This window comes from Schistocerca nitens, chromosome 6 (assembly GCF_023898315.1).
Source record: "Schistocerca nitens isolate TAMUIC-IGC-003100 chromosome 6, iqSchNite1.1, whole genome shotgun sequence".
NCBI lineage: Eukaryota > Metazoa > Arthropoda > Insecta > Orthoptera > Acrididae > Schistocerca > Schistocerca nitens.
In genome coordinates, this window is record NC_064619.1 from 482,241,918 (window position 1) to 483,395,350 (window position 1,153,433).

Sequence of the window (1,153,433 nt, forward strand, 5' to 3'; positions counted from 1 at the left end):
ATCGAGTTAAATTCTCCACAATGGCTCCTTGCACTTTATCTACTGCAACTTTCCAATTTAAAGCCATCATTTTCATAGGGTATACTGTCAGGGTAATCCCAAGTGTTTTATGTTGTCGGACTAATTTTGCCCACTCGACGTTGATATTATCAAAACCTCTGAGATTTAACATCTTACTTTTTTTTTCGTTTGCATTGGCTCCAGATGCTCTACAGTACGAATCAATCACTGTTGCTAGCGTGGTTACCTCGTCATTTTTCCTTATAATGACCCCTATATCGTCAGCATAGGCTATTATAACTGTTTTATTACCTGATAATGTTAAGCCTTTTAATCTAACATGGACATGTCGTAGGAAAGGTTCCAGCGAAATGGCGAAGAGCGACATGGACAGAGGACTTCCTTGAGGAACACCTCGTTGTATTTGCATCTGCCTGGATTGTTGACAATTCACCACTATTTTAGCATTTATTCCAGTTGCTATCTTCTTAATCAACTGTATGACCCTATCGTTGAAACCTATTTTCTTCAATGTCTGTAGAAGATATTCATGATTTACTACATCGAACGCTTTATAAAAATCTAAAACAATAAAGCACACTTTATGTTTGTTACAGAAGTTATTGCAATGATATCCCTGAATTCCGCTAGATTTTGAAAAATGGTTCTGCCTTGCGCACAGTTCTGATGTTGAATAATAATTTTATTTGTAAGGCATGAAATTCTCTTGTTTATTATTCTAGCTATTAATTTATAATCAGAATTCAGCAGTGAAATTGGATGAAAATTATTTAAATCTTTGTTTCCATCAGTTTTTGGCACCAGAACAATTTTACTCTCCTTAAACTCAGCCGGAATCATTTTACCCTGAATAACGTCATTTACAATGTCCGTGATTTTCGCACCTACTATTTGCCAGTAACGGATGTCCACTCAGCTATCTGGGCGGACTATTTAAGCCACTGGGAGATAGGAAGAGATATGGCGAGAATTGCAAAAAGCACTTCTAGACGCCGAAATCGGAGAGTTAGCCTTTTTGATTATGGTCACAGTGTGGATCAGACTTACCAGGAGTAATCGCTTCAATGATTCAATGCGAACAGTGATGTATATTTTGACTTAAATCTTGTCTGAACAGTGTATCAACGCTCAGACGACACTGTTTGCCGGAAGATTAAAACCTTCTGGTTGAGAGACTAAAGACGCGCTGGCGAATTGAGGCTGGGAGGAATAGTTTGAGACAATGTGGATAACACGTTAATGGCAGTGGAGCAGCCGATGTTGTTGCACTGTGGAAATAATATGGCGACGCAGAGGAATTTCGGGACATGCCTGCCTCCATCGGACGGGATTCCAGGACTCCGCGGATCGATGCCACCCTGTGCCGACCGTATGAGAGTGCGCACCTATGTCTGCTCTGGCTTGCAGTAAGAAACAGTTTTCCTGAATTATGTTTGTCTTGCTGCGGCCACCCTCACTTTCGATAGACTCCTGTCTCACTTTCCCTACCAATCAAACCCACACGACAAGGTGGGAGAGCTGCTAAACCACCGTGACAGACCGAAGGAACGCCCGCTTCCTTGTAACTGCACCATTGTGAAGTAAAGCATTCTTCTAGTTATGTAGGAATTACCATTTGTTACAGAGTATAGAATAGCAACGCGAGTCATTTAGAGAGATGAAAGGTGGTTGGCTGCACAGATGTTTATGCAATCGATTAAGTGTTGCAGCACCTCGATCTGTAACAAAATAGGGCATCCGAAAAATTGCTGTTGGCATACACTGAGGTGACAAAGGTCATGGGATAGCGATGTGCACATATACAGATCGCGGCAGTATGGCGTACACAAAGTATAAAAGGGCAGTGCATTGGCAGAGCTGTTATTTGTACTCTGGTGATTCATATGACATCCGGAGTGATAATGGCCGCACGACGAAAATTAACAGACTTTGAACGCGGAATGGTAGCTTGTGCTAGATGCATGGGACAGTAAATTTCGGACGTCCTTAGGGAATTCAATATTCCTAAGTCCACAGTAACAAGAGTGTACCGAGAGTACCAAATTTCAGGCATTACCTCTCACAGCGGACAATGTAGTGGCCGACAGCCTTCACTTAACGACCGAGAGCATTGCGTCTGCGTAGAGTTGTCAGTGCTAACACAAAAGGAACACTGCGTGTGGGACGTACGACGAACATATTCTTTAGGACAGTACTACGAAATTTGACGTTGATGGGCTATAGGAGCAGGCGACCGACCGAGTGGCTTTGCTAACTGCGCCACGTCACCAGCAGCGTTTCTCCTGGGCTCACGACCATGTCGGTAGGACCCTAGACGACTGGAAAAGCGTGACCTGTTCCGTTGAGCCGGCCGCTGTGGCTGAGCGGTTCTAGGCACTTCAGTCTGGAACCGTGCGACTGCTATGGTCGAAGGTTCGAATCCTGCCTTAGGCGGGGATGTGTGTGATGTCCTTAGGTTAGTTAGGTTTAAGTAGTTGTAAGTTCTAGGGGACTGATGACCTCAGATATTAAGTCCCATAGTGCTCAGAGCTATTTTTTTGTTCCGTTGAGTCCCGATTTCAGTTGTTAAAAGCTGGGGGTAGGGTTCGAGTGTGGCGCAGCCCCCCCACCCCCCATAGTCAAGAACCCAAGTTGTCAACAGGGCATTGTGGAAGCCGATGGTGGCTCCATAATGGTGCGAGGCGTGTTTACATGGAATGGACTGGGCCCTCTGGTCCAACTGAACCGATCATGGGGTGAAAATGGTTATGTTCGTCTACTTGGAGACCGTTTACAGCCATTCATGGATTTCATGTTCCCAAACAACGATGGAATTTTTATGGATGTTAGTGCGCCCAGTCACTGGGCCGCAATCGTATCGATCAGTTTGGAGACCATTCTGGAGAATCCGAGTAAATGATTTGGCCACTCAGATTGCCCGACATGAATCCCGTGAACAATTATGGGACATAATCGAGGGGTCGGTTCGTGCACAAAATTCTGCACCGACAACACTTCTGCAATTATCGGCGGCTATAGAGGCAGCATGGCTCAATATTTCTGCAAGAGACTTTCAACGACTCATTGAGGCTATGCCACGTCGAGATGCTGCACTACGCCGGGAAAAGAAGGTCGTACACTATATCAGGAGGTCTGTAAAAATTTGCTGCCATCCATAATTAGAACTTAAGAAATTCATTATAATTTATATTTATAGACTGTTTCCCCGTTTCTAGATTCCACTCACTGCAGTATTCAGCCACATGCATCCATGCAGATTCTACTTCTTTCTTCTATTCCCCTAGCTACATGTAGTGCCTACTTGATGCAATTTTCATTTCGGTCGTATATGTATTTTCCACTTGAGTCTGTGCTCTGATTACCAAGTGAGATGAGACAGTGGTTAGCACTCTGGACACTATTCAAGTTCCCATCCGGTCATCCAGAATCAGATTTCTTATGACTTTTCCAATAACGCTTTAGGCAAATGCCAGAATGGTCCTTTGAAAGGACACGGCTTTTTTCCTTCCCCACCCTTCGTCAATCTGAGTTTATCCTTCGACTCTAATGACCTCATTGTCAACGGAACATTCCTTTGTTCCCTGACCAATACACCTGGTTCCCATTCTCATCTACTAATTCCTAAAATGTACAATATCTGATCAAAAGTATCCTAATACCCATGAGTGGATATTAATATGAGTCATTTCCATCCTTCCACTTTGTGAGCACTTAAACTCTGCTTGCGACGCGTTCATTGTGGTGTCTGAATGTTTATGGAGAAATGAAAGCCTATTCTTCCTCAAGAACCGTAATAAGAGAAAGTAACGATGTTGTACACTGGGCTCTAGAGTGACGTAGATGTTCTAACGCAACCCCAAACACGTTTCATTACGCTCAGTCGGGACTCTAGGCACACCAGTCATTCTGGAAAAGATGTGTAAGATGGCAAGAACTATGCCCCTTACATGAAGTCTTTAAAGATCACCTAACTCACGTTGAGCGAACAGTAGGGCTGAACAAAAATGACTGACAAGGCACAATGCATCTTGTAGAGGGTATAGTATGGACGTATTGGAATAATTAATGTCGGGTGATGGTTTTAAATTAATTTACACGACATGAAAACTTTGTGGAAATGAGTCGATTTACTGGAGGCTAGTTTATCCCAAGGAAGTATTTGAGTTGACCACCATGGCAGGCGGGGGAGCGGCGAAGGGAAGCGACAATAGGCAACTTAGGGCCGCTCAAGCTCTGAGAAAGCGGTAACGGAGTGCTGCCTTAAGATGAGTGATAGTGAGTGGGTGGTTGATCCCGTGCTGGTGTCCTGGGAAGCAGACGAAGAACTTGTACACCTGTTGATAATTGTCCGTCGTCCCGTTTTCAGTGAAACATGTGAGAAACCCGAGCAAAGCTACGGTGGAGTGGTCAACAGAGGTCAAAATATGCGTGTTCGTGACTACAGCAACTTCACGCTGAATTCACGGTCCACAGAGTCTGAAGTAAATCAGGTGAAGAGCGACAGAATGAAATACGCTCACATCCGATGGGAACGTAGGACCAAGGAATTTGAAGTACTCTCCTGGGAGTTAGAATTCCGGAAAAATTGGTGTTTGTGCAGACGCTTACCTTGATGGGTGGCCTGGGAGGAGCTAAATAGCAGAAGTTGAGAAGAAGGGAAATTTTGTGGGAATTTGTTCACTTCCCAGAGCAGGCATTGGTCGGCACTGGGAAGTGATGCATAATTAATGCGACTTGCGCTGCAGTTGTCGTAAGTGATTTTGCTGGAGGGAAAACTGAGGCAAAAATCGGACTGGGAGAAGTCTCCGTAAGGGTCTTCCATTCCCAGCTTGCCTAGAGTGCGGACATGCGTTCTTTACTCAGCTTGCCTGAGAAAGAGTGAGCATCTCTGCAGTTTAGGACTTAGCAAATGGAACGATTGAGCTTGGAGATAGGAAGTTTTGGTTCAGCTATGTACTGAGCAAGATAGCTAGGAGTGAATAGACGAGCACAGCCTTGCAGTACCATGAGGTCGGCCGACGTCCGCACAACGACACCGCTCCGCCATGCTGAATACGGTGATATTGCGCCCACTCCGGCCACTGATTAATTTGTTGGATCACGTCAGCAAAGTTTCCATGAGGGTTTCATGGACCGTGTATTGTAGAATTCTTCTCGCACTTCGCATTACGCCTAGGTCAGTCGATAAGAATTACTTTTGATTTATCGCGCTTTATTCCACGCAAATGCAATTTATTACCACTGCCTGTTAGGAGAGTCATGTAATGTGATGATTGAAGGTCATGAGTTAAAATAAATCTGTGCTAATCGACTGCATCTGTTTACAATGAAGTAGTTGAAATCCCAAGTCACTTTCTTAATTAATTTTACGTTCAACATTTGCATCTGGTGTTCGATAGCTGAATATAACATCAATGTGCACCCTTTTTAACTAAAAGGGATCAATTCTGAACCAATTAATGTCAACACTGCCACCACAGTTCAATCAGGAGTCACAGGGCCTTATTACTTTCTTTGCGTTATCTGACATTGCGTCAGTTTTGCACTCTCTGTTGATCTGTTAGTCAATTACCTGGGGTGAACACACACCAAAACCAGGTAAGTGACGGGTGGGGTGTTACAGTTGTCCACAGACCATTGCCTCACTGAAGCTGTTTTATGTCAGGGTGCACTGTCATGCTGACACAAACATTGATCGACTCCGAACTCTTCCTCTACTCTCAGTTCGCAATGCTGTAAGACGTGCTCATCTCCTCAACGAAAAACTCCCCTATACCGCAACACCACCTCCTTTGCACTTCATTGTTGGTATTACATATGATGGCACTTAATATTCTCCACACATTCGCCAGACCCAAACCATTCTATAGGTTTGCTATATGGAGCAGCGTGGTTCATCACTACAAATCGCTCGTTTCCTGTCATCCAGTATCCAGTGGCAGTTGGATACACTTAGGGTTGCCACACGTCGCGGATTTCGCGGACAGTCCGCGATTTGATGCTCGAAGACGGGTGTCCTGGACGAAGAGGAAAATGTCCGCGAAAAAAGGGGCTAGTAAGTAAAAAAACATTTTCACACAAGTTTCGCCACTGGCCATCGATCAAGTGTTTCATAACTCCTGCGAACATGACGATAGCCGTTGAAACCTGTAATGATATTCCGTGTCAGTTCAGAATCGCTCAGCTATTTTCGGAACAGACTGTGGAAGCAGTGCAATAATCAATTCTTTGCGCTTGTTTCAGTTTTCCGCTGTTGGTTTACAACGTCTCTGCTGTCGGTATCTGATATTCTTTGGTCGTGTAAAGTTAACATTCAGCTGTGCGAAGTGTAGCCTACTGCTGATGTTGTTATTGCACAGAATTTAAAATTTAAAATGTGAAATGAAAAGTACATTTTCGAGAAGAATATATTGATGCGTTTCCAAGTATTAAACGTGGAAGAAACCAACATGAGGCTACTTGCAAAATGTGTGGGTAAGTGCTTTTACTGTTTCTCTGCTGACAACACAGTACGCCCCGCTTCCTTTTACAGTGTCAGGTCCACCACTCGTAACATCTGTCGGTCAGTTCTGCTTTACGTAGAGGTATTCGGATATTTTTTATCAGATAGTGTGTCTCTCCGTCGTTCACTCAGTGCCCCTCTGTTTTTGAATCGTTTTGGTTTTAAAATTCATCAGCATTATTCAAACTACGGGCAACTGTTTTTCTCTAAAGAAATTCTGTAAATAATACAGGAGAAATCAAAAAGAATCATCCGATTTGGCACGTCTATGTTCCTGAAACTAATAACATATAAAATGAATTTTGTTTTGTGATGAACGGGAAACGCAAAAAGTTTTTTTTTTCATAACTTTTCATAGGTGTTCAATATGCTCCCCTCGAGATGCACGGCATATCTCAGTGCGATATTCAAGTTGTCCTCACACTGCAGTCAGCACGTCTTGAGTTACAGCTTCGACAGCTGCTGTTTAGCGATGTCTCAGTTCCTTTATTGTTGTTGGTAACGGAGGCACATAAACAGAGTCTTTTAGAAACTCCACAAGAAATAATCACATACAGTCAGATCCCGTGACGTTAGACGCCAGCAATGTAAGCTGGATCATTTGATCCAGAAAGACCGATTCATCGTTCAATAATCCTTGTTGTTGTTGTGGTCTTCAGTCCTGAGACTGGTTTGATGCAGCTCTCCATGCTACTCTATCCTGTGCAAGCTTCTTCATCTCCCAGTACCTACTGCAACCTACATCCTTCTGAATCTGCTTAGTGTATTCATCTCATGGTCTCCCTCTACGATTTTTACCCTCCACGCTGTCCTCCAATGCTAAATTTGTGATCCCTTGATGCCTCAAAACATGTCCTACCAAACGATCCCTTCTTCTAGTCAAGTTGTGCCACAAACTTCTCTTCTCCCCAATCCTATTCAATACCTCCTCATTAGTTACGTGATCTACCCACCTTATCTTCAGCATTCTTCTGTAGCACCACATTTCGAAAGCTTCTATTCTCTTCTCGTCCATAGTAGTTATCGTCCATGTTTCACTTCCATGCATGGCTACACTCCATACAAATACTTTCAGAAACGACTTCCTGACACTTAAATCTATACTCGATGTTAACAAATTTCTCTTCTTCAGAAATGATTTCCTTGCCATTGCCAGTCTACATTTTATATCCTCTCTACTTCGACCATCATCAGTTATTTTACTCCCTAAATAGCAAAACTCCTTTACTACTTTAAGTGTCTCATTTCCTAATCTAATTCCCTCAGCATCACCCGATTTAATTTGACTACATTCCATTATCCTCGTTTTGCTTTTGTTGATGTTCATCTTATATCCTCCTTTCAAGACACTGTCCATTCCGTTCAACTGCTCTTCCAAGTCCTTTGCTGTCTCTGACAGAATTACAATGTCATCGACGAACCTCAAATTTTTTACTTCTTCTCCATGAATTTTAATACCTACTCCGAATTTTTCTTTTGTTTCCTTTACTGCTTGCTCAATATACAGATTGAATAACATCGGGGAGAGGCTACAACCCTTTCTCACTCCTTTCCCAACCACTGCTTCCCTTTCATGCCCCTCGACTCTTATAACTGCCATCTGGTTTCTGTACAAATTGTAAATAGCCTTTCGCTCCCTGTATTTTACCCCTGCCACCTGTAGAATGTGAAAGAGAGTATTCCAGTCAACATTGTCAAAAGCTTTCTCTAAGTCTACAAATGCTAGAAACGTACGTTTGCCTTTTCTTAATCTTTCTTCTAAGATAAGTCGTAAGGTTAGTATTGCCTCACGTGTTCCAACATTTCTACGGAATCCAAACTGATCTTCCCCGAGGTCCGCTTCTACCAGTTTTTCCATTCGTCTGTAAAGAATTCGCGTTAGTATTTTGCAGCTGTGACTTATTAAACTGATAGTTCGGTAATTTTCACATCTGTCAACACCAGCTTTCTTTGGGATTGGAATTATTATATTCTTCTTGAAGTCTGAGGGTATTTCACCTGTCTCATTCATCTTGCTCACCAGATGGTAGAGTTTTGTCAGGACTGGCTCTCCCAAGGCCGTCAGTAGTTCTAATGGAATGTTGTCTACTCCCGGGACCTTGTTTCGACTCAGGTCTTTCAGTGCTCTGTCAAACTCTTCACGCAGTATCGTATCAATAATCCTTTGATTTAAAAATTCCAGATGCAGTGTGGGCTTGCCCCATCCTGTAGGTAAATGAAGTAGTTCGAATCAGTCTCCGATTGTAGGAAAGGAAAGTTCTTAATCATATCCAGATATGTGCTTCCTGTATCATTGTTCCCGGCAAATAAAAATGGACCTTAAACCTTTTCCCGTAAAACTGAACAAAACCCATTAAAATTTGGAGAACCTAGCGGGAACAATGTAAAACTGCAGAGTTATCTCTTTCCAACGAGTACGTTGTTCACGCACATGTCGCAAATAACAAAATAGTTGTGAGTTTTTTTTAATCGGATGGTTCTTTTTGATACACCCTGTATTTCAAGTCCCTATTGTATTATTTGATTCTGGTTTACACATATCCAGCTCACTACCGAATTTCCATATTTGGAATAACTCCGCATATCTCATCTGATATATCTTTCGGAATGCCATTCTACTGACTAGCTTTTTTTGTGACTCGCTTCGTTAACTAGACAAATATTTAAAGACATCTTGGAATTCCCATTCTATTTTTAATTATTCTGTCATCTTCCATATTAACTGATGAGATGTTATGTCTACGCAGAACGTGTTTCTGTTTTGTCTTCTTCGTATTTTGAATGTTTATAGTTATTCCCCTTACAGTTCTTTCTCATATCGACTGGAAGAGATTTCCGACGATTTTTGTTTTAATGAGCATATTTTTTATGTTCTTACTGCTGTTTTTTCAATCTCTCTCTTTCTCTATAACAGCTTCCTTCCATTTGAAATTTGAATTTCCTTTACTTTCATTGTACCTGGACACTTTGTGCTGTTTGTCTAAAGGTGTTTGTGACTCTCTTTCGTCTGTGTCTGTATAAACCTCATTTTCTTATTCACGGTGAGCCAAAACTTGTTAAGGGTGGTGCAAGCGACGAAAGCAGTATGATAACAAATGATGTTTGGTAACAAACGGTTTCATCTTCGACAGATACCATAGCATCAGTACCTTGCAGAATTCTCAAACTACACAAAGTAGTTTGTTGTTCTCTCGATCGCTGTGGTGTACTTCCATTTTTTATGTACTGGCTCAATCGGAATAGTACCTTAACAAATCAGATTTGCATTTCATGGCGGAGCCCTCTTGCAACATATCCAATCGAATTACCACGCTTGCATGCCTGCGGGATTGCACGGGAAACGAAGAATCCATCTTAAAAAGGAAGTTAATAGACTCGGGTGCACACAGAAGAGGACTACAATGAGATTTGGTCGAGTGCACGAGCCACTGTGCTGCGGAGGTTCGCACCGGAATCCATTTAAGCGGTGCAGGGAATCGATAAATAAAACAGCAGTCGGACGCACGCGGAGGCCGCTACTCGGGAGTCGCTTGTTTCCGAATTTACCGCTGCTCGCCATGCCTCCGGACAGTGGAGATATAAATATTCATAGCAAGGGCGCGGCCTTGGATGAATGGGAGTTTCTTTCTGCCATTAGGGCTACCTACGATTTCCCACCTGCAATTCGCCGAGCTGTTAAGCCAAGTTCGTGACGTCCCAGCGGCGATGACATACATTTGGTGCTCAAGTTACTGCATACGCGACCACTCCTGGAAGAAAGGATATTGCGGAGACATGGCTTAGCCACAGCCTGGGGGATGTTTCCAGAATGAAATTTTCACTCTGCAGCGGAGTGTGATCTGATATGAAGCTTCCTGGCAGATTAGTGGCTAGTTCTGCAAGGTTCGCAGGAGAGCTTCTGTAAAGTTTTGAAAGTAAGAAACGAGGTACTGGCGGAAGTAACACAGTGAGGACAGGGCGTGAATCCCGCTTGGGTAGCTCAGTTGGTAGAGCACTTGCCCGCGAAAGGCAAAGGTCCCGAATTCGAGTCTCGGTCCGGAACACAGTTTTAATCTGCCAGGAAGTTTCATATCAGCGCACACTCCGCTGCAGAGTGAAAATCTCATTCTGGAAACATCCCCGAGGCTGTGTCTAAGCCATGTCACAGCAATATCCTTTCTTCCAGGAGTGCTACTTCTCCGAGGTTCGCAGGAGAGCTTCTGTGAAGTTTGGAAAGTAGGAGACGAGGTACTGGCGGGCGTAAAGTTATGAGGACGGGGCGTGAGTCGTGCTTGGGTAGCTCAGTTAGTAGAGCACTTGTCCGCGAAAGGCAAAGGTCCTGAGTTAGAATCTAGGTCCGGCACACAGTTTTAATCTGCCAGGAAGTTTCAGGGTGAATGTACTTTGAATGCGGAGCAGAGATCGGTATTCGCGCATTATACGCTGAAGCGCCAAAGAAACTGATATAGGCATGCGTATTCAAATACAGAGATACGTAAACAGGCAGAATACGGCGCTGCTGTCGGCAATGTCAATATAAGACAAGCGTCTGGCGCAGTTGTTAGATCGGTTACTTCTGATACAATGGCAGCTTATCAAGATTTAAGTGAATTTCAACGTGATGTTACAGCCGGCGCACCAGCTATGGGACACAGCATCTCCGAGGTAGCGATGAAGTGGGGATTTCCCCGTATGACCTTTTCACGAGTGTACCGTGAATATCAGGACTCCGGTAAAACATCAAATCTCCGACACCGCTGCGGCCGTAAAAAGATACTGAAGAACGGGACCAACGGCGACTGACGAGAATCGTTCAACGTGACCAAAGTGCAGCCCTTCAGCAAATTGTTGCAGATTTCAGTGCTGGGCCATCAACAAGTGTCAGCGTGCGAACCATTCAACGAAACATCATCGATATGGGTTTTCGTAGCAGAAGGCCCACTTGTATACCTTTGATCACCGCACGACACAAAGCTTTACGCCTTTCCTGGGCCGGTCAACAATGGCATTGGACTGTTGATGACTGGAAACATGTTGCCTGGTCAGACGAGTCTCGTTTCAAATTGTATCGAGCGGATGGATGTGAACGGGTATGGAGAAAACCTCGTGAATCCATGGATCCTGCAAGGACTGCAGCCAAGGACTGTTTGTTCAAACTGGCGGAGGCCCTGTAATGGGTGTGGGGCGTGTGCAGTTGATGTGGGACCCCTAATACGTCTAGATTCGACTCCGACAGGTAACACGTTCGTAATCGTCCTGCCTGATTACTTGCATCCATTCCTGTCTGATCACCTGCATGCATTCATGTCCATTGTGCAGTCCAGCGGACTTGGGAAATTCCAGCAGGCCAATGCGACACTCCACACGTCCAGAATTGCTACCGGCTCCAGGAACAGTCTTCTGAGTTTAAACACTTTCGCTGACCACCAAACTCCGCAGACATGAACATAACTGAGCATATCTGGGATGCCTCGCGACGTGTTGTTCAGAAGAGATCTCCGCCCCTCGCACTCTTACGGATTTATGGACATCCCTGCAGGATTCATGGTGCCAGTCCCCTCCAGCACTACTTCAGACGTTAGTGAGTGCATGCCACGTCGTCTTGTGGCACTTGTGCGTGCTCGCGAGGGCCCTACACGATATTAGGCAGGTGCACCACTTTGGCTCTTCAGTGTATTTGCTCTTCTGGCTGCTGGTGAAACCTCTGGGTTTTGTGGTCGTGGTTCATGAAACTTTCTCGTTTCTGACGTTTCGTCCAGAGTTGCACTGGAGGTCTTCAGAGGTGCTCCTGATTCTTGCCGACTGACGAGTCGAACGTCGACTAAATAATGTGAAAAACGGACTTCGTGAAGATCACTCGTTCTACACATGATCGGCATAGATAATCCCTGTCGGACACAAAACATAACTATCGAACTGTCGTCTGTTAAAGATAAACCTTATCTATCGATTCTGTTGAACTACTGTCCATATATAACCAAGTTTCGTGACTTCCTCCGACTGATACAAAGGTTAGCAAAGGATATTGTTGTTTTTACACACATTTGTACAGATAAAATTTTTAGAAGACTACTGTAAATTTGCTTTAATATTTAATATCTCTTCAGAGAACGTCTAAAATTACGTTGACATATATACACATTCGAGCTGTTACACATTTTATAACGGCAGTACCAGAAAACACGACATGAGGATGAAGTGCAATCTCTAAATGGTGATTAATTATTGAAATAAATTATGGAAATGAATAATAAGCTGCACAAGTCACTGTTAACCCATTAACGCAAGTTACCATGACCAAATGAATATAAAAGTAGCGCACTTCTTAGGGCAGTGAAGTAACAGTGACGTTACTCTGTGCCCAGTTTTTGTGTGACTCAACACAAATGCTTTCTCTTGGTTTAGGTGGAATAAATAAGAATACAACAATTTTATTTACATTGGACGAAATTTGCAGATATGTTTTTCGTTTTAAGGGTGGGCTATGACGTGACACTTATTCCAGGTATCAATCCTCCTTTAATTAAACACATATACAATTGCAAACTTTTCATCAATTAATTTTCGTCTTATGTCCTCAACAGGCTGACAACACACAGCTTCGTTAAAGGCCAACCTAATTTCGACAATCGGCCATTTTGTCTTCTCAGTGTTACTTTACAGCAGCAAAATCGTGCACTCGTCTAGCGTGCTAACTTCAAGTCACGCCTAGCTTTAGTAAGAGAGAACGAATGTAAGAGTATGAAGCGACCGCAGTGCTGCAGTTCCCAGATTCGTCACACTCGTGGAGCTACAGCTGGAGCGAATGAACTCCGTTAGCACTGATATAACAGAGGCGCCTTGATTTGTGAATTACGCAAGCTGAAGAGTATAGTCGTACTCGCTCCGTTTCTGATCTCTACGCCACACATGCATGGACTGAAGACAGAGGTGGGCATTCATCCGTTACAGATCATAACGGTGATTGCCAAATTTCCATTGTTGTCCTAAAAACAGATCTTACGTTTCTGTGAAATCTTCCTGTTGTTAAAAGTTTTTTTTATGTATATATAAACTGTCTTACACCATCGTTGTGTTTTATCGTTGTCCTTCAGCGTACTGTTATTTGGTCGTAGAACTCTGTTTGCTGCTTTTCATGGGTCGTCATTTTCCTCGAACGCATGCTTCAGATGTTTTAAATCGGCATCCAGGTTAACCATACGTGCAAGTTCCTTTGGCTCTGCTCACAATACTTTCAATGACACTCCTCTTTAGTTGTGGATGGAGTTCTTATGGTAATATCTGTCCATATGTGATTTTCACCATATCTCATAACTAAACTTGCTCTTTTAACAAAAAAGAGCAATGACCCAGATTTACAGCAAAAGAAGACATAAAAATTTAAACAGACTTGTGACCACTGAACCTAACGAAGGAAATAAAATACCAACTAAGTGGTTAACTGTCAACTATGAGTACAACAAACAGCACACCCCGTTTACACGAGGCTCCCAAAATCGGATACCGTAAACCGATTTCCCAATACCGCTTCCGGGTGCTCATGCGAACACCTCAAAATCGATTCTGGAAATCCGACTCTTTTTTGTGTTCATCATAAGAATAATCCTGATGAAAACATTACGCCATGTATTCTTCCACGTCTGCTTGAATTTCGTTGGATTTCGTTTCACGTGGAGTGTAAGCCAAGCTGTGACCAGTACAGTCAAGTACGATCAGTGGCGGATTTAAAAATTTTGCGCCCCTAGGCACACCATATTAAATACGCCCCCCAAAAAAACATGTTTTAAGTAATAACTATTACTCTATCACTTCACGATTGCCGCTTTGCGTGGGAGCGCTGTGAGCTGTTTCCGTACTCTGCTACTCGTTTTGAAGGACGCGTCAGCGGTCTAGTCGCGCTCAATCAAAATGTAACATGGTTCCTGAACTGTACTTAGTGTACGGCAGCGGATCAAACAAACTTAAAACTGCATTGTGTTAACACATTCTGCTGTCGAAAGACAACAGAAACGAACGCAAGGAAATTAACTTTTCTTTTATGGCCTAAAAATTCAGCAGAGCGTGTAGGAGACAACGAATTTTTGTTATACATTCACTTTTAATATGTTCTTTTACACGAAACCGTTGAAAATGAAAATAAAAACGTTGTGTTACGATCTAAAAGTTGAAGCGAACATGTCATACATTGGAAATTAATACGTACTGTTACAGAGATGCGTTCAAAATTAAAATTAAACTATCGTTTTACGATCTAAAAAACTTGAATGTGTAGCAGATAAAAAATACACGTTCGGTATTAATACGTGAATTTATAGTAAAGCGTAAGAAATGAAAATGAAATAGAGATTTCGGAGCACGAACGAATAGCTAAATACAGACGACCGAACACGGTACTGGATTTGCTATTACGTAATTTTACAGACTAGTGTGGAAAAATCAAATTTGTTTCATAATCTAATAGTTAACGTGGAAAGCATTAGGGTCTGTGTAGCTAAATGCTGCATAATAAGTGTACACAATACCTTTAATCCATGTAGGGTCTGAACAGTTTTGTACTGCAGATACTGCTCTCACCATAGCTCTTTCTGACGGTATTAGCAAAGCTTTTACGTATTTATCGACAGAACTAATCTACGTTATTTGTTAACACTTTTTCATCTGAGCATACTCTCCGTGTATTTCCGCGATAACTATACATTTCAGCAGACGCCAAGAATACGCATCTGTTGCAACGCACTATGTCTTTGACTATACAGCGCCGAGCGGCCTGGGTCATTCGGGTATTGTTTAGTATTGTCGGGCACCTTCGGCCACGTCAGCACGTAAACGAGGTTTAGTTCCGGGTTCTGCCAGCATCAATTCTGAAATAAACAGGTAATACGTAGTTTGTAAATCCAATGATTGTGCTCTAAAATACAATAAAAATCACATTATAATCTTAAATTTTTAAAACAAATATGAACAAATAAACAAACTCACCAGTCAGCAAAGTTTGCGTCTGGCTTTGTGACGGCGGAAAATTCGTTGATCATATCTTCATAGTTCAGACGGTTATCAGTCAGGAGGTCGGCTTCGATGTGAAGAACGGGCAAAGCGTTCAATTTCTCCTCAGGCAACGTAGAACGTAGGTACGATTTCAGTCTTTTAAGAGGCGAAAACGAGCGTTCTGCTGAATAATTTGTAAGTGCCATACATAGATATGTTCTAAGAGCAACGTCAACATTCGGAATCACGGACTGTAATCTCTCTTTTCGTAAAAATTTACTCATTTTGACTGGTATATTACTAATCTCAGAAGATTCCAAAAGTTCCGCGAAATGTCCACATTCACTATGGAAGGAAGGCTCAAATCTGTGTTATATGACGCTTGGAGTTTTGCTGCACGTTCAGCAATATCATCAGGTGAACTGTTCTTAAAGTTACTGAAAATTGTGAAGGAGTCCAACAGTGTTCTATAGCTTTCCTTCCTCAATTCGACGTACGAGTTGTCGAGTACTGGGAGAAATGTTTCGACCCTAAATTTTTCCCTTCCACTCAGAAAAACTTCTTCAGAGTCCGCTTCCTCACCATCAAAAAGTTTGCATTTTTGTGATCTTCTATAGGTGCATTCATAATCTGTATCAGTCACAATATCCATGGATTTATTTTCATAATAGTCGAACATGCCACAAAAAGATGCAATAAATCCTACAATTGATTCATATAATTCATGCACTATTTTAGTATCGATATTTACACTTTTCAATTTCAAATTTACAATATTAAATCTCTGGAGTATGTCCTTTCAAACTGTAATCATGAATACCGTTTCTAGTCTGCTGAGTTGACGCAATAAAGCTGAAGCCTCACTTCGCACAAGTGGTTTTTCAAACGTATTATTGGCGATATATGTGAGGGCATTGATAACGCCCTCCCAGTATTCATACAGACTTACACACGCTTCCTCTCTTGCTGACCAACGTGTTTTTGATAAATTTTTTTGCGTTTTGCTTCCTGGTTTCATGAAAGAAAGAAGTTTATCCCAGCGCTGTGTAGAAGCAGAGAAAAAATTACAGAGGTTTTGCACTACATTGAAGTATGAACATGCTTCCCGACAACAGCTTGCAGCACTAGTGCCGACTAAATTCAAATAATGTGGCGCATTAGGCAAATAATGCTCTTTCGGATTTCGTTCTTTAATGCGTGCCTGCAAACCAGTGTAGGTTCCTGACATATTACTTGAGTTGTCATATGACTGGCCTCTACAGTCAGTAATATCAATGGAATTTGTAGACAGAACTTTTAGTACGCCCTCAGCTAAGTTTTCGGACTTGTGTCCCGAGTTTGGTAAAAACAGAAGGAAACGTTCAACAGGTTCACCATTCCAGAATGAGATTTTCACTCTGCAGCGGAGTGTGACCTGATATGAAACTTCCTGGCAGATTAAAACTGTGTGCCCGACCGAGACTCGAACTAGGGGCACACAGTTTTAATCTGCCAGGAAGTTTCAGGTTCACCATTCTCGTTCACATATCTTAATATGAAAGATAATTGATCAATATGTGAATTGTCCCTTGTAGAATCTATTATTATAGAGAAATATTTGGCCTGTTTTATTTCACTTATGATAATCATATTTATTCGTTCAGAAAGAAGCTCCATTATTTCATCACAGATTGTTGAAGAAAGATAACTTTTATGTCCTGTCTTGGATGTCCATATCGTTTAATGTGGTCTGCGAGAAAAGGATCAAACTCGGCTATAAGTTCAAGAGACATCATAAATTGACCGTTATGTAATGAATGGAATTTTTCAACGTGTCCACGTAGGGGAAGTCCACGACTCGTTAGTTTCATCACTACTGCAAACAACCTTTTCAACTCACTGCGCCAGTACATTTTTTTCTGTCTCAGCATATGACTCGAAATGGTTATCCATTGTTTCAAGTGACATTTTTCTTGTTAAGAATCATAACTCAGAATTTTTGTGTTCAAGTGAATTCTCATGATGAGATAAAATATTACGAATATTTTTCCAATATGCAACACCATTAGTAGCAATCGTGGCCTCACCTCAGAACAATGTACATGGTGCATAAAAAACATCAACGGTGATACCGGAGTATACTAGAAAATCATGTAAAGTTGATTCACCTTTTAAAAGTTTACGGTAAACACATTTTTGATCAAATATCCGGTTTTCTCGCCTATTGATCTTCTCGAATTACAAAAATCACTGTTACAATTTTGATTAATGCTACGTTGTAAGAGAATGTCGATTGTTGATTCACTGACACCATTCTATAGGATCATCACTAACGGGGTTATTTCTTTTTGTAATTTCTGACTCGACACTTAGTTTTTCGTGAAACTGCAAATCAGGAATAATTTGTTTTTGTTCATTTTTAACTTGAGTTTCGTCTGTATTTACTTCTTTTACAACAGCTGCAGTGCCAGAAATATCATCTGTACTACTTGAATTCGAAGTCGAAAAAGCAACATTTTTTGCAAAAAATATATCTATTCTGCCAAGCGTTTTTGTAACATTGGCTTCTCGTTCTCGGCTTTCCTTCGATAATTTCCGATATGCCGCCCCATTTAAATTTTGCACGTTTGCTTTTTTCACTGTTGTTCATGTTAAGGCACAAAATTGTCAACCAATAGTCAAAACAAAATTTTAAAAAATTGTAAAAGAGAAGAAAGAATGACTGTATCCAGTTCCAGTCGTACTACACCGCACATGAACACAAAGCTTTTTGCTTTAAACATCGCAAACAAGCACAAAGATTTTTCCTTTAAACACGGAGCTATGAACTGACCAACTCGGATTACTCGACGTAACTGTGCTATGAAAGAACGACACTGCAGAATAATTTAACTTCATTGTCGCCTGTTTCTCTGTTGTCAGTCAACAGTAGAATCACACCTGCAATTTCTTGCAGTGAGGTGTCCTGGATCGATTCTTATCCCACTTATTCCTTTTAGCGGTTTCTGTGGGCAGAGAAAACGGACGATGAAGTTTATGTAGTCTTGTTGGCAGATGATGTGGTGTATTGTCATTTGTGTGAACACTGCTGTTACGTCTACATGCAAATGCATCTTTTGTTCCACCATAAAATAAAAATAACCTATCCTCAAAGAAAAAAAGCTTAGTTAAGAATGCAAAGCCACGTACTTTTCGATTGCACACAGCGGGAACTTTGATGTCGAGCAGGCGCAGCACACTAAATGAGACAAACGAATGTTGGTTTTTTCTTCTTTTTTCGCCATAACAAAAGTAAATAAGGAAATAAATAAATAAAATTTTTAAACTGTTGTGAAGTGTATTTCCCCACATTGTAAGATATTCTGTTTACGTTCTTTTCGTACAAACATGTGTTTAAAAATTTAAACATTCCCAATATTAACATGTTTTGTTAAACGGGTGTCGTTAAATCAAAGCTCAAATATCGACGGCCACAGAACTTTTACAGTAATGGAGGGTTGACTTGATACTTCCCCTTAATTTGTACAAGAAATTTAAGTAGAGTCGGGTTTTACATACTGAGGCCCACACATGTTACAGTATTTGAGAAACAGCTTTTCAGGGGTCCCGGTATTTTTACGGGGAAAACATGGTAGGGTTAAGCAGAAGCTCAACATTCTCGGAATAATAACGTTTCAAACATTGTGTTGTAGTTTGCCGTCCTGACAGCTTACTTCAAAATATTTTAAACAATCATGAAGAGCCGGTCGAGGTGTCCGAGCGGTTCTAGGCGCTACAGTCTGGAACCGCGCCACCGCTACGGTCGCAAGTTCGAATCCTGCCTCGGGCATGGATGTGTGTGATGTCCCTAGGTTAGTTAGGTTTAAGTATTTCTAAGTTCTAGGGGACTGATGACCTCAGAAGTTAAGTCCCATAGTGCTCAGAGCCATTTGAACCAATCATGAAGATGGTACCAGACAAAAACCCAATGTTAAATTTCCATTCAGTCACCAACTAAACTATGTATATTTCCAAGCTTGTATTGTCGAATTTAATTTCTAAGGCTTGTTTTAACTAGCAAGTTGTTTAACAATATTAAAAATTTTTGTCGTTTGTAAGCGCAGTTATTTTAAAACGTAAAAGGTTAAAATGAGTACAGAACAAAAAATGCCGCCCCCCTTAAGGTGCCGCCCCTAGGCCCGTGTCTAGTGGGCCTATATGTAAATACGTCCCCCTACATACACCACATAAGGATACGTTGAATGCTGTGTTACCTGGACATAGTGATAATGCGGGGGCAACAGCTCTACCACGCATTAAACGTGGACGGCACTGGCCAACCAGCGGTCCAGCTAACCTGCAATGATGTGAGCAGTTGCAGTTCAGACGTAAAAAGAGACGAGCAAAGGAACACTATAGCTTCGAATGTCATTTAATTTTTAAAGAGAATGGAATAATATTCGGCTAAACTCCAGCACTACCGTGCGCTTCTTAGGTGAATAGACGGATAGCATTAAAATGCTCTCGTTCCCACCTGACATAGTATTCTAATTACAAACGAGAGTGACGAAAATTCCTAACTTAAACACAGGGTAATTTTTCTGAGCGAGCCACGTGTCATGCAAAAGCATATTGCAGGGATTTCACCGTAATGTTGAATACTGAAGCCACTGAAGATATTAATTACAGTCAGTCTTCTGCTAATCTCTTAGCTCCTTCCTTATCCGAATCCGAGAAATACATTTCAGTTCTGGAACTGTCATCTGCTAATAAACAACAAAATCCACGAAGCCAACCAGGCACCGCATTTTCTCCGATTCTTTTAAGACGTGCCTTTCTATATCCAGCCGGCGCTCGGCAGTAACATGTGAAGAAGTTACGTGCGTTAGTTCCAGTACGTCTGACAGCTTAACGGTCTTCTTATTTCTCGAGCCAAATCACATAAATTGGCTCCAAGTCAGTTCTGTTGGTTTTATATTGTAATGGTAGCATGGAAAAAGTAAAAATGGTGTACTCGATGCTATGAAAATGACTGTTTTTCATGTTTCTACGACACTTGCATACGTCTGTGATTTACATAGTCCAAATAAAGATTATTTGGTTTTTAATTTTTGCTTCAAAAGTTAAATTGTTATGTTTTCTTAATTTAAGCAACCTTTATTAAGTTTTTCATAAAATATCGATAGTTTGAATCTATATTTGAAACGAAAAAAGGAATTTCGCCTGCAGTATGTACTTAGAAACAAGAAGACGTACACTATTCACAAAAATGATGATGAATTTTACCATTACGGACCATGGGTATCAGTAAATTAACAATGTATTACGCTGCCAGTTCCGCAATGCATTTATTAGGTGCTTGTATGTAATCTGTTTTTCCAATCCCAAAGAAAGCAGGTGTTGACAGGTGTGAAAATTACCGAACTATCAGTTTAGTAAGTCACGGCTGCAAAATGCTAGCACGAATTCTTTACAGACGAATGGAAAAAATTAGTAGAAGCCGACCTCGGGGAAGATCAGTCTGGATTCCGTAGAAATGCTGGAACACCTGAGGCAATACTGACACTACGAATTATCTTAGAATATAGATTAAGGAAGGCAAACCTATGTTTCTATCATTTGTATACTTAGACAAAGTTTTCACAATGTTGACTGGAATACTCTCTTTCAATTCTGAAGGCGGCAGGGGTAAAATAGAGGGAGCGAGAGGCCATTTACAATTTGTACAAAAACCAGATGGCAGTTATAAGAGCCGAGGGGCATGAAAGGGAAGCAGTGGTTGGGAAGGAGTGAGACAGGGTTGTAGCCTATCTCTGAAGTTATTCAATCTGTATATTGAGCAAGCAGTAAAGGAAACAAAAGAAAAAATGTGGAGTAGCAATTAAAATTCATAGAGAAGAAATAAAAACTTGGAGGTTCGCTGATGGAATTGTAATTCTGTCGGAGACAACAAAGGACCCGGAAGAGCAGATAAACGGGATTGATAGTGTCTTGAAAGTAGGACATAAGATCAACATAAAAAAAGGAGGATAATGGAGTTTAGTCAAATTAAATCAGATGATGCTGAGGGAATTAGATTAGGAAATGAAATGGTTCAAATAGCTCTGAGCACTATGGGATTTAACACACATCCACGCCGGAGGCAGGATACGAACCTGCGACCGTAGAGGTCGCGCGGTTCCAGACTGCTCGGCCACAGCGGCCGGCAGATTAGGAAATGAGACACTTAAAGTAGTAAATGAGTTGGGTATCAAAATAACTGATGATGGTCGAAGTAGTGATTATAAAAAATGTAGACTTTCCTTGCGGAAAGCGTTTCTGAAGAAGAGAAATTTGTTAATATCGAGTATAGGTCTAAGTGTAAGGAAGTCTCTTCTGAAAATATTTGTATGGATTGTAGCCATGTATGGAAGTGAAACATGGACGATAAATAGTTTAGACAAGAAGAGAATAGAAGCTTTCGAAATGTGATGCTATAGAAGAATGCTGAAGATTAGATGGGTAAATCACATAACTGATGATGAGGTATTGAACAGAAATGGGGATAGAGGAATTTGTGGCACAACTTGACTAAGAAGGGATCGGTTGGTAGGACATGTTCTGAGGCATCAAGGGATCGCCAATTTAGTACCGGAGGGCAGCGTGGAGGGTAAAAATCGTAGAGGGAGACCAAGAGGTGAATACACTACGCATATTCAGAAGGATGTTGGTTGCAGTAGTTACTTGGAGATAAAGCAGCTTGCACGGGATAGAGTAGCATAAAGAGCTGTATCAAACCAGTCTCTGAACTGAAGACCACAACAATATCTAAACGTGTGTAATACAGTCTGTCGGAAAACATCAAAGTCGATTATCTCTGTAAATTTATGAAAACCGTTAAGAACTGCCAATTTCTCTGCACTTTTTAACCGTATTCCACACGCATGTTTCACTACGGAACAGGGCTTAGCCTCAGCCATTTTCAAATGTGTATTAGCAGCGCTACAATCGGAGAACAACTGTGCAGAATTGTGACCGTACAAGATTTTTGAAAGAAAAACTACTTAGCTAAAGCGTGATTAAGAAGAACGGTGATGGCCGCTAACAGATCTGAGTACCTTAAAGTTTCATTTGGAAGAGCAAAGTTAGTACGCTATATGTCACTGGAATGACATCATTGTAGGATACAACAAATTTACCCAGATCCACCAGTGACGCTGTACCTCAATCTGGAAAGAAAAAAACACACACACAGTCGGCAAAACTCAGCAGAACCATTTGAGTGCCTCTGAGTATGTTCAGAGCAACTCTCAACGCAATGTCGGAAACGAAAAATTTTCATGCACCACGACCATACAAACCAGAACATTCTCCAGCAGTTACGATAACCGGTCGCGAAAGCCTAAGCTGTATGTCATTTGCTGTTCACTAAATTACTGTAGCTTACAGTAAGCTTTAAGCCTGTGCGTAAGATAAATATTGTTTCTCTGGAAAGTAATATACAAGCAGGCGCAACCGTACTCTTTGTACCCCACTAAATCACAAGAGGCTCCAAGGGCTGTTTCGTAGAGTTATACCGATCCTTCAGTAGTGTGTCTTTTAAATCAGTGGAGACAAGGTGAGCAGACACTACGCAGGAGTGACTATTTCTCACGAAATGCGTTAACAGTACACGGAATAAAGAAAATAATAATTAACACAACTAATTATAGAAGTGATGGAACTCCCTTGCAGATGTCAGTAATATCTGCAAGTAAAACGAAAACGCTGATTGGGGTGAACCGTTCGCCTCCGTAGCTGAATGGTGGGGAAGGGAAAGAAAAGTGTTTGCTGTATAAGATCTTGAGTAATCTTGAAGGGAACGACGAATCCTTAAACAGTGCTACAGAAGTTACGATGATTTTTAGCCAGATCTGGCTCCCTGCGTTCTGGTGCGTCAAGGACTTACTATTCACTAACTGACTTTAAGCCCAAAATTATGAACGATTTGCCGGCGCCGCAATGCTCTTGGCAGGAATACTGCGAAATGAAACAACGCAAATATAATATGGCCTTATTCAGTGGCATTGGATTTGCCGTTTTTTCTTTGCTTATGGCAAAACCGTCTGGACTGTTTTTTATGAACTGGGCTCCACCTGAATTGAAAAAGGAACAAAGTGTGTTGATTACATAGTACTTCCGCACATATGTATCTGTTTATATATTTATTTGTGACCTATATGTTAAATTGTATATTATATTTCAGTTATGACTAAAAAGACTCATGTTAAAAATAGAGGAGTGGTCATCGTGGCTGACTGCCATGCGGAGCCTGCGAAGACGTCACAGCCAAACTTTACATGTCTTTCCCCTGAATTTTGTTAATGTAAGTGTGTGTAAACAGACTCTGTAAAGAGTGCAAACGAAACGTATAGAACTGTAGGGATATGTGAACTGTATCAGGGATATCGGAGTTGTATTCATAAACGCAATCTCCAAATGGACAAAGATCATCGACATGAGTGGTTTTATAAACCACTGTACAAGGGTCCTCGATCTGACCACAGTATAATAAAAACAGTCACGACACTCTGTGGTCCGAAAGCTGTTAACCGTTTGACAGCTGGAGTGACACCGGCCACACAAGCGGTAAAAATATACAGTCTCATGCACCGTAAGGATAACATTTATTTTTAATTATTTTCTACTTAATTAACGGAATAGTTTTTCTTTTCAGTGAGTAAGTAAATTACCAAGAGACATGAATTATGTTGAAATACACGTACAAACACTGGTCCAATGACATATGCTACGAAGAAATGCCTTCGAATATGCCTATATTTGCAGCTTATTCCGCCGAAAAGAAGAGAATATAAGCATATCCCATCCATGAGAAGCACATTTTTCTGGTGTCGTCTGTTGTTATCATCATAGCCACTTTTCTCCGGACTTAAAAATTTCTTTGGAGTCCAATGACAGAAACTTGCTTACACTTCACTCGACCTTCTAATACAAGAATATTATTGTAAATGTAATTACTTTTCCTTCAGAAGCGAATGTGCGGTTTTCCGTTGGGCTACAGTTGTGGTGGCTTATTTGATACGTTAAAAGATGTAGCTATTACATTTCATACGTTCCACATTCACTGATTTGGCTAAAAGTGTAGCGAACAAAACACTGCTTTACTGTGTAGATATACGACGTTTTTTTGTAAGCGGTCAGTTTTCCTGGTATTCACCAGGATTTTTTTGTTGTTAAAGGAAAACTACACTATTCAGGAAATGTCTTTACGTTAAAGGAAAATCGTAAATAAACTATCCTGTAATGCACCGTTTCGTATCTCCCAGGGTCCTTCAGAAACTAAATAATCACAAATGTGGTGTATTTTTTTTAGTTATTATCGACTTTTATGACTCTATCGTAAAAACTTCGTTAAAAATCAATATAAACAGTATTTTGCAGCCGCTTGAGACGCTGGTATCACTGGGGGGGGGGGGGGGGGGGGGTGAAAACATACGGAGTGTCGCGACTTACGTTAGACTGTCATCTCATTTTTTGATCTCATTGTTTCCTTATTTTTGTCGCTAGTTTTATTAGCTCGCTCGATTCTGATTTGCACTAGCTTTGATTTGATTTTAATTTACCTTCCGAAGATCCATAACAAAGATGTTCCTGTGTAACCGATAGTGAGTAACACTGTCTCTGCAATCTGTGACTGTGCCAAACATTTAACGGTCGTTATTAAGGCCTCTTGTGGGGAAACGCGTTCATCACATACATAATTCTGCGGACTTCAGTAGCAAATTAATGTCACTCGGGCTGAAAAATTCTGATATATTAGTCAGTTTCGATGCAGCGTCGTTGTTCACAAAGATTCATCTTTCAGAATCGTTATTTCTCATTGGCATAACATTTGAAGAAGTGATTTCAGCTTTGTTTAAACATGTCTTGACCTCGACATAATTTTTATTCGACAACGAATTCTATGAACGGACTGACTGTGTCACCATGGGTAGTCCAATGCCGCCCTTGGTGATCAACTTTTTTATGCAAGACTTCAAAGAAAAGGCGATGGAATCTGTTAGCTCGAAGGCCATCGTATTTTGGAGGTATGTTGATGACGCATTTGTAGTGGGGCCCCATGGTGAAAATAAATTTTTAAATCATCAGAATTCCATTTATAGACGAATTCAGTTCACAATGGAAATAGAAAAATATGGATGCCTTCCGTTTTTGGATGTTTTGGCACGACGCAAAGATGGTGGCACTTTGAAACATTCAGTATATCGGAAACTGACCCACACGGATTAATATTTAAGTGCAAATAGCTGCTAGCAACCTTTGCAGATGATGAGTGTTCTGAAAACTCTGGTACACAGGTGGTTGGTTGGTTGGTGAAGGGGACAAACTGCGAGGTTATTAGTCCATCAGTCCCATTGGATGAGGCAAGGATGGGGAAGGAAATCGGCCATGCCTCTAGTACACAGAACGCGCGTCATTGCTGACGAGAGAAGTCTGGAGGACGAGCTTTTGAAGCCAACGGGTATTCTCCACAGCAGATACGTAAGGCATTATGAATGAAACCAACAGTTGGCGTAAGGAATGCCGAAGAAGACGATGTAAGTTTTAACTCCACGGTTTTTTGGTCATATGTGTTGTGCGTCTGCACCGAATGCATCTATCCTGCCATACGTGGGAAGCTTGTCGTCAAAACTAGAACAGATCCTTAGCAAATACAAAGTGAAAGTGATTTTTCCCCTCCACCAAAGACAGCAGTACTCCTGGTTTCCGTTATAGATGATCTGGTGCTTGGGAAGCATGGGTTTACGAAATCCCCTGTGAGTATGGCCATTCGTACATCTGACAGACGACACATACAGTCCATGGGAGATGCACAGAGCGCCGTAGGTACACCTGGCTCTTACAACCCAATACATCAGCGGTGGCAGAGCGCTGTATTGACACTAGACACACAATGGCATTTGATGACACATAAATTTTTGCCTCGGCTTCGTCTTACTGGGACTCACTGGTGAAAAAAGCTATTGAAATTCGGTTGGCGACTAATTTCATTAATAGAGATAGCGGCTTCAGCTTGGACAAATCATGGAATCCGGCACTTTCTGTAATAAACTCCAAAAAATACTGCAGTGGTGCAGCTTGGCTCGCAGTGATATATCGATATTACCGTGTGGATCGATCGCGCAGCTCTACATCTAATGTCATGCATATGTTGTAGCTCTTTGCCTTGGATCAACGTCTTTGGTGCCTTGTCTATGTGTGGCCACATGCGCAGCGGCACGGTCCAGGAGTTGAAAAGAACGGAGCAAGTGCTGGAGCGTCAGTCATCCGGCTCTCTCTCTCTGAAGACGGCTGGACGCTCTGCAGCGGAATTATCAGAAGAAGAAGTGAAATTTACGCGACTGCATAAATTTGCAGAGCCTTTTGTTGCCTGACTGCATGACGGGAGCACTCTCTCCCATCACTAAAGGCTGTCAGTCACAAAGTTATTTAAATCTTTGTACCACATAGCGTCTATAGAAGCCTGATGCAAGCAATAACATACACTCGATCTAATAGATCAATGAAAATAATCATATTTTGAAAATATAACGTAATTGTATAAATAAGAAAGCTACTCATCGAGTGACAGCAGGAAAACACACATTTAAAAGGCACTAAAGTTTACAAGCCTTGGGAGGCAATGGCGGCTTCTGGCAGAAGGGATAAAGGGGAGAGAAGAGGGGTGAAGGAAAAGGACTGGTGAAGTTTAGGAAAAGTGCAAGAGTTTGGAAAAGTCGCCCATAGCTCTGGGTTTGGGGGATACTTACAGGATGGGGTGAAAAGGAAAAATTGATTGTTGGGGACTGCACCAGACGAGGTTTGAAAACCAGGTTTCTCGCCAGACTTTTCCTTCACCCCTCTTCCTTCCCCTTCAACCCTTCTGCCAGAAGAAAAAGCCACTGGCTCCAAAAGCTTGCAAATTTAAATACCTTTTATATGCGTGTTCTCCTGCTGTTGCTTGGTGACTAGACGTTTTATATACCCAAATATATTACAATAACATACACTAAGATAAAAAGAACCATACATCAACAAGGGGTTATCCGAATTGGATGAAATTTGGTAGATGGGATGTACGTTTACAGACAAACAAATGATTGCAATTTCAGAAAAACTGGATAATTTATTCAAGAGAGACATCTTCACAAATTGAGCACGTCAATGACACTTTGGTCACCTCTAGCACTTAGGCAAGCAGTTATTCGGCTTAACATTGACTGAGAGAGTAGCTGAATGTCCTTCTAAAGAATATCGCGCCAAATTATGTCCCATTGGCGTCTTAGGCCATCAAAATCCCGAGATGGCGGCAGGGGCCTGCCCATAATGCTTCAAACATTCTCAATTGAGGAGAGATCCAGTGACCTAGCTGGTCAAGACACCTTTAGAAAAGCCTTCCTTACAGTGATATATGCATTGAAGAGCCAAAGAAACTGTTAGACTTGCCTAATATTGTCTAGAGCCCACAAAGCCCATGTGCTTGCTTGGCAGCCATGGATGCAGGATGGTGAACTAAGAGAGAATACTGAAGTAATTAAACATCATGTAAGTAGGTTGTTTAGGTTTTTATATTGGTAACGCCACGTAGCGCTCTGTATGAAAATCACTGGCTGTGCTGTGTGCAGTCTGTGGCTGGGTGGCATTGTTGTAATATTCGCCATTGTAGTGTTGGGCAGTCGGCTGTTAACAGCGCGTAGCGTTGCGCAGTTGGAGGTGAGCCGCCAGCAGTGGTGGATCTGGGGAGAGAGATGGCGGAATTTTGAGAGCGGACGATTTGGACGTGTGTCCATCAGAAAGAGTAAATTTGTAATTTTGGATATCATGGACTGATATATATATTATCACTTTTGAGCACTATTGAGGTAACGCCGGCCGCGGTGGCCGTGCCGTTCTAGGCTCTACAGTCCGGAACCGCGGGACTGCTACGGTCGCAGGTTCGAATCCTGCCTCGGCCATGGATGTGTGTGATGTCCTTAGGTTAGTTAGGTTTAACTAGTTCTAAGTTCTAGGGGACTGATGACCTAAGATGTTAAGTCCCATAGTGCTCAGAGCCATTTGAACCATTTGAGCCACTATTGAGGTAAATACATTGTTTGTTCTCTATCAAAATCTTTCATTTGCTAACTATGCCTATCAGTAGTTAGTGCCTTCAGTAGTTTGAATCTTTTATTTAACTGGCAGTAGTGGCGCTCGCTGTATTGCAGTAGTTCGAGTAACAAGGTTTTTGTGAGGTAAGTTGCGCCAAAAATATTGTGTTAGTTTAGTGTTGATCAGAATAAGTAAAGAGAGAAATGTCTGAGTACGTTCAGTTCTGCTCAGCTGTTTGATAATAAAATAACGTAAGGGGTTTACCAGCACAATCATTCATTAATTTTTCCAAGGGGACGTTTCATACGTCGACCCTTAGCGGAGGTTACCTCACTGGAATCTTCTGATTTTTTCTTGTAGTTTGTGTAATTATTGTAGCTATTGTTTATTGCTAGCGCTTATTTATAGAGAGAATTTCCTTTGTAGTTGTAGTTTTGCATTGTTGTACAGTAAAACAGTTGTGGCATGCATGTAGATTTGCACCAAGTATTTCGCAGCTACGCTTGCAGTTAACTAGATATTATTTTCAGTGCTATGTTAATGTGTTTTCTTATTTTGCTCTTCAAATTGTGGTTTTCTGTGTTATCGTGTGAAATATTGTGACAATAATGGCGTGTGAAAAACGTAACATTAGGCTGCAAAGTAAACTATGAAATAATAGTGACAACGAGCTTTCACGTAAACTCTGGCGAATTGTATAAATTGTTGCTCTTTCGTTTATTTAATTATGATTATTGGCGTAACAACGCATATAAGAAAAGAGTTACGTGAAATACTTTTAGCAATGCTGTGCTTTGAATTTCTTTATCATCATTACCTTTTAGCAAAATAAAATATATATATTGCAGTCTTATTGTCCTGTATCTGGCCTACAATTTAAGGAACGATTTTTCGTAACTGTAACTCATGCTAAGAATCAATATATCTTCCCTACTTCATAATTATTGAAAATTGAAATTATTTTGTTATGAACACTGATGTTACAGTTCGTATGATCGTTCAAAAACACAAGGTTGCAGTGGATTTTATTTCTCGATAAGATACTATTTCATACCACGACTAGCCCAAGAACATGAGACTCTCATTAAAAAAATTTACGTTGTCACTATAAAGTTTGCCAGATCAGAACGGAGCACAGCAAGATTCCTATCAGATTTTGAAGGTACATTAACTTATTGGTACTGTGAATTATATCCTATCAGCAGCCCGCGTCAACCTGCAACACATCATAAAATCTGCTGATCTTCACTGCCAGTCTGTGAGCTAAAGAAATAATATTATTTTACTATTATTTTACCGCTTCCTTGCGGTATGCTCGACTATATTGTAAGTCGTTTAAATACGTCGCGGCAGCGGCTCTTCGTTCTCCACGCAGCTCAGCACCACAGATAATATTTATATAACTGAAAAATGTCTCAACAGGATGGGATAATAGGCAAGCAAGCTTTAACAATTAATAATACAAGTTTTCATTTAAACAACTCTATTAAAACATTTAAATATCTCATTGATTACAGACCTTTGTGAATTCACACGTAATGGCGTACATTGCTCAGTCTCGACAAAAGAATGCTACATTAGCGTTCTCTACGACAACACAGGAGATCTTACTCGCACAACTTCCAAATTAATAAGACAAAGACATTAATCTACATCACGTATTATATACGAGTTCCTTTTGTAATCTCTGTTTAACATTTATCTTCTGTGTCGGTTTTATTACTCGCCGACGCAGACGTTCTCAAAAATAAATAATAAAAAAAAAATACATAATTTTATACTATGATACAATATGATACATCTAATTTTCTAATTACTACATAATATGTTGTTTTTGTTTTTCACTAGACGTTACAATGCCCCCTGGCAGCAATTGACTAACGTTGAAAATGTTCGGCAATATGCTGCCACTAACGTCTGTTTGGTTATTGTCTGTTACCTTGGTTGGAACATTCACTTCTTAGTTCTTTTACACTGTAGGTTTAATTACACTTTTTATACTGTTCTTACACTTTGCGAGGTGACCATAAACCTAGTCCCAGGGTCATTACATTTATTTGGCTCCCCCATTCGGGCTACGTGCGATCAGAAAACCTGGGAAAACTGCGCCGGAGCCATGGTCATCTCGCCTGGTTTGTTTTAATACCCAGTTTGATCACAAAAAGTTCCGACTCTATCCAATGTTCACGTATAAGAAAGGCTATTTATGAGAGCTTGTTAAACTTTTAGTCTCTTTGTTATCAATATAATGTTTGTGTTCTGGATTGTAATGAAAGTCACTTATTACACATTTTTACAGTAGTATAATGAATCGTCTTTGCACTTACTCACGACAATTGGTTTAAAATGTCTAGCATTCGTGCGAGTATACTTCATTAACATGACGAAAACATATTATATCTATACATCACTGAACCAATGAATACTTTGAGTCTGTATTGAATAACTCAAGAAGAAGAAAAAAAAAAACAAATGTTTGTCACGTCATTTCGTGTCCAATAAATCCTATTCATTAGTACATTAAACACATAGTTGATAGTTCATTTGAATGACAACAATGTTGTACGGAGCTGGCGGCGCGAAGCAATTGTTGAGTAGCGTCGTCTGGAACGCCGCGTGCCGACGGCCGCTGGGTTCGACGACCGGCTCTCAGTAACAGCGACGTCGTGCTGACGTGGCGCCCAAGCAGTCGCGAACAGCGCTGAACCATTCGCCGATGTCGGCGAGTTGCAGTGGTTTACCGCGACCGGCTGGCTGGCGGCACGGCACTCGTCTCTGCTTCTCCGCATGGCTCCCCGTCGTAGCGCATGAAACAAACATTCCACAACGGTGTACTGTCTTTAAGGACACAGATTACTAGCTGTGGAAGAAGATGCAACTTGTTAAAAGCGTTTATTGTTCAGTAAGCCGTCGCTTCACTGGTATGCACAGGATGTTTTGGCGTGATAACAGGTTTCTTGTGGCATTGTGACACTGGTATTCAGGGTTCGTCACACGCACATTGTACTACACATTTTCACTCACTCCCACGGTTGATACACTGTCAGAGCGTCCTTCAACACGCGAAAATGTTTCGTTACACACATACTAAATGTCTCCGTCGAGCGATGTTTGTTTGAATCGACTCCGAACGGATCAATAACTACTGGTTTTATACACTGTCTATTGTTCGTTGAGCACTGCACTAGGACAGTCTATCACTCAACACTAGACTTATCGACGTATATATTGGTGCAGATACAACAGTCATTTTCTGTCCCTACTACACACAATATTCCGTCCTTTCCTCAATTGTTTATGCACACAGCTGTATTGCAGTAGTTCGAGTAACAAGGTTTTTGTGAGGTAAGTTGCGCCAAAAATATTGTGTTAGTTTAGTGTTGATCAGAATAAGTAAAGAGAGAAATGTCTGAGTACGTTCAGTTCTGCTCAGCTGTTTGATAATAAAATAACGTAAGGGGTTTACCAGCACAATCATTCATTAATTTTTCCAAGGGGACGTTTCATACGTCGACCCTTAGCGGAGGTTACCTCACTGGAATCTTCTGATTTTTTCTTGTAGTTTGTGTAATTATTGTAGCTATTGTTTATTGCTAGCGCTTATTTATAGAGAGAATTTCCTTTGTAGTTGTAGTTTTGCATTGTTGTACAGTAAAACAGTTGTGGCATGCATGTAGATTTGCACCAAGTATTTCGCAGCTACGCTTGCAGTTAACTAGATATTATTTTCAGTGCTATGTTAATGTGTTTTCTTATTTTGCTCTTCAAATTGTGGTTTTCTGTGTTATCGTGTGAAATATTGTGACAATAATGGCGTGTGAAAAACGTAACATTAGGCTGCAAAGTAAACTATGAAATAATAGTGACAACGAGCTTTCACGTAAACTCTGGCGAATTGTATAAATTGTTGCTCTTTCGTTTATTTAATTATGATTATTGGCGTAACAACGCATATAAGAAAAGAGTTACGTGAAATACTTTTAGCAATGCTGTGCTTTGAATTTCTTTATCATCATTACCTTTTAGCAAAATAAAATATATATATTGCAGTCTTATTGTCCTGTATCTGGCCTACAATTTAAGGAACGATTTTTCGTAACTGTAACTCATGCTAAGAATCAATATATCTTCCCTACTTCATAATTATTGAAAATTGAAATTATTTTGTTATGAACACTGATGTTACAGTTCGTATGATCGTTCAAAAACACAAGGTTGCAGTGGATTTTATTTCTCGATAAGATACTATTTCATACCACGACTAGCCCAAGAACATGAGACTCTCATTAAAAAAATTTACGTTGTCACTATAAAGTTTGCCAGATCAGAACGGAGCACAGCAAGATTCCTATCAGATTTTGAAGGTACATTAACTTATTGGTACTGTGAATTATATCCTATCAGCAGCCCGCGTCAACCTGCAACACATCATAAAATCTGCTGATCTTCACTGCCAGTCTGTGAGCTAAAGAAATAATATTATTTTACTATTATTTTACCGCTTCCTTGCGGTATGCTCGACTATATTGTAAGTCGTTTAAATACGTCGCGGCAGCGGCTCTTCGTTCTCCACGCAGCTCAGCACCACAGATAATATTTATATAACTGAAAAATGTCTCAACAGGATGGGATAATAGGCAAGCAAGCTTTAACAATTAATAATACAAGTTTTCATTTAAACAACTCTATTAAAACATTTAAATATCTCATTGATTACAGACCTTTGTGAATTCACACGTAATGGCGTACATTGCTCAGTCTCGACAAAAGAATGCTACATTAGCGTTCTCTACGACAACACAGGAGATCTTACTCGCACAACTTCCAAATTAATAAGACAAAGACATTAATCTACATCACGTATTATATACGAGTTCCTTTTGTAATCTCTGTTTAACATTTATCTTCTGTGTCGGTTTTATTACTCGCCGACGCAGACGTTCTCAAAAATAAATAATAAAAAAAATACATAATTTTATACTATGATACAATATGATACATCTAATTTTCTAATTACTACATAATATGTTGTTTTTGTTTTTCACTAGACGTTACAATGCCCCCTGGCAGCAATTGACTAACGTTGAAAATGTTCGGCAATATGCTGCCACTAACGTCTGGTTGGTTATTGTCTGTTACCTTGGTTGGAACATTCACTTCTTAGTTCTTTTACACTGTAGGTTTAATTACACTTTTTATACTGTTCTTACACTTTGCGAGGTGACCATAAACCTAGTCCCAGGGTCATTACATTTATTTGGCTCCCCCATTCGGGCTACGTGCGATCAGAAAACCTGGGAAAACTGCGCCGGAGCCATGGTCATCTCGCCTGGTTTGTTTTAATACCCAGTTTGATCACAAAAAGTTCCGACTCTATCCAATGTTCACGTATAAGAAAGGCTATTTATGAGAGCATGTTAAACTTTTAGTCTCTTTGTTATCAATATAATGTTTGTGTTCTGGATTGTAATGAAAGTCACTTATTACACATTTTTACAGTAGTATAATGAATCGTCTTTGCACTTACTCACGACAATTGGTTTAAAATGTCTAGCATTCGTGCGAGTATACTTCATTAACATGACGAAAACATATTATATCTATACATCACTGAACCAATGAATACTTTGAGTCTGTATTGAATAACTCAAGAAGAAGAAAAAAAAAAAACAAATGTTTGTCACGTCATTTCGTGTCCAATAAATCCTATTCATTAGTACATTAAACACATAGTTGATAGTTCATTTGAATGACAACAATGTTGTACGGAGCTGGCGGCGCGAAGCAATTGTTGAGTAGCGTCGTCTGGAACGCCGCGTGCCGACGGCCGCTGGGTTCGACGACCGGCTCTCAGTAACAGCGACGTCGTGCTGACGTGGCGCCCAAGCAGTCGCGAACAGCGCTGAACCATTCGCCGATGTCGGCGAGTTGCAGTGGTTTACCGCGACCGGCTGGCTGGCGGCACGGCACTCGTCTCTGCTTCTCCGCATGGCTCCCCGTCGTAGCGCATGAAACAAACATTCCACAACGGTGTACTGTCTTTAAGGACACAGATTACTAGCTGTGGAAGAAGATGCAACTTGTTAAAAGCGTTTATTGTTCAGTAAGCCGTCGCTTCACTGGTATGCACAGGATGTTTTGGCGTGATAACAGGTTTCTTGTGGCATTGTGACACTGGTATTCAGGGTTCGTCACACGCACATTGTACTACACATTTTCACTCACTCCCACGGTTGATACACTGTCAGAGCGTCCTTCAACACGCGAAAATGTTTCGTTACACACATACTAAATGTCTCCGTCGAGCGATGTTTGTTTGAATCGACTCCGAACGGATCAATAACTACTGGTTTTATACACTGTCTATTGTTCGTTGAGCACTGCACTAGGACAGTCTATCACTCAACACTAGACTTATCGACGTATATATTGGTGCAGATACAACAGTCATTTTCTGTCCCTACTACACACAATATTCCGTCCTTTCCTCAATTGTTTATGCACACAGCTGTATTGCAGTAGTTCGAGTAACAAGGTTTTTGTGAGGTAAGTTGCGCCAAAAATATTGTGTTAGTTTAGTGTTGATCAGAATAAGTAAAGAGAGAAATGTCTGAGTACGTTCAGTTCTGCTCAGCTGTTTGATAATAAAATAACGTAAGGGGTTTACCAGCACAATCATTCATTAATTTTTCCAAGGGGACGTTTCATACGTCGACCCTTAGCGGAGGTTACCTCACTGGAATCTTCTGATTTTTTCTTGTAGTTTGTGTAATTATTGTAGCTATTGTTTATTGCTAGCGCTTATTTATAGAGAGAATTTCCTTTGTAGTTGTAGTTTTGCATTGTTGTACAGTAAAACAGTTGTGGCATGCATGTAGATTTGCACCAAGTATTTCGCAGCTACGCTTGCAGTTAACTAGATATTATTTTCAGTGCTATGTTAATGTGTTTTCTTATTTTGCTCTTCAAATTGTGGTTTTCTGTGTTATCGTGTGAAATATTGTGACAATAATGGCGTGTGAAAAACGTAACATTAGGCTGCAAAGTAAACTATGAAATAATAGTGACGACGAGCTTTCACGTAAACTCTGGCGAATTGTATAAATTGTTGCTCTTTCGTTTATTTAATTATGATTATTGGCGTAACAACGCATATAAGAAAAGAGTTACGTGAAATACTTTTAGCAATGCTGTGCTTTGAATTTCTTTATCATCATTACCTTTTAGCAAAATAAAATATATATATTGCAGTCTTATTGTCCTGTATCTGGCCTACAATTTAAGGAACGATTTTTCGTAACTGTAACTCATGCTAAGAATCAATATATCTTCCCTACTTCATAATTATTGAAAATTGAAATTATTTTGTTATGAACACTGATGTTACAGTTCGTATGATCGTTCAAAAACACAAGGTTGCAGTGGATTTTATTTCTCGATAAGATACTATTTCATACCACGACTAGCCCAAGAACATGAGACTCTCATTAAAAAAATTTACGTTGTCACTATAAAGTTTGCCAGATCAGAACGGAGCACAGCAAGATTCCTATCAGATTTTGAAGGTACATTAACTTATTGGTACTGTGAATTATATCCTATCAGCAGCCCGCGTCAACCTGCAACACATCATAAAATCTGCTGAACTTCACTGCCAGTCTGTGAGCTAAAGAAATAATATTATTTTACTATTATTTTACCGCTTCCTTGCGGTATGCTCGACTATATTGTAAGTCGTTTAAATACGTCGCGGCAGCGGCTCTTCGTTCTCCACGCAGCTCAGCACCACAGATAATATTTATATAACTGAAAAATGTCTCAACAGGATGGGATAATAGGCAAGCAAGCTTTAACAATTAATAATACAAGTTTTCATTTAAACAACTCTATTAAAACATTTAAATATCTCATTGATTACAGACCTTTGTGAATTCACACGTAATGGCGTACATTGCTCAGTCTCGACAAAAGAATGCTACATTAGCGTTCTCTACGACAACACAGGAGATCTTACTCGCACAACTTCCAAATTAATAAGACAAAGACATTAATCTACATCACGTATTATATACGAGTTCCTTTTGTAATCTCTGTTTAACATTTATCTTCTGTGTCGGTTTTATTACTCGCCGACGCAGACGTTCTCAAAAATAAATAATAAAAAAAAATACATAATTTTATACTATGATACAATATGATACATCTAATTTTCTAATTACTACATAATATGTTGTTTTTGTTTTTCACTAGACGTTACAATGCCCCCTGGCAGCAATTGACTAACGTTGAAAATGTTCGGCAATATGCTGCCACTAACGTCTGGTTGGTTATTGTCTGTTACCTTGGTTGGAACATTCACTTCTTAGTTCTTTTACACTGTAGGTTTAATTACACTTTTTATACTGTTCTTACACTTTGCGAGGTGACCATAAACCTAGTCCCAGGGTCATTACATTTATTTGGCTCCCCCATTCGGGCTACGTGCGATCAGAAAACCTGGGAAAACTGCGCCGGAGCCATGGTCATCTCGCCTGGTTTGTTTTAATACCCAGTTTGATCACAAAAAGTTCCGACTCTATCCAATGTTCACGTATAAGAAAGGCTATTTATGAGAGCATGTTAAACTTTTAGTCTCTTTGTTATCAATATAATGTTTGTGTTCTGGATTGTAATGAAAGTCACTTATTACACATTTTTACAGTAGTATAATGAATCGTCTTTGCACTTACTCACGACAATTGGTTTAAAATGTCTAGCATTCGTGCGAGTATACTTCATTAACATGACGAAAACATATTATATCTATACATCACTGAACCAATGAATACTTTGAGTCTGTATTGAATAACTCAAGAAGAAGAAAAAAAAAAAAAACAAATGTTTGTCACGTCATTTCGTGTCCAATAAATCCTATTCATTAGTACATTAAACACATAGTTGATAGTTCATTTGAATGACAACAATGTTGTACGGAGCTGGCGGCGCGAAGCAATTGTTGAGTAGCGTCGTCTGGAACGCCGCGTGCCGACGGCCGCTGGGTTCGACGACCGGCTCTCAGTAACAGCGACGTCGTGCTGACGTGGCGCCCAAGCAGTCGCGAACCGCGCTGAACCATTCGCCGATGTCGGCGAGTTGCAGTGGTTTACCGCGACCGGCTGGCTGGCGGCACGGCACTCGTCTCTGCTTCTCCGCATGGCTCCCCGTCGTAGCGCATGAAACAAACATTCCACAACGGTGTACTGTCTTTAAGGACACAGATTACTAGCTGTGGAAGAAGATGCAACTTGTTAAAAGCGTTTATTGTTCAGTAAGCCGTCGCTTCACTGGTATGCACAGGATGTTTTGGCGTGATAACAGGTTTCTTGTGGCATTGTGACACTGGTATTCAGGGTTCGTCACACGCACATTGTACTACACATTTTCACTCACTCCCACGGTTGATACACTGTCAGAGCGTCCTTCAACACGCGAAAATGTTTCGTTACACACATACTAAATGTCTCCGTCGAGCGATGTTTGTTTGAATCGACTCCGAACGGATCAATAACTACTGGTTTTATACACTGTCTATTGTTCGTTGAGCACTGCACTAGGACAGTCTATCACTCAACACTAGACTTATCGACGTATATATTGGTGCAGATACAACAGTCATTTTCTGTCCCTACTACACACAATATTCCGTCCTTTCCTCAATTGTTTATGCACACAGTTTATTTTTTTAATACCTTTTAACTGTTCTTTGCATAATCACTCTCATCTACATGGCGTCTATTTGTTTTTACTTTATCACAACACACTTTTCATATTGTTACTAGGCGTATATGGCCCTTTTGTAAGATGTTTTAAAGGTGTGTGAATTTTTTGTACATAGTTTTCCTTTCCTCCTTTCAGTGTAGCTTGCCTGGTTATCACCCATCTATCAAACAGATTTTACCATGTGCATGACAGCTTGACTTGGGCATATTGCTCAATAAATACTTCATTTAGCACTAGCATTATTTTTAATGATTTTTCCTACATGACTACAGTGTAGGTTCTGCATTGGTTGACTTAATTCGCGTATCGCGTAATGAATATTCAAGGGCGTGTACCAAGTACACAGGCTTCAATTGAAGCATTGCTACATACAAAGCGGAGTTTCCACGGAACGGGCTTGTTTTTAATTAGCTTCTGCTCCAGTGTCGTTCTCAAATCACTACTGGCAGCAAACATCACATCACTTAATTGTTGCATATTACAAAGTCAATGTTTGGCTAGTAGAGACTCTCTCTCTCAGGGTTCCTTATTCTAATACAATTACAACAGTTACCTTACTATATAAGATTGCATCATTAATTGCACTTACATACTACACATAGAAAATGATTCAAGAAATTAATCCTTTGTAAAATGATTCAAGAAATTAATCCTCACTTCATCAACATAAAGATTGTTCGTTGCTTAATGAGCATATAATATTTTAATGACTCTAATTGTCTGTAAACAAAATCTTTCCTGTGTAAGCTATTGCTCACTTTCTGATTCCACTTCCTCCAAGTTTCATTACACACAAATTTCTTTCTTAATACTAACATACTTATATTCTAAAACACAATTAAAATCTTCTTACAACTATTACTCTTTATATGTGAGATGTCACTGAATAAATAACTTCACATCTTTACGTGGATACAATCCTTTGATCTTCCCCGTATGGGGATGTGCTAACAAATAGCTACATTCGTGTGGCACGCTTATTACTTCAAAGGGCTCTGAATATAGCAATTGCCACTTACTATTCTGTTTTAAGGTGGCTGAAGATTTAGGGTGGTTACGAATAAGTACTAGGTCTCCTACATTATATTTCTGTTCGTTAGTTACACCTCGATCGTACCTCTTTTTTTCTTTGGCCACTACTTCTCTCCTCGACCAAGGGATGGAGTAAGTTGCGCGACAGTATGTTTTATGGGGCATCACCTCTATGTGATATTGGTACCCTTTGACTATTCCTGGTCGGTCGGTAAATACCATAGTATATTCCGATAGCAGCTGCGTCAACTGTTGCTTTTGTGTATCGCTTAAACCTTCAGATTCCTGCACTTTGGTTTGAAATGCCTCAACATTTGTTTCAAAATTTCGATCCTCTAAATTCGGGTAATAGAGGTCTGCTGCATGTGAAAAATCATCGAGGTGTAGTACCCAAGGGTTCCTACCTTTGATATTGATTCGATTACAACACGGCACAAGTACCTCCTTCGATTTCATCATAGATAACTCAATCCTCCTACCCCTATTAACTATGCTTAATTTCCCCACGGAGAGGTCGATCAATGCGTCCCTCTCACGGAGAAAATCTACTCCCAGAATGCAGGACACCTTTAATCCTTTAACAACGAGGAACGAGCTCACTATGGCTTCGCCCTCCTTACAAATCTCCACCTGCACCTGGTACTTAACTAATTGGCTCTGTGCACTAATGGCTCCAGACACCTTACAATTATTAACCGGGAAAGTCGGAATGCTATGTCCTTTTCCCAGCGCTTTAAATAACTCCATACTCATTACACTTACTGAGGCACCTGTGTCGATGATTATATTCACTGCAACATCATTGATTTTCGCTTCGATAATAGCTTGCACATTTTCGTTATTATCGTTCTTACATTCGTGCGGTTCGTTCAGCAGATCTTATCCATACTGACACCGTCGTTGTATCGCAGCATACGTATCCCAGGTATATTATTATGACTCGTGTTGCTCTCACTCCACCCCTCGGCCAGCGATGGAGAGCATATCGAGGCCGATTCTAGTTTGTTGGATTGTTTACTTGTGAGGTACTTAGACGGCTATTGTCCGCGACCTCCACTATATGTACACTCTGATTTGTAGGCCGCCACGGCTGCGCAATAGGCGCGTTTTGCGGTGGTGGTCTATTGTTGTCATACCGGTCATTATCCTGTCGCTCTGGGCTTCTTCGCTGATTCTGCTGCCAATTTCGATTACTATCATTATAATTGCTCTGCCACTGACCTCGCGCATTTTTCCAGCGGTTGGTCCCTGACATTCCGGATTCGTACCGGTCGTCAAATCGACGCTTTTTGTTATAAGTTGGTTGTCCATAACCGTTCTGGCCTCTACCATTACTACCATTTTGCGAATGTTCTTGCCGCTTGTTACCACCCCCACCATTTCCATGGATGTGGTTTTGTGCACTACTATTTCTGTCGTGTTTACATCCTGACCCATTATTCCGCGAGTGATCACACGCTGATTTTACGTCTTCCTGTATCAAGTCTATTGAATCTAGAACAGACAGGAAGTTTTCCATGTCGCTTTCTGGTACATGTATTAATTTCTCTTTGATATGAATGGGTAAATGTGATTTTAGTAGTCTTATTATGTCTCTTGGTGATATAGGCTCGTCCCAGTAGCGTGTTTTGTTTATATACTTTTCAAAATACCGCCTCAAATTCCCAAGACGGGGTGAGTACGGTTCGGGATTATATACTTCTTTTCTTAGACGCTCTTGTATACAAGGCGACCAATATTTCGACAGAAATGCCCTTTCGAACTGTTCGTATGTCCTGCAGCTGTCTGCTACTTCTGTAGCCCACAACGCTGCGTCACCTTGTATGTATGACATTACGTATTGAATTTTCTGTGTTTCGTTCCACACACTGGGCAAGATATTTTTAAAGCTTTTTATGAATACTACTGGGTGTACTGATTTCCGTTCAGTAGTAAATGTTTGAAATTGCCTATTTTTGATTAAACTTTCTTCCACTAATATTTTTGAACTACATGGGTTTGCTCCTGGGACATATGCTGTGTGCTCCGAACTGAAGCTACAGCTCTTCGCATTATCGACTACAGATTCCCCATTGTTGTATCGCGTATAAGTTTGTGCGTTGCCAAAACCATGGGCTGTTGGCGATATAGGTTCCTGTTCCAGATGTTTTCTGCTTTGTGCTAAACCCTTCTCCAGGTCGGATATCCGTTTGTTCATATTCACTTGCCACTGCGGAATATCCTCACTGAGTATTTGTTTGATGGTTTGCACGTCGTTCTGTACCTGACTATTTACTACGGCACTGAACGATTCGGAATCTCTATTTGCTATGGCTGCTTGTACTTTAGAATTAATATTTTTGTCAATCTCACTCTCCTTCACTTCTAGCCATGAGTTGAATTCTGTTTCAATTTTAGTTGCTTGTTCGTTCCACTTCTGCTCTACAAGCTGCGTGGAATCTATTTCTAGCTTTTCTACTCGGTTGGCTAATACACCTATTTCGTCTACCCTGTTAGTGTTTGCTACTTGCAGGTTGTTGACCTGTTCAGTCAGCTCCTGCACGGCCTTAGGTATCGACTCATAATTCTGTTTCATATCTGCAATCTCTTTTTTCATATTTTCTAACGACTGCACAAGTTGCTGGTCACGCTCAGCTTGCTGGCGATCTCGCTCGGCTTGCTGGGCAAGTAAATTTTCTGTTAATTGGCGATCTCGCTCAGCTTGCTGGGCAAGTAAATTTTCGGTTAATTGGCGATCTCGCTCAGCTTGCTGGCGATCTCGCTCGACTTGCTGGGCAATAAAGATTTCAATTTTTTCGTCCTTTTCAGCTTGTTGTTGCGCAAATTTTGCCTGGTAATCTAACACACGCTCTAATATAGCCTGAAGTGAATACCCACCAGGCAGATTACCACTCTCTGGTTCCTGCTTTTCTGGTGGTGGTACAATTTCTTTATCTTCATCTCTTTGAGCACTAGTGGGCGGTGGCACCACCTCCTGTGCCCCTGCCCCCACATTTTCGCATGTTATATCCTCAAAGAGAGTACTTGAACTGCTTAAAGTACCCGGTTCTACATGTCCTGCACTAACTAATTGTTGTTCCTCAGTATCCATATTGCTCGGACGCTGACTACGCAACTTAACCATATTCCTAAATTGCTTACTAAAACACAAAATCTGACAGTTTTGCCCCTTGCACACAAAACACGTTAATTTAGCTACACTACACTACACACTAAAAATTACTATCTACCATCAACTTTGTCCTGTCACAAACACTAACATCAAACTACGCACAATATGCACACCACTAGCGATATGAGATCACTTCACTGGAGCTCAACTTCTACAAACAGGACAACTACACTGTAGTCTTACCTTTAGTTTATCTGATCTCGGGGTTCGGCTGCCCCCGGATTACGTAGTCGTTACAGTTTCTCAGTACTATCAGGATCGTCTTCTCAGACTCGCTTGCAGTAGTACGTTTTGTCATGAAAGAGTGTTTGCACATTCATTAATACATGGCATTGATCATGATATACATACATACATTTATCACTAAATATATATATATATATATACATACATACATAACAATAGACACTGAAAGAAAAATACATAAAATTTTATGTTTGTGGCCACTGCAAATTCGGGCCCCGCGTTTTTGGGCGACAGTTTCACGTAAACTCTGGCGAATTGTATAAATTGTTGCTCTTTCGTTTATTTAATTATGATTATTGGCGTAACAACGCATATAAGAAAAGAGTTACGTGAAATACTTTTAGCAATGCTGTGCTTTGAATTTCTTTATCATCATTACCTTTTAGCAAAATAAAATATATATATTGCAGTCTTATTGTCCTGTATCTGGCCTACAATTTAAGGAACGATTTTTCGTAACTGTAACTCATGCTAAGAATCAATATATCTTCCCTACTTCATAATTATTGAAAATTGAAATTATTTTGTTATGAACACTGATGTTACAGTTCGTATGATCGTTCAAAAACACAAGGTTGCAGTGGATTTTATTTCTCGATAAGATACTATTTCATACCACGACTAGCCCAAGAACATGAGACTCTCATTAAAAAAATTTACGTTGTCACTATAAAGTTTGCCAGATCAGAACGGAGCACAGCAAGATTCCTATCAGATTTTGAAGGTACATTAACTTATTGGTACTGTGAATTATATCCTATCAGCAGCCCGCGTCAACCTGCAACACATCATAAAATCTGCTGATCTTCACTGCCAGTCTGTGAGCTAAAGAAATAATATTATTTTACTATTATTTTACCGCTTCCTTGCGGTATGCTCGACTATATTGTAAGTCGTTTAAATACGCCGCGGCAGCGGCTCTTCGTTCTCCACGCAGCTCAGCACCACAGATAATATTTATATAACTGAAAAATGTCTCAACAGGATGGGATAATAGGCAAGCAAGCTTTAACAATTAATAATACAAGTTTTCATTTAAACAACTCTATTAAAACATTTAAATATCTCATTGATTACAGACCTTTGTGAATTCACACGTAATGGCGTACATTGCTCAGTCTCGACAAAAGAATGCTACATTAGCGTTCTCTACGACAACACAGGAGATCTTACTCGCACAACTTCCAAATTAATAAGACAAAGACATTAATCTACATCACGTATTATATACTAGTTCCTTTTGTAATCTCTGTTTAACATTTATCTTCTGTGTCGGTTTTATTACTCGCCGACGCAGACGTTCTCAAAAATAAATAATAAAAAAAAAAATACATAATTTTATACTATGATACAATATGATACATCTAATTTTCTAATTACTACATAATATGTTGTTTTTGTTTTTCACTAGACGTTACAGAGCGTAGCTTATCAGCACCACTGTGTAATGAATTAACAGACATTCAAAGTGGTAATTTGGTAATTGTGCATAAGGAAATGGAGCGGGCGGCAAATAATGGCGTAGACAGTGAAACAGTTAGTGAACAGGGAAGCGTTATCGATCGATCGGTCGGCAACAGCTCGCCTCAGGAATCCGAAATGACAGGACACAATCTCGCAAATACTGTAGATTCAGGTTTTGGGTCCTCACCGTTTTCTCAAATAAGTCAAGACACATTTTCTGCTTGTCAAAATGTGAATGTTGGCGGTGCAAATGCACTGCCGAAAAGCATAGAGGAACAGACTCCAGACAAATACATTATTATTGCAATTAATGCAACAAATGAAACAAAATCAGAGACAAACATAGCAACAGTTAAGACAAAATGGAACAAAATCTTCAAAAGTTAGACACAATGGAACAAAATCTTAAAAGGTTAGACACCACATTTGAACAAACACGTGAAGATTTAACTACTGAGTTACATAACATCGAATCGAAATGTCAAAAAGTCTGTAATGACGTAAAACCACAAATTTGTGAGCATTTTCAACCTATTTCTTCGTGCATTGAAAATGCATTACAGAATCACGAAGCAGCACTGCAAATTATTGTTCATGAAAATCACGAGACCATGCGGGCTAAAACTGACTCAGTTGCATCTACCGATTCGGTTACGCTACTTGCAAAAACTCAGGAAAACTTAAAGGACACAGTAGATACTCTGAAAATTGGTTCAAAAAGACACATTGAGGAAATTAGCTCATTATCAGAGAAAGTAGACGAACTTTCGGATCAGCTAAATAATTTATCTACGAAGGTAGATGATAAACTGAATGACACAAGACCGGTAGTCTTTAATGGTACAGAAGAGTACGAACAAATTAGGAAATTCAAACAAAATCAGAATCAAATTAATACGCAACACCAAAGAGAAATCCGGGAAGTACAAGATCAGTTGACACAGGTAATACAAGAATTACATATTTCAGAGGACACTCGCGCTCCAATATGGGAAGAGGGACATAGAAATACGGAACAGCCACAAAATAATAACACAGGGCACTTCGGAAATTATGAAAGAAATTGGGAAGGTACACCGAATTTTGAGATGGAACCGCTGAAACGACGTAACAATGACCGACATGCGACTCGCCGACATGATGATTTTGACTATAAGCTGTTTATTACTACACGTAAATTCAAAACATTTAAGAATTCCGGCAACGACATTCATCCACAAGCGTGGCTTCATCAATTCTCTCATTGTTTTCCTCCCAACTGGTCATTAGAGCACGGTTAGAATTTATGTGTGGCTACTTAGAGAATGACTCGCACCGCAGGCAGCATTGTGCGCCGGTTGGCTCAGTGAAAAATAACATAGACGCTAACCTTGAGAAAAATTCCAGTATTCTTTACCGACGTATATCGCATGATAATTGCGTTCAAGCTGAAACTCTGCGTACTAGGAAGAGTAAAGGATTGCACCACATTTCACATGTAAAACCGCGTATTGAGAGATAATCTGCTTTTTCTTTTTTTTTTTTTTAACTTAGTCTTTGCCATAAAAGTTTTCACTTCACGCTACTAGTACGTGTTGTCACACTTAGAAACTGTTATCATACAATAATGTTTTGAAGCTAACTATCCGATCTAGAACACAGGGAACATATTTAGAGAATAATTCCTGTACAGTTCTCTTCATCTCTGAACAACTATTTCAACCTACACCCTTTTGAATCTGCTAACTGTATTCATCTCTTGGTCTTCCTGTACGATTTTTACCGCCCTCATACCCCTCCAGTACTTAAATGGTCATACCTGACGTCCCAGAATGTATCCTGTCAACCTATTTCTTCTTTTAGTCACGTTATCCATAAATTACTTTTCTGCCCCAATCTTACGTAGTACCTCCGCATTAAGAACATGATGTACCCATTTAATCTTCAGCATTCTTCTGTAGCACCTCATTTCAAAAGCTTCTATTATCTTCTTTTCGGAACTGTTTATCATCCACGTTTCACTTCCATAGAAAGCTGCACCTCAGACGAACACCTTTAGAAAAGGCTTCTTTACACTTAATCTGCACTGAAGAGCCAAAGAAACTGCTACACTTGCTAATATTGTGTAGGGCCCCCACGAGCATGCAGAAGTGCCGCAACATGATTTGGCATAGATTTGATTAATGTCTGACAATGAGTCCTGCAGGGCTGTTCATCAATCTGTAACAGTACGAGTGGATGGAGATCTCTTCTGAACATAACGTTGCAAGGCATCTCAGATATGCTCAATAATGTTCATTTCTGGGGAGTTTGGTGGCCAGCGGATGTGTTTAAACTCAAAACAGTGTTCCTGCAGCCACTCTGTAGCAGTTCTGGATGTGTAGGGTATAGCATTGTCCTATTGGAATTGCCCAAGTCCGTCGGAATGCACAATGGACATGAATGGGTGCAGGTGATCAGATAGGATGTTTACGTACATGTCACCTGTCAGAGTTGTATATTGACGTATCGGGACTCCCATATCACCCCAACTACACACGTTCCACACCATTAAGGAGCCTCCACCAGCTTAAACAGTCCTCTGCTGACATGGAGGGTCCATGGATTCATGAGGTTGCCTCCATACCCTTCCGTACACATCCTTTTGCTCGATACGGTTTGAAATGATAGTCGTCTCACCAGGTGACATGTTTCCAGTCATCAACAGTCCAATGTCGGTGTTGGTGGTCCCAGGTGAGGCATAAAGCCTTGTGTCATGCAGTCATCAAGGGTACATGAGTGGGCCTTCAGCTTCGAAAGCCCATATCGATGATGTTTCGTTGAATGATTCACACACTGACACTTATTGTTGGCCCAGCATTGAAATCTGCAGCAATTTGCAGAAGGGTTGCACTTATGTCACGTTGAGCGTTTCTCTTCAGTCGCTGTTGGTCCCCTTCTTGGAGAATTTTTTTCCCGCTGCAGCAATGTCAGAGATTTGATGTTTTACCAGATTCCGATATTCATGGTACACTCATGAAATGGTCGTACGGGAAAATCCTCACTTCATCGCTACCTTAAAGACGCTGTGTCTCATCGCTTGTACGCCGACCATAAGACCACATTTAGACTCACTTAAAACTTGATAACCTGCCATTGTAGCAGCAGTAGACACTTATTGTCTTATATAGGCATTGCCGACTGCGACGCCATTTTCTGCCAGTTCACTTTGTATTTGAATATGCATGCCTATACTAGTTTCTGTGGTGCTTCAGTGAATATTCTATATTAACAAATTTCTCTTCTTCAGAAATGGTTTTCTTGCCAATTCCAATCTACATTTTATGTCCTGTCTACTTCTGCCATCATCAGTTGTGTTACTGCCCAAATATCAACTCATCTACTACTTTTAATATATTTTTTCCTAATCCTATTCCTTCGGCATTATCTGACGGAATTCAACTGCATGCCATTTCCCTTGTTTAACTTTAGTTGATATTCATCTTCTACACACATCAAAAAAAGTTTTGCATCTCCCTGGTTTCCAGAACTCCTGAAGATAGACGTTGACTGTGAATATTGTATCACGGACAAAGTCCCTTTGACTGTTCAGAGATGTCATTAAACCTGCTCAAAGATGTAAACAACCATGCATGAGCAGTGCCTATTAGACGGAGGGGGTGCAACAGCTGATCAGTTCCAGTCATTCCACCAGGAAGGAGATAGATGGCTCGTGTTGCCTGTAGTTCAACCATGCCTAGACGGTCAATACCGTGGTTCGATCATGTCCACATTGTTATTTTGTGCCAGGAAGTACTCTCAACAAGGGAAGTGTCCAGGCGTCTCAGAGGAACGGAAGCGATGTTGTTCGGACATGGAGGAGATACAGAGAGACAGGAACTGTCAATGACATAGGAACTGTCAATGACATGCCTCGCTCAGGCCGCTCAAGGGCTACTACTGCAGTGGATGACCGCTACCTACGGATTATGGCTTGGAGGAAACGTGACAGCAACGCTACCACATTGAATAATGCTTCTCGTGCAGCCACAGGACGTTGTGTTACGATTCAAGCTGTGCCCAATAGGCTGCATTATGCGCAACTTCTACATCTACATCCATCTATCCAATTTCCTATAGCGCTCAGAAAAAATGAACACCTATATCTTTCCGCACGAGCTCTGATTTCCTTATTTTATCGTGGTGATCGTTCCGCCCTATGTAGGTCGGGGTCAACAAAATATTTTCGCATTCGGAGGAGAAAGTTGGTGATTGGAATTTCGTGAGTAGATTCTGCCGCAACGAAAAACGCCTTTCTTTTAATGATTTCCATCCGAAATCCTGTATCATTCCTGTGACACTTTCCCATATTTCTCTGCCTTTCTTTGGACTTTTTCGATGTACTCCGTCAGTCCTACCTCGTAAGGATCCCGCACCGCGCAACAGTATTCTGAAAGATAACCGACAAGCGTAGTGTAGGCAGTCTCCTTAGTAGGTCTGTTACATGTTCTAAGTGTCCTGCCAATTAAACGCAGCCTTTAGTTAGCCTTCCCCACAACATTTTCTGTATGTTCTTTCCAATTTAAGTTGTTCGTAATTATAATACCTAGGTATTTAGTTGAATTTACGGCTTTTAGATTAGACTGATTTATCGTGTAACCGAAGTTTAACGAGTTCCTTTTAACACTCATGTGGATGACCTCACACTTTTCGTTATTTAGGGTCAACTGCCACTTTTCGCACCATTCAGATATTTTTTCTAAAACGTTTTGCAGTTTTTTATGAACTTCTGATTACTTAAGGAACAGCAAAGGGCCTATAACACTACCTTGGGGAACGCCTGAAATCACTTCTGTTTTACTCGATGACTTTCCGTCAATTACTACGAACTGTGACCTCTCTGACAGGAAATCGCAAATCCAGTTACATAACTGATACGATATTCCATAAGCACGCAATTTTACTACAAGCTGTTTGTGTGGTACAGCGTCAAAAGCCTTCCAGAAATCCAGGAATACGGAATCGATCTGAAATCTCTTGTCAGCAGCACTCAGCGCTTCATGTGAATAAAGAGCTAGTTGTGTTTCACAGGAACGATGTTTTCTAAACCCATGTTGACTGTGTGTCAATAGACCGTTTTCTTCGAGGTAATTCATAATATTCGAACACAATATATGTTCTAAAATCCTGCTGCATATCGACGTTAACGATATGGGCCTGTAATTTAGTGGATTACTCCTACTACCTTTCTTGAGTATTGGTGTGACCTGTGCAACTTTCCAGTCTTTGGGTACGGATCTTTCGTCGAGCGAACGGTTGTATATGATTGTTAAGTATGGAGCTAATGCATCAGCATAATCCGAAAGGAGCCTAATTGGTATACAGTCTGGACCAGAAGACTTGCTTTTATTAAGTGTTTTGAGTTGCTTCACTACTCCGAGGATATTTACTTCTACGTTACTCATGTTGGCAGCTGTTCATGATTCGAATCCTGGAATATTTACTTCGTCTTCTTTTGTGAAGGCATTTCGGAAGGCTGTGTTTCGTAAATCTGCTTCGGCAGCACTGTCTTCGATAGTATCTCCATTGTTATCGCGCAGAAAAGGCATTGATTGTTTCTTGCTGCTAACATACTTCACATACGACTAGGATCTCTTTGGATTTTCTGCCAGGTTTCGAGACAAAGTTTCGTTGTGGAAACTGTTATAGGCGTCTCGCATTGAACTCCGCACTAAATTTCGAGCTTCTGTAAAAGATCGCCAATCTTGGGGGATTTTGCGTCTGTTTGGATTTGGCATGTCCCAACGTCAATGGCAAGGTCCATCTTTGCAACCATGACACCATGCAGTGCAATACAGATGGGCCCAACAACATGCCAAATGGACCTTTCAGAATTGTTATCACGTTCTCTTCACTGATGAGTGTCGCATATGGTTTCAACCAGACAATTGTCGGAGACGTGTTTGGAGGCAACCCGGTCAGGCTGAACACCTTATACATACTGTCCAGTGAGTAGAGTACGGTGGAAGTTCCCTGTGGTTTTGGGGTGGCATTATGTGGGGCTGACGTACGCTGCTGGTGGTCATGGAAGGCACCGTTACAGGAGCATATTGGTGAGGCATTCGTCTTGATGGACAACAATTTGCGCCCCCATCATGCACATCTTGTGAATGACTTCCTTCAGGATAACGACATCGCTCGACTAGAGTGGCCAGCATGTTGTCCAGACATGAACCCTATCAAACATCCCCGGGATTGATTGAAAAGGGCCGTTTATGGACAACGTGGCCCACCAACCTCTCTGAGGGGTCCACGCCGAACTGCTGTTGAGGAGTGGGACAATTTGGACCAACAATGCCTTGATGAACTTGTGGATAGTATGCCACAATGAATACAGGCATGCATCAATGCAAGAGGACGTGCTACTGGGTGTTAGAGGTACCGGTGTGTACAGAAATCTGGTCCACCAGCTCTGAATGTCTCGTTGTGTGGTGGTACAACATGTAATAAAAAGGGCCGAAATGATGTTTATGTTGATCTCTATACCAATTTTCTGTACAGGTTTCAGAACTCTTAGAACCAAGGTGATGCAAAACTTTTTTTTGTTTTTTGATGTGTGTATCTTCATTTCAAGAAACTGTCTGTTCCTTTCAACTACACTTCCAAGTCCTTTGCTGCCTCTGGCAGAATTACATTGTCTTTCATTGTTCTATCAAATTCTTCTTGCAGTATCAAATTTCCCATCTGATCTTCATTTACTTTCTCCTCCGTATCTATAATACTGTCTTCAAGTTCATCTCACTTTTATAACCTCTCAATGGTTTCCACTTTTCAGCATTCCCTTCTTTGCGAAGGACTGGTTTTCCATCTGAGCTCTTTATATCTATAGCCTACAGCTGCTTTTCTTCACTTCAAATATCTCTTCAGTTTTCCTGCAGGTGTTATCTATCTTTCCATAGTTATAGAGATTTCTAAAGCTCTGCATTTGTCTTCTAGACATTCCTGATTAGCCACTTTGTACATCTTGTCAGTTTCGTTTTTTAGACATTTCTATGCCTTTGTACCCACTTCATTTTTACAGTTTCTCCTTTTGTCAATTAAATTCAGTATCTCTTGTAATGGAAAAGATTTCTACTAGGCCTCGTCTTTTTACCTGTTTGGTCCTGAGCCACTATGTCATCTCGCAAGGCTACCCATTCATCTTCTACTGTAGGTAACTGTTGACTAATGCTCCTTCTGAAACTCTCAAAAATCTCTGGTTCTTTCAAGTTATTTAGGTCCCATCTCTTTAATTTCCTACCTTTACATCACTTCTTCAGTTTTAATTTACAGTTCATAACCAATAACTTGTTGTTGAGAGTTCACATCTGCCCCTGAAATGTCTTATATTTTTAAATCTGGTTCCAAAATCTCAATCTTACCACTGTAAAATCAGTCTGAAACCTTCTGGTGTCTCCAGGTCTGTTACACAAATACAGTCTTCTTTCATAATTCGTAAATCAAGTGTTAGTGGTGGTTAAGTTAGGGTCTGTGCAATATTCTACAAGGTGGGCCACCTCTTACCTTCCTTTCCCCCAGTCCATTTTCACGTACTACATTTCCTTCTCTTCCTTTTTCCTAATGTTGAGTTCCAGTCCTCCAATACAATTAAATTTTTGTCTTCCTAAACAATCTGAATAATTTATTTTATACCGTCACACATTTCCCCAGTGTTTTTATCATCTACCGGGTGATCAAAAAGTCAGTATAAATTTGAAAACTTACTAAACCACGGAATAATGTAGATAGGGAGGTAAAAATTGACGCACATGCTTGGAATGACATGGAAGTTCACAAAATGTCCGACAGATGGCGCTGGACAGCAAAACGTCAGTGACTGTGAATGACAAACATGTATAAAAGGAGCTGTAATGAGAGAGAGAAATAGATGCGCCAGCAGTCGCAGCATGTTGATGTTACCTGAAAAGGCGCTTTTAGTGAAGCTGTATTATCAGAATGGGGAATGTGCTAGTTCAGCGTTACGATCCTATCGCCATAGGAAGGGGATTCGAACTTGTAAAGGTCCGTTGACAAATGCAACTATGGCGAGAATGATTTCGAAGTTCGAAGCCACGGGTTGTTTAGACTATAGACCCCGTAGTGGCTGACCGAGCACAAGGCGTAATGTTACTGAGACACTTCAGGAAGAAATGGAGACTGTAGCAGGTTCGTCTATGCAGGGGGAAGTCAGTGCTCGGGCACGTCGCACCGGCATTCCATACACTGCTGTTTTTTTGTTGGCACTGAGGCGTACCCTCCGATGCTATCCGTACAAAATCCATCAGCATCATGAACTGTTACCTGGCGATTTAGTGATGCGGAGGGCATTTGCGGTGAGAGTGTTTCAAAAGATGGCGGAAGATGACAATTGGTTGAGTAACATGTTGTGGACCGACGAAGCTCATTTCACGCTGCGAGGGTCTGTCAACGCCTACAACTGCAGAATTTGGGCTACCAAAAATCCTAGAACTGTCATGGAAACTCCATTACACGACAAGAAAGTCACTGTATGGGTTGGATTTACCACATCTACCGTTATCAGGCCTTTTTTCTTCGAGGAAATGTGTGATTCTGGTTTTGTAACTGCTACAATGACGGGTGAGAGGTACGCCGATATGTTACAGAATCGCATCATCCCCAGCCTGGCTCATAAACACCTGCTGGAACGTACGATGTTTATGCAGGCTGGCGCTCCACCCCATATTGCTAGACGCGTGAAAGATCTCTTGCGCGTGTCGTTTGGTGATGATCCTGTGTTCAGCCGCCACCTTCGTCATGCTTGGCCTCCCAGGACCCCAGTCCGTGTGATAATTGGCTTTGGGGCTACCTGAAGTCGCAAGTGTATCGTGATCGACTGACATCTCTAGGGATGCTGAAAGACAACATCCGACGCCAATGCCTCACCATAACTCCGGACATGCTTTACAGTGCTGTTCACAACATTATTCCTCGACTACAGCTACTGTTGAGGAATGATGGTGGACATATTGAGCATTTCCTGTAAAGAACATCACCTTTGCTTTGTCTTACTTTGTTATGCTAATTATTGCTATTGTGATCAGATGAAGCGCCATCTGTCGGTCATATTTTGAACTTTTGTATTTTTATTTTTGGTTCTAATAAAACCCCATCTCATTCCAAGCATGTGTGTCAATTTGTACCTCTCTATCTACATTTTTCCATCATTTATTCAGTTTTCAAATTTATACTGGCTTTTTGATCACTCGGTAGATATGTTGGCATATAACTTTGTAAGCTGTGATGGGCGTTGGTTTTGTGTCAGTCTTGGCTACTATTATGTGTTTACTACATTATTTATAGTAGCTTACCTACATTTCTATTTTCTTATTCATTTTTAACTCTTGTCCTCCATCATGCGCATTTCGTTTTGTTTTTATAACCCTGTACTCACCTCACCAGTAGTCCTGTTCCTGCTGCCACAAAATTTCACTTATCCCCACTATATGTAACTTCAACCTATCCATATCTGTTATGTAAATTAATATAGATCTGCTGCCTACATACTGGCAAAATCTGAATCTGTTCAATACTAACATCGGGAGAGTTACAACATGCAGAATTTACATCCCTGAGTTCCAATATTCTGAAAAAATGTATAAAAAGTGGCTGAGGTATTCGTTTGCTTTGTTTTGAATATCTATGGATTTTCAATTTCCTCCCTGATGTCTGTAAACTGCAATATAATTTTGCACCAGAATATAAAATTCTGTTATGAATTATAGGTAGGAGAGCAACATAGTGCCTGTGACCTCAAAAGCATTTTCTGTGCAGCTGAAAATGTGTTAATTGCTTGATAAATCACTGGAACACATGCATATAGCAATACTATCTGGGTCTACTATTACGTAAGTCAGTGACAAATGGATAGAAACAGGACCTGCTGCTTAGAGCTAATTCTCCAAACAACTAGGTCAAACATAATCCACTCATGTGCTAAATGTATTGTCACAGCTTTGATAGATAATGTATGCTCACCAAGACTGGCTATGCATTATACGTTTTCAGAATAATTTCATACTTATCCTACAACATTGTAGCAAAGTAATAAAAAAAATCCCTGCTTGTCTGAGAACTTGTATAGGCTTTGACTCAAGAGGGAAGGGAATAGAAAATAAGCCTCTTGAAAATAGGAAGCAACTACACTGTGAACTATATATAACACAGTAACTAAAATAAAAGTAGTCTTGGTGAATGTACAGGTGTTAGCATATCTGTGAAATAAAAATTAGCTTCTGGAAAACTTTCAATATTGTGTTGCTTCATGCCAAGCATTGTACCATGTTTGAATCTTCCTTATCACATTTTCCACAAGAATGTCAAGACATTGCAAGTCACATCTGCCCCACTCTTGGGCAGCAGTTTCAGTGAGGTCACCCATTGACTGAGGAGGCTCCTGCAACTGGTCCCAAGTATACTCACTTCAGTTCATGTCAACAGAAACTGCTGGCTATTTTATTCGGTTTATTCCTACCTCATAGAGGAAGATATTCACAAGATCAGCAAGGTGTGCTCTGCACTATCATCCTGAAAGAAAATAAAAATGCTGACTGTAGGGGTGGACAGTAGGTTGAACTGCCCTTTCCCAATATTGTGAAGCCTTCATTCAATCCACCCTTAATAGCAAAGTGAGGAGTCCAACACCCGCCCATGATCCTAACCCAAATCAGTCATGATGACTGACCCACACCCTTGATGAATCTGATGGACTGCATGTTAGACATATCCACTGGTGTTATCATCTCTACACTCATCAGTCTGATGATGATGATCAGGTATCAGACAAATCTTGCACTAGTTGGTGAAGAGACCTAAATTCCATTGATTCATATCTCATCCCAGGCTATCCTATGGGCACTTTACTCATGCACCAGTGCTGGAAGATTTTTACTGTTGTTCATAATGTATGGCCAAAGAGATTGTGTGGAGGTTTTTGTGGCTTTTCTCGGCTGGCTCAACCTTCCCAATTCTTCCAACAGTTCTTTTACATTCTCCTCATGATATCTCTAAGCCAGAGTTTGGAGATAGTGGTCAACAGCTGATTTTTTCATTATGACAGATCATTATAAGGTAAATTCCAATGTTTTGTGTCTTTTGATAGTGATTGAATGTTTGGATGATGTTATGTAGTGTTCAAATTCAGCTGATAACTTAACCCTACTGACAACCTTACTCACAGTAGTGTCAGTACATGCAAAGCATATGCCTGAAATGACCCTTTTAGTCATGTTGCTACAACAAATAGTTTCTGCAAGCCAAATTTTCCTTGTCTAATTGGAGACACTGTGTACTCTGTTGAATTGAGCTGAGAATACAGTGGCTGTATGTAATGGTTTCCTTTGGTCAAACAGTACTGACAAAGAAGTTTTTGATGAAAAACACAAACTATTCTAGTCACAAACAGTGCACAAACCTTTCTTTAGCAATTTGTAAAACCACTCAAGATGACGATGATTACTGAAAGCTCTCCCAAGACACTAGCAATCATTAACAATTGCTGTACATTGGCCATATGCTGACTACATTACTCCTCCTGCACGCTATCTTGATCTGCGGGTTTGCCTACCCTTGACCAGCAGGCATCTCTTCCTTTGTGATTTTTTTTACAAATATCGCAAGGATGTCGTACATTGAGGACACAATACTATTTACAAACCACCTGTCAATACACTAATTATTACAGGTGCCACCACTGGACACCACCTATGGTTCTGAGTAGTATGTGGTGCATCACACTGCCTGACCCTATGAACATTGCTTCAACAGCCACCTGGGATACGTTTTTCTTATTCATATGTCATCACAGATGATCTTTCAGTTATATTCCATCATTTTTCAGAAGTGCATTCTGAATAATGTTAACTCTTGTACCAATATTTTGGCTGACAACTTTTCAGCCTTTCTCAAGGTGAGTTGCTTGCAAGGTTTTTAAAGCACCTCAGTAAATGATCATGCATCAAAGATAACTTGATGCATGCATTTTTACTCCACAATGCAAAGTGTTTTAAAAATCTTGCCAGCACCTCATCTCAAGAATGGCTAAAAGGTTGTCAGCTAAAATATCAGTACAAGAGTTAATAATATCCTGGATGCACTTCTGAAACATTATGATATATTCAGTCTGCCAGGAACATATCAAGACAGATCTTTCAGGTGTTAGCCTGGACTACGCTTTACTGTAAGCTTGTGCTGTGGATAAAACAATCCTCAAGTTCAACGTAGGAATCATCATTCATGGAAGTGCACCTCACCCATTACAGTTTTCAACAGCAACCTGCTCAAGCAGTTTCATGCTGATATGAACAACAGAAGCTGACAGCAAAGGCATATTCCTCCAGTGAACACTGTCAAAAGTCAACACTGAACTGGTGTATGACTTACATAAGATCTATAAAGCTGAAGGCCTTTATTAGGCAGTTAGTATTACAGCATACTTACATTTTCATCTTCACAAAATGATTTCCATATGTCTTACAGCATTAGAGCCACTCTGCAAAACTTAAGATGAGATATGGCAAGTTTGATGACATTACACAAGTGGGTCTTTGTTGATATTCATCCTGTAACTAATATGTTTTGTCTTCCATCTAATTTCTTGAATTTTATTTACTCAATGATAAATAAATTTGAGAAATTCAGAAATTAATAAACAAAATAATAATATATTCATGGCAATTCATGAACGAGAGTAACGATAAATCTAAATTTTTTGTATCCTATTAGATTGTGGATCTATCTTCTTGCCTTGATTCAACTCCTCCTTACAATTAATACTGTTTTTCGTACGGTGATGTGACAAGGATTATGTCGGTCAGTTCAGGGGTAGCCTCAGTAAAATGAGAGTTCTAAAACATTTACTGAACTTAGATATCTGAAGTGTAGTATTAATATGTGTAACTGTCCTAGTCCATTCATATTCCCAAATATCAGCCGAAGCCTTTACTGTTGAACATCTATAATTAGAGCAGACTTTTGCCATTCCTGATGTATAATACTGTTTTCTCTTTAATCAATTAAGAGGTACCAAAAGCTGTCAAAATGTCTGTGAACTTCTTGTAATCCTGTCAGACATACAGATGGATCAATCAATATAATTATGTGGATGTCTGGTGAGGTCAATAAGAACAGCATGAAGTGACACATTGTCATGTCACATGGCTAAACAACAGCAACAGATTTAGAGACCTCTGCTCACTGTCTCAGTCTCACTTTTCTTGGCTGTTATGCAGTACATGCCCTCCAGTGGACTCATTAAAGATAAGCTTGTGATATTTGGTTACTTTTTGGATGCTCAGTTGGACTTCATGTTGTGCTTTCCATGAGAGCATGAAAGGTGAGTATATGTACTGAGAGAGTGGTTTGTTTTTGAGTACTTCCCAGACTGGCAAAGTTTGTGTTCTCCATCACTAACATTTGAGCTGTTCTGTAAATCTCCAGAGAATTTTCATTGCCAACAGATATTTACTTCTAGAAGCTTTAGTTTCTGTCTCGTTCAAGGAGTTACAGAAGCTGTTATTTTCTGTGATTTGTGTGTGCTTAGTTGGTGTTCCATAAATCCTGTTTTGCTGTAGAAGCTGATCTACAATAGACAGTAGAACTCACCAAATTAATCCAATAGTTATGAGTCAGTGACTTAAAAATGAGAAAAAGTCTGGCTGCGAGGGCAGCAGTATTATACATTTATGTATGTAATTACATACACACTAGAATCATATTTCTTGATTTAATATTTCAATGGATAACATCATAAAAGAAGGAGGAGTGATGAGTTCTGTATCTTCAATACCTCTTGTGCATGTTGCAGGGGATAGTGGCTCCACTGTTTACACAATACTCAGTTGACATTTAGTACTGTCAAAGTTATGTGTTTGTGTTGTTTAGATGTAATTTCATCCTTGTTCTGCACAGAACTTTATTTTTAATAGCTATTTGTTATTTAATGTGGCTTCATGCATCACAAATATTTCATAAATGCTGATGTTAGAAGAATAACACTGAAGTAGCACAAAAGACACAGCAACTGAAGAATAACATTATTCTTTGTGGTTGTGCCAACATTACTCCACAACAATAAATTAGCACATATTTATAATGGTTTACATTAACTTCAGCACTTTCACAGCCAATGTTCAACTGACAAAACTTCTCCACTGAACAAAATCACAAGTATCTTATAACTACTGTTAAATTTATTTTCACAGAAATAATAATTGGCACAATACTACATAAAGCTGTAAAATAATACAAAATGAAATACTTGGATCAACATACTCGAAGAACATTTCTGCAACACAATTTCATATAATTACATAACTTAATATTTACACATGTACAGAAAGGACAACGCTGAAAATTCTTCACAGGTCAGTTACAAGATGATCACTGTTCTTTGCTTTGGTGTCCTATCAGTCTAGCAAATAATCCTCAATGAAATGTTTAATAACTGTTAAACTGTCACCAACAGCTCTTCTTAAATTGATAAAATAAGTTTTGATTTTGATTAACAAACACTGATATTATGTTTCATGATATGTCTACAGACAGGTAAACCCAAAGTTCATTAAGTTTGTGTTTCTATTTTTCTTAAAAAAAGTCACTTCAACATTAATGATCCATATGTCTTAGATGGACAATTTTCAGAGCTTTCAATACAATGATATCCTAGAATATTTCCTCACTCTGCATAAACTTGCAACATTATATCATCAGTCCTTAAGATGAATAACAGATTTCACCTTTACACTGAACATCATTACAGTATCTACAACTATCTTAAAGCACACAGAAAATTCAGATCTTACAAATGAAAAATATCATTAAAATGTGTAAATAAATGCCCTGCATCTGCTGATTTACTGTTAGGACAGATGAAATTACAAGTCAGCCTCAGTACACTACAGTAACTTCACTTTCAATAGACAATAGAAAAATACAGAATTTTCTTGTTGTTACCAATTTAAAAGTTAATTTGGGCACATTATATTGAATTATATAAACAAAAGACTGAATAAAAGCCACAATTTTTCCAAAATTATTTTACTGCTGCTTTCACAAAATGGGTTCACAGCCAGCACTGCTGTACCACATACACTCGGCAGGTTTGTGTAATATTGTTCTCAATTTAATTAACACACGTATAAAATTTTAAGTATGCACCATTTTCTGGCCACACAATGCCAAAACTGTAAACAAAATGACTGCAGGGTATCTGCAGGAGAATGTCGAATATATATTTTTCTATTGTAATTCACCATTGTGCTGCAGAATGGTTCTCTGGACTTTCTTGGCAACCAGTTGTATTTTCGTTATCTTGAACATCAATTCAGCAGGCAAGAACAGTTTTACAGATATACAGATTAGCACTTCCAACGACATGAAGCTACCGTCTAATTTCAATATTTTGATCTCATAAGAGCAAAGAGCATTACATTAAATGCTACAGTACAGTGAAAAATAATTGTTTTATAACCACAAGACAGATATCATTATCTACAGTAAGAAGTCTGTTTCTATGATTTAATCATAGTTGCAAATAGACTGAACACAAGTGATTTTGGTACAACATAATCTCCTTCTATCCTGTAACAGAAGTAACTTGTGCTGGCACTAATAACTATCACAAAACTTCTGCTGGAAATGTAAGTCTTACACCACAAATATACCTTTCTCTGAGTGATTATAAGGTTTATTACAGTCTGGCATTACTAAACTGTATTTGGTGCACTGTAACTGCCACTAATATGTGTAAATGCAGCACTTAATAAAAGTGATAACTGCAGCAGTATTCCCAAAGAAAGAGTGCACAAGCATTCTTAAAATACATAAGTCATGCATGCATGAATAATGACTGATTTTCTTTGAACACATTTTGAAAAGCTGCAGGATGAATCACATGCATTGCATATCAAATGCCTAACATAAATTCACATTTAGTCATCAATTATGTGCCACAATGCAAGGGACACCTCAATATGCCTAAAATCAGTCTGAGTAACAGTCAATTAGAACATCAAAATCATGTGCTCTGTATTATAATGATTCAAGCATATCATTATTTGTGACAAAACACATTGGCCCATACATTAAAAACCTCTTAATTAGTAACCAGGTAGAGGAGTAACAGTATGGTATTGACAGCATCCCTGTCAAGCTAATATTCACTGCATGCATTTAGAATTTCTTTCGGCAGGAATGGCAGCAGTTGTTATGATAATACTTATACTTGCAGAGTCGAGCTTGTACAACGAGGTGGCAGTTTGGAAATTTGTCTACACAGTCGTTCCCTGTAACAAAAATGAATTCCATACAGTAATGCCCACAATGAAAAATTTTTCACATGAACTGTCAAAATTACTAACATAAATAAATTTTGCTCATGAACAAACCAATAGCTGCTGTAAAAAATCAAATGAGAACTGAAATGATTTCCAGTGACTAAATAATTGAAAGCTTAATTACTCAGAAACCCACAGTGTGGTATTTGATACAAATAATGACTTAAAGATAAAGGAAATAGTGATTACTAATCAGAAAATATAAATTAAAATCATGTAAATCCCTTGGTGTCCTAGTGGATAACAAATTAACATGGACTCAAATGTACAGACAGATGATAACATTTGAGACTCAAGTTTTCTTTGTATAAGTATCCACTTTGATGAAGCTCAGACACAGATAATTTTGCAAGATTTCACTCACAGATACCTAAATGACTTTCTGGTCCAACGCTACAAATAAAGAATAAAGCATTTATACTGTAATGAAAGAATAATGACAGTATTGTGTGCAATCAATAAACCAACACATTATAGAGACTTCTTCATGTTTTTAGTCATTTGTATGTTGTTATCCGTTTACAATGATCAGCCAGAACATTATGACACTTAGCTAATAGCTGGTGTGTCCATCTTTGACACGGATAACAATGACAATGCATCATGGCATTGAAGCAACGAGGCCTTGGTAGGTCACTCACATCCCAGATGTGTTCAATTGGGTGAGTTGGATTGCCAGCACATTAATTGGAACTCACCACTGTGTTCCTCAAATCATTACAACATACTCCTGCCCTTGTGACATGGCACATTATTGTGCTGAAAACTGCCACTGCCATTGGGAAAAATGACTGTCATGAAGGCACATACATGGTCTGCAACCAGTGTACTATACTCCTTGGCCTTCATAGTGCACTGAACACGCTACAAATGTTTCCCAGAACATAGTGGAGCTGGCACCAGCTTGTCTCCATCCTACAGTACAGGTGTCAAGGAGATGTTACCCTGGAAGACAATGGATCCGCACCCTCCCGTCGGCATGATGAAGAAGGTATCAGGATTCATCAGACCATCTAAAGCTCTGCCACTGCACCAATGTGAAGTGCCAATGGTCATGTTCCCATTTCAGTTGTAGTTGCCGATGTCATGGTGTTAACAATGACACACCCACAGATTGTCAGCTGCGAAAGCCCACCGTTAGGAGTGTTTGGTGCACTGTGTGTTCAGATGCATGTCTGATGATACTTCTCCCACAGTTTATTGCCTGTTCTGTGTTAACAGTTTGCCCAAATGACATCTGACATCTGTCATGAGGGGTGGCTGCCCAACCCCAAATATCTGGGTGTGATTTGACCTTGGTTTTTCGACTTGTTGACGGTACTCAATACAGAACTCCTCGAACAACCAACAAGTTGTGCAGTTTCTGTAATGCTTGTGCTGAGGCTCTGGGTCATTACAATCTGCAGTCAAACTAAGATAGGTCGCATGCCTTCCCCATTCTAAACATGGACAGGATACTCACTGATATTACGTGCAACCTGTGCACTCCTGACTAGCAGTCATTCCTTGCCAACTGAAACTGCTATTGCCTTGTTGGGTTTATATCGACTGTAGGTCAGTGGTCATAATGTTCTGGCTGTACACACTGTGAGGCAGAGGTAGTTCAGTTGTACATCTGTAGAGCTGGTGAGCAGATCCAGTTAGTTGTTAAGTAAGTTGGACTTTCAAGTAGTGTTCTCCCTCTAGTTATTGCTGGAACTACCACTGGCATCAACAAGCAATCAGAGAATGACCAGAGCAAGAGAAGAGGCAGTCATTTTGATTGGAGTGTAACTAATTAGCAGAACAGGTTAACTGGCAAGTTAATCAGAGTTCCTAACTACTGCATTTCATCTGGTTACATAAAATCTACAGCAATGCACTTAAGTTAGAGAGTTTTGAATATATTATTTTGCTGTGATACAGATAACATTCGGATACTTGAGAATAATTTCTATACTCTATTTTATCAATTTTGACATTTGCTAGTAACATGAGAAAAACCACTGCAAGTTGAAGGTATGACTGGCAGCTTTTAAAACATAGAACTATATGGAATTTCCAGTTGCAAGGACAATAGCAGTGATCAGTGAAAGAGATTTGAAATATCAGAACAAATGGCTGTGGATACACTTGCTACTAATCAATACCAATTACATGTTCTGGCTTGCTTCAAACTGATACTGAATTAATGTGTCTTTCCTCTTGGGGCCATTTTTTCTAAAGTGGTGTGCAACAGCAGTGTCTCTTTCTGGGTATGCCATTGAGTATCATCACAGTGTGTATTTGTTCTAATATTGGTTGTAAATAATTCATTACAGTTCAGAAGAAGTAACAATACCATAACTACACTACTAGAAGAGAAAATACGAGGGGCGTTCAGAAAGTAAGCTCCGATCGGTCGCGAAATGGAAACGACTATGAAAATCCGATAAAGCTTTGCACAGATGTGTTGGGTGGTGTCTCTAGTATAACCCCAGTTAGCATCACGTCGCTCTTCTCATTTCTGAGCTCGCAGTGAGTGCGTAAAGATGTCTAGAAAATAGTGTCTGCCGCCAAGTACGAGGGCCTGGTGAGAAATTTCGCCTGAAGCTATGCAGCTAACATTACATAACTGTCGTGCTGTTTCTTCTTCAAGACAATTCTCACCCGCATTATGCAGGGGCAATGAAGATGCTCCTGCATCGTTTTCAAATGGAAATGTGAGATTACCCACAATACAGTCCGCAATTGTCTCCCCCTGGGTTTCATCTCTGGTCACATGAACCGCTGTCTTTGAAGACAACATTTTGACACACAACAAGGTGTAGGCCAGCGTGGAGAATTGGCGGAAAGCACTGGCGGCTGCCTTCTATGATGAGGCTATTGAAAAGTTGGTACAACGCTATGACAAAAGTCTAAGTCAGAACGGCGACTACGTAGAGAAGTAGCTGAAAGGTGTAGCTAATTGTTACAAGTAAAACATTTCTGATGTTCACTGTGGTTTCAATTTGGCAATCAATCGGAGCTTACTTTCTGAACAGGCCTCGTATATATATCGATTACTTTCACTGAAACTGGATTTAGCTCAGAAAGGGGATGAATAATGCTTCCACTAAAACCATTGACCATTCAATAACACTGAATGCCTGACAGACAGCAAAGCTAAAACTTAAAGTGTGCTAAAACACAAATAAATGCACTTGACTAAAGAGATGGATTGTTTCGGGTGGAATTGCTGAGAGAAGAAAGAAGGTAAGGGGGGATGGGTGGATGGCTTATGACTGGGAGCGGAGGCATCAAGAAGGAAGGAAAGAAATGTGACTGCTCATGAGGATCACCTTCTTACATGCCCAGAGATGAAGAACATTCTACCCACAATCCTTGTTACCTCTCCCAACATGATCTTCTGTCACTCAATCAATCTACAAATATCTTGCTCCATTCTTATGCCACACCAACACTCAGATAAGTGCCATAAAGGTCATATCCGTTTTGAAAATACAGGAGCAAGAGCTTCCCTATGCAACTACCAAGCACATCATATTGCAGCCGTGTCAGGAGCATATCCTACACTATCAATGAGATGGCCATCTGTGTAAGCAGTTAATCTCTGCACAGTCATTTATGTAAGAGTGATACCAAGCTGGACTACACTAAAATGAATGATCACCATGACAGTAGAGTTAACCACGTAGTGACTTAACACGCTGCTGAGTACAACATTCTCTACTACTACCATGGTTACTTCACAATCTGTACCATCTGGACCCACACCCTTCCAGCCCTAAACATCAGCTTCACCTTCGCCACTGTACCCATGTCCCACACTACACTCATTCTACTGTCTCTCTCTCTCTCTTTTTCTCTCTCCTCTCTACAGTCTCCCTCTTCTTCTGCTGTATATCCCTCTGCTAGTCCACTACTCCATTTCACTGTATCCCACATGCAGATTCCCCTGCCCATACCATTATGAGTTCACTGGTGCCTCATCCCTATCCTGTCCCCTCACAGACTTCAGCATCCTTCTGCACATCACACCCTCCCTTCTCCCTCCTAACCACCTTTAACCAACTCCATCCAATACAACCCCTCACTCATTATGTGGCATTGCTGGTACATTGTAGACATCTGAGAAAGTGTAGCAACATTTTTAGCCTTGTTTATGACTGTGAATCTTACAGTTAAGGAGAAAGTATTAAAAACAAAAACCATTAATTTGTACATGTCTTCTAATTAATACAATGAGAGATGATGAAATCTTCTTGGCCTTCCATCTGGGTAGCTGCATTGAAAATCCAATGTTTTGATGAGTGTCATTCTCATCATCTACCTGAATGGAAGCCCGAGAAGATTTCATCAGCAGTATACACCAGGAAAGCCTACATTCACAGTGAGAGATACCTAAAAACAGGGAGAAGGATAAAGCCATCATCATCCGAGGGCTGGTTTGAATACCATACTGCTTTACTAGGGAGTGTTCTATTGGAAGTGGTGTACCACTGCCTTCGTCTGTTCTTCTGACCTTAGAACTTACTCACTCAGTCAGTTATATGGAGTTATATGGAGATCCATAGCTTAATGTGGGTACTGAATAATAGTACAGGTCACCATTTTTTTGCATTAAGAAACACTAAAAGAAGCTAAAAATATTATAAGAGAGAGCAGAAATTCTAGAACTGACTGGGATCTGTACACTTTTCCACTGAACTACTCATCCACTTGAGAGATACTTGTAAGTGCAAAATATGCTTAATTGAGCTTCTTAATTAGTATACTCATGTGTTGTTTCCCTTTTTGCTTGATTTCCTACTATACACCACACAGTAGTATTCAATACTGTCTACTGCTAGTACCAGTGGGGCATTTTTTCTTGCTTAAGACTGTATGACATATGTCTTTGAAAGTATAAGACAAACCATTTGCTAAGAACCAGTTTTAGACCTATCATCTGGACCATGTCTTGCTTGTCAGAGTGTGCTATTTGAATTCTCTTGAAATGCCCCCCCCCCCCCACCCCACCCAACCCCCCCGCCAGTTATGAGCCACTTAAACTGTAGTTGTAGTGATTAACTGCTGACGCATTCACGACACAGCCCACAGTCTAAAGCAATGCTAAAAAGGAGTAGAACTCATGTACAGAAAGCTACCTAAACTTGAAACTGACAGCAGGAAGATTTTTGGAGTAAACCTAAATATATGTCAGAAGGACAGTCTAATGGGAAATGAAGGTGGTGTATTAATTGTACTGGACAAGAATTTCAGATCCACCAGAGTCACCCCCAGACATAACCAAAAGCTCCAGAGAAACCCTCAGCTCTCTAAAACATTATGTTCCTCCATGTTACTGCCATCACTGGAGGAGACTTCACTAATGCATAATGCTTTCTCTGAAAATTTCTTGGAACAATTAGTTTGGAAGCTCATTTATTATGAAAATATATTACATCTAATTGCAAAGAATAGACCTGACCTCTTTGAGAAGTTCTGCATTGAATTTGGTATCAGTTGCAGAAGTTGATTATTAAAGTAAAAGAGAACAACTAAACCAAGTAGAAAGTCTTAAATGTCCACTAATACAAATAGAGATGTCCAGTAATACAAATAGAGATGCACCCATGTCATACCTCAGACAGGAAATTGAAATATTTACCTCTGGGCAGGAAAATGTAGAGGAACTGTGACTCAAATACAATCAAGTATTGGGTGGGAGGATCCCTCAATGGTAAATAATTGTTGTAAATAAACTTGGTGATTACTGCACAATATGTATAAACTGAAGCATATGGCTACAGTGAAAATAATGCTGAATGAAAAGCATTTTGCTGTTAAGAGGGCAATGCATGAAGCCTGCAATAAATTCCGTAGTAGAGTCTTATAGAAAGATTTCTTACAAAATCCAGTATATGAGGGCTGTTCAAAAAGTATCCAGCTTTTATTTTTAAGTTCAGAATAAAATTCAGTTTTCAGTTGCAAATATATTTTTATTTCACCCATGCTGTTGCCACTGTTGGAAGTATTGCTCGGAAACCTATTTTGGTATGGTGCAAAGCTGTTCTGTCAAATGCTGCATAATGTCGAATTCTGCATAATGTCTTCCCTGTTCTGAAATATGGTCCCTTTCAGAGCCTCTTTCAGTTTAGGTAAAAGCCAGAAGTCGCTCAGTGCTAGGTCGGAGGATTTGGAGGCTGAAAAACCAGAGCCATATTGTGTTTGGCCAAAAAAGTCTCGATTAATTTCGAATGATGCATGTGTGTGCTATTATGGTGAAGGTGCCAACTAGTTGCTGCGTACAAAGAAGTCTGGCTGTTTTCATATTACTGCTTCATGAAAGCAATGTAGAACCTCTTGGTAGTACTCCTTATTGACATTAATATGTTCTTGTGTGTGCTTGTGATGGAGCACACCACTGGAGTCAAAAAAGATGATCAGCATGACTTTCACATTGTTGTTGAACTTCTTGCTTTTTTGGGTCTTGGGGATGATGGATACCTCCACTGAGATGAGTGAAACTTTGTTTCTGAGTCATACCCACAAACTCGCGGCTCATCACCAGTGATCACCCAGCATGTCCTATGCAATTTCCAAATGAAGTGGCTTTGCTCAGTTGTTAGCAACTTTCACACAAATTTTGCTCAGATTCTCCTAGGGTTCAAATGTTCCATTAAAACTGAATGAATGGATTCAATACTAATTTTAACCTTGTCTGCAAGTCATGTGATCATGAATTGTCTATACTGTATCTCCAAGTCATCTCTTTTGTGGCTGTTGAGGGCCTAACTGAACGTCCCCACTCTTCACTGAGGAGCAGCCATCTTGGTGGTACCCACTGCTTCATCCCCAAACACTTGTCAAACCTTCTGGGTTGTTTCAAATTGAGAATCACCAAGCTTAAAATAAAATTTGATGTCATAATGTTGTTCCAATTTTTCTGTCATTTTGCCCACAACACAAAATCGGATGACTACTGCTAACATGTGTTGACTTATTAATAGCTAGCCAGTGACTTGCAGTTTCTGCATTCATGAAAAAAGTCAGGCTTGAGCACTACATATGCCTACAAACATAGAGATTATGCATGGCTCAACACCTTCATTGGTTTTATCAATAAAAAATAAGCTCGGATACTTTTTGAACAGCCTAGTATATGTAAAATCTGTCAGTGGCAGAAAAGTTAGTGTTCAACAACAACGGATGATCCTGGAACTGAAGTTGAGTGTCGCAAAGCAAAAGCTGAACTTCGTTTTCAAATATTTCTTTACTAAGGCAGATATGGTAGCACTGGCCCAGTTTACTTCTTACACCACTGCAGAGATGAGTGATATGAACAGTGGTGTTGAGAAACATCTGAAATAGTTTTTTTAAAAATTTTAAAAAAGCCTCTATAACCCTATGGAATCTCGGTGATGTTCTGCACAAAATTTGAAGCTGCGTTGGCTCCATTTTTAGCCATACATAATGTACACCAAACTGAACAAAAAGAAAGCATAGGTTACATCCATCTACAAGTTATCTATTTGTTGTAAAATGTTAGGATGTATTCTGAGCTCAACCATTATGAAGAATCTTACATAGAATGACCTCCTCCATGCCTACCAGTGTCGATTTCAAAATTATAGATCATGTGGCACTCAATTTGCACTATTCTCACATAACATCCTGAAAGCTATGGATCAAGGAAATCATGTGGAAGGAAGTGCTATGTGAAGAAAATCTACACAAGAACATGATCTCAAAAGTGGTGTAATGATTGGAAACATGCTTTAAATGTACATAAATTTAAAATGTTACTCTTCACAATACTCAGAAATGTAGCATCCTATGATTAACATATTAGTGAGTCATAATTTCTATCAACCAAGTCATACAAATACCTGGGAGGGGTGGCTCATATCCCCAACTTTGGGGATATGAAATGGGATGATCAGTCATAGGTAAATTAGATGGTGAACTTCAGTTCATTGCTAGGACACTGGGATAATGCTGTTAATGATTTTTCTTTTGTGGGCAACCACACCCATGTACTTTTTGAAATATTTTTAGTCATTTATTTCACACAATCACGATTATAGATTTATAACCATTATCAAGGGCAATTTGAAACATCTATGTTAACATCAGTAGATGTATGGATCTGATGAACTGTCAAATATACATTATAATTTGGTAAGAATATAATAGAGGGAAACATTCCACATGGGAAAAATATATTTAAAAAACAAAGATGATGTGACTTACCAAACGAAAGTGCTGGCAGGTTGATAGACACACAAACATACACACAAAATTCAAGCTTTTGCAACCAACGGTTGCTTCATCAGGAAAGAGGGAAGGAGAGGGAAAGACGAAAGGATGTGGGTTTTAAGGGAGAGGGTAAGGAGTCATTCCAATCCCGGGAGCGGAAAGACTTACCTTAGGGGAAGGACAGGTATACACTCGCACACACACACATATCCATCCGCACATACACAGACACAAGCAGACATTTGTAAAGGCAAAGAGTTTGGGCAGAGATGTCAGTCGAGGCGGAAGTACAGAGGCAAAGATGTTGTTGAAAGACAGGTGAGGTATAAGCGGCAGCAACTTGAAATTAGCAGAGGTTGAGACCTGGCGGATAACGAGAAGAGAGGATATACTGAAGGGCAAGTTCCCATCTCCGGAGTTCTGACAGGTTGGTGTTAGTGGGAAGTATCCAGATAACCCGGGCGGTGTAACACTGTGCCAAGATGTGCTGGCCGTGCACCAAGGCATGTTTAGCCACAGGGTGATCCTCATTACCAACAAACACTGTCTGCCTGTGTCCGTTCATGCGAATGGACAGTTTGTTGCTGGTCATTCCCACATAGAAAGCTTCACAGTGTAGGCAGGTCAGTTGGTTAATCACGTGGGTGCTTTCACACGTGGCTCTGCCTTTGATCGGGTACACCTACCGGATTACAGGACAGGAGTAGGTGGTGGTGGGAGGGTGCATGGGACAGGTTTTACACCGGGGGCGGTTACAAGGGTAGGAGCCAGAGGGTAGGGAAGGTGGTTTGGGGATTTCATAGGGATGAACTAAGAGGTTACGAAGGTTAGGTGGACAGCTGAAAGACACTCTTGGTGGAGTGGGGAGGATTTCATGAAGGATGGATCTCATTTCAGGGCAGGATTTGAGGAAGTCGTATCCCTGCTGGAGAGCCACATTCAGAGTCTGATCCAGTCCCGGAAAGTACCCTGTAACAAGTGGGGCACTTTTGTGGTTCTTCTGTGAGAGGTTCTGGGTTTGAGGGGATGAGGAAGTGGCTCTCATTATTTGCTTCTGTACCAGGTTGGGAGGGTAGTTGCGGGATGCGAAAGCTGTTTTCAGGTTGTTGGTGTAATACACTCCTGGAAATGGAAAAAAGAACACATTGACACCGGTGTGTCAGACCCACCATACTTGCTCCGGACACTGCGAGAGGGCTGTACAAGCAATGATCACACGCACGGCACAGCGGACACACCAGGAACCGCGGTGTTGGCCGTCGAATGGCGCTAGCTGCGCAGCATTTGTGCACCGCCGCCGTCAGTGTCAGCCAGTTTGCCGTGGCATACGGAGCTCCATCGCAGTCTTTAACACTGGTAGCATGCCGCGACAGCGTGGACGTGAACCGTATGTGCAGTTGATGGACTTTGAGCGAGGGCGTATAGTGGGCATGCGGGAGGCCGGTTGGACGTACCGCCGAATTGCTCAACACGTGGGGCGTGAGGTCTCCACAGTACATCGATGTTGTCGCCAGTGGTCGGCGGAAGGTGCATGTGCCCGTCGACCTGGGACCGGACCGCAGCGACGCACGGATGCACGCCAAGACCGTAGGATCCTACGCAGTGCAGTAGGGGACCGCACCGCCACTTTCCAGCAAATTAGGGACACCGTTGCTCCTGGGGTATCGGCGAGGACCATTCGCAACCGTCTCCATGAAGCTGGGCTACGGTCCCGCACACCGTTAGGCCGTCTTCCGCTCACGCCCCAACATCGTGCAGCCCGCCTCCAGTGGTGTCGCGACAGGCGTGAATGGAGGGACGAATGGAGACGTGTCGTCTTCAGCGATGAGAGTCGCTTCTGCCTTGGTGCCAATGATGGTCTTATGCGTGTTTGGCGCCGTGCAGGTGAGCGCCACAATCAGGACTGCATACGACCGAGGCACACAGGGCCAACACCCGGCATCATGGTGTGGGGAGCGATCTCCTACACTGGCCGTACACCACTGGTGATCGTCGAGGGGACACTGAATAGTGCACGGTACATCCAAACCATCATCGAACCCATCGTTCTACCATTCCTAGACCGGCAAGGGAACTTGCTGTTCCAACAGGACAATGTACGTCCGCATGTATCCCGTGCCACCCAACGTGCTCTAGAAGGTGTAAGTCAACTACCCTGGCCAGCAAGATCTCCGGATCTGTCCCCCATTGAGCATGTTTGGGACTGGATGAAGCGTCGTCTCACGCGGTCTGCACGTCCAGCACGAACGCTGGTCCAACTGAGGCACCAGGTGGAAATGGCATGGCAAGCCGTTCCACAGGACTACATCCAGCATCTCTACGATCGTCTCCATGGGAGAATAGCAGCCTGCATTGCTGCGAAAGGTGGATATACACTGTACTAGTGCCGACATTGTGCATGCTCTGTTGCCTGTGTCTATGTGCCTGTGGTTCTGTCAGTGTGATCATGTGATGTATCTGACCCCAGGAATGTGTCAATAAAGTTTCCCCTTCCTGGGACAATGAATTCACGGTGTTCTTATTTCAATTTCCAGGAGTGTAGTTCAGGGATTCCGGACTGGAGCAGATTCACTTGCCACGAAGACCTAGGCTGTAGGGAAGGGACCGTTTGACGTGGAATGGGTGGCAGCTGTCATAATGGAGGTACTGTTGCTTGTTGGTGGGTTTGATGTGGACGGACGTGTGAAGCTGGCCATTGGACAGATGGAGGTCAACGTCAAGGAAAGTGGCATGGGATTTGGAGTAGGACCAGGTGAATCTGATGGAACCAAAGGAGTTGAGGTTGGAGAGGAAATTCTGGAGTTCTTCTTCACCTAAGATAAGTCTTTCCACTCCCGGGATTGGAATGACTCCTTACCCTCTCCCTTAAAACCCACATCCTTTCGTCTTTCCCTCTGCTTCCCTCTTTCCTGATAAAGCAACCGTTGGTAGGGAGTCATTCCAATCCCGGGAGCGGAAAGACTTACCTTAGGGGGAAAAAGGACGGGTATACACTCGCACACACACACATATCCATCCACACATATACAGACACAAGCAGACATATTCTCTTTTCTGTCGTCTTGTTTTCTCTTTCTGTTTTTGCCAGTAGTTTCACTTTGTATTCACCTTCTCCTTTTTACCATAATCTACTATACAATTTTATCCCGCCTATATATACTCAATAATACGTAACCCACTTCCAAACCATAACCAAAAAATTTTTTTCCGCTTTCAACACTACCGCTGCTATAAAATCCACCGTTTCTAGTTCACAAACAGTTCCTTTCACCTGGCCTTTGAATATGTCTGCTTGTGTCTGTATATGTGTGGATGGATATGTGTGTGTGTGTGTGTGTGTGTGTGTGTGTGTGTGTGTGTGTGTGTGTGCGCGAGTGTATACCCGTCCTTTTTCCCCATAAGGTAAGTCTTTCCGCTCCCGGGATTGGAATGACTCCTTACCCTCTCCCTTAAAACCCACATCCCTCTCCTTCCCTCTTTCCTGACGAAGCAACCGTTGGTTGCGAAAGCTAGAATTTTGCGTGTATGGTTGTGTTTGTTTGTTTGTCTATCGACCTGCCAGCGCTTTCGTTTGGTAAGTCACATCATCTTTGTTTTTAGATATATTTTTCCCACGTGGAATGTTTCCCTCTATTATATTCATATCATTAATTTATAATTTGGTAATGTTTATTTGCTATGCCCAGATTCAGCCATATCATGTCTTTGATATGTACTCATGTACAACTGTTTTATAAGACCAGATAAGTGTTATTTCTATAATGACATGTCATTTAGCCAGGTTGGAGACCTCAAATTGCCCATGAGAATGTCTATGAAGCCAAAATCATGAGTGTATGAAATAAATGAATACAAATGTACAGTCAAACGGTTGAAATTTCTTAATAATAATAATAATAATGTAATTAATCTACACACAAATAAGCTGCTTTATCACATGTGCATACCATCTTACAATATTTCTTAAACTATTACTCAAGAGCTTGGCATGCCAAATAGGAATCACAGAGGATACTGAACATATACATAGAAGGGCAGCTTGATAGGTGACAGATTTGTCTGAGTCAAAAGAGAACATCAGGGAAATACTGAAAACCCACATTGGCTGATGCATGAAAACAGAAACAAGGCATCTCATGAAATCCTACTCAGAAAGTTTCAAGAATGAGTATTAAGTGAAGAATCTAGGAATGTACTTCAGCCTTCTATGTACTACTCCCATAAGGACCTAAAAATGAGATTATACTAATCACAGTGCATACAGAGGCACTAAGCAGTCATTCCTCCAACACTCCATATGTAAATGAAAGGCAGGAAACCCTAACATATGGGAAACAGGAAGTATATTTTGCCATGCACTTCACAGTGGCTTCCAGAGTGTGTATTTAGTTGGCATAGCAACCATCTAGAACTCTTTCAGAGCAATGTTTCTATTTTTGTTTGGTTGGTAATGATTCACCATTTTGGCTTACTTCTTACGGTGCTTTGTTTTACCATTTATTATCAGATCTGGATAATTTACCGGCTGGAGCGGGCTGCATGAAATTAACAATATCAATAAATTACAATATAAATGATGTACAGCATTAAAAATAATTTAAACAAATTAAACATTTTACCGAAAAATAATTTTTGTTCAACATATACATGGGTACGGAGGACACAGCATGTTATCTAAGATGGGGAGTAGAAGTAACTTTGGGTGTGCCACAAGGAAGTGTGTTGGAACCCTTGCTGTTTGTACTGTATGTTACTGACCTTGCAGACAATACTCACAGTAAAATCAGGCTTTTTGCAGATGATGCAGTTATCTATAATTAACTAAAATACTGAATAATAATAATTTGAAAGAAGCTGCATACATATTCAGTCAGATCTTGATTAGATTTCAATGTGGTGCAGAGACTGGCAACTCGTTCTAGATGTTCATAAATGTAAAATAGTGAACTTCACAAAGCAAAAAAATGTAGTATCCTATGACTACAATATCAATGAGTCACTTCTGGAATAGGTCAACTCATATAAATAGCTGAGTGTAACACTTTGTAGGGATATGAAATAGAATTATCACATAGGTTCACTCATGGGTAATCTAGGTGGTAGACTTTGGTTTATTGGTAGAATACTGAGAAGTGCAATCAGTCTACAAAGGAGATTGCTTACAAACCACTCGTGTGACTAGTCCTAGTATATTACTCAGATGTGTGGATCCATACCAGATAGGACTGACAGGGGATTTGAACATATACAGAGAAGGGCAACACAAATGGTCACAGGTTTCTTTCAGTCATGGGAGAGCATCACAAAGATACTGAAGGAAATGAACTGGAAGACTCTTAAAGATGGATGTACACTATCCTGAGAAAGTCTATTAACAAAGTTTCAAGAACTGGTTTCTACGAATATACTACAACCCCCTAGGAACAGGAACAAACCCTAATAACTGGTACAGTAGGATATACCCTCTGCCATGCACCTCGCAGTGGTTTGAAGAGTATAGATGTAGATATAGAATCAGTCCCAAGAGTCCCAAAACACAGGAGCCATGATCTTTCTTGCTGACAACATCTGCGGACACTTCCTTGGTTTCTTGTGAGAAATTGTGTGTCCCCACTTCCATTAACTGCATTTTGTTTCACAACTGACATGCTTCGCCTAAGTCTGATCCCCAGTTAGGATATGATTGATAACTTCGTTACCATTTTTCTTGTAATCTTCAAGGAAGGTCACTGCTGCAGCCAATCACTGTTTTTCTGTGGTCTTCCATTAGTAATTTGAAAACCCATCTAGCACAAAATTTGTAGTAACCAAGTTTCTCCGCCACAACTGGAAGCACCAAACTCCATGAAATTTGGGGTAAATGTTGTAAAAATTCTGTAATTGTGGAACAACAATTTTCATAAATTTTGTCATTGATTTTCATCACCAGTTCATCAGTCACAAGGCTAGGCCTACTACTGTGGTCATCATCTTGAACACTGGCATGGCCACTTTTAAAATCAATGCACCACTGCCTCACTTGGCTTTCACTCATCACCCCTTTTACATACACATCACAATGTTCACAATAAATTTCAATGGGTTTGCAGTTTTTTGCCAACAGGGCCTAATCAAAGAACGCACCTCACAAGTGTTGGGATTTTCTATTGCAGCACACATTTTAACACATCACAGAAAGCAAAGCAGCAGAAACAACAATCACACACTACCACTGCTGGATGCATACTGAGTGTAGGAACTTTATGGTATCAAGATGGTGGCTGTAGCCCTGCCCACCACTGCAACATCTGTTTCTCTCTAGATAGCCCCTGTATTTCATCAATAAATGCTAAATTTGGAGAAAGTTCAAGAGACCCAGTTGAAGTCCATAGGCATTATAGTAGTGAATTGTACATAACTGTGCATGGTATATGGTTAATAGATATTGGTCTGCAATTACTATTTTCAGTCTTCCCAGGAGGTATCCAGTATCTTGCAAACATACTCAGTGTAGCCATTCTGTGAACGTTTGTGATCTATTACAAAACACAGCAACTTTACAGTTTCCACGTGATCCATGCATTTGCCTTTGCAGAGGCAAAATGCCATACATATTATTTTCCTTCATTTATTTTGATCTTGTTTGAGATGAGCCACTCCTTGGCATTCTGAATAGTGTACTTAGTTCCAGCACTGCTTGAGTAGAAGTATTTCTTTCGTCAATAACAGTAGTGTCATTGTCAAATTGTAGAGTGTGACCAGCTTAGCCTAGGTCATTCACAAAAATGAGAAAAGGAGAGGCATTCTGATTAGTAACTGTGGACTTTCACTTTCAAAAACCATGTTGTGCATGACAGAACAGATTGTTTTACTCGAAGTAGTTTCAACTTTGAATTTTCAAAAACAGATTCCACTACTCCAGGTAGGCCTGGCATGATTGAGATTGGTGTATAACTTGGCACTTGGCAAGGGGGCCTCCCTTTTTGTCAATTGGTACTAGCTAGTTTCAGCAAGTCTAAGATTTCTGTGGCTAAGCACTTGTTTATTGCTGTAATTAATGGATGTGATATTTCAGTGATAATTTTCTTAAGGATGGTACAGACCATCCTACAAATATTTGCACTCTAAAGGTTTATATGCTTTCACTATTTTCATTAAGACATTAGGTTGCACTTTCTTTCAGGTTTCCTTTTTTGCAATGTGTTTTATTAATTACAATAGCAACAAGATACAAACACATATCTGGGATTTCACCTACAGTATTTTCTGTCACTTTAATAAAGTAGCTGTTAAAATCATTGGGTCTTCAAGCTTTTGAGGAGGAGGTATGCTTTTTCCTGTGCTCGGTCACTAGATTCCAGGCTGCCTTGCATATCTTATTGGCTTCTCTTAAGAATCTATCATTTTGTTCTTCTTTGCTTCCTCTACTTATTTCCTGTAAGGTTTTTTAGACTGTAAGTAATTACTGCCAAACCAAGTGTTTAGTTGCAAAGTCTGTGTGGCTGCATTGGAAGGGTCAATCAGGACTGCCACAATCCTTTTTAGATTAGCTATTTTCAGTGTCCAACATGGTAGAAATGTGTACAAATTATTTGGCAGTTTTTGTCTATTTTTTTATTTTACCATGTGACTCTTAGGTATCAGTGGGAATGTACCAGCAAACTTGGTTTTCAGTGTCAGCATCACTAGGTACCATTTCTGTAATTTTCTGTTACCAGTCAGTATCAGACAGTGCAGCCCAGGAAGCTCTTAATTTTCCCCTCTGCGATATCACTTGTGTGGAACTCATAATGTGAATGCCATGTATTTGATTACTGATAAATATCTTCATTTGTAGCTCCTTAATTTGTGCACTTTCATCAGCCAGCATTTTATTTTTCAAAAGTGTTATTAATAGTAAATGTCTTACCTCTCAACATAATATAGACATATTCACGTTTGGTAGCATACAAAAGTGTCTTTTGTTACTGGTACATTATGTAAGTTTCACATTTTGTTGCCATAGTGAACAGCACTTTTTGCTTTTATAGGCTAGAGCTACAGTATAGTTACTACCAGCATTTTGATGTCGTCTTATTTTTACTAGCTTAGCTACTCACTAACCTTGTGTGTTCGAGTCATCAGTTAAGTATGTAATTGTACTCATGCTATTGGTTGTATTGTGTCTATAGTATAATTTTTAGCATGATGATGAAGCTTCCTGTATATTAGGCATACATTGTGATTTTTTGGTGTTGATTTTCAGTATATGATAAATACACTGCCAGAAAAAAATTAGTACGCCTGGTAGGACGATGTTGATTTTGATCTGATGACAGCATATGCCGCTTGAGGGACAGTAGAAGTACTGATAATGGTTTCAACATTGTCCATCAATAGTGGCACAGCTGCCAGAGCACAACCTGTGTCTACTCTTTAATAGGGAATGCTCACAGCCAGAAGGCTCTATGTGGTGTTAAAGTGTGAAGCAAGCATGCTATCATGCCACAGAGAGGCACTCCTGCTTCCTACGGACAAATGAGCAAGTTTGAAAGGGATCAAACTGTGCCCTTCCAAATGGCGAGATGATCCTTCTGGAGAATTGCCATACAAGTTGCATGCTGCGGCAGTTGTGCAACAATGTTGGTATTAGTGGTGATGTTAACACACCCGTAGAAAAGGTGGATATCCACGCAGCACAGATGCCCTCCAGGAGCATCATATCAGCAGTATCATATTATACAGCTACCACAACACAAGTAAGAGGGATTGTGAACCCAGGTGTATCAACAACTGTTTATTAGCAGTAGGACTACAGGCATGCACACCTCTTGCCCATCTTCCCCTCACACCACTGCATCAAGGTGCATGGCTTGATTGGTGCCATCAGAGAATCACTTGGAAGATGGGATGGTACACCGTGGTCTTCAGCGATGTAAGCAGATTCCACCTGCACACAAGTGATGGTCGTTTGCAAGTACAATGTAGACCTGGTGAGTGCTGTCTCATAGAGTGCATTCATGCAATGCACACTGGCCTCAGGCCTTGTGGTCTGAGGTGTGATAAGCTACAACTCTCATTCACCTTTGGTATTTCTGGAGGGGACACTAAACAGCACTTGCTATGTGCAGATTGTCGTTAGGAAAAAATGGCTCTGAGCACTATGGGACTTAACTTCTGAGGTCATCAGTCCCCTAGAACTTAGAACTACTTAAACCTAACTAACCTAAGGACATCACACACATCCATGCCCGAGGCAGGATTTGAACCTGCGACCGTAGCGGTTGTGGGGTTCCAGACTGTAGCGCCTAGAACCGCTCGGCCACTCCGGCCAGCGATTGTTGTTAGACCCATTCTTTTGCCAGTCTTGCAATAGGAATGTAATGTTTTGTTCCAATAGGATAGTGCTTGCTCACACACTGCACCTGAAACCCAACATGCTCTGTAAGACATGCAACAACTTCTCTGGTCAGCAAGATCTCTGGACTTGTCTCCAGACAAGTATGTGTGAGATATGATGGGATGAGAAGTGACTTGTGTGACTTGTCAACCAACAACTCTTACAGAATTATGTGAACAAATCAAGCAGGCATGGAATAACATATCTCAGGACAGTATCCACCATCTGTTCGATCAACTGGATGCTCAAGTCAGCATACGCATGGCCTCCCATGAAGCCTACACTGCATACTAATATGTGTGTTTCAGCATGGGCCAATAACTGGTACCCCAGAATTGCTTGTGCAACTGATCTATAAATGTAATAATTTCGTGTACTCCACCCGCACTGTTCCCACAATAAATGCACAAGCACATCGGCCTATATTATTCAACAATTTTGGACTAAAAACAAGATGATAATTTTCCCCGCCCGCAGTGCCCACACTCCGAGTGACATCCTTTCCTTCTGACACCATAGTGGACATTCAGGTGAATTTGCGGGGGGTTTAGGGTTCTCATGTCTTATGCCACCGTAATTAATTCTAATATCCCTTGGTCCATATTGGCCGAGGATACTTATCGTCTGAGTGAATTGGAAACATCTAAAAGAGTGTACTAATTTTTATTTCCAGCAGTGTAGTTGTAGTGTGTTTTGTAACTAGGTGACATATTACACATACTGCAGTATCCACAAGCACCTAGATTGCAGTGTTGTTTTTTGTTCTCAGGTATCTGAGTTTTTCAGTGTTATTAATTCAGCTATACCTATGCTTGCAGGGGTTTCCCATTTGATCATTGTCGCTTCCTAATACAGGGAATCCCATATATTACCTGATAAGTAAACCAGTGAATTAAAATGTCAACATTACCATATATAACACAGGTGTCATGCTGTCTATGGAGTATTTTGCAGAGTTTTTCATAGGTCAGAGATTTGTCACTGATTACAGTGCATGATTCAGGTTTTATGACCAATGTGATATGAATGTTTTGGACATTTCTCCAGATAATGTTCCACTTCAATTGAGGACATTTTTCTCAGAGTTGCTTACAGTGGACTGTTGCTGCTAAGATATTATACATGTCTCATTCGTTAGTAGTTGTGCTATGGGAACGAAATCTTTCGCGACGAGAATGTTTTACATAGAGTAGTTTTGGTATGCCCACCCTGCTGTTTATGTATGGTAGTGTTTCCGGAAGTAAGGATATAAAATGTTAATTTAGCTAGGTTACTCAGTGGTGTGGTACTTCTTGGTTTACATTTGGGTATCAAATTTTTGATTAGACTTAAACTTTGCTATCTGTCTTCTTTTTATATGTGGTTAATTAAGAGTGCTTGGTGTTTAATGTCGCACACTCACAAGATTAAGGCCTCCTTTTGCAACTGGTAGAATTAATTTATGAAACTGTACTTTTAAATATACTGGCACTCAACAACAACCAGCAAAAGCCTCATTGGATGTTGTTAGCCCAGGGAGGTGGGATAGAAAGGATCTGCACCATGTAGTATAACTTACTTGCTAATGATATGTCTATGTTGCTTTCAATTTTTGACGGAATTCCAGTTCCTAGATACAATGAAATTTCAAGATGGTTCTTATTAAGTTTAATATATATCTCTCCAGTTGTAAATTATCTGAGCTGGAAGTCTGTTGAGGCAGAGGCCAAGTGACATACACAAAGTGCCCGTTTTGCACCAGCCCATGCCGTAAGTAATGTTGATGCCTTGTTCAATGTTTAACAGAGTCATACTCATCAAAATGGTGGTAGTAATTATACTGTAGCTCTAGCCTGTTTGGCACCTGTTGCTATTCGGAGAAAACATACTGACTTGGCGATGTCTTCTGGTGATGAGTTTACACACATCATTTGCATATGTTATCCCTGACATTAATGTTTTGAAGCATTACACCTTGTGTCTGACATACCATCAGTAACAGTGCATTGTTGACAGCATACATTGCCATTGAGACAGGATACCCTTTCCTCATGGACAGAGGGAGAGGGGGGGAAATAGTAGGTATTCATGAATAAGGCAGTTGAAAGCTTTTAGAAAGTCAATGAAGAGCAAACCACCTTTGGTTTTGCTATCTGCTATACAGTATATGCTTGATAAGTTTTGTAAAATCCTCCAACCTACTATCAAAAAGCAAACTACATGTCCAGAGCATTCATTCATAACTATACAGTGAAAAGGCATAAATCAACCACGTATCAATAATGAATCTCTAGCAAAAACTTACAGTGAATCAACAAACTCAGTGAACCTTAACAAAACAAAATCACACAAAACCAGCATTGATACAGTGTGGGAAACTCTGGCAACCAATGGTAAACATAACTTCACAATACTGAGACAGGTTGGTAACAAGTAGGTTACAAGGAAGGAAAGACGGTGCACTTTTCTATTCAGCAAAATTCATCCATGATGGTTAAACAAACAAATGATCATAAGAAGACTACCTTAAACACACGCATAGAGCACAAACAGCCATATAAAAGCCACTTCAGAGCCCAAAACATAATGAAAACACCGAAAGACCCACTCTTCAAAACTTCTGATATGCCACCAGCAAGAAGTTTCAAAGTTTAAACAACAATAAAAGCAGAACAACTACTGAAAATTTAAGTAGATTTTTACAAAACACTTTTACCATTCACAATGACATGGAGAAGCTAAATAGAAATGGCCTGTTTCAGGATTGGTGCTGACTTTGAAGCATGAAGATGACATCTCTGAGTGTGCATGCTGCAGTTACAATGCCTTCTTTATCCAGGTGTGGAGCAATAATGATACATTCCAAGGCCTTTCCCCAAAATAGCTTCCACACTCAGTTTGTCTGCATATATTATTATTTTGAGGTCAGCATTTAGAAGTGTGATAGGTCTCATTTGCTGTATCCTCTTGGTGATTTCCTTTTTGGGTATTAGACAGTCCCTTGGGTATTCAGCCAGTATACTATATGTCATATGCCAAGTTCAGAAGTGAGGCTCTAAGGATGTTGGTAAAATTCAATGGAAAGCCCATCAGTATACAGCAATTTCCCTCCCTGGACCTTGAAAACTGCTAGTCTCATCCATAAAGCTGTCTTCTGGTACGAGGTTGTTTTCTATCTTCCAAAGTACTTTTTCACTTAGTTATGCATCAATAGTTGCTTACTGGTAAATATCGTGGAAGCAGGCATGCGCATAAGACATTACTTCATGTTGTGTTTGTAATAGTTGTCAATATTCGTCAACAACTTTGTTGATCATTGTGGCATTGTGCCCTTGTACTGAATATAAAATATGGTGGAGAGGCACATTTTCATCTTTGGCCATGTCTTTCAGTTTTAGATCTGATAATAATGGCTTCCAGATGGTGTCATTTGATATTCATTATTTTGGGTTCGTAGCTTTTAGTTTTGCATTAAGTGTCGGCATTAAGAAGGTTTCCACTTTGATATAATTCTCAAAGACACTGGCAATAAGATTCCACTGTCTGATTTTGCTAGAAATATTGTCATGAAAGTTTGATAATAGTAGTGTTGGTTTGGTATAACAGAACCACAAATCCAGAGCACTGGCACTTATCTTTACTTTGAAGTATCTTCTGCCATTTTTGTTGTATCAAGTCATTGAGAAGATGTATATTGAGCTTCCAATATCCTCTACCATGGTATACAGCCTGTCAATATAAATTAGTGTAACAATGGTAGGCACAGTAATCAGAGATATTAGTAGTGGCAATGTCATAGTTTATGTTTTTGCTATCAAGCTCGGGTGAAACACAGACAGACAACCTGCTTGCCAAGTCAGCACATGTAGCCATGCAAAGTAGTTGCTCCCAGGCGTCACTTAGGCATAGTCCATGAACAAGGTGTTTTAGTTCAGGGTACATGCTCAGATTAGGAATTTGACCCTTACTTCAAATGATGCTGCCAGTAATTAACCAATCTGTGCAATTGGTGAGTAATCCCAGAATATTCACACAGAAAAAGGCTGCTCCATGTTGACAACTGTGTCCTCCAAGAGATACATAGGGATATAAAATCTGAACATCATTAATATTCACAATGATACCTCTACCACTTAAAAGATGTTGAATACTGTGATGTGGGAATACCATCACAAATTAAAATGTCAGTTCAAGTTTTGTTCCCTCTACAGATATTAAGAATGTGTTTGTACCCTGGTATGTTGAAGCCTTCAGTTGAAATGTCTTGTAGAAATGCCTTATCTACTCCAGTTCAACACAATAAATCTCTAAGGCATCTAAATTTGACTTCAGCTGTATCCAATTTATGTTGACAAGGGATCAACTCTATTTATTTTTTAATCCCAGCTACCTGCATTTGTCGTAAAGGTGGCCAGACAGGCATCACCTCTTGTAAGAAGTCTGTTTGCTACGAAGAGCCCACAAATGTTTACCAAATTCACTAAGTTCTTTCCTTAGCACTTCTGTCCCATATGTGTACATCGAAATCATCACATGATACTCCTGTTGATGTGTAACCTGTCAGCTGACAACAACATTCCATTTGCATCATAAAGTATTAAAAAATTTCCATTTCGTAAATGGTGCACAGAAACAATAATCATGTTTATATCTAATGACTCTAAGGAAGCCAATTTTAAATGTAAAACTGTGCACAAATATTTTAATTCTATTCATAATTTTCTGTCATAGATGTCACTGTTCGTAGAAACTGATGGAAAGTCACTGAGTAAAACAGAAGTGGTTTCTGGTATTTCCTCAAGGTAGTGTTATAGGCTCTCTGCTGTTTCTTATCAACATAACTAATTTAGGAGACAATTTGAGCAGCCATCTTAGGATGATGCTCTTGTGTAAGGACTAGTAAAGTCATCAGAAGACAAAACAAATTGTAAATTGATTTAGAAAAGATATCTGTATGTTGCAGAAATTGGCAATTGAGCCTAAATAACAAAACATTTGAGGTCATCCACATGAGTGCTACAGGAAATCCATTAAAATTCAGTTACACAACAAATCAGTCTCATCTAAAGGCTGTAAATTCAACTAAATACCTAGGAATTACAATTATAAACAACTTAAATTGGAAAAGAAAACACACACAAAATGTTCTGGGGAAGCTGAACCACAGACTGTGTTTTATCAGCAAACCACTTAGAAGAAGCAACAGATCTACTAAAGAGCAGCTCACACAACACTTGTCCATCATCTTTTGGAGTACTGCTGTACAGTGTGGGATCCTTTCCAGACACAATTAATGAAGTACATTGAGAAAGTTCAAAGAAGGGCAGCATGTTTTGTATTATTGACAAATAGGGGAGAGAGTTTCATGGATATGATATAGAATTTGGGGTGCACATCATTAAAACAAAGGCAGTTCTCATTGCGGCAGGATCTTCTCACAAAATTTCAGTAACCAACTTTCTCATCCAAATGTGAAAATATTTTGTTGATGTCAACCTTCATAGGGAGAAATGACTATCATAATAAAATAAGGGAAGTCAGAGCTCGCATAGAAAGATATAGGTGTTCATTTCTAATACTGTTGCTTTGAATGGCCTCTGGAATAAAAAATGCTGTAATAGAACTTGATGGGCCTTATAGAAGTATTCATTATTTTGTCCTATAGTTCAAAGTCAACATCAATTTTGAAACTGCTATTTACGGCTACTGTATGTAGCTTCTCCATTTTGAAGCTACTGTAAACTGTTAAAGTATTTTGAAGAAAGCTATTTACATTTTCAGTTGTTGTTCCACTTTTAACTTTGTTCAACTGGAATCACTGCTTATATAGCAGAATGGGTCTTTCGATGGTTTCATTCTGCTTGTGCCCCTGAAGCACACTTTTATACGATGGTCAACTTAAGATAAATTAAAGCTAAAACAACAACTTATTTACCAGCACTACATTTTATATGGTCACTTTTAAGTGTGCTTAGATTGATAAATTAACACTAAAAATCAAAAATTGCATACCTTTGTGATGAACTTCATCAGCACCATTGTTATCTGGAATAGCCTGGTCATTTACACCATTGTTCTGCACTGGGTTATCATTTGACTTAATATGATGTGTGCTTCCTCTTTTTTCTGTGTCACCCGATGTCACTATGGAATAAATTCTCAATATTACTATTTTCCATTACTAAAAGTAAGTACATGTGTCACATGAAGATGTAGAAAACAACATTCCTCCATGTTTGGTTAATGTAGATTTGTCTTATTCTGTGATTTGAAGTTAAACAGGTAATTAAATATGACTGCATAAGCAATTACAAGATCCAAATACACTTTTTGGAAGAACCAAAGGTGTGTTCCATGATGAAATGGTATACATAAGAGATAAACCTAGTGGTTTATAACTATTACACATACGAAATAAACTTTTGATTTAAGACCATTGTACAATCATGTTGTTGATAATGCTGCTACTTCATTCAAATTTAACATAATTTTATCATCAAAGTATGTATTATTTATAAATGCTCCAACAACAAATAAAACACACACACACACACACACACACACACACACACACACACACACAGGTCAAGGGAAAAGAGATTCTAATTTCGGAGGTAGAAGAATAATCAGGAAAGAGAAGTACAGAGACAAGGGATTCAGAATCTGAGATAAAATACTAATCTCTCTCTCTCTCTCTTTCTTGGTAGGCTTAAGTGCAATGAGTCCCAGCAGATCACAGAAAGTTATTAGTTTCTCCACATGATGTTTCTGTTACTGGTCGTGTAATTAATGAAAAATCGCTCCAGTCCACTACCAGATTTGTCCTTTATAATAGGCCATTTTTAATTGGTTCTGAAAAATTTCATAAATATTATAGATGTATAAGGGGTGAGTAAAAATGTGGAAACACCAAAAACACAATGCATTACCATGCCTAATATAGTATATAAAACCTGTTAGCTTTCAAAACAGCTTCCAGTAGTCCTGGAACGGATAGATACAGGTCCTGTATGGTTTTAAAGGGAATCTTATTTCTTTCTTCTGCAAAATAGTGCCAAGTTCAGATACTGATGATGTTATGGATAGTGATCACACATCCTCCACTACAAAGTAGACCACCTAAGAGACAATAATATTGAGCTCTGAGGCTGTGGTGGCCTGGTGAGATGCAACAATTCATCCCTGTGCTCACAAAATCAGTCCTGAAAGACATGAGCCATGTAAACAGGGGCCCTATCTTCTTGGAACACATCATCACCATTAGGGAACAAACATTGTACCATGGGATGGGTCTGGAAGTAATACAGACCTGCAGAGTAATCATGGGGTCCATGTAATAGCGTGATATTGCTGCCCAAATCATCACTGAACCCCTTCCCTGTTTCACTCTTGGGACATAAAATAGTCAAAAGTTGGAAACTGCATGAAACAAGATTTGTCTGATCAAATGACTTTCTTCCACTGCTCCACAGCCCAAGTTTTATGGCTTTCCTGGTAAGGGCATTTGCATCACTGAGTGGTGTTAGAATTCTAGCTTGCCCTGCCATTCCTTGCTTCTGGAGCGCCCTTCATGCTGACAGGTTCCACAAGTATGACATTCAGGCTTGCAGCGACTTTTGCCGCCCTTATTTTTCATCACAACACTCTTCAATGACCATCTGTCACAATCACTTGACACACACTTTTGTCCACTTTGTGACTTAGTGGATGATGCTCTTCTACTCTCCCTGTATGCAATACAAATCTTTGATATGGTGCCTCTTGAAACACCAAACACTTCAGCTACTTTGGTTACGGAGGTACCCACCGAATGAGCACCGACAATTTGCCCACATTTGAATTCTGTTATCTTCATCATAATGCGCTCGCAACCACACAGAACATTGTTCTGACAATGGCTGAGACATACAACACACTGAGAACATCACACAGGTAATGTCTGCAGTCAAATAAAATAGTGCAAACAGCACGCTCAGCTAGCATATTTATTCATGTTCAAGCATACATTTCTCATGGTGTTTCCATATTTTTGTCCAACCTCTGAATAAATACAACAATGCAACAAACCCAAGGAATATTTACAAAGCAATGAATTATACAGCCCAGGTATCTCATGATATCACTGGACACATAACATTTTAAACCCACCTGAATTGCACTTTTATCATTTGGACATTGCTTTTCTGCAGCATAATATACGTTCTATATTCTAGTATATACACATAAACCTTGTTTTCCATATTCCATTATATTCAATATTTATATACCTATCATATTTATAGCAGTTTTCAGAACCACTTGAAAATGGCCAAACATAAAGCCCAAAACCAGTAATGGCCTCAGTAAAGATATCAACAGCAACTGTAGAAGATCTCCATTAATTATAAAAAATCGATGAATTAACAAATTATTTATTTATATGTGGTCCAAATAACTTTCTTTCCAATTAAACTAGAAGAAGTATCATTTTAAAGTCCTGTATACAAAATGTAGTGGTAACTCAGTGTGTTTTGGATGTAAAGATGTATGGAATGAAAAAAAAAAGATATTAATGCAAAATTTTTCCATGGGGCAAAAGACACCTACCAGTCAACATAAGCAAGGCATCTTGATCAGCAGAGCGGCAATACAAGAAATGATGAATGTTAACAGATCAAAATTAAATCTCGTTCTCTTCCAAAGAGTATGTACATATCACACAGATACATTTCCGTTCATTTCAGCCACACGCTGCAGTTGCGCCACAGTGTAGGAAGATGTAGAGATGTTTGTTTGACACACATACTATAGGTGGATGCTTAGTTACAGAAATGTAAAACTGAAAATTGATCTTAATTTTAATGTTCCTCTCTAATACTCAATGCATTTAATAATGATCTACTCAGTTATTATTGAGAAAGTCTACCTGCTGGTAACAAGCTAATGTATACCTGTGCAGTGATGCTTGTCTCTGAAGTAAGCTTGGTTCATATCCTGGCTGTGCAGAAATTTTAACTGCCAGTATTTGGCCAGGTGCTTGTGTTAATGTCCTGGATTAAATCCCAAGCTTCTCAACATGGCATGAAGTGGGGATATGAGACACTGTTGATAGTGACCCACTCATCACTCCATCCGTATGTGACCTGAGCATACACATCTACAATTACACCTATACTCTGCAAACCACCATGAGGTGCATGGAAGAGGGTATGTCCCACTGAACCAGTTATTAGGGCTTCTTCCTGTTTCACTCCTTTTGAATAATACCAAGAGGATGCCAAGGTTAATGTCTCCATCAGATGAATGGATCAATATCAATAGTATCACATACCCCAAAATTACAGTGCAGTTACAGACCGTGTACACTATGTTTCTTTATTCTCAGTGTATTATAGGTGCAGGCCTGATGTAGAGCAGCTAGCCCACAATGTGCTACATGTACCATAAACAAATTTAATTCAGAAAAATCATCTGAGAGATGAAAGTGGCAAGTTGGAAGCTTAAATTTTGAAGTACATACCTCTCCTTTTCAATCTTCCACAACCTACCCCTGTTTCTTCCTGAGGAAGTAACTAATGGTTCCAAAAGATAAGATATGTACTTTCATATGTGACTGTCAGCAGCACTAAATAGTCTCCTCCTGACAGTAAGCAATGGTCAGAAATTCTGTCTCATAATTTTGTAGTATGCATTATGCCATAGTAAAACAAACTGAAGACAGTTTAAAAACAGGTACTCAAGTGGTTAACTTCAATTAGCAACAATCTTTTTTAAAAAACTGAGCTTTCAATTAATCAATACTGACAAAAAAGTCTACTTGCCAGCTTGAGGAAGATGTAAGATTTGAAAATGTGCATAGTAAATTGGCAGAACTTTAAATTTTTTTTTACTGTGAGAAAGTAAGGAAAATACAGAGAAAGCTATAGGCAAAATTTTAGACAATGTCTACAGGAAACCTAGGATCTGGTATCAGTAAATAATATTAAAATAAATACAGTGCTAGAAGCAGTTACACAACATTCTTAGGGCACAAATATCACCGTAGATTATCTAGATACAAAAGCAGTACATCCTCATCATCATCATCACCTACACCATCAACCATTTGACATCAACTGCTAGAAACAGGCCTCCTCTACACAGTCCTAGGACTTACAGCCTTCAGTTTTAAGATTCATGTTGCCCCAACATGTTTTCTAATGTTATCTAGTTATATACACCTCCTTCCATGACACTGTCACCTTGGTCTTTTCTTGTCTCTTGTGAAGCAGTAACTTCTTTAGTTAATCTATTGTCCTTTCAACTTTCTTGTCAATACCAGTTTCATTTTCAGTAAATTCATAATTCGGTGATTTAGTTACTGTAGCAGATTTTCTAACAAACATTTTGTGTTACATCTTATTTTCCCTACAAGTAACCCTATATATTATCTGCATTTGTTATAAATTACTCGGTTTTTGAGTTTGCTAACAACTATAATTAACATCAAAACATTTTAGGAAACTACTGTAGTAATTTTAACCACAGATTTTTGTATAACCTTAACAGATATCTTGTTTTGTGTACCTGCTTCAATTCTTATAGGGAATTAGCAACTTAGCTCTACAGATTAAAAGATAATCTGCAGGTTTAATTTAAAGTCCTTTGTTCACTGACTTGTAAAACGTTGCATCAGTCAAAATGCAGCCCCACTGTGGATGCTGTTCGTTGGTTGATGTTCGTAAGTAGCTGGAAATTGACCTGACTATTGTCAAATGATTGACAGCTGCTGCAAATCGGTGTGTTGGAAGAGCTCCTGAGAGTCATGTACCAGTGTTCCTTTTACCAGAGGTACCTCAAGTACTATCCTCTCCTGTGGATTCTGTCTCCTCTGCAGAAAGTACAGGATCTGTCATTACCTGTCTACTTGACTGCAAGTGGCATGTCAGTGGTGGATCCAGGTGCTTGTACAGGGTGGATGGGGACCAGGGAGGGCTCAGGGTGCTGTACCGATCCCTCTAGCCAATGAGTTCGAGGTGCTGTCTTTCACTGATACTGAAACTGTGCCATTGACACTCACTTCACCTGTTGTGGGGAAATCTATTCCGTCCAGTGTCAGGAGGTAGCAAACACAAAAGGGTAGCAGTCCAGTAATCATTGGCAGTTCATAGATTATGGCGAATAATGGTACCCCTTAGGGAAATGCAAGCAAGGGACAGGAAAGGACACCAGGTGCACTCAGTGTGTATGTCCGGGGGCATAATTCAACATGTTGAAGAGGCTATTACAGCAGCCATTGAGGGAACAGGGTGCCACCAACTGCAGGTTGTGGCATACATTGAAACAAATGATGCCTTTTGTCTGGGTTCTGAAGTCATTCCAGTGATCGGCAGAGAAGATTGAGAAGACCAACCTTGTGTGTAGAGTTTCAATAAAGCTCACAATTTGCAGCATTGTACGCAGAACTGATCATGGCCCTTTGGTTCTGAGTTGAGTGGAAGGACTGAAACAGATACTTTGAAAGTTCCATGCAAGCTAGGCTGTGAGTTTCTGGACATGCACCACAGAGTTGAGAACTGTATGGTCCCCCTAATAAGTCAGGTGTGCACTACACATCAGAGGCTGCCACTCAGATAGCTGACTGTGTGCGGAGTGCACACACGGGTTTTTTAGGTGTCTCTCCATCCAATACAGCAATAGACAATAGCTGTAGGAAACCCAGAAGTATTAAAAAAAATGCCTTCCACAGGTTAGAGTATTAAAATCTTACTGATAAACTGCCAAAGCATTCGCAACGAAGTGCCAGAGTTTGGAGCGCTCATGAAAAGCATTGAAAGTATGGAAACCTTGTTGGAACCTGAAATTGACAGCAGTGAGATTTTTGGGGAAAATTTAAGTATATATCGAAAGGATAGGGAAATTGGAAATGGAGGTGGTGTATTTGTTGCAGTAGACAAAAAACTCAAATCCACCGAGATAGAAACTGAAGCTACATGTGAGATTGTTTTGGCAAGACTCAATATCAGGGGTGGGGATGAAATGATAATTGGATCCTTCTATCACCCACCAGACTCATCTCCTGATGTAACCAAAAACTTCAGGGAAAACCTCAATTCACCTGTATGTAAATTCCCCAATTATACTGTAACCACTGGAATGGACTTTAATCATCCAACAATTAATAGGGAAAACACAGTTTTGTTAGTAGTGGGCGTGATAAGACTCCTGTGAAACTCTACTAAATTTCTTCTCTGAAAACTATCTAGAACAGAAAGTTATGAACCCTACTCATGATGAAAATATATTCGATCTAATGGCAACACAAAGACCTGACTTCTTTGAGGATGTCCACACTGAAACTGGTATCAGTGACCATGACAGGGCTGTGGCAACAATGATTACCAAATTACAAAGGACAACTAAAACAAGCAGAAAGATATATATATTCAGTAAAAATCAAACAATGAAAAATCCGGGATGGAATGTAACAATACCAGAGAAGGAAGTTGTTACTCACCGTATAGCGGAGAAGCTGAGTCGCGACAGGGACAACAAAAAGATTCACACAATTAAAGCTTTCGGCCATTAAGGCCTTTGTCAGCAGTAGACACACACACACACACACACACACACACACACACACACACACACACACACACACACTCATGCAAACACAACTAGCACACACGCCTGCAGTCTCAGAGAACTGGAACCACACTGTGAGCAGCAGAACCAGTGCATGATGGGAGTGGCGCCTGGGTCTGGAGGCTGGGGCAGGGAGGGGGAGGGATAGTATGGTGGGAGTGGCAGACAGTGAAGTGTTGCAGTTTAGACTGAGGGGAGGAGAGGAGGTGCAGAGGGGGGAGAGAGGTTAAGTAGCAGAAAAGAGAGAAATAAAAGGAAATTAAAAGACTGGGTGTGGCGGTGAAATGACAGCTGTGTAGTGCTGTAATGGGAACAGGGAGGGGGCTGGATGGGTGAGGACAGTGACTAACGAAGGTTGAGGCCAGAAGGTTTACGGCAACATAGGATGTAATGGAAAGTTCCCAGTTCCCACCTGCGCAATTCAGAAAAAGCTGGTGTTGGTGGGAAGGATCCATATGGCACAGACTGTGAAGCAGTCATTAGGATGAGGGATATCATGTTTGGCAGCGTGTTCAGCAACAGGGTGGTCCACTTGTTTTTTGGCCACAGTTTTTCAGTGTCCATTCATGCAGGCAGATAGCGTGTTGTTGTCATGCCTACATAGAATGCAGCACAGTGGTTGCAGCTCAGATTGTAAATCACATGACTGGTTTCACAGGGGATGGGATAGGTGATGTTAGTGACTGGACTGGAGTAAGTTGTGGTAGGATGATGTATGGGACAGGTCTTGCGTCTAGGTCTATTACAGGGGTATGAGCCATGAGGTAAAGGATTGGGAGCAGGGGTTGTGTAAGGATGGACGAGTGTATTATGTAGGTTCGGTGGATGGCGGAATACCATGGTAGGAAGGGTGGGAAGGATAGTGGGCAGGACATTTCTCATTTCAGGGCACGACAAGAGTTAATCAAAACCCTGGCGGAGAATGTAATTCAGTTGCTCCAGTCCTGGACGATACTGAATTATGAGGGGAATGCTCCTCTGTGGCCGGACTGTGGGACTTTGGGAGGAGGTGGGAGACTGGAAAGATAATGCATGGGAGATTTGTTTTTGTACAAGGATGTGAGGATAATTACGGTAAGTGAAGGATTCAATGAGACCCTCTGTATATTTTCAGAGGGACTGCTAATCACTGCGGATGCAACGACCATGGGTGGCTAGGCTGTATGGAAGGGACTTCTTGGTATGGAATGGATGGCAGCTGTCGAAGTGGAGGTATTGCTGGTGATTAGTAGGTGTGATATGGATGGAGGTACTGATGTAGCCATCTCTGAGGTGGAGGTCAACATCTAGGAAGGTGGCTTGTTGGGTTGAGTAGGACCAGGTGAAGCAAATGGGGGAGAAGTTGTTGAGGTTCTGGAGAAATGTGAATAAGGTGTCCTAGCCTTCAATCCAGATAGCAAAGATGTCATCAATGAATCTGAAGCAGGTGAGGGGTTTAGGATTCTGCATTTTAGGAAGGATTCCTCTAGATGGCCCATGAACAGGTTAGCATAGGATGGTGCCATGCGGGTGCCCACAGCTGTACCGCAGATTTGTTTGTAGGTAATGCCTTAAAGGAGAAGTAATTGTGGGTGATGATATAGTTGGTCATGGAGACTAGGAAGGAGGTTGTTGGTTTGGAATCCATAGGGTCTGGAAAGGTAGTGTTCGATAGCAGTAAGACCATGGGCATTAGGAATGTTAGTGTACAGCGTGGTGGCATCAATAGTGTCGATCAGGGCACCGTGTGGTAGAGGGACAGGAACTGTGGAGAGTTGGTCGAGGAAATGGTTGGTATCTTTTATATAGGAGGATAGGTTCTGGGTAATAGGTTGAAGGTGTTGGTCTATGAGAGCAGAGATTCTCTCAATGGGGGCACAGTAACCGGACACAATGGGGCATCCTGGGCGGTTGGGTTTATGGACTTTAGGAAGCATGTAGAAGGTGGGAGTGCGGGGAGTGGTAGGGGTATGTAGAGAGATGGACTCTGGGAAGAGGTTTTGGGATGAGCCCAAGGACTTGAGTAGTGACTCGAGATCCTGCTGGATTACTGGAATGGGGTCACTGTGGCATGGTTTTTGGTGGAAGTATCTGACAGATGACGGAGTCCTTCTGTCACGTAATCCTTGCGGTTCAAAATAACATATAGCAAAGATCCTCAACCTTTGGCACTGTCCACACCCATCCAGCCCCCTCCCTGTTCCCATTACAGCACTACACAGCTGTCATTTCACCGCCACACCCAGTCTTTTAATTTCTTTTTATTTCTCTCTTTTCCGCTACTTAACCTCTTTCCCCCCTCTGCACCTCCTCCCCTGCCCTCAGTCTAAACTGCAACACTTCACTGTCTGCCACTCCCACCATACTATCCCTCCCCGTCCCCACCCCAGCCTCCTCCTTACCCCGACCCAGGCGCCACTCCCATCATGTGCTGGTGCTGCTGCTTGCAGTGTGGTTTCAGTTCTCTGAGACTGCAGGCGTGTGTGCTAGTTGTGTGTGTGTGTGTGTGTGTGTGTGTGTGTGTGTGTACTGATGACTGCTGACAAAGGCCTTAATGCCGGAGGCGCGCGCGCGCGCGCGTGTGTGTGTGTGTGTGTGTGTGTGTGTGTGTGTGTGTGTGTGTGTGTGTGTGTGTGTACTGATGACTGCTGACAAAGGCCTTAATGCCGGAGGCTGCGAAACCTTTTGTTGTGCCTATCGCGACTCAGCATCTCCACTATATGGTGAGTAGCAACTTTCCTTCTCTGGTATTGTTATACATTAAGCTAGATAAAAATAATCAGTAATGTCATATCTCAGTGAGGAGCTTGAAAATTTCAGCAGAGGTCAGGAGCACGTAGAGGAACTCTGGCTCAAGTTTAAAAGGATAGTTGACCACACACTGGATATACATGTACCCAGTGGAACAGTTCATAATGGGAGAGAATTATACAGTCACTATAACAAAACTTCTAAATAAACAGAGATTACTGCATAATAGGTGTAAAACAAAGCATGGGCCTACAGATACAGAGATGCTGAATGAAAAAAAATTGGCTGTCAAGAGAGTAATGTGTGATGCCTTCAATGACTACCATAGCAGAATATTGTCAAGTGATCTTTCACAGAACCCAGAGAAATTCTGGTCATATGTAAAGGCTGTTAGTGGAACCAAAGTTAGTGTCCAGTGCCTAGCAAATGAGACAGGGACAAATCCAAGAAGCAAACAGATAGAAAAACTGGGTGACACATCAGCTAGTTATCCAAAAGTTCTAGGACAATGAAGATCGATCCATAGATATCAAGTGTGTGCACTGAACTGGCTGGCTGTGCACTGTGCAACTGCCTCAATACCAGGAACGTGGACTGGCCGGCACACTCATGAGATGAGACAGTGGAATACTCGCTGTTCAACCACAGCCGGAGCCGCCACGGTGCCCTCTATCAGGGTCCATTTCTTCCAATCGACCTCTGCAGTACCCAAAACCAGAATCACTGACAACAAATTCCCAGAATAGTCTAGAGGTTACATTGCATAAGCTGTCTGGAATATTTCTTTTGTATTATTTTGCTTCCAGCTTTAAACATTTCAACTGGAACACCATCATCTTCTTGCCCATTTTTTCTTCACAAATTGGATGTTTCTGTATATGTCTTTTGGTATTACTTCCCAAATGTCATTGTTTTTCTTATTAACAATCTGTGTTTTTGATTGATGTTTTGCATAATACAAACAGTTAATGAAATCTGGGAATGCTTTCTCTTTGTTTTGTTGGTTTCTGTGCATCTGCCATCCAACCTGACATGGTGTGTCATATATCCAACACAAGCTCCTTTTTTTGTCTTCCATTACCTATTGTCCACTGTATCTCTTCACATCCTCTCATTAATACTGATGAAGAGTTTTTTTCAATATCTAGATATTCTATCCATCTCATATTACTGTTTGCTTGAATCTCTCATCCCTTTTTTAACAACAGCTTTCTTCTGTATAAGATTTTCTCTTTTTTGATTTATGACAGCTTATTGTGTTGTGTACTATCTTTGTTAAGCAATTGCCCCTCTTATCTAGGTTTTTAAATCTTTCATCTTCTGAGGTGCTGAACTTGTTGCTTAATTCAGTCTGATATATTTCCCTATTTATAAATGCATTTCTGAAATCATAATTTCTGAATTATGTCTGAAGCTTGTTTCTTTCCAGCTTTGTGTTTATTTTTATCATGGATTTATGAGTATATGCACACTTGCAATCCAAAAGTAGTTTAGGACCATCACACCTTGTTCAGTTTCTTTATTGTTTAGTTTAATGCATTCAGTTTCACTTTAAGTTGTATTTGATCACCAAGCCCATTTCCTATTTTTTTTTTTTTTTTTCCTTGAGGAAAAATTTGCTAAGGAGTAACACGTTGTTATTCTTTGAAAATCCAACTTAAACCTGATGGCTATTGCTGGCATCATGTACAACTACTGAAGAATCATGCTTTATTTTTGGACCTACTCTTGTATTACTGTCTATAGTGTGAGATGACAACATTTGTTTATGTAGTGCATAGTGTAGACAGAAAATTTCTTGTAGTAGGAGTAAATAACTGAAGAGATTATATTATGTTCCATTTTAATAAAATGCCTTTATATAAATGTATGTCCATTTCTTTCCAATATGCAAGAAGCTCCAGAAGTTGGTAGCTGGTACACACACTATTTATTATTTTTCTCTTTTAAGCCTTTTTCATCATCACAATTTGTCTGACAATCTTTTGTTAGGTCTTACATCACTCCTACCCACTAGTCCATAAGGCAATTTGAAAAATTTTGTTGCCTCTTTGATATATGTGCTAGTACCAGATGTTGCAGTATTTATTCATTCTATATTCAGTTTGTCTTAAATCTAGCTCTGGACTGTTTCATATCTTAAACTTGCCTTGCACATACCCTGAAAAATGAAAATCCAAGTGTAAGCTCTAATATTACTTTGCATCTGTGGTCCAACGAAGACTGAGAAACTGATTTTTCTCACAGAGAACAAATTTTCCCTAGTAGAACTACTATTAATACTTCTGAGAGGAAGAAAGGAAAGGAACATGGACAGTTATACAAGGTGATTCAAAGTATTTGCATCAGAGCACATAATGGGGAACAACATCTGTTAGGGACAAAATGTTGGCTAATGCTTCCGAGCGCTAGTCATCTTTTACTAGAGTCACCAGCCCTAGGACGACAACACTTCACTGAACTACAAGGATCTACCAATCATGTTTGCTGCATCTGCACATTGCCTACCTCAGTAAATTAATAGAGTAATTTTCAACAAGAGAACCTTAAGAATGCGAGTCTCTAAATGGAGAAAGGAAAGTTATTTTAGAACTAATCTGTTTTACACAGAGAGGCAACACACACTGCTTATGTAAGCCATAGAGAACTTACACTCTGCTGCCTCTCGGGAGCATCAACAATAATAAAAGACACATATTATCACTAGAAAGCATCAGTGAACATTTTGTCACTAACAAAAGTTGTTATGATGTGATCTCTCACCCTTAGACATCTGATGTAATGACTTTGGAAACCCTGTATAACAGCAGTTATGATTCAAAATTGTAAAATCATGCTTTTTTTTATTAATCTACTGTTTTATTATATTTTTTGCATGAAGCTTTTTCCCCTTCATTGGGGACGATCTCAGATTATTGTTGTGTACCTAACAGTAATGCAGTTTTAGAAATAAAAGTAGTCTTCAGAGAAATTAATGTAATTTAAAATATGATAATGGAAAGCCCTTGAAAGTACACAGAAAATGAGGAAAAAAATACTCATCACATAAAGACAGCACTGAGTAGCATATATGTACGTTGAAAAATTTGTAAACAGCTATAGAGCTGCTATTTCACAAGGTGGGGAAGTGACTGAAACACTGGACTGACATTTAAGGGGGAATGCAATTCAAATCACAGTTCCACAATCCAGATTTAATTTACCTTCATTTGCAACGATAAGAATGCAGGATGGTTCCTCTCAAAGAGAGAGAGAGAGAGAGAGAATTTCCCTCTTCATCATTGCCCATTCTGAGTTGGAGCTTTGTCTCCAATGTCCTCAGCCTAGGAAGAACATTACACTCTAATCTGCCCTCTTGCTCTGTCAGGTGCACAATCTGCATCATTAATGCCAAAAACACAGTTGAAAGCAACTGTGTCAAACACCAACATTGTTTCAAACAGTGTACAACTTCCTGTGTGGATATGAGGCTGAACTTTGGGCTCTGCTTCACAACCAACTTGGATGCCACCTTTCAAAACTTACTTTTCTGTACTGTGCCATTTGAACTGTCTCTCCTACAGATTCTGTGGCTATGCAACATTCCCATGCTGAACACACACTGTTCCTAATTTTCCATTTTCAATCTGCATCTCCCTAAATACCTGTTCTCACACATGATCCACTTTTCCACCCATCACAATAAATTTATACTTTTACTGTCCTCTGTTTCTTGTGTATGGGAAGCTAAATTTTTTCATCTTTTGCCATTTCTCTTATGTAGGCTGTAATGTGATCAGGCAGTTTTCTTACTATTTTCCTGGGCCTTACATCTCCCCTCCATTTCTCTGCCAGGGTCATTCCTATGAGAACTACTTGGTTGATTTCCTCCTCCACCCTCATCCTGCGTGTGTGTGTGTGTGTGTGTGTGTGTGTGTGTGTGTGTGTGTGTGTTTGTTTTGTGATACAGTTTATTTTTACATGGAATCATTAGATAATAGTGAAATCAACTGTGGTACAATAATTACAGAATATATAATATTGCAATCAATGAAAGCTTTTCTTATGCCTGAAACAAAAAGGAGTAATTTTTACTCATAAATTTTTGAACTGTTAATACATTACTTACCAGCTTGGGTCCCACATTCATGTGTATTGCATGTTCTTCGTGCAGGTGGTCGAAGTTCCTCTGGACAGTTATTTGCCAACTTCTGCTTTTCATCAAGGCAATGTACTTCACGACTTTGTTCACCGGTGCCACATGTTCTGGAACACTGAAAAAGAGAGAAAGAAATATTATTCACTAGAGTTTTTGTAAGAAACATATAGTTACGGAAGAGTTTTAAAGGAGAACTGGAAGTTGTACAACACTGAAAGGAAATTTTGCGTTATACACATTATGTGAGGTAGTGCTCAGTTATATCAAAAATTCTTGCAATTAGATGTATGTCATCTCTACCTAACAAGAACAGACATAATAAACTGATGGTAAGCTGATTTCATTTTTATTTTCATTCTCATGATTTTGTACTGTTTGAAACCCTTTTTCCCCATGTAATGTATTGTTCTCCTTGTTATTGCTCTCACATACTTTGCTCCCTTTTTACAGTAATAATCTCCTCCTCCTTATTACTCTCTCCTACTTTGATCCGATTCTACAGTAATAACACCCTCCTTGTCATAGGTGACACACTGATTTCTTTCTCAGTTCCTTAGTGCTGCATCTTGCATGCTGTGCTTTATGTGACAAATGACAATGAAACATATGCACCAGAAGGGCAACTTTAGAATTTATAGCCTGATAAGCAGAAAGCTGTAGATATGACTGCAGATTTTTTAAAATTCTTTTTCAAGAAAATGTTACACTAAAGTTCTGCAGTGGATAATACTAGCACCTTATCCTCTTTCTGAGCTTAACATCTCACTCATTATGGAAGGATGCTGACTCAGCATTTCAGGTATGATAAATAGGAAGTTGTGGTACCAAAATGGAAACCAAATATCATCACCATTGGCCTGTCGCCAGCCAGTAGTTTGTGGGTTTAATGTGTGCAATGATTGGTGTTTTGGTGACAGAGTAGCACCAGCACTGTACACTACAAAATAATATGTGCATAACATATGCAGTGATTTGTGTTGAAAGATGATTAAACAATTACAAATTAAAAATTACTAGTATTATATATTATGTAATAACTTCTTTGTAAGTATGTATGAACAACACGGTACTGTACACTTGGAACATTGAATACCGTGATATGTCCAATATCTTTGCAAAAGTGGTCCACAGATATTAACTGCTGTTATTACTACTACTTCCTTACAATTCTTTTCAAATGAACTATTTCTACAGAAGACTATACAAATATTATGAAAGAATACATAAAATTCAAGTGATAATCAGTTTCACAATAATAGCAAACACACTAGATATCACTGTGATGATAAATAGTTAGATTAGCAGTTGTTTGGAGCTTTGAACTGTAGACTACAGAGCGATCTTCACACGTATCATCAATATACACTGAGGTGAGAAAAGCCAGGGGATAGTGATATGCACGTTTTCAGATGGTAATAGTATCATGTACACAAGGTATAAAAGGGCAGTGAAATGGCAGAGCTGTCATTTTCACCCAGGTGATTCACATGAAAAGGCTTCTGACATGATTACAGCCACATAGCAGGAACTGACAGTCTTTGAATGCAGAATGGTAGTGTACGCAGAATGGTAGCTGCTGCTAGACACATGAGCGATTCCATTTCAGAAATTGTTGGGGTCTTCCAGTATTCTGAGATACACAGTGTCAAGAGTGTGCTGAGTATACCTAATTTCTGGCATTACCTCTCATCATGGACAACATAGTCATTGACAGCCTTCACTTAACAGTTGAGAGCAGCAGTGTTTGCAAGGAGTTGTCAGCTAACAGACAAACAACACTGCAGAAATCAATGTGGGATGCACAATGAACCTATCTGTTAAGACAGTGCACCAAAACTTGGCATTAATGGGCTATGGCAGAAGTTGATTGACGCAAGTGGCTTTGCTAACAGAGCGACATCACCAGCAGCATCTCTCCTGGGTTCGTGACCATATCAGTTAGACCCTTGACTACTGGAAAACTGCAGCCTAGTCAGGTGAGTTCTGATTTTAGTCGGTAAGAGCTGATGGTAGGTTTCGAGTGTGGCACAGACCCCATGAAGCCAAGTACCAAGGTTGTCAACAAGGCACTGTGCAAGCTGGTGGTGGCTCCATAATGATGTGGACTGTATTAAAATGGAATAGACTGGATTCTCTGGTCCAACTGAACTAATCATTGGCTGGAAATGGTTATGTTCAGCTATTTGCACTTCATATTAACAACAATGTCATGTCACCATGCCACAATAGTTCATGACTTGTTGGAATAACATTCTGGACAATTCGAGCGATTGATCTGCCCAACCACATCACCTGACATGAATCACATCAAATATTTATGTTACATAATCAAGAGGTCAGTTCATGCATAACACCCTGGCAACAATTTTGCAATCATGGATGGCTAAAGAGTCAGGATGGCTCAAATTTCAGCAGGGGACTTCCAAAAACTTGTTGAATCCATGCCACATTGAGATGCTGCACAATGCTGAGCAGAAGGGAGTCTGACATGATTTTGTCACATCAGTGTACAATATACCTTGTGACACGAAGTATGCAGTAGTAAAATTTCCATGAATAAATGCATATCTTCTCATGATCTTTACTTGTGAACTTCATGCTATTGCTTTAGCAATGGATCCTGCTTAATCTGTAATACAAAATATAAAATGGAAGGCATCCCTTACACATAAAACAAATGAAGAGAAAAACAGAGTACCATTCCACTTATTTTCAAGTGAATGGGATAAGAGATAACTGATTCAGGAAATGATGCTGGTGATTGGAAATAAAATACCAATAGTAATATTTTTTCTTTTAGAGTTCATTTTCAATACTTTCACCACCAACTTGAATGCAATTTGCAGCAAACAGTGGCAGATGTTAGCAGTTAATCATACCTGCATCCACAAAAACACTTAAAACTAGTGCAAGCAAACTGCCCTGGTTTTCAATGTTTCTTTGGTATCATGCAAGACTGATCAGATATGATTCATTAATGTACTGTACCAACAATTGTGATGAAGGCAAAAGAGTTTCCACTAGTTTGAGAGTACAGTCAAACCCTTGCAACATTGCACATTGAGTGAGGGGCCACAAGGAGAGGGGTGAGATACTGTGTCTCTCCTCCCTCGTTGAGTTTGCTTAGAGATGTGCATGACCTACAGAGACAACAATAAAAAATTATTTTGTACATCTGAATATGCAATTAGTATTTTAGTTGACAGCATTTTTCACTTTTAACTGAATCAAACTGTCACATTGTTGAAGCTAGTATCTGTCAAAGAATATTAAACATTTAACTTCAATTATATTCTGTCCTGTTCTGTCATAAGTTTCTGGAAATAAATGGGAACTCATGTAAATTGAAATGGTTTGTCTCTTATCCATAGCTACGTTACAAAAGAAAGAGTGTTTGTGTAAAAAATGGCAGATCTTGTAAATAGGAATAATTTGTGTCTTATCTGTGGTTTTATCACAAAGAAAATAGTGACACTGTTCTCTGATATTATTGTGTTACAGCTGCACACACTGTGAGCAACAGAAGGTCATAGAAAAATATGGCTTTTTGTGAAGAAGTATTCTGAAATTGGAAAAAAAATATATAAGCAGAGACTTTTCAACAAGAGTCTGTAGCAATTATTCAGCAATGTAAGAATAGCACTCCTACAATTGGCCAACTTGTGCAACATCTGCTAGCCAATCAGGAGAAATGAACAGTTTACTAGTATTAATCGGTTCACCCAGATTCCTGGGTATGACAAGAAATGCTCTGAGAGGCTATGAAAAGAACATTGGAAACCTCGTGACGTTGATGAGAGGAAGAATAATTTGCCACAACTGAAGTTCTGGCTGAAATGCCGTGATAATTGGTTGGTGCCATCAATAAAAAATGAGAACTGGAAACAACGGCTTGCATGTTACGCTATGCAGCAAATAAAAATTCCCCATTTTATAGAATTATGGTAGATTCAGTGACAGAAATGATTGACCAGGTGTGACCAGGTGCAGTTCCCTCTTTGTGTACATTCTGCTGACACTTAAGGGGAGTTAGAACAGAAATTTTTTTTTTTCAGATCTTCAAATTTTTATCTCATTATAAAATTTGCAATTTTTCTGAATAAAATGTTGTATATACCAGTTACAAAATCACATGGGAAGCATTTTATCTTTTTTTAAAAAATATAATTTTTCCCGAGGACATGCAGCTTTACTGTATGATTAAATGATGATGGCGTCCTCTTGGGTAAAATATTCCGGAGGTAAAATAGTCCCCCATTCGGATCTCCGGGCGGGGACTACTCAAGAGGACGTCGTTATCAGGAGAAAGAAAACTGGCATTCTACGGATCGGAGCGTGGAATGTCAGATCCCTTAATCGGGCAGGTAGGTTAGAAAATTTAAAAAGGGAAATGGATAGGTTAAAGTTAGATATAGTGGGAATTAGTGAAGTTCGGTGGCAGGAGGAACAAGACTTTTGGTCAGGTGATTACAGGGTTATAAATACAAAATCAAATAGGGGTAATGCAGGAGTAGGTTTAATAATGAATAAAAAAATAGGAGTGCGGGTTAGCTACTACAAACAGCATAGTGAACGCATTATTGTGGCCAAGATAGACACAAAGCCCATGCCTACTACAGTAGTACAAGTTTATATGCCAACTAGCTCTGCAGATGATGAAGAAATTGATGAAATGTATGACGAGATAAAAGAAATTATTCAGGTAGTGAAGGGAGACGAAAATTTAATAGTCATGGGTGACTGGAATTCGTCAGTAGGAAAAGGGAGAGAAGGAAACATAGTAGGTGAATATGGATTGGGGGGAAGAAATGAAAGAGGAAGCCGCCTTGTAGAATTTTGCACACAGCATAACTTAATCATAGCTAACACTTGGTTCAAGAATCATAAAAGAAGGTTGTATACCTGGAAGAATCCTGGAGATACTAATAGGTATCAGATAGATTATATAATGGTAAGACAGAGATTTAGGAACCAGGTTTTAAATTGTAAGACATTTCCAGGGGCAGATGTGGATTCTGACCACAATCTATTGGTTATGAACTGCAGATTGAAACTGAAGAAACTGCAAAAAGGTGGGAATTTAAGGAGATGGGACCTGGATAAACTGAAAGAACCAGAGGTTGTAGAGAGTTTCAGGGAGAGCATAAGGGAACAATTGACAGGAATGGGGGAAAGAAACACAGTAGAAGAAGAATGGGTAGCTCTGAGGGATGAAGTAGTGAAGGCAGCAGAGGATCATGTTGGTAAAAAGACGAGGGCCAATAGAAATCCTTGGGTAACAGAAGAAATATTGAATTTAATTGATGAAAGGAGAAAATATAAAAATGCAGTAAATGAAGCAGGCAAAAGGGAATACAAACGTCTCAAAAATGAGATCGACAGAAAGTGCAAAATGGCTAAGCAGGGATGGCTAGAGGACAAATGTAGGGATGTAGAGGCTTGTCTCACTAGGGGTAAGATAGATACTGCCTACAGGAAAATTAAAGAGACCTTTGGAGAGAAGAGAACCACTTGTATGAATATCAAGAGCTCAGATGGCAACCCAGTTCTAAGCAAAGAAGGGAAGGCAGAAAGGTGGAAGGAGTATATAGAGGGTTTATACAAGGGCGATGTACTTGAGGACAATATTATGGAAATGGAAGAGGATGTAGATGAAGACGAAATGGGAGACACGATACTGCGTGAAGAGTTTGACAGAGCACTGAAAGACCTGAGTCGAAACAAGGCACCGGGAGTTGACAACATTCCATTAGAACTACTGATTGCCTTGGGAGAGCCAGTCATGACAAAACTCTACCATCTGGTGGGCAAGATGTATGAGACAGGCGAAATACCCACAGACTTCAAGAAGAATATAATAATTCCAATACCAAAGAAAGCAGGTGTTGACAGATGTGAAAATTACCGAACTATCAGTTTAATAAGTCACAGCTGCAAAATACTAACGCGAATTCTTTACAGACGAATGGAAAAACTGGTAGAAGCGGACCTCGGGGAAGATCAGTTTGGATTCCGTAGAAATGTTGGAACACGTGAGGCAATACTAACCTTACGACTTATCTTAGAAGAAAGATTAAGGAAAGGCAAACCTACGTTTCTAGCATTTGTAGACTTAGAGAAAGCTTTTGACAACGTTAACTGGAATACTCTCTTTCAAATTCTGAAGGTGGCAGGGGTAAAATACAGGGAGCGAAAGGCTATTTACAATTTGTACAGAAACCAGATGGCAGTTATAAGAGTCGAGGGGCATGAAAGGGAAGCAGTGGTTGGGAAAGGAATGAGACAGGGTTGTAGCCTCTCCCCGATGTTATTCAATGTGTATATTGAGCAAGCAGTAAAGGAAACAAAAGAAAAATTCGGAGTAGGTATTAAAATTCATGGAGAAGAAGTAAAAACTTTGAGGTTCGCCGATGACATTGTAATTCTGTCAGAGACAGCAAAGGACTTGGAAGAGCAGTTGAACGGAATGGACAGTATCTTGAAAGGAGGATATAAGATGAACATCAACAAAAGCAAAACGAGGATAATGGAATGTAGTCAAATTAAATCGGGTGATGCTGAGGGTATTAGATTAGGAAATGAGACACTTAAAGTAGTAAAGGAGTTTTGCTATTTAGGGAGTAAAATAACTGATGATGGTCGAAGTAGAGAGGATATAAAATGTAGACTGGCAATGGCAAGGAAATCGTTTCTGAAGAAGAGAAATTTGTTAACATCGAGTATAGATTTAAGTGTCAGGAAGTCGTTTCTGAAAGTATTTGTATGGAGTGTAGCCATGTATGGAAGTGAAACATGGACGATAACCAGTTTGGACAAGAAGAGAATAGAAGCTTTCGAAATGTGGTGCTACAGAAGAATGCTGAAGATAAGGTGGGTAGATCACGTAACTAATGAGGAGGTATTGAATAGGATTGGGGAGAAGAGAAGTTTGTGGCACAACTTGACTAGAAGAAGGGATCGGTTGGTAGGACATGTTTTGAGGCATCAAGGGATCACAACTTTAGCATTGGAGGGCAGCGTGGAGGGTAAAAATCGTAGAGGGAGACCAAGAGATGAATACACTAAGCAGATTCAGAAGGATGTAGGTTGCAGTAGGTACTGGGAGATGAAGAAGCTTGCACAGGATAGAGTAGCATGGAGAGCTGCATCAAACCAGTCTCAGGACTGAAGACCACAACAACAACAACAATCCACACCTGTTGAAAATGTTAAAATTTTTATGTGCATTTCTTCAAGAGCTAATAAAATCGGTAATTTTTATGTGGAAGGCTGTGGATTGCTGTGTTATAAAGGTTAAATTAAGTGTTTTTATTGGTAGCACTGTCAAAAACTGTATTGTATCGTTTCATAGTATAAACATGCATTGTATGTTGAAGTGCTAACGTTTTTATGAGGAAAAATGATGCACAGATTGGTAAATCTCTCAAAAAGTAAAGTATGACACCAAAACAAAGCGTTTTTAAAAAATGTGGATTTCATGGTAATAGATTTTTGAATAAAAGGAAACATTGTGTTCAACATGTGGCATGTGAAGTTACAGAAAATGAAATACAGGCAAACTCATCAATATCTAGAGAAACACCCATTAGTGCTTTGAAGATTAAAATAAAACGCTGTCATACACAGTTTTCTCAAAACGAAAGTGATCTAAATGGTGGGTTAGGTTATATTCTGAGATTTGCACATTCTAACAAGGGTGTTAGGTGAATGTGTGTGTTGTAAAATATGTGGAGGGCAAGTTAGCTTACATGAAGACAGAGAGGTATCAACCTGACTAGACAGGAAACTTATCATTAATTGTGCCACTTGTGAATATACTCATTCATTTTGGAATTCTGATAAGTGTAAATATAATTATTTTGAAGTAAATGTTGGATTGTTTTATGGGTTGAGAGCTATTGAAAAAGGACACACTGCAGTAGAAACAATGTGTGCCGTGATGAATGTGCCACGCCCACCTTGTAAAATCGACAAGTATGCAGGATTTATTGGAGCTGCTGTGGAATCTGTTGCATGTGAGTCAATGAAGGGTGCTGCAAACAAAGCTGTTGAAATAAATGATAGTATGACTGACATACCAGTAACTTTTGATGGCACTTTGCAGAAGTGCAGCTACAGTTCTAAGAATTCTGTTGCTATGATGACCAGTGTGGAAAGGTAATAGATTTCCAGATTTTAACCAAACACTGTTATAAGTGTAAATCAGGGAATAAAGAAGGGCATATCAATGACAGAAATTATGAAGGAATAAGTGGTGGTGGGGATGCCTCTGCAGCTATTAAAATTTTTAGTCAATCTGTGAATGAAAGGGGAGTATGTTACACTAACTTCTTAGGTGATGGAGACTCAAAAGCATATAACAATGTAGTAGCCACTCAGCTTTATGGTGAGAAGATTATCACAAAACTGGAATGTGTTGGTCATGTTCAGAGGAGGATGGGTACCAGGCTGAGGAAGTTAAAACAAAGTTTCAGAGACAAGCAACTTTCTGCTGGTAAAACCATACGAGGCAGGCTGACAGACAAAAGATTTGATGAACTACAGCAGTATTATGGGATGGTCATTATAAATAATACTGAGGATTTGTTAAAAATGAAGCAGGCAGTATGGGTTACCTTCTTCCACAGACTGTCAACTGATGAAAAACCAGTACACACCTTTGCCCTCCTGGACCTGATTCATGGTGCAATTACCGCAATGCCCAGTACTCCAACAGTTCATACAGTAATAAACATCCATCGCAGCAGCAGTCATGGATATAAAACCTATTTACAGGGATCTGGCAAATCTTGAATTACTGAATAAGTGTCTGCATGGTCATACTCAAAATCCCAATGAGTTGTTCAATAATCTTATGTGGACTCACTTACCAAAAAATGCTTTAGTTGGAATGAAGACACTAAAGTTGGGGGTCAGTGATGCTGTTATTGCTTTTAATGATGGCATCATTGGTAGAGTGAAAGTGCTACAGCATATGGGAATTAATACTAGAGCAAACTCCACCAGAGAACTTGAACGGATGGACAAGGTTCGCATTGATAAAGCAGAGTATGCAGCACAGTTGGCCACTAAGGAGTCTAGAAAGAAGATAACTTGGATAAAGATCAAGAGCATGATATACAGTATGGTACAGGGTGCTTCTGAGTGACTAAAAATTAAAAGTTCAACATATATTAAGTGAGGTACAGTCTTTTGAAACTTTAGAAACCATTCCTGAAAATTTACATTTTCTCTTGCATTTTTCCCTAAATCTCAGAAAACCATTTCGAGTAGAGTATTCAAATTTTCAGGGAGTAATAACATACATATCCTGAGTCTACTGAACTGAAAGAAGAACATAATGTTATGTACAATTAAAATTATTTAGGATAACGTACAAACAAAGTACACAAAATTTTAATTGCGATCAGACTTCAAGAAGACTATAATAATTCCAATCCCAAAGAAAGCATGTGTTGACGGATATGAAAATTACCGACTCCCTTTCAAATTCTGAAAGTGGCAGGGGTAAAATACAGGGAGTGAAAGGCTATTTACAATTTGTACAGAAACCAGATGGCAGTTATAAGAGTTGAGGGACATGAAAGGGAAGCAGTGGTTGGGAAGGGAGTGAGACAGTGTTGTAGCCTCTCCCCGACATTATTCAATCTGTATATTGAGCAAGCAGTAAGGGAAACAAAAGAAAAATTTTGAGTAGGTATTAAAATCCATGGAGAAGAATTAAAAACTTTGAGATTTGCCGATGACTATGTAATTCTGTTAGACATCAAAGGACTTGGAAGAGCAGTTGAACAGAATGGACAGTGTTTTGAAAGGAGGATATAAGATGAACATAAACAAAAGCAAAATGAGGATAATGGAATGTAGTCGAATTAAGTCGGGTGATGCTGAGGGAATTAGATTAGGAAATGAGATACTTACAGTAGTAAAGGAGTTTTGCTATTTGGGGAGCAAAATAACTGATGATGGTCGAAGTAGAGAGGATATAAAATGTAGACTGGCAATGGCAAGGAAAGCGTTTCTGAAGAAGAGAAATTTGTTAACATCGAGTATAGATTTAAGTGTAAGGGAGTCATGTCTGAAAGTATTTGTATGGAGTGTAGCCATGTATGGAAATGAAACATGGACGATAAATAGTTTGGACAAGAAGAGAATAGAAGCTTTCGAAATGTGGTGCTACAGAAGAACGCTGAAAATTAGATGGGTACATCACATAACTAATGAGGAGGTATTGAATGGAATTGGGAAGAAGAGGATTTTGTGGCACAACTTGACTACAAGAAGGGATCGGTTGGTAGGACATGTTCTGAGGCATCAAGGGATCACCACTTTAGTATTGGAGGGCAGCGTGGAGTGTACAAATCATAGAGGGAGACCAAGAGATGAATACACTAAGCAGATTCAGAAGGATGTAGGATGCAGTAGGTACTGGGAGATGAAGAAGCTTGCACAGGATAAAGTAGCATGGAAAGCTGCATCAAACCAGTCTCAGGACTGAAGACCAAAATAACAACAACAACAATAAAAAAATGTATTTCCAAAAGCAGTGACTGAAATGCAATTATTGTACTTCAGTAGACTCAGAACATACAGTTTAATGTCCTGTAAAAGTTTCACATCAATGGCTACAGTGGTTCCTGAAATACCAAGCCAAGTCACTAAATTTAACATTGTCGGCATAGAACGTATCAACTCCCCTTAAGTTTTTCTGTATGACTAATATGTCTGGATCCAGGGAGTAAAGGAAATCCTTCTCAAGACCAGCCAAAAAGCTGTTACATCCACTGCAGTAATCATTGTTTGGATTTTGCACTACAGGAAGTTTCAAGAAGCTATACTCCACTGTGTGATGTCTTGATAACTACAAAAGCTGTTTCAAATACAATTCTGGAATCCACGAAAAAGAAAAACATATACAGAGATGTTGTTCTGCCATCTGGTGTCAACAAGATGAACCTGAAAGTTCAAAGGCTTTGTGTTTGGTTCAAAGAGGTATGTAACATAGCAGAGCGAATTTCACCAACAGAAGTATATAATATGTCTGTTTAATAAACATCCTGACACACTGTAGTTTTGTTGTATGAATGTATTTTTGCTACCATGTATTGTTTTTCAACTTACACTAATCATTGTGTAAAGATGTTGGGAATTGTAACTGACTTACAGAATGAGGTACGTTAATAGAATCTAACAAGATGACAGAACAATGTGGTCATTACATATGCACTGTAGCACATTTATTTGAACAGAATGATAGAGATTTGACATTGTATTTCATCTTACTGTAAGTAATTAGAATGAGCATTTGTTTTTGATGAAAACTAACATATTTCTACATTAATCATTAAAGCTATAATAATGTACAGAAAGTTTTGTGTGAGAATAATGAATTATTTATGAATACAGGAGACGACTCACCGAAAGGCAGAAGTGCTGCATCGTTGATAGGTACACAAACAAAAGGTACAGGGCTTTGCTTCACTAGCTTTCAGAATGAAATTCCTTTCTCAAGCTGTCGCTTAAGGGAAAGTGGGGAGCCGTCTGTGAGCTAGCTAGGGGTGCAGGTAGAGGAGGCAGATGGTTGGACACATGATTTCACAGACTAGGATATGAGCTGGCAGGACACAATGAGCTGACAAGTATTGGGCAGGGGTAGTGGAACAGGGGATGAGAAAAGCTGGTGGTGGTGGGGAGGATCCAGATGGCACAGGTTGTACAGCAGCCACTGAAATCTCACATGTGATCTGCTGCACAATGCCCCATTGTGTGGTCCACCTTGTTTTTGGTGACAGTTTAGCAGTGGCCAGAGCACATGTTAGAATTTGAGATTTCAATGGTTGCTTCACAACCTGTGCCGTCTGCATACTCCCTGCCACCAGCAGGTGTGTGTGTGTGTGTGTGTGTGTGTGTGTGTGTGTGTGTGTGTGTGTGTGTGTGTGGTGGGAGGAGGGGGGGGGGGGGCATGTGCATGTGTGAGTCCCAGTACCCCTACCCAATGCATGTCACCTACTCGTGTCCTACCATCTCAAGCCCTAGTCTGTGAAATTGCGTGTCCAGCTGTCTGCCACCCTTAGATAGCCCACAGATGGCTCCCCACTTTCCCACCCCACCCCTGCCTGCATCACCAACACCCCAACCATGGGCCAGGAAAGAGCTGGCAGTCGACTAAGCACAGAGAGACGTGTGTGTGTGTGTTTTTTTTTCTCATACAACCTGAGAGAGGAATTTCATTCTGAAGCTACCAAAGCAAAGCTCTGTACCTTTTGTTTGTGCACCTGTCGACAACGCAGCACTTCTGCCTTTCGGTGAGTCATCTCCTTTATTCCTAAATAATACATTGATCATTAAAGGGATTTACTTTACAAACATAATCATAGGAAATCTTTTTCATTACAAAATAATTTTTTATTATTTGGTAAATGTGTTATCACATATAAATTATTTTGTACAAGTTTTTGTTAATTGTGAGAGTTCATGTAATGACAATTATAACAATACCGTAAGTATGATTTATTGTCAAGAATCTATATAACGGCCAGTCTTAGGCCAAAGGGAGTTAGTTGTTGCATAGTTATTGTAGGGTAACATTTGTGACCCATATGTTAGTTGCTTGAAGTGAAATTTGTTAATAAATTACAATATTATTTAACATCGATGCTGAAATTTATTCAGAAAGTGTTAAACCTATTCCATGTCATGTATATAACTGACAAAAAGGACATCCAGGACTGTCATTGTGAAAAAGAACGAAAATTTATCGTAACCAACAACTGTCATCAGTATCAGTCTTTTCAAGGTAAGTATACAAGAAATAGTACCATGTTCCCTGCTTCAGATATTGCAATAATCTCATTTAATTACTCGTGAGAAAACTGCAATTTATTACTAAAAACTTTGTGTTAATTTTTCTTATATATTTATAGCAGGAACACCACACCTGTGAAGGTAAAATCTTTGAAATATTTCAGGGAAAACAGTGACTCGGTCCAGAAAACAGTGAGTGAAGTATTGAATCCACAGAGCTCAATTACAGAAGAATGGCAGTCAGCTCTTTGGGGCTGTGTGAAGTGGCTTGAAAATTTTGAGGCAATTTTTTTACACAACAATCACTATTGAAGTGTTTGGATTATGTGAAAAACTGGCCAGATCTCCACAGAATCCCAATTTTAATGCATACAGAGTGAAACATTCTAAAAGCAGCACTTTCAAAACCTAGGGCTGCAGAATTGTTTGACGTGCTGTTAGAAGAACGCCAATGATTACTCTAAAACCTAATTTTGCAAGATCCATATCTCTCACAGCCAAGATAAATACCAGGCAGAATGAAATATACACAAATGTCATCTGTTCATAAAGTATTGTCTCGTGAAAGAAGATTTAAAGAAAGGAGTGTTTGAAAGTGTTTAAGGGATCTAAAGTGGCTATCACATCGTGAAAACACATTTGTTACTTTCTCGCAAACAAATCTTCCAGTTACTTTATGTTTGAAAGGGCTGCTTTGGATAGACACACACAGCAAATTTTAACTTGTGCAGGCATCATGTACAGTTCAAAATGCTCTGAAGTATTATGACTAGAGTACAACACGTAATGTATCTTCTATTGGAAGACTACTTAATGCTTCATGTGGCAGGCTTAAAGAACTGTTTCAGGAAGTTATTTGCTTGATCATTGTGATTATTGCAGTTAAAGTATCATAAGAATGCTCTGAGAGCTCATCAGCATTTTGCAATGACTCTAAACTTTCCTCAGAGGCACAATGGCAAAATAGAGACTAAGAAGATCAGCAAAACAACTCCACATAAGCTCAATAATAAAGTGGAAGTGGGAGTCGGGCACACCAGCACCACACTGCTTCCTCTAGTCACCGGAAGCCGCCAGATTGCTTCTCTTTGAAGGATAAACAAACATAGCCCTGACTGCCAAGCACCTTCCCACACTATCTATATTGATATTTGTTTTGGTGAAAGATTTATACCTAATTCATATTAACAAAATCAGTGAATTGTTTTCCTCCCCCCCCCCCCCCCCAAATAATCAGTGCTTGTCCCCCTCCAAATAGCAGTTGGCACCCCACTGAACCCTTGTCGTCAGGCCACATCCTTCAAGTACCATGACAACAGATTCCATAGGTGCTGTAGATACTGTGCTTCATTGAGATAGTTGTCTCCAATAACTAGCCCAATGAGCTGGGTATTGGGGAAGATACAACACCTGCTAAGTATCACCATTGAAAACTGTTGCCGACAGCAATGTTTAAGATTTTCCTTGTTGTTACTGTTACTGATTTTCTGCAGCTTGGGAATGGTTAATAATAGTATCTCCACTTATATGCTGCTATATTGTCAGAATGGTCTATACTGCACCCACTTTAAATTTATTTGGACAATATTCTTCATAAACGGAAAAGACTCTCCATTGCTTGGATAAAATACTACAGGCTGGTTTTTATTTTACAGATCATGAGGTTTTAACATTGCAGCTATTAGGAGTAACCTATCTAAGACAGTCAGAACATCTTTGTGTTCTGCCTTACGGCAGGTCTTGTCATGGGGGAAGCTTCATCAGAGAGATCCACTGCATTAGCATCTAGGGAAGTGATTCCAGTGGTGGTTTCCTGTTCCTTTCCACTGATGATGATGAAAAAACTACAGTTAATTATTGAACCTTGAAATATAATATTAACGCATTTCTTGAAGAGGACATAATATGTTGTACTTATTTTGTTCAGGGTTCTTCTAATGTACATATGACTCTACTAACATTCAGATGAACTTCATGTTTGTCTTTTTAATATGAGCAGTAGAAAAAGTGCATCAAAATGAGGCTCTATAATATTTTAAGGAATGCAGTTTTTTCCAGATATCCAGCAGCTACAGTTTAGGTAAAGCATGGGAACTACACTCAATTCTCTTAACTCATGTTGAGAACTATATCCCGGTTTCAGGAAGGGCATTTGGCCACACACTATGGTTAAAGTTGCCAGCAGACCCTCTGGAGACACAAACATGGCTAGAAAAATGATTATGTTGAAAAACATGTGAAAACTCATTTTTTGGTCATGGATAAGTACCCTTTAAGCTATTTTGTTATAGAAGGGTACAGTCTTCTGACATTTTCCTCTTTTATAGATTTTTCATAGTTTAGTAAAGTTTTTTTGTTGGTCTTAAATTTCCATGAGAGATTGTTTTGTTCTTTGATGGCATACAGAAACAGTCTGTTTGGAATCCAAACAGACAATGAACATTATGTTGGTCTCTTTAGTTTTAGCAGAAATATTATTCATAGACTAAATACAGACCATCACAAAGGATTCCAAAGATTTTAATTGTGCATTATCTGCAGTGATATATATATATATCTAATTTTGCATGAACAGTTCTGTAGATAAACGAAGATTTTATAGCACAAGCAAGACGCCAGTAATTTCTAATTCTAGAGTTCAAATAGTAACATTCTGGAAATTATAAATTACCTGTGACCAGTCAGAGGTGAACCATAACTCAGATGGACAAGTATTGGCTTGACAGTTGCGCTCAGCTGGTGGTTTTAATCCGTGGGGGCAGCTGGAGTCATGAGTTACTCTTTGTTGCCCACGAATAGTCGCAATGCAGATCACAGATCTGGTCTGTCGGCCCAAGCCACATGAACACTATCAACAAAAAGAAATAACAATCACATGTTATTTTAATTTATGATTAAAAAGAATTAACATCCCTCTCTGTCTGACTGAAGTCTTTGATTTGATCAGGCTTCAGCAGGTATCATGTCAATTCACTTTTTTGTTTAAAGGAGCCACTTTAAATTTTTCCTCAGTAAGTGGGTCACACCAGGCATTCCCAACTCATGAAAATCAGAAGTGTAATTGGGAATCCGCTCTCTTTTTCTACATATGAACATATGTTGATTGCAAGTAACTGTGGTTTCCAAGCTGTTCATAATTAATTACAACTAAATTTTGCTCACCACAAATTTTAATTTGATCTGGTAGGGGAACACGAATGATGAACAAACTTATTTAATTAATTCTGTGGCACATCTGCTCATAACTTCTGCTGCTGACATACTGAAGAGTGTAAAATACGAAACTAGATGTTTTATACTGTAAGGAAATTTATGTCAGAATATAAATAACTTTGGAGTAAACGACCACTCACTGAATAGCGGAAGGATTGAGCCATTCACAGGCACCCAAAAAACAAAGAAAACTTTGCAAGCTTTTGGAAGGAATCATTTGACGAGCCAACGAGCTAGCCGTCTATCGATGACTCAACACCTCTACTATTTAGTGAGTGGTCTCCTTTCCCCTAAATTATTTATAACTAAACGTTTTGTCAAGTTATCTCACATCTATACATAATACCCTGAATAAAAGCCATCAGGGAAAACAATTGTCTGCCTGTCAACAAACTGTATACTGATGACTCCAACAGTAAGCATTGCAGGATAGAAAATTGTCTGTACAACTGTGTTACAAAGTTTAATACCAAAATATAAAATAGTTACAGATAAATAACCAGCATAAAAAATGTTTAAGGAGGTAAGTAAGGTTTTTCTATGGCAGTACTCTAGATTGTGTTAGGTCAGTATATCATCAGGAATTAAATGCAATGGGCGGAGTTCCCACTCAGCCATGAGACCAAGTAATTGGGAATCAACTGGAATAAAATAAAATATAATGGTACTTGTATTAGACGCTTGTATGACACCACAGAAAAGTCATGAAGACAGGATGGATAGAATGAAGCCTAACACTGTATCATCCAATTCGATAATGAGTACATAATTAATTACAGAGGAAGCTGGATATATTTTGTATTATGTGTAAAAGAGAAAACCTCAAAAATTGTAAATACTGAAGAAAATTGCAAATTGAGTACGAAAGCCAGCGAAAAGATACTGTGATGAAACTGCAGAACAGGCATGTGCATTTTTACTACAGCTCCTGTCAGTGTCCTAGAAAGTGAGGTATTTTGGACCAGTGTTCTGGTAAAAGTTCAAATGATGCAACTTGTCATTCTTTTACTATGTCTTTTATTGCAAGAGTACTAGTCTTGCCAGACATACAACCAAGTCTGTGCAGTTTCTAAACTAGGAGGTAAGCATTAGCAGACTGAAGCTTTGAATCAAGTCAGGCAGCATGCCTGAGTAGCTCATGTAGAACACTACCTGTGAAAAGCAAGGGTTACAATTCATATTGGGCCCAGCAATCAATTTTAATTTTTCAGGTAGTTCCATTACTCTCTAATGGGTCAAATAAATGTGACCTACACTGCTGCCATTCTTTGTACATGTTCAGTATCCCAAGTTACTCCTTTTTGCTGTTGATGCGATGCCATACTCAACTACGATGGGTTGAAAAAGTGTTTTGCATGCAGTCTTGTTTTGGGACTGCATTTTCCCAATAGCATACCAATGAACTGAAATCAGCCCTGTTCCTTAACTATTACTGAGCCTATGTGATTATTCCACTTCATATCCTGAAAAACTGCTACATCCAGGTATCTGTACAAGTGAGCTGCTAAGTCACTGATATTGTGATTGTAGGATACTATGTTTTTACATTTTGTTACATGGCAGTTTTACATTTCTGAACAGTTTAAGTAAGTTGCTTTTCTGTCAATTTATTTTAAAAATATGATCAAGATTTGAGTAGATATCTGTGCAGCTTCTACAGAGAGTACTTCATTCTGGATGGCTACAGAGTTTTTTTGCATTGGAGTCTTTGAATAAAGAGTTCTCAGTTTACTTGCTGCATAAAATTCATATAAAATCCCACACTTTCGATGACTGCCTCCATCATCATCATCAGTGGCTAAGATTGACTGTGATGAACTGATGAGGCTCCCCCCCTTTTATACCCAAAAGATGCCATCTGGTAGGCTGGATTACCAAGATGACAACACAGAAATGGTGCACTCTGAGGTGGTGTCCTCAACATCCATAGATATTGTTTGCACTTTCTATCCAGAATTGCTTCTAGCACTATCCCTCCCTTCAGGCAGTAAAGTGCAAGAGGTCTTCCTCTGTGCTCTTCCTTATTAAGTGCATGCTTCCATGTGTTACTAACAGCATAGTCCATGTCTCTACTGAAGTCGTTTTCACATACTCTGATTTCAACTGCTTCCCCTATCACAGAGTCCCTATAGGTCAACAAGTGAGCAAGTATTCTTATTTGTTCAAGCAAAATCTTGTGCGTATTTAACAGACTATTCTATGCCACCACTGATTTATACAGACACCCATGTTTAAGGTGATGGTGATGCTTGATGCACCAATTGTCAACAGTCTATATAGACTGTCCCACACAATTTTTGCCACACACTCAAGGAATATTATAAATTCCTGGCACTCTCAGGGCGGGATTAACCTTAACTGGTTGCAGCATTTCTTTAATTTTTATGGGTCATCCAAAGACCGATCTGACTGCTTGCCTGTTTAGGACTCCACCGATCATGCTACACTGCAGGATGGAAGGTCCAGTACTTGTTGGTCCTCTTGGCATGTTTAAATGACATTTTATCTTGGTTTCCTTGACAGTGCTGATTTAATATCATAGAGAGAATACCCATTCCTTTTGAATGTCAACATAATGCTGCTAATTTCAGAGCTGAGGTGGTTCTTGTCCAAAACAGTCCTGCCTCTGTGCACTAACATGTTCAGCATAGCTCTCTTTGGAGCTGGGTGGTGAAAGCTATACCCATTACGATACAGGTCTGTATGCATCTGTTTCCTGTACACATAATGGTCTAGCTGTAAAGATCCACTCGCAAGTATGGCAGCAGTTCCAGTCTGTATGAACTGTCGCCATTCGCTGCATTGGCATCACCTGAAATACAGGTATTTGGATAAATCAGCAATGGCAGAGCACAACCTATCAGATAAGTACAATATTTTGCTTGAGAAAATGAGAATACTTGCTCACACATCAACCTATTGAGACTCAGTGATCAGAGAAGCAGTTGAAATTAGTCTATGAGAAAAGAACTCCAACGAAGACCTCAGCTATGCACATCACAATGGATGGAAGTGGGCACATGATAAAGAAAGAGCACAGAGGAAGAATTCTTGCAGTTTACTCCCTGATGCGAGGGATGGTGCTGCAAGCTAAGCTGGAAAGAGAGCGCAAACAAAATCTGTGAACTTAGAGGGCGCCACTTCTTTGTTGTTGTCACGATGTAATCCAGCCAATCATAAGCTGTCCTTTGGGAATAAAACTGGGAGCCTTGCTAATTCAAGCCTGACAATGATGATGAGACAGTCATCATCTGAATTTGATGTGACAGGTAAACCAGTAATTTTTTATTCATTCTATATAACTGATCATCTGCAAATACTAACACACACACACACACACACACACACACACACACACACACACACTTGTGCCCTGACATTCTGACATTGTGCTGGTCAGACAATGCCAGGACTGCTTTTCAGCAGGCAGACTAAGGTGGGGTGGGGGTTATGTTATGTGGGGTGGGTAGAGGAAGAGAGAGGCATGAGGCAGAAAGAGGGGATTGAGTGCAAGTAGCCAGCAACTCAGAGGGTGGAAGTAGGTTTGCTAAGTAGGAAGGTGGGAGGAAATGATGGCAGGTGCATGGGTTAGGCATGTGATGCATAGGTACCAAAAGCCCAAGATGAAGGTGACATGCATTAGGAAGGAGTGAAAGGAACAAGGAAGACAAAGGAAGGTGTGTACTCTAGCTTGACAATGGATTTATCCCAAAAGTTAGCCAATTTTCATTCTCTTTTGTGCGTGCCTGTCAACAACTCAACGCTTCCGCTAGTCAGTGTGTGGTCTCCTTTACTTCTAAATTATTTGTATAAATATTAAGTTAAGCAAATTATCAATTCATAGGCATTGGAAGACAATTTCGGTTTGAAGAAAGAAAATCTTGACTTTCCTCTTATTGCTTTTATTTTCATAGAGTCCGCCCCGGTAGCTGAGTGGTCAGCGTGACAGACTGTCAATCCTAAGGGCCCGGGTTCGATTCCCGGCTGGGTCGGAAATTTTCTCCGCCCAAGGACTGGGTGTTGTGTTGTCCTAATCATCATCATTTCATCCCCATCGATGTGCAGGTCGCCGAAGTGGCGTCAAATTGAAAGACCTGCACCAGGCGAACGGTCTACCCGACGGGAGGCCATATCCACACGACATTTCCATTTTCATAGAAAGCAAGTTTAAAGCAGGTTCTTTAGGTGATGTTTGTATATCATATTCTAATGATATTTCATTCTGAACTCTTTCATTTATTTCAATCCTTCATATTATTCTAGACATAGAACTGTGAAGGAAAAATTTTAAGGATGTAGAACAAGTCAAACCGTTAATAGAATACAAGTGAATCATACAAAACATAATCTGTATCAACACTAAAACACCATTGCTACTTGGTGTGTACGTAGCAGAATTTTTTCGGCCCTTGACTCTAGATATTCAGATAATTTGTAGAGAGAGTGGCTAATGAGTTAGTTTTTTTCCCCTAATGTTACATTATGAGAGCTTGTTCTATACTTTTGCATCAGAGTGCGTAATTCCAAACTAAGATTTAGGTAAGTAGGTAAACTCTACATAAAATTATTTTTGTATAGATTTTAATTCACCTGAAACTGATTTTTATTGTTAGCAACCAAATCCACAAAGGAGGAGTAACTGTATTGTGAAATGAGTGTAAATATCTAAGGCCTTTAAAAAGGCCTCTGTAAGATGTATGATTATGTACTTTATGTAATATTCCTACTGCTAATTTCTGCTAAGTAAACATTTCACTTACTTTGGATGTACCACTGCTAAAAATAATTCCATAAGTAACAAGGATTAAAAATATGAAAAAAAGTTGACACACATATTTAGTTCAACAGAGAGAGACATGCTTCTTAGGGTAAAATGTGTTAAACTGAACTTCTTAATTAGTTGGCTCCATTTTAATTTGTTATTTAACTGGATCCAAAATGGAAACATTTAATTTTTGGAATTTGGTTGTCAGTAAGAGAGATGTTCTTGTTCATTATATCGCATGCCAATGACCTGACCTCGATGCCAAAACTATTCACCACACTCTAACTCCAAGCCTCAGTTGGCCAGGACTTTCCTTCTATTTATGGAGAAGTGATGATATGTCTTCAAGACCAATCTGGTAGTAAAACACATTTCACAAACTCCTCTGCAGAATGAATGTTTCATTCTGAAGCAGCCCCCATGTCTGTTTTTCAGCCATTTCTCATTGTATTGTTTTAAGAACTTGTTCAAGTTCAGCAGCTGTGTATCAGGAGGGTCAAAGTGGAATTTGGAAATGGAAACAAAAGCTATTGTCTTGTTCAAGGTAGCTTCATGACGATAAAGGTTTTACTGACTCTTAGTGTTTAAAAATTGCTGACAATGTGGTCACCAGGAATGGAACATAGTGTGGATTTAACAAGGACAGGAAAAGGAATAGGCCACACTTTTGTTGAATAAAAATTCCCAGCACAGGCCTGAAGTGATCCAGGAAGTCCACTGCAAAATTGATCAGAGAGGCAATACAGAGATTTAAATCTTGCTCTTCACAAATAAAAGAATATTAGTGGAATGATGAGATGCTGCATGCATGTGAGGTGCTGTTTGTAGTGGTAAACATGGATAACAGGACAGGTATAGTCATATTTGTCCCCTACATAAATGTAGCACACAAGTAATTTTGTACACTATTGTCTACATGGTAAGTTTCAAAAAAACAATTAAAATTAATTTAAAATAAAACTATTCACATCAAAAACTAAAAAAAACACGATGTGTGTCTTAAAGTACTTAGCCAAATTGAATATTTCAAAGAGAAATAGCTATAATCATGAAAACATATGTTATATTACTGACACAAAAAAATGCAGAATTAACAAGTACAAAATTGTTCTTCATACTATGTAAAACCATCCTACTTCATAACCTATATCAGTTACTGAATACATTCTGTGTATTTCAGATTCTAATGCTTCTCTCCTTTCTCATAATTTATTGTGGCAAACTTACTTAAATGTGAGATACATTCATCTTTCTTACTGAATAAATTTAGAGATTACATCTTGGAAAAAGAAAGTGGAATTCTCTGACTGAAGGTCTACAGCCTGTTCAATGGACACAATAACAAATACTATTTCGTTTTCAGATAGGCCATATTGTTTTTATTCTTTTTGAGGAGAAAAGTACCTTTCTCAAAAACTGTAGTACACCTAAAATTAGTAGTGTCACCTTTCAAACTCCATGCAGAGCAGTATGTGAATTTCTGGTTTCAAATAAACATTCAAGATCATAGAGGATTGTAAATAAATTCTTTTTTGGGTAAAGAGGTCTTTTACTTTGACTACATGTCAGTGAATTGCAGTGTTGTTAATGCGGAAACACCTCATTAGTGGTAGACCAAAGCCTAACACCAGGCAGTGAGCAACCACCTGATGACTTGGTTGGTAGACTTGCAGTGGAAGAGGATCTACAGAACATTTCACCTCTCTCTTCCATGACTACTTGAATGTGTGGGTGTGACAGAGTGATGTGAGCATTACTAGGAGATATGGCACTGCTCACCTGTCCCCAGGGTCCTGCAAACCACTGGCCGGCACAATGGCGCTGGCTGGAGCAGGCGCGCCGGTCCTCGGGCCTGGAGCTAGCATCACAAGCTGCATCACGGCCTTCGGAGCAGATGACCCGCCTCGTCTGGATACCTGTCCCACACTCCTGGGAGCACTGTGATGAAAGTAAACAATCTGTACATATACCGCAGACTCTTACTCTCTTAGAATACCATACACTTTGCAATTTTAAAATTCATGATTACTTCTGGAGAAATAAGTTGCTGGACGTCAGCAAAATGTATTTTTCATTTACAAACACAAGTCCTACATATTTGTATTTGCAATCCTGGACATACAAGATAGTAACAGAATTTTTCTCCCATGTGCCACTTGCCAGCAATTTATTGTAGCACACAATTTATAACCTGTTAACCACAAAATACAGCATCTACATTACATACGTATATCACAACCCAAAGCCACCATACAGTGGACTGAACTTCAGTTACAGAAAAATACAGTCTAGTCTGCAGCCTGCTTGCTCTTAGTTTTATGAGTCCAACACATGCTATTAAGTCCTGATCTAACTTCTCAGTAGGCAGTATATGCACACAAGGATAATCTTCAGGGTGTGCAACAAGTCGAGATATACATATATGAGACACAGACATCATACAAACTTAATATGTATCCTGTATCAACAATAATTATCACTGAACTGTTTAATGCTATTTACACTTATGCCATCTAAATTTAATTCAGTAAATTAGTAACAAACCTGCTAAAATATGAAAATTATGCTGCATCCACAGTTTTATTGCATTAAAGAGATGCTGTGCATCTGCTGCTGCAGCGTTTTTTTAGAGTACAAAATTTCTCATTTCTTTACTCAATCAAATTTAGACAGATTTAGTACGATTAGCATTAAGCAGTACAGTGGTAGATTACTTGTAATATAGTAAACACATTAAGTTTCTATGATATCTTTGTTTTGTGTTAGTGCATAACTTCATTCACTCCGCATCCCTGAAGGTTCTCTTCTTGATGGGGTCTACGCAACATGATGGATGAATGAATGGTTTTAGAAAGAGAAGACAACTGCCACACTTGTAGCAGTATACGCCCATGTGCTTTAGCAACATGTAAACCTGCAAAATCTTTCAAGAACATCTGAGGACCTTTGAAATGATACCAACATTCCCCCACCAGTCAAGTTGGTACATTTTAAACATTTTCCATGAACTGATGGTACCTACATATTCACCCAACACAAAAGTGGATGGCACTGGGTACTTACAAGTTGCTGTTAGCTGGCTATTGCATCTCACGTGCCACATGCAGTGATAAATGAAAAAGAAGAAAGAAAAAACTTCATATGGACATATTCCGTTTTCCGAACATTTTCCGATACAGCACATTTATGATGAACTGCATTGGATGTAAGACTGAACTCTATAGGACTTCTTATGTGATTTTTTCCCCCAGTACAATTAACTGGCCACTAAGATCGCCAGGCCTTAAGCTATAAGATTTTTTTTATGGTTTGGATGCAATATGAGGTGTGAAAACAAAAGGTGAATATGCAAGATGAACTGCTTCGTTGCTTCATGGATGCTGCTGCTGTCGTCAGGGAGCATGCAGAAGCACTCAGGATAAGAAACACAACATGTTGTCCTAAAAAGGCACAAGTTCATTGAAGTTCATGATTAGATATTTGAACGTTTATTTGAAATGTACAAAACTGTAATGTGATATGTACAATAATGTTTAGAGGTGAATGTGTTAAAAATATATATTTTTCAATTGATACTTCGTAAAGTTCCTATTGTAATGTTTACTACCTGCTGTACATATGTAAATCTAACAATGTACTGAATAAAAGATAAAATAAATAACAATGTACACTAAATATGTTCTATCTTGGAAACTATTCAAAACATGGCTTATGTCCATATGAAGTTTTTTTTGTTTTGCTTTTGTTGAGAGACTCAGTAGCAGAGTGCTTCCATACAGTCTTCAACAGACAATCACATTACCTGGGCCCAGTTCCAAAATCAAACACAGTGTGCAGTTGTAGAGAGGTACATGTCAAATGGTCTGTTACCTGTTGGCTCCACTCAGTGTAAAGCCAGGAGTGCTTGAGACTCCTGGTCTCGGGACAGGGCCCCATGTTGCAGGGCTCCTCATCTGCAGGGCGGTCACTCTGAGGGCACTCCTCCTCGCCACTCTGCCCGTAAGGGCCCTGGCACATCACAGCTCTCGAACGATTGCCCTGACCGCATGGGGCTGAGCACTATATGGGAAAACAGGGCAGTAGTAAGAATTTATTTAGTAACAATCCTGTCACATTGGTACAAAGCACATATGCACTTACAATGAGTAAAGAAGTCTTTTGAAGTTGCAGACACATGATACTGAACAATATTATTTGTGTATGAGAGATATGGAAAAGCGTGTGTACAGTTGTAGCTAAAACACACAGCAAGGTTAAGCAGTAAAAGTAGTAGGTTTGGATACTATTTATTCATATCTTCCGACATTATTGTGGTTTGTGCATATGAATTCAAAGCAGAAAAAACTCTATACTGTAGTGAGCTAGAACACATACTCACTCACATATGGAAAGGCAATGGAATGCAGAAAGATACAAATGAGACTGATGAGAGCACTTTTCCATGAACTCTTCAGTTCCACGAATCTCAACAGCGAAATTCGACAAAAATTTCGGGCTCTTAGGATTTTTTTCTCCAGATGCTGTTAAATCTTGGCACTCTGGCATTAATGAAAACAGCAAATCTGATATGCATACTGTTGCAATATACAGGGCGAACCGGAACGCCACCAACAAAGTTTAGGTGGTGGTTCTGGGACATTTTCTGAGTATTCTGGTATAAGGGGCGTGTTGTCCCCTGACATGTTTTGGACCAATAACGTAGATACGATTTATTCGGTTTGTAAGACCCCTTACCTCTGTCTCTGTGAAAATACCTTCACAACAGCGAAGAAGCCTGCGATATGCACTCACCCAAATGTACAACAAAAACAAAGCAACGCAACAATCCTCTGTACTGTGATTGGCTGCCGTCCCCGTGGAAATAGCTCAGCATATCCGTCGTTGTGCTTCTGTGTCATTGCATTCAGTGCACCCATTTATGAGGTACATATGGGCTAACTGCGTCATTAAAGCTATCCATATTGGTGTGTACCACTGTTAACGCACAATTAACATTGTTGGAGAAAGAAACCCGCGACGGATAAGTGCAGCTGTGAATGTAAGCCTGAGATCGAGGAGTAAAGTGGGCGTTACTGTTGTTAACAACGAGTACCAAGAGTGAACGCAACGACTTTGTTTCTAAATAGGCACACAGCAAACACTGTCGCCATTTACGTTGTTGTGCAGTAATTTACTGCGCAATTTAGATGCGAAGTTAACTGATGTAAGAAATCACACAAAATGCAAATATTCTGTAACAAGTCACTGAAGATCACGGATCCCTTGTACCGAAACACCATTTGTATCTCGCCCGTGTCACTGGCTTCAGTTTTCATCACACGGAGCGGAGGCGGTACGTATACGAAAATCCAGTAAGGTAGACATTGTTAGGTAAATCCCAACTGTGTGAACAACAATTTGATCAAATTTTATACACAGACATACCAAAATGTAATCAACGCTGATATTATTTTGATGTATTTCTTTTTTTCGTATTCGAGTTCTTGAAAAATAATTTACTCTTATCATCTACGTATGTAATTCGGTGTAAAATGGCTTCAGGGAATAACTGTTCCACAGGATTTTGCCTCACATCTTAAATGCGTGTACGAAGTTTCATTTTAATGAGCTTAATAGCCGGAGAGAAAAGCGTAAAAGAATAAAAATCTGGAGACGTACCTCGTGCAATCTCAATAGGGAAATGATTTCTGGAAGCACTAGCACTTAGAATGCACAATGACAACTTCAGATTTTATTTCTGTAGTAAGTATATAAAATATCAGCCCATTTTTAAAACCTCGATATTTCAATGCTAGAATGAATTTAAATAAACATCTTCATGCCAATATCTTTCACATAACTTTCTTTTTGTCCCAATAAAAATATAAATAATGTTTCTGATACGTACTTACAGGGCAAACTTCATACTATATGCACTGCAATATGACATTATTTCGTACATTTAGCGAACTACTGCACTGAATAGACGATCGCTGTCCCTCTCCTCAGTTCAGTCTCTGGCACACGGTTTTCTGCAACTGTGAAGTCTATTACTTCTGATTCATCCTGTGTAAATAAAAGTCAGCTTTGCTTAGAAGAGCTTTCGTCATTATTGTGAAGTTTCGATACTATGCTGATATGAGCTGCGCTGCCACAGCCTTTCTAGTAAGTCTCTCAACTGTTTATTTTTCGTAATTGCGTACTTGGGTCTTGCGTATGCTGACGAGCCCATAACACACTCCAACACAGTATTGTCTGCCGTGTTGTGCTTTCTAATTCAGTCTAATAATACTTATTTTAAAGCCAGATGATTGTGAAGAAAGCCATACTTCCGGACCCCAGCTAAATCACTTACTTGTCAGCTAAATGATTTTCAAAAGGACCCACAGTTAGCTATGGTAAGCTGATTTTGGCAACACGGATGCTGTACCTTGCACACAGTGCGCAACAGTTGAGCATTGGTAAGGAAGGGACCACTGATTACGAAATTTTCCCTGACTGCTGGGCTCTCTCGTTTTAAATCGGTAGACGTCGAAAGTCTTCGAGGTGCTAGTGTTTTGCGTCTCTCCATTGCTTACTATCTAGAAATACCAATAACGTGAACAGCGTCGTAGCAACGGTAGCATCTCCTGTGCTGCTCCGCCTTCCACCATGAGTAGGAATGAAATCCGTAAAATTTTGTGTCAAGCAACAATTTTGCGACTGAGCTCGGCAGAGATAATGTTAGCCACAGATAATCGGAGTCTACACGGTGGTCTATTTTCTTACGTTTCTCATTAATGTAAAGCAAAACGAAAACTATACATTATTAATTTTGAGTTATCTGTCTTTGAGTAACAATCTGAGCGTGTAAGAGTACTGAATCCCCATTAACAAAAGCAGACACAAAAGAATGGAGAATGATACTGTAATAATCTATTTAAGGAGCGGTTCTAATAGCCATAATTAATTTCATACGAGAGAATATGTAAAGCAATTAAAAGATTTAAACACCATTACTCGGCCATACGTGCGAGCCAAAATGAAAGAAGAATAAATCCAAAAGCACATTTAGTGGCTTACTTTTGCTATTTATCTGATACACACCTTTTGAAGTTGTGTTGTCTCATCCAGAGGTCATTTCGCAGTCAAATTTATTTTGTTGTTTTTTTATTTTTTTGTAGGACCTTCGTATTTAAAGCTTTTTCCATTCAGTGGAACATGAATCATAATTACAGGCGAACAAGTGATCTTATATAGCATTGTATACAGTATAGAGTGTGTGTCATCTTGTGCTGTCGGAACACACAGTAACTGCGTGTTATTTGAAAACAGGAGACAAGTCCGCATAACTGTTGCTAGCGTAGCGTTTGATTCATTGTTCAACTGGTGGGCGATTGTTATATCGCTGGTCGCAACAGCTGTAAACGTCTTCAAATTGGAAGTGTGACGGCACATTCCGAGGCTCCGAAGGCAAGCAAGAGTCCTCAGAATATAATTGAGTATGGCGTTCCCCATCCTGTTCCTATACGAACTTCAGACAATGTGCCTTCACTAAACCACCTCAGCTTCTGCATTTGACCAAGGCAGCACTACACATATCTCAGCCAAGCTGCAGAATTCACTAAAAGACTCATATTTTGATATTTCAGACTAAATTCCAATCGTGTCTGTCACATTCTCCCACTCGACAAAGTTGATTTTCTGCCACTGCAGTTTAGCGGCGGACGGGATGGCCGGTGTGATAGCTAATTGTCTGATAGTGTCCTTTTTCACTCCTTAAAGAGTTTTCTGGTGCTGTAGATGATACCTTGCGTAGCACTTCAACATTCTTTGAGAGACTGGATTGGAGCTTACTGACAAAGCGTACAATAAAATTAATGCAAAATTTCTGAATTCCGATTTTAGTATGCACAGTCCTTATCGTACGCAAAATTCCTATTTAATTCTCAAAAACGGAACCAAGTGTGGTTTGGGGTGACCGAAATTCTTAACATTTACAAAAGGCAGATCCTCTTGACACCCGTTTACGATTGCCTTTTGTACAACTGCCCTGATTAAAATAGTGAAATCTTGTAGCAGTTTGGTGGGGTCGGCATATATAGACTGGAGCACCTTATTAACTACTTTGCCCTCTCGCAGAAATGGTCGTAGAAATACGAAAAACAATTTGCTGTTACTGCTTTTATTCATTTTACGTAGTGTCTTGATCGGTATAGCACTTTTCATTCACTGAGGCTTCCCCGAAGTACTCTGTTACAGCCTCCCACTGACTAAGCACGCGTTCACAGACGGGCTCAATTGCGATATATTGTGTTCCTGTGATTGTTAATATCCCCAAGGGATCCTCAAATGGTTCAAATGGCTCTGAGCACTATGCGACTTAACTTCTGAGGTCATCAGTCACCTAGAACTTAGAACTAATTAAACCTAACTAACCTAAGGACATCACACACATCCATGCCCGAGGCAGGATTCGAACCTGCGACCGTAGCGGTCACGCGGTTCCAGACTGAAGCGCCTTTAACCGCACGGCCACACCGGCCGGCAAGGGATCCTCATCTTAAAGTGTTTTGTACAGATCGTTATACGATTTTTGCTTCCCGAGGAGAGGAGAAACCAATTATGGGCATCTGAAAAAATGAATTTCAAATGGGCTGGTGGTGTCCTTTACAGAAGTGTGAAAGGGCATCTGGATAGAGTGGCAAGAAAATGGTATGAGGATTAAGTGTGCAATTTCTCGCTTGAGGAGGGCATAAACTCCGTTGTCTTTGCAAAAACAGACATAATGTCTTATAGGATAACAGCAATCAGTGATTTTATAATGTTACTTAAAATCCGTCTTCATTGCAAATTTTTTTTATTCATATGACCGGTTTCGGTTCATTCAGAACCATCGTCAGATCTGATATTTCAGTTACAGGAGTAACCCGTCCAAATCCAGCAACTTTCACATGCTACGTCACATGTGAAGATGGTTCTTAATGAACCGAAACCGGTCATATGAATAAAAAAAAAAAAATTGCAATCCGTTGTCTTTGCCAACCATAACAGATGCGTTATTTGCGTCTATACCACACATCTTCTGCAAATTCAGTTCAAAGTCAGTTAATATAGCTTCCACATCTTCAACAGTTGCTTTTGCTTCACTGAGTCAATCTCTAAGAATTTCAAAAACACTGAAACTACACATCCTTTGAAAATTCCTGGCACATTAAAACCGTGTGCCCGACCGAGACTCGAACTCGGGACCTTTGCCTTTCGCGGGCAAGTGCTCTACCATTTGAGCTACCGAAGCACGACTCACGCCCGGTACTCACAGCTTTACTTCTGCCAGTATCTCGTCTCCTACCTTCCAAACTTTACAGAAGCTCTCCTGCGACCCTTGCAGGACTAGCACTCCTGAAAGAAAGGATATTGCGGAGACACGGCTTAGCCACAGCCTGGGGGATGTTTCCAGAATGAGATTTTCACTCTGCAGCGGAGTGTGCGCTGATATGTAACTTCCTGGCAGATTAAAACTGTGTGGAAGGTAGGAGACGAGATACTGGCAGAAGTAAAGCTGTGAGTACCGGGTGTGAGTCGTGCTTCGGTAGCTCAGATGGTAGAGCACTTGCCCGCGAAAGGCAAAGGTCCCGAGTTCGAGTCTCTGTCGGGCACACAGTTTTAATCTGCCAGGAAGTTTCATATCAGCGCACACTCCGCTGCAGAGTGAAAATCTCATTCTGTACACATCCTTTGTTTTTTGAGAAGTACAAAATACAAACACTTTACTGTCTCGTCTTAGTAGTGCCGGTGCCCTCGTCAATAAGTATGCTACACGATCTATTAGCAACATAGTTTTGAACAAAACTAAAATGTGCGGATATATTACATTTTTTTATCACATCACTAGATTTTGTGCGATGTTATTTTCAGATAACTTATTTGGAAAAAAAGGGTTGCGCAGATCGATAAGGTGATCAACACACTGTGTAGCACATGCATACTCACAAATAATATCGATCTGGTCTCGGCTCTAGCTGTTGTGACTGATAGAACTATAGGATTGAAATTCAGTTTAGAGTGTCTAGTACGAGAAAATCGTTTAGCCGTTTTCGTATGCTTGTCGGATTTAGAATAATCTTTCAGTCCCGGATACATGAAGTTAAGAAGACGTTGACAAAAACCTCTTCGCACTTTTATCAGTCGGCACCTTTCGAACCTAGTCTTTTTAACTCTTCGTCTTTTAATCATTCTTCTCTCAATAGTTGTGCAATAAAGATTTCTTCAGCATTTTTAACTAAACGTACACACTACTAAGAACTGCCTTCTTATTCAAAGTGAAAAAGATTTAAAGAAATGAACTGAAAACGATTAAATCCTGTTGCCAACATATTATTGATAATAAGAATAGCTGTAATTGTACTAGAGACTGTATTGTAGCAGGTGCCATAGTTAATTCAACAACCCACTGTAGTCCCGCTGCAGTCTGTTAGTGCGTCAGACGCCACGCAATATTAACTCCATTCTGAATTCAGTGCGGTTTCTTGTTTGAATGATAATATTTTAACACCAATGTGAATTAAGTGAATTAAATTATTTAATTGTGTTCAATATTTTTAAAATACAGTAATACGACAAATCTGCCAGATTTTTGGCTGTCGGCCGAGAAGGATATTTTTTGCCTTTAAGGAATACAAATTTGCCGGAATCAGCCGGAAATCAGCTGAGTTGACATCACTGATAGCGACAATGTTTGGGAGATGCTGTCAGTCCTGACAGTCACCACGGAACTAACACGAGTTGCGCTCACTACTCATCCTGCCCTCTTCCCCATCCTCATAACCTTGGCTGCACTCAGGAGAAGCTCGACAGCTAGTAGGACTATTTAGAAATAGTCATGAACAGCTTCAGTGTACTGTTTAAGAGCACGGTGTAAATTTAATTGATAAACAGGTCTAGTATTGCATAACACGAGCTTTACGTACTGTTTGACTTTGTCGCATCTCAAGTGCAGTGATATTTTGAACTATTTAATTCGATCAGGCGTGACCTCAATGCCCAGAATTGTATGCAACGATTTTCACGCGGCCCGCCACCACGACTTCCTTTCCTGTGCTAACCTCTTCATCTCAGAGTAGCACTTGCAACCTACGTCCTCAATTATTGGCTTGACGTATTCCAATCTCTGTCTTCCTCTACAGTTTTTGCCCTCTACAGCTCCCTCTAGTACCATGGAAGTCATTCCCTCATGTCTTAGCAGATGTCCTATCATCCTGTCCCTTCTCCTTATCAGTGTTTTCCACATATTCCTTTCCTCTCCGATTCTGCATAGAACCTCCTCATTCCTTACCTTATCAGTCCACCTAATTTTCAACATTCGTCTATAGCACCGCATCTGAAATGCTTCGATTCTCTTCTGCTCCGGTTTTCCCACAGTCCATGTTTCACTACCATACAATGCTGTACTCCAGACGTAGATCCTCAGAAATTTATTCCTCAAATTAAGGCCAGTATTTGATATTAGTAGACTTCTCTTGGCCCGAAATGCCTTTTTTGCCATAGCGAGTCTGCTTTTGATGTCCTCCTTGCTCCGTCCGTCATTGGTTATTTTACTGCCTAGGTAGCAGAATTCCTTAACTTCATTGACGTCGTGACCATCAATCCTGATGTTAAGTTTCTCGCTGTTCTCATTTCTACTACTTCTCATTACCTTCGTCTTTCTCCGATTTACTCTCAAACCATACTGTGTACTTATTAGACTGTTCATTCCGTTCAGCAGATCATTTAATTCTTCTTCACTTTCACTCAGGATAGCAATGTCATCAGCGAATCGTATCATTGATATCCTTTCACCTTGTATTTTAATTCCACTCCTGAACCTTTCTTTTATTTCCATCATTGCTTCCTCGATGTACAGATTGAAGAGTAGGGGCGAAAGGCTACAGCCTTGTCTTACACCCTTCTTAATACGAGCACTTCGTTCTTGATCGTCCACTCTTATTATTCCCTCTTGGTTGTTGTACATATTGTATATGACCCGTCTCTCCCTATAGCTTACCCCTACTTTTTTCAGAATCTCGAACAGCTTGCACCATTTTATATTGTCGAACGCTTTTTCCAGGTCGACAAATCCTATGAAAGTGTCTTGATTTTTCTTTAGCCTTGCTTCCATTATTAGCCGTAACGCCAGAATTGCCTCTCTCGTCCCTTTACTTTTCCTAAAGCCAAACTGATCGTCACCTAGCGCATTCTCAATTTTCTTTTCCATTCTTCTGTATATTATTCTTGTAAGCAGCTTCGATGCATGAGCTGTTAAGCTGATTGTGCGATAATTCTCGCACTTGTCAGCTCTTGACGTCCTCGGAATTGTGTGGATGATGCTTTTCCGAAAGTCAGATGGTATGTCGCCAGACTCATATATTCTACACACCAACGTGAATAGTCGTTTTGTTGCCACTTCCCCCAATGATTTTAGAAATTCTGATGGAATATTATCTATCCATTCTGCCTTATTTGACCGTAAGTCCTCCAAAGCTCTTTTAAATTCCGATTCTAATACTGGATCCCCTATCTCTTCTAAATCGACTCCTGTTTCTTTTTCTATCACATCAGACAAATCTTCACCCCCATAGAGGATTTCAATGTATTCTTTCCACCTATCTGCTCTCTCCTCTGCATTTAACAGTGGAATTCCCGTTGCACTATTCATGTTACCACCGTTGCTTTTAATGTCACCAAAGGTTTGTTTGAATTTCCTGTATGCTGAGTCTGTCCTTCCGACAATCATATCTTTTTCGATATCTTCACATTTTTTCCTGCAGCCATTTCGTCTTAGCTTCCCTGCACTTCCTATTAATTTCATTCCTCAGCGACTTGTATTTCTGAATACCTGATTTTCCCGGAACATGTTTGTACTTCCTCCTTTCATCAATCAACTGAAGTATTTCTTCTGTTACCCATGGTTTCTTCGCAGCTACCTTCTTTGTACCTATGTTTTCCTTCCCAACTTCTGTGCCAACTTCTGCCCTTTTTAGAGATGTCCATTCCTCTTCAACTGTACTGCCTACTGCGCTATTCCTTATTGCTGTATCTATAGCGTTAGAGAACTTCAAACGTATCTCGTCATTACTTATTACTTCCATATCTCACTTTATTGCGTATTGACTCTTCCTGACTAATGTCTTGAACTTCAGCCTACTCTTCATCACTATTATATTGTGATCTGAGTCTATATCTGCTCCTGGGTACGCCTTACAATCCAGTATCTGATTTCGGAATCTCTGTCCGACCATGATGTAATCTAATTGAAATCTTCCCGTATCTCCTGGCCTTTTCCAAGTATACCTCCTCCTCTTGTGATTCTTGAACAGGGTATTCGCTATTACTAGCTGAAACTTGTTACAGAACTCAATTAGTCTTTCTCCTCTTTCATTCCTCGTCCCAAGCCCATATTCTCCTGTAACCTTTTCTTCTACTCCTTCCCCTACAACTGCACTCCAGTCGCCCATGACTATTAGATTTTCGTCCCCCTTTACATACTGCATTACCCTTTCAATATCCTCACACACTTTCTCTATCTGTTCATCTTCAGCTTGCGACGTCGGCATGTATACCTGAACTATCGTTGTCGGTGTTGGTCTGCTGTCGATTCTGATTAGCACAACCCGGTCACTGAACTGTTCACAGTAACACACCCTCTGCCCTACCTTCCTATTCATAACGAATCCTACACCTGTTATACCATTTTCTGCTACTGTTGATATTACCCGATACTCATCTGACCAGAAATCCTTGTCTTCCTTCCACTTCACTTCACTGACCCCTACTATATCTAGATTGAGCATTTGCATTTCCCTTATCAGATTTTCTAGTTCCCCTACCACGTTCAAGTTTCTGACATTCCACGCCCCGACTCGTAGAACGTTATCCTTTCGTTGATTATTCAATCTTTTTCTCATGGTAACCTCCCCCTTGGCAGTCCCCTCCCGGAGATCCGAATGGGGGACTATTCCGGCATCTTTTGCCAATGGAGAGATCATCATGACACTTCTTCAATTACAGGCCACATATCCTATGGATACACGTTACGTGTCTTTAATGCAGCACTACACTCTGGTTTCGAATATGTAACAAATCTAAATGCAGTACGACGACCATACTTCCGCCAGGGTACACCTGACGACTTATCGGGCTTCAAAGAAAACGGCCCTAATTTGTTACTACACGCAATACGAACCTTCTCAAGCACTCCTTGATCTTCAAAGATTTTTTTATTTGCCCTATCATCCATCACCTTTATTGAAAGGGTTGTTTCACGTAGACAGAATGTATTTATGCCCTTTTGTTCGGAATTCGGATTCGGTGGATATGATTCACGTATCCATCATGTAATTTTATTTGAAGAGTTTGATTGGATTCGTTGGCGTCCTTTTGCTTCTATTTTGAAAAGAATCGTTGAAGGACGTCCAGTGACAGTTAATGTAAAGAACAAGCCTGGAATGACTATAAAACATCGAGGGCTCGTTATATTCGTATCTAATGATTTTAATATAGGAGACGAGGCTATGATATCCCGTTTGCTTGTTGTACATGCTGACTGCCATATTCTTCATTGTTTGAATATTAAGGAGGAGATGGCGTCGGATCCGTCGGACAATGAGGCCCAGGAGGAGGTTATCGAATTATCGTCGGACGAGGACCCGGATGTGGAATCGTCGTGCGCGTCCGAGGCGATGGATACGCCGACGGAGATTGCTGACTAGACCATATTTCGGTAGAATGTGTAGATGGAGGACGGAATACACACAGGCTGATTCAGTGCGGTTTGAATATGGGAAGATGGGAGCATTGGAGAAGTTCGATGAGAACGCACAGAACTTTACTAAACTTAATGAATACAATATTACTGACGAATTTAAATTTTTCGCTAACAAATATGCCTTCTGCATCCTCATGTCGTTGATCATTGCTGATTCTTCTGCCTTTAGGGGCAATTTCCCACCCCTAGGACAAGAGAGTGACCCGAACCTCTATCCGCTCCTCCGCCCTCTTCGACAAGGCCGTTGGCAGAATGAGGCTGACTTCTTATGCCGGAAGTCTTCGGCCGCCAATGCTGATTATTTATAAAAATTTAGGCAGTGGCGGGGATCGAATCCGGGACCGAAGACATTTTGATTATGAATCAAAGACGCTACCCCCCCTTTTTTTTTAATTGATCTTATTTTGTTCGTTTTCGTTCGTTGTATCTGCTCCGGGCGGACGTCGAAAGACACCCGTTTTAGTTCGTTGTTGATCCATTAACTCAGTTTTTTTTTTATTACAGAGGGCAGCTAGCCCTCTGACCGAACACGCTAAGCTACCGTGCCGGCGGTTTTTTTTTTTTGTTCGTTTTCGTTCGTTGTATTTGCTCGGGGCGGACGTCGTAAGACATCCGTTTAAGTTCGTCTTTGATCGGTTAACTCAGTTTTTTTATTACAGAGGACTGCTAACCCTCTGACCGAACACGCTGAGCTACCGTGCCGGCTTCCTCTAGACCATGGGTCAAATGTGAAATGTAAACATAACAGGTTATAGAAAATAATTTACTCTGTATTTTACAAAATTCTTTTTGTAGTCAATGCTCCACAGCTTGTAATGATTCAGAAAATGGCATCTTAAATTCGGCAAGAACCTCTGCATCAATATTTCCAAACAGTGGAAAATCCAGATGGAACTTTCGATCAAAAGACCTTCTCTGGTCAGCGGCCAGAGACAATGCTCACGTGTGTATGAGCTGTGCTTGTATGAATGTGTCTCTGCTTTCTACGTTAGAAGAAGGCCTTTTGGCCGAAACCTCACGTGCTATCTGTCTTTGTTGTGCCTGCGTGCAACTAAACGTCTCCTCTATATGGTGAGTAGCAATCTGTCCTTTTCATAATATTGTTGTTACATTAATATCAATATTTCCGGAACAGGCAAGAGCATGATCCTTGAAAGGAAGATGATCATAATCACGATGATCAGTGTTTTTCTGTTTACTACTAGTTTATGTCACAAATCATCATCAGGTCGACTTCACTGGAAGATCAAAATAGCACGTCTTCTCAGGAAAGGTAATGTCTAAAGTACTTGTAGAGAACAGTGGGTCTTCACCTACAAAATGTATTTTGGACACTACCTGGCAAGACGAGAGCTATTTGTATCGTCGAGCAAAGAAGACTTAAATTTACCTGAATTAAAAAATGATATACCAGCTTTCGGCATTTTAAAGACGTCCTTCCTTCATGAATTTTTACTTCTTATGGGCAGCGGCAACGGCTCGATAAAATTTGTTTCCGCTGGCAGTTATTTTAAAATAGCACTTTATTAAGAACTGACAGTTTCAGGCGTTGCTCATTCTGAAGCCAGCAAGGGGGCGTCCATTAGTTACGTGAGGCGCTTAGGGCGGGGAGAGGGAGGAGTCGAGCAGAAGCTCACCCACTCCCGCGTGGAAGAGAGGGGGGAGGTCTCATCAAGTATCATGTAATTTTTCCCCCAAGAAACAGTGTCAAATTGCGAGAAAACTGGATCAAATTAAGTACAACATATTTCTCCACTAAGATATGTCCGTTCCGATAGCTGAGTGGTCAGCGTGACGGATTCCCGTCGTCCGGGCTCGGGCTCGATTCCCGGCTGGGTCGGGGATTTTCTCAGCACAGGGATTCGGTGTTGTGCTGTCTTTATCATCATTTCATCCCCATCCGGCGCGCGGATCGCCCAATATGGCGTGGAATGTAATGAGACCTGCACCAAGGCGGCCGGACCTGCCCCACAAGGGGCCTCCCGGCCAATGACGCCAAAAGCTCATTTCCATTTTCCAGTAAGATATGTAGTCGAATTAAATCAGGTGATGCTGAGGGAATTAGATTAGGAAATGATGCCTCTCCTGCTCCAAGTCGGCCCGTTTGACGTCCTACCCCCCTTAATAAAGTACTATTTAAAAATAACAGCCTGGTGGAAATGTCATTCTCCAAACGAGGTGATTCTGTACAACACTGTTCATTTGAGATGTACCACTTCCATGAGACCCCTGTACTGCACAAAGCTTAATGTACTTAATTCAGTGTAACTAGCTAATTTAATAAGAGTATGTAACGCGAAGTTTTCCGAATCGACGGAGCGATGCAGGAAGAGGCTGTCGGTGGCAGGTGTTGGTTGCAGCAGCTACTCACCTCTCCCCAGGGCCCGGCGCGCCACTCGGGCTCGTGTCCCGGACAGGGCGGCCCGTCGCAGGGCTGCGAGCGCGCCGGCGCCGGCGTCATGGCGCACGCGCCGTCCGTCACGACCATGTTGAGGTCCGCCGTCAGCTGCTGGCGGCACACGACGGCGCGCGTCTGAGAGCCGCCGCGGCCGCAGCTCACGGAGCAGGGCCCCCACTCACCGGCCTCCCACCTGCAAAGGGCATCCGGGTCCAGCGTGAGGTTCATCAGGCGGGTGGAACGAAGCTAGTGAAAACGATCCCTGCTGCTAGGACGCTTCTGTAACCTGGTATTTCGCAAACAGGGACTCTCCAAAATCAGATCTAATACTGGATGATTCTAATTAAAATACACTACTGGCCATTAAAGCTGCTACACCAAGAACAAATGCAGATGATAAACGAGTATTCATTGGACAAATATACTATACTACAACTGACACCTGATTACATTTTCACGCAATTTGGGTGCATAGATCCTGAGAAATCAGTACCCAGAACAACCACCTCTGGCCTTAGTAACGACCTTGATACTCATGGCCATTGAGTCGAACAGAGCTTGGATGGCGTGTACAGGTACAGCTGCCCATGCAGCTTCAACACGATACCACAGTTCATCAAGAGTAGTGACTGGCGTATTGTGACGAGCCAGTTGCTCGGCCACTATTGACCAGACGTTTTCAATTGGTGAGAGATCTGGAGAATGTGCTGGCCAGGGCAGCAGTCGAACATTTTATGTATCCAGAAAGGCCCGTACGGGACTGCAACATGCGGTCGTGCATTATCCTGCTGAAATTTAGGGATTCGCAGGGATCGAATGAAGGGTAGACCAACGGGTCGTAACACATCTGAAATGTAACGTCCACTGTTCGAAGTGCCGTCAATGCGAACAAGAGGTGACCGAGACGTGTAACCAGTGTCACCCCATACCATCACGCCGGGTGATACGCCAGATGGCGATGACGAATACACGCTTCCAATGTGCGTTCACCGCGATGTCGCCAAACACGGATTCGACCATGATGATGCTGTAAAGAGAACCTGGATTCATCCGAAAAAATGACGTTTTGCCATTCGTGCACCCAGGTTCGTCGTTGGGTACACCATCGCAGGCGCTCATGTCTGTGATGCAGCGTCTAGGGTAACCGCAGCCATGGTCTCCGAGCTGATAGTCCATGCTGCTACAAATGTCGTCGAACTGTTCGTGCAGATGGTTGTTGTCTTGCAAACGTCCCCATCTGTTGACTCAGGGATCGAGACGTGGCTGCACGATCTGTTATAGCCATGCGGATAAGATGCCTGTCATCTCGACTGCTAGCGATACGAGGCCGTTGGGATCCAGCACGGCGTTCCGTATTACCCTCCTGAACGCACCGGTTCTATATTCTGCTAACAGCCATTGGATCTCGACCAACGCTAGCAGCAATGTCGCGATACGATAAACCGCAATCGCGATAGGCTACAATCCGACCTTTATCAAAGTCGGAAACGTGATGGTACGCCTTTCTCCTCCTTACACGAGGCGACACAACAACGTTTCACCGGGCAAGGCCGGTCAGCTGCTGTTTGTGTATGAGAAATCGGTTGGAAACTTTCCTCATGTCAGCACGTAGTAGGTGTCGCCACTGGCGCCAACATTGTGTGAATGCTCTGAAAAGCTAATCATTTGCATATCACAGTATCTTCTTCCTGTCGTTTAAATTTCGCGTTGTAGCACGTCATCTTCGTGGTGAAGCAATTTGAATGGCCAGAAGTGTAACAGCGAAAGCAGATTTCGCAGTTCTTGTTGTAGTATCGAGTTTGAACACCTGCTTTTGTAATAAGTGTTAAACTGGTCCTGTCCAATAGTCAGCAAGACAATAGGGAACCAATATTAGTTCGCAAGTTCAAATGGTTCAAATGGCTCTGAGCACTATGGGACTCAACTGCTGAGGTCATTAGTCCCCTAGAACTTAGAACTAGTTAAACCTAACTAACCTAAGGACATCACAAACATCCATGCCCGAGGCAGGATTCGAACCTGCGACCGTAGCGGTCTTGCGGTTCCAGACTGCAGCGCCTTTAACCGCACGGCCACTTCGGCCGGCAGTTCGCAAGTGCAAGAAAAAATTCTTCGCTAATTTAAAGCTCTATATCGATTTACTTCTTCTTCCTGCCACTCGGTACTATCAAAATTCGCCCAATGTCTCTTTTGTTATACGAAATAAAGCATTGGATTCAAATGTAAATGCGCGGTACCTTAGTTAATGGACTTGATAAACGTGCCTATATGATTACGGAGGCTTTACATTTTTGTCAGCTCTATTCCATAAAATTTAGTCTGCAAATTGTTCTATGACATTAGGAGAATGATTACGAAAGTACAAGAGAATACAACATTTTAAAAATGTGTTCGAAAAAAACTAGGCCTACGATCAAAAGTAGGCTGTACTAAGCAGTAACAACTTTATTCGTAATACAATGTAGATTAGCGGTCAAGATGCAACAGTAATAATTGTCTCCAGGTAACGTTAATGGTTACTGAATGAAATGTCGTAGGTACGGTACTTCTCGAGGGCAATTTTTTCTTTGTATATTATATTGTGTGGAACAAAGTACAAGATATTATTGTGAGCGTCGTAAATATAAGTTTAAACCATATTGTACAGTCAATCAGGTCAAATTTTTTACCAGTCATGATAACTTTGTACGGTATCACTCACTATTTTTCGTTTTATGCGCTTACAGTCGCAGTTTCATCTCTAAGATTTCTATTCTGTAATTGAATGACCAGCAAAACATCCTATTTGGTCTTCTGACTTTTTTTTTGCTGTTAGAATGGATTGGAAACAAAGTAACAGAAACGTAAAAAGGAGACAAAGACAAAAAATGAATAAAATTAACTGAATGGTTAAGTCAAGTTCCTGCAACCACTGTTCTTCCCTTCGGAAGGAATTGTTTCAGTTTTCCTCCCTTTTCGCGTCAAAACGAACAGCCAAAAGCACAGCACTGAGGCATTATTCTACTTAAAACTTTGAAGATACTCAACACTTCCTATGCTTCACACGTAACGCTTGGGCCCACAATGGCTGTTAATGTCACTTGACGCGCTTTCAGCCAACCCTGAACTGCGGACGGAGGCAAACGCAGGGGAAAAATATGGCCACAATTTCCTTTATACAGAGCTTTATCTCGGCGACGTCTCCGGTGCTCATATTGAACAAATTGTGTAAGCAGTGGTTAATAATGAAATCAACATTATGCCTTTCTGACTTGTTCGAACTTTTCTGCCTACTTCCCCTTCCTAATCCATTACTTATGGCAGCATTTCTACACGTCTTTCTAGCATTCACAGCGGCGGAGTTGTACCTCGCGACCAAACTTAGGAATATTTTTATCATAAATCGGTTCCACATAAACGCGTTAGAATATCTTACTAAGTTTCGCTACCATACGATGGCTACAGGCCGCAATGGACTTGTGTGAGTAGCTGAACTTTATAAATAATCACGCGGTATAATATGGGTTACTGGTGTGGTCTGGTTTGACCCAGCTTTCCACTCTAATCTGTCCTGTGCAGTCTTCTACATCTCTGCGCAAAGCCAGATTTGCAGGAGCGACTTCCTGACCAAATTCGACTGCTGTTTGTGGGCGTGTCACGTGCTTGCGTCGTAGGCCCCGCCTGCGTGTAAACAGCCGTCAACCATGCCGCAAGTGGACCAGTGACGTCAGCCATCATTTGATTGTGTCGAGTGTGGAGTTAGAAACTCTTGAGTTAGTTGCAAACTGAGCATGCTCAGAAGCACGGGTCCGTGGCTTCGTCTGCTAACACAGAGAGTTAAACTATTCTCGCCGAATCCATTCCTGTCACAGTAGTAGATTATGTGCCCTATTAACCCGTTTTATTTGGTTGTTAGCATCGTTTTCAAGAAACAGGTTGCTCGATGGCCAGGATTCTTCCTACTAATGAACTCCATATGGGAGAAGAGATAAAATACTGAAAGCAAAAAGGTAAAATTTATTTTTTTACAATACCTGGTCCAAAAAAAGCCTACACTATGCATAAATAGGAACGTAAATGCATAAAAATTTCGAATGAAAATTGTTTCGAAAATGAAAAAGACAGATCTGTTAACAAGGAAAATAATTTTCGATGTGCTTGTGGTTCTTACAAGAGAACTGTTAAATCCGACGCGTAGAAACCTGTCCTATATAGGAAGAATACACCGAAAGAAGCACAATATCAAATATTTTAGCTGCTAAAACTCACTGCATGTACTTTTAAAAAAAGTTTTCCAGATTCGTAGCTCGTCAGATGGCTCAGAGAATGTATAGCCTTGCCGTAGCTACAACAGACACCGCATGCGCAACACGGCAGGTGCATAGCCTTGGTCGACGGCACGGCAGTAAGCAGACAACAAAGCATAATGCGATCGTAAACTGTAAAGTGAACTTCAGTTCCTTTGATAGTTTCTCTGAAACAGTCGTTCACAGTCCTATTCGCTTGAATTTGCAACTCATTTAGTAGCCATATTAATTAGCAGTTGCTTTTGTGGTATTGCTAAGCGTCGACAATGGACATAAAAATGAATTAATTTTCTTTGTGCAAGTTACAGAGTTTCACATTAATGGGGGATCCAGTTAATGTTTTCAGCCTTGCAAAGATGAAGTATGAAAAATCGAAGTAATCTATTTCTCCTGAGGACCTACATATGTGTTATGTATTAGTTAATTTCTTGGACATCATTCGGATTTTGTCGACGATTCGTTAGAAATTGTGGAAACATTAGAAGAAATAGTAAATAACTGATTCCGTGAGTTGTGGCTTGAACGATGATTGTTAGCCGGCCGATGTGGCCGTGTGGTTCTAGGCGCTTCAGTCTGGAACCGCGTGGCCGCTACGGTCGCAGGTTCGAATCCTGCCTCGGGCATGGACGTGTGTGATGTCCTTAGGTTAGTTAGGTTTAAGTAGTTCTAAGTTCTAGGGGACTGATGACCACAGATGTTAAGTCCCATAGTGCTCAGAGCCATTTGAACCATTTTTGATGATTGTTATGCTAATTAAAGTCCAGAACTAAAACGCGGTACCTTCACACCCAAAGTAAACATATACAGTAATAGCTTTGAGTGTCAAAGAAATGGCTGTCAATTTTTGCATGGTGTGCATGGTGTGAAGAAAATGTTTTCGTCATTCATAGGTTGGCTTGGATCAAATGGCTCTGAGCACTATAGGACTTAACATCTATGGTCATCAGTCCCCTAGAACTTAGAACTACTTAAACCTAACTAACCGAAGGACATCACACAACACCCAGTCATCACGAGGCAGAGAAAATCCCTGACCCCGCCGGGAATCGAACCCGGGACGTCATCCATAGGCACCCCACATTTTTGTGATGACAACGAATTGGAGCATGGAATGTCAGAAGCTCGAAAGTGGTAGGGAAGCTAGAAAACCTTAAAAGGGAAATGTAAATGCTCAATCTAGATACAGCAGGGGTCAGTGAAGTGAATGGAGAGAAGACAAGGATTTTTTTGGTCAGATGAGTATAGGGTAATATCAACAGCAGCAGAAAATGGGTATAACGGGAGAAGGATGCGTTACGAATAGGAGGGTAGGACAAAGTGTGTTTTCTTGTGAACAGTTCAGTGGCAGGGTTGTTCTCATCAGAATCGGCAGCATACCAGCACCGACATGCCGACGTCGCAAGCTGAAGCTGAACATCAAGAGAGAGAAAGTATATGAGGATACTGAAAGGGTAATACAATACGTGAAGGTAGATGAAAGTCGTGGGGCCTGGATGCAGTTGTAGGGGAAGTAGTAGAAAAAAAAGTCTATTGGAGAAAATGGACTTGGCACTAGGAATGAGAGACGAGAAAGACTAATTGAGTTCTGTAATAAATTTCAGCTAGTACTCTGTTCAAGAGAAGGAGGTATACTTGGAAAAGATCTGGTGATACGGGAGTATTTCAATAACATTACATCATGGACAGACAGAGATTCCAAAGTCAGATACTGGATTGTAAGGCGTAATCAGGAACTGATATAGACTCAGATTACAGTGTAATAGTGATGAAAAGTAGGCTGAAGTTTAAGAGGTAAGTCAGAATAATCAAGATGCAAATAAGTGGGATATGGAAGTACTAAGGGATGACGAGATAAGCTTAAAGGTCTCTAAGACTACAGATTCAGCAACAAGGAATAGCTCAGTAGGCAGTACAATCGGGGAGGAATGGTCATCTTTGGAATGGGCAATCACAGAAGTTGGAAAGAAAAACATAGGTATAAAGAAGGTAACTGCGAAGAAGCGGTTCGGTTGTTCGGTTGTGTGTGAAATCTTAAGGGACTTAACTGCTAAGGTCATCAGTCCCTAAGCTTACACACTACTTAACCTAAATTATCCTAAGGACGAACACACACACCCATGCCTGAGGGAGGACTCGAACCTCCAACGGGACCAGCCGTGCGAAGAAGCAATGGGTAACACAAGAAATACTTCGGTTGATCGATGAAAGAAGGAAGTACAAAAGTGTTCAGGGAATTTCAGGAATATAGAAATAAAAGTCGCTAAGGAATGAAATAAATAGGAAGTGCAGGGATGCTAAGACGAAATGGTTGTATGAGAATGTGAAGAAATCGAAAAAGAAATGATTGTCGGAAGGACTGACTCAGCATGCAGAGAAATCAAAACAACCTCGAGTGAAATTAAAAGCAAGGGTGGTAACATTAAGAGTGCAGTAGGAATTTCACTGTTAAATGCAAAGCAGAGGGCGGATAGCCGGAAAGACTACCTTGAAAGCATCTATGCGGCAGAGGACTTGACTGATATGATAGAAGAAGAAACAGGAGTCGATGTAGGAGAGATAGAGGATCCAGTATTAGAGTCAGAATTTAAGAGAATAAGGTAGAAGGTATCGATAATACCCTATCAGAATTTCTAAAATCATTGGAGGAAGTGGCAACAAAACGAGTGTTCACGTTAGTGAGTAGAATGCATGAGTCTGGCGACATACCATCGACTTCCAGAAAAAATATCACCCACACAATTCCTAAGACGGTAAGAGCTAATAAGTGCGAAAATTATCGATAATCAGCTTAACAGCTCGTGCACCCAAGTTGCTGACAAGAATAATAAACGGAACAATGGAAAAGAAAATTGAGGATGTCTGAGCTGACCATCAGTTTAGCTTTGGGAAAGGTAAAGGCACCAGAGACGCAATTCTGACGTTGAGGTTGATATTGGAAGCAAGACTAAAGAAAAATCAAGACACGTTCATAGGATTTGTTGACCTGGAATAAGTGTTCGACAATGTAAAGTGATGCGAGATGTTCGAAATTCTGAGTAAAATAGGGGTAAGCTATAGGGAGACAAGGGTAATATACAATATGTGTAAGAGCCAAGAGGGAATAATAAGACTGAATGGTCAAGAACGAAGTGCTCGGATTAAAAAGAATGTAAGACAGGGATGTAGTCTTTCCCCCCTACTGTTCAATCTGTACATCGAAGAAGCAATCGTAGAAATAAAAGAACTGTTCAGGAGTGGAATTAAAATCCAAGTTGAAAGGATATTAGTGATACGAGTCGCCGATGACACTGCCATCCTGAGTGAAAGTGAAGAAGAATTACATGATCTGCCGAATGAAACAGCCTGTTGAGTACAGAATATGGATTGGGGGTGAACCGACGAAAGACGAAAGTAATGAGAAGTAGCAGAAATGAGAACAGCGAGAAACGTAGCATCAAGATTGGTGGTCAATAAGTAGATGAAGTTAAGAAATTCTACTGTCTAGGCAGCAAAATAACCAATGACGGACGGAGCAAGGAAGACATCAAAAGCAGACTAGCACTGGCAAAAAAGGGCATTCCTGGACAAGAGAAGACTACTAGTATCAAACAAAGGCCTTAATTTGAGGAAGAAATTTCTTGGAATGTACTACGTTTGGAGCACAGCATTGTATGGTAGTGAAAAATGGACTGTGGGAAAATCGGAACACAACAGGATCGAAGCATTTGAGATGTGGTGCTACAGACGAATGTTGAAAATTAGTTGGACTGATAAGGTAAGGAATGAGGAGGTTCTGCGCAGAGTCGGAGAGGAAAGGAATATGTGGGAAACGCTGACAAGGAGAAAGGACGGGATGACAGGACGCCTGTTAAGACATGGTAGCAGAGGGAACTGTAGAGGGCAAAAACTGTAGAGGATGACAGAGAGTGGAATACATCCAGCAAATAACTGAGGACGTAAAAAATAAAAAATAAAAGTAAAAAAAAAACTGGGAATAATCAAGGAACTATTTCACTGTTAGTAAAATGTACATTATTCAACAATTTTCAGAAGGGCTGTGCTGGAAAACTTGTTACAAAATATTTCATGTCAACATACCAAAGTCGCGATTAGTGGAAGTCGTCTGTAATGTAACATCATTGTGTTCTACGAACTGTGACCTCTCTGACAGGAAATCACATATCCAGTCACATAACTGAGACGATATTCCATAAGCACTCAATTTAACTACAAGCTGCTTGTGTTGTGCAGTGTCAAAAGCCTTCCGGAAATCCAGAAATACGCAATCGATCTGAAATCCCTTGTCAATAGCACTCAACACTTCATGTGAATAAAGAGCTAGTTGTGTTTCACAGGAACGATATTTTCTAAACCCACGTTGGCTGTGTGTCAATAGAAAAGTTTCCTTCGAGGTAATTCACAGTGTTTGAACACAATATATGTTGTAAAATCCTGCTGCATATCGACGTTAATGATGTGGGCCTGCAATTTAGTGGATTACTCCTACTACCTTTCTTGAATATTGGTGTAACCTGTGCCACTTTCCAGTCTTTGGGTACGGATCTCGTCGAGCGAACGGTTGTATATGATTGTCAAGTATGGAGCTAATGCATCAGCATACTCCGAAAAGAACCTAATTGGTATACAGTGTGGACCAGAAGACTTACTTTCATTAAGTGATTTAAGTTGCTTCACTACTCCGAGGATATTTACTTCCACGTTACTCATGTTGGCAGCTGTTCTCGTTTCAATTTCTGGAATATTTACTTCGTTTTCTTTTGTGAAGGCATTTCGGAAGGCTGTGTTTAGTAACTCTGCTTTGGCAGCACTGTCTTCGGTAGTATCTCCATTGCTATCGTGCAGAGAAGGTATTGATCGTTTCTTGCCGCTATCATACTTCACATACGACCAGACTCTCTTTGGATTTTCTGCCAGGTTTCGTGATAAAGTTTCGTTGTGGAAACTGTTATAAGCATCTCGCATTGAAGTCTGTTTAGATTTGGCATATTTGTTTCGTTGTTTCAGAGTTCTAACCTGTTTAGCGTACCAAGGAGGATCAGCTCCGTCGTTTGTTAATTTATTTGGTGTAAATCTCTCAATTGCTGCCGATACTATTTCTTTGAATTCAAGGCACATCTGGTCTACACTTATATTATTAATTTGGAAGGAATGGAGATTGTCTCTCAGGAAGGCGTTAAGTGAAGTTTTATATGCTTTTTTGAATAGGTATATTTTTCGTTGATTTTTGAAGGATCGAGCTACTACTGCGTATTTAAATTTCATTTTAAATTGTGTGTTCTATGCTCTTACTGCAAACACTAAACGATGAATGAAATAAAAATCGCGGGCAAGTGAGTGAGTGGGTGGTGGCGTTTAGGTGGTGTACTCACTGCGGCGGGCAGGGCTGCTTGGTGTGGCAGCGGCGCGTCTGCGGGGGCGGCCGCTTCTCGGGGCAGCGCCTCTCGGGCACCACCTGCTGCGTCGCCTCGCGCACGCACTGCACCACCGCCGTCTGCACGCCTGAAACACCACACGTGCGGCGTGCACGCACTGACACAGGATGCGTCATACGTCGCTACATGGGGGCAAGGCAGAACAGTTCCGAGCTATCCTTCGCTTCCGGTAGAACTGCCAAAGCTGCCTCTTCCCCTTCCCTCTCCCCGCAAAACTACCTTTTTGTAATTTTTGTACACACATTCTACAACTTTTACGTAGGTTCAATGAATATAAAATAGAAGCACTACTGAAAAATATATTACGTAAATGGACTGTATTGGAATAAAATATTGCACATAACATTTTAATTGTACAACTGAAGTAAATAAATAAAACTGCAACTTAAAAAAAGAACTGAAAGTAGGACAAAATATATAACTGTTTGTGGAAGCCACTGTACAGTGGGTTTAATATGAAGTACATTAAAGAAAAAATTATTTGCTCCTCATAAGTTATTAATTTCGCATAAATAACTAATTAGAAATAAAAAGGCTGTAATTAAGAGTTGAGTGACTATCCCTTTCCATAAATTGTGATTTATTGTAAATTTACTTTGTATTTCTTTGCTTTGAGAGAAGTAACTTCGTTCACTATATGCAGCTGTTACTGCCATTTTAGTATCCTCAAAGCTATGTCGGTGTTTGGGTAAGTATTTGTTAACCAGTACTTTGGAATATCTTTAAAAAGTCCAAATGGGAGGCAGTGTGGAAGGTCTTCTTCAGATCTTTCATTTGGAACTTCAAATCAGCTGTTTCGCTAACTACCTCCGGATATCAATATTCCTGCTACACTGACGATCGGAAGAAGCTCCACTTTCTTCAAGATAAAATACAGAGCTTTCATTTAAGGTATTTCTTGACAGGAAATTAATTTCAGATGGAATCGTGTACGCGTAAGTCACATATATTGCGCCCATCTCCTCTCCCCTTTCTCTTTCCTTCTCCTCTTCCCCCTCTCTCTCTCCGTCTACTCTTCCCGTTCTCTTGGTCCATCTCCCCCCTCTCTCTGCCCATCTCCTCCTTTCCCCTCTTTCCTTTGATCTCCCCCCCCCCCCTTATCACTGTCCTTCTCCTCATCTCTCTTCCCTCCGTCCATGTCCCCACAGTTTGTTACTGTCTCTGTCACCTCCTCCCCCTCACCCTCGTTTTCATCTTGCCACAGATATCCATGATTTTAATAATAACAATAAAATGTACTGTACAATTGCAACAAGTTGTATGAACTTAAGAAACTGAAAATAAGACAAAATATACGTATATGGCACTGTTTGCGGAATAAATTGTTTTAATACAGTGACAATAAATTGTTTAACCACCATAAAATACATCAAATATTTTATTTCAATAATAATATATTTTTTAATTTGGTTAACAGCATATTGATTAATCATAACTTGCAAAAATCTGCAATTAATAGATTATATTAGTCCCTTTGAAAAGCATATGTCCGAAAATCTGACAAAAACTTGTGCCATGCATTTAATTTAAGAAATATAATAGCAACAAGCTCTCACTACTTTCATGACTCCATTATTTGCTAAATATAAAAGCGACGTGTACACGCACAGTCACCTGTATTTCACTAAGCACTGCGACTGTGAACACCATTCAGCAAACTAAATAAAGGGATCGAACGAAATTTTATACTTTCAGAGAACTTTTCAGGTCTCGAACATGTTTGATGTGTATATGCAGACTGAAGCGATGAATAAATTTTTGTACGACGGCCAGGATTCGAGCCCGGGTCTCCTGTCACTGTTCGAGGTTAGGAGTACACCAAGTGGGCTGAAGCAGGAATGGAAATTTGGACAGAAGAGGGAGGCATGCTAGAGCAGTCTGTGCAGTTATACAAAACCATTGTGCCAGAGTAGCTTAACAGTTAATGCATCTGCCTATCGAGCAGGGGACCCGGACTGCGATCCTGACCTTGGTACAAATTGTCATTCGTCGTTTCAGTCTGCATATATGCATCAGCGAGGGGAGTTTTGTTTGTTTCCGCAGTTTCTGTCTACCTCCAAGAAGACAGCCTTTCGTTTTTTTTTTTTTTTTATGGGAGAAAGTCATGACCTCCCTCTTCTGGGATTGGCGTCTTTATGTGGGGATGATACAGAAATTCGCGGTACATAATTTAACTAAAAGCGAAACAAATGAGAATTTTGTCGATGGAGTAGACTGTGGATATCCAGGTTTTGTATTACTGCGGGCCTATTTCGGAATAGCACTGAAAGTGGAGACTGTATTCGTTCACAATCGAGGGTTATGAAGGGCTTCACAAATTAAGATGCAAAGCGTAAACCGTCTCTTGGGCTGCTCAGCATGCAGTTTAGTCGTCACACTGGTAATCGGTAGTAGTAGCTGAACGCTAGCTTACCTCCACCACAGGTCTGCGAGCACTCGGAGAAGCCGGTGACGCGCCAGACGAACTTGCGGCGGCGGCCGCGGGGCCGCGCTGGCGGCGGCGCCGGCTGCGACTCGGTGGCTTGCACGCCCGTGCCGTACGGGAACGCAGGGCTGCAACAGCAGTCGCCGGCTCAAAGCACGGGCAGGTGGTGCTGCGAGTCTACTAATTATTATTAGAAGCTGACAGGTCCTTCCGGGATAAAATGGCTTGCCCATTATAACCAAAGCGTGCAAAGCCCATAGCATTAAGGGTCCTTTCTCCTCATTCACCCTATAATATAAGCGATGTTTACGATTTTTTTTGGAAACATAACGAAGCAATTAACGTAAATATTTTGCACATTATTTATTGATTCTTGGATAACGTTTTCCGATTTTTTAAACAAGTTCAGTCATCATTAAGTCCTCCCATTCGAGGAGTTAAAGTTCCTCTGTCCAAAATGAGGTGTGTCTAAGAGTCCTGCAGTCTACAAATCTTATCAGAAAACAAAAAACAAATAGGTTTCTTAATCTATAGGTTATTGTGCATGGGGTAATAGCAAAGTTTTTTGTAATTTGACAAAATAATATAATGATGGACTTTTGAAACAAAGATGTAATTTTGTCGTATGTTATTGGTCACGTTTTTTGCAGTAATTAATGAATAAATTAAAATAGAAAAAAATAGCCTGCTACTACTTGCGGACAATTTCAGGAATATATCTTTGTTAGAGTGCCCGTAATCCATTCCTTCAGCTGGAAACACAATGTGTGTCCGCAAGGACTAATAGGCTACTTTTTATTTTATTTATGCACCAGGCGAACGGTCTACCCGACGGGAGGCCCTCGTCACACGACATCATCATCATCATCATTAGTTACTGCAAAAAATATGACCAAAACACACGCCGGCCGGAGTGGCCGAGCGATTCTAGGCGCTACAGTCTGGAACCGCGCGACACCTACGGTCGCAGGTTCGAATTCTGCCTCGGGCATGGAAGTGTGTGACGTCCGTAGGTTAGTTAGGTTTAAGTAGTTCTAAGTTCTAGGGGACTGATGACCTCAGAAGTTAAGTACCATAATGCTCAGAGCCAACTGAACCATTGTTTTGAACCAAAACACTACAAAACTATGTCTTTGTTTCAGAAGTCCGCAATTTTATTATTTTGTCATGTTTCAAAAAACCTTGCCATTAGTTCATCCACAATATCCTACAGATTAAAAAAAAACTTTTTTTTATTTCAGATAAGATTGCAGACTGCAGAACTCAAAGACACAACTTATTGTGGACAGAGAAGCTTTAACTACTCTGATGGCTTAATGATGACTGAATTTGTTTAAAAAATCAGAAAATGTGGTCCAAGAATTAATAAATAATGTGAAAAAAGAATTACATTCATTAATTTATTAATTTTTACAAAAAATAAATAATAAAAGTCGCTAATTTTGTAGGTTGACGCAGAAGACTTAACCCTTAAGGAACTGTGGAGCCCATTTTCACATTTATGAAACACATTATTGCACTTACGTATAATATGTGAAGGTAGTATTTAGTGTAATTTTATTGCATTAATTTAAGCACTAACAAATGGTTCAAATGGCTCTGAGCACTATGCGACTTAACTGCTGAGGTCATCAGTCCCCTAGAACTTAGAACTACTTAAACCTAACTAACCTAAGGACATCACACACATCCATGCCCGAGGCAGGATTCGAGCCTGCGACCGTAGCGGTCGCGCGGTTCCAGACTGCAGCGCCTGGAACCGCTCGGCCACTTCGGCCGGCTAAGCACTAACAAATCGTATACTCTTTGAGTTTTGCACCATTTCTGACCAACATAGCAAACATTCAAGGTTATTCATAATTACCTTCGGGATTTCAAAATATGACTGCGCGTAAATAACAAGGCATACAGAAAAATGACACATATCAGTGGATACAGCATCTCTCCAAGTTTCGGTTCGTAGCAGTTGCCATGGCGTTTTTTTTTTCTTTAGGGCGCTTAAACTATTTAGGTCATACGCGCACTGTCAGAACCTTAGAACACTAAGGCGAAAAAGGAGTTAAAAGCGTGATGGGAAGCCCAATCGACGGAAAGAAAGACGGCTAAAACAAGGACTTCCCCTTGGAGAAAAGTCCACAAAATACGCCGTAGGGACAACGCAGGTTCTGAACTAAAAGTTAGATGTCCTTCGCCATATTGCTACGACGGATAAAAAGTAAAACGCTGTCAACAATCCGCGCTTCGTTCGCTAAAACGTCCGATAACTCAGACGGCAAACGTACAGCAGAACGTAAGTGGTTAAAAAAGGGCCATCGGTCAGGAAACGCCAAACCGCCAAAGGTTGATGACAGGGAGCACAAAGTGGTGGGGGATCACCACTTGACGAATGGCGATGGCTAAGACGACAGTGCCCAACACGCAGCCTAGATAAAATGATCTCCTCGCGACGACAGCTCCGAGAGGAGGTCGGCCAAGCTGCTGGGAGAGAAATATTTCCCGCAATCTTGTTCCCATGAAGGGAAGACCAGAGGCGATGCCAGTGTGACATCACCTGCTGACAGGTGGCAACAAAGAGATCACCGGAGTGAATGGAAGAGGTAGCGGGCCGAGGTTGGAGGACTGCAGCCTTGGCAGCGGCGTCAGCGGCCTCGTTTCCCGTCAGACCAACGTGACTTCAGTCCCTTATAAACATCACATTGGCTCCCTAAAGAGAGAGCAAGTGGAAGCTTTCTTGGACCCGTCGCACTAAGGGATGGACTTTGTACAGGACAGAGAGGCTCTGAAGGTCATTGAGAGAATCAGGGCAGATGACACAATTGTAAAGGATGTACTGCGCGGCCTGATTCAGGGCGAACTACTCTGCTGTAAATACTGAGCAGAGTATCGGAAGCCGATACCGAAAACAACCGGTGCCAAAGACGAAGGTCCACCCGACACCACTTTCTGTCCGAGAGCCATCAGTGTACACAAACGTACTACCGCTAAATTCCATACGAAGATCGAGAAACTTACAGTGATAGATCGAATCTGGAGTAGTGCCTTTAGGAAGCGAATGAAGTCATAGGTGAACGCGGATCACTGCACGAAGCCAGGGTGCTGAAAGGTTCAGACCCATCGGGAAAGTGGCAGGTAGCGTAAAGTTAAGCTGCAGGAGCAATAGCAGAAAAAAGGTCAAAGGAGTCACCGAAGAAGGAGGCATAGGATGGGTGGCTGGGCATGGCAGACGAATAGCATGGGTATCCGCTGAGGAGAACATCACGTCAGTGTAACAACAGCAGTTCGGCACCTTCTGCATACAGACTCTAAATTGGGCTACTGTAAAAGGCTCCAGTGGCCAAACGGATGCCGCGATGGTGGATTGTATCTAGACGGGGTAAGGTGGGCGGACGTGCAGATGAATAAACGAAACACCCATAGTCTAGCATAGAACGGACAAGGGATCAGTAGAAACGGAAGAGGGTGGTCCGATCCTCTCCACAGGAAGTACCCCTGAGAACACGTAGGCCAATGAATATAGCGGGCCGGCAGGTAAGACACGTGTGAGGACCAAGAAAATTTCTTATCGAGCATGAGCTTCAGGAATTTCATAGTTTCAGTGAACGGAACAGCAACAAGCCCAAGATGTAAAGACGATGGAGGAAACCCAATGCCCCGCCAGAAGTTTATACAAACGGTTTTGTTAGTGGAAAAGCGAAAGCCATAGTCGATATTCCACGAGTAAAGGCGATCGAGTCGTCGATGAAGACGTCGCTCAAAGAGACAAGTCCTTGGAGAACTGCGACATACTGCAAAATTGTCAACGAAAAGGGAGATGCCCTGTGGAAGACAGGCCATAATAGGGTTAATGGCGATAGCAAAGAGGACGACGCTCTGGACAGAGCGCTGAGGCGCCCGTTTTCCTGATTAAAGGTGTCCGACAAAGCAGAACCTACACATATTTAGAAAACTCTGTCTTCTAAAAATTCCTGAAGGAAACAGGGCAGGCAGCGTCGGAGGCCCCATGTTTATAGACTACAGAGGACATCAGTCACCCAGCAGGTGTAGGCTATCTCCAAAACAAAAAACACGGCCACAGTCTGGTATTTCCGCAGAAAACCGTCGATGACATGGGTTGACAGAGTGACGAGATGGTCAACTGCAGAATGGCGCTTCCCAAATCCACACAGTGCAGTGACTAGTAAATTGCGAGACTCGAGCCACACATCAGCCAGGCATGAATCATACATTCCATGACCTTGCAAAAACAGCTGGTGAGAGAAATTGGGCGGTAGCTAGAAGGAAGGTGTTTGTCGTTATCTGGAGTAGATGTGGGTACGACAGTGGCTTCACGCCAGCGCTTGGGAAACTATTCTGCCCAGATGCGATTGTATGAATGACAGAGAAATTGCTTTCCCACAATAGAAAGGTGCTGCAACATCTGACTGTGAACATCGTCCTGCTATGAGGTAGAAGACTGGGATGAAGTGAGAGCATGATCTAGCTCCCACATAGTAAAGGTGGTATTGTAGCATTCACGATTTTGACAGGAGAAGGATATCACCTGAACCTCCTCCACTTGTTTCCGATGGAGGAAGGTAGGGTGATAGTGGGTGGAGCTCGAAATTCCGTAAAGTAGCAGCCCAAGGTGTTGGAGATAGCAGTGGGATCCACATTGACATCATCTGCTATGGTCAGGCCGGAAATTGGGGAAGGGACCTTGGTGCCAGAGAGTAGTTGGAGGTTGGCCCACACGACTGAAGAGGGAGTGGAACTGTTAAAAGAATTAGAAATCCAGCTAGCTTTTTTGCCATCCCGAAGACTGCGACGACACTGCGCACGCAACTGCTTATAAGGAATGCATTTATCCATCGTAGGATCACGGTAAGAAACGTGGAGAGCACGTCTTCGTGCGCGAATTGTGTCGCGGCATGCCTCTGTCTCCCAAGGGACCGGAACACGGCGCGGTAAAGGTGAAGTGTGAGGAATGGAAAGTTCTGCGGCGGTAACCATAACGTTTGTAAAATATTCTACTGGGTCATCGCAACTGGGGAAATGTTGTTCATCAAAGGTCGCCAGGGAGGAGTGAAGCCTTCAGTCGGCCTTTGAAATCTGCCAATTTGGTTTACATGTAGGTGGGGTAGGCGTCAGCGAACACATAGCACACGGTAAATGGTCACACGAGTATGTGTCAGAGAGAAGGGACCACTCGAGATGACGGGCAAGCTGGGCAGTGCAGAATGAGAGGTCCAAATTGGAATAGGTGCATGTGGAGTCTGAAGGGAACGTGGGCGCTCCAGTGTTAAGGCAGATAAGGTTGAGTTGATTGAGAAAATCAACCTAGACGGCATCTCTTGGACAGGTTCACAAAGAGCCCCAAAGGGAATGGTGCACATTGAAACCACCAACCAGCAAAAAGAGGTGAGGGAGTTGCCCAATAATCTGCAGGAAATCCACCCTGGTGACACCAAATGACAGAGGAATGTAGATGATACGAAGAGAATAGGTGAAGTGAGGAAGGAAAAAGCGGATTGCAAGAGACTGCAACTGGGTGATCAGTGAGACGGTTTGACTGCGAACATCATCCGAGATGAGTAGCATGACCTCTCTATGAGATGGAATACCATCATCAGGGGAAAAGGTCAAAGCAGACTGGAAAGAAATGTGGGACGTCAAAGTGGAGGACGCGATTTTGTTTCCTGGAGGAAGGAAACAAGTGGACTCTGTGATTCCAAGATCAGCTGTGATTTCCCCTTGTTGGAGCTAACGCTGCAAACGTTCCATTGGAGGAGAGTCATGATGGGGAAAGAGGAGGAGGGAAAAAATTAGGAGTTGTCACCTCAATGGCTGCTGAGTGCCAGCCTTCGAATACTCACTGCTACAGGGCGCAGAGGCCGGAGGATCCTGCTTCATGAGATCTACAGGGGTGTCAGCATTCCCATTGGGTTGCCCAGTGGATTCCAGGGCACAGAAGCAGTTGGTGGTGAGCACTGGCGAAACGGAGGTCAGCCAGGTGAGGGTATCACGTGGCGACACCATCGATGAGGATCTCCGAGTCAAGAAAGAGAAGACCATTTGCCTTTGTATGTTTTCTTGGAGCTTTTGCAGTTGGCATATGAAGACTCAGGTGGTTTTTTGGATGAAGGGAGGTAAAAAGTATTTGCAGGAATATTTCATCTGTTCTTTCCGGCCTGCCGGTTTTGTAGCAGGTGATTTCGCAGCCGGAGGAGAAAATTTGGTGGTTTGTTGCAGAACTGGAGGAGAAGTAGACGGGGATGCTACCGTGACAGTGGGAAATTTTACAAATGCGGTGCTGATTTGAGGTCGCAAGTCCGTGTGGCCATGTCCTTCATGGGACGAGGTGTAGCGAGAATGGTACTGTAACTTCCAGATGGTAAAATACAGGGCTCTCAGCCAGCCAACAATTTGCGAGTGACGGGGTAAGGCACTTTTTCCTTCACCCAGATCTCCTGGACGGCCCACTCATCAGCAGCATGCGATATTCTCGGGATGAGGCTGCATGGTCACCATTGCAGTTGATACAGCGGGGAGGGGGTGGACAATCGCCCTTGTGAGCATCCCTGCCAAAGTAACACATTTTGGCCGGATTTCAACAGAACATTCGAGTGTGGTTGTAATGTTGACACTGGTAGCAGGACATTGGGTTTAGAAAGTACAGTCAGACCATGATAACTTCAGAGCCAGCTTTGATCTTTGACGGAAACACTATATAAAACGTGAAAAAAGCGTTTGTGTAGGCACAAAGGATGAATGAAACTTTTTCATCACCAAATAGACTGCAGTGGTGCCCTGACCAATGAGGTAAATTTAAATTTCTCCCTCAGTCAGACTGTTGAGCAGCCTGTTGTAAGTACCACCACATGAAGAATTCAGTTTTCGATGGGCCTCGACACTAATAGGATGGCTATGGAGGAGCGAAGCTGCAGGCAGTTGTTGTGCCCGAGAATCACAATTAGCCTCCAAAAGCAATGTGCCATTGCGTAAACGAGAGGAGGATTTCACGGGGCTGGCAACTGCATCGACATATTTATGAATAATAAATGGATTAACCACACCAAAGAACTGACCTTCTTTGGTACATGAAACCATGAGCAACTGAGGTGCAGGTGGGAGAGTCTTCTTGGAATCTTTAGCTTCATTCCATTTGCGTTTAGTAGACGTAGACTGAGTTGGTGACTGGCTCATTGCGAGAAAATCCCCCTTGATTGGCAGCGTCTCTGAAGGCACTCTCCTTCCAACTGGGGGCCTCCTCAGAGGGGACTGACCCGCCTTAGGCGATTGTTCATACCTCAGGTCACACCTGACAAACTCCTGCAGAGGTACCAGTTGGCAATGGGAAGGTAACAGCCCAGGCAGTCACCCCTCCCTGGGACTGGCCTGTACCAGGGGCTGGTGCGAACCCTACCTGTCGACCCAAGGCTTGGTATTACGCGTTACTCAGTCATCTTTTAGGCGTCATACGCATGGGCTGGCCTTCAGGAGCGCACAGGGAGGAAGAAGAAACAAAGAGGAGCATCAAACGAAGAAATACAGTGAAGGGACAGTTGTGACGTCAGGCTACTGAAAATTTGGAGCACATTCCCAAAAATATCCCAGACATGTTCCCCAAGGGAGGGGAAAAAGAATAGTAGGAGGATAGACATGCAGCACGGAAGGGAAAAGGTGCTGCAAAGGCAGCGGCCCCTTGATAGCCAAGCACGAACTCACCAAAGAGTGGTGAGCCACCGCCGGCCGCGGTGGTCTCGCGGTTCTAGGCGCGCAGTCCGGAACCGTGCGACTGCTACGGTCGCAGGTTCGAATCCTGCCTCGGGCATGGATGTGTGTGATGTCCTTAGGTTAGTTAGGTTTAAGTAGTTCTAAGTTCTAGGGGACTGATAACCACAGCAGTTGAGTCCCATAGTGCTCAGAGCCATTTTTTGGTGAGCCCCCTGGGGGCTGAGGCACAGTGGCTAGAGGGATGTGTTTCAGAACAAACAAATCATCCGTATTGTTCCATCGAATTATTTCGCGACTGCACATACGGAACCCATTGACAAGGCATCAAAAGCAGGCTGCTGTCTTGCCTTTCCAGGCGATTCGTATCAGAGACTTTAATGGCTGAACGCATGTGCTGACATTTACGACATCACAGACGGTGGCCACTATGCACCAATAATGGGAGTTAAAAATTTGGAGAGATGCTCTATCAGCTGATATGCGTCAATGGTCTGTATGTGTTAATTTTTCGTTCAGTCGTTTTCTGAAACCCCAGAGGTACTTATGATGTGTAAAATCTGCGAGACTACCATACCACCAGACTTTTCGAAAAATATCATCCACACAATCCTAAAGTTGAGAAGAGCAGATACGTGCGAGAAGTATCATACAATCAACTAAACAAGTCATGCATCCAAGTTGCTAACAGAAATAATAAACACAAAAATAAAAAAGAAAATTGAGGGTTTGTTAGGTAACAATCAGTTTGGCTTTCGGGAAGGTTACACTTGATAATGAAAGGAAGACTTAAGAAATACCTAGAGACGTTCATAAGTTCTGTCGACGTAAAGAAAGCGTTAGACAAACTAAAATAGCGCAAGATGTTCGAAATTCTGCCACAAATTGGAGTAAGATGTAGGAAAAGACGAGTAGTGTTTGTCCAAGAACCAAGGGCGAACAATGAGATTGGAAGATAAAGAAGGAAAGCTCAGATTAAGAAGGGTAAGATGGTCTTTCACCTCTACTGTTCAATCTAACCGTCGAAAAAGAACTGACGGTAATTAAAGAAGAGATCAAGAGTGGACTTACAAATCGGGGTGAAAGGATATATTGATCAGATTCTCTCATTACAATGCTATTCTCAATGAAAGCGAGAAAGAATTACAGGGTCTGATGAATGGAATGAATAATCTAGTGAGAAAAGAGAGTGAAGTGAGAGTAAATCGAAGAAAAACGACAGTAACGAGGAATTATAGAAATAAGATTAACGAAAAACTTATGATCAAAGTTGGTGATCACAAAGTGGATGAATTTAAGAAATTATGCTACCTTGTAAGCAAAATAATACATTACAGACGAAGCAAAGAGACATAAAAAGCAAATTAGCACAGGAAAAAGTGAGATTCCTGGCCAAAAGAAGTCTACTAGTATCAAACATAGACTTCACTCTGAGGAAGAAATTTCTGAGAATGTACTTTGGAGCACAGCGTTGTATGCTCGATAGTCATGGACTATGGGAAAACCGGAACAGAAGAGAATTTAAGCATTTGAGGTGTGGTGCTGCAGAAGGATTTTGAAAATTAGGTGGTTGCGTTCGGTTTATTTACGTAAATACAGTGGAAGTTCGCAGAAATTTCCTATTTTTGGCTTTAAGAATGCATCTTAACATGCTAGTGTTTGGTATCGGCTGCGAGACATGTTCCACTCATTAGTCGGGACCTCCGTGTTTAACCACAGTTTCGGGCAAGACTCAAATGTTCGTATAACAAGATTTGGAGCGAAAGGCAACGAAATCGGTGCTGCTGCGACCCATTCTTAGATCTGTGTACAGGGAGGTGAAACTGTCACGCACAATTATACCTCAGGGACTTGCAGCTGTCTTCATAGCAGAAAAGCGCATCTGCATCCAAAATGTGGAGTAAGGGTTTACTGCGACTGCTTCCGCGAATTGCAGTGCCCTGAGTACCCACTTGCCTTCTCTAGACCCTCTGTGACTGAACTACTATGGTCAAGCCAGATCACGAGACAGACACCTGAGCCAACTCGTTTTTAACAACATAATTTGAAGCCTTGTACTCTTCTCAAAAATAACCAAGAAATGAGCAAAAAACAAAAAATCAAACATCATTCAGTGACATACGAGTTTCGTGTCACAGTACGTAAAACACCTCTTTCGAAGGTCGGTCATCCCATTGCTGTTATCTGTCTTAAATCATTGTTCAGTTTTATTTTAATGTGCATATCTATAGATGCACTAAGGAGCCGGAATTCACATTAAACTGTTGGTCTCCTTGTGGTCATTAGCTGGATAAATCAAAGATTACAGGAAGGCAAAGGGATACCTTCTCCTACACGCCAAGTTTAGTAAAATACCGATTTGTTCTATCTAATCTTATAGTTAAGGACAGCTTTAGATCTTTAGGTAGCTTTAAAATCTAATGATACAGGTATAGCTTCTGTTAATCATATATTATTATACGATTTTAAGGAACTTCGTGATTTTCAAATGGTTCAAATGGCTCTGAGCACTTTGGGACTTAGCTTCTGAGGTCATCAGTCTCCTAGAACTTAGAACTACTTAAACCTAACTAGCCTAAGGATATCACACACATCCATGCCCGAGGCAGGATTCGAACCTGTGACCATAGCGGTCCCGCGGTTCCAGACTGTAGCGCCTAGAACCGCTCGGCCACCCCGGCCGGCCGTGATTAACAGTCCTTCTTTATTTAGTGTGGTACATCAAGGGGAAGTTTTATCAGCTACTCCTCTATGGACGAGCCGGCCGGAGTGGCCGAGCGGTTAAAGGCGCTACAGTCTGGAACCGCACGACCGCTACGGTCGCAGGTTCGAATCCTGCCTCGGGCATGGATGTGTGTGATGTCCTTAGGTTAGTTAGGTTTAAGTAGTTCTAAGTTCTAGGGGACTTATGACCACAGCAGTTGAGTCCCATAGTGCTCAGAGCCATCTATGGACGAGTTTCATTAGCGATATAAGGACAACAAATAAGCTTTGTTGGTTAAATGAAGTCGGACCGTTCGAGCAGCTAAAATACGAGGTGGTGAGGTGGTTTCCAAATGCCACGAGATGTCTCTCCATACATCTTTTTTGAGTAACTGTGGCACTTGGGTGTGAGCTGTTTCTTTAGTTGTCAGCATATTTACATTATACTTCCGTACGTTTGCGCTTTTGCCATGGCCGACTTGAAAGAGCAGAGTGTCTGTATAAATTTTTGTTTTGAAACTTGGAAAACCGATGCAAGAAGGTATAAAATGTTGAAGAAAGCTTTTGGAGGAATGTTTTGGGCCAAACAACGACTTACAACCTCTAGAAGCCTTCCGAAAGTGAGGCGAACGTCGTCTGATGATGACCATTCCTATCGGGTGTCAACTGGCATCACACCAGGAAATGGTCAGAAAGTGAGGGAACAGTTTCCGCTAGATCATAGGCAGTCAAACCAAGACCTATGAAACACCGTGGGAATATGATAGGCCACCTGTGAATGTTCTCTGTCAGTGGAGTCGAAGTGACACGCGTTGCCGCCGGAGTGGCCGTCTGGAGCCGAGCGACCGCTACGGTCGCAGGTTCGAATCCTGCCTCGGGCATGTATGTGTGTGATGTCCTTAGGTTAGTTAGGTTTAATTAGTTCTAAGTTATAGGCGACTGATTACCTCAGAAGTTGAGTCGCACAGTGCTCACAGCCATTTGAACCATTTTTTTGACACGCGTTGTGGCGAAGTTTCAGCCACGACTGATTCAAGACGATCAGAACCGAGTGCAAGTCTTTAGGGAACTTAACTGACGAATTGAAGAAGATCAGAACTTTCTTTTTAAGTTTGTCACTAATGTCGTAACTTGAGGTTATGCATGAGATCCTGAAACTAAATAATAATCGTCGCAACGGAAGACTATCCTTTCACTTCGACCAAATAGAGGTCGACAAGTGATAGCAAGCCCTTCTGAATTTTTTTTTAATTCATGAGATTTTTCATTGAGAGTTCGTCGCTTCTAGTCAGCTGGCCAGCAAAGATTCGTTTTATCGCGATGTTCTAAGACTTTTGAGGGACGATATTGGGAGGAAACGCTCACAGTAGCGGGTCATGAGTGGTTTAATACGCCACTATGACGTTGGACGACCGTAAACAGCCAACATTACATGGAAATTTTATACTACGAGTTTAAAAAGATGACAATGGTTCCCCCATCTGCTGTATTCGACATGCTTAGCTCCGTGAGATTTCTTCCTCTTCCCCTAAATGACATCAAGTTGATAGTGCAAATGTTTGATGCAATGGAGATTCAAGCGGAACTGCCTACAGAGGGTAAGAAACAATTTAAATGGCTCTGAGCACTATGGGACTTAACTTCTGAGGTCATCAATCCCCTAGAACTTAGAACTACTTAAACCTAACTAACCTAAGGACATCACACACATCCATGCCCGAGGCAGGATTCGAACCTGCGACCGTAGCGGTCACGCGGTGCCAGACTGTAGCGTCTAGAACCGCGGCCACTCCGGCCGGCAAGAAACAATTTAACAGACAGGTTTTCAGAAGTGGCAGGAACTTCGGAGTCGATGAGTTTGCTCCCAAGGGGAATACGCTGAAGGTGATGGTAGAGAAAAAGATTAACATAAACGTAATAATTTTGATTAATAAATTTCGGGAACTTTCAGCTACCACCTCTTATCACAAGAAAGTAAGCAAATAGTGTACTTTTACAATAAAGTAGTGGCTAAGTCCGTGTACTATGAGTCACCCCTAGAGGGTACCGCAAGCATCGCATGCGTGGGAAATCATCCGGCACGCATGACTAGGCAGAGTGATACAGTTTCGATTCTCTGGTTGAACGTACTTTCTCTCATGAACATGGGGCTGCTGCACTGTGGTTCTGATTATGGTGTCGGTGTGTAAAGTGATCAGCTTATAATGTTGAGAGTTAAGGGTGCTTTGACACGACAGTACTTTGTGATGACGGTTCAATGATTTGCGATACGATGTAGTTTGAAACTCTGAACAATTTTACGAAAACTGACTCAACCTGAAAAAACCTACGAACTTATGTCTGTTTGTTAGTGTAGCTATGCGATATGTGAATGTAGAATGTTACATTCTGAAATTACTGATGAATGTCAAAGTGTGTCCTGTATCGTAACAGCCGGCCGCGATGGCCGAGCGGTTCTAGGCGCCTCAGTCCGGAACCGCGCGACTGCTTCGGTCGCAGGTTCGAATCCTGCCTCGGGCATGGATGTGTGTGATGTCCTTAGGTTAGTTAGGTTTAAGTAGTTCTAAGTTCTAGGGGACTGATGACCTCAGATGTTAAGTCCCACAGTGCTCAGAGCCATTTGAACCATTTTTTGTATCTTAACAGTTGTCTTAAGGTGTAGCTAACGAGGGAAGAAAGTCATGGGGGAAGGGGAGGTAATTTCAGAAACATTTGGGTTGAATAAAATCACAGATGTGAGACTCGACTAAAACATACATTACGCACCTGTTGGGGTGTCTCGAACGGCTTCGGCTGTGGCGCACACCTTTAATATACATGAGTGTGCTGCCATGGACCACTTCTTGTATCCATTGAGCAGAGTGTTCATAATTATTTGCCTATAGAAGGCAACTTAAATTTTTCGGATAATTGATCACCGTTAAGGGTTTAATACGTCAGGTAGAAGTTTTCACAAACTGCACAGTGCTTGAGAGAAGCTGAACTGCTTTATCTCGGAAAGCCTAAACAAATCACAGACTGGCTACATTCTAAGCTGTGTCCGCGATGAACAGTTGCTGGGGGAAAGGGGGACGAGAAGATTTGGAAACGAAGATAGTTGTAGTACTTTTAGAGGAGTAATTTTGATTCGAATTGTTTTCAACAAGTATCTAGATATGCCTAGATGTTCTTAGAATTTTCTACCTGTAAAGTTAAGGTCTCAAATGTTTTTAAACACGACCGTGTCGTTTCCCGACAGGAAAGTAAACCAAACCATTAGTGTAATGCATGTACAATACCGTACGCAGAGCAGGCCCTTGTGGTACCACTGCCACAGCATTGTTCAAAATGGTTCAAATGGCTCTGAGCATTATGCGACTTAACTTCTGAGGTCATCAGTCGCCTAGAACTTAGAACTACTTAAACCTAACTAACAGCGGACATCACACACATCCATGCCCGAGGCAGGATTCGAACCTGCGACCGTAGCGGTCGCGCGGTTCCAGACTGTAGCGTCTAGAACCGCCCGGCCACCACGGCCGGCCACAGCATTGTTGCTCACGCATAAATGACTGAAGCACCCCACAGAAAACTCCCCGCCGGAATCTAGTGCATCACACGGATAATACGCCTGGAACGTCGTAAATCATCGTGTGAGACCTATTCAAAACATTTCGATTAGATTTAAGCCTACCAAGCGCGCTTCAATTAACTATAGTCTTTGTGGTGACGGGATTTCGAAGAGCGTTCACCCAGAATGCGAGTCCAGAGTTTCAACCAATGCGACACCTCGTTCCCTGGACTCTGAGAACGCATTCGCCTTCGCAGCGGACGGATTTTCCCAGAATACTCCGAAGTAGACTGAGGAATGACCGGCAGAGCGCGTGACAGAGGTTGCAGCGGCGAACCACCTGAGCCGTGTTAAACAACGGGCAGTGTGTTGGAGGCCACGTTTATGCTGACTGTAGAACACGCCGAAACTGTTTGTAGCGAAATGGGCCGTAAACGCCACCGGGCTGAAGAATGTGACGCTTTGACGACTTTGTTTTGGCGGCGCATTCCCGTTTCTGTATGGAGCGTCGCGGGCGCCTGTTTCATCACTCGCCTTTCCTCCCACACGGTCCGCAGTCCGTCTCGGAAACACCAGCGCGAGCCTGTCCCAGCGCCTCGCAGAACAGAACACACACACACGCTGAACGGCGTTTTCTGTGACGTTGTAAGGTGGCTATAATTTCGCACTTTACAAGCACTCAAAAATGGTTCAAATGGCTCTGAGCACTATGGGACTTAACAGCTATGGTCATCAGTCCCCTAGAACTTGGAACTTGGTTCAAATGGCTCTGAGCACTATGGGACTCAACTGCTGTGGTCATCAGTCCCCTAGAACTTAGAACTACTTAAACCTAACTAACCTAAGGACATGACACACATCCATGCCCGAGGCAGGATTCGAACCTGCGACCGTAGCAGTCGCACGGTTCCTGACTGCGCGCCTAGAACCGCGAGACCACCGTGGCCGGCAACTTGGAACTACTTAAACCTAACTAATCTAACGACAACACACAACACCCAGTCATCACGAGGCAGAGAAAATCCCTGACCCCGCCGGGAATCGAACCCGGGAACCCGGGCGTGGGAAGCGAGAACGCTACCGCACAACCACGAGATGCGGACTCCAAGCACTCATCCACATACTTTGCCGTGAACTACAACCAGAATTAGGTATCATTTGATAGGTTGTACATCGTATATATGAATATTTAAAGGAGACTGACATCGTCACGAACGCCTTGTAGCCGGCCGGTGTGGCCGAGCGGTTCTAGGCGCTTCAGTCTGGAACCGCGCGACCGCTACGGCCGCAGGTTCGAATCCTCCCTCGGGCATGGATGTGTGTGATGTCCTTAGGTCAGTTAGGTTTAAGTAGTTCTAAATTCTAGGGGACTGATGACCTCAGATGTTAAGTCCCATAGTGCTCGCCGGCCGCGGTGGTCTAGCGGTTCTAGGCGCTCAGTCCGGAACCGCGCGACTGCTACGACCGCAGATTCGAATCCTGCCTCGGGCATGGATGTGTGTGATGTTCTTAGGTTAGTTAGGTTTAAGTAGTTCTAAGTTCTAGGGGACTGATGACCACAGCAGTTAAGTCCCATAGTGCTCAGAGCCATTTGAACCCATAGTGCTCAGAGCCATTTGAACGCCTTGTAAATAATTGTTAACGCTTATTGCATGAAAGTTGACGCAGTGTCTTTATTAACAGAACGGCGTAACGAATGATTGCCTATACTAGTAGAGGTTGGAATGCCAGTGGAGATGAAACGGCAGGCAGAACTCAAGCTCTGGGTAGAAGGCCCGCACAGGTGTTGGGCCTGCTCAAACACAGGAAGTATCTAGACGGACGGCGTGGCACCTGAGCTCTGGAGCACAACAGGCTGTCGGCCGGCCGCAATTGTAGCGGGACCGGAAGGATAACCGGGAACTCTGCAAATCTTGCACGCAGGTAAAAGGAACGAAGAAGCAGCACCTCGGAAACCACGCAGGCTGGGTTATTTCCAAGGATTTTTACTCAGAAGCGAACTATCGTACGAGTATAGGTTTTTCCTCGCAAACTTTCCGCGCTGGCGACAAAAGACTAAAATATCATTGGTCGGCGTTCGGAAGAATCTGTCGAGAGAGAGAATATTCCGTGGTTTCGGGAATATAGTTCGTTTTCGAAATTACGAGGGTGGGGAGCCGAGCCTTGCTGGGAAGCCAGCAGTGGAGAGATGTTGTCTTCCATTGTGAGTGCCCGTGTGTGACGGTCGCTCGGTATCAGCTTTGTTGGTACAGACGGACTTGCTGTCTTTGTTCTCAGGAGAGTTTATAGTTAGAAGAGTTAGGCAGTGTACTGTTGCGAACCTATACGATTCTGGACTTCACCTCTGGGTTGGAAGTCACCGTTGAGTATGAAGCGTTCAGTGATTGAGAGCACTTCTTCTGCCTATACTTACGTTGAGACGTCATCTGAACTCCAGCCTTGTGGCTGGGAGTTCGCATTTCTCGTCTGTAGAACAGAGAGAGGAGAAGACAGTGTTAGAGTATATAAGTCAGAGGAGCGCCTTTTGCCGTCCTAGTGTTTGAAAGAGTTTATTTGTGGCTGGAGTTCTTCCATCGTCGCAGAACAGTACGAGAACCATCACTTCGACGCACCAGACGCAGTACATACGGTGATATCGCAAACTGCTTCGACTTATTAGGGCTATAAAGCTAAACAGCTGTGATCACGTTAGTTTATTTCCACTGAGGTTCCACACTACCACAGATCATCTTTAAAAGTAGTCTCTTCTAGTGTTTGGTACGTAGATGATGTCTGTCCTTTCGCGTTAGTGATATTAGACCGTGCAGTCATAATAAGGAGCAGAGTTGGGCAACTGATTAATAATTTTTAGTTAGGAAATTTAGACAATTGTACTTAAAGGGTTGATTTGAATCTATAATAAATATATATTGAATGACAACATTTATGATTTAGTAGTATTAGTTGCGTTCATCATTCGTTTATGTTTAGATTGTAATTTATATGTAAAAAAAGAGCATTGTGAGATCCTAAGATCTGCTTCAGGGGGTAGTCAGACAGGGCCAAATCATCATTTTAGCATTTATTATTTTCCGTTGCGCACATTTATTTTTACACCCGCCTGAAGTAGTATCTTGGAACGGTTACAGCGCTACTTACCTCTTGTCCAGTCCGTTCAGAGGTGAACCGTCCTTCAGGTGTTTGTCGTTTGGTCGGGGGTTGATACCTGTGAACAAGAAAGGCGAATTCTTTAGTCAGAGCCGTCTGAAAGACAAGTTGGGTGGAGTTTGTTCGAAACAGTAAGAGCTCAACGAAAGTCGTGACTGCTTCATATGTGTTCATCCGTACAAAAACGCATTCGTCTGATCACTATGAATACCGCATGATGTGTTTTTCTGAACGAGCGTTACGAAGTGGCAGTTACAATCTGGAGAGTGAAAAGGGACAAATATGGAAAAAGATATATGAACTAGAATTATAATACCAATTTTGAGTAAGTAAAAAGTGGTTACATTAAGTCAATTTTATCCATAATATTTCCTGTTTGACTTCGTGACTGTACGCTTATAAGGTAACGTTCAAGAAAATCCGCTACCAACTGCAGACGATTTATTTCAAACACTACCGGTTTCGGACGTACGCCAATCATCAAGTGATTAAATTAAGCTACAGTTATACAATGTTGACTAACGGGACGTAAGTGAAAGTCTTGGATGGTGGCAAAGTGACAAGAGTTAATATACTAATTTACACACATATACAGCGTGTTTCACAATCCGTCTTACAGGCTTCTAGAGGCTGTGGAGGGGACTTTGTAGATAAAATCTTGATATGGAACCGATATCCGGAAGTTGCTTCCGTGTCTTCCTTTAACCCGACCTGCTGCTGATCCCAGATACTCGAGCAGTACTCAAGAACAGGTCGAACCATCGTCCTACATGCGGTCTCCTTTACAGATGAACCACACTTTCTCAAAATTCTCCTAATAAACCGGAGTCGACCATTCGCCCTCCCTGCCACAATCCTCACATGCTCGTTCCTTTTCATATCACTTTGCAGCGCCACGCCCAAATATTTAAACGACATGGCGGTGTCAAGCAGCGTACCGCAGTGCTGTATTCGAACATTACACTTTTTTTTTCATTTTCATCCGCATTATGTTACACCTTTCAACACTTAGAGCCAGCTAACAGCCATCACACCAACTAGAAATTTTGTCTACGTCGTTTTGTATCCTCCTACAGTCACTCATCTTCGAGTCCGCCCCCGGTAGCTGAATGGCTTCGGCACGGTAGCTCAGTGTGTGTGTGTGTAAAAAAAAATTTAAAAAAACCTGAGTGAAAAGATCAACAACGAGTTTCGACGGACGTCATGTGACGTCCGCTACGACTACATACAACGAACCATAACGAACAAAATGTAAAAAGGTCAGCGTGACGGATTGTCAATCCTCTGGGCCCGGATTCTATTCCCGGCTGGGTCGGGGAATTTTCTCCGCCCAGGACTGGATGTTGTGCTGTCCTCATCATCATCCTATCATCATCATCGACTGCAGGTCACCGAAGTGGCGTCAAATTGAAAGACCGGCACCCAGTGAACGGTCTGCCCGACGAGAGGCCATAGCCATACGAATAAATAAATGAACTCGACACCTTCCCATACACCGCAGCATCAGCTAATACCGCAGATTGCTGGCCACCCTGTCCGCCAGATCATTTACACATATGGAAAATAATACCCGCCCTATCACACTTCCCTGGGGAACTCCTGACGATACCCTTGTCTCTGATGAACAAGGATAACGTGCTGGGTTCTATTACTTAAGAACTCTTTCATCCGCTTACATACCTGGGAACCTATTTCGTATGCTCGTTCCTTCGTTAACAGTCTGCAGTGAGGTACGGTGTCCAATGCTTTTCAGAAATCTAAAATAGTCAGACGAAAATGGTATTTTATTTAAAGGGATCCGGAAAACGTTCTCGGTAGATGCGTTCTTCGCGTCTACCACTGCGTACCGTACCGTGAAGTGGGAGGCTCTAAAACGTCTTCAAACTTATTTTATATCCGAACAGTGCGTTTCTGGACCTTCGTTATGATTTAACTTTGTCTACAACGACTAGATACCTGTAATGGAAACTGTAAAACACCTCGTAGATCGAATGTCCAAATTTCACCCCAAGTATATGTTTGAAGCACCATATTCGTATTTGCGTACACTAATCATATCTGAAATGTTATGGTTAGGGTCGCGTCAGATGAACCATGTGGTGAGCTGTACAGTTGATAACGAAAACATTCATTATACTTGTACGTACTGCGGAAGACATTCAGCTTACCTCTTATTTAATAGGAGTGAGAGAATGCTGAATTTTTTTAACAATACGAGCTTAGTATCGTTGTAGGCTTGCTGTAAACGGCTTTAAAGTGAGCCCGTGGGGCTAAGTTGCGGAACTATAACAGCCAACTACTAATCCGGCGCATGTTCGGGCCACATGGATGTTCTTACTTCGCACACTCTTTCTTTGTAGCCTCTTGTACTCTCCCGTAAAGTGTTTTCTCAGTACCTTTTGTAATAATAATTAATGTATGAGTATGTGAGGTTTGTACTGTCAGTAACGCATGGTCACGCATTGTGTATGGCTTCTGTATTTGGCCGCGTGCATGTCAACAGTCTCAGTAATTGGACTCCCCAATTTTTTGTAATTTAGCTAACAATTTATTAATTTACAACAGACCGTTGAGCTATCTGTTTAACCCGATACGAAATTTTACCTTGTGTTTCTCATAGTCGAAATCTCACTTTTTTTATATTTTATTTATTTATTTTTTAATAGACTCAGTTGTGTACAGAGCGCTCACAGAGACACGAGTGTTTTCTTGCAATGTACAAGAGTTTGTCGTCTGACAAGTCTGCGAGATGCAGGATCGTCAGAGCACAGGCAAAATCTTTTGCCCATAATCTCAAGCCCAACACAAAAGGTTATCAGTTTCAGGATATCATTCTATATGTAAGTTCTAGTTAAATTGTTTTCAAAAAATAAGTTACGTGCCGAGTTCAGGTCACATTAAGGTCTAAATTATATAAATTTAAATGATTTCCCTGTAAGAAAAGATTAATTTCAGTACAATTCAGGGCAGTAATTTACAAACATTATCATAAATACAAGTTTCAGGAAGTAGCTTTCACTTTCAAAATTTCGAATGCAACCTCAACAAAGTACAGCTGATCCTTTCAAAGATGAAGCGCCTACTCTTTGAAATGTTTTTATCACAATCATCGGTCTACTCTCATACGATATTGACAGGATTTCGTCGACGAAGATGTAACGTATATCGGTATGCAGCTAGTAACAGCAGGGTAACAGATGTTATTGAAGGGCTCTATTGGTCCAGCATATGCTGCTCATTCTGATGGGAATTTACTGTGGGCTGCAAATGGATTTCCGAAAACTTTTTTTTCTCCTCGCAACAAATTTGGCGGAGGCTAAAACCACTTTACGAAAATGAAGTCATCCCGAATTACTCCGTCTCGAAGGCTCCATAAAATGCGAAGTGAACATTTTAAGTGCGGGTGTTTCGAAGACAGTGGAGAGCCATTAACGTCAGGAAGAGATTGCATTTACAGTCGCAGAGCTTTATTGAGCGGACTTGTGGGAGTGACAGCAATTAGTTTTACGGGTCAGCAAAGGGACAACTTTTGCACGTGTGAGACTTATATCCGTGTACTCACTATCCAGACCCACCGAACAACACTTCTCTTTAACAAACAGAGCACACGTAAGTCAGAAGCAAGCTAACTTCGAATGGTGAAAATATGAAGTTTTGGTAGAATGTCTCATAAGTGGCCACCATTACCTTCCAGACAACTCTGAACTCGGGTAGATTTATACCACTAATTCTCTACCTTCTTGACTATAGTTTGTTTTTAGGGTCACTATTTTTACCTCCATAATATCTCTCATACATTCCACAAAAAATGAGCACATTGTGTGGTTACTCCTGTTTTAGTTTTCTGTAGTTATATTTTGTCAAAATATTATTATCACCTTTAAAAACACAATTTATCAGGAAAACGTCTAATTTATAACAATAATTATCAAACAATACTTCGGTTTCATGCTTTCTTTATTGACCGGTACTCAAATGCAACATTTGGATGATTTTAGATTTAGATTACTTTGCCTTTATGTGCTAATATAGTTTGCAGCTGGGGTTACGTAACTGCCTTGAAATATTCATTTGACCAGGATAAGCTGCATTTTTCCGCCGAAACCACTAAAGTCTGGCAGAGTTAATATCGCAGTTACTCTTCTACATTCGTCTGCCGATACATTGCACGCACCAGTACAAGTCTGTGCACAAAAATGTTCTTATAATTATACTACTACATTGGCTGGTTGGTTGGTTGATCATGAGGAGGGGATCAAACAGCGAGGTCAGCGGACACATCGGATTAGGGAAGGAAGTCGGCCACGCCCTTTCAAAGCAAACATCCCGCCGTTTGCCTGAAGCAATTTAGGGACACCACGGTGAGAGGCACCCACTTGCCTTGCTCATACTGTGGCATCAAGTAATCAGGCCTGCAAGATGAGTGGTCTGCCAAGCGAGTGGATTTATTCTTATTTCACGACTAACATCAATGACTGATTATGAGCTCTAGTACCCACAATTAAGCTACAAATTATTCTCCTGTTTCAATATTACGCAACGGAAACGGATAACGCACATCTGACTATTGGGAATTTACACAACTCTGATTGTTCACTACACTCTGGCAATATCACATTTTCTTTTTTACCCAACGGCTTTGATCAACACGTGGCCTTCGCACTGAATATGAATGGCGCACACATTATAAGTCCTGGTTATCATGACTACACACTATTCGAATAACAAGGCCACCATTCTTTTTCTTTTCACTATCTTTTTTATTCCGATAAATTCTATTATGATTCAAAGGTAACCTAAACACATCATTACATTTTATACAACAGTTACACATGAGAAACTCCGCCCAGTGGGCATGGCTTTACATTGGTGATTATCTATCTTATGGTCTCGTAATTATCTAACGCTACAGTGCACTTTCTGGATAGGATGGTGGATCTTTTGCTATATCTCACACTTCGACTCTCATACCCATCATCACGAAAATTTACTCCAGACCGAGCGGTACAAAAAGGAACATGCATAACCCACTGCCTCTGAACCTATCTTGCTACTCTCCCATGCAAACCACACATACTTAAATTACATGAAATACATCACACTGGCAACATAGAATACATCACAAAGAATAGTCTCAGCGTTAGAATCACTTCACTTTCAGCTTTCCCAGTTCAATTAGTATTCATCCCAGTTTCATACGACACTGCCCACTTCGTAACTTTTCTTGCCTACTACGAACTCTGGAGGATATATGCACGTCTTCCTGTGCAATGCAAGCCAAGTGGCGTTGCTGGATAGACGGCTGACTCACCTTGCTTCTCTCTCAGAGTATTAGAGTTTGAATCTAGCGTCATACGGAAACATAACACGCAAAGTAATATTAAGATCATATTCGTCACACACGCGAGTCCTCAACTGATACCTTGGACGAGTACTTCTCTTTATCCTTTGTCTCATACACAGATTGAGACTCACACAGTACTCACCACATGAAAGTGCTCGTCTCTAATTTCAAGTCCTGCACATGCCATTTCTTATATATTTCAAACTTATAATACACATGCCAGTAATTCAGCTTAACTTTAGCACTCTGAAGTATTTCAACTTAGTACCAGCGCTCGCAAGTATTTCAACTTAGTACTACTACTCGCAAGTATTTCAACTTATTGCTACACGTGGTTTCATTGTGACCGTTGGTCACTTCTGAAGATTACTACGATCCCCTTAATATTACCTGCCTGTCATTTAATTCTCCCCCCAAAAGTTCCTGAAATACAGAAATAATTATTCCAAACTACTCTTAAGTATTTCACATGCATTCCATTCTCTCCACTCTTTTGTCTTTACGGGGTACACCTAAGACAGGTCTTACCAACACAAGATACAGCGCCAGACTGCTGAAACATGGCCGTTCTTCAGGTCATCTCGCACCTCCGGCGAGGTGGGGGAGCACCATGCTACCGTATTGGTCAGTCACATTTCAGGCGCTCAAATTTCAGGTAAATTTCATATTTTTGGTTCCACCAAAGGTGACCAAAGGACCGTCTCAAAGACGATCATATATTGCACATTCACTATCTGCGGTTAGCAGACGACCATACATTCATTCACTTCACAGATCTTATAAAATTGGGTGTAGGGATTTATTTTGTGGCAGTGCACATGTGATCAATTAAATAAATTGTCCTTCTTTCCTACACTGGTATCCGGCTTCGGTGTATTAAGTAAAATTGATTTATTATTACAAAAAATACGTTGTTCTGACAAGAATAACGAAGAATGTTGTACCTATTTTCAGTGTCGATCGCTACTGTACCCTTTCAGCGGAAAAACTAAATCAGAACGGCCAGAGGCAGATTTGAACTGTCGTCCTCCCGAATGCGAGTCCAGTGTGCTAACCACTGTGCCACCTCGTTCGGTAAAGCTTACCGTACACGGCTGCTAGAAGAGGGACAAGTTCTTTCCCATACTCTGTGTAGAATCTTGCTGGTATCCCGTCAGGTCCATTGACCTCCCCTTTAATTTTCGTGGTGGAACGTTTATGGAGCAGCCAGAATGCAGATTTCTGTAATCAGGGTCCCCTTTAACTCATCTGTCGTTGAGAAAATGTCTTTCATTGAAGACTGACTATTAGGGAAGGGCTAAACCCATCAGAAAGAATCGCCGTCACAGTTTGTTTCTCTCTCTCTCTCTCTCTCTCTTTTCTCTCATTTTTCCTTCTTCAAAACGATACTTTGAACCTCATGACTACTTCTAGTGGTGTAGGTGTGTGGTAGCTGCCAGAAAAGTTTAAACCATGCACTACACGATTCTTTTCATGAGTAATACATTTGTCTAAGGATACTTTACAAGGACCCATCAGTTTAATATCAGAAAAACACACGTCATATATGCACACATCTGTAGTTCACAACACCAGTACAGAGACGTATCACGACATGGAATTTCACGAATAAAGAATAGTTGTTGTCTTTTGATCAATTTTCCTTGCTTTCCGTCTTCCGTTTCCTCTCACTCAACTTTATCACTCCCATGAAACGCTATATGGCTCTAAGCACTGTGGGACTTAACATCTAAAGTCATCAGTTCCCTAGACTTAGAACTACTTAAACCAAACTAACCTAAGGACATCAAACACATCCCTGCCCGAGGCAGGATTCGAACCTGTGACCGTAGCAGCAGCGCGGTTTCGGTCTGAAGCGCCTAGGACGCTCGGCCACAGCGGCCAGCTGAAACGCCACAATAATTTAAAAAAATTCTTCTGTAAATTTTTACTTTCTCATTCTGTTCACTATTTAGTGGCAGGCTCGATAGAGAACATTTGCGGAGATTCTGTGATTATGGAACACAGCATGTTGCCAAATGTTTTCCTGCATTTGACACCCCTCGCAATTCGATTATATTCACCTTCAAGTAATGCGAGAATGTAGCATCTCGATTGTCAATAATGTATGTGGCTGTATGTCCGATCATCCTTATAGCTGAGGATAGAGAGTACACGATGCGAAATTGTCGTAGTTGTTCTCGCGCGACCGAAGATCTAGCGGCAGTGAAGACTTTAGTGGGTGGGTCCCATCCGTAGCCAAGAAATCTGTCAGCGAGCCGGCGGGAGTTCCAAGAACGGCGGCCAGATTCCTGGGCTGTTGGGTCACGCGCAAGAGCGGAACCCGGTGGCCGACGAGTAAACACTTGAGCGGCATTGCGTGCCGCAGTGCACGTGTGTGCGTGCCCCCTTGATGGACTGCAGGACCCGCAGATTCGCACCGCGTGCAGCGAGAGCGGCGGGCGCCGTTTACAGGTCCTCGTCACACAGTGAGAAACTGCTGCGCTACACTTCACCGTGTAACTCGCGCGCGTGCATTTCTCTGCCAGCACTTCAGCTATCCGTTCCAGATACCTAGCTCTTGCCTCTTGGTGCACAGGGTATTGTTCTCCGGTCCTCCAACAAAGAATTTCACTACTGAGGTAAAGGTAAAACAGCAGACATCATACTACTTTACGGCAGCCAACAACTATAGTTAAATATAAAAGTAGGCTGTCACACTCAATAAAATTCTTCTGGGTTTGAGGCTGCATTGTCTCTGTAAAATTCCGACGTTTCGGCGACTGTTGCAAGGCGCCTTCCTCAGGTTCAAATGGCTCTGAGCACTATGTGACTTAACATCTGTGGTCATCAGTCCCCTAGAACTTAGAACTACTTAAACCTAACTAACCTAAGGACATCACACACATCCATGCCCGAGGCAGGATTCGAACCTGCGACCGTAGCAGTCGCGCGGTTCCGGACTGAGCGCCTAGAACCGCTAGACCACCGCGGCCGGATACAGGATAGCAATATACCCTGAAGAAGGCGCCTTCCAACAGTCGCCGAAGCGTCGGAATTTTACAGAAGACAATGCAGCCTCAAACCCAGAAGAATTTTATTGACTATAGTAAAATAATTTACTACTTTTCTTTGCCTTTTACGCACACTGCCCCGTCGGCGAGAGAGCATGATGATTACACCACTGGCCATTAAAAATGCTACACCAAGAAGAAATGCAGGTGATAAACGAATATTAATTGGACAAATATATTGTACTAGAACTGACATGTGATTACATTTTCACGCAGTTTGCGTGCATAGATCCTGAGAAATCAGTACCCAGAACAACCACCTCTGGCCTTGATACGCCTGGGCATTGAGTCAAACCGTGCTTGGATGGCGTGTACAGGCACAGCTGTCCATGCAGCTTCAACCAACACGATAGCACAGTTCATCAACAGTAGTGACTGGCATATTGTGACGAGCCGGTTGCCCGGCCACCACTGACCAGACGTTTTCAATTAGTGAGAGATCTGGAGAATGTGCTGGTCAGGGCAGCAGTCGAACATTTCCTGTATCCAGAAAGGCCCATACAGGACCTGCAACATGGGGTCGAGCATTATCCTGCTGAAATGTGGGGTTTCGCAGAGATCGAATGAAGGGTAGAGTCACGGGTCGTAACACATCTGAAATGTAACGTCTACTGTTCAGAGTGCCGTTAATGCAAACGCGAGGTGACCGAGACGTGAAACCAATGGCACCCCATACCATCACGCTGGGTGATACGCCAGATGGCGATGACGAATACACGCTTCCAATGTGCGTTCGCCGCGATGTCGCCAAACACAGATGCGTCCATGATGATGCTGTAAAAAGAACCTGGATTCATCCGAAAAAATGACGTTTTGCCAATCGTGCACTGAGGTTCGTCGTTGAGTACACCATCGCAGGCGCTCCTGTCTGTGACGCAGCGTATAGGGTAACCGCAGCCATGGTCTCCGAGCTGATAGTCCATGCTGCTGCAAACGTCGTCGAACTGTTCGTGCAGATGGTTCTTGTCTTGCAAACGTCCCTATCTGTTGAGTCAGGGATCGAGACGTGGCTACACGATCCGTTACAGCCATGCGGATAAGATGCCTGTCATCTCGACTGCTAGTGATACGAGGCCGTTGGGATCCAGCACGGCGTTCCGTGTTACACTCCTGAACCCACCGATTCCATATTCTGCTAACAGTCATTGGAACTCGACCAACGCGAGCAGGAATGTTGCGATACGATAAACCGCAATCGCGATAGGCTACAATCCGACCTTTATCAAAGTCGGAAACGTGGTCGTACGCATTTCTCCTCCTTACACGAGGCATCACAACAACGTTTCACCTGGCAAGGCCGGTCAACTGCTGTTTGTGTATGAGAAATCGGTTGGAAACTTTGCTCATGTCAGCACGTTGTGGGCGTTGCCACCGGCGCCAACCTTGTGTGAATGCTCTGAAAAGCTAATCATTTGCATATCACAGCATCTTCTTCCTGTCGGTTAAATTTCGCGTCTGTAGCACGTCATCTTCGTGGTGTAGCAATTTTAATGGCCAGTAGTGTATTTTTGACAGTGAAATGAAAAAAATATTGTTTTTCTCCAAAGTGCAGATGGAGCTGTTGGAATTTCTATCCAACATAGAGCCTTGGTCTTTCTCAGTCAAAGGCGTGCACTTCGTAACTCATTGCCGGTTCAGTGCCGCCTGTGCTGTCGACCTGGCTTGTTCTGTTTGTCTGCAGTGATTGTTTTTGCTAGCGCTCTGGCTTCGTTTTTTATCACGGTAAGTTTAAGTGAACAACGTGCAGCTGCGAAATTTTGTCTTCTACTTGGAAAAAATGATGATGAAACTGTTTTAATGTTGAAGACAGCTTACCTAGATGAGATATGGGGAAAAATCAAGTGTAGGAGTGGTTTGACCGATTTACAAATGGTGGCATGTCGATTGATGACAAACCTCGTTCTGGACGTCTATCAGCTGCCCGAATCGACGAAAATATCGAAAAACTCGAGAGCTTGTGCTCACAGACCGTCGACAGGCAATTGATCAACTGCCATAGATTATTGGGTTATCTTGGAGTAACAGTTTTCGCCAAAAAAGACCTGATTTGTGGCAGACAGGAGACTGGTTCTTCCAACATGACAACGCACCTGCACATACAGCCATCTCTGTTAGTTTTTGGCTAAAAATGGCGCGATTCCGCTGCCCCACACACCTTACTCGCCTGGCTCTGTGTGACTCTGTCTTATTTCCACATCTGAAAAGGGGCATAAAAGGACATCGATTTGACAACGTTGAAGAAGTCAAGAAAAAATGAGAGGGAAGCTGTCAGGCATTTCTAATGATAACTACAAAAATGTTTCTAACATCGATGGGGGCAAATAAATTAGTTTTAATGGAGAGTATTTTGAAGGGGATAAGTTGTTTTGTAAACAGTTTGAAAATGTATAGCTTTTAAAAAATAGTTCCAGTTGATTTTGGGTACCCCCTCGGAGAAGGGGATTATTAGTTTCAGCTTTTGCCTTACATCCAAGAGAAATTCCTCGAGCCGGCCGCAGTGGCCGAGCGGTTGTAGGTGCTTCAGTCCGGAACCACGCTGCTGCTACGGTCGCAGGTTCGAATCCTGCCTCGGGCACGGATGTGTGTGATGTCCTTAGGTTCGTTAGGTTTAAGTAGTTGTAAGTTTAGGGGACTGATGACCTCAACTGTTAAGTCCCAGTTTTTTTTTAATCCCCCGAAAGCCTTGGTGTGTGTGTGCGTCTGTGTGTGTTTGAGGGTGGTTGTAATTATTCTTACTTTTCCTTCTCCACTCCAAGGAGTAGAAAGTACTACTTCACATCCGATTCATTACAAAGTTAAGAAACTCTTCAGTCAATTACCAGGTGAATTCTCAACTGGGAATAAATGGAAAGGGCTTGCCATGACCTGCCTTTGGCTGACAAGCAAGGGAAGCTTCGCTGAAACCTTGGCCCGAACCTGGCGACTGAAAACACACCGGCTGCAAAAAAGTGAATCATCCAGAACACTCGGTAGGAAAACATAAATTTGTACTCGTACACACCACTGACGGGTAAGTAAATTACTATAACTGAAATTCTCTGTGACAGATGTAACGGCAACCAGAGTGCGTTATTGTTGCTCGTGTTTGGTCTTGTTACCAGACCTTACAGGATACACAACAGGCGTAAACAGCGTGAGATGTTCTGTAATCACAGTTTAAGAAACGAAGACGCTGCACACTCGTCTGAGACAACGTTATCAGCACCTGACAATGTTTGTAAGCATACAATGAAGGCTTTCACGACCGGATGTTTCAGCTGCCGAGAATTCTTCTGGGTTGTATGGCAGTGGTCCATGGAACTGTTCTATGCCTGACGTTTCGTCCAAAGCTACGTTGGAAATCTTCGGAGGTGCTCCTGGTTGTGCTGAGTCTTGCCGACTCAGTCGGGTCTCAATTTGGTCGGCGGGTCGAATCGTGCAATGTACAGATTTGTGGGTCACTCAGATACGACAGTGTCCCGATGCTAGAAGGTGTGGGATAGTGAGGCAAGCCATACTGGTCCTCAAAGTTCTGGTCGACCACGTGTGACCAACACTATGGAGTATCGCCATATTGTGCTGCAAGCCTATCATAACCTCTTCAAATTTGCCCAGAGAACCATTAATGGATTTCGTGCAACATTAGGTGTTAGCCTGCACCAATGGTCGGAGGCTAGTAACAGCTGGACTAGGAAATTGCCGTCCTCTCCGTAGGCTCCATTAGTAACACAATACAAACGGCTACAGCTCGAGTGGTGCCCTGACGGGGAATCATGGAGTGCTGATGAATGGCGTTGCATTGTGTTCACTGATAAATCGCGGTTCTTCACTACCCTGTATGACCATCGTCGGTAAGTATTTCTCTGACCTTGGCAGAGATTTTATTCTTCCACTGCTTTGGAGAGCACAGTGGCGTTACTCCTGGTGTCACACTGTGGAGACCGATCGGGTATGATTACGAGTCACGGTCAGTAGTGATTGAGCGAACTCTGACGGCACAGCGGTACCTCAGGGACATCAAGCGTACTCATGTGTTGCCTCACAAGTGACATCATCATAGTGACATTTTCAACAGGACAATACTCGTCCACAAGTGGCACATGTCTCTATGACTCTATGAACTAGCTGTCTGATGTTGAAGCCGGCCGAAGTGGCCGTGCGGTTAAAGGCGCTGCAGTCTCGAACCGCAAGACCGCTACGGTCGCAGGTTCGAATCCTGCCTCGGGCATGGTTGTTTGTGATGTCCTTAGGTTAGTTAGGTTTAACTAGTTCTAAGTTCTAGGAGACTAATAACCGCAGCAGTTGAGTCCCATAGTGCTCAGAGCCATTTGAACCATTTGAATCTGATGTTGCGGTACTCACGTAGACAGCTAGATCCCCAGATCTGTCTTCGTTGGGACATGTGTGGGACCAGGTCGGGCAGCAGCTCAGTTACGGTTCCAATATCCTGGATATCAGGGACCATTTTACAACAGTCGTAGATCACTATGCTTCTAATGAGTGGGTGCGTAGTACAAGTTTTTCGTGTTTTGAATCGATTTTGTGATCACTGTAATAACATCACGTGTCATCTCAATACGTTAAGTTCCATTCCTATTCCTTCTCCCCTTCTGGGTGCCTCACCTGTTTTTGTCAGGCTGTAGATCAGATGAATACAGGAATTGAAACATTAATTCGACGTTGTTATCTGCAAAATAACCAATTATTTGGCGTGCTGGGTGACAGATGATGACATGTGGTAGTCAAATTGTTCTTAGATCCTCTAACGCAATGGTCGCGACATCTCCAGTGCAAACAAAGCAACAAGCAGCTTCCTTCTTGGAAGTGCTTCGCAAACACTTCTGTTGGGTTTGGTCCACCTTAAAACACATTCAATCGATTCATATTTATTTCCCACTTCGTATGAATGTATCCAAGTTTATTCTCCTATTACTATGCAGTATATCAGGTTTGCATTTCCTCAGTCGACATTTTTGAGCATTTCCTCACATCTAATGACGCGAGCCTGTTTTTCGATCTTGAAATTGTTGTGGAACGCATCGGGAACAGATCATCTTCATAAGTAAATGCTCATGCAGTGTCCTCGATAAGCCAAAGCATGCTTCTTTCTCCAGGTAAGTTACATTCTGATCATCTTCAATCACATTTCACACAGCATCTGTGGTTTCTTTCTTTTTTTTTCTTTCAGTATCTGGAATTGGTTGACATTTGCGTAATTCATCGCTGGCCCCAAGTACGGCCGCAACGAAACCAATAGTAAACAGTAATTTCTGAAGGAGGTTGACTACGTAAAGCTGAACAAAGCTATTCGAGGCCTTGGTGTTGAAGGAGGTAGGTCTTTACGACAATTGTACGAAGTCGTCCAACAAAAAATTTCACGGGAAAACTATTTTTTTTCGTAGGATTGTTTTCTTATACGTTCACTGCAAAGAAGTTACTTAGCTGATTTCTGAGCTTCCATTGTTTTAACAATAACATATTGAAACACGTCGTCCTCCCGTAACTTCTTTCAATAGTGCACAAGCACGTCCTTCGCCTTCTCTGCCTAGCTCGCTACTGCTTTCATCTCTGTGCAGCCGCGCATGTTACGTCTCGCGGAGCTCAAGGACTTTGACCTGTGAGAGCCAGTGTGAGGTTTACCGGAATTTCAGTTAGGGAGAGCATAGCCTGTCGGAAACGGCATCATTTTCGGCTAAGTTTGCATATCGGAAGGACGCTGATTTGTTGCAGCTTGTACTTGGGTAAGATCGCTATATTCTCTTAACCGTCGCGGGGAGGGCGGGGGGAAGGGGGGGGGGAAGGGGGGGATTACTTTATTACCACCTCTTTAGTCAATTGCTTCATACTTAAAAATTTTGAATAAGTGATTATTGTTTTTAATGAATTCTTCTGCCAGATTTGATACATTTTTTCGATTTTTGGCTAAACTCAATGCAAAAATTTAAGTCTTACTTGTAGGTCCCACTTTCTACAATGAATGTCATATTCAGTATTTTCAGGTTCAGGTCATTACTTACACATCAGTAACTCTTTAAAAGTATGCTGTGAGTGAAAGTTAACAACAGTTAACGAAATCTGCGTTTTTTATTTTTTTCCATGGTGGTCATAAATTTACCACAGGTTGGTAGTATACTTTATTGAAAATGCGTTGATATTGCTAAGACTGTGCAAAAAGGCATTTTCAGGTTCTGGACCCTACTTACACGTCAGTACCTCTTTAAAACGTATATTGTTAATGTAAGTCTACAGCAGTTAATGAATTTTGTTTCCTTTTTAACTTTTTTAGGGTGAGTATGAAGTACTCCACCCCTATGGGTAATACACGTTGTGAAAAATGCCTTGGTAATGCTAGGGTTAAACTATGTTTCCAATTGTGCTTCACTTAAGTTTATTGCAGGACGTATTATTTTGATTTATGATTCTTGCAGAGTCGTTTCTCGTATCGCATGTTTACTTAAACTGTAATGGATCACATTGTTCCTTTGTGTTAGGTTTGGGTCCATGAGACGGCTTGAAGTCTTTCATTTATAGCTGCCTAACGTGTAAGCAAAGTATTTGAGTATTACATCGTCTTTACAAAAAGAAATAGCATTCATCTATTCACTGTGTCAAAATCTCGTTGCGTATTCACGACCAATATTGGTTTTTACGTAACTCTTTGTCCCATTAACGGCATTTTTCCAAGTGCTGTACACGTTTTGTACTACGTTGACTGTATTTTATCTTAGGTAATACTTTTAGCACCACGAAAGTACTGCTGTCGCAGTTTCTCGCTGATGCAGTTCCACCGGCAGCCACAAGTCAGTCTAATTGTTAGGGTTTAAATATTAATGTTCTTGTACCTCGAGAGCCAGAGCGTACAAACTGCAAATACATTGGCATTGCACGAGTTTATCATCTGTAAGATAGAAATCATTACGCTAAGAATTCATTAGCCTTGGAGACTTCCATGCTTAGTGTGATTAATCAGTTTGCTTCAGAATCTCATCTGTGAAACCTACGTTGTGCTTGCTAAAGATCGATTTGTCACTAAATCGTCTCAAGTCAGATAGCGTTATGACAGAGTTCTTCCTGAAAAGTGGATATACGAGGCCTGTTCAGAAAGTAAGCTCCGATTGATTGCCAAATTGAAACCACAGTGAACATCAGAAATGTTTTACTTGTAACAATTAGCTACACCTTTCAGCTACTTCTCTACGTAGTCGCCGTTCTGACTTAGACTTTTGTCATAGCGTTGTACCAACTTTTCAATAGCCTCATCATAGAAGGCAGCCGCCAGTGCTTTCCGCCAATTCTCCACGCTGGCCTACACCTCGTTGTCTGTGTCAAAATGTTGTCTTCAAAGACAGCGGTTCATGTGACCAGAGATGAAACTCAGGGAGAGACAATTGCGGACTGTATTGTGGGTAATCTCACATTTCCATTTGAAAACGATGCAGGAGCATCTTCATTGCCCCTGCAGAATGCGGCTGAGAATTGTCTTGAAGAAGAAACATCACGACAGTTATGTAATGTTAGCTGCATAGCTTCAGGCGAAATTTCTCACCAGGCCCTCGTACTTGGCGGCAGACACTATTTTCTAGACATCTTTACGCACTCACTGCGAGCTCAGAAATGAGAAGAGCGACGTGATGCTAACTGGGGTTATACTAGAGACACTACCCAACACATCTGTGCAAAGCTTTATCGGATTTTCATAGTCGTTTCCATTTCGCGACCGATCGGAGCTTACTTTCTGAACGCCCCTCGTAAATCATTTCAAAAAGTTGTTTCAGAATTTCTGTCGGGATTTAAGTAAGTTACAAGAGTAATTTTAAAGCGACAGAAATGTCACATTTCTCTGGGAGTCGTCTGTAAAAACTTGGAAGGCACCTCTCGCGGTTGCTTTCTCCATTCAGTCGTGCTTCTTTCTTCATAGAATGGATGGGCATATGTGTGGCTGGCTGGGAACGTCGGAAGAATAACAAAAGAAAGGATGGTGAGGTGTAACTTTCCGTTGATGACGACGCTATTGAGGGCGAGGCTAAAGTTCGAGATGGACCAGTAAGGAGTAGGAATCGGTCTACATTTTTCAAAGGCTACCAAGCGTCAGGTTAAGTGATTCAGTGATGCTATGTCGAACCTAAACCTGGATGAACAGGTGAGGATTTGTGCCCCGAACGCGACTGGAAAATAACTTATTTATTTCCTTACGTATCATGTATGCTACATTATACTTTTCTTTTTTTCTAACTCAGCCAGTAAACTAGGCTTGCTGTGCCTGACTATAGCGTGCGCTCCACACCATGTGATTGCTCTGAAACATTTGGTTCCGTTGCTGCAGGGTCCAAATGGGTTTCAGCATCCGATTGAAGAAAAATGTTTATCGAAGTGTCAGCACGACTTCGAGAAATAGAGGTTATTCTGTTTGTTGTTAGTAATTTTGAATTACAATATGTTATAATTTGCTAATATACCCTAAGCTATGGGATAAATGATTGTTTATCTGCTCACAACAATACGGTGATAATTTTTTTTCGGTATAGCACTGAGTCTATAGTCGGCAACGACCTACACTTTCACAGTTGCGAGAGAGAGTGCAACAGCAAGAAGAGAGTAAAGACGAAAGGATGACGACAAAGATGAGGCAGCTCCAATGTGGTAACGGTTGAGAATATCAAAGCCTTTGCAATCACCAGCAGCAAGAATGTTTCATGCCACACAGCCATGTAAGACGATGAACAAAGCGAGTTGGAGGATGCGGATAGGAGGGGCGTGCCGTCAGCACATAGCTCTCCCGGTCGTTATGATGGTATTCTTGACCGAAGCCGCTACTATTCGGTCTAGTAGCTCCTCAATTGGCATCACGAGGCTGAGTGCACCCCGAAAAATGGCAACAGCGCACGGCGGCCCGGATGGTCACCCATCCAAGTGCCGACCACGCCCGACAGCGCTTAACTTCGGTGATCTCACGGGAAGCGATGTATCCACTGCGACAAAGCCGTTGCCAGTTCACTAAATGCAAAATATATTTTTGTTTATCATAGACAAGGAACTATTTTTGCAATACCATTAAAACAGCTGAATTATGAAAAAAATTCTGATCGTATTTTCCAGTACAATAACAAAATAAAATGTTGTGGTACTTACATAAATATGTAGTTCAGTTGTCGGTTTTTGAATAAAATCCAGGAAAGCGATCCCCGAAAACATGTTATTACTAGGAGAAAAATATATTTGAATTATCATTTAATATATACGCTACATTCCCTAATATTTTGGTAAACGACAACAGTTTCATTATTTTAGTACTTTAACATCATTTTGTTCAAGAACAACCCATTGACCACCAATATACACTTTTGATTCACAAAATCTAAGCTCAGGACTTACGAAATCCATGAAAATATCGTTCACTGTTACGTGACGACCATCTTCTACAGAGAGGATGTGCTGCCTCAACCATAATATGCGTTAGGTCTTACGTCTACAAATTTTTGTAAGTGACTCGGAGGACACTGTAAACACCTTAAAATACTCCTGTTGTCACAGAAATGTATCAGAACTTGGTGGGAACCACCTCGATCGTTGTGTTTGCTGTCTGTATCTCCCACGGGGAATGCTCTTTATAGTCATGGAGAACCTATTACCACTTGTGTGATTAGCTTTCAGCTCTTTCAGTAGCTTAATGCACTGCAAACGCTTGTTAGTAGGATGTGGTACTATTGAAATACCATAGCTTTACAATATGGAAGACGGAGCACGAGGTGCCTTCGGCATCAGGAAGGAAACACTGTAGAGGAGTGAAAACTCGGTGGTGTGGATATTTTCTGGAGTAGTCCCCGTTATGAGTGCCTACAGGAGGTCGCAGGTACCCTAAGCAAGAGGGCTTAAATGTTCCACACGGCTTAGTGAAGCGGCTTATCGAGTCCTCGGAACTTTATCATGATGGCAATTGGTTGGACTAACACGCTTATCGTAGCTTCTAAATTTCCACGCCACGGTGAAATTCCCACGGTCGGAAAAAGCTAAACAAGAGAAAGGCCAGGGGCTGATGGACGAATGGTATCTTAAATTTTTTAGAGAGAAGAATAATGTGAATGCCAGTTCCTGAAGATTATTAACAAAACCCAGGAAGCCAACCAGGTTGTTTCACGGTACGCAGTGGAAATCAGATGATTAGTGTATCAGGTCAAAACGGCGGGAGAGATCAGAGGAACGATAAGATGAAAAGGCAGTTGGTGAGTGGGCGCCCAAGCTGTAAGAGAACAAAGGGGCTGGAGAAGTACTGGTCTACTATAGGCTTGGGCAATGGGCAGCCACCTGGCTGTCACAAAGGCAGAGTACTGAAATATTTTGTCTGTAGTAAGTGAGTGTGCCTTGGCGGAATGTACTAGTGCAATCTAGCATATGGATTGATGTGGTAAGAGAGAACTGGATAACAGTTTCCAGTGTTGAGATGGCGTTTCTTAAAAGTGGCGAAAACTTGTAGATTGCTCTAAATGTGCAAAAACGGAAAAACCAGTCCTTCAGTTTTCGGGAACAGTATTACTGTGTACCCACTGGCACACTCGTGTCGATTAAATACCTAGGCATAGCGTTGCAAACGACAGGAAAGGAACGAGCTCATTAGTCCGACTGTAGGGAATGCGAAACGTCGACTTTTTATTGGGAAACATTTAGGAAATCAGTGTGAAACAATAGTACAAATGTATCACAATACCAGTACTGAGAGCATAATGCAACAGTCGTATAAATATAAGATATATTTAATTTAAAAACAGCGTGATAAGTGTAGGGTTGAGTTTTATATGTTAGAAAATGCTTATTTGCTGTTTGTTTATTTTTGACTGTGCGCTTTGGCACAATACTGTTAAGAACTTGATAAGGCGGTGACCTCTGTGTGCATTCTGTAACGCTGCTACCCACAATGCTTAGAACATGTACGTACCTATATGTTCATGACCATACCTGAAAAAACGTACATCCAGTTCATATAAAACAACAATGAGTCGGTCCAGGTTGAGAACTAAGTTCCATAAACGAACAATCTCTTCAGGAAGTAAAAAACAGCCGAGAGATAAAGCCATTTAACACATCGCTGCCCGGAGTGTGGAGGTCCCTATTTTCGAGAGCTGATTCCGGGTCCGTGGGAACTCTCTTCCGACTGTTGCTAATGTGAGCTCTGGCCTGCATAGCTGACGCCCTCTGATTGAAAACTCGTGAAGACAGACTCCTGGCAGACGATTATAAACTGCTGTCTGTCAAGGAATCTTGAACGCTTGACTCCGTCGATGATGAACTCTGCTCAGTTCCCGATGAACTGTCTAACTCGCTGGGCTGCCAGTTACAAAGCCGCGCAGACTACTACACTGAGTCTGTGCGACTGGTTGGTGTGCTACTGGACATAACGTGCACATCGCTCGTTGGCTCCGCAATCGGGCTGCCGTCAACGTTGTGCACGATTGGTGTACGTAACGAGGGTTGGAAATACAGCGCAGTCGGCGCTGGTGGAACCTGGGGACAACCGCCACAGACCTCACCGCTCTCGGTTTCGCCTCGATGTAGGCCCACTGCGAAGCCGCTGCGTCCGACAGGTAGACTACTCGGCAGGGGCAGCAAGGTGGGACACAACGTATTTTCCAAAAAAAATGTTGCGTTTTCAATTTAAACAAATCAGACATTTGGCCAACTGGTTAGTCACAATCTCTACACTAATTCTAGGAAAGTGTAGCCCATTTGTAAAGGAGACCGCATACGGAACCCTTGTGCGACCTCTTCTAGAGTATTGCTCAAGTGTTTGGGATTCCCACCATGTCGGACTAAAAAATGACAACGAAGCATTACATTTTTGAACATGGCTACGTTGTCAGCGACCGTTTACAAAGTAAAATTAAAGCAATAACAGCCTTCGGTCAAAAAAATGAATACTTTTGACCTAGGTTTCGGCAACTACTAAGAGTGCCTTCATCAGAAGGCAAACACTCAAAGTGGCATATCACGTATAGAATACGAGTAAATATCAAGGGATAAAGCTTTGATCACAAAATTTTAAAATACAAAACATAGAAAGCAAGCCACTATGGGCTGCTAACACACGTCGAGCTACGGTAGCATTCACAGGCATCCTGCCAAATTTGTTACTGGTGGATTCCATCAACACGCGATTATTTCGGAAATGGGAGTCCTTAGAGAGAAGAAAACGTGAAACGCTATTGGGAAGGCTTAGAGAACGAGCACTAGCACTTGCAGCTTATAATCACTTAAGGACACCGTGAAGGACCGCAAAGGCAAGAGAAAGGAAATCATGTCTCGTGTGGAAGCATACAGACAGTTGTTTCTCTCTTGTATCACCTGTGAGTATACACGACATGTAAATATAGATGTAGACATGGGTCAACTACAGTAAAATAAAGAAAAGGTTAATTTGTAGCTATATTTCCATTACTGTGTTACATTCTCTGTATTTACTCCGTTCTTTCGGTTCTCTTTTGTATTTTTGTATATGTTATTGTGGCCGAATGTGTTGTTGACGATTGACCTACCTTCCCCTGGTACAACGAAAGAATTGCAGACCTTCATGACTGAAGCAAAGGGCCTAAGAAATTCTAGCAGGTGGATAGCCTTTGTTTCACGATGTTTTGACAAGAAAGTGAGGCGGACGCCTCTAATATACTACATACGAGGTACAGAGTGAGCTAAACAATACTAGGATGATTCGCCAGTTTAGCGAGGGGAGTGAGTGATTCCTCCAGGTAAGGCGGCATTATTTAGAAAGATTGCGGGGTGGCAAAGAACAGGGCATTAAACTAATAATAACACCACGAGGCTGAGATGTTTCCTGAACTCTGTTGAGCAGTGTTACCAGGGAAAACTGGCGCTACCCATACACCTAACACGGAGCGGCGGAGACTACGGCGCGCTGTAGCTATTTCGCGACACTCTCCTCGAGTGCCTACTTCTCGGAAGACGCGCGTCTTGTCCCATTCCGACACCAAGCTTCAAAACGGTCGTCTCAGAAGCCAGCTAGAAATGTCTGAAAGGCGGAAGACTGAGGAGCAACGACCGAGGCCTTTGATTGTGCGCTCACCACACAAGTGCTAGACAATAGCGGCAAGACATTTCAGGAGGCTCTGTTCAATTTTACGGCTGGAAATGGTTTTCTGTCCTTCTAAGAATCTTAGTGCTGCTATTTAAAGACGGCGCAAATGGATGCAAGAAATCAAAACTGATGCCAAAAGACACAAGTACACACCAGAGTGAAATTTCTTGATGGTGATGCTGTAATATATAAATTAATTGCCCCACTCGTAATTAAGATATCATTAGCCACTAGATATTTACCGCTAGATAAAGGGCTCCCGTAGTCTATGTTTAGCTGTGCTTACAAGCACTCATGTTCTTCCTGTATTTCTTTTAGTGTCACCTACCCATCATTCTTTCGAGCGTCGTCTGGATCATTAATGTCTTTTGGAACGTGGTCTGTCTACGACCCATTTATCTTGTTACCTATCCCACCTACCACCAGTTTATTTTCATTACGATTTATTCCACTATAGTTTGTTCTTTGATTTCATTATCAGAGTTTCTCTCCTAATAATTCCCGACGTGGATCTAGTTCTTCACAATAAGCACATTCTCACGCAGGTAAGTCAGGACTGCCGATACATAGCTATTGCAAACTTTCCTTCCCAGAAATATTATGCTCTTCGTTTAGAAGACGCTATTTAGTTTACCAAACGTAATCCAAGCCATTTGTGTTCTGTTGATCTCATTTAGTGCACCTGCAGTTGTCTTCAACCCCTTCAATACACAAACTCATCCCTAGGACCTTTAACTTAAAATTGAATCTTTTTCTTTCCTTTATGATGTGTATCTGCAACTGTACCTCTGTTATTATTTTAAAACTTTAAATATTTACATTTAATTAGCCTGTATGTGAGCAATATTGTGCACTACTTAGATAACTTGTCTTGTGCTAACAAAGGGTCACCTTCAGGTCGACCTGATGTGCTTTATGACTTTGGCTACGGAGATCCTTGATTTTCGCGAGCAGTCCTCTTACCGACTAAGCTATCAACCTCGGCTTACCAACCATCATCGCACACTCTCCCAGTACCTTTCTGGTACTGATCGAAAGCATCCGGACTCCTACTAATGGGCATTAATAAGGGTGTGTCAACAATTCGTCTTTATGGCGGCTTGATCTCTGCTGGGGACACTTTCACTGAGGTCTCTGAATGTCTGTGGAAGAATGACAGCCCATTCTTCCTGAAGAGACGGAAACAGAGAAAGAACGTAGGACGCTGAGGTCTGGAGCGAAGTCGACGTTCTAACTCATCCCGAAGGTCTTCCGACGGGTCAACATTGGGGTTCAGGGCAGCCAAATCCGTTTCAGGAGTGTTTCTCCTTACTATTGCTCAGCAGGTACCGCTTTATGATTGGATTCACTGTCAAGCAGTTCCAGTCATCGTCTCCGAATTCTTCGTGTACTGTACGCATTACACAATATTGTAAAATGTATTCATATTCTTCCGAAATGGCGTTTCCTTCAGCGCAATAACGGTATCACACCCTAATAACGAAGAACATCCACCTAACACATCACCTGCTCCTCCGTACTTCAATGTTGCCACTACATATGACGGCAGGTAAAGCTCTCAAGGCAGTCGCCAAACTTAAACCATTTCATTGGATTGCCATAGGATATAGCGTGATTCATTGCTCCAAATCACACTTTCTCTGTCATCTACTGTCCAAGGGTGTCACTCGACCTCAAGAGTCACTTATCACTCGGAATGTGTGGCCTATGAAGAGCTGCTCGCCCATTGTAACCTTTTCTTTTTGACACCCTATGCACAGTAGGAAGAAAAACATACATCTACATCTGCATGACTACTAAGCAAGTCCCACTTAAGTGCCTTGCAGAGGGTTCGTCGGACAATATTCAGACTGTTTCTCTACCGCCCCACTCCCGAAGAGCGCGCGGGAAAAGTGAGCGTTTCATCTTTCCGTGCCAGCTCTGAGTTCTCTTATTTTATTATTTCTCCCTTATTGACTGGCATCAAAATATATTTTCTCCTTCACAAGAGCAAGCTGATGATTGAAATTTCCTAAAAAGTTTGCGCCACAACGGAAATTGCCTTTGTTTTAATGCCTGCCAGGCCAACTCGCGTATCACATATCACATTCGTGACTCTCTCTCTCTCTCTCTCTCTCTCTCTCTCTCTCTCTCTCTCTCTCCCTTTCTTTCACGATAATACAACAGGATGTGTCCGCCTCCGAGCACTTTCGATGTCTTCCGACAGTCCTATCTGGTACGGATTCCATACCGCGCAGAAATACTCCAGACGAGGGCAGACAAGCGTATTGTAGTCAGTCCCTTTAGTCGACCCGTGTTCTGTTAATAAATATCTGTCTTTAGTTCGCCTTTCTCATAACATTATCTATATGACAACTCCAATTTGCAGGTACAAGGAAGGTAACTGCGAAGAAAACTTGGTTAACAGAAGAAATGCATTAGTTGATCGATGAAAGGTAGAAGTACAAAAACGTTCAGGGAAATTCAGTAATACAGAAATGTAAGTCAGTTAGGAATTAAATAAATAGGAGGTGTAGGGAACCAAAGAAGAAAAGCTTGCAGGAACAGTATGAAGAAATCGAAAAAGAAATGGCAGTCGCAAGCACTGTTTCAGCGTACAGAAAAAGGAAAATAATCTCGGTGTAATTGATGGCGAGAAGACAGACTTATCTGATGACGTATCTGAGGAGAAAATGGAAGTCAATACCGAAAACATAGGGAATCAATTATCATAGTCAGCATTTAACAGAGCTTTGGAAGTCTTGCGACCAAATAAGGCATAAGGGACAGATAACATTTCTTCGAAATTTCTGAAATCATTGTGGGAAGTGGCAACCAAGAGAGTATTCAAGCAGGTGTGTAGAATCTATTAGTTTGGAGACGTGCTTTCATACTTCAGAAAAAAGTCACCCATACAATATCGAAGATAGCAATGACAGTTAACTGCGAGAACTATCGCATAGTCAGCTTAACGGCTCTTGTATCCATGCTGCTGACAAGAAGAATGGGAAAGGAACGGACGACATGTCAGATGACGATGAGTTTGGCTTTCGGACAGCTAAGGAGACAAAAGAGGCAGTTCTGACGTTGTGACTGATAAGGGAAGCAAGGCTGAAGTAACATGAAGACACAGTCCTAGGACTTGTCGAGATTGGCAAACCGTTCGACAATGTAGAATGGTGAAAAGCAATTCCGAAAGAAGAAGAATAAGCTGTAGCAAAAAAACGGATAATATACAATTTGTACAAGAACCAAGAGGGAACAATAAGAGTGGAAAACCAAGAAGTGCTCGGATAAAAAAAGGTGAAAGAGATGTAGTCTTTCGCCCATGCTGATTAAACTCTATGTACAAAAGCAAAGAAAAATTACAAGAAGTATTGACTGGAATGAACACTCCAATGAGTACAGGACTGGGACTGAGAGTAAACCGAAGAAAGTCGAAAATAATGAACAGTAGCAGAAATTATCTTACGATAAACTTAACATCAAAACTGCGGAACACGAAGTGGATGAAGTAAAGGAATTCTGCTATCTTGGAAGCAAAACAACAGATGACAGACGAAGCAAGGGGGACATACAAATTAGACTAGTACAGGCAAATAGAGCATTCCTGGACACGAGATACCTGTTGCTATCGAACATCTAAGGGATACTGAGAACGTACTTTGGCAGCACAGCATTGTATGGTAGTGAATCATGGACTACAGGACAACAAGGAAGGAAGAGAATCGAAGCCTTTAAGATGTGGTGCGCAGAATGATGATGATGATGATGATGATGATGAAAGTTAAGAAGATGGGATAGGATGATAGGACATGTGTTAAGATATCGAGGAATAACTTCCATGGTATTAGAAGGAGCTGTGCAGCATGAAAACTATAGAGGAAGACAGAGATTGGAATACATCCAGGAAATAATTGAGGACGTATGGTGGCACTGCTACTCTGAGACGAAGCGGACGGCACAAAAGAGGAATTTGTAGCGGGCCGCATCAAACGACTCAGAGGACTGATGATCCGAAACAAAAAAACTCAGTTATTGTGTTATCTGGATTGCTGGTACAACATTGGAACTCACAAGTGGTTCCTTCCACAGATTTCAAGCGAGTTTTTTTACAATCACTTTCCGCAATCCACGACAGGTCGTGAGTCGTGCTTGGGTGGCTCAGTTGGTAGAGCACTTGCCCGTGAAAGGCAAAGGTCCCTCGTTCGAGTCTTGGTCCGGCACACAGTTTTAATCTGTCAGGATGTTTCAAGTTTCACTTTCCGCTATGATCGACGGTCCCTGTTTATTCAACACTGGTTCAAATGGCTGTAAGCACTGTGGGACTTAATATATGAGGTCATCAGTCCCCTAGACTTAGAGCTACTTAAACCTAACTAACCTAAGGACATCACACACGTCAATGGCCTCCCTGTTTGAAAGTGCATGAAGTCTGCCACGTCTTCTACATCTACATCTACATCCATACTCCGCAAGCCACCTGGAGGTGTGTGGCAGAGGGTACTTTGAGTACCTCTATCGGTTCTCCCTTCTATTCCAGTCTCGTATTGTTCGTGGAAAGAAAGATTGCCGGTATGCCTCTGTGTGGGCTCTAATCTCTCTGATTTTATCCTCATGGTCTCTTCGCGAGATATACGTAAGAGGGAGCAATATACTGCTTGACTCCTCGGTGAATGTATGTTCTCGAAACTTCAACAATAGCCCGTACCGAGATACTAAGCCTCTCTCCTGCAAAGTCTTCCACTGGAGTTTATCTATGATCTCCGTAACGCTTTCGCGATTACCAAATGATCCTGTAACTAAGCGCGCTGTTCTCCGTTGGATCTTCTCTATCTCCTCTATCAACCCTATCTGGTACGGATCCCACACTGCTGAGCAATATTCAAGCAGTGGGCGAACAAGTGTACTGTAACCTACTTCCTTTGTTTTAAGATTGCATTTCCTTAGGACTCTTCCAATGAATCTCAGTCTGGCATCTGCTTTACCGACAATCAACTTGATATGATCATTCCATTTTAAATCACTCCTAATGCGTACTCCCAGATAATTTATGGAATTAACTGCTTCCAGTTGCCGACCTGCTATATTGTAGCTAAATGATAAGGCATCTTTCTTTCTATGTATTCGCAGCACATTACACTTGTCTACATTGAGATTCAATTGTCATCCCCTGCACCATGCGTCAACTCGCTGCAGATCCTCCTGCATTTCAGTACAATTTTCCATTGTTACAACCTCTCGATATACCACAGCATCATCCGCAAAAAGCCTCAGTGAACTTCCGATGTTATCCACAAGGTCATTTATACACTGCTGGACACCGTAAATGCAACACCAAGAAAGACAAGAGGTAGCACAACAAGATTTATTTTGTAGATAACATGTTGACCAAGTATCAAATGATTACGTTTACCGACGTCTGTGACATGTGGTTCCTGCCAGAATCAGTAGCCAGAGTAGCCGCCATTGTTGGAGATCACCGCTGCCACACGTCTCGGCATTGAGTCAAAGAGACGTTGGATGTGTTCCTGGGGTACAGCAGCCCAAGCAGCTTCCACACGTTGCCAAAGATCATCTGGTGTGGCAGCTGGGGATGTAATCTGGGTCACTCGTTGAGCAACCATGAACCACATGTTTTCTATCGGCGAAAGATCCGGAGAGCGAGCCGGCCAGGGAAGCAATTCAATCTGGTTATTGACGAAGAACCTTTGGACAATGCGTGCCACGTGTTGTCGCGCATTATCCTGTTGAAATATGGCTGTGGACGAGCCATGAAGGTAAGGAAGGACAACTGGCTCCAGCACCTCGGATATGTAGCGCCGTCTGTTTAAAGTACCGGCAATGCGTACTAGAGGCGTGCGAGAGTAATATCCAATGCCGCCCCATACCATAATACCCGGTGCAAGACCAGTGTGGCGGTGCATAATGCAGCTGTCCAGCATCCTCTCTCCACGGTGTCTCCACACTCGAATCCGACCATCGTGGTGCTGCAGACAGAAGCGTGCCTCGTCAGTAAAGACAACGTCATTCCATTCTGCCGTCCACATCCGTCTGTCATCACACCATTGGCGACGGAGACGTCTGTGGTTCTGCGTCAATGGTAGACGAAGCAATGGACGTCTTGCGGACAGACCACTCTGCTGTAAACGGCGTCGAATGGTACGCGCAGACACTGGATGATGCGTTACAGACGCAATGTGCTGTGCTATGGTTCGGGATGTCATTGAGCGATCCGTTACTGCCATGCGCACAATTTGCCTGTCAGCACGTGCAGTGGTGCACCGAGGTGAATGCGATCGACCACGTCGGTCCGTCGTACCCTCCTGCATCCAACGGTCACATATCCGCATCACAGTTGTTTGGTTTCGTCCAACACGACTAGCGATTTCTCTGTATGATAATCCACAATCTCGGTAAGCCACTATCCTTCCTCTGTCGAACTCGGATACTTGATCAAAAGATGTTCGCTGTTGTCTACGAGGCATAACTGATCGTCTTGTGAAACAACCACAAGGTAAACACACGTGCCGAACGTACACTCGTCGAAATCGCCAAGCCTTAAATGGCGCTATGAGGTGGCGCCACAGGCGCGCGTGATGAGCGTCTGCGCTGAAATTCTAATCAGTTGCATATCTCATCGCTGCAAAGCCATGGTGTAAATTTCACTTGATTCGGATGCTTCCTTCAGGGTGTTGCATTTACGGTGGCCAGCAGTGTGTATAATGCGAATAGCAACGGTCCTACGACACTCCCCTGCGGCACACCTGAAATCACTCTTACTTCGGAAGACTTATCTCCATTGAGAATGACATGCTGCGTTCTGTTCTCTAGGAACTCTTCAATCTAATCACACAATTGGCCTGATAGTCCTTATGCTCTTACTTTGTTCATTAGACGACTGTGGGGAACTATATCGAACGCCTTGCGGAAGTCAAGAAGCACGGCATCTACTTGGGAACCCGTGTCTATGGCCCTCTGAGTCTCGTGGACGAATAGCGCGAGCTGGGTTTCACACGATCGTCTTTTTCGAAACCCAAGCTTGTTTTAGCTGTGGTTGTTCCTTCACGTTTCCACTTCACAGTCACATCACCAGGAGTGACTCTGGACTACGTTAGAAGAGATGAACAGACCCTGACGGATTTAGTAGTCAGATGACATCCAGTGACGAGTTTGCGTTCGAAGTCCGACTCATTCTGTTGTTAACTGCTCCTATACTGACAGTACAGTACTCCCCATATCCTTATACACTCCCGGGTCCACCTCTCCTAGTACCTAGCAAGCAATTCTGCATTACACTGAGGTCATGAAAGTCTCGGGACACCTACTAATATCGTGTCGGATCTCCTTTTGCCCGGCGTCTGCAGCTACTAGCCGCGGTATGGACTGCAGAAATCGCTGTAAGGCGCCTGCAGAAATATTGAGCCATACTGCTTCTATAGCCGTCCACGATTGCGAAAGTCTTGCCGATGCAAGGTTTTGTCCACCCACTGACTTCTCGAGTACGTCCCATAAATGTTCGATGCGTTGACAAATCATTCACTCGAATTGTCCACAATCTCCTTCAAGCCAATGGCGAACAGTTGTGGTCCGGTGACATGGCACACTGTCATCCTCAAAAATTCCATCGTTATTTCGAAGCATATCACATAATAAAAGCAAGTCTTCTGGTCCAGACTGTATACCAATTAGTTTCCGTTCGGAGTATGCTGATGCATTAGCTCCCTAATTAAAAATCATATACAACCGTTCACTAACGAAAGATCCACACCCAAAGACTGGAAGCCTGCACAGGTCACATCAGTATTCAAGAAAGGTAATAGGAGTAATCCACTAAATTACAGGCCCATATGCTTAACGTCGATATGCAGCAGGATTTCGGAACATATATTGTGTTCGAACATTATGAATTACCTCGAAGAAAACGGTCTGTTGACACACTGTCAAGATGAATTTAGAAAACATCGTTCCTGTGAAACACAACTAGCTCTTAATTAGCATGAAGTGCTGAGTGCTATTGACAAGGGATTTCAGATCGATTGCGTATTTCAGGATTTCCGGAAGGCTTTTGACACTGTACCACGCAAGAGGCTCGCAGTGAAATTGCGTGCTTATGGAATATCGTCTCAGTTATTGACTGGATTTGTGATTTCCTGCCACGCGGGATAACCGAGCGGTCTGAGGTGCTGCAGTCATGGACTGTGCGGCTGGACCAGGCGGAGGTTCGAGTCCTCCCTCGGGCATGGCTGTCTGTGTATGTTTGTCCATAGGATAATTTAGGTTAAGTAGTGTATAAGCTTAGGGACTGATGACCTTAGCAGTTAAGTCCCATAAGATTTCACAGACATTTGAAAATTTTTTTTTTGTTATTTCCTGTCAGAGGGGTCACATTTCGTAGTAACTGACGGAAAGGCATCGATTGAAACAGAAGTGATTTCTGACGTTCCCCAAGGTAGTGTCACAGCCACTTTCCTGTTCCTTATCTATGTAAACGATTTGGGGGACAATCTGAGCTGCCGTCTTCGGTTTTTTGCAGATGACGCTGTCGTTTATCGACTATTAAAGTCATCACAAGATTTCGAAAAACTGCAAACCGATTTAGAAAAGATATGAGAATGGTGCGAAAAGTGGCAGTTGCCCCTAAAAGTGTGAGGTCATCCACGTGAGTGCTAAAAGGAACTCAATCTTCGGGTACACGATAAATCAGTCTAATCTAAAAGCCGTAAATTCAACTAAATACCTGGGTATTTCACTTACGAACAACTTAAATTGGAAGGACCACATTGAGAATGTTGTGAGGGAGGCTAACCAAAGACTGCGTTTTATTGGCAGGACACTTAGAAAATGTAACAGATCTACTAAGGAGACTGCCTATACTACGTTTGTCCGTCCTCTTTTAGAATACTGCTGCGTGCGATAACCGAGCGGTCTGAGGTGCTGCAGTCAGGGACTGTGCGGCTGGACCAGGCGGAGGTTCGAGTCCTCCCTCGGGCATGGCTGTGTGTGTATGTTTATCCATAGGATAATTTAGGTTAAGTAGTGTATAAGCTTAGGGACTGACGTGATAATAGGACTGACGGAGCACATCGAAAAAGTTCAATGAAGGGCAGCACGTTTTGTATTATCCCGAAATATGGGAGAGAGAGTTACAGAAATGATACAGGATTTGTGCTGGACATCATTAAAAGAAAGGCGGTTTTCGTTGCGACGGAATCTTCTCACGAAATTCCAATCACCAACTTTCTCCTCCAAATGCGAAAATAGTTTGTTGACACCGACCTACATAGGGAGGAACGATCACCACGATAAAATTAAGGGAAATCAGAGCTCGTACGGAAAGATGTAGGTGTTTATTCTTTCCGCACGCTATACGAGATTGAAATAATAGACAGTTGTGAAGGTGGTTCGATGAACTCTCTGCCACGCACTTAAATGTTATTTTCAGAGTATCCATGTAGGTTGTAAGTAGGCAATAAGCGTAATAACTAAGATATCTATACGCAAAGCATTTCACTTTTGTTTATCATGAGGTAAGTACATTGACTTCTGCAGAACTTAGCTTTCGGAGGACGATAACTACGACACTTCCACAGAGATTATGTTGCAACAAGACGCACATTTAGCGCTACAGGACACGTATTTGAGTGATTAATTTTGCACTTAAATCATTTATTTTTAAAGAGATTTGAAGGACAATGATACAAAGGTTTTCCGCGATACATTTCATTCCACTGCTGTAATCTGTAACACCTGAGGGTATAATTACATTAATCCTCAGGGGGGTACACACCTACTTTGTGTACCATGTGTTTGGCAAGCACAAGTAGCCCTAGCTAATATGGTATTTGCTTATACAACTTTACACATCGGTACCATATTTCTCTAACACAGAATTACACTGCTATCTGATCATTTAACTGAGAGAGACAAACTTTTTTACTACGGCAGTGACAGATGTTTACGTAATTACACCGTTGGATAACTTCACACTTATGAAATTGTATTTTGTCTGTACTTTGTGAACTGTTCATACTTTTTCAGAACCATTGTGATACTATGAGAGCTTTGAATGATGTATTTGGTAAGGGAGCATGATTTTAAAGTACGTTTGAGGTAGATGACACTATTGAAATGAGCAGAGAATTTTCTTTTAGGTTTTTAAATTATTGGAGGAAGCTACGACGATTTTGAGAGTTGACTGAGGTGTTATGATGTTATTATTACGATGACTATGTATATTATGCTGTTGCGGTATGTTTATGATCAATAAGCTGATGCTATATGAGTTATTTGAGTATGCTATGTATCTGTTATGATGAAATATTGAAGAAGTGTCGACGAATAAGGTAAGGAATAATGAGTAGTGGTTAGGGACTCTGGTTTGTGAAAAATGTTGTTGGAAACCAAGAATCGTATTTTAAGAGTTATGAAATGTGTGTACATGTGTGAATGTATCACAATGCCACTGAAAATTTTTTGGACACTGTCATATTCTTAGGATTTTGTTTCTACACATTTGCAACGCAAATTCTCGACCTGTGAAATTTTTTATATGAGACTGCCACTGTAGCGGAAACTGCTGTCATAAATATTTCCGTAAGAAAGTTAAGTGACCACCTGCACGTAATGCGCCGTGGGCACCCAGCTGTGTCAGACGCCTGGAGAAAAAGCCATTAGTGTGTGCCTTTTCAGAGGCACAGGTAGAAAAAAAAGGGAGGCCATTATCCTCGCTATTGACATTCCTATGTAGAAAGCATCGCAAATACGACACGCTCAAACTTGAAAACTTATACTGTGGAGCTCTTAATTTATGATATTTACTAAAATGCCTAATGAAACGATGAGAAACATTTCACGGCTATTGTCTTGCTAGTTGAGAGAAATGCCATATGGCTTGCTTTATGTATTTATTTACTCAATTTGTTTAATATCTAGTTTCTAGCTGTGCTGCAGCATTGGTTAAAATAAAATTTATAGATGTACTAATATAAATATTTTCTGTCTACAGATCGAGTAAATAATAATTTTTTTCAAAAAAATGAGGGAGCACAAAAAGACATTTACCTTCACAGGAACTGCATTCATAATTTTCTTTTCAAGTACTTGGTAATTTATTTTGTAGAATAAGTTGTGGTGCACCACTTTAATGACATAGATATTAAGATGTGAATAGACATTTCCCTTATCTGCATTGTTGTCTTTACTGTAATATTTTTCTGCTTGAGCTTTGTCATGTTTAGATATAATTTATTGCATTTGCTTCTGCTGTTTGCCAGGCATAGTACTACTAAATTTCATTTTACATTACTCTATTAAGCCAGTTTTACTACTGATTTATTTTTCTTGTTTGCTGCTCATTGCGTTATATTAATTGTAGTATTGCTGCTTGCTTGGCCAATTTGAATATTTTGTCATTGCTGTTTGTGTTAATTGTTTTGTACTGCTGCATTGCCTCGTCCCTTAGTTTAGCATCTGACCTCAGTAGATTTAAGTTAGCTTAAGAGGGGGTAGACTATATAAGAGAATGAGTTGTGATGAATTGGAAGAAATGCATTGAGAAGTTATACGAAAAAAGTACAGAAAGCAGGTATAGATAGGACCTTTTGGGAATAATGATGAACGAAGGGAGATCTCCAAGAAAAAAAAGGTTTTGTTTGCAAAATACTGCAGTACCAAATGTTACACTGAAAACAAACCCTGCCCTTTCCTCTTGTGTTATTCTGCTATATGTTTATGTACTCTTGTATATTTGTGTTTTTCCTGTCTTTATGTGTTTAGATGATATGAGTTACATTGTAGAATTTTTCTAATACTATGTTATTTACTTTGTAAAGATGTTTAGACATTATTTATCTGTTCTCTTTTGTTGCTCATATGTGAAGTTGATGTTTCAAAAGTTATTCTGATCTTTATGTATGTACTTATGTCATAATTCTTGTAACACTGATGTGCATGTTTATTTCTATTCTTTTGTAAAGCCTGTTTTACTACAAATGTTATCTGTACTATTATGTGCTTTAATGCTGTATTTTGTACATTTGTTATTGTATTCTTATGTTATAAAATTGTAATTGACACCAGTTCATCAAATTAAGTAACATGTAAGTTACATTTCACTGCACACATTTCTGTTGGTCATAGTATATGGACAATATGTGAGAGGTAGGGACTGATAGTGTTTGCACGTGTGTTAATAATTCAGCAAGGGACTGGATAACAGCATTGCTGGTTCTAAGGACAATTCCAAAAACTGTGTGAGTCCACAAGTGGTAGTTTATGGACTTGCTATATTCTCCGCAAGACTCTTTGATGGTGATTGTGCACCTGCACAGTCGCAGCAGATGGCTGCTGGCCATCTCTACAAGGACTACAGTGGGTCTACACCTTTGATGATCCATCAATACCATTAATTCTACAAGGACTGCAGTGGGTCTGCACCTCTGGTGGCCCACCAATACCACAATCTCTACCAGGGCTACAGTGGGTCAGCACCTTTAATGACTCACCAGTACCATACTCTCTACCAGAACTACAGTGGGTCTGCTCTTTGATGACCTACCTACCAATATTCTTCAAAACTTCGACTGACTCTGCAGTGGGTTTGCTCTGTGGTGGCCCATTACCTGTCAGCATGTCAAGAGTCAGCACTGTCTTTCAGTTGGAAGGACAACACTACTTCTTCAAGACTGCATGGAAATCCACTACTTCCATGTGCATTGTCTTTTACTGCTCAGACTTTGAGAAAAGAAACGGCAGTTTTACTGTGATGAATGATCAGGACTGTCTTTATGGACTGTGAGAAAATTTTAGCTTTTGACCAACATTGTATTTTATTATCTTTGTTATTGTAATTATGAAAAATTTTATCAAATCATTATTGGCCACTGCCCAAAACAATTTGTAAAATTTTTTTGTGGGGAGCATGGGGGCTATGTAAGTAGGCTGTTTATGTTTTCTTATTGGCAAGGTTACGTAGCGCTCTGTATGAAAATCACTGGCTGTGCTGTGTGCAGTCTGTGGCTAGTTTGCATTGTTGTCTGCCATTGTAGTGTTGGGCAGTTGGCTGTAAACAGCGCGTAGCGTTGCGCAGTTGGAGGTGAGCCGCCAGCAGTGGCGGATGTGGGGAGAGAGACGGCGGAGTTTTGAAATTTGTAATACTGGATATGATGAAGTGCTATGTATATTATGACTATTAAGGTAAATACATTGTTTGTTCTCTATGAAAATCTTTCATTTGCTAACTATGCCTATCAGTAGTTAGTGCCTTCAGTAGTTTGAATCTTTTATTTAGCTGGCAGTAGTGGCGCTCGCTGTATTGCAGTAGTTCGAGTAACGAAGGTTTTTGGTGAGGTAAGTGATTTGTGAAAGGTATAGGTTAATGTTAGTCAGGGCCATTCTTTTGTAGGGATTTTTGAAAGTCAGATTGCGTTGCGCTAAACATATTGTGTGTCAGTTTTAGCACAGTCATGTATAATTGTTCAAAGCGGACGTTTTAAGGTGTAGATGTAGATGTAGATAAAGTCCCTGGATGGCTGCAAATGGCCTTCAAGCAGCCGAACATAACCGTTTCCAATCAATGACAGATTCAATTGGACCAGAGCAGCCAGTCTATTCCACGTAAACACACCACACCATTATGGAGCCATCACTAGCTTGCAGAGTGCCTTGTTCAGCACTTGGGTTCATGGCTTCGTGGAGCCTACGCCACACTCGATCTCTATCGTCAGCTCTTACCGACTTAAATCAGTGCTTACCTAAGCAGGCCACGGTTTTCCAGTCGTCTAGGTCATGAGTCCAGCAGAGGCGCTGCGGGCGACGTTGTGCTGTTAACAAAGGCGTCGGTCGTTTGCTGCCGTAACGCATTAACGACAGATTTCGCCGTACTTTCCTAACGGACACGTTATTTGCACGTCCTACACTGATTTCTGCTGTTATTTCAAGCGGTGTGGTTTGTCTGTTAGCCCTGACGACTCTAGGGAAACGACGCTGCTTCGCTCGTTAACTGTACGCCGTCAACGACTGCGTCGTCCGTGGTGAGGGGTAATGTCTTAAATTATGTATTCTCACGCTCTTGACACTGTGGATCTCGGAATATTGAATTCTTTAACGATTTTCGAAATAGAACGTCCTATGCGTCGAGCTCCAATTACCATTCTGCTTTCAACGTCTGTAAATTCCGGTTGTGCGGCTATTATCACGTCAGACATCTTTTCACGTGAATCACCTGAGTAGAAATGATAGCTCCGCCAATGAACTGCCCTTTTATACATTGTGTACGCGATTTACCGCTGTGTGTATGTGTGCATATAGCTATCCTATGACTTTTCTGTCACCTCGGTGCACGTACGGATGTCCGGGTACGTTTGATCGGCTATTGTACCTTGTGGGACTAGTATAGGTAGGGGTGTAAACGTGGAAGCGTGTGGGTAATGAGAAAACGTCTAGTATCTGGCCTGAAGAGTGCTGCACTGGAGTGGGGCAGCCAGAAATTGTTGCAATAGTTCCCATTTGTCACTGTAGAGGGTTAGAAGTCAGTTGAGCAACAGACGCGGTGACGGTGATGCAATTTACGTTCGCGCATTTTCTAAACCTTTCTCGAGGTAAGTTGTGCTATTATATTTATCTAGATACTTTGTAGTTATATTTCTTTACGTCTGATAGCTTACAAAGGGAGGTGCATAGAAGGTTTTAGCAGTCCTTTGTCAACCTTAAACGGGTAGTTGCCTAATTTAATCTACCGAAATTTAAAATGGCAATTGTGTAGGTAATGTGGAAGCATACATACGATGGCACTGTGGAAACGTTTCCACAATACCAACATCAAATACATTACTTCTAATACGTTTTGCGTCTGTTCCTAGATGCCACGAAAGCTAACTGATCGGAAACCAAGACCTATTGTGAAGAAGTGGGATGCTGAAAACATGATTAAGGCTATAATAGCCTCAAGGGAAAGCAGGTGGGGTTAGGAAGAGCAGTAAAAGCTTTCAATGTACCTCAGACGACACTTCAAAGGTTTGTGCACCTGAAGAATGTCTTTCCTTGAGACTTGGACGTAAGCTTGTACTACCTCATGCTACTGAGAAACAGTTGGTACAGTACCTCATTGAAATGGATGAAACAGAAGGTCAACATCGTTGTCAAATACCTCATCAAATACGTATGTGTCTCCACACGATATCATGCCAGTCCCTCCTCTAAAAAGGCGGTTTCCAAGAGAGGTCATAATCCAGGTTTATCAGCTGTTTTGACATCTTCGCCTTATAAAACACGCCTTGAAGACTCCTTACTAAAGGGTAAACAGAAACTTCCTAAGGCACCTGCCAAAAGCAAGAAAAAACGTGAAGCTCCTCCTAGAAAACCGTGCAAAAAACAGCTTAAGTTATCTGAGGATTCAGATGAAGAGCCCAATGCACCAACTGTCTCTTCAGGCTAGTCACATTTGGATCTCGCAGTTGGGGAAGAAAAACCTACTGAAGAAGATGCAATTTGTATTTTTGTGAAGTCGCATTTTCCAAAGACATTCGGGGAGAATTGTGGATTAAGTGTGTAGTGTGTGAGGAGTGGAGTCACTCTTTGTGTGCCGGAAATGAAGGAGATATTTACATATGCGATTTTTGCAAGTGAACTTCGCTTATGAAGCATTTTTCTAATACAGTTGCGTTTAAAAATATTTTTGTATAATTTAAATTTAATATAAAATAAAATAGTTTCTAACATTTTCAATAGTTTTCGTTGGAAGTAGTCAGTTTCCCACAATTTTAAGGCATTCCCACATTACCCGCACTTCTTGAAAAATTAGTGAGTTGTGCAAGCAGAAAATGTTTTTTTAATTTTTAACATATTTAGTGTTTGTGTTTCATAATATTACATTCATTGGTAAAACATTATGAATTAGCTTTGGCTAATTTTTGAAGCTGAAAGAGAAGTAAACATCTCTTTTATACAGCAAAAACAAACTGGGTTTTCACATTTACACCCCTACCTCTACTTTTTGGAAGAAAGCGTGTTGCGGAGAAATGGCTTAGCCACAGCCTAGAGGTTTGTGCTTTGTATTGAAACTTCATGGTAGGTTAAAACAGTATGCCGGAGCGTGACCGTGAATGTAAAGCTTCGTTCGAGCTCCGGTGCGGCGCTTTGTTTTAATCCGGCAGGAAGTTTCAAAGCAGCACACACTCCGCTGCAGAGTGAAGGATTTATTCTGAAGTAATCCTTAATACCGTCGAAGTCTACCATTAGTCTTCAGAGCACCTGTGATAAAAAATTACTATCGTCTGACAAAATAGTTTTGCAAGCACATTCTGGAGAATGACGCGGCACTGCAGGCGCCTTTGCTTACTCTGACCTCCAATCGAGTTGACGGCGGAGTGACTAGCGGGCACGCGGCCAAATGGTCGCACTGGCGGTCGATGCGGTGTCGCGACACGCCATATCCAATTGTCGATAATTGAAACGTAGCTGCGGCAATTGGCCTGACCGTGAGCGCCTTGTGTGAAGCAAATTGGTATAATCGTTCCGTTCAGCCACGATGCAGTGCGGAGGTCTCTGAACTCCCCTCTGGCCTCGAGGCCGTCGGAATTTTGCCGTATTCCATCAGAGGCGAGGAATGTCGGACGACAGCTGATCATGTTCTCGTTAGATCAAAGGAAGCGCATAAGTTCGTGGTGTTTTTGTTTTGCATGTCGGTATTCCGGTTGCTATGGGTTTATTTATAGATTGTCACTTTTCATTTGTAGTTGTCTGTTGCTATTTGAGTTTTCATATTGCCATTTTGTCATGGGGGAGATGGTGAGCGAGCCGTGGATGGTAGAAAATTGAGTGCCACGTGGAGAGATCGGAACATTTCCGACATATTCTTCTGTAATAGTTCAGTAGAGGGGTGACAGCAGCGGATGCAGCCAGAAACGTTTGCGCCGTTGATGGGGATAATGGCACTGGAAAGAGCAATACAAGAACTTGGTTTTCTCGTTTTAAGGAGGATTGTTTTGACATTAGTGACTCTCCACGTTCAGAAAGACTTTCGGGTTTTGATACAAATCGTTTAAACGCATTAATCCACTAATCCACAATGACTCAGCTCAGTGTACTCGAGAATTGGCAAATTTGATGAACTGAGATCACTCCACCGTCGTGCGACATTTGCATGCAGTGGGGAAGGTTGAAAAATCGGGTATATGGGTACCGCCTGCTCTGAGCCAAAATCACAAAAATGAACGGGTGGCCGTATGTGCATCTCTGCTTGCTCGTCATCAGTTGGCCCGTGAAAACTCCGAGAATTCCTATCATGTTTCGTTACTGGTGATGAGATCTTTCTTCCTTTCTTTTGCTTGTGCCTTTGTCCCACAGTGACGCAGGGTCGGCAGGGTTAATCGGATTTGCCAAGGTTAATTTAAGGGGTGGCTGGATGCCTTTCCTGCCACCACCCTGTCACCCTGTCACCCTGTCCCCCCCCCCTCCCCCCCGCCCCCGGGACGGACGGAATTTGTGTACCCCAACTGTCTGTGTCTAGTGTAATCCATGAAATATTGCGAATGTGTTCACATGTCTGCGAGCCGTGTAACTGAGGCGGGACGTGGGGACCAGCCCGGTATTCACCTAGTGGGATGCGGAAGACCGCCTAAAAACCACATCCAGGCTGGCCGGCACACCGGCCTCCGTCGTTAAGCCGCCGGGCGGATTCCAACCGCGGCCGGCGCGCCTACCCGAGTCTAGGAAGCAGCGCATTAGCGCTCTCGGCTAACCTGGCGGGTCCGTTACTGGTAATGAGATATGGTGTATTTATAGTAACGTAAGGAAAAGAAACGAATTGTTGTGACCAAACAAAGCAGCAACTCCCCGTACGAAGACCTGCGCACATCCGCGATAGATAATGTTATGCATCTGATGGAACGCGACGGTATGGTGTGCTAAGAATTGCTTCTCCGAGGTGTAACCATCACTAATGACGTTTACTGTCAACAACTGAGACATCTCGCAGACACAATCCGAGAACAACGACCAGGAAGATTGTGTGAACTAATGGTACTTCACGAAAACGCCCGAATGCATTCTGCTACACTGACAAACAACGCTGTGCAGGAATTGAGTCGGGAAGTCATTGCGCATCCACTTATGCACCTGATCTTGCGCCCTTTCCAGCTCTCTACCGACCAACGTTGAAGGAACTTCCTTTCCGGATGAAAATTGGCGCCGAACATGGCTCGATGAGTACTTCGCCTTAAAAGCACGTAATTTCTACAGTTTCGGAATCGAAACGTTACCCTTATGTTGCCCAACTGTTGTAGATACTGAAGGAGAATATATTATAGATGATTAAGATCTCTCTTATGTATATCTTTTGTGTTTATTGAACTTGTGGGAAAACGTTAGAAACTTATGCACCAACCTAACAATTAAATGGACAGACACCAATTCAATTACATCCTGATAAGAGATATTCCGAAATCAAATGCTGGATTCAAGGCGTACCGAGGTGCAGATATAGTGTCAGCAATGAGGAAGGGTTAGAACCTGAAGCTGAAGAGAATCGTCAGGAAGAATCAGTATATGAGTGTAATATTGAAATACTGAGTAATTACGATGTGTATTTGAAATTAACTAAGACTGCAGATACTGCGTAAAAGGACAGCAGATGGTTCAATTGAAGACAAATGGATGCCTTTGTAAAACGGAAATTACGGATGCTGGCCAAACTAATAGAAGTTCAAGGAAGGTAACTGCGGAGAAACCTTTGATAGAGAAAGAAATAGCTGAACTGACCGGCAAGAGAAGAAAATGCAACAACAGAAGAAACTACAATAATGTTCAGGAAAAGAAAGGTATACGACAGTAGAAGTCGCTCGGGAATCAAACCAATAGATAGTATAGGGAACTAAGGCAAAGTGGCTGCAGAAAAATCGAAAAGGAAATGGTCGTCGGATGAACAGATTCAGCTTACGAAAAAGTCAAAACAATTTTTTTGTGAAATTAAAAACAAATTAGCAAAAATTAAGAATACTTAAGAATGCATAGGTGTTTCGCTGTTCAACGCAAAGGAATGAGAGTGAGAGTAAGAGAGCGATAGTGAGAGAGAGAGATAATTTCGGCGCAGACTTTCGACGATAAATTGGTAGGCACATGTCAAGAGTCCAGGGAACTTGTGTCTAATTTTCACTCTGGTCTTCCCGACGTATGTTTTTTATATTTGAACATTTTTCTCATGACAACATTGTTGCTGATTTCATTTTCCGCATTGGAATCTACCCTGAATTCAGAGTATGAAATCTATTTATCATAAAGATGTCCGCCCCGATAGCTGAGTGGTCAGCGTGACGGATTGCCATCCTGCGGGCCCGGGTTCGATTCCCGGCTGGGACGGGGATTTTCTCCCCTCAGGGACTGGGTGTTGTGTTGTCTTCATCATCATTACATCCCCATCCGGCACGGGTCGCCCAATGTGGCGTCGAATGTAATAAGACCTGCACCAAGGCGGCCGGACCTGCCGCATAAGGGGCCTCCCGGCCAATGACGCCAAACGCTCATTTCATTTCCATTTCATCATAAAGAAGATTCAGCAAGGAAATTTGAAGAAAGTTCTTTCGCTCGAGAGACATTCAACATGCTATATCCTGGTACGCCTAACCGTTCCGCCAGTGAACAGAAAGCCATGAGAGTACCAGCGTGTACAGCCTGTCTATTTCTTGGATGGCTATCTCCTGCTGCACTCGTTCATGAAGGCAATGCCGGGCTATTGCCCTGGTTCCAAATAAATGAGAGTGGTCTGAGAGACATTTCACGCTGATTACTTTTAAGTAAACATCAAGTTAACTCATACTTTCTCAACAAACATATATTTTTACTTTCGCGAAAGTGCTTAAGTCCGTGTGTGGATCTGATTGAATATTCATGTTTATGTCACCATACACGTTTCTTTTCACTGATGTAAAACATCGCCATTGGTGGTACTTCCTGCAGATTTTTTCACATATGAGGAAGCGTGATTTGCTGGCACGCTTTTTTGGAGTTCCTTCGTTTGGCGTCGATATTTGTAACTTGGTCTTGCGTTGGTTTGTAGCACTACACATTTTCTGGAGTGGAATACGACGCGTTATAGTAACACTGGTATATTGTTGTTCCTGGCTAAAGAACTCTCACTGCAACATAACAGCAGAATGCGGGCGGTACAAGAACTAACTTCCTCGTGTGAGAGAAAATCGGACATAAAATACCATTTATTGAAAACGTTTTTTTTTATAAAATGACTTGTCTAAAAGTAATAAATAAAACATATCAGAGAAAATTTGACACGCCTTTGAATAATGCTCGTCGTCCGCGGTGGCCGTGCGGTTCTAGGCGCTCCAGTCCGGAGCCGCGCTGCTGCTACGGTCGCAGGTTCGAATCCTGCCTCGGGCATGGATGTGTGTGATGTCCTTAGGTTAGTTAGGTTTAAGTAGTTCTAAGTTCTAGGGGACTGATGACCACAGCAGTTGAGTCCCATAGTGCTCAGAGCCATTTGAACCATTTGAATAATGCTCAGAATCATATACAGAAATTGAGATTGTACGGCCTATGTATTCCACCAGACCTATATACCCCAGTTGTCTTCAAAATTCGAAGATTCTAAGTTAAATCTCCTCTTCTTCTGTAGTGGTCAATCTAAGGATTGGTTTGCAACAGCTACAATGACAGCTTGTCTCCATTCTCTGCGTCTTTCAGCTTTTCTCTTCATTTCTTTATAGGTGTTACATCCCACATCTTTCACGATTTGATCCATGTACCTCAGCCGTGGTCTTCCTCTTGGTCTTTTTCCCTCAACTTATACCTCTATGATTGTGTTCAGAAGTCCTATATGTCTTAATAGATGGCCTGTAAATTGCACTCTTCTTTTAACAATGAATCTCCAGAAGCTTCTCTTCTCACTTGCTCTTTCCAGAACCACTTCGTTTGTGACGTTGTTGATACATTTTATTTTGAGCATGCGTCTATAGCACCACATTTCAAAAGAATTTAGCTTCTGGTCTTCCTCTGTCCCGAGAGTCCATGTTTCACACCCATAGCATGCCACACACCACACATGTGATTTCAAAAATCTTTTCCTGATTACAAGGTTCATGCTCTTAGATGTTAAGATGTTTTTCTTCTTGTTAAAAGCAGCCTTTGCTTGAGCAATTGTACTTCTCACTTCTGCCTTGCTCCTTCCATCCCAGGTAATATTATTGCCCAGATAAGTAAATTTATCATCTTGTTCAAGCAGTTCATTGCCTACATGAACTTGGACTTCCACTTGATCTTTTTTGTTGCATGTCATTACTTTTGTTTTTGCTTTATTACTTCTCATATTATATTCTTCCCCCATAACTTTATCCATTCTATTCAGCAGGGCTACAAGATCTTCTTCACTTTCAGCTAGGACAGCTGTATAATCGGCATATCTTATCATATCTATTCGTTGGCCATGAATTAATACACCTGTCTGAGAATTTGCCCTTACTTTTTTCAGCACCTCTTCAATGTAAGGGTAAAGATAACAGGGGATAGTGCGCAACCTTGTCGGACACCTTTCCGTGTCTGCACCTCTTCTTGTTTTGTCCGTCCACGGATAACTGCTGTCTCGTTTATGTAAGTGAAATATTGAGCTTAAAATTCTCAATCGTGATCTCGTAATTTCTGAAATCATTGGTGAAAGTGGCAAAGAAGCAACTATTCTGCTTGGTGCGTAGCATCTTCTAGACTGATGACGGAAATATATTACCGACTGCAAGAGGAAATAAATGCGAGAGCTATCGCATAATCAGCGATCTGCTGAAAAGAGCAGCGTACAGAAAAATAGAAAACAAACTGAGGATCTATTAGGTGACAATCAGTTTTGCTTTCGGACAGGTAAAGGTACAAGAGAGGCAGTTCTGACGTTGCGATGGATAATGGAAACAAGACTTAATAACACATGACGGACCAACCAAGGAGGGACACGAAAAGTAGACTAACACAGGCAAAGAGCGGACACGTACATGATAGTTTTGGGTTGGTCTGTCAGTCAAATGAGCAATTTTAGAATCACACGAAAGACTGCTCACAATAGATCACCATAAGCGTTTACTCAATTTTAAACAGTTTTTGTTGATGACAGTTATGAGGGTGTGTTCTGTGGAGCATTTGTAAACATTTCGAGTCGTACATATTGAAGTGATGTAAAAGATATTAAAGCTATTCGGAGAATAATGTTAATTTTATGCCAAGCAAGATTCTGTGTATTTTTTTTAAACTAGCTATACAACGTGACGGTCGGTCGAGTACCAACCTGTACCTTGAAACAGAAGCGGGTCTTTTAACAAATAAAAAAAATGTGTGTGAAATATTATGGGACTTAACTGCTAAGGTCAGCAGTCCCTAAGCTTACAGACTACTTAACCTAAATCATCCTAAGGACAAACACACACACCCATGCCCGAGGGAGGACTCGAACCTCCGCCGGGACCAGCTGCACAGTCCATGACTGCAGCGATGAGACCGCTCGGCTAATCTCGCGCGGCGGTCTTTTAACAAAGAACATGCAATATTTGCAAATTAACTAAATTTCGCTAACTTCTTAACAGTTTTACTTGTCTTGAAATGGAAATTTGTGTTAGCTACCAATGGCTTCAGTTTCAGAATGTATCTAGCTCTTAACTGGTCGTTGATAACGCTTCTGCTTAATTTGATTTCACTTACTGATTATTGGTGCAGCTCTCCATGCTACTCTATCCTGTGCAAGCTTCTTCATCTCCCAATACGTACTGCAGCCTACATCCTTCTAAATCTGTTTAGTGTATTCATCTCCCTCTACGATTTTTACCCTACACGCTGCCCTCCAATACTAAATTGGTGATACCTTGATGCCTCAGAACATGTCCTACCAACCGATCCCTTCTTCTTGTCAAGTTGTGCCACAAACTCCTCTTCTCCCCAATCCTATTCAATACTTCCTCATTAGTTACGTGATCTACCCATCTAATCTTCAGCTTTCTTCTGCATGTTTCACTTCCATACATGGCTACACTCCATACGAATACTTTCAGAAACGACTTCCTGACACTTAAATCTATACTCGATGTTAACAAATTTCTCTTCTTCAGAAACGCTTTCCTTGCCATTGCCAGTCTACATTTTATATCCTCTCTACTTCGACCATCATCAGTTACTTTGCTGCCCAAATAGCAAAACTCCTTTACTACTTTAAGTGTCTCATTTCCTAATCTAATTCCCTCAGCACCGCCCGACTTAATTCGACTTAGCGGAGTAAAAATGTATAAGACACAGGGCCAAATACATTATTGACAAGATTTTCTCGATAGCAACGCTTTTGAATTTGAATCGAATATTTCTTCCTACACGCATGACCGCGTTGTATCTTGGAGCATGTTTTCACATTTGGATAAACCTTAATTTTCCGGAGTAACTTTTGTAATTTCTGAAAAATACTGCAGCACCTAAAAAGAGAATGCCGCCCTTTAAAAACAGAATAATAAAATACATTAAACTTCTGTTATAGGGCTGGTTAGAGGCGGAAGTCTGAAAAATGTTCTAAGATATAGCACTCTAACCTACTAGAGGAACTTGTAGAGGATAAGAAATGCACTGGAAGGCAGAGACTGGAATATTTCCGACAAATAATTAAGGACGTAGTGTGAAAATGCCATTCTCAGATGAAGAGGATGTCACAAGAGAGGAATTCTTGCTGGGCCGCGTCGAACCCAAAAACAAAAATCCACTTTCCCTTAGACCTCGACATCGTTGAATAATCCGTTTCTCAAGAATTTTCTTGTTACTTTCAAATGTCATCTCTTACTAAAAAAGGTTGCACAGTGATTAAGAAAGTCAACTCGTAATTGGGAGAGAAGCTCAGATATAGGTGTTCCATGATTTCCGTAAATTATTTAAAATAAGCGCGCGGACAGTTTCTTTGAAATGGCCATGGCAGAATCGCTGACTGGTCTTTGGCATATCACAGCTTCGGCTTCGTCTCTCTTCCTCTTCTGTTGAAGGTGGCACTATCGTTTTACTATTCCTAATGTTTTTGTTACAGGAAACATTGAGAAGCGCCCTAGTCCTTTGCCGAAACGCTAATATCATGAAAACAGGGAGATGGCAGTAGTGAAAATCTTCGTCGTACAGTTATCATGTGTAATGGAAGGCATAAAGGACCTAGATGACATTTCAAACTTAAAAATCAACTGTATGAACACTGGCGAAGCAGAAATACGATATAGCCTCGTTGAAGGATGGGTCTCGGCATTTTCATAAACCTGATTTAGGGAAATCACGCCAAATCTAAACATATTAATTCTTACAGTGCCTTACAGTCAAAACCGACTGCGAGCTAGAACAGCTATCGGCTTTTGCTAGGCAACTTGCGTGTTGTCTCTAAAAGATTCGAAGAGGCAATGCCAGTGTTTGCGTAGCGGAAAACAGTTGGAGTGGCTAAGAATGTGATGTGGTCTGCCAAACCATACAGTTGATTAAAAAGTAGTCAATAAGAGGGCAAGGTGCAAGGCTATCAGTCTGGCAGTGAAAGAATATACTTTTTAGGTTAAAAGTGCATGGAGTTTTCGGCATAGTTCACTTTAAGGTGCAAAGTTTTTCCTTGACTTGATTCCATTCCGAAATGCGATAGTGGATTGCTTGGAAAACACTCGTCTACAGAAGACACATCAAATGACTTGAGTAAAAAAAAAAAACAAGAGTGGGCAGAATTTAAAGGATGGAAGCTTAGGGTAAATATCCCAGCAATTATTATGTCCAATCGCTCGTTGTTCCAAACATTGACCTTTTAGGGAGCAAAACACGTCACATTACTTGAGTAAAAATAATACGATACATTTTAATGATGATATAATTAATGAACTGTACAAAATCATCTCTGACTTTAATAGCACCGTACACCATCAATAGAAATTTGTTAGAAATTCATGTATCATGTAGTGAATTTTCTTACCTGGAATGGGTGGAACAGGATCAACCTTCATCGGCAGCATATATTCGTATTTAATTCCCGGGTTTGGTTCTTGATAGATGATCTGTGAAGAAATAATGAATCATTTATAATACCAGTATTCGTGATACATTTTCTGCATGATAACATTTCGACAGGTATGACTTTTCCTCTAAATATAAACAAAATTAATGTTTTGGATTTTTCGGAGAAGACTATAAGGTAGCGACCACTCGTAGGAACGTTAAGAAATAGAAGAACAGTTTGTGCGTCATTTGTTACGCCGTTCCCAATGGTGCTGAACCTAAATTTATGGAAATGTTGGAAAATGAGAAAGAACAAATTTGAAAGAGCTGGACGATATCAAAAGAGGACTACAATGTAAACTCATTACATGGCTAGCTATTTAGAAGAATCATGTGTGAGAGAATCATCTGAGAGCTCAAATGGTTCAAATGGCTCGGAGCACAATGGGACTTAACCTCTGAGGTCATGAGTCCCCTAGAACTTAGAACTACTTAAACCTAACTAAACTAAGGACATCACACACATCCATGCCCGAGGCAGGATTCGAACCTGCGACCGTAGCGGTTGCGCGGTTCCAGACTGTAGCGCCTAGAACCTCTCGGCCACACCGGCCGGCTCTGAGAGCTCAAATTAGGGCTGAAGAAGAAGGTACTGGACGATATTGAAAACGATTACATCCAAATTGAAACTCTCGCTCTGAAACTTAGTTCAGACTACGTTGTATGAAACCCCATGACAGAATAAAATTACGTATCGGACTGAAATTCGACCAATGCCATCTGCTTCTGCTGGCGAAACTCATTCGAACCGAAGAGTTGATGTGTCAGTCCATCTCCTACTTTCCCAACTTCACGGGGGTTCTGCGCGTGGTAAATGAAATTTGACATTGTCAGAATTAAGCAACTACATTTTCATTCACAAACGTCTTGATCGCATTTGGTGAATTTATGGCGGTTAATTGACATCGACTAATGAGACGTGATAAAAACCAGCATCTTGTGCGTTCAGCTTTCACGTCCTTTTCTTTGTGGATGACAGTGCTCGATCGCACCGGACAGCGCTGGTGAAGGGCCTCTTGCAACAATTGAATATTTGGCGACTGGACTTGCTTGCCCATTATCTTGACTTAAATCCCATCGAGCAGGTGTGGGATGCGTTCGGGAGAGGGGTTGAGGCACGCCAACATTCACTGAAGTCCACCCAGCAGCTGTCAACCGAGCGGATGGACGAATGGAAAGCCCTACCCCCATAACTGCTAGCATCCTTGCAGCCAGCATGGGAGCACGTTGCGGAGAATGCTTCGCCGTCCGTGGTGATGGAATGCCGTATTAAAAACCATGTCACGCTCTTTTTAATGCCCAGGGGACCTTCAGAAATCGCGGTGACTCCAGTGTAATTAACCAAATGAAACTATATGGTTTCCGAGACCTTTCCAAGTCTCTATCATCTATGATGTACAGTATATACGCAAACTGAAGCGACGAATGAAAATATTTACCAAGGCCGGGATTCGAACCCGGGTCTCTTGCTGACTAGCAGATGTGCTGTTAGTCTCTACCTCACCCTGGCACAGTGGCTTTGCACAACTGCACGGACTGCCCTAGAGGGAATACCAATTGGGCTGAGGCGTGAATAGGAATGTGGAGATTAGATTAATTATTCATTCCATAACCCACAAAAGAGGGGATCCTCGTGGGTGTGGAAAATGTCAGATAAACACATTACAAAAATGTAATTAGAAAAACTTGAGTTTCATTAATTTTAATGATCCTCAGTCAATAAAATTAAACTTCTAATATTTACAGGTTTAATACTTACATCTGCTTTCCTTAAATCCATCATTCACACAGTTGCTGGTTACTTGGCTATTACAACCAAGTATTGTCAATAATTAAAATAAATTATTCATTTCAATGATCCTCAGTTGTAAACAGCCAGTTTATGTACAAGATTTAAAATTAAACTTCCACTATTTACAGACTTAAGACTTACATCTGCTTTCCATACATCCATCATTCACACAGTAGGTAGTTACTTGGCTGTTACAACCAAGTATTATCACTAATTAAAGTATAGTAAATATTCATTAAAAGGGTCTACTGCACTTGCTGAGAAATTCATGGAGGGAATAGAAGGAGTTGGTCACCAAAAATTCTTTTAAATTATATTTAAATTGTGCCTTGCCTGAAACTAAACTCTTAATGGTTGCTGGTAACTTATTGTAAATATGCATTGCTGAATACTGGACTCCTTTCTGGGCAAGAGTAACTGATTTTAAATCTTTATGTGTATTGTTCTTATTCCTAGTATTGATACAGTGTACTAAGCAGTTAGTTGGAAAAAGAGATGTATTATTTACAACAAACTTCATTAGTATGCCCAATTCTTTGAATAGGTTTCGACATGATGTTCTTGGATTTACACTGCAAACTACTCTTATTATACTCTTCTGTACTGTAAAATTTTTTCTCGGTTTGGGGAGTTACCCCAAAATATGATACCGTATGACGTATTGGAGTGAAAATTAGCAAAATAAGCCAGTTTTTTATATTTATATCTCCTATGTCTGACATCATTCGCACAGACTTGTTTAGGCGCTTTAGCAGTTCGTTAGTATGTGTGGATTGAGGAGAGAGGTGTGTTAAGGTCGTCTATGCAGTTGCGGAAAGCCAGTGTGCAAGGGTGGCGTAGTGGTTAGCGCATATGCCTAGTCATCGCGAGATCCAGCTTTTCTAAAAATTTTCATTTTTCGCTTCAGTCTGCATATACCGGGTGATCAAAAAGTCAGTATAAATTTGAAAACTTAATAAACCACGGAATAATGTAGATAGAGAGGTAAAAATTGACACACATGCTTGGAATGACATGAGGTTTTATTAGAACCGAAATGCAGAATGGCGCTCCACCCCATATTGCTAGACGCGTCAAAGATCTCTTGCGCGTGTCGTTTGGTGATGATCGTGTGCTCAGCCGCCACTTTCGTCATGCTTGGCCTCCCAGGTCCCTAGGGTCCCCAGACCTCCGTCCGTGCGATTATTGGCTTTGGGGTTACCTGAAGTCGCAAGTGTATCGTGATCGACCAACATCTCTAGGGATGCTGAAAGACAACATCCGACCCGACGCCAATGCCTCACCATAACTCTGGACATGCTTTACAGTGCTGTTCACAACATTATTCCTCGACTACAGCTACTGTTGAGGAATGATGGTGGACATATTGAGCATTTCCTGTAAAGAACATCATCTTTGCTTTGTCTTACTTTGTTATGCTAATTATTGCTATTCTGATCAGGTGAAGCGCCATCTCTCGGACATTTTTTGAACTTTTGCATTTTTATAGTTCTAATAAAACCCCATGTCATTCGAAGCATGTGTGTCAATTTGTACCTCTCTATCTACATTATTCATTGATTTATTTAGTTTTCCAATTTACACTGACTTTTTGATCACCCGGTATATAGTGTAATTATTGTATTTGGAAAAAGAGTCATTTTTGTTCTTCTCAATGTGTGTTTCTTTCAGTTACCTTCTGTACTATACTGAAGCAGTTCTTTTTACGTACGTTCCCAAGTTCCATCGAGCTATGTTACTGGGCAGTGACACATCACGCGCAAGTCTCTTTCGTCCTCAAGTTTTGCGCACCCATGTACGTGACGAAAAGCGGTTCTCGAACAGTTCATGTCAGACTAGCTGTTCATGTCCGTGAGACGGGTGCAGTCCGCAGTCCGGAAACAGGTTGCAGCCGAGCTGTGGTGTAAGCACTTTACGCCGGGCCGGCCAGCTAGAGGCACGCAGTCCAGCTCCTCGCGGTCGCCAACGCTCCGCTGACGGCGGGGCATAAGTCTGCGTAACGACCCGGAAAAAAGCACCGCAGGCGCGCCTGTGGCGTACGTCCAAACAGCGGAGCGACAGCGGCGCCAGTGCCTGCCGCGGCTCGTCTGTGCGCCTTTGTGGACGCCCTTTTTGCCGCAGCCTCTTGCCTGTGTGGTGGGGAGGAGGTGCTGGGGAAAGGAGGGGAGCGGGGAAAATCACAGCAGCTCGGCTCCACTCTCACTGAAAAGCCTCATAAGGTTTACTGCGCCATTTGGTTGACTTTTACGACCGTTCTCTTCCATTCGCTGAGTGCTGAAGACGGAACAATGGGTGCAAGTGTACCTACCGATACATACATACGAAAACCGAAAGATAACAGAATACTGCCAATATTTCTGTGCTGACTCCTTTTTTTTTTTTTTTTTTCTTTAATGTTAGGGGGCAGACTGATCTGCGAAGGCTGGAAGGCGCCAATTTGGATGTGAGTAGCGGAAACCAACGAATTAAAATACTCAAATCTTAGATGTAATGTCGTACTGGTATCTACCGTAGCCCGAAGTCCACGTTAGAAAAAGAAAAGGTGGTAATTTGGTCGTGGGTTGGCAGAGCGGTATCGAACGCTGCAGCTAATCTGAACACATATATTTCCATTTTTATCCGTCATCTATCAGAGATCATTGGAACGGCGGAAAGTTCCACGGAACTGGAAGAAGGCCCAGGTCATAGCAATCTATAACAAGGGTAGAAAATCGGATGCACATAATTATCGGCCAATTTCACTGACATCGATTTGTTGTAGAATCATGGAACATATTTTGTATTCAGACATAGTGACCTTTCTAGACTCTGAGAAGCTCATCTGCAGAAACCAGAGCCGGCCGAAGTGGCCGTGCGGTTAAAGGCGCTGCAGTCTGGAACCGCAAGACCGCTACGGTCGCAGGTTCGAATCCTGCCTCGGGCATGGATGTTTGTGATGTCCTTAGGTTAGTTAGGTTTAACTAGTTCTAAGTTCTAGGGGACTAATGACCTCAGCAGTTGAGTCCCATAGTGCTCAGAGCCATTTTGCAGAAACCAGCGCGGTTTTAGGAAACAGCGGTCTTGTGAGACACAGCTGGCCCTCTTTGTGTATCATATACAACAGGCTCTAGATACCGGCTCCCAGATTGATGCCATATTTCTCGACTTTCGAAAGGCGTTCGACTCAGTTCCGCAACGTCGCTTGCTACAAAAAGTGTGCGCTTACGGTCTATCCATTGACATATGCGGTTGGACAGAAAGTTTTCTAACAGACAGGGAGCAGTATGTCGTCCTCAACGGGGTAACTTCTACAGAAACAAGAGTAACTTCAGATGTGCCCCAGGGCAGCGTAATAGGTCCTCTGCTATTTACATAAACGATCTGGTTCATGGTATTGACAGCGGCCTTAGACTCTTTGCCGATGATGCAGTAGTCTATAGGAAAGTAGTATCACACGAAAGTAGTGAACAAACCAATGAGGATTTGCAGAAAATAAATGCATGGTGTAATGACTGGCAGTTATCTCTCAATATTAGTAAGTGTAACCTACTGCGTATAACAAGGCGAAAATCCCCATTAAAGTACACTCCTGGAAATTGAAATAAGAACACCGTGAATTCATTGTCCCAGGAAGGGGAAACTTTATTGACACATTCCTGGGGTAGATACATCACATGATCACACTGACAGAACCACAGGCACATAGACACAGGCAACAGAGCATGCACAATGTCGGCACTAGTACAGTGTATATCCACCTTTCGCAGCAATGCAGGCTGCTATTCTCCCATGGAAACGATCGTAGAGATGCTGGATGTAGTCCTGTGGAACGGCTTGCCATGCCATTTCCACCTGGCGCCTCAGTTGGACCAGCGTTCGTGCTGGACGTGCAGACCGCGTGAGACGACGCTTCATCCAGTCCCAAACATGCTCAATGGGGGACAGATCCGGAGATCTTGCTGGCCAGGGGTTCGATGACGCTTTGGATGTACCGTGCACTATTCAGTGTCCCCTCGACGATCACCAGTGGTGTACGGCCAGTGTAGGAGATCGCTCCCCACACCATGATGCCGGGTGTTGGCCCTGTGTGCCTCGGTCGTATGCAGTCCTGATTGTGGCGCTCACCTGCACGGCGCCAAACACGCATACGACCATCATTGGCACCAAGGCAGAAGCGACTCTCATCGCTGAAGACGACACGTCTCCATTCGTCCCTCCATTCACGCCTGTCGCGACACCACTGGAGGCGGGCTGCACGATATTGGGGCGTGAGCGGAAGACGGCCTAACGGTGTGCGGGACCGTAGCCCAGCTTCATGGAGACGGTTGCGAATGGTCCTCGCCGATACCCCAGGAGCAACAGTGTTCCTAATTTGCTGGGAAGTGGCGGTGCGGTCCCCTACGGCACTGCGTAGGATCCTACGGTCTTGGCGTGCATCCGTGCGTCGCTGCGGTCCGGTCCCAGGTCGACGGGCACGTGCACCTTCCGCCGACCACTGGCGACAACATCGATGTACTGTGGAGACCTCACGCCCCACGTGTTGAGCAATTCGGCGGTACGTCCACCCGGCCTCCCGCATTCCCACTATACGCCCTCGCTCAAAGTCCGTCAACTGCACATACGGTTCACGTCCACGCTGTCGCGGCATGCTACCAGTGTTAAAGACTGCGATGGAGCTCCGTATGCCACGGCAAACTGGCTGACACTGACGGCGGCGGTGCACAAATGCTGCGCAGCTAGCGCCATTCGACGGCCAACACCGCGGTTCCTGGTGTGTCCGCTGTGCCGTGCGTGTGATCATTGCTTGTACAGCCCTCTCGCAGTGTCCGGAGCAAGTATGGTCGGTGTCAATGTGTTCTTTTTTCCATTTCCAGGAGTGTAGCTGGAGATAATAGTCCCTAGGTAATTAAATTTCAGCCCTTGTTCAGCTGACATAATGTCTTCTTCTAATTTACATTGTACACGTTCTTTTTATCTTACCGTACTCCTAGTTTTTTTTAATTTTTTTATGAGATTTCCATGCTATTGATTAGCTATTACATGAAATTGGTGAAGTAACGTTTGAAAATTATCCTCATTATTTTCTATCAGTACACACCATCATCAGCATAACGTATAATATTTACCACTTAATGTCCCATTTATCAGAAGTTATAATTTTAATTTTATATTGATGCTGTTTGCTGAGATCGGATTATAACAGGAGAATCTGAAGAAGATGTGCAATTTCAGTCAAAATGAGTCAGATTGCCGTTCATTTGGAATAACAATATCGACAGATGAAACAAAGTGATGGACATTGAAGGACTAGAACTCCAAAGACCAAAATTGTTGTAAATGGACAAATAATTGAACAAGTAAGAAAGTTTAAATATTTAGGGTGCATTTTTAAGTTTCCCAAAATGAAGAAGAGCCAAAACTATCCAGACTGAGATACTTCTATGTATGTATGAGTATAAAATAAATGATCAGTCTTTTGAAACGTTAACATCCGTCAAGTATCTGGGTGTGACTATTCGAAATGCTCTCAAATGGAATGATCAGATTACACAAGTAACGGGTAAGGCGAACTCTAGATTGCGGTTTATTGGTAGAATCCTGAAGCGATGCAGTCAACAAAGCAAATAGCTTACAATACGTTAGTTCGTCCAGTCTTAGAGTATTGTTCGTCTATATGGCACCCTTACCAGTTGGGTCTGATTCAAGAGATTGAGCCGGCCGCGGTGGTCTCGCGGTTCTAGGCGCGCAGTCCGGAACCGTGCGACTGCTACGGTCGCAGGTTCGAATCCTGCCTCGGGCATGGATGTGTGTGATGTCCTTAGGTTAGTTAGGTTTAAGTAGTTCTAAGTTCTAGGGGACTGATAACCACAGCAGTTGAGTCCCATAGTGCTCAGAGCCATTTTGAACCAAGAGATTGAGAAGGTCCAAATAAGAGCGGCAAGATTCGTGACTGGTACATTTAGCCATCGCGAGAGCGTTACAAATCTCATAGAAAGTTTGAAGTGGGACACACTTGCAGATAGACGACGCGCTAAACAGAAGGGGCTCCTCACTAAATTCCGAAATCCAATCTTCACCGAGGATGTAGAGCACATATTATTACCACCAACTTTCAAATCGCGTAATGATCATCATTCAAAGACAAGGGAAATAAGAGCTCGTACTGAGTCGTTCAGACAGTCGTTTTTCTCTCGTGCGATCTGCGAGTGGAACAGAGGGGGGAATATGACTTTGGCGCAAATTGTGCCCTCCGCCACACACCGCTTGGTGGCTAGCGGAGTATATATGTAGATGTAGAACACTCTACCACATATCATTTCACGTCTCTTCGAATTGGTTAATTTACACCATCGGTCACCCCTAATGCCTCTAACATGTCGGCAACAACATTATTGGCATGACACAGTAATGCAGTGCCTGTGTTGTTCAGGAGTACGAGGCAATGTTCCTTCGAACATGCATGCATGTTCCAAGGAACAGGCATTGCTGCGACTGCAGCTGTTACGAACATGGACAACCATCAGTTGCATAACTGAATGACAACAACGAAAATTAGTTGCATAACTGAATGACAACAATGAAAATTTGTGCTGGATCACGACTCGAATCCGCATTTCCCGCTCATCACGAGCGGTCGACTTCCATTGGGCTATTCGAGTGCGACTCATGTACAGACCCCAAACTTCCATATGCCGTAAACCATGTGCCTATAACGTGCACTCGTACATCTACTACGTATATTCCTGTACAGAGGAGACATTTTAATTGAAAATCGCATGTAAGTTCGAAGGAACGTTGCATCGTGCTCCTGAACAACACAGGAACTTTAATACCGTATTATCCGTCGACATCAGGCAAGCGACTTTCAATTAAAATGTCTCTCCGTGTGGGAATATACATAATATATGTCCGAGTGCAGGCTGAAGACCTATGGTTGACGACATACGGAACATTGGGTCTGGCCACGGAGCATCCACATTCGCTACTGTGAGTACATTTCATGTATATTGACGTGAGTGCTGTATTTGTTTACGTCGTGTCTTTGCATATATTGGTTGTTTACGACTTTCAGTCTGATACTGTTCCGCACGCAGGGTCGCCACAAGCTATGGAGGAAAAGGTGGTACAGTATACCGCAAACTAGCGTACGGCTTTTGACAGAGCAGAGAAGTAATCTCCTCCCATCCTCTTTACTTTCTCCCACGAATATTTCATTCGCTGGTGGTGCGCAGGAAAATTTGAGTGTCTCAGACTTTACCGTCATTAATAATTTTAATCACCTTGTGCTCCACAGTTGTCTTACTAAGACACGCCCGTTTATGTTCTAAATGAACACCTTAAACTGACACTGAAAGTTCACTAACAGGCTACAAAGAGACCGATGTCACGACTAAAAATATCTAATCGCATTTTAGAATTTTGTATGGCGATTAGATATAGACAAGTTCGGCTTTCCGAAAGGTAAGTGCCCCTGGGATGTAGTTTTGACGTTGCGTTTGCTAATAGAAGCAAGGAAAAGCAAGAGAAGTTCGCAGGATTTTTAGATGTATAAAAAAATTTTCAACGATGTAAAACGGTGCCCGATGCTGGAAAATCTGAGAAAAACGGTAAAGAGCTGTAGGGAAAGATGGATAGTATAAATATGTACAGGAACAAATAGAGAACAATAAGATGGAAGACCAAGAAAGAAGTGCTCGTATTTAGAAGGGTGTATGACAGGAATGTAGCCTTTCGCTCTCGCTGTTCAATGTGTACATCGAGGAAGAAAGTCTGCGTGGAAAGAGAACAATGATAATATGTGCTGATGACATTGCCATCCTCAATTAAAGTAAAGAAGAATTACAGGACCTATAGAATGTAATGCACAGTAATGAATACAGAATGTAGATCGAGGGTGAGACGAAGAGAGACGAAAGTAATGAGGAGTAGCAGAAATGAGCTTAGCGATAAATTTAATATGGACACTGGTGATCACGAAGTAGCTGAAGTGAAGTACTTTGTACCTTGGCATCAAAATAACACCTGACGGACGAAGTGAGGAACGCATAAAAAGCAGACTAGCACAAGCACAGAAGGCATTACTGGCCGAAAGAAACTCACTAATATCAGAAATTGGTCTTAACCTGAAGACTAGATCTATGAGAATATACTTGTCGAGCAAGGCAGTCTATGGAGTGAATTGTGGACTCTGTAAATCGGAGGAGACCTGAAGGTTTGGGGTGTGATGCTATAGAAGTATATTGAAAATCAGGAGGACTGATAAGATAAGAAATGACGACGTTCTTCGAAGTATCAGACAGGAAAGGAACACGTGGAGAGCATGGATGAAGAGAAGGGACAAGATGATAGGACTTGATTTAAGACATCAGTTAAAAATTTCGAGATGTCCATTTAGAGCGAAACCGGTTTGGTGTAATAAACATACCTGAAATGCAGCTGTGATGGTTTTTATTAACATTTATCATCGTTAAAGATAAGTGCTGAGAATATTGTGCACCAGTTGTCCAAAATGAGTTCTTAATGTTTGTATAGTAATGTTTGTATACCATTAGGCAATGTCGAAGGTAGAAAGCAGGCATGGAAAATTGGCTCCAAAAGATTGATAATGGGATAATGCATCCCCGAAACATGTTGTGTTAAATAAATCTCTCATTTTCGACAATTGTTGCGTAGTGTTCTCGGTACTGATTCGTGATACAGTTGTACTCTGACAATGCAACAGATTAATAGCGACAGACGTTATAAAAATAGCTGTTTAGATTTCTGTAGGAGAAAGAAATAGTCACCACAAGCATTTGGCCAACAAGTAATGAGAAGGTGTAAGTCTAACGTTCCTGATCACAAGAACGTACCGAGGAAGACGTGGGTGCCGTTTATGCTGAGGCGCATCTGCGGAAATGAATGTGGAAGGGAAAAAGAAATAGAAACATGGGGGGCGGAGATGGGGGCGAAAGAGAAGGAGGAGAGAAAATTAAAAAGAAGAAGAAAAAGGGATGATTGCAAGGATTCTAAAATGGTAAGTGGTTAGAGATATGTGAATGAGAATATCGATGTCATTTGGCTAATTAAGCTACGCTTCGAAATGTGCAGTGGCAGAGTAAATGTGCTATTGACAACACATTAGAGATGGACTTCATTACTGGATTTTCATTCAGTTCACCTTCTCGGTTTTGCCAAGAATAACCTTTATTTCTACCATGAAACATAACATTTTATAAAAAATGGTTGTAAAAAACTCAAACTTCTAAAATCAACTCCTGTTGGCGTTTATTTATTAATTTTTTTAGTCCAGTGTTTGATAAGTAGGACTGTTGATGATTTTTGTTGCTAACCGGTTATCTCATCACTCTTGTGGCTGATCTTGGTGCTAACTTCGAATTTAATTTAAAGAAGGAAATATATATCTGACCGTGTTGAGCAATAGTTCCGTAACACATACCTTTCGCTGGTACAGAGTCGTTTGTTTCAAGATTTCGGCAGCTAGACGGAGCCGCTCTCGTTATGCCAAGTGCGCGAACGCAACGAAAGGGTAAAGAGTATATTTCCCGTTTGTTATTGTGATCGGCAAAGAAATAGTAAAAAAGGGTCACGTTATTGTTGTAAGCAATCCGACTTTCGACTATTTTTTCATGATTTCAATTATATCACAAAAAAATATTATGCTGTCACCAATTACCATAGTTACACCTGTGCCTTCGGTTATTCCCATTCAGATGTTGCCTAGTCTTCCTAAGCTGTTCAGTGTTTTTGAGACTCTTTTCAAAGGATCCGGTTGATTTCCTGCCCAGTCCTTGTCCTATTCGACCTTGGACTGCATATGTAGTGACCTCCACGACGACAATCTGTTAAACCTTAAGTGATGTCCCAAATGCGTAGTACTTTCTCACACTGTACTCTTATGGTTGTCATCTGCCGGATCTAGATGTTAAGTCCCGACGCCCTTCTTTGCTATTCGTGAGCAGAAGATGCTACGTTTCCCGCCTTGTCTGGAATGTTAAACCTCGAAATTTCAAGACTAAGTGTTTCCATATTACACTACTCCGTCATTAATGTTTCACATGATGCTTATGTGCGCTATTCTGTTATAATCGCACTTCCTTAAAAAATCTGTCTTAAATCGCGCAATACTTCTCTGTATCATTTCTATCTGTTTCGCTAATCCAAGTTGGTGAAATCCCAGAGTGAAGAGTAACATCCGGCATTTGGGCAGTCTGAGACTGTTGTGAGAGCTTTCGTTCACGGAAGAACTACACTTCATTTACAGCCTACTTCAGAATATGTCTGATACCTGCCTTCTCCACAACTAGTTTTATATGGCCCTATCAATCAGGTTTGATTCCCGTTGTATTTGACGGTTGTGACTGCTTATACGGATTGTCCGGTGACAGAGTCATCAGTATCACGTAATTTCCATGCAATAGATTATGGCTGCTAACGTCGAGAACTAGTTCATCTACATACAGATAGATACTTTGCAAGCCACTATACGTTGCATGGCGTGGCTTTGCGTGGCAGTCTTCTGTCACAGCCTTGCAAATGAAAAGGATATACACTAATCAGCCAAAACATTAAGACCACTATCCACAGCGACGTTGGATGTCGCCTGGTGGTGTTGCGGGCACGTAACTCGGTAGCAAGAGTATGTAAGCGGAGCAGACACGGCGGTTAACACCCTGGCGAAAATAGGGCTGAAAATGGGAAAATCCATAGAGATAAGAGGCTTTCACAAACAGCAGATTATTATTACACAGAGCTTGTGAACGAGTATCTCGAAAACGGCGAAACTGGTCGAATGCTCACGTGTTACTCTCGTGAGCATCTACGGAAAGAGACAGAAGGACACTGAAACTACCACTAGACGCTAAATAGCTGGACGTCCACGACTCTTGACAGAACGTGGGGTTCGGAGGCTTGCATGCTCTATAAAATAGTTTAGATGGTGAACTGTGGCATCTCTGCCGAAACAGCACAGTGCTGGTGCACGCACAAGTGTTTCGGACCACACCGTTCATCGTAGTTTGTTGAACATGGAGCTCCGCAGCTGACCACCCTTACGTGTTAGCATGTTGACCCACGACATCGTCAGTTACGATTTCAGTGGGAACAGGACCATCGGGATTCGACCGTCGACCAATGGAAACGTGTCGGCTCTTCGGTTAAATCACATTTTTGCTACACTGGGTCGATGGTCGTCTCGACAAACGCCGCCATCCAAGTGAACGGCAGCTCGAAACGTGCAACACACCACGGACGCATGTTGGTGAGGCAGTATTATCCGATGGGAGACGTTCTCCTGCGCTTGCGTGGGTCTTGTGGTCGTAATCAAAGACACGCCGACGACTGCGACCCACCTGTATCTCTTCATCCTTGATGTTTCCCCCGCCGGCGATGTCATCTTTGGTTCAAAATGGTTCAAATGGCTCTGAGCACTATGGGACTTAACATCTATGGTCATCAGTCCCCTAGAACTTAGAACTACTTAAACCTAACTAACCTAAGGACAGCACACAACACCCAGCCATCACGAGGCAGAGAAAATCCCTGACCCCGCCGGGAATCGAACCCGGGAACCCGGGCGTGGGAAGCGAGAACGCTACCGTACGACCACGAGATGCGGGCGATGTCATCTTTCAGCAGTGTAATTGTCCGTGTCTGGGTGCGAGATCTGTGCTACAGTGGTTTGATGAGCATTATGATGAACTCAGCGTTGATGTCTCTGCGACAAAATTTGCCTGATATAAATCGTATGGAAACGATCTGGGACGCTATCGGGCGCCATCACCGCGTACGCAAATTAGCGGCCACTTATTTACACGAATAACATGACCTGTGCGTAGACATCTAATGCCACGTACCACCACAAACCCACCAACGAACTGTGGGATCCGTGATACGCAGAATCGGTAATGTATTTCGTACCAAAGACAAACAAGCAAGCTATTAAGCAGGTGGTCATATTCGGTACCGAATCAGATATAAGCAACATGGGTAGGAGGTCTCTTTGCAGTTTTTAGGAATAATGTTGCAGGATACGCAGCCGGCCGGGGTGGCCGAGCGATTCTAGTCGCTACAGTCTGGAACAGCGCGACCGCTACGGTCGCAAGTCCGAATCCTGCCTCGGGCGTGGATGTGTGTGATGTCCTTAGGTTAGTTAGGTTTAAGTAGTTCTAAGTTCCGGGGGACTGATGACCTCAGAAGTTAAGTCCCATAGTGCTCAGAGCTATTCGAACCATTTCAGGATACGCAAGATGAAACTGTCACATAATGTCAGCCGGAGGACAACACATTCCATACAGTATTTAATTGAAAAATGGTGTCGTATCTACGAAGACACCCACAATACACTACTATGGCTTTATTAATGAAAGTGTAATGCCTGGAGAGACACAATATTTGTAAGACGAACTCCTCACCTCGTGACAGGTTTGCTTAGTAAGTGCGGTTGGAATTTTAAGAAAGACGTCTTGTATCATCTGAAGGGCCACTTTTTAAACGCCGGCAGTGTGTTGTTTGCAGGAGTTCTGAGAGAACTTGACAGCCACATCCTCGCCCTTCCAACACTGGTAATACGCAATGGGCACCACGATATACCAAGGGGCATTACACGTATTCAGCCATATAAAGGAAATTGTTTTTTGACTAAATGAAACAGGAAGGTAGAACGTCAAGATACAGGTATGGGTGAACAGCGAGTAGGTACCGAACGAACTGATGGTTTTTATGAAAGTGCATGTAACTCATGATGCAACAGAACAACATAAACCGTGTCAGATGGTGATAAAAATATGATCTAGATTAATTTTGTATTAAGGCATATTTATCATTAACAGTGCAAGTGAACTATTGCTAATAATTTATTCATCGCTGCAAGCAATTCGTTTTAGTGCCGTAATTAGTGCTCTTACACAGTAACAATGGCTGGCTCTGAGCACTATGGGACTTAACATCTAAGGTCTTCAGTCCCCTAGAACTTAGAACTACTTAAACCTGACTAACCTAAGGACAGCACACAACACCCAGTCATCACGAGGCAGAGAAAATCCCTGACCCCGCCGGGAATCGAACCCGGGAACCCGGGCGTGGGAAGCGAGAACGCTACCGCACGACCACGAGCTGCGGACTTACTCAGTAACAATTGTGACCATCAACGTAATCCCGCATTCTTTGCTTATTCCCCGTTTTGTTATATTCTATTAAGGACTGCCTGAGTATAACAGCCTATGATATTGACTATCAGTCCGAAACTCCATCATGTAAAGATTTCTTTAGAAGTTCCTATGACGTCTTTCTTTTTAAATTGTCGAAAATACACGAGTAAGTGCAGCTACATTACAAGAAATATATGACGTTTCAAGAACAGAGTAAATGATGCGGAATCTAGTCTAATTGCTTTTCATCCCCTGTAAACTTTTCATGAAATCATAATAAAATTTTGTCTTCTCTACTTTGATGGAAACACTGCAAAAGAAATTATTGCTTTAGGTACATGTGTCGTGATTACTGGATTCTAATTTAAATTTTTAGCCTACTGGAAATAGGCCTATGTTTTACTTCAGTATAAAATTCGCACCTTTTTTGTCTCAAAGCTACCTGCAACACTGAAATTTGTAACGCACGTATGTTGAATACATTAAGAAAGAAAGGACGTCTCAATATTCTATTTGCTCTGATGACGGAAAATAGTTTCTGAACCGTACATTTACTCCCGAGTAAAATAAACATTTCCATCTTTAAATTAAATTCGAAGTTAGCGCAAGCTCAGCCATCAGAATTGTGACACAACCAGCATAAAAATCAACAATTATAAGGGGATTAAAACAAATTAATTTATAAGTTGCTGGATTTAAGGGATCAATGAGTTTTACATAACAATATTTACACTATAGAGGGTGTTTATAAATGATTATCTGGATTTTAACGCTTTATAATATTTATTACATTAAACTTACAGTTATAAATGATATGTCAAATGAAAGAGCAACTCAAACAGTTTTACCAATAACTTTATAAATGTTCACTACTGGCTTAGCGAAGTACGTGATTGGTCGAACTTCACTGTACCCAAGCGCTGGATAGGCCGCAAGGGGCGCAATGACAAGGCTTGCTTTGCATGGCCTCCGCGTTCACCCGACCTTACGCCTAGCGATTTTCTCCTTTGGGGCTTCATCAAGGATCGTATGTATGTGCCTCCGCTATCAGCAGACCTCCCTGAATTAAGAAACCGGAATGAAGCAGCTGTTGCTACAATCACTGAAGACACACTTATCAACGTTTGGGAAGAACTCGGCTGTAGACTTGATGTGTGCCGTGTGACAAATGGTGCATTTATAAGGTTCTTGGTAAAACTGTTTGAGTTGCTCTTTCATTTGACATATCATTTATAACTGTAAGTTTAATATAATAAATATTATAAAACGTTAAAACACGATATTCATTTATAAACACCCTGTATTATGTGTCATGGTAGCCATAACAGCTATTTTCTGCAACATCGAGAAGGAGAAATGACTAGGAAACTTAATAATGAAGTCTGTCTCCACTGCCTTTTTAGTAGCGTATTGGCTTAGCGTATGGACTCTGCAAATGAACACTTCGAAGCACGGCTTCATCACCAAGGCTTCAACTGTTTATCGAAGAACCTCTATAAGGTATCAACAAGACAGAAATGTATATTTGAAGGAGGTTACAGTGGACACACAGTTAAACTTGCGATATTGTGATAGTACATACACTGAACTACGGAAAAATTTACACGGACTTGTTAGAAGTCACATTATATGTTTGAATATTAATGAATTCTATTATATATGACTTAGCAAAGAAGTAATTACACATGATGCTTAGAGTAGTATAAGAAGATATTGAGTTTTCAAAGGACACTAAAATATTCAAAGAACATCGAAAGCTGAATGGATTCAGTTACATGACACATGTACTCATTTATACTACACAAAAGTAAACAGCATGTGGAAATTAATTCTCTTAATGGACGCAATCTGCTTTGTTCTTTAATGCTTGTAGGGTCATTTTAACTGTATGTGTTTAATACTTTATTACGTCAAAGATCGTTTAAAAATTACAGTGTTCACATTACTGGTTTCAACAAGCGATTGCCACCTTCAGGTGTGATTAACTCGCTAACAGGTTCCTCAATATCTATAAGAATTCCAGTTCAGCATTCTGAACATCATGTAGTATTATAAAAAATGCCAATGAATTATATATCATACCATCGCTTATTAAAAGAGATTGAGCGATCTTGAATGTAATAAATTATTATATAAAAATTTAAAAGGTTGCATGCTTCCGTTTGGCAATGAGTCAATTAAAAAAACTGTGTCTGCTAATATCTAGTGGAAATATCAAGTGGAAGTTAATTCAATACGCTATCATATACAACATAAATCAGCAAAATTCGTGGAAATGCTGTACATTTAAACAAAATTTCTTTATATTTTTCTGTAATTCTTTGTAAGTTTTGCCATAAATTCGCAAATTTCACTTAAGAACACACAACATCTGTGGTGTCACCGCCAGACACCACAATTGCTAGGTGGTAGCCTTTAAATCGTCTGCGGTCCGTTAGTATACGTCGGACCCGCGTGTCGCCACTATCAGTGATTGCAGACCGAGTGCCGCCACACGACAGGTCTCGTCGAGAGAGAGTCCCTAGCACTCGCCCCAGTTGTACAGCCGACTTTGCTAGCGATGGTTCACTGTCTACTTACGCTCTTACGCTCTCGTTTGCAGAGACGACAGTTTAGCATAGCCTTCAGCTACGTCATTTGCTACGACCTAACAAGGCGCCATATTCTTCAAGAATGTATTATGAACAGATAATATTATGAATCATGTACCGTCAAGAGAGACGTTCATCATTAATGGATTAAAGTTAAGTATCAAACTAATTCCGTCCGCTTTCTGAATTCTAATTCCTTGTCATGTTTCAGACCACACGTCAGTATAGTCCTTCTCTCCTCACGCCAGCCTGCGTGAGCTAAAACGCGTGCATTTCGGCCTCCATTCATAACACGGTGTTGGCTCTTCAGCCAACCCATCAACATCGACACACAGATAAGCGTTTCTGCGGTGCTTACATCGCAATAAAGGTCTTTCGATAATTATCTGAAGCCCTGGTGATGAAACTCCGCTACGAAATGAAGATTGGCAAGTTAACACGCTACAGAAAAGACTAGACTGACTTTTTTATTACATTTCCTACGATAAGTTGTACCTCCGATAAGATACTACGGCGGCAAATCATAAAGCACTGACTGTCGCCTCGAGAAAATAAAGTTAGGTAAATACGTTTTGATTACTGGAAGGCGCGTGTCTGCAGTTCAAAAAAATGGTTCAAATGGCTCTGAGCACTATGGGACTTAACTTCTGAGGTCATCAGTCCCCTAGAACTTCGAACTACTTAAACCTAACTAACCTAAGGACATCACACACATCCATGCCCGAGGCAGGATTCGAACCTGCGATCGTAGCGGTCGTGCGGTTCCAGACTGTAGCGCCTAGAAACGCTCGGCCACACCGGCCGGCCGCGTGTCTGCAGTCTGATGTAAAGCACCGTAGTGCGCTGCCAGCAGATTCGAAACAAAATGTCACAACTCCATCTCCTCTTTATTAATAGGCAGCGGCAATTTGTTCTGAACCCAGTAGCAGTGTGTTACAGTACTATGGCGCGGGGATTTCAGTACATAACGGAATTGCAGACACGTGCCTACAAAGAAACAAAACTTAAGCCCGTACCTTTATTTTTGCAAGTTGATAAATTAAAACATATTGGCTACTACTCGTAAAAATTAGGAAGAAGGAACTTTTAACAGTATCGATCTGTAGTGGACACCGTGTCCCGAGCTCGACTCTCAGCAGAGCACACAGTGTGGCGCGGCCGCGGCAGGCGGTACTGACCATGATGTCGACGGGGCTGCGCAGCGGGCCGGGTGCCGTGATGGACTCCGGGTCGTGCCGGCGGTACGTGAAGCCGTCGTACTCGCCCGGTCGCACCACCGCCCAGTCCCCGTTCAGGATGAAGCTGCCGTCCTGGCGGCGCAGGGCTGCAACAGGCGGGGGTACCGCACAGTGAGCAAGCTACGTCACACATGAACTCATCAGTCAGACTGGCACAGGGATTCGGATAACTCTACAATATAACTATAGGGTGGGCAATGGATGTGGAGCCCCTTTGTAAATGATAAAAAAAGGCTGCCAAACGGAAATTTAAGATCAAGTAGTATGAGACGGGACAGAGTAAAAATCTGTGATGCTGTGCTACCAACATGGCGACCATTTGGGAACTCACCATCTAGGATGCAGCTCGAAATTTTCGAATGGAAAGGGTGGGGGGGGGGGGTGATGTTAGGGAGGGTGATGTGACTTATATAACAGATAGAGATTTACACTAAAAAAAACAATAGTACAATATTGCTGAACAATGGTTAGCCACAACCTGGAGGATGTTTCATATCAGCGCACACTCCGCTGCAGAGTGAAAATCTCATTCTGGAATAGTACCTTTCATTTGTGCATCGCTTTATCCATTCTGGAGCTATGTTGCAGTTTGTTCAGAATAAAGGAAAGGACTAGTGATAACACTTAAAGGATACAGGACGTGCCCGACGCAATGTCCGGCATGTTACACTACTGGCCATTAAAACTGCTACACCAAGAAGAAATGCAGATTATAAACGGTTATTTATTGGACAAAGATATTATACTAGAACTGACATGTGATTACATTTTCACGCAGTTTGGGTGCATAGACCCTGAGAAATAGGTACCCAGAACAACCACCTCTGGCCGTAATAACGGCCTTGATACGCCTGGGCATTGAGTCAAATAGAGCTTGGATGGCGTGTACACGTACAGCTGCCCATGCAGCTTCAACACGATACCACAGTTCATCAAGAGTAGTCAATGGCTTACTGTGACGAGCCAGTTGCTCGGCCACCATTGACCACACGTTTTTATATGGGGAGAGATCTGGAGAATGTGCTGGCCAGGGCAGCAGTCGAACATTTTCTGTATCCAGAAAGGCCCGTACAGGACATGCAACACGCGGTCGTGCATTATCCTGCTAAAATGTAGGGTTTCGCAGGGATCGGATGAAGGGTAGAGCCACGGGTCGTAACACATCTGAAATGTAACGTCCACTGTCCAAAGTGCCGTCAATGCGAACAAGAGGTAACCGAGACGTGTAACCAATGGCACCCCATACCATCACGCCGGGTGATACGCCAGTATGGCAATGACGAATACACGCTTCCAACGTGTGTTCACCGCGATGTCGCCAAACAAGGATGCCACCAGCATGATGCTGTAAACAGAACCTGGATTCATCCGAAAAAATGACGTTTTGCCATTCCGACACCATCGCAGGCGCTCCTGTCTGTGATGCAGCGACAATGGTAACCGCAGCCATGGTCTCTGAGCTGATAGTCCATGCTGCTGCAAACGTCGTCTAACTGTTCGCGCAGATGGTTGTTTTCTTGCAAACGTCCCCATCTGTTGACTCAGGGATCGAGACGTGGCTGCATGATCCGGTACAGCCATGCGGATAAGATGCCTGTCATCTCAACTGCTAATGATACGAGGCCGTTGGGATCCAGCACGGCGTCCGTATTACCCTCCTGAACCCATCGATTCCATATTCTGCTAAAAGTCATTGGATCTCGAGCAACGCGAGCAGCAATGTCGCGATACTATAAACCGCAATCGCGATAGGCTACAATTCGACCTTTATCAAAGTCGGAAACGTGATAGTACGCATTTCTCCTCCTTACACGAGGCATCACAACAACGTTTCACCAGGCAACGCCGGTCAAATGCTATTTGTGTATGAGAAATCGGTTGGAAACTTTCCTCATGTTAGCACGTTGTAGGTGTCGCCACCGGCGCCAACCTTTTGTGAATGCTCTGTAAAGCTAATCATTTGCATATCACAGCATCTTCCTCCTGTAGGTTAAATTTCGCGTCTGTAGCACGTCATCTTCGTGGTATTGCAATTTTAATGGCCAGTAGTGTATAAGACTGCAACCGTCCGCTCCACCCATTTCTCATGCACTTTAATCAACACTTGTGACGGAATGCGAGCACAAGCCTTTGAAGGTGAGCAAGGTTTCTAATCTTCACTGCATACACAATGGACTTTATACGTCTCCACAGACTGATTTCTAATAGACTTAAATGTGGTAACGTGGCGACCACTCCAGCGGACCTCAGTGGCCTATCTGTCTAAGAGGAAATTGGATATTCGGGTGAGCCCCGACAATTAGCAGGAAATGGGGCTAGGCGACACCATGCTGAAAGAATGTTGGAAATGTTGTGTCTTCAGATAGCAGTGACGGCAGCATATCTTCGTCTAAGGGCTGGGATACACACGAGAGCTTTTTTCTCTCAGACAGAACTGTTTACGCTGTGGGCTTATTCCGCTGACAGTTACTCTCTGATAGTTACTTTACTTTTAACACTTTTAGTGGCAAAGGAAAAGTATTAACGACTGTGTTCGTTTTGAATAAGAGAGTGGATTAGGCGGTGCGATGATTTTGGAGCATACAAGAATCTCATTGCGGACCTTGTGATGGAAGATACACAAAAATATCGGTATTTTACGAGAATGCCTGTGCTGAATGCGGAAGAAATACTCCTTATAATAGAACCCAAAATTACCAAGCAGGATACTATTATGCGTAAATCCATTAGTGTTAAAGGTAGAATACATGTGACACTATGATTTATAACATCAAGTACGTTTATTCTCTTTAATATTTAGTATAACAATTACGACGAAATAACATCACTCTAGATTTCGTCATGACACTCGTACTCGTTCGGAGGCCAAATAGGGCAAGTATGTGATAAGTGACACATTTCCGGACATAGCTTCCTTTGAACGTCTTTACTTGTACTGGCTCAAGGAACAACTCGCAAATTCCCTGAGGTATGCTGTTCAATAGTATAATCAATAAATACCACGTGATCAAAATTGTGGCCGCATATTACTTGAAGTTAAATGACAATATTCCAAGTCCAAATCGATTACTTTCAAACATGACTTCGCTTATTTCTGTATGTTAAATAATGTGTGTTACGAAATTGTGGACTTTTGATAAATGTCTTTGTAGGTGTGTTAAAAACTGTAGCCATTTCAGCCAAGAAACTCTCTTGTCTCTACGATCGACAATGCCCTCAGTTCGGTGAAAAAAAGGGTCTGCAATTCTTCAGTTACGCCACATCTTTCTGAGATTGAAAACGGCATCACTGATAACTGGATCTCCCACAAGACTCTGACACTTACCTGTAATTGAGGGTTGCTATCAGCGAAAATTGGCCCATAGTGTAAACAATTCTGTCTGTCCCAGGCCTTAGACGAAGACATGCTGCCGTCGCTGCTTTCTGGATATCGGACATTTCTATCGTTCTTTCAGCACGGTGTAGTTCAACCTAATTACCGCTAGTTACCTGGACTTAGAACTCCCAAAATGACATGATATTGGTCGCTACTTTTCACTTCCCAGATATTTCCTATGTCATCGGGTATTGTAGCAATCCAGTCGAGATCTGATAGGGAGCCTGAGTGTTCGTCAGTCCCTGTTTCATGTTCACAGTAACCTGAATGAGTAAGCCCAAGTCAAGGTACGGAAAGCACTCCAAAACATGATGGAAACACCTATGGTTTGAACTAAAGCATCAACATGCTGAGGGTTAAACGCCTCATTCTGCTGTCGCTGCATTCGATTCTCGCATCATTTGAAAACGGCGATGTTGTTACTTCTCGGATCATACTACCATACGACACTGCTCCAGTCAGCTACTATCCAATTACTGTGTTTTTGGCCCACTAAAGACGCACAGCTTTAAGTATCTCTGTGAACTAGATGAGATGGATCTTCATTCACTGACCGCAGCACTTCCTGTCGGATTTGAAACCGAGTGTCACTGACAAGACGTGCACTCATTTCCTGTTCCTGCGTGCTATGAATTCCTTATACCACCACTCCTCTTGCGTCAGCCTCCGTAACTAAGTTGTGAGCATGTTTGGCTGCTATGGGAGGACAGGCTTCGATTTCCAGCACTACCAGGAATTTTTCTTTAGTGGAAGGACTGGTACAGGGTGCACACCGTCTCGTGATCGAAGGCCAAGAAAGCCGAGAACGACCGGGAGAGCGGTCTACTGAACCCACGGCCCTCCATGCAGTGTCCAATGACATCATTGGCAGAGGATGACACGGCGGTCGGTCGGTATTGACGGGCCCATCAGGGCCAGAATGTTGAGCTTTACTTACCGCCCTTAGGCCGTGTTACGTGGCTACGATTGGTACACTAGTAGACACGTTTGGACACACTCCGTTGCTACGCCAACAAACTGTGTTATTTCGATCACAGAACTGGCGTAGTCGCGTCAAAACATGATTGCTAATTTCTTCTGAGCTCTGGCGTCTCCACGTCGACCCGTCCTAGTGTGGTGAATCCATACAACCGCCTGGCACGACGTCAGTGGTGGAGGGTCATATGCGGTGAGCTTGTAACTAAAGTTGGTTTCGGTAGATAGTCTGTCACTATGCTCTCTCTCTCTCTCTCTCTCTCTCTCTCTCTCACACACACACACACACACAGAGAGAGAGAGAGAGAGAGACAGAGAGAGAGAGAGACAGAGAGAGAGAGAAGGATGGCGGGAAGGGGGGGGGTGTAGGCAGAGAGAAAGAGGGTGGAAATAATGTCGTGATAGAGCACCCCCTCCTACACCTTCCACTACTGCCTCTGCCTCATCCGTTCTTCAGAGAAATATGCGCACTATCTTTCTGCTGGTTTTTTCTGATAGCCAGACGAATGCAAAAATGGTAAATGTAATGCTGCCACAAGACAAAACTAGCCTGAAATGTGTTTCCGGCATTTCCTGACTACGTAATAGGAACAGGAAAGACGTTTTAAGCGAGTTGGAAATGAGAAAATATTGCTCGAATATAAGAGTAGTTATCTCTGAGGAAAATAAAACTCCGCAGGTGACAATTAAAAGATCTTTGCCTCAGAACATTATCAGATAAGAATTCATCTCTTGCTTGACAATATTCTGTTACAAAAGCTAAAGTTTCAAGGTCAGGCTGTAGATGTTAAGTTTTTCTAGTTGTTACTGATTAAAGTTGTAGTGGGACAGTGGATCCTCAGCTCTCTATTCCAACGGATGACGGCTGGTGTGGGAATCCACGCAATAGCCTTCTAAAAAAGTAGGATAGGTGGGTGACGCTCTCACCACGTTACTTTGTTCTAGAGCTACGGGATGTTTTTCTTCTCGCATATGATGACTGTGGGAACCAACTCGAATGGCTTAAGCACCGATTGTATGGAACTCATAAATATGTGTTCGATAACGTAACGGGATTGCGGTCATAGCTGCAATAAGAAATGGTAGCACAAAATGGAATCTGAAAAACCGATTTAAGGTTGCATTATCTACAGCAAACCCCACTCAGGCTCTTGGTACTGTAGTCCACATTGTTGCCGTGATTTTAAACTTCTCGGACGCCTTGGATACAGTTCCACGCCGTCGACTAGTAGAGAAGGCACAAGCTTATGGAATACCGGGGGCAACTATTCAACTGAATCGAATTCCTTCTTAACGGAGTGCACAACCCCTGCACGGTAAACAATTTTTTTCTAGAAAACTTTGTGAAACATGCAAATATCCTTTATGGCACTTGATGGAAGCTATTTCTCCTTTCCGCGTCAAGAAAACGTGCCGAAAATTTCCTGTTTTAAGTTTTCCTTTTTTAGTTAAATTTCGGATCTTCTAGCAAAGGCAGTTTGTTCTCTTCCACGGAGGCTACCAAGTACCTTAATTTACGGTACTCAAACGCACGTTTCTACGTTTACTCGGAAGACCACTTTCGCAGTGAAAAGAGCAACTAATTTCGTTTCCACAAAAGAATGCACAGTGCGCTGCACCTCACTTTTTTCTTTAGCGGAGATAAGTTTGCTTCTGCCTGCCGAGGAGGAAATATTTAAATTCTACCCCCACCCTCTCCCTCATAACTTGGCCCAGATGGAAAGTTTTTCTTAGAAATTTGCGTAAGATGAAGCTGAGTGAAAACAGATGCGAGCTATTCAGGGAGTAGAAACAGGTTAATAACCTCTAGAATACCGTAACGTTTACTAACAGGAGCGAAATGGATGGCGCTTTTATTTCGCGGAGTTACTGCTCGGGCTAACTTACAAACGCATTGTATGTTTTTCTTTCATGGAACACAGACTGCACCAGGCCTAACTAATGTTACGCTGTAGACATTACAGGGGATAAGTCGGTAGCAGAGACCGCTGCAGAGGGAAAAAAGCAGATAAATTACGTCTGATATTATCACTGTAGATAGAGTATTTTTACCATTAGAGATAGACTATTTTTGTCTGGATATATAGTGTCATACGGGAATAATAGGTTATAGCTTGAAAATGAATCTTCTAACTGTGGAGCTGTTAGGTCAAAGAGTGAAAGTCATAAGCTGAGATGGATAAATGGAAAACAGATTACGATTTGTGCATTTTCTGCGAGCGATAATGTTCTTCTTCTCGCTGACAAAATTCGTCATTTTGTCATTCTGTCAGGTGTCTATCGTCCACTCGCTCTAAGGCTTTTGTTAGTATACACTCAACAACGGACAAAGTTTTTCGGATATTGATTTACAAACGTACATTTTTGTTCTGTTTTTATCGTATTTTATGTTGTTTTCTGTAACTGTCGACACTGTTCGGAATTACTTACAAATACGTAGGCTGCGTGTGGCCCTGCTGTAGTTGGTTAAGTGTACGACATATCGGAATTAAATAAAATTGTTTTGAACTGTTCATTTCAACTGCGCCAAACTAGACATCTGTAGCGTAGCCAAAGACTTGGAAATAAGGTGTCAAATGCACATGGGGGTTCTATGTTGAAGCCAGTTTTCGTTGGAATTTATCTCCAAATAAGCCAAAAATATCATTAAAAGCATCCTTCATAATCGTTTACGGCTTCACGTCTTCAAAATTCAGCTCGACCTGAAGAGAGAGAGCGTTACTCTGAAATTTTGATGATGAAGAACTCCAAAGAAAAGTTCTTACCGTGTACACTTTTCACATACGACTGGGAGTTTCTTATCATTCAGCAAGACAGTCGCATTTGGGGATCACAGCGGCTAACGGAAACGCACAAAAAATCAGAACATGGATATCCGGTGTTAACTGCCCCGTCATCATGTTGTTAGATCTCTACGTCCAGGAGAGAGCATTATAACTGGAGACATCTCTGTTCACTGGCAAATAATGAATTCCCGAAAACCCGAGATTTGGAAGATGTAATTAGAACTGATGATGATTTGGCTGGCTCTGAGCACTATGGGACTTAACATCTCAGGTCATCAGTCCCCTATAACTTACAACTACTTAAACCTAACTAACCTAATGACATCACACACACCCATGCCCGAGGCAGGATTCGAACCTGCGACCGTAGCGGTCGCCGGCCGAAGTGGCCGTGCGGTTAAAGGCGCTGCAGTCTGGAACCGCAAGACCGCTACGGTCGCAGGTTCGAATCCTGCCTCGGGCATGGATGTTTGTGATGTCCTTAGGTTAGTTAGGTTTAACTAGTTCTAAGTTCTAGGGGACTAATGACCTCAGCAGTTGATACCCATAGTGCTCAGAGCCATTTGAACCATTTTTGAACCGTAGCGGTCGCGCGGTTCCAGACTGAAGCGCCTAGAACCGCTCGGCCAACATCGGCCGGCGATGATGATTGAACGCAACATTTTGCTCCATCTCTGCTAACAACATTATCGGAGAAGCTCTTCAATTCATGGACTGGACGAGTCTTCCAATCCGCCCCCCACCCCCCGCGGATAGAAATTGCACTTCTGGACGTCTGTTACTAGTATTACATGAAGAACACCATTTATGCAAAATCTTAGCTAGTATGAGTCGACTAGTCGCTTAAAAAATCAGATAATTGAAACTATCTTGGTCAGCCCTGGTGGTCTAGCTGTAAGGGCGTGCCTCGAAGCCGAGAAGTCGTGGAATCAAATCCCAGCCGGACTACGGAAAGTTTCAGTCTATCTTCACCCCTCAACGATGAGGGCGTCACTAGTAATGACACATGGTTGGTACTGTCCGGTTGGATAACTGAGGTAGCCTTGCAGACGGGCGTTGACCCAAACAAAGTTGTTACTAACTCTTTCTCTGGATACGTTCATAAGACATGATTGGAGACTGTTTTGACACCTGTGAATATGTCGAACGTACCGAGACGAATATAAATTTTTGTGCATGTTTGAGTATTTTTGAAAATTCTGTATGCTTATGGGCTTATCAGTCTGCGTAGCATAATTTTCTAACCCTAGTGCCCCTTTTCTATCACCACACAGCAAGACATAAAGTACTGTCATTTATCGAAACCGCTGTTTCGAGATGTAGGAAATTTTATGAAATATCGAGTGTCCACGTTACAAATGACTCACTGTAATAAAATCATGTCATTTGTATGTGTGCCTCTTCTTCGAGGATCGACGGATAACGCAAATCAATGCGATACATTTTTTTGCGTATGCATATATTTTTAATTTTCTAAATAGTCTATTGTAAAGTGTGTTATGTTATTACTGCTACTGTAGCAAGAGCAGCTTTATGAGAGGCAGAAAATTTACATTTCAATGACCGGTTGTGAGATCGATTTCCAACGAAGAAAGATTTTCACATTCATTTCGTACCTACGAAATTTAAGCTTTTAAGGAGACGAACTTCTAAGGCGTTGTAATATCTTACCAGACATCACACTTGCTGAGTTTATGGTTTTCTGCTAAAAATAATTGGAATTGTGAGCGGGATTCAATAAAAAAGGTGCAAAACAATCACTGTGGAGACAAGAGGATCATTATTACATGCTCGTAATCTTCAGCACAATCCATTTGTTCTGATACTGGAGACTGACATGGGCATCAATTAACAACTGACCGAAATTTATGCCCGTTGCGGCACGTTTTTCCACAAGTGTGCTGTAGTGTTTAACGTTTTTTGTTCACCGTGGGCTGAACTGATTACGGCATGCCCGTAACTGTGTCAGAAGTGGCGTGGGGACGCAAGTCCACAGCCAGTGAAGACAGAGTCGGGTGGCCACAGCTTTTTGAACCATTTTAGCTAGTAGTCTGGCGTAAGCCTACCCTCGTAGCTGACAGCTGGTGAAGTGCACATTGCTGGCCTAACATTAACAGTATTTATACGGGCCTAGCTCTTCTCTGTTTAGCTAAGGCAACTATTGCCATTACATGTGTCAAAACAGAGCTATTGCTCTGCCGTGTAACGGTCAGGTCTTCAACGCCACAGCGGCTATTATCTTTCTGTAGTGTCAATAATATTATTGCCCTGGCTTTGCTATCAGGGCTGGAATATTTGGTAGCTTTGTGTGGTGTCAGCTGACCTGTTCAGCATATCCCTGAGGTGCTACAAGTTTGATCCCAGGTGACCTACAAGAAAGGGAACCTCCCCATATGATTATGTAAATTTATGAAAAGCAGTCCGCAGCTCGTGGTCTTGCGGTAGCGTTCTCGCTTCCCAAGCACGGGGTCCCGGGTTCGATTCCCGGCGGGGTCAGGGATTTTTCTCTGCTTCGTGATGACTGGGTGTTGTGTGTTCATCATCATTGACTCGCAAGTCGCCGAAGTGGCGTCAACTAAAAAGGTCTTGCAATACGGCGGCCGAACTTCCCCGCATGGGGCCTCCCGGCCAACAATGCCATACGATCATTTCATTTCATTATGAAAAGCAATATCATGCAACGACTACGTGTGATTGACGAAAAACTATTAAGCATGAAAGTACGGATACATTTACTGAAGGGGCTCATGTGTTTACGAAAGAAACTAGCAGTCCCTATAAGTTGCTTTACTACCATAACACATGAAACAAATTAATTACCCACTAAGTTATGTATGTAGACGTTTAATAAGTGGACATAAGTATTATAATCATGAAATCGAGCCTTAGCACATGTAGGTTGAACATATGAGAGCATAATGTGAAACTAAATCAAAGATGTGACAAGTGACTGCAAAAATAATAATTTGTTTAAAGAAAGCACCTGAATAAAAAGTTGAACACGAGCAGAATCGCCAAAATGCATGATGGAAGCAACTATCTGCCTGAAAAAGCTAGAACTGTGCAGTTAAATCCCGAGGTAAGTTAACGAGCCTCGCAACCCTCTCGGTTCAGTGACCACATCGCTGGCTCATTCTTACCACTAATAGATGGTGTTAATGTGGAAGTCGCGACAGTAACAGCTGGAAATTCTGGTTACAGCTCGCCCTTTGTACTCAGCTCTAGTATGGTGACATCCTTCTGTGTAATGCCTTGGTAGCGAGGGTGTACTCATTGCACTCCCAACAGCAAGTTTGCTCTCTTCCATCTTCTGCCAGCAGGTGTCTTCTAACTTAACTCTTCGAAACTTGGCTACTTCTGTCATTGTAGGAATCTTGCCGACCAACTGCAGCAGACCTTGCGAGTTCAGACCAATAATGATTTTATAAATAAGTTTAACGAAGTCCTACTCTCGTATATTTTCTCATGGTTAACAAATGATGGTCTGGTGCAGGGAGGATGGCAGAAAATCTCTCTCGCTTCACTGCAGGCTTCAGTCTTTAGCTGATCGAAGACCTTACTTATAGACACTGGTGGGAAAGAGCACCTTCTACAGAGACAATTATTGTGAACCCGTCACTATTACTAGACTTTTAAACAAACATTCTTTTGTGGTGGGACTGCAGAGAAAAGACCGACAGGGTTCCCCATTCCGGTGGCTACACCTGGCTTCACATGCTATGTTTCCAAAAAGATTTCTTCAGGCATCTCACACTGCTGTGCTGAGATGTGGGTTAGGGAATCCTCCATCGCCTACTTGCTCTGGTGGGCAGCTTTCGCTACTTAACGCTTTAATGGACCTCTCTGGTCCTTAACTTAAACTTCTGTATTGGACGTGCCAGCTAGAAAGAACTCTCAGGGCTGCAGAAAATAACTGACCCTCTTCACTGCAGTAAAAAGAAAGAAGAGAAGAAGTAATTAACAATAAAATAGCTTATGTGTTGGAAACAGACAAGAATGTCAGACTCCCACAAATTGCGGATTCTAAATAGTTCAAATGGCTCGAAGCACTATGGGACTTAACATCTGATGTCATCACTCCCCTAGACTTAGAACTACTTAAACCTAACGACATCACACACATCCATGCCCGAAGCAGGATTCGAACCTGCGGCCGTAGCAGCAGCGCGGTTCCGGACTGAAGCGCCTAGAACCGCTCGGCCACAGCGGTCGGCTGCTAATTCTACACAGTCAAGAAATCATATCATATTGTTGTATCCTATGTACATCTGCAGCTCCACAAACCTTATGCTGTGCGCTGGAAGGTTCTTCTGATACTAATGTCTTTTCTGCCCTTCACTTTACCATTTGCGTACGATTAGGGGGAAAATAATTGTATAGGCACTATTTTCTTTGATTTTCTCATAATGGTCGTTTGATGAGACTAATGTAGGAGTAAAATGTTGCCTGACTCTACCTGGAACGTACGCTCTTGGATTTTCAATAATGAGCTACTCCACAATGTACAATGCCTCTCTTGTAACGTCTGTCACTGTCGTTTGCAGAGCATCTCCGTAACGACCTCGCACCTAGTAAATGGTCTCGTGTCTAAACGAAATTTTCTCTATCGTTCTTCACTTTCTTGTGTGGTAATACAACTCCGTAAGGGTCATAGAGTGATGAGAAAAAGTCAAGAATCTGTCAGACACGTGTTTCCAACTTCATTCGTAGATGAAATACATGACGTTAGATATGTCGATTTTGTTCTGTTAAGAATGACATATTGAGTTCTATCTCCAAAGATGCCCTGAACCTCGTCAGAAGTCTGGTCTGACAGCTGCTAAGCTTGCATTTTGTTCAGCAAACGACGGTTAGTTAGTTACTTACTCGTTCTACAGATCATATTCACGATAAACGTTATGATTAGCAACGTGTCAGAATAACAAACGTGCAACATACACACACAAACATAAACACTAAAAAATATTTCTATAGCTCCACATAGGCCATTAACAAATTTTTCTGTACAAATAATTATTTAAATTCAAAAATAGTGGCCTAAGACTTCCGGCATAAGAAGTCACGCTAGTTGTGCCAACAGCTTTGTCAAAGAGCGGACAGACGTTCAGAGCCCTCGCTTGTCCTTGGGGTGGGAAAAATGATAAACGCCGAAGAATCAACAATGATCAACTGCAAGAGGATTCAGAAGGCAATGGAAACCACTGCACTAAAGACACGTAATTTATATCCGCAGGCCATGTGGCCCGTAAATAAAAATGAGTCTTGATGATTTCTCCTTTGGCAAAAGATTATGGTCTAGTCCCAGTGCCCTGTTCGATCTCCGGCAGGTGACTGCCAATGGGGAGATGACCGCGAGATAAAGACTGAGTAACCAACAAAAGGATAACGTTCTAGAGTCGGACTTGGAACGTCAGAAGTTTGCACGTGACAGACACGCTAGAAAATCTGAAAAGGGAAATGTAGAGGTTCAATAAAGATAGAGTGGTGGCCAGTGAAGCGAAATGGATTTCTAGTCAGACGAGTATAGAGTAATATCAACAGCAGCAGATAATGGAATAACGGTAGTACCATTTATTATGAATAGGAACGAAAGGCAGATAGTGTGTAACTGTGAACAAATCAGTGATAATGTTATTGTAATGCGAATCAACAGCAAACCAACACCGACAACAATAACTGAGGTATCACGCCGACGTCGCAAGCAGGGTATGAAGAGATGGAGAAATATGAGTGTACTGAACGGGTACTTCAGTGCGTAAAGAGAGATAAAAATCTAACAGTCATGGGGAACTGGGGTGTGGTTGTAAGGAGGAAGAATATGGGCTGGTAGAAGAAATGAGAGACGAAAAAGACTAATTGAGTTCCGCAATAAATATTGGTTAGTAATAGCGAATACTCTACTCAAGAGTCACAAGAGGAAGAGATATACTTGAGAAAGACCGGGAGATACGGGAACATTTAACTTAAATGGTTCAAATGGCTCTGAGCACTATGGGACATAACTTCTCAGGTCATCAGTCCTCTAGAACTTAGAACTACTTAAACCTAACTAACCTAAGGACATCACACACATCCATGCCCGAGGCAGCGGTCGCACGGTTCCAGATTGTAGCGCCTAGAACCGCTCTGCCACCCCGGCCGCCATTTAACTTAGATCACATCATTATCAGGCAGATATTCCGAAATCAGGTATTGGATTGTACGGTGTACCGAGGAGCATATATGTTCTCAGATCACAATTTAGTAACAGTTTAGAGTATGCTGATGATTAAGAGATTTGTCAGGAAGTATCAGGGCGCGAAGAAGTGGGATACAGAAGTACTAAGGAATGAAGAGATAAGCTTGAAGTCCTATGAGGTTATACATAGGCATTTTAGTTACAGAAAAAAAGGACTACTCGAAAGAGAGCGGTCACAGAAATTTGAGAATAAACATAGGTACAACGAAGGTAGCCGTGAAGAAACCAAGTAACAGGAGAAATACTTCAGATGATCGACGAAAGACATAACAAAAGCCGCCTCAGCACGGAATGCGGAGAGCAAATGTGTAGCAGCGGAAGGGTTAATTGTTCATCACCCAGCGTGTGGCTCGAAGCAGTGACTCTCTGCCACCTGTAAATTGGAAATTTGTGATAAGTTCCTGCGGGACCAAACTGCATTTTTTTGTTTTGTGACCATTAGTGTAATGTAATAAAATAAAATATGAGCCACGACTTATATAAAAAGAAATACACATTAATGCAATGGCTCAGCGTAAAAGAGAAATAACTAATGTAGGAATACTATTAACAGTGTAATACGTTGTTTAATTTAGCCCGACGTATATAAGCATTCAGTAAACTCGACCAGTTCTCAGGGTGGTTACGTAATCGTCGATACATCGTGGTTTCGTCTCGATTCCCAAATATAACACAACAAGAGTAGCATCTACAAATGAAATCCTATAATGGAACTGGAATCCTATGACCAGACCTTTTCTGCCTGGGATGTTATCTCGTTATATAAAGAAAATCTGTAAGTAAAAATGTTAAAATATTAGTAGCTGCCTCCGGTCTCGTAGGATCTGAAATAAAGTTAATTGTCCGAACCGACGGCACGTCTCGTAGATGAGCTAAAAGAAAAATGTTAAATATTTTCTAAGATGGCGCCTAACAATGCAAATTCTTTGTTAAGGCCCATCTACTTAAGACAATAAAGGTATCAGATTTACAATAGATTGACCACATACACAAATCCTTTTGACGAAATAACCATTATATTTTTCGGGTTTTAAGTAAAACTTACATTATCAGCTAGTACAGCAAGATGAGCTTTACACAAGATCGTCCTCTTAGGTCCGAATCCAAGCAGATAAGATAAGCGAATGACAAAGGAAAGATAGCTCATGCATAGAAGCGCAAGAGTCCATGGAATAACATGTCCATTGCAGTTCTACCTCTCCTTCTTTGGCGTACTTGTCGATTATTTGTAAAATCTATCGTAATGTTTAGTGTACATTTTTTTTTAAACACGAGTCCACCCAGGAGAAACAGTACAGGGAGCCGCGCTCTGCCACCTGTACTAACCGCACCCACCTCCTCCCGCCTTCCCCCTCAGCTCCCACAGCCCCTTGCTGACGCCAACCCGCATATGAAAATGCTGTTGTAGAAATCGTGGAAGGTCAGAGATTATCTAAATCGAGCGGCATCGCAATAATCTGCGAGGAAGTAGAGCGGCACCTTAGAACAAGAACAAGAGTGCCGTGCTGTGAGGAAGTACGTAGTGCTTTAGAGAGCGCCGCTGTTAGGGGCGTCCGCTTGGAGTCTGGCGTACAGCCGAGCGGGCAGCGGGAAGACAGGCGCGGCGCGAGGCTCGGAGCGCAGTGGACTGCGGGTATCGCCTTACCATTAACACTCCTAAACGGCGCGGCGCCGGCAGCCACAAAGGAGTGCATCATAAATCGCCCCCGCCGAAGCGGCGGCCACAAAAAGACGACAAATGGAGGCACGAGGGCCAGGGGGGCACAGGGCCCACTCCGACTGCGGCAGTCTCGAGGCGAGGGGAGGCCGTTTTTCTCGAGGCCGCCTGTCTTCCCGCACCGACAGTGGCGCAGTGGAAATAGAGCGGCTAATCGACGCCAGATATACACCGCGTCTATCGGCCGCCAATAGCCGTTCACGCGCCGGCCCTTAACGGTTTATAGGCGGGCACCGTAAGGAGCCAACGCGAGCATCGGGGCTGGTGCGTTAAGTAACTAACGGTCTGCAGCGATACCCACAAGGACGTCTTTTATCCACGCTGAATCCCTACAGCCAGTAGAAATAAAAAAAAGAAAAACATAAATTGACGAAAAGAAACTAGTCTTCCAAATACACTATCTGAGACGAAGCACCCGGACACCTATTAGCCCACATGAATATAGGGTGCGTTCACACTTCGCGTTTATGACAGCTTTAACTCTGCTGGGGACAATTTCAATAATGTGTCTCAATGTATATGGAGGAAGGCAGCCGGTTTTTTTCACAGCCGAAAACAGAGAAGTCAGTGATGTGTGATGCTGGAGTCGGGAGCGAAGTCGATGTTCTAGCTGATCCCAAAGGTGTTCCGCTGTGTTCAGGTTGGGACTCTAGGAAAGACAGTCCATTTCAGGAATATTAGTATCCACAAATCATTCCCTCACAGATGCTGCTTTGTGAAAGAGCGCATTGTCACAGACTACTGGCCATTAAAATTGCTACACCACGAAGATGACCTGCTACAGACGCGAAATTTAAGAGACAGAGCATTCACACAAGGCTGGCGCCGGTGGCGACACCTAAAACGTGCTGACACGAGGAAAGTTTCTAACCGATTTCCCACACACAATCAGCAGTTGACCGGCGTTGCCTTGTGAAACGTTGTTGTGATGCCTCGTGTAAGGAGGAGAAATCCGTACCATCACGTTCCCGACTTTGATAAAGGTCGGATTGAAGCCTATCGCGAATGCGGTTTATCGTATCGCGACATTGCTGCTCGCGTTGGTCGAGATCCAATGACTGTTAGCAGAATATGGAATCGGTGGGTTCAGGAGGGTAATACGGAACGCCGTGCTGGATCCCAACGGCCTCGTATCACTAGCAGTCGAGATGACAGGCATCTTATCCGCATGGCTGCAACGGTTCGTGCAGCCACGTCTCGAGCCCTGAGTCAACAGATGGGGACGTTTGAAACACAACAACCATCTGCACGAACCGTTCGACGACGTTTGCAGCAGCATGGACTGTCAGCTCTGAGACCATGGCTGCGGTTACCCTTGACGCTGCATCAGAGACAGGAGCGCCGGCGATGGTGTACTCAACGACGAACCTAGGTGCACCAATGGCAAAACGTCATTTTTTCGGATGAATCCAGGTTCTGTTTACAGCATCATGATGGGCATATCCGTGTTTGGCGACATCGCACGTTGCAAGTGTGTATTCGTCATCGCCATATTGGCATGTCACCCGGCGTGATGGTATGGGTTGTCATTGGTTACATGTCTCGGTCACCTCTTGTTTGCATTGACGGCACTTTGAACAGTGGATGTTACACTACAGATGTCTTACGACCTGTGGCTCTACTTCATTCGATCCCTGCGAAACACCAAATTTCAGCAGGATAACGCACGACCGCATGTTGCAGGTCCTGTACGGGCCTTTCTAGATACAGAAAATGTTGACTGCTTCCCTGGCCAGCACATTCTCCTTATCCGTCACCAACTGGAAACGCCCAGTTTATGGTGGCCGAGCAACTGGCTCGTCACATTACGCCAGTCACTACTCTTGATCAACTGTGGTATTGTGTTGAAGCTGCATGGACAGCTGTACCTGTACACGCCATTCAAGCTCTGTTTGACTCAATGACCAGGCGTATCAAGGCCGTTGTTACGGACAGACGTGGTTCTTCTGGGAACTGATTTCTCAGGATTTATGCGCCCAAATTGCGTGAAAATGTAATCACATGTCAGTTCTAGTATAATATATTTGTGCAATGAATACGCGTTTATCATCTGCATTTCTTCTTGGTGTACCAATTTAACGGCCAGTAGTGTAGAATCAATCATTGTCTCCGAACTGTCCCTTTACTGTACGCAGTAAAAATGCTGCAAAATATGTTCACATTTCTTCACATTCACCGTTTTCGAATGCGCAATAAGGAGACCACACAGTAATCACGGAAAACACTCCCGTACTGTAACACCACCTCCTGCGTACTCCACTCTTGGCACTACACGTGTTGCAAGGCAATGTTCTCCATGGATTCGCCAAACCCAAACACGTTCATCGGACTGCTATAGCGTACAGCGCCATTCGTCGTTGCGAAACACTCGTTTGCAGTCATCCAGCGTCACTCCACCTCAAGCATCAAATGTCTCTGAGCGCTATGGGACTTAACATCAGAGGTCATCAGTCCTCTAGAAGTTAGAACTACTTAAACCTAACTAAACTAAGGACATCACACACATCCATGCCCGAGGCAGGTTTCGAACCTGCGACCGTAGCAGTCGCGCGGTTCCGGACTGAGCGCCTAGAACCGCTCAGCCACCGCAGTAGGCCCTCAAGCATCGCTTAGCGCTGTGCTCAGAAGTGTGTAACTTACGGCGTGCAGCTCAATCATTGTACCCCATTATTTTTAAATCTCTAAGCACGATTTTACTAGCTGTATTGGTACCACTTTGGAACTCCGCCAGTACATGAGGTCTGCCTTCTCTTGTTTAAACTGTGGCTGCTCCTTCGCTCTCCCACTTCACACTCACATCACCGTTGACTAGGGTAGCTGTGACGTCTAACGACTAGCCAAAGTTCGAATTAAGTCACCTTTCCTGACCGACCTACTCTGTTGTTACTTCGTACTTTAATATTATACATAAAATGTATTCGCAGTTGCGAATGTGAACAACAATGAGCTGTATGATGAAATCACGACACTAAATGTTTGTGTCGGATCGCGACGGGAACCCGGATTTCCTGCTTATCGCTGGCGTTCCCTTACCACTAATCTATTCGAGAATGCTCCACCACCAGACCCCAACTCACATGTCTAGACACATGTTTCACGTTATATGAAAATTTGGGTCTGACCGTGGTGCGTGCTAGGACAGCCTAATGAAAAGGCGACCGCATGGTGCAAGCTGGAAATCCGGGTTCTTGTCTCGGTCCAACACAAATTTTCAGTTTCGTTATTCCACGAGACAGACGGTTGTCCACATTTGCAACTGCGAATACATTTCGCATGTTTAATAATGGGTATAGTGTACCTGCGTGACCGAAGGAACATTGCGCTGTAACTCTGAGCGACACAGGCACTGCAGTGTCGTATCTTTTTACACTGAAGAGCCAAAGAAACACCTGCCTAACATCGCGCAGGGCCCCTGCGAGCACGCAGAAGTGCCCTAACACGACGAAGTGCCCTAACACGACGTGGCATGGACTCGACTAACGTCTGAAGTAGTGCTGGAGGGAATTGAAACCATGAATCCCGCACGGCTGTCCATAAATCCGTAAGCGAACGAGGAGGTGGACATCTCTTCTGAACAGCACGTTGCGAGCCATCCCAGATATCCTCAATAATATTCATGCCTGGGGGGTTTGGTGGCCAGCGGAAGTGTTTAAACTCAGAGGTGTGTTCCTGGAGCCACTCTGTAGCAATTCTATACCTGTGGGGTGTCGTATTGTCCTGCTGGAATTGTGCAAGTTCGTCAGAATGCAAAATGGACATGAATCGATGCAGCTGATCAGACAGGATGCTTACGTACGCGTCACCTGTCAGAGTCGTATCTAGACGTATCAGGGGTCCTACATCACTCCACACGCCCCACACCATTACAGAGGCTCCACCAGCTTGAACTCTCCCCTGATGACATGTAGGGTCCATGGATTCAGATGTTGTCTCCATACGCGTACACGTCCGTCTGCTCGACACAATTTGAAACGAGACTAATCCGACCAGGCAACATGTTTCCAGTCATCAACAGTCCCTGTCGGTTTTGACGGGCCCAGGAGAGGCGTAAAGCTTTGTGTCGTGCAGTCCTCAAGGGTACACGAGTGGGCCTTCGGTTCCGAAAGCCCATTTCGATGAAGTTTCGTCGTATGGTTCGCACGCTGACACTTGTTGATGGCCCAGCATTGAAATCTGCAGCAACTTGCGGAAGGATTGCATTTATGTCACGTTGAACGATTCTCTTCAGTCGTCATTGGTCTTGGTCTTTGTAGGATCTTTTCCCGGCCGCGGCGATGTCGGAGATTTGTTTTACCGGACACCTGGTATTCACGGTACACGCGTGAAATGGTGATACGGGAAAATCGCCGCTTCATCGCTACTTGGAAGATGCTCTGTACCATCGCTCGAGCGCCTACTGTAACACCACGTTCAAACTCACTTAAATCTTGGTTACCTGCCATTGTAGCAGCAGTAACCGATCTAACTACTGCGCCAGACACTTCTATTCTGCCAGTTTACATATCTCTATATTTGAACATTTGTGCCTATATCAGTTTCTTTGAAGCTTCAGCGTGCCATCTGGTGGTCAGTTCCGCATTTAACAGGCCTGTGCGTATGATTTTGATCAGATAGTGTATGTGACACTTGATGTTAGTAAAATTCTACTTTTCGTCGTAAATTAAGAATGCACGCAAAATTTATACCGTAGCATTGTTATTAGTGGCCTTGGGTTTGAAACATTAAGCACTGAAATTATTTGCGCAATACACTAAATTGGTGACAAAGATTGCGATATTTTTTTACATTTAGACGTACATCTATACCCCACAGGCCGTCTTACAGAACGAAGGGGCGGGAAGATAGATCGGAATTTAACGTCCCGTTGACGACGATGTCATTAGAGACGGAGCCCAAGCTCGGAATGGGGAAGAATGGGCATGGGGAGTACTGCCACATCATCTGCCTTAAGCAATTTAGGGAAAATACAGAAAAATCTTAAACATGGATAGTCGGAAAGGGCGTTGAACTACTGTCCTGCGAAATACGGCTCCAGTGCCTTAATGCTGAATGTTGTTGTTGTTGTTGTTGTGGTCTTCAGTCCTGAGACTGGTTTGATGCAGCTCTCCATGCTACTCTATCCTGTGCAAGCGTCTTCATCTCCCAGTACCTACTGCAGCCTACATCCTTCTGAATCTGCTTAATGTATTCATCACTTAGTCTCCCTCTACGATTTTTACCCTACACGTTGCCCTCCAGATTGGTGATCCCTTGATGCCTCAGAATATGTCCTACAAACCGGTCCCTTCTTCTGGTCAAGTTGTGCCACAAACTCCTCTTCTCCCCAATTCTATTCAACACCTCCTCATTAGTTATGTGATCTACCCATATAATCTTCAGCATTCTTCTGTAGCACCACATTTCGAAAGCTTCTATTCTCTTCTTGTCTAAACTATTTATCGTCCATGTTTCACTTCCATACATGGCTACACTCCATACAAATACTTTCAGAAACGACTTCCTGACACTTAGATCTATACTCGATGTTAACAAATTTCTCTTCTTCAGAAACGCTTTCCTTGCCATTGCAAGTCTACATTTTATATCCTCTCTACTTCGACCATCATCAGTTATTTTACTCCATAAATAGCAAAACTCCTTTACTACTTTAAGTGTCTCATTTCCTAATCCAATTCCCTCAGCATCACCCGACTTAATTCGACTACATTCCATTATCCTCGTTTTGCTTTTGTTGATGTTCATCTTATATCCTCCTTTCAAGACGCTATCCATTCCGTTCAACTGCTCCTCCAAGTCCTTTGCTGTCTCCGACAGAACCACAATGTCATCGGCGAACCTCAAGGTTTTTATTTCTTCTCCATGGATTTTAATACCTACTCCGAATTTTTCTTTTGTTTCCTTCACTGCTTGCTCAATATACAGATTTAATAACATCGGGGAGAGGCTACAACCCTGTCTCACTCCCTTCCCAACCACTGCTTCCCATTCATGTCCCTCGACTCTTATAACTGCCATCTGGTTTCTGTATAAATTGTAAATAGCCTTTCGCTCTCTGTATTTTACCCCTGCCACCTTCAGAATTTGAAAGAGAGTATTCCAATCAACATTGTCAGAAGATTTCTCTAAGTCTACAAATGCTAGAAACGTAGGTTTGCCTTTCCTTAATCTTTCTTCTAAGATGAGTCGTAGGGTCAGTATTGCCTCACATGTTCCAACATTTCTACGGAATCCATACTGATCTTCCCCGAGGTCGGCTTCTATCAGTTTTTCCATTCGTCTGCAAAGATTTCGCGTTAGATTTTTGCAGCTGTGACTTATTAAACTGATAGTTCGCTAATTTTCGCATCTATCAACATCTGCTTTCTTTGGGATTGGAATTATTATATTCTTCTTGAAGTCTGAGGGAATTTCGCCTGTCTCATACATTTTGCTCACCAGATGGTAGAGTTTTGTCAGGACTGGCTCTCCCAAGGCTGTCAGTAGTTCTAATGGAATGTTGTCTACTCCCGGGGCCTTGTTTCGACTTAGGTATTTCAGTGCTCTGTCAAACTCTTCACGCAGTATCATATCTCCCATTTCATCTTCATCTACCTCCTCTTCCATTTCCATAATATTGCCCTCATGCTGAATCATAATCTACGACGAAGGTTACACCTGTACCATCACGTGCCCCCTTTCCTGTTCCATTCGCGAATAGTGCGTGGAAGAATAACGGTAGACGGTAAGTCACTGTGTGTCCTCGAATTCCTCGACTTTCTTGTCATAAGTCATTTCGTGGGAGGTATTTGAGGGGTTGGCTGGCTTGGGGGGGTGGGGGGGGTGGGGGGGGGGGGAATGCGCCGGCATTTAATATGTGTCGCGACAAGTTTTTAAACGTACGTTCTGGGAATTTTGATAGTGAAAATGGAGAGAAATCGGTTAGCGAGGCACATTTGAGGATGAATAAGTTTGAGGTTCTTTTAATGATTGTAATTTCTTATACTGCATGTTACGCTGGATGGTTCTCTGGTATGTGCAGCTTAGTTGTTTCTGGGAACACGCAAACGAGATGTGCTACGGGGTTCTACAGGATGCACCGGAATTCTAGGCAAGCTCTAAAAAAATGAAAATGAGTTTTTTTAATTTTAATTGGAACCATGATTGTGGCGAACCTAATTTATTTGGGCTGAGAAAAAAGTGTGAGAAATTTAGTATAAAACGGTGGGTACATTCCGAGTATGTACGTGGATTTTGTTTTAATAAACACAATGTTGTACATAATTTGCCTTCACTGCATAATACGTCATTTTAAATCATCGATGTGTATTTAGGGTCGTTTTTAATGAAGTCAACACAGTATAGGTTTGACTTTGGTAAAGAAAAGGACGAGCTAGCTGCTAGCGACTTGAATTTCCGTAGATATATATTCGAAATGACAACGAACAAATTGTTTCACCGTTCAGCTATAACGTGTCATTCCATTTCGAGTAATTTTTCACACTTTTCTATGTCTTTGATTGACGATCGAGTTAAATCCCAAAGACGCTTGGCGCATAGTTCAAACATCGCTGCAGGCATTTTCGTTGCACTCGCTGGTCAGTAAAAATTATTAAACGCACAGTGACTATTTTACTATCCCTACTTCTGTGATAGATCTTGCCGCAAGTGTTGAATTTAAAAACACAGATTATTCAGATAAAAGGAGTAAAAAAATTAGAAAATGTATCTAGTGCCAGTTTCAGTCAGATGATATGGATATATTTTCATACTGAGTGTTAACACTCGGAAACAAAGCAGAATTGCCTCTACTGTCGTAATAGTCGTAATTTCATAATGGTGCCTGGCAAGCGCTATTACACAAACAAAATAGAGAAATAAATTAAAAAATCTTGATACATTTCCACAAAGCCACACCTATAACTACAGTTTTAGTCTACAAATAACGAAAGCGTGATAAAGACTGAAATGCATTGAACGTTTATGCCAGAAGCCAGTTGTAGGCTGCAATTATGCATTTCTTTTTGAATAAAGCCATTTTGATCTTTAATGTGTATCTTCGTTCATAACGTTGTTTCGGCTGCTGCCGTCATTATTTCAAAACTTAGAACCCGTAAAACAGTGTTCAGTGTCAGTTTTAGTAAATCTAGCGACGCGAAATTTGACGCAGCGCTGATGCTTAGGTTTTATTGATACCGACACTGAAATTTGCTTTACAGAGTTTCTGATGATAGCGGTAGCCGAACGACGTTGTAAACAAAGAAACACATTAAGCGATCACAGTGGCTTTATTCACAAAATTTTCATAATGATAAAACAGTCATTCAGGTCATTTACTTTCCTTTTTAACAAATTATGCTTTTCACCATTGCTTAATTTCATTTCGGATTTATTTGAAAGTTATCAAGTTTCGACGATTAGTACTACGGCATCCGTCTTCCTCATCTTAATGTTTATTTTGAGTCTCAGTCCGTAATTTATGAACGTCGGGCGTTTTAAGAAGAGAGGATTAAGAGCGCATGCACATTCTGTAATTTATCTGACCCTGTCACCTGTCGCAAAATTATATCATTGTACTATAAGTGAGTAAAGACTATTCGAAGGAAATAGGTCACGGAAGTAAGTCTCTGCTGATACGTTAATCAATGTCAACAATACACTTGCTTAACTCGTGTGTTTCTGCATTCACTCAAGCAGAAAGTTACACTTATGACTTTACTTAAACGTTCCAGTTAAACAAGTTGTAAGGTCGGTCAGCATAGCCACTAATATTCGTAAGCTCACACTGTGTTAGCTCACTAAAAATTAATCGCCCTAACCTATACAGGATGAAACATGTAATTCTACGTAATTTTTTTTACTCATCGGCGATTCGCTTTATCGCCAGAATTAATTCGTTAAAAAAAGAAAGTGCATCTCTGAAGTCTGTGCGTCATATGCCCGACTCTTCCGGGCCTCAGCAACACTGGGGTTGAAACTCGTTCTCAGCTGAAGGACAATGTCCAAACATTCTGAAGCACTAACAGCTTAATTTATTGGAATCTAGCGACTTAACGTGTGGACAAATTCCGACTACATCGTGAGAACTACCGATATCAGCATCCTTACAGGGTATATAAATAATTTCTAGGCAAAAGTTATTGATATAGAAGATACATTAAGTCTCGAACAAGTATCTAAACTGACTTACAAACTTCATTCTATTAATGATAATATACTTTGATAGTAACAGTTAAAGAAAGAATACTTCATTTGTAACTACCTAATTTACGATGACAGTACTTCGCTTCCACTATAAGAAAGTGCGACGCCCATACTAAATTGTGCTTATTTTTAGTCTTTTTCAGCCGGTCATTAAAATGACGCTATCATATTTGTTCGTGCGCTGGACTGAGAAATCTGATACGTGTAACTTCGAAAAGGTTACCAGTTATATTTCAGTGAGAGGAGAGAGCGCTCGTGGTCGTTACGAGGCAGGAGGAATATGAAATACGTTCCGACACCCTCTGCAGTCTCATATAATTATTTCAAACAGCTAATAATGAAAAATGATGGCGAGGCTGTGGAAAGAAACATCAATTAGCGCGTAATGTATGGCTGACGTAATGGCGCAAACGGCAGTAGCGGATGCAGCCCCCTCCGCAATACATCTTCTTCAAAAGAAAAAACTGGACGTTAACCAGTCGAATAAACAGAGACAAATTTACCAGTCTAGCGTTCACAGCGTAAATTAACACAACTAATTATGGTTCCTCTTTGTACGTCCTACTTCAGAAGAACAGAATTCGCCAAGGAGACAAGCCGTGGCGAATACTGAATTACTGTTGCGGTCTGCTCTTTGATGTGGTTACATCTATTTTCACTGGCAGTTTATTTATTTCCTTTGCACTGTCTTGCGCACAACGCTTTGCGGTCCTCGCAGTGTGAATATATCGTGTTTGTCACACACCTGATCTTACAGTCTACACCGGTAACTTTTCTTCGCAATAATAAAACAGTAGCGTTTATCGTAGATAGCTTAGATCAGAAGGGCACTGGAAGAAAGTCCAGATAACTTCAAAGCTTTCGCCTTCTTAGAGAAAGTCTTAAATAACTTAGGGAGGAATATGATGTTCGAAATCCAGAGAAAAGGTACATATGTCGCCGTACTGAGATTGATATCAAGAAAGACCTAACGGGAGTACCGAAAGTTGATCAAGAAAGTCGGCCTTTGGCAGGATTTATTCTTAAAGCCCTAGATTTTTTAGTTCTCTGTCGCAGCAACATCATAATTGCTTCCTAGAAATAGAAAATCAAAATCACTTCCTAAAACAACGATCATGTGAAACCCAGTTTTCTCTGTTAGTCCACGATACCCAGGAAACAGCAGATACCGGCGCTCAGGTTGATGTCGTGCCCCTTGACTTCTGGAAGGCGTTCGATGCAGCTCAATGCTGCAGATTAATGAACAAGGTACTAGCGCACAGAATATGAGACCAGCTGGGTGGTTGGACTGAAACAGAACACGGCATGTCACCATCAAAGGACAGAAATCTTCAGACGTGAAAAACAGGTTTTTCAAAGTACTTGCATCAGCCGTCTAAGGATGATAGATCACGGCATAGGGTAGATATTTCGTTAGAGAGAAAATGTTTCGATGACGCTTCCCAGAGACGCTACATTCTTTTTCATAGATTATCAACGGAAAAATTCTCCTATCGGAGCGCAAATTATTGCGAATATGTTCTTGTTTATTTACAAAACACCGACTGAAAAGTGGAGCACCAGCTGCGTCGCTCTACATTCCTCAGCACCATTAAAAAATTTCCAAAATGTTTTGGAAGGCGGACATATTCGCTGTCTTTTAAACAAGAAACTCACCTGAAACTCCAACAAGCTCCCCTAACTGTAGCTCACTCACAACCACTAGCCCATTGCTCCAAGTTGTTCATACCCACTCACGCCCAGTTGCCCTTTAACACTCACTCATCCAGCTCAACTCATTGACATTCTCTCTTTGTGTCACTCTGTCATTATATCACGTGTCACAGCCACTGTCTCCTTCGTTCTGTCTTACATTTCTACTAACTGTCACTGTCTCCTTCTTGTTCTCTCTTACTGCTAGTACCTCCTTCCCTCCTTCCTACTGCTGCTGTCTCTTCTCACCGTCCCTATTTCTCTCTTTCTCATTGTCGGTGTCACATACTCTATCTCTATTTCTCGTTATCTCCCCCCCCCCCTCTCCCTCACTTCTCTTGACACTGTCTCCTTCAATCTTTTTCTTGTACTCTTCTGTCACTGTCAACTACACTCCTGGAAATTGAAATAAGAACACCGTGAATTCATTGTCCCAGGAAGGGGAAACTTTATTGACACATTCCTGGGGTCAGATACATCACATGATCACACTGACAGAACCACAGGCACATGCACACAGGCAACAGAGCATGCACAATGTCGGCACTAGTACAGTGTATATCCACCTTTCGCAGCAATGCAGGCTGCTATTCTCCCATGGAGACGATCGTAGAGATGCTGGATGTAGTCCTGTGGAACGTCTTGCCATGCCATTTCCACCTGGCGCCTCAGTTGGACCAGCGTTCGTGCTGGACGTGCAGACCGCGTGAGACGACGCTTCATCCAGTCCCAAACATGCTCAATGGGGGACAGATCCGGAGATCTTGCTGGCCAGGGTAGTTGACTTACACCTTCTAGAGCACGTTGGGTGGCACGGGATACATGCGGACGTGCATTGTCCTGTTGGAACAGCAAGTTCCCTTGCCGGTCTAGGAATGGTAGAACGATGGGTTCGATGACGGTTTGGATGTACCGTGCACTATTCAGTGTCCCCTCGACGATCACCAGTGGTGTACGGCCGGTGTAGGAGATCGCTCCCCACACCATGATGCAGGGTGTTGGCCCTGTGTGCCTCGGTCGTATGCAGTCCTGATTGTGGCGCTCACCTGCACGGCGCCAAACACGCATACGACCATCATTGGCACCAAGGCAGAAGCGACTCTCATCGCTGAAGACGACACGTCTCCATTCGTCCCTCCATTCACGCCTGTCGCGACACCACTGGAGGCGGGCTGCACGATGTTGGGGCGTGAGCGGAAGACGGCCTAACGGTGTGCGGGACCGTAGCCCAGCTTCATGGAGACGGTTGCGAATGGTCCTCGCCGATACCCCAGGAGCAACAGTGTCCCTAATTTGCTGGGAAGTGGCGGTGCGGTCCCCTACGGCACTGCGTAGGATCCTACGGTCTTGGCGTGCATCCGTGCGTCGCTGCGGTCCGGTCCCAGGTCGACGGGCACGTGCACCATCCGCCGACCACTGGCGGCAACTTCGATGTACTGTGGAGACCTCACGCCCCACGTGTTGAGCAATTCGGCAGTACGTCCACCCGGCCTCCCGCATGCCCACTACACGCCCTCGCTCAAAGTCCGTCAACTGCACATACGGTTCACGTCCACGCTGTCGCGGCATGCTACCAGTGTTAAAGACTGCGATGGAGCTCCGTATGCCACGGCAAACTGGCTGACACTGACGGCGGCGGTGCACAAATGCTGCGCAGCTAGCGCCATTCGACGGCCAACACCGCGGTTTCTGGTGTGTCCGCTGTGCCGTGCGTGTGATCATTGCTTGTACAGCCCTCTCGCAGTGTCCGGAGCAAGTATGGTGGGTCTGACACACCGGTGTCAATGTGTTCTTTTTTCCATTTCCAGGAGTGTATTTTCCACTCCCACCATGTCCCTCTGTTTCTCTCACACTGCCACTGCTTTCTTCTCTCTTTCAGTAACAAAACTTCTATTATCTTCCAGTATTTACTACTTTCCCGTCTCTTCCTCTCATCATAAAAAGCATGAGCTTATTCGCATCTCAAAATTTTTGGGAAAATTTTTAAAGGTGCAGAGACAGGTAGAATGAAACAGGTAGTACCCAACTTTTTAGTCAAAGTCTTTTAAATAAACAGGACCAAATCCATATTTTTTTCCGCTCGTTCCCTACTTCTCCCTGCTGCAGTAGTGCATATAGCTCATGTGAAACTGAAATACCGCAAAACTTGTATTACATATCAGACCGGATTTTACGTGTAACAAAAAGTTTGCATGTGCTTCAGTACTTCAGTACTACAACATGGGGTTCGCAGATGATAAAGGAGAAACCTTACAGCATATTACTCCGTGCTAGGTATTTTACGTGCATATTTTACTTGTGCTAGTGGGGTACCTTTGAATCCCTGTATCTAGGAAACGGATAAAGATATGAAGAAAATTTGAAGGTTGCTCGAGATCGGGATCTTGGGAAAACATCGTAAAAATTACGGTGCTGTACATAGCCGCCTCGGAATCTGCGGTTGGATTTTGGTACGCAAAAATAATGTTTATAGGGCGTTTCTCGAAAAGGAATAAAGTTTTTTGGAAATGTGGAGATGTCACTTCTTGATAAATGCCTAGAGAATATACCATCAAAATTTGTGCAATTTGTTACGGTTCTTTATTATTTAGATTTTGCCTCTTACCGGAATTTGGATGAAGAAATAGGGTAACTTTGAAGCTCTGTATCTTGGAAACGGATAAAGACATCAAGAAAATTTTCAAGTTAGTCCGAGACCGGCATCTTGGAAATATATCGTAAAAATTTCAACCATTTGGGTGTGCGTAGCCGTTTTGTAATCCTCGGCTGAGTTTTGGTCCGCTGGAGACGGCGAAAATATGGTAAAAATATTTTTTGTGGGGTTTTCCGAGGAATCGTGCATGCATTTATGGCGTCTTCATAAGCCCCCTTAAGCTAATGTAGACCTCATCAGATACAAAAAGAACCAATTGATTTGCTCCATATGCCTAAGCAGGAGGAATTCTTTAATATTCATACTACAACCCTGTACCGTACGATAGTGACACTAACGATCCTTCTGTTGACTATACAGATGGTCCCTGGCTCAAGGAAAATCCAAAACCGTTGACGCTACCTTTTTACCACCAACAGAGCCCGAGGATGAGCACCGGCGAATCCCGTTTTTATGCGTGGCGTTTTGGAAGATATTAGGTATGCATAGCGATTACCCAGAGAGGCGGCATGGTGTAGGCACTCAGCGGCCTGTGTATGTCTTGCGCGTTGCCTGTAATCCTGTCATCTGCCCCGTATGAATGAGGGTAGGCCCAGCAGAATTAACGTTCCTGATTAGCTTCTTCCTTTCTTCACAAAGAGACACTCTTAAGGTTTTCTTGCCGAGAATTATCCCATAAATATACTGGGATGGAGAGTATGTTGCAACTTTATTTGTATACCCTGCTAGTTAGGTGAAATCTCATCGACTGAGGACCGGCGAATACTGAAGGACGCCTAGCGTCGAAGGGAATCATCGACGAACGCCCTGTCCTTAGTAAAAGTTCGTTCACATGACGTGATCCATACCCCTTAGATTTTTCATGCAAAGATTTTATCATATTTTGTATAAGTATATACGGGTTAACATCGGGAGTTCCATGACGTTTTTCGCAGAATTCACAACGTTACAAAACTGTAGCGAAATGCACGAAGACGCAGACTATAGACGGTCGGTGCAGGGGTTGCAGCTGGCCTTCAACATAAATGAACGTATTGCACCTGAACAGGCAGATTAGATGACTGCAAAACAGTCAATGGAAGCAGGCAGTCACATCCATCAAATACACTACTGGCCATTAAAATTGCTACACCAAGAATAAATGCAGATGATAAACGGGTATTCATTGCACAAATATATTATACTAGAACTGACATGTGATTACATTTTCACATAATTTGTGTGCATAGATCCTGAGAAATCAGTACCCAGAACAACCACCTCTGGCCCGTAATAACGACCTTGATACGCCTGGGCATTGAGTCAAACAGAGCTTGGATGGAGGGTACACGTACAGCTGCCCATGCAGCTTCAACACGATACCACAGTTCATCAAGAGTGGTGACTGGCGTATTGTGACGAGCCAGTTGCTCGGCCACCATTGACCAGACGTTTTCAATTGGTGAGAGATCTGGAGAATGTGCTGGCCAGGGCAGCAATCGAACATTTTTGTATCCAGAAAGGCCCGTCCAGGACCTGCAACATGCGGTCGTGCATTATCCAGCTGAAATGTAGAGTTTCGCAGGGATCGAATGGTGGGTAGAGCCACGGGTAGCAACACATCTGAAATGTAACGTCCACTGTTCAAAGTGCCGTCAATGCGAACAAGAGGTGACCGACACGTGTAACCAATGGCACCCCACACCATCACGCTGGGTGGTACGCCAGTATGGCGATGACGAATACACGCTTCCAATGTGCGTTCACCGCGCTGTCGCCAAACACGGATGCGACCATCATTATGCTGTAAACAGAAGCTGGATTCATCCGAAAAAATGACGTTTTGCCATTCGTGCACTCAGGTTCGTCGTTGAGTACACCATCGCAGGCGCTCCTGTTTGTGATGCAGCGTCAAGGGTAAGCGCAGCCATGGTCTCCGACCTGATAGTCCATGCTGCTGCAAACGTCGTCGAACTGTTCGTGCAGATGGTTGTTGTCCTGCCAACGTCCTCATCTGTTGACACAGGGGTCGAGACGTGGCTACACGATGCGTTACAGCCATGCGGATAAGATGCCTGTCATCTCGACTGCTAGTGATACGAGGCCGCTGGGATCCAGCACGGCGTTCCGTATTACCCTCCTGAACCCACCGATTCCATATTCTGATAACAGTCATTGGATCTCGACCATCGCGAGCAGCAAAGTCGCGGTACAATAAACCGCAATCGCGATAGGCTACAATGCGACCATCATCAAAGTCGGAAACATGATGGTACGCATTTCTTCTCTTTACACGAGGCATCACTACAACGTTTCACCAGGCAACGCCGGTCAACTGCTGTTTGTGTATGAGAAATCGGTTGGAAACTTTCCTCATGTCAGCACGTTGTAGGTGTCACCACCGGCGCCAACCTTGTATGAATGCTCTGAAAACCTAATCATTTGCATATCTCAGCATCTTCTTCCTGTCGGTTAAATTTCGCGCATGTAGCACGTCATCTTTGTGGTGTATCAATTTTGATGGCCAGTAGTGTATTAGGTATGCATACCGAGGGCCCAGAGAGGCGGCAGGGTGCAGGCACACATTGGCCTGTGTATGTCTTGTGCGTTGCCTGCAATCCTGTCATCTGCTCCGTATGAACGAGTGTAGGCCCAGCAGAATTAACGTTCCTGAGTAGCTTCTTCCTTTCTCCACAAAGAGACACTCATTCTTAATGTTTTCTTGCCGAGAATTATCCTATAAATATACTGGGATGGAATGTATGTTGCACCTTTATTTGTAGACCGTGCTAGTTCAGTGAAATGTCATCGATTCAGAACCGGCGAATACTGAAAGACGCCTAGCGTCGCCAGGAATCATCAACGAACGTTCTGTCCTTAATAAAAGTTCGTTCCCATGACGTGATCCATCCCTATTAGATTTTTGATGTAAAATCTTTGTTATACTTTGTATATGTGGTCTAGGGGTTAACATCGGAAGTTCCATGATGTTTTTTGCAGAATTCACTGCGCTAGAGAACTGTTGCGAAGTGCACGGAGACGCAGAGGATCGACGGTAGGTGCGGGGGTGGCAGCTGGCCTTCAACTTAAATGAACGTATTGCTCATGAACAGGCAGATTAGATGACTGCAAAACAGTCAATGGAAGCAGGCAGTCAAGTCCATCAAATATCTACGTGTATGGGTACGGAGCGACTTAAAGTGGAACGACCACATAAAATTAACCGCAGGTTAGGCAGATACAAGACTGACATTCACTGGAAGAATCCTCGAAAAGTGAAGTACTCCCATAAATCTCACAAATCCCTCGTTCGACTAATACTTCAATATTGCTCATCAGCCTGTCATCGTACCGGACAGAACCGACGGAGAAATAGAGAAGATCCAAATATGAGCAACTCGTTTCGTTACAGGGTGTTTAGTTAGAGGGAAAGCGCCGCGAAAATGCTCAGCTATCTCCAGTTGGGAGATGCTACTACAGAGGCGTTCTGAATCACTGTCCGCTTTATTGTTCAAGCTTCGAGAGCGCACATTCATAGAAGAGTCAACGAATATATTGCTTCCCCGTAAGTCTATCCCACGAAAAGAGTATGAACGTAAATTATAGACCAGAGCTCATATAGAGGCTTACCAGCAATCGTTCTTCCCACTAACTGTTCGCGGCCGGAACACACTGCCAGATGGCTTGTATACTAAAGATGTAGCTATATTAGGCTTAGTATTTTATCCATCCTTAGCAGTTGTAGTCGCAAATAAAGAAATAATAAGCAACCAAACTTCCTGGCAGATTAAAACTGTGTGCCCGACCGAGACTCGAACACGGGACCTTTGCCTTCCGCGGGCAAGTGCTCTACCAACTGAGCTACCGAAGCACGACTCACGTCCGGTACTCTCAGCTTTACTTCTGCCAGTACCTCGTCTCCTACCCTCCAAACTTTACAGAAGCTCTCCTGCGAACCTTGCAGAACTAGCACTCCTGAAAGAAGGGATATTGCGGAGACATGGCTTAGCCACAGCCCGGGGGATGTCTCGGTCGGGCACACAGTTTTAATCTGCCAGGAAGTTTCATATCAGCGCACACTCCGCTGCAGAGTGAAAATCTCATTCTGGAATAAGCAACCAGTTGCATAAAAGAAATTTAATTTCTTTACCGGTTTCGGGCACTTAATAGTGCAATAACCTTCTTTTATGAGACTAGTTGCTTATTATTTCGTTATATACAGGGTGAGCCACTAACTATTGTCATCTACAATAATTCCGAAAGTATGATAGTAGCTGAAAAGTTTGTGGGACAAATGTTGCATGGGACAACGTGGACCATAATATGACGTTGATATTTTGTTGCTAGGTGGGTCCGCAGCTCGTGGTCTTGCGGTAGCGTTCTCGCTTCCCACGCCCGGGTTCCCGGGTTCGATTCCCGGCGGGGTCAGGGCTTTTCTCTGCCTCGTGATGACTGGGTGTTGTGTGATGTCCTTAGGTTAGTTAGGTTTAAGTAGTTCTAAGTTCTAGGAGACTGATGACCATAGCTGTTAAGTCCCATAGTGCTCAGAGCCATTTGTTGCTAGGTGGACTCGCGTCAGAGATATGTTCAGCTTTGTTCTTTTAAATGGGATGCTATAGTTTGGTACTTATTTTCTGATAGCGTATCGAGACGAATCCAATGATGTGTAACAGTAAGGTCTTTGAAGGTCAACGAAGGTCACAAAGGTGGCATGAACGTCATTTTACAGAAGGTGTTCGAAGTGATGACCACTGGTATCAATCCAATGCTGCAATCATCTTATTATGGATTGAGTGGTATTCCTTGTCACTTCGACACTTATCGAAGCACATGCTCTGACAATTCTCTCTCGTATCTCGTGCAAATAGTAAATATTCGCCGAATACGGCGTATCCGTCTAACGTGCCATTGACATGTAAACACCATTCGACGGTTTCGCAGTACAACGCTAATAGCAACGGTATGTCTAGTACCGTCGAATCAAGCAAATATGAATGATGTATTCCTTCGAAGAACAAGTCGATATGCTTCTCATTTACGGAAAATGCCAACGAAATTCAGTGAGAGCTAGAGACTTATACGCTGAAAGATATCCTCCTAGAGACTTATACGCTGAAAGATATCCTCAACGTACTGACCCTACACGTTGTACATTTAAATATGTGTATGATAAACTGAGAACAACTGGGTCTTTAACGAATCGGAAACATATCCAGCAAAGGAAACTTACTAACGAGGAAACGGAAATTGGTACTCTTGCCACTATGGTTCCAGATCGCATCAGATCTCAAGGGAATCTGGCATGAGCCAGAGTAGTGTTGTTCGTGTCCTGCTTGGCCATAAATATCATCCTTGCCATATCAGTCTCCATCAAGAATTAACTGGTACTGATTGTATGCGTCGCACTGAATTCTGCCGATGGGCTCAACTTCAGATTCAGGGGGATGACACATTTATAAATTTGAATTTAATTTACTGACGAGGCTACAATCACGAGCTATGGAAATGTTAATTTGCATAACATGCATTATTGGGCAACTGAAAATCCATGTTGTCTGCGGCAATTTGCACACCAAAAATTGTGATCGGTGAATGTATGGTGTGGGATTCTGGAGGACAGAATTATGGGCCCCTATTTCATCGAAGGAAATCTTAATGGTAGGAAGTACACCACATTCCTGTAAGAAACATTAGGTCCGTTATTGGAAGAAATACCTTTAGAAACAAGGAACAGAATGTGGTATCAACACGACGGGTATCCGGCACATTTTTCGCTGATGGCTAGAAATGAGTTTCAGATTCCCAAATCGTTGGACTGGACGCGGAGGAGATGTGTCGTGGCCGGCTCGTTCGCCAGACTTGACGCCCCCGGAGTTTTCCTTGTGGGGATTCGTAAAAGACATTGTTTATAAAGACGTTTCAACTACATCTGAAGATATGCAAGAGAGAATTGTCAGAGTACGTACTTCGATAAGTGCCAGTGTGGTAAGGAATACCCCTCAATCCATGATAAGAAGATTTCAGCACTGCTTTGATACCAATGGTCATCACTTCGAACACCTTCTGTAAATGGATGTTCATGCCACCTTTGTGACTTTCGTTGACCTTCAAAGACCTTACTGTTACACATCATTGGATTTTTCTTGATAGCAGCTAGTAGAAAACAAGTACCAAACTATAGCATCCCACTTAAAAAAAAGCAAAGTTGACCTTCATATCTTTGAAGCAACCCCACCTGGCAACAAAAAAGCGTCAATTTATGGCCCCTGTTGTCCCACGCAATTTTTGTCCCACAGACTATTGAGGTCCTATCATACTTTCGGAGTTATTCTTGGTGGCAACGGATAGTGACTCATCCAGTATATTTGACTATTGTCAGATATGCCTACATGAACAGTCGTTCGTGAAGCTTCTCATCATGTCTTTAATTAAGAGTTAAAGTTAATTTGGGGGGAGGAGACCAAACTGCGAAGTCATCTCGACGGAATAGGGAAGGATGGCAAGGAAATCGGCCGTGGCCTTTCATAGAAACGATCCCGGCATTTGCCTGAAGCAAATCACGGAAAACCTAAATCAGGATGGCCGGACGCAGGATTGAACCGTCGCTCTCCCGAATGCCGGTCGAGCGTGCTAACCACTGCGCCATTTCGGTGTCTTTGATTTTCCTATGTTCATTTATTCTTATGGATTATAATCGCTAAACATCCGTGTAATATGCTAGCCTTCATCTTGATTATTTCTATTTCCAGTTTTGTCAAAGACGAACTACTTTTTCCATTTATTACAGATATTTCTGTTCTGTATTTCACCGCCTCTGTTTTTTTCTTGTTGTTTACATCAAACACTTAACACTTAGACAGTCAACCCGCCATGCTGTAAAGAACCGAACCCCCATGCATAAAACATCTTTATACGTCTGATTACAAATTAGTTATGCTGTTAAATGTTTGCCCTTAAGCATGTAACTCGTTTAAAAATGTTTGAACTTATGTTTAAAGTTTGTTGGAAGTCGCTAAGTACTCTCATTCTCAAATCTTGGATGAATAATAGTCGGGGTAATTTGACAGCAAAAAGGTGCTGTATTTGCGATTAGTGAGCTACGGTACCTTAACACATATACAAACTTTTCCTCTGTAATACTTGTCATACTGTGTTAAGTTTTTGACATAAGATTATACCTCTTAATGAGTAGATTGTAACATCATTTTCAGTTTTAAAATTCGGCCAATAAAATACAAAATACTGAAACTTAATTTTTTTAGTACAATGAAAAACAAATCAAAGTTACAAATTTCACTTCTGGTTTTTCATTGTACTGATTAACAAGAAGTTACTTTAGCAGCATGTTGAAAGCTCGTGAATGTCAGACATTACGGGATGCATATGCCTACTGGAGAGAAGGCTGAAATTGGAAATGCATGTGCGAAATTACAGTTCGGTCGGAAATGTCTCCAGAATGAGTTACCTGCATGCGCTGTAACTGTTCGTTTGCACATGTTTTACATGGTTTTTGCATTTTCGGAAATACCATTTTTGACTAAGCTACGATTGTTTCAAAATGAGTTTCGGCCCGAAACTACTCAAACAGTGAACAAAAAAAGTGAAATTTGCAACTTTAAGTTTCCTTTAATTTACGTCTATGGTCACATACTTTCTGTTGCGTCTCTGTTGCTGATGATCAATGGTGCATGTGCCGACTCCTTTCGACTACCACAACGGGAGAATACAGCGTGATGTTACGGCCCAACGGAGTTCTCTTTACACTGGCGATTTGCATTCAGTTTGACATCGGGAAATGGAGATGAATCTGCATTTGTTTCATACCGAAGCGGAGAAACGACTTTCCGTCTTCTTGGTTTTCCAAAAATGTTATTATTTTATGCAGAAAACTACAGCACACTTTCCACCGCCGCTAGTAGAGGTACTAATTTGAAGTCTGCTATTTATCCCATTTATAGAACCACAGCTCTGCCAGTTTCACCAATACTACTTCCCTAGCAAATAATACGGAATTCCGCTGTCATCTGAGCATTCCAGAACAGATTTTTGAGACCATTAAAAACTCTTTAACATATAAACTCGTCGAGTAATAAGTGATTTTTTTCGCCATGTAACAGGTAACGTTTTATTCTTTGAAACGGAGGATCAAAACAAACCCGTAAGTGAATGTTAATTCCGATAGGAAATGATATTTTACGCCTTTCTGTAGATTACCCTCTTACCTCAACAGTATGGCTGGTTGCCTGAGTTCATTCATGTAGGCGAAAGAATTCCCACCGCACAGTAGCTTGCTTTGCACTGCACAGCTATCTCGTTGTTATTGGTTCGACATTTCATTTCAGAACTTGGTTTTATCACATTTTAAATTTTGTACATTTTTTTCTAGCTGATTAGGCAGTTCAACCTGTAACATACCCGACGTCGGATAATTTTGTTCTTGGAGTACATGTGTATCTCACTCCTTTGCCTGAACTAAGTGTTGCATAGACATACTGGAAGTTTACCAAAGAGCATACTAGGACTTCCTTACAGGTTGCAAATAGAAGATACGAAACCAGATGCATTTGACGCCCCCTTACACAAGGAACTATTTCTCTATTACATATATCTGTTGAAACTGCCACACGCAAATAGAAGAGCCCAACTAAGCTGCAATGGTAAACAGGGAGAGGCTTAAAAGACCTTCAGTGCATCGATTGCCGTCTTTTAGTGTAGGTGTTGCTCAACTCGTGCGTACGCTGCATTCATTCGTCCCAAAACATCTCGTTTGCCGGTGGTGCAATATTGTACAAGACAGTTCTGGCTGATAGACTGATAACTCCTCAATAGCCGAAGTATTTGTATTTAGTTATTCAGCATGCCAGTTAAGGCACTCAGGAAACTACTGCTGTTCTCGGTGTGTTGGTTTCTGGACAATGGAAGCCCACGCAATGACATGCGTACCACCAATACAGATAGTAGCAGACTACGTTGACCTGTCGATGCAGACAGGTGGACACTATCAAAGTGACGTAATTTAAAGGGCATAAAAAATTAGAAATTAAGAAAATGAGCATACGACTTAATGTTCTGTTGGCGCTAGGTTGCTGGAGATGGAACACAAGTTCCGATAAGATAAGGTTGAAGTATGAAATAGCTCTCGTTGTGTTCAGAGGAACCGGGAGGTACTATGGCAAAGCTAAATCAGGACTGCATATGGAGTTTTGAACCCCACTCCTCATTAACTCTAGTCCTATGTATATGTACAAAATGCCAGTCATCTCTGGTCTTTCCGCATGGACTACAACGCCGTAGCTGCTTCGTACGACCCTCTTCTATCGACCACTTCTGTACACACATCACTGTCGAACGCAAAATGTTCCTTACCTACTGAGACGCCAAGGTATGTCGAACCTAATTCCAGGAGAACAATCATTCTTTCCTGATTTAACCTTTACGTACTAACAGTGCACCGATTGAAGTTGATGAGGAATGCTTTCGCCATGTCGCTTCTTTAGATTGTTCCTCGCCGTCTCAGCTTGGTGTAACACCGATTTTTTCGGGAAAACAAGAGATGGGCCGCAGCAGCACATCTGCCGCTCGTGCATCTGCTCGTTACCTTCGTAACTTACTTTTAGCATGCTGTTCTGTACAGCAATCGATGCACTATAGTCCGAAAACCTGTAAGTCCAATAACTATAAAAGTGCCAGAATACGTATGCGCTGCAACGCATATAGGAGGTTAGTTTCCTTTGCTTGGAGTCTCACTTATGTTCACATGGTCACAACTAAACCACCCCCACGGTCCCTTCCCAATGAAAGGAGGTGGCAGCACTGTATGAGTCTTTGGTGCGCAAGTGGTAATATAGCGACAATAACAACCACTGTTTACTTTGTTCGTCCTAATGAGAAGTAAATAAAGAAATTTCGCTGACTCGCGATTGCAGAAAGCAGGTGTATTATTTTGTGTGTCAGCGAAGCGAACGCATTTCGTCTAAAACGATTTTTTATTCATGGTTAAAACAAAACTGTACGACATTAGTCAGTACTTAGTGGGAACCGCAGTATGATTTCCTGTTAACCAATTATATATGTTAAACGTTTCAGTGTTAATTCAGAAAATCCCGATTCTGTAAAGAATGGAACTGTCATTTACAACAAGACTTTAGTCTTCTCAATACTTTACAAACGAGTTAATGTGTTAAACATCTGACGTTAAGCAGGTAGGCGTGAAACAGGTTAGAATTGGTTTAAAATTTGCTGGAAGTCGCTAAGCGCTCTCATTATCAACAATGGGTGAGTATAGTCTGGGCCGGCAGCGGTGGTCTCGCGGTTCTAGGCGCTCAGTCCGGAACCGCGCGACTGCTACGGTCGCAGGTTCGAATCCTGCCTCGGGCATGGATGTGTGTGATGTCCTTAGGTTAGTTAGGTTTAAGTAGTTCTAAGTTCTAGGGGACTGATGACCACAGATGTTAAGTCCCATAGTGCTCAGAGCCATTTGAACCATTTGAAGTATAGTCTGAATAGTTTGCACTCCAATTTAAGCAAACGCTAGTTTTTCATGCATCTCAATGTTTATCACGTCATGTCTCCTGAAATACGTGTCCTACAATGACATAAATTTGCAGATACATTATGTGGAACTTGTAGGCACTGTCTGCAAAATGTATCCCAAATAATGTCAGTAGTAAAGAAGAAATAAATTAGAACGTCATGCCTGATGCCGAAGTTTGACTCCACGAACAGAGAAAATGTTAAAGCGATAAACTTTTTCTTTTCATCATTATCCGGGAGACCTTAGTGAAAAACATTTTCGTAGATGTATGAAATTACGCGTAAAGTGTAGGTATATACGTGGTGTCTGTTCTTTCGGCGGCCAACGATTTCTTCTGTGCTGATGCACACCATGCTACTTTAGATCCCATAAATCTGTTATAGCCATAAATGTGGTTGGGAGATTTGGAAAATTAATCATGCCACAGAAAACTGTCCCTGCAGTAGTGCACTTGGCAATAGGATGCAACGCATAAACAAATCTAATGTTGTGTTAATAGATTTCGCTACCATTTTTTTCATTCGCAGTTACTGCAGCACTGTTCAAAAAGGTGATAATGTATGAACGTTTACCACACTGCAGTTCAATTTCACTGCCAAGTCTTACTTGATTATTTATAGAGAGTTCCAGACCGACTTCACTGCACTGAATGCATCTTGCACAGTTTTCAAAAATTCCGTTGAGAACCAATATATCAAATATTTCACTCCAAGCTTCCTCTACGAAGTACTTTCTTTCTCACTTCCATTGCAATGGGCAGGTGCAGTAGAAAGGTTAGATTCACATACTTGGTTATCGTATTTATTGTTTACGGTAATAACACCTCCCTTTGGCTTTCCAACATTTCTCCTTTCATAAAAGCCTTCAGAGGATTTCTAATCCCTTTACGTTTACCCATGATTATCCTTGAATAAAACACAGACTTAAATGAACAAAATTCACTAAGAATATTTTCAGGATTATAAAAGAGTAAATAAACATGAAACACACGACAACCGAGTGAGTGATACATATCGAACTATCACAGCTTAGCCACAACAATTATTTTGTAACACTTATTTTCTCTCACATCACTAAAATGTACAGGATGGGCGTCTAAATTCATGAGTACATCTAACAGTAGTTTAACAGCGCCACAGTGGGTCACGCCCATGCAGAACATATTTCATAAATATTTTAAAAATATTTGTAGTCTTCTGAGCTGAATAAATTATATAGCAACGGAAAGGGCAAAGTCTGTCGATCTTTAAAATTCATGATTTAGAATCTTTCCGAGGCCCCTTAACATAGGAATCCACACATCTTGATGAGCGGATTATGACTGAATTTTAAATTTTTTAATTCGGTCAATAATAATATATCGAAAGTCTCATTTTTGTTGCCCCTGGAAGCTGTTAGGTAGGTAACCTGCAACAGGAGTCTTGCGTCTTAAATTTTGAACCATGATCCGGGGTAGCCTGTTAGTAATGTAGATGTTACCTGTTGTACTTTGTTAATATGACTGTATATGGAAACGTAGGTAAAGTTTACCAAAGGCAAGAAACACTGTTCCGTTGCCTTTTGTACCATGTGAACTGAAACATTCAGCTAAAGAAATGAAGAGTTTCTGACGCCATTGTCTGCTAACTCCAGCAGGTACCAGATGTGTAGAAATTCTTCTCCCAGCATAACTGCCCCTAGCTCCTCCGCAACCATTAAAGCGGCTCAGCCTTTCGCGCGGAGACCCAAGAGTGCATACGCCTGTACTGAAGCACAGTGGTTAAATAGGGGCAGTCAGCTTGACGGGGCCTGCTGCGCATGTTAACAGGTTGCGCTATCAATCCAACATGACTACAGGATAGCCAGGTATACACTAATGAGCTAAAACATAATGACCATCTGTCTGACAGCTTGTTGGTAGGTTTGTGGAGGAATGTGGCATTACATGCCTACGCATAGGTTATGTAATTCGTGTAAATAATAGGCCGCTAATCTGCGTACGCGGTGATTGTGCCCTATAGCGACCTGGATGGTTTCCATAGGATTTACATCAGGCACTATAATGGTCTTCAAACTACTGTAGCACGCTTCTGGCACCGAGAAACGGGCAATTATACTGCTGAAAGATGACAACGTTGTCGAGGAAGACATTACGCGTGAAGGGATGCAGATGGTTTACAGCACCCTGCGTGCCAACACTTACTACTACAGGACCCCTGCAAGTGCAGTAGAATGTCTCCCGTAGCATAATACCCAGCGGCCTGCGTCCGTGGCGCACTGCATGTTTCGATCCGCCGTTCACCTCGATGACGGCGTTTGTGAAGACGACCCTCGACCTAGCGTAGCAAAAATGAGATTCACCCGAAGGGCCAACAATTTTCCATTGATCGACGGCCGATCCAGATGGTCTCGTGCCCACTGCAATCTTAACTGACGATATCGTTGGGTAAATATGTGAACACTTAGATGTCTTCTGCTGCGGAGCTCCATGTTAAGCAATGTTCTATGAACGGTGTGTTCCGATACACTTGGCGTGCACCAGCATTGTGCTTTTTCGGTAGATATTCCACAGATCACCATCTAGCCAACTTTATAAAGCAGACAATCCTCCGTAGCCCACGTTTGGTGAACAGTTGTGGACTTCCAACGTTTAGTGGTAGTTTCACTCCTCCTAGATCTTTCCGAAGATGCTCACGAAAGTAGCACGTGAACGTTCGATCAGCTTCGCCGTTTTCAAGACAGTCGTTCACAGGCTCAAATGGTTCTGAGCACTATAGGACTTAACATCTGAGGTCATCAGTCCCCTAGAACGTAGAACTACTGAAACCCAACTAACCTAAGGACATCACACATGCCCGAGGCAGGATTCGAACCTGCGACCGTAGCAGTCGCGCGGTTCCGGACTGAAGCGCCTAGAACCGCTCGGCCACCGCGGCCGGCGTTGTTCACAGGCACTGTGTTATAATAATCTGCTCTTTGTCAAAGTCGTTTATGTCAATGGATTTCCCATTTGCAGCCCATATCTTCGCTAAGGTGATCCCTCCCCAGTGTATGCTCCACTTCCGCAAGGCTGCATCCAGCGTCGCGTAGTTAATGGTCATAATGTTTTGTATCAGTGGATGTCTGCGTATGTAGTTTTACTGTAGCTCATTTGTCATAGCAGAGGGAGCAGGAAAATGAACGAACCAAATTTAAAGGATGTTGAAGAAAAATTATGTATTGAGGAATATACACTCCTGGAAATGGAAAAAAGAACACATTGACACCGGTGTGTCAGACCCACCATACTTGCTCCGGACACTGCGAGAGGGCTGTTCAAGCAATGATCACACGCACGGCACAGCGGACACACCAGGAACCGCGGTGTTGGCCGTGGAATGGCGCTAGCTGCGCAGCATTTGTGCACCGCCGCCGTCAGTGTCAGCCAGTTTGCCGTGGCATACGGAGCTCCATCGCAGTCTTTAACACTGGTAGCATGCCGCGACAGCGTGGACGTGAACCGTATGTGCAGTTGACGGACTTTGAGCGAGGGCGTATAGTGGGCATGAGGGAGGCCGGGTGGACGTACCGCCGAATTGCTCAACACGTGGGGCGTGAGGTCTCCACAGTACATCGATGTTGTCGCCAGTGGTCGGCGGAAGGTGCACGTGCCCGTCGACCTGGGACCGGACCGCAGCGACGCACGGATGCACGCCAAGACCGTAGGATCCTACGCAGTGCCGTAGGGGACCGCACCGCCACTTCCCAGCAAATTAGGGACACTGTTGCTCCTGGGGTATCGGCGAGGACCATTCGCAACCGTCTCCATGAAGCTGGGCTACGGTCCCGCACACCGTTAGGCCGTCTTCCGCTCACGCCCCAACATCGTGCAGCCCGCCTCCAGTGGTGTCGCGACAGGCGTGAATGAAGGGACGAATGGAGACGTGTCGTCTTCAGCGATGAGAGTCGCTTCTGCCTTGGTGCCAATGATGGTCGTATGCGTGTTTGGCGCCGTGCAGGTGAGCGCCACAATCAGGACTGCATACGACCGAGGCACACAGGGCCAACACCCGGCATCATGGTGTGGGGAGCGATCTCCTACACCGGCCGTACACCACTGGTGATCGTCGAGGGGACACTGAATAGTGCACGGTACATCCAAACCGTCATCGAACCCATCGTTCTACCATTCCTAGACCGGCAAGGGAACTTGCTGTTCCAACAGGACAATGCACGTCCGCATGTATCCCGTGCCACCCAACGTGCTCTAGAAGGTGTAAGTCAACTACCCTGGCCAGCAAGATCTCCGGATCTGTCCCCCATTGAGCATGTTTGGGACTGGATGAAGCGTCGTCTCACGCGGTCTGCACGTCCAGCACGAACGCTGGTCCAACTGAGGCGCCAGGTGGAAATGGCATGGCAAGCCGTTCCACAGGACTACATCCAGCATCTCTACGATCGTCTCCATGGGAGAATAGCAGCCTGCATTGCTGCGAAAGGTGGATATACACTGTACTAGTGCCGACATTGTGCATGCTCTGTTGCCTATGTCTATGTGCCTGTGGTTCTGTCAGTGTGATCATGTGATGTATCTGACCCCAGGAATGTGTCAATAAAGTTTCCCCTTCCTGGGACAATGAATTCACGGTGTTCTTATTTCAATTTCCAGGAGTGTGTACTAGTTAGGGGACAGAGCTCAATTCCAGTAGGGAAAAGGTTTTCGTGTGTTTATGAGGCAGGTTCAGATAAATTGGCATGTGTTTCGGAACTATAATTATAGAAAAAAATACTAAACACTCGAATATGTTACGATGTGTCTGTAAATTTGAACAGCAATTTCCTCATCCATAAATGTTTTGAAAGAGGAGAAAGACTTAGTACTGGACAATGTGTGGAAATGTGTGCTGAGGAGCTGAGTCCATTTAGCAATTAATACGTTTTCTAAATTTAGGGTAAACATTGACTGAAATAGGAAAAAAAAACCATATGGCTCAGTGGATGTTAAAAACCACAGTTTGGTGATATGTAACGTAGTGCGAAGGAAGGTCAGAGGTCATCAGTCCCCTAGAACTTAGAACTACTTAAACCTAACTAACCTAAGGACATCACACACATCCATGCCCGAGGCAGGATTCGAACCTGCGACCGCAGCGGTCGCGCGGTACCAGACTGTAGCGCCTAGAACCGCACGGCCACGCCGGCCGGCAAAAGCTTCTTCAGCCATGGTGTTTTTAGATTAACCTAATATGAAAAACGAACATCGCCTTTGCTAAAACGACTTTGGAGAATTCGGAATGAACTACTTTTAATACTTAGAATTAATTCAGCGAAGCCGCTATGCACATCCTGGAAAGGTAATTAAAAATTTTATAACTGGGGTCGTATTTGGCTGAAACCCACTAAGATTGCAGAAAGTAGACCTCCAAACTTTAGTTCTTGTTGCAGTGTAATAGACATCTTCAGGTTCTTAGATGCAAAAGATCTGGACTTTCAGAGATGGTTCTGCTTACTGCAGAAAACATGTATTAGAGACGACCTGATGGTAGTTCGAATACACAATAGTCAGAACTAGTGGATAGCGCTGAAGTTGCACACAAAACAGTTCACATAGAAATAAGTAAATAAGCACGAAACACCCCGAAAAGGAAAAAAAGGACAAATGAAATCCACCATTTTGTGACCTACAATGATCCTAAATGAATATGAATTTCATTGAGCGTCATCTTGTGACACTCGGGTAAAAAGAAAACTTTTGATTAACTTCCCAATCCTCGTCATAAGCATGCGGAAATACTTACTGCGCAGCGTAGCACAACGGGAAGACGAGCAGGCAAGCTGGATTCTTTTAGCCTGCTTGTGTTGGGCACAGCTTGTCTTGTATGGGAGTAAAGCAGCCGGCTCGCTCTGCTGATAACGTGCGGCGGCTTACCTACTTGTCTAACAGTCAAGCATGAGCGGGGTAAAAGCGGAATGTGTACTCCTCTGGTAGGTACACGGGCCGCGATAGGAGTGCAGAGGGTCCGAAACGACGTGGTACCTGGTAAACACTTGCTGTGCGCTGAAGACCGACGCCGCTCCTCTGGCAGTGACCCCGTTGGCAGCGTCGAGGCCCGCGCGACATTCCCAGCTGCTGGGCGAAGCACCCCGACTTAGTTTATAGTGTCACTTAGGTGGCACGTCATCGCCCGACTCGTAAGCGGGGCAGTTCTACCGAGCGCGGGCCCATCTGTTAGACTTCTCTCCCGCCAGCCTACACAATAAAATACAATGTCCTGCGATACAGTTCGGTTTGTTTTCGACGTGTTACAGCAATCTCCGCGTTTCTGTTTATCATTCTAGCCGCCATAAATACCGAGAAGTCCGAAAGGCAGAATTTGTGTATCGGAAAACTAACGCGCTAGTCCGTGATTTACTGTTTACTCCCAAAAAAACTTCTGAGTTAAAATAAAACTTTTCAACAGTTTACATCGTTATTCAGAAAGGCTTATAAATCGCTTGGTGCTACAAATATTAATGCCGAAATGTCGATCACGTTAAAATATTCTAGTACGCATCCACACACTCTGGAAAGTACGCTATGAATGAAATTAGTCCTGATCTTAGAGTACTGAAGTTTAAAGCAGCTGACAGGTTAAAAACGTGTCCACACTGGTTCTCCAGTCCAGAACATTACTTTCCACGTACGTTGCTCACACCAGCTGGACTATCTAGCTACAACAGACGGCCCGATTCGGGCCTCACAGCCCTTCTAGTCAGATCGATTTATTTAGAGAGCTTCTGAAGGACATTGATAGTTCGTGGCGGGTACTTGCGAACTGAAAACTGAGCTGTGCCCTGAGGCGTACTTGGTAAGCTCAGACGGTAATAGAATTGATCCTATTAAAATGATTACAACTCCTGATTGCACTGAGGTGACAGAAGCCGTGCGAAACCTAACAATATCGTATCGGACCTTCTTACGGACGGCCTACTGCAGCAACTCGACTTGGCTTGGGCTCAGCAGGACGTTGGAAGACTCCTGCAGAAATAATAAGCCATGCTGTCTCTATAGCCGTTCGTAATTGCGGAAGTGTTGATGGTGCACGATGTTCTGCACGAACTGATCTTTCAATTATGTTCCATAAGCGCTTGGTGGGAATCATGTCGGATGTTCTGCCTGATCAAATCATTCGCTCGAACTGTCCAGAATGTTCTTCAAATCAGTCGCGAACGATTCTGGTCCAGTGACACGGCATCATGTTTTGGGAACATGAACTCTATGAATGGCTGCAAATGGTCTCCAGGTAGTCGAAAGTAACCACTTATTTTCACTGATCCGTTCAGTTGGATCAGAGGACCCAGTCCATTCCATACAAACGCAGCCCACACCATTGTGGAGCCTTCACCAGCTTGCACAATGCCTTATTGAGAAGTTGGGTCCACGACATCATGGGTTCTGCACCACACTTGCATCCTACCACCAACTCTTACCAAGTGAAAGCGAAACTCATCTGACCTGGCCACGGTTTTCCAATCGTCTAGAGTCCAACCGATATGGTCACAACCGCAGGAGATCCACTGCATGTGATGTCGTGCTGTTAGCAAAGACATTCGTGTGGGTCGTCTGCTGTCATTGCCCATTAATACCAAATTTCACCGCACTGTCCTAACTCATGCTTTCGTCGTACGTCTCACATTGACCTCTGCGGTTATTTCACGCAGTGTTGCTTCTCTGCTAGCACTGACAACTCTGCACAAACGCCGCTGCTCTCGGTAGTTAAGTGAAGGCCGTCGGGCAATGTGTTTGTTGCGGTGAGAGGTAATGCGTGTATTTGCTATTTTTGGCACACTCTTGTCACTGTGTATTTCGGAATATATAATTCCCTAACGATTTCCGAAGTGGGATGTCCCATGCGTCTAGCTCTACCTACCATTCCGCGCAGAGTCTGTTAATTCCCGTCGTGCGGCCACAATCAAATCGGAAATCTTTTTGCTTGAATCACCTGAGTACAGACAGTTCCGGCAATGCACTGCCCTTTTATAGCTTGTGTACACAATACTATCGCCATCTGTATATTTGGATGTTGCTATCCCATGGCTTTTGTCACCTCAGTGTAGGTAAGTCATCAGAAAAAGCATTGCGATCACTGACCACTTCGATTAAGTGCCACTTGGTGGGGGTGCGAGCAAGTGATGACTAAAGGGAAGGTGATATGAGGTGCAGAGACGAGTTTCCATCACAGAGAAAGGTTAGTAATGTAACCTCTAGGTATTTAGGAATTATTCACGAATGAAGGAGACGACACACTGTCGTTGATAGGAACACAAATGAAAGGTAAAGAACTTGGCTAGCTTTCGGAATGCACTTCCTTTTTCTAGCTGTGAGCGTACTGGGTCGCGGTGGGTGGGGAGGGGGACGGATGTAAGAAGGCGAGAGGCAGGGAGGGGGTTGGAGAGAAGCGTCTAGCGGCTCATGGGAGATAGAGAGGGCAGGTGACAGACGGCTGGGCACGCGATTTTTCATAGTCTAGGATGTGAGATAACAGCATACAAATGGCTGATGTGTGGACACAAATTGGGTGGGATAATGGGGCAAGGGATGGTGTACACACACACACACACACACACACACACACACACACACACACACACACACACTGTTGGATGTGGGTGTGATTTAACTTAAAGGTTACAGGAGCGAAGGATGTGCTGTAAGCTGGTAGTAGTGGGAAGGATCCAGATGCCATGGGTTGTGAAGCAGCTATTGAAATTTTGCATGTTGCAAGTTGTGCTCTATTGTGCCACTGGGTGGTCCCCCTTGTTTTGCCAACAGTTTGACAGTGCACATTCATTCAAGTTATAACATGGCCACTTTTGCAGGTGGCCTATCCTCTGATAGGGTAGCATAAGCCTGTAACAGGACTGGAATAGATGAGTGGATTGGACAGGTTTTGCATCTGTGTCTTCCACAGGGGTATGATCCCTATGGGAGGGGATTGGGGTAGGAGTGGTATAGGGATGGACTAGGATGTTGTGGCAGAACACTACTCTGTTAGGGGCTGGAAGTATCTAGGGTAGGATGGCCCTCATTTCAGGGCAATATGGAGCCTAGAGAAAGGACGTGGTTCAGTCATTCCAGTCTGGGGTGGTATTGAGTGACAAGGGGGAGGCTTCTTTGTAGTTGGTTCTTCAGGTGGATGTGAGGACAGGTGTGCGTGAGGATATGGCTTGGGAGATCTGTTTGTGAATTAGGTCTGGAGGGTATTACCTGTCTACAAAGCCTTCATCACGCTGATCAACAGAATTCTCATCACTGCAGATGCATCTACCAAAGGTTGCCAGGCTGTATGGGAGGGATTTTTTGGCATAGAAAGGGTGGCAGAGTTGTTGGTGATTAGTGGGTTTGATGTGGACCAAGGTGTGGATGGAGGTGATCGACATCTAGGAAGGTGGCATGGTGGATGGAGTAGGACCAGGCGAAGTGGATGGGAGAGAAGGTGTTGAGGTTGTGGAGGAATGAGGAAATGTGTTCTTGCTATCGGTCCAGATTATAAGGATATCAATAAATCCGAAACATAGATGGGGGGGGGGGAGGGGGCTGGGGTTTTGGAAAGCTATGAATGTTTCCTCTAGGAGGCCCATGAAGAGGATGGCATTGGGGGGGAGTGCCATCAAGGTGCCCATGGCTGTGTCACGAATTTGTTTGTATACCTTCCCTTCAAATGTGAAGTAGTTATGGATCTGATGTACTTGATTAGGTGTATGGGGAATGAAGTAATGGGTTTGGAATCTGCAGGGCATTTGGAGACATAGTGTTCAATTGCATGAGGGTTTTTGGTGTATAGGGTGGTTGCATCAACAGTGATGGGTAGGGATATGGGAGGTAAGTGTGTGAGGATGGTGAAGAGCCAGTACAGGAAGTGGTATCTTTCATGTGGGTGGCCAGGTCTTGGACACTCGGTTGGAAATGTTTATCAACAAGGGTTGAGATTGTTGCAGTGGGACGCTGTAACCAGCCACAATGGGGCACCCAGGAATGTTAGGTTTGTGGATTTTAGGGAGCATGTAGAAGATCGATGTGCAGACTGTTGTTGGGATGAATAAGGAGATGGATCCAGGGAAGAGGTTCTGGGAAGGGCCTAAGGATTTCAGTAGGGATTGGAGATTATGTAGGACTTCTAGGATGGGGTCAATCTGGCTGAACTTTTAGTTGGATGTGCTGGACGACTGGCAGAAGCTCTCTGCCAAGTAGTCACTCTGTTTCATCTCAATGGCACTGGAACCTTCGTCTATCAGGTCATGATCTGTTTTTAGGTTATGTAGGGAGGGACCTGGGGAAGTGTGATGAGGCCAGGTTGGAAGTTAGAATTCCTGGAAGGTGACCAGGGGATGGTTAGGTGAGAGTATTGGAGGATCATGATTGGATGGTGGTATGAATTGGGACAGTAAGGGTTCAATGTTGGGATTGCGTTGGCATTGGTTGGATTGATGGCAGAGAAGTTTTTCCACTGTAGGGACCAGGAGAAGGAGAGTAGGTCTTTCACAAGTCCAACATGGTAGAACCTGGGAGTACGGCCTTTGGATAGGACTGATACTTCTCTCTACATCCTTTAAATTTAACGGAAATCTTTTAGTGATCATGAGGACCACTTCACCTTTTTATTCAAGACTCAAAGAAATTAAAGACATTAGCTGCCACTGGGCATTTATTTATGTCAATGGCACCAGTTAAAAATTTGTGCTGGACTGGGATTCGAACTCAGGTGCCCTGTTTATTAGGCAGATGCACTGACCATTGCGCCACCTGGATATAGTGATAACCACAACTGCATGGACTACCACAGCACACCTCCTGTCCTGTCACACCAAAATTCTCAGCTTACACCACCCTACTGATGAAGTGGCCTGCTCATGAGCCTCATTACTCGCGGCATCTCGCTGGTTACCGTAAGAGTTCGTGCTTGGTGCGCATCTTTAGTGAAGGAATCACTGACCGTCATCGCCGTAAATACATCCGAAAGAAAAGTCACCACACATATATACTATTTTATTCTGTAGGATCAATTGCAACTTTCCTCGCACTGCACACATCTTGTCTAAATCATTTCGCAATTCGTTTTGAAATCCTGATGGCTTCACTAGACGGTAAGAGAAAGAATGATGTGTTGCTCAGGTATCTAAATCGCTAATATACATCAGGGATGACAGAAAGCGTATAACACTTCCTCAGGGAAGTGTCATTTTAGCTTCAGTCGATGACTTCTTGTCACTAACTATAAACTGTAGCGTTCCTGACAGGTTATCACTAAAGCAGTTGCATGCAATTTAATCAGATGTCGTTTGTGAGATAAGGTTTCTAAAACCTCCAGGAACTATAGAAATATAGAACCTGCTTGAGATCCCCTGTCGATAGCACTCCTCCACTCGTGTGAATGAGCCATTTATGTTCCACAAGAATGATATTTTCTGAATTCCTGCAGACTTTGTGTCACTAAATCATCCGCATGATAGGAAAAAACTACCGTATAATCTATTTCTAATATAAAAACCAATTTGCATTCAAGAAGAGATCAAAAGTTTTATCATTGGCGTAGCTTTCTTATCGGCAGAACCCAGCTTCTTCTTTCTCTCCAAGAGGGAAGCAGTATGTCATACTATAAACTATCCTTGCCTTTTGCATCCCTACTTCTGGTTTCTTCCTTCCATCTCATCTACATATCTTACTCTATCACTCCTCGTTCATCCTCTGTCCAGATGTACTATGAAAACGATATGGATACACCAGCCTCATGTTAATACTTTAATAGTTTGCAACATATGTCTCTTAGCCACTTCCAGAAGTTTCATTTGTGTTTATATAGTCATCATCCCATCATCTGTTTTCGATTTTAACGGTGATCTCCAACACTGAGTATGGAAACATGTATCTGAATGTAAACCACCTGAAAACGGGCACAAGCTCTAAACCGGTCGTGTGTTCAGCAAAATTAGCTTCTACTGTGACTGGTAGCGGTTATTACCCTACATCATGTAAAGGAAGAGTCCCGGAGGTTACCAGTATCCATTATGAATGAAAAAGATTTAAATATTAATAAGGCTGACATTTCTTAAATTATGCATGTTCATTATTATACGGGGTCGTCCATTGATAGTGACCGGGCCAAATATGTCACGAAATAAGCACCAAACGAAAAAACTACAATGAACGAAACTCGTCTAGCTTGAAAGGGGAAACCAGGTGGCGCTATGATTGGCCCGCTAGATGGCGCTGCCCTAGGTCAAACGGATATCAACTGCGTTTTTTTTTAAATAGGAACCCCTATTTTTTGTTACATATTCGTGTAGTACGTAAAGAAATATAAATGTTTTATTGGACCACTTTTTTCGCTTTGTGATAGATGACGCTGTAGTAGTCACAAACATATAAGTACGTGGTGTCACGTAACATTGTGCCAGTGCGGACGGTATTTGCTTCGTGATACATTATCCGTGTTAAAATGGACCGTTTACCAGTTGCGGAAAAGGTCGATATCGTGTTGATGTATGGCTATTGTGATCAAAATGCCCAACGGGCGTGTGCTATGTATGCTGCTCAGTATCATGGACGACATCATCCAAGTGTCCGGAGCGTCCCCGGTTAGTTACGTTATTTAAGGAAACAGGAAGTGTTCAGCCACACTTGAAACGTCAACCACGACCTGCAACAACTGATGATGCCCAAGTAGGTGTTTTAGCTGCTGTCGCGCCTAATCCACACATCAGTAGCAGACAAATTGCGCGAGAATCGGGAATCTCAAAAACGTCGGTGTTGAGAGCGCTACACCAACATCGATTGCACCCGTACCATATTTCTATGCACCAGGAATTACATGGCCACGACTCTGAACGTCGTGTACAGTTCTGCCACTGGGCACAAGAGAAATTACGGGACGATGACAGTTTTTTTGCACGCGTTCTATTACGCGCCGAAGCGTCATTCACCAACAGCGGTAATGTAAACCGGCATAATATGCACTATTGGGCAACGGAAAATCGACGATGACTGCGACTAGTGGAACATCAGTGACCTTGGCGGGTTAATGTATGGTGCGGCATTATGGGAGGAAGAATAATTGGCCCCCCTTTTATCGATGGCAATCTAAATGGTGCAATGTATGCTGATTTCCTACGTAGCGTTCTACCGATGTCACTATAAGATGTTTCAGTGCATGACAGAATGGCGATATACTTCCAACATGATGGATGTCCGGCACATGGCTCGCGTGTGGTTGAAGCGGTATTGAATACTGTATTTCATGACAGGTGGATTGGTCGTCGAAGCACCACACCCTGGCCCGCACGTTCACCGTATCTGACGTCCCCGAATTTCTTTCTGTTGGGAAAGTTGAAGGATATTTGCTATCGTGATCCACCGACAACGCCTGTCAACATTACAGAAGGCGAACTACTCGCTGTAGAGACGAACGTATTGCCAAATGCATTGAGGATGACGGACATCATTTTGAGCATTTATTGCATTAATGTGGTATTTACCGGTTATCACACTGTAACAGCATGCGTTCTGAGAAATGATAAGTTCACAAAGGCACATGTATCACATTGGAGCAACCGAAATAAAATGTTCAAACGTACCTACGTTCTGTATTTTAATTTAAAAAACCTACATGTTACCAATTGTTCGTCTAAAATTGTGAGCCATATATTTGTGACTATTACAGCGCCATCTATCGCAAAGCGAAAAAAGTGGTCCAACTGAAACATTCCTATTTCTTTACGTACTACACGAATATGTAATAAAAAACGGGAGTTACTCGTTAAAAAAACGCAGTTGATATCAGTTTGACCTATGGCAGCGGCATCTAGCGGGCCAACCATAGCGCCATCTGGTTTCCCCCTTCAAGCTAGACAAGTTTCGTTCTTTGTAGTTTTTTTCGTTTGGTGCTTATTTCGTGAGATATTTGGCCCGGTCACGATCAATGGACAACCCTGTATATTTTAATACGACAACTGTTGTTATCGATATATATTGCCCATGTACTACAGAAATATACATGGTCATACACTAAGTCAGATAAGGCAGATGTCAGACTGAGGTACGTTGGAAGAATCGTCAGGAAGTGTAATTGACCTACGAAGGAGGTAGGTTACAAGACCCTGGTTTACCGATACTAGAATATTGTTCGTCAGTCTGACCATTCGTAGCACATACGGTTAAACGCGAAACTAGGGAAGATCTGGTGTAAAGGAGTTCAATATGTAGCAATAAACCTCTTTGTTTTTTTGCATCGATAACATAAAATATCTGACAGTATCCGACAGGACAGTCCCATCTATCCTACATATAAATTACTTTGTTTAACAACTGATGGCTTACAAAAACATCAAAACAATAGGAAAGTTGTTTAAAGTGTAGTTGCATGAGTGAAACTGAAAAATAATATATTAATTACTGTTAAAACAAATTATATATATATATATATATATATATATATATATATATATATATATATATATATATAGTTTTAATTGTAAAGTAAGCTGTCTCGTTCTGGGTCATTTACATAAAAGAACCGTTCAAATGACCTATGGAACACGTAACTAACAAACTAAATAACTATTGCTACCTCGAACGTATTTGTTAGAAAACCTAGTTAGATGTTGGAAAGGGTCTGACGACCCTAATCTTGTTTACTCTAGAGGACACAAATAAACTTAGGACGCGAAAGTGGCGAATACCAGGCAGGCTTCTGCCCCAATCATTCGCGCAGTGAACACATCTTCAATCTGAAAACATTTCTAAAATACAAGGCCTTCAGGAATTCTCCAATCATTTGCCCCTATACTGATTTCAAGAAGGCATATGATTTCGTTAGCCGACCATTCTTATTCAACATCTTAGAAGAACGGGGAGTCGACTCAAAAACATTGTGGCTAATCATACAGACAATGGATGGTGAAAGAACGAAAGTTGAATCCATGAGTGGAACCTCTGATCCCTTCATGATCAAAACTGGAGTACTCACGGTGACTTATTATCCCCAGTATTGTTGAACCTAGTCCTGGACAAAGTAATGAGGGAATGGGCCATACACTCAGATAGCGACGAACAGCAACCAAACCAATAAAAATTAAAGAATACGCAGGAAAAGCTGATCTGCAAATCTGTAAGAAATCTCAATTCTTTCGCTCAACCAAACCCACAAAAATTATAACAGAAGACGGAAAGATAAACAGAGTTGCACATTTCAAATATCTAGGTGAAGTCCTCGAACCTACAGGAGGACAGAAGATCTCATGGGAGATTTCACAACACCGAAGTGAAGAGAGCGTACGAGAAGGCAGAGGACAAAGATACTAAGAAATGCATGTCAATTAACACAGACACTACAACATAGTAATCAAGCCTGCAGTACTGTACTGAAGCGTCATGGAAAGTATACTGAAGGAAGAATGAAAAATCATGAGATAAATTCTCGGCCCAATGCTAACAGAAGAGAAAAACTGACTACAATCTACTCTAGGAAACCTAGTGAGAGGACGTCAAACCTAACAGCAAGTGGCAGAAGAAGGTTAAAGCTCTACGGCTACATTAGCTGGCTACCACCAACAAAATAGACTAGAAGAACTCTGACACACATACGAGGGATCACGTTAACAGCACCATGTACAGCACATGTCCAAATTGACCTAGTAAACGGACTAATCGACCCAATAGAACCTGACAGCAGAAATACAGAGACAAGATACACGATTGGATCATGATGTCAGAGAACGAAGTCTCAAAGAAAATGGGGACGTAGAAAAGTGAAGATAGAGACTCCATGGAGAAAATAACCGACAAATGTGAGCGGGACTCTCCCTCTGGCGGTTCTGTACAGACTGCATTACGTCTGTAAATAGTTTAGCTGTAAGTTTTGATGAGTGAGTTTTCAGGTATCGAAGTAAGTTACATAGACGACCGTATCTTTTGATTGCATTAACTGCACCGCCACGATACAGTAGTAATTGACAAAATCTCAGCTAAACACCTCCACTCATTCCTGACAAAGAGGCTACTTAACAAACAGACATATTTACAACAAACTGATTCTATAAGAGTTTTTTACCGGCACAGAGAATCATGGAAGCTCAGAAAGACTGTTCAAATGAGGCATAATGCTTTGCTGATCCTATAGGGCCTCTACATCTACATCTACATGGCTGGTGCAATTCACAGTTAAGTTATATATGTTTGTCAATGTGTCAACTGTTGGGTGTTCTGGTGACTGTAAATTCGCAATTTTTTCACAAACACAACTTTTACTGATGTAAGTTCACAAGGTTAATGACTGAACCATAAACGAAAGGTAACAATAACGATGCCAGTAAAAGTCTCCTAATTGAGGCAAACAAAAGTTCACTTCCAATTTTTCACAAAGGTTCGTGGTAACACACACACACACACACACACACACACACACACACACACACACACACACACACTACTAAGAGTCCAATTCAGAGATGAAGACGTAATCGTCAGCGGTCGAAGTACACGAGGTCGGCATCTGGAGTGAACTGAACTTCGGGGCTGGTTCTAGCCCCTAATTAGCTGTCTCCAGCCAATCAGGTTTTGACGTGGTGATACTTCCTGCAGGCCATGGCTCGAGCTCCCCCTGTAGGAAGTAGTGCTCGGAATGTCTGTTTCCATTATCTTGTATGTAAATAGCCGGTGTTTACCAGGGTGCTTTTGGTACGCTTTGGACATAGACAACCTCATCCTCTGTGGTGTAATATGGGTTGCCGGCCCTCAGGGGCTACCTTGGCTCCAGCATACAGGGGTGATCTGAATTGTGATATCATTCTTGAATACCATATACGTTAAGACTGCATGTAAATGTTTTTATTGATTACCAGTGCCGACAGATCTGTGCTGTCGTCATCACATCTTCTAACATATTAACAGACGTTTATGATCTTTACATAGTTGCGATCCACATAGTGATGTGGCGTCGTGTGATGTTCCTGGCTGTGGCTGAGAGTATTTCATCTTGCTAGAAGCTCGCCTTCCAGCTTGATACACGTGAAGTAGCATATGGTACAAAAGTAGAGTGAGGTACAAGCGACAGATGGTACAGTATGTACTATTCCCGTGAGAGTGTCCACCAATGCTACTGAACTTGCTTCTGATTGGTCGGAACATTCGGGTATTAGGCCTAAATTCTTTTATTAATTATTTATATGCTTTTCATTGTATTTAACCCAGTTTTCAGTATGACAGTCTCTCAGGTTACCCTACGACTCAACCGAATTTTTTAATTTCACTAGTTTTGAGAAACATAAGAGTAACGATATTGCAGCCGAAGTGCTTCGGACACCTTCGGGTCGCTTTGGCTCGTCTGGGATGCGAAGTACCTCGGCTGTACTAGTCAGATTGTTTCAGGCATTCTTCAGAGCCAGACGTGTATATCTGTTTCGGGTGTTCTTCAGAGCTGGGCGTGTATCTCTGTTTCGGAGGGGTATGTCGTAATCTATTCCGGGAGTTGTCAGAAAAGTTACCATGCTATTAAGAAAGCTATGTGGAGTGTTGTAGAAGACAATGTAAACTGTGATAATTTAAAATGTAAACAAACAGGATACATTAATGTGAGGTGCCGCCTACCATCATTGTCAGTTCTACAGATCTTGCCCTCCGTAGGTACAGGGACTAATCTGGGCAAGTGGCATCCCACAAAAAAGCAGAAAAACAGGTTCAAGTTAGAGATGACAGCGTAGCAGCCTCCGCCGAAGAAGATCCCTCGACAGACGAGCTATCTCTTGCACTGGGGACACAACTTTAGAAGAAGACAGGTTGGTGGAAAAACGGTTAGGGACTCATTCAATCTCTACAGCTCTCTCCAGCTTCCAGGTCTGACTTCCAACCCGACAACGTATAATTTATAGTCGTTTTACAATAAAATATAAAAGCTAAAGGTAAAATGACGCTCCATCACTATGTGGCTTGTAACTACGTAAAGATCATGAACTTCTGTTAATATGTTAGATCAGATGACGACAGAACAGATCTGTCGAAACCTACAATCAATAAAAACATTTATAAGCGCTATTGGCGAACCTGGTATTTAAGAATAATATCACAAATAAGTGCGTATCAGAGGGTTCATCGAGCTACCTTCAAGCTGTTTCTCTACCGTTCTACAGTCTAACAGCGCGCGTGAAAAATGAACACTTGAATCTCTCCGTGTGAGCTCTGATTTCTCGAGAGGACCACTCAGCAACAAAACACGGCTCACGCTGAGATGGGGCGAGGAGCTAACTGGCACGCCTGTGATCAAGGTGGTGGGAGATCGGTGATGGTGCTAAACCGCCGTAAATTGCACAATTCCTAATTTATTCAAAGGAAATTATTATTCATAGAGTATGCATTAGTTAATTGCAGTTATTAGATACCTAATCGGATGTTGCATACCAAATAAAGCACACAATGTCGTGTTTTATATCGTACCGCAATCTCAAATTTTCCGAGCATTTAGTAATCTAGAGTTAATTATGATGATCATTTCTTCCTATGTGGGTGGGCGTCAACAAAAAAAGAGCGTACAGTAAGTTAAGAACGCATAACAAAATAAAAACGAAAGGTATCAGCACAAGATTATATTTACACAGTTGCAGTACCTCTCTTTCTCAGTGTAGTCACCTTAACTATCACGGCACTTATTATAACATGGGACCAATTTTTCAATTCCCATCTTGTACTCCTCAGCCGCCAAAGATCTGGGCCAGGATGTCACTGCTTGTTCGAAAATTCCTTTGCTTCTCAGAATAAGTGAAAATCACTTGGTGCTAAGTCAGGGCTGTAAGATGGATGTCCAAAATTTTTCCACTCCATAGGTTGAAGTTCTTTCAGTGCTCGAACTTATGCATGACGCCGTCGATTGTCATGAAGCAAAAAACGCCTTTGCTGACAACGTTACGTCACTGTAGACTCGTCAATTGCGCCATCACCATGAAAACTCTCTATTTGTCTATAAATGTGGATAGGTGGAACATTTTGTGCACTCAGAATGCGAATAACACTACGCATTTCGTATCTGGCGCAATTTACAACGGGCGCCGCTGTTTAGGAAAGTTACAATAGAAAGATGCGCGACCACTCGGCTACAAAACACGGCTCACACTGAGATGGGGGAAAGAGCTAAGTGGCACGCCTGTGATCACGATGGAGGGAGATCGGTGATGGGTGTGGTACGACATCGTTCTCTGTGGATGACCATCATATTTTCCGTGTGGGAGGAGAACGAAGGTGACTAAAATTTCTTCAAAAGAACCTGCCGCAATGAAAAACGTCTATGTTTTAATGGTTGCCACCACAACTTGTGTATTAGATCCGTGGCACACTCGTCCCTGTTTTGCGATACTATAAAATGAACCGTGCTTCTCTAAACTTTTTTAATGTCCTATGTCGAATTTGTCTGCTCTTAAAAATAACAATAATAATAATAATATCTGACTGGGATGGCCCCAGGACGCTACACACAAACACACACACACACACACACACACACACACACAGGGAGAGAGAGAGAGAGAGAATTTGGAAATTTGTGGTAAGAGCCTATGGGACCAAACTGAGGTCATCGCTCCCTAAGCTTACACAGTGCTTAATCTAACTTAAACTAACTAACTCTAAGGACAACACACACACCCATGCCCGAGGGAGGACTCGAACCTCCGACGGGGGGAGCCTCACGAATCGTGACAAGATGCCTCAGATTGCACGGCTAACCCGCGCGGCTGGAAAGAGTAAGAGAGAGAGAAAGAGAGATATCGAAGTACGTTGCGCTTACCGAGGAAGTTCCTGGAGGGGCGCAGCTCCGCGACGGTGACGTTGCAGGCGGCGCGCGGCAGCGTGGCCACCAGGTTGTAGCCGGGCGGCAGCGTGGGCCGCGTGAACAGGCCCGCCACGCGCCGGCACGCGCTGCTGTCGCCGCCGCACACGCCGCACGCGTCCACCACGCGCCCCGAGCCCACCACGCCGTCGCAGCCCACTCTCTGCGGGCAGACACGCACGCGTCAGTCGGCTGCTAGCGCGCTCGTCTACAGCTTACACAACTAGTGCGCTTTGCTGAGCTGCTTGCTGTATAAATGTGTCTGTCTGTGTGTGTGTGTGTGTGTGTGTGTGTGTGTGTGTGTGTTGAAAGTCACCTGCCGTCTCACACATTTCGTACTCTGTATTCATGCGTGCGTCGCTAGGCACTTGTCTGTCTCAAAAAATCTTTGGTCAAGTGTTAGAAGTCTTTCGCAATGGAGTAACTACATAAAAAGTACACTACTGGCCATTAAAATTGCTACATCGCGAAGATGACGTGCTACATACGCGAAATTTAACCGACACGAAGAAGATGCTGTGATATGCAAATGATTAGCATTTCAGAGCATTCACACAAGGTTGGTGCCGGTGGCGACACCTACAACGTGCTGACATGAGGAAAGTTTCCAACCGATTTCTCATACACAAACAGCAGTTGACCTGCGTTGGCCTGGTGAAACGTTGTAGTGATGCCTCGTGTAAGGAGGAGAAATGCGTACCATCACGTTTCCATCTTTGATGAAGGTCGGATTGTAGCCTATCGCGATTGCGGTTTATCGTATCGCAACATTCCTGCTCGCGTTGGTCGAGATCCAATGACTGTTAGCAGAATATGGAATCGGTGGGTTCAGGAGTGTAACACGGAACGCCGTGTGGATCCCAAAGGCCTCGTACCACTAGCAGCCGAGATGACAGGCATCTTATCCGCATGGCTGTAACGGATCGTGTAGCCACGTCTCGATCCCTGACTCAACAGATAGGGACGTTTGCAAGACAAGAACCATCTGCACGAACAGTTCGATGACGTTTGCAGCAGCATGGACCATCAGCTCGGAGACCATGGCTGCGGTTACCCTTGTTGCTGCGTCACTGACAGGAGCGCCTGCGATGGTGTACTCAACGACGAACCTCGGTGCACAAATGGCAAAACGTCATTTTTCCGGATTAATCCAGGTTCTGTTTACAGCATCATGATGGTCGCATCCGTGTTTGCCGACATCGCGGTGAACGCTCATTGGAAGCGTGTATTCGTCATCGCCATACTGCGTATGAGCCGGCGAGATGGTATGGGGTGCCATTGGTTACACGTGTCGGTCACCTCTTGTTCGCATTAACGGCACTCTGAACAATGGACGTTACATTCCAGATGTGTTACGACCCGTGGCTCTACTCTTCATTCGATCCCTGCGAAACTCTACATTTCAGCTGGATAATGCACGACCACATGTTGCAGGTCCTACCAGCACATTCTGCAGATCTCTCACCAACTGAACACGTCTGCTCAATGGTGGCCGAGTAACTGGCTCGTCACAATACGCCAGTCACTGCTCTTGATGAACTGTGGTATCGTGTTGAAGCTGCATGGCCAGCTGTACCTGTACACGCCATCCAAGCTCAGTTTGACTCAATGCCCAGGCGGATCAAGGCCATTATTACGGCGAAAGGTGGTTGTTCTGGGTACTGATTTCTCTGTATCTATGCACCCAAATTGCGTGAAAATGTAATCGCATGTCACTTCTAGCATAATATATTTGTCCAATGAATACCCGTTTATCGTCTGCATTTCTTCTTGGCGTAGCAATTTTAATGGCCAGTAGTGTGTGTAATTCTGCAGGCTTTCGTGGCCGTTGTCACTGAAGTTAAAATCTTCTGGGTTATTATGCCACGTCATATTTCTTCTAATATGATCGATGTTTCGACCACTCTGCTTGGATATTACTCAGGATCTTATGGTGTACATTACTGCAAGAGTTCTGCAGTAGTGGATACCATAAGATCCCAGCAGAGGTGTCGAAACGTCGATCATTTTAGTAGCAATATGACGCGGCCTAATAACCTAGCAGGCAGTAAAACCTGGGGTCATATTCTTATGAGCTCACAGGCTGAAGTATCGCAGAACTTTCACTGTGGGTGTGTTTTCTATATGTCTCGTCAGTTCCATGATACAAGCTAAAATGAATATGAAACTGAATAAATACAAAAAGATTAAGTACTCTTAAATATCAGAATTTAATAAAGGTCAAAGACAAGACATAAACCACGTGTATGCTGAGAGTTTTGTGTTCCCTGAGATTTGGCACTTACAGTGATGCACCGCAGCAGTGTCTAGACGAGTGGCGACTTTTTTCAGTATACACGGGTTTCCAGAACTTAACGACAACAGTGACTTTCTCATGTCGTGCCACTGTCAAGAAACATAGTTCGATATGGACTACTTATAGAAATAACTGGTACAGTATAGCAGGGAATGTAAAGGAAAGAAATACGCAATGAGACGAACAGAAATGGCACTTCTATTGAAAGACAACAGTTACACTATAGTCACCGCGATTGATGATGGTTCCATGGACTTAACAGACGGCTGGGCGTGGTAGATCATAGGGTGCGTCATCACCACTGACTACAACGCAAGCTCTTCAACGTGTTACCAAGCTGGCCACGTTGGTAAGAAATTCTTGTGGTAGCCAGCGCGGCTGACAACTGGATGGTCTTAGCTGCATGTGAACGTGCTGCGATACGTCTGCCAACGCATCCCACACGTGCTTAATGGCATCTGGGTCGTGGGGAAAAGGCAGGCCAATCCACTAGCCGAATATCCTTTCGTTCAAAGTGCTCCTTCACCTGCGCTTGTAACAGCAGCGTTATACGTCACTCTTCCCTAACAACTGAACCTTTAGTCCTGCCACAGGAAAAGCCACATATAACACTAAAGTGCCGTGAAACACGCTAATGTTACCCTTTCAGAGGATTTCCAATTTTGACTGCGCGTGTGACTAATGGAGAAAGTTATCCGACTATAATTTTGAATATGGTGAAATTAACAGAAAACTAAACGGACTTTAACCCTGGGAGTTAATGAAAGAGTTAAAATTATAAGTGAATGAAAAAAATGAACGGTCGCCAGCCCAATTAGGCACATTAATTTGGAAATGTATGTTTAAGAAAATTGAATATTGGTTATTAAAGTTATTTTCGTTGATATTTCCCTTTGAATAGCAAACAGGATACAAACTGACACAGCGCACTCTGAACTGTGTGTAGCACCAGTTACCAAAAACGCACACACCAGCAAATTATAGGGAGTAGATTTGCACCAAGCTCATACTAAAGACAGCTACAGTCAAAAGCATTACTCAATCAAATACTGAAATGTTACTGCATGAAGTGCAGTACTAAATTTGGACATGAGGGACTTTTATTTTAACTGATATAAAAAGATAAATAAAGATAAATAATATCACAAATACACTGTTTAATCTCGTCCACATACGTTTTCCTTAGCAACACACCGCCACACACCGTCAGGTGGATTGCGGAGTATGGATGTAGATGTAGATGTAGAACAGTACTAGCTCAATTTTCTTTTTAATTGGTGGAGAATATAATGGGGATCGATAAACTAGTGTAATTTCAAAAGTCAACGCTCTCTGATTATTCCAGTAGAAAAGACTAATTCAAGAAGCTAATCATTCACTTCACTTGGAATAGTTCATAATTTACTTTGCAAGACAATAAAATACAACACTGGGTTTAATTAACTTAAAAAAGGAACCATTCATGACAGAAATCAAAACAACACTATTTCTAAAATTAGCTTAACTTATTTGCCTTTTTATCACCTATGAAGCAGGTATTCTAGACAATAATATTTACACAATTTTGCATTGTGATCCTACAAAACTATATTTTTCAGTAAACTAAGGATACTTTAGCAAAAGCCTATCCTACTTCACTTTTGTGGTTCTAACTTTAAATTTTACTACTCCTTTTATATTAGACAAAAAATCACTTTTAAACACTTGAATGCAAGAATTGTTCATTTAAATCCGGATACTCGGGTTTAGTAGCACTTAGGTGAGGACCCTGCACAGGTTCGTGATCAGGAGAGAAAATATGGTTCCGGACACGGATTTATATTGTGATTATTATTGTTAAAACCACACACAAATTAACTGGTCAATGCCCATATACATTACTGAACGTATGGAGTTAGTGAAGCAGTGGCGAAGGTTGGTGGCAGGCGACATGGCGGCTAACTGTACTCACGGCTCTTGATGTTCTAATTCTAATGCTCTGTGAAACCTCTTCTTGGCGTCGGATTTTCCACATATTAGTCATTCCTTTATACCGAGAATACCAAATATAGCCAGATCCACATCCGAGGCAAAACGCTTTGTAAAGCAGCTTCCAATTGCCTTTCTTACCATCGTCGAAGTGTACTGTGCTACGGCTGGCCACATACTGCGTACTGTTCACACATGGCGTACATCGCGCCATTCCATTTCCGTTGCGGAGGGCCTTCCCTACAGCTTTTACATGTTGCAAATACAAGTGCCCTAAGCGTGAGCCAGCTTTCAATAAACATTTCCTTTTTTTCAACATACACATATTATAATAATTTATCATTTTAACATATCCTTTTAATTTTTTTATATATACATCACAAAACTCTAATTTTCTTGCCACAGCTCAAGGATTTTCAATAACAAAGAATACACACTCCATAATTGCAGATGCACAGTCACATAATATAAACCTTCTAATAATCGATATAAGTGTTACACGCTGTTGCGCATTGTCATCCATACAAACGCACCCCTGGAAAGGCGCACATGAGGAAGGAGTACAGTGCGGCAATAACTGGTGAGTGTATTGTGTTTAAAGATTTGGAAGCCTTTACGCCGAAGCAACATAATGCCGCCCCACCCCTTAACCCCCGTGCAGCAAAAACGATCATATTCGACAAAGTTCTTGGCTACATTACATGTTCCCATCTCTCGTCATATGAGGCTACGTCCCGAGTCATTACTTGGGACTGAATCTGCTTCTATTCGAGAATAGCACGCGACATCGCTCCTTGGTAGTCCAGTCTCTGTGCACTTGCCACCATCGCAAACGGCGCCGCCGATGGGCTTAATTGTTCGTTTTAAATCTCCTCCTTGTCCACTGACAAGAAATGTCCTATGGTTTTTATTTAAACATGCTGTTTGTCAACACACGAAACATGTGTATCTATTAAAATTTTTATAAAAGACCAATGCTTCTCCACGGATTATTTTGTTCTTTGTGTATGCACGTTTCTTTAGCTTCTTTGTGCTGCCAATAACAAAAGAGTAATTCACTCAAACATCGCTAACATGCTATTTTTTTTTTTTTTTTTTTTTTTTTTTTTTGATCGTCAGTCTACTGACTGGTTTGATGCGGCCCGCCACGAATTCCGTTCCTGTGCTAACCTCTTCATAACTGTCGATATTCCAAAGGAATGGATTTTGAAGCGAACTATTTTATGTATTAAACCTGAGAAACTTGAGGCAAAATACAAAACGAGCAGTTCCACTGAGCGAGGTGGCGCAGTGGCTAGCACACTGGACTCGCATTCCGGAGGACGACGGTTCAATCCCGCGTCCGGCCATCCTGATTTAGGTATTCCGTGATTTCCCTAAATCGCTCCAGGCAAATGCCGGGATGGTTCCTTTGAAAGGGCACGGCCGACTTCTTACCCATTCTTCCATAATCCGATGAGACCGATGACCTCGCTGTTTGGTCTCTTCCCACAAACTACCCAACACGACTATTAAGCCCAGTAACTTGCTTTAACAGCGGACTACTAAAAGAAATTTCTACAGACGACTATTGTTATTCTGTCGGTTTAATAGACGGTGTGAAACGTGCAAGAAATTAAACACGGAGTGGAAAGTACCAGTTGGTAAAGTTTATTACTGCATTGAGGTACTGCCGGATGCTCCTCGGAATATAAATGCCTCTTGTTCGTCTCTTTACATTCTCCTAGGATCTTAAAACATGACACACACACACACACACACACACACACACACAAGTGAACGACTGTTACCAGTAGCGTCACTTCTGCTGAGAGTGTTGAACGTATGGGTATAAACTGTTCTAAGAAACAATAAAGCCTTAAGAGCTTAAGTAACGACTGAACAGCGTCCCTAGCGAGCAATGAACGTTAGCAGAAAGCGAACAGAGTCAAAAAAATATATTAGCACAGACATTATACTGGCACAAACAAGATTAATTACGAAAGTCTATTCTTACATTCACAAGAGGGTAGAAATAAGGCGTCGAACGTAGATCAGTTTGTTCATGGCACTTCTGTTATTTATTTCTGTCTTGATTACCCTCTTGATTGTTTTCGTTAAATTTTTCTCTCGAGACAAAATTGAGATCAGAAACAGTGTTAATGTGACTATATAAGAAAGTTCGAGGGCGTGCTGAAAAATAATATCTCCGAATTTTTTATTCTGTTATCAAGATCGGTCGAGGTATTACATGTCATGCATATTACCCAAACGAGTTTCCCGTTGCGCTGACGTAAGTTGCAACCCTCAAGCTCTAGACGGCTCCGAATTGCAGACTGTAACATGGTGGTCTGTAAAGTAACTACATCGCTGTACTGAAACATCAGAAAACTGAAAGCATGAATTCGAAGAGTTCGTCCGTACATCGAGCACACGCTCTGCTTCAGCATGACAATGCCAGACCACACACTAGAGCTGCGATATCTGCAACAGTCCGACGCCTTGTGTTCACTGTTATCGATCATACTCCATACAGTCCAATTTGCCACCATCTGCTTGCAAAACTTAAAGAGCACCTTCGCTTTGATAGAGATGAAGCGGCGCAAGCAGAGGTGCACCAACAAATTCAAACATTCTACAATGACGGTGTCAACAAACTGGTCTCTGGCTCGGAGAAACGTCTACACCGGCAGGTTTGCTATGTTGAGAAACAAATACACACATCAAAAAAAAAAAGTTTTAGATCATCTCGGTTCCGAGAGTTCCGGAACCTGTACAGAAAATTGGAATAGAGATCAACATAAACATCATTTCCACCCTTTTTATTGCTCATGAAAACCACACATTGCATGTTGTACCACCACACAGCGAGACCTTCAGAGGTGCTGGACCAGACTGCACCGGTACCTCTAATACCCAGTAGCACATCCTCTTGCGTTGACGCATGCCTCTATTCGTCGCCATATTCTATCCACAAGTTCATCCAGGCACTGTTGGCCCAGACTGTCCCACTCCTCAACGGCAATTCGGCGTAGATCCCTATCAATGGTTGGTGGGTCACGTCGTCCATAAACAGCCCTTTTCAATCTATCCTAGGCATATCCGATAGCGTTCATGTCTGGAGAACATGCTGGCCTTTCTAGTCGAGCGATGTCGTTATCCTGAAGGAAGTCATACTCCAGATGTGTACGATGGAGGCGCGAATTGTCGTCCATCAAGACGAATGCCTCGCCAATATGCTGCCGATATGGTTGCACTATCGGTCGGCGGATGACATTCACGTATTGTACAGCCGTTACGGCGACTTCCAAGACCACCAGCGACGTACGTCGGCCCTACATAATGCCACCCCAATACAGAAGGGAACCTCCACCTTGCTGCACTTGCTGGACAGTGTATCTAAGGCGTTCAGCCTGACCGGGTTGCCTGCAAACACATCTCCGACGATTGTCTAGTAGAAGGCATATGCGATACTCATCAGTGAAGAGAACGTGATGCCACCCTGAGCGGTCCATTCGGCTTGTTGTTGGGCCCATGTGTACCACGCTGCATAGTGTCGTGGTTGCAAAGATGGACCTCGCCATGGACGTCAGGAGTGAAGCTGCGCATCGTGCAGCCTAATGCGCACAGTTTGAGTCGTAACACGACGTCCTGTGGCTGCATGAAAAGCATTATTCAACATGGTGGCGTTGCTGTCAGGGTTCCTCCGAGCCATAATCCGTAGGTAGCGGTCATCCACTGCAGTAGTAGCCCTTGGGCGGCCTGAGCGAGACATGTCATCGATAGTTCCTGTCTCTCTGTATCTCCTCTATGTCCGAACAACATCGCTTTGGTTCCCTCCGAGACGTCTGGACACTTCCCTTGTTGAGAGCCCTTCCTGGCACAAAGTAACAATGCGGACGCGATCGAACCGCAGTATTGACCGTCTAGGCATGGTTGAACTGTAGACAACACGAGCCATGTACCTCCTTCCTAGTGGTATGACTGGAACTCATCGGCTGTCGGACCCCCTCCGTCTAATAGGCGCTGCTCATGGATGGTTGTTTACATCTTTGGGCGGGTTTAGGGACCTCTCTGAACAGTGAAAGGGACTGTGTCCGTGATATAATATCCACAGTCAACGTCTATCTTCGTGAGTTCTGAGAACCGGGGTGATGAAAAACTTTTTTATGTGTGTACGCAGACATGAAGAATATAGATGTAGAATTTAATAGATTTTGTTTCATTTAAAAAGCTTTAAGGGTTTTCGCATAAAAAGTTCGGAGGCACTAATTTTCGGTACGCCCTCATATATCAGTGTGTGTCTGTTTTTGACTTCTTGATTATACGGAAAAAAAAATATCTCGAGATTAAGTAAATAGGAATGAAGAGAAGCTTGCGTACAAGCCACATGTTTCGAATCTATCTGTACCGCCTTACTGGTAAGTAAACAGAAAATTAAATGATTATTCCCTATCCTTAACTTACAACGCACGAATTATTCTCGTACAATCATCAAGTAACAGCCTTTAGCGGCGTACAATGTGCTACGCCACGTAGCTATAATTTTACTGACAATTAGTAATTTTATATCAGTTCCAGTATCTGTAATTTTTATACTGCTGAAACATGCTCTTCTTATGGAGTTACTTTAGATGAAGAGAGCATTTTTCACGTAAATCTTTTCATCTGTTACACCATGTAATTGTTTTGGAATTTCGGATGAAGTCACTCATAGTCGGTGACGAAACCAGGCTAAAGTAAGATGTTGTTACAACCGGTTGGCTGTGTTACAGAAATCGTACTTGAGGATATGTTAGAGGACAACCAGTTCGGATTTTGGAAAGTAAGAGCAGCAGAGAGGCGGTTCTGATGTGCCGACTGATAATGGAAGCAAGACTGAACAAAAATCAGAACTCGTTTATAGCATTCGTCGACCTGAAAAAACCGCTCGACAATGTAAAACGGTGCAAGATGTTCGAAATGCTGAGAAAAAAATAGGCGTAAGCTGTAGGAGAAGACGATGAATGTACAATATGTGCAAGAACTAAGGGGGAACAATAAGAACAGAAGAACAAGAATGGTAACCAGATCGTTTGTATCATGACTTTGGTACAACTCGGTGGGAATTTAGTATAAGGCTTTTTGCAATGTAAATTGCTTATTTTATCTGTTAATATGCTATAACTTTAGCCTAATTTCTTGTTTTCTTTAACTGCAGGCAACCTGAAGATGTCCCAACAATGAAATCGGTAGTAACACAAGAAATGTATAATAGCACACCTGACGTGTTTTTCATTACTCATTAAAATAAGTATCAGTTTAGGTGTGGTGACCAACATGATCAAGAACAAGTGCTCGGATTAAAAAAGATATAAGGGAAGCAGTCAGTTTCCCCTGTTGTTCAACCTATACATCAAAAAAGCAATGACTGAAATAAAAGAAAGGTTCAAGAGTGGGATTAAAACTTACTATTGAAGGATGTTATTGATAAGACATTTTTACCATCGGTGAAGATGAATAAGAATTGACGAGTTGAATGGGATAAACAATACGATGAACACACAATACGGATTGAGAGTAATAAGGCGAAAATAATCAGAAGTAACAGAAACGAGATTAGCAATAAACTTTATATCACATTTGGGGACTACGAAGAAGACGAAACAAAATAACACATAACGAAATGAGTAAGGACATAAAGAACAGATTAGTTCAAGTAAAGACGGCATTTTTGGCGAAGAGCATTCTGCTAGTACAATTATCGGTCTTAGTTGAAGAAGAAATTTCTGAGAATGTACGTTTGGAGCAGAGCATTGTATGGTTGTAAATAAGGGATTGTGGGAATACAGGAAAAGAAGAGAATCGCAGCGTCTGAGATGTGCTAGACTGGTAAGATAAGGACTGAGGTGGTTCTGCGAAGAATTGGCGAAGAGAGGATCATATGGAAACACTGACAAGAAGGAGGGACATGATGATAGTATATCATGGAGTAACTTCCATGGCATTGGAAATTAATTTAACAAATAATTAAGGGCGTAGCGTGTAGAGAGGAATTCGCGGTGGGCTCCATAGAAACAGACAGAAGACCTACGATTCAATAGAAATACCTTGTACTTATATATTGTTCATCATCATTAACACTCTGTCTTTAGTTGGTGACCGGTCACGCAGTTCTGTTAGCAGTCTGCTTAAATATTGTTACGTATTACCTAGTATTTCTGATGAAATCAAATGTTATCACCTAAATATCAGTAACATTTAAACAAAGCCTGGAAGCAACTCAAGAATCTTTAGAACGCCACGTATGGGCGAAGAAGAATGGATTCAATAATAAATATCTTTTTATAGTGGTAACGTATTTTAAACAATGATGTAAACCTGATACCAGTCACCAGAAGTTGAGTTCCAAAAAGCACCGTGATTGACGGCTGTTAGGACGGTTATGGCTCCGAGACAAGGATAATTATACTTCTGAAAGACGGCATCGTCGTCGGGGAAGAGTTCAAGCACAAAGAGATGCAGGCGGTCCGCAGCTGTCACCGTGTCTCAGATTACTACCACAAGTCGTATGGAAGCGCAGCAGAATGTCTCCCATAGCACAATACGGCTACCACCAGCCTGCGCGCTCGTAGCGGGCTGCACATTTCGAGCCGTCGTTCACCTCGATAACGGCGTTTGTGGAGAATGTGATTCACCCGAAAACCCGACACTTTTCCACTGATCGATGTTCGAATGCCGATTGTCTAGTTCCCTCTGCAGTTGTAATCGGCGATGTCATTGGGTCAACAAGTGAAAACGTAGGGGTGATCTGCTGTGGAGCTCCATGTTCGGCAATGTACAGGGTGATTCAAAAAGAATACCACAACTTTAGGAATTTAAAACTTTGCAACGACAAAAGGCAGAGCTAAGCACTATCTGTCGGCGAATTAAGGGAGCTATAAAGTTTCATTTAGTTGTACACTTGTTCGCTTGAGGCGCTGTTGACTAGGCGTCAGCGTCAGTTGATGCTAAGATGGCGACCGCTCAACAGAAAGCTTTTTGTGTTATTGAGTACGGCAGAAGTGAATCGACGCCAGTTGTTCAGCGTGCATTTCGAACGAAGTATGGTATTAAACCTCCTGATAGGTGGTGTATTAAACGTTGGTATAAACAGTTTACAGAGGATGGGTGTTTGTGCAAAGCGAAAAGTTCTGGACGGCCGAGAACGAGTGATGAAAATGTAGCACGCATCCAGCAAGCATTTGTTCGCAGCCCAGGAAAATCGACTCGCAGAGCTAGCAGAGAGCTGCAAAAATCCACAATCAACTGTATGGAGAGTCCTACGAAAAAGGTTAGTTATGAAACCTTATCGTCTGAAATTGGTTCAAGCACTGTCTGCAGCTGATAAGATTAAAAGAATCGATTTCTGTGATTTTATCCTTGCTCAAATGGAAACAGATGAATCTTTCGTTTCAAAGATTGTGTTTAGTGATGAAGCAACTTTCCACACTAACGGGAAAGTCAACCGTCACAATGTCTGTATATGGGGCACTGAGAATCCGCGGGAAAGAACTCAGTATGAACGTGACTCGCCTAAGGTGAACGTTTTCTGTGCCATTTCAGCCAATAAAGTTTTTGGTCCCTTTTTCTTCGAAGGTGCTACTGTAACTGGACTACAGTATCTGGAGATGTTAGAGGATTGGCTGTTCCCTCAGCTCGAACAAGAAGCACAACAATTCATATTTCAGCTGGATGAAGCGCCACCACATTGGCACTTATCTGTCCGTAACTACCTGAACGTCAACTACCCGAGGCGATGGATCGGCCGCCAGGCAGCCCGTGACAGAGCACTTCATCACTGGTCTCCAAGAAGCCCTGATATTACCCCCAGCGATTTTTTATTATGGGGGTATGTTAAGGATATGGCGTTTCGGCCACCTCTCCCAGCCACAATTGATGATTTGAAACGAGAAATAACAGCAGCTATCCAAACTGTTACGCCTGTTATGTTACAGAGAGTATGGAACGAGTTGGAGTATCGGGTTGATATTGCTCGAGTGTCTGGAGGGGGCCATATTGAACATCTCTGAACTTGTTTTTGAGTGAAAAAAAAACCTTTTTAAATACTCTTTGTAATGATGTATAACAGAAGGTTATATTTTTAAAGTTGTGGTATTCTTTTTGAATCACCCTGTACTATGAACGGTGGGCTCTGAAACACTTGTGCGTGCTCCCACTGATGTGTTGGCAGAAGAGCCAACACCGTGTTGCTAGAGGAGGCCGAAATGCACGCGTTTAAGCTCACGCAGACTGGCGTGAGGTCTGAAACCATTAAAGGAGTTATCCTATGAAGAAAAGAACGTAGTTGATTGAATACTTAACTATAATCCATAATTGGAGAACATCGCTCTTGATGATACATAATTACAATCTCAATATAAACTGGTAATGGCGCCTTGCTAGGTCGTAGCAAATGACGTAGCTGAAGGCTATGCTAACTATCGTCTCGGCAAATGAGAGCGTATTTGTCATTGATCCATCGCTAGCAAAGTCTGCTGTACAACTGGGGCGAGTGCTAGGAAGTCTCTCTAGACCTGCCGTGTGGCGGCGCTCGGTCTGCAATCACTGAAAGTGGCGACACGCGGGTCCGACGTATACTACCGGACCGCGGCCGATTTAAAGGCTACCACCTAGCAAGTGTGGTGTCTGGCGGTGACACCACACCACATTGTGCTCTTTCGGCAGAGATGCCACAGATTACAATCAATCCACTTTACAGAGCAGACAAGCCTTCTAACCCCATGTTCTGTGAAAAGATGTGGACTTCCAACCATTTCCATAGATGCTCAAGACAGTGGCACGTGAACATTCGTCCAGCTTCACCGTTTTCGAGGTACCTGTTCACAGGCTCTGCGTAATAATAGTTTGCCTGTTTCAAAGTCACATCCCTCAACAGATTTCCTATCGGCAGCCCTAACCTTCGCTAGGGTGAGCCCCGTCCGTGTATGCTCTGGTTACATATTTTTGTTACAGCTTCACGTTCCCGCAACGCCACCAGGTGGCATCCAATGTCGCTTTGGGCGGTGGTTATAATGTTTTGGACTATCAATGTACATACCGAGGATGAAGGTTGTGCTACTAAAGAGAGCGATTTCTGGAGGAAACTGAACATACTTCCTAGTCATCAGAGACAAGATGTGCTCTAGTTTTCCAAAATCTCAATGAATACGACATTCGTATTCTCCGAGGATTCTCTACTACACTTACGAATTCACATTCACTATAAGGTGCCAGGTCAGCGGTCATACGTTTCAGATCACTGTATATCACCTTGCACGTGGTAGTAAACAGCAGAAATGACACCATTCCGTAACTAATTAGCTAGATGGAATAGCGGCTTCCCTGCAGATGAGTCTTATATACACAGCACAGTCCCCTGCGATGGAGGTGATGGTTGCGACTGCCCCCTCCATTACAGCCCTCTGCAGCTCTTATAGTCTGTAGCAAATGCTTGCAGAATGATTTAACGTAAAAGAAGTCTACCACACAACTGCGGAACACACAGGGAAGGGGACAGGGGAGAAGCGATGGGAGGTGTGCGGTGGTGTTATGGGCGATGATAGGAGGGAAAATTGGCGGGGAGGGGGGCAAGGGGGTAGTTGAGAGGAGGTATCAGACCCTCATTACATAGACGTAGAGGACAAAAAATTGCGCCAGAACCTCCTCAAACGCACTAGTTGCCACTACACACTTGCAGCGGAGAATCAGAGTTTACTTCTTCCACTACGACAAACTTTGTCGCCAATGAAGGTTGCGGCCACATCGACCCGCCAATAGAAGAATACTGCTCAGGCTGATGCGCACTTTTAGTACAAAGCCTGCTGAAACGCTCTTGGACTTGTTGGGAATATGAACTATAAACATAAAAGTACGATATCTAGGGCCGGGCAGTGTGGCCGTGCGGTTCTAGGCGCTTCAGTCTGGAACCGCGTGACCGCTACGGTCGCAGCTTCGAATGCTGGATGTGTGTGCTGTCCTTAGGTTAGTTAGGTTTAAGTAGTTCTAAGCTCTAGGGGACTGATGACCACAGATGTTAAGTCCCATAGCGCTCAGAGCCATTTGAACCTTTTACGATATCTAGGAGCTTCTCACGGGCTGCAGTGAGGTAATGTAACAGAAGTACATTTCGTTCCCCTTATATATTATCCACATGCGTTATACGGTAGCGTTCCAACCATTATGCTACACTAAGCAGGTTGCTGCAGTTGCTATAAAAATTTCTATGCTCTAAAGAACTGCCGATTTGTTATCACGTGGTGATAGATATCTTGCGGTGACTATCGGCTAGACAGCCCAAGTAACGCGGAAGGGAAGCTTTGGCGTGATAATCAGCCTTTAGTAAACAACTTGATAAATGTTCCCGGTGCTGACACCGTGTTGGGGATTGAGGTGCGTCAATGGAAGAGTGTTAGCGAGACATTGATATGTAAATACCGCGATGAGTAGTTGGGGGCGCCAGGCTCTCTCCAGCGTTGGCTGACGCGCCTAATTCCGCCCGGACTACAATGCTGCGCCTAGTTTGTTCGGCCGCCGTCCGCCGGCTTTGTTCCACTGTTGTATAGCCGCGTCAACACGCGCACAGCGCAGTCGCGTCTCGGCGCCGTCGGAATCATTTCCTCATTAGGATTAAACTGCGCCCGGGCGAGCAGTATAAAGCCGCGATTGTGGCATTGTGCCGACAAATGGACTATTGTGGCGCGCGAGTGAATTAATGGCTTTCCGACGCGCCCACTGGCTGCATGTGTACCTACCTACCTGCTGCGCTGGCCAGTGCGGTCTGCCGAGGCGCGGACAGCCCGAGCACGTCGAATGGGTTGCCTATGAGGCAGGCGCCGACGCAGGCGACTCTAGATCTAGTGTTACACTTACTACACGACTTATCACTGTACCAGTTATCTCGATTTCATCCCGTTTCTTTCACATACAGAAACAGGGATGAATGATTGCTTAATCGTTTCTGTGCTCGATGCAATTATTCTAATCTTGTTCCCGTGATGCCTATAGGAGCGATACGTTGGTGCTCTACTGTACTCCAAGGATCATCATTTAAAGCTGGTTCCAGAAACTTTCTATGTAGGCTTTTACGGGATATCGTGAAGTGCCTGCCAGACCATTTTTCCAGCGTCTCCGTGACACCCTCTCATGGGGCAAACAAATCTATGGCAATTCGTGCTGCCCTTCTTTATGTACAAATTTGGTACGGGACCTACACGCTTGAGCAGTAGTTTAAGATGGGTCACTTTTTATGTGCAATTTCCTATGAAGCTGACTATTTCCCCAGTGCCCTACCATCGTAGTAAAGTGTGACTTCTGCTTTACCTATGAGTGAGGTGATGTGCTAGTTACATTTCATATCTCTACAAATTGTTACACCTAATTGTATTTTATGTTACATCTCAGTGTATGTACCGGTATGTGTAAGATCGCCGTTTCCAGCAGTGACTCATTGACTTTACAGTCACTACATAACACATTTTTTCGTTTTTTAAAAAGCACAATTTTACATTTCTGAATAGTTAAGGCAAGTTATTAACCTTCGCACTACTTTGAAATCTTATAAAGACCTGACTGAATATTTGTATGGCTTTTTTGAGACAGTACTTAATTAGTTACAACTTTAACATCAGGGAAAAGTCAGAGGTTACTATTAATTTTGTCTGCAAGGGCAGGCCGTTGTGGCCGAGCGGTTCTAGGCACTACAGTCTGGAACCGCGCGTCCGCTACCGTCGCAGGTTCGAATCCTGCCTCGGGCATGGATGTGTGTGATGTCCTTAGGTTAGGTTTAAGTAGTTCTAAGTTCTAGGGGGCTGATGACCTCAGACGTTAAGTCCCATAGTGCTTAGAGCCATTTGAACCATTTTTGTCTGCAAGGTCATTAATGTACAACATGAACACTGAGGCCCCCTATACACTTCTCCGAGGCAAATCTGAAATTATCTCTACGGTTTTGGACTCTCAATCAATGATAACATCCTGCGTCCTCCCAACAGAGGAATCTTGAATCCAGTCCCAAATTTTGACTGATACCACATACTGTCATAGTTTCGATAATAGACATAGGTGTTGTATTGAGGCAAGTGGTTTTCTAAAGTGGAGAAATACTACTTCTGCCTGCGTGCCTTGATCCATGGCTTTCATGCGAGGAAATCGGAAGCTGGGATCCGGGTGTCCGATCTTTTTGGAATCCATGCTGGTTGGCTTGGAGAAAGTCACTCTTTTCAAGATAATGAATTGTGTTTGAGCTTAGTAACCACTGATAGATATCAAAGATCAGAGGCTGTTGCACTCAGTGACCGTTCTTTTGATTTGTAGATAATAGATTTCCGCTATCAGTCGTCCTTTGAAATTTTTGTTGGCAGATCTACATTTCAGCTAGAAACTAGCCATTCTCATTGCACTATCATTTTTGGACAAAGCCCGAACATCAGGCATTACCTGCATTGACCAAAAATGATAGTGCATTGAGAATGGCTAGTTTCTAGCTGAAATAAAAGTTCCAAGGGATGACTGATAGCTGAAATCTATTATTTACAAATAGATATCAAAGATATTGGGCGCTAGTTTTGTGGATCACGTCTCCTTCCACTCTTGTAGAAGCCGTGGGCTGGTAGTTCGAAGTCTGAAATTGTGCGCGTATATGAAATTGAAATTCAGTGAAAATTCATTTCGATAAGCCACGCGATTTGCATCTGCTACGCTTCTGCGTCTCGATGGCTTCAGGTGCTAAGCAACATCACCACAATTCTTGTAAGAAGGTAGCAGCCTCTAGCTCGGTTGTGAACAGTGACACTGAAGAATCAGTCTTTTCCTATAAAATATGACATTTAGCAAGGTTCTACAACCGCAGTCCCGGAACCAGCCTGGAGAATCGAAATGAGCCTGTCAGCCTCTCAGCCTTGAGTTTGCCTTGTAATCGGGAACGTAATCGCCATCCCAGGCAGCAGCTATCAAACTATCGGGCTGTAGACTTCCTCGTAGCACCTGGCGCAGAGAGAACAGCTACTATTCTCTACGGTTGGGGGATGGTGAGACTCTCCAAACTGCGACTGTAGCGATGTGACGCACGCTGTGCAGCACATCATTCATCACGAGACTTTTAGTTTTTTCCTTTGGTTTATTTGACTGTTTATAATTTCTTTCTTTGTAATTTTGGAATTGTTAATGTACTCCGAATGTGTAGGAGCATCACACGCTAAAAAGGTGAAGCATGAAATACATTCCTAATCACATCCTTAACCTGCGTATTACATTTCCGATTTTGATACACATTAAATAACACATCGGTGCTTTCACATGGGGGTAATTCATTCTCAATATGTAACTCTTTTGCGATTTCCCAATGTTACAAGGAACTCACATAATTTTAGCCATAGCGTCAATGGAATTTCAGCGACTGATTATAACAAGAACCTTATATCGTTGCAGTCCAGATCGCTTATTTTATATTTATTCTTTCTGACCGGTTTCTGCTAAACCATCCTTAGTTTAACAAAATGTAGTTTTCTGCTACGTACACGAACACGATGGGCTCAGTAGTCAGTAGTCTGTGGAAAGATATGATGTGTAACTAGTTTATTTCGACTTGGCTCTTCCTCATTGAGGTGCAGTGGCATTTCTACTCTTCAGTATTCTACAATGAGGCTTGATGTAAAAGCAAATGCTACTGAAGTTATTCTCACGTGTATCAAAACACTACTCAAGGTCCAAGGCAATTTTCATTTGAGGATGCTCAATAAGCGTAACAAACAGTGGAAATCAAAGCATTTCTTAACAGCAGCTGAAGAAGTGATTTACCTCATAGTAATTTCAACTGACTGACCTGCGGAATGGTAAACAATGTCACTGCCACTTTCAATAACGCTTCTAAATTTTTATTGTAAAGTACTGTTGTCGGTCACCACGTCACACTAATCGTAATTAAAAAACCAATTAGACTGGTCAAGTTCCATTTCTAAACACCTGTGCTTAAAGGCAACCAAACCTCGATAATCAGTATTTACCTTTTTCTGCGGGTCACAGATGATGTAAGTGCATCTGTCGCGCACAGGGACCATATGACGAAGATTCACATCCTCACCGACACAAGAAACGTAGAAATCCAGAAACGAAATGTCGTGTTACGATTCCAGATTTGGTACATGTTCAATAAATAGAAATGTCAAGAAAATTTTAGCAGAAATTTTTTCTTGAATTACTATGCTGCCACTTTCGACCAAACTATTAGTTTTGGCAAAATGGCGCACTAGTTGAGTTTATCATCTCATTCCACGTATTCACCGACGAAAAAGTGGTTTCATGCATTCGTAAAGTCATTAATAGTTATTATTAATATTGACTGCGATCGAGATTGAAATGTCCTTGACATGAATGATTTCAACAAACTGTCAGACCTACTCGTGTATTTTAATAAAATAATTTAGGATGTTATGTAGCGTCATTACGAAACAGTCAACCGTCCCGAAATTGATCACTGCAAAATCGGTCGAAACGTCGGTGATTTAGTTGACATAGCTTTTTTTGATGACGGTACCTAACATCCAAACATTAGGCCTTAGAAGCCTACGAACTTCGATTCGTGAATTATTTGTAACTTAACTTTTTGATATGATGCTGTCCATCCCTGAGGGCCTGAGTTCGAGTCGCGGTAATACCAGAAATTTTTCTTTGTTGCAAGGACTGGGACGGGGTGCACTCTACCTCGTGATAACAACTGACGAGCGATTTCTGTGAAAAATAGGTCTGCGAAGCTGACAGTGACAGGCAGGGGGGTGAGCCCGTCGGTACTGAGAGAGCGTCGGAGCCGGGATCTGGTGTCCTCCGTCGTATGCTGTGCTTTTTATGCCTCGGACAACAGAAATATGTATGCAGAGTAGAACTTATTCAATATTATTTGTTAACATGAACTTTCACACACTAATGTACTAAACATTACACCTCATGCTTCGTCGCGTGTTTGTCCAAACTTGAAATGCAACAGAGCTGTGATTCTGTGTGGCTTAACTTCGACAAGCCTTTGGTAGGTTTCTGGAGGTATTTGACACCAGATGTCCACGCACAGGTCAAGCGATTACCGCCAGTTAAGGGCTGGAGTTTTAGGAGCGAGAATCTAGTGCCAGATGGCGTCCCAGATGTCCCCATAGTGTTCCGCTCAGGCGAATTTGTTGCTCAAGGCATCAACGTGAGTTCCTTGTCGCCCTCCGCAACCGCTGGAGCACTACTACATTTCCCATTAAAGTCCAGGTAAATGTCCCCGATTTCATAGTAACGCAACTGCCAGCCTGGATCCGTGGCGCAGTGCATGTCTAGAGCCGCCGTCCGCTTGGATGACGGCGTACTTGGACGCCCACTGAAATGATGTGCTATGAGTCAGTTTACAAGATAGGTGTACATGATATTATTAGCATTAAATTAGTCTTATACATGCCACTATAATAAAAATCAGTTTTTAAAAGCTTTTTTTTTCCATCAGTCTTCTGACTGGTTTGGCGCGGCCCCTCACGAATTCCTCTCCTGTGCCAAATTTTTCATCTCACAGCATCACTTGCAACCTACGTCCTCAGTTGTTTGCTTGGTATCTTCGTCTACAGTTTTTACCCTCTCCAGCTTCCTCTAGTACTATGGGTGTTATTGGTTCAATTGGCTCTGAGCACTATGGGACTTAACATCTGAGGTCATCAGTCCCCTAGAACTTAGAACTACCTAAACCTAACCAACCTAAGGACATCACACACAACCATGCCCGAGGCAGGATTCTAACCAGTAACCGTAGCGGCCGTGCGGTTCCAGACTGTAGCGCCTAGAACCGCTCGGCCACCCCGGCCGGCATGGGTGTTATTCCCAGATGTCTAAACATATGTGCTATCATTCTGTCCTTCCTCCTTGTCAGTGTTTTCCATATATTCCTTCCTTCGTCGATTCTGTGGAGAATCTCCTGATTCCTTACCTCATCAGCCCACCTAATTTTCAGCATTCGTCTGTATCACCACATATTAAATGATTCTCGTCAGTTCCAGTTTTCCCATAATTTATGTTTCAATACCATACAATGATGTGCTCCAAATATACAGTCTCGGAAATTTTTCCCCCAAATTAAGGTCTACTTCGACTGATAGTAGCAGACTACTCTTGGCAACGAATGCACTTTTTCCCAGTGCTGGTCAGCTTTTTATGTCGTCCTTGCTCCGTCCATCGTGTGTTATTTTGCTGCCTAGGAAGCAGAATTCCTTCACAACTTTTACTTCGTGATTGCCAACTTTGATCTCAAATTGCTCACTGTTGCCATTCCTGGCGTTTCTCATTACTTCTGTCTTTCTTCGGTTTACTGTCAATCCATATTCTGTACGCATTGGACATAGTGACGGTACCTAACGGCTACCGCTGTGTAGTGGCACTTCCATACAGCAGTCCTTGCGAGCAAACCAGAAGAGTCTTTACCTGTGGTTACTCGTCTTTTACGTACTTCGGCTATTCACGGCTGTGTTTAAAAAGAATAGCTCGATGCAGCTGGGCTGAGCCGCACACACCTGCTTAGATGCTCCACATCTAATTCGCTGCAGATAATAACCTATTGCTGTGTTCCTGCAGTCAAATACTCTATCCATTGCCAGAATTGCATGTTAATAAAATATACAGAAATACAAAATAAAGGTTAAATGAATAATTTAATAACAATGGTTCTATCCTAATGTCTGTAATTCACATAGACAGAAGGAAATACTCTTCTAAAATGCAGTGAAGCTACGTTGAGAGCGTTACGAGAATGGTAGCAAAATACAGAAACTAAGTTGTTGTCAATGATATGCGAAAATGAAGTCCATTTCATGATCACAATGCATCAGCTCAAAACAGTTCATAGTTGTTGATGATTCACAAATTGCTACAAAGAATAGTGCTTGCTACGAAGAATGGTAACTCATACCCTGTCTGTTCTGAGTTCCGTAAATCAAGTGGCAAAGCTTAGAGTCCTAGTCTGGAGAACATTCAAATTTCTCAAAATATAAAGTCCCTTCACAAGTTAAAGTATGGCAGCGAGCGCTCACCACACAGAATCAATCACCCACTCCACCAAAAACAATATGGTGCTACAGGTAGGCTTCCATCCTTCCAGAACGAACATCCAAGTCCCTAATCGCTCCCTGTCTCCACTTGGTTCCCACAGTGTTCTACTACTGTCTGCTTTTCCATTGGCTGAAGGCCATTTCCATCACAAACAAATCGTTCTAGACATGATTTGACTCATCTTGACCCCTTCCTGGAGTAAACAAACATATGAAAACGTATGTAAATAAAGAAATGTTATTAACTTTGTGTCACACTCATATAATTTACAGTGATTATAAATAAAGGTTTCTCCATGAGTAAATATATCAGTATCCCTTATAAGTGCGCTCACATTAAGTGACAACGAATTGTCGTTAAATGTTATTTAAATAATTATTTATGCCTTCTCGACAGATGTGTCTTTTCGTTCTCTTTCGAATTGTGGTGTCAGATAATGTGAGCATTTCACTACATTTAAATTAGTACAGTTTTTAATAGCATTTCCACCCAACATTTAAATGAAATTACTGGCAAAAAAGCAACCTGTTCATTAAATAAATACACAAAATATGAGGTATTTTTGCTGGATATTCATTTGATGTGTAATTGTGGCATATGCGATGTACTGACAAACATTTGCACAATGAGAAAGATGTAACAGACGTCGTAAATCAATAAATAAAATAAATACCGATACCTAGCTCTCAGGAATGATAGCTTTAGTGCAATGCTACTTTCCGAAGCGATTAAAAGTTGTTAATTGAGAGGTTTATTGTAAAAATATTTTGTCACAGTAAATTATTAACTTTTGTTGTTTTAAAGATATTGGAATAACTGTTGTGTCACTGGGATCGCCGCTGTATACAGATCTGAAATAATATTTGACTGTACATTATTATAGACTCTCAGGTGTAAGAAGCAGTCCTACAGTTTCTCTCAAAGCCCACCTTTGTGGCAGCATAGCCGGTCCTCTTAAGAGATCGACGGGTCGTCCAAATTCCCGACAAGAGGGTTTTCTCCACATCCCGTCCTTTGCTGACGCCCTTGCACCTGACCAGCCCGGCCACGAAGCGCTCTCCACGCTGGGGCTGCAGAGCTTCGCAAACAAATTCACCTTGCATTGTACCATTTCTAGGCGGCCGATTAGCTCGCCTACGTTTACGTATGCGAAACGTTACAGACTGGCTATTCCACTCAACAAATCCCTTAATTCTTCTTCGCTTTGACGGAGGATAGCAATGTTATCAGCGAATCTCATCACTGACATCCTTTCACCTTCAATTGCAATCCCACTCTTGAACTTTGTTTTTTATTTTTTATTTTTTTGCTTCCGTCATTGCTTCGTTGATGTGTAGATGGAACAGTAAGGACAAAAGACTACAGCCCTGTCTTATACCATTTTCAATCCAAACACTTCTTTTTTCGTCTTCCACTTTTATTGTTCCACCTTAGTTCTTGTAAATATTGCATATATCCCGCATTTCCCTATAGCTTACCTCTGTTTTTCACAGAATTTCGAACATTTTGCACCATTTTACACTGTCGAATACTTGTTCCAGATCGACAAATCCTATGAACATGTCTCAATTTTTATCATTCGTGCTTCAGTTATCAACTCCAACCTCAGACCAGGCCACCTGTTTCTAAATATGAATTCATTAGGGAATAGAACGAATTGTCCAGAAGAAATGATTTTATGATAGATTTAAAAATTGCTTTGCTATCTTTCAGACATGTTATTAACTGGTCAAGTGACTAGAAATGTTTTGTTGCTGTATTTCACCTCCTTCCTGAGCCACTGACAGCTTTAGTAAATGGTAATAAAGGTATGCTTTTCCTCTAGTGTTGTAGGTATGAATATAATGCTCTCCTCAAACTGTACATTTAATGGTATGGAATTTTTGTCAAAGCAGATACAGCAATGAACCGTAATTTGAAGTTGCTTAAATAACTGAAACAAACTGCATGTAAATAAACATGGTTTCTACGGACCTGGGTTATTACTTGAGTCCGCTCTTAATACTTTCAATCTGTGCAGAACGTCTGCACAGAATATTCTAAATATATTGTGTTGGCGTTTATACGAATACTTGTGATCCGTTTCCCAGTATCCAATTACTGGTGCTAGTTTCCACTTTAGACATCGTCACGAAAAATAAAGCATGGTTTAGCGCTGCAGTTCTTGTACCTGTCGCTTGTTTTTCGGCGCGACCGTACCTCTCGACTCTCAAAATGTAGTATATGAAACCTGCTGTCTTTCCACGAAGGCCGCTGACTTGTTAGCATATTTCGCACGCTAATCTACTCCGTACATTCCCGGACTCGTGAGTTGGGTGCGTGGCATATTGTGGAAGGCAACGGCGAGGTGCCGGGCTATCAGTGACAGCCATCTGCAATCCGGCTGCCACGGCGCGTCGACGTCAGTGCCTCGCGCACTGCGGTCGCCGCTGCAGTAATTGATCCTGATTTAATATGACACCCGCGCCGTTCTCCGAAACGCCACTGCCCCGTAAACTGTAGCACAAAAAGGCGTGCAACATTAATTTGCTTAAGCACTGGCAATTACCGCCGGACTAAGATGAATGGCACCCTCACTCTCTTTCCTCTATTTTCGCGCAACGCTCTCTGGATACGGACGTCGTGCGAAACTCCTGCGGTGCAGGATGGCTTCCAGGTCTTGTTGCTATCTCGTCGACATCACGTCTGACTGGTTTAGGAGCAACTTTTGGTGATGCGTATAAGGTTTCAGCAAAATCATCTGCTCAGCTCCCACAAACCACCGCTCGCCCTCTTCTTCCCCCTTCCCCGCCCCCCTCTCTGTCTTCTCTCTCTCGCAGACACACACACACACACACACACACACACACACACACACATACAAACACACCAAGCAACCGCTCGGAAACCCAGTTAATTGGAGGTGCCATAAATCAACACGGTACATGCAATTTTTGCTGTCCGTCACGTGGTAGGTAATCTAACGTGGCGTGTATTAATGAACAGGCCTGACGGGACCTATAATGAAAACGGTGGCTATTTCAGTCAGGCGACGGAGTACAACTGCTCACCGCAAGTAACGACCATGAGTTCTGACATGAAACATTTATCTAAATGATACACCGAAATGTGTGAAAATTTAATTTATTTTAATTTATGCAATTTATTTTAATGATAAAAATGCACTTTGTCTCCTTCAAATATTTTCCAAGTGCAGAACCTGACTGATAATTACTAAAAACTTGGTCGAAATATGACTGTATGTTACCACGTGTTTCTGAAACTTGTTTTATGAATAAATGTCCATCGGCTCTCTGTACTTTTATTTCTGTTACGTATTTTGGAGTGAAGGGACATCATAGGCATTCTCAAAATTCACACCAGGCTTTCCGCCTTGAGCTGAAGCATCAGTTGCATGTCGTGCTTCACCAGGTCGACAAGGAATGCCTCATGTGAATGCTGAAAACCCTGTTGATGGAGCTCTCGCTCCCAAATACTAATGGCAAAAAGAAATCTAAAATCCGAAATACAGAAACGGACTTTTATTCAGAAAATTGTTATTTTGCATTGTCTCTGTGTGCCACTTCGAACCATTACGGAATCATTTTAAAAAATCTTATAGTAATTTTTTTATTGTTTTCACACATATGGAACGCTCAGCTTCTTCCCCAGCTACTTTCAATGGTAGGAAAAAATTATTTAAAATTTCTACTGCTGCGAAATATTAATATATAACAAGGTGATATGCGACACATACAAAGTGAGCTGAACTCAAGACCGTGTATTAAAGGATAAACGGTTTCAACATTAAGGAGATGCTTATTTAGTACGCTCAGACACCCCAGATTAGATTTCATCTGAAGATATTCTCGAGGAAATGCGATAACATGATATCACCAATTTAAGATACTCTGCTATGCCTATCTTCTCATACACTCTCCAAAAAGATACTACATGTACCAGCAAAGATCTGCGTACGAAGAACGAGATGCGTGTCGCACTTGTTGATACTAGCTCGGAAACAATGACGGAAACAATGAAAATATGTCCGCCGCCCGAAGTGGCCGTGCGGTTAAAGGCGCTGCGGTCTGGAACCGCAAGACCGCTACGGTCGCAGGTTCGAATCCTGTCTCGGGCATGAATGTTTGTGATGTCCTTAGGTTAGTTAGGTTTAACTAGTTCTAAGTTCTAGGGGACTAATGACCTCAGCAGTTGAGTCCCATAGTGCCCAGAGCCATTTGAACCAAAATATGTCCAACTGCTGCAATTCAAGTAATTAGAACGACTTCCGGTAGTGTTAGTGACGGCAGACAAAACGTAAATTCACCATTACTTTTTGGATCTAAGGCTGCAGTAGTACTGATTTCATGAAGGTTAAAATACAGAGGAGAGAGGGAATCCCGTAATCCGTAATCAAAACATCGTTCTACAAAGATGGAAACACTTAACGAGCAAAATAAAACTGACCCCGCTGCCACTAATGTACTAAGCCTTAAGGAAGCAATATCCAAATATAAAAGAAAATAATGATATCTATTAACTAACTTCACAAATTTAATCCACCTTCCTTTGAATAAATACCTATGAATAGCACCATCTCACAGTGGCACACTAACTATTTTAATTATAGAAATGGGAGGAGCCGTGGGTAGGAGGAAACCAACACACTGATTTCGTCTAATATGAATTAGACATTCATCTCTCTGCAAAGCCGTGAATGTCTTAGGTAGTCAGTGCGATGATCTTCTATCAAAGTCTGCAGCTCGTGGTCGTGCGGTAGCGTTCTCACTTCCCGCGCCCGGGTTCCCGGGTTCGATTCCCGGCGGGGCCAGGGATTTTCTCTGCCTCGTGATGACTGGGTGTTGTGTGATGTCCTTTGGTTAGTTAGGTTTAAGTAGTTCTAAGTTCTAGGGGACTGATGACCATAGCTGTCAAGTCCCATAGTGCTCAGAACCATTTGAACCATTTCTTCTATCAGGGGATATAATTCACTAGTATAAAAAAATCGTAAATATGGGCCAGATTTTAAAGGTTCTGCTTCTTGTAAACGTTCTTAATAATTTCATTCCTTTAATTTTGAAAACGCCTTCATATATCTATAGTTTTCTAGCATCACTCCTCCCTCTTCCCCTTTTTTTGCTTCCACATGTAACATTGTGTCCAGTATAAATATACACACTATGCCTTTGCAGCATGTTGCTATACTAAAGTATGAAATATTTTTTTTGGGAAAGATCCGTAGTGTCTTTCATAGACTGAAATTTGCACATCTTCTACAGATTCTCCTGTTATAATCCGATCGCAGCAAATAGTATCGATATAAAATTAAAATTAAAACTTCTGATCAATGGGAAATAAAGTGGTAAATATTATATGTTATGCTGATGATGGTGTGTACTGATAGAAAATAATGATGATAATTTGCAAAGGTTACTTCACCAGTTTAATGAAACAGCTAAGCAATAACACGAAAATCTCATATAAAAAAAACTACGAGTACGGTAAGATCAAAAGAACGTGTACAATGTAAATTAGAGGAAGACATTATGTCAACTGAACAAGTGATGAGCTTTTATTACCTAGGGACTATTATCACCAGCTGTAAAGTCTTTACTATTGGAGTGAAAAATCAAATGACAAAGGCAGTAAGGGTAGCCGGATGCCTGCAAAATACTGTATCGAGAAAATTTTTTTTATGACAACCGATGGGTGAACAAACATACATAAAAAACGGTGCGTCCTGGTTCGATATATGCAGCAGTAACTAGAGCAGAAACGGAAAAGTTGGAACAGAATGATGAAGGTACTGAACCAAGTACAAGCTCCCGTCTCCTTGGAGATTATATGGGTTAATGAATGATTATTATGTTACAATCCTCTTGTTGTAGTTGACCGTGTATATCGAGACTTCGTTGTTAAATGCAATGTTGTGGTACTGACTGATGGAGACGCATTAAGAACTGTTAAAATTTAATTTATTTCCTTTATCACACTGCACAAACATAAACACTATTATTCAAACTGTGTGCCACTACTATTAAACATAGAGATAAATCCTTCGCTAAGCAACCGCGTTTGGCTGACGCAGCCTCCACCTTCCACAGCCCCTCAACAACTGCCTCTGCTTGCGACTCTCTGCGCCACGGGCATTGTCGCCCTCCAAAGAACAACCACTTACAGATACTACACACCAGTACCCTCACACAAGGAGTAACCATGTGTCGGTATGGGAACAATGTGGAATACAAAATATTAATAATTGGATGAAGATGAGAAAAAGAAATTGGCACATGTTGAAAGGATGGACACTTCAAGACTAACTAAAATTTGTAAACATGAACGACCACAATGGAAACGACCACCTGGACAACCACCCAAGAGATGGGACAGCAGATGATGCAGCACATCCATGCAACCCTAGTTAGCAGCTGCAGAAGAAAAAGACTTCTTAATGTATCAATAAAATCAGGCGCTGAAGAATATCGTCAATTTACACATTGAAAAGGGTAGGGTACAGGGCAGCCTTGTCGGACACCGTGATTGACATCGGCAGATGCTGTTATTAGGTAGGGGTCGAATTAAAGCTGTTTCAGGTAGATCCTATGCAGATCACGAGACGACGGTTAGAAAAGAAGGAGCAGAGATGAAGTTTTTCGAACCTAGAAGTCCCAGCGACTGGCACGGACGTGGGGAATATATGGCGTCACCGGAGCTGAGCAGAGGCGGTGGGCACCCGTCTGGCAGACGTCCAGCGCGATCTCGGCCCAGGGGCGAGGACTGGCAGAGAAAATCAGCCGGTGCGCCAGTGATAACTGCCTCATTATTTCGCCGTCGGCGTCTTCCTTTTGGTGCGTAAGTGGTGCTGGCGCTGGGAGCGGCCCGGCGGCAGGTTGTTTCGCAGCCACACCGGCGGTTAGGGCCCGAGGAGGACGGCCGGATCGCGGCAATTGCTGGCGCCGTTTCGCTACTGGAGGTGCCGCTCCGATATCTGGAGCCCGCAGTCCGAGGCCCGCTAGGATTACCGCCGACGGCTGCGGGCAGTGATGCATCCAGCGTTCGTTCAAGGGTAACCCATATGCGGGTGCCCGCCGGAGGTACGTACTCGACGTGCTAAGCCTGCCATTTGTCTGGAACTCTCTTCCTTCTCCACACATTGCTGACGGGTCTGGTCGACTTTCATAATTTTACGGCACCCTTTCTATATCAGAAACGACGACTGACTCGCCAAAACCACAACTACTGCATTGATATGCCGGTTTCGGTGGCGGAGAAACTATCTTCTGATCATATTGCAGCCACTGCAGTATACTAGTAAGTTGCTGGATGCGCAATTTTTTCGTCACCCAACAAATCTGTTCAGAGATCTGGCTGACCTAGAGAGCAGTAGGAGGAGAAACATTTGGTCAGTCATCATACTACGAAGAACTAATTACATGTGATACGTTCCACATAATTTCAGCTTAGAATTTTGTATATTAATGAAATTACGTCAGTAATATTTGCAGATAGTACGTGTTTTCTTTTCTTTTTCAGATGGTCCAAATATTATTGTACTAATAGTAAATGAACTATAATTTTAGAAAGAGCAATCAGTAGAATTTTAACGGACATCCGAAATTTCTAAATTTTGAAATGAAAGCACCTTTCAAATTCTGAAGGTGACGGGGGTAAAATACAGGGAGCGAAAAACTATTTAAATTTGTACAGAAACCAGATGGCAGTTATAATAGTCGAGGGGCATGAAAGGGAAGCAGTGGTTGGGAAAGGAGTGAGACAGGGTTGTAGCCTATCCCCGATGTTGTTCAATCTCTATATTGAGCAAGCAGTGAAGGAAACAAAAGAAAAATTCGGAGTAGGAATTAAAATCCATGGAGAAGAAATAAGAAATTTGAGGTTCGCCGATGACATTGTAATTCTATCAGAGACAGCAAAGGACCAGGAAGAGCAGCTGAACGGAATGGACAGTGTCTTGAAAGGAGGATATAAAGATGAACAACAAAAGCAAAACGAGGATAATGGAATGTTGTCAAATTAAGTCGGGTGATGCTGAGGGAATTAGATTAGGAAATGAGACACTTAAAGTAGTAAAGGAGTTTTCCTATTTGGGGAGCAAAATAACTGAGGATGGTCGATGTAGAGAGGATATAAAATGTAGACTGGCCATGGCAAGGAAATCGTTTCTGAAGAAGAGAAATTAGTTAGCATCGAGTGTAGATTTAAGTGTCAGGATGTCGTTTCTGAAAGTATTTGTATGGAAGTGAAACGTGGACGATAAATAGTTTGGACAAGAAGAGAATAGAAGCTTTCGAAATGTGGTGCTACAGAAGAATGCTGAAGATTCGATGGGTAGATCACATAACCAATGAGGAGGTACTGCATAGAATTGGGGAGAAGAGAAATTTGTGGCACCAGTTGACTAGAAGAGGTAATCGCTTGATAGGATATATTCTGAGGCATCAAGGGATCACCGATTTAATGTTGGAGGGCAGCGTGGAGGGTAAAAATCATAGAGGGAGACCAAGAGATGAATACACTAAACAGATTCAGAAGGATGTAGGTTGCAGTAAGTACTGGGAGATGAAGGAGTTTGCACAGGATAGAGTAGCATGGAGAGCTGCATCAAACCAGTCCCTGGACTGAAGACCACAACAACAACAGCACCACCTAAGATTATGATCACCTACTTCTTTGACTGGAGGGACCCTCTGCTCGTCGACCTTCTCGAGCGTGGACCCACAATCAATTCGCAGCGCTATGAAGACATTTTGCAGAAACTACGACGTGCCATGAAGTCAAAATGCCAAGGGATACCGTCGGATGGGGCCATCGTGCTGCACGATAAAGCCCGCTCCTACATTCCAGATCGGACGGAGGCTACGTTTCATCAGCTTGGTTGGGAAACATTCCACCATCCTCCAAACAGTCCGGATTCCTCACCGTGTTTCATATCTTTGACTACGTCAAGAAAGACATATGGTTTAAGTCGGAAGAGGAAGTGAGAGAAGAATAGCGGTTGTGCATCCATTAGTGGCCGACCCCGTTCTACGAAATAGGAACTGTTCATCTGATATCCTTGTGGGATAAACGTCTTATAAAGTGTGGTGATTAGTTTTCAATGGAACCATTCCTTACTGTAGTAATATATTTGGACCATATGAGGAAAAGAAAAGGAGAGACGTAGTATCTGCAAATGTTACCGGCGTAATGATATTAATACACAAAATAAAAAGTAAAGGCCCTAAAAGGGAACCTTGTGGAACATTAGGCCTAATTAGTTCCCAATAGGATCGTGACCGGCTACATGTTATATGACAGTGGAAAATTCTTGGGACACAACAGGATAAAAAATGCTGTTTAGCGGACCATACGCCGAAGCACGTAAAAAATTTATTTCCAATGCAGATTTTATCAGAGATCGTTATATTAAAACAAAGAGACTAGCAAATGTCTTTTACTTTCATTCCATAGTGTCTTGCGGGACCGTTTCTTAGTTTAAATTGTCAAAATAAAAAGCGACTCAAAATTTTTTGTGACAGCAAAAGTATGTAACACTGTTTCTTTGTGAATTTATGAACATCCTGCACAAGCCGGTTCAACAAGATGGCTATATGGACTACTACTTACCAATATATTTATTCATTAATGAAAGTTGTCATAAATAGTGTATATCTTTTTCAAGTCAATAATTCAGTTCATGAAATAAGTACGGGAAATTAGAAAAACATACAAATAGATTTAAAGTCACTAACTTTGACCCAGAAACACACATTTCAATAACTTGTCAGAAACTATATAAAGTGTAGTTGGTAATAAGCTGCAGTTTGAGAGAACGTAAGGGATTTATCAGTGACTAACAGCTTCTATTTCACTTGCGTATGTTTTGGTAGAACCATCTGAAGTGTATATTATTAATAATACCAAACTACGTGAGTTTCACAGAAGTCATGGCTTCTGCACATCTTCAGTGAAATAACGTCATCTGTTTGACTACGTGTGGTAAACCTCATTCTGTTTGGTTATGCGGGGATGCAATAGCTGAAGAATAACACACTGACGGGAAAAGTCGCATCACCAAGAAGAATTGAGCGACGTAACGAAATTTGATAGGTCTGTTTCTACAACTGAAAGATGATGTCTATTCACGCCAGTAGTATAAGAGTGGCACTATGGGGATGAAAATCAGGTTTCCCTTAAATATACACACAACGGTCGTGAGCGTTAGCTACCTTTGAGACTGGTGTTGGTGAGTTGATGTTAGTCGAGAATGCCTTTAAGGAGACAAAGACGTCATTATCAACCTCACTCAGTTTGAATGATGTCCTGTAATAGGGCTGGGATACTGCAGAAAGACTTGTCAGGAATACAGTCTCTGTACATGTTTTATGGTAGCGGTGGTCACAGGGATGTGCGGTCGTAGGACGACCAGGCTCCGAACGGCCATGTGGCATTACCGAGACGGAAGACCATCACCTTTGGCGTATGGCTCTGGTGCATCATTCTGCATGTGCAGCAGCAGTCGGCGCCACAGTGACACAAAGAACTGTTACAAAACGGTTACTTCAAGGACAGCTCCGAGCCAGAAGACCTATAGCGTGCTTTCCACTGACCCCGAACCACCGCCACTTGCGACTTCCGTGGTGTCAAGCGAGATCTCATTGGAGGGCAGGGTGGAGGTCTGTTGTGTTTAATGATGAAATCTGTTCCTGCCTAGGTGACAGTGATGGCTGTGCTTTCGTTAGAAGGAGGCCAGCTGAGCGTCTGTAAACAACCGGTCTGCGTGCTATGCACGCTGGACCTACACCTGAAGTTACGGTCTGGGGTACGACTTCGTATGACAGGAGGAGCGCTCTCGTGGTTAACCCACGCACATGACTACAAGTTTATTCATTAATCTTGTTCTTTAACCTGTTGTTGCTGCTGTTCATGAACAGAATTGCAGTAAGTGTTTTCCAAAAGGGTAACGCTCGCCCGCATACCGCTGTTGTAACTAAACATGGTCCACCTGCCCAGCTCAGTGGTAACGTGCTTGCCTACCATGCAACGGGCCCGGGTTCGATTCCCTGCCGGATTGGAGAGTTTCTCCACTCGTGGACTGGGTGCTGTGTTGTCCTCACCATCATTCCATCATCATCATCATCACCAACACGCAAGTCGCGTCACCTGAATTAAGACTTGCAACCCGGCGGCCGTACTACCCCAGACGAGGCCTCCCTGCCATCAGTGCCACACGATCATTTCATTGCAACCAAACATGCTTTACGGAGTGTCGACAGATCTCGCTCATACGACGACATCTCCAGCGTCATCCACAAACAACAGTAACCGTCTCCCTGTGTTTACCGATCAAGTGCAACAGGCACGGAACTCCAAACCATAAACTGGCATCCGGCACCTGTTCAGCACAATGCATGCACGTTTGTATGCTTGCATTCAACATTGTGGCGGTTGCACCGGTTATTAATGTACCGTTATTTCACATTTGCAGTAGCTTTGCTTGCGCTTGCATCATGCTACAATTTCACAATTTTTATCACTTAAATATGTTACCTAGACTAACGTATTTTCGAATTTCATTACTCTACGTTAACAATTTTTTTGGTATTGCTATCTTTTATCCGTCTGCGTATTATATGCTTCAGTGCATACACATTTTCGTGTTTATGAATAACTTTGGTGTTGTCTTTCAATTGGAAGTTTCTTTCAACTTTTTAAAATTTTTCTATGCTCCTGAGGTATTTAGGATACGCAGAAGGAGCATTAGCGGAACCGTCCTTTTGCAAACATGTATTATGTAATTTTGTTTTTATGACATTTCCTACATCGTAGAGGATATGCTCACTGTGGATCAGTGAAACAGGAAATGTATTTACTAACAGACAAAGGTCTAGAATGAATCGCTTTCGTACTGCCCTTTGGAACCGTATTTTATGACACGCTTCCAACATCATTGCTCTCTAAGAGTTCAGCATTCATTGGAATGTGATCATAACATCTGGAAGAAACGAGAAATGTTACTGTTATTCTAACCTCTACACAGCAGCATCCATAAAAGGGGTGGCTGACGCATTGTTGTGCAGTAGTGATCCTCGACGACCCTGTGGCGGGGGAGGAGCAGGTAGATGGAGGAGGGGAAGGCGAGAAACTTTTATCAGTTATGTTCGGACGGGTAGTGTAACGCTCTGATGTCCAACGTTTCGTTTAACGTGTGGGCTTCTTCTCAGTGTCTCGTGCTTTGAGAATGAATGACACAAATGATGGATGCTATTTGAGAGGAGAAAGCGCATTCCCAATCATTTCCTAAATCATAAGAACACGAACTTACCGTTACATCGCAATATTGTTCCTCATTCATCATCACCGATGTATTACTTTTGATGCGTATGTTAGAGAAAGGTAATGGTAAACTAGCTCCTGCCACGAGAACAATGCGTTACGGCCCACATTCTCATCACTTTTAATAGTCTGTGTTAGTGAATGGTTAACCTAGTTCGTGGCAGCCAGTTCCATTTGTAGACTGCCTACAAAGGCAACAAAAATCTTGATTTTCAGTGTGGGATATCATATATCTATATAAAGGCTGTCCCAGTAGGAATGACCAGTATTCTGGAATACGACCGGAAGACCCATTTCAAGCAAAAACTTCATAGGCACACATTCCGAATATTTTCCGAGACAGGCAGAATGTCCGTCTCCTGTTTCCGGTGGAGTGCTTTCAACGTCTTATGAGCCACACATGCGGTAAAAAAGGAAAGAAGATCAGGCTTTGACGTCCCGTCGACATTGAGGTCATTAGGAAGAGAGCACAAACTCGGAGTGATTCAAGGACGGGGAAGGAAATCAGCTGTGCCCTTCCAAAGGAACCATCCCGTCATTTGCCTAGAGGGATTTATGGTAATCAAGGAGAACCTAGAACTGGATGGTCGGACGTGGAACTGAACCGTCATGCTCGCGAATGCGAGCCAAGTGTGCTAACCGCTGCGCCACCTCGCCGGGTAAGGAAATCACCACAGACGATATCGACAGCTAATAGGATGCTTTCAGCAAACGCATTGCTTTTCCAGACTAATTCACGTCGTGACCCGCCAGAGTCGGCCGTCAGTCCCAAACAAGCGGATATCAATGGTCTAATGAATATTTAGCGTTATCTGCGTATCGGCTGGAGATTGAGATTAATGAGGCGCGGGCGTCGTTCGCAGCAGGTTATTAATGGAACGCCGGCACGCGAGCGGCGGGTGAACGTCACGCCGGCGCGTCGGAGCCGTCAGATCCGAACGCTGACGTCACAACAAGCCGCCCGGTAACGCACAGTGCGCTACTTCTGCGGCCAGTAGCAATTAGTAGGAAAGCTGTAGTGGTGTGAAACAAGGCGAACACAAAGGCACGGTTGCAGGTGAAGCAGGTGTTAGACATCGGTTCAGTGGTAGGGTACTGGTGCTATGCTATCAGTCTAAAAAAGGATGGTTGGCGAACAGTCGTGCGATCCATATTAGAATATTGTTCACATGTATGGGACCATACCATTGAATGTTAAGCCGCCGCCGCTGCTATTGCTGATGAGTATGATGAATTACTGTTACGGAAATGGAAATGAGCGTTTGGCGTCATTGGCCGGGAGGCTCCTTGCGGGGCAGGTCCGGCCGCCTTGGTGCAGGTCGTATTACATTCGACGCCACATTGGGAGACCTGCACGCCGGATGGGGATGAAATGATGACGAAGACAACACAACACAGTCCCGGAGCGGAGAAAATCCCCGACCCAGCCGGGAATCAAACCCGGGCCCGCAGGACGGCAATGCATCACGCTGACCACTCAGCTATCTGGGTGGACTATTACTGTTATGAAACTTCCTGGCAGATTAAAACTGTGTGCCGGACCGAGACTCGAACTCGGGACCTTTGCCTTTCACGGGCAAGTGCTCTACCAACTGAGCCACCCAAACACGACTCACGCACCGTCCTCACAGCTTTACTTCCGCCAGTACCACGTCTCCTACCTTCAAAACTTTACAGAAGCTCTCCTGCAAAGTTTTAATCTGCCAGGAAGTTTCATATCAGCGCACACTCCGCTAAAGAGTGAAAATATCATTCTGGAAACATCCCCCAGGCTAAGCCATGTCTCCGCAATATCTTTTCTTTCAGGAGTGCTAGTCCTGCAAGGTTCGCAGGAGAGCTTCTGTAAAGTTTGGAAGGTAGGAGACGAGGTACTGGCGGAAGTAAAGGTGTGAGGACGGGGCGTGAGTCATGCTTGGTTCAAATGGCTCTGAGCACTATGCGACATAACTTCCGAAGTCATCAGTCGCCTAGGACTTAGAACTAATTAAACCTAACTAACCTAAGAACATCACACATATCCATGTCCGAGGCAGGATTCGAACCTGCCACCGTAGCGGTCGCTTGGCTCCAGACTGTAGCGCCTAGAACGGCACGGCCACTCCGGCCGGCGTCATGCTTGGGTAGCTCAGTTGGTAGAGCACTTGCCCGCGAAAGGCAAGGGTCCCGAGTTCGAGTCTCGGTCCGGTACACAGTTTTAATCTGCCAGGAAGTTTCATATCAGCGCACACTTAGCTGCGGAGTGAAAATCTCATTCTGGAATTGCTGTTATGACTCACATTTAATAACTGAAATGAAGGCATCATTGTTTAACACTTTTTAATATTAATGGTACATTCTTAAATTATCCAATAAAGGCAAACATTCCAGTCGGTTTGTGATACATGTGGTTCTAGGGCTGAGAGGTGTGAATACTACCGAAATATCGGTTTCTTAAGTCCCGCTTGAAAATACTTATGCGAGCTATGTTTAGGAGAACGCAAAAACTGGTAAAAACCGACCTCTTAGTTCAGTTTGGTTTCCGGAGAAATGTAACAACACTCGAGACAATATTTAAATAATGGCAACACTGCTGTGGAGACATTATGCAATGGAATCTACTCTTGTCGCTCACAACACACGTTGTTGACATACCTAGGCGCTGCAGTCTCGAACCGCGAGACCGCTACGGTCGCAGGTTCGAATCCTGCCTCGGGCATGGATGTGTGTGATGTCCTTAGGTTAGTTAGGTTTAAGTGGTTCTAAATTCTAGGGGACTAATGACCTCAGAAGTTGAGTCCCATAGTGCTCAGAGCCATTTGACATACCTACTTTTCCTCCGAGCAAATGGGCTCGCCCGTCCCATGTCACCAGCGTGCACACAAACGAGGGAAAAATAGTCAGTTGTGAGCGAGCGGTCTAACGTAACGGTGTCACTATAGTTTCTAAACAGGAACAGAGGAGTTAGGTCAAGATTGATCGTTTTTGTTCGTTTTTGGAGCATCACCTGCGACCAGCTTCGCAAAAGAAGCGGCGACACTTTTTGCGCAACCCACCCATCATTTTGCACGACAATGCGCGGGCTCATACAGCGCACTCTGTGGCTGCTCTGTTCGGTCGATGGGACTGGCAAGTACAGTACCACCCACCATACTGCCCGGACGCAAGTCCTTGTGACTTTTATTTGATTCCGAAGAAGAAGAAACCACTTCCTGGCATTCGCTTCAGAACTTTTCCAGAGATTCGACAGGCAGTAGACTGCTCCAATCGCACTGTCAACTGATCAGGCTCTGCTAACGGTATACTACGCCTTCCACATCGCTGGCAGCGGGTTCTAAACAACGCTGGTGACTACTTTGAAGGACAGTAACAGGTGCAAACATGTAACTCTTTTGTATCGGTTGTGAATAAATAGTTGCCACTATTTAAGTTCCAACCCCCGTATTTAAATTAACCGTTGATAATGTTGTTCGCCGCCATAGCTGAATGATAGAAAAGAAAAGAATTGAGGATTGTCAGCCTGGCTTACTGCCATGCGGTGTATCTGTGTTCGATTCACGATACACCCACGGAATTTTTTTGTTGTGACATACCCTATTGGCCTAAGGACTACTGGCCCGTCTGTGACCAGAATAGCGGTGCATTCCTTTCGTTATTATGCCTGTAGTACACTTCTTGAAATTATGAAGGTAGAATAGATAAAATTCAGGGAGAGAAACTTGTGCAGAAACCAGACTGCAGTTATAGGATTCGAAGGAAATGAGAGGGAAGCAGTGGTTGAGAAGGGTCTGAAAAAGGATTGTAGCCTATCCCAGATGTTATTCAATCTGTACACTGAACAGGCTGTAAGGACACCAAGGAGAAATTCAGAAAGGTAATTTAAGTTCAGAGATAGCAGATTAAAAATTTTCCCAGCGACATTAGCGTTCTCTCAGAGACAGCATCGGACTTGCAGAGCAGCTAAAGGGAATGGATAATGTCTTAAAAAGAAGTTACAACAGGAACATTCACGGAAGTGGAACAAGGTTAAGGCAATATGGTCCAGTTAAATCAGGCAATTCTGAGGGAATTAAATTACGAAATGGGACACTAAAAGAGTTTTGCCATTTTGGGCAGCAAAAGGACTGATAATGACCGAAGTAGAAAGGATATTAAATGCAGACCGGAGACAATAAATGAAGCTTTCTTGAAAAATAGGTATTTGTTAAAAACGAATAAGAATTTAGAGGAAGTTTTATGAAAGTTTTCTTAGAAAGAGTAGCTCTGTACGAAAGTTAAATGTGAGTGATAAATAGTTTAAACAAGGTTTTCAAATGCGGAGGTACAGAAGAATGCTAAGGTTTGATTGGCAATTGTAATAACTAGTATGGTGGTGCTCAATCGAATTGCGGAAAAAACAAATTTATGGTACATCTTGAGGAAAACACGGAAAAAATAATGGAAAAGGTTGATTGATAGGACTCATCCTGAGGCATCAAGAGTGTCATCAAGAGAGGGAAATGTGTGTGTGTGGGAGGGGGGGGGGGCAAGTTTTAGAGGAAGACAATTCAAAAATGGTTCAAATGGCTCTGAGCACTATGGGACTTAACAGCTGAGGTCATCAGTTCCCTAGAACTTGGAACTACTTAAACCTAACTAACCTAAGGACATCACACATATCCATGCCCGAGGCATGATTTGAACCTACGACTGTCGCGCGCTTCCAGACTGTATCTCCTAGAACCACTCGGCCACACCGAAATGAAATGATCACATAGACTTATTTCTAGGAGTCGCAGATGCCAACCTTTAGTGATTAGTAGGATAGTGGGAATATACAGCGAATCTACAAAGCAAATTGGTTGCGAAACGATCGTGTGAAGAATCCTCTGACAAATGTGAGTTTGTTGTCTGCCTTTAAAAAGATGGTATCGTGTATTACTTTCACTCTGAATCGTTCTACGTGAATGCTACCAAAATTTTAATTTTTCCAGAGACTGCCAACCAATTATGTAGTCGAGGATAATGTCTTTCCGCCTGTTGTGCAATAGGACATGATTGTTTATGTTTAGCAACAACTGCCACTTTCTGCACCTAGGCGCCTTTCTGCTTATCTCTTTGCAACTTTCCTATACGTAACAGCAAAATCCACGAAGTGTCTGACTCACATTCCGATGTTGACTGTCACGTCTTTTACAACAAGAGAACAGTAATAGTTCTATAAATTTTTGAAGTACGCCCGAAGCCACTGAAACGTCTGACTTACCTTCCCGTTGAGAACATGTTGCTCAGTTTAATTCAATTAGGGACTCTTCAATCCAGCGACTAAGCAGGTCCGGTATTCCGTACGCTTATATTTTACCCATTTGGCTCTCATTAATGGTTAGGCTGCAGAACTGTATCGGACACTTCCTAGATGGAGCACGGCATCGAGTTGGGCGCTGCTATTTACTTCTTTGTGGATACGAAGAGAACAAGATGCACGACGGGATGTAAGATCAGATATGAACTGTCCGCTGACGATGTGATGGAGCACAGACGAACACTGCGTGACGGGGCAAGATATTTTCCGCGCACTTTTGTAAAGAACCATCTTAGCATTCACCTTAAGCGATTTAGGCAAATCATAGACAACCTAAATCTGTCTGGCCGCACGAAAATATAAACTCCGCTGGTTTAGAATGTGTGTGCAGCACTTTAATTACTGATTAATCTTCGTTTTCCAACGCATCAGTCTGCGACGCTTAGCCTTATGAATAGATACACTATGTGATCAAAAGTATCCGGACACCTCCAAAAACATATGTTTTTCATATTAGGTGCATTGTGCTGCCACCTACTGCCAGGTACTCCATATCAGGGACCTCAGTAGTAATTAGACATCGTGAGAGAGCGAAATGGGGCGCTCCGTGGATCTCACGGACTTCGAACGTGTCAGGTGATCGGGTGTCACTTGTGTCATATGTCGTACGCGAGATTTCCACACTCCTAAACATCCCCACTGTTTCCGATGTGATATTGAAGTGGAAACGTGAAGGGACACGTACAGCACAAAAGCGTGCGTCTGTTGACTGACAGAGACCGCCGACAGTTGAAGATGTGTAAAAGGCAGACATCTATCCAGACCATCACACAGGAATCACAAACTGCATCAGGATTCACTGCAAGCACTTTGACATACGGGATGCGAGAAAACTTTCATTTCATGGTCGAGCGGCTGCTCATAAGCCAAACATCACGCCTCGCTTTGTGTAAGGAGCGTAAACATTGGCCAATTGAACAGTGGAAAAACGTTGTGAGGAGTGACGAATCACGGTGCACAATATGGCGATCAGGTGGCAGGGTGTGGGTATGGCGAATGCCGGGTGAACGTCATCTGCCAGCGTGCGTAGTGCCATTAGTAATATTCGGAGGCGGTGGTGTTATGGTGTGGTCGTGTTTTTCATGGAGGGGGCTTGCACCCATTGTTGTTTTGCGTGGCACTATCACAGCACAGGCCTACACTGATGTTTTAAGCACCTTCTTGCTTCCCACTGTTGAAGAGCAATTCAGGGATGGCGATTGCATCTTTCAACACGATCGAGCACCTGTTCATAATGCACGACCTGCGGCGGAGTTCTTACACGACAATAACATCCATTTAATGGACTGGTCTGCACAGAATCCTGACCTGAATCCTATAGAACACCTTTGGGATGTTTTGGAACGCAGACTTTTTTCCAGCCAGCCGTTGTGGCCGAGCAGTTCTACGCGCTTCAGTCCGGAACCGCGCTCCTGATACGGTCGCAGGTTCGAATCCCGCCTCGGGCATGGATGTGTGTGATGTCCTTAGGTTAGTTAGGTTTAGGTAGTTCTAAGTCTAGGGGACTGATGACCTCAGATGTTATGCCCCATAGTGCTCAGAGCCATTTGAACTATTTGAACTTTGCTGCATGCATCACCGACCGACATCGATATCTCTCCTCAGTGCAACACCCCGTAAAGAATGGACTGCCATTGCCCGAGAAACTTTCCAACTCCTGGTTGAACGTGTGCCTCCGGGAGTGGAAGCTGTCATCAAGGCTAAGGGTGGGCCTACACCATATTGAATTACAGCATTACCGATGGAGGGCGCCACGATCTTGTAAGTCATTTTCATTCAGGTCTCCGGATACTTTTGATCACATAGTGCAATTTGTCTCGAAGTATCAGACATAAAAAATGACTTGATAACAAATGGTGCTTAAAAGAAGCTACCTCTTGTTTTTCGGGAAAGCCATATTCTAAATTCCTGAATATTTGTGAACATTGCCGAACTTAGACGTCTGAAATTAAGTTCATTTATACACTCTCTCACACGAAAGTTATTGCGTTTCCCACCTTAATATGGAACAGATTAAGTGTAAATTATGATTTCCATTACTATCTTTTAAATCTGTGGATCTGCTATAGAGATAACTCAAGGGTACGACTATGTCCATACAAGTTGTTAAAATAGTAGACGCGTCAATCACATTTAAACTGGTAGCATGAGCGACTGGTCTTTATCTAACCAACCTCTGAAATTCTTTCTGTAGTGTGTGCTGAAAGCACTGAGCAGCAGTAAACATATTAGCTGCGCCAGGAATAGCACTGCTTCATGCGTCCAATCAACCGGCTTCTCTGCAAATTCTAGTTGCTTGCCATACGTAAAAATACCAGAACCAAGGGACGAAATTTTGTGGCCTTATGAAGATGTACCGTGGAAAAGCGCTTCTTATAAGTCATTTCTAGCTGTAAGCGCGTTGAATGAAAATCTTGTTTTGGCCCCCGACTCGGATGTTAATTTTTTTAACGGATTCGAGCCACATGAATCATATCACCTAAGACTCTTTATGGGAATCAGGATTTATTCAAACAAGAATGGGTAAATCGAACTTCGAACTTGTCTTTCAGAACGAATACTGCTCGTGTTGCTTTTTACCACACAGTCATACCGTTAAGGTGAATGTAATGGGCACGTGTGACTGCTCCCGGAGTTTCAAGTTATCTTTAGTGTTTTGTATCAATAACGAGAGGAAACAATTTACGGAATTTAAGTTAGCTGATAGATCGGTGCTAGTCACAGACTAATAATCAATAGTCTCCAGTCACGTGGTCAAAATACTTCTCTACTTTCTGAGTATATACCATCCCTCACAAAGAACAATTACGGACATGGTCAATGAGGAATATGGAAGGTATGTACTTTCGATGAGATCAGTTACTTGAGTAAAAATAAGATACAAACGCCATTTCCACTAAACGATCACTAGTCTAAGCGTAATTTTTCAAGGATTTTGATGTACTGATGTTCCTAATACCCTAACTTAATACAGGAAAAACTGTGTGTTAACCAGTCGAGGGGAGTACATATGGTTCAACTGGTCAAAAAGTATTTTCCGATTATTATCTTTTAATAATGTTTGCTCTCTCCTGATTAATGTGGTGCATCATTAGTCGATTAATTCCAATTGAAAGTGTAGTTCAAAAATGGTTCAAATGGCTCTGAGCACTATGGGACTTAACTCCTATGGTCATCAGTCCCCTAGAACTTAGAACTACTTAAACCTAACTAACCTAAGGACATCACACAACACCCAGTCATCACGAGGCAGAGAAAATCCCTGACCCCGCCGGGAATCGAACCCGGGAACCCGGGCGCGGGAAGCGAGAACGCTACCGCACGACCACGAGCTGCGGACGAAAGTGTAGTTTTTATTGTTACAATGTTGATAGTGCAAGTGAAAAAAAAAACAATCTATTGCACTGACTTCCTTAAGGATATCTATCTCCGAAACTATTCATTCTAGAATGCTGTGGTTTCCAGCTATTTATTCCTTGAATTCATGTTGATGTTCGTGTTAAGAGGCTGGATGCAGTGTGTAAACAGAAATGGCGGTATTGCATATGCATTTTGTGGAGACTCTAAATGCTAAAAGAAGACGTACAGACAAAAACGTTGACGAACTCCAGCAATATTATGGAATGGCAATAAGAATCAATACACGTGGCCTACAAGAAATGGAGAGAGCAGTGAGAGCAATGTATTCTCCCACGAATTATCTACTGATGATACACGAATACAGGAACTTTGCCACCTGGTGCTGATTCATGGAGCAATTACCGCAAAGCTCAGGCATCGGGTACAGATGAACAATTCAGGCACAAAAATAGCATACCATCTGCAGTGATGGAAGCTATTAAACCAATATATAGAGAGTTAGTTCATCCTGACCTCGTTTCCAAATGTCTCCATAGTCGAACGCAAAACCCGAATGAGTCTTTCGAAAATGTAATTTGGACCCGCATACCAAACAAGTCTTTGGAGGAATGAAAACTCTATGCTTGGGTGTTTGTAACGCTGTGAGAATGTTTATGACGGCAACAAGAGAAGAGCTAGAGTCCTAGAGCAACTTGGTATCACTCCGGGAGCCAAATCAATGCAAGCCTTCCAGCGAATGGTTCGACTTAGGATCAAAAAAGCCCAGGGTGTAGCAGAGGAGATGACTAAAGAAGCAAGAGGCAGGAAAAGAAAGAAGTTTTAGGTTTGGAAGATGGTCAAGACCAGGATCCAGATAATGCTGATTATGGGCCTGGCTGTTTTCGGAGCTGGGATGCGTCCATATGAGAGTTAATATCAAATAAAACGCTTAAACTTTATTTCCTGAAAACGACTTTTTTAAATATTTGAGCCTTTACCTCAGGAACTATTACGGATACGTATATCTAATTTTACACCGCTGTTGCTGATCCACCAAAACATTTCTGCCTAAAACGGATTTTTGCTTACAGAAGCAAAAGTGATTTTAAAAAATTGAAGATAAATTTTAAAAAATCATAACAAAATAAAAGTAATTGTTTGTTAGTACATTATGACTTGGGTTCAGTAATCAGAACATGAGGGAAACATTAACTCCCAAAAATTTCAGTTCTCTGTCAAAGCTTTCTGAGAAAATGGGTCATCAGTAGTGCAAATTTAACACTATAGGTATAGGATGTTCGTATTCCCCTTAAATGTGAAGAAATAAAAACTAAGCATACCCTATAAAATCTAACAGCAAACAATAATTGCTGTGGAAGAACCTTAAGGAAAAGCAATATGAAACCGTTAAAGAGAAACAAAGCCCACCCGCTTTCCGAGAATGATCAGGTAAGTGCAGGAAGTTGGAATGAGTGGAGAATAAATTTCTTCTGTCGTCACCCCTGTTTAACACGACAGACACCGTCGCGCAATATAGATCAATATTACTGGAACTGTACGGAAGGCGCTCATCGCCGAACAACACAGAATATATCACAATGTTCCAGTGGACTTTCGCTCTATAACATACAAGTCTGTGTTACGGTGTCAGCGGTAATTGTTGCATGCCAGCTAGAGATTTCAAACCTTTGGTGGCTCCGCAATGATGTGAGCGGTGACGTTTCCGAAATCGTTAGGGAGTTCAATATTCTGAGATACACAGTGTCAAGAGTTTGCCGAGTATCCCAAATTTTAGGCATTACCTCTTACCACGGACAGCGCAGTTGTCAACGGCATTCACTTAGCGACCAGGAGAACCCAGTACGTTGTCCTCGGAGGTGAGGGTATCATCTGGAGTGCCCCAGGGAAGTGTGGTAGGTCCACTGTTGTTTTCTATCTACATAAATGATCTTTTGAATAGGGTGGATAGCAATGTGTGGCTGTTTGCTGATGATGCTGTGGTGTACGGGAAGGTGTCGTCGTTGAATGACTGTAGGAGGATACAAGATGACTTGGACAGGATTTGTGATTGGTGTAAAGAATGGTAGCTAACTCTAAATATAGATAAATGTAAATTAATGCAGATGAATAGGAAAAAGAATCCTGTAAAGTTTGAATACTCCATTAGTAGTGTAGCGCTTGACACAGTCACGTCGATTAAATATTTGGGCGTAATATTGCAGAGCGATATGAATTGGAACAAGCATGTAATGGCAGTTGTGGTGAAGGAGGATAGTCGTCTTCGGTTCATTGGTAGAATTTTGGGAATATGTGGTTCATCTGTAAAGGAGACCGCTTATAAAACACTAATACGACCTATTCTTGAGTACTGCTCGAGCGTTTGGGATCCCTATCAGGTCGGATTGAGGGAGGGCATAGAAGCAATTCAGAAGCGGGCTGCTAGATTTGTTACTGGTAGGTTTGATCATCACGCGAGTGTTACGGAATTTGATCATCACGCGAGTGTTACGGAAATGCTTCAGGAAGTCGGGTGGGAGTCTCTAGAGGAAAGGAGGCGTTCTTTTCGTGAATCGCTACTGAGGAAATTTAGAGAACCAGCATTTGACGCTGACTGCAGTACAATTTTACTGCCGCCAACTTATATTTCGCAGAAAGACCACAAAGATAAGATAAGAGAGAATAGGGCTCGTACAGAGGCATATAGGCAGTCATTTTTGCCTAGTTCTGTTTGGGAGTGGAACAGGGAGAGAAGATGCTAGTTGTGGTACGTGGTACCCTCCGCCATGCACCGTATGGTGAATTGTGGAGTATGTATGTAGATGTAGATGTAGAAGAGAAATAACCGCAGAAATAAATGTGGGATGTGCAGTCAACGTGTCTGTTAGGACAGCGCATCGAACTTCCGTGTTAATTGGGAATGGCAGCATATGATCGGCGCGCATGCCTTTGCTAACTGCACTACATCTCCTGCAGCGCCTTCCCTGGGCTCGTGACCATATCGGTAGGACCATATACGACTGGAAAGCCGTAGCTTGGTCAGATGAGTCCGGATTTCGCCGCTGATGGTAGGGGTCGAATGTGGCGCAGACGCCACGAAGCCATGGACACAGGTTGTCAACAAAGCACTGTGCAAACTAGTGAAGGTTCCACTGCGGTGTGGGCTGTGTTTACATGGAATGGACTGGCTCCTCTGGTCGCAATGGACCGATCATTGACTGTAAATGATCATGTTCCGATACTTGGAGACCATTTACAGCCATTTGCGAATGAATTTTTGTGAATGACAATGTGTCATGGCACTGGGTCACAATCGTTCGCGACTGGTTTGAAGAATATTCTGGAAAACTCGAGCGAATTATTTGGCCATCCAGATCGCCCGACATGAATCCCATCGAACACTCATGGCACATAATCGAGAGGTCAGTTCGTGCACAAAATCCCGCACCGGCAACACTTTCGCAATCATGGACGCCCATAGGAGCAGCACGGCACAATATTTCTGCAGAGGACTTCCAACGACTTGTTGAGTTCGGCCACGTCTACTTGCTGCACTATGCCAGGTAAAAGGAGATCCGACACGATATCAGGAGGTCTCCACGACTTCTTCCATCTCAGTGCATAAGCGAAACTTGACATTGCCAGCAAGGGGATAGCAGTCTTAGCGTAATTTATCGAATTAAAATATTTAATATAAAAACCTTTACTGCCTAGACTGCACTATATTATACCATTAAAATGTGGTGACTAGTTTCGGTTGCGTACAACAACCATCTTCATACCTTTCAAACTGTTAAATGACGAATTGTGGGTCAACACGACTAGGACAGTATGCTGTCATCGAGAGCGAGCCTGGTTGTAAACAATAAAGAAGAAAAATGGCCAGTTGTATAAGTAAAAACTGCATTAAATGCTCATTGTATGTAACTGTACAACACATGTTATAGTGAGAAAAATAGGCAGTGGTAACATGATTTACAAAGGAATAATTCATCATGACGTATAAAGTAGTCATCCTTACAATATGAGTAAAAGCTGAAGATTAACAGTATAATGCCACAAGCTCAACCAGCCTGACAAGACATGGAAAAGCTGAGAGTAGTTACTTTGAATTACTCTTGCAAGGGAAACTCCCCATCGCAACCCCCTCAGATTTAGTGGTAAAATGACCTAGTGCATGGCCCGTCAGAAACTGAAGCAAGCATGAAACCAGGAAGAAGGTGTACTGAACTGTGAAAAAAGAAGCAAACAGGAACAGTGAACGGTCCAAGCTCAAGATGTGCAACATCGAGCGAATTACCAGAACAGCAATGATGTCGTTGTATGGTCACGGTGATGGACTGCAAAGAGGGAGACCTGTGTTCCAATTTCCCCCGTTGCCCATATTTTCATAAAATTATGAACCTTTCCTCAGTTCATTGATGCGTCTTTTCGCCTTGGCAACTGTCATGCTATACGTTAGTTACAGAATGTGACTCATGTGGTAAAAATAGAGTACCGTCGTAAGTAAACATGATGAGTAGCGAGTTGCTGTATAGATCTCTCATGGAAATGAAAATAACAAATACTGGTGTGAACTAATAAATGAAAAGCACCAGTTTACTTTTGTTCTACAATTTTGTAGAACAAAAGCAAACTGATGCTTTTCATTTATTAGTTCACACCAGTTTATAACGTTGTTCTGCCAAGAACCGACAGAAGATTCTGTTAATATGGTGTGAATTATGTTACAGCAAAGGAAGTCAAGAGTCAGAACTTCCAAAACGAAGCTCAAGAGTCATAATATGTGGTGCTTGTGTAGAATAAATAGCAGGTTCGTACGTCTGGAGGTCCCTTCCTTACACCTCGCTATTGCAAACGACACGGACACGAATTTGAAAACAGCGAACGGACACGTCAATGACCGGAAGGACAGTTCATAATTTCGAGGAAAAAAAATTGGATAGGAGGGAGATGTGAACCCGGAACTCCCCTTTCGCAGACTTTTTTTTTTTTTTTTTTTTTGCATTTTGTTGGTTGTGTTTGGCCGTTGCGGACGTCACATGATAACCGTTTAAGTTCGTTTGTTGATCCTTCCACTCAGTTTTCTTATTACAGAGGCCAACCAGCTCTGTGGGCCGAACACGCTGAGCTACCGTGGCGCAGCCAATACCGTGACCACAGAACAATGACGCCATGACTATTCCTATTCGCTTCATGTAGCACATCTTGAGCTTGAACCGTTCACTGTCTCTATTTCGCTTCTCTTTTTGAAGTTCTGTATACATTCTTCCTGTTTTTATTCTTGATCTGTATTCAGTCTTTGACGGGCTATCCAATGGGCCCTCTTACCCCAAAATCTGTGGAGGAGGGGGGGGGGTGGGGGTACGATGGAGAGTTTCTCTTGTTAGTACGAACGTTTCTTTACTGCCGCTCATAACACCTGAAGATGGCATTTGTGGGCCTAAACCGGTTATGACTGTGTCATAAAAAGTGACTGTACCAAAAATGAACAAAAAATTTATAATGAGTGAGTCAACGATCTCCTTAACCGGAAAGTCATTTTTCTTATAATAAAGAGCTATCAGTCCTATCAAGATACGAAAGAACTGAAGATATTAGCTGCCAATATGAACATTTACATCAATGGGGCAAGCTAAAAATTTGTGCGAGACTGGGATACGAACCCTAATCCCCTTCTTACTAAGCAGAGACCACTAAACCATCTCGACACAGTAATCACCACACCTCCGTTGGTGAAATTCTCAATATTAAACAGACTGTTATATGTTTTCCATTTGGTCAGGCAAATTGGTAACTAACAGTTTTGTGTAAGAGTTACACCTTCTTGTGTATCTGCACAGAATGGAACTTTGGCCATCACCACATACCTAATTACAATGATGATTGTCAATGATCCGTTCGGTGCAAATGCACACCGTGAACACATCATACATACGTATGGAGTCACGTACAGGGCGACGATTATTGAACTATATGAAATAAAATCGTCTTAACTTCTGAACGGTTTGCGTTAGGACGTTCAAACTGCACAGCTGGCCGCGGAGCGTGAAGGTATTAGTATGCTTTGGTTTAGCGACGAATCACACTTTCACTTATTGGGTTCGTCAATAAGCAAAATTGGGGCGTTTATCGGACTGAGAAGACGCATTTCGCAATCGAGAAGTCTCTTCACCCTCAAAAGGTGATTGAGTGTTGCGCAGTGTCCAGTCACGGAATAAACGGTGCGATATTCCTTGATGGCACGGTGACTACACAACGGCACCTGAAGATTTTGGAAATTGATTTATCCCCATTATTCAAAGTAACCCTGATTTAAACAAGATGCATGACGGAGCTCGACCCCATCGAAGCAAGCGAGTGTTGGATGGCCTGGAGGAGCAATTTGGCGACAGCATTCTGGCTCTGGGGTACGCAGAGGCCACTGGGATGGGCATCGATTTGCCTCCATATTCCTCGGATCTGGACACATCTGACTCCTTTTTGTGGGGCTATATTAAAGACAAGGTGTACAGCAATAACACCAAAACCATTGCTGAGCTGAAAACAGCCATTCAGGAGGTCATCAACAGCATCGATGTTCTGACACTTCAGCGGGTCATGCATAATTTCGATATTCGTCTGCGCCACATTATCGCCAATGATGGCAAGCATATCGAACATGTCGTAACCTAAATCGGAATATCTGTAGTGACGTTTACATGTTGAATAAAGTGTGTGCACGCAGTAGTTTCTAACCAATTTACGTTTTCCCGTATAGTTCAATAATTGTCACCCTGTGTTTTATCATAAAACAATACGAAATGTGTATTGTCTTATGGATAAGGGAGATGGCCCCATGCGTTTGTGTGATGTGTTCACTCAAACCCTCATTAAACTGATGATGATCGAAACGCTTAGTAATCACCAAACAACCTGTGACTTCAATGTATTTTTATAGCATCCATTATAGCAGTGATACAACCACCAAATTTGCGTAATGGCGAGTGCATAACTCTCATATGATTTCATGTTACGCCTGTTAGATGGATTTTAACTAGCGTGCTTACTGCCATCTTTATAGTGAAGTATAGTGGAAATACGTTTTCTGCTGCTTTGGATGTCTGGGCTGACTCGGTAGCAACATTCAGTTAAAACATCCAGAAATTTAAAATCAATGCTAGATTTCAGCAATAAATGATAAAATCTGTAGCTGTTGGCTCCAGTTACCGTAGTGCTTAATGACAAAAACTCGGTTCGTTGTCCTACTTCAGGTGGCATGACTTAAATGTCCGATTCAAACCTTAACACGCCAGAGATAGGGGCCTGCGAGGTTTGTATGTTCAAAAAATGTGTGTGAAATCTTATGGGACTTAACTGCTAAGGTCATCAGTCCCTAAGATTACACACTACTTAACCTAAATTATACTAAGGACAAACACACACACCCATGCCCGAGGAAGGATTCGAACCTCCGTCGGGACCACCCGCACAGTCCATGACTGCAGCGCCCAAGACCTCTCGGCTAATTCCGCGCGGCGGTCTGTATATATTTATGGTCTAAGGGGCGAAAGCTTGTTAACTAATGACGTCACAGACCACAACATTACTACGTCACGTCTCAACACTGACTGGTGGAATGGAAGGCTCAAGCTGACACCTGAGCATCCGCCCGCAAGCGTGTTATAAAATTTCTCAAACGAGGAAAAAAAGCGGTTCAGACACGACGGCGTAAACGCTACAAACAGAGACGTCTGAAAAAAACCTAGATCTACAGATGCACCCCCGTGTACAATAGCTCCTGCTAGAGGGGGGTAAACTGTTCATCCTGTACCAGCACCGTTATCTACTATAGAAGATGTAAGAAGGGTTAATGAAGGTGGTAGTAATCAAAAACTTGTATTATTTATTCGTGGGAATGCTATATCTGGTGCACCAATTATTAATGGTACAAGTCTATTACCAAATCCACCAATTATAATAGGTATTACTATGAAGAAAATTATTACAAATGCGTGGGCTGTAATAATAACATTATAAATCTGGTCGTCTCCAATTAGAAATCCTGGTTGACCAAGTTCAGCACGAATAAGTATTCTTATTGATGTTCCTACTATTCCTGCTCATGCTCCAAATAGAAAGTATAAAGTACCGATGTCCTTATGGTTTGTTGAAAATAATCATATTAGCGGTATGATGGCTGAATTTTAGGTGGTAGACTGTAAATCTACTTATGAGATATTTTCTCTCTTACCACATTCTGGTCTTATATTCAATTATGATTCTATACTGCAATTCTAGAGGTGTAAAGTTTTACTAAGGCCTAAAAGATTATGCTTTTAATTATAACTTTGAAGGTTATTAGTTTAATTAACTAAAGTCCTTAGTATAATGAGATTAAGGTTGATGTAGAAATCAATCCTATTGTTGAAATTATTACGGTTATAGGAAGAATAATTCTTGATTTTTGAGACTGTATCTTTATAGATCATGAATTTTCTGTATATGACGTAATTAAGGCTGAGGATCTAATACGTATGTAATAATAAAGTGTAATTGTAGTTAATACGACTATAATAGTTATAATAGTTGTCAAGTTGTTTTCTATTAATGATTGTATTACAGTTCATTTTGGTAGGAATCCAAGAAATGGTGGTAAACCACCTAGAGATAGAAGAGATAAGACTATTATGAATTTAATTTCAGTTTTTATATTTCTGGCTGAATAAATCTGGTTTATGAAGCATAGATTTATTTGCTTGAATAGTAAAACCATGATTAGTCTAAGTAGTGAATAAATAATATAGTTCTCAGATGTTTTCTCTGACTGTTAGGGATCTAATTATTCACCCTAAATGTCTAATTGAAGAATATGCTAGAAGTTGGCGTAGAGATGTTTGATTTAAACCTCCTGTTGCCCCAATAATGATTCTTAAAATGATAATGGTTCAAATAAAGGTTATTAGTTGAATACAATATGACAGTACTATTATTGGGGCAATTTTTGTCATGTTATTAATGTTAGACAGTTATTTCATCTTGAAGCTCCTATTACTTCTGGAAATCAGAAATGAAATGGTGCAGCTCCAATCTTTAATAATAATCTAGATCTCATTATAATTGAGGGGATAAATTCTGTTTCTCATCCTATTGGATACTTTATTTGAATCAACAAAATTGAAAATAATAGTATTGACGATGCTATTGCTTGGACAATAAAATATTTAATTGGTGATTAATTTATCATTATATTTTTATTTCTCGTTAGAAGCGGAATAAGTGAAAGTAAGTTGATCACAAGTCCTATAAAATTCCAAATCAGGAATTTCATGAAATGGACGGGATCGTTCCTATCATTAATGTTGATAGGAAGAGAGGTTTTGTAGAGTTGTTAGTCATTAAAAAGGAGAGGATTGATACCTCAGTGAGGCAATATTCTTCCGTCACCAGTACTCCATCCACTCACGCACATCTGCGCTAGGTTATGGCCAAGTAGGCACCGTACCTCCTTTAAACAGGTCAGAAGAAATCAAACAAGCGAGTTCGCGAAATACCAGCGCAGCGGCGCGTTAGCTCGGTGCGGCTATTACATCACGAACGATGCCCTTGCCACCGCCCCTGGCGCCGTGTTTACGGCGTTACAGCGAGAGACGGCCTGGTATTCCGAGCTCGCACGCCGGAATGCGTCGGCGTGTGCGCCAGCGGCGCGTGTAAACAGAGCTCCCAGTCTAGAGGTAAGTGGATTAAAATTCCGCGGCGAGCCAGCGCTAACGCCCGCGTTACGTCGCCGTCATATTTCGCCTTCCACCTCGCGAGGCGCGGCGGCGACTGCGCAGCGCAGACGTCGGCCGAACTTTGCTCCGACCTCGGGCTGGCGGCCGGCGACAGATTTGTGCGGCGGTGCAGATGTGCAACCGGCGATACGGCCGCTCGAGGCGGCCGCAAATGGGCACAATTGCAGGCGCGCGCCTCTTAATCAGCATAGTCGCGGCGCTCCATTGCGTACCGGCCTTGGCCGAATGCTAAAAAGGCGGGGAGGACGCCGTCTTTCACGGGTTATTTATAAACCACCACAGAAGATTCACCGCGCTAAGAGGTTTAAGGTCTTTAACTCGGAATAATTAGCTCGAGACGCCTCTTCCTCTCCATGTTTGGGTCCCGATCTCGCCTGTGTACGCAGCTGTCACACAGCTTCACCGTCAGTAAAGGAGGACTGGTGTCACTTCCCGCTCTCACACAACAGCCGTGGAACAAAGAGAGGTGGATTTTAAAGCCACTGTTTACGATACTCTCCTCTAGAACGACTTAGTAGTCTCAGAGGCAAGTGATTAAAAAGCTCCTCGTGTCTGTTCACTTTGCATACGAGATGCTGTTGGGTAATGTTACGGATGAAGGCAGGTTTAGTTTGGCGTCCTGTCGACGTCGAGGTCATTAGGACCCGAAAAGCAACTCATCTAGACGATAATGGTGTAGGATACCAGCAGCAGGCTATTCAAAGATACTATCCTGGCAAACGTTTCCGTGGCGAGCAATCAATAATGATCTGCTGAATTGGTTGGCGGCTTGTGCCTGGACGCGAATAGACCAACATGACCTTGCTCAGTACATATATCACTGGATTGCTTACATTTAGAACTGAAGGAATAAGGGGGGGGGGGAATTCGCGCATACAGCCTTACACTGAGATGACAAAAGCCATAGGACAGCTGTAAGTACATGTACAGATGGCGGAAGTACATCTTGCAACAGGTATAAAAAGGCAGTGCATTGACGGAGCTGCCATTTGTATCTAGGTGATACATGTGAAAATGTTTCCTACATGGTTATGATCACATGACGGGAATTAACAGACTTTGAATGCGGAATGGCAGTTGGAACTTGACGAATGGTACATATGGCTGTGACCATATCAGTTGGACGCTAGACGACTGGAAAACCGTGGCCTAATAGGACCCCCCCCCCCCCCCGCCCCATGAACCATGGACCTTGCCGTTGGTGGGGAGGCTTGCGTGCCTCAGCGATACAGATGGCTGTACCGTAGGTACAACCACAACGGAGGGGTATCTGTTGAGAGGCCAGACAAACGTGTGGTTCCTGAAGAGGGGCAGCAGCCTTTTCAGTAGTTGCAAGGGCAACAGTCTGGATGATTGACTGATCTGGCCTTTTAACATTAACCAAAACGGCCTTGCTGTGCTGGTACTGCGAACGGCTGAAAGCAAGGGGAAACTACAGCCGAGGGCATGCAGCTGTACCGTATGGTTTAATGATGATGGCCTCCTCTTGGGTAAAATATTCCGGAGGTAAAATAGTCCCCCATTCGGATCTCCGGGCGGGGACTACTCAAGAGGACGTCGTTATCAGGAGAAAAAGAAAAAGATGGAAGTGAAACGTGGACGATAAATCGTTTGGACAAGAAGGGAATAGAAGCTTTCGATATGCGGTGCTACAGAAGAATGTTGAAGATTAGATGGATAGATCACATAACTAATGAGGAGGTATTGGATAGAATTGGGGAGAAGAAGAGTTTGTGTCACAACTTGACAAGAAGAAGGGACCGGTTGGTAGGACATGTTCTGAGGCGTCATGGGATCACAAATTTAGCATTGGAGGGCAGCGTGGAGGGTAAAAATAGTAGATGGAGAGGGAGACCAAGAGATGAATACACTAAGCAGATTCAGAAGGATGTAGGTTGCAGTAAGTACTGGGAGATGAAGAAGCTTGCACAGGATAGAGTAGCATGGAGAGCCGCATCAAACCAGTCTCAGGACTGAAGACCACAACAACAACAATCGGATGAATCCAGATTTCAGTTGCTAATAGCTTGGGTTCGAGTATGGTGCGGACACCCACGAAGCCATTGACCCACATTGTCAACAAAGCACTGTCAAGCTGACGGTGGCTCCGTAATAGTAAGGGCTTTGTTTACATGTAATGGAGTGGGTCCTCTGGTCCAGCTGAAGCAATCATTGGCTGGGAATTGTTATGGTCAACTACTGGGAGATTTTTTACAACCACAAAACGACGGAATTTTTATGGATTACAATGAGACATATCACCGGGGCACAGCTGTTCATGATTTGTTTGAAGAGCATTGTGGACAGCTCTAGCGAATGAATTGGCCACCCAGATCGCCCGATGTGAATCCCATCAAACAGTTATGGGACATATCAGTTCGTGCACAAATCCTGCACCGGCAACACTTTTGTAATTATGGACGGCTGTAGAGACAGCATGGCTTAATATTTCTGCAGAGGACTTCCGAGGACTTGAGTCGACGCCACGTAGAATTTCTGCACTACACCGGGCAAAAGGACGTCCGACACGATGTTAGTAGGTATCCCATGACTTTTGTCACCACAGTGTATGGGAATGGAGAGAAGAACAAACGACGCTGCACCTTTTTTTCTCTAAGATAAAATCCTTCTGGGAATGCAGTCGCATCATACACAGGTTGAATCAGGACGAAAGTTACATATGCTTTGAGAGGTGGTAGTATTAATGATTTGGATCAAAAAAATATGTCCTGTTCTTAACAGTTTGCGAGGAAATGAAGAAAACAATGGGGAACTGGAGTAATGCTGGTGACAGTAATTGAAACATTTTGATCTAATGTTAGGTTTAATTGTGTACATTTCCTCACTGCTGCGTTGTTTTCTGAGGTCATTGAGTACACGTATGTAACATACGAGCGATAAGTTCCTCCTCTGGGTCAACTTCGTGCGTTTAGACATCACTCTAGAGCCAGTCCCACAAACAGTAATCTAATTGAGTAAGATCGTGTGACCTTGGTGGTAAAGAAATGACTCCACGGCGACAGAGGATACTTTTCAGTGAGGTACTGTCTCACTGGTCGTACTGTGTGTTCAGGAGCTGCTTCGTGTTGAAAATACATAGGACGTCGTGTTGCCAAAACTATGTCCTTCAAGTATACTGAGCAACCACTGCAGTACTGAGAGGTGAGGTGAGCAACTTGTACACTTACAGGACCCGCGTCCCATCATGCGCAAGTGAAGTGCGCTTTGAAATGGTCAGTAATGGTAACATCAAGTGGCCTAATGCCGCTTTGGTTGAATTCGCATCCGAGTGCTGGTGAAGAAGGACCTGCGACTGACGCCCGCGATTTTCAAACAGCTACATTTCGCTTACAGTTAAGAGAAGGGTGTATGTTCATTTGAAGTTTTCCATTGAGAATCATTAACACTATCAACCCTCAAAGCAACGATGCATTTCGTGAACTGTCGGCAACTGGCTCAGATGAAGACCTGTTGCTCGCTAGCAGTGTCAAATACGATTGGCGTAACCAACTTATGGTCGTAAATAATACTGATATACATTTCATTATACCTTTGTGTTATTGTTTTCTTCTGATATAACGTAATTCGTTCTTATAATTTCCATACTTCTCTTTTACGTTCTGTAAACATTGTTTTTTGTGTCAATTACTTCAATGAAGGCTTCTAACATGAATAAATAAATAAATTCGGGAAAATACGAAAAACGTAAGCCTGAATAACCAGAACAGGATTCCAACACTTCTACTTCTGAATATTAATGGGTCTAGTGTCTTAATAACCTCACTTAAGAAGTGGAAGTTTCTCACAAGTTGTCATCGTAATTCCAGCCGGAACACTTGCAATTGGATACGGAGGTTCCATTTGCAGGATCGTACGAACAGAGGCATGAAATGATAATTTGAAAGCTTTTCATTTACTACCATTTTGCAGGATACAGATCCAGCGAGCTAATATTAATCTTGAGGCAGGAAAGGACATATTCGTATGAAAAAGCTCCATTAGCAAGTTGAAGTATGTTCCTTTGGTCATAGTACGACGTACATAGTCATAACATGGAATGAGTTAACTTAAAGTTTATTTAAATATGTTGCGTACTGAACGTTTACCTTTGAATCTGTAGCATACAGGAGAAAATATGTAGTTTTATTGCACCATGTACGCCAAAAAATGTAAAATTTACAATGAAAGTGAAGTAGTTAGAACACGATATACTGGGCGGTCTTTAAAATTTGGCTTTGTTAACGCATTATGTCATAATTCCGAGACAACAGATTCTCGTACCGCGATTAGTGGCCACTTCTGGAGCCCACAGAAAGGGAGGAATATAGAATTTGTCGTAGCTTCACCGACAAGGTTTCCAGAGATGTAAAAGAATTTCGAAATGGACGAGGATGAGGAAGGAAACTGCTCCTGTCCTTTTTATGAGCGAATATTTTTTGAAATATGGTTTATCACGTTAGATTTCTTTTTTATATCGTCATTCGGGATATGATATCCGCGCACTGACATTACTTTGTTACCACTACGTGAATGTGTCGTTTTCCTCAGTACCTTAAACGTTTTTCCTTGTCGTTTCGCTTTGCTATCCTATCTTGGAGCCTGCTTGCTTTTTCCACGACGTCTCTGCAACTTTTTTAACTTTCGTCATACTCCAAATACTGAGTGAACAGTAGAAAAATCTACAGACTGCACGGACAGATTCCTGACTGGAAGTGGAGGAAAAATTAACCTATGAAGATGTGTCTGGAAATGAATCTTTGCTACGTTAGATGGCGCTGACGTATGACGGTTCCTCTGACCACGTGCCATGTGTTACTTGTGTATTGCAGGCGGTGTAATTGATGCAGAATACTGTAAGCAGCAGAATGGTCCTTTTGTGTGATCATGGGTCCTTTCAGACGGACGAACGTGCACGGAGGCGGTGGACTGTGCGCACACCATATCTGGAGCTTGTACTAGGGTTTGTCTCAAGATCCTGTAGAACGCGGTCCTCCAAAGCTGGTGTACGCACAGTCCGCCGTTTCCCTGCACGTTTGTCGGTCCAAAAGGACCCACGATCACACAAAGACCCAAAAAGGGCTTGAAATGTCGTGTGATGTGGTTGGTGTCTATGAGGTTACTTGTTTTGGTAGGACAGTGATGTCTCTCGACCGTTTCCATTTACTTAGCCGTACACAAACAGCGTCTCGGCTGGTTCCCGAGCTGCGTGAATCACACACCGTGCAACACACAAGGGAACACGGGGCACGTGGTCAGAGGAGCTGTCACTCGTCAGCGCCGTCTACCGTGGCAACGATGCATTTCCAGACACATGTTCGTAGGACCTACAATTTGTCAGCTTTATTAATGTTCATCCTGTATGTGAAGTGAGACACCTGTTGAAACTGTCTATTATCTAAATCAGTTTTAAATCTTGCAAGATATTTTGCTATCAGTAGCAATACTTTAGATTTTTCCAGCGGAACGTCCAGTTTCCGATTTGTGTATTAATCGAAAAATGGAAATGAGCATTCGGCGTCATTGGCCGGGAAGCCCCTTGCGGGGCAGGTCCGGCCGCCGTGGTGCAGGTCTTATTACATTCGACGCCACATTGGGCGATCTACGAGCTGGATGGGGATGAAATGATGATGAAGACAGCACAACAACCAGTCCCTGAGTGGAGAAATCCTCGACCCAGCCGAGAATCGAACCCGGGCCCATAGGACGGCAATCCGTCATGCTGGCCACTGTTTTTCCATTTTGTTAGATATTCTTCGTTGCGTTTGGTCTGGACGGACGTCACAAGACATCCGTTCAAGTTGATCTTTCATTCTTTGACTCAGTTTTTTTTATTACAGAGAGCACGCAGCTCTCTGACCGAACACGCTGAGCTACCGTGCCCGCGATCACTCAGCTATTGGGACAGAGTGTGTATTAATGTACAGCTTGTTGTTGGTTGTTTGAGGAAAAGCTCATCGCCTGCTTTAGCCAATAGCCCTGTGAATCGAAAAGCGATTACTAATCGTCTGTAGTACACATGCATCACTTGTTATTAAGCGAATGAAGATATGCTATCTGAAAAAACGGAGCAGCAATGTTATTAAGCGAATGAAGACATGCTATCAGAAAAAAAAACGGATTAGGGCCACCTCTCCACGTCATGCAGTATAATATAAGGAAGATCGGGGTCTAGCATTCTGTCAGCAACAAGGAGACTGGAGGTGGAGAATACCTTCTATTTCACAGTCATGAGAGCATAAAGAAGTCATTACCGTCTCCGATAGAACAGATTTCCAGAAACTTCGGAAAACAATTGGACTGCAACTTTACTTCCTCGTAAGATCCATAGTCATACATTGTAGATTCCACGGCAGGCGTTTGCTTCAGATAAAGCTTCCGCACCGAGACGCCGTGGTCGATGTATAGAACTTTCTTGATATTCCGTTCTTCGACTATGAGAGACATCCTCAGATGTTAAACTGCATTAAGGGGTCGAGGGGCTCCCGAATGTACAGACCAGTAAAGAGGGCAACATCATTCCTCAAGTGGTGACAAATGTGTGATTATCTATGGACGGTGTAATTGTTCTCGATTAAAAGTAGGCGATTGTCATTCATTCTCTGAGAAGACGGAACCCATATTTTATTTAACTTGATTTCCTCTTCTTTTTTGTTAAAACTATTACAGTGTATGTAATTCTCTATGGCCTCTCTTTACATGTGGACATGATAATGCATTATTTTTTTCACCAAGATGCAAATCTCTCAGAACTTTATTTCGCGGTTTCCATCTCGGAAAGCATGTTACGCTAGCGTCTATTCGACAGTTTGTCCCAGACGGCAGTTCCTTTTGTGTTCGACAAACGCACATGTATTGACCACTGTACCCAATCATCCGGTCGTGTCAGAGAGATCGAAAGTGGGTGACTGTTAGTGATAGCGTGAATATCAACCGCAGCAGCTTACAGTATTGTTAGGCAACGTAAAACATGAGATCAGTCCGAACAAATACGTTGCTCAAGTACTGAACAGATAAACGATGCAGAAAAACAAAAATCGTTACGTACCCGCCTTTAATTTCGCAGATGACGGCATCGACTCCGAGAAGCACAAATGCGACTGCCAGACTGAATCTCAGCAATGGCAGTAAGGTAGTGCGCTTGTCTGACGTCAGTCTCTCGCATCGCCAGCTCGGAATCAATGGACTACAAGGTCGCTAGTAATGCAAGAGCTCTAGCTGACGTAGTGTAGGACGGCAAATCTCCTGACGTTAACAAACGGAAATGTACTTTCAGGAAGTGGCAAGTTCAATATTTTCCGCGTCCTCCAAAGACCAATTGAACTACTTCCGTCAGTATTATACGGACTGAGATATTTTACATAATACCTATTAGTGTATTTGGTTGCACACTGGCTGTTAACAGAGCTAAAAACATATTTTAAATTATCGCTACCCGCTTACAAAAAATATTTTAATTATGAAAAGGATCTAATAGCGAATATGGCACAGCATAGATCTGAAAGTCGTGAATGAAACTATAGAAAGAAGCTTTTAAAACAGGTTTTCAAAAATGACGCCGTTTGAACAAAATTTGTACTGAAAACCACTGAGAACCTGCATTTATCCGAAATGTTCACATGATATAGAATCATCACTCTTTTTCAGTCATCCACTGCACAGTGGGCCGCTTTTTATACCACATCAAGCGTCGTTTGGAACTGACTACAGAAATTTGTGGCCTATGAGAGCTGCTTGACCACTGTGCTCTATTCTTTTTAACTCTCTACCATGAGCCATTGAGCTAGCTGAACTCCTGGTAGCACCTTGGAAGTCACAAGTTATTGCTTCCAGTGAGTCTGTGGTGTCACCGCCAAACACCACACTTGCTAGGTGGTAGCCTTTAAATCGGCCGCGGTCCATTAGTATACGTCGGACCCGCGTGTCGCCACTGTCAGTGATTGCAGACCGAGCGCCACCACACGGAAGGTCTAGAGAGACTTACTTGCACTCGCCCCAGTTGTACAGCCGACGTTCATAGCAATCGTTCACTGACAAATTACGCTCTCATTTGCTGAGACAATAGTTAGCATAGCCTTCAGCTACGTCATTTGCTACGACCTAGCAAGGCGCCGTATTCAATTGATATTTATATTGTGAAGCATGTATCATCAAGAGCGATGTTCTACAATTATGGATTAAAGTTAAGTATTCCAGCCACTACGTTCTTTATTTATTAGACTCAACTCCTTTAATTGTTCCAGACCTCACGCCAGTCTGCGTGAGCTTAAACGCGTGTATTTCGGCCTCCTCTAGCAACACGGTGTTTGCTCATCTGCCAACACTACATTGGCAACGAGGATTTAGCGTTCGTATTGCCCTAATTTACTTGCCATGGCTTCGCCACAATCTCCAGATGTACTGTCCGAATTTTATCGCTTGCAGAATCAGCAGACGCAGGCCTTATTGGATGCCCTTTGACAGCTCGTCCAGGGTCAACGTGCACTGCAAACCGATGCGGCAGCCGCCGCTTCACCGCTACCGCAGCCACAACATGCAGTTGCACCACCTTTTCGTCCTTTTGACGCGGCACTGTAAAGCTGGACGGAGTGGTCACGCCAATTTGGATTCCATCTCGCCGCCTACAGAATTCATGGTAACGAGCGGCAGCCTTTTTTGTTAGCATCCGTCGGGGTGCACACGTACCGAGTGATAGTGAAATTGTTTCCCCGACGCGACATAGCAACTCTGTCCTACGAAGAAATTTTGTCGGCGTTAGATGCATATTTCAAAGAATCTGTTAATGTAGTTGCAAAAAGGTATACTTTCTTTCGTACAAAACGTATGGCCAGTCAGACTAATCGGGAGTGGGTTGCAACTTTGCAAGGCCTTACTAGGGATTGTGCTTTTGAGTGTGAATGTGGACTCCCTTATTCAGGTACTATGGTGCATGATACAATTGCACACAACGTTTCTGATGTTCGTATAAGGGAACAGATTTTGAAACTAGTCAATCCCTCCCTTCACCAAGTGATGGACATATTGGATCGGCAGGACACACTTGACTTTGCTCAGGAATCATTTGAAACTTCGCCAGCTGTGTGTCACATTAACCGGCCCGCCGGGCGAGCTGCACGGAACAGTAAACAGCTCTCGCGCTCATCCGTGCAGCTGCCGCCAAGCTCTCTGCTACGTTTGCCGCGCCAGCAAGCTAATGCAGTGCTAAAATCATGCCCGCGGTGTGCTACTATACATTCGCGTGAGCATTGCCCATCACGCCAAGCTATTTGCTTTTTCTGTAATAAAAAAGGACATGTTCAAAGTGTTTGCCAGATAAAGCTTAGCTCGGACGCTACCAACCATTCCAGGCCCTTTGCTTCGCGCCGGAATCGGAATCGAACCAAGAATACTCAGGCTCGTGAACTTTCGCCCATGGAAATTCATGTAGTTAATTCCACTCCGCCCAGTGCCACTCTCTCTAACAGTGGCTGTGTTCGTCCCACAAATAGTGTGCGTCGACATCGCCGGAAATCGCGTCAAGTCGCAAGTGATTCTGTACCAGTGTCAGTTCACGTTGCACGAGACAGTCGCTCTTGTCGTCAGCAGGACAATAAACTTTTTGTAGACTTGGACATTCATGGCCACGTAATACCATTCCAGCTCGAACCGGAGCTGCAGTTTCATTGATCAATAACGACACGTACAAACAGCTGGGCAAACCTCCGTTGCGCGCTGCAAATGTTAAGCTAACTACATATTCAGGACAAGCTATCCCTGTGTTAGGACAGTGCAGCCTTCTTGCAACATACAAGGGACAAATAAAACTTGTGTTATTTTACGTCCTTCGTTCTTCTTCTGCAGTGAACTTGTTTGGTTTAGATTTATTTCAGTTGTTTAACTTGTCTATAGTCAATCAGGTCCTATCAGTGAATCAGACTGTGCCTTCAGCCAGTGTTTCTCGTCTATGTGAAGAATTTGCTGACATTTTTGCACCGGGCCTTGGTTGCGCTAAGAACTATGAAGCACATTTGGAACTGAAAGTAAACGCACAACCGAAATTTTTCCGAGCGCACAATGTTCCCCACGCATTGCGTGATGAGGTCGCAAGAACATTACACGATTTGGAATCACAAGGTGTGATTGAACGTGTGCAGGCTTCTCTCTGGGCATCGCCCTTAGTCATTTTGCCAAAAGCTTCCGGAAACTTGAGACTTTGTGTGGACTTCAAGGCAACGGTGAATCCACAACTAGTGTTGCAACTTTTCCTTTACCCCGCCCGGAAGATCTTTTTGACACACTGTGCCTGGGTAAACATTTTTCGAAGTTGGACCTCGCCGATGTGTACTTGCAAATACCAGTGGACGACGAATCCCAGCGCGTCTTGTTGGTTCACACGCATCTTGGTTTGTATCGATTCAAAAGACTGCCATTCGGGTGTGCATCCGCCCCTGCATTGTTTCAGCAATATCTGCAGACTGTTTGTGCCTCGGTCCCTACTGCAGCAAACTATCTGGACGATATTGTGATCTCCGGAAAGACAGAAGAAGAACATTTAGCCAATCTCAGAATATTATTTCAGGTCTTGCGACAAAATGGTCTTCGCTTGCGGAAGGACAAATGTGCGTTTTTTGCTCGTGATTTACCATATCTGGGACATGTAATCAATGCCCAAGGCATACATCCCAGTCCAGAGCACCTCCGTGCCATACAAGACTTGCCATCGCCGCAGTATTTGAAGCAGCTACAGAGTGTGCTGGGAAAAATCAACTATTATCATAAATATGTTCCACATGCCTCTTCCATTTCAGCTCCGCTTCATCGCTTACGCCGTAAAGGTGTTCCGTTCGTCTGCACGATGGAATGCGAACGCGCCTTTCGCCAGTTGAAATCGGCGTTGCTTTCAAATACTTGCCTTACGCCATTCGATCCCCAGAAACCCCTTTTGTTGATGGTAGATGCATCGGATTTCGGGATCGGTGCGGTGCTTGCGCACAAAGATGTATCGCATGATCGTCCTATTGCCTTTGCGTCCAAATTGCTCTCGTCTGCGCAAAGAAATTATTCACAGATTGAGAAAGAAGCTTTGGCTCTCGTATTTGGTTTTACTAAGTTTCATGATTTCTTGTATGGTCGTCACTTTACCATCATCACAGACCACAAACGTTTGACGTCGCTTTTTCATCCGAACAAGCCTGTACCTCCATGTACGGCGCAGAAATTCATTAGCTGGTCTATTTTCTTCTCGTAGTACCGCTACGATATCTTGTATCGGTCCACTGCTAAGCACGGAAACGCCGATGCGTTGTCCCGTTTGCCTGTTACTGAGGACAGAGCATTCGATTCTTCCGAACTTGCTTGCATGTTCATTGATTCGGAAACCGATGACGTGGTCGAATCGTTTCCGATTGATTTTCGTCGTGTAGCTACAGCCACAGATGCTGACCCTGTCCTTGCTACCGTTTTGCGTTTTGTTGCTACGCAATGGCCCTTGTCAAAGTCACGGATCGAGGATCCGTTGGTTCGCCGATTTTTTTCTCACAAGGAGAGACTTTTTGTACGACGTGGTGTTTTGCTGTTGCGTTCTGATAATGATCAGTCCAGGGTCGTGGTCCCTCGTTCGTTACAGTCCTCCGTCTTACGGCTTCTCCACCAAGGACATTGGGGTATAGTGCGAACGAAACAACTTGCTCGTCAGCACTGTACTTGGTTCGGAATCGATGCTGCGATTACGAATATGTGCTCTTCTTGCATGGCGTGTGCTGAACAACAATCCGCACCACCGCGGAAATTCTTTGCGTGGCCGACAGCCACTTCCCCTTGGCAACGGTTACACATTGATTTTGCTGGTCCATTCTGGAATGCTAGATGGTTGGTTCTGGTCGATTCATTCAGTAATTTTCTTTTTGTTGTCTGGATGTCTTCCACGACGTCCTCTGCCACCATCCAAGCGTTATCCGCTATCTTTTGCATTGAAGGTCTTCCACAGACTATTGTTTCCGACAATGGCCCACAATTCATGTCCACAGAATTTCAGTCATTCTGCAAGGCCTATGGTATTCAACATCTGACATCCGCGCCGTTTTTGCCTCAGTCAAACGGTGCCGCTGAATGATTGGTCCGGACTTTCAAGTCACAGATGTTGAAGCTGAAAGAGTCGCATTCTCGGGAGGACGCGTTATTGCTCTTCTTGTCCTCGTATCGCTCTCAGCCCCGAGATGGTCGCTCGCCGGCTGAGTTGCTCCACGGTCGTCCTCATCGAACCTTGATGTCTTTGCTGCATCCGCCGCATCAGGTTCCTGTGCAGCGGCAGCCACCTGCTTTTGCTCCAGGCGACGTTGTATACTATCGCAACTATCGCGGTTCACGGTGTTGGCTCGCAGGGCGCATTCTTCGCTGCCTCGGCCGCGCTATGTATCTGGTTTTGGGGGCCTCTGGTGAGGTGCGTCGGCATCTCAATCAGCTGCGCCTCTGTCGTCGCACGGGTTCTGCCGCTCCCCATCTGGTTTCAGTGACGGTGCCGTCATGTCAGCGCCCTGGGGACCCATCTACTGGCTCGCCTCATCCCCAGGTGTTACCGACGCTGCCTTCCATTTTGCCCCATGGCGACGCGCCGCCGCCGCCGCCGGTCCTCCCGCCGGCGCCGCCCGCAGTGGACGCGTCGCTGCAGCCGCCGGGCGTCTCCCTGGGTCACGCGCCGCCGATCGCTTCCCGTGACCAGTTGTCCTCCGACATGGAACTCTTGCCCGCTCCGGACCAGATGTCTTCGCCCGTCGGGTGCACTGCCCCGATGGAGGTCGACCCTTCGGCCCCTCCTGTCTAAGGGCGCATACACCGCATGTTGGCGTGCACCCTGGACTAGGTTTTCAGGCGTTTCCTAGCTCCCCTCGGAACGAATGGCCGGGTGCGGGTGGCACAGCCTCGCCTGTTGTTAGGCTCCCCACCTCGTCGTATACGTCAACATGGGGTCCTCCCCACGGCGGGCGGAAGCCTTATAACACAACCGTACGCCGATTTGCGGGGGAGGAATGTGGTGTCACCGCCAGACACCACACTTGCTAGGTGGTAGCCTTTAAATAGGCCGCGGTCCGCTAGTATACGTCGGACCCGCGTGTCGCCACTGTCAGTGATTGCAGACCGAGCGCCGCCACACAGCAGGTCCAGAGAGACTTACTTGCACTCGCCCCAGTTGTACAGCCGACGTTCATAGCAATGGTTCACTGACAAATTACGCTCTCATTTGCCGAGACGATAGTTAGCATAGTCTTCAGCTACGTCATTTGCTACGACCTAGCAAGGCGCCGTATTCAATTGATATTTATATTGTGAAGCATGTATCATCAAGAGCGATGTTCTACAATTATGGATTAAAGTTAAGTATTCCAGCCACTACGTTCTTTATTTATTAGACTCAACTCCTTTAATTGTTCCAGACCTCACGCCAGTCTGCGTGAGCTTAAACGCGTGTATTTCGGCCTCCTCTAGCAACACGGTGTTGGCTCTTCTGCCAACACTACAGAGTCCATGTAATTATTTTACAACCACCCTCCGCAATGCTTGAATGGGTCTGTAAGTCTGTACATTAGTTCCGCCACGACTTGATTTAGCTACGGTTGGTCCTTCGCTCTTTCCGCTTCAGATTCACATTAATGACAGTCGACTTGGTCAGCTTTAGAAGGTTAAAATGTCCCTGATAGATCTGTTACTTACATGCAATCGCTAGCCCACGTTCTGAATCACTGAGGTGTCCTCACCGTCAGATCCTGGTGTTACTGCTTCGCCACTGTCAAAACGATGATCCCCGCCTCCTATACTGGCAGTTCCGCCCCTGGTATCATTTAGTGGTCGACTCCGTATTACATCGGAATGTCAGTATATTTCATATCAGGTAATACAAGTATGTTCTGTTCCACACATGTTACTAGTTCCTAATTTAATACTCACAAATACAGAAGAAGCAGGATGATAATATTTCAGTTTAAATTTAAAAAAATTTATTGTTACCTTATCAGAAGTTTTTGTAGTTGGACAAACGAGCAGCTGTATGGTTTTTGTCATAAGTAATGAAACGTGCAAAGGAAAGACCGACGTCAGCCGCAATCTTGCTTCGAAATAATTCGATGTTAAAAGTTCAAAATTTATGGCGGACTGGGATCGAATCCGGATCTTCTGGTTACTCGTCTGGGCCATCCGAATAAGCTTCCTGTCCGACCCAAAACCTCAACCTGTCACACGCTGTAGGCGCCACTCAAAGAGTTAGGAACCTTAACTAGGCTGATGCACTTTATCATCCAAAGAATACTGATGTCCGTACTGTGCCACTTTTACTATAAACCGCGTGTGGTGCCTGTATGTACACACACACACATTATATATATATATATATATATATATATATATATATATATATATATATATATATATATATATATATATATATATATATAGAATCCACTCGCACGCACTTCTTGAGGAAGAGACATGCAGCTACATGAGATACATGCGTGCCTGTACTTGCGTTTGCAGAAAGCTCCGAATGGCGACTAGGCGAAAGCTCACAGGAGTGAACACACCTTAAAGGTGCGTTTAAACCTGTGTGACTTTCCGTACGCACTAGGCGCATGGCGGTTAGGCGAAGGCGCACCGGAGTAAACACACCTTAAAGGCGCGTTTAAACATGTGCAACTTTCCGTACGCACCAGACGCATAGCGACTTAAAGATGCGTTTAAACATGTGTCACTTTCCGTACGCACTAGGCGCATGCGGCCATTGCACGACAAGTCAAGGATGCGCAGGCACCGGTGTAAAGTTTTGCATGCCTCTGATTTGCGTCCGCAGGTCACCGTGTGCAGGCGAAGGAGTCCCCCCATACCAGACAGGCACACATGCCTCTACTTGTGTGCAGGGCAAGCACAGCCAAACCGCGACTAAACGTGAGGTGCACTGGTTTAAACTCACCTTGGGAGGCCGGCCGCTGTGGCCGAGTGCTTCTAGGCTCTTCAGTCCGGAACTGCGCAGGTGCTACAGTCTTAGATACGAATCCTGCCTCGGGCATGGATGTGTGTGATGTCCTTAGGTTAGTGAGGTTTAAGAAGTTCTAAAATGGTTCAAATGGCTCTGAGCACTATGGGACTTAACATCTGAGATCATCAGTCCCCTAGAACTTAGAACTACTTAAACCTAACTAACCTAAGGAAATCCCACACATCCATGCCCGAGGCAGGATTCGAACCTGCGACCGTAGCAGTCGCGCGGTTCCGGACTGAGCGCCTAGAACCGCTAGACCACCGCGGCCGGCTAAGAAGTTCTAAGTCCAGGGGACTGATGACCTCAGATGTTAAGTCCCATAGTGCTTAGAACCATTTGAACCACTTTTGAGCACTTTGGGAGAGTGAGTGACGCACGCGATGGCGAATTGGAGGGGTACGGGGATGTCGTACGGTCAATATTCGGCTGTCGAGGGGAAGAGAGGTGATGGCCTCAAGTTCCTGATCGTCTTAACACCGATGTACTGGATTAAATTCCAGATCTCTCTGCAGTGTCTCACGAAGTGAGGGCGCTCGACACTTTTGATGGTGGTCCGTCCATAGGACGTTAATGTCGGCGACCCCCCTGTTGCTATTGAGACGAGTAGGTCACATGCTCGCACCGGGTTTCACACTCTCCATTCTGTCATCATCATCGTCATCGTCATCATCATCATCATCTTCATGTTACATAAACATAACACGACACGGTCTATTACACTTACCTACACACTACAAATACGCATACGACACATCTCATGCATTCCCTCAAGGAAACAGGGCAACGTGCCGCGGAGGAAGAATGCCAACAGACGGTGATACCCAGCCAATAATATTCTCCGTCCGCAAGCATGACGATCCTATCACTACCGAATGCCTATCGTGCCGTCCTCTGCCAATAACATGGCCACTACGTGGTCTGGAGGGGTCGGGCCAGCAAACCGTTCTCGCTTCGTTGTCAGTCTTCGTGACCTAGAGCCGCTACTATCCGGTCAAGCAGCTCCTCAGTCGGCCTCACGACGCTAAGTGCAACCTCTTCCAGTTCGCCTACCAAGGAAAAATCCCTCACTGGCAGTACTGGGAATCTAACCTGGGTCCTCCGCAAAGCATTCAGCCTCGCTGACCATTAAGTTACGATGGCGGACTGAGCCAACAGTGCCACTCGACATTTACATATTTAGTAGTTAATGAAATGGATTTTATTTCACGATTCATTATTCGAAACGGAATGAATAATCATCCATGAATAAATATTTGTGCAGATCATACAGGCACCAGACAAAAACCGCGAGACAGATTACACAACAATTTCATACCACTCCGTAACGTTGCAACAGAAAAGTTAAACTATTTTAACGACAGACAACAGTGTTCCCCCACAAATCGTCCGAAAATGCAAATGGCCCTATGTTTATGTTATTTTCTTGTATCATGAAAACACTGACGGAGAAATTCCGCTTGTTTCCTCTGCTGGAGATTCACCATCGAGTCTCCTACTAACCGAAAATTCAAAATGGTTCAAATGGCTCTGAGCACTATGGGACTTAACATCTGTGGTCATCAGTCCCCTAGAACTTAGAACTACTTAAACCTAACTAACCTAAGGACATCACACACATCCATGCCCGAGGCAGGATTCGAACCTGCGACCGACCGAAAATTCTTCGTAGCAATCATGTGTTTGTGAAGGTACTCCTCATGGCACTTTCTCAGTCGACACAGCCTTACAGTGTCGAACTCTGTTCGAATCTAGGAAGAACTGTGGCGCTCTGCCCTTGCTGATCCTCGGCATTCTTCTATAGCACGACATTTCAAAATCTTTTGTTCCCTTCTTATCCGTAGTACTTGCTGTCGTCATTTCGCTGCAATGTCGGGCTATATTCCAGGCAACCACTTAAATGTATAACCGAGTTTAACTCATCTCTCTTTGCCAATATCCTTTTCTTGTTGTTGCCAATACGCATTTCTTATCCTCTTTGCTGCTGCCATTCTCATTTATCTTACAGCCTAAATACAAAATTGCTACTTCTAGCGTTTCATTTCCGAATCTAACTCCCTCAGCATAACCTGAATTAATACAATGACACTCCAGTACATGTGGTTTACTGTCTTGGTGTTCATACTTGTTTTCAGGACTATGCATTGCGCTCAGCTGATAGTCCAAGCCGTTTACAATCTCTGTCAGAATTAAAATGTCGATGATGAACCTTAAGGAATTTATTTTTTCTCGTTGAATTTTATATTCTTTTCCAGATTTCTCCTGTTTTTTACTGCTTGCTCTGTGTTCGGATTGAACAGCATGGTGAATGGGCTAGACTCCTTCTCACCTCTTTCTCTATTACTGCCTTGCTTTCACACTTATCAGCCGGCCGTTGTGGCCGAGCGGTTCTAGGCGCTTCAGTCTGGAACCGCGCGACCGCTATGGTCGCAGGTTCGAATCCTGCCTCGGGCATGGATGTGTGTGATGTCCTTAGGTTAGTTAGGTTTAAGTAGTTCTAAGTTCTAGGGGACTGATGACCTAAGATGTTAAGTCCCATAGTGCTCAGAGCCATTTGAACCATTTAACAATTTTCAACTACGGCACGGTCGAAGCCGAGTGTACTAAAGTTGGAAAAGTTTTTTACTGTCGTTATCTTAAGGGAGATTTAATTTCTTCCTCTTGCTACCACTCACTATTTTGTTGCACTCATTTATTATGGCCAGAAGAGCGTGATGTGGGCTGGTATATTTGATTGCTGTTTCCCGCTTTCATGTTAATTGTTTATGTAGTATTAGTTTGGGTGTTCGCGTTTGATTGGGTACATTTTGGGTTCTATGCTAACAACGTTACTGTGAGTCGTTCTTTTTTCCTTTTACTGTTGTGTTATTGTTATTGATGTAATATTTCCTGCTCCGTCTATTGTAAGGTTGGTGTAATTACAAGGGACACAGTATTACGTTAGACATTAAGAGGCAGCCAAATGAAAACGAGACAGATGGAAAAAAAGGTCAGTGGACTGTTTATTATTTCAAAACTAATTTGCATAATTGTTATTACATGTCGGACAATTCCTTTCTGGTAAAATGTTTGCGGTTGCCTGTGGAATCATGATTGTACCCAGGCGTGCCCCTCTCCGTCCGAAGCAAATCGGCAGTCACGAATGTCTTTCTTCAGGGCCCCAAAAATACGGAAATTGCGCCGTTTGGGAAGTGTGTAAGGGCTTCCCAAAGAAACTTCTTCAGCATATTCGAAACAACCTCGGCAACACATTCACATGTTGCCAAGGTTGTTCCGACTACCCTGCAGAGGTTTTACTGGGAAGGCTCCGTACAGTTCCTATTTCTCCTCACGTGACTCCTATGTATTTGGAGCTTTGAAGAAAGACGTTCGTGTCCGTCGATTTTCTTCGGACGAAAAGCTGCATTCCTTGGTACAATCATATACTGTAGGCAACCCCAAACATTTTTCCATGAAGGAGCTGACCATTTTGGCTCGCAGTGGGATAAGTGTATTCACAATTATGGCGATCATTTTTGAAATGATAAACAGTCTATTGATTTTTTACCACTTGTCTAGTTTTGATTTGACTGCCTTTTATATTAGGTGTTGTCCGCAGCTCGTGGTCGTGCGGTAGCGTTCTCGCTTCCCGCGCCCGGGTTCCCGGGTTCGATTCCCGGCGGGGTCAGGGATTTTCTCTGCCTCGTGATGACTGGGTGTTGTGTGATGTCCTTAGGTTAGTTAGGTTTCAGTAGTTCTAAGTTCTAGGGGACTGATGACCATACATGTTAAGTCCCATAGTGCTCAAAGGCAGTTGAACCAGTATATTAGGTGTTCTGGTAAACTCAGCATTGAATAACTTACTTGCGTCATCTTGTGTATGCATTCGGAGTTGGTGAAATTGGTTAATAAATATGTTGAAGTTGTTTTAAGGATTAACGACCTCATAACCCGTAGCCTCTCTCCATTTCTACCTTCTCCTGCGCGACATCCCGTTGAAAAAGCATGGGACTGTTTGTGACAGCGTGCGAAATGTAACGAACAAGATCATCATCATCATCATTTCAGGGATTTGGCGATTCAGCCTGTTCCAGCGCCGATCCACCTTTTACTCAGTGTTCCTGGGTCTCTTCAGGTAATAGGTCTGTATGGTAGTGCCACTTTCGGAATCCTTCTATAGTTCTTTGTTTCTAAATTATCTCGCTACGTAGCAAATAAGATCTCCCCAGTTTCAATCGAAAGAAAACAGCCCTCGGACACTATTTTTAACGAATTAACCGGGTTTCAACACTGCTAGGAGTGTTTTTCTCAGAATTTAAATCAAAGAATGGTCTATAACGTGGTCACAGACTTATGACTCTCTGGCTCTGAGCACTATGGGACTCAACATCTTAGGTCATAAGTCCCCTAGAACTTAGAACTACTTAAACCTAACTAACCTAAGGACATCACACACACCCATGCCCGAGGCAGGATTCGAACCTGCGACCGTAGCAGTCCCGCGGTTCCGGACTGCAGCGCCAGAACCGCTAGACCACCGCGGCCGGCACACACTTATGACTAAAAACGTATGATACAGAATATAAGTACGGAATCATCGTGGAAGACTGGCAGTACTTATGTCATTTATCAAATAACAAATACGCCAAAAGGGCATTAGTCACAAAGATTTTTAAGATTTGTTGTTTTATAAATGGCAAATGTACTGCCAGTCTATCACGATGATTCCGTAGTTATACTCTGTATCATACGTTTTTAGTCATAATTCTGTGACTATGTTATAGACCATTCTTTGATTTAAATTCTGAGGAAGAGACTCCTAGCAGTGTTGAAACCTGGTTAATTCATTAAAAATAGTGACAGAGGGTTGTTTTCTTTCAATTGTAACTATTCACGGTCCTGAACGTGCAGTCATGTACAAAATTTTGTCTCCCCAGTTTAGTAGAAGCACGATGACAGGTACAACGCTTGCCTGCCTTACCGAAATGACGGCCGTTGTGGCCGAGCGGTTGTAGGCGCTTCAGTCCAGAACAGCGTGACTGCTACGGTCGCAGGTTCGAATGCTGCCTCGGGCATGGATGTGTGTGATGTCCTTAGGTTAGTTACGTTTAACTGGTTCTAAGTTCTAGAGGACTCAGGACCTCAGATGTTATGTCCCATAGTGCTCAGAGCCATTTGAACCATTTGCGCTTACCGAAATGAAGCTATTATCAAGGCCGGAAGCGGTACTACAGCGTTTCTGTGCGGTCGCGACGGTGAAAAATATGTTTGGCCTACTGTGCCTTTGTTGTGTGAAAAATCCGAGTCGTTTCACAAGGTGGAGTTTCCTTGAACCTGTGCTGTTTCTCTGAGAGTGGATCACTCGGTGTAAGCAACGAATCGGCACACCGAGCACGCGACCGCGGTAATGGTCTGCACAACAGGCTCGGTTTATCCGGTTGGCGCGGTGGGGCGGAAGAAGAGGTGCTTCTGGCGCGTGCAACTCGTGGAGATGCAGCTGAGAGGAGCGGATCTGTGTTTCCTAGCGCGTCTCGCTATGCACTCGGTGCCCGCTGCGCACTTAGCATGCAGCTCAGCTACGCCACTGCCGTCCTGGGTGCAGCTTTGGACGTTGCCGTCTGACTTCGGAATCGATATCCCCGCATTCATATATGCAACGGCTATTGTTTCGCCGCCCATTTTCTGAAATAAAGTTTTCGGAATAGCCGTGTTCCTACGCACGAGCGTTGAATGCAGTCTAGCAGCTTTTAGAATTATGCAGTATGGTGTCAAGTGCCGTGCGAGTTAGTGCCAAACATCAGTGTTAGCGGCTTCCGCATAGACCGTGGAACATCAAGAGGGAATAGCTGCATGTACATCTGCATTCACTGCCCGACACAAAATGGTTGGATGTTAGTGTAACTTCGCACATGGACACATCACTGTCAGATATGTAAATGACTGGAGTTGCCGTTCTCCATGATAGGGAGATCGGCCACCAGACTGTTTTAGTGTTGATCGTGTTTAGTGTTGGCCTGGTAGGATATATGAGGAGCCTGTGACACATGTCGAAGGATAACTGTGAAGGACACGGAGATGCTGCGTACTCGTGTGAGACACCATTATCAGCACCTTTTTAAGTGGCCTTTTCATGAGTCTCCATTTAACAGAATGGTCGAATCTTGCATTATCGAGATCTGGGGAGCTTCCGGTGTGACAAACAGTATGATGCTGGAGTGCACGGAATTTGAAGGCAGGCACACTCGACTTAAAGGTGTCAGCAAATACGACGGTTGTCCAGAAAGTAAGTCCCGATCGGTCGTGAAATGGAAACCACAGTGAAAACCAGAAACGTCTTATTTCCAACAGTTAGGTACACCTTCCACCTACTCCTCTACATAGTCGCCGCTCCAACTTCGAGCTTTGTCGTAGTGTTGTATCAACTTTCCAATATCCCCGTCATAGAACGCAGCCGCCTGTGCTTTCGGTCAGTGATCTGCACTGGTCTGCAGCTTGTTGTCTGTGGAAAAATTTTGTCTTCATAGCCACCGGCTCTTGTGAGCGGAGATGAGACTCAGGAGGAGCCAATTACGGACTGTATTGTGGGTGATGAAACACTTCTCATCGGAAACGCTGCAGGAGCGTCTTCATTGCCCCTGCAGTGTGCGGCCGAGAATTGACATTAAGAAGGAACTGCTCGACAGTTGCGTTATGTGGGCTGCATGACACAGGCGAAATCTCTAACCAGGTCCTCTTACTTGGCGGGAGATGTTATTCCCTACGCATCTTTACGTGCTCACTGTTCACTCAAAACTGAAAAGAGCGATGGGACACGATCGACGGGCATAATAGAGACAGTGCCCAACACATCTGTGCAAAGATTTACCAGACTTTCCCAGTGGTTTGCATTTCGCGACCGATCGGAACTTACTTTCTGGACAACCCTCGTATTTTGTTGCAGACAGGAGCGCCTTTTACTTTATTTCCAGTTTTGCTATTTCACATACGTGAAGTGACTGTATTAGCGCTACAGTACGTACGGAGTAAGTAGCGAGCAGTAGGTTCCCACGCTGGCTAGCAGAGACGATAGGACGTCTGGCGCTTTCAGAGCCTGTGGGATGCGGTGCCGACGCAGAAGTCGCTCGTGACGGCAGCAGAGAGATAAGTAGAGAAATGACATTTATTCTCGCGTGAATCAGGTAATTGTTGTAAATAAATATTTGTTAAGCTAAGTTGCCTTTTGCCTCTCAGAAAGTAGGAGGGCTCTATTGGTAATAAATACTATCTTTAAGTAATTTTACGCCAGAAAACTTTGATATTAACAAATAAATCAACAGCTTTGGCATAACCTAAGATGTACGATCTCATACGAACTGTACAGATTGTACGCTCAAGTTACAGACTGTGCACCACAGTTGGCAGTCGTCGCTAGGATGCCTTTCGATTAACTAGTGTGGTAGACTATGCTCTCGCACCGTTAATATTTAGCTTGCAGTCAGTGTGAACAAGTTCATTTTACGGTTTTTCTCACAGAGACACACCATAACGGCGCCTCGTGAAAAAATTATTTGCACAAAGTAAAGCTTCTTCCCGCTTCATTATGTACGAGGGCTATTCCGAAAGTAAGGTCCGATCGGTCACGAAATGGAAACGACTATGAAAATCCGATAAAGCTTTGCACAGATGTGTTGGGTAGTGTCTCTAGTATAACCCCAGTTAGCATCACGTCGCTCTTCTCATTTCTGAGCTCGCAGTGAGTGCGTAAAGATGTCTAGAAAATAGTGTCTGCCGCCAAGTACGGGGGCCTGGTGAGAAATTTCCCCTGAAGCTATGCAGCTAACATTACATAACTGTCGTGCTGTTTCGTCTTCAAGACAATTCTCAGCCGCATTCTGCAGGGGCAATGAAGATGCTCCTGCATCGTTTGCAAATGGAAATGTGAGATTACCCACAATACAGCCCGTAATTGTCTCCCTCTGAGTTTCAGCTCAGGTCACATGAACCGCTGGTTATGAAGACAACATTTCGGCACAAGACAACGAGCCGTAGGCCAGCGTAGAGAATTGGCGGAGAGCACTGGCGGCTGCCTTCTATAGCGAGGGTATGGGAAAGTTGGTACAACGCTACGATACACGTCTAAGTCAGGTCGGCGACTATGGAGATAAGTAGCTGCAAGGTGTATCTAACTGTTGCAAATAAAACATTTTTGATTTTTACCGTGGTTTCCATTTCGCGACCTATCGGACCTTACTTTCGGAATAGCCCTCGTAAAACGTAGACAGCAGTATCGCACTTTCAGAATTCGACGGCGCTGCCAACAGCTTTGCAAGAACACACAAAACTACAAGAGTGTGCCCACATAACAGGTAGGAATAATTGCTACGGGGACGTTCAGTAAGTCAGTTTAATGATGGACTGGCTTAATTATTGCAAACCTCGGGTGGGAAAGCATGACCAATTATACTGTAAGACTATTGTACCACCATCTACGGATTCACTGGCTAAACCGAGACGTTTCTGGAGCTTTAGTGCGAGTGGGGCGTTCTTGGAACGGTTCCGCTCTGTCACATTATCACAAGAGAGGACCACTATATTGTGCACAAAGCGCATCATAAACCTCTTCACATCTGCATCTGCTGCCTGAGAACAAATAATAGACTCACTAAAGCATTCTTTGTCGCTACGCACCAATGATCGAAATGAATCCGGAGTCGGGCATTACCTTCCGAGCGTAGGCTGCCGTTGATACCGTGACATAAACAGCTGGATTGGAGTTGTGCCATAATCTACATCTACATCTACATTTATACTCCGCAAGCCACCAAAGGTGTGTGGCGGAGGGCACTTTACGTGCCACTGTCATTACCTCCCTTTCCTGTTCCAGTCGCGTATGGTTCGCGGGAAGAACGACTGTCTGAAAGCCTCCGTGCGCACTCGAATCTCTCTAATTTTACATTCGTGATCTCCTCGGGAGGTATAAGTAGGGGGAAGCAATATATTCGATACCTCATGCAGAAACGCACCCTCTCGAAACCTGGCGAGTAAGCTACACCGCGATGCAGAGCGCCTCTCTTGCAGAGTCTGCCACTTGAGTTTGCTAAACATCTCCGTAACGCTATCACGGTTACCAAATAACCCTGTGACGAAACGCGCCGCTCTTCTTTGGATCTTCTCTATCTCCTCCGTCAACCCGATCTGGTACGGATCCCACACTGATGAGCAATACTCAAGTATAGGTCGAACGAGTGTTTTGTAAGCCACCTCCTTTGTTGATGGACTACATTTTCTAAGCACTCTCCCAATGAATCTCAACCTGGTACCCGCCTTAGCACGGACTACTGATGGATGGCGTCGCATTGTGTTCGATGTAAAATTGCGGTTCTGCACCAATCCCGGTTGTCCATCATCGGCGAGTGTGGCAGTGATCTGGGAAGAGGTCCCATTTTTCCAATGTTTCGGAGAGGCACAGCGTTTTTACTCCTATTGTCGAGGTGTGGAGAACCTTCGGGTATGACTTTAGGTCACGAGTGCTAGTGATTCAGGGAACTCTGCACATTACAGACATCCTGCGTCCATACGTGTTACACGACACATGTCTCTGTGGACTCCATGTCTATAACAGTGGATATAATTTTAGCGGGCTCCCGATGCAGAGAAGAGGCAGAGATGTTCGTCGCAGTGCTTATGCTACTACCGGAGCGGTAGCGCCACCGGCGCAGCATTTTGTGATTACCAACCAATCAGAAGTCGTCTATGGATCGTAGCAGGCCACCACAGCAGTAGGTTTGAGAGTGGCTCCTGGAAAAGACGATGGAGGTAATCATCGAAAGCTCGAGGTTTAATGAATTGACGCGGCAAGAAGTCCGAGAACGTTTTGTACTACATATTAAGGTATCACATAGAAAACACTAGAATCTGCACTTACACCCATTACTCGCTGTCTACAGACAGTCATATTTCAGTGAGTGTGGGATGTTGCACGGAACTCACACTGCTGTGAAAAAACATGAAATTTATTCGCAGTTCGAATACGAAACTACCTTCAGCTGTATAATGGAATGACAACAATGAAAATTTGCTCTTGACCGCGACTCGAACCTGTTATTTCCCGCTTTACGCGAGCGGCCGCCTTAACCGCTTTTTTCATTATTTTTTAATCTAACTTCTGTTCTATATTGTTCACTGAATTTTTTCGGGGCGGACATCCCATGACGCTCGTTCAAGTCCATCATCGGTCTATTAACTCTGGTTTGTTTTATTACAGAGGACAGCTAACCTTCTGACCCAACACGCTGAGCTACTGTGCCGGCATCGCTTTGGCTATTCGACCACGACCCAATGCCAGACCGAAACTTCCGTATGCCATCATCCACGTGTCACACCTGTGCTCGTACATCCCACAAATGTTATACCCTTATAGATGAGACGTTTTATTTGTAAGTCGCCGGCCGGGGTGGCCGCGAGGTTCTAGGCGCTACAGTCTGGAACCGCGCGACGGCTACGGTCGCAGGTTCGAATCCTGCCTCGGGCATGGATGTGTGTGATGTCCTTAGGTTAGTTAGGTTTAAGTAGTTCTAAGTTCTAGGGGACTGATGACCTCTGCTGTTAAGTCCCATAGTGCTCAGAGCCATTTGAACCATTTTTTTTTTAATTTGTAAGTCGCAGGCCCAGTATCGGCCGATAAATAAAAACATGCATGTCTGAAGGAATATTGCATGGTACTTCTTCACAATACAAACAATGCAATTTCGTGACACTGATTAGTGTTCATGACGGTTCTGAAACCCTTTGACTCTCAAAGGGACGTATGTGTCCCTCGATAGCTTATCAAAGAAACGACTGGAAGTTGTTGCATTTTTATATGTATATCTGCATCAGTGCCCCACTGGTAAAGGAAAGCCTACTAATGATTAAAAGAATTACAGATTGTATCTGTAGGTCGTGCTGCCTAAAGTTTCATTGTTAACCCTCATTTCCGTATTGAAGCATCGAAGTAGTTCGCACCTGCAGATAGGCAGCCCAATTACCAGACTCGCAAAGTGGGCTGCTTTCGCGTCCGCCCGAATACATCGTGTTAACGACTTGCGCCCACGAAATGGCACTCGCCGGTATCACAAACGAAGGGCCATACGTGGCACTTGTAGTTTGAGTTACAAACTTGGAGAGATGCTTTGTCCACTGATGTGTGTCCGTTGTTAGTATGTCATGTAATTTTTCAACATTCGTCGTCTGAAACCCAGGACGTACTAACGAATAATCCTCTACGTCTTATGCCCGATATCTCAGGCCCCATAGTAAACGAAACGGAGTGAAATATTGTTTTCATATTGTTACTTCTGACCATGACATTAACTAAAATAACTGCACATTAGTGGCCGAGCGGTTCTAGGCGCTACAGTCGGGAACCGAGCGATCGCTACGGTCGCAGGTACGAATCCTGCCTTGGGCATCGATGTGTGTGATGTCCTTAGGTTAGTTAGGTTTAAGTAGTTCTAAGTTCTAGGGGACTGATGACCTCTGAAGTTAAGTCCCTTAGTGCTCAGAGCCAACCGCACATTAATATTCCTGAAGTAACACTGGTACTCAAGGGGTTACATCTACATCTACATCTACATGGATACTGCGCAAATCACATTTAATTGCCTGGCAGAGGGTTCATCGAACCACCTTCACAATTCTCTATTATTCCAATCTCGTATAGCGCGCGGAAAGAACGAACACCCATATCTTTCCATTCCAGCTCTGATTTTATCGTAATGATCGTTTCTCCCTATGTAGATCGGTGTCAACAAAATATTTTCGCATTCGGAGGAGAAAGTTGGTGACTGGAATTTCATGAGAAGATTGCGTCGCAACGAAAAACGCCTTTCTTTTAATGATGGGTAGCCCAAATCCCGTATCATTTCAGTGACACTCTATCCCATATTTCGCGATAATACAAAACGCGCTGCCCTTCGTTGAACTTTTTCGATGTACTCCGTCAGTCCTATTTGGTAAGGATCCCACACCGCGCAGCAGTATTCTAAAAAGAGGACGGACAAGCGTAGTGTAGGCAGTGTCCTTAGTAGACCTGTTACTTTTTCTAAGTGTCCGGCCAATAAAACGGTCTTTGGTTATTCCCCACCAGATTTTCTATCTGTTCTTACCACTTTCAGTAGTTCGTAATTCTAATTCCTAGGTATTTAGTTGAATTTACGGCCTTTATATTTGACTGATTTATCGTGTAACCGAAGTTTTAGCACTCATGTGGATGACCCCACACTTTTCGTTATTTAGAGTCAACTGCCAATTTTCGCACCATTCAGATATCTTTTCTAAATCGTTTTTCAATTTGTTTTTGTCGATAAACGACAGCGTCATCTGCAAACAACCGAAGACAGCTGCTCAGATTGTCTCCCAAATCGTTTATATACGAGGCCTGTTCAGAAAATAAGCTCCGATTGATTGCCAAATTGAAACCACAGTGAACATCAGAAATGTTTTACTTGTAACAATTAGCTACACCTTTCAGCTACTTCTCTACGTAGTCGCCGTTCTGACTTAGACTTTTGTCATAGCGTTGTACCACCTTTTCAATAGCCTCATCATAGAAGGCAGCCGCCAGTGCTTTCCGCCAATTCTCCACGCTGGCCTACACCTCGTTGTCTGCGTCAAAATGTTGTCGTCAAAGACAGCGGTTCATGTGACCAGAGATGAAACTCAGGGGGAGACAATTGCGGACTGTATTGTGGGTAATCTAACATTTCCATTTGAAAACGATGCAGGAGCATCTTCATTGCCCCTGCAGAATGCGGCTGAGAATTGTCTTGAAGACGAAACAGCACGACAGTTATGTAATGTTAGCTGCATAGCTTCAGGCGAAATTTCTCACCAGGCCCTCGTACTTGGCGGCAGACACTATTTTCTAGACATCTTTACGCACTCACTGCGAGCTCAGAAATGAGAAGAGCGACGTGATGCTAACTGGGATTATACTAGAGACACTACCCAACACATCTGTGCAAAGCTTTATCGGATTTTCATAGTCGTTTCCATTTCGCGACCGATCGGAGCTTACTTTCTGAACGCCCCTCGCAGATAAGGAACAGCAAAGGGCCTATAACACTACTTTGGGGAGCGCCAGAAATCACTTCTGTTTTACTCGACGACTTTCCGTCAATTACAACGAACTGTGACCTCTCTGACAGGAAAACACGAATCCACTCACATAAATGAGACGATATTCCATAAGCACGCAATTTGACTATAAGCCACTTGACTGGGACAGTGTCAAAAGCCTTTTGGAAATCCAGAAATACAGAATCGATCTGAAATCCCTTGTCAATAGCACTCAACACTTCATACGAATAAAGAGCTAGTTGTAGTCCACAAGAACGATGTTTTCTAAACCCATAGACGGTTTTCTTCGAGGTAACTCATAACGTTCGAACACAATATATGTTCCAGAGTCCTGCTGCATATCGACGTTAACGATATGGACCTGTAATTAAGTGGATTACTCCTACTGCCTTTCTTGAATATTGGTGTGATCTGTGCAAGTTTCCAGTCTTTGGGTACCGATCTTTCGTCGATCGGACGGTTGTATATGATTGTCAAGTAAGGAGCTAATGCATCAGCATGCTCTGAAAGGAACATAACTGCTATACACTCTGGACCAGAAGGCTAGCTTTTATTAAGTTATTTAAGCTGTTTCACTACTCCGAGGATATTTACTTCTACGTAACTCATGTTGGGAGCTGTTCTTGATTCGGATTCTGTAATATTTACTTCGTCTTCTTTTGTGAAGACATTTCGGAAGACTGTGTTTAGTAACTCAGCTTTGGCAGCACTGTCTTCGATAGTATCTCCTTTGCTTCTTGCCGCTACCATGATTAATTCTTCAACATGTTAACATCAATAGTATGAACGTCTGAAGATGGTCGCATCCGATGAGCGAATCTAAAAATACATCGAGGAATGCCCAACCTTTGGCAGTTAATCTGAACGTTAAAAAAAAATCCTATCAGGTGTGAAAACTGCATTACCCTTCTAGACATACTATTTATGGAAGCTAACCAAAATTAGTCACAAAAGGACGCGCAAAACTGCGAAGGTTATGGATGCCATTACACGGTGACAGTAATCGGACGCGAGCCAGCGCCGGACTCGGGTTACCGCAGCGCTGTGGTGGCTCTTTACGATCTAAGGGCCGGGCGGGCAGCAGGCGGGTCGATCGCGTGGCTATCGAGGCGGGTAATCTGAGCCGTGGCGCCGGCACCTGTTGTGCCCGAGGCGGCCACCGCCTTCCCGGGAAATTACGGCGCGTGCAGCGGCGCCGGTGGGCACCGGCGCTGCCAAGGACGGCCTCCCGCGTCACCGCGAGTGTCGCCTCGTGGGACGGGGAGGCGGCAGCGGTGCGCGGGGAAAGTGCGTGCCGCCCGGCCATCTGATACGTCGGGGGAGGAGGATGTACCGGAGACGGCGCGCCAGCACGAGGAGCACCGAGGACGTAAAACTAATTGGCTGGCCGCTCCTCGGCGCGCCGTACAGGTAGCCGTTGATAGCTCGGGGAGATAGCCGCTGCTAATAATTACAACACGCGAGGGGCTAACTGTGCTCGACGGCGGCGGCGCCAGTAGCAGTACGAGACCTCACACACACACACACACACACACACACACACACACCGAATTCATACTGTTGGTTCTGAAAATTTTCTCGCTCGGACAACGCTTGTCTGCACGTCATGCACGTAAAAAAATAGATCATTTGTGCCAGAAGACACGCAAGTATCCACGAAACAACGTGGCGTAGAAACACTTTAGTGTTACCAGAATAACTTTTCACTGTGCAGCAGAGTGTGCGCTAATTTTAAACTTCCTGGGACATTAAAACTGTCCACCGCACCGGGACTCTAACCCGGAACCTTTGCCTTCCGTGGGTACATCCACTCTCAGTTGAATTCTCCACGCAAGGTTCGCAACTCGCCTCATAGCTTTACTTTCGGCAGTATCTTTCTGCTACGTTTGAAAGTTCAGAGACGTTGTCCTGCATACTATGCAGGACTAGCACTACTAGAAGGAACGATATCTATGCTACTGGCTCAAATGGCTCTGAGCACTATGGGACATAACTTATGAGGTCATCAGTCCCCTAGAACTTAGAACTACTTAAACCTAACTAACCTAACGACATCACACACATCCATGCCCGAGGCAGGATTGGAACCTGCGACCGTAGCGGTCTCGCGGTTCCAGACTGTGGCGCTAGAACCGCTCGGCCACCCCGGCCGGCTATCTATGTTACTAAATGAATAAAACGGTGCACGTCCTAGTTTTCATCGAAGAGCTTCCAGGGGCAACAATAACTTAATTTTCAGTATTTAATACACTATTGGCCATTAAAATTGGTACACCAAGAAGAAATGCAGATTATAAATGCACAAATATATTATACTAGAACTGACATGTGATTATATTTTCACGCAATTTGGGTGCATAGAACCTCAGAAAACAGTATCCAGAACAACCACCTCTGGCCGTAATAACAGCCTTGATACGCCTGGGCATTGCGTCAAACAGAGCTTGGATGGCGTGTGTAGGTACAGCTGCCAATGTAGCTTCAACACGATACCACAGTTCATCAAGAGTAGTGACTGGCGTATTGTGACGAGCCAGTTGCTCGGCCACCATTGACCAGACGTTTTCAGTTGGTGAGAGATCTGGAGAATGTGCTGGCCAGGGCAGCAGTCGAACATTTTCTGTATCCAGAAAGGCCCGTATAGGACCTGCAACATACGGTCGTGCATTATCCTGCTGAAATGTAAAGTTTCGCAGGGATTGAATGAAGAGTAGAGCCACGGGTCGTAACACTTCTGAAATGTAACGTCCACTCTTCAAAGTGCCGTCAATGCGAACAAGAGGTGACCGAGACGTGTAACCAGTGGCACCCCATACCATCACGCCGGGTGATACGCCAGTAAGGCGATGACAAATACACGCTTCCAACGTGCGTTCACCGCGATGTCGCCAAGCACTGATGCGACCATCGTGATGCTGAAAACAGAACCTGGATTCATCCGAAAAAATGACGTTTTGCCATTCGTGCAACCAGGTTCGTCGTTGAGTACAACATCGCAGGCGCTCCTGTCTGTGATACAGCGTCAAGGGTAACCGCAGCTATGGTCTGCGAGCTGATAGTCCATGCTGCTGCAAACGTCGTCGAACTGTTCGGGCAGTTGGTTGTTGTCTTGCAACGTCCCCATCTGTTGACTCAGGGATCGAGACGTGGCTGCACGATCCGTTACAGCCATGCGGATAAGATGCCTGTCATCTCAACTGCTAGAGATACAAGGTCGTTGGGATCCAGCACGGCGTTCCGTATTACACTCCTGAACCCACCGATTCCATATTCTGCTAACAGTCATTGGATCTCGACCAACGCGAGCAGCAATGTCGCGATACGATAAACCGCAATCGCGATAGGCTACAATCCGACCTTCATCAAAGTCGGAATCGTGATGGTACGCATTTCACCTCCTTAAACGAGGCATCACAACAATGTTTCACCAGGTAATGTCGGTCAACTGCTATTTGTGTAAGAGAAATCGGTTGGAAACTTTCCTCATGTCAGCACGTTGTAGGTATCGCCACCGGCGCCAACCTTGTGTGAAAGCTCTGAAAAGCTAATCATTTGCATATCAGAGCATCTTCTTCCTCTCTGTTAAATTTCGCGTCTGTAGGACGTCGTCTTCATGGTGTAGCAACTTTTAATGGCCAGTAGTGTACAATTACTGACCGAATAAAAAAATGTATAAGCTGCCACTATCTACTCATTAAGAGTTACAACCTTACATTAAAAACTGAAGCGACGAATGAGAATTTGTACCAGTGCCGGGATGTGAATCTAGGTCTCCTGCTCACTAAGCAGATGCGTTAAACAGTACGCCATCCAAAAACAGTGGCTTGGCACAGCTGCACGGGCTATTCTAATACGTCTCCCTCCTCAGTCTAAATTCCCATTCACGCCTCAGCCTACTTATTATTCCATTCAAACTCTAACGCCACTGCAGTGGCTCTCCAAGTGTATCGCAATAGCACCTCTGCATCGAACGAAACTATGGATCCTGCCTGAAACCCAGGCACCGGTGTTTTAATTAAGTGAAAATAAGAGAGAGAGAGATCTTTTCAAGTCTCAGACATTTATAATGTGTATAGGCTGACTGAAGCCACAGATGAAAATTTTTACCAGGGCTGGGATTCGAACCTGCGTTCTCCTGCTGACCAGACAGATGCACTGGTTACTACGCCACCCTGGCACATTGGCTTTGCACAACTGCACGGAGTAACCTTGCACGCCTCCCTCCTAAATATAAATCCCCACTTGGTATTCTTCCTAAACTCGAACAGCAGTGCAGAGGCTTTCCAACTGTATTACAACAGCACCTCAACATCGATTCATTTGATGAAAGCACCTTAGCCTTGGTTTCAGGCACGATTCCCTGTTTCTTTCGATGCTGAGGTTCTATTCTAATTCAGTTTGAGATCCTCTGTAATGATATTCGAGTTTAGGGGGTATGTATGGGAATTTGGATTGAGCAGGGAGGCGTGCTAGCCACTGTGCCAGTCCTGGGTAGTGATTAATACCTCTGCACAGTCAGCAGGCGAACCGAGTTTCGAATCCTGGCCTTGTTACAAATTTTCTTACGTTGCTTTAGTCTGCATATATATACACCATAAATGTTTGATACTTTAAAAGATTTGTGTGACCGTAAAGTTTCATTTGCTTACGTTTAAGATGGGAAGTCAAGTACATGTCTTGAGGCAACACAACTCACGATATGCAAACTATGCAGACTATACTGAGCTAATATATCAGAATGCGAGCACTTACAGACTTCTAACAAAGCCTACACAACATTTCCAACTATTTCAAAGCTTTTTTATCCTCGTTGCACCCCAGACTAAATAATGAAACTGGAAATTTATGACAAGTTCCTAAGGGACCAAATTGCTGAAGTCATCGGTCCCTAGGCTTACACGCCACTTAATCTAACTGAAACTAACTTACGCTAAAAACAACACACACACACACACACACACACACACACACACACACACACATGCCCACACACATGCCCGATGGTGGACTCGAACCTCCGACGGGGGGAGCCGTGCGAAACGTGGCAAGGCGCCTCAGACCGGTCGACTACCACACGCAGCAGAACAATGAAGGAAAAATGTTTTTCTGTTACTACATTTTCGCTCCTCATTCAGTGCAACTTAGGATCAGGACTTTTTTAATTTTTACTTCTTTACTACTAATTCTATTCGCAATACAGTTTGCAAACAGTATCGACATATACCACTGAATGCACCTTCAAAATCATTTACAACACATACTTCAGGCGATATTTTTAACGTGCCCGTCGCGGGGAAATTAAAGATTCTTTCTAGGGAAGCCAGGTAAAATATGTTCACTCCCGTCGTATCTAAATTCTGAACTTGCATCATTTATCGGACCTACAATTCTGCCATACGTCACGGTCGTGTCTGCAGCTACAAGACTACTTCCCGGGAGTAGACAGGGCCTGTCTACAAATTAACACCGCGGATGTGCAATGCCGTGCGAAACATTTTGAGAAACTACGGGCCGTCTAAGTTTAATTCAAAGCGCATCTGAACTTATGGCATAAATTTTATACGACTAGCCAGGGAATGAGAACTGTGCATTTCTCCTTACGTCTTTCGGGTAGGGGTCGCTGTAGCCAATGAATTTACAGAAGGTGTAGGGAAATGGTGTTAAAATTTCAGTAATTTTAAACAAACACCACTAGTACCGTGTCACTCTGACATACAGCCTCAGAGTTTCCTCTCGTAACCTTTCACGACCAGCTAACTCTGTGCACTCGGAGGGTTACTTGCGTGCTTGTAAAGCGTTCTTTCCTTCGGAATGCTCCACTGCAGCCTTTCCGTGTGATAACAGTGACCCGGGCAGGTGGAACTCACTGATGAAACGTGTTTTACCTTCGTGTAAGCAGTGCTATCGTTCCAACACGGAGGCCATGACGCAATGTGTATTATTCATTCCAGTCTTTTATTCCCGTCTTATGCAAACGTAAAACATTTAAATGGAATGTGCAGTAGTTAACACTTAGTTTTGCAAGTTCTTATGAAATGGTAGGGAGTTTGGTTGTTAGGGTTGTAAGAAGCCGAGACAAAATTAAAAACCTTTTAATAATATTTAATTGGCAACGGCGTTGCCGCAGTGGATACATCGGTTCCCTTCAGCTGTCTGAAGTTAAGTGCTGTCGGGCGTGGCCGGCACTTGCATGGGTGACCATCCGGCCCGCCGTGCGATGGTGCCATTTTTCGGGGTGCACTCAGCCTCGTGATGCAAATTGAGGAGCTACTCGACCAAATAGTAGCGTCTCCGGTCAAAGAAAACCATCGTAACGACCGGGAGAGCGGTGCGCTGACCACACACGCCTCCTATCCGCATCTTCATCTGAGGATGACACGGCAGTCGCGTGGTCCCGATGGACCACTTGTAGCGTGAAGACGAAGTGCTATATGCTATAATAATATTTAATTACCTCAACGGCCTTTTAACACTGAGAGAATAAGTCAAAAGAGGCATTATAAGAGCCACTATAAAATCGTAAATATTAAGGCAGTACAAATGACATAACATTTACTAAAAACTATAAAATTTGTACTAATGACTTTCAAATAAGAAACAGTAAAACAATTTTAACACGCCCAGAAGCTCCCAAGTAATAACTCCTGAAAGAAATGGAGCTTTAACATAATGCTACAAATCGAACATGCTCAGACATCGATGTGTACTTTCTAATCTAAGGCACAGTAATATTAAAACCAGATAGCCAGAAATCGCACGCCAGAAGATCTGAAAGGGTCTTTACAACTTTAAACAATACAAGTTTCCATCACTCGCCACAGTAATCGTGATTTGAAGAAACTACTGTAGTAATTAAAAGGAAATGGAAAGCCATTGGCGGTTTCAACTTTCGGGCTGCTAGACGAAAACACATATTTCAAAAACTTAATTTCTTCTAAACTGATGAATAAAGAAGGGAGAGCTTCATGAAACAATCAACATTAAAATGTAAAGTTATGTCTGTCCTTTACAAATAGACTCAAAATAACTCGGATTTGAACTACTGACACATAATACTGAATCACATAACAGTCTAAGGCAAATTTAACCATAATTGAAGAAATGTTAGTGGCGTTATACTCGACAAACCAAACTGATTTCGGCCAACGAACATGAGATTTCGCGGATGTTAACAGCCTTTCAGTCCCTGTAGCTACAGGTAACAGAGCTACTCACCGTTTTCTTGCCACTTGTTTGGCTATAAGTTAATCCCGACAGCGCAACGTCTACAACCATGGAAGTAGAAATAAGAAACTTTCCGAATCTAAAGACGTAAACCCGCGACCATAAAAGCTGAGGGGAGCAATAATTCTTCAACTGTCGTATCCACACTATTTCCACAGCCACAGATAACACGACGAATCGGACCTCCGTCCTCGGGGGGCGACCCGATTACTATACCGAACGCCAGTACAGGAAAGTGTGTAAATGTTGTTAAGTGAACTCTACGAATAGCTCCACGCCCTCTCGCCAGAAGCCGAACAACCCATCGCGTAGCACAGAAACGTCGAGCATAGAAGTTTTACGAGCGACAGGAATCCATTGTAACACGTGCTTGGCTCAAGTTACGTGAGTTAGTCAACAATGAATAAAAAAAAAAAAAAACAGAAATCTCGTTATTAGCATGGTTCAAATGGCTCTGAGCACTATGGGACTTAACTTCTGAGGTCATCAGTCCCCTAGAACTTAGAACTACTTAAACCTAACTAACCTAATGACTTCACACACATCCATGCCCGAGGCAGGATGCGAACCTGCGACGGTAGCGGTCGCGCGGTTCCAGACTGTAGCGTCTAGAACCACTCGGCCACACTCTTCGGCCGTTATTAGTAGCAATGTTGTTCTGTAAGAGATGAAAGTAACAATATCACATAGTGTGACATTTAAACGTCACGTTTCAACACGGCTGTGAGAAACATGTAATGAAGTGTGCTGTAGCGGTTTTATTAATTCTGTTACTTTTAGATGTCCGTGTACCTGAGGTGAAGGAGAAGCTTTAAACTGCAAAAAGGAGTTCTCATTCAGCACTGATACATTTTTCGTGTTCTGATTTCATGTTCCGCAGGTTTCAGCATGCTTCAAGGCCTCCTGGTTGGTACTGGGACGTTGTTACCCGTTACCTGTAGTTAAAAGTTTAGGTCACCCTGTTCTCAAAGGGAGGACAGGGCATGAACTCAAGTCAGTCTATCCTGGCTTAATTTCTCAAACTAATGCCACGCTTGTTCCCTCTCCCGACTTCTCGGTTATTGTCGATTGATCTCAACGTCAGTACAGCGGTACACATTAACTTTTATTTATAAAGTCGATGGTGTGTTAAGGCGTGTTCACTCACGAATCTAAAGCGAAGCCACAGAACGCGGCTTATTGCAGTGGCGCCGCAGTTGCAATCGTGGAAACCTTCTTGTCGTGGGTGTCGTTGCGATGGTGCCACTTTCTCCCGCGCCACTCAAAGTTTGTGACAGCTGTACTTAGTGGCGCCACTGACTTCCGTTCGCCACTGAATATCAGCACCCGACAGCTGCCTACTAGTTGTACTTCGAAACGCCAGCATTGTGCCCCAGTTTTCATGGAACAATTTCTGCCATAGCCCATTCAAAATCAAATGGCTCTAAGTATTATGGGACTTAACATCTGAAGTCATCAGTCCCCTAGACTTAGAACTACTTGAACCTAACTAACCTAAGGACAGCACACACATCCATGCCCGAGGCAGGATTCGAACCTGCGACCGTAGCGGCCGCGTGGTTACGGACTGAAGCGCCTAGAACCGCTTGGCCACCGCGGCAGGCTATAGCCCGTTCAGTATCTTTTAATTTTATTGCTCAAGCATAAACCGTGATTGGCAGTTACAATTTCGCAGTCATATATGTAGTAGTAGTAGTAGTAGTAGTAGTTGTTGTTATTGTTGTGGCTGACGATTTTCATTATACAATAGAACAGCAAGAATGAGTACTGACTCGAGTTCATTCCGAGTTTATCAGAAACCAGACAATGCGAACAGTTTTAGAGTTTTTCGGTAATGTGGGTATCTTTTATTTTTCAACTTTAAGTTAATTTATCATCTGTTTAGTCATCGAAAGAACTGTGATATTAAAATTCATTATTAGGCAGCTTTCATTTATACTCAGTTTTACATCAACATAATTTCTAAGCTATAAACAATGTATACTGATAAATTTTTACTTGTACGCTTACAAAAATCGTATAACTGGCACTTCGACCAATATAGAACTTGCAAGAGGACGGTTTATATTTGCAAATCAAATAAATAAAGTAGTAGTTCCTGGAATTCCTTGCTTATGGAACCGTAAAAAATGGTTCAAATGGCTCTGAGCACTATGGGACTTAACATCTGAGGTCATCAGTCCCCTATAACTTAGAACTACTTAAACCTAACTAACCTAAGGACATCACACACATCCATGCCCGAGCCAGGATTCGAACCTGCCACCGTAGCTGTCGCGCGGTTCCAGACTGAAGCGCCTAGAACCGCTCGGCCACTTCGGCCGGCATGGAACCGTAAAAGCGAGTTGTATAAACATTATGTTTTGAGAGATCAAGCACTGCTAAAATGTGGACAATAGTCCCCGAGTACGATGTGTCAGTTACAAAAGCAAAAATTAAAAATATTAGATTTATTTGCATTAAACAGCACAACAGAACTCTAAAACCTCGCATAAATAGTGCGTCGCAGATGATATTTATCAGCTGCTTTTGAGTGGTTTATCACAGCAGACATGTTCCTGAGAAGTTTTCTTCGCCTTGTATTTAACTTTTGTCTTAGCTCTAATGGTAAAACATGTACTATAACGTTAATAACTGCCTAAAGCGTGTAAAACTGTGCCGCTACCTAGAGCTTGTGGCGTCCTGTGTGAATATTAGCTTACGGTGAGTTTTAGCACCCAGATCTACAGTAAAATCTGGTATCTTCTATTTCTAAAATCTCTTCATTTGATCTTGCTAGTATACTTGGACCCCAATCTTCAAGTTGAAAATACGCTGCATCCTATCCCATCACCGAGCGAGATTGCGCAGTGCTTAAGCATTGAACTCGCGTTCGGCGACTTCATAGCTGAACGAAGAGAAGGAATAAGTGTTTTGAAAGAAAAGCACCTCACGAATACTACTACAAAACTGTTTCGCTCACGGAATTACCCGTAGTCATAAGTCATAGCGAAACGTATTACCAAATTGGAAACGTATACCAGACTAGATAGAATTGATCGCATGCTGCAAGCTGGAGCGTATACATTGAGCTATTTGACTTCAGGACGTATTGAATAACTGCCGGCCGGGGTGGCCGAGCGGTTCTAGGCGCTACAGTCGAATCCTGCCTCGGGCATGGATGTGTGTGATGTCCTTAGGTTACCTAGGTTTACGTAGTTCTAAGTTCTAGGGGACTGATGACCTGAGAAGTTAAGTCCCGTAGTGCTCAGAGCCATTATTAAATAACTATTCCGTACCATATTCTGAATTTTTTTTGGCTAAGAAGAAACGAAGGAAAGCAGACAAGCAATGTCAAGCTTATGCACGTTTCTTAAATAGTATTTTTGTAGGTTGCCGAAGATATATTATACATGCACATGTGCTATGAATCATTTATATGTATTTAGTGAAATGTGTGACAGTCAGGCACGTCCTGTCATGGTCGCCAATTTTATGGTGTTTTCAAGTTCTCTCATTAACGCAAATGGCTTTGACCTTTCCTTTCACTTTTCATAGAAAGCCACCCTAAATCTGTATTGCCGTGAGAAAATGGAAGCGAGTCTGCAGAATTTGCTTAACTCATTCTTTTTAATTCCTTCTTCGCAGTTATCTATTCTGAATGTTTACAATGACGTCGGACTTCTTTCAGGTGAGACTCTCAGCTCGATGTTGTAGTTATACTTATTTTTACATCGCTTCCACTTGTATTTTACGCCTTTTGATAAGAAATGAACAGAGCCGCAGAGATATAAATCGTGAGACTAAATATACTTATAGAACTGCAAATCACAAAGCGGAAGCTTAAGTTTCCTACTTCCTCCTCAGTACGAGCCTTTGCTTCAGTGATGCTGACAGGACGTTTAAAACCTGGTCTTCCTTTCTTCCTTTTCCAATTTAATCATCCATTATATGCAACCGGTAGCTAGAAACGTTATGGTCATAATGATTTTGGTGCAGTCACTGTCAGACACTAAGCACTTAGCAAGCCAGTGTATTGTTAAAGCTATACAAATAGTTACTTTCTTTTGTCCTGTTCGACTGGGGAATGGGACGAGGGAAAAATAAGAGTCTGTATACCTCTGTATGTACCCTTTTCCCTCTCAGTTTACTCGTATGCACTATACAACAAATCCTCAACGAGGTCTACCCTTTTCCCTCCTCAACGAGGTCTGCAGACTTTTTGGCTTAGCCAGCGCAGAATACTGAGTCTCTATGAGTCTCTAATCTTCCCCCATTATGGTAACATAATGAAGACTTTCACGACCTTTTTTAGTTCTGTTAACAGAGGGAGATTCAGAGAAACGGGAAATAGAGACAATTATATACTGTTATGGAAAACATTTGTTAAATTTATTTATGTCATTTAATAGCAAGACAAGCAATTTAGGAAAACTTAAACTTAATTTATTTCTCAAAGATGATATCTTGCGGGTGAACTCTATTCTTGTACAGACATTTCTGCAGTCTCTTACATAAATAATTTCAACGGGAATTTCAACAATTGACTCGGATTGTAGCTTTCAGTTCTTATCTCGCACGATATGCCTTGCTTTTAAGTTGACCCCACAAGAAAAAATTGAACGCTGACAGGTTAGGGGATCTAGGAGGCAACGAAATGTCACTGTTTCTCGAAGTTATACGATAGCAAAATAATTGGCATACGATAGGCATCAATATTCGTTGTGTGTGTGTGACGTTGATCCGTTTTGTTACAACCAGCTATTGTCAGTGATTTGAGAGAATGTCTGCAATTTTGATCAACAGAGGTTTCGAACATGGGCCAATACCGATCCGATGTGACTTAAGTCACAATGGCAAAAAAAAGTGATCGATTGGTTTCAGTTCCTGGATGATCTGCAACTTTTATGGATCGTAAAGTAAGTTCTGTACACATTTTCTTGGCACGTTTCGACCATGCAACTGTAAAGACGGTGTATGTCAACGAATTAGAACGATTTGGGCTTCTTATGACAGCAGGTAGAATAGCTTCGATATTTCTGACGTACAAACGGTTCTCATGCGGCCTGGGCCTTTGTATTTTATTTTCGGAACTGCTTCCTCAAGATTACGTACCTACTTGTGATGATGGAAGGTTATAATACAATGAAGACTTTCACAACCTATGTTTATTTCTGTTAACGGAGGGTGATTCAGAGAAACGAGAATTGAAACAAATAAATATTGTTATGAAAAAAAGCTCTCCGTCTTCAGCCACGAGTGGCCTACCGGGACCATCCGACCGCCATGTAATCCTCAGTGGAGGATGCGGATAGAAGGGGCGTGGGGTCAGCACACCGCTCTTCCGGTCGTTATGATGGTATTCTTGACCGAAGCGCTACTATTCGGTCGAGTAGCTCCTCATTCGGCTGAGTGCACCCCGAAAAATGGCAATAGCGCATGGCGGCCTGGATGGTCACCCATCCAAGTGCCGACCACGCCCGACAACGCTTAACTTCGATGATCTCACGGGAACCTGTGTAACCACTGCGGCAAGGCCGTTGCCCATTGTTATGAAAAACATTTTAATTTTATTTACGACACTTAATAGTAAAAAACACGCGTTATTTCCCACAGATGATATCTTGCAGGTGAACTCTATCCTCTCTACGTGCATCTTCCACACTGTCATTGTTTTCGTCAAATGCTTTGATGGTAAAAGTATTTTGCACACTACTCCAAGTACCCATCTTAACTATATGGCAAGATCGCGTGTGCGGATGTTTCTACGTTAGCGTTAACAGTCGTCCAGGACTACCAAAACAAATTTCAAAATTTCGCGTTTCTTTGAGTCGTCCTGTACTTCTAAGGTGACAGGCCGTGGCGATGTATAAAAACTATTCACTAATGTTTCGTATCCGTCCAGTGTTTTCATCTCTGAAGGTGTCTTTAGAGAGTGGGACGAAACGTTAGTTATCAGTTTTATGCATAAACCACGGCCTCCCAGCACGTTAGTTTGAGCACAGTAGATTTTCGTGAGATGCCTTCCTTACAAAGTTCCAATTTGAGTGACTGAGCGCCCCTGTTACACTTTCGTACGGGTGGATCGCTCTGTTACCATCGGGTAGCAACGTGTCTCGATTTTCTGCAAACCCTTTTGACAAGTGTCCCAGTTCTCTAAGCAGCACTATAGTCTTTATACGGTTTGTTTTACAGATGCACCACAGTTTCGCAGACTCCCACCAAGAAACCAAAGTATTTCACTCGCCGCCCTCAGTACAGATTTCAAGTTTCGTTCCGTTTCAAATTACTTACGGTGTTTCAACGAAGTGACAGGCTCCACAGTTACACCACTAATGCTGCCTGTAATCTGATACTGCTGGGTTCTTTCTCTCGCTCGCGCCCATTATCTTGCGCGCGTCTACATTCGGTACAGCAAGTGGGAATACCGTCTGTGACGTCAAAGAAGACTACCACTCACGTCGTACCGTTGCGCGCTCTCTGTGCGGGTCCACCGGAGGATTCTTGAATATTTTTATATCCCGGGCCGATAGCGTTGCCTCTGAAGCACGAATCGACGCGGTTCATCTCGGCCCGAGGAGTCAATGCCCTGCAGCGTGGCGCATCTGGCCATCGGTACCGTCAGTAACGTCAATCTGTCCCAGGTCGGAGGGGCTGGTAATGGACGGCAGATGGGCGATAGCGCCTGCGCCCGCGCCAGTGTTCCTCGCAGGAACGGCCAGCCGTTAATGTCCGGCCTCGTCTTTGTGGCGCCGCGCCGCCGTCCCCGTCGCCGGTCACGCGCATCGCGTCGTACCACGCCTCGCGTCGCCGCGTAGCGTAGGCGCTGCAGTCCCGCCCGCGCGCACGCACGGGCAGCTTCCACCTCCGTACGCTCTCTGTAGATAGTGTAGGAAGTTCCATGCGGCTTTTCGCGGATGATGCTGTAGTATACAGAGAAGTTGCAGCATTAGAAAATTACAGCGAAATGCAGGAAGATCTGCAGCGGATAGGCACTTGGTGCAGGGAGTGGCGACTGACCCTTAACATAGACAAACGTAATGTATTGCGAATACATAGAAAGAAGGATCCTTTATTGTATGATTATATGATAGCGGAACAAACACTAGTAGCAGTTACTTCAGTAAAATATCTGGGAGTATGCGTACGGAACGATATGAAGTGGAATGATCATATAAAATTAATTGTTGGTAAGGCGGGTGCCAGGTTGACATTCATTGGGAGTGTCCTTAGAAAATGTAGTCCATCAACAAAGGAGGTGGCTTACAAAACACTCGTTCGACCTATACTTGAGTATTGCTCATCAGTTTGTGATCCGCACCAGGTCGGGTTGACAGAGGAGATCGAGAAGATCCAAAAAAGAGCAACGCGTTTCGTCACAGGGTTATTTGGTTAGCGTGATAGCGTTGCGGAGATGTTCAGCAAACTCAAGTGGCAGACTCTGCAAGAGATGCGCTCTGCATCGCGGTGTAGCTTCCTCGCCAGGTTTCGAGAGGGTGCGTTTCTGGATGAGGTATCGAGTATATTGCTTCCCCCTACTTATACCTCCCGAGGAGATCACGAATGTAAAATTAGAGAGATTCGAGCGCGCACGGTGGCTTTCTGGCAGTTATCCTTCCCGCGAACCATACGCGACTGGAACAGGAAAGGGAGGTAATGACAGTGGCACGTAAAGTGCTTTCCGCCACACACCGTTGGGTGGCTTGCGGAGTATAAATGTAGATATAGATGAAAGCCACCGTGCAGGCCGTGGTGGAGGATGCGTCGAACCAATGCTTCCGATTTTCTGCCCTATTCCATTCGCGCATGGGACAAGTGCAAAATTTCTGTCAGAGTTAAAAAGTATATGTTTTAGTCTATAGTCTCAATTTATTTATTAACCGATTGCCTACCAGTTTCGGCACACAGTACCATCTTTAAGCCGTCATATGATCAAAATATTCGATTACATAGTCTGAGCAGTAAGAATAGGTTCTTGATTAATGTTAGTGATTTTGACTACTGCTAATAATGGTAGAAACAGATAAATTATTATTATTATTATTATTATTTTAATAATGAAACTTGGATTATTCTATAATTTTTTAAACATTTTCTAAAAATATTATTTTCGTAGTAACTGAGTGAACTGCAAGAGCAATGTAAATAATTTAATACTGGATGGGAGCAAGGGTATGGTATACGGTATAATGGACCTGTATAGTGGCCCTTTAAACGTCAAGGTAGCCTCTTACCCCAGGCACGCAGTCGTCACACTGGCTTCCCAAGTAGGTGTGTCCAGTACTAAAACATGTCATTATTGAGATTTAAATAGATGCAAATTGCGGCCAAGAGTGATATCAGTGACCTCTACGAGCGGAGTTCATTTTCGTTTTGTCCGACATTTACTGGATATATAGATACTAGAGATGCGGCCGCCGGTCGCGGTGGCCGAGCGGTTCTAGGCGCTCCAAACCGGAACCGCGTGACTGCTACAGTCGCAGGTTCGAATCCTGCCTCGGGCATGGATGTGTGTGATGTCCTTTGGTTAGTTAGGTTTCAGTAGTTCTAAGTCTAGGGGACTGATGACCTCAGATGTTAAGTCCCATAGTGCTCCGAGCCATTTGTACCATTTGAGATGCGGCCAAATATTACGACGACACTTGCTTCATTACAGATTAGTTTTGAAATCGATGTTGTATAGTGGTGTAAACCGCATGTAACGGTAAATGCTAAACTAGGCTAAAAACGTTCGCAGTTTTGCTTTTACTGTCTTATTACAGATTTTCAGATAACTTTTACACGGTGATTTTTTATAGGAAAAAGTAAAATAAAGTCTGTACATAGGGGGCATTCCTATTACTGCTAGCCGCAATTTACGTCTATTTAATGCTCAGTACTGTTTGTGTCATAGAGTATAATATTTTTGTAAATTACTCTTGCACTACTGTTCAGACTATGTAATCAAATTTTTTGGTTATAGGATGGTCTGAAGATGGCACTTGTACCGAAACCGGTAGCCAGGCGGCAAAATAAATAAATTGCAACTATAGAATAAAACATATACTTCTTCAGTATTGCATTGGTCGCTGTTCCACCGACAATATGTCGGGAATATGTAGTAGTGTCAGCATATCTCTAAACAAGTCCTAATCTCTCCTATTCTCTTGATCCCAAAGTAAGAAAAATGGTTCAAATGGCTCGGAGCACTATGGGACTTAACATCTGAGGTCATCAGTCCCCTAGAACTTAGAGCTACTTAAACCTAACTAACCTAAGAACATCACACACATTCATGCCCGAGGCAGAATTCGAACGTGCGACCGTAGCGGTCGCGCGGTTCCAGACAGTAGCGCCTAGAACCGACGGCCACACCGGCCGGCCCCAAAGTAAGCTGCGCGTATATTCTCCCTAGAACAAGCAAGCACAACCCCAGCAGACGACACGCTAATACCGTACAACACGACTTCCTGGCTTGGTAGCGGCATTAACTCGGTGAGGAATACAGTCCACAGGTTTCTTCAGGTGAGACATACCCGTGACCGTGGTGCTGTCACATATAGAGAGCTACACTCCATCCCTAGAGATCCCAGGGGATTTTTCGTCCTTCTAGTCCTCCAGGAAGGCTCCAGGTTCACTCAGTTATCAAATAAATTGAAAATTAAAACACCTGCAGCCGTCTCTTTTGCATTTAATTTATTTACACAATCACTTTCGGTGTCCATTGTACTATCTTCAGGCACCCAACGTAAATTGGGAGAAATCCAATCTCCTTTGCAGTCATAACAGGAGCCAAAATTAAATAACCAGGGTCCTTAATTCTCTGATGCACACGACACTATCCCTTCCTTCATCACGCGAGTCGTCCCATTTTACGTTAGTCAAGAGACCTGAAGATCGTGTAATGGAACACCGAAATGGGTTGCAAAATTAAATTAAAAGCAAAGGCGCGGGTATTTTAATGTGTTTTAATTTTCATTTCACACTGAACAGCCGAAGTTCGTGTAATCACCTATTACAAGGATGGACATACAAAGATGCTATCAAATGAGTTTCGTACCCGGATACCTTCTCCGGGGGTAAAAGGCGGCCGTGGTTCACCATCCCTACCTCTCACAGTGCCTCAGCCAACACAGGTTGCACTGTACCTACAGTCAGGCCAGTAGCCCAGTTACGGGCTATGCGCCACAGTCCTTATGTCATATTCAGTGTGGCAGATGCAACATGAATGGGACAGGAGTGCCGGGGGGGGGGGGGGGGGAGTGTGAAGGAGGTAGTAGGTGTCATGACCACCCTGCCTTCCAAAAGAGGACATTTTAGAATTAGAATTTATATTTACACACAAATTCAAATTTGTCAGATACCTCTAGGAGAATAAAGAAGCATAAGAAGTTGAGTGTCTCGGAAATGTCAAGCATTTCTAGAAATTTACTAGCAACTTTACAGTTTATTGCGTCCTGGCCTCCTGCAGAGACTTTCTATTCGGGTAAAGGTGCACATTCACAGGCTGGCCGTACCTACTGCCGTTAACAAATCGGACAAGATTCGGGAGACCTTTGGAATGACGGGTGAACCACAGGAAGCTGATTAAGCCGAAGCAGAGCGGGGAGGGACGCATTCCCCGCCCCCTCACCAGCCACCCCCCATACCCACACACGCGCACGCACATACACGTACACATACTAGTAAAAATTACAGAAAGACTGACTTCCTCGATCGTAGGTAGAAATACCTGAATGAAAAAGAGTGCCCCGCATTTGCACACTCACGTAACCATAGTGTGCAGACCTGCGTTCACAATCGTGTGCTAAGTGGACTACTGATGGTCGTAAATACTCATTCGGTTTTACACCGTGCCAATTTCGATCTTACTAGAATTATAAGCTTACGTACGTTTGCAAGTGGGGATATTCCGTCGCTAAATAACTGTTAAAATTTGTGGTGAAACGTACAGATGTCCTTTATTTTGCATGACCATTATCAAGCTTAGCCTACAACGAATAAATAAAATCATTAGAGATTGCACACTTTACAGGCAAACCGCGGCCGCCAAAGAAAACGTATCCCAGTACAATATTTAACCTCATTAAATTTCATATAAAATTGTCCTGTTCAGTTTTTATGCAGGACTAATACACTGAAGAGCCAAAGAAACTGGTACACTTGCCTAATATCGTGTAGGGCACCGCGAGCACTGTGTATTGTCGTAACAAGGCGTGGCATGGATCGGGCAATGTCTGAAGTAGTGCTGGAGGAAACTGACACCGTGAACGCTGCAGGGCTGTCCATAAATTCGTAAGAGCGGGCGGTGACAGCACTTTGCAAGGCAACCCAGATATGCTCAATGATGTTCACGTCTGGAGAGTTTGGTGGCCAGCGGATGTGTTCCTGGAGCCACTCCGTAGCAATTCTGGACGTGTGAGGTGTCGCGTTCACCTGCTGGAATCGTTCAAGGCCGTCGCAATGCGCAATGGACATGAATGGATACAGGTGATCAGACGGGACGCTTACGTACGTGTCGCCTGTCAGAGTCGTATTTAGACCTATCAGGGGTCCCATACCACTCGAACTGCAATCGCCCCACATCATTATAGAGCCTCCACCAGATTGAACAGTCCTCTGCTGACATGCAGAGTCCATGGATTCATGAGGTAGTCTCCGTAGCCGTCCACATCCATGCGGTCTATACAATCTGAAACGAGACTCATCTGACCAGGCAACATGTTTTCAGTCATCAGCAGTCCAGTATCAGTGTTGACGGGCCCAGGCGAAACGTGTAACTTTGTGTCGTGCAGTCATCAAGGGTGTACGAGTGGGCCTTCCGCTTCGAAAGCCCATGTCGATTACGTTTCGTTGAATGGTTCGCACGGTGACACTTGTTGATGGCCCAGCAAAGAAATCTGCAACAAATTGGGGAAGGATTGGTTCTGTCACGTTGAACGATTCTTTTCAGTCGCCGTTACTCCCGTTGTTGCAGGACCTTTTTCCGGCCTCAGCGATGTCTTAGATTTGATGTTTTACCGGATTCCTGATATTCGCGGTACACTCGTGATGTGGTCGTACGGGAAAATTTCTACTTCATCGCTACCTCGGAGATGCTGCGCTTCATCGCTCGTGCGCCGGCTATAACACCACGTTCAAACTCATTTAAATCTTTATAACGTGCCAATGTAGCAGCATCACCGATGTAACAACTGTGTCAGACACTTGTTGTCTTATATGGGGCCGGCCGGTGTGGCCGTACGGTTCTAGGCGCTTCAGTCTGGAACCGCGTAACCGCTACGGTCGCAGGTTCGAATCGTGCCTCGAGCATGGATGTGTGTGATGTCCTTAGGTTAGTTAGGTTTTAGTAGTTCTAAGTTCTGGGGGACTGATGACCACAGATGTTAAGTCCCTTCTGCCTCGAGCATGGATGTGTGTGATGTCCTTAGGTTAGTTAGGTTTAAGTAGTTCTAAGTTCTGGGGGACTGATGACCACAGATGTTAAGTCCCATAGTGCTCAGAGCCATTTGAACCATTTTGTCTTATATAATCGTTGCCGACCACAGCGCCGTATTCTGCCTGTTTATGTATCTATGTATTTGAATACGCATGCATATACCAGTTTCTTTGGCGCTTCAGTGTAGTTTGCAAGGAACGAGCGAGAGAAAACGAGAATTTCTTTGTTGAAATCGTGGACTGCATAAAACTCATATGTAGGGCCAGCTAAATCACCCTGTATAATCACGCCAACTATAAGAAGTAACTACCAAATCATTAGACACTGACAGCATCAATCGATGTTTTATGAACGTCAGTACAAGCCAGATTTAAATACTATTGCACGTTCACCCAAGATAGACGAAGGTTAACGAAAGTGCGTATTATTCGCAGGCAGCTAATAAAAGGAACTGTAGCCGAAACTGGTCTATCACAACCAAGTAATGAAGCATTAAATACTTTAAACATAGCAGCGATTTGGATTTCTCTATTTACATGTCTCTGAAAGACGTATATCACGCTGCGGACTCTCAAGAACACAAACTGTTTTTTGTATCTTACAAGCACCTTATAAAAAAGTCACTGTAGGTGATATTGTGAGATCTTCACTGAAAGTTACAAAATAAGAACAGCTTTAAATAATCGCGGACGCGTGCCTGACATGAATGGAATATAGTGTGCAGCAGAATAGTTCGTTGCCCACATATCAGCAGTTTCCACGTGCGTCCTAACAGCGAGGTATTCCAAATAATCTGCCTCAGAAATAAGTCGGCTGTGCCGCGCCGGGGTTCTCCTGTCGGGGCGTGAGCTGCGCCGTGTGGGACGGTAAGCAGCTGCTGCTGGCGACCGCGCGCCGCTGCCGGCGGACAATGCGGCCCGTGCAAACATGGCGACGCTGAGTGATGCGGGCCGGCCGGCCGGCGCTGGCCCTCGTTAAAATGCCGCCCGCCGCTTTGAACCGGAGCTGCCTGCACCTCTGCCAGGACCACCTGTTTCCATGGAAACCTGCAGCTGTGAGGGCGACCGACAGCGATAAATAGGTCGCGCTGATTCGAGCCGCAGGGCCAGTGAAATTTCTTTTTACGTTAGTTAAGACTGACGGGCCATTCAGTTCGTCCCAGCAGGTAAGTGGTCAGCGTGGCTGACTGCTATGCTGAGGAACCGCGTTCGGTTCCCGGTACTGCCAAGGATTTTTCCTTGATGTTATGACTGGAACGGGGCGTACTCAGCCTCGTGATGGTAAATAATAAGGAGCGTTGCCTGCGTCTGGGAAGCTGACACCGTCCGGGAAAGCGGTCTGTTGACCGCAAGCCGTTCCAGTCCGCATACGAATGACGTCATTGGCAGAAGATAACAAGGCGGTTTTAGGTACTGAATGTTTACGTTAGTGTATAGCGAAATGTCCAGAAGTTGAACTTATAATGGTACCTGAATTACGTAATCATTACGGCACGTCACCTGTGCCTCTCGATACCAGCAATACTACTGTGTTTCTGTAAAGTAGTTAACATGTTTCTGAGACAACATTCAGATTTGAGTTCATTGCCGGCCGCGGTGGTCTCGCGGTTCTAGGCGCGCAGTCCGGAACCGTGCGACTGCTACAGTCGCAGGTTCGAATCCTGACTCGGGCATGGATGTGTGTGATGTCCTTAGGTTAGTTAGGTTTAAGTAGTTCTAAGTTATAGGGGACTGATGACCACAGCAGTTGAGTCCCATAGTGCTCAGAGCCATTTGAACCATTTTTTTGAGTTCATTAATGTAGAGATACTTTGATACATCGATATGTTTATGTTGCGATGATATTATTCTTATGTGTGTTCTTTCTTTTGTCACTATGATCTTTGACATACTTGTAACTGTGATTTTTGGGCGCGTAAGCGATTATTAGTTAGTTAGAGAGTCGGACCTTGAAAAAAGTCGTCTTGGACGTCATGTTGAGAGACGTATATTGTAGTCGGTTTATAAAATGTGAACTTTAACAGTGACTGTGAGGAAGATGTTTTCAAGTATGTTTTATAATGTGATGTTTTGTGTGTTACGTGATATTGCAACAAAAGCAATGAAAAGGAAGTGAAACTTAAATTCGGAGTGCTGATTATTTTGTACATCACCGCTGTGCTAACTTTCAAAGGTTTAATCTTCAAGAATGGTTTGTGAAACACATCTACAAAGCTTTTGAATATAGCAGAATAAAATCTAGGCCTCTTTGCATCCGAGCTTGGAATCATCACCACCTAGATTTTCGACGATTGAGCCATGATTTTACAACGAGACCAGCGTGGGAAACACGAAAAGATGAGTGCCTAGTTTATTCATTATCATATGAAATGACTATTAACTGTGCTCTAATGACACCTGCCACATAATAACTTTGTTGTTGCCCGAAAATGCAGTATTTAGCAGCGTGAGCAACACCACAATCATTATTAAATTTTTTACCTTTGTTGTGGTAGGGTTGTTAGAAACTGGAGCTCGCGATGAAGGGATAGCAAGGTGAGATTTGTTGGTGACGTTGCTGTCCTCTATGAAGTGCAGGACCTTCGAACAGAGTGGTCTTCTGAGAACATCAGCAAAAAACGAAAGTAGTAAGGTACGGTAGAAATGAATGAGCGATAACCTTAGATGAAAATTGGAATTCTACATCAGTAGAAGAAAAATTATGCTTCACGTACTAGGGACGAAAAAAATATGGGAAAACGTCAAACACAACACATTAGTAGGCCAAATAGTGTGTAGGAAAATTGTTGGTGTTAATAGTAGAATTCCGATCGTTTCGGAATGCATAAATACAGGTCCTGAAGGGTTTTCAAGGGAATCTTATACCATTCTTCCTGCAGAAGAGAGGCAAATTCAGTTAACGGTGATGGAGTATCGATCGCGTACCCATCTCCTCAAAGTGAAACGATAATTAAATGGACACCCTAGCTGCAAACAGGCGTTGATATACTTCATTGGGGACATGTTGAAAACGTGTGCCCCGAGCGGGACGCGAACCCGGGATCTCCTCCTTACATGGCAGACGCTCCATCCATCTGAGCCACCGAGGGCACAGAGGATAGTGCGCCTGCAGGGACTTATCCCTTGCACGCTCCCCGTGAGACCCACATTCCCAATATATCCAAAGCACTACATTCGTGCCGGCCGCTGGTGGCCGAGCGGTTCTGGCGCTACAGTCTGGAACCGCGCGACCGCTACGGTCGCAGGTTCGAATCCTGCCTCGGGCATGGATGTGTGTGTTGTCCTTAGGTTAGTTAGGTTTAAGTAGTTCTAAGTTCTAGGGGACTTATGACCTCAGTAGTGGAGTCCCATAGTGCTCAGAGCCATTTGAACCATTTGAACTACATTCGTAGTGCACCTAATAGATGTTTGCCCATCATACTCATTACTCGTGGCAGATTAATCTACCAAGTCCCGTACGAGTGCGGGCATAGCGTTTGCGTTCGCACAAGAAGGTCAATGGCCGGGAAGCCATATTTTAACAATGTATGACGGTAGTATCTGTTCCCGAAAGAACAATTACCGTTGATGGGCATGCAGCTTTGCTAGATAAGTCACTGCAGGCGCAGTATTCTCTGTGCCATCGGTAGCTCAGATGGATAGAGCGTCTGCCGAGTAAGCGGGGGATCCCGGGTTCGAGTCCCGGTCGGGGCACACATTTTTAACGTGTCCCCAATGAAGTATATGAACGCCAGTTTGCAGCTAGGGTGTCCATTTAATTATCATTTCATTCTAGCAAAGCTGCATGGTCATCAACGGTAACTGTTCTTTCGGGAACAGATACTATCGTCATATATAATACTCAAAGTGAACCACAAAGGCTCAATAATATTCAGATGTGATTATTGTGGTGGCAAGGGGAAATGCGACAGTTCATCCTCGTGCTCACAAAACCAGTCCTGAGTGATGCGTGCCATGTGAAGAAGGGTCCCGTCGTCTTGGAATACAGCATCACCACTGGGGGAAAAATATTCTACCGTGAGGTGGACTTGATCAGCCAAAATGGTCACACAATCCTTGTCAGTAATGCTACCTTTCAGAGTAACCGTGGGGCCCATAAAATACCAGCATATGGCTGTCCAAGTCATCACCCCGCCATGTTTCACTCTTGGGAGGTGAACTCGGCCAGAAGTTGGAAACAGTGTGAAACAAGACTCATATCGGACCAAATTAAGTTCCTCCATGCCTCCAGAGTCCAGGTTTTGTGGCTTCGGAGCCACGGTTTCTTCTTATGGGAATTTGTATCGCTGATGAGCGGTCTTGGAACTTCAGTTCTCCTTCCAGTTCTCCGCTTTTCGAACCCCTTTCTGCTGTTTTGGTGCTGACGGGGTACGCAAGTGCGTCATTCGCTTCTACTGCTACTTTTGCAGCTTTCGTCCTCTTATATTTGGTCACAATCCTCTTCAACAACCGTGCGCCACGGTAGCTCAACACACGCTTTCGTCCGCGTTGCGACTTAGCGGATGACTCCAGAATGAGATTTTCACTCTGCAGCGGAGTGTGCGCTGATACGAAACTTCCTGTCATATAAAAACTGTGTGCCGGACCGAGACTCGAACTCGGGACCTTAGTCTTTCGCGGGCAAGTGCTCTACCAACTGAGCTACCAAAGCACGACTCACGCCCCGTCCTCACATCTTTAGTTGCCAGTACGTTGCCCGCGAAAGGCAAAGATCCCGAGTTCGAGTCTCGGTCCGGCACACAGTTTTAATCTGCCACGAAGTTTCATATTAGCGGATGACGTTTTTCCTGTTTACCTGTATGCGGTATAAATCTTCGATAAGGCGCCTCTTGAAACACGAAACACTTCTTCTACTTCTCTTAAGAAGCACTGATCATATGGCCACCAAAACTTTGCCCACGTTCGAATTCACATACTTTCGGCTTACCGCACTCAAAACTAGACAGAACACTGTTCTGACCGCAACTGACACTTGCAACATATTGAGGTCGTAACACAAGTGCTGTCTGTTGTCAACTATAACAGCGCAACCTGCGGGCTTATCTAGCATCTCCATTTTCGCTGTTTCCAGACTTTTGTCCAACTACCGTGCGAAAGATGGAGGACAAAATATAGACTAGCGCAGGGAAAGAGAGCAATCCACTCAAAAGAAATCTGGTTGTACAAATCGTAATCCTTTAGTAAGAAAGAAGTTTTTGAGATTTTATCTCTGGTGCATTGTAAGGAAGTGAATATGATTATGCTTTATGGAAACAGAAAAAGAAGAGAATCGAGGATTTCGAAAAACGGTGTTACAGAATGATGCTGAAAATTAAATGGGATTATGAGATTGATTTACATTTTAAAAAACATTTGTACTGATTAGGGCAATATTTTATATTTAAGTCATTGATGCTTCGTAGCAAGATATTCGCAATTACCTTGCAAGCGTCTGGCTTGCAGAGCAAAATTTACGGGACAGTTTTTTGAGTGTCAGTTTCTGAAATTAATTATACCCTATATATTCACACTTTTCTCTAATTACCTGTAATGTTCAAGACGATGCTTTAATGATAACAGTGCACGTCTTACCTGCCTGATTGGCCTGAAATGATTATAAACTTGTAATGGAAATCAGGGGTTACTTCATAACGTAACTGGTTGCAGCACTAATTGGACATCTTTTACGATGTCGCTACTGGCTGCCGTCCGCGAGATGGTACTGTAATTAGCCCAATATATCAATAAAAGCAAAGGAGCTACGTGAAGGGTCTCCTTCTTTAAGATGCAGTATACTGCTTGCACTCACAGTAGCGCTCTTGTGGCATGGTGATACAGGTGATGTTGTGAAGTGACAACACAGTCGTGGTGGATCTCAGGCCACGGAAGCAGACTATCACGTCACCATAAACGTTAGTGTGACTTTTCCTGGATTCCGGTTGGCTGGTGAATAAAAATTCCTATTCCCCTGCTGTGCTGAAGAAACACAAAAGGAGAGACCGGTTGTGGCGGTGGTAGGTGTGCACACGCCAAGAGAGATCGACCATATGTGAGCAATGCAGATTAGTTGTATAGAGATCCATCATGATGGTCGCATCCGTGTTTGACGACATCGCGGTGAACGCACATTGGAAGCGTGTATTCGTCATCGCCATACTGGCGTGATGGTATGGGGTGCGATTGGTTACACGTCTCGGTCACCTCTTGTTCGCATTGACGGCACATTGAACAGTGGACGTTACATTTCAGATGTGTTACGACCCGTGGCTCTACCCTTCATTCGATCCCTGCGAAACCCTACATTTCAGCAGGATAATGCACGACCGCATGTTGCAGGTCCTGTACGGGCCTTTCTGGATACAGAAAATGTTCGAGTGCAGCCCTGGCCAGCACATTCTCCAAATCTCTCACCAATTGAAAACGTCTGGTCAATGGTGGCAGAGCAACTGGCTCGTCACAATATACCAGTCACTACTCTTGATGAACTGTGGTATCGTGTTGAAGCTGCATGGGCAGATGTACCTGTACACGCCATCCAAGCTCTGTTTGACCCAATGCCCAGTGTATCAAGGCCGTTATTACGGCCAGAGGTGGTTGTTCTGGGTACTGGTTTCTCAGGATCTATGGACCCAAATTGCGTGAAAATGTAATCACACGTCAGTTCTAGTATAATATATTTGTCCAATGAATACCCGTTTATCATCTGCATTTCTTCTTGGTGTACCGAACGAGGTGGCGCAGTAGTTAGACACTGGACTCGCATTCGAAAGGACGACGGTTGAATCCCGCGTCCAGTCATTCTGATTTAGGATTTCCGTGATTTCCCTATCACTCCAGGCAAATGCCAGGATAGTTCCTCTGAAAGGTCACGGCGACTTTCTTCCCCACCCTTCCCTAATCCGATGAGACCGATGGCATCGCTGTCTGGTTTCCTTCCCCAAAACCATCCAATCTTCTCGGTGTAGCAATTTTAATGGTCAGTAGTGTATTAATAAAGGCTGCTGGTCCTGTATCAACAAAATTTTGAAACTGCAAAGACAGCTGTATTTTAATCCCTCAATACCCATGACTTATACCGCCCGCACTGTGACGACAGGCATCGGAGGAAGGGTGGAGGCGAGTGCTAATCGTAACTGTGGGGCCTGAGCCTGAAGGTTTCCACCTGCGACGCCAGTCGGACTCTCGCGCCCTCCGCAGAAGTACACGGGGTGACTTCATTGTGGAGCGTGGCAGTGCGTCCTGTCCGGCGCACGCGTGTCGCGGCAGACCTTCGCCGGCGCCGCGGCCGCTCGGTGGGCGCAGTCCGGCGTTCGTTGACCGCGCCGGCCGCAGGGGTCGGCGCGCAATTGGCGCGGGTCGGGGCGGCCACCTGCCCGCACATTTGTCCTCGTTGGCCGCGGAGTCTTGTTTGTGCGAGCCGGGCCGGGCCGGCCGGAGCCGAGCGCAGCGCAGCGCGTAATGGACGATCACTTGCGCTCGAACGCTGACCCCGCTTCGGTTACGGAGCCTCCGCCGCGAAGGCTGACACGGCGCCGCTTCACCGTCTCGCCTGCTCCAGGCGACGGCTTACCAGCAGGTTGCCTCAGCAACTCTCCACTACCGCGTAGAGACTACACGATAACCCAAATCTTTGACGATAAACAATGAAGACTCTGACTGTTCAAATGTGTGTGCGATCTTACGGGACTTAACTGCTAAGGTCATCAGTCCCTAAGCTTACAGACTACTTAAGGGGGGGTAGGACGTCAAACGGGCCGACTTGGAGCAGGAGAGGCACCACAGGACATTTTCATTTCCACTGTCTATACTTTTACAAATAAATTCAATAAACTTTGTCAGCATGACCAGGAAGGATTCAGAATTCACACTCATAGCAATGGAAGTTCAAAAACATAACGAAATAATTTTTTTTACATGTGAAATTTCATCATTTTTTTCCACTTACTAATGGCTCCATTTGTTGCTGTAGCTACACTTTTCTTCATAAGTAAGAGAGATTCTTCGATGAATTTTGCACAGCATACAAACCATACTTAAAGGTGTATGAAACTCTAGATTTTCAAAATCTATTAAAAACTGTGGTAAAAATTGAGGTAATTAACTATAAAATTTGTGTTTTTTCTAAACATGAAGTTTAAAATATAACAGCTCATTCGTTTTTTCACAAATTAAATAAATTATAGAGTTTCATACACCTGTAAGTATGGTATGTATGCTGTGCAAAATTCATCGAAGAATCTCTCTAACATATGAAGAAAAATGTACCTATAGCAACAAATGCTGCCATTAGTAAGTGGAAAAGATGATGAGATTAGACACGTAAAAAAAATTATTTTGTTGTGTTTTCTTACTTCCACTGCAATGAGTGTGAATCCTGAATCCTTCCTGGTGATGCTGACAAAGTTTTATGAATTTATTTGTAAAAGTATAGACACTGGAAATTAAAATGTCCTGTGATGCCTCTCCTACTCCAAGTCGGCCCGTTTGACGGCCTACCCCCCTAGTTAGGCGTCATGTCTTTCCACAGATAACCGACAAATAGCGCATCGTGTTCGTAGCAGAAAACGAAATTTTGTTAATCTGAAGGTGGTTTAAAATATAAAATAAGCGATCTGGACTGCACCAATATAAGTTTCTTGTTATAATCAGTCGCTGAAATTCCATTGACGCTATGGCTAAAATTATGTGAGTTCCTTGTAACATTAGGAAATCGCAAAAGAGTTATATATTGAGAACGAATTAGCCCCATGTGAAATCACCAATGTGTTATTTCATGTGTGTCAGAATCGGAAATGTAATACGTAGCTTAAATCTGTGCTTAAAAAAAAAAAGTTCAAATAGGCGTGAAATCTCATGGGAGTTAAATGCTAAGGTCATCAGTCCCTAAGCTTACACACTTCTTAACCTAAATTATCCTAAGGACAAACACATACACCCATGCCCGAGGGAGGACTCGAACCTCCGCCGGGACCAGCCGCACAGTCCTTGGCTGCAGCGCCTTTTTTTTTTTTTAATCTCATTTTGTTCGCTTTTGTTCGTTGTATCTGCTCGGGGCGGACGTCGTAAGACATCCGATGAAGTTCGTTGATGATCGGTTAACTCAGTTTTTTTATTACACAGGGTACGTAACCCTCTGCCCGAACACGCTGAGCTACCGTTTCGGCACGCCTAATTCCGCGCGGCAAGACTCTGACTACGGGTTTTCTTTGACCCTCGTGCATTTGTATGGGCGTGATTCATGAAGTATATTTGTTTCCGTCACTGCTTTGGACATCTTCAGAGGCGCATGTGCTTTCGCTGAGACTTGCCGACTGACGGATCGGAAGGCGGAGAGCTACATAAATATCGTGAGAAGGGTACGTGGTAGAACTTTGTATGTCATAGGCAGAGAAAATATAAACTGAAGCCGCAAAGTAACTGGTACAGTCATCTGTATTCAAATACAGAGATATGTAAACAGGCAGAGTACAGTGCTACGATCGGCAATGCCTATATAAAACAACAAGTGTCTGGTGCAGTTGTTAGGTCGTTTACTGTTGCTACAATGACAGGTTATCAAGATTGAAGTGAGTTTGAACGTGGTGTTTCAGTCTGTGCACGAGCGATGGGACACAGCATCCACGAGGTAGCGATATGGTGGGGATTATCCCATACGATCATTTCACCAGTGTACCGTGAATATCAAGAATTCAGTGAAACATCAAATCTTCGACATGGTTGAGGCCGGAAAAAGATCCTGCAAGGACGGGACCAACGACGACTGAAGTGAATCGTTCAACGTGAAAAAAGTGCAACCCTTCCATAAATTTCTGTAGATTTCAATGCTTTGCAAACAACAAGTTCAAAATGTTTCAAATGGCTCTGAGCACTATGGCACTTAACTTCTGAGGTCATCAGTCCCCTCGAACTTAGAACTACTTAAACCTAACTAATCTAAGGACATCACACATATCCGTGCCCGAGGCAAGATTCGAACCTGCGACCGTAGCAGTCGCGCGGTGCCAGACTGTAGCGACTAGAACCGCTCGGCCACCCCGGCCGGCGCAAACAACAAGTGTCAGCGTGCGAACTATTCAATGAAATATCATCGATATGGGCTATCCGAGCTGAAGGCCCAATCTTGTACCCTTGATGATTGCACGACATAAAGCTTTACGGCTCACCTGGGCCCGTCAACGCCGACATTGTACTGCTGATGACATTGTACTGCTGATGACTGGAAACATGTTTCCTGGTCGGACGAGTCTCGTTTCAAATTGTATCGAGCGGATGGACGTTTACGGGTATGGAGATAACCTCATGAATCCATGGACCCTGCAAGTTAGCAGGGGTCTGTTCAAGCTGGTGGAGGCTCTGTAATGCAGTGGGACGTGTGCAGTTGGGACCCCTGACACGTCTAGATACGACTCTGACACCTGACACGTACTTAAACATCCTGTCTGATCACCTGCATCCATTCATGTCCACTGTGCGTTCCGACGAACTTGGGCAACACCAACGGGACAATGCGCGCCTCACATGACCAGAATTGCTACAGAGTGGCTTCCGGAGCACTCTTCTGAGTTTGAACACTTCCGCTTGGCACCAGGCCCCCTAGACATGAGAAACACTGAGCATATCTGGGATGCCATGCAACGTGGTGTTCAGAAGAGATCTCCACCCTCTCGTACTCCAGCCGATTTATGGACAGCCAGCAGGATTCACGGTGTCAGTTCCCGCCAGCACTACTTCAGGCAATGTCGAGTCCATGCCACGCCGTGATGAAGTACTTCTGCTTGCTCGCGGGGGCCCTACACGATATTAGACAGGTGTACCAGTTTCTTTGGCTCTTCAGTTTACCTGTCAAGCATAAAACTTAACCATCGAATGTTTACCAAGGACATCGTCAAACAGACGTATGCTTTGAAAGGTTGTTTTATTTTGACGATAAGTATCGGCATCTCATTAATGAAATCTTCTTGTCAAGTCTTCGAATTCACGGAATACAGATACTGATGGCTCCAGTTATCCAAGTATCAATATATATGACTGTCTACACATGGAGTCCATAGGTACCTGAAGATGGCATTAATGAGGTGGCGAAACTGGTATCATAAAATAACTTCTTAAAACATACGGCTGTTTGACAGTTTCCTTGCCAAAGATTTGACCGGCCGCTGTTCCGTACCCACACCGGATCAGCAAAGATAACCATCGAGCTGTCGTCTGTCAAAAAACTATATTTTCTGCAGAGCTGTTGCCTCCTTAGCTGAGCGCTCAGTGCGGCTGACTGCCAGGTATCGCGCTACAATTCGATTACTGGTACTAAATGGTTCAAATGGCTCTGAGCTCTATGGGACTCAACTTCTCAGGTCATTAGTCCCCTAGAACTTAGAACTAGTTAAACCTGACTAACCTAATGACATCACACACATCCATGCCCGAGGCAGGATTCGAACCTGCGACCGTAGCGGTCACGCGGTTCCAGACTGCAGCGCCTAGAACCGCACGGCCACTTCGGCCGGCGATTACTGGTACTGCCAGGGACCTTCCCTCGGTGGCAGGACTGAAAAAGAATGCAGTCAGCCTCGTGGTCCCAACTGAGGAGCTACTTGACCGACTAGTAGCAGCTGCATGTCATGAAAACTGACAATGGCAGGGAGAACCGTATACTGACCTCAAGTTCCTCCATTCCGCATCCAATGACGCTATTGGCAGAGAATAACACTGCGGTCGCTCCGTGCCGATGGTTCCACTAGGGGCTGTGAATGGACTTAATGTTCTTCTGTCCATATATACCGCAAAGTTTCATGGCTTCTACTTTCCTATTAAAACTGCTCTCCTGTTTATATACAGGATGATCAAAAAAGTTGCGCTCAAAGTGAAAGAACTGGTAGAGGACTCAGAATACGACTTTAGAAGAGGAACTCATGGTCTTGGACGTAATCCCGACTCTGTGAAAGCTTTGAAACGTCAGCAATAACAAGGACAATCAATGCGCATGCGTTGTAAGTTCAGGAAAGGTATTGTACTGTTTGCCAACGATGTTGTGCATTGCAGAAAATATTCAGGATGACGACCTCCATACAAACATTACATGTTCGTAGAAAATCCTGCCGCGCTTTACCAAATACTCCAGGCGTCGCACGACATCATTAGACGAACCAGGATTTTCTGCTGAGATGTAATACGTCTATTGAGTGTGGCGCTCTCCATGCTGAACACCTTTTGTAATGTACTACAACGTTGAGTAAGCAGTCCGTTACTTTTACTGAAGTTAAAGTGCATGCGTGTTGATTCGCATTGTTGTTACTGGGCCGGCCGCGGTGGTCTCGCGGTTTTGGCGCGCAGTCCGGAACCGTGCGACTGCTACGGTCGCAGGTTCGAATCCTGCCTCGGGCATGGATGTGTGTGATGTCCTTAGGTTAGTTAGGTTTAAGTAGTTCTAGGGGACTGATGACCACAGCAGTTGAGTCCCATAGTGCTCAGAGCCATTTGAACCATTTGTTGTTAATGGTTCAGATGGTTCAAATGGCTCTGGGCACTATGGGGCTTAACATCTGAGGTTATCAGTCCTCTAGAACTTAGAACTACTTAAACCTAAGTAACCTAAGGACATCACACACATCCATGCCCGAGGCAGGATTCGAACCTGCGACCGTAGCGGTCGCGCGGTTCCAGACCGAAGCGCCTAGAACCGCTCGGCCACGCCGGCCGACCTGTTGTTTCTGTCACCCCAAAACTTTCACTGGTTCAGGATTATTTCCAAGATCGTAAGTTACAATATGAGAGCTGTATTTCCACTCCTCTATCAGCTCCTTTGAATTAACCTGTACTTAGACAGCGTCTCTGAATATCCTTGGAAAATAGTTCGTAGCAGTAAAAATTTTTTTGGTTTCGGAAATCTTCGAATCATGGTTTCGAGACTGAAGAGCATGCTCTGCTAAAACCGAGTTTTTGTATTTTCTCTAGTGGACAAACATTACTGTGCTCCATCAGAGGCGTATTCAGGCTTCTCCTTGATCTTGCGATGTAAACTTTACCACACCCTCCGCCCAACATATAATTTTATTTTATTTACTCTCATCAAGACTAAAGGGGGTGTTGAGCCTTTACAGATCAGAGGGCGTTACGCATTTTCTTTGTTAGTCCAAAAACTGGACTGACATGTTCCTTTAAAATCTTACCTCGCTGGTCAGTTACTATTTTTAATAAAAGGGGAGACAAACTGTGTTATTCTATCGTTTTTCGTCCTTGTCCTTCGGCCTACTGTTCTTCGTAACTTGTTCTTCCTCACCAATGTTTAAACTCCTCCCTAAAAAAGAAAATTTTATTGCTGTCTTTTCCAAGCGGCTGGCAGCAGCTCACCTTATAAGACGTTCAATGCTGCACTGAGAACTCTTTCTCTTCTCTTTGGAGTTTTCCTACAAGCTTCTCTAGAGTATAATAGTGCTGCTTAATTGCATTCATGGTTGGCACTGACATATTGCTTCCTGCAGCACACATGTGTGATAGCTCTACGTTGCGGTAGATTTCACAACCGCTTCCGTTCTTTTGTTGTTAACCAAGGATAACGAGCTGTAAGTGCAACACGCGCCTGTTGTGTTCAACGTAAATGTTCAGTTACCAATAATGAGAAGGAGTGGCGCCTGACGTGTTTATGTTACGCAACTTTCCGCATTTTCACATACTGCCTCTCACTGCACCGGACAATTGTGAGAAGAGTAAAAAGATACGTGCCTATACCTGAGTGTTGCTACTGCAAAACGTTGTGAGTTTCGGACAGATAATTCAGTTTGATTGGATCCTCCAGTTGCTTAACAGATTTCGCATGCCGCGCCTACTATAGTGAATTCTTACGGAAAAAAACACCTGTCATGGTACTTATTTGGAAATATTAACTCAATGCCTGGGTCGTCCAGCGGCGCCAGATCTCTGGAATAAATATAGATCACTTTGCACTCTGACCCATCTCCATCGCTCGCAGCTTCAGTAAACAAACCAAGCCGAAAATCTCATTCATTTAAAGTCTGAGACCAAACTGAGGATGTTGCGACACTAAGGCTAACGATTCGCCTTGGATGAATAAGATTGGCCGAGCGTTCTAGGCGCTTCAGTCCGGAACCGCACGACTGCTATGGTCGCAGTTTCGAATCCTGCCACGGGCATGGATGTGTGTGATGTCCTTACGTTAGTTAGGTTTAAGTAGTTCTAAGTCTAGGGGACTGATGACCTCAGATGTTAAGTCACATAGTGCTTAGAGGCATTTGAACCAATTTGGAATAAGATTCACAGGTATCCCTACCATCCTGAGCGAAGCTTTGAACGGAAATACAGACGTAAATACGTAGGCCTTAGCGACCAGTGCCTATTTCATCAACGTTCTTCTTCTTTAGAAACGCAGCTACGCACAGCCGAAACGTTGGTTATTTCATTAGGTCTACAACTTTGCTTCCGTCGTCCTTTCTCGGAGTTCGAGGAATTATTGTGGAAATGTCATAAAAAATTTACAATCAAAGAAATTGGACATTGCGCGCCACTATCTTCTCCCATAAACCTGGCAGCATACGAATCCCGCGACGGAAGAAGTGGACATCTTTGGTGGAGAGCACTTGTTGACATGGCCAAAAATTCTGGTTCAGCCGGGCCGTGTGCGATTGATCGAAAAAGGTGGAGAGCGAACAATGTCTGGAGAAAAAGGCGGGTGGGATACGACTTCCCATTTAAACGTTTCCAAGTATGTTTTGACGGGTTTTGCGACATATGGTCGAGCACTTTCATGCTGCCAAATCTCATTTTCATCTCTGTCGCTGTATTGTGGCAGTTTGCCTTTCGGTACTCGGCTCAAACACGTCATCTGCTTTTCGTTAATTATCTCCTGTGGTTGTTCCCGTCGGTTTCAGCAACTTCGGAAACCTTCTCTCTTCCACCGCCATGCCGGACGTTGACCCCGGCACACCACAGGCATTTTGTGGGCATCAGCCGCAGATTACTTAACGTTAAACCAGAAAATTAAAACCTCCCACAAATGACGAGCATTGGTCCCGTAAGTCGAATAACTTTGTGATGCAATCACATATCGAATAATATTTTGCTGGCGTTATGTTAACAAATGGCTAAACTCATTGTACCACACTTACGACCTGTCACTGGTACTACCCTTTGCCGCTGCTGCCATCTATTGCAAAACAGCGAAAACAAAGCTGTAGACCTAGTTGCAATATAGTAGTGTAAATATTTTACATGTCATAAAGAGATTTAGAAAAACTGAACAGCAGTTCCGACAGTTGACACCTTTAATCCCTAGAGCTTAAACCGTAATACACTGCTAATCATTGAAGTTGAAAAAAATTGTATTGCTTGCTAATAACAAAATTGAGCACTGGCCCGCGAAAGGCAAAGGTCCCGAGTTCGAGTCTCGGTCCGGCACACGGTTTTAATCTGCCAGGAAGTTTCATACCAGCGCACACTCCGCTGCTGTGTGAAAATTTCATTCTGGAAACAAAATTTTACTTACTGTCTGTATGCGGTATAGTAGCAAGAATATAACATAAAATTTTCAAGTGTTTCTGTGGAAGACCATATACGAAAACCAGCACAGAGATCTGCTGTATCACGCAGATCTGCCTCTCTGTGCATCGAGTCGAACTGAGCTTGAATAGCAGTATGGGTACGTCACTGCATACTGCTAAAATTCTTTGCGTAGTTTATTAATTGTAGGGAGGCGTGTTGTGGTACGCAGTCTTTCGGCAATCAGTGACTGGATGTTTTCAGTCAGAGATCTGGAGAATGTGGTCACCAACGCCGCAGTAGAACACCTCTAAATCGAGATGGAACGCCAAGGGCAACATGTGGTCTTGCGTTACCTTACTGAAAGACAACGTCGTTGGGTCTTGAAGACAGGATAAAGTTACAGAGCTCAACACGCCATAAACGTAACGGGTGATGTCCAAATAACCGGCTATGTGAATCAAACATCACATCATGTTATACTCCTGTACGACGATGACGAATATAGTGTGACAATGTTCATTCTCCTCGGTGCCTCCACACATGGATACATCTGAACGTAGGTGTTGTATACAGAGCCAGGACTTGTCTGAAAAGACAGTTTAGTGCCAAGTGTTGTCTCTGGATGCACCCCGTCGGTGGCTCTATTGGCTGCTGTGTCAAGGGAAGTCACGAAAATGTATGTCCTCTCTGAAGCGAGTCGCATGAGTCGCTGATATCAAGCATGCCATTGAGTATTGCCTTCTCTAACCCACTGATGCCGCATTCTCGTGGCAGTTGTGGGATCCCGATCAATGTATGCAGCAACATTGCGTAACTATAAACAGTAGCCTCGCCGGGACATGCTGGTACTCGTTTGCCCTTCTCACATGAGGCACAACACGATCGGTTCTATTTTATTTTCTTTTTTTTTTGTATCATCTGTCTTATGACTAATTTGATGCGGCCCGCCACGAATTCCTGCTCTGTGCCAACCTCTTCATCTTAGAGTAGCACTTGCAGTCTACGTCCTCTATTTGCTGGATGTATTTCAGTCTCTGTCTTCCTCTACAGTTTTTGGCATCTACAGCTCCTAATAACATGGAATTCTTTTCCTCATGTCTTAACAGATGCCCTATCGTATTACGAGTAAACAACGTTCAAATGCGTAATCTTTCTTTATCAGCCGAATGTACATGACGTTATTACTAACTGCACTGGTGTGCAAGACTTCCAGACAGAAGTGACTTTCGCATAATATGTCAGGGACAAGTAACATAGCTCGATGGAGCTTGGATCATACATAGAAAAAACGGCTACAGCATACTATAGTATACAGAGAAACTGAAAGAAATATCTAGTGAGAGCAGCATGGGGTAACCGAACGGTCTGAGGTGCCTTGTCACGGTCCGCGCCCCCCCCCCCCCCCCCCCCCGTCGGAGGTTCGAGTCCTCCCTTGGGCCTGGATGTATGTGTTGTCCTTAGTGTAAGTTAGCTTAAGTTAGTTTTAGTAGTGTGTAAGCTTAGGGACCGATGACGTCAGCAGTTTGGTCCGGTAAGACCTTACCACAAATTTTCAATTTTTCATCCAGTGAGATGAACAAAATTAACATTTTTATTCAAAGGCACCGCGATTTATGATCATATCCTGGATTTTACAACTTCTTTAGCCCTATCAATTTTGCTCAGTCACTTGGTTTCCATACATGCTAGCTGATCCTTAAATGAAACAAGATACTGCATTATCATGCACTCTCTTCTGTGGTGCTGGGTTATAACATGTATCCTGTGTCTTGTGGTTATTAAAACTTCTGAGCTTGGTTGACTACGCTCTCAATGACTGAAGTCATTCATTTTCCTGTGCTATATAGCACTTAATACTAGGCATTGTTTATGAATATTTTAGTGATATTTGGCCTCTTCAGCTTTACTGTTATTACTCTCATGCGTTATACTGTTTTTATTGAATGTGGTCACAAACGGCGTTACTGTATCAACTTAGTCTCGCCACCTGGCGGCTGTTCCGATCAGTTAAGCTTTGTTCAAATGGTTCAAATGGCTCTGAGCACTATGGGACTCAACTGCTGTGGTCATAAGTCCCCTAGAACTTAGAACTACTTAAACCTAACTAACCTAAGGACAGCACACAACACCCAGCCATCACGAGGCAGAGAAAATCCCTGACCCCGCCGGGAATCGAACCCGGGAACCCGTGCGTGGGAAGCGAGAACGCTACCGCACGACCACGAGATGCGGGCTAGTTAAGCTTTGTAACGGTGGTAATTGAACTCCGTATGTTCTGTGCATTGTTGTGATTCTTGGTTTTATAACGTTTTCTTCTGTTCATGTTTAGGTATTTCTTTCTATTATGCACCTTTCTGTTTCAATATCAGGTTGTTCATTTATTTCCGTGGGTAAAGTTTAGTGCCACTATTATTATACATCCACGCCACCTGGTGTTAGGTAAGTTTTGTAGCGCCGTATTTCTATAAGATGATTACGACAGCAGGCACATATGACTCCATACTTTGTACGTAGACTTTTATTTTTGTTAAATACTTTTTGAGCACCCTTCATAACATCTTTTGTAAATTTACTCTGAGTGATTTTTGTCGATTACGCTTGTGTTTACGGCTCTATAGTCTTCTTTCACAGATGTCATGCTGAAATCGTTATAGGTACAGAGAGCTGGCTTAAGCCAGAGATAAATTCTGCCGAAATTTTTACAAAGGTACAGACGGTGTTTAGGAAGGATAGATTGCATGCAACCGGTGGTGGAGTGTTCGTCGCTGTTAGTAGTAGTTTATCCTGTAGTGAAGTAGAAGTGGATAGTTCCTGTGAATTATTATGGGTGGAGGTTACACTCAACAACCGAGCTGGGTTAATAATTGGCTCCTTTTACCGACCTCCCGACTCAGCAGCGTTAGTGGCAGAACACCTGAGAGAAAATTTGGAATACATTTCACATAAATTTCCTCAGCATGTTATAGTCTTAGGTGGAGATTTCAATTTACCAGATATAGACTGGGACACTCAGATGTTTATGACGGGTGGTAGGGACACAGCATCGAGTGACATTATACTGAGTGCACTATCCGAAAATTACCTCGAGCAATTAAACAGAGAACCGACTCGTGGAGATAACATCTTGGACCTTCTGATAACAAATAGACCCGAACTTTTCGACTCCGTAAGTGCAGAACAGGGAATCAGTGATCATAAGGCCGTTGTAGCATCCCTGAATATGGAAGTTAATAGGAATATAAAAAAAGGGAGGAAGGTTTATCTGTTTAGCAAGAGTAATAGAAGGCAGATTTCAGACTACCTAACAGATCAAAACGAAAATTTCTGTTCCGACACTGACAATGTTGAGTGTTTATGGAAAAAGTTCAAGGCAATCGTAACATGCGTTTTAGACAGGTACGTGCCGAGTAAAACTGTGAGGGACGGGAAAAGCCCACCGTGGTACAACAACAAAGTTAGGAAACTACTGCGAAAGCAAAGAGAGCTTCACTCCAAGTTTAAACGCAGCCAAAACCTCTCAGACAAACAGAAGCTAAGCGATGTCAAAGTTAGCGTAAGGAGGGCTATGCGAGAAGCGTTCAGTGAATTCGAAAGTAAAATTCTATGTACAGACTTGACAGAAAATCCTAGGAAGTTCTGGTCTTACGTTAAATCAGTAAGTGGCTCGAAACAGCATATCCAGACACTCCGGGATGATGATGGCATTGAAACAGAGGACGACACGCGTAAAGCTGAAATACTAAACACCTTTTTCCAAAGCTGTTTCACAGAGGAAGACCGCACTGCAGTTCCTTCTCTAAATCCTCGCACAAACGAAAAAATGGCTGACATCGAAATAAGTGTCCAAGGAATAGAAAAGAAACTGAAATCACTCAACAGAGGAAAGTCCACTGGACCTGACGGGATACCAATTCGATTCTACACAGAGTACGCGAAAGAACTTGCTCCCCTTCTAACAGCCGTGTACCGCAAGTCTCTAGAGGAACGGAGGGTTCCAAATGATTGGAAAAGAGCACAGGTAGTCCCAGTCTTCAAGAAGGGTCGTCGAGCAGATGCGCAAAACTATAGACCTATATCTCTGACGTCGATCTGTTGTAGAATTTTAGAACATGTTTTTTGCTCGAGTATCATGTCGTTTTTGGAAACCCAGAATCTACTATGTAGGAATCAACATGGATTCCGGAAACAGCGATCGTGTGAGACCCAACTCGCGTTATTTGTTCATGAGACCCAGAAAATATTAGATACAGGCTCCCAGGTAGATGCTATTTTTCTTGACTTCCGGAAGGCGTTCGATACAGTTCCGCACTGTCGCCTGATAAACAAAGTAAGAGCCTGCGGAATATCAGACCAGCTGTGTGGCTGGATTGAAGAGTTTTTAGCAAACAGAACACAGCATGTTGTTATCAATGGAGAGACATCTACAGACGTTAAGGTAACCTCTGGCGTGCCACAGGGGAGTGTTATAGGACCATTGCTTTTCACAATATATATAAATGACCTAGTAGATAGTGTCGGAAGTTCCATGCGGCTTTTCGCGGATGATGCCGTAGTATACAGAGAAGTTGCAGCATTAGAAAATTGTAGCGAAATGCAGGAAGATCTGCAGCGGATAGGCACTTGGTGCAGGGAGTGGCAACTGTCCCTTAACATAGACAAATGTAATGTATTGCGAATACATAGAAAGAAGGATCCTTTATTGTATGATTATATGATAGCGGAACAAACACTGGTAGCAGTTACTTCTGTAAAATATCTGGGAGTATGCGTGCGGAACGATTTGAAGTGGAATGATCATATAAAATTAATTGTTGGTAAGGCAGGTGCCAGGTTGAGATTCATTGGGAGAGTGCTTAGAAAATGTAGTCCATCACCAAAGGAGGTGGCTTACAAAACACTCGTTCGACCTATACTTGAGTATTGCTCATCAGTGTGGGATCCGTACCAGATCGGGTTGACGGAGGAGATAGAGAAGATCCAAAGAAGATCGGCGCGTTTCGTCACAGCGTTATTTGGTAACCGTGATAGCGTTACGGAGATGTTTAGCAAACTCAAGTGGCAGACTCTGCAAGAGAGGCGCTCTGCATCGCGGTGTAGCTTGCTCGCCAGGTTTCGAGAGGGTGCGTTTCTGGATGAGGTATCGAGTATATTGCTTCCCCCTACTTATACCTCCCGAGGAGATCACGAATGTAAAATTAGAGAGATTAGAGCGCGCACGGAGGCTTTCAGACAGTCGTTCTTCCCGCGAACCATACGCGACTGGAACAGGAAAGGGAGGTAATGACAGTGGCACGTAAAGTGCCCTCCGCCACACACCGTTGGGTGGCTTGCGGAGTATGAATGTAGATGTAGATGTAGCTGTGCCAGAAACCCGTCAATAAATAAGACATTTTGAAGAGCAAATAAAAATATGGCTTTGAGCACTATGGGACTTAACAGCTATTGTCATCAGTCCCCTGCAACTTAGAACTATTTAAACCTAACTAACCTAAGGACAGCACACAACACCCAGTCATCACGAGGCAGAGAAAATCCCTGACCCCAACGGGAATCTTTTTTTTCCCTCTTCCACTTCAGGCGTTGGCCCCTATCACCACCGAGCGAGGTGGTGCAGTGGTTAGACACTGGACTCGCATTCGGGAGGACGACGGTTCAATGCCGCGTCCGGCCATCCTGATTTAGGTTTTCCGTGATTTCCCTAAATCACTCCAGGCAAATGCCGGGATGGTTCCTCTGAAAGGGCACGGCCGAATTCCTTCCCTAATCCCATGAGACCGATGACCTCGCTGTCTGGCCTCCTTCCCCAAACAACCCAACCCAACCCCCTATCACCCATACTACCCCCAAAAACCTGTGTAGCCTATAAACAAAAACAAAGCTAGTGCCACCGCCACTTTCATCCTAAAGCTAACTAGGACGGCCGTTCGCCGCCACTTCAGGTTTCGCCAACGAACAAAAATTAAATATGCCTCTGAACTTTGTATAAAAAAATAAAATAAAAGGAGGAAGGAAAGGGTATAATACTTTATTAAGTTTTATATTGTTGTTCATTTTGTTCTTTTTTTGTTCTTGTGTATTTATTTGGATTCGAACGCAGGTCTCCTGCCCACGTCTTTATATATATATATTATCAATGTGCGAACAGTCACAGTTAACTAAACCTGGAAAACTAAAACAGAATGAAGACGCCATCGAAGATATGAAACATAAATAGCATGAAAAGAAAGCTACCACGTCGTAGTGAGGCTTCCCAGCGACTGCGCCCACTGATAAGATTGTTCAATATATGGTCGTTTGCAGTTCGTTCTGACCTCATCTGCCACTGCCTGGAACATTCCAGCTACACGGCGGCCTGTGAAAGGCACTCCATAGGTAGTTTTGCGAAGCACTGTCGATATCTGGTATGCCCGGAAATAGGATGATGTCTTTCTTGCAAATAGAGCCAGAAGTCAAGGAAATCCTTGTGTCCGTCACGACAGAGGTAATGGACTGCATGTCCACGTATCCAGGTGACAGAGTTGGTTCGAGTCTTGGGGTAAAACGTCTCATCCGGAAACAATAACGTACGTGCAGATATATGCTCCGGCCTAACTCGCAAGAGATAAGCCAGCATCTGCCGCACTAGGTGCCAAACCGGTTCCGCCTCTCCACAGCTGAGGCGGTGCTCGTCAGAATCTACTGTATTACAACCCACACAATTGGGAGATTCTTCCATGTGAATATTGTAGAGACGTTCTTGCGTCACGAGCTTCCCATTAACGACGACGTACCATTGAGAAACAACATCGGAATCAAGCATGGCATCGTGTACAGTCTTCCACACCACGCGCCACCGTACGTCAGGATATTTTAGTTCGACCACATTTAGGGGGCGGCGTTGCAGCATGTCATGATATAGGCGTCGAGTTGTGGCCATTTGTGGTGTCGTGAGCGCGACACTGCAATAACTTTGTTCTAAATAGAAACGTCCTATATAAAAGAGGGGCGCTGGGATGTCCTGTAGTGGCACCGGCGCTCTTAGTGAAGCAGGTCGTAGCGCCGTCAGAAGCAGACTCGTGAGGCTCATAGGACAACGGCGCAGCAGACATAAATGTGAGCTAACATAGAGGGCAATGGCCCTATCATGGACGTTAACTAGGCCGAGACCACCTTTTTCCTTGGGGAGGGTAAGAGATACGTATCTGATCTTCAGTAACATACGAGCGGTAACGAAGTATCCCAGCGCTGCCATAATGCTACGAGCCAAGGGCTTCGGAATGGGTAGCGTTTGGGCGACATGCGGTATGCGGGACGCAAGGTATACATTGGCATAATACGCCCGCTGAACGATGTTGAGGGATAGCAAGCGCTGATTTGCAATTCCGGCCCTAATTTGGTTAAGAAGGCGTCGATAATTGAGCGTCGTCGCGCGTCGCATGTCGTTCATGAAATCTAAGCCCAAGCAGCGTACAGTATCACTGAATCGTAAGGGGGCAATGTGTTCCTGCGGTAGCCCAATCCCGATGCTCAAGGCGACGGACTTGTCAACGTTGATTTGGCTACCAGAAGCTGTACCGTAGGTTTCAATCCAGTCCAAAGCCGCGGCCATATAGTCAGCTCCTCGTATGACGATCATCAAATCATCCGCATATGCGGTGCAGCGATAGATGGAGCCGCCGAACTGTATCCCAGTGAGCCTGTCTCGGAGACCACACAACAAGGGTTCTAAGGCCAATGCAAATAACAATGTTGATAATGGACATCCCTGTCGTACTGATCGGCGGATCGGCATGGGTGCCGTCAGTCTTCCATTGACAAGAACTCGAGAAGTTGCACCATGTAGTAGGCGTGTCAACACTGTGATAAAAGGGTCGGGGTATTCCATGCGCCGTAGAACGGCCGTGAGGAAAGTGTGGCCCACACGGTCAAAAGCCTGGCTAAAGTCGATAGACGCGAGGGCTGCCGGCAAACGTCTCACCCGTGCAAGGGAGATGAGATCTCTGTAACGACATAACGCAGTTCTGATGTTGTTGGGTCCCCCCAAGGACGTCTGATCGCCGGACAAGACGTGCAATAGTGTGCCGCGAATACGTTCCGATAGCAGCCTCGAAAAGATCTTGAAGTCGCTGTTCAATAACGTTAAGGGACGAAAGTCGCGGACATGATTCCGTCCTTTCGGCTTATGGATGGGGACAATCATACCTTCTAAGAATGGTGCAGGCAATGTTATACCCTGGGACATCAATTCCTGGCAAATTTCAATCAAACACGGTAGCAACAGTTGTTTAAAGGCTCGATAGAACTCTAATGGTAACCCATCGATTCCTGGTGATTTATGGGGAGCACCTTTACCAATGGCGTCGAGCACTTCCTCTTCTGTCACTTCTCCCAGTAAAGTCTGTACCATGTATGGTGGAACTGTACCGTGGATATGTGCTGAAACGGTGTCTACCGTCGCCATATCAGGGAGCACTGCTGAATAAAGTTGAGCGTAATGCCCATAGAAGGCTTCTGCTATATCTGCTTGTTCTACCACATGTCGACCGTCGTCGGTTATCATGTCGGTTACCAGTGCCCTACGGCGCCTCCTGCGTTCTATGAGCACGTGGTGCATAGACGGCCTTTCTGATTGTATCATGTCTGGAGCACGCGACCGTATAACAGCGCCTTGTAAATGATGGCGTGCTAAGGAGACGAGCTGCGCTTTCGCGCGATTGACTGTGATCTGCCTGTCAGGTGAGGGCTCCATAGCAAGACATTCCCGTAGGACGGTGTAATAAAAGTTTTCCGTGCTTCTCCTCCATGCCGCTGCTTCCCGGCCGTAAGCCATGAAGGTGCGTCTAAGAGCAGGCTTGGCACATGCAATCCACCAACTGAGGGTCGATCGGTAACGACCACGACGCCGTAAGGACGCGTTCCACGACTCTTCGACAGCACCTTTACATGCTGGCTCGTCCAGATGGGCGACGTTCAGTTTCCAGGGGGGCCTACTGCACCACACACGTGCAGGTTGGAGGTCAATGGTGCAAATATAGGCTGTGTGGTCGGTGAATGCAGTGGGCCAGAGCTCTGCTCCTCTCGTCGCCGTCGAAAGGGTGCTTGTGACGTAAATCCTGTCCAACCGACTTGATGAATGGCTTGTATAATGGGTGTAACCAGGAGCTGGGCCATGGATGTGGCGCCACGTGTCAATCAGGTGGAGGTCACGCACTAGCATTTCCAATTCCGCACACGGGACGTGATGTGGCTGCTGATCAGATGGAGATAATGTACAGTTAAAATCTCCTCCGATCACCATATCGTCTATGTGGCCCATAAATAGACGCGTAATATCTTCCGAAAAAAAAGCGGGCCCGATCTCTCCGTCTCCCTGATCCTGAAGGGGCATATACATTGAGGAGTCGTACACCGTTGACAGTTACTGCCATGGCTCTTGCACTCGGTAAGTACAGTACGTCCGTAGCCGCCAAACCGTCCCGTAGCAGAACAGCCACACCACAATCGGTAGAAGAGGCGTGGGAGATGTGGGCGGTATATCCGTAGAAGTCAGGGAAACTAGCGACACATACTTCCTGTAAGAGGGCCACGTCGATGTCCGCCGCATCAAGCATGCGTTGGAGCATTGTCAGTTTGTGTGGTGCCCTTATCGCGTTGATATTGATTGTGGCAAGGCGAAAGGTGTGCTGCCTAGCCTCTTCACCTAGGGTAGACGCCATGGCAATAAAAGCTAACCGCAAGAGATGCCGGACCCACCAAACCCGTTACAAATTATGAGTCTTTCACGCTAGGAGTGGCATCCCCAATGCCGCCCCCTCCCCTGTCACCCGTGCCCTCTTCAGGAAGTTCCTCAACATCGTCCGACCACAGTGGGTGCAACACGATGCTGTGTAGCTGATCGGCACCTAAATCTCTCTCACGTACGTCGTCTTTGGTAGAGGTAGACGGAGCGCCATCCATCGACGCGACCTGCCGCGTTTGTGGTGCAAGAAGTAACTGGGCACTCGTAGTATGGGCAAGTGAACCGTCTACACCACTTAGATCCTCAGCAGGCGCAGCATCCATGCTGTCTGATGAGATGTCACCTTCTTGACCGGCCGTGTGTAGGAGGCAATCGTCAGAAGGGGTCCGCCGACGTCGCTTGCGTCGTCGGGGCGAACGTTGCTTTCGAACGTGGACATCCGTATCCGAATGTGGGAGGCAATCCAGCGTCGTATCACCTTCCGCTAGGAAAGCCGCGGTCGGGACAATGTTCGCGTCCACGTCCATCGCGTTCTGAATGTTATGTTGCATCTGGAGTCCGTGGGACTGTTGCTGCTGTTGTTGCTGTGGAGGGGGCGACAGATGGGTTGGCACCGAGGGTCCTTCCTCTTCCTCCCTAGGTACTTCTGGCGTCGATGGATGTGTCTGATCGCCCGTTTCGTCCTCAACTATGGTGCGCATCGTCGTATGAGCGTACGTGAGGGGCAGGATTGTCGTCCCCGTTGGGGAAACGGAGTCTCCCACTAGTATCTGCGTAATTCTACGTTGTAAGCAGCTCGATCGAACATGGCCTTCCTGCCCACATCCGGAACAGGTACGCGGTTGACCGTCGTACATGATGATTGCACGACAGCCACCGATGTTCAAATAGGACGGCACATGTTTCTTGAGCTCAAGTTTAATTTGGCGCACACCGTTGTAGACCTTATACGTCGAGAAAGTTTGCCACTTTTCTGCAACGTGGCTGATAACATTGCCATATGGTCGGAAGGCGTCCTCTGGGACCTCGAAAGGGAGCTCAAAAACTGTTACAGACCTTAGGCCAATGCCTGCATAATCCACCGTCACTGCACCGATATGCCCGTCAGAATGTTTGAATCGGAGAGAGTTCGAGTATTTAGAAACCACTGTCGCGCAGACCTCTGCACTGGTCATTTTAACATAAACCACGCTCGCCGTTATAGAAAAATGTATTCCGACGACAGTCGCCGGATCTAAACGTAGATCGTCGCGAATGAACTGTTCTATTTCATAGGCTCGAGGACGCGCGTGACCTGGTTGGAAAGTAACTTTGATCGTATCGTGGCCCCATGTGTGTGCCATAATCACACTGAACTTGGAACAAATACAACTCGCGCCGCGAGAAAGTAAACACAAGCAAGCGCTCACGGTCGCGCACGGCGGGGCGCAGCGGACGTCCTCGCCCCACCGCAGCCGAAAGCAGACTGACTAACCCGAGAACCCGGGCGCGGGAAGCGAGAACGCTACCGCACGACCACGAGCTGCGGACGAAGAGCAAATAACCAGTTATTTTAGTGTCCTGTTCAGCAGTGGCAGGTCTCCTCAAATTTACCATCGATGGACGAAGACGTACCGGCGGCCAAGAAAGTATACTCCGATGGCTTAACGGATGCGTCACAGGCGGCGGTAACTACGTCAAGGGCCCGTCGCCAAGCAAGTTTGTTGCCTGGGGAACTGAGAAAACGGACATGTCAGTGAGCACAGGGCAGGCGGAAGTCAATTCTCTTCAGACAGCAGCCAAGCAGATCATTGCCAGCTATGCCATGCCACTGTCTTCTCAGCGTTGAATCCGTAAACTAGCCCTGCTTTGCTGCCGTCGAAAGACTCTGTCAGCAATGCTCGACTACAGGTGATACACCAGGAAAGATATTTTGTCACATAGAAGGGAACCCAAGAACAAGTATCTGAAGCACCGCTCTTGCCATGTGCTCCTTCCGCACACATGTAAGAGCTCATTGTCTCCGTTGTGTGCATACTGTGTGCTATATCGTGTGGAACACACTGAAACTGCTCACATTATTATCAAGTTTCATAGGCTCTGAACTTCAGTGATTTTCTTGTGCAATTTAATTTTTTCCAGACATAAGAACCCAGCATTTAAGCTTTGTTAAAATTTGATATTTGGTAAATACTGCAATTATAAGTAATTGTAAACGAATTTATTTATGTCTATAGGCTACATATACCGCTTTAATGCACCAAAAGAATTAGGGGAACACGTGAATCAACGTGTATGTCAAATCAATCTTGAAACAGGCGGTACGTGTTGTCTCGTTGCATGGCTTCTTCGCTTTCAACGTATGGACGAATTACGAGTAGAATCATTCACCATCTATTGGCTGTGTCATGCATTACAGTTTCAGGTGACCGCACAGAAGGAAGTGAGTACCGGTGTCCCAGTGCTTCCCACTGAGATACACAGCTGGCAGTTGTCGTTTGTGGACATTGAAATTTGCAAGGGCGATCTGTTTGACCCAAAAAGTATAGACTTTCCTTCGTTGCGCTGCAGATATCAGTGTCTCTCCGTTTGTCATCCAAAGATTGTCGACACACTACAGGGAGACAGATCAGTATACAAGGCGAGTTTGACAAAGTCGCCGAAGCATTACACTCCTCTCATCTGTGAAGACCAATTTATTTATTCAGCTTATGGCATTACATATGAACAGCAACTAACAATTGTGTATTACATAATTTTACAAAATTTTACAAAAATGATTTAGTTTTTTTTTTTTTTTTTTTGTCATCAGTCTACTGACTGGTTTGATGCGGCCCGCCACGAATTTCTTTCCTGTGCTAACCTCTTCATCTCAGAGTAGCACTTGCAACCTACGTCCTCAATTATTTGCTTGACGTATTCCCATCTCAGTCTTCCTCTACAGTTTTTGCCCTCTACAGCTCCCTCTAGTACCATGGAAGTCATTCCCTCATGTCTTAGCAGATGTCCTATCATCCTGTCCCTTCTCTTTATCAGTGTTTTCCTCATATTCCTTTCCTCTCCGATTCTGCGTAGACCCTCATCATTCCTTACCTTATCAGTCCACCTAATTTTCAACAGTCGTCTATAGCACCACATCTCAAATGCTTCGATTCTCTTCTGTTCCGGTTTTCACACAGTCCATGTTTCACTACCATACAATGCTGTACTCCAGACGTACATCCTCAGAAATTTCTTCTCAAATTGAGGCCGGTATTTGATATTAGTAGACTTCTCTTGGCCAGAAATGCCATTTTTGCCATAGCGAGTCTGCTTTTGATGTCCTCCTTGCTCCGTCCTTGGTTGTTTTACTGCCTAGGTAGCAGAATTCCTTAACTTCATTGACTTCGTGACCATCAATCCTGATGTTAAGTTTCTCGCTGTTCTCATTTCTACTACTACTCATTACCTTCGTCCTTCTCCGATTTACTCTCAAACCATACTGTGTACTCATTAGACTGTTCATTCCATTCAGCAGATCATTTAATTCTTCTTCACTTTCACTCAGGATAGCAATGTCATCAGCGAATTGTATCATTGATATCCTTTCACCTTGTATTTTAATTCCACTCATGAACCTTTCTTTTATTTCCATCATTGCTTCCTCGATGTACAGATTGAAGAGTAGGGGCGAAAGGCTACAGCCTTGTCTTACACCCTTCTTAATACGAGACCTTCGTTCTTGATCGTCCACTCTTATTATTCCCTCTTGGTTGTTGTACATATTGTATATGACCCGTCTCTCCCTATAGCTTACCCCTACTTTTTTCAGAATCTCGAACAGCTTGCACAATTTTATATTGTCGAACGCTTTTTCCAGGTCGACAAATCCTATGAAAGTGTCTTGATTTTTCTTTAGCCTTGCTTCCATTATTAGCCGTAACGTCAGAATTGCCTCTCTCGTCCCTTTACGTTTCCTAAAGCCAAACTGATCGTCACCTAGCGCATTCTCAATTTTCTTTTCCATTCTTATTTTGTAAGCCACCTCCTTTGTTAATAGACTACATTTTCTAAGGACTCTCCCAATGAATCTCAACCTGGATCCCGCCTTACCAACAATTATTTTTATATGATCATTCCACTTCAAATCGTTCTGCACGCATACTCCCAGATATTTTACAGAAGTAACTGCTACCAGTGTTTGTTCCGCTATCATATAATCATACGATAAAGGATCCTTCTTTCTATGTATTCGTAATACATTACATTTGTCTATGTTAAGGGTCAGCTAGGACTCGCGGCACCAAGTGCCTATCCGCTGCAGATCTTCCTGCATTTCGCTGTAATTTTCTAATGCTGCAACTTCTCTGTATACTACAGCATCATCCGCGAAGAGCCACATGGAACTTCCGACACTATCTACTAGGTCATTTATATATATTGTGAAATGAGCCTGATTGTGGTTTAGCAGTGTATGACTATGAACATACCAGACTTTGTGATGACCCATATCCAGCCATCTCTGCGTTGAATCATCTCACGGTTGTTACGGCCAGAGCACTGAAAGACGATCTCGGATGGGCCACTGGCAGCCGCTGTGTCTTAAAATAATATAGTGAACAGGTTACGAGAAAGGATATTACGACCCTGGCGTCCTTTTCTAGTACCCCGCTTGACACGATAAAATCTTGCAGGTCGCCTTCAGTTCTCTCGGACCGATGTCAACTAGCAGCTTCGTCACTGGCGAAATGTGTTCTTCAAAATTGAGTCCAGCTTTCCTCTGCTGTAATGTGGTGGCCGTGTTCGTGTATGGAGACCCGTGTAGAGCGGGACCACCCAACTTTTTCCAGGAAATCGACAGATTTGCAAGGTTCTGTGGTGTTGTCGGGAGACTTCGGTGTTGACAGTCGTACGGATCTTGCCGTTGTCCATGGTCGTCTTACCGCCAGGCAGTACATCGAACAGATCCTGTTGGACTTTGTGGTGGATGCTGCATTGGTGTGGCCCTGAATTCCTTCTCTCTCAGGTGGAGAGCGATCAGCAGGGATGTCTTGCGAAGCCTGTACATAGAAGTAATGGAATGGCTGGTGGGGAGCCCTGATCTAAACCACATCGTGCGTATGTAGAACTTGCTTGACAGACGTGTTCGTGGTCGTCCTGTTCCACTGCAGACTCTCCAAGAACTGTCATAGGCTCTAATTGAAGAATGGGAAAAAAACTGTAAATTTGTGGTTAGTTCCTATGGGACGAAATTGCTGAGGTTCTAAGTAGGCTGTTTAGGTTTTTTTGTTGGTAACGCCACGTATTGCTCTGTATGAAAATCACTGACTTTGCTGTGTGCAGTCTGTAGCTGGTTATCATTGTTGGAACATTCGCTTCTGTAGTGTTGGGCTATTGGATGTGAACAGCGCGTAGCGATGGGCAGTTGGAGGTTAGCCGCCAGCAGTGGTGGATGTGGGGAGAGAGATGCCAGAGTTTTGAGCGGACGATCTGGACGTGTGTCCGTCAGAAAAAGGAAATTTGTTTAATTGGATGTCACAAAATTATATATATTGCCCGCATCTCGTGGTCGTGCGGTAGCGTTCTCGCTTCCCACGCACGGGTTCCCGGGTTCGATTCCCGGCGGGGTCAGGGATTTTCTCTGCCTCGTGATGGCTGGGTGTTGTGTGCTGTCCTTAGGTTAGTTAGGTTTAAGTAGTTCTAAGTTCTAGGGGACTTATGACCACAGCAGTTGAGTCCCATAGTGCTCAGAGCCATATATATATATATATATATATATATATATATATATATATATATATATATATATATATATATATAATGACTTTTGAACGCTATTTTGGTAAATACATTGTTTGTTCTCTATCAAAATCTTTCATTTGCTAATTATGCCTGTCAGTAGTTAGTGCCTTCAGTAGTTAGAATGTTTTATTTAGCTGGCAGTATTGGCGCTCGCTGTATTGCAGTAGTTCAAGTAACGAAGATTTTTGTGAGGTGAGTGATTCATGAAAGGTATAGATTATTGTTAGTCAGGGCCATTCTTTTGTAGGAATTATTGAAAGTCAGATTGCGTTGCGCTAAAAAATATTGTGTGTCAGTTTAGTGATGATCAGTATAAGTAAAGAGAAAACTGTCTGAGTACGTTCAGTTTTGCTCAGCTGTTTGAAAATCAAATAACATAAGAGTTTTTCCAGCACCTTAATTTTTCTAAGGGGACGTTTCAAGGTCATCGGTCCCTATCCCTAGGATTACACACTACATAGGTGTCTGGCAGCGATAATGGATGACATACACGTTATTGAAACTCTCGAAGGCCAATGAAAAGCTTCCGGGATGAATGATTATTTCCACTTTGGTTTCGATACTTGTTCCTTTTGTATAAACAATCAAGGATATAATGATGTCCTGTTGTGTACTTAATTTGTGAAAGATAAAGTTATAATTTGGTAACAGTCCTCAATTATTGCTCAATGGAGTACGACGGACGCTTAAAATCACCCCAATTCTTTTGAGCTGTGTATAATCGGTCAGCATTTCCTTGTGAAAAGAACGAGGACAGAACGGGGACGAAACATTTGTTTCACCGAGTTAGCTCGTCCACGGCACTGTATGCCATTCGTTCATTTGCATCTTAACTGCAATGCAATTAAACTTGAGTAATGAAGGAATTAAGGAAATAAGTAGCGTCGCAAAGGCTCAATACAGTTAGAGGAAAGGCAGCTGCAGCTGGTACCAGTAACAAGGAGCAGCTAATGAGCGAGGCAGTCGTACGACTCCATTAGGGCTATTCCAGAAGCCTGTGGTAGAAACCGCACGGGAGCAGCGAACGCACGCTTATGCGGGAGAGACGGACTGGTTTCCTCGCGGTGAGCGCATTAGCAGGCGGCGGTACTTGTTGCGGGGGCGCGTCTGAATTGCTACTGTGCGCCGCCGGTTCGCGAGGTCAGCCAATAAAAGCACGGAGAACGAGCTCGCTCCGACAGCTGTGATTCATTTCCGCCGTCCGTCGTAGGGAATCGCGGACGTCAATTCCAATTACGGCCAAATGTAAAATACGGACCAATGCCGCCGCTGCGGTCAGTTAGAGCGAGCGCTCCCCCGTTTCATTCGATTTCCAGGTTCACGGTTCAAAGCAGCTCTCTATCTCTCTCGTTCTGTTCGCAGTTACACCCGAAGGCGGCTCAACGAAACGAATGCCCCTACCTGTCCAGTTTCAGCATGTCGACTCTCGGTTGAGGCTAAAACGACTGTTTGCACTAACTCTTTCTTAATTAGTCCGTGTTAATAAAGGTTGAGCTCCGTAGCTGTGGGTTACATTAAATGAAGAAATCAGCCACCAGCTACTTTTTGTATAGCTTTATTTGTGCCAAAATGTGTTTTGAATATTCATCCATCTTCACCTGTCATAATACCTTTATATCTTCATCAATACAGCGCTTTTATTGTCTGCACTTTGAAAGCTGCAGCTGCGCTGTACAAAATAATTCGTTTACCCACCACGTACCCGAGTTTTACACAGGGCGATTCCGTGATGATGTTACAAGTTTTGAGGGATGATGGAGAAGGGTAAATGTATCAGTCTGAGATAAGGGGCCCTGGTCCGTAAACGTCCAAGTCGCAAATTACAGCGATGGTAGGCCATGAAGGCCTCATAGCTCCATTATATTAAATTTTGCAGGTGAAGGAATATCAATTTCTTAAAAATAATATAAAGTTATACAGTAAGTTGCTTCATGTATAACCGTTTAGTAGAAGCCTAGTCACTGACAGATAAGAGAAATCCATGCACTTATAAATCTCTCTTTGATTATAGAGTTACTGTAATTACGAGTTTTCATAGATAGATGGAGTTACGAAGATTGCAGTGCCCACCACTGATAAGCGAAAACCGTTCTGATACCTCTGAAAGTGGACAGCAAGTACCGGTATTATCGCTGGTAACATAGCAAAGTGGGCAACTTGCAGATGGACAAAATCATGGAAAAATACACCGTAAACAGAGGCTCAAAAGTGTGTAGCTTAAGAGCTATAGGCACTTGTTTAGTGAAAAAAAATGCGTTTCACAACAATCAAGACGAACAAGTGCTTATAGCTCGTAAGGTATGAATTTTATAGCCCATTTCTGGACATTTTATTTGTTGAGAGCTGCCTACCTTGCAGTCCTGGCCAAAAAATGTATTATACTGACAAAGATATCAGAACTACTTTCGCTTATAATTTTCGACTCGTTGCTTCCGAACTAGGGTCCCATATTCAAGCTGACACACTTACCCTTCTCCATCATTGAAAATTTGTAACATCGTAACGGAATCATCCTGTGTTTATCTTTGTTTAGATGCACTTACGTTTGTTCTGTAGCTTGTAGATCCGTTTTCCGTATTCACGTGTATTAAAAATACGCTTTCAGAGGCAGTGATGCAGCGCAGTATTTGCCGTGCGGGCGATATTTTTTGTTTATATACGAAATTACACCTAAAACTAATTACACGTTTCTTCCACATTCCAAAACTGCTTCTGAAGTCATTTGTGTTCATACGCGATACTGAAACTTCATACATGTCTCTTATGACTAAAAAATTGGTTATTAATACCACGTATGTGCTGTAATGAGTCGCACCAGGTCGTTTTGCAGGTAGTATTTGTTCAACTAATGATAAAAATGACTATATTAGCAATCAACAAATACCTGTGCAGTGGAGTATATTCTGATAATTCTAGTCAGTCACTACTCCGATGGGTAGATCATTATTCACGGTAATTGCTGGTAAAATCATTCGTTACCACCAGAAATGGCATGATATGAAATCAGTGATACCTGATCAGGAATTCTGAAACTTCAATGTCTTGAAAAGGTCTTCAGAAATGTAAACAGGTGCCAGACCATTGCTCTCCCCCAGATCTGTTGCTAATCTCGAGCAATCAACGTAAGCATTACGGTTTATGACCACACATTCAAAACAGACATATCCGTTAATCTCCAAATTCAGCATAATGAACTGTAGTGATTTCACTTAACGTCTGTGCATTTCATTATTTTCACATCCAGTGGTTCCACTGAGTCCAGTTAATTTTATTTACGTAGCACATAGCCTAGAAAGTTCGGTGTTTGAAAATAATTTTTTCTGGTGCATTCCTGGCGATTTATGCTGCATTAACTTGGACGCCGTTGCGAGAGTCTACAGTTTCCTCGTGCAGTTGGCGAGACGCTCAGTCGCCTGGTTGCTGACGCCGCAAACTGTTTTGGGGCGGGCGCCTCTGCCTTCCTCTTGCGTCGTATTGTTCTCCAGCATTTCAGTAATGTTACTCTGAGTGTACTTGTTTCAATATAACCTACAGTTTTTCCATTTGTAAATTGTTCCCTGTTGAGGTCTTTCTCACTATAACAAAATAATTTGTAAAAATTAGCCGGCCGGTGTTGCCGAGCGGTTCTAGGCGCTTCAGTCTGGAACCGCGCTACCGCTACGGTCGCAGGTTCGAATACTGCCTCGGGCATGGATGTGTGTGATGTCCTTAGGTTAGTTAGGTTTAAGTAGTTCTAAGTTCTAGGGGACTGATGACCTCAGATGTTAAGTCCCATAGTGCTCAGCGCCATTGTTTGTAAAAATTACTCTGCAAGTCGCGACCAGTGCCCTTCATAGTGACCTCCTAGGTTATTGTACTGAGCTAAAAGTTTTAGGGCACATCACTGTTGTTTAATATTCTCCCCTTCTTGGGTGTAGTATCATACGAGATTCTGCTTATTTGTGCTTAACCTGGTTATTCATTTAATGTATGTTCATGTTGTAATATACGTTGGTTAGTTATGTTACGTGGCCTGGCAAGGTCCTCAGGATATTTATTGGGGCCGTTAATAAGGAGAAACTGGTCATGTGTATGCTATGCCCTGTGTGATTATGAGGTAATGTCTTGTCTGGCTTTTCTTATGTGACTGCATCCGTCTCGTGCCTTCGGTTCGTGCCTAAAAAACCAAAAATCTTGGGGATGCTATTTGACCTTCCTAACTATCCTTCAGGGCAAGCAATTGTAACTATTTCCAATTTAATTAATTGGTGTTGCAAATTGAATTTGTTTTGCCTCTCTTAGAGCTTTTACTGAATGAATTAGTTTAATACGTAAATTAATGGATACTCAAATCCTAACTTTGTCGGCAGTAGTTATTCATTTGTTATTTAATTACACCTAACTGAAGGGGCTTAGATGTCTTGCGCCTCCTTTGGTGAACGGCTGTTGTGCCCGTCGCATTACTGTATGATTAGGATATGTCTTGTTTAAGCGATTCCTTTGATGCGCTGTTTCCCACCTGGCAGCGCTTTTCGTTTTGGTTTCGGTGCCTGTGGGAGAGAACCCGGTACTGGAGTGGCTGTGTGTTGCCGCGTGCGTCTGATCTGCGCGACACGACTCCCGCACCGTTTGTTGGGCAGCGCGAGGTCTGACACCGTCACCTATCTCTGCGGGCTCCTTTCATGCCGCTTCGGCAGCTGCCCAAGTTGAGTTTGCCTTTCCTTCTCTAACTTTTAGCCGCTTGTTCCTCAGTGCCTCACGTACTCATAGTCTGTGTAGACCTTTGATCGTTATTGCCGGTGCAATCCACCGATATTAAGGACCTACTGCACTTGTTATTCAGTTGTATTTCTGCTAAGTAATTTATTCTCTTAGAAGGGACCTTTCTCAAAGATTGTTGTTCTGAAATTGTTGCGGGACTCACTGCTGACTTGGTATTGCATAAATACAATTGTAAGTTTTGTTCAAATAACTTAAGGGTTTGCTGCCGGGTGACGTCATCGAACACCGCCGATATTTCGACAGGAGCACACCCTGCCATTCTCAAGGCACAAATGCAAGGAAGAAGAAATGTGCAAGGAAATTTAATTCCTCAGTTCACAGAGGAGAAACAAGGAAGATACCACACACAGAACAAGTGTCAACACAAACAAAGATAACCAACATCAAAAATGTCGATAGTAACTATTAATCAACAGGTGAGGAAGCCCTAATTGTGTCCCTCTGTTTTTTGATGAGAGACAGAGCCGGATTCCAAGCAGCATTTAAACAAAATCCACCATCTCTGTTAATAAGGTTGCTTGATAGTTTGATTTCAACAGCTTCCTTAATAACACTATCCCAATAGCTGGACGTGCAAGCCAGAATCTCCGTGTTGTTGTATTCCGTAGGATGACCGGTGTCAAGGCAATGTTCTGCAACAGCGGATTTGCTGGGCTGTTGTAAGCGTGTGTGACGTTTATGTTCAATATACCGGTCTTCCACAGTCCTGAGTGTCTGACCAATGTATGACATGCCACAACTGCAAGGAATACGATAGACCCCAGCCTTACGCAAACCAAGATCATATTTTACGGACGCCAACAGGGCCTTAATCTTAGAAGGTGGTCGAAAAACACATTTCACATCATATTTCCGCAAAATACGGCCAATCCTGTTGGAAATGCTTCCTGCGTAAGGCGAAAAGGCCGTAGACATAGGTGCCACTTCGTTGCTATCGTCACTCATCTGTTGCACACAAGGCTCTGAAGGGTCTGAGATAACGTGGGACCTGTGAACCAAGGTGCGAAGTACTCCTTCACGCTGAGCTGGATGGTGACAACTATCAGCTCGCAGATACAAGTCAGTGTGGGTAGGCTTCCTATAAACAGAATGTCCCAACGTACCATCAGTCTTCCTTTTGACCAACATATCAAGGAAGGGAAGGCATCCAATCCCTTCCACCTCCATAGTGAACTGAATATTCCGGTGGATTGCATTCAGATGTTCCAAAAACTGTTCTGCGTGTGGTATCTTCCTTGTTTCTCCTCTGTGAACCGAGGTATTAAATTTCTTTGCACATTTCTTCTTCCTTGCATTTGTGCCTTGAGAATGGCAGGGTGTGCTCCTGTCGAAATATCGGCGGTGTTCGACGACGTCACCCGGCAGCAAACCCATAAGTTATTTCAACATTCAATTCGCCGGGAAAAGTTAAGGTCTCAAATTCTAAGTTTTGTTTCTACCTGTTTGGTTTAGTTAAATTCACAAGTCAGTCAGTATTGACTATCTCTCCAGCACGTTATATGACAATTCAGTAGTTGTTGTGACACTCATTCAGCACTGCCTCAACTAAGTATTTTAAATTTTTGGTAGTGCCCTTTCTTTTAAAATAAATTGGATTGTGAAGCACAATATTTAAACTCGCAATGTCATTAACTGTGTTACAACTGACAACTGTTCGAATTCTTTGGGGAAATTTAGCCCTTTTGAAAGGGTACAGTACTGCCCGACATTGAAAATAGGTACAACATACTTCATTATTTTTGTCAGAACAACACATTTTTTTTTGTAAAATAACTCAGTTTCAATTAATACAGCGAAGCCGGATACCAGTGTAGGAAAGAATGACAATTTATTTATTTAATTGATCACATGTGCACTCCTACAAAATAAATCCCTACATCCAGTTTCGTGAGATCTGTGAAATGAATGAATGTATGGTCGTCTGCTAACCGCAGATAGTGAATGTGAATATATGATCATCTTTGAGACGATCCTTTGGCCACCTTTGGTGGGACCAAGGAGATGAAATTTACCTGAGCTTTGAGCGCCTGAAATGTGGCTGACCAATACGGTAGCAAGGTGCTCCCCCATTTCGGCAGAGGTGCGAGAGAACCTGAAGAACGGCCATGTTTCAGCACTCTGCCGCTGGATCTTGTGCTGTTAAGACCTGTCTTAGTTGTGCTCCGTAAAGACAAAAGAGTGGAGACATGGTATGCATGTGGAATATTTAAGAGTAGTTTGAAATAATAATTTCTCTATTTCGGGAACTTTTGTGGGGAGAATTAAATGTCAGGCAGGTAATATTAATGGGATCGTAGTAATCTTCGGAAGTGACCAACGGTCACAATGAAACCACGTGTAGCAATAAGTTGAAATACTTCCGTGTGCTTAAGTTAAGCTGAATTACTAGCGTGTGTACTATAAGTTGAAATATTTAAGAAATAGTGTGTGCAGGACTTGAAATTAGAGGCGAGTACTTCCACGTGGTGAGTACTGTGTGAGCCTCAATCTGTGTGTGAGACAAAGGATAAAGAGAAGTACTCGTCCATGGTATCAGTTGAGGACTCGCGTATGTGATGAATATGTTCTTAATATTACTTTGCGAGATATGTTTCCGTGTGACGCTTGATTCAAACTATAATACTCTGAGAGAGAAGCAAGGTGAGTCAGCCGTCCATCCAGCAACGCCACTTGGCTTGCATTGCACAGGAAGACGTGCATATATCTCCAGAGTTCATAGTAGGAAAGTAGAATTACGAAGTGGGGCAGTGTCGTGTGAAACTGGGATAAATATTAATTGAAGTGGGAAAGCTGAAAGTGATAATGTTGTGACTATTCCCTGTGTTGTGTTTCATGTTGTAGTGTGGTGTATGTCATGTAATTTAAGTATGTGTGGTTTGCATGGGAGAGTAGCAAGGTAGTTTCAGAGGTAATGGGTTATGCGTGTTCCTTTCGTACCGCTCGGTCTGGAGGAAAGTTTCGTGATGATGATTGTGAGACTCGAAGTGTGAGATATAATCAAAGATCCACCATCCTATCCAGAAAGCGCACTGTAGCGTTAAATAATTACGAGACCATAGGATAGAGAATCACCAATATAAAGCCATGCCCACTGGGCGGAATTTCTCATGTGTTATTGTTGTAGGTTATAGAATTTGTGTGTTTAGGTTATGGAATTTATCGGAATAAATAAGATAGTGAAAAGAAAAAGATTGGTGGCCTTTTCCTTCGAATTGTATGTTGTCATGATATCCAGAATTTATAATGTGTGCGCCACTCATATTCAGTGCGATGGCCACGTGTTGATAAAAGCCGTTAGATAAAAAAAAAAGAAAGAAAATGTGGTATTGCCAGTGCGTAGTGAACAGTCAGAGTTCTGTAAATTACTGATAGTCAGATGTGCGTTTCCGTTGCGTATTATTCATACAGGAGGATAATTTGTAACTTAATTGTGAGTACGAGAGTTCATGTTACTCGATAAATAAGAATGAATCCACTCGCTTGGCAGACCACTCATCTTGCAGGCCTCACTGCTTGATGCCACAGTATGAGCAAGGCATGTGGGTGCCTCTCACTTTTTCAGTTGTGATTATCTACTTAAAAAATAAACTCAAATTGTGAGAAATGATGAAAGATGTCATAACCGTGGCTTAGTCTGCCCGAGGAGCTCTAATCATTGTCCTGTTCCTGGGGTTTTACTTCCTTTTATCTCCATGTATGTATAGACTGAAGAGCAGGAGTGAGTGACTGCATCCCAGCGTTACCCCTTTTTAATCCGTTTCAAGTCATCCTCTCTAGTTGTTGCCGCTTTGTTCTAGCTCATATTGTATATTATCCGTGTTGCCCTGTAGTTCACACCTTCTCTTTCAGAATTTCGATCATCTTGCACCATTTTATATTGCGACCGCATTTCCTAGGTGTCTTCATTTTTTTCTTAAGTCTTGCTTCGATTATCAGTCGCAATGTCGGAGCTGTCTCTGTGATGACCTGACATTTCCTAAACTCAAACTTATTGTCATCTAACAGACCCTCAGTTTTCTTTCCCATTCTTCTATATATTCATACACACACTAGGCGTCATCATCTGGGACTTACTGAACTCGGATTGAATTAATAATACTTCCCAATCCACGGTTCTCACCAAGGTTTTCTGAAGATTTCTTTTACTTACACGGTAAATGCCTGAACTTATAATACGCTACCATTTATTTCCAATTGGGGGCCCTTCTGTTCCATTACCAGTTCCCCTGTTAATTGGCTGAAAGGAACCGCCAGTCTACACTGAACCGAATCTCAAACAGCTCGCTATACTCCCTAGACAGACCATAACTCAATCTGGCGTTTAGCATCTTTACACCGAAAAATCTGCAAATCTTTGATGCACTGTCTCCTGACTCCTGTTTGTCAATGCTTTTGTCGAACGTTTATCTTTCAATAGAGGTGTGTGCTAAAAATTTTGTTCAAATTTTTGTATATATCTTTTAAATCCTCTTTATGTTCATTCAGATGGAAATTTTTAATTGGTGTCTGATCCCATCTTGCATCACTCTTGTTGAAAATTTAAATTCCTTCGCTAATTACTAAGCTTAACATGAAACTACAGTACCCTCGAGTATTCTTTTTTCCCTCGTCATGGTCGATAACGGAAGAACCAGTATGTTGAATGTGGTACGCAGAGAAATCGGCGAGAGAAGTGCTCTGGTCGACAGCCTCGGCCGGTCTTCCGGCGCGCATTATTGATGGAACACACTCATTCGAGGACGTCCGCCCACAGGTCTGCCCACCAAATCGCCGGCACCTCCCGTCACTAATGTTTTAAAGCCGCGCGAGTCAACAAATCCCTGTCATCTCGGTTCATCCGACGGGAGGTCCCGTAATTATTGCCTAAATCAACAGTGAATATTAATTAATTATCCTCATTATCGCTTCTCCGCGGAACGCCCGGCGCATCCCGACTGCGGTAACAAGTAAACAGGAGATCAATTTTGTCGGATTCGCCGCGCGGGCCGGGGATTAAGCGCGCCAAATTTAAATGGAAATGCGAGCAGAGAGGCCTACCCTCCGCTCCCCTCCACCCTCTTCCCTCCCCCCTCCCCAATCCCCACTCCGCGACGCATGCATAATGCATGTCGCTTATGTAAGGCGGCGAAAGGCGCGCGGCCGACCAGGGAGTGGCCGGCAGATACCCGTCCGATAGCGGCCGCCGCGGCGGCAACGCGAACACGCGGATGAACTCGTCTGCTCGCCGCCTCACCTGAGCCCGCGACGGAGGCACGCTACCCTTCCAAGCGATATACTTTTTTTATTACCAGGTAGTTTCACGAGAAAATCCGTTTAGCACACTCTCGGCCCAATAACTAGGTAACTTGGACATAGCCAGGAGATATCATGCCTATGCCCAGAAACATCGCCTCAGTCTTTGGTCGTCTAACTCCTATTCTTCCTCCGCCACTGGACATCATCTCCTGGACATAGTCCGCACGTCAAACTTTGCTGGAGGGTCTGGATCCAGTTTTCTTCCCGAATGCCATTGGAAGTCGTTTCTCGATCTCGTCAAACACTCTCGGACGACACTGCACTTTTGTCCATTTCAGGTTTTTTTCTGGCCACTGGTCCGGCCAAATTTATTTCAGCCTCGCTATTCTCTCGGCAACGTTATTCATCTACATTACTGGCCATTAAAATTGCTACACCACGAAGATGACGTGCCACAGACGCGATGTTTAACCGATAGGAAAAAGATGCTGTGATATGCAAATGATTAGCTTTTCAGAGCATTCATACAAGGTTGGCGCCGGTGGCGACACCTACAACTTGCTGGCATGACGAAAGTTTCCAACCGACTTCTCATACACAAACAGCTGTTGACCGGCGTTGCCTGGTGAAACGCTGTTGTGATGCCTCGTGTAAGGAGGAGAAATGCGTACCATCACGTTTCCGACTTTGATAAGGTCGGATTGTAGCCTATCGCGATTGCGGTTTATCGTATCGCGACATTGTTGCTCTCGTTGGTTGAGATCCAATGACTGTTAGCAGAAAATGGAATGGGTGGGTTCAGGAGGGTAATACGGAACGCCGTGCTGGATCCCAACGGCCTCGTATCACTAGCAGTCGAGATGACAGGCATCTTATCCGCATGGCTGTAACGGATCGTGCAGCCACGTCTCGATACATGAGTCAACAGATGGGGACGTTTGCAAGACAACAACCATCAGCACTAACAGTTCGACGACGTTTGCAGCAGCATGGCCTATCAGCTCGGAGACCATGGCGGCGGTTACCCTTGACGCTGCATCACACACAGGAGCGCCTGCGATGATGTACTCAACGACGAACCTGGGTGCACGAATGGCGAAGCGTCATTTTTTCGGATGAATCCAGGTTCTGTTTACAGCATCATTATGACTGCATCCGTGTTTGGCGACATCGCGGTGAACGCACATGAAGCGTGTATTCGTTATCGCCATACTCTCGTATCACCCGGCGTGATGGTATGGGGTGCCATTGGTTACACGTCTCGGTCAGCTCTCGTTCGCATTGACGGCACTTTGAACAGTGGACGTTACATTTCAGATGTGTTACGACTCGTGGCTCTATCCTTCATTCGATCCCTGCGAAACCCTACATTTCAGCAGGATGATGCACGACCGCATGTTGTAGGTCTTGTACGGGCCTTACTGGATACAGAAATTCTTCGACTGCTGCCCTAGCCAGAACATTCTCCAGATCTCTCACCAATTGAAAACGTCTGGTCAATGGTGGCCGAGCAACTGGCTCGTCACAATACTGTGAACTGTGGTAACGTGTTGAAGCTTAATGTGCGGCTGTACCTGTACACGCCATCCAATCTCTGTTTGACTCAATGTCCAGGCGTATCAAGGCCGTTATTACGGCCAGAGGAGGTTGTTCTGGGTTATGATTTCTCAGGATCTAGGAACCCAATTGTCTGAAAATCTAATCACATGTCAGTTCTAGTATAATATATTTGTCCAATGAATACCCGTTTTCCATCTGCATTTCTTCTTGGTGTAGCAATTTTAATGGCCAGTAGTGTTTGTTTCTCTCCGGACCCTTTCGTTCTTAATCCTGTCTATCAGGCTCACTCCAACCACGTGATCTCTACCTTCTGGTTATCTTTCCCAAGTTGGATTTTATGTCCCAGGTAAACGTATTTCTTTACTGCTTCCGGACCATAACATTTCAGGGCTCATTACTATGGTCTTTTGAGTGTTGACTGTGAGTCCCCAAGCGAGGGAACTATCTTTGAGTTCTCTGGTGGTCCTAGACGTTTTGTCTCTTACTCTATTGAAGATGATGGCATCATCTGGTTGGAAAGATGGTTGAGACGTTTTACTTTGATATGTTTCTATTCCCGGGATAATCACTGTAAAATATCCTCCAGAGCCAAGACGAATAACTTAGGTGTCTCCTTGTCTGACACCTCTTCTCATGGGAAACTTTCCAGTGATCCAGTCGTCCTTCATTTTCACATGTAGAGGGGCATTTTCGAATATGTAGCGAATTAAGTTGGTATTTCTGCAGTCAATGCGGGTTCTGTTCATCACCCTCATTGCTGACCAGATTTCGATCGTGTCGAACGTCTTCTTGTAGTCTATGAGGGACACGTGACATGGGACATTATACTCCGTACATTTCTCCATCAGTGCCTGTGCTGCTTGGATATGGTCAGTTATACTGAAGCCTTTTGTCTGCCGGCTGTCGGACTGGTTGGTAAGAGGTAACTCTCTGACTCAGCCCGTTCGTAACGATTTTCGTTATCAGCTTGTAAATGATAATACGTCTGAAATTCTCGATGTTCATGTTGTAAACTTTCTGAAAAGAACAAGCCGGCCGTGGTGGACGAGCGGTTCTAGGCGCTTCAGTCCGGAACCGCGCGACTGCTACGGTCGCCGGTTCGAATCCTGCCTCGGGCATGGATGTGTGTGATGTCCTTAGGTTAGTTAGGTTTATGTAAAGTTCTAGGGGACTGATGATCTCCGATGTTAAGTCCCATAGTGCTCAGAGCCATTTGAACCATATGAATCTGAAAAGGAGACAGACTTTTGCATTTTTCTATGACTCCTCGAGAGGCTTATTTGATGTAATTATGAGTTTTCGTCAAGGGTCTCTCCTCCTATTATCTCACTCGTGATTTCATCCTCTCCTGCCACCTTGAGTTGTTTCTATTTAATTTTAATCAGTAAGCTCCATTTATACCGTTCCTACATTCGTAACGAGGTCAGTTTGTCGAGTGGGACTGTAAAAATTTCTTCGCGTATGTAATATCCAGCCGATTTGTTGTTCTACATCTTCATAATGCATGTGCTGTGGACTTCACAATGAGTGCGCCAGCAGTGTTCACATAACTGGAGGCGTACGTTGCTCGGTTGACGAACATGCAGGCACAAGATTGGCCCTCTAAATCACTGAACCCAAAGAAAGGTCTTGGAATTTCCGAAACACATTAAGCCCACCGGAAAAAAAGTTAGTCACCCCAGGAGGCACATATTACAACTTACTCCTTTGTATCGAGCTGAAGCCGCTCATTTACGACTAGAGCCTTCACAGCTACCAAATTGCGAAGATGTAAGTTACTACGTTTAAGCTGCAGTTCCAAATAGTCCCAGATGTACAAGGTGATTCAGGACGAATGTCACATAACTTGTGAAGTGATTCTGAAAATGAAATTCTACATGTGAAAATAAACCGAAGAGTTCTATGAACATGTGCCTGATTTCCGATCGTTACGGAACTGGAGGGGATTGTAGACAACACACATCCATGAGTGATTACGAAGACAAGTGTAAATATTACTTACCGAATGTAGACGCTGTGGTGAATAGAATAAGGGATGCACAGATGATTGATACATCCTAAAAGAGGTGTTCAAAAAATCCATGACCCATGTCAATGCATTTGTCAATGCTTTGGATCGTGTGTTGCGTTGCACATCGATCATCATCACGGTGGGCTTTAATGCGGACAATAGCGTCGGAGACCCGAGCGACGAGTTCTTCACGTGTCTCCACTTTCGTAGCGTGCACATATTCTCCTTTAACCGTCCCTATAAACAGAAGTCTAATGGAGTCAGGTCGAGTGATCTGGCAGGGCAGTTAATGGCTCCGCCGCGCTAATCCGCCGTTGAGGAAACGTGTTATTCAGATAATGGGATACTTGTCTGGTACAGTGAATCTATGACCCATCATGTTTCAGTTACGTATACCGTAATTGCTTTAATGTCACGTCTTCTATCAGGAAGTTACAATTAAGTCAATACCATTAGCCGCTAACAGGCGTCGATATACAACAACGCGGACAGTTGAAAATGTGTGCTCCGACCGGGACTCATACCCGGGATCTCCTGCTTACATAGCAGACGCTCTATCCATCTGAGCCACCGAGGGCACAGAGGATAGTACGACTGCAGGGACTTATCGCGGGCACGCTCCCCGTGAGACCCACATTCACAATTTATAGTCCACACACCACATTCGTAATGCCCCTGCCATTATACCCATTACTCGCGGCAGACAATCCACCGAGTCCCATAAGAGACCAGGCAATTCGTGTGCATGTCCGAAAGAACAGATGCCATCTTCATATCTATCAAGAAATGTCGTATGCTGCGGTTGTCATGTGAATCGGCAGGAGCACAGTCCCTATCACCAGGACATCAAGCATACCACACCAGACGTTCACTGAGAACCTTACTTGGAATCTTGTTTCCCTAGTGACATGTGGATATTCCAGAGCCCATGTTTGAAAAATGCGACTGTTCATGATATAGCTGCATGTAAATGTAGCCTCATTTGTAACTGAACTGTTGCACCACGTCTCTGTGTACTGCCAGCCATCACAAAATTGTTGTTTGCTTTCTGAGTCTGCATAAGGTGTATAAGCTGCACATGGAATTCGTACAAGCCCCCCCCCCCCCCCCCCCCCCCGGTACGTAAAGTACGCCATACTCCCGTTTGTCGAATATCGAGCTGACAGCTAATGCGCCGTGTACTGGTTGTGGGACTCCGTTGTACCATTGCAATAATGTCCTCTCTTTCCTCAGCTGACTCGATAGCCTCACGTTCTGATATTAGGTAGACACTGAGTAGAGTTCCGTAATCACGTAGTGTTTGAAAAACCCTCGGAAATACCTAGGCATAAGGGGTTCGTCGATCAGGGAAACATCTCTAGTATTCTGACACAACCGCACAGCCATTTCCATTGCAGTACCTGTACACCAACAGCATGTGCTCGTATTCTGCACAGATGAATGTATGCGGCATGTTGGTATTCCTGGACACGGCGGGCTTGCTCAATTAAACAACACTCAAGCACGACACGACCTCACGTCTGCTCACTGATCCAACCCACATTGCGTGTGATTGAAGCTGTTGCCTCGGCGCGACGTCACAGTGCTGCCATCTGTTGGAGAACACTCACAGCTCTTATAGGATGGCTCAGTCATCTGTCCCATCATTTTTCTGTCCACCACAGCGATTACACTTGTCTTCATATCCGTCCAGCATGTGTGTAGTCTTCAACCTGCTCCAGTTCTGTAACGATCTGAAATCGGACACGTGTTCATAGAACTTTAGTGGTTTATTTTCACATATTTTCACATGTAATATCACCTCACGAATTATGCGACATTCCTCGCGAATCACGTTGTATAAGGGCTTCAAAGCGGGCGATTTAGCAGGCCAGTCACCAACTCTAACCCCATCTTCCTGCCTCCTCCTCAGGGCTCCCTTTCCTCCCCCTCCCTTCTCCTGAGCGGCTTCCCCCTCCTTCTCCCCTCTCTCTTGTACTCCCCTTCAGTGTCTCTGCACTCCCTCCTGCCTTGTCATCCCTCTTCATCTCCTGCCCCACCAGTCTCCTGCCTCTTCGTCTACCTGCTGACGCCCCTACTCTCTTCATCCCGCCGCCTCCCCTGCTGCACCTTGCTCTCCCCTCCTTTTCCATCCTCTCCGGCCTCTCCCTCGGCAGGTCCCACCCTGACAGTTTTATACTTCACCGTGTGTGCTCCAAGTTGGCTTTAAGTGTGTTGTTATGGAGTGTTTTTAATACTGTGTGTGTGCATTCAATGTCTTCTTTGCGTTTTAAGACTCGCCAACTGTTTTTTTAACTATATGGTGACTTTTTTAATTGTCCCCCCATGAACGTCTCCCTGTCAGTGTATTTTTACCTCTATTATCTCCCCTTACTCTGTTTTATGTTCTCTTTTTCTATCGCCTTACATATGTACCATTTTATTCTTGTTTTAGTTGTCATGTCACTCGGCTGAAGAGTGGCGGATTGTGCCACTGACAGCCCTCCCCTGCCCATATGGGGCAGGGGAATGAAATCACAATAAAGGAAAAAAAAAAAAACAGGCCAGTCGTGGTGAGACAGGAAGTCTGAATATTCGTCAAACCAGGAACATTCGCGTGCCATCTTAGGAACACGGCTGGGTCGAACACACACACACACACACACACACACACACACACACACACACACACACACGCACGCACGCACGCACACAGGGACGCACACACATACCACTCGACTTACGCTAGCTGTGGAGGTTAACATGACCGCCTCGTACCAGTTCCACATCATCTACTGCGCTCCAAACTAAACACTGCAACGAATGTTGCCACAGTCATTACAATTCGATGTACAGAAGTAGAAAAGTGTAATTGCCAGAAACTGTTAGCAAGGGCTTCTTTTGGCATACATCGAAGTGTTGGTGGCATATGATTTTAGATGTTCGTGGAAATATGAAACAGTTTAGAGCCCTTCAACACAGACATCGGAAACAGCTGCGACACGAAGCCAGAAGTACTCACTCAATCATAACTTTGCATTTTATATCTGTTTTTTAACAGAAGTTTTAGTCAAACGGTGGCGTCTGAATGCGGAAACGCCGACGCTTTTGAGTCCCTATGGTACTATACTGTATTCGCATTCGGGAATACAGGCGCTGAATTCCCAGTACTGCTCCCCAAATTCTGTTTTTCCTTGATTCCTCTCAGCTTTTGAAGGCCATTGGCGGGTTCGTCCCTTTTTAAAGGAACGCCACATTTTTCTTTCCCATCCTTCAGAATCATAATTTTTGACCTTCGTCGACGGGACGTTAAACTACAACCTTCAAACCTTCCTAACCTGTGTCCGTATTGTCGTATCCTTATCAGATACCTGCTCGCTTACAGGTCTTGTGATCTCGAAGCAGTGGAATTTTCTGAATACCGTAATTCAATGACTCCCACACTCACACATAAGTTGCCAGGCACGATACAGCATCGCGTCGACGTAGTGATGAAATGTAAGTAGCGTCCGAATAAGGGAGAGATGGTGGAAGCTATACTTATCAAAAAGAATACAGCAGCAGTGAGATACAGCCTCATCCAAGTAGGCGTCATTCATGGTTCCAGAAATAGATTAGTTACACAAACACTTTTTATGACTTCCGAGATTTCTTTGTGAGCCAGCGGGACAAATACTCGGTACGCTTGTCGCACACACTAGTAACTGCTGTCGCCTTAGGAGACAGTGTGCGTTGTTACGCAGGCTGTTCCGGTGGTTATCAGGAAACAAACTTTCATAGAGAGAAAAGGCAAATGTATCAGTTAGGAACAGGGAACTTTTGTGCTGAAATGTTCTTTCTCATTTACACAGCAGATAGTAATATTATCAGCGAATCATATCATCGATCCCGTTCATCCTGAATTTCATCCTCGGTCATGAACCTGTCTATTATTTCCACCACTAATTCTTCGATATACGGATTAAACAGCAGGGGTGAAAGACTACATCCCTGCCTTCCAGGATTTCTAATCCTACCACTTCGTTCTTGGGTTTCCATTCTTATTTTTCTCCTTTTCGTTCCCATATACAGGCTGTTCGGAAAATCCAGTTTCTAGGACTTGTAGAGGGGAGTGAGTACGCAAAGGAACCCATGTGACGAGAAACGCACCGTTCGCATGCTGCAGCTGTTTGAAAAGATGTTTGCTAGGTAGGTTTGTAGGGGGGCTGTAATAGCGAGGGGCGGGCTTAAATCGGATCGGCTGATGTCATTTGACGTCTAACCTACTTCTTTGACCTGGTTCGAGCTTCATTCAAGTGTCTGTGTCAGAGCAACATACAGGGTAGAAGAGTACGCATTTGCAGCACACACTGACATGATCCTTCTGTTTGGCGCCGCTTATGATAATGGAAGAGCCGCTCGTGTCTTCATCAAGATCGTTACGGACAACATCCGACTCCATCGCGTACCTGTTTCGCAACAATTACGCAACGCTTCGAGAAAGCCGCTCGTCGCCTTCATCAAGATCGTTATGCACAACGTCCAACTCCATCGCATACCCTTTTCGCCACAAATACGCAACTGCGTCGAGAAAGAGATACCTTCACCGTCAGCAGGTGTGAATGTGGTGCTCCAACGACATACCGCACACAAGAATTGGAAGAGACCGCCCTGAATCATGTTGAAGAGAACCCGTTTACGAGCACACGAGCAGTTGCGTGTGCAATGGATGTTGCTCCCAGCACCGTCTGATACGTTGTGCATGAACAACCACTACATCCATACAGCCTCTAACACTGACATAACACGTCAATGAGGCCCTAACGAAGTGAGAGAGGCAAGACAGACGTCAGATGACATCAGCCGATCCGATGTAAGCAACCTCAACATGACTACCCTGTTGTAAATCTACCTAGCAAATATGTTAGCAAACGCGTGCAGCACGGAAACGGTAGGTTTCCGGACATGGGTTCAAAATGGTTAAAATGGCTCTGAGCACTATGGGACTTAACATCTGAGGTCATCAGTCCCCTAGAACTTAGAACTACTTAATCCTAACTAACCTAAGGACATCACACACATCCATGCCCGAGGCAGGATTCGAACCTGCGACTGTAGCAGTCGCGTGGTTCCGGACTGAAGCGTCTAGAACAGCTCGGTCACCGCGGCCGGCTTCGACTTACTCTCAGTCCATATTCTGTACTTATTAGACTGTTCATTCCATTCAGTAGATCCTGTAATTCTTCTTCACTTCCATTGAAATTAGCGATGTAATCAGCGGATCTTATCATTCATATCATTTCACCTTGAATTTTAATTCATCTCTCCAAAATTCCATTCCCATAATTGTTTCTTCGATGTATAGATTGAACAGTAGGGGCGAAAGACGACATCCCTGACTGAAAACTTTTTTTAAGCCGAGCACTTCGTTCTTGATGTTCCACTCTTATTATTCCCTCTCGGCTCTTGTAAGTGTTGTGTATTACCCGTCTCTCACGATAGCTTAACCCTATTTTCCTCAGAATCTCGTACATCGTGCAAGATTTTACATTGTCGTATGTTTATTCCAGGTCGACAAATCCTATGAATGTGTCTTGATTTTTCTTTATTGTTCCTTCTATTATCAACTGCAACGTCAGAATTTGGTCTCTGGTGCATTTACCCTTCCTAAAGCCAAACTGATCGTCACCTAGCAGATCCTCAATTTTCTTTTCCATTCTTTTGTATGTTATTGTCAGGAACTTGGATACATAGACTATTAAGCTGATGGTGCGACAATTCTCCCATTTGTCAGCTCTTGCACTCTTTGGAATGTTGTGGATGATATTTTGCGGAAAGTCAGATGGCAGGCCTATATAGCCAAACTTAAATATTCTACAAATCAACATGAGAACTCCTTTCGTTGACAGTGTCCCCAATGACTTGAGAAATTATGATGGAAACTTATCTGTTCCTTCTGTCTAACTTGCTCTTAAATCTTCCAAAGCTCTTTTAAATTCTGATTCTAATACTGGGTCCCCTATCTCTTGTATATTGACACAGTTTTTCTTCTTTTATTGCATCAGCCAAATCTTCCTCCTCATATATACCTTCAATGTACTCTTTCCACCTACCCGCTCTCTCCTCTGCATTTAACAATGGAATTCCCATTTCACGTTTAATGTTACCACCCCTGCTTTTAATTTTACCGAAAGCTGATTTGACTTTTCTGCGAGCTGAGTCAGTCCTTCCAACAATCGATTTCTTCACATTCTTCACTACGCCATTTCATCTTAGCATCCTTGCGCTGCCTCTTTATTTCATTACCAAGCGACTTGTATTTCTATACTGTGAACTTCCCTGAACATTTCTGTACTTCCTTTTTTCATCGATCAACTGAAGTATTTCTTCTGTTACCCATTGTTTATTCGCAATTGTCTTCTTTGTACCTATGTTTTCCTTCCAACTTCAGTGATTAACCGTTCTACATCTGCATCTGCATCTACATAATTACTCCGCAATTCAAACTTACGTGCCTGGAAGAGTGTTCATCGAACCATTTTCATACTACTTCTCTACCATTCCACTCTCGATTGGAGCTTGGGAAAAAGGAACACCTAAATCTTTCCGTTCGAGTTTTGATTTCTCTTATTTTATCATGATGATCATTCCTCCATACGTAGGTGGGTGTCAACAAAATATTTTCGCATTCAGAAGAGAAATTTGGTGACTGAAATTTCGTAAATAGATCTCGCCGCAAAGAAAACCGTCTTTGTTTCAGTGACTGCCACCCTAACTCGCATGTCATATCAGTGACACTCTCACCCCTATTACGCGATAACACGAAACGAGCTGCCGGTCTTTGCACTTTTTCAATGCCCTTCTTCAATCCTACCTTGTAAGGATCCCACACCGCGCAGCAATATTCCAGCAGAGGACGGACAAGTGTAATGTAGGCTGTCTCTTTAGCGGATTTGTGGCATCTTCTAAATGTTCTATCAACAAAGCACAGTCTTTGTTTCGCCTTCCCCACAATATTATCTATCCCGTTTTAGTGATATCCATTCCTCTTCAATTGAACTGCCTAGTTAGCTGTTTATTATCGCAGTATCTGTAGCCTCGGAGAACTTCAAGCATATCTCTTCATTGCTTAGTACTTCCGTATCCCATTCCTTTGCGTATTGATTCTTCCTGACGAATCTCTTACACTTCAGTGTACTCTTCATCATTACTAAGTACTAATCGGAGTCTGTATCTACTCTAAGGTACGCCGTACAATCCAATATCTGATTTCAGATTCCCTGTCTGACCTGGATGTAATCGAACCGAAAGTTTCCTGTATCTCCTACCCATTTCCACGTATACCTCCTCCTCCTGTGAGTCTTGAATAGAGTATTCGCTTCAACTAGCTGAAATTTATTGCAAAACTCTATAGTGTTTACCCTCTCTCATTCTTAGTACCAAGCCCATGTTCTCCCATAACCCTTTCTTCTACTCCTTATGCTGCAACCGCTTTCCAGTTCCCCATGAGTATTAGATTTTTATTTCCCTTTACATACTGAATTACTCACTCATCGAGAAGCTTGAAAAACTCACTTTTGCTTAAAATTAACCAGACTGTATTCATCCATTTTTTCATAATGAGACATCTTAGCGACATCTTTTTCGCTCACATGCTGCTTAACGTCAATTATTTAACACATTAATTCATGTGTTATGTAATTAGCCGTTGAAAGCTACACTACTGGCCATTAAAATTGGTACACCAAGAAGAAATGCAGATGATAAATGGCTCTGAGCACTATGGGACTCAACTGCTGTGGTCATAAGTCCCCTAGAACTTAGAACTACTTAAACCTAACTAACCTAAGGACAGCACACAACACCCAGCCATCACGAGGCAGAGAAAATCCCTGACCCCGCCTGGAATCGAACCCGGGAACCCGGGCGTGGGAAGCGAGAACGCTACCGCACGACCACGAGATGCGGGCGCAGATGATAACGGGTATTCATTGGACAAATATATTATGCTAGAACTGACATCTGATTACATTTTCACCCAATTTGGGGACATAAATCCTGAGAAATTAGTACCCGAACAACCACCTCTGGCCGTAATAACGGCCTTGACACGACTGGGCATTGAGTCAAACAGAGCTTGGATGGCGTGCACGGGTACAGCTGCCCACGCAGCTTCAACAAGATACCACAGTTCATCAAGAGTAGTGACTGCTGTATTGTGACGAGCCACCATTGAGCATACGTTTTCAACCTGCAACATACGGTCGTGCATTATACTGCTGAAATATAGGGTTTCGCAGGGGATCGAATGAAGGGTAGAGCCACGGGTCGTACCACATCCGAAATGTAACTTCCACTGTTCAAAGTGCCGTCAATGCGAACAAGAGGTGACCGAGACGTGTAATCAATGGCACCCCATGCCATCACGCCGAGTGATAAGCCAGTATGGCGATGACGAATACACGCTTCCAATGTGCGTTCACCACGATGTCGCCAAACACCGATGCGACGATCATGATGCTGTAAACAGAACCTGGATTCATCCGAAAAAATGACGTTTTGCCATTCGTGCACCCAGGTTCGTCGTTCAGTACACCATCGCAGGCGCTCCTGTCTGTGATGCAGCGTGAGGGGTAACCGCAGCCATGGTTTCCGAGCTGATAGTCCATACTGCTGCAAACGTCGTCGAACTGCTCGTGCAGATGGTTGTTGTCTTGCAAACGTCCCTATCTGTTGACTCAGGGATCCAGACGTGGCTGCACGATCCGTTACAGCCATGCGGATAAGATGCCTGTCATCTCGACTGGTAGTGATACGAGGCCGTTGGGATGCAGCACGGCGTTCCGTATTAGCCTCCTGGACCCACCCATTCCATATTCTGCTAACAGTCACTGGATCTCGACCAACGCGAGCAGCAATTTCGCGATACGATAAACCGCAATCGCGATAGGCTACAGTCCGACCTTTACCAAAGTCGGAAACGTGATGATACGCATTTCTCCTCCTTACACGAGGCATCACAACAACGTTTCACGAGGCAACGCCGGTTAACTGCTGTTTGTGTATGAGAAATCGGTTGGAAACTTTGCTCATGCCAGCACGTTGTAGGTGTCGCCACATCTGCCAACCTTGAGTGAATGCTCTGAAAAGCTAATCATTTGCTTATCAGAGCATCTTCTTCCTGTCGGTTAAATTTCGCGTCTGTAGCACGTCATCTTCGTGGTGTAGCAATATTAATGGCCAGTAGTGTATTTTATACGCGGAGTTAGTTTCCTTAAAGAATCATATGTTGACAGGTAAGCGAAATATGAAACAACTTTGTCCATGGCTTAGCTTTTCTCGTTACACAAAGCCGTTGCCGTGGAAGGTGGGAAAGTCTCGTTACGGACGCGTGCAGAGGGAAATACGGCGAAGGTGGCAGCCGTTATGAAGGTGGACAGCCGGCTGGCAGTTTGCGCGGAGCTCGCAGACAGCGAGAGCTGCTGGGCCGCCATTGTCGCCGAATTTAAAGGCGGCTGCGTGGCGCGCGTTCCGGCCTTATCTCGGGCGGGCACTCCCGGGCGAGGGCAATCGCGGCCGATTTACAGGGCCGCCCGCGCCGTAAATTGAATTGTTCTCGCGCGGCCGGCCGGCTGGACGCAGTGCGCGTCGCTCGTTTATTTCGATTATTTGCGTTTACCTCCGCCACTGCAGAGGGAGGAAGGAGGTGCGCTTTACGTCCGCCTGGCACCTGCTCCGCCCCTTCGCTGGCTGGCGAGGCCGTGACCGCGAGGGTGCTGCGGTGGCGCGCGGTCCGGTGCTAATGTTCCAGAAAGGCTGACGGCGTGTCAGCCACTGCTGTAGATTCGTGATGTCATACTCTTTGGCGAGCAATAGCTTATTTGTTTGCTAGCTGCTCTACCAGCATGCGTTGCAACGCCCATTTTCTAAGTAGGTAGACATAAACAAATCAGATAAATTTACATTTACAAAATATTTTGTACGTTAAGTTGAATTTAAAAATGTTCGTTCACGTAGTTTGGGCTATCTTTTCGGTGTTTCCGCATTTTGCTAAAAAGCGAAGATTTTTGCCTGCAGCTTCGCCCACCTACGCATATGTCGCATATACAGGTTGTTCCCAGTGGAGAAGGTGGAGCTAGCTGCTCCGTAGAAAGGCCTTGTCTCCTGTTGTGTCGGCTGTCGTGGGAGTCAGTACCGACTCAAACAAGAAAGGAGAGAAATTGCGATGACCGGTGGCAGGAGACCAAAACGATCGGTACATAACATATGCAGATTAACAGATCACTTTATTTGTAAAATGGAAAGAAACATAACATAATTTGAGAATGAGATTTTTATTCTGCGGCGGAGTGTGTGCTGATATGAAACTTCCTTATAAACTTCCTTGATAAACCTCTCCAAAGTAGACAAATCGAAAAAGACGAAGCAGAGGTCATCTGTTCTGCGCTGGTGCTACCTCCGAAAAAATCGGTAGATCTCCACCGTAAACACGACATTCAAACTATTTCGCTCATTATTTACAGTGGTAAAACGTGTTATCTCAGGTTAATGATTTAACAAACAGATACGACAGACAGGGGTACCTGATCCTCAAGGAATTCTTAATTTAATGTACTTACATCGTTACGTATATTCAGCTACATGCTTAATGGAAAAACAGTCTTTGAATGCAGAAGACTATAAACAGGATATCTCCTCTCTCCACAACCCCAATTTCTTTACGATCACAGCCGTTTCGCTAGTAAAGGACTGTTTATCTTTATTTTACAGTCTGAAATATCTGCTTACCACAAAATAATAACAGCACGAAAAACTTCATAGCCGAACGAAATCATACAAACAAATTAGAGATTGACAAACCAGTGTTTCACAGAGGCTTCTGAAAAAAAAAAGGTATAAAACTAGCTCAAATACTGTGTGAGAATAATTTTTGTTTACATACCATTATAGCACAAAAAAATTCACGTATGCGTGCATAAGGGTTGGGTTCAGTTAACAAACTCTGTAGTTGCCCGGCCGCTCCCGTCAGCATCAGGAATAAAACGACAAAAAATAAACACAAAAAGTTTTAGTAGTCGTGCCACAGAGTCCGGCGAGTTTTGTCATCCCCAATATGTTGGTGCCTGGTGCGGACCGCAGCTCCCTTGCTACGACACTGCTCTAGTGTCAATGAGAAGGAATTAAACGTGATGGAAATTGAGGTTTGGAAGTAACAAGAAAGAAAATAATAAATTAAGTGCTACGAGAAGAACATTGCAGACACAACTGGAAACAAACGCGTAACATAGAAGAAGATAGGAAAGATGGCCTAAAATATTTCACTGGTAACCTCCAAGACACAGAAAAAGAGGAAGACCCCGACTACAATGAAATTATGGAGTGAGACGTGCGATGCAGGGCAGAGCCATGCAAGAAGAGGGCTTGCAAGACAGGAGATGGAAACTTGTAAAAAGAGAGATGCGTTGCCGCCCGCAAAACGATAGTGCGCAGTGCAGCAGAACGATTAGACTCAAGGGAAGGGGGGGGAGGCGGTGGGGGGGGGGGGGGCAAAGCAGGTGTTCCTTTGCGACACTCCTTAATATCGCAGAAATTGCTGACCAGTACCACATTTGTCCGTATGGTGAATGGGAAACCCAGAATCCCACCCCACTCAGCACCGTTCTTTCCTGCTGTTATTTGCACACCATTGACTCCGTCACCTTTTCCGTAAGCACTGTTATTACTTTCTCCAACCCACTCTCAGTAAATTTTAATGATGTTAACCGCATGCCGTCGACGCTGCCCACAAATCAGTTTTCTGTGATCACTATCCGTGCTTACTCTGCTAGGTAGCAACGAGCTTTACTCTGAACTGGAACGCGACTGTACCAAGTCACTTGACCAAGTCAGTTCCGACTAATACAAACGTCTACTGTCCGCTTTGTCGAGTAGCACAGCGTGAGCTAAAAGACTTTCCCGGCTTACAAATATTTATTATTCGTAACTGTGCTAGGTACAGGTATGTGGTTTGTTGAAAATGGTAGATTAACTCATGAAGTTTCTGTATATATCTTATCCAATTTCTTTTCTACCTTTCTCCTGGTACACGTAGCGTAATGTAGGAGTGCTGTTGTCACAAAAGCGTCTATGCAGGAGAAAGCGCAAAGTGTTTTGTGGTTTCATGAAACACTGTCACCTATTACACTTCAGCGACAGTTCTGAAGTACCTGTGGGCGGGATCTGCAAGATGTGACGAGCATCAAATGGTGGAATGAAATGTTTAAAGCGTTTCGCAGTGTTGATGACTAGGCTAGAAGCGGAAGACTTGCAGTGAGTGACGATACTGTTGATAGCGTGCTTACAGCGTTTCAGTGTATCCCACGGAAATAGCGCGTCTTATTTCTAGAAAAGCACGCATACTTCACAGCACTGTGGTGAAGATTTTACACAAAAACGGCTGCATTTCCATGTATACAAAGTACAATTCCTGAAATCCTTGTAGCCAGATGAGAGACCCAGACGTGCCGAGTTTGTTACCAACATGCTGGGACAAGTCGATATAGAGCACGACTAACTTAATAGTTTGTTTCTGTGACGAAACGATCTTTCATATTTGTAGGAGAGTAAACAGGCATAGCATCCAGATCTTGGTGAGGGGGGGGGGGGGGGGCAGGCAGGAGGTGTCGGAGAACCCACATATCGTCGTATAGCATAGAGCCTACCATTATGGCAGCAGTTTACTTGAACAAACATATTGGAACTTCTCGTTAGGTCCAACATCATGCCTACTGCGTTCAGCAGACATAACCTCTCCTGACACTTTTTGTGGGCTTATGTTAAAGATGAAGGACGAAGACTGAGACAGTTCCAGAAGTATCGAAATTAGTCATAATATTCCCGATATACAAGAAGGGAAACAGAATGGAATGTGGTAACTACAGAGCCATCAGTTTTCTGAATATAGCCTATAGACCCCTAAGGTACCGTCTATCTTTATCGTCAGAAAATTGCAGTTATTCGTAGAGATCAACATACAAGAATTCCAAGGTGACTTTCTACCAAACCTATCGACAATAGATCACATTTTTATAAGGGCAACATTGCGTTACTGAGGGGTCACATCAGAAATGTTTGCGACTGAAATAGGACTCAGACAAGGCGATGCTCTCTCGTGTGTTCTGTTCATTGTCACCTAACAGGAAGTGATATGAGAATGTAGGCTACATGACTGGCCTGGAGTACAGATGGATGCTAATTTCAATTATCTAACAGATACAGAATATGCTACTGCTAACAACTGGATCAAACCATAATTTCGAAGGAATGTACCAGAAAATGGACAACTACCCACAGGAAGTTGGGCTAGTGGTGAATAAAAGCGAAGCGGAGTTTACGAAATTAGGAAAAAAAAACAAGAACAGCGAGACTTTCTTAATATAGACATATTTACCAGTTTCGACCACTACTGTGGTCATCTTCAGACCATTGAGTAGGAACCTATTTCTGTTGGAGAATCACTAATAATTAATATAAACAGCTTGAGGTTGGGATCTTGGTTTAACAGCAACAACAGCATAGAAATGGACATCAAGGACAGAATAGCAGTGGGAATGAAATGCATGTGATCCCTTAGGGAGACGTTCACCTCAAAATCAATATCAGCTAATACTAAGCAGCAGTATGCTCAGTAGTAATGTACGGTTCAGAAACCTGGGGCATGAGTAAACGAGAAAGGAAAAAAGAGTAATGAGGAATATACGGGGTCCGATCTTAGATAAAAGAGAATGGAGGAGGAAGAACGAAAAAATCTACTTCTTGACCAAACAACCAACAGTACCACAGAAGCTGAAGGGCAAAAGATCCAGTGGGCCAGCTGTTGTAGCACCAGTGGCCGAGCTATGTAGCCCGTATGAAATTAGAAAGACAGGTGAAGAAAATACTTGAGCGGAAACCAAAAACCAAGCCGCCCCATAGGACACCCAGGCAGCACTGGATGGAGGAACTGGTGAAGGACCTAGCAGCTCTGGGGACTGAAGACACCTGGAGGGACCGAGCATAAAACAGAAAGGAACTGAGGTAGATGGTGGAAGCAGCGTGTTCTATGCAGGGTCTGTAACCGCTGGATACGTACATTATGGTTAAAGTGTTCGATTCACCATTTTCTGATGTACAAACTCTCAGGTATTAGTACGAGAAACTGTAGAAGCGGTAAAGGATGAGATGTTGGCTAAAAGCGTGTAATTTTCAACAAATCGCATTGCTATATCTAGCAAAGTCCTTAGACCTAAATTTTTGTAATCAGAGGAACACTTTACACTGAGGTGTCAAACGTATCGCAAGGTAAAACGCGTCATTTGGAAAGTTAATAATATTAAAATAAAAATATAACACTGCAACTAAGACTACTTGTATTTTCGCATTATACACGGGGGTGCTGTATCCACCCCGTTATGAACTGGAAAAAGTTCTCGCTGGAAGTGCCCTGCAGAAAGATTGAGCCATGCTGCCTCTATAGCCGCGAGTAACTGCAAAAATGTTGCCGGGGAATGATTTTGCGCTCGAACTGATCCCACGATTATGTCCCATGACTGGCCATCTGGGCGTCAAAATAAGTCTCTGGAATTGTCCAGGATGTTCTTATAAACAATCGTGAGCAATTGCGACTCCATGACAGTGGGGTGTGCGCCACACTCGAACCCTACTCAGCTCTTATCAGCTGAAATCTGTGCTCATCTGGACAGGCCCGGTTTTCAGCCGTCTACAGTACAACCGATATGGTCACGTGTAGGACTGTTGATATTTTAAAAAATATCGCGAATTTAATATATCATTTAAAAAAATATCGTTATCGGCCATCGACATATCTGTGAAAGTATCGGTATATCGACGTAACAAATATCGACTGCAAGCCTATAAAAATTATGGCTGTACATCGTAAATATACTGCCAGTTTTAGAGCTATATATTTAAGTACTGATTTATTATTAGATATTCTGTACACCAACAAGCTAGCGACCTGGTTATCCCCCTTAGAGCAAGAAATAAAAGGAAAATGATGCACGTTCACACTTATGATAATCACTTTACTAACAGTGGTAACTGCATGTAAATGGCACAATAAAAGGTCCCCGACGGGTCCGTCGTTCGGCTTCGTCAAATATCAAATTTGTCCGGAACACTTCATGTCGAATTCCCTGTTTTTTCATTTCGGCCAACGCAAGCGACCTAGTTGTTGTGTTATCAAAATTGCGTCTTGAAGTTAAACGTTGAAATTTGTGTTGCTAGCGCCAAGCGACAATTACGTCAGCATTTCCCCTCACACGTCTCCGCCCACCTCAAAGATCAATCTTGTCATTTAGATTTTTGTTCATCATTTTGAGCAACTGTTTTTGAAGAATGCCGATGAGAATAAATAGTGCATTAGTTGCATTAAGATTGCTTTTTAACCCAATTGGTGTTTTCACATCGGACATCTTGTTATTCCATTTACACCGCCATTCCCTAGTGCAATTGGACTACTCCTCTGTGCTACCTATGCTTGCTTCACACAGTCAAAGAGAAATAATGGAGGTGATGAAAGCTCGTTCTACTAAAATTTCAAAACAACAATTTGAAATATTTACAAAAAATTCCAGAAAAAATAAGAAAATAAAAATATCGGCACTCAGGACTGCCATTCAATCAATATATCGATATATGGGGCAAGGTATGTAGGCGATAAATATCGATATAGTTTGGCAAAATATTCGATATATCGATATTGTGTCAACAGCCACATTCACGATCCCAGGGGAGGCGCTGTACGTGACGCAGTGCTGTTCGCAAAAGCACTCGCTTCGTCGTATGTTGCCATGGCCCATTAACGACATATTTCGCCACACTGTCCTGACAGATACGTTGTCGAACGTCCCAGATTGAGTTCTGCGGTTATTTCACGTGATGTTGCTTGTCTGATAGCACTGACAACTATGCAAACGCCACTGATTTTGGGTGCTAAGTGAAGGCCGTCGCGCAGTGCGTCGTCCGTGGTTAGACAAACGGCCTGGAATTTGGTATTCTCGGCACACTCGTGACACTGCGGATCTCAGAATATTCAATTCCCTGACGATTTGCGAAACGGAATGTCTCATGCATCTAGCTCCAACTACCATTCCGCATTCAGAGTCTGTTAGTTGCTGTCGTGCGACCATAATGACGTCGGAAACGTTTTCACATGAATCCCATGAGTAAAAATGAATCAGCTGAGTGCAAATCTACATCTACATCTACATTTATACTTCGCAAGCCACCCAACGTGCCACTGTCATTTCCTCCCTTTCCTGTTCCAGTCGCGTATGGTTCGCGGGAAGAACGACTGCCGGAAAGCCTCCGTGCGCGCTCGAATCTGTCTAATTTTACATTCGTGATCTCCTCGGGAGGTATAAGTAGAGGGAAGCAATATATTCGATACCTCATCCAGAAACGCACCCTCTCGAAACCTGGACAGCAAGCTACACCGAAATGCAGAGCGCCTCTCTTGCAGAGTCTGCCACTTGAGTTTGCTAAACGTCTCCGTAACGCTATCACGCTTACCAAATAACCCTTTGACGAAACGTACCGCTCTTCTTTGGATCTTCTCTATCTCCTCTGTCAACCCGACCTGGTACGGATCCCACACTGATAAGCAATACTCAAGTGTAGGTCGAACGAGAGTTTTGTAAGCCACCTCCTTTGTTGATGGACTACATTTTGTAAGGACTCTCCGAATGAATCTAAACCTGGCACCCGCCTTACCAACAATTAATTCTATATGATCATTCCACTTCAAATCGTTCCGTACGCGTACTCACAGATATTTTACAGAAGTAACTGCTACCAGTGTTTGTTCCGCTGTCATATAATCATACAATAAAGGATCCTGCTTTCTATGTATTCGCAATACATTACATTTGTCTAGGTTAAGGGTCAGTTGCCGCTCCCTGAACCAAATAAAGCGAATTTGGTCTCACACGATCGCTGTTTCCGGAACCCATGTTGATTCCTACAGATTAGATTCTGGGTTTCCAGAAAAGACATGATACGCGAGCAAAACACATGTTCTAAAATTCTACAACAGATCGATTTCAGAGATATAGGCCTATAGTTTTGTGCATCTGCTCGACGACCCTTCTTGAAAACTGAGACTACCTGTGCTCTTTTCCAATCACTTGGAACCTTCCGTTCCTCTAGAGACTTGCGGTACACGGCTGTTAGAAGGGGGGCAAGTTCTTTCGCGTACTCTGTGTAGAATCGAACTGGTATCCCGTCAGGTCCAGTAGACTTTCCTCTGTTGAGTGATTTCAGTTTCTTTTCTATTCCTTGGACACCTATTTCGATGTCAGCCATTTTTTCGTTCGTGCGAGGATTTGGAACTGCAGTGCGGTCTTCCTCTGTGAAACAGCTTTGGAAAAAGGTGTTTAGTATTTCAGCTTTACGCGTGTCGTCCTCTGTTTCAATGCCATCATCATCCCAAAGTGTCTGGATATGCTGTTTCGATCCACTTACTGATTTCACGTAAGACCAAAACTTCCTAGGATTTTCTGTCAAGTTCACGCATAGCCCTCCTGACGCTAACTTAGACATCGTTTAACTTCTGTTTGTCTGAGAGGTTTTGGCTGCGTTTAAACTTGCAGTGAAGCTCTCTTTACTTTCGCAGTATTTTACTAACTTTGTTGTTGAACCACGGTGGGTTTTTCCCGTCCCTCACAGCTTTACTCGGCACGTACCTGTCTAAAACCCATTTTACGATTGCCTTGAACTTTTTCCATAAACACTCAACATTGTCAGTGTCGGAATAGTAATTTTCGTTTTGATCTGTTAGGTAGTCTGAAGTCTTGCTAAACAGCTAATGACAGCTCTGCCAATGAACTGCTCTCTTGTACCTTGTGTACGCGATACTGGATCCAACTGTATATATACATATCGCTGTCGCATGACTGTTGTCACTTCAGTATGTATCAGAAACAAGATGGAACCTATTTCTTGAAATTACGCATGCCAACGTATTAGTGATGTACTTCGAATTTTATTACACTGGTTTGTGTGATGCAAATAAGGTGAACACATCATAGACCAACTCTGGCTCCTCTTCTGCACCTACTCGCGGTGTCCGCCTGGACGCTACGGCTGCCCTGTGCCCCTGGTGACACGCGACTCGGGTGGCGAGGAACGCGCCACCTGGGGCCTCGCCTGCGCCGCCGCCGCAGCCACCGTGCAGTTGGCGCGCCGCCCCGCGAGGTGTCAGCGCGGCTGCCAGATTGGCAGATGCGCGGCCGCGGCGGCGACTTCACAGCGGCGGCTTCTGCGAAGCGCGCCATCTGATGGGCAGCCTCCGCGGCTGCCGACGTCCCGCGGCCGGCGTCACAGGCGCCGGCGCCGCGACCGCCGACGGCCAACCGCCTGCCACTCAGCGCCCGGCATCTGTCGCAGAGGCTCTTCGCATTTCCCTGTACTCTGCCGTCCATTGAAGTTACAACACAAAGGAGGATAGTGCATGACGAAACACTGTGCGTATACAGCGCAGTGGCTGTTATCAGGGAGAGAAATTTAGAACAAACAGCTTCCACCTGTGCAGGAAACAGCGACTCTAACCGCCTGGGTATGGAATCGAACTCAGCTCGGATGACAGATGCGGGAGCGGCATTCCATGTTTCTTCTCTTCTTTGCCAGTCTACCGCAGTGGCTCTGCCGAATGGTGGCATGCTGGTCTTCCGGCAACCAGGGACCAAACGTTTTCACCGGGTAAGAGTGCTAGAGAAAGAACTTGCCTGAGCAGCAGTCTAGAGCAGGGGCAGGCAAACGTTGCACAGCCGTCGGGTTGTGGCAGTGTAGTGCCAGGCCAAGCAGCGGGTGTTGATGCGAAGCGACCGCTACGTAGTGAACGTTGTATTTCAACAACCGGAAAATGCAGAGTGAAACAAGGAAACGGAGAAGTGGAGATTTGCTACCTTTTAGAAAGTAATGGGAGAATCAATTTTTCTTTGTGCAAAAAGGAGAAAAATCCAAGTTTTTAATATCTGGCAGTATTCTCGCTGATCAGCGGAAGTTTAGTACTGAAGGCCATTGTAATAAATTTCACAAGGACGGTTTCCGAGCGGATGGGAAAATTGACTGAACTTGAGGGGAGGACTCTAAACTCCGCCGGGACCAGCCGCACGGTCCACGACTGTAGCGCCTTAGACCGCACGAGATGAATCTGTCGCAGTTGCTGTTGTCAAGTGAGATCTGCGACTTTCTTTCGTCATGTCTCTCATGTAACTGATTTAAAATTTTATGGAGTGCTGTTTTCAATTTTTCAGCACGACAACAATGATAGCCCAGCGGTACGTGCAAGTCATAAGATTGCGCTTAATATAGCGAGAGCTGGAAAACCATTTGCTGAATTAATACGGCTCGGTTAAGAGCAAACATCAGTGATGAAAGTTTACGTAACTGTTTGCGTTTGTCTGTATGTACAAATTTTGTTCCAGATATTAAACGTATTGTAAACTCCACCTGTGATAATTAAATAAAACGTATCGTAGGTAATAAGTACTCTTTCAAACCATGATTTCTTTCAAGCACTCCTAATAACATTATTCCTTCATTCAATAAAACAAGCTAGGAAACACAACGCATTACAGAGAAAGTGGACAGATGGTATGGTGGGGAGGGGAGATAAGTGGGTGGTCAGCTTGCCCCTGTATGCACGCAGAACACCTGTTAACTGCACGCGCGCAAGTGCACCGCACACGTGCAGGATTCCTGCCCGCCCCTGGTCTAGAGTATAAGGATAGCATGAGAAACATGGGGGATTTGTGGTGTTTCAAAAGTCTAATCATGAAACATCGCGCTTCTTTACCGCTTTAGCGACGCCAGGTAAGTAATGTTAATGTATATATTTATTTATTTGTAGTATGTTAAGTCGAGACTTGTTACTTAAAAAGTATTTGTTTCTTTTCTTTCATGTAGAGCGTGGCAGCAAGATGATCCAGTGGGGACTCCAGGCTCGGCGGACGACGAGAGCTAACCACTATTGCATCGAAGTCGACGGTCGGCGGCTGGAAGAACCGTTGAAACATCATGCTGACCATTATTAAAATATGTTTTATGTTGTTGTTTTTTTATAGAAGGAAAAGGAGTTCAATGTTGAATGTGGAATGATAAAGTTTGCAATTGGATGTCAATTGGTTATCAACTGTTAAATAAACTTCGAGTTGGAAGTTAAAACAGTCAATTGACTCTGTTGTTACGACATACATCGTAAATATTACTTATGTGTGAAATTTTCAAATTTTATTAAAATTCAGACTTCTTGAAGAGATTCTGGCAGAATTTTATCAGGAGTGTGGACGATCTTCAATAATTAACTAGTTTAAAGTTTCATTAATGAGAAGTTGACACTTTTTGACATTTTGAAAATAATCGATACTGTGAAGTGTATTAAATTTCTGTTTTAAAACTTTATAGGCGATTGTGGTCAAGAAGATCGGTTTTAAAGTGGAATATTTCGTTAAATGAGAACAAGATTGATTCTTTAGTGACATTAATTAGTTATTTAAGGAAAAATTAGGAGAATTTCAATTTATTCTAGCAAGGATATCAAGGAGTGTCAGACCGCACAACGAACATATAAAAACTCTGTGACTTTGTTGAACTGTAAAAATTTTTTTCACGATAAAACTTTTCTACCTCGGGGACTGGTGAATTTTGCTGCGTCTATCCTTATCTTCTAGGTTGAATCTGCTACAGCTTAATGTTTTCTTTATGGATTTTTCAAGTAACTGGGAAAAGAACTTATAATTTGATCTGCAGCGGACCGTCGATATTGGGTACACGGTTACGCTGTTGTGAAACGTGTTGGTTTGCAGATTGCCTTTCTTTCCCCTGCTGCATACATCGTTGCTGAGTTGCTGCGACAGGATCGGCGGTTCAGCGCAGAATGCATTATCTTGTTGAAGGATAAAGTGTTGGACAAGTCGAAGACAGGGCACGGATACTGGCCTTAACATGTCAGAAATGTCCGCTGTCCAATTTACCGGCTATGTGAACCACAGGGAACCCAACGTCAGCCATCACGCTTCGAGTTGGGTCCTTATGATCGTCATCTAGCAGCATTTGTTTTCATCGGAGCTTCCACGTCCGGATAGGTTCCATCGCGATGCAGCACCCAGCACCGCGACTCGCGGTGGTGCTACTCCTGTGTCCACTGAAGTCGCTGAGCGATCCATTGTCGGCCAGCCAATCTCGTATGCCGCGTCAGGGGAAACCGCAACAGTGATGGCCGTGTTGATCGTCCGTGGCGCCCCACTGTCCGTTTAGATACTTGTCTTGCTGCAAACTATCCAATTTCCCCTTTCTATAGACCAACAATTCTGCCGCTGTCGAAATCTTACTCGAGGCACAACATAAGAAAAGGCGCACCACGAAGGAATTATCTGATTGGGACGGAAATCCGTGGATATCATGGACATATACAGACAAACAAATGATTGCAATTTTAGAAAAAAACTTAAGAAATTGTGCAAAGCAATGACGGATTGGTCCAAAATTCAAATGACTCTGAGCACTATGGGACTTAACATCTGAAGTCATCATTCCCCTAGAACTTAGTAAACCTAACTAACCTATGGACATCACACACATCCATGCCCGAGGTACGATTCGGACCTGCGACAGTAGCGGCCGCGCCTTTCCGGACTGAAGCGCCTAGAACCGCTCGGCCACACCGGCCAGCGACGTATTGGTCCACCTCTGGTCCTTAAGTAAGCAGTTATTCGCTTCCGCATTGAGTGATAGCATTCTTCGATGTCCTCGTCAGGGATATCGTGCCAGATTTTATCCAACTGTCGCGTTATTCGCCAAAATCGCGAGCTGCTTGGCGGACACTGACCATAATGCTCAAAACGTTCTGAATTGGGGAGATATCCGGTTACCTGGTTGGCGAAGTTAAGGTTTGGCAAGCACAAAGACAACTATCACCCTGTGCAGGCGGACATTATCCTGCTGAAATGTAAGCCAGCATGTATTGTCATGAAGGGCAACAAAACGTGGCGTAGAATATCGTCGACGTATCGCTATGCAGCAAAGCAGCCGCAATACAAGGGGTCTTGTTATGGAAACAAATGCCACCGTAGCCCATGAATTAGTTGTCGGGCCATATAGTGTGCGACGGTCACGTTGGTATCACACCTCTGTCCGGGTCGACAGACACGTCTTCAACCGGGAATTTTATCAAATAGAGTACAATTGTTTTGAGTGATTAGTCCCGCTTCGAACAGCGAACAACGAATTCCGTCCTATCGTGAGAATATGGCATCGACGGAAGTCAGAGTAGAGGCCACGCACGTATGGGGTCAATGTTAAGACCTGCAGGAACCGCGGGACCGCTACGGTCGCAGGTTCGAATCCTGCCTCGGGCATGGATGTGTGTGATGTCCTTAGGTTAGTTAGGTTAAAGTAGTTCTAAGTTCTAGGGGACTGATGACCTCAGAAGTTAAGTCCCATAGTGCTCAGAGCCATTTGAACCATTTAAGACCTGCATCCCACCTATGTGCTGTCGATAAGCGCTACGGTTTAAGCCGCCACTTGCAACAGATCTCTAAAACTCTCTTGGCTGGTTATCAACTCACATTATTTCTCTGTATGGTTTTAATCCCCCCCCTCCCCCCCCCCCCCCACACACACACACCCACCGAGTCTTGGAGCAACTATTATGCTCACGTAATGGCTACCTTTGGCATGTAAACATCTTCATTCCATATGGCGATTCATGGATACAAATGCTGAATAGAATGTTACAGGAAACCTAGTAAAATCGTTGTTTCATCTCCTCTACAGTTGCCAGAAAAATGCAACCTACAGCTATTTGATGCCATTCAAATACAGTTTCCTTGGATGTCGTAGGAGAGTCGTTATTTCAGTCATGTGATCAACAAACCAGACCGATATGTTTCAAATAGTTGAATTAGAAGCATTATCATCTTGTAATGGTCTATCGTGACAAATACTTAAGTCTCTAAATGAAAATGAGCGTACGCAATATTTTCATAGAACTCACCGCCATCATTTAGTTTGAGTGTAGCCATAGGATATACTAAAAACAAGATATGACCACTCGAACTCGCACAGGAACCCTACCGCGGATTTCACTTAGAAAGCGACGTTCAGTGTTCTACGCTTGCGTTGTGTTCTCTCAGTGTTGAGTGGAACACTGTAGTAGTGAGGTTGTAGGACCGCATCGCCAAAAGTCGGGATTTTGTGTTACCTGCACCACTGCATTATCTTCGTTGCATTAATTTAATTTAAAAGATCTTCCGTACTAATAAATCTATCATGAAAGGTTCAATGACACTGTGTTCCGCAGACAAATATTAAGCTAAGCAATCTCTGAATATGTAAATTGTGAGAACATTAGCAGTTTGATTGAATACCTTTGGCGTGCCCCCAATGAACTTCGCTTCTGTGGAACACTGAGGCGTACTGTGATACAGCTGTCAAATTCTCTTCGGTCAAGTCGCATGCGAGTGAACGTCTTTGTACGAATTTATCTTGGTTATCAGTCGATAGTACGAAATTGTATGGAAAAAATTTTGAAAGTGCAGGAAGGCGGAATTAACAATTCAACGTCCCTATTTAGATAATCGAGCCATACACCAATGTGACAAAAGCCATAGGACACCTCCTAATAACGTGTCGGACCTCCTTTTGGCTGGCATAGTGCAGTAACTTGATGTGGCATAGACTCGACAACGGGAGATCCGGGTGATCAAATCCTTTGCCCCGTATTGTCAGGATGTTCTTCAAGCCAATCGAGAACTATCGCACTGTAGGCGATGTCGTGCTGTTAGCAAAGGTCGTCTGCTGCCATAACGCATTAACGCCAAATTTCGCCGCACTGTCCTAATGAATACGTTCGTCGTACGTCCCACATTGATGTGTACGATTATTTCACGCCGACTTAGCACTGACCGAGTTAGCACTGACAACTCTACGCAATGGCTGCTGCCCTCGGTCGTAAAGTGAAGGCGTCGGGCAAGCGTTATCTATGGTGACAGGTAATGCCTGAAATTCTGTATTCTTTGTACATTCTTTACGCTGTGAATCTCGGAATATTGAATTCCTTCACGATTTCAGAAATGGAATGTCCCACGCGTCTATCGTCAACTACCATTCCGCATTCAAAGTCTGTTAATTCCCTTCGAACAGTGATAATCACATCGGAAACCTTTTCACACGAAGCACCTGAGTACAAATGACAGCTGCCACTTGCACTGTCCTTTTATACCTTGTGTACTCGACACTACCGCATCCGTATATGTGCATATCTCTATCCCATGACTTTTCTCGCCCCAGTGCATACGTCATATGTTGTTAAATCCATGTGGTGCCGCGCCCAGTACAACCACACTACCAATTCTGCAGCAAGACTGAAGTTCACTGTAGAATGTGAAAGGCAGTTTTAGAATCAAAAACTGAATGGAAGCAATAGATGGGGAATCAGAGTGCAGACCACGACAAAAGGGAGACTGTGTCTCTCTGAAGAGGAAATGAGCGGCCGGCGGTTCGGAAAGCGACCGGTTAATTAGGGTCGTCGGCACGCCGACGCCACACGCCGCCTTATCTGTGTGCATACGAGCGGAATATCAACACTGATAAGGACCGCACGCTGGTTGTAAACAACACCAGATACATCCGATTCAGGTCTCTTCCCCAAACTTCTTTTCATGCCTTCCGCGTTACACTGACCTGCAGGGTGAATCCCCAGGAAGATCTGCAACGTGATTATAGGTCGGTTACAGGAATTGAGACAAATATTGAAACTCCCTGTCAGATTAAAACTGTGTGCCGGACCGAGATTCGAACTCGGGACCTTTGCCTTTCGCGGGCAAGTGCTCTACCGACTGAGCTACCCAAGCACGACTCCCACCCCGTCCTCACAGCTTTACTTCTGCTAGTACTTCGTCTCTTACCTTCCAAACTGGCAGAATTAAAGCTGTGAGGACGGGACGTGAGTCGTGCTTGGGTAGCTCAGTCGGTAGAGCACTTGCCCGCGAAAGGCAAAGGTCCCGAGTTCGAGTCTCGGTCCGGAACACAGTTTTAATCTGCCAGGAAGTTTCACATCAGCGCACACTCCGCTGCAGAGTGAAAATCTCATTCTGATTAATAAATTGATAATCTCACCAAAAAATGCGATCTCATAATAAATAAATGAAATATTTGTCAAAATTGTTCATGTACGGTGGCAATATCTTGCCACATTAAAACATCGCTCTCAAATTTGCACGGAGACAAATGAAATTTATTGGTATGAATTAACCCTAGTTATTTCCGTCCTTCCTATCCAATACCACCTCTAGCTAGCTAATGGCTCCACCCTATGCTCCGACGTCTCTTTTTACCGACCAGGTCCACGTTCCCATATCCGCGGCACTCGCCGAGAAAAAGAGGAACGTGCCTAAGTGTAATTCGACACGCACACCCGGAAGCGCACTTTGGATTCGTCTTCCGTACTGCACTTAGTAATTTGGTTGATCATGAAGTATCGCTACTTCGCGTCTTCAGAAATACACAATCAAAACACCAACTCCACTTCAAAGGACACACGATTTCTACTCCCTACGAAGGCTGCTGGAGGACTTCACAGTTTCACGAGGCTCCACAAAATAATGCACCATACATGCCCTTTAGCCAGGCATAACAAGGAGAAGAATGTAGTCATTCTCAGTGATCATTTACTGCTCCCACTTACAGCACTTCTGTAAGGTGCTGCCTCCTGGCAGGACATCTACATCTACATGAATACTCTGCAAATCACACTTAAGTGCCTGGCAAAGGGTTCATCGTACCACCACAATTCGCTATTATTCCAATCTGGTATAGCGCGCGAATATTTTCACATTCGGAGGAGAAAGTTGGTGATTGGAATTTCGTGAGAAGATACTGCCGCAACGAAAAACGCCTTTCTTTTAATTATTTCCAGCCCAAAACCTGTATCATTTCTGTGACCCTCTCTCCCATATTTCGCGATAGTACAAAACGTGTGCCTTTCTTTGAAATTTTTCTAAGTACTGCGTCAGTCCTACCTTGTAAGGATCCGACACCGCGCAGCAGTATTCTAAAAGAGGACGGACAAACGTAGTGTAGGCAGTCTCCTTAGTAGTTCTGTTACATTTTCTAAGTGTCCTGCCAATAAAACGCAGCCTTTGGGTAGCCTTCCCCACAACATTTTCTATGTATTCTTTCCAATTTAAGTTGTTCGTAATTGTAATACATAGGTATTTAGTTGAATTTACGGCTTTTAGATTAGACTGATTTATCGTGTAACCGAAGTTTAACGAGTTCCTTTTCGCACTCACGTGGATGCCCTCAAACTTTTCGTTATTTAGGGTCAAGGACATCAAGAACTTTTTCTGGAACGGTTGTCGTAAACACCAGCAGTGATGGACCAGTTGATTACCCTGTACGTCAGTCTTGTAGGTTCTGGCCACAGCCCTTTCAGGAGGATTAGGAAAAGCGTGGTCCATCTTCTTCAGGCTGAACAAAAACCGTCATCCACCCGCAGCCGGAAACACGCTGAATCGACTACGATACTGGACGGGGACAGAACACATACAAGGGTTGAACAAAAATATGCAAACACCAAAACAGAACACTTTATCATATCTAATAGGATGTGCGGTGTGTATGTCCTTTAAGGGAATCTTCCTGCAAAATAGCGTCAATTTCAGTTAATGGTGACGAAAGTGGATAGCGATCACGCGTTCTTCTCTCCAAAGTAAACCACAAAGTCTCAATAATACTGAGATCCTGCGACTGTAGCGGAGATGGAGATGCAACAATTCATCATCGTACTCACAAAAGCAGTCCTAGACGATGCGAGCTGTGTGAACAGGAGCCCTGCCATCTCGAAATACTGCTTCCTCATTGGGGACCAAAGAAGATAGTATGGAATGGACTTGATCAGCCAAAATGGTCATATAATCCTTGGCATTAATGCGACCTTGCCATGAAATACGACTATACGTCCGCACAGTCCCGATTTTATGGCTTCAGCACTACGTTTTCCTGGCACGGGCATTTTTCGTCACTCATCACTGGTTTCGGAATCCCAGCTCGCGCTGCAATTCCCTGCTTCTGGAGTTCCTTTGTCTTTTGGTGCCAACATGTTTCGCGACTGTGACATTCAGTTCTGCGATTACTTTTGCAGCTGTCATCCTCTCATTCTTCGTCACAACCTTCTTCAATCACTATGTGACGATCACTCAACACACACTCTCGTCGTCTTAGTGACTTAGCGGATGGTGATTTTCAACTTTTTCTGTGCACAAAAAGGTGGAAATTTAAGGAGATGGGACCTGGATAAACTGACTAAACCAGAGGTTGTACAGAGTTTCAGGGAGAGCATAAGGGAACAATTGACAGGACTGGGGGACAGAAATACAGTAGAAGAAGAATGGGAAGCTTTGTGGGATGAAATAGTGAAGGCAGCAGAGAATCAAATAGGTAAAAAGACGAGGGCTAGTAGAAAACCTTGGGTAATAGCAGAAATATTGAATTTAATTGACGAAAGGAGAAAATATATAAATGCAGTAAATGAAGCAGGCAAAAAGGAATACAAACGTCTCAAAAATGATATCGACAGGAAGTGCAAAATGGCTAAGCAGGGGTGGCTAGAGGACAAATGTAAGGATATAGAGGCTTATCACACTAGGGGTAAGATAGATACTGCTTACAGGAAAATTAACGAGACCTTTGGAGAAAGGAGAACCATTTGCATGAATATCAAGAGCTTTGATGGAAACCCAGTTCTAAGCAAAGAAGGGAAAGCAGAAAGGTGGAAGGAGTATATAGAGGATCTATACAAGGGCGACGTACTTGAGAACAATATTATGGAAATGGAAGAGGAGGTAGATGAAGATGAAATGGGAGATTTGATGCTGCGTAAAAAGTTTGACAGAGCACTGAAAGACGTTGATCGAAACAAGGCCCCCGGAGTAGACAACATTCCATTAGAACTACTGACAGCCTTGGGAGAGCCAGTCCTGACAAAACTCTACCAACTGGTGAGCAAGATGTATGAGACAGGCGAAATACCCTCAGACTTCAAGAAGAATATAATAATTCCAATCCCAAAGAAAGCAGGTGTTAATAGATGTGAAAATTACAGAACTGTCAATTTAATAAGTCACAGTTGCAAAATACTAACGCGAATTCTTTACAGACGAATGGAAAAACTGATAGAAGCCGACCTCGAGGAAGATCAGTTTGGATTCCGTAGAAATGTTGGAACACGTGAGGCAATACTGACCCTACGACTTCTCTTAGAATAAAGATTAAGGAAAGGCAAACCTACGTTTCTAGCATTTGTAGACTTGGAGAAAGCTTTTGACAATGTTGATTGGAATACTCTCTTTCAAATTCTGAAGGTGGCAGGGGTAAAATACAGGGAGCGAAAGGCTATTTACAATTTGTACAGAAACCAGATGGCAGTAATAAGAGTCGAGGGGTATGAAAGGGAAGCAGTGGTTGGGAAGGGAGTGAGACAGGGTTGTAGCCTATCCCCGATGTTATTCAATCTGTATATTGAACAAGCAGTGAAGGAAACAAAAGAAAATTCGGAGTAGGTATTAAAATCCATGGAGAAGAAACAAAAACTTTGAGGTTCGCCGATGACATTGTAATTCTGTCAGAGGCAGCAAAGGACTTGGAAGAGCAGTTGAATGGAATGGACAGTGTCTTAATAGGAGGGTATAAGATGAACATCAACAAAAGCAAAACGTGGATAATGGAATGTAGTCGAATTAAGTCAGGTGATGCTGAGGGAATTAGATTAGGAAATGAGTAAAGGAGTTTTGCTATTTGGGGAGCAAAATAACTAATGATGGTAGAAGTAGAGAGGATATAAAATGTAGACTGGCAATGGCAAGGAAAGCGTTTCTGAAGAAGAAAAATTTGTTAACATCGAGTATAGATTTAAATGTCAGGAAGTCGTGAAGTCGTTTCTGAAAGTATTTGTATGGAGTGTAGCCATGTATGTAAGTGAAACGTGGACAACAAATAGTTTAGACAAGAAGAGAATAGAAGCTTTCGATATGTGGCGCTACAGAAGAATGCTGAAGATTAGATGGGTAGATCACATAACTAATGAGGAGGTATTGAATAGAATTGGGGAGAAGAGGAGCTTGTGTCACAACTTGACTAGAAGAAGGGATCGGTTGGTAGGACATGTTCTGAGACATCGAGGGATCACCAATTTAGAATTGGAGGGCAGCGTGGAGGGTAAAAATCGTAGAGGGAGACCAAGAGATGAATACACTAAGCAGATTCAGAAGGATGTAGGCTGCAGTAGGTACTGGGAGATGAAGAAACTTGCACAGGATAGAGTAGCATGGAGAGCTGCATCAAACCAGTCTCACGACTGAAGATCACAATATCAACAACAACCCGTACGCTGTATAAATCTTCGATATTACCTTTTTTGAAATACCAAACACTTTGGCTCTCTTGGTTGCGGGAACACACACCATACCAGCTCCAACAATTTGTCACCGTTAGAATTCACTTAGCTCCAACATGATGCACTCACAACTAAACAGAACAGTGTTCTCGCAACGAATGACACTTGCAACGTAGTGAGTACACTGCAGAGATGCCGTTTGTGGTCGAATATAACAGCGCAGCCTGCAGGCTTCACTAGCAGCTGCATTTATATTCAAGTGTACATTTCTCGCTGCTTTACCATATTTTTGTCTAACATATCTACATACGTTAGACAAAAAAATAGCCTGATAGTTTAGTGTACATCTGGAAAACTACGTATACATTTGGTGTAACTTCATGGCAAGAGACAGAACAAACTGAGTGTTCAATGAAAAATTGACAAAGAACTACAACAAAAAATTATTGGGCGATGCTTGAAGACCGTCTCTTATAATTCAGAAAAACAGACCCTTTTTCTAAAAATTTATGTCTTTGCATGTCATCCTCTAGGTAGTATAAAGAATCATGTAATTTAAAATTAGAAGTAAGCGTGGGAGATTACAGTTTTACATCCCGTCGAGGAAGAGGTTAATAGAGACGTAAACTGAGTAGCAGGACCAAGATTTGAATAGCCGTCCTCTGAATGCGAGTCCTCTGCCTTACCTCTGAGCCGCATCTCTCCGTTTAAGCTTTTAAAGCGTAGCCAGAGGTCACATTTCTGAAAGGGAATGAAGACCACGGCTTAATTTCCCTTCAAAGGGAAAAGGAAGAAAATGGACCGTGACTTTTTCAACGTGCTATGCTTCTGATCACGTTAATAGATTCGTAGAAACAACGGACAGTTTAATTCTAGATTGCTGAACGGTAATTTGAGCCCACGTCTCCCGAATGCAACTATGATGCTGTCGCCAGTTCGTGGATGGCATTTTGGAAAGGGGTGTTTCATTTATTTACTTAAGCTTTGTTTTTAATGGCATAGAGATCATTCATTCCTCCAGTCTTCAGTGTTGTTAGTTGTAATTCAATGTGTCTTACAAATTACTCTGTAATGAAAAGAAAAGCGTCAAAGCCGCAATATTCATTATACTGCACAGAAGCAAAACTCAATCTTTCTCCATTCCTACATAAAAAAAAGATATTCTGTATCAGTTGCTACAGACTTTCGCGTATAGAAGACAATATAACACAAAATGCTTTTCTACATTTAGACCTTAAGCTTCTGTTAAACATATTTGTAAAAAGAAAGCAATTAAATCATTGTATGTTAGGTCACAAAAAATAAGTCTTTAATTACTGGTGGAAGGCAACGTGGTTCTTTCTAGATGTGTAGTAAATTATAAGAAGTGATCGCGAAGACTATTTACTGTGCGTTGCGAACGCACTAAGCTTTTTAAAGCTAATACACTCCTACAAAAATTCAAGAAAATATGAGAGGGTGTATAGAATATTACGATGCATAATAATTTAAGAGTAAGGGATGCAAGAAGAGAAGTATTAGTTGTCAATTTGTAGGCATCGTAGTTCTCCTATGTAGGGTACAGAACGAAGACTAGGTATTTAATATAATTTTCATTTGTTGTAGTACTCTGCTATGAGCTTCGAGTTCACAAGACAAGTTTCTGACGCAAATACCTAGATCAGAAGATGGTCCAGAGAGATCGAAACATGACATGTAATGTGCAAATGGCGGCTGTAGTGGAGACTAGATAGGTGAAGAACTGTCAGCAGGAAACAGAGTTGGATCCACTACCGCTACTGTACACACAAACACAAACACACACACACACACACTCACACACAGACACACACGTTGGGGAGGGAGGGGAGAAAGAGAGAGAGAGAGAGAGAGAGAGAGAGAGAGAATGCGCACACGTCGAAAGCGAATTTAATCTTAATCCAGTAACATCGACAGAGACTCTACCACTTTTATTTCTTTGAAATCGAGCGCCATGTGTATACTGGCGACTTCATTACCATACGTAATATATTCAGCCAGCATGAAAAGCTGTGTCTAGAGGATTAAGGATTCTCTTGGACAACTTCCAAAGTAAATTCTGTTCTTATCTGTAATCTCCAGCATTTTCAAGCTACTTCGTCGCCAATTATGTTTTGACAAAAGAGTAACATGATGAAACTTGTCTTTTTATCCTTTTGTGTTACTTTAAATTCTACAGAAGCAAACTTTTACTGATCGCAGAGACATTGCCTCCGAATGTTGTTAAGGCAGGTGATAACTCGTTGATTGGCTGTGAGTGCTACGACAGCAGTAGATTCATATTATTCTCTTTCGAGATGCAGATTAACAGAGATTGGAGGTCTTAAGCACTGTGTTATATGTAGCTCTTATTAGCCCGAGGTCAACGACCGCAGGAACTACCTGTCGCAGTAGAATAAAGTGCAGTACGTTTGGGTATAGCTCTTGCGATCTTTCTGCTTGAGAAACACGAGACTTAGGAGATAAGTAACATAGCTGACACAAACATGAAAGATCGAATTCAGGCTAAATTTCAAAGCTGATGATTGATCCTCAGAGTGAAGTTGATACAATAAATCCGTTGTGATAAGTATATGATAAAAATTAATAACATAGGACAGAAATGATTTTATGGTGTGGGCATACAAAGCTTAGCTGATATAGCTTAAAAATCCTGTTGAGAACTTCTCGAAACCGAATCGATCAGCAAATGTCGTTCCCAGAAGATTTTTTAAAATATTCTAACAACATTTTTTAAAGAATATTTCTACCATAGGGAAGAGACAGGGAATTTCTCGTCTTCGTTTCTTACTTGTTTAATCAAGATTTTAGCTCAGGGATACGTTTTCTCGCTCAGAAGCAGGGACATAATACTGCTGCGACCCATTGTGACCGGTTCAGCAGACACGTTATCTCTGCTTCGGGCATATGCGTCGCCACTCGCTGTATTTATATCGCGGCTAAATTCAGACACCTATCTCTGAGTACCTTGAACTTGAGCAAACGAGGAACCTGGGACGGAAATCTTCAGAGCAGAACGGATGGGACTGATGTCATCCAGTACTATACATCTGCACGGATACACACTTAAGGGCCTGGCAAAGTGTTCATCGAAATACCTTCACAACAATTCTCTATTACCCAATATCGAACAACCTGGGGAAAAAACAAGCACCTACATCTTTCCTTGCGAACTCTGCTTGCCCTTTTCTTATTATGATGATCATGTCTCCCTATGTAGGGCGGCGCATTCGTAGGAAAAAGTTGGTGATAGAAGTTTCGTGAGAAGATTCCGCCGTAACGAGAAACGTCTTTGTTTTAATGATGTACACCCCAAATCCTGTATCATGTCCGTGACACTCTCTCCCCTATTTTGCGATAATACGCCGTTAATCCCATGTGGTAAGGATCCCAGACGGTGCAGCAGTAATCCACAAGAGGACTGACAAGCGCAGTATATGCAGTCTCGTTAGTAGCTTTGTTACATTTCCTACCAATGAAACACAGTCTTTCGTTTGCCTTCCCAACGACATTTTCTATGTGTTCTTTCCAATTTAAGCTATTCGTAACGTAATTCCTAGGTACGGTATTTACTTGAATTTACGGCCTTTAGATTTGACATTTATCGTGTAAGCGAAGTTTAACGGACTCCTTTTAGAACTCATGTGGATGACTTCACACTTTTCATTATTTAGGATCAATTGCGCCAATTTTCGCACCTCATGGATAGCTTTTCTAAATCGTTTTGAAATCGTTTTAAAATTTTTTTTTGATCTTCTGATGACTTAAGTAGACGATGAATAACAGCATCATCTACCAACAACTTAAGACGGCTGCTCAATAATTGTCTCCTAGATCATTTATATAGATAACGAACAGCAGAGGGCCTATAGCACTAAATTGAGGAACACCAGAAATCACTTCTGTTTTGGTCGATTACTTTACGTCAATCACTACGAACTGTGTCCTCTCGGTAGGAAATCACGAATCCAGTCACATAACTGAGACGCTGCTTCAAAAGGACGCAGTTTCACTACAAGCCGCTTGTGTGGTACAGTGTACAGTGGGAGTTCTGATTTGCACTGCCTGCTCAGCAGTATCCGGACACCTATTAGTTTACAATAACTGCGGTTTGTTTACCCTTCACCTTTATAAAGGCTTTATGTCTGCTGTGGACGCTTTCAGTGAGGCTTCTGCGTGTCTGTGGACGAATGGCAGCACATTGTGCCTCAAGAGCCGAAACCAGAGAGGGTATTGATGTTGGAAGTTGGCGTCTGGAGCGAAGTCGAAGATGTAGCTTTTGATAGGTGGTTCAGATCAAGACTCTGAGCAGGCCAGTGCATTTCAGTAAAATTAATATACTTCAATCATTGCTTCACAGATGCTGTTTTATGACAAGGTGCATTGTCACGCTCATACAATCAATCGTCTGTGAACTGTTCATCTATTGTAAGCAGTACACAATGCTATGAAATGTGTTCATATTCTTCTGAATTAAGCGTTATCGTTAGCGCAATAATAGGAGCACACCGAAACCACGAAAAACAGCCCCACACCGTAGCTGCACCTCCTCTGTACTTCCTTGTTGGCAACACACATACTGGCAGGCAACGTCCTCGATGCACTGACTAACCCCCAAACCCTGCTATCGGATTCCCGCGGCGTATAGCATGCTGCGTCACAGCAGAGCACTCATTTTCAGCCATCCCCTGTACAGTGGAGTCGCTGTTTACACCACCTCAAACTCCGCTTAGCACTGACAAAAAAGGAGTTGCTCGTCATTGTACTTCATGCTTTTTAGCTCCCTACGATCGTCACGGAGCTAGCTGGACCGTTGGTAACACTTTCGAACTCAGGAGTGATCACTTCCGCTGATTTCATGTTATTTTTTACGACAAACCTCCGCAATGCTCGACGGTCGCTGTACGACGGTACATGAGATCCACCTAGCCTTGGTTTAGCTGTGTTTGTTCCTTCACGTTTCCATTTGACAGTCACATCACCAACAATCTCAGTTTCAGAGCGTTTGTAATTTTAATGTTGGATTTGTTACTGAGGGGACATCTAATGACTATATGTAAATGTATTCGCTGTTGCGAATATCGACTACCAGCAGCTGTATAATGGGATGACAATGAAAACTTGTGCCCGACCTGGACTCGAACCCGGATTTCCCGATTATCGTTAGCGGTCGCCTTACCATTTGGCTATCCGTGCAGGACTCTCGGCCAGGCCCAAACTTACGTATATCGTCAAATCAGTTTGCGTCTGGCCGAGAGTCCTGGACGGATAGCCAAATGGTAAGGCGACCGCTCGCGATAAGGAGGAAATCCGGGTTCGATCCCAGTCCGGCACAAATTTGTACAGTTGATGGTAGTCCACATTCGCAACTGTAAATACATTCAGGTACTTCATAACGGCTGCAGTGCCTGTTCCTTCTGACATACATGCACGTCCGAAAAACTTTACATCGTGATTCGAAATAACACAGGCACTGTAATATCGTAAATATCGTGTCCAATGACCAGTCCACGTTCGAAGTCACTGAGCTTTTCCGGCTGACTCGTTCTGCTGTTACTGTTTGACTACTGACAACACCGTACTCGCCAGTTCCTTTTATACTGACGGGTCCGCCTCTCATGACATCTACTGGTCAGTTCTGAATTACACAGGGTGTCCGGATACTTTTGATCAGGTAGTTTATACCTTGACAGTGTGACGCAAGAGGTAGTGGTGGAGCGTGAGGCGGTACTGCGAAGGCGATGATCGAGCGTGAATCAAAAAATTTACCGTATGTATTCCATAAACATTTCATTTGACAAGCGGCGAGAAATGAATTGCCTTCTGGTGGCAGTCATGTTAGGTAGTGCAACAGAGAGAAAGAGTTTGATCCAGAAAACAGATCTGGAGAACATAATGTTCGTAGTAATATTGTATTAACTGACTTAGGTTATATGAACAAATACTGACTACTTTTTTCTAGAGGTATTTTGCATCAGTTTATGTGAGCATCTTAGTGATATTAATTACGTACATATTTTTACATGTATTAAAACGTTTAAATAACACATTGCAACATTCTGGTTAAGACCTACAAACTTTCTTGCTAAATAGATGTATTTTTATTATCTACACTGTCAAACTTCAGCAACATCCAATGCAATAAAACGGTAAGTATGTTCAGGCCATTGAAGATGGCTCGGAGCACTATGAGACTTAACTGCTAAGGTCATCAGTCCCCTAGGACTTAGAACTACTGAAACCTAACTAACCTAAGGACATCACACACATCCATGCCCGAGGCAGGATTCGAACCTGCGACCGTAGTGGTCGCGCGGTTCCAGACTGAAGCGCCTAGAACCGCTCGGCCACTCCGGCCGGCTGAATAGATTCAGACGAAACGCTTCTGTAGAAAAGTAAATTGTATGTATTCAGTTGCACACATTGTAAATATAAAAATTGTTACCAGAAGATTTCAATACCGTTGTTTACTTGGCAATAAGATCTGTTGCTTTCCCATAGACTGTTTAAACAATGAAAAACACCATCTGGATCAAGTTACGTTTCCTTACCGTTCATTATTAGAAGATTTAATGTTGTCATTTGTGATGCTAGTGCCTCTCATATCTTTTACTATGGATTAGAGAGCAATATGGACGAACCTTGAAGAAACTGCTGGATAAATGTAATAGTCCACCGAGCTAACTGACTCCTCGAATGTTGGCGTGAATGGCCACGTCACGTATTGACCTGTGTCGCACATGGCTACTCGAATTCTTCGCCAAAGTGTAACAAAGGCACACGTCGGAATACAAGCAGACTTAAAATTTACTTTGAGTTAGCGTTACATTGACAGCACAACTCAAGGGAGTGCAACATTGTTGTAGTCCTCTGGTAGAGAGTGAAAGTAGACGAAATCGTTATGCTGCTATGTAGGACGCTTGAAGTATTACTGGATAATCAAGCTAGAATTCACAGAGATGAGAATGGAAAGTAGTGCACAGACAGTCGTAACAACCTTCGTGGATGAAGTTAGTGGTTCCGGAAACAACTCTACTTAACTACTTCGAATAACATTGACGCATGGTGCTTTTCTACTGGTATTTTTGACGGTTATCTGTCCGCTTCGAACATGGAAGAGCTATCTCAAAATTATCACAAGATAGTACACTCAGTTCGGTAGTGAGAGGTACCGAACTCACATACAGAGTATTAAACACGTACAACTTTTTACATAGTTTTATTTTATCGAATAACTAATATACACGACCAGCTCAAAAATTTGAAAATAACAACAAAGGGCACCTACTGGAATAATATTTCCTTAAGATAAGTACAGTTTAAATATGAAATTAGATACATTTCGTTTTTGGAGTAAATGTCTCACAGTAGCGTCAAAAAATAGCCGCCGGGTCTTGCCTTCCAAAAAGTCCCTTCTCAAATAGACCAATTATGATAGAGCCGGGATAACATTCTTCAATGACCTAAAACACTCATACTAAACAATTATAGCACACTTATTTAAGTGAAATAAGCAACTATTATATCCGTTACACTCTAAAGGATGGAGGAACACTTTCTTGGGTAATGTGATCTCAAAACCAAGTAACACAGCTAAAACAAAACTTAAATCATGTGCCCCATTGAATAAAAATCTACTCTTAACTATGACTTAAGAAAAAAGGTTTTGCAATTCTTGGACAGATATCAGGCATTAACATATTAAGACAACTTCCCCACAATACGATTTCAAGAGCGCCTTACGTGATATATATCACAGGGTTGGCCAAAATCGCTCTCTCTCTCTCTCTCTCTCTCTCTCAGGAAAACAGATCACTAGTTTTAACCAAAAGCAGAGCTACATAAATATATCCGATTTTAAAACAATTAAACAAACACGCTAAGCTAGAATAGAGACGCCTGCTGTTATAAAATTTTTAAAAACACTGCACCAATAAGCATCAACATGAGTACACAAAACTTAGTAGCCCTCAGTCAATGTGTCTGGCCACACAGTGTACCGCATTCAAGACAATACTCTCAAACACCGTCAGACTACTACACAACTTTAATCGGTGGCGTACATTAATACGAAAGCTGACAAGAGTTTGCGTTGTGTATCAAACAGTGAAGCTCCCCGTTTATTCATTTGTGTTCTCCCTTCTTTCGACACGATGAAAATCGACAAGCAATACTGCGAAATCCAGCCTAATCACTAAATGACATGAACCGTACTTGTTGCGCCTATTCATCTACAGATAAAACAAACAGCACATTTAACAGGGCATGCAAGCATAATAACATCATGGCAACGCTCAGTTTAACCTCCAAGCATAACTTTAACTCCCCTTCACGTGCAGAAGACGCTGCAATCATCTACTACTACGTAAGTGCGGGCACCAAACTTCCATCCAGGGTAGCACTAGTCAGTCTCACGTCATCAACAACATATGTGAACAGCTTCCCCGTTGATGCATAAGACTCATTAGCTCTTCCACTCGCTGAAGGTGACAGAGACCATGAGTCGACAGGCGTTTTTTTGTCATCAGTCTTCTGACTGGTTTGATGCGGCCCGCCACGTATTCCTCTCCTGTGCAAACCTCTTCATCTCAGAGTAGCACTTGCAACCTACGTCCTCGATTATTTGCTGAATGTATTCCAATCTCTGTCTTCCTCTACAGTTTTTGCCCTCTACGGCTCCCTCTAGTAACATGGAAGTCATTCCCTCATGTCTTAACAGATGTCCTATCATCCTGTTCCTTCTCCTTGTCAGTGTTTTCCACATAGTCCTTTCTTCTCCAATTCTGCGCAGAACCTCCTAATTCGTTACCTTATCAGTCCACCTAATTTTCAACATTCGTCTGTAGCACCACATCTCGAACGCTTCGATTCTCTTCTATTCTGGTTTCCGCACAGTCCATGTTTCATGACCATACAACGCTGTACTTCAGACGTACATTCTCAGAAATTTCTTCCTCAAATTAAGGCCGATATTAGTTATTGGTAGACTTCTCTTGGCCAGGAATGCTCTTTTTGTCGTTGATAGTCTGCTTTTGATGTCCTCCTTGCTCCGTCCGTCATTGGTTATTTTGCTGCGTTCAGTGCTTTAAAGCCTCATCGGTCGACCCTGCTGCCGCTTAGCGGGACGCCAGGGAAGGCGTTGCCACGAGACGGGGTCTCGGTGTCTTTGAATATCGATATATAAGATAGCGGACCGACTCCTTGGAGAGAATGATCCATAATAGAATCTGAACCCTGGAATGTCACAAAGCATTGGAGGTCTGGTAACATCTGTATTGCATTTTCTCAGACCTTCCAGTACAATATTGGCTTAAAATAAATTGAGGTTTAAAGCAGTCAGAGTAAGATTAGGCACTGAATCATGCCAAATGCGAGATAGAAAGGCTCCTGGCGGCGTTATGAGCTCATCACGCGATAGTGAAAGTAAATAAAAGGAGCAGAGAAAGGTGTAAGCGACACAGATTGTTACAGCTCGGCGCTTACGAAGGAGTGTATCAGAAACAGTGAAGCTGGTCGACTGTTCACGTGAACATCTATGGAAAGAGTATGAAGGATGGTGAAACCATGAACAAAAGGCTAGTTGGATGTCAAAAAGTTATCACAGAACGTGAAGACCGGAGGCTTACAAGCAGCATGATAGGCCGCGATCTGTAACAGATCTGACGACAGGACACAAATCAAGTGCAGGAACATTGTTCCGGAGCACATCGTTTAGTGCACATTGTTGAACATGGGGCACTGCAAACAACGACTCCTACTTGTTCCCATGTCCACTCAACGACACCATAATTTACGATGGCAGTGGTGATGGGATCATCGATATTGGACCTTGGATCAATGGAAACGTGTCGCCTCGTTGAATGAGGCACGTTATCTCGCTACACCAGAACGAGTGTCGTGTCCGAATACACATCGCTCTGGTGACCGGCTGCTCGAAACATGCATCGCGCCACGAACGCAGGCCGGCAGGGGATATGGGAGGCGTTCACCTGGCCTTCCACAGGACCTTTGGTAGTAATCGCCATGACAGCTGCTTACTGCGTGAACATTATTGCATTGCATCTATTCATGCTTACGTCTTCACCGACGGCAGCGGCATCCTCCAGCAGGAGAACTGTCCCTGCCGTAAGCCAAGAATCGTGCTACAGGGGTCTGAGGAGCATTTAGTGAACTTACGTTGATGTTGGGACAACAAAATTGCTTGATGTGAACGCGATGGAACCCGTACGAGACGTTAAGCGTCAGCCATTCGCCATGCAATAGCGTGACCCGTAAGTACACAGATGGTCCGTCATACTTCCTGAAACCTGACTAGTAACTGAATTCATGCCATGCAGATACGTTGCTGCATTGTGTTCCAAAGGTGGACTAGCACGTTATTAAATATGTGGTCATAATACCTAGTGCTTATCAGTGTACTTCCAGAATAGAGTGTCGAGATTAAATAAGACATGTAACATTAACAGCATACGCTGATGTTCAGCAGTAGACTTCCTAAAAAAGTATAAACTGTTACATAAATTATTTCGTTCCACCAGAAGTTGTTCGACGTCTTAAATACTCCTTGTGCCAGTACCAAGCGTTAGCAGACTACACAGTTTAAGCGGTGCCTGCATGTAGGCAACCGCAATAGCATTGTAGCTATGTGGGTAACCAGTCACACAAACTGAGTTCAAAAAGAGGAGGGAGGCGAATTGTGAGAAAATAAGGTCAGCAATATTTATTGTTTTAGGTGCAGTCGGATAGAGCGATGTTGCTTTTTAAATGGGTCATGTTCGCAGAAATCTGGATCTAGTAGCAATATTTCGATAACGTAAGTCATTGTGAATATGGAAATAAAAACATTACCTTCGTAAAGAGGATGCACAGGCTCTGTGAAACTCCATTTAAAATAGTAAATTGAAAGCGTATGCGGAAATTGTTAACTGTTACTTAACCAACAAAATTTTTCAATTATTCAAACTTGCATTGGAGAACCATTACAGACACTTTTTGAATAGTTTCTGTGGTGAGACTTCCTCTACAACTGCCCATTATTAGATGACGTCTCCGTAAGAATATTCACCACGAGCTGCAGTGTTTAAGGCCGTAACAAGTAGCTGTGACAGTAAACACAATTCAGATGCTTTTTGCAGAATCTTGGAGACTGGCGGGCGTCATAAGAGATTGTAAAATCGGATTCTTTGTGAGAATGGTGGGTCTTTTCTCGCAAGACAATGTTGAATAAACTTACGTAATTGGAGGAATACTCTGCAACAATTCATCTGCTTCCATCGCATTTCTCGTCAAGGTGCCATGAAAGTAAGAGAGAGATTAGGGAACATACATAAGCACGCAAACTGTTACTTGACCCTCAGTTTATAGTCAACTGGAATATATAATATTTCATAAAAAGTTTGCGGACATTCCTATGTAAAGTGGAGTTGATCACTGGATGTCACAAGAAACGGACTGCCCGTCTAAAAGGATGAAAGGAGTACGGTTTTGTCAGCAGAGAAGCAGTAACAGTCGGTCAGGAGAACCAATGACTTCGAACGTGGGCTAGTCAGTGGATGTCACGTGAGTAAAAGAATCAAAGTGACATTTCAACCCCTCTAACCCCGCCCCCGTCAACTGTTAGTGATCTTATCGCGAAGTGAGTGAAGGAATATCCATACATCAAAACCAAGACGAGGCAGAAGTCATGTACTGATGGACAAGCACCGTCGAGGATTGCGCTGGGTGGTCGTAGAAAATCTTCTTCTTTTTCTTCTTCTCCTTCTTAGCGATCACAGTCCCTGTAGACCACGCGCTTCATCAACTATCTGCCTCCACCGCCTTCTATCTCTCGCAGTCTCTCTCTTCCTGCGTAAATTCCTAATGCTGCGATGTCCTTCTGTCATCTTTCAACCTTGTACGACGTCAGCCCAATGGTCTTGTTGCCTGGAGAGTTCCTTCAAATGCTATTTTGGTGATTCTGTTGTTTTCCATTCTAGCCACATGTCCAGCCCATTGCAGTCTCCTACGTTCTAATTTCTGGTTGATAGTGGATTGCTTCATTAGCTGATAAATTACATTGTTCTTTCGAATTGTCAATACGCCATTCTCCAACACAGGTCCACAGATTTTCCTCATTACTTTTCATTCGAAAACATTCAGTTTTTCTCTTTCATTCTTTGTAAGCGCCGTAGAAAATCAAACGAAGGAATTCCTCGTGATTTCCAAAGTGCTACCTGCAGTCCAGCTAGCACAATGAATGTGTGTAAGTAGTTACTAAGAATGGGGTACAGTGGTCGAGCAACTCCTCATTAGCCATACTTTCCCGTATTCAACGCCAAGTGACGCTTAAGGTGGTGTAAAGGACGACAACACTGGACAGAGATTTGGGTGATGGATCGCGCGATTTCCTGTGGGAACACAAAGATACAGTAAATCTGATTACACCATCAAAATCGTCGAGCATATCAAAGTAATGTACATGTTTCTTTTTGAGGTGTCATGATTCATCTGGCTACCATTAATTTCTATACGAACTGTGAAATGTCTGTCATTAAGGTTTCACAAGGTCCACCATATTTGGCACTCCCAGCGTGTCTCCATCAGCACAGGGTCACCATGGAATTCCCAGCCAAGCGGCTGGACCCCTCTTGCTTCGGCCAGCGTCGAGCACCACGTCGTCGGCCTGCCAAGCGGCCCCCGCCCTCAGAGCGGGCCGTGCGGCCACTGCTTCCTCCGAACTTAGAATATTTTCAGGGCGCCACGACTCGCCCGTTACCTCACGAGGGAGACTGTTGAAATTCCGTTGGGCAGGATGTGGATTGTGTGCAGATGCAGGGTTGGCGGCATTTGGCGGTGCATTGGTAACTCGAGTCGAGTTTGCGGATCCTGTACGTTGAACGGAGTTGTTATGAGGGATGGAAGTCCTATGAGACTGTAACGGATCCACGTTGTGTGATGGACGGTATACGGATGCAAAAAGCGAGGTGGAGAGCGTGGCATTCAAGGATGTGGAGAGGCTAAAAAAACTTAGGTGCAATGGTTATCTACACTACTGGCCATTAAAATTGCTACACAACGAAGATGACTTGCCACAGACGCGAAATTTAACCGACAGGAAGAAGATGCTGTGATATGCAAATGATTAGCTTTTTCAGACCATTCACACAAGGTTTGCGCCGGTGGTGACACCTACAACGTGCTGACTTGAGGAAAGTTTCCAACCGATTTCTCATACACAGTTGAGCGTCGTTGCCTGGTGAAACGTTGTTGTGATGCCTCGTGTAGAGAGGAGAAATGCGTACCATCACGTTTCCGACTTCGATAAAGGTCGGATTGTAGCCTATCGCGATTGTGGTTTACCGTATCGCGACATTGCTGCTCGTGTTGGTCGAGATCCAATGACTGTTAGCAGAATATGGAAACGGTGGGTTCAGGAGGGTAATACGGAACGCCGTGCTGGATCCCAACGGCCTCGTATCACTAGCAGTCGCGATCACAGGCATCTTATCCGCATGGCTGTAACGGATCGTGCAGCCACGTCTCGATACCTGAGTCAACAGATGGGGACGTTTGCAAGACAACAACCATCTGCACGAACACTTCGACGATGTTTGTAGCAGCATGGAGTATCAGCTCGGAGACCATGGCTGCGGCTACCCTTGACGCTGCATCACAGACAGGAGCGCCTGCGATGGTATACTCAACGACGAACCTGGGTGCACGAATGGCAAAACGTCATATTTCTCGGATGAATCCAGGTTGTGTTTACAGCATCATGATGGTCGCACCCGTGTTTGGCGACATCGCGGTGAACGCACATTGGAAGCGTGTATTCGCCGTCGCCATACTGGCGTATCACCCGGCGTGATGGTATGGGGTGCCATTGATTACACGTCTCGGTCACCTCTTGTTCGCATTGGCGGCGCTTTGAACAGTGGACGTTACATTTCAGATGTGTTACGACCCTTGGCTCTACATTTCATTTGATCCATGCGAAACCCTACTTTTCGACAGAATAATGCACGACCGCATGTTGCAGGTCCTGTACGAGCCTTTCTGGATACAGAAAATGTTCGACTGCTACCCTGGCCAGCACATTCTCCAGATCTCTCACCAAACGTCTGGTCAATGCTGGCCGAGCAACTAGCTCGTTACAATACGCCAGTCACTACTCTTGATGAACTGTGGTATCGTGTTGAAACTGCATGGGCAGCTGTACCTGTACACGCCATCCAAGCTCTGTTTGACTCAATGGCCAGGCGTATCAAGGCCGTTATTATGGCCACAGGTGATTGTTCTGGGTGCTGATTTCTCAGGATCTATGCACCCAAATTGCGTGAAAATGTAATCACATGTCAGCTCTAGTACAATATATTTGTCCAATGAATACCCGTTTATCATCTGCATTTCTTCTTGGTATAGCAATTTTAATGGCCAGTAGTATATGAAATCCATGCTGGTTAGCATGACGGAGGTTACTCTGTTCAAGATACCGTATAATATTGGTCCTTAGATGAACGTCATTGATACCGGCCGATAGTTTTTTGGATTCTGCTGCTTTCCCTGACACGGGAAAGCATTGAGATGCATGTGAGTTCCTTGCGCAACTTTGCCGACATGGCTGAAGCGCTGGTGGAAGCACAGAAGGGGAGCCGGCGGCGCCCCTGTGGGGAAGAGCAGTTCCGCTATCGCCACTGCAAACAGCGGCGGCGTGTAAATCTGCTGTGACGGGCCCACGGGCTGACAGCCGCGATAGTGGCGCATGCGCAGCGCTGGCCGCCTCACAAACAACCGAGAGTGTGCGCGGGAGGCCGCGCTCAGATCGAGGATCCAGTTACCACCGGACAGTGGCTATCACGGGACGTGCGTGCTGACTAAATGCTCGTTAAGTATGCAGTAATCAGCAACCACACTACTTAAGACGTGCAGAGCGCTCATCTTAGTACTTCTGTGTGGAACTGAATAATAACTGTCCCAGAGAATTGTTTGCTCCACATTGGGAAGGCAGTTTGTGTTGTATAATTGTATGCTTTACACTTTGTGCATTATTGTATACTATCCGTATTGACCTTTATTGGATGCTAGCGAATCCAAAAGTATAGAAATTGGTTTTTTGTTGTTGTGGTCTTCAGTCCAGAGACTGGTTTGATGCAGCTCTCCATGATACTCTAACCGATGCATCCTTCTTCATCTCCCAGTACCTACTGCAACCTACATCCTTCTGAAACTGGTTAATGTATTCATCTCTTGGTCTCCCTCTACGATTTTTACCCTCCACGCTGCCCTCCAATACTAAAATGGTGATCCCTTGATGCCTCAGAACATATCCTACCAAGCGATTCCTCCTTCTAGTCAAGTTGTGCCACAGATTTCTCTTCTCCCCAATTCTATTCAGTACCTCCTCATTAGTTATATGATCTACCCATCTAATCTTCATCATTCTTCCTATTCTTCATCTTCTCCCTCTCTTTACTCATCTCCTCCCCTGTCTCTGTCCATCTCCTTCTCCCCCCTCTCTTCCTCCTCTCTCTCCCTGTCCGTCTCCTATCCCCTCTCTATGTCCATCTCCTCGTCTCGCCTCTCTCCAACCATCTCCTTCTCTCACCTCTCTCCAACCATCTCCTTCTCTCACCTCTCTCCATCTCCTTCTCTCCCCTCTCTCAGTCCATCTCTTCCGCTCTCCTCTCTCTCCCCATTTCCTCCCCTCTCTATGCCCATATCCCTCTCTCTGTCCATCTCCTTCTCTCTGTCCATCTCCTTCTCTCTGTCCATATCCTTCTCTCCCCTCTCTCTCTCTCCTCCGTCATCTCTCTCCGCCTCGTCTCACCTCTCTACGTTTCCACTTCAATGCTCTTCCCCCTCTTTCATCTAGGGCCTCTTTTCTTGCAAGTGCCAAAGAATCCTTGATTGGGAGTTGAAATCGCTTAAAATGAACGGGCTTTCAGTTGCATAAATTAAATTCATTGTAGTTACTTTATAGAAAGCTATTCGACTCTTTCCTCTGAGCCGCGCTGGATTAGCCGAGCTGTCTAAGGCGCTGCAGTCACTGACTGTGCGGCTGGTCCCGGCGGAGGTTCGAGTCCTCCCTCAGACATGGGTGTGTGTGTTTGTCCTTAGGATAATTTAGGTTAAGTAGTGTGTAAGTTTAGGGACTGATAACCTTAGCAGTTAAGTCCCATAAGATTTCAAACACATTTGAACATTTTTTTTTCCTGTGAAGCCGTTAACATTTTTACAATATCCTCTAACAAGGGGACCTGGCGATCCTCTTGCATTTTCGTCGTACTAATAGGATTTGGAGGTCACGTCTCCAGATGTCATTTTTCTAAAGCAATAGAAGCACTTCTCAAAAGATTTGAAAAACTTTACCTTCGAAGATTTAAAGATTTTACAGCTCTGTTAAGTACAAAACATATCTGGTATTTTGCCGGCCGCGGTGGTCTCGCGGTTCTAGGCGCGCAGTCCGGAACCGCGCGACTGCTACGGTCGCAGGTTCGAATCCTGCCTCGGGCATGGATGTGTGTGATGTCCTTAGGTTAGTTAGGTTTAACTAGTTCTAAGTTCTAGGGGACTGATGACCTAAGATGTTAAGTCCCATAGTGCTCAGAGCCATTTTTGAAGCCATATCTGGTATTTTAACAGAGTGGCTGGTAACTGAGCGCACAGTTTACCGGTCTTGTATTTGCGAAGAAGCTGGTTGGACTCTTGGTAGTGGCAACGTTTCTTACTTTTCTTTCATTTCTATACTCATCATAAAATGGAAATGATGAATCACAAATATTTAATCCTAATTTTTAAAAAAAGATTACATCTTTTATTTTTAAATAATAATAGCATAAAAATAAAACTTGATTCGGAAATGTGAAATGCCTTGTTGTTCAACGAGAAAATTACGTATACCAATAATACAGTTGAATTTTCAGAAACAAAAGTGTTTTTTCTCTGTTTCCTGCTTTGCGTTTTCGTACCAAATTTCAGTTTGTTGCGATGATTCACAGTTTCATCTGGTTAAAGAAATAGGTAAAAGCTAAAGTCTGTGGCACAAGCACGAGATCAGCCTATTGGCGTGACTGTAGGTAGAGTGCAGCCCTTCTTAGCTGCTGCACTAGGAGGGACTAAGTGCACCTGGGACCGTCCTGGAAGAAGTGGAACGAGTAACAGTCCACAGGATGAAGCTGGGGCCTCAAAGTACTCTAGTGCTCGTTAGCTATCAAAAATAAAAATTTGGTACTTTTACTACTACAGTATTCGTCCAGTGATATTTCCGTTTGATAATGTATTTAGAGTTCAAATAACAGAAAAAAGTCACAGCTACTAACGAGGCTGAAACCAGCACCTTCACAATTACAAGGCTTTTTGACTGCGAACTGAGCTATCCACTGCTCCGTTAAAATTCTGGAAATGCTTTGCAGAACAAAACCCCAACGAAAAGCGCAGGGGGGGGGGGGGGGGAGGGGAAGGGTCTGGGTCAGTGGGCGGGGGTGGGAGAGATGGGGGCAGGGGGGGGAGGGAAAGGTGGAGGGTGAAACAACAATAAGGAAAATACAACCAGCTCTGATTTTCAAAGACATAGATCATGAGGAACCATACTTAACAGTTTTCCCACATATCAAGAAGGCCATAAATCAGGGTAATTCGAGTTTCTTGACTTTGGAAAGCACTTCACTTGGTAATACACCAGCACCTATTATCGAAAGTATGCATGTATGGGCTTTCAAACAAAATTTGTGACAAGGTCGTGGATTTTTTTGTTAGGAAAGCACAGACTGTTATCTTAGATGGAGAGCTACCTGCAAAAGTAGACGTAACTTCAATCCTGCCTCAGGGAAGTGGGTTGTGATAGTTTTTGTTTATGATTTATATCGATGACCTAACAGACAATATTAGTAGTAAGGTCAGGTTGATTTTCTGATGACACAGTAATTTTTAATGTAGTACTGCCTAAAAAACGCTGGAGATATAGTCAGTCAGATCTTGATAAGCTTTCAAAGTGGTGCAAAATTGAAAATTTGCTTTCAGTGAACAGAACAGTAGAATAACGTAATTCACGAAACGAAGAAAAGTAATATCCTGTGACTACGGTATCAATTATTACAATTATAATCACTCAACTTGTGCAAGTACCTAGGTGTAACGCTTCGTGGCGATATGAAAGGGAATGGTCAAACAAGCTCAGTCCTAGGTAGTACAGGTGGCAGAGTTCAGTTCGTTGGCTGGAGACTGGGACAATGTAGTCAGTCTACAAAAGAAACTTGTGCACCCCATGTTAGAATATTGCTCATGTGTGAGCGACCAGTACCAAATAGGACCAACAGCGGATACTAAAGGTATACAAAAAAAAGGACGGGATGGTCGGTCACATGTCTGTTTCATGCCCATGGGAGCGCCACAGAAAATGTTTACAATCGTGAAATGCCAGACAACTGAAGACAAATTATCCCACTAAAATCTACTCACAAAGTTTTAAGAATCAGTATTAAGTGAAGAACCTAGAGATAATATTCATCCCCATATGTATTGCTACCGCAAAAACTGTGAAAAAAAATGAAATAATTTAGCTCGCAGAGAAGCGTTTAAGCGTCCTTCTGGCACTTCATAGGCAGTTGGAAAGGAAGGAAACCCTAACGTGCGAAGTACTGTCTGCTGGATGTTGATCAACAGATCATGAACGTACTTTTTCAGATTCCTGTTGCTTCTGTCAGAGCAATCAAGTAATAGCAAATTGTTTAGCCTAAAAGAAGTTATTCTTGTAATTCTGAGAAAGAAATTGCTGTAAAGGAACAGATATGGCTCTCGTACTCAGCAAACCCAGTATACCCTCCGAAATTAAAACCGGAATAACTAGAGGATATGAACCCGGATTATACAAAACAGCCTGGAATTTATTTATTTAACATCGCAACTTCAGTGCCTTGCGAACGTCTGTTCATGATATCTGCAGCCATAGTGTATGGTTTAGGCAGCATATCAAATACATGTCAAGCAGACTTAATTTTTCAATACGAAAGTAGTTTTCTTGCAAGAGTGACAACTACATGTTGCGTGAAATTTGTGTAAAATTCTATATTTTGGTTTTTGGTTGGCGTACGCGCCCTTTACTGCTTGCATTTGTATTTGATTTTGCAGTCAAGCTGGTTGACGTAAACATAGAATATTTCCATATTTCGTCTTGTATTCTAAATACAGCTTTTATGCTACAGAAAAGCAACCAATAATTTCTACACTGCGGGTATCGATGTTTTGTTACGATATTTTCGACTTAACGGTACAAATTTAGGTATTAATAACGTTACCACATATCGTACTGAATATGGCAGTGGAACGACCTCCTCACATTCTCTGGTATCACTGCCTGTATGCAGTCTTATCAGATTCTCAACTGTCATCTTGCAATCGATTGCGGCTCTCAAGGTCAGTGACCTGGTAGTTGTTTTTCTACAGAACTAGGAGAAATGCACAGCTTTTCACTGAACTTAAATGTAAACTTGATGACTGATGAAAAATGTATACGGAAACAGATGTATCTATTGGAGGTGCGCAAAATAAACCTCTCCTGGAAAATATTTCATCATTTTAAGAAGGGTAACATCAACTGCAACTGCGGCTCATGATGTAAGTTAGTTTGTTTATCTTAAGAGGCGCGAAACGTTTTGCAGGCCAGTTTTACGAGCACTTTACCCGCCCTGTATACATAACACGTACTCATGTTAGATTTAAATCCGTGAGCGTCTGGTACATATACTGGTTCAACGTAACTAAGCTGACATGGCATTTTTGTTATACGTTTTAAGAATGTAATTCCTGAAGTTAGTCGCTTGACCGTAGCTTGGTGTTTCTGATTAAACACTAACTACAGCACATTTTGGAGTTCTCAAGATGCCGTTCTTTAAATGCATTGACGTTTTGCAGCGATATTCTCAACCACAACTATTAGAAAAAATGTTGAGGTGTAAAACTGAGGAAACTGAATCACTAATGCACGCTATTTGATTGTATCGCTGCAGTTAACAGGCTGTGAAGCATCTGCACAGGGGGAACTCCGAAAATATAACAGAAGCCATTAAACGCGACGATGAAACCTAATCTGCCCCTAGTGACGCCAGGACAGGAAAGGAAATGTATTCTCAGCACGTGGTGCTCAAAAGCTCGTAAAAGTATAACAACATGATCAGCTAATAAATAAATCTTTGTTTACTGTCAATTTCAATCTATCTGATCAACATTAGGCAAAATAAAAAAATTGCGGAGGCTAAATGGCATCAATACCATCCGATGTAATTTAATTAATTTTATTTTTATTATTGACGCTACTGCTGTAATGATGCCATATTGACTGCAGTAACAGCTTTTGCCTCGCACATAATCATCAGGTAACTTTAAAAGTAGTAATATTTCTCTCTCATTACCAGCTCATAATCTTACATAATATTATTTTCCTTTGACGGAAGGTAATTAGCCTCTGGCCAGCCACCCCTGGCTATAAGCCGGCAATACACTTTACAACCAAGGTTTGTGCCCTTAAAGATGTACTAATCTTGCGTAAAGACTAGCGTGAAGAGAAGTAGGGAGTGCGAAAAAGAGCGTTACCGAACGGGGTGTTAGATTAACAAATAATTCGATTGATGGGGTTGAAAAGACTAGCTAGACAATCAAGTGAAAGACATGCCCGCGTAGAAGTTTTTCAGAGCTATGATAGAAGAAACAGAGATATCGCTACTTTTTAAGCCTTCATGTTAACATCTACGACTACTTGTGCAATATATTTCTAGCTAAAGATTTATTCTGTCATGAGCGCTGATGAGATGTCAGATGCTGCCTACAGGGGTGAGACGAGAGGCATCGAGATCCAATAAAGTCCTCCAGAGGAAACAACGCCGGCTCCCCAGTGATGCAAACCAGCCGTGGAAATCTCTCAGATATGGAGCTTCTCTTACGCCGCTACGGTCACTGCCCGCCGCCTCGTAATGATATGTAATGAATATATCTTGTCGGCTCCTCAAGTAAGTGGCATCTAGGGGTAATCCTACTGGCGGTAAACAAAAGCTTTTTTAATTCTACTTCCAAAAAAGCCAATTTAGACAATTAACTTCTGTTAGTTTCTTTTCAGATACATGTCTGCAGTCCTCGCTCCACACTAATGTAACACGCCGCTGGAAGAGCCAAAACAAAGTGGGAGAGCCCTTCGCTAGTTATTATCCTGCATTAGAAGGGGAACAAGGCTTCTACAATCCGCGCGCAATTGGTGGAAATGTACAGTATCAAAGCACAGTCATATAACACAGTGCTTAGATGGCACGGACGTTTGCAGTAGTATCACACAAGACTAACCATCATCATCATCGTCATCATCATCTCAACCTTTTCCCACGTCATGTGGTGTTGGCGTTGCTTTGCTGGATCCTTACCTTCCATAAATGCCAATCCAGTGCCGCTTCTCTGAGCCATCCTTTCTCCCGTAGGCCCCCTGCCACCTTGTCTTTCCACCTCAGTTTCGGTCTTCTTCTCCTCCTTGGGCCTTCGATTTCTAGGTCTTCAATTCTTCTCCCCACGTGGCACTCCCCTCTTCTCTGCACATGTCGAGACCATCTTAGCCTACTTTCTTGGATCTTCTTCCCTACGGGCCTCACTTTCAGTGTTCCCCTGATGTACTCATTCCTTAGCTTATCCTTTCGTGTCACCCTACTCATCCACATTAACATTCCCATTTCTGTCACTTAGGTCTTTTTCTCTTGGGCTTTTGTAATTGGCCAAGTTTCTGCGCTGTAGAGCATCGCAGGCCTCACCACAGACTTGTAAAGCTTTCCTCTCATTCTGCAGCTAACCTGCTTGTCACACAGTACTCCGCTCAATTTCCTCCAGTTCATCCATCCACTATTTATCCTGTGCTGCATTTCTCCTCCAGTCCTCCATCGCTTTGCATGTAAGAGCGTAGGTATTTAAATTTCTTGACCAGCGTTAGTTGTTCTCCCTGCAGGTTAATATATAGATCTTTGGCATCCTATGTACACATATACTCTGCTTTCACGCTGATAATTCTCATTCCCCTTGCTTCTAGAGCTTCTCTCTACTGTTCAGGCTTGTCTTGAAGTGCCTCCTGGGTGGATTCACACAAGACTGAACGACGAATAAAACATTGGTGAGATGCGAATAGAACGCGCGCTCTGAGGGTTCAGTACAAATTTAATTATGTGTACAGACAGTTCACCCATCCCAAGAGTCGAGAACCTCGACGATATTTGCCTATTATCGACATTGATACTAGCAAGATATTTTGAGAATTTTTCAATTTTTAGTCAAGGGCGCATAACAAATGACAAAAGAAAAATTTCTTCCGTGTGATGCAATTAAAACTCAACAATTTTCTGTTTTCTATTTCCTTTACTTGTCCTGCGAAACCTTGCTTCACGCCATATTTCATGATTCTAGGTCAACAGGAAGTATCCTTTATGTTTCGATGATTGATTTTGGGAGTATCAAAATACGTGACACAAATTGTTCTATCAGTTCTGTATACGCCCAAGGGACCACAGATCTTAGTATGTGACGTAAATTTCAACTTGATACGTTTATCCGTTCCTGAGAAAGAGGGTTTTTAATAGACAGACAGACGAACAACGAAGTGATCCTATGAGGATTCCGTTTTTACCGACTAAGGTACGGAACCCTAAAAACGAGGTGGCAGACCATCTGACGGCGAAGAACCGCTAATCGCTAGAGATGTGGAGGCCCTGGTGGTCGAAGACCGACGTTTCTCAGTCGAGGTGACAATGGGAAAAGTTTTTTGAAAGAAAAATGTTAAATATTTTATGAAATGACTTGTCTAAAAGAAAGAAATAAAATAGTACAGAAAGATTTGACGCGACTGTGAATGATGCTCAAAATCATGTGCAGCGAATGAAGTTCGTCAGAATCTTAGTCGGCATCTTACTTGCTGTACATGATTTTGAGTACCTTTCAAAGGTGGGTCAAATATTTTGGTCTATTTTATTTCTAACTTATAGACAAATCATTTCACAAAACGTTTGACCTCTGTCTTCAATAAATTTTTATTGTCAAGTTTTTTTTTTTTTTAGAAAACCCCCACGCTACTCAGTCTGAGACCTCATTTGTACATTTCATACTGTAAGTTTGGCTATGAAAATTCGGACAAAAGTTTTCCCTCATACCACTAATCGAGTTTTTCTTAGTTACCATGATTAATTCGAAGCAATTTAACTACAGCTCACGCTGGTATATTTGATACCTCACGCTTCGTTTGCTTATGAAAATTCGGACAAAAATTCATTTTCTGTTTTTCCCTCAAATCACTAATACAATTTTTCTCGATTACCCAGATCACTTTCAAGCAATTTATTTTTTTTTAGATATGTAGACCCCACGCTGGTTAATTTGATAACCGATATGTACATTTACCACTTCGTTTGGCTTTGAAAATTTGGACAAAAATTCACTGAGAAATTTCTAGGGAGCCTTGTTTTCGCTCTCATCACACATTTGATCAAGAAAGGAAAATTCTGTCATGGATCAACACACTGGACCAACAGTGCCCATACCCGGTGCGAAACTAATGTAGGGGGTGGGGGGGGGGGGGGCATGTAGTTCCCCCTCCCCCCGCACCAACTGCCAGGGAAAGGAAAAAATATAGTACAATCAGGTGCTTTTCTTTCAAAAAACAGATTCAAAACTCGGTATTACACAGGTTTCTAGCATGGTCGAAACTGGTACTTCTTTATGGCTACATGCAAGTCACCAATCGTCTTCCAACAACACCCCCAGGTCTAGCCCCACCCCCCTCCTCCCCTTATAAGCTATCGTATGGGCGTCCTTGCACCGAACTGATGTAAAAGCTAAAATGTTGCTGCTGTGTCAGGACAATCTAGATGACTTGTTTAGTCAAATAATCACCGTCTAGTGCTGGGTGTTTCACTATTAGCCAGACTCAACGGAGCAAAGCAAGCAGTGGATTCATTTGGATCCATTATGTCCGAGAGAGGCGAAGACCCCAGTCATTATGATGATTGCTTGGTGTTTTGTAGCAACTGCCGTGGTGTGGTGCTCACACATAACGCTTGTAAGAGGCAAAATGTCCACAGCAACATTAAAGAAAGCTGTGAAGACGAAGTGTTGCCGGAAGCTGTGCAACGGAGTGTATTCGCTCTACGACGCCACGCAGGAGACCGTTATACATACTTCTTTGGGCTGTAGAATTTTGCCTTGCGCTAGGTACTCTCTTGACATGGTACCCAGTGCAGTCCCCTTTTCCATCGATGAAGAAACCACGGATTGGCAGGCTTTTCCGGACTGAAGGCAAAATGATTTTCGAGATGGAATGCTTCGGAAACAGACTGTGACGTTAGTGTCATGAAGTGACGTCACATATGGCTACGCGATATCAACTCATTTCCTGCCGCTATTTTGTGGTTATTTTAGTGAGGATACTGCAGTGGTGTGTTTGGAAAGACAGTCCTGCGCTCGCCACACTAAGTTATTCAGCGCCGAACTCGTCTCCTTGGTATCTTGTGTCGGCAGAAGGCAATCTGTGAATCTCATTAGGTCAAGAGGGCCTGCTCTGGGGATGTGACCAGTTTTACAGAAATCAGGAAGTAACCCGCTCCACAGCTACTGAATGCTGGGCAGGCACACGCATCCCCCTGCGGTCAGTGAATGCCGTGACCGCCCCACAGCTCCCAACGAATATCTGAGCACGACATTTTCGCCTTTTAGCACATATTTCAAAGAGCCATATCCTGCAGCACAATCCATCCAGTATGGGAGAGTCAGTTGCTTTCGCTCTAAAATTTTGCTTCAGCCAATAGTATTGCATCACTCTGGACAGTACTTTTGGTGCATAAGGTTGACCATTCATGGAGACAATGCTTCGCCTCGCTACAAACTTTGTGTTTAGAAATGTGCATCTTTTACACAAAAGGAGGGAAGTTGCGAGCGCTCTTCCCTCTTTTTCATGACTGTAGCGGCAATTCTTGCATATGACGTTAGCAAAAGCATGGAATCATTCCTTCATGTAGAGTTTGGTGAAAGTGGAGAATCGAGGGCTGTGTACTTTGATTCTGGTCATTGAGCTCCGGGCCGTTGCAGAGGGGCCATCTCTAGCCGCCATCTGCTGCTAATAGGAACACGCTAGATGTTTAGGAGAATCTAAGTGACACAGGTGCGGTAGTGCGATCCATATTCTGTACAGCTCGATACTTGTTTACTTTGCCACGAAAAAGTATGTGCTGCTTAATTTGGTTGTAATTTGGGGTTTCTTGTTATAATTTTACCTGATTTCGTGAGCTGCCCAGATATGTAGATCTTGTTGTGCTTATTCCATGCAATCTTCCACACTTTTTGATACCCCTCCCCCCCCCCCTTCCCCACTCCCATTGTATTAGCGTCATTTTGTAATGTTATGTGTAGAGGTTTGTTCTCTGTTAATTTCATTGTGATTTATGCAAAACTGTTAAGATTTCAAGATCCTCTTGGTGGTCCTACAACATGTCCTGGTTAAACAACCCATAAAAATTATAGCTTGTTGTATAAGCAACTGGTTCACTTCATTGTGTCGGAATTGTCCGCGTGCGCAATGTCCAACTTCAAGGAAAATCTATGTATTGTTTAGTGAGATCAACAAACATTGAACTCGCTCGTCTTAAATTACTGTTTGTTGGATTCATTATCCATTTCAAGCCAAAATATAGACTCCAACCATTACGGTCTCCGCCAAGTCATCCATCGTCGAGGAAAAGTTGGTTAACGAATGTGTGGAGAATTACTAGCACCAAGGTTCATGGTAGCAGCTTGATTATCTGGAGAAGGTAATTAAAACATTTATGATTACATCGTTGATGCTGCCAAAACTGCTACTTCATCGTGAATATTACCCTGCTCTGAAGATCAAAACTGGTAATCCAATAAAATAAATCGCGATTTGTACTGTTCTAATATCATTCCTGTCACTTAGTCGCAATGATCTTGGAAATTGGAAATTTGTGGCAAGGTCTTATGGGACCAAACTGCTGAGGTCATCGGTCCCTAAGCTGACACACTACTTAATCTGAAGTAAACTAACTTACATATATACTTGAAAAAAGAGACAGCATTGGTCGTATATTTTTACTATTGCAAAATCGATTTTCTGTCACTGAGTGACCATCTTCAGTGCTATATTGTATAACTTAAATTGGGATGCACTGTTGACACTATGCTTACGGCGATCGCCGCATAGTGTCAACAGTGCATCCCAATTTAAGTTATACAATATAGCACTGAAGATGGTCACTCAGTGACAGAAAATCGATTTTGCAATAGTAAAAATATACGACCAATGCTGTCTCTTTTTTCAAGTATACCTGTTATCTGGTCGTTGTGCACAAGACAACATGGAGTCGCCAATCAATAAAACTAACTTACGCTAACAACAATACACACACCCATGCAATAATATTGGACGCTGTTTCTAAAATTACACTGCCTGATATAAGGTGATGCACACAAAAGACATAGTTGGATGCCAGCGTTCGTAAACATGTAGACCATAGGCAGGTATGTAAATAACTGGAATTGATGTTTTCTGTGACAATTACAGCGGCCAACACCAGTCATGATTGGTTCGGAACCACGCTGCTGCTACGGTCGCAGGTTCGAATCCTGCCTCGGGCATGGTTGTGTGTGATGTCTTTACGTTAGTTAGGTATAAGTAGTTCTAAGTCTAGGGGACTGATTACCTCAGATGTTATGTCCCATAGTGCTCAGAGCCATTTGAACCATCTGAAGTCATGATTGGGCGAACAGCGTCAGATACTAAGTGATTACTGTGAAGTAAATGGAGATGCCGCATACTCGCTTGAATCGGTATTATCAGCACCTAGCAGAGTTTGGAAGTGCCTCATGGGGGGGTCTTAATTTGGCCGGATCCTGCTATGTCCTGATTTGTGAGGCATCCGGGTTCGAGAATGGCCCCATGTTGCACTGCGTGGGAGTGTGATGTCAAGAGCTGTCAAGGGTCCGATCGACCACGTCTGACCACCAGAAGGGAGGATCGCTGTTTGGTGCTCTGAGCACATCGTGACGCCTTCACATCAGTGCCTGACATTCGGGAAAAATTAACGGACTGTAGACGGCAGTGTGACTCCGATGCGACGATGTCCAATCATATGTCATTTTACCATCGGACAGACTCCCGTATGGACGACAAAGAAATATGGATTCCTCCTGTTGCCCTTCACCTATTCCATATTTCTAGATTTGCAGAAAGCATTTGACACGGTGCCCCATTGCAGGCTGTTAACGAAGGTACGAGCATACGGAATAAGTTCACAGATACGTGAGTGACTTTACGACTTCCTAAATAATAGAACCAGTATGTTGTCCTCAATTGCGAGTGTTCATCAGAGACAAGGGTATCGTCAGGAGCGCCCTAGGGAAGTGTGATAGGACCGCTGTTGTTCTTTATATACAGAAATGATTTGGCTGACAGGGTGTGCAGCAATATGCCTCCGTATGAGCCGTAATTTCTCGTATCTTATTTTCGTAGTTCTTACGGGCGATGTATGTCGGCGACAATAGAATCGTTCGGCAGTCAGCTTCAGATGCTGGTTATCTAAATTTTCTCAATAGTGTTTCTCGAAAAGGACTGTCAACTGTCGGCAACATACATTGCGCGTAAGGACCACGAAGATAAGACACGAGAAATTAGGGTTCATACGGAGGAGTACAGACAGTCGTTTTCCCCTTGCTCTGTTTGCGAGTGGAACAGGAGGAGAAATGACAAGTAGTGGTACAGGGTACCCTCCGCCATGCACCGTTCTGGGCTTGCGGAGTATCTATGTAGATGTAGGTGTATGAAGACCGGGTGATCTACATAGTTATCCTCCTGCCTGTTACTTAAAAGTAAATTTTATTTATAGCAAATTTGAAACTGTCAATATTTAATTCAAGATTTACTCGAAAATTCTTGATTTCTAACTTCAGACAGAGGGATGTTGTAGTAAAAATAAAGAAAACAATACAGATTTTTCATATAGCGCTAGCAAACGAAATTTCGTCGACAAAAAGGTAAAATGAAAAAATCGCTACGAAAAATATATGGAACATCTCTCCAATGCTTTGTCGAACTTATGTAAAACATGTTTCTGTTTTTCGTAAACAACTTTCGCGTTTATCAATAATAACAGGAAACTCTTGCCTTTGATCATGATGAGGAACGGTTTGTTGAGTACTAAATAACACTAAATAAACATGTATTTTCCTATTTGTGCGTGTAAACGGCAATTGCATAAAAATAATGGTTTTAGTTACATAAAAGCACAGAAGTTACGCCATCAATCGATTTCATTACTTATAAAATGCAATTTATCATCTGTAAGAATGTAAATCCACAATGAACTAAAAATGAATGATGCGAAACACAAAAAAAAAAAAAAGAGAAGTCTTGGGCTACCAGTTTCTCTCTTACATATTAATATACGATTCGTTTCCTACCAATGCATCAGTACTAATGGTAATCCTACTAATTACATCATTTATATAGTGTACCAAAACTACTGAACCGTAGTTTTGGTAGACCACAGCTCTACTGGTAACAACAATAAAAAAAACAGCACGAAAGAAGGTACTACACATAACGGTGCCGGGTTTCGCCCTCGCTTTTCCTTTCATTCTATTCTCATTCACAACAATGTAGGCACAACGTGACACAGCAAAGGTATTCGGCATTGTCATCTACAAGATGGAGTTACTCATCTGACGCGTCATCCACCGTTCAGACGAATACAATAGTGTATCACCTTCACCAGGTCCTTGTTCACGACAGCGATGCAGAGTTCTCACATTGTCAGCTACGCCCAATAACAACTCCACCATCTTTGTATTCGGAAGTAATACTAGTAATTTTAAATTCGGTTTATGCCACAATTAATGAAGCTGCTTCAGTACTATGACAGTTTTCTTACTGAACATAAAGCTGACGATGTCCACTAAAGTTTCACACCTCAGACCATGTACAGTAATTTTCATCTCGGAATTTGATACTGTCATCTTTTTTTTTGTCTTTTTTGCTATTTTGTACGTACGTTGATAGTGTAATCGGTTTCGGTTTACGTTGTCTGGGAAATTCGATAATAATAGGCTTCAACTTCCGAACTAGTCAAAAACTAATGTGTTCTTACAAATAATCCTTTATTAGTCGAAACAGCAAAAGAATTTATTATAATTGATAATTAATTTTGGCTAAAACAGCTAGCCATCTTCGCATCAAATAAGACAAACATTGCTGTGTCTAATCATCAGGCTGGTAGGAGACACACTGTCATCAGTAAGATACACACTTGTGCATAACAGTATACATAGTCCTTTTGTACAGCTCGATGAACACTTACAGTATATAAGTTGATCATCTTTTAACCTTTTTGGGTCATAGTCATGTAACAATGTTTAAGTGATATGTTTGCCATTTCACTATACAAAAACTTCTTTATTTTATATTTCCAACATGTTTTGGGCCTTTTATTATTATTATTCTCGAATCAGAAACATACAAATTTACAGTAGCCATACACATCAATAAATATGTACATGTATATACACAAATTGTATTTATATTAGTTGTGCCCAGTACTTTGCAACCTCCAAGGCGCTTGGACTGGCTTGCAGGATGTAGGGCACAAGAGGCACTGAAGCATGTGGCTTGTGGTTTGTTCTTGTCCACAATCACAGGACGTATCTTCTGTTACGAAGCCCCATCTCTTCAGGTTGTCTCTGGATCGTCCAACTCCTGATCGTAATCTGCTTAAAGATTTTCACACCAGCCAGCTCTCGTTGTGTCCAGGTGGTAGTTCTTCAGCTTCTGGCGTCTGCAGGTGAGGCGTCGACTTCTTCCATAACTCCAGCCTTGCCTTCTCTGGTGAAATGGTGAGCTTCTCGGATGTTCTCGGGAAGCTCTTTCGCGATCTCAGATAAGACTTGCAATCGGGCGTACCCTGGGCGTCAGGTTTCTCTGGCGGCTGATCCTTTCACACCAGAAACATCATCTTGGTCCTTTTCAGGACCACAGTTGACCATCATATCGATGAATATAGAAGGTATTTAGGCCTTAAGCCACTATGAGGTACAACATTAGAGCGCTTATCACAAACTAGCGGTCAAGTTTACCCTTGTCACGTAGCACCTTGAACAACACAATAATGTGCCCATATTAGAGCAGGCAGAGCATTTTACACTAATGATTACTCATGTTTATAAGAATCCAATAGCTTTTAATGTTATCTCCATCCTGTCAGGAAAATCATGCTTCACAAGTCATCATCACATGAAATATTTATAAAGAAATGTCGATAATAAAATATTATTACCCCTGGAAGAGTGTCGCAGAGATGGTGACGAAACTTGACTGGCAGACCCTTGAAGATAGACGCAAACTTCCTCGAGAATGCCTACTTGCAAAGCTTCAAGTACCAGCTTTAAATGATGACTTTAGGAATTTATAGGATGACCCAAAAGTCCGGGAACATCTGAAAATGAACTAATTCCTCAAAATAATGGAGATAGAGAGGTAAGAATTGACACACATGCCTGAAATATCATGGGGTTTTATTGAATCCAAAATCAAGTCGAAAACTGGCCAACAGGTAGCGTTGGAAAGCAACACGTCAGTGATGCCGCATGAGAATCGTATATAAAATAAATTGCAGTGAGAGTGGGAGCCAGATCATACTTAGCTTGGCTCATAAACACCTGCTGCAAGGTACAAATTTTCCTGCAGGATGACGCTCCAACCTATATTGCTATACTCGTAAAAGGTCTCTTGCGCACATCGTTTCGTGAGGATCACGTGTTGAGCAGCCGCTTCCGTCATGCTTTGCCTCCCAGCTCCACAGACCTCGCTCCGTGTAAATTTTGGTTGTAGGGTTACCATAGATCGCAAGTCTACCACGACCTTCCGACCTCATTACGGATGCTAAAATACAACATCCGACGGCAGTTTATAACCATACCTACAGATATTATGTACAGTGCTGATCGCCACAATGTCACTCGACTACAGGTATTGTTATGAATGACGATAACCATGCTGACCATTTGTTATAAGAATCATCGCCTCTGCTAAAAATCAGTTGTTATGCTAATTATTATATTTTTTTAAAGTTGTTTGAAATTTGATAAGTGACTTTTATGTACTTTTCAGCGCTGATTTCAAAAATGTAATCCATTTTTTCTATCACGTCAGGTTTTCTCACAAAAAGGGGAGTATTTTTGGGTATAATAACAAAATTTAAGCAATTTATCACATTTTTTCCAACGTTATAAAATTTTATATTATTTATAAATCATGTTCTAAACTAAATTTCTAGTACACTTCCATTTCTCTTTAAGCTTATAAGTCCTCATAATAACGCTTTCGCTTTCTGTCGAAGCTTCTTTCATTGCTTTTCCGGCTGTGGACTCGTTGAGGATCATCTCTTTTTATCTTAGAGCAGTAATCCGCTATCATTCTGACGATCCATCTTCCTTGATATCTTCTTTCCATTTCTTTGATGTCATGGTGGTATCTTTCGCCCTGCTCTTCACTCACATCACCAAGGTTTGCAGGGAAGTAGTCAAGATGTGAGTGGAGAAAATGAACCTTAATGCTCATGTTACAGCCCAGCTTAAACTCGTCGAGCATGTCTGCTACGATTGTCTTGTAGTTTGGATCTCTTTTGTTTCCTAGGAAACAGGTAATAACTAATTTAAAAGCTGTCCATGTTGACTAATGTCTGGTCCGACAAAGATTCCTTCCGTTACCTGTGCCTCGAATAAACCAGGAAACTGTCCACAAAGATATCTGAAATACTCCCCTTCTTTTGGCAATGCCTTAACAAATTGTTGCATCAGCCCCAACAATGTGAAGTGGTGGAAGTTACACCTTTGTGGGATCCACAAGGCTTTTCCTCTCAACATTTTTACCCCCTACCTGTAAGATTTTTCTCAAGGGCCAGTTCTTCAACACACACCGAAAAAACTTTGTGTGGGGCCCAAGGCTTATCTTGATCGCCTAACTTTACACCAAAATTGGCGAAATATACTTTTTCAACAAAATCGGAAATGTTTCTTTGTTGCCTTTTAACGGTATAGTTACCACAAATGTAGCAGAAGCAATCTGGCGATTTTATACATCCTCTGGTAACCATTGTCCACTGTCCATAAAACAACTTCACAACACAAGAAAACAGTCACTACTTTAAAGTACTAGTAACAACACGTGAACAGCACAGAGCGAAGAGGTACTGTGAACTGAAGGGCAATAGCAGAAGCTCACTGCTTGGTGATGGCGGGGGAAGGGGCAGCGCGACAAATAGGCACTAACATGAAAATACTGCTGCTTTCTCCTAATTACTCTTTATTTTACGTATATATAGTATAAAAACGATTAAATAACAGTTTATGGAGATCCTAAAAACCAAAATTCAAACTCACTAGAGTGCTGAAATATCGAAAAAGGTTAAAACTAGACAAGCAGTTTGTGAAATAACTGTACATGACGGAATTTTTTCGCTATTTCTCCAGATATCAGCGTTGAAAACACTACAAAAATCACTTGATAAATTTGAAACAATTTTTACGTCGCAGACCTGTGTTATTGCTTTTGTATCATATGAAACGCCAGCTGTTGGTCTTTTGTACGCTTTTAAAAATCCATGATATTTACGGGATGTGTGTCAATTTTCATCTCTCTACCTACATTATTCAAATGTTAAGGGACTATGGGTCCGCCTGTACTACTACCTCTACATATCGCTCAGATGGGGATTGCGCGGACGAGATTACATTAACTACAGTTTGCACAGAGGTATTAAAAAGTCAGTCTTCCCGCACTCCATACGTGAGTGAATCTGGAAGAAATCATATTAGCGGGTACAATGCGAAGCTGACTCTTCCATGCACTTCACAGAGGTTTGCAAAGTATGGGTGTAGATATAATATAAATGATACAGAATATTTAATGCATGTGTGAAAACCGGATATGGAGTGAAATATTCGTGTATGAAAGAAGTTTGGCCATTCGAAGGGCGTTTCTATTTATCTTCTCGTCAAGCTGAGAAAATTATTCTGTCTGTAAGCGTACCTATGATGTTCACGTTACTATCATCGGTCGCAACTGAAGGTGCGTATATTCGAAAGTGAATGGGACACCCAGCCTGCCTGCCCACTTAACGAAAATGGATTCTCCGGCCATTTACGAATGGAGGGGAAAAATATGGTCCACTATGAGGACGAGAGGTCTTGTGCAACACAATTTTCACGCTCCGTTTAACATTCACGCCCTATCAATGGACCGCGGTATTTTAAAGTCTTTTTTACGGTACGCAATTATCATACTGAAGACGTTCTGAACCAACGACGCTCAGATGTCGCAGTGGCTATAAAATTATGACGCGCTCGGCTGTAAGGTCTTCGGAGCCGGAGGGCGAGATTAGCCTCACTAGATGTCGTTTCTATACACATTATGTATTTATACGACAAGGCCATTAGGGTTAATAAATTAGCCGACGCAGGCTCACCAGACAGCAGAACGTCGTCTTCAATGGAGGCGAGCCTGCCACCAGCAAAGAGAAGACAGCTTCGGAAGCTTTACGGCCCCGCTTGGATCCAAACACAAGTAGGCAAAACGAAATTGTAGGCAACAAGGTGTTATTTGATATTAATTACGTTGGTTCCAGGAAAGGCGGAGATACAAGTTTAATAAAATTGGCAGAGAACATCTTTCCACAGACTCTTCTGCTGGCCGGCCGGGGTGGCCGAGCGGTTCTAGTCGCTACAGTCTGGAACCGCAGACCGCTCAGGTTGGAATCCTGCCTCGGTCATGGATGTGTGTGATGTCCTTAGGTTAGTTAGGTTTAAGTAGTTCTAAGTTTTATGGGACTGATGACCTCTGAAGTTGAGTCCCTTAGTGCTCAGAGCCATTTGAACCATTTGAACTCTTCTGCTGCTTCCCTGAGTTTGCCAGACCTCTATTACAGCAGTGGGATGCTCGAAATGCAGTTTTTCCGGGACACAACATAGGTTGGTCACCTCAGGAATGAGAACAGAAGTGTGGCAAAGAACTGCGCGCACCTTGTGTGGTGTCATTATACACTGAAGAGACAAAGAAACCGGCACACCTGCCTAATATCGTGTAGGGCCCCCGACAGCACGCAGAAATTCCGCAACATGGACTCGACAAATGTCTGAAGCAGTGCTGGAGGGAATTAACACCTTGAATCCTGCAGGGATACTCATAAATCCGTAAGAGTACGAGGGCGGTGGAGATCTCTTCTGAATAGCATGTTGCAAGGCATCCAAGATATACTCAATAATGTTCATGTCTGGGGAGTCTGGTGGCCAGCGGAAGTGTTTAAACTCAGAAGAGTGTTCCAGGAACCACTCCGTAGCAATTATGCATATGTGGGGTGTCGCATTGTCCTGCTGGAACTGCGTAAGTCCGTCGGAATGCACAATGGACATGAATGGATGCAGGTGATAAGACAGGACGCTTATGTCCGTGTCACCTGTAGAGTCGTACCTAGACGTATCAGGGGTCACTCCAACTGCACACGCCAACACCACTACAGAGCCTTCACCAGAGTGAACAGTCCTATGCTGACAAGTAGGGTCCATGGATTCATGAGGTTGTCTCCATACCCGTACACGTCCATCCGCTCGATACTATTTGAAACGAAACTATCCGACTAGTCAACATGTTTCCAGTCATCAACAGTCCCATGTTGCTGTTGACGGGTCCAGGCGAGGCGTAAAGCTTGGGTCGTGCAGTCATCAAGGGTACGCGAGTGGACCTTCGGCTTAGAAAGCCCATATCGATGATGTTTCGTTGAATGACCTCGCACGCTGACACTTATTGTTCTCTCAGCATTGAAATATGCAGCAATTTGTTCTTGGTTGGTCCCGTTCTTGCAGTATCTTTTTCCGGTCGAGCGATGTCGGAGATTTGATATTTTACAGGATTCCTGATATTAACGGTGAAATGGTCGTACGGGAAAATCCCCACTTCATCGCTACCTCGGAGATGCTGTGTCCCATTTCTAGTGCGCAGACTATAACACCACGTTGAAACTCACTTAAATCTTCGTTACCTGCCGCTGTAGCAGCAGTAAACGCTCTAACAAATGCGCCACACACTTGTTGTTTTATAAAGGCGTTGCCGACAGCAGTGCCGTATTCTGCCTGTTCGCGTATCTCTGTATCTGAATGAACTTGCCTATACCAGTTTCTTTGGCACTTCAGTGCATGTAGCGTATGCGATTAAAGTCTGGTGGAGACTACTGTGTGAGACCCGGCCCGATTAAATTAGATAAAATAGCGAGGAGATCCTCCAGGTCGTAGACCATGTCAGAAGAACAAGAATATACGATAACTATTTACAATGTAAAACAAATAAGAGCATGATGTTAATGTATGTTCCACAGATCCTACGTGGAATGAGCGTCAAAATTTAAACATATTTTCATTTGTGAGCAAATAAACACTGAATACAATGATCTCATTACGGCACTGAATTCGCACAGAACACAGATTGTACTAATGTTCGCATTACTTGATGTTGTTAATAACACACATACATCAGTTGTTTCTACTAAGGAATTGACTATCGGAGTAGAAGGAACTGGCCACCAAAAAAGTTCTTTTGGCTCCTTTTAAACTGAACTCTATTGATGGTTCAATCTTTTATGGCTGCTGGCAAGTTATGGAAAATGTGTGCTGCTGAATAATGGACATTGTTTTGGACCAAATGAAGTAAAATTAAATCTTCGTGAAGATTATTCTTATTTTTAATACTGATTCTACGAACTGTGTTGTTGGATTGATAGATAGATATATTTATAACACGAATTTCTTTAAGGAATAAACATATTGGGAAGGAGTAGTTAATATCCTTAGTTCCCTTAACTGATCTCTGCAGGATGTTCTTGAGTTCACAGCACAAATAATTCTTATTACACGTTTTTGTATCTAGAAAACTTTGGCTTGGCTTGACGAGTTATCAGAAAAAATAATCGCATATTACATTATGGAATGAAAGTAAGCATAGTATGTCAGCTTTTGGATTTTTGTATCCCCTATGTCAGACAACGTTCGCATTGCAAAAAAAGATTTGTTTAGGCGCTTCAGAAGTTATGTGGTATGCTCCTCCCTGTTAAATTTACGCGTATTATCAAGCTGTAATCCCAAGACTTTAATACTGTCAACTTCTGTTTGTTGTTATCATATATTAGGGAGACACTGATAGGAAATCTCTTACAAGTTCTGAATTGCATGTAGTGTGTTTTTTCAAACTTTAGTAACAAAGAATTGGTTAGAAACCATTTATTAATGTCCATGAACATTTCAGTAACCGATCTTTCTAAGACTACACTTGATTTGCTATTTATTCCAATGTTTGTACGATCTGCAAACAAAACGGGCTTGGCATCTGGTAATGTTGCTTATGATAAGTTATTGATATACACAAGAATAAGCAGGAGCATTAAGATGGAACTTAGTGGGATGCGACATGTAATTAGTTCCGAGTTGGTTGATGTCTCTTTCTTAATGACATCCTTTTTTCCTGTGGGAGACAGAGGAACTGAATTATTTTCCAAGATTTCCTGTTACAATGTAGTGTTCTAATTTACTTAAAGGATATTGTAATTCACACAATGAAATGCCTTTGACAGACCGCAAAATATACCAGTAGCCTCTAGCTTATTGTCTAAAGAACTATGTATATTTTCACAGTATGCATTAGCACGCAGCTTCCGGGATTCGGAGAGGAGCGCCGGCCAATCCGCCCGGCGGATAAACAAATGGCTCTGAGCACTATGGGACTCAACTGCTGTGGTCTTAAGTCCCCTAGAACTTAGAACTACTTAAACCTAACTAACCTAAGGACATCACACACATCGATGCCCGAGGCAGGATTCGAACCTGCGACCGTAGCGGTCGCGCGGTTCCAGGCTGAAGCGCCTAGAACCGCTCGGCCACACAGGCCGGCTGGCGGATAAACGATGAGGTTTGGTGTGCCGCTAAGACTGAATGTGATTTTTAGGAGATTTTCAACATTCGAAAAGGTGAATACCAGGGTGGTACCCACGTTCCATCTCCACAACAAACATTGCCAAATCCATCTTAACATGCCGACCCAGTAAAGATTTTAGGAAAAGTCTCCCACCTATCCCAAAACCTCGACTTATATCCCATACCTCTTTCCCCCTTCCCACCAGTTGATCCGACGGACGTCGTCATGTTCTCCTTCAGTTTTCACAAGTTGTCACGTTGTTGAAAGTACTGTATGTATTCGTAGATCACAATTTGTAATCAATATTTACTCGGAGCTATCTTCGTGGTTCAACATTTTTAATCGATATCTACTTCCCGTTACCCGATTACATCGAAATTTTATGCGTGCCTTTGAAACTGATGACTGGACAGCACTATAGTGAGGTGACAAAAGTCAAGGGATACCCACTTATATGGTGTCAGCCCTCCTGCTCGACATAGTGCAGCAGCTCGACGTGTGGTGGACTCAGCAAGATGTTGAAAGTACCCTGCAGAAACACTGAGCCACGCTGCCGCTACAGCCGTCCATAAATGCGTACGTGTTGATGATTCAGGATTTTGTGCACGAATTGACGTATGTTATTTCCTATACATTTTCGCTAGGGTTCATGTCGGGCGACCTGTATGGTCAAATCATTCGCTCGAACTGTCCAGAATGTTCTTCAAACCAATTGCTAGCAATTGGGACCAGGTTTCACGGCGCAGTATCATTCAAAAATTGCCATTGTTGTTTGGGAACATGAATTCCATCAATGGTTGTAAATGGTCTCCAAGTGAACGATCGGTTCAGCTGGACCAGAGAACGCAGTCCGTTTCATGTAACACATCCCACACCATTATGGAGCCGCCACCAGCTTGCTCGTTGACAACATGAGTCCACAGCTTCGTCGGGTCTGCGCCACACTAGAACCCTGCCATCAGATCTTACCAACAGAAGTCGGGACTCATCTGTCCAGGCCACTGTTATCAAGTTGTCTAGGGTCCAACCGATATGGTCACAAGCCGAGGAAAGGTGATGCAGGGCCCACATACAGCTGTTGTAACCCAATATACTCTATAGAGTGCCGACATGTTTCCTTGGTCTGCTCCAGCACCAAGTCTGTCTCCAATCGAGGACGTACGGGAAATTATCGGACGACAACTCCATCGTCATCCACAAACAGCGTTAACCGACCCTCTACTGACTGACCAAGAGCAACTGGCATGGTATGAAACTTCCTGGCAGATTACAACTGTGTGCCGGACCGAGACTCGAACTCGGGACCTTTGCCTTTCGCGGGCAGGTGCTCTACTGGCAGGAGTAAAGCTGTGAGTACCGGGCGTGAGTCGTGTTTGGGTAGCTCAGTTGGTAAAGCACTTACCCGCGAAAGGCAAAGGTCCCGAGTTCGAGTCTCGGTCCGGCACACAGTTTTAATCTGCCAGGAAGTTTCATATCAGCGCACATTCCGCTGCAGAGTGAGAATCTCATTTTCATAACTGGCATTGTACTCCATCGCCCAGACTGACATACTGCATCCGAACCAAACAATGTATTCACGTTTGCATGCTTGTATTCAGCATAATGGGGGTGGGTTACAACGGTTAATAAAGTATCAGTTTTTCACATTAACAATGGCTTTTCTCATACTTACTTAAACTGTGAACTTGTAGCGTTAATAACATAAGTATGTTATCTAGACAAATATATTCCCGGAATTCCATTACTCTAATTTATTATTTTTTGGTGTTGAATATTTTTCAGTCAATGTGTTATACAGTATTACTGCATTACAGCTGCAGCATTTGTTTTCTGAAATAACATTAAATTACCGATTGTAAAATTATAATCTGATGTAGTTTCAAAGACCTGAAGTGATAAAATATGTCATTAATTCTTGTAGTTTTTCATATATTTAAAAATACACGTCGCTTTACGAGTGCTCGTTCAACGTGTTCAGTATTACTCTTCCAATTACCATGCACAGTATAATATCTAATTTAATGACACGTCACATGCAACGAGCAGTAACAAGCCTACGTTCTGTCAAGTAGCTTTAATTAGTTTCATTCTATAGACTGAGACGTTTTACGAATTCTGATCAACATTGAATCGTCGGTGTTAAAAGACCCATTCGTATCGTTAGCGAACTGCGTCTCGCAAAACTTTACGACAATCATAAATACTTAAAGCAGTTTTATTGGCCGATTACATTACTACCCGTAAATTGACTGAGCGCTTGATAGGAACCTACTTTGCTTCTTTCCAAAGAAACAAACAGGCACGCAGGCCATACAGAGAAGTGGGGGACGTTAAACTTCTGGAGACGGCTTCCGACTCTGCCTATGCTTCACGAACGATCTCATAACTGTCGCTTGGCGACTCCTATCGCCTCACTTATTTTGTTCCTAAATCATACTGTAATTTGCCAGGACTGCGTAACAAGAGAAATAGAAAGAACGATCAATTTATAGGTTACTTCTAGAGGAAGGAGACAGCTGCTATTAACAGCTAATAATGATGATCTCATTGGTGAGTGCTGAATTCCAAACATAGAAAACCTATGTAGTGGCAATACGTGTTTTTTTACATCGTCATGAACTGCAAGGTTATTGCCGCACGGGCATCAATAACGGGCGAAGGAAGTTAGACCACACTGATTAGCCAAAATATTTTGACCACTCCCCACAGCGAGTCTGTATGCTGCATGGTGGCGCTGAGAACACGTGACGTGTTAAGAGAACAATGCAGGCGGAGCAGAGACGAATGGGGTATCATTCTAGCGGCGATAAGTGACGCAAATGTGGAAATCCGCCGACTTAAGCAACTTTGACGAAAGTCAGATTGTTGTGGCACACTGCTTCGGAGCGAGCATCTCGGGAACGGCCAAGCTGGTCGGCTGTTCGCGTGCGTTTGAATTGAGCATCTATATATAGTGGTTGAAGAATGCTGAAACCACGACTAGGCGACAAGAAGTTGGAAGTCAATACCTCATCACAGAACATAGGGATCGAAGGCTAGCCCGCTCTCTGTAGCAGGATAGGCGGTGATCTGCGGTAGATTTGACGACAGTCTGCTGGCGCAGGCACAAGATTTTTGGGGCAAACTATTCAGCGCGTTGTGTTGAGCATGGCGTTTGGCAGCAGAGGACCCCTTCGTGATCCCACGTTGACCAGGCAGCATAGTCAGTTATGATTACAATGCGCACGGGATCACCCAAATTGGGGCGCGGACCAGTGGGATTATGGGTTGGGTTGTTTCGGGGAGAAGACCAAACAGCGAGGTCATCGGTCTCATCGGATTAGGGAAGTACGGGGAATGAAGTCGGTCGTGCCCTTTCAAAGGAATCATCCCAGCATTTGCCGAGAGCGATTTAGGGAAATCACGGAAAACCTAAATCAGGATGGCCGGACGCGGGATTGAACCGTCGTCCTCCCGAATGCGAGTCCAGTGTGCTAGCCAGTGGGATTATGACGCCTGGTCGGATTACTCCCGTTCATTCTTAAACCAGGTTGATGGTCGTGTCCAGATAGGCCGTCATCAAAACGAACGGCTGCTCGAAACATGCAGCGCGCCACGGACGCAGGCCGGTGGGGGCGGTATTATGTTATGGGGGACATTCAGCTGTGCTTCCATGGAACCTGCAGTAGTAATCTAGGGCACTATGCCAGCTGTGGACTACTTGAACAGTATTAAGGACCACCTGCAACCCCTTATACTTGATGTCTTCCTCAACAGCGATGGCAGTTTCCAGAAGGATAACTGTCCGTGCCATAAGGCCAGAATCAAGCTGCAGTGATTTGAGGTGCCTAATAGTCAACCTAAGTTAATGTCTTGGCCATCAAGATGAAACCAATCTGGGAAGCTATCGGGCGCCAGCTCCTCACACGCAAACCAACGGCCCGTAAATTACGGGAAGTGTATGCGCTGTGCATAGCCATCTGGCGCCACGAAGCTCTGGAAACCTATCAAGTACTTGTTGAATACATGGCATACGGAGCTACTGCTGAATTGCCTTCCAGAAGTGGAACAATGCACTTTGAAATAGGTGTTCAAAATGGTTTGGCTCATCGTTCAGTAACGAAGTGAGGATAGTGTGATGTAAATGCGGATTCATCATTGGACAACAGAGCTTTTTAATTGAAGTTTATATTCAGAACGAGATCGTACGAGTTCACACCTGGTTTCCAGCTGCAGGGTGGAGTCCTTTTTTAAGTTGAGGATAATCGCACATGTCGTATTGTGGTATTATATGAAGAGAGAAGGTTGTCAGTTTAAAGTCATGCTAGAGTAGAGGCTTAGTAACAGAGAGGGAGCAGCTCCGACTTCCCCAGAAATGAATTCAAAACATCACGAAAAAATTAGGTTAAATGGTCAGACGGGGAATTATATGTACATCTACAGCTACATGGTTTCTCTGCAATTCACACTTAAGCATTTGGCACATGGTCCATAGAAGCCCTTTCAGACTATTTCATGACACTCTACTCTGAAACAACGTGGGAAAGAAGAACACCTAAATCTTTCCATGTGAGCTCTGATTACGATGGTCATTTCTCCCTATGTAGATGGGAGACAACAAAATATTTTCTAATTCGGAAGAGAAAATTGGTGATTGAAATTTCCTGAAGAGATCTTGCCTTGCATTATTCCAATACACTTGTCATTTCCGTGACTCCCTTGTTTCGCGTTGATACAAAACGAGCTATCGTTCTTTGAACTTTTTAGATGTCCTCCGTTAATTCTAGATTTAAAAATCCCTCACAGCGCAGCAATACTCCAAAATAGGACGGACAAGTGTAATGTAGGCACTCTCTTTAGCAGACCTATTTTGTCATGAGAATGCCGTCTCCAGTTCGCCTTCCTCATAACGTTTTATATGTAGCGGCTCCAATTGGAGCTGTTTGTAATTGTAAACCCTAGGTATTGAGTTGAATCAACAACGCTTAAATTTGTGATACTTATTGTGCAACCAAAATTTAATTGAATTTCGTTTTGTTTTTTATCGTTTAGGGTTAATGGTTTTTAGGGTTAATGGTCACTTTTCACAACATTGACATATCCTGTCTAAAAAATTTTGCAATATGTTTTCATCTTCTGATGACTTTATTAGGTGTTAAATAACAGCATCATCTGCAAAAAATCGAAGAGGGTTGCTCAAATTGTCTCTTAACCGTCTATTTAGCAGCAGAGAGCATATAAGGCTCAGTTCTGTAATCTTTCCCAGAGTGTCACTGCTTTGTATTTCGGCATTTGTTGTTATCCCGGTCGACGCCACATCACTCAAGCCAAATCAAAACCTGCTCTCATTGTTGATTTGAGAATAAACCGAAAAAGAGACGAAAGTAATGAGGAGCAGCAGAAATAAGATTAGCAAAAAACTTAACATTAAAATTACAGACCATGAAGACGAATTTAAGCTTAGGAAGCAAAACAGCAAGTGACGAACACAGCAAGGTGGACATAAAAAGCAGATCAGCACTGACCAAGAAAAATCTGCTAGTGTCAATCTGAGCCATGCGCCCGTAGTCATAATCATTCTTTCACTCACCAAACTTCTTTGGGTTTCGTTACCTAGTTACAGCTTCTCTGGCATGTCTGTAGGTGGTATTTAAACGCATGAGCAGCTCACGCTTGAGAACTGCCGAGGTTGACTATCGATGAAGGAGTCTCTCTGGATCGCAGCCTGAACTTGATAGCTGTACAGGCTTGCTCGCTGCCTCTGGAAGGTGGATGTTTGGTTCGCGGAGCATGCCTACGCGTACTGGAGGGACCCTGCTGCACTCTGCCTCGCAGTAGCGGAACGTGCTTTGCAGTTCGGCTAGGCCTGCTTCATGGTGGTCGTAGCCATATACAGGGTGATGAAAATTTCGCACACTCGGAGTTCGCAGCGCGATTCCTCATATACTAGCAATTCAAAAATGTCTGTCACTTAATTTCGTACTGCGCATATTTCCGGCAGTAAATGGACGTTGAACACTGGCAGTCTGGCAAAACGGTAATCGCATGTAAGGTAACTACCGGTGTCAGGACCTAGGAGTACTTCTGTGCAGTCGGTGTAGTGGATAGCGCTTTAGGCCAGGATGCAGGAGGTCGAGGGTTGAATGCTGGGTCGAGGCACTTTTTTTTGCCAATTTCATTCTGCCATATAATACTGTAGTATACACCGTTTCTTAAGCCGTACGTACCCGATATTTACGTAGTACAATGTTTTGCAGCGCTGAAAATATAAAAAATATTGCCACACAAGTTAAATATACATCTGAAGCAAATGACCTGTCATAGGACAGAATAACTACAAAAAGACACATGAATTTCTAGATGCAAAAGATGATTGCACAGTTAAATAACTCAGATCTACTAGTCATTTATACCACACGTAGTGCGTCCGATCAGATGTAATACATTAGTAACCAGTGACAATAGTAATTTCCATATTAATGACAGAGTGACTTTTACAGAAGAATACGTTGTCCTCAGAGCGGGTGCTAAAAGCGACCACCCTGCACGTTCAAATTGCACAAGCTGCTGGATCGTATAGGTCTGGACTCTGCATGCAGCATAAACACGTGCTATGTGTTCTTCCACATGTATCGGCGGAATAGAATACACGTGCTCTTTGAAGTGTCCCCACAATAAGGAACCGAGGGGATTTAGGTCATGTGAATGCAGAGGATATACAAATGGATTTCCCAGTCGGAGTCGTCTCCTTGGAAATGTTTTGTCTAAATACCGTTGCACAGTAATTACAAAATGTGGAGGGGTACCATCATGTTGGAACCATAACCTCTGCCAAACATGAGGTGGAACATCTTCCTGTGAGTCAGGCAAATACTTTGAGCGAAATGCGTGATACCTGCGTGCAGTTAGCTGGTCAAGCAACAAGTAGGAAAGCAAACGCCCGTCTCCCAAAATTGTGGCCCAGACGTTGATGTCAAAGCGAACTCGATATCGACGGTCGCGCGTGACGGACGGGTTAATGTTACACCGATGGTGGGCATTGTGTGTACTGAATACACCCTCAGAAAAGCTCTGCTTCATCCGCCCATATTACAGTGTTTATGAAGTCGTCGTTGGGTTCCTGTTGTTGTTGGAACCATTCACAGAACTGCATCCGCAGGCAGCGTTAAAGAATAATATATTGGTGCTGCATTTGCTCGTGCAGCGCATCAACTACCATGCGTTCGAAAAGCACAGCTGCCTTGCTACGCTACGTGTACTACGCTGCGATTCTTGGTGTATGACCTCCAGAACAGCTTCCTCAGTAACTCCAGCCCGGTTACCAGTTGCACCAAGGTCCAGAAGTACATCCTCATACATATCGTTTGTTTATGCCATATGCCTGCCGCACAGTTTTAGAATAACACAACAAGAAAATACTATGTGTGTATGAATATACGTACATGGAGTCCGTCACGGCCGTGTTAATCCGTTAGCAACTCGTCCCCATCTAGTGAACAGCGCATACAGTATAAATCTGTCGTTAGTCGCAGCCGTGGAGCCTGTGAGTGAGATGTACAGGACCTGCAACGAACTTGAGACGTCACACTAGTCGCTTGTTCGCCACATTTCGGGAACGCTCGGCTCCGTGCAGGGCCCACGGCAAATCAATATTTAACTGAAAATCTGCCGACTAAAGGTCTTAATTGTGTCTTGTACTATCGAGAACTTGTATGCATTTAAACGGGTGGTCAAGAATTATTACAACTCGCCTGAAACAGTTATTGGCTCCTTGCTGGAGATGGCTCCTGCACTCGTCAGACCTGCAGTGTCACGTGCTGTGACGTAACGCGCCACGGCCTGTTTTTCTCGTGGGCCATGTCGCAGCGGGCTGTTCCACCTAACGCGCATCACCTCTCTTGCAGCATTCGTTCTGCAGGATTCATCCCGACACTGATAAGAGCGAAATGTTGGTTTGCGATTTACACTGATTCCCTAACGGTAATGGACGTGATGTTTCCACATTGGTATCGATAACAATAATAATAATAATAATAATAATAATAATAGTAACGCGTGGAGATACTTACTAAACAGCATGCGCTTATCGCACTCTATGTTGAAAGGCTTAATTAGTGCTTCCATGGTGATAATAAATACAAATAGTAACACAGTTTGGAAATTATTTGCAAACCACGTTGCTAGCCCTACGGGCGACGTCAGACCCTAACAAATGTAGTGGACCTGAACGTGAAAATAATAATAGTTCGTAGTAATCGATTGTACTATTGGGGAAGCGTACACAGAAAACAGGTTTGGAATCCAGTAGAAGCAGTGGTGCGAAACAATTCGCGACCACGATGTGCAATAGATTTCTTTAAAAACTGACCAATGAGAACGATTTTGCCTCCGTTTCTGTGTTCGTAGCACGTAAATGCAAACGTTTTGTAGACGACCTACTGTAATTTCTGTATGAGTATTAAGATGCCAGATAACGTACCCTGCAGACTACATTTAGCAAATGAAAACAAATACGCCTCGATCCAGGATCAAACCCTCGGCCTCCTGCGTGCTAACTCAGAACACTGCACCCACTCCACAGCACTCCTCCTAAATTGTGAAACAAGTAGGTACCGTACATGTGATTACACTATTGCCAGACTGCCCATCTTTAACGTCCATTTGCTTCCAGAAAAATGCGCAGGACGTACTTTTGTGAGAGATATTTTTGTAGTGGTAGCATGTGAGCAATTACGCTGTGAAGTGCGACATGTATACCGTGTCGGGGTGCACTCAGCCTCGTGTTGCCAATTGAGGAGCTACTCGACTTGATTAGTATCGGCTCCGGTCAAATAAAACCATCGTAACGACCGGGAGAGCGGTGTGCTGACCACAAGCCCCTCCTATCCTCATTCTCAGCTGAGGATGACACGGCGGTCGAATCGTCCCGATGGGTCGCTTGTGGCCTGAAGACAGAGTGCTTTTATACCGTCTCCTTAGTTCTCCCATGTCTGACACAGGTACAAACGGTGCATACCATGTCTTGTGTAGGGTAAAGTGTCCACTGCGGTTCTTGAAAGGCCGTGTGATTTTGTTAATTTCTTTGGGTGTTCTTACGGTAAGCTGGTTTGGCTTGTAGTACTGGCCGCTATTTTGGCTGATGCTGTTAATGTGGATCAACATCCCAGTGATAAGAGAGGCGTTCAGTAAGTAACGTAACACATTTTTTTTTTTTTTTTGAAAGCAGGTTGGTTTTATTCGGATTCCAATATCCAGTATTTTCCCCCAACTCTTTTCTTCACAAAGCTCGGTTTTTCAATATAATCTCCGTTCAGTGCGACGGCCTTACGCCAGCTTACTGGCAGGTCTGTACGCCCGCATGGAACCACTCTAATGGTCGACGTCGGAACAAACGTCTTGCTGCATCAACCGCCTCCCCATCATCCATGTACTGCTTCCCGCGGATTGCATCCTTCATTGGGCCAGACAGATGGAAGTCGAAAAGTGCGAGAATCGGGCTGAAAAGTTGTTGAACATGATTATCCTACTAGTGCTCAGCATGTTATGGCTCCCAGATCCAAGTTCCTTGTCGTTTCACGAACACCAGCTTTTATTTGAAGAAGAAACATCTGAAAATGTACGTTTGGAGCAGAGCATTGTATGGCTGTGAATTATTACCTGTCGAAAACTGGAAAATGAAAGAATCGAAGCGTTTGAGTTGTGGTGCTTTAGAAAGATGTTGAAAATTATGTAGAGTGATAAGGAATGAGGGGGTGTTCCACAGAATCTTTGAAGAAAGGGATGAAGACAACATTGACGAGAAGGAGAACCAGGTGATAGGACCTCTGGTAAAACATTATGGAATAATTCCCATGGTACTAGAGAGAGCCGCAGGCGAACAGACAAACTGGAATACTTCCGACAAATATTCGAGGACGTACGCTGTAAGTGCTACGCTGAGATGAAAAGGTTGGTGCAAGGGGGGAATTCGTAATTCGTGGAGGGTCAAACAGAACCAGAAGATGACTGTTAACTGACAAAAAAGAGAAAAAAACAGAAACTGGACGCTAACTGAATGGACACGAATCACTGTTTAGCCTCTTTTCAAATGATAAATGACGTCGAATATCCATCTTGTGGAGGGCGTGCCTCATACCAGAGGTGGTTCTGTGATTTGCGATGTATTTCTCGTTCCATAACTCGGAACAACTCATTCAAATTGTCTTGAACGTGAACCAGTGTTCAGTCAGTCGTGGACATCACAAGATCCTGAAGAAAAACCCAGCAGATGGGTCGAAACGTCGATCGTATAGAAGAAATGCGACGCGACCTAACAACCCAGAAGGCTTTAACATGACCAACGATGTTTATTTGAATATTCTCGGTGAGCAACTGTTGCCCATCCCCCTCCGTCTTCATGATTAGTAAGCTGTTTACACTCCCGTCTCCGAAGCTGCCTTCAATGGGCCGAACAAATACATTCCTGGTTTGAAGTACACTCAGGCACTGTATCACATCTCGACTTCTCCATTAGGTCACCCAGTCTTAATGCCATAGAAAATATTTGGGAGAGTTTCGAACAGTGGGAAAACCATAGCAATCAACATCACCTCAATTTATTACCTATATGGGTTACTAATAATTCACTGATCCAAGGGGGAAATCATCCCCAGCATGGCAGCTATAACTTGTGTTCTTCCAGCTAATAGTGACACCATTAAGGTCGAAGTCGTCATCGCACTATTGTGAAATGGCGCTCGTTTCTGATTTCGCCGGATCGAAAATTGTGGGCGCCCAGTTCCGCATATTTTGCGAAGGAAAACGGGTAATGCTCGCGAAAAACAGAAACGTTTGTAGTAATACGCACGTCTCTAGTCATCTCTAAGCGACTTTTGTTTTGAACTTCTCCTCTTCTTAAAAGTCTGCCAGTATAAAACATGTTACCCTGCGACGAATTTGTTGTCACCTAGCTCATCTGGGTTCGAGTGTTGGGAACCATGCAGTCGAAAAGTGCGCACACCTGCGTCTTGAACACGTGGCGCGGGGAACGTGCACTGCCTCCAACCACGTGCGATAAAGAGCTAGCGTGAATGTAGATTCGAAACTTTACTTTCGAAATGCAAAACACGGAAAATCTATTCTTCTGCAGCCTACGATTCTCTTCCTTGGAGTCTCTGGGCACGCGCAACCGGTGCCTTGCGTCTGAATACGTCAATTCATATCTTTTTCATGCATACTGGGCATGGAAATGAGATAAGATCAGTAACAGTCACAGTGAAAAACTTTAAAAGGAAGCTAAAAATACTTTGACTTGCCTTTGTTCCTATGGCAGGACGTAGCATATGATGTGTCTCGTAGAACTAACGTCAAATAAGAATGAGAGTAGTCGCCCGCAAGCACTTTATAATCAAAGAAAAAGTACAGAAGTTACAAATGGAACGATACGTTAAAATGTCATGGTTTGAAATGTGACGATACTTGGCAAATGAGTGGAACAATCGCACGGCATCAGTTCAACGTGTCAAACACTCTAAGGGCTGTACCGTCGCCTGACGATGTATTTTCACGACTTCTACATCTACATCTACATTTATACTCCGCAAGCCACCCAACGGTGTGTGACGTTTTCATTGAGGGGGGGGGGGGGGGGTTGCAGGGAGTAGAAGAAGCAAACTCTGCCCGCCGAAGCCTACACATTGACAACCATGGAGAGAGCAATGGTGCAGGAGTGTGCGTGTGTGTGTGTGTGTGTGTGTGTGTGTGTGTGTGTGTGTGTGTGTGTCACGACATGGTACGACAATCGCTTTGTAATGGTTACGGTACATACAGGTACTAGTATTATTAGGTGGGTAGTTTGGCATCGCGTGGACGCGGAATTGACTATTACTACGGGCATCAACCGTTCCAGAGTTATGGACCTGAGCCGTGTATCGACTCGTGCTACACCTTGTGTTCAGATTGCATTGTTTTTCCTTTTCTTCCCCTGACATGTTTGTTTGATATGTTGTCTGTCATTAAGTGGCTGCTTCGTTGTCTTTTCTCTCTGCTATCGATATCTGCGTTATTGCGTCCGGGAAACTGCTATGGAGGAAGTGAGATTTCTGACCGGTGGTAGCCTCGTGTGGTGGCGCGGAAGTAGGGGCGTGCGCTCAGAGAGAGTCTGGTGGACACGGGAAGAAGTGTGGCTCGCCAGCGCGGACCAGGCTTGGTCGGTTGTACACTGGAGTTTAAAAGCCTAACGTGAAGGAGCGGTCACTACTCGTCAACGTTGCAGAGAAGACGTGAACTCCGGTGACAGAGCGTGTTGTCGCGTGACCGTGGCGTGTTGGGTACACTGCGACGCGTGTGCGGTCGGATGTGTGGATCCTTGCCATCGGAGGTCGTGTACTGCCTGTTCGGGCATAGTTGCAAGTTAAGTTAGTGGAAGGTTTAATCATTAAGTAATAAGTTTGCGTAACCAGTGTCTCTTCTGCCTTGTCGCGTCCGGCGATCGGTTTCCTGTCCCCAGCACCAATGTAATTGAAGATAGTGATCTTTCCTCCTCCTCTCGTTACTGCCCGATGGGAGGTGTAGTTTTGGCAATTTAATTGTTTCGCTATTCTGTCGTGTGTTATGAGTAAATTCATGCTTCTTGTTGGATTAATCATGTGGTCGCTCATTCAGGACTGTGTGGTGTAAGTTTCCTTGCACGAGGTTAGCTCTGTCAGCAAGTTAAGCCATCTTGTTACAAGTTTTCGCTGCCTAAGAGTCGGTGCAGTGACCAGCCTGAGAGTGGCGACTGTGTTTACGGGCGTATTTAAATTGGTCAGTATTCTGCCTAGCCTGAGCATTACTGAGTGGGTGATTTGTGGCCGCCTTACACGTCCATCATATCTGTTATGTTCTAATGATATTCCAGGACACTTATGTTAAAAAAAATTTTAAATTCCTCCATTCTTTTATTGCCAGTAATCGTGTGCTTGCTGAGACCTTTGATTTTTTTTTTAAATGGCGGTGTTGGTAGCTTCACTACCTCACCGGACTTTATTAACAAAGTTCTGTATTTACTTTAGTAGCCTGTTTACTAATATTCTTTAAATTTTTTAAACTGTTGTATTGCTATAAATGACTGGACTGCCGTTTTGTAAAATAAATTTTTAAACTGTTGCATTGCTGTAAATGACTTGATTGCCGTTAGCGGCGTGTTTTGAAAGGTTGTTGATTGCCGTACTGGTACTTCTATTTTTTTAAAAAAAACAATTTTTCTTACAATTGTTGTATTGCTATAGATGATTTGATTGCCGTTAGCGGCGTGTTTAAAAGGTTGTTTATTGCCGTACTGTTAGTTTCTGTAAGATATGAATAAAACATTTGTGTGTGAAAATCTCAACTCGACAGTAAACTATTAGAAAAATGGTTAAAATGGCTCTGAGCACTATGGGACTTAACATCTCAGGTCATCAGTCCCCTAGAACTTAGAACTACTTAAACGTAACTAACCTAAGGACATCATACACATCCATGCCCGAGGCAGGATTCGAACCTGCGACTGTAGCGGTCGCGCGGTTCCAGACTGAAGCGCCTAGAACCGCTCGGCCACCAGCGGCCGGCGTAAACTATTAGAAATTTGGCCCCGTTTCCCAACTTGTGGTGTGGCTTGTAGTAACCGTAACCACTTTGTGTGTGTCAGGACCCTTCGTTCATGATGTTGTGAACAAACTGTTCAATCCGAACTGACGTCTTTCGAAGACGCCTGATCGATAGTAATGGAATCAGACCTCTCAATAAATTCGCTAAGAAGAGACATAACAAAGTTCTTGATATATATGAGGGGGAGAGAGACAGATAGAGAGAGAAAGAGAGAGAGAGAGAAAGAGAGAGAGAGTGGGAGAGAGAGAGAGGGTGAGGGAGGGGGGGGAAGAGAGATGTTGAGAGGGGGAGGCTTGGCAATTGACGCCGAAGTTGCCCCTCGTCCGATTAACAGATCATCACGAACGGTAGACACTGCAGAACGGCATGTAGTTTACACCAAAACACTGGCGCAAAGTCTGGTCATGAATTACCTTAATCGTCTTGAGGAATTAGAACCGGCTATCTCCATATAGATTGCCACAGCACAAGCCTGCGTCAGCACCGCGGCATACGTAAATTTGTCGAGTACTTGATGACATCACCTAACCGGTGAATACAGAGCGAGTGGTTCGTGTAGAAAATATAGTCATCCGCACATGTCATCATCTTTACCCCATTTTGGCTGAGCCTTGTACATATTATAGCTGCTGATAACAATCGTTGCAACAGTCTATGAATAAAAGGACATCGTTAACCAAATGATTACCTCTTAGACCGATCTGCATCTGATGAACCAGTAGCTATAGCACAATTGCTCCGGTAAACGATGTTGTTGAACCAGTTGCAGCAATCAGAATTTTATTTGAACTTTTACTATTTAAATTAATGTGCTAAGGACATTTGAACATACAGGGTGTCCCTCTTACGAATCGTTAGGTGTATTTTACTAGTGTTTCGGCTTAGCGATACGTACACTGACGGAGAAACATCGCAACACCAAAAAATATATAATGCAGACTGATGAAATTTCGGTAATATATTTGTTTAGGCAACGAAGTTATTAACAGTGCAAGATAACAGATTAACATCAGCGCGAGGTAAGCGATTGCAAATGTGAAATGTTGATACATTAATAACGAGTGTAATCGCCAGAAGAATGGAAGAACGCAAACGTGCAATAATTGTGTTGCACAGGTGCCGGATGTCAGTGTGTGGGATAGAGGTCCATGCTTGTTGCACTTGGACGGTCAATACAGGGACGGTTAATGTCGTTTAGGGATGAGCTGGTCGTCCGATGACGGGCCATATGTGCTCGATTGGAGGCAGATCTGGTGATCGAGAAGGCCAAGTGAACGTGTCAACACCCTGCAGAGCATGTTGCGCTACAACAGCGATATGTGGGCGAGCATTATCCTCCTGGAAACCTTATCATGAATTCCAGCACAACAGGTCGAATCACCAGAGTGACGTATAAATTTGCAGTCAGCGTGCTTGGGATATTGACTGGAGTACTCCTGCTGTCATACGAAATCGCACCCAAGACCGTAACGCCAGGGCTGGGACCAGTGTCTGAAGCACGCAGACAGGTTGGTTGTAGGCAATCAGCTGGCCTCCTTGTAATCAACACACCTCTATCACTGGCACCGAGGCAGAAACAGTTTTAATCAGAAAATAGATCAGACCTCCACCATGCCCTCCAATGAGGTCTCGCTTGACACCATTGAAGTCGCAAATGATGGTGGTTTGGGTTCAGTGTAACGCATCCTAAAGGGCGGCTGGATCGAAGCTGTCCTTTAAGTAACGGATTTGTAACAGTTTTTTGTGACACTGTGGAGCCAAATGCTCCTCAAATAGCTGCTGCAGATGCAGTATGATGCCCCAGTGTCATACGCCAAACACGATGGTCTTCCTTTTCGGTAGTACCAACGGATCTCGGGCTTCTTGCTACCGTACATTCCCCTGACCATCGCTGCCAGTAACCATGGACGGTGGTTACATTCCTGGTGAGTCTTTCAGCAATATCGTAGAAGGAACATCGTAGCCCCATTACACGATCTTGATGAAACTCAATTCCTTTTTGTTAACGACGTCTTTGTCGCCTTATAGGGCATTCCTGACTAACATCAACTCATCGCATAAAATATCAAAGATACGTAACGCTGACGATCTTTGCAGTGTGTATTGAAAGCCAACCTGGTTTACATCTTCATAGTAGTGCTACTAGCGCCACTTTTATGAGACTGGCGTGAAATTTGAATAGACAACATCTTTCAGATGAAGAAACATTCCTATGTGGCACAACTCCTTCTTGGTGTTGCGATTCTTTTTACGTCAGTGGTCAGTGTATTAACATGAACCATAAAGCACGAAGAATACCCAGTACACCAGCAGCGGTAGCAGGCAGCACAGGGACAATTCGGCCAAGGACTGCTTCTGGAACATTAGTTACTCTTCGTGTATTACACCCCCTGTTAGTAAGTACAGATAAATCCCGCCCGATTAGCCGTGAGGTCTAACGCACGGCTTTCCGGATTGGGAAGGAGCGCCTGGTCCCCGGCACGAATCCGTCCGGCGGACTTGTGTCGAGGTCAGGTGAGCCAGCTGATGGTTTTTAGGCGGTTTTCCATCTGCTTCGGCAAATGCGGGCTGGTTCCCCTATTCCGCCTCAGCTACGATATGTCGGTGGTTGCTGCGCAAACAATTTCTCCACGTACGCGTACGCCACCATCACTCTACCACGCAAACATAGGGGTTACACTCATCTGGTGTGAGACGTTCCCTGGCGGGTCCACCGGCGGCCGAACCGCACAATAACCCTGAAAGAGTGGTTCGGTGTGGGGCAGCGGAGGGGTGAAGTGGACTGTGGTAGTCGTCGTGGGGTTCTGGTCCACTGCGGCTGCAGTGGGAACAGAGCCTCTGCGTCGTTTCTAGGCCCCCGGTTAACATACAATACAATACAAGCACCGATAAAACGAATATCCGCTCAAGACTAATTTGGGACACCTTTACCGACTGGAAACCTGATGTTCCTCTTTAAAAATGGTATTGTTTGTAAAGAGAAACAAACCAACGCTCTCCGCTGACAATGGGCATCAAATGAGAGACCTGATAAGCAGTGATTAATTTCTAAAATTTGAGTTGCCGGAACACATCTCTTCAACATACAACCGCCCTCCCGTCCCATCCTCCCTTCCCCCCCCCCTCCCCCACCGCAGCTATAAGTTTTTGAAAACTTGTGATAAAACTTACAATGAGGAAACATTTTTTTGACAAAATTCTATACTGAAATTCAGGTTTCTTTGACATAATTTCTGGTAATCAAAAGAATAAAACAACAAGTTTTAATGCAAACGGTAGGTGCTACTGTCTGTTCCCGCAGCGGAGTCACTTCGCTTTCCTCTCTTACTCGATACATACCGGCCGAAGTCGGTAGTATTGGTAAATATGACGTCATGTTTTTAACTGCTGCCAGCTGCAACGTTCAGACAGGTGCATTGTAGGTATACTGTACACACACACACACACACACACACACACACACACACACACACACATACAGTACCTCGCCCCAAGCCCTTGCCTATCCCATCACGTTGGACACCTATTGTCACGCTCACAGATACCGGCGCAGGTCAAATTACACTAAGGTGACGGATGTCATGAGATGGTGGTAGTATTACTCAGACAAGGTGTAAAAGAAAAATGCATTGTCAGAGATGTCATTTGTATTCGGGTGATTCACCACAAAAAGTTTCTAACGTGATTACGGCCGCACGACGATAATTAACAGACTCTGAACGCGGATTGGTAGTTGGAGCTAGACGCATGGGACATCCCAGTTCGGAAATCGTTAGGGCATTCAATATTCTGAAATCCACAGTGTCAAGAGCGTACCGAAAATAGCAGATTTCAGGCGTTACCTCTCACCACAGACATACAGTGGCCGATAGGCTTCACTTAACGACCGAGAGCAGCGCCGTTTGCGTAGAGTTGTCAGTCCTAAGAGACAAGCAACACTGCGTAAAGTAAATGTAGAAAGCAATGTGGGACGTACGAAAACCGTGTCTCTCAGGATAGTGCGGTGAAATTTGGTGTTCATCGGCTATGGCAGCAGACGATTCACACGAATGCCTTTGCTAAAGCGCGACACTGGCTGCAGCGCCTCTTCTGGGCTCGTGACTACATCGGTTAGACCCTAGACGACTGAGAAAGTATGGCCCGGTCAGGTGAGTCCCGATTTCAGTTGGTAAGAGCTGATGCTTTCGAATGTGGTGCAGATACCACGAGGCCATTGACCCAAGTTGTCAACAAGGCACTGAGTAAGCTGGTGGTGTCTACATAATAGTGTGGGCTGTGTTTACATGGAAAAGACCTAATGCTCTGGATGTTCGGCTGCTTGGACACTATTTGGAGCCATTAATGGACGTCATGTTCCCAAATAACGATGGAATTTTTCCTGATGACAACGTGCCATGTCACAAGGCCACAAAAGAAAAAAAAAAAAAAAAAAAAAAAAAAAAAACAAATGTGTGTGAAATCTTATGGGACTTAACTGCTAAGGTCATCAGTCCCTAAGCTTACACACAACCTAAACTATCCTAAGGATAACCAAACACGCACCCATGCCCGAGGGAAAACTCGAACATCCGCCGGGCCAAAAGTTCGCGATTAGTGTAAGGAATATTCTCGATCATTCGAGCGAATGGTTTAGCTACCAGATCGCCCGACATGAATTCCCCCGGCCGCTGTGGCCGAGCGGTTCTAGGCGCCTCAAATCAAAATGGTTCAAATGGCTCGGAGCACTATGGGACTCAACTGCTGTGGTCATAAGTCCCCTAGAACTTAGAACTACTTAAACCTAACTAACCTAAGGACATCACACACATCCATGCCCGAGGCAGGATTCGAACCTGCAACCGTAGCAGTCGCACGGTTCCGGACTGGCGCCTCAGTCTGGAACCGCGCTGCTGCTACGGTTGCAGGTTCGAATCCTGCCTCCGGGATGGATGTGATGTCCTTAGGTTAGTTAGGTTTAAGTAGTTCTAAGTCTAGGGGACTGATGACCTTAGATGTTAAGCCATGAATTCGATTCGAACATTTATGGGACATAATCGAAAGGTCGGTTCGTGGGCAAAATCCTGTACCGGCAACACTTTCGCAATTATGGACGGCTTTAGAGGCAGCATGGCTCAATATTTCTGAAGGGGACTCCACGATTTGTTGAGTCCGTGCCACATGGCAACTTGGCGTGAGGTCCAACTTGAAATGTTTCATATCAAAAACAGTTTTTAAGATCTGAAGATGATAGCAAAATCTGTGGAAACTAGTTGTTTGAAATAAAGAAATGTTCAAGCAATCTTGGGTACAGAATATTTGTAGCTATCGGTGTATGTGTGGCTCTCATTGTGTACTTTAGTGTATACGTTGCGATTAGACTATTTTAAATCACCAATGACGAATGGTTCCAGTGAGTTCATGAGAAATTCTCTGGTAGGTGCTGGAACGCTGTTCCGAAGCGTTCCGGCCGAAATCAAGTCCTGCTGATAAGCGAAAATAATGGTAGCACTCTGCCTCGAACACACCTCCGCTAGAGAAGCCATTTTGAAGGTTACGTGCAGCGCTGCCACCTATCGTAACTTCACGAAACTGTAGGGGTTGAAGTGACAATATTCCACGATGTCCCGCAACCAATTCCGCATTTATTCAATATAAACTGGCCGAGAAAAAAATTGTTTTGCGCTACTTATCGACCGCCCAGCTTATTAAATCCGTTCTATTAACCGTATTCGTAATATATTTTGCAGGTAGTATCCACATATGCCACTAAATGCACCTACATGGCACCAAACATAGGTCAGGAGGTACGACGACATACACACTGAGATGCGTAAGGAATTGCGGCATCATGCACAATGTTTTAATACATTCGTTGTTTATTACTACGGCACTCGTACAATCGAGTCAAATTAAGAAAATCCGTGACACATGGCAGCGCTTTTGACAGCTTTCAACTGCGAAGCGCAAACGTCTTTAAGCGATAACAGGAGCCATCTACAGAGCTACGGAGTGCGTTGCCTTAGAGACGTTTACAAAATCGCATTGTAGACACGCGAAGCATTTGGGTCCTGCGTACGGAAACTGTCCGGGATCGTGTTTCTTAATGTAGATACTATACTTGTACATTATGCCCATTTCTTTGTACGACTGTTTCGTAATTTCAAAGATGTTTTCATGAATACATGGAAATGAAATTTATTCGATACTTCACTAAATACAGAGGTAAATTTTTGTTTTCGTTTCTAATAGAAAATTGGCAAAACGAATACTCGCGCAGTGCAGGTTTGTCAGCAACCAGGGACTACGGACGAGTCTGGAAGGAAGAAGATTAATACGCACACATTCAGGTACAGAGATCTAAGACCTACTCCAGGCAGCAGGTTGTACTGCATAGTTGATGCTTCACTCACTGTGTTACCAAACCTTACTACGTGCACAGCTCTTTGGCCAGTTAAGCTGAGACAGAAAAATATTGACCTATGTCTTACGTTGCACTGTATCATGGTTCAAATGGCTCTACGCACTATGGGACTTAACATCTACGGTCCTTAGTCCCCTAGACTTAGAACTACTTAAACCTAACTAACCTGAGGACATGACACACATCCATGCCCGAGGTAGGATTGGTATCTGCGACCGTAGCAACAGCACGGTTCCGGACTGAAGCGCCTAGAGCCGCTCGGCCACAGCGGCCGGCACTGTATCATGCCTACTAACGACAACCTTTTAATAGTAAGGGGAAACGTAAGTGGATCCATTGAATAGGAGACAACTGAGCAGATATTACGGGAAACTGGTAAAGATAGACTTGAGCGACTGTGGTAGCCGTACCGCGCTGGAGACGCGCTCTGCCGCCGCTGAGGTGGGGAATTGCGCCATCGCTGGCGCCGCCGCCGTCGCGGGCTGCTGAGGTGCGGCCGCTGCGGCCAATCATGCAGTAAGGAGCGGCTCCGGCTGGGCCGGCCTGTGGCGCTTGCTCAACCACGGGGCGCCGCCTTCCTTTCGCGACAGCACGCACTCTCTGTACCTCTTTCCCCCGCCACTTGCTGAGCTTCTCTTATGCGTCTAATATATATAGGGTGATTTTTTTCCACCGTGTACAACTTCTAGCGATTGATCGATGAGACAATTCGGAACAAAAAATATCTAATCAACATATGTCCGGAAACGCACGGTTTCCAAGCTAGAGACCATTTATTCAGTCATAGTTTGTTACAGAGTCTCTGGTCTAATACGCGCTGTACTATGCAACCACACATTCAGTATGCATAGTTTCTTTCTAGAGGGTAATACTGTTCCTTATACATGCCCTATACCCCTCTCCTGCCATAGAAATTGGTAATGTGTCCGACTCACTTCTCTTAGGGAATCACCTTGTAGTGGATGTGATACAGCGTTGGTTCAAATGGTTCAAATGGCTCTGAGCACTATGGGACTTAACATCTATGGTCATCAGTCCCCTAGAACTTAGAACTACTTAAACCTAACTAACCTAAGGACAGCACACAACACCCAGCCAGCACGAGGCAGAGAAAATCCCTGACCCCGCCGGGAATCGAACCCGGGAACCCGGGCGTGGGAAGTGAGAACGCTACCGCACGACCACGAGATGCGGGCTATACAGCGTTGCACACAATGGTTCCGTATTCGAATCGAGAGCTTGGCGACATGGTGTTTACTTACGGAAAGGTAAATAGCAACGGGCGGAGGACAGCAAGGTTGTACCAGGAGACCTATCCTCGCCGACAACAATAACAGCATTCAATGTTTGCAACAGTTATTCGTCGTTTGTAGACACTGGAGCCGGCCGTTGTGGCCGAGCGGTTCTAGGCGCTTCAGTCCGGAACCGCACTGCTGTTACGGTCGCAGTTTCGAATCCTGCCTCGGGCATGGATGTGTGTGATGTCCTCAGGTTAGTTAGGTTTAAGTAGTTCTAAGTTCTAGGGGACTGATGACCTCAGATGTTAAGTTCCATAGTGCTCAGAGCCATTTCAACCATACGTCACAGGGTCGTTTCAGGAAGCAGGAAATCATGAAGGACGTACCCGAAATGTTCGGACACCAGACTTGGAGGAAAATGTGATTAACACTGTGGAAGGCGATCGCCGTGTCAGTACCTGGCAGTTGTCGCACCAGTACAGGGTAAACCAGACGACCGTGTGGAACATTCTCCATGACAGTTGGTATTACCCTTATTACTTACGGCGTGTGCAGGTCTTACTAGCGACAGACTTTCCACATCGGGAGATGTTTTGTCACTGGTTGCTTCACCAGGCAACCAGGATTCTTGGATTTGTGCCATCCATCATATTCACAGATGAGGCCTCATTTACGCGGAGTGGTTATCTTAGACTTTCCGTGGTGTGGTGACAGCGAAGCAACACCATCGGCGCAGCCTGAATTTGTGGGCCGGGATAATTGGCGACCGTATTTTGCGACCAGTCTTCTTTCCACGTCTCCTAACAGGTTGGAACTACTGGCGTTTCTTGCGGTCGACTTTGTTGCCCCTGCTGGAAAGAGTGTCACTGATAATTCGAATGGTTATGTTCAAATGTATGTGAATTCCTAAGGGACCAAACTGCTGGGGTCATCGGTCCCTAGACTTACACACTACTTAAACTAAATTATACTAAGAACAACACACACACACCCTTGCCCGAGGGAGGAATCGAAGCCACCGGCCGGAGGGGCCGCGCAATCCCTGACATGATGCCTCAAACCGCGCGGCCACTCCGCGCGGCAAGGGTTTTGTGGCTGCTACATGATGGTGCACCAGCCTAATATGCCGTGAAACTCCGGAAGTATCTCAATCGTGTCTTCCCTGTTCGATGAATCGGACGAGGGGGTCCAGTTGAGTGGCCTGCTCGTTCAGCGGATTTCAAACCTTCCGATTTCTGGTTACGAGGCCATCTCAAATGTATCGTGTGTGCAGAACCCATTCCAGATGTGGAAACACCGGAGTAGCGTATTCATGCTGCCTTTGACGTTGTTTGGATGAAGCCTGGCCGATGTGATTTTATATGACAGAACATGGCACGGCGCATACAAGCATGCGTTGAGGTACATGGAAACCGTTTTCAACACGTACTCTGACTGTGGCTGCATGGTGCAGCGCGTATTAGACCGCAGTCCCACGCATCTGTGACTTCTGGAATGTTTGAACGTGCGGACACGTTCATAATCACAATCAAATGCCTCGCTGCACAACTGAACGTCTCTGTTGGTTATGCTAACACACTGGTCCGCCAGTTGGGGCAACCCAATGCCATGTGCCCGGATCTCGCACTTTCCGACTTCCATCTGTCTGGTGCAATGAAGGATGCACTCCGCGGGAAGCACTACATGGATGATGGGGATGTTATTGGGGATGTAAGAAGCTTGTTCTGATGTCGGCCTGTAGAGTGGTGACAGTAGATAATACCATGTGGACATACGGTCCCTCCCAATTAGGTGACGTAAGGCGTAATGCCACCGCACTGAACGGAGATTATGTTGAAAAATAGGGCTTTGTAGCCAAGAGAGTGGGCAGTAATCCTGAATAAAACCAAAGTGCTTTCAGAAAAGAAAATGTGTTGCATTACTTGTTGACCGCTCCCCGTACACTTAAACGCCATACGTCTTGCAGCAGTCTATCAAGCATCTCATTTTTTAAGCGTCTCAAGCGTCTCCGGACCTATATTAGGTAGGTGCGTCCTGCCCCACCGCGATCGTTACGTGACAATAAAGGATATGTGTTTCAAGTATGGTTGACACCGCTCCAGTGGCTTAGGACGACACCGCTCAAGTGGTTTAGGAGGAGATGTGGGAAACACACACACACACACACACACACACACACACACACACACACACACACACACACACACGATGCTCTTCCAGCTATCATAATAGGTGAAGTCTTGTATGGCAATAGTCTGTGACTCGTGTTGCTTTAGTTTCGAAGTCTGTTTGTTGCGTTTTATGAGACGTGGACTGGGAACCATCCCGGCATTTGCCTAAACGAGCGTGGAAAACAGCCAAGAAACCATGGTGTCCAGTATAACAGACCTACAGTCGTTATTCTCGGTGTGGCTGATCCCCGAACATGCTGAAACGGTTCGCTGTAGTTAAATTATTCGAGAAGGTCCATGTGTGTTCGTAAATCTTTCATACTATGCAGTAATATCTGTCATGTGTATGATGAAAGTATTCCATTACTTTAAAGTAACAATGGGGTGATTTTTTTAAAATAAATCATCTTGAAGGTACGTAACAGGTAACAACAAGAATAGAAGACACAGAGAGATGGGTTCGTATTGAAAGGGGCGTAAGCCAAGGATTTAGCCTTTGCCCCGTACTGTTTAACATTCATATATCAAATGTCATAAAAGAAAATAAAAGAAAGACCCAGACGTAGGATTATGGTTCTGGGTGAAAGAATCTCAAAAGAAAGATTCGTTGATAACATCCTCTGAGAAAATTAGAAAGAATTACAGGAGTGACTGCGTGAAACGATGAGATTAATCATCAGAGAATAGCGACTGAGAGTAAATCAAATAACGATGAAAGTACCGAGAAGAAGCAAATATGAGATATTTCCCTACCTTGGTAGAAAAATAACATGTCACGGACGAAACAAGGAGAATATAAGATGTCGACTACCAAGTGCGAAATATGTATTGCTCGTCAAAGTAAGTCTGCTAGTAACCAGTGACGACCGAAATCTGAAAGAGAAATCTCTTAGAATTTTAGTCTAGAGGAGGTAACTAGAAGAAGAGATAAGATGACAGGATACTTATTCAAATAAAGGAATATTTTCCATGGTACTAGAAGGGGCTTAGAAAGCAATACGAATAGAAAAGTGAATCGTGGAAGGTGAAAAAACCGGATGAGATGAAAATTGAAGCGCCTGAGGTGGTGTTACACAAATACGCTGAAAAGTAAGCGAATGTACAAGAAATTATGAGTTCTTCGCAAGATCGGCGAGGTAAATAATACTAGAGGCTAGTTCAAATGGCTCTGAGCACTATGGGACTTAACTTCTGAGGCCATCAGTCCCCTAGAACTTAGAACTACTTAAACCTAACTAACCTAAGAACATCACACACGTCCATGCCCGAGGTAATATTAGAGGAGGTGACTAGAAGGAGCGATAAGATGACAGGATACGTATTCACATAAAGGAATATTTTCCACGGTACTGGAAGGGTCTTTGAAAGCAATACGAATAGAGGTAGACAGAGGCTGGTACTTACATTGTCTGACAAAATAAGTGAAGGACCGAGAAGGCATCGTCGGATGACGATGTAACTAAGTGCAAGAGCACACCATCGGCGGACATGTAAATTATTACAGGTGCAGTTATCTGTGAGAGATAGAACGGCCACCAGAGTGCATTACTGTTGTTCAAGCGTAATATTGTTACCAGGGCTGGTATGGTGTATAAGAGGCGTTAACAGCGACAGGAGTGATCACTGTGTAGGTAAGAAACGGTGCGTACTCGAGTGAGACAGTATTATCAGTGTCTGACAGTTTGAACAGGGCATCACTGTGGGTCTCTATCTGGCCAGATGGTGTGTGGCGCATTCGGACGTGACGGCGCTCCTAAGTTGGATTGCATGGAGAAATGACCGTTCCGGTCAACCAAATCGTAACCCCTTCACGACTACACCTGCCGTCCAAGAACAAATAATGGACTTCCGCACCATTGGTCAGACACTAGCAGCAGCTGGACTAGCCCCTTGCTTAGGTTGCCGTTAACACCATCGCACATACGGCTGCGTTTGGAGTGCTGCCATACCCGGGAAGCACGGGATGGTGCGCCGTTCTGTAACTACCCCTGATAACCATCGTCGGCGAGTAAGACGGCGGCGACCTGGGAGAGATCCCATTCTGCCATCGGATATGACTTGGGGTTGCAAGTGATATTTACTGAATGAACTCTGACGTCACGATGGTACGTCACGGACAACCTGCGTCCTCTTGCATTACCTCTCACGCGACAGTAACGTGCTGCCAGGACCATGTTTGACCACATATGACACGTGTCTCTTTGAACTGTCTGCTTGACATTGAGGTAGCCCCGTGGCCGGCACGATCCCCACATCTGTCCACGACAGATCATGTGTAGGTCCATTTCGGATGTCAACTCCGATTTACATTGATTGTGGAAAGAAGGATTGTCGGTATGCCTCTGTGTGGACTCTAATCTCCCTGATTTTATCCTTATGGTCTCTTCGCGAGATATACGTAGGAGGGAGCAATATACTGCTTGACTCCTCGGTGAAGGTATGTTCTCGAAACTTCAACAAAAGCCCGTACCGAGCTGCTGAGCGTCTCTCCTGCAGAGACTTCCACTGGAGTCTATCTATCATCTCCTTAACGCTTTCGCGATTGTTAAATGATCCCGTAACGAAGCGCGCTGCTCTCCGTTGGATCTTCTCTATCTCTTCTATCAACCCTATCTGGTACGGATCCCACACTGCTGAGCAGTATTCAAGCAGTGGGCGAACAAGCGTACTGTAACCTTCTTCCTTTGTTTTCGGATTGCATTTCCTCAGGATTCTTCCAATGAATCTCAGTCTGGCATCTGCTTTACCGACGATCAACTTTATATGATCATTCCATTTTAAATCACTCCTAATGCGTACTCCCAGATAATTTATGGAATTAACTGCTTCCAGTTGCTGACCTGCTATATTGTAGCTAAATGATAAGGGATCTTCCTTTCTATGTATTCGCAGCACATTACACTTGTCTACATTGAGATTCAATTGCCATTCCCTGCAACATGCGTCAATTCGCTGCAGATCCTCCTGCATTTCAGTACAATTTTGCATTGTTACAACCTCTCGATATACCGCAGCATCATCCGCAAAAAGCCTCAGTGAACTTTCGATGTCATCCACAAGATCATTTATGTATATTGTGAATAGCAACGGTCCTACGACAGTCCCCTGCGGCACACCTGAAATCACTCTTACTTCGGAAGACTTCTCTCCATTGACAATGACATTCTGCGTTCTGTTATCTAGGAACTCTTCAATCAAATCACACAATTGCTCTGATAGTCCATATGCTCTTACGAGCATTAAACGACTGTGGGGAACTGTATCGAACGCCTTGCGGAAGTCAAGAAACGCGGCATCTACCTGTGAACCCGTGTCTATGGCCCTCTGAGTCTCGTGGACGAATAGCGCGAGCTGGGTTTCACACGATCTTTTCGAAACCCACGCTGATTCCTACAGAGTATATTTCTAGTCTCCAGAAAAGTCATTATACTCGAACATAATACGTGTTCCAAAATTCTACAACTGATAGACGTTAGAGATATAGGTCTACAGTTCTGCACATCTGTTCGACGTCCCTTCTTGAAAACGGGGATGACCTGTGCCCTTTTCCAATCCCTTGGAACGCTACGCTCTTCTGGAGACCTACGGTACACCGCTACAAGAAGGGGGACAAGTTACTTCGCGTACTCTGTGTAAAATCCAACTGCTATCCCATCAGGTCCAGCGGCCTTTCCTCTTTTGAGCGATTTTAATTGTTTCTCTGTACCTCTGTCGTCTATTTCGATATCTACCATTTTGTCATCTGTGCGATCCTGTGATAGCCAGGATTTCAAGGACCAGTTACAACATTAGTTGTCCAACTTGTCTCAGAAGAGGATGCAACCTCTATATGACACCCTTCCCAACCGAAACGGTGCATTATCGAGTTCAGAAGGAGTGAAATGTGGTACTGATAAGCAGGGTCATGCTACCAAGTTCTTTGTACATATGACCCCATATTGTAATCAGTGTAAAACATCACGTACCCTCCCAAACTGTGAAGTTTCATTTCGTTTCCTCCTTTTCTGAGCGCTTCAGTTTCTTTAGTCAGGCATAGTGTATGTAACAAACAATCGACGACGTTAACATCAGATTTTCTGGATATGGCACAGCGTCATAACATAGTTTACTGTGGTAGAAATGTAAGTTTCTCCGCTATAGCTTTTTACCTTACGATGTGGTACCACACCCAGAAAACTTTTATGTTAACTGACGGGCGGCTGAAGCCTGCTCAGTTAAACTGAGGACGTTCTCCTGTCATGTGAAGAGATTTGCATAGGAGAGGAAATGGCGATTGTTCGTATGAGACCAGTTAGAAGAACGATAACTCAAAAATTGCAGCTGGTCATGAAAAACACACAGACAAACTGCAGAGCGTAGTGCAAGAAGGAAATAATACATGTTGGTGCGAGCTATAGTATTCCTGCAGAACACAACAGCTTCATACACCAGCTATCGTTGGACTATTTCGCTCTGTTTTCACTACGATGAACCAAAAAACTGAGCACCGTAGCAGTATTTTTAATGCAAAATGTAAACAGAGAAAGTCGCAATTTTATCAGTCGTTTAGGGGCAGATGCCAGAATGTAAGAGCTACTGAAAACCACTAGTGACCAGAGAGCAAAAGTAATTCAACGATTGTTCGAAGTTCTGTGTGAATTGTGCTGCTCTCATGTATAACGAAAAAGAAAAAAGAAAGGGAACTGGTCCAGCGCAACAGAAAATATTGATTATTAATTGCCGTATTGTATTCTTTCTGTTTTGTTTACCTATCTGCGATCTGAGAAGTGAATAAGACATGAGGTTTCAGTTTTATGTTACAAAGAGTGTATCACTAGGTCCGCTCTCTACGTGAATAATCGCTGGTCAGCACTGTGTGCCCGGCACATAAACGTAGCATTCCCTGCTCTAACCTTGAGATTTAGGACAGCTGCCTACGCGCTGCGAGAACCCACCGCGCTGACCGACGGCTTTCTGACAGTCCCTAGCGTCGTTTCCCCACTTACGCAGGACTTCTGGATCTGGTTTCCTCGCCCAGCTCAGCCGCGGGCGATAATTATTTCTAACGAGATCGCTCCACAACCGGATTTTGATTGACTGCCTAGAGTACGTTGTCCCATTAGGGCACGGCGGTATCTTGATATCGTATAGCATACAGAAAGAATGATATACCGCTCATACGTATTTGGAAGTATGTCGTGATACAACCCACCCACACTGAATGACTTAACACTTTTTTTAAAGTAGAATATGAATCTGTTCAGTAACTGCATATGAGTGTAAATGATGTCGATATTTTCGTAATAACTTTTCATCAGACAGTAAATCACCACGCGAAGTCAACTGTGGAGCCACACAGCCAGTGACACCGTTGAGTTCACCAGCAAGAAAGAATGACGTATGGAGTTGTAGACTAAGTGCGCTCAGGGGATCGCTGTAGTGGTCGCGAAATTGCCAGAGAGTACAGACAGGTCCATATTTTCGACAGTGGCTTAGGTTTTTACTAGCTTCTTGAAACTTCGTTATAAGGTAATCTCTGCCATCAGTGAAAGTGCCTTCTCCACCTACTCACTGACAGTATTTGGTGCACCATTCTGACATTTCCGTGATACTATTATCGTCATCCATAAATGTATACGAAGTGCAGCAAACATCATGCCAGTTTATACAAACTCCAGCTTTCGACGTCACCTAACATCAGAATGAAGAAAGGTATCACTATCTACTTTTCGCTGTAATTCTTCTTCCTCATCTTTATCGACATTATCTTCCTTTTCTTTTTAAATGATTTGTTGTCTGCCATACAATTGTGGCAATATTGGCATGTCACACGTGTTAGGCGACAATATATATCATTTTACAGGATGACAGTTATTGAACTATGTGAAATAAAATCGTCATAACTTCTGAATGGTTTGCGCTAGGACGTTCAAACTGCACGATTGCCCGCAGGGCATTATGCGCATTCGAACGCGCCTTGTTTTGGTTTAGCGGCGAAGCCCACTTTCATTTGGGTAGGTTCATCTTTAAGTAGAACTGACACATTTGGGGGACTGAGATCATTTCGCGATCGATAAGTCTCTTCGCCCTCAACGGGTGACTGTGTGGTGTGCAATGTCCAGTCACCGAATAAGCGGTGCGATATTCCTTGATTGCACGGTGACTACAGAACGGTATGTGAAAGTTTCTAAAAATGATTTCATCCCCATTGTCCAAAGTGACCCCGATTTCGCCAAGACGCGGTTCATGCTGGACGGAGCTCGACTCTATCGGAGCAGGAGTGTGTTTGATGTCCTGGAGGAGCACTCTGGGGACCAAATTGTAGCTCTAGAGTACCCAGAGGCCACTGGCATGGGTTTCGATTGGCCGTCATATTCCCCTGATCTGACATGCGACTCCTTTTTGTGGGGCTATATTAAAGACAAGGCGTGCAGCAAAACAGCCATTCAGGAGGTCATCGACAGCATCGATCTTCTGACACTTCAGCGGTTCATTGCTGAATTTCGCTATTCGACTGCACCACATCATCTTCAATGATGGCAGGCATATCAAATGTGTCATAATCTAAATCCGAATATCTGTAGTAACGTTTACATGTTGATTAAAGTTTGTGCACTCTGCAGTTTCTAACTAATTTACATTTTTTTGTAGTTCAATAATTGTCACCCAGTATGTTGTATTCTCGCAAACATCCTGAATGGAAGAAAGGGCCTGTGAATTCTGGCACTTTTGCTTGTGTTTCTCCCAGTTCTTGGTACAGGGCGAGACGTGCCCCCTGCGAGTTTTAGGCAGTGACTGGACAATGGCGGAAATGAGCGAGGTTTCCCACCAGGAACTCCCCCGCTGGCAGTTGTCGCGGGAGTAAACCGCTTTGGGTATCTCTTAAGCCAGAGTATTTAAGCACTTAAAAGGCGCCTTTCAAAGCGAGCCACGTGAGCTTCTGAGAGATTTCAACAAAGGATCACAGGTTTGCCTAAGAACGGAAGCAGAGAACAGAGCCTCCGCTATGTTTCCATAAACAGTATAAGAAGCTAGCTGCATTTACACGCCTTGACATCATTCCACCAATCACAAGGCGAGGGCCAGTACACCGCCAACTTTTAGTTTGTTGACCGAGAATACAACAAGTGCTGGAGGAAAAAGTCGTGCAAGCTTTCCGTGCACGCAGAAAGAGGGAGAATTTCAATTTTCACTGTGGCAAAGTTCGTGATTTCCTCCCCTACCACGGTAATTTTGAGAAGTGTGTGAGAGCAGGCAGTCAGTAGTCGATTTTGGGGCAAGCACTCAGTGCTAGTTCTTGTCCCGTCATTGGGAAGTCGCTGTTCGCTGCCCTTAGCTTTAGCTGTTTTGGAGCAAGCGTCGCATTTAGCATTTGCTTTGTCTTTTCACAGCATAGCTTACAGTTTCAGATTCTGTTTTGCAACTTGTGATTGCTTTTTATTGTTATTTCTCTATCGTACTTGGATCAAAAGTAGATGCTATCAAGTATATCGCCTTTTTGTGAGTTTCCCAGGTTATGTAAAGTGATTTAAATCTCAATTTACAGTCTTCCAGGAAGCATCTGAGAGCTCTCTGCACAGATATAGCGTTTATAAATGTGGATGTTATCACACTGTTGATTTAAAGAAAAATGTAACAGTGTACCCATACTGATTTTTACATTTTTTGATAAAAGTAATTGTAAATCAATCTGGCTTCCTGCCACAACGTTTTAATGAGTCGACTCTTTTCCATTACAAATAAATATCGTCAGAGGATTCTAGCACACTGAATAGCAGTCTAATAGCGACTGTATTTCCAATGTAATAATTATGAGAAATGTTCAAATGTGTGTTAATTCCTAAGGGACCAAACTGCTGAGGTCATCGGTCCATAGACTTACACACTACTTAAACTAACTTATGCTAGGAACGACACACACACACCCATGCCAGAGGGAGGACTCGAAACTCAGGCGGGAGGTGTCACGCAGTCCGTGACATGGCGCCTCAAACCGCACAGCCACTTCGCGCGGCCTCATTATGAGAAATATGTACTTTTCTTTCAGTCTGGAAAATTAGCTGTGTCCTTTTTAATTATATGAATTGAGTTAAATTTAATTTTGTAGATAACGAAACCGCAGCTGCATTCGCACTTAGAAGAGTGAATAAGTCCCAGTTTAATATTTATACGATTGTGTTGAATTCTATTTCAAAACAGAATCGCTAATTTGTCATTTGTTGAATTCGTGAGTGTTGAATTCGCTAGTGTGGCAGGCAGCTTGCACGAACGACCGCCGAATTTCGGTCGACTCGGACATAGAAATACAAATACGGCAAGAGACGTAAACATTTCACAATCATATTAAATTTCGAATAAAAGTTACGAGTTTGGTCTGCCACTGACAATGTTCGGATGTGAAGGCAGAGAGATACACCGCACTTGTGTCAGACAGCTTTATCATCACACGGCAGAGTCTAAGAGACCTCGTTGTAAGTCTCCATCTGGCCGGTGGTCGGATCGTGCAGTATGCAGATTTGTGAGCACGGATATGACTGTGCCCCGATGTTGAACTGCTTCTGAACGTAAGGGAACGCATACTCCTCATCTAGATTCCCGCTGACCACGTCTGACCTCCACAAGGGATTATCGCCGTTTGGAGCACCAAGCACACTGTAGCACCTTTACATCTACGCTTCCCACCCGAGAGCAGGTAGTGAGGTCCCTGCAACAATTTGTGTCATCTCGCACCACTGGTCGGAGACTAGCAGCAGACGCACTAAGGAATTAGCATCCGATGCGTGGGCTGCCGTTAACATAACAAACAAACGGCTGTGTCTGCAATGGTGCCGTGACCGACAAGCAGGGACTGTCGATGAATGGCGTCACAATTTCGGCATTGTTTCGCCGTTCTGCGCTGTGACTATCGTCGGCGAGTATGACAGCGTCTTGGGCAGAGGTCCCATTTTTCAAATTGGTGTTACTCCTGGCGTGGTGGTATGACTTGAGGTCACGGCCGAGGCAACACTGACGCACAAAGATACGTCACAGACATCCAGCGTCTTCATATATTACTTTTATGCGACAGTGTCGCGGTGACATGTTTCAACAAGACAACGCTCATTCACACAAGGCACATATCTCTATGAACTGTCTGCGTTATGTTGAGGTACTTCTGTGGCCATAAAGATCATCAGACCATTTTGCTTGTTGAGTTCGTGTTATGCCTACTGTATGAAGGAGAAGTGCCCACCAGCAGCTCTCGGAATTCGAGAGTGTAAGAGTCACTGTCTACAGACACGGAGCTTCTTCAGATACCAAAGGAATGTGAATATGGAATAGTTGTGTTCAGAAGGGCCATACTAAATGCTATGCAAGATCTCAACTGCCCCATGCGACTATTGCCAGAGAGGACTGTCGTATTCTCCACACAGCTCTGTTGGATCATACTGCCACATCAAGAGCCTTGAAGCAGGAAATGGACTTGACTCAAACAAGATAATTACTCACCCATATGCTGCAACGACGCGACGTCTGGAGCACCTCGGGCTATCGTCACGGCCACCATTGCTGCAGTTTCCCTTGAGACGGCAGCAGAGACGTGTGCGATAAAAAAATATGGACAATGACACCACGTTTACTTTCCAGACGGTCTCGGTTTTGTGTGTGCAGTTATGGTGGACATGCCAGTGTGCAGAGGTTACATTCGTCATCATCATACTGGCCCAATAACAAGCGTGATTCTCTCCAGTGTACCGAACGAGATGTCGCGCAGGGACTGGTATTTCCCACTTATCACGAGTGGTCGCTTTATTCACTTTGGCTATCTGCACAAGCCTGAGTGGGAATATGATGATAATAACATTGGACTCGATTCCTCGTATCACCATTCTCCCCGTTGCTGGAATCCAAGTAATGTTGAGAGCATTTAGGTGATGAAAATATTGAACTACAATCTAATGGCATAGATAGTGTGACATATGGCACTTCGGGCGGGTCCAGGGAGTGTGCACAGATAGCCGAAGTGATTAAGGGTCAAATGGTTCAAATGGCTCTGAGCACTATGGGACTCAACTGCTGAGGTCATAAGTCCCCTAGAACTTAGAACTACTTAAACCTAACTAACCTAAGGACAACACACACATCCATGCCCGCGGCAGGATTCGAACCTGCGACCGTAGCGGTCGCGCGGTTCCAGACTGTAGCGCCTAGAAACGCTCGGCCACCAGCGGCCGGCTAAGTGATTAAGGCAACCGCTCTAGGTTCGAGCTAATAATGCATAGTATATCCATACCTATAAGGCTGGTGGCTGTACCACATCTTCGATGTCCTCATGACATTGTGTATTAACAAAATAGCGCAAGTTCGCAATTTGCCCATGCTGTCCTAATCTAACACGATACAGGAGGTGTTCGACTGGTTCCCTAACCACGAACTTCTCAGGGTTTCTCAGTCATTGAGAACAACTGGTCATGGGTTTCCGAAGCTGGCGCGCCCTACTTACCAGACACGACGACTGATGAGTTCTCGCTTAGAGAAAGCAGCATCTGTTGTAGCCAGCCACTTATATAGGGGGCCTCGTCACTCGCACCCACAATCGGCAGCGTCACATACGAACAGCAGGACAGCGAGCACACGGCAGCCGGCTGCGGACACGCCCTCCTCCACTATATCACGTCGTCTGGCGTAATCCTGTTGTCTCTAGAACCGGATAAGGCTTCCCACACCGTGACAGCAAGCCAGTATCGTACCCAGTCTACATAAACGACTAGTCTCTTGCAGATAGCCCACGCTGAGAGCTTGGATTAGTATGTTTAGTAGAGCACTTGTCCGCGAAAGGCAAAGGCTTGAGTTCGAGTCTCGGTCCAGCACACAGTTTTAATCTGCCAGGAAAATTCGTAGTAAATTTAGTGTTTCATTCTTGCTGGGTTTCTCATAGTAATACGGGCGACTTACGTTTTATTCACGGAATTGCAGAATCTCACAGCGGTCATTGTTTGAGTAACTGCAGCTAACCACACACTTGTCTTGCGTGTCTAACTCTCAGGCTGCTCCAAATTGTAAACTAGCGTTTTCTCTTTTTGTCCAAATTACGGGAATCGAAGCACCGTTCCAATAGCATGAAATGAGGTACCCATATCTGTCACTCAACCTCACTTCTACTCTATGTCCTGGATGGATAGAACCATTGTTGCTGCTAGAGGTTTACACCCAAATCATCTATTAATGGTGCTCTCTTCCCACTGTACTGTACACGCACGATGAGTATACTTTCCTTAGATTTCCTTCCTGATGTGACAGATTCGCGAGTAAATGCCGGCAGTGTCGAAGTCATAGCATCACTCATTGAAGGAATTTCCTGACATCTCATTCCGCACTTACTCTCATAACTGAAACGCTACGTCCACGTTGTCACGCGAGGAACCTTCGTGCCTCCAGCGAGCCGGTCGACAGTTCGTTACTTATTACTTTAGACAAGCGGTCATCCGCTTGTATCAGTGGTCGTCAAACGTTTTTGCTCAAGAGCCAATACTGACACTGCGGATGGCATTTCGAGCCGCCTAGCAACAGATCTTACTATCGCCGGCCCATCGTTAAAAGTCGGCACCATCCGGAACACTTAGTGTAGACTGTTTTCTGTTTTAGATGGATCCCGAGCTCAGTCGTCTAACAGTTGTGATGCTACAGTTGCGTCATAAAGTGTTGGTGGTTTTATTACGTGTGTGAATGATTTTGATTAACAATGTTACATATTGATACATTTAACTGCGCTATTGAATATGACACACCATCACCAAACCTTGATAAGTAATTTAAGATGAGACGATACGCCCTGTACCGACAATGTTAAATTAAGGAAATTCGTGCTCGGTTTTCTCAGCAACTACTGAACAATTTTGTCTGGAATGTTCACTATAAATTAAATGATCTTCGCGCAGCTCACTCACTGATCCTAAATGGCTGTGGTATTGTAATTCAGAATATATTTATAAGTTTAATTTCCATGCATTCTATTTTTTTGTGAAAAAAGTAATAAATATTTTCTTACAGCAGAATTACTTTTGCAATCAAGATGTTTGAGGACCATAGCTGCAGTATAGTGGTGTTTACAAACTGTGGAAATTTTGATTGCAATTTTTCTTATAGTTCCTGAGAAAACAGTACAAATGCTTCACAATTTATGATTTCGAGAAAATGAGACAAAGGTTTACAACATATGTGTCCTAGGAATAACGTACAGATCTGTTCGCTAGAAGTAGTTAGAAGCAGCCTGTACAACATAATCGAATTTCTCCATATCTTTGAGTTCATTTTCCAGTTTCCCTTTCCTGCTTCTGACTCTTTGGACAGTTGCGGAGCAGCAAAATCTGGCTTGGCAATACGAAAGCTGTCACGTTCTCTTAGAACAGGCACAGTATTCTGTGCGGGTGATATACGTAACTTGTCTAACACTTTTTGTCTGGCAATTCTTCGATTACTACACCACGCTAAAACTTCCAAGAAACATCGTATTCACAAACAATAGTAAGCAACGAAACGTTCTTTTTCAAGAAAAGAAATTTTGTTTGCGAGCGCGCCTGCAGACATTCAAATATCGAGATACGCTGTAGCAGGTTAACCTACGCAGGAACCGTACAATTCGCTACAAAGCTCAAAAAACCTAACGCTCTATCTGTAAAAGAGCCGGAGGTATAAGACTTTTTACGAAAAGGGGTAGAAAATTATTACAGAGTAAGAGGTCATAAAAATTATAAAAAATAAAAATGGAATAATGAAGGTGGACAGTAATAAATAATACGGTTCAGTAAAGAACATAGTACCTACTCATGCAGAAAACTAAAAATCTATTTTTTGAACTGTTTCAGCCTACAGCCGTACCTGAAATGCCAGTTTTCTTTTACTTACTGTGTTGTATTACAACAGTCTTCATTAATACACTACTGGCCAATAAAATTGCTACACGAAAAAGAAATGCAGATGATAAACGAGTATTCATTGGACAGATATATTATACTAGAACTGACATGTGATTACATTTTCACGCAATTTGGGTGCATAGATCCTGAGAAATCAGTACCCACAACAACCACCTCTAACCGTAATAACGGCCTTGATACGCCTGGGCATTGAGTCAAACAGAGCTTGGATGGAGTGTACAGGTACAGCTGCCCATGCAGCTTCAACACGATACCACAGTTCATCAGGAGTAGTGACTGGCGTATTGTGACGAGCCAGTTGCTCGGCCACCATTGACCAGACGATTTCAATTGGTGAGAAATCTGGAGAATGTGCTGGCCAGGGTAGCAGTCGAACATTTTCTGTAACCAGAAAGGCCCGTACAGAACCTGCAATATGCGCTCGTGCATTATCCTGCTGAAATGTAGGGTTTCGCAGGGATCGAATGAAGGGTCGAGCCACGGGTCGTAACACATCTGAAATGTAACGTCCACTGTTCAAAGCGCCGTCAATGCGAACAAGAGGTGACCGAGACGTGTAACCAGTGGCACCCCATACCATCACGCCGGGTGATACGCCAGTATGGCGATGACGAATACACGCTTCCAGTGTGCGTTCACCGCGATGTCGGCAAACACGGATGCGACCATAATGAACCAACAGAACCTGGATTCATCCGAAAAAACGACGTTTTGCCATTCGTCCACCCAGGTTCGTCGTTGAGTACATCATCGCAGGCGCTCCTGTCTGTGATGGAGCGCCAAGGGTAACCGCAGCCATGGTCTCCGAGCTGATAGTCCATGCTGCTGCAAACGTCGTCGAGCAGTTCGTGCAGATGGTTGTTCTCTTGAAAACGTCCCAACCGGTTGACTCAGGGATCGAGACGTGGCTGCACGATCCGTTACAGCCATGCGGATAAGATGAGTGGCATCTCGACTGCTAGTGATACGAGGCCGTTGGGATCCAGCACGGCGTTCCGTATTACCCTCCTGAACCCACCGATTCCATATTCTGCTAACAGTCATTGGATCTCGATCAACGCGAGCAGCAATGTCGCGATACGATAAACCGCAATCGCGATAGGCTACAATCCGACGTTTATCAAAGTCGGAAACGTGATGGTACACATTTCTCCTCCTTCCACGAGGCATCACAACAACGTTTCACCAGGCAACGCCGGTCAACTGCTGTTTTGTGTATGAAAAATCGGTTGGAAACTTTCCTCATGTCAGCACGCTGTAGGTGTCGCCACCGACGCCAACCTTGTGTGAATGTTCTGAAAAGCTGATCATTTGCATATCACAGCATCGTGTTCCTGTCAGTTAAATTTTGCAACTGTAACACGTCATCTTCGTGGTATAGCAATTTTAATGGCCAGTAGTGTATGATGTCCTTGCAGTAAATAGGCGCCGCATTGAAAATGACCGTCCGAAAATTGTTAAAATTTATATCACAGAGGCTGTTTGTTACGGGTGCTACACGCCCGTGAGTTGTCAGTACTGGAGAGAAATGAAACATTCCCCCTCCCACATGCCCTAACTCCGCAGTGAGAGCACTGCTTACCCCTCTACCCCTGAGGTAAGCGGTCAAGTTCACTTACGGGCGAATCCACTAACATCAATTAAAATTAAGCTCATCTTAAAATATAACTGTCACTGTACGTATTTTCGTTTCTTACTGATCAGGAACACTACAGTCTTAAGAAGCTCTTAATGTTAGCCGGCGTTTATGCTACTGGCTGTTAGTTGGTAGGTGCACATTATTGCAAATTACCGCTGAAAACCGCGAGCTGCATGAATACTTGTTACTGGCCGCATGTGGCCCGCGAGCCGCAGTTTGTCGACCGCTGGCTTGTACGTTCCAACATCGCACTCCTGTGAAATCTCTATGAAGTGGCCGGTGGCACTACTTATTTGAGTGCAGATGTTTCGTGAGATCTAAGAGTCTAACAGGACTGGTGCGGCGAGGCGCTCGTAAGGAACGCCGACACTTAGGGTGACACTAACAGTCGAACGTTACGCGTGAACTGCCTCGGCAGTGCTCGCTTATCGCGCGAGCCATGAGGCGCCTCCTGCTCTCGGCTCTTATTTTAACTTTATGAGCCTCTCATGCTCTACGCTTCCTGGCTCTCGCTTTCTCTTTTTATTTGGCAGCGGCGGCGCCGAGGATTTGCATACGAACGCCGGCTCACAAGCTGTTCAAAATAAAAGTAATTGAGAATAATAAACACTTTATACAGCCAGTTGGTAATTGCAGAGAATCGTTTACTCGCATTCGGGTTCGTTAGAGGAACAAACGGCAAACGCCGGGTCTATAGAGGTGATTAGTGCGGAATCACTAACAATAACAAGCCGGAAAAAAAGTAAACTGCAGCGAAGTAAGCGCGCCGGGGCAAGTCAGTTGCAGTCAACCGGCGAGCAAGTAATTGTTTATTGCCTCCACTTTGCCGGCGTGCAGCGAGTCAAACACAAGACGGCCAGCGAGAACGCAGAACGAGTTGCGAGGAAAGAATCGATACTGTCGTTAGCGCGCCTAATGGCGCCATGTACGACGCTTGTTTGTGTGCGCGTATGTGTGTTAGTGTGTGTGTGCGCGCGCGCCTGTGCGTATGTTGTGTGGGTGGGTGGGTGTGCGTGTGAAATGTATGGAGCAGTAAACCACAAATTGCTGGTGTCTCACGGGTAGAATATGAGCCGTGCTAATTTGCGGCCGGGTTAGATTGCGGGCATCAGTGCTTAGCGGGGAAGAGCTAAGCAGTAAAAGCATCGAGCAGACCAGTCGGCTACTCCGTTAACAGAGCAGGCGCTAGTAGAAGACGTACAGGAAGAGAGACTCATTTGTGGGGATAAAAAAAAAAAAAAAAAAAAAAAAAGCCGGCCGAAGTGGCCGTGCGGTTCTAGGCGCTGCAGTCTGGAACCGCGAGACCGCTACGGTCGCAGGTTCGAATCCTGCCTCGGGCATGGATGTGTGTGATGTCCTTAGGTTAGTTAGGTTTAATTAGTTCTAAGTTCTAGGGGACTAATGACCTCAGAAGTTGAGTCCCATAGTGCTCAGAGCCATTTGAACCATTTTTTGATCAAAAAAATGTTCAAATGTGTGTGGAATCTTATGGGACTTGACTGCTAAGGTCATCAGTCCCTAAGCTTACACACTACTTAACCTAAATTATCATAAGGACAAACCCACACAACCATGCCCGAGGGAGGACTCGAACCTCCGCCGGGACCAGCCGCACAGTCCATGACTGCAGCGCCTTAGACAACTTGACGTGGGGATCGAGGATATGCAAATATCGTACTATCGTGTGATAGCGAAAATGATCGAGATTTCTTGTTCAGCTTGACAGTAGCCCGTCCAGCGCACTTAAATTTTACCCATAATACTTTTGGCTTATAAGAACGGGACTTCGCCCTCACAGCTTTCTTTACGATGATGCTATGGTTAGCTTCGTTTATTCGACGCAAGTTCTTTGAGGTATTTCTTTGTGGCACAATAAAGGGGCACGCTTTAGTCAACACGCCATGTGGCTGAGGGTATCTGGCATTGATTTGTCTGGTGTGTTCTGAGGTCGAAGTGGGAAGATTCGGAGTGCTACAGTAGTGCAAATCAGTATACAGCAGGGTATCTACGAAGGTGATAATGAAACGACTGTCGCATACTGTATCGACTTTATTATGCAAGTAGTAGATACATATAAAACACGAACAATCATGACGGAATTACATACACTCATGCTCATAAACTAAGGATAATGCTGATACATGATGAAACAACGCTCTGGTGGGCGGTTTGCGGGTTCAAATCACCTCGGGGTAAGACCATGCGGTGCATTTGACCTGCGGTCGTCGCACGGTGGTGCTGGCAGCAGTCCACATACGCAGAGGTGTGTTGGTGCACGTCAGAGTACAGTGCAGCAAGTGTGAAGACGTTTTCAGACGTGCTAATGGTGACTGTGTTGAAAATGGCTCAAAGAACACATATTGATGACATTATGAGGGGCGACTGGAGGCTGGTCAAACACAGCAGGTCGTAGCACGGGCCCTCTGTGTGCCACAAAGTGTGATCTCAAGATTATGGTAACGGTTCCAATAGACAGGAAACGTGTCCAGGCGCTACAGTACGGGACGTTCAAAGTGTACAACACCACAAGAAGACCGATATCTCACCATCAGTGCCCGCAGACGGCCACGGAGTACTGCAGGTAGCCTTGCTCGGGACCTTACCGCAGCCACTGGAACAGTTGTATCCAGACACACAGCCTACAGACGGCTGAACAGATATGGTTTATGCGCCCGGAGACCTGCAAGGTGCATTCCACTGACCCCAAGGTCATTGGAACAGTGGTCCCAGGTTATGTTCAGGGACGAGTCCAGGTATAGTCTGAACAGTGATTCTCGCCGGGTTTTCATCTGGCGTGAACCAGGAACCAGATACCAACCCCTTAATGTCCTTGAAAGGGGCCTGTATGGAGGTCGTGGCTTGATGGTGTGGAGTGGGATTATGACTGGCGCACGTACACCGCTGCTTGTCTTAACCAGAGGTACTGTAACAGGTCAGGTGTATCGGGACGTCGTTTTGCACCAGTATGTCCGCCTTTTCAGGGGTGCAGTGGGTCCCACCTTCCTCCTGATGGATGATAACACGCGACTCCACCGAGCTACCATCGTGGAGGAGTACCTTGAAACAGAAGATATCAGGCGAATGGAGTGGCCTGCCTGTTCTCCAGACCTAAACCCCATCTTGCACGTCTGGAATGCTCTCGGTCGACGTATCGCTGCACGTCTTCAAAGCCCTGGGACACTTCAGGAGCTCCGACAGGCACTGGTGCAAGAATGGGAGGCTATACCCCAGCATCTGCCCTACCACCTGATGTAGAGTATGCCAATCCGTCGTGCGGTCTGTGTTCGCGTGTATGGTGATCATATCCCATATTGATGTCGGGGTACATGCGCAGGAAACAGTGGCGTTTTGTAGCACATGTGTTTCGGTACGGTTTTCTCAAGTTATCACCAATAACGTGGACTTACAGATCTGTGTCGTGTGTGTTCCCTACGTGCCTATGCTATTAGCGCCAGTTTTGTTTAGTGCCACATTGTGTGGCACCATATTCTGCAATTATCCTTATTTTATGAGTATGAGTGTAGTTCATTTCATAACACGAGTAACAAAATACGGCGTTTGTATTTCCTGGGTGGAAATTGGTGTAAAGGCACTCACTGTCCTGTTGTGTTATTAGACTGTCAGCATTTTGTCCAACCTCTGTTCTTCCTAATTATCTCAAAAATTCTGTTCGGCATGGATTTTGTTAAGGTTCGTGGTCCTTGCAGTGAAACTATTGACCACTTTCAGCTTACATACGGCCTCAAATTACCTTGCATTGCGATAAACACATCTTGCAAGTATTACCCAATGTTTTTCGTATCCGAGCTATGAGCATGCATGCCAGGGCAAGACATCCGTATCGTTATCTTCAAACCACTTTTGATTGTAGCAGAAAAATGCACAGATTCATTATCTTGCTGAAGCATTAGACTTTCGTTCTTCATACATTCTAATGAATTCTGTCTCTAGCATTTCAGTGTACATGTTAAAGTTCATAGTCGTGTTCACTCAAGCAATGTGTGATTTTCCTTTCGCGCAGAACGCTGCCCAAATCGTAACACTCACACCGCCAAAATATTTGCTCTTTCTTACCCGCTGCACTGTTTTCTAATCATTCCAATAATAGTGAAATCCTTCCAGCCCATCTAATTATGATTCTAATCGATGAAGACCACTTCATTCTGAAGTCCATGACACATGTTTTTCAGGGAACTCCAGTGTAGTCTATTTATGTTTGGATGTTAGAGCAAGAGTTATTTATTAAATGCGAATTGTCCGTCATTTGACAAAGTATGTAATACACGTTTGGCAGTTACTGGCAACTGTAAATCAGCGGAAAGATGAGAAGAATAACAATTTGATGCCCTTGCTTTGAGCAAAAGGAACCGTTTCGATATCTCAAATAATCTTTTACTTATCACGTAGTTTACGTTCTCTCCATATCGCGCACCCAATCTAACGAAATTATCAATCATTGTACTTGAACGGTTCAACTGCTTAGTGATTTGGCGACTACAGAGAGTCTCATTTCGTTGTGCTCAAAAATTTTTGCTTTCTCATTTCATAATAACTGTCTTCCGCTTGGCATTGTCACAATCATGGTTTCTGTACACATAGACCGTTCGTTACTAATGGTGCCTGTTTCCTGCCTGCAGTGAATGCACATGAGCGCACACTAACACCACACAGAGCCGACTTTCCTTACACTGAGTTCCACCTTCTACCACCTGAATCGTTGATGTCTTGTTTTGTACTTTACTACTGACATCAAATGCGATACAATTGGACTGCATTTGTCAGTATGCTGGTTCACTTAGAATTGCATATACACTGCACACATATATGCCAATCGACAATATTAACTTTCTCACAAATACGCATGCCTTTATACCGATTTCCAATCCTGGAGAATGTTGGAGACCACTTACAGTTACTTGCAACGGTTGTTAATAGAGTATGTGTAACTTATTTCAATGGTGTGTTCTAAAAATCCTCCCAATTATTTTGCAAACACTCCACTTAACAGAACTTGAAGTGAATTATAACGTAAAATGGTACCCTTGCATGTGGCGACACAAAGGCTCATAATTTCCTCGCATTTCGTAGCGGGAAAGCTGGTCTATAGGACGGAGTGGTATCTTTTCAATCTGTTGTATTAAAGATTCAGTCTTATCAGTCTTTCTTTCATTTTAAATGGTGTATTGTCTTGGTGGAAGATGTATCTCGAGAATAAGTAATTTCGTGATCTTTTTCTAGAATTTCAATTCATGTTGCATTACATTGTGAATCAATGCAGTTCTTGTGATTTATCTGAGCTATTTTGAATACAATATATAAGAATTTTGCAACGTTTCTCTAAATTATTTTTCCATGTAAGTCATTCATTTATTATTGTATGTAAAATACTTCCATGCTGTCGTGTTGCCACCTTGTATAGACTAGTTGCTACAGTGTACATCACGTCAGTTATCAGTCATTGTATGAATAGTTACATTATTCAGTCCCACAATACTATTGCAGTTCATTAATAATTCCTTACATGAATCAAATTAAGAATGAAGAAAGGGAGGTAGGTCACTGGATACTGTTTTAGAACGCTATTGACTTTAGTAGGGCATGTATTGCGATTTTCCGTGGTACGGAGATATTTTGTGAGGGGCTCTCTATTTAAAGTGCTATGTGAAGAATTTTTTTATTAAATTATACACTTGTCTCAGTGGTTTAATGAAGGATTTGACTACTTATCCTTTTCGAGTCAATTCGATGATTACAGATACAAGGACCAGTTTTTGGCTATAAGCTGAAAGTGTACACATTATATTAATTTTGGAAACGTTTCTGATGAGTGCTTATCTACCATTGAGTGTTAGAATGTATAGCTATGCATAGTCATCAGTCATAACGAGACATTTACCAGAAGATGAGGAAGACTGCTTCGCTTCTGAAAGCCTCCTCCTTTCTCGAGAAGTTGTGTGAAGATTAAAACTCCAAAGACCACGAAAGAGGCCAGAGACTGACCCACAAGCAACAAGCCGCCAAAACCCTCTCGACAGCATGTACGAGTCTTTATCTCTTACTGGCAATAGGTTTGATGGCGAAAAAAATGGTTCAAATGGCTCTGAGCACTATAGGACTTAACTTTTGAGGTCATCAGTCCCCCAGAACTTAGAACTAAAACCTAACTAACCTAAGGACATCACACACATCAATGCCCGAGCAGGATTCGAACCTGCGACCGTAGCGGTCGCGCGGCTCAAGACTGTAGCGCCTTGGTTTGATGAGATTTCAGGTTTCTTCACACATGTTGTAACCTCGACATGCCTTTTTCAGATAACGAATTTTTTAAACGACTGACACTGTCACAATGGGTAATCCCCTGTCGCTCTTGGTGGAACATTTATGTAAGGAGGAGCTGAAGGAAAAGGCGCTGGGATCTGCTAGTTTGAAACTGACAGTGTTTTGGAGCTATGTTGACGACACGTCTGAAGTGGTGAAGATCAATTATAAGAATACTTAAATCACCTGAATTCCATCCATGGACATAAATTCCGTTCATGGATTAATCCAATTTCTAATGGGAAACCGAAAGGAGGGTGCCTTACATTTTTTTTTATGTTTTGGTTCGTTGCAAGATGATGGCACCTTGGGGCATGCGGTTTATCGGAAGCCAACGCGTATGAATTTATATTTACGTGAAAATAGCTGCCACTATCCTTTCCAGGCGATTAGTGTGCTCAGAACTGTTGTTAACTGGCACATATTACAGCCGAAGAGAGGCTTCTGCAAGATGAGCCTCTAAACATTTTTTGAAGCAAACGGGTATTCTCCACAGATACCCAAGTCGCTACGAATGAAACCTATGGTGACTATAAGGAATTCGGAAGAAGCAGAAAGACAAACCCATGGCTTTCCTGCCATATGTGGTAAGCCTGTAGTTGAAAATAAGACGTATCACCACCAGGCACAAAGTGAAAAAGATTTTTAGCTCTGCACCGAAGACAGCCACACTTTTGGGTTCCGTTAAAGATAACTCGTTGCTCCACGAAGCTGGGGCTTACAAGATCATGTGTGAGTGTGGCCTTTCGTTCAACGGACAGATTATTTATAGAGTCGGTCAAAGACGCACAGTATACCATAAATACATTCAGCTGTTACAGCCCAATAAATCCGGTTCTGCAGAGCACTGTATCGACAGCAGTCACCCTGTGCTGTGTGAATATGTTAACATTATAATGTCGACTTCAACTTTGTGGGACTCGGTGTGAAAGAAGCAGGTGAAATTTGTTTGTCGGAGAATTTAATTATTCGAGATATCGGTTTCAGCTTGGACAAATCATGGAATCCGGCAACCGCTTTAATAAACTTGCAAAGACATCGCCACAGTACAGCTCATAACGATACATCGACTTTCCAGCATGGATTGACCGCGTAACCACAGGTTCAATCCATGTGGCCGATCTACGTCTCTGGCGCTTATGTGTCTGTGGGGCCGGCCGATGTGGCCGAGCGGTTCTAGGCGCTTCAGTCTGGAACCGAGCGACCGCTACGATCGCAGGTTCGAATCCTGCCTCGGGCATGGATGTGTGTGATGTCCTTAGGTTAGTTAGGTTTAAGTAGTTCTAAGTCCTAGGGGACTGATGACCTCAGATGTTAAGTCCCATAGTGCTCAGAGCCATTTGAACCATTTTTGGTGTCTGTGGGTGCGTGCGCAGCGGCGTGGTCCGCGGTTTTAAAAGGACCCAGCAAATGCTGTAGCGTTAGTGTCTCGGCTCACTTTTAAGTTGGACGAAATATTACTAGAAAGATTTGAATTTATGCGGCTGCACGCCTGAAATTTAATGGATCGCTTCATTAATAATCTATGATCATATCGCGTTTTAGGTTTTGGACAGGTGGGGTTATCTTCGGCGATACATTTCGGTGGGTCGATGGTGTAATGCTGGTAATGCTCAACTGAACATGCAACACAGCAATGCTACGATCTTACAACAAGTGAACGTAAAATAATATCAGTGTCCAAGTTCTAATACTTGTTTCATTCGCCGAGCTGTCCAAGTAATAGACCTCGATCTTAGCAAGTAAACGATGCTTAACATTTCTGTTTCAGATCTCCGTTAAATGCACTAAAGAAGAGGTATCATTTCTGTGCGGTCATTAGTTGCAATTATTAAAAGATTGACATATGGAGCATTAATGTTCCACAATAATATGTCCTGTTATCGAAGCTGTTATTTTTAATGGCTCAATGTACTTCCTCGAGGACGTTAGAAGGCTCTTGGAAATAGAAAGGTAGTGAGATATGTTCCCGTTTGCAGAAAAGACTATTCACATAGCATTAATTTGTTCTGTTATCCGATGTGTAAACAGCGGTAGAGACCAAAAAGCACTGTGACAACCTCTGCAGGGATCTCATTTAGCTTTCATCCCATCTCTTTTTTTAACGAAAAGTCTCAGATCGTGGAGATATGCATCTTAAAGTGATTGTAGCACAGGAATCCGACTTGCCAGAACGCATAGCGTCACCCATTTCCCCACGCCCCTCGCATACATAGCATTACTGTTTCAAGATATTGTTTGAATTGTTGCAACAGACTATGAAACGTCAGTCAGATACATGCTACGTGTTTTATAAGAATTTACGTGTTCGCCGTAAATATTTTGAGCAGTATTTCCTAGTAAGAGGTGAATAGAATTTGCCAGAGAGATTCCGCTTTTTTCTCGCTTTGTCTGCTGTAACATTGCTACGTAATAAATTCACATATCTTCTAACAACAGAAATGTGGAGAGGTACTCAATTTTTTGTATAGCAAGTCGTACTGTTTCACCAGTAATCGAAATAGACAGTTTGACCCTTGAATTCTTCAAATGAAATATTTGATCCACCTGTCTATAATCACCAAAAAGATATTTAAGTTTCTCGGAAGCGCTAAGCTAGATAAATGTGTTCGAGAGCGCACATATCATGCCACTACATCGCTACTTACCAACGCTGTCATTTTCCGTTGTGTTCTGGCTTTGTACGCATCGCCATGGCATTTTCTCCACTTACCTGAAACAAAATGAAATATATATCACTCAGTATGGAAAGTAAGTTACACACACACACACACACACACACACACACACACACAAGGTATTAGCTATTCTTATTTTGATACAATTACGATAGGGGGGCAGGACTATGTTGTGCTTCGTTGTCTGTGTTAAAATATAGTTGGTGCCACGGAGTCTACGCAATGTGAAAAGAACTTACAGTAAGGCAGTATCATCAAATGACGTCATAACAATAGCACTTCGCACCATGACATCCTTCAGCAGAGTACACATATGCAGGATGAGTCTGTGATGACGTTAGAAACTTTCAGGTATGATGGTGAAGAGTAAATGTATCAATTTGACATAAGAGACTGTTTCGGAAACAACCCAGCCGATAGTTCTGATACTTCTGACAGTGGACCTCTTCTAATGCAAGCTCTTTGCTTTCCATATTTTGGGAGAAGGTAGTATGGACCAAAACAAGAAAAAACTTGGGCTCTAAAGTGCATACCTTAAGATCTATGAGGACCTGTTCATCTTTCCTACTGTGAAACACATCTATTGAGCAAGTTCCCATAGCTCTTAAGGTATGCCTTTTGGGTCCGAATTTTACTTGGCAATTTTGTTCTAATTTTGGTCCATAGTACCTCCTCCGAAAATATTGGAAAGCAAAGAGCTTGCAGTAGCAGACGTCCACTGTCAAAGGTAGCAGAACGATTTTCACTCGTAATTTCGAGTTGCTCCCGAACCACGGTCCCTTACCTCAAATTGATACATTTTCTCTTCTCCACTGCCCCCTGAAAGTTTGTAACGTCATCACGAAATAACCTTGTGTAACAAGCATAGCACATAATTGACAAGTGTTCCGAATTACTAAATTTTAATCTGTCGTCGATCCATTATCTATTTGTTTCAAGTAGTGATCGGAGATGAGTTTCTTTTCTGGTATCTACACCGCGTTTGTTCATCGTCGCCTACGTTTTTCCCTAATCAACCAGAACAATGAAAAAGAAAGTTGAGGATCTGTTAGATGAGGATCATTTATCTTTAGGAATGGTAAAGATATCAGAGAGGAGTTCTGACGTCGTGCTTGATAATGGGAGCACGAATGAAGAAAAATTAAGACACGCTCATAGGATTTGTCGACCTCGAACAAGCGTTCGACAGTGTAAAATGGTGCGAGATGTTCGAAATTCTGAGAAAAATAAGAGTAAGCTAAAGGGAAAGGCGGCCAATAAACAATATATACAGCAACCACGAGGGAATAATAAGACTGGGAGGCCAAGAACCATGTGCTCGGATTAAAAAGGGTATAAGACAGGACGCAGTGTTTGGCCCCTAATGTTTAATCAACACATCGAAGACGCAATAACGGAAACAAAAGCAAGTGTCAAGACTAAAATAAAAAATCGTTACTGTCCTCAGTAAAACTGAAAAAAGAATTAAAAGATCTGTTTAAATGAATGAACAGTCGGATGAGCACAGAACAAGGACAGGGAGAAAACTGAAGAAAGACAAAAATAATGAGACGTAGTAGAAATAAGAACAGCAAGAAACGTAACATAAAAACTGGTGAACACGATTAGACGAATTTAAGGAAATCTGGTACTTCTGAAACAAAGTAATCCGTGAGGGGCGAAGCCAGTAGCACGTAAAAAGCAGACTACCCAAGACAAAGAGGACGTTACTGGCCAAGAGAAGTCTCCTGGTATAAAATATATTAATTTGAGGAACAAAATTTTCAGAATGAACGGTTTGAGTATAGCTTCGTACGGTGGAGAATCAATGACAGTGAGGAAACGGGTGCAGAAAGGAACCGAAGCATTTGAGTTGTGGTGGTACAGAAGAACACTGAATATCAGATGAAATGATAAGACAAGGAATGAAGTTGTTCTCCGCAGCATCGGCGAAGAAAAGACTATGTGGGAACAGTAACACGAAGAAGGACGGGATGGCAGGGAATGTTTTTAGACATCGTGGTTCTAGAGGAGCTGTAGAGGGTAAGGACTGTAGAGGAAGGAAGGGACTGGAATACATCCGACAAATAATAACGGACGTAGGGTGCAAGTGCACGTCTGAGACGAAGATCCTGTAATACGAGATTAGTTGCGTGAAAGGTAATATTCCATTTATTTCGTAAACGGTTTAAGATATTTAAACGAAGTTTTCGGTAAATGATAGTAGGCAGAAGGGCAATTATTTTTGTTGTTTGTTTAATCCTCATATTTTGTGTACATACCGAGTTAGTAATGTTAGTATGTTTTTCTTAATGGAACGTTATACTTTTCCTCTTATTGTTGAGGCTTTGAAAGGGCATCTCCAGGGACGTAATACTTGTTAATATTGGTGTTGAATCTCTCGGAACAATACCCCAGAAATACGCTGAAATCCAATGCGGCCGGAATGTGTTACTGCAGTGTAAACATAACAGTTGGAGTTCTTACGCCAGATACCGTCGTTGCACAGAGTCTTTCGACCGTTCACTCGTCTCCACAAAAACTGTGCACTGGAGCTTCAGTACATACACACACATAAATATTTAAGGTTGAAGAACAATCAGTATTTCTTTGTATTTCTTTATTTCGACCGGTTTCCGCCTTATTAGACCACTGTCACGAAACAACTGACTAGCGTCTGCAAGAGACAGCATTCATAGGAAACCAGACACTGGAAACTAAGAAACTGTCAAGACACAAATCTTTGGTCGTGACATTACGTGGTAAAAGTCAAATCGAACACTCATGACTCATTTTATGCGCCAAAGATAAAATTTGCAAATGGATGGTATCAAACACAGTACATAATGAAAACACACAGTATTAAAGCATACAAGTTGTATGAATGTAATCCTGGAAGTTCCGAGGTAAAAGCAAAATAAGGTATATTACAACTCTGTCGTGGTACAAGTTACTGAAGATAAATGTGATCATAGGGAGTGAAGTGTGGAAAAGCCTGGCTGATTGACTCGATAATGTGAGCTTAAGAGTGGAGACCTACTCAGGTGGAACTTCTCCTTTAGACTCGGAGCGAAATGCTTACTTATCGCAAATTCTGCTAATGTTATGCTCGTGCTCAGTCTGTTGTAGCCCTGCCTGTTTGACAGTCAATGGATGTGATTTTATAAAGAGCACTTTACTTAATAAAACAGAAATAGTTTTCCTAGTCCCCTCATGACACGAAGAAGTTGGCGTGTAGTGCCATTCACAACAATCGCGGCTGACGCCGTACGTGTGCCGCATGAAGTAGGATCAAGAATAAGTAGCGTGGTCCTATCTACTTGCTGTATACATGGTGTCGCAGAAATGTTGCGACAAACTTCGAGGGTTTAAGAGGGTGTCTTGAGGAACAAATTGAAGGTAGAAGCCCGTATGTGGAAACTTCATCCAACGACACGCCAGAGCATCCAAGTTACATTCGCCGGCGATTGCCACTAGGCCACCGCTTCGGTAGTAGAAGTAACTTTGTACGCTGACGGACCATAGGCAGAACGCGTCGCAATATTGTTTGCTATTCAGTGACTGCGACTGATTGTCACGATCGCCGTTCTAGAAATTGAGCTATCTGCTGCGTAGGCAGACGTTCTCTGCTACGAATGTGACGCTCTGTTGTCTTGGTGGATGCTAATTTCGGTCACAGGTTTCCATCCGCAGTTTATTTTTCTCCTACAACCCTCTAAAATCTCCAATGTTTTTCGGTATACAGGAGAAAAACAAACTACAGATGGAAATCCATATCCGAAACCGTCTTCCACCAAGGCAACAGAGCATCGCGTTCTAGGAGACACGGCCCGTCTACGCAGCAACTATCTCCATCTGCTCCGCTGGCGATCATATCAAGCAGTCGTCTGCAGAACAGGTGACACAGTGGTAGGCGCCGACGGCTGTAACTTCGACGCTCTGTAGAGTGGTTGGATGATGTTTCCGAGCACGTGTTCCCATCCTCGATTTGCACAAGATACCTTCTGCACCAAATGGTTCAAATGGCTCTGAGCACTATGGGACTTAACATCTGATGGCATCACTCCCCTAGACTTAGAATTACTTGGACCTAACTAACCCAAGGACATCACACACATCCATGCCCGAGGCAGGATTCGAACCTGCGACCGTAGCAGTAGCGCGGTTCCGGACTGAAGCGCCTAAAACTGCTCATCCACAACGGCCGGCCCTTCTGCAACAGCTCAAAGTTTGTAGCAACATTTCTGGGACACCCAGCATAACGGCGGATCCTGCCGTAAGAGCTACACTTCGCGGTGTTTACATCGCAAGAGCCGGTTCCCGCCGCCTTGCTTTCAGCCCGTGTCGTATAGGCTCCAACGTCAACATTAACGAAAGAGATATCACCGTATATATCTTTTCATGAACTTTCGATTGCTGTTGAAGGGAGCGGGCGGGAGGGGGGGGGGGATATGGAAATACTCTGATAAATGCATGCTTGGGCATAATTGCATGTGTAAACGGCTCCTGCGCATTGTTCTCAATACGTTGCAAGCGTCAGTCATGGTCCGAACAGTGTTCCGCATAGTTGCGAGTGCATTATGTCAGGGCTCAGTGCATGCAAATCGTTAGTGCTCATACAGTAAGCATCGTAACCACGGTAGCCTAAGTGTTCGGTATTTCAAAAGGCACCGTATCGAAGATTTGTGGTGCAGTATCGACAGCATCTCCGGTGCACCGCGTGTCGCTCACAGCTAGGAGAGAGGTGGTGTCACACATACAAGCCACCAGAAGACGCGGGACTGACATGACCTCACTCTACACAGCTCTGACTGCCTGACGTATCCTTTTAAGCAACGGAAATTTGGACTTTGCACCACATCAAAGTGCATCTACAGACTTAGGTAAATTAGTGTGGAACACCGCAGTGAGGATTATTACACGGAAATAGTACAATGCTACTCACTGTTATTAATATTCAGAGACTTTATAACAGTATCAGCATTCAACACTATTCTGTTGCTATCAAGAACATTACTATCATCTGTACTCGTATACAATGCAAAAACAGGGAACTGCAGGGTGAGGCGGGATTCCAAATGCGTGTAACACGATAAAATGATGCCGAAGTCATAAACCCAGGCCCATGGTGCAAATGAAAGAAAGTCGTTTGTTCGGGTGAGTCTTGCTACACACTGTTTTTTAATATTTGGCAGCGATTAGATTCCGGGAGTGAAACGGCGAGGATTCGGTGAAGATTCTGGTAGCCATATCGTGATACTGAGCCCCGTGGTTACTTTACAAGGTCGTGTCACGACCGCGAACTTTTTTCCAGGCGACTGTAGTTCTGTCTAGGGGACTGATGACCTCAGATGTTAAGTCCCATAGTGTTTAGAGCCATTTTTGTTTATACATGGAGAAATGTGTGGTAAACACTGTGATGCCTTATAACATATTTATTCACAACCGGTTTCAATCATTGATCATCTCTACAATGCTGGCACGAAAATGGAGAGAAAGTGAAAACTGTGAATATCAACACAAATTCCATTTTCATGAGAATTATTAGCCAGAAAAATTAATTGTACTTACGAGAAATATTGTGACAACTTCACGTGTCATACATGCGCTATTTAACCAGAAAGGATACCATAGCTGACTTGCGAACATCAGAAGCTTGGCCGGCCGCGGTGGTCTCGCGGTTCTAGGCGCGCAGTCCGGAACCGTGTGACTGCTACGGTCGCAGGTTCGAATCCTGCCTCGGGAATGGATGTGTGTGATGTCCTTAGGTTAGTTAGGTTTAAGTAGTTATAAGTTCTAGGGGACTGATGACCACAGCAGTTGAGTCCCATAGTGCTCAGAGCCATTTGAACCATCAGAAGCTTGACGCCATAATACCGGATTAAGCAAATACGAAACATTGAAAAACGAAACCATGTGACAGCAGTAAGAGCACAGCATCATGGCTCTGGTACAACAGCCAGTGGTTTAATACACAAGTTTTGATCGAAGAAGCTTTGACTGTGGTTTCTTTGATTAACACTTTCGTGTTAACGTAATCGATGTGGTTGTGCCTAAGCAATGACGCTGTGCACTTGCTGCTGTCACATTGCTTCATTTTTCCATGTTTTGTGTTTCTTTATTCCGGTATTACCTTTTTCTGATGTTTTCAAGTCAGCTATGGCATCTTTTCTGGTTAAACAGAATATATGACATGTGAAGTTGTCACGATATTTTCCGTAAGTACAGTTAATTTTTCCGACTAATAATTCTCATGAAAATGGAATTTGGGTTGATATTCACAGTGTTCACTTTGTTTCCATTTTTGTGCCAGCAGTGTCAAGATGATCAATTATCATAACCGGTTGTGAATAAATATATTGTATGACAGCATAGTGTTTACCCTAAATTTCACCAAGTATTACTGGCAAGGATTGTGTGACAGTTCTGGCTGATTTCCATACCATGGTACAATATTTGACCCCCAGTGGTGGTGGTGCCTTCAAAGATGACAGGGCACTTTCCACACAGCTTGCATTGTCCAGGACTGATTCTGTGAGCACGAGGATGAACTACCCCATTTTCCCCGGTCACCGCAATCTCCGGATCAGAATATTGTTGAACCTTTGCGGTATACTTTGGGGAGAAAGGTGCTTAATCGTTGTTTATCTCCACCATCGATACCTGAACTCCCCACTACTTTGTTAGAAGTACATTATAAGATTCCCTTTAAAACTATACAGTTGGTGTATTAACCCATTCTGGGACGGTCAGAAGCTGTTTTAAATACCAACGGTTATCCTAATCTGTATTATGCATGGCAATGTGTTATGATTTTGTTGTTTGCATATTTTTGTCCACTCCGTGTATAAAAGATCTTTCAGTATCTCGGTTGATACAGCTGTTGATGATACTGATCATCAAACGAAAGGGCGTGCTCTACTGCGTACAGTTATGTACCGAAAATCTCGTTCTGATATCTTGAAGCGTTCACAAAGTGTTAGAGACTCACTGTTAATGAGGCACATGTCTGAAAGCACTGTCAGGAGAGTGCACGTAGGAAGCGGTGACCTGGGATCGCGTACTGCAGTAGCGCGGGAGTCTCGCATCGCGAGCCGAAGTACGGGGACTGATCACAGGCCACGTGAGGGGCGGCCAGGTCCCAATTGCCTGCGTGGGCGCGATGGCCGATAACGAGCGACCATTACCTAGGCCAGTGCGCGCGCTCCGGGCCATCTATCAAGGCAGCCGGCCGGCGAATCAGACGGCAGGACAGACACGGGGGAAAACCCCGATACCGCACCGAGCTTATCCGTCCCCCTGTCACGCTGTAATTTTCTCACCTGCGTCCAGTCCCCCTCGGGCACATGGAGCTGGAGGCCTATACTGATCCTGTGATTATTTCACGGTTCGTATTTGATGTCTCTCGCTGCTCCTCTGATTGGTACTAATACAACACGCTGAGAACAGGTGAGGTGTGGGAACAGTCATGCCAAAGTGCTGACCAGCTTAACCGAGCCGTACTTGTAACTCCGATAACTTTCTAAGTGTGGGCGATTGATTTTTCGACGGATCGGTATGTACTTCCGTTGGATTCCCAAAACACTGGCCGTGTGAAGTCCAAATCTCGCTTTCCTCTCATGTCATCCAGAAAGCCATCAATGTAATCAGGTGTATGCAATGTTCTTGATTTTCGAAACCCATTTGACACCAAGAGCTGCGCACGAAAGTTTGATAGTATGGGACATCAAGAGAAATATGTGACTGCTGTGAGGAAACATCACGTTACCTCGAATGGAGATTCATTGACAGGCGTAGGAGTAACTTCGGATGTTCCTAGAGAAGTGTGCTTTTCATGTTGTATATTAATGATTTTGCAGACAATATTAATAGCGACCTGAGGCTATACACTTGTGATGTGGTTATCTACACTACTGGCTATTAAAATTGCTACACCACGAAGATGACGTGCTACAGACGCGAAATTTAACCGACAGCAAGAAGATGCTGTGATATGCTAATGATTAGCTTTTCAGAGCATTCACACAAGGTTGACGCCGGTGGCGACACCTACAACTTACTGACATGAGGAAAATTTCCAACCGTTTCCTCATACACAAACAGCAGTTGACTGGCGTTGCCTGGTGAAACGTTGTTGTGATGCCTCGTGTACGGAGGAATAATGTGTACTATCACGTTTCCGACTTTGATAAAGCTCACATTGTAGCCTATCGCGATTGTGGTTTATCGTATCGCGACATTGCTGCTCGCGTTGGTCGAGATCCAATGACTGTTAGAAGAATATGGAATCGGTGGGTTCCGGAGGGTAATACGGAATGCCGTCCTGGATCCCAACGGTCTGCTAGTGATACGATCACTAGCAGTCGAGATGACAGGTATCTTATCCTTATGGCTGTAACGGATCGTGCAGCAACGTCTCGATCCCTGAGTCAACAGATGGAGACGTTTTCAAGACAACCATCTGCACGAACAGTTTGACGACGTTTCCAGCATCATGGACTATCAGCTCAGAGACCATGGCTGCGGTTACCTTCGACGGTGCATCACAGACAGGAGCGACTGCGACGATGTATTCAACGACGATCCTGAGTGCACGAATGGCAAAACGTCATTTTTTCGGATGAATTCAGGTTCTGTTTACAGCATCATGATGGTCGCATCCGTGTTTGGCGACATCGCGGTGAACGCACATTGGAAGTGTGTATTCGTCATCGCCATACTGGCGATTGAGCATTGGAGGGCAGTGTGGAGGGTAAAAATCGTAGAGGGAGACCAAGAGATCAATACACTAAGCAGATTCAGAAGGATGTAGGTTGCAGTAGGTACTGGGAGATGAAGAAGCTTGCACAGGATAGAGTAGCATGGAGAGGTGCATCAAACCAGTCTCAGGACTGAAGACCACAACAACAACAATACTGGCGTATCACCCGGCATGATGGTATGGGGTATCATTGGTTACACGTCACAATACGCCAGTCACTACTCTTGATGAACTGTGGTATCGTGTTGAATCTGCATGGGCAGCTGTACCTGTACACGCCATCCAAGCTCTATTTGACTCGATGCCCAGGCGTTTCAAGGCATTTATTACGGCCAGAGGTGGATGTTCTGGGTACTGATTTCTCAGGATCTATGCACCCAAATTGCGTGAAAATGTAATCACATATCAGTTCTAGGATAATATATTTATCCAATTAATATCCGTTCATCATCTGCATTTCTTATTGATGTTGCAATTTTAATGGCCAGTAGTGTATAATGAAGTACTGTCTGTAAGAGAAACGGCTGAATCATTCTGTGAGACCTTGATAAGACTTCAAAGTAATACGAAGCTTGGCAACTTGCTTTAAATGCACAGAAACTTAAAACCGTACAGCCATATGAATCCGGTATCGATGAGTCACAGCTTGTATCAGTCAACTCATGCAAATATCAGCTGTAACAATTTCAAATGAAATGGAATGATCCTAGGTGAAGCAGGGGCAGGTTTGCGTTCATTGGTAAGTAACTGCGAAAGTAAAATTAGTCTACTAAGGAGAACTTTTAGAAAACATTGCCGGATTTCACTGCGTTATCATGACTTTACATCCGTCGTTCTTCAACTTATTTTCCTTAAGACACTGTCCACACCACTGAACAGATCTTCCTAATACTTTGCTCTCTCTGACAGAATTACTATATGGTTGACATACTTCTTCTCCTCGAAATTAAATTCCTTCTCCAATATCTGTTTAGTTCCCTTTACTGTAGGCTGAATGCACAGATCGGACATCGGGAATAGGCTACAACTCGGTCTCATTCCCTTATTAACTACTGCTTTCCTTCGTGTTGTTCGACTGATATAATTGCAGCAACGTATCTGCATAAGTTGTAGGTAAACTTTCGCATCCTGTCTTTAATCGCTGCTACCTTCAGGATCTCTAAAATGTATTCTAGTCAACGTTTCTAGGAGTTTTCTCTATACAAACGCACGTGTGTCTTACTATCTTTCAAAATTAATCGCAGGATCAGCATTGCTTCGCATGCCCCTGTATTTCTTTGGAACACAAACTGTTATTCTTCTAGATCGAATTCTACCAGCCATCCTACTGTTCTGAAAAAACAATCGTGTCATGTTTTGCAACAACGAGTCTTGTAGTACTGCCATTTGTGCTGACCTGCCTTGTTTAAAAATTGGAATTGTTACATTCTTCTTGAAATCTGAGGATATTTCACCATGTATATTGCATACCAGGTGGCATTTCCCTAAAAAAGCAAACTGAACTTGTTATCATGAATTGTCGATATTGTTCTTTCAGTCTAGCCGATTACCAGCTACGTCGAGAGAAAAATAGCAATAGTCACCAGCTTAAATATCTTCCTATCCTTCCTTATTAGAGCACAAATTTAGGAACTCTTCGACTCTAACGGACAGGAATTACTGTATTCCCAGAGACGCGTTCTGCTTGGGCAAGGGTTACGGGGAATGCGCGTCCCTAGCGATTGGTGTTAGGCGATCGCCTAGGTCGCCTGACGGCGTCGCAGAGTGCAGCAGACACGACAGGTCCTCTGCCCTGAGGTCTATATAGGCCCTCGTTAAGTCCGGCAAAAACCTACGTCGGTGGCGTGTGAGCTGCCTGAAGCCAGTCAGTTTTCTCGTTATGAAACTTACAGGAAGCGCGGTTAGGCGCCCCGGCGTGCGTTGTCTTATCTACTCCGCGGTAGTCAAAGCACACGGCCCCATTGCTGATTATTATCGTCAGTACTAGCAGTACTCGATGCAGGATTAACACATTTAGCTAAATACATGCTTTGCTGATCGCACCCATCAAGAGTTTACGCGCGCGCCAAATGAACAATGTCACCACACAAATGTTCATAAACAGTTGTTGTTGTTGTTGTTGTCTCCAGTCTGAAGACTTATCTGATGCAGCTCTCTGCGTTAGTGTATCCTGTGCTGCCCTGACTGTCTAGTGCAACCTGCATCCATTTGTCCCTCCTTACCGTATTCAAACCTTGACTTCCCACTACAACTTCTACCTGCCACACTTACTCGCAATACCAAAGTCATTATTTCTTAGTGCATCAGAATGTATTCCAATAACCGATCGTTGTTATCAGTCAAGTTGTGCAACATTTTCTTTTTCCAGTCATTAGTCATTTGATCCGTTTTTGCTTAATCGTCCGTCTTCTGACTAGTTTCATGTGGCCCGCCACGAATTTCTCTCGGTGTCAACCTCTTTATCTTAAAATAATACTTTCAACATACGGCCTCAGTTGTTCGCGGGATGTATTCTAATCCCTGTCTTTCTCTACAGTTTTTACCCTCTGCAGAACCCTCTAGTACCAAGGAATATGTTTTCTGATGACTTAACGGATGTCCCACCATCCCGTCCCTTCTTTTTGTGAGTGTTTTCCATACACTTCGCCCATTCTGCATAAAAACTTCTCATTTCTTATCTTACCAGTGTACCTAATTTTCAACATTCTTCTGTAGCATCACATCTCAAATGCTTCGATTCTCTTCTGTTCCGGTTTTCCCACAGTCTATGTTGCACTTCCAACAATGCTGTGCCCAAAAACCACGTTCTTAGAAATTTCTTCCTCACATTAAGGTCTATTTGTGATACAAGTAGACTTCTCCTGGCCAGGAATCCCCTTTTTGCCAGTGACAGTCCGCTCTCTGTGTCCTCCTTGATCCGTCCGTCGTGGGTTATTGCTTAACTTCATCTACTTCGTGATCATCAATCCTGTTGTTAAGTTCCTCGCCTTCTCATTTCTGCTACTTTTCATTACTTTCTTCTTTCTTCGATTTATTCTCAGTCCATATTCTGCACTAATTAGAATGTTCATTCCATTCAACAGATCACGCAATTCTCCTTTACTTTAACTGAGGATAGCTATGCCATCAGGTAGTTGTATTACTGATATTCTTTCACCTTGAATTTTAATTCCACTCTTGAACCTTTCTTTTATTTCCGTCAATGCTGCTTCGATGTATAGACTGAACAGTAGGGGTGAAAGATTACATGCCTGTCTTATACCCTTTTCAAACCGAGCAATTCGCTCTTGGTCTCCCACTGTCACTGTTCTACGTTGGTTCTTGTACACATTATAAATTACCCATCTTTTCCTGTAGCTTACCCCTATTTTTCTCAGAATTTCGAAGACCCTGCACCATTTCTCACTGTCAAACGCTTTCTCCGAAGTGACTTTCTCTTTAGTCTTCTTTTCGTTACCAACCGCAACGCCAGAACTGCTTCACTGGTACCTCTATCTTTTGTAAAGCCAAACTGATCGTCATATAACAGATTCTCAATTTTCTTTTCTATCCATCTTATTTCCAGCATTCTTTTGTAGCACCACATTTCATAATCTTCTGTGCTCTTCTTGTCTGAATTCTTTATCGTCCATCTTTCACTTCCGAACAAAGCTACAATCCACACAAACACCTTCAGAAAAGCCTTCCCAACATTCCCAACATTTAAATTTATGTTTTGTACAAGCTGTGCTGTACAGTTAAGTTAGAGGTTAACAGTTTCATCTTTTAATATAATATTATTGTTATCGCTATGTTAATCAAAATATTCTTTATTTATTTATTATTATAAGTAATAAATGTCACGGACTGCGTGGCCCCTCCCTCCGGAAGTTCGAGTCCTCCCTCGGGCATGGTGTATGTGTTGTTCTTAGAATAAGTTAATTTAAGCAGTAGATAAGTCTAGGCACCGATGAACTTAGCAGTTTGGTCCCTTAGGTGTTCAAACGCATCTAAACTTTTTTTTTTTTTTTGAAATCTCTAAAACCTGATAGAGTTTAGAGATTTCTAAAAACTGATAGGTCCAACAATTTAGCAATTTATAGTTTATTAATTCGGAGATAATCTCTCAACGAATTCTGAACGTGGAAATTGCAGGTTCTCACTATCGTTCCAAACTTCACCTCCGAGAGATCTGCGTCTCGTAATATCTGTACCGCGATAATTAGCTAATTTCGGTGTGGAGATATACACACTTTGAATACTTGATGTTAGTTATTGGATTTTATTTTGTGCCAAGAACTATTTCAACATTTACTACGTACCGTAATGGCTTCTCACAACAATACAATCTCTCTCTTCCTCCATTACGACCGATCTCTCCATTTCCTTCACATCTAGTCTATAAAACAAAATCTCAGTTTTGCATAAATTGTTACACCATAATGGTATGATACGTAACTGTATTAATTTATTGTTAGCAATATGTGAGGCTCCATTTCGCCGTGCAGAAGACTTTTTCTGCAAGCTTGAGCAGGGAGTAATCGAGAATTACATTGTGCGAAAATTTAGAACACAATTCCGAAGTAACCAATCGCTTAATGTTCACCACGGCAAGCAGCTGAAGTGATCTCACTCGGTTCCTTCATGACAGTAGCTATTCCGATTCAGTTCGCACCAACAATAAAATTCCAGACCTGATTTTATCCAAAATAGAACTGAACTCGAAAAAAATACCACTTTTTGGTGAATTCACATACAAAGAAGGAACACATCATGGCTTCATAGCAGTGAAGGCTTCCCTTTGGATGGTAGACAAACCGACCTGCCATCGACCAATCGAAGTCCCGTACAGCAATAAAACACGAAGTATAGAAAAGCTGTCATAATCAAAGAAAAAACAATGGTGATTTTCAAAAAAAGAGCAATGTCTAAGAGATGGAGTTGCTCATAAAGTGATAAAGTGCTGGGCTTAGAACGGATCTCCCCCTTTCTAACAACGCTCTGGCACAGATCCACATCCATCGCACGCACACAGACGCCCCACACCGACCTTCCGCGGACTTTAAAGCGTTTGCATCGGCCAGAGCGGCCGCTTCTGCGAGCTGTGTCGCGGGGGCACCGCTCGCCGGCATTCCGCAGTTGCTCCGATACATTATGTATGACAGTGTATGCAAGCAGCATCCATTATTCATGTCGCCCTGCCACGGCCACTGAAAAGCCGATTTCGGCGATAAAATAAAAGAGGAGGAAGACGCAGGAATTGTAAACGAAGTGTCAGAGCTTACACACACGCCACGCAGCTGCCAAAACGTTTGGACACAATTAAGATGACAGCGCCGTCTTTCGTCACGTCAAGTGGTGTCACTCGTCGCCCGTTCAAAGAAAGTCTTTGTTGACTGCTGAAACACTGCCAGAGGAGAGCTGTTTCGTCTTCGGCATGACGCTGAAATAATGTGCTGAGGCTTCGGAAACCAACATTTTTAATGAACTGCACTGTTTATCATTCCATTACCCGAAAAATTTGGGTTGATTTAAAGCGTTTGCTGCTAAAAATTAAATTTCATCATTAAGTACTAACTAATTAACAACCCACTGTTCTAATGGACAACCCAAAATGAGAACACGTTTTTATTCGTTGTGGTATGGAACCATGCAGTCCCTGAAAGTCACCTTGTGGATTTTCTTTTCATTGCCGAAAACAGCTGGCTGAAAAGACGGTATGAAAGTATACATCTTCCTATCACACCGCTCAAACGTTCTATCTTGTGGTCAAAGCAATGCAATTGTTTTATATGAGACTATTTTAGCTAAGCAAATTTCGAAATAAAAGATTTAACAACGTGTACCTGTACTGAAACATCTTGGCAGATTAATGCTGTGGCGTACCTAGTTTTCGCAGACACTCCTTTACTACGTATATTTTTCCCAACATTGCAATTACAGTTCTTCTAGACAAAATATTTAAATACAGCACTTACAATAAAATTCACAAATGCTGTAAAATGTGCTGTCAAAACTTCTGCATTTAAATAAGTAATTATTCATTCCAGAAACACATGGTTATAGTGTGGTATTAAAATGTATTCCGTTCGATCTTATGGATATATTACATCTCGTACGTAAACTTGTTTTTTAATGCTTCAGTCAGCACAACATTAAAGGAGGGGTGTCCAAAAATTAAAAACGTTTGGGACCATTTATAAGCAAAGCGAAAGCTCTACTATTTTGTTATTCTTTCACATACTGGTCTCGTGAGAATCGGCAACTGTAAGTGATATTTAAGATAATATTCATTTATTGTTTGTTTTTAATCAGATTACATGCTTCATCACTCAGGATCGTCTTCCGATCTGATTACTTGTCTCAGCAACCCGTCTTGCGTATGCATAACCACTTACCAGAGTACCCAAATATGTGATTCCGAATAGATTACTTCTAGGAATACTGGCGCAACTACTTAGAAATGAAGATGATCCTGAGTAATCGAAACATGTCATGTGATTAAAAATGTGTAACTGAGACTGAATAATGAATAAAAATTTTCTTAAACATTCTTAGTCTTTGTTCGGTGCACGTAATTTTTGTAGATAGATTGGAAATTTCCCTTTACTTGTCGATTCGTAGATCACCAGCGTAAAGTATACGCTGGGAAACTGGCTAAGATTATAATGGACCACATTCGCTATTAGTCAATGGCTTTGTTACTTTTGGTGCGAGGATAAAATGCTGATTTTTCATTACTTTCAGCCGAATATAGGTTGTTTGAATCTATAACCAGGTTTTCAAATGGTTCAAATGGCTCTGAGCACTATGGGACTTAACTGCTGAGGCCATTAGTCCCCTAGAACTTAGAACTAGTTAAACCTAACTAACCTAAGGACATCACACACATCCATGCCCGAGGCAGGATTCGAACCTGCGACCGTAGCGGTCTCGCGGTTCCAGACTGCAGCGCCAGAACCGCGCGGCCACTTCGGCCGGCCCAGGTTTTCATTTGCGTCGCACACGTACTAGTATTCCCGTCTGTCTCCTATGTTAATTATTTCGTATTCCTTTTAAGCAGAGTTGTCCATATCCAGAAAGCATGATCTTATTGCCTTACTCGACCTTCAAACTGATTTACCCAGCCATTTACAGGGGACTAACGTAGCCTACGAGAAAAGTTCCTAATCTACATCTTTCACAAATTCAAATTATTTCTAGAAGCGAACAAAACGGAAAGTGACCTAAAGCTGAGGATTTAATCCAGAACCTTTGGATTTGTAGTCAAGCGGTTATCCATTGAGCCACCCAGCCATCCTTCGTATTGCATATTTGCGTCAAACACACTTTTTTCTGTTGTTGTGATTGCGTAACTGACTACTTTGTACAAGATGCTTTCACGTAATTAATTTAAGGTGTAAATTATTAATTTGTTCTCACAGCTGATATTTAAATATTTTTCATGGATTCTGTCTGATTTTAAGCCTCTTATAGTCTGACTGTAAATAATTTACGTCCTCATTTCCTCTTCAAAATTCACGGGGCAGAGCACTTCTCTCTCATAGGAGCTCCTCTCAAGTTTGGGTAATAGTGTATGTGGTTTAAATTTACTGGTGCTAATACATCTTGTGGCATAAATGACTCAAATATTAGACGGTTTAGAAAATCCTCTTCAATTCCAAATTCTAGTTATTAGCTTCATTTGCTTTGCTTTTTACAACTAAACCAAGTCTTCTTCTTTCTATGGGCTATATTGTGGCTTTTAGTTTGCTTCTGAATACTTTCGATCTTATACAGGAACCAGAGCAACGTTGACATTGTTATATTTACTAAGTAGTCCAACTAGGCTCGACCCGCATTAAGCAATTCTGTCTGTACGTCTCTTCTTCATTACTTATGCTGATCACATTACTGCATTTCAGAGGTACAGGGACTAAATATGAAGTAGAAATCAGGTAATTCGAAATTAATAAAAGTAGATACATACATTAGTTTCGCTGAAGAATTTGTCGATGGAGAGGAAGACGTTGAATACCAGTAAGTTTTCAGGCTTTTCTTAAACAGTGTCGTGTTCGTAGGAGACCTTTTAATTGTTTCTGCCAAAATAATGAAAATGTTAATTCTGGAACTATGGACATTATTGGAAATTATTCCGTGAACAGACAGGGTTAAGTATCTTGAGAAGCCGTAATTAGCGCAACAAACTCTTTGAGTCAGCTAGACGAACTTGAATTTGCAGCACAAATAAATCGGATTAATAAGGAATATCGATAAGAAAATAACACCTAAAATTTTATTTCGTGCATTCTGTATCGCACACTATTGGCACTGAAAATAAAGGTTGATTCAGGAGTTTCAGCAATTCTGTAGAATTCTCTCCCCACTGAATTTTATTATGGAGTAATTTAACGAATTTATCGCTGTCAACCGATTCTATGAGTACTTGGGCCCTCCGTCCCCACCCGACCCCATAATACTTTTTGCGTGTGACGAGTGGAAGTGTGTTATTTACTTGTTGGGCATACAATGAGATAGTTCTAAATTTAATGTCAGTTAACTGGCAAGTGATTTTAAATGTTCTTAAAAGTTAGATACACAACTACTCTACTCCTCAAACCACGCCTGACTGCAAACACAAAAACTTTTGAATTGGCGAAAGTTGTTGATGAAACATCGTTAATATTTCTCCAGTGGATAGCTAAAGATCTCGATTCGAGACGCAGTCCAGTACATAGTTTTAACCTGGCAGAAAGTTTTATTACAGCGCACACTATAGGGGGGGGTTGAGGGATGGAAGATTCTATGTATAATGTTCACCACCATACATTTCACTAGTTCCAGATGCTACTGTACTGGAAAGTTTCGATCTGAAATGTTCAGCAGCTGATTTCCTCTCCCTAAGCGATCTTTCCGGCGGAAGTAAGTTGCTACACACTGTTACCACGAAAGCGGAAAGAGGATTTAAGCTGGAACCACAACCGATCTTTATCGTCCTTCCAACCGCAGTTACTTAACGGTGAATGTTACATGACACGGTCCATTCAGACAGCGAAGTGTTCAAGTTTTCTGGTGAATCCTGTTGCACGTTTCATAGGAAAGTCATATGAAACAACAACTGATGGTAAAAAGTGAAATGGTGACATTACTTCTGGAATACAGCTATTGCTATACTAACAGTAATATTTATATTAAGGCGACACAGCTAGCTATAAAAAAACTCAGCTACGAGAAGCACGTAGATATGATCTGCAGTTTCACTAGCAGCAAACTGATAGGAGTTTCTGTTAGCTGTAGTCCAGATCTGATTCAACGTCTCGTCTTCGCGGTATAGCGTCACAAATCAGACGATCTTTATTACTTGAGATACTTGTTCGAGATGCACAAAACCGATATTTACAATACAGTAAACTGATCACGTCCAGAGTATTTACACTGTAGCGGATCACTTATTGATAATCACAGATATGAAGATGGTAGTATATAGACCGAAATCCACTGATTCTTTTACAAATGTCGCGCAGCCAGAAAACTAGGTGTTATTGTATTGCATACACTAATGTTCGAGAAAGTAGGGACGTCCATGACACTAATGAATCCCGTCTTTAAAGATGTGTGGAATGATTTACCACCAATAAGTGATTAAGGACGAAATTAGAAAAATACGGATACAATACCATTTATGAAACCAAACTTTAAAGATGCTGGAAGTCATTAAGGATGCAAAAGGATGGAGTTGCTATCTGTAGCCACAAATGTTAATGTTATAACAAGTTCAGACAATGTAGAGCCAAGGGCATAGGATCGATGTGTGAGTCAGAACGGACAGACTGATCAGTCCGAATAAAAGCGATTACTTACATGGTTATATTCTATCATTACGTTAAATGCTGCAGATAGAGATGTGTTGTGTAAACCCCGGGGACAGAATAAGCTCATCCAGAAAGACGAGCGGAATTTGTACCACACGATGTGACCAGAGCATAAAAATGGCAGCAGCGGACCGAACAGATTCGTTCCTGAAGTTGGATCGACGCTTGTAAAGGATGTCAATCTGTCTGCGCCAAAAACTTGGTGCCGTGTGCTGAGGAATACACGCATTCCGCGGTCCGTCTGAAACAGATATGTTAGTCCCATAATGACGTGATATTAAAATGTACTGGTTTGGATTGTGATATGATATTGACATTAATTTCATTTAGTGTTGCAACTTCCATGACGGTGTAGTTCTGCCTTCAGTACATACGTGAAGTGGTATTTAATCAAATATCAATCACTCCGGTTATACAAATGTGGGTCGACGATAGTGACGGGAAAGGTTATCCTATTTGAAGGTGTGCTGTGAATATCCCCCGAACGTTGCGGCTCGGAGCGGGGTATGACGCGAGTTTAGACATGATAGTGAGTAGTGATCATGGTAGCAAGTCGATAGTTAACCGATTATGAACGTGGGATGATAATCAGGACACGAGTGTATCAGAGAATGCAGTAGAATTTCAGTTTCCGGCGTCAACACTGTGTCTTTAGTCCATCTCTATACACTATGGTTGAGGGACATCGGCTGTTCACTATAAAATGTCAAATCAAAGACACCTTCAGCTATCTGCATTTTCAATTTTATTTTATTTTTGCGACTAGTTTCGGCGTTTGACCACGCCATCTTCTACCCCCACCCCCCTCCCGAGCTACGTGTAGGAAGAATCCAGCCTCATGTGCAATCGAAACAGGCGCCAGCATTCGGTAACTAGTAACCGTAGACTTCTTTTTTAATAACGCGATCCCTTTCCTCAACAATTTCAGACTGCTGACTGAATGGTGGCGCCTATTTCGATGGCATATGAGGTTGGATTCTTCCTGCACGTCGGTCAGGGGACCTGAAGATAGCGTAGTGAAACGCCGAAACTGGTCGCCACAATAAAGTAAAAGTGGAATTGTAGACGACTGAAGGTGTTTTGATTTTACATTTCAGCACTGTGTTTCTACGTCACCGGACAGGATAACCTCAAGTGTTCAACGAAGGGAGGCACACGTTGTGAACTGCGGCAAATCGGGGCCAATTTGAAGGTGGGGCGTCAGGAACCCGTTTCCTCCAGGACTACACTAAGACAATTGCACAGAATGGGTCTGATCAGCCGACGAACGACATGAGATCTAACGTCTTCCCATTACTTTTGGCAACAGTGATCTCTTACAGAGTTTACAAATTTAAGAGTTCGTGGGTTATCGAAGTACTCAACATGATAACAACGTAGTTCGTTGTTCAGAACTGCAGCCCATTTCTGGTCTCATCGTCGTAATTCTGAGCGGTTGCTCTAGATGGAAATAACCTCCAACATCAGATCCACACCGCACTCCTAAAAAAATCAGCAAAGTATAAAATTCGAAAGTTTATATCAATAGTTCCACAAGGACTCCATGATGAACACCAAATTACATGTTTTATGTGTTATTAATATTAGCGCTCTGTCCAGATGTACTGAAATTGGGCACACTTGTAATCAGTCGCGGTCCGAGGATTTTAAACCTCCTACTGTGCTGCTCCTCCATTTGGGGGGCATTTTCGAGCTGCGAAGAGGGCGCTGCTCATTCTTCTAGGAATGGACGGCGGTGTGCGGCCAGAGAAAGAGTGTTTTTCTAGCCTGAGCAACAGTAGCCTGGCAGTGGATATCTCTCTGGCTCTGGCCCGAGTAATTAGCAACGACGCAGCGGACGTCTGGGTTGTGCTTGCGTGTTTGCAAGTGATAGAGTGTGTGAAACGCATGCGACCGGTTACTGGCCCTGACAGTGTATTCCACCCGCCGCTAATGAATTGCAACGGTGCTTGTATAGGATGATGGATACCACCTGTCGCTCACGCTGTTCTACTGTAATTGATTTTGACTTTTTTTAAATGTTTTATTGGGTGGCTTTCTTGACCGTTCAGTACAAATTTTGCAACTGGTTTTAAATTAAGTTCTCGAGAAGTTAGAGACCTGAAATTTTAATCATAGCTCAGAGCTGGATGATACTGGAGACGTATGGGGTTGAGAACTGCCTCCATGCAATAGAGGTGGCGGTGGGGGGTGAAAAACACATTGACAAAGAGGCATAACGCAGAGCAATGCTTGTCCAATTGGAGTTCCTGCACGACGGCTGTGCTTAGCAGATTGCATCACAGCCTCTTCAGGCGCAATGCGCGTGAAATACCTGGTGCAAGAAGTCTGCGACAAATTATTTTTCTGATGCACCTTTCTAACGCCTGAAGTACTTTCTATCAAACTGGACACACGTATCACTTGCACCCAGGAAAAAAATTGCTGTGATCCACCTAGAACTCGTAATTTCCGTGAAGATTACGAGTAATGTAACATACGCGTTACAGGTGCTACAAAGGATATGAAAAGAAGCAATAAAGATTTATCGCCTCCCAAAAATAAAGTTACATAATTAATTTTTATTCGTTTGCAGGTACAGGTCTGCAATCCTGATACATTCTGAAATCCCCGCACCACAGTACCATAGCACACCGCTAACTCACCCAAACCAAACTGGCGAAGCCCCATGATACTGTTTAAACGGGGCGTGTAACATCAAACACCGGTATTAACCTAGAAAAGATATTTCTGAGACGTACATTTTGAACCCAGCAATACATGGAAGCGTATCATGGACTGTGCTGAAACTGGAAAAGCAATCTAAGAGTTTTAGATGTGGTGCTATAGAAGGAAAAAATTAGGTTAACGTGTAAGACGGATGTGAGGAGGTTTTCCGCAGAATCAACTAGGAGAAGAACATTTGAGAAATGTTGACAAGAAGTTACAGGATGATAAGTCACATGTTAGCACTTCAAGCAATAATTTCCAGATACTTGGGGGAACTGTAGATGGTACAAACTGTAGAGAAAGATAAAGACCGTAAGGAAGGAAGCAAGAATAGGATTTAACATCGCGACGACATCGAAGACATTGAAGAGTACAAGCTCGGATAAAGGATGGAAGGGGAAGAAATCATTCGTGACCTTTCTAGAAAACCATCCCAGTATTTGCCTTAAGTGACTTAAGGGAAATGACGGGAAACCTAAATTTGGATGGTTGGACTGGGATTTGAACCTTTCTGCCTCTCCTACCCACTCCCTCCCGAAATACCTTGCTCGGCTACTGATCAGAATACATACAACAAATAACTGAGGACGATGGTTCAAAATGGCTCTGAGCACTATGGGACTCAACTGCTGAGGTCATTAGTCCCCTAGAACTTATAACTAGTTAAACCTAACTAACCTAAGGACAGCACAAATATCCATGCCCGAGACAGGATTCGAACCTGCGACCGTAGCGGTCTTGCGGTTCCAGACTGCAGCGCCTTTAACCGCACGGCCACTTCGGCCGGCTGAGGACGATTGGTGGGAGAGTTACTGCGAGATGAAGAGGTTGGCGCCGGAGAGGATATAGTGGCGAGCCGCATCAAAACAATGAAAAGACTGAAGACTGAATAAAATCCTTCATTATTTAAAGCAAATGGTTGGATGATTCCTTTGGAAGGGACATGCCTGAATTTCTTCCTCATCGTTCCCTAATATGAACAAGTGTTCCCTATCTAAGGAACTTCTTTTTTCCGGTTTATTCTTTCCCGTTTGTACTGTCAATACTGTACTTCCAAACCGGTGATATTACGTTGCTAAACAAATGGCCACATGGGCCAGAGATGGCGTGTGCTCTCGTTACTGACTATCGGCCCCACTTCAGACAGTTTGCCGTGCCCTTACCTGTACCGTAGACGCAACGCGACACCATTCTTTGCGGTGTAGCTGTTAGCGAAACCCACGCGTCGCCGAAGATCTTACACGCCTCAAAAGACGCCGGTGTCATGTCGGGAACACGGGATCCTTGAGCGTTCAGATCCGGCGAGCATAATCAGGCAGTTTGTTCACATCATTGTTGAAACTATACGAAGCTAATTTCTCAAACAAGCTGCCACCATGATGTGTAATCAATACATATTATAAAAATGTATGTATGTATGCATGTACGTATGTGTGTGTCCTGTCTTTTCCTAAACCGCTGCACCGATTTCAACCAATCTTGGCACACATATCCCTTACTGTCAGTCAACAATCGCTGTCGATATAAGAACCACCTACCTATCATAGTTGATGAGATATGACGTCATTAACATTGAGATGTGTGAAAAAATGCCACGTCGTGCGTGAAATTTTAGTACATTTATGCTTTACTACTAAGACAGTCCTGTAGTCGAGTCAACTTAAGGGGCTCCGGAAAGGCTCAAAAATCATGAAAAGTTCAATTTTTACTTTTTTGCGTTTTCTGAATCTGCAGACTATTACCTTTTAATAGATATATAATTTATTCAATTCCGAAGACTACAACTATTTTTAAAAATTTTTTGAAATGTGTTCTACATGGGCGTGACCCACTGTGGCGCTGTTAAACTGCTGTCAAATGGTGTTATTATTAACTTCCGTGTTCATCAGGTACATTTTAGTGATGTGAGATAAAGTATGTGTTGTGGCTAACCTGTGATGGTTCAATATATATCGCTGGTGTGATTGTCGATTGTTTCATGTTTATTTACTCTGTCGTTATCTCGAAAATATTCGTAATTAATTCTGTTTCTTGAGTCTCTGTTTTGTTGAAGTATAATAATAAGTAAAAGTAAAGTTATTAGAAATCCTCTGAAGGCTTTTAAGAAAAGGAGAAATGTTGGAAAGCCAAAGGTATGTGTTATTACTGTAAACAATAAAGACGATAACCAAGTGAGTGAACCTAACCTCTCAAGTACACCTGCCCATGGCAGTCAAAGTGGGAAAGAAAATACTTCACAGAAGAAGCTTGGTTCAATGAGTGAAAACTATGAATGTTTTATGGGCGAATCGGATGTGAATGAAATAAACCTATTTTCAGAGACTTAGCAGCACCTGAACTGTTGAAAAAGTGTATTCACGGAAAAACTCAAAACCCCAATGAAAGTGTAAATAGTGTTATATGGTCGAGAATCCCCAAGACTGTATTTGTTGGAATAGAAACACTTCACTTTGGTGTGTATGATGCTGTTGCGACTTTCAATGATGGCAACATTGTAAGGTGCAAGGTATTTAGAAATATGGGAATGAAGATAGGTTCTAATATGGTACGAGCGATGCTTGCTTTAGACAAGGAACGCCTTCGGGCTGCAGACAGGGCTGTAAAGAGTCTAGAAATACAAGCAAGAGTGAACAGGAGGAGGAACAAGAGGAGGCTGGAGGAGGAGTTTGCAGAGGATGAAGATAATCCATCCTATGGACCTGGAATGCACTAAAAAGTTAATCCAATCTTTGTCGCTCGATTCCCAAAACTTTTGTTTTCTCATACTAATTACATGTTTTCTAAGGATCTTCCAAACATATTTGTTTCAAACTTTCAGTAAATGTTACACAGTACCTTCTGCATAGTTTAACACAGCCTCTTTCCAAAAAACTGTATATTTTTGAATATATAAATAAAAAATTGCAAAAAAATGTTGTGAATTTTCATTACAATTGAAAAAAAAATCATCTTTAATAACTGAACTAAAATTTTGTAAAATCCCTGTGTTAAGTTGTAGCCCATATTCCAATAAATAATCTGTAAAAATTTCAACTTCCTACCTCAAATACATTGTGAGGAAAGATGTAATTTATAAGCGTTATTTTAACATTGCAAGTATAGGGCGTTCCGGAGCCCCTTAAAGGAAATCCCTGACACCTGGTAGCGTTTTTGATAGTTTACAAATGCGACGCGCAAGTGGCTACAGCCGGAAACATTGGCGGTGTGAAGAGGCGTAGCCCAGCATACAGAAACTAAGTTTGTTAATTTGGATACTGTACTTATGCATCTGTACATTATAGAGGACTGTTTCAGATTTTCAAAGGTGTTTCCGTTGATACAAGTAAATGAAATTTTTTCGCTGTTACATTAAAACAAATTTTATTTTGGTTTTCGTTTCTAAGAGAAAACTGGCAAAATGAATATCCGGGGAAATGGAATGTCACCTAATATTCTAATAAATATTAGGAAATATACCGTGTTACTGTGTTGTCCCTCAGCGCAGAGCCCTGAGTTCTACTAAAGTGTTCTTCTCGATTACACTGGTGTATTAACGAAGGTCTGAAAAAAATTTACGGTTGTAGGACAGTACAGTCTCATGCAGTGCTGCGAAGAGATGCAAAATTGCGCTTGATGATGTAAACTTCTATGAAAAAAGAAATACCTAGGATGGACTGCACCGTGTACATTTTACAATGTAAAGAGAAATACGTAAGAGGAATAGTATGGTGTACATTTTCCAGTGCTCCCTAATGCATCATTTGAGGCGTTTGTTAAAACAGATTGCAGTTTTGAGATGTAGAGACTAATCACCAGTAGGTTAAGGTAAGTAAAACGTATCTTACAGAACTGATTTCATTTGCATATTTATTTTAGCAACCAAAGTATTCGAGGTCTTCTTTTGAGTACCTGGGTGGATAACTAAGCCTCATGTGAGAGATAAACTGTTAATAGAACAGCCCACTGTCAAGTATCTTCAGCTCTATGAGCGATACTGGACATTTGAATGTTTCTGCTACGTTCTAGGAAGATCGATTCAAACAAATTTTACAGGGGAAAGAGGAATTCGTATACTGTTGGTCACCTGCTCTTTGTACCTTTGTACAACTGCCTCTTACCGTTTTTCTGTTCACAGAGAAAGGTACTAGATCTGTACCTTTACGAAAGACTGGTAACCCATGTGACTATCGTCCAACGGAATGTTGGTCTACAGATCGAACATTATTTCGTTATTTGCCTACGGCATCGTTAGGTGGCAGAACCGAGACACAACTGTGTTCACGACATGTAACAAGCCTACAAACGACAGCCAAAACGATGATTTTTGGATGTACTCGTGATTCATGATATATAGGCAAAGTACGAACATCTGCGAACTACTGAACACTGATAAGATATTGAGGTGGCGGCATTCTCTGGCTCTATCCAGCGGCAGTCATTAGGCACGGTTTTGGACGGCAAACTTCTGTGTACTCCAGTGGACGAACTGACCCGGGGCACGGCACTACTGGCTTGCATGTCCATGGTTCCTGGTCGACGACACTCACGTCTACTGTCGTCTCGCTGGGTTAGTCAGCAACGCCCACCTTCCCTCGGGTTACGGCTAATTTGGGAAGCACAACATTGTGTTATGTTTCTTGGCTAGAGGTTTGTTTGACTGACGGGTGAGCGTTGTGGAAATGCAGAAAAACCTAAATCGCAAGACTCTTTAAGAGAGACGCCAATTCTTTAGCTATAGTATACTTACAGACATTAAGGACAAATGAAGAATCTGTAGACGTACCTCAGACCCCAAGTACCATTTCGGTAGCTATCGCGGAGGCTACACTCTTTATAGAACAAACAGACGTACTTCATGAGTTTTTATTCCCACTTTCCATACACGTTTGCAATGGGAAGACCCCCTAACATGTCTTTTCATGTTCCTTACTCCCTGCCATGACAGTGATGTGCACAGTGTCTGTGTCGATGTAGACTTGTGCATTACTTTTGGTGTAGTGCGCTACATAAGCCTTTCGTTAACAACACAAACAGAAAACACTCAGATGTAAAAAAAAAAAAAGGTCAGGAATCCGCTGAAAACCAAGTAAGTGCCCGCATGCAGCACCAAGACGACAACAGAGCACGAGCAAGTCCAGTAACGCGATGAGAACCAAAATCTCAGCAGGAGATTTGAGTAGTTGTACGAATCGAGAAGGCCAGGACTGACCTTAAAACCCAAATGAGTGGCAAGTTCTCGCCTAGAGACGTGGTGACTGAGAGGTGTTCGCCGTGGTAGGGATGCATATTACGAGACGCGTTAGATAAGTAACGCAACATTTTTTTTTTTTCTGAGAGCATGTCGGTTTTATTTAGGGTTCCAATACACCATATCAATCCCCACTCTTCTGACTACAAAACATTATTTTTCAACCAATCTCCGTTCAATGTGGCGGCCTCACCCCATATTACTGGGAGGACCTTTACGTCCACAAGGCCGGCCGATGTGGCCGAGCGATTCTAGGCGCTTCAGTCTGGCATCGCGCGACCGCTACGGTCGCAGGCTCGAATCCTGCCTCGGGCATGGATGTGTGTGGTGTCCTTAGGTTGATTAGGTTTAAGTAGTTCTGAGTTCTAGGGGACTGATGACCTCAGATGTTATTAAGTCCCATAGTGCTCAGAGCCATTTGAACCATTTTTTGTCCGCATGTTGCCATTCTACTAGCCGACGTCGGAGCCAGCATCTTGCCGTATCAGTAACCTACCCATCATAAACGTACTTCTTCCCGTGGAGTACATCCTCCATTGGGCCAAAGACATGGAATTCGTTCTCTGCCTCGTGATGACTGTTTGTTGTGTGATGTCCTTAGGTTAGTTAGGTTTAAGTATTTTCAAGTTCTAGGGGACTGATGACCTCAGATGTTATTAAGTCCCATAGTGCTCAGAGCCATTTGAACGATTTGAACCATGGAATTCGTAAGGTGGGAGATCCGTGTTGTAGGGAGGGTTAGGAAGAAGAATCCAATATAATTCTGTGAGCACCTCTTGGGTTCACAGACTTGTGTGAGGCCTTGCATTGTCACGGAAAAGGGAAAGTTCGTTAGTATTTTTGTGGCGCCGAACGTGCTGAAGTCGTTTCTTCAATTTTCTGAGGGTAGCAAAATTACCTCCGAGTTGATCGTTAGGCCACGAGGGAGGAGATCAAACAGAATAACGCCTTCCGAGTGCCAGACAGTCACTTCAACGCGTCTGAGGGTGCGTCTGTGAACTTTTTCTTCGGAGGAGAGTTGGATTGGATTGTTTGAGGGAAGAGACCAAACAGCGAGGTCATCGGTCTCATCGGATTAGGGAGGACGAGGAAGGAAGTCGGCCGTGCCCTTTCAAAGGAACCATCCCGGCATTTACCGGTAGCGGTTTAGGGAAATCACGGAAAACCTAACTCAGGATGGCCGGACGCGGGATTGAACCGTCGTCCTCCCGAATGTGAGTCCAGTGTTCTAACCACCGCGCCACCTCACGCGGTGAGGAGAGTTGTCGCGGCGCCACTCCATTAATTCCTGTTTCGTTTCCGGTTCAATGCGATGAATCCATTGCAGGCTATTAATGAAGCTACGAGCACGCGAAAAAAGTTCACAGATATGTGATCGGCTCGAAGACGTCTTAAATGGTAGAAACCAGTATGTTGTCCTCGACGGCCAGTGTTCATCAGAGATAATGGTATCGCCGGGAGTGCCTCGGGGAAGTGTGGTAGCACCGCTGTTGTTTTCTATATACATAAACGATTTGGCTGACAGGGTGGGCAGCAATCTGCCGTTGTTTGCTGATGATGCCGCGGCGTACGATAAGGTGTCGAAGTTAAGTGACTGTAGGACGTAGACAAAATTTCTAGTTGGTGTGATGAATGACAGGTAGCCCTAAATGTGGAAAAATGTAAGATAATGCGGTTAGTAGGAAGAACAAACCTGTAATGTTCGGATACAGTATAACTAGCATCCTGCTTGACACAGTGAAATTGGTTAAATATCTGTGCGTAACGTTGCAAAGTGATATCAGGTGGAACGATCATGTGAGAACTGTGGTAGGGAAGGCAAATGGTCGACCTCGGTTAATTGGGAGAATTTTAGGAATCCGTGTTTCACCTGTAAAGGAGACGGCATATAGGATACTGATGCGACCTATTCGTGAGTAATGCTCGAGTGTTTGGGATCCGTATCAGGTCGGACTGAAGGAAGACATCGAAGCAATTCACAGGTGGGCTGCTAGATTTATTACCAGTAGGTTCGAACAACACGTAAGTGTTACAGAGAAGCTTGGCGAGCTCTGTGGTATCGATAGCTACGATGCCACGGCGTAGGTGCAAGTTCTTAGGTTCGTACTACGACACCGACACCGACACCGACGACAGCGCCCTCTAGCCGGCGCTGTAGAAGTCTACGAGCGTCGCTCCGGATTCAGCCCATCTGATGCCGAGGAGAAGACCTAGCAACATTGTTTCTATTTCATAGTGGGCGAACCACTACTTGTAACTGTGTAACTTGATACATCTGGCTTCGCACCTACGTGCTCCTCAGTGCAAAGTTAGGTATTCACGTTATTACGTATTCAGTTAATATTGTGATAAAGTAAAACCATTTCTAAGAGCCGTACCGAGATATTTTCACCTCATCCTGCTCCTACTCACTTCCTGCATGCGGCCTACCCTTCAGATTTCAGGAGCAGACCCACGCCTGGAAGGCGGGATACATAAAACTCAAATGGGAATCCCTGGAGGGAAGGTGACGTTCTTTTCGAGAAACACTATTGAGGAAATTTAGAGAAGCTGACTTCCGAACCATTCTACTTCCGCCAACATACATCGCGCGTGAGGACCACAGAGATAAGTTACGAGAAATTAAGGTTCATATGTACAGCCAGTCGTTTCTCCCTCGCTCTATTTGTGAGTGGAACAGGAGGGGAAATGACAAGTAGTGGTACAGAGTAGCCTCTGCCACGCACCGTACGGTGGCTAGCGGAGTATCTATGTAGATATAGACGTAAGTATAAAACCCCTGATTCATCGCCTGTGACGTTGTCCGACAAAAATTGTCACGATCAGCCTCGCAACGCGCAAGTAATTCTGCACATACAGTCCCACATTGGTCTTTATGGTCTTCGGTCAAACGGCAAGGAACCCAAGAGGCACATTCCTTTGACACCCCAACAGGTGGACGAGCGTGTCAGCACCACCAACAGAGGTATCCGGTTGTGAAACGAGGAGTCTGACTGTGATCCGTCGATCACTTCCAATGGCATCGAGTCATAGCTGTGTGCGGCCGGCCGGAACGCGGGCTGTCGATCGGACTGGTTTGCGCTACCTTGCGATGATGACAGACGCCTTGTCCAACGACTCACCGAACTGCCAGGTCTCTGTAGACAATTTTCAAGCTCTTATGAATATCTTAGGAGCTCTGGTTTTCCGCTGAACGCTACTTAATGACATCTCTCTGCTTGAAACTCACCTCAGTTACAGACGCCACGTATCAGAACTTCATGTAGCGATAGAGGCTGAAGTGAGAATATTTCGCCATGCCCAAAGCAAATTCCGCATGTTTTCAACGAAATTGACAATCATAAAAATGTGTTGCATTTCCTACTGAACGCACCTCGTAGACGAGCCGCCACAACGAGTACGGCACAAACGGCGTACGTCTGAGAGCGGTCTATTTGGTTGTGGCGACAAACTGGCCTGTAGGATAGCCTGAGTTCCACGTCAGTTTTAAAGTTTGCCAAGTAATGTTTGAGGTAATAAACATGTAGCGTAGCCTATGCCTACGTTGAGCTGTATTTAATTGGTGAAATTACGTGCTCATGTTACTTGCTAGCGCGGTACAAAGGCTGTATAGTATAGAAGAAAAATCTCTAGGCTTCAGTGACCGAAGTGCCGGCTGTGCTACGTTCTCTTCACCGATGTGGCATATGCCTTCAACCAGACAATCATCGGAGACGTGTTTGGAGACAATCCGGTCAGGCTGAACGCCTTAGACACACTGCCGCGAGTGCAGCAACGTGAAGGTTCCCTGCTGTCTTGGGGTGGCATCATGTCGGACCGACGTACGCCGCTGGTGGTCATGAAAGGCGCCGTAACGTCTGTGAATACCAACCTCTGGCCGATAGTGCAATCATATCGGCAGCATATTGGCGACACATCATCTTCATGGACGACAATTCGCGCCCCCGTCGTGCACATCTTGTGAACGACTTCCTTCAGGATAACGACATCGTTCGACTAGAGTGGCCAGCATGTTCTCCAGACGTGAACCCTATCGAACATGCCTGGGATGGATTGAAAAGGGCTGCTTATGGACGACGTGACCAACCGACCACTCTGAGGAATCTACGCCGAATCGACGTTGAGGAGTGGGACAGTCTGGACCAACAGTGTCTTGATGAACTTGTGGATAGTATGCCAAGACCAATAAAGACATGAGTTAATGCTACTGGGTATTAGAGATACCGGTGCGGTGGTACAACATGCAATGTCGGGTTTTCATGAGCAATAAAAAGGACGGAAATGATGTTTATATCGACCTCTATTCCAATTTTCTGTACAGGTTCCAGAACTCTCTGAACCGAGGTGATTCAAAACTTTTCTGGATGTGTGTATTTGCTATAGGCCACCCCGTATAAACGTAGCGTAATAGAAGCAATTTTCGGAAAGCAAGAGAGTATTACCCTTTCTGCAGTACCCCTAGTAAGAACGGAGTTGCCTTCGGTTCAAAAATGGTTCAAATGACTCTAAGCCGTACTGGACTTAACATCTGAGATCATCAGTCCCCTAGACTTAGAACTACTTAAACCTAACTAACCTAAGGACATCACACACATCCAAACCTGAGGCAGGATTCGATCCTGCGACCGTAGCAGCAGCGCGGTTCCATACTGAAGCCCCTAGAACCACTCGGCCACAGCGGCCGGCAGTTGACTTCGGAGACTGGTCTATAAATTCAGTGTACGAAAAAGTTTAGCCTATGGCAGGTAGTAGCTCGTTAGCAATTACAACTTAATCCAACCGTACCGGCAGAACGCATCAAGCGTATTTTAATGCTACGTGTCGGATAGGCCCAAATAAAATAAAGCGATGGCACAGCGGTGGGTTCCGTCGGCTCTGATTTGAATATTGCGAGGGCGATGCGCCTATGGCCAGCAATTTGGCTGCTAATGATAGCGGAACTCCAGGCCGGCACACAAACCGCTGGCGGCCCCAGGCGCAAACTGTTTACGCAGACCGTGTTCCTACACGCGCGGCCCGGCCAGTTTGTTTTACAGGCACGTTCCGCAACCGCAGATCGTTAAGAGAACCGCCAGCCGCGAGCCCCGGCACACAGCATTATGCAAATAACACCGCGATAGGCCGCAGTTCACGGTCAGGCGGTACGCGCTACCTGCAACTTATTCCAAATTGACAATAATTTGCGGTGTTCTGGACGTCCCGGCTGCGGAGCGGAACTGCATGCGAGTCTCGGCAAGAAAAGCCCTCCCGCAACTCTGTCGTGACTGTCGCGCTCGGGACGGAAATTTGATGCAATCCGTGCAACGACATGGAAAGGGACCTTTGCTTCTGTACGTCCCACTCCCCTTACCCCTATCTCCTCATGCCACTGCCATGCATCGATTCTTCGCTCATGTGTGAAGCGACAGGTCTTATATATCGTTACTGATCATAAACAGAATTTATAGTCTATACTTACAGGAAGCATATTCACACGCAAATTGCTCTTGGGTCAATATGACTTCGAAATAAGTATATATGCAGACTGAAGCGACGAATGAAAATTTATACCAAGGTCGGGATTCAAACCCGGATCTCCTGCTCACCGAGCAGATGCGCTGACCACTACGCCACCCTGGCACATTGGCTTTGCACAACTGCGCTGACTACCGTAGTACGCCTCCCTCCTCAGACCAAATTCCCATTCTGATCCCAGCCCACTTCGTATTTCCTCGAAACTCAAACTGCACTGTAGACGCTCTCGTACTGTATTGCAATAGCACCTCAGCATCGGATGAAACGGCCGATCCTGCCTATAACCCAGACACAGGTGCTTTAATCAACTGAACTATATGGTTCCAGAGACCTTCCCGAGCTCGAACATCTATGACGTGCACGTGCAGCTTGAAGCGACGAATGAACATTTGTACCAACGCCGGGATTCAAACTCGGGTCTCCTTTTCATTAGGCAGATGCGCTAACCATTACGCCACCCTGTCACAGTGGCTTTGCAGAACTGCGTGGACTACCTTAATACGCCTCCCTTCTCAGACCAAATTTCCACTTACGTTTTAACCCAAATGGTACTTCTTCTACACTGAAACAGCATTGCCACAGTGCCAGGGTGGTGTAGTGGTTAGCGCATCTGCCTAGTGAGCATGACACCCTGGTTCGAATCCCAGGCTTGGTACAAGTTTTCATTCGTCGCTCCCGTCTGCATATATCCATTCTAGAAGTTTGAGACTTGAAAAGGTCTCTGCAACCAAATAGTTTCCGTTCCTCAAAATAAGTGTTGTGGCACGTAATTTAACTCCCACTAAATGAAATCAACTCCGCGATCATTCAGGCAATAAAACGTTTCGGTCAAAGGATGTTCGATTTTGTCATTCAAATTTACATCTGATATGATAGTGGACATTGTCGTTACATCCGTGTTGAAGGGCTGTTCCGTGTTGTTTTATTTCTTAACCGGATCTCGGTCAAACATATTTCTGTGCCAGTACATTTTCAGGAGGTGGCGCCCCTCCCCCCACAACCTGCAGATATTTGAAAAAATTTCACGATTATTTAACAGCCAGTTTCGGTCGACAGACTATCATCAGGTTCTTAAAGGTATTTACGACATCATATTAGGCGAATATAAAATCATTGACGTCAAACAACAAAATAGTGAATTTGTCATTGCCGTCACATCTTAATATGAATTAAGTTGTCAGTATATAAACTGTGCTAGGCAGCGCACCGTTTCATGTTACATTAGCAATCGACGTTAACCCTATGAACGGATGCATAACAAACACAGCTGTATGAAGGTGTGCACTGCCTAGCACAGTTTGTATAATGAAGACGTAGTTTTTGGTACCATGAGGCAATAGTGACTAATTCATGGTTTTACCACCCGACGTCAATGATTTTACATTCGACTAATATAACGCTGGAAATGCCTTTACGCAAATAATGATAGTCTGTCGTCCGAAACTGGTTGTTAAATAAAGAATTTTATCAGCAGCTGGCGGAGGTAATCATGACTTTTTTTGAAAAATTGTTGTGCCAATGGATTTTATAAGTTTTTCAGTTTGGGGATCTAAGTGACACCAATTACTATTTTAGGTATATTTCCATTTTGTGGTATGTTTTAGCGCATATTGACAGTAAAATAACTTATCTAACTTCAGCTGAAACTTCCGTGCTAATAGACCGTGATCGTTGTGTAAAACGTTCTCCTAACGTTTCATCTCTGACTGCGGCAGACATCTTCAGATGTAAAGCGGCGAACTGCTGCTAGAAGTTGAGGGAGCGCCGACTATATAGCCCGTGTACGGGGCACCACAGTCCATCGTACGTCGGCAACGAGATTATCCCTAGTAGTGTCAACATTCTCGATTCAGAGTAATCGATCGTCATTCCGTGGATACCAAGTCGACGTCCATGTTTTATCCAATGTGACACCTTCCTCTTTTTTTGTTAAAACTGATACAGTGTTTCTAATTCTTAACAACCTCTCTATACATGCGCGAATGATAATGCGATGTTTTCGATATTACGCTGGTCTTCCGGAATTTTGTTTCACGATCACTCCCTCGGAAAACATTTTCCACTACCACGTGGGTATTGTGTGCTGTACTTAGGTTAGTTAGGTTTAAGTAGTTCTAAGTTCTAGGGGACTGATGACCTCAGAAGTTAAATCCCATAGTGCTCAGAGCCATTTGAACCATTTTTTTAATAAAATTCCTTGTAGTTTTCGACCGATTTATACTGATACCATGAAAAGAAGTGCTGACACCCCTGTGGTTGAACACAAGGGGAATCGCCACCTGATTCATACGGATAAATCGGCCACAGCGGGACATGTTTACCAAAACGGTGATCATGATATTTAACAAGACAAGCATCGCGTTTATCAGCTGTTTTTGACGAATTTGACGAACGAGTTCTGGCAGTTATTATAACATTTTTATGTGCATTCCTGTGTTTTCCGCCTTACATATTTACATTTTTTTTTTCGCTGTTGGGTATAGTAATTCAGAAAAGGACCACTCCGGTTATTTATTATGACCATTTTTATTGTACTACTGGATAACCTGTTGGTGACCTAATCAGGTAAAACCCGTCATTTTTGAGCGATAAAGAGCGTTGTGCTACCAAGGACTGTTTTTTTTTTTTTTTTTTTTTTTTAAATATTAGAATGCACTTACTTTTACGTAGCCTTCCTTATTCACGCCAATACGCATTTCAGGTTTTCATCCGTCTTCAGTTGGTGTAATAATTTTGCGGTTGGCCCAGTATTATACTAGTTGTGCACCCCCTCCATGTGGCTACGGGCGGCTCCAGCTAACGCGGCCAGCGGGCTTGGAGAGCGGGTAGCGAGGAGTGGTGGGGGTGGCGGGACGGTCGCAGGCTGCGCTCGAACCACTCCACGGGCATTCCAGATGCGTCTTGCGCTCTCGCGTCATATTGCTGTTTACGTTGGTTTCCACGCCGAACCAAGTCGGTAAATTTCGTCCCCGTTGACGAGGTCCTCTTTTTTAATGGTTCAAATGGCTCTGAGCACTATGGGACTTAACTTCTAAGGTCATCAGTCCCCTAGAACTTAGAACTACTTAAACCTAACTAACCCAATGACATCACACACATCCATGCCCGAGGCAGGATTCGAACCTGCGACCGTAGCGGTCGCGCGGTTCCAGACTGTAGCGCGTAGAACCGCTCGACCACCCCGGCCGGCAACGAGGTCCTCGTGGATCCGTATTTCTATGGGTTCATTAATAATGCTGTCCGAACAGCGGTTTGTTCGGAATAGCAGCTTGCTGTTGTCGAACGCAAAGTGGTGATCCTCGTTTATGCTGTGCACTGCCACTGCTGATTTCTCATTTCTCTGTGCATTCGAGCCATACAAAGCTCATGTGTTATTCACAGTGTATCTCAACATCACCAGCTCCAAAATATTCATGGACTCCTACCAGGAAAACAAAGCATCTGCGACACTTTTAACACATAAAAAAGTATTTTCTTTTATCTTTATTTTACATTTTCGCACAGAGTATCTTGCACCGAACTTTTAAACTACCTACGTCGAAATATTATTAATGATTTCGTAGCAAAGTTGGAATCTAAGCTGCAGTGACCGATTCATCTCCTGCGTGAAAGTGGCTGTTTACGAGTTGGCAAAGCCAACGAGTGTAGCATGAAAACCAGATTGTGGTGACCAGTTCGTAGTGTAGCCAGAGGGCTATGTAACCTTGGATCCTTACAGTTTCACTTTTCATTATGTCGATTTATTTCAATTCACATTTCTGCAGTATTTATATCAAGAACAGAAATTATAATATGTTGCAAAAGTAGTAAAATGAAAACTCAGTGCTAAATTATTTATTACGTGTTTCTGTATATTTCCAACGAAGTGTTTGTCTACAAATGTAGTCTGAACGTATACGAACATTTGGTGTAATAAGATTATTGTTACGTTAAAAACCTGATGTTTTCTGGAGATCCAAATGAAAACATGTAATTACGTCATTGGCTATACAAATCCTTTGTTTCGCTGACGCAAATTCCCGCGATGGCTCACGACGAGCGTTACCAGCATTGCTTGGCGTCAGCGCGTGGAAGGATCCTCGTAGAGTTTTACCTCGTCGATTTCGAGCCTGTCATTTCACAGCAGTGAAGTCAGTTCGTACATACCGTTACAACATCATCGAACACTCTTGCTATCGCATTCGCGGATCAGATCGATATGCCTCCGTGTGGACTTCTTTCATGTGGTCCTAAACTGAAATTGATCTCGAAGAAGGTAATATGTTTACTGAATCGTCTCGCAATGTGAGCTGTCGACTTTACGTGAAATACACATAGTTTTCTCTTTAGCATACGATTAGTACGCGTCCTGCTCATATGGCGTTACACGGACAGCATTAGTTAGCCAGACACGAAGATAAGCAAGACCAGGATCAAATACGCGCGGCGGACTGAAGACAGTCGTGGGAGTACCGGCCTCCTAAGAGTGTCTTCTTAGACGGTTTCAGACTCTCAATTAGGCAAATAGCGAGCCTGTGCCCAATTTCCTACTCAGGAAATACGATACACAGTTAAAATACGATTCACACACACAGAATAGTGTCTGCATAATTCACCGACAGATGTCACACACGGCTTCTCCCCCTTAGGAATTGACGGTGGCGGCGACGGGAAGTGCATGAGTCCGCAAAGTAAAATAAATCTGCCAAATCCTGAGTACAACGGACACAATACTAGACGGATTAACGCTGAGTAAAGGAAGAAGTATGAGCTCTGCACACTGAATGTTCCTGTGAAGCTTTCTCTGCAATCCTTTAAAAGTGGGACGAAAGTAATAAGCGTCGTTCGGATGTACAACTATTACCCCAACATCAAGTCCCTTATCCAGCGTAACTAGAACGCTTTTCGCTTGCTGACAGCGGCGGCTGCCAATATGGGGAATATGGATCTCCGGAACATTTAGCTCGATATTGTGATCGGTTCAAATGGAAGCACTACGGGACTTAACATCTGAGGTCATCAGTCCCCTAGCCTTAGAACTACTTAAACGTAACTAACGTAAGGACATCACACACATCCATGCCCGATTGAGGATTCGAAACTGGGACGATAGCAGCAGCGCGGTTCCCGACTGAAGCGCCTAGAACCGCTGGGCCACACCGGCCGACGCTGCTTGATATTGTGAGCGGTGCAGGCACATACACAGAAACGTACCAAGTATTACCCCAAAGACACTACAATTTGTAGTGCCTCCTTTTGGCACGGATGAACAACGGTGCGTATGGTGAGTTTGTATTGGGAAGACCTTTCGGTAATGCCTGTCATCTACCAGAGGCAGCGGCTAAGAGATCTTAACCGTCGGCAGTAAGAAATCAGGCAGATGGCCACAAAAAAAAAAAAACAGCAGCATTAAAAAATCTAGTTGATGCCCTGCTGCAATCCTTTTGCTTCTTAAAGTTGCGCCCTGCCGCGCCGTGGCGTTGTGTCCCGCCTCGTGGCGAGGACGCAGGCGGCTACGCACCAGCAGCCGACACGTGTGTACGAGGTGAGACGGTGTCGTAAAACCAGCGCCGGCTTATCTGGCCTGCTTGATAATGGGGCTCCCCTCGCTCTTGCCTTGCTGCTCCGCACAGGCGCCGCCTACCGGGAAGGCTTCCGGGACGACACCGCTCATGCAAAACACTCCACTGCCGTACTGCTCTGCTGCTAGCCAGTCGTGGACCGTCGCCCCATCGCCAGCCCTGACGTTTATGTACAGTAGGTAAGCTATGAAACCTATACTCCATTCCACAATGAATCCTCCACTCCGCAGTGGAGTATGCATCGTTACGACAGTTCCTGAAAAAAATCTACATCTTTACAATCAGGCCCGTGGGACAACTTGATACTGATGGGCCGCCGTGTCATTCTCTGTCATATGACGTCAGTCGTATTCTGAATGGAGGGGATGAGATCTGCTTTCCAGACTGCTTCTCATACAAGTAGCTCCTTAACTGGCATCACGAGGCTGAATGAACAACATTCAGTAGTGGTGGTGGTGGTGAGGGAGGGGGGGGGGGGACAGGCGGAGGGGGAGGGGGGTAGAAATATCTGGATGTACTAAGATGTACTGAGAAAACAACAGAGGGCTTCTGCATGACTCACAGACGCGCTGACCTCTCAGCATTTTCTGAAACGGAGAATTTCTTTCTACAGTCTTGCTTTTACGAAAATTTCTTCATATTTAAAGAGAAAAATGAAAAATATGCCCCTTCTTCAGGATTAGGATCTTCTCTCTGTTCCAGCAAAGACTATTAGCACTCCAAGAGCGTCGTCGGTCCCAGTCGATTTCCAACTTTTACTCCTCGTCAAAGCAAACCAACTTTTACAACCGCCCAACGTATTTTCTTCCGTACTCTAACGCATGATCAAATGTTCTATTGATATTCATACAGCTGCTTTTCCTTCTCCTATAGACGGAATCTATGTTTCTCCCAGTCACGCACGCTGTCCGCTAGCTACGCGTGCTCAGCCATTCTGCAATTCCATTAATCTAATTTTTAGATGTCTTTATTCCCTTTTTGCCTACTTCTCCTTTCGTCACCTAAATTCAGTACCGAAGTATTTCTATTGGCCCTCGACGTTTTGCCTATTCGATCCTGTGCTGCCTTCACTATTTCATCCCAAAAAATATTATCTCGGTGTGAATAGCACTCAAGCAGTGAGGGTTCAGAAAAAAAATATGAATAAAGATGGTTTATCCATTCCGGGAATCGAGGATATTGTTGATTTTTTGCCTGTTACCGACTATGACACTGGCAAGATACTGCTCCCAGGGATTCCAAAGACTTTCGAGAATGTTTTAATTTCAAGTCTGAAGTCGGATAATAAATGAAAAAAGAAATACTTGTTCTATGTGATATAATTGTAAGTCAACAATTTCGGACTTTTTCCCTTTACTTGTACTATGAACGTATAGGTTTTGATGAGTCAATTTTCGAGTATCAAAATATGTGACGTAAAAGTCTGTATCTTTTGACTGAGTTGACTTAGATGCTTAAAACTTTTACGCCGCCGAGGGACCATAGACAACAGTATATGACCTGAATACGAACTTAATAAGCCAAACTTCTCCAGAGAGAAAGGATCTTAACAGACGGATAAAAAATGACAAGAAATATATTTTCGTGTTGGAACTACAAATTAACAATTATCCGATTTTTTCCCTTACTTGTACTGAGGAACCGAACCTCTGATTCTTGCAAAACTGAATGATTCTAGGTCAACGGCAAGCACCCTATAGGTTTCCGTGAGTGACTTTTCGAGTATCAAAATATGTGGCATAAATGGCCTATATTTTGATTTAAGTGACTTAGAAGCTTAAAATTGTTCGTACCGCCAAGGGAATATAGACCTTAAAATAAATCTCGACGTGATATGTCGACTATTCCTTAGAAATAGACAGACCAACAACAAAGCGATCCTATAAGTGTTCCGTTTTTACAGACTTAGGCACGGAACCCTAGAATGTATCCATTATCCATTCGTCTTGTAAAGTGTAACTCTTCTATCCGATAGTATTTATGATGTTCCTGTAACGTTAGTATGGGTAAACTTGTCAGTTTTTTATCACTACCAAGTAGCTGTTAAAATCGGGAAAGAAGGATGAAATTAGCACATTTCAAATAGAACAAAGGTGTTAGGCCGTACGTTTAAACGAACTTTTGATTCTCCTCTTGGTCCCAGAGAACACAATCCCGTTCATCGTAAGTACACGTTTGTCACAGCACGATTTTCATAAGTCAAAGTTCTGAGGCTTATTATCTTTATTTGTATCGAATCGCAGAGAATATCAGGTAGAGATACAGAAGTCTGTGGTCGACAGAGTGTGGCAAAGGGGAAAGTGGTGCGTAGATGATCGTTAAATCCCGAACGGAGGGTGCGACAGAGGAATGCCTATGTATATCAGCTCGTCCGGCGAGGGTGCGACGGCGGATATCGCGTGAGCGGCTTTCGCTTTTAGAGGGCTGGCAGTTAATTACCGGGGAATCCGGGGGGAGGAAAGTGCTTCGACGCGATATCGGTTGCCACTTCAAGCAGTTGCTTCAATTAATGGGGGGTGGCTTCGGTTCGGGAGGCGCAGAGCTTGTGCCACTGCCGCTGACAAAGGAACACTTACCGCTTACAAGCGAATCGTTCCCACTGCATTAGTTTTTCTTGTACCCTTTGCGAGTCTCTTTTTCTTCCTTCATAAAACTTCAGTTGTAAAATTTTAGACATAACCATATTGTTTAAGACCTTTCCAGCTCATCTGTCGTATGGGAAAACTACGATCTGCAAGTTACAAATTACAAAATACAGTTCACAACTTTTACAAAAAGTAAAATTAATAATCAAAAATTCAAAGAAAAATTAATAGAAATCATAAATTCTATGAAAAAATATCTTCAACACAGCATTCACGTTCTGAGATCTACGAGGACTTTTTGGAAAGTAAGGTGCTATCGGTTGCGAAATGTAAACCACAGTGAAAATTAAAGATGTTTTATTTGCAACAGTTAGCCACATCTTCCAGCTACTTCTCTACATTGTCGCGGCTCCGACTGAGTCATTTTTGGCAGCATTAGCCCAGCATTCCAATGCCCTCGTCATAGAAGGCAGCCGCCTGTACTTTCTGCCGCATCTCGACGCTGATTTGTAGATTGTTGTCTGTGCCAAAATGTTCTCTTCATAGCCAGCAATTCAATTGAGCAGCGATGATCATCAGAGGAAGCCACGTCTAGGCTGTATGTTGTGTAATAAAACACTTCCTATCGAAAACGCTGCAGGAGCGATCTCATTGCCCCTGCAATGTGCGACCGAGGATGGTTACGAATAAGGAATTGCATGACAGTTAAGCTGTGAGGGCTGCATGAAATCAGGCGAAATCTCTTAAACGCACTCATACTTGTCGTGAGATGCTATTTTCTAGTCATCTTTACGTGTTCACTGTGCACTCAGAACTGGAAAGAGCGACGTGAGGCGGTCGACCGGCATACAGGAGACTCTGTCCAACACATCTATGTAAAGCTTCACTCTTGTTTCCACTTCGCAGTCGATCGGACCTTCTTTCCGAACAGCCCTCGTTTATCAGTAACTCCTGGCGATTATGTAAAGTGTATCTTGCAAATCATTTGAACAGCGGTCTGATGATGAACTTGTCAGTTCGCAACCGGTTACGGTGCTATTTACTTAAATAATTAGCAGTATATTAGTGGCTGGTCGTTGTCTTCTTCTTTGTAAGACTCAACCTACATTAACTCATATGCAATAAACAGATTCAGTTCTAGTTTCCATGACATCTCTCAGTTTCCTAGAATATATTCATTTATAGCACCGTTGCACAATGTGATATGCTGCCTGCCCTGTTGGTTCTAAGTCACAATCGGAACTATGAAGGATGCCCCTTGTGTGGTAGCCCTGATTCTAGCTTCGCCCATCCGGATCTTGTTAGATGGTACGAAATCTTCGTGGATAGGTCAGGCCCTGGCATTTTGCAGTAACTGTGATATTGATGCAATAAAAATTTAAACTGATTATAAAATTTATGTTCATTAATCAGCAAGCGTTTAGAAACCAATGAAGAATCTTAATTATAATTTATCAGCATTGCACTCAGAAACGCAGTTTCGAAGTTTTGCCTCATTCATGTTATATGTTCTTTTGGCGGAATCTGCATTTGAATTTTGAACTTAAATGAAAGGCAATGCAGAAGGGCTGAGCTCAAACATTCTCGTCTGATGATGGATCTGAGTCCCAGGCAGAAGCTGTGACTAATAAATTCTAATGAGTTCAGTTGTAGAATACTCTCGATTGTTGAAACGATTTTTGGACTCCAGGGTGTCCCAAAACTCATTAGGCGCAGAGCAACATGTTGACGATGTATATACGAGAATTTTCGACAGTAGGAAATAATTTGCTACAGCTTGGAGGATTTTTTGAGATTCTCTAACGGGACTGAGATTACTAGAAACTCTCTTCTAATTCGTCATTAGTGCTATAGGCACTTAATGTAATTGTCAATGTCGATGGGTTACTTTAAATGCCGCAAGTGTACTAGTTAACTCCTGACATGATAAAATAGGTCCACAACGTATCTATTTATTTATTTTGGATAATCAGTCTTCTGACTGGTTTCATGCGGCCCGCCAAGAATTGTTCTCCTGCGCCAACCTTTTATGTAAGAGTAGCACTTACAGCCCAAGTGCGCAATAATTTGCTGGATGTATTCCAACCTATGTCATTCTCTACAGTTTTCACGCTCTACAACTCCCTGTAGTACCGTGGAAATTATTACCTGATGTCTAAGCACATGTTCTGTCATCCTGTCCTTTCTTCTTGTCAGTATTTTACATACACTTCTTTCCTCGCCAATTCTGCGGAGAGCCTCACCACCCCTAAATTTATCAGTCCACCCAATTTTCTTCGTTCGTCTGTAGCACCACATCTCAATAATTTTTTCATAATGTGGCGCCTCAGTCATAACATATTTCTTTAAAGTCAGTACCGCCATTAGACTGTTGTTTATTTACAGTGTTACATTTACACTTACACAATCATGATTTCGGCTTCTTCACTGAATAAAAATGGTTTACTCAGTAATGAAACGAAGCAGTAGGCTCTTCCAGAAACTTTGAAGCCGAAATCATGATTGTGTAAGTGTAAATATAAGATTGTAAATAAACAACCGAGTAATGGCGGTACTGACTTTAAAGAAACATCTCAGATACTTGGAATCTCTTTCATTCCGGTTTTAACACAGTCCAGGTTTCACTACCATACTGTGCTGTGCTCTAAACGTACATTCCCAGAATTTCTTTCTTCCTCAAATTAAGGGGTACATTTGATACTAATAAACTCCTCTTGGCCACGAATGCCCTTCCTGCCGCTGCTAGTCTGCTTTTTATATTCTCCTTGCTCCATCCATCATGGGTTATTTTGCTGCCTACGTTACTGAATTCCGTAATTTCATCTACTCCGTGACCACCAATTTTGATGTTAAGATTCTGGTAAATTAACAGAAGCAGATCAGGCATACTTTGCAGTGGATCTAAAATCAAAATTAAGATTTTGGTGACTCGTCAAAATTGTAGTCAGTGGATCAGAAGGTCGAATAGACAGGAATTGCGAACCCCGATCATTTTGGTTTTAAACGAACTACGCTGATGAACTAAAACTTTATGACCACCTGTTAGTAACGCGTTGGATGAACTTTGGATTTAACAAGTCTTTGGTAGGTTTCTGGAGGTATATGACACCTGATTTCTACTCGAAGGTCACGCAATTCCCGGAAACTGCGATTGTGATTTGTGGGGCCTCACTAGCACCCGAGAATATCCTAGATGCGTTTTGCTGAATTCAGATCAGGAAAGATATTAACTTGAGGGCACTTGATGCTCCTCAGATCGCTGTAACGCGATTATGGTTTTGACACGGACAGTTGTCCTGCTGGAAGATGCCATGAAGAATCAAGGTATGTAGGTGCTCCGCAATACAGTTCACGTAGCTCACAACTGTCGTGGTGCTTTCAGGTACCACCGCGGGTCCCATGGAAGTACATTTGAATGATGCTATCCCCACCGGCTCTAAGCACTATGGCTCTGAGCACTATGGGACTTCACATCTGAGGTCATCAGTCCCCTAGAACTTAGAACTACTTAAACCTAACTAACCTAAGGACATCACACACATCCATTCCAGAGGCAGGAGTCGAATCCGCGACCGTAGCAGCAGCGCGGTTCCGGACTGATGCGCCTAGAACCGCTCGGCCACAGCGGCCGGCCCCCACCGGCCTGCGTCCGTTGCTTTGCGCATGTTTCGAGTAGCCGTTCGCCTAGATGATGGCCTGGTGGACCAAGAACGTGATTCATTCAAGTATGCGACACGTTCCCATTGATCTGCGATCCTGTCTCGTCAATCCCGTGTGGAGTGATATCGTAACTGACGCTGTCGTTGGGTCAACATGGGAACACGTTGGGGTTGTCTGCTGCGGGATGTCATGTTTAAAAATGGGCGCTGAACGGTGAGCTCCGAAACGCTTGTGCCTGCATTAGCACTGAACTCTAGCGTCACATCTGTCAAGGTCGTCGCGTACGCCGATTTACAGAGCGGGCAAGCCTCGGAATCCCACGTTCTGTGATGAGGCCTGGACGTCTAACGCCTCGTCGCCTTCTCAAGTTTCCACAACGCCTTCCATAGGAACGACAGTAGCATATGAAGAGCCGACCAGCATCATTTAAATCTGGTTCTTCAGGACAGAGCGGATCAGGTTGTGCAAAGGGGTGTAAATCAGCTGCTGCCAGTTGCACAAACGTACAAACTTCATATGGTATAAACACTTAATCACACATGACCTTAAAAGAATTCAGAAACAATACGCTGAAAGCCAGAATACAAGTTGTTAAAATTGCATTAAGGAATACACACGGCTGCAGGCCTTAGTTACAAAATAGAAGAGCTGAGGACTTAAGGCCTGGATAACAAGAACTCCAGTAAGGAAATTTTAAAAGATTTTAGACAAAGACCTTTCAAATTTTAAGTATATTGAAGGCCTAATCTTAAAATATTTCACATAAGGTATGGCTGAAAGCCACATACTGAACATTAAAACAAATTAATACACGGTTGAAAATCACAATCCCCAACAACAGGATAGTGGTGCTCAGAAGAGTTCCAAGGGTCGGCCAGGGGAGGAACTCTAACAACACTTTAGGTGAGACAGGCAGTCAGGCGTAACACTAAATAATCGGCTGCAGCACGACCTAGGGCCGGCTGAAGAACCAACCAACAACCTAATCACTTCCCTTCCATCCAACCAACGGCACGACAACCGAAAATATCAGTGAGGACGACGATCGCAGCAGCACTACGTCTTGATAATTGCCATCTAAACACAGTCAAGGCACAATAACCACTCAAAAACTCAAATAAAAAAAAGAACAACATCAAGCTATCGAACTACATGCTGTGCTGCACAGCCTCAACACAGCGAGGAAAACACACTGGTAACGACCAGGGCAGGCAACTGGAACATTAACGACCACAAGGCAGAAGATATCGCTGGTGCACTTCACTAATAAGTTACAATCATTTCAATAGTTAAACACCATACAGGAAGACTGCTGCAAAATTTGACGACTCAAGCACACCATACGTTGCTGCTTGCGGGAACGGCCCAAGAAGCAACAACCGCCAATGAACGAAGAGATGTTACAGAAGTTGATGTATCGTAGCAGGTTAACTGATTACTCAACTCCATTATGCAGGTTCGGTGGTCGAGGAACTTTGCAGCTCTCACAGCTAGTGCCTCACAATCCGACCGCGCATGCACGACGCCAGCGGCCCCGGCCTGACCAAACGCCGCGGAGACTTCCTCGCTGCTCTCTCCCAACCGGCCGACTACCCGCACACACCACCACAGTCACACCAGAGATGGCACAGCAGTACTAGTATCGATAAACAATGCTGCTGCCATGGACGGAGTCAAGTGAGCAGCTCGTTCAGGTAGTAACTGAGGGAGCAATAAGGCGCCACTCGATGGTGAGAAAATGCCAAAAAGAAAAATCGGCATCAGCGCGAGCCAGCCACGGCTCAATCATCGTGTGTGCCAGTAGTTTCAAACGATCCAATACCGTCCCGAAACTAGGACCTTATTGCTAGAAATCGGAGGTTTCGTGTAAGGCAGCTACGATCAGAAAATAGTCACATTTTAGAATGCTGAAGTTTGGCTGATTGCCGGCCGAGGTGGTCAAGCGGTTCTAGGCGCTACAGTCTGGAACCGCGCGACCGCTACGGTCGCAGGTTCGGATCCTGCCTCGGGAATCGATGTGTGTGATGTCCTTAGGTTAGTTACGTTTAAGTAGTTCTAAGTTCTAGGCGACTGATGACCTTAGAAGTTAAGTACCATAGTGCTCAGAGCCATTTGAACCATTTTTTTGGCTGATTGTCAGATTGTAACAGAATACTTTCACAGAGTAGCAAATAGAAGTATTTTAAATGATTTCAGGCTGTTTGCGTGATCATATAACTCTTTCTGGATCTACAATGGAGACACATTTAGGAATGTTCTCAGCAACCTTTTCTACATTTCGATACAATTGCACATTGTTACTATACCTAATTATTTTCATGGAAATAAGTCCTGTGTACTCCTTTGGGTGTAGTGTTGTTACTCCTGGCAGTTGGTATTGCAGATTTAGATTTATTAGCCGGCCGAAGTGGCCGTGCGGTTAAAGGCGCTGCAGTCTGGAACCGCAAGACCACTACGGTCGCAGGTTCGAATCCTGCCTCGGGCATGGATGTTTGTGATGTCCTTAGGTTAGTTAGGTTTAACTAGTTCTAAGTTCTAGGGGACTAATGACCTCAGTAGTTGAGTCCCATAGTGCTCAGAGCCATTTGAACCATTTTTAGATTTATTGCTTCCCATGAAGACCTAGGGACACATTTGCCGGTACAGGATTAAGCATAATTCAAACAGGATGTGAAACATGTCACAGAGGTTAATTGCTCGTGAGAGTCACAAATAAATGTCCATCTATCTCGTGGATATCTAATTCACATTGAATCCTTGGGGCTCAGATTATCAGACCAAGACCAAAAATCCACGCCCCCAATTTTTTACACAACTGAATACACATGTCTAAAACAACTTCAAAGGTCAAGCTATTAACTTTTTTCCTTAATTTTTTGTTGGGGCTGTAAGCGAGCAAAAGCTTAAAAAAGTTTCGGAATCATGTTAAAAGCTTGGGGAAGTCGCTAAAGTCGCTAAGTGCTCTCGTTCTCGAACAATGGATGAATATTGCAATTTGTGCGCCGTGGGTTAAGCTGCTGCCTCGAGACATGTACACAGTTTCCAACTTTACCCCTTGAATTAATGTTTTAATCGTTTGTGGTAAGATTAAATCTGTTAATGAGTAGATCATGACATGTGCTCAATAATTTAGTCAATAATTACATGAAATACCGATTTTCCGTGGAACCTTGGCTCTGATACTGGGTGACAGTTTTACTTACTTTACTTTAGCAGGCATTTTCAGTTATTTGCAGTTGCCTGATGTCAGAGTTTCTGTCCTGTCACAGTTTCTATCCTGCCAGTCCGACAGACCTCCCCTTTTCATGGGTTTGGCCATAGTTCGCCTCCACATTGCCCTCGGCTTCACTTGGCTCCTTCTCCTTGGCAGAGACCAGTTGAGCAAACACTGCGCCCATTGTTATTCTTCCATGCGTCGGATGTGTCTCAGCGCTCAAGCATCACTCCTGTCTGGGACTGGTACCATAGCAACCATCTTCCAGTCAATCCAAGAGGGTCACTCTCACGCTCCGCCGTAACCCTTCCATTTCGACAGCCTCAATTTTCCTCCTTTGTTTCTCGTTCAGTGTCCAACACACTGAACCATATATCAGAATGCTTTCAGCCACAGCATGCAACACAAATTTTTATACTTTCCTGCATAAATACCGACTCCAGAAGATATCATCCAATGATCTAACAGCCAGCCGCGCTTGACTTGACCTGTAGGATATTTCCAAGTCGCACTATCGACCGCTTCCAACAAGACGATATTCTGTTTTGTCGGTATTGACTTTTATTCCTCCTTGTTTATAAATATACAAGAACTTTCTCATTTGATACACGGCATCATCTTTATCCAGAGCCATAAGCACTTGGTCTCGGCACACAGTTACGATTGTAAACATTGATGCCGTACTGTCACACCTAAAATTCTGTACTGTCTATTCCTGTAAACAGGAACTACTTCTAAATACAACTTAAATAGGGATAGTGACACAGAACATTCTTGTCTTAATTCTTTACTTGTTCCAAAACTGCCCGAAATCTTACAACCAACCTTCACAACTGCCTCGCTCCTTTTCACCAACTCAATAAAAGCACCATCCACTCTAGTCATTACCATTGCTTTCCACAGTAATCTCCAAATCACAGAATCACAGGCCTTTTCTAAATCCAAACATCAAATGGAGATCTTGATTTTTTGTGATCATTTTCTGACACATGTAGCGTACACAAAAGATGTCATCAAATGGTTCAAATGGCTCTGAGCACTATGCGACTTAACATCTGAGGTCATCAGTCCCCTAGAACTTAGAACCACTTAAACCTGCCCGAGGCAGGATTCGAACCTGCGACCGTAGCAGTCGCGCGATTCCGGACTGAAGCGCCTAGAACCACTTGGCCACAAAAGATGTCATTAACACAGCTTTTCCCAATAGTAAAACCCGACTGTTCCTCAGACACAACAACCTGCGCAAATTTTCCCTATCTGTTCTTTATTATACTGCTGGACAGTCTACTTACCGAAGTTATTACACTTGTTCCCCTGTAATTAGTTAGATCTCCCCTGCCTTAAGCGGTTACTAGTACTCTATTTTCAGCGACACACAACTTCCCATAAGCATGGAAAGAGGATGAAGTTGTAGAGGTCTGGCGGCGCTCACCAGCTACCAGCTGCGGAACTCAAATGCGCCAACGGCATACCTGTCCTACAGTCATCACTTCCTTTGTGATGCTCTACACGTAGCATGAACGTAGTGTCACTTGCAGGTTGTCGAATGCTGTGTGCAACACAAGTACTACATTCCCCATTCTTTTGAAGGTCACCTAAAGTGATTAATGAAATTGCTAAACCACTCAGGCCGACGATCAAGAGGAGCCTGCCGAAGTTTTCTGCCGGTGAGCAGAGCGCAAGAGGGGCCACCTCATCGATCACAAGCAACCGGCCCCTAACGAGGTACCGCAGTGCACCATCCCGGCCCTGGTGTTCGCACTAATTTAAAGCGACTCGCTTAATTATCTGCGAATATCCGCAGTGCCGCAAGCGTTACTTTCGCCACGACCCCGTCTTAATTAATTCGCGTCGGCGCCGACGGCGCCTCGCTTTCCTCCAGTCTCCGGTGGCGTAGGCAAATCTGCCGAGCATCTGAGGTCACCGCGTCGGCGGTACGGCAGAGAAATAAGTCCGGCGGCTGTTTGGTCTGCATCGGCGTCGGCGTCGCCGCCTCTGCAAGTGCCAGCAGGCAGTGCTGATAGCATCATTAGGCGGCACCGGCGATTCCCAGAAGGGCCGGCAGCCGGCCAGCTCCTGCGCCGCGATAATTGGATTCCCGCTTCCCGTTTTCAGGTTTCTCGGAATGAGGAGGCGCCCGCGAGACGCTGCGACCCTCCGCAGCCTGACCCCTGGGCGTGGGCCTGGCAGTGCGTAGGTCTCCCAGTGGAAACTATCGGCCCATCTCACGCACAGTGATCCCGTTTGGATCCGTGGGCTCTAAGCATTTGATAAGGAGGTTACTTACGGTACCAAGAAAGTCGTCAGTCGTACCGTCTGCGGGCGGCAGCGACACCTACATCCACACTCCGATACCGCCCTTCGGTGTGGGGTGGAGGATACTTTAGCTACTATGCCATTTTCCCCTTTCCTTGTTCCATTCGCGAGAGCTGGGTGGGACGACTTCCGGTATGAGCTCTAATTTCCGCGACGTCGTCATTGCGTGAGGCCTATGTGGGAGGAAGTAATATGTTGCCCTTCTCTTTCGAATGTACGCACTCAGCAACTGCAGCGTCTGCCACAGGACTTTGTTATCTCTGAAACATCTGCCCAAACAGAAGTAACATCTGGTGTTATTGGCCCTCCGCTGTTTCTGAACTATATAAACGATTTAGGAGATAGCGTGAGCAGTCCTCACAGATTCTTTGCAGGTGATACTGTCGTGAGGGCCGCGGTGGCCGAGCGGTTCTACGTGTTTCAGTCCGGAACCGCACGACTGCTACGGTCGCAGGTTCCAATCCTGCCTCGGTCATCGATGTGTGTGATGTCCTTAGGTTAATTAGGTTTAAGTAGTTCTAAGTTCTAGGGGACTGATGACCTCAGATGTTAAGTCCCATAGTGCTCAGAGCCATTTTAACCATTTGATACTGTCGTTTAAGGTCTTGTAAAATAACGAGATGATCAAAACGAACTGTAAAACGATTTAGACAAGATATTTCTATGGCAATTGACTCTAAACAATGAAAAGTGTGAAGGCATCCACATGAATATCCAAAGGTGTCCTTTAAATTTGGGTCACAGGATAAAACACACAAATCTAAGGGCCGTAAGTTCAACTACGTACTTAACTAGGGTAGAACGCCAAACGGGACGACTGCGAGCAGGAGAGGCACCACATTTCCGCGACGTCATCATTCCGTGAGCCGTATGAGTGTTCATCGGAGGTGAGGGTATCATCTGGAGTGCCCCAGGGGAGTGTGGTAGGTTCGCTGTTGTTTTCTATCTATATAAATGATCTTTTGGATAGGGTGGATAGCAATGTGCGGCTGTTTGCTGATGATTCTGTGGTGTGCGGGACGGTGTCGTAGTTGAGTGACTGTAGGAGGGTACAAGATGACTTGGACAGGATTTGTGATTGGTGTAAAGAATGGCAGCTAACTCTAAATATAGATAAATGTAAATTAATGCAGATGAATAGGAAAAAGAATCCTGTAATGTTTCAGTACTCCATTAGTAGTGTAGCGCTTGACACAGTGACGTCGATTAAATATTTGGGCGAAACATTGCAGAGCGATATGAAGTGGGACAAGCAAGTAATGACAGTTGTGGGGAAGGCGGATAGTCGTCTTCGTTTCATTGGTAGAATTTTGGGAAGATGTGGTTCATCAGTAAAGGAGACCGCTTATAAAACACTAATACGACCTATTCTTGAGTACTGCTCGAGCGTTTGGGATCCCTATCAGGTTGGAATGAGGGAGGACATAGAAGAAATTCAGAGGCGGGCTGCTAGATTTGTTACTAGTAGATTTGATCATCACGCGAGTGTTACTGAAATGCTTCAGGAACTCGGGTGGGAGTCTCTGGAGGAAAAGAGGCGTTCTTTTCGTGAATCGCTACTGAGGAAATTTAGAGAACCAGCATTTGAGGCTGACTGCAGTACAATTTTACTGCCGCCAACTTATATTTCGCAGAAAGACCACAAAGATAAAATAAGAGAGATTAGGGCTCGTACAGAGGCATATAGGCAGTCATTTTTCCCTCTTTCTGTTTGGGAGTGGAACAGGGAGAGAAGATGCTAGTTGTGATGCGAGGGTATCCTCCGCCACCCACCGTATGGTGGATTGCGGAGTATGGATGTAGATGTAGATGTAGGAGATTCCCTGTCTATCCTTTTACAAATAAATTCACAAAACTTTCTCAGCATTGCCAGGAGGGGTTCAGGATTCACAATCATGGCACTGGAAGTTCAGAAACATAAGAAAATATTCTTTTTACATGTGAAATTTCATCATTTTTTCATTTACTACTGGCTACGTTTGTTGCTAAAGGTGCACTTTTCTTTATAAGTAAGAGAGATTCTTCGATGAATTTTGCACAAAATACGAACCACACTTACAGGTGTACGAAACTCTAGAATTTATTTAATTTATCAAAAAATGAATGAGCTGTTACATTTTAAACTTCATGTTTAGAAAAAAACTCAAATTTTATATTTTCTTTAAGGAAGTTCGTATATTCATCCATTTATTAGCTTCACGATGTACGGAGAATCATGTTATCCGTCAACAATATATTCAGTTAATGAAAGGCCGCACTAGTTGCTGATATATACTTCGTTCAAGTCCACGACCGGTTGTGGAGCAGCGTCAGATGATTCATTTCAATGATTCATTGTTTCCAGATCCACTTCATTATGGTCTGCACCTGAAGACCGTAACCGATCGTTTACTTAAATAAAGTATTTGCCAGTAACTAGAGCTACCTTTCGTTAATATTAGTCCCTAATCAGGCAGCGCGAGGCATGTAGCTATCTACAGGTGCCTTAGAGCAAGAAGGCGGGAGATACACCCATAGTCAGCAACGGTTTCGTTACCCGGAGCAGAACGTGGCACCTCACTTTCAATTTGACGAAGAGCGAGCGATCGCCATTAGCAGATAGGGGCCTGTCGCCCAGGCCCCATTCCAAAACAGAGCTTGCCGAGGGTGTGAACAGTGTGGAGGTTCGACAAGCTCGGGACGTCTATTGTGGCCTTTCCGCCCTCGCGAGCTGATGAAGAGGGCGCCGGCTCGACTCTGAAACTCCCACCTCGGTCACATTCCCGAACTGCCGCTGAGCGTCGCATGCAACTTACTGAAAAAACAATTTGTCGATGACATGGCAACGTCACGGTTGTAAGACGTGATATTATTATTTGTAACCCACTTGCTGGTGTTTTGAAACGTATTTGGTACTTCCGTGAGTAAAGGTTATTTAAATGTTCAATATTCTCGTACATCAACCCCTACCCTCCATCTCCTGAGCTTTCTAGTGCAACGAATTGCAAAATTAATCGAATCTCTTATTCTAAAAGGGCACATCTCACGATTGGTAACCTATTCAGCATGAACGAAAAACATTCCATAGTGTAGTTTAACAGTTTAATGGAGAATTTCTTTTTTGCTGTTTGAAACAATTCCAGAATGTGTAAGGCTAATATTGCCTAGTTTGAAAAATATCTGTAGTTGCTATGGATATTTTTATCACCTGGATTTATCCCTTGTAGCAGTAAATGAGGAAGCAAATATCTTTTAAGGCACTTATTTAAATTATATGAAAGTAAAAATTTGTATTTAATGAATGGCAGTATTTAGAGTGCATTAAATGTAATGTAAAGTAAATGTGTCTGTCTGGAGAGTATTGTTATACAGAAAAAATACCGTACATGATCATGTTATGAAGTACATTTAAATTATAACCAAATAACTTATTGCATCCAGGTGCTTTTGAACCTAAACCACCGAATATGTTTATTGTCATCTTTGTAGCTCTAGTGCCCAAAAACTGCACTAAGTTAAAAAAAATGAATGTAAAGCATGTTAGAAATGATGACAGACCACAAATTCACAGAGATATATTAGGTTTATATTAAAAAGGACACAAAACAAAAAATGACCGGATCTAATCGCTTTTTAATTATCTTCATCCACTCCTGTTTTAAGCCACCTCTTCAACTGATAATAAACACTTGATACTGTCTGCCTGTATTAAACTTCAGCAGTCACTCCATATCACTCATCTTCTTCTTGAATACGGGAATACTCCCATCATACGCTTCTGTTTCACGAAGCCTAATGTTATTTCCAACTTTCGCTAATGTAAACGTACGAGCATCGAGTCTTTCGATACAGAACTTAGAAACTACTCGCCACCCCTTTTGTGTTCAACACTCATAGTACGAAAACTAATGGGGGGCAAATTATGTTCTCCTCGGAGCTTCGGCACACGTATACGTCCATCGTGATGCTGTGCGCAGAATCGAGACTCCCGTGGAAAGACATGAAGTGCCGCTCCAGTGTGCGCTGGATCGTTAGGTGCATCATAGTCAGCACGCTTTTCTCTGCTGTCACATCAGGGTTGCCCGCAGAGGTATTTCCCGTGCTGACAGTGGTTTTCCAGCTATCATCGTACTGTGCCTTGGCCAGTTGCAAAAAGCCCATTTCCCGAATCAATGTGCTTGACGTGGTTCAATCATGCACTGCTGAGCGAAATATATGTCTGTTCTGTCGGGTCCTCTTTAATAAAAGAGACAGAAAAACTTTTATCCCGTACGTGATTTTTTTCTACAAGTAGGTCAAGAAGAACCCAACCTCGACGATGACCAGGAAAACGGTGGCTCTGCTTAGGAGATCAGATCTACCAGAGATAGTGAAGATGCGACTGTATCCCAGAGCACCAGCAACACTGCGCCTGCATGAACTGCCCAAAATCCACATTTATGGGGTGCATATGCAGCCAATACTCGACGCCGTTAGTGCACGCAATTACGGATTTGCCAAATATTGAGCGATACTTCTAAAACACCTTGTCGGACACTGTCGTCATCATGTTAAGAACTCGGCCGATTTCGTGACAGTACTTAAGGACGTGTAACTACAAAGGGATGACCTGCTCGTACGATTAGACGCTACATCGCTACTCAAGTACCTCTTCATGAGTCTTTGACACTGCTGCCTCAGCATTTAGAGCCAGAAATAGTAAAACGTTTTGAACATGCGCTGACGACCACCTACTTCAAGGGCAATGGAGTTTTATGAACAGATAGAGTGACCATGGGATCCCCTCGCAAACCTCTGCACAGAACACTTTGAGGAAGTTGCCCGACAAACCGCTCGTCAGAAACTCAAGCACTTCTTCTGCAATGTCGATGATAATTTCTGTATGGAGCACTGAAAGAATTAATGCGTCTCCTTAACACCACACTTCAAAACAATGCTTTCACTGTGGAAACAGAAAAGAGCTGTTGTCTCCCTTTCTTGACAATACAAACAAGGAAGCAAATGGTACATTACGGCATTCAGCATACATAGCAAATAGACCCACATAGACCTGTACCTAAGGTGCAACGAGATGCCACCATCCAAGCCAACGTCAGACTGTGCTGGCCAGCATAGGGCGCGCGTCATCTGCGATAAAGAAAACCTTCCAGTCGAACTGCAACATTGCCGGCCGTGGTGGTCTAGCGGTTCTAGGCGCTCAGTCCGGAACCGCGCGACTGCTACGGTCGCAGGTTCGAATCCTGCCTCGCGCATGGATGTATGTGATGTCCTTAGGTTAGTTAGGTTTAACTAGTTCTAAGTTCTAGGGGACTAATGACCTCAGAAGCTGAATCCCATAGTGCTCAGAGCCATTTGAACCATTTTTTTGAACTGCAACACCTGAAGAAGTGTTCCACAAAAATGGGTACGGCAGAGATTAGTAATGATTTCAAGAAGAGAAAATATGCAACAAACCAGAAAGAAAAGGAAGGTGATGAGAGACATACTTTCCTTTCCTGCTTGGGACCGCTCTCAACCAAAATTGCGAGGCTACTTGAAAACCCACACCGTGTAAACCACGTTCCGACCACCGCTGAAGACAGTGGCTCTGTGGAATACCTAGTTAACCACGGCTGCGGTTACCCTTGACGCTGCATAACAGACAGGACCGCCTGCCATGGTGTACTCAACGACGAACCTGGGTGCACGAATGGTAAAATGTCATTTTTTCGGATGAATCCAGGTTCTCTTTACAGCATCATGAGGATCACATCCGTGTTTGGCGACATCGCGGTGAACGCACATTGGAAGCGTGTATTCGTCATCGCCACACTGGCGTATCACCCGGCGTGATGGTGTGGGGTGCCATTGGTTACATGTCTCGGTCACCTCTTGTTCGCATTGACGGCACTTTGAACAGTGGACGTTACATTTCAGATGTGTTACGACCTGTGGCTCTACCCTTCATTCGATCCCTGCGAAACCCTACATTTCAGCAGGATAATGCACGACCGCATGTTGCAGGTCCTGTACGGGCCTTTCTGGATACAACACATTCTCCAGATCTCTCAGCAATTGAAAACGTCTGGTCAATGGTGGCCGAGGAACTTGCTCGTCACAATACGCTAGTCACTACTCTTGATGAACTGTGGTATCGTGTTGAAGCTGCATGGGCAGCTGTACCTGTACACGCCATCCAAGCTCTGCTTGACTCAAGGCCGTTATTACGGCCGGAGGTGATTGTTCTGGGTGCTGATTTCTCAGGGTCTATGCACTTAACTTGCGTGAAAATGTAATCACATGTCAGTTCTAGTATAATATATTTGTCCAATGAATACCCGTTTATCATCTGCATTTTTTCTTGGTGTAGCAATTTTAATGGCCAGTAGTGTATATGCACCAAACCAAAGATGGCACACGGCGCAAATATCGATGCACATCACTGCTGCCACACGTAGAAGGAAGAAGAACCACGACGTAACCCCGAAAAGGGTGGGAAACCACAGATAGACAGCGAAGTTCACCAAAACGCATAGTTGCGTTCTTTTGTCTGTCCATGTCCTCCTGTCCCCTATCTCCTTTCATTTCCTCCTCCCGCCTTCTTTTCCCACAGCGTGTAGAGCCATCAGTCGACAATAACCAGAGCAACCAGGAACACCTCTGAAGATGACCGAAGCTGCTATGGACGAAATGTCAGAGACTATAACAAGTACCACAATAAGTACCACAATCACACCACCCGAGAGATTCACCAGCAACTGCGACAACCAGACGTGAAAGCCTTCAGTTAGTACGTATTTTGCTTAGGTGCTGCCTCACAGCACTGTCGGTTATTACGCCGCTCTTCGTAAGTTATAGTGATGCGGAAAGCGTGCAGTGGACATCTGCAGCACGCGGCGCCGCTAGACGCGTCCACCGGCCCAGCTGTGACAGAGGGCGGGTCCCCACCTGCGGAAGTGTCTGCGGCGCCGGCGCCGGCGCCGGCAGCGGCCTTGGTTCGCGACGGTCTATTTGCGTCGCGACGCCCATCGGCGTCAGTCGCGGACCGGCGCAGCCTCCGCTGACCGCCCGATACCGCAGGCTGCCAGGACGCGGCAGCGCGCCATTCGAGAGGCCCACAGCGCTAAAATTAAACCGCCATAACATAACGCTCGCATCGCCATAAAAATAGTCGTGCCCGGAAGGACGAGGCGGCGGGGGATAATGTTTGTCAGGCAGGCGAAGGTCGCGAGAACAAGAGCCGGTACTGTTAGGAGCATTATTTACTGCTTCACGCAGCCAGACGCTCTTTCAGCAGGACGTTTGAACGGCGTGTTTGCGAGCGCTATCCTCCAGACTTCGCGGCACGAGGCTGTAAAACTGCAAAATTAAATAATATTTCTGGGGCAGTTATACAATGTATTTTCCGTAGAACGCGCTCCACAGCTTCGATAAATTTCGGAAATGACGTCACGTAACAGCGTAATAAGCATTTTTTCAACAGAAGGTGACAGTTTTACGTGACGTCATTCGAAAATTATAAAATACGAGAAAAAGTACTAAATGGACGTGTTTCATTTCAGTAAATTCGTTTGGGCGTGGAGCCGTGTTGTTACAGTCTTCAGCACGTATCCTGATGGCTATTTGTAACAGAAATCTAAACGTCGATATTTTATCAACTGCCTCACAGTTTGGCTCCAATGAAGGGGGAGCAGACTAACGTTTAACGTCCCGTCGACATCTAGGTTGTTAGAGACGGAGTACAAGCTCGGATTAGGGAAGGATGGGGAAGGAAGTCGACCGTGCCCTTTCAGGCATTTGCCTGAACTCATTTGGGGAAATAATGGAAAATCTAAATTAGGACGGCCGGACCGTTGTTTGAACCGTCGACCTCCCGAATGCGCGTCCAGGGTGCTAACCACTGCGTCACCTCGCTTGGTTACAATGAAGAATCATGAACACTGTAACCTCCCAACAGTAAAATATTTATATCATTCACATTTAGTGTAACCTCCCAACAGTTTATTATTCCGTAACCTACCAATCATAAAAATGTGACTAATCTCTCAATAAAATTGTGGCTCACATATAAACTTTCAATAATTAACTGACTGTGAACCTAAACTGGTAAATCTGGACGTCAGAAATGCTGCGTCATGGCCGTGAAAGATCATTCTGAATAAATTCAAAATTCTTACCTCAATGAAGTCGCCGGATAACGCGTATATATCTGTTCCTATAAGAAATTTTTCTGGCACAGCCCAGTGCAATGCTGGCCGCTAAATTTGTCATGTATAAAAAGAAACAACTGATTTTTCTTTACGATAATTGGGATGACCATGGATTGCAGAAATTAGTAAATTCTTTAAATTCAAATGAATGATTGTCATAAAAGTTAATTTTATAAAAAAGATTATTATTAAAAGATTTTTAAAAATATTTACATGGGACTTGATATAACAATAATACAAATTTAGTTGTAACAAACTACATATTCGCGCGGCTGCTTTTACCTTATACTACATTGCTCAGGCACCGCCATCGCTCCCCACGACCGGCCCCGCGAGCTCCATACACCCGACTGCTAGCTGCTACTTACTCTTACTGCTACTAACACTGCTCTTACTGCAGCCAACACTGCTCTCTGGTCAGAGATTCTCTTATAGCTTACATATCGCAGGCAGCGCGTGAGCAATCCATCGAAATTTCATCTGCTCGAGTGCGCTAGCAATAAATTCCGTAGTCATGGACCTCTTACAACACGGAAAGCTCTGTATGACTTTACAAATCAAGTCACAGCAGGGGAAAACAAGAAAACCTTATCCTGCTGATATAGTCTGTTATCTTCCCGAAACAATTCATGTAATCTGCTCGGCTTCTCCGCTTACCAAAATGTTAAGGTATTTAAGATAATCCTCTTGCAGGAACTAGGTCTCAACTTCGCAGCAGATATCACGGTTGTCGCATTCTAATGCCACTTAACAGGAGTGAAACTAACTTCAGAAGTGAATAAAGGAACAAGGATGTCACAAGCAGTGGTGCTGTGCCCATTCTTGTTCTTTACGTACATCAATGATCTTCCAGTGATTTAAAACGACGGTCAAAATTAGAAACGTTTACTGACGACACAGACATGATGGTCACGGTCCTAAATTGAAGTTTCGAGATACAGCTCAGATGATAGCTCCGTGGGTCTACAACTAGGTTATAGGAATCAGTTTAAAGACGTTCATTAAACAGTTTGAAACAATCAAGAATGATCTTCTGGTTCCAGAGATGGAAGTTAATGGTCGTGGAGTAAAATAACTGTAAAATCTTTAGGGCCCAACTGGATAATAAGTTAAGATGAAGTCAGCTAACGAATTAACTACCACGGTTGTCTAGATTCATGAATTAAATATTCCTGTTGGGTAGATAAAAAGTTACAGTGTTCATTATATGTTGCATGAGAAGTGTTGTAAATATTTTGTTGTTAGTGTGACTGTCGATACTTTATTTGAAAATTCATCCTACTGAATAAAACATGTAGCGAGCATTAGAACATGGAGAGTAGGTATACATTAAACCGAGGAAACCAAGTTCTTCTTTTCGATTCAGTGATTGTTTATCGTAAATACAGAGTCTAACAGGCGAAGTACTTGCATGTGGAATATCCGGACAAATTGCGATTTCATTGAAGAGTTCATAGCAAACAGAATTTAGTATCTCGTTCTTCTTAGGGAGGCATTATCAGAAGCGAAGATACCCGTGGAGTCCGGCGTGTCACAAGGAGGTTGATAGGGCAGCTGCTGTTCACAGACTTGCAGATGATGAACGGGTAGTGCGAAGACTGATGACTTATTCTTCAATTCCGAGGATTATGCTGAATATCTGTTCCGTCTTCAAGGGTTATTGTTGAGAAAATCTCATTTTGGAACTCCCAAGGCATCTTCTTCCTCTTAGCCTGAATATTCACAGTTTTTTCACCAGTCTTTCTTCCGAAATTCTGCTCACACACTCTTCCCACCTTTCTCTATATTTCTCTTTTCTGTCGTTTACTTCTTCATCGTTCCGTTATTCTCTTATTTCTTAGTTCCCAATCCGGTCACGATGTGGGTAACATCTTACTGTTGGAAATATCTGTTCAGCTGCATGTATTTCGCCCTTAACCCTCCTTGTGAGAACCAGTTTCACTCCCGTGGAACTGAGACGTCACACACATAAATTTATAAAACTTTAATTTTGTTTCCTTTCTAACTCCGATATTTAAGGTTATATTAATAGTGACACATTTATACCGAAACTGATGAAATTTGTTGTCTGTATTTCTACTATATTATGGTAACAACTTATTTACTTTCTTAAAACGGTTAACGTGTTCAGTTATTCTTTTATTGATAAAAGAATAACTGACTCCTTGAAACGCCGTTAATTTCACATCATTAACTGAGATTTACATGTTGTATTCTTTTCCTAGTAGGTGCACGTTATGTATGGTACACTGTAATTTCTTTGCATAATCGAATACAAAAAACAAATGGTCGGCGAATAGGCAGGGGTTTATGGTTCCATTCTGCGATACTTGTAACCCCGGATTTACTTCTTGTTTCCATCTCCCTAAGATGACTCTAAAGATAAATAAATGTGATGGATAGTGCGTAAATAGAGGGAATCATCCATTTTTTGACCACGTGATCGGCAATGTCACCGGGATCAGTCATAACCTTTAGGTATCTGGGGAGTTTCTCTCCAGGGTCAATTAAAGTGAGATGATCACATAAATACGTTCGTTAAAATGACGCAGATTCACTGGGGGAGGGGGGGGGGAGATAGGGGTGGACGACTACCATATGGGGGTATAATTCACGCACAAAAGAAGCCACTTCCATGTGAAAAGCCATGTTTGAGCAATTCTGTGTTTCTGTTCGTCGTAATGGAGCATTTAGAAGTGTCATGCCATGCCGAGTCTCTCACAAAATTCCAAGAACACTCTCTCCAAAACGAGTTAAGGGGCATTCTGCTTCACTCATTCCACTTCGTCCAACACGTACCGTATGTAATGATCCAGTTGCTAAAATTAGAGAAATATGAGTTCATATAAGAGGGTGCGACAGTCTTTCTCCGCATGTACTTTCCGCGATTAAAATGGGAAAGTCGAAAAACATATGGGCACGTTACGTACACTCCGACAACACCGTATGGTGGTTTCTCGAGTACACATATACGCTATGTGATCATAAGTGTGCGGAAACCGACATCCGCGAGGAGGGGCGGGGAGGGGGAGGAGGTAAGATTCCTCAAGTTCCGAAACCAGAATAGGTAGTGACGTTCGACGCTGAGGTCTGGAGCGAAGCTGATGCTCTGACTAATCACAAAGGTTCTCCACTGGATTCAGGTCAGGATTCAGGAATGTTATTGTTCATAAAACATTGCCTTATGACAGGGGGGTTGTCATGCTGAAACAATAATCTTCTTCGAACTGCAGCAGTACACAATGCATTACAATGTGTTCTTTTCCTTCCACATTTACCGTTTTATTAAGGGGAACACAACCTAACTATGAAAAACGCCCACACACCGTAACACCTCCTGCTACCTCACTGACTGTAGGAAGAAAGGAACATTATGGTTTAACGTCCCGTCGACTTCGAGGTCATTAGAGACGGAGCACAAGCTCGGCTTGTTTCAAAGATAGGGAAGGAAATCGACCGTGCTTTTTCAGAGGAAACATAACGGCATTTGCCTGGAGCGATTTAAGGAAACGTTAGAAAACCTAAATGTGGATGGCCGCATGCTGATTTGAACCGTCGTCCTCCCGAATGCGATTCCGGTGTGCTGAACATTGCGTCATGTCGCTACTCGCCACTGTTGGCGCTACACATAATGGCAGGTAACTTTCTCCAAGAAATTTCCAAACCCAAACACCTTCCATCGGACTGCCACAGGATGTAGTGCGGTTTATCAGTCCATATTACTCTTTTCCGGTAATCCATTGTCCAGTGGCTTTGCTCTTTAAACGACTTCAATCGTCGCTTAGCACTGACGACAGAAATGTGTGGCTTACGGTGCCCTGCTCAACCACTGTACCCCATTCTTTTAAATGCCCTACAGACTATCTTTGTGCTAGTTGGATCTCCGGTATCACTTTGGAACTCATGAGTGATCCTTTCCGTTGTCCGTCAGTGCATGATAACTTGGTTCAATTTCTCAATCACATTATAAACAGTCCAATTTGGCAGCTTTTGAAAGACTAACATGTTCCTCAAGGATGTGTTACTCAGGTGATATCCAACGACTAGTCCACATTCGAAAGCAGTGATATCTCCCGACCAACCTCTTCCACTGTTACTGCTTCTCTGCTGCCAACACAATACTCGCCATCTCCTTTTATACTGTCGATTCCGTCTCTAGTGGCATGTGGTGGTCAGTTTCGCATTACGTAGTGCTTTCTGGATACTTCTGATCAGATAGTCTAGATAACGGCACTGAGCTCTCATTCCACAATCGTGATCAAGAAACGAATATACTAAAAAACTAAAAACCCGCCTCTATTTTTCGCAATCGAGGTGGGTTTATAGTTTTTTAATATATTAACCAACGATTGCTGACGCGATGTTGAAGGTTCTTAAACGAATATGCAACTGTTAACTTTCACGTTTTTCCACAAATTTTTGTATTTCACAGTTATTAATCAGTTATAGAGTTTCACAAGTTATATTTTCACTTCGAATATTATAAATTTTCTTGAGACCGAGAAGCTTCTTTTCGAAAGCATCGCTCTTGCGAAACTCAGCTTGCCGTTTCCTCACATGATATACTGCGAACTATGGATCAAGGGCAACAGCTAGTTTCGATATTTCTAGATTTCTGGAAATAATTCGACACGGTGTCTCACTGCAGACTGCTAACGAAGGCACCGTAATATGGAAATTGCTCCCAGATATGTGAGCGGCTCGGAGACTTTTTAAATAACAGAACCCAGTACGTTGTCCTCGACGCCGTCTTCATCAGAGATAAGGGCATAGTCAGCACTGCTCCGGGAAGTGTGATAGGACTGGTGTAACTTTCAGTATACATAAATGATCTGGCGGATAGGTGGGCAGTAATCCGTGGTTGTTTGCTGATGATGCTGTTGTGTGCGGAAGGGTGTCGAAGTTGAGTGACTGTAGGAGGAAACTAGATACTGTAGACAAAATTTCTAATTTGTTTAGTGAAAGGCAGCTAGCTGTAAATGTAGGAAAGTTAAGCTAATGCTGACGAGTATGAAAAACAAACTCATAATGTCCTGATACGTCATTAGTAGTGCTCTGCTTGACACAGTCACGCTGTTTAAATATTTGGGCGTAACGTCGCAAAGTGACGTGAAATGGAACGAGCACGCGAGAATTGTGGTAGGGAAGGCGAATGATCGACTTTGGTTTATTGGAAGAATTTTCAGACACTGTGATTCACCTGTAAAGGAGATCACATACAGGGTTTTGTTTCCGTAAGAGCGTGGAAAAATTTAACAGGACATAGAGGATGCTCCACTGAACAGTTTGAGGTAGAGGATCTGGGGTCGGGTAAGCCAGCTTAAGGAGGTAATACGAATAAAAACAATTGCTATGTACTTTTTTATTTACGTTAGTTACAGTTAACTGCAAATACCATCAATGACGCAATGAACGTGCCATTCGTACAGTATCGTTCAAATATGCTGAAACTGACGGCCATCAACATCAATACAAGCGTGACATCGGCGAACAAGATTCTGACGCAGCGTGACAAATATCCCTCGTGTGTTTCTAATCACATCACAGGCAGCTACAATTCTGGCAAGCAATTCCATCTCCGTATCGACTGGGGTCTCATACATAAGTATAATTATCTCCATAGGAAGTAGACAAGTGATCTCTCAGGCCCTGGAATAGGACCTCCGCTTCCAATCCAGCGACCAGAAAATACAGCATAGATGATCGAGAACATCAACACTAAAGTGAGGCGGTGCACAGTTATGTTGTATCCACATCCTCTCACAAACAGTCAAGGGTACGTTCTCCAACAACTTAGATAGAACTATTTGCACGAATCTGAAGTACAGGTGGCCGTTCAGACGGCCAGGTAGAATATAGGGCCCAATGCCGGCCCAGATATTCACAGTAAAACATACTCGTTGGTGTGACTGTACTACAGCGCGAAGATTTTCCTCGCCCCACACGTGGCTATTCCTGCTGTTCGAAATACCGTCATGATCAAATGAAACCTCGTCAGTAAAAAGCGCGATTTGGAGGAAATCTGGTCGATCAATCTATTGTTGGAGCAACCGATGTAACAATGCGACTCTTGGTGCGAAGTCAGTCACAAATACTGCTTGGAATCGTTTTGGTGTCATATAGGTGTAATTGTTGTTCGTGGAGCACTCGCCACACGCTAGTATGTGCAGCGCCCATTTCACGTACAGTGGGATGAGTACTTGTAGTGGGGTCGCTGAAACATTTTCCAGCATCTCCTCTTCAAAATTGGGTGTGCGAGTGGTCCTCATGTTGCCTCTTCTTTTCAATTAACCCGTCGCCCGCATTCGTGGGTCGAGAGAAATACTCGTCGTGAGGGGATTATACCTGTTATGAAATCATTCCCTGTATGGCCTTTCGGCAGCGAGAGCATTGCAACGTACTTTCCAGTAAAAAAGGTGCATGCCAGTGAATTCTGCAAAACTGTACCGGTACTGTTCCATCGTACTGCACTGTACGTCTCTGAATAGCACTGCCGGCCGCGGTGGTCTAGCGGTTCTAGGCGCTCAGTCCGGAACCGCGCGACCCGCTACGGTCGCAGGTTCGAATCCTGCCTTGGGCATGGATGTGTCTGATGTCCTTAGGTTAGTTAGGTTTAAGTAGTTTTAAGTTCTAGGGGACTGATGACCACAGATGTTAAGTCCCATAGTGCTCAGAGCCATTTGAACCAGTTTTGAATAGCACTGAGTAATGATTGGGTCTGTCGTTGGTTCATAGCGCGTTCTGTCATTGGACAACGTAAACACGATAGAACTGAGCCACCTTGCAGACACGTAAAGAAAACAAGTCATCAGGCTCGTCCTCCTTGTTTACTCGCAGGAAATAAAGAATGTACTTGTAAATAAACAGTACAGTACGTGTAAACTTGTACGCATGTTAGTTGTAAATAAGCTGGAAAACTAATGCTAGACAAAGCGGCAGACAAGTTTACTTCAATATCTCATTAAGCTGGCTTCTCCGACCTCGGGTGCCCTACCTCAAGTTGTTCAGTGGAGCATTCTCTATGTCCTGTTACATTTTAGCACGCTCTTACGGGAACATCCTGTATAGGACGCCAGTGCGATCTCTTCTTGTGTGCTGTTCGAGTGTTTGTGATCCGCACGAAGTCGGATTAAAGAAAGACATCGAAACAATTCAGAAGCGGGTTGCTAGATTCGTTACCTATAGGTTCGAACAACACGCAAGGCTACGGAGATGCTTCAGAAAATCAAATGGGAATTCCTGCAGAGAAGGCGACGTTCTTTTCGAGGAACACGAGTGGGAAAATTTACGGAATCGGCATCTGAAGCTGACTGCTGCCACCAGAATACCTTTCGCCTAAGGACCACGAAGATAAGATACGAGAAATTCGTACGTAGCATATAGATAGTCGTTTTTCCCTCACTCTATTTGCGAGTGGGACAGGAAATGACTAGGAGTGGTACAGGTTACTCTCCGTCGCACACCGTAAGGTGGCTTGCAGAGCTCATACGTAGATGTAGACGGTTTTGTGTCGAACTGGCGAAAGAAATCCTATCGTTATTCTGAAGCGGAACTCGCTACAACGGTGGGTATGGTGCCACGCGACCCCAGCACTCCTCTGTTTGTTTTGTAGGTGGGGGTACGAATCAGTTGCTGACACATGTTGTTACTGTCATGGCTAACAAATGTGAAGGGAAATTTGAATCCTAATTCGCATAAGAAAAGTGCATGACGTAAGTGAGCGCAGGCTGTGATTTGGTGAAGAGTTCATCAGCAGTGACAAATAATTGCACCGCACACAGTCGAGCAACGTTTTTCCCCTCATCACTCACGGTTGACGTAAATGACAAGGTTTGCTCTCGCGATATATTGAGGCCTACGTTAGTTGCGCCTGCCGAAGTGTTCCACGCCGCTAGTTCGTGCAGACAGAACCTCCTAGCAGAATATTTTAGTCCTTGATAATCATGGTATTTAATGTTAGCAAACTATCAGATATAAGATATCAGGCGAGGACAGTGAGAAAGACCTGCAAGGGAAGACAATCATCACCAGTTCACGTGTAGCAAACATAATGCAATCAGCTGTTGGAAAAGTTAAGATTTTTACGTCCTGTCGACGTTAACATTATTAGAGAGGAGTACACACTTCGATAAGACAATACTAGGAGAGAAAGCGGTTATAGCTTCATAAGAGAAAACATCCCGATATATCGACAAATGTGAAAAGGAAAATTCCGGAAAACATCAGTCTGGATGGCCGGACACGTATTTCAAATCCGTTCCGCCAGACCGGGAATCCATTATTTTTCAGCTGCGCATTCTCATTCGCTATATCCTGTCTGCATTGGACGCAACAGGGAGAGTGATATAACAGGAGGAAGTGAAGTGTGTATAATGTCTCCTACGAAAATGACATAAAAAGTCATCCAACAGTTAGTTTTCTGATGACTATGAAGCAGAGAGAGGGAACATCGGTTATGAGATTGTAAGAAGGCAAGACACGAGAAAGGTCTGTTGAAAAGAGGTAATATTGAGGTGTAGCATATTAACTGCAACAAATCCAAAGATTTGCTAATCTAGCATATGCAGATACACGTATGATATTTTGGCAGAAGTTAAGAAATATTCAGAAATACACAGAAGCAGGACAGTTCACGGAAAAATGCCTTTATTTGGAAGCAGCCTTATGAATAACGTATGAATTAAAATTGTGCAACAAGTGTAAACAAGGGTATTTGATGAGTTCACAGTTTTGCTTGGCTCACAGCCTGTCGCAAGTCTTACCTTCATTGTCTGACACCACTTCGGCTGCTTGCATAACAGAATAGCTGGTTATTGAACCAGCCACTATTGCTTTACAGGAGTAAGCTTATCCCGTTTCAGCGTTTCCACTGCAAATAAAATCTTGTTGTCGGACACACATCTGTAACCATCGACACAAACCACCATAGATTCATAACGATTTCAAACCGTGAGATATTTAGAAAAGTGAGTGCTGTATTATTGCTTAAATAATTTCTGGACTGTCAGATATTGTTAAATAGACATACGATTCACAACAGCAAGACTACAGGTAGATCCTTATTTATCGCCTTTCACTGCATTAAATGCTAAAGGCACAATTTAGAAGATGTGTTTTATTTACATGAAATGAAGAATAACCTGTGAAGTATAACTTGTAGAAGAAAAAATATTTATGCACAGTCACTCAGTTTAAAATTGACAGTTTCATTAACATATACAATTGCACCTAACAGTCTGCTGGACTGTTCGTACTAGTATAACACGTATAGGATATCTCTGTTGTAAGCAACCACACATTATTCACTGGCTATGCAAATACTCTAGACAAGTGATAATACTTGATGCCCGAGGTCACGCTACAGTCAGCGGAGCCATAGGTTCACTACGTATGTCGAGACAGTCATTGACAGTATTGTGTATACACATACAGAAATACTCTACATATATGCTAGACTTTCACATTTTTGCTTTGGGATGCATTTTCCCAGAATTAAATGAAAAATTGTTCCCTTCCTTTCGGTATTGACCAAAGTTTTCGGGGGTTTCCGCCGTTGTACTTCTTATGCTAGTAATGGACATCCCTCCCGCTACCAAGAGTCCCTGAGTCTCCAGTTGGGCGATACTCAAACTGCCTCAGCTAACTTTAGGATTAGAGCACAAAAGTGTATTAAAAAGTTCAAGATTTCTTTTCGTAGACGTAATGTCTGGATCACTACAGAGAATCATAGATACGTTGAATTTCGTGGAACAAATAATTTCAAAAACTTTAGAGGAAATGGACAACGCGGAGTGACTGAATAATTTAGACACTTTGACCTTTTCAGAATAATACAGTGCCATTCGGCGACGAAGTGTTTAGCTGCCATGTAACTTTTAGGAGCATGGATACAACAGACTCAATACAGCAAATGAAAGTCTTTATTTTCATCTTTGAATGGGTCCTGGTCAAAAACAACAGAAATATTTTTCATTTATTTCATTAACTGAATTTTCGGTTGGTGTTTGGCTGAACATGACAATAGTATTAAAAAGAAAAACACTTCCTGAAGGTCGGCCAACTTATATTTATTTGGTCACGAACTCACGTTTGGCTTTTCAGGCCATCTTCAGATAACAAATGAGTTTCACAAACGGGGCATGGGAGTAAATATAAATGACGTGTGGCTTACACAGATGTTATTTGTATAGAAGATACAAAAATGACAGTGTGTTTTCATAGAAAAACATTACATATTTTTGTCACATAGGAATAATTAACTATATTAACTAAACTAATTAACATCGAGATAAACAACGTTTTACATGTGAAAATATATTTAACAACTGATGAGAAATAGTATGAATTTACAGTTTGAATGTATCTATAACGAAAGCTTAATTTAACAAATGGGAAAATAGAAATCGTGTCTGATCATTTAATACTAGGATGGAATTTGTGTTATATGTTTGTTGATTTACAGTATGTACAGTAGTGTTACCTTTCTGCACGATATCATTGATTTTCCGCCTTAAGATTATCAGCAAAGGATGATTCTTTCTTCCTTAACTTCCAGCTTCTCTCATGTTCACGTAGCGTAATTGTCACAGTTCTGCATGACTGACCACGTTTTCACATTAACTGCAAGCGATTTTATATACCCCACTCCACGACGAGTGTCGCAGTTAGTCTTTACTATAAATCCCACATATTGGCAACATTTCGGACAATCTGCATCTCATAATACTAATTGCATTTTTATTCCATAGTAAAGACAAATTGCAACCCTTGGAACAGAGTGGTGTATATAAAATCGCTTGCAAGCAGTGTGAAAAAATGTATATTGATCAATCAGGCAGAGCTGTGACAATTAGGCTACACGAACATGGGAAACACTGGAGATTATGGGAGAAAGATTTAACCTTTGCTGATAATCTCTTAGCAGAAACCCATTCAAATGATAAAGAATGTGAAGAAAAGCAGAAATATGACCAATATGACCGTAGCGTAAAATACTGTAAATCAACAAACACATGACACAGAATACCAGTCTAGTACGAGGGTGATTCAATAATTAAAGAGACAAATTAGTCTGGGGAGAAAACTATTAGTACGGCAAGTTTGGTACTTTTATGGCTTTAAGTTAGCATCACTGGGATGAACTCTGGTCAGCTGATGTATCAACATTGTTTTGTTTATAACATCAAAAATACATTTCAAGATGGCGAGATCGTCTGAAACGTCCACATTAGTTGAACAACGTTCTGTTATTCGTTTTTCATTTGCTGAAGGAGAGAAACCAGTGAATATATACTTATAATGTCTAAAGTTTATGGCGAAAGTTGTATGAATCGTGTAAATTTTGACAAGTTGGCAGAGAAGTTCAAAAATGGTCGCGACTCAGTGACTGACGAACACTGTTCTGGCCGACCAGTTGCAGTTTCAACTCCCCCACTTGAAAGTAGAATTGGTGACATTATTCGTGCCGACCGCCGTGTGACTGTGGAAATGACAGTTGATAAGGTTCAAGTTAGTACTGGTACAGTTCATAACACTATCTGTAACAACCTGAAGTACCGCAAAACGTGCAAGATGGGTCCCAAAGGAGTTCACGCGGCTACACAAGGAAACAAGTTTGAAAGTGTACACAGTGTTAAAGGAACGTTAAGAAAGAGAAGTTGAGCACTTCCTCAACAAAAGTTTAACTTGTGACGAAACTTGGGTTCACTATTACGAGCCAGAATCAAAAAGACAAAGCATGGAGTGGAAACACACCAACTCACCTGCCAAGAAAAAAATTCAAAAGCCAAGTACCAGCATGAAAAATCATGTTGACGGTGTTTTGGGTTGCTGAAAGTTCAATTTTGTGATTATCTCGAAGAGCAGTGTTCAATGAACAGCCAAAACTACTCGGATTTGCTTTTAAACCAGGTGAAGCCAGCCATGAGAGAGAGGCGTTGTCGATCTCAGAGGAGAGGCGTGATTCTGCAGCAAGACAACGCACGTCCTCATACTGCTCTACTAACCCACGAAACCAACGACAAAATGGGCTGGGAAGTTCTGTCTCATCCCCTTTACAGTCCTGATTTAGCATACACTGATTTTTATTTGTTTGGAGCACTGAAGGAGACATGCGAATAATTATAGGCCTATTTCGCTTACGTCAATCTGTTGTAGAATAATGGAACATGTTTTATGTTCTCGTATTATGACGTTCTTAGATAATACAAATCTCCTTCATCATAACCAACATGGATTCCGCAAACAGAGATCATGTGAAACTCAGCTCGCCCTATTTGTCCAAGAAATTCACAGTGCCGTAGACACTGGCGAGCAGATTGATGCCGTATTCCTGGACTTCAGGAAGGCATTTGATACGGTTCCGCACTTACGTTTAGTGAAAAAAATACGAGCTTACGGAATATCGGACCAGGTTTGTGATTGGATTCAGGATTTCCTAGAAGAAAGAACACAACATGTCATTCTTAACGGTTCAAAATCTGCAGATGTAGAGGTAATTTCGGGAGTACCGCAAGGAAGCGTGATAGGACCTTTATTGTTTACAATATACATAAATGACTTAGTTGACAACATCGGTAGCTCCGTGAGGCTATTTGCAGATGACACGGTTGTCTACAAGAAAGTAGCAACATCAGAAGACTCGTACGTACTCCAGGAAGACCTGCAGAGGATTAATGAATGGTGCGACAGCTGGCAGCTTTCCCTAAACGTAGATAAATGTAATATAATGCGCATACATAGGGGCAGAAATCCATTCCAGTACGATTATGCCATAGGTGGTAAATCATTGGAAGCGGTAACGACCGTAAAATACTTAGGAGTTACTATCCGGAGCGATCTGAAGTGGAATGATCACATAAAACAAATAGTGGGAAAAGCAGGCGCCAGGTTGAGATTCATAGGAAGAATTCTAAGAAAATGTGACTCATCGACGAAAGAAGTAGCTTACAAAACGCTTGTTCGTCCGATTCTTGAGTATTGCTCATCAGTATGGGACCCCTACCAGGTTGGATTAATAGAAGAGATAGACATGATCCAGCGAAAAGCAGCGCGATTCGTCATGGGGACATTTAGTCAGCGCGAGAGCGTTACGGAGATGCTGAACAAGCTCCAATGGCGGACACTTCAAGAAAGGCGTTACGCAATACGGAGAGGTTTATTATCGAAATTACGAGAGAGCACATTCCGGGAAGAGATGGGCAACATATTACTACCGCCCACATATATCTCGCGTAATGATCACAACGAAAAGATCCGAGAAATTAGAGCAAATACGGAGACTTACAAGCAGTCGTTCTTCCCACGCACAATTCGTGAATGGAACAGGGAAGGGGGGATCAGATAGTGGTACAATAAGTACCCTCCGCCACACACCGTAAGGTGGCTCGCGGAGTATAGATGTAGATGTAGATGTAGAAGTGGTTCCAGGACAACGAGGACGTGAAAAAGTTTGTGGGAAGTTGGTTCAAACATCAAGAGAAAGAGTTCTTTGCAGCAGGAGTAAGAAACTTGTAACCCGTTGGTTCAAGTGCATAAATGTTCAAGGGGATTACGTTGAAAAGTAGAAAAAGTAGTGTTTTGTAAAAATAAACGCTTTTTTCTCCAGACCAATTTGTCTATTTAACTGTTGAATGACCCTCTTATTTAATGATCAGACTCAATCTCCATTTTTTCATTTGTTAAACTTAGTTTTCGTTACATTCTTTGCAAATACGAGATTCAGACTTTAAATACATCTTACTTCTGATGTATCTCCACGTAAAACTCTTTATTTACCCCAGATTTTAAGTAATTTAGCTAACTATTTCTGTGAGACAAAAAAGTGTAACGCTTTCCTACGTAAAAACTCCCTCATTGTTGTATCTTCTGTACAAATAACATGTGTGTAAGTTAAGTCTCACGCTACGGTTATCTGTGTTTGCGACATTCAGTGGTCACCTGAACATGGACTGAGAAACAGAAAATCGGTTCGTGACCAAATAAATATAACTTTGCAGAGCTTTAGGTAGTGTTTTCCCATGTAATACTTTTAATTTATTTAGAAAAGAAAAAAATCTTCTGTGTATGATCTACTGCGTTGGCTTTCAACGAATTCAGTCACAGACACTATTAATGGAAAATCTCTATGTCCCAATTCTGACTCTTGAATAATTATCCCACAAGATCTAGGTCCGTATCCGAAATAATTTTATTTTTTGTTGGAAAGGAAGATATTGCAGGTTTACCTCTTTCTTTACTTAGTGTCAAGTTTCAGACATATAGTGTCTCTTTCTAGGTATGAGAAACAGTCCAGCTATTTTGAGTAATGGGTATTTCAAAAGCAGTGATAACAATGATTAATAGTCGAAAAGTGAGATCACTGTTACGTTTAGCCGGCAGCAAGACGATTGGTGGAATCTATCAATCACTTGGTTGACACAGCCAACACCATTAATACTGCTTATGTAAGGACAAAAGTGTTTCTTCCTTTCGATTAACTCTTGACGTCAGCAAAGCTTCATTCTCCTAGTTGCTGCAAATCACACTTACAACAGAAACGGGACACATCAAAATCCGAGACACAGCGCCGTAAATGCCGCTTGTGTTTTTCTTGATTTACTATGAAAATAGTGTATGAAGTCCAACATGGATGAAGTGTGAGTACACATACTTGAATAAGTGTACAAGCTGGCAACTTCATGGCCAATACATCGAAAATGCTACAATCTTGAGTGACTCCGTTACCAAACTTGGTTTTTGAAGCCCTTTATACGTTGAAAGCTCGTTTTTATTTATTTAGTTAAGTTGATTAAGTATGGGTCTTAAGCACTCTCTTGCATCGAATGAGGGTCAGTTTCCTCACAGAGCATTCTTCATCATCTATAGTTTTTGAACCTTGAGAATTTTAATCAGTAGTGCAAACACTCTCAATGATAATAAAATTCACCGATGAGCCAAAACATTATAGCCACCTGCTTAGTAACATCCAGGTAGGCCTAAGGAATGTAATATAGCAGCACTTCTGCGTATCATAGATTCGACAAATCCTTGGTAGGTTTTCGCAAATCCTGTAAATTACGAACGGGTGCCCGATAGCGTCACAGATTTGTTCGATTGGGTACAGGTAAGAAGAAACTGTTAGCCGTGAGGTACCTATCATACTCCTCAAACCATTGTAGCACGACTCTGGTCACGTGACACTGTCACCGTGCTAGAAGATGCTCGCCACCTGGAAAGACATCAAGCGTGAAGCGATGCAGCTGGTCTGCAATAATGTTCACGTAGTCTACAGCGGTCAGGGCGCCTTCGATTACCGCCACAAGTTCTACGGAAGCACAGACGAATGCCCCCGCAACACAATACTGCCAGCGGCCCGTGTCCTTGACGCGTCTGCACGTTTCGCACAGCCGTTCGCCTGGATGACAGTGGTTCCGGATGCGACCATTGACCTCTTGTAATCAGAAACGTGATTCATCCAACCATGCTATACGTTGCTATAAATCCACAGTACGACGTTTGTGATTATGTGCGCACTGCAATCGTAACTGACGATATCAATGGGTCAACACGTGAATCCATTTGTTTCGGAGGCCTTTACATCGATGTGCGCTGATTGGTGTGCTCTGAAACTTTAGTAGTTGTATCACCATCGTACTCTGTCGTCGGATATGCCACAGGCAGCCGCCTATTCTGCTACTGAGAGCGGGTAAGCTTCCGACAGAGAGTAGCAGGCAGCTCAAGACAGTAGCAGGCAGCAGCTGACCATCTTCGCCGTTTGCGCCGTGCTGGTTCCCAGGAGCCACACCATAAAAATCTAGCCCCTGCCATATTTCAGTATGGATTTCCCGATTTTCGGTCGCATCGTCCCTAGAACTATTCCCCATGCATCTCTGCTCCACTTACTTTCCTCATAGCGTAATGCGCATGCAACGCCTCCAGACGGCATTCTGTGAGAGATGTTCAATATGTACTGCAACATGTTTTTCTCGATCAATTTCGGTTGAAAAAATGCAGAATTTTGTGGGACATAGTGAAATATTCCCCCTTCAGCCCCTATAATTTCATGATATTCAGACAGGTGACGTTGCTACATTCAGCTTTCAAAATGACGACTGCAACGGAGATGTATTCCAAACAGAGAGCTGTCTGAGTTTCTTTTGGAGGAAAACCAGCGCTTGTAAAATGTCTATGGAGGTCTAGCAGTGAACAAAAGCACGGCGAGTCGTTGGGCGAGGCGTCTGTAATCATCGCAACAAGATTTTTCCAATCCCCGCGTGTCGGCCGGCTGCTCATAACTGTGGCTCCTGCGACGTTGAAAACTGCGGACACACTCATCTGAGATGATCGGTGTATTATAATCGAACACCTCGCTGTGCAACTGGACGTCTCTGACGGCAGTGCTGGCACATTAATCCACAAGTTGGGGTACTCAAATGTGTGTATTCGCTGGGTTCCTCACCGCCTAACAGTAGATCATAAAGAGCAACGAATCCGACTACCATCTGTTTGGCCCAATGAAGGATGCACTCCACGGGAAGCAGTACGTCCATGATGGGGAGTTTATTGATCCAGCATGACGTTGAGTCCGACGTCCACCAGTGGACTGGTGCCTCCCAAAGTAAGGTGGCGTAAGGCCGTCGTATCGAACGGACTTTATGTTGAAAAACAGCATTTCGTAGCCATAAGAGTTGGGAAGAATATGGTGTATTGCAGTCCTGAATAAAACCAACTTGCTTTCAGAAAAAAAGTGTTGAATTACTTAGTGAACGCCCCTTGTTTCTCGAGGTGGGAAATGGATGTAAAGTTTTCGCTCATCATTGTATTTCGATGTAAATTGTGATTCTCTCTCAGCAGAAGTCGAGCAAGGGACAGGGAAGAGAGAAATCAGGGTCACTTTGGATAATGGGGATGAAATCATTTTCAGAAACCTTCACATACCGTTCGGTAGTTCAAAATGGTTCAAATGGCTCTGAGCACTATGGGACTTAATATCTGAGGCCATCAGACCCCTAGAACTTAGCACTACTTAAACCTAACTAACCTAAGGACATCACACACATCCATGCCCGAAGCAGGATTCGAACCTGCGACCGTAGCGGTCGCGCGGTTCCAGACTGAAGCGCCTAGAACCGCTCGGTCACAACGGCCGGCGAGTACACTATGCCACGCCGTTCGTGTTTCTGTGTGAAACAGTTCAGTGATAAAGGCAGTTGATACGTATTAGCAAATAACGGGACCGAACTCATCATCCGGCCATTCAGACTAAGTTTTTCTATGGGGCCCTGCATTATCTCTAGCGAACGTCAGGATGCTTCCTTTCATAAGGTCGCTGTTAATTTTTTGTTAATAGTTGTCCAATAAAGGTTTGTAGTAAAGCTCCATCATGAGCCCTGTCGTTAACTATTCGTTGAAACATTATTTCCCTCCTCCTTTTTCTGGGATGAAATCGCTATTCGTTCCAGTAAATAAAGCATGTGCAAAAGGACACCAGATTTAAGCTCCAAGGTTTACTGATCGCTGTTTACACGTACACTGAGATGACTAAAGTAATGCGATACCTCCTAACAGCAGGCCGGGGTGGCCGAGCGGTTCTAGGCGCTACAAAACTGGAACCGCGCGACCGCTACGGTCGCAGGTTCGAATCCTGCCTCGTGCATGGGTGTGTGTGATGTCCTTAGGTTAGGTTTAAGTAGTTCTAAGTTCTAGGGGGACTGATGGCCTCAGAAGTAAAGTCCCATAGTGCTCAGAGCCATTTGAACGCAGTGCAGCAACTCGAGAGGCATGGACTTAACAAATCGTTGAAGCCTCTGCAGGCATAATGAGCCATGCTGCCTCTGTAGCCGTCCATAACTGCGAAACTGTAGGCGGTGCAGGATTTTATGCGCAAACTGACCTCTCGATTACGTCCCATGAATATTCGATGGGATTCTTGTATGGTGATGTGGATTGGCAAATCATTCGCTCGAACTCTCCAGAATGTTCTTCGAACCATCCGCGAACAATTGTGGGCCGGTGATATGCCGCACTGTCATCCATAAAAATTCCATCTTTGAATGGCTGCAAATGTTCTCCAAATAGCCGAACGTAACCATTTCCAGTCGACGGTCGGTTCACTTTTACCAGAGGACTCAGTCCATTTCATGTAAACACAGCCCACATCACTGTGGGTTCACCACCAGCTTGCACGGCGCCTTGTTTACAACTTGAGTTCATGATTTCGTGGGTTCTGCAGCACACTCGGACCCTACCATCAGCTCTTACCAACTGAAATCGGCACTCATCTGATCAGGCTACGGTTTTCCAAACGTCTAGGGTGCGACCGATATGGCCACGAGCCCAGGAGAGGCTCTGCAGGCGATGTCTTGGTCTTAGCAAAGGCAGTCAAATTGACGTCTGTAACGGAGATGTGTTACAAACAGAGAGCTGTCTGCGAGTTTCTTTCGGCGGAAAACCAAACGAATATGTCCACCATACATCCCACATTGATTTTTGCGGTTACTTCATGCAGTGTTGCTTGTCTGCTTAACACCGACAACTCTAGACAAACGCCATTGCGTTCGGTCGTTAATTCTTCTACATCTACATTTATACTCCGCAAGCCACCCAACGGTGTGTGGCGGAGGGCACTTTACGTGCCACTGTCATTACCTCCCTTTCCTGTTCCAGTCGCGTATGGTTCGCGGGAAGAACAACTGTCTGAAAGCCTCCGTGCGCGCTCTAATCTCTCTAATTTTACATTCGTGATCTCCACGGGATGTATAAGTAGGGGGAAGCAATATATTCGATACCTCATCCAGAAACGCCGATGCAGAGCGCCGATGCAGAGCGCCTTAACATCTCCGTAACGCTATCACGGTTACCAAATAACCCTGTGACGAAACGCGCCGCTCTTCTTTGGATCTTCTCTATCTCCTCCGTCAGCCCGATCTGGTACGGATCCCACACTGATGAGCAATACTCAAGTATAGGTGGAACGAGTGTTTTGTAAGCCACCTCCTTTGTTGATGGACTACATTTTCTAAGCACTCTCCCAATGAATCTCAACCTGGTACCCGCCTTACCAACAATTAATTTTATATGATCATTCCACTTCAAATCGTTCCGCAAGCATACTCCCAGATATTTTACAGAAGTAACTGCTACCAGTGTTTGTTCCCCTATCATATAATCATACAATAAAGGATCCTTGTTTCTATGTATTCGCAATACATGACATTTGTCTATGTTAAGGGACAGTTGCCACTCTCTGCACCAAGTGCCTATCCGCTGCAGATCTTCCTGCATTTCGCTACAATTTTCTAATGCTGCAACTTCTCTGTATACTACAGCATCATTCGCGAAAAGCCGCATGGAAATTCCGACACTATCTACTAGGTCAAAAAAAAAAAAAAAATGGCTCTGAGCACTATGGGACTCAACATCTTAGGTCATAAGTCCCCTAGAACTTAGAACTACTTAAACCTAACTAACCTAAGGACATCACACACACCCATGCCCGAGGCAGGATTCGAACCTGCGACCGTAGCAGTCCCGCGGTTCCGCACTGCAGCGCCAGGACCGCTAGACCACCGCGGCCGGCTATCTACTAGGTCATTTATATATATTGTGAAAAGCAATGGTCCCATAACACTCCCCTGTGGCACGCCAGAGGTTACTTTAACGTCTGTAGACGTCTCTCCATTGATAACAACATGCTGTGTTCTGTTTGCTGAAAACTCTTCAATCCAGCTACACAGCTGGTCTGATATTCCGTAGGCTCTTACTTTGTTTATCAGGCGACAGTGCGGAACTGTATCGAACGCCGTGAGAGGTAATGCCTGAAATACTGTATTCTCGGAAAACTCTTGCCCTCTGGGTCTCGGAATACTGAATTATCCTAACTATTTCCGAAATGGAATGTCCCACGCGTCTATCTCCAGCTACCATTCCGCGTTGAAAATCTGTTAATCCCTGTATTGCGGCCATAATCACGTCGGAAACCTTTTCACATTAACTATCTGAGAACCAATGACAGATCCGTCAATGCACTGCCCTTTCGTACTTTTTGTACGCCATAGTACCACCAACTGTGTATGCGCATGTCGCTATCCGTTGACTTAAGTCACCTCAGTGTATGCAGCCAACAATCTGGGAACAGAAGTAGTTTCCTGTGGAAATAATTTTTTTAGCGCTTGATTGTACACCCACTTGTTTGTACTGTTCAGTATTGGTGACAGTGTAACACGTACGAAAGTGTGGTAAGAAGTAATTCCCGCAAAAGAGGCGGAATGAGACACCTGGAATTTCTGGAGGATAGTATTGTGTCAATAAACTGTACGCTGGTTGACATTCACAGAACATATTAAACGATTTTACATTGTCTTACAGGTATGTCTGCTCCAGATTCTTGGAGGACTATTCTTACGGAAAGCAGGAAATAAATACATTTTATTCCCTCGCTCCTTGATGCGTCAGAACCTGTGAAACGATCTACTTTACCGATGATGGCGTATCTGTGGACAAAACAGCCCTTTTCTCGTCCTCTAGCACCATAAACAAAGTTAGTGCAGTAAACTTCATCATGCATTTACGTCTCTTTTCCTTTAGATAATTATTTTGAGGTATTTTGTTAGTACTCGAGATAAGAACTGCTTAACCTCAGGTAGGCCGTTTGTGATTTGGCAAATTTTTGTATCACGTTAGGTGCCATTTAAAAATAAATAAAGAAGCTATTTCTCCGACAAGTCTGTCTCCTTTGAATAATGCGTTTAACTTCTAGATTCTCAATTACTCAGAGTGTCCTTTAGAAATGCGTTCGAACAGAATCATTATGTGGTCACGGAAACCACAGATGAAAGGAAAATATGATTGTAATGTTACAAAAAATCTGTTATTCATTCATTATGCTCCAAATTTTCCCGTGGTAAACAATTACTCGTATCCTATGTTACAGTGAATTCTCTATCTGATAACATTCTGCCAACAAGGTAACTTTACACTGTTGTCAATGCTACTTTACACTGCAAGATTTCACAGTATCGTGACGTCATGTAAAATAATTATCAACCAGCGAATTTCCACTAACTGGATGTTAGAAAACTGGGTGAACATTATTTCTGTTCCCCGCTGCAACTAAGAGGCTTCTAACAGTGTGAATGCCTCTTTTATTTCACGCAAAACAAAGCACTGCGCTCTTGAAGACGGTGCGTTGCGAATGTGTGATATTGTGCTGCGCGTGGATAAGTATATTCATAATTTGCACCAGGAGTGAAGATGCGCGCGGCGCCTCAAATTGTCTACGTTTGCCACAAGCAATTTGGCACGCGTCGTAAGAACATTCCACAGGTACAATTTATATTCCCCGACACTCAGGCGACGAGTAAGACCGTCTTATCTCACGACGTTCATTACTGCAAAAACAGCTGCAGCCTCCTTTGAGGTGAAAAATGGTCGAAAGGGATAAGTTTATGCTAATGCATCCGTGCGTAACACTTATTATTATCCTCGACTAAAGAGGGAAAGCGCCAGAAGGGTTTACTTACACATCGCGCAACTGGTATGGAAACCTGTTGCAATGCAGGGCTAGAGAAAATTTGGCGTTATTTTTAATCTTTACACTCCAGTCTTTCGTCCTCTCGAGAAATGTCAGTAAACGAAAAACCGAATTAATCCGTAATGAACCCCAACCGTTGTTCTTTTATCGACTCTGTTTGGTTGATAGTGGTAGTGGCGGATTATACTTATCAAATTGTTCAAAACCTTTTATGTCTTCATTTCCCGCATTCTGTCTTTAATGCCAGCACAGGAATCGAGGTGAACTGCTAGAGGTGCGTAATTAGATACTGTTCAGCATGTGTTCCCTTTATTACATCATGAGAAGCAACTAAATTACTAAAAAATGGACGTCATGTCTTGTCGCGAGATGTCGCTGTATTTCGCGCTACTCTGCAATTGCAAGCTTTCTGAAATAACATTTTTATGGTAAGTTCATATTTATAGTACTTATTTATAGTAAATACAAGGGCCTTACATTTATACTATTCTTATATGGTATTGCAGTGCCTGTGTTATTCTGATTAAGACGTGAAGTTCCAAAGGAACAAGCACTGTTACGATTACAGTCGGTATAAAATACATTAAATGAGTTCGCAATTGCGACTGAGAACACCAATCATCTGTAGAATGGAGTGATAAGCGGCTAATCCGGCTTAGAGTCTCGGTCCGGCACAAATTTTCATTGCCGTCATTCCATTCTACACATGATGTTTGTCTTTAATCACAATTGCTAATTCATTTAATGTACTGTTATTAACTTGAGTTTATCCTGCAGTTTCATTTATATTTCGAATCTTCATCAACGAAAACTGTAGGACATCATAGCACTGTAGACATTTAACAGCTGGTCATTAAATACGTTGCAGCCATCTGCTGATAAAGAAAATATTCGACACCGTTAACGATAAAAATAATAAAATCTATTAAAAACGCTGCATGAATTTAGTGGCTGGCAGCAGTTATAAAATGTATTTTTCTACACAACCAAAGAACCCACAAAACAACGTCTACTGATAAGTGTGCTCTTACAATCATAACTACACGGCATGAACTAGTCAACTAGTCGTCTATTCCGTGCATGTGCTACTGCAGAAACAAACGTTCCTCGCGTTGCTAGAAATATCTAAAATTAAAACTTCGTTTATTACGTGCAGGTTGACAAATTCGTACAGAACCTTGGATAACAATGTTCATCAAACTCTTCCCTACGCTTAATTATTACAAATGTGACCGTGTCATGTTCTGCTTAAGCGCTTCCCACCTCTGTGGTACGGTAGCAATTCATCGGAGTGGCAGTTCGCAAGACTGAACACGAGGGAGGAATTGAATGAACGATGCTCTCCCCGTATTCGGGCGTCTATTGTATGCAAAGGCTTTCTCAGACAATTCTCTTTCGAAGCTAATATGTTTTCGTTCTACGAAGGCACTTTGTCAGTTGTGACGGTCCACGCCTCTGTAGTAACAGATGCGGCAAGTTAAAACCGTGTCGTAGTAATTTTTACGCATTATTTGGCTTCCTCGTCGTATTGTAATCGCAGCTGAAGCGGCAGCAAGGTACTGAAGAAGACAAGACACCCAACCTTGAAATGTCCGCGCATTGTTTTCTGGCTGAAATTACGACGCCATTTGCTGTACAGTGGTGGAATGTGTACAATGCTGGAGTGTGATGACTTTTTTCGGGACTGAACAACTCACCTGACACAACCAATACGGACTTCGTAAACTCTGATTTGTTGGAAAACAACTTTCTTTTTCCATTCACGAGACTCAGAAAGTTGTTGCTAGCGGGGGACGCTGATAAAATGTTTCGTGAATTCCGCTAGGCTTCCGGCTCATTTCCTTCCTGCTAACTGGTGAACAATAAATAGATAAATAATGCCCAGTGGGGTGAGGGGTGGGGGTTCTGTTCCCCAACCGGGCTCGTCACGCAGATGACGGATAGGGAGGGGAAGGCTCAGCAGACATTCAGGGTAGGCGGGAAATAAAATACCACCCGCTGACAAACATAGAAATCAAAATCCAAAGGCGGCTGTCCCCAGTATGGGCGGCTTTTGATCAGCGTCTGTACTCCAGGCTAGTGGCGACAGAGAAAAACCCCGAGGGCTAACAAATATGGCCGTAAACCAGTAGCTCTAACAATAAAGACCACCTCGAACATAATATGATCAATCATGAAACAGAGAGATGTGAAAAGAATTACCGTATGTGGACAATCCACCGCACCAAAGTGCGCAAGAAGACAATTGGATTCTGGGGAGTCTGCAGTATTACTCAGAGATGAGATGGAGCGTCTTAGAACCTCAAGGAAGATGAAATATAGAAAACGAAGTTACACAGCTACTCTTATAAAAAGAGTAAAACAAATCGGCAATGATAAAAAGATGTTAAATAAAATTTAAACTAAAATATCCAGTTAACTACAACGACGTGTCATAATTAACTCTGCGTACCCAGGGCAGCCTAAATAATACTCCTAAATTACAATCTGTGGTCGCATCCAATAAAAATTACAATCTGGGCTTGCACCCAATAAACAGGAATATTTTATCGTGGACAATCAGAGACCACTGGCAATGCATGTGGCTTAATTTCGAATTCCACCAAATAAAATTTGAACCAAAACGCCCACACCGCTTTAGCTAATACAAAAACTGACCTTGCCCCTATGCTGAATACATTACAGGAACAACTCGTAACATCCATAAATTATCACTAGATCATAAAAGCAACAGAAAGAAATTAACGGGAATTAAAGGCAAGTTTATTGATATAACTACCCATAAACGCCTCTTGACAACACTGTGGCTAACTGAAGACCAGAAGATACAATATAAGAACCCCACGGCTTAGAGGTTAAATCCAAATAGCTTCAAAAATGGTTCAAATGGCTCTGAGCACTATGGGACTCAACTGCCGTGGTCATTAGTCCCCTAGAACTTAGAACTAGTTAAACCTAACTAACCTAAGGACAACACAAACATCCATGCCCGAGGCAGGATTCGAACCTGCGACCGTAGCGGTCTTGCGGTTCCAGACTGCAGCGCCTTTAAGCGCAACGGCCACTTCGGCCGGCTCAAATAGCTTCACATACAATTTACGGGTCAACTGAAGAACGGGATACAACCCGTCGGCTTTGACCAATGACATCATAGGTTACTCATAGGTATTAATGTGTTTACTTTCGAGCCATAGATAATAAATCGGTTGTCTGCTGTGGACAAGCGCCATCATTGTAAACTGAAAAAAATGAATGTGATTTTTTAAAAACAGCGCTAGACATTGTGTAAGGTCTTTTTCGTCTGCATTAATTGTCTGCTCGTCGTACTCACGATTTAGTAGTACGGAGGTGTAGCAAGGATCGACTATGGCGCTCAATTAGCCCAGGAACATGGTTTGAGGGATAAATAAAAATTACATACTGTTGGTGTTTGAGGTATCCTGTGTGGTTGTGTGAGCATGAATGTCGTGTGAGTGAGCATACCGTTTCAGACTGGTATTCGTTTTGTAGGGAAGTTTGTGCGGAATGTATAAAGTGTGGTGTCACCGCTAGACACCACACTTGCTAGGTGGTAACTTAAATCGGCCGCGGTCCTGTAGTACATGTCGGACCCGCGTGTCGCCACTGTGTATTCGCAAACGTAGCGCCACCACAGGGCAGGTCACAAGACACGGACATGACCTCGCCCCAGTTGTACGGACGACATAGCTTGCGACCTGACGTATCAAGTCATTCTCTCATTTGCCGAGAGACAGATTAAATAGCCTTCAGCTAGTCCATCGCTACTACCTAGCAAGGCGCCATGTGTATCATTGCTAATTGATTACTACTATGCAAGAGATGTATTTCAACAAGAACAAGACTACATTAAAGTTAAGTATATTAAAATCTCTCTTCTTTTCTTTATAGTTTTCATCCAGTCTCCTGTTTCAGAATTTACGCCCGTCTGCGTTAGTTTCGCGTGCACCTAGCCACTCATTGTGTCGAGACCTTAGGGAATCGACACAACAATATTTTGGCGCCGAGGAGTGGTGCCGCGCCCACGTTGCAGTCTTTGTGTTATATTTGCTCTAATTTGCTTGTGTCATGGCTTCGCCGCAATCTCCAGATGTACTGTCCGAATTTTTTCGCTTGCAGAATCAGCAGACGCAGGCGTTATTGGAAGCCCTTGGACAGCTCGTCCAGGGTCAACGTGCGCTGCAAACCGATGCGGCGGCAGCCGCTTCTTCGCTACCGCAGCCACACACCGCTGTCGCACCGCCATTTAGGCCCTTTGAGGCCCATAACGAGAGCTGGACTGAGTGGGCCGATCAGTTCCGGTTCCACCTCACAGCTTATGGAATTCAAGGTAAAGAGCGGCAGCCGTTTTTGCTTTCTTGTGTAGGTGTGTCTACCTACCGTGTGATAGTGAAATTGTTTCCCCGACGCGACGTAGCAACTCTGTCCTACGAGGAAATTTTGTCGGCTTTAGATGCCTATTTCAAAGAAACAGTAAATTTAGTTGCCAAACGGTATACGTTTTTTCGTACAAAACGTACGGCCGGTCAGACTAACAGGGAGTGGGTAGCAACTTTGCAAGGCCTTACTAGAGACTGCGCGTTTGCCTGTGAATGTGGCCTCCCATATTCAGATACTATGGTGCGTGATGCAATTGCACAGAACGTTTCTGATGTTCGCATAAGGGAACAGATTTTGAAACTAGTTAATCCCTCCCTGCAACAAGTGATAGACATATTGGACAGGCAAGACACACTTGACTTTGCTCAGGAATCGTTTGAAACTTCGCCAGCAGTGTGTCACATTAATCGGCCCGCCCGGCCCGCTGCACGGGACGCTAAGCGGCCCTCGCGCCCGACTTCGCTGCGGCCGCCTAGCTTGCAACCACGTGCGCCGCGTAAGCAAGCACATGCAGTGAAATCTTGCCCGCGGTGTGCAACTAGACATTCGCGTGAAAATTGCCCGTCACGCCAAGCTTTTTGCTTTTACTGTCAAAAGAAAGGACATGTACAAAGTGTTTGCCAGAAAAAGTTAAGATCAGACAATCACACAAATTCCAGGCCCTTTGCTTCGCGCCGGAATCGAACCCAGGACAATCAGGCTCGTGGACCTTCGCCCATGGACATTCATGTGGTTCATTCCCACCCGTCCAGTGACACTTTAGCTAACAGTGACTGTGTTCGTCCCACCCAAAGTGTGCGTCGGCGTCGCCGGAAATCCCGTAAAGTTGCAGGTGCTTCTGGACCTGTATCAGTTCAAATTGCACGAGACAGTCGCTCTTGTCGTCAACAAGACAATAAACTTTTTGTGGACTTAGACTTTGCAGGAAAAGTGATACCATTCCAGCTCGATACCGGAGCTGCTGTTTCATTGCTCAATCACGACACGTACAAACAACTGGGCAAACCGCCATTGCGTGCCGCAAATGTTACGTTAACTAGTTACTCAGGACAGCATATACCTGTGTTAGGACAGTGCAGCCTTCTTGCCACATACAAGGGACAGACAAAACTTGTGTCATTTTATGTTCTTCGTTCCTCTAGTGCAGTGAACTTGTTTGGTTTAGATTTGTTTCAATTGTTTAATTTGTCTATAGTGAATCAGGTCCTATCAGTGAATCAGACTGTGCCTTCCGCCAGTGTTTCTAGTCTTTGTGAAGAATTTGCAGACCTTTTTGCACCGGGCCTTGGTTGCGCTAAGAACTATGAAGCGCATTTGGAACTGAAAGACAACGCGCAACCGAAATTTTTCAGAGCGCGCAATGTTCCCCACGCATTGCGTGATGAGGTCGCACGAACATTAGCCGAATTAGAATCTCAAGGTGTAATTGAACGTGTGCAGGCTTCTCTCTGGGCCTCACCCTTAGTCATTTTGCCAAAACCTTCCGGAAAATTGAGACTTTGCGTGGACTTCAAGGCCACTGTGAATCCACAACGTGTGACTGCTACTTTTCCTTTGCCCCGCCCGGAAGATCTTTTTGACAAACTGTGCCCGGGAAAATATTTTTCAAAATTGGACCTAGCAGATGCGTACTTGCAAATACCTGTGGACGAAGAATCCCAGCGCGTCTTAGTGGTTAACACGCATCTTGGCTTGTATCGCTTCAAAAGACTGCCATTCGGGTGTGCATCCGCCCCTGCTTTGTTTCAGCAATATTTACAAACTATTTGTGCGTCGGTCCCTACTGCTGCGAACTATCTGGACGATATTGTAATCTCAGGAAAGACAGAAGCCGAACATTTGCAGAATCTCCGGACATTATTTCAGGTATTGCGTCAGAATGGTCTTCGCTTGAGGAAGGACAAATGTGTGTTTTTTGCTCGTGACTTACCGTACCTGGGCCATGTCCTTAACGCCCAAGGTATACATCCGAGTCCAGAGCACCTTCGTGCCATTCAGGACTTGCCGTCACCGCAGAACTTAAAACAGCTACAGAGTGTGCTGGGTAAGGTAAATTATTATTCAAAGTTTGTGCGCAATGCTTCTTCCATTTCAGCTCCGCTTCATCGCTTACGCCGTAAAGGTGTTCCGTTCGTCTGGACAACGGAATGCGAACGCGCCTTTCGCCAGTTGAAATCGGCGTTACTTTCAAATACTTGCCTTACGCCCTTCGATCCCCGAAAACCCCTTTTGTTGATGGTAGATGCCTCGGATTTCGGGATCGGTGCTGTGCTTGCGCACAAGGATGGCTCGCATGATCGCCCTATTGCCTTTGCGTCCAAATTGCTCTCATCTGCGCAAAGAAATTATTCACAAATAGAGAAGGAAGCTTTGGCTCTTGTGTTTGGTGTCACAAAGTTTCACGATTTCTTGTATGGTCGTCACTTTACAATCATCACGGACCACAAACCTTTGACATCACTTTTTCATCCAAACAAGCCTGTACCTCCACGTACAGCGCAGAAATTCATTCGCTGGTCTCTTTTTCTCTCGCAGTACCGCTACGATATCTTGTATCGGTCCACTGCTAAGCACGGCAACGCTGATGCGTTGTCCCGTTTGCCTGTTGCTGAGGATAAAGCATTCGATTCTTCCGAACTTGCTTGCATGTTCATTGATTCGGAAGCCGATGACGTGGTCGCATCGTTTCCGATTGATTTTCGTCGTGTAGCTACAGCCACAGCTGCTGACCCTGTCCTTGCTCCCGTTTTGCGTTTTGTTGCTACGCAATGGCCCTTGTCAAAGTCACGGATCGAGGATCCTTTGGTTCGCCGTTTTTTTGCTCACAAGGAGAGACTTTTTGTACGACGTGGTGTTTTGTTGTTGCGTTCCGATAATGATCAATCCCGAGTCGTAGTCCCACGTTCGTTACAGTCCTCTGTCTTACGGCTTCTTCACCAAGGACATTGGGGTATAGTGCGAACGAAACAACTTGCTCGACAGCACTGTACTTGGTTCGGAATCGATGCTGCGATTGCGAATATGTGCTCCTCTTGCGTGGCGTGTGCCGAACAACAATCCGCACCGCCGCGGAAATTCTTTGCATGGCCGAAAGCCACTTCCCCTTGGCAACGCTTGCACATCGATTTTGCTGGTCCATTCTGGAATGCTCGATGGTTGGTTGTGGTCGATGCTTTCAGTAATTTTCCTTTTGTTGTCCGGATGTCTTCCACGACGTCTTCTGCCACAATCCAAGCCTTGTCTGCTATCTTTTGCATTGAGGGTCTTCCGCAGACTATTGTTTCCGACAATGGCCCACAATTCATGTCCGCAGAATTTCAGTCGTTCTGCAAGGCCAATGGTATTCAACATCTGACATCCGCGCCGTTTTCGCCTCGGTCAAACGGTGCCGCGGAACGATTGGTCCGGACTTTCAAGTCACAGATGTTGAAATTGAAAGAATCGCATTCTCGGGAGGACGCTTTGTTGCTCTTTTTGTCCTCATATCGCTCTCAGCCTCGCGATGGTCGCTCGCCGGCTGAATTGCTCCATGGTCGTCCTCATCGAACTCTGATGTCTTTGTTGCATCCGCCACATCAGGTTCCTGTGCAGCGGCAGTCTCCTGCTTTTGCTCCTGGCGACGTTGTCTATTATCGCAACTATCGCGGTTCACAGCGTTGGCTCGCAGGGCGCATTCTTCGCTGCCTCGGCCGCGCGATGTATTTGGTTTTGGGGGCCTCTGGTGAGGTGCGTCGGCATCTCAATCAGCTGCGCCTCTGTCGTCGCCTGGGTTCTGCCGCTCCCCGTCTGCTTTCAGCGACGGAGCCGTCCGGTCAGCGCCTTGGGGACCCATCTACTGGCTCGCCTCATCCCCAGGTGTTACCGACGATGCCTTCCATTTTGCCTCATGGCGTCGCGCCGCCGCAGCCGCCGCCGGCGCCGCCAGCAGCGGACGCTTCGCTGCAGCCGCCTCGCGCCTCCCTGGGTCACGCGCCGCCGCTTGCTTCCCGTGACCAGCCGTCCTCCGCCATGGACCTCTTGCCCGCTCCGGACCAGATGTCGTCTTCGCCCGTCGGGTGCTCCGACCACATGGAGGTCGACCCCGCGGCTCCTCTTATATCATTACGTGCGCAAACACCTCATGTTGACGTGCACCCTGGACTAGGTTTGCAGGCGTTTCCTAGCTCCCCTCGGACCGAATGGCCGGGTGCGGGTGGCACAGCCTCGCCTGTTGTTAGGCTCCCCACCTCATCGCATACGTCAACATGGGGTCCTCCCCACGGCGGGCGGAAGCCTTATCTCACGACCGTTCGCCGATTTGCGGGGGAGGAATGTGGTGTCACCGCTAGACACCACACTTGCTAGGTGGTAACTTAAATCGGCCGCGGTCCTGTAGTACATGTCGGACCCGCGTGTCGCCACTGTGTATTCGCAAACGTAGCGCCACCACAGGGCAGGTCACAAGACACGGACATGACCTCGCCCCAGTTGTACGGACGACATAGCTTGCGACCTGACGTATCAAGTCATTCTCTCATTTGCCGAGAGACAGATTAAATAGCCTTCAGCTAGTCCATCGCTACTACCTAGCAAGGCGCCATGTGTATCATTGCTAATTGATTACTACTATGCAAGAGATGTATTTCAACAAGAACAAGACTACATTAAAGTTAAGTATATTAAAATCTCTCTTCTTTTCTTTATAGTTTTCATCCAGTCTCCTGTTTCAGAATTTACGCCCGTCTGCGTTAGTTTCGCGTGCACCTAGCCACTCATTGTGTCGAGACCTTAGGGAATCGACACAACATAAAGTAAAGGGGGCCTTCGGGGATGGGGGTTTATACTCGAAATCGATGAGTCTTATTTTGGCAAAAACAACTACAACAGGGTGGAACCTGCAGTACGATTATGGATTTGGGGGGCTGTAATTTCAGGTCCAGAATGTGACGGTGTAATTTTTAAAGTAGTTCCTAATCGAACAGAGAAAGTTTTGGTGAAATTAATTGAAGATCGTGTTCAGAGGGTCCTGTAGTTCTTTCCAATGGTTTTTCTTCGTATAGGGATTTGGGGAAAAGGGGTTTTCAGCATCTTATTGTCAATCATAATATTGAATTCAGATCTTCATCGACTGGGGCTTGTACCAATAGTATAGAAGGTTACTGATCAGCCATAAAATCTGTTGTAGGGAGGGGGAAACGACGGATTTCGACACTACAGAGTCATTTAGCTTAATATTCATGAAGGCGTAGTGTACCCGATACATATTACCCGTTTAAGTGTTTCCTTAAACGTATTTGGCAAATGTGTAGTCCAAAATTTGTTAGTTAATTTCAGATTGGGATGGGCGGTAGGGGGAAGTGATAATTAAGGAGAAGGGTGGTTTTGTTCGAGATGGTTAAAATATTGATTTGGAATTTTTTGGGGTTGATCCGTCATCCTTCATTTCCTTATGTTACCTAATTTTCTTTTGTGGATATTTTTTTTATTTTACTTCATTTCTTTGATGTGAACTTCTGGGTTTATGTATTTGTATGTATGTGTGTTTCTCGTGATGTTTTGTTATTTTTGTTGATGTCTTTCAAGGCGAGGTTTGGTTTCTTGCGGAGGAGCTTGCGTATCGTAAGTTTAGTTCTTTTTATTTTTATGTTGTACTGAATTTGTCTATTTTGATGTATTTCTTTGTCATATTACACTGCACTGCGTTAAGTGTGGGTTCCTCAGCTGCAGTACGTAATACAAATTTTGCAGCTGTTGCTCTTTTTCCCTTTCCCAATATTAGTATCACTACGAATTTTTCGAGTCTATACTAGCACTACTGAACGCGAAAAGACCAAGATCCGTAACATTCGTATCCCGTAATTTAGTTGACGTATACAGGTCAACTTAAGTACAGGATACTGGTGCTAGTTAGACGAAAAAAGCGACATATGTAATATTGATGCGATTTCCCTGTATAGGTCAACTTAAGAACAGGATATTTTTCACCCTCACTAGCACTAGTATATATTCTTCAGTTGACCTATGTAGGTCAATTGAAGTACAGGATACACATGTTATAAATGTCGTTATTCCCGTTTGCTAGTAGTAGAATCCTATTATGCAGTTTACCTATATAGTTTAACTGAAGAATGGGATATAAAAAAAGGTTCAAATGGCTCTGAGCACTATGGGACTTAACATCTGTGGTCATCAGTCCCATAGAACTTAGAACTACTTAAACCTAACTAACCCTAAGGACATCACACACATCCATGTCCGACGCAGGATTCGAACCTGCGCCCGTAGCGGTCGCGCGGTTCCAGACTGTAGCGCCTAGAACCGCTCGGCCACCCCGGCCGGCAATGAGGGTACAAATTTTACTGCTGTTGGTTTTATTGTCGTCGCTAGCAAGACTATGATAACTTTCAGTCGATATTTTTAGTATCGAAGACAAGAAAAAAAATTGTACTTCAGTTGGCCTATATAGCCCGCATCTCGTGGTCGTGCGGTAGCGTTCTCGCTTCCCACGCCCGGGTTCCCGGGTTCGATTCCCGGCGGGGTCAGGGATTTTCTCTGCCTCGTGATGGCTGGGTGTTGTGTGCTGTCCTTAGGTTAGTTAGCTTTAAGTAGTTCTAAGTTCTAGGGGACTTATGACCACAACAGTTGAGTCCCATAGTGCTCAGAGCCATTTGAGCCATTTGGCCTATATAGGTCAAATACAAAATTTGTGTGTCATCTTCTTCCGCCTTCGCTTAATTGAAGTGAGGTACAGGTTGCCTATGTTCGTACATCGATTTCCTCGTTCTCGTTAGCAGTAGTATCCTATTCTTCACTAGTATTCTTCTGAAGTATGGGACACAAATATTATGTATGTAGATCTTTCGGGCGTCGCTAGTAATACTATCTACGTAAGAGCAGAATGCTAGTAGTAGCGGAGGCGAAAGAAACAACGCCCGTAAAATTTGTATCCCGTTCTTCAGTTGACCTATTCAGATCGACTGAAGTCAGAGATACAACTCATATGTATGTCAACTGAAGTATTCTATGCTACCACCAGTTCTATACCTTTTTTGATTTCTTATTTTTTATGTAAGTTGTTGTTGTTGTGGTCTTCAGTCCTGAGACTGGTTTGATGCAGCTCTCCATGCTACTCTATTTACATAAGTACTGGGACTCAAATAAGCGATATCCTTAACATTATGGTCGAAATATTACTGAACGTGATATATGTCTATCACCTGTATCCTCTACCGCATTCTTTTGTTTATGAACAATCGTCTCTGCTGTTAAATCTGCGTAGTAAATCATCTGTGGCAAATTTTGACGTCATTGGTCAAAGCCGACGGGTTGTATCCCGTTCTTCAGTAGTTCCCAATTTACACATTTAGATGCTCAGCAAACATGTCCATATGGCTCAGCCGGTCCACGCCGACTGTAATTTCTGTAGATACGACACAGCAGACACAGTACCCCTTCCACCAGATTCGAGAGTCGTATTTCTCAGGCATGTAATTGACAGACTGGAAATGTAGACTTTCGCCAGAAGTTGAACACAATTCCGGCAGTTGCTTGTAGCGTTCACGACCCACATAGTCTCCAGGTAAGGCTGTTTGTCGGCCATCCTCCTATTAACGGTGAGCGACCACTGGGACCAAACTGATTCAGGGCAGCGTTCAGTTGACGCGGCAGGCGATGCGCGTCCGCCCCCTGGCGGGATGCTAAGCCGACCTTTGCTTAGCTACAGCCAAAGGGGCTACACTGGGCTTTCTATTACACACTGAAAGCACGCACGGCTGAATTTCAGTTTTTAAAAAGGGAAACAAAACAGTTTGTAATAACTACAGGAGAATCAGTATTACGACAGCCGGGTATAAAATCTATGAAAAATTAATAAATCAAAGAATGAAAGCAATGACGGATATCTTGCTGCTTTAGAAACAATGTAGCTTTAGGACAGGCCGCTCATACGTCGATAATGTATTCGTAATAAACCAAAGTCCGCAGCTTGTGGTCTTGCGGTAGCGCTCACGCTTACCGCGCACGGGGTCCCGGGTTCGATTCCGGCGGGGTCAGGGATTTTTCCTGCCTCGAGATGACTGAGTATTGTTGTGTCGTCTTCATCATCATCATTCATCCCAATTATGAGCCGGCCGATGTGGCCGAGCGGTTCTAGAGACTTCAGTGTGGAACCGCGTGACCTCTACGGTCGGAGGTTCGAATCCTGCCTGGGGCATGGATGTGTATGATGTCCTTAGGTTAGTTAGGTTTACGTAGTTCTAAGTCTAGGGGACTGATGACTTCCGATGTTAAATCCCATAGTGCTCAGAGCCATCTGAACCATTAGAACCATACCTATTACGGTCGGAGGAAGGAAATGGCAAACCACCTCCGCTAGGACCTTGCCTAGTACGCCGGTGCGCGTCTCCCGCATCGTCCCCTACGCTCCTCGGAGTATGGGACCTCATCACCATTAATGAAAAAAAATATTGAGAAACATAGAGAATTCAACACTGAAACTCATTTACCGTTTATGGTCTATCGAGAAGCCTTAGGCCGGCCGCTGTGGCCGAGCGGTTCTAGGCGCTTCAGTCCGGAACCGTGCTGCTGCTAAGGTCGTAGGTTCGAATCCTGCCTTGGGCATGGATGTGTGTGCTGTTCTTAGGTTAGTTAGGTTTAAGTAGTTCTAAGTGTAGGGGACTGATGACAGATGTTAAGTCCCCTAGTGCTTAGAGCTATTTGAACATTTTTTTAGAAGCCTTAGACAGTGAGAGAAGAAGGGATCTGCGGTGCATTCTGAATAACAGAGGCTACTGCAGGCAATTATTTAATGTTCTTAAAAGTCTTTATTATCGTACAAAGAGTGTAACAGAGACCAATGAAAAACTGAGCATACAAATAAATGTCCACAAGGCCTAGGTCAGGTCTCCAGTCTGTCGTCGACACTGTTTAATATTTATACTGACGGAGATAGGACCTTAGAAAAGCCTAAGCGAGCCGGTCCCAAGTCGTTTGATGAAAGTCTTGCTATGTGCCCACGATGTATCGCTCGCGTGGCGAGCGTACGGTGCCGAAGCTTAAAAGAGGAAAAGCGCGAACCCGTGGACACAGTGGTGGACGGGTAAGTGAATTCAATGGTTTAGCACCGAGCAGGTTGCAGTACTTCGTCGGAGCTGCGTTTACTGCAGGCGCGAAGTGGGAGCTGAACAATGTCGTGGCGTGTTATTAAGCTGTTGTATACCCGCTTACATTGGGAAACGGCGCTCGGCGTGAAGGAAGTTCCTCGTTATAGCGGGTCCAATTGGACGTTGTAGCACTTGGTGGCCCCCTGTAAGCGGAATACGATCAATGTTCAGCGCCTTTAAATGGTGTCACACTGAGGAGGCGCTGCGCGTTGATGGAAAGTTACTCGTATTCCATGTGCCTGAGCAGATTTCAGCTTTGCTTTGGCGTGATATGGCTGAGCATCTGCAAGTTTGTGAAACTTTGTTCATGGCCCATGCTTTAACTGCTTAGTGAGTTTTATAGCCTTACGTTAATTTGGTGTGTCAATACACTGGTTGCTTTTCAAATGGCTCAATGGTCCAAATGGCTCTGAGCACTATGCGACTGAACTTCTAAGGTCATCAGTCCCCTAGAACTTAGAACTACTTAAACCTGACTAACCAAAGGACATCACACACATCCATGCCCGAGGCAGGATTCGAACCTGCGACAGTAGCGGTCGCTCGGCTCCAGACTATAGCGCCTAGAACCGCACAGTCACTGCGGCCGGTGGTTGCTTTTGAAAAAATATCTTTTATTTTCATATGTGCGTAAAGTTTTCAAAAAGCTTTTGCGTCATTTCCATTTTACTGAGTTATCTTAAGCGGACGGAGTTTATCGAAAATACGTTCTTGCTTAATAACCTTCGATTTGCAATCATTCGCCCTTTATCACAGCAAACGTTCACCAATTGTTTCCTATTGGACGGTTTTTGCTAGTGTGTGTGTGCTGGCTTTTAAAGTAAAGTAACTGCTAAGTAATTGTTCGGCGCCGTTAACTGACGGCCGGCCGGGGTGGCCGAGCGGTTCTAGGCGCTACAGTCTGTAACCGCGCGCACGCTACGGTCGCAGGTTCGAATCCTGCCTCGGTCATGGATGTGTGTGATGTCCTTAGGTTAGTTAGCTTTTAGTAGTTCTAAGTTCAAGGGGACTGATGACCTCAGATGTTAAGTCCTATAGTGCTCAGAGCCATTTGAATCTTTTTTGTTAACTGGCGCCGTGTATATTTGATTTAAAATTGAATTTCTGAAGTTTTCTTATTTATGAAAATATTTTATTAGCTATAGTTAATGCCATTTTGTTGTACATTCCCGAGCAGGAGGAGGATTGTGGGCTTGTAAAATCGTTATGATTGTGCTATTTGTACATTCGTTTCTTGTTTTAGAAGTTTCCTGTATCACCTGTAACCAGAGTGTTCATGGGACTACAGGTGGCCGCTGACGGTATAATGTTTGGCCTGGAGCTGTGCTGTGGCCGTTTCTAACAACCTTTGTAACTGACAATGTTTCCCAAAGATTATTTTGTCGTCTGCAAATAAAAGAGTGCTTACGAACTGATCCTCTCTAAAGCACTCTCTTATTTCCTGACGACCAAATAATTTTTCGGAAACAGAAGATGAACTTCAAGTCTTGGTACAGAGACTTGCCAAAATTTCCAATAACCATAATCTGAAGATCTCCACAAGCAAGACCAAAGGGATATGTCTTTCAGGGGGAAATATTGTATAAGAATTCAGATCGTCACTGATGGGAAAATAATAGAGCAAATAAGTCATTTTAAGTATCTAGGCTGTGATATATGATACAAACAGTGAAATTATGGAAATGTTGTGTAAATACGGAATAATGTGTGGAACAATAAGAATATCAAAGAATAAACTTCAATGAAGTTTTATAGAACAACGGCAGCCCCTAGTTTGATATGTCGTTGCGAAGCATGGACAACGGGCAAAAATGAGCAATGTAAAATACAAGCAGTAGACCAGTAGAGGGATTTTCCATACAGAGCAGAATGTGGAATGAATATATTCGTCAGGAACTAAATATTTTGACCTCTATCATGACGTAACTGGCTACATGAAAAAAGTAGGAAAATAATATAGATAGTGTGGAGGAAAATCAACTACTCGGACTGGCAAGATCCCAAGTACCCTGGGATAGAAGGATATCAGCCGACTGAGGTAAAATGGGAGGTCGGGACTAGTCAAAGGTACAATCCTTGAAGGGAAGAAGAAGAAGAAGAAGAAGAAGAAGACGTAATTATTGAAACAATATTTAATTTGATTTTAACCCATAAAAACCAATCGGGCCGTTCACTGCTCCATACTTTCCTCCAGCAATAAGAATAATTTTGTATATCCATCACTGGGTTTTTAGTGTTCACGCGATCATGCGTTCTGGATCCACTGGTTGATCTCAAGCAATACAGGTGTGTAGAAGAAGACCAGTTCTATACGAAAACACATTTGTGCATTCTCAGTCTCTAGATTTCCATCTGCAGGAACAACTGAGAAATGTTAATTCAGTGGGTATTGCAATGCAAGAAATGTTTCTCAGTAACTCACAGAAAGTGGAGAGAGCTTTCGACAGTAGTTGTGTAATTCGAAAGGGCAAAACTTTTCTTGATTAGATGATTCATGTGTGTTTAGAAGAAAAGTGTGGTCTTGTATAACGATTCCCATGAGCTGATGACAGTAACTATTAGCAGTTGGGAACTACACCGCGCTGCAGCGTTATTTTACTGTTTTCGTAAAAGTAGTTCGAAATGAAGCATTATCGGACATTCATGTTTCTAATAATTTTCCTTTCCCTGATGTGAGACAGCAGTTTTTCCAATAATTTCTGCTACGAATAAGTCTGCATCTATACTCTCCAAACCAATTTGATATGCATAACCAGCCGGGATGGCCGAGCGGCTCTAGGCGCTACAGTCTGGAACAGCGCAATCGCTACGGTTGCAGGTTCGAATCCTGCCTCGGGCATGGATGTGTGTGATGTCCTTAGGTTAGTTAGGTTTAAGTAGTTCTAAGTTCTAGGGGACCGATGACCAAAGCAAATAAGTCCCATAGTGCTCAGAGCCATTTGAACCATTTTTTTTATATGCATAGCAGAGATTACTTCCCAGCGCACTACATACTAGGGTTTCTTGAGGCTCTAATCGCATATGGAGCATGTTGCCATATCATACTGCATTGTTCTAGTGGATATTTATTTTTTGATGTACTTACAACGAGTATGAGTAATAATCGTTGTAAATCGGTGGTCGACTGAATTAGCTAAATAGCCTTGTGTACGATTAGGCCAAATCTCGGGCAAGTCCCACAGGTTTAAATGTGAAATAACGTACCGACGTAACTATTAGGACTACAACTTTGCTTCCGCCGTTTTGCAACAGATGGCAGTAGTTCGAAGTGGTGATGAAGGTGGTAGGTCATAAGTTCAAATGATTCAAATGGCTCTGAGCACTATGGGACTCAACTTCTGAGGATATCAGTCCCTTAGAACTTAGAACTACTTAAACCTAACTAACCTAAGGACATCACACGCATACATGCCCGATGCGGGATTCGAAAAAGGTTCAGACTGTAGCTCCTAGAACCGCTCGGCCACCACGGCCGGCGCAGGATTTGAACCTGCGACCGTAGCGGTCGTTTGGTTCCATACTGTAGCGCCTAGAACCGCTCAGTCACACCGGTCGGCCAGGTCGTAAGTGTCATACAGTAAATTTAGTTATTTGTAAACGTAACTTCTTCAAAATATTACTCGATTTGTGATTGTATAATCAAGTTCTTCTCTACTGTATATGTCAACTTACGACCCCAATCTTCGTCATTTGCAAGATGTTTTAATTTTCTGATTTAACATGAAGAAATAGGCTGCCGAGGCTCATAATATGTTTAAGACCTATGGTGGAGCACCTATTAGTGGAAGAACGTGCAGATAGTAGTTTCAACGCTTCAGGAAGGGGTACTGTGACTTCGAAAGCCGGCTTGGCGGTGGAAGAGAGCAGGTTTTCGAAGCCACTGAAACCGACAGAAACAATCTCAGGAGATCGTTATCGAAAGCAATCAATCTGTTTGAGCCGAACACTGAAAGACAAACGGCCAAGATACAGCGATAGACAATAACAGTGGGTTTGCAGCATGACTAATGCTCGACCCCCTGTTGTAAAACGCGTCAATTTATACTTGGAAACATTGAAGTGGGAAGTCATACTCCACCCGCCGTGTTCTCTAGACATTTTTGCCTGTGACTGGCACCTATTCTGATCGATGGTACACGGCCTGGCTGACCATCACCTCCGGTCATTTGAACAAGTGCAACAGTGGATCGGTTCATGGATTTCCTCAAACATGCCCAGTTGTTCCGCTGCGGGATTCGTACGCTGCACGAAAGTTGGGAACAAGTAATGACCAGCGATGGCCAGTACTAGGTATCGTAACTTTTTTTTAAGTTTTTGGCAATTTAAGCTCGAACTTCGAGAAAAAACGGCGTGAGCCAAGCTGTACACGTAGTACATGTTTCAGAAGTGAAGCTATGCTGTTTGTTGCTTATTTTTTCAGTAGTAGCTAATTTTTCGTTGAAGATCAGGTACTCAGGAAAGTAATAATGTATTTTTTTATAATGGTGCTCGGGAGCACTTTTTAATATCAAACATAAGTGCTAATGCACGTGGAAGTTCACAGTGAAACTGTTTAGCAGTAACAGTGGGCACGAAATCTCAGAATTCAAATTTCTTTCACTACCATTTCCTTGTAAACGTAATGCAGCCACGTAAAAATTTCAGTTTGCCTTAGCTACACTGTATTTATCTTTTTCACTTGCCAACATAGCACAGGACGCTATTGTGATTCCTTTTACTACAAAGATAAACGCAACAGTTAAGTGTTCTACAGAGAATTCACATTTACTGCTCTGTGGAAGAGAAGTTACAGGTACACTGTAGTCGTAATGCTAGTCTCGGGGTTAGCGAGAGGTAAAATACTGATTTACGGCTAAACAGTATCCTGACGCAGTAAATAAGCTCCCAGCTGTGCTTCGATGGCTCGCTTAAGCTTTTGCCTCTCAAACTGCGTCCACTTCAATTTGAAAACGCAATGGCGAGATTTAAGACCTATCTGATACGGCCAGTTCCTTTGTTAGTAAACACGCGAACTCGTCCGAATCGAATCTGGCGCGGCGCGCCGTTTACGGCTGAGACAGGCGGCGGCGGCGGCGGCGACGGCAGCGGTGATTGCTTTTAGATTGACGAGGGCATACTCTCCGGCGCGCACGCGCGCAGCTGCCGTCGCAAATCACCTGTCCTGCTCTGCAGGCCTCTGCGAGATTGATGTTAGCAGGCTGAGGCCGCTCTCATTCCGCGCGTCGCCTCTCTCCATTAGCGCAGTCCTCTCCCACCAACTGTGAGACAAGTTTTCATAGAGGGACAAATATGTGGCCCATATTTCGAATAGAACTAAAGTGCATTTACATCTTATGCTTTTCTCCGGAAATATACCGACAGAAAAAAAATGCAACCCCTAGAAACACTGTACAGTAATGAAATTCCGGGACTGCATTAGTCTAGGTGACTTACACTACTGGCCATTAAAATTGCTACACCACGAAGATGACGTACTACAGACGCGAAATTTAACAGACAGGAAGAAGATGCTGTGATATGCAAATGATTAGCTTTTCAGAGCATTCACACAAGGCGCTGGTGGCTTCACCTACAACGTGCTGACATGAGGAAAGTTTCCAACCGATTTCTCATACACAAACAGCAGTTGACCGACGTTGCCTGGTGAACGTTGTTGTGATGCCTCGTGTAAACAGGAGAAATGCGTACCATCACGTTTCCGACTTTGATACAGGTCGGATTGTAGCCTATCGCGATTGCAGTTAATCGTATCGCGACATTGCTGCTCGCGTTGGTCGAGATCCAATGACTGTTAGCAGAATATGGAATCGGTGGGTTCAGGAGGGTAATACGGAACGCCGTGCTGGATCCCAACGGCCTCGTATCACTATCAGTCGAGATGACAGGCATCCGATCTCTGAGTCAACAGATGGGGACGTTTCCAAGACAACAAACATCTGCACGAACAGTTCGACGACGTTTACAGCAGCATGGACGATCAGCTCGGAGACCATGGCTGCGGCTACCCTTGACGCTGCATCACAGACAGGAGCACCTGCGATGGTGTACTCTACGACGAACCTGGGTGCACGAATGGTAAAACGTCATTTTTTCGGATGAATCCAGGTTCTGTTTACAGTATCATCATGGTCGCATCCGTGTTTGGCGACATCGCGTGAACGAACATTGGAAGCGTGTATTCGTCATCGCCATACTGGCGTATCAAAAATGGCTCTGAGCACTATGCGACTTAACTTCTGAGGTCATCAGTCGCCTAGAACTTAGAACTAATTAAACCTAACTAACCTAAGGACATCACACACATCCATGCCCGAGGCAGGATTCGAACCTGCGACCGTAGCGGTCACGCGGTTCCAGACTGCAGCGCCTAGAACCGCACGGCCGCACCGGCCGGCACTGGCGTATCACATGGCGTGATGGTATGGGGTGCCATTGGTTACACGTCTCGGTCACCTCTTGTTCGCATTGACGGCACTTTGAACAATGGACGTTACATTTCAGATGTGTTACGACCCGTGGCTCTACCCTTCATTCGATGCCTGCGAAACCCTACATTTCAGCAGGATAATGCACGACCGCATGTTGCAGGTCCTGTACGGACCTTTCTGGATACAGAAAATGTTCGACTGACGCCCTGGCCAGCACATTCTCCAGATGTCTCACCAAATGAAAACGTCTGGTCAATGGTGGCTGAGCAACTAGCTCGTCACAATACGCCAGTCCCTACTCTTGTTGAACTGTGGTATCGTGTTGAAGTTGCATGGGCAGCTGTACCTGTACACGCCATCCAAGCTCTGTTTGACTCAATGTCCAGACGTACCAAGGTCGTTATTACGGCCAGAGGTGGTTGTTCTGTGTACTGACGTCTCTGGATCGAAGCACCCAAATTGCGTGAAAATGTAATCACATGTCAGTTCTAGTATAATATATTTGTCCAATGAATACCCGTTTATAATCTTCATTTCTTCTTGGTGTAGCAATTTTAATGGCCAGTAGTGTCTTTTAATGATTACCACTCCAAGATCATAAAACAATGTACGTGTGAGATAAGATGTTGCAAATGTCAGATGCTGGTACATTAGCAGTCAGTGTAACCACCATAATGTTGAATGCATGCACGCAAACGGGCATGCTGGAAGTCAGTTTGTTGGACGGTGTTACATGGCTGTGGCATTTGGTCGGTCAGTACAGGGACGGTTAACGTCGTTGGGTAGATGAACCTGGAGTTGTCGTCCGATGATGACGCAAAAAAAAAAATGGTTCAAATGGCTCTGAGCACTATGGGACTTAACATCTGAGGTCATAATTCCCCTAGAACTTAGAACTACTTAAACCTAACTAACCTAAGGACATCACAGACATCCATGCCCGCGGCAGGATTCGAACCTGCGACCGTAGCGGTCGCTTGGTTCCTGACTGAAGCGCCTAGAACCGCTTGGCCACTCCGACCGGCTGATGATGTCACATATGTGCTCCATTGGAGACACATCTCGTGATCGAACAAGGCAAGGCAATATATTGACGCTCTGTAGAGCATATTGGGTTACAACAGTGGTATGTGGGCGAGCGTTACGCTTTGGACAACACCCCGTGCAACGTAGTTCGTGATTGTTAGCTCAACAGGTGGAATCATCAGACTAACGTACAAATTTGCATTCAGGATGCTTGGGACAATGCCGAGTGTGCTCCTGCTGTCATACGAGATCGCATTCCAGATCATAATTCCAGGTGCAGGTCTAGTGTGCCTAGCACATAGACAGGTTGGTTGCGCCTCCTCCTAACCAAAACACGGCCATCTCTGGTAGCGAGACAGAAACAGCTTTCATCAGAAAACACAACAGACCTCTCTACACTGCCCTGCAATGAGCTCTCGCTTGACACCACGGTAGTCGCGAATGGCAATGATTTTGGATCAGTCGAGTGCGCAGTACAAGGCGCCTAGCTCAGAGCTCCTCTCGAAGTAACCGATTTGTAACAGTTCGTTGTGTTACTGTGGTACCAACTGCTGCTCATAATTCTGCTGCAGATGCAGTACGATGCGCCAGAACCATACTTAATCCTCTCTGTAGTCCCAAGTGGACATCCGAAGCTGTGTCCTTTTGCGACTCTTATATTCTTGTGACCACCGCTGCCAGCAGTCGTGTACAATGGCTACATTCCTGCTACATCTTTCTGAATATCGAAGAAATAACAGCCAGCTTGTCGTAGCCCTATTGCATGACCTCATTTTGACTCATTGAGTTATTGATAATGGTGTCTTTGTGTCCTTAAGGACATTCTTGACTATCAATAATTCACTACTTTCTATCTCTTAAGATAACTGACGCTCACGACCGTTACAACGTGTAATTAATGCCAACCAGATTGGCATCCTCATAGTGGCACTACCAGCACCACTCTTATGCGACTGGGACGAAATTTTAACAATCTTCTTTCATCTGTTGAAATACGCCTACAAACTTTCGCTTATGATGCACGAATCGTTTTTGGTGTTACGATTTTTTTCCGTCAGTGTGTATAGGAACTATATTACGATAAATCAGTATTTCAGTCGCCTACAGGCACTGAAATGAATCAATGGTGCAGACTGAAAATTTCGGCCTTCCCGGCATTCGAACCCAGATGCTCCGTTTCTCCAGAACAGTTGCCTTAACGGCTCGGAAATCCAGATACACTCCCCGTGAACCCAAATTCTTAACCTGTCATGCGCAAGTAGCATCTCACCCATTAGTCCCACTGCTTGTAGCATTACCTAAGACCCGCGGGATGTTGTGCATCGGCAATGGTAATAGCTAGATCTGTCCTCGCTTATATGTGTAAAGGGTGTTCAAAAATTCTGTGCCCAAACCAACAGGGGTGATACAGAGGACAAAAACAAATATATTTCGTAAAGCAAACATGAGACAGAAACCATATTGCGCCGGATGGTGTGGCCGAGCGGTTCTAGGCGCTTCAGTCTGGAACCGCGCGACCGCTTCGGCCGCAGGTTCGAATCCTGCCTCGGGCATGGATGTGTGTAATGTCCTTAGGTTAGTTAGGTTTAAGTAGTTCTAAGTTCTAGGGGACTGATGACCTCAGCAGTTAAGTCCCATAGTGCTCAGAACCATTTGAACCATTTTCTTGAAACCATATTGCCGGAGTACTGAGCAAGCATAGGTAATACGCTGTTAGTAACAGGGATAGCAACACTGCCTGCGTGACAGTTGCAGTGTCAACATGGAGCGCTAGACATGGACAGAAAATTGGCTTGTATAATCCGCAGACCTCGCCTCATTGGACTTCTTTCTCTAGGGCTAAATGAATGCCGAGGTATATTCCACTCGTTTTGACTCGGAGGCGCAATTGTTTGCAAGAATTTTTGCAGTCGTCATACAAATGCATTTGCCAGCGAACACGGGACTCCCTGCTACATTGATACCGACTCTGAGATTAGGTTAATGGTGCTCATTTTCGACGTTTACTGTACTGTAATTGTGATCATAAAAGTAAAGCAATGCAGGACATTTAACACCGTTTTATTCTCAATCACACACAATAACCTTCTGCATACTTATTTCTCCAACAATACGCGTTTCGGACATTTGGCTGATTTACACAACGTATTTGTTTTTGTCTCCGCCGCCATCCCTGTTGCTTTGGATACTGAATTTTTAATATTCTGCCTGTATAGAGCTATGTGGTGTCTGTTCCTTCAGACATGTCAATAAATATATATGAGATGGACAAAAATACTGAAACACCAATGACAGGAATTACTTGGTGTAGGAAGTCCATTGGCATTTGGAACAGCTTCCATTCGTCTCGGAATGGACAAATATGGTTTTCAAGGAAATTGTGTAAAGTTCTTCCTACAGAACAGAGGCAAGTTTAGGCAAACATGACAGATGTGGATAGCGATCACGCCTCATTATCTCCAAAACAGGTCACTGAGACTCAATAATATTGACATGTGGTGACTATGGTGGCCAGAGGAGATGTGATAATTCATTCTCGTGCTCACAAGGGAACCTCCCCATCGCACCCCCTTCAGATTTAGTTATAAGTCGGCACAGTGGATAGACCTTGAAAAACTGAAGACAGATCATTCGAGAAAACAGGAAGAAGTTGTGTGGAACTATGAAAAAAATAAGCAGAATATACAAACTGAGTAGTCCATGCGAAAGATAGGCAACATATAGGATAAATTAAGTGTAGGAGCGCCGTGGTCCCGTGGTTAGCGTGAGCAGCTGCGAAACGAGAGGTCCTTCGTACAAGCCTTCCCTCGCGTGAAAAGTTTAATTTTTTATTTTCAGACAATTTTAGTGTGGGAGTAGACGTGATTACCAATCCTCCAGGTTGTACACCTCTTGTGCAACCGTTAGATGTGTTTGGTTTTCGGCAAGTGAAATACTTTGTGAAAAGATTCTATGATTTTGCGAAGCTGCACAGGTACACAGAGCAGTATTTTTTACGTGATCATGTGTCAATTATCAAAGTTCAGGCACTCACACGTAGTCAACTTCGCTCTCCAAAATTTCAGGACATGTTCAGATTTGCTTGGACATATGCAGGATTTGACGGTCTACACACGGAAAAAATTTGAAAACGTTTAAAACATATATTTTGACAGAGCACAGGTAAAACTGGGCGACTGTGAAACTGTTGCATTCATTTGTTGCAGTTTATGTGACAAACCCTTATGATTTCATCACTTTTTTGGGAGTGATTATCACATCCACAAGAAAACCTAAATCGGGCAAGGTAGAAGAATCGTTTTACCCATTCGCCAAGTGTACACGTTAGGTGGGTCGACAGCATATTCCTGTCATGTGACGCACATGCCGTCACCAGTGTCGTATAGAATGTACCAGACGTGTTTTCCTGTGGAGGAATCGTTTGACCTATGACCTTGCGATCAAATGTTTTCGGTTCCCATTGGAGAGGCACGTCCTTTCGTCTACTAATCGCACGGTTTTGCGGTGCGGTCGCAAAACACAGACACAAAACTTATTACAGTGAACAGAGACGTCAATGAACGAACGGACAGATCGTAACTTTGCGAAAATAAAGAATGTAAACTTTCCACTCCAGGGAAGACTTGAACCAAGGACCTCTCATTTCGCAGCTGCTCACGCTAACCACGGTACCACGGCTCTCCCGTGCTTAACCTATCCTTGATGTTGCCTGTCTTGCTCATGGACTACTCAGTTTGTATATTTTGCTTATTTTTTTCGTTGTTCCACACAACTTCTCCCTGTTTTCTCGATTGATCTGTATTCAGTTTTTCAAGGCCTATTCAGTGTGCCAACTTATAACTCAATCTGAGGGGGGTGCGATGGGGAGGTTCCCTGGTCAGAAACCAGTCCTGGACGATGCGAGCTGTATGAACAGGGGCCCTGTCGCCTCAGATACAGCGTCACCGTTGGAGAACTGGCATTGCACCACGGAATGGACCTAATCACTCAAAATCTTTGGCAGTAATGGGACCTTACAGAGTAACAATGGGGTACTTGGTTGCCAAAATCATCACCGGATCCCCGCCTTGTTTCACTCTTGGTATGTAAACCCGGCCAGAATTTGAAACCGTGTGGAACAAGACACATCCGACCAAATGAGTTTCTTCCAGTGGTGCATAATCCAGATTTTATGGCTTCGGCCGGGCATTCACTGATGAGTGGTTCTGGTATTCCAGTCCGGCCTGTAGTTTCTGTCTTAAGGAGCTCCCTTTGTGCCGTTTTAGTGCTGACACAGCTCGCGAGTGCGACCTTCAGCCCTGCAGCGGCTTTTGCAACGGCCGTCCTCTTATTTTTCGTCACAATCCTAACCAATGACCGCCTGTCACGATCACTAAACACACACTCCGTCCGCGTTGTGACGTAGCGGATGATATTTTTCCCGATTTCATTGTATGCAGTATAAATCTTCGATACTGTGCCTCTTGAAATACCAAACACTTCGTCTCCCTTCTTTACGGAAGCACCCCGCGTACGTGCACCAACAATTTCCCTACGTTCAGATTCACTTAGCTCCGACCCAATGCATTCACAGCTACACAGAACAGTATTCTGACCACGACTGGCACTTGTTGCCTATTGAAGACATTGTACTAAACAATAAAACAAATCTGTCGTATATTGAAAAAGCGGACACCTTACTAGATTTGATAAACGCCAGAGAAAAGAAAGAAGAAGGAGACTAACTGATGAGTGACCATTAAACGAATATCTGTTGCTAATATTTTTAAGTGTAATGAGCTATAATTCTTGCAATGATGCTATGTCGGTACAAGAAGAAAATGATCAACTGCCAGGTGAACTGATTTTATTTTTTTTCAGTATAAGTCGAAATACGACATTTTGTAAGAAGTCAATTCCCGTATCTGCGATGTAGCGTTTATCTGCTTGAATTTCGAGATTTCTGCGAAACAGTCTTGCCTGTCTCGGCTTACAATGGCATTTTCGAGTGCATCTGTGTGTGTTGTGAGTAGTGAATCTTATTTACGTCTTACTTATGATCAATAAAGTATTTTTTATAAATTACACTTTTATTTACGTCTAGCTGGAGTTGTCAAAAATATGGCACCCAGGGGCCAATTTTGATCTGTACATTCTGAAATTATATTTCTGTAATCGCGTAGTTTTTATAATATGAAATTTTTCGTGACAGTTGTTTGACAGCTAGTCGACAGCTGGGATCCTTAGATGCTCTGTAAGTAGGCTGTTTAGGTTTTTATGTTGGTAACGCCACGTAGTGCTCTGTATGAAAATCACTGACTGTGCTGTGTGCAGTCTGTGGCTGGTTGGCATTGTTGGAATATTCGCTATTGTAGTGTTGGGCAGTTGGATGTGAGCATAGCGTAGCGTTGTGCATTTGGAGGTGAGCCGACAGCAGTGGTGGATGTGGGGAGAGAGAGAGCAGAATTTTGAGAGCGGACGATCTGGACCTGTGTCCGTCAGAAAAAGGAAATTTGTAAGACTGGATTTCATGAACTGATACACACACACACACACACACACACACACACATATATATATATATATATATATATATATATATATATATATATATATATAATGACTTTTGAACATTATTAAGGTAAATACATTGTTTGTTCTCCATCAAAATCTTTCATTTGCTAACTATGCTTATCAGTAGTTAGTGCCTTCAGTAGTTAGAATATTTTATTTAGCTGGCAGTATTGGCGCTCGCTGTATTGCAGTAGTTCGAGTAACGAAGATTTTTGTGAGATAAGTGATTAATGAAAGGTATAGGTTATTGTTAGTCAGGGCCATTCTTTTGTAGGGATTATTGAAAGTCAGATTGCGTTGCGCTAAAAAAAAAATCTTGTGTGTCGGTTTACTGTTGATCAGAATAAGTAAAGATAGAAATGTCTGAGTACGTTCAGTTTTGCTCAGCTGTTTGGAAATAAAATAACGTAGAGGTTTTCCAGCACCGTCATTTATAAATTTTTTTCTAAGGGGATGTTTCAGCTGTATGTTTACAGATTTTTCTGCTTTTGTCGCCTACGACTTACTCAATGAACAAACTGACCTGAAACACAATGAAATTTTCGACCCATTATCAAGTGATATCACGGCTTTAAGCCATGTCAACGTAATGTAAGCTGAAACAGGAGAGGAACTAGCGGCGTGCCGCATCAAAGCAGTCAGAAGACTGATGACTGAGACAAAAAAAAACTATGCGTCAAACACACCAACCCTGACTCAAAATATTACGTTGACATGGCTTAAAGCCGTAAAATCACTTGATAATGACCTAAGGCCGAAATTGCAATAGTGTGTAATAAAAAGTTATAACAGTCACTGGCGTAAGGATGGTGACCTTCAAAAATCTTTTTATGACTGTGAATCCCAACTACACGTGTAAACAAAAGTATAATTTATAAAAAATAATTAAGTAAGTTGTAAATAATATTCACTATTCACAGCACCCACAGTTGCACTTGAAAATGACACTATAAGCCGAAAAAGCATGCTTATTGTGCAAAAATCTCTAAATACATGCAAATAAAGTTTATATTGCAGCTACTGGAACCGACCTCTTGTAGAACTGATTTTAGTATAACACGTATTATCTTTGTTGTTCGAACTAAGAGAAAACTAATATTTAACGTAACTTTAAGTAAAGCAGTTTAATTTAAGTAGTTTAATCCTTTACCCGTCTTGAAGCTAAGCAACAATACAGGTTTGTGAAACAGAAACAAACTATGTGGTTTTGAGCAGTCCTGCAGACGAACTATGGTAGGTCTTCTTATTCCAGACTTAACCGTGTGTGCCTTATGTACACGTTCAAAAACTTAAATAAACCAGATGTAAATAAATACTATTAAGAATTAGGAAGTAGAAACGGAGCGTCAGACCAGAAGATATTGCATTCAACTGAACTGATTTGAGAAAATTACGGAATAAAAAAATTTAAATGCCAAGCGGGGATCTGAACCCTGTCTTTTCGGAATGTGAACCTAGCATTTTAGTCGCAGCGAAATCCCTCTCTCTTTTTCATCTTTGCGCGCCCATCATGCACCTTAACTGCAGGGAATGAGAGAAAAGCCCTCTTCCTCCAGTATACTGACAACACACATATTTCGATATGACGAGATACGCATACCGATAGCATTAATGAAGTATTCATGAAAGAAATACCTTCGAAAACTGTACCGCGCGCTTCCAGGGTTATACTGCTCCAAGCGGACTCTAAAATCTCGATGTAGTTTCACCTGGAACTGTCGCTCCACAGCTATATAGAGGTGACAACCTTCATGGTTACAGTAGGCAAGTCGTTATTTCGGTGCATTAGGTGGAAATGTCACCCAAAGAAATGTCACCTCTCGATTACACAGGAATATGAATGGCGGACGAATCTCTTGAACTAGCAGACATCATCATTATTAACAACGCTTCACATCGCAGAATGTGCCTTATTGTCTGCAAAAGGTACTAACATCGATATTATTTGTTTTGCACCAAACATTCATATCCATTCCGTACATCTGAAACAATTTCACGTAAATATTCTTAGTTGCATACTGTATCACGTCTCTATATTTGGCTAATTTGCATCACATTAAACTCACAACTTTTGTCTTACCCTCAGCGTTAATCTTTTTCCGTGACTGATCCTGGTTACTCCAATAATGAAGAGAGGTGCGGTACAATAACATCACTGAAACCCTTTGGCATAAATAGGATCCACTTGCTAGCTTTTGCCTGTCGTCATTCGTCTTCTTATGCAGTTTGTTGAAAATAACGAGTTTAAAAAGTATTTTGAATTCGTCCATTCCTTTATATGCAACGAACAAATGAGTCACAGAGGGAAGCTTATTCGTACAGCACATGATTAAAACTTAAGTTAATGTCAGACGAATATTTTTAATTTATGTTCTATGGATGAGCCTGCATATGACTCTTGAATCTGTTCACCCATCCTCCTATATGCTGGAGAATTTCGTGCAGTAACAAATCTTGATGTTCAAGGATGATTACAATAGACCCAAAACGACAGCAATGTACAAATTGACAGCAAACTTTGATGCTTAATCGGAATAATATTAATAATAACATTTATTTACAAAATTTGTTTTGAGCAGTTTCAGTGCTATGAGAAACGGCCAAAAACTGAAATCACACAAAAAAGAACATCGCTAGATTAGAATTTTATCTCGAGCTTTATGATTCAAATATTCTACGTTTTTGCAGCAAGCAATTTCCTTCACAAATTCTAAGTGTCTATATTCACATTTTTTTACACAAGGTTTATAGCTTTTACGCAGTATTTTTAGTATTTTTCTACGTATGCGTCTATGATCTGTTTACGCATTTTTTCACGACGTGAGAATGGGCTGCGTTCTTTCGTTGCGTACGTTTCTTACAGGGTCACACGACGAGGTCAGAGTTGATCCGATGATAAGAACGGTGTTATATAGTCATTCGTGGTAAATAAAGGCTGATAACGCGAGACCGTAGTACTCGAATTTAAACCATACATCAAAGGTATCGCGAACGAGAAGTATTTCCGTACAGCGAATATCAGTTATTTTATGGTTGTTTTTGCAAGTAGCGAGATTTACACTAGTAAATTTCGATTGTAGGTATGGGTTATTCTAATATCATTAATGAATGCACCATTTTACATTAACGAACACTGCTTACTAGTTCGACAAATCCTGTGAACGTGTCTTGATTTTAATTATATGGTGTTAGTTAGTCTTATCCTTACGATCTGTATGGTTTTGCTTTTTGCCCAGAGAGGGCACACCATATTTTAATGATTTTCATTCTTTTATGTTTTAATTATTTTGATACATTATTTTACTATTGTACATTTCGCATTTGTATGGAAGTGTAAACGGATTGCCTTCTATCAATTTCTAATGGTTTGTAATGCAAAAATACGTTATATACTATCCTATTATTGATCTGGCAATATTTCTGGCTCCATACGTGTGAGTTGTTTTTTATGGTTTAACCATTACTTGTAGTTTTACTGTTCAGCACGTTTAAAAAATAAAATTTTTTACGGCTTCACTGTTGTTTGACTATTTACCGATGCCACGATAAAGGGTACCATACCTCCTTGGCCTCACATTTTCTTCTTGTTCAGCCATGTAAGCAAGGGCTGCAATTCAAGTTAGACTCTTGTATGCTCTGCAACAACCAATATTGTTTACCACGTGACATTTTCGATCAGTGTCACCTGTTGTTACGTGGTATGTAACTGTGGGTTGGGTTGTTTGAGAGAGGAGTCCAGACAGCGAGGTCATCGGTCTCATCGGATTAGGGTAGGAGAGGGAAGGAAGTCGGCCGTGCCCTTTCAAAGGAACCATCCCGGCATTTGCCTGGAGCGATTAAGGGAAATCACGGAAAACCTGAATCGGGATGTCCGGACGCGGGATTGAACCGTCGTCCTCCCGAATGAGAGTCCAGTGTGCTAACCTCTGCGCCACCTCGCTCGGTATGTAACTGTGTAACGTTTACGTTTGCACCTCCGATACTTTGTTAACAACCTAACATTTGTTCCTCATTCTCGTGTTCTCTACTTTTTAGCATTGATGATGATTGTGTAATAGTTGAAATCTAGATCTGGTGTAATAAAATGACGGATTTCGCGACCGATTGTCGCTCTTTTCTCGTGTCCTGACTTTCTTATGTCCTGATTCCGTTATCAACTGCATATCTCGTGCCTTTGACCTAACGCAAAACTGATCGGCATCTAACAGATCAGCAATTTCCTTTTTTGGTTTGTCTGCATGTTATTCTCGTCCGCAACGTGGATGCATGAGCCGTTAAGAGGATTGTGTGATTGTGTGCCATTGCTCTCTGCGGTGTAGCGTGGACGATAATTTTCCGGAACTCCGATGGTACGTCTCCGGACTTTTAGACTACAACAACTAACTTTCTCGCATTAGTTTACGCTGTTAGGGACTAGTATTCTCAGAAACAGCACACCATCCCTCATAACTGTGTGTGTGTGTGTGTGTGTGTGTGTGTGTGTGTGTGTGTCGAGGAAGGGAGGGAGGGAAGGATTGAGAGGCGGGGGGCGGGGGGGGGGGAGGGGGAAGAAGCTAATCAAGGGAGTGTCCTAAAGACAGTAGATTCTTATTAAGTCTTATTGTGCCCCGGTATGAGAGAGAAGAAAAGAGGATCTTTAACAGACTTGATCTTGCTGAGCGGGTATAAGAAGTCTTCACGGATTTTATTCAGAGAAACGGCGAAGCCCAATTTAACGATATGTGCAGAGAACGTTGAGTGCTTTAGCATTAAGCTGACTGTCTTGTCGAAACTTGCAGACAGCCGTGCGCGCTTGGCAAAGTTTTTTGCATGAGAAGGAGCAATAAACTGAATCTGCGGCCATGCTGCATCCCTCGCTGAAAGCCAGGATATTTGCTTGTCGTGTTGGCGCTTAATTTATTACTACGCACGCGCATTAGTCGCGCAGAAAATTAGCGCCTGCGAAACCGTCAGCGTACCTCTGCTTCGACACAACAAACAAAATTACCTTACGCGGTTCAGGCGAAAACAAGTAAAGTGCATCAGTTTTATGGCTGCCTGTGCAATCCATGTCGGAAGTCTTTATTACCTCAACCGACCTGAAAAGCCGCACGAGAGCAGAATCAAATATATCATCATTTTTTTCCCACAGCATTGGGCCCAGGTTAGAGTATAAGGAAAGATAACATCTTCCTAACGACTGAGAACTGAGGTCCTATTACGATTCTTGTCCTTCACAAACGCATTCTGCGACTGAAAAGTTTAAGCTGCTCACCGTATCTTAGTCAGGTATTGAGGATGACGTGTTCCTTACTACTTTGATTTTAGTCGTCGCTGTTCCCAATTTAAAATGGAGTTCATCTCATCAGAGCGCAAATTTATTAACAGGGATTTTCTACTAATTTACTGAATATATTCTAACAAAACAACGTAGATTACTTGCTTTCTATTCAGTTTAGAACTAGATAAAGGCGCGCATAATTAAAGATTATTACATCACAGAGACTGTATTCCGTTTCTATTAAAGCATCAGCCATACTATTATCATTATTCAATATAAGAAATGAAAGCATGCAATCTGAATATTAAATTAGGTAACAGTTTTTTATATTGTTTGTTTAGACTTTTGCTCTTCCTTTTTAACTTTGTATGTCCACTTAAATTACTACGTCTTTCTAACACGCGACATTAAAAATATTTTCTGTTTCTGATTCCCAGTTTCTCCGCGGCCCGTGTTCCACATTTACGCAACACACAGCTCCAGAATTATCTTTTTGGAAGACTTCCGTAGTTGCATTGCATTGCAATCAGTTATATCAGAAGAACTCTTTTGTCGAAAAAACTTTCTGTGCCCGTGTCTATCCTCTTTGGTGTTCAGCAAGCTGCTTCTCTCATTTGTAGTCAAGTTCATGTAGATCATTGAATGTCATGAAGACTAAGTCGTTATTTTGTATCTTGACTTCTATATGTCATAATGCTGTGAATATCCAGTGTCCGGCCTCTAGATTTTTACATCGTGGAATAATGAGTTACAGAATTTGACATGCCCTATCAGTCGAAAAAAGTTCGAGACTGGATTAATAAAAACAGGGGAAAGTTAGGGTGATGGTTTTAATGTTTTCGACGTTCTGTCTCCGCCTCCCTCCCCCAAACCCGCCCCCTCCCCCATCCCCACTTGAGTACGACGCATACAACGTTCATACGAACACGCGAAAGAGTCAGAAAAATTCTTTGGACTGTTGGCTTGAATGTTGATTATGTCATCAAAGGTTTGACACATCATGTGAGTTTCTGCATTTTGTTGTTTCCTGTTATGTTTGTATTGGTAAAACCAGGTATGATCATCCATAATGAAATTCATACTGTTTTTTTTTTTTCCAGAAAAAGCTGTCCGCGTTTCGCATTTCAATCAAGTCGCGACAGACGTCCACACATCGATGTTTTTGTTAGGGAGTCAAGATGTGGGGGACAAACTCTACATCATAGCGTTCTAGAGAATGTCCTGAACACATTTAGAGATTTTGTTTCGTTGCGATTTGTCACACATCAACGTTACACTGTTTTACGCTGTGCCGGCCGCGGTGGTCTAGCGGTTCTAGGCGCTCAGTCCGGAACCGCGCGACTGCTACGGTCGCAGGTTCGAATCCTGTCTCGGGCATGGATGTGTGTGATGTCCTTAGGTTAGTTAGGTTTAAGTAGTTCTAAGTTCTAGGGGACTGATGACCACAGATGTTAAGTCCCATAGTGCTCAGAGCCATTTGAACCATTTTTACGCTGTCTGCTCTCAACAGGCTGTCCGAATGCACGTCTGTCGTTTGCAGTTATCAGTCAAACTACCACAGTAGTTCTGCGCTGGCGTCACTTACATACCAGTAATAAATTCAGTGTCATAATTTTTTGAGCGGACGATGTGTAATGATAACACATATCTCTTAAGAATATAAATAACGTATCCACATCTATAGAACGTATTTTACAATAAGTAGTACATCTGACAAAAATCCGTATCTTCTGCGTATCTAATTCTGGAACTCCACTTAAGCTACCGTCTTTCTCGTCCTCATAGACTCTCATAAAGTATCCCGAATGTAGCTGCTGCAGAACCTTCCACGTCACTTCTTAGATAGGAGACATCATCACAGATTCTTTAGTTATTATTGTCTCGGAATCTAAAACATATGCGTCAGAAGTAAGTGGGTAGATATTTCTTGTGTACCATTGGCCACATACCTGCCTCCCATATCTAGTGTATACAGACATTTGTAACAAACGTCTAAGTAGATGGGCTGCTGGGTGAATCGTAGGGTAAATCAAAGCAAAATGCAATGAAATACGTCGGACATAATGCCGCCAATAACCTGTTAAAGCATGTACAGTGGCATTATAGTAACACAGTTTCGAAGTGTCTATAGGAGCTGCAATGCGGCCCATGAACACAACGTAGACCGGTGGAACTGCTCGTTGGTACATAGGATACTTGTACATATGTAATAGAGATACCCATGAGTCTACCAGACTACGCCACAGTTTTCATGTATCCGCAGAACCAAACATTTGCTGTATTAACGTAGATCCACTGTCTTGGAATCGTATTGCGCAAAATCCGATGCTTATACAAACTGAAGTTTACTGGGGTACGATATTGCATGAATCAAGTGTTACGGCGAACAGCTACATTTTTCAGTAATGCCGGCAGAGAAGGTAAAGTATGCGGTGCGTTCTATCGTCAGAATAGGCTGCGCTGACCATTCGGGCTGCCATGTACAGGTGTGTCACTCTTGGCGAGTATGAATCGCCGTTGATCAGTACACACAACCGTACCATGGGAGACCACATGCCCACATTGTTCTGAAAGCGTTTTGAAAAACGGTCTCGTCGGTGCACAGAGACGAAACAAATTGACTTGTTCAATTTGTGAAGCTGTTTCTCTTTGATAAATGATCCAATTTTTCTGCAATTGCCATCATTTGTTTATCTGTACACGTATATCACATCTACCGATTTCCGTGCCATTCTAATACTTTCTTCGTTTTTTGTCTTAGCGTGTATGTGGTAAGATTTGGCAATTTGGGGAAGGAAGAGCTCAAGAAACTATGAGTATAATTAAACTGTAGAAATCAGTGTCTAGTCACATATTAGTGTATCAAAAATGAAGACCAAGGAGTACACCAGCTACACGTAGGCGCGTTTTAGATTAATCGCCTACGTGTCGCTGCTGTACTGGTTGGATATGACGATGGCTTCAAAGCCAAAACCCGCCTTCAGTTTTAATAAACTAAAATGTGACGATGGCATTAATTTCTTCATAATAGGTTAGAAAGACCATCAATCCAATCCGCAAGTCCAGGGGGGGGGGGGGGGGGGAAATCATTTCACTATACAGACAGTAAGGCAAAAACTGTGAAGCACCCAGAAGGGGAAGAGGGACGAAATGAAACTCCACACGATGACTGGGTATGGGATGTTATTTCAGTGATTACAAAATCAGGTGAAATTTACAACGGACTTGATACTCTGAGTCCACCTATCAGTACGACGTTACGACCGCAGCCCGGGTCGTCCCCGGACACGTCTCTGCACGCAATCGGGGCTGAGTTCGAAGCGGGACTCGTCACTGAAGACAGTTCTACGAAGATGTGTCTGGAGAAACATCAATGGGCTACCAACCCGACTGTCAGCCGCCTAACGGCCCGGCAGCCACGATTAGTGGTGGTGCAATGTCTTTTCATAGGAGGACACCTTCGGTTGTCATCTGCGGCACCATTACAGCAAAGCGGTACGTCGGCGATATTCTGCACCCCCGTTTTGTTGCTCTCCATAGCAAGCCAGCATGAGCTTATATTCCAGCAAGATAATGCCCGCCCTCACATGGCGAGAGTTTCTACTGCTTCTCTTCGTGCTTACCAAACCGTACCTCGGCCACTAGCGTCGGCAGATCTCTACCCAACTGAGAACGTTTGGAACATTTTGGCAAGGACCCTCCAAGCAGATCCAATGCGACAGTTGGACAGGATTTGGCACGACATCCCTCAGGACAACATCCAAAAACTCTGTAAATTAGTTCTAAACCGAATATCTGCTTGCATAAGGGCCAGAGGTGATGCAACACGTTTTTGAGTGACTTAATTTGTGAACCTGTTTCGCTTGGAAAAAAAAAAAACCATCCACTCTTTCTGAAATTCTAACATTTGTTTATCCGCACATGTATATCACATTTACCGATTTCCGTCCGTCGCATAATTCCTTCGTGGAGCGTCTTTTTTTGTCTTTTAGTGTAATTTTCGTTTAGTTCTAGGATAACATGTCCTAGGATAAAATGCTTTTCATTATTGCTACTGGCCTACTGTGAAGCTCCCAGAAGGGCACAAGGGACGAAATGAAACTCGACACGCTGATTGGATATGCGATGTTACTTCAGTGATTACAAAATGAAGTGAAATTCACAACGAACTTGGAACTTCGAGTCCACTTATCAATACGACGTTACGCCCCCAGTCCGGGGTGTCACCAGACACCTCTTTGCACGCAGTCGGGGCTGAGTTGGAAGCGGGACTCGTCACTGAAGACAGTTCTACGAAGACGTGTCTGGAGAGACAGCAATGGGATACCAACCCGACTGTCGCCCGCCTAACGGCCCGACATCCACGAGTAGTGGTGGTGCGATTTCTTTTCATAGGTGGACACGTCTGGTTGTGATCCGCGGCACCATTACAGCATAGCGGTACGTCGGCGATATTCTGTCCCACCGTTTTGTTGTTCTTCATAGTAAACCAGCGTGAGCTTACATTTCAGCAAGATAATGCCCGCCCGCACATGGCGAGAGTTTCTACTGCTTCTCTTCGTGCTTGCCAAACCGTACCTCCGCCACTAGCGTCGGCAGATCTCTCCCCAACTGAGAACGTTTGGAACATTATGGCAAGGACCCTCCAAGCAGATCCAACGTGACAGTTGGACAGAATGTGGCACGACATCCCTCAGGACAACATCCAAAAACTCTGTAAATTAATTCTAAGCCGAAAATCTGCTAGCCAGAGGTGATCCAACACGAGTGACTTAGTTTGTGAAGCTGTTTCTCTTTGATAAATGATCCAATCTTTTTGAAATTGTAACATTTGTTTATCCACACATGAGTATCACATCTACCGATTTCCATCCTAGTCGCATAGTTCCTTCGTGGACCGTCTGTTTTTTTTTGTGTTAGAGTGCGTTTAGTTCTAGGGTACAATGTTCTAGGATACAATGCTTTTCATTATTGCTAGTGGCCTAGATTGAGCGTTTCTGCCAATTTTTCAGCAACTAAGCACACACCTGGCTACCGACCACCAGTTGACCAGCATTTTCTGCGATTCAGCCAAGAGCCAGTCGTAGAATTTCCCTGTTTCGTTCCCGCTGAATTTTTATTAAGATCCGACAGTTTCATTCACTTGCTCCGTGTTCGCGGCCGCATAAAGGCGGCGATCGAGCTCCCGAGTCACGCAGCTGTCGCTGCACGGTTCCGAGCGTGCGGCGCGGTAGCCGAGTACAGGTTTCATTGAGAGCGTAGGCCGGCGTTACGCAACGCCGGCTCCGTAGTACGGCCGCTGCCAGCGCCAAGGACGCTCCCGTCCAGGTCCGCGTCTCTGATGTCGGACCGCACTGCGGTGGCCCACTCTCTCTCTCTATCTCTCTCTCTCTTTCTCTCTCTCACTACATCATTCACAGACATGTCTATCGGTGTTGTAACGCGCAGAGCAACAGAAATGGGCACACGGCGATCTTCAACTTCTTCCGTCCTTGGCACACACAAGAATGGGACAGCTGCTACACTCTTACAACCACACGAGGTAGCGCAGTGGTAGGTCACTGGACTTGGGAAGACGGCGGTTTAAATCCCCGTCCGGTCTTCCAGATTTATGTGCGCTATGACTTGTCTAAATCGCTTAGGATATATGCCAGGATGGTTTGTATGGGCAGGCGAGGCCAATTTGCTTGCCCAACCTCCACCACTTACCGTAATGACCTCGTCGCTGACGGGACGTTAAACCCTCATCTTCCTCGTCTTCTCTTCTGTTCAAACTTCACTTTGTTCTTCGCCCATTCATTTTCTAAATTTTTGTAAGTGCTCGAGATTATTCGAGTTCTTATGTAAAATGTCGAACGTTGGTACAGTTTGGTTAATCCACCCCGTTAGTTGAAAAACTATGCGGAACTATTGGAAAAGTAAGCTGAGAGTGATTTGTAGCTCCGCTACAACACGAGGACATTTTTTTTCTGTGTATCCAGCTAACTGTCAGGCAGTTATAACACGAACTTTCACGCTCTTACCGCAATGAGAATGACCAAGGGTAATAACAAGTTAGTTAGGTTGCAGCCACAGTTATAAGGCCTCCACTGCGATTTCCTTTGATCTCCATTATTTTTCTATCTCTGTCTGTTCTGATAAATTTTTGCTCTTATTTCTCGCACTTCACATGATCAATTACCTGCTTTACGCATTTCTTCTAGTAGACAAATAGCGACCTGGCTCCAATTCGGATGGGCAGCATTAAGTACCTACAGCTGGACATGCCTGGCGTAGCTGATTGCTCATAGCACCTATGATTGCCACAAGAGGTCATTCGAAACGTCAATGAACGGTGGAACAGAAAACAATTAATGTATTACATACTCATCATTACTATAGCGATAAATTGTATATACAAGTGTTCCTAGTGAATCAGTCTATCTACTAGTGACACCGCTATCAAAATCCCTAAAGTAGTTCCTGATATTAAGTTTCATATAAAGACTTATTTTCCTTCTTCTCCTTCATCGTCTTCTTCTAATGGAAGATTAGTCGGCAGCACCTTTCCAACACTATTTTTAGCTATCTTCTAGAAGTCTCTTCTGAGTATGTTGTCAATTTCAGTAAGAGCCACATCACTAACGAGAAATTTTATATTCCCACCACAAACACCGGCCAGGGTGGCCGACCAGTTCTAGACGCTTCACTCTGGAACCGCGCGACCGCTACGGTCGCAGGTTCGAATCCTGCCTCGGGCATGGATGTGTGTGATGTCCTTAGGTTGGTTAGTTTTAAGTAGTTCTAAGTTCTAGGGGACTGATGACCTCAGAAGTTAAGTCCCATAGTGCTCAGAGCCATTTTTGAACCCCCACAAACCTGACAAGACTCGTTACCATTTTCCAAACGGCATAAAAAGCTCTAGGCACACTGCTCTAAGGAAAAAGAACATAACAGATGAATAAAGATAACGCAGTAGACTATTTTAACATTTCTGTAAAACTTGCGAAGAAAACAGTATCTGTGGTACCAAGAACGTTGTTGCATTCCTGAGATTTAATACTGCATTGATGAGCAATAATGAAGAGGCAGAAAAAGCCACTCGATTTTTACGTAGCGAACCTACTTTACCTACTTGCTAAAAATATTCTATGCAATTTTATCGAATAAAGACGTGGTTGGAGACCGTGCATCAACAACTTCTTTAAAAAAATTTTGTCAGAACCAAATAGCCCTTGTCTGGTGGAAGTATGCAAGTAATAAAATCCTCGACTCACCGAGTCTTCATTGTTAGAAGACTGGAACGCTCACAAGGCAGTATTAATGGAGAAAAGATCCAAAGAAAAGCAGCAGCTTTCTTGATGGGTACGTTTAGCAAGCACATGGGCGTTACGAAATGCTCAACTCTAGTGGCAAACGTTACAAACGATGTGTCGTGAATAGAGTTGCTCTCTACGAAAACTACGGTTCGGTAGTTCTGTTACAGTACATAAATGACGTAGTAAATTATTGGATTACCAGTAGTATTGGTAGAATTGATATGGAAAGAAACATAAATGAATGTGCAAGAGAGGAACTCGGAGCTGACAACTTCTCTTTGTTTTTTGTTTGTTTGGTTACTTATTTTGCACATAATTAGAAGCGCTGATCATTCACTTTTAGTACGTCGTGTATTTTATATCGTTACACAGTATATTTGGCATTTTATAAGTAATAAAAATTAGATGGTCGTGCAACTTCTGTGCTTGTACGTAATCAAAGCAATTGCTTTTGCGCAAGTACAGTTTACAAGTACAAACTTAAAAAAAGTCTATATAATTACTGTTGTTATTTTGTACTGAGTAGAACGTTCTTCTTCCTGATCAAAGATAAGAGTCTGCTGTTATTACTGATACGTGCGAAAATTGTTTATGAATAACAGAAACACATTTTATATAATCTCGACAAAGTATTGAAGCGACGTTTGGTATATATTTTTTTCGCGATTTTCTTTTATTATTTTTATTTTTTGAGAAAATTGCGTTTTATAGCACTATACGATAAATAAGTGTTTTTTTATATGTTTGCCACAACATCCCTGTGTTTCACGTTACAAATCAAGAATTTTCGGAAAAACCCGAAATTAAACACTGCCAATTTTGCTATAAATACCGTTTATTTTGAAATATCAGACAGGAGGATAACTGTGTAGAACAAAAATGTTTGGTAGGATACGCGGCCCTTTATATACATCTTCACTCAGTTGCTAGACGGTTCACCGCTTCGGTTTCTAGGGGCATCTACAGTAGTAAGACGCCGAACGCATACGTAACCAAAGTGACCGATACGAGATAAAGCCAGATAGGTATGAAAGATACCTAATGTACAAGAAATGCTGATTGGGAAACTACCTTAGCCTACGCTTACTTATGATTGTCTGCGGGAGCCTAAGGCAGTTTCGCAACTACAGATGTGCATCACTGATAGGATTACCGGTAGCGTATTTAAAAGAAAAGTCAGCAAACGCATTACTTCCATCAAAATACATTGCTCGCAATGAGCATCATGGGAAAATGAACGAAATAAGAGCTCAGATGCGAGCGTAGCGATACTCGATCTTCCTCATCACTTTATAGCTGTTCTCGAATGAAACAGGTGGCGGGAGGGGGGGGGGGTGATGATGATGGTTTGCTAGGTACCCTCCACCACACAATATAAAGTACATTTCAGAGTGCATACGTAGATGCACAGCTGAGACAGGAATCTGTGAATAGTAACTTCTCTGCCCTTGCGGACCAAGATGGCTTGATGGAAATACTTCTGTTTTCCAGCTACGCTGCACACAGAATATTCAAACATCTGTCTACGTACGACACAGTTGTCTTGTAGACATTGTCTTTTTATAATCGCTGTAGTTAGTTTCTGTTTTCAAGAGAGAAATGTCACGATTATAGCTAATGGGCCGGCCGGAGTGGCAGTGCGGTTCTAGGCGCTACAGTCTGGAACCGAGCGACCGCTACGGTCGCAGGTTCGAATCCTGCCCCGGGCATGGATGTGGGTGATGTCCTTAGGTTAGTTAGGTTTAAGTAGTTTTAAGTTCTAGGCGACTGATGACCTCAGAAGTTAAGTCGCATAGTGCTCAGAGCCATTTGAACCATAGCTAATGGTAACTAACTAACTGCAGATAATTAATCTTCATGCCACCCTCTGCTCACACACAGAAAAGGAACATGAGCAATTAAATTTTGAGTGGACAGACTATTATTTCTCGCAGATCATAATTCTTTCGAAATTACGTTGTACAAAGCACTAAACAAAAGGTATATGCCTTTTTAATGGTTGTAGCGGTCACAAGGGAGATCCAATCTGGAACAAAGTGCTATATGACACACAGATATCGACCAAGACAATTCCCTGTAGAACAGTTCAATATGTGTACTCATTTGACTGAAGATTTGCTTCAGGAGAATCCGAAGTATCAGACGTTAAGTTTCTTCAGACTTGTGTCCGTGACAGAATCATCAAAATAAAACAGTTTTTCTTTTAAAGTTGTTATTCACTGAAAATATCATACAAAATTTCTATAGAAATCTCTGGTTAGTGACAGCGTTGTTTGCGAAGTTTTTGGGGTTACTTGCTTCTTCTGGATGATCCGAATATGGTCCGAATATGGAAGGCCGAAATCAGTAATTTCTGTTGAAATTTTATGTACTTTTTACAGTGAATAAACAATTTCAGAAAATAATTCGATATACTTTTCTATTAGTCTTCACTAAACAGAAAACATCGTTGCTTCCAAAAGTGGTTCATCTAATTTACAGTTGATGTGGTGCTACGTTACTCAACGCTTAGGCCTACACAAAATAGAATTAGAAGTGTAAACAGCAATTAATAAATTTGAGAATGTAGTTGAAAACGTACTTGCAATAGCTTGCACTTTTGAGCTTTATAAACAGGTTTTAAAAAGACTATTACCACTTATAAGCATTTCTTACTTTGCTTAAATTATTTTATAACTGAAACACGTGTCAGCGTGTGGCATTATGAAAAAATGCCAATATAAAACTGTTTAATCTAAATATGCATAGATATTAATGTAGTAGTATTTAATAATGAAAAGTAGCAGAAGTTAGAACAGCAAGAAACTTAACATGAGAATTGGGGATCACGAAGTAGATCAAGTTAAACAATTCTGCTACCGAAGCAGTAAAATAACCCATAATGGACGGAGCAAGGAGGACATGAAAAGCGGCCTAGCACTGGCAAAAAGGGCTTTCCTGGCCAAGAGAAGTCTACTAGTATCAAATATAGAACTTAATTTGAGGAAGAAATTTGTGAGAATGTTTGTTTCGAACAATGCGTTGTATGATAGTGAAACATGGACTGTGGGAAAACCGGAACAGAAGAGAATCGAAGCATTTGAGATGCTAAGCTACAGTCTGGAGCCGAGCGACCACTACGGTCGCAGGTTCGAATCCTGCCTCGGGCATGGATGTGTGTGATGTTCTTAGGTTAGTTAGGTTTCATTAGTTCTAAGTTCTAGGCGACTGATGACCTCAGAAGTTAAGTCGCATAGTGCTCAGAGCCATTTGAACCATAAAATTTTTAGTTTAAAGTGGTTACGGTCAGAATATGCAGTTTCTGTTTTCTTGTATATAATCTCGTACGTCATATCGCTAATGAGTTTTAGAACTTTTAACACTTTGTACAGTTCGGCGCTTGACAAGCATATTTTTAAGCTTTAGCTGTGAAACTGAACATATTCACTGTCTCCCTCCTCATCCCAGTGTTTATCCTGACGTAGGAGGTTCGATGTTCTCTTCATTCGGCAAATTTATTTTACTTTACCTTTGCGCATGGATGCCTTTGCTGTCGCCACGGTCGTCAGCCATGTGCGTCATCTTTCTGCAAGTCGTTCAAGTTTTCTTGGCGTATTTGAACTGCTTTGTGTATTAAGAGATGCAGATTGCGGACCAGTAAGGCATTTGTCTGAGCATGGAAATCCACCTAACGCAACACTCACTGTGGTCGGTGTATCAGACCAACAGCCGTAACTATGCTTGTATTTGGATCTGGCGCACCTTCAAGTATTGCAAGCAGTGAGCTGTGCGTTAGTATTAGATCAACGAAACAAAATGTGTTGTATTCCTATTAGAGTCACAGAACATTAGTTGAATTATTGCGATTTTGGGACTTGGCACATTTATGTTTCGATCTTATATACACTATCTGCTCAGAAGTTTCCGGCACCCATAGTAATGTGGAAGTGACCAATAGATATCATGAGGGGTGCCCTTGCGAATATAAAAGCAGGCATTGAGTACTGTGTCATCAACAGAGAGTCATTAACAGCAGAGTGAGTTGGCCAGAAGAGATCAGTGACTTCAAATGTGGACTAGTCATTGGATGTCACGAGAGTAACAAATCCACCAAGATCATTTCTACCCTGTTAAAGGTGCGCAAGTAGACTGTTTACGTGATTGTGAAGTGGAAGCGTGACGGAACAACCACAGGTATACCAAGACCAAGCATACTTCATATACTGACTGACAGGGACCGCCGAGCACTGCGAAAGGCTGGAAGGTGGCAGATTAAATGAATGTCAGATCCGCATCTTACATGAGAGCTTTATAAATCGCAATGAGAAGGTGAATATGACACGTAACGTAATTTAGCGGTTATGAGCAAATTTGCCTATCAGTATGTAATGCAAAAAGGGATTACAGTCAATCTACAGTAATTAACACACCGTTCCTATATAATGCTTGTCTTTGATTGGAAGGTGGAACAAGCAGCACGAGTCGTTTGAGTTTGAAAGCCAGAGGGACAAGCACAGAAGTGAGGGCGTGCTGCAGGGGTCACCACAGAAACCACTTAAAGGGGTGGCAGGCAGAAAGTCAACGACCCGACCAGGTGACTCAGGCAGGAGAAATGCGTGTAGCTGCACATCTGCAGGGACAGAGAAAAAGCTTTAGAAAGCTGCATTTCGGAATTCCAAAGGGATATGAACAAAACCAGTGAAGCATTTCGATCATGTGTCCAGCGAGTGCGACACACATGAAGGTCAATGTACTTAGACGTCTAGAATGGGCACAAAACGTTCGATTGGCGGAAACGCACTAGGAAGGAGGAAAATACTGAAGTTTCGATTCAGTTTGCTAGAAGGGACATTTCGATTGGTAGTGAGAGTTTCCACAAAATAAAAGGAACCCTCCTATTGGTCGAAAAAGGCTGTGATGTGAAGAACAAACGAACCCAGGTGGGGGAGGCAGTTCAGCCATGAGTAACACAAGAGAGACATTTTTGGGGGGACTCTTCTCTGAACTGGCATCAAGTGCAGAATGGAGCGCTTAACGCTCTGTACGATCCAGAAAAGAAAATTATGTGAACACTGCGTTCATAGCGGCTGAAATCCAGCTATAAATTAGCTGTAGCAACGTTTAGCTCCAACTGTGGAGAAACGAACCAGCCAGTTAATTAACTGTTCTTGCAAGAACTGAGCGGGCACTATAATATGTACGCTGCTCCAACTATGCGCGTGTATATCGCCACCTACAAAGACTAGGGATGAGTACATGTTTTCCCGATTAACGAGAAACATAGGGAAAGTTTCTGCTGGGAGGTTCAGCAAAGGCCTGATTAGTTTTATAGGAATTTCAGCGGGAGAGAGCAGCATAGCAGATGGCAACTCGTCGCAGCTTAAGGTAAACACCGCGTGCAGAGGCGTAAACTTTGTTGGTTCACCAGCTTGGTCCAATGTAAACTCGAGAGGCCTTCGGTAATCTTTCGCTCAGTTTGTCACATAGCTATCCATCCACCGTAGACTTTGTCATCCTACAGAGTACCGAACTTTAAACCGGAATCGGACGATTTTCGTAGTACTGACCAACATCATAACATATGTGTAGTAACAATTTTGTAGAGAAACTTCTAACTAAACTTCAATATTGTTGTGTTTACGATTAATATACTTTCTGAGAGTTAATATTTAATATTGTTGTGTTTAGGATTATTTCACTTTTTGATGTTGGCGAGATACGTTATCCTGACAACCGTTTTTATGTTGTCAAATTGAAAACTGTGTAAAGGCGTGTATTTTTATGCTAAAAATTGCGACATTAAACATGTCATTTCATCTTACACAGCTGTTTTCAATCATAGAATAAGTAACCACGTTACAAGGTGGTTGTAAAGGTTCCCATGAATCACTCGTGAGTTCCAAAGTGCTAGAAACAATCCAGCTACCACAGTGACTGTGCATAGAGAGCTAAAAAAAATAGGGTACAATGTCGAGCAGCTCCTCGTAAGTCACACATCTCTATAGTCAATGATAAGAGACGCTTCAGATGGTGGAAAGATCTGCTGTGCTGGAAGAGTGAAAATGAGCAGTTTGGAGGCTTGAATCACAATATACCCTGTGACAACTGAATGGAAGTGTTTGCATTTGAAGAGTGCCTGGTGAACGCTACCTGCCATCATTTTTAATGCCAACAATAAAGTAAAGAAGACGTGGTGTTGCCGTATTGGGCTGCTTCTCGAGGATAGGGTGTGGTAACATTATTGCACTTTAGAACACCCTATATGCTGTAGGACATGAACACGTTTTACAGTATAGTATAATGCGTACAACAGAGGAACAGTTCGGAGCCGATGATTCTATCGGCAGGACAGTGCACACTGACAGAAAGCAGAATCTGTCAGCCAATGGTCTGTGGACAATAATTCCCATGAGTCCCGACCTGAACTCAGTACGACACCTATGTGACGAATTACAACGTCGATTTCGCTCCCAGAGTCCGAAGTCTCTGCCGTCTCTGGTTTCAGCTCTTGAAGAATAATGGGCTGCCATTCCTCCACAGACATACAGGCGTCTCACTGAAAGTGTCCCCAGCAGAAGTCATACAGTCATAAAGCGTGGACACATCCCATGTTACTGTCCACTAACGTGTCTCTGGACGCTTCTGATCAGATCGTGTATTTGGTCCAGTTAGTATCTTCCTCTCGTTAGCGTGACTAGAGCCTGGACGCAGCCCATCTCTCTCGCTACTTGGCGGCCGCTGTCGTGGTGCGGCAGCAACTACAGTCGCAACAGTCCAGCGGGCAGCGTCCACTAGCGGCTGCGCCTCTTTAAAAGCCGTCAGCAATTGGCTACCGCCTATCAAAGTGCTTAAAATTAATTTCCAACTTCGTTACTGGCAGTCACGGGGTTACGGGCAATTTGGCGCAATTTACGAGAGGGCGCTGATAATGAAGTCAATTATGTCGGAATCCAGAAAGCAATTGGCGTGTCGCCGTTCGGCGCCGCGCCGCTCGCCGCTGGCACAGCCACACGCTATCTACGAGTAGCCACTGGCCGCGGCGGCGAACCGAGAGGTCGTGGAGCCGAATGTCGATACGACGCGACATTGCCTTCCACGATAGTAAGTTTGTGGCGTTTGTAAAATTATGCGTCTCAGTAATGTTCCCACAAGAAATAAGTGTTTTCCAGGCCGGGCACTTACATAATCGTTGTCAGAGTCCAGCATGTATGAAGAGACTCATAGACAGTGTGGCGTCCCCTCTCCGCCGCGTGCTGGTGTGGTCGACACCGTGGAGCTGTTACTGCTACAGCTCGGTCGGTGGAGTCGAGACGCGATGCGCGATGATGGATGTCTCCGTCGGTTAACGAGAGACAAGATCTGAAAAAGCTCTTAAGAAATCGTTCCTCGCGCAATGATTGCGAGTCCGCACAATTTCCTTATTAATGCGAACTGCGCACTCTGATTGTCTCTTATGGTTTGAAGTTAAATCATTGTGAGCCCGGTTAACACTTTAGTGCAGTAATTGATGAATCTTCCCCCCACGCCCATCGTCCACATCACCAAAAGCGAGGAAAAAGTTCAATTCCAGATCGTATTGGTCGTTGTTTGTTCGTTCTAAGTAGAATTGTTCGCTCTATATGACGCGAGATCCACAGATACTCTTTAACAATTTCTTAATTATCATGCGTCGTAATATTATGTATGTCCAAACCTTCCTTGTCACAACTAACAGTACACGAATTTACTTCCAAGTCAAATAGTCACTGTTCATTAACTTTTGATGAGCAATTACCAAATATTCGTAGAATAATGGAAGCGACACGTTGAATTTCCACTTTTGATGAACAATTTTATTGTTCCTTTTCGCTAAATACTTTATAAACATCACGCAACACGCACACACGATTAATTAGCACTGGCATTTCTGTTAGTTTCAAGTATCGTGACAAATACGACAGCTTTAACCCTCGGCGTAATTGTCTCTTCTTCATGTATTCGAGTCAATGTCTCCTAATCGAGACTAAACGTGTATTATAGTCTTTTGAAACTTTGTCCATTCCTTTTCTATAAGTTCACTTATATGAATGTTGAGTCCAATATTGCCTACGTCCGGCAATAAAGTCCAACTATCTCGGTTCAAGTCTCTAGTATGAATATCAGTTCACAAAATCCGTGCGTCTAGTCACGCAACAACGACTCTTGAAAGTAAAATAATCTCGTCGCGCTCAGTTCGCTCAACTATGGCAAGAGCTGCTCTCGTATGACTTCATAGCACGATAGCTAGCAAGCGACTTACTTTTTCCACGAATGAGTATTGTAGACGCATTGAATTTCTTCGTTGCGTTTACAACTCTCTTCCACATGAAAGTTATCTCTGACCGTGATGACTGGGTGTTGTGTGATCTCCTTAGGTTAGTTAGGTTTAAGTAGTTCTAAGTTCTAGGGGACTGATGACCATAGATGTTAAGTCCCATAGTGCTCAGAGCCATTTGAACCATTTTATCTCTGACCGACATTTCTTTGGACATAACTTTCATGGTATTAATTTGCAATTATTACTTAGATGTTTGGCAAATACCTAAAGGCGACCTTTCTTTCTTCTTCCTTTCTACCAAAACACACTCTGTAATGCTTAATGTTGGTGTTTATCAAGACTCTCTGGTCTTATATCGTCGGCAAAGTTGTCGTACCTGTCAGGATAACTTTTCCCTACTTTACATCATGATGGTCTTTCCTAATTGGGTTTTGGGGTTCATTAGGGTATTACAACAGTAAATTTTATATCTTCTATATCCGTCTAAGTTTATAACGTAGTTCTGCAACCATGCATCAAGCACACAGTATACGAATAGATTATTACAGCAGTCGTCAGAATGTGAGATGACAAGGTAACCAATACACGACAATAGTACTGGATACATAGCTCACACCAGCAAGACTTCTCTTATATAGGAAAACACAAAGGAGGCGGGTCAGAGGGATTGAGAGAAAGAGGGATAGAGAAGGACTGAGACAGAGAGAGAGAGAGAGAGAGAGAGAGAGAGAGAGAGCGAGAGAGAGAGAAGAAAGGGCGCTACAGAAATTTGGAAATTTGTGGTAAGGTTCTATGGGACCAAACTGCTGAGGTCATCGGTCCCTAGGCTTACACACCAATTAAAGTAACTTACCCTATGGACAACACACTACACACACACACACACACACACACACACACACACACACACACAGACCCATGCCCGGGGGAGAATTGGAACCTCCGACGGGAGGGGGGAGGGGGTGGCAGAGGGGGATCCGTGAGGACCGTGCGTGACAAGGAGCCATAGACCGCACGGATACCCCGCGTGGCCAAGGTGCTACAGAGAAATAAAGAAAATCTAGATGAAGATAAAGGAGCGTCTCGTACGGAAAATAATGACACCAATGGAAATCGTAGAGTTTACTACCAGGTTAAAACTACACTACTGTATGCGATATTGCAGTGCCTATGTTATCCTGAATAACGATGCAACCATCTTTCGGACATCCATGCATGTCTAAAGTAACAGACACTGCGGCGATTACAGCCGTTGTGAAACACAGTAAATGCATTCCCATTTGCGAATAAGGACGGCCGTCAGCTGTAGAATGGAATGGCGACAATGAAAATTTGTGCCGGACCGGAAATGGAACCCGGATGCTCCGCTTTCTAGAACGATCGCCTTAACTGATGTAGAGAAGCGGAGCATCCCGGCTTGAGTCCCGGTCCGGTACAAATTTTCAGCTCGCACCATTAACTTCAATGCCTTACTGCACCCACCGTCGGAAAAGTTTTTTAGAATATTGATGTTGTTATCCACTAACACATCCAGACCAGTCTTAAAGCGTAGTTTCCCAGTACGTCCTTACTATTTTCTGAGCATTACTGCATTGGTGTCATTCATTGGTGGAAGAGCGTCCCACAGAGGAAGAATACCTCGGAAGAAGTCTTGTCAACGGATTAGAAACTGTTTCCAGCATGAATCTAAATTATGACGGTATAGCGGATTCTATCTTCTTATGAAAATTGAACGTCGATGATGAACCGAGGCTAGATCAAGTCTGGAATCCAGTCTTACTTTCTCAGGAGCCATAAACAGAGGAAACTGGACAGTTCAAATGGTTCAAATGGCTCTGAGCACTATGGGACTTAACTTCTGAGGTCATCAGTCCCCTAGAACTTAGAACTACTTAAACCTAACTAACCTAAGGAGATCACACACATCCACGCCCGAGGCAGGATTCGAACCTGCGACCGTAGCGGTCGCGCGGTTCCTGACTGTAGCGCCTAGAACCGCTCGGCCACTCCGGCCGGTTTGGACAGTTCAATGAAGTTTTTAAATGGAATGGTAGAATCAATATATCAGAATTATTCAGTCTGTGCTTAATTTTTATTGTACAGACAGCTGTCGCGAGCCTTTCTCGTCACTATTTCACTCAGCACATCATGGGCTTCAAGATATGTTACAAGTGTTCCTTGAACTTGCCTTTCTTATCACTGGTATTTTCACAAGACGCTTTCACACGTCTGGTCTCTTACAAGTGAACGATATTTCAGATAGGCTATAGCAAATTGCCGGAAACCAGTAAGTAGGCAGGTTGTTAAAAGAAAATTACTCCATATTTTGAAAGGTGGTAGTATGGGCCAAGATAATATAATATTTTCCAGTAAACACGGCCCCTAAAAGCCCTAAAATGAGTAAGACGTATGAGCACTTGTTCATCTTCGCTGCTGTGATACACATCTCTTCTACTGCGAACCTCTCGTAACAGCAACGAGGCATCAATTAAAGAGATGTGTTCGCAGTGGAAGAGATGTGTATCACAGCAGCGAAGATGAACAAGTGCGCATACGTCTTAAAGTAGTGATTTTAGATGCCCGTGTTTACTGGAAAATATTGTCTTGGTTCAAATGGTTCTGATCACTATGGGACTTATCATCTGAGGTCATCAGTCCCCTAGAACTTAGAACTACTTAAACCTAACTAACCTAAGTACATCACACACAACCATGCATGAGGCAGGATTCGAACCTGCGACCGTAGCGGTCGCGCAGTACCAGACTGTAGCGCCCAGAACCGCTCGGCCAAAACGGCCGGCCAAAGTATTGTCTTGTTTTCGGCCATACTACCACCTCTCAAAATGTGGGGGGCTTTATTTTTAACACCCTGTATACCCCCATTTCATGTAACTGCTAGTGCGACCACAGTATATAGCCCGTTATTTGATTCTGCTTTCTGAAGTATTAGTTTTAGGGCTTGTGGCCGTGATGGTCTAGCGGGTAGTGCAATGAGTTTCAGCCCTGGAGGTGCTGGATTCAATCTCGCAAAGGGGCGGTCGTGTTTCTTGTTCCAGTCCCCCCTGGAAGGCCACAGGCCCACTCAGGCTGCTCTTAGTTGAGTCTGCGATGTTTCCGGTGGGCGGGGGGGGGGGGAGGGGGGGCAAAAGGCAGCCGGGGAGTGCTGGTCTCGCCAAACGCCCCCTATTAGGGCGAAAAAGGCATTACTCTGCCTACTCGTGCAATAAGGCTAATACGCCGGTCACGGTCTTATACTTCACTTTTCTGTGTGAATTTTAGGGTGGATGTTGCAACGAGACAAATCCTTTGAAATTTCCGCTTCACTCTTGTTAGTTGAGTAACAGGTAACTGATTTTCAGTTATTTTTTACTTCAGCTCCTTAAAGTATGCTGACTTGTAAAAATGCAGCCCACAGGCAGCATTTCTTTCATGAAAATGACGTGCGGAAATGAAGATTCGCGTGTTGTTTGCGGAAGATACAGGAAATACACTGTGTTGCGTCGCAACACACACTGTATCTCTTGTTGTCTATCAGGAGGCGATGTTGTAATGTTAGCAAAGGCACACGCGTCGGTCGGCTGTTGCCGTAGCCCAATAACGCCAAATTTCGCCGCACTGCCCCAAGGAATACGTTCGTAGCACGTACTACACTGATTTATGCAGTGTTGGTTGTCTATTAGTACTGAGAGCTCTACGCAAGCGCCGCTGCTCTTGGTCGCTAAGTGAAGGCCGTCTGCCACTGCACTGTATGTGTGAGAGAGGTAATACCTGAAATTTGGTATTTTGGCACACTCTTGACACAGTGGATCTCCGAATATTGAATTCCCAAAGTATTTCTGAAACAGAATGTCCCATCCGTCTATCTGTAACTATCATTCCGCGTTCAAAGTCAGTTTATTCCCATCGTAAGGATATATTCAAGTCGGAAACCTTTCCACACGAATCGCCTAAGTACAAATGGACAGGTCTGTCATTGCACTGCCCTTTTATACCTTGTGTATGCGATAACACCGTCAATTGTATATGTGCGTGTCGCTGTTCCATAAGTTTGTCACCTCACTGTATCACTTCTTGTACCTCTGGTAATTTTATTGATATGAAAAATCCCGACCTGCATCTTGGTCGAAGTCCGAGTTAAACTGTAAGCCCCCAGTAACAGACTGGATAAGAAAGCAGGAGGAAAGCTATGGCACACCACCTCCAACAGCTCCCTGGTGTTGAAACCAGTCTTCGACTGACGACAGTATTCCTCTTTTTAAAATGCACTTTAGTGCTTGACCGCAGTGTCAGTGATACAGAATGGTTTTTTTATTTTATTTCTATTGGTGCCACAGAAGAACAATACAGGACTGATGTAAATAATATTATGATACCTGTTGATTGATGATTGATCGAAGCTGATAGTGAATAAAGGACTATTTCATCAGCAGTACTTGATGATTCCAAAATATGGCTTTCCTTATCTTTTTTGTATATCTGTTTGTGAGGTCCACCCAAAATTTGGAGTTCATTTTCGGCTTTTCCGCTTTGTGTGACTCTTATCTTGTCATGTAAGGATTTATAGTGGGCTTCTCAATGGTTTAGTGGTAAGCGTTTGTGGTTGTTGGCGAGAAGGGGCCGGTTCGATTCCCGATAGGCACCATCGATTTTTCTGTGGTGAAATGTCTGGAACGGTATCCACTTAGATTAGGGGATACAAATAGTGGGAGCAATGATGTCAGTGTCCTGTTTTTCGATAGTTAATGACAAGAATAACAACCAATAATTACTGACAAGGATAACGATACTGAGCCACTATGTAATTTTATCCAACCCAAGACTAAATAAACACTAATGACTTAAAAAACAAACAAAGAACAAGAAATGAAAAGCTGCTTGGCAGTGAAATTGACAGGCAAGCAGCTACATTGGCTTGAACCAAGCTGTGCGCCATACGACCTTGCTCTTCTTATTATAGCCCACAAAAAAGAAAGAAACCTGCATCGGGAAAGCAAAGCGTGTGCCAGGTATTGAGGACAGCACTTTCGTTCGATCAGTGAACTTAGCGTAAACGGGAAATAAAAAATAATTACAACATATCATTGTCCGTATTTCTGTCCTTCGTAGAGAAGGAATAAAAATACTCTTACAGAAAGGGCATCTGCTCATTACTAGAATTACGAAACAATTCGACAACGACAATTAACGAACATATATACGCAGCACTATGAAAATTAACTGTTAAATTTTTATAGAACTCTATTGGCCGTGTCGGCAGAACTAACATCATCTCTTCTGATGTACAACATAGAAAGCATTCCGTCACTAACGAACATATTGTCTGCGTCATCACAGGTTTTCGCACTACAAACTCCATCCATATAGTCTTCTATTAATACGGATAAAATTTTTCGGTATTCAAATTTGATTTATAAGTTCATCCTCAAAATATCGACAGCTGTCGCCGCCGTCGTCCTCAGCAATTGAAACTACTGACAATATATTCATGTCAGTGTTTAATTCGACTCAATTCAAGCGGATTGCAAACGAGAGGACTTCATGTAGTTGTGACACCTCGAAATTCTCCCATGACGTTGTAATAATAATAATAATAATAATAATAATAATGCACATGTTACTGTTATGTGTAACTCCTTTTGGTCTAAAGCTTTCATTTTCTGAAAGATGTGATCAACAGTTGATGTATCTCAGATTCTAGGAGTCATGTCTGATCCTATAAATCGTATTCCTGTGTAATAACTCGCTCAACGAAACGTGATAGGTAGAATTGGTAGCGCGGATTTCTTTCGTTAGGCATCATGTCTTGAAACTTCTATTGTGTGAACACAACCCCAAATGTTAAGTGTAAGTGATGGTATTGATCTGTATGTCATGTTTCGCTTGTGTCTGAACACCCTCTTTTTAATTTGATTTTATTAAGAGAGAGAGCAGAAACTTCTTGAGTCTGAATCTAGTTGTGAATGTCTTGTAGGTCCAGTATTTCTAACATTTCTGTGACTGAGTTCGTCGCCATCATCATGTACCACCCACGCTACCGAGATGTCAGGAGAGTTCTTCATGCGTAGAGTATGACGTGTGGGACTGACGGTAGACTGAGGATAATCCTTTTAAATTTCGACATCGATATTATGAGTTGAGGATATCGTAATAGGTGGATGCGATACTCACACCTGGCTGCTGTGAGTTAATTTACTTTATACCATTTTAATTTCCAGTAGCCAGCACTTTCAAAATGTTCTGAAAACTTCCCAAGTTTCATTGGTGGCGCTGTCATTCAGTCTCTTGACAGTATTCACTAATTAATCTACTATATTACTGCATTTAATTTTTTCTCACAGAACAATGATAGGAACCGGTAGTGAATAAAGGTTTATTTCATCAATAACTCTTCTTGGGTCTTGATCAGGACTTTCTCCAAATATCTAGGAGCTGTCAGACACCACTTGCAAAAATATACAAATATATGTGACAAATTTAAGCTCTGCATTATTGCTAAAGATGGACTCAAACAGTCAAGAAGCTGCAGTTCCCTCAAAAATTACAGGACTCACATCTGCAACCATACCAAACGTCAACTAAGCATTGATGCAAATGTACAGGACTATGAACGCAAATTTCTCAATAAACTGTCTGTACAACATGACATACGAAACCTACTACTCTTGCAGAGTAAAATAAAGAGATAGTTTTGGCTACAGTGACAAACAAAAATCATTCACGCTAACAGCTTAATAATAAGATCATTTTCTGTACAAAGGCGCATACTAAATCAATAAGACTCATCACGTATAAATAACAAAACCAATATGGCTCCCCCTCATAGGGAAAATAACTGGACGCCCAGAGTGCCATGACACAACAACCATAAAATGCCAGACTTACGCACGGACCTGATCATCCGACATAACTTGCAGGCTTCACTGTACACTATTCTGCATCACTCCACCAACCGCAATACATCTGTTCGACATTAAAGCACCCTGTTACTGCACCTCTTGCAACCCGGAGGTCCCTGTCAGCGACTCCACTGAAATAATCGTCTTATCGTCTTATCGCACTGTGTTGTTTGCGTCCACACAGCGTAACTTAGTACACTCGTCCTCAGTTCCGGGGCAGCAACTGGACTGAATGGGCAGTACGGCTTATGGCACAAACGACATCAGGAAAATACCTTACTGTCTGCAAGACAAACTTTGAGTAGCTCTCCACCAACTCACTAAACTCGTCCTCAGCCCCGGGGCAACAACTGGATTGCGTGGAGAGTCCGGCTTGTGGCATACATGGCATCAGGAAAATACTGTCTGCAAGACAAACTTCGGGTAGCTCTCCACCAACTCACTACGCTCGTCATCAGCTCTGGGGCAACAACTGGACTGCATGGACAGTCCCGCTTATGACACACACTGCCTGAGGAAAATACTTTACTGTCTGCACTAAGCGCTACTACTCGTCTTCCAAGCCACAACCACTCTGTATGGCTCACTCCGTGGTTAGTCCAAGACTCCAGCTTGAGTGCTCGTCAGCTCCAATTTCGTGCTAGCCCACCAAGGCTCAGAGCGGCGGCAGGTGTGCCGCAAACACTGCCGACAACATCCCAGAGACAAATGCTACACTCCTGGAAATGGAAAAAAGAACACATTGACACCGGTGTGTCAGACCCACCATACTTGCTCCGGACACTGCGAGAGGGCTGTACGAGCAATGATCACACGCACGGCACAGCGGACACACCAGGAACCGCGGTGTTGGCCGTCGAATGGCGCTAGCTGCGCAGCATTTGTGCACCGCCGCCGTCAGTGTCAGCCAGTTTGCCGTGGCATACGGAGCTTCATCGCAGTCTTTAACACTGGTAGCATGCCGCGACAGCGTGGACGTGAACCGTATGTGCAGTTGACGGACTTTGAGCGAGGGCGTATAGTGGGCATGCGGGAGGCCGGGTAGACGTACCGCCGAATTGCTCAATACGTGGGGCGTGAGGTCTCCACAGCACATCGATGTTGTCGCCAGTGGTCGGCGGAAGGTGCACGTGCCCGTCGACCTGGGACCGGACCGCAGCGACGCACGGATGCACGCCAAGACCGTAGGATCCTACGCAGTGCCGTAGGGGACCGCACCGCCACTTCCCAGCAAATTAGGGACACTGTTGCTCCTGGGGTATCGGCGAGGACCATTCGCAACCGTCTCCATGAAGCTGGGCTACAGTCCCGCACACCGTTAGGCCGTCTTCCGCTCACGCCCCAACATCTTGCAGCCCGCCTCCAGTGGTGTCGCGACAGGCGTGAATGGAGGGACGAATGGAGACGTGTCGTCTTCAGCGATGAGAGTCGCTTCTGCCTTGGCGCCAATGATGGTCGTATGCGTGTTTGGCGCCGTGCAGGTGAGCGCCACAATCAGGACTGCATACGACCGAGGCACACAGGGCCAACACCCGGCATCATGGTGTGGGGAGCGATCTCCTACACTGGCCGTACACCACTGGCGATCGTCGAGGGGACACTGAATAGTGCACGGTACATCCAAACCGTCATCGAACCCATCGTTCTACCATTCCTAGACCGGCAAGGGAACTTGCTGTTCCAACAGGACAATGCACGTCCGCATGTATCCCGTGCCACCCAACGTGCTCTAGAAGGTGTAAGTCAACTACCCTGGCCAGCAAGATCTCCGGATCTGTCGCCCATTGAGCATGTTTGGGACTGGATGAAGCGTCGTCTCACGCGATCTGCACGTCCAGCACGAACGCTGGTCCAACTGAGGCGCCAGGTGGAAATGGCATGGCACGCCGTTCCACAAGACTACATCCAGCATCTCTACGATCGTCTCCATGGGAGAATAGCAGCCTGCATTGCTGCGAAAGGTGGATATACACTGTACTAGTGCCGACATTGTGCATGCTCTGTTGCCTGTGTCTATGTGCCTGTGGTTCTGTCAGTGTGATCATGTGATGTATCTGACCCCAGGAATGTGTCAATAAAGTTTCCCCTTCCTGGGAAAATGAATTCACGGTGTTCTTATTTCAATTTCCAGGAGTGTAGAACGAGAGCAGTGCTAACGCGGCCGCATGCGTGGAGCAGGAATCCAGAGGTGATGCGAATTCACGACACTTATTCACGCAATGTACAAGATCTATTTCGGAAAACATTTTCCATCGTCAGATGTCTGTGTGAAAGTCACTCAGACTGACTGTGGAGTGCACCATCACCGAATTCTTTGATATGGTAAAATACACCAATGGGGCATAACTGCGCATTGCCCAATGCGAGACTGCATGCCAACTGGTCGCGTTGCAGGCACATCAGAATGCAAGGTAAGTAAGTAAGGGGAGTAGGGGAAGAAGTGGCAATAATTCTAGCGACAGTACGCACTAACATAAACAGCTTTGACAAAAGGATGATACTTATGTCCAGGCGCTTGGGAATGACGATTTCAGAAATTATTTTGTTTGTCAGCTGTTTGCGTCCTACTACTGTGAGCGTCAATAGAAAGTGGTTGAAGAACAATGAAGTCATGAATATAGAAGAAGATGTTGGACAACCATGCCTCTTCACAAAATATTCTGGCGTATCGACAAGTGCCGGCACGAAGATGAAGAACGCAAGAGCAGAAAGGACTGTGAGACGATGTCAGCCAATAGCACGCTGCCTAGGACCGCACTACGACTGGAGCGGCCTCTACCCGAAGAGAACATAAGCGCCACTCCTGCCAGCCTCGGCCGGACAGTAGAAGATGAACACTAGTAGACCCAGACCAGAACAGCCGTCATCCTAACTGTTATACTGAGATAAGTACCTTATATTAATTGAAAACAATACTGTTAGCCCGGCAGCTGTGGTCAAGCGGTTCTAGGAGCTTCAGTCCGGAAACACGCGGCTGCTACGGTCGCAGGTTCGAATCCTGCCTCGGACATGGATGTCCTTAGGTTAGTTAGATTTAAGTAGTTCTAAGGCTAGGGAACTGATGGCCTCAGATGTTAAGTCCCATAGTGCTCAGAGCCATTTGTAATAATCCTGTTGGAAGAACATCCGCAACTGAGCATTATAGCAGAGGTTGAAAATACCGCCTCAGTTGTAAGTTACTTTATTTTCACACGACCGGTATGGGACTGTTATAAGCCCACCGCACACCGCGCCTGGTACACGCGGCGCTCGGGGACCACAGCACAGCTACGACATCTGAGGATGGCCTTACTACAGTCCGAAACCGATCGTGTAAAAATAAAGTAACTTACAACTGAAGCGGTATTTTCAACCTCTGTTTATAATTATTGCTTGTATGGACATTGTCTATAACGAAGGACATTGATTATATGCATGTCGTCCATCGCTTGCGGCAACTCGTGGTGAAACCAACGTCAAGTATTGTCAATCTACTTTATTGTAATAAAAACCATTAATGTGATTTTCATGAATTGTTTTACAGCTATACGAGAATGCAGCATTCTTTAGGCACCCTATAGCTTTTATGTGAACAGAACTGTAATGGTCGTCGCCTTTGTTCTGCATATTGTGCTGCGTACCAGGCATAGTTAGTCAATTCGTAAAATATGGTGACGAACACTGACAAGTTCATGACTTGAGTTTGAAATCACTCACATTGTTATAAACGAATGTGTCAAGGAATTCGTCGACTGCGCAAGCGACTCTATCTTTCGTGTTCAAAATAATGAAGTAGTTAGTGTGGGATTGTTAGTAGGTTACTGCAATTGCTAAGATTTTCAAAAAGATTGGTGTGGGCGTTTCATTTTCAGCTCACGATAGGCTCCATAAACTGTTAATAACACATATATACTTAATTTTTGCCAGAGTCAGGGGATTACAGATTACAGTGTGCTGACTGTACTGCTATCGGTCTTGAGCAGACATGGAGAAAACTTGAAGCAAGATATCGTGAGGATGCTGCGCTGGATAGGAGGGACATCCAAGGGATCCACCTTTTCGGCACATTTGATTCACACGAGCCATGCTCCTTCCGACTTGACACTGCAGCTTAAATTCCTGCTCAGGGAGAAAAAGACAGATATCCCGATCTCCTTAAGGAGATGAAGATTTTCTAGTACTTGAAATCTCGGAATTGCACGTTCCTTAACTTGCAGTTACGAAAAGCGCCCATTTTTGGGAGGACTTTGAGAGCGGCTTAGCGCGTGGCAGGAACGCCGTCAACGGGACCAGCAACGAGATGGAAGACCAGACGGTATGACGCTCTATGGGCAGTCGGCCTTTGGCTGTAGTGACGCGCGCACGCCTTGTTTGCCTCTCGCCTGTCGTTGTGCTTTGCGAGCGAGCGCGCGTTTACTTCCGCGTTTTTCTCAGAGTCCGACTTCATTGACCATCATGGCGTTTTCTTACCGCCAAGCCACAATCAAATTAAATTTCCCATTACATCGCGAACGACCGAAGGCGTATGAAACTGGACGTTTTATACGCAATGAAATGCGTCTCCAGCCACAAGACTTTCTCGGAATACATTTTTCGATCCTCAGTACTACCGTGCATATAAAGCTAGCGAATGACGAGCTGTGCGCCGACGTTGTGCAGGCCACGCTAACGATCTCAAGTTTCGATACTCTGACGGACACAGAGATTGTAGCGGTTGAACACGCTGATTTTGTCCTATGATCAATGCGGGTTTTCTAACTCCCGTTTGAAGTAATGTCGGACGCTGTTGTGGCCGCTTTGAAACCTTATGGCAACGTCGTCAGTCAAGTGGCTGAAACGTGGAAGAAGCTCGAAACGTACCGTGTCCTCAATGGTGGTGTCAGTCAGATAAAAATTGAACTATGGAAACACGTGCCTTCCTACTTGGTTATTGCCGGCTGCAGGGTTGTCGTTATGTACAATGGCCAGCCGTGCACCTGTTCAGGTTGTGGCCAGGAAGGCCATATCCGGTCTGAGTGCGTCCGACGCGATGTAGACTGGTTCGGACGCCGATCGGAGATGTCGTTCTTCCTGCGATGCCCACTGTGTTACCGCTGCATTAAGCGTCTGCGGCAGAGCTGCCTGCTACGTCCCCTCTGCATCAGACGGTACCGGCCCCTCTCGACGACGCGATGGAACGTTCGCCTGTCTCTCCTACACCTCTGCCGGAGGCAATACAAATGAACGACGACCGTCAGCAGGCACAAGCTGTCTGTCCCGATCCCATGGTTGTTGATCATGGAGCTGTACCTGCCTCGAACTTTCTCCCATCCGACCGCGTGTCAGCCGAGATGAGTGAGCAGGACCCCACACAAAACGTGGCTGGTCTTTGAAGTAGGATGGACGGCAATCTATAGAAGGTCAGATGCTGCTGTACGCACACCGTTCAGTGCAAATTGATCAGTGGAAACATGTTGTCTCGTTGGACGAATTAAGTTTCTTCTCATACTATATCGTTAATCCTGTTCACCATCCAGGAGAGCGACTGCTCAAAACGTGTACTGCGGTGTCAGTAATTAAAGACACCATGGCACACGTGGATTACAGGTCCATTACTGTGGACCACAAGCATTCCTTCACGTCCCTTCCAAGGAATTGTCGAAACATGCCACATGGAATCGCTGCTGCATTCCATTCCTAAATTGGACCAGCACAGTATTTGACGTGTCAGCGTTAGACACCACGCTAGATGTTGCGATAATCGATAGCGGTCCAGCACTTGCAACCACTCTGGACCCGCTGGCGCTTGCAGCACCGCCATATGGCACGGACAGAGACTTGCAGATCGCACCGGCCGAGTCAGCTACAGGTCGTGAGCGAAGTCAGATTAGAATAGACTTCAGCTCGCTAGGTTTGCAGCCTGTAGTTCGCGCATGTATTGCACACGTAATAGCAGAATTGTATTATCTTGCTTGTTGTATAATCCAGTTAATGTTTGTTAATGAGTCACTTGTATTCAAGAAAGATAGTTGTTATTAGTTATGTTCCTGGAGTGTAGTAGCAGGACGAAGTTAAGAAAAAGTTATTTACTAAAGTATTCCAGTACTAATTGTTATAGAATGTTCCAGATTCCTACAATCACCCCACTGGTGTTAGTCTCTATCATCCCACTGCAAATCCCACGGGTACCGATCGAAAAGCGTCCTGCATTTGTGTGAGGTCATGACACGTTGCCATCGACCTTCACATCAGTATTAAACAGATAGTTACAATATTTTTGCTCATTTGTGTATCCCAAAGTAAAGCTCATAACTTGAGCCACATGGTAAATTTCCACCTGCTGCTGCAAGTACGTAGCTAGCTAGCATAGCTTCTCACATGTATACCACTGTAATCATATGAGGTTAACGAGATGTACTGCCCCTGAGGTGTGCATCACAGATCATGACACTACAGCTCTTACGAGTTCCAACGACCGTCTCTGGTGGGGAACGAGTTACTATTTCACACGAGTTTAGTAATTTGTAGCTATGCATTTAAATACATGTAAGTTCTCGATAACGCATGGCAAAATTAAGACGTTCAGTGGATACTTCTTCATGTATATGTTAATTCCGCGTGGACCTCGGACGGAAGCGAGCGTTCGCGATGTATGTCGGGAAAGGCAACTAGTGTGACGTCACCAGTCCGTTGCGGGGCCCGTATTTCTCGCGGGCCCCGGGTCTCACTGCTGCCGGGAAGGCCGGACAGGCAGGCGCAGCGAAGCAGGCAGCTATGGGCGAGCGCGCCACCGGCGCATCCGCTGCGCAGAGCTGCCCACTGTTGTGGCCGATAGCCATCTGCGGAGGGCCGGAGCAGCCATCGTCCGCCGGCCGCCTGCCGTCGCCGCTCGTCCGGCAATTAGCGGCGTGGCGGGTTCCCACGGCGCGTGCCGTATCGCGCCTGCCGATCGCGGCTCCTAACTTCCTGCGGGCCGCCGCATCTGCCGAAAAACACCTCCCGGTCAGAGGCGCACCGCCATTTGCATAATGCCCGCCGGCCGCACCGCACCGGGCAGCTCAGCACGGCGCAGCGCAGCGCTGAGCAGCCATTGTCTCGTACAGGCCTCCCCGGCGCCACCGACGCTTCTTCATTGATTTTGATTACACGCCCAGCCGAGGCGGCTACGGATATTGCTCCTCGGCGCGGGTCGAAACGCATTGTGACGCCCAAGGCGGCTCTCCATGTTTTGGATGGTGCAGAATTCGATGACGGATGGCCTTCAGGGCAACTTCTACGATCAATGTTCTCTTTACCGTATTCACATCACTTGTTTATCGTCTCTTCCCCCTCTCCTACTCCCTAAACCTCTCTCTCTCTCTCTCATGTGAGTCGAAAACCAATACCAATTAAACTTCCGGGCTTCAATGTTCGTCGAGCCACCTGACGCAAACAAACCGTACATAAAAAAAAACGAACATTTGTATATATTCAAAACTCCAGCGCCTTGAAACAGCACATTTACACATTATGAAAATTTTGATATACAGTGTATCAAAATTGCCCAGTCCGGTAGCATATCGTGATTCTTTGGCTACTAACAGACAAAAATGCTCTACCAAAATTTAGTCCCGTGTACATTTTCGGTAGGAAATGGGCGACAAGAAAAGTCGGTCGGACAATTTTGTGTTAGCAGAAGAGCCAACACCGTGTTACGAGTGGAAGCCGAAATGCACGCGTTTTAGTTCACGCAGGCTGGCGTGAGGAGGGAAGAACTATACTGACGTGAAGTCTGGAACATGACAAGGAATTGGAATTCAGAAAGCGGACGTAATTAGTTTGATACTTAATTTTAATCCATTAATGATGAACGTCGCTCTTGACGGTACATGAATCACAATATTATCTCTTCAGAATACATTCTTGAAGATATTTCTTATAGTAACTGAATATGGCGCCTTGCTAGGTGGTAGCAAACGACGTAGCTGAAGGCTATACTAAACTGTCGTCTCGGCAAATGAGAGCGTATGTAGATAGTGAACCATCGCTAGTAAAGTCGGCTGTACAACTGGGACGAGTGCTAGGGACTCTCTCTAGGCTAGACCTGCCGTGTGGCGGCGCTCGGTCTGCAATCACTGATAGTTGCGACACGCGGGTCCGACGTATACCACCGGAGCGCGGCCGATTTAAAGGCTACCAGGCTACCACCTAGCAAGTGTGGTGTCTGGCGGTGACACCACAGACAACACTAACCACGTGTGCGACAGGTGCCTTCATTTAATACTGTGTTGTTTTCAGTCACTATTGCATGGAGCAGCTGCACAGTTAGTTAAACTTCTTGAAGTATAAAGGCAGACAGGTCACGAATGAAAGTTTGTACCAAGACTGAGGTTCGAACCCAGGTGTCCTCCTCACTTGGCAGATGCGCTGACCACTACGCCACCCTGGCACAGTGGCTTTGGAGGTAGCACGGACTACCTCCTTATTCCAAATTCCCATTCGCGCCTCAGCCCACTTGGTATACCCCCTAAACTGGAACAGCATTGCAGAGGCTCTCCAACGGTACTGGAATAGCACCTAAGCATCGAATGAAACGGGGGATCGTGCCTGAAACCCAGACATACCTGTCTAGGTGTATCAAATGAAACTATATAGTTCCAGAAACTATATAGTTCCAGATACCTTGTCAAGTCTCAAACATCTATCATACAGATATACATGTGTGATGTATATATACATCATATATGTTTGGGACTTGTCAAGGTCTCGGGATTTACAAAGTTTCTTTTGCTTCATAAGAAGGTTTAGGGAATTCAGTCTGGCGGTCTGGTCATTTCTCATTGAAGATGATTTTTTTTATATTCCAAGGCAAATTTTCGGTTCTTTGTTAAGAAATGAAGATTTTTAATCTAAATTTCAATAATGTGTAACTTCGCTTTTTGTTTATGGTTCCAGAGAACATTAATGGCAGAGAAGGCAGAATACTGGTGTGTGCAAAGAAGGGCTCAACGGAAAGCGGGATGCTCTAAAAGAAAAAAAGAATAACAGAAAAAGAAAAAAAAAGAAAAAATGTGCAATGGGTAGAGTTTTGCACTAGAATACTCGAGCTCTGCAGTTCGACACCCTGTCTAAGTGTATCCTTTTCTTTCTCTATTGTATAAGTTCGATCCGTCCGTTAACGCTGTAGTGTACACTGCTTCTTAAACTATGCATATCCTACAACTACAAACGTTTTTAATGTTGAGCTCAACAGTTATTGATAAGGCATCTCAGAAATAGTCATGAAGAGTAATAATCAAAAATAAATCGCGCGTCATAGGACAGAAATAGCTACGAAACATATCAGTGTGGGGATTTTGAACATTAATATTAAATCTGGCAAGTTGTATGGTTTTAAATGACGGCATGTTAATCGACTGCAAAGCATGTAGGCCTTTCGTGCATGGAAGAGAACCAAATAACGTTTTAGTGGGAGAATACTTCTTCAAAATTATAATGATAAAAACCAGTGAATGATCCACTCAGCCTTTCTCTGTCAGTACTTAATAACTACAGACGTTTTTCAGAAAACCTTCTGTAATTGCAGTATAACGGTTAAGAAACCCGTTAACATATCAGGCAGTCTAAAATTAGAAATATTATAAAAAAACTCATCTCCACCCGGACTTTATCTCTTGAACTCGATTAGTGTAATGCAAAACTCTACCTGCTCTACTAACTTTCCAGCACAGCTACACAGCACTCAGTTAAGGTACTTTTCACACATGTGACTATTGCGTTGCCAAATGGTCTTTCTTTAATGTCCATTAATTGCCCAAAATATGCTTGGGGCGAAACTTTTTGCATGGCTAGAATGCAAGGAATGCTCAATGGCGTCGTAGCGCGCGAATTTTGGTTCACACTGTACATAAACAAACACAAAATACGAGACCTTAACTTCAGAAAACTATACTTCAAAACGGTGACTGTTCACTTAAGCTTGTGACGTAGAATGCGATCTTGAGTAGCCTTGATTCACAATGTAAAGATTTTACTTGTTACGTCGCCTACAAAACTTAGAAATGCACGCACGTGGATAGCAGTCAACACCTCGTAATAACGGAATCAATGACTGCGCGTGCGTCACAGCGGTCGAGGACACTAGTGCTGATCCGAATGCCATTATCCGCTGAGAGCAGATGAGCACAGATCCGGTCGGAACGCTGCCGAGCGCGCCTCCCCGTGTTTCAGTTAATGGCCCTAGCACTGTGCTGAAATACCATAAGATCTATTGTGTGGGTCACAGTCGTAAGTGCTGCATGTTTAAATAGTCACTACATCACGAATTTTATCCTGTTCACGTCCTTGTGAGGGAGGCTCAAGTAGCATCTCAAAAATGGCTCTGAGCACTATGAGACTCAACATCTTAGGTAATAAGTCCCCTAGAACTTAGAACTACTTAAACCTAACTAACCTAAGGACATCACACACACCCATGCCCGAGGCAGGATTCGAACCTGCGACCGTAGCAGTCCCGCGGTTCCGGACTGCAGCGCCAGAACCGCACGGCCACCGCGGCCGGCAGTAGCATCTCGATTTACCAAACTCCCATTGGGTTTTGCCTAGCACAGCTGTGACGCTCTCCCGAGGTTTCCAACGGGGACTCGTCACTGAATGCCACCTGAGGACCATTTCAACCTTTGTAAACCTGCCGAAGTCAACTGATAGGAAATGCGAAGGAACAGCCACGGTCGAAACAACACCAGACATATTTTATGTACTGAGGATTCGGGACTGTCGAGCACATAAATATAACATAATGTGACGAAATAGACCGAGAGTTCTCATTTAGTTTGACAACATTATCACTACGATCGGCCTCAATCGTCAAGAATAAGGGTTTTTCTGACTGAATTAACTGAGTGTTGAACGACTACATAAATATACACCTCATAAAGGTAGATGTCAGCCGAAATTTATCAGGACAAATAAAATGAGGTGTAGTCCACCGAAGGAGGAGGTCCCTTAAAAGAGCTTCAGTCAAGCGATTCCTGATTACAGCTCGCCGACTTGGGACCTTTAGCAAGTTGTATTAACTGAAGTGACAGAGAGAATTCAGAGAAAAGCAATCCGGTTCTTGCCGGCTTAGTTCAGTCTACGGGAGAGCGTAACAGTAATGCTAACGGAAACCCAGTGTAAGTTTGATACATCGAGAAGTGACTTATGCCGTCCTCACACGGACGTGAACCCGACCGTGAAAGTGGAACAGGAGGAGACTGGCGACGTAATGACACAGTATTTAAATATACGAAACATTTACGATGGTGACCCACACAGTTGGTCCTGTGGTATTTGAGCAAAGTGCTACGACTTTCTTCGGTTTGCTTTCAATCCACATTCTGTACCGCGCACACGGTAATCGTTATAGATGGGGTGCTGCTGGTAAGATTTTGGAAGTCACGAGTTATTCTTTCCTCTGATTCTATGTATTTTTTTACATCCACCATTCACTTGCTCGACGGTACCGATCCATCAGTACATGAGGTCTGTCTGGTCTTGTTTTAACTGTGGTTATTTCTTCGCGTTTCAAGTTCACTGTCAGTTGACTCCGGCAGCTTTACATGGGATGAACTGCTCCTCGGGTGCCATCCAATGACAAGTCCCCATTGGAAGTCACTGAGCTCTACGGACCAAGCCATTGTTCTAGAACCACTTCTCCAGATTTGTCCAGCTCCTACTACACTGGCACGCTCGCCTCGCCACCATCAGTTGAGTTCGGAAGCTTTAAATGGGTTCAATGGCTCCTCAGGTGACATCCAATGACGAGTCCCCGTTGGAAGTCACTGAGCTCTACAGACCAACCCATTGTCCTAGAAGCACTTCTCCAGATTTGCCCAGCCCCTACTACTCTGGCAGGCTCGCCTCGCATGTCATCAAGTGGTGAATTCCGCAGGGGTGTCCAGACACTTTTGATCAAACAGTGTGTACACTATTGGACGTCGGTGACGCAGATGGTCAACCATAACACCTGTAACAAACCGTAAAAGCGCGGGATTAGCCGAGCGGTCTGGGGCGCTGCAGTCATGGACTGAGCGGCTGATCCCGGCGGAGGTTCGAGTCCTCCCTCGGGCATGGGTGTGTGCGTTTGTCCTTAGGATAATTTAGGTTAAGTAGTGTGTAAGCTTAGGGACTGATGACCTTAGCAGTTAAGTCCCATAAGATTTAACACACATTTGAACATTTTAACAAACCGTAAAACACGACAAGTGAGAAAAATTAATAACTTAGGAACACGTATGTGTTGAATGCAATGACGTGTATCCTGTGAGGGAACACCTAATACGGAGTACATTCATCAAGAAACGACAGCTACAGGCCAAATTTATGCACTAAGGTATGAAACCTAGAACTTCCGTGCACCGAATCGATACAGATGTAGTAAAGATTATGCAGTGAGTGAGTGTTCTAGAAAACGTACCAAGTCTGATGCAGTTGAATATGGTTTGTCTGAGCACCATGGGGCGGTGGTGGGGGGGGGGGGGGATGAACACCATTCTCCTGACAGCGCTGCTCTCACAACAAGAATAGGTTCTTTCCGCAAAGCACTATTGAGAAAGTATAGAGAACCGGCGTTGGTGACAGCCTACTGGATGCTATTGTCACTAACGTACGTCTGGTGTGGCGGCCGCGAAGATAGAACAAGTCAGGGTTCGTACGGGAGTATATAGACAGTCGTTTTCCTAGGAAAGGAAACGACGACTAGTGATACAACGTACACTCCACCATAGACGGTATCGTGGCCTGTGGAGTATGAAGACGTAGAAGACGCAGAACCACAAACATTAATTGCGAAGCCTCATTTGACGCTGTACCAAATGAAACAGCGCAACGTAATAGAACTGCTTCTGCAACGGAGTAGACTTAACGTACTTCTTCGACTACGAAAGACTTCATACGAATGCGCAAGGCAGTGTGTGGACCCGATTGGCAGCGCATTCCTTCTCGACAGCCGCCTGAGTCGCTATGTCGTGTGACGTGGAGACGGGGTGTGGCAGCGCCGGCTCCGCGATCCATTGTGCGTGTGGCGTGGCGTTGCGTTGCGCTGCGGTGCGCGCTGTGCGGCGGGCGCCTTGAACCGCCAAACTTCGGCGCTCGGCGCGGCGCGGCGTGGCCGGACCCGCCTCCGGCCTTGATCCCCGCAGGGTCGCGCCGCATCCTGCTGCTGCTGCCGCCGCCGCCACCGACCAGGCAGCCGGGCGCCACCTCACACTGCCGCCGAGCTCCCTAATAGCTGGCAATCGATATTGCAGCACCAGGAAGACGGCATGTGCCGGTCATATTGCATCCGTGGCAAAATATGTAAACGCACTAAGAAATATAGGAAGCAACTGACACGCAAGGATTAAAAATCACGGTGTTATTGCAGAGGAAAAGAGGACAGTATATGAGGGCTGTAAAGAAAGTAGTGGCAACATGTTCCAGGTACCTGCAGGAGATCAAGAACGTGCAGAGTTATAAAACTGCCGTAGGCTACCGTAGACTATCATAAAGGCCATTTTACACGATACGCCCAATCAGTACACCTATGCACCAGCGTCCCAAGCGGGCATATCTGTAACTAAGTACTGGTTCAAAATGGCTCTGAGCGCTATGGGACTTAACTTCTGAGGTCATCAGTCGCCTAGAACTTAGAACGACGTAAACCTAACTAACCTAAGGACATCACACACGTCCATGCCTGAGGCAGGATTCGAACCTGCGAACGTAGCGGTCGCGCGGTTCCAGACTGTAGCGCCTAGAACCGGTCGGCCACCCCGGCCGGCTGTACTGGTTCACGTAGACCCTATACACGATCCACGCGGGATATACCCGGCGCACATGCGCAGCGGACGGTAATAACGCACGAAACGCAAACAGAACTGTCTGATCTCTTGTAAAGTCGTTCGTTCTACCGCGCGAAACACAAGGGGCCTCGTGTGACATATTGGAACGTCATTCTTTCAAAATATTTATATGAGCTCAAGGTTCCTATTTAATAAGAAACTGCTTTTATTATTATTTACTAAAAAAGTTTTTTCTCTGCATTTAAGAAAACCTACTTACTGAAAAAAAACGCAGAAAATCCCCAACACGAAAATTTGAAATGAGCTACTAGCCACCAAGCAGTAAGCAAATAACAAGCAGAAAACACTGCGAAGGCCCCTTCTGACCATGCGCGAGTTATCGCTGCCTAGTGAGCATTAGTCCGCAGCTCGTGGTCTCGCGGTTGCGTTCTCGCTTCCCGAGCACGGGGTCCCGGGTTCGATTCCCGGCGGGGTCAGGGATTTTCACCTGCCTCGAGATGACTGGGCGTTTGTGTAGTCCTCATCATTTCATCATCATCCAGGAAAGTGGCGAAATTGGGCTGAGCAAAGGTTGGGAATTTGTACGGGCGCAAATAACCGCGCAGTTGAGCGCCTCACAAACCAAACATCATCATCGTCATCTAGTGAGCATTAACGGACTGACAGCAGTCTGGAACTGCTCTTTATCCTGGCGCGCGGATTATGTTTCTGCTAATTTTCGTAGTTTCACCCGTTCTACTGCTAGGTGGCTGTCGTGTTAGACCAGTACCGTTCGCGTCAGATCGTCGTGTAATACCCACTTAAGTAAGCGATGACCGCGGTAGTTCTCCAAGAACCTTTAGTCAGTTAAGATCGCAACCCCATTACCTGTAGGTAATGTGTATTGCATATGTATCGGGCGTTACCTCATTTCGATCGCTTCGTTTACTTATGCGATCAGTATCTTATTAGATTCCCCCAGAAACTGGAAACGGTGAATCGTGAGTGTTTCCGTAGACCGTCGATGGGCTGTCCGGGAACTATTCGTGGAGGTTGGTCTCATTCATCAAACTGGCTGGCCACGTACTGAAGAAATGTCTCAATACTAAGAAAATTACGTCTCGGTGGGCTCCACATCGACTCCCCGACCTACAGAATTGACACCGCTTTGCATTGGCTGGCATTCACCCGGACAGATACCGCACTGAAGGAGACGAAAATTCTGCAGCGTAATGTGCTGAGTGCTATTGACAAGGAATTTCAGATCGACTCCGTATTTCTGGATTTCCGGAAGGCTTTTGACACTGTACCACACAAGCGGCTCGTAATGAAATTGCGTGCTTATGGAATATCGTCTCAGTTACGTGACTGGATTTGTGATTTCCTGTCAGAGAGGTCACTGTTCGTAGTAACTGATGGAAAGTCATCGAGTAAAACAGAAATGATTTCTGGCGTTCCCCGAGGTAGCGTTATAGGCCCTTTGATGTTCCTTAATCTGTATAAATGATTTGAGAGACAATCTGAGCAGCCGTCTTCGGTTGTTTGCAGATGACGCTGTCGTTTATCGACTAATAAAGTCATCAGAAGATCAAAACAAAATGATTTAGAAAATATATCTGAATGGTGCGAAAAGTGGCAGTTGACCTTAAATAACGAAAAGTGTGAGGTTATCCACATGAGTGCTAAAAGGAACACGTTAAACTTCGGTTACACGATAAATCAGTCTAATCTAAAAGCCGTAAATTCAAATAAATACCTAGGTATTACAATTACTAACAACTTAAATTGGATGGAACACATAGAAAATGTTGTGGAGAAGGCTAACCAAAGACTGCGTTTTATTGGCAGGACACATAGAAAATTTAACAGACCTACTAAGGAGACTGCCTACACTTCTCTTGTCCGTCCTCTTTTAGAACACTGCTGCGCGGTGTGGGATCCTTACCAGGTAGGACTGACGGAGTACATCGAAAAAGTTCAAAGAAAGGCAGCACGTTTTGTATTATCGCGATATACGATAGAGACTGTCACAGAAATGATACAGGATTTGGGCTGGACATAATTAAAACAAAGGCGTTTTTCGTTGCGACGGAAACTTTGAGAGGTGGCATGAGCCCCCTCTCATATTTCTATCTTACGATTCTCCTCTCTAGTTGCATGCGGTGGAGGGTTGCTTTTCCTTAACACGCGTACTTCCCACGCAGCGTCTCTCGTCACCCGGGTGGGCCGGTGACAGGCGGGCTCTGTGAACTGGAGAGAGTTAAGCCGACGTGTGTGAGGCAGTCGAGTGAATGCTTTTCAGACGCCGACATTGTCAAGAGACACGCCCGCTGGGGTGTGAAGTAGCGGCTGGGCTAGAGGTTCCGTTACTTCAGAGAAACTTTGCGAAAACACTTTCTGGCGGGCTACCAGCGAGGCGTGGGAATGACTTGTGTACCCACGCAGTTGTGGCGGGAAAATTCCCGCACTTTCTGCAAAATCAGCACAGAAATTGGCGCCAAGAATCTCCATTGGTGGAATGGTAGTGCTCCGGCAATGGAGTGGAATTTCCGCCGGTTTTCGAGTTGCTGATTGGAACGTAACCACGGCCACTGTCGTGGGGGCGGGAATGTTCGGTGTTCGGCCTGTACGGGTGCTCTGGGTAGTCGGCAGTCGCCTTTCGGTCGAGGACGTCGGAGCAACCAGCCCTCGCCTGCGGTACGCCAGATCGTGTTCTGGGAGATAAGAAGACTGTTGGTAATGTACGTCCGCAGCACCGGCAGATAGGGATTTTCCTAGGTGATAATCAGAGCTCAGCAGAGCGCGCCTGTTCATCCTTTTCTAACTTTGTTCAGTTTCGAGTAGCAGCAATTACTATTGGGTTAGCTGTGTGTCTCTCTTGAGATTTGAGTGGAAAGGAATTGGCTCCACATACCACTTCGTCTTAAACCTCACGATCTAAGTTAGGGACAACTTCACCTTTACTGTGTTTGTATGAATCTCCAATTTTAGCCAATTTGATGTTTTATATTTCCTGTGTCTCTTTTACTATTCTGCGTTTAATCTTAATAAATCATATTGTTATTTTGGACAGAACTTTCTTTCTGTTAATCAATAGAGCAACCCTATCATTCCTCACTATGCTAATGAAACCTTTGTTTATTTAACTTATTTATCAAATTAAATTATTGCAGGTGCCAAACTCTCTTCTACTCCACTAGCAGGGTTGATTAGAGTCAGTTCGCGTATTTGTTTTATCCTTGTGCAACAGCAAAAGTCGGAGTTAGAATAGGGGGGGCTTAGAGCATGATTTACACATGTGGATTCTAGTAGAATTTAGTGATAAATACACTACTAGCCCCGGCACCTCGCATAATATGGCGACCCTTGGCCTCGGATCTTTCCTGTGAATCTCTGATAAACAAACAGGATTCTTAGTAGGAACATTCAATTTTTTTTCTCTCTATTTTTTTTAATGATTAATACCCAAGTTTTTTCTGGTAGTTCCGCATTTAGTTTTTAAGTAGCGGCGCATGTTTACTGTTTTTGTTTTCAGCGTATATATTTGTTTGTTTGTTCATTGTTTTATATGTTTCTTTGATGTGGTGTCCGTACCACTTCACACTTTGTCGAATTTGTGTGCGGTTTCTGTACCACAACAAATCGTGCGTATAATTACAGCGTTGGAGCGGCGTTGTTGAAATTTTATGTTTATGTGTAAAAATATATGGAGTAGATTAATTTTATTGTGCATTTTAGATAAATTTGTTTTTCATGAATGATAACGAGAAGTAAGGCACGACTATTATCGAGCGCAGCTAAAACAAAAGAGGATAGCATAATGGATAAGGGGCAGCTTACTGACGGGAATAGGTTCGGAGATGAGATGGGCACATTTTTAGCAGGGCAGGACGCCAGGGTCATTGATGAGAAAGGTGATTTGGACGCGATCTCAGAGCAGCGTTGCGGCCGTGATTATGATAGTGAAGTAGAGGATGAAACAGAGACAGGCACACAGGTCGAGACGGTAGCAGAAATTTATAATCAAACGAACGAGAGCAGACAGGGGCTAGCTCGGCCACGTCAGAGCTCTAGCGCCCAGGTGTCCAGAGTTACATCTCCCACGTTTGAAGAGGATCAAAAAGATGACGTAAACCCAATACTGAGCTTCCTACGATCCATGAAAGAAGAAGATGAGAAACAGCGTAAGAAGGACACTCAGACTATAATTTCGCATATAGGGGAAATTCGTGGGGAATTACTAACAATAAAGAAAGAATGTGGAGAAGCAAAACAAATGTCAATAGCTGCACAAAAAGTAGCAGGCCTGGCCAAAACGGCAGCAATAGGGGCAATGAAAGTCGCGGAAGCAACTTCTAAACTCGCAGGGCGCTTGCGACGTACAACACAATCCCACTCAAAATCCCTAGCATTCTTAAAAACTCAAGGTAATATCGCGGTTGCAAACACCACGAAACGAATGGAAGAAGTAGAGAGTCGGATAGCAAAACTAGAGCAAAACGGGCACACGAGCACTGTGCGTTCGGATACCAATGATGGAATACACAGAATTGTGTCTCCGAGGAAAAGCCCGCCGTGCTCTAGCCCAGTGACAGAGTGCGGAACTAACAATGCACACGCAGAAACAGCGAGTAATAGCTCCAATAATTATAGCCCACCTAGGAGAGTGAATTCTGAGAGCCACTTCCACTGTGATACAGAGGTAGCACATCACAGTTATCAGCAAGATAGAGCAGGACACTCAGCAGACGTGCAAGTATCGGGAACGAGTGACAACACCAGTGCGAGGATCAGACAGGATTTTGATCACAATCACTTCCTGTCGATACTAAAATTCCAGAAGTTCAAAGAAAATGGAGGGTCGATGCATCCGAAGAGCTGGGTGATGCAGTTTACAAATTCATTACCGGCATCATGGCCAACCCAGGCAAAATTAGAATTCATGTGTGGACACATCGAAGGCCAAGCCGCGGAAAAGATGCGGGGTGTGGCAGTGACGTGTCGGACTTATCAGGAATTTGTTGGTGCATTCCTGCGGACCTACTGGTCAAAGGAAACGCAAGACAGGATTAAAGAGGAAATAATATTTTGTCCTGAACTGGAAGTGTCCGGGCATAAGAACGCAACCAAATTTTTTGATGATTTACTCAAGAAGAATCAGTTTTTAGATAGTCCATATAGCAACGGAGAAATCATTAAATTTTGCTTTTCCAAATTGCCTATTAGGTATCAACAGACACTTGTCGGGAAGTGTGGATCGGACATAGAAGCATTCAAGAGTCTATTGCGCGAACTCGAAGTAGTCTTCGATAAACAAGACGCAAAGGACAGGAAGAAGGCGCAAAATAACAAATACCACGGGCCAGCAAGGGAAGACGACAACAGATCGCAAAATCGCACTCGTCAGTTAGGAAACCAGGGTTACGGAAATCAAGGTTACGCTACTCAAGGTTATGGAAACCAGAGACACGGAAACCAGAACGTCAGGAAACAGGGTCAATCTAGACAAGGAATCTGGGACAGGAGAAATAACGTACGGCAAAGCGACCGTAATTGGAGAGAGCGAAATCAAGGACAACAGGAGAACCAGGAGATTGAAATTAGACCTGCAAATCCTAATGCACGTCAGAGGAGGGGGAGTCTAACAAGGGATTGGCGCTAGTCCATAGGATTCCACCACATCTCTCACACAAAGAAGTTCGTGGAATAATAGTAGTTTAAGTGGTGTACATAGTAGAATAAGCAAATATATGAACCTTTCTGTGGGGAACAATAATTGTTACATTAATAGATTAAGATTGCTAAAGTATTAACACGCTGCGTTGTCTTGCATAAGAATTTACTGCTGCTATCCTCTTTTTGTTTATGTTTGCGATCTCCAATGTCGATGGAGTAGGAGACACTACCTTTTCATGAGCAATGTTTTTGTCCTTTCCTATCTGGTGTCCATGTTAAGGGATAAGGATGAGTGACGAGACGTCGCACAAACGGGCGCATACAAGAACGTGCTCTTAGAAGCGTTCTGAGAGGTCGTGATACGCTCCATAGCGGCCACAACCAGTTCGTGAGACGTTCATACCAATGCTTGCAGGCACGCGTCAGTGCACTGCACGATTGTGGTATATTGCGCGATTTCGAGGGTGAATATGGGCAGTATAGTTTTTGCAGAGCTGCGCCGGTATCGTTGTCTTGCAAGTCGGGGTGAACCTGTGAGCATTTGACTCTAATGGTGCCCTAGACGAGAGAAATGAGGGCATAAAAGCCTACCATGCTAATGTGCTGGTTGGGGATTTAGCGTGCTGCTCGTTTTTGTCACAGATGAATCACCAAGGAATTGTACTTGGATATTCGTGACATACTGTGTAGCTGGCGTGTGTTGGGTGTCTGAATCCTCAACAGGAACCAGTCCTGGCTTGGTCATATTACATTACTTCTGGAAAGGTGTACTTCGATCGCGAAAACCGCTTCACATAGAGAAGGAAGTTGCAACTATAAATTTATTGTCGTGTATAGCCATGGCTAACCCAGTCTCTGGAGTTTCAGTGAGGCGTAATGAAAACTCGGAGGTCATGTCGTACGGCGCGCACATCACTGTCGTCAATAGCGGCGAGCAGCAAGACATCTCAGCGTAACAGGAACTATGTAAGGGTATTGTATAAGGTAAATAAAAAAATAAATAAATAAATAAATAAATAAATAAATAAATAAATAAAATAAAATAAATAAATAAATAAATAAAAGGGAAAGTACGATACTAGGATAAGTTAAACTGTAGGATTTAACAATAACTAGATTAATATTGTGGGGGTTTTCTACCACAAGTGTGGCGCGCGCCTGTTGAGTTGCTATTTTTCAGGTCACCAAACCACAGACCCGAGATGGAGGGACGACGGGCGAGCGAAAGTAGCGTAGTTGCATGTTCTTTATAGCACAGTAAAACTTAGACCTGCATAACAACATAATTTAATTAAAAGACGTAGAATGTAGATCGTTGGGATATGGTAGTTAATTCTTGAAGCATGTCTACTGTCGATCTATATAATTAATAGTAATATTAGTGCGGGCCCGCACATTTAGTTGTTCATCCATTACAAAGCATCAGTTATCACACACCATGTACATACTGAGATCGGTCTCTACACATATATCAAAATAAATTATTTCCATGTCTAGATTAGATGTTATAATGATTGCCATAGATTAATAACTATAAAAGTAAAATAAGAGTGTCTGAAATGACAGACCATCAATGTTTCATTATGTAAATTTATTATAACATAGAAGGTCATGGGAAAAAAGTTAGGCATAAGACTTTTGTAAGAATTGTACAGATGACGAGGAACGTGGCAATGCAGAGGCCAGCCAGCGCAAAAACAAGAGGTCTTCGGCTACCTGCTAGAGGGCGAGCGTCCCGTCCTACACGCTGACAGTCACCCGGCTGCCTACCTGAGGGATTACACGGGACCCTTGCCCCGCCACAAGCGAAAGTGGGGCTGGCCGTTGACCCTGACACGCGACAGCCTGCTAGCTCTCCGGACGCGGCAGCCGCTTGGAGGGATTCCCTGCGGCAGACCACGTTGTCGTGAGTACACGAAGAACATCACATATCGTGTCAGAACCTGCGCCTCATGTGCCTCAGGACAGAAAGGGACGCTCTATACTCACCTGTTTGGGTTTTTACAACTCACTAGCATTGGCCGATCTGCATACACAAAGCAGTATCGTGCCACACTAACAAATGTATGGTCTCATGTCTTACTTCTCCTCTCTATTAGAGAGCAGTTTTTAACAATAGTCGCTCCTAGTTCGATCCTGTATGGATGACCTCACACACTTGTGGAGTCACTCCACGTGCCATCATCCCTCGTCGAACTGCAATATTGGGAAACATAAAGTTCTGTCCAGCGAGAGAAGAGACCTAGACTAGTGATGTATCCCAACGAGTAGACCTCAGAGACAATTAATCGACGTGAGGAGAGCCTATCACTGTGTCTTCCTACCATACGGCCGTGATCATATGCGTGGGTCTGACTACAATCTCAACAGCGTACTGCAGACACTCCAGAACTCCCTATTGCTGTTGCCACAACGTAGCAACTACAACCGACGTTTAGCCTTATGTGATGTCAGTACAGTGGAATCAGTGAAGTGCCACGGATATTTCTAACAATGTGATTTAGTGCCTCATTCTCAGCACAGTCGTGAACTTTGTGCAATGTGCATGCACAATTTGATGCCCCATGAACCTTTTTTTTTTTTCTTTCTTAAATTTCTTTCTCTAGTGTTGGTTTTGTAATGTATGTTATAACTTGTATGTGTTTGTGTTTTACACTGTAATTCTTATTACAAATTACTGTATTGTTCTCCACACCATGTTTTTTTTGTATTTTGTGTTTATTGTTGTGTGTATGCTAACAGTGTGCCTGAAGTCCCCATAAACTGAAGCAGATACCACCACTGTCATTGTGAATGGACCATCAGTTCAGGGAACATTTTGTAAAGGTTATTCTTGCTGCAGGGAGACAGAATGAATCGGAGGTTGTAACTAGATTCTGAAAACTCACAAAGAGATTGTTAACTTAAATATTATCATGTGTGAGTGAGGTCAGGTTAGTTTAATGATTAAAATTGTTGTAACATCTTGGGCATTTAATTGCGGAGCACTCCAACTCTGATTGTAAAGAATAAACTGCTCCATATTTGGCTCAGATGCCCGGGCCATGTTTAGAGCGTGAATGTCTGCGTGAATCGGTGTTTGGAAGGGGCTCCCTGGGTATGGATGTGTGATGTGAGTGTTAGTGTTCCATATTAAGAAGGTGAAGTTGGCTACATCATAAATAATCCTCCCTCTATGAGTTGCATTTTTCAGTTGCAATGATCTTTTTTATAGAGTGCGGTATGTGGAGTCACTTTGTAAGATTGTTCTTGGGCGATTGACTCACTACCTTGCTCCTAAGTGAGCCAACCGCTCACCAATTACAATCTAAAATGGCGTAGGGGCAATGAGAGGTGGCATGAGCCCCCTCTCATATTTCTATCTTACGATTCTCCTCTCTAGTTGCATGCGGTGGAGGGTTGCTTTTCCTTAACACGCGTACTTCCCACGCAGCGTCTCTCGTCACCCGGGTGGGCCGGTGACAGGCGGGCTCTGTGAACTGGAGAGAGTTAAGCCGACGTGTGTGAGGCAGTCGAGTGAATGCTTTTCAGACGCCGACATTGTCAAGAGACACGCCCACTGGGGTGTGAAGTAGCGGCTGGGCTAGAGGTTCCGTTACTTCAGAGAAACTTTGCGAAAACACTTTCTGGCGGGCTACCAGCGAGGCGTGGGAATGACTTGTGTACCCACGCAGTTGTGGCGGGAAAATTCCCGCACTTTCTGCAAAATCAGCACAGAAATTGGCGCCAAGAATCTCCATTGGTGGAATGGTAGTGCTCCGGCAATGGAGTGGAATTTCCGCCGGTTTTCGAGTTGCTGATTGGAACGTAACCACGGCCACTGTCGTGGGGGCGGGAATGTTCGGTGTTCGGCCTGTACGGGTGCTCTGGGTAGTCGGCAGTCGCCTTTCGGTCGAGGACGTCGGAGCAACCAGCCCTCGCCTGCGGTACGCCAGATCGTGTTCTGGGAGATAAGAAGACTGTTGGTAATGTACGTCCGCAGCACCGGCAGATAGGGATTTTCCTAGGTGATAATCAGAGCTCAGCAGAGCGCGCCTGTTCATCCTTTTCTAACTTTGTTCAGTTTCGAGTAGCAGCAATTACTATTGGGTTAGCTGTGTGTCTCTCTTGAGATTTGAGTGGAAAGGAATTGGCTCCACATACCACTTCGTCTTAAACCTCACGATCTAAGTTAGGGACAACTTCACCTTTACTGTGTTTGTATGAATCTCCAATTTTAGCCAATTTGATGTTTTATATTTCCTGTGTCTCTTTTACTATTCTGCGTTTAATCTTAATAAATCATATTGTTATTTTGGACAGAACTTTCTTTCTGTTAATCAATAGAGCAACCCTATCATTCCTCACTATGCTAATGAAACCTTTGTTTATTTAACTTATTTATCAAATTAAATTATTGCAGGTGCCAAACTCTCTTCTACTCCACTAGCAGGGTTGATTAGAGTCAGTTCGCGTATTTGTTTTATCCTTGTGCAACAGCAAAAGTCGGAGTTAGAATAGGGGGGGCTTAGAGCATGATTTACACATGTGGATTCTAGTAGAATTTAGTGATAAATACACTACTAGCCCCGGCACCTCGCAACTTCTCACGAAATTCCAATCACCACCTTTCTCCTCCGAATGCGAAAATATTTTGTTGACACCGACCTACATAGGGAGGAACGATCACCACGATAAAATGAAGGAAATCAGTGGTCGTACGGAAAGATATAGGTGTTCGTTCTTTCCGTGCGCTATACGAGATTGGAATAATAGAGAATTGTGAAGGTGGTTCGATGAACCCTTCGCCAGGAACTTAAATGTAATTTGCAAAGTATTCATGTAGACGTAGATGCAGGTGTAGATGTAGATATTGTCGCCACTACAAGACGTGAGATTCGCCACTTCCACATAAATTTCGACAGGAGCCCAGGCAGGTGTAGCCTGTGCTATGCCTGAGAAACAAGTCGTCAGCAGTGACTTCTATTGCCAATTTGTGGAGCGACTTATGTGTCCGGCTATATGGCGCAGACATCCACATTTATTGTGACGACCACCCTGTCGTGTCGCGTGACAACGCACTTCGCCATATCACAAACAGTACCAAGCTCTTATTGTAATGGTGGCACTGGGAGATCTTGGAACATCCTCCGTACTCAGCAGGCATGGGTCCTTGAAGGAATCCCTTGGAGGCAGCCGATTTCCTGACGTGACATGCGTACTCCAGGCCATAGGGCGCTTCACCGTTTTCATCCACAAAGTACGCCTTGCTAGCGGTCCCCAAAAGCTTTCTGACATTTGGGAAGAGGTAATACACTTTGCGGGTAACTGCACTAAACTAATGCAATGCAACTGTATTTGTTAGTTCGTTAAATAGGCTACTACGTTCTGTTAATGATGCTACTATTTTGAATAAAGCCCTCGAACATGACACTGTCCAATTCTATGGCTAGAACAACATAAAAAGACCTGAAGGCCTCTAATAAATATTTCTCCATTATGTAGCTATCCTTTCAACCAGTAATAATAAAATGAGATTGTATATCAGAGAAGGGTTACAAGCAGGAAACATAGCCTATTGTGAGAAATTACAGATATTTTAGAATTCTCTAACGACAAGAACAACTAAGTTCAAAGTACATTATTTCCTTCTATGTCCGAGTGTTACACGTTGGTCAGAAATATCGACGATGCAAGAAGTGGATATGTGTCCTCGGAGTCTTTGGCGGTGGCACGCTTCAGTAAAATCTTCCCGCTTTACAAGCTGCGTCACTTCGAATAAAACGCTCTGAGCTTCCGATAGCTGTCCCCACCAGCCACATCACGAGTTAAAATCATTGACTGCCGGGGCTGGCACAGTGTTCTGTTAACACAGATGCAATGGCAGACCCTCAGTCCCGCGGCGTGACGGAGCCGCTAGGAGCGGCCCTACCAGCCTTCCGCGCTTGTGTCACTCCAGTCCTCTCTGAAAGCTTCCAGACGTTGGCACAGCATCTGTATAAGCAGAACACCATGCCTGTCTCAGCAGCCAGTGATTTTAAGTGCTAATGACGACGGTGGACACAGCTATCGAAAGCTCGAGTGTTTTATTCGAAGTGACGCGGTTTGTAAACTGAGAAGATTTTATTGGAGAAGTGGATATAAACGACCTAACGACATTTGAAACAAAAAATTCTGAGAAAAATTTATCTGTGAGACAGAGAGAGAGTTGAAGAGTGTGATACAACCATGAAATACAACTGAAATTTCTGGCGGATTAAACTTCGTGCCAGACTGAGACGCGACACCGGATCCTTTGCCTCGAGTCCCGGTGTGGCACACAGTTTTAATCCGCTGGGAAGCTATATGCGAGAGCACACTCCGCTGCAGAGTGAAAATTTCAATATAAAATGCAACTGCTTATCCAGGGTAAAGACAGTAAAATTTATTAAGTCACAAAGAATACTCTGTTTAGGGCATAAAAGAATGGTAGATGACAGAAAGCCCAAACAAATAATAAAAGGTAGAAAGGCACATTGCATTAGACCAGAAGAAAGATCCGATCAAGAGCTATATGGCTGGATATTGTGTTGGCCGACCTAACCAAGATGGAGATCCGAGGGTAAAAGAGAAAAGCAGAAAAGAGATATGTATGGAGATAGATTTATGAGACCATGGCCCTCCAAGCGCTGTAGTGCCGAAGAAGAAGATTAAAAAGCAGAAGAAGGCTCCGTCCAACATTCAAAATGTCACATAGTTTTCTACATGCTCAGATATTCAAATGATTAGAGTTTCAGAGCAGCCGCACAAAGTAGCCGGGAATAACGACATCTACTTTCTATGTATAAGGAAGAGTGATTTTCTCATTCATAAAATCACTTTTTAATGTTGGTGGTTAGAGAGAAAATCACCTCATTCCTTGTGTAAACAGAGAACCGTTCAGCAGCACGTATCGGAATCCGAGAGTGGCATGATCGTGGCCTATCGAGACCATGCACTTTGTGTCCGCGGTGTTGCTTCTCGCAATATTTTCATGCGAATCTAGGTTCAGAAGAGCCTTATTCAGTGTCAAGAAGGATATCAGCGCTCCCGTACAATTAGAGCCTGAGAGGAGAGACATTCCGTTCATTCGGCTGAGCTGCATAGTGTACCTTAAGTTGAGAAATGAGCTTGTTTGCAGCAAGATAAGTTTCCACTCTGACAGTGAAAAGACGTTTGGAACACCTTCTTTTCACACGAGTGCCGCAACGGCATCATGTTCGACGTATCCCTCTGCGGTGGCTCCGAGAAAAACGAACGTTACCAGACTGCGTCCGTCATCATTTGTGCCCAGCGCCTGGCGTCATGGTACTGGGTGTCATTGGCTACATAACACGACCACCTCTTATCTGGTAATTTTGAGAGCACGCATTATGCTTCTGACGAGTTAAGACTGGTGGCTGGCTCTAGCCTCGAGCCCTCTATAGCTTCCCTGACATTAACTTTTGACAAGATAATGCAAGATCGCTTGCTGCTGACATTTATCTATACAGAGGGTGTTCATTCTCCAGATACCTCACCCGTCTAGTAATAGGCTGCAGACAGAGTAACAGCACCACTCGCCAGCGACTACGATTGAGGAACTCTTGCACAGAGTATCTGTTATCCAACCTCCGCTCGACTCGATGCCCAGCTATGATGGAGCCTTTGTTGCTGTCAGGCGTGGCAGTGCTCTGTATTAAATTACTCACACCATACATGCCCAAATAACCTAATTACCTTCGCACACGACAGTCAAATTTAGTTGTTTGCTATCCCTTATGTTGTTATTACGAGTATAATGGTTAGCTGATCTGCTGGCAATTAGTCCCGCTCCAAAGCAGCGTGCTGTAGTGAACAGTTTTGCCCAATGTGAATGTGAAGTGTCCAGACAAATTAATGTGGTTACCAGTCAAAAGCCTGAATAATCACCTTCTATAGAACTGACCGTTGGGGTACGTGCAAGAGTACAGTCAGTGAGGTTCTTGAATGTGTCGGCAGGTATATGGAGCCATGCTTACTCCACTGCCATGGCCAGGAAGCTACGCTGGTTTTCTGGGTAGGGGCTCCATGGCGTGAATAGCCCGATCAAGGTGGTCTCACTGGCTCTCGATTTGGTTCATGGCTGGGGAGTTTAGTGGTCAGGGAGGAAGGGGGGAGGGTTCCGTAAATTCATCCGGGGGGGTACGGTAAATTTATCCAGGTGCTCTTCGAACCACGCACGTGCTGTTCTGCTGGTAGAAGCTCCTAGGCCGAGGAAAAACAAACGGCATGTAGGAGTGGACAGATGGATGCACACTTTTTTCGATCCAGTGTGCCTTCCAGAATGACGAGATCACCCAAGAAATGCTACGAACACTTTTCCCGGACCATAACGCTCCCTCCTGATTTCAAGGTGTGTGCTTTCAGAGGTTTCATTCCGTACACGCCAACGACCATCTGCCCGACGACATATAAAACGTGATTCATATGTCACCATTCAGTGGACTTCCGGTTGTGATACTTGCCTGCAAATTCCAGTCTTCGTCGTCGATGTATAGCAGTCATCACGGGTGCGTGGACTTCCTCTTGTTACTACGTACAGCATTGGTAGCCCAAAGCAGCGTACTGTAGCAAAAAATTTTGCAGACACTTGCCTAGTGTGAATATAGTTTCATAAAGTGCCCATCAAATTAATGTGGTCACCTATCAAAAGCGGAGGCCCATACGCAGCAACGTTCGCTGAACGGTCGTTGAGGAGACAGCCTGCCGCTGTGGCCGAGCGGTTCTAGGCGCTTCAGTCCGGAACCACGCGGCTGCTACGGTCTCAGGTTCGAATCCTGTCTCGGGCATGGATGTATGTGATGTCCTGAGTCTAGGGGACTGATGACCTCCGATGTTAAGTCGCATAGTTCTTAGAGCCTTTTGAACCATTTTTTGAGGAGACACTTTTGGTAGCCCTTTGGTTCATCTGGGTGGTCAGTTGCTCAACAGTCTATTCGCCCCTACACATTTCCGCAGCCGTCGTTTACACCTGTCATCTATGACCCGTGGTGCTTCATAGTTGCCTCGGAGCCAGATTTGGATAGAACCATTTCGCCATGCAACGTCTACATTAAAAACGGCAGCACACGAGCAGCTTACAAACTTAGCCGCTCGGAAATGCTTTCATCCTTGTCCTGAAAGCCAATCAACATGCTCTTTTCGACGTCAGATAAATCTCTCCGTTTCCTCATTACGATAACGACTGCACTGTTGTCCGCGCCCCACCGTCGCGAATTATATACCCTCCACTACTATTGCTCACCGCCTGTCATCTGTCAGTCATTCTTGCACGTTGACGTCGAACAATGACAGTGGTCACGTTAAAGTGACCAGAGCGTGTGAGCGCATTCGACCAGCAAACATCGTCATAATGGTGAAGAATCAGCAAGCCGCAAGGGCTGGAATAGCTTTCATAAGATTGGGGACTATGGTAGAAGTCCGGTTACGTTAATTCACACTATTTTCGTATGCCTTTTTACTGTCATATTACACATGCAGGATATTGCTTCAGAAGATGTGATGATCTGCATCTGTCGACGTGTAAGGCATGTGTAAACTCAAGTTAGTTACAAGCAGTTTTTTCCCACTCACAACGAAATTTTCAAGGGATCTATAACATTATTTATTTTGTGATTCTAATACCTTGTTCAGAAAGAACGTGATATACACCGTTTTGACATTTATTCATCGCCACCATGACGGAATCGTGTATCTTTTCTACCGATAAATCATGCAGTTTATCTACTGCATTTGGATTTCGCAAATTCATTATAATTTTCTTGATTACTGATGTCTATCTCGTGAACTGCGTCCATGTTAGACCTCTCATGTACTTTAATAGCGTCGTCTGCTTCTAGAGTTCGCGTTGCGGTTGATTCAGCACTACATTACACATGCGTTCCCTAGTAGAATTTCTTTTGTATGTGATTTTCAGCAAACACGTTAAACTGGCTGTGGCGCAGTTACTCCGAGATTTACTCCTGACGATTCTCCGTAACTGCTATTTATTGCTTTCACCAAGCATTCTAAGTGTTGGCGGGGCAAACTGGCTAACAGACGACAAAGACATTTGTCCTCGCACAAATCCGACCTATAAGGTGTGATTAATACACATGGAGGATGTGAAGTATGTAATTAACTGTTTCATTTATTGTCTAAGTATTAGATTGTTTTAATTATCAATGAATTTTCCATTTTAGTTGCACTTTATGTGAGTTTACCGCCACCTGTCATAAGTAAGAAGGTCAGATACGTCATCACTAGATCACGTTCACAGTCTGCGGATAGATTTGTGGGCATAAAATGTGTTCGTCAGCCGGCCGTGGTGGCCGAGCGGTTAAAGGCGCTACAGTCTGGAACCGCGTGACCGCTACGGTCGCAGGTTCGAATCCTGCCTCGGGCATGGATGTCCTTAGGTTAGGTTAGGTTTAAGTTGTTCTAAGTTCTAGGGGACTGATGACCTTAGAAGTTATGTCCCATAGTGCTCAGAGCCATTTGAACAATTTTTTTTGTGTTCGTCAGTTTGGCTGAACTTTCGCAGATAGTCTACTCGAGATAAGAGCGCAGCTTACAACTGTGTTTAGTTGAGATGTATGAACGAGCCTCAGTGTGGCATTCTTGCCGAAGGAGCGAACAGCGACCGCCAGAACAGCTGTGTAGAATAGTGTGCGGCCGAGTAGTTACGCAGCGACTGCAAAAAACGCAGAGCGTCTTAAGTGGTGTAACATTCCGAAACAGTTCGTAGGTTTTTGCGACCAGAGTGAAATTCCATTACATTTTTCTGGCTTGGAGGCCGCGTCATGCGGTATAATAATGTACCAACGATTCGGCTACTGTTGCAAAATGGCCTTCGTCAGGACATACTCTGATTAAGCCAACAGTTCCAAAATGTTAGAACTTAGATTTACAACAGGAAGCGTTGTAGAACCCAGACGAATTTCATAAAAAAAATCCCATGAGAGAATGAAATAAATGTTGTAATTTTTTATCAGTTTTGTGAAACATATTTTGCAGTTCATATCTCCCTTTATCACATGCACGTAAGTTTACTGACAGCTGAGAACTGATAAACGAAGCAGTGCTCTTACGTAGCACTTTTGGTCACTTCATATCCATCTACATCAACATCTACATGGATACTCTGCAAATCATACTTAAGTGCCTGGCAGAGGGTTCATCGAACCACCTTCACAATAATTCTCTATTATTCCAGTCTCGTACAAAACGCGGAAAAAACGATCACCTATATCCTTCCGTGCGAGCTCTGATTTCCCTTATTTTATTAAGATGACCGTTTCTCGCTATGTAGGTCGGCTTCAAAATACATTACTGGCCATTAAAATTGCTAAACCACGAAGATGACGTGCTACAGACGCGAAATTTAACCGACAGGAAGAAGATGCTGTGATATGCAAATGATTAGTTTTTCAGAGCATTCACACAAGGCTGGCGCCTACAACGTGCTGACATGAGGGAAGTTTCCTACCGATTTCTCATACATAAACAGCAGTTGACCGGCTTTGCCTGGTGAAACGTTGTTGTGATGTCTAGTATAAAGAGGAAAAATGTGTACCATCACGTTTCCGACTTTGATAAAGGTCGGATTGTAGCCTATCGCGATTGCGGTTTATCGTATCGCGACATTGCTGCTCGCATTGGTCGAGATCCAGTGACTTTTAGCAGAATGTGGAATCGGTGGGTTCAGGAGGGTAACATGGAACGCCGTGCTCGATCCCAGCGGACTCGTATCACAAGCAGTCGACATGACAGCCATATTATCCGCATGGCTGTAACGGATCGTGGAGCCACGTCTCGATCCCTGTGTCAACAGATGGGGACGTTTGCAAGACAACAACCATCTGCACGAACAGTTCGACGACGTTTGCAGCAGCATGGACTATCAGCTCGGAGACCACGGCTGCGGTTATCCTTGACGTTGCATCACAGACAGGAGCGCCAGCGATGGCGTACTCAACGACGAACCTGGGTGCACGAATGGCAAAGCGTCATTTTTTCGGATGAATCCAGGTTATGCTTACAGCATCATGATGGTCGCATCCCTGTTTGGCGACATCGCGGTGAACGCACATTGGAAGTGTGTATTCGTCATCGTCATGCTGGCGTATCACCCGGCGTGATGGTTTGGGGTGCCATTGGTTACAGTCTCGGTCACCTCTTGTTCGCATTGACGGCTCTCTGAACAGTGGACGTCCCGTTTCAGATGTGTTACGACCCGTGGCTCTACCCTTCATTCGATCACAGCGAAACCCTACATTTCAGGAGGATAATGCACGACTGCATGTTGAAGGTCCCGTACGGGCCTTTCTGGATACAGAAAATGTTCTACTGCTGCCCTGGCCAGTACATTCTCCAGATCTCTCACCAATTGAAAACATATGGTCAATGGTGGCCGAGCAACTGTCTAGTCACAATACGCCAGTCACAACTCTTGATGAACTGTGGTATCGTGTTGAAGCTGCATGGGCAGCTGTACCTGTACACGCCATCCAAGCTCTGTTTGACTCAGTACCCAGGCGTACCAAGGTTGTTATTACGGCCAGAGGGGGTTGTTCTGGGTACTGATTTCTCAGGATCTATGCACCCAAATTGTGTGAATATGTAATCACAGGTCAGTTGTAGTATATTATATTTGTCCAATGAGTACCCGTTTATCATCTGCATTTCTTCTTGGTGTAGCAATTTTAATGGCCAGTATAGTGTATTTTCGGAAGAGAAAATTGATGATTGAAATTTCGTGAGAAGATTCTGCCGCAACGAAAAACGCCTTTTTTTTAATGATGTTCTCCCCAAATCCTGTATCATGTCAGTGACACTCTCCTCCCTGTTTCGTGATAATAAAAGACCTGCTAACCTTCTTTGAACTTTCTCGGTGTACTCCGTCAATCCTATTTGGTAAGGATCCCACAAAGGGCAGCAATATTCTAAAAGAGGACGAACAAGCGTTGTGTAGGCAGTCTCTTTAATAGATCAGTTAAATTTTCTAAGTGTCCTGACTATAAATAGCAGTATTCGTTTAGCCTTCCCCACAACATTTTCTTGTGTTCCTACTAATTTAAGTTGTTCGTAATCGTAATTCCTACATATTTGAATTTACGGACTTCAAAACTGTTGATCAATTTATGAAAATGAGGCCAATGTAAAACATTAAGTAAATTCAAAGAAATTCATTTGAACACACACAAATTCCTTGTAAGATTTGATTAGGTCGTCTTTATTCGGGTTACTCATTACTAAGTGTCATGACCTTATTTATCCATTTATTTCTTACGTAACTAAATCTTCGACTTGACGTCTCCATCCTCAACGATCTTTAGCTCTTCTTAATACAATGTGCAGAAACCGTGCGATTACCCTTTTCACTTGATCCAACCATCTACTTGCTACTTCTCCACGTGATCTACTGTCTCCAATTTTGCCTTGATTTTTTCTAAATTATCCCCTTCTTCTCTCATAATGTGCCCAAAGAACTAGAATTATGACTGACACGGGAACGTAAATTTCTTGTGATGCTGAGTTCTATAACGGAAACACTACTTCTTCTTTCTGTCCATAAGAATAACACATCTCGAAACATCTGTTAAGCTCATGTCATTCATTGGCTTTCACGTCCATTTCTCCCTGGCGTACAAGAACACAGTGAGCACCAACGGTTCCAGCAAATGCCTCTTCGTCATTTTGGATACCGATTGCATAAAAAATGAGAAATACAGTGAAGTGTAAATACAGATTGTGAGAAAGGGAGATCACTTTCGTAATTGACGGAGATATTGTATCCGTGTGTGGTTTTCAGGCAGAAGAATTAGTGAACTACAGGCGAATTTCTAGTCAGCGGGTCAAGAAGAGAGCACATAAAAAGTTAAAATACGTGTTTCACATGCAGATTACTCACACCACGTTTGTTCTCATTCTGTAGGGTGATGTTAGGGCTTCAGGAAACTCATCCTGCTGTGAAATGGGTACCAGATGCCTGATAATTAGAGCTCGTCACATAAAGGCCAAGAAAAGAAATACCAACTTGTTAGAAGAATTAGCAGTGAAGGGAATGAGATGGGAGCAGATGAAAGCTTATTTTATACGTATGGAACGTTCATTACTAACCTATCTAGTCAGTATTTCCTACAAAGGAAGACTACACCAGAAAAGTTTTTTATAATCATAACATGTAAGCTTTCACGGCCGGCGTCTTCATTAATTAAAACTTCCGGGCTATATTGCCGTGGTCCATATATGATATAGAGAAGATATAACGGTCGATTTTGTACCAACGAAGTGACAATCGATTACCTGTAATCGAGAGAGATGGCACTAGCCAGAGATAGTTTTAAAGTCGAAAGCACGTGACGAGTGGTGGCGCCATCTAAGCGCTCTATATAAGCGGGACCACCAGGGCTTAGCGGCCAGTCGCCGACTCACCTCAGAAGATGTTGCCCACAGTAGGCAACGAAACGTCAGGAAGGAGAAGAAGTTTTATATGTGGACCACGGCAATTTAGCCCGGAAGTTTTAATTAATGAGTTTTTTATATATATATTTTTCATATATCAGTGAGATGATAACAGAGCAGCACATGTTAAAAAAGATTATTGTCGTTCATAGAACAGCAACGAAACAAAGAGGGGGTTGCATGCCTGAATATTGATAAAAATATGTTTGTAATTCGTTGAATGAGATGCCCTACTCATTCAGAACTACAACACGCTCACAGGGAAAGTTTATTAGAAAGTACCTCATGTTTTCTTGTCTCTTTAGTTTTGTAAATTAGGACAGACGAGATCTGTACTCTGAAAACTATATAATTTACCATACTGACTTCCTTTTACTATTAATAAAATTGTGATGTCAAAATACTGTTATGTCCGAGATTAAGTAGGTATAGACTACAGTGAACATAGGAGATTCATCGACTAAATTCACTGCGACATTTTATCTTTAAATCCGTAGAAGGGAAGCTACAAAAGATATGGAATTTCTGGGGAAAGAAAAGAAATACATTTCCGTGCCTTGGCTGTGTACGTCTGATGGACGTGGCTGGTCAGAAAGACGTTCTCTTTACAAGTGGGGCATTAGTTAATCCCAGTGGTATTTGAACTCCGAACTCTATTTGCTGAGAGGCACAGAGCCAACTGCTTTGCCGATTGAATCATCACACAGCTGTGACTGGCAAAGAGCTGCAGCCAAGAGTAAAATTAGCGCACGGTGCATCGCGCGCAGCTACCGAAAATCACTTACGGAAATGGACAGTTCCGCACTTTGTCAACCAGGCCTGCAGAACGCGAAACTGGACAAATTTCGTAATATTTTCGTTTTCATTTCAGAGTCTCGATCAGTCGTGAATCGAGAGTTTCAGGAAAAGCGCACAGTATTCCCCAGATGTGACTCATTAGAGACATAAAGGTTAAAAAAAATGCGCAACCAACAGTACTGAGACATAGAGATCATTTGGTGTTATTTGACTTAGTTCTGCAATAAGATGGGACTACTGCAGAAACAAACACTCGTCGAACTGCCACCGAACTACATGCAGGAAGTTCGCTGCTGAAAAGTTTCTGTGCTAAGCATTTCTACAGAAATTTTCCATACGTGTTGTACTAAACAATGTGGTTAGCGCACCGAAATAACATCAAGGCACGTAAGCGAGGCATTTAGTACCTTGTCTGGCCTCGTAGATTGCAGATTTCCCTGGTTTGTCCCCAAATTACTTCATGGAATGCCGGGTTAGGCCACTTGAGGAGGAAATGCCGATTTCCTTCCCCTGCCTTTTGCAAAGCTGTCAAAGGACCTTTTTATCGAGGTAGCGTTAAACCCAAAGCTTCCTTCCTCGATCCATGCGCATTACGGTAAATCCAACACATTCTGTTACGAACACATCAGCAGCGCGACACACGGTTTCAACTGTATCAGCTAAAAGTGAAGTTCAAAATTCCACACTGGAACGTTTGACAGTGGGACGAAGAACAGATATGCTTGCAATAATAATTTTAGCAGAACTGAAAGTATTCTGCAATGTAGGAAACAAATCAAAGTGGAATGTGGAAAACAAATTTTTAAAATAGCTCACGACAGGCCCACAATACATCCAAATGACATCTAGGACGAAATTCTTGAAATTTTGTTGTCAGACTGCTGTATTGTAAGAAAGGGAAACATGGTCCCTGAGGGTTTTGGAGAAAAAACTGAGAGTATTAAAAATGTCTATAGAACAATGCTTATAGCAAAACATAACAGCCTGTGAGGTTCGCCCTCCGTGCGATGTAGCACTGAAATCAACTGAATTCTCTAACCGAGTTGGTGATCTCATCACATTTGATGTTGCTTTCCGGAGTTTTAGTCGATAAAATAAGTAAGTACGTCTTTCTTGCTTAAGGGCCAATGACTTTAAATCATGTGACGACTGGGTATCTTGCTGAGCAGTTGGGAGAATACTGTTATTCTAATTGCGCGATGATAATTTTGCACGCCCTCTCATTATAGCTCACTTAGAGGTCCAGATCGACTTACCAACTGTTAAGAGAAATACTGACCTGTGATTAACGCTAAACAAAAATAAATTTAACCGTTTTCAACTGGAAGAATTACACAGAAACTTTCTTGATGACTGACCCTCGTATTAATCGCCGTGACGAAGGTTGGACCATATAGAATGACGTTAAATGTCTCTGAGGCACATAAGTCACCATAGATAGCCTGAGAAACACTGATGTTCTAATTAGAAAAAATCCTATTTGAATGATTGTACTTTTGATTAACAGAGGTCTCAGGAAGATTAGTATCGTAGCCAGCATTTAGTAGGCTTCAAAATGTGTTTCCTCATTCATTCAGACATTACTACTGGTCCAACTTCACGCTCTTCTCCTCCTTTACTATCTCGTAGTAATCTGCTTCACATAAGCTCGTCTTCAGCTGCCTTCCCCCTCTACTGCCTCCCCCATTCTGAGTCAATGCAGTCACAAGATACGGCCATTTATGCTATATATTTTGGTACACGGAAATTCACTTTACAACTATTCGTTTCGTAAAGAAAGAACGCCTTTTTATTGCTGCAACGTATTTTATTTGTTCCACACTCGCTTCGTTTTTTACTTTAAGGTATCTTAAGTGCAATATACAAAGTTTCATTTTCATACGTGATATTTGTATATTATCAAACAGTTCATGTCTTATTTTTTATGTAAGTAAGTGATTACTTCCTGTTATTCGAGATTTTGGCTATTATCTGCGTTTCCTCTAATCTGGTCACGTGTTGGAGGTCGCACTATAACTTTACTTACTAATCATGAGCACATTTTCACGTTATTAACTATTTTCTTCATAATATTCACTTACTTAGCGCTAATTTCTGTGAAGTAATATTATTCTTGTGTAATTAGCTGTAGATATTTTACCAAAAACTGTGATTTAAAGTCGTAACTACTGTGTGTTCATATTACGCCTCTTCCTATTTGATTTACTGAAGTACACATTGCCAACCTACTGAAATTATTGCTAAAGGCTAACGTCTATTCTATTTCTGTTCCCCTTATCTCTCTCTCCCCCTCCCCCCCCCCCTCTCTCTCTCATTCTCTCTCTTTCTCTCTCTCTCTCTCTTTCTCTCTCTCTCTCTCTCTCTCTCTCTCTCTCTCTCTCTCTCTTTCTCTCTCTATGTGCGCCTGTGTGTGTACAAAGTTGTATGTGAATGTCATGCTGTTAAAGTGTGGATGAAGGTTTTGGTGCTCAGTTAATTTGAATTTTGGGTTAAAAGTTTTGTGGAGGGATTCGTGGAAGAGTGAGGACCAATGGGTTGCGTAGTATAATTACGATAGTAGTCATCTGTTGGAGTCTTATTCTAGAATTTTATCTGTTAATGTAAACATTGAGTTGTTTGTTATGTTTACTTGATCATTCAATAGGGTTTTATTTTCTGCTTTGGTTTTTTGTATGTGGTAATTTTCTTGCAGTGTTAGAAGGTATTTAATCATTGTAATTATTTTGAGGTCTCCTTCTGTAAATGACGGCTTGGGACGGACCTGTCACTTACGAGAACTTACATGGTACTTCTCGTTGACCTGAATCATGATATTTGGCAAGAAGCAAGATTTCACAGCATATGTAAAGGAAAAAAAATCCAAAGATTGTTAAGTAGCAATCATAACACGTAAAATTTTTTAACATTTGTTGTCTGTCTGTTGATCTTTCAGTTAGCACCCGTTATTCTCATGAACGGGTACCTGTAAGATTCGGTGAAAGGTAATCGTCTACGTTCTACACACAGAGCTGATGAAAATCGTGAGATACCTCCTAATAGTGTGTCGCCGCGCGGGATTAGCCGAGCCGTCTTGGGCGCTGCAGTCATGGACTGTGTGGCTGGTCCCGGCGGAGGTACGAGTCCTCCCTCGGGCATGGGTGTGTGTGTGTTTGTCCTTAGGATAATTTAGATTAAGTAGTGCGTAAGCTCAGGGAAGGATGACCTTAGCCGTTAAGTCCCATAAGATTTCACACACATTTGAACATTTTTTCATATCGTGTCGGACCTCATTTTACCCTGCTTAGTGCAGCAACTCGACACAGCATGGACTCTTCAAGTCACTGGAAGCCCCCAGCAGAAATACTGAGCCATGCTGCCTCGATATCCCTCAGTAATTGCGAAAGCGTTGCTGGTGCAGGATTTTGTGCACGAACTGACCTCTGGATTAGGTCCCATAAATGTTCGGTGGAATACACGTCGAGCGATCTGGGTGACCAATCATTCGCTCGAATTTTTCAGAGTGTTGTTCAAAGCAATCGCGAGCAGTTGTACTCCGATGACGTGGCGCGTTGTCACCCATAAAAATCAAACGTTGTTTGGGAACATGACGTCCAAGAATGGCTGAAAAAGGTCTCCAAGTAGCCGAAAATTTAGAGGATGCAGAGCATTCCACGTAAACACATCCCATACCATTATGGAACCACTGGAAGGTTGTACAGCTCCTTGTTGACAATTTGGCTCTGTGGCTTCGTGGGGTCTGATGTGACACTCGCACCTTACAATGAGCTCTTACCAACTGAAATTATGACACTTCTGACCAGGCCACGGTTTTCCTATCATCTAGGGTCCAACCCAAATGTTCACGAGCATAAGAGAGAAGCTGCCGACGATGTCGTGCTGTTAGTAAATGTGCTCGTGTCGGTCGTCTGCTGCCATAGCCCGATAGCGCCATAGTTCGCCGCATTGTCTTAACGGATACGTTCGTCGTACGTCTCTCACTGATTTCTGCGGTTATTTAACGCTGTGTTTCTTGTCTGTTAGCACGGTCGTCTCTACGCAAACGTCGCTAGGTGAAGGCCGTCGGCTTCTGCGTTTCCCGTGGTGAGAGGTAATGTCTGAAATCTGGTATCCTCGGCACACTCTTGACACTGTACATCTCGGAATGTTGAATTCCCCAACGGTTTCCGAAATGAAGTGTCCCATGTGTGTAGTTCTAACCACTATTCAGCGTTGAAAGTCAATTAATTCCCTACGCGCAGTCGTAATCACGTCGGAAACCTTTTTACGTGGACCATCTGAGTACAAATGACAGCTCCACCAACGCACTGTCCTTTTATACACTACTGGCCATTCAAACTGCTACAACAAGAAGAAATGCAGATGATAAACGGGTATTCATTGGACAAATATATTATACTAGAACTGACATGTCACTACATTCTCACGCAATTTGGGGGCATATATCCTGAGAAATCAGTACCCAGGATAACCACCTCTGGCCGGAATAGCGGCCTTGATACGCCTGGGCATTGAGTCAAACAGAGCTTGGATGGCGTGTACAGGTACAGCTGCCCATGCAGCTTCAACACGATACCACAGTTCATCAAGAGTAGTGACTGGCGTATTGTGACGAGACAGTTGCTCGGGCACCATTGACCACACGTTTTCAATTGGTGAGAGATCTGCAGAATTTGCTGGCCAGGGCCGCAGTAGAACATTTTGTGTATCCAGAAAGGCCCGTCCAGGACCTGCAACATGCGGCCGTGCATTATCCTGCTGAAATGTAGGGTTTCGCTGTGATCGAATGAAGGGTAGAGCCACGGATCGTAACACATCTGAAATGTAACGTCCACTGTTCAAAGTGCCGTCAGTGCGAACAAGAGGTGACCGAGACGTGTAAGCAATGGCATCCCGAACCATCACGCCGGGTGATACGCCAGTATGGCGATGACGACTAGCCGGCCGCGGTGGTCTCGCGGTTCTAGGCGCGCAGTCCGGAACCGTGCGACTGCTACGGTCGCAGGTTCGAATCCTGCCTCGGGCATGGATGTTTGTGATGTCCTTAGGTTAGTTAGGTTTAAGTAGTTCTAAGTTCTAGGGGACTAATGACCACAGCAGTTGTGTCCCATAGTGCTCAGAGCCATTTTTTTTAATGACGAATACACGCTTCCAATGTGCTATCACCTCGATGTCGCCAAACACGGATGCGACCATCATGATGCTGTAAACAGAACCTGGATTCACCCGAAAAAAAAAGACGTTTAGCCATTCCTGAACCCACCGATTCCATATTCTGCTAACAGTCATTGGATCTCGACGAGGCATCACAACAATGTTTCACCAGGCAACGCCGGTCAACTGCTGTTTGTGTATGAGAAATCGGTTGGAAACATTCCTCATGTTGTAAGTGTCGCCATCGGTGCCAACCTAGTGTGAATGCTCTGAAAAGGTAATCATTTGCATATCACAGCATCTTCTTCCTGGATGTTATATTTCGCGTCTGTAGCAAAAGATCTTCATGGTGTAGCAATTTTGATGGCCAGTGGTGTAGTTTATTGCTATGCTGCATCTTATGCATGTGGAATAAGACTAAGGGCAGCACAGGAAAGTACATAGATCAGACCAGTACAGTACAGCACAAAGAACCGTAATACCACCATGTGAAATATCTGAAGAAACAGCAAGTGTAGACGGTGTGCCACTTTTAACAATAGATAATAACCTAGAGACATTATAGATAACTTATATGTTGTGGCTTCTATTCTTAACCATACCACACAGCTTTTCGACTCCCGGCAAAGAGCTGCCGTCATCTCTGAGATAAGTAGGACGCCGTGGCTCCGACTTTTTTAACTTACGAGTGAGAAAATCTAACCGAAAACCAATCGGAACGCAGGAAATAATTCACGAGCGGTTCCAGAAGTAAGGTTCGCGGACAGGCGGCGCCATTTATCAGCGTTAGGAGCGACGGCAGGGTGCTTTTATTTCAGGTGATTAACGGCTTTCATAAATTCTGCGAGCATAATTCGGGGCCTCGCAACGCGGCGCGAGCGAACGGGCGCGGACAGCGAACAGCAGAGCACGGTCTCTGGCGGCAGACCCTCAGGGGTCGCCATCGCCGCACAATGGCTGCCCTGCAGACCCGTTGCGCTGGTGCTGAACGGCGCCGGCTAACTCGCTGCGAGGCGTCATCGCTCACACTAATACGTTCACACCTACAGTATGAGTTTCCGAACAGGCGTTACGTAATCAGTGTAATGGAGGCGGTAGTTAGTTACTGCACATGACAGCCAGCCTTTTCGAGTTCTGCCCGCTGTAACATATTGCAGTTTTTCCCATTCGAAGCTGGTGGATGGACAAATGCAGGTTCATAGCATTTAACATACACTCTTATACACTGAGGTGAAAACCTCATAGGATAGCGATATGCTCGTGTATAAGTGCTGGCAGAATCACATACACAAGCGGCTACTGGCCATTAAAATTGCTACACCACGAAGATGACGTGCTACAGACGGGAAACTTAACCGACGGGAAGAAGATGCTGTGATATCCAGATGATCAGCTTTTCAGAGCATTCGCACAAGGTTAGCGCCGGTGATGACACCTACAACGTGCTGACATGAGGAAAGTTTCCAACCAATTTCTCATACACAAACAGCAGTTGACCGGCCTTGCCTGGTGAAACGTTGTTGTGATGCCTCGTGTAAGGAGGAGAAATGCTTACCATCACGTTTCAGACTCTGATAAAGGTCGGATTCTAGACTATCGCGATTGCGGTTAATCGTATCGCGATATTGCTGCTCGCGTTGGTCGAGACCCATTGACTGTTGAAAAATATAGAATCAGTGGGTTCAGGAGGGTAATACGGAACGCCGTGCTGGATCCCAACGGCCTCGTATCACTAGCAGTCGAGATGACAGGCATCTTATCCGCATGGCTATAATGCATCGTGCAGCCACGTCTCGATTCCTGAGTCAGCAGATTGGGACGTTTGCAAGACAACAACCATTTGCACGAACAATTCGACGACGTTTGCAGCAGGATGGACAATCAGCTCAGAGACCAACGCTGCGGTTACCCTTGACGCTGCGTCACAGACAGGAGCGCCTGCGATGGTGTAGTCAACGACGATCCGGTGTGCACGAATGGCAAAACGTCATTTTTCCAGCTGGTTACAGCATCATGATGGTCGCATCCGTGTTTGGCGACATCGCGGTGAACGCACATTGGAAGCACGTTTTCGTCATCGCTGTACTGGCGTATCACCCGGCGTGATGGTATGGGGTGCCATTGGTTACACGTCTCGGTCATCTCTTGTTCGCACTGACGGCACATTGAACAGTGGACGTTACATTTCAGATGTGTTACAACCCGTGACTCTACCCTTCATTCGATCGCTGCGAAACCCTACATTTCAGCAGGATAATGCACGACCGCATGTTGCAGGTCCAGTACGGGCCTTTCTGGATACACAAGATGTTCGACTGCTGCCCTCGCCAGCACATTCTCCAGATCTCTCACCAATTGAAAACGTCTCGTCAATGGTGGCCGAGAAACTGTCTCGTCACAATACACCAGTCACTACTCTTTGTGAACTGTGGTATCATGTTGAAGCTGCATGGGCAGCTGTACCTGTACACGCCATCCAAGCTCTGTTTGAATCGATGCCCAGGCATATCAAAGGCGTTATTACGGCCAGAGGTGGTTGGTCTGGGTACTGATTTCTCAGGATCTATGCACCCAAATTGCGTGAAAATGTAATCACATGTCAGTTGTAGTATAATATATTTGTGCAATGAATATCCTTTTATCATCTACATTTGTTCTTGGTGTAGCAATTTTAATGGCCAGTAGTGTAACATATACAGGGTGCGGAAAATAATTTGACCAAAAGTGTAGGGCAGAAAGACGGTATCAAATGAAGGAGCTTGAGTATGGGACGTAGGTGTCGCAGTTGCATATTTATGACACTACATGCTTCAGCATCAACTGCGGCTGTGTGATTGATGTTACGTTCGCTACGACAAACTGATGTCAGTTAAGTAGTGGTAAGTCTGTGTACAAAAGTATACTCAGTTTTCGTTTACTCTGACCTATTTAGAACGTGTTGTAAAATCAAACATGGACATGTCATTTTCATTTCCAAAGAAAGCTAAGTACGACACACGTGTCAGTGATGCTTTAAGTTTTTCTTGTTCTCATCGTAATGGTTAGTTACTCCAAAAATTTTGTTTACGTACACATTTCTATAAATTAATTTTTATTTTGAGTAAAGATGGCCATATGTCAGATTTCAATTTCGTTCTTGAACATGTATTAATGCGATCCCGAAATCGATAGCAGCTTAGGCTGAACAGGACAATAAAGAACAGGGCTGCAAGGGAAATTATCTGTATAGTGGTATCGCTGACCGCTGACAATATTCTGCTGTTTGCTCCTTCCACAATGGAGCATCTAAGTTGAAACATTAGTAACATCATTCATTCATTCATTCATCCATTAATGCGTGACATGATGGCACATGGAAATAAAAATTAATAATTAACAGCGATGCGGTGGAAAGCAAGATTAGTGAGTGTAGTACGCACACACATTTCCTTTGGCGCTCTCAGAGAGGTTGCATGGAAACGAGAGAGGAAGTAACATCCTGTGGTGAGCGATTTATATCTGTAGCGGTATTTCAGAGGTGAGTTTCGACAGTCCATGCCTAACGCATAATGTTACCGAGGCAATAGAAGGGGTCCGCATTTTATACTTTGCGAAGTGCCGGGGCTAGCAGTGTATTTAACACTAAATTCTTCTAGAATCTACATATGTAAATGATGCTCTAAACTTCCCCTATTCTAACTCCGACTTTTGCTGTTGTACATGGATTAAAAAGAAACGCGAACTGACTGTAATCGACTCTGCAAGTGGAGTAGGAAAGAATTTTGCACCTGCAATACTTTCATTTGATAAATAAGTTAAATAAAGGAAAGTTTCATTAATGTAGTGAGAAATGATAGGGTTGCTCTACCGATTAACAGAATGAAAGCTCTGTCCAAAATAACAATATGATTTATTGTAACTCAAAATAATAAACAAAAACACATGAAACATTTACAATACATCACATTGGCTCAAATTGGATACTAAAATAAATGCTGTGAAGGTGAAGTTGTCCCTAAACTAGATTGTGACATTTATGACGAAGTGGTATGTGGACCCAATTCCTTGCAACTCAAGTCTTAAGAGAGACACACAGCCAACCCAACATTAATTGCTGCTACAGTAGTGAGAATTCAGACAATGAACACCCAAGACAGAACAAAGTTAGAAAAAGACGAACAGGCACGCTCTGCTTAGCTCTGATTATCACCTAGGAAAATCCCTATCTGCCAGTGCTGCGGACATACATTACCAAACTGTCTTCTTAACTCCAAGAACACGATCTGGCGTACCAGAGGCGATGGCTGGTTGCTTCGACGTCCCGTCGTGGTGATCATAATGTCGCGAGTATAGCCCAAAACTAGTTATCCTGGTGTGGTTGTTCCAGACTAAAGACTTCCTAGCAATACAAATGCGCCTCTGAGGGAGATGAAGAAGGCTCGCCACACAATCACTGACGGTACAGCGATTGATTTTAACAAGCGAAGTCACACTGTAACTCCGATACAGTCAACTTTAGCCAAAACTGCTCAAGACAGACAACATAGGCCGCTTGTACGCAGAATGCTCAATTGCCAACTGTACTCGGAAAGTTACGTTGAAGTCGAAACTTCAGCAACTTCGTCAAACAGTTACAATCAAATAAAAGTATATTAGACAGCCAACGGAAAGCAGGCTGTCCAGAGCAGCGAGAGCTCAGTCTTGTAACCTACCCCGATCGAAAGGCGAGAGCCGACTCGCCACAAGAGCACCCGTACAAACCAAACACAGAACATTCCCGCCCCCACGACAGTGGCCGTGGTTAACCATTCCAATCAGCAACTCGAAAACTGGCGGAAAATTCCACCCTATTGCCGGAGCACTACCATTCCACCAATGGAGATTCTTGGCGCCAATTTCTGCGCCGATTTTGCTATGTCACGGAGCTATGCCCTGAGCAAGCCAATCACAGTTACGATTTTGCAGAAAGCGCGGGAATTTGCCCGCCAAAACTGCCTGGGTACACAAGACATTCCCACGCCTCGCTGGTAGCCCGCTAGAAAGTGTTTTCGCTAAGTTTCTGCGAAGTAACGGAACCTCTAGCCCAACCGCTACTTCAGGCCCCTGCGGGCGTGTCTTTTGACAATGTCGGCGTCTGGAAAGCATTCACTCGACTCCCTCACACCCGTCGGCTTACCCTTTCAAGATCAGCAGAGCCCGCCTGTCACTGGACCACCTGGGTGACGAGAGACGCTGCGTGGGAAGTCCGCGTGTGAAGGAATAGCAACTTCTCACCGCATGCAATTAGAGAGGAAAATCGTAAGATAGAAATATGAGAGGGGGCTCATGCCACCTCTCTACTTGTCTATACATATATGTATGAGAACAACGAATTTCTGGAACTTAGTCTGAAAGTGCAACACGGCGCCTGCTGACCTGCGAGACAGGGGACAAACTTCATTCCATCAGTGCAAGAGGCTAATGTATCCCTTTACAGATACACTTTGTACACATGTCTAACAGCACTATAATGGCAAGTCAAGAACGCTCCTCAGAAACCTTAAGACAGTAAATGATGTTTAGGAGAAGAAACTTTTTTCTAGTGAGTACTTACCAGTGTTGCAGTTTTTGTGGCTTCATCGTTCGATTGGTAGTAATAGGAATCTAAACACTTACCTGCAACAAAAAGAAATCTATGTCACAGTATGAACTAAGTGACACACACACACACACACACACACACACACAAGGATGCGAACATAGCCATGCATAAATACAGAAAAAACATGTGACTGAATGTAGTATAAAGTGAATCTGAGCTGGATGTAATTAAACAAAAATGTCTGTTATTATTCCCCAATTATCATCAAGTCTGGCTCTGCATTGCTATTGTCTTTCTCTTAGCAATCGGTTGTCTGAATATGGTGACTCACTGAACCTGCAGGCGAAAAATTCGCCATAAAGTCGTCAAGTGGTAGAACTCTACCGTGTGAAAACAAGCAAAAAATACAACGAACTGTGCTATTTCTTACTGAGAAAGTATAACAGAGATCGGTATCTAATGTACCATCGTCTCCGAGACCATGCCAGACTTGCCCACATCTCGTGGTCGTGCGGTAGCGTTGTCGCTTCCCACGCCCGGGTTCCCGGGTTCGATTCCCGGCGGGGTCAGGGTTTTTCTCTGCCTCGTGATGGCTGGGTGTTGTGTGATGTCCTTAGGTTAGTTAGGTTTGAGTAGTTCTATGTTCTAGGGGACTGATGACCATAGATGTTAAGTCCCATAGTGCTCAGAGCCATTTGAACCATTTTTGAACCATGCCAGACGCAATACGAGATCTAATTTAGTGCGTATGGTAGAAAGAAGCTAATGATAAACTAAATCTGGGTATCTGGACTTGCAGTTGAACTCATTTCCTCCAGGACATGATTTCTGTGTCAAAACTGTTTGTCACTTTGCTCTGCACAAACTGTGAAGGGCAGAACAACAGTTTTGGACTTATGTAGAAAACATAGTAGCAGGAAATTATCTAATGATGCGGTTCGCATTAACAGTGTTCTTCACACACCATGGTGCTAATAATTTTTCACATCGCACCTCACACAGTGGTTTGTCCCCTTTCGCAAAACTTAATATTCTTCTCAGCTTTCACAACATTTGATTAGGCGTGTAACAGAACACTGGTTCGTAGGGGTTTAGTGGTGTCACCTCAGATTGTGATACAGCAAGCTAAAACCGCACGGGAGCACTAACGACTTCGGGTCTGGTACACATAGAGGCAAGAGTACGTCTTTTAGACTGTTTTCGACAGTTGACTAGGCGAATTTTGGGTTTGATTCCGGTCTCTGACTCACAAAGCTAGCATATAATGCTAAACACAGGAATACACTCGGAACAAAGTTTACGTTATGTACAGCGAAACGCAAAATTATCATACTGAAAATATATATTGTGTTCATCTGGTGCCTACCGAAAAGTCAAAATGTCAATCCAAACACAAAAAGCACAAAACTCACAAAAGTGTCCCGCAACAAAATATTTGTAGTTAAACGATTTTCTTAGTAGACCAGTCAAGATGTCTCGTAGGATTAGATGAAACATGTTTGGTAGAAACAATAACAGAAATTCAGTTGCAGAAGATGGAAAATATTTATTCGTACCTACATGATAGATTCAACCCAGTTCTGTGGATTCACTGTTAATTTGTTCTGCATTTTTCCATTTGTTGGTTATCATAATAAATGCTTAGGCTTAATTTCGAGTGGTGGAGGTTATCTGATAGATTATGACTTCTTTAGTTTTTACCTTATAGTTCTCCCTTTATTTTTTTACTGTTATTATTTTCTTGTTTAAGTGCATTCATAATGCAATTGTAAATGAAATTGTAAACATTACAAGCATTACACAGTTTATATTGTAAATGAAGCATGTTGTGGGACATTGGGAAACTGTCTAAGAAAGGAGAATGCTCACGAACTCTCTTTATATTCATAGTGTATTACCAGTCAAAACAGGTCGAAACATCAGATTATATGGTGCATATACAAAGTATGACATCTACTATGCTCACAGTTTCGTTTTACTAGAGAGAGAGTTTAATATGATTGTGAAACTGCTAAACTGGCAAATGGTGATACAGATGCAAATAATACCTCGCGAAAACCTACATAACATTCCAGGACCGGAATTTCAGGTTAGAATCCTAGCAACTCAGCACAGATAAAATGGGCCTGCTGGGTACTGAAAATGGAAGACCAGGAAGGTCACCAAATAATTAAATTTTACACATGTGCACACACAGAGAATTAAGAAGAATACATGATTAAATTTCTGAATGATTTGGGTTTAAATAGGAGGCGAAATTTGGTATTCAGAGCTGCCACCTGTGGCGGAAATACTGACTTTAACCTGGATGAACACCGTTTCGAAGTGAGCTTGGGTGACAGATATGGGCGTTTTTTTTTTTTTTACTTTATTGTTATTTTCACACCTGAACAATCAGGTAGGCTGGCAGCGGTATGCTACGCTCTTCAGCCATAGTGTTGACAATAACAGTACAATAATGGAGAATGAAAATGAACATAGTGACAGGCAAAAAATAGTGGTCACAGATACACACAAAAAAAAAAAAAACACTCGACAGAACACTGATGAATCCGACGGTACAAGTGAACGTAGAATCGTGACGGCGGACACTAAAAACACAAAACGACGTCACACACACGAGGCACTGATGGCGATGATCTCCGGCGCGCGAAAGTCCACGTAGCGTGTGCGAGTCCGGGGACCTGCCAAGAGGGGAAGAAGGGGGAGGGGGGTGGAGAGGGTGGAGAGGGGAGAACAAAGATGCCAATGGCTGAGGAGATGGGAGGAGGAGTAGAGGGACAGGGCCCGAGGGAGGAGTGGTGAGAAGGGGAGGAGGGACGGAGGGTGCCCAAAGGAACAGACACAGGAAGAGGGAGGGAGGATCAAAGTTGGTACGCAGGGTAGATGGAGGGGAGGAGACATCACCAGGGAGGGGGAGCTGGCGGAAGCAATCTTGGGAGAGGGTAAGGAGGGTGGAGAGATGGAGACTGGGTGGGACGTAGGAATACAGGCGCGGCAGCGGGCGGGGGTGGCAGAGGACAGGTGAGACAAGCGGATGAGGAGGATCGAGTTTGCGGGAGGTGTACAGGATCCGTATCCTGATATGGGTGTGTCATTCCACGATATTTAAACTCCAAACCAGTCGTAGTGGCTGGCGTCAGCGTGCAGTGTCTCGGCAACCTTCTCAAATGGGTGAGATATCTGGAGAACGTGCTGATCAGAACAACAGTTGAAGGCTCTGTGTGGTGATGCATGTCAAAGCAGTGCCGGTGAAATGCGGTCTTGCGTTATCGTGTTGAAAGACAACGTCACGCAAACCTGTAACATTGGGACATAGGCATTAACACGTAACAAATATAGCCAAAGATTATCGTGATGTTACCAGACGGCATCTCACGTTATCATATGGCATCCCACGCCATCATGCTATACGATCTGGCATCTTATGATCCACACAAGGATACAGCCATCTGATTCTGTATGCAGAACTGTGACTCGCTGAAAAGACGAAGTGGTAATATCGCTTTGTCCAATATTGTTGTTAGGCGCACCAGTGTTATGTGCCCGTCTCTTTTGTCGTGTCAGAGGAAGCCGCGAAGTGGGTCGCCACGCTGACGGTCCTTAACCCATTCAAATGACAGCCGTGGGATATGGACCAACGCTAGCAACAGTATTGCGGAATGACAATTCGCTATCTCGACAGGTCACTATCCTACGACAGTCAAATTCCGACACGTATTAGTAGACCCTTCTCCTTCTGGCTCGAAGCATGCCAATTTGGCGTTTGCTGCACGTCTTCCTCATGGTGCTCCATATTTAATGTCCGGCAACGTACTGATTCGAATTCGTTAAGATGAACGTAAACATGCTTCTCAGGCTCCATCAAGCGTGGACCCAGGGTCCGGTTCTGAAGGGGTCGGGGTTATCAGTTTCTTAAGCTCTACCCTCCCCTCCCGCCACGAATATAACCTGCCGTCAGGCTCACTTTTAGCGTAAAATAAATGGCTACTATTTTAATAATAATAACAATAAAATATATTGGTTTGCAAAACTTAAGGACAAAAATAATTTTCGCATGATGTGTCACTGCCATACATAGAAATACATGGTAGAATATAGATTTTCTTTCTTTTTTTTTATTCATCAGTCTTCTGAGTGGTTTGATGCGATCTTCCACGAATTTCTCTCCTGTGGCAACAGTACAATAAAGAAATGCGCAATCACAGGAACACAAAAGACAGTTTTATTTAAAGACAGTAATTACGCTACAGTTACTCGATTCATTATGGTCTCCTGGACATTACAAAAGTGGGACACAGTACTTAACTAGATCTGATACCATGGCTATCAGTGCATGATCTACAATGTGCTCCCATGCTGGCCACAAGGTTGGTAAGGACTTCTTGTCGTTGGTCATTCCATTTCCACTCTAGGGCGGTTGAAAACTGCTGGGCAGTCGTTGTTGCATGTGGAAACATCCAAATTCGCCGTGCACGAAAAAGTTCAAGAGCCAACCGTCCGCAGGGAAACTGAAGCTTACTGTCTTTTGGGACGCACAAGGTCAAGTACTGGAACATTATGGGGAAAGGGGGAAGCTTACTGTCTTTTGGGACGCACAAGGTCAAGTACTGGAACATTATGGGGAAAGGGGCAGAACAATAAACACTGTGCGTTACAGTGAGATGCTTACTGCCAGGCTAAAGCATGCAATTCGAAGGAAACGCCGAGGATTGCTGTCAAAAGGTGTTGTGTTGTTTCACGACAATGCCCGTCCCCATAGTGCAGCCCACACTGCTGAAGCGCTCCATAAATTTGAAGTACTGGATCATCCTCCATATAGTACCGATCTTGTCCCTTCTGACTATCACTTGTTTGGTCCACTCAGGCATTAAGGGGCCGCCGGTTTGCCTAGGACGAAGCAGTGAAGGAAGCGGTGCATTCCTGGCTCGCAGCTCAAACGAGAACCTTCTTTTATGAGGGCATCAGGAAGCTTGTACAACTATGGACCAACTGCTTTGAAACGCAAGGAGAGTATGTCGAAAACCGATGTTCCTGTAACTTTCCTAATTGATTACAATAAAATTTTATAACTAGTTTGCGGATAATAATTGACTTACCCTCGTCCCTCGTATGTAGTCTAGGGGATGGATCATGTACCCCACATCCCCTCCTCCCCCCCCCCCCCCCCCCCCCTTGGATGCTCGCTTGAGGTCCACCCGGTGAACTGAATGGGAGCGACCTCTGCCAGGCACAGTGTTGCGTTCAGCAGAGTACACATGTAGATGTAGTGTGACAGATGCAGTCCCATCGCGTGAGTACTGATGGAAATGATCTCCTGGCGAGTGGGAGCGACGATTCGCAGCGCGGTGGCGACTGCTGACTGCCGGGGTGTTTCTTTGTGCGGACCCAAGGCTGGTCGGCAGATCTGCGGGCAGCGGAGCCCACATAAATCACGGGCAGGCACTCGACTCGCGGACGTGGCCGGCCTCCGGCGTGCGGGGGCGGACGCCGCCCGCTAATTGGCCTCTACTCTTTCTCTTTCTTTTATCTCTCTCTCTCTCTCTCTCTCTCTCTCTCTCTCTCTCTCCCCTCGTTTCCTACGTCCACATGATCTGCAGTGCACGCCAGGCTCCATTCATTCTTACAGCACCTCACTGCACGAAAGCCCTTTCATTACAGTCCTTCTTCGGCCGCCGACGTCATCGGCGGTAATAGAAAGAGTAACTTCGGTAGGCCCGGAGAGCTCTCTACAGCAAGTTTAACAATGCGATACTGCCAGCCGCAACTTTGCTGGGTAATTACTGCGGCTGCGTTGATTGCATTTGGAAGTCTCAATAGCTGTTACTGCGATAGTCACGATTGCTTGCGGAACACGCTGTATGAATTTGAGAAGCTATCTGTCACCTCAGAACAATAGATAACAGAACTAAATACTCTTGTAAATGTTCAGTTCGATAGAACACACTTTTTGAAGGCCAATGTTGTATTCCTTTAACATCGATGATCCGTTACATCGCTGAGGCTATTAATTTCTGCACCCGTATTCGGCACAAACAGCGAAGTCAGACAAGCCACTTTCTTAATTGTAAATTACCCAGTCAAATTTTAATTGGTACTTTGGAAATAATTTTGAGTATGTTATGATACACGATACAGTTATTTCGTAATTTGAGACACTCAGATTGCCTTAGACTGGGGCTGTCCAACCCCCGGCCCAAAGCAAATATCAGAGCGGCCAAAGAGGTGAGAATGTGCCACACGGTCGGTAAAAAGAAGTACCCGTGGTCTAGGACAGTCCGGCTTTCGCCGCCGTGCAGTGCGGACGTGTTGTTATTTCCGCCTGCGGAGCGCGCGCGCTCGCTGTTGTTTACATTTCAGCGGCCGTCACTTACGTGTCGCTTACGTGCACTAGAATCATGGCCAACCGTTTTCGAAAATCAACTTTACGTTTCAACTTCTGCAACGACTACGCACGACCAAAGGCCTTGGAAGTGGAACGCTTCCTACGCGACGTTGCTAAGATCCCAGCTTCTGACATCTTGGGCATCCATTTGTCCATATTAAGCAGTACTGTGTACGTCAAAGTCGTCAATGACGCGGTATGTGAAAGAATCCTTCGTGACACCAACCATGGATTACGCTTTTGCCACGCCGACGGCAATGTCGGAGCGGTCACTGTCGACCATGCCGGCTTAGGAATGCGCACCATACGAGTTTTCGAACTCCCGTTCGAACTTCCAGCGGAAGACGTTATTGCGGCTTTCCGCCCCTATGGCACTGTACATGGCCACACTGCCGAACGCTGGGCGCAATTCCAAACGTACCCCGTTCTTAACGGTGTACGGCAGATCACCATCGACCTCCATCGCCACGTAACATCTTACCTGCAAATTAGCGGGTGCCGCGCGGTTGTCATATACGACGGCCAACCCAAGACCTGTTCCGGGTGCGGCAAAGAAGGCCACCTCAGATCTGAGTGTCTTCAGCGACGAATCACCCAATTGCCAGCCGCTACCGTGGCACCTCCGGCTCCGACGACGGTTTTACCGATCACCTACGCATCGGCGCTCTCTTCTCCTCCCACCGGCCGCCGCCCATCGGACCATGCACCGGTGCCCCTTCCAGCTGCTACGGATACCGCTGGGGCCGACGCGTCGCGCTCAAAGCCTGACGCTACTCCGGCGCCACTACCAACAGCGACGACTTCCGACACCCACCCGCCTGAACATATGGACGCCCCTTCATTTGACGTTCCCGCGGCGGCCTTCCTCTCAGAGCGGCGCGACTCCCTCCCGTCTTCCGACACGGAGGGGCGAACCCGCAAACAACGTTCACCTAAGAGGCGCAAGAGGAGGCGCCGTACGGTCTCGGAACGAGACGGATCACCACGCCCCCATGCTCCAGAGGCCGTCCGACCCGACGAGGCCTCGGAGAACCTACACAACGATACGAATGACGACAACATGACGCCGACTGTGGATACGTCGATGCCTACTCTACTGGCTCGCTCAGGTGCTCCTGAACCAATGGACTCCACAGATGCGACTGCCGCCGAGACGTCCTCTGCCCCTACGACCGAAGTGGAACGTACGACCATCACAACGACAACGCCTTCAATGGTGTGGAGTGAGGACGTCGATGAGGACCCGGACCACACGCTGGGGACAGAGTTACCCCAGACGGCAGCATCGTTACGCCGCTAATAACGCCGTCGGGTGGCGTACGGCACGACTCACCGTTGCCTCGTCCCTCTTCATCCTCCGCCGGTGGAGTTCCCCTCCACGGCGGGGTACGGCTCCATATCTACCGAATAGCGACGATCAACACTAACACCATTAGCTCAACCGTGAAACTTCAACTGCTGCGAGAGATGATATGGGCGTCGGACGTCGATATCGCACTACTACAGGAAGTACACCTGGCCACTCTTCCAGACGTCGCGGGATATAACACTTATCCTTCTCCTGGTGACCACCTGGGACGCGGCGTAGCCATCTACGCCAGAGAAGGCATTCCAGTGGCCGATATCACATACCTTCCATCTGCCAGAGGCATGGCCGTCACCGTCATGGGGACCCGTATCGTCAACATTTACGCTCCGTCAGGCTCCACCCGCAGACGCGACAGGGCACTCTTCTATTCAGAAGACATCGCTCCTTTGTTTCTTGGACGCTGCGACCATTACTTGCTTGGGGGTGATTTTAATTGTGTCTTGCACCCTAAAGATCAAGTGCCCCACTACAACACCTGTCAAGAACTGCGTCTTGTCGTCCGAGATCTGTTGCTCCGCGACACTTGGGAAGTTCGGCACGGCGACGCGCCTGGACATACTTACCAGACGAGTCACTCCGCGAGCCGCCTTGATAGAATTTACGTCTCTCGGGAACTCACGCCTGCAGTCCAAGGTGCAGAACTTTGGCCCCTGGCCTTTTCGGACCACTGTGCCTACATCTGCAACATTCTCTTCCCCAAGCAAGTGGTCTGGCGTAGTCGTGCACCGTGGAAGCTAAATACCTCCCATCTTCATGATCCCGAATGTCTTCAACGTGTTACCGAGACATGGGCCACCTGTGAACGTCGCTTACCTAAATACGGCACGACCTTGACCTGGTGGCTAGAATGTGCCAAACCTGCCATTCGACGTACTTTGATTCAGTATGGAAAGGAAGTTGCTATGTGGCGCCGGCACACTACCGACTATTTCTACGCCGTTCTCCGCTACCTGGACGCCCAACCGCCCACCCCCGACACCCAGAGGGAACGCAGCAGGATTAAGGCGCAAATTGTAACTTTGACACGCCGTAGACTGCAGGGGGCTATGGTGCGAACCCGACGTCAAGATTCGACGGAACAAGAACATCCGACCATGCATCATATCGCCTCCGATAGGAAACATCGACGACGACAACTCATCACCGAGATCACCACCTCTCGCGGCCAGCACGTCACTTGCCAGGCCGAAATCGTCAGTGCCTTTGTCGACCACTACCGCACAATGTACCAGGAGGAGACTACCAACAACCACCCTGAGGAGTCTGTGTTACCACACGTAACTCGCACCCTCACCAGCGACGAAGCGGACGAGCTGATGGAGCCCATTATGCGTGACGAAATCCACGATGCAATCAAAAAAGGTGCTCTGAATAAGTCACCTGGTGTCGACGGATTGCCGATAGAATTTTATCGCGCTTTCTTCACACTAATGGCGTCACGGTGGACAACGATGTTTAATGAACTGCTGACGATGGGGAACGCCGTACCGCCGTCCTTCGTCACGGGAATTATTATACCCATCCACAAACCGACACCAGGTGTGACGACAGCACATTACCGTCCCCTGACTCTGCTTAACGCAGACTGTAAAATTTTTACACGCCTACTGGCAACGCGATGCCGCAAGATCCTGCCTAGCATTCTATCTCCGGAACAGACAACTCCGGGCGGCTCAGTTAATATACAAACGGCCACAGGAGAATGTCGCGATTTAATTGCACTGGCAGCGGCGTGCAGACTCCGCGCAGCAGTGGTTGCCATTGATTTTGACAGCGCATTCGACAAATTGCGGCATCCTTTTCTGTTCTCAGTGATGAACCGCATGGGTTTTCCACCAACCTTTATCGACGTGATCCGGCGCCTGTACGGCACAGCCGAATCTCTGATTCAGGTTAACGGCCGTGTGGCGGGACCAGTGGCGATCCGGCGTTCCGTACGGCAAGGCTGCCCACTTTCGACCCTACTGTATGCCATAAGCCTGGAGCCACTCATCGGGAGTCTGACGAACCACCTTTCTGGTCTCACTTTGCGACAGCACAGTTTTCGATGTCGTGCGTATGCGGACGACCTCCTCCTCTTGATCCGCTCACGGAGTGAAACGCACACGGTACTTGATTTGATATCAACGTACGGCGCTGCAGCGGGCAGTAACATGAATGTGGCTAAATCCGCGGCGATGCCCATTGGACGCGGCCTCTCACACGACGACTTAGCACCTCTCCCGTGTGTACAACAACTACGATATCTTGGTATCATTTTCACCTCCACCGTGCCATCAATTATCGGCGTGCACTCCAAACTATCCGCACGACGGTGCGACAAAATCTTCTCCGACGACTCGATTCTTTACAACGTGTCCAATACCTCAATCAACATGTGGCGGCCAGAATGGTCCACATCGCACAGGTCCTCCCGCTGCCATCAACTATTGGACGCAGCCTCCAAGCTGCCCTTGGATACTTCCTTACGGCCGGTACGCTCTTTAAGGTCCGCTGCGACACGCTCACCCTTCCCATGCGAGCGGGAGGCCTCGGCCTTGTCAATGTGCGACTCCGAGCGGCGTCCTTGTACATGTCCACCATGCACAAACAGTGGCACGGGGGCACCTCCCTTACGCGCAGCTTGCTGGAAATTCTTGTGCCCGCGACCATAACACCACCAGTACCAGTCGGACACATCAAGCACCATTTGACCCACATTTCTGATTTCATCGTCGACTTCAGTTATGCTCACACGCACTTACCGACCACGCGTTCTCCTCGACCTAAAGATTTTTACACCCCACTCCTTCGTTCCATATCCAGCAACAATATCGAACTGAGACATCCGTCCACGCGGTGGCCAACGGTTTGGCGTCACATCCACCAGCCTTTTCCTCCCTCCAACGTCCGGGCAACATGGTACCAAGTCGCAAATGAAAAATTCGCCACAAACCATCGCCTTCACGCCATCGGACTACAGGACTCTCCACTTTGTTCCATTTGCCACCTCGTGGATGACGATGTCCACCAACTGACTTGTGCTGCCACCAGTGACGTCTGGAAACTTGCCCAACAGTTTGTTGCCTGTTACCTCCGCGTTCCGCCGGACTCGATTGACCCACGGACTTTTATCCATCCTGAGAATTCTTATTTCCCCGCCTCCAAAAATCATGCGATTGTATGGGTCAAGGGGTGGACGATCACCTACATGTATAATGGTGGCGACAAATCACGCCTTGATTTCTGGCAGTACTTACAAACCGCCCACAGTGAAGTTGAACAGCGACCGTGCTACCGCGCTTTCTTCGCCAACTACCTACATGCGATCTTTACTTCACCCCCGCTCATTTGGATGGTGCCACACGCCGACAGCACTCCCGCCCCCCCCCCCCCCCCTGCTGACATGTGAGACTCCCCGCGCTACTTTCTACATTTGTAACCCACAGTGGAGTAGGCGCATGGACACGCGCCTCCTTTCTTCAATGCACTACCCCGGACAACACTGGTCTTTCCCTCACTCCACTGTATATTGCTTCACACCTCTTAGATTACATCAGAATTATTATTCTTTTTTTCCCTACACCTTGTTCATAAAAAAAAATTCCTCGCCTTGTACGAGTATATTGTCTTGTGTTATTTTCGCCGGGAGGATGGCATTTCTGTTGTATTTAAGTTTGTACCAATAAAGATCCTTTTTTCATTTACCCTTTTCCTGGTGAAAAAAAATTATAAATAAAAAAAAAGGGGTAGCGTCTTTGATTCATAAACAAAACGTCTTCGGTCCCGGGTTCGATCCCCGACACTGCCTAAATTTTGATAAATGATCAGCATTGGCGGCCGAAGACTTCCGGCATAAGAAGTCAGCCTCATTCTGCCAACGGCCTTGTCAAAGAGGGCGGAGGAGCGGATAGAGGTTCAGGGCACTCTCTTGTCCTAGGGGTGGGAAATTGCCCATAAAGGCAGAAGAATCAGCAATGATCAACGACATGAGGATGCAGAAGGCAATGGAAACCACTGCATTAAAGACACGTAACGTGTATCCATAGGACATGTGGCCTGTAATTGAAGAAGTGTCATGATGATCTCTCCATTGGCAAAAAATTCCGGAATAGTCCCCCATTCGGATGTCCGGGAGGGGACTGCCAAGGGGGAGGTTACCATGAGAAAAAGATTGAATAATCTACGAAAGGATAACGTTCTACGAGTCGGGGCGTGGAATGTCAGAAGCTTGAACGTGGTAGGGAAACTAGAAAATCTGAAAAGGGAAATGCAAAGGCTCAATCTAGATATAGTAGGGGTCAGTGGAAGGAAGACAAGGATTTCTGGTCAGATGAGTATCGGGTAATATCAACAGCAGCAGAAAATGGTATAACAGGTGTAGGATTCGTTATGAATAGGAAGGTAGGGCAGAGGGTGTGTTACTGTGAACAGTTCAGTGACCGGGTTGTTCTAATCAGAATCGACAGCAGACCAATACCGACAACGATAGTTCAGGTATACATGCCGACGTCGCAAGCTGAAGATGAACAGATAGAGAAAGTGTATGAGGATATTGAAAGGGTAATGCAGTATGTAAAGGGGGACGAAAATCTAATAGTCATGGGCGACTGGAATGCAGTTGTAGGGGAAGGAGTAGAAGAAAAGGTTACAGGAGAATATGGGCTTGGGACAAGGAATGAAAGAGGAGAAAGACTAATTGAGTTCTGTAACAAGTTTCAGCTAGTAATAGCGAATACCCTGTTCAAGAATCACAAGAGGAGGAGGTATACTAGGAAAAGGCCGGGAGATACGGGAAGATTTCAATTAGATTACATCATGGTCAGACAGAGATTCCGAAATCAGATACTGGATTGTAAGGCGTACCCAGGAGCAAATATAGACTCAGATCACAATATAGTAGTGATGAAGAGTAGCCTGAAGTTCAAGACATTAGTCAGGAAGAATCAATACGCAAAGAAGTGGGATACGGAAGTACTAAGGAATGACGAGATACGTTTGAAGTTCTCTAACGCTATAGATACAGCAATAAGGAATAGCGCAATAGGCAGTACAGTTGAAGAGGAATGGACATCTCTAAAAAGGGCCATCACAGAAGTAGGGAAGGAAAACATAGGTACAAAGAAGGTAGCTGCGAAGAAACCATGGGTAACAGAAGAAACACTTCAGTTGATTGATGAAAGGAGGAAGTACAAACATGTTCCGGGAAAATCAGGAATACAGAAATACGAGTCGCTGAGGAATGAAATAAATAGGAAGTGCAGGGAAGCTAAGACGAAATGGCTGCAGGAAAAATATGAAGACATCGAAAAAGATATGATTGTCGGAAGGACGGACTCAGCATACAGGAAAGTCAAACCAACCTTTGGTGACATTAAAAGCAACGGTGGTAACATTAAGAGTGCAACGGGAATTCCACTGTTAAATGCAGAGGAGAGAGCTGATAGGTGGAAAGAATACATTGAAAGCCTCTATGAGGGTGAAGATTTGTCTGATGTGATAGAAGAAGAAACAGGAGTCGATTTAGAAGAGATAGGGGATCCAGTATTAGAATCGGAATTTAAAACAGCTATGGAGGACTTACGGTCAAGTAAGGCAGAAGGGATAGATAACATTCCATCAGAATTTCTAAAATCATTGGGGGAAGTGGCAACAAAACGACTATTCACGTTGGTGTGTAGAATATATGAGTCGGGCGACATACCATCTGACTTTCGGAAAAGCATCATCTACACAATTCCGAAGACGGCAAGAGCTGATAAGTGCGAGAATTATCGCAGAATCAGCTTAACAGCTCATGCATCGAAGCTGCTTACAAGAATAATATACAGAAGAATGGAAAAGAAAATTGAGAATGAGCTAGTTGACGATCAGTTTGGCTTTAGGAAAAGTAAAGGGACGAGAGAGGCAATTCTGACGTTACGGCTAATAATGGAAGCAGGGCTAAAGAAAAATCAAGACACTTTCATAGGATTTGTCGACCTGAAAAAAGCGTTCGACAATATAAAATGGTGCAAGCTGTTCGAGATTCTGGAAAAAGTAGGGGTAAGCTATAGGGAGAGACGGGTCATATACAATATGTACAACAACCAAGAGGGAATAATAAGAGTGGACGATCAAGAACGAAGTGCTCGTATTAAGAAGGGTGTAAGACAAGGCTGTAGCCTTTCGCCCCTACTCATCAATCTGTACATCGAGGAAGCAATGATGGAAATAAAAGAAAGGTTCAGGAGTGGAATTAAAATACAAGGTGAAAGGATATAAATGATACGATTCGCTGATGACATTGCTATCCTGAGTGAAAGTGAAGAAGAATTAAATGATCTGCTGAACGGAATGAACAGTGTAATGAGTACACAGTATGATTTGAGAGTAAATCAGAGAAAGACGAAGGTAATGAGAAGTAGTAGAAATGAGAACAGCGAGAACAGCGTGGATTGATGGTCACGAAGTCAATGAAGTTAAGGAATTCTGCTACCTAGGCAGTAAAATAACCAATGACGGACGGAGCAAGGAGGACATCAAAAGCAGACTCGCTATGGCAAAAAAGGCATTTCTGGCCAAGAGAAGTCGACTAATATCAAATACCGGCCTTAATTTGAGGAAGAAATTTCTGAGGATGTACGTCTGGAGTACAGTATTGTATGGTAGTGAAACATGTACTGTGGGAAAACCGGAACAGAAGAGAATCGAAGCATTTGAGATGTGGTGCTATAGACGAATGTTGAAAATTAGGTGGACTGATAAGGTAACGAATGAGAGGTTCTAAGCAGAATCGGAGAGGAAAGGATGATAGGACATCTGCTAAGACACGAGGGAATGACTTCCATGGTACTAGAGGGAGCTGTAGAGGGCAAAAACTGTAGAGGAAGACAGAGATTGGAATACGTCAAGCAAATAATTGAGGACGTAGGTTGCAAGTGCTACTCTGGGATGAAGAGATTAGCATAGGAACGGAATTCGTGGCGGGCTGCATCAAACCAGTCAGTAGACTGATGACCAAAAAAAAAGAAAAGTCTAGGGGACTGGTGACCTCAGATGTTAAGTTCCATGGTGCTTGGTGCCATTTGAACCCGTATAAAAATACCACGTAGGTGTATTCAGTATGACACCATGAAACGATACAGGAAAATAGACCGAAAAATCAAGAACATAACTACAATTGAAAAATTCAAATATGTAAACTCAAACACAGCTTCACAACATGAATAATTGAAGGACTTGAACAAAACAAAAATGGTAATCGATAACTATACCCTTAGCAACTTGAGTACATAAACAATAAATGAAAACTTATGTTTATAACCAACAAAAGTTACACGTTGTTGCGTGGAACGTTTTATTCGATTTAGTCTACCATACCACCTCCAAAAATATATAGTATTTCTCCAGAAACACCCTCTACATATAAAATTAGAAACAGTCTGAAAAGCTTATAACGGTGTGGTAGGGCAGGTTGTGTTGAAAAATAATTGTTAAGAAAAAAATGGATTGCTACATTTCCGCTTTAATTAACAATGAAAAGAGCCAATCGGATCTTTGAACGCGCAAATTCTAGCGGCACGCCAGAGACGGTGTCGCCAAATGCGTTCTTCATTTTGTTTCCTACAATCGAACAAGAGGGTGATAGAAAAATTTGACGTGAGACGATAGTAAGGACCGAGCCCGAGCCAAAGGCTGACCAGTCCCGTTCGTTATCGTCTACACTATAAGAACCACTGATACAAACAGTATCTCGCGGACTGCGCCACAACGTGATTAGCGAACTTCAATGCTAATTAACTCTGAAACGGTGCAATCTACCAAATTTTTTGTTTAACAATTGTCTATCAGAAAAAGTTTCCCTAAAACAGCCTTACAAGCTTGTCAAACTGTTTCTGGACGCACTGTACACCTAACATTAACTGCCTTTAATCTTAGTAAGCAGTTGTTATGTTGTAATATGGAGCGTCAGGGACGAGTTTTGTTTATTAAAAATTGAGAAAAAATAATTTTACAATCAATTTCAAAGGTTAAAGGAGCGCTACATTGCAAAATAGAAAAAAAAATTAATTACAAAGTGAAAGCCTTTAAATCTCGCTAAGACTGAGAAACAGGGAAACAGGTAACAGATCTCACCGACACCTACATTGTGTTATCTCAGGAGCCACTGTAAGCATTCTGATACGGCTTTCACTAATAGACATCCATGAGGAAAGTTTGTATACATACTTTATTACCACTAAAAATTGTGTGTGCCATATTTAGAAAGTATTTGGAGTGTCACCCCTTAAGAATAACGGAAGCTACGAGGTGGTCACATACAGAGAAGGCGGTATCTATCAGGAAAAACAGTTAAGTGAACAGACGCCGCAAGTTGAGTGAGGAACATAGCTTGATCAGAAAATGTGTGTCGGTCCTGGTGGTCTAGGGGCAAGGCGAGTTCCTGGGCTCCGTAAGGACCTGGGATCAGTTAATTATTGGATCACGGACTTTCCAGCGTGCTTTTCTAACATAGAGTTCACTCCTCAGTAATGTAGAGACTGGCCAGAAACGACACGTGGTCGAAAGTGCACATTAAACAGTAGTCCCCTTTCGCCGCGCAGCATTACTACGGTATATCACGGACGTACAACTCGCCGAAGTGGGTTCAAATGGTTCTGAGCACTATGGGATTTACATCTGAGGTCATCAGTCCCCTAGACTAGGAACTACTTAAACCTAACTAACCTAAGGAAATTACTCACGTCCATGCCCGAGGCAGGATTCGAACCTGCGACCGTAGTAGTCGCGCGGTTCCAGACTAAAGCGCCTGGAACCGCTCGGCCCCAGAGGACGGCGAAGTGGGATCCAATTGAAAGACTTGCTCCAAGCAATTCATCCACTACCGACAGCTATACATCTTTACATACCTTCTTTCTATAGTCATTTGACAAAGAAAAGTCCATGACAGGGTTTTCCTATCTGTACGTGAAGTCTAAGCTTACTAACTGTAGTAGCGATGTTGATACGGTTTTCACTAACGGACTGATTCACGAGGCATGTTTGTGTACACAGGATGATCAGGAACAGCCTGAAAAGCTTGTAAGGCTATTTCAAGGGCGACTGTGCTCAGAAATAACTATTAAGAAAAAAAAATCGATACGTCACACTGTTTCCGAGTTAATTAACAATGAAGTTAACCAGCCAGGCTGTTACGCGCGCGAATTCAAGCGTCCCGCCAGGTACGATTGGTGTCCGTTGTTCCCACAGCGTCGATGATGGCGTACGAGACTGCCAAGCCTTACTATCGTACTATGTCCAACTTTTGTATCGTTCTCTTCTTCAGTTTTGGCGACAGCGTCTATGGCAGGCCGCTTGAAATTGTGCGCGCAACGTCCTGACTGGCTTACTTATTATTTCGGGAACGCCGCAAAGTATCGATTTTTTTCGTAACAACCATATCTCAGCAGAGCCTAGCCAGTCTGTTTCTGACCACCCTGCATAACTTATTACCGCTACGCGAGAGAAGCCGTCTGGCCGTATATAATAATTAGCTCCCGCGCGAAGCCGGGGCGGGTCGCTAGTAACCCATAACGTAAACAATAAAACACTTACGCTGCGTGTTATTTTTACATCTGACGATTTCGCCTTCGCTGAGAACGACGTGTTGAGTTCTGCCTGCTAGGAAAAATCTAACCCAATCATAGAGCTTGTCTCCGATATTCCGTGAGCTCGCATTTTGTCACCAGTGGTCCCGCGACGGGCCACAAAATGTCAGCCCGAGCAAAGACGTTAGGTACGGCGACAGCGCGTGCCAGATCTGCATCTCATCGGAATTCTGCTTTTGTCTCGCGCTGCCCGCCTCGCCGACGCCGCCATGCGTCACATCTTAATGAGTCGCCGAAATGTGCGAGCACTTAGGCGGCCTCGCGTGCCGGCTCACCGACCAGAATGGAAATCTCGGCCTCATGAATGTGGATGGCCAATGATTACTCTCCTGTCTTGACGTGAGCTACGCGATTCAATGTTACAGACAACGTTTGCATTACTTGTTAGCTCAGCACCGGTGTCGTCGTCACGGCAAATAATGTTGCCACTATCAAGCTACACGAAGGTCATTTGAGAATATGTTTCCTTCGCTGTGCCTTTGCCTCTCAGCATCTCAGTCACCATTGAGGTCCGTTTCAACAATGGCTCGAAGACACTCTTTTGGTGAACCATTTTCCAGACTACATTCAATTTTAAGCCGATATATTTCTGAGACCTCATGTGCTGTGGAAATAACTGTGTCGATTTGATTATTACGCAATTCGAATACGGATTACAAGAAGCAGCTAAGTTCTCTTCGGTGCTGAAGGTCAGTCTCGCTCTTAGCACAAAAGATGACATACGGATACCAGATGATTTGTTGCCAACACTAGTTAGTTAGTGACCGCGCTCTAGAGATAACGTCTCGAGATACAGGTTCCATCCCAGGCAATGCTTAAATTTTGATCAAAAATCAAAAAAATTTTGGCGGGCAGAGGCCATCGATATAAAGATGGTTCAAATGGCTCTGAGCACTATGGGACTCAATTTCTGCGGTCATTAGTCCCCTAGAACTTAGAACTAGTTAAACCTAACTAACCTAAGGACATCACAAACATCCATGCCCGAGGCAGGATTAGAACCTGCGACCGTAGCGGTCTTGCGGTTCCAGACTGCAGCGCCTTTAACCGCACGGCCACTTCGGCCGGCTCGATATAAAGAGTCACACACATTACGCCAATGCGGAGGGGTGGACAGAGGTTGCCCTGAAGTGCCCCTAAAGACGGAAGAAACAGCCGTGATCAGCGGCATGAGAATGTAGACGGCAAAGAAAGCCACTACTTTACCGGCACATACTTTGAGGTGACAGAAGTCGGGGGATCCCCATAACATCGTGTCGGACCTCCTTTTGCCCGGCGTAGTGCAGTAAGTGGACATGCCATGGACTGAGCCAGTCACTGGAAGTCCCTATCAGAAGTATTGAGCCGTGCTGCCGTCCATAATTGCGAAAGCGCTGAGGTGCATGAACTGACCTCTCCATTAGGTCGCATAAATGCTCGATTGGATTCATGTCGGGCGATCTGGGCGGCCAAACTATTCGCTCGAACTGCCCAGATTATTCTTCAAACCAATCGCGAACTATTGTGGCCTGGGGAGACGGTGCCACAAAAACTGCATAGCTATTTGTTAACAAGAATTCCATGAATGGCGCCAGCTGGTCTTCAAGTAGCCGAACAGAGCCATTTCCAGTCAATGATCGGTTCAGTGGGACCAGAGGATGCATTCCATTCCATGTAATCGTAGCCCACTCCATTATGGAGTAACCTCCAGTTTGCACAGTCCCTTGTTGACAACTTGTATCGCCGGCCGGAGTGGCCGTGCGGTTCTAGGCGCTACAGTCTGAAGCCGAGCGACCGCTACGGTCGCAGGTTCAAATTCTGCCTCGGGCATGGATGTGTGCGATGTCCTTAGGTTAGTTAGGTTTAATTAGTTCTAAGTTCTAGGCGACTAATGACCTCGGAAGTTAAGTCGCATAGTGCTCAGAGCCATATGAACCATTTGAACAACTTGTATCCATGGCTTCGTGAGGTCTGCTCCCCACTAAAATCCTACCATCAGCTCTTACCAACTGAAATCGTGACGCATCTGATCAGGTCACGGTTTTCTAGTCGTCTAGGGCCATAGCTAACACTTGGTTTAAGAATCATGAAAGAAGGTTGTATACATGGAAGAACCCTTGAGATACTAAAAGGTATCAGATAGATTATATAATGGTGACAGAGATTTAGGAACCAGGTTTTAAATTGTAAAACATTTCCACGGGCAGATGTGGACTCTGACCACAATCTATTGGTTATGAACTGTAGATTAAAACTGAAGAAACTGCAAAAAGGTGGGAATTTAAGGAGATGGGACCTGGATAAACTGAAAGAACCAGAGGTTGTACAGAGTTTCAAGGAGAGCATAAGGGAACAATTGACGGGAATGGGGGAAAGAAATACAGTAGAAGAAGAATGAGTAGGTTTGAGGGATGAAATAGTGAAGGCAGCAGAGGATCAAATAGGTAAAAAGACGAGGGCTAGTAGAAACCCTTGGGTAAACGAAGAAATATTGAATTTAATTGATGAATGGAGAAAATATAAAAATACAGTAAATGAAGCAGGCAAAAAGGAGTACAAACGACTCAAAAATGAGATCGACAGGAAGTGTAAAATGGCTAAGCAGGGATGGCTAGAGGACAAATGTAAGGATATAGAGGCTTATCTCACTAGTGGTAAGATAGATACTGCCTACAGAAAATTAAAGAGAACTTTGGAGAAAGGAGAACCACTTGCATGAATATCAAAAGCTTTGATGGAAACCCAGTTTAAGGCAAAGAAGGGAAAGCAGAAAGGTGGAAGGAGTATATAGATGGTCTACACAATGGCGATATACTTGAGGACAATATTATGGAAATGGAAGAGGATGTAGATGAAGATGAAACGGGAGATATAATACTGCGTGAAGAGTTGGGCAGAGCACTGAAAGACCTGAGTCGAAACAAGGCCCCCGGAGTAGACAACATTCCATTAGAACTATTGACAGCCTTGGGAGAGCCAGTCCTGACAAAAGCCTACCATCTGGTGAGCAAGATGTATGAGACAGGCGAAATACCCTCGGACTTCAAGAAGAATATAATAATTCCAATCCCAAAGAAAGCGGGTATTGACAGATGTGAAAATTACCGAACTATCAGTTTAATAAGACACAGCCGCAAAATACTAACGCGAGTTCTATACAGAACGAATGGAAAAACTGATAGAAGCCGACCTCGGGGAAGATCAGTTTGGATTCCGTAGTAATGTTGGAACACGTGAGGCAATACTGACCCTACGACTTATCTTAGAAGAAAGATTAAGGAAAGGCAAACCTACATTTCTAGCATTTGTAGACTTAGAGAAGGCTTTTGACAATGTTGATTGGAATACTCTCTTTCAAATTCCGAAGGTGGCAGGGGTAAAATACAGGGAGTGAAAGGCTATTTATAATTTGTACAGAAAGCAGATGGCAGTTATAAGAGTCGAGGGGTATGAAAGGGAAGCAGTGGTTGGGAAGGGAGTGAGACAGGGCTGTAGCCTATACCCGATGTTATTCAATCTTTATATTGTGCAAGAAATAAAGGAAACAAAAGAAAAGTTCGGAGTAGGTATTAAAATCCATGGAGAAGAAATAAAAACTTTGAGGTTTGTCGATGACATTGTAATTCTGTCAGAGACAGCAAAGGACTTGGAAGAGCAGTTGAACGGAATGGACAGTGTTTTGAAAGAAGGGTATAAGATGAACACCAACAAAAGCAAAACGAGGATCATGGAATGTAGTCGAATTAACTCGGATGAGGCTGAGGGAATTAGATTAAGAAATGAGACACTTAAAGTAGTAAAGGAGTTTTGCTAATGGGGCAGCAAAATAACTGATGGTCGAAATAGAGAGGATATAAAATGTAGACTGGCAGTGGCAAGGAAAGCGTTTCTGAAGATGAAAAATTTGTTAACATCGAGTATAGATTTAAATGTCAGGAAGTCGTTTCTGAAAGTATTTGTATGGAGTGTAGCCATGTATGGAAGTGAAACGTGGACGATAAATAGTTTAGACAAGAAGATAATAGAAGCTTTCGAAATGTGGTGCTACAGAAGAATGCTGAAGATTAGATGGGTAGATCACATAGCTAATGAGGAGGTATGGAATAGACTTGGGGGGGAGAGGAGTTTGTGGCACAACTTGACCAGAAGAAGGGATCGGTTGGTAGGACATGTTCTGAGACATTGAGGGATCACCAATTTAGTATTGGAGGGCAGCGTGGAGGGTAAAAATCGTAGAGGGAGACCAAGAGATGAATAGACTAAGCAGATTCAGAAGGATATAAGCTGCAATAGGTACTGGGAGATGAAGAAGCTTGCACAGGATAGAGTAGCATGAAGAGCTGCATCAAACCAGTCTCAGGACTGAAGACGACAACAACAACAGGGCCAAATCGATTTCGTGACGAGCCCAAGAGTGGCACTGCAGACGATGTGCTGTTAGCAAAGCCACTCGTGTTGGGCTCTGCTGACACAGCCCGTTAGCACCAGATTTCGTCATACTGTTCTAAAGGATACGTTCCCATATTTATTTGTGCAGTTATTTCACGCAGTGTTACTTGTCGGTTAACGCTGACAACTCTACGCAAACGTCACTGCTCTCAGTCTTTAAGTGAATGCCGTCTGTGGTCAGAGGTGAAGCCTGAAATTTGGTGTTCTCGGCACCCTCTTGACACACTGTTCAATCCTTCTAGCTCCAACTACCATTCCGCTGCTAATTCCCGTCGTGCGGCCAGAATCACGTTGAAAACCTTTTGACGTGAACCACCTGAGTACAAATGACAGTTCCGTCAACGCACTGCCCTTTTGTACCTCGTGTACGAGACACTACCACAACCTGTGTATGTGAATATCGCTATTCCATGACGACATCTGTCACCTCAGTGTAACGTGCAAGGGTTACGTGACCCAATAAGAACCGAATATGGACACAGAGTATTTTTAATCGCGAGTGATATCACCGTCTAGAAATAATCAAACATTCGGCATCACGTAACGGTTACTGGCGCTCTCCATACAGCTCACTGGGCTTATGACACAGCTGCCGATTTATCTCTGAAGACATCTCCCGCGAATGGGAACGGTGCGTTTCTAAATAGTTTTACTCTGCCCGGACGTTTTAAGTGAAGCAAACACCGTCGGTGAGAACCTTGGTTGTACTGTCACCTCAGTAGTTCTCTCTTGTTTCCTAGGTGCTGAGCGTGGAAGTGACGTGGCAGTATCTCACCACTTGGAATTTAGAATCAATAGACCATCTGTGCCGAATGCGGCCTACCTGTACTATAGCTGTTGGTTTCGGAACGTGCCCTTCCCTTCTTCATGAGTGTAAGCCCTACTGGCTAAGAGCACCGAGTTGTCACATGTACGCCAAAAATAGTAAAAGAACTCCTGAGTGTATTGAAATTTTATGTGTTCTGTTAAAAGATTCAGTAAAAAAATATGCCTGTAACGAAACTCCGAAAGAATTCTAAAGATCTGGAAACATGTAAGAGACAAGATTGTATGATTGTCATGGGAGGAATAGTATTTCTAATTGACGTCATGTTGTCAAAAGAAACTGCTAGAAACCCATATATAGCAATCCAATTTTTAGTTATTAAGCTTTCTCCTCTAAAGACTGATAAAGGTAATTTATGTTAATGATGTCTAATTGTCAAGGCAATTAACACGTAGTTAAAGAAACGGAGCGGACACGACAGAACCCAGTCCCGGACGTGACTGTATATAGTAAGTTGTTATTACTGGAGTGTCAGTGAAAGGGTCGTGTCCTTGAAGTTTTCCCAGCAATCTATCACGTCAGCCTCAACAAGGGCTGTGCTGTCGTGATCGCCGTACTTGGAAGGCGTACGGAGAGAATGTTGTGTGCGTGTGTGACGGTCCTGCACAACTGCCGGAGACACAGGCGAACCAGCCAGTTGTGAAAGAGAACCGGTACCCTGGCTCCGTGCGACGAATAGCGCGTTAAGCCAGCTGCCCACCTCCAGAGAAGCTCCCACATAAATGTGTCTTTAACAAAAGCTAGTGAAAGTTTTCCCTGCGACTCTACTAAGAAGACATCTTTCTCAATACGAAAACAGTCATCGATGAAATAACTGACACCACATCTGCGTAACAATTTTGGTCTTTACGCAAGAAGCGATATTAGTGTTTTATGTTGCATCATTTCTACAGAATGTGTACTTTAAGAACTGATGGGTACTGCTTTTTCTTGGGTGATCAAACCTCTGCAGCGAGAAAATAGTATTTATTGTGCAACTCAGTTGCAATGACGAGTACAGTTGTCGCTGTCGTCTGGTTAATAAATTTGCCCAGTTGCCCATTTGTGCTCCTCCTCCCGGCTCGTTTCTGAATAAAGTATGATATGCATCTCAGAAAAGTTGTTGTTATGAAGCCTGTGCGATTATATTATTCCTTTCAGTCTTTAGTGCATTCGCGGTCATCTTCACGTATCTACTGACGGCTGCAAATGTTTAGTTTTTTACATTTCAATTTATTTTTGTTATCTTCTGAGTTTACAGATAACAGCTATGACGCTGACAACACTTGTTTTTATTTTGCACCTCTTCCGATATCTTTGGTGCATATCTTTCTGAAGATCAAGATGAATAAATATTACAGCATGTGCTTCAAGGATAATAGAAAGTGGATACGTTCGAAAAAGTGAGAGAAAATGGCGTCAGTCTTTCGATTGTATGGTACAGTCTTTCATCTCCAGCCAAGTAGCGTTAAATGTATTACAGTAGCAGATATTACGTCTTGCGCATCGATGGTCCATTTAGCGTTATCAAACATTGGTCTACCCTTTGCTGTTCCTTAAAGCATTTTCGGGATGGGCAGAGTTCAATACATTTCTGGCCATCCAGAATTCGTAGATTTTATAAAAGTTTCACAGGTTTCTCTATATTACCTCTGCGAATGCCAGCACGATTCATTTGAGGAGCGTGCTTAAGGCAGACACAACCCATCCCCCCAATCTAGCTTCCTATTCTTCCTGCATCAGCGCTTGTCTTCAGGATGCTAAACCCAAAGCCTGCTTTTTTTCCACCGAACAACCAGATAACCACAGCTGGACACCATAGAAGACGTTCCTTTAAAAGTAACTTACTCTTATAATTGTGTTCCGTGGACTAAAAGATAAATGGACTAAAAGATAAATGGTTACTATCCACACGTAGGCAGTTACAGGGTTTTTACTTATTTTTGTAATCTCTCTCTCTCTCTCTCTCTCTCTCTCTCTCACTCGTTCTCTTCTTGGAAGACTGAATGGATTTTCGGTGTGTCGTCGGCAATGCATTCATTCAAACCATTTGAAGTAGTACTCGTCTGAACCAGGAAGTGTGAGGCTCTAACTAAGATTCTCATTTTCCAGAATGGATAAGGATGCCGCTTAAAACCGCAGCAATGTGACAGACCATTCCAGAGATTTTTTTCCAAGCCAGTAAGCATGCTGGATCGATGTAAAGCTTCACTGCACTTAATTTATTCGCGATTTCCAATACACTAAGGATGATAGTGCCCAACCCGAAACCGAGTAATATTTCTCGTATCAGGGGCTGAGAGGAGCTTCTTGCCTGAAATCAATCGCCGGTGATGAGGATAAAATGATGACGAGGACAACACAAAAGCCAGCCCCCGAGCGAAGAAAATCTCCAACCCAGCCGGGATTCGAACCCGGACCCGCTTGCAGGGGAGGCGAGCACGTTACCACCCAGCTAAGCAGGCGGACATTGTGATAAATCATAGTCCTTACAATACCGACTTTGCCCGATTCGATTCCACAACTTAAAGAGCACCTTGGAGGACTTGACTGGGCCGGCCGAAGTGGCCGTGCGGTTAAAGGCGCTGCAGTCTGGAACCGCAAGACCGCTACGGTCGCAGGTTCGAATCCTGCCTCGGGCGTGGATGTTTGTGATGTCCTTAGGTTAGTTAGGTTTAACTAGTTCTAAGTTCTAGGGGACTAATGACCTCAGCAGTTGAGTCCCATAGTGCTCAGAGCCATTTGAACCATTTGGAGGACTTGACTGACAGCGATGAAGCGGTGCAGGCAGAGATGAGGTTGTGAAATTACAATGAAATAAACACCCTTAGCTTCTTACACGCGTTGACATACGTCAACGGGGACAGATGAAAATGTGTGTACCGACCGGGACGCGAACCCGGGATCTCCTGCTTACATGGCAAACGCTCTATCCATCTAAGCCTCCGAGGACACAGAGGATAGCGCGACTGCAGGGATTTATCTCTGGCACGCCTCCGGCGAAACCCACATTCTCAACGTGTTGTCCCGCACTACATTCGTAGTGCCCCCGCCCATTTTACTCATTATTCGCGGCGCGTTGCCGATTCCCGTAAGAGTTCGGGCACTGTTTGTGCATTCGCACAGAAGAAGAAGATGGTCAGGTGGCCGGTGAGCCTTATATATATATATATATATATACTAAGATGGTATCTGTTCTTTCGGACATGCCACTTGACCATCTTCTTCTTCTGTGCGAATGCACAAACAGTGCCCGAACTCTTACGGGAATCGGCAACGCGCCGTGAGTAATGAGTATAATGGGCGGGGGCACTACGAATGTAGTGCGGGACAACACGTTGAGAATGTGGGTTTCGCGGGAGGGGTGCCAGAGATAAATCCCTGCAGTCGTGCTATCCTCTGTGTCCTCGGTGCCTCAGATGGATAGAGCGTCTGCCATGTAAGCAGGAGATCCCGGGTTCGAGTCCCGGTCGGGGCGCATATTTTCATCTGTCCCCGTTGACGTATGTCAACGCCTGTAAGCAGCTAAGGGTGTTCATTTCCTTGTAATTTCATTCTAACGAGGTGCATGGTCACCGATGGTATCTGTTCTTTCGGACAAAATCAAGTTTACATGTCCGAAAGAACAGATACCATTTTAGTATATATATATATATATATATATATATATATATATATATATATATATATATATATATATATATATATGAGGTTGTGACTTTGCCAACAAATTCGAACATTCTGCATGACGGTATCATGAAAGTGGTCTCTCGTTAGGAGAAACATGTTCGTCGCCAGGGTGACCACGTTGACACGTAGAGGAGAGGGAGATTAGTGTTTAATGCCCCGTCGACTACGAGGTCATTAGAGACGGAGCACAAGCTCGGATTAGGAAAGGACAGGGGAGGAAATCAGCCGTGGTCTTTCGAAGGAACTATCCTGGCATTTGTCTGAAGTGATTTAGTGAAATCACGGAAAACCTAAATCAGGATAGTCGGACGCGGGTTTGAACCGTCGTCCTCCCCAATGCGAGTCCAGTGTGCTAACCACTGCGCCACCAATCTCCGTGACACGTAAACATGAGGAATAAAGACGGAGACTGTTAATAATGTCTCTTTTATTTGGAAAGCTTAGAGTTTTCATACAAAAATTCGGAGGAGTTACTTTTCTACGGAATCTCCTTACGTCAGCTATGTTTTTACTGTATGATTTATGTATTCTTGCCTCAAGCGAACAATTCTAAAGTGGTCCAAACGGAAGTCCCATGGCGCCAGGTTTGTGCTACAAAACTGCAGAGACGTCCAATCCAGTTTGGAAATATGTTCCATAGTTATCTTTTCCTACGTCGACAAATCCTATAAGCGTATCTTGATTTTTTTTTTTTTTAATGAGTCTCGCTTCCATTATCGAGTGCAACGTCACAACTGCATCACTGGTGCCATTTACCTTTCCTACAGTCAAAATGGTCCTCATCTAACAGATCCTCAATTTTATTTTACAGTTGAGTAGTGTTGCAGGACCATTCATTTTACAAAATACATACATATATACATATGAAACCTATAGAGAACCTCGGAAGTTCCATGAGGCTTTGGCGGATGATGCTGTTGTATACAGAGAAGTCGTGACACTTGAAAATCGCCGCAAAATGCAGGAAGACCTGCGGGGGCGACGTTTGTTGCAGTGAGTCACAATTGACCTTCAGTATAAACAAGTGTAACGCATTGCAAATATATAAACAGGAAAACCCTTTACTATATTATTACACAATTGAATAACAGTCACTTGAAACCATTACTTCAATAAAACATCTAGGAATATGTGTATGGAGCGATTTGAAGGGGAACCACCAAACAACATTAATCGGAGGCAAGACAGATTCCGGACAGACAGTTGTTGGAAGTATCCTCAGGAAATGTAGTCCATCAGCAAAGGAAAGAGCTTTCAGTACCCTCTCTGACCAGTACTTGAGTATTGCTCGTCAGTGTGGCATCCGCGCCAGATAGGACTGGTAGAAGAATTAGAAAAAAAATGATTCCAATGGCTCTGAGCACTATGGGACTTAACTTCTGAGGTCATCAGTCCCGTAGAACTTAGAACTACTTAAACCTAGCTAACCTAAGGACATCACACACATCCATTCTCGAGGCAGGATTCGAACCTGCGACCGTAGCGGTCGCGCGGTTCCAGATTGTAGCGCCTAGAAACGCTCGGCCACTCCGGGCGGCCAGGAATTAGAGAAGATCCAAAGAACAGCAGCACCTTTCGTTACAGTTTCATTCAGCAAGCGCGGAAGTGTTGCGGAGATGCTCAGTCGACTTCAGTGGCAGACTCTGCGAGACAATCGTTCTGCATCACGGCCTGCTCTGCTATTAACATTCCGAGAGCGTTCGCTGTTAGAAGAGGCAACCAACATATTGTTCAATTAAAGTGAGGCAGAGTCACGTAGGAGGCTAGCGACCACACTAGAAAATATCCGTAGATCTGTAGTTGAGCTGGCTACGTCGGCTAAGAAGTCATACAGCAGGTGAAGAATGACATTATTGGTCACAAAATATGCATAATGCGTTTCGGTGTGCCGTCCGCGGTGGTCTAGCGGTTCTAGGCGCGCAGTCCGGAACCGCGCGACTGCTACGGTCGCAGGTTCGAATCCTGCCTCGGGCATGGATGTGTGTGATGTCCTTAGGTTAGTTAGGTTTAAGTAGTTCCAAGTTCTAGGGACTGATGACCACAGATGTTAAGTCCCATAGTGCTCAGAACCATTTGATTTTTTTTTTTTTTTGCGTTTCGGCGTTATTTGCATCTTCAGAAATCCATGTGCAAAAGTAGCACAAGGGCAAGAGCGTTACCAGTAGTGCAAGTAGCGTTAAACGGAAGACCACTTCCTGCACTGTATATCTCCCGAAAAGACCATCAAGGCAAAATTAGAGACATTCGAGACCACTCGGAGGCTTGCCAGCAATCGTTCTTTCCGCACACCGCAGGCGACTGGAACAGAAGTGACACTGTTTTGATAATTCTTCCGGGTTATATGGGCCGTGGTCCATGGAATTCTTCTATTCCTAACGTTTCGTCCAATACAACGTTGGACATCTTCAGAGGTATGGCTGGTCCTGCTGAGTCCTGTCCTGCCGGCGGCACTCAGCAGGACCAGCCATACCTCTGAAGATGTCCAACGTTGTATTGGACGAAACGTTAGGAATAGAAGAATTCCATGGACCACGGCCCATATAACCCGGAAGAATTATCAATAACAGTACCATCCGGTCGTGAAAGCCTTCATTGTATGATTAGAAATGACACTGGTATACAGAGTCACACACCGTAAGGTGACTTGCAGAGTGTAAATGTAGACTTAGTTGTAGAATCTGTGTATTGTGCTTGTCAGCAATTTCAATGCATGGGATGTTAAACTGGGCAACTACCAGAAATAGGAGTAGCAGACACAGTCTGGTAAGCTGATATTAACGATCAGGAGAGCCTTTCAACAAAGCATCCTACGGGCGAGTTTCGTCGATCCTGTGGAGACAAGTTCGTCGGCAGTGCAGCCTGCGTGTGGCATCGAGACAGCTGCGCCGTGTGGGGAGGGCGCACTGTGCTGGCGGCGCGTGCGCTTTGGCTGTGGCCGCTGCGGCGCCAGGCGCGTCCGCGTCCGCGACCGCGACTGCGACCGCGATGCTATCTGCCGCCGCGCCGGGCGCCGTGCCTTTGTCCTCACCGCCACTCGTTACTCGCCGGCCAGCGCCGCCGACCAGCCGAGGGTCATCGCTCGTGGCCAACTGCCGTCGCTGCTGCCGCCGTCTGCCGATAACAATATTTTGGTAGGCCTCGCGCTGCCGGGCGGTCCCCAGCGCAGCGTCGAGGGCCATTACCTCCTGGGCGACTGCAAGCTTCGCCCATCCTCCCCCCCTCCCCCCCCACCCATTCCGTTGTATTGTTCAATTTCTGAGCACCACTTAGTTGTCCTCGATTGTGCTTTTGTGGCCTGGGTTTATGCTGCAGACAGAGAATCAGTGAGACTAATTACTAGCTCCCACATCAGGCAGTGCCACATACGTGCAGCAGGTAGCGAGCACACTGCAACAGGTGAGAGACATGCCTTCCTTCGCCACGTCACGTCACGTCACGTCGCTTCGCATGGTACATCCCAGAACCAACGAGATATATGGGCCTTGTGACATACATCACAGCATGTGACACTATAGATCTTCCGAGATGCAACGAGCTACAGCGGTAGCGAGATACCATCTGATACGCATTTATATATTCTCACGCTCTCGACAGCATGTGACAAGGTTAAGAACTTTATTGGGTACCTTCTCATTGACATAACGATTGCCCACTGACCCTAAGTTCTATTTTAGAAGGTAGGTTAAGGAAAGGCAAACCTACGTTTCTAGCAGTTGTAGACTTAGAGAAAGCTTTAGAAAATATTAACTAGAAAGCGCCGGCAGGTGTGGCCAAACGGTACTAGGCGCTTCAATCTGAAACCGCGCGACCGCTACGGTCGCAGGTTCGAATGCTGCCTAGGGCATGGATGTGTGTGATGTCCTTAGGTTAGTTAGGTTTAAGTAGCTCTAAGTTCTAGGGGACTGATGACCTCAGATGTTAAGTTGCATAGCGCTCAGAGCCATTTGTACCATTTTTGACTAGAAAGCTCTCTTTCAAATTCTGAAGGTGGCGAGGATAAAATACAATTTGTATAGAAACCAGATGCCAGTTATAAGAGTCGAGGGGTACGAAAGAGAAGAAGTTCAAATGACTCTGAGCACCGTGGGACTTAACTTCTGAGGTCATCAGTGCCCTAGAACTTAGAACTACTTAAACCTAACTAACCTAAGGACATCATACGCACCCATTCCCGAGGCAGGATTCGAACCTGCGACCGTAGCGGTCGCGCGGCTCCAGACTGTAGCGCCTAGAACCGCTCGGCCACTCCGGCCGGCAAGAGAAGAAGTGATTCAGAAGGGAGTGAGGCAGGGTTGTAGCCTACCCCGATGTTATTAAATCTGAATTTGAGCTAGCAGTAAAGGAAACAAAAGAAGAATTTGGAATAGGAATTAAAATCCATAAAGCAGAATTAAACTAACTTACGCTAAGGACAACACACACACCCATGCCCGTGTGGGATGGGGGGGGGGGGGGGTAAGCAGCACGGACCCCTGACAAGACGCCTTAGATCGCGCACGGCTACCCCACGCGGCACTAAGAGGTTTGCCGACGACACTGTAATTCTGTCAGAGACAGCAAAGGAGCTGGAAGAGCACCTGAACGAAACGGACATGGTCTTGAAAGGAGGATATAAGATGAACATCAACAAAAGCAAAACGAGGATAGTGGAATGCAGTGAATTACATTAGATGATGTTGAGGGAATTAGGAAATGAGACTTTTAAAGTAGTAGATGAGTTTTGCTATTTGGGAAGCAAAATAACTGATGATGGTCGAAATAGAGAGGATATAAAATGTAGACTGGCTATGGTAAGGAAAGCGTTTCTGAAGAGTAATTTGTTAACATCGAGTATAGATTTGAGTGTCATGAAGTCTTTCCTGAAAGTATTTGTATTGAGTGTTGCCATGTATGAAAGTGAAACAAGGATGATAAATAGTTTAGAGCCGGCCGCGGTGGTCGAGCGGCTCTAGGCGCTTCGGTCCGCAACCGCGCTACTGCTACGGTCGCAGGTTCGAATCCTGCCTCGGGCATGGATGTGTATGATGTCCTTATGTTAGTTAGGTTTAAGTAGTTCTAAGTTCTAGGGGACTGATGACCTCAGAAGTTAAGTCCCATGGTGCTCAGAGCCATTTGAACCATTTGAATAGTTTAGACAAGAAGAGAATAAAAGTTTTCGAAATGTGGTGTTACAGAAGAATGCTGAAGTTATATGGGTACATCACGTATCTAATGAGGAGGTACTGAATAGAACTGGGGAGCAGAGGAATTTGTGGCACAACTTGAATAGAAGAAGAGATCTGTTGGTAGCACACGTTCTGAGGCATAAAGGGATCACCAATTTGGTATTGGAGGGAAGCGTGGAGGATAAAAATCGTAGACGAAGAGATGAATACGCTACACAGATTGAGAGGGATGTAGGTTGCAGTAGTTACTCGGAGATGAAGAGTCTTGCACAGGATAGAGTAGCATGTAGAGCTGCATCAAAGCAGTCTCTGGACTGAAGACTACAGCAAAACAGCAACAACAACAATGATTTCCCGCCTGGTCCCGGATGTAGCTAATCGTTCTCGGTGTATGTCGAGCAAGGGAACTAGTTGAAGTAACAAGTTCTTTGCGGGGCCTGTATTTACCCCTTGCCTAGGTGGATCCTGTGGTCTCCGCAGCGGGATGAAGCTGCTTTAAAAGCAACAGGAAGCCACTGTCATATTCAGTCTAGACGCTTGCAACCTATGTGCCAACTGCTCCATTCACGACTTACATTCACATCAGTAAAATCATGCGACAGGGAAATACACGTATACAAATGGCGGTTGTATCGCATACAAAAAGTACAAAATGGTAGTGTGGTGGAGGAGCTGTCATTTGTACTCAGCTGATTCACTTGCATACTCGTAGGTTTACGACGTGTTTATGACCGCTCGTCAGGAATTAATAGACGCTGAACGCGGATTGGTGGCTGCAGCTAGACTCATGGGGCATTCTATTTTAGAAATCCTTTCAGGTATTGCCTCTCACCACGGACAACGCAGTGACCAATGGCCTTCTCTTAACGACCGAGAGCAGCAATTGTGAAGAATTAACAGTGCCAACAGACAAGCAACACTGCATGAAATAACCGCAGAAATCAACGTGGGACGCACGAAATTCGTAACCGTTATGACAATACGGCGAAATTTGCCATTAATGGGCTATGGCAGCAGGCGACTGACGCGAGTGCCTTAACAGAACGACATCGCGCGCAGTTTCTCTCCTGTGCTCGTCACTACGTTGGACACTGTAAAACCCTCACCTGGTCAAATGAGTCACAATTTCGATTGGTAAGAGCCACTGCTAGGATTCAAGTGTGGCTCAGACATTACGAAGCCATGCAGCCAAGTTGTGAACAAGGCACTGTGCGGCTCCACAGTGGTGTGGACAGTGTTTACATGGAATGAATTAGGTCCAACAGAACCGATCATCATCAGGAAATGGTTATGTTCGGCGCTGGGGAACCATTTGAAGCCATTCATAGAACTATGTTCCCAGTCTATGATGTTATAATACCGGGCCACAGTTATTCGCGATTGCTTTGGATAACATTCTCGACAATGAGAACGAATGATTTGGCCACCCAGATCGTCCGACACGAATCCCATCGAAATTTATGGGACATAACTGATAGGCCAGTGCGAGCACGGCATCGTACTCTGGCAACACTTTCGCAGTTATGGACGGCTACAGAGGAAGGCGGCATTGCTCACTATCTCTGTACGGACTTGCAAAGACTTGTCGAGTTAACGCCAAGTCCAGCTGCTGCACTGCGTACGGAAAAAGGTGGCCCGACACGATATGAGGAGGTATCTCTTGACTTTTGTCAGTGTATGCTCCGAGACTGGACTTTCTCGCAGTTCATTCTTTGTGCGGCAGCTGCCAGCCAACCAGGAGTTTGTGTCGTGTGCCAAACGCTCACTTTCTACATTATGTGTAACTAATGTAACAAAAATATGTATTTGCTGTCTCGCCTTGATACAGAACACTTTTTGTTTATATACATTCTCAAACTAGTTCAGCAAAATATCGCCTTTTGTCAGTGAGTTTCTTTGTTCTACAAAGTTAGCATCGTTACGAAATTATTAAGAAAACATGTTAGAACATGTATTCTTTTTGTTTCCATACACACAACATACAGTTCCCTTAAGTTTTAAAGTTTCTATGTTTGTTCCCGTTTCTCAGCCTGCAGCATGTCATCTGTAAGGTATGAGAGGCTGTTATTAATAAATATAGAAATGTGAACTTACAAACTTCAGTGATTGTGGTACAGTTTTGGTGGGCACTAGATTGTAACGTGATCCATCATGTACTCATGGCAGTTAGTCGGATTTTAGTGGCCCTAAAACACAGAAAAGCATAAGTTATTCACCTCGGCAGTAATTCAGTAGCTAAGCCATCTTGCGGTGACATGTGGCGAGACGTATCGCGTATCTTGAGAAAACTTCCAAAATTGTAGCACGAATACCGACTTCTGTTCCTCACGTAGGTCTCCTTGCGGAACGAGGGAGTGAGTTTATCCAATGGCTACACTGGATACACTGAAGCCTTTTGCATGATCCGACAGTATTAATAATAAACCCAGGGTCTTTTGATATGGTGCAGTTATTTTTTGTAGAAGTACTGTCTGATAAAAGTGGCACAAATGCTTAGAAAGATCTTAATAAGATACCAAAGTCATGCAAAGACTGTCAACTTGCTTTATATATTCAGTAATTTCAAATTGTGAACTTCGAAAAAGGATAAGAAATATAGTGTTTTATGACTACAGTAGCAATTAGTCACAGTTGTAGCGATATGAAATCGAATGATCACATAAACTGAGTCGTAGATACAGCAGGTGACAGAATTACCTACATTGGTACGTTGTTAGGAAAATGCAATTCGTCTCCAAGGAACACTGCTTACAAAACACCCGCGCGTTCCATTCTAGATTATTGCACATCAATTAAGAGTAACAGGGGATACTGAACGGATGGTCACAGCTTTTCTTGAGCCATAGAAGAGCGTCAGGGATATACTGAAGAAACTTAACAGAACAAACATTGAGAGACAAATCTGAGAATATACTACAACCTCGTATGCTTCACTCTGGTAGTTATTACGAAGACAAGATTAGACTCACTACAGCTCGCAAGAGGCATTTAAGCAATCATTATTCCAGCCTCTGTACTTGAATGAAACGGAAAGAGGTCCTTATAATGGTGCAATGAGAGGTACCTTCTGCCATGCACTTCACAGTGGTTTGCAGAGTATATATGTAGATATGTATCTGTGTGTGTTAGTCTCTAAATGGTATACATATAGAAACGTACGTACGCGCGCGCGCATGTGTGTGTGTGTGTGTGTGTGTGTGTGTGTGTGTGTGTGTGTGTGTGTGTGAGAGAGAGAGAGAGAGAGAGAGAGAGAGACAGAGAGATATCAGTTACAGACTCTTGACCATTCTTAAAGTGCTTGTAAAGTCCATTTGATCATAGACTCATTACACCCTTTAGAACTAGATATATGCCTCTGTATTATGAAAAAAGTTGAGCGCTATATAATGTGTGATCTATAATCAGTCGTACTAGTTTTTTTCCCTGTAACCAATTAACGGAGAGACAAGTCCGGCTAAAATTTTAGATTGAAGAAATAACTCACTTACATTACACACAGTTACTAACTTGCCACACTGAGAAGGCGAACAGAAAGTTGTGGTCTTTTATTAACTATTACTATTATAATGTTTAGACAGGCTAGTACTCTATGTGTTTGAAATATTTAGTAAACATTTAGTTGACTAACTCCGATCATCTTGGATCTCATTTGCGAAAGTACACTTCTGAGAATACATTTCTATTTATTCAGATAGCTTTAAACATGGCTGTTTCTCAACAATCGCATACAATTTTCAAACATAGAAATTATATAGCCAACCGGTTGCGTAGAACTGTTTGGTAAAATTGACCTAGGTTTCGACACCTACTAAGGGTGCCTTCATCAGAATCAGATCTTGAGAAATTTTAAAATTATATTGCCAGAAAGTAATGGTCAGAATTTAGAGCAGCTGTGCTCAAGTCAAAAATAAAATAAAATAAAATACGTTCCAGCCTTGTCACGTATGTGAGGTACGTGAGAAGTTGGAATGTATTCTATTTTACTTTTGACTTGAGCCTAGCTGTTCTAAATCCTGAGCATTGCTTTCTAGCAAATGTAATTTTACGATTTATCACAATTTCATTCTGATGAAGACACACTTAGTTGGTGTCGAAACCTAGCTCAATTTTACCAAACAGTTATACGCAACCCGTTGGCTGTACAATTCCTATGTTTGATTATTCGAATATGATGGTTTTATTGCGTTTGTTGTCCAAGTGCAGTATTTGCGTGTTGTACTGATAAAGATCTAAAAGTTTTACGGAAGCTGAAGATGGGTGAAAGTCTGAAACTAGTCCTGCATAAAACAAAGCTATACAAAAAGTGAATGCTTACTGTGTTTCTCCAAGCAGTTCGATCGGCAGCCAAGGAGCTCAGAGACCATTAACATAGATGACATAATAAAAAAACTTCGTGGTTGTATGTTCAAGTTAAAATTCGCCTCTAGTTTTTCTTCATTTATGTAACAGGTATAGTCGTTTTTTAATCGGATCAATCTTTTTGAGACACCCTGTAGCATTTGAAGAGGGTCTTGTAGCTTTGTCTGCTGGGAAAGGATGGAAGATTAGAACCTTCAACATCGCATCGTGTCAGCAATCGTTGGTTAATATATTAAAAAACTAAAAACCCGCCGCGATTGCGGAAAAAGCACTTAGTGTTAAATGTTAACCCAAGTAATATCGAGTTACTTCATGCCGAGGTTAAGGGCTTGAAACTGGATGTTTTGGAAGAAATGCAGATCTTTAAGCATCTGCAACATGCTAAAGACAATATCCTCAACTCCTACAACAAAATAGAAAAATTTTTAAAGGTTTCGCGCGGTTGGACAAGCTGTTCATCTTCTTTCTTTTTATCCTCATTTTCCTTTTACGATCAAGTTGATTTTAGCCTGTTGAACACCTCACGTATTATCCCTATATCTTTGGGACCGACGACCGTAGCAGTCTGGTCCCTTTAATCCCACAAACAAACCAACCCTATATCTTTATTAGCACGACGTCTTTAGATTACGTCCCCTCAGCTGCCCCCACCCCTCCCCCCCCCCCCCCCCAAGGCTAACTACTGGCTTTAGGAACGGTTTTTAAGAGTTCCTCCTGTTGTCATAGGTAGCTTCATATATAAGTTTCTTTACCAGCATAAGCAACCGTGTGCGGTTATTTTTAGGTTTAATCTCCTATTTAGCTCGTCTCTTGTTCTATCCATTTCATTTTTTGATATACGTTGATCCACGGTTGGGAATACATGGGCTATTTAGCCCCGACCCATGTATAAACTTTCTCGTATTCGTATGCGCATTCAAGTAACTTCCCTTGTCTTGCGCTTGTGCATAGATAGCGGGTCAGGCTTGTAAGTGAGCGACCGTTTGTAGCTGCAGTTTATGGCGGGTCATGGCCCATCGAACATAGGGCGGTGTGAGGTGGAGCGTACACCATTAAGTTAAGTAGTGGTTTTGACTTTGTACATATGTACTGTTTGTGTTTTCCTTTTCTTTTTCGTTTATAAATGTATAGCTTCGGTGTTCTTTTAATCATTGACAAAGTTCTTCTTAGGCACTTGTGAGTTTTATTGTTGTTCTGAAGAAGGTGTAGTTATCTACGCCGAAACCTGGGTTAACTAGGTGCTTTTTTCGCAATCGAGGCGGATTTTTAGTTTTTTAATATGGAAGATTAGAGTTAAACGTCCTATTGGCATCGAGGTCATTAGAGGCTAGCATACGTTCAGAATGTTTGAAGGACGGGCAAGGAAATCAGCCGTGTCCTTTCAAAGGAACCACTCCAACATTTGCCTGAAGCGGTTTAGCGAAATCACAGTAAACAAAAATCTGCTTGCACAGACGCGGGTCCATTGTGTGGTGTCACCGCCAGACACCACACTTGCTAGGTGGTAGCCTTTAAATCGGCCGCGGTCCGTTAGTATACGTCGGACCCGCGTGTCGCCACTATCAGTGATTGCAGACCGAGCGCCGCCACACGGCAGGTCTAGAGAGACTTCCTAGCATTCGACCCAGTTGTACAACCGACTTTGCTAGCGATGGTTCACTGTCTACATACGCTCTCATTTGCCGAGACGATAGTTTAGCATAGCCTTCAGCTACGTCATTTGCTACGACCTAGCAAGGCGCCATTATCAGTTACTATTGATATTGATTCATGTACCGTCACCATTAATGGATTAAAGTTAAGTATTCCACCAGCTACGTCCGTTTTTCTAAATTCTAATTTCCTTGTCCTGTTCCAGACCTCGCGCCAGCCTGCGTGAGCTAAAACGCGTGCCTTTCGGCCTCCTCCTAGTAACACGGTGTTGGCTCTCCTGCCAACCAAAACACATTGTTTGTCTGCTGGGTACACTGACTGCAGGTCTCAAGGGTACCTAGGGAATGAGAGCAGTACACGTTTGTCTACCAGTGTGGTAGCCATTTTTCTCTTAAAGGCATCACAGTGAGAGCGTGCAGAATCGGGACAGATAGCGCACTGACAGTCCCGTTCGGTGCCATCTGTTGTCCGACGACCGCGATGCATTACTCAGTGCAACTGCAGGCGGTCGGTGTGCACGTATTACGGTCACGTGGCGACGAACTCTGCAAGTTGCGGGCGGTGCGGTCTTTTTCGGCGGCGGGGCACGCAGAGACTCAGCGGCAGAGTGACGCGGCTTGGCAGACGCCGGAAGGGCGCCGGCAGCGGCAGAGGCAGAGGCAGCCAGGGCCGCGCATCCTGGCCAAGGACGAGCCAAGGACCTCTGCCTGCGGACGGCCCGTACACCGCTCCGGCGCGCGCCCGGCCCGCCCGTGTCAACACCTGGCCTTCCGCGCGCGCGCTGCTCTCGCAGACGGGTCGTCCGCTTGTGCACGTGCACCAGGATTTTACTGTACTCCACTTCTGGTACAGTTAAAGAACACCCATAGCAGCACAACAGACCGTTAATCCGTTAATCGTTACTTAACGAAGTTAGCTTTCCGATAAGTGGATTAACTTTTAACCCAATGACTTACTAATATTTCTCCTCTTTGTATGTATTGTATTGTGTGTTATCAGGCGGCCTAGAAACGACGGAGAGGCTCCGTCCCCGCCGCAGTCGCAGTGGTCCACAACTCCACTACGACTACCGCAGTCCACTTCACCCCACACCGAACCCAGAGTTATTGTGCGGTTCGGCTGTTCGGCTCCCGGTGGACCCCCCCCCCCCCCCCCGCCCCAGGGAACGTCTCACACCAGACGAGTGTAACCCTTATGTTTGCGTGGTAGAGTAATGGTGGTGTAGGCGTACGTGGAGAACTTGTTTGCGCAGCAATCGCAGACATAGAGTAGCTGAGGCGGAATAAGGGGAACCAGCCGACATTCGCAGAGGCAGATGGTAAACCGCCTAAAAACCATCCTCAGACTGGCCGGCTCAGCGGACCTCGACACAAGTCCGCCGGGCGCATTCGTGCCGGGGACCAGGCGCTCCTTCCCGTCCGGAATTTCTCCCCATAGTCAGCCATATATATACCATTTAAATCTACGACTCTTTTTGATGGGAACTCTTTATAAATGTATGCTTACTACTTACAGAGGTGATGAAGAGTGAAGATAATAATGTCTTAGAAGTTTTTGTTGGTGTGGTAAACCCGAAACAAATACAATCATGAGCAACGCCACTAGACATTTCTCACACTCATACCGTGTCTCACATTTCTTCTTCCCTGCTTTGCACACTACACAATTTCTGGTTTTTTTTTTCTTTGGTAAGGTTGATAAGGAAACTTGGAAACGATTGCTTGTAACTCGCGGAATATCGAAAGAAATTGAGTGTGTTATAGGCCACTAAACAGATCGATTTTTCAGCTATCCAATGGTATATAAAATATCACGCCATCTATTAAAAGAGAAGAAGAAATATTCGACCCGTCGCACAGCCTGCAATGTAGTAACGGACTCGAAACCGGTAGCGGGCTATAAGACGACTGTATAAGCCAATGCCTTACTTTCGAAAAACGTTAACAGACTCTTTAACTACCGTTACATTTCTCTAAGTCCGTTAATCCGTTAATCGTTAACTGTAACCCAATATTTATAGCAAAAAATGACACCGCTCCGCCAGTAGAAATCATTTTATGGTAAGTTTGGGTCATGTAGGTGAGTGGCTACGCCGGGGTGCACGCGCAGTTGATGTAAACAATCGAGTGCGAGCGAGAATAGCTACTATCAAATCCGATTACTCGCTGACTCATTCCCAGGTGCAACAATACTGTGGTCGACTAATAAAGGTTCAAATGGCTCTGAGCACTAAGAGACTTAACTTCTTAGGTCATCAGTCCCCTAGAACTTACAACTACTTAAACGTAACAAACCTAAGGACATCACACACATCCATGCCAGAGGCAGGATTCGAACCTGCGACCGTACCGGTTGCGCGGTTCCATACTGTAGCGCCTAGAACCGCTCGGCCACGACGGCCGGCTACTAATACAGGTTCGCAATTTATTTTAAATCATGGCATCTGATTCAAGCTCTACAACCGATAAAAACTCGTGGGCGCATTTAAACGGTACATCAGTTTTGTATCCAAATCGGGAGAACAAATACTTTTCGATTGTAAACTGTGCTTGCCTAAAAAATGAACAGTTAGGGGTCACACTTCGAGCCCTAACAATTTAAAACAACACATAAGGAGAGCACATGAATCGGGCTATGAACAGTTTGAAGAAACCGTGTAAGCAGCGACCGGCCGGAAAAAAATTCACTCTTGGGCTTTCATATATCGACAGCGGAGCCAGTAGCAGTTATCCAGTTAAAAGAATACAATAGAGAACCATTGCAGAGCCTTTTGGCACTGCAGCAAGTGGCACCAGTGTGTTTCAAGCTAGTGTGGACCAATACACACTAAACTTCATTGTTACGAACATAGTTCCTTTACATGTCAAATCGAAGTCATCTGAGAAGCTAATAAAAACTTTAAACCTTAAAAAAAAGTTCAGTTTTGAGCAGAATACTGGACAGACACTTCGTTGATGAGCATATTAGACCAAAGCCATATCTTATTAAGAGAAATACGCTCCAAGAATCCGGTAATATCTTATTCCCCTGTATTCTGATTCCCGATGATTCAATATTGATAACTGAATGATTGAAGGGCTAATTTCAATAGTGGTACAAGTCCATTACCTCCAACTTCTGCCTATAATGCTTCTGAAATTAACGATCCAAACAGACAGAAAGAAAGGTTCATCTCTAGCAAGAAGCCATATGCTTGAATATTTCTGGTATCTCAACTGCAGATTTTTGAGCGCTCATTTAACTTCAGGACTCTGTTATCTCAAAATGAACCAAAATGGACTTGTACCACTATTGAAATAAGCCCTTCAATTATAAGACTAAATCATTAAATGATTAAACTGAGTTTTATTTATCTTCGATGTCTTACATGAACCTCCCAACTAAAAAACTTTTTATTTAAGCAACTGTAATGCGTTTGATTCATTTGTTCATTTCACTATAGTCATAACATAAAGTTTACTATTACGAGTTAACGATTAATGACTAACTCCCATAAATCTCCTATACAGTATCGCTAAAACTTTTAACGAAGTAAAAGTTTTTAATAACGGATTAACGATTGGCGAAGTTAAACGTTTGATTAACGACGCCCAGCTACGAGAATGCCGTAGTCAACCATAGCACTAGTCACTTACTGCTTCACTAAAGCTTCTAACTGGGAACTTCAGTTGTTTCATATTTTTTAGCCTATGGCCTATTTTCTTAACTAATTTTACACGCTGCTTTGTTTGTTTACTTTCGAGCCTGCTTTGGTCTCATCTTCACGCAACTACACATCAATGATCCCAGATGAACAAAACAGTATGGTCATCTTCCCACCGCAAAACTTCTATGTCGTCTGGCGGCTTTGCGAACACGTGGCACTCGAAGGGAAGTACAGTGTGACCCAAAAATTTGAAAATGCGCTAATTCAAGGGTTATGTAAGTAGATAGGTAATTCTTCATACAGACCTGAAATGACATTGGGTTTTATTGAAACCAAAAACCAGTGCAGAAACCGGCCAACAGATGGAGCTGGACAGCAACACGTCAGTGACGCCGCATTAGCCGTCAGCGTGACGTCGGCGAGGTACGCCGATATGTTACAGAATCGCTTCAGACATAGCTTGACTTATAAACACCAGCTGGAAGATACGACTTTTATACAGGAGGTGCTCCACTCCATACTGCTACACGTGTGAAAGGTTTCTCGCGAACATCGTTTGGTGAGAATCGCGTGCTGGGACGCCCTTTCCGTTACGCTTGGCCTCCCGAGTTTCCAGAAGTCAATTCGTTTGATTATTGGTTGAGAGGTTACCTGAAGTTTTAAGTCTACCGCGATCGTCCGGCCTCGATAGGGATGATAAAAGACATCAGACAGCAGTGCTGATATACTGTACGGTACTGTTCATAACAGTATCCCTCGACTGCAGATATTGTTGACGAGTGTTGGCCGACATGTTGAGCATTTGTTATAAAGAACATCGTCTTTAATAAAAATCAACTGTTTCGCTAATTATTGCTTTTATATCGTATGAAGCGCCATCTTTTGGTCATTTTGTGCACGTTTTTTGGCTTCAATAAAACCCCATGTCATTTCAAGAATTTTTCAATTTATACCTCTCTGTCTACGTTATTTCGTGAAGTACTGAATTTTCAAATGTTAACGAACTCTTGGGTCACTCTGTAAAGGAAAAAATAATTGCCGCTTGTTTTCCAGTCTGAATTGCACTCTTTTTCAGTATTAGTTTCGATCTCCCTGGATCATCTTCAGATCTATATAGTTGCGTTAGCAATCTGTCGTATGTGTTTCGGAACTACACCTCAGAATACAGTATAAGCGATATACAAGACGGCCAGAAACAATCTGAGGAGCTTGTAAGGGTGTTTCAGGATATGTTGGCTGGACTGTTGAGAAAAAAATTCGATGGGTTGCGCGTTTCCGACTTAATGGACACTGAAGTTAGCCAGCCAGGTCGTTGGACTCACAAATCAAGCGGCCCTCCAGGGACGGTGTCACCAAACGCGTTTTTCGTGTGGTTTCTTAGAACAGAGCAACAGAACGATACAAAAATTGGACAGGGGGTGGTAGTAAGGATCGAACCCAAGCCAAAGGCTGAGCAGTCTCATGCGCTATCAACTATGATATGAGAACAATTGACACAAATTCTATCTAGCAGGAAGCTTGAATTTTCGCATGCAACGTCCTGATTAGTAACTTCAATGTTAATTAACTCACAAACGATGCAACGGATCGAAATTTTCTCTTACCAATTATTTCTCAGCACGACTTACCCTCAAGATGCCTACAACCTTTTCAGGTTCTGACCATATGGTATAGGATATTTCAAAAATACTTGTAAAAACTTTCGGCAAATGTTCTTGCACCAAAACAAGAAAAAATTTCTTACAAAAAATATGTTTGAAAGTCCTTCGTTCTCTAGCTATTGATGAAAGCTGACGTTAAACGGCTTTCCAGTACTCCCCAACAACTTCACTTACCCGTGACACCCGTTTGACTACTGTATCCTAGCTGGCCTTCTGTTGCTGGGAGACTTCTTTAGACTCATCAATCGTCTGTCTTCAACGTGTCCATTGTGTATATCTACAAAGGTTAGTGAAAAAATGGTTCAAATGGCTCTGAGCACGATGGGACTTAACTTCTAAGGTCATCAGTCCCCTAGAACTTAGAACTACTTAAACTAACCTAAGGACATCACACACATCCACGCCCGAGGCAGGATTCGAACCTGCGACCGTAGCGGTCACGCGGTTTCAGACTGTAGCGCCTAGAACCACTCGGCCACCCCGGCCGGCAAGGTTAGTGAGTTAACTGAAAGTGCTCCATTCAAACATGACAGGACATTCATTTTGTGAGCAGGTAGACATGATCTTTATTTACGCCCGCGCAAACGGTGAAGGACTCGCGGCTGTACGGCTGTATCAGAAGGCGTTTCCAGACCGAAGACAACCGAGCTGTGCAATCTTTGGTGCTGTATAACGTCGCGTTTTCAGGACAGATTCCGTAGCACCACAGACTACTGACCGAGGAAGAGTACGTGTTCGGTACAAGAGAGTAGAGAAGATGAACAAGTGGTCAAACTCTTAAGGTATGCATTTTACAGCTCATGTTTGCTGTACTTTTTTTCTTGTTTTGATCCCAACTACCGCCTCTGAAAGTTACGTACCGTACAATCTCAGCAACAACAGCGATACATGAATTTCTGCGACAGGTATCTGAACGATTTTCGCTTTTAATTTTTGACCCCGGCGTTTCCAGACCAGGTTCCTTTACCTCAGATTGATACATTTATCCTTCTCTATCATCGTTGATATTTTGTAACGTCATCACGAATCACTCTGTATAAATACTTTAAATATCGATACAGCTGCTGAATTCTCTCGAGACGAATATGTCGGCTATGGGGAAGCGTAAAAGTAAAGCAGAGACGAAAGGAGACTTATTCTAGCAACGATAGGCCGCAAAAGGGAAAATCCACCAACATAATCGACTTTTACGAATGGCAGATTGTTATGGCCTGGCGTCTGGGCACCAACATGCCGGAAACAACGAAGCTGGTCGGCTGTTGGCGTGCTGATGACGTAAGCATCTATGGAAAGTACTCGAAGGACGGCGACGAGGTGTTGGAGTTCCAGGCCTTATCGGAAAACGTGGAGATCGGAAGCTGGCCCGTTTTGTGAAGCAGGACAGGCGCCAAGTCTGTTGACCCAACGACGTCGTCAGTTACGATTTCGGAGGGCACGAGACCACGGATCAATGGCAACGTATCGCCTGGGCGGATGAATCACTTTTCACATTCCACCATGTGTCCGGGCAGGACCTCTTCGAAGCAAACGTCTCCTCGAAACTAACACAACGCCACGGACGTAGGCCAGTGCGAGCAGTATTACACTGTAGGGGATATTCACTTGGGCTTCCATGAGATCTGCGGTAGTAATGTAAGTCTCCATGATAGCTATAGACTACTTAAACTTTACTCCGTTCCATCTGCACCCCTTTATGCTCCGTAGTCTATGGCACCTTGCTGCAGAATAGCTGTCCGTGTCGCAAGGTTCAAAACTGGTTCAAATGGCTCGGAGCACTATGGGACTTAACATCTGTGCTCATCAGTCCCCTAGAACTTAGAACTACTTAAACCTAACTAACCCAAGGACATCACACACGTCCATGCCCGAGGCAGGATTCGAACCTGCGACCGTAGCGGTCGCGTGGTTCCGGACTGAAGCGCCTAGAACCGCTCGGCCACTCCGGCCGGCTGTCGCAAGGTCAGATTGGTTTGGGGTGCTTGATAATGAACTCACGTTGGTGTCTTGGTTACCAAAATCGCCTGATATGAATCTGATAGAACACATCTCGGACGCTATCAGGGGACAGCTCCGCTCCCGGAAACCAGCGGTCAGTAATTTAAGGGATCTATCTACGTGAGCTGTGCCTAGACAGCTGGTACCACTGATCTGCACGAATCTACTAAGGACTTGTATAATCTGTGCCACTCTGAATCGCTGCTGTTTTTCATTAGAAAGACGTACCAACATCCAGCTATGCAGATGAACATAGTATTTTGGCATATGAGTGAAGCTATGGAGAATGTATTTAGTAATGAGACAATTAAGACTCTCAAGAGTTCCCGAGGTGGTAATTAACTTACAAGTTACAATTTGGGTGGCAACGAATGTACAGTGACAGGCTACTAACAATTATTCGAGACGACTGCGCAAGATTTGTTAACATTTCGCAGCAGAGTTTTCTAGTAAACCACCTCCCCCCCCCCCCCAACCCCTTTGTGTTGCTAGACACAGGGGTACTATTTTAATTGATGATATTGGCCACTCGTTATAATCTCCAGTCAGTCGGGAACAGCCGACACTCTCTACGGCTGGGTATGCTGTCCTCGGCCTTCAGAGGTTTCGGTAGACAGTGGCTATCACCTGGCTGCCCGTGACCCTCCTTGATCAACTAGCTACGCGTCTGCACGACTCATTTCCCGTACACAGCTTTCGGTAGTCTGCTGAACTCATAAATAAGAAGGATCTAATGTTCATTGAATACATGTATGTATCCATGTCCAAAACAACAGTGTCTGCGCCAGCCGGAGTGGCTTAGCGGTTCTAGGCGCTACAGTCTGGAACCGAGCGACCGCTACGGTCGCAGGTTCGAATCCTACCTCGGGCATGGATGTGTGTGATGTCCTTAGGTTAGTTAGGTTTAAGTAGTTCTAAGTTCTAGGTGACTGATGACCTCAGAAGTTAAGTCGCATAGTGATCAGAGCCATTTGAACCATTTTTCAACAGTGTCTGCTTATTGTGCAGGATAAATACAAACATCAAAAGAAGTACACACTGTCTTTGGTAAGAAGTGAATGTCCCTAACCGTATCCATTTGCTAACTGCGTGGTGTCCTGTTCAAAAAATGGTTCAAATGGCTCTGAGCACTATGGGACTCAACTGCTGTGGTCATAAGTCCCCTAGAACTTAGAACTACTTAAACCTAACTAACCTAAGGACAGCACATAACACCCAGCCATCACGAGGCAGAGAAAATCCCTGACCCCGCCGGGAATCGAACCCGGGAACCCGGGCGTGGGAAGCGAGAACGCTGGTGTCCTGTATAACAGTTTCTGAGGGAAAGAAGAAACGATGATTAGTGTTCACTTTCCCGTAGACGTCAAGTTTATTGGAGTTCACGCTCATTCTGAAGCTCCCGGGATGTGACATCGACCAATGTCCTTTTTTTTATATGAACCATCTTGACATTTACTTCGACTTGTGTAATGCTAAACACTTGTTCCTTCCAAAAGACTATGCTTTCCTCTCAGATGCGGGGCATTTTACGACTGTTCACCTCTCCAGAGTGGTAAACCTTCGGGGAAAAAGAGTTGTTATCTATGCCTCTTCGACGCGCATGTGACCGAAGTGTCGTCTAATCGAAAGACTTGCACCCGGCGAACGGTCTACCCGACGGGAGGCTCTAGTCACAAAACATTTTATTTACCTATGCCTCTACGATATAAGAGATTCAGCAACTTTCATAAGCGTTTCGAGAGGCCATTCATCATTACAGAGAGCGCACATCTGACGATTAGTTTTATGACCCTAGTTCCCAGCTATATTCTATAACACTGCGTACTGTCTACCTTGTTGATACAGTGTGCCGGCTGAATGATATCACTCCATTCGTGGGCACCTGACTATACATGTTTGGTACTGCATCACGTGCCCTGTGAACGAGCCGTCCTCATTCCCACTGTAGACAGTTAGTCGCAATGTTGTGGATGACCAGTGTATACGACAATGGGGCCCCTCTTCCCTGTTTCTATTAGGTCCGCAGTGAATGGACGGCGAATCGCAAAATGAACTTCCGCTCCATTGAACTATATTTCCGGTTCCGCCCATGTGAACCACCTGTTTCTGTTCCACGTAATTTTTTTACACTTTTTCTTTATTTAGGTTCACCAGAGGCTAATGTGTGCAGTTGCCGATAAATAACACTCTTTTCCTAAATTTCAACTCTGCTCCTTCTATATTTACTGCTTGTGGCAGCAATGAAAGCAGTGAGTTTCATTATCTCTTCAATGCTAATTTTCTGATCTCCCAGATACTCAACTCTTGCCATCAAAACAGGAACTTCCACAGGGGTAATACTTCTCTGCGTAGCCTACTGAAGGTCCCTTTAAGCTTCATTCCAGTGTACCTCGCATCCCACGTGTTCTAAACGCATTAAGATTGGAGGCAGCTGCGCTTTTCCGTCCGCAACCAACAAGCTAATTGACGGCGGCACTCTTCTACTAACTACACTTCTCTGCTTAGTGGTACTGTTGGTTGGGCATTTTGTTACTATAATTTCCATAATAAAGCTGTGGAAAATTCGTACTGAAGTACGGAAAAGTCCACCAATGTTTCGATTATACCTGTGGCGCTAATTCTGCATGAACCGGAAAACTCTTAATGTCCACTATACTGAGTGACATGCGGTCTCTGGTAGTGCAGGGAATGTTTTTACTTGAAGTAAGCTGCTAAGATGGGTGAATTATAACGTACTCCAGCGATATCTCAAGCCACAAGCGATAAATCTAAATATACTCCCTTCTTTGAAATCCTGTCCAGATAGCTCACGTATTTTTTTCATCTCTCTTTTCACCAGGTAGAGGCGATTCCCCATTATTTCTCCTCCTGTGCCAAGAGTAACACGCACTCTCAGCGTTCCATTTTATTGTATATTACCGCAACTTTGTGTTCCTCCGCAATTACCAGAGACTGACAATACGCTACAGTTGTAAGGTTCTTTTATATAACACACGACCGGTTCCGGGCTCTTATGCGCCCATCTTCAGGTGTCGTAACTTGCTGCTACGACCCCGAGCGCCGCGGTAGACGAGGACAAGACGTTGTGTATTACCAACGAGCGCATAGCATGGAGTCTTCCACAATTGTTGGCCTTTACGGTTAATTTTAGTATCGCGGAAGTCTTCTCCTTAAGATTTAGAACAGGACTGCTGTGGACTACAAGTACTGGCCATTTGTTCTTGCTTGATAATCCTTGACCACGGTCTGTCACGAACTTTCTAGTTCTCATGCAACGTTTCTGTTGCCCTTCCTTTTCAATTGTACCAGAACACCAAAGAGACGGAATTAACAGTGAAGATGATGTGAAAACTGTTTTGACGTGACTGTCACATATCTACATGGGATACAGCTTCATTTCCTGTCACTATTTCGTGGCTATTTGTTAACTTTTCTAGTCATTTGGGCCTGGGAGGAAAGCTTGGCGTTTTTACCGATAGACAGGTGCACTCCTAGTGTGGTCTCAGTTCCTGTTTGTTGCCAGGAGGCGGTCGTGAGTCTCATTAGAACGGAGTGAGGATCCCTCGGGAGCTGGGCAGCTTTTGCGGAAGTTGGACTGCAACCTGCTCCATGTTTTTGTTAGCAAAGCCGACGTCTGCCCTTGCTCAGGCCAGAGGATGCCGTGCTGCCACTGCTGTCTCATCAAAGGACAGGCTGCCTGATCGACGTAGAAAAGTAAGTTAATTTCGATCAAAAATTTTGGTGTATCCCATCGAATGAATTGCTGCAGCCACAGTGATTGGCGCAAAGAGACAAATCGAGGAGACACTCTACCGGAGGAGTACCAACCTTGTAACTGTTAGTCTGCATTTTGTATGCCATAGTGGTAAGTTTCTGTTGCGTTCCCTTTTTCTTCATTTTTTTTCATAACTTGGGAAATTTCTGCTGCGTTCCATTTTTTCATTATTCTTCATAACTTACGCGGCATTCTAATTCGTCACACTGGCACGACCATTGTGTCATTCCTCCATGGTGACTTTCTTTTCTCAGTGTGCAGTTGAGAATTTTGAACGAATATTCTGGGCGATCGTCTCTGGACCGCCATCTGGTGCTGATCAACGCACGCTAGCTGATTTTTCGGGAAATATAAGTGTCACAATTGCGGTAGTGCGATTCACACTCTGAACAACTTGCTACTTACTTATTCTGTCAATTAAGCAACTTTTGTTCCTCAGTTGGTTATAACTTGTATGTTGTATGCTTAACTATGAATCCGCAAGCTGCAGAGATGAGATCCTGTTGTGTTTTCTCCGTATACTCTTTAATATAATTTGTTACATCCCCACAGCGTTAGCGCCATTTTGTAATTTCATTTGAACTTTTGAAGAAGTTACCTTGTTAATTTCATGTGGATTATCTTAATCATTAAAAGCGAATAAATATCCATTACTCTCACTCTTGGCTTACATTTCAAGATCCTTTGCTGTCCTATAGTTTCTCCATGCTTATGTGAATCACAAATAAAAAGTATAATCTTCTGTACTCCTGGGGTGTAGAGCTCGCTGTGACGGTGTTCTCGTTGTGCACAGTTGTCCAGATCAACGATTACTTACATAAAAATTCAGACACGGGAACGAGAATTGCACTCTCTCTTCTCGTATTATTATAGATTTGTTTATTGACCAGAGAGTGCAGTTTCGATTTCCCTTTGGTCTATAGTTGGGCTTTGTATTGTTTCATGGTATTATAGCTAACGAACTTCAAATCAGGGACCACAGCTTTCACTGTGCGAAAACAGTATTAACACTCAGAAGATATAAAGTTTTAGGAGAAAATGTCGTAATCGGAAAAATATCTCGATGCAGGCTGAGACAAGAAAATTTCATATTACTTGTAAAACAGGACTAGTAGGTCCATATGCAGACAGTAATTATTATAAGGGTACTGACAGGATATATTGTGAGCTTTCCGGTCCCCTATCAACAGTCGCTTGCAGAGAACTAAATTATTGGCTGACTAGTTCTCAATAAACATCTTCATATTGAGTTTACAGCTCGGTATTTTACGAACGAACTGAACAATGAGCGCTGTGTAGCTCGCACGAGTGGGTCCTTTGTCATGAAACCTCTTATCTCCTCCTTGACCTACATTCTTCGCAATATTGACATTATCTCAGCTATCTTGTTGGCCATGTGTATAGTTGCCGTCTTATCTCAGGAAGGATTTAAGAATTCTGCTAAACAGCTTGCGAGGAGACGTAATGTGAGTAGCTTCCCTTGGACAGAAGAAACTACTATCTATTTACATCCAAAAACTAGGAGGATTCCCGTGTGCTTCTACACGAAGTGCACTATAAGTTGGTCTCTTTGTTATTAGAATTCATTTTATCTTGCAGGCCGTTACTTACCTAAAAGACAATGCGAAAGAGAAAGTTTATGGATCAAACAATGAGGAGTCGGAAGAGCAATGATGTTTTAAACCGCATGTGCTGCATAATGTAACACCATTATAGACACTGAAGCTCCAAAGAAACTGGTAAAGGCATGCGTATTCAAATACAGAGATTCGTAAACAGGCAGAATACGGCGCTGCGGTCGGCAACGCCTATGTAAAACTACAAGTGTCTGGCGCACTTGTTAGAACGGTTATGTTGCTACAATGGCAGGTTATCAAGATTTACGTGAGTCTGAACGTGGTGTTATACGCGGCAGGTTAGCGATGGAACACAGCATCTCCGAGATAGTGATGAAGTGGGGATTTTCCAGTACGACCACTTCAAGAGTAAAACATCAAATTTCCGACATCGCTGCGGCCGGAAAAGGATCCTGCAAGAACGGGGCCAACGACGACTGAAGAGAATCATTCAGCGCGACAGATGTGCAACCCTTCCGCAGATTACCGCAGATTTCAGTGCTGTACCATCAGCAATTGTCAGCGTGCGAACCATTCAACGAAACATCATCGATATGGGCTTTCGGAGCCGAGGGCCCACTCGTGTATTCTTAATGACTTCACGACACAAAGCTTCACTCCTCGCCTGGGCCCGTCAACACCGACATTGGGCTATTGACGACTGGGTACACGATGCTTGGTCGGACTAGTCTCGTTTCAAATTGTATCGAGCGGATGGACGTGTTCGGGTGTGGAGACAACCTCACGAATCCATGGAGCCTGCATGTCAGCGGTGGGCTGGTGAAGCTGGTGGAGGCCCTGTAATGGTGTGGTGCGTGTGCAGTTGAAGTGATATGGGACCCCTGATACGCATAGAGACGACTCTGACCGGTACTTAAGCATCCTGTCTGATCACCTACATCCATTCATGTCCATTGAGCATTCCGACGGACTTGGGCAATTCCAACAGGACAATGTGAAACCCCACACGTCCTGAATCCTACAGAGTGCCTCCAGGAAAACTATCCTGAGTTTAAACCCTTCCGCTGGCCGCAAAACTCCACAGACATGAACATTATTGAGCATATCTGGGGTGCCTTGCTATGTGCTGTTGAGAAGAGATTTTCACCATCTCGTACCCTTATGGATTTATGGACAGCCCTGCAGGAATCATGGTGTCAGTTCTCTCTAGCACTACTTCAGACATTAGTCGAGTCCATGCCACATCCTGTTGCGGCAATTCTGCGTGCTCGCGGGGCCCTACACGATATCAGACAGGTGCATCAGTTTCTTTGGCTCTTCAATGTAACTGGGGGTCGTTTGTAATTTGCTCGTGGAGCACAGGAAGTCCCATTTGGCAATACCTTGGCGAGGATTTAGAGTTCCATCATTTCATTGTAACCGGGGTTCCGGAATTATTTTTAGTTTTTTTTTCTGGACCATATGTCCAGACAAAAAAATGTAACTCATTTTATGTGAACGAGTGTTTATGAACGTAAGTGTGAGGTCGATGAATTCCCAGCCACTCATAGTGAACCCGTTCCTAAGTAATTTAATCGCAGATAAGATAAAAATGATTATTACCGGTTAGAGGCAATCTTTACATCTCCTCTGCTTGCGTACAGTGTAACATGTCTTCACGGCGCAGAATGTACACAGTAAACATTCAACTGCCATCTGATGACGGCCTCTTCCTGTCGAGTCTAGGCACGATTACTTATAACTTGTTCGACAGCGTCACGGATATTGTTCATCAGTCTGGGACCCTTATCATATAGGATCGGTAGAGGAGACAGAGAAGATCCAAAGAAGAGCGGGGTGTTTCATCACGGGATCGCTTCCTTGGTGGGAGAGCGTTACAAAGACGGTCATTAACTCTAGTGGCTGACGCTACAAGAGAGGCGTTGTGCCTCACAGAGAGGTTTACTGTTAAAATTTGAAGAGAGTACTTCAAAGATGAGTCGGGCAACATGTTACTTCCTCCCAGATACGTTCCGCGAAATGACTTCGATCAGAAAACCTGAGAAATTTAGAACTCATACTGAGCTTTCGTCAATCATAACTGAACTAGACTCTTTGAAATTTTGTATGTTGCAAGGATAAAATAAAGAGAGTGGAAGGGTATTTGCAACTTGTACAGAAACCAGACTGTAGTTGGAAGACTCGGAGGCCATGAAACGGAAGCAGTAGTTGAGAAATGGGTAAGGCAGGATTATATAGCCTATCCCAAGTTTTATTCAGTCGGTGCACCGATCAAGTAGTAAGGTAAACAAAAGAGAAACTTGGAAAAGAAAATAAAGTTGACGGAGAATAAACAAAAAACATCGAGGTTTGCGAATGAACTGTAATTCTGACAGAAAGGCAAAGGAAGAGTTAGTTCCAGGGAATGGCAAATTTCTTGAAAACGTCAAAGGAAGAACAGTTGAACGGAATGGAAGAAGTCTCGAAAAAGAGTTTGTAAGATCAACATAAAACAAATTAGAAAAGGGTGATGGAATGTAGTCGAATTAGATCAGGCAATGCTGAGGGAATGAATTTAGGAAATGAGACACTAAAAGTAATAGATGAGTTTAGCTATCTGTGCAGCAGAATAACTGATATTTTGTTCCATAACGTTTCCCCTCTGCGTCAATAACATGGTGTTCAATTTTTACGTCGTTTTGCCGGCCGGATTGGCCGAGCGGTTCTAGGCGCTACAGTCTGGAACCGCACGACCGCTACGGTCGCAGGTTCGAATCCTGCCTCGGGCATGGATGTGTGTGCTGTTCTTAGGTTAGTTAGGTTTAAGTAGTTCTAAATTCTAGGGGACTGATGACCTCAGAAGTTACGTCCCATAGTGCTCAGACCTATTTGACCCATTTTTGACGTCGTTTTGAGCAGTATTTCTCTTTATACCGCGTTCTGAAACCGTAGCTTTATGAATTCCCTGTATATCCACATCGATGCTTTCCAGAGAAACGAGCTGATCTTTTAAATAACCGTAAATATTCGAGTCATTCTAATGTACGTTTGTATCTGTTATCATTAATTGTGCATGGATGACTTACATCGGCGGTTCTAGATCAAGGAAAGAGAGGGGGTAGAAGCGTGCAGATTCTCTATGAGCATCTTCTTAGCAATGAATAGTTCTAGTGACACTAAACGAGCCTAAAGATGTGTCTTTTTGAGAGCAATTCCTACTAGGAGCGTTCAACCTTAGCTTTACCGGGCACTTACTTACAGTTAATACCAAGCCGTCACATTTTAACCATATTTTTACTATAAAAAGTGAAGGAGTGGCTTGTGATTGTCTTTTTTCAGAGGTGGCAGGTCATATTTTACCGTAAATTTGAAATGCATAACAACGTTAGTGTAGGGTGCATAAGTATTCAAATACTGATGGCGTTGTTGCTACATATAAATAGCAAGTTGAAAAGAAAAAACTATAGTGCAAGAGAAAGAAAAAAATAGACTGTATTAGATGGAATGAAAATAAATAAGGAAGAGACCAAAAGCATTATACATGGAGGGAAAGGCCAAAATCGAGATATACGGACAACTACAGCTGGCTGAAAAATTCAAGTACTTGCGAAACATTACAATGGAGAACTTAAAATGTATAACGGGAACAAGATCCAGAATAGCGATAGAGAAGGATGCGTCCAGTACCAACAGGAACTTGCAGCGCGAGACAGTGGATAAAAATCAGTGATCGGCGACATTCTTTATATGGGGCATAGCTTTATACAGGGAAATCATGTGGAACTTACAAGAAATCGAGGAAAGAAATATGGACGCCTGGTGATAGCTGTGTGGAGGCGACCAGAGTGTGTGAGTTGGGAAGACAGAATGGGAAACGAGGAAGTGTTGCGGTGAAAAGCGACAGAATAAGAAAGAGAAGGAAAGTTGGCTAGGCCCCATCTTGAGAAGACAGCCCTTATTACTCGAAGGAGTGACAATGGGAGAGAGATGAAGAAGTAGTTATCAGCTACAGGAAATTAGCAGAAAAGAAAGCGATAACTACGAGGAGCTAAAGAGGAAAGCATAAGTCAGGGAGAGGGGGCGAATTACCATGCGTGGACCTGTTGCAACTCAGAGAAACTAGTGATTGTAAGTGGAAGAAATGCTATTGAGCGAATGACATATAAATTGTGAAATTTTTTTTAAAAAAAATAGTGCCCATGTTCTCGGCTGGTTTCCAGCACATTCCATTTTCCTTGCTGATCATCTCGTGACTTCACAAGGCGCCTTCATTACTCACGCGATGAAGTGTTGCAGTGGTATTTCGTTTCAGAATTTATCGGAAGTCAAACCACTGAGACGAAGCAGATAGTCCAATAAAATTAGTGATAGAGACGCAATCGGGTGACAAAATTTGTAGTTACTTGATTCGCAGAAGGTGCGCTGCAGGATGTGGGCAGCGATCGGTGTTGGGCGCGATGTTAAGCTTTAATTGAAGATCGTTATCTGGTCGGCCGCATTTACATACCTGTTGCAACTCTCTCCTCGGCGGATTGACTTTAAGGCGCGACACTGTTCAGTGTGATACGTCTCAAGTAACAGCACATCATTCTCTCCTTTGTATGAACATGTGGAGCACAGACGTTAATAGGGTTCACCTTAATCACCTCTGTTGTATGGGCAGCCTTGATGCACACAGAAAAGGCCAATGTCTCATCTTCTGGTTACTGGTTGAGTGAAACCCTCACCGGTGCAACACGAGTGTCAGAATACCGCCATCTCTATACGCGCATCAGGAAGAAAGCGAGTGAAGAGGCTATATGTCAGAGATGTGAATGAAGATTAGACTTAAACTGTCTCGTCTTCATCGAGCCAATTAGAGACGGAGTGTAACGGTTTCCTGATAAATTTAGCAGGCAGGATGCCGACCTGAGACACTGTGTTGTTGAGTTTCGTTAAAATCTTAAAAGTATGCTTCAAATGCTAAGACAAGATTTTATTTCTAAATTTCTGCTGATTTGGTTAAACAAAATTCCAGTCTCCTTTTATTCGCTCAGAATGGGTCAGTCGATTAACCTCTTCTGCTGAAGTCTTCATCGAGGACAGTAGTACAGGAGCCAGACATGAAGTACTTGAGTAATGATAATTAAAAGCAACAGCTGAATTGTAGTCCAACGTATTTTATTCGAAACATACAGCATGTTTTGCATAAACGACGATGAATTACAATACAGCTGTTGGTTTTAAATACCATTATTCAAAATTTTGTGTATGGCTGCACGTTCAAAGACCGTGAATAATTACAATTGAAAGAAAACAGCCCTCGGTCACTATTTGTAACGAACTAACCGGGTTTCAATACTGCTAGGAGTGTCTTCCTCAGAATTTAAATCAAAGAATGGTCTATAACATGGTCACAGAATTATGACTAAAAACGTATGATACAAAGTACGGAATCATCGTCATTTATGAAATAATAAATATGTCAAAAGGGCATTAGTCACAAAGATATTTAAGATAAAGAAAACTGTGATGGCGAGCCAGTAAGGGCTGCTCGTTACTTGAGTGGTGCAGGTTGCAAAACGTTTTGCAACCTGACCAGTCAAGCCATCACAGTTTTATTTATCTTAAATATCTTTGCGACTAAGGCCCTTTTGACATATTTATTATTTTATAAATGACATATAAGTATTGCCAGTCTTTCGCGATCATACGTTTTTAGTCATAATTCTGTGACCATGTTATAGACCTTTCTTTGATTTAAATTCTGAGGAAGACACACCTAGCAGTGTTGAAACCCGGTTAATTCCTTAAAAATCGTGACCTAGGACTGTTTTCTTTCAATTGTAACCATTATGCAAGTCCTCCTCTAAAAGTGGGTGTGGCACAATTTTGGAACCCAGCTCGAGCATTTCTGCCAGTTCAATGGCAGATGTGTGAAATTATGCAACAGTGCCAATAAAATTTTCACTCTGTATCGGAGTGTGCGCTGTTGTGAAATAGGAAATGACGCGTTGGTCGAAGTAAAGCTAAAATAAAAATGTAAAAGTCTTGTTACTATGACCTCCCATCGGGTAGAGCGTACGCCGGGTGCAAGTCATTCGAGTTGACGCCACTTCGGCGACTTGCGCGTCGATGGGGATGAAATGATGATGATTAGGACAACACAACACCCAGTTCCTGATCGGAGAAAATCTCCGACCCAGCCAGGAATCGAACCCGGACCCTTAGAATTGACATTCTGCCACACTGACCACTCAGCTACCGGGGGCAGACGAAGTAAAGCTGAGAGGGGGGCGGGGGTCGTGAGTCTTGGATAGCTCTCGGTCATATGGATCAAAGGATGGACGGTGAAGTATATTTATGGAGATGATGACAAACTACTGCATTTTTCTGCAGAATGCTTATGACGAGATACAACATTGGTCCAAGTATCGGAAAAGTTTCGGTAACTATCTCAGGGTAGTATTTAACGGACCCCCGCGTAACTGGAGTGTGCCCGGTGCATTTAGATGTCGCACATAATTTTGAACACAACGCTGAGCACTTTTTTTGTTATCTTTTCTCATTCCTATAAACATTTTGGCGCCTGGACTGCGCCGACACTCCCCACCCTTTATGTTTGCGTGTACAGATTTTCTTTCGAGGCTACACTGTTTATTCTCTCGTAGTGCTGGGAACGTCATGACCTGGCCTCATAAGTATGACCGCAGCCCATTGCACCCACCTGTGCTACTGCCGTGACAGGGATGCATCGCTTGGTTTTATCCTCCTATTTGTTTCCTATATTGTTATCTTTATCTTTGCTCCGGCGTAACGACGAGCGACTGCACGACGATGAAGAACGGAGGAGCAGAGACGGCTGTGAGACTACGTCAGCCAATAGCACGCTGACTAGAACGTCACCACGACAGGAGCGACCTCTATACGAAGACAATAAAAGCGACGCGCAGCCTAGCCTCGGCCGCACTAGAAGAGCCGTGACTTGTGATCCATATCAATTACTTGCATCGATATTGTATATAGCGAAGGACATTGACAATTTACATGTCGTCAGTTGCTTGCGACACGTCATTGTAAATCTAAGTTAAGTATTGTCAATTCAATTACTGTAATAAACTCCATTAATATGATTTGCTTCCGTGCTGTCTAACTATCCGAGAAAGCAGCTTCCTAGGCACCGTATATGACACGAGTAGGCAGGATCCCACGATATTCATACTCCTCGCCTATGGTGATGCGACTCCAACGTCCTTTGGACAATGGGTGTTATCATAAAATGTTAATAAGGTTGTGTTTCCTTTTTTCTTTTTATGTCTACATCTACACCTACATCCATACTCCGCAAGCCACCTGACGGTGTGTGGCAGAGGGTACTTTGACTACCTCTATCGGTTCTCCCTTCTATTCCAGTCTCGTATTGTTCGTGGAAAGAAGGATTGTCGGTAAAAAACTAATAATAAAATAAAAAAATTGCATGGCGCGAGATTCGATCCAGCGACCTTCGGATTACGAACCAGAGCGCTTACCACTGCGCCACGACGCTGTAGAAAACCAATAATCGTAGAGACTATTTCACCGGAACGGTTTCTTTTAACTGTCGATTTTCTCGATAACGGCTGAGATGTGCATCTTGGTGCTTTGCCACATTACACCTGTGGCCATGAGCTTTTATTATGCGCAGTATGAATCGAATCTGAATTTCACAATTGGCGGCCTCCCCTTGTGAGTCATTTTACACAATTCGGAGCGCTCTAGCGGTAAAGGATTGCAGCTTGGGTCAGCGAAGCGGGGAAGTTCAGCTGAGTAGTATGCATGACATGTAATACTTCAAACTGACACTGAGAACTTTAATATAAAGTGAATCGCGTTTGGTCGTAATAAGACTTTTACGAGTATTACAGTCGCAAAAAACGGTATTAACCTGAATAACACATAAATTGCTACTATGGAATAAGCGGCCGTGAAACGAAGAAGACGGTTTTTTTTTTTTTAAAAAAGTGTGTTGACTGTACATTAAACACTTTTTTCGGTTATTATGTAGGCGGTATATCTGCACTCCTACCTTTCTGTGATGCAAACCGAAATTAGTTTCGCTTTGACATTAAATAATTACACACCCACTTACACCTTTTTTATGCGCATTACTTTACATTTACTTACTTTAAAGGTCAGCTGATCTTTTCACTGTCTTCCTGCATTTCGTAACATTTTTACGAAGAAGTTACCTTCAGCTATACAAAACTGTAGTTACCGCTCGTTCTCGGGGTGCTCAAGTGTTGTGTACACAGCATTCTCTCTCTTTCATTTCTTAACCTCTTCATCTAGATACGTAAAGACAGTATGACTCTACACAGTCACAATACCGAATCATAAAAGTGAAAGAATTTTGTTCAGTGTCAGCAAACTTATAGTTTTGTGATTTTATATAACTGCGTGCAGTGTTTCACTGTTCGTGTCGTGTTTCCAGTCGTTATCGGACACGTATCTATTTTCGTAAATTTGAACTTACTCGCTGAGTGCTGCCAGCAATAACGGTAGCTGTATAGGTTTAAATAAACCTTGTTACAACAGAATTTAACAACAGTTTAAACTTGTTATGTGTCATGTTTTATTTGAAATGTTTTTTTAAGCACCGAAATTTGCAAATTGGAGACGTTGTGATGCTGGTAACTTAGACAGAATAGGTTTCACTGTTCGTGTCGTGTTTCGAGTCGTTATCGGACACGTATCTAGTTTCGTAAATTTGAACTTACTCGATGAGTGCTGCCAGTGTAAGTAGGCTATTTATGTTTTCTTCTGGTACCGCCACGTAGCACTCTGTATGGATAGCACTCTGTATGGAAATCACTGGCTGTGTTGTGTGCAGTCTGTGGCTGCTTTGCATTGTTGTAATACTCGCCATTGTAGCGTTGGGCAGGTGGCTGTTAACAGCGCGTAGCGTTGCGCAGTTGGAGGTGAGCCGCCAGCAGTGGTGGATGTGGAGAGAGAAATGGCGGAGTTTTGAAATTTGTAAGACTGGATGTCATGAACTGCTATATATATATATATATATATATATATATATATATATATTATGACTTTTGATGACTATTAAGGTAAATACATTGTTTGTTCTCTATTAAAATCTTTCATTTGCTAACTATGCCTATCAGTAGTTAGTGCCTTCAGTAGTTTGAATCTTTTATTTAGCTGGCAGTAGTGGCGCTCGCTGTATTGCAGTAGCTTGAGTAACGAAGATTTTTGTGAGGTAAGTGATTTGTGAAAGGTATAGGTTAATGTTAGTCAGGGCCATTCTTTTGTAGGGATTTTTGAAAGTCAGATTGCGTTGCGCTAAAAATATTGTGTATCAGTTTAAGCACAGTCACGTATAATTGTTCAAAGGGGACGTTTCACCAGTAATAACGGTAGCTGTATAGGTTTAATTAAATCTTGTTACAACAGGATTTTACAACAGTTTAAATTTGTTATGCGTCATGTTTTATTTGAAATGTTTTCTTTAAGCACCGAGATTTGCAAATTGGAGAGGTTGTGATACTGGTAACGTAGACAGAATAAGTTTCAAGAAAAAAAACAAAGACTGCGTTTCTTTCGTACTGAATATATAAGAGTAAATTCTAAAGAAGCTTTTGTATCGCTTACGATGTCAGTGTCAGAGCAGAAAGCACAACAAATGGATGTTTCTCATGCTTTGAAATAAGGACATCGCGCCCAACAGAAAGAAATTTTGATTTTTTATGAAAGATCTTTGAACATTTTAGTCTGCAATGATTTTAGTCAGCCAACTTGAGATTTAGAAATCTAATAATTTTGTTTGATCATTGTCTACAGCCTCGATAAATTTTAGAACTAAAAACATTGCTATAGGCAGTACAAATTTCTAATTTGTTTGCTATTGGTCAATTTAGACTTCTTAATCATTATCAACGAACCTATAAACATACGGTAACACAAATATAGTTAAACATGAAACGTACGAGGGAGCTTCAAAAAGGAAGTTACACATTATTATGGCAGCCCGGGTAACTTTAACTGAGTGGTAAACTACCTTCCAAAGTGACGCAGATATACGACATTTCTTTTCGACACTCATGAAGTCTCATAAAACTACGTTCGAAATATTCTATCAGTTGTTCAATTCCTGGAATACAGAAATCCGGTCCTTTGTTATGGAGCCATAGGAGAACTGCTGCGTGAACGCCCCCATCGTTGGAAAACTTCTTTCCCCCCTTGATGTTGCTCCTATTTGCCGAAAAGAAGGTAATCACACGTGCAAGATTCGACTTCACGATCGGCGTCACTCGCGTGTCCACAGTCTCGTTGAAAATGTTGGCACTATTTCACTTCTCTGAACGCGACACTACATTTGGTCCCTACACCGCCAGAATTTCGCGGTGAATGTGCGTGAAGTTTAGACGTTTTTCCCACAAGACTCGTACTCTCCCGCGTTCTTCAACTTTTGGAGTACGTTTCCAGTTGCTCAGCCTTTTTGTTCCCACACGCTGACGAACCTTTTATCTGTACAACAACAGAACGGGTCTGATGGAGTCCTGGATGATATACTTTCTTCTGACTATACGCCACCCTTGCATTAATTTTAGAGTGGGACGACATCTGCAACTTACTTGCTGAAGTTTCTACGTATATAGAAAGTATATAAAGACACCAAAAGTGAGCGTTATTAATTTAATATAAGGTACAGCCTAGTAATCATATTCAGATAACTTCTATGTTTCATGTTGCAACACGTGAAGCTTGAAAATCGATCTAACAACCAATATGTGATGTGTATCAAATAGCAACATAATGTTTATCATTCGTCATCAAGAACCATGTACAGTGCAACATAACCACGTATTGAACAACAAATCAGTGAGACTCCGTGTCATTTCATGCACCAACATCGGACTTAAAATCGTAATATTTCGACACGCAGACTGAGAAACAAACAAGTGTTTTCTTCTTTTTACGTTTTGGTGTGTTTAAAGGTTTCTTGATCATGATTAATAAGTAGAAAATACGCTACAGCAAATAAATATGAGAATATTAGACCCGGTAACATACAACGTTTTAATTTGAGAAAGTAGCAATTTGTTGACGCACTATGACCGAGGAGCATAGATTCCATTTAAAAAAATCATTCGGTGTATGCTGTGACGTAACCAAGTTTAATTCACATTACAGATTCTCTGATACTGGTGGGGATCACTAATTTCATTTGCTAGACAATAATTTCATACAAAACGGCCATATCTGTACGTAAACGCTGTATCTTAAGCATTAATGTTTACGTTCAATGTGAAGAGAGAAATAACTGCAAATTTTACAAAGTTATTTATAATATTTCCAATGAATTTTGTATATCTTTGCGCGAAGAATATATGCTGAAATGCATGATCCATGGATTCATGAGGTTGTCTCGATACCCGTACACGTCCAACCGCTTGATGCAATTTGAGACGAGACTCGTCCGACCAGGTAATATGTTTCTAGTCATCAACAGCCCAATGTCGTTGTTGACGGGTGAAGGCGAGGCGTAAAGCTTTGTGTCGTGCAGTCATCAAGGATACACGAGTGGGCCTTCCGCTCCGAAATCCCATATCGATGATGTTACGTCGAATGGTTCACACGCTGACACTTGTCGATTGCCCAGCATCTATAACTGCAGCAATTTGCGGAAGGGTTGCACTTCTGTCACGTTGAACGGTTCTCCTCAGTCGTTGTCGGTCCCGTTCTTGTAGTTCTCCGGCCGCAGTGATGTCGGAGATTTGATGTTTTACAGGATTCCTTATATTCACGGTACACTCGTGAAATGGCCGTACGGGAAAATCCCCACTTCATCGCTACCTCGGAGATGGTGCGTCCCTTCTCTCGTGCCCCGACTATACCATCAAGTTCAAACTCACTTAAATCCTGATAACCTCCCATTGTGGCAACGGTAACCGATGTAACAACTGCGCCAGGCACTTGTCTAACATAGGCGTTGCCGACCGCAGCGCCGTATTCTGACTTTTTACATATGTCTGTATTTGCATACGAATGCCTATACAAATTTCTTTGACGCTTCAATGTATAAAACTAGGTATCAGTCTCAAACACTATTTAATGTGAACATGCCCAGTTTCAAAATTTGGCAAATTCACTAACATTTGTAGTTTGATTTTTCTGTGGTTTTTTGACCTATTGAATGTTCTGATGTACTCCGTATACTATTATACTACCCTTGCTTAATCACCAGATCGTAATCTTCAATAAAACTGTTTCTATTATGTGACCTTGTCGTCATGATTTTGTTTTATAAACTAACGATTTGGCCACTACTGCCAAAGTGGACATCATCCGAGTGGTGCATTTGTACCACCGAACCATTGGTTTATAAAACAAAATATATAAAGTTTTACAGAAGATAATCGATCAGTGTTTTACACATTTTTTTATCAGAGGAAACTAGCGCCTTTGCGCCGTCATAGACGAACGGCTGCCACTTATCAATAAGGCACCATCTCGTACAGTGTTTCTGTCTGCACGTAAGAGGTGGTGGAATAAGGAAAGAGCCGTGCGCTTGTCAGAGGTGGTGCCGTAACTGCTGACGTTTAGAGGCAATAACTCTGGCACCTTGCAATAACAACTGACGGAACACGCCAAAAGAAATTACATCAAGTGCAGCTGCGAAGCATATGACGGACACAAGCATGACACTAAAACTAGGAATATAACTACACAGAAACATAGTTGCGAGATGAATCCGTAGGCACCACAGAATTACCTTTTCCCCTCTCTACTCTCTAAAAAACTGTAAATTCCTTTCAATGTGGAATAAATGTACTGCCCCAGCGTTGGGTATGAAACGTATCAGTGATTAATTTCCGCGAGTTTTCAAAGGAACTTAACGCTATTTATCATAACCAGAATTTATTATGCGTTTTTGCGTCACGCCGTTACTTTTCCAGGTTTCCTTTTGTACTCTCCCTGTATGAATTGGTGGACTTCAGTCCGTCAGACAAATGAGATGAAGACTACTCTTACTATGCTAAGCGCAGGTTCCACTTTGAAACATTCACTCTGCATTAGAATAAAGGCTGAAAGTGCCTGTTGTGTGTTTATATCCTTCCGTAGCCCGCGATGTCTCCTAGGGGTTCCAGTCCAAGAAGTTCGGAAGGAAAACCACAAGCTATACATGAAAATCTATGTGGTTACTCTGCAGTACACACTTATGTGTCCAGCAGATGTTCACAGAACCACTTTCAGACTATTTCTCTATCGCCCATTCTTGAATATCACGAACGAAGCCAAATGACGCAGTGGTTAGCACAATGGAATCCTTTTGGGGAGAATTTTCAAGTTCCCTCTGAACCATCCAGGCTCAGATTTTCAATTATTTCCCTGCATCGTTTAAAAAAAGAGCGCTGCCGATTTCCTTACCCCCTCCTTCGCTAATCTGAGCTTCGTCTCTGTCTCTAATCACCTCGGTGTTGACGGGACCTAAACTTTAATCTTCTGTCTTTCCTTTGAAATGGCACGTGGGAGAAACAAACAACTAACCACGTAGGCTTTCAATGCGAGCTCTAATTTCTCTTATTTCATCTCTATGGTCATTTTTCAGTAAGCAGATGGGAGTCAAAGCAAAGTTTCGGCATTCAGGTGAGAAATTTGGTTATAGTACTTCAGTGAACAGATCTCGCCGCAGCGAAAAATCTTTGTGGTAATGACTGTTACCCCAGTTCCATGGTACTTCTTCCCCTGGTTTTCGATGTATTCAGTGAGTCATATTTAGTATGGATCCCATATCGTGCAGCTATAGTCTAGAGGAGAACAAGTGTAGCCTAATGTAGACAGTCTCTTTAGTAGATTTGTCACACCTACTAATTGTTGCACCAATTCCGTGGAAGTGCTGCTTGGCTGAGGGTCGTAAGCGTGGACGCTTAAACAGCAGTACTTTAACTTACATACTGATCGGTGCAAAGCACTTTAAATCAGTCGCAGTTTAGCCGATGTGATGACGCAAAATCTGTAACAGTTGCTGTGTGAACATCTTTTTGATTCTTACAGAAAATACATCTGCTGTTGAAAGAATTCATTAATCTGTTGGAAAATGTTATTTTAACTTCCAAGTTTGCATCACTTCCGAAATCCAGGCAAATCTGTAATATACGTCGCCTAATTGAGTCTATTGGTGAAGGAGATTCGATGGTTCAAACAGCATTCCACTAAAAAACTACCTCACTCTCATACTACGAGAAATCTCTCGTAATGAGAAGTATTTTAGCCAGAACTGCAGTTGAAGTAACAGTAGACGATCCGCATATCACTGTCCCAAGTTCGTAAAAATATTTACATCTTCCTAGGGTATGTAAAATCAGAGGGGGGGGGGGGGGGCGGGGGCTCAGGCTATAAAATCACGAGTTCGTCACTGTTGTCATATGACAGAAATTTATTATTTTTAAACTGCATAATTTTGTAATTCGTTTTGATATTCTCATGACTTTATTAGATATCATGTGGAAACAACCTAAAAGGGCTGCTCATTTTGCTTGCTAAATCGTTTATAAAGACCAAGAATAGTAGAAGGACTACTGCACTTCCTTGGGGAATCTCAGATGACACATCAGTTCGAGTACATGTGTTTCCGGCAATTTCTACGACGTGACAGGAAATCGGGAAACCAGTTACACAACAGCTGAGATCAAACTCCACAGGTAGGCAATTTGATTAGAAGCCGCTTGTGAGAAACGGTGTCAGAAGTCTTCTCGAGACCTAGAAAAATGGCATCAACTTGAGACCACCTGTCGACAGCACTCATTGCTTCGTGTGAATAGAGTCGGCTGCGTTTTACAGGAATGATAGTTTCTGAATCCATGCTGCTTGTGTGTAAATAGATCGGTTTCTTTGAGGTACTCTACAATTCTGAAACACAATATATGTTCCAAGATCCTACTGGAAGTCGATGAAAACGACGTGGATCTGTAATTCGGTGGATTTGTTCTATTTCCTTCCTTGTGTAGTAATGTAATCTGTGCAACTTAGAAGTATTCGAGTACAGATCTTTTGTCGAGCAAGAAGCTGTATATCATCGCAAAATAAAAGAGCAGTTTTATCAGCATACTCCGGATTTAGACTAGGAGACTGGCCTGTATTAACTTCAGTTGCTTCGCAACACCAAGAGTATCTACTTCTAAATTATTAATGTTGACAGCTATTCTTGATTCATATTCTAGAATATTAAGGTTTAGTGCCCAGTAATCGACGAGGTTATTAGACGGAGCACAAGTTAGTATTGGAAGCATGTGGAAGGAACTGAACCATGACAGTTACAGCTAGGAAAAAACTACAACAATTCGAATTTGGATGGCCACATTGGGATTTGAACCTCTGTCCTCCCGAATGGTCGTCCTGTGTCTTACGACTGCACCACGTCGTTTGGCGCAAGTTATGCAGGTCTTCCTCTGTGTTGCCTCTCAATGTAAGAGACAGAACTTGGCAATGTGTTGTTCTACTTGCAATGGGTACCGATGTATTTCCTGAGTCAAAATGGTTCAAATGGCTCTGAGCACTATGCGACTTAACTTCTGAGGTCATAAGTCGCCTACAACTTAGAACTAATTAAACCTAACTAACCTAAGGACATCACACACATCCATGCCCGAGGCAGGATTCGAACCTGCGTCCGGAGCGGTCGCTCGGCTTCAGACTGTAGCGCCTAGAACCGCACGGCCACTCCGGCCGGCATTTCCTGAGTCCTCTGACTACACGTGTCATACGACAATGCTGTTTAAAGCTCTGTTAAAGGACATTTTTGTCTTTTACAGACACTGCTTTCAGAGCTAATCGCAATTATTAACGTCACTGGCAATAAATGGAAAGATGAGCAATGAGCTCCTTATAAACACGCGAGTTGCCCTTAATGAACTGCAGTGAGGTTATCGCTTGTCGCAGTCTCTAGAAAAGGAAACGATGTGCAAAGATTCTGTGACGTGTCCTTTGAGTTGACTGGCGTTATCCAATTCTGTGACGTCGGTTGAAATCTAAGAGAGTCAGAGTAATGTGGTACTCAAGAGACACGCAGGTGAAATTATAGACTGCATAAATGTCACTAAGAAAACATGTCTAGCTTTTAGCTTTGTAATTTCAGTTTATTTTACGTGGTACAGTACTTTTTTTTGGGTAAGAGGGTAGACGTCCTTGCTGCCTAACTCCAGGAACTTCTTATTTGGTGTAATCACACTAGAGGCATGCCCTCTTTGTTAGAGATCCGATCGAAATTAGAAATTCAGTATGCGGATTTGGTACCTAAGGCATGATTGGGAGACTGTTACACCAGTTCAGCTTTAACCGTCACTCGTAGTCGCCAAACATTTGCAGATATATTTGGCTTTGGGACAGGGCAGCTGTGCCGCAAGGTAACTCGTAAACGAGCATGTGACCTACTATAATCAGAGGAAGATTTTCGGAGGAAACCGCTATCAGTGTTAAAAGTATAAATAACATTTTCATTAAATGCCCCTCCAGAAAGCAGCACTAAGAAGTGAAGACTAATTAGGTGGGAAAGTTTGGCCAACATGAATGGGAAGGTGCGCAGTTCTCGAAAATCGCTTTTTTTTTTTTTTTTAGTCTTCCGACTGGTTTGATGAGAGTGCAGCCACGAATTCCTGTCCTGTGCCAACTGTGGTGTCACCGCCAGACACCACACTTGCTAGGTGGTAGCCTTTAAATCGGCCGCGGTCCGTTAGTATACGTCGGACCCGCGTGTCGCCACTATCAGTGATTGCAGACCGAGCGCCGCCCCACGGCAGGTCTAGTCTAGAGAGACTCCCTAGCACTCGCCCCAGTTGTACAGCCGACTTGGCTAGCGATGGTTCACTGTCTACATACGCTCTCATTTGCAGAGACGACAGTTTAGCATAGCCTTCAGCTACGTCATTTGCTACGACCTAGCAAGGCACCATATTCAATTACTATAATTACTTCAAGAATGTATTCTGAACAGATAATATTGTGAATCATGTACCGTCAAGAGTGACGTTTGTCATTAATGGATTAAAGTTGAGTATCAAACTAATTAAGTCCGCTTTCTGAATTCTCATTCCTTGTCATGTTCCAGACCTCACGTCAGTATAGTTCTTCCCTCCTCACGACAGCATACGTGAGCTAAAACGCGTGCATTTCGGACTCCACTCGTAACACGGTGTTGGCTCTTCTGCTAAGACAAAACCAACCTCTTCATCTCAGAGTAGCAGAGCAGAAAATCCCTATCAGCATGTAAATATAACGTTAGTAGTGGAAAGAGTGAATGTAACAGAGTTCACGAAGCTGATTGGTACTCAAGGATTGAGGGATGGATCTGTGTGAAGTGAATTGGATACGGTTACGTTCCCTACAAGAGAGAAATTGGCAGAAGATTAGAATTGATATTATTCGGAGGGACTGGTGAAGTTACCGTTACAATACACATCAGCAGGGGAAAGGTCATAAAAAATATTTACTTGCCCCACTGCTCGAAGTGTTCTTCCCTACTGCAAGTGGTTCAAATGACTCTGAGCACTATGGGACTTACCTTCTGAGGTCATCAGTCCCCTAGAACTTAGGACTACTTAAACCTAACTAACCTAAGGAAATCACACACATCCATTCCCGAGGCAGGATTCGAACCTGCGACCGTAGCGGTCGCGCTGTTCCAGACTGAAGCGCTTAGAACCGCTCGGTCACCAGGACCGGCTTCCTTACTGCAGAAAGATACCTGTGGAAATCTCTTGTGCTTTTCCTATTCTAAAAGTAACGAAAAGAGATTCATTAGATTAAGTACATGTAATTTATGTGGGCAGTTTAAATCAGCAGGGTTTTTTATAAATTTAATTACATGGAAAGTACTCCATTTTCAAACTTAGCAACTCGTCTGCTGGTAGAAACACATGTTGAGGTAGGAAATATCGCAACAGTGATACTGTAGAAGATGGTACACACATTGTTTTACATTATCATTGGTTTATTGCTAGAAATTGACTGCTATGGCGCCGAAAGGAATTGGAGAGGTGGTAGAAGGGGTTGGAGGGCGGTTGCACCCGTCGTCAAACATTCTGCGTGCTCGAAAGGAGGCCACGTGCTCAAACGGGACAGACAGGAGGAGAAACAAGAAAGTCCACTTTTATGTACAAACAGCGAGGAACCTACCTATTTGACTTTGACGTTGGCAACGCCCAGTGCTGTTGACAGCGTTAGCAGCCCCACCCCAAACGTCTACTGCTCATGCCCGCCATCGGCTGCTAGTGGCAACAGAGAGAGCTGTACGAGAAGTATGCCGAAGCGGAAGGGAATGTGAGGCTGTGCTCATACAACCTATGCTTTCACGGCCGGTGTTTACTTCAGTTAAAACTTCCGGGCTGAGGCGTTCTGGTCGATATATAAAACTATTCGCTGACGTTTCGTCTCCGGAGGTAAAACAACAACCGTATCATCGGCTCGATGGACCTTCGAATTTATACTGTTATTCACGGGGTACAACTTCTCGTGATGGCGACTGCGTGATTATCTCTGGCTGTCGCCATCGTTGTCGATTTAAATTAATGGATTGTCATTCTGTTAACGCAAAATGGACATCCATATTTTATCTACAAGGACAGTCAAATAAAGATTGACACCCGCCAAAACTGGACCACAGAATGGTTCCATCAAAAGTAATCACTGTACGCGTTAAGACATTTATCCCACTTGGAGACGAGACGATCAATTTCTGTCACGTAGTACGCTGTCAGCCGCTGACCGATCCGCAGTCGCACCCACTCTTGCACTTCCTCGTCCAACTGTAACCGGCGTCCATGCATGTGTTTCTCTTGATCGCCAAAGATGTGAAAACCACATGGTGAAAAACCCGTGTGGTAGAGAGGACGTTGCAGTGAACCAATTAGATGAAACGTAGCCTTCGTACGATTGGCACTGTGGGCCGGGCGTTATCGTGCAAGAGGATGATTCCTTCCGACAGCTTTCCCGGCCATTTGGACTTCACGGCACATGGCAGTTTCTGAAAAGTGTCTTAATAGTGCTGTGCTTTGATTAAGGTATTACGCTTGATGAACTCGGCGACCAAAGTGCCCCTGCAGTCGAAGAATGTCGTCGTGACCTTACCGCACCTTGTGTGAAAAGCTTTGGATATCTGTGAAGGGGAAGAAGTGGGATGTTTTCACTGTTGCCTCTGCCGTTTGCCCTCGGGTTGTTGGAATGCCCTGGGACGGAATCATCCTCTGCACGATAACGCCCGCTCCCACAGTGCCATTCGGACGATGGTTACGCTTCAGCGATTTGGTTGGGAAACACTGCAGCATCCTCCTTAGTGTCTGGATCTTCCACCGTGTGGTTCTCACATCTTTGGTGACCTGAAGAAAGAAAAGCGTGGACGTCGGTTTCAGTCAGACGAGGGTGTGCAAGACTGGGGGCTCGTTTGGTTCGGTCAGAGGCCTACCGGTCTCGTTGAAACAGGAACTGATCGTCTCGTCCCCCAGTGGAATGAATGTCTTAACGCGTTTGATGGCTGCTACTGAACAGAAACATTCCATGGTCCCGTTGTGGCGGGCATTCGGTTTCCATTTGACTGACACTCATAACTTAACGTCGTCATTTCTATTAAGATAATTATGGCGTCTGTAAATCTATATGATCTCTCTATAAATCCGCCAAAGTACTAGTTTCACTGAACTTCATTATTTTGACAGCAGAGAAGAAGGCATCAGATTAAGTAAAATTCACTACTGGCCATTAAAATTGCTACACCAAGAAGAAATGCAGATGATAAACGGGTATTCATTGGACAAATATATTATACTAGAACTGATATGTGATTACATTTTCACGGAATTTGGGTCCATAGATCCTGAGAAATCAACACCCAGAACAACCACCTCAGCTGTAATAACGGTCTTGATACGCCTGGGCATTGAGTCAAACAGAGCTTGGATGGCGTGTACAGGTACAGCTGCCCACGCAGCTTCAACACGAGACCACAGTTCATCAAGAGTAGTGACTGGTGTATTGTGACGAGCCATTTGCTCGGCCATCATTGACCAGACGTTTTCAATTGGGGAGAGATCTGGAGAATGTGCTGGCCAGGGCAGCAGTCGAACATTTTCTGTATCCAGAAAGTCCCATACAGGACCTGCAACATGCGGTCGTGCATTATCCTGCTGAAATGTAGGGTTTCGCAGGGACCGAATGAAGGGTAGAGCCACGGGTCGTAACACATCTGAAATGTAACGTCCACTCCTCAACGTGCCGTCAATGCGAACAAGAGGTGACTGAAACGTGTAGCCAATGGCACGCCATACCATCACGCCGGGTGATACGTCAGTATGGCGATGACGAATACACGCTTCCAATGTGCGTTCACCGCGATGCCGCTAAACACGGGTGCGACCATCATGATGCTGTAAACAGAACCTGGATTCATCCGAAAAGGTAACGTTTTCCTATTCGTGCACGCAGGTTCGTCGTTGAGTACGCCTGTCTGTGATGCTGCGTCAAGGGTAACCGCAGCCTTGGTCTCCGAGCTGATAGTCCATGCTGCTGCAAACGTTGTCGAACTGTTCGTGCAGATGGTTGTTGTCTTGCAAACGTCCCCATCTGTTGACTTAAGGATCGAGACATGGCTGCACGATCCGTTCCAGCCATGTGGATAAGATGCCTGTCATCTTCACTGCTAGTGATACAAGGCCGTTGGGCTCCAGCAGGGCGTTCCGTATTACCTTCCTGAGCCCACCGATTCCGTATTCTGCTAGCAGTCATTGGATTTCGACCAACGCGAGCAGAAATGTCGCGATACGATAAACTGCAATCGCGATAGGCTACAATCCGACCTTTATCAAAGTCGGAAACGTGACGGTATGCATTTCTCCTCCTTACACGAGGCATCACAACAACGTTTCACCAGGCAACACCGGTCAACTACTGTTTGTGTATGAGAAATCGGTTGGAAAGTGTCCTCATTTCAGCACATTGTAGGTGTCGCCACCGGCGCCAACCTTGTGTGAATGCACTGAAAAGCTAATCATTTGCTTATCACATCATCTTCTTTCCTATTTGTTAAATTTCGCGTCTGTGGCACGTCATCTTCGTGGTGTAGCAATTTTAATGGCCAGTAGTGTATTTATGTCAACTTTGTGTCAACAGAATAACGATCGACTATTTTTAATCGAGAAAGTTGGCGGCAGCCAGTGATAATCACGCAATCGGCGTTAAATGTCGAACAGTGACGTCCTGAATACAGCTCTGTAAATCCAGGGGTCCAAGTGCTCTTTGATGCAGTTGCCGTTGTGCTTCGGAAGATTCTGACAGTGGGAGAGAACAGTTTTATGTATCGACTTCAGTCCCAAAGTCACACTGACTGTCAAATGCACACACACATTATATATAACTAAAAAAACCTCCCAGAAACCTAGATCAAAACCTTTATTTCTAATACAACGTAATCAGTTGTTTCCAGTCTGAGAAATAAAGGTTCCGACCTAGGTTTCCGGGAGCTTTTCTTTAGATATGACATGAATGCCGGATACAGGTCTCAAACCGAGCGAGGTGGCACAATTGTTATCACAGTGGGTTCGCATTCTGGAGGACGTAAATTCGTATCACCGAACACCCATACAGTATTATGAATTACACGATTTCCCTACATCGCCCCAGAGAAATGCAGGAATGCATCCTTGGAAAGGCAACGGCCGATATCATTCTCCCTTCTTTCGTATCTTTCGTAATCCGATCTTGTGCTCCGTCTGTAATGACTGTGCTATCGACAGAACGTTAAACTCTAATGTATTCTTTTTATTTCTTTTGACGGCCCAAACATACCCAACTGGAATTTCCGTTGCCCCACTACAAACCAGCTGGGATATTTGACTGAAAACAGCCGGTAATCATATGGATTGGATCTGGAACAGGCCTCTGCTTTTTGGAGGAAAAAAAGGAAAGGCCTCTCGGCACAGAAGTTTTAACTGTTTTCTCCTGAAAGAGCGTACGGTGCATTTCATTTCACTGTCTTTGTATTACGAAGTCGAGTATATTTTGACCATCAACAAACCTATATTTAGTCTGAAGAAAAACGTTTACCATAGTGTATGAGAAAAATGGCTCAAATGGCTCTGAGCACTATGGGACTTAACATCTGTGGTCATCAGTCCCCTAGAACTTAGAACTACTTAAACCTAACTAACCTAAGGACATCACACACATCCATAGCCGAGGCAGGATTCGAATCTGTGACCGTAGCAGTCACGCGGTTCCAGACTGAAGCGCCTAGAACCGCACGGCCACACCGGCCGGCAGTGTATGACAGCAGGTGATTACTGGTTGCTGGTTGATTTGGGGAAGGGGACCAAACAACGAAGTCATCGATTGTTGTGACCGTAGAAAATTTTAATTTTTATTCTTGCTTTTGTGACCATAATAAGAGTCCAGGCTCCATAGGCAAACAGCCAGCCGACATTAAGAAATAGTCCACCAGGACGTGGGGACAAGATAAGTGGCGGAGGCTGCCAAGTATGGCTTGTTGATCAAATAACTTAGTATTTGCCTTCCTGCCAGAGGAAGCAGCATGAATCAAACTTGCGCAGTGGAAGACGCAAACACCAGCGCGATAATACAGCAAGAGAGAGTATCAGTCACGTGCGGAAAAGACTCATGTGGAACCAAATTAAGTTGTGTGCAGCTAGAAACGAAAGTGTCGTGTGGAACCGAAGGCATTCTTGCGCAACCCTAACAATTAGAAACGAGAGTGTCGTGTGGAAGCATAGCCATTCTTGTGCAATCCGATCACTTAGAAATGAAAGGGTGGTGTGAAACAAATTAACTCGTGTGCACCTACGTACATGAGAAACGAAATAAAAGGCCAGGCAGCGGAATAGCTATAAGCAGAGATTCAGATGCAGATTCAGAGCCAGTGGCGGCAGTTTGGAGATTCCACAGCGAGACGACAGTGGGACCGAGTAGACCCATAGCAGCCGATACAGCTGATAAAGACTTCAACTACGAGAAGATGGTGATAGACTCTTGTGGACACTCAGGAACTGCACGTCAAGTAGGACTTTAAGAGTTTCATTGGAATAGTGTTGAACAGAGTCTGTCAGTCTTTGTCTCAGTTACTTAGAAAGATGTCAGCGCTAACCAGGAACAAGTGATTGATTTGTACTTGTTTCTTATATGTACTGGGTATTAGCTTTGAAGTAGCAAGTCCGAATAAATAGACTTAATCTTACTAAAGGGTTTATGGTCCAACACCTCACCTAAGTATATGTGAGAATAAACTTGATAGAAACTAACCAATCTTTTCTGCCTATTACAATTCTGTAACCTATTTTCAAGAAACTAATTTTGCTTCAAACACAGGAGATTCTCTCCCTCTCATCTCCAATATAAAGGTTGATAGCAATTTGTAACTAACCCATTGTCGTTAACGTCCCGATTGCGCTACGCAGTTCACACTTTTTTCATTCTGGTATAGTGAGGCTGTGCCGGGACATGACACGATCCCATTTGATTAGAGCTGGCCGGGGTGTCCGAGCGGTTCTAGGCGCTACAGTCTGGAACCGCGCGACCGCTACGGTCGCAGGTTCGAGTCCTGCCTCGGGCATGGATGTGTGTGATGTCCTTAGATTGGTTAGGTTTAAGCTAAGTTCTAGGGGAGTGATGACCTTAGAAGTTAAATCGCATAGTGCTCAGAGCGATTTGAACCATTTTTGATTAGGGAAGGATGAGGAAGGAAGTCGGCCGTGCCCTTTCAAAGGAAATGTTGTGTAGATAGTTCCGCGTAGTCAGTACGTACACAACTTTCCCACTAGAGCGCGCCCCGCTAAGCTCAACAGCGCAGGTGCAGCGCTCGTCTGTCTCCGTACTACGAGATGGCGCTGCCTTAGACACGGACCAAATTCTGCTTCCGCCAATCCGCGTATTAATATGTAACGCAGCCAATGAGATTGCTGCTAACATAGAACCTTTTCTCCTCGCGGATCGCACTCGCGCAGTGATACATGAACACGCGAGGTATTATAACGAGTGTACAGACCTCCGATTAGTCTGTCTGCATTTGTCTGCACCAGTCTGTACCAGTTTGCATTAGTCTGTACCAGTCTATAGTCAAGTTTCAGTCTGCACCTAAGAAGATTATCATATTCCTGTACATCGCCATGAAGATAAATGTATAGACACTTTTGTCAAGTATCAGAGATATGTAAGAATAAGATTAACGTACCAAGACCAAAGGAACTTCAGATTGTCAATTGTAAATAGCATCCAGAATCAAGTTACGTAATGTTTATGCTTGTTATTATTTTAATAAATGTATGTGAAAATTAATCAACTTCTGTTTAAAGTTGGTCACCGTCAATCTGCTACTCTAAGCGTGCAAGTGGCATTTCTATCGTCTGACCTAACGGCAGAAGATAAACACGCCACGATAAGACCACGAGACATATTGCTGACACTCGCCTACTTCGTTAGAGCGACAAGTCAAATAATTTGATGGTGTGTGTACGGAAGGTCTTACAGTACGCACACCACAGGAAAAATCTCGGCATTTGCCTGAAGCGATTTAGGGAACCTTTGAACCTTCGTCCTCCCGAAGGCGGGTCCAGTGTGCTAACCACTGCGTCACTTCGCTCGGTATGAGTACTCTGCTAAACATTCTCATCCTTTTCGCGAAACACTGTAGTTTGCTGCTGCCGCTATTAACGCAGACACCATCCAGCGGTACTCATTAGATGAAGCATTCGCAGTGCCGAATTAAGTTCCTAGCGAGATAAGTAGCCGTCATAACCGTATATATCAGTACAGCGGTTGCGCGCCTTTAGCAATGAGGCATCTGACGTCTTATTCCGTAGTCCGAGAGAGCTGTTTTACGAGCACGGGAGCGGACGGGCCGCCTCCCGAACGGTAGCGGCGGCGTTCGCGGCGGCCGTTTACCAGAATAGATGCCCGCCACAGGTTGCCTTTCTGCTCTCTGGCCGCCGGCTGCGCGGCTTCTATTAATGCCGGTGCGCGGCCGTTCGTCAGGCAAATTGCAGGCGCCACCGCCACAGGGGGGTGGGGGGCGGCCGGCCGCGGTCAGCCGCCGGCGACAGCACAGCCCCTAATTGTGGTCGCCAGCCTTTGACTCCCGCTGGGTGCCGCACCGCCGCCTCCAAACGACTTTATTGCCGGCTACTTTGTCAGGCGCTGCGCGTGGGCCCGGACGACTCCTTTTTCACGCTTACGTCTCTCTGTCTCTCTCCAGTGCCCCTTGCTCGCTCCTCCTGCCATTCTTTTATTTCTCCCGTCGTCCGTTAAGTACAGAACGGGAAGCACCGGGTGGAGCCGGATTAGTGCCACGACTCTGCGGTAGGTGGAAGGGCGCTCGAGTCCTGCTTCGGCTAGCGACAAATGAGAGAGTAATAGCCCCGGGACACAGGCCCTGTACGCTTCCCGACCTCGGCTCTCGGATCCCGAAGCGTCCGCGCTTACTTTACGACCTGTGTCCTCTGTTTACTGCGCGTCTGCATCGCGGGAGACAGCCGCCACTTCTTGTTCTATCACAGCAACCACCCCTCTCTCCTTCATATCTTTTTTATAAACTGCTTTCAGGCAAACCTGGGTGACAATCTGAGCAGTTCTCTTAGGTTGTTCGCAGATGATGCTGTAATTTACCGTCTAGTAAGGTCATCCGAAGACCAGTATCAGTTGCCAAGCGATTTAGAAAAGGTTGCTGTATGGTGTGGCAGGTGGCAGTTGACGCTAAATAACGAAAAGTGTGAGGTGATCCACATGAGTTCCAAAAGAAATCCGTTGGAATTACTCGGTAAATAGTACAATTCTCAAGGCTGTCAATTCAACTAAGTGCTTGGGTGTAAAAATTACGAACTACTTCAGTTGGAAAGACCACATAGATAATACTGTGGGGAAGGCGAGCCAAAGGTTGCGTTTCATTGGCAGGACACTTAGAAGATGCAACAAGTCCACTAAAGAGACAACTTACACTACACTCGTTCGTCCTCTGTTAGAATATTGCTGCGCGGTGTGGGATCCTTACCAGGTGGGATTGACGGAGGACATCGAAAGGGTGCAAAAAAGGGTAGCTCGTTTTGTATTATCACGTAATAGGGGAGAGAGTGTGGCAGATATGATACGCGAGTTGGGATGGAAGTCATTAAAGCAAAGACGTTTTTCGTCGCGGCGAGATATATTTACGAAATTTCAAACTTTCTCCTCCGAATCGGAAAATATTTTGTTGAGCCCAACCTACATAGGTAGGAATGATAATCAAAATAAAATAAGAGAAATCAGAGCTCGAACAGAAAGGTTTAGGTGTTCGTTTTTCCCGCGCGCTGTTCGGGAGTGTAATGGTAGGGAGATAGTATGATTGTGGTTCGATGAACCCTCTGCCAAGCACTTTAATGTGAATTGCAGGGTAATCATGTAGATGTAGATTTTACTGGATATCATTATGTGGCATAATAATAGATACAGGACATCTGTCTGACTTGATTACCAAATATAAAACACAGTTTGTTACATAAAATTAAATCATACGAACATGAGCGAACAATAATATGAGACGATTAGTCTAAGGACTAAATTCGTTTGACTGCACCTTTGTAATAGCAGACAGCAACTTTTAAATAATTCTTAATGTTTGAAATATTTTACAGCATAATGGTTCTTGGGTGACTATATATATTACAGTCTATTAAAATATCATGTCCTCTTCAATTGAGCAGCCTTCAGGGTATGGAGAGACTACTAATTTCTAAAAATGTCTCGTTTTTTAGTATTTTGAGTGGCAAGGACATGGTACGTTAATTGGGCTGACAATCATTAAAACGAAGGCGTGTTTCCTTGTGGCAGGTTCTTCTCGTCAAACTTCAATAATCAGCTTTTTCTTTCGCGGGCAAGTGCTCTACCCGCTCTACCCGCGAAAGGCAAAGTTCAAATGATTCAAATGGCTCTGAGCACTATGTGACTTGAAATCTGAGGTCATAAGTCCCCTAGAACTTAGAACTACTTAAACCTAACTTACCTAAGGACATCACACACATTTATGTCCGAGGCAGGATTCGAACCTGCGATCGTAGCCGTCGCGCGGTTCTAGACTGAAGAGCCTAGAACCGCTCGGCCACACCGGCCGGTGAAAGGCAAAGTTCCCGAGTTCGCGTGTCGGTCAGGCACACAGTTTTAATCTGCCAGGAAGTTTCATATCAACGCACACTCTGCTGCAGAGTGAAAATCTCATTGTATCAACTTTTTCCTTCGTTAGCGAAAATATTACGTTGCGCCCACCGACATAGGGAGAAGCGATCGCCATGATAAAATACGAGAATTCAGTGTCGCACAGCATTATTTATGTACTCTTTCTTCCGGCGCACCGTTCGTGAGTGGAATGGTAGAAAAATATTTTGAATGTGGATCTATAAACCCTCTGCCAGGCACTTCAATGTGAATTAGATGTAGATGTAACTAATTCGTAACAACAACGATTTCCTTCCTCGTGAGCGCCGACAATGAGAAACCGACGTCAGTGTGGAACCTGTTGCTGAATCGCCAAATACCATGTGGCACTGTTGTTACTAACATCATCTATTCCATTTTTATCCGGCAGAGTGTGCTATGAAATTTACTGTCGGTGGGAAGTAGATGCTGCACCATTTTCGCCAGATGAAGGATTCTTTTTTTCCTTCGCTTGCCCTCGTAAGATACTAGGACAAGTGCTTAAACAATAGGTTGGCGAATGCGAAGAATTCAGCAATTAATGCCGAGTCTTCTGTAGGCAGTGAGAAAGATGTTGCCCATCCTGGCTAGTCATAAAAAAATGAGGGCGTTCAGAGACATACGATGTGTTGTAAATGTCCGCGAATGCTTTTGTAACAGTCAAGCCAGTAACGATACAATTTTGATAGCCTAAAGACACTCACTTCTCTCTCTCTCTCTCTCTCTTTCCTAGCGTTTACCCGCTAGTAAGAGGTCAGCTGTTTTCGTGATTCGGTAAATTTTATTTTATTTTAACTTGTAGATGGTCCTTAATCCTTCAATTAGACTTAACCTTTCACTCTGACTCTGTCGATCTTCTGATTATGTGTAATTATGAACTTCAATACTGTTGGAAATACGGGCTATATGTGACTTAGTCGAAAACCTATAAAATTTGCACACACAAAATTTAGCCACGTAATTTCCTTGACAACTGAGAAAAATAGCACGGAATACTTACGTTCCACAACGAAATGTGGGATCTATACTGAAATCTTTTATCGTAGGTGTACTCCGAAGCAGCATGTGTTACCCACACCGTCAAAACATGACTCACTGAGAACCGCACAGAAACTGTGGTCTGCGTGAGGGGGCGGTCGGCCAATCGTCACGGAAAACGACTCCGCGGAGCCAAACCCTTCGCCCAGTCGTGTGGATGCTAAAAAAAATGGCAGCGTCTGTTACCCTAGGCCCCCCCGCCGGTTTATTGTGGTCTTCAGTCCACAGACTGGTTTGATGCCGCTCTCCACGCTCCCCTGTCCTGTGCAAGCCTCTCAACCTTCGAATAACTGATGCAACTTACATCCTTCTGAATCTGCTTACTGAATTCATCCTTACAATTTTTATGCCTTCCACACACACACACACACACACACACACACACACACACACACACTTCCCTCCTATAATAAACCGTTGATACTTTGATTGCTCAGAATGCGTCCTATCAAACGATGCCTTCTTCTAAACAGTTTGCGGTACAGAATTCTTTTCTCCCCAATTCCATTCAGTATTTCCTCATTAGTTACGTGATCTACCCGTCTAATCTTCTGAAGTCTTCCGTAACCCCATATTTCGAAAGCTTCTATTCTTTCCTTGCCTAAACTCTTTATCGTTCATGTTTCACTTCCGTACAAGGTTACGCTCCATACAAATACTTTCAAAAGATACTTCCTAACACTTAAATCTATATTCGATTACAACAAACCTGTCTTCTTCAGAAACGCTTTCCTTGCCATTGCCAGTCAGCATTTTTTACCCTCTCTACTTCGGCTATCGCCAGTTTACCGAACAAAATTCGAAAGAGAGTTAGTTCGAAGGTCCCACAGTTCGTCAGTTGGTCTGACTGACCAATTGCAAGACGAATGGACGTGACAGATTGTTGTCTCTAGTCTGATTGCGCTACAAGCCAGCTTTGAAAGCTAAAATTCAACGTAAGTTCCGACACTTTTACAAATAAAACCAAGAAAACTGTACTGATTCTACAATCGCACATACTCTCTCAATTAACCACACATTAGTATAAGACCGAGCTAACTGTAACTATGACACGGATGAAGGGTAACATAAGATGCCGGTATGAAAACAGAATCAATAAAATTGGTACCGTACGCAGATCTTCTCCTAGGCTTGACTATATGATAAGCAAGTAACAGAAAAGCAATTTGCTGAGCCCAATGAAGACAAGGTCATTACAAGTGATAACTTCATTAAACAAATGGCTTTCAGACTCGATGACTGCTTGCTCTTCGTATCACCACAGTCTTCAGTTAACCTAAAAGGAGGGAAGTCAAGTGCGCCTTCTGTCTATCAATCGTGTGTGCGATATCGTATTTTAAAAGTTTAAGTTCCATATTTTCTGAGGTGGTGTGGCTCTCATATTAGTGTGCTACTCATTACACGAACAGATCATTCAGAAGGCGTTTAAGGGACTCGAAATCTCTTACAGATTATTGTTCACTTCGTATTGAGAAGAAAACTACATTTATCGACAAAACTGGTCTTCAGTACCACTCAAGGCAATGTTGTAAAATGCGTACATGTCCCTCAGTGCGTATTAAGTGCAATATGGGGATCACACCCTAACCACGAGAGACACCCATGTACCGTAACGCCTCCTCCTCCGTACGTCGTTTTTGTCACTACACATAATAGCAAGTGGTATTCTCCAGGTATTCCCCAAAATCAAATCCTTCCGTCGGATTGCCACAGGGCGTAGGGTGATTCACCCATGCAGGTCACCTGTTCCAATCGTTCACTGTCCAGTATCACCGTTTAGCACTGGCTACAGAAATGTGTGGTTTATGAGGAGCTGTTGGACCACTGTACTCCCTATGTACAGTGATTGCGCTAGCTGGAATCGTGGCAGTACTTTCGCACTCACGAGAGATTTCTTCAGCTGATTTCACGCTAAGTTTTTACAGGCAAAGTTCGCGATTCTCGGCTGTCCCTGTCTGCCATCACTTGATAACTGTCTGGTTGATGTTTAAGTGTGGTTGTTCCTTCGCTTTTCTGCTTGACAGTCACATTACAAACAGTTAATTTGGGTAGCTTTAGAAGGGTTGAAATATTCCTGATGGATTTTTAAAAGGCGAAAAAATGTTCATCAGTTGGGTGTAATGTGAACGATCTTTACTTAAATCACGGGGTTAGTTAGTTTCGACGACTAGTATTTTCAAACACATGTATGATATCACATATTACACGTTGTAATTGTCAAATTATTTTTCACTCTACATAAAAAGTAGACGTATTACATCCTTACCTACGTCTACATCTACATCTACACTCTGGAAACCACCATTAGGCACATGGCAGAGACTCCGTCCCATTGTACCAGTTATTAAGGTTTCTTCCTTTCCCATTCACGTACGGAGCGCGGGAACAATGACTGTCTGAATGCCTTTGTGCGTGCAGTAATTATTCTAATCTTATACTCACTATCCCTATGCAAACGATACGTAGGAGGTTGTTGCATATTCCTAGAGTAATCATTTAAAGCCTATTCCTGAAATTTTGTTAATAGACTTTTTCCGGGTGGTTTACGTCTATCTTCAAGAGTCTTCCAGTTCAGTTCCTTCAGTGTTTCTGTGACACTCTCAGACGGATTAAACAAACTTGTGACTATTCTTGCTGCCCTTGTGAGTATACGTTCAATCCTATATGGTAAGGGACCCACACACTTGAGCAATATTCTAGAACGGTTTGTATTAATGATTTGTAAGCAATCTCTTTTGGAGACTGATTGCACTTCCCCAGTATTCTACCAACAAACCGAAGTCTACCACCTGATTTAGCAACGACTAAGCCTCTGTAATTATTCCATTTCATATCACTATAGTCTACCCCTATAGCAGCATGGTCAGCGTGGCGGACTGTCGTCCTAAGGGCCCGGGTTCGATTCCCGGCTGGGTCGGGGATTTTCTCCACTCAGGGACTGGGTGTTGTGTTGTTTTCATCATCATTTCATCCCCATTCGGCTCGCAGGTCGCCCAATGTGGCGTCGAGTGTAATAAGAGCTGCACCAAGGAGACCGGACCTGCTCCGTAAGGGGCCTCCCGGCCAATGACGCCAAACGCTCATTTCATTTCATATCACTATAGAATGTTACACCTAGGTATTTGTATGACTTGGACGATTCCAGCAGTGACTCACTGATGTTATACTCAACCATAATACATTTTTTTTTCATTTTGTGAAGTTCAAAATTTTAGATTTCTGAACATTTAAAGCAAGCGGAGGGACCACTTATCAAGATCTGGCTGAATATTTATGCAGCTTCTTTCAGATAGTACTTCATTATAGATAATTACATCACCTTCCAAAAGCCTGATTTTAGTACTTATATTGTCTGAAAGGTCATTAATATACAACATGAACAACAAGGGTCCCAACACATTTCCCTGGGGCACACCTGAAGTTACTTCTACACTTACGAAGACTCTCCACCCAAGACAACACGCTGCGTCCTCACTATCAAAAAATTCTCAATCCAGTCACAAATTTCACTTCAAACCCCATATGATCGTAATATTGACAATAAGAGTAGGTTTGGTACTGAGTCAAATGCTTTTCAGCAATCAAGATAACTATATTGGCAGTGGATCCAAATACAAGTGACAATTTTAGACGTCATATTGGTAACTTTGCTCTAGTACTCTGACGGATTGGCTACACAGGGATATCCAATGACTAATCCCCGTCTGAAGATACTGTTCCCTCCTGACCGTCCCGTTATGGTGATATTGCTTCTTTACTGACAACGCAGAACTCCCCGCCTCCTCTTACACCAGGTGCTCGTCACGTCTAGTGTTCAATTCCGCATTACTTAGCGGTTTCCGGATACTTTTGATCAGATAGTGTACAGTAGTCAAGAAGGCCTGCTACGGTTGATAATGAGGGACAATGACTGTCTGACTCCGGCTTTGCTCATAGTCGTCAGTCTCGGAATGAAATCATCCTGAGGCACTGTTAAATAAAGAATGGTTGTAGAATCCTGTGTGAATAGCCATCAGTGTTTTTCTGTACGCAGCTATTACAATTTGCCATAACCATTTCGACACGTCTGTCTTCAATCCCCCTACCGTATTCAGAATGAGACTTTTCACTCTGCAACAGAGTGTGCGCTGATATGAAACTTCCTGGCAGAACTCGGGATCCTTGCCTTTCGCTGGCAAATGCTCTACCATCTGAGCTACCCGAGCACGACTCACACACCGTCCTCACAGCTTTACTTCCGTCAGTACCTCGTCTCCTACTCTCCAAACTTCATCCTTTCTTTTAGGAGTACGCATGGAGAGCTGCATCAAACCAGTCTCAGGACTGAAGACCACAACAACAACAGTTCTGCAGGGTTCGCAGGAGAGCTTCTGTGATGTTTGGAAAATAGGAGACGAGGTACTGGCGGAAGTAAAACTGTGAGGACGTGGCGTGAGTCGTGTTTGGGTAACTCAGATGGTAGAGCACTTACCCACGAAAGGCAAAGGTCCCGAGTTCGAGTCTCGGTCCGGCACACAGTTTTAATCTGCCAGGAAGTTTCTTCGTCTACCGTGTTCTGACCTTGCCTCACTGCCACATTTCATATCCCTTCTTAAAATCACCTCTACTGACTTACGCGATATGACGTGGGCGAGATGTTATCTTGCAGTCTGATATCAAGGTCTTTTTCTTTGTTGTAGACGTGTTCTCACATTTATTCGCATTTAGAGAGGTCTGTCATACATCACTCTAGCGTGAAACTGAATCGAAGTATTTCTGTGCTTCCTTACGATCGTCTAACGACGACGTTTCCCTGCAGAGAACAGCATCATCAGTAAATAATCTTAGAGTGAGACTAAACCATCTTCTACCCCGATCATCAGCAATATATCACACAGCACCTGCAATCAGCAGTCACCCATACCTTACATCAGGCTTTGAGCGAGACGGAAATTAAATTACATTGTCCAATTTTTCGTTCACGTCCCAGAGTCCAGAGTAGGATACGTCTGCAGCTCTCTCGAAGGTTCAACTCTCGAAAGCAGTGAGGAAGGACCTCGGCTATACCCTCGTGATTTCGGGGTTCGGCGGTGGCGGTGGGCAGCGCGCGACACGACGGATTGCCCGGGCCGGTGAAGGGGACACTAATAAGGAGGCCCGGCGTCTCGGTTTCCCTGCGGTGGCGCGGCCCTCACGGCAGGAGCTGTCCCGTCACAGGTCAGTTTACAGCGCGTAAAGGAGGACTAACGGCTCTGCCGCGGCTGACGCGTCCGTGGGAAATAGTGGGCCGTCAGTCGCGGGAATTACCCGTCTCTGTGGCTCCTCCCTGAGCTTCTGGCGTCCTTCTCTGCGGTCAATAGCCTTAATTAAACACAACGAACACTGGGGTCTTGGAGCAGGGAGAATACTCCCATAAACACTTCTGTATACGATTAATATTCGTCTTGTTTACTCCTCCTTAATCAGCATATATCCGCTTCCTGTCTCCCTAACTTCTTTTGTTGATTCCCCCCTTTTTTCCACTCTCTCTCTCTCTCTCTCTCTCTCTCTCTCTCTCTCTCTGTCTCTCTCTCTCACAAACACACACACACACACACACACACACACACACATACACACACACAAGCACAAGCACGCACTCCAAGCACAAACACATGCACACACTGAAACATACCCTTAAAAAATTTATGAGTTACTGTGCTGGTAAATCCCTTACGTTATTTGATTTTCAAACAACTGAGCAAAACTGAACGTGCTCAGACATTTCTCTCTTTACTTATTCTGATCATCAATAAACTGACACACAATATTTTTATCGCAAAGCAATCTGACTTTCATTAATTCCTAAAAAGAATGGCCCTGACTAACAATAACCTATACCTTTCAAGAATCACTTACCATACAAAAATCTTCGTTATTCGAATTACTGCAATGCAGCGAGCGCCAATAGTGCCAGCTAAATAAAAGATTTTAACTACTGAAGGCACTAACTACTGATAGGCATACTTAGCAAATGAAAGATTTTGATAGAGGACGAACAATGTATTTACCTTCATAGTGTCCAAAGGTCATAATATACAGGGTGAGTCACCTAACATTACCGCTGGATATATTTCGTAAACCACATCAAATACTGACGAACCGATTCCACAGACCGAACGTGAGAAGAGGGGCTAGTGTAATTGGTTAATACAAACCATAAAAAAATGCACGGAAGTATGTTTTTTAACACAAACCTAGGTTTTTTTAAATGGAACCACGTTAGTTTTGTTAGCACATCTGAACATATAAACAAATACGTAATCAGTGCCGTTTGTTGCATTGTAAAATGTTAATTACATCCGGAGATATTGTAACCTAAAGTTGACGCTTGAGTACCGCTCCTCCGTTGTTCGATCGTGTGTATCGGAGAGCACCGAATGACGTAGGGATCCAAAGGGAACGGTGATGGACCTTAGGTACAGAAGGGACTGGAACAGCACATTACGTCCACATGCTAACACCTTTTTATTGGTCTTTTTCACTGACGCACATGTACATTATCACGAGGGGTGAGGTACACGTACACACGTGGTTTCCGTTTTCAATTACGGAGTGGAATAGAGTGTGTCCCGACATGTCAGGCCAATAGATGTTCAATGTGGTGGCCATCATTTACTGCACACAATTGCAATCTCTGGCGTAATGAATGTCGTACACGCCGCAGTACATCTGGTGTAATGTCGCCGCAGGCTAACACAATACGTTGTTTCATATCTTCTGGGGTTGTAGGCACATCACGGTACACATTCTCCTTTAACGTACCCCACAGAAAGAAGTCCAGAGGTGTAAGATCAGGAGAACGGGCTGGCCAATTTATGCGTGCTCCACGTCCTATGAAACGCCCGTCGAACATCCTGTCAAGGGTCAGCCTAGTGATAATTGTGGAATGTGCTGGTGCACCATCATGCTGATACCACATACGTCGACGCGTTTCCAGTGGGACATTTTCGAGTAACGTTGGCAGATAATTCTGTAGAAACGCGATGTATGTTGCAGCTGTTTGGGACCCTGCAGTGAAGTGAGGACCAATGAGGTGGTCGCCAATGATTCCGCACCATACATTTACAGTCCACGGTCGCTGTTGTTCTACCTGTCTGAGCCAGCGAGGATTGTCCACGGACCAGTAATGCATGTTCCGTAGATTCACTGCCCCGTGGTTTGTGAAACCCGCTTCATCGGTAAACAGGTAGAACTGCAACGCATTCTCTGTTAATGCCCATTGACAGAATTGCACTCGATGATTAAAGTCATCACCATGTAATTGCTGATGTAGCGACGCATGAAACGGGTGAAAGCGGCGACGATGCAGTATGCGCATGACACTACTTTGACTCAGTCCACCGGCTCTCGCAATGTCCCGTGTACTCATGTGTGGGTTCATGGCAACAGCAGCTAACACACCAACTGCACCAGATTCTCCTGTGACAGGCCTGTTACGGACCCGTTTGCGTGCTACGACCATACCTGTTGCATACAGTTGGCGGTAGATGTTTTGCAATGTGTGGCACGTTGGATGCTCTCTGTCCGGGTACCGTTCTGCATACACCCTGCAGGCTTCAGCTGCATTTCGTCGACACTCGCCATAGATGAGTATCATCTCCGCCTTTTCAGAGTTCGAATACACCATGGTCACATTTCCTACAACACTACACTATCACAGACGTCTGGTTACACGGTGTACTACAGTTGGTCTGCGTGCGGAGACGAATGCAGAATAACAATAGCAGCAAGCGCTACATGCGGACACTGCGACAGCTAGACCAAACCACAACAGTGCACTACAGCCACACTCGTAAACACCGTCGTCATCGTAAACATGTCCCTGCAGATGCTGCTCGCCGACCGTGGCCCGTGTTTGTTACAACACGCAACTGAACGTCGGAGGTTTCAAGCGTCAACTTTAGGTTACAATATCTCCGGATGTAATTAACATTTTACAATGCAACAAACGGCACTGATTACGTATTTGTTTATATGTTCAGATGTGCTAACAAAACTAACGTGGTTCCATTTAAGAAAACTTAGGTTTGTGTTAAAAAACATACCTCCGTGCATTTTTGTACGGTTTGTATTAAACAATTACACTAGCCCCTCTCCTCACGTTCGGTTTGTGGAATCGGTTCGTCAGTATTTGATGTGGTTTACGAAATATATCCAGCGGTAACGTTAGGTGACTCACCCTGTATATATCCATCCATGACATCCCGTCTTGCAAATTTACTGTCTTTGATGGACACACGTCCAGATCATCCGCTCTCAAAACTCCGCCATCTCTCTCCCCTCATCCACCACTGCTGGCGGCTCACCTCCAACGGCGCAACGCTTCGCGCTGTTCACATCCAACTGCCCAACACTACAATAGCGAATATTCCAACAGTGCCAACCATCCACAGACTGCACACAGCACAGCCAGTGATTTTCATACAAAGCGCTACGTGGCGTTACCAACATAAAAACCTAAACAACCTACTTACAACACATGTGCGCGTTCGCGCGCATACATACACACACAAACACCGGCGGACTCTAAGGGGCAGATATGAAGAGAGTGTTGAAGTGGAGCCCATGCGATCAAATGAAAGAGCCTGAAACGTCCTTGAGATTCTCACGTTAACTAAATTCTACTGTTCGGGTAGTTACTAACAAATGAATACCTTACACTCTGCTACTCAGTTACCTTACGAAAAATAATGAAATTTTGATATGTGAGTGTGCAGGTGAAATGGAGAGAATTACATTGGAGATTCCAAGAAACGCACTGCTTGACAAAAGAGACGCACACGGAAGACAAGGTCGGATGTCAATGTAACTTCGCACACGTTCGATGAGTATGTGAACGATTAGAGTTGCAATTCTCTGTGACGGGTAGAACTACCACTAGAGTGCATTACGGTGCTTCGTTTTAAGTGTAGGTACCATACCTGGCAGGGTATATGAGGGTCGTGAACAGTGTCAGATGTCCGGCGACCACCGTAAAGGATACAAAGATGCCACGTACCGCTGTGGGAGAGCGTTATCAACGTCTGATATATTTGAAACCAGCCTCACTGTGGGTCACCATTCGACGGACTGGTCTAATTCTGCAACATCCAGATTTCTGGCGCTCTAGGCTGTGACTGTGCCGCAGAAACGGACTTCAAGGGAACGTGAGAGCAGGAGTACTCGTCGTCAAGGCTCCGGTATATCACGTCTGACCACGAAAAGGGAGTATCACCGTTAGGTCCACCAAGCACATCGTAACCCCTTCACAACTATGCCTGCCGTCTGAGAGTAAGTAATGGACTTTTGTATACCGCCTGGAGGGGGCGCGTCGGTAGGAACTGGAAATGGTAAGACACGTCGGTACTACAGGAAAATGGTTTATTGGTGCAAAAACAAGGTCATAAACAATTGCATAACTTTTTGTACGTAGGTGCGATGCTGAAGCAAAGAGTCCTGGCTAGCTGCACCTGATCAAATAGGCTAATCTGTAGCGATGCTCGTAGAGCTCTCGAGCGCCGGCTAGAGGGCGCTGTCGTCGGTATCTGTCGTAGTGCCAACCTAATCAGTGGCATCGTACGAGATGCATTCAAGTTCTAAGGCCTCCGATTTTTTTTTTCTAATTAACTACTCACCCGAAATCGATGAAACTGGCGTTACTTCTCGACGTAATCGCCCTGCAGACGTACACATTTTTCACAGCGCTGACGCCATGATTCCATGGCAGCGGCGAAGGCTTCTTTAGGAGTCTCTTTTGACCACTGGAAAATCGCTGAGGCAATAGCAGCACGGCTGGTGAATGTGCGGCCACGGAGAGTGTCTTTCATTGTTGGAAAAAGCCAAAAGTGACTAGGAGCCAGGTCAGGTGAGTAGGGAGCATGAGGAATCACTTCAAAGTTGTTATCACGAAGAAAGTGTTGCGTAACGTTAGCTCGATGTGCGGGTGCGTTGTCTTGGTGAAACAGCACACACGCAGCCCTTCCCGGACGTTTTTGTTGCAGTGCAGGAAGGAATTTGTTCTTCAAAACATTTTAGTAGGATGTACCTGTTACCGTAGTGCCCTTTGGAACGCAATGGGTAAGGATTACGCCCTTGCTGTCCCAGAACTTGGACACCAACACGTTTTCAGCACTGGCGGTTACCCGAAATTAGTTGGTGGCGGTGAATCTGTGTGCTTCCATTGAGCTGACTGGCGCTTTGTTTCTGGATTGAAAAATGGCATCCACGTCTCATCCATTGTCACAACCGACGAAAACAAAGTCCCATTCATGCTGTCGTTGCGCGTCAACATTGCTTGGCAACATGCCACACGGGCAGCCATGTGGTCGTCCGTCAGCATTCGTGGCACCCACCTGGACAACACTTTTCGCATTTTCAGGTAGTCTTGCAGGATTGTGTGCACAGAACCCACAGAAATGCCAACTCTGGAGGCGATCTGTTCAACAGTCATTCGGCGGTCCGCCAAAACAATTGTCTCCACTTTCTCGATCATGTCGTCAGACCGGCTTGTGCGAGCCCGAGGTTGTTTCGGTTTGTTGTCACACGATGTTCTGCCTTCATTAAACTGTCGCACCCACGAACGCACTTTCGACACATCCATAACTCCATCAACACATGTCTCCTTCAACTGTCAATGAATTTCAATTGGTTTCACACCACGCAAATTCAGAAAACGAATGATTGCACGCTGTTCAGGAAAACGTCGCCATTTTAAGTATTTAAAACAGTTCTCATTCTCACCGCTCGCGGTAAAATTCCATCTCCCGTACGGTGCTGCCATCTCTGGGACGTATTGACAATGAACGCGGCCTCATTTTAAAACAATGCGCATGTTTCTATCTCTTTCCAGGCCGGAGAAAAAAAATCTGACGCCTTAGAACTTGAATGCACCTCTTAGCTATCGATACCACAGGACTCACTGTAATATTCTGTCTCTTCCTGCTTCACTGGTCGAAGACTAGCAGCAGCCAGAATAGGGAACTACCGTCTTATGTGTATGCTGCCCTCAACACCATAACACAAACGGCTGCGTTGGAGCTGTGGCGTAACCGGATAGCATGGACTGTTGAAGAATAGTGTCGCGCTGTGTTGAGCGCTAAGTCGCGGTTCTGCACTACTCAGGATGATCGTAATCAGCGAGTTTGGCATCAACCTGGGAAGAGGTTCCGTTCTTCCAAAACTCTGCAGAGGCACAGAGATGTTAGTCCTGGCATCATTGTGTGAGTGTGTGTGTGTGTGTGTGTGTGTGTGTGTGCTTCCAAGTGAAAGTCACGGCTGGTAGCAACTGAGAGAAATTCTATTTATTTATTTATTAATCTGATTTTCTGTATGTGCCCATGCAGCTATCTCAACAGTGGAATATACGACAGTGTGTTTCGACATTTCAGAACGTTCATTAGGGCCAAGCCGTTTCCTTGAACGATACAGGCTTAGACTGCTCATGTGACGCCATGCAGGCGTTTTCCATATCAGTTACGACGGAGCGACGATAAGGAAACCACGATACTTAGTCCCCAAACGGAGAAAACCTCGAACCCGGCCGGGAATCGAACACGTTCTTTGGAAATTTGAGACTGTTTTGTAATACACTACTTGTCATTAAAATTGCTGCACCACGACGATGACGTGCTACAGACGCAAAATTTAACCGACACGAAGAAGATGCTGTGATATGCAAAAGATTAGCTTTTCAGAGCATTCACACAAGGTTGTCGCCGGTGGCGACACCTACAACGTGCTGACATGAGGAGAGTTTCCAACAGATTTCTCATACACAAACAGCAGTTGACCGGCGTTGCTTGGTGAAACGTTGTTGTCATGCCTCGTGTAAGGAGGAGAAATGCGTACCATCACGTTTCCGACTCTGATACAGGTCGGATTGTAGCCTATAGCGATTGCGGTTTATCGTATCGCGACATTGCTGCTCGCGTTGGTCGAGATCCAATGATTGTTAGCAGAATATGGAATCGATGGGTTCAGGAGGGTAATACGAAACGTCGTGCTGGATCCCAACGGCCTCGTATCCCTAGCAGTCGAGATGACAGGCATATTATCCGCATCGCTGTAACGGATCGTGCTGCCACGTCTCGATCCCTGAGTCAACAGATGCGGACTTTTGCAAGACAACCACCATCTGCACGAACAGTTCGACGACGTTTGCAGCAGCATGGACTATCAGCTTGGAGACCATGGCTGCGGTTACCCTTGACGCTGCATCACAGACAGGTGCGCCTGCGAAGGTGTACTCAACGACAAACCTGGCTGCACGAATGGCAAAACGTCATTTTTTCGGATGAATCCAGGTTCTATTTACAGTATCATGAAGGTCTCATCCGTCTTTGGCGACATCGCGGTGAACGCACATTGGAAGCGTGTATTCGTCATCGCCATACTGGCGTATCACCAGGCGTGATGGTATGGGTGCCATCGGTTACACGTCTCGGTCACCTCTTGTTCGCATTGACGGCACTTTGAACAGTGGACGGTGCATTTCAGATGTGTTACGACCCGTGGATCTACCCTTCATTCGATCCCTGCGAAACCCTACGTTTCAGCACGATAATGCATGACCGCATATTACAGGTCCTGTACGTATGGGCCTTTCTGGATACAGAAAATGTTCGACTGCTGCCCCGGCCAGCACATTCTCCAGATCTCTCACAAACTGAAAACGTCTGGTCAGTGGTGTCCGAGCAACTGGCTCTTCACAATACGCCAGTCACTACTGTTGATGAACTGCGGTGTCGTGTTTAAGCTGCATGGGCAGCTGTACCTGTACACGCCATCCACGCTCTGTTTGACTCAATGACCAGGCGTATCATGGCCGTTATTACGGCCAGAGGTGGTTGTTCTGGGTACTGATTTCTCAGGATGTATACACCCAAACTGCGTGAAAATGTTATCACATGTCAGTTCTAGTATAATATATTTGTCCAATGAATACCCGTTTATCATCTGCATTTCTTCTTGGTGTAGCAATTTTCAAATGGTTCAAATGGCTCTGAGCACTATGGGACTTAAAATCTGTGGTCATCAGTCCCCTAGAACTTAGAACTACTTAAACCTAACTAACCTAAGGACATCACACACATTCATGCCCGAGGCAGGATTCGAACCTGCGACCGTAGCAGTCGCGCGGTTCCGGACTGAGCGCCTAGAACCGCTAGACCACCGCGGCCGGCTGTAGCAATTTTAATGGCTAGTAGTGTAACATACATCAAGCTGTGAAGTTTCATTTCGTTTCTGCCTCCTCCTGTTCTCGGTGCATCACTGTTTTCGTCAGGCAGTGTATGTCCTCACGAGCTCTCGCCTAACTAGAGGCGGACGGTAGCGATACAGCACGCTACGAAACCCTAGGACGACGCCGTAAATCTCTCTGAGAATCTGTGGTCGTAAAGACGAGGTGCCGAGCCTGCCGACCAGCCCACGGCTGTGTGCATCCGACCCGCTCGGTAGCAGCCCGCTGTCTGTCCCGCGGCAGCAGCCTTGGACCTACCGCTGCGTGGAGATCGCGTGGCGGCCAGACCGCAGTAACCCTGCACTGCCCTGCCCTGCCCAGCCCTGGGACGATTTCTGAGCGCCGCGGCGGCCGCTGTCCACTGCCTCACGACTCTCCTGGAAGACCTGCTGAGTCACATTTAATCGAGTGTGGCCGGAAAACCGAGGTAACAGCGTCCCTGTAGTCTATGACATCCACCAGATCTGCCGACTTTCTCGTCTACATCGTTGCCACGGAGAACTTATCAACAAAGCTCTGATAAACACACACACACACACACACACTACAGGTGGCGTGCCACAGGGGAGTGTTATGGGACCATTGCTTTTCACAATATATATAAATGACCTAGTAGATAATGTCGGAAGTTCCATGCGGATTTTCGCGGATGATGCTGTAGTATACAGAGAAGTTGTAGCGTTAGAAAATTGCAGAGAAATGCAGGAAGATCTGCAGCGGATAGGCACTTGGTGCAGGGAGTGGCAACTGTCCCTTAACATAGACAAATGTAATGTATTGCGAATACATAGAAAGAAGGATCCTTTATTGTATGATCATATGATAGCGGAACAAACACTGGTAGCAGTTACTTCTGTAAAATATCTTGGAGTATGCGTGCGGAACGATTTGAAGTGGAATGATCATATAAAATTAATTGTTGGTAAGGCGGGTACCAGGTTGAGATTCATTGGGAGAGTGCTTAGAAAATGTAGTCCAGCAACAAAGGAGGTGGCTTACAAAACACTCGTTCGACCTATACTTGAGTATTGCTCATCAGTGTGGGATCCGTACCAGATCGGGTTGACGGAGGAGATAGAGAAGATCCAAAGAAGAGCGGCGCGGTTCATCACAGGGTTATTTGGTAAGCGTGATAGCGTTACGGAGATGTTTAATAAACTCAAGTGGCAGACTCTGCAAGAGAGGCGCTCTGCATCGCGGTGTAGCTTGCTCGCCAGGTTTAGAGAGGGTGCATTTCTGGATGAGGTATCGAGTATATTGCTTCCCCCTACTTATACCTCCCGAGGAGATCACGAATGTAAAATTAGAGAGATTTGAGCACGCACGGAGGCTTTCCGGCAGTCGTTCTTCCCACGAACCATACGCGACTGGAACAGAAGAGGGAGGTAATGGCAGTGGCACGTAAAGTGCCCTCAGCCACACACCGTTGGTTGGCTTGCGGAGTATAACTGTAGATGTAGATGTAGACACACACACTCACACACAGTAGTGCATCGACCGACCAGATCTGCATCATAACAGTGGTTCTGGTATTTAGTGTAGGGAGTGCTGAATGAAATATTGCAACTCTTTGGTCTGCAAAGTCGTACTTCAGACAGTTGTCGATAGTTACGTCTTGAATGGTTATTTACTCATGGTAGTGGTATACGGAAGAATGGAAAAAATTGAGGAAATGATAGATGATGGTTTGATTTAAGAAAGGTAAAGGCGCCAGAGACGCAGGTCTGACGTTGCGCTTGACAATGGAAGCAAGACATGAGAATAATCAAAGCATATCCCGAACTGTGCCATCCATTTTTATTAATTTAAGATAATTTTAATTTATTGTTACGTCTCAGTTGCACGTTTTTAATTAGATCACATGTTTCGATGACCCTGGATCATCTTAAGATCTAATTAGTTGCGTTGTTTACTCAGAAACACATATCAGAGTTGATCCAAAGTTATCGAAACAAGTAGTCTGACTATAAATGTAGACTACAGCTGAGACGGAACAATACATAACCAATATCTTAAATAACTATACAGTTGCTGAATCTCCCACGAGGAGTTTGTCCATTACGGGGATTTTTATTAATCATCTGAAAAAGAGAATCTCCACTAATGCCTAACACCGCGTCCATAAAATTGTGTACTTTAGGCACTACGAGGACGATACGCTACTTTTAGTAGATGGAGGGGGAAGGAAGGTTATCGAAACTGTAAATAAATCTAATATTTTGTAGGATAAGATTCAGCTCTTCGTCGAACAAGAAAAAAATGATGAACTGCAATTCCTTGATCTAAATATCAGGAAGCAAGATGCCTTCAAAGTGAACAGGAAGCTGAAGAAACAGATCTTTTGATACTGAGGGACTTTAGAAAAGTAAGTTATGTATTATTTCACAGGCCAAGTGAATTTTATTGAATGTTACAGTACACTTCAAAGCCACAGAAATACGTGATACTATTTTTCAACATAGTCATCCAGTATCTCCAAACAACGGCGGCAACACTACCAGTCATTCAAGTCCTTGACGATAGAAATGTACTCCTTGTTCAGGGAGCCATTCGAAACCAGCGGTGTGAACGCTCTCATTCTTGGAAAATCTCTTTCCTCAGATGTTCTTCGTCGATCGCCTTAACATTGTCTTCTGTGGTCGAAGTAGGTGTCCTTCCTTCCCCGTCAGTATCACCCGCGCCTGTGTGGCCCTCGTCATATTTTATGCAACATTTAACTCTGGCTGGGAGCAACACTGCATTAGATCCATATTGCGCGAGAATTTCACAGTGAATCCGTTTGCAGTTTAGCCGTCTTGACCACAGAAATCGTACTGTCTTGCGTACTCCTACATTACCAGTAAAAAAAAAAAGAAAAAAACATTCAAATGCCTCTAAGCACTATGAGACTTAACATCTGAGGTTATCAGTCCCCTAGAACTTAGAACTACTTAAACCTAACTAACCTAAGGACATCACACACATCCATGCCCGAGGCAGGATTCGAACTTGCCACCGTAGCGGTCGCTCGGTTCCACACTGAAGCGCCTAGAACCGCTCGGCCACAGCGGCCGGCCGTTACCAGTTACCGCGCCACTTCGTCCCTACACTGTGCTGCACGCAGCAGAACTGTGTTTGCAGGAAACCGGAACATGTACTCTCTTCTCAAATGTGACACTCATGTTCCGCAATGGTTTTAGCGTGCGGCGACATGTGTAGATTACTAATTGAAGTCAGACGTAAGAACTCCCATAATCGATATGGTCAAAATCTTCCCGCGCTTCGCTGCTTAGTAGATACAGCATTCGCCGTCTCTGTGATAGGTAGAATAGAATAACTGAGGTGAATATTACAACTAGCAGGAGCTAACGGATACCGTGAAAACATAGTGGATAAATTAATAAGTAAGATACTGCACACGAATGCATGTGGGAATGCAACGCTTAGTGTTGAGAGTACCGACTCCATACTTCAGTAATTTACCTTAGAACGCAGCTAACTTTTTTAAGCTGCTTTAAGTTGAAGCCGTCTTTGAAAACAAGAACACGCTACGAATGAAACTAAGAAATAATTTAAAACAAGAGGTTAATAAATGTGAAAAAACTGGTAGCTTCAAAAGTCAACAGTATAACAGATCTAATGCGAACTATATCGCTTAGATTGGTAGATCCTTCAAGTTGAGGGACAAGCAATAAAAGGACGGACGCCTTTCAGATGTATGATTTCATTTTGTACGCCGATGGAGAGTAAGGGTAGAAAACTGGATCTACTATAACAGCAAGAAAAATGAAAATACAGGGTGTACCAAAAAGAATGACCCGACTTTAACTTGTAATAATACTGAGACAAATGTCACTAGCTAACTGAAACAGCGCCAGATGTAATCGCCATGGTCTAGAGTTTCAGAAAAAATCCGATAGACGTCGCTACGAGCGCTGACCTGGAGCGTGCAGCCAGTCTCGCGCAGTATGGCGTCCGCACAACAGAAGGTGTATTGTGTTACTGAATTTAGTCGTACTCAATCAGTGATCGCAGTTCAGCGGGCGTTTCATATTCGATTTCGTGCTAAACCACCATCACCAAAGAACATTCGACTGTGGTATAAACAGTTTGAAGAAGCAGGGTGCCTCTGTAAAGCCAAAAGTCCTGGCCGACCACGCGTTCCTGAGCAAACGGTGGAACAAGTCCAACGAGCATTTGAGTTGAGCTCCCCGTAAGTCTACGCGTCGTGCTAGCCGAGAACTTGCGTTACCGTGCATGACAGTGTGGCGTGTGTTACGGCGTCGTTTAGCCCTCAAACTATACCAATTACAACTGTTACATGCTCTTCGAGATAGTGACAAAGTGAAGCAAGTGGACTTTACCAATGCTAAAGGACATGGAAGATGACACTTTTATGTCACAGTTGATATTCAGCAATGAGGCAACTTTCCATATTAGCAGGTTCACCGTCATAATGTGTGTATATGGGGGAGGGAAAATCCTCATGAAACAATTGAACACGAACGTGATTCACCAAAATTGAATGTTTTTTGTGCTGTTTTGCAAAGCAAGGTTTATGGGCCCTATTTTTTTGAGGAAGAAACAGTAACAGGACAATCATATCTTGATATGCTACGGAACTGGTTATTCCCACAACTTGACTCTGACCATTTCACCTATCAGCAAGATGGAGCACTACCGCACTTGCACAACAATGTGCGCAGTTTCCTCAATGCCAACATGCCTCAACGTTGGATAGGGCGTACAGGACCGCGAGGTCAGGTTTTATACTCTTGGCCTCCTAGGTCCCCTGACTTAACACCATGTGAGTTCTTCCTGTAGAGATATGTTAAATAATGTGTTTACGTTCCTCCCTTACCTCGTGACATTGATGAACTAAAAACCAGAATATCAGCTGCTGTAGCTGCAGTGACAGAAGACACCTTAAGCTCAGTTTGGGATGGATTCGGCTATCGGCTAGATGTCGTCCGTGCAGCCATTGGAGAACACATTGAACATTTATGATGGAGATTTAAAAACTTCTGTTTTCTCTGTGTAGTTTAGTATGCAATTTGTTGGTGTTAAGCCCTTCTTCCTAATAAATAATTCTATTTAAAATCGGGTCATTCTTTCTGGGACACCTTGTAAATTAACTGAACATATTATAGCAGCCATAAACAGGTGTTTAAAAAATTTTTGTACTTGTGTTATAATATGTCCCTGGTTAGCTACTTTAACTATGGTAAAGCTGTTGGCATTCTGTGCGTGGCGTGATACGAAATCCCGAGCATTTTCGTAAGGGAATGCATTATCTTTCGTCATTGCTAGTTCTTTGATTTCTTGTTTACGGTCACGACGTATTCACTCGCGCTCCTTGTGTGTTCGTATGCCGGGTGTGTGGGAACAGCTGTTGCTGTGACGCTACCTGTACTCACAGACTACATACGCCGATTCATTTTAATTTATTTTATCGGCTGGAAAAATGACGTTGACGCACGCTTACGAAGACGCGGTTACAAACACCCAAACGATACCAGAACGAATTGTCCCTCAGAAGGTGAGTCGTGAAGATTTGAAACTTACTGACAGAGCAAAACTGTGAGCTGGACTGGCACTCGAATATGTGACCGTTGTCTTTCGCGGGGAAGAACTGTACAGAGCAAATGATTCGCCCTCACAGGTTTACTTTCGCAACTACCTCATATCCTACTTTCCAAACACTCCACAGGTGTCACCCTGCCTATCTTGTCAAACTAGCACTTTTAAAGGAAAGGATAATGAAGAGACGTAGGGGATTGGTTGCAGTATGAATTTTAACTTTGCAGCAGTGTGTGCGCTGAGGTGAGAAAGGCATGATACCTTGCCAAGTTCTTAGTTTCGAGTCCCAGCCCTGCTTTCAGTTTTAATCTGTTACATTATTTATTGAATTCCCCGCTATAAGTCTTAATTTACTCTTAGAAACTGAACGAATGTACGCTACATCCATATCTCTTTATCGCGAAACCACCAAGGTTACCTACCTGCACCGTTTGAGTATCATACACTGCTGGCCACCGTAAATGCAACACCCTGAAGGAAGCATCCGAATCAAGTGAAATTTACACCATGGGTTTGCAGCGATGAGATATGCAACTGATTAGAATTTCAGCGCAGACGCACATCACGCGCGCCTGTGGCGCCACCTCATAGCGCCATTTAAGGCTTGGCGATTTCGACGAGTGTACGTTGGCACGTGTGTTTACCTTGTGGTTGTTTCACAAGACGATCAGTTATGCCTCGTAGACAACAGCGAACATCTTTTGATCAAGTATCCGAGTTCGACAGAGGAAGGATAGTGGCTTACCGAGATTGTGGATTATCATACAGAGAAATCGCTAGTCGTGTTGGACGAAACCAAACAACTGTAATGCGGATATGTGACCGTTGGATGCAGGAGGGTACGACGGACCGACGTGGTCGATCGCATTCACCTCGGTGCGCCACTGCACGTACTGATAGGCAAATTGTGCGCATGGCAGTGACGGATCGCTCAGTGACATCCCGAACCATAGCACAGCACATTGCGTCTGTAACGCATCATCCAGTGTCTGCGCGTACCATTCGACGCCGTTTACAGTAGAGTGGTCTGTCCGCAAGACGTCCATTGCTTCGTCTACCACTGACGCAGAACCACAGACGTCTCCGACGCCAATGGTGTGATGACAGACGGATGTGGACGGCAGAATGGAATGACGTTGTCTTTACTGACGAGGCACGCTTCTGTCTACAGCACCACAATGGTCGGATTCGAGTGTGGAGACACCGTGGAGAGAGGATGCTGGACAGCTGCATTATGCACCGCCACACTGATCTTGCACCGGGTATTATGGTATGGGGCGGTATTGGATATTACTCTCGCACGCCTCTAGTACGCATTGCCGGTACTTTAAATAGCCGGCGCTACATATCCGAGGTGCTGGAGCCAATTGTCCTTCCTTACTTTCAGGGCTCGGTCACAGCCATATTTCAACAGGATAATGCGCGACCACACGTGGCACGCATTGTCCAAAGGTTCTTCGTCAATAACCAGATTGAATTGCTTCCCTGGCCAGCTCGCTCTCCGGATCTTTCGCCGATAGAAAACATGTGGTCCATGGTTGCTCAATGAGTGACCCAGATTACATCCCCAGCTGCCACACCAGATGATCTTTGGCAACGTGTGGAAGCTGCTTGGGCTGCTGCACCCCAGGAACTCATCCAACGTCTCTTTGACTCAATGCTGAGACGTGTGGCAGCGGTGATCTCCAACAATGGCGGCTACTCTGGCTACTGATTCTGGCAGGAACCACATGTCACAGACGTCTGTAAACGTAATCATTTGATACTTGGTCAACATGTTATCTACAAAATAAATTTTGTTGTGCTACCTCTTGTCTTTCTTGGTGTTGCATTTACGGTGACCAGCAGTGTATAAAGCGAGCTTCTGCGTCACTACGTTAATCAAAAATCGGCCAAGTAGCGTTGCATATTCTGCTTTACTTCCTATATTATTTGTTCGGTGCTTCATTTCTTTCTTTTCCTGTTCCGTACGGATGGAAGTGTCATGTGCTTTCAGTTACTGCACGAGAGTAAATGCGCATCTCCCCCTCCACCCCCACCCTATCCTTCACCAGTAGTGCACTCCAATAAATGGAGCAATATGCTGCCACGCTCACTAATGAGAACTTTGGGGGTAGTATGATATACGTTTCTCGGTTTTGGCACAGGAGCTAATGATCGCTTCCGCGACATGAGATGGGTGGAACTGTGCATTGTCCAAGAGTTCGTGAGATAAAAATATCTAGTATTGTCAGAACTAAAACATTGTGTGTAACATTGTCGTCGTAGTACATTAGTGAAATGCGCAACAACATCGAGAGGTGCTGGAGTCTAGGGGTGAGCCCGTGCCAAGTGACGCAGGGAACAACGTACCGCTGTGCACGGTCCGTCTGCCTCGTCTCGCCTAGTCGCGGTGGCCGCCGGCGGGCGCTTCCCTGCTCTCGTCTCCGTTCTGTTCTGTTCTGTTCTCCAGGAAGTCCTGATACCGGAGGAATGCATCTGGCGGCGGCCGGACATGTGGCTTGTATTACGGCCGCAGAAGCCGCGCGTGCGCCGAGCTGACGTTGTTGGACGCCCGCGTGGTGGGTTGCCTAGCAGCCAGGCGCTGGGAACCGACTGCCGCGCTGTTTACCCTCACAACAATACGTTTTGGCGGCGTTTCCGCTTCTCTCTATAGCTGTCGGCGGCGAGATACAGACGGATGCTTTCACACCGTCTACTGCACGTGTCGCATACGTGACTAGCCTAATGCAGAGTTGGACCTTCCGTTGTTACTCAATCTACCGAGAGTAATTTTTTAATCGTATTAGGCAGCCAAGGTACTGAAACAAGCGAAAAACGGGAAAGCTGCACAGTCTGATGAAATCTTACACTTCTTAAACGAATGGTGGAAAACGGACAGTTGTACCTAAATTCTGGATTACCACTGACAGAAATCGATAATCTGGGGAAATTTTTGTGATCAGTGACTGGGTTAAACGAAACAAACTGTATTAACTATAGAACGGGAAAGACAGCTGACGTCCTCATAATGGAGGAACAAAATGGCCTTAATTTGGAAATTGATGTTAAGGTCTTATGGGACCAAACTGCTGAGGCCATTGGTCCCTAAGCTTACACACTACTTAACCTAACTTAAACGAACTTACGCCAAGGACGACACACACAGGTATGCCCGAGGGGACGACTCGAACCTCCGACGGGGGAAGTCGCGCAGACCGAGATAATGCGCCCTAGCCCGCTCGCCTACCCCGCGTGGCAAAATGGCTTTAGAAAGAGACGATCTTGTAGTGACAGTGTCACTATTGCAGTACAGTTAACAGAAAAAGGACAAGAATACACTACTTGCAACACACATCGCGTTCGTAGATTATTAGAAAGCTTTAGATAAAGCGAACAAAAGGAAGATTTAGTAAACATAGGGAAACGAGGATATGCGAGACATTTAAACTGTATCAAGACACAGAAATTTTAACAAATATAGAGGAAGAGAACACACAATCAAAAAGTTTCGAGAAGGGAGAATGATAAGAGTGTAGCCTATCACCTGCTACGTTCTTTATAGACTTACGCGACATTGCAAGTGAAACCAAGGTGTCAGATTAATAGCAGGACCCGCACAAAAAACATTCGGCAGGTTCTCATGACCAAATAATGATCCAACATACATAAAATGACAAATAGTTCGCAATATTTCGTTTAAAATCAAATTTCTCAGAACTACCATGTAAAAATTTCTTATTTAGTTATCCAGCGGTCGTCGGATCTGCAGACTAAGTGCTGCATCAACAATCAGTCTTCACTGCGTTTTGTCTGTTAGTGTTTCCTCCCAACAGAGTACATTCAGAGCGTCCGCATCTTTCCTTACGTTGTCTTCCCATCTGTTTCAAATGGTTCAAATGGCTCTGAGCACTATGGGACTTCATATCTGAAGTCATCAGTCCCCTAGAACTTAGAACTACTTACACCTAACTAACCGAAGGACATCACACACATCTATGATCGGGGCAGGATTCTAACCTGCGACCGTAGCAGTCGCGCGGTTCCGGACTGAAGCGCCTAGAACCACTCGGCCACCTCGGCCGGCTCCCATCTGTTTCCTTGCTTACTCAAGGGTCATTTTGTTGTAGTGTGGGCAATGAAAGCTTGACTAGGAAGTCGGGTCTCTTGGATACGGATTACGTGACCAGCCCACTAGAATCGTCTGTTCTTTTGATCTTGTAGACCGTTGCACTGGTCAAGATCTCATAAATTACGTTATTAGTCTTGCTCTTCACGTATCTCCGTCTCTCGCTGGACCCCAGAGTCTTTTCGTCGCCTTTCCTTCAAATGTTAGAAGCTTTTGCGTCTCCCTTTCAGCTAGTGTTCAGATTTCTAAACTGAAAAGGAAAATGGGGCGTGTAACGGCATTATCATCTCCATTTTCGCAGAATTTGATACGGCTTTAGACTTGAACGTGTCTCTGAGAGCATACGGACATCTAGACCCATCAGAAATTATTCCGTTTACAATAATGAATACTTGCTTACAACCATTCTACCTACTTCGCAGGTGCTTTAAGTGATCAACAAACTTGAACTTGTCTCCTTTAACTGTGCAGTGCTCTTGCGCATATTTAGTTCTGCCTACTTGCATTACCTTTTTTTATGAGTAGTCCTGCTTTCCTTGTTGCTATGGCAATCCTTCCATACATGCCCCCAAGATCTTGCTCATTCTCGCTCACTAACACTACATCGTCTGCATGAGAAAAATATCGTAAACCTGCCATCTTCCATTCGTAGCTCATTACACGCTTCCACTTTGCTCTCTCTCTTACGACTTTCTCCAGGGTGCCATTAAATAGTACGGATGACAGTGCATCTCAGTGTCTTAATCCAGTTCATATGGAGAAAGGCTGTAAGCATGATCCTCTATTTCTTACTATCGCTTTCGATTCGCTCATACACGTTCTAATCATTTCAATGATCTTGTTTGGGTTTCGGAACTCCAGGATTTTATAGAAGCTGCCTTGATGAATACTGTCACAAGCTCTTTGAACATCTATGAACAATATCTGGATTTTTCTATCTCTTTCCCATTAATCCCAAAATTTCAATAAAGGAAACTTTAAAGGGAAATTGCCAGTTCCCCCCCCCCCAAAAAAAAAATAGTACAAGATGAAAAATCAATATATCAAGTATCACATTTTCAGCTCTTAGGTTACGATATTGGTAATGAAAGTACGTCACTAACTAATAAATTTCTGATTCTGTGTGACATAATAAAAGAAACCTCGATGACAAGCAGGATACCAGTAACAGCTAACGCAATTGTAATATACGGAAGTGAATTGCCGGCCGTTGTTGCAGAGTGGTTCTAGGTGCTTCAGTGCGGAACCGCGCTGCTGCTACGGTCGCAGGTTCGAATCCTGCCTCGGGCATGGATGTGTGTGATGGCCTTAGTTTAGTTGGGTTTAAGTAGTTTTAAGTCTAGGGGACTGAAGTCCCATAGTGCTCAGAGCCATTTGAATCATTTTTGGAAGTGAATTTTGTGCACTGACTATGGAAAACGGAACGAGAATACAGTCAGGTGTAGTGAAATGTTTAAGGTAAGCTTACTTGTACTGAAGCCTTCACTCAACCGCCTCGTTTAGACTTAGTGCTGATCTACCGTTTAACGTGGAGGGCTGACTGCGATATATGTTTACATACAGAGAAAATTATGTATGGTTAAAAGCGCATTATCAACCAGAAATAATTGCAAGGACCCATCAAAGGTACAATTTTAACCTATGGACTCCTAAGGTAAAATTTTCCTCCTGATGGAACAACCCACATGTCAGAACGATAAACGAAATAATCTTACGACACGCGATGAAAACCTGGTGCTCTTTATGTGCAGTGAGACGCAAGAGTAAGTGCTCAGGAACGTGCGATCACAGCCACTGACTAGGAGGCTCGTAGACCATGATTTTAGGTTGAGTCAGTAACATTACGCTATGCATATATACGTATAAATACTGGTACAGTACGTTCTGAATAAGGAGACGAATTAATGGAGTTGAATTTGTAGTAAGACGAAAGAAAATGATTAGGCTTCTTAACGAATGAATGATAGTCACAGTTAAAATCATTACACAAGATACAGAAAAAACTTCGTACTATAAGTATGATGCCATTTTAGCGTCTAATCTTGAAATATTGTTGCCAATCATGTCAATTACATTATTTCCAACTATATACCAAAGTCCAAACAAAGTCAAAAATTTTTTGATACTACATTTCGCTTTCAAGCCGTGTAGACCCGTTACCGATCTTAGTTTTATTTTTTATTTTTAGGACACATATCTAAAGTAAATACTGACGTGGGGGAGATTAAAATATTCTGGGCGGAAAATGAATGAAAACGCAAAATGGCTGGTTTCAGTAACTCTATGTTACCGTCTTCGGATCTCCAACTTTGGCGAAGAAAATAGAAGACATCATTGTTTTAGAGAAGAGATTTTGAGGACAGTCTGCAAATTTCAGTAAAGCTGAAGATCGGAATATGCTATCATAGCACTTCCTACTTACGAGTGATGTTTGCTGTCTGGAGTTCTTCCGAAGTTCATTATACCACAGTTCCATTCTGGCAATTTCAGGAATTAATAGCAATATGTTCTGTTAAACAGAAACTTGAATGCAATATTCTGTCGGCCACTACTTTCAGTTCGGTTTCTCCTAACATACAGTGAGGAAAATAGAAGGCATCATTATTTTAGTACAGACACTTTGAGGATAGCCTTGAAATTTCAGTAATATTAACCTCCGAGTCAAACGTTATAGAATGCAGAGTGAAGAAACATACGTGACAACATGAATAATGGAACTTGTAGCGCTATATTAAGTATCTAGTTATTTTGTAAATAGAGATATTAAACAGGTATGACTCTGACTTAGATTACACCATTATTATTTTACAAGTGCAAAAACCAAGTGAGGTGGCGCAGTGGTCAGCACTCTGGACTCGCATTCTGGAGGACGACGGTTCGAACCCGCGTCCGGCCATCCTGATTTAAGTTTTCCGTGATTTCAAAAAATCGCTTCAAGCAATTTCCGCAATAGTTCCGGTTCCTTCGCTAGTCAGAAGGGAACGATGACCTCGCTGTTCGGTCCCCTCCCCCACATCAACCAGGCAACCAACGAAGTGCAAAATTTAATTATTTGTTGCAGAACGCAGAAAATAATTTTAGCGAAGAAAACTGACGTGCTTTAAAATTACTGCGGGTTTTGAGATCACTATTTGGTACATCAGAGCACAGGTGTAAAGTATCTGTGTACACATACTATCCAGAAGTAGTATACAGCGGAATGTACATTGTTGTAAAACTTGCTGACAGATTAAAATTGAACACCTTAATGAGATTCGAAACCAGAGCCTGTTTTTACGCAAGCAATGCTTTCTCCGACTAAACCACCGCAGGGAAGTCTCACGACCCAGGCTCTAGGTCTTGAATCGAGCCAGTACTTTCCGAAATCCTGATGGTCTGGTACTTTAAGGCTGTGGGTAAACCAATTCTTCACTTAACCTTTTCCTTCAGTATTGCTGAACCGGCCAGAATGTGGGAGAACTGTGATGTTTGAAATGATGGAGGGAGGTACTGGCAAAAATGAAGCTGTAAAGAGGGGCATAAGACGTATCCTCATAGCTTTGTTAGTAAGAGCACTACTTACGAAAAGTAAGGCCGTGGGTTCAAACCTTGGTCTGTGACTCAGTTTCAATATACCAGGAAATTTTATGTTCGTTAGTTTCTTAAAACAGTACGATCCAACGCTGTGTTAAGTATGAACTACCACAGCCGGTTGTGTGTTTCAGCCTACCATCGCAAACCAAATAATATTTACACATTGTTGACTGGAGTGAGCTTGCCGTGACGTGACTGCAACCGTTGCGCGGCTATTCTCGCTCTTCAAGGCAGTTCCTTCATGACATGAACGATATAAGCGTCCTCGAAAACATTAGCTAACATGCCGGAACAAGTATCCACAGACAGTCATACATTTCGTGCTGCAGTCATCAAAGTCTGAGAGAAGTAAATGTAAACATTTCGTGTTTTACTTGTGTGTTGGTTTACCGTGAAAAAAAAACTTTATGTACATCGCCAGCTCGTCGCCGCGTCAGCTACTTTCAGACGTCGTGTTGGGTTCATTAGAGACGCATTATTTCCGCCTGGACAGGAAAGGAAACAGAGAGTACAACAAACCCACGTCAGACAATTCACGTGAAGCCTTTATTAAGGAGAGTGTACCGTAACACAAATCGAGGAAAAAAAACCGAATAAAGACTCATGGAATGGTGCTTGTAATTACCACGTTCTCTGATAACTTTACTGTTACGACAAGTGCAGTTTATGCATTGCGGAAAAGCACAAGGGGCTACTGCACTGAGTAACGTTTAAATCATCGGTCTCGTGGTACAAATGGTTCAAATGGCTCTGAGCACTATGGGACTCAACTGCTGAGGTCATTAGTCCCCTAGAACTTAGAACTAGTTAAACCTAACTAACCTAAGGACAGCACACACATCCATGCCCGAGGCAGGATTCGAACCTGCGACCGTAGCGGTCTCGCGGTTCCAGACTGCAGCGCCAGAACCGCGTGGCCACTTCGGCCGGCCTCGTGGTACAGTACATAAATATTTTTCCCAATACGGTTTAGTAGTTTCTTGCACATACTTCGGTGTATTGTACTTAGACGTTTTTAATACGTGGCGCAGCGAAAACAGCACTTCTCGAACAAAACACGGAATATGACAGCTGTCACAAATAAAAACAACACAATAATACTTGTTGGTTGTACATTGTACCTCCTGCTACAAGTCGGGGTGTTTGAGTAGTCAGTTATGGAAGGTAGGAGTGCTCCTACCCAGCTGCAACTCCGAACTGAGATGACGCATTTTTGACCCAATGTGCAATACATCCAAGTACTCGCGTGAGGACCCTCTATGACAACGAGATAATTCTGTACTCTCGCTGATATCCAAAATAACACAGTTTACAACTACGTCGGCAGATTTTCGAGAGGCTCAGATCCAGTTTTCAATACAACTAGGAATAGATTTATTAGGTACAGTCCTTCAACTCGGAGGCAGACCACGTAAATATGATAAAAAACCAACTGTCCATTCCTTTGCATCGTTATGGTGTGTAAACCTAAGTTACAAGTAACACAGGCTACGATTCATTCGGACGAACCGATTGATAGTAAGGAAACATTTTACATTCTTCAATAACCCAGGTGTATAAGGAATCCAACGAACGTCAAGATAGCTGTGATACCTGTCTTCAAGGACTAATAGTTTGTTCGCTTTCTTGTTCGTCGTCCAAGGACCTGACAAGCAGGATGGTTAGAAGAAGAAACTGATCACTGTATATCTCTAGAATTATCTTTTACATCTCACACGTAGACAGTCTTCTACAGGCTTTAAACACTTTTGTCGAGCTCATTTTTTCAAGATGTCAGCAACTGTAGATTTCCTAATGTACCTTGGTACCCCCTGTTAGCCCCCTGTGTGACGGTATCTTACGGAATTATGCGACACTCCAGCGGTTCACCACTTCCGTTCTCCTACATGCGTCATGATCAAAACCACAAGCCGTACACGATTGTTCAGAAAAACACGTGCCAAGATCGCATGTTGCTCGCTCGCTGTGTTTACCGACAAAACAGTCCCCTTACGAGCGCAACTGCCACAAGCTTCCAGATCGACGGTCCCAATTTTTGCTGTAATACAGACGCAGATGACCTCCGCCACTGCTTTATTTGGCCTGACGAACCAATGTCTGCATCACATCAGGCTGTATCAGGGGGTTCCCAAACTGTCCATGACGAAACACCTCGTGAATCCTGGTATTCGGATGGATCGTCTTATGCATCTTAAAGACTAAAAAAAACAATTGTTTATAAAATGAGAAAAACTTCTTTCATTTAGTGATTACTTCAGTTTTAAATCGTAGTTAATAACACAGAAATCATAACAATTAAAAAAATAACAAGAATCCGCGTTTTTAATTCGTGGAGCTCTCTTATTCGTTTCCCGCGGAACACTCGTTCTATACATAATACAGTTTGAGAAACCGTGGGGTAACCGTCGCTGCAGTCATCCTACTCGAAAACCGCCGTCAATGAATAATATGGTGTGCCACTCTTCACTTAATTCGTCTGCCTCAGAGTTACTGATAAACTCCTAGTATGAATAGTCGTCTGAATTTATTGCTCAGTGCTTATTTATTCGTTCTTTCGTGTCAGAAATTACAGTTTACAACGAGACCACATTTGTATATTTCCAGGTTCCGGTGCTATAGAAATTTTCGATCAGCTGTAAAGCCAGAGTCGTTACACAATTTTGAATACAACATAGAACAAAGTTAAAAGTCCATGAGAATCGTAATTCACTGATCTGATGGCCTAAAAGTTGCGGTAATCGTTACAAATGAATACAGTTCGAACAACTATAGCCATAAACAGTTGTAACTTAAGCCCCAACTCTTTCATGTGCAACCTGTTAGGTGTGTCCCGTTTTCTTCACGAGACAATTGTCTGTTTATGCAATGTTTTGCCAGCGCGAGTAGCTGACATTCTCAAAGATTTACCTTCTGGTCAGTCACCAGCAATGGAAAGCGTATTTATGGCAAGTTATTTGCTCCCAATAGCGAAAGGTTATAAAAACAATCAAGTAATCTAAGGGAGTAGAACCCGAGAAGAAACTTAATATGCTTGTCTCTAAAAATAGCCATGTCTTAGTCTTCATCACTGAGGATCAATATTAGTCGCATCTTGAATGTTAATAAGAATATTGACTTTCAATTTGAGGAACTAAATCGAAATAACAAATGTCTCTGATCTAAATTGGAAACAATAACACAATCTGCTGACAGCCAGTAGACACACAGTATAATGAAATGTAAACAACTATTAGGAAAGGGACGATGCTTGTCAAGACCTAGTCCTTCTGCAGAGATCTTCAACCTTCCAGAAACATCAGGTGGGCCCTAAACGTCCGAGATAGAAATCGCCGTCTAAATCGCCCTGTCTCTGGGTGCTAACCACATGTCAACATTGTTGGGATAGTCAGAGTGGAAAATGTGCTCACTCACTCAACAGATATAAGGCAGGGAGAGGCCAGGTAAAAAGGAATGTTGTAAATGACATTGTAAATAGGAAAAATTTAAATTTCTAAACTGGCCTCCTTGATACATATTCAAGCAGCGCGCGCGCGTACTTGCTCACTCACCACTGCGGAGATGACGAGAATTACAATCTGGAGCCCCGCTGTGACGGACAGCATCATCGCGTGGCCCTTTTTCTTCCTCTGCGGGCAGCCGGCGAACCTCGCGCCGGGTCGTAGGTAGTGGAAGGAGGGTGAGAGGGCACTCGCCGCACGCGATCACCGGCGGGCACTTCCCCGGAGCGGCGCTGTGGAATCTACTTCCCGACCCTTCCTACTCCAGCGGCGAGTGATCAATCGGGGTGACTGAGGGCTCGAACGGAATGCAAATCCTCGCCTCGATCCTCTCGGGCCGGAGGAAAAGTTAAATCTGTTATATTCGTCGTGCCAGGGGAAGAAAAAAAGTATTCGGAGAATGATTCTTTTATTCTGCACACGAAAGAAAATTGATAATTTAATTATTTGCGTAACTGGAGAGAAGGTATTGGAAATTATGAAAAAAATCGGCTGTGGTCTGCAGGCAGGAAGTTCTGATGGACGAGGGTGTGCAACTGGCGAGCGCCGGTGCTGCAGTTGGGCCCGCTCTCGCGCGCGCGTCTCGGGTACTGAAGGCGGCCTGGCAGCGCCGCTGCTGGTGGCTACTTGTCGCGGTGGCGTGCGGAACACGTGTGATGGACCGCGGCCGCTGCCGCCGTAGCCAGCTTCGCGGACCGGCGCATGCGCAGTGGACGGCCGCGCGCCGCCAGAGCGGTTGCCGTTTGCGCATGCGCCGATGGCTCTGTCGTCCGTCTCGCGCTGTGCTCACGGCGGTGACCCCGAGAAGAGGTGCTGTGCCGACCATCATAACCTAGGGCACGCCGATCGCGGACAAGTCGCCGGAGCGCAGCAGGACTGCTCCACTGCAAGCGCCCTGTTGTCGTCCGTCATCATCATCATCATCATAATCATCATCATCATAATCATTATCATCACCACCACCACCACCACCACCACCACCACCACCATCACTTTCTTCTTGTCCTCCTTGTTTTTTTCCACCACATAGCCTTGCGTAAGAAGGGACAGATTATACGGCTTTCCCTACATAGCGGGTGATCAAAGAGTCAGTATAAATTTGAAAACTTAATAAACCACGGAGTAACATAGATAGAGAGGTAAAAACTGACACACAAGCTTGGAATGACATGGGTTTTTATTAGAAAAAAAACTAAGTCCACAAAATGTCCGACAGATGGCACTGGACAGCAACACGCCAGTGACTGCGCATGACATTCGTGTATAAAGGGAGCTGTAATGAGAGAGAGAATCAGATGCCCCAGCAGTCGCAGCATGTTGACGTTACCTCAAAAGGCGCTTTTAGTGAAGCGAGATTATCACAATGGGGAATGTGCTAGTTCAGCGTCACGATCCTATCGCCATAGGTAGGGGATTCGAACGGGTAAAGGTCTACATCTACATCTACATCTACATGACTACTCTGCAATTCACATTTATGTGCTTGGCAGAGGGTTCATCGAACCTCAATCATACTATCTCTCTACTATTCCACTCCCGAACAGCGCGCGGAAAAACGAACATCTAAACCTTTCTGTTCGAGCTCTGATTTCTCTTATTTTATTTAGATCATCATTCCTACCTATGTAGGTTGGGCTCAACAAAATATTTTCGCATTCGGAAGAGAAAGTTGGTGACTGAAATTTCGTAAATAGATCTCGCCGCGACGAAAAACGTCTTTGCTGTAATGACTTCCATCCCAATTCGCGTATCATATCTGCCACACTCTCTCCCCAACTACGTGATCAAAACGAGCTGCCCTTTTTTGCACCCTTTCGATGTCCTCCGTCAATCCCACCTGGTAAGGATCCCACACCGCGCAGCAATATTCTAACAGCGGACGAACGAGTGTAGTGTAAGCTGTCTCTTTAGAGGACATTTTGCATCTTCTAAGTGTCCTGCCAATGAAACGAAACCTTTGGCTCGCCTTCGCCACAATATCTATGTGGTCTTTCCAACTGAAGTTGTTCGTAATTTTAACACCCGGTACTTAGTTGAATTGACAGAATTGAGAATTGTACTATTTATCGAGTAATCGAATTCCAACGGATTTCTTTTGGAACTCATGTGGATCACCTCACACTTTTCGTTATTTAGCGTCAACTGCCACCTGCCATCTCTGTTGACAACTGCAGCTGTGGCGAGAATGATTTCGAAGTTTGAAGCTACGGCTTGTTTAGACGATAGACCCCGTAGTGGCCGTCCGAGCACAAGGCGCAATGCTGCCGAGACAGTTCAGGAAGAAATGGAGACTGTAGCGGGTTCGTATATGCACGGGGAAGTCAGCGCTCGTGCAGTCGCACGTCGCACCGGCATTCAATACACTGCTGTTTACACTTAGGCGTACACTCCGATGCTATCCGTACAAAATCCATCGGCATCATGAACTGTTACCTGGCGATTTAGCGAAGCGGAGGGCATTTGCGGTGTGGGCGTTTCAAAAGATGGCGGAGGATGACGATTGGTTGAGTAACGTGTTGTGGACCGACGAAGCTCATTTCACGCTCCGAGGGTCTGTCAACGCCCACAACTGCAGAATTTAGGCTACCGAAAATCCTAGAACTGTAGTGGAAACTCCATTGCAACGACGAGAAAGTCACGGTATGGGTTGGATTTACCACATCTACCGTTATCGGCCCTTTTTTCTTCGAGGAAGTGCGTGATTCTGGTGTTGTAACTGCTACCGTGACGGGTGAGAGGTACCCCGATATGTTACAGAATCGCATCATCCCCAGCCTGGCTGATAAACACCTGCTGGAACTTACGATGTTTATGTAGGACGGCACTGCACCCCATATTGCTAGACGCGTGAAAGGTCTCTTGCGCGCGTCGTTTGGTGATGATCGTGTGCTCAGCCGCCACTTTCGTCGTGCTTGACCTCCTAGGTCCCCAGACCTCAGTCCGTGCGATTATTTGCTTTGGGGTTACTTGAAGTCGCAAGTGTATCGTGATCGACCGACATTTCTAAGGATGCTGAAAGACAACATCCTACGCCAATGCCTCACCATAACTCCGGATATGCTTTACACTGCTGTTCGCAACATTATTCCCCGACTACAGCTATTGTTGAGGAATGATGGTGGACATATTGAGCATTTCCTGTAAAGAAAAACATCTTTGCTTTGTCTTACTTTTTTATGCTAATTGTAGCTATTCTGATCAGATGAAGCGCCATCTGTCGGACATTTTTTGAACCTTTGTTTTTTTTGTTCTAATAAAACCTCATGTCATTCCAAGCACGTGTGTCAATTTGTACCTGTCTATCTACATTATTCCGTGATTTATTCAAAAATCAGTTTTCAAATTTATACTGACTTTTTGATCACCCGGTACATCTCTAATTGGCAAGCCGCTTTCTTCTTCTTGTTCGTTGGCCGCTGTGGCCGAGCGGTTCTGGGCGCTTCAATCCGGAACCGCGCTGCTGCTACGGTCGCAGGTTCGAAACCTGCCTCGCGCATGGATGTGTGTAATGTCCTTAGGTTAGTTAGGTTTAAGTAGTTGTAAGTCTAGGGTACTGATGACGGCAAATGTTAAGTCTCATAGTGCTCAGAGCCATTGAATCTTCTTGTTCTTCTTCAACCTTCTAAGCCGGCTTAGGAAGGGACAGATTGTGCAGGTTTCACTAGCTACACTTCTGCGCTGTAAGCCATCTTGCGGGTTGTTGCGGAGGCTACTTCTGGACCCACTAACGTTTCTCCTAATCCCTATTCCAATCGCGAATGGCGCGTCGCGAAAATGACTGCCGGGCAAACTACGAACGAGATCTAATAGTCGTCGTCGTAATTTCACGACGAATATTTGGCTGGCATTAATGGTTCGCCTGGCTCTACCTGAAACATACCCTATCCGAATTTAAAATGTTAATCATTCCGTGAAGTGCGACATATCTCTAGCAGCGCCATGCATTGGAGTGCGGTGAGCTATTCCGTAACGTTCTCCCAGCGACGTAAGAATCCCATGCCGGAATACGCCTCGTCCTTGTTCTCACCATAGATCTTCTTCCTGAAATGTGTGTTATGTGGATTTTATTTCATAATCTTTGTCTCTGAAAGCTGTAAAATATTTGCTTTCACTTTCGCTGGCATCTGTACACAGCTACTTCTCTGATTAAAATTGAGCGTGGTCCTCAGGAGAGATGAAAGATTTTTTGTATTCTCTAAGAATATTAGATAAAGGAAGAAAATCCAAGATAAGTAGTTCCTACACAAGGCAAAAGGTCTTCCTGAAACTCATGTCCACCTTGAGACAAGAAAAAGATTCGTGGAGAAGTCCATTTTGGAAGCCAGGCTATGTATGAGATTAAATTGTGCCCTGTATAAAATTATATCAGGCGGCTTCCTACTTCATTCTTTTCCCCCAGTCCATATTCACTTAGCTCGTCATACACTTGTTCAATCTCTTCATCGTCTGTGGAGCTAATTGGCATATGAACTTGTACGACTGTGGTGAACAGAGCTTCGTCTCTTGTCTTGGCTACGATAATGCGTTCGCTATGCTGTTAATAGTAGCTTACCGGCATTCCTATTTTCTTATTCATTATTGAACCCATTCCTGCAGTATCCTTATTTGACGAGCCGGCCGCGGTGGCCGAGCGGTTCTAGGCACTTCAGTCCGGAAGCTCGAGACTGCTACGGTCGCAGGTTAGAGTCCTGCTTCGGGCATGGGTGTGTGTGATGTCCTTAGGTTAGTTAGGTTTAAGTAGTTCTAAGTTCTAGGGGACTGATGACCTCAGACGTTAAGTCCCATAGTGCTTACAGCCATTTGAACCTTATTTGACTTTGTTTTTATAACCCTATATTCGTATGACCAGAAGTCCTGTTCCTCCTGCCACTGCACTTCACTATTACCCACTATATCTAACTCTCCATTTCCCTTTTTAAATTTTCTAACCTACCTGCCCGATTAAGGCATCTAACTTTCCACGCTCCGATACGTATAATGCCAGTTTTGTTTCTGCTGATGACAACTTTCTCATGAGTAGTCCGCGGTCGGAGATGCAAATGGGGGACTATTTTACCCAAGAGGATGCCGTTACAATTTAATCATACAGTAGACCTGCAAGCCCTCTGGAAACATTTCGGATGTAGTTCCCTCATGCTTTCAACCGTTCGCAGTGCTAGCATGTAAAGGCCGTTTTGGTTAGTGTTACAAGGCCAGATCAGCCCATCATCCAACTAGTGAAAAGGCTGCTGCCCCTCTTCAGGGACCACACGTTTATTTGACCTCTCAACAGATGCTCCTCCGTTGTGTTTATACCCACCGTACGGCTAGTTGTATCGCTGAGGCCCGCAACCTACCTGACCGATGGCAAGCTGGGTTTGACCCAAAAAGATCAGCACGAATACCGTTCTCCCTTCGATTCTTCCTAATCGCAGTAATTTTTATAATCTTTGATGTAGAAATCGCACTAATTCTACCAATTGTAATTATTTTCAAAACATCAGACATTATAATCTGAACAGTATCAACAACCAGTTAATTTACAACATTCTTCGATACCACCACAGTTTAGCATTTATAGTTAATTGATGTCGTGGAGTGTATTTTACACATATTAATTTTTCAAGAGTGGTTAATGTCTGCCACTTCAGTGAGGTCATGGGACGAAGAAGACGTGCCGGCCGCGGTGGTCTAGCGGTTCTAGGCGCGCAGTCCGGGACCGCGCGACTGCTACGGTCGCAGGTTCGAATCCTGCCTCGGGCATGGATGTGTGTGATGTCCTTAGGTTAGTTAGGTTTAAGTAGTTCTAAGTTCTAGGGGACTGATGACCACAGATGTTAAGTCCCATAGTGCTCAGAGCCATTTCGAAGAAGACGTGTTGATATCGTCAGATTCCATATGCGTGTCAGAACTGGTTATACATACCGACCACAAATTTGTCGATTCAGACACATCGGACTCGTTATTTGAGAACCTTAGTTTATATAACTAAATCTATTTTAACACTTTGGTTTCTTTGAGTTTGTGTGCCGGCTAGCCTAGGTGTTGTTTTTAGGTAGTTTTCCGTATCCCACTACGTGGATGCCCGGCTGGTACCCGAGTCCCCCTTCAGTTACACGATTCGCAAACACTTAGAAATCTTTCGCTCACTTTCACATGCATACAACTACATACAGACAGCTGGCATTCACATTTTCCGTACCAGGGGTATCGGAATGTCAACAGAAAGGACATACTGCCACCCCTTAAAGTAACTATGCCAAATTCGTTAATAACAATACATATCCTACGCCAACACGGGACAAAGGCACAAGAAAAAGAAGACTTGATCATTAAGTTCTATTTATTGATAATGTTCACGTACTCTAGAGGCGAACTGTGCAATGATAATCAGATAACGAAGGTATTTAGATACGTACCATTAACAGGTATTCGTCTTCATTTTCCGAGTTCAATTTGAAAACTTCCTCCAGCACTGCCGACAATAGCTTTGGTGATACGAGATCTTCTTGTCATCTTTCATGTAATTTTTCTTTTATTTTTTAATATCCTGACAACGTAGAATAGAAGCTGTGGCAGTAGCCTATACATTCTTCAGTGTATTAATGTATGTGAAATTAGAACGTTGGTTCTCACTGGATGTTCGTATAACTATTACCCGAAGACAAAATATTACTTCATAATTTGCATGCTTTTTGTATTGTTCTTGAGATTTATAAAACGCCCAATGTAATGTATCAAAGCCAAAAGTCAGCTTGTTCTCCTGCCTGATTAAAATCCAAAGATTTTTCGTCTTCGTTATGGAGATGAGTCTAACAGGTCTATACTCCTTTATACACAGTCAATTTTCCTTTTTTGTGAAACAAAGTAATTACAGTACTGTACCAGCTTTGATAATTGTGTTCCTTTGCCTGTGTTCTATAAACAATGTCTGCAGGCTTTCGGCATCTAAACAAAGGATTGGTTACAGGAGCTGTTGAGATATCTATATCACTGCAGAAAGAGTATGTCAAACTCTCGGCCGTTGTGGCCGAGCGGTTCTAGGCGCTTCAGTCCTGAACCGCGCTGCTGCTACGGTCGCAGGTTCGAATCCTGCCTCGGGCATTGATGTGTGTGACGTCCTTAGGTTAGTCAGGTTTACTTAGTTCTAAGTCTAGGGGACTGATGACCTCAGATGTTAAGTCCCATAGTGCTTAGAGGCATTTGGACCATTTTTTGAAAGAAGTCTCTAAATCTTCTAGCAACAATCTATCAATGAAGTGACTGGAAAAACGTGCTGGTATTCATGTTTCTATAGAGGATCGCGGTACATATGCACATACCTATAGGCCTGTATCGCTGATGCCACTGTCTTGTAGAACTACGGAACACATTTGATGCTCGCGTATTAGGACATTCCTAGAGACCGATAAACAATATGTTATTCGCAAATAAAGACTTCTTTGAAGTCTACTTCTCTCTGTTTCCATACGAGTCTCAGAAGGGAGTAGATATCGACGATCAAGTTGATGCCATCTACCCCGATTTGCGGCAGGCGCAACATATTGTTCCGCACTGGCGACTAACGAACGAAGTGCTAGTGTACGAATTTTCAGACCAGCTCTGTTATTAAACCGAAGAGTTTTTACTAGATATAATGCAGCATGTCGTTCTTAAAGAAATTATGTCTTCTGACGTGAAAGTAACTAGGAAGGTAGCCCAAGGAAATATAAGACCATTACTTTTCACAGTACACGGGGCAATTACGTGTTAATGTTAAGCTTTCTGGGACGATGGAGAAGGGTAAGTGTATCAACGACCGTGTAGGAAGGTATAAGCGAAAATCGTTCTAATACCTCTGACAGTGAAATACATGTACCGGTCCTGCTGTTCCTAAGATTTTAGGTAGGCAAATTTCAGAGGTGATAGTACGGACCAAAACAGAAAAAAAAATTCTAGTACACATGTATGCCCACCTTAAGAGCTATGAGCACTCGTTCCTCTTCAGTACTGTAAAGAAACATCTGTTGTATTGCAAGGTCTTTTGTTTCCATATTTTTGGAGGAAATACCATGGACCGAAACACGAAATAACATCCAATAAATGTGGCCTCTGAACGCATACCTTAACAGTTATGGGCACTTGTTCAGTAGAAGAGATAGGTTTCACAGTATCGAAGCTGAACAAGTTCTCTTTGCTCTTAAGGTACCCATTTTAGAACCTCTGTTCATTAGACTTTTCTTTCTTGTTTTGGTCGATACTGCCAACCCTGAAAGTTGCCTACCATACAACAGTAGCGACAACAGGACCTGGTACACGTATTCCACTGTCTGAGTTGTTAGAACGAATTTCGCTTATATCTTTCGACTCTGTTGTTTGCGGACCTGGGTCCTTACCTCGAACTGATGATTTTACCTTTCTCTATGACCCCTGGAAGTCTGTAACATCATAAAGGAATCGCCTTCTATATATATTAAGATATAAAGAACTTCCAAGAGGCCGTTCGCGGATGTTGATGTATACAGAGAAGTCGCAACGTATGAAAATTGTAACGAAATGCAGGAAATCCTACAGAGGAATGACCCTTGCGCACAAATAGGCGGATAAACCAGTTGCCGTCTAGCTACACGTTTTCTAACCAATCAGTGGAGGCGGTCACATACATAAGGAAAGGGAGTATTGATTGGAAGTAAGATTGCGCTCTAGCAAAGCTACAGTTCGTTAGTTTTGGCACACTACCTAAATGACGAAGTAAATGGTAGTATTACCGGAAGTACTGGTAGCATTGGTAGGGAAGGAAACGTAAATGAGTGTGTAAAAGAGAAACTGGGAGCCGATGACTTCTCTTTACTATTCAGTGTTAGTCCAGTGTATATTTTATGTCCTTATATTAAGTTTAAAACTAATAAAAATTTACCGATCGAGTAACCTCTACGCTTTTATGTAACCAAAGCAATTATTTTTGGTGCAAGTGCAGTTTACATGCACAAACAAAACAAAAATGTATTTTATTATTGTTTTGTGTATTCAATAGAACGTTCTTCATGGAGATCAAAGGCAAGACTTTTCCTTTATTAATGATAAATGCGAAAGTCGTTTATGATTAACTGAAACATGTTCTGTATAAGTTAGAAGAAGTATTGAAGCGCTGTTTGATATATTTTTGTTTTCCGTTTTTATTTTAATGTTATCTTTTTGTTGAGGAAATTGCGTTTTCTGGCTCTTTATGATAAATTAGTATTGTTTCCCTTATTTTTACTGCAACAACCCTCTGTTTCACGTTAAAAATCAACAATTTCCGTATAAAACCTGAATTAAACAATGACAATTTAAAATTTGCTATAAATGCTGTATTTTTTAAGTAACAGAGAGGAGGATAACTACGTAGAACAAAAATGTTCTGGAGGTTACGTGGCCCTTTATAAAATCTTACTCAGTCTCTATATGGTATTGTGTGTGTTGAACCGCGGCAGTCTGGAACCGCGCGACCGCTACGGTCGCAGGTTCGAATTCTGCCTCGGACGTGGATGTGTGTGATGTCTTTAGGTTAGTTAGGTTTAAGTAGTTCTAAGTTCTAGGGGACTGATGACCTTAGAAGTCCCATAGTGCTCAGAGCCATTTGAACCATTTGAACCGCGGATCTAGAAAAGACGGAGAGGCTTCGTCCCGCTGTAGCCCTCAGTGGTTCACAGCCCCACAACAGGCCACAGCAGTCCACCCACCCCACCGACGCCCCACACCGAACCCAGGGTTATTGTGCTGTTCAGCCCCCAAGTGGAGCCCCCCCCCCCCTCACACACACACACACACGGGAACGTCTCATACCAGACGGGTGTAATCCCAAATGTTTGTGTGGTAAAATAATTATGGTGTACGCGTACGTCGAAACAGTGTTTGCGCAGCTATCGCCGACATAGTGTAACTGAGGCGGAATAAGGGGAACCAACCCGAGGCGTATGGAAAACAGCCTTAAAAACCCTCCACAGGCAGCTGGAACACCGGACCTCGACACTAATCTGCTGGGCAGATTCGTGCTGGGGATTGGCACACTACAGATGGGAAAACTTCCTCACCCTTGGGAACTAGTTCACTGGCGTTCGCTCTGTTTGGGAACCGTTCATTTTTACTCGTTCACCGTTCATTTGTGGTTGGTATACGGTTCTTATGAAAAACTGAAAATTAGCAGCATAAGTGATTGAAGATGGAAGGCCCCAAGAGGGCGCACTTGCCTCCGCCCTGGAGTACAGAGTTTCTATTCACAACAGAATTCTCACACACTTGTAATTTTCATGATTCTGCAAAACCTCTCGTTTAGCCAACTGTGGCTGATCGCAGTGAAATAATATAAGGTGGCGCACGAAAAACCGGCCCCGAGTACAGACTGCTCGCCAGTTACACAGGATTTGTTGACCGCTACGAGCAGAATATATAAACATGTAATAATTAGGCAGTGAAGAAATAACAAATAAGCTAATGCAAACAACAACTTCGAAACAATAGACGAGGATTGGTAGGCGAAAATGAGCAGTCTAGTAATCGGGGCCGATTTTTCGTGCGTCATCCTGAACCACTGAAATAATACTGTAGAAGTTATCATATTCTCTTTACAAAATGTGACAGCAGACACTCGATTTTGGAACGCGGACTTCATTGGGTTGTTAAGTCGGTCTGCCTTCCCAAACAATGAACATGCTCTTTTACCTTAAAGGATAAAAAAAAACAGAAGATGGCCACTCGTTTGAACCGCGCCGACTTCCTTTGCCTGTGTAATAAAAAAACAAATCTCGCCTTTTTAAAAGTATTTCTTCTGCTGTTTATCGAAATAGTGACTAAGTTGATATGACGTATTGTTACCGTAAAAGATGTATGTTTTACGTACAACGTAATTTTATGCAGTTTACGTAATTATAAAATTAATTACCGCTCACGAACGCTGAATAGAATACGAAAAGAACCAGAAGTTCAGAGTTCAAAAAAGGTTTGAAAGAGATCTAGAATGGGCGTGCGCAGTGAACGAAACGCACAGCTCTATACTGAACTAACTATGAGCAGTCGGCAGTGGAACTGCGACGAGTGGCCACGCGAAGAAGGACGAGTCTGCCCGAGCGAGACCGAGACAGACGGGAACGGGACCGAGGCTGGAACGAGACCGGCCGACGTGCCGTTGCGGGAACGACACCGACCGTTTCCCGTTCCCGGGAACTGTAAGTAGAAAGCCGCGACCGAAGTGAACTACGAAAGACCGTTCCTTAGAATTCGTTCCTCGCTCTTTCCGTTCATCTTGATGAACCGTTCCTTTGGACCGATTAGTTTGCGAACAACCAATCTCTACCGCACACCTTCCCGCTCGGGAAGCAGCGCTTTAGACTAGGAAAATCCAGTAAGACATTGATCGCATGCATATAGAAAGTGCTAGTTAAGAGGTAACGCCTGATAGATATGCAACGTACCTAACGTACAGATAAAGCGGGTACGATGTTAAATGACTGAAGTTACTAAGAAAACTACCGTATTCTGCGCTTACGTACGATAATGTCCGGTAGCCCAAGATAGTTGTACAGTTATGATTGGAAGTGTAGTCCAGAAGTGAAAGTGGTAGCTTAGAAAACCAGCTTCCAACTCATAATTTAGTATTGCTGCCCTGTGTAATGTCTCTTGCAGCGGTCTCTCCGCGATATTTTCAGAAAATGTTATAAATTATATAACTCAGTACATATCTCGAAATATCTCTTCTTATCTTACCGATTATCAATGCAAAGTAGTTTCAAGCCCAATTATTCCTTGGAGCGTCCATTTACTCCATGGAATAGCTTCTCTGCTGTCTATGTTTTCTTTTATGAAAAGAATAAAGGAATTCTTGCCGATTAGTCGTGAAAGAAGGAGGATGTATATGTATGTATTGTTTAGGTAGTCGCCATCTTGATGAGATTCTGTATGAGAAGGAATGTAATACATGAACTAAACTAAAGTAAGTGTGTTCGCGTATTATTTAACTGATTATTATTGACAGTGTCTGCTTACTACACTGTGTTGCACGGGATCAGTGGGGAACGTCTGATTTACACTGGACGAACCTGCCGATTTGTATACTCAAGATATCCAGCTACTTCAAATAAATAGGCTAACACGGTCTTACCAGCAGATCTCCGGTCTTCCCCACGTGATCACCGAAAGTTAATAATTATTACAAATGTTTCGAGGAGATCGACTGACAATTTTCGTCGCACCGGACTTCGAAATTGCTTCACTGCCTTATGGAATTTAAGTTAAGCTCAATTTAATCAGGATAGAAAAGTATTGAACTGTGTGAATGTGATAAGCCTGCTTTGTGATTGAAAATTCCCTTAACATACACATGTTTTTACTATCCTGATCAGTGAAGCTAAATCAGGCCGGTGTGAGAGAGGTTTTTAAATTTTAGATCCCACAAAAAAATGTTAAACCTGCAATGTGGCATTTCGTCACTGAGAGCGAAAGCGTCACGAAAATGCTCTTCCCATTCGCAGTAGCACACATTACAAGAGAGGCGTTGTGCACCACAGTGTGGTTTACAGTTTAAACTCCGAGAGAGTACGTTCCTAGAAGCCTCCACCAACGTCTTCCCTCCTATTGCATACATATCATGAAAAAAAAACTATGATAGCAGAATGAAAATCGATTTCAGCCAAGTCTTAAGAACAGTGATTCACTCTGCGAACGATTGGCGCATGGATTAGCAAAAGGGAGGAGGTGACAGTGTACTTTATGTAGCTCCTCCTGTGCCACATAGTGTAAGATATCTTTCAGATTATATATGCAGATGTAGATTTACACGAAGAGCCACTGTCCGCTAATCGCACAGTGTAACACGGAGCGACGGGCGTGGCGCGACTCGCGGCAGCGCACGGGGACTGCTTGTGAGCCGAGCCGAGCCGAGCCGAGCCGAGCCGAGCCGAGGTGAGGTGAGGTGAGCGATTACGGGAGCAGGCAGCCCGCTGCGCGGGTTTCCATGTATCTCATTATACGGGCCGACCACCTGCCACGAGCTGTCACCACCGGCCAGCCCGTGTTCTCGGCAGCAATCCGCTTGTGGCCGCAGACGCGACACGGCAAAACAATTTAGGCATTCGCTCGCAGCTAACCGCCGGCAATGCTTACTGTTCGCTTTGCGCCGAAGTACACGGAAGGTTGGTCAGCTCTGGGAGCAGGGAAACGTACATTGCGATCGTAGATTCGAAGAAGTTTTTGGTAATACGGACTGGGGAAAGTGTTTTCTGCTAAACCCGCACTGTGTGTCGGACTGGCACCCTAACCTTGCTTTTGGAAAATGGTTCAAAGGGCTCTGAGCACTATGGGACTTAAGTTCTGAGGTCATCAGTCCCCTACAACTTTGAACTACTTAAACCTAACTAACCTAAGGACATCATACACATCCATGCCCGAGGCAGGATTCGAACCTGCGACCGTAGCGGTCGCGTAGTTCCAGACTGTAGCGCCTAGAACCGTACAGCCACCCCGGCCGGCTAACCTTTCCTTTCACGGGCAATGATTTTACCATCTGAGCTATGCAAGCACAAGTTACAACCCGCCTTCTCAGTTTTTACTTTTACCAGTACATCTTTCCCGTAAGATATTGACAACTGTGGACGACTTTTATGTCACGTATTAACACAGAATAGAAAAGCATTTGTATGACTCAAAGAAACTAGTCATATTTCTGCCTCGCAGAGTAGCTTTATCTGCAGTTGGAGCTGTGAGCCGTAACTCTAACAGGCGATTTGAACTCCACTTCTAGCCAGGCAGTCGTACTGCTTGGTGCGGCGAACAGAAGTCGCATGTGCAGCATGGTTTGCTGGACAAAGACGCCCTTTCGTTTTCTCCTGAAGCCGTACCCAACTCCTGTGTGTGCTTGCGTGAACGTGTGACCTGAAAAGTATAGACGCTCCTCTTGCAATACGGAAATGGGCGAACTGAAGTAACAACGTCCAGGATTTTTGGTGAAATTGTTCCTTGCTTGCTTGCATAATTATTCGTCACGAGGTTTTTGAGCTGTATGTACGCGAGGTAGTTTTCATAGTTCACTTCAATGCTAGTTCTTTGCCCGAACTCACGCCTTTGATAGAACTCGTGGGCAATCGACAAATAATTTCCATTCGGTCATCCGACCCTAGTCGCTTAGCGCATTAGCTTCCCACTCAGATAATATTACGGACGTTAGTATGAATCTATCATTATGAAACTTCCTAGCAGATTTACACTGCCGACCGAGACTCGAACTTGCGACCTTTGCCTTTTGCCGGCTAGTGATCTACCATGAGAGATTCTGTGAAGTTTGAAAGGTAGGAGCCGAGGTACTGGAGGAACTGTGAGGCTGTGAGGAGGAGCGCTGAGTCGTGCTTGGGTAGCTCAGTCACCGGCACGGAAGCTCAGCGTATTCGGTCAGAGGGCTGCTTGCCCTCTGTAATAATAATAATAATAATAAATTGAGCAGAGGAATCAACGATCAACTTGAACGGATGTCATGTGACGTCCGCTCAGATGAAACGCAACGACCAGTATCGATCAAAATGAAAAAAAAGTCGGTAGAGCACTTGTCGGCAAAATGCAGAGGTCTCAAGTTCGAGTTTCGGTCCGGCATATAGTTTTAATCTACCAGGAAGTTTCATATCAGCGCACACTCCGCTACAGAGTGAAAATTTCATTCTGGAATCTCGGACTATTTTTCTGTCTTTTGTAAACGTACGTTTCTGCAAAGACACGTCGTCCTTTGAAGAACAATTTAATCTATTATGCGTGAGGTTCTGCGTCCCCTTTCTGAATAATATAACAATTTTAATTCCATTCTCAAATTATTTGGTCCTCTTAGGGAATTATTTTTCAGTCCTCTGTTCATTTTCAAAAATCCTCACACGTGCTCACTTAAACCCTGTTCCTGAAAGAAATACGTTCGACTGCAAAATGTTTCAACAAGAGAGAAATTAAACTATCTTCATCAGAAGAGCATTTCGCAATTTTAAATAAATTATAAGATAAGCGTGGGTGGCCGTGGATGTTCAAGAATCGTAGTTGTCAGTCACAAAAAGGTAGATACTTTTCCTTTAAACGAGTGAGTTTCTTGTGTTTGTTTACGGTGTTAACGTAATTTGTATATCAAGGGTTGAAAATTCTCGAGGTCAAAGTCGCAAATAAATTTTTATTTTGATTGTTAGTTTCAGCTACACACGATCCAGTTTCAGAACATAAAAATATTCTTCATTAATGTAAAGGCCATGACAGCTCAACATATAGTTAAAATCTATATTTAAAACTCACAACAGCCACACAAAACGTACAGGTAAAATAGCTTCAGATCGTTCGCAAAAAATCAGGTTGAACTAAGGTCAGAAAACTAAGGCGTTATGCCGTTAAAACTTCTTAAGTAACACTATTTAATCAGTGTATGTACTATCTCGCCGCACAGATCATCATGAGTATGTTATTATAACGTGGTATATGAGAATAATATTGCAATAGATGACCATTAGAACGATCAGAAAACACAGTATTTGAAACGCACAACGTGTAAACTTGTGTGGAGAGGAGGGGTCTCTATTACTCTCATAAAACACTGTGATCTATTGATTCAGTACAAGTTGAGGAACTTGGGTGCTCTCCGAACATGAAAAAAACTATAATCATATGTTGAATGTTGTGTTTCTTCTTACTAACAAAAACTGGAGAGGATTTCCACTGTAAGAAGGACACCCTTTTGTAATTTTGCTATTACACAAATATGTTACAGCACTTCATGTCCTACCTTCAGTGGCGCTTTTTGTTTATTTTCTTGTTGAAAAATTATTATTCCATGTTAGCGTCTTGTGCAGGCTATTGAATTTTTGGCTCAAAGTTATTTGCACGTTCAAAGGAGCGATTATTAGAAGTAAAATAATTTACCTTAGTTTACATACATTGTACTGTTAAGACGTATGACTGTGTTGAGACATTATGTATGGAGCAAGAGGTTTCCAGGAAATGGTAAAATTAGGGAGGGATGAAGGTCCATGCAGGACAGGCATAGGTAAAGTTACGATCTAAAACTTGACAAAAGACGATGATTTTGAGATGAGAGAATATTAATATCTAACTCACTACAAGAGTTTTTCCTGTAATCAACGTTTTCTAATATATTATGTCTTTTATCTCGACAATGATATATTTTATTGGTACTGGATTCAGAAAATGTCATAAAACATAAATGCTTATTATGTGTAAAAACGCAGACATTATGGAAAGAAACGAATTTTATTTCTTGTAAAGTCATAATAAAATATTTCACTCTTACTGTTGAGAACTCGTCAGAAAATTAAAAGCTTCTAGTCAAACTGATATTTTTCTTCTACTTGTATGGAACTAAATGAGAGTAATTACCTACAGAACCGGAACTGTGTTTTTCGTAAAAAGAAAGAAATGTCAATGTATTGTTTCGGACTGTTTGCTCTTCTTCAATCTGGCCAAATGTAAGAACGATAACCATCGCATTAATACTGGGAATATCAGAGAAATGAGATTAACTGTTTTGCTACATGTGTAACGCTAACAGAAAAAGTAATGTTAGGCATCACCCAGCCACATCGTTTAAAGATCTGGGCGTAACGCTGCAAAGAGATATGAACGGGAACGAGCATATGAGGTCTGTTGCAGCGAAGATGAATGGTCGTCTTCGGTCTACTGGGAGAATTTTGGCAAAGTGTGGTACATCTGTAAAGGAGACCGCATAGGGGATGCTAGTGCTTAGCTATACTTGAGTTCTGCTCGAGTGTTTGAGACCCACGGCAGGTCGAATTAAAGGAAGACATCGAAGCAATTCAAAGGCGTGCTGCTGAATTTATTACCGGAGATGCTTCCGGAACTCATATGGGAATCACTGGAGGAAAGGCAAAGGTCTTTTCGAGAAGCACTACTGATGAAAATTAGAGAACCGGCATTTGAAGCTGCCTGCCGAACGATTCTACTGCCGCAGACATACGTTGTGCGTAAGGACCACGGAGTTAAGATACGAGAAATTTGGGCTCATACGGAGGCGTATAGACAGTCGTTTCTTCTCGCTCTATTTGAGCGTGAAACATGTAAGGAAATGACCAGTAGAATTGCATGGTACCCTGCTCCACGCATCAGCCGGCCGCCGTGACCGTTCGGTTCTAGGCCCTTTAATCCGGAACTGCGCTGCTGCTACGGTCGAAGGTTCGAATCCTGCCTCGGGCATGGATGTGTGTGATGTCCTTAGGTTAGTTATGTTTAAGTAGTTCTAATTCTAAGGGACTGATAACCTCCGATGTTAGGTCCCATAGTGCTTAGAGCAATTTGAACGCCACGCATCGTGCGGTGGTATAAGGAGTATTTGTGTAGATGTAGATGTAGCTGTAGATGTAAATCAGTAGCTAAAGGCAGTATCTGAATTCCGCAATAATCGAGAGAAATGCAGCTGTTGCTCCACTCGCGTAGTGCGTAATGACAGATGCTCGGCTGTTTGCCATCCGTCACTTGACTTAGATATTGGTTTCAGACTTCACCACAAGGACAGTTCCCCGACTGGAATTGGAGGAAAATGAACATGTGTCCGAAAATGCATCGTTGCCACGGTACAAGGTGCTGACGAATGAAAGTTCCTCTGACCTCGTGCCGTGTTTTGCTTGCGTGTTGCCGGCCGCGGTGGCCGTGCGGTTCTGGCGCTGCAGTCCGGAACCGCGGGACTGCTACGGTCGCAGGTTCGAATCCTGCCTCGGGCATGGGTGTGTGTGATGTCCTTAGGTTAGTTAGGTTTAAGTAGTTCTAAATTCTAGGGGACTTATGACCTAAGATGTTGAGTCCCATAGTGCTCAGAGCCATTTTTTGAACCTTGCGTGTTGCAGGATGCATGATTGACGCAACGTTCCGTAAGACACCGAATGGTCCGGTATTCATGTCGGTAGCAAGCCGAGACATTGTTTGTGTACGGGCAATGAGATGGGAACTGTCGAGAGACGGCACTGCTATACTGAAAGTAGTACTCTCACATACACCAATCACGTCACACAACATTTCAAGCTCTTTTTTGGAGTTTGTGTGGTCACGGGTCCTTTAAGACAAACGAAAGTGCAGGGAGGCCTCGGACTGTGCGTACAACAGATCTGGAGGACAGAGTTCCACACGATATTCAGACGAATTCCAGTGCAAGTTCCAGTTAAGTGGCCCGCCAACCTAGTACAGGCCAGAGTACGATTATGTGTACTCTGCACAGAAACCTCTATTACCCCAATCAACTGCAATGAGTTCAAACTATCAGCAGCGGATTTACCTCTACGGGAAAGATTTTGTCGATGGTTATTCTCCAGATAATCACAGTTACGGGATTTCTGTCATGAATCCTCTTTACCGCCGAGGCAGGCTACGTGTAACACTGCAAGGTACAAGAACTTCGTGACACTATATGTGTAGAAATGGGAATATTCCACCATGTCCCAGAAAAAAATGCCCTATTTTTTCAACCGAAGTGGTCGGAGAAAAAAACTTTGTTGCGTTACTTACTAAAAGTCCCTCTTATTAACAAGCCCCGACTTTTAGTTGGCATTGTGGACACGAGTGGTCACTAAAGCCGTCATCACACGGACGGTGTTCTCGAACGTCACCGTTTAGCGTGCCAAGTTCAATCCGCTGATGAACTCTCAGAAATGATGCGACTCGTGCAAGCGTACGTGTGCCTCAACGTGGTGTTGATCGTAACTAGCTCGCAAATCACACTGCTTAGGAAATGGACGGGCGTAAAATTCCTATGTTACATCTATTAAAGCGCACACTTGCTCCCTTGTCCACAAACTAGTCGTGAAGTACTGCATACACATAAAAATTTCAATATCCATGAACATGGTATCAGGCAAAATGGAAAGTACCGTGTACAGTCAATAAAGACATCGGCTTATAGAAGTTTCAGTACAAACAGTGTAATGCAAATTTACAGCCAGGTTCGAATCCTGCCTCCGGCATGGATGTTTGTGATGTCCTTAGGTTAGTTAGGTTTAACTAATTCTAAGTTCTAGGGGACCGATGACCTTGAAAGTTAAGTCCCATAGTGCTCAGAGCCACTTGAACCATTTTTGCAAAGTTACAATCTCCACAGAAGATAAAAATTATTTTGTCATTCTGATTTTTTAGTAAAGCCCTAACGTCATTCTTACTTGATCACTGCTCCCAAGCAGTAGCAAAATATTTACAACAGGTGAAATGTAAAAGCTGAAATAACTAGGCGCAAAATATGTTACTCCATGTAATGCAAGCTGTCTTGTAAATACAGCCTACCGAAAAAACTCACTCCTCAGAAAGAGTGCACTTGCGTTTTACATAATGTCGAGTATTATAGAATATTCTTCTGTTAACTATATATGACGGTAGTATCTGTTCCCGAAAGAACAGTTACCGTCGATGTATGATGGGCAAACATCTATTAGGCGCACTACGAATGTAGTGTTGTGGGCATGTTGGGAATGTGGATCTCACGGGGAGCGTGCAAGGGATAAGTCCCTGCAGACGCACTATCCTCTGTGCCCGCGGTGGCTCAGATGGAAGAGTTCGGCGCTAGCGGCCGTGCGAAGCGGAGGTCCGATACTTCCGCCTGTGCGGCGTGTGCGAGTGTTTGTTTACTTGTGGACTTAGTCTGCGCGCGGTCTAGTAACAACGATCATGGCGAACAAGTACAGGAAAACTACATTACGATTCAATTTCTGCAAAGACTACGAACGACCAAAAGCCTTAGCAGTGGAACGATTCATTCGAGAGGACGTCAAGATACCGCCAAACGAAATTGTCGGAATTCACCTGTCCATCGTTAGTCCCACGGTGTATGTTAAGATGGTAAATGACGCGGCTTGTGAGAGAATTCTACAGGCGACAAAAGCTGGTCTCCGATTTTTCCATAGTGACGGGAATGTCGGCACGGTAACTGTAGAACATGCTGGTCTGGGTGTACGGACAATACGTGTTTTTGAGCTGCCAATTGAGCTCCCGGCTGACGAAGTTATCGAGGCTTTTAAGCCATACGGCACGGTACATGGGCACACAGCAGAACGCTGGACACAATTCGCCACGTACCCCGTTCTTAACGGAGTGCGACAGATCACTATTGATCTTCAGAAGCATGTACCGTCCTATCTGACAATTGGTGGTTGTCGGGCGGTGGTGATTTACGATGGTCAACCACGTACATGTTCTGGCTGTGGCCAGGAGGGACACCTCAGGTCGAACTGTATGCAACGGCGGATTACGCAACTGCCTTCAGATGTCCGGGAGCCGTCGCCGGCGATGACAGTACTACCGATCACCTATGCCAAAGCCCTCACTGCGTCCGTTGATGACCGAAAGGACACAGCCCCGGTGGAAGATCAAGATGGCACTCTCCGAAACCTTGTAGCAGACGTCGGGATGACAGAGGATGCTGCTCCATCGAGCATACAATCTACGGCGACAACATCAGATGAGACCGAACTCCCACCAAGCACACCGATAGTACACGAAGCAGTTCCAGCCACTACGGATGCTGTTCCGTCTGGAGCGCACTCTGTGACGACAACATCAGTTTCGACCGAACTCCCGCCAAGTACAACGATGGGACTCGAAACACTTCCTGTTCCTACGGATGCTTTTCTGTCGGGCAGCCGTGATTCCCTACAATCTGAGGACACGGAAGGAAGATCACGCAAACAACGTTCCCCGAAAAGGAGGAAACGGCGTCGTCGCACGACATCTCCTACGGATGACTCCCCTTGCCCCGACGACGATGTGCCTGTGGACCAAGACGACACAACAGCCTCTATGAAACAGGATGAGGCAATGGAAACTGTTCGATCAGACCCGCAGCGGTCTGTCATATTGACGGTACCGGGACGTGGTGATGCTGAAGAGGACTCACAACCAGTTGGCTCTCCAGACGCAGATGCTGTGGCTATGGACACGAATATATCACTGCCTGCAAAGATGTGGTATGACGAGATAGAGGAGGCGCCGGACGTCATACAGAGGCAACCGGCACTCACGAAGACGGCCTAATAATTGCTGAAGGTGAAGGGAGAGGGGCGAGAGAACGTCTTCTAACTCAGCCCCCAGCGCCGATGCAGGGAGATGTTGTTGCGCCGCGACAGAGTGGGATTCAACGCCATGCGAACCGTATTGCGACATTAAATATAAATGACGTGCGTTCACCGGCCAAAATAATCTACTGAAGGAAACGATTTGGGCATCTGATGTGGATATTGCTTTGCTGCAGGAAGTCCACATAGCTGCACTCCCATACATCGCAGGCTACCAATCCTATTCGTCACATGGAGATCACAATGGGAGTGGGGTGGCAGTTTACGTGCGAGATGGCTTCCCAGTGGAAAACGTGTGTTACCTTCCGTCGGCCAGGGGAATGACTTTCACGACGTTTGGGACACGCATCATCAATCTTTATGCACCGTCGGGAAACAATCGGCGGCAGGAAAGGGCGCGATTTTATGCAGAAGACATTGCCCCACTTTTCCATGGACGTTATGAACGTGTAATAATTGGTGGAGATTTCAACTGTGTTCTCAGCCAGAAAGACCAATGGCCGCAAGCAAACATCAGCCAAGAGTTGCGAATCGTTGTCAACGACCTTGTAATTACGACATGGAGATGCACCGGGATACACCTATGTGACAAGTCATTCGGCGAGCAGGTTAGATCGCATTTATATCTCACGGGCTCATGCAACTGATGTCCAGGACGCGGAACGCTGGCCATTGGCATTTTCCGATCACAGCGCTTACATCTGTACGGTGCTTCTTCCCCGTAGAGAGGTGTGGAACAGTAAGGCACCGTGGAAATTAAACATTCAACATCTACATGATCCTGAATGCCGTCAACGGATCCTTGAGACATGGACGATGTGCGAGCGGGGGGTTGGAAGGTATGCGACGAAGCTTGATTGGTGGCTGACTTGTACTAAACCGGCGCTTCGCCGTACGTTGATCTCATATAGCAGGGAGATGGCAGAATGGCGCCGCCGTACGACCGACTTTTATTTTGCAGCGCTGCGCGACCTGGACGATGTTCCGCCGGGACAGGACGTTTGGATCGAACGCAAAAGGATAAAAGCTAAACTAGTGGCTTTAGCTCGGAAACATCTTCAGGGAACCATGGTGGGCGCCAGATGTCACGATACGATAATGCACGAGATTCCTTCCATGCACCACGTCGTGAATGAACGAAAGCACCGACGACGCGTTTTGGTACGGGAATTAATTACCCGCGAAGACCGAAGAGTGACGCGTCAAGCGGACATTGTCTCTGCATTCATCGACCATTACCAACACATCTATCGGGAAGAAGCAGCCCCTGTCGATGACCTCGAGCGTATACCCACGTACGTCTCCCGTACACTGACGGTGGAAGCCGCGGGAACCTTACTGGAAGCCATTAGCTGTGAGGAAGTGCATGATGCGATCGCAAAGGGTGCGTTGAATAGGTCCCCAGGCATTGATGGACTTCCTGCTGAATTTTATCGAGAATTTCACAACGAAATGGCACCGCGATGGACGGAAATGTACAACGAGATGTTAAATTCCGATGCGCCTATTCCACCGGCTTTTATGGAAGGCCTCTTGGTGCCAGTACATAAACCGAAGCCAGGAATTACTGTCACACATTATCGCCCCATCACCCTGCTTAATGCCGACTATAAGATCTTTGCACGGGCCGGCCGCGGTGGTCTCGCGGTTCTAGGCGCGCAGTCCGGAACCGTGCGACTGCTACGGTCGCAGGTTCGAATCCTGCCTCGGGCATGGATGTGTGTGATGTCCTTAGGTTAGTTAGGTTTAAGTAGATCTAAGTTCTAGGGGACTGATAACCACAGCAGTTGAGTCCCATAGTGCTCAGAGCCATTTGAACCATTTTTTTCTTTGCACGGTTGCTAGCGTCCCGATGTCGTATATTAATTCGTAGCGTTCTCTCTCCAGAACAGACGACACCGGGTGGATCGGTGAATGTGCAAACAGCTACTGGCGAATGCCGTGATGTGATAGCGCTGTCGGAGGAGTGCCGGCTTAAAGCGGCGATGGTGGCGGTTGATTTTGAGAGTGCTTTTGATAAGGTGCGCCACAAGTATCTGTACGCTCTACTGGAACAAATGGGATTTCCAGACCGTTTTACTGGTCTCATTAGAAGGATTTATGGGGGCGCACAATCCTTGGTACAGGTTAATGGGCGTATAGCAGGGCCCATTCAAATTCGACGATCCATTCGCCAGGGCTGCCCTCTTTCGATGCTGCTGTTCGCGATAGCGTTGGAACAATTGATTGGGAGGCTAACAAATTCTCTTTCTGGGATGGAACTGCGGGGCTACACCTTCAAATGTCGTGCCTATGCGGACGACCTCCTGCTGCTCGTTCGTTCTGAGAAAGAGGTGAAGACGGTCCTTGAACTGTTGTTGGACCACAGTGTGACGGCGGGTAGTGCAGTGAACATGAACAAATCGGCAGCAATGCCGGTTGGAAGGGGCCTTACGCCGGAAGAAATCAGTCCGTTTCCTTATGTGCAACGATTCCGCTATCTCGGCATAGACTTTACCTCATCTGTAAAACATACTGCGGCAGTTAACTACCGACGTATTTTACAGACAACACGTACCATGGTCCGACAACATCTCCTACGGCGCCTTGATCCTTTGCAGCGAGTCGAATATCTGAACACTTATGTGGTTTCTCGAATGGTGCATATTTCGCAGATCCTGCTCCTACCACTCACGCTCGGACGTCGACTTCCATCAGCACTAGGCTATTTTGTGATGATTGGGTCGCCCCTCAAGGTGCGATACGCAAAGCTCACGCTCCCTACGGACAAGGGGGGACTCGGACTTACGAATGTTCACTGTCGAGCGACGGCGCTCCTTCTAGCCACGATGTACAAGCAATGGCGTAGCGGGCGTGATTCCCTTACATCCCGCCTACTGGATCTCCTAGTTCCAGCGTCCCTCACACCTCCGGTGGCGGTGGGCAACATTACGCCACATTTTGCGCATGTATCAACATTTATCGTGGAACTTAGTTATATCAGAGACGAGCTTCCGCGCACGAGACCGCCATGCGCGAAGGATTTTTATGTTTGGGTGCTACGACGGATAAGTCGTAATGTCACTGAACTCAAACACCCCAAGTTGCATTGGCCGAAGATTTGGAGACATGTGCACCAAAAATTCCTTCCTACCTTCGTTCGGGCACTGTGGTTCTCTGTCACGTGTGGCAAGTTCAACACCAACCAACGACTCCATGCAATTGAACTAGTGGACACTCCACTATGCCCGAAATGTCGCCAAGTGGATGACGACCATCACAGTTTAACTTGTATCGCGGTGGAGGACGTATGGCTCCTAGGAAGACAGATGGTGGCTTGCTACCCCCGTGTGACCCCGCAACATATTACACCTGCTTCCTTCTTACATCCGGAAAGTGACTACTTTCCGGCGGCTAAATCACAGTCGATCATCTGGGTCAAAGGTTGGACGATCGCGTACCTCTATGGGGATGCTGCCAAGTCGCGACTCGACTTTTGGTATTTCTTGCAGCAAGCCCACAATGAGGTTCATAGATGGTCACACTATCGGAAAACCTTTGCCAACTATCTTCAGGCAGTCTTCCTCGACCCCCCACGTAGTTGGGATGTGCCGGGTGCAGTCGGTGTGCACATTTGACAGCTGATAATGAACCTCACGCTTCTCTCACCGCTCCATATGTAATGCACATACTATACCATGAAATGATCTACATGTTCCTTTTAACAGAGTGGTCCTTATGGAAAATAAATAAATAAAAAACAACATCCCTGTATCCCTGTTCCTTTACATTTGTGATTTGTTTTACAATGACTTTTTTTTTTGTTTTTGCAGAGGATGCATTTCATTTAGTGTTTGTGAACTGCCTAATTTTGTATCCAAATAAAAAAATAAATAAAAAAAAGAATGTAACACCTGCAACCCACGAAAAAAAAAAGCGGCTCACATGGCGAAGTTGCCACAGCGTGGAAACGAAACAAGTCGCGTCATTTATTAACAGTCGAAGAAAGTAGCGCTTACATCAATAAAAATATTTTAAATAGCACGTAAGTGTTCATCTTGCACGTCAACAACCAGTATTGTGTAAAATAAAAATTTATACAGGGCAATACAACAGCAGATATTCTATACAATTTGTATGAAAACGAATTACAATGGAAAAAAAAGATGGATAGAGCGTCTGCCATGTAAGCAGGAGATCCCGGGTTCGAGTCCCGGTCGGGGCACACATTTTCAACATGTCCCCAATGAAGTGTATCAACGCCTGCTTGCAGCTAGGGTGTCTATTTAATTAACATTTCGTTCTTCTGTTAAACTAATAAGAAAGTATCATAGTCTAATAGAAAACGCGAAGCTTGGTAAAAAAAATATATTTCGATGCAGTGGTATGCGAGCCAGCAACACATCACCTTTTACATTACTTATCTGCGTCACTAGTCAGTACGCCATGTCAATCACTCTTCATTAATGACCATGCTTTGCATGTTACCATCATCTAAAAGCTTTAATCGTAGATATATCATTAACTGACATTTAGCTATAACGATCTGTACCAAGAACAAAGCGTTTTTGATGGATCCTCAATATCCTTTTAACTTGAAAAGGCATATTTTAATAATACGCAAGTTACAATAATGCTTTAATCACCAATGACATTTCTCGTTAGTTTATTACATGTCGTACAATTAACGACAGATTTTCGAAAGATCCGCCATTTTCTGGTGTTTATTTAGAAACAGCATTTATGCACATGGCCTTCATCTGAAAGCAAAAATGGCGTCACGCAACTGTGTACTGAAAACAGATTGCATCATCCGATGTACGTGGCGTTGTTACAACTCATTGATAGAGCATATGGACTATCAGACCAACTGTGTGATTGGATTGAAGAGTTCCTAGATAACAGAACGCAGCATGTCATTCTCAATGGAGAGAAGTCTTCCGAAGTAAGAATGATTTCAGGTGTGCCGCAGGGGAGTGTCGTAGGACCGTTGCTATTCACAATATACGTAAATGACCTTATGGATAACATCGGAAGTTCGCTGAGGCTTTTTGCGGATGATGCTGTGGTATATCGAGAGGTTGTAACAATGGAAAATTGCACTGAAATGCAGGAGCATCTGCAACGAATTGACGCATGGTGCAAGGAATGGCAATTGAATCTCAATGTAGACAAGTGTAATGTGCTGCGAATACATAGAAAGAAAGATCCTTTATCATTTAGCTACAATCTAGCAGGTCAGCAACTGGAAGCAGTTAATTCCGTAAATTATCTGGGAGTAGGCATTAGGAGTGATGTAAAATGGAATGATCATATAAAGTTGATCGTCGGTAAAGCAGATGCCAGACTGAGATTCATTGGAAGAATCCTAAGGAAATGCAATCCGAAAACAAAGGAAGTAGGTTACAGTACGCTTGTTCGCCCACTGCTTGAATACTGCTCAGCGGTGTGGGATCCGTACCAGATAGGGTTGATAGAAGAGATAGAGAAGATCCAACGGAGTGCAGCGCGCTTCGTTACAGGATCATTTAGTAATCGCAAAAGCGTTACGGAGATGATAGATAAACTCCAGTGGAAGACTTTGCAGAAGAGACGCTCAGTAGCTCGGCACGGGCTTTTGATGAAGCGGGCGAGTCAAGCAATATATTGCTCCCTCCTACGTACATCTCGCGAAGAGACCATGAGGATAAAATCAGAGAGATTAAGGCCCACACAGAGGCATACTGACAATCTTTTTTTTCCACGAACAATACGAGACTGGAATAGAAGGGAGAACCGATAGAGGTATTCAATGTACCCTCCGCCACACACCGTCAGGTTGCCTGCGGAGTATGGATGTAGATGTATGTATGGCGTCAGAAACTCGTCACGGCCAACATTAGAATGCTTATGAGTATTTGCTGGGTACATTAAGGTCGATAACGCAAAAAACCACCCCAAGAGTACTAGAACGAACTATTTTACTCACTGGAGAGAGACAATGTGGTCGATATTCAACAATGCTCTCCGACGAAATCCTATGCCCACCTCCACAACCGACACCCGTCCCTTCCCCTCCGCCATAGTGCCATGCAGCGCCCTTTTGTAATTTGATGGGCCCAGGCGGCGTGGCCGTGTTTATTGTCACGTGCCGCGCTCTCGGAATAACAAATAGCGGCGCCGTAGCTCTCCATTACCTTTTATTCTCTCGGCGGGGACTTGTGCTCTGCGGCGACTACTTTCCAGCTCAATTGAGACCTTCGAGTTACTTTTCAGCCCCGCTTCATTCGTTATCTCTACGCGCCCTCCCTTCCCCCCCCCCCCCCCCCTGCCGGTGCAGCGGCTGTGTTTTGTGTGCTATGCGTCTCACGGCACCCGCGTCTTGTAATTTGGGTCCGAGGCCATTTTTATGTCAGCGTTTACGTCCGACCCGACAGAGAGATAGCGCAGCTCGTAAAGCAACCTCAGCCTCGCGCTGCCCGCCTAATTGCCGCCTCTCTCTTTCTCTCTCTCTCTCTCTCACTCTCTCTCTAGTGTTGCTTCTCGCGGCAAGCCATCGACTTCATTTATGAGACGACTGAGCTACTTTATCGTTCCAAATTTCAGCGCTTTTAGAAACTTCGGTAATATAGTGGCACAGGTTTCGTTAGTTCGACGGGGCAGCCGCTATCGCGATACCGTGGATGCTCAGGCTGGAGCAACGCTCAATTTAAGTATCGAGCGATCTGCTTCTGGAACAATGCACATACATCAGACACCTCGCAGGCCGGCCTCTGTGGCCGAGCGCTTCTAGGCGCTTCAGTCCGGAACCGGTCGCAGGTTCGAATCCAGCCTCGGGCATAAATGTGTGTGATGCCCTTAGGTTAGATAGGTTTAAGTAGTTCTAAGCTCTCGGGGACTGATGACCTCAGATGTTAAGTCCCATAGTTCCTAGAGCCATTTGAACCGACACCTCGCAGAAGCCACGTGAAAGTGAACGGTTGTAAAAAAAGTTTGCTACAGGTAACTTCCTGCTGCAAAAGAAAAGCACAGCTAGCACACTTTGGGCGAAGTAGAGCACTGGTAACTTTCCTGGCCATGAGCCATATCCTACATAATGCTGTGTGGTCTCCAGCCCGAAGAATGGTTTGCTGCATCTCTCTATGCTACTCTGTTATGTGCAAGTCTCTTCATCTGCGAATATCTACTGCCACTTACATCTACTTGAACCTGATTAGCCGGCCGGTGTGACCGTGCGGTTCTAGGCGTGTCAGTGTGGAACGGCGTGACCGCTACGGTCGCAGGTTCGAATCCTGCCTCGGGCATGGATGTGTGTGATGTCCTTAGGCTAGTTAGTTTTAAGTAGTTCTAAGGGGACTCAGAAGTTAAGTCCCATAGTGCTCAGAGCCATTTGAACCATTTTTGAACCTGCTTACTGTATTCATCTCTTGGTCTCGGTCTACAACTTTTCCCGCTATACTTTCATCCAATAATAAATTGAAGTTTCTTCGACATTCTAGACGTGTCCTGTCAACCGATCCCTTCTTTTAGTCAAGTTGTGCTACAAATTTCTTTTCTCCCTAATTCGATTCAGTAACTCCTCATCAATTTGTGATCTTCTCATCTAATTTTCCGCAAACTTCTGAAAAATAGCTTCTGTCGTATTACGCTCTCAACAGCCTGTTGTCCCTGATTGACTTCCACGCAAGGCTCCACTCCAGACACATATCTCCAAAAAAGACTTCCAGCTCTTAAATTTCTATTCGATGTCAACAAATTTCTCTTGTTCGGAAACACTTTTCTCGCCATTGCCCCTCAACGTCTTATATGCCCTCTCCTTCGGCCATCATAATTGTTTTATTGCAAGAAGAATAAGACTCATCTACAGTTTTTAGTGTCTCTGGGCCATGGCTGGCTCGTGCTATGCGTTGGATTAAAACTTGATTGCTGTTTGTGGTGTCACCGCCAGACACCACACTTGCGAGGTGGTAGCTTTAAACCGGCCGCGGTCCATTAGTACATGTCGGACCCGCGTGTCGCCACTGACAGTGATCGCAGACCGAGCGCCACCACACGGCAGGTCTCGAGAGACGGACTAGCACTCGCCCCAGTTGTACGGACGACGTAGCTAGCGATGCACACTGACGAAGCCTCGTTCATTTGCAGAGCCGATAGTTAGAATAGCCTTCAGCTAAGTCAATGGCTACGACCTAGCAAGGCGCCATTAGCATTACATAGCTTGTATCTAAAGAGTCTCACTTGTATCGTCAAGAGCGATGTACCACAAGGATGGATTAAAGTTAAGTATTCCAGGAGCTACGTACTGTTCTTTATAGCATTCATTACGTATCCTGTTTCAGACCTATCTACTAGCCTGCGTGAGTTGACGCGTACCTTTCGGCTACTTCCGAGTGGCGTGGCTGTCTTGTTACGCCACAACACTGTTCTGTGTTTAGTCTCCCGCAGTTATCCCGATTATGCTGTTATCCTCTCCTTCCATAGGTGGCAGCAGCGGTGTGTATCGATATTCGCATCTTGGACTATCTTTGGCCTGGCGCATATAGTTTCCGGCTGGGCTGTGTGCAGGGAGTTGGTCGGTTGGCGTGGAGCAGCACGGAAATCTCAGCGGTGCGTAGTTTGGCCGGGCCTGTTGGTGGCCTCTTTGCGGTGTCAGAGTGTGTGGTGCTGTTCCCATTGCTACGAGGTTCGTGGCTCACCGATCCTGGACATGAAAGTTGAGTTTTGACTTAATCTACCAGCACGTCATGACTATTCACATTGTGTAGCTTAGGGTTCCTTGTCGGCTGTAGGGATATTCCCACGAGCAACAACGTGTGTTTTAAAGTTGACAAATTTTAGCCACCCTCCTGTGGAGTTTAGATGTACTTGGTTATTTTGAACTGAAGTACACCAGCGGAATCTTCTACCTTGTGGCCGTTAACGTTCCGGTTACCTGCCCTGGCCGTTGACGTAAATTCAGGCAGTGTATTTTCCTCATAGTATTGTTGCTGTCCAGCACGGTGGGTAGTTTGACAGCTCAATGTATAATTAGTTGTGGGCGCCAATATCTTCTACGTTGTTCCATTGAATGCCCTGTTGTATGCTGGTTTGGTGAAGTGGAGGTTATCTTGTCGGTGGGTCCGTTGACTGTCTGTTGGTTGGGTTGTCGTCGGATCGACAATGGTTAGGCCGACTTCCTGTCTGACTTAAGCGACCCTCGGAACTTCTGAGCGCCCATGGGTGTACTGCCTTTTCTTGTTTGTTCTTGTTGTTTGTACTTGTATGGCTTCCAGCTGATTGTTAGATTAAGGTTGTTTTGCCGTTAAGGCGTCAGATTCTTTGGGCCTTCAGCCTAATTAAGGAACTGTTTTAAGGTAAGACTTTGCCTTTTAAATTTCTGATTTTGGGTGAGCTTTAAGTTATTGGCTTTCAACCGCGTTTAAACTAAAATGGTCTTGTCCTTAATACATGAGATTGTACGGCGCATTCAGCCGCTAATTAAGTTCCAAAACTAAATCTGTGTTGTAATGTTTGATCAACTATAAGGTTGTATGTTCGAGTGTAACTGACAGCCGCTTATTTTGGCCCCTTTCCACTACTTAAACTACCTGTCCTGTCCTACGGGTTTAGCAGGGTGTTTCAGTCTCATTCACTAATCTAATTCCCTCGGCATTGCCTGATTTAGTTCGACTTCATTTCATTACCCTTGCTCTTCTTTTGTTGGTGTTCACTTTATATCCTCCTTTCAAGACACTGTCCACTCTGTTCAGTTGCTCTTCCGTTTGCTATGTTTGACAGGATTACAATGCCTTCGACAAATCTCAAACTTTTTATTTCGTCGTGTAGATTTGAATTCCTTCTCAAAATTTTTCTTTAGTTTTCTTTACCGCCAGTGTACATATTGAATACCATCTGGAACAGGCTACAACACTGCCTCACTCCCTTCTCAACCACTGCATTCCTTTCATGTCGTACGACTCGTATAACTGCCGTATGGTTTCCATACAAGTTGGATATAACTTTCGCTTCCTGCGTTTTAGCTCTGTTAGCTTCAGATTTTCAAAGAGTGTATACCAGTCAACATTGTCTAAAGCTTTCTCTAATTTCCTGCCTCTAATTTGCTATGAAAGAATAAGGAACAGTCAAATGAAAATGAGACAGATGGTAAAGATGTAAGTAAAGTGTTTATTATTTCAAAAGTATTCGTCGTAACTGCTAATACATTTATCCCAGAGCGAGACAAGACGGTAAATTCCTTCATGGAAAAACGTTTGCGGTTGCCTACGGAACCACGATTGTAGCCAGGCAGGCCCACATGATTCCAAGGTCGTACCGGGAATGCTGCAGAAGATGTACTGGGATGCCCTTACACATGCTCCTTACAGTCGTGATCTCTCACCATCCGATTTCTATACTTTTCGAGCCCTGAAGAGAGAGAATCGTGGTCATCGATTGGCTTCCAGGAGATGCACTCGTGGATACATTCATGGTTCCGTAGGCAGCTGTAAACACTCTCCCTCGAAGACGTTGACTGTCTTCTCTTCGTGAAATCTTCTCGGGTGATCAGCCGAGTAAAGGCGTCGTCTTCTCGCAACGTTTCGAAGGGTTTCGTACCCATCATCTTCAAGCGAAGTGTCGAGATGCTGTGTTGCGCGGTCCTATAAAGGCTTCTGGACCAGTGACTAATTCCGGGCGCCGACCAATCAGGTACCTGCGGAATCGGCCGCCGCGCCAGTGGTGGGGGGTTCGCGGCGCGGACCGGGCGTCGAGTCCCTGTCGGTTCCTAATACGTCTGTGGCCGCTGCCGTCTTCGTGCCGGAGCGTTCTCTTCTAATTTTAGTTATTGCGGGATTCCAGGCTGTACTAAGTTGGAAACCAGTGTCTCGATTGATCAGGTTGCTGTTCAACCGAATTTCTACAGCCTCTTTGAAAACTGAGTCCCAAAATCCTTTAGCGTCACACAGCTTCTTCGTACCCTCAAAGAGGAAGGTGTGTCCTTCGTTAAGGCTATGTTCCGCTACCGCCGATTTTTCTGTCTGACCAAGGCGTACATTTCTAATGTGTTCCGCGCGCCTCTGCGTGATGCAGCGCTGCGTTTGTCCGATGTATTTCGTACCACATTCACATTCAATACTGTATACGCCCGGAGTCTGCAGTCCTAGGTGGTCTTTGACTGAGCCAAGTATGTCCTTAATTTTACTTGGGGCATGAAAAATTGTCTTGATGTTGTGCTTCTCCAGAATGCGGGCAATCTTGGCTGTTGGCGGTCCCGCGTATGGTAGAAATGCCAGGCATCTGGTCTCATCTTCTTCTTCTGGTGTGTCTACCTTCCTGCTCTTGTGTAGGGCGCGCGAGATTTGCGTCTCATTATAACCGTTGCTGCGGAAGGTCTTCCTTAGGTGTTGTAACTCTGCAGGTAGGCTATCATCATCACAGATAGACTTGGCCCTGTGCACAAGTGTGTTAAGCACTGAGTTGCGTTGTGCTGGGTGGTGGCAACTCTGTGCATGAAGGTATAAATCCGTATGTGTCTTCTTCCTATACACAGCGTGACCCAAGGTGCCATCAGGGTGCCTCTTGATTAGAATGTCAAGGAAGGGCAAGCTTCCGTTTTCTTCCACCTCCATGGTGAATTGTATGTTGCTGTGTATGCTGTTGAGATGCCGCAGGAAGTCTTGCAGGTTCTCTCTGCCATGTGGCCACACGACAAAAGTGTCGTCCACATATCTGTAGAAGGCTTTAGGTTTCAATGGGGCGGTGTCCAGGGCTATGTCTTCAAAGTGCTCCATGTAAAGATTAGCTATGCCTGGAGCTAAGGGGGACCCCATGGCTACACCATCCACTTGTTCATAAAATTTGCCTCCACACTTGAAGTAGGTGTTTGTTAACACATGCCGGAACAGCCTTATTGTGTCCTCACTAAAGCGTGTTTCGAGCAGCGCTAGGGAGTCTTCCAGTGGTACTCGTGTGAATAGTGAGGTGACGTCAAAGCTGACAAGAAGATCTTCTTTATCCAGGCGAAAGCCTTGTAGTACCTTCACAAACTCCGCCGAGTTCTTGACATGGTGCTCACAGTGACCCACGATCGGTTTGAGCAGTTGTGCTAGGTACTTGGCTAAACCATATGTCGGTGAGTTGATGGTGCTCACTATGGGTCGCAATGGAACTCCGTCTTTGTGGATCTTAGGGAGCCCATATAGCCGTGGTGGTGCCGGTGCTCTGGGGTACAGCTTCCTGATGACGTCCTTTTCCAGTCCAGAGTCATTGAGCAAGGCGATGGTCTTGCGAGTCACGGAAGCTGTCGTGTCCTTTTCCAGTTGCTTGTAGGCAGTATCTTGTAGCAGTGAGTTTATCTTCTGCCAATAATCTTCTTTCCTCAGTATCACCGTGGCATTGCCTTTGTCAGCAGCTGGAACGACAGTGTCCTCATCCTCACGTAGGGCCTTAAGAGCCTTCCATTCAGCAGACGTTATGTTGTTCTTGGGCATTTTTGCCTTCTCCAGGACCCTGCACGTCTCTCTCCTAACTTCCTCAGCTGCCTCCGTAGGGAGGCCGCGCACGGCTTGCTCGATGCTGCTGATAATGTCTCGCTTAGGTAGTGTCCTGGGTACTGGAGCAAAGTTAAGTCCTCTCGACAGCACTGAAATTGTGGTCTCGTCCAGTTCTTTGCCTGCCAGATTGATGACAGTCTTGGCATTGGTTGTGTGGTCGGCATGTTGCCGGGCTCCAGACAGTCTGGTGAACTTGCCACATTGTTTTTCCGTGGCTTTTCTCTTGTGGATCTCACTGCTTGCATATGTGTTTCCGTCGATCCACTCCCATGTGTGTGGTGGGAGATAGGATGCCAATCGAAGGTGTTGAGTAAGCAGCATCCTTGCGTTCTTATCTAACTCCCGCCTGGTGACCCGTATGTGCTCGCGCACCAGGGCCGCACCGGCTCGTTGTAGTATGCGTCTGGATCTTGTCGTGCTAACAGGGTGTCGCAAGTTGGCAAATTTCGGCAACACTTCTTTATCTCGACACCGTTGTAAGAAGGCCAGTCTGCTAAGCAGCTTGCCCGTCTTGAGTCGTAGTTTCTGTAGCATCTGGTAGCTGCGATGGATATCCTCCCCGTAGAGGTATGTTAAATGTGATTCGAGACTTTCTCGGCGTATTCCATTCGTGAAATCTTCTCGGGTGATCAGCCGAGTAAAGGCGTCGTCTTCTCGCAACACTTGTGCACAGGGCCAAGTCTATCTGTGATGATGATAGCCTACCTGCAGAGTTACAACACCTAAGGAAGACCTTCCGCAGCAACGGTTATAATGAGACGCAAATCTCGCGCGCCCTACACAAGAGCAGGAAGGTAGACACACCAGAAGAAGAAGATGAGACCAGATGTCTGGCATTTCTACCATACGCGGGACCGCCAACAGCCAAGATTGCCCGCATTCTGGAGAAGCACAACATCAAGACAATTTTTCATGCCCCAAGTAAAATTAAGGACATACTTGGCTCAGTCAAAGACCACCTAGGACTGCAGACTCCGGGCGTATACAGTATTGAATGTGAATGTGGTACGAAATACATCGGACAAACGCGGCGCTGCATCACGCAGAGGCGCGCGGAACACATTAGAAATGTACGCCTTGGTCAGACAGAAAAATCGGCGGTAGCGGAACATAGCCTTAACGAAGGACACACCTTCCTCTTTGAGGGTACGAAGAAGCTGTGTGACGCTAAAGGATTTTGGGACTCAGTTTTCAAAGAGGCTGTAGAAATTCGGTTGAACAGCAACCTGATCAATCGAGACACTGGTTTCCAACTTAGTACAGCCTGGAATCCCGCAATAACTAAAATTAGAAGAGAACGCTCCGGCACGAAGACGGCAGCGGCCACAGACGTATTAGGAACCGACAGGGACTCGACGCCCGGTCCGCGCCGCGAATCCCCCACCACTGGCGCGGCGGCCGATTCCGCAGGTACCTGATTGGTCGGCGCCCGGAATTAGTCACTGGTCCAGAAGCCTTTATAGGACCGCGCAACACAGCATCTCGACACTTCGCTTGAAGATGATGGGTACGAAACCCTTCGAAACGTTGCGAGAAGACGACGCCTTTACTCGGCTGATCACCCGAGAAGATTTCACGAATGGAATACGCCGAGAAAGTCTCAAATCACAGTTGACTGTCTTGTCTCACAGTGGTTGGTTGGTTGTGTTGGGGAAGGAGACCAGACAGCGAGGTCATCGGTCTCATCGGATTAGGGAAGGACAGGGAAGGAAGTCGGCCGTGCCCTTTGAAAGGAACCATCCCGGCATTTGCCTGGAGCGATTTAGGGAAATCACGGAAAACCTAAATCAGGATGGCCAGACGCGGGATTGAACCGTCGTCCTCCCGAATGCGAGTCCAGTGTCTAACCACTGCGCCACCTCGCTCTCTCACAGTGGGGTAAATATAATATTAGTTATGGTGTTTACTTTTGAAACAATAAACGGTTTAATCACCTTTTTCCATCTGCCTTGTTTTAAGGCCGGCAAATGTGGGCCAGCGTTTGTACGCGCTTCAGTCTGGAACCGCTCGACCGCTATGAACGCAGGTTCGAATCCTGACTCGGGCATGGATGTGTGTGATGTCCTTAGGTTAGTTAGGTTTAAGTAGTTCTAAGTTCTAGGGGACTGATGACCTCAGATGTTAAGTCCCATAGTGCTCAGAACCATTTGAACCATTTTTAACCTTGTTTTAATGTACTGTTCAAAAACATGTTCAAATGTGTGTGAAATCTTACGGGACTTAACTGCTAAGATTATCAGTCCCTAAGTCTTCACACAACATAAATTATCCTAAGGACAAACACACACACCCATGCCCGATGGAGAACTCGAACCTCTGCCGGGATCAGCCGCACCGTCCATGACTGCAGCACCCAAGACCGCTCGGCTAATCCCGCGCGGCAATTTGACTGTCCATTGTATGTTTGTTCTTCGAAGACCTATCTTTGAAGAGTAGTTGTAGGCCGAACAACATTTGTACGAGAGATACGGTCAGCTGTGCCAGCAGCAAAATCATGTTCTATGAGAATCTCGTCTAGCTTAAATAGCAACTACTACTAGGCACTATTGTTTACGACTTAGAGAAGCATGGGGAAGAATAATGAAGCCCGATAGTTCTACGATCGCTCGCGCCAGTAACGGGACAGTGCAGGGATGTGGACAGAATGGCGAGAATAAATGTTCTATTAATTATTTTAGTAACAGTAAATGAGGTAGAAGGTTTATGTTACGAACAGGATCTGCTCAGAAGAATCTGCAGCGAATAACGACATAAGTGATACAAATGAAAAGTCACATTATTAAGAATACAATCACAAGCGCAATAAGTAGTTCAAATAACAGGGAATTTCCAAGTCTTCATTGAAGAGTGGGGATGACACCAAGCGAATTACGACATCAAAAACCACAACCAAGGATCTCTCGAGTAGATTTAGAATTCTGGTGGGGCACAGTCGATTTATCCTAGGTGGTTACGTTTTGATTAGTCCACATGATCTTTCGCTAGGTTCACACTGATTGTTCCCTACACGTATCTAAAATATGACGACGAACAAATGAAAGGAACAAATAGTGTTAAATTATTGTGCCTGGTGTTTGATAAGAAATTCGTTTGGGTTGAGCATACAACAAAAGTACTAAAGCGCCTAAACAAATCATTATTTGCAACACTGATATTGTCAGACATAGGATATAAAAATTTCAATAACAATGGAATACTGCTGGTAACCAGTCAAGCCAAGCTAAAATTTTCCAGGTCCAAAGTCGTGTAATACAAATTATCTGTGATGTGAAGAACGTCCTACAGACGAACTTGTGTTAGTAACTATTGCTTCCCAATATATTTGATACAAATCTTTTTTCCAAATTTACAACCCCATCACAGAATGAATATTAAAAATAAGAATTATGTACATAAATATTTAGTCACTTAGTTAGCCTCGGAAAGATTTCCAATAACGTGCCAGCAACTATAAAAAATCTAACTACTAATAAAATTCACTTTAATAATAGCCTGAAGCATTCAGTGGTGACCACCTCCATCTACTCCACTGACGAATATTTTAGGAGAACCAGCTGATGTGTATATCAGTATAAATATCAAATTACGTGAGTACTGCATAAAATTTGACATATTCACATCTGCAGCGCAGAATTATGATCAATGTAAACAAGTGTAAACTGCTTTCTGTATTGCCACAGGTGGCTTCAATAGCGTAAGAACTATTTCATCTGTTTTTGTATATATACGTCGAGACCAGTATTATCTCTTAAATGGAAATTGTTTCATACATTTTTATTCAGTCCGCAATTGTGAGAATTGTTTCACTTAAAAAAATGTGGAAGAAACATTAGTTTATAAGGTTTTGTAATTGTCTGTGATGTGTTCTTGTTTTATGACATGTTCTACAGCCCAGAACAGCTCCTCATTATCAACCCAAAAGTACATCTAATCTAACATAAAATCACGGAGTCAATTGTGATCGCCAAGGGTGGTATGAGCTTGGATCCTAGCTTCAGCTATCCATGTCCATACGCACGGTAACTTCGAGGATATTCTCTTTGGCACCCGTCTCCATCACCACATCCTTATTTACTGTGTCGAATACTACAATACATGAGCGTTAAGTTTTCTTTTTAGTTGGGACTTAATTTTCATTGTCCACCACGTTTCTTTCTTGCAGACTGTTAGCACAGTGCTACTTCTCTTTTGTTTCAAAACGTGGTTAGAGGTACTGGTGGAGCTTTCCACGGGGATGGGAATAGTAATCTGATAGCAGAGCACTGCCCCTGAAAGGCCAGGAACGGGGAGAAGTAAAAGTCATCAGAGAGTATGGACACTAAATGCGGAACACCAACGAAGATACTCGAGTACTCGGACGGAAATCGCGATTGACAGACATCTAGACAGTCACTTGAAGGTATTTAGGGAAAACTTACATCTGAATCGCGGGCTGGAAATTTATACTTGAAGATGAAATCCCGAGTTCCAATAAAAGATGGTAATTCACAATAATCAGCATATACTGAAAGAAGGCGTAAGAAAAACAACTAAATGTGATGTACTTATTACCAGGAAAGCAAGATCGAAGGAAAATCCAGAAGTCAGTGGACTTAAGCATAACTAGGGCGTACTGAAGAAGAATGCCATCTTCCTTTCTATGGTTATGCTATCATATGTTCTGTCACTGTAAGGAATTCACTGCATTCTGGAAGTATCACATATAGCTAAGTGATTGTTTCATTTTCCACCATGATATGCTGGTTATCTTACTGAGAGTACTGGAGACTGTAGCATTACGTCGAGATAATTTGATATTTCACTGCATTGTCTGTCATACGATACGTGTGCGAAGTGGTGTCAATGTCAACGCGGTAGAGGTGGTTTTTAATTTTGTTAAGAGCTGATAATGGCCAAATCGTTTCTTCGCATACCCTTTGATATCTAATGCGCAACTGTTTCATTTACCTCAGATCAGCACAGTCTATAACGCTATACATTAATTTAGTTGTTAAATACTACGGCGGTAATGTTGACACTCAAAAGATATAGTGACTGCGAGTGGCAGCAGCGATGCTAAAAAGAGAATGTTGTACGAGTACGTTGTATCTCTGATTTTGTTAGCCTACTTCGATGTAATTCCCAATTTTTTTTTTTTGTTTTGTGCTGTCTTCCTAGCGGGAGAAGAGAGAGGTATATATTGTTGTAAGAAAGGGATAGTCCGCCATTGCAGACTTTAATATTTGGTGTCAATATAGAGAAAGTGGAAGGACTAAAAACCACTGTAATTCGAAAGAGCTCATCTTGATGAATAAAGGGCGAATATAATCATCGACAAAGACAACAAAACAGGAAAATGTAATTCATTCTTTTAAAACCCCGACACTTCACATTGGACATTATTTATGTTCAAATTTTACCAGCTAGCTTTACACGCTGTGGTGAAAATAATTTCAAGAGCCTGCATCGAATTTATACACTACTGGACATTAAAATTACTACACCAAGAAGAAATGCAGACGATAAACGGGTATTCATTGGACATATATACACTCCTGGAAATGGAAAAAAGAACACATTGACACCGGTGTGCCAGACCCACCATACTTGCTCCGGACACTGCGAGAGGGCTGTACAAGCAATGATCACACGCACGGCACAGCGGACACACCAGGAACCGCGGTGTTGGCCGTCGAATGGCGCTAGCTGCGCAGCATTTGTGCACCGCCGCCGTCAGTGTCAGCCAGTTTGCCGTGGCATACGGAGCTCCATCGCAGTCTTTAACACTGGTAGCATGCCGCGAAAGCATGGACGTGAACCGTATGTGCAGTTGACGGACTTTGAGCGAGGGCGTATAGTGGGCATGCGGGAGGCCGGGTGGACGTACCGCCGAATTGCTCAACACGTGGGGCGTGAGGTCTCCACAGTACATTGATGTTGTCGCCAGTGGTCGGCGGAAGGTGCACGTGCCCGTCGACCTGGGACCGGACCGCAGCGACGCACGGATGCACGCCAAGACCGTAGGATCCTACGCAGTGCCGTAGGGGACCGCACCGCCACTTCCAGCAAATTAGGGACACTGTTGCTCCTGGGGTATCGGCGAGGACCATTCGCAACCGTCTCCATGAAGCTGGGCTACGGTCCCGCACACCGTTAGGCCGTCTTCCACTCACGCCCCAACATCGTGCAGCCCGCCTCCAGTGGTGTCGCGACAGGCGTGAATGGAGGGACGAATGGAGACGTGTCGTCTTCAGCGATGAGAGTCACTTCTGCCTTGGTGCCAATGATGGTCGTATGCGTGTTTGGCGCCGTGCAGGTGAGCGCCACAATCAGGACTGCATACGACCGAGACACACAGGGCCAACACCCGGCATCATGGTGTGGGGAGCGATCTCCTACACTGGCCGTACACCACTGGTGATCGTCGAGGGGACACTGAATAGTGCACGGTACATCCAAACCGTCATCGAACCCATCGTTCTACCATTCCTAGACCGGCAAGGGAACTTGCTGTTCCAACAGGACAATGCACGTCCGCATGTATCCCGTGCCACCCAACGTGCTCTAGAAGGTGTAAGTCAACTACCCTGGCCAGCAAGATCTCCGGATCTGTCCCCCATTGAGCATGTTTGGGACTGGATGAAGCGTCGTCTCACGCGGTCTGCACGTCCAGCACGAACGCTGGTCCAACTGAGGCGCCAGGTGGAAATGGCATGGCAAACCGTTCCACAGGACTACATCCAGCATCTCTACGATCGTCTCCATGGGAGAATAGCAGCCTGCATTGTTGCGAAAGGTGGATATACACTGTACTAGTGCCGACATTGTGCATGGTCTGTTGCCTGTGTCTATGTGCCTGTGGTTCTGTCAGTGTGATCATGTGATGTATCTGACCCCAGGAATGTGTCAATAAAGTTTCCCCTTCCTGGGAGAATGAATTCACGGTGTTCTGATTTCAATTTCCAGGAGTGTATTATACTAGAAGTGACATGTGATTACATTTTCACGCAAATTTGGGTGCATATATCCTGAGAAATCAGTACCCGGAACAACCACACCAGGACATAATAACAGCCTTGATACGCCTGGGTATTGAGTCAAACAGAGCTTGGATGGCATGTACAGGTACAGCTGCCCATGCAGCTTCAACACGATACCACAGTTCATCAAGATTAGTGACTGGCGTATTGTGACGAGCCAGTCACCAGACGTTTTCAGTTGGTGAGAGATCTGGAGAATGTGCTGGCCGGGGCAGCAGTTGAACATTTTCTGTATTCATAAAGGACCGTACAGGGTCTGCAACATGCGATCGTGCATGATCATGCTGAAATTTAGGGTTCCGCAGGGATCGAATGAAGGGTAAAGCTACGGGCCGTAACGCATCTGAAATGCAACGTCCACTGTTCAAAGTGCCGTCTGTGCGAACAAGAGGTGACCGAGACGTGTAACCAATGGCACTACATACCATCACGCCGGGTGATACGCCACTATAGCGATGACGAATACACGCTTCCAATGTGCGTTCACCGCCATGTCGCAAAACACGGATGCGACCATCATGATGCAGTAAACAGAACCTGGATTCATCCGAAAAAATGACGTTTTGCCATTCATGCAGCCAGGTTCGTCGTTGAGTACACCATCGCAGGCGCTCCTGTCTGTGATGCAGCGTCAAGGGTAACCGCAGCCATGGTCTCCGAGCTGATAGTCCATGCTGCTGCAAACGTCGTCGAACTGTTCGTGCAGATGGTTGTTGTCTTGCAAAGGTCCCCATCTGTTGTCTCAGGGATCGAGACGTGGCTATACGATCCGTTACAGCCATGCGGATAAGATGCCTGTCATCTCGACTGCTAGTGATACGAGGCCGTTGGGATACAGCACGGCGTTCCGTATTACCCTCCTGAACCCACCTATTCGATAATCTTCTACCAGTCATTGGATCTCGACCAACGCGAGCAGTAATGTCGCGATACGATAAACCGCAATCGCGATAGGCTACAATCCGACCTTTATCAAAGACGGAAACGTGATGGTACGCATTTCTCCTCCTTAGACGAGGCATCACAACAACGTTTCACCAGGCAACGCCGGCCAACTGCTGTTTGTGTATGAGAAATCGGTTGGAAACTTTCCTCATGTCAGTAAGTTGTAGGTGTCGCCACCGGCGCCAACCTTGTGTGGATGCTCTGAAAAGTTAATCATTTGCATATCACAGCATCTTCTTCCTGTCGGTTAAATTTCGCGTCTGTAGCACGTCATCTTCGTGGTGTGGCAATTTTAATGGCCAGTAGTGTAATAACACGGATCAAAACCAGCGACGAGCGACACTGCCGTCATTTCTCAAAAGTAACATTCAATAGCCCGGACAGAATTTATTCTGGCTACAAAGATCTGCTATCATTTTCATTTCCATCCCGTTTTGCTTTGAGATTGTGCAGAACGAGACCGCCGTAGCTGTGTAGTCTCGGGATCGACATCACCGAGATTCAGAAGAAGAATTATTCCTCCAGCGGATCTCTATTTTTGGAGATACAACAACAACAACAACAACAACAACAATTATTATTATTATTATAATAAATGAAAAGCACCAGTTTGCTTTTGTTCTACAATATTGTAGAACTAAAGCAAACTGGTGCTTTTCATTTATTATTATAATGTTGTTCTACCAAGAACCGACGGAAGATTCTGTTAATATAATAATAATAATTATTATTATTACTTTCAGAGAATGTTCAAGATTTTTGTTTACGAAAAGTCCTGCACTTAACTTCACAAAGATTCGTAATATTCTTTTTTTTTTCAATTTTCCATCTGCAGCGTCACCCAGTACAGTACAAATTCATCCAAGAGAGAATTTAATACATTATTTCAATTAACTTGGGGAAGGGGCATTATAAGACCTGGGCTTGGGAGGAAGGCTTCTTCATTTTTTTGTGCTGACAAAGTGCACTCCCGGTGAGGTCTCAGAATCCTGTTGGTGGCAGAAGGAGGGGTGAAACTCCCCAGGGAAACAGACCGTTTTCACTGCAGTGAGTCTGCGGCCTGCTTCGGGCTAATGCGAGTAGAGCCAATGTCTGGCGTAGCTGAGGGCAGGAGGCACTGTGGCACCAATGCCTCCCGAAAGAATAGCTGAGTTCAACGTTTTCTGCATAAACATCAAAGTTCGAGACGCCGTGGCGTCACGCGGTCAGCGTGAGGAAAACAGTTGCTTCAATCGAAATGTGTGCACCACAAACCAAGCTTGGCCGTCAAGAAGCTGACCAATGGAGGAGCACAGCTACAGTCCAATATCCACCTCGTATTTGTCGATGTGCATTTTCTGTGCCAAGAGTGGGAAGTTTCTGCTGTGTTTCTCTGTTTATTCATGAAATAAGACATATTCTCGCCTGCCACATTGGCAATATCAATGGATCTTAGCCTCCAAATGGTATTTTAAAAAGTTAGACAGTAGAGGGCAGTGAACTAAGACACTGGATTCTGCCGTGGGCCATCGTGCTGGGTATTTCCTCTGCGAGCCGCCATCTGCTGCTGATCGGCACACGGTAACTGTGGTTGGGGGAATTAAAGTGTCGCAACTGTGGTATTACGATCCACATTCTGAACAGCTCGTTACTTGCTTACTTCGTCACGCAACTTGTGTTGCTTGATTTGTTACAATTTGTGATTCGCGAGCTGCACAGATGAGCAGATCTTATTGCGCTTTCTGGATACAGTCTTCCACACTTTTTTGTAACTCTTCATTTTGTAATTTGATGCGAGTTTCACAATCTGTGTTCAGAGTCATCTGAACAAGTACATATCTGTTAATCTCAGTCTTGGCCTAGATTTCTAGGTCCTTCAAATTGTCCTACCGCTTCTCGAAGGTTAGGCGACCTACTAATAATAAATATAACCTGATACATACCTCAGATTGTTGTTCTCACTGTGACACCGTTATCGCTGTGCATAGAGGTCAAATTCAACGGCATTTCTCTAACCATCCAGTGAAGGTAACGAGCATTGCACTCGCCTGACTTGGTTGGTTAGAGATCTGTGTATTGATTTTGGAGGGCTGTGTCGATTTCCCCTGGGATTTTAAGTTTGCTGTGTATTTCATTTGGTGTTAACAACCTTGCAGTATTCAGACGCAATTATCAGCAACATTGCATATCGTCAATCATAAAGGAACTTATAGCTTCAACGAGTTTATATCGTTGCTGTCCTGGTGTGGCCGGGTTGTGAAGTCCAAAAGGACCAATTCAGAAATTTGTGAATATGCTACAGTAATGCCTCGATTACAAGTACTCTTCACTATTTCATCAACTTATAAATACATGAGTCTGTTTCAAGAGATTGAGAAGGTCCAAAGAAGAGCGGCAAGATTCGTGACTGGTACATTTAGCCATTGCGAGAGCGTTACAAATCTCATATAAATTTTGAAGCTGGACACACCTGCCGATAGACGGCGCGCTAAACGGAAGGGGCTGCTCACTAAATTCCGAAATCCGATCTTCATTGAGGATGTAGAGCATATACACTCCTGGAAATTGAAATAATAACACCGTGAATTCATTGTCCCAGGAAGGGGAAACTTTATTGACACATTCCTGGGGTCAGATACATCACATGATCACACTGACAGAACCACAGGCACATAGACACAGGCAACAGAGCATGCACAATGTCGGCACTAGTACAGTGTATATCCACCTTTCGCAGCAATGCAGGCTGCTATTCTCCCATGGAGACGATCGTAGAGATGCTGGATGTAGTCCTGTGGAACGGATTGCCATGCCGTTTCCACCTGGCGCCTCAGTTGGACCAGCGTTCGTGCTGGACGTGCAGATCGCGTGAGACGACGCTTCATCCAGTCCCAAACATGCTCAATGGGGGACAGATCCGGAGATCTTGCTGGCCAGGGTAGTTGACTTACACCTTCTAGAGCACGTTGGGTGGCACGGGATACATGCGGACGTGCATTGTCCTGTTGGAACAGCAAGTTTCCTTGCCGGTCTAGGAATGGTAGAACGATTGGTTCGTTGACGGTTTGGATGTACCGTGCACTATTCAGTGTCCCCTCGACGATCACCAGTGGTGTACGGCCAGTGTAGGAGATCGCTCCCCACACCATGATGCCGGGTGTTGGCCCTGTGTGCCTCGGTCGTATGGAGTCCTGATTGTGGCGCTCACCTGCACGGCGCCAAACACGCATACGACCATCATTGGCACCAAGGCAGAAGCGACTCTCATCGCTGAAGACAACACGTCTCCATTCGTCCCTCCATTCACGCCTGTCGCGACACCACTGGAGGCGGGCTGCACGATGTTGGGGCGTGAGCGGAAGACGGCCTAACGGTGTGCGGGACCGTAGCCCAGATTCATGGAGATGGTTGCGAATGGTCCTCGCCGATACCCCAGGAGCAACAGTGTCCCTAATTTGCTGGGAAGTGGCGGTGCGGTCCCCTACGGCACTGCGTAGGATCCTACGGTCTTGGCGTGCATCCGTGCGTCGCTGCGGTCCGGTCCCAGGTCGACGGGCACGTGCACCTTCCGCCGACCACTGGCGACAACATCGATGTACTGTGGAGACCTCACGCCCCACGTGTTGAGCAATTCGGCGGTACGTCCACCCGGCCTCCCGCATGCTCACTATACGCCCTCGCTCAAAGTCCGTCAACTGCACATACGGTTCACGTCCACGCTGTCGCGGCATGCTACCAGTGTTAAAGACTGCGATGGAGCTCCGTATGCCACGGCAAACTGGCTGACACTGACGGCGGCGGTGCACAAATGCTGCGCAGCTAGCGCCATTCGACGGCCAACACCGCGGTTCCTGGTGTGTCCGCTGTGCCGTGCGTGTGATCATTGCTTGTACAGCCCTCTCGCAGTGTCCGGAGGAAGTATGGTGGGTCTGACACACCGGTGTCAATGTGTTCTTTTTTCCATTTCCAGGAGTGTATTATTACCACCAACTTTCAAATCGCACAATGATTACCATTCAAAGGTAAGGGAAATTAGAGCTCGTACTGAGGCGTTAAGACAGTCGTTTTTCCCTCGCGCTATCCGCAAGTGGAACAGAGTCGGGAAAATGTGACTTTGGCGCAAATTGTGCCCTCCGCCACACACCGCTAGGTGGCTAGCGGAATATATATGTAGATATAGATGTAGAATACGTGTCACTGAACTGTGCATTTGCTCGTAAGGTAAGTCGTACACAGCTTTTGGTGGCTGCCAGATATGTTACAGAATAGTTTATGTATCTCAATAAACAGGGACACGATGTATAAGATAATGCACACTTCTGGGGCGGTAACTTAACGAGTCATCGAAAGACTCAAACCGACATTACAAAGCCAGTAACTTGCTTCTTCAGAATTAAATTACCAGTGAACATAAAACATACTAAGGTTACGGCGAAGTATTTCAAATGTTCTGCATCCTGCAGTTGAGAGAGGCATCTGGGGAAATTAATTTGTCTGTATACAGTATATTTATTTGTTTCTCTTATTCAGTGAGTTGCAATTCATCCATTTTGAGATTAAAATGAAAATACTCTGGGAATGAAAACTGCGACTGTAGTGCTCATATTATGATGTTACACCTGGCAGAAATCTACTGAACTATGTATTTGTCGAATTTTGTCTTCAAAAAAGTCAGTTACGATTCCAGCTTCAATGATACATGGCTGAAGTTTCATTAACTACCACGACGTAGTTAATTAAGAAACTCGCTTATACTTTTGCAGCGGATAGGCAACAACGCGTATATATATATGTCTGAAGCTGAAACGAGTCGATCAGAAAAAAAAAGGTCCCAGGGTGGATACCGCTTTAAGTTCACAGCACGCGTCATTTAGCCAAGTCAATGACAAACCCTTGGAAAAAGGGCGAACCTAATTGTTCATTTATTTGTGCAAAAAGTTTTCCTTCTCCATAAATAACAAAACTGAATAGATGTGAATATGAGTGCATTTCAGATGCTACCGAGGGCAACCAGAGTTAGTAAACCTAGCGGGCAGCCCTTGCCAGATTAACCTGGTGGACGAGAACAGCAGAGAACAGAAAGCAGTCGGCAGTGTCAGAGAGAGACGCTAGTTCCAGGGATTAGAGGGGTGCGGTTGTTCGTACGATTCTTAACGGTGTCTCACTCTACACATTCTCTAAATGCCTTGACGGTAGAAGACTGAGGAAGAAAAATGTTGCCCATTCGCTCGCATTAGTGTATGTAGATTAAATGATCCTTGTCTGATCCGTCTTGCAACTTCAGTGTCTGAACACGAAGCTGATTCCACTTATAACAGAATTAATCTTTTCCCTCCACCCCATTGTGATATGTCTTCACTTAATCAACAGTCACGAAATGGAACCGAATATTAAATTACGTGCCTCTGTTTGCTATCTTGAATATTCTGAATGTGTTTCAAAACGTATGTCAGTGGTAGTTTAATATTTGAATAGAATTGTCGCCATTTGTGATCATAGACTCTTTTCTTATCCCTAGATGACTTTCGTATTTAGTATACTGATATCCGTCCGCGCCCATGTACAAACCCCAAAATATCGCTGTAGAAGTAATGTTTGCCTACGTGAGACCTGAAAAAATATTAAAATAAGATTAAGGGAATGAGATAAATGCTAATGAAACCTCTGGAATGTTACCTTTCAATACATGCTTGCTTAAATCCAAATTATTCGCTGGGCGAAATTTTGCCACTGTTATTTAATGGCCATGTCTGATACCATAATTCGCCTAGTCGAACAAGGAAGATAGCTCACGGACGTGACATAGGGGAAGTGTATGCTGAAGCTGTACCGACCCCCTTTTCTTAAAAAAAATACACAACCACCTTTTATCTGGCGTGGTAACACAGGTTGGTTTTTTATTTGTGTGTTCGCCAGTGGTTAGATAATTTCTTACCCCAACTTTCAAAGTACAGATACGAAGCTGTAACATACACAATAAAAATAAAAATAAACGACGCACCAAACAGGAATTATCAGAATGGAACGGAAATTGGGAGCTCTGATGAAAATACAGACAAATGATTAAAATTTCAGAAAAATTAGATGATTTATTCAAGACAAGGAGCTTCACAAATTGAGCAAGTCATTAAGGCATTGGTCCGCCTTTGGCCATTAGGCAAGAAAATATTCGGCTTGGCACTGACCCCTCCTGAGGGATATCGTGTCACGTTCTGTCCAACTTGCGTGTTAGAATCCCGAGCTGGTTGGGAGGGCCCCCCACATGATGCTCCAAATGTTCTCAGGTGGTGTAAGATCCGGTGACCTTGCTGGCCAAGTCAGTGGTTCGCGAGCACGAAGACCAGCAGAAACTCTCCACGTGCAGCATTATCCTGCTGAAATGTAAGCCCAGGATTGCTTGCCATGAAAAGCAACGAAACTGGGCGTAGAATATTGGGCGCGAACCGCTGTGATGTGAGGGTGACTTGCATGGCATATGAAGAGGTCCTGTTGTGAAAGGGAATGGCACAGCACCGTTGGCACTCCATTGCGGTCTGGAGCCTCTTCAGACATGTCTTCGGCCTGGGATTTCATTGACTGGAGTAGAACTGCATTCAGTGATTAACTCAGCTTCTACACTACTGGCCATTAAAATTGCTACACCAAGAAGAAATGCATATGATAAACTGATATTCATTGGACATATATATTATACTAGAACTGACATGTGATTACATTTTCACGCAGTTTGGGTGCATAGATCCTGAGAAATCAGTACCCAGAACAACCACCTGTGGTCGTAATAACGGCCTTGATACGCCTGGGCATTGAGTCAAACAGAGCTTGGATGGTGTGTACAGGTACAGCTGTCCATGCAGCTTAAACACGACACCGCAGTTCATCAACAGTAGTGACTGGCGTACTGTGAAGAGCCAGTTGCTCGGCCACCACTGACCAGACGTTTTCAATTGGTGAGAGATCTGGAGAATGTGCTGGCCAGGGCAGCATTCGAACATTTTCTGTATCCAGAAAGGCCCGTACGGGACCTTCAACATGCAGTCCTGCATTATCCTGCTGAAATGTAGGGCTTCGCAGGGATCGAATGAAGGGTGGAGCCACGGGTCGTTACACTTCTGAAATGTAACGTCCACTGTTGACAGTGCCGTCAATGCGAACAAGAGGCGACCGAGACGTGTAACCTATTGCACTCCATACCATCACGCCGGATGATACGCCAGTATGGCGATGATGAATACACGCATCCATGTCCGTTCACCGCGATGTCGCCAAACACGGGTGCGACCATCATGATGCTGTAAACAGAACCTGGATTCATCCGAAAAACTAACGTTTTGCCATTCGTGCACCCAGTTTCGTCGTTGAGTACACCATCGCAGGCGCTACTGTCTGTGATGCAGCGTCATGGGTAACCGCAGCCATGGTCTCCGAGCTGATAGTCCATGCTGCTGCAAACGCCGTCGAACTGTTCGTGCAGATGGTTGTTGTCTTGCAAACGTCCCCATCTGTTGACTCAGGGATCGAGATGTGGCTGCACGATCCGTTAAGCCATGCGGATAAGATGCCTGTCATCTCGACTGCTAGTGATACGAGGCCGTTGGGATCCAGCACGGCGTTCCTTGTTACCCCCCTGAACCCACCGGTTCCATATTCTGCTAACAGTCATTGGATCTGGACCATCGCGAGCAGCAATATCGCGATACGATAAACCGCAATCGCGATAGGCTACAATCCGACCTTTATCAAAGTCTATAACGTGATGGTACGCATTTCTCCTCCTTACACGAGCCATCAAAACAACATTTTACCAGCCAACGCCGGTCAACTGCTGTTTGTGTATGAGAAATTGGTTGGAAACTTTCATGTCAGCACGTTGTAGGTGTCGCCACCGACGCCAACCTTGTGTGGATGCTCTGAAAAGCTAATCATATGCATATCACAGCATTCTCCCTGTCGGTTAAATTTCGCGTCTGTAGCATGTCATCTTCGTTTTGTAGCAATTTTAATGGCCAGTAGTGTATAAGAGCAGCGATGACCAGCTATCAGCTGCAGTGCTGACACATTATATGCATATCCAGTAACGCTGGAAACAGATGTGGTATGCATGGGGATCGTATCCACCGGTATAGCATCAAAAACAGCCTGAAGATGACGCACTGAAGCGTTGAAACTGCTAGCGACAAAATAAAATAAAATCTTAAGGACGGCTGTAGATGTTTTTATTTAGTTGTCACGGTATGGTACTAGTCTACAAATTACTTCCTTTAAAGGATAATTATTTGTCTGTAGATGCGGTTATTTCCCCTGCTACATTTACCGGGTGAAAATCATCGCTTCTGGCCACTGATTAGGACACGACGGCGGTGGCAGATCTGAACCATGTCATAGTGGCGTGTACCAAGTACTTGGTCGCACAGGTGGTCTTGCACAAAAAATTGATTACGAGAGGGTGCCCCTTCCCTACACGTGTAGCTGCTTTACTTTACCGGTTTGATATACACTCAGGTGACAAAAGTCATGGGACAGCGCTACGGACACATACAAATGGCGTTGGTATTGCGAACACAAGGTATAAAAGGGCAGTGCTTTGTCAGAGCTGTCATTTGTTTTCAGGTGGTTTATGCTGAAAGGTTCCCGACTTGATTATGGCCGCACGACGGGAATTAACAGACTCTGAACACGGAATGGTTGTTGGAGCTAGAAGCACAGGATATTCCATTTGGGAAATCGTTATGGAATTCAATAGTCTGATACCCACGGCGTCAAACGTGTACCGAGAATACCTTTCAGGCATTATCTCTCACACCGTAGATCGCAGCGGCTGACGGCTTTCACTTAACGGCGGAAAACAGAAGCGTTTGCGCCGAGCTGTCAGTGCTAACAGACTAGCAGCACTGCGTCAAATTGCCGCAGAAACAAACGAACGACGAAAGTATCCGTTAGGAGAGTGCGATGAAATTTGGCTTTAACGGGCTGTGGCAGCAGATGACCGCAGCGAGTGCCTTTGCTAAGAGCACGACATCGCCTGCAGAGCCTCTCCTGGACTCGTGACCATATCGGTTGGACAGTAAAACCGTGGCGTGGTCGAATGAGTCCCGGTTCCTGTTGGCCATAGCTGATGGAAGCGTTCGAGTGTGGCGCAAACCCACCGAAACTATGTACCCAAGTTGTAAACAAGGCACTGCGCAAGCTGGTGGTAGCTCCATAATGGTGTGGGCTGCGTTTACATGGACTGGGATGGGTCCTCTGGTCCATCTGAACTCATCATTGACTGAAAATGACCGGCTACTTGGAGACCATTTGCAGCCATTCATAGACTTCGTGTTCCCAAACAACGTTGTCAGGTCAACGGGCCACAATTGTTCGCGACTGGTTTGAAGAACATTTTGGACAATTCGAGAGAATGTCTTAAGCCCGTCGAACACTTATGAGACATAATTGAGAGGTCAAAAAAAATGGTTCAAATGGCTCTGAGCACTATGCGACTTAACTTCTGAGGTCATCAGTCGCCTAGAACTTAGAACTAATTAAACCTAACTAACCTAAGGACATCACACACATCCATGCCCGAGGCAGGATTCGAACCTGCGACCGTAGCGGTCATGCGGTTCCAGACTGAAGCGCCTTTAACCGCACGGCCACACCGGCCGGCCAATTGAGAGGTCAGCTCGTGCAACAGAACCCTGCACCGGCAACACTGTCGGGAAACTATAGAGGCAGCATGGCTCAATAATTCTGCAGGGAACTTGCAACAACTTGTTGAATTCATGCTAAGTCGAGCTGCTGCTCCAAGCCGACCAGGAGGTCGGAGTATAACAGAAGATTCAAAATGGTTCAAATGGCTCTAAGCAGTATGGGACTGAGAACTAATTAAATCTAACTAACCTAAGGACATCACACACATCCATGCCCGAGGCAGGCTTCGAACCTGCGACCATAGCAGCAGCGCGGTTCCGGACCGAAGCGCCTAGAACCGCTCGACCACAGCGGCCGACTTTTGAGTAGGAGCCCGTGTCCGAAAACCTACCGATTACGTGCTACAGCCGTTTACAAACGTCTTTGTTAGGTAGGTATGTAACAGGATAGTCATGTGGGGAGTGGTTACGTCGGATCGGCTGATATTATTTGAGGTCTATGCTACCTCTCTGATCTGGTTCGAGCCTCATTCACGTTTCTGTGTTACAGTAATGTGACTGACTACACTTTTGCAGAATACACCGACATGTTTCATCTGATTGGCGAAGCTGACGGTAATGGAAGAGCTGTTCGTCGCCTTAATCAAGATCGTTCTCCAAAACGTTCGACTCCACGGCATTAGCTTTTCCCCATAATTACGCAAAGGCTTCGAGAAAAGGTACCTTACCGTCAGCTGGCATTACTGTGGTGGATCAGGAGAGGCCGCGCACACGAGCTGGAGGAGGCCGTACTGCATCAAGTTGAAGAGAACGCGTCAACGAGTACACGAGCGATTTCTTTGTCCATTAACGGATGGAACCGTATTACAAGTGATGTAGTGGATCACGCCTTATCAGTTACTTGTAAAAGTGGTCGTGTTAGCAACATGTTTTCAGATTGTTGTAGCTCGGGAGGGGTACATTTCCAGACATGTCTTTCATTTATCTACTCACTCCCCTATACTAGTCATACGAGTTTGTAACGGTAATTTTCGAACATCCCGTTCAGGTTTTACTTGCTCGTTAACTATTTAAAAGACGCCGTTATCCAGCTTTGATCAGTACTTGGTGTGGACCTCGTCCTCTCATGGAACCAGCCCCATTCGCAATCAGGGATTTCTGCTTGTGTTTCTACTTTGCATTAATAAGTTATCTTTGTGAACGACTCCGTTGTCTAACTTTCAATTATAAGTTGCTGTGGATGTCATTCTACTCTGTAACGGGTCTGATTCAAACCCTGGATTGTGTTTTTGTATAACGATGTTAAAATGCACTGGTGTTAACTTGGCGCTGTCGTAACTACTGCTGGCTGTGTGGTGTTCATCTTATAGTGGTTTTGTTTTGCATTGTTGTTGTTGTTGTTGTTGTTGTGGTCTTCAGTTCAAAAAAAATGGTTCAAATGGCTCTGAACACTATGGGACTCAACTGCTGTGGTCATCAGTCCCCTAGAACTGAGAACTACTTAAACCTAACTAACCTAAGGACATCACACACATCCATGCCCGAGGCAGGATTCGAACCTGCGACCGTAGCAGTCGCACGGTTCCTGACTGCGCGCCTAGAACCGCGAGACCACCGCGGCCGGCGGTCTTCAGTTCAGAGATGGTTTGATGCAGCTCTCCATGCTACCCTATCCTGTGCAAGCTTCTTCATCTCCCAGTACCTACAGCAACCTAAATCCTTCTGAATCTGCTTAATGTCTCCCTCTACGATTTTTACCCTCCACGCTGCCCTCCAATACTAAATTGGTGACTCCTCAATGTCTCAGAACATGTCCTACCAACCGATCCCTTCTTCTAGTCAAGTTGTGCCACAAATTTCTCTTCTCCCTAATTCTGTTCAATACCTCCTCATTAGTCATGTGATTTACCCATCTAATCTTCAGCATTCTTCTACAGCACCACATTTTGAAAGCTTCTATTCTCTTCTTGTCCAGATTATTTACCGTCCACGTTTCACTTCCATAGATGGCTACACTCCACACAAATAATTTCCGAAACGACTTCCTGACACTTAAATCTGTACTCGATGTTAACAAATTTCTCTTCTTCAGAAACGCTTTCCTCGCCATTGCCAGTCTACATTTTATATTCTCTCTACTTCGACCATCATCAGTTATTTTGCTCCCAACATAGCAAAACTAATTTAATACTTCAAGCGTCTCATTTCCTAACCTAATACCGTCAGCATCACCCGATTTAATTCGACTGCATTCCATTATCTTCATTTTGCTTTTGTTGATGTTCATCTTATATCCTCCTTTCAAGACACTGTCCATTCCGTTCAGCTGCTCTTCCAGGTGCTTTGCTGTCTCTGACAGAATTAGAATGTCATCGGCGAACCTCAAAGTTTTTATTTCTTCTCCATGGATTTTAATTCCAAGTCCGAATTTTTCTTTTGTTTCTTTTACTGCTTGCTCAATATACAGATTGAATAACATCGGGGATAGGCTACAACCTCGTCTCACTCCCTTCCCAACCACTGCCACCCTTTGATGCCCCTCGACTCTTATAACCGCCATCTGGTTTCTGTACAAATTGAAAATAGCCTTTCGCTCCCTCTATTTTACCCCTGCCACCTTCAGAGTTTGAAAGAGGGTATTCCAGTCAACATTGTCAAAACGTTCCTCTAAGTCTACAAATGCTAGAAATGTAGGTTTGCCTTTCCTTAATCTATTTTCTAAGATAAGCGTAGGGTCAGTATTGCCCCACGTGTTCCAAAATTTCTACGAAATCCAAACTGATCTTCCCCTAGGTCGGCTTCTACCAGTTTTTCCATTCGTCTCTAAGGAATTCTTGTTAGTATTATGCAGCCGTGGCTTATTAAACTGATAGTTCGGTAATTTTCACATCTGTCAACACCTGCTTTCTTTGGGATTGGAATTATTATATTCTTCCTGAAGTCTGAGGGTATTTCGCCTGTCTCATACATCTTGCTCACCAGATGGTAGAGTTTTGTCAGGGCTGGCTATCAGTAGTTTTGCATTAAAAACTTATATTTGTACATCGAACTCTTTTTTTCTTCATCAACTGTGGGAATTGCAGTTATGTTAACATGGCATTTTTGTAATTATGTTCGCTGTATGGTCTTTCGTGCTCAAGGCCAAAAATAAATAAATAATAAAAATGAGTAGATGAGATTGGATCTGTGCTGGAACCAAGACTTGAGCTCAGAACTAGGGTCCGGAAATCCAAATTTTCTTGAGCCATACAACTAATATTGATGAAGAGGAAATCATGTTCATTTATTAAAAACTGCTGTCCATAGCACTAGCTACGTTGAGTAGCGGTGTATGGCAGCACGATTTGTAAAAAAAAAAAAAAAAAAAATGTTACATCTTGAATACAAAATTACAACTATTCAGTTTTTTATTTTTTATTTTATATTTACTTTTTTTAATTACATGAATCGGGGATTGAAAGATTTGTAAACTGATTGTCAAGTACTGCCTTTGGATTGTAGACAACATTGAAGAAGTGCGATATTGCAATGCCTGTCTTATTAAGGACAATGGACTGTTCCTTCGGACATGCGTGTCCGAAGGAATAGGCACTGTAGCGGCTACAGCTGTTATAAAACACATGAAATGTTATCAAAGTTGCGATTAAGAACAAACATCAGCTGTATAAAGAAATGACGACAAGGGAAATTCGTACTGGACGGGGATTCGAACCCAGATTTCCGCTTCACGGGAGCGGATACCTTAATCGTTGTAGCTATCCGTGGAAGACTCACAGTCAGACCCAGACATTTATTGTCGTCATTCTCTTATACAGCTGATGGCTGTCCATATTCGCAACTGTGAATACATTTAATGTATTAGAGAAATACTGTCCTCAGCATCAAGTTACATTTCAGATAGGAAACATTAGTTAAACATTGACAATTGATGCCCTTTGAGTCAGTGATTAAGAAATCTTAATTTTAGTCTACTGTTTAGTTTTTGTGAGGCTTTGTATGTGAAAATGACGTTTTCTTTCACACGTTGTTATAAACTTTTTGAAAGGCGAAGTTTCATCGACGCAGTTGCAACGAAAAGCATTTAACGATTTCCCGCGCAGCCAGTCGTAAACGACACCTGAGCAGCAATCTCGTCGTGTATGCATAATGTGGGAAGCTGGAGCCACCACCCGTAATCAGTTAAGAAATACATCGACACAAAAGAAGGAAAACAGTGTCAAGTGGACAATTGTCGCGTACTTTTTCCCACTGTAATGGTGCGTGTCGGGATCTTTCTCTCAGTGAGATGTTGAATATTTATGGCGCGTCGCCAGGGGGTGTTGAGCCGAGTCCTTTATGGCGGCCGTGAGTTATTACCCGGGCCGCTGCCCCTCGTTTTGTTCGTGAGCGCGTTTACATTGCAGCGATCGCCTTTATCGCTCTTAGCTTACAGCACGAGCAACGAGCAAGAAGGCGGTGCGCGGTGTGTGCAGGGCGCCGACACGGGAACGCATTTACATGCCGCGCACTTGCCGTTAACGATTCGGGCCTGGGGTAATACAAACATCATTACGTGGGTAATGAGGCGGGCCCGAGGCGTTGTTAAATGGCGTATACGTTGTTCTCAGAAGACAACCAGTTCACTGAGGAGACCCGCAGTGCGCTATGCGCACGCTGCTACTGACAAGGGGACCGCGCCTAGACCCCATCACCGATTTCCTGCAAAATTTACGCTATTTGCAGGAGTTCGCTAGAAATGAAACTGTCAGAAGTGGGAGCTCCAGATGACCAAGTACCCACAAAAAAATGGCAGTTTTGTGGCGGGTCGAGCGAGGCATTAGGTCTTTACGTTAGCGTAGCTTCTAGCCAGCCGCTGGCATAACAGAAAAATTGCAGCAGGGGAATCCGAGGATAGTACGGTCGAGTCTCTACTTCGAGTCTCTTTTTCGTTTCTTGTAACCCCTAGAGACATAAAACCAAACTTTTAAAGAAAGAATTGCAAAACGGGTGATATTTCACTTTATAGCATCACTAAAAGCCAATAATTTGTAAAAAAAATTCATCTTTTCATACAGGACCTACAGGTTACGTATCACATATGATACAGCAGGCCTCTATCAAAGGAAAAGCAACTATAGCCCATGTATCAAATGTGATACACCAGGTCTCTAGGAAGTAAAAATAGTCAGATATATCCAGTGCTTATTTATTGTAGTTTATTGGAATTTTAAGGGAATTTGGGTTAGGAAACATCAATTAACCGAAGTCGAAGCTTGTAGACACTATTTATTTATCCTTTCAAGGGTTTTTAAGTAGCTTCAAAGAACAGTGTATAAAAATGTCAAAGATACAATCATTTCAGGGACTAAATTTCGCAAAATATTGTTCATTACATATTCTTATATAATAATATACGTGATTACGTGTATATGAAACTGAAATTAGGATTTTTGCTTCCAAACTCTAGGCTGTTACTGTGTGGAAAGTTTTGAAACATTCCTTTTTGAAGTGAAACACAGAAACAATTCACAAGTCTCGCGTTTTACGAACTTATAACTGGAGCAGCCTTGCATTCTGTATCCAGATCTACATGTTTGTCTCCCAGCGTAAATTTCTAGCAAATGCAGTGCATTCCTAGATCTTTAACATGCTGCTGGGATGGCTTGTATTGATTAACGCTTATTTGCTTCTTATCTTTCCCTTTCGTCCTAAATATTTAGGTCGATGGACTCTAGCAGCATCTCCAGAATATCGGAATCAGTCAAACTGAAGAACACGTTCACTTACGATGTAAACACTGTTAAATTCTTAAATATTCGATCTGTAGTCTACCATATTTCGTTTTCACATTTACAGCAAATAAGATATCTTTCTTTCACTTGAGCCTGTATCCCGCGGTTTCGCAGCGTCGGCATGGTTAGTATCTGATTTGGCAAGGTTAATGTTGGGGGGCGGCCGGATGCCCTTCCTGCCGCCATCCCGCGCCCACTGGGACGCAATTAGTGTACCCCACCTGTCTTCGTCTAATGTAAACCATGGAAAAGTGTGAATGTTCAGGTACCTGCGAGTCATGTAACTGAGGCAGGGCGTGGTGACCAGTCCGGTATTTGCCTAATGGGATGTGGAAAACCGCATAAAAGCCACATCCAGGCTGGCTCGTCATTTAACCGCGGGGTGCATTCGATGCTGATCCAGCGCGCCTTCCCGAGTGCAGAGAGCAGCACATTTGAGCTCTCAGCTAAGCTGGCAGGCCTTGCAGCTAATGAGATGTACGAAACAATCTAGAAAACACTGTGATTTTTTGTGCTGTCACGTTCTTGTGACTGCGAGAAACTTGAAAAAATGACGAGCGTGAAGCGCAGACTGTATTGTACGTGATACATACGGCTGCCACCTCAAAACATTGTTTCTGATTGTGAGAAGAAATATCGCCCGACTGCATCATATTTGATACGTGGGGACGCTAGAGGATATTTCATATAAATCAAAATAATGCTCAATATATAGATTTTACAAATATTTTCAGAAAAAGACGAAGGAAACTTGTGGACCGAGAATTGAAAATACTGCGCATAAGTACGCGGCAAATTACAGGAATGTCGTCATTTGTACATCAAAATCTAGAAAGGTGACAATTATGTTTTGCAAGTGCAATGAAGCCATACGCGCATAAGAAGAAATTTGTTTCGCTTGTTGACTCATATGGAGAAGAAAAACGTCTGCAGTTATGCTGCGAGGTTTTTCGAGACGAAGGAATGCCATCGTGAAGTTGTTGTGTTGTTGTTGTTGTGGTCTTCAATCCTGAGACTGGTTTGATGCATCTCCCCATGCCACTCTATCCTTTGCAAGCTTCTTCATCTCCCAGTACTTACTGCAACCTACATCCTTCTGAATTTGTTTAGTGTATTCATATCTTGGTCTCCCTCTACGATTTTTACCCTCCACGCTGCCCTCCAATACTAAATTGGTGATCCCTTCATGCCTCACAACATGTCCTACCAACCGATCCCTTCTTCTTGTCAAGTTGTGCCACAAACTCCTCTTCTCCCCAATTCTATTCAATACCTCCTCATTAGTTATGTGATTTACCCATCTAATCTTCATCATTCTTCTGTAGCATCACATTTCGAAAGCTTCTGTTCTCTTCTTGTCCAAACTATTTATCGTCCATGTTTCCCTTCCATACGTGGCTACACTCCATACGAATACTTTCGGAAACGACTTCCTGACGCTTAAATCTATACTCGTGAAGTATAAAAACGATTCTACCCAAACGCCCTCCGCTAGTGAAATCCTGTGATGTCTATCGTCAGGTGCCGACATCGATGAAAAGAGTTCACGCTGCTTTTATCTCAAAGAGAAAGTAAAGTAAATCAAATCCCTAGAGGAAAGCCTTCGTCAAAGAACAGTCCACTGTACGCCACGCTATCCTCCCAATATTTGGTTTGCCTCTAGACAGCTTTGTAATAGTTTAATATATTTTCTTATTCTTCCCGCAAATGGTAGAAAGTACTTTATGTGCTCCGCAGTCTTACAGAAATCACTCCAGAAAATTGGAGCTTCTTCAAATGTGAAAAACTTTTCGATATCACATCGTCATATAGCCAGGAACAAACAATCGATTCAAATTTAAAAGGGTTGTAATCGAGATAATCTTGTCAGTACTGTAGTATCTCATAGTCTACGTGTTACATTATTACATATTAAACAATAATAATCAGTAAGTGAAAACAGATTACGAAGAAGTTTCATCAAAACCCATTTCAAGTTAAAATATATTGAAATTGATGTTATTGGCAAATAACACAAATTTCCTATTTTAAGACGAAGCAAATTTGTTAAGATATCAAAGAAACTCAGTTCATCTGCAAATATCACGTGTTCCATGGTGGAAGTCCCTCTGTTTCAAGGTACAAGATAGCGCACGTCTGAGAAGTATGACTTAATTGTGCAAACACAGTTTATCTAATTTATAAAGTTTACAGAATTTTATTCGTCGTAAAACTCTGTAACTGCCCTATTAACAATATCTTCCAAATAGTTTTAATACTTTATTCAGAGCTGAGAAGCACAGTATGCAGAACTTGTAATTTTAACAAACGCTGAATAATACTCAATATCTTCTCTCACAACAAAGACAGTAGAAAATGCCGGGAACTGCTTATGGCGGTCTCTAGTGTGCGTTCCTTCGTATGATTCTAAATTCGGTCATCAGATTAAAACACCGAACAGAAAACGTGATAATTTCATAGGGTTACTGTCCTCCAGTTGTTACACTCCCCCTTTCCTTGCGCCGACAATCTTCTGACTGGTTTGACGCGGCTGGCAGCGAATTCCTGTCCTGTGCTAACCTCCCTTACCATGGAAATTAGAGCCTGATGTATTAACAGGTGTCCTATCATACTGTCCCTTCTTCTTGTCAGTGTTTTCCAAATATTTCTTTCCTCATCTGTTCTGCGGAGAACCTCCTCATTCCTTATGTTACCAGTCCACCTAATTTTCAATATTCTTCTGTAGGACCACATTTCAGATGTTTCAGTTCTCTTCTGTTCCAGTTTTCCCACTGTCCACGTCTCACTACCGTACAATGCTGCGCTTGAAACGTATATTCTGAAAAATTTCTTACTCAAATTGAGACCTATGTTTGATACTAGTAGTGTTTTCTTGGATAGGAATGCCCTTTTTTCCACTGCTAGCCTTCTTATGTCCTCCTTGCTCTGCCCGCCATGGGTTATTTTGCAGCCCAGGAAGCAGAATTCCTTAACTTCATCTACCAGGTAAGTTTCTCGGTATTCTCCTTTCTGCTATTTCTCATTACTTTCGACTTTCTTCGAAAGGATTTCAGTGTCATCAGCGAATCTTATTATCCATTCAGTTTTAAGCCGACTCTTGAACCTTTCTTTTATTTCCGTCATCGCTTCTTTGATGTATGGAGTGTCTTACACACTTCTTAATCCGGCCACTTCGTTCTTGGTCTTGCAGTCTTATTGATCCCTCTTGGCCCTTGTGCAAGGTGACAATTTTTGAACGATACGAGAAAAGAACGTAAACTAGTTACAGACTACGACGTGCACACACTTTATTCAACATGTAAAAGTCACTGCAGATATTCCGATTTTGTTTATGACATATTCGATATGCCTGCCATCATTGGCGATGATGTGGCGTAGACAAATAGCGAAACTCTACATGACCGCTGAAGTGTCGGAACATCGATGCTGTCGATGACCTCCTGAATGGCTGTTTTAATTTCAGAAATGGTTTTGGGATTATTGCTGCACACCTTGTCTTTAATATACGAACAAAAAGGAGTCGCATGTGTTCAGATCCAGACAATATGGCGGCCAATCGACGCCCATGCAACTGGCCTCTGGGTACAACAGAGCCAGAGTGCGATCCCCAGAGTGCTCCTCCAGCACATCACTCTCCTACTTCGATCGGTTCCAGATCGTCTTGCATGAACCACATCTTATCGAAGTCGGAGTGGCCGGCCGAAGTGGCCGTGCGGTTAAAGGCGCTGCAGTCTGGAACCGCAAGACCTCAGCAAGACCTCAGCAGTTGAGTCCCATAGTGCTCAGAGCCATTTGAACCATTTTTGAAGTCGGAGTGACTCTGAATAATGGGCATGAAATCATCTTCCAAATCCTTCACGTACCTTTCGGTAGTCACCGTGGCATCAAGGAATATCGCACCCATTATTCCGTGACTGGGCATTCCACACCACACATCACCAATTGAGGGTGATGAGACTTCTCGATCGCGAGATGCGGATTCTTAGGCCCTCAAATGCGCCAATTTTTGTTACTGACGAATCCATCCAAATGAACATAGACTTCGTCGGTAAACCAAACCATGCATGCGCATACTATTTCCCATCATGCCCCGTGGCGAACCGTGTAGTTTGAACATTCTACCGCAAACTGTTCAGAAGTTATGACGATTTCATTTCATATACTTCAATAACTTTCAACCTGTATATACTGTACATTACCCATATTTTCCTGTAGATTACACCCCCCCAACCCCCACCCCCCAAGGTTTCCTCACAATTTCTAACAGCTTGCATCATTTTACACTTCCGAACGCTATTTCCTTGTCGACATATCCTAGGACCGTGTTTTGATTTTTCTCCATTCTAGTTTCCATTATCAACCGCAACGTCAGAACTGCCTTTCTGTTGCCCTTACCTTTCCTAAAGCCAGAATGCTCGTCATATAACGCACCCCTTCCCCTACATAGTAGATGACTGTCTCGCAACAACTGAGTCATCATAAGAAAGTTGTTTAATTGATATAACTGCACATTTCCTCCACTAGACAGCTAATTACACTCAGCGTGTCCGACGTCTTTCACTCTAGTGGATCAAACAACGGCTATAATACTGGACGGCCAAGGTTAGAACTGATGATGTTTGACATGCAAGTGTTCTCTACCTACCATCTGTCAGTGGCAATAGACGAAGAAGCAGCCGACACTGGATGATACCCGAGATATCTTCATTTTCAATAATTCTTTGTAGAGTAATTTGTTACTTTTGCAGCCTACAACACAGGAGGCGTTGGAAGGTGTAATTGTAATTTCATCGCGTGTTTACAGCGAGAGGGAAAAATTCACGTCGGCTTAAGGTGTACTGTTACGCCTAGGGCGGGCGGGCGCCCGGGAAACCCGACACCCAGCGGCCTGCTGTGGTCCACAGCTGGCCTTTTGAAGTGGCCGACGGCTCACGCGCCCTTCTCTTCTTCCGTTTCCTCCACACTGTGCCGCGCCCCATACTTTTTTCTCTACGAGGTCCCAGAGGCGCGATACGTACGTGCGTGCTTCAGGCGTAATTCCGGTATTGGAGCGCTCTGGCGAAGCGTGATACCTCATCACTGCCATTTCTAGCAATAATTCTGTCGAACTTTTCGCTGGACGGTGGATTTGAGATAGAAATCGGATACTGCGGAGATCAGGCACATCGATTCAGTGTAGAGTTGTAGTCAATGAAAGGCTAATACACCACTCGCCATTAAAATTGCTACACAAAGAAGAAATGCGGATGATAAACAGGTATTCAATGGATAAATATATCATACTAGAAATGACATGTGATTACATTTTCACGCAATTTGGGTGAATAGATCCTGAGAAATCAGTAGCCAGAACAACCACCTCTGGCCGTAATAACGGCCTTGATACGCCTGGGCATTGAGTCAAATAGAGCTTGGATGGCGTGTACAGGTACAGCTGTCCATGCAGCTTCAACACGATACCACAGTTCATCAAGAGTAGTGACTGGCGTATTGTGACGAGCCAGCTGCTCGGCCACCATTGACCAGACCTTTTCAGTTGGTGAGAGATCTGGAGAATGTGCTGGCCAGGGCAGCAGTCGAACATTTTCTGTATCCAGAAAGGCCCATACGTACAGGCCCTGCAATATGCGGTCATGCATTATCCTGCTGAAATGTAGGGTTTCGCAGGGATCGAATGAAGGGTAGAGCGACGGGTCGTAACACATCTGAAATGCACCGTCCACTGTTCAAAGTACCGTCAATGCGAACAAGATGTGACCGAGACGAGTAACAAATGGCACAACATACCATCACGCCGGGTGATACGCCAGTATGGCGATGACCAATACACGCTTCCAATGTGCGTTCACGACGATGTCTCTAAACACGGATGCGACCATCATGAAGCTGTAAACAGAACCTGGGTTCATCTGAAAAAATGACGTTTTGCCATTCGTGCACCCAGGTTCGTCGTTGAGTACACCATCGCACACGCTCCTGTTTGTGATGCAGCGTCAAGGGTAATCGCAGCCATGGTCTCCGAGCTGATAGTCCATGCTGCTGCAAACGTTGTCGAACTGTTCGTGCAGATGGTTGTTGTCTTGTAAACGTCCCCATCTGTTGACTCAGGGATCGAGATGTGGCTGCCCGCGTCTCGTGGTCGTGCGGTAGCGTTCTCGCTTCCTACGCCCGGGTTCCCGGGTTCGATTCCCGGCGGGGTCAGGGATTTTCTCTGCCTCGTGATGGCTGGGTGTTGTGTGATGTCCTTAGGTTAGTTAGGTTTAAGTAGTTCTAAGTTCTAGGGGACTGATGACCATAGATGTTAAGTCCCATAGTGCTCAGAGCCACTTGAACACTCGAGATGTGGCTGCACGATCCGTTACAGCCATGTGGATAAGATGCCTGTCATTTCGACTGCTAGTGATACGAGGGCTTTGGGATCCAGCACGGCGTTCAATATTAACCTCCTGAACCCACCGCTGCTATATTTTGCTAACAGTCATTGGATCTCGACCAACGCGAACAGTAATGTCGCGATACGATAAACCGCAATCGCGATAAGCTACAAAACGACGTTTATCAAAGTCGGAAACGTGATGGCACGCATTTCTCCTGCTTACACGAGGCATCACAACAACGTTTCACCAGGCAACGCCGGTCAACTGCTGTTTGTGTATGAGAAATCGGTTTGAAACTTTCCTCATGTCAGCACGTTGTAAGTGTCGCCACTGGTGCCAACGTTGTGAGAATGATCTAAAAAGTTAATCATTTGCATATCACAACATCTTCTACCTGTCGGTTATATTTCGCGTCTGTGGCACGTCATCTTAGTGGTGTAGCAATTTTAATGGCCAGTACTGTACATATATTCAGCGGGTGGCGCCTGTGCACATCGCTGAATAGGAGGGGCATCGGTGAAGTAGCTTCCCATGGAGCTTTGGTCCGTGTAGACGCGAATTATGGCGGTGGAAAACTGTGTCCGAAATGGAGCTGTCATGGGTGCTCAGCGGGCTATGCGGCGGAAGAGTAATAATCGCCATTCGGCTGTACCCTAGAGGCACAGTCTTCTCAGGCGAATGAGACATCGGAGGACAGCTGATAAAGATTTGCATCGGCAGTCACCAAGTCGGGATGGAAGTGTAAGAATGTTTGAGAACTTGGAATGAGTGCATCTGACAGTCCCATACGTTCAGCACGCGGACTCGCACAAACATTTCAAATGTTGCGATTGGATTGGGCTACTTCCTAGACGATTAGAAATTATGTCGGATTATCTGCAGGTGGTTCAGATGTTGAGAGACACTGATAGACAAAACAGAGTCGACACATACACTGGCATTCTATGACTTAAACTCCTGGAAATGGAAAAAAGAACACATTGACACCGGTGTGTCAGACGCACCATACTTGCTCCGGACACTGCGAGAGGGCTGTACAAGCAATGATCACACGCACGGCACAGCGGACACACCAGGAACCACGGTGTTGGCCGTCGAATGGCGCTAGCTGCGCAGCATTTGTGCACCGCCGCCGTCAGTGTCAGCCAGTTTGCCGTGGCATACGGAGCTCCATCGCAGTCTTTAACACTGGTAGCATGCCGCGACAGCGTGGACGTGAACCGTATGTGCAGTTGACGGACTTTGAGCGAGGGCGTATAGTGGGCATGCGGGAGGCCGGCTGGACGTACCGCCGAATTGCTCAACACGTGGGGCGTGAGGTCTCCACAGTACATCGATGTTGTCGCCAGTGGTCGGCGGAAGGTGCACGTGCCCGTCGACCTGGGACCGGACCGCAGCGACGCACGGATGCACGCCAAGACCGTAGGATCCTACGCAGTGCCGTAGGGACCGCACCGCCACGTCCCAGCAAATTAGGGACACTGTTGCTCCTGGGGTATCGGCGAGGACCATTCGCAACCGTCTCCATGAAGCTGGGCTACGGTCCCGCACACCGTTAGGCCGTCTTCTGCTCACGCCGCAACATCGTGCAGCCCGCCTCCAGTGGTGTCGCGACAGGCGTGAATGGAGGGACGAATGGAGACGTGTCGTCTTCAGCGATGAGAGTCGCTTCTGCCTTGGTGCCAATGATGGTCGTATGCGTGTTTGGCGCCGTGCAGGTGAGCGCCACAATCAGGACTGCATACGACCGAGGCACACAGGGCCAACACCCGGCATCATGGTGTGGGGAGCGATCTCCTACACTGGCCGTACACCACTGGTGATCGTCGAGGGGACACTGAATAGTGCACGGTACATCCAAACCGTCATCGAACCCATCGTTCTACCATTCCTAGACCGGCAAGGGAACTTGCTGTTCCAACAGGACAATGCACGTCCGCATGTATCCCGTGCCACCCAACGTGCTCTAGAAGGTGTAAGTCAACTACCCTGGCCAGCAAGATCTCCGGATCTGTCCCCCATTGAGCATGTTTGGGACTGGATGAAGCGTCGTCTCACGCGATCTGCACGTCCAGCACGAACGCTGGTCCAACTGAGGCGCCAGGTGGAAATGGCATGGCAAGCCGTTCCACAGGACTACATCCAGCATCTCTACGATCGTCTCCATGGGAGAATAGCAGCCTGCATTGCTGCGAAAGGTGGATATACACTGTACTAGTGCCGACATTGTGCATGGTCTGTTGCCTGTGTCTATGTGCCTGTGGTTCTGTCAGTGTGATCATGTGATGTATCTGACCCCAGGAATGTGTCAATAAAGTTTCCCCTTCCTGGGACAATGAATTCACGGTGTTCTTATTTCAATTTCCAGGAGTGTATTAACCGTGAGTCACTACTGTTGTAGCCGCGGTGACCGAGCGGTTCTAGGTGCTTCAGTCCGGAACCGCGCGACTGCTACGGTCGCAGGTTCGAATCCTGCCTCGGGCATGGATGTGTGTGGTGTCCTTAGGTTAGTTAGGTTTAAGTAGTTCTACGTTCTAGGGGACTGATGACCTCAGATGTTAAGTACCATAGTGCTCAGAGCCATCTGAACCATTTTGAACTGCCGTTGTAGATACGTCAATAAGCATAACTTTTAATATTGGTGTCTGGAAAGTTCACGACGATTGCATGAAAAGCTCCAGGAGAGTTCATTAGTTGTAGTATGATGTGCAGTTGACATGTGCGGATGAATTTTTTTATTTTTTTTATTTTTATTTTTTTTTTTTTTTCGTACGACGTCGCACACGCAGCACCTTCCTCATTACGGAACTACAGGTAAGACTGCTGCTGAACAACGTTCAGTTTCGGCTGGGTGATGCAACGGTTCAGACAACACGCCAAAGTGCGGCTATACTCCGACAAACATAGCCGTGTAATGTCGCGGTTTTATGATGTGATGTGGCCACCGCGTTACCCAGGATTAACATCTGGATTGTTTCCTTTGAGTTAATAGGGAGGAAAATGTCCTTTTCAATCGTTTTCAGACATTTGATGACCCTTAGACTGCCATTCATCGTGAAATAAGCGCCATACTGCAGGATATACATATTAAGCCGATTTATGTAAATCTTTCCGTGGCGCTTTCAGCGGTACAATTTGGTAAACGAACAAATTTTGGAGGAAGTTGTCCTCATGTTCAGAGAAAAACAGAACACTTTGATCGACTAAAGATAGGACGTTCATACTAACACGACATGCACATTAGCATGTTCTGCAGAAATGATTAGCATTTCAGTCAAAATGGTTCAAATGGCTCTGAGCACTATGGGACTTAATTTCTGAGGTCATCAGTCCCCTAGAACTTAGAACTACTTAAACCTAACTAACCTAAGGACGTCACACACATCCATGCCCGAGGCAGGATTCGAACCTGCGACCGTAGTGGTCGCGCGGTTCTAGACTGAAGCACCTAGAACCTCTCGGCCACTCCGGCCGGCAGCATTTCAGTCACGTCGGTTCAGCATGTGACATTTTGTCTAGTACACAAAGGGTCCACCGTGGGCCCTGATAAATTGTTCCATGTGTGATTGCATCGACTCGTTTAAGGCAAGAGTGGTGTTCTGTGGTATAGCCATCCATGCCGCATTCAGCTGGTTTCAAAGTTCATCTGTGGTGTTTGCATTAAGTACAGCGCTGCACCCGTCGTTTCACCATACTGCACACATTTCCGATTGGCGACGTGTCTGGTACTCTGGAGGGCCAGGGCAAAAGTCTGACATCCTGTGACACCAGAAAGGCACATGTTTGTGCAGGAACATGTGTTCGTGTGTATTGTCTTGCTGAAAAACGCCGTCTAGGGTGTCGTGCAGAAATGGTATGGCTACGGGTTGCCGGACGTCATTCACGTAGGTCACAGTGTCCTGGACACGCACCAACTGTGGTTTGTGGCTCTACGTAATAGCACGGCACATCATATAGCCTTAAGTTGACGCTGTATGTCTTGTGCGAATGCAGTCATTGTGATGCCGCTCCCCCTGTGTAAGCAATCCAAAACGCGGCCATCATTTTCAAATAAGCAGACCTGGATTAGTCCAAATACATTAGCTGATGTATTTCCTGTTCCAAGTGACGTTGTTCCATACATCATTGGGTCTAGCACGTTTCTGCACATTCGTCAAAAATAGGCGGAGGAGTGGACGACGAGCACGTAACTGTTGTTGTTGTTGTGGTCTTCAGTCCTGAGACTGGTTTGATGCAGCTCTCCATGCTACTCTATCCTGTGCAAACTTCTTCATCTCCCAGTACCTACTGCAACCTACATCCTTTTGAATCTGCTTAGTGTATGCATCTCTTGGTCGCCCCCTACGATTTTTACCCTCCACGCTGCCCTCCAATACTAAATTGGTGATCCCTTGATGCCTCAGAACATGTCCTACCAACCGATCCCTTCTTCTGGTCAAGTTGTGCCACAAACTCCTCTTCTCCCCAATCCTATTCAGTACCTCCTCATTAGTTATGTGATCTACCCATCTAATCTTCAGCATTCTTCTGTAGCACCACATCTCGAAAGCTTCTATTCTCTTCTTGTCCAAACTATTTATCGTCCATGTTTCACTTCCATACATGGCTACACTCCATACAAATACTTTCAGAAAAGACTTCCTGACACTTAAATCTATACTCGATGTTAACAAATTTCTCTTCTTCAGAAACGCTTTCCTTGCCATTGCCAGTCTACATTTTATATCCTCTCTACTTCGACCATCATCAGTTATTTTGCTCCCCAAATAGCAAAACTCCTTTACTACTTTAAGTGTCTCATTTCCTAATCTAATACCTTCAACATCACCCGACTTAATTCGACTACATTCCATTATCCTCGTTTTGCTTTTGTTGATGTTCATCTTATACCCTCCTTTCAAGACACTGTCCATTCCGTTCAACTGCTCTTCCAAGTCCTTTGCTGTCTCTGACAGAATTACAATGTCATCGGCGAACCTCAAAGTTTTTATTTCTTCTCCATGGATTTTAATACCTATTCCGAATTTTTCTTTTGTTTCCTTTACTGCTTGCTCAATATACAGATTGAATAACATCGGGGAGAGGCTACAACCCTGTCTTACTCCCTTCCCAACCACTGCTTCCCTTTCATGCCCCTCGACTCTTATAACTGCCATCTGGTTTCTGTACAAATTGTAAATAGCCTTTCGCTCCCTGTATTTTACCCCTGCCACCTTTAGAATTTGAAAGAGAGTATTCCAGTCAACATTGTCAAAAGCTTTCTCTAAGTCTACAAATGCTAGAAACGTAGGTTTGCATTTCCTTAATCTTTCTTCTAAGATAAGTCGTAAGGTCAGTATTGCCTCACGTGTTCCAGTATTTCTTCGGAATCCAAACTGATCTTCCCCGAGGTCGGCTTCTACTAGTTTTTCCATTCGTCTGTAAAGAATTCGTGTTAGTATTTTGCAGCTGTGGCTTATTAAACTGATTGTCCGGTAATTCTCACATCTGTCAACACCTGCTTTCTTTGGAATTGGAATTATTATATTCTTCTTGAAGTCTGAGGGTATTTCGCCTGTTTCATACATCTTGCTTACCAGATGGTAGAGTTTCGTCAGGGCTGGCTCTCCCAAAGCCGTCAGTAGTTCCAATGGAATGTTGTCTACTCCGGGGGCCTTGTTTCGACTCAGGTCTTTCAGTGCTCTGTCAAATTCTTCACGCAGTATCGTATCTCCCATTTCATCTTCATCTACATCCTCTTCCATTTCCATAATATTGTCCTCAAGTACATCGCCCTTGTATAGACCCTCTATATACTCCTTCCACCTTTCTGCTTTCCCTTCTTTGCTTAGAACTGGGTTTCCATCTGAGCTCTTGATGTTCATACAAGTGGTTCTCTTATCTCCAAAGGTCTCTTTAATTTTCCTGTAGGCAGTATCTATCTTACCCCTAGTGAGATAAGCCTCTACATCCTTACATTTGTCCTCTAGCCATCCCTGCTTAGCCATTTTGCACTTCCTGTCGATCTCATTTTTGAGACGTTTGTATTCCTTTTTGCCTGCTTCAATTACTGCATTTTTATATTTTCTCCTTTCATCACGTAACTAACGCAGTAATAAACGGCGACGGACTGTCAAGCCTGATCGCGGACGATGTGTAACGATGTTCCAATGTTGCGCCAGAGCCGTGGGGACCGCAGATGTGTCCCACAGTGCCTATCGGATGAGGTGTCGACCTTCTCGATGGTGGTGTGGGTGGTGCGACCTGACCCGTCTCGTCGTGTTCTGCATACGTCTGCGAGCCATACTGCATGCCTGCTCAAGCCACACTGATCTATTACCTTCGGTTTATAGCGACAACGAGACCCTCAGATACATTTTACCAGTAGGTGGTGTTGTGGTGCGATATCGATGTTGACCTAGAACCCAAGGGCCGAGGTGGTTCAAAAGTCAATCATTTCTGCAGAATGTACTAATGTACATGTTCTGTGAATATGAACGTCGTGTCTCAAGTCATTCAAGGTATTCTGCTTTTTTCTGAATATAAGTGTAATATCTAGGCAACGGCGCAGAATGCCCACAAAAGAGTGTCTGTATTCCGACAAACATTTATAATATTTTTATTATCGTTTGAGGTTACCTGAGAGATACTGAGAACTTCGGTAGAGTAAGACTGAGAGATAATTACGTTTAATGTTTTGAGTCATGTTGTCAGGTATGGTCGGGTGGCCCATGAGATACGGCCATTCGTCGTGAAACGCGCAGAGTTCCTCGTTCGAAGAAAAAGTAAAAGGGAAGGAAGGTTAGGGTTTAACGTACCACGGCGACAATTTGGTTAAAGATGGAACTGAGTCTGGAAATGATAAAAGAAGGAAAGGGGTTACCTCGTGTCCAAAGGCCAACTCGGCAATGGCTATAAACTAGGAAAGTCAAGGTAAGTTAAATCAGGATGGATGGGCACTGACTTGAAATCAGCTCCTTCTGAATCTGAGAGTCCAAAACTGCGCCTTCTCGCTCGATCTTCCCAGGGTTACACACAGTTTAAATCGGCGTTGGGATCGTCAAATATATATAAATAGAAGTATATATTTTGTGTTTAGCATTTGACGATGTTACTATGGCTCCAGTACATTAGGGCATGTTTTTATAAAACAGTTCAGATGGTTCAAATGGCTCTGAGCACTATGGGACTTAATATCTGAGGTCATCAGTCCCCTAGAACTTAGAACAACTTAAATATAACTAACTTAAGGATATCACACACGTCCATGCCCGACGCAGGATTCGAACCTGCGGCCGTAGTGGTCGCGCGGTCCCAGACTGAAGTGCCTAGAACCGCTCGGCCACCGCGGCCGGCTTTTTATAAAATAGGTATGCCTCATCATATTTAAAGCGCACGAATGCACATGTCTGTCAGTAACACTTTTCATTTTGGTCTATTTTATTGTTTTAACCTGTAAACAGCCTGCTACTGTATTTCTGTTTTTCCTATATGTTGCTGTAGATCTGAAGATGGTCACTATAGGCCGAAACCGGTAGCATGATGACAAAAAAATTGAGACAATAAACGTGAAGTAAAGGAAATTTATTCTGCATTCGGGTCACTGTTCGCGATCATGTGGCAGTTGTGAATGTAGTTTGTTTCCCACATACATCAACCTCCATTTCACTCAGAAAATGTTCCCAGCTTTGTTTATTTGTCTTCCTCGAATCTCTTTTGATCATTGTATAAGTAGACTGTTTAGGTTTTTATGTTGGTAACGCCACGTAGCGCTCTGTATGAAAATCACTGACTGTGCTGTGTGCAGTCTGTGGCTGGTTGGCATTGTTGAAATATTCTCCATTGTAGTGACGGGCAGTTGGATGTGGGGAGTGAGATGGCGGAGTTCTGAGAGCGGATGATTTGGACGTGTGTCCATCAGAGAGAGAGTAAATTTGTAAGACTGGATGTCATGAACTGATATATATATATATATGATGACTTTGGAACATTATTAAGGTAAATACGTTGTTTGTTCTCTATCAAAATCTTTCATTTGCCAACTATGCCTATCAGTAGTTAGTGCCTTCAGTAGTTAGAATCTTTTATTTAGCTGGCAGTAGTGGCGCTCGCTGTATTGCAGTAGTTCCAGTAACGAAGATTTTTGTGAGGTAAGTGATTCATGAAAGGTATAGGTTATTGTTAGTCAGGGCCATTCTTTTGTAGGGATTATTAAAAGTCAGATTGCGTTGCGCTAAAAATATTGTGCGTCAGTTTAGTGTTGATCAGAATAAGTAAAGAGAGAGAAATGTCTGAGTACGTTCAGTTTTGCTCAGCTGTTTGAAAATCAAATAATGTAAGAAGTTTATCAGCACAGTCATTCATAAATTTTTCTAAGGGGACGTTTCAATTGCTGTGTGTTGCTTATACTCGATGTAACTAAATTTATGTATAAGTCTAGGTCTATGTATGTGGAAAGGGAAAAGGGACGCAGTTGCCGTACAGCGCTATGCGCCGCCTCGCCGAGTAGGCACCGACGGCCGCTGCGAAGCGAACGCACGCCGGCCAACTGAGGGGCCGGCCGCCGGCCTTAGCCGCTGCGGATAATGCCGTAATTTCACGCCGATTCGCCGCCTTGGGCAGGAACGGCGGCTGCGTCGCGTCGCGTCCCATCCACGCAGTCGCGCGTGCGGCCGGGCACAGGTAAGCAAGACGATAGCGGCGTGCGGGGGGGGGGGGAGGGGGGGCAGGGAGGGGTGCAGCGGGGAGTGTTTGGGAGGGGGAGCAATTAAACTAATCAGCGAATAAAAATTCCGCGCGGCCGCTCCGGCTGGCTCCCCGTGACGCAACGGCTCGGCTCCGGCCACTCGTTAGGCGTTATGAATAACATTAATAGCAGCAGTTCGGCGGCGAAGCGATTAATTAGTCTCCCGCCACCAACTGCTGACGTTCGACTTCGATTTCCAGCCGTAGAGACCGACACCCACTATCGCGATACATAATCGATTCACTTGTTACGAAACTCAAACTTGACAGACTATGCGCACAGCGCAGTTGCCGACTGACAGCTCTGAGGATTCCGACTGCGAAAAGGGCGTGGCACATCGCATTAAGTGCGAAAGAAAGTATCGACTATTGCCAAGGGAAATTAGTAACATAATATGGTACATTCGACAATGGTGATGCCCAAGACCTCACTCCTGCGCTGACGGAAATGGAAACTAAGACACGATGAACAAAAAAATGGCTCTGAGCACTATGGGACTTAACATCTATGGTCATCAGTCCCCTAGAACTTAGAACTACTTAAACCTAACTAACCTAAGGACATCACACAACACCCAGTCATCACGAGGCAGAGAAAATCGCTGACCCCGCCGGGAGTCGAACCCGGGAACCCGGTCGTTGGAAGTGAGAACGCTACCGCACGACCACGAGATGCGGACCGCGATGAACACTTTGAGCGAACGCTACAATACCAATATTTCCGTACCTCTGAAAGGGTGCTGTATCAGCACTCTCTCGTGTAATATTTCTGAGGAATACACTACTGGTCATTAAAATTGCTACACCAAGAAGAAATGCAGATGATAAACGGGAATTCATTGGACAAACATATTATACTAGAAATGACAAGTGATTACATTTTCATGCAATTTGGGTGCATAGGTCTTGAGAAATCAGTACCCAGAACAACCACCTCTGGCCGTAATAACGGCCTTGATACGCCTGGGCATTGAATCAAACAGAGCTTGGATGGCGTGTACGAGGTCCATTCAAGTTCTAAGGCCTCCGATTTCTTTTCTCCGGACTGGAAAGAGATAGAAACATACGCATTGTTTTAAAATGAAGCCGCGTTCATTGTCATTACGTCCCAGAGATGGCAGCACCGTACGGCAGATGGAATTTTACCGCGAGCGGCGAAAATGAGAACTGTTTTAAATACTTAAAATGGCGACGTTTTCCTGAACAGCGTGCAATCATTCGTTTTCTGAATTTGCGTTGTGTGAAACCAATTGAAATTCATTGACAGTTGAAGGGGACATGTGTTGATGGAGTTATGGGTGTGTCGAAAGTGCGTTCGTGGGTGCGACAGTTTAATGAAGGCAGAACATCGTGTGACAACAAACCGAAACAACCTCGGGCTCGCACAAGCCGGTCTGACGACGTAATCGAGAAAGTGGAGAGAGTTGTTTTGGGAGATCGCCGAATGACTGTTGAACAGATCGCCTCCAGAGTTGGCATTTCTGTGGGTTCTGTGCACACAATCCTGCATGACGACCTGAAAATGCGAAAAGTGTTATCCAGGTGGGTGCTACGAATGCCCGTGTGGCATGTTGCCAAGCAATGTTGACGCGCAACGACAGCATGAATGGGACTTTGTTTTCGTCGGTTGTGACAATGGATGAGACGTGGATGCCATTTTTCAATCCAGAAACAAAGTGCCAGTCAGCTCAATGGAAGCACACAGATTCACCACCACCAAAAAAATTTCGGGTAACCGACAGTGCTGAAAAAATGGTGGTGTCCATGTTCTGGGACAGCGAGGGCGTAATCCTTACACATTGCGTTCCAAAGGGCACTACGGTAACAGGTACATCCTACGAAAATGTTTTGAAGAACAAATTCCTTCCTGCACTGCAACAAAAACTTCCAGGAAGGGATGCGCGTGTGTTGTTTCACGAAGACAACGCACCCGCACATCGAGCTAACGTTACGCAACAGTTTCTTCGTGATAACCACTTTGAAGTGATTCCTCATGCTCCCTACTCACCTGACCTGGCTCCTAGTGACTTTTGCCTTTTCCAACAATGAAAGACACTCTCCGTGGCCGCACATTCACCAGCCGTGCTGCTATTGCCTCAGCGATTTTCCAGTGGTCAAAACAGACTCCTAAAGAAGCCTTCGCCGCTGCCATGGAATCATGGCGTCAGCGTTGTGAAAAATGTGTACGTCTGCAGGGCGATTACGTCGAGAAGTAACGCCAGTTTCATCGATTTCGGGTGAGTAGGCCTTAGAACTAGAATGCACCTCGTACAGGTAGAGCTGCCCATGAAACTTCAACACGATACCACGGTTCATCAAGATTAGTGACTTTTTTCTCTACGAGGTCCCAGAGGCGCGATACGTACGTGCGTGCTTCAGGCGTAATTCCGGTATTGGAGCGCTCTGGCGAAGCGTGATACCTCATCACTGCCATTTGTAGCAATAATTCTGTCGAACTTTTCGCTGGACGGTGGATTTGAGATAGAAATCGGATACTGCGGAGATCAGGCACATCGATTCAGTGCAGAGTAGGAGTCAATGAAAGGCTAATACACCACTCGCCATTAAAATTACTACACAAACAAGAAATGCGGATGATAAACAGGTATTCATTGGATAAATATATTATACTAGAAATGACATGTGATTACATTTTCACGCAATTTGGGTGAATAGATCCTGAGAAATCAGTAGCCAGAACAACCACCTCTGGCCGTAATAACGACCTTGGTACGTCTGGGCATTGAGTCAAATAGAGCTTGGATGGCGTGTACAGGTACAGCTGTCCATGCAGCTTCAACACGATACCACAGTTCATCAAGAGTAGTGACTGGCGTATTGTGACGAGCCAGCTGCTCGGCCACCATTGACCAGACCTTTTCTTGGTGAGAGATCTGGAGAATGTGCTGGCCAGGGCAGCAGTCGAACATTTTGTGTATTCAGAAAGGCCCGTACAGGACCTGCAACATGCGGTCGTGCATTATCCTGCTGAAATGCAGGGTTTCGCGGGGATCGAATGAAGGGTAGAGCCACGGGTCGTAACACATCTGATATGTAACGTCCACTGTTCAAAGTACCGTCAATGCCAACAAGAGGTGACCGAGACGTGTAACCAATGGCACCCCATACCATCACGCCGGGTGATACGCCAGTATGGCGATGACGAATACACGCCTCGATTGTGCGTTAACCGCGGTCTCGCCAAACACGGATATGACCATCATGATGCTGTAATCAGAACCTGGATTCATCCGAAAAACTAACTTTTTGCCATTCGTGCACCCAGGTTCGTCGTTGAGTACACCATCGCAGGCGCTCCTGTTTATGATGCAGCGTCAAGGGTAATCGCAGCCATGGTCTCCGAGCTGATAGTCCATGCTGCTGCAAAAGTCGTCGAACTGTTCGTGCAGATGGTTGTTGTCTTGCAAACGACCCCATCTGTTGACTCAGGGATCGAGACGTGGCTGCACGATCCGTTACAGACATGCGGATAAGATGCCTGTCACCTCAACTGCCTGATACGAGGCCATTGGGATCCAGCACAGCGTTCCGTATTATCCTCCCGAACCCACCGATTCCGTATTCTGCTAAGAGTCATTGGATCTCGACCAACGCGAGCAGCAATGTCGCGATACGATAAACCGCAATCGCGATAAGTTACAATCCGACCTTTATCAAAGTCGGAAACGTGACGGTAAGCATTTCTCCTGCTTACACGAGGCATCACAACAACGTTTCACCAGGCAACGCCGGTCAACTGCTGTTTGTGTATGAGAAATCGGTTTGAAACTTTCCTCATGTCAGCACGTTGTAGGTGTCGCCACTGGTGCCAACGTTGTGAGAATGATCTAAAAAGTTAATCATTTGCATATCACAACATCTTCTTCCTGTCGGTTAAGTTTCTCGTCTGTGGCACGTCATCTTCGTGGTGTAGCAATTTTAATGGCCAGTAGTGTATTTAAATTCAGTTAATCCATCAAGTTAATCTTCTGCTTTTTTCTTAGGATAAAATGTGAACTGGGTGAAAGATTGCCTAGGGAACCATTGTACTTTAATTTCATTTCACTGTATTTCACATTACATCAGTTTACCATATTTTGTTTCAAGAATAAGCATTGTAATGTGTGACGAATAACAGGGTATTTGTCTGTAACTAGAGAATCATGGCAGCCTTACTTCTTCTTTGTAGACGCTCTGTAACTTTCAGTTGAATCTTATTTTTCACACAACGCTTGTGACCTGAGCTGGCAGTAGGCAACGGGCTTCCTACTCGTTTTAAAAGCTACTGTCTATGATTATTTTTTTCTATTCGAATGCGTGTTGTATGTTCTTACGAAAGAACAGGCGCCACGCAAATCCGGCAGCGTGAAACATTTTATGTAAATTGAAGAGGGATCACTGCTATCAGCTACTGTGGAGCATTGGGCATAATCATAGACGACGGACGAAAACTTGTACCGAACCAGGATTGCCGGCCCGGTGGCCGAGCGGTTCTAGGCGCTACAGTCTGGAACCGCGCGACCGCTACGGTTGCAGGTTCGAATCCTGCCTCGGGCATGGATGTGTGTGATGTCCTTAGGTTAGTTAGCTTTAAGTAGTTCTAAGTTCTAGGGGACTCATGTCCTCAGAAGTTAAGTCCCGTTGTGCTCAGAGCCATTTCAATCATTTGATCCAGAATTCGAACCCGGGATCTCCTGCTTGCTAGGTAGGTGCGGTATCCGATGCGCCATCCGGGTCATAACGTTATCGCAACTGTACGGATTATCACGGTACGCGTCACGGCCGATCCCCACCCCCACCGAGCGCCACATATCCGCAGTCCCTGTCCATTATACCCCTGTTCGCTAGATTCCCACGAGAGGTCGAACGTAATTGTGATTGGTCTATTTAGAGCACATGTAGGAAGCTGTGGAAAGTTCCACTGAGTTTTCTATTCAAATTTTGTCCCATACGGTTCGGTGGAATGGCACACGGTTTTTTAGTTTTTCGCAGTTTCTTGGCACCCACTGGTATGCAGCTGCCGGGGCGTTCTTGAAGCTGGCCAAATAGCACCCACCCCCCACTCAGTATAAAGACGCACCGGTCAAGTACGGACTAAGGCAGCTATCTAAAATCTTTGAAGAACAAAAGAGATGCTGTGACCATGACGTTAGTAAGACATCCTTTGCTGAGCGCTCTACGTTGAACGTGGACAGGGTCAGTTCAGTTACTTCATAATTCGATGTAAGTGTTTATTGTGTTACGTTAATTCAAATACCAAGAGTATTAATATACCTTCGTCACACAGGTAGAGTAATATCTTCTTACAGTCTGCTGCCCTTCCGTTCACAAGGCATAACTGTGTTCCCATAGATTAAATTATCATTCTAATTGCCGGTCAGATTTTTTTAAGCTGAGCAAACTTAATACCGGGGTGACGTCTAAATTTGCTATTTTCATGAATTTCCTCTGTTTTCCGTGGAATGACTTTGAAGTGTCGGGTATGTCATAATGCCCCCTGCCGCAATTTTCTTCCCCCCATGTGCAAGCCACCGTTTTCCCAATTCTGCTGCAAGATAGCTCGGAATGACACTGTTTGCCTGAACAGAAAATTTTGATTCAATATACCCCTGCCCTGTAGTTGAAGTCGTTACTTCCAAATTCCGTTTCCGTTTTTAATAAAATTTAATGGGCAATATTCATTAAGGAACACAACATTCCATGGCAGTGACAAACATTTTAGACAAGAAGGAGATACCTTAATTTCAGACCCAAAGTAAAAACCTGTACTACGCTTAATTAAAATTTCCCTATTACACAAACATTTTTCAGTATTTTGTGTACAGAAAAAACCATTCCCTTAGATGGAGAATGGTTACTTCATTATGGCTACTGCAAGCGTCTAACGTTACGAGAGACTTTCGAATGAAAATAAAAAAGAAAACAGAGCATGCCCTCAAGACATCCATATGCACCTTGTTATTATCACTGGCATGAGTGTCATAGGAGCACTATCATGGCACAGAGCTTAGATAATTGTTTTCAGTTCAATGACTGCAGAACGATGGGGACTCAAAGAAAAATGTGTAGCAAGAGGAATAGGTATGGATCCTTTCAGAATGACTGTACCGTGAGAAGATCATAGGGTTTCCAGAATGAGCGGAGTGTGCTCTGATATGAAACTTCCTGGCAGATTAAAACTGTGTGCCGGACCGAGACTCGAACTCGGGGCCTTTGCCTTTCGCGGGCAAGTGTTCTATCACATATCAGCGCACACTCCGCTGCACAGTGAAATCTCATTCTGGAAACATCCCTCAAGCTGTGGCTAAGCCATGTCTCCGCAATATCCTTTCTTCCAGGAGTGCTAGTTCTGCCAGGTTCGCAGAAGAGCTTCTGTGAAGTTTGGAAAGTAGGAGACGAGGTACTGGCAGAATTGAAGCTGTGAGGACGGGTCGTGAGTCGTGCTTGGGTTGCTCAGATGGTAGAACTCTTGCCCGCGAAAGGCAAAGTTCCCGAGTTCGAGTCACGGTCCGGCACACGGTTTTAATCTGCCATGAAGTTTCAGATAATAGGGTTGTTGGACTGGCTCTAATGAGCAAGCGGATGACACACCGGGTAGAAGTAGATATTGAAACTTTGATTTAGATCTCGAGATGCCATCTGTCGTTTATCACTGACACTAAAGCACAGACAGTAAAAACTTTCATGCTGTAGAGCCAAAGTTAACTGGGTCACTGAATGGCATTCTGGAGTCACTGATGAGTCTTCCTTCTGTATGTTATAGCCAGATCGACGCCAGCGTATACGTAGACGATATGGTTAACGGTCACAGGAAGCTGCAATTCTCGACACCATACTTTCCCAACACATAAATTCATCTTTTGTTATTTGATATGACAAGAGGACTGATTCGGTAATATTGGAAGTGTGAATACTGACATGTGGCCACAGGCTTCAAACGGCTGTCATGCCCTTCATGAGCAAGATCCGAAAAGGCAAAATCAAATAGGGTAACTGCTTTTTACACCCTTTAAGAAATATACAAATCCTTAACTGGCCCCTCCGGTCCCCTCCATGATGGACCCCAAACTTTCGAGCAGTTCTCAAGAACGGGTCACACAAACGTTCTGTACATGGTCTCGTTTATAGGTGGCACCACACTTTCCCAGATCCCTTCCAATGAACCGTAGACACCTATTCGCATTATCTACAATTTGTCTCTTAGGGTTATTTCATTTTCTTTATTTCGCAGCGTTGCGCCTAGATAACGTGACTGATTCAAGCAGCCCATCATTGCAGAAATGTTTCTCGTATCCACACCATTAACTTCGAATCATCCACGTTTAAACAAGCTGCCGTTCAAGGAACCAATTAGATACACTTGTGGAAATAAGGACTACCAACAGCCGTTCTTTTTTTTTTAATTAATTAAGTACGCGACCAGTGTCGATAGTACGCTGGCGTCACTTTCAAGCCCCTATGCAAACTGGTGGTATCCAACCCGCGGTGTATTAGGATAGTTACCACGTATATTCACTGTCTCTTGGTTTTCCATTTACACCCTATATGCACTCCAGCCATCGAACACCATCTGAACATTTACGTGGCATGAATTGGATTGCAACAAATAAACGATACGCTAACTTTTATCTTACACAATTAGATAGCAAGAGTGAAGAAGATATGTTGGAGATGTGAGATGCAAGATCTAGTTTAGGTTTTATACATGATTATAATTTCATGTTACCTTTGTAACTGTTTTAACATAAAGACTTCATGTTGATCAACGACCAGAGGGCGACACCTTCTAACATACTCGTCCACACTCTTTCATAATTCTTTATTTTGTGTTATGAGGTGATCAAAGGTTTTGCTTTGAGGCCGTTGCTTCAGCATATGTACGACGCAGTGCGACTTTGATGTGGGTATACAGTGTGTTTCCCTAAGATCGTGCAAAAATGTAACAGGAGATACAGAATGGCCTTATTACTTTAGGAAATGGTGTAGAAAAGCTCTGAGGATGGTCATTACGGACTGAAACCGATAGAGAACGCTCCACTGAACAATTTGAGATAGAGAATCCAGGGTCGGAGAATCCAGCTTAAGGAGATGTGGAAGTAAACTTGTCTACCGCTGTTTCTAGCATTATGTTTTCCAGCTTATTTACAACTGAAATGCCTACAAGTTTACAAGTACTGTATTGTTTATTTACATGTATTTCTTTACTTCCTGCAAGGAGACAAGGGGCCTCATTACCAGGAAGTCATGATGCAGTTTCTGTTTACTTTACTTGTCCATAAGGTGGCTGTGTTGTATCGTATCTACATTGTCCCATGACAGAACGTGCTATGAATCAACGACAGACCCATTCGTTATTTAGTGCTATTCAGAGACGTACAGTACAATACGATGGAGCAATACCGGTACTGTATTTCCTGGTCTCTGGATTGGAAGGGGAGGTCCAATTCCATGGCATGGGAGATCACCTTGCTTATTTCCTATGGGAATATCTAAAGTCACTTGTGTATCAGACTCTGTAGGATACGGAGATGGAATTAGTTGCCAGAATTGTATTTGCCTCTGATGTGATTCGAAACACACCACAGATATAAAGGGTGAGTCACTATTGCCACCAAGAATAGCTCCGAAAGTATGATAGGAGTTGAAAAGTTTGTGGGACAAGAGTTACATGGGACAACGGGGGCCATAATATGACGTTGGTTTTTTGTTGCTAGGTGGGGTCTGTAACCTTGGCTCGGTGCACCAGATCCTTTACAAAACGCCACAGGAAGAAGTATAGCGGTGTGAAGTCAGGGGATTGGCAGCCATTGAATTGGACCATCTCGTCCAATCCACCTATCGGAAACTTTTCATTTGGGTGATGCCCCATCCTGCTGGAAAAGGACATCAGGTTGCAGGTGTTCCAATTGTGGCACAGTAAACCCTTGTGACATGTCCACGAGAAATACCAACGGTGACGGCAGACTCGATGTAAAGGAAGGGATAAATGATGCAGTTGTGATCAGTATCTGTCAAACATTGACCTTGCGATAGTCTCTTTCCATTTTACGTGTAACATGCGGCTGCTGTGAACCCCATACACGAACGCTATGACGATTGGCTACATGAAACGTTGCCTCATTGGAGAAACAAATCTGTTCCAAGAAGTCATTATTTGCGTAACATATTCACTGCAAACTGTTTGCGCTGAGGTTTCCCCGTAGGCCTCAAGGCCTAAAGCAGCTGCACCTTGTAGAGATATAGCCGTAACCTCTTATACAAGACATTCTGGACTGTTTATCGCCTCATTTCTAACTCTCTGGCACCCGTATGCACCGATTTTGTCGGACTCTTTGCAAACGCCTGCCGTGCCTTGTCCACGTTGGCGTCTGACACACAAGGTTACCCCGCCACTTTGTGTGGAGAACACCACCTTTTCCATAAATGACGTGTGCCGAACCGGGACAGTAGTTGCTTTCCACACCGTGTTCAAGAATTTTGTTGCACTTGGATATCAGACGTCGTCTGTATGAAACGTCACACATTGAGGTTTATGCAGGATGCCCACATTTTACTAGGTTTTCAAGTGCAATATTGCGTCACCTGGAAGGTTAGAAAACTCTATGAGTTATCTTATTAAATGTTGAATGTCACGTGTTAATATCTAGTAAAGATTTAAAATTATTAAAGTCTTAAGTTGTAAACATAATTTTAAACACCCTGTATTGCATTGTTGAGTTTTATATTTTCAACGTTTTCATAGTTGTTATACATTTTATACAATTTCCTATTATTTTTCTATTTTTGTTGCGAAGAGAAGGAACGCTACTCTATTCGATGCAAGTCGACTGAGTCGGTCTGCGAACTCTTCTTTGGCGGCCTGTATCGAAGTCAACGTTCGCAAGGAACTGTCCCTACTGGATCTCGCAGAAGGTCAGCAACTAAAACTCGAATTAACGCAAATTCGAAAGTTCGCTCCCTTGAATTAAGCTATCAGCGCTTCTGATAATTGTGAGAGCACTTGACTACAGCGGCTTGCTCTGGTAGTAAAGATAGCTGCTTCTCGTTTCAGTGTAGCTGGGGAGGCGGGGGTTTTCAGGCCAGAGCTGGTTTGTGACGCGAGAAAGCAACGGGACAGATCTCGTCTGCGGATATTCTTTCACAGACTAGTCGTGATCCTCACTTGGGACTATCGGCCTTAGTGGGAACATAACATTTTTGCAAGGGAAATGGCTTTCAGGCGGTACTCACTTATCTTTATCACAAAGGAACTCTTTATAACTCTTTCCACTACCAAAGTAATACTGGTATATTCAAGCTAGAGACCATGTGAAACACAGGTTTTTTTTCACACAGATTGTTCTACGACAAACAAAACTAATGATCTTAACTTCTCCTCACGTTACTAAGCTTTTCACATCTACATATGTTCTTCCTGTCTCCTGGTGTTATCTAATGAGTTTCAAGTATGTCGTCGTTTGTAGTAAAAGACGAGACCGTCTTCCTTCAGTTTGTATGGCTACATGCACCGCCTATTTCATTTCAGTTTTATTACCAGAGGTTTGAAGTCAGCTCCAGTTTTTTTGTTAACTTTTTTGTGTGTCGTCTCGTTATTTCAGATATGTTTCTTCTCTTTGCCCATTCCATTTGGACGATTTTAGGGTCAAGCTTCTCTGTCCCACAGGCTTTGGCCGGCACTGCCAGCGCACAATGTTGCAGTCTTTTCGTTAGAAGTACGTTAGGAGTTTACTTTCGAATGCTCCTTGCGAATGCCTAAATAAATTCCAAGAATTATTCCTCAGTTTATATTTTTAGTGTTCTATGACTGAACAATGTATTTACCAACGTATTCAATAAGACCATAGTGAAGAACCTCCAAAAATTAAACCCAGCTTCGAATTGGATTTCACTTTGCAGGAGAATGTGTAGCAAGAGAACTGACCGAGAATATCAACGTTCTGAGTTCCATTTTTTGGTCCGGTTCATAGCTATAATGTGCCAGTAAGTTTGAAAGCGGCGCATTTAGCGTTTAAGAAAGTAATATTCATTCTAGAAACAATCCGAAGGATGTGACGAAACCATTTCTCCGACATAGCATTGTGTTTGCAAGTTTCGGGAGTATAATAAAGGTACTGAGAGAATTGCGGCTATGAGGGTAGGTCGTGAGTAATGCGTGGCTCATTAAGTCGGTTGAAGTAATACATGCACAACGGTAAGGTTTAAGTCCTGGTCGGACGTGCTGTTTAAATCTGCCAGGAACTTTAATTAAAATATTATTGCTGTCGATTTCTCCTGTATGAGCTCCACAGCATCAATAAATTTAAGGAATGTTCCTAACAGACTGTTCGTTTAAAGGAGTACTTTGCTAAAAATCGTTATCTAATTTATAGCGTGTGCTCATTCTCATGTGCACAGTGGATACAGGAACATTATCCTCATACGTATGTCACGTATATATGATTTATGTCATACACTTAAAAGGATAATTTGTCAACATCCATTGAAAATGAACACACACTAGAAACCAGACAGTGGCATTAAATAAAATACTCGTTTAATCTAAAAGCCGGGTGTGACCGATGGTCGTTCTTTATTATTAATTATTTTGCATTATATGACTCCTCTAAAATGAGTGCTCTGTCTAAAGTTATTCCGTCCTCTTCAGTATAGAATGAATGATTTTTAAGAAAAGGTTATTTATGATTAGTAGACGGAATACATTGGTATAACGTAGACATATTTTTAAAGCGATGATGTGAGTAAATTTTGTCACTTTACTGGAATCCTGAAGGCTTGTCTTCATATAGGACCTGTAGCTGTTGATGTCAGATCTTTTCTCTTGATTTAATAAAGAATAATGACTGTGGGGGAGGGGCGGGGGTGCATGATGTGGAGAAAATGAAGCGAGTTTTTATATCAATGCGCCCTAAAAAAAGAGTGGTAATTACCATACTACCAGCCGATTCTGCCAAATGATTTAGTGAAAATGCATCAACGACGTAAACAACATATTTAGAAATACATTAAAAAAACTGATTACGAGTATTTGTTGCATCGTGGAAAGGAATACTTCGAATTATGACTACAATGTTAAATCAAAGATTATTTACGGAAACATTAGTCGGAAAGAATGCGTACGTATGACGGGTATCATACAAAAAATCTGTACAGTTGTGATGTATACAGCGATACGTACAGAAGTGTAAGCTAGAAGCACAAAATATGCGTTAGCTGTATAGCTTAAGTGGCGATGGCAGTACACAGTTATGAATACGTGTATCTGTCAGGAGTAAACTAAAATGGTTGTCGTAAGAACAACTTCAATTATTTGTCACAGAAACCAAAGGGATATCGTAGAAAACTAAAATTGCAGTGGATACCTCCATAAAACTGTAAACTAAAGTTTCATGAAGGAACCGAAGTTAGTATAGTAAAATAAACATAAACTGCATAATTCAGAGACTGCAGTACACGGTTATGAGTATACGGATGTATCAACGAAGCGGTTTTAGCAAGAAGAATTTTAACTCTTTATCTAAAAGGGAACTGTTCAAGTGTTGTAAAAGTAGCTTTACAGCTGCTATTTGGACAACGACACATCGTGCGAACAAAAAAAAACTCATAAAGGAAATAGACTGACAACAAACAGAAGCAAGAGCGGTTGGTTTTTCAAATTCAGCAAAGATGAAAATATAATTTTCATGTAACCAACGAACACATGATAACTAATAGCCCTGTAAAGAAATGGCACTCCAAAACGCATACCACGAAATGAGTCACAGTAGATACAATTACGTTACTGCTGCAAGCCGACGTTTAATGCTGCAAATCACTCTGGTCCCATAGCTACTAAGATTGAATGCACAGACATTCCCGTCTTTGAGGCTGCGTGAGCATGTCGTGTGTTTATAAGAAGACGTAGTGAATTACGAAGAATGTGGGATACTCTTGTTGGCAGCAACCCTGAAATGAATAAATAGGTTAATCCCAAATTTAAGGACAGTATGATTCTCGGAAAAGTTTTCACCTCATGTAAACACTTTGTCAGGATTTCACAACCAGCTCTTCGTTCGCGCGCGCGCGCGTATGTGTGTGTGTGTGTTAGGGGTGCTCAACGACGAGGTTATCGGCGCCCATACGAAATTAGTGGAAACGGATGTAGCTGAAACGCAAATAAATGTGCGAATAAAGATAAAAAGCAATCTGAGATAAAACCGCACTCCCTCTTACCCATGATCACCTGCACTATAGCAGTTGCTCACATCACGGAAGACAGAATTAAAATTGTTCAAATGTTCTAAATCTGTTAAGTAAATCTAACAAAGGTTAGAGCAAAACTAAAATACTCACAGGAATATGTTGCTGGCTGGTCACTCACAAAAAACACAGATGAGCCAGCAAAAGCGGTAACACATTAAAAATGAAGCCCAAAAAATTTAGTGAACTAGTCGGGAAATTCACAAAACCTTAATACTCGTACCAAATTGGTTTGATTGTCAATTAAAGTAGAGGGCAAATCTGTCGGCAAGTGGGCTGCCGTCCTTTGGTCTGAAAATAAATCAGAGTCTAGTAAAATGTGGCGCACTGTTATCTGTACACACTGGTGGGTTGTCTCACATTAGCAAGAAGATATGCGTCAGAGGAGTGTGGCCTATGCGAAGACGAGTGAGGAGGACCTAATCCAACGCCTGCCTCATCCCGCCTGTGAGACTTGAATGAGGTAAGCCACGGCCACGTTGTGGACATTCCTAGACGCAACTTGTTGTCCGTCACTTCCACCGACGCATGACTCTGTACTTCAACAGCGAGGCGATTGCATGTACGGCGGTGGTAGATTGATGTAGCTGAGGATCACGACATGCCTACTGGGCTGCTACATCCACCCTATCGTTCCCCTTAACATCCAGATATCCTGGCACCCAGCAAAAGCCATCTTCTTCCCCACCGTTTGTAGGCAATGGAAAACCTCCTGGATCTCCTAGACTACTTTATATGCTGGGTACATGCGTTTTAGAAAGTGAAGGGTACTCAGGGAGTCTGAATACACGAAGAAATTAGATATCGCAATACATATCATCTGCTACATTGTCCGTATCGAAGACAGTAGAGTCTTGAGGCAGTTGGACCTTGAGCACAAGATCGGGGAAAACAACAGAGCAACAACGAAATCCCCCTTGTAAGACCCATCCATAAATTTAGCTACAGGGTTGTGGTGCTAAGTTAAAATGTCAAAAAGCAGTGTATTAAAACATACGCAAGAGTGCACTTCTCTTATAGCGCACTAAACCTGATATTAACTTAGGCCTTTGCAGTGACAGCGTAGCAGGCAGTTTAAGTCCTCGATTTGGGGTTGTACTTTTCCACATCAAATGACTGTAGCGCACCCTTCATTCTGATCCAAAACGGCCTTGTTGTTCGTAGAAGATTGGAGAAAATATGTCTCAAAGATGGACGAGTAACTGCACGGTAAGCAGGTAAATTTGTAGCAGTGAGAAAATTAAATGCCTGACGCACGGTGACGGTGATGGTGCCCAGCCTCAGCACTGGTTGGCTAGTCCCGTAAGCACTCGTGCCCAGCATAATCCCCTCGCCATCGAGAGCGTCAGTGTCTTCAGACCATACGCTTTTCACCTATAGTCTATCCGTGATCGCACAAAAACGTTATGGAACTGGAGCAGACGCTCCCTGTTTGCTCCCCACGACCTGTGGCTAAGACAAATTGGTTCAAATGGCTCTGAGCACTATGGGACTTAACTTCTGAGGTCATCAGTCCCCTAGAAATTAGAACTACTTAAACCTAACTAACCTACGGACATCACACACATCCATGCCCGAGGCAGGATTCGAACCTGCGACCGTAGCGGTCGCGCGCTTCCAGACTGTAGAGCCTAGAACCGCTCGGCCACTCCGGCCGGTTGGCTAAGGCAGAATAAGATGTCCAGTGCCTCCTAGTTCCTAGCTTTATGTATAATGGTGTCCTTTATATGCAAGTCGAGTAAATTAAAAATACGACGAGAACGTTTAAAATGAACACTCACACTTATCAGCTGACTACTGTAAATCTATCTCGGCAGCCCACTCCACTAACATTGGTTTGTCCAGTATTCCTAGGTAAATTGTGCTGATCATTAGTTTACAAGCTAGTTTAGGAGTGGTTCTGTGAGACGATATATTCCTGGACAGATGGTTGCTGTGAACTGTGCAGGAGGCAGAACCAACGAGAACCCCTTGCATAAAAATAAGCCAGTTGATTTCCACCCACAGTGCCGATTAGTTAAAAGGCCTCATATGGTTTTTGCCTCCGTCCTTCTTACTTTTGTACCATTAACTCTTTTGATTAATTACCTCTGTTACTTCTCGCATTTCCACACATTAATTAACTGCTACCGCGACTTTCTTTTGGTTCGTACTGATTGACAGCCTGTTATATTACGAAAAACGTATTTACCACAACTGTAATTATGCTGACGTTATTACAACAAGGTACTATATCAGATTTAACTATTATTATTGGGTTGATCTTGTACTATCATGGCAAACGTGAGGACTTCTCATGATTTTGTTTTTCTTTTCACACTCTGTCTTGCTTGTTGTTAATCTCTCTATTTCTGTAGAAAGTTATATCTTCTTGGGAGCTGCTTCTTGTACCTGGAAGCCCTAAAACAATTGTACTTCGTTTCTGAGAGTTTTCCGTCATGTATGTCCCGTTCAGTAACACCCACCACTAGATTTTCAAAAAAGGAAGTCTCTTTCTGCTATTTTGTCAAAAACCGTCATTTTGCGACAGTAACTGTCTACGAAATACAACTGATTTTACCAAAGAAGAAAAAAGCAATCAGCCACTGTTAATAGTACTAACTATTTACTCAGACAGCGCCGTTATACGTCATTTTGAAAAGGTGCTCTTCAATAGTTGGAATATCAGCTACATTTTCTGACATTTTCGTTCGTTGCACTTCTGCCTAGTCCATGCGGTTGTATGATCTCTCCGAAATTCTGAAATAGACGAACCTTATTTGTACTATTATTTTTTGCAGAGACGGATTTAGAACTCTTCTTAATACTGCAGTATACTTCTGGAAAGATTTCTGCATCCCAGTTTCCAAAATGGTTCAAATGGCTCTGAGAACTATGGGACTTAACATCTGAGGTCATCAGTCCCCTAGAACTTAGAACTACTTAAACCTAACTAACCTAAGGACATCACACACATCCATGCCCGAGGCAGGATTCGAACCTGCTGCGACCGTAGCAGCAGTGCGGTTCCGGACTGAAGCGCCTAGAACCGGTCGGCCACCGCGGCCGGCCCCAGTTTCCAACGTTATACCCTTGTGCGATGGCCGAGTCAACGTTCTCTCATTATAGTACGAGGTTGGTAGCGAATGAAAATGCTGTACAACTTACAATAATGTTCCCTTTCATTCGATTCATTATACTATTTCACAGCCGCCCTATTAATATACCATAAATAAATACTTAATTCTACCTAGCTGTAATATTATCATTCATTGCCATGCCAATGATCTCAAAAATAGATGTGATGTTAGAAACATGCGTAATGGATCAATATAAGCAATAACACTATTGAAGCAGATTATTTACTTAGTTGGCATGATTCTTTCTTGGAACCTATTCTGATTCGGTTTTTCCAGATCATTGTTTTTAGTGGGTCCCGAGATCTCAGCCACGAATTTAACTTTTGGGATTATACTTAGCAGTGTTTCTTTTATTAACAGCGATGTGTAGCAGTCAGTTTCCATTCTTTTTAATTTTCCATACATCTTCCTCTTGTGGTCTTTAGCTTTCCTGAGGAAAAATAAATTTTATTTAGCATCTATTTCTTTATTATTATTATTATTATTATTATTATTATTATTAATGTTATTATTAAGTGAAACTCATTTCCTATGCCAAATGACTCTGCAACAAAGCGTAGTTTGAAGTCACTGTCGCTTTCAGTTAAGGAAGGCAAATAAAATCAATAAAATAGTATCAACTGAGTTTTAGTACTATTAGACCAAAGAGCAGAAAGACCAATGCTCGGCAACTATCCCTCAGGCAATAATGTTTCTTATTCGAAATGACGAATCTTGGAATGATAAACTTCACTCGCAACTGACTAAATATTCACCCTGCGTGACAGGGAATACTAACTACAATCGACAAAAGACCAGACAAGACGACCTGTGTGAAGTCGTACTGATGAGATTCTCTGCTAAAAATCGTAAGTAATTTTCTAGATGGCGAAACTGTAAAAGACACTCACTGAATCGATGTAATAATGATAGTCGACTAGAAAGCTGCGTTGATTTAGTGCTGTTACTTTTTCACATTTGCGCAACAACAAAGAAGGGGACATGTGTTCAGAGCGATCCAAAATAATGATGGGCAATGTCGTCGATAAATGTTACCGAAGGCTTCAGCAGTGTTCTGGGAAGGGCACGACAGTCCATCAGCATTACAGAATAGCCTGTGAGAGAGTGGAAATTCCATGCCAGATTGGTGTTCTGTGTATTCAATCAGCTGGGAAGAGTTCCAAGAGCCACCGGTGAATGGCGCCGGATCCTGGGTGCACTTACGTGTTCCCTCCGCGCATTACATTCCAAGAAGCGTACATATGTTCCAAGCTACAAGGAAAAGTCACTTGCCTGCCCACCGGGAAGGATGTCTTCGCAAGAAACTTTCTGCTTAAACTACTATGAAATGCAGTTATTTGTGCGCAACGACTTTATCATGAACATTATACATTGTTCCTATTTTTCCTCGCAGTTCCCTTGTAAACAATTTTACGGCCTTCAATGTCAGCGTGATATAGTCTTTTTCAGATAGTAATAAACTTAGAATAGCCTCTCGGTAATTTATCTAGGTTTTAATATCCTGTATGACTTAATACATCTACATATTCCGCATTACAGGACGATGTGTGTTATGTAAGTGAGATACGCTGAAGGTTAACTAACTAAAAGTAATTGCTGACATAAAACTAAATTTTTAATATAACACTTTTTTATATTCAACTAAAAAGTATAAAATAATTTCTCCTAGCCCACACAACATTCCTAGCCATATACAGATAATTCTGAAAATTTGTAATTGTAAATTTTTACCACTATGAAAATACTTGTAGGATTTATAATGAAAAGCGTAAGGTCATGCAGTAGGTATTAATTAGGAGGCGAAGTATTCATGTATTCATGCATCAATTATGTATTTTGTGCGCCCTATATTTTTCGTTTAAATCTTACAACTATATTCGTAGCTATTAGAAATTCACAATAAAAAAATATTCAGAACTGTCTGTATGGGTTTAGCAATCTGTAGGGGGCTAGGAGGAATTGTGTTACACGTTTTAGTGTAATATAAAAATGGATTATATTAAAAAGCAATCTTTATTTAAATAATTTCGTATCTTGTGTATTTTAGTCATGTGAGCGTGAAACTTTTCATTCCATTTCAACTGTTTTGAAGAGATTACAACAAAGACAAGTGGTAAATCAGGTTTATTTCAGTTCCTTCTCACCTTTGTCAACCAATATGTTGCTTCCTCCCATGTATATCTTGTGAAAAGACTTTGAGGCTAAAAATTAGAATGATTCGAGCTCACACAGAGGATTATCAGCAGATATTCTTCTCTTGAGCCAGTTGCATCTGAGACATGAAAATGGGGAACGCCAGTGGTACACAAAGGTACTATTCGCCACACAGCAGACGCGAAAGCGAGTTATTATTACACTGTATTCCTGTTCTGAGTTATGTTGAAAGTTTCAAGTCTCTAGGTCATCAGGAAGTTAGATTAAAATCAAGTGCAAAATTTGTATTCAACAGACAAACAATCAGACAAGGGAGCGAGTTAATAACAACGTAGTAAAGTGAGTTTTATATAATAGTCTTGTAGAAATTACGTCAGGTGTTCCTGATTTATCCGTTTTCACTTCCACTTTCAGCGGTTGTGGCGCCAGGGGATCTTATTTTAACAGTATTTTTTTCCGAGTTTGATAGAAACTGCTTCAGGTATTAAAGAGGTACACATACAAATGCAATGAGTTGCCGCAGACTTTCCGCAGCTGCGATTTATGTATGCAGGGGCTGTGATGCAATCTGCTAAGCACGGTCATCGTGTAGAAACTTCAACTGGGCAGACGGTGTTCTGTGTTATGCTTCTTTGTGACACTGTTTTCGTCCCCACCACCCAGTATTGTAGTAGGTTGTTCTCACACTACTGGACTGTCATCCAGTTCTGAGCTATGCTTGACATGTCTGCTCCCTAGCTCATTTCAAAATTAATTTAAAATCAATTGCAAAATTTGTGCCGAACAGACAGACAAGAAAGCGACCTTACACAGATGTTTTAAAAAAGAAAAGTGATTATTTGATGAGAGGAAGAAGATTTTTCGCATGCTCAAGCTGTATTCACACGAGTGGACGAACAGTCCAGAATTAAAACTGTATGACATCGAAATGTAATATTCGTTTGATGCTGTTAGAAGGCAATTATTATACGTTATAGAAAGAGGACTAGGACACACTTGTCTACGTTACCTAGGCGCTTCGTATATTGTGCGGTGATTATTTCTTGTTTGGTCAGAATGTATTTACTTATGATTGTACCAAATCTGCGTATCTTACTATTCTGTATTTAAAACATATTTTTTAAAACAAGCTTTTAATGTGTCATGTCAGTGCGAATATATGAGGTCTTTTACGAATATAAACTCGTGTGCTCGTGAAGAGAACCATTTTAATGGGCAAAACGCAGACTTTCATGCGTTTACCTACTGAAGAATCCTCATCATTCAAAACTGTAGGGCAGCAAAGACACCCAATGGCCAACATGGCGACTTCAGCGTCTGGAAAGAATTTTACTTCGTAGTTTCTTCGCCATGACACCCTCTCAAAAGACTCATGCCACCCTTTGTCCAGAAATAGTATCATCCTTGTGGGAATCGAGTTTCAGGGAAACCACTGAATTATTCTCAATGAAGATCATGATACATATTATATGTTTCACGAGTGATTTAACTAATCGTGACGTTGGCTTCAGCGGTGAAGATATATGGAATCCGACGCTGACAAAAGTGATTTAACTCTCATAGACAACGGTACTCTTCCCCTGGTGGCAGAATTTGTGATATGACGTTAGAGAACGCGTCAAGCTAACACATATCTCTGCTTCCCCGTGGATTACTTATTCAGTAACACCACGATCTTCCCTGTGCACAGTGCCACTGGCTCGTCCTACTGGTATATAAGGTGGGGGCCGAAAGACAGTGGTGTCAGCCGTGAAAACAAAGGTCAGGAGCGTCCTGCTCAAGCGCAACACTGTCGGAACTAGGGGAGGACAGATAATAATTTCCTTAGCCGATGTAGTGTCCTTAAATTTCATTTTCTCAGGACTCGCTATGTAAGAGAATACGTATTTTGTAGGACTATAAATTCTTCTCGTATTTGCCACTATCATTCTTGTTATTAATGTCACAATTACTGTCAGTATTATTATTGTTATTACTACTACTATTACAATTAGTGGCTTCAGGTGCAGCAGCACAAATAGGGCCCATTGGAAGTATTAACTTTCTTTAGTTTATAGTCAGCATAATTTACCTACACTGCCGCTCATTTTAAGGCTAGCTGTCACCCTAAATTGTTATTTCCGTAGGTAACTATGAAGTATGGATACTGTCTGTGTGAACCCTGGCCTGATGTAAGAATCAGCAAAAATCATGAAAATATTTTGATACGAATTTCACTAATTTCGATACACAATTCACGGGGTTTGACTCATTCGTCATTACGGAATTTGATATCCGATTGGAGTAGCAGTAACCAAAGACAAAAGGTAAAATAGTAGCTCTAGCAACCGTTGTTGACTCTGTTCCGTATAAAAATAAATAAATAAATAAATCACGGTGACGTCACAACAGAAATTAGGAACATTACCTGATCGAAAGTAACCGAACACCTATCAGTGGACACTCTCCACCGTTATAACGGCTTGAACTCTGCTATGGACAACGAGGCGTCTGAAAGTCTGTGGAGGAGTGGCAGCCCATTCTTCCTCAAGAACCGAAACTGGAGATGGTATAAATGTTTGACACTCGGATCGGTAGCCATGTCGATCTTATAACTCTTGTAAAAGGTTTTCTCTTTGGCTCCGGTCGGAACTCTGCGCAGGCCAGTCCATTTCAGGAGTGTCATTGTTCACAGATGCTGGTAGTGTGCAACGTCATAAACCTTAGATCTGTTCCTGTACTGTATGCAGTGTACAATGCTGCAGAATTTGTTCATATCATTCTGCATGCTGTATTTCCTTAAGCACGGTTAGGGGACCCCACTCTAAACACGAAACGCATCACCTTTCAAACCAGTTCCTTTATAGTTCCCTGTCGTCACTACATATGATGGAGGGTGACTTTCTCCATGTCTGTTCCAAACCCAACCATTCCTTCGGATTGCGTGATTCAACATTCGTCTCCACCGTACAGTGCTGTCGCTCTTTACACCAGCTGAAGGTTCTCTTGGCAGTGACTAGAGAAATGTGTAGCTTCTGAAAAGCTGCTCTACCACAGTATGCAGTTCCTTTTAACTCCCTATGCACAGTCATAGTGCGCTATCGACATCTTCTTCGTGGAGAGCTGCCGGGACGTCTGCTCCACTGACAGCTACGTGGGAGACGGCAAATTTAAATCTCCCCGCCAACGAGACGCCGGCGAGGCCTTTCTTCCATCACTCACTGTCTCCGATGGGTGGCGCCATGCACACACGCCACCCGACACCGCTCAATTCATGTGACCTTACTGCCCGTGACTCTTATCGGCCGGCGCGTCTTTTTAAACAGTCGCACTCAGATCTTCGGCACAGATTCAGTGTGCCTTCAGACTTGTAACAACTTCAGTATGGAGGACTGCAGTGAGAAAATATGTCGACGCTACTAAGCATTACTACTTGCCAGTGATTTGTATCAGCGTTAAATTCTATTTCTTTCTATCGAGAACGTTACTCTCCTTGTATCTAACTCGGCACCACAGGATAACTCTCAGCCACTCAAGTCATGAATATCTCAATTATTAGATGCACATAATGAGAATAAACTTATTAATGTGTTCCAGTTTTGTAGATGTCTATCTTGTTTGGCCACCTCAATTACTGACACATCACATTGTGTTAGCTGGACTGCTTCGTAACATTTTGGAACTAATGAGTGACTCCTTCCGCTGATTTCAAACGCTGTTTTATAACCGGCTTCCACAATGCTCTCGATGATCCCTGTCAGTCATTGCATGAGGTGTGCCTGCTCTTAGTTTAGCTCTGATTGTTACTTAGCTTTTCCATGTAACAGTCACATCACCAACAGTTAACTTGGGCAACTTTAGATGGGCCGCAATGTCCCTGACCGATCTGTTACGCGTAGCGGCGTAAAACGTACCGTAGGCTGCCGTGGACTATCATAACTAAGCACAGACTGCAGTAGTTCTCCTAGTAGCCACGGTCAGTTAAGATAGTGTCCGCGCTACCTGTACTTTAGGTGTATTGCATACCTATAGACCGATACTTCATATCGATCTTTCTGTTTGCGTATGAGATCAGTGTCTTACTAATTTCCCCTAGAAACCAGCAGCGGAAAAGCGTCTGGAAACTGAGTGAGTATATGTAAAGGGTCACATAACCTACGGTACATTTTTGTTCTAAGTAGTTGTCTTCCTGTCAGTTACTTACAAATAAATAGTTGTGTTTTGTTGCTGTGGTATTCAGTCCAAAGCCTGGTGTGGTGCAGCTCCCCATGCTACTCTATCCTGCGCTAGCCTCTTTATCTCCGAGTAACTACCGCAACCTATATCCTTCTCAATCTGCTTACTGTGTCCACTTCTTTGTCTCCCTCTACGATTTTCACTCCCCTAGCTTCCCACCAGTACTAAATTGGTGATCTCTTGATGTCTCAGGAAGAGTCCTACCAACCGATCCCTTCTTCTAGTAAGGTTTGGCCACAGATTTCTATTCTCTCCAATTCTGTTCAGTACCTCCTCATTAGTTACGTGATCTACCCATCTAATCTTCAGCAATCTCGTGTGACACCACATTTCCAAAGCTTCCATTCTCTTTTTGCCTATACTGTTTGTCGTCCATGTTTCACTTCCATACATGGCTACCCTCCAAACAAATGCAGTACTTTCAGAAAAGACTTCCCGACAAGTCTATATTCCATGTTAACAAATTTCTGTTCTTCAGAAAAGCTTTTGTTGCTTTTCCGTTTACATTCGGATGGGCTACATCGCTGTTTCACTCCCTTCTCAATCACTGCTTCCCTTTCATGCCCCTCGACTTTTGCAATTGCCATCTGGTTTCTGTACAAACTGTAAATAGCCTTTCACTCCCTGCATTTACCTCTGGTACCTTCAGGCTTTGAAAGAGGGAATTCCAGTCATCATTGTCAAAAACTTTCTCTAAGTCTGAAATTGCTATAAACGCCGGTTTGCCTTTCCTTAATCTACCTTCTATGAAAAGTCGTAGTGTCAGTATTGCCTCGCGTGTTCATACATTTCTCCGAAATCCAAACTGATTTTCCCCAAGGTCGGCTTCTATCAGTTTTTCCATTCTTCTGCAAAGAATTCGTTTCAGTATTTTGCAACCGTGAATTATTAAACTGATAGTTCGCTAATTTTCACATCTTTCATCATCTGCTTTCTTTGGAATTGGAATTATTAAATTCGTCTTGAAGTCTGAGGGTATTTCACCTGTGAAATACATCTTGCTCACCAGATGGACGAGTTTCGTCCTGGCTTACAATGCTATAAGTAGTTCTAACGGGATGTTGTCTACTCCTGGGGCCTTGTTTCGACTTTGGTTTTTCAGTGCTCTGTCAAATTCTTCTTATCTGCCATCTCATATTCATCTACGTCCTCTTCCATTTCTGTAATATTGTTCTCAGGTACATCTCCCTTACAAAGGCCCTCTATATTCCATGTTAAGAATTTTCTCTTCTTAAAAAACGCTTTTCTTGCTTTTCCGTCTACATTGGGATGGACTACAACCCTGTTTCACTCCGTTCTCAATCACTGCTTCGCTTTCATGCCCTCGACTTTTGCAACTGCCATGTGGTTTCTGTGCAAATTGTCAATAGCGTTTCACTCCCTGCATTTTACCCCTGGCAGTCTTTGCTTAGGACTGGTTTTCCACCTGAGCTCTTGATATTCATACAGTTGGCTGCCTTTTCTCCAAAGGTCTTAATTTTCCTGTAGTGGATACGTATCTTTCCCTAATGATATATGCTTCTAAATCCTTACAGAAGTAGTATTTAATTTACATAATTTTTATAGCAAAATAGAAATTGCCAATGTTTAACTCAAGTTTTACTGGAAAATTGTCTATTTGTAATGTGAAACAGACAGATGTTGTAGTAAAAATAGAAAAAAACAGGTGTCTCATAGCGCTTGAGAACGAATTTTCGTAAAAAAAAAATGGAATTATAAAACCACCACAGAACAAAAATATACCAAATATTGCTTTAATCTTTCGTCGATCTTATATAAAATATTTTTCTGTTGTTCATAAACAATTTTCGCATTTGTAAATAATAACAGGAAACGTTTGTCTTTGATCATGGTGAAGAAACAATAATAATTATATGGTTTTTTATGTTTGTTCATGTAAATTGAACTTGCATCAAAAGCAACTGTTTTGGTTATAAAAGCGCAGAAGTTACGCGATAAACTAATTTTTATTACCTATAAAATGCTATTTACATTTGGTAAGGATATAGAATCCACATTGGAATAACAGTGAAGGATATGAGATTCTAATTACGTGGTTGTGGCCGAGCGATTCTAGGCGCTTCAGTCCGGAACCGCGCTGCTGCTACGGCCGCAGGTTCGAATTCTGCCTCAGGCATGGATGTGTGTGATGTCCTTAGGTTAGTTAGGTTTAAGTAGTTCTGAGTCTAGGGGACTGATGACCTCAGATGTTAAGCCCCATAGTACTTAGAGCCATTTTCTAATTACGTGCGGAACAAAGAAAGAAACAGAAAACTAAGAGAAGAAATGGTTGGCTCCCAGTTCCTCTCACACATTCGCTTGTGTTTGTTTCCCTACCAATGCTGCCAATACTACCTGTAATCCCAGCATTTACTACATGATTTATGTGGTGTACAAAAACTGCTGGAGCCATAGTTTAAGTAGAGCGCTACTCTGCTCAGTAAATGTCCAGTGACTAGTCACTGAGCTCCACTGAGCGAACCTTTTGGCTGTAACTGCTCCTCTACTGACAATGCAATATACCCCGCCTCCTTTACTCTGTCGGGTCCACTTCTCGTGACATTAGTGGCCAATTTAGCATTATACAATATTAACCGGATAATTTTGATCATATAGTATGATGTGTTCCTTCGAGAAGTGAAGTTCGCTGTGTTTTGTTTTAAATTTACGTCTGAGACCCCGACAATCAGTATTCTGTCGGGCTCGCAGAACGGTTTTGAGCTAATCGATTTTTCGTGTTAAACGTCTCCGTGATAAACATTTTTCACTATTTTAACCCTTTCGTGGGCAAAATTATTGAGCAGTTTTTTTAATGAATGGAGAGCAGATAGTAGTTAACAGATAGGTATATTTATCATATAGAATATCAAATTTGCTCCAACTGTGAAAGTGAGGTCACACAACAAGGTGGGAAGTATTCTTCCCACTGCCCTTCCTTGGAGTTGAATGACAAAAACAACTTTGATAAATTTACTTCTCTTGTTACAATGATTGTTCACAATTATTGCCATGAAATTTACTGAAACATAGGTCTATGCAAAGTGGTATTTGACAGAATGTAAAAGCACAGCGAGTGCTCTTTTCCGCAGCTTTGGTACTTCAATGACGGCATGTCCAGTAGGTTTCTCCTAAAATGGGTTGATGCTACCCTACAGCCACATGACGAAAATCTTCACGTACTTTACCCCTTTTTGCCGGAAAGGTTTTTGTCCACGCTTTTTTTCGGGTGAGAAGCCAGCGATCAATTGTCTGGCTAGATGGATCCTGTATGTGAGCTGATCATGCTGTCCACTTTCTCTTTTACTTATTTTCCACAGGATAAAACTGTTTACTGCAGAAACGCCTACCAGGAAATACAATATTCTGTGCCATCATTTTACAGAACGTCTGCCAGTAGCATACCTTTCTCGTAATTGATCAGACCCATTATTTTGTTGTATTCTGCCACAAGTTCAGGACAAGAAATCTCTGTACTAGTACCATCGTTGTTTTTCCTTTTCACTGTGGATCTTTGTCATGGGTCATGAATTGAGGACAGGAAAGTGACTGGACGGTTATCCATCCATTACTGCAGAAATGGCTGCTTTTGTTTCAAACTGGAATACTCCTCTTTCCAATTTTACGTTTTCCTTCATAAATTTGGGTAAATCAAAAGTATTTACCTTATACTATAGCTGTGAGGAAAAAAATCACAGAGTGGCACGTAAACAGCACTGAAATGCTCCTCTACAGAGCAACACTCAGCTATACAATGCCTCTGCGGGAAGGTACAGCAAAAACGGCGGGAACTTTCGATTGGAAGTAGTACCCTATACTGTTCACTAGGTGGTAGCACCGTTCAGAGGTGGGAACTGTGAATCCCACGGGACTAGGAGCGATTTCATTATTTCCCACTGCTCACGAAAGGGTTAAAGATAAGAGCACACTAAGACCAGACTAGAGCTTCCAGGTGAGATGTTTCGAGAATCGCTACTACAGAAGGTCAGTTTTTCATGCTGCCCTCGGACGCTGCAGTAGGACGGTGTGTTGTGAGACGGCGCTATGCGTGCGACTACGTAAAGAAGTTGGGAGGTCCTCTGTGTGCAGACAGGCGCGAGGAATGGGCCGGCACAGCGGGCCACGCCACGCCACGCCACGGCGAGTGAAACCCGAGCATTCGAGTACACGGCTACGCGGCTGCCACTCAAACACTGCGCCGTGCGCTGCGAGGCGCCGGGCCGGACCTCAAACACGCCTCTCTTCGCAGCCACCAGCGTTCAGCGCGGAACCAGCCGGCCCTCTCATTTTTCTCGCCGTTTTTCTCGCCGTTTTTCTCCTCCAAAACAAGAACGTGGTGGCGCAATGCTTGATGCCTCATAGCTCGTGAGACAGGGATGTTTGCTTACAAAATTGAAACAGCTGCACCATATTTTTTTTCTTATGCTTACACGCAAGTATGCTAAATGAGAGGATAGTAAAATAAGTACTTTTTTGTAATGATTTGAGGACTTTAAGTTAGCAGAGGGAGGGGGAGAAAGAGAGAGAGAGAGAGAGAGAGAGAGAGACGGAGAGAGAGTTGCGGGAAAGCAGAAAGACGCGTTACATTAAACAACTTTCTGACAAGTCCGATATTATAAATTCCTGGCATTTTAATTTTTTATTTGTTTATTTCATTTGAGTTTATTGTTACTATACCACCAACAGCTTGATACAATTAAAAATGGACAGGATTGAACAGGCGTAAGTGCACATGTTTCTGTTGGTCACTTAGGACAGTCTACTGAACAACGTTACTCCAATATTTACGTCAGTTGCAAACGGCAAGAGCGAGCCATTAAAGCCCACGCGGCTAGCCGCGCGGTCTAACGCACTGCTTCCCGAGTGGGAAGGCGTGCCGGTCCCTCGCACGAATCCTCCCGGCGGATGAGAGTCGAGGTCTGCTGTGCCTGTCAGCATGTGGATGGTTTTTAAGGCGGTTTTCCATATACCTCGGCGAATGCCGGCTGGTCCCCCTTATTCCGCCTCAGTTACACTATGTCGGCGATTGCTACACAGACACTGTCTCCACGTACGCGCACACCATCATTACTCTAGCACGCAAACATTTGGGTTCAAAATGGCTCTATGCACTATGGGACTTAACTTCTGCCGGTCGGTGTGGCCGTGCGCTTCAGTTTGGAACCGCGTGACCGCTACGGTCGCAGGTTCGAATCCTGCCTCGGGCATGGATGTGTGCGATGTCCTTAGGTTAGTTAGGTTTAAGTAGTTCTAAGTTCTAGGGGACTGATGACCACAGATGTTAAGTCCCATAGTGCTCAGAGCCATTTTTTAACTTAACTTCTGAGGTCATCAGTCCCCTAGAAGTTAGAACTACTTAAACCTAACTAACCTAAGGACGTCACACACATCCATGCCCGAGGCAGGATTCGAACCTGCGAACGTAGCGGTCAAGCGGTTCCAGCCTAAAGCGCCGAGAACCGCTCGGCCACTCCGGCTGGCATTTGGGGTGGAGTTACACGCGTCTGGTATGAGACGTTGCCGCCGGGGAGGGGGGGTTCACTGGGGGCCGAATCGCACATCGCACAATAACCCTGGGTTCGGTGAGGGGCGGCGGTGGGGTGTGTAGACTGCTGTGGCCTGTTGTGGGATTGCCAAACACTGAGGGGCAACGGCGGGACGAAGCCTCTCCGTCGTTTGTAGGTCCCTGGTTGAAATACACAATACTGTAAATAAAATACAATGTCGTGTGACTAGGGTCTCCCTTCGTGTAGACCATTTGTCTGGTGCAAGTCTTTCGATATTACGCCACTTCGGCGACTTGCGCGTCGATGGGGATGAAATGATTATGATTAGGACAACACGACACCCAGTCCCTGAGCGGAGAAGATCTCTGACCCAGCCGGGATTCGAACCCGGGCTGCCACGCTGACCGACCACTCAGCTACCGGGGGCAGATGGTTAGTCTGTACTAACAAGAGTAGCCTACTTAGTGGTGCAGAAAACATCAGGTCAGAAAACTTGAGAAATGTTTGTGGGAAGTTTGTCTAATGCAGAGAAAAAACAACCAACACATTCTTATGTGTACATATTAAGGAACCAGATACAAAAATATCTGCACTTATACCCATTACACCATGCATATACACGGTTGTTTTGCTAAAGGGTGGAAAACTGCAGGAAATGATCCCTGAGTTGATACGGTGCAAAGAAGGTCATATGGAGATACGGCCAGAAATGCTTTACGGGACAGGTACAGCCACATGCGGGTGAAGGTAATACATCTTTGACAATATAGGTTTCAGTGACTGAAAGCATACATGAGAATCCACCAGCCAAGTAAGAATGGTTGTCTCTACCACTGTTTTAGCTCCACACTCAAAATATCATACATGGTGTGTCTATGCTACAGATCTGCTGAAAAGGCAGGTCAATAGGTATTAAGGTCAGCATGCTTTTTAAGTGATACAGATAATAGCAGTTGTAGAAAATATTACTGTCCTGTTGAGAGAGGAGCTAAGATACTAGTACAGACAAAACATTCTCCCTTGTCTATTGTTTTCTCATATGAGTTGTCAATCACTGAAATCTACGCTATCAAAGAGTTTGTATCTCGATCTTCAAATGGGTGTACCTCCCTTGGAACGCATTTCCGGCCATACGTCCACATGATCATCATTGATCTTTTCTTCTCATGGATAGTTTCCCGTAGTTTGTTCGTGTATAACAAAATGGCCCTCCACACAGAAAAATCACAACATGAAATCAGCATCATTTTACAATATACACATAGGAACATTACTTTTAACTAGTACTCTTGACATGATACCGAATACAGGCAAAACAGCATATAAAAAAGAACTTAGAAGTGATTGACGATCGTATGCCTCAAGATTAGCATTTTGACATAACCCCACGTAGTACACAATATCTCATAGTATTACTGTCTGGTATAAAATCAAAAGTCACTGACTACCCACATGACACAAAGAACAAGTGAACCTGTAGGTAGGCTGTCCTTCGACAGTCGTAGAAATGGTTGTCACTGAGAAATTCTTCCAATCCATATGTGGCATACAGCAAACCAGTGCTTAACAGTATTGGTTAAATACCGTCTTGGTTGCAATTTTAGTTTTTTATTTTCAACGACGCGTTTCGCCTTATTAAGGCATCTTCAGGTTATCTTAATTTGGTATTTCGTAGAAGAATCCATTAGTCAGTGTAGCCAAAGGTCATCGTCGAATATATTAGGCCAACATCGCCTTCGTTAAACTCAGTAAAAACTTTTCTAGATGGAAGCGAGTGACATCAAGATCTGCATAACGCGTTCCCGTTCACAGGAGCGAGTTCCTTCTCTGTATACGTTCAATATCCTTCCCTTCTTAGTCCTGTTTACTACAGATCCCACACACTTTAATGATATTCTCGCACCGGTCGCAAGAGTGACTTTTAAGTGATCTGATTTGAAGACTGATTGCAGTTACCCAGTACTCTACCAATAAGCCAAATTATACCACCTGCTTTATTCACAACTGAGTCTATGTCATCATTCCACTTCATATCCCTACAGGTCTTATACTTAGGTACTTGTTTGAGTTAGGTGATTCCAACAGTAACTCACTGACGTTATAGTGAGAGGTTACTACGTTTTTTCGTTTTGTGAAGTGCACAATTTTACATGTCTGAACATTTAAAGCAAGTTGCCAATCTGTGCACCACGTGGAAATCTTATCAAATTCTGCCTGAATATTTACGCAGCTTCTCTCAGATAGCACTTCATTATAGGTAACTGCATCATCTGCAAAAACCCTGATTTTACTATTAATACTGTCTGCAAGGTCATTAATATACAATATGAAGAGCAAGGGTCCCAACACACTTCTCTGGGGCACACATTAAGTTACTTCTACATTCGACGATGACTCTACATCCAAGATAATATGCTGCGTCCTCTCTACCAAAAAGTCCTCAATCCACTCAAAAATTTCACTTCATACCCCATATAATCGCACTTTTGACAATAACCGAGTCAAATGCTTTTTGGAAATCAAGAAAAACTGCATCTACGTGACTGCCTTGATCCAAAGCTTTCAGTGCCCCATGTGAGAAAAGTGCGAGTTGGGGTTCACATGATCGATCTTTTAGTAATCCACGCTGGTTGCATTAAGGAGGTCATTCTGTTCAAGATACTTCATTATGTCTGCGCTCAGAAAATGTTCTAAGATTCTGCAACAAATTGTTGTCAAGGATACCGGGCGGTAGTTTAGTGGATCACTTCTACTAGCCTTCTTGTATGCAGGCGTGACCTGTGGTTTTTCCAACTGTTCGAGAGATCTACGATAGATTATAGTTAGAAGAGGTGCTAACTCAGCTCCATATTCAGTATAGAATCTGACAGAGATCCCATTGGGCCCTGGAGTTTTGTCCAATGTTCAAGATTTCAGCCGTTTCTCAACACCACTGACACTTTTTATCTCGTTCAGCTTTTCAGTGGTACGAGGATTAAATTGCGACACCTGGTAGAGAGCACAGGTATTTAGTCCCAATCGGGGGTATTTGGGAGGGGATTTTCAGTTCAGGTGAACAGCCTGAGAACGAAAAGAAACATCCCGCAGATATTGATCAAAACAAGGGGGTAACCACTATTTATAATTTAATTCCCAGAAAAAGCAAAAGCGTAGCGAATATGAACGGAACGCGCCACTTCAATGTTTTTTATTGCAATTCTGAAACGTTTCAGATGTGAGACAGACTAGTTTGCCCTGTTAGTCTGACAGAGCGTCTGTAGTCTCTCCACTATCTTGGGTATTTATACTATCGAATCAACGGAACAAATTTGTCTGCGCACTTACTTTCCACGCGGTAAAAAATTCTTGAAGACGTCATGCTGACTAATTTTTTCTCGATACTTTTCTGAATCTAGTCCGTTCGAAATTTTTCATTTATATTTCTTCATAAAAATTGTTCAAATGGCTCTGAGCACTATGCGACTTAAAATCTGAGGTCATCAGTCGCCTAGAACTGAGAACTACTTAAACCTAACTAACCTAAGGCCATCACACACATCCATGCCCGAGGCAGGATTCGAATCTCCGACCGTAGCGGTCGCGCGGTTCCAGACTGAAGCGCCCAGAACCGCTCGGCCACATCGGCCGGCATTTCTTCATATAATTTATGATTTTCCTATAGTCGGCATCAGTTATTTCAGTTGAGGCATCGCTTTCCTTAGAACCTTTGATGACAATGACTTCGCTTCACTCTTCGAGAAACTGTCCGAACTAAGAGATGTATCAAAGCAGGAGCTTTCGAATGATTACTGTTGCCTCCTACCGAGCTTCAATACCGCAGAGGGAATACTGTTGATGCCAATGACATTCTCCTATGGCAGTAGGAATTTCGACATTCGAAGATGAATTGTCTCGGGAATCAAACTACAACTTGTTGTGTTTATTTTCTTCATTAAAAATACTGAAAATCTGTAACAATTGTTACCCCGTTCTATTAAGAATTTCAGCCTTTTTGATATAATCCATTATGGAGTCGAGGTAGCAGTTGTCGTTATACTGGTTATCACATTTAGCATTCAACCGCGATTTTTTATATATATTTTAACAACGCGTTTCGAGAGACAATGCTCTCATCATCAGGTTGTAAAATCTATGTCGCGAAATTAAACGTACTAAAAAGACAAAATACCATCACCAATAGTTGGTGGGTCCATAGAGTAAAAAAGAATTAAAAGTATATTGGACTGTGGGTCCTCGTCTTACATTAAAGTTGTTGACGCAGGTCGATGGCCGTCCCATAGCTACCAAATATGCTGTCGACTGCGCCGGCTCGGGTGCTGTTGTGGACTAACGTGCCTAGGTGTTGTGGCGTGGTTACCGCCGTGTGCTTGACGGTAACGCTATGCTATTGGGCGCCTCATTTCCTTACTGCATTGGTCTGCCATCGTTAGCCTCTCGCAACTCCGTCATTGACATGCTACAAGTTTTAAGTCGCATGCCTGCCCTAAAATAATTCTAAAAACCCGCTAAAAAATCTCATTTCTTTAAAGTTATCTTGTACATTTAGGATATTACTTTGTTTCTTTTCATGAATAGCTATCTCGAATTCCTCTAGTAAGTCAAGTTTCCTCCCTTTCTTTTCTACATGCAATATTTCTACGTTGTCTTCTATGCTATTAAGGGGATGGCCTGTTTCATATATATGGTTCGCAACAGCTGATTTGTCATAATTTCCTAACCTGAACGCATCTTTATGTTCTTTATACCGGATCGCGAATGATCTTCCTGTCTGCCCTATATATTTTGCATCACACGTTCTGCACTGAATCTTATAAACTCCCGATCTTTCAAACTTATTTCTCTTCTCGCCAATATCGTGCTTAAGGCTATACCTCACTAGGTTATTAGTCTGAAAGGCTATTTTGACATCGTATGGCTTAAAAATATTTGCTATCTTTTGTGAGACTTTTCCGTAGTATGGCATCGTGATAATTTTCGCTTTCTCTCCATCAGGTTTATTCTTTTTGCGCTTATTACATTTTCGTAACAGTTTTTTAACTATATCTATTCTGTAACCGTTATTCTTCGCTATTCTCTTAACGGTGTTAATTTCAGTCTCCCTATCTTTTTCACTCATAGGTATATTGACTGCCCTATGCACGAGACTACGGAAAGCAGCTTCTTTATACGCCTGCGGATGGCATGAATCATTCGGGATCACGGCATCAGCAGGGCAACAAACATGCGTTTTCCGTTTATAGAAAACAAACTACAACTGATGCCGTGATCCCGAATGATTCATGCCATCCGCAGGCGTATAAAGAAGCTGCTTTCCGTAGTCTCGTGCATAGGGCAGTCAATATACCTATGAGTGAAAAAGATAGGGAGACTGAAATTAACACCGTTAAGAGAATAGCGAAGAATAACGGTTACAGAATAGATATAGTTAAAAAACTGTTACGAAAATGTAATAAGCGCAAAAAGAATAAACCTGATGGAGAGAAAGCGAAAATTATCACGATGCCATACTACGGAAAAGTCTCACAAAAGATAGCAAATATTTTTAAGCCATACGATGTCAAAATAGCCTTTCAGACTAATAACCTAGTGAGGTATAGCCTTAAGCACGATATTGGCGAGAAGAGAAATAAGTTTGAAAGATCGGGAGTTTATAAGATTCAGTGCAGAACGTGTGATGCAAAATATATAGGGCAGACAGGAAGATCATTCGCGATCCGGTATAAAGAACATAAAGATGCGTTCAGGTTAGGAAATTATGACAAATCAGCTGTTGCGAACCATATATATGAAACAGGCCATCCCCTTAATAGCATAGAAGACAACGTAGAAATATTGCATGTAGAAAAGAAAGGGAGGAAACTTGACTTACTAGAGGAATTCGAGATAGCTATTCATGAAAAGAAACAAAGTAATATCCTAAATGTACAAGATAACTTTAAAGAAATGAGATTTTTTAGCGGGTTTTTAGAATTATTTTAGGGCAGGCATGCGACTTAAAACTTGTAGCATGTCAATGACGGAGTTGCGAGAGGCTAACGATGGCAGACCAATGCAGTAAGGAAATGAGGCGCCCAATAGCATAGCGTTACCGTCAAGCACACGGCGGTAACCACGCCACAACACCTAGGCACGTTAGTCCACAACAGCACCCGAGCCGGCGCAGTCGACAGCATATTTGGTAGCTATGGGACGGCCATCGACCTGCGTCAACAACTTTAATGTAAGACGAGGACCCACAGTCCAATATACTTTTAATTCTTTTTTACTCTATGGACCCACCAACTATTGGTGATGGTATTTTGTCTTTTTAGTACGTTTAATTTCGCGACATAGATTTTACAACCTGATGATGAGAGCATTGTCTCTCGAAACGCGTTGTTAAAATATATATAAAAAATCGCGGTTGAATGCTAAATGTGATAACCAGAATTTCAGCCTACAGTGTGAAGAATAACCCAATTTTTGCTCCTGTTCAATCACCTGGAAATGACTGACAGTCATTACTACTCCTGATTAATCGGTTAATTGGTCTACCTTATTAACGTCCGTGTCGAAAATCGCAAATTTATTGATGTGGCTGAGCTGTTGCCGTAAGAAGTACTGTGTACACAGAATACAGATAATAGGACTTTACAAGTGGACTCGGAATAACTGCAGAAACATTCAGTTAATATCCGAAGTTATCCGAAGTAACGGGTTTTCGAGAACCCTTCATCCCATTTCACTGAAGGCCGTGCCCACGATTGCTTTATTCTTGAGGCGCTATGGTTGGCGAAAGTCTGCGACCGTTGCAGCAAAACGGTTACAACGCAGCCAGCTGATAAAACGGCCCTTAATAAATAACTGTAAATAATTACGCGGCTACGATAAGGCGCGTCGCCCTCTGCTTTCACGGCCCACTGACAACTTTATGGCCACAGTCGGCTGATAATTCTCAGCATAAATTAGCCACTCTGTCGCCGTTCTCGACCACAAAGTAAACATCTAGTGACCATATGGAGAGTGCGGACGCGATATTAGCATGCAAGTTACATACCCAGAATTTTCATACAGTGCTTACATATTCCAAATATGACGTAAGTACTACTTTTTGGAAGCATTTTCCTTTCCTAATGCAATGTTTGCTTATCTCCTTCTGAAGATGTTTCACTGCGGTCAACATTATTTTGAAGACACATCTCTGTCGTGATAACTTTACTGGAGGAATTGCAGTTCAGTGTTCTCTTTTCAATAGTTGGACTCCAAAAACGTGCATTTCTTAAAGCAAAAACGGAAATTATGCACTTTTTTATTTGTCTGCAGGATACAAGTGTAACATGCTAAACAGATAAAACGAGAAACTTAAATTAAGATTGTAGATATAACAGCGAGAGACCACTGCACGAGAAACACCATTTCATTAAAAGGATATTCATCACTGTCGACATAGGGGAAGAGTAGAAAAATGATAAGGGGCGTTAGTATAACGGAAAGGACAATACATAGTATTTCACAACGTTTGCTAAGCACGATACCCCTTGATATCATAATATCACTATTAATAGACAGAACTAATGTTTTAGGTTGGTCTATAAGAATCGCGGAAACGTACCAACAGAGACCGTCTATAGTGTATTTTTATTTACTTTTATGTTTCTATTATCTTTAAATATCTATGCAGATAATACAACAGAGGTTCTAGTTTACCCAAGTTAACCTATAACCACACCTTACCCTCCACTTTCATTCTACACCCAGCTGGTTCTCGTTGATGTGGTAGATTATTAGTTTGCTTTATAATTTTACAGCCGGCCGCTGTGACAGAGCGGTTCTAGGCGCTTCAGTCTGGAATCGCGCGACCGCTACGGTCGCAGGTTCGAATCTTGCATCGGGCATGAATGTGTATGATGTCCTTAGGTTAGTTAGGTTTAAGTAGTTCTAAGTTCTAGGGGACTGATGACCTCAGGTGTTAAGTCCCATAGCGCTCAGAGCCATTTGAACCATTTTTGCAGGCTGCAGACTGATGAAAAACCTGTACATCACCTTTGCCCTTTTTGACCTGATTCATGACGCTATTACCGCAATGCCCAGTACTCAAACAGTTCATACAGCCTTAGACATTCCATCCCAGCAGCAGTCATGGATATTATAGAACCTATTTACAGAGATCTGGGAAATCCTAAATTACTGAAGAAGTGTCTGCATGGTCAGAGTCAAAATCCCAATGAATCTTTCAATAATCTTATATGGACTCGTTTACCAAAAAATATTTTTGTTGCAATGAAGACAGCAAAGTGGGGGGTCAGTGATGCTGTTATTGCTTTTAATGATGGCAACATTGGTAGGGAATTAATCGTGGAGCAACCAGCATCAGAGAACTTGAACGGACGGACAAGGTTCGCATTGATACAGCAGAGTATGCAGCGCAGTTGGCCATTAAGGAGTCCAGAAAGAAGAAAAGAAGAAAAAACTCCGAAAAACATCAAGAGGATAATATACAGTATGGTGCAGGGTACTTCTGAGTGACTAAAAATAAAAAAAATAATCATATATTGAGTTACAGTCTTTGATACTTTAGAAGCCGTTCCAGAAAATTTACATTTTTTGTAAATTTACTCCTCAGAAAACACCTCGAATACAGTATTCAAATTTTCACGAAGTAATAACATACATATCCTGAGTCTACCGAACTAAAAGAAGAACATAATGTTATGTATAATTAAAATTATTTAGGTTAACGTACAAAAAAGTACACAAAATTTTAACCGCGTAGTTAAAAACTGTATTTCCAAAAGCAGTGGCTGAAATGCAATTATTGTAGTTCCGTAGACTCAGAACATACAGTTGAAAGTCCTGTAAAAATTTCATGTCAATGGCAACAGTGGTTCCTGAGATACAGGGAAGCCAAGTCACTAAATTTAATATTGTCGGGATAAGGGGTTTCCAACTCCCTTTAATGTAACTTCACTTCAACAGGGGGAAGAAAGTTAAAATATACAAGAGCTGAGGAAAATTGGTTCTCTTGATAAGAATGCTATTATTTGTATGTAACTCAGCGTCGCTGAAGGATGCATAGCACTCAGTTATGTGTAGCTCAATTATCAAGTGTACATAGTGTGAATAAACATAATAATGTGTTCTGTTTTTTTGTAGATACCTGTATTTACTTGCCACCTCAACTACCGATAAAGCAGAAACAAATTAAAGACATTTCTTAACAAAAATCAGAACTAATTGCTGTATCTTAAGATGAGATTTTGAGAATTGCTGGAATGATAAAAGAAAATCCGCATGTTGTTGGTGTAAGAATACATGCTAGACACATTTTTGGATTGGTCGCTTCGTGTTTATTAAACGACGAACAGCCTAACCGTCCTCACAGTTCTCTCTTCTTTCTGGTAACTTTTTTTTGTGCAAGAATAGTCCACCCTGCAACGTGGTTCTGTTTGCAAGAAATACTTTGGAACTCCGTATAACTGACCGTATGGACCCGTTCTTGGATCGGAAGGGGACAATAACACGCTACTCCCACTAGGACCACGCCTAATAAATTAACGCTTAGTTGAAACCAGTCATCTGGCTGATGTCCACCTTACTTTTATTTACGTGAGGTACAACAGCTCCTGAGAATGATTTTCGCTTCAAAAACGACTACGATTTAGAAAAAGAATTATGGAGACTTTACTTCTGAAAGACATGGCGGCTGCAATGAAATACAACAAATGTCCGAGGAACACGAGATATGTAAACGTCTCATACATTACCTACAAACAATTACAGGTTGGTGCAGGCTCAGTCACCCGATTGAATTTTGATCCTCTAAGTATACTATAGGGGCAACAGCTTTCAAATTGTGCGCTCAACGTCGTGCAGTTTATGGAAATTACGCCAGATGTCGATGCGAGTTTATCGCTTCCGTTGTGGGTCCGCCATTTTAGTTTGCCGCGATGGCGGACAAAGGACGGTTCACCGTCGCACATAACACGAAGATACTGTTACCACTCGCGGCGACGAACAGCGTTACATTGACACAGAGAAGGTTTCGTGCCCATTTTGACACACGGTGGGCTCCCAGCCCACAGACAACAAGCAGATTACGTAAAAAATTTGAAGGTACTGGATCCGTTGAGGATTGTCAGCGGCCACATGCACGTACCGTGATTTCGCTGCAAAACATTGAAACAGTTCGACTGGCTTTGACTCGTAGAACGACTAAATCAACAAGAAGAGCCAGTGCCGAGTTGGGAATTTCACGCCGATCTGAACCAAGAATTATTCAATCCGATCTTCGCTTGCATCCATACATGATGACTGTGGCACATAAGCTTACTGGGAGATAAAAGGGGCGGAGACTACAGTTTGCAAGGTAGGCCATCGAGCAAGACCAAGAGGCAGTACTACACAACACATAGTTTCTGACTAAGCTTATTTTTACGTGAACGGTGTTGTGAAGAAACAGAACGTTCGATACTGGGCACGTGGACCTCTGCGAATACTCCACACAAAAGACACCTACGGGGAGAAAGTGCGCGGGTGAGTCGGAATGTCAAGCCACGGTATCATCGGTCCGTTCTTCTTCGATGCTACAGTAACCGGTTAACGCTATTTACGCGTGCTGCGAAACCAGTTCTTTCCTCAACTCATGGCCTAATTTCTTCCACTGCAGACACAATGGTTCATGCAGGATGGAGCACGCCTCCATATCGCTAACGTTGTGCTTGATTTCCTACAGGCCGGCCGCGGTGGTCTCGCGGTTCTAGGCGCGCAGTCCGGAACCGTGCGACTGCTACGGTCGCAGGTTCGAATCCTGCCTCGGGCATGGATGTGTGTGATGTCCTTAGGTTAGTTAGGTTTAAGTAGTTCTAAGTTCTAGGGGACTGATGACCACAGCAGTTGTCCCATAGTGCTCAGAGCCATTTGAACCATTTTTTTGATTTCCTACACGAAAGACTTGGCCTTAGGATATTGTCAAACAGATTTCCAGTACGTTATGGAGGAGGATGAATGTGGCCGCCCCACAGTCCGGACATTAATCCATGTGGCTTCTTCCTTTGCGGGTTCCTTAAAGAGAAGATGTACCTCAGAAAACCCGAAAATGCACTGCATCTTAGGGCCATCATTGTGGAGTTATGCGGCGCCCTTTCAGAAGCTTTGTGTCGCAAAGTCGTCACAAATGCACGTGTGCGTCCTGAAGAAGTTGTAAACCAAAACGGCAGTCATATTGAACATGTGATTCATAGGCTTTTTTTCAAGCCGTATTCTTTACTTTTACATCAATAAATTACAAATCTTGTCAGCAACAAATCTGTAATTCATTAAACAAATCAGGCGACTTTTTGTGTGCCAACCTGTATTTCGGAAATTCCGACAGCAAAAGTCCGTTTGCTCGGTGCATACGATGTGCACAGTAGTTATGTCACAATGGGTTCGAAACTAAACTAACTAAACACTGAAAATGTCATAATAAACGGGAAAACAATGAACTGTTTTGGAGTTTCTCACACGTGATATATCACGAAACTGGATATAAATCTTCACAGTGTGAACTACTTCAGTTTCCCTGAGTAGGCGTTTTCCGTGTAGGACCTATAGTAGGACCTATAGTAGGACCTATTATGAATGAGCACTGAAACGTGCGAATAAGTAGGTTTTCGCAAGCACATTTCAGTATGCTTGTAGCACAAATGTAAATGAGGGGTTTGCCGAGACTTGCAGCATGAGAAACGAGCCATTACAAACGCCTGTCACGCAGGAATTGTTTGTCTCTGTCGTACGAGTGTTGCAGAAGTATGATGAATCTCTAACGCACTCGCTTTCTTGAATCATTGGAAGTACAATGATTTAAAAAAAAACTGATTCGTCTACTGAAAATGTCTCCTATATAATATATTTCGAACATTTGCAAGCTGCAGTGCACCAGATGTTGAGATGGTTCACTTATGTTCCACGTAGGTCAAAGAACCCGCTAAAAATAAAATCTGTTAATGAGTTCTGATTACAGATGCAGTATATCAAGAAAACTGCTGTGATTGGCTTGTTTATGCGATCCAGCCTCACATTAATGAGTCAATTACGTAGTACTCAATTTCTTCGTCCAATCGATCTGCACGTTAGGGACGACAATTATAGTGTCCTGGTACTTCAGAATTAATTTATCTTGGATTAAACATTTAATTTGACGGAATCGCTGGGGACAGTAATTTCTGAAGGAGTTAATATCATTTTATCAGAGACTGGGGAACGAAATCTCATTTGGAATGAAAAATTGCCAATTAATGAGATTCATATATTCAAAAATAGGAATCAGACCACACAAATTTTGTATAACAGCCACAGAAAACTGATGCCACATTTGTATTTACATACTGAAATTTATTATCAGTTTCTCAGCTGGGACAAGAAACATGTCTTCAAGGGTTCTTCTCCGGTATGAAGGGTGCAGCATTCCATGTGAGAGGTCCCAAGCGTTCTAATACAAAGGGCGTCAAAGAGGCGAGGGAAGCGGACAGTACTAAGCCGTGGTCTTCTCAAGCGATGCAGCAACGAACAGACCGTTCGTGGTTACTGCAGGAGGTAATTCGACGATTTTTGTAGCGTGTAGTCGAGTTGGTAGGAAGATGGCGCTATTCCAACGTCATCTATTTGCGTTCGCACCAGAGCTCTACCAGAAAACAGAGAATACATGTAATAACTCTGAAAAACGCGCACATGAGGTTCACGCTCCTCCTAAGTACCTCATGTAGTACCAGCGAAAATATTGTATTCGTATCCTGTTTTACGACTCATTCCTTAGGCATAACTTTACTCCTCTTCCAGATCTTTCCCGCCTGAAACATGACTTTTGGACGTTCAGTGCACAATGTACCAGCAAGACCACCCCCTTCTTTTCACATGTAACATTCAACACTGTACGTCACGACTTACGTCACTCTCAGAAACACATCTGAAATGACTTAATATCCAGTATCTGTGTTTGAAAAATATGTGTATAAACATGTGATGTGTACGACCAGTACGGGATAATGAACGCACGTAAAGAAGGGCAGCACGAATGGTTACATATTTATTTGTCCTATAGGAGACTTCGTATCAGAAACACATTTGAAACGAGTTAATATCCAATATCCGTGTTTGAAAAATATGTTTGAACATGTGATGTGTGCGACCTCAGTCATGTAGGACTAGTACGGGATAATGAACGCACGCAAAGAAGTGCCGCACGAATGGTTACAGATTTATTTGTTCTGTAGGACAGTGCGTCATTGAGGTAGAAAATTCGTGACAGGAAGACACTTGAAGACAGGCGGCATCTACACGGTAAAAACGTAACATAACATCAACCAATATTAAATGAGTTAGGCATGTGCTATAGCCCTTTATATAAGGACTGTGATGATGGGTGTTTGGTTGATTCGGGGGAGGGATCCAAACAGCGAGGTCATTGGTCTCAGCAGATTAGGGAAGAATGGGAAAGGAAGTCGGCCGTGCCCTTTCACAGGAACCATCCTGGAATTTACCTGGAGCGGTTTAAGGAAATCACGGAAAACCTAAATCAGGATGGCCGGACGCGGGTTTGAACTGTCGTCCTCCCGAAAGCGGGTCCAGTGTGTTAATCACTGTGCCATCTCACTCGGGGACTGTGATGTAAAGACTAGACTAATAACGGTACGCACCGAAGCAGTTAAGAAATCACGTTCCCGCGTTCCCGGAGGCGTAACTAGGGTAGGCAGACGGAGCACGAACCCTGGACGACGTTCTGTAGAGACTCAGTTTTGGGATGAACAGAACAGAAACAAGAAGGAAGGAGGAACAGCAAGTAGTAGCATATTAGAACAACAACAACAACAACTACTACTACTACTACTACTAATACTAATACTAGTAGTAGTTGTAGTAGTAGTAGTAGTAGTAGTAGTAGTAGTAGAAAAAGGAAACTGAAAGGGTTGCAGGACTGTGTTGAGCAGTGATTGCATATAATCCAACTTCTTTTCCCAACTATTGAAATGCTTTTTTTGTTTTCCGCTACTGTACTCTCGTTATGCCAAGTGAGCCAACGCGCCGAGTGCCCAAAGAGTACATCTGCGTTCAATTCTTTTTTTTTCTTTTTTTTTACTGGTTCGCACTCAGCATTAAAAAATTGGAAAAGGACTCGCGATATTGCGGGAATCAGTAGGTCTTTGGACTGTATGACTATCCATGATTTGTACTGACTCACTGAGCAAAGAATTATTGAAATGTGTGCTTATAAAAATGAGTTGACCTAAATGAATAAATAAACAGGCTGAGGAGCGATCTGAATTAAACACAAATTGGGGGAGAAGGCATCAGGTGGGGAAGGGGAAGCGATGGGGTGGTTCGTAAAGTCGACATTTGCCCAGTGAGTTACCTTTCTTCTGTCACTGCGCGTTTCATATGTGAATGGATGAGGAAGAAACCACAGAACTTGGTACTACAGGAAGTAGCCTGTGGAGTGCACATCACAGTGGCTTGCAGGTTTGTAGACATACACACCAATAAATGCCGTATTCCATGTAAACAACAGCTTCAAACGTGTTATTACTTTACAAATGCGTTAATGTGTTCAGTATTTGACTTTAAACTTCTAAGCTAGGAAAGGTTTGGGAAATGTTTGAAATTCAGTTGTTGGAAGTCGCATTCATTCTGGAACACTGAGTGAACGTAGTCCGGGTACTTGTGGGCGTTTGCTACACTGCCGCAAGACAAACACACAGTTTCCAAATTGGATTTAGGTGAAGTGCGGTTCAGACTGAGGGGTTGTGTAGACGTGAGGCTTAATATTTTTATCACCACTTTATTTACCAAGCAAAGACCAACTTAACGGGATAGGAAACACTATTATAAACCAAAGATTCACTGAGGGCCAAATAAATTTGCACAGAACTTGAAAAATCCAAAATGTCTTCTTCGAAGAATAACAATAACTAATACAGAACAGTTCAATCTCTCCACCCTCTGGCAACCCAGACTTTGCAATATGCGGCCTACTGCCTTTAACATTTATGGCAACGGTAATACCAGAAACATTCACTTATCTATAAAACAAAAATGAGTAAAATCGCTACTTGCTACTTCTTTCCGGGCTACTATTAGCTATCAAGTATCACCAAGACACCAACTACCAATATACTACTCAACTACCCATGCTTACGTCTATGTGATCAGTACATATATAAAGAATCCATTACCTTAAGAATTAACTTAAGAATACATAAGATTTTAAATTAATCTTAACTTTTGCAAGATCACGCCTTGCGTACCGATATGAACTAGCTTCTTGCTTTATGAGACAGTATTCACTTAAGCACACCGTGCACGGAACACACAATGCTGACTTAGCACAACCCCAGATGTAATAACAACAAGCTGTACTCAAGCCATACAACTTCTAGACGAAGTTAGCTGCCACCGGCATTAGTTAACGCACCTCTGCAGACAACACAGTGACTCCACTCGAGCAGAACAGCACTGGGATTGCAACTCAAAACAACTCTGATGGTGCTCCGTGCAATTTTCTGAAGCAGTTCCTCGACCTACTGAAACGCCGTGTGTGCGACTGGAGAAAACATCACCTGCTGCAATAGGCGCCAACACCTCCCGTGCTGACAGTGTCCGCTCAGTGTTAATGCACACGTCAACTCGCTGAAGTTCTTGGCTTGCCCCAGAACTGCTTTCCTCACTCTCTCTCCAGAAACTCCTTGTCGCTGTTCGTCCATCTCTAAGCACAGGACGAGCCTCCAGCCTCGGCCACCGGCACTGCCCTCGTCCCCGCGCCGACTGTCGATGGCTAGCCGCCGACCCCGATTACAGATTCGAGGCTTGCTCCTGGGAGAATTGTGCGCTTCACATGTCCAGCTGACTGACTACCCAACGGCCGTACGCATCGCTGCGGCCTCACTCTAGTAGCAATAGTACCACTTAGACAAGAACTAGATCGTTTGCTCTAGGAAAAACAGCTGTGCCGTTCGACGCAGCACATTGTAATACTTGGCTTATGGTGTTAATCTATTAACGTAAAGACTGTATATCAAAGTAAGTAGACTACTACAGTATTTCAGATTTTTTAATGTGGTCACTAACTACGCGATATACTGAAAATCAATCTTTTTTGCCCTGGAAACCGTTAGTTATACAACACGGTCTGGTACGCGCTCCGGGATAGCAGTTTAGTAATATAGATATGTGGAAGTACACAGAAAACTGACGGGATACTGTGTGTCGATGTTTTATTGAATGTGCTTCTGAGTTTGGGTAGTCGAAGTGCGTGAAGTCGCACACACGAGCGGCGTTCAAGAAGTAATCCAGCATATTTCTTTATCTGTCAGTTTCGAGAGACATAATGCAGAATTTGTTGTGGGACGTCGTGGAATATTCCCGCTTCAGCCTCGACAGTTTCATGAAGTAACGACAGGTGGCGGCGCTTTACGTAGCCTTCATAATGGCGTCTGTAACAGAGGTGCATTCCAAGCAGAGAGCTGCCACTGAGTTTCTTTTGGCGGAAAAACCAGAGAATTGTAGATATTCATAGTTGCCTGCAGAATGTCTACTAACAGCTGGCAGTGGACAAAAGCAAGGTGAGTCGTTGGGCAAGGCGTCTGTTATCATCGCAACAAGGTCGCATAAACCTGTCCGATCATCCCGCGTGCCGGCCGGCTGCAAACAGCTGTGACTGCTGCAGTGTTGGAACGTGCGGACACTCTCATTCGAGGTGATTGGCAGATCACAGTCAAACACCTCTCTGTAAATCTGCACGTCTTTTTTATATTACTGACACACTAACCACCCTCCCCCCTGCGGGTTCGGGGGTTAGAATAGGCCCGCGGTATTCCTGCCTGTCGTAAGAGGCGACTAAAAGGAGTTTCAACCGTTTCGGCCTTCCATGTGATGGTCCCCCTTGGGGTTTGACCTCCATTTTTCAAAATTCTACAGAAGTACGAGCCTTTTGGGGAAGGACGCCTTACGTGGTGTACCACTGGTCCTCAGTGCACTAAGACCTTGGCACTCAGCATTGTACCGGCGTTGTAACCATACACATTATTCCTCAAATTGGGCCTAAACGCCTGATGGGTTATACACGTTACGCCCATAGTGCGTCCCCATCTGCACCTACGATCATGATGGACTTTCCATGGCACCATAAATCCAGCACGGTAGCCAGCCCGTTGTGGTGGGGTCGTCATGTACCCTCTAGGTTGTAGCCCCCTGACCACACAGGGATCGTACTGCCGATACCTGAGCTGCACCCTCCCCACGTCGGCCAAGGAGTAGATGCCCGTCTCGTTGGGGCATCAGGACTCCCGGCAATGGTCATCCTGCCAGGTGGCCCTTGCTGAGGCTGGGTGGCGCCCGTGGGGAGAGCCCCTGGTCGGAGTGGGTGGTATCGGGGCAGACGTTTCGCAGATGAAACGTCAACACGTATCAGGTCGCTCTGCGGCTGAGTCTTTCAACAGGAAAGGTACTGTTTCTAGTCCTGGTTCTCCTGCCCTTTCCCCCTTGGCCACTCCCTGGGAGGAAGGACAGGCCCGCCGGCGTGGGGCGAAGTACTTCCCCCGCTATTTGGTCTGTTCTCGAACCGATGGGGGGACGTTCGCCACCTCCAAGCCCATGTTCTTTGTTCAGCACATTGAGGACATCTTCGGGGAAATCGAGGCTCTCAGTAAGATGCGTTCGGGGTCCGTTCTTAGAAAGACCACCTCCGCCACACAGTCGGCGGCGCTCCAGGCGTGCGACCGCCTCGGGGACATCCCAGTGTCCATTGTCCCGCATCTGGCACTAAATAGGACGCAGGGGGTTATTTTTCATCGGGACCTCCTGCTGCAATCTGATGAGGAGCTCAGGGCCAACCTGGAGCGCCGAGGCGTGCATTTCGTCCGGCGAGTCCAGCGCGGCCCCAAAGACCATCGCATCGACACCGGGGCCTTTATCCTCGCCTTCGAGGGGGACGTTCTCCCGGAGAAGGTAAAGGTGATGTGCCACCGGTGCGCCGTGCGACCTTACGTCCCGCCACCTATGCGCTGTTTTCGGTGTTTGCGCTTTGGGCACATGTCGTCACGGTGTGAGGCCGAGCCCCTTTGTGGCGATTGTGGGCGTCCTCTTCGTGAGGAACATACATGCACCCCACCACCTCGGTGCGTTAATTGTCCTGGCATCCACTCGCCTATATCCTCAGACTGCCCTGCATATCAGAAGGAGAAGAAGATACAAGAACTCAAAACTTTGGATCGTCTCTCTTATTCTGAGGCCAGGAAGAAGTATGACCGCCTCCATCCCGTGCCGTTGACCACTTCGTTTGCCTCAGTTGTGTCCACTCCTTCCGCGGTATCCTCACCCCTATCCTGTCCCCCCTCTGCCTCCTCCCCCCATCCAGGGTCTCTGCCTCCGCCTCCCAAACCCCTCCCTTCCAAATCCTCCTCCCCCGTGGCCCCCGCCCCCTCTGCCCCAGGGGCCACCCTTCCTCCTCCTCCTCCTCCCCCCCCCCGCCGCCTGAGAAGCGATCCTCTTCTCAGGCGTCCATCGGGGAAACGTTCCGGACCCCAGCTTCCGAGGTCCGGCGTTCCAAAACGGACCCCGCGCGTGAGGACCTTCTTCGAGTCCAGCCCACCATCCCTGCGCCTTCTCGGACTTCCAAGAAGGCCTCCAAGAAGAAGTCTCTATCCCCCTCTCCACCCCGTCGCGTTTCGTCTGACGCTCCATCCGTGAGTCGCTGTTCCTGGCCGTCCTCAGTTTCGCCAGGACACTCTGCTGCCAGGCGCTCAGCTGGCCTCTCGTCGGCAAATGATGCTGCCTCTTCTACACAACCAGGGACAGCGGCCGCAGCTGGCGACGACTCGATGGACCAGGATCCGCCTCCCGCCGGTTGTAGCGTTGTTCCCTCGAAACCTGGCCCTCCGCGGCCGTCGAGGTGACCAGCTCTTCCCCTGTCCCGTTCCCCCTCTTTTTTGACTAGCGATGGCCTTGTTACATTGGAACATAAGAGGTATTCGATCTAATCGGGAGGAATTACAACTGCTCCTCCGCCTGCACTGTCCGTATTGCCTTTACCCACTATACCTCGGAGCGGTATGACCTCACCCCTGTGGACGGTATCCAAGCTCATGGTGGGGTCATGTTGCTCGTTCGGGACGATGTCTATTACCATCCCATCCCGTTGACCATCCCACTCCAAGCAATAGCTGTCCGTATTACTCTTTCTGCTTTTACTTTTTCAGTTTGTACCATCTACACTCCATCGTCATGTGCTGTTAGTCGGGCTGACATGATGAACCTGATCGTTCAGCTTCCCCCGCCGTTTTTATTGTTTGGCGACTTCAATGCCCATCATCCCCTTTGGGGCTCTCCTGCATCCTGTCAAAGAGGCTCACTCTTGGCGGATGTCTTCAACCATCTCAATCTTGTCTGCCTCAATACTGGCGCCCCGACTTTCCTCTCGGACTCTACTCGTACCTACTCCCACTTGGACCTCTCGATCTGTTCTACCACTCTTGCCCGTCGGTTCTAGTGGTATGTCCTTTCTGACACCTATTCGAGCGACCACTTCCCCTGTGTCGTTCGTCTCCTGCACCACACCCCATCCCCACGTCCTTCAAGCTGGAACATACCGAAAGCTGACTGGGGACTTTACTCCTCCCTGGCGACCTTTCCGGACCACGATTTTCTCAGTTGTGACAGTTAGGCCGAATACCTCATGGCTGTTATCATCAATGCTGCCGAACGTTCCATTCCTCGTACTACCTCTTCTTCACGTCGCGTTTCCGTCCCCTGGTGGAACGAGGCTTGTAGAGACGCTATCCGTGCTCGACGACGTGCTTTACGCACCTTTCGCCGCCATCCTACGTTGGCGAATTGTATTGGATACAAACGACTCCGAGCGCAATGCCGTAGAGTCATCAAAGACAGCAAAAAAGCTTGTTGGGCCTCTTTCACCAGCTCCTTTAACAGTTTTACTCCCTCTTCTGTCGTTTGGGCTATACCTGCGCCGGCTGTCGGGCATTAAGGCCCACTCCTCGGTACCTGGCCTGACCTCAGGTAATGCGGTCCTCGTTGATCCTGTGGCTGTCTCCAACGCCTTCGGCCGGTTTTTCGCGGAGGTTTCAAGCTCCGCCCATTACCACCCTGCCTTCCTTCCCGGGAAAGAGGCAGAGGAGGCTCGGCGACCTTCCTTCCACTCGCTGAATCTGGAAACTTATAATGCCCCCTTTACTATGCGGGAACTCGAACGTGCGCTTGCACTGTCCCGGTCCTCTGCTCCGGGGCCAGATGCCATTCACGTTCAGATGCTGGCACACCTTTCTCCGGCGGGCAAAAGCTTCCTTCTTCGTACCTACAATCGCGTCTGGACCGAAGGTCAGGTCCCCATGCGTTGGCGTGACGTTGTCGTTGTTCCTATACCCAAACCCGGGAAGGATAGACACCTTCCTTCTAGTTACCGCCCCATTTCTCTTACAAGCTGTGTCTGTAAGGTGATGGAGCGCATGGTTCATGCTCGGTTAGTTTGGATTCTTGAATCTCGACGGCTACTTACTAATGTCCAATGCGGCTTTCGTCGCCGCCGCTCCACTGTTGACCACCTTGTGACCTTGTCGACATTCATCATGAACAACTTTTTGCGAAGGCGCCAAACGGTAGCAGTGTTCTTCGATTTGGAGAAGGCTTATGATACCTGTTGGAGAGGAGGTATCCTCCGTACTATGCACAGGTGGGGCCTACGCGGTCGCCTGCCCCTTTTTATTGATTCCTTTTTAACGGATCGAAAGTTTAGGGTACGTGTGGGTTCCGTATTGTCCGACGTCTTCCTCCGGGAGAACGGAGTGCCTCAGGGCTCCGTCTTGAGCGTAGCCCTTTTTGCCATCGCGATCAATCCAATTATGGATTGCATTCCACCTAATGTCTCAGGCTCTCTCTTTGTCGATGACTTCGCGATCTACTGCAGTGCCCAGAGAACATGCCTCCTGGAGCGCTGCCTTCAGCGTTGTCTAGACAGCCTCTACTCATGGAGCGTGGCAAATGGCTTCCGGTTCTCTGAAGAGAAGACGGTTTGTATCAACTTTTGGCGATATAAAGCGTTCCTTCCGCCATCCTTACATCTCGGTCCCGTTGTTCTCCCATTCGTGGAAACAACTAAGTTTCTAGGGCTCACGTTGGACAGGAAACTGTGTTGGTCTCCGCATGTCTCTTATTTGGCGGCCCGTTGTACACGTTCCCTTAATGTCCTCAGAGTTCTTAGTGGTTCATCTTGGGGAGCGGATCGCACTGTCCTGCTTCGCTTGTATCGGTCCTTAGTACGATCGAAGCTCGATTATGGGAGCTTCGTCTACTCGTCTGCTCGGCCATCCCTCTTACGCCGTCTCAACTCCATCCACCATCGGGGGTTACCTCTTGCGACCGGAGCCTTCTACACTAGTCCTGTCGAGAGTCTTTATGCTGAAGCTGCCGAATTACCATTGACCTACCGGCGCGACGTACTGCTGTGTCGGTATGCCTGCCGGCTGTTGTCTATGCCCGAGCACCCCTCTTACAGTCCTCCTTCGCCGATTCTCTCGTCCGTCAGTGCGGGTTGTATGTGTCTGCCCTGCTGCCCCCCGGAGTCCGCTTCCGTCGCCTGCTTCGACAGTTGGATTTTGCCCTCCCTACCACCTTCAGAGAGGGTGAGAGCCCGACACCACCTTGGCTCCAGGCTCCGGTTCATATTTATCTCGACCTCAGCACACTCCCAAAGGAGGGTACTCCGGCTGCAGTGTATTGCTCACGGTTTGTCGAACTTCGTGCTCGACTTGCCGGTCACACCTTTATTTACACCGATGGCTCCAAAACTGACGATGGTGTCGGCTGTGCCTTTGTCGTCGGGGCCGCCACCTTTAAATACCGGCTCCTCGACCAATGTTCGAGCTTTACGCCCGAGCTTTTTGTTCTCCATCAGGCCGTTCAGTATGCCCGCCGCCACCGCCATTCATCGTATGTACTCTTCTCTGACTCACTCAGTGCTCTTCAGAGCCTTGGAGCTCCCTATTCGGTCCATCCCTTGATTCAACGGATACAGCAGTCCCCCCATTCTTTCGCTGATAACGGTTCTCCTGTCAGCTTTCTGTGGGTTCCCGGACATGTAGGAGTGCCTGGGAATGAGGCTGCGGATGCTGCAGCCAAGGCTGCAGTCCTCCTGCCTCGGCCAGCCTCCCATTGTGTCCCATCATCTGACGTTCGTGGGGATGTTTGTAAGAGGCTTGTGTCGTTGTGGTGGGATGCTTGGTCATCCCTCCAAGGAAACAAGCTCCGGGTAGTAAAACCGCTCCCCACTGCTTGGACAACCTCCTCCCGACCATCTCGGCGAGAGGAGGTCCTTCTGACCAGGTTGCGGATTGGGCATTGCCGGTATAGCCACCGCTACCTGCTCTCCGGTGACCCAGCCCCGCAGTGCCCTTGTGGTCAGGCATTAACAGTGCGCCATGTTTTATTGTCGTGTCCCCGCTTTAGTCAATCTCGTGTTGTCCTGTCCCTGCCATCTACTTTACCGGATATTTTAGCTGATGACGCTCGAGCAGCTGCTCGTGTTCTGCGTTTTATAACTTGACTGACTTGTCCAAAGACATCTAACCTTTTTACTTATTTTATCTACATCTTTGTTAGGTCTTTCTGGTGTCCCCCCCCCCCTCCCCTTGAGTTTTACTAGATTCCCTGTGCTCTAACAACAGTGACTGGGCGCTAATGACCTCAGTAGTTGAGCGCCCTTAAACCCCACAAAAAAAAAAAAAAAACACTAACCACCCTGATGGGGAACTCAAAGATGTGTGCCTGCTGGGTTTCTCACCGCCTAATAGAAGAACATGAAGACCAACGAAGGACAATCTGTGAGGAATTGCTTGCGCTTTACAACGCTCATTGCGAAAATTTTTTGTCGAACAGCGTCACACGCGATGAAACATGAGTTCCTCACTTCGAACCCGAAATAAAACGGCAATCCATAGAGTGGAGCCACACCATCCGTCCTCCGAAGAAAAAGTTCAAAGCCGCAGCCTGAGCCGTCAAAGTCATGGCGACGGTCTTCTGGGAATCTGAAGAGGTTATTCCGTTCAATGTCGTCCCTTGTGGTGCAGCGCGCAGCTCTGCAGCGTGATGTTCTACCGTCAGGAAATTGAACAAACGACTTCAGTGTGTTCGTCGCTACTAAAATGCAAACGAAATCCTTCTCCATCAGAATGCAAGGCCTCACAGAAGTCTGCGCACCCTAGAGGAGCTAAAAAAAATCAGTGGATTGTTCTTCCTCATCCACCCTACAGCCTGGATCTCGTACCTTCCATCTGTTTGGCCCAATGAAGTATGCACTCTGTGGGAGGCAGTACTCATGCGGAGGTTACTGATGTAGCAAGACGTTGGCTGAGACGTCGACCAGTAGAGGGGTACTGAGACCAGATAGTCAAGGGAACGCAGGACTGGGTTACGATTGTGGACGGGGCAGTAATAAGTTACTATTGGTTACCGTTTACAGCTACACACAATTTTTTAAAGTAGTAATTTCATGGGAAAAAGGAACACCTAAATCTCTCCGTTAGAGCTCTGATTTCTCTTTTTTTTGTGATTATCATTTCTCCCTACGTAGGTGGGTGTCAACAAATTCTATTCGTATTCGGAAGAGAGAGATGGTGACTGAAATTTCGTAAATAGGTCTTGCCGCAAAGAGAACCGCCTTTGTTTCAGTGACTGTCACCCAAACTCGCGTATCATATCAGTGACACTCTCACCCCCTATGGCGCGATAACACGAAACAGGCTGCCCTTCTTTGCACTTTTTCCTTGTCCTCCGTCAATCCTACCTGGTAAGGATCCCACAACGCGCAGTAATATTCCAGCAGAAGACGGACAAGTGTAATGTAAGCTGTCTCTTTAGTGGGTTTGTCGCGTCTTCTTAGTGTTCTGCCAACAAAGCGCAGTCTTTGTTTCGCCTTCCCCACAATATTATCAATGTGGTCTTTCCAATTTAAATTGCTCTTAATTGTAATTCCTAGGGGCCGGCCGGAGTGGCCGTGCGGTTCTGGGCGCTACAGTCTGGAACCGAGCGACCGCTACGGTCGCAGGTTCGAATCCTGCCTCGGGCATGGATGTGTGTGATGTCCTTAGGTTAGCTAGGTTTAATTAGTTCTAAGTTCTAGGCGACTGATGACCTCAGAAGTTAAGTCGCATAGTGCTCCTAGGTATTTAGTCGAACTGACAGCCCTTAGATTTGTCCGATTTATCGTATACACAAAATTTATCGGATATATTTTAGTTCCCATGTGGATGACCTCGCACTTTTCTTTGTTTAGTGCTAATTGCCACTGTTCGCACCAAATGGAATTTCTCTCTAGATCATTTTGTAATTTGAATTGAATGTCTGATGATTTTACTAGACGGTAAATTACAGTATTATCTACAAACAACGTAAGGGGACTGCTCAGATTATCACATAGATCATTTATGTAAATCAAGAACAGCAGAGGGCCTATGACTCAACAATAAATAAAATACCACACTTTATTAATGAAGGAATCAATAGTGTTTTCAGTGAGCTACAATTTAGCAAATCACCATTAAATACAGATACAACAGGTAATGCTTTAAAAACAAGCCACTGTGATCTGGGCAGAAGGCCTTACACGCCAGGAATGGCAATAAATTAAGAATTGTTTAAAACTAGCTGCAACTTAAAAATTACAGCTATTGAAATATTAAAAGCAAGTCACCAAAAACGCAGCAAAAGGCATGAGATGCCAAGAATGACAATAAATAAGGTTTTAAGGCTTACTGCTAAAATACAATTACCAAATTCGAATTTTAATGCAAATGACCACAATCACGACTGAAAGCCTTAGACGTCACGAACGGCAATAATAAGACAAAAAATTTGAATCCTGCTGTAAAACAGCAAATACAATAGCAAAATGTAAATAAAAAAACAAGCAACTGATCCAGACGGTGCTCCAGCAATTGACAAATCGAGCTCTGGGAAGGTCCGGCAACAAAAACTTTCACGAGCGATGAGATAGGCAGCCAAGAGTTGCATTCACTTCACAAGATGGTAACTCAGACTAGTCATAGTCTAACGAATAACTAATGATAATCTTGCTGAAGCTACGTGACGTCCGATGAACCAAATGCAACTACATCCAGAATACTGTGTTTAAAGCGTCCGGAACGAGATAGGAACGAGTACCACCAGAGTGAAGTATCACCCCTGCTCTTCGCCTTGGCGACACTACGAGCAGCAACACGAACCCAAGTCACTGGAGAATCGAGAGATATCACGATGGTGGAGCTTTCTCTACTGGGATTGAAATGCACTCATCTTAAAGCTTGCTGGATCCGGTTTACGACGAGGTCGTGCACCCTCGTGCATCTGGCCGTGCATGTGTGCCGCCAGTGGTCCCGGCATGTTCTGGCACTGCGCGGGCCTGGCTCCTCCTGTCCCCAACCGAAGTGCCCACTCACACGACTCTGGAAAACAGCGACGTCGCCCCAAAGGTAGGGCAACAGTTACTGCATATCGATAACCGCCGCTGCTGCCACTAGCGTACAGGGAACGCTTGCGAAACGGGGTGGCGCCGGTCAGCACGAGAAGAAGGCAAACAACCGCATCCATGCCAACTAAACGATACCGTCTGGCCTCCAACGGAGGGCGGAAACCTACAAACAGCGCCAGCGCGAACTGCAGCACGGCTGAGGTACCATGTGTGCATACAGGCCTTCCCAGTAAGGTGACCTAGGGCCTTTGCACTGGACGGAGAATAGGTTGGCGAATAGTGGGGAGTAATATGGTGTGTTGGAATCCTGAATAAAAACAGCCTGCTTTGAGAAAAAAAAAAGTGCCGCATTATATACTGAGCGCCCCTCGTATATGTAGATATAAAGCAGTCAGGGCGGAGAACTGTATTAGTTAACCAAAACAGTGTTATCCTTCTCAAATACAACATGTACTCCGTAATTCTAAAAGAGGCTGACGCAGGTGATACTGTACCGATGATGATGTCATCTACGGCGACACGTTCCAAGCTACGTGGGAAGCCCGCGCTGGCTGTAATCAGTTTGCAAGTGTGGGCACATTTGTCTGCGTTTCGCATTCTCCGGGTCGCACAGCGGCGGTCGGCCTGCCAAGGCTGTTGCCAGCGCCGCCCTGCGTGAGCTCGGGTGCCGACGACGCCGAATGAGCGGCTATTACCATCTCAAAGCGGCGGCGGCGGCGGCGGCGGCGGCGGCGGCGGCGGCTCACCTAGCTGCCGCTAGCCGCGCCCGGCACTGTTGTCGCAGCGCAGCGTCGCCAAAGGCCAAGGTGAGGCGCTGTCGCAGCCGCTGCCGGCCCGGCCCGTCAGCTCGCCGGACGAGCGGCCCCGTCTCTTCTGAAGCAGAGACCGCACCACAGCTACCCGTCTGGCTGATGGACCGTGCGGCCGCGCGGGGACACTGCTGCGCACATTCCACTCCTACCTCAACTCAGGGCACCGAAGAACACACTTCACGGTGTGAAACGTCCCCTTAGAAAAATTTATGAATGATTGTGCTGGTAAACCCCTTACGTTATTTGATTTTCTAACAGCTGAGCAAAACTGAACGTATTCAGACATTTCTCTCTTTACTTATTCTGATCATTACTAAACTGACACACAATATTTTTAGTGCATCGCAATCTGACTTTAAAAAATCCCTACAAAAGAATGGCCCTGACTAACAATAACCTATACCTTTCATGAATCACTTACCTCACAAAAATCTTCGTTACTCGAACTACTACAATACAGCGAGCGGCAATACTGTCAGCTAAATAGAAGATTCTAATTACTGAAGGCACTAACTACTGATAGGCATACTTAACAAATGAAAGATTCTGATAGAGAACAAACAATGTATTTACCTTAATAGTGTTCAAAAGTCTTTATATATATATATATATATATATATATATATATATATATATATGACATCCAGTCTTACAAATTTACTGTCTCTGATGGACACACGTCCAGATCATCCGCTCTCAAAACTCCGCCATCTCACTCCCCACATCCACCACTGCTGGCGGCTCACCTCCAACTGCGCAACGCGACGCGCTGTTAACAGCCAACTGCCCAACACTACAATAGCGAATTCCAACAATGCAAACCAGCCACAGAGTGCACACAGCAGAGTCAGTCATTTTCATATAGAGCGCTACATGGCATTACCAACATATAACCTAAACAGCCTACTTACAGGTGTAAATAGAAAACCAACTGGATTTTAAAATTTCACTCGTGGAGCGTTTTAATGCTGGCAAGGGGCACCTCATTCTTCTTCTTCCTTTGCATTTCAAGGTTTAGGCATCTGTGCCTCTCCCGCCTTCACTTTTCACTGCCACCTTGTTCTGCATCTTCCTATGTCCCTTCTTCCTCTTGATTGGTAAAGCACAGCCTGACGTGAGATTCTCTCTACACTCTATTTAAAAGAGATTTTCCCGTTATATTTTAATTTCTTCAACTTTTTCATTAACATTATAAATATCAAGTTGATCACCAGTATCCTCATTTTTTTTATACACTGTTCAAAAGACTTCGGGAAACAAGAGGTGTAAGTAGGCTGTTTAGGTTTTTATGTTGGTAACGCCACGTAGCGCTCTGTATGAAAATCACTGGCTGTGTGCAGTCTGCGGCTGGTTTGCATTGTTGGAATATTCGCTATTGTAGTGTTGGGCAGTTGGATGTGAACAGCGCGTAGCGTTGTGCAGTTGGAGGTGAGCCGCCAGCAGTGGTGTATGTGGGGAGAGAGATGGCAGAATTTTGAGAGCGGACGATCTGGACGTGTGTCCATCAGAGAGAGTAAATTTGAAATACTGAATATCATGAAGTGATATATATATATATATATGATGACTTTTGAACATTATTACGGTAAATATATTGTTTGTTCTCTATTAATATCTTTCATTTGCTAACTATGCCTATCAGTAGTTAGTGCCTTCAGTAGTTAGAATCTTTTATTTAGCTGGCAGTAGTGGCGCTCGCTGTATTGCAGTAGTTCGAATAACGAAGATTTTTGTGAGGTAAGTGAGTCATGAAAGGTATAGGTTATTGTTAGTCAGGGTCATTCTTTTGTAGGGATTATTAAAAGTCAGATTGCGTTACGCTAAAAATATTGTGTGTCAGTTGAGTGTTGATCAGAATAAGTAAAGAGCGAAATGTTTGAGTACGTTCAGTTCTGCTCAGCTGTTTGAAAATCAAATAACGTAAGAGGTTTATCAGTAGAGTCATTCATAAATTTTTCTAAGGGGAGGGTTCAGATTATCAACGTCTGGTATGTTAAATCTATCCTGATACAAGCGATAACCGTGGTCTTGCTCCATTTCTTTTGCTTTCAATGTAGGTAACAATTAAAATCATTCGCCATCTACTGGCTGTGTTATGCATCACAGAGAGTACTGTTATCCCACTGGTTTCAAGCGAGGCATAAAGATGGCAGTTGTTATTTGTGGTCGTTGTATTCAACCTAGCACATGCATTGCCACATCGTAATGCAGTGCAACTTGCAAAGGCAGTCTGTTTGATCCGGAAAGGATAGGTTTTCGGTCGTGTTGCCTGCATATCTGTCATCAGTCTTCTGACTGGTTTGACGCGGCCCATCACGCCTATGTGAGACATGCTTTCCGAAGGTGTTCTTGATCGCCCTGTTCCTCCACATACTCTGCAAGAACTCTCATGGGTCGTGGAAGCTCTGCAAGGAGACAGATCGGTACACAAGGCGAGTTGGAAGAGGTCGCCGACGCATTACAACCCCACGTAAATGTGCGTTTGGCGTCACTGGCCGGGAGGCCCCTTGCGGGGCAGGCCCGGCCGTCTTGGTGCTGGTCTTATTACATTCGACGCCACATTGGGTGACCTGCGCGCCGGATGGGGATAAATTTATGATGAAGACAACACAATACCTAGTCCCTGAGAGGAGAAAATCCTTCACCCAGCCGGGAATCGAACTCGGGCCCGTAGGACGGCGATCCGTCAGGCTGATCACTCAGCTATCGGGCCAGACACAACCCCACCTGAAGACCGGTATCTGGCCATGTCTGCGTTGCGTATACCGCCAGAGCACTACAGAACGATCTGAGAAAGGCCACAGGAGCTGCTGCGGGCCATTACACTGTAATGGAAAGTTTACGAGAAAGGACCTTACGGCGTCCTGTTTGGGTACCAAGCTTGACTCGACAATATTGTGCACCTCACCTTCCGTTGTGCCGTTTCCTGCCAAATGGCAACATCGTCACTGGTGAAACGTGTTATTCACAGAAATCCTCTTAATCGTGATACCCGTATTCGTCGTGTCCAGAGACCCATGGTGAGCAGTGCCCGGCCAGTATTGTGCAGATACTGTGATGCGGTGGGGAAGTTTCAGTGTTGACAGCCATACGGATCTTGTCGTTGTCCATGGCCGCCTTACCGGGAGGCAATACATCGAGGAGAACCTGTTCAACCACGTGGTTGCTGTTGCATACGGTGGTGGCCCGGAATTCCTCCTAATCCTAGGCCCTGTGTGGTGGGCATCAGCAGGAATATCTTGCGAAGCCCAGACACTGAAGTAATGGAATGGCCTAAGGTGAGTCACGACTTAAACCCAATCACACTTATGTGAGATAGTTCTCGTTATGTAAATGAACGAGGATGTAAAGATGTTTTCTTGTGTACTTAATTTACGAAACATAAAAGGTATACTCGTAATTTGGTAACATACCTAGTCTTCAGTTGTTGCTCAGCAGAGTGTGGTCGACACCGATATTCATGTTTCCTTAATATTTTTGAGCAGTGTATCATCTCCAATGGTAGCATTTCCGACATTCCTGAAAAATCTCATTTCTGCTGCCTGTGATATACTTTTATCACGTTCTTGAGGGATTCATGACTCATTTCCATATAGCACTACAGGTCTAGCTATGGGTATATAAAATTTGATACTGTTTTTTCCTTTTCTGTTTCGAATGTTTTCTTCCTCATTCTGGATATTGATTGAAATTTGTTTATCTTATTTTTTGTATCATTATCCACATTGTTGGGACCAGACGAAACTACAATTGTCTGGCCACAACTGTGAGGTCTTTGATTGCTTGGTGAGGTGGCACTTTAAACTAGAACACATGAAATATTAGTTCACTTTATTACATAAATGAAAAAAAAGCTTTACTTGACCTCGACACAGATCATTGTTACAGGACTGCTTGATAGGTTACAACTGTTATTCAGTATTAAAGTATCTCTTGATGCACTGATTAAGAAACTGTTCTGTTGAAGTAGAATGTTCAATATTAACAACACTCCAAGTTCGTTTGAAATTTTGACTCGTTAGCCCTATACTAAGACATTGAATGCTGTAGCTGAGGTCTCGAACAGGGGCAGAGCTCTTGCTAGGTCGACACTATGTTGACCTCAGTGGGAGGGCGCTGATATGGTGAGAGGGGAGGCGTGGTCTTCTGGAGCGCCTCCCATACGTCGTTGAGGACTGCAGCGTACCCTCTCTAATATGGCCAATTTTGGTGTGGCAACGCGATCTCAGTACATTACCACACACATCACGGCTAATCTGACCTACTAGAAAATTAAAGCTGAATGAAGGAAGGAAGGAAAATTATGGTTTAACTCCCAATTCACATCGAGGTAACCAGAGACAGAACACAAGCTCGGAAAGTTTCAACGCTGGTGAGGGGATTGGGCCATGCAGTTTTAAAAGAATCATTGCGACATTCAAGAAGCTCAAATGGGAATCACTTATTGTTGTCTCTGATCCCACGGAGTATTTCAATGATGAGACATGGGTTTAGTTTTCTTTGTTATTATGCGAATGTTCTACATTTTTCGCCTAATTGCTGTAATTTGCACACTGCTTACTAAAGCTCGTCTTGACGTTATTGCAAAATTGTTACAGCATCTGCACTCATAAGGACATTAACATACTTCTTTCTCATATATTTATCACTGCGCGTACATGAACACAAATTTTTGGATCTGATATGTGCTAAAGAACAGTTACACCGATTGACAAAGGTCACACGCCTGAAATTGGAATAGAATAAAAAGTCAAATCCGACTATAATGTCTTTTAAAAACTAACTGTGAACCAGAACCACGAGAAATTTATCACTGATCGACACGTTACAATATCATATTTAATCACAGAGGAAGTGGAAGAAGAGAAATGGAAACCCCACTTACCTCAGTTTTGTTTACCCGCCTTTCGATTGCTCAGTATTCAGACGCCAGTATGAGACCGTTAGTTACTCAGAACCTGTAAACTCAGTTTTTGGTACAACGGTTAGAATTTTTCTGGTTGGTTTCCCTGGACTGGGTCAGATGAAACATTGTGACACTTAATCTACAGAAAACTGACATAGTATGTCAGGAGTCCCAGAAGGAATAGCCAATACTCAGGGATAAGATAGGAACGCTCGTTTGATGAAAGAAAACTCACATGGGCATTTGCTCTATTCCAATAATAACATATAATATACATTGTTATTTACGGCCCTGACGGCTTTACACTCACCTGTAAAGATGCTTCCCCAACGGCAGCAGAATGCTGAAATTTGTTGGAAAGGTGCAAAATTTTAGTAAGGTGAAATCACAAAGGGAGTCCCACAGGGTTGTAATTTGGGTCCATTCTTATTGCTATGGCAGAAAGACAGCCCGACCAAAGAAACTGAAAGCAACGAGGTGGGTTGGCCTGCAACAAATCATCGAAGGAGTTGTGATACGCGTATGTGCGTGTCACTGTCCCGAAAACAAGTGTGCATTAAATGTGATCTCGGAAATCATTCGGGGTAGGTTATATGTCCATACGAAGTTTTATCCTTCGGATGACCGTTGCTGTCATGTCCACGGACAGTGATCACTCCTGTATATTTGCCCATGCTGTGTCAATGAGCACATCGCTCGTTGCTAAAGACGCTTCCCCAGCGCCAGTAGAATGCTCCTGTGCCATCGCCATTTTGCGGCGACTGCTCTTCGCGAGCTGCCACTCAGGCGAGGCCAGTTCATTCACTCCCGACGCCACAGCCCGCGCGCCCACGTGCAGTCGCCTGTAATGGCTGGCGCAGACCATATCTCACCGCCGCCGGCGTCGATTCTGGAGCGCTGGGCTACTTAACGCCGGCTCCATCCATCTTCCAGCGCCCCCCTCCGGAGCTGGATTACGAAGTGCTCGCTGGCTATCTGCCTCGCCATCGCTGTTTTAACAGCAGCCTTTACAAGGTGAGTACTAGCTGCGGCCGATACCTCGCGGCCAGTGCGCCTTACATTAGAATACAAAGGCGGTAATGGTTTTATATTAATTTATCATCAGGTTCTGGAGCGAGTACGGCGCTCTGAGTGGACGCCCGTGGAGTAGGTGCCGCCGCCTGCCCCGTGCTGCCCCTTCCAAATCCCGTTCTTTCGAACTGGATGGACGTCGGGCCCCACCCTGCAAGACGGATTAACCGCGCCAAGCCCCCTACCGCCTGATTTAAAGGCACGTCGCAGAGGTGACTACGCCCACAGCGCGGTCTCAATCGGGAGTGCCTCGACTCCCTGTTGACCACTATCCAGGGACGTCCTCCTACATGGACGCGACACTGCTGAATGTGGCTGTCCCGCTGTCTCGACAACGGAACAGCTAGCTGTGGAGAGAACGTCTCGATCATATCTACAGGGTGAAAAGTATTTAAACCGACAAACTCTGGGAGGTTGTAGAGGACATCAAAACAAATATTTTTCCCTAATGTTATTTTTTCCTATGAGAGTATTTAAACCGGCAGAGGAAGATTTCTCTGGTGGCAAATTAATTAAACCAACAAACACTTTTCCATTTTTCTTATGACCAAGAGACAACACATTAACACAACCCAATTTGAAAAACAGTAGATTTTCAAAAATGCCTTCATTGACATGTAAACAAAGTTTACACCGTCGGATCATGTTCTTTCTGACACGGGCAAAAACCCCAGGAGTATCCTGAATTGTTCCTGCTGCTGCTACTATCCGGGCAACCAGATCCTCTTCTGATGCAACAGGAGTTGCTTAAACAAGGTTGCACATCTCTCCCCACACAAAAAGTCCAGAGGTGACATATCTTGGGATCGAGCAGGCCATGGTACAAGACCACTTTTGCCAATACACGTTTCTGGGAACCTTCGGTCCAGCAATCGACGCACACGACGACTGAAATGTGCAGGCGCCCCGTCATGTTGCAACCACATGCGTTGTCTTGTAGGGAGCGGGACGTCTTCCAGAAATTCTGGCAATGCTCTGGCGAGAAAATTGTAATAGTGCATGCCATTAAAAGGCCTAGGTAGGAGATACGGCCCAATTAAACAGTCCCCAACAACACCGACCCACACATTAACGAAGAACCGCACTTGAGGAGCGCTAGTAACTGTATCATGTGGAATATCCTCACTCCAAACATGAGAATTGTACATGTTGAAGACTCCATCACGCCCGAACGTTGCTTCATCGGTAAACAACACAGAAGATGGAAATGTAGGATGCATTTCACACTGTTCCAGGTACCATTGCGAAAACTGTGCTCTGGGTGGATAATCAACTGGTTCCAGGTTGTGCACACGCTGTAAGTGAAATGGACGTAACAATTGCTCTCGAAGACTTGTCGTTACATTCGTCTGATTCGTCCCCATGTTACGTGTAATTTCACGAGTGCTGAATGAAGGATCCCGCTCCACATGCTGCAAGACAGCTTCCTCAAATTGCAGCGCTCTTACCGTGCGACGGCGCCCCTGCCCAGGTAATCTGCTAAATGACTTAGTCTCACTCAGACGTTGGTACACAGCAGCAAAAGTCGTATGATGCGGGATACGGCGATTAGGATATTGTTGTTGATAAACCCGCTGTGCAGCTCGTCCGTTGTGGTGCGCTACGTAGTACGCACCAACCATATCAGTTTACTCACTCCAGGTGTATCACTCCATTAGTAAACAGAGACAATGCACTACTACACTGGTGGACAGCAGTTGCCTACAACTGAAGAGCGTAATACGCCCTCTAACAACCGAAGATCTAATACGGACTCTAACATCTTTAGAGCGTAATACGGCCTCCACCGGTTCAAATAATCCTCATAGGAAAAAATTACATTAGGAAAAAATATTTGTTTTGATGTCCCCTACAACCTCCCAGAGTTTGTCGGTTTAAATACTTTTCACCCTGTATACAGGTGCTACGATCAGTTATCACACTGGAGTGTGTAGTGCTTCCTTCTATTGCTCGTAATAGAAGCTCGGAAAATTCTTTTAACTCAGACGCCTGGCTATTTGTAATAACAACAAGATAAAAACAAAACGGTTCTAGGCGCTCAGTCCGGAACCGCGTGACTGCTACGGTCGCAGGTTCGAATCCTGCCTCGGGCATGGATGTGTGTGATGTCCTTAGGTAGGTTAGGTTTAAGTAGTTCTAAGTTCTAGGGGACTGATGACCACCTATGTTAAGACCCATAGTGCTCAGAGCCATTTGAACCATAAAAACAAAAGCGATGCTTTTAAAGAAGTATGACAGAACAGTTGATGAATTCAATAAATATAAATTACACTCTAAGGGAAGAAAATGGCGCACAACGGAGAAAGTATGCAAACTAGTTACAAATTAATATTTATACAGGTATCGACGGAAACTTTGGCGGCCTGTGATGAATTCACCGCACAGCAGGCAAGGTGGACAGTAACTGCACCACGCAGATACGCGCGTGAATAACAGACGCAGATGTCAGCATCTGAGAGAGCACGTTTAGTTGGGTGCGAAGAAGCTGGTTGGAGTGATCATCGAATAGCTCGACATTTGAATAGGAGCGATGCACTATTCGACGATGTTGGCAGGAATGGATGAACCATGATCGAACACAGCGTCAGGAAGGAAACGATCGACGCTGAAGGATCACAGCACCTGAGGACGGAGAAATAGACGGAGAGGCACATACAGACCCGTATTCATCATTATCATCGATCCAATGTGCTTCAGTGACCACGAGAACCATTAATAGACGGCTCACCGGAAAGAGGGCTGAGATCCCGGAACATTTGCGCCGACCACCACTGGACTCTGTACATCAACATGCCAGTTGCAATGGTGTCGGACACATTCGGCCTGGAATCTCATTTACTGGAGTAGAAATGTCTTCAGTGATGAGTCCCGCTTCGAAATGAGCCCCAATGAGCAGCGAAGACGTCAGGAGACGACCCTTACAGTCGTGGAATACCAGTCTTACTGTCACCCGCCATAGGGCCCGACAGTGATGATCTGGGGTGCCATTCTTTTCATATCAGACCCCTTTGGTTGTCATCCATGATACCCTACGCCCAAGTTTGTTGCCTTTCATGGCAAGCCATCTTGGGCTTACATTTCAGCACGATAACGCCCGCCCTCACACGGCGAGAGTTTCTACTACCTTGCCGAACCCTGCCTTGGCCAGCAAGGTAGCCGGATTCCCCCTCTCCCAATTGACTGTTTGGAGCATTATGGGCTGGTACCTCCAACCAGCTCGGGATTTGGACAGAAACTGACACGATATCGCTCATGAGGATATCCAATAACTCTGTCAATTAAGCCGAATAACTGATTAATTAAAGGCCAAAAGTGTACCACCGCATTCTTGACCTCTCAGTTTGGAAAAAACTTTCTCTTGAATAAATTATCCATTTATGAAATTGTAATCAGTTGTTTGTCTGTACATCGACGTCACATCTACAGGTTTCCGTCCCATTCCGAATCGAACTGTATTTATCACATACCAGTGCTATTCTTTTTTCAACCCCCGATCGTTCGCTAAATGGAAACCACAATGAAAACCAAAAATGTTGTATTTGGAACGTTTAGCTGTACGCTCCAGCTTCTTCCATAAACAGTCGCCGCTCCGACTTACACATTTGCCATAGCGCGGTACCAACTATCCAACACCATCGCCATAGAAAGCAGCCGCCTGTGCTTTCCGCCAATTCTCTACGCTTGTCTACAGTTTGTTTTGTAATGGAAAATGCTGTCATAGCCAGCGGTTCATGTGAGCAAAGTCATGTATATCGGAGGATGGCAAGTCCGGGCTGGATGCTGCATTTCCCATCAAAAATTCTGCAGGAGCATCGCAGTTTCCCCTGCAATGTGCGGTCGAACATTGGTATTAAGAAGGACGTGCATGACACATTATGTGGGCTGCATTAAATCAGACTGAATCCCTCACTATGCACTTCACACTTGGCGGGATGTATTATTGCTCTAAGCATATTTCGTGTTCCCTGTGCGGTGAGAACCGACCGTCACATCAAAGACACTACGCAAAACATCTGCACAAGCTTCATCAGATTTTCACCGTGGCTTTTATTTCGTGACCGATCGGAGGCCTAAAACAAAGCCCTCATATATCCCGTTGCACTCACGATGTCCAACGACGATACTGTCTCCGAGAGAGTCTCGTCGTTCGGTTATCGTAAGCAAAACCACAATGACATAGACCGTACTTTTCCTTGATATAATAAGTGGCAAATCAACTTCTGTGCGGACAAATATATTGTTCATGGCATGGGGAAGAACCCCATATAATCCCGTTACAGGGTTAGAGATATACTGCTGGAAACTGTTGTAGCGTAATACCGCTAAGTGCTGTGAAATGGTATCAACTCGTCAAATTTGCAAAGAGGTGGCTGAAAGGCGTTATTGATGGGAGGGTGTAGGGACAGTGCGATGCATCTGCAAAGAAACTGCAAGATGATAAGTATTACGGAAGTAATCCGGCGTTAGGAGTTCATATCAGGTACACAAGAAAGCAAACATTGCTTGCATCAGGAAATGCACTGCTAGAAATTTAACACGACAGAGCAGCCTACGTACTAATGACCTCAGGAAATTTTTTATAAGAAACTATGCGTTGTTCCCGACAAAAATATGAAGAGTTAAACAGTGAACAAGACACTGTGACAGTTATTCAGTACAGTCTTCAGCACAGGACCAGAATAAGGTAAGGGAGCATTAATCGCGCGAGAAAGCTTTTAGAGGCTCATTTTATTCCCTTGGTCGATAAGTGACTAATACTGATAGGCCACTGATATTTATACGCCACTAATATTGATAGTGGTGGCAGGGGACAAATATAGTTAGCCAAAGGCTTTTTACAATTTGTACAAAAACCAGGTGGCAGTTATAAGAGTCGAGGGGCATGAAAGGGAAGCAGTGGTCTGCAGCACAGTGAGACAAGTGTTTAGCCTATCCCCGATGTTATTCAATCTGTATATTGGGCAAGCAGTAAAGGAAACAAAAGCAAATTGTGGAGTAGAAATTGAAATCCATGGAGAAGAAATAAAAACTTCGAGGTTTTCCGGTGACATTATAATTCTCTTAGGGACAGCAAAGGACCTGTAAGAGCGGTTGAACGGAATGTACAGTACCTTGAAAGAAGGAAATAAGATGAACATCAAAAAATGGTTCAAATGGCTCTGAGCACTGTGGGACTCAACTGCTGAGGTCATAAGTCCCCTAGAACTTAGAACTACTTAAACCTAACTAACCTAAGGACAACACACACATCCATGCCCGAGGCAGGATTCGAACCTGCGACCGTAGCGGTCGCGCGGTTCCAGACTGTAGCGCCAGAACCGCTCGGCCACCAGCGGCCGGCAAGATGAACATCAACAAAAGCAAAACGAGGATAATGGAATGTAGTCGAATTAAATTTGGTAATACTGAGGGAATTAGATTAGGAAATGAGACACTTAAAGTAGTAGTAGAGTTTAGCTATTTGGGAAGCAAAATAACTGATGATGGTCGAAGTAGAGAGGATGTAAAATGCAGACTGGCAATGGCTAGGAAAGCGTTTCTGAAGAACAGAAATTTGCTGACATCGAGTATCGACTTAAGTGTTAGGAAGTCTTTTCTGAAAGCATTTGTATGGAGTGTAGCCATGTATGGAAGCTAAACATGCACGGTAAATAGTTTAGACAAGAAGAGAATAGAAGCTTTCGAAATGTGGTGCTTCAGATGAATGCTGAAGATTAGATGGGTAGATCACGTAACTAATGGGTAGGTACTGGATGGGACTGGGGGAAAGAGGAATTTGTGGCACAACTTGACTAGATGAAGGGATCGGTTGGTAGGACTTGTTCTGAGGCATCAAGGGATCAGATATTTAGTGAAGGGTAAAAATCGTAAAGAGAGACCAAGAGAGGAGTACACTAAGCAGATTCAGAAGGATGTTGGTTGCTGTAGTTACCTGGAGATGAAGAAGCTTGCACAGGATAGAGTAGCATGGAGAGCTGCATCAAACCATTCTGTGGACTGAAGGCCATAACAACAACAACAACAATATTGATACAATGATCTCACTGCTATGCACTGTTGCGTCAATGGGTGCAGTGCTGTAAGAGACACATAACAACTCAGGAACACTAGTGAACCCAGCTCCATAAATTTCTACTAATATTTTTTACTTTTTACTCTCAGCCATTTATGTGAATACATAGTTAGCGGTTGGTCACACTTATATAATAAACGTAGAACACTTTTCAAGGAACTTTGAGGGGTAGATGCTCGCAGTCGTGGCCCTTCTGATGATGTGCGCTGCAGTACTATTAGTGGGAGTTTTCCTAATACCTGCCAATCTTGCACCTTTACATCAACTTTTGTCTCTACCTGTTGTGTGAAAATGTGTTTCTCACTGCGTATCTACTGTATTCAACGTGTTACAGTTCACTTAATTTTCTGTAAGAGTAGAATCGGATGATTCATGGGACAGTCGAGGCGCTATAGGGTGCACGATAGCACGTAAAACCGTACAGCCTTTTGAACATGGCCCTTGTCATGTTACAGGACGGAAGTGTCTAACTTTCTAATGTGTGAAAGCTGATGGGTAGGAACTATTAACTCAGAACAGTGCTAAAGAGAAAATTGTAGATGATCAGCATGTACCCATACTCACATGTGACTATGTAAAGTGAATGTAAAGGACTGGTTCCACATCATTAAGATTAATCGTAAATATGATCCACGCAACGTGAAATTATCTAACAGCACGGTCATCACGAAGATGTAGAAGAAAGGGCAACAGTTTTTCATCGAGAACCTGTAAATAAAAATTCTACTTCATGAACACGATAACCTGAAGGTTATCCTACCCACTTCATGGTACAAAAAAGAAAAAAAAATCCACAAAAGAACAAAAAAACACCTTTTGACTGAATAATCCCCCCACCACCACCACCACCATCACAATTTGCAGATTAAATGCATTGTTTAGTCACTTAAAAATGGAGTCAATCGTTATTTATGGAATTATATGATGTGACTCCTGTCAGTAATTCTTTGTTAATTGGGTCACTGAAGACGAGCAACTTGATATGATGTTGTGAGCAACGGCAGTTTCTGTGGTACCCAACTTGAAATGTCGATTGCACGCCGTTCCCTTTGCAATGTTGGCTCGCAAAATTTTTGAGATGGCACTGCACTCATCGACATTACTGCCATGTTTGAAATCGATTGTCCCTGATAAGACATGGAACTCGTCTCCACACTCTGTCGTTTAGTCTGTCGGTTAGGATCTTTTTACGACAAATGTTACATCGCTGCGAGTGGCATATCGTTACTTGTAGACACGCTGGACAGTCCGTGTTGATATATAGACAACTCGGGCTACGTCACAGTGTGGCCACGGGCAAGTGCACATACCTCTCTGTCCTTCCGTCCCGTCTCTTGCAGAGATGATTCCACGCAACCGACTGGCAAATACACACCACTTCACTGTCATGACGTGCATCAGCATGGGTGGGTTGAAAGACAGCCTCGTACAAGCTTTTCACAATTTACAGCCCCGATGAGCGGCCGAGGAGCTTATTGTAGTCTATTCTTACGATTTTTAATTCCATTGCATAATTACCCTCATGTGTCATTCCCATCTACTGAATAATTAATATCCTCATGCTCAGACTGCAAAGCGCTTACTATGTCCTTTGGAGCTTTGTTCGAAATACACACACACACACACACACACACACACACACACACACACACACACACACACACAGAGAGAGAGAGAGAGAGAGAGAGAGAGAGAGAGAGAGAGAGAGAGAGAGAGAGAGCGAGGGGGGGAGGAGGAGGGGGGGGAGACGTAGAGGGAAAGGAAGAGAACTGTTTGGACAGGACAGAGCATGAGGCAGGGATGAAATAATTGTCTTATGCTTATAGAACTGTAAATCAAGGAAGCAATGACGTAAATGAAATCAACATTAAAAAGTTGGATCAAAATCATGGTGAAAAAACTGAACGGTAAGATTCGCTGATGACATTGCTGTCTAAATGAAACTGAGGCACATCTGCATGACCTGTAGTGCATTGAAGAAACGCAGAATGTTGATTAAGAACAAACTTTAGAAAGTAGAAAGTAATGACGAGTGCCGAGAAAGAACTTAATCGATTAACTTGAAATTAAAATTAAGGACCAGCAAACAATTGAATATGTAGTGTGTAAGGGCTATTTATGAGAAATGAAGAGGGTGGCACAGGAAAGGAAGTTGTTGCTGTGCAGTTCGACTACACACTGAGTAGGTCAGTGCCGCGAAACGGCAACAAGAAGGGGCTGATCCGCGCCACACCTCCAGGTTCAAATGGCTCTGAGCACTGTGGGACTTAACATCTATGGTCATCAGTCCCCTAGAACTCAGAACTACTTAAACCTAACTAACATAAGGACACCTCCAGGAAGACAGAGTTCGGCGCTCTCTGCCACCGCTGATTTAATCAGCCACCCATCGCTGGTCGGCTCAGTTCGGTCGCAGACTTCGAGAGCACCAGTACCGAATAACAAGAAAGCGTTACTTCTGAGAGTATTATTAGTGGATAAATGTAATCGCACGTAGGAAGCGCAAGACGATACGTTCCTGTTCTTTGTAGATACAAAGTGATCAATTAAAACTGATCGATTAATCTTAAAGTTTAATGTATAGATCATTTTGGATCCCTGCCACTGGTCATAGCAACTTCTTTATTGTTTGCATCCTTGCTGACTCCCACAGTATCCGTCACAACAATGGCGATATAAAAAGCGAAAGAACTTCGGAGCCTTGGAAGCTAAATAACGGTTGACTAACAAGGACGATATAAGAAGCACATTACCACAGGTGAAGATGACGTTCCTTGGTCAATAAACCTGCAGCTGCCAAACGTGGGACTTAAATCTGGGTAGAAATTTATAACAACGCAGGTTTGGACCACAGCATCGAACGAGGGGCATTTGAAAAGTGCGTGCAAGGTCCGAGAGATGGCACCACCAGCGCGTATCGAGGTCATGTTCAATTAGTAGCATCTTTGGAAAGAACGCACACCAAGTTTCAGCCTTATTGGTGTATTTCTTTGTGTTTGACATTCGTGTGAATCAAGGAAGTCGAATGACTGTCAAAAAATGGACGAAAAAGAATTTCCTGTGGAGATTAAACATTACTTTATGAAAGGCAAAACGCCTCAGCAGACTAAGCTTGATAAATATTACGATGACTCTGCACCTTCGATTAGAACAGTTTGTAAAATGGCTCTGAGCACTATGGGACTTAACTGCTGTGGTCATCAGTCCCTTAGAACTTAGAACTGCTTAAACCTAACTAACTTAAGGACATCACACACATCCATGCCCGAGGCAGGATTCGAACCAGCGATCGTAGCGGTCGCGCGGTTCCAGACTGTAGCGCCTAGAACCGCTCGAGCACTCCGGTCGGCAACAGTTTGTAAGTGGTTTAAAAATTTTCGGAGTGGCCATATAGGCACAAGGGTTGCTGAACGTTCTGGACGCCCTGTGGAGGTTACGACTGCAGAAATCATTGATAAAATCCATGATATAGTGATGGATGACAGACTAGTTAAGGTGCGTGAGATTGCTAGTGCTGTGAGCATCGCGAATGAATGGGTACATAATATTTTGCATAAACATTTGGACATGAGAAAGCTATCCGCAAGAAGGATTCTGCAATTGCTCAAGCTTGACCAAAAACAGAATCGCGTGAGGCGTTGCAAGGGTGGTTTGCAGTTGTTCAGGAAGAGTCCGCAGGACTTTAAGCGTCGTTTCGTCCCTGTGGATCAAAACATGGATACATTACTATACTCCTGAGACCAAACAACAATCTAAATAATGGGTTATCAAGGGAGGATCTGCACCAAAAATGGCGAAGACCATTCCTTCGGCCGGAAAGGTTATGGCGACTGCTTTTGGGATTCGCGAGGGATAATCCTCATAGACTATCTGGAAAAGGCTAAAACTATTACAGGTGCATATTATTAATCGTTATTAGACCGTTTGACAACCGAGATGCAAGAAAAACGCTGTCGGTTGGCCCGCAAAAAAGTTCTTTTCCATCACGACAATGCACCAGCACACACCTCAGCAGTTGTGGTAGCGAAATTAACGGAAATATAATTCCAACTCGTTTCACATCCCCCCCCCCCCTATTCACCAGACTTGACTCCCTCGGACTACTATTTGTTCCCCAATTTGAAGAAATGGCTGGCGGGACAAAGATTTTATTGAAACGAGGCGGTGATTGCAGTAACTAATAGCTATTTTGCAGACTTGGACAATTCCTATTATTCAGAAGGGATCAACAAATTAGAACAGCGTTGGACGAAGTGTATAAGTCAAAAAGGAGGCTATTTCGAAAAATAAAAAAGGTTTGTTCTAAACACGTAAGTAGTTTTTACTTTTGGACGGACTTTTCAAACGCCCCTCGTGTAGGTGAAGCATGGAATGAACGAGAAGAATCGAAGCGTTTGAGAAGGATGTTGAAGTAAACTGACAAGATAACAAACTGGATTCTCAATAAAAAAAAAAAAGGTTCTGGGCGACTTAACTTCTGAGGTCATCAGTCGCCTAGAACTTAGAACTAATTAAACCTAACTAACCTAAGGACATCACACAAATCCATGCCCTAGGCAGGATTCGAACCTGCGACCGTAGCGGTCGCTCGGCTTCGGACTGTAGCGTCTAGAACCGCACGGCCACTCCGGCCGGCACTGGATTCTCCAGAGAATTGGCGAAGAAAAGAGTATGTGGAAAACTCTAACTGGAAGAAGGGTTGGGTTGTTTGTGTGAGGAGACCAGACAGCGAGGTCATCGGTCTCATCGGATTAGGAAGGACGGGGTAGGAAGTTGGACGTGCCGTTTCAAAGGAACCATCCCGGCATTTGCCTGGAGCGATTTAGGGAAATCACGGAAAACCTAAATCAGGGTGGCCGGACACGGGGTTGAACCGTTGTCCTCCCGAATGCGAGTCCAGTGTGCTAACCACTGTGCCACCTCGCTCGGTAACTGGAAGAAGGGTCAGGGCGATAGGCCCCTCGGTAATACACCGAAACATAACTTCTTTGTTGCTAGACAGAGCAGTAGAGGGTAAAAAGATTGGAATGTATCCAAGAAAAACTGAGGAGGTTAGCGAAGGGAAGTCGGGTCGGAAAAAAAAGCTGATACCCATTCGATTTCGTTGCTGCTAAAATAGGAAGCGAAATGGACCACTGCCGATATGTGCTTGAGAAAGCGACGTCTAGCTGTCCCGAGAAAGTGGCCACAAACACAGGCCAGGCTGGGTACTAAGGGCGCCACCCGGGCAGCAGTGCTGCTTGTTGCAGGCGGAGTAATGGCGGGAGCGTGCGGGTCTAGTCCAGCCTGTCATCGGCGCTGCGTGGGTGGCGCTCGAGGGGCACTAAACGCGCCGAGCCGGGCGAGCGGACAGCGGCGGCGGCGGCGGCGGCGGCGGTAGCGGCAGTCCGCGGCCACAGATTTGCTGCTGGGCGTGCCCCCGACTCGTAAACGTCGGGCAGCGCGAATTACAATCTGCGACCGTGGCGCAGCTTTTCGCTGCTTTTAGCTCTGCTGCGCGGCTGTTGTGGGACTGCAGTTTCAGTTCCACTCTGGTACAAGAGGAAACGCTAGTACGAGTATATCGATACCTGGCTCAGTGCGTCTGTGGCATACCTCAGAAGAAATATACACACAGACTGAATCGTTCACTCTGCAGAGAAGTGTGGAGCTGTTCTGAAAATTATTCACGGATTAAAACTATGTGCCGGAAAGGAACTCGAATCGAAAAGTTTCCCCTTCACGGATTCGAATCCAAATCTTCGCATTTAGGGATGGTACTCTAGCTATACACGCAAGATGCATGGCCCTTCCTCACAGCTTCACTGCCACCAGCGTATATCTTCAGCATTACGAACTTCACAGGATACCGGACTAGCCCTGCCAGGGCAGCTCAGCTCTATATGGCTCTTTACAGCGTCCACCAGACATACGTCTGATATACAATCCACATCAGGTCGAGTTTCGTCGTCAGACTATTTCGATGGCATTGGTGAGTGGAATGAATGCTGGGATGAACGTCCACCCGAGAACGCCCATCTAATTCCAAGCCCAGTGATTAAGAAAAGAAAGGGTTTAATTTTCCCCAGCGTGAGTGGTCGAGACACTGCGGCATTTGAAATGGTGATGTGGCCATATCGTCAAATAGTAGGGTTATTGTGAAAGTCCAACACCTCTGCTGTGCGGAGGAACACACAATAACACCTACTGTGCGGGAACAGCCCAATATATGCCCTTAAAATGGTTTCAAAGAATTGTAGAAAGAAATATCGCCTTTTACGATTTGAGTGTCAAATTTAGACAGCCTCTAAATACATTATTCGTGTATACACGTTCGTCAGCAGCATCTGAAAAACTTTTAATGGTGTTGCAAGGTGGGTTTTTCTGAGAAATAATTGTCAAGAAAAAAATTGGATACGTTACACCATTTCCGGGTTAATTAACACTGAAGTTAACCAATCAGACGGTCTTGCGCGAATTCAAACAGCCCGTCAGAGACAGTGCCGCGAAACGCGTCCTTCGTTTAGTTTCCTAAAAAAAAAAGGAAAAAGTGTTAAAACTGAACATAGGTTGACAGTAAGGATCGATCCCGAGCCAAAGACCGAGAGGTCTCGTGCCCCATCATCTACCCTATGAGGACAAATGACGCTAACTGTATCTGGCGGCCGCTTGAATTTGCGAGCACAACAGCCTCTTGGGCTAACTTCAATGCTAATTAACTCTGAAACCTCGCAACCTACCGATTTCTTTAACAACTTGTTTAAGTGGCGATGGTACCCCTAAGTTCCACTCTGGGTCCCATTTATATAATGACGGATTTTTTCAGGATTAAGTATATTAATTATAATTAAATTCCACCTTACTGTAATATAAGTAAATCAATAATAAAGAAAAGAATTGGGTACACCAGCTGTCGGATTGCAAACAGATCATTTAAAGATATTTTCAAAAATACGATATATTTAACCACGACTATTACATTATCCTTTTCAAATTACTGTCTCAGAATAACTGTCTTCCCATCACTACTAATGAATCAATAAATAATAATACACCAAATAAATATCTGTCAGGAATGTCTCCACGGGTTTGAATTTTTGCTTCTGAGAGACAAACGGAATACAGGCAGACTGACAAGCTAGTATTAGTGAGTGGCCTTAACATGTAGTAATTGTTTTCTCAGTAGCGACGTTTGCACACATAAGGGAGTGGGCCGAAGGGCTATGAGAGCTAAATATCCTGCGACTGCGGCAATGACGTTCAGAAGAAAAGTCCCGAGCGACCCGATCTCCTCAATACATCAAAGTCGCTACGCTGTAGTCTCAAAAGTGAAGCTCCTGCGGTATCGTAGTGAAGTCTCCACTCTTTAGTCCTGCACTAAAATCCCTCTTCTGGGGTCTCGGAGGTGAGAGCGTAGCAGGAACGATCGCTCTACTATAGTTCTGGCGAAATGGCGCGGGCGTGTCTTTGCATCAAAGTGACCATCTTTTGTTCTTATCGTCAGTCAAATGTTTTTTCCAACAACTTTGACCGTTTCTACGTTCCAATCTCACTTCCATAAAATATCACACTCGCTTACCAAGGAAATTTTTCTTAGAAGGTATCATTTCGTTCCATAAGTTGCACTTTCTCCAATACCTGTACGTGTCTCGAAACCTATGGATCTATCCTTAAGTCACGTCTGCTTTCAAACAGCGTCTTATGTGTGTAAATTTCTGCCTTCACTCCAGGCTGACAACACTCGTAAGATTCACTAAAAGCTTTATGGGTGTGTGAGTGCGACGTATGTGACAATTTCCGAATATGTCGGCTCTTGGTGCTGACTACGTGTGGCTTTTGGATGCTGCTTTATATTTATTATTTGAAAATGGCTTGGCGTTTTGGTCTACTTATTTAGATAACGTGATAGGATCAAAGGGGCGGGGTATCAGACGCTATTGCCGAAGACTTTGATATGATTTTTTATTGGTTTTCATTGGCGAATCCTGTGGAAGCTGCAAAAAAAAAAAAAAAAAATCGCGGCGTAGCCCGAGATCTGTCAGTGCTCGCCTGTATTGTTATATTTACGTTGTGTGATGGGATTGTTACCCCCTCATCGTAGAAACCCTTCTAACACAGCAAAAACAGAGATACTTCCTCGGCTGCAACAAAAACTCCTCGCAAAAACTTCAAATCCACCAGCCGACGGAAACATAATACTGGAGCCAACAAGAATAACACACAATTCAGGCGCCATCAGCTACTACGTAAGCAGCACCTCGTCATCCTGGGATCTGCTACTAGATTCGTCAATGGAAAACACTGAAATTTCATTAACTGACTATAACGTCGATTCTTGGTAGAATATTTTTTGCATTATGAACGAAAAAAAAAAAAAAAACGAACGGCCTTGGCGTAATATTCTACAATACACTGGTGTGGCCGGCCGGTGTGGCCGTGCGGTTCTAAGCGCTTCAGTTTGGAACCGTGTGACCGCTACGGTCGCAGGTTCGAATCCTGCCTCGGGCATGGATGTGTGTGATGTCCTTAGGTTAGTTAGGTTTAAGTAGTTCTAAGTTCTAGGGGACTGATGACCTCAGATGTTAAGTCCCATAGTGCTCAGAGCCATTTCATTTCAACACTGGTGTGGAATAGCGATATGCACACACACACACACACACACACACACACACACACACACATATATATATATATATATATATATATATATGCAGTACACAAGGTATAAAAGAGCAATGCATTGGTAGAGGAGCCATTTGTACTCATGTGATTCATCTGAATCATATGGGACATTACATTTCGTAAATCGTTAGGGAATTCAATAACCCGAGATCCACAGTCTCAAGAGTGTGTCGAGAATACCAAATTTCAGGCTTTACCGCTCACCACGGATGGCGCAGCGGGCGATGGCGTTCACTTAACAAACGAGAGCTGACGAACATATCCGTTACGCCAGTGGGGCGAAATTTGGCGTTAATGGGCTATGGCAGCAGACGATCGACGCGAGTGCCTTTGCTAACTGCACGGCATCGCCTGCAGCGCCTCTCCTGGCTCGTGACCATATTGGTTGGACCCAAGATAACTGGAAAATAGTGACCTGGTCAGATTTGTCCGTATTTCATTTGGTAAGACATAATGGTAGGGTTCAAGTGTGGCGCAGACGTTACGAAGCCATGGACTTTGTCAAGAAGGCAATATGGAAGCTGGTGATGGATCCATATTGGTGTGGACTGTGTTGACATGGAATGGACTGGCACCTCTCGTCCAACAGGATCGATGATAGACTGGAAAAGGTTATGTTCGGTAACCATTTGCAGTCATTCAAGGAATTCATTTTTGCATGCAACGATGGAATTTTTATGGATGACAATGGCCATGTCTGCACATTCTGGACAATGACTTGGCCACGCAGATCGCCCGACATGGATCCCATCGACCACTTATGGGACATACTTCAGAGGTCAGTTCGCGCACAAAGTCCTTCACCGGCAACACTTGCGTAATTATGGACGGTTATAGAGGCACTACAGCTTAGTGTTTCTGCAGGGGACGTCTAACGAATTATTAAGTCCATGCCACGTCGAATTGCTGCACTATGTCGGGAAAATTGAGGTCCGACACAATTTTAGGAGGTATGCCATGACTTTTGTCGCGTCTATCTATTATTTTGTAAATCGGGTGTCGGCTGTTACGCCATCGTCAGATACAAACATAATTTTTTTTTTTTGTCTTCAGGCTACTGACTGGTTTGATGCGGCCCGCCACGAATTCCTTTCCTGTGCTAACCTCTTCATCTCAGAGTAGCACTTGCAACCTACGTCCTCAATTATTTGCTTGACGTATTCCAATCTCTGTCTTCCTCTACTGTTTTTGCCCTTTACAGCTCCCTCTAGTACCATGGAAGTCATTCCCTCATGTCTTAGCACATGTCCTACCATCCTGTCCCTTCTCCTTATCAGTGTTTTCCACATATTCCTTTCCTCTCCGATTCTGCGTAGAACCTCCTCATTCCTTACCTTAGCAGTCCACCTAATTTTCAACATTCGTCTATAGCACCACATCTCAAATGCTTCGATTCTCTTCTGTTCCGGTTTTCCCACAGTCCATGTTTCACTACCATACAATGCTGTACTCCAGACGTACATCCTCAGAAATTTCTTCCTCAAATTAAGGCCGGTATTTGATATTAGTAGACTTCTCTTGGCCAGAAATGCCTTTTTTGCCATAGCGAGTCTGCTTTTGATGTCCTCCTTGCTCCGCCCGTCATTGGTTATTTTACTGCCTAGGTAGCAGAATTCCTTAACTTCACTGACTTCGTGACCATCAATCCTGATGTTAAGTTTCTCGCTGTTCTCATTTCTACTACTTCTCATTACCTTCGTCTTTCTCCGATTTACTCTCAAACCATACTGTGTACTCATTAGGCTGTTCATTCCATTCAGCAGATCATTTAATTCTTCTTCACTTTCACTCAGGATAGCAATATCTTCAGCGAATCGTATCATTGATATCCTTTCACCTTGTATTTTAATTCCACTCCTGAACCTTTCTTTTATTTCCATCATTGCTTCCTCGATGTACAGATTGAAGAGTAGGGGTGAAAGGCTACAGCCTTGTCTTACACCCTTCTTAATACGAGCGCTTCGTTCTTGATCGTCCACTCATATTATTCCCTCTTGGTTGTTGTACGTATTGTATATGACCCGTCTCTCCCTATAGCTTACCCCTACTTTTTTCAGAATCTCGAACAGCTTGCACCATTTTATATTAAACATAAATACACACATCAAAAAAAGTTTTGCATCACCCCGGTTCACTGAACTCCTGAAAGTAGACGACTGTGGATACTGAATCACAGACACAGTCGCTTTGAATGTTCATTAATATCACTAAACCTACCCAAAGATGTAAACAACCGTGCGTGTTCAGAGCGTGACAGACGCAGGGGGTCCGACAGCCGATCAGTTCCAATCATTCCACAAGGAAGGAGCTACACGGCTCGTGTAGTCTGTAGTTCAACCATGCCTAGACGGTCAATACCGCTGTTTGATCGCGTCCGCATTGTTACTTTGTGCCAGGAAAGGCTCTCAACAAGGGAAGTGTCCAGACGTCTCGGAGTGAACCAAAGCTATGTTGTTCGGACATGGACGACATAGAGCGACAGCTCCTGTGAATGACGTGCCTCGCTCAGTCCACCCAAGAGCTACTACTGCAGTGGTTGACCGCTACCTAAGGATAATGGCTCGGAGTAGCCCTGACAGCAACGCCACTGTGTTCAATAATGCTTTTCGTGCAGCTACAGGACGTCGTGTTACGACTCAAACTGTGCACAATAGGTTGCATGATGCGCAACTACACTCTGGACGCCCATGGCGAGGTCCATCTTTGCAACCACGACACCATGCAGCGCGGCACAGATGGGCCCAACAACATGCCGAATGGGCCGCTCAGGACTGGCATCACGTTCTCTTCACCGATGAGTGTCGCATATGCCTTCAACCAGACAATCGTAGGAGACGTGTTTGGAGGTAACCTGGACAGGCTGAACGTCTTAGACACACTGTCCAGCGAGTGCAGCAGGTGGTTTCCTGCTGTTTTGGGGTGGCATTATGTGGAGCCGACGAATGCCGCTGGTGGTCATGCAAGGCGCGGAAACAGCTGTACGATACGTGAATGCCATCCTCCGACCGACAGTGCAACCATATCGGCAGTATATTGGCGAGGAATTCGTCTTCATGGACGACAATTCGCACCCCATCGTGCATATCTTTTGAATGACTTCCTTCAGCATAACAACATCGCTCAACTACAGTGACGAGCATGCTCTCCAGACACGAACCCTATCGAACATGCCTGGGATAGATTGAAAAGGGCTGTTTATGAACGATGTGACCCACCAACCAATTGAGGGATCTACTCCGAATCGCCGTTGGAAAATTTGTCAGTTATGAGGACGTATGAGGACTTGAAAATCTACCTACAGCGACTTTGGAGTAAACCAGTGAAAGTGGTCCGAGAGGTTCTCAGGACTTAAAAATCATTGTTCATGGTAAAATATCCAACTTCAAAAAATCATTTAACTTGGATTTGTCGAAACACTGTGTAACCCTATAGGCTTGAGAAATGCTCAGCTAATGACAGGTTACTCCGTTTACTAACGTAATAATAATAATAATAATAATAATAATAATAAACCGCCGTGATAGCTGTGGACATTAAAGCGCTGTTTCCGGGACGGGAAGTCCACGGCCTGGGATCGAATCCACCCGACTGATCAACGATGAGGGTCGGTGGGTCGACCAGCCACGATGTTGTTTTTGGGCGTTTTCTCACATCCTACTAGGTGAATACCGGGCCGGTACCAAAGACGCGCGACAGTTACACGATTCGCAACCATTTAGAAAATCTTCGCTTACTTCGACATGAGAAAAACTACTTGCAGACATTTGGGGTACCGGGAAGAAAACTTATGACGACAGAAAGGGTATTCGATCATCCCTTAAATTAACCAAGTCAGGTCCATTAATAACTATGCCCAACCGGCACCGATGCAGGACAAAGGCACAAGTAAAAGAATGTAAAAAATAATACAATAATAATAATAACACGACGTAGGCCGCTTTCGGATGAGTTTCCACTCGTCAGTTCTGACTTCTTGTGTAGCTTTCTCGCTTAGTGCGTTAGCAGATTTCATTAATCAGAGTACCAACGCCCAATCTGTCACGATGTTGTTATTGGGTCAGAAAAACGTGCGACTGGATATCAGGATATCAAGTTACACAGCTTTCCGTCTGTAGGCCGCCAGAGAGCGAGCCTCGAACTGTAGCTTGAAATCATTTTTCGTGCGCGCCAGAGTTCTAAATGACGCCGTCCCGGTAAGCGACGGCGCCCGCGGTGCGGCCTGATGGATGTTGAGCGTTGAGCCGCGGCTCACGACTCGCCCATAACTTACCGGAGGTCGCGGCCGGCTGGAAGAAGAGCCAGCCAGCTGTGGACGACCAGGGCCGAGTGGTTCTCCTCAGCCACGCCCCCTCAAACACTCTCCGTCACGTGATCAGGCTGTACTCTCTTTAGCGTTTCCGACACTGGCCGTGGAACCGAACTGGGGAAACCTGCCACGTGTGGGAGAGAGTGTCAATGCTCCTGCACCAACTGACAAGTCCATCGTGACAGGATGCTAAAACCACTTATGTACACAGCCCCACGTTGAATCGACGGATGCCATTCTCGTATTGCTGCCCGGATGTACATTAATTTTGGTCACTGACATACATAAACTCCTCGGCTGTGCAGCTGCTTTCCTGTTGCAATTACCATCGGAAGAGAAAGAGGCACACTTGAATGAACAACAGCCTGTTAACCACTGTAAGATTCATTTGAAGGAGGTTTAATTCAAAGACAATGCACACGGAAGCGAAGTCGGCAGGTCGGTAGGAGGAGGTATCACCAGTAGGTTTGCTGGGATTAAGGAGGAGTAGGATACGGGAGTTACTGCAAAGAGATAGCAGCGTGTGTAAATGGTGGCATATATTTCAAGAAAGGTATGGGGACATTAATTTAGCTCATGACAAGTAATGCGGTCGTCATCTGTAGCTGTGTTCTCTTTGTTTGTGAAGACTCTGTTTGACTCCTTATGCTGTGGTTGATAAGTTCAGCTCTGTTCTGATATTTTGCATAGATACAGATAGCTAGGAGGTCGAGACGGCTTACAGACATCTGACCATTCAAGGCACTGAATACGAGTGAACAGAATTAAGCCCGTTGCGCAAGTATCATATACGCAGGATGAAAAGTGATTACTTCCGTTTTCTTATCAAGAAAATGGTTGCTACTGTACAGGACTGAGTAGGGTTGTTGCCAGTGAGATGGTGCTTGGCTTTCCAATACTTAGCTCGTCACAGGTGCATATAAGTGTGTTTCAAGCGCCACCTCTGAGTATATTTACACTTTTTTGTGTTGTCAGCGTGGCTGGTTTGATGCGGTCTGCGGCGAACTCCTCTCCTGTTGCAAACTTTTCACCTCAGAGAAGCACTTACATCCAATGCAGTGTCCTTAATCATTTTTGGGTATGTTCCTATGTCTCTCTCTTACTCTTTAAAGGTCCCTCAAGTGCTGTGGAGTTATTTCTCGACGTCTTTACAAAGTCCTATCACCCTGCCCTTTCTTCTTGTCAGTGTTTGCAACACGTTTCTCTCCTCGCAGATTTTGCAGAGAACCATTTCATTTCATTTCATTTCATCTTAGTCTATCTAATGTTCAACATCTTTCTATAGCAGCACATCTCAAACAGTCCGATTCTCTTCTTTTTGGGTTTTCCTGCTGTTCGTACAATGTGGTGCTACAGAGGTACATTCCCAGAAAGTTATTCTGCAAATGACGGCCTATATTTGGTGGTAGTTCCCTTCTTTTGGGCAGGAATGCCCTTTTTCCCTGAGATAGTCTTCTTTTTGTGACCTCCATGCTTGATCCGCCACGTGTCGTTACATTCAATGTAATTAATTAGTTTTGTTACATGTAACGTACTTGTCGCTGACATACGAATATCTCTCTGTCACGAGTATGAAGAGAGATACGATATTATCTTCGAGATGTTGAGGACGTGCAAGCTTGTCGAAATAGCTCGAATTGTTAGGCGGCTTTGTTTGGGATGTAGGAGGATATTGCATCTGACAGGTCACGTTCCACGATGGGAGTGGCGTAAGAGATATGAACAGGGTGTTCAAAGTCTTATGGATGGCTTGTGATTTAGGTATTTGTGAATTCTAAGTAGAATTTTTGGATTCTTTTTGTTAAGTATCATTGTAAGCAGCTGCATGGAAAGCCATCAATTCGAACAGACTTAAGTCTTTCTACGACTGTAACACGATTAACACAATCAGACACCTTGGAAAGATCGCAAGAAATACCAATCGGCGATATTTCATCATTTAATACTTGTGACACAGATATGCCATGGGTGAACGTGTAAACAGTATTCTCACCTGCGTAACCCTTATAAACTCTAAATTGTGACATCTAAGTAAATTGTTTCTACATTGCGCAACAGAATTAAAGGATCGTTTTTTCTAATCTCTGCAGCTGCCTCCCACGCGAAGCATAAATGGGAAATTTGGCTGAAAGGTACCTACAACCTCCTTCTGTAATTGTGCAAAAGCATGGCACCCTGCAACCTTACCCTCGTTTTCGACGACGGTTAAGCACCAAGATGTCGGCACATGCGAAAAGAAGGCCAGAACTCAGTTCATGTGACGTGTAAAGTGGGTTAATGATGTCACACTGACACCAGGTTTCACTACAATTTTCCCAACGTTACCGTGGACCTTCCCGACGATGGGAATATCGTTACGAACCCTCTTACGCACTTTGAAAATGTTTATTTATCGTTCCGTGGGACAAAATTAAGGATAAGTCTCCATGTTCATGGAACGAGTCAATACATAAAATTATAACACGATAGTAGAAACAGATAAAATGAAATATAAGAAACATATTCAGGCGACAAGTCGTAAGTTTAAATAAAGAAAATCAACAATGTAACGCTGGAATTTGCTTAATTTTTCAGCTCTACCAGGAGCTTCTCGACAGAATAGAAGACGTGAGCCACGAGGAAACTCTTCAGTTTGGACTTAAAAGTGTTTGGGCTACTGCTAAGATTTTTGAGTTCTTGTGGTAGCTTATTGAAGATGGATGCAGCAGAATACTGCACTCCTTTCTGCACAAGAGTCAAGGAAGTGTATTCCACATGCAGATTTGTTTTCTGTCTAGTATTAACTGAGCGAAAGCTGCTAACTCTTGGGAATAAGCTAATACTGCTAACAACAAACGACATTAAAGAAAATGTATACTGTGAGGGCAATGTCAGAATTCCCAGACTATTGAATAGAGGTCGACAAGAGGTTCTCGAACTTACACCACATATAGCTCGAAAAGCCCGTTTTTGAGCCAAAAATACCCTTTTTGAATCAGAAGAATTACCCCTAAAAATAATACCATACGATATAAGCTTATGAAAATATGCGAAGTAGACTACTTTTCGTGTTGAACAGTCAAAAGCCTTCGTTAAATCAAAGAAAACACCTAACGTTCGGAACCTTTTATTTAATCCATCCAAAACCTCACAGAGAAAAGAGAATATAGCATTTTCCGTTGTTAAACCATTTCTAAAACCAAACTGTACATCTGACGGCAAATTATGTGAATTTAAATGCTCCAGTAACCTTGTATATACAACCTTCTCGATAACTTTAGCAAACGCCGATGGAATAGAAATAGGTCTAAAATTGTCAACATTATCCCTGTCTCCTTTTTATAAAGTGGCTTCACTACCGAGTACTTTAATCGGTCAGGAAACCAACCACTCCTAAAGTACAATAATGATAACAGTCTATATGGCAAGACATGTTCATTTAAAAGTTGACCACTTTCGATCATCACATGATCGCTTTCCGACCTACAACCATTGTGATGGACCATGGCTGTGCTTGGAGCAGAAACAGCTGAACGACGATAGTCAACTGCTCGGTAGTCGATTATCACCATTCAGCAGTACCTGCTCCATGCAAAACCATTTTTCATAAATGTGGTTGTAAGACTGAAAATGATGATGTGGTGATCGAAATCGGTCGTCTTTTAAATAAACGTGCCTTGCGATCTAGACTTACAGTTATTTCAAAGATTATATTTTGATCCCTGATTTTTCCAATAATGTTTGAAAAAATAATTAATTCATTATCTTTTGCCCATATTTCACCCCTTGTTTTGACACCTCTGCGAAAGAGGTCAAAATCGTGACACCCAGCATCGAACACACGAGGTTTTCTTATGAGTGGCTGGGGAGAAATTTTCAGACACAGCGCCGCTTAGAATCGAAGCGAAAAGGCCTCGGAGTGTGAAATAAGGGTGTCAATGAAACCACCCCTTTAGATGGTACAAATGGCTCTAAGCACTATGGGACTTAACATCTGAGGTCATGTCCCCTAGACTTAGAACTACTTAAACCTAACTAACCTAAGGACATCACACACATCCATGCCCGAGGCAGACTTCGAACCTGCGACCGTAGCAGCAGCGCGGTTCCGGACTGAAGCGCCTAGAACCGCTCGGCCACAGCGGCCGGCTACTTTTCTTTAATATTTTGGTAAAAGATGTCAGTACTGAAATTAGACGGTAATTATATAAGTTATTATGCAGTGGAAGTGGAGGTACAGTAACATCGCGCGGGTGTCAGTAAACCGACGCCACCACTGGAGTTCTGTTGACACAAAAGAGCTTCCTCTTAAAAGTGTAAGAGCAAGCTCTCTAAGACGGTTTGTTTTGGCACTTCGAGTCTGTAGACACGACAACAGAGCTGGCAGCCTGCGGCGCCGCGCCTGCAGGCCGCCTGTCTGCTTCTGCAGGCGTAGCTGGAGCGCAGCTGGCGAAAAGGCTCCCGCGTCCCATTGTGGCAGCGCTGCGTTAATTTGGTCCGCAGGCGCGCCGCGGCGGCGCGTTTGTGCCCCTGCAGTGACGTCACTGGGCGGTGCTGGCCGCGCTTCCGCCCCTGCCCATTGCACAGTGCTTGCCGCGCAGAGACCAGCGGGCACTGCTGCCGGAAACAGTTGCCAGCGCAAGCAACAAGTAGTCTCAAAGTTTCACCTGTACGCACCGTGGAAGGATGGAGATAAATTTCACTTCAAGATACGACGATGTATTAGCACCAGAAAAGTACGTTTAACTTTAATGTATCGCTTTCGTGTGTATTACTTTGGGTCCACTTCCTCGACGTAACTTCTGAATGCAAAACCGTTTTTCATGTCCACCACAGTCTGTAAGAATTTCTTTTTGCGAACGAATTTTATACTGTCACGTACACTCTAAAATGTGGGTATGATGTACAGCCAAACAAATGATTAAAATTTTAGAGAAGTTGCATGAGTTATTCAAGAGAAAGAGAGTAGCAAATTGAGCAAGTGAATAACGCGTTGATCCACATCCGGCCCTTATGCAAGTAGATATTAGGCATGGCATTGATTGAAGAGTGTTTGGATGTCATCCTGTGGGATACTGATCCAAATTCTATACAAGTGGTGCTTGGAGGACCCTGCCCACAATGCTCTAATCGGTCTCACTTGGAGAGAGACCTGGCGACCTTCCTGGCCAAGGGAGGCTTTGCCACGCATGAAAGCAAGCAGTAGAAACTCTCGCCGTATGCGGGTGGGTATTACCTTATTGAACTATAAGACCAGGATGGCTTGCCATAAAGGGCAACAAAATAGGGTGTGAAATACTGTTGTGATGTAAGGATTTCGTGGATGCCACCCAAAGTGGTTCTGCCATGGAAAGAAATGCCACCCCAGGCCATTACTCCTGCTTACCGGGCCATATGTTGGGCGACAGTCAGCTTGGTATTCCACCGTTATCGGGGCGTTTCTAGACATGTCTTCATCCTGGAATCTCAGTAAGTGGAGTAGAACTGTCTTGATGCCGCTTCGAATTGAGTCCCAGGTCTATCAACCAATGCCAAGCTGAATAACTGCATGCAAAAGGACCAGATGTGAACCAACGAGTCATTGATTTGCTCAGTTTGTGAAGCCTTTCGAATTAATTCTCCAATATTTCTCAAATTGTAATCATTTGTCTGTGTGTAGATATCCCCGCTATCGGATAATTCTTTTGTGATGCATCGTTTTCTTATCTTAAGAAGTACTGGTACTAGGGTTACCGCAAAAGAAATGCGCAATGTTTTTTTACACGCCCAATTTACTCTCCACGCTTTTGATATTTTTACAGTATTTTGATATATTCTTGCGAGAAAAATATGACTTTGGCACACAATCTCCGTCCGTTTTGCACTACATTACGCCACCGTAGAACTAAGGCCTTTATGCCTCCACATTGGATGTCGGGACCAGCACGTTTGAGCCACTGTTTAGCAGCCTTCACGTGGGAGTCATCAACTTTAAAACGACGCTCCACCTCAAAACTACTGTTTGTACCACATTGAAATTGAGGCGCTTTATCTTAGGCGTCATTAAGCGTCTCTACCGCAGATAATGAACAGAAAACAGCAGCGTTTCGGAATGCATCGGCCAGGATGTGCTTGTGGGACACAGAAAGCCCACCATTATCTCGTTCCTCAGAGATTTCCCATCCTGCGTAGATGCCAACAGATGCGAAGGCGCCTATCGTAAGAAGATGCAGCTCTCCAAATTTTCCGCTGATTTAACAGACATCACCATTTTAGAGAAAGTACTTCCTCCCATCATGATCTACATCCACTTACATATTCCGCGAGCCACCAACCGGTGCATGCTGGAGACTACTACTAGTCATTCCCTTTCTTGTTTCACTCGCAAATGGAGCCAGGGAAAAACGACTACTTATATCACTCAGTATGATCCCCTATTTCTCTAATCTTATCTTCATGGTCCATAAGCCAAATGAACTTTGGCGGCAGTAAAATCCTTCCGGAGCCAGTCGCAAAAACCGCTTCCCTAAATTTTCTCAATAATGTCTCGCGAAAAGAATGTCATCTTCCCTTCAGGGATTAACATTTTAGTTCGCGACGTATTGCCATATTACTCTCCTGTTGATCTAATTTACAAGTAACAAATTTAGCAGCCCTCCTCTGAACTGTTTCGATGTCTTCCTCTAATCCCAAACACACGAGCAGTACTCCAAAATGGATCGCACTAATGTGCCATACGCGATCACCTTTATAGAAGAGCTACAATTTTCTAGAATTCTCCCTATAAGCTGTAGTCGAACAGTTACACTTCTGGCCATTAAAATTGCTACACCAAGAAGAAATGCAGATGATAAACGAGTATTCATTGGTCAAATATATTATACTAGAACTGACATGTGATTACATTTTCACGCAATTTGGGTACATAGATCCTGATAAATCAGTACCCTGAACAACCACCTCTGGCCGTAATAACGTCCCTGATACGCCTTGGCATTGAGTCAAACAGAGTTTGAACGGCGTGTACATGTACAGCTGCCCATACAGCTTCAACACTATACCTGAGTTTATCCAGAGTAGTGCCTGGCGTATTGTGAAGAGCCAGTTGCTCGGCCACCATTGACCAGACGTTTTCAGTTGGTGGGAGATCTGGAGAATGTCCTGGCCAGGGCAGCAGTCGCACATTTTCTGCATCCAGAAAGGCCCGTACAGGACCTGCAACATGCGATCGTGCATTATCCTGCTGAAATGTAGGGTTTCGCAGGGATCGAATGAAGGGTAGAGCCATGGGTCGTAACACATCTGAAATGTAACCTCCACTGCCACACGCCGTCAATGCGAACAAGGCGTGACCGAGACGTGTAACCAATGGCATCCCATACCATCACGCCGGATGATAAGCCAGTATGGCAATGACTAATACACGCTTCCAATGTGCGTTCACCGCGATGTCACCAAGCACGGATGCGACCATCATGATGCTGTAAACAGAACCTGGATTCATCCGAAAAAATGACGCTTTGCCATTCGTGCACCCAGGTTCGTCGTTGAGTCCACCATCGCAGGTGCTCCTGCCTGTGATGGAGCGTCATGGGTAACTGCAGCCATGGTCTCCGATCTGATAGTCCATGCTGCTGCAAACGTCGTCGAACTGTTCGTGCAGATGGTTGTTGTCTTGCAAACGTCCCCAACTGTTGACTCAGGGATCGAGAAGTGGCTGCACGATCCGTTACAGCAATGCGGATAAGATGCTTGTCATCTCGACTGCTAGTGATACGAGGCCGTTGGGATCCAGCACGGAGTTCCGTATTACCCTCCCGAACCCACAGATTCCATATTCTGCTAACAGTCATTGGATCTCGACCAACACGAGCAGCAATGTCGCGATACGAAAAACCGCAATCGCGATAAGCTACAATCCGATCGTTATCGAAGTCGGAAACGTGATGGTACGCATTTCTCCTCCTTACACGAGGCATCACAACAACGTTTCACCAGGCAACGCCGGTTAACTGCTGTTTGTGTATGAGAAATCGGTTGGAAACTTTCCTCTTGTCAGCACGTTGTAGGTGTCGCCACCGGCGCCAACCTTGTGTGAATGCTCTGAAAAGCTAATCATTTGCATATCACAGCATCTTCTTCCTGTTGGTTAAATGTCGCGTCTGTAGTACGTCATTTTCGTGGTGTAGCAATTTTAATGGCCAGTAGTGTATTTTGATAGGTGAGCATGGCAACCGAGAAACATATTTATAGCATTAATTAAGATAATTACTGGCGACTGAAGCGGAATTTTACTACATAAAAAATGCAATCAAGCAATGGCTTTCTCTGCTACCGGCTATAAGTTCTCGTTCTACCTCATATGCATAGGTATTTAATGGACGTGGCTGTGTCAGGCTACACACTATTAATACTGTTTCCGAACACTGTGGGACATTTTTTCCTTGTGCATTTATTTACGTTTTTCTTTCCGTGAGAAGGAAGAATATGCTGTTTGAATGATCTAGTGACACAAGCTCTCGCATTTTTGACGGTAAGCCACGCCCCTCGCTGCTCAAATGTTTTGACGAGCATTTGTTGCTGGCTAGCTGGCTTTCATAGCGGCCGTAAATTACGTTCGGCTGGCCTGGTGTGGCGCCCTGTGCGGCCAGTGAAGGCTGCCCCGGGGTCAGTCGCAGCGAGGGGCCGGGTCACGCCCGACGCCCGGCAGCCCAGCTCTCCTAATTATTCCGGCGAGAGCCGGGCGATAAATAACGCACACTGTGGAACACAACACACCACGACCCGGCGCGGCACTCAGATGCTCACACGCTTTCGTCCGACGCCCCCGCTCGCTAGTTGATTCACTAAATAATAGCTATTGATATTTAAATTATAGCGCACCGTCCGGCCGCGTCTGGCGCCTAACGACTAAATTGCTCGCGTGTAACGCGGCCGCCTGTCGCCGCACCCGTCCACGAAACGGCGGTAAGTGTTTGGGTTCGGCCCGACGATTTGCATATCTGGATCTGCGTCTTATCCCCACTGGCGAAAAGTATCTAAAGGGTGGGGCTACAAAACTGTCATTATCTTTCGCTTTTCTCTAGGGATATGACTACCAGGTTCAAAAATGGTTCAAATGGCTCTGAGCACTATGGGACTCAACTGCTGAGGTCATTAGTCCCCTAGAACTTAGAACTAGTTAAACCTAACTAACCTAAGGACATCACAAACATCCATGCCCGAGGCAGGATTCGAACCCGCGACCGTAGCGGTCTTGCGGTTCCAGACTGCAGCGCCTTTAGCCTATGACTACCAGCCCTTCTAAATGAATCAGTTATTATCAACTACTTTGAATCATAAAAATATATGTCAATACGCGCAGAATCTCAACAAAAAATTAACTTAATTTTTCACACATAAATACATTCCAAGACACTCTCTACGACATAAAAGACGCATCACGAAGAAATTATCCGAATGGGACGTAATTCTGTATGTGTGATGTACATATACAGACAAGCAAGTGATTACATTACAGTTTCAGAAAAATTTGACGATTAATGCAGGAGAAAAAGCTTCACAAAGTGAGCAAGTCAATGACGTATTGGTCCACCTCTGCCCCTTACAGAAAAATGGTTAAAATGGCTCTAAGCACTATGGGACTTAACGTCTGAGGTCATCAGTTCCCTAGACTTTCAACTACTTAAACCTAACTAACCTAAGGACATCACACACAGCCACGCCCGAGTCAGGATTCGAACCTGCGGCCGTAGCAGCAGCGCGGTTCAGGACTGAAGCGCCTAGAACCGATCGACAAAATCACTAGACGGTTGGAGGGCGCTGCCCACAATGCTCCAAACGTATCCAACTGAGGAGATATCCGGTGAACCTGCAGACAAGTAGTAGAGACTCTCTCCGAGTGCAGGCGGGCGTTGTCTTGCGTCTCCAGACACATCTTCGCTGAACATTGTGGCTCATTTCGCAGTGAAACTCATCACCAAATACAACTCTGCTCCCGTCAGTGAGATTTCAGGCCGAAGCCGTGTCTGGAGACGCCCCGGAGAGCGGTAGGACACCAAACTGACTATTTACCTCAGTCAGCTTTTTCATAAGAATAAGGAGATTTCAACTAAATGAAGCGGGTTACAATTACGAACAATTTAAATTGTAACAGTGAGATAGAAAATGTGGTGGGCTGAAAGAAAGTGCGTTTTTTGACCCAAAAACTAGATGGTTCAATAACTCTGCTAAAGAGACTGCCTTCGCTACGTCTGTCGTGCTCTTCTGGAGGTTTGCTGAGCAATATGGGAGCCTCCTCAAATACAACTGGCGGAAGACATCAAAGAAGGGAAGATCTTTTGTATTATCACGAAGTGGAGGAGAGAGGTCATAGATATGATCAGCGAGCTGTGGTGGCACACATTTAAGCACAGGTCTTTATCATTGTATGTAGATCTTTTCATAATATTAAACTCATTCAATTTCTTCACCGAATGCCAAAATACACTGCCTGACAAGAAATTAATAAATAAAATGAAAGCGAAGCATCCAGAACGAGACCAGGAAAAGAAATGAAACTTCTATGGGTTGAGAACGTATCTGATGTTATTTCACTGATTACCTCTCTGGTATGGATGCATGCTCAGAATCAGTTACAGAGGTTGTCATAAAGCCACTATGCCCTCTCCTCAGGCAAGCTTGCCAGCAACACCTGTAAGTAACACTTGGCTGAGTTCCAAGTTGGTCCGACGCATGGTCTATTGGGGAAAGATCTGGCGATCTTGCTGGCGGCTGGAATACCTCACTACGAAGCACGCAATTCGTAGAGAGACGTGTAATTTGCGAACAAGCTTTGTCGTGTTGAAATATATAGCACGACAGAGTAGCCGTGAGAGGTAACACGGGACGACGGGGTCCGTGACGCATCGCTCTGCTGCCACAGTTTCCTCACTCACTACTAGCTGCCACCTGAAGGTCAAACTCGAGGACTCTCCATACGCTGATGTCAGGAGTAACAGTGCTGTACCTCTCCATAACGTTGGAAGAATAGTGCCTTTCTCCAGGCCGCTGCCAAACATGCTTGCGCTCTTCATCCAGGGTAGTGCTGAATCGTGATTTATCGTGGAGATCTTGGCGACGGTTATGCCTGCCCTCATATTCCCATGCAGTCCAACATATGTCTGCTGTCACGTCCGAAAGCACCATAGCTCTTGCTATTTTTATGATTGATCCAGCCGAGCAAATGGAGACACATAATTAGTCAGGTGCTGATAACGTTTTCTCACACAATTATGAGACGTCTCCATGTCCTTCACAGTGATCACTCAATACGGCGCTCTTCAAGCCTATCACACACCCTACCAAACAACACTAAACACAAACAACACTAATACTGTCGGATGACCATTTCACATGTTACAGAGAACTGCAACTCAGTTACATACCTGTCGATGGGTTGTGTGAATGCGAAGTTACAGTGTCATCCGTCCATGTTTTCTGGGTGATCCACATTTTTTGTAAGGCAGTGTATTTTATTGACGCTCCCCTTCATAGCCAGTAAAGACCAAACTAATAAGAGAAATTAGAGCTCGCACGGAAAGATTCAGGAGTCATTTCTTCCTATCTGCTGTTCAAATGGTTCAAATGGCTCTGAGCACTATGGGACTTAACATCTGAGGTCATCAATCCCCTAGAACTTAGAACTACTTAAACCTAAGTAACCTAACGACATCACACACATCCATGCCCGAGGCAGGTTTCCAACCTGAAACCGTAGCAGCAGCGTGGTTTCGGACAGAAGCGCCTAGAACCGCTCGGCCACTCCAGCCGGTTATCTGCTGTTCACGGGTGGAATAGTCGAGAAATCGTTCGAAACCGATTCAATGAACCCTCTGCAAAACACTTAATGTGAATTGCAAAATAGATATGTCGATGTAGTGGTAGATGAAAATAAGTACATATACTGCTGTAATATGATGTACTTCACGAATGTCAATGCAGATTAATAACCTTTGGTGGACCAATAGTAATTTTACGGTTCAGACACATGCGTGACTAAAACGGCGAAGTGTCCCTCTAATGGCCCACAGTTTGACAATACCCTCGGTGAAGCCACCCACATTTATTGAGAATTTTAAATACGTGCCTTTACAGAGAAAACTTGAGAAGTTGGTCAATGTGGCTACATGCAGGCAACTGGCAAGAGAGGTGTTTAAGTGGTTGCCTATCTGTTGGTCGGGCAGAGTGAGATTACTTTTGAGTACATTACTTTTTAGATGGTTCAAATGGCTCTAAGCACTATGGGACTTAACATCTGAGGTCCTCTAGACTTAGAACTACTTAAACCTAACTAACCTAAGGACATCACACATATCCATGCCCGAGGCAGGATTCGAACCTGCGACCGTAGTACCAGCGCGGTTCCGGACTGAAGCGCCTAGAACCGCTCGGCCACAATGGTCGGCGAACACTGGTCGTGTATTTCATGTACAGTGTGAAGGACTTATAATGTAACACCCCTTTCACTTCGTGAACGCCTCGAAGTATCGAACCAAAGTTTTCAGCAAATGACAGCAACTAGAGGACAACGTAATTTTCTTATATGTTCAGTATTCTTATCGCTTGTATTAACCGAGCAATTGAAGCATTTCTTTAATGAAACGATATACCTCTTTCATAACATTCTAGATCCCATTAAAATGTGAGTACAGCGACATCACTATTCCAAATGTTGGGGTGATACTTTCCGCAGAATTATGCGTGAAATGTGATAAAACGGGAAGGCAAGGCGGAGGTGTAAATATCGCTCTCACTCAATTCACAATTGCTTGACAGCTTCATAAATGGAATAGGACTGTCTCATTACTTTAAAAAAATGTGTTTACCTGCAATTTTCTTCATGGCTTTACCATAGCTCGATGCACACGAGAGAGATTAAAAATATAGAAGTGACTTTCACATTATTTTTGGGATTTTACAGTTTCTGTTTCAGTTTAGACACGTATCGATAGAGAAATTATATTACAGAAGTAACTGCAGATCCGTTTGACAAGGGTAGAGTAATGAACCTAGCTTCAGCAAACAAGCTGATACTGGTGTTAACGTCCTGTAGTTGCCTCCAACAGGAGTCGGTTTTTAATCTTCATCCGTGCATCCAAATTTAGGTGTTCCGTGGTTTCGTCAGAACACTGCAGGTGAGTGACTAGATCGTTGTTTCTGAGAAAGCCCCGGCACATTTTTTACTGCATCATTGACTAACCTGACATTGTGGTTCCCCTCTAAGGACGCTAAGTTTCCTTCTTTCTGTAAATAACTGGCCCTGATATTGTTGAAGACAGAGTCGTGGCATTAACGTGACGTTTTTCATTGGACCGAAAGATCTTGGGGGTTACGGATGTTGACTGCGTTCCTTGCCGTAACGATGTTGTTAGTACGGATGGAAACAAAAAGGGAATAGGACACAGGCAATATTTTTTTTTGTATCGACATGTTTTTTGGTATGTAGGTTCGATAACGCTGACAGCACGGGCATCAACAGCAGTAAATTGTAGGGGACGACGCCGCCGACTCAGTAGACAGGGTATAGATCACTAAGGAGTCTGAACAGAAGATCCCATTGGAAAAAGTAGAAAAAAACTGCGATCTAAACCCGTTTTTTGGAGCTTTCTGCCATTTCAATGGCACTTAATACTCCAAAAGCGTGCCAATTTAAGCCTGGATTATAGCGTATTTTGTGCTTACTGAATAATTTTTATAAATTAACAGAGGTTGACCTCCACATTTTTAAATATTTTTTTGATTATTAAAACCATTTTAATAAAGCTAAAATAGTCCACTAGGAAAAAAATTTATTTTGTAGTTCAAAGTACAAAGTATGCTTTTAAAGCACATAGAACGCTGGAAACGTATTACTTCACAATATTACTCTCCAAAAATTCACATTGCGACCTCTTCCTTTACTTAGTTACGCAGGCGACGCCGCGAAAGATAAATTGCTAGTTAATAATAAACCTTTTTGTAGGCAGCAATCAAAATAATATGTATAAGACATAATAGGCTCTATGCTATATTGTTACTATTCTTTTGCCTTAAAAAGGCAATATTGATTAACTTCTCTGTACTTTCTTCATGGCAATTCTTCTTGACATACGCGCTGACAATAGCTTTATTGTCGAGTGGCGTTCGATTATTATCCGTCTGCCTCCTGTTTAGCCCTCCTACATACGTATAGCGAAACAAAGGAGATTCGTGCTTCTCTATTTGGAATATTTTCGTTTTGGTGAATAATGTAAGTGGATCTGATTTACTGGCACGCTATTAAATCCTACAAACCGTTAATTTTCACTGCGCATAAGCATTTAGTATGTGTAATTAGTTAATCTTAGATATATTCGTTCAACGGCGTTGTTTTTTGTCAACTAAGACTCAGAAAATTAAAACGGCTTTTCAAAAAATATTGGAGGGGGCACGTACCCTCCCCCCCTATCCCCTTCTCCCCCTCTCTCTCCACCCCCCCTCCCGCCCCCCACAGTGGAGACGCCCATTCCTGACACAAACCACATCATCATTATTTGATGAGATGAAGCCACCATTGATCTGCAGGTTCAGTTGACCCGAGCGCTTTGCACTTGACTGCAGTTTACAGTTGTACTGCAATCTATGTGAAGTCACTTGGGTGTAGAGGTTGCACTGTAATTGGAGAGGGCAACAGGAGCGGCTGTCATTTTCTGTCCAGACCCACATTCCTCGAAATTTGACGCAGTGTGCTGCTGTGGCAAGCGCACAGTAGTTTAGACACTTTACGAGCGACAGCCAGGCGTTGTCCCGGAGCGAGTGCTACTTGATTTCGCCACCCCGTGTAGTTCGTAGTATTGTTTACACGAAGCTATAAGTCTGCTGGTCTGCAGCTGTCCTACCCCTTATTCTTAACGTTGGAGAGAGGTCTTGCGGAACAATAGCTATGCCTTGCAACTCTTTCTAAGCGGTTCCCACCGGATAAATACGATCGTTTGTATCTGTCCCGAATTTTTAGCTACACGTCTCGACTTACAACAATGTTATGGCAACGCAAGACAGGGGTGGTTCCTCAACCGTGCAAGTGTGTGTGTGTGTGTGTGTGTGTGTGTGTGTGCCACTTCTTTTTTTTTCTTTTTCTCGTAATGTTTACTTTGAGTAAATCTATTAGCTGTGAACCTATTCCAAAACCTTTGCTTCTGGAGATGCAGCAACTGCTGTCCACTGATGGACAGTCTTAGCGCTAGCAGTTCTCATACAGCAAATACAGGAATAATAGTGCTGAGTGGGGCCATTATTAACAAAATCACCTATCAAGGAGGTTACTACTCTGACAAAAGACGTTTTAAATGTCTCCACCTCGGTTGTTGTTGACAAGCTTCCACTTTATTTACGTTTGCACGATTGGCCAATTTCGGCCTTACAGGTCCTTTTTGAAATTACTTAAGAAATATACGGCTGTGGTACTTCACCAGGAGAGAAAGATGGCACTAACGAGTTTCAAACTGCATTTAGACTCTACGAGTTACAACAGGCTACCTTTTGTACACATAAAATACGGCCAGCGTTATCATGTTCAAAAATGGCTCTGAGCACTATGGGACTCAACATCTTAGGTCATAAGTCCCCTAGAACTTAGAACTACTTAAACCTAACTAACCTAAGGCCATCACACACACCCATGCCCGAGGCAGGATTCGAACCTGCGACCGTAGCAGTCCCGCGGTTCCGGACTGCAGCGCCAGAACCGCTAGACCACCGCGGCCGGCGTTATCATGTTTGTATGAATCTTTTACGCAGTGTCACGCGTTAAGGTTTATATTACAAGCGGCACATAATTCTGAAATAATTTATGGAGGAAAGTCTATAGGAACCTTGCTAGAAACCAAGCTGCTAAGTTGTTTGAACAGCTCACCTGGAAATCCTTTCATATCCTCTGACATACGTAAGTTTCAATTTATTTTCCTGTTTTTCAACAAGATTCTGGCATTAAACAATCCAGCCTGTAGTCTTAGTCCAGTTCACGGACTGAGCTCAGCATTCAAACATTGCTTCCTACAGCAGTGAGCTAAATTAACTCCAGTTTGTTATAGATTCTTTTAAACTGCTTCCTCCCTTTTGTGGTTAATTACGGACAACTAGCTGCAATTACAATATGACAGTGTTCTTTTCAGTGTAATTTCTCAGTTACCGTTAGTGAAAGAGAATGTTGCTTGACTTTCAGTTTACACATTCTAAACATTTAGGAATATGTAGAAATATTTACCATAAATTCTTTGCCTCCAACCGCATTTTCATATAATCGTTGCCTGAAGAAGCAATATATAGATCAGCGGCCGGCCAAACACTGGCCCGCCAAAAACATTTTGAATGTATAAATTACTTACTCAAATTATTTTAAAAAATATTTTTCTTTAGGAAACAATTCATTTGAGCGCCACCCTTGTCATTTTCTCTAGTATTGTGGAATTATGTGCTGAATAATTACAATTATTAATGGTTAGTCCAACGTAAATTAAATACGTAGTTGCTATGCTGTGCAGCTCAGAAAAGTGTGCTGAAGAGTACTGGCGGAAGGGAGCAAGCTGGCCAGCCGGCGCAGCAAGTTACGTCGATCCATATAAAAGATCTGTACACAAGAATTTTATTTAATGATCAAGGAAATTTTATAAATCGGTTTCGGACTCTGGCAACCACTGAAATCTCCATTAAATCGGAGAAGGCATATTCATTCATTTTTAGTGCTTAAAGCCATATTATGAAGCTTCGGGCTACTTCACTCTGCGGCGGCGACCTTTTTGGAGTGCGGCTCCTTTGCGGTGCAGCTCCTTTGGTGTGCATCAGCATACACTTTGACACGGAAGTAGGTACTTTGCGAAGCATTTGTTAACGTGCTGTGCGCCGCGCTCGGGTGTTTTTATAAAGAACGAAACTGACTAAAGTACACATAATATTCTCCTACTTCGTCAGTAGTTGCTGCGATATCGTACGGAGCGGGTCGTTATTATGGAGGCTTATAAAGATATAACGTTTTTTTGCATCGGTATGGGTCCTAAGAAGAGTGAAGCTGATAGTGAAAATAGAACGTTTTTGACGGAGTGGACTGAGCAATATTGTTTTACCCTACTTGAAAGGCCTGGAGCTGTTCCAGTTTGCCTCATATGCAAAAGATCTGTCGCTATTGTTAAAAATGGCAATTTAAAGCAACTTTACGAAACAACTGATCAGCAGTTCCATAGAAATTTTCCTCTGGGTAGTGAAGCTCGTCAGGAAAAACTCTGAGTTTATCTAGCTTTCTACAAAAAAAAAAAAAAAAAAAATGCACGGCCTTCCTAGATCGTTCTATGAGCGAGAGAGAAAAATTTGAAGAACCACCATACGTATTTATTAGACGGTTAATAAACACTAGAAGCCATTTTCAGACTCTGAGGTAGTAAAAAATGTATGTTGGAAGTGGCCGTATCGCTTTTTGAAGAGAAAAAGGATGTAGGTGTAGCTTACGGTGTCGTTGATGAAGATCAAATATATATTTTCGTGCGATTTTTGGGTGTTGGAAATTAGGAAAAATTGCTAACAATATTGCCGTTGGAAGGCAAGACTCGCGGAGAAAATTTATGCAGGGCTTTTCATGACTCCATGATAAAATCAAATATTAGTTATGGTAAAATGGTGTCTCTTTCAACTAATAGGGGACCCAGCGATGATCGGCAAAGGAAGAGGACTAGTAAACAGCATCAGTGATAAGCATGGTGGGCTATTGTCTTATCAGTGCACAGTTCACCTGGCAGCCCTTTGTGGAAAATTTATTGAGACTCTGAAAGAGGTAATGGACAGGCTGATCACGTTTATTAATTTGATGACGTTCTGCTCTTCTGAACAGACAGTTCAAAGAGTTTCTTACTGTGTGCCATTCGGTGCATTCTGTTGCAGTACAACAATGTTCGTTGGCTACGTAATGGTCAAATTATTGAACGTTTTTGGCAAATAACAGAAGTGACGTCCTTCTTAGAAAACTTGGATTCACAAGAATCAAGAAGCCAGTTGGAGTTCCTGTCAAACGAAAGCAGTGCGCTAGCTACGGCGTTCTTGAATGACATTTTGAAATATTTAAATGCGCTCAGTACCGAGTTACAACGAAATGGGAAATTCGAATGTGGTCTGATACAAGGTGTGTCTTCTTTCGGTCGCAAGCTGCATATCTTTGAGAAAAAAAAAAAAAAAAAGAATTGCAAGTAAAGAATTTTTTTCACTTTTCAACAAGTTTTGAATATAAAACTATCTGAAATAGACATTTCAGTATTCTCAAATTTTATATTAGATCTTAAAAAGGAATATGGAGCCAGATTCCAAGAATTTTCAGAGCCAGAGAAGCTGTCGCGATTCTTACAATCACCTTTTCAAGTTCCTCCAGCAGCAGAATGGACGGACGTGGCTGCGAAGCCTTTACTCCAAATGGTGATAATATACCTACACAAAGACATTTCCTTGCAAATGTATAAAACTGCATCTGCTGAAGAATTTTGGAGTAAAAATGTCCCAGAAATATATGAAAGTTGCAAAAAATACCTGACTACTGTACTGGGCCCCACATATATTTGTGTAATTTCATTTTCAGAAATGAATTTTTTGAAGGACAAATATCAATCTTGATTAAGGGCCGCCCGCCCTGAAGACGCTATTCGCATAAGCTGCGCCTCACGTGACCCTGACTTTAAGAAACTGGTTCAACAGTGCAAATGTAAGTTCACCCATTGATGTTTTAACGCAAATATGCCTATCTATCATATTTCACGTTTTCTGAGTGAACATTAAAATAAAAAAATAATACTGAATATACGTTTTTTTCTGGATTTTTCAATACAGATACGCCTGTCCATTATATTTCATATTTCTTGTGAGCGAAGATAAAAATTAAAAATAGTGAAGAATATAAGTTTTTTCTAGATTTTTAAATGAAAATATGCCTATCGTATTTCCTGTTAGTTAGGGAGTGAAAATTAAAATAAAAAATTAGTAAAGAATATGAGCTCTTGTTTGGATTTTTAAATACAAGTATGCCTATCTACTGTATTTCATATTGTTTTGTGAGTGAAAATTAAAATAAAAAAATTGTAAGGAATATGAGGCTTTTCTTCTGGACTTGATAAAAATTTTCAAAGGTATCCGGACCCCATCTAAAATTACTTGCCGACCTTTGATATAGATGATAACGTAAAATCAGTATCAGAGAAGGCGAATGGTAGATATGGTGGAATGGTTCTCGTAAAATGCGACGCATCTGAAGAAAAAATCGCTTATAAGACTCTAGTGCGAGCTAGTCTTTCATAATGTTCCAGTTCGTGGAGCTCTTATCAACTAGGCAAGACAACAGGATTAGAAAGAATTCAGAGATTCGCTGCTGGAATTGTAAAAGTCTTTTTTATTTATTTATTTGTTTATGTTTTTAATCTTCTAACTCCCTTCCCTGAGGGTTAGAGGGCGGGCCGCTTGAGAGCTTCGTCGTGCTCTGTTTAGTCACATGGTTCTTACATTTAGTTATTTATTTGCGCTATATTTGTATTACATTTTATAGTCTTCTATGCAATGTGTTATTGATAATTGATAGAATAATAGGAGCTCTATTTTATAATTTGACGTCTTTGCTGAGGCTCATATTTATTTTTTACAGATCCCACGGCTGTGTGACGTGACTGCTTACTACAGTTTTTGAAATTTTCTTTTATAATTTTCTTTTATAATTTAAATAATTTGAATTTGTTTCGGAGATTTACATTTATTCTTCACAAATCCGACTGCTGTGTTCAGTGAGTGGACAATTTGTTGTGGTTTATGTCTTCGTATTTTATTGTTCCATGCTTGTTGCTCACATGTTATGTTGATGTATGGTAACATAGCGGCATGCGAGTTACAAAATTTATTGACCTGGAACACGTTGTCTTTCTTCTAGACGAACTGTCATTTCTTTATTTTCCGTTAGGGGTGGCATTGTCAGAGTTAGTTCGGGAAAGATCTTTGTTGTTCAAATGGCTCTGAGCACTATGAGGCTTAACTGCTGTGGTCATCAGTCCCCTAGAACTTAGAACTACTTAAACCTAACTAACCTAAGGACATCACACACATCCATGCCCGAGGCAGGATTCGAACCTGCGACCGTAGCGGTCACGCGGCTCCAGACTGTAGCGCCTAGAACCGCACGGCCACTCCGGCCGGCGACCTTTGTTGTATTTTGTGCTGTTGTTCGGTTTGGTTTTATGTATGTGTGTTTGGATTTTCTTGATTATATTAACTTTGGTTCTTATAAGATCTTATCGGTCTGGGCGATTATTGAGTATTCGTCTGCCGCATCTGGCTCTTATGTTGACTAGCCGTGGGTGCAGTGGTGTTATTCTTGCGTTTTCGTAAACTTCATTGCTCGGTGTTCTGTTGTCGATTCTCACGAAGGTGCGGAATTCATTTTTTTTTGCGATAGCAGCCGACATACCAGCTAACGCTGGGGCGCCGTATTCTAATAGTGGTATAACCTAAGTTTAGTATGTGTGTACAGGTGTTTGAGTGCTACATCCTTCAAGTCTGCCCTGTACTTGTCGGACTAATCCTTGTCTTTTTCATACTGTATTTAGGATTTCTTTTTAACAGATCGATATAGACCATAGGAAGGTGCAACACAAATTCTCGGGAAACTTAATGAGAATCCTTGGGTAAAAAAGTTGACATAAGTTTTTCAAAACCCTGTAGGGTAATTTCAGAAAACATGTTTTGGAGAAAGACTGTGCGACCATTATGCTACTAGTATCGTACATCTCACGTACTTGGTCACGAGAAAATGAGACACTAGGGTGAGTACAGGGGCATACAAACATTTAGTTGTCCTTCACCCTATTATAAAGGGCAATCAAATGAAATCCGGACAGATGGAAAACAAGTAAGTGAACTCTCTATTATTTCAAAAATCTAGGGCTCAAAAAATATGAAAATTCCATGGGGAGAGATCGGGACCGTACGCAGGATGTGCAAGGGCTTCCCGGCGAAACTTCTGCAGCGTACTCGAAACAGCCTTGGCAAAATGTGTGCAGGCATTATCCTGCAACAGAATGATGGCGTCCGTCAGTACTCCTGGTCATTTGGACACCATTGCACATACAGACTGGTACGTGGACACTTTGCTAAAGTAGTCGGCCGCGGTGGCCGAGCGGTTCTAGGCGGTTCAGTCCGGAACCGCGCGTCTGCTACAGTCGCAGGTTCGAATCCTGCCTCGGGCATGGATGTGTGTGATGTCCTCAGGTTAGTTAGGTTTATTAGTTCTAAGTTCTAGGGGACTGATGACCTCAGATGTTAAGTCCCATAGTGCTCAGAGCCATTTGAATCATTTGAGGATTGTTGACGGACGGCATCCCCATAATCCCCGCCCACACGCTGCCAAGGCTGTTTCGAGTACGCTGCTGAAGTTTCGCTGTGGTTGAATTTTCATCAATTGAAATATGCTCAAAGAATGTTGCTAGACGTGGCATAAACCATAGACATAATACTGTTTCATCGAGTCGATGCCTCATTATTACTAAAGTGCAATATCAATGTCCATAAGCATAAATATACGTATAAGTATATAGATAAGCAGATGCTACGACGTGCAAGTTTCACAGCCAGACACAAGGACGGTCAGAGTTGCGTGGAGATCCACTGGGGGACGACTGGTTAAAATTTCTATAAATCGTGTCACTTACAGACATTCCATAAGAAAAACGAGCATCATACTAGTAAAAGCTTTGCATAACATTAAGGCAGTCTGTTGAAACTAGTACTGAGTTGTAACAGAAAGAAGCTGCAGTGTTATACGTGACAGTCATCAGCGTTCCATCGATTTTATACCAGTCCGCGTCTCTCCATCTTCTGTACTGATATTTTCATCTCTTCTATCGACTACACGCAAATACGTTAATAATCATGCCAACCGTACGCAGATGCTGGACAAAGGCGCAATGAAAAGAAGAATGTAATTGAGCAGATACATGTCTTCAAAGAGACTGAGATTATCATATATAATTTCGTGCCTTTTGCGAGTGCTAACTGCGATATGAAAATCCTTTATCCACAGCGATCTCTCATTTCTCTAGTGTGTAAGATGTTGCTTCTCAGTCGTATATCGGGCATGCCGGCAATAACATATATCTTTCATTATACCGTCCGGGAAGGATGTCACTGCTGCTACCACAAGTTATCTCAGAAAAGGAAGAAAGACTGATGGAACCCATGTTGGAAAAAGTTCAGTTCAGTGTGAAGTGGAACATAATAACAACGAAAGCCATTATTATTTGGTGACTCGCTTTTGAAAATCTGTTCTTCGAATGTCCACAAATCCGCTCCAGCGCTATTATGGTTGATGGTAGTCATTATCGAAGTAAATGAGAGCAGTAACAGCTTCCAGAAGACATTCGTGCCTTCCGAAGATACTACGGTGAAAAATAATTATGCAAATATCGTATTTGGGAAAACATTTGTATTTCCGATTCTGGCCCTCTGGTCGGGGAAAGAATCGTATATCTGATCATAAATCTCTGAGAAATATTCTTTTGGGAGTTTTGCTGGGAACGTATAAAGAACCGCTCCCGATAATCGGCTTAACTCACTGTGATTTCAGACGATTACGCACACTGATGACATGCAAGAGATATAAATACACACGCATAAAGACGTGCTTGAGGAGTCTCGTACATAAATTTCTCAGTATAATCAGCATATTCGGTGATAGCATTTCAAATAACGTGTGCTTTAAGTATAGATAATTACACATGCAGGCAACTGTTGCTTTTATTTTCAACTTCTCATAATGGGAATTAACTGAGATCGTCAACTGCAAAACTGCTTGGGCCAGCAATGAATATCACACACAGTATCAGCAATGAGTTCCACTTCAGAATGTGGGAACCGGAGCTGTCTCTTGTGTCAGTTTCCTGTCGTCCTCGGTTTCCTTTAGCATATTGTAGAAACGTATAATAGTTTGTTCCGATCAGATGGTCATATTTCAAAACCTTTATATTTTCCTGCAGCTGTGTGGATTACTTATTAACAGCAGTGGCCTGCCATAAATTCACCCCCTTCTAATAAAAAGAAGAGGCAAGTACAGAGACTCATTGATGACATACGAAAAGCGAGCTCGAAATGTAGGACAACGTAGTAAGAAATATATCATTACCTCTTTACAATGTCATTCCGGTAGTTATCGTACGTGACTTAGAAAGAAACTAAATCTTCAGCAAGGCGTTTGAACAGCATTCTTACGAGTCCAGTGCTTCAACCGTCATGATATTAGGAAATTAAATATACAGTTTTCAGCAGTCTCTTACAGCTGTCACTAATTTCAGAAATAATTTTCGTATCACTGTATTTCAAATATTTTTATTAATTTATACTTATTTTCCCTACCATAATATTTTCAAATTCGCAAAATCTTGTACATGGCTGCACGTTCAGAGCCGTGAATAGTTACAATTGAAAGAAAATCAGCCGTAGGTCACTATTTTTAACGAATTAACCTGGTTTCGACACTGCTAGGAGTGTCTTCCTCAGAATTTAAATCAAAGAATGGTTTATATTCTATAACATGTTCACAGATTTATGATTAAAACGTATAGTATAAGTACGAAATCGTCGTGAAAGACTGGCAGTACTTATATGTCATTTATAAAATCATAAATATGTCAAAAGGGAATTAGTCACAAAAATATTATAGATAAAAAAAACTGTGATGGCGAGCCACTAAGGGCTGCTCGTTACTTGCGTGGTGTAGGTTGCAAAACGTACTACGTCTTTTGGATTACTTCAAGTGTGAGAACTCAAGTGTTTCACAGTTATTTTTAAAGAAAGCGTCAAGAAGTGTGTTAAGTAGCGCTCTTGTACGCTGTTACGCCACTGCGAATAACAGGTGGTTCTGACTTCCAACAAATATTGAGGATTATTTCTCAACACTAAAGGTAAGCTTCAAAGTCACGTTCCAGCCCAGCACATGCGAGAGCTGTAATTTGAAACAGGTCCAGTAGGTCTCGAAATGAAAACCACAGTGAAAATCCGATGAAGCTTTCCACAAATGTCCGTCGATAGCGTCATATCACCCTTTTCAGCTCTCAACGTTCACAGAGCACATAATGATACCTAGAAAATAGTGTCTCGCGCCCAGTATGACTGTCTGCTGACCGATTTCGCCTGATTTCATTCAGCCCACATAATGTAACTGCCATGAATTTCCTTCTCCATGACAATTTTCGGCGGCACACTGCATCGGCAACGAAGACGCTTCTGCAGCGTTTTCGATGGGAAGTGTTTGATCACTCACATTTTGGTACAGACAAAGAGCTGTAGACCATCGTAGAGGATTGGCGAAAAGCACAGGACGGCTGCCTCTTATGATGAGAGAACTGTACACTTGGTACACACAACGACAAATGTGTTAGTCGGAATGGCGACTATGTAGAGAAGTAGCTGGAAGGTGTAGCTAACTGTTGCAAATAAACCATTTTTGATTTTCACAGTGGTTTCCATTTCGCGACTGATCGTACCTAAACAAACGGATAGCCCACGTACTTTTAAATTATCAGGTTGTCCCAAAACACAACAAGCCCTGCTGCAGATTGAAAACTGCATCCCAGAAAGACTCTGAAAAGTTTTTGCGTTAATTGTAGCTAGAGTCACAAAAAAAAATTATCTAAGCACTGTACATTATTTATTTCCTTAATAAGTACAAAGAATTTAGAATTTATTCTGGTCAATACCTCCCGCCATGACAGTTTGTGGGAAGCACAAAACATATCATTTCTGTTTAAACTTTTACGCAACTTTTTAAGTATGCGATCTTAACAGACTAGGATTAATAACTTTGGTCAGGGTTATGTAAGCTACCTTTTTTCTTGAAGGACTATATTTCCTGTGGATTCTTCCAATGAATCTCAGTCTGCCTTTCCTGCGATTAGCTTTGCAGACTGCGATTAGCTTGGTCGTTTTACTTTAAATCGCTCCGTTCGCATACTCCTAGATATTTCACGAAGTAGCTGCGTCCAGTGAATGTTCTACAGTCGTGTAATTATACAGTCATTTGTTAATATTGAGGGTGAACTGTCACACGCTGCACCAAGAGTCGATCCTCTACGGGTCTTCTTGCCTTTTGCCACCATTTTGTAGGGCTGCGACTTCTCCGTATAAAACATCATCATTCGCGGAAAGCCTTGTGGGACTTCCTGTATTGTGTATTATTTCATCTTAGAGTGAAAAATAATGTACCTACTACACAACCTTGCGGTACACCTGAGGCTACTTTTATGTTGAAAGGAGTCTACTAGAATACACTTGTATGTGGTACTCGAATATGATAATAATACTAATGCAAACCATAATGGAACTATGATTTTATAAGCGATGTATGTCTCTGATAGGCTTTATAATGCGGATCGCTGACTGTGCACGACCGCAGAGCCAAAGATACTGCTTCTGGCCTGAGACTTGGTGTTAAAGTTGAGAGCGCTTGACTTACGTTTGTAGGTAGCTGTCTGTGAGCGGAAGACGATGCAGTAGGCAGTTTTTATGGTGTGCTTTGTGAAGCCACCAAGCGTCTGATTAATGTAGGAATTACGAGAACATTACTTCTCACAAGCGAGGTGAAGATGTTAAATAATTATGATATTCGTTTTGCCAGCGCATAAGCGTAGATGAGTTGGCTCACAACCCCTACAAAATGCTGAAAGGTAAAAAGAAATTATCACTTACTTCATTTTCGCTGTTCATGCAGGAACACTGCCACATGGAACATGACGTTTTAGTTTATTACTTCTTTACTACTTACTGTATCCGCAACACGCAGTTCAGGAGATATGACAACATAAACACTGAGCCTCGTGAAAATGAATGCATGGAAACATTCGATAAAGACACAGGTCACAAATGTGTGTAGAAATATTTGAAATCAGTTAAATATGTGTGAAATATATTTCACATGTGCGTATTCGAGAAAGACACGGATAAGAAGCTCCTCTTAAACCCTTGAAACGATTTCAATCAAATTTGGTACACATATCAACTACAGTCTCGAAGCAAATACTATTTGGGCAAGATCCACCTGACACATATTGGAGTGAGCCTGAAAACAGGGGGAGAGAAGGGGAGAAGGGCTCACAGAGGGGGTAGGGGGGAATGATCAGAGAATGGAGAGAGAAAGTAAGAGGAGGAGATGGACAAAGACAGGTGGAAGAAGAGATAGATAGAGAATGGGAGGGGGGTGGAGGTGATGAAGAAACAGAGGGGAAAAGGAAACAGACAGTGAAAGGGAAGAGGAATAGACAGACAGAGCGGGTGGAGAGAAGGAAGTGGACAGGTAGAAGGGGAAGAGTTGGGCATGCTTAAAGAGAGGGAGAAGGAGCAGACGGATAGGGGGGAAGAAGCAGATGGATAGAGGGGAGAGGCGCAGATTGACAGAAAGAGAGGGGTATGTGGAGATGGACAGAGGGATGGAGCTGGAGGTGGACAGAGAGAAGGGGGTGGAGGAAATACACAAAGAGGGGGTGAACGAGCAGATGGAGAGGAGAGGTAAAAGGAGGAGATGATCTAATACAAGACTGGAATAAATACATACGTGGGCAGTGCCGGGTGCTCAGCTAGTTTAATTAAAAAATTTATGCTTCTAAATTAGTTCGATTGTAAGTACTTCATTCTCCTTATACGGATTGCAAAGTATGTGCTATTAAAAAACGAACGTGCAGTTTCTGACCTCATATTACATATGCTGTCGGTACCAGGATGCAGCTTCAGTAGTCAATACATGTCAGATTAGACTGAGTATGCTGAGACAGTACGACCGTGACGATGGGCAGAAGCCAATATTCTCGTCGTAAGCGAGTCACAGGCAGGAAGGACGTATCTGTCAGAAGGACGCCTCCACATTCCTCGCGACGCCGTGAAATCATGCCGGGACGTTTATGGTGCCGCGCAGACGAGACAAAACGATTTACGAGCGACCAGGAGGTCGTCACCGCCTTCTGGGAAATGCGCAGTTACCGACAGCTCTATCGGTGTCAGGCGCGCAGCGGCAAAGAAAGTCAGTGCCGGCAGAGGAGCGGAGCGATAACGCTGATTTCACTTGCGGCATTACTCACGGGCGAGTGTGCTTCACTTATGCATTCATCGGATCAACAGTGTCAGCTTCAGAAGACGTCATCACTTCATTTAAAAGGCGGTGCTAGTATATATGCAACACACACACACACACACACACACACACACACACAAGGCAGTACAGTGGACGGAGGCGTGTTCGCTGGGACGCTGCTAGCGGTGCCTTTAAAGCAGATAATTAGTCCTTATTAATTTAATTAGCTGTTAAAAAGCGGGCAGCGTAGAGGGCGAGACCTCTGACGCAGTTAACTGTTGACTCAAGCGGACCTGCGACCCCTCTCTCCGTAATGACTTGTTGCAACACCGACCGCAGTGCCTGTAGCTTTCAGGCGGCGGATTCTCAAGCCAGCGAACAGTAATTATCGCCAGCAAGTAGTCAATCATGCAGTCCAGCTTTTATGGACGAGAACGACTATTTACGTCGGAAAAAAATTATAACAGTCGCAACAGTATCACTCTACGTGGGAGCTGGATTCTGCATTGTCTGCAGCTCGTGACACATCCCCTGGTCACGACAGGATCCATTACAGTATGCTACGGCACCTCACAAGGCCCAACACAGAAATCCTCCTCGCACTTTTTTATGCCATTTGGGCGTCAGGTCACTTTCCTGACTCGTGGCGTGAGGCAGTTTTAATTCCTTTCTCAAACCTGGGAAAGACCGCACGAGCCCGAGTAGCTACTGTAATGTTGCCCTCACTGGTTGCATTGGAAAGACCTTGGAGCGGATGGTCAACCGCCACCTGTTCTGGATGTTAGAATCCCGGCAACTCCTTAGTCGCTTTCAGTGTGGGTTCAGGAGGCTTCGCTCCACCTTCGATAACCTGGCCCTCCTGGAGGCAGCTATACAACAAGCTTTCCTACGCCGTCATCACCTTCTAGGTGTATTTTTTGACATCGGGTAGGCCTACGATACCACTTGGAGGCGTCTCATCCTGGAGCAGCTTCACGAATGGGGTTTTCGTGGTTGTCCTCCTCTTTTTATTCAGTCTTTCGCCACGATATTTTAGATACCGAATTGGTGACGTCCTGTCTGACCGCATTGAGCAGGAGAACTGTGTCCGTCAGGGTAGCGTTTTAAGTGTGACTGTCTTTGCTATCGCTATTAATAGCATCACCTCCACAGTGAAAAGTCCAGTGAAAAGTCCTGTCCAGTGTTCCTTGTTTGTGGATGATTTCTCTTTGTTTTGCTCTTCTTCAAACGTTGCAAGGACAACGCGTCAGTTGCAACTTACTCTTAGACGTTTGGATGACTGGGCGCAGAAGAGTGGTTTTAAGTTTTCCACCGAGAAGTCCGTGTGTGTTCTTCTTCACCGTTATCGTTCGATTTTAACCTTTCCTGAGTTGAGGATAAGGGACACTGTCCTCGCTTTTAAAGACACAGTGAGATTTATGGGGCTCATTTTTGATTCGAAACTTACGTGGTTACCTCAAAGACCTGAAACGACGGCCACTAAAGGCTTTAAGTATTTTAAAGTGTCTTAGCCACAGTACATGGGGAGCCGACAGGATTTGTTTTACGGGGCGTTTGTGCGATCTCGGCTCGATAAGGGTGCACGGTGTGTGGGTCTGCGAGGCCTTCTTACTTGAAGATGCTGGACGTTGTGCTCCATGAAGGGCTTCGGTTGGCTACTGGGGCATTCAGAACTAGCCCCATACCAAGCAGAGGCTGGTGAACCGCCCCTTCATATGCGGCGGCGGCTACTTACGGTGTGCCAGGCGCATAAAACTTTGTCCACACCATACACACCTGCATACCATATCATTGCTCAGCTTCCTCTGGCACGGCTATTTCATAACCGGCAACGAGCGACGTGGCCCTTGGGATTCGCGCACATGATTGCCTCTCTGCGATGGATATGGCTGGTCTTCATGTTTTCCGTCGCGGTTAGAGCAGATTTCCACCTTGTCTCCTCCGGAGACCCGACCTTATTTTAGATTTGAATAATTTTAAAAAAGATAGTACACCAGATTTTACATTCCAGTCATAGTTTTTTAACATTTTAGATGCGCATCACGGTTTTACCGTCGTTTACACTGATGGCTCCAAACAGGAGAATTTCATTGGCTGTTCTGTAGTGTTCCCTGATCATGTTACCCGGATTCGCCTCCCTGATGAATACACCGTTTTCGCAGCGGAGCTCCACGCAATCCTGAAGGCACTGGAGCGGATGAATCGTGTTCGGGGCAATCTATTTCTCCTCTGCTCCGATTCTCTTAGTGCCTTACAATCACTGCATAATCTGTACCCAACTGAGGAGATGGTCCAGCTGATATATGACCAGTTGTACTTGCTCCAAGGGGGGGGGGGGGGTAAGGAGGTGTCCTTCTGCTGGGTGCCTGGTCATGTAGGAATATGGGGCAATGAACAGGCCGATCGGGCTGCCAAGGAGGCCTGCGGAGAGCAGGATGTGTTCCAGTGTCCTATTCCCTTGCAGTCTGTCATTTCTACACTCCACAAGAAGTGCATGGAGTTGTAGGAGGAAGAATGGCTGGCGGTGACGGCCAATAAACTGCGGTTGGTGAAGTCAACGACTCGGCCGTGGCGTACCTCCTGCCGGGTGCTCAGGCGGGAGGAAGTGACCCTCACGCGTCTTCGGATTGGGCACTGTCCTCTCACACATAGCTTTCTATTACGGCGGGAGGATCCCCCAATTTGTTATGCTTGTGGTGTGCACATCTCTGTCCGGCACATTTTAACAGACTGCATTTTATACCGTGATGCAAGGGCAGAAGCACGAGTTGATGGGAATCTGCCCTGTGTTTTAGCTAATGACGAGACGTGTGTGTGTAGGGTTTTAAAGTTTTGTGATGTGTCTGGACTCGGGTCTAAACTTTTAGGCTGGAGGTTTCGGTGTATTGCACAGTGGCTGGCTCCTCCCCTTCTCCTTGCGGTCAGCCAGCCACTATCATCTGCTATATTGCTTTAGCTCCCTCTACCACTTTTTTCCTGAGTTGTCCATGTTTTACTGCTGGCGGCATGCTTCGTCCCACGCTTCGGTGTGGGTAGGCACATAGTTTTCCAAGCTTGTTTCCTGTGTCTTACGTTCTGTTTAATCTTATTGTTCTGAGTCTTTTCTTGACACCCGTCTCAATCTGTTACTGAGCGGGCGCTGAAGACCTTGCCGTCGTGCGTCCTTAAAACCCTCTCCATCTCCATCACATCTCCATCTACACGGTGTTTGGCTCTCACCATAGTCAGTCGCATCACCAAAGTTCCCATCTCTTTTAAAACAAGCCGTTAGATTGGATAGATGTATCTCAGGCCTCTGCTCTCGTAAGTGAATGCAGCACGAAGACGGAATTCAGCTGCATGAAAAATAATGATTAACGGCAAATATTCACGTTTCACTGCAATCCGCACGGTTTTGGGCTCTATGTAATATCGTATGATTCTTCTATAATTTCCTTTCCTCTTGACTGGGCTTAGCTCGTGGAAAAGTGAATTCCACAAAAGATAATTGCACAGGTATTTTGCATTATTTTGTAGTACGGATCACTGAAGTTCACCGTGACAGTTCTCTTTGCTCTAGCTACAAATGCGAAGCCGTGGAGCATGAATATCTGCAATTATGTGCCGATTGTTTGCATGTACAATGCTGGCCACCGTAAATGCAACACCCTGAAGGAAGCATCCGAATCAAGTGAAATTTACATCATGGGTTTGCAGCGATGAGATATGCAACTGATCAGAATTTCAGCGCAGACGCACATCACGCGCGCCTGTGGCGCCAACTCATAGCGCCATTTAAGGCTTGGCGATTTCGACGAGTGTACGTTCGGCACGTGTGTTTACCTTGTGGTTGTTTCACAAGACGATCAGTTATGCCTCGTAGACAACAGCGAACATCTTTTGATCAAGTATCCGAGTTCGACAGAGGAAGGATAGTGGCTTACCGAGATTGTGGATTATCATACAGAGAAATCGCTAGTCGTGTTGGACGAAACCAAACAACTGTAATGCGGATATGTGACCGTTGGATGCAGGAGGGTACGACGGACCGACGTGGTCTATCGCATTCACCTCAGTGCACCACTGCACGTGCTGATAGGCAAATTGTGCGCATGACAGTGACGGATCGCTCAGTGACATCCCGAACCATAGCACAGCACATTGCGTCTGTAACGCATCATCCAGTGTCTGTGCGTACCATTCGACGCCGTTTACAGCAGAGTGGTCTGTCCGCAAGACGTCCATTGCTTCGTCTACCATTGACGCAGGACCACAGACGTCTCCGTCGCCAATGGTGTGATGACAGACGGCTGTGGACGGCAGAATGGAATGACGTTGCCTTTACTGACGAGGCACGCTTCTGTCTGCAGCACCACGATGGTCGGATTCGAGTGTGGAGACACCGTGGAGAGAGGATGCTGGACAGCTGCATTATGCACCGTCACACTGGTCTTGCACCGGGTATTATGGTATGGGGCGGTATTGGATATTACTCTCGCACGCCTCTAGTACGCATTGCCGGTACTTTAAATAGCCGGCGCTACATATCCGAGGTGCTGGAGCCAGTTGTCCTTCCTTACCTTCAGGGCTCGGCCACAGCCATATTTCAACAGGATAATGCGCGACCACACGTGGCACGCATTGCCCAAAGGTTCTTCGTCAATAACCAGATTAAATTGCTTCCCTGGCCGGCTCGCTCTCCGGATCTTTCGCCGATAGAAAACATGTGGTCCATGGTTGCTCAACGAGTGACCCGGATTACATCCGCAGCTGCCACACCAGATGATCTTTGGCAACGTGTGGAAGCTGCTTGGGCTGCTGTACCCCAGGAACACATCCAACGTCTCTTTGACTCAATGCCGAGACGTGTGGCAGCGGTGATCTCCAACAATGGCGGCCACTCTGGCTACTGATTGTGGCAGGAACCACATGTCACAGACGTCTGTAAACGTAATAATTTGATACTTGGTCAACATGTTATCTACAAAATAAATCTTGTTGTGCTACCTCTTGTCTTTCTTGGTGTTGCATTTACGGTGGCCAGCAGTGTATATTGAAATTTCAGTGGAGTTGCGACAACTGTTAATTGTGGATGCAATTACAAATTTTGCCTTTCCAAACACCTCGTACATAAAACGTACTTTTAATTATCTGGGAGAGAAGACGGAGACGATTCGTTGGAACTGTCATCAGCGAAGAATTAAGCATTGTGAGCTTCATCTTTACCAGATTTTTATGATTTTTAGTGCATAAAGAAACCTATTGTTTATTAAGGCTAGTAGTAGCAATATCGTTAGATATTCAGGCGTAAAAGAGAAAGTGTCAGTCGTGGCATAAAATACACCATTCAATATAGACCTCTTACTCGAGTTACATTACAAACAATGCTCCATTGCAGTTTTTCCACAGGGAAAAAATGTGAATAAGTAGATAAGAAAATAAGACTTGTGTCTGTAACGATTGTGGAGCCACATGCACGTACTGTACGTTCGCCGCAAAACATTGAAGCTGTTCGTCTGACTTTGACTCGTAGTCCGAATAAATCAACAAGAAGATCCAACGCCACATGCACGTACTGTACGTTCGCCGCAAAACATTGAAGCTGTTCGTCTGACTTTGACTCGTAGTCCGAATAAATCAACAAGAAGATCCAACACCGACTTGGTAATTTCACGCCGATCTGTACAAAGAATGTAATCCGACCTTCGCTTGTATCCATACAAGATGACTGTGGCGCTTAAGCTTACTGCGAGAGATAAGGAGCGGAGACTGCAGTTTGCAAGGTGGGCCATCGAGCAAGACCAAGAGGCAGTGCTACACAACACATGTTTTTCTAATGAAGCTTATTTTACGTGAACAAACAGAACGTTCGATTCTGGGCACGTCAACCTCCGAGAATAATCCACACGAAATACACCTACGGGGAGAAAGTGTGCGTGTGGGTCGCGATTTCAAGCCATGGAATCATCGGTCCGTTCTTCTTCGAACTCTATTTACACGAGCTACCAAACCAGTTCTTTCCTGAACTCATGGCCTCATGTGTTCCATTGGAGACACAATGGTTTATGCAGGATGGAGCACGCCCCCATACTGCCAACGTTGTGCTTGATTTCCTACACGAAATACTTGGCCTTGGGATATTGTCAAACGTTATGCAGGAGGAGGAATGTAGCTGTCCCACAGGCCGGACATTAACCCATGTGACTTCTTCCTTTGCGGGTTCCTCAAAGAGAAGATGTACCGGTGCCACAGAAAACCCAAAAATGCAGTGCAACTTAAGGCCATCATTGTGGAGTTATGGCGCGCCAAATGGCTCAGATGGCTCTGAGCACTATGGGACTTAACTTCTAAGGTCATCAGTCTCCTAGTACTCAGAACTACTTAATCCTAACTAAGGACACCCATGACCGACCGTAGCGGTCGCGCGGTTCCAGACTGTAGCGCCTAGAACCCCTCGGCCACTCAGGCCTGCTATTCCACGCCACTCCTGAAGATTTGTGTCGGAGAGTCGTACAAATGCACGTGTGCGACTTGAAGAAGTTGTAAACCAAAACGGCAGTCATATTGAACATGTGATTCATTAGGTTGTATTTCCAAGCTGTATTCTTTACGCCGGCCGCGGTGGTCTAGCGGTTCTAGGCGCGCAGTCCGGAACCGCGCGACTGCTACGGTCGCAGGTTCGAATCCTGCCTCGGGCATGGATGTGTGTGTGTCCTTAGGTTAGTTAGGTTTAGGTAGTTCTAAGTTCTAGGGGACTGATGACCACAGATGTTAAGTCCCATAGTGCTCAGAGCCATTTGACCCATTTTTTATTCTTTACTTCTACATCAATAAATTATAGATCTTGTCTACAACAAATGTGTTATTCATGAAAGGAATCAGGTGACTTATCCTGCACCTCCCCTGTATGTATTTTCAAACGAAAGCCCACATTTTTATTGCATATTGGGAGTCTACGACAAAAAATACATATAATTTACTCAAATCATTGTTTCGCATTCGTGGTAGATGGCGTTGTAACCGACAACTATCAAGTGTACCTGTGTTTGAAATTAAGAAAAAAATGGTTCAAATGGCTCTGAGCACTATGGGACTTCTGAGGTCATCAGTCCCCTAGAACTTAGAACTGCTTAAACCTAGCTAACCTAAGGACATCACACACATCCATGCTGAGGCAGGATTAGAACTTGTGACCGTAGCGGTCGCGCGGTTTCAGACTGTAGCACCTAGAACCGCTCGGCCACTACGGCCAGCTGAAATTAAGACCCCCGCATTCGATTACACATTGCGTTTACGATGTAAATGTAAACGTTTCTGTTCTAACGGTGTAAACTGGTGCCCCCCCCCCCCCCCCCTCAAAACCCGCCATCAAGGTAGCTGATTTTGTTGTGTGTTTCCATTCAACCGTCTAACTCCCGCGCTGGCCGCTAACTAGCTACCGGGAGAATGCAGATCATAACCATTGTAATATACTAAAATGACCATGAAGTGATAGTATCAGGCGCACCTACCATGGATACTCACGGAAGTCAAGCACAAAAGTACTGACCGTAACTAACTTTTCAACCAGAACACTTCTTTCTGTACGATGTGTCGTTTTCGAGATATTTAGTTGTCTTAAGTTAAAACAAAAGCGCTGTATTATTACAACGGCAATGGAGCGAGCAATTTACAAACATCAGAAAACCTGCCATAACTTTATGGTCTTTGTGAAGGAAAGTCCAGTCTTTCAGTGAACTCAAAAATAATTTATGGCAAACAGATCTTCAAAGTTATCTGTAATCAGTACAGTTTAATGGACAAGTACAAGGTCAGCCATGTACAGAAAGTAGCAGCAGCAGTGCCGTAGCTGCCCCTGACATTTGGGAGGTGGCAATAGCCACAACAAGAGGCCCAAAGAGGTGGAATTACCATCTACAGCGGGACCCAAAGAGGTGCGGTAGATGACACTGAATGAATTTTTTTAACGCTTATGTACCGAAAACTTCATATTACGACACTCTGCTTTAAATGATTTCAGACACAGTTTTAAGTTAGATTTGCTTTTCAGCTTTCTTAATAGCGAAAATACTTAGCCAAAACCTGTATACTGTAAATATGTAGCAACTTTTCTGTCACTTCAATTTTGACTAACTTTTTGAAACTCGCTGTAGAAAGGTTGGGTGTGTCATTCTTTGTATTCACAACAATACGTAAAGAAACGAAATCATTCGTTACAACATAGTTTTCGTGCTCCGCCCACGTCGTCGCTGTGTTCACGAGACAAAATCAGCAGTACAAATTCACGTCTTGTTTCGTATCCACTTAACACAAGTAAGTCAGAAAGAAGGACCGGTCTGGGCGCAGCCACACGTCCAGTCCAACCAGTGGACCACCGCATTTTTCTGCAGTTGTTGGCACGAGCATCGCTGCGAACACGGCGCGATATTGCTCCAAATGCATATTCACAAATATTTCCCTCCATACTTAGCTTATAATTAAGGTTACACATTTTGCGTAATCCAGAAATTTTAGCTGTCAGTTTGGATATTTGAGCTCACTTCCCGTGCTTGCAGAAATTAATAATTAATTGAGGACGGGTCCGCCATTCGGCAACTACACCATTACTGTTTTCCATTAATAACCAGCCATGTTTCACCACAGATGCGGCATAATCAGTATGCTCTTTTCTTTCATTCTATTGTATTCTACATAGCCTGTGTCCGTGGCTGCCAACCGAAATCAACCACGGGTGTTGTATTTGTGTACTGAACGTGCTTCTCTTGTTTTTGTGTAGTTGGACTGACATTTTCTTGTGCATATTTGTGCATACTACGTCTTGTTCGATTGCTGTGGCTTGGACATGTGTTTCACTGCAGTACCTACATTTTTTGCAGTATCACTAATTACTAGAGAAAACGTCGGTTCAACAACACAAAATACGTTCGACACACAAATACAAAACAGCCACAGTTCAGGATATACCAAATGAAGCAGGACTACTATTTTAAACTTGTGGTTGATTTCCGTTGGCAGTCACAGCACACAACAATGTAAAATAAAAGCAAAACAGCCCACTGAAGGTGCCACAACTGTGGTGAAACACGCTTGAGTGTTAAAGGAAAACGATAATTGTGTTCCTGCAAAAAGGCAGACCTATCCTTCACTCATTACAATTTTTAGCCTTTGCTTAGCGTGAGCGTCAGTTACTTTAAAAAACCATAACACTTCCTTTTATACATGTGACGCATAATACAAGACATGGGAAGAAATGAAATGAAGTGTTTGTGGCGAGGGCCTCCCGGCTGGTAGACCTGAGCGCCTGGTACAAGTCTTTTGAGGTGACGCCACTTCGGCGACTTGCACGTCGATGAGGATGAAATGAGGATGTTGAAGACGAAACAGACACACAATTCCTGAGGGGAGAAAAACTCCAACCCAGCCAGGAATCGAACCCGCGCCCTCCGGCATGAAAAGCCAGGGCGCTGTCCACTCAGCTACGGTGGCGGACTGACACGGAAAGAAAATCAACGAGCTAATGTTGTCAGAGTCTAATACACTCATTCAAGACATTTTTGATGTACACTGCGACTGCAGCGCTCCAAGTGGACAGAAGGCTACACTATTGAATACGATATCGGATGAGTGCGAATAGTGTCATTTATATTCATCCGTAACATAGTTTTTTACAAAAGGAAGCTACCATTGTCTAATGAAAATGGGCGGTGTTACGCCACAATTGTCTTTCTACAGTTTATTTAGGACCCTGGGAGGTATGAAAAGCTACATTACAAGACAGTTCACTTACGTTTCTCTTGTAACATCCAGATATTTAGTGAAGAACGTCGTTTTCCTTTGACAATAAAAAATTGCTAGTAAACAGCAGAAGACCTCACCTTTGCAGAAATACGTTGTATATCTACCCAAAAACGCGAGGATTTGTCCGCTACACTTTGAGCCAAATCAATGAAAGTGTCACGTAGGAAATTTGTACGGAATGCTCTGCCTTCATTATTGAACGTACTAAGTAAGCCACCACAACTGTAGTTGGAAAGACATGATAAAGCAATAAAACGGATTCCCATACAGATGAAACCATCTCTGCGATTGTTTCTACTTCTGTGTCACAAACGGCGAGAATTCTCAACACAGCCGTCTTTTGAAGGAAAAGTAATTATATTTACAAAAATAATAGGTTATTAGGAAATCGCGAGAAGTATAAGAATCTGTGACTCGTACAAACATCTTACACGTCTGCCTATAATAATAAGAATAATAGGAAGAGCAATATATGCTTTTCATGCGTAAAACACTGTTTATGTTGTACTGACTTCAGTGGAGTAAGCTGCATTTATACACATATTCTAAAGTATTTCTTCATGAGTAATTTGTAGCTTATGTCACTGAATAAGTGAGTTTCTGCTCTTTCGACAATTATTTAAAATCATTCATTTCTCTGGATAATTTACAGATTCTTCGAATGCAAAAAAAAAAAAAAAAAAAAAAAAAGAGAGAGAGAGAGAGAGAGAGAGAGAGAGAGGGAGAGCTTTTTTTTCAAGGTCCGATTGGTCGCTATATAAAAACCACTGCACAAATGAAAAACGTATTATTTGCAAAACTTTAGCTACACTTCACGCCTGTTTCCCAACATACTCGCCGCTTCGACTTTCCATTACCCTTGCCACAGAAGGCAGCCGCCTGCGCTTTCTGCCAATTCCCCACGCTGGTTTGCAGCACGTTGTCTGTGCCAAAATGCTGTCCTCATAGCCAACAGTTTATGTGGGCAGAGAGATGAGAGAGGCAGGCAAGTCCTGGCTGTATGGCCGATGGAGCCTCTTTGTTGCAGCTGCAGTGTGTGGCATTCCTCTTCGCTTGTTCTAAACTGATCTTCGTAGGCGATATTCTGGAATTGCCTGTGTGGCGTGTTATACACTGAAGCGCCAAAGAAACTGGTATAGGCATGGTCATTCAAATGCAGAAGTATGTAAAAAGGCAAAAAACGGCGCTGCGGTCGGCAGCGCCTACATAAGACAATTGTCTGGCGCACTTCTTACATCGGTTACTACTGCTACAATGGCAGGTCATCAACATTAGGAGAATTTGAACGTGGTGTTATATTTGGCTCACGAGCGATGAGGCACAGCATCTGCGAGGTAGCGATGAAGTGGGGATTTTCCCGTACGCCCATTTCACGAGTGTACCGCGAATATCAGGAATCCAGTAAAACATCCAATCTCAGACATCGCTTCGGTGGGAAAAGGATCCTGCAAGACACCGGACCAACGACGACTGAGGAGACTCGTTCAAGCCTCGGGCATGGATGTGTGTGATGTCCTTAGGTTAGTTAGGTTTAAGTAGTTCTAAGTTCTAGGCGACTGATGACCACAGATGTTAAGTCCCATAGTGCTCAGAACCATTTGAACCATTTTTTAGACTCGTTCAACGTGGCAGAAGAGCAAACCTTCCGCAAATTCTGCAGATTGCAATGTTGGGCCGTCAACAAGTGTTAGCGTGCGGATCATTCAACGTAACATCATCGATATGGGGTTTCGAAGCCGAAGGCCCACTTGTGTCCCCTGATAACCGCACGACACAAAGATTTACGCCTCGCCTGGGCCCATCAACATCGACATTGGACTGTTGATGGCTGGAAACACGTTGCCTGGTCGGACGAGTCTCGTTTCAGATTGTATCGAACTGATGGATGAGTACGGGTATGGAGACAGCCTCAAGAATCCACGGACCCTGCATGTCAGCAGGGGACTGTTCAAGCTGGTGGAGGCACTGTAATGGTGTGGTGAGTGTGCAGTTGGAGTGATATGGGACTCCTGATAGTCTAGATTCTGCTCTGACAGGTGAAACGTACGTAAGCATTGTGTCTGATCATCTGCATCGATTGATGTCTTATGTGCATTAGACGGACTTGGGCAATTCTAGCAGGACAATGCGACACCACACACGTCCAGGATTGCTACGAAGTGGCTCCAGGAACTATTCCGCTGGCCACCAAACTCCCCAGACATAAACATTATTAAGCATATCTTGGGATGTCTTGCAACGTTGTAGTCAGAAGAGATCTCCACATCCTCGTACTCTTACGGATTTGTGGACAACCCTGCAGGATTCACAGTGTCGCTTCTCTCCAGAACTACTTCAGAAATTAGCCGAGTCTGTGCCACGTCGTGTTGGGGCTTCTTCTGCGTGCTCGCTGGGACCCAACAGAACATTAAGCAGGTGTACCAGTTTCTTTGAGTGTTCAGTGTAGTGCCGGCACGGTAGCTCAGCGTGTTCGGTCAGAGGGCTGCATGCTCTCTGTATTTAAAAAAAACTGAGTCAAAGAATCAACTATCAACTTGAACGGATGTCTTGTGACGTCCGCCCATACCAAACGCAACGAGCAATATCGAACAAAATAAATAAAAAAAAATGTGTAGCAAATCCAGATCAGGAGAAGAACAAGTGAATACTATAACACGCACACAAGTTATTGGTAATTTATTAAAACTTGAACATGGTAAATATTTAACTTTGGAAACAAGTAGTGTCCACACAGATGACATGAAATTGTTGCTGTCTCTGAAACCTGTAACATTTAGCGCTTCATTACAGAATGGTAGTCTCACATGATAGTCTAATTGTCTTTAAAGTGGCTTAATGTTCAATATAGCTATTCTAGTTGCACGCAGCCGGGTCTGTACTACGACAATACTGTCGTCGTAAGTGATGATTACAGTTGATCGCTGGTTACATAGAGAAAGGGCTGAGCGGCACTGCGCTTGGACTTAAATAACTTTGTGGCTGCTGCGGCATAAGGAATCACATGGAAGTGTGTCTACGCAGGCATCTCTGATTCGTCGCTGCGTCTTGCAGCGGCTGTCTTCACTTTTGTTGCCGTCTTGAACAAATTTTTGCATCAGACATCGTCTTGTGCTCGACAGCACAGCTCGATCCTCTTGCTAGAAGACCATCGGTTGACACTCTCTTCCTTCCCTGACTACCTGCATCATGAATGTCTGTGCGTCCCGCTTCAAAGTTACTGCACCACTGTCGCAATTTACTGTCACGCATGGCACTTATGTTACACAGTCTGCATGAAAAGCAGGTGGACTCATCAGTATGAAAAAGTCGAATGAAAGCACGCACTTGGCAGGAGAGTCTCCTATTCTAGGCAATTTTACGTGCACACTATACGCTCAAAACTGAGAAATGAGATGTGACGCGATTGATAGGCATAATGGAAAGAGTACTCTCGTAGTATTCAACCGCTAATATCTAGTAGGTGAGAGGGTTAAAACGAACTTTTCTTATAGCAAAGTGTAGTGATTCTTCAAGGAAAGAGGTTCCTACTCAATGGTCTGAAGATGACCACAGTAGTGGTTGAAACCGGTCACCTTGTTAAATAAATTGTGATCAAGACTGTTTTTAATAGTAATTATAGCAAAGTATTACTGGTTTATTTAGCAACAACATATATCAGTTACAGCTGCCTAACTTTCAACACAAACCTTCAACGTCAACACAAGTAAGACACTGCTCGTTCGTACTCTTAGCCACATCGTTTAGAAAGAGAACGCAACATGTAGTCAACGAGTACGCACAAACATAAATCACAAAAAAATTCACCATGTCCTTCATAACCTGTCCACTCTTCATGCCATGATTGGGAGCAATTACCACACTAAATCCAGTCACCCTTGGCGATTCAAATTATCAGGTCCCTCTTTGGATTTGGACCTGGTTGTTCCTGAAGATGATGGCACCGTTAAGTACAGATTAGCCCTAGAGATTCTGCGTTCTTCGCTACTGGTATTTTGACTCTTCTAGGTTTAGTCTGGTTTAGCTGGTTTTTTGACAATGCATTTTTGTACGGAGACCCAGACAAAATGTTAGAGTTTTTTCCGTTTTCTTCTTTATTGTGGGTCGATCATATTTTGACAGTGGATAAATACATGACAGGCCTACACCCGCTTGTACATCAGCACTCTAAACTTCGTTTGTGTCATGTTCTTGTTTTTTGCTGGTAATTGCACAGACAAATCATCTGGCTCTGAGGAGCAGTATTTGTCCGTGGGGTGCTGTGGAACTTTTTAACCTTCTTCAGCTGTTGGAAATTCGACTCTCTCTCGGTGATTTCTGATGGAACAAAGTATTCTGCTGTGATGACATCCCGATTGAACGGGAATATTCCCGTTGACTCGAAGTATTTCTCAGTTGCAGGATTGCGGCTACTCCAGAAAATGCAGTTTGAAACAAATCACTCACATTTGGATGCCTAATGGGCGTTCCTGAATCAGTAACCGTTGAAATCCAAGAGGAAGGGGGGGGGGGATTAAGAGTATGCACGTAGTCTTTCCTGCTATCTTAACAGCGTACTCTTAGCCGATGCGCCACACAATTAAAAAAGAATATCACAAATGGCAGTCACTGTGTGGTTCCGCTGTTTGCCATGCCGTGGATTGTTCCTCACAGTATGGCGGTTCTCTTGGCAAATAATTTTATTTTCTAATGCATACCTAGATAGTGTTTTTCGCTTTCGACATACTACTTAAAGGTTGCATGACTTAAAACAAAAACTTATGTTGACCTGCTATAACCAATAAATATGGCGGAGCTTTTCAAGGTTACAGGTGATGGCATCGCTATAGGGGCAATATTTCAATGTAGTTTATCGTTATTGGTCAGTGTTGCCATTGTAGAGAGAATGCCACAGCGAACTCTTACCCGACGCCCTACTAGAGACACTGTGCAACACATCAGCGCGAATCTTCATCGGATTTTCAGTGTGGTTTTAATTTCGCGATAGATTGGACCACGAAAACAATAGCGCTCATTTAATAGCTATTGCTTTAATTAAGAAGAAATATGATCAAAAGAAACATTAATGTTATGACTAGTTTTCTCCCCGTGAGGAGCGCTCTTGTCGTTCAAACTGTAAGGTGACAAACTTTTTAGGGTGTGCGTTTATGTTGACATGTAGCTGCTCGCTGGCATGGCAGGATGATGATCAAACAAATCCACTGTGTGTTACTGGCATATTTAACCTGCACCATTGTTGCTCTACCCGCTGATCGCTAAGGTCCTCACCTGATATAAAGTTGGTTTGTTCTTCGCGCTGCGACTGTCGCCGCATATCCCGAAAACTGCTTCAAAGTCACTCCAGCAACGCCGCGTTTTACTCTGTTAGCAAAGTGACCAGCTGCAGGGCAATTACCCCAGGCGAGCAGCGATTAACGGGGTTACAGCTTAGCAAGGCATCCGGTTAGCGAGCAGCGAGGCTGCAGCGTAAACCCTTACAGCAATGAGTTACAGGACTGTTGATGTTCACTGTGGTTACTTCTCGAAAACATTTCGAGTACTTTCTCGAGCGAAAATAAACCGATACGGAAACATTAAAACTTAAACCTACACCAAAACGTAAACCTACACCAACGCTACGCAGAGAAAAACTCTCTATATCTTCACCTGCACTTCACTTCATAAACCAGCCTGAAGTGTGAGGCAAAGGGTAGTTCAGGTATACTTCAGGTATACTGTCATTTCCCCACTCCCATGGTGACCTCTTCGACAGACATGTAATATATTGCCTGACCCATTTTGGGAAGTATGTCTCGTTATTTTGATACCAGACAAGTTGATTATGCATAAAACTGCTCTTGTACATCCTTTCACTAGTATTTGATCACATTTTCCACTAGAATTTGATCAGCTATGTTAGGCTCAGAAGCTGCTGCTTTCGCGTTAAACGATCTGAAAGCGTAGTATTATATATGTATCAAATATGAGAATTGTAGTAGAGGAAGGTGTAGTACTTTTAAGAGACATAGTTAACAGTCAGCCTCCATAGGATTAAACTATAAGACATGTTGCAGTCACTCACAGAAAAAATTGTATGGTTATTTGGTTTACCACTTCATGCCAAAGGATAAGATCAGATTCAGGTTGGGAGCGAAACCACATGTTCTCAGACATTGATAAATTATTCATTGAGATGATGAATGAACTCTACCGATCGCACTTGCTTCATATGCAATATTTGTAAATTACGGGATTTAGCAGAGTATCTTCATGAGGCTGGTTTGTCACTTTTGCTTGTTACTATTCAATACAAAATTTTATTTGATTATTTTGTTATTTGTTTCTACTTTAATCTCATGCTACCAGTCTGCCATTCCAGTAAATTTCAATTGATGTGAGTAAACAACCTACAGTTATTTGATTGTATGAGTGCAGTATTGTCACTGATGTCTTTGTAGATGTTGTATCTTTCACGGTCAAAGAGGTTTAATCGGTGGTATGGGGGGGGGGGGGAGGGGGATGAACGCTTCTCCTTGCTTACTGATTTGTAGTGAGCAAAATTCATCACCACCCATTCCGACATTAAGTGTAAACTGTGTGTTTTATGTCGGTATAAGGCCTGTATAAGTCCTACAATACAGGGCAACAGGTTGAACAGAAAAACTGGGGTGAACACAAACAAAACTTCCAAAAAAGTTCATTGCTATCGTGTTAAACGACAAGTGGGAAAATCATTCAGATTTGTTTGTCCAGGTTGCTAGTGAACATTCTAATATAGGAATTTAGTATTTCAAAGTTGGTGACACTGTCAGTTGATGTTTTATTCAGCACATGACAAACATCCAACGTGGTGCTAAATTTGTTTTTTCCAAGTTTATTTGTAAGCCCCAATCTAAGTCATGTTGTTTTTGATTTAAATACGTGGCAAGAAAATTTGCAATCCCGTTTCGTTAACCAAAATTTCACTATTAAAGTATACTTTTATATGACTTGTGTTTCAGCAAATTGAAACCGTAGAGTTTTGCTTTCGGAATTTATGGGGTGAATAAAAACAGTAACGTCAGTATTTTTTCAAAAAAAGACCAAGAATTTGACGGAAACAAAGAACCACCTGGAATTGCTCTCAAACCAGGAAATTATGCTGTCTTCAAGCATATGGAAAAATCAAGCAGTCATTTATAGTGTCTCGATGTAAAATTTGTTTTTTGGAAGGAGAATGTTGATGTTTTAGAAAAAAAACAAGGCCGATTAAAGAGGTTTATTTTAATAAACATCACGGAGATGATCTTCGAAAGCTCTTCGTTACTTCTGGGGGCATACGATTTGCAGATTCAAAACATGATTTTTAAATACGATGTCAGTGACTTAATGAATTAACAAGCAAACGAAATTCATCAGTTTAATATTACAAGAAGAAATTAGAGATGTAACAGCTTTTGTTCGGGAAACAGGATAAAATACCAAAATGCAACGTTTTTAGTTTTTGTATTGAATAATACTATTTTTGGACCAGATAAACTTCATTTCTCATTTCCCTAGACACGAAAAAGACTTTAAAATGTCCTTAATCGCGCCAAAGACCAATAACCAGAAAAATAACAAGATTAACGTTGCTGTATCTGTTCACCTGCCTCTGCCAGATGAACGGAAACATCAGATTTTTATTTTTGTTTTACATTATAAAAGCATATGCTACCTCCCAAATGTAAACTATACATTTGAAGTAGATTTTCGTATTTCTTTTTAAAATCATCAGTTTTGTTTGAAGCTGAAAACCGTTTCTATTTTGATTTTAATATTTTATTTATAATTAACAGTTTGTCTTTTCAAGATGAAACTGTTTCCGTTCACCCAATTTTACGGTATGTTATTAAAAGAATACGCAGCATTTCGCAATTGTACATACCTGGGAAGCACAGCACATTCCGCACATCATGCATCGTAAGAGGCGTGTCACTCACCTGTAACAAAGAAAACACATACGTATCCAGCCTGTGCGAAAGTGTACAATCAAAGCAGAATGTGTTGAACATAATCTGACAGTCTGCAGTGATTAGAAATCAGCTCCATTTAAATGAGAATACCACAGATTGAAGCTATATGTATACTGGAAAAGAATAAAGACAAAAAACTCTAAAGAAATGAGATGGCGGTATGCATATAGAGAAAAAACTGAAAATAGTTGTATACTACGTAAATGATCAACTAGATCCTATTGGTATATAATTTTCAGGAAAAAGTACCAGTTTCATTCTCTCAGAAACTGGCACTAATGAGAAATATGTGGATGTACTCTAATTGAGGTAGGTAATTGGTAAATTGAGTTACCATGACATTATGCAGCTAAAATACTATACAAAAATTGACATCAAGCTATTCGACAGACCATACTGAAAATTTGGATCAAAGGTGCCGGGTAGAGAAGATGAAGATCTCTGGGGAAAAGGTGGAGAGGTTGGGTTGGGCGCGGGGGTGTATCATTTTTATAAAGTACCAGATCTCAGAAAAATAAAGAACCTGCAATGTTTTATATGCCGTTTGATTTTATTAACGGGCTACTGATGCCCAGTATAAAGGTTATTTTAAGTGCGATGTTTGGAAGATCTGGAATTCCAATGCAGAAATTATCTTAAGAGTTCGTTATATTCAAATCATTAGGAAGTGTACCACTTCGTATGAAAACGGTGAGACACGCTAAAGAAGTTTGCCTCAAGGATACAGATTTTTAAATTCTCCTTTGTCTGGATCATCTTGCATCCATATGTAAAAATAGCGGTTCTTTAGTGCACCAGTGTCATGTTTGATTAATCGTTTGTGTGTACTGAGAACATTAGCGCTCCTATTTCGGTGTTTTGGCGCACACTTAACCTGGAAGATTTCAGACTGTGGAAGTGTAGCGTTGTCTTCAGAAGCAACGTACTGTAACATTATCAATCTTAACTCCCCAAGGTAGTGCTTGTTAAACGAGTCGCTATGTTTATGCTGGATATAACACACACTAAAGCAATGTTAACACTCAGTAATTTCGAGAATCACTGTATCATTATCTGCCTGTTGAAATCTTTATTTGGCTGTTTAAATCATCAGTCTAACAGATATGCTTGAAAATGAGAATAAGCGGTCATAAAACGAAGTAATTGGACAAAAAGTAAGATGAGGACATTAAGTTGCTGCTGGCCATTTGCCTGTTCGGCTAAATCCGATCGGTAATTTAACATAAAGTGACTGACTGATATACTACGGGATCTGAGAAGTGGGTACTTAAAGAAAAAGGCAGGATCCAGTGTGGACGGGGCCGTACTCAGGTACCGTTGGTTGCTCAATTTTTAATCATGTACAATTTATTTGAAAACAATTGCAAATAAGGTTGACAGTAAGGAACAATTATCAAATTTGACTGTTAACAAACACTGGAAGTAGTTACTTCTGTAAAATATCTGGGAGTATGCCTGCGGAACGATTTGAAATGGAATGATCATATAAAATTAATTGTTGGTAAGGCGGGTACAAGGTTGAGATTCATTGGGAGAGTCCTTAGAAAATGTAGTCCATCAACAAAGGAGGTGGCTTACAAAACACTCGTTCGACCTATACTTGAGTATTGCTCATCAGTGTGAGATCCGTACCAGGTAGGGTTGATGGAGGAGATAGAGAAGATCCAAAGAAGAGCGGCGCGTTTCGTCATAGGGTTATTTGCTAAGCGTGAAAGCGTTACGGAGATGTTTAGCAAACTCAAGTGGCAGACTCTGCAAGAAAAGCGCTCTGCATCGCGGTGTAGCTTGCTGTCCAGGTTTCGAGAGGGTGCGTTCCTGGATGAGGTATCGAATATATTGCTTCTCCCTGCTTATACCTCCCGAGAAGATCACGAATGTAAAATTAGAGAGATTGGAGCGCGCACGGAGTCTTTCCGGCAGTCGTTCTTCCCGCGAACCATACGCGACTGGAACAGGAAACGGAAGTAACGACAGTGGCACGTTAAGTGCCCTCCGCCACACACCGTTGGGTGGCTTGCGGAGTATAAATGTAGATGTAGATTAAGATGTAATGTCTAATAAAAAATCTCTTAAGCAAGTTGCACTCAAGGCTGAAGGCCTTATTGACGAGAAATTCAACTTATTTGTCGGCTGAAGGCCCCCAATAGTAATAACTCAAAAACAATTTGACGGCTGAAGGCCTTGATAGCAAATTCTTAAGAACGAATTAAATATCTCCAAGAGGTACTACAATATTATAAAATGGGCAATCATCAAATTTTCACTATAAAGAGACAATATCTAATTAAAAATTCTTAAGACAAGTTGCATTCACGGCTGAAGGCCCTATTGACAATAAATCCAAATTATTTGTTGGCTGAAGGCCCCAATAGTAGTAACTCAAAAACAAGTTGACGGCTGAAGGCGTAGATAACAAATTTTTAATAACAAGTTCACTTCTCCAAAAAATACTAAAATATTATTAAAAAAAAAGAATCATAAAATATTCACTATTATGAAATAATATCTAATTAAAACTTCTTAAGACAAATTGCATTCACGGCTGAAGGCCTTATTGACAATTACCACAATATGACCAAATCAAGAGAGAAGTGGGTCTCAGTGCTCTATAAGAGCTCTATAAGAGGAAGTGCGTTACTTGAGAGTGATTGTAGTCACTGGGGGATCGAGAATCAAACTGCCAACAGACACTATAACTATATTCAATTTAATACCTAAACTGGGATGAAGATGCAACCGAATTAACGAATAACTTCTATTAGTATGTACTTCAGATCGTTGTACAGCATTATTCGTTGTTCAAGCCAACGACGAGTCAACAGTCGTCTTAACACCACATCCGTTGGTTTTTTTTCTGTTTTTTTCTTTTTGCATTTAAAATTTTCTCGTTAGAGTCGACCAGCTCTGAAGGGATATCAGTTTCCAATTTTGAGAAATTATGCCTCATTTTCTTGTTCTCCATAGTGCAGTACCAATACCCACGTTATGATAACACACTGAAAAGCGCTCGTAAGTACCACGGGCAGTGATTATCATTATGTTTGAATGTATAATGGGCACTTTGCTTTGTAGTTCTCGGCGGTCAAATTACCGGTTAGCTGAATGCGTTTTGCTAACCGGCTTTTAACGTTGGCGCAGCGAAGAGACAACTGAAACGCAATTAAGCTTTAACTGTGATCATGAGAGCCTCGATTTACTTGCGTTTTTTGCGCAGGGGTCATTAGATTTGACAGAATTGTTCTGGTAAAAGGAAACCCCGCACAAGATGCTTGTGCGATCGATCCCATTTTTCCAGTGTTTTGGGTCTTTATCAAGAAGGCATGACAGCAGACATCGAACGAACTCGGAGGCGCTTTGCTAGGATCGTCAACAGGTCAGTACGGGTCATACGAAAGTGTGACAGAAGTACTCGGCGAACTTAACACATTAGAGACTGTGCCCTAGTCCCACTCGTGTACTGGCACAGCCAGTGCATGAGTGAGACTCGGATGTCGTCAGGAAATGGTTAAATGGGATTAAACGTTAAGAAAAATCCGACAGCTGTTATTTTAAGTGATTTCCGTAAGCCGTCACCAGATTCAAGCACGGCACACCACGACCAACAAAGTAAATGCTGTTAGTGAAGTGAAACATTCTGCTTCATGTATTCCAAAATTTTATAGGGTGATTAAGCATTTTAAATCATGACAGCGGCACGTATCCTCCACTTTGTCAGCTGGGAATAGAATGAAACCGTTGATAGCCCAATAAACACACTTAAAATAAGATTCATACTAATCAGCTGTAGAAACACAACAAGCTCAAGATTATTTTAAATTGAAAGGGTGGAAAAAAGATTACGTAGTCATGAAACACTGTTGCGTAAATGTGTAACCTTTATTTCAAGAAAATTGGGTAACCGTATCTTGTCACCATTGTATTTCTTGTACAAGGGCGATGAGAACAAGAAATATTAGGGCCCGCAGAAAGGCAGACAGAGTCATTACTCCCTCCCTCAGTACACGAATGATATAGGAAAGAAAATCATTTGTGTCGGTAGGCTGTACCTTCCAATATAAACTGCATGGTGGCTTGCGGACTATAGGTAGGGTATTTGTCTGTTATAGTTACAAATATAAGGGTCGAGTAAAGGGGAATGAAACAAGCAAATAATGCTAACATACAATGGTCCGGGTTGGGTTGTTTGGGGGAGGAGACCAAACAGCGAGGTCATCGGTCTCATCGGATTAGGGAAGGATGGGGTAGGAAGTCAGCCGTGCCCTTTCAAAGGAAGCATCCCGGTATTTGCCTGGTGCGATTTAGGGAAATCACGGAAATCCTAAATCAGGATGATTGGACGCGGGATTGAAGCGTCGTCCTCTCCAATGCGAGACCAGTGTACTAGCCACTGCGCCACCTCAGTCGATCATTCGTCCGAAAACCAGTCGTTTCACCGATACAGTGTATTACGACTGAGCGCAGATAAACCCGAAAACAAGGTCTCTGAGTATCCAAATTGCAGATATGCACATGAGAACGAACACAATAAAACAAATATACCACATGGCCGCCATTTGTGTGAAAGATGAAAGATGGCTTCAGCATGTCTCGTCGATGCCCATGCAAGTTTAGAGGTTCAAATGGTTCAAATGGCTCTGAGCACTATGGGACTTAACAAATGGTTCAAATGGCTCTGAGCACTATGGGACTTAACATCTATGGTCATCAGTCCCCTAGAACTTAGAACTACTTAAACCTAACTAACCTAAGGACATCACACACATCCATGCCCGAGGCAGGATTCGAACCCGCGACCGTAGCAGTCGCGCGGCTCCGGACTGAGCGCCTAGAACCGCTGGACCACCGCGGCCGGCGGGACTACTTAAACCTAACTAACCTAAGGACATCACACACATCCATGCCCGAGGCAGGATTCGAACCTGCGACCGTAGCGGTCGCGCAGTTCCAGACTGTAGCGCCTAGAACCGCTCGGCCACTCTCGCCGGCAATCTTGAAGTAAAGTAACGCTCTGTCGGCAGTACATGTTACTGAAAGTTTAAGATTCTGGACCTACTTACACAACAGTAACGCTTTAAAAATATGTTTTAGTATAAGTCAACAGCATTCAATCAAACTTCCTGGCAGATTAAAACTGTGTGCCCGACCGAGACTCGAACTCGGGACCTTTGCCTTTCGCGGGCAAGTGCTCTACCATCTGAGCTACTGTGCTTCGGTAGCTCAGATGGTAGAGCACTTGCCCGCGAAAGGCAAAGGTCCCGAGTTCGAGTCTCGGTCGGGCACACAGTTTTATTCTGCCAGGAAGTTTCATATCAGCGCACACTCCGCTGCAGAGTGAAAATCTCATTCTGGAAGCATTAAATTTTTTTTAAATTTTTTATGGGGGGGGGGGGGGGAATAAACATCCCCGCTACCCACTGATAATGCATGTTATGGAAAAGGCGTTGGTACTGGTAGGATTAACAGTCAAATACCCTGCATCCACAAATGTAGAGACACGGCTAACCATATGTGACAGAGCGACTTTAGATCATCTTAAAATAGCTCTAACATGTATTACATTCTGAGTAAATACAGAAAGAGCATTATAGTTCCAGACATTGCCTGTCCAGGAAATTCAAAATACCGCGCTGCCTCTAGTCATTTCCGGCGCTAGACGTATTTCTGCCGACGACTTCATCACTTGCTGACGACATGCCAGGCATTTCTTGAGGCGCTCGAGCCGCGACTCCGCGAAAAGTGTCGCTTCTTTGGCGGGCCCTGATTCACTAAGAAAACGCGACCTTTTTTGGCGAACGGTGACGGCATTCCGCAGTCAGCGGTGGGCGGTAAAAACGCTGCCCGCGCCTGCGCCCGCGGCGCCACGTGTCCGCGCACGTGGCGCCGCGCCGCACCGTGATTCACGCGCCCCCAAAAGCTGCGTCGGCAGGCGGGCGTGCGGAAGCCGCCAGCGCCGCTCTGCCCGCTACCTCGGCCGTGATTCAGGCGCACACCGAGGCACGTCCTCTCATTCGTTGCTCCACAATTCCAAATAACGCCGCGCATGTTGTGGTCCTCAGTTCGAAGCCTGGTTGTATGCAACTCACCACGCTATTCTATTCTGCAGCAGTTGCTCATCTCTGAATAACCATCCCAACCTACGTTCATTTGAACCAGCTTATTGTTTTCAAGCTACAGCCTTCCGCTATAAATTTTAGCCCCATGGCTTCCTTGCATTACCGAACTGACCATTTCTTTATATCTCGGAATGTGTTGTACAGAGGGGTCCAAAAAAATTTATCCACTGTTTAAAAGTCCATAACTGGCAAGCTTGAAAGGGTACAGTACGGCCCGACATTGAAAATAGGTACAAAATTCTTCGTTATTCCTGTCATAACAACATATTTTTTCTAACAATAACTCAATTTCAATTAATACAACGAAGCCGGATACCAGTGTAGGAATGAATGACAATTTATTTATTTAATTGATTACATGTGCACTCCCACAAAATAAATCCCTACATCCAATTTGGTGAGATCTGTGAAATGAATGAATGTATGGTCGTCTGCTAACCACAGATAGTGAATGTGCAATATATGATCATCTTTGAGACGGTCCTTTGGTCTCCTTTGGTGGACCAAAGAGATGAAACTTATCTGAGCTTTAAGCGCCTGAAATGTGGCTGACCAATACGGTAACATGATGCGCCCCCACCTCGACGGAGGTGCGAGATGACCTGAAGAACGGCCATGTTTTCAGTATTCTGGCGCTGGATCTTGTGTTGGTAAGACCTGTCTTAGGTGTGGTCCGTAAAGACAAAAGATTGGACAGAATGGTATGCATGTGGAATACTTAAGAGTAGTTTGGAATAATAATTACTCTATTTCAGGAACTTTTGTGGGGAGAATTAAATGTCAGGCAGGTAATATTAAGGGGATCGTAGTAATCTTCGGAAGTGACCAACGGTCACAATGAAACCACGTGTACCAATAAGTTGAAATACTTCCGAGTGCTTAAGTTAAACTGAATTACTAGCGTGTGTACTATAAGTTGGAAATATTTAAGAAATGGCGTGTGCAGGACTTGAAATTAGAGACGAGTACTTCTACGTGGTGAGTACTGTGTGAGCCTCAATCTGTGTGTGAGACAAAGGATAAAGAGAAGTACTCGTCCATGGTATCAGTTGAGGACTCGCGTGTGTGATGAATATGTTCTTAATATTACTTTGTGTGTTATTTTTCCGTGTGACGCTTGATTCAAACTATAATACTCTGAGAGAGATGCAAGGTGAGTCAGCCGTCTATCCTGCAACGCCACTTGGCTTGCATTGCACAGGGAGACGTGCATATATCCTCCAGAGTTCGTAGTAGGAAAGAAAAGTTACGAAGTTGGGTAGTGTCGTGTGAAACTGGGATGAATACTAAATCAAGTGGGAAAGCTGAAACTGATGTGATTATAACGTTGTGACTATTCTTTGTATTGTATGTTGCCAGCGTGATGTATTTCATGAAATTTAAGTATGTGTGGTTGGCATGGGTGAGTAACAAGTTTCAGAGGCAGTGGGTTATGCATGTTCCTTTTTGTACCACTCGGTCTGGAGGAAATTTTCGTGATGATGGGTGTGAGAGTAGAAGTGTGAGATATAGCAAAAGATTTACCATCCTATCCAGAAAGTGCACTGTAGCGTTAAATAATTACGAGACCATAAGATAGAGAATCACCAATGTAAAGCCATGCCCACTGGGCGGAATTTCTCATGTGTTATTGTTGTAGGTTATAGAATTTGTGTGTTTAGGTTATAGAATTTATCGGAATAAATAAGATAGTGAAAAGAAAAAGATTGGTGGCCTTTTCCTTCGAATAGTATGTTGTCATGATACCCAGGATTTATAATGTGTGCGCCATTCATATTCAGTGCGATGGCCACGTGTTGATCAAAGCTGATAAATAAGAAAGAAAATGTGGTATTGCCACTGCGTAGTGAACAGTCAGAGTTATGTAAATTACTAATAGTCAGATGTGCGTTTCCGTATCCGTTGCGTAATATTCAAACAGGAGAATAATTTGTAACTTAATTGTGAGTACTAGAGCTCATGTTACTTGATAAATAAGAATGAATCCACTCGCTTGGCAGACCACTCATCTTGCAGGCCTGACTGCTTGATGCCACAGTATGAGCAAGGCATGTGGGTGACGGAGTTGTCTCATCTTTGGTAGTGTAATAGTTTGCAGTTCCGGCAAGAAGTGCTACATCCCACGGTTGCTACACGCAATGAACGAGGACGACCCAGATCGTATAATGGAGTACTGCGAGTGGTTTACTAACATGGTGCGCAACGATGATGAGTTTGCAGAGATGATTGTGTGGTCTGATGAGACACAGCTCGAACTCAATGGTACAATTGCCTCTACTGGGCCGCCGAAAATCCGAACGTCCATACAGACAAAGCCGTGAATTTGCCAGAAGTAAATGTGTGGTGTGGGTTGTGTTACCGGGGTTTGATTGGGCCGTTCTTCTTTGGCACAGTTACCGGTGAGGTATACCTTCAGAAGCTTCAGACATGCATTTTACCTGCCATCCGAGACTTGTATGGAGATGGAAGAGTTTACTTTCAACAAAATGGTGCCCCAGCCCACTACCAAAATCGTGTTAGGGCGTATCTCGACGAAAATCTACCAGTAAGATGGATAGGTCGTAGAGGTGCTGTGGAGTATCCACCGCGTGCCCAAGACCTAAGTCCTCTGGATTTTTACCTGTGGGGAACACTAAAAGATGACGTTTATCGACAAAAGCCACTCACATTGGATGAACTTCGAGAGTCCATCGTACATTCATGTGCAAATAAACAAATGAAAACGTTGCAGTCAGTAGTTCGTGCTGCAGTTCGGCGGCATCGTTTGTGTGTGGATGTTAATGGTGACCATTTCGAACACCTACAGTGATATTTTTAAGTTGGACTTTAAGCTACACTTTCATCAAAAATGAGACAACTCCGTCAATTAGTTTGCAAGTTATGGACTTTTGAATAGTGGATACTTTTTTTTGGACCCCTTGTGACAAAAATTTCTTTTTATTTTCCTAATTCGGTTCAATATCTCCTCACTAGTTAACGTGATCTACTTATCTGCTCTTCAACTTTCTTCTGTGCCACCACTTTTCAAAACCTTATACTCTCTTGAATTCTTCATTTCTGTGGCCATATTGACCTTAGTCGCTTTACAATTCCTGAGGGTATTTTTATTCCTTCGTTACAACTACAAGCAAATGCGTCTTCTGAGAGGAACAGACATTTTCCGGTAGCTGTAACGACAGAACAAAAACACTCTTAGGACTTACATTTCCTTCTTACAGCTTACCGTTCACGTTTCACTTCCCTTCTAGGCTTCAGAAAACTTCCTAAAACTCAAATTTGTATTCGACGTTAGTAAATTTATATTTTTCAGAAATTCTATCGTCAGCCAACAGTTTAGTTGGTCTTCTCATACGCCACAGCAGTTATTTGATTGGGCAATTAGCAAAGCTTATGTACACTACTTTTACTGTATTACTTTCTAATCTAACGATATCTGATTCAATTCGACAACATTCGATTACACTTGCTTCACTTTTATTTATACACATCTTGTAACCCCTTTTCATGACTCCATCCATTACATTCAACTTGTATTCCAAGTTCTTTGCTGACTCTGACACAATTGTAGTGTAATAGGTGCACCTAAAGGTTTCTTTTTCTTCTCACTGAACTTTCATTCCCATTCTAAACTTTTCCTTGCTTTCTTTCACTATTTCCCCAACGTACAGATCTGATAGCATCGGGGTATGCTATAACCCTGTCTCACTAACTTCTGAACTACTGCTTCCCTTTCAAGTTCTTCGGCTCTTTACAACTGAAGCCCAGTTTATGTGAAAATTGTAGATACGCTTCCGCTCCCTGTATTTTACCCCTGCTACCGTATGAATTTCAAAGACTGTATCCCAGTAAAAACTGATTAAATCAGTCTCTAAATCTAATATGCTGTAAGCGTACGTCTCTTTTTCTGTAACGTATTTCGTAAATTCCTGATCGTCGATCGCAAGAGCTCACGCGTTCTTCCGTTTCTCCGGAACCAAAACTGAACTTCCTCAGCCAGTTTATCCATTATTGTGTAAATAGTTTGTCTCAGCGTTTTTCAGTCATGACTTATTATGTATTCGAATCATACCTTGAGCTGTTACTTTCATATAAACCGAACGAATCGCCGATTTTTCTAATCTTTTCACTATTGCCTCAACCAAAGTAAAAGATGGGCAATGCAGTATAGTTGAATTAAATCTGGCCATACTGAAGGATTCAGGAAATGAGACTCTAAGAGTAGTAAACATCGATTTGCTACTCGTGTAGCAGAAGTAGAGAGGACATAAAATACAGACTGACAGCAGCAAGAAAAGCATTTCTGAAAGCGAGAAATTTTTTCTAATTCAAATTTAAGTGTTAGGAAGTCTTTTCTCTAGATACTTGCCTGGAGGGTAGCCTTGTGTGGAACTTAAATGTTGTCGATAAACAGATGAGACACGAAGAGAATAGAAGCCTTTGAGTTGTGGTGTTATAGAAGAATGCTGAAGATTAAATGGGTAGAGCGAGTAACTACGGAAGAGGCACTGAACGGCGTCGGTAGAAACAAGATATTTTCGGCACAACCTGGCTAAAATGTGGAAAAGGTTGGTATATACGTCCTGAGGCGTCAAAGAGTCGTCAGTCTGATAATGGAGGGAAGTTTCGGGACTATTATTGTAGACTGATACCAAGGTCTGAATACAGTAATCGAGTTCGCCAAGATGCAGCTTGCAATAGTTACACACAGATGGTGACTTGCACGGCATACACTAACGTGGAGAGCTGTCTCAAATCAGTCTTCAGACTGAACACCTCCACAACAACAACAACAACAACAAGAACAGAAACATCCCAACAGTATGTACTCTTAGATGTAACGAACACTATCCTAGTTCGATGCACTTCTTAAGCGTTTTCGACAAAACGAGCTTCAAAATTTTATGAGCCTGTTGAATAGTATACGAGAACTCTAGCTGTGGATCAGCAGCGTTAGCGTAGTCACCTAAGATGGGGACTAGAAGTCTGTATTTTTTGTGAAAGGTCCCTGTTGTGCGATGCTGTCTCAGTAACGGTGTGGAATTAGATTTTTGTACGCTATGTGAGTATTCAAACCTATATTTATACAAGTCGCATGTACACGTGGAAACGGATCACCAAAGCCCGTTGGCTCGTTTCATGGAGACACTCGTGAAGACACCCTGGGTCGTGGGCGCAGCCTGTGATTGATCTCGCCGCCGCTACTGTCAGAGTATCTGGGGTGATTCGTTGCTTGCGCGAGGGAGGAAGAATTAATGTCACCATTTTGGTCAGTAGCTATCTCCTCTCAATTTAACTACTCGAATCAATTCCATAACGAATTCATGAATCTGATAGTTAAAAATCTTTACAATGAGGTTTCATCAAAGCCCACTCAGGCACTAGTCAGTTTTAATATTACCTCCCTCATTTATTTCATAAGTACTTTATCTTGCTGTGCATACAACGATTCGTAAATTAGTATATCAAGACGTTGGCTGGGGTTTCATCCCATGTTCCTTTGTGTGAGTTCACATAGTAAATGGGGGCTTCTCGGCAGCATATTGTGTTACTGTTCCGGAATATGTTACGTCGAAGTGTGCGGTGTGTTCCTGGAGAGGCCGGCCGCTGTGGCCGAGCGGTTCTAGGCGCTTCAATCTGAAACTGCGCGACCGCAACGGTGCCAGGGTCGAATCCTACCTCGGGCACGGATGTGTGTGATGTCCTTAGGTTAGTTAGGTTTAAGTAGTTTTAAGTTCTAGGGGACTGATGACCACAGATGTTAAGTCCCATAGTGCTCAGAGCCATTTGAACAATTTTTTGTTCCTGGAGAGGAAATCTTTAGCAAATTCGAGATTTTGCCTACCACGAGGTGACTAGTGAGCCCCAAATTCTTTGCATTATCAGGCCAGAACCGAGATTGGAATGCCTTCTCATAAGAAGTTATGGTTATTTGAGTCAGCTTCAAAGTATTTTTATTTTGTTAAATGCAGGAAATAGTGGCATTCGTGGCGACTATTTGTAGAGTGCGAAAGAGTTTAAAACCCCACTTACTGTATTATGTGTACATTGTGTACCGTGTAATTTCTATTGTTGATTCGATTTGTTTAACACACAGCCTAAGCGGAAACAGTTGTGAGTTTTGGTTAGAGATTTCTATTGTTCCTGTAAACTTTGTCCTGGGGCGAAAAATTTGCGAGATGTGATCAACACGTATGTCTTCAGTTAAAGTATTTCACGTATGAATTTTTATCCTTGCGAATAACATACATTTTCCTGTTGTTTCTGACGTGCCACCTATGTTTGCTGCTTCCACTGCCTTTTTTTAAAAACAGACCTATCTGAAACAATTATGTCCAGAGACCTAGGTTGATTTGCACTATAAAATGGGATATTTTTTGTAATCACGTGGTCAGGACCAACTAACTCCATTGCGCGATTACTGGTTACAGAATACAGCACAGTACAGCTTTCTTTCAGCTTTAAGTTCCGGTACGTGGCGCACTGAAAGCAACGTTACAAGTAATGGCCAATTGTCCGCTGACTCGATAGGGCTTCTGGAATTTTTAAAGCTTGATTGGATACAGAACAATAGAGCGGCAGTGGGGGTATCATTAACGCACTCACAAACATTGCCCGTGTGTGCAATTTTGTTTAGTTCCGTTGCCTTTAGATATTCATTTATTCAGATGTATATTCATTATAGTGAGATGTGTATTCTGTATAGCAAGATGTGTATTCATCGTAAGTCCGTTGCTTTTGTACGTTCAACATTAATAACTTGTCCTTAAATAATCATCTACATAATCTTACAAACATATTCGCGTTATAAGTTTTTTCCCCGTAATGCTCAATCCAGCACTATAAAACTGTTCGTTGGTGACGCTGTTGTGTAAGTAAAGTATTGTCGGAGGACGATGTATGACCTAACGGAAAGTCTTGGACGAAATTTCCATTTAGTGCAATGAATAGCAGCTCTCTTCAGATGGTGATAAATGTAAGACAAAGCCTATAACAAAGAGAAAGAACCGAATAGTAGTACAACATCTTGAGCACGTTACATTGTGTAAGTATTTACGGTAATTCTAAGAAGCGATTTGAGATGTGTCGATTACGTAAAATTAGCATTAGGCAAGGCCGTTGGTTTGTGCAAGGGTTCCGACGCTGACTCAATATGTTAATGTGGTGAAGTCAATTTTGTCAGTGTTGCGTTCTATATACATCATTGTTTTCCTAATTCTCCTCCAGACACTTGTATTGGTACAACGAATCATATTTGTCCAGAAAGAAAGAAATAATAATAATAATAATAATAATAGATCACAGTGATACGTTCATGTTGAGCTATAACTAAGATATGTAAGAGACAGTCAAATGAGATGGGCATGGTGGAAAAAAATGACTCCGGATTGGCCTTGGAGACTTAGAGACTAAGGCATTCCGGTCAAATTATTACGTCCTGTTTCGCGTTCAGTTGAGCTTTGACTGGGCAGGGAGAGGTTACGAACTGTTTTACTTGTTGTACAGTGAATGTGTTGAATTTCAGTGTTAAATACCACAGTAACTAGCGGCAATAAAACCAAAATAAGTGTATTATTTTAGAAAATTAATCTCTTCATTTGCTTAGTGGGCTATATTACTTATATGGAATTTAAAGAAGATAATAAATTGCACAGATATCAGAGTATATGAGGCAATACAAGTAGGACATCTAAAATGCATGAATAGACAAACAAAAACTAAATTGTGTAAGGTAAAGGGTGAACCTGTTTCACTATACAGCGGTGAAACCTGGGTTATGAAGAAAAGGGATTCTAGCCGTTTTCAGACGGCTAAAATGAAATATATACAAGCAGTCAAAGGTCGTGCTAGGGTGGATAGGGTTCCTATGGAAAACATTAGACAAGAGCTCATATTTGTACGAGGAGTGAAAAATAAGTAATGCAACACATTTTTTTCTGAAAGCAGATTGATTTCATTCAGGTTTTTAATACACCATACTATTTCCCCAATCTTTTGGCTACAAAAATCTGTTTTTCAACATAATCTCCGTTCAATGCGACGTCCTTAAGCCACCCTAATGGGAGGGGCTGCATGCCAGCATGGTAACTCTCTACTGGTCGACGTCGGAGCCAACATCTTGCTGCATCAGTAACTTCCCCATCATCCACGGACTACTTCACGCGGAGCTTCATTGGACCAAACAGATTTGTAAATCAAAAGGTGCGACATCCGGACTGTAAGCTGGATGAGGAAGAACAGTCCAATGAAGTTTTCTGTCCTCCTCTCGGATGCCCAGACTTGCGTGAGGCCTTGCTTTGTTGTGAAGAAGGAAAAGTTCGTTTGCATTTTTGTGGCGACGAACAATGGAGTAGTTCCTCAATTTTTTGAGCGTAGCACAACGCACTTCAGAGTTAATCGTAGCACCATGAGGGAGGACTCAGTAACTCAGTAACTCCCAGTAGGTCGTCGCCATAACTTCACCAGCAGAGGATGCAGCCGTAAACTTTCCCTTCGGGGGACAGGTGGTGTGGTGCCTCTTCATGGATTGCCGTTTTGTTTCAAGTCGAGTTCACGAACACGTTTTTCATCGCCTGTGATGACGTTTGACAAAAATTGTCACGATCAGCCTCGTTAAGCGCAAGCAATAGCGCACAGAAGGTCTATCGTTGTTGTTTATGGTTTTCTGTTAGGCGGCGTGGATCACTACAGGCACACACCTCTGAGTACCACAAATGGTGGACCACTTCGTCAGACTACCAACAGAGACGTGCAGTTGAGCAGCGAGGTGTTTGACTGTGACCTGTCGATCACCTGGAATGAGAGGGTCCGCACGTCCCAACATTACAGGAGTTACGGGCTGTGTGCGGCAAGTCACACGCGAGAGATCGGACAGGTTTGTGCGATTCTATTGCGCCCAACAACTCGCCGTGCTTTTGTTCACTGCCAGGTCTCTGTAGAAATAGAGAAGGAGCCTATGAATATCCGCGATGCTTTCTGTTTGGAACGCACCTCCGTTGCAGAAGCCATTTTGAACGCTACATATGGCCCTGAAACTATAGGGGCTGAAGCGGGGAATATTCTACGACATCTCACAATATATTCTGCATATTGCAACTGAAATTGACCGAGGAAAAATAGTGTTGCATTGCTTATTGAATGCCCCTCGTAATGAATGACAGTAAGAGAATACAGTGAACAAAACTGGGACGTGTGAATTGAGTGGAAGGGAAGAAATAAGGATTCCTTAGAATGCAAACATGAAGAAAAGTGAGATGATCAGTTGAAAGACGAAACTGAGGCCAGAACAGTTCGGTAGGCAGTAAAAGGCAGAAGAAAAAGAATAAGAAGAGATACGGCCAGAAGGATGGAGATCTGAGTTCAGCGCTTTAGTAAAACTTAGACTTCGACGGCGGAAATCGTAATAACGTGGAAGAGCATAACGCTTCTGGGAATGACGTCGCTGGCACTAATGTGGAGCCAGATGTCCTGCCAGCAGGTGCAGCGCGGAGCTCCCGGAAATGCCGCAGGCCACGTGCTGCCAGCCTAAGAAACGCGCGACGCGATAATCCCAGGCCGCTGGTATTAGGAGTGAAAAGACACAAGCGGTTTCCACCCGAAAACTGAAGGCGGCCGCGGTGAACCGCCAGGGCTGATGGATGGGCGACAAGGCACGGCGGCGGCGCGCTCTTTGATCCTCCGACGCACCACCGGCTTCCGTGTAAACACGGCGGACGCCACACACTGCGCTTCTGTACTGCCGGAGTCTCTAGCTAACCATTGCAGCAACACGGCGAGCGTTGTCCCCATGATCCGCAAGAGTTACACATCGTGTTGCGTGTCGAATAAGATGCAGATAGCGACTAGTAATACCTTCAGTATTGTGTTTAACGGGAGAAGGCCATGTCAGAGGAGCCGATGAGGACACAAGTTGTGCTTAGAAGGGAACCTCCCCATCGCACCCCCCTCAGATTTAGTTATAAGTTGGCACAGTGGATAGGCCTTGAAAAACTGAACACAGATCAATCGAGAAAACAGGAAGAAGTTGCGTGGAACTATGAAAAAAATTAGTAAAATATACAAACTGAGTAGTCCATGCGATGATACGCAACATCAAGGATGGTGTGAGCTCAGGAGCGCCGTGGTCCCGTGGTTAGTGAGAGCAGCTACGGAACGAAAGGTCTTAGGCTCAAATCTTCCGTCGAGTGAAAAGTTTAATTTTTTATTTTCAGTTGATGTGACAAACTCTTATGGTTTCATCACTTTTTTTGGAGTGATTATCACATCCACAAGAAAACCTAAATCGCGCAAGTTAGAAGAATCTTTTTACCCATTCGCTAAGTGTACAAGTTAGGTGGGTCAACAACATACTCCTGTCATGTGACGCACATGCCGTCACCATTGTCGTATAGAATATATGAGATGTGTTTTCCTGTGGAGGAATCGGTTGACCTATGACCTTGCGATCAAATGTTTTCGGTTCCCATTGGAGAGGCACGTCCTTTCGTCTACTAATCGCAAGGTTTTTCGGTGCGGTCGCAAAACACAGACACTAAACTTCTTACAGTGAACAGAGACGTCAATGAACTAACGGACAGATAATAACTATGCGAAAATATAGAAAGTAAACTTTTCACTCGAGGGAAGACCTGAACCGAGGACCTCTCGTTCCGCAGCTGCTCACGCTAACCACGGGACCACGGCACTCTTGAGCTCATAATATCCTTGATGCTGCCTATCTTGCGCATGAACTACTCAGTTTGTACATTTTGCTTATTTTTTCATAGTTTCACACAACTTGTTCCTGTTTTCTCGATTGATATGTGTTCAGTTTCTCAAGGCCTACCCACTGTGCCAACTTATAACTAAATATGAGGGGGGTGCGATGGGGAGGTTCCCTTGTTAGAGTTACGTTTCGATGAAAGACTAAATTTTCACGAAAGTACCCCAAAGATAATGCTTATAAAGTGATAAATAAGATACCAAAAACAAGACCGTAAATTATAAAGTTTGTCAAAACATCCTGCGATGGTACCACAACAACCGCTGAACTATAGACCCATACCGTTAACATCGTTGTGTAGTATGATTTTAGAACATAAGTGTTCCTACATTATTAAATACTTCGAAAAGGAAATCTATTGACTCGCAACTATCATGCATACAGAAAACATCGTTCTTGTGAAACAAAACTGAGTGTTACCAACAGGCAATCTCAACTTGATTCGTCGAGAAGGTTTTTGATCCTCACAAACGACGACTTATCGCAAAACGTGTTTGTGGTGTATCGTCTCAGCTGTGCGACTAGATTCGTCATTTCCTGCGAAAAATGTTTCAGTTTATAGTAACAGACCAAATGTCTCCTACGGACACCGAAATTATATCGTGCGTTCACCGAAAAAACGTCACAGACCCTCTACTCCTCTTGACATATAGTACACTTATCAAAAGTTTTGCATCATCCCGGTTCCCAGAACTCCTGAAGATAAACCTTGACAGTGGATATTGTATCACTAATACAATCCCTTTGACGGTTCAGAGATGTCACTAAACCCTCCCAAAGATGGAAACAAACACGCATGGGCAGCGCCTATTAAACGATTGGGTCCGACAGCCGATCAGGTCCAGTCATTCCACCAGGAAGGAGGTACAAGGCACGTGTTGTCTGTAGTTCAACCATGCCTAGACGGTCAATACCGCGATTCCATCACGTCCGCACTGTTACTTTGTGCCGGGAAGGGCTCTGAACAAGGGAAGTGTCCAGGGGTCTGGGAGTGAACCAAATCGATGTTGTTCGACATGGAGGAGATACAGGGAGACAGAAACTGTCGAAGAGATGCCTCGCACAGGCCGTACACGGGCTACTACGGCTTGGAGGAACCCTGACAGCAACGCCACCATGTTGAATAATGCTTTTCGTGTAGCCACAGGACGTGGTGTTACAACTCAAACTGTACGCAATAGGCTGCATGCGCAACTTCACTCCCGACGTCCATGGCGAGGTCCATCTTTGGAACCACGTCACCATGCGGCGCGGTATAGATGGGCCCAACAACATGTCTAATGGACCACTCAGGACTGGCATCACGATCTTTTCACCGATGAGTGTCGCATATACCTTCAACCAGACAATCGTCCAAGACGTGTTTTGAGGTAATCCGTCAGGCTGAACGCCTTAGACACACTGTCCAGCAAGTGCAGCAAGGTGGAGGGTGGCTCAAATGGCTCTGAGCACTATGGGACTCAACTGCCGAGGTTATTAGTCCCCTAGAACTTAGAACTAGTTAAACCTAACTAACCTAAGGACATCACACACATCCATGCCCGAGGCAGGATTCGAACCTGCGACCGTAGCGGTCTCGCGGTTCCAGACTGCAGCGCCAGAACCGCGCGGCCACTTCGGCCGGCCAAGGTGGAGGTTTCCAGATGTTTTGGAGTGGCATTGGGTGAAGCCGATTACGTCGCTGATGGTCATGGGAGACGCTGCAACGGCTGTACGATACATGAACGCCATCCTCCGACCGATAGTGCAACCATATCGTCAGCATATCGGCGAGGCATTGGTCTTCATGGACAACTCGCGCCCCCATCGTGCACATCTTGTGAATGACTTCCTTGAGGATAACGACATCGGTCGACTAGAGTGGCCAGCATGTTCTCCAGGCATGAACCTTATAGAACATGCATGGGATTGATTGAAAAAGGCTGTTCATGGACGACGTGACCCAGAACACACCCTGAGGGATCTACGCTGTTGAGGAGTGGGAGAATTTGGACCAACAGTGCCTTGATGAACTTGTGGATAGTATGTCACGACGAACGCACGCTTGCATCAATGCAAAAGGACGTTCTACTGGGTATTAGAGGTACCGGTGTGTACAGCAATCTGGACCACCACCTCTGAAGGTCTCGCTGTATTCTGGTACAAAATGCGATGTGTTGTTTTCATGAGCAATAAAAAGGGCGGAAATGTTGTTTATATTGATCTCTATTCCCATTTTCTGTACATGTTCCGGAACTCTTGGAATCGAGGTGATGCAAAACTTTGATGTGTGTATTTTGCCATGCCAGTCCTCGCAGACCTTGCACGTAAATGAACATGTAAAAAGCAAACACTAGTGGGGCTTGCCTACATTCCAGGCTCAGAGATGTTATCAAGATGGTGAAGATAGGAAATTAAAAATCAAGGGTGGTCTCAATGAGAAATTCGAAAATTTATGGTGATGGGAATTAAAAAAGGTTCAAAATATAAAAAAAATTCTTAAAACGTTCATGGTGTTAGAACTATCCCAGTGGTGCTTTTTTACCCCTCCCCTTCCTCTCACCCTTGCCCTTTCCACCTTCTCCTCTCTCATCTCACTCAACTAGAGCTTATTACCGTATCCACCACTAAAGCTAAACTGCCACTAACATCTTAGTATCTTATATGAAACAGCCAGTTACAAAATGGCCCAAGATCAGTCATACTGGATGTACTCAAAAGTAGCGAAATGATGTGAATTTCTTGCAGCATGTTCAAACACATTTATCCAAAAATTACGTAAAAGATATAACTTGCAGTATTTCCACGTCTAAAATATTTGAGCAATTCAATGAAGAACACAACCAGGCACTACTGCTGACGTAACTTACAGCTTAAAATACACTTGTCGACAAAAGTAAACAATGTTATTCACATGAAATTGTCGCTGACGTACATTATGCACAGTACTCACTGTTCGGTCATATATCTTCACATGCATTGAATGTATTTAGCATAGCAGCAAAAGTTATAGTGACTCCATACTAGGATCTTAACATTAACCTGCAGTACAAAACAAGTTCAATCTTCTGCTGATAAAGCTAACTTATGCTGTCGCAGATTTTGCACTTGTGCGTCAGAATGGGCATATCTATACAACTACACTATGTGATCAAGGGTATCCGGACACCTCGCTCTCTGCAACGGCAACACTGGAATTGAATATGGTGTTGGCCCACCATTAGCCTTGATGAAAGCTTCCACTCTCGCAGGCGTACGTTGAACCAGGTGCTGTAGGGTTTCTTTGTGAATGGTAGCCCATTCTTCACGGAGTGCTGCACTGGGGAGAGGTATCGATGTCAGTCGGTGAGGCCTGGCACAAAGTCGGCGTTCCGGAACATTCCAAAGGTGTTCTGTAGGATTCAGGTCAGGACTTTATGCAGGCCATTCCACTCCGCCACAGGCCGTGCATTATGAACAGATGCTCGATCGTGTTGAAACATGCAATCGCCATCCCCGAATTGCTCTTCAGTAGTGGGAACCAATAAGGTGCTTAAAACATCAATGTAGGCGTGTGCTGTGATAGTGCCACGCAACATACAACGGGTGCAAGCCCTCTCCATGAAAAATACGACCACCCCATAACATCACCGCCTCCGAATTTTACTGTTGGCATTACACACGCTGGCAGATGACGTTCACCGGGAATTCGCCATACCCACACCCTGTACTCTGATCACCACATTGTGTGCCGTGATTCAAAGTTGTTCAAATGGCTCTGAGCACTACGGCACTTAACATCTGAGGTCATCAGTCCCCTAGAACTTAGAACTACTTAAACCTAACTAACCTAAGGAAATCACACACATCCATGCCCGAGGCAGGATTCGAACTTGCGACCGTAGCAGTCGCGTGGTTCCGGACTGAAGCGCCTAGAACCGCTATGCCACCGCGGCCGGCGTACCGTGATTCATCACGCCACACAACGTTTTTCCACTGTTCAATCGTTGAATGTTTATGCTAGTTACACCAAGCGAGGCGTCGTTTGGCATTTACCGGCGTGATGTGTGGCTTATGAGCAGCCGCTCGACCATGAAATCCAAGTTTCTTGTCACGTCACGCCTAACTGTCATAGTACTTGCAGTGGATCCTGATGCAGTTTGGAGTTCCTGTGTGATGATATGGATAGATGTCTGCCTATTACACATTACGACTCTCTTCAACTGTCGGCGGTCTCTGTCAGTCAACAAACGAGGTCGGCCTGTACGCTTTTGTACCGTACGTGTCCCTTCACCTTTCCACTTCACTATCACATTGCAAACAGTGGACCTAGAGATGTTTAGGAGTGTGGAAATCTCGCGTATTGACGTGTAACACAGATGACATACATCACCTGACCACGTTCGAAGTCCGTGAGTTCCGCGGAGCGTCCCATTCTGCTATCTCACGATGTGTAATGACTACTGAGGTCGCTGATACGGAGTACTTGGCAGTAGGTGGCAGCAAAATGCACCTAATATGAAAAACGTATGTTTTTTGGGGTGTCCGGATACTTCTGATCACGCAGCGTATGTATATAAAGTATTTAGGAGACTGCCCTCTTAGAGTGTTTGCAGATGATGCTGACATTTAGTAGCTTGTCAAGTCATCAGAGTAGCAAAACAAATTACAAAATGAATCAGAAAAGATGTCTGCTTCGCACAGTAAGTGGCAACTGAGCAATGAAAATGTGGTGTCCTCCACAAGCTAATTTCAAAAACGTCTGTCAAATTCCAGTTACACAATAAAACGTAAGGGGTATCGACTGAACTACATACCTAGGGATTACAATTGCGAACAAATTAAACTGAAATCGTTTCACTGGCGATGTAGTCGGGAAGGTGAATGATGGTGTATTTTATTGGCAGAAAGCATAAAAGTCAAGACAAATATAGTAAATTCACTATGAGAGATCGACGTAGTCTAAAGTGCAGCTGTGTGATACAGGGTCTTTATGACATATGCCTACAGTTCAGAGAAAGACAGCTCGTTTTGCCTTATCACAAAATAGGAGAAAGGGTAACATGACGACAGTTAGCATGTAGGGGTGGCAGTTATTAATCACAACAATTCTGTGTTACGTTGCGGTGAGATCTACTCATGAAATTTCAGTCACCAAAATTCCTCTCTGAAAGCTAAAAGAAAATTTTTGACTCCTTCCTATATAAGAAGAAATGACCATCGTGATGAAATACGAGAAATTAGAGCTGACGTGGAAAGATGTAAAGGGGCAATTCCCCAGATGATATTCGAGAGTGGAACGGTAGAGAAACTGTAAATGCTTCAATGGGCCCTCTATAAAACTCTAGAGTGTGAATGGGAAAGTAATCATACAGATGTAGGTATGATACAGAGCCGATTCACAAAATTAGGAGTGAAGCCGATTGTTTGTTGAGATAGTAAAAATGCTTTTGGGAACTACAGGAGATTATAAACCACCCCAGTGGATCGTTCCTGACGATCCATGAGCTATACCCTCTGGATTTACAAACGTGCAAGCGGGCACAGACATAGTGCCGATGACTACAATTTACATGCTCGGCGGTAAGTTGGAAGTACAAAGGTGGTTTGATAGAGAGTGCAAATCTGAGTGGGACATTGCTATGAACAATAGAGATTTACCAGCTGTTTCTGAATGATAACAAGCAGTACAAACAGAGGTGGAAGCAGAAATCACGTGGGTTAATATATTTTGATAGGAAACTGGCCACATCGCAGGTAGCTATACAATGTAAATTGGAGAGGAAGACTACAGTGTGGTGTGTAGTAGACACCAGATCACATAATTTTCGGAAGTACTATTGTGGATTTATTTAGGGACGATGAACTAAATTTCTTAAGGTATTCCAGTATTTAAAAAATTCTAAATAGAATGGATGTCTTGTCAGTATCAGTTCATGCAAATTAGGTAGGCCTCAGGTCACATTGCAGCAGGCAGCTGGGCAATCGCCCAAGAAGGAGCAGCGCCAGCAGCAGTTGTTTGTGTTTATGTGGAACATTTCATCCGCTGTTTTCTTACGAGCTTCTGTCAAGAAGTGAATAATATCTTTGTGTTTTCCTGTGCTGATTTGTGTTTGAATACGTTTTCTAAATGCCTGCGGATGTTTCTCGTGCGTTAGCTTTCGTGCGAGCTGAATTTATGGAGTAGTTCCACATTGCCATTAATAGCACTAAATTTTTTCTGGATTGGCACCACATTGAGAAAACCAGTAGTTTTTATTTTCTTCGTATTAAATGACTGGGAAATTTCTATCTGCACAGTTAGAATTTCAGTTTTTCAAAGAAAAGTATTCACAGATTCGAAAACTGATAATGAATACAAAGCCTAGTGTATTTGTGTATGCCTGGTATTTCCTCCCAAGCCCCTTGTCGATTTTTAAAAAAAATTTGACACAGGATGAGCAGGCCTCAGAAGTATCAGCACTGTGGAGTTTATAACACCCTCTAGTAGGGGTGGAGATACGGGAGGAATGTGCTCTTCTTGTGCCCCTAGCATGTGAGCTGCTCTGAACGACAGATAAGCTATGTGAGAACAGTATTGGCCATCCATATGAACCTGATATGCAGGACAGTCTACATATCAGGGGCAAGAAAGAGTTTTCCAGGCCCCAACAGGTAGACTGCCTTGCATGATAGGTGTGTTGCATTGGAGCAGTATCAACCTTCTTCACGTACCTACTTTGCATGCCAGCCTGTACATCAGGAACAAATTATTTTCAGGCTACCTGATGTGTAGGCTGCCCTATGTGAGAGGTATGTTGTGTATTTTCTGCCTGCTTTATTGAATTGTCTTGCAGTAGATACACATGCCAGTGAGCAGAGCAGGGCAGAGGTACACAGAATATGAGAGAGGAGTGAATGGATAGACAGACAGACATAGGGAGGATTGCATATGGCATGTGGAAAGAGTTACATATGGCAAGTGGAAGGTGAAAAGGCAGACAGGGAGGCAGACATGGAAAGAGGGATAAGGTCAGAGAAGGGGTGGAAGGAATGGTCAGGAGGATGGGGTGGGGGAGGGAATAGACAGAGAGGGCACACAGAAGCAGATAGATGATAGAAGTAAGAGGATGAAGTGGACAGCCAGAGGGTGAAAGTTAGATACAGAGAGGGGGAGATGGATATACATTCAATATGTGAGGAAGAGGCAAGTATGTATATAAAGCCAGACTGTATGTATGAGTTTATGATGAAGATCTTCTCCCATGCTTCTGGAAAAATTTCAAACAAATTTAGGACACAAACAGCAGACTTACAGGATATCAGCACTGGGGGTTTGTAATCATCTAGTTCCACCAGCGATAGGACAAAAACGTGTTTTTTCAGTTCCTGCCAAGTCAGCTTCACAGCACGACAGTTTTCTGTGTGGGAGTAGTAGCAGATTTCCCTCCTGACCATATCTGCAGAGCAGCCTACATGTCAGCAGCAAGAAAAAGTTTTCCAATCCCTGATTTTTAGGCTACCCTGCACAACTGGCATGTTTTGAGAGTATTATCAGCCTATTTTATCAATATGCTTCGCAAGGGCTGCACGCGCATAAGAGGAAACCTGGAGGAAGGATAGGATAGATAGAGGAGAGGATGGACATAATGAGATGAGATGAGGAGGAAAGGAGTAAGCAGGGGTGGGGAGAAGAAGGCGTATGTAGCGAGGGACCAGGAGGTGATGGAGAGTGGGCAGGAGAAGATGGAATGAGAGATGGGGAAGGATGAGATGGACAGGGAGAGTGGGGGACGAGAAGATGGAAAGAGAGTGGTGGACAATAAGATGCATGGAGAGAGCGTGGAGGAAGAAGGAAAGAGCATATAGAGGGGTAGGAGGAGATTGACAGATTGAGGATGAGGAGATGGACAGAGAGAACAGGAGGAGGAGATGGGCAGAGGTAGGATCAGGAGGAGAAATGCAGTGGGTGGGTGGAAGAGGACATGTACACATGACAGGGGGAGGGGTAGATGCACAGAGAGATGGGGATGGATAGATCACCATTGTCTGACCGGCACATGGACAATCGTATGAAGGACATGGAAACAGGCCTTCATGACGTTGAGAAATGACTGTAAGAACTTAAAAAAATAAGCCATCAGGACCAGATGGTTTCACAGAGAGAGCCCTTAAGTATTGCTTCCTTCTACATTTATCTTGAATCTCTCGCCCAGTGTAAACTCTCAAATGACGGGAAAGAAGTGCAGCTGACTCCTACGTAGAAGCAGGGTATATGCCCGCAAAATTACTGACAAATATCTTTCAGTTTTCTGCAGAATTCTTGAGCATATTCTAAGTTCGACCGCAGTAAATTTCCTTGAGATAGGCAAGCTTCTTTGCACAAATCAATATGGATTTAGAAATCATGGTTCGTGCGAAAAAATCAGCTTGCTCTTTTCTCACTAGATAGCCTCTGAACAATGGATGAAGGGCAACAGGTAGATGCAATAGTCTCAGATTTTCGGAATCTGGCACTGTGCCCACTGCAGACGGTTGACGAGGGTACGAACATATGAAATAGGTTCTCAGATATGTGAGTGGAGTAACAGAACCCAGTAGATTGTCCTGGACGGTGAGTTTTCATCAGAGACAAGGGTATCGCCAGGAGTGCCCTACGAAAGTTTGACAGGGTGGCTGTCCTTCTCTATACATTCAAGCGATATGACAAATAGGGTGAGTGGCAGTGCTGAACACGCTGCAGTTTATGGGAAAGTTTTGTCGTTGAGTGGCTGTAAGAGGATACCATATGACTTAGACAAAATTTCTATTGGTTTTCATAAGTGGCAGCTTGTTCTAAACGTAGAAACATTAAAGTTAATAGAGATAATTAGGAAAAACAATCCTGTAATATTCGAATACAGTATTGGAGGTGTGCTGCTTGACAGAGTCACGTCGACTGACTGTCTGGGTGTAACGCTGCAAAGCGACACTAAATGGAACGAGCAAGTAAGGTCGGTAGTAGGAAAGGCGTATGGTTGACTTCGGTTTACAGACAATTGTAGGAGAGTGTAGTTCACCTATTAAGAAGGCTATATATAGAAAACTAGCGCGACCCGTTCTTGAGCTCACCTAGAGTGGCTCTGAGCACTATGGGACTCAACTGCTGAGGTCATTAGTCCCCTAGAACTTAGAACTAGTTAAACCTAACTAACCTAAGGACATCACAAACATCCATGCCCGAGGCAGGATTCGAACCTGCGACCGTAGCGGTCTTGCGGTTCCAGACTGCAGCGCCTTTAACCGCACGGCCACTTCGACCGGCCTCACCTAGAGTGTTGGTTTTCTCAACAGGTCTGGTTAAAGGAAGACTTCTGGCATAACAAGTCACCTTCATTCTGCCAACGGCCTTGTGAAAGAGGGCGGAGGAAATGAGAGAGCTTCATGGCACTCGCTTTCTCTTGAGATAGCACCCTCTTACTACCAACGGCCTTGTCAAAGAGGGCGGAGGAGCGGACAGAGCTTCAAGGCACTCGCTTGCTCTTGAGATGGGAAACTACCCCTAAAGGCGGAAGAATCATCAATGATCAACGGCATGATGACGCAGAAGGCAACGGAAACCTCTTCACTGAAGACACACATAATGTGTATCCACAGGACATGTGGCCTGTAATTGAAAAAGTACCATGATGATATTTCCAAGCAGAAAATTTCAGAATAGTCCCGCATTTGGATCTCTAGGAGGGAACTGCCAAGAGAGGAGACGATCATGAGAGAAAGGTTGAAAAACGAACGAAAGGACAACGTTCTGGGAGTCGGCGCGTGGAATGACAGAAGGGTAAACATGGTAGGGAAGCTAGAAGATCTAAAAAGGGAAATGCAGATGCTCAGTCTAGATTTAGTGGGTGCCAGTAAAGTGAAATGGAAAGACGACAAGGATTACTGATCAGATGAGTATAATGTAATATCAACAGCAGTAGAAAATGGTAAAATGGGAGTAGGATTCGGTTCGAATAGGAAGGTAGAACACATTGGGAGTTACTGTGAACAGTACAGTGATAGGGTCGTTCTTATCAGAATCGAGAGATAACCAACACCGACAACAACAGTTTTGATATACACGCCTACACCGCAAGCTGAAGCGTACGTCACTCTAATCGTCATTGGGATTGGAATGTAGTTGTAGGTGAACAGGCAGAAGAAACGGCTACGGGAGAATATGAGCTTGGTACTAGGAATGAAAGAAGAGGAGGACTAATTGAGTTGCGTAATAAAATTCAGCTAGTAAGAGCAAATACTCTGTTCAAGAATCAAAGAAGGAGTTTCATTTTAAATAAACTGGGAGATGAAGGAAGATGTTAGATTGTATCATGGTCAGAGAGACATTCCGAAATGAGATACTGGATTGCAAGTGGTACCCAGGAGCAGATATAGACTCAAATCCAAATGTAGTAGTGATGAGGAGTAAGCTGAAGTTTAAGAGATTAGTCAGGACGAATCTGTAGGCAAAGACGTGGAATACGGATGTACTAAGGAATCAAGAAATACGCCTGAAATTCTCTAAGACAATAGATACTGAGATAATGAATAACTCAGTAGGCAGATCAGTTGAAGAGGAATGGACATCTCTAACAAGGACAATCACAGAAGTTTCAAAGAAAGACGTTGGTAGAAAGAAGGTAACTATGAAGAAACCGTGGATAAAAGAAGAAATATTTCCGTTGTTTGATAAAAGTAGGAAGTACAAAAAATTTTCAGGGGAAGTCAGGAATACAGAAATGCAAGACGCTCAGAAATAAAATAACTAGAAAGTGCAACGAAGGTAAGACGGAATGGTTGCGGGAAAAATGTGAAGAAACTGAATAAGAAATGACTGTCACAACGACTTAATCAACATACAGAATATTCAAATTAAAAGAAAGGGTGATAACATTAAGAGTGCAGTTAGAAGTCCACTGTTAAATGCCCCTCTGTGAGGGGCAAGATTTGTCTCATGTGATAGGATTCAGTATTATAACCAGAATTACAAAAAACTTTTGAAGACTTCATATCATATAAAGCAAGAGGGATAGATAACATTTCATGAGAATTTCTAAAATAATTGGGGGAAGTGGCAATAAAACGACTATTCACGATAGTGTGTAGAATGTATGAGTCTGGCGATATATCTGACTTTCGGAAAAATACCATCCACACAATTATGAAGACTGCAAGAGCTGATAGGTACGAGAATTAACGCACAATCTCCTTAATCACTCATTCATCTTAAGTTGCTGACGAGAATGGTATACAGATGAATGGAAAAGAAAATTGAGGATGTCTTAGATGACGACCAGTTTGGTTTAAGAATAGTTAGGCAACAGATAGGCAGGATGACGTTGCGGTTTATAATGGAAACTTGACTATAGACACATCAAGACACTTTCATAGGATTATTTGACATCGAAAAAGCGTTCGACAATGTAAAAAGGTGCAAGATGTTATAAGTTCTGAGGAAAACAGGGGTATGCTATATGGAGAGACAGGAAATGTACAACATGTACAAGAGCCGAGAGGAAATAATAAGAGTGGACGACTAAGATTGAAGTGTTCGCATTTCAAAAGATGTAAGACATGGACGTAGTCTTTCGCCGCTACTGTTCAGTCTATACATCGAAGAAGCAATAATGGAAATAAAAGAAAGATTGAAGAGTGGAATTAAAATTCAAGGTAAAAGGGTATCAGCTGTTAAGATTCGCTGATGGCATTTTTATCCTCAATGGAAGTGAAGAAGAATGACAAGATATGCTGAATGGAATGTACAGTCTAATGAGTACATAATATGGAGTGAGAATAAATTGAAGAAAGACGAAAGTAATGAGAAGGAGCAGAAATGAGAACTTAACATCAGGACTGATGGTCACGAAGTAGATGAAGTTAAGGAATTGTGCTACTTTGGCAGCAAAATAACTGATGACGGACGAACCAAGGACGACATCAAAAGCAGAGTAGCACAGGCAAAAAGGCCATTCCGATTTTTTTTTGGTCATCAGCCTTCTGACTGGTTTGATGCGACCCGCCACGACCTTCTCTCCTGTGCCAACCTCTTCATCTTAGAATAGCGCTTGCACCCTACGTCCTCAATTATTTGTTGGATGTATTCCAATCTCTCTCTTTCTCTACAGTCTTTGCCCGCTATAGCTATCTCTAGTGCGATGGAAGTTATTCCCTGATGTCTTAACAGATATCCTGTCATCCTGTCCCTTCTGCCTGTCAGTGTTTACCACATATTCCATTCCTTTCCTCTCCGATTCTGCGCAAACCTCCGCATTTCTAGATCCACCTAATTTTCAGCATTCGTCTGCAGCACTACATCTCAAACGCTTCGATTCTCTACTGTTTCGATTTTCCCACAGCCCATGTTTCACTACCATACAACGCTGTGCTCTAGACGCACATTCACAGAAATTTCTTCCTCAAATTAAGACGAATGCTTGGTACTAGTAGACTTCTCTTGGCCAGGAATCCCATTTTTGCCAAAGCTAGTCTGCTTTTGGTGTCCTCCTTGCTCCAGCGAATCATGTCCGTGATATCCTTTCTCCTTGAATGTATTTCCACTCCTGAACCTTTCTTTTATGTCCATCAGTGCATCTTCGATGTACAGATTGAACAGGAAGGGCGAAATATTACATTCCTCTCTTACACCCTTTTTAATCCAATCATTTCGAACCTGGTCTTCTGCACTTATTATTCCCTCTTGTTTCTTGTACAGTAAGTATATTACCCGCCTCTCTCTAAAGCTTACCCATATTTTTCTCAGAATTTCGAACATCTTGCAACATTTTACATCGTCGAACTCTTTTCCCAGGTTGACAAATACTATGAACGTGTCTTGATTTTTCTTTAGTCTTGCTTCCATTATCAACCTCAACGTCATAATTGCCCTTCTGGTGCCTTTACCTTCTCTAAGGCCAATCTGATCGTCATCTAACAAACCCTGAATTTTCTTTTCCATTCTTCTGCATACTGTTCTTGTCAGCAGCTGGGATCCATGAGCTGTTAAGGTGACTGTGCGATAATTCTCGCACTTGCCAGTTCCTGCCGTCTTCTTAATTATGTGGATGCTATTTTTCTGAAAGTTAGATGGTATGTCGCTAGACACATACTTTCTACACACTAACGTGAATACTCGTCTTGTTGCCACTTCCCCCAATTATTTTAGAAATTCTGATGGAGCGTTATCTATCCCTTCTGCTTTAGTTGCTTTTAAGTCTGCCAAAGCTCTCTTAAATTCTGATTCTAATGCTGGATCCCTATCTCTTCTAAATCGACTCCTGTTTCTCCTTCTATTACATCAGACAAATATTCCCTCTCGTAGAGGCCTTCAATATACTCTTTCCATCCACCCGCTCCGCATGTTAACACTGGAATTCCCATTGCACTCATAATGTTACCACCCTTACTTTAATTTCCGCGAAGGCTGTATTGACCTCCCCATATGATGAGTCAGTCCTTCCGACTATCATTTCTTTTTCGCTTTATTCACACTTTTCATGCAGCCATTTCGTCTTAGCGTCCCTGCACGTCCTATTTATTTCGTTCCTCAGCGATTTGTATTTCTGTATTCCTGAATTTCCCTGAACATTTCTGTGCTTTCTTCTTTCACTGGTCAGCTGAAGTACTTCTTCTGTTACTCATGGTTTCTTCGCATTTACCTCCTATGTACCTATGTTTTCCTTTCCAATTTCTGCGATTTCCCTTTTTAGAAATGTCCATTCCTCTTCAACTATATTGCCTACCTCGCTATTCCTTATTGCTGTATCTACAGTCTTAGAGAACTTCAAGTACATCTCGTCATTCCTTAGTACTTGCGTATCCCAATTCTTTGCGTATTGATTCTACCTGACTAGTCTCTTCTCACTATTACTCTTCATCACTAATACATTGTGATCTGAATCTACATCTGCTCATGGGTACGCCTTACAATGCAGTATCTGATTTCGGAATCTCTGTTTAACCACGATGTCATCTAACTAAAATCTCCCCGTATCACCCGGCCTTTTCCAATTCTACCTCTTGTGTGTCTCGAACAGAGTATTCGCTATTGCTAGCTGAAATTCAATACATATCAGACTTAGTCATTCCTTGTCCCAAGCCCATATTCTCCTGTAGCCTTGTCTTGTACTCTCCCTACAACTGCATTCCAGTCGCCCATGACTATTAGATTTTCGTCTTACTTGACGCACTGTATTACCATTTCAATATGCTCATATACTTCGTCTATCTCTTCATCTCCAGCTATCGACATCGGCATATATACCTGAACTATCGTTGTCGGTGTTGATTTGGTGTCGATTCTGATAAGAACAACGCTATCATTTAACTGTTTACAGTTACACACTCTCTGCCCTACCTTCCTAGTCATAACCCATCCTACTCCCGTTATACAATTTTCTGCTGCTGTTGGTGTTACCCTACACGCATCTCACCAGAAGTACTGTTCTTCATTCCATTTCACTTCACTGACACCGACTATATCTAGAGTGAGCCCTTGAATTTATCTTTGCAGGTTTTCTAGTTTCCCTACAACGTTCAACAATCTGACATTCCACGCCCCGACTCCTAGAACATTAACCTTTCGCTGGTTATTCAGTGATTTGTTCATGGCCACCTCCCCCTTGGGACTCCCCTCCCGGGTATCCGAATGGGGTACTATTTCGGCATCTTTTGCCATTGTAGAGATCGTCACGACACTTTTTCAGTTGCAGGCGACATGTCCTGTGGAGTCACTTTATGTCTTTAATGCAGTTGTTTCCATTGCCTTCTGCATCCTCATGCCGTTGATCATTGCTGATTCTTCCGCCTTTACGGGCAGTTTTCCACTCCAAGGACAAGAGAGTGCCCTGAACGTCTGTCCGGTCCTCTGCCCTCTTTGACTAGTCTACTGGTAGCAAACATAGACATTAAATTAAAAAAGAAATATCTGGCAACGCAGAATTGGAGAGGAAAGGAATGTGAGGAAAAAACTGACAAGGAGAAGGGCAGGATGAGGATAAAGTACATCTGTTAAGACATCAAAGAATGACTTCCATGGTAGTGGAGGGAGAGGTAGACGACAAAGCTGTAGAGGAAGACAGGGACTGAATTCAGCAATTAATTGAAGATGTAGGTTGCAAGTGCTACTCTCAGATGAAGAGGCTGACACAGGAGAGAAATTCGTGGCGGGCCGCATTGAACCAGTGAGATGCGAGGAGAGCAGGAAAGGGAGTGACCAGCAGTAGTCCAGCCTTAGGAGTATGCTTGCAGATGTAGATGAAGATGCACTTAGACGTAAACGGATAAACAGCAAGGTCTAAAGCTAAGAGTCTAAAGATTAAAAGATTACCGGTGCTTCTCAGCTGTCGTCAGAAGAACTGTAGCTCCGTGTGTAATATCTGGTCGTTTGCAGTTTGTCGGGACGACTCAGCGGAACCAGGAGCACGTCACTTGAGAGGAAGTCCAATGCAGTCTAGGATTGACGTCAGGAATAGAAAAGTTTTCATGGTGCCCGACCAAACAACCCAAAAGATTCACCAGCACATAATACAATTGATCGTGAAAACCTCATTGTATGAGCTATTTATGTTCTGTGTTTTGTAAGACTTTTACAGAAGTGTTTATAAATTTACACGATTGTTATTCATTGAGTGCGCGATTAGTACGATTCCAATTAAACGCAACTGATGGAACCCACCCACATCCCATGGTGCCACATGTGACTAAAATTTCGTGTCTCGGCCGAATTTTTCAGTTAGTGAACTATCACTGGATATGCTGAGGGAGTAGAGGTACGAGGGCGGTGATCACTACGCTGTAAGGAGTGGTGGGGCACTGGTTTCCTGGTACCGCCTGTCGTTATCAGCAGCAGTAGGCTGACCCATTCTTCTCGTAGGTTAGTTGGAGGATACGTTGGATTAGCGGTGAGACTGCATTAAAGGTTGATTTTAGTGTTTACATTTTTGGATTTCATTATTTTTAACTGAAAATGTTTCTTTACATTTTCATGTGGCGTATACGACCTCGAATAGTCTTTAGGTTCTGGATGTAAACGGGTGCTCAGAAACAGACTGAAGACTTGTAAGTCTGACGCAAGGTAGGTTGTGGTCAGAAGTGAATTATTAAAGAAAAAATAAGATACGCTGCGCCGTTTCCGAGGTAATTAGCGTTGAAGTTACCCAATCAATCTGTTGCGCGCGCCACTTCAAGCGCGAGAGACAGTGTCGCGAAATGTATTTTCCACTTGGTTTCCTAAAACCGCCCAAAAGAGCGATGCAAAACTTGGACATAGAACGGCAGTTAAGGATGGGACACGAGCCAAAGGTTGAGCAGTCTCGTATTCTATCTTACACGCAGTGAGAACGACTGACGTATCTGGAGGCAAGGTTTAATTTGCGCGCGCAGTGGCTTGTTTGGCCAACTTCAATGCTAATTAACTCGGAAACCGCAAAGGGTAACGAATTTTTTCTTAACAGTAGTTTGTAAGCACAACGCCCTTACAAGTTTTTTGCATTGTTTCTGACCACCATGAATACTGAAGTAAATGAAAATAAAAACAAACGAAGGGCAACCAGGAACACTTAGACAACAGAAAATGTGCACGCCTACATCTATAGTCCGCCAGCCACCATAGGTGTATGGCATAGGGTACTTCACGTATCACCATAAGGTACAGTCACGGATGGTACAAGGGAAAACTGTTGTGTCTAGACAAGACAGCCTAGACACAATGAGAGGAAGCCGAAAGGCACGCGCTTAAACTCACGCAGGCTGGCGTGAGGTCTGAAACAGGATACGTAATGAATGCTATAAAGAAAAGTACGTAGCTTCTGGAATACTTAACTTTAATCCACATTTGTAGAACATCGCTCTTGATGATACATTAATAGAATCTCAATATCAATTGAATACGGCGCCTTGCTAGGTCGTAGCAAATGTAGCTGAAGGCTATGCTAACTATCGTCTCGGCAAATGAGAGCGTATTTGTCAGTGAACCTTTCCTTGCAAAGTCGGCTGTACAACTGGGGCGAGTGCCAGAACGTCTCTCTAGACCTGCCGTGTGGTGGCGCTCGGTCTGCTATCACTAACAGTGGCGACACGCGGGTCCGACGTATACTACCGGACCGCGGCCGATTTAAAAGCTACCACCTAGCAAGTGTGGTGTCTGGCGGTGACACCACAAAAACTATTGTTGGCAAGCTTCCGTGTGAGCTCGAATCTTACCGTTATAATCTTTTCGCGAGGTATTTTTGGCAGAAACCATTGCATTGGCTGACTATTCTAGGAAAGTACGGTCTCAAAATCCCAGCAATAAAACATTTCGTGATGGATAACATCTCTCTCGTTACTGGAGTTGGGTGATCTCCGTCACACTTTCACGCTTAGTAAGCGAACTTGCGACGAAGAGCATATTACCTTATGTTTTATCTGGAATGTACGACGTCTCTCACTCCTGTCTGTTAGGGGTCCAGGACTGACGAGCAATACGTATGTATCACTCGAATGAAGGTTTTTAAGCTAACACCCTCGTTGATGGATTACACTTTCGCGGGATTCTTCCAATAAATCTTACTGGCTTCTCCCTTTGATACTGTTAGTTATATGTGGTCGTTCAACTTCAATCCTTGCTGAAGCGCCGGCCGCGGTGGTCTAGCGGTTCTGGCGCTGCAGTCCGGAACCGCGGGACTGCTACGGTCGCAGGTTCGAATCCTGCCTCGGGCATGGGTGTGTGTGATGTCCTTAGGTTAGTTAGGTTTATGTAGTTCTAAGTTCTAGGGGACTTATGACCTAAGATGTTGAGTCCCATAGTGCTCAGAGCCATTTTTGTCTTGCTTAAGCAGGTATTTAATGCATTTGGCTGCTTGCAACGATTATTCGGCAATCGTGTAACATTTCTGCCTATTCATGAGTAATACGTTATTGTTTGTGTTGAATGTCAACTGCCGCCGCTGCACCAAGCATCGATTCTCCGTAGGTTTTCCTGCAGTTCCCTACAATACTTAGAGCTTCTCTACGTACACCATCGTCAACCTCGAATAGATCATGGAGCAACTGAGTTTGTCCACACGTCATTTACGTATACTGTGAACAGCAATGGTCCTATTTCACACCACTGGTGTGCCTTAATAGTTAATTTTACGTCTGTTAATAATGACATGCTGTTTTCAATTTTCCAGGGACTCGCAAAATCTGGGAGTTGGTCGTGCAACACTCTTGGATGTAGGAGATGGGCTATGGATCCTACAGCGCAAAGGTACCGTTTGTGATTCGTAGTTATTGATAAAGCTATTGTTTAAGCATAGTGAGAATAAAAAAAAATCTTTTATGGGCGCCAAAGATTTTCATTGGAGTTTTTTGTGGTTTAGGTAGTAGAAACTTGAATGAACATTGGAATCCTTATGTAGTGGAGAAACGAGCTAACAGGAAGTGGAGTTCGAGGTTGTAACACCCCAAGAAACCCGAAAACCCAAATAAGAATGTCATGATAATTTAAAGTAGGGAACAGTGTTATCCTGACAGTACGACAACTATGACAATAATATAAAACCTTAAATGTTTGATAAACACCAATTTCAATAATTACTGAGTATGTCATGATATAAAAGTAGAAAGAAAGAAAAGTTATTTTTGATTAGCTATCAAACGTCTTAGTAATAACTGCAAATCAGTACGACAAAATTTAAGTCCAATGTAACATGTCGGTCAGAAATGACATTTATTGTAAAAGAGAGTTGTAAATGCGGCGAAAAGGAAATTCAATGATTCTACAATGCTCGATCATAGAAAAGTTAGTCGCTTGCTAGCTTCCTTGCTATCAACTCGAGAGAGCGCACAGTTTATTATAGTACTACAAACGGAACGCTACGAGATTGTTTCTATTTTTAAAAAAGTAATGTTTTTTGATAGAGATGCGCGGAAAGTCAGTTATTCGGACTTCAGAACTTGAACTGAAGTGATATTCTGATAGTGTACGAAGAGTTAATGAACTTTAATTATTGGAGATATTATTGTTGGACTCAACCTTCATCAAAGTGAACACTTACAACGAAGAATAGTCATAGTATCGAAGACTGCAATACCTGATTAGCCTGGAGTAGGAAACATTAATACTACCGCACGACGATAATACAAATACGCCGATTGTAAAAGTTATCGTAATTGTCACGATCACCGAACTGAAAAAAAATCGTAAGTGATGTGATCCATAGGTGTGCGTGTGGTGTGATGATTATAAACTAACTGCTAAGGAGGAACAATAAAATTGTTCGTCAATAATGGGAATCTCGCGTGTTGGCTCCATCATTAATTGATCTGTGTGATAGTTGATGATCAAAATTAATTAACTGTGAACATTTTATTTTAAAGAGTGACTTGATGAACATTGAGGATTGAAAGGAGTGTTTTGCCGAAATAATATCACGACGCACGAAAGCAAGATAGCATAATAGATTATCTCTGGATTTGCGTCGTGCCGTAGTGAACAATTCTGCCTAGCAACGTAACAAATACTGATACTGAGCCGGCTGGTGTGTCCAAGCGGTTCTAGGCGCTTCAGTCCGGAACCGCGCGACTGCTACGGTCGCAGGTTCGAATCCTGCCTCGGGCATGGACGTGTGTGATGTCCTTAGGTTAGTTAGGTTTAAGTAGTTCTAAGTTCTAGGGGACTGATGACCTCAGATGTTAAGTCCCATAGTGCTCAGAGCCATTTGAACTGATACTGAACCGCAAATGAATTTTCCTCGCTTCAGTGGTGATGAATGATTCCCTCAGTACTGCAATAACTAACTAACCGGGCATAGCGAAACATGATAAAACCATAACAGACAATTAAAATCAACAATTCGCATCACTGAGAAGACTGTGCGGACTCGCAAACGGACTTTCATACATTACACGAGAAACAATATTCTTTAGAGATTTTATGGCGCTGTTCCACGTTATCCGACGGGGACAACCATGACTGCGTGTCGCGTGTCCATTCTACCGACCGAGCTGTAGCAGTAGCGGCTCAACATCAACAGCGACAACAAAAAGGGGAGAGAGGACATCACAAGGTGCTGAAACACGTATGTTGTGTAGCGGCGATGGTGAGGCATATGGTGAGATCTCTGACCAGAGAGCGTATGACAGTCCAGTTGCGAGCTAGTAGTTGCGAGTAGCGCGTCGGAGATGACGCAGTCGCGGTCTAGATGCGAGACAGTGTGTGAGCAGTCGGCGGGCGTCGACATCGCACTCTGGTCATGATTCAGGACGAGGTATATTATTAAGCAGCATTGCGCTCAGCTAGTAATGTAAATTAACTGTAATTTGTGCAATAATCGCCCCAATAATAATTTGATTTCAAAGCAATTTTTAACAGAAAAAAAATCATTTGATTCCCTTGCATTTCCTTAAAGAAAATTTTCAGTTAAATTCAAAAAAATTATTATTGCAATGCATTTCCTCCAAACCGCGGCCAACAATAAGAGCAGAACTTTGACATGCAGCTATACTGAGGTAAGAAATTAATTCTGATTTCGCACAGGGCCAAAGACTGATATTTCCGTCTATTTGCGTTTCCATTGTCACTGAGATTTTTATTATCATTGAATTGACTTGCATTTTTGTGGGGAGCTTATACCTGGGTCAGATTGCTAATTTTCATTTAATTGTCTTTGTGTTTCAAAATTTCTCTGGGGAGCTTACACTTAGCTCTGGCTCCATTACTAATAAATATTGTCATTGAAAATTCTGTGGGGAGGTTACACTTGGCGACACCCGGTCCAGGATCGTATTTCGTTGAGAATCTTTTGAAAAACAGTCAGATATCTGCTCTTATTTGCTTAAATATAATTATAATTTGGCGCAACGCTTTTACTAATTTTGTGACTTTCTTTCCTCAGATCATCGGCAATTCGTTGCTCTGTTGTATTTGTGTGTTATTTTTGCATTGTGCTTATTTGTTTTGTGAATAATTTTGACTATTGTAAAAATGCCGCAAAAGACTGTGAATAGTGTATCGCGAGGTATAATGAATGAAACTACCGATTTAAACAGCTTCACCAATAGTACTAGTGACACGCAGTGTAATGATGTCAATCCTGCGTTCACTGACAATCAATGCGTTCCAACCACTAATGATGACTTTTGTCTTAATGATGAACAAACGAACTCGGTTATGTCCTCTGTTGATTTGACGACAATCGATGACGCGGGACGCTCTATTGTAATGAGCGCTGCCCAGCTTAATACACCCGGTTTGGAAAATTCAAGTAACATACAGACAAATTTGTCTAATGAAAATGAACAGGATACACAAAGTACGACAGATTTATTTAATTCCGAAATAGTGACTGACAATGTACATTCGAGTGGCAAACCTTTTTGTAAATATCAGAATAACCAAATGGTTACAGAAAGCGAGACAATTCCAGATCCACCATTAAACAGCACAGTGAATAGAGTAGGTAATAATGGCTTGGATCAAATTATGGCAATATTGCTACAACAACTTAATGGAAATTTCAAACAACAGAATGAAAAACAAAGTGAGGATCTCAAACAACAATTTAGTGAACAGAACAAAAAATTTGATAAAATTGATGAAATTAGTGAAAAATTAGACAACAATGACGAAAATCTTAAACAACTTAGCGAACAAAACAGACATTTAAATGAAAAATTAGACAACAATTCCAGGCAGCTTAGTGAACAAATTAGAGCCGTTGGCGCGCAGTGCCATGACTCTAAGGAACAGTTACGCGAGGAAATTGAGGCTTGTTCAAGAAAAAGTAGCGAAGAGATTAGAACTGTAGCTCATGAATTAAGGGAAATGCAAACAGCCACAACAGAAACACTTAGAGCGGAAATCAGTACAGTCGCTAAACAATGCTCTGAAAAGGCTACACAATTACGCGACGAGTTTAAAATAATGACAGCAGAACTTTCGCGCACAATGGATGAAAAGATAGACGCGAAATTCGAGCAACAGAACACTCAAATTAACGAACGTCTTAGTCTTCACATACAAAACAGTGATACGCGTTTCCGCAAATTTATTGAGGATCAAAATAAAGTCAAACGTCAAGTCATGGAAACAATCACTGCTCAGAGACAAGAAGTAAACGTAAAATGTTTGCGAAAGCAAAAACATACGTAGACAATAATATTGCCACAGTGTCCGACGAAATTAATACCATCAAACAGTCAAACACAGAATAACGTGACGAAATTTCTGATCTTAAATCGAAAACAGACACATACACAACAGATTTTCAAACAGTGACCGATAGACTCGAACAATTAGAACTAACACAGGTTTCCGATGTCGTCAAAGCTGACATTAAAAAACTGAGCGAAACTACACGTAATTTGCAAAAACAGATTAATGCGTCTGATTCTAAAACCGATGATCAGGTAAAAATACTGACTGAAAAATGTGATGAACTGGCCAGTCGTATTGACGTTATTGAAACTAATAATGACAGCAAATCAGACGATACTACACCGGTTTCATTTAATCAAACACCTGAATTTCAAAATTTACAGCAGACAATTAATGAGATAGATTCATCTAATAACACGTTGCGTAGAAAGTTGTCAAGTTTACAACAAGAAGTAACAGAGATAAAAAATATTTCAGTCAATAACACATCACAGCAGACGCCACTTTGTGAACAATTTTCAGACTCACACAGGGCGTATAATTTGAACAATTTACAGCAACTACGCGACTTGAAATCTGAAAAGCTACGCAACTTGAAATCCGAAATGAGACAGCCAAACAGATTCCCACACAAACCTGAACGTGTTCTCAAATTCAGTGACGAGAACGTTGATTATAAACAATTTGCATTTGTAAGAAAATGTAAGGAATTTAATAATGACAGAGCACAGATACACGATTTGCACCGTATACGACAATTTATTTTTGTACTTTCATCGCTATTACCTGTAATGCAGAAACTGGCTTTGAACCCGATAAGACAATTTGCTATTGTATTTTTAACACCATTGCCTGTGATGCACAAACTGCAATTAGCATGGATACAACAACTTGCTTTTGAAATTTTGCCACCATTGCCTGAAACGCAAAAGCTGAAAATTATTTGCAGTACGTAATTGACCTCAGGGGATTCATTACGCTTTAATGAATATGTGCCGTAGCGAGCATAGGGCCCCGAGCTGTAGTAGTGCTGTTTCATCTTTAGTTTTCTGCACTGCTGCCTTCTCTTCTACTATCCTTTATATCTATCAAAACAGCTCTTTAACTATTGCTCTACCTAGAATTAAGAAATATGTAATGAAAACCCGATGTGACAAATTTTTACCGAATGTGACAATTTTCAGTAGGCACTCCCGTAATGACAACTACCGCCGTAATTTTAATAACAGATAAAATCGTAATCATCAGTATGTGTAAAATTATTAGTAACAGGAACCACATTTTTGTAACAATAGACGTTTTTCACCACAACAGCATGAAAGTCAACCGCTTAGCATACGTAACCAACAATGCAGTCTACAAGGTCAACCAAACTTTAATGTTTCGCCGCGTGCACGTGTTGTCCCAGCTACAATAAATAGTGACGCACAGCAGAGAAATAACTACGTACAGAAAACACACTATTTCGACTCGTATCGTAATGCGCCGTATAGAAGTGACTATTATGACAGACGTAAAATTAACGAGCACAATTTTTCAGCGTACATTTCATTACAGTCGATCTTCTCAGCAGCAAGAATGTCAGCAACAACATATAATCATGAATGAAACAGACAATAGGTGTCATCTATAGCGTAACACGTCAGTAAGAAATAACAGAACAGTTCAAATAGTCGAAATGCCACAGCATCCTCTCGTAAATAACAACACGTACGACAGAATTTAACCGGATACAGCACAGATTGCATATTCCAGTAACGTAAGCAATACTTATTGACACGCAGAATTTTGTTCACGAGAATGTTATTTGAAATATGCTTTGTTGAATGCACCACTTTTATCGCACCCAGATCTTACTCGAAATTTTTCTATTGCCACCGACAGTTCCAACACAGCTTTAGGCGTACATGTTTTTCAGGAAATTGAAGAAGATGGCTCAACAGTAATTAAGAACATCGCATTTGCAAGCCGCATTTTGTCACCTGCTGAGCGAAATTATTCCGTCACAGAATTGGAAACGTTATGTGTTGTATGGGCTTTCACAAGATTTCGGCACTTTCTTTATGGCAGACACACGACCGTTGACACAGATCACAGAGCTATACAATTTTTACTTTCGGCTAAATTCACTCATGACAGATTAAGCAGATGGAAACTTTATTTACAGGAATTTAATTTTACGATTGTTCACATTCCCGGCACACAAAATGTTATAGCAGACGCACTATCGCGTTCTCTCAGCAACAATCAGCAAGACGTAGCAAACAACTTCTGCAAAGCAAATTTCAGCATTATGTACATTCAGCAAGTTGCATTTGAAAATTTTATTTCATCGTCATTACAGGACATAGCACAAGAGCAACGTAAAGACAATGTGTGGAAAGAAATTAAACACCTTTGGCAAGATAAGAATAATGTTACGATTAGGAACCACTACACTGTACGCAATGACATTCTGTTTCGCCGCTCTCATCCTGACAGTAATAATTGGTTATTATGCATTCCTGACGAACTGGTTAATAAATTAATCTGGTACACTCATTTAAGCTACGCACATTACGGAGCCAGAAAATGTTTTCTTATACTGAGACAGAACTGTTATTTTACAAACATGGAAAAACGTATACGACGAGTTTTAGCGTCATGTAAAATTTGCCAGAAAGCTAAGTCTGACACCACTTCACATATTCCTCCATTATATCCCATTATACCTGTTAAATTAAGACATATAGCCGCAGTAGACATTTTTGGTCCAATTCCGAGAACTAATAGAGGTTTTTGCTACATCTTTGTCGCTGTTGAACTCACTTCAAAATTTGTTACTTTCACTCCGTTACGCAAAGCTACTGCTAAAACTGTTTCGAAAGCATTTGTAAAACATTTTCTATTTCATGTAGGGCATGTGATGAAAGTAATTTCTGACAATGGACCACAATTTCGTTCTGCTATATGGACACGCATGTTACGAGCTAGAAACATTTCTCCGATTTATATATCCAAGTACCACGCTTCTTCGAACCCTTGTGAACGATTAATGAAAGAAATTGGTAAACTGTGTAGAATATACTGCCACAAAAGACATGTTAATTGGGACACACACATACACTCATTCCAAGATGTAATTAATTCCATTCCAAATGAATCCACTATGCTATCTCCGTCTGTAATACTGAAAAACGTTGAACCACCAAACAAAATTAAAGAATTAGTAACATTTCCTACATCTCGTCGATTACGACACCACGAAATAATTGACATTGCGCTGAACAACATCAAACGTGCCGCAGAGCGCCGGAGAAGACAGCAAAAACAGGTTTGTAGACGCCGAGACTTTCACGTTGGACAGAAGATATTAGTACGTACACACTATTTATCCAGCAAATTAAAAGGTAAGTGCAGTAAATTTGAACTTCTGTACGCAGGTCCATATCGGATTCGCAGCATTCCTCACCCCAATTTTGTACACGTCGAAACTCTGAGAACCAGGAAATCGAAAGGCAACCACCATTGGTCAAACATAAAACCCTTTATTGAGTGAACATACTTTATGATTTATCACGCCGTAATGGTATTTGCTAATTTTTATGAACATTTCTGCAATTATATTCACATGACTACTTATTGATGATTATCGTATTTTTTCTTGGCAAGTGCCCGGCAAGGTAAGGTTAGCAGGTCGCTCTTCTTGTCGTTACACACTAGACCGTGCATATTTTCCAGATGAACTTACGCATTTTATGAATAATTATGCAATTCTCTGTAGTGACGCATTAATTTTATCAAATTCTCTCTCCATTAAAGTCTTTAATTATCGCCTCTATTAACTACACTACATACAAGCTGAACACAACGAATGTCACATTTTGTCTTTCTTATGTATGTACGATTGTTTTCATGTTTTGTTTGTATGCACTGTGAACTAGTTAAGGTATAACACACACCAGTTGACTTTGACATTTTTTGCCCTATGATATCTCAACATCGTGACTGTTTTACATTTTCCTTTTTTTTGCTGCTGCATTATGATATTCTCTGTACACTTTTTGCCTTTGAACACTGTCTGTGCTTTTGACATATTACGTTTTCTGTCATGTTATGCTGTATGCTTAATTGTGTCACCATTAACCAGTCATTATCTAATGGGTATATGATTTAAATACAAGACATTAATCTTTGTTCATCAGTTTCAGAAAGAAATGATGCATAAAGGAAATAAATTAAACAGAATGGGAATTTCACCTACGGAATAGATGAAAGAAGATACAAAACCTTATGAGGACGAGTAAATGGATCAGAATTAACAAGCATTAACAAGAATATACTATACACATCGCAGAATAGCAGTCTTAACTAATCTTTTCTTTCAGAATACAAGGCGATTGATGCAAGCTGTCAGACAGAACTACACATCTTAGTTTTAAGTGATGAAATATGCTAGAGATAAGGAATAGTTGTGTAATGAATAATGAAGTGATTTTTTGCAGATGATAATGAATGCTGATGATGAATAATGATGAAGAATATACTAATATGGATAATGAAGTTTTTCTTTACAGGTGTTGATAATAATGAGGTTATGATAATATGGATAATGAAGTTTTTTCTTTACAGATGAGGATAATGTTGAAGTTATGTATTTATGCTATGTAGTTATTTAGGTATTTGTTGCAGTTTGCTTTGACAGCAGGTGTTATATTGCATAGTAGGATGACTGAAGGTTTTGGAAAGGACAGCTATGGAACACATTTTTATACACATTTCACAACCTGTTAATTCGAAGTTCACTACTTTTCAGCATAGTCTGCGTTTCTTCTTTCAGCTCAATAATCCATTTTGTATTTTGTCCAGGAGAAGCTTTTCATGATACTTACTAAACTTGTTACTTATTAAGCCTATACTAGTACTTGCATTTCATTTTTTTTACCGATTTGTGTATATCATTTACACATGTGATCACATATACTACCTTGTGTCACAACCTTGCTACAGCTGACGAATGACGTTACACATTTTTCATTTATAGGAACAACCTTCTTGCTTTCCCTTATAATTACCCAAAGCAATGCATTGCTAGCACAAAAAAAAAAAAAAGAAAACAAAATGTATTACCAGTCTCATATAATGTCACTAGTTTATGATAATTCTCAATAATACTGATCAGCTCTGAATAGTATGTCACTTGAATAATTACTTCTTAAGGATACAAAAAAATATATAAAAAATATATATATATAATACTTTGTAACTGGCTAATAATTGCCACTGTTTATTGTAATGAGACTACTTATAATGCCCATGATTATTAATGCTATGATTGTAATTTTGTAACTGGCTAATAACTGCCACTGTTTATTGTAATGAGACTACTTATAATGCCCATGATTATTAATGCTATGATTGTAATTTTGTAACTGGCTAATAACTGCCACTGTTTATTGTAATGAGACTACTTATAATGCCAAGATTATTAATGCTATGATTGTAACTTTGTAACTGGCTAATAATTGCCACTGTTTATTGTAATGAGACTACTTATAATGCCCATGATTATTAATGCTATGATTGTAATTAACTGATTTTTTTATAATGACTTCTTAATGATCTGAGTAATACTGAATGATGAACAATGTTTTATACTATTCAATACTTGCTGGACACTGAGTGCCAATAATTAATGTAACTATATAAATTATGTTATTAATTATGCCATTAATTAGCTCTTGTTTTCAATAATGATTTTAGTAAATGGCTACTGAGTGCCAATAATTAATGTAATTAAGACTTCTGATGAACATTATTCTGTCATACTAAACATGGTTTGTAACTGGACAAAGATTGCCGCTGTTTATTGTAATACGACTACCCATGATGGCAATAATTTAATTTTATGAACATTATTCTGTAATACTAAAATACATGGTACAGAAATGTTCAATAACTAGACTATGGATGCCGCAAACTACTTATGTAATCACTAATCAAGACTTGTGTGTTAGTTAATGTCCTTCACCTTCTGACCTAACTACCTGAAATTATTGTAACATCCATTGTCTTGTCCATCCTCATTATCATGGAGCACTATATTTGGTTTTTGCACTAATTCTACGTTGGTGTGCCTCTTAAGAGCGTGGTGTTGACACGACATGCTGTCCACCACCGTAAGCGATGAAGACGTTATTATGGTCCCACTGTTTGGTGTACCTGGTGTACTGCCAAATGATAGCATGGAATATTACTACGACGTTTCAGTGTCTTGATACGTTGATAAATGCTTCTGAACTGCAGATTGTATCACTTGGTGTTGTGATTCTGTGGAAAGATATGGACTTTCAGTGCAGCTGTGTGCAAATTAAAGTGCTACAACCATGATGCAATCCTTTCCTTTCCTATCCTAATAGTGAAAATCATTTTAGCTAACATCATTTATGTTCATGGCCTATACATTTCTTTTCGATTTGTTGAACTCCAGTGCAAATACACTTATGTCACCTGTCGACATGATTTTTTGCCATTATGTTTATTTGTTGTGTAAATGCTAAAGACATTTTTTTCGATTTGTTCTGAAGTGCAGTATATGTGCACTCCTTGTCGTCTATATTGTATATGCCTTTTATGATTTGATGATTTTTGTTGTTGTTATAAAAACTTGAAGCATTCTACAGTGCATGTGCACTTATATGTTAATATGTTTTCTACTGAACTTCAGTGCCTGGGCACTTTTCTCATTTTTCAATATGATTTGTGCTTATTCTGTATACCTTTTATGATTTCGTGATATGTCTTATGTCATTTGTTACTCATTGTATATACATTTCGTCATATGCTGATATGTTCTGAACTGCAGTGCATGTGCACTCATGTCACTTGTCAACATGATTTTTTTTTTCATTCTATTTATTTGTTCTGAAAATGCTACAGAATCTTACAGTGCGTGTGCACTTTGTTATCTATCAAATAATTTGTATATACATTTTTCTGATTTACTAATATGTTTTGTACTTATATTTTGTTTTTGCCTGAAATGTTTTGTACTCGGTGCATGTGCACCACATTTAACTCATGTACTACATATGAATATTTTGTAATTTGTAAAAGTTAATTAATTAAAGAAAAAGTCCAAATGACTCACCATCGCTGCCAAATTTTTGCCCCCCCCCCACTGGAGGGTTATGAAACACGTATGTTGTGTAGCGGCGATGGTGAGGCATATGGTGAGATCTCTGACCAGAGAGCGTATGACAGTCCAGTTGCGAGCTAGTAGTTGCGAGTAGCGCGTCGGAGATGACGCAGTCGCGGTCTAGATGCGAGACAGTGTGTGAGCAGTCGGCGGGCGTCGACATCGCACTCTGGTCATGATTCAGGACGAGGTATATTATTAAGCAGCATTGCGCTCAGCTAGTAATGTAAATTAACTGTAATTTGTGCAATAATCGCCCCAATAATAATTTGATTTCAAAGCAATTTTTAACAGAAAAAAAATCATTTGATTCCCTTGCATTTCCTTAAAGAAAATTTTCAGTTAAATTCAAAAAAATTATTATTGCAATGCATTTCCTCCAAACCGCGGCCAACAATAAGAGCAGAACTTTGACATGCAGTTATACTGAGGTAAGAAATTAATTCTGATTTCGCACAGGGCCAAAGACTGATATTTCCGTCTATTTGCGTTTCCATTGTCACTGAGATTTTTATTATCATTGAATTGACTTGCATTTTTGTGGGGAGCTTATACCTGGGTCAGATTGCTAATTTTCATTTAATTGTCTTTGTGTTTCAAAATTTCTCTGGGGAGCTTACACTTAGCTCTGGCTCCATTACTAATAAATATTGTCATTGAAAATTCTGTGGGGAGGTTACAGTGCAAATAAAATAAATATACTGTATTTGCTGTGGAACATGATATGTCTTGTGTTTGGTAACAATCTCTCCCAACATAGTTTTGAACTTTTGTTCTGTTTCATCTTTGTTGAGATTTAGGCGGAAGTAGTAAGTAGGACACTGCGGACCGTGCGATGATTGTTAGGATTGGATGTTTCCCAAACGAATGGTCGGATACTGGAGTCTTTCTGAATGTAACTTGATTACTAGAAGGTTTATATGATTGACGAGTTTAGCCTTGTCTCGTGGGTTTAGAGGTCTGCCAATAATCGTTCCATTAAATGTCCTGTGATGCAATACGGAGCTGTGCCGTGAACTGCGGCACATTCATCTTCCCCGCTGCCGGCGCCGCGTGTTCAAATTTATTTGATGGCGGAGCGCGCGAGATGTTGAGAGCAGAGCGCAGCAAGAGCTGGAAGTGCCACCACCGGTCGGCGACAGGCAGTCGCGATGGAGCGGAGGCAGATGGGAATCTGCTGCAAACGGAACACTACTGGCAGCTTGGAGGGCGAGGACCGCCACCTGCAAAGACGAAGCAGGAGACTTTGGACGGAGCAGCGAGGCCATCTGGCTGACGGACGCCTGAGACTGACAGGCGTTTGCTGTCAACACGGGGCGTCGTTCCGGCCAGAGCAGCTGCCAGTGCTGGGCTTCGAGGACCCAAGGAATGTTGCGGTGCGTTTTTGGATACGGCGGTAAGTGGAGTGAGCGTGTTTGTGCTGCGGTAAGTGCTGGATGCAGCGCGCACAAGTGTGGTCTACTTGAGTAACGTATTGATTACGTGGTGAAACACAAGCTGCCCACTGTTGGGTCTAGTGTATTCCATTGAAAGTTTACTATCTGAAGGAAGTCTGCCAAGCAAAATTAAATTTTCATTGGTATTGGATTTCATTACTTCTGATAATCTCCGTGGAGCAGAAGATACAGATAGTGAGGCCCACTGTGAGTTTGGTCTCTCTTCTTTGTCTGTTTAGCATTAAATGGTGTCTAAAGCGCTGCGGTCACGGACTGTGCGACTGGTCCCAGCGGAGGTTCGAGTCCTCCCTCGGGCATGGGTGCTTGTGTTTGTCTTAGGATAATTTAGGTTAAGTAGTGTGTAAGCTTAGGTACTGATGACCTTAGCAGTTAAGATTTCACAACCACACATTAAATAGTGTGCCGGATTTGGTTGGATATTTTTGGAAATTGGTTTTGGGGATGGAATTGGTACAGAAAGTCTAGCGTTCTTTCACTGTGGGTTGTTATTTGTGTATGGTTGTGTATGTTAATTCATTGCCATCTGCATAACAACAATGACGTCTGGGGTGCTGATTTCCTGACATACTGCCTATTAGCACTATATGTACTAGTATGCTGCTAAATCGTATATCCATTTGAGCCCATTTATCGTGACGTTCATTGGTTCTGTTGGGGCAAATTAGTTAGAACTGTGTCACATGTATTAATTTTTATTTCACATTCTGTTTTCTGAGCACTGTTGTAAGGTGGCAGAATAAATGGTCAGATTCACACCTCAAATGAGAGCTTTATACATCGCAACTAGCAGGTGAATATTACACCTAACATAATTCGATGGTTATGAGAACACTTGCCTATCTGTATGGAATGCAAAAAGGGATGACAGTCAATGAACGGTAATTAACATACCGTTCCTATACAGAGCATGTCTTTGAGCAGAAGGTGGAACAGGCAACACGAGTCGTTTTTAGTTTGAAAAGCCACGCAGACAGCGTTGTAGCGAAGGCTTGCTGCAGGGGTTATGAGGACCCCACTTAAAGGGATGGCAGGAGGAAGGTCAACGAGCCCGACCAGGTGATTCAGGAGGGAGGACCGCATGTAGTGCCACATCTGCACAAGGGACAGAGAAAAAGCTATAGACAGCTGCGTTTCGGAATTCCAAAGGGATAGGAACACGTGATTCTTATTGATTTTGCCCAGTACTGCCAAACTTTACACAGCATTAGAAGAGCAGTTCAAAAGAAACGCCGAGGAAAGCTGATGTCCAAAATTATGTTTTTGCACGACAATGCCCAATCTCACATGTCAAACCGCACTAAAGAACTCCTTAATTCATTCAAATGGGAAATTTCCCTCATCCACCCTATAGCCCCTACCTTGCACCAACCGACTTGCACTTCTTTCCCAAAATTAAGAGCTGGTTTGATGATGACGCGGAGCTCCAGGCGGGCGTCATTCACTGGCTGAAGCCTCAGGCGGCCGAATTTTATGACGAAGGTGTTTCAGATCTTGACCACCGGTATGATAAGTGCCTCAATGTGTTTGGTGACTATGTGGAAAAGTAGTATGTCAGTCGCTCTTTCAGCTGTATATAATAAAATGTATTTCTTGTACTTAGTTTTTTTCAATGCCAACACGTTCCCTACTTTCTGAATAGCCCTCACATATTTCCTCCTCTTGTAGTACTTATTCACTACTACCATCTGAAATTTTATTGCAGAACTCCGTTAGTCTTTCACCTTGCTCTTCCTACTACCAAACCCATATTCTCTCGTAATCTGTTCCTTCCCCTAAAACCGCATTCCAGCCGCCCTTGGCTATTAGATTTTCATCTCCCTGTACGTATTGCATTACTTGTTCAATATCCTTATCTATTTTCTCTACCTCTTCATCTTCATTTGCGACGTCGGAATGTGTACTTGAACTATCGTTGTCGATATTGGTCACTGAACAATTTGCAGTAACTCTCTCTCTCTGCCCTACCAACCCATTCATTTAATTCTTCCCCTGTTACACTATTTACAACTGCTGTTGATATTACCCTGTACTCGTCTGACAAGAAATTCCTCTCTTCTTTCCATTTCACTTCAAAGAACTCTTCTATATCTAGATTGAGCCTTTATGTATCCATTTTCAGATTTTATAATTTCCCTACCACGTTCAAACTTCTGGCACTTTATGCCCCGACCCGTAGGACGTTATCCTTTTGCTGATTATGGAATATTTTTCTCATGGTCACCTCCATCTTGGCAGTTCCCTCCCAGTGATCAAAATGGGGGACTAGTCCGGAATCTTTTACCAATGGAGAGATCATCATCACACTTTTTCAATTACAGGCCCCATGACCTACGTTTACACGTTATTAGTCTTCAATGCTGTGACTTGCATTGCTTTCTGGATCCTCACGTAGTTGACCACTGCTGATGCTTCCACGTTTTCAGGGAAATTTTCCACCTGAAAAGAATGAGTGTGTCCTGAACCTCCGTTCACTCCTCCGCCCTCTTTAACAAGCCCGTTGGCAGAAGGAGGGTGACTTCTGATGCAGGAAGCATTTGGTCGCCATTGAGAATACTTTCTATTCAGTATTTAAACAGTTTCTGGGTTCTGACTCGGGACTGAGAACTTTTGATCAGTAATCAATGACACTACCTGTAGATCTGTAAACTGATGAACTCTGGCACAGGGTTTAGGCACTATGGATTGTCGTATCCGCATTTGTGACCCGTGCTGAGTTCGATTCGATATCCAGCCGTGTTAGAGCCATTGTTGGTAGCAGAACTGACAGCATTGTGTACTAATCATCGGACCCTGTACATATTCAAATCATATACTTATTTTATAACGTATTCTTCTAACTATACTGTTTACGAACATAGATAAAATATCGTTATTTGCCACGAAACTTGTTTTGCAGTTTTAATGGCCAACACTGTGAGTAATAGCCATCAGATTGGGATTAGCGAGGAATTAGAGAGCATTACTCGTGTGAAACACAGCTTGCTATTTTCACATACGATATCCTGCGAGCTATGGATGCAGGTCAAATGGAATATTTCTAGGTTCACAGCAAGCATTCGACTCTATAATTCAGTGTTAACGACGACTATAAGAAACTGTGGAGTCAAAACCGTTTCGAGTAACAGACGCTGGTCTTCTGTTCTTCTGTCCTGGAAGGAACTGTGCCGGCCGGAGTGGCCGAGCGGTTCTAGGCGCTTCAGTCTGGAGCCGCGCGACCGCTACGGTCGCAGGTTCGAATCCTGCCTCGGGCATGGTTGTGTGTGATGTCCTCAGGTTAGTTAGGTTTAAGTAGTTCTAAGTTCTAGGGGACTGATGACCTCAGATGTTGAGTCCCATAGTGCTCAGAGCCATTTGAACCATTTTGAAGGAACTGTTCCTCAGAGACCAAATATTATATGAGATCTGCCCCATGGAAGTATTACAGGACCGCATAGCTTCACGTATACAAACGGGCTGTCGGATAAACTGCGCAGCAATCTGTTAGTAGATGGTGCTATTGCGAACGACAGTCTCATCGTTGAGTCATGTCGATCAAATATCTAGGTGTAATGTCGCAAAGCAATGTAAAATGGAATGAGCGTATAAGGACTGTAGTAGTGAAGGCGAGTGGTGGACTTCGGCTTAATGGGAGAATTTTAGGAAAGCGTGGCTCATTTGTAAACTAGACAGCATATAGGGCACTAGTGCGACCCATTGTTCAATACTGCTGGAGTGTTTGGGATCCGCATCAGGTCGGATTAAAGGAAGTCATAGAATCAGTTCAGAGGTGGACTGCTAGATTTGTAACCGGAAGGTTCGGAAAAAAAACCGCAAGTATTACGGAGATTCCTCGGGAATTCAAATGGGAATCGCTGGAGGGAAAGCGACATTCTTTTCGAGGAGCACTATTGAGAAAATTTACAGAACTGGCATTTGACGACGACTTCAGAACAATTCTACAGCAGCCAATGTACATGTCGCGTAAGGACCACGAAGATAGGATACGAGAAATCAGAGTTCGTACGGAGACATGTAGACAGTCGGTTTTCCTTGGGAGTTTAACAGGAAAGGAGGTGACTAGTAGTGTTACGGGGTACCATCCGTCACCCACCATATGGTGGCTTGCGGGGTATGTATGTAGATGTAGATATGGAGGAAGATTATAGTTGAATTAGGCAGGATTTCTATTTGGAACGATAATGACAGTTTCCTTTAAATATGGATAAACGTGTGCTGATACTGATATGTACTAGAAATATTCCACTAGTAACTCGTTAACGGTATGCTCCTTTACGCATATACGTCGGATGAAATGGGAGATACGATACTGCGTGAAGAGTTTGACAGAGCACTGAAAGACCTAAGTCGAAACAAGGCCCCGGGAGTAGACAACATTCCATTAGAACTACTGACAGCCTTTGGAGAGCCAGTCCTGACAAAACTCTCCCATCTGGTAAGCAAAATGTATGAGACAGGCGGAATACCCTCAGACTTCAAGAAGAATATAATAATTCCAAACCCAAAGAAAGTAGGTGATGACAGGTGTGAAAATTACCGAAATATCAGTTTAACAAGTCACGGCCGCAAAATACTTACACGAATTCTTTACAGACGAATGGAAAAACTGGTAGAAGCCGACCTCGGGGAAATCAGTTTGGATTCCGTAGAAGTACTGGAACACGTGAGGCAATACTGACCCCACGACTTATCTTAGAAGAAAGATTAAGAAAAGGCAAACCTACGTTTCTAGCATTTGTAGACTTAGAGAAAGCTTTTGACAATGTTAACTGGAATACTCTCTTTCAAATTCTGAAGGTGGCCGTGGTCAAATACATGGAGCGAAAGGCTACTTACAATCTGTACAGAAAACAGATGGCAGTTATAAGAGTCGAGGGACATGAAAGTGAAGCAGTGGTTGGGAAGGGAGTGAGACAGGGTTGTAGCCTCTCCCCGATGTTTTTCAATCTGTATATTGAGCAAGCAGTAAAGGAAACAAAAGAAAAATTCGGAGTAGGCATTAAAATCCATGGAGAAGAAATAAAAACTTTTAGGTTCGCCGATGACATTGTAATTCTGTCAGAGACAGCAAAGGACTTGGAAGAGCAGTTTAACGGAATGGGCGTGTCTTGAAAGAAGGATGTAAGATGAACATCAACGAAAGCAAAACGAGGATAATGGAATGAAGTCGAATTAAGTCGGGTGATGCTGAGGGAATTAGATTAGGAAATGAGACACTTCAAGTAGTAAAGGAGTTTTGCTATTTTGGGAGCAAAATAACTGATGATGGTCGAAGTAGAGAGGATATAAAATGTAGACTGGCAATGGCAAGGAAAGCGTTTCTGAAGAAGAGAAATTTGTTAACATCGAGTATAGATTTAAGTGTCAGGAAGTCGTTTCTGAAAGTATTTGTATGGAGTGTAGCCATGTATGGAAGTGAAACATGGACGATAAATAGTTTGGACAAGAAGAGAGTAGAAGTTTTCTAAATGTGGTGCTACAGAAGAATGCTGAAGATTATATGGGTAAATCACATAACTAATGAGGAGGTATTGAACTGAATTGGGGAGAAGAGGAGTTTGTGGCACAACTTGACTAGAGGAAGGGATAGGTTGGTAGGACATGTTCTGAGGCATCAAGGGATCACCAATTTAGTATTGGAGGGCGGCGTGAAGGGTAAAAATAGTAGAGGGCGACCAAAAGATGAATACACCAAGCAGATTCAGAAGGATGTAGGTTGCAGTAGGTACTGCGAGATGAAGAAGCTTGCACAGGATAGAGTAGCATGGAGTGCTGCTTCAACCAGTCTCAGGACTGAAGACCACAACAACAACAACAACAACAATTTTCTGATCGCAACGTTGCGGAAGGCTATGGAATGGAAAGTAGTGTGTAAGTTTAGTCGTAGAGAAGGCAAATGTCTGAATACGAGTTATTAGGTTTCTGAGAATGTGTTACGCATATATAATGCAATTCATCCTTGAGTATTACGCCTGTGAATTGCATCCATATCGGGTAGGTTTGAAGGACGTCTAAGCAATTCGGAGACGTGCTGCTGGATTTTTTACCGTTCTGTTGGATCAGTATGACAATATTACGGAAAAGCCGTGTCATGTCACACGGGAGTCTTGGTGAAACGTTCATTTCGTTCGTGCTTTTCAACTTCCGTGGTGTCGCCCGAACTTACGTTCGTGGTCGCGGCCACGCACTCTTTGCGATGTGGGGCGCGCGGAACAAATTTCGCGACGAACTGAACCGCAGAGACAATTGCAAACGCTGATTAGAGGGCTCGGATTCATTCTCTGCTCTGATACATTATCACACACTCTGAACAAGGGTCATCAGCTTTGCTGTGGCACACGAGACTGCGTTAAATTTCTCACCAGTCAATCCGTCTAGCTGTCTAAGTCCTTTCAGTAAAGATTCCGAGATCCGACCAAAGGGCTGGAACAAATTCACCGCTAAACGTTCTAATCACTGCATCAAACTGGCTTCCAGCAGTTCGCACCGAAAGTCACGACAACACCAAAACAAGAATAATATTCAAGTCAGTAGGGAAAATAATACGTGTATGCAGACTGAATCGACGAATGAATATCCGTACCAAGGCTGGGATTCGAACCCGGCTCCTCTCTTTACGAGGCAGATGGGTTAACAAGTACGCCACTCTGGCACAGTGGCTTTGCACAACTGCACAGACTATCCCAGCACGCCTCGTTTCTCAGTCCAAATTCCTGTTCACGCCTCAGCCCACTTAGTATCCTTGCCAGGGTGGCATAGTGGCTAGCGCACCTGCCTAGTAAGTGAGAGAGCCGGGTTCGAATCCCATCCTTGCTACAGATTTTCATTTGTCGCTTAGATCTGCATATATCCATCACAGATGTTTGAGACTCGAAAAGGTCTCAGGAAAAATGTAGTTTCATTTGGCCCGTAGGAATACGATCACACTAAAACGTTACTTTCAAAATTTGTTGGCATGAATTAACTCTTGCGAGGACTATTTGTGTTATACAGTTATACTTACAGCTAGCTAATGGCTCCAAGGTATAGTATGTGCTCTCTCTTTTTGTCGAACAAGACCACGTTCACTAGTCCACTAATTATTGATACTAGCAAATAATGCAATAGGCGTAACCGTCTGAAGAAGGGCATTAAGTTCCCGAAATCGGTAAAGACATTAAATTTCTTTCATGCAGCTCGTTGCTTATTATTTCGCTAATTCACAACGCTCGCCCAAGTATAATTACACATCCGCGCCTGCGAGCTCACATTCTTTTAGCCTTCCGTATTGCGCCATGTAACTTGGTTCATCACGAAGGACCACGTACACTACACCAGCGCTACCTCAAGGAGGTCAGACGACTCTCCAACTCATGAGGGCTACCGACCGACGCCTCATTTTCACGATCTCCAAACAGCTCCACGAAATTATTTAATGTACAGGCCATTCAGCTGGTCTGAAAAGGAACACAATTTACACACTTCCATCAGACATTTACTGTTCCTGCTAACAGCACTTCTGTAAGGTGATGCCTCCTGACAGCACCTCAAGAACTGCTTCTGCAAAGAATGTAGAAAAGATCAGAGGATACAGAAATGAACAGTATGACCATCTACTACATGTGGATCAAAGCCGGATACTAATCAGAACGTAAGACAACAGACCCAAGGGTAGAAGAGGGAATGACGACCACGAAGATAGTGCAATCACCTCTAAATTGCTTGGTTAAGGAAGAGGCAAAGATTGTAAACCGAAAATGTGCGTGACGCTAATCATGATGATGCTGCAAATACTCTCCTTTTAAGCCAGCCATGTAGGTTCTCGCCACAACCAATTTAGGAGGATCTCTGCAGTCTGAAACGGGCTGTGACAACTAAAATGACGGGCAGCGCTAGCACGTATTCGTGACAAGGAAATGACACTTTACAATTCGAGGAAAGATGTGGTTTGCTTCGCGAAATCAGGGAAATCTTTGCCCAGAAGAAGGCATTTGCAACATGGACAAAATTTCGGTTTATTATAATGTTTTATCCGCTGACGTATTAGTATACCATGCGTGACACCCCATTTATAGAACTAATAATGAACACACTTTTGTTGCAAAAAAAAGAGAAAAATCAGACATCCTGACAGTGATGACAGCTACTGACAACAAAATTTACACTCCTGCCAGTTTCATTAACAAGAATGTTATGAATATACTAATGCTTATCATAAAGAAAGGACTGAATGAAAGAATACCATATGATACGAAACAGAAACTTAAAAGAAGACTTCAAAAAAAATTATTATTTACGAAGGTTAAAGCCCAGACCATAAATTGACCAAAGACAACATTTATCCTAGAAGAGAGTTGTAGTCGCATCGAGCAGTAAGTTCGCTGTGACTACAATGTAACTCGGCAATGGAGATGTTGTAACGTTCCCTGGCATTTTCACAGTTTATTTGTACCATATACGCCGCTCTGGGCAAGTTGTATATATCGTAATTATTGAACAAAAATATTACTTAATGTGGTATTAATTATTCTCCTTATATTTTTATTGTAATATTTCTCTGTATTTAGGATAGGAATTTTTCTGTATTTATTTTGTGAATGTAAAATGTGTCAGTATTTGCTGTATCAGAGATATCGCATTTTGCCAGAAATCAATTTACAAAGAAATGTTAATAGTCGGGAAATGCTATATAAGGACTAAACATTATGTATTCTTTGGTCTTGTCTGATGAGACGCGATTGAGGTTGGACGCTGTGAAGAAGCTTTTAACGAATGTGTAGAAGTCTTTTGTCTCCGTCTGGACTTAGCCGCCATTAGACGATGTGTTACGAATTAATGTGAGTTGAATTGTTGTTTGAGCTAAATATATCAGTATTTATCAAAAGTGTGAATTATTTATGTAAATTAGCTTGCCCACGTCATCTATAAAATTTCTTTAAGAATTTTTCAGCATTTTTTAGCGGTGTTGCTGGGCTGTGCCGCGATCAACAATCGCAGATCTGAAGAGGCGGCACATTTAAAAAATTATCAAACCCGTAAATCGGGAACAGATGCATAAAAATCAATCGTGAATTAAGAAATTGTTCTTTTTTTTCAGTGATCCTGTGGCTGATAAAATTTGAATTAATTATACGTTTGTGCATTCGTAGGCGGATAGTTAATGTTAGTTAACACTGAAATTTAAACAGTTTGGTTCTTTAAAATAACTCAAATGCATAGTGAAGTAGGTTTGATCAGTGATAAATGTCGGCTTGGCAATAGTTACAACATTTTCTGCTGATAGAGATAATCTTGTGTTCTATGGCTATTGCCGGGATAAAATTCAGTAAAAATATTTAACAAAAAACGCACTGCATCAGGAAAGTGTATGCCAAGGCCGAATGATCTAAAGGACTCAATTCTCAACTAAATATTATTATCCAGTTAATATGAGTGCACGTAATATTTTTCTTTAAATGTACGTAATTCTTAAGAAAGTAAAATTTTTTATTACCACACGAAAATAAGAGAACGGTTCTACAACAAAGTTCGCACGAAAGAAAATTAACTTAAAAGCAAAAAGATAAAATTTATTATTCATCATTCTTTAACGAATTCGACATTACGGCGATTTCGTTACAATGTTCACTTCCCTCTTGTACTCTTGCAATAGTAGTACGCATGTTAAGCACTACTGGATTGTTTTAAAACCGATCTGAAGTTCAAAAGTTTTACGGTTGGAAGTATTAGTCAGAAGTGGGACTGAAGTAAAATCACCTTTATTCTTTAGACAGATAACGGGATAGTTGACATATGTGACAGAAAAATAACTCGTGTGATTGCTGATTTGTGATGGGACTTAGTCTTCGTGATACTTAATAGTCGCGAATATCAATGGGCACAGAAAGAGACTGATCGCCGACATAAACTCAATTATTAGACTTGAGTAGGCAACAGATAAACGCAATCACGAAGAACTTACAATTGAGCCGTGTTGTCAGAAGCTGTCGTCAAAGTCAGAGTTGCTAATGCTAACAATTCCCTGAATGAAAAATTGGTGTGTGTGCCCAGTGTAGGGACAAATAATTACAAAGAACAATAAACTTTAATTCAACTTTAATTCTTCGTGACGCATATATCATTTAACGGACATTTTAAGTGTATTTGTGGAATTAACTGATTCTTCGGACAACATAAAAGTGAAAAGTGATTTAGTGACAATTTAAATGTAAAGAGCAATAAGTTTACACCGAAATACGAAGCATCCTGAACATTGCTCAAGGGTATACTATCTCTGGAATTAAGTCGTGTAGCTGTTGAATACACGACGTAGTGACACCTTGACGACGGAATAATAATTAACAACTCAATATCCTCGCAAAAATCATGATGTAACATCGGCTTGGGTTATGGATTGATGATTCAAGAATTATTTTCAACGTTTGAATACCCATTCTCAAACCGGGCATAAGAACTACAGTCAGCAAGTTCGCATAATCTGAAAAGTCTGTCGCGAACACCCAAAAGACGTTTGGTTATCATTTCAGATCAAGGGAGTCATCGCGTTATCGAGTGGTGCAGTCGCTATATTTATAAGTCGAGAAGATCGATAGACATCAAACACCATTGCTTTAATTACAAGCAAGGGCGGCGCACACACTCCTGCATGCTGCTCCATCGAGACTTTGGTATCAGTTTTGAGAGACAGTATCTGAAAAATAACCAAACCACGCCAGGAGTTTGTTTTTATAATAGTTACAGATTGGCGTTGTCGTGATCGACGGACGTCGTTCCACGTCATCTCGAGTGGGACTACCATCACCATCGAGCCGAGGCAAAACGAGACGTCACACCTGAAGGAATTTAATGGGACGCCAGCCGCGAAATCATCCGTATGTATATCAGACTGGAGAATGATTCTACCACTTCCAAAGTTAATCTTGCGTAAGGACTGAAAACAGAAAGGAGAGCAGGACCGTACACATGCATTCAGTCACTCATTATCCTATGGTTCCATTTGAAAATACTACGGGAGATAAAATGACTCGCAGTGGTACAAAGTAACCTCTACGATGCGCTTCACAGTGGTCTGAGGAGTGTGTAAAGGCTGAGGTAGATAAGCAGCGGAGGCGGAGAGTGGGAGGGAAGCGGTCACCCACTGGCCGCCGGCCTGAGCCCTGCTTACTCGGCTCTCCGCAGCCCGTTCCGCAAATAGACCGGCGGCGCCCGTCGGCTTGCGGCGCGTGGCGTGTGCCCATTGACAAACGCCGGCGGCAGCTCCGGGCCGCGAGCCAAGTTTGCGCTCCTGTCCGCGCGTGCAGTGACCTGCGCCCATGACGCCGACGCCGAAAGCGACAGCAATATCAACATCAACATCAACTGCGTCGCCGCCGTCGTCGTCGTCGGCGGCGGTGGCAGTAAGCCCGGCTTCACGGCGCCTTCCGTCACAGACGCGCCACTCGCACCAAGGCACGACCTACTTGCCGGTTTGTTGACGCTTCTCGTGCAGCCGGAGTCGTGAAAAAACCCGCTATCCAGGCTTTACAAACAGAGACATTAAATCTCAATATTTTTTCATTATTTTACAAGTGGTCACTGAACTGCTAGCGTACATCCAATAACTTTGCCTGTTTAATTTAGGGTATGTATTTAATGGTTTCATGGGCACAAAAGGAGAACTGATTGAGTGGAACATGCAAGTCAGAATCGTATTCTCTAGCCCTCGCGGATTCGGAGTGTAACTCGTATGGTCGCGACACTCCTCGCTTTTGTTATAAAGTGAGAAAACAGCACGCACGATACTTAATTGTGTTGAGATTTTGACTCACTAAGGTAAATGCTGATCCTATAGTTTATAATAGTGTAAGCTCTCTTTAACAAACTTGGCCGTGTATTGTGCAATAAACTTCAGAAAAAGGAAAAAGACGACATGCAACACATCGTTACGTGTCAGCGGCTGTGTGTCCATTGGCTCTTATGTAAGCCCAGCATCGAAAAATAATACGGAATCTTTAAAGTACGACACTGTTGTCATTTATTGATGGAAAGACAAAAAAGAAGAAAGGTAGATACGAACTGGGTACCTACCCTGTCCCCCACTGCTGTTAAATTGTATATTCACTGAAGGGTCAAACTGGTACACCTGGGCCCGCATCTCGTGGTCGTGCGGTAGCGTTCTCGCTTCCCACGCCCGGGTTCCCGGGTTCGATTCCCGGCGGGGTCAGGGATTTTCTCTGCCTCGTGATGGCTGGGTGTTGTGTGCTGTCCTTAGGTTAGTTAGGTTTAGGTAGTTCTAAGTTCTAGGGGACTTATGACCACAGCAGTTGAGTCCCATAGTGCTCAGAGCCATTTCTGGTACACCTGGCTAATATCGTATAGGGGCCCCGTGAGCACGCGGAAGTGCCGCAACACGTCTTTACATGGACCCTACTAATGTCTAAAGTAGTGCTGGAGGGAATTAAAACCATGACTCCTGCAAGGATGCCCATAAATCCGTACGAGTGAGAGGGGATGGAGATCCCTTCTGAACAGTACGTTGCAAGGCATCCCAGGTATGCTCAATAATGTTCATGTCTGGGGAGTTTGGTGACCAGTGGAACTGTTTAAACCCAGAAGAGTTTTCGTGGAGCCACTTTGTAGCAATTCTGGACGTTTGGGGTGTCGCATTGTCCTGTTCGAATTGCCGAAGTCGGAATGCACAATGGACAGGAATGGATGCAGGTGGTCAGATAGGATACTTACGTACGTGCCACCTCTCAGACTCGTATTTAGAAGTGCCAGGGGACCCATATCATTCCATCTGCAGACGCCCCGCCGGGCAGTGTGGCCGAGCGGTTCTAGGCGCTTCAGTCTGGAACCACGCGACCACTACGGTCGCAGGTTCGAATCCTGCCTCGGGCATGGATGTGTGTGATGTCCTTAGGTTAGTTAGGTTTAACTAGTTCTAAGTTCTAGGGGACTGATGACCTCAGATGTTAAGTCCCATAAAGCTCAGAGCCATTTGAACCATTTTTTTGCAGACGCTCCACACCATTTTAGAACCTCCACCAGCTTGATCGTTCCATGTACTCATGGGGTTGTGTCCATACCTTTAGACGTCCATCTGCTCGCTACAATTTGAAATGAGACTCGTCCGACCAAGCAACATGTTTCCAGTCATCAACAGTCCCACGACGGTATTGACGGGCCCAGGCGAGGCGAGACGTAAAGTTTTGTGTCGTACAGTCATCAGAGGTACACGAGTGGGCCTTCGGCTCCGGAAGCCCACATCGATGATGTTTCGTTGAATGGTTCACACGCTGACACTTGTTGATGGACCAGCATTGAAATCTGAAGCAATTTGCGGAAGAATTACACTTCTGTCAAGTTGAAAGATTCTCTTCAGTCGTCGTTGGTCCCGTTCTTGCAAGATCTATTTCCGGTCGCAGCGATATCGGAGATTTCATGTTTTACCGGATTCCTGATATTCACGGTACACTCGTGAAATGGTCGTACGGGAAAATCCCCACTTCATCGCTATCTCGGAGATGCTGTGCCCCGTCAACCACAGCGTCATATTCTGCCCGTTTACATATCTCTGTATTTGAATACGCACGGCTATACCAGTTTCTTTGGCGCTTCCATGTAGAACTGGCACTTAAAAGAGTTAGGGAAGATTGACAGGCAGGCTCACGACTACATGGCCAAAAAGTATGTCAAGCTCTTGATGTTAATTAAAAGGTATAATACGGAATTATGTGCGACGAACAGACCCAAAGTGATGAGACGTCATAAAGAAGAAAACTTGAAGTTTGATTCAATCATTTTTGTAATAGTATCAGGAGGATTTTACGGGGCAGAGCGGAAGTCGGAAGCAGAACTGCTCATGCAAAAACTGCCTGTAGTAAGAAAATGAAGAGATTTACTTCAAATAGCACCACACTTGAAATTAGGAAGGATTTGTTAAAGCCTGTGTGTGGAGTGTGACAAGTAGTGACTGTAAAACGTGATATCTGCGGACTGAGGAAGTGAAGAAACTAAATTCTTTCGAGATGTGATGTTACAGACGCACGTTCAAAATGATGGAGACTGACATGATTACAAACCGAAGATTCGTAAAACAGTTGTTGACGAAGCCCGTGAGAAACAGTTGTCAGAAGAAGACTGCAAGCTATTGGACATTTAATGAGATACTATGGATTCTCGAACACAATAGCAGAGGAGTATGTTTATGAAAAGAGACCTAAAGCAGGCCATTAGAAACGGAGCACAAGCTCGGTTTATGGAAAGATGAAGGAAATCGGCCGTGCCCTTTCAATTGCACCACCTCGGCATTTTCCAGAAGCGATTTTGGGAAATCTCGGAAAACCTCAGTCAGGATGGCTGGACGCAGCTTCGAACCGTTGTCCTCCCGAATGCAAGTCCAGTTTGCTAACGAGAGACCTGAAGAAGGAATGAGACTAAAGTAAACTGTCCAAATTACGATCGATGTGGAATGCAAGACCTAAGGAGAAATGAAGATGAAGTGTGAAATATAGCTGCTGGCAACTTAAATGCTACCAACCAATCCTCAGAGTTACTCCTACACAAGAAGAGGAAGAAGAAGCGCCTCGGCTAGTCTTCCCTTAACCCTGCGAAATGGGTGGCTGTCTGGGCATGCTATGCTGTTTTCAGGGTCGAGAAAGTTCCCCAGGACAGCCAGTGTTTTGCAGTAACTGTTGGAAATAAATCCTGAAAGCCGTGGTAGGTAGAAGCTCTTCTTAGTTCTGTTAGTGGGAAGTGAAAAAGGTAAATATATGACTTAAATTCCTGAGGCTGATTGTCCTGCATGAAAACAACTTCGGGGAGCTCTCGAAATCAGAAGCCGGCCGGCAGCCCTCGTAGGGTGCAGGAGTCCAAGTTTTCTGCCCTCTGGTGTGGGGCGTTGTTCGGCTTAACAATTTAAAGATGTTGACTGTAGTCATGCATATTCACGAAACTGTCCACTACATGTTTGGGACTGACGAAGATCTCGCAGTTCTGCACACTCGAGCAAAGGGAAGAAACTGGATCTACTAGAATAACTGAGGCATCAAGTATCAAAACCAGCCAAGTCACTGACGCCATATTTTTCAGTATGCATGTAAAACCTCTAGAGACAAAGCAATGATGGTCACGAACTTTTTTTTCACCCTTACATTTTTAATGGTTGAATATTTAAGTTATTTTATTTTGTGAAATCTAATTAATAATGCACCCATTTTTTATTTATTCAAGTTCTGACTTCGCCGTTTTTGTTGCAGCTTTAGGTAATTTTGCTTTTTTTAATATAAAACTGTACTGTTTTAAATTTCAAAATCTTGTGAAAAAATCAACTAAATGAAAATAAACTGACACGGCAATTACTTTACTTTATAGAAATTTCAGCAGAATATATCATGAAGACCATGAGAAAACTGAGGAGGATGTGAAACAGGATTTCTCTAGTTAAAAGTTTGTAGTTTACTTAAATCTTGAACAAAATTCAAAGAAAATTATCTGCAAATAATCAAGTATGCTAATAGAATCACTTTATGATAGATATTCTTTATATGTACCCAGTGAATTGTTGTTTTAAGTCTTCAATTTGCTCCTACTTAGATTTCAGTAGCAACCATTTCAAGCAAGCTGCAGACTTCGAAGACAGTGTTGGAACTCGCATTACCAGTGCAAGCTGTTTCACTAGCTGATAGTTTCGATTTATAAAACCGCAATTACTGAAGATCTTCTCAGGTTATGTCAAAGTGTTTCTGCAGAAGATGTCTTATGTCTTTTGTTATAGGAACATGAAGATTAGCCTCTGATCACTGAGTGAGGTGTCACTTGAGTCAGCAGTTTTCATCTTCAACACAGACTTTTGGTACTTCCCAGAATCAGGACTTACCTTAGCTTCTGATAAGTTCACATTGTTGCGTAATCTAACAACACAGGATTCCAGACAAAAATGCTGCAACGTGGAGATGGTTGCTCATTCCTTGGCATGGCCGATTATGAATTCATAGCCTGCAAGACCAAGAATTCGCCGAGCGGTTCTAGGCAGGACAGTCTGGAACCGCGCGACCGCTACGGTCGCAGGTTCGAATCCTGCCTCGGGCGTGGATGTGTGTGATGTCCTTAGGTTAGTTAGGTTTAAGTAGTTCTAAGTTCTAGGGGACTGATGACCTCAGAAGTTATGTCCCATTGTCCTCAGTGCCATCTGAACCAAGAATTCAGTGCACTCTAGCTCTAACATATGAACGATTTTGAAGCATATTGTTGTTTCATCTCGTAGGTTCCTGAACCACTGCAGAACGTTTCAGGTCTTGTGATACGGCAGTTACCCTGCTAAAAGGTACCATCATCGTCGGGAAGACAACAGACATGATTTTTTGCAAACGGTCAGCAATACCATTCACATAATGCAGTTATCAATGTGCCCTCGATTACTACCACAGGTTCCATGCGAGCCCACGTCAATGCCCAATACAGCATGACAGTGTACCCCGAAGACCTTCGTCCGTGTCACGGGTCATATTTTGAGGAGCTGTTATCCGGATGACGGAATATCCTGGCATGGTGATTAACCTGGTGTAACAGTCCAACAAAGTGCGTTGAACGTGGTGCTCCGAAATACTTGTAGGTGGACAGTTGCCATAATGTTTCGAGTCATCAGTGTGCGTCACATGGTCGAGTTCAGAATTTTTTCTAATTCTTCATGTCCCTGAATTGTCTCATACTTTTTTTGCAGAAATCACATTTCAAGTATTCACCATTGGGTTTCGTCCATGTTTTTACTTCTGTAAATGGAAACATAAACGTATTCACAAACTGGTAATGATTTTACACTTTTGCATCCCAATCTCTGATGCTTTCGGATGATTGCTTATAATGTGACATTGAAAAACTTTGTCGACAAAGTACTAACCTCTCATATATACTAATGAGTCAAAACATTATGACCACCTGCTTAATACGTAGCTTGTCTTTGGAACGAAATACATCACTGATTCTCCGTATCGGGGGTCCGACAGCTTGTTGGTAGGTTTGTGGAGGTATGTGACCACAGATATTTACACACAGGACATGTAATTCGCAAAAATAAAACAGACCGCTGATTTGCGTACGCGGTGATGACGTCCGATAATGACCCAGATGGGATCCTTAGGATTTACGTCAGGGGAATTTGGTCACCGAGACAACAACATGGGTTCACTATAATGCCCTTCGAAGCACTGTAGCACGGTTCTGGCACTGCTGAAAGATGACACCGCCGTCGGGAAAGACAGCAAGCATGAAGGGTTGCAGGAGGTTCGCAGCTCTTAGAATGCCTTTGATTACTACCACAGGACCCACGCAAGCGCAGGAGAATGTCTCCCATAATACTGCTCCCACCAGCCTGCGTCAAGCGCGCTGCACATTTCGAGCCGTCGTTCACCTCGATGACGGCGTTTGTGAAGACGACCATCGACCTAATGTAGCAGAAATGTGATTCACTCGAAGAGCCGACTCGTTTCCATCAATAGGCGGTCAAATCTCGATGGGTCATTCCCCACTGCAATCGTAATTGACGATGTCGTCGCCTGAACATATGAACAAGTAGGCGTGGTCTGCTGCGGAGCTCCATGTTCAACAATGTACCATGAACATTGTGCTCCGAAACACTTGTGCTAGTACCAGCATCGTGTTCTTTCGGTATAGATGCCACAGATCACCACCGATTCTACTTTACAGAAAGTCAGTTCTCGAACCCCGTGTTCTGTGAAGAGTCGTTGACGTCCAAACATTTAACGCCTAGTATAGTTTCACTGTCCTACCTCTTCACGTAGACGCTCACGAGAGTAGCACATGAATATTCGACCAGCTTCGCCGTTTTCAAGATACTCGCTCGCAAGCTTTGCGTAATGGTAATCTGCCCTTTATCAAAGTCGCTTATATCAATGGATTTCTCCATTTGTAACCCATAACTTCGCCAGGATGATCTCCTTCAGTGTCCGCTCCGCTTACATGCTCGTACTTTTGTTACCGTATCACGTGACCGCAGCGCCAACAGGCGCAATCCAACGTGCGGTGGGCAGTGGTCATAATGTTTTGGCTGATAAATGTATTGTTCGTTGTAATTAGTGATCCAGTCACTCTTACCATTCATTAGAGCCAATCAGTTTTGCTTTAGAAAGTCCAATATATTTTACTGACATATTCAGTATCCGCAAGTCATTTAATATTATCCGTTTATTAAGACTATCAGCCTGAACTAACTGAGTCTAACTGTACCTGTGTTATGTATACAAGGTTTTTTAATAGACGGCCTCAGTGCAAATGTGTTGTCTCGTATAAAAGGACCTCCCCATTTCTTTTATGAAAACTGAACTAGCCTGTTATACAAAATTTCAGACATTACTTTTATATTCTACACCAGCAGAGTAATACTTGTAATGAGAGTACCGCAACTTGATCTTCCCTCACCCCTTTGCATACGATTAGGATAATTTTTTCTTGGGCCCTTGTTAAACCAATAACAAGGAGCATTCGTTTTTTAAGTGTAGTTTCTTGCATCTGCAGGAGTTCGGTTGTAAGTTTAACGGTGACACACACGTATTTCCTAACGCTGGATGAGCCTTTGCTCGTTGCTATTGATTACTCTGTGTAATATACCTGCAACCTTCCTGAGCTCACCATGGAGAATATCATCGAAGTATCCTCTCCCTCTTGGCATTTCCTCATGCTTCTTAGTCAATAGGTTTTTTCCCTTAATGTAATACGCTGTTACGTTCGGTTTTTAGTCTCAGGTACGTGTTCTTAAATACTGATTTTATTTCCGAATCTCCCCTGTCTGCATATCCTTGCTTCTTCAACTCCATATTCATCGTTGAAGGCCAGATAGTCTCTTGTATTTCGCCGGAGTCACCTTCTCCACCCTTACCTCTTGTGCTTTGCAACATACCTACACTCATCATCAGCCCACTCTCCATTCCTTGCATTTCTAATTTCACCCACTGTTTCATGTGCAGCCGCTAAAATACCGTCCTTAATTTATTTCTATTCCTGATACATCTCTGTACAGCGTATTCATCTTTAAGATCGCACACATTCCATTTTCACCACTGACCGTCTTTCCTTCAACTACTGCAGTCTTACTGTTTTATTTTTGTGCCAAATAAATAACAGAATCGAAATTAGCTCCGCAAGAGGTACGAATGTTGGTTTCTGCATAATGCCATCCTCATATCTGCGAAACGTCACTGTTCTTAACCTGATCTTGCCTAGAGGCATACATTACTAGCTTTCCGTTTGTTATACAGAAATCACAACGAAACATTTAAAGGGAATTGGAAAACCATCTGACGGCCATTGTATATGAAACCCTACATGCTTTCATTCGAACAATTTCAGTGCTACAATTACATTTTGACTGTGAGGGGACAGCTGATCTTTTGACATACCCTCTACCTGCATCCGCGTCAGATGGACTGATTGATATTCGATTCACTTTTCTCACTTTGAGAATACTGAAGAAGCTGTTTTAATTGCTAAAAGTATTCAACAGCGTAGATCGCATAAATAATTTCTTTATTTAAGACAACCTGTTTCGACAGACTTTGACACCATCTCCAGGTCTTAAAAACGTTGTTGTTGTGAAACGTACTCATTTTACGTTGTACCACTAGCCAACTTGTCATGCGGATACAAATCAGCACATTGTAAAAGGTTTTTTTGACTGACATTCACATCGCCCACATGGGTTCATACATCTTAATAAAACTGTAGTGTAACTGATTAATATTAGGAAAAGCGTGCCCCTAGCAAACATTAGACATGGGTATGCACATCACGAATGATAATAAAGATATTGTTCATCTAACTACCAAATTAAATACTGATCCAAATTAACCACAATTTAATTACTGTACTGATACATCCAAGAAAAAGTATTAAGCGCAGGATCTGTTCGATCTTGGAAAAATTCAGGGAACATGAAAACTGACATTTACTAACATGAACTGGTTTTAATCTAACATTTAAATGTCGTTAGAAAGGGCGCTTAGGTTACGTGGAAGAGAATCGCCCAGTACTTACAGCGTCGTTATGGCATGAACAATCTGCAGTGGGCACACAGTGATTGCATGATTGCTCCTGAGGAATGAAAAACGAAGACATGCAAACAACATAACTGATCGAATCGTGAATGAGCCCTCAATCAAATGAGCCCTCACTCAAATGAGCTCTGAGTTACTGGAGAAAAGTGTAACATTCAGGGGAACTTATTTGACTCTAACAATTCGCCTACAATCGCTCATACCCTGCTGACCTAAGCTGTGTACAGTAATGAAGGAAATTGTTGCGCCGTGGTCTGCTGCAGTCTGTAATGGATCAGCTGCAGCTTACGGCAGCGTCTCTTTTCTATAGCTTCGTCAAAGCATAGCTCGTCAGCCTCTGAGGACCAGGTGACTCCATAAAGATCGCCAGACAGTATGTTCTTCTCATAATACCCAGACGAAGTTCCTCTTCCAAATCGGTAGACCGAGCGTGCTTTATATAACGAGACTTCTCTCTCCTCGCTATAAACCTCTGCACTTCCTGTGCAACACTGAAAAAAGACTCTGCAAAGTCCTGCGCAATGATATGGTTGTCAAGAACACAACTAATTCCTCACCTGGCAATAGTTTCACAACGTTGATCAATCGTCAAACTCCATTTACGCAGTTCTTCAACAAATCTGTGTTCCATTCTCACTCTTCAATTAAGTTTTTCACTTCAGCCGCTAGGTTTGTCCCCACGTCCAAATCTCACGGAAATTGGCGTCATGACTTCACCTCCTCTGCTAATTTTTAAGGTTAAACAATGAGGTGCCCTCTTACAACTTTTTAGATAGGTAGGTGGTCACCGCACGTTGGCCCTTCGCTTTTACAAGACAGAAAAGAATTACTGAACACAATGAAGCTGCATTACTTGTCACGTCATTTAGAGGTCTGTATCTGCGAAAGAGTTCCCCTCCATAACAGGTTAGGAAGGAGCTCCCTCAGCAAAAAATGAAATTGTTTTGAAATGTGTTTTAATCGAACGGCACACTTTGAAAAACGAAGATTCTGCACAATTGCAAGTTCTCATCACAGAACATTAAACGACTCTTTGGATAGTTATACTGCACAGGTTCCTGAATAGTTAAAAGCAGTACGTAAATCTATTGGAAATAGTTTACGCCTTGTTACGTACTCATACCTGCAATGGGGCGAAGCCTTCAGCCCATTTGTGCTGATCTACCTTCCATCAAACATCAACGCATTTCGCTTTCTAACAATCATACGTTTACGAGAATAAAACATAAAATGATTATACTTATTATCTGTTGACAACAATGGACAAAACAATATTGTTACAGGCTGAGGTCAAGCGACATGGCAAGTCTGGTACAACTGAATAAATAAATGTATCTACATCATTTTACACCATAGTGATTTGTGAACGACTTTACAAAACTTGGAACAAGCGATATGTCCACCCACAGCCTAAACAACTCACTCTTTGGATGTTACTTGAGCGAGTAGCACATCCATGTGCAGTCCGCTCTGCTTAATAATTACAACAGTAATATTCTTAATCTTAAGATGCCTTTGTTCCTCACCTTTAGTTTTGTTCTCTGACGATGATAGTTGTACCGACTGCTTCATTTCCCATTTTGTCTGCACACCCTACACTCGCCATCTCAGTTCTAATCTTCCGCGAAACGCAGCTTTCTCTGTTGTTTCGTGAATATCGTAACGAATTTTATTTGCAAGGGATTCCATGTTATCAGGAGAAAAGCCCTAACTCGATTAGTAACAAGAGGACACATTTTTTCTGAAACTCAAAGTAAGAGATTTATGCAGGGTGATTTGAAATGGAAGCAAAGTTCAAATGGACATACGGCGGAAAACGTATTCCAGGAGAAATGAATTCATTTGAAGGTGGAGATAAAGGATCTTTGATCGTATAGGTATGAATAACTGAAAGCATATGTGCATACACACCAGACAGGTGGGGATGCACGGTGACAGGGAACCATCAGCATCAGTTCAGCCTCAATGTGGGGATGGGAATTATTTTTTCGACCGCCAATTGGACATAAAACTAGACGACGTCAATGGCAAAGAAACAGTATACGTTTTTGGAACGTGGAAAGTAAGGAGTCAGCACAAGACAGGAGCTGCAATCAGTGTTGTCAAAGAAATTCAGAGGTACGAACTAGACCTAGTGCACTGCAAGAAATCCGGCGGGAGGATTCTGGCAGCGTGGTTGTTGAAAACTGTACTATTTTGTATGGAGCCTGTGAACGAGGTCGTCTGTTTCGTACTAGTTTTTGCGTCAGTAACACTTTGGCCACTAATGTTTCAGAGTTCGTGTCAGTCAAGCCAAGAATATCTGGTCTAACAGTGGACGTAAAGCATATTAAGGCAGCTTTTGTGAACTGTCATGCTCCCACGGAAGAGAGCAGAAGTGAAGGACGAGTTCTATGCACAGCTAGGGGCAGTTATGGACGCTATACCAAATGGACACCTGAGGATCCTCCTTGGTGATATGAATGCCAAGGTTGGGAAAGAACAAATATTCAAAAACACAACAGGAAGCCACATTCTACATGACCTAAGCAATGATAATGGGGTGAGGTACAACAGCTTCGCTGAATCATCAGAGTTGTTCATCTCCAGCACAAACTTCCAGCGGAAAAACATACGTAACGGAACCTGGGTGTCACCAGATTGGAGAACTATAAATCAAATAGACCATGTTGCCATTGATCTAAGAGCCAAGAAATGGGTGTTAGACGTGAAGACGGCGCAGGTTGCTGAAGGTGGGAGTGATCATTTCCTGGTAAGAGGCCTTTTAAAAGGAACAGTGTATAGGAGGAACGGGGCCTAAGTTAAAAAGAGTTGAAAGGTACTATGTTGAGAAACTAAAAGATGAAGCAACGAAGACCGAATACGAGGTGCAACTTAGTAGCCGCTTTTAAGCACTCAGTGGAATGGGCGCGAATCAGGACCTTGAACTAACGTGGGGAAGCATCCAGAGCTCAGTCAGGGACACCGCAAAGGAAACACTTACGGGAAACGCAGTGGGCAAGAAGATCTGGTTTGGAAAGGAATGTGCAGGTGCCGTGGAAAGGGGAAAGGAAGCCAGGAACAAATGGCTGAAGGGGACAAATCTGGCACAGGCCAAAGCACAATTTGTGGAGGTCCGAAAGACTACACAAGCAACTCTGAGAAGAGCAAAGAGGAAATATATAAGGGATATCATCATTGAAGCAGAAACAGACTTCAGAGGAAAAAAGACTAGGGAAATGTTCCTGAAGCTGAAGTAACTACGCAAAGGTCACCAGGCTAAGCAGAAATTTGTCGGAGATTCCCATAATAAGATCCTGACGAACGATAGCGATATAGGTGAGAGATGGAAAGAATACTTTCGACAGCTGCTAAATTGTGATGAACCCGAACTGCAGTTTGATTTCCAGTACACAATTACAGCTGATGCAGATTATCCCCAAACTACCCTACCATGGATGAGATAAAAAGTAGAGTCAGACACCTTAGGCAGAATAAGAGTCCAGGTGAAGATGGAATACAGGTTGAAATGATCGTGGCAGGAGGAGAGAAACTTTCAGAAATAATACATCGACTCATACAGGCAATATGGACCAAAGAAGAACTACCATCAGAACGGAAAAGAGCTCTGATTTGTCCTATACATAAGAAGGGCGACAAACTGAAATGTGAAAACTACCGAGGAATCTCTCTGCTTAACGTCTGCTATAAGATCCTGTCCAATTGCCTCATACACATAATTCAGCTAGTGGCAGAATCGGTGATTGGGAAGTACCAGGGAAGTTTCCGGCCAGGACGGTTAACAGTAGATTGAAGAATTCCCGGCAGCTCACTGAGAAACTGGGTGAATATGGTAAAGATTTGCATATTTTATTCGTTGATTTTAAGAAGGCCTAAGATTGTATACATCGCAAGAATCAGCTCAGCTGTTTATGTGAGTTTGGCATGGGAGAGAAACTCATCAATCTGAAAAACACCTGTCTGAGCCAAACTCGTGCAAAGGTAGAGATAGGGAATCGCGTAACTGAGGAATTTGTAATTCTGACAGGAGTCAGGCAAGGAGATGCTTTGTCCCCTATCTTGTTCAACTTTGCACTCGAGAGGATCGTATGCAAGGCCTTCCAAGAGAACGAAGGGATTGAAACCGAAGCCTATACAGACGACATCTGATTACTCTCTAGGTCTGAAGAGGAGTTGGAGCTAATGACCAGAGCACAAAAGGAGGCTGCCAGCAAGTTTGAGCTAAACGTAAACGAAACCAAGACAATCTCGTTCTGACGTGTGGTCAAAGTCAGACTGCTGGTTACCTACAATCACTGCAGGTGGGAGACCAGTCCTACAAGAGAGTGCATGAATTTAAATACCTATGGGCACTTTTCACTGAGAACTCGTCATGTGAAGCAGAGATCAATGCCAGAATACAAACAGGAGACCGATCTTACCACGGCCTAGCACAACTGCTTCGGTCCAGATATATCTCCAGACAGTTCAAGATTCGACTATACAAAACCCTAAAACAGCTTGTTGTTCTATATGGCTGTGAGACATGGAGTATCCAGAAACAGGACTTCCACAAGCTCGTTTTTTTTGAGAGAAACGTGCTTCGGAAGATGTTCGATGCGGTTCTGGATGCAGACGCTGGGGAATGGAGGGTCGGACACAACCAAGAGCTTGAGGAACTATACCAGCAGCCCAACATAGCAGGAACTGTCAAAGCCGAACGAATGCAGTGGGTCGGCCATGTGGCCCGGATGAAAGATCGCAGATGGCCTTGGAAGCTCCTGGATTTCACACGTACAGGAAAGAGACCAACAGGGAACCCAAGAAGTGTTGGAAGGATGGCCTCCATGAAGATTTAAACCAAGCAGCAATACATGTGGACGGATGACGGATAGCAGCATTGAACAGAATACAATGGAGGAGGAAACTTGTAGCAACGTACGGTCCACTGGGCCTGATCACGTAGAAGAAGCAGAAGAGAAGCCTCGTCGAACCAGTCATCCTTGTACAACGCCTGACAGGCCAGCACATCTGCACTTCTCGCGGGTGACCCAGCCTTCCAAGCTGAAAGATGTGCTTTGGTTGTACAAAGGGTAATGTCGCTTCTGGCGCTCCAGCTCACTTCCGCGTTTCCATGTGGAGGCATCTAGACAACATCTACCCTGGTCGATGGATCAGACAATGTGCTCCATTTACATGACCTGCCCAGTCGCTTGACCTCAGGCTGTAACAATACTGGTATGTCCATTGTTTCCAAGAGACAATAATTATAATCATTTTATGTTTTATTAACTTTCTGTATGGAAGAGCATTGCCTGTGATTAAGCATCATATCAGAGTCTGCAAATAAGCATCATATATCAGGATCCAAAGGTGTCAAACCATTACCAATATGTGTGTACACTGATGTTTCCATCTATAGAAATAAAAACATTGACGTTGCCCAACACTGGATACTTGAGAGGTTATTTCTGCAAAGAATCTCTGGGGCTATTCAGAGACACGAAGAATTAGAAAAAGTACTGCACTCGAACATGTGACGTGCACTGATTGGTCGAAACATTATGGCCACCAGTTGTTAGAATGTGGTGAGACACGTCACGTACATATTGTAGACGGTGGGTGGATAATGGCGGAAACCGAGGAGGTTTCTCCCACCACAGCTCCCAATGGCAGTGGTCACCCAAATCAGATGTTTTGGTTAATGTTAGGCCAGAGTATTTCAAAGGCGCCATTCAAAGCTGTGTGAGCCATGTGGGCTTCCTAGATGCGCGTCGTAGTAAAAGCGGAATCAACGAACAGATTCACTGCTATATTTCCATAAACAATGTGGGAAATAAACTGGATTTACGCGATCTGACACCTTTCCACCAATCGTAAGGCGAGGGCCAGTAGACTGCTAACTCTTAATTTGTTGACAAAGAGTACAAGTGCTGGGGGAAAAAATTCTGCACGCTCTCCCTGCATGCAGAAAGAGAGAGGGCGACTTTTAGTTAGCATAGTGGCAAAACTTGTTATTTTCTCCACTCCTGCAGCACTTTTGAGAAGTGTGAAAGAGCTGGCAGTCGGGTAGTTGATTTTGTGGCTAGGACAGAGTAGTAAAGCTGTGAGGATGGTTCGTGAATCGTGTATGTGTAGAACAATCGATAGACTATTTGCCCGCAAAGCGCAAAGGTTCCGGTTTCGAGTTGCGATGTACAGCTTTAATCTTCTAGGAAATTTCATGATGGTTTTCTACCGGTAGCAGGGCATTCCATCAGCTCTGGATTATGGTTTACGTCACGAGTAAAATTTCAGCTCATGCTGTCATGGGCAAAGGAAACTTTTTACGCGGATTGTATACAGGGTGAAAAGTATTTAAACCGACAAACTCTGAGGGATTGTAGGGTACATCAAAACGAATATTTTTCCCTAATGTCATTTTTTCCTATGAGGAGTAGTTAAACCGGCAGAGGAAGATTTCTCTGGTGGCAAATTAATTAAACCAACAAACACTTTTACATTTTTTTATGACCAAGAGACAACACATTAACACAACTCAATTTCAGTTACAGTAGATTTTCAAAAATGCTTCCATTGACACGTAAACAAAGGTTACACAGTCAGATCATGTTTTGTCTAACACGGGAAAAAACCCCAGGAGTATCCTGAATTGTTCCTGCTGCTGCTACTATCTGGGCAACCAGATCCTCTTCTGACGCAACAGGAGTTGAATAAACAAGGTTGCGCATTCTCCACACACAAAAAGTCCAGAGGGGACATATCTGGAGATCGAGCAGACCATGGGACAGGACCACCTCTGCCAATCCAAGTTTCTGGGAACCGTCGGTCCAGGAATCGACGCACACGACGTCAGAAACGTGCCGGCGCCCCGTCATGTTGGAACCACATGCGTTGTCTTGTAGGGAGCTTCACGTCTTCCAGCAATTCTGGCAATGCTCTGGCGAAGAAATTGTAATAGTGCCTGAAATTTAATGGCCCAATTAAACAGTCCCCAACAACACCGACCCACACATTAACGAAGAGCCGCACTTGATGAGCGCTAGTAACTGTGGCATGTGGGTTATCCTGACTGCAGACATGTGAGTTGTGCTTGTTGAAGACTCCATCACGCCCGAACGTTGCTTCATCGGTAAACGACACAGAGGATGGACCCGAGTTCGAGTCTCGGTCGGGCACACAGTTTTAATCTGCCAGGAAGTTTCATATCAGCGCACACTCCGCTGCAGAGTGAAAATCTCATTCTGGAAACATCCCCCAGGCTGTGGCTAAGCCATGTCTCCGCAATATCCTTTCTTTCAGCAGTGCTAGTTCTGCAAGGTTCGCAGGAGAGCTTCTGTAAAGTTTGGAAGGTAGGAGACGAGATACTGGCAGAAGTAAAGCTGTGAGGACCGGGCGTGAGTCGTGCTTCGGTAGCTCAGATGGTAGAGCACTTGCCCGCGAAAGGCAAAGGTCCCGAGTTCGAGTCTCGGTCGGGCACACAGTTTTAATCTGCCAGGAAGTTTCATATCAGCGCACACTCCGCTGCAGAGTGAAAATCTCATTCTGGAGACATCCCCCAGGCTGTGGCTAAGCCATGTCTCCGCAATATCCTTTCTTTCAGGAGTGCTAGTTCTGCAAGGTTCGCAGGAGAGCTTCTGTAAAGTTTGGAAGGTAGGAGACGAGATACTGGCAGAAGTAAAGCTGTGAGGACCGGGCGTGAGTTGTGCTTCGGTAGCTCAGATGGTAGAGCACTTGCCCGCGAAAGGCAAAGGTCCCGCGTTCGAGTCTTGGTCCGGCACACAGTTTTAATCTGCCAGGAAGTTTCATTGCAAACATTAATTGCTATGTAGAGCTCCCCTGGGCTATGTGTACCGATTTTTCCCCTTGAGTTACACCTCTCATTTCATATCAGCGCACACTCCGCTGCAGAGTGAAAATCTCATTTTATCTACATGATTACTCAGCAATTCACATTTAAGTGCTTGGCAAAGGGTTCATCGAACCACAATCATACTATCCCTCTACCATTCTACTCCCGAACAGCGCGCAGGGAAAAACGAACACCTAAACCTTTCTGTTCGAGCTCTGATTTCTCTTATTTTATTTTGATGATCATTCCTACCTATGTAGGTTGGGCTCAACAAAATATTTTCGCATTCGGAAGAGAAAGTTGGTGACTGAAATTTCGTAAATAGATTTCGCCGCGACGTAAAACGTCTTTGCTTTAACGACTTCCATCCAAACTCGCGTATCATATCTGCCACACTCTCTCCCCTATTACGTGATAATACAAAACGAGCTGCCCTTTTTTGCACCCTTTCGATGTCCTCCTTCAATTCCACCTGGTAAGGATCCCACACCGCACAGCAATATTCTAACATAGGACGAACGAGTGTAGTGTAAGCTGTCTCTTTAGTGGACTTGGTGCATCTTCTAAGTGTCCTGCCAATGAAACGCAACCTTTGGCTCGCCTTCCCCACAATCTTATCTATGTGGTCTTTCCAACTGAAGTTGTTCGTAATTTTAACACCCAGGTACTTAGTTGAATTGACAGCCTCGAGAATTGTACTATTTATCGAGTAATCGGATTCCAACGGATTTCTTTTGGAACTCATGTGGATCACCTCGCACTTATCGTTATTTAGCGTCAACTGCCACCTGCCACACCATACAGCGATCTTTTCTAAATCGCTTTTCCAACTGATACTGGTCTTCGGATGACCTTACTAGACGGTAAATTACAGCATCATCTGCGAACAACCTAAGAGAACTGCTCAGATTGTCACCCAGGTCATTTATATAGATCAGGAACAGCAGAGGTCCCACGACGCTTCCCTGGGGAACACCTGATATCACTTCAGTTTCACTCGATGATTTGGTGTCTATTACTGCGAACTGCGACCTTCCTGACCGGAAATCACGAATCCAGTCGCACAACTGAGACGATACCCCATAGGCCCGCAGCTTGATTAGAAGTCGCTTGTGAGGACCGGTGTCAAAAGCTTTACGGAAATATAGAAATACGGAATCAACTTGAGATCCCCTGTCGATAGCGGCCATCCAAGTTGTGAACATGCTGTAAGTGAAATGGACGTAACAAATGCTCTCGAAGGACTGTTCTTACATTCGTGTGATTCGTCCCCATGGTACGTGCAATTGCACGAGTGCTGATTGAAGGATGCCACTCCACATGCTGCAAGACAGCTTCCTCAAATTGCAGCGTTCTTACCGTGCGACGGTGTCCCTGTCCAGGTAATCTGCTAAATGACCCGATCTCACGCAGGCGTTGGTACACAGCAGCAAAGGTCGTATGATGCGGGATACGGCGATTAGGATATTGTAGTTGATAAACCCGCTGTGCAGCTCGTCCGTTGTGGTGCGCTACGTAGTACGCACCAACCATATCAGTGTACTCACTCCAGGTGTATCGCTCCATTAGTAAACAGAGACAATGCGCTACTACACTGGTGGACAGCAGTTGCCTACAATTGAAGAGCGTAATACGGCCTCCACCGGTTTAAATAATCCTCACAGGAAAAAATGACATTAAGGAAAAATATTTGTTTATGTCCCCTACAAACTCCCAGAGTTTGTCGGTTTAAATACTTTTCACCCTGTATAGCTGGTATTGTTGAGGTGCATGGAAATTGTACTTCTTGGCTTCTCTCCACAGCAACTTGTACAAGAGGTCGGAACTACTACAACGGTCCACCGACCGTATTGTTGGCAAATGAATCACGACTCCTACGTCCCGTAAGGGAACAGATTGTTCTAAATGGGCTGATTCGTCAGGTCCGTGAAGGCCGCATATTTCTGGCTGGTTCCGAGATTAGCTTTAAGCACCAGGACCGAAACGAGCCTCGTGCTGAGGCAGCCGGCCAGGAACAACGCCTCCCAAACGAAGCTGTTCGAGTGCCGCAGCGCCGGGGTGGGGACAGGCAGGCACCAGTCACGCCGACGAGCTGCGCATTCGTCACACGCGCGGCTAAGTGAGTAGCGCGGCAGCCGCCGTATCGTGCGGATTCGGCCTACAGGCGCGCCGCGGGGGATCCAAATGAATCAGCTGCGGGCGCGCCTATCTCCGGGCCCACTCGGCGCGCGCACCCCAGGAATTTTAATTGCGTAAACTCGGACAGGCGCCGTCGCGGGCAGGGGGTTTACAACCGCGCTACGCCGCAAGGGGCATCGCGGCCGCACGCGGACGCCTCAGTCTAATGACGCCGATTAATTATTTAGGACTCGCATGGGAATCTTGGGTGCGCCGTACCTGCGCCGCTTTAATTACGACCTAAATAGAAACCGGTCTGCTTAAGCACCTGCTGGCAATTTTTTTTCGCCCTATTTCCCACATGCCTGTCGGAGTAGCAGTCATTATAACTAAATGGGGAATGCGTTACAGACCTGTGTAATTCGTTTCGATGATTGGGCGGAACGGTCGATTTTTCTTCGCAATAGGCGCCTGGCAGCGGCAGTTAAGGCCGGAGAGACGTACAGCCGCTGTTGAGTGTTCCTGCTGTGCGCTGTGGCAAATTACTTCGCTACGAGAACTCTATTTGTTTCACCGGCACTTGCTATGCCACGTCTGTCGTGAGACGTTCGTCCGGCTAGTTTCTGTTAGTAAAATATACTAGCGGCAATAGGAATTCATACAACTACAGCGACTATGACGCAATTAAATTTGCCGGCCGGGGTGTCCGAGCGGTTCTAGGCGCTACAGTCTGGAATTATGTGATTCAGGCCCTCTGTGGCTTTCTCTTGTAGCTTCCTATATCGTAGGACATAGAATCATAAGTGTCCGGAACTGTGCGACAGCTACGGTCGCAGGTTCGAATCCTGCCTCGGGCATCGATGTGTGTGATGTCCTTAGGTTACTTAGGTTTAAGTAGTTCTACGTTCTAGGGGACTGATGACCTCAGAAGTTAAGTCCCATAGTGCTCAGAGCCACTTGAAATTCAATTTGCTCACCATAAATATTTAGTCTGCAGCAGAATACATACTGCGATAATACCTCCTGACACGTTAACTCATTATGACGGACTGGGGATCAGACTGAAACCTATCTTTCGGCGAGCGACGATTTTGGTTCACATCACCACCTGGTCATTCAATGGAGGTTTCCCGTGATTTCACTAAAACTCTTAACGTGAACGCTGGGAAGATATCTTTGATGAGGTAACTCCAGTTTTGAGCTGCTTTTTCGTTGTCAATGATCTTCTCGTAGACTGGACTGAGACTTCAAATTTGAGAACATTTTGTATTGCAGCGCGTCAGAAATCGTGAATAATTTAATTATTATAAACAATCCGCCTCGATTGCAAATAGAAACCGGATGTTAACCTAGGTTTCGGCGCGGATAACCACGCCTTCTTCGGAATACACTAAAATTACAAACTGCCTAAAGAGGCATGGTCCAACATCAATGCAGGACGCCCAAAACGGCAAAAGACTCGCATCAAATATAAAATAAACGGTGCGTTGTACCATGTCAATAGCTGTACATAGCTCAAACGCCAGAAGCGTCCTTCCTTACCCCCGCCAAAGTCCGGTGGGCCGCGGACTCTCAGTTTACCTGACGGCCCGCGGCCCACCGATGTAGGCTGGGGTGAGGAAGGACGCTTCGGACGTTTGAGCTAAGTACAGCTATTGATATGGTAAACTTGAGCGCCTACCGCGATTGCTGTTTATCGTATCGCGACATTACTGCTCACGTTGGTCGAGATCCAATGACTGTTAGCAGGATATGGAATCGATGGGTTCAGGAGGGTAATACAGAACGCCGTGTTGGATCCCAACGGCCTCGTATCACTAGCAGTCGAGATGACAGGCATCTTATCCGCATGGCTGTAACGAATCGTGCAGCCACGTCTCGATCCCTGAATCAACAGATGGGGACGTTTCCAAGACCACAACCATCTGCACGAATAGTTCGATGACGTTTGCAGCAGCATGGACTATCAGCTCGGAGACCATGGCTGCGGTTACCCTTGACGCTGCATCACAGACAGGAGCGCCTGCGATGCTATACTCAACGACGAACCTGGGTGCACGAATGGCAAAACATCATTTTTTCGGATGAATCCAGGTTCTGTTTAGAGCATCATGATGGTCGCATCCGTGTTTGGTGACATCGCGGTGAACGCACATTGGAAGCGTGTATTCGTCATCGCCATGCTGGCGTATCACCCGGCGTGATGGTATGGGGTGCCATTGGTTGCACATCTCGGTCACCTCTTGTTCGCAATGACGGCACTTTGAACAGTGGACGTTACATTTCAGATGTGTTACGACCCGAGGCTCTACCCTTGATTCGATCCCTGCGAAACCCTACATTTCAGCAGGATAATGCACGATCGCATGTTGCAGGTCCTGTGCGGGACTTCCTGGATACAGAAAATGTTCGACTGCTGCCCTCCCAGCACATTCTCCAGATCTCTCACCAATTGAAAACGTCTGGTCAATGGTGGCCCAGAAACTGGCTCGTCACAATACGCCAGGCACAACTCGTGATGATCTATGGTATCGTGTTGAAGCTGCATGGGCAGCTGTACCTGTACACGCCATCCAAGCGCTGTTTGACTCATTGCCTAGGCGTATCAAGGCCGTTATTACGGCCAAAGTTGGTTGTTCTGGGTACTGATTTCTCGGGGTCTGTGCACCCAAATTGCGTGAAAATGTAATTACATGTCAGTTCTAGTATAATATATTTGTCCAATGAATACCCGTTTATCATTTGCATTTCTTCTTGGTGTAGGAATTTTAATGGCCAGTAGTGTAATTTTGTTTGTAACGTGAAATATACAGACGCTTTCCGCCAACACTAAGTGCCGCATGAAACAAGTGATTAGCACTATTTGTTTAGCCTGACTCCAGCAACGCACTGCGAAAACTAAATTTCAAATGTCTGCCGAAACTTCAGAGAAAATTCGCATGATGGCGCGTAGGCGGGATATCTTGTGTGCGTGGTTATCTGAAACAGTATGAAAAGCTTGTATGATTGTTGCAGGGTGGGCTGTGCTGAGAAAAAATATTAAGTACAAGATTCGATACCGTGCGCCATTTCAGAGTTAATTAGTACTGAGGTTAGCCAATCAGGCCGTTACGAATGCAAATTGAAGTACCATTTTGATCAGTGCAGGAACAAATTTTTACCTGGACTATCGCCTGCACTTGTCACAGCGGAGAGTGCGCAGGTATGGAACTTCCTGGCAGATTAAAACTGTGTGCAGGACCGCGACTCGAACTCGGAACCTTTGCCTTTTGCGGGCAAGTGCTCTAACAACTGAGCTACCCAAGCACGACTCACGCCCCGTCCTCACAGCTTCACTTCTGCCAGTACCTCGTCTCCTACCTTCCAAACTTTACAGAATCTCTCCTGCGAACCTTGCAGAACTAGTTTTAATCTGCCAGGAAGTTTCAATGTAGCTAGCGTTGCAGTAATTTTTTCTTAAAATTGTAAGTAGGCTGTTTAGGTTTTTTATTGGTAACGCCACCTCTGTATGAAAATCACTGGCTGTGCTGTGTGCAGTCTGTGGCTGCTTTGCATTGTTGTAATACTCGTCATTGTAGTGTTAGGCAGCTGGCTGTGAACAGCGCGTAGCGTTGCGCAGTTGGAGGTGAGCCGCCAGCAGTGGTGGATGTGGGGAGAGAGATGGCGGAGTTTTGTAATTTGTCATGAACTGCTATATATATGATGATATCAAGGTAAATACATTGTTTGTTCTCTATTAATATCTTTCATTTGCTAACTATCCCTATCAGTAGTTAGTGCCTTCCATAGTTTGAATCTTTTATTTAGCTGGCAGTAGTGGCGCTCGCTGTATTGCAGTAGCTTGAGCAGCGAAAATTTTTGTGAGGTAAGTGATTTGTGAAAGGTATAGTTTAATGTTAGTCAGGGCCATTCTTTTGTAGGGAATTTTGAAAGTCAAATTGCGTTGCGCTAAAAATATTGTGTGTCAGTTTAAGCACAGTCCTGTAAAATTATTAAAAGGGGACGTTTCATATGTCGACCCATAGCCTAGGATACCTCACTGGAATCTTCTGATTTTTTCTTGTAGTTTGTGTAATTAGTGTAGATTTTGTTTATTGCTAGCGCGTAATTGTAGAGAAAATCTCCTTTGTAGTTGCAGTCTTTCATTGTTGTACAGTAAAACAGGTGTGGCACGCATGTAGATTTGCACCAAGTATTTCGCAGCTGCAATTAACTAGATATTATTTTCAGTGTTATGTTAATGTGTTCTCTTATTTTTGCTCTTCAAATTGTGCTTTTCTGTGTTGTCGTGTGAAATACTGTGACAATAATGGCGTGTGAAAAACGTAACAGTAGGCTCCAAACTAAATTGAGAAATGACAGTGAAGACGAAAGCAGTGTGTTAGCGCCGCAGAGTAATGAATTAACTAATGTTCAAAGTAGTAATTTGGTAATTGTGCGTAGGGAAATGGAGCGGGCGGCAAACAATGGTGTAGACAGTGAAACAATTAGAGAACAGGGAAGCATTATCGATCGATCGGTCGGCAACAGCTCGCCTCAGGAATCCGAAATGACAGGAAACAATCTCGCAAATATTGTAGACTCAGGTTTTGGGTCCTCACCGTTTTCTCAAATGAGTCAAGACACATTTTCTGCTTGTCAAAATGTGAATGTTGCCGGTGCAACTTCACTGCCGAATAGCACTGAGGAACATGTTTCAGACACCAGTGCACTGTTATTACAATTAATGCAACAAATGGGACAAAAGCTGCAAAAGTTAGACATAATGGAACAAAATCTTCAAAAGTTAGACACAGTGGAACAAAATCTTAAAAAGTTAGACACAATGGAACAACACCAGAGACAAACACAGCAACAGTTAGACGCAATGGAACAAAATCTTCAAAAGTTAGACACCACACTTGAACAAACACGTGAGGATTTAACTAATGAGTTACATAACATTGAATCGAAATGTCAAAAAGTCTGTAACGACGTAAAAACACAAATTTGTGAGCATTTCCAACCTATTTTTTCGCGTCATGAAAATGCTCTACAGAATCACGAAGCAGCCATAAAAGAACTGCAAACTACTGTTCATGAAAATCATGAGACCTTACAAGCTAAATTTGACTCAGTTGCATCTACCGATTCGGTTACGCAACTTGCAAAAACTCAGGAAAACTTGAAGGACACAGTAGATTCGATTTCAACACAAATGGACAATCTGAAACTTGGTTCAGAAAAACACACTGAGGAAATGTGTTCACTATCGGAGAAAGTAGCCGAACTTTCGGATCAGTTCACTAACTTATCTACGAAGGTAGATGATAATCTGAACGACACAAAACCGGTAGTCTTTAATGACACAGAAGAGAGCGAACAAATTAGGAAACTGAAACAAAATCTGAATCAAATTAATACGCAACACCAAAGAGAAATCCGCGAAGTACAAGATCAGCTGACACAGGTAATACAAGAATTACGTGTTTCAGAGGACACTCGCGCCCCAACACGGGAAGAGGGACTTAGAAATACGGAAAAGACGCAAAATAATAACACAGGGCATTTCGGAAGTTATGAAAGAAACTGGCAATGTGCACCGAATTTTGAGATGGAACGGCCGACACGACCTAACAATGACCGATATGCGACTCGCCGACATGATGATTTTGACTATAAGCTGTTCATTACTACACGTAAATTTAAAACATTTAAGAATTCTGCCAACGACATTCATCCACAAGCATGGCTCCATCAATTCTCTCATTGTTTTCCTCCCAACTGGTCGTTAGAACACAGATTAGAATTTATGTGTGGCTACTTAGAGAATGAACCAGCTGTAAGAATGCGATCTGTCATTCACGATTGCCACAGTGAAGGAGAATTTTACCATGCCTTCCTCTCAGCATATTGGTCTCAAGCCACACTAGACCGAGTAAAACATAGCATCATAATGATGAAACGTTTCGAACAATCTGAATTTTCCAGTATTATGAAATATTTTGAAGACATGTTGCATAAGAATCAGTATCTTTCAAACCCATACAGCCCCTCAGAACTCATCCGAATTTGCTTAATCAAACTGCCTGAACATTTACGACATATTATTTTAGCAGGACGTTGCAAAGACGACATTGAAGCTTTTCAGGGACTGTTACAAGAACTGGAAATTGACACTGACAATCGCGGAACGCAGAAGCACAACAATTACAGATCACATCCGTCGCAATTCCGCGATGAAAGAAATAATAACTGGACACGACAAGGCTATTCTCACAACACATATCGTGACCAAAACAGACACCACCCGTATGACAACCGTTGGCAGAGTAGTAATAATTACAGGGAAAGATCACCTCTCCGTGGCAGTGACTATCACAGAGACAATCAGAGAAACAGACAATTTGGGAACCAAAATAATTATTATCAAGGGAGACAGAATAACTTTAGGCGCAACGGTCCAGCGCGCAGTTACGATTCAGGGAGAAATTCTCCACCACTTAACCGACAAGAAAGAAACTACAGGGACTACCGACATGACGACAGACGATGGGATCGTAACGACAGACCTGAATTGCATCAGAACTGGCGGGATTTAAACAGGGCAGGGTACTTTCGACAACGTGAATTTGTAGAAGCTAGGTCTCCTAATCCCAATAACGACGCGCGCCAACAAGGGAGCAGACAATGACTCGCACCGCAGGGAGCCGCGTGCGCCGGCTGGCTCCGAGAAAAATAACATAGACGCTAACCTTGAGAAAAATTCCAGTATTCTTTAACGACGTATACCGCATGATAACTGCATTGTTCAAACTCTGAGTACTATGAAGAGTAAAGGATTGCACCACATTTAACATGTAAAACCGTTTATTGAGAGATGATCTGCTTTTTAACTCAGTCTTTGCCATAAAATTTTTCACTTTACGTTACTAGTATGCTTTGTCAGACTTAAGAAACTGTTAACATGCAACAATGTTTGAAGTTAAACATCCAGTCTAGAACCTAGGGAACATTTTTAAACAGAAATTACGAATGTATTGTTATAGTGAACAGACGACACAGTATTGTATTTCCACATTCTTGCTTGTTAGCTGCACGATTACGTAACGACTATCAGGCTTACATACTTAGGACATATACTAGTACTGCTAATGAGATTTTAATGCAACATTTTGGTTTAGTTGAAAATACATTCTGGGTTTAAAGTACTTTCTGTGAGATACCAGATGACACAGAGGTTAGTTTATGTGACAGCTACACGATTTTATCACGACGCTACTAATGAGTGATAATTTACAATGTTGCTTTTTCGGTGTATCTGTTTTATATTTGCACAGTTTTCTGAATTCTTTTGGAAAGAAAAACATGTTTTATTAGTAACTTTTGTGGTATAGCTACAATGAGACAGCCTTTTCCGTAGCACAACAATACGTTACAGCACAGTACTTCCTTCATCACAACAATAAGCGTAATAACTACGATATCTATAAGCAAAGCATTTCACTTTTGTTTATCATCAGGTAAGTACATTGACTTCTGCAGAACTGAGCTTTCGGAGGACGATAATTACGACACTTCCACAGAATTATCTTACAGCAAGACGCACATTTAGCGCTATAGGACACGTATTTGAGTGATTAATTTTATACTTAAAACATTTATTTTTAAAGATTTTTGAATTACAAAGAAAGTTTTCCATGATACATTTCATTCCATTGCTGTAATTTGTAACACCTGAGGGTATAATTACATTTATCCTCAGGGGGGTACACGCTTACTTTGTGTACCATGTGTGTGGCAACCACAAGGAACCCTAGCTAATATGGTATTTGCTTATACAACTTTACACATCGGTACCATATTTCTCTAACACACAAATTACACAGCTATCTGATCATGTAACTGAGAGATAAACATTTTTTTTACTACATTAGTGACAGATGTTTACGTAATTACACAGTTGAATAACTTCACACGTATGAAATTGCATTTTCTCAGTACTTTGTGAACTGTTCATATTTTTCTGGAACCATTGTGATACTATGAGAGCTTTGAATGATGTATTTGGTAAGGGAGCATAATATTTAAAGTACGTTTGAGGTAGATGACACTATTGAAATGAGCAGAGAATTTTTTTAGGTTTTGAAATTATTGGAGGAAGCTACGACGATTTTGAGAATTGACTGAGGTGTTATGATGTTATTATTACGATGACTATGTGTATTATGCTGTTGCGGTATGTTTATGATCAGTAAGCTGATGCTATATGAGTTATTTGATTATGCTACGTATTTATTATCAGGAAATATTGAAGAAGCGTCGACGAATTTGTTTATGTGTAATAAGGTAAGGAGTAATGAATTAGGGACTCTGACTTGTAAAAAAGGATGTTGGAAACCAAGAATCGTACTTTAAGAGGTAGGAAATGTGTGTAAATGCGTGAATGTATCACAATGCCGGCGAAAATTTTTTGGACACTGTTATATTCATAAGATATTGTTTCTACACATTTGTAACCAAATTCTCAACCTGTGAATCTTTTTATATGAGACTGTCACTGTAGCAAAAACTGCTGTCGTCAATATTTCGGTATGAAAGGTAAGTGACCGTGACGTAATTCGTTGTGAGCGGCCAGGTGTGCCAGCCGCCTTGAGAAAAGCCATTAGGTGGTAGAAAAAAAAAGGGGGAGGCCATTATCCTCGCTATTGACATTCCTTTGTAGAAAGCATTGTAAATACGACACGCTAATAATAACATGGAAACATTTTTACATCTGCACACCTGATTATGACAAGCGTCTTTCTACGAGAGTTGAGAGATTTTCTGTACTACCTTATGAAATGCCCTATGGCTAATGAATGATGTTTCATGCCTTCCTTTGTACATATTTACTCATTTTGTTTAATATCTAGTTTCTAGCTGCACTGCAGCATTGGTTAAAATAAAATTTAATATATGTACTAATATAGTTATTTTATGCCTACAGATCGAGTCAATAAGAAATTTATGATCTACTTCCAAGAAAATGAGGGCACATAAATAGACATTTCCCTTCACAGGAATTGCATAAATAATTTCTTTACGATTTGGTAACTTATCTGCTAGTGTAAGTTCTCGTGATGCATCACTCTAGTGTTAAGATGTGACATAGGTATTAGACATGGCCATTTTTAGTGTAATACTTTTTCTGCTTGAACTTTGTCATGTTTAGGTATAAGTTATGCTGTTTGCCAGGCTTAGTGCTACTGAATTTTAATTTGTGTTACTCTGCTAAGCCAGATTTATTTTTCTTGTTTGCTGCACATTGCCTTACATTAGTTGTAATATTGCAATTGCTTCGCTAAATTCTAAAATGCTGCTTCCTTTGCAAATCTGCACTTTTTTTCATTGCTGTTTATATTAATTGTTTTATGTGCTGCTGCATTGCCTCGTCCCTTAGTTTAGCATCTGAGCTCAGTAGATTTAAGTTAGCTTAAGAGGGGGTAGACTATATAAGAACCTAACTATGGAGAATAGGGAAAGAATGCTTTGGAGGCTATATGAAACAGATTTGGCAAAAATGAGTATTGTGCACTGAGAAATAATTATTTTGAAAGAAATATGAATCGAATACAGAAAGCAGGTATAGATAGGACTTTTTGGGAATAATGATGAACGAAGGGAGATCTCCAAGAACAGAACAGGTTTTGTTCGCAAAATACTGCAGTACCAAAAGTTACACTGAAAACGAACCCTGTCCTCTCCATTGTGTTATCCCCCTATGTGTTTGTGTACCCTTGTGTATTTGTTTTCTTCCTGTCTCTGTGTAGTTTCATAGAATTTTTTTTCTAATACTATTCACTATGATGAGGAATACTGTTATCCTCAAATATAATTGGTTTTAATAATATGTTATTTAACTTGTAAATATGCTTAGACATTATTTATTCTGTTTTGTTTTAATGCTCATGTGTGAAGTTGATGTTTCAAAATTTATTCTGATCTTTATGTATGTACTTATGTCATTATTTTTGTAACACTGATGTATATGTTTATTTCTATTCTATTGTAAAACCTGTACTACAAATGTTATCTGTATTGTTATGTTCTTTAATGATGTCTTTTGTACCTTTGTAATTGTATTCTTCTGTTATAAAATTGTAATTGACACCAGGTCATCAAATTAAGTAACTTGTAAGTTACATTTCACTGCACACGTTTCTGTTGGTCATAGTATATGGACAATATGTGAGAAGTAGGGACTGTTAGTGTTGGCACGTGTGTTAATAATTCAGCAAGGGACTGGTTAACAGCATTGCTGGTTCTAAAGACAATTCCAAAAACTTTGTGAGTGCACAAGTGGTGGTTATGGACTTGCTATATTATCCGCAAGACTCTTCAATTGTGATTGTGCACCTGCACAGTCACAACGGCTGGCTGCTGGCAGTCTCTACGAGGACTACAGTGGGTCTACGTCGTTGCTGACTCACCAGTACCATAATCTCTACAAGGACTACAGTGGGTCTACATCTTTGATGATCCATCAGTACCATTATTTCTACAAGGACTGCAGTGGGTCTGCGCCTCTGGTGGCCCACCAATACCGTAATCTCTACCAGGACTACAGTGGGTCTGCTCTGTGATGACCTACCCACCAATACTCTTCAAAACTTCGACTGACTCTGTGGTGGGTTTGCTCTGTTGTGGCCCATTACCTGTCAGCATGTCAAGAGTCAGCACTGTCTTTCCGTTGGAAGGACAACGCTACTTCTTCAAGACTGCATGGAAATCCACTACTTCCGTGTGCATTTTCTTTTACTGCTCAGACTTTGAGAAAAACACTGCTATTTTACCGTCATGAACGATCAGGACTGTCATTATGGACTGTGAGAAAATTTGAGCTTTTGACCAACATTGTATCAATAAGTGTGTGCATTTGATTTCTTTGTTATTGTAATTGTGAAAAAAAATTTTAACAAATATGTATTGGCCAGTGCCCAAAAAAATTTGTAAAATTTTTTGTGGGGAGCATGGGGGCTATGTAAGTAGGCTGTTTAGGTTTTTTATTGGAAACGCCACCTCTGTATGAAAATCACTGGCTGTGCTGTGTGCAGTCTGTGGCTGCTTTGCATTGTTGTAATACTCGCCATTGCAGTGTTAGGCAGCTGGCTGTGAACAGCGCGTAGCGTTGCGCAGTTGGAGGTGAGCCGCCAGCAGTGGTGGATGTGGGGAGAGAGATGGCGGAGTTTTGTAATTTGTCATGAACTGCTATATATATGATGATATCAAGGTAAATACATTGTTTGTTCTCTATTAATATCTTTCATTTGCTAACTATCCCTATCAGTAGTTAGTGCCTTCCATAGTTTGAATCTTTTATTTAGCTGGCAGTAGTGGCGCTCGCTGTATTGCAGTAGCTTGAGCAGCGAAGATTTTTGTGAGGTAAGTGATTTGTGAAAGGTATAGTTTAATGTTAGTCAGGGCCATTCTTTTGTAGGGAATTTTGAAAGTCAGATTGCGTTGCGCTAAAAATATTGTGTGTCAGGTTAAGCACAGTCGAGTATAAATAGTTTAAAGGGGAAGTTTCAAAATGATTGTTTCCTTAAATAAAGTGTACGTGTTTACTATGCAACAACGGTAACTGATTACGCCCCGTCCACACCTTTTCCTACTTTCCCTAAGTACCACGTCACACAATGTGAGGCTTTAACTAAAAGAAGTCATTAAAGTTGCAGGTAGTCGGTACACGATCTGCGCCGTTGCCCGACACACTGCAGTCAGCTGGAGAGTCCAGTGGCGCGTGGACCCGCCTGATGGAGCGTATCTGCGGTCCGCCCGCCTGGTTCGGCAGAGTGCCGTCCGCCGGCCTTGACACGACAGGAATGCGCCAGCCTTCGGCACAGCCGCAGCCTTGCGCAACTGCTCCCTGCTCCCCGCTGCCGGCGCCAATACTGTCCGGAAGTGGCTGTCGCATCGTTGTAGTCGTCACGGCAACTGCCGGCGCCAATGGGCGTAAAGTGCGAAGCAGCGCCCCGGAAGTCCCCATGCACAAGTTACCAAAGTTCTTTGCACACAGCGTCCGGTCTGCATTTAAAGGAACGCCACCTGGGAGACATTTTGACGACAGTGAGGTAGGGGAATGATAAATATGTAGATTTCTCTGGACATCATTGCACTACACTGTTCTTGTATGTGTGTTACGTGAGTATTGGTCGTAAATCTCAGGACAAAGCAGTGTCACAGACATTTTTTTTTAAATTTTCATCGTCAATTTTATATCTTGTTTGGTGCACCATGTCCTGTGTCAATATCTTTATCTCAGTGTGGCATCTATGTCCAATTTTATATATGAGGATAGTAACTGTTATCGAAAGAACACACACCATTGATGACCGTGCAGCATCTCTAGAATAAATAATGATTAATTGAAACCCTCAGCTGCCGACACGTGTTGTTGATATACCTCGATGGGGACAGCTGTAAATATGTGCCCCGACCGGGACTCGAACCCGGGATCTCCTGCTTACATGGCAGACGCTCTAGCCATCTGAGCCACCGAGGACACAGATGAGTATATACATTACGTATGTAGATTGTGCACATTTGGGAATGTGGGTCTCACGGGAAGCGTGGAACGGGTAAGTCCCTGCAGTCGAGCTATTCATCTGTGTCCTCGGTGGCTCAGACGGATAGAGCGTCTGCCATGTAAGCAGGACATCCAGGGTTAGAGTCCCGGTCGGGGCACACATTTTCAGCTGTCCTCATCGAGGTATAACAACAACACCTGTCGGCAGCTGAGGGTTTCAATTAATTATCATTTATTCTAGAGAAGGTGCACGGTCGTCAATGGTATCTGTTCTTTCGAGAACAGTTACTATCTTCATTTATATAGTTAAAGGCTACCCAGCCATTGACCTTCGTCTGTGCGAATGCGCAGAGGTTGTCCGAACTCTTACGGGAATCGTCACCTTAGTGTGCCCGAGTAATGAGTGGATAGGCAAATATCTATTAGGTACATTATGTATGTAGATTGTGGACAGTTGGGAATTTGGGTCTCACGCGAAGCGTGCAAGGGGTAAGTCCCTGCAGTCGCGCTATGGTTTCAATTAATAATCATTTATGTCCAATTTTATTTATTTGATACATTGCTACATTCGCCGTCCCGTACAAGTTATGCGATGTTGTACTATACAAGTTATCTCCTGATTTCAGAACACATCCTAGCATCTCGTCTCTTTCTCTAATGTTGTCTATCATTTTCTTACCAAATCTGTCGAAAAACCCCTCAAATCAGTCCACTTAATTTCAGAAAGGTGTTCTTTTCAAACACCTTGATTCTTTTCTTCTAGTGAGCATCTTTCGATAAATAATAATAATAAACTAAACTCCTCCCGAAGAGGCCATGGAGGCCCAATGGTACCGGCTGGCCGCCCTGTCATCCTCAGCCGACAGTCATCACCGGATGCGGATATGGAGGGGCATGTGGTCAGCACACCTTTCTCCCGTCCCTTTTGTCAGTTTACGAGACCGGAGCCTCTACTTCTCAATCAAGTAGCTCATCAGTTTGCCTCACAGGGGCTGAGTGCACCCCGCTTGCCAACAGCGCTCAGCAGATGGGATGGACACCCATCCAAGTGCTAGACCAGCCCGACAGAGCTAAACTTCGGTGATCTGACGGGAACCGGTGTGACCACTGCGGCAAGGCCGTTGGCTCTTTCGATAAGGCCGCGCGGGATAGCCGCACGGTCTAGGCGTCTTGCCACGGTTCGCGCGGTTCCCCCTGTCGGAGATTCGAGTCCTCCCTGGGGAATGGGTGTGTGTGTTGTCGTTAGTGTAAGTTAGTTTAAGTTACATTAAGTAGTGAGTAAGCCTAGGAACCGATGACCTTAGCAGTTTGGTCCCATAGGAACTTACTAAAAATTTCCAAATTTCATTCGATAAATAGGCCCTTAAAAAAGTGTCACACATTCCTACATAAAGTGTAATCTAGAGAAAACTGTCAAAAACCCGATACCTGTCAAGCTACGGGCCGTTGAAGATCCGCAGTTCACAGCCTGCATTTTATTTATAGATGAGGCAAAATACATAGATGGAATAGCAGATTACCACCATCGTGCATGTGGATAGATACAAATCCTCGAGCTACCATGGAGATGACGCGTCAGGATTTCACTATGAATGTGTGGACAGGAATGGAGCGGTGATAGACTCCACTTTATCAAATAGATTAGAAGGTACTGTGCACACCGATTTCTGAGCTATGTATTACCAGAGCCACTGGAGAGCATTATCCTTGCGGAAAGACAATGAGTTTGGTTTATGCACGACGGCATTACTACTCCATTTTCTACAGATCATGCGACTGTACCTCACCGAAACGCTTATTGGACAATGGATTGGTTGCCGATGTCTGGTAGCAATGCCTCCACTTTCACCGGAATGAAGCCTTTAGATTTCTGGCTATGGAGACTTTTGAAAGCACTGGTGCATGTCCAACCCATCAAGAATGTCCAGACGTTGCAGAAGCGTCTGACCAATGCATGTCACGCAATTGGAATGGGGGCACGTAGGTTTGAAAATGTTCGTGACTCACTGCGGAGAAGGGCTAAAGGGTGTGTCAACATGCGTGGTAACTACATGTACCATAGCCTTTGGTTTTTACTTCTTTGTAAGAGACAGATGGGTACCAGAGAACACGTTGACCTGTATACCAGCAGGTATTGGTTTCTGGCCGTATAATTTTAGGAAACTTTTCTTCTTTGTCCAGTACTATCTCTTAAAAGACCTTCCACTTTGCAGTGAAGTGTCTGTTGATTTCGAATTGCCTGACACATTAAAACTGTGAGCAGGACTGGGGCTTGAACCTGAGACCTCCTCCTTCCGTGAGCAAGTGCTCCACCGAATGAGTGATTCAGTCATGACTCAGCTTTATTTCCGCCAGTGCATCTCTTACTTTCGAAACTTCACAGAAGTTCAAAACTGTTAAGGCTTTCGTGGCCACATGTAGACTAACTGCCTGTTGGCTTCTTTCGCGAGTTCTTCGGCCGACGTTTGTTTGAGAGTTTTTCTGATGTTTCGCCAGCACCAGTGGCTGGTATTGTCAGAATATCACCCTCCATTGGTGGTGGTGGACAAAAGTTTTCCTCCATACCTTGCACGACTAGCACCCTTAGAAGTAAGGCAAACTTCACCTATTACTGGATGCAGCACAATTTATAGAAATAATTGCCTTTGTTTCTTCACAACATTCAAGCCACATTGTAACAGAACATTACTAGCAGCATCTGGATAACGCAGTTTACACTCTCATACCGCTCTGTCTCGCTACGGAAGCAGGCCCCAACATACACTGCCCTATTCTCGCTCGTGCTGGTGACAAAGCACAACTCTCGTGACAGTGCCTCAGTTAAAATTACTAGAGCTGGTGCGATACTTCTGCCTTCGAATACTGAGCAAATCGATGCGACAGTACATCCACAGACTGTCTGCCAAACCTATACTCTCACGCTGTACTGATCCTTCTGATGATCGGCTATTCGTGGAGTCCTTAACACTTGTATAAACTCCTTGTGAGAGCTTCCCATGTATTTCGTTTCCCATATACTCATCTTTAATTAGTACTTCGTCCACTCTCAACATCCTCCTGTAGCGTCACATTTCAAAGCTTTCATTTCCTCCTTGTACTGGTTCCTGACGCACACTTCCAAATAGCGTTGTCCCCCGGCACACACTTAAGTTTACTCTGTGCCAAGTTATTATTTAATAATATGTGCATTAAGGCTGCTTTGCCTTAACAATGTTTCTATTGTCTTCTTTGCAGACATTGTGTGTTCAATAATAAAATAGTATGGAGATTGCGCGAGGTGACGAACTCGTATTCGGGGTTTAAATATTCAGCTTGCCGTTCTGATTTAGGTTTCTCGTGGTTTATCTAAATCACTTGAGCCTGCACTGCTATTTTCCCTGAAGCAAAGTCATGTCCACTTCCCTTTCTGAGACCTTAACATTGAGCTTACTGATTTGTGTCAACGTGGTACACATAACGCCATCAAAAGCTCGGCTAGTTGAAGAAACATTTGTCTCACTATTTGCCATAGAGAACCATAGCGGATTAATAATCTCCCATTATTGAGAGAATTTAGAGGCATTGATATAAGGCTTTGTCGACATTACGATAGCACGTTGATGCACAGACTACTCGTAGGACGCCAGCCGGTGTGGCCGAGCGGCTCTAGGCACTTCAGTTTGGAACCACGTGACCGCTACGGTCGTAGAATCGAATCCTGTCACGGGCATGGATGTGTATGATGTCCTTAGGTTAGTCACGTTTAAGTAGATCTAAGTTCTAGGGGACTGATGACCTCAGATGTTAAGTCCCATAGTGCTCAGAGCCACTACTCGTAGGATCTATTTCCGGAGCGTTATATCGTCACAAACACTACACAGTTCAATATTTGAAGTGAAGGAATGGCATGGAAATCTGTAGAACCGCGTAGAATGGTGTTTAATCTGACGCACAAATCCTCATCAGCTCGAAAACTATTGCTTCAAAGAGCAGTTTACCCAAAAGGCTGCAACAGTTTACATATCGAATGTGGTTTGATTTCCGAAATAACCTGATTTAAGATATGTAGCTGAATCTCCATAGTCGTAATGTACGGAAGCATACTGATTTGTCCAACAATGTGGGAATGAATTGTTGCTGTGTTAACAATCCTGGAATACACTTATGGCAACCGGCGCTGCGCATCCGTCACTAATATTCCAGTTCTCTTGTGTGAAATTTCGCATGCTGTTGCCTTGGCCTGGTATGCTGTAGTTTTGAGCGTTTCAACCACTATCTTTAGAGTGCTCCCTAAGAATATTCATAGGAAAATTGCTTTCCTCTTAAGCATTTGTTTAGTGGTACAAGATGTGGAATTAGGTGACGAAAAAGCTCTAAAAAAAGTTCTGTCGTGGTGTTTCTGTTGTTTAGTAACCGATGAGTCCTCAAAATTGTAATGGTACATACTATAAACAGTGTTGCACCCTCTGAACGTGGTCTAAGATATGGGGAACAAAAGGGGTTTCTGAATTTCGTCATCAATTTTGCGTCAATATTTCGTAATAGTAGAGCACCTTGATTGAATACTTCTTTGCCTGCAGTATTCTACGCTTGGTGTCTTCGTGACTTCTAAAATCTATGTAATATCACTTCTACTGCTATGTCTTTCGCAGATTTCATTTTAAGTGAGTCCATATTCTTCTTTCTGCTACCTTAATCACTTTGGTTTTCTTTGTTTATCTTCAGTTCATAGTCTGTGCTGTATATGCTGTGCATTCCATTCAATAGTTGTTCCAGTTTTTCTCGTCATTATACAAGTGGTGTGATAAAAAACTGTGTAAGCATCGTGTCTGTTCGGTTTGCTCTCTTCCTCCTTGCCAGACACTCTCATTTCCTGACTCGATGCGTAACTTATACATGAGGGACGCTAAGCTTTCTCTGTGTCTTAAACTTTTCTTTACCCACTCTTTTCCTGCTTGGCTTTTGTAGATATTGTTGATGACTCTTCTGTCTCAAGTTATGGTACCTCAAAATCTCAAAGGCTTTCTGTAGTGCTACAAAGTCTGTTAAGATGTCCCGAATTTTCTTAATTCGGCCTTCAGTTTCTAGGAACTTCTCTTCTGTGTCCATTCTATCAATCACACGCCTTTTCTCTTGATGCAATAGCAGTATTTAATTTGTGGACACGGTTCGCCTTGTATATTAAGGGCAGCATCAGCGCATATTTCTGGATTAATAAATAGTTTTGTCTTTGCATTTCTTATTTGCAGATCTGAAGCTACTGACAGTTACTTGTCGCCTGTAGTATCTACACATACTCTATGAAGACATACGTTAAGAGACACGCTATCACTACATTTTAGACTGAATTTGGCTAATATTCGTGTCGAAAATTTCAGCTCTCTTGTTTTTCACATTTTTACATGTAGTATATGACTTGAAACACTTCACTGGTGATCTGGTATCTACTTGAGATTTACAACAATGTCACTGTAAGGATTTTAGCTGGAAGAACTCTGTGATTACTTAGCATCTGTTGTTTCTTTCTTATATCTTTGTCATCAACAGACAGACTATCTCGCCCGCTACGTGCTAACTTATGGTACGACAGAAAAAAGGAAAACGACATTTTTGTAGGAATGTTGATGTAGTTATGTTTTGTTAGCCTTGAGATTCTGACAGGTTTCAGATAGATTATATAATGGTAAGACAGAGATTTAGGAACCAGGTTTTAAATTGTAAGACATTTCCAGGGGAAGATGTGGACTCTGACCACAATCTATTGATGATTAAAACTGAAGAAACTGCAAAAAGGTGGGAATTTAAGGAGATGGGACCTGGATAAACTAAAAGAACCAGAGGTTGTACAGAGTTTCAGGGAGAGCATAAGGGAGCAATTGACAGGAATGGGGGAAAGAAATACAGTAGAAAAAGAATGGGTAGCTTTGAGGGATGATGTAGTGAAGGCAGCAGAGGATCAAGTAGGTAAAAAGACGAGGGCTAGTAGAAATCCTTGGGTAACAGAAGAAATACTGAATTTAATTGATGAAAGGAGAAAATATAAAAATGTAGTAAATGAAGCAGGCAAAAAGGAATACAGACGTCTCAAAAATGGCTAAGCAGGGATGGCTAGAGGACAAATATAAGGATGTAGAGGCTTATCTCACTTGGGGTAAGATAGATACTGCCTACAGGAAAATTAAAGAGACCTTTGGAGATAAGAGAACCACTTGTATGAACATCAAGGGTTCAGTTGGAAACCCAGTTCTAAGCAAAGAAGGGAAAGCAGAAAGGTGGAAGTAGTATATAGAGGGTCTATACAAGGGCGATGTACTTGAGGACAATGTTATGGAAATGGAAGAGGATATAGATGAAGATGAAATGGGAGATAAGATACTGCGTGAAGAGTTTAACAGAGCACTGAACGACCTGAGTCGAAACAAGGCCCCCGGAGTAGACAACATGCCATTGGAACTACTGACGGCCTTGGGAGAGCCAGTCCTGACAAAACTTTACCATCTGGTGAGCAAGATGTATGAGACAGGCGAAATACCCCCAGACTTCAAGAAGAATATAATAATTCCAATCCCAAAGAAAGCAGGTGTTGACAGATGTGAAAATTACTGAACTGCCAGTTTAATAAGTCACAGCTGCAAAATACTAACGCGAATTCTTTACAGACGAATGGAAAAACTGGTAGAAGCCGACCTCGGGGAAGATCAGTTTGGATTCCGTAGAAATGTTGGAACACGTGAAGCAATACTGACCCTACGACTTATCTTAGAAGCTAGATTAAGGAAGGGCAAAACTACGTTTCTAGCATTTGTAGACTTAGAGAAAGCTTTTGACAATGTTGACTGGAATACTCTCTTTCAAATTCTGAAGGTGGCAGGGGTAAAATACAGGGAGCGAAAGGCTATTTACAATTTGTACAGAAACCAGATGGCAGTTATAAGAGTCGAGGGACATGAAAGGGAAGCAGTGGTTGGGAAGGGAGTGAGACAGGGTTGTAGTCTCTCCCCGATGTTATTCAATCTGTATATTGAGCAAGCAATGAAGGAAACAAAAGAAAAATTCGGAGTAGGTATTAAAATCCATGGAGAAGAAGTAAAAACCTTGAGGTTCGCCGATGACATCGTAATTCTGTCAGAGACAGCAAAGGATTTGGAAGAGCAGTTGAACGGAATGGACAGTGTCTTGAAAGGAGGGTATAAGATGAACATCAACAAAAGCAAAACGAGGATAATGGAATGTAGTCGAATTAAGTCGGGTGATGCTGAGGGAATTAGATTAGGAAATGAGACACTTAAAGTAGTAAAGGAGTTTTGCTATTTGGGGAGCAAAATAACTGATGATGGTCGAAGTAGAGAGGCAATGGCAAGGAAAGCGTTTCTAAAGAAGAGAAATTTGTCAACATCGAGTATAGATTTAAGTGTCAGGAAGTCATTTCTGAAAGTATTTGTATGGAGTGTAGCCATGTATGGAAGTGAAACATGGACGATAAATACACTCCTGGAAATGGAAAAAACAACACATTGACACCGGTGTGTCAGACCCACCATACTTGCTCCGGACACTGCGTGAGGGCTGTACAAGCAATGATCACACGCACGGCACAGTGGACACACCAGGAACCGCGGTGTTGGCCGTCGAATGGCGCTAGCTGCGCAGCATTTGTGCACCGCCGCCATCAGTGTCAGCCAGTTTGCCGTGGCATACGGAGCTCCATCGCAGTCTTTAACACTGGTAGCATGCCGCGACAGCGTGGACGTGAACCGTATGTGCAGTTGACGGACTTTGAGCGAGGGCGTATAGTGGGCATGCGGGAGGCCGGGTGGACGTACCGCCGAATTACTCAACACGTGGGGCGTGAGGTCTCCACAGTACATCGATGTTGTCGCCAGTTGTCGGCGGAAGGTGCACGTGCCCGTCGACCTGGGACCGGACCGCAGCGACGCACGGATGCACGCCAAGACCGTAGGATCCTACGCAGTGCCGTAGGGGACCGCACCGCCACTTCCCAGCAAATTAGGGACACTGTTGCTCCTGGGGTATCGGCGAGGACCATTCGCAACCGTCTCCATGAAGCTGGGCTACGGTCCCGCACACCGTTAGGCCGTCTTCCGCTCACGCCCCAACATCGTGCAGCCCGCCTCCAGTGGTGTCGCGACAGGCGTGAATGGAGGGACGAATGGAGACGTGTCGTCTTCAGCGATGAGAGTCGCTTCTGCCTTAGTGCCAATGATGGCCGTATGCGTGTTTGGCGCCGTGCAGGTGAGCGCCACAATCAGGACTGCATACGACCGAGGCACACAGGGCCAACACCCGGCATCATGGTGTGGGGAGCGATCTCCTACACTGGCCGTACACCACTGGTGATCGTCGAGGGGACACTGAATAGTGCACGGTACATCCAAACCGTCATCGAACCCGTCGTTCTACCATTCCTAGACCGGCAAGGGAACTTGCTGTTCCAACAGGACAATGCACGTCCGCATGTATCCCGTGCCACCCAACGTGCTCTAGAAGGTGTAAGTCAACTACCCTGGCCAGCTAGATCTCCGGATCTGTCCCCCATTGAGCATGTTTGGGACTGGATGAAGCGTCGTCTCACGCGGTCTGCACGTCCGGCACGAACGCTGGTCCAACTGAGGCGCCGGGTGGAAATGGCATGGCAAGCCGTTCCACAGGACTACATCCAGCATCTCTACGATCGTCTCCATGGGAGAATAGCAGCCTGCATTGCTGCGAAAGGTGGATATACACTGTACTAGTTCCGACATTGTGCATGCTCTGTTGCCTGTGTCTATGTGCCTGTGGTTCTGTCAGTGTGATCATGTGATGTATCTGACCCCAGGAATGTGTCAATAAAGTTTCCCCTTCCTGGGACAATGAATTCACGGTGTTCTTATTTCAATTTCCAGGAGTGTAGTTTGGATAAGAAGAGAATAGAAGCTTTCGAAATGTGGTGCTACAGAAGAATGCTGAAAATTATATGGGTAGATCACATAACTAATGAGGAGGTGTTGAATAGGATTGGGGAGAAGGGAAGTTTGTGGCACAACTTGACCAGAAGAAGGTAGGACATGTTCTGAGGCACCAATGGATCACCAATTTAGTATTGGAGGGCAGCGTGGAGGGTAAAAATCGGAGAGGGAGACCAAGAGATGTCTACACTAAGCAGATTCAGAAGGATGTAGGTTGCAGTAGGTACTGGTAGATGAAGAAGCTTGCACAGGATAGAGTAGCATGGAGAGCTGCATCAAACCAGTCTCAGGACTGAAGACCACAACAACAACAACATGTTTTGCACTGGGATACGGTTTCACTGGACGCAGCGGTTTTCGAGTTGTTGAAGAAAATGCATTTGAAGGTCACTGTTGTACCTTTTTCTTGAATAATTCAATAACTACCGCTTCTAGTGAAAACGTATCTCAGTAGGAAATTTAACATCGTTAAACTTGCTATAAAAATGTCCTGTTTTTTCTTTATTCTTTGTAGGACTAATAGTTTGCACTAGCGAGCGAAGGAATACGAAAACTTTGCATGTAAAATTTGAAGGCGTTGTGAGTTGCATAAGACCTGTAGATAGGGATAGTTGAACCGCCCCGTGTAACCGGCTACAGAGAATGGGGGCTCTCGTCTCTTCAGACAGCCACTGACGCTGGACGGAGGAATATTTCCTCTCCATATCTAGGCTACACGGCCTGTTTCGTGAGGAGCACTCTGATCTCGCTCATGTCATTTTACGTGTCATTGACTGCATCTCGTTATACACGCTGAATTCCTGCAATTTCAAGTACAGTTCTAGCCGCTTGGTTTATTTCCTTGTGGACTTCAATTTTCCTTCGATACAACTATCCAGCGATTTAAGTTTTGTTAATATCTGGTGAGCAGTTAATAATGTTACTGTAATAGTGTTTGTTTACTACTGTAGGTTGCAGCATTCTTTGTGCGCCTTTTTGTTCATTCTCTCTCTTTATATTTGTGCTTGCGTGTTTGTACAGTGACAATGAAAGTAAAACACTCAGATCAGATGGTCAGATGACAGTGTAGCTCCATATGTGTACACAACATAGGTGGCTATCTAAATGATCGAAGTTGCGATTATCTGTAACAGGTAGAGCGGCCAGCAGAGAGCGTTAGTTGTGACAGTGTTTATTGTTGTGTGGAGGCCTGGTAGCGTATACAGGGTGTTACAAAAAGGTACGGCCAAACTTTCAGGAAACAATCCTCACACACAAAGAAAGAAAATATGTTATGTGGACATGTGTCCGGAAACGCTTACTTTCCATGTTAGAGCTCATTTTATTACTTATCTTCAAATCACATTAATCATGGAATGGAAACACACAGCAACAGAACGTACCAGCGCGACTTCAAACACTTAGTTACAGGAAATGTTCAAAATGTCCTCCGTTGGCGAGGATACATGCATCCACCCTCCGCCCAATGGAATCCCTGATGCGCTGATGCAGCCCTGGAGAATGGCGTATTGTATCACAGCCGTCCACAATACGAGCACGAAGAGTCTGTACATTTGGTACCGGGGTTGCGTAGACAACAGCTTTCAAATGCCCCCGTAAATATATAAGTCAAGAGGATTGAGATCAGGAGAGCGTGGAGGCCATGGAATTGGTCCGCCTCTACCAATCCATCGGTCACCGAATCTGTTGTTGAGAAGCGTACGAACACTTCGACTGAAATGTGCAGGAGCTCCATCGTGCATGAACCACATGTTGTTTCGTACTTGTAAAGGCACATGTTCTAGCAGCACAGGTAGAGTATTGCGTATGAAATCATGATAACGTGCTCCATTGAGCGTAGGTGGAAGAACATACTGACGAAACTAAAATGAGCTCTAACATGGAAATTAAGCATTTCCGGACACATGTCCGCATAACATCTTTTCTTTACTTGTGTGAGGAATGTTTCCTGAAAGCTTGGCCGTACCTTTTTGTAACACCCTGTATAAGGGGCTTGAAATGCATCAGATTCAGAGTGATCACTATGAAGGGCACGGCGATGCAGCATGCTCACGTGAGACTTTGTTATCAGCACCTGGTACTGAAAGGGGCCTCACTGTTGATTTCCATGTAACATTTTCGGCATTGCTATGAGTCAACGGTGCAATGTCGGACCGCGACGGAACGTGAGAACTGGCATGCTCATCGTCAAGGTTGTGCTCCACCACATCTGACCACCAAATGCAGTAGCGCTGTGTTGCGCTTGCCATCCAAGAAAAAAGCAGTGCACTGCCTGTAACATTGGTGGGACACTAGCAACAGCAGGATTAGGTTCAACTGGCTCAAATGGCTCCAAGCACTATGGGACCTCAGATGTTAATCTGAGGTCATCAGTTCAAATGATTCAAATGGCTCTGAGCACTATGGGACTTAACTTCTGAGGTCATCAGTCCCCTGGAACTCAGAACTACTTAAACCTCACGAACCTAAGAATATCACACACATCCATGTCCGAGGCAGGATTCGAACCTAGCAGCAGCGCGGTTCCAGACTGAAGCCCCTAAAACCGCTCGGTCACAGCGGCCGGCAGCAGATTAGGGAATTACGTCACACGCGTAGACTGGCCTTATCAATACAACACAAAGAGCTGCATGAGGGGTGGTACTGTGATCGGGAAGAATGGGTGATGAATAGCGTCGCATTCTGTTCAGAGGTAAAATGCATGGCGGTTCTGCACTACCCCGGATGACCGCCGTCAGCGAATACGACAGCGACGTGGGAGAAGGCCCCATTCTTCGAATGTTTTGGAGAGGCACAGCGTTGTTAGTCTTGCATCATGGTGTGGAATGCCATCGGGTACTCTGACGCCACAATTTTAAGTCACGTACATCGTACGTCCTGATGGGTTATCCCTTATGTGACAGAATTGTGGTGCCATTTTTCAACAATGCAATCCACGCCCACTCCTGGCACGTCTATCAATGAACTGTCTGTGTGATGTTGAGATATTCTAGTGGTCAGGCAGATCCTCAGCTCAGTTCCTGATACAACATGTGTGGGACCAGCTGCGATGTCAACTTGTTTCCAGAGGCAGCATCCGGGACCAGTCACAACTGTTGTGTGTCAGATAGCCTCAAGAAGAGGATACAGCGGCGTTAGGACACCCTTCTCAACCGAATCGCTCCATGTATCCAGGCCATACGGGGTGCAACGTCATACTGATAATCGAGCTCATACTGGTAAGTTATTGTAGGTTATTAAAAAATAGCTCGATTTTGTCATTACTGATATACCGCTCACATCCTCTGAACACCTGAATGTTCATTTCGTTTCCTCCTTCGCCACAGACTGCTTCACATTTTTTGTCAGGCGCTGTATGTGCATTTTCATGCGTGTACGGGTGTAAGTAGTTAACTTATCTCTAAGGAAAGGGGAGACAACGGCCTTGCCGCAGAGGTAACACCGGTTCCCGTCAGATCGCCGAAGTTATGCGCTGTCGGGCTGGGCTAGCACTTGGATGGGTGACCAACTGGTCCGCCGAGCGCTGTCGGCAAGCGGGGTGCACTCAGCCCTTGTGAGGCAAACTGAGGAGCTACTTGATTGAAAAGTAGCGGCTCCGGCCTCGGAATCTGACATACGACTGGGAGAGCGCTGTGCTGACCACATGTCCCTCCATATCCGCATCCAGTGACGCCTGTGGGCTGAGGATGACACGGCGGCCCGTCGGTACCGTTGGGCCTCCATGGCCTGTTCGGGAGGAGTTTAGTTTAGTTAAGGAAAGGGGACAGCGTAGATGATATCGTTATTCTTCGATTTATTATAAATATTTTGATGTATGTAATGTACTTTCACTTTCGACTTTCGGCTGCTAAGCAGTGGCTCGGACGAATTCCCGAAGACCCCTTGAGCCGGCGACCAGCACGTGCGACCTTCAATTAGAGCGGCTTAGCCGGCGCGCCTCTCAGCCCGCCGCATCTGTATGTTAAGCAGGCCGGCAACAGGTGCTGGCCATCCTCATTAGGGCGCGCTGCGTGTTTGTTTTGGTGGAGGGCCGCTGTCCGCGCCGTGTAACGGCTTGTAGCGCAAACTACAGGTCTCAAGGCTCCAGGAACGTATTGGCGACGGTTCTTCTTTGTCGCTCGCATTTACTTTGCTCTCGATGGATAAAGACGTCCAGGCGCTTAATTGGGAGCTAAAAGGGTCGCATTTACGCATCGGCTAGCTAGGCTACAGCGTAATATATGGCACCACACATATAATACCTCTAATAATCCTTAAAGAAGTAGACGTGGTTATTATTTAGCGGACGTATTCAGCAGAGTTTATCAGTGTACAGATGCGAATTAAGTAAGCATTCACATCTTAGACACTTTGCTCTCTCCATCTGCAGCGTTATGGTGTGTGGTGAAGAGTACTTGCCGGCCAGTGTGGCCGAGCGGTTCTAGGCGCTTCAGTCTGGAACCGCGTGGCCGCTACGGTCGCAGGTTCGTATCCTGCCTCGGGCATGGATGTGTGTGATGTCCTTAGGTTAGTTAGGTTTAAGTAGTTCTAAGTCTAGGGGACTGATGACCTCAGATGTTAAGTCCCATAGTGCTCAGAGCCATTTGAACCATTAAATTTGAAGAGTACTTTGTGTACCACTGGCGCTGTTAAAGCATTCTGAGAAGAAAAAAATGCACGCAACACGAAGGAAATATACCAATGACCCGGAATTTTTCAAGAGAAATAGCACATCAGTAACGTGTTGGTCCATCTTACGCGACCAGTTATTGAGATCGGCACTGACAGAGTTGTTGGATGTCTTCCTGAGGAATATCGTGCCCAATAATGTCCAACTGGAGCATTAGATCGTCAAAATTCCAATATGGTTGGGCGGCCACTGCCCATAATGCTCCGATTGTTCTCAGTTGGGAAGATATCAGATGACCCTGCTGGCCTAACAATGGTCTGGCAAACACGAAGACAAACAGTAGAAATTCTCGCCGTGTGTGGTCTGACATAAGCTTGCTGAAATGTAAACCCAGGATGCCTTCCAATAAAGGGCAACAAAACGGGGCATAGAATATCGTCAACGAACCGCTGTGCAGTAATGGTCGCGCGAAGGGGTCCAGCTACAAAATGAAATGGTATTTCAGACCATCGGATTGGTTGGTTTGGGGGATCAAAGGGACCAGACGGCTACGGTCATCGGTCCCTTTTTCCAAATACAAAGAACACCCACAGAGAATAAAAACGAGGAACAGAATAGAACACTGACGATACAGAACAACAGAAACTGAGACAAAGACAAGACAAAACGAACTAAAACCACACAGAGTGTGACGGTGGTTGGCCGACCATAGAAATAAAAAAAGGAAAAGCCAACCACTTAGAAACACGTTAAAAAACCAGTTTAAAAGCATAGGCCAAAGGCCAGAATCAACACAAAACAATAACATAAAACAGAAACACTCAGATTAAATGATAAAAGCCCCCAGCCCGAATAAAACGTAAAACTAAGTCAGCCATTGCGGAGTCATCTGTTAAAAGGGCAGGGAGCGTATCAGGCAGCGCAAATGTCTGCCTGACCACAGCTAAAAGGGGGCAGGCCAGCAAAATGTGGGCCACCGTCAAAGCCGCCCCACAGCGACATAGAGGAGGGTCCTCCCGGCGCAGTAAATAACTGTGTGTCAGCCGGGAGTGGCCAATGCGGAGCCGGCAAAGAACTACTGAGTCCCTGGGAGTGGCTCGCAGGGATGACCGCCACACAGCCGTCGTCTCCTTGACAGCACGGAGTTTATTGCGCGTCGTCAGTTCGCGCCATTCATCGTCCCATAGCGCGGAAGGATGCCCGCAAATCAGTCTCTGGGAGGCCAACATCAGGAGATGATGTACTCGTGGCCTCTTTCGCCAGACGGTCAACATTCTCATTCCCGGGGATCCCAACATGGCCTGGGGTCCAAACAAAGACCACAGAGCGGCCGCAACGGTCAAGAGTAGACAGGGACTCCTGTATAGCCATCACTAGACGGGAACGAGGGAAACACTGGTCGAGAGCTCGTAAACTGCTCAGGGAGTCGCTACAGATAACAAAGGACTCACCTGAGCAGGAGCGGACATACTCTAGTGCTCGAAAGATGGCGACCAGCTCAGCAGTGTAAACGCTGCAGCCAGCCGCCAAGGAACGTTGTTCGGACTGTTCCCCTAGAGTGAGCGCATATCCGACACGACCAGCAACCGTCGAACCGTCAGTGTAAACAATTCCAGAGCCCTGATACGTGGCCAGGATGGAAGAAAAGCGGCGGCGGAAGGCCTCTGGAGGGACTGAGTCCTTCGGGCCCTGTGCCAAGTCGAGCCGAAGGTAAGGGCGAGGAACACACCATGGGGGTGTACGCAAAGTGGCCCGGAAAGGAGGTGGAACAGGGAAAAATCCAAGCCCGGAGAGAAGCTCCTTAACGCGCACAGCGATCGGACAACCCGACCGGGGCCGACGCTCTGGCAGATGGACGACCGACTGCGGGAACAGCACACGGGAATTTGGATGCCCGGGCAAGCTAAAAACATGGGCAGCATAAGCAGCCAGTAATTGTTGGCGTCGGAACCGCAGTGGAGGGATACCTGCCTCCACTAGGACGCTGTCCACAGGGCTGGTGCGGAAAGCACCAGTGGCAAGGCGTATCCCGCTGTGGAGAATGGGGTCCAGCACCCGCAACGCAGATGGGGATGCTGAGCCATAAGCCAGGCTCCCATAATCCAGACGGGACTGGATTAACGCCTGGTAGAGCCGCAACAGGGTAGAGCGGTCGGCGCCCCAGCGGGTGTGGCTCAAACATCGCAGAGCATTGAGATGCCGCCAACACGCCTGTTTGAGCTGCCGGATATGAGGCAGCCAAGTCAACCGGGCATCGAAAACCACCCCCAAAAACCTGTGGGTCTCCACCACAGCAAGCAGTTCGTCGGCAAGATAAAGCCGCGGCTCAGGATGGACTGTTCGGCGCCGGCAGAAATGCATTACGCGGGTCATGGCTGCCGAAAACTGAAACCCATGCGCGACAGCCCAAGACTGCGCCTTACGGATAGCGCCCTGTAGCTGACGTTCAACAGCTGCAATGCCAGTAGAGCTGTAGTAAAGGCAAAAGTCGTCAGCATACAGGGAAGCGGAGACAGAATTTCCCACGGCCGTAGCAAGCCCGTTAATGGCTATTAAAAACAGACAGACACTTAAAACAGAACCCTGTGGCACACCGTTCTCCTGGACGTGGGAGGAACTATACGAGGCCGCGACTTGCACGCGGAAGGTACGACACGACAGAAAATTGCGGATAAAAATCGGCAGAGGACCCCGAAGACCCCATCCATGAAGCGTAGAAAGGATGTGATGACGCCATGTCGTATCGTACGCCTTCCGCATGTCGAAAAAGACAGCGACCAGGTGCTGACGGCGGGCAAAGGCAGTACGGATGGCCGACTCCAGGCTCACCAGATTGTCGGTGGCGGAGCGGCCTTTACGGAACCCACCCTGAGACGGAGCCAGAAGGCCCCGAGACTCCAGTACCCAATTCAAGCGCCGGCTCACCATCCGTTCAAGCAACTTGCAAAGAACGTTGGTGAGGCTAATGGGACGGTAGCTGTCCACCTCCAGAGGGTTCTTTCCAGGTTTCAAAACGGGGATGACAATGCCTTCCCGCCATTGCGACGGAAACTCCCCCTCGACCCAAAGACGGTTGTAAAGATCGAGAAGGCGCCGCTGGCAGTCCACCGAGAGGTGTTGCAGCATCTGACAGTGGATGCCATCCGGCCCAGGAGCGGTATCAGGGCAAGCAGCTAGGGCACTGCGAAATTCCCACTCACTAAATGGAGCATTGTAAGGTTCTGGGTGGTTGGTGCGAAACGAAAGGCTCCGACGTTCCATCCGCACTTTAATGGAGCGGAAGGCCTGGGGGTAATTCGCAGAAGCGGAACTCATAGCAAAATGCTCTGCTAAGCGATTTGCAATAACGTCGGAGTCAGTACAAACTGCTCCATTCAGTGAGAGCGCAGGGACGCTGACTGGTGGCCGATAGCCGTAGACGCGTCGAATCTTGGCCCAGACCTGCGATGGAGTGACATGGAGGCCAATGGTGGACACATACCGCTCCCAGCACTCCTTCTTGCCTTGGCGGATAAGGAGGCGGGCCCGCGCACGCAGCCGTTTGAAGGCGATAAGGTGGTCTATGGAGGGATGTCGCTTGTGACGCTGGAGCGCCCGCCGGCGATCTTTAATCGCTTCAGCGATCTCAGGCAACCACCAAGGCACAGCCCTCCGCCGAGGGGACCCAGAAGAACGGGGAATGGCAGATTCGGCGGCAGTAACGATGCCGGTGGTGACCGATTGAACCACCGCATCAATGTCATCAGTAGAGAGAGGCTCAAAAGCGGCAGTGGAGGAGAACAAGTCCCAGTCAGCCTTATTCATAGCCCATCTGCTAGGGCGCCCAGAAGAGTGACGCTGTGGTAGTGACAAAAAGATCGGAAAGTGGTCACTACCACACAGGTCGTCATGCACACTCCATTGGACAGACGGTAAGAGGCTATGACTACAGATTGAAAGGTCAATGGCGGAGTAGGTGCCATGCGCCACACTGAAGTGTGTGAAGGCACCATCATTTAACAGCGAGAGATCGAGCTGCGACAATAAATGCTCAACGATGGCGCCTCGACCTGTTGCCACTGACCCACCCCACAGAGGGTTATGGGCGTTGAAGTCGCCCAATAGCAAGAAAGGTGGCGGCAATTGGGCGACCAATGCAGCCAGGACATGCTGCGAGACATCACCATCCGGTGGAATGTAAAGACTGCAGACGGTAACAGCCTGTGGCGTCCACACGCGTACAGCGACAGCCTCTAAAGGCGTCTGGAGAGGGACAGACTCGCTGTGCAGAGTGTGAAGGACATATATGCAGACGCCACCAGACACCCTTTCATAAGCTGCTCGGTTCTTATAATAACCCCGATAGCCACGGAGGGCGGGGGTTCGCATTGCTGGAAGCCAAGTTTCCTGGAGAGCAATGCAGAAGAAAGGGTGAAGGCTGATAAGTTGGCGGAGCTCAGCTAGATGGTGGAAGAAACCGCTGCAGTTCCACTGGAGGATGGTATTGGCCATGGCTGGGAAAGGCGTGACGGGACTGGGAAGGCAGATTACGCCGCCGGGTCACCTGCTGCCTCCGATTGAGCACCCGCGCTAGTGCTATTCATGGCGTCTGAGGGACCGGCGAGATCGAGGTCCTCAGCGGACGCCAGAATCTCCACCTCGTCCTCAGACGCACAGCTGGAAGGTGGCGGTGGGGTGGCTGCCACCGCGAGTTCCTTGGGCTTAGAGCTCGTCTTCTTTGGTTTCTCGCGCTGCTCCTTGGGTTTAACTGGCTGGGAGGGCTTCACTGATTCAGTCTCCGGGACTGAGGAGGATCGTGAAGCCCTTCGACCAGCTGATTGTGGGCACTTACGCCACTGTCTGTCGTCAGCCTTCCCGCTGGTGTAAACCTGGGAAGGGAGGGACCCAAGGGACCCCTTGCGAGCGTGAGAAGCCGAAGAAGTTGGACACTTCTCCGGCTTAGAAGCAGGGACGGACGTCCCTGATGGGGGGGATGGTGTTGCCCCTGAGGTAGGTGGCGCAGGAGCAACCCGGTGGGTAGAGCCCCCCACTGGCAAGGGGGCAGGAGGAGTTGTACCACTTAGCGATCCGGCCGGAAGTCGCGAAACTGATGGGGCGAGCACAGGTGTTGTAGCAGCGGCATAGGAAGATTCTCACTGGATGTAATCGGTCGTATTTCCTTTTGGCCTCAGTATAAGTCAGTCTGTCCAGGCTCTTATATTCCATGATTTTTCGCTCTTTCTGGAATATGCTGCAGTCTGGTGAGCAAGGTGAATGGTGCTCCCCGCAGTTGACGCAGATGGGAGGTGGGGCACATGGAGTATCGGGATGAGATGGGCGTCCGCAATCTCGACATGTGAGGCTGGAAGTGCAGCGGGAAGACATATGGCCGAACTTACAGCACTTGAAGCACCGCATCGGGGGAGGGATATAGGGCTTGACATCACATCGGTAGACCATCACCTTGACCTTTTCCGGTAACGTATCACCCTCGAAGGCCAAGATGAAGGCACCGGTAGCAACCTGATTGTCCCTCGGACCCCGATGAACGCGCCGGACGAAATGAACACCTCTACGTTCTAAGTTGGCGCGCAGCTCGTCATCAGACTGCAAAAGGAGGTCCCTATGAAAAATAACACCTTGGACCATATTTAAACTCTTATGCGGTGTGATCGTAACAGCAACATCCCCCAACTTGTCACAAGCAAGTAACCGCTGTGACTGGGCAGAGGATGCCGTTTGTATCAGGACCGATCCAGAGCGCATTTTTGACAAACCCTCCACCTCCCCAAACTTGTCCTCTAAATGCTCGACGAAGAACTGAGGCTTTGTGGAGAGAAAAGACTCCCCATCAGCTCTCGTACAAACTAAGAATCGGGGCGAATATCTGCTACTGCCATCCTGAGATTTACGTTCCTCCCACGGCGTGGCCACAGAGGGGAACGTTTTCGGATTGTACTTTTCAGCATTAAATTGAGCCCGAGAACGCTTAGAGACTGCTGGCGGCTGGCCGCCAGAGAGAGATGATGTACCACGCTTCATTGCGTGTCATCCGCCCTGATGCCACCTACTCCGACCAAGAGCCCTCCCCACGGGCGCCACCAAGCCGCAGCAATAGCCACCTAGCAGGACGGCCATTGCCGGGAGTCCTGATGCCCCAAGGAGATGGGCATCTACTCCTTGGCATACGTGGGGAGTTAACGGCGCAGGCATCAGTAGAGCGATCCCTGTGTTGTCAGGGGGCTACAACCAAGAGGGTACATGGCGGCCCCACCACAACGGGCTGGCTACCGTGCTGGATCTTAGGTGCAAAACTGTCCAAGGTCGTCGTCGCAGTTAAAAGAAACACTGCAGAGTGCAGCGTGGGAATCGCACCCAGGGACGTATCCTCGCCCAAGAGATGGAAAACGAGCGGGACACCAGTGCAACGACGAAAAAGCCGGCTAAAGGTCTCAACGCACGGCGGATACAGTGCACCATGTAAGGCGCCCTTCCCCAATTGGCTCGCTCTTCGGAATAATTTAGAAAGATGGAGGTCAAACCCGAGAGGGGACCATCACATAAGGCCGAAACATTTGAGACTCCTTTTAGTCGCCTCTTACGACAGGCAGGAATACCGCGGGCCTATTCTAACCCCCGAACCCGCAGGGGGGAGACCATCGGACCGTACTGCGAGCGACAGTTAGACTGGCATACCATTGCTGTCCTGGGCGTTCCGGGCACATCTTCTTTGTTCATCGGGGCTCAGTTCGTTGCGAGACTCGTCACTGAAGACAGTTCTATTCCGAAGAGGTGGGCTTACATTTCAGCACGACAAGCCCGCCCGCTCACCGTGACAGTTTCTATTGCTTGTCTTCATGCTTGCCAGCAAGGTCACCGGATCTCTATTCAACAGAGAATGTTAGTGAGCCGTGGCGGCATTAACTTTGGCGGGCATGACGCTCCGCTGTCGAAATCGATTCAGACCACTGTCGGGAGCTAGGGTGCTTGGTCGAGGTTGTGTTGGTGTCTGGGGGGCCCTGGTACTGAGCCAGTTGGAGGGCATGTGGCTGGCAGGTAAGAGCTGTCTGGTATGGGCCTCGAGAAGGTGCAAGCGGTTAAAATCGGTCGAAGGCAAGCTTCGCCGGCCGTCCTAGCGTTTGACAGACACGAGTTGCGGAAGAAAAGCAGACGCCGCGTGCAACCTGGTAGCAAGAACCCATCCTGGAAGTTACGACTCCTTCACACCTGAATGTATTAAAGTCTAATTTTCATTGTTACTTACTATCGTAAGCCCATGTCGGTGTAAACGTGGAACTAGGCTTTTCATATTGTCGCGCCTCTGAGTGATTGTGTGGGGGTCATCGGTCAATGTTACTGATAGTAATTTGTTGTTCCAGGCAATATTCCGAGCAAGTGTACGAGAAATCCTCGTTGTAAATTTAATTTATGAAATCGAAATTGTAACATAGTCTGCGTCGAAGACGAGGCACCGTTTTATAGATGAGTAAGCCCTAATTTTGGAATTGCAGGAACTGGTATTTCACCTTATCAATTGTCAAGTAACTTTAAGGAATGTTAAGCTTATAACTTGTATGTGTAGTCGCTTCCGCAACAACTTAATATTGCGTACATCCTAGACATTCTCATCTGTAGCCTGACTTGGGCAGATTGGTGTTCCCTTTTTATGTGTGTTGATAGGGTAGCTTTGGCAGCAGACGACGCGTTCCTGTTTCCCGGGGTCCGGAGCAGGTGTTCTCTTTCTGCTGCGTCGTAGCACGACGTCTTCGTTGGCCCGCTACCTAGAACCTCTACCAGCTGCCTCGTTTTGGCTCAAGTAAAGTAAATTTGATCGTCAGATAAGTACCACGGCGGTGCCTCCAATTAATCCAGAGCTCTTGATCTATTCGGTAGGGTGAATTTAGCAAGCACATAACCTTTGAAGCATGTTCTGCAAGCCCTAAGTTCCTTGCCATTATACCTGTGTTTTAACCGTTTGTTCAAACCTAGCGCCGTTATTGCTAGTTCCGAAGCAAGTTAAATTAGAGATCTTTACATATGCGTCTAAACTCATAACTATTTTATCCACAGTCATAGGCTAATCCCACTCATTGTAATAACTACCTGCTTGTTGCTGTTGTATGTTCTAGCCGCTTGCCGTATTTGCCAGATTACCTTGTATTTTGGGGTATTTTATATTTATTTAAGGGTCATTTCCAATGTTTCTGATGGTGTGTACCACCTGGGTGTCGCAATTAAATAGCATGGTTTCGCAACTTCTCTTCTGTCCTGGAAGATTGTGAATTATATTGCTTACGAGCTTTTATTACGGTATATAGATAGTTAAGTGCTTTCTAATAGCCCATGTCGGTGACGTGATTCACTATCCTTTCTGTGTATTCTGTGCGCGTTGTCTGTATGTTGAAGGTGTTATCTATGCTTGGGAACTGTTAGTACCTTTAGCCATTCGTAATTCATTTTACCGGTAAAACTCAGTTTGGTAAAACTCAGATTGGTGAACCAGCTTGAGGCCACATCTAGTTGTCATGACCTCTTACTTGTATTTTGGGACTTACGTTCCTGGTTTCAAGCCCTGTTCTTAGTGGTATAAATTGTTAAAGTTTGTTATTAATGAATTTGATCCTGTTTAAGTTCTTTAAATTATTGTGAGCGTTGTTATTCATTTGACAATTTTTTAATTCTAATCTTAATAATTGCTGTTAACCAATAACGTGTATTCCACGAGACAACAAATAACGAAATATGTGGGTCCACCTTCCATGTGTTTTTTCCTTAAAATTATCCCAATCTTTGTTGTGAGGTATCAGTTACGAGCATTATGGGTAGGGCTCAAACCAGATCGGGAGTTTTAAGATCTAGCGCGGCAGTTGGACAGACTTTGTCACAATATTCATCAGGAAGACATCGAAAAACGCTATCAATCAATCCCAAGCAGAGTAACTCCTTGGATAAGGTTCACAGGTGGACCAACACTTTACTGACTTGTCAATTTGTGGTGCTCTTTCCCTTGAGTAAACCATTCCTTTGTGGTGCGTCGTTTTTCCCGTCTTAGAGTGAACGTACAGGCGAAAAAACATTCGTGATTCATCGCAAGTCGTCCGTTGAATGTTTACGGTAGAAAATGGGAATCGAAGAAAGACAATTCGGCACACTGTAATCATTTGTCCAAGAGGTTCAAATGGTTCAAATGGCTCCGGGCACTATGTGACTTACCACCTGAGGTCATCAGTCTCGCCGGCCGAAGTGGCCGTGCGGTTAAAGGCGCTGCAGTCTGGAACCGCAGGACCGCTACGGTCGCAGGTTCGAATCCTGCCTCGGGTATGGATGTTTGTGATGTTCTTAGGTTAGTTAGGTTTAACTAGTTCTAAGTTCTAGGGGACTAATGACCTCAGCAGTTGGGTCCCATAGTGCTCAGAGCCATTTGAACCATTTTTTTCATCAGTCCCCTAGAACTTAGAGCTACTTAACCTAACTAACCTAAGGACATCACACACATCCATGCCCGAGGCAGGATTCGAACCTGCGACCGTAGCAGTCGTGCGGTTCTAGACTGAAGCAGCTAGAACCGCTCGGCCACTCTGGCCGGCTGTCCAACAAGTAGCCTGATCCTGCACTGTGCAGCTGTTCTGTCCATTTAGAGCAGTGTGTACTTAGCTCACTAGATTCTCATGCAGGTGGACGCCGGTTCATATCCGTGTCCGGCTTTCCTGATTCAGTTTTTCCGTGATCTCTAAACCTGTCCGTACAAATGCCGTGCCCTTTCCATACGAATGGAAATGGGACTGCCGATATCCTTCCCCATCCTTTCGTAACCTGGGCTTGTGCCCTGTCTCTAGTGACATCACTGTCGACAGAAATCTGAGCACTATTCTTCACTGATTCCTAAGGTGTGCAGCACCTGTGGTCTAGCGGTAGCGTCTCTGATTAATAATCACACCATTGTTGGTCCTGAATTGGAATCTCGCCGCCGTTTAAATTTTGAATAAAAATCATCAACTGTGTTGGCCAAAGACCTCCATTATAAGGAATTTCCCTCATTCAGTCAACGGCTTTGTCAAAGAGAGCGGAGGAGCAGAGAGAGTTTCAGGGCACTCTCTTGCCCTAGGGGTGGGAAACTGCACCTAAAGGCGGAAAAATCAGCATGCCATGAGAATGCAGAAGGCACAGTGTTAAAGACACATAATGTGCATCCACAGGACATTTGGTCTATCATTGAGAAATGGTCGGCGGCGGGACTGGCCGAGCGGTTCTAAGCGCTACAGTCTGGAACCGCGCGACCGCTACGGTCGCAGGTTCCAATCCTGCCTCGGGCATGGATGTGTGTGATGTCCTTAGGTTAGTTACGTTTAAATAGTTCTAAGTTCTAGGAGACTGATGACCTCAGAAGTTAAGTTCCATAGTGCTGAGAGAAAATTGAACCATTTTGAAAAAGGTTCATGATGATTTCTGCATCGGTAAAAGATTCCGGACTAGCCCCCATTCGGAACTCCTGGAGGAAATGTCCAAGGGGGAGGTCACCATGAGAAAAAAATTGAATAACCAGAAAGGATAACGTCCTGCGAGTCAGTGCGTGGAATATCAGAAATTTGAAAGTTGAAGGGATGCTAGAAAATCTGAAAAAACACATGACAAGGCTCAATCAAGATATTGTGGTGGACAGTAAAGTTAAATTTGAAAAAGACTCAGATTTCTGGTCAGATGCTATCAGCAACGGCAGAAAACGGTATATATGAATAGGAAGGTACGCCAAAGAGTGCGTTACGGTAAACAGCTCAGTGATACGGTTATTCTCATCAGAATCGACAGCAAACCAACACCGACAACATAGTTATGTGTACAAGGTGTTACAAAAAGGTACGGCCAAACTTTCAGGAAACATTCCTCACACACAAAGAAAGAAAATACACTCCTGGAAATGGAAAAAAGAACACATTGACACCGGTGTGTCAGACCCACCATACTTGCTGCGGACACTGCGAGAGGGCTGTACAAGCAATGATCACACGCACGGCACAGCGGACACACCAGGAACCGCGGTGTTGGCCGTCGAATGGCGCTAGCTGCGCAGCATTTGTGCACCGCCGCCGTCAGTGTCGGCCAGTTTGCCGTGGCATACGGAGCTCCATCGCAGTCTTTAACACTGGTAGCATGCCGCGACAGCGTGGACGTGAACCGTATGTGCAGTTGACGGACTTTGAGCGAGGGCGTATAGTGGGCATGCGGGAGGCCGGGTGGACGTACCGCCGAATTGCTCAACACGTGGGGCGTGAGGTCTCCACAGTACATCGATGTTGTCGCCAGTGGTCGGCGGAAGGTGCACGTGCCCGTCGACCTGGGACCGGACCGCAGCGACGCACGGATGCACGCCAAGACCGTAGGATCCTACGCAGTGCCGTAGGGGACCGCACCGCCACTTCCCAGCAAATTAGGGACACTGTTGCTCCTGGGGTATCGGCGAGGACCATTCGCAACCGTCTCCATGAAGCTGGGCTACGGTCCCGCACACCGTTAGGCCGTCTTCCGCTCACGCCCCAACATCGTGCAGCCCGCCTCCAGTGGTGTCGCGACAGGCGTGAATGGAGGGACGAATGGAGACGTGTCGTCTTCAGCGATGAGAGTCGCTTCTGCCTTGGTGCCAATGATGGTCGTATGCGTGTTTGGCGCCGTGCAGGTGAGCGCCACAATCAGGACTGCATACGACCGAGGCACACAGGGCCAACACCCGGCATCATGGTGTGGGGAGCGATCTCCTACACTGGCCGTACACCACTGGTGATCGTCGAGGGACACTGAATAGTGCACGGTACATCCAAACCGTCATCGAATCCATCGTTCTACCATTCCTAGACCGGCAAGGGAACTTGCTGTTCCAACAGGACAATGCACGTCCGCATGTATCCCGTGCCACCCAACGTGCTCTAGAAGGTGTAAGTCAACTACCCTGGCCAGCAAGATCTCCGGATCTGTCCCCCATTGAGCATGTTTGGGACTGGATGAAGCGTCGTCTCACGCGGTCTGCACGTCCAGCACGAACGCTGGTCCAACTGAGGCGCCAGGTGGAAATGGCATGGCAAGCCGTTCCACAGGACTACACCCAGCATCTCTACGATCGTCTCCATGGGAGAATAGCAGCCTGCATTGCTGCGAAAGGTGGATATACACTGTACTAGTGCCGACATTGTGCATGCTCTGTTGCCTGTGTCTATGTGCCTGTGGTTCTGTCAGTGTGATCATGTGATGTATCTGACCCCAGGAATGTGTCAATAAAGTTTCCCCTTCCTGGGACAATGAATTCACGGTGTTCTTATTTCAATTTCCAGGAGTGTATGTTATGCGGACATGTGTCTGGAAACGCTTAATTTCCATGTTAGAGCTCATTTTAGTTTCGTCAGTATGTTCTTCCACCTACGCTCAATGGAGCACGTTATCATGATTTCATACGGGATACTCTTTCTGTGCTGCTAGAACTTGTGCCTTTGCAAGTACGACACAACATGTGGTTCACGCACGATGGAGCTCCTGCACATTTCAGTCGAAGTGTTCGTACGCTTCTCAACAACAGATTCGGTGACCGATGGATTGGTAGAGGCGGACCAATTCCATGGCCTCCACGCTCTCCTGACCTCAACCCTCTTGACTTTCGTTTATGGGGGCCGGTACCAAATGTAGAGACTCTTCGTGCTCGTGTTGTGGACGGCTGTGATACAATACGCCATTCTCCAGGGCTGCATCAGCGCATCAGGGATTCCATGCGACGGAGGGTGGATGCATGTATCCTCGCTAACGGAGGACATTTTGAACATTCCCTGTAACAAAGTGTTTGAAGTCACGCTGGTACGTTCTGTTGCTGTGTGTTTCCATTCCATGATTAATGTGATTTGAAGAGAAGAAATAAAATGAGCTCTAACATGGAAAGTAAGCGTTTCCGGACACATGTCCACATAACATATTTTCTTTCTTTGTGTGTGAGGAATGTTTCCTGAAAATTTGGCCGTACCTTTTTGTAACACCCTGTATATGCCTGTGTCGCAAGCCGAAGATGAAGAGATAGAGAAAGTATGGGGATACTGAACGGGTAGTTCAGTACGAAAGGGGAGATAGATATCTAATAGTCGTGGGTGAATGGAATGAGGTTTTAGGGGACAGAGTATAGCAAAGAGTTACTGGAGAACATGGGATTAGTATTAGGAATGAGAGAAGTGGTAGATTAGTTGAGTTCTGCCATAAAATTCAGCTAATAATAGCAAACGAAGTCAGATATTGGATTATAAGGCGTACCCAGGAGCAGATATAGACTCAGATCACAATTTACTAGTAATGAATAGCAGTCTGAAGATTAAGACATTAATCAGGAACAATCAATGCTCAAAGAAATTGGATACTTAAGTACTAGGGAATGAAGTACGCTTGTAGTTCTCTGAGACTAGAGATACTGCGATAAGGAATAGCTCAGCAGATAGTTCCGTGGTGGAGGAATGGGTACCTCTAAAAACAACACTTGAGTTCGAAACGTAGGTAAAAGGAAGATATCTGCGAAGAAACTGTAGGTAACAGAAGAAAAACTTCAGTTGATCTATGACAGAAGGAAGCACATAGATGTTCAGGGAAATTCAGGAATACAGAAATACAAATGTCTTAGGAATGAAATAAATAGGGATTGAAGCGAAGTTGGTGTGTATGATATATGAAACTGGAAATGTACCATCAGATTTTCGGAGAAAGATCATCAGCCCAATTCCGAAGATAGTAAGAGCCGACAAAAGCCACAATTATCACACCTTAACAGCTCATGCGTCGAATTTTCTGACAAGGAAAATCTACAGAGTGATGGAAACGACAATTGAGGTTATGTTAAATATGATAATCAATTTGGTTTTAGGAGGAGTAAAGGCATCAGAGAAGCATTCCTGACGTCGCACTTGGTAACGAAAGAAAAAGCGAGGAAAAAGATCAGGAGAAGGGCAGAGAGAGACCGGGGGGTGGGGGGGGGGTGAGAGTAGGCGGACGGAGAGAGGGGGCAGGGTCAGATGTACTGAGAGGGGTAGTCGCAGATGGACAGAGAGATGGCAAGAGGAGATGGACAGAGGATGGGGGGTGGTGAACAGAGAGAGAGAGAGAGAAGAAGGTGGACAGAGAGGGTGTGGGGGGGGGGGGAGGGAAGAGGAGCAGATGGAATAACATAATTGGAATAAGTACATATCCGGCTAATCAGCCAGTTACAAAATAAATAAAATTAGACCTGGAATCGAACGGTAGTATTCTAACCGAAAGCGCTACCAACTGAACTAACTGGACACCGCAGCTGCACTGTTTTTAGTGAACGTACTTTTCGTACATTTGATCACAGTGATGCGAAACTGATTTCTTTGACGTCCATCTTGTACCGATATATGCGCGGGACTATGTGCAAGGAATCGAGCTGTGAAGTGCGAGTGCACGAATTGTGGTTCACCTTATACATACGAGCTGATAAATTTTTTGAAACAATAAGTCAATACTAAAAACGTTTCACGCATTCAGCGGCTATGGATGTGTCGAATCAAGTGTTGACTTGCAAAAGAATACTACGCACTAAAATCCTAACTGATGAAATACTTTTCCATGCTCTTGTATTATAAAAGCGGAATGGCACTTTTTAATTTCTTGTGTGCGTACGCGCGCGTTTGTGTGTGTGTGTGTGTGTGTGTGTGTGTGTGTGTGTGTGTGTGTGTTTGTAGATGAAAGGGAGTGAGATGAATTTTTGAGCAGACGAAGAAGAATTAGGTATCGTGCTTCGCTTGGTAAACGCCGTCAGTCAACTATTGTGATACTCGGTAATATGTCTGCACTAGGTGTAGAACTATGAAACAGGAATTTGGTTGCAAAAATTACACGTCTTTTGCTTGAAACTGATGAGTAATATTTTATTGAAAACAATCTCCATTGCCATTTATACATATCTTGCATCTCTCCGGAAGGCTGTGAATGCCACGACAAAAAAACAGTTCTTCTTTTCAAGGGAACAAGTCAGCGAACCGTTTTCTTACATTTTCATGCGTACTGAACTGTTGTTCAGCGAGAGCGTGCCGCAGTGAAGGAAATAGATGCTAATCGGACGGAGCCAAGTCTCGAGAATAAACCGCCTGCGCTAGTATTTCCCAACTGAACGCCTCGATCGTTTCCCTGACCAGTTTTGCTGTGTGTGATGGGGCGTTATCATGGAGCAATATGACTTTGTGTTGCCTTTTTCTATATTCCAGTCGTTTTTCACGTAATGCTCGATTTACATCGATCATTTGCTGTTGGTAGCGATCAGTGTTAGCGGTTTCACCTGGTTTTAGCAGCTCATAATAGATGACATCCTTCTGATCCCACCAAACACAGAGCAGTGGATGTTTATGGTTTGCCTGGATTCACCTATGATTCAGGACGCTTATATGTCCATTTTTCATCGCCGGTCACTATTCGAAAGAAAAAGGACTTTCTTTTGTATTTGGCGAGCAGCATTTCAGAAGTGGTCTTTCGTATTGCTTGCTGTCTTTCATTCAGTTCATGCGGAACCCATTTTCCCACTTTCTGCACGTTTCCCGTAGCTTTCAACCGAAGAGAAACAGCTCTATGCGTCACATTCAATTGTTCCGCGAGTTACTGTTGAGTTTTAGTATCATCTTTATCCAACAATGCCTGCAATTCGTTGTCTTCGAACTTTATCGGTGGTTTCCCGGGCTCGTCGCTTCTCACGTCAATATCACCACTTTCGCATTTTTTTAACCACTGGAAACACTGCGTTTTCCCAAGACCATGATCGCCGAAAGCTTCGACAAGAATTCGATGAGATTCTGCAGGCGCTTTCTTCAAATGATAACAGAAAACTAATGCTGTCGGCAAATCGTAGTTCGTAGGCACAAAACTCGACATGTTTATGGGTTTGAAACAGATACCAGAGTATGGAACTTGGATTCAAATGGCTCTAAGCATTATGGGACTTAACATCAGTCCCCTAGACTTAGAACTACTTAAACCTAACTAACCTAAGGCCATTACAAACATCCGTGCCCGAGTCAGGTTTCGAACCTGGGACCGTAGCAGCAGCGCGGTTCATGACTGAAGCGCCTAGAACCGCTCGGTCACAGCGGCCGGCATGAAACTTGGGTTACGTGCGTTTACATTCGTCGTCAGCCGTTACAGGAAGCAGATGGCACTGCAGACGTCGTCTCACGGGCCCTACACTGACGTTTAGCACCACCTATAGGGAAATTCCAAGTTCATGCATCCACACCTGGTATAATGTATACTACACACAGAGATTAAGATTTCGTTTTTTTCGAACACGAATTTGACATCTTAATCTTTCACTGTAGCCTCTTACTTGGAGTAAAATTAGCCCACACACAAAACTTCCTGGAAGATTAGCTTACACACAATTTTAAAAACTTGTCACAAAAGTAGGCAGTAGAATATCTGAAGATGAGCATTTTGAAGAACCCTAAAGCATGCCCTAAAGCATATGCTGAAGACAGATGTACTGTTTCTGAAATTTTTTAGTATTTTGGCCATCTTTTCAAGAGATGAACGCCGGTGAAGAAGATCACCGACAAGAAGCGTTGGAAAATTAAATTGATTTATAGAATGCCTTATCAAGGATTATTGCTTTTGATAGGCCGCGCGGAGTGGCCGCGAGGTTAGAGGCGCCATGTCACGAATTGCACGGCCACTCCTGCCGGAGGTTCGAGTCCTCCCTCGGGCATGGGTGTGTGTGTTGTCCTTAGTGTAAGTTACTTCAAGTAGTGTGTAAGTCTAGGGGCCGACGACCTCAGCAGTTTGGTCTCTTAGGAATTCACACAGATTTGAACGTTTTTCGGTGTTGATAGCACCGTACCAGTTGATACTTTAATTGTGTTTCGGCGGTAGGATATTGCAAATCACTCTCTGTTATTTACTGAATTGTGTGATTTCTTTTAAGGCTTCTCTGATAAACCGCTGTGAGCAGTGAGGTGATGTGTGGAGAAACAGTATTGTGTCGATGTGGGAGACAAATTTCTGGCTGCATATAGAATGAGAGCCAGTATAGGGTGAAACATTCTGCCATGTTCATCTGTTCTCGTATTCAGTTATAATCCCAGTTTTCGACTCACAGCTCGAAAAGCGTCAGAGGTACTCCAATACGACGTGGGCGCCAGAGAAACTTTCCCGGCTTTTGACGCAGTAATACCGCGATATTGCACTAGATTAATCCAGAGGAAGTTTCGTGGGATTTATATGCGGTGCAACAGCGCCTCGTATGTAACTGCCAGTCTTCAACGCGAAAGACAGGAATCATCTCTCATGCTCGACGAGTAGGTCAGTAAAAAAGTTTCTGCTCGCCATTAAAATTCTACGTGATAAAGGCATTATGCAGCGAACATCAAACTGGCATACAGCGTACTACGTACTTCGATATGCTAATGATTAGCATTTCAGCGAAGCGCCAGAAAGCAAGTAGGAATAATGCTTTATAATTATTGTACATAACGAGAGAGTATGCTAAAAGCCGCCCACTGTTCAATGATTATATAAAATTGTTTGGTGGATAGGTCGTTCGCCTTCTAATAGGGACGTTTCTTAACCGCGAACTTCTCATTACACAAATATAGTGCTTAAGGTTGTAAGTCAGCCCCTGAGTTGCAAACCGCCTGAAGTTCCGTACACATTAAGTGATATTTTAGCCGTGGTTTTCTATCCCAGGGAAAAATTGAGGGACAGAAAGGTAACTTCAGATCGCCCGATCAATGTTTACTCTTAAACAGTTCCCTGAAACGCCCTCTTACAGGGTACGTGTGGAGTGGGGCGGGAGGGGGGTGGAGGGAGCGAGATGGTGGTACGCACACTGTGGCGAAGTGTAACGCACTAAATAGCTGACTGAAAACACATGTATTCTCAATGGTCAAGCGTAATCCAGAACTGCCTTTAACAAGGACACTATGGTCCTTACGAAGGCATAAGTTAATGTTCATAATTATTCAGGAAGGACTGAGTAGACAGAGGAAAGCAATTGCTCTCTCTCTCTCTCTCTCTCTCTCACACACACACACACACACAAAGATTCAGCCTCACAGAGTGATCGAATACAAAGTCCACCATTTCATAGTTATAAGTGAATCGTCAAAGCCGACTTGCAGTTTTCACTGTAGAACCATGAAATTTAATGAGCACACAATAGATGAAGTGTATTGGGGCCGAATAAAGAACAACTTCGGTTCCTTCAGAATCTAAGTAAAACGGTAGCAGAAGCATCAATCGCTAGACTCCGCATTGCTCGTAGAGAATCCTGTTTCATAGCTGAACTAATTCCGACCCAAAATTGCCGTTCAAGCTTGCACGTAAGTAACACGTTATACTTACATGACCATGGAGCAGCAACTGACTTTGCGTCTCGTCTTGTCAGCGCTCTGGTAACTTCTCTCCAAAATCCAAACTTCCTTGCTTTTAATAACTGAGATTGAATGAAGTCAGAGGGGCGAAACCGGTCGCCGAGATGAATTGTCAGTGGTAGCAATCGTCTCCTTCAATCATAAGGCAGGATGGGAACCATCTGGTTCCTTCATCTCAAAAGTTTCTATTCGAGTCAGTGTCCAAAATTCCAACACGGCATCCCCAGTCCGTCGGGCCTTATGGTACGCGACAGTCAGGTTGGCATCCCACCGCCGTCCAAGGAGTCACCAGATATGTCTGGGCTCGTCATCGGGGCTCATTTCGAAGCAGGACGCATCAATGGAGACATTTCTACTCCAGTCAATGAGATTCCAGGCTGAAGACGTGTCTCGGGAGGCCCCTACAGTGGTGGGATACCAACTTCACTGTCGCCCGCCATGTGGCCCGACATCCATGAGCGACGGACTGGGGTGCCATTTTTTTCATAGCAGGACCCCTTTGTTTGTCATCTGCGACACCCTTACAGCACAGCGGTACTCCGACAATTTTCTACGCCCTGTTTTGTTGGTCTTCATGGCACCCATCCTGGACTTACACTTCGGTAACATAATGTCCACTCGCCATGGGGCGAGAGTTTCTACCGCTTGTCTTTTGCTTCGCAAATCCTACCTTGGCCTGCAGTGCCGCAATATCTCTCCCCAGTCGAGAACGTTTGGAGCGTTATAGGCATGACCCTGCAACGAACTCCAGATTTTGACGATCTGATGCGCCAGTTGTACAGAATTTGACACGACAGCCTACAGGAGTACGTCAAACAACTCTACCTATCAATGCCAATCAGAATAACTGCTTGCATAAGGGTCAGAGATGGGCCAAAGCGTTATTTACTTGCTGAACTTGTGAAGCTGTCTCTCATGAACAAATCATCCAATTTTTCCGAAATTTTTAATCATTTGCTTATCTATACAGGTACATCAGATTTACAGATTACTGAAATCTGGTATCGCACGACAGAGCGGATCAGGTTGTGGAAAGGGGCCAAGATCAGTTACTCTTAGTCACACAAGAACACAGAACTTTATTCCTCGAAAACACAATGCACAGTTTTCTCTTTAAAACAACAAGGATCAATTCACGGCTGAGGGCCGAAAACTTCTCAATAATAAGGTTTAAATAATACGCTTTGAGGCACAAGAATTTAGTAAACGGCTGAAGGCCTTACTTAAGTAAAATTGAAACGTCTTCTCGGCTAAAGGCCCAAATAATATTCAGATCAACAAAGGAAATTATTTAAAAGGCAAGCATTCATTAACTTCGGCTAGAAGCCATTTTAAGGAAAAATTTAATTACTTCCTCGGCTGAAAGCCCAATAATAATTCAACATAATAAAAGGCAACCTTTAAAGACAAGCATTTACACAGTACAACAGAAAACCATCTTGAGAAAACTTGAAATATCTTAACGGCTGAAGGCCCAAACAATTATTCAAACTAATCAAAGACAAACCTTAACATAAGAATCTATACAGTACGGCTGAAGGCCAT

General features: G+C 43.7%; 1 protein-coding gene and 3 non-coding genes across 4 annotated transcripts; 1 reads left to right on the top strand and 3 right to left on the bottom strand.

Moving 5' to 3' along the window:
* Positions 1–58,407: 58,407 nt before the first annotated feature.
* On the bottom strand, positions 58,408–834,171 carry LOC126262610 (ADAMTS-like protein 4). The gene is made up of 14 exons (XM_049959365.1): positions 833,584–834,171; positions 288,888–289,092; positions 229,935–230,080; positions 211,164–211,245; positions 164,770–164,836; positions 147,657–147,796; positions 145,181–145,310; positions 135,499–135,718; positions 122,237–122,425; positions 120,146–120,304; positions 113,060–113,236; positions 97,555–97,699; positions 84,126–84,257; positions 58,408–60,523 (listed from the first exon to the last, which is right to left on the bottom strand). The coding sequence occupies exons 1-14, from the start codon at positions 833,638–833,640 to the stop codon at positions 60,411–60,413; spliced, it is 1,962 nt and encodes a 653-aa protein (XP_049815322.1). The 5' UTR covers positions 833,641–834,171; the 3' UTR covers positions 58,408–60,410.
* On the bottom strand, positions 324,096–324,170 carry Trnas-uga (transfer RNA serine (anticodon UGA)). The gene has a single exon. It is a non-coding gene; the product is annotated as a tRNA-Ser (tRNA).
* On the top strand, positions 392,303–392,377 carry Trnat-agu (transfer RNA threonine (anticodon AGU)). The gene has a single exon. It is a non-coding gene; the product is annotated as a tRNA-Thr (tRNA).
* Positions 578,597–578,668, bottom strand: Trnat-ggu (transfer RNA threonine (anticodon GGU)). The gene has a single exon. It is a non-coding gene; the product is annotated as a tRNA-Thr (tRNA).
* Positions 834,172–1,153,433: the final 319,262 nt, after the last annotated feature.

Bases quoted from the DNA above. Each gene is read 5' to 3' on its own strand.
- LOC126262610 (XM_049959365.1), bottom strand. From the start codon at position 833,640: ATGATGCTGTCCGTCACAGCGGGGCTCCAGATTGTAATTCTCGTCATC. The intron at 147,797-164,769 runs GTAAGTAGCGCT...CTGCTGTTGCAG, and splicing joins CTGAACGGACTGGACAAGAG to CCCTGCGTTCCCGTACGGCA. The intron at 97,700-113,059 runs GTAATTTATAAT...TCTCTTTTTCAG, and splicing joins TCACCTCTGACTGGTCACAG to TGTTCCAGAACATGTGGCAC.